Source organism: Elgaria multicarinata, chromosome 11, assembly GCF_023053635.1.
Source record: "Elgaria multicarinata webbii isolate HBS135686 ecotype San Diego chromosome 11, rElgMul1.1.pri, whole genome shotgun sequence".
NCBI classification, from domain to species: Eukaryota; Metazoa; Chordata; class Lepidosauria; order Squamata; family Anguidae; genus Elgaria; species Elgaria multicarinata.
In genome coordinates, this window is record NC_086181.1 from 9,035,572 (window position 1) to 10,156,661 (window position 1,121,090).

The 1,121,090-nt window shown below is 45.5% G+C and overlaps 13 protein-coding genes across 25 annotated transcripts; 8 read left to right on the top strand and 5 right to left on the bottom strand.

The window, feature by feature from the left end:
* The first annotated feature begins 504 nt into the window (after positions 1 to 504).
* LOC134406641 (corticotropin-releasing factor receptor 1) lies at positions 505 to 76,113 on the top strand. Its single transcript, XM_063138159.1, has 13 exons — positions 505 to 537; positions 1,646 to 1,730; positions 43,090 to 43,209; positions 53,237 to 53,322; positions 57,477 to 57,583; positions 57,718 to 57,838; positions 60,805 to 60,958; positions 62,128 to 62,188; positions 64,612 to 64,684; positions 71,127 to 71,212; positions 72,893 to 73,028; positions 74,357 to 74,398; positions 75,906 to 76,113. Exons 1-13 carry the CDS (start codon positions 505 to 507, stop codon positions 76,044 to 76,046), a joined length of 1,245 nt encoding a protein of 414 aa, XP_062994229.1. The 3' UTR covers positions 76,047 to 76,113.
* Positions 76,114 to 79,820: 3,707 nt separating this feature from the next.
* LOC134407023 (zinc finger protein 34-like) lies at positions 79,821 to 100,036 on the bottom strand. 2 transcript variants are annotated; one of them, XM_063138757.1, is made up of 5 exons: positions 99,927 to 100,036; positions 97,385 to 97,496; positions 87,152 to 87,226; positions 84,042 to 84,290; positions 79,821 to 82,945 (listed from the first exon to the last, which is right to left on the bottom strand). In XM_063138757.1, the coding sequence occupies exons 2-5, from the start codon at positions 97,416 to 97,418 to the stop codon at positions 81,438 to 81,440; spliced, it is 1,866 nt and encodes a 621-aa protein (XP_062994827.1). In that variant the 5' UTR covers positions 97,419 to 97,496; positions 99,927 to 100,036; the 3' UTR covers positions 79,821 to 81,437. The 2 variants fall into 2 exon arrangements, with proteins under 2 accessions (XP_062994827.1, XP_062994828.1); XM_063138758.1 differs by having other exon boundaries at positions 79,822 to 82,942.
* A 7,600-nt stretch (positions 100,037 to 107,636) lies between these two features.
* On the top strand, positions 107,637 to 147,816 carry SMARCD2 (SWI/SNF related, matrix associated, actin dependent regulator of chromatin, subfamily d, member 2). Of its 2 annotated transcripts, none has more exons than XM_063137281.1 (13): positions 107,637 to 107,866; positions 128,171 to 128,358; positions 136,253 to 136,295; positions 137,119 to 137,241; positions 137,492 to 137,611; positions 140,531 to 140,626; positions 141,605 to 141,706; positions 142,404 to 142,565; positions 142,781 to 142,878; positions 143,576 to 143,711; positions 144,736 to 144,858; positions 146,032 to 146,133; positions 146,813 to 147,816. In XM_063137281.1, the coding sequence occupies exons 1-13, from the start codon at positions 107,681 to 107,683 to the stop codon at positions 146,864 to 146,866; spliced, it is 1,533 nt and encodes a 510-aa protein (XP_062993351.1). In that variant the 5' UTR covers positions 107,637 to 107,680; the 3' UTR covers positions 146,867 to 147,816. The 2 variants fall into 2 exon arrangements, with proteins under 2 accessions (XP_062993351.1, XP_062993350.1); XM_063137280.1 differs by lacking the exon at positions 107,637 to 107,866 and adding an exon at positions 123,558 to 123,577.
* A 2,976-nt stretch (positions 147,817 to 150,792) lies between these two features.
* On the bottom strand, positions 150,793 to 161,685 carry PSMC5 (proteasome 26S subunit, ATPase 5). Its single transcript, XM_063138763.1, has 12 exons — positions 161,617 to 161,685; positions 160,107 to 160,178; positions 159,192 to 159,261; positions 157,630 to 157,727; positions 156,043 to 156,099; positions 155,630 to 155,860; positions 154,462 to 154,588; positions 153,820 to 154,010; positions 152,776 to 152,874; positions 152,521 to 152,631; positions 151,883 to 151,969; positions 150,793 to 150,959 (listed from the first exon to the last, which is right to left on the bottom strand). Exons 1-12 carry the CDS (start codon positions 161,662 to 161,664, stop codon positions 150,906 to 150,908), a joined length of 1,245 nt encoding a protein of 414 aa, XP_062994833.1. The 5' UTR covers positions 161,665 to 161,685; the 3' UTR covers positions 150,793 to 150,905.
* A 4,236-nt stretch (positions 161,686 to 165,921) lies between these two features.
* Positions 165,922 to 194,656, top strand: FTSJ3 (FtsJ RNA 2'-O-methyltransferase 3). The gene is made up of 21 exons (XM_063138748.1): positions 165,922 to 166,259; positions 170,148 to 170,253; positions 172,589 to 172,635; positions 173,859 to 173,938; positions 174,372 to 174,471; positions 176,003 to 176,197; positions 176,699 to 176,814; positions 177,286 to 177,390; positions 177,765 to 177,865; positions 179,422 to 179,502; positions 180,443 to 180,607; positions 181,392 to 181,527; positions 181,823 to 182,025; positions 182,749 to 182,866; positions 183,053 to 183,146; positions 184,080 to 184,239; positions 189,393 to 189,475; positions 189,594 to 189,690; positions 192,075 to 192,258; positions 192,644 to 192,738; positions 194,098 to 194,656. The coding sequence occupies exons 1-21, from the start codon at positions 166,193 to 166,195 to the stop codon at positions 194,291 to 194,293; spliced, it is 2,529 nt and encodes an 842-aa protein (XP_062994818.1). The 5' UTR covers positions 165,922 to 166,192; the 3' UTR covers positions 194,294 to 194,656.
* A 17,562-nt stretch (positions 194,657 to 212,218) lies between these two features.
* PRR29 (proline rich 29) lies at positions 212,219 to 222,568 on the bottom strand. Its single transcript, XM_063138160.1, has 6 exons — positions 222,512 to 222,568; positions 220,036 to 220,129; positions 217,705 to 217,808; positions 214,876 to 215,078; positions 213,983 to 214,053; positions 212,219 to 212,268 (listed from the first exon to the last, which is right to left on the bottom strand). The coding sequence occupies exons 1-6, from the start codon at positions 222,566 to 222,568 to the stop codon at positions 212,219 to 212,221; spliced, it is 579 nt and encodes a 192-aa protein (XP_062994230.1).
* A 15,870-nt stretch (positions 222,569 to 238,438) lies between these two features.
* Positions 238,439 to 724,483, bottom strand: LOC134407024 (acid-sensing ion channel 2). 3 transcript variants are annotated; one of them, XM_063138760.1, is made up of 10 exons: positions 723,658 to 724,483; positions 308,239 to 308,389; positions 280,847 to 280,974; positions 265,906 to 266,056; positions 264,302 to 264,358; positions 258,904 to 259,057; positions 258,166 to 258,257; positions 249,646 to 249,725; positions 244,113 to 244,181; positions 238,439 to 239,582 (listed from the first exon to the last, which is right to left on the bottom strand). In XM_063138760.1, the coding sequence occupies exons 1-10, from the start codon at positions 724,237 to 724,239 to the stop codon at positions 239,481 to 239,483; spliced, it is 1,566 nt and encodes a 521-aa protein (XP_062994830.1). In that variant the 5' UTR covers positions 724,240 to 724,483; the 3' UTR covers positions 238,439 to 239,480. The 3 variants fall into 3 exon arrangements, with proteins under 3 accessions (XP_062994830.1, XP_062994829.1, XP_062994832.1); XM_063138759.1 differs by lacking the exon at positions 723,658 to 724,483 and adding an exon at positions 405,903 to 406,490; XM_063138762.1 differs by having other exon boundaries at positions 239,491 to 239,718.
* Positions 603,994 to 606,889, top strand: LOC134406610 (Golgi-associated RAB2 interactor protein 6-like). Its single transcript, XM_063138116.1, has 4 exons — positions 603,994 to 604,077; positions 604,918 to 605,114; positions 606,164 to 606,422; positions 606,563 to 606,889. Exons 1-4 carry the CDS (start codon positions 603,994 to 603,996, stop codon positions 606,887 to 606,889), a joined length of 867 nt encoding a protein of 288 aa, XP_062994186.1.
* STAT3 (signal transducer and activator of transcription 3) lies at positions 645,414 to 930,162 on the top strand. Of its 4 annotated transcripts, none has more exons than XM_063138754.1 (24): positions 645,414 to 645,419; positions 904,281 to 904,422; positions 906,023 to 906,167; positions 909,558 to 909,656; positions 912,898 to 912,993; positions 913,089 to 913,170; positions 914,667 to 914,761; positions 916,421 to 916,572; positions 917,610 to 917,768; positions 918,331 to 918,423; positions 919,101 to 919,160; positions 919,316 to 919,345; positions 919,532 to 919,625; positions 920,275 to 920,322; positions 920,959 to 921,042; positions 921,824 to 921,922; positions 922,029 to 922,164; positions 922,714 to 922,766; positions 922,894 to 922,988; positions 923,409 to 923,548; positions 925,124 to 925,339; positions 926,120 to 926,162; positions 926,715 to 926,827; positions 927,968 to 930,162. In XM_063138754.1, the coding sequence occupies exons 2-24, from the start codon at positions 904,295 to 904,297 to the stop codon at positions 928,024 to 928,026; spliced, it is 2,319 nt and encodes a 772-aa protein (XP_062994824.1). In that variant the 5' UTR covers positions 645,414 to 645,419; positions 904,281 to 904,294; the 3' UTR covers positions 928,027 to 930,162. The 4 variants fall into 4 exon arrangements, with proteins under 4 accessions (XP_062994824.1, XP_062994823.1, XP_062994826.1 ...); XM_063138753.1 differs by lacking the exon at positions 645,414 to 645,419 and adding an exon at positions 884,814 to 884,906; XM_063138756.1 differs by lacking the exon at positions 645,414 to 645,419 and adding an exon at positions 884,814 to 884,906 and having other exon boundaries at positions 925,124 to 925,336.
* Positions 745,567 to 801,116, bottom strand: ATP6V0A1 (ATPase H+ transporting V0 subunit a1). Of its 4 annotated transcripts, XM_063138752.1 has the most exons (22): positions 800,913 to 801,116; positions 798,256 to 798,419; positions 797,908 to 797,986; positions 796,959 to 797,056; positions 795,781 to 795,909; positions 789,446 to 789,549; positions 787,624 to 787,750; positions 784,146 to 784,228; positions 783,652 to 783,745; positions 779,280 to 779,492; positions 778,151 to 778,301; positions 774,825 to 774,964; positions 774,080 to 774,237; positions 773,642 to 773,732; positions 772,535 to 772,653; positions 769,454 to 769,667; positions 768,123 to 768,230; positions 767,205 to 767,279; positions 764,065 to 764,172; positions 757,928 to 758,045; positions 757,283 to 757,454; positions 745,567 to 747,275 (listed from the first exon to the last, which is right to left on the bottom strand). In XM_063138752.1, the coding sequence occupies exons 2-22, from the start codon at positions 798,370 to 798,372 to the stop codon at positions 747,182 to 747,184; spliced, it is 2,592 nt and encodes an 863-aa protein (XP_062994822.1). In that variant the 5' UTR covers positions 798,373 to 798,419; positions 800,913 to 801,116; the 3' UTR covers positions 745,567 to 747,181. The 4 variants fall into 4 exon arrangements, with proteins under 4 accessions (XP_062994822.1, XP_062994821.1, XP_062994820.1 ...); XM_063138751.1 differs by lacking the exon at positions 767,205 to 767,279 and having other exon boundaries at positions 789,446 to 789,528; XM_063138750.1 differs by lacking the exon at positions 767,205 to 767,279 and having other exon boundaries at positions 789,446 to 789,531.
* Positions 806,858 to 839,966, top strand: CAVIN1 (caveolae associated protein 1). Its single transcript, XM_063138764.1, has 2 exons — positions 806,858 to 807,471; positions 837,157 to 839,966. The coding sequence occupies exons 1-2, from the start codon at positions 807,052 to 807,054 to the stop codon at positions 837,838 to 837,840; spliced, it is 1,104 nt and encodes a 367-aa protein (XP_062994834.1). The 5' UTR covers positions 806,858 to 807,051; the 3' UTR covers positions 837,841 to 839,966.
* Positions 930,163 to 975,095: 44,933 nt separating the features above from the next.
* Positions 975,096 to 1,045,759, top strand: LOC134406793 (signal transducer and activator of transcription 5B). 3 transcript variants are annotated; one of them, XM_063138377.1, is made up of 18 exons: positions 975,096 to 975,114; positions 981,796 to 981,837; positions 1,020,187 to 1,020,324; positions 1,022,403 to 1,022,559; positions 1,024,468 to 1,024,557; positions 1,024,721 to 1,024,895; positions 1,025,471 to 1,025,601; positions 1,025,747 to 1,025,898; positions 1,027,593 to 1,027,748; positions 1,028,062 to 1,028,241; positions 1,029,007 to 1,029,094; positions 1,029,563 to 1,029,985; positions 1,032,487 to 1,032,581; positions 1,032,704 to 1,032,834; positions 1,034,973 to 1,035,128; positions 1,036,163 to 1,036,214; positions 1,037,926 to 1,038,033; positions 1,044,536 to 1,045,759. In XM_063138377.1, exons 3-18 carry the CDS (start codon positions 1,020,197 to 1,020,199, stop codon positions 1,044,660 to 1,044,662), a joined length of 2,349 nt encoding a protein of 782 aa, XP_062994447.1. In that variant the 5' UTR covers positions 975,096 to 975,114; positions 981,796 to 981,837; positions 1,020,187 to 1,020,196; the 3' UTR covers positions 1,044,663 to 1,045,759. The 3 variants fall into 3 exon arrangements, with proteins under 3 accessions (XP_062994447.1, XP_062994448.1, XP_062994446.1); XM_063138378.1 differs by lacking the exon at positions 975,096 to 975,114 and adding an exon at positions 975,226 to 975,240; XM_063138376.1 differs by lacking the exon at positions 975,096 to 975,114 and adding an exon at positions 975,449 to 975,568.
* Positions 1,045,760 to 1,066,611: 20,852 nt separating this feature from the next.
* On the top strand, positions 1,066,612 to 1,102,664 carry LOC134406329 (inactive phospholipase C-like protein 2). Its single transcript, XM_063137694.1, has 6 exons — positions 1,066,612 to 1,066,909; positions 1,088,545 to 1,091,031; positions 1,093,516 to 1,093,725; positions 1,094,162 to 1,094,237; positions 1,097,740 to 1,097,849; positions 1,102,409 to 1,102,664. The coding sequence occupies exons 1-6, from the start codon at positions 1,066,679 to 1,066,681 to the stop codon at positions 1,102,592 to 1,102,594; spliced, it is 3,300 nt and encodes a 1,099-aa protein (XP_062993764.1). The 5' UTR covers positions 1,066,612 to 1,066,678; the 3' UTR covers positions 1,102,595 to 1,102,664.
* Positions 1,102,665 to 1,121,090: the final 18,426 nt, after the last annotated feature.

Here is a 1,121,090-nt window from a genome sequence, read left to right on the forward strand (position 1 = left end):
GCGCCATCCCAACAACCCACCTTGCTGGGTTCACACCTCATAAGATGCTATCCTGCGCCTAAATATTCTAAATGGCAACCCCTGCTATAACAAGAACGCTGTGGGGAAATTCACCCACAGTGGCTTCTCATTACATGCGAACCAGGCCACTCTCTCTTGGCAAAATATACTTCATAAAATGGGATAACCCACATGCATGTAACTTCGAGCGCTATAGAATAAGCTTGGGAAACAAGTGTGATAAATAAATCTAACCTAGGTCTGTCAAAATGTTTCTCTTATACTGTTCATGGCATGGTGATTTTTGCAAAGGGCTTGACGGTTAAAGCTCTGATTTATGTAATGATTGTCATTTGATTTGATTTGCTATACACCACCTTGGTGACTTTTGTGGAAAGGTGGTTAACAACAACAACAACAATAGACCTTTTGTTTGATCCAGCATGGCTATTATGTTGGGCTCCAACTCCCATCAGCCCTAGACAGCATAATCAGCGGTCAAGGATGATAGGGGTTGGAGTCCAGCAATACCTGCAGGTAACTGATATGCAGGCGACGCAATGCACATGATACAGCACTCCAAAAACAAAAACAAATGCCCACTAGTAGCGCATCCAGTTCATTTATTTTTATAGATTTAAAAATCTGGTCATGTTCATAGTCGCAGTAGTTAAAGGTGTTTTTTTCCAGGATTACTTAAGCATGAGAAAGGTGTTAATGATGCTGGATAATTTACCCTGAGCCAGGGATGCCTGGTGATTCTTGAGTTGGCTGAGGTTAGATCAAGTGGGTGAGATTTTAAACATTGCCAATTTTGGGGTGTGGGTGTATGTTGTTCTGCTTGTGTTTTCCCCATGGCATTTGTTTGGCCACTATGGGAAACAGGATACAGGATTACATAGGCCTTCGGTGTAATCCAGCAGAACTCTTATGTTGTATTAATTCATTGCTGATAGATTTTTTAAAAAAATCAGGCATGTTCCAATTATATAAACCAGCTCTTGTTCTTTAAAATGGAAGCTGTCATATGGCAAATTCAAAGGTGTGTTTTTGAGGAATTCTTAGGCACAGTGAATCCGTACTCTAAATGGGGCAGTGAACCCACTGTTCCCCCACCACTATCCCAGGTAGAGCCCTGTCTGTATTGATGATATCCTATGATACTTAATTTTAGTGCTTGATAGGATATTTGACAACACTTGATAGATGACATGCAATGATATTTTTAGTGTTCAACAAATAACAAATGACAGCTTACAAGGCATCCTATCTGATGCTTGCCAAAGTGATCAAGACATGCCAGCAAAATTTGAGCACTTTTATTTTTAGATAAAATTTCACTTTCAAAAATACTACTTGCATTATTATTATTTTTAAAATGGTTCCATTCAACGTTGGAATAACCAGCACCCAGTTCCAACAATTTTTGTATATTTGTGAATATTTGCTTCAGCTCTACTTTCCAAAATGTGTATTGGTGGAGTGAAAAATGACCTCAGTGCAGCCATGCTTATGTCTCACTCAGCCTTTAAGAATGAACAGTCTTGGCTTTGCACCTCAGCTGTGAACAGAGAGAAAGGAGAGGTGGGTTAGGTTCATTTCCTCCCCTGCAGACTCACAGCATCTGCTTCTCTTTCTTACATAGGTTGTTTTCTTCTGGATCAACCTTGCTGCAGCTTCAATCCGGGATGAACTCTGTGAGAATCTTTCTTCTGCCACGAACATCACTGGTAAGTGAGTTACTTGACTCTGTCTCTGGCAGGCTGCCACACTATCCTGCTTTTGGGTCAGCCGTTCCCTGGGGGAAATGCAAGTAATGTAGGGTGACCATATGAAAAGGAGGACAGGGCTCCTGTATCTTTAACAGTTGTATTGAAAAGGGGAGTTCATTTGTATCTATGGAGAACCTGGTGAAATTCCCTCTTCATCACAACAGTTAAAGTTGCAGGAGCTATACTAGTGACCAGATTTAAAAGAGGGCAAGGAATCTGCAGCTTTAACTATTGTGATGAAGAGGGAATTTCACCAGGTTCTCCATATATACAAATGACACCTGCTGAAATTCCCTTTTTAATACAACTGTTAAAGATACAGGAGCCCTGTCCTCCTTTTCATAGGGTCACCATGAGCAAGGCCTAGAGACCACTGAATTGATCTCTGGATTTTTTAGAATAGGGGGTTGTGCCCAGCGGCCTGGCTTCAGTGGTTTAGGTTGCTAGGTACTAACTTGTAGGTCGTACCCACCTCTATAAGAGTTCAGGGTCAATGAGAGAACAAGTGGAAGTGGTGCACCCTTTCCAACAGCCTTGCTGCCTGCTGTAGAATGAAATGAAAGGCAGGAGAAGAGCAGGGTGGCCACTTACGATGCTATTTAAAAACAATTGCTATAATTTAAACAGAAATTATTATTATTATTATTATTATTATTATTATTATTTATTTATTTATATAGCACCATCAATGTACATGGTGCTGTCACCAAGGTGGAAAGACTGTGGCCAGGGGACCCGTGTGCCTTCTCAGTCTGCTTTCCAGATGCTCACTGTGTCGATGGGCAACTTTAAGTCCCCTGCTTCCCCTAATGAATTTAGGCTCTCCACGGGTGCTGGTAACCTGCAGTACAATCCTATACATGCTTACTCAGAAGTAAGTCACTGTTTTTAGTGACTTACTTTTCAGTGGCTCAGTAATACTACAAAAGAGAAGGATCTTGGAATTGTTGTAGATCACAAGCTGAATATGAGCCAACAGTGTGATGTGGCTGCAAAAAAAATCAAATGCTATTTTGGGTAGCCTTAATAGAAGCATAGCTTCCTAATTGCGCAAGGTACTGTTCTCCTTTATTCGGCACTCGTTAGGCCTCATCTTGAGTATGCATCCAGTTCTGGGCACCACAGCAAGAAGGATGTAGACAAGCTGGAGGGGGTTCAGAGGAGGGCAATGAGGATGATCAGGGGTCTGGAAACAAAGGCCTCTGAGGAGAGACTGAAAGAACTGGGCAGGTTTAGCCTGGAGAAGAGAAGACTGAGGGGAGACATGATAGCATAAGAACATACGAAGTGCCATACTGGATCAGACCAAGGATCCATCTAGTCCACCACTCTCTTCACACAATGGCCAACCAGCCATCGGCCAGGGACCAACAAGCAGGACATGTGGTACAACATCACCCTCCAAACCCATGGACCCCAGCAACTGGTGCACACAGGCTTACTGCCTCGAATACTGGAAATAGCACACAACCATCAGGGCTAGTAGCCATTGATAGCCTTTGTCTCCAGGAATTTATCCAACCCCTTTTAAAGCCATCCAAATTGGTGGCCATTACTACATCCTGTGGAAATGAGTTCCATAATTTAACTATACACTGTGTGAAGAAGTACTTCCTTTTATTTGTCCTGGATCTCCCACCATTCAGCTTCATGGGATGTCCCCTGGTTCTAGTATTTTGAGAGAGGGAGAAAAATGTCTCCCTATCCACATTTTCCATACCTTGCATAATTTTGTACACCTCTATCATGTCTCCCCTTCGCCTCCTTTTTTCCAAGCTAAACAATCCCAGTTGATGTAACCTTCCCTCCTAGGGGAGATTTAGTTGCCCTTTTCTGCACTTTTTCCAGCTTCATAGAACTGTACCAGAACTGTACACAGTATTCTAAGTGTGGTTGCACCACAGACGTCTATAAAGGCAGTATGACACTGGCAGTTTTATTCTCAATTCCTTTTCTTATACTGCCTAACATGGAGTTTGCCTTCTTTATAGCGGCTGCACACTGGGGTGGACATTTTCATAGAGCTGTCCACCCCAACCCCAAGATCTCTTTCTTGTTTGGTCACCACCAGTTCAGATCCCATTAGGTTATACTTTAAGTTTTTTGCCCCAACGTGCATCACCTTATACTTGCTTACATTGAACCGCATCCGCCATTTGGATGCCCTCTCTCCCGGCTTGGAGAGATCCCTTTGGAGCACTTCACAATCCCTTTGTGTTTTAACAACCTTAAATAATTTGGTGTCATCAGCAAACTTGGCCACATCACTGCTCACTCCTAATTCCAGATAATTTATGAACAAGTTGAAAATAATTGTTTCCAAACCGATCCCTGTGGGACCCCACTATTTACTTCCCTCCATCGGGAGAATTGACCATTTATTCCTACTCTCTGTTTTCTGTTCTCTAACTAGTTACTGATCAATAAGAGGACCTCTCCTCTTATTCTATGACTGCTAAGTTTGTTCAGGAGTCTTTGGTAGGGGGCTTTATCAAAACTCTTTTGGAAGTCCAAGTAAACAATGTCCACCGGATCACCCCCGTCTACATGTTTGTTGACACCCTCAAAGAATTCTAGTAGATTAGTGAGACAGGACTTGCCTTTGCAGAAGCTGTGTGGATTCTTCTTCAGCAGGACCTGCCCATCTATGTGCTTACTAATTTTGTCTTTAATAATGCTTTCAACCAATTTACCTGGAACAGACGTCAACAGATGGAACAGAAGCACTCTTCAAATACTTGAAAGGTTGTCACACAGAGGAGGGCCAGGATTTCTTCTCAATCCTCCCAGAGTGCAGGACACGGAATAACGGGCTCAAGTTACAGGAAGCCCAATTCTGGCTGGACATCAGGAAAAACTTCCTGACTGTTAGAGCAGTACGACAATGGAATTGGTTCCCTGGGGAGGTTGTGGGCTTTCCCACACTAGAGGCCTTCAAGAGGCAGCTGGACAAGCATCTATCAGGGATGCTTTAGGGTGGATTCCTACATTGAGCAGGGGGTTGGACTCGATGGCCTTGTAGGCCCTTCCAGCTCTACTATTCTATGATTCAGTAGAGCTTACTGTAAATACATGCATGCACATGCACACACTGTATTCCTAATTTAGATTTATGAATTTAGATTCATATACAGGATTCTATAACATGGGTGGGGAACCTCTTTCAGGCCAAATTCAATCTTGGAGAAGCTCTCAGGGGCCACATTCCTGTGTTGGGCAGGACCCAATGAATGGGAGGAGGTGGGGCCCAAGGCAAAAGGGTAGGATCAAATATAAATACCCACATATTGCATCTTAAAGCTCTTGCTGACAGTAACTAAGCCTTAGGGATGCCACTTCAATCTTCTAGAATGGAGGAAAAAATGCACAAAAGCCAGGAAACCACCAAATAATCAGTGGGTGGGACCAGCATTGGGTCCCAGGAGGGCTGAACTTGTCCCTCGGACCTGAATTTCCCCACCTCCGTTCTATGCAGTGCCCCGGCAGGGCTCCTCATGGAGGCCTGCCTAGTGCCATTTCTCCTACTCTAAGGCGAGGAGCAAGAGAGGAGAATCTCGAGGCTGCAATGCCCTTAAGGTGACAGTGCTGGTTTTTCACTGTGCTGGAATTCAACACACTCACAATCCAGTCCCGCGGGCTATTCTTTTTCATCAAATCTGCCAAAATCTTTACAGTGGCATCCCTTAGGGTGGCCAAGAATCCAACTTTTACAGGTGACAGTCCTATATTTGAAGAGCTGTCAGAGGACAGTCTTCTATTTGCAGTTGTGATCTCTATGAAGGCCTCTTCCGTTAAAAGATCAAGCTAGGGTGACCCTATGCAAAGGAGAACAGGGCTCCTGTATCTCTAACAGTTGTATTGAAAAGGGAATTTCAGCAGGTGTCATTTGTATATATGGAGAACCTGATGAAATTCCCTCTTCATCACAGCAGTTAAAGCTGCAGGAGCCCTGCCCTCTTTTAAATCTGGTCACTCTAGTATAGTTCCTGCAGCTTTAACTGTTGTGATGAAGAGGGAAATTCACCAGGTGCTGAATGCATACAAATGACACCTGCTGAAATTCCCTTTTCTATACAACTGTTAAAGGTACAGGGGCCCTGTCCTCCTTTCCATATGGTCACCCTAGATCAAGCACCGTAAGAAGGTAGAGCAGCAAGGCCTTGAGGTTGCGCATCATTGGCGAGCACCCGTACAGCAGGCACACACGCTCTCCCCCTCCATGGTGAGCTGTATTTTATTTCTATTTAAACAATAATAATTATTTCTAAATGTGCATCTATACTTATAAATTAGCTCATGTAAATTTTATGCGAATCAATGTCCTCTTTGGTTCTCTTCTTTGGTAATGCCTTCCCTCTTTGGGGGCAATGCATAAGTGGGCAGCTTAGCATCGCTACTGTTCTTCAGGCCTGAGTGCGCATGCGCGCGCACACACACACATATGCACACAGAGTGGCCAGTTCCTCCTCACCACCTGAGTCTCGTTCCTACCTGCCTTTGCTTTCCTTCAGAAATCCTCTGCAAACATTCGCAACCCTTTCCCATATCCTGCCAGCCGAGAGGTCCCCCACCATCCAAGTCTCCTCCTCCCCCAGCCGTGTGCAGGCTGTTGCCAGTGGCACTCAAGCCACGGCCTTCCTTCTTGGCTGCAAATACTGCCACAAATAGCAAAATGCACTCTCTCTGCACACCTTGACATGTGTGTGCAGTCTGAATGAAATGGGGGAGAAGCTGGTATTGAAGCATGAAGCAGCCGCCGTGGGGTAGATCAGCCACAGGTAGGGCATGGCTTACTCCTAGCCCTGAAATTGGCTCAGCAGTTCGTGTGGGGAGTGCTGCCGGATACAGTGGGGACTCCGCCCCATTGATGTGTGACAGCTCTGGGCGAGAGCAATGCTGGTTCAACTCTCTTCCACCAAGAACAGAAAGGTGGTGTGTAAACTGACATCTAGTCATTTGTATTAATTAACTTCTAAGATCATTTCCTGCCTAATTAGCAGGCGTTCTTCACTACTGTTACTCCTTTGCATGAATTACATTTGCTAAGCCATTAACTCATACCGAGCAATTTTACAAGCATGGCAGCATGAAATAATCCTGATTCAGTTGGTGTGTCAGGGGAATGGATGTGGCAGATGCTGGGGATTTGGAGCGGGGAGATTTGCCTATGGCCCAGAGGCTGCAGTTTTTGCACTCCTGATGTAAATAAGAATATAATGTATCTCACCACACTGTGGGAAACTGTGAGGTTCTTCACATCAGCGAAGTAAAGCACACTGGTGACTGGACACTTATGGAAATTTGAAGGTCCTTTTGATGACATCATTAACCTCCTGCATGTCTTCTGTGCCTTCCCCCAGTTATTCCTTTCTAAAAATAAACAAACCCTAGATAACCCAACTTATCTGAAATATCGTGGGATTTCCTAATGTATGCAGCTGAAGCTGCACTACAAACTGTCCAGTAGAGGGTGCTGTCCCATTCAAGGCTATGAGCACGGAAAAGAGGGGAAGTTTTTAATTATAGACCACATGGTCGCCCATCTACGCCTGTGTAATGCAGCTCATTACAATTGCTCAAGATAAGCAGGAAGCAAAGCCCCAATAAGGCAATGCAATTTTCCTTTCAACTAAAGAAGCCCGATGACTGGGTGACCCATTTGCCTGTTCAGTCTGTAGTCCAAGTGGTAACTGTTGATGATGGATTCCTGCTGCTCTCTTTTCATCGGGTCCTTATACCTTCAAATAGAGGAATGTCCTCCTTAGTCCTTGGTAAGCTGGCCCTGATGAGCCTGATAATTTTCAGTCACTGGGGGCCAGGAAAAGTTGAGAGGGTCCCTGATTTGAGCAAATACAGACCCCCTTTGGCCAATAAAATGAAGAAGGGGAGTGAGCTAAGCCAGGGATGTAAGTTTGCTAAAGCAGAGAGAGGGCCAGAGAAATAATCAGAGTCCAGGCTCATGTGGAAATATTTGACTACTGGGAGAAATGTAAACCTCCCTGTTTCAGTTGTCCCATATCCTAATGTCCAGAGTGGCAAAGGCAGTCAGATAGGGAAAGAAACTGACCAGGCGGACAAGGCCGGTGCTACCATAGAGGCCACTCAGGCAGCTGCCTAGAGCGCCAAGCTAAGAAGGGCGCCGGGCGCAGCGCAGGACTCATGCGCGCTGGCTGTGAGCTGGGCTGGCCCGAGGATTCAGCTGGGCCTGGGTGGGCGAGATGGTGCCCCACGCCCGCCCAGCCAAAGCGAAGCCAGGGACGCTGGGGTGGGGGTGGGGCGGCTCCACGTTCAGACTTCCGGAACGTGCCCGGAAGAGAGAGAGAGAGAGAGAGAGAGAGAGAGAGAGAGAGAGAGAGAATGTATGGGTGAATGGGGTGCATGGGGTCTTTGAGCGAATGCATGTGGTCATGCGTGTGTTTGTTTGGAGTGAGTGATGCTGAGTGTGTGTGTGCTCACGCGTGTGAGTTGGGGGGATGATTTGGAGGTGATATTTCTATTAAATAATGCATTTTAGATCCATAGACATTCCTTTCCAATTTGTTTGCTATAATTGGCATGACATATTTCTTGCACTTTAAAATAAATTTAGCAGTTTCAAGTTTTGTGCTTCTTATTTTTTCCAGGAAACATCTGTTCTTAAAAATCAAAGTTGGCATTTTTTGGGTGTGTGTGTGTGAAAGTAGCTCACCTTGCCTAGGGCGCAAAATAGTCTGGCACCGGCCCTGCAGGTGGATCAAAAATGCAAATACTCTTCAGACAGATGCAGTATGAAAATTCACAGTTTACAAATCTCACCTATTCCAGATGAAGAGGGGAGATTTGTAAAGTTTCGGAGCTGATACTACAGCCATGGAGCATAGTCATAGCCTCCCACCGTCCTGCATATGCTTTGTGATCTTGCGGCAAGTACCAAGTGACAGGTAGTCACACCCACATTACCTCTCTCAATCTCTCTCCCCCCTCCCTCCCCTTGGGATTTCACTTTAAAAACACAACAACCCTTCTTTATAAGAAAAATAAAGGCCAGGGGCATTGCATTTGTGCAACCTACTTCGGCCAGGTCAGTTCAAAGAACAGTGCTTTAGAGAAAACATATTGGGATGTGCTCACACATCCCTGATAGAATGCTGCCACTGGCTGAGGAATCCTGGACTTCTTTTGGAGCTGATGGATGGGCTTTGCGGATTCTGGATGACAGATATTTCTGCCAAGCTGCTCGTTTACAGGGCCTTGCAAAACTGCTGGCTGAAATTGAGTACTGGCATGTGCAGCAGGTGAATCAGACCCAGTTGGAAGGGACTGCCTGGAGAACAACAAGCCCCCGCCTTTCTCTGCCCCTACCCTTTCCAGACATATTATTAGGGGCTTGCCTGCCAAAGGTTAGCAGGACCCAATGCTGACGCAGTTACAGGCGTGTGGATTCATTCCTTCGTTTTAAATTCATACTGCTCTTTACACTAACCAAGGAACCTGCCTGGTTCACCCAGGATGGAGACAGTTTCGAGTTTTGGATTTTATATTTTTTTAAAAATGGAGGATCTCCAGTTATCTGCTCCTTTCTTCCCAGTAGTTTGAGGGGGCCCCTGAAACCTGAAACCGTCACATCACCTGGCAGAGCCCAATCTGAACATCTGGAACCCCTCTTCCATATCACCTTGACTATGCAGACATCCTGACTACAACATCCAGTCTGCCTTCCCCCCATCCCCCCCACCAATCTGCTTCTTCTTTTTTTTAACATCTTGCCTGATGAGGAGATCTGAAGATCTCAAAAGCTTGCAGATTTTTTTCTTGATCTTTGAGTTGACCAAATAAAGGTATCGCACAAAATGGATGTAAGAATTTCTGCTTTTATTTTTATTTTTCTTGAAAAAGCAATGTTATAGTTCTTATAGTTGCAAAAATATGCTTGAAAATAAATAATCAGAGACATCGCCAAATTCCACCCCAGGTACCAGCTGGGATTAAAGACCTTTTGGAATGGAAGCAGGACGATCCGAGTGGGTTCTGAGACAGTTCCAAAAATAACCAGACGCCCCCTGGCACGGCAAGGAGTTCGTGTTTTCAGCCATGAGCAGGAACGAACTGCAGCTTTTTAAAAGCATCCCTCTTCAATTTCAAAAGCAAAATGTGAAACTTTTTGACACTAAAAAACTCAAACTTTAAAATTCTGCTGAATTTTGAATGAGCGCAAAATTTTCGGCCAGCTGTTCCATGTGATTTGTTGTCATTTTGTAACTTGCTTAGCGATCACTTCAGGCTGTTTCTTATTTACCCTCGTCTTGCATTGATGGAAGGGCTCCGATCATGGAAGGTGGTCTCTGCCCAATGGGGGAGGGGCATCCCTGCTTCTCCCTGCACCAGAGCATCACAGCTTAATGTGTTCAGCAGGGTCCCCGGAGCCTCTGTGTAACACGTTCATGGGGGCTGCTGTGGGGAGCAGGAGACGAGGAAGACCTATTCTGCCTGCCCAGTAGGGCTGTGCGAGGTGGCCTGCCTTTGCCTCCGGCAAAGGCAGAGACAAAGCAGATCGGGGGGAGGAGGGAGGGGGGCCTTACCTGGCGCCGGCACTGCTGCAGAGCTCCGATTCGGATCCGGAGCTCCACAGCAGAGCACAGCAGACCGTAGGCGGATCGACACGGGGCGGAGCAGGCCCAATTCGGAATTTGTGGATCGGGTGCAGAACAGATCGGGGGGGTCTGTGCACAGCCCTACTGCCCAGTTGCTTACCCCTAAACCTGAATGCAGTGGATTCATCTGTTTCATTTATTTCCAAAAACTAAAGCCTGCCTTTTTAGAAAATATCCAGGATATCCTCCCCTAATAACAACAACAACAACAAACAACAATTCAAATGTGTTCATTCAAAATACTACTACTAGTAGTAGTAGTAATAATACTGTTCTTTTTCATGGGGAGGGAGGAGGGTCAGTATTAAAATCTGCCCGATTTATTTATTGCTAGAAATCTGCATATAGCTCATTTGTCACACTGAAAATTATTCCAAAATTCCCTTTCAGGCAATGCTTTTATTAGGATCAATTAAATGTGTGCAAAATTGCAGGCAAGCTTTCAAGATTTCCAGATTTCTTCATACGGCAAGATGTTCCCAACAGTAGTGTGAGGGGAGCAAAAGGCTGACTTGATGTTGAAGTCATGGTCAGAATCCTAAGATGAAGTGGAGGGGGCAGCAGAGCAAATAGAAACAGAATAGGTGTCATTTCAGGTCACACCTAAGTCTGCTGGAACAAACACACACGTATTGAGGTTCTTCAATCAACCAAAATAAGGCACGCTCTTAGCTGGCCACTCTTGGAAGTTTGTGATTCCTTTTTACAACATTGTCAACCTCCTGAACATCTCCCATGCCTTCCCCCAGTTATTCCATTCTTAAAAAACACCCTGAATATCATGATTCTTCTAAAATGTCTTGGGATAGCCTATTGTGTGCAGGTGAAGTTGCACTAACAAAGCACCCATTAGAGGGCGCTGTCCCATTCAAGTCTATGAGCCCCAAGGTGGGGAGGAGTTTTCAATTATAAACCATGTAGTCGCCCCTTTCTCTCCATGTAATGCAGCCCATTACAATTGCACAAGATAAGCAGGAAGCAAAGCCACGGTAAAGCAACATGATTTCCCCTTAATCTAAAGAAGCCCAGTGGCTGATTCTCCCATTTCTCAAAATGTAATATTGGCCATATGGGCCAACATGGCGTATTTCAGGGGCAGACATTCTGATTCCCTCCAGATGTTTTGGACTACAACTGTCATCAGTTCCAGCCAGCAATGCTGATAGCCAGAGACGAAGAGAGTTGGAATCCAAAACATCTGCGGAGCACTGGATTGCCTAACCCTAGCTTACTTCGTTTTACTGATAAATATGCGGCAGTTTATAAAACTGGGGGAAGAATTGTCTCTTAAGGAGTTACAAATTAGCTGAGGTGTATTACAGGGTCAGAACAAAAAAAAGGCAAAGATTGCTGAACGTGGGTACACGCGTGCATCATATTTCTTTTTTTTAAAATGAACAGGATGTTTAGAAACATGACAGAGATGAAGCAGGAGGGAGAGCAAAGAAACAGCTGGGATAGAAAGAGCTTCAAAACAATCTGGGTGACCTTTGCTAGAGTTAAATGACATTGCAGTAAGGTTCACATCTATTTTGCGATGTACCTGGGATTTTATACAGTGAAACAGGTTGGATCCAGTCTTAGCAGACCCATTGAAATCAATAAGATTTCAGTTAGTCATGACTACCTTACAAATTTTCACTGTATCTGTAGCCAAAAAGAACAGACACCTTCTTGGCCCCTAAATCCATGCAAGGCATACTATTAGATTGGAAACAACTGCAGCTTACAGTAGGCAGGGGGAAAAAAGCCTTCAAGTGATTGGTGTACCAGAGCAGGGCTCTGACAGTTTTCCTTGTAGCGAGAGCAGGAATGTGTACAATTGTGTCTGTGTGGGTTTATTTTCATCTGTGAATCGACAGACCCGTGCAAGATATTAACAGTACAAAATAGAATATGTCGCATAAGATTTGGCCAGTGTGAGCGTATCCTCCGTCAAAGATGAAATTATTCCCTGCTTTCAAAATCTTTGGGAATCCCATCTCCTTGATGATGGGCAGGATTGGCTCGAGGTATTTTATCATCTTTGGCAAGTGAAAATGTTGCCACTCGCCCCCACCTCCAGATGGGATAAGATTGGTTTGTATCATTACCAGAAATAACAAGGATATATATTTTTTGCCCTTTAGTGAAACAACAAAAACATTAAACAGGAAGAAGAAAACCTCAGCCTATTGGATTAAATAAAACTATTTAGAAATATTCCAGAGCTTGCAGGGAGATGTTTTTCATAAGGCTGTTAGTAGACATACCTCCTTGTCATCCCATTCCTTAGCCTCCAGGAAGAATAATAAAGATTTATGACCAGAAGCTCCAATTTACTAAATAATATACACGTTCTAACATTTTCGCTTGTTCAGCAGAGGAAAGGCCATAGCTCAGAGGTAGAGTGCATGATTTGCATACAGAAGCACCAGATTCACGTCACAGCATTGCCAGATAACAGGGCTAGGAAATACCTTTGTTTCAGACCAGGGAGAGCTGCTTCCTGTCAGAACAGTTAACACCACAGTGGTAGAAGATAGCTTCATGTGTGAGCACATTTTTGATGCCTCAGGGCCAAAGAACATCTTTTAAAAAATGAAAAACACAGCCAATTGTGCAAGTGGTGGTGGTAGGAATTGGCTCAGGACAATAGCAGATGGGGTGGAAACTAGGGCTGTGCTCCGCTTCGCTTTGGATCAGAGAAGCGATAGCGAGGTGGCCTGATTCGCCTCAAGACAAAGGCGGAGACGGATCGGGTCAGAGGAGCTGCGGATCGAGATGAAGCTGATCGAGACCAAACCAAGCGGATCCTTTGCCTCGATCCGGAGCTCCGAAAAAAAGGTAAGTGGGAGCTTACCTGGCGCTGCCGCAGTCCATGCGGCAACGGCGGCAGAGCCAGGTAAGGGGCAGGGGGGAAGGCAGCTTACCTGGCTCCGTCGTGGTCCGGTGGCAGCTTCAACTGAGGCCGAGGATTCAAACCGGAAGACCAGGCCGCGCTATACATCATCATCTAAAGCAGGGTGCCCCCAGAAGACTATGAAGTCCAGAGCCTAAATTACCTAGCTGCACCGCTGCACCCTCTATGCATTTGCTTCGATGTAATGTGCCACCAGAGTACAAGTCTATTTCTTATTTGGTAACCTGTATGCGCTGCTGTGAACCTGTGGCGGAGGATGCAAATACCTGCCTTCATGATGTTGCTGTCTTTCATCATTCTCTCTCATTATCTATCGTCTGTCTATTTTATCTATTTCTATCCATCCATTTATCCATCTATCATGTATCTATTTCAGCCTTTCCCAACCTGGTGCTCTCCAGATGTGATGGACTGCAACTCCCATCATTCCCATTCCAGCTGGGAATGAAGGGTGTTACAGTTCAACACATCTGGAGGTCACTGGGTTGGGGAAGTCTGATCTATTTTAGTACATTTCCATCTTACCTTTCCTCCAAGAAGGTCAAGATGGCATACATGGCTTTCCCCCTTGTCCTACCTTAACGGGAGTCCTCCGAGCTTTGGATTGATTTATTAATATTTGCCCAACACTTGAAGGCAAGCAGAGTTATGTGGAACTTCCCATAGGGTGTGCAGAATGGAATATGTGAAACCCAAGCCATCCCCCCTTCTCCCACATTTAGAATGAGGGTGCTCCAAGACAGAGGCTTCCTAGAAATCTCCAGAACCCCTAAGCTAGAGCCACCTGTCTAATACTGGTGTGATGAAACACTTTGCTCCTCCTTTAGCCGGGGCAGGAACCGGGCTTGTTGCTCATTTGTTTCCTGCCCTCAAGGATCTTGTTCCTTTGCTTTGGTAGCTGCTGTGTGCCCTTGAGTGCCAACCATGATGGATGGCTACCGTTTTCCTATTATTTATCTTTCTCCAGACCTTAGTGCCCGTGGCTTTTCGGGCTCCTCATCCATTATATCCCAGAGACTGTCTGGGTGATGCGCTGTTTGCCTGTCATGTGCTACATGCCTGCCGAGATTGATACAGCAAACGCGCAACAAGCTAATAGGAAGATGCATAGACAAACCAAACCATAATCAGTCTGTTTGTCACATGGCAGAGCGGTGGTAACTGCTAGAAAGCCATTCCGTGGTGCCTTTGGGTAATTTTAGACGCTGGACTTAATGGTATTATAGGGGCCCCCTCTTCAGATCCTAATTTGTATTACTTCATTTAGGACAAAGATTCTTATGGGGACGGCTCTTTAGCTGGCCACGTGCGTCAAAATGAGATTAACCGGCCCTGCTGCATTTGTGGGCTTTCCTGAGTTGGGGTCCTGGACTCCTGCCCCAAACTCCTGCCCTGATTGAACCACAAATCCCAGGTTCAGCTAACCTTGGTGCCTACCATGGCTCTTCTGCCGCTCCCGTTCTTTTGGACGGGGCTTGCAGACGAGCGTTTCCCTGTGGGTTGTGACCTATATGAGGCCAGCATCCTGGCCCTAACTCTGTGTTGTGATTTGAGATAGTGAAAAATGTATGTATTGGAGCTGTCAACTAAAGGCTTCTTTTAATTGATTAGTTCTCAGGTTTTTAATCGATGAATCTAACAGTTCATTGATCCTATTTGCACACTGCAACTGACAACAATCCATATGCCTTTGGCTAGGATGCAAAAGGAAGGGGGCATATGTGAGATAACTTCTTAGCTTAGAAACAAAAGATTAGGAAGCACTGCCTGGTAACAACAACCAATATAGCTTCGGGGGTGGCAGGTGAGGGGGAAATAAACAAGTTCAAGGGCCATCAGTATTGCAGAATCGCAAGATGCAATGATTGGACCACAGTGCTGTAGTGGATACTGTGTCAGATGTACACTAGGGAGTTCTGAGTTCAAATCCCTGGGTTTCTCTTGCTGCTTGAATTTAGACTTAATCAGTCTGAGTAGTTTGGTTACCAGTCTCTCAAGTTCACAGTGCAGCAGAAACAACACAGAGCAGGACTGCTTTATGCTACAGATCAAGTTGTACCATCTCGCAGTGTCTGGGTCTGCTTGAACTGACCACACCCTCCCTAAAGACCCAAGTACATAATGTGACCATATGGAAAGGAGGTCAGGACTCCTGTGTCTTTAACAGTTGGACAGAAAAGAGAATTTCAGCAGGTGTCATTTGTATGCATGCAGCACCTGGTGAAATTCCCTCTTCGTCACAACAGTTAAATACCGGATACAAAAGAGGACAGGGCTCCTGTAGCTTTAACTGTTGTGACGAAGAGGGAATTTCACCAGGTGCTGCATGCATACAAATGACACCTGCTGAAATTCCCTTTTCAATACAACTGTTAAAGATACAGGAGCCCTGTCCTCCTTTCCATATGGTCACCCTACAAGTACATGTTGTATTATTCATACTTTTGAAGAAGCATGCTTAAGCTTTTATTTTGAAGGAAAAGCAGCCATGCTCAGCTTGATCCAGGATGAACTCCTGATCCTGTCTGGGATCCAGTCCCATCCCCCACCCACCCCAAAAAACCCTGCTTGTTATTAGCACCTTCAGGGACAAAATGGGGCAGTTCAATGTGGGCCAAATTCCAAACCAAACTGGGCTGATTTTGAAAGAGTTGGGAGATGTCCAAATCACAGTGGGGTTCCTGTGAAGTGGGCCGAAACCAAACCTTAAACCCTCCCGAAGTTTGGTTTGCAATCCAGATTCAGAGAGACCCAAACAAACAAAACCTTGAACATGGCTTGGTAGCGAGATGCCAGCTGGAGACCTTTTTATTTTCTCAGTATGTTAACACCTAATTTAACTTAAATTTAAACTTTGCTGTTTTAATCTCATTTTTTAACCTATATTAATTTTTGCTGTGTGGTTTTATTCTGGTTGTGATTTATATTGTATTTTGTATGTGTGTTTTAAATTTCTTGGTTGTTTTTATGCTCTTCATGGTTTTAATTTTTGTGAACCGCCCAGAGAGCTTTGGCTATTGGGCGGTATAAAAATTAAATAAATAAATAAATAAAACAATGTGTTGAGTAAAAATGGATCCAAATCTCTCCAAGCTCTCCATAATAAGGAAAATGCCAGGGTGGAGAGAGAGGGAAGGAAGAGGAGGGGTATAGTTTTGAGACTGGCAGTTCTAGCATCTAATCACAGTGGATGGTTTTATCAGGGCTGGCCCAAGACATTTTGCTGCCTGAGATGGAGTAGCAAATGTTTCTCCCCGCTCCGCCTTGTCCCAGTTATGGTGGGCAGTACCCAAGGCTAGTGAAGTTATTCTGGCACTTGAGGCAGAAAATCCCACAAGCACTTTTACCTGTCCCTGGCAGGAGAAAGAAACAAAATAATAACTATGAATTTGCAGCCCTTTTCATGACACCCAGAATCAGCTGCCTAAGGTGGCCCCCTCACTCTGCCTAATGGTAAGGCTGCTTCTGAATGTACTCATCTTAGCATGAAATAATTTGTTGTACGTTGCTTCCATTAAGCTGATATTATGGGTGTATCTTCTGACTTGGAACCAGCGCTGTAGCTTTCAAGGTGAGTTCTCCATGCCGTGTTTATTTCATTACTGGCCATTGTGAGGAGGAAAAAGAGCATGTACCTTTGGAAAGTGGTGAGTGTCTATCTGTGTTAAAACTGGATTCTGATCCTGTTGAAAGAAAGCAAGATGATAGGCACACAGGGAGGGGAATAAAAATATCTATTAACCACAGTGCCTGTCTTTGATGGATTTTTTTTTTTTACCTATTAGGAGCCATTTCTCTAGCACTTTTCACAGTACAAAGTGTTTCACAAACGTCACTCCGTTTATCTCTCTGCACCCCTCCCCAACCCCTCTGTGGTAAGCGAATAATTCTTCTTGTGCTGAGGCACAACTTGCCGTAGGCGTCCGTCTTTTGCCTCTTAACCGAGGAGTAAGGTCACTGGAAACCGTGGGACTTATGCCTAAGTAAACATGCCCAAGGTTCCACTGCTGGTCTTGGACTAAATGCCTGAAAGCCTCTCCCAATATATCAGTCTCCCCCCATCCTGGTTCTCTCTCTGGGACTGCAACGCCCAGCATCCCCAGCCAGCACGGTCAATGTTGCGGTCCAGCGCATCTGGAGGGCACCAGGTTGGGGGATGCCCATATCTATCATTTACTTAGTATTTATTTATTGAAACATTTCTATCCCGCCCTATATCACAGGGATCTCATTTGCACAAAATATGTGGGGACTGCCTATCAAGGATGTAACCCATTGAGATTGGTGGCTCCAATTTTGGCTCGGTTGTGAATCCAGTCTGGGTTTCAGTCAGAACACTAAAGGAGCTGTCTGAGGCACTGAACCAATTTTAGGGGCTGGGTTCAGCACCCTGGCTATCTCTTTCAGAGCTCTGACTGAAACCCAGAGTAGATTCACAGTCCAACTGAAATTGGAGCCACCAAACTCCACTGGATGCAATGGGTGAATCAGTCTACTTTCAGTCTGTCTCACTTTCATACTGTTTACAGATTAATCCATTTTAATCTATGACTTCCTTTATTATTATTTTAAAAGCCCTATGAGAATTTGTATTTAAATATATATTTAAATATGTGCATTCTCTCAAATATGTTTCTCTAACAGTGCAATCCTAATCCCCTACGTGTTAGTGGCTGGAAGGAATGAGGATGGCACTTTCATGCCCCTCCACTGGCTTCTGCCCAGTTCAGTAGGGGTGGGGGGCAGGAGCACCATGTCGGAGGCCCCTGCTGTACCTGGATGGCTGAACAACTACCCCCAGTGTTTCTCCTACTGGACATCAATGGTGGAAGCCCCAAAATGGTGTGGAGAAGGTCAAGGAGAAGGCAGCTTGTGTTCTTCTGGATCCAAAGCTAGTCCATTTTCCTAAATAGGCCCAATCAGCTATGCCAGCTCTCCCCCCACCCCACCCTGCCACGCACACACACACTGCTGCAAATTGCGCTGAGAGATAGGAACTGGAAATACATGGATCCACCAGGCTGAAAATCCTGGTAAAAACACACTGCTCAATTCCTCCCCAGGATTACTGTGCTTATGTATTTTGAAGCTCAAAAGATATATTGGAGATTCAGGCAGTGTGAAAGCTACTAGATAATTATATTCCAATCTGCTAATTAGTCTGGGAGATGCGGATCAGGTCTACTGCCTCTGTGAGGAAGGAGATGACTTCATCCATTCATTCATTTTATTAGAAATACATAGATACTACTTAATATAGTAAAATCTCTAAGCAGTTTACATACAAAAATAAAAAATCAGAGTAAAATACATATACGACACAACGCTAAAGCATTTCAACTTTCAGCATTGAGTGCCAGATCAAGAGATATAATAAGAGACAGCAACATGGAGCAGCAGCATTATAATTATAAGCCAAGGAACGCTTGCATAAAGAAGTACATCTTCAGGAAGCATTTAAAACACACCATACTGGGGATGGTGTGCCACTGTGCCAGGGCATGGGCACCACTACCGAGAATGTCTGCATTTGAGATGTTATGTAACAACATTCTTTTGGTTGGAGAAACAGTGAATGGTGAACAAGACCACACCTGAAGATTTTAGGGGTTGATTGGGTGTATGTAAGGGAAGGGTGTGTGTTAGGTATTCTTGTCCCGAATTATTTAGAGATTTGTATGTCAACAACAAAACCTTGAATATGGCTTGATAGCTAGAAGACAGCCAGCACAGCTGTGATGTGTACATAGCTGGGTGCGCTACTGAGCACCTGTACCATTTCAGGCCGTGAGCTCTGACGATGCCCTGTGATGTGACTTGGGCTGCAGGGTTCCATGTTTCTTTGGAAGCAAGATGAAAAGTGGTCAGCACCACGGACAGCTCCAAATTGGGGCTGATAGTTAGACAGGGTTGTCTGTATGTTGCTCCAACAAAGATCAGAGCACAACCTAGGGTTAAATAGGAAGTTGTTGTGACATGCCAGTCTCTTCATAGCCCAAGTCCTCAGAGTCTGAGGATGGTAATGGAGCCACTTCTGTTCACCCTGGGGTCCCTCTGAGAAAAAGGTCCTGGGAATATAGAAGCTTTCTGATGTATTTCCATGGCTGAATCTTCTGCTGAGCCTCTTCTGAGGATGAGGCATTGGAATCCTCTGAGGATGATGGTTTGGAGTACTGGTCCACAATAGCACCCTAGCTGCTCTATTCTGCAACGGCTGCAGCTTCCAAACCTGGCAAAGAACAGCCCTGCATAGAATGCACTGCAGCAACCTAATCATGAGGTTGCCTATGCAGGAACCATAGTGGTTAGGTTATCCCTATCCAAGACTGAATGTAGTTGTCACACCAAGCAAAGTTGATAATTGTCACCTAGGCCTCCAGTAACAAAGATGCATCCAGGAGTAGCCCCAGACTACAGACCTGTGCCTTCAGAAGCAGTGCAACCCCATGCAGAACAAATGGACAACTTAACTCCCAGACCTGGGATCTGACTACCAACACGGTGCAAAATAGTGCCCAACTCATGAAGGAAGTCCAAGAGGGAACTATGGTGAAATGCATCAAAAGCCACTGAAGGATCCAGAAGAAGTAACAAGGTTACATTCCCTCTGTCCCTTTCCCAAAGAAAGTCATCCATCTGGGTGACCATGGCTGCTTCCAATCCAAAACTGTACCTGAACCCAGACTGGAATGGATCAAGGTAATCAGATTCACCCAATAGTGCCTGCAGCTGAATCACTAACCTCCCTGTCAAGAACGTCTTGTCCCCAGACAGGGCATTTGATATCAGATGACAGTTTGTATAAATATCGGGATCCAGGGAGGTTTTTTCAGGAATGACCACAACACCACTTCTATCATGTCTGTGGGGATCACTCCATTACACAATGATGTATTTCCCCCCTCCTTTGATCCATATGGTCACACACACACCCTGTGGCTAGCAAGAAGAAGCCATGATGGACAAGGACAAGAGAACATGTAGTGGGTCTCCAGATGCAAGCATCTTATCCACATCCTTAGGCTCCACAAACTGAAACTGATCCCACAACACAGGACAAGACAAGGCACTGGATACCTCAGTAGACACTGCGTTAATAGCAGTGTTCATGTCAGTATGAAGATGAGCAATGTTGTCCTCACAGTGTCTCACAAATTTATCACAGTGAACTTCTGAGGGCTCCAGCATTGGATTCACTTGGGCAGATGAAAACAATCCCCAGTCCCCTTGGAAAGGTTTTGCTGGATGGCTTCTTGAGGATGCAATGGAAGCAGCAAAGTATAGTTTCATCGCCTACACCGCCACACACTAGGCGCAATTGTGCACTCTTGAGTTCAATCACCCTCATGGTAAGTCTTACACCACTTGTGCTCCAGTTAGCTTCCAACTTGTTTCATTCTCTGGAGCTACATAGTAATTAATGGGGGCTGTTCCAAATTCCATGGTGTTGAAGAGAGCACTTCTGTGAATGGCCCATCACACCTTGTCATTCCATAGTGCAACAAGGATTTTGACAGAATAACCATCTCTGGCTACTGGAAAATCCCCCAAAGCATTCCAGAATTCATTGGTCTATGGGTGGACCATCTTCATGGGTTCCCCACCTCTACAGGGAGGGACTAGCACAATAAGACCAACATCAACACACAGTGGTCTAACCATGACAATGGGTGATTTCCACCCCTCCAATATCCAGACTGTACCCTCACACTCTGAGGCAAAGGCCAAATCAAGGATATGCCCTGCCCTATACGCTGGGACAGTAATAAACTGAGACAGCCTCATAGCTGTCTTGGGGGACATGAGGTCTCAAGCCAATCCAGTTAAGGCAACCTCTAAGCCTAGGATTGATTCTGAAGAATCAGACACTTTCCTCTAATGTGCCACTGTGGCAGCTCCTCAGAAAAGTGAGCTGCTGACCCGCTGTCTCCTGCACTTGGGTGACCACAGTGCAACTGGCAAAAAGGAGGTACTAGATCCAGAAGCTATCAGGTGATACAAGGGACCAATAGCGCTTCATCTGGCATACATGGGGTTATTCTTAGGATAGCATACATGGGGTTGTTCCGTTGCTGCTCGATCTCGGGCAGCAATGGAATAACCCTATGTATGACATCCTAAGATTGTTGGGGGAAGGATGAGATATAAATGAGATACAAAACAAATAGTTGAAGGAATTCACTTCTGCACAGAGAAAGTAAGGAAGAGCATGACCCAGTATTAGGGTTCCTTCTATGGCCTGGACTCCCTCAACAACTCCTTAAGGATCTTTTGGCTCCTTAAGAGTCCCGTAGGTATGTTGTAGTGGAAAAGGGGACAAAAGCACCAATGACAATGGAAGAAAAAGGGAGATGTGTACTCTGGTGCTAAGTAAGGTTTAAAATATGTAATAATGATTTCTTCAATAAAAAATGATATGTAAATTCAAATAAGACAGATCAACGCGTACACTAGCTCAACGTTTCGGGCCCTTAGATCCTTCATCAGGAGTAGCAAACAAATCATACAATCTATCAGAAAACATCTCTTTAAAAATAGTCATACTTTTTACATATTATCTTCAATATACAATCCAAACAAAGAACAACACTCATACAAGCAAACGCCTTTCAGCGATCAGTTTTTAATTGAGAAGGGGTTCTCATCTTGGCACTTTTTCTATTGCCCAGAAAGTAATGGACCCTGGTTCATGATCTTTTTCTACAAAATGTGCAAGCAGAGGGTCCCCAGGTTTATGATGTTTAAGATTGTATAAATGTTCAGAGATCCGTGCTTTTAAAGGTCTAGAAGTTTTCCCTATATAGAGCTTGTTGCAAGGACAGGAGATGGCATATATAACCCCTGTTGTTCAACAATTCAAGAAATCGGTAATGTGTACTACTTTCTTGTTGTTTGAATTAATAAAAGACAGGGTTTTCTTTGTGTACTTGCAACAACAAGAAAGTAGTACACATCACCGATTTCTTGAATTGCCAAACAACAGGGGTTATATATGCCATCTCCTGTCCTTGCAACAAGCTCTATATAGGGAAAATTCCAGGAGGATTGAATGAAACACTCAGCTGTCATGTACCCAGCTGAATTGACAACCGCATCATTAGGACAAGTAACAACAACAGAGCAAGAGGTTTATTGTGTATGTAATTTTCATTGTTCCACATGCATTAGGACAATGTGAGGTTTAGGCTGTAGATGTGGAATGAATGACACTCCAGACACTCCAGAATATTTAAACAACCAAATTATAAGTAAAAGTAAGTCAATAGAGCTGAGTGATACAAAGGCATTAAAGGAAAATAAAAGTTACAAAAATGCAAGTCCTTTACCCTAGCTGCATTTAGGCTTTTCCAGCTGCTGCTTCCTCATTCTCTCATCCTTCCTTGCTCTCTCTGGCTAGCTCTCTCCTCTCTTTTTATACCTTCTTCCAGCAAAACAAAAAGTACTGTTTGAATTTTGAAGATATGAAACTTAACTGGAGAAATGAAACTATTCCTCTCAGGGATACTCCCTCCCAACAGAATAACTTCAAGCCTCTAAGGCCTGACTGTTTTTACTTTGCCTCTGTATGCCCCAAACTTTCATACCCAGGAAGGCAGGACTATATGATTTCCCTGTTCCTGTTCATTTACAAGTTGTATCAGGGCTGTTCATATGACACAACAGCCCACTGTGGGTTATTTAACCCAGGGTGAGGCTGCAGTGTGTGTGGGATGCGTGCATCCATCATTTGGAATATGTAATCTCTGTGTTGTGGGAACCATGATCTGTTTTAGGGTTGTGCACAACACAACATCTCCTAAGGGCGAGTTGCATATTCCACCTGGAGCCCACAAACCTTGGTGTGTCATCTGAACCCAGTCATTGGGTGACTGTGCGTCTTACTCTACACAGGACAGTCCTCTCTTTGAAGGATTGTTAGACGACAGCCTCTGTTTGAAGGGTTGTCCTGTCCAAGTCTAGTTTACCAATAAAGAACCATAAGAAAGGAGAGCAGAGACCTTGAAGTTGCCCATCAGCACTTATCCCCTGCATAGCAGACTGAGCAAGGCACAGTGGTCCCTCTGATCACAGTCTTCCCCACTTTGGTGTGATGCCTTGTAGTTTTGTTTAAACTGTAGTAGTTATATCTAAATTTGCATCTATGCAGCTAAATTAGTACATGCAAATTTTGTGCAAAACTCTGTTCTTTTGTTCTCTCTCTCTCTCTCTCTCTCTGATTGATGCTTTTCTTTTTCTTTGGTGATGGGTAAGTAGCCACCCTAACCGACTATGGATTTCATTCATGCGAAGTGTGAAGGAGTGTCTTCTGTTCTTTGGCACAGTGAAGCCTGTCAGCTGACGGACAATCGAAGTTGATTAAGTGGGCAATTAACTACAGAAGGAAGCCCTTTAATCTTTCTGTCCCCAGCCACCAGGAATGCATAGTGATTGCAACACATTATTCTAAGCAGGGGCAAGGGGTGGAGAGAGCGTGAGAAAGCCGTTTGTCTGGTGCTGACTCAGTTAAGGCAGCAAACAGCAGCTTCCTGCAGCCTCAAGTTGGCATGGAACCATATGCCTGGGTCCAAGGAGGGACCAGTGCTACTTCCCTTAAGGCTCAAGAAACACTTTCAATCTAAAGCATGCTGGAGACCTGCACACAAAGAATTAGAAGTGCTGCAACAGTACACAAGCCTTGAAATTGGACACACTCTTAGTCCCTTTCCTGATATATATCAGTGGTTTAGCACAATACGTACATGCACTGTTGTTAGTTGGGATATGAAATCCCCATTGTTCATACCCAAAGTATTCTGTACTGGAAAGAGCACATTCATTTTTAATTGTGACTGCAGTGTAGAAGATGGTCGTGTAAATCTTATGGGTCCTTGTGATGAGCACATCACTGATTTGCATTTTAAAGAAACAATACTTTATTTCAGGAGCCAGCAAGCCCAGATGATGATGATGATTTGGGTTGATTGTCTACCATGTGTAACCCAATCTGACACATGCTTACTTAAAAGTAAGTCTCACTACATTCAGTAGTGAATGTAGTCATTGGATCCTGACTTAAAGTCCCATTGACTTCAATGGGTCTGCTCTAAGCACAATTTCCTCTGGACTCAACCCACAGAGCCTCAAGTAATTCCAAAACACAAGCCCCTCCCCTGCCTACCTGGGCAATTTTCTGCTTTTCTGCATTTTCTTTTTGTCTTGCTGCATGCCTATTAAAAAATCAACCACCCTGCAGCATCCTAGCTAGCTTTATTTGGAGCAAGATTACCCTTCCTTCCTTCCTTCCTTCCTTCCTTCCTTCCACAAACAAATTGTTTCCTATAGCTAGCATCGATAAATAATTTAATTATATTTAGCATTTATGTAACATTTTAGAGTGGCCAGAGTGCTTCAAAGTAATTTCCTCTGAAATTGTAGCTGCAGAAATTCCCAGCACCCTGAGACAGAAGAAGACAGCCATTTTTCTAGCGTAATTATGCTCTTCCATCTTATAAACAATTTCCCCCAAAAGTTAACTGGTTTCCATAGATTAAAGAGCATAGCAACAGATTGACTGAAGTACACATAGGACCTGAAATGAATACTGGTATAAAATAATAATTGGATTTTCAACTTCCAATGCTATCTATCAATCTTCCAGACTCTGACAAAAACTGACTGCAACTCTCACCATGACTGGTAGATTTTATGTACATCCCATATGATATGTAGTTGAGTAGTTTTCCCTTTAGGGTGTGTATGTGTAGGCTGTTCCAAACATGTGAAACGTGCATCTCATTTACCTATCACGGTGAGAACTGCAGCCAGTTATTGTCTGAGTCTGGAAGCTATGCCCAAAGAAGTCTCAATAACATCAGCTGATCTGGCTGGTGGAAAACTTAATGGATTGGAGGTAGAATGAGGGACATACCATAGAAGCAGAGCATGTGCTTGGCACCTAAGAAGTCCTAGCACCCAGGAAGTCCCAGGTTCAGTGCCTAGCATGGATCTACAGTTTTTATAAGTAATAGATCTCAAGGAACAGGACTAGGATTGGAAAAGCCCTCTTCTGGAGCTCTTGACCTTCCTAGTAGGTATTCCTGAGAGAGATGACCCACCTGTATGGTATAGCTTGGTATGAGTTCGCTTCAAATGTTCACTGTGCTTGCACACCTGGTTATATGGTCTGGTAGCACCTACTCCACCTGTACATTACATCCTTACAGTGATTTCCTCCAAGAAATGGAAGGGCATTGTGCATTCAGATGCTGATGGATGAAGTGGTAAATCTGATGCCAAAAGAAAATATCACCTTCTGCCAGTTGGCTCCTCAAGCATAGACTATTTCAACCATTAGAAAAAGAAAGCTCAGAAATAGTTTGCCAGCCTTATGTTACCAGTTATAAGCACAGATATTGAGTCAAGAAGATGAATGACAACTGGAAAAACCACTTCTGAAATTGCTCTGCCTACGTACAGCCTGTGCCTGAACAAAATACAGTCAGTCTCTCTCTCTCTCTCTCTCTCTCTCTCTCTCTCTCTCTCTCTCTCTCTCTCTCACACACACACACACACACACACACACACACACACACCTATATCTATATCTGTTTTAGTGGATCTATCAGATTCTTATTAGACTGTTGGGAATTTGCAATCTGTTGGGAATTAATTAGTCCTTGATAGGTGTAGCAGGTATCAGATTATACCTGTTGAAGAGTTCTGGAGAACCAAAGAGCTTGCATTCTTTTGTGGAATTTTAGTTGGTCCTATGAAGTCATTGCCCAGCTATGGATGCTAGATTTCCCCCTCCCCCGCCATGGATCACCATGGTTATCCTTGAGTTGTTATTTTTGTTGTGTGTGTGTTTAAATTAGACTAGGCCTGTTCAGACAACACACTAAGCCATGGTTAGGCTGCTAACCCTTTTGCAGCAAATGGTAGGTGAACGTGTTTAAACCATGGTTATGTAGCCAGCATGGTTAGGGATCGTTTACACGACACACTAAGCCATAATGTTCAGCTCAAAATGCTTAACCACTGTGGCTTAGTGTGTGGTCTGAACAGGGCCACTGTGTCCTCCTTTTGCCCCCATGGCTGTGTCCTGGCAAGCCTTCCAAGAAACATTCTGAGGGCTTTGCAGGGGCCTGTAGTACGAAAATATCGCTGGAAGCTTCATTCAGCATTTTGTTTGAATACCATGTACCAGTCAGATTGGCTGGTAATTACTATCCAGAGAGCCATAAGGCAGCAGAAAGAAGCGTGGATGTGTGTGTGTGTGTGTGTGTGTGTGTGTGTGTGCGTGCATGCATGCGTGTATCTAAAACAGCATCATTAAAATACTATTTTAATTCAAATTTAAAAAATAAAAATAATGACAGGTTAAAACCATAACATCTAAAATATTAAATATGTATCAGTATCAATTAAACGAGAGAAATCCATGTTTTAAGGCCCATTAAAAAGTAATCAGGGAGCATGCCATGAATACCTTGTGGAAGAGCACTCTAATGGGGCCACCACAGAAAAGGTCATCTTTTTTGTGGCCACTAGCCTCATATATCTTATTGGTGGGCACGTGAGTAGGGCCTCCTTGGCCAATGTTAAGGCGTCCAGTTCTGGGCTCCACAATTCAAGAAGGATGCAGACAAGCTGGAGCGTGTTCAGAGGAGGGCAACCAGGATGATCAGGGGTCTGGAAACAAAGCCCTATGAAGAGAGACTGAAAGAACTGGGCATGTTTAGCCTGGAGAAGAGAAGATTGAGGGGAGACATGAGAGCACTCTTCAAATACTTGAAAGGTTGTCACACAGAGGAGGGCCAGGATCTCTTCTCGATCCTCCCAGAGTGCAGGACACGGAATAACGGGCTCAAGTTAAAGGAAGCCAGATCCCGGCTGGACATCAGGAAAAACTTCCTGACCGTTAGAGCAGTACAACAATGGAACCAGTTACCTAGGGAGGTTGTGGGCTCTCCCACACTAGAGGCCTTCAAGAGGCAGCTGGACAACCCTCTGTCAGGGATGCTTTAGGGTGGATTCCTGCATTGAGCAGGGGGTTGGACTCGATGGCCTTGTAGGCCCCTTCCAACTCTGCTATTCTATGATTCTATGTCAGATTCATTTTGGCTTAGGCAGTCTTTCAAATATGCTGGTCACAAGCCACTTAAGGTGGAATCAAATGCATGTTTGGACAGAAAAAAACTCCTATAACACTCCATATTCCCCCAGCCAGCATGGCTGGCTGAGGCATGCTGGAATTTATTCAACTAAACATGCATAGGATTATGCCCTTAGGGCTTTATTTTATTTATTTGCAATATTTATATTCTGCTCCACATCTAAAAGATTTTGGAGTGGTGAACAACAGATCGAATAAAAGAATTTTTAAAAAAACTTATTAAAAATGACTATTTTTAAAAAAAGAAATAGAATTCTGGTAAAACCGGAGTTCTGATAAAACCACAGCTGGTCACTCGAGGAAAGCTTCCTGAAGCAATTACATTTTCAGGAGGCGCCAGAAGCAACGCAATGTTGGTACATGCCTCACCTCCAAAGCTAGGGAGTTCCAAAGGAAGGGGGCCACCACACTGAAGGCACTTCTGGTGGACTCCAGTTGGACCATAGGTCCATGTGGAACTACTAGTAACATGTCCTCTGATGACCTCAGGGACTGGGCACATTGGTAAGAGGGAAGGCACTTTCTCAGGTATCCTGGAGGGGATCTACACTAGTATATGAAACGTTGTTTTCACAGTCATTGAACGTCTTGTTTTTGAACAATTTAAAAGTAGCAGTTTTTAAAACGTTTACTTACTTTTCTCTTTCCGTGGGAATGCATTCCTTTTGGCCACACTAAGAAAAGAAATCCGTTTGTTCTTTTCCCCCCGTCTGTCAATTTCCCCTCCCACTTCCTCTTCTCTCCGAGAATCCTCCACTTACAAATGATCCAGCCAGCAGCCTCCCAAAAGTGAAACTAAAACTGTGTGCACAAAAGAGGCTTGAAAGAAAAAAACGGCTCCAACTTTGGGCGTGGAAATTACATAAACATGCCCCCCCAGGAATGTGACTGGCTAATTAAAAACTACAGTAAACCCATTTAATTAATACGATGAAATCGGCCACATCATACCAAATAGAAAGACTTATTTCAGAGAAGTTCAAAATAAAAACTGGAGAACAGACAACAATAAAACATCACAAACTGAACGTCATGTTGCAAAATACTACCACACGCACACTTAAAAACGGTAAGACACGTTCTAACTTGACTAGTGTAGATCCCCTCCTGATCCCAAGTTGTTCAGGGCTTTGTACTAGAACCTTAAACCTGGCCTGGTAGCAAATAGGCAGCCAGTGTGCAGTTACCTCCCTAGGTAACTGATTCCATTGTCGTACTGCTCTAACAGTCAGGAAGTTTTTTCTGATGTCCATCCAGATTCCAGAATCTGGAATGCCTCTAGAGGCATTCAAGAGGCAGCTGGACAACCATCTCTCAGGGATGCTTTAGGGTGGATTCCTGCATCGAGCAGGGGGTTGGACTCGATGGCCTCATAGGCCCCTTCCAACTCTGCTATTCTATGATTCTATGAAATGAGACGTCAAACTGTGTGCCATCCACATACTGATGACACTTTCGCAAGATCAGGAGCACCTAGTTGTAATAAGTTACTGCTTGGGAATCCCTCTGAGTTAATGCACAGTGTTAACTGATACAGTCTTTTCACACTACACAGGGCTTTTCCTATGAATATAATATTCTAGTCATTGGCTGAATTTTGTACTTGAATGCTTGCTAGTGATAGCTGACATTTTTAATGGCCTAAGATATTTTGGCAGTTACTTCCAGCCAAGGCACATCTACCTTCATCTTACAGCAGGAAATTATTGTGCTGTGTGTGTGTGTGCGCGCGCGCTGTGTGCGCGCGCGCTGTATTAGGGGGGAAAGTAATTTGCAGCTGGAATGCAGCCGCAGGAGAGACAATTCTGAATTTTTGCAGTTGATTTCTTGCAGAAAGAAAGAGCACTTTTGTTGGGCCTCCAGAATCATGCTGTTTGCTTTGGGGGAACTGATGGTGTTTTACAGACTAGAGCTGTCTGTCTAGGTGCCTCACTGTTCCTATATTTCTTTTTGTATGGACACACAAACGCACACACCCAAAGAGTTTCAAGTGCTTTCTTTAATCCCAAAGGAAATTAAACCCTGTAATGCTGTCCCTGGAACTTCTTGGCTTTTGGGGACGTGGGGAGAATGTGACAATACAAATGTCTTGCTTGATAGATCAGGCTTTCTGTTTCCAACGGTGGCAGGAGTCAGATACCTCTGAGATGTACTCAAGCAAGGAAAGAAGATGACTTTGATTAGGTTTGTGCAATGCAACAGCCGTGGTTTACAACTCATGAATTGTTTGTGAGAGAATGTGTGCACATGAGCACACTAATTCCTGCCTGCTCCCGCTTTTGAAAAATGGGGTAAACCATTTATGGGTTAAACAAGCCACGGTTAACCCAACTATCACCCATGGTTTGTTGTTGGTTTAACTCTGGGTAAACTCCTAAACAACAACCCAGTGTTCCTGGGTTTGGACAACATGCTAACAACTGAGGAATGGGATTGGTTTTGGAAAGCAGAAGTGGCAAGCAGAAGGCTGCTCCCTCACTACTGTGTATCCCACCAATTCTGGGGTTATACAACTCAGGAATTGGCCATGACTTGTGAACTGGGTCATTTCTTCTTTTTAATTTATCCTCATGTCTGGTCCTATCTTGCCTCAGTTCATGAAGGTTGAATTTTCTCTGATAGATTTATCCTCAATGAATTTGCCACAGTCAAATCCAGCCTTCCCCAACCTGCAGAAGCCATGCTGGCTGGGGATGTTGGGGTGTGTAGTCATTCATCTAATCCCTTTCAAAAGCTAATCTAAGATGTGTTAAGCAAAGAAAAAGATGTCAGACTGATCGTTCATGGATTTCACATATCTAGTTTGGTTCTTAATTATATAGTGTCTGAACAACTAATTCCTTTTGCCTATCCTAATCTCATGCAACTAGCAATCAGGACATTAAAAAGGGCTCTTGACTGACTGTGGACCCGAGTGCGAGAGAGTTGTTTTTTCTCTCTGTGTCTATACATTCCAAATAGTGTGGGGAGGAGGTTTAATCCTCGGTCCCAGTGACACAGTGAATGGCTGGATAGCCATGAATTTCCAGATTAAAAGGAGGCAAATCTGCACTCATCTTCCATTTGCTGCATTTGGATGTCACCTTTAAGTCTTACTGATCAAATTGCAGTCCTCTGGCACCTTAAGATTAACAAATTTGTTGAGACATGAGACTTTAATTGGATTTACTCCCAGGTAACTGTATATAGGGTTTCACTTACTCTATAACAGCTTTTTATGGTGAGTGAGCCTTTTTTAAAAAGGGAGAATGCAAGAGACAAGCATAGTGACTCTGAGCTCATTTTAGTTAGGACCAAAGAACATGGATTTATTTATTTATTTATTTATTTATTTATTTATTTATTAAATTTCTATACCGCCCAATAGCCAGAGCTCTCTGGGCGGTTCACAAAATGGATGGTTCACAAGATGGATGCTAGCACAAGTTAGTTTCCACCTTACGGCTAGGCTTGTGAAAGAAGCATTGCTCAGTGGTAGTGATGGTGCTGTAGTGCTGTGGAAAGGGCCTTAAATCCTGGCAAAGAGATGGGTTCAGGGAACAGCCAGCAGGAGATAAGGTAAAGGCCAGCATGCAAGTAACTTCTGCCATTTCCCCAACCAAACCACCTGGGAGCTCAAAATCAAGATGAAGCTACATATTATATTAATTGCATAGCATATAGTTGCATATACTTTTCCTATTCTAGAGTAAGGCCACAGCTAGACCTAAGGTTTATCCTGGGATCATCCAGGGTTCGCCCCTGCCTGAGCACTGGATCCCCTGTGTGTCACCCGGGCTGTTGCTAGACGAGGCGTTAGCGCGGTGTGAGGCCCGGTCTCGCTCCTGTGCATCCAGATGATGCACAGGGGATTCTGGGGTCAGGCCGGGCTAAGACCTCCCTTAACCCGGGATAAGCGGATTCGCTTATGGCCCGGCTTTTCCGCAGCCCCGGCCTGAGGCCGGGGCTGCGGAAGGTCTAGCAGGGTCCATGGCTTTTCCCGGCTGCTCGCTTACTCACGAGTAGCCAGGAGAAGCCACAGACTGGGCACAGCATTCCATAGGAATGCTGTGCCCATCAGGCCGGGGGGAGGGAATCACGCGGGGGGGAGATGGGGGCCAGGGGAAAGAGCCGACCCAGCAGGAGAGATGGGGGGGGAGCGGAGCCAGGGCATGGCGAGCGGGCACGGTCGAGTGGGCAGGGGACAAGGCATGGCAAGCGGAGACGGGGGAGAAGAAGGGGGACGGGGGACAAGGCATGGCGGACGGGGGAGAATGGGCGAGCGAGTGGGCAGGGGGAGCATCAGACATGGGGGGGGGAATCAGGGGCAGGGGGAGCGGGGAACCCTTTATTTTTTAAAAAAAAGACTTACCTGTATCGGCGGTGCGCTCCTGTGTACATGGCCCTTTAAGTGTTGACGTCTGGAAAAGGGCGACGGCGTGCGCTAGCTGTAGCGCACCGTCGCCCCTCCTCCCAGACAGATTATCCGGTAGGTCTAGCAAGGCCCCTAGACGAACAGGTTTGACCCCTGGACGATCCAGGGATAAACCTTAGGTCTAGCTATGGCCTAAGTGTATGCAGGCCTGATTTGGATCGAGACCACCACACACCAGGAGGGGAGCATTAAAGCTTCTCTCCTGCCATTGGTTTCCTGAAATACACACACACACACTTACACGGAGTGAGAGGGGTTTAAAAAAAAGAAAAGAAAAAGACAATTGAGGGTTTTTTGTGATATTTTAAACCGCGGGGGGGGGGGGGCGGATTTTAGGAAGCAAATGGTATGAGGGGAGGTTTAATCCTCGGTCCTGATCCAAATCAGGACTGTGCACACCTACCCAAAAGATTCCTCAGGTGTATGCTATGCAATGGCTAGCATTCCGATTTTGAGGCAAGTGCTCCAGTGTATATCTGCAAATATATTCAGACTGGCATGATGATTTCTGAGGAAAGTGCCATTGATATCTGGGATATCAGCAGACTGACAGTACCAGGGGTGGGTAAATGAGAACGCCTGATCCCTGGAGATATGTCTTTCTTATCATCCGGGGAGGTTTTGTCAAGAGAAAATCTCCCAGCAGTTTCTCTCTACAACAGTCCAAGATGTTTTAGGGATGTTTAGTGTCTTAGCACTTCTCCAACGCAGAGGTTTCTAAATTCAGTTCTTAAGTGCATCCCAGTCTCACTGGGATCCCAGGTGAAAGTTAATGGGGTCAGACCCAAGCAACCCATGTCAAATTGTTCTCAATATGCAAGCCTTGTTTAGGGTGGGCAAAAAAATAATTGGCACAAAAGAGCGTAAAATTAGCATGTGCTAATCTATATAGAGAGGTGCAAATTTAGTAGCAATTACTATTGTTTAAATACAAATACAGTACATATCACCATAGTAGGGGGGAAACATGACCAGGTGATCTGTACTCTTGACTAATCTACTGTTCAGATGATCATTATTGATGGGCAATTTCAAAGCCCAGCTCTTCCTACTCATGGTTCTTTATCTTTGAACTGGACAGCCCTTCAAATAGAAGAAGCCTTCAAATAGAGAATTGTCCTCTATAAAATAGGACACATGGCCACCCTAGCTTAAGGCAACAGTATTAATTTGCCAGGCTCAGTACTTCCTTCATACCTTGTTTTCTAAATTCAACAGCATGATTCCCCCATCCATTAATTTGAATTTAGGAGCATTGATAACATGAATTATTGCAAACAAATTAAATGGTAGAATCTACTTCCAGAATTTAATTTCAGCTCAAAGATCCTCCACTTTCTATACTAGCCACCACCATCAGAGAAAGGGCTTAAGGACAGTAGATCGCATTCCTGTTCTTAAATTTCTTATGAGGCCGAAAAGCACTGGAGTGACGATAATCATACCGAGAGTTTTGAATCGCTCCACCTCCAATGTGGGTGAATGGCGCTATGTGGGATGAAGTTCAGAGATGCAATTTTCTTGGCAATGGATGTGATGGATTTTTTATTATTATTATTATTTAATTTTTTAAAAAAAAATTTTTTGAGAACTGCCTGTTCCAGGGCATGCCGGAGGAGAGTCTGCTGTTTTCAGCATGGTCTTAAGTAATTTGCAGGAGCTAATTCCAGAAGCCTTCAGAAATGACTCACTTAATAACAGAGACCACAGGCTAATTAGGTTCAACATTCCAGAGGGAGGGAAAGAACTATGAAGCAACATTATTAAATGGTAGGGCCTGCTTGCTTTTTGCAAATGTGGCAAGCTGTATGGACCCTGATGTCAAACTGAACAACGGGGAAATGTGTGAGGCTCAGAAGTTGCGTAGGAAAGCTGCCGGAATTCATAGAATTCTGGAACAACAGACCAAAGACAAGACAATCCAAATCCACTACATCTCCCCTCCTACCTCACCACCCCCCCTTGCATCCTGCATGCATAACCCAGGCCGGACTGGTTCACAATTAGAGAGCAATTGCCTTGCAGAGAAAGCGCCTGCAAGGCAAATTGCTCTGGATATCTCTAGCAGGCAGTCAAATTGCACACTGCAGAGGAAACCAAAAAAGCAAAACCCTAGGACTGCCAGTCATTTTAATCTGGAGGACCTTTTCTGCCAAATATGGCAATCAATTAGGGGGAATGAGCAAAATCCATCAGCCAAGGGCTGTTTTAAATACTCCTGATATTTCTCCTAGAAATTAGCACATGCAACCCTCATGTAAATCACAGTGTGTGTCACTCACACACGTATTACTACACCCAGTAGGAAGCCACATCCTGTTGTGACTCCTTGTAGCATATACTTACAGTGGAAGACATGTGTAGCCTTTCCATGTAGGAATTATCTGATGGTTGAAATGTCCCTAAATAACTGAAAAGAACTTTTATTAGGTGGCACAACACTACCCCAAAGTGATAAAACATCGTTGCATTCATTGTAGGCTAGAGATAGGGAGAAATGGCCCAAAATATGGGTGTTAGGGACTCCGAAAAAGCTTTTCCTTGTGGCTCGGCTCCATCAACAAACATTAACTTTCAAAGCCACTCATCACAAGTGTTGGCATTTTTGCATCAGTGTGTTATCACTGGTGGTAGGTAGGTAGATGCTGCTAGCTTGGAAATGGAGTAAGGCAGGGATGGACGCTTTTGTTTCAAGAATAGGGGCCACTGTTCTCCAAACAATGGTCCAGAGATGCCATTTTAGACATCTATCTATCATTTATCTCAAGGGTGACCATATGAAAGGGGAATTTCAGCAGGGGTCATTTGTATGTATGCAGCACCTGGAGAAATTCCCACTTCATCACAACATTTAAAGCTGCTTTAGCAATACTAGAGTGACCAGATACAAAAGAGGGCAGGGCTCCTGCAGCTTTAACTGTTGTGATGAAGAGGGAATTTCACAAAGTGCTACATACATACATACAAATGACACCTGCTGAAATTCCTTTTTCTATGCAACTGTTAAAGATACAGAAGCCCTGTCCTGCTTTTCATATAGGCCTTAGCTAGACCTAAGGTTTATCCTGGGATTGTCCCGGGGTCATCCCTGTTCATGTAAATGACACACAGGATATCCCAGGAGCAGGCAGGGACGACCCCGGGATGACCCCAGGATAAACCTTAGGTCTAGCTAAGGCCACAGTCACTCTACTTTATACCTATATATCTCAAAAACACCAATGTATTTTAAGAACATTTGTTTGTTTGTTTTTGTCTTTTTTATTAAGATTTTTCATATATATATATATTTATATATATATATATATAACAGTAAAAAAAATACAGATTACGAGGCTTATACAGTACTGAAAAGAAAGTGATCAGTTTCAAAGTGCATCATTTCAAAATTTGATTTGTACGTGTGTGTGTGTGTGTGTGTGTGTGTGTGAGAGAGAGAGAGAGAGAGAGAGAGAATGATGCCAGATGTGCATTTGCATATGCAATAAAGGGATGCCCTGCTTCTATATATGTCTAAATTCTCCAATCCGTTGATAAGTCTCAATCTGTGTGTCAGTTTTTCAGAGAGAGCAAATTTCCATATTCTGCTCAGCCACTTTTGTAACGAGAACCCAGTTGAAGATTTCCAGTTCAATACAATCTCATGTCTGGCAGCTGCAAGCATTATTGGGATCAAATCTTCATGTAAAAGATGCTCATTCTCATCTTTGAAAACCAAGTGTAGAAGTTTGCATATCGTTGAGAGAACCCAGTTCCAAAAGTCATTAATTAATGGGCACAAATGCCACATTATGGGGCCAATTTGACTGCACCTCCTCCAGCACAAAAGAAAGACTTGTTAAAATATGTATTTTAATTGGGGTGAAGTGCTAACAATGGACAAACTTCATAGTGGCTTCCCTTATTCATGCCAAGATTGTATGAAAAGGAGAAGCAGACAAAATCTGAGGCTGTTGGTATTTTGTCAAGCTGATTCCCGTGCTAATTTTAGCCTCTGTGAGTTTTCATAGATGAGATCACCCAACCATTTATATAGTTTGGATACTAGATCTTCTGTAAAGCAATTCTGAGGTAAGCATGCATTTTCAAATATTGTTAGCCATTGGGGAGAGCTTTCTACTCTGACTAGTGTGTTGGCAAATATAATTAGTTGATGGTTTTCTAGCCATTTATTTATTTATTTATTTATTTATTACATTTCTATACCGCCCAATAGCCGGAGCTCTCTGGGTGGTTCACAAAAATTAAAAACATTCGAAGTATAAAACAACACTATAAAACCATAATATAAAATACAATATAAAAGATCAACCAGATAAAAACAGCAGCAATGAAAAATTACAAATTTAAAACACCAAGTTAAAATTTATTTATAGACTGTTTAAATGCTGGGAGAATAAAAAGGTCTTCACCTGACGTCTAAAAGCATATAATGTAGGTGCCAAGCGAACCTCCTTAGGGAGCTCATTCCACAGCTGGGGTGCCACAGCAGAGAAGGCCCTCCTCCTGGTAGCGACCTGCCTCAATTCCTTTGGCAGGGGCTCGCCGAGAAGGACCCCTGAGGATGACCTTAGGGGGAGGAGGCGTTCCTTCAGATAGCCTGGCCCCAAGCCGTTTAGAGCTTTAAATGTTAATACCAGCACTTTGAATGTTCATGATGTTCTAGTACTTTGTAACCGCATTTCCAAAGCAGGAAGGAAGATGGGCTGGCCCCTTATGAACAAGGCCCTGACAGGCAGAAATCCCCTCCCTCTCCAACTCAGGAACTGTGTTGGCATTTGAACTTCAGGTGGCCTAAGATCGGGTATAAGAGGGGTGGGGATGGAGCAAGAAATTTCGCCCACGCTTTCCAAGCCTTAACTGTTGCTTCATCAAAAGACTTTTTGATCTTTGCTATCTCAGTCTTGATGAGTTTCTTAAAGGGAAGTGCTTGGTGCGGGAGGGATCTACTTGTAGTTTCCATAGAAACCCAGGGTATACTCATATCATTTCTTAAGATGCTTGTTAATTGTTTGATGTGGAAAGAAGCAAAGAATGACCTTACATGGGGGGTATAGTGAACTCCTTTCTCAGTTGACTGTGATATTGTGAAGCTCTAACCAGTCGAGACTTTTCTTCTTTATTGATAAATCTCTCTAAAAGTCCTTGCCATTTTTTTCAGTTTATGATCCGCTGGGGGAATAGGAATCATGAGAAAAATGAAAGAAAAGCTTGGCCAATATCACCATTTTTATAGAGGCAATATTGCCCAGCTTCATATTGGCCCATTATTTCAATTCATGTTTCATACATTTTGTTATGAGTGTGAAATTCTGGGGAACCAGTGGCTGCAGGTCTTTCAGTATTGGTAGGCCCAAATGTTTTAAACATGAATGACTCAGAATTATTTGGGACACATTGTAAAGTTTCTTTTGAACTTCGATTGGCCTTTGCAGACAAAACAGCTCAGATTTATCATACCGTATTTCTTCGATTCTAAGACACACTCCCCCCCCCCCCCGGTATAAACATCTCTAAAAACAGGGTGTGTCTTAGAATCGTGGATGCGTTTATTATTTCTTGGAATCAAAGCTTTTTTTCTGTTGGTGGTACTGAAATTAGTGTGCATCTTACAATTGATGGCATCTTAGAATCGAAGAAATACGGTAATTTGTTTTAAAATGGGTATGATAGTGGAATACAGACAATGTTTCTTCAAGTGCTGACATAGCCGTTTCAGGGTTAGAAAGGAACAGGAGGATATCAACCCCAAGGAGACTGATCAAGTCTGTCTGGCGCCTACACTGTACTCTTTTCATCGCCAGCTGAAGACCTTTTTATTCTCTCAGTATTTTAACACTTAATTTTAACTTAAATTTAAATTTTACTGTTCTCACTCTGTATTTTAATCTTACATCAATTTTGCTGCGTGGTTTTATCCTGGTTGTGCTTTTTATACTGTATTTCGTATTTGTGTTTTTAACGTGTTGGTTGTTTCATTATGGTTTTAATTTTTGTGAACCGCCCAGAGAGCTTCGGCTATTGGGCAGTATAAAAATGTAATAAATAAATAAATCAAGTGGGTAATGGTGCCTATCTTAACACGTTTAATGTTTGGAAGGCTGCAAACTGTTTGTGCTAGGGACTCTATAGCAATGGCAAAAAGCAGAGGGGAGAGTGGACAGCTCTGGTTTGTCCCTTTGTGCAATTGTAGAGGAGGAAAATCCATTTTCTTTGTGTGTATAAGTACTTCCAAGGCAGCATTAAGTTAAGTTATAGCTGCCTGGAACCACTCACCTGTATGCATTTTTGTATGACTTTGAGTAAATAGAGCCACTCCACCCAGTCAAAGGCCTTTAAAGTGTCCAGGGATATGATGGAGACTAGGGATTTAGCACACATGTTGTGGTAAACAATATTTAAGACTCGGCAAATTGCATCAACCTTTTGATGACCAGCCATAAAGCCAGTTTGGTTTGTGTGGATGTATTGTGTGATGAATTGGTTCAGTTGCTTGGCCAGGATGAATGTGAACAATTTGGCATCCTGATTAAGCATTGCAGCTGGGTAGTAGGACCCTGGTAATTTAGGATTTTTACTGCCTTTAGGGAGGACTCTCCTCACAGCCTGAGTTCGATCCCAACAGAAGCTGGTTTCAGGCAGCCGGCTCGGGTCAACTCAGCCTTCCATCCTCCTGAGGTCGGTAAAATGAGTACCCAGTTAGCTGGGGGAAAGGTAATAATGGCCGGAGGGAGGCAACGGCAGACCACCCCGCTATAAGGCCTGCCAAGAAAACGTCAGCGAAAGCTGTTGTCCCTCCAAGAGTCCGTAATGACTCAGTGCTTGCACGAGAGGTTCCTTTCCAGGGAGGACTACCACCCTTTTTCAGAATTCTGGAAAACGGGAGCTCTCTAGAATGTCATTAAAGAGGATCTTGAAAATACCCCTGTAAACCAATCTATGCATGGGGATTTGCCCAGTTTCAGGTGTTTAATAGAATCTATGTCCTCTTGTTCTGTTATGGATTGGTGAAGCCCCAACCTCTGTGCAGCCTCAATTGGTTTCATGTCCAGGGAGTTTATGAAATTATCTACATTCAAATAATCCGGGGTTTTAGATTTATATAAATCAGCATACAACTCCTGAAAGGTTTCTCAAATAAGCTTAGGCTTACTTGTTGTTGTCATCCCCCCTTTTAGTTAATATAGCTGGAATAATTGATCTAACACTCCTTTGTTTAAGGGTTCTAACTAGCGGCTTCGTTCCCTTGATACCAAATTCGTAACAATGGTGTTGCAGATAGATTAGGGAGGATTGAAGTTTGCCATTTTCAAGGGTGTTAAGTTCTGCCTGTTTAGCCCTTAGTCTGGCGTATGTTTTGTTTTTGTTTTTATTCTAATTTCCCATTTTGTGATCCTCCAGAGGGGTACAATTTCCTTTGTGAATTCTTTGTTATTATTTCCCTCCCTCAACATTTTAAAGGAGTCCTCTTGGATGAATAGACCTCGCAAATCAGCCTTCAAAGTATCCCCCCAAAAAGTGGGTGGAGGAAGATCTGTAGCAAGATTATTATCCATAAAGAAATTTGCTCTGCTTTCAATAATTTTTTGGTTTAAAAGGCTGTTTTACGAGCAAGCTTGAATTCATTCTCCACGCAAATGTTTTGCCAGAGGTAGCGCCTGTGTTTAAGATCAATGATGTGGGAGCCTGATCAAACCTATGGCTTGCTCAGTTAAAGTCAGTAGAAGAGTAATAGACACTAAGACATCTATTCTTAAGTACAACCCATGCCTTGGGGAGTAATAGTTATAAATGCACTCATTCCCACACAACACTTTCCATGAATCAGTTATTCCATATTTGCAAGATTTTTTAGGGCGGTGTATGCATTGGGTGGTCATTGACGCCTCTATCCAATTTACAATTAAAGATAGAGTTCATGCATCTGCCCAACATTAAGAACATAAGAAGAGCCATGCTGGATCAGATCAAGGGTCATAGAATCGTAGAATCGTAGAATAGCAGAGTTGGAAGGGGCCTACAAGGCCATCGAGTCCAACCCCCTGCTCAATGCAGGAATGCTGGTCCATGTAGTCCAGCATTCTGTTCACACAGTGGCCAACCAGCGGTCAATTGGAAACCCACAAGCAGGACATGAGTGCAACAGCACTCACCCACCCATGTTCCCCAGCAACTGGTGTATATAGGCGTACCACCTCTGATACTCGAGGTAGTATATAGCCATCGGGACTAGTAGCCATTGATAGCCTTCTCCTCCAGGAATTTGTCTAATCCCCTTCTAAAGCCATTCAAATTGTTGACCGTCACTATGTCTTGTGATAATGAATTCCATAGTTTAACTACCATATTTCTTCGATTCTAAGACACACTTTTCTCCCCATATAAACATCTCTAAAAACGGGGTACATCTTAGAAACGCGGGTGTGATTATTGTTCTTCGAATCAAAGCTTTTTTTCTGTTGGTGGTACTGAAATTAGTGTGTGTCTTACAATCGATGGCGTCTTACAATCGAAGAAATATGGTATGTGCTATGTGAAGAAGTTCTTATATCTGTCCTGAATCTCCCACCAATCAATTTCATTGGATGACCCTGGCTTCTAGTACATAGGCGTGCACAGTATATTTCGTTAGGGTGTGCACCCAGGGAATTTTATTTTCAATTTTTTTAAAAAAAAAAAATGTGGATATGTATTGAATACTCAGTCATAAAGGACATTATTTTTATTCATTTATTTTTTAAACACTGTAGACACTGATGCCCTACTCTGCATTCAGCTTGCCTGACCATAGGAAGGCCACTGCAGGTGGGGGGGAGAGATGAGAAATGCCCCCCTCAATTTGGCATTTATTGCTTGAGACATTAGGGTGTGCCTGGGCACACCTGGCACACCCCTTGCACACACCTATGTTCTAATAGCAGCTTCCTCTACACCATGCATAATTTTGTACACCCCTTGGCCTCCTTTTTTCCAGGCTAAACAGTCCCAGCTGCTGTAATCTTCCCTCATAGGGGAGATGCGCCAGCTCTCTCAGGTCACAGAATTACTTTCACAAGTAATTCTTGGTTATGATTATAGCCACCCCTCATGCTTTAGATTAACACCCCCTGCACAATACAGTCCCTCTAATATCAGGTGAGACAGGTTTTATTTATTTATTTACTCCCAGGCAACAGTGGGTGTCCTGAAGCTTTTGATATCTGGCTGCCACTTCACAAGATGGCATTTGTTACTCTATGCCTTTTAACAGCAAAGCTCATCCCATGCGCATTCCAGGATGTGATGTTTAAGCTATTCAGGTGGACAGGGACAGAGGTGGAAACGTCTGTCTGTGTGCTTGCTCCCACAGTGAACTGTGGTTGCCTTTTTCTGTAATTGAACTTGGCACCTATGCACCTGTAGTTAACTGTCAGCACTAAAGCTGATTTTATTTTAAACTATAACATTAACTAAACAATAACCAATTATCAGGAGAGGAGTAAATAAGCTCAACTCCTCATATCCAGACTTAACACTCCCAATGGTCCCAATAGGGGTAGTGGGAGCTGAGGAGAGATATAGCAAGAAATATGTTCTCTTGTCTGCCCTGGCTTCTCATAGTTGAAAATTGTCAAAAGGAACCTGAAACAGGGCTTTTCAGTTGTATGATTCAGCAGCATCTCTAGGGCCTTGTTTGCGAGACAACATGGCTGGTGCATGATAGGAATATCCAAGAAGATGTACTTTGCAAAATGGCTGCCATGTTGATGTTTGCAACTGATGATTTCACTTCTTTGGAGGTGCTGCATTTTTCTTGTGAACCCTGCCTCAAGTGGGATTGATTTGATGTTGATTATTTGGGTGGACATCTTCACTCCTGTCTGGGGTTTCAGTTGAGTTCAGTATTGCAATTTCTACTGCTTCACAGATGCCTGCTGCTTGTGTCATGTTTGATGCTATTGGCACTTCACCATCATAGGAGAGTACATGGAACAAGGCCATCCATGTTCAGACTTTTTTGTTTGTGAAGTGTTCTGGATGCCAGATCTTGGAATATGTTTACCTTGTTGCTTTTGTATTGCAGAGAGTCATAATTACTTAGAGCTTGTAGAGTTTAGCGTTTCTTGGGATATTGTGCAAAATGAACTATGATGTCACTGGGGTAGCCTAGAGGTTGATATATATAGCCCAGGGCCTGGTGGGCTCTCTTTCAATATCTTGGTTTGTCCAGTGTAGCTCTGGACATATCTCTGCAAACCATTTAATTTGTAATGCGGTCATATCTCCCTCTTTTTCTCGATCCTCTAACCCTCTGACAAATAGGTTCAGCCTGTGACTTATATTCTCCAGGTTTTTTACCTTGGCTTGGAGGTCTTGAGTGCAGTGAAGTCAAAAAATTTCTCATCCTGAGTCACTGAGCTCCATAGGTTCCTTTGTAGTAGATTCTGAGTTGGTCAGTTTCTTTGATAGTTCTGTCCATTTTGTGTGTAATAGTCACAATGCAACTGACTAATCCACTTGTAGTTCTGCTCTCAGTTTCTGAAAGAGATCTTTCAAGCTATCTTCTGTGGGTTTGTTTTTGGCACCTTTTGGCACTTTGGAGGTGCTTGATGGCATGTCTGAGACAGTGGAAGTGATGCAAGGGCCAAGGCATCAGAATGATCTTTAGGGTAAAAGTACGTCGTCAGGAGCAAGTCAGAGGTGGAGTCAGATAGACCCCGCATTTCCTTCCCCGACTAAGCCAGGCGTTTTGACATTAAAAGCTGAGGATTAAATCACAGTTCGTAATGTTGAGACAGTGGGCAGGCAGAGTCGCTCGAAGACTAGGCATCCATTTTAGTCGTGCACTAGCCACACAACCCATTTAAAAACATTTGATGTGGCAACTTTTTAAGCATCATAAAACAAATGTAATAAATGTAGTTAGTGCATAGGCTCATTTAATTGTTTTGATATCAATAGTCACTCAGTATGCAGAATCAGCAAGCTGGCTGCAGATATAGACGTTCCTGAGGAACAATCACACATGGTCTGCTAAACCACAATTGCTTTTAATCTCTGCTCGTTAGGGAAGTTTCACATTCATGCTATTGTTTCATTTGCACTCCTTTTGCAGTATTAGACAACCAAGTTCCTGCCATTCCAGCTTTCTGGGTCTCTAGATGGTATTGACCTTGCAAGATATGTGATGTCAATCGCCTATTTTTGCTAATTCTTCTCTGCTTCCTTCCTTGCAGGTCCCCAGTGCAATGCCTTAGTGGACCTGATAGGGACCTGTTGGCCTCGCAGTGCTGCAGGGCAGCTGGTGGCACGTCCCTGTCCTGAGTATTTCTTTGGAGTGCGATACAACACCACAAGTAAGCCAGAAGAGGGCTTGGGAGGGGGGCACAACGCCTGGAGCAAGTGGGGAGGGTCCTCCATCAGCAACTATAAACCAAAGGCTGGAGCTGGTTAAAAACTGATGGATCCAGAATGATTGTGGGGATAACAATGTGTTTTGTATCAGGAATTGAATCAGCAACACTTATAGCCTGAGGCGGTCTGTATATACTTCGGCCTTAAAGCCCTCTTTAGGCATAGATGGGAATGGACTATGCAACATCAGGCCCTGTGATTGGCAGGCAGAATGAGGTTTTTGGATTGGTTAGGCCTGGTGCCTCTGTTGGAAGCTTGGTGTTCTGTGAGAGCATAAGAGCAGTACCTTCTGCTCACTGCATTTGAAGTTGCTAGCCAAGGTCTGGTCCCAACCCCCAGATCCACTTTCAGCTCAATAAACTGACCTGAAGGATTCTGGGCTGAAGAAGAAACACACAGCTCTGCATTTAAATTATATATTGTTTTAACTTGGTTTATGGGTTAATTTGTTTTTAGCTGTGTATATTTACTGTTTTATACTATATGCTTTTATCTAGGGTGACCATATGAAAAGGAGGACAGGTCTCCTGTATCTTTAACAGTTGCATAGAAAAGGAATTTCAGCAGGTATCATTTGTATATATGGAGAACCTGGTGAAATTCCCTCTGGGCACGGTATACCTGGGCACAGTAATGGACTGGATGAGGGCTAACAAACTGAGACTCAATCCAGACAAGACGGAGGTACTGTTAGCGGGTGGTTCATCTGTCCGGCGAGGTGATGTTTGCCCTGTCCTGGACGGGGTTGCACTCTCCCTAAAGGATCGGGTCCATAGTTTGGGGGTGCTCTTGGATCCAGAACTGTCAGAACTTGAGGCACAGGTGAACTCAGTGGCAAAGAGCACCTTTTATCAGCTTAGGTTGATATACCAACTACGCCCTTATCTGGACCAAGATAGCCTAGCTACAGTTATCCATGCTCTGATAACCTCTCATTTGGATTACTGCAATGCGTTATACATGGGGCGGCTTTTGAAAACGGTCTGGAAGCTTCAGCTGGTACAAAACAGGGCAGCCCGTTTACTAACAGGGACTGGCCGGCGAGATCACATTATGCCAGTCCTTTTACAACTTCATTGGCTGCCAGTCCAGGTCCGGGCCCAATTCAAAGTGCTGGTATTGACATTTAAAGCCCTAAACGGTTTGGGGCCAGGTTATTTGAAGGAACGCCTCCTCCCATATGTACCTGCCCGGACCTTAAGATTATCTACAGGGGCCCTTCTCCAAGAGCCCCTGCCAAAGGAAGTGAGGCAGGTGGCTACTAGGAGGAGGGCCTTCTCCGCTGTGGCACCCCGGTTGTGGAATGAGCTCCCCAGAGAGGTCCACCTGGCGCCTACACTGTACTCCTTTCATCACCAACTGAAGACCTTTTTATTCTCTCAGTATTTTAACACTTAATTTTAACTTAAATTTAAATGTTACTGTTCTAACTCTGTATTTTAATCTTATATCAATTTTGCTGCGTGGTTTTATCCTGGTTGTGCTTTTTATACTGTATTTTGTATTTGTGCTTTTAACATGTTGGTTGTTTTATTATGGTTTTAATTTTTGTGAGCTTCGGCTATTGGGCAGTATAAAAATGTAATAAATAAATAATAAATGAATAATAATTCATCACAGCAGTTAAAGCTGCAGGAGCTATACTAGAGTGACCAGATTTAAAAGAGGGCAGGGCTCCTGCAATTTTAACTGTTGTGATGAAGAGGAAATTTCACCAGATTCCCCATATATACAAATGTCACCTGCTGAAATTTCCTTTTCAATACAACTGTTAAAGATACAGGAGCCCTGTCCTCCTTTTCATATGTTCACCCTATTTTATCTGTACGTCACCCTGAGATCTTATTGATATAGGACAGGATATAAATGTTATAAATAAATAAATAAATAAATAAATAAATTTGGGCACAACCAGGTGGACAGATCACTCCTTCATGTACAGGTTAGAAACCTGAAGAAAGTTTAGATCTATGTGAAATTCTGGAATAGTCTCCCTAGGATAGTTGTGGGGACATACAATAGAGGATCTCTGGATTTGAGATACAGTAGATCATGAAAAACATAGGGGAGGCATCTTATGAGTTGTAGTCTGTTACCTTGATGTTGGCTTTATTTATTTATTTAGTGCTGAACATATTGAAAAATAACTATAAGCAATTTACAAGAAAGTTAAATACGTTAAAATACATTATGATTTAAGTCAAATGCAATTAAAATACATAATAATTGCTCACACACATAATTAAAAACAAAATGAGCAGCACACTTACTCAAGGAAAGCCTGGATAAAGAAGTAGGTCTTTAATTGGAGCCAAAAGCATGCTACGGAGTGCCTCACTCCCCAGGCATATAATTTTATGGTTATATTCTTTTTTCTCTGGGTCGACTGTTACAACTGAGCACTGGATGTTTGTTGTAAAAATGCACCCAATTAGATAGCGCTTGGGATTACCTAGGCCTAATCTACACCAAGCAGGATGTTGCACTATGAAAGTGGTATATAAAAGACACGAGCCACACTATTGCTTTATAGCAGTATTGAGGTGCACTGTCAACTGTTGGGACCCATTGGCACATACCATATGCCACTTTCATACTGCTATATCCTGCTTGGTGTGGCTCCTGCCTTTGACATACCACTTTCATAGTGCAATATCCCGCTTGGTGTAGATTAAGCCTTATTCTCACACTCAGGGTCTGACAGATCACCCAGACAGTTTTCACATTTTGCATGATGGGAAATCATGGCCATTACACCAGTGTAAAAACAACAGAGAGTCCCAAGCCACTTCGAACACTAACCAAGGCATTGTGGCATTAGTTTTCATGGGCTAGACTCCATTTTGTAAGATGCATGAAGTGATGTCCTGCACTGGGGTGTATGTGATATATCGAATGAGGCTGATAGATACAGCTAAATACAGTGCCTACGTAGAGAAAATCCATCAGCATTGAGCCGCTTTAGTCTGTTGCATAAACTAGGGTGACCCTATGAAAAGGAGGACAGGGCTCCTGTATCTTTAACAGTTGTATTGAGAATTGGGGAACCTGGTGAAATTTCCTCTTCATCACAACAGTTAAAGCTGCAGGTGCCCTGCCCTCCTTTAAATCTGGTCACTATAGCTCCTGCAGCTTTAACTGTTGTGATGAAGAGGAAATTTCACCAGGTGTGACATGCATACAAATGACACCTGCTAAAATTCCCTTTTCTATGCAACTGTTAAAAGTACAGGAGCCCTGTCCTCCTTTTCATAGGGTCACCCTACATAAACACACCCCTGTGGCCAGAGCTGCTGATCACCCACCACCCAAATGAGGCGGAATAAAGCCTCTGTCTCAGGTGGCAGGATGGGAAGAGCAGGGGGTTGGGGCCGGTTGCTACACTGCTGGGCTACCCTCCTGCCCTGACTACCTCAGCTGGATTGGGGTATGTAGGGTGACCATATGAAAAGGAGGACAGGGCTCCTGTATCTTTAACAGTTGCATAGAAAAGGGAATTTCAGCAGGTGTCATTTGTATATATGGAGAACCTGATGAAATTCCCTCTTCATCACCACAGTTAAAGGTGCAGGAGCTATACTAGAGTGACCAGATGCAAAAGAGGGCAGGGCACCAGGTTCCCCTATATATACAAACGACACCTGCTGAAATTTCCTTTTCAGTACAACTGTTAAAGATACAGGAGCCCTGTCCTCCTTTTCATATGGTCACCCTAGGGTATGCATTGCGCTTACAGTGTGGCATTGAGGAGGCTGCTGCAGCTGCTGTTACTGCTGCTGCTTTCACTGCCCACCAGCCACCCCTGCTCCGTCTGCCTCACAAGCCATCTATTGAGCTGCTGTTTCTGCCTGTGGCCATTTATTGTGGCTCAAGTTTTCAGGGGCTGGAGCCCACATGTCATTTTCAGTTGCTTTGAGTATTCAACTTTTGCTGAATGTTGTCCCTTACCAGAGATGAAGAAGAGGGGGGAATATCCCACTTTGCTCCTGTTCTCAAAGCCGGGCTGATGACAATGTAGAAAGCTCTATTTTTGCACCTACATGAGGTGATCGTTGTCAATTGCAAAATCCTCAAACGTATGAGAAGAACGAATTATCCAAATCAGAGAAGATTCCCACCCCCTGGGATGGGGTTATTGAGAGTTTATTTATTTTATTTTTAACATTCTTTCTAAAGTCTCTGCTACCAAAGATCTTGGGAGATTTTATCTAACAGTGTTAAATAGGCTAGTTTATCATCTTGGGTATTTCTCATGAGGACTTTTAATGAAAGCTGTTTGAGAGGCTGTTTCAAGATGTAACGTGTTTCATCCTGGAGGCAAATGACATAGTAAGGATGGGTGTTTGCATTTGTGCCGCATAACTGGCATGAAGTAGCGATCCCTTCTTTCTGCTTTTCGTTGGTTAGGGCCAAACAACACACTGTTTATTTATTATTTATTTATTTAAAACATTAAATCCCGCCCTATATCATTAAGATCTCAAAGCGGCGTACAGATAAAAGCATACAGTAATAAAACAATAAATATGCACAGTTAAAAACAAATTAAACCATGAACAAGTTAAAACAATATATAATTTAAAAGCAGTAAAAGCAATTAAAACAGTTAAAACAATGTGCCAGTGAGTTTAACCACCAAAGGCTTTGTTAAAAAGCCATGGCGTCGAAATAAAATCAGCGTTGGCGCCAATCAAGCGTCCAGGGGGAGAGGGCATTCCACAGTCGGGGTGCCACAACACTATATGCAAACATAATATGTATCTGTTAGCCTGACAGTTCTTTTTGAACAGGAAGGTGATATCTAGAGAGGGTAATCAGGAGAACAGAAATGGGGGAGCAGGAGAGTGCATGCTTAACCCTTTCTCCCCCCTCCCCATCCACTGTTTCTCCTCTCCAAATCGCTCTCCCCACCCCAACACCAGTAGCTCCCCACCTCACTCCCACACCCGATTCAAAATGTATGTTTGCCTCCAGAATGCCTCTGGTGGGGGAGGGGGGCTTTGGAGCAGGGAAATGGCAAGCAGAGAAAGAATTCCCCTTCCCCTCCCATTTCTCTGTTCTAAATTCCCCCCTTCCGAAGGGGATTCTTTCATTAACATATCCAGGGAAGCGGCAAACCTCTTCTATACTAGTACTAGCGTAAAGCCCATGTCACCGTGGGCGCCAGTAGTCCTGCTCCTTCCTGCTTTTCTGCCCCTCAGTCCCCTCACTACAGAGAGGCTCATGAATAACGTGAATGTGACTCATGCATAGTGAATTCCCCCTCTGAAATCTGCATGCGTCATGTCCCTGCTCAAGAGGCAGCTGGACAACCATCTGTCAGGGATGCTTTAGGGTGGATTCCTGCATTGAGCAGGGGGTTGGACTCGATGGCCTTGTAGGCCCCTTCCAACTCTGCTATTCTATGATTCTATGATTCTATGATCTGGAAAATGTGATTCCCCACCTCTGTCCCTTCGGGCAGACCTACACCAAGCAGGATATAACACTTTGAAAACGTTTTGAAGACGGAGTGTGTCCTGGGCCTCAACAGTTGTCACTACTGTTATAAACCGTTTTAAAGCAGTAGTGTAGATCCTGCCTTTCTGTCTCCCCACTGGCGGTGAGAGCCTAACTTCACAGATTTGCCCAGAGCCTGTCTTTGGGCCAGACTGATTGGCCGTTCAAGACTGTCAGTCATCCCGTTGGCCCTGCCTGATTGGCGCAGAGGGAAGTAATTGCTATTAAAGTTCAAGCTTTGACGTTTTTCAAACTTCCAACATTTTCTGCACGTCTACACTGCTCAAACTTCAGTTTAAAACAAAAATGAACAAAATTGGTCTAGAAGATCTCAAGCAAAAAGCATTACACTACAATATTCTTATATAAGATTTTGCCAAAGCATTCAGATCCAGGTATGTTACAATCTTTCCCAACAACAGTGAACTCAGGTGGTAAGTGCCAACTAGAATGGAGCCAAAATGAAGATAATGAGAAACAAGAGGCTGGTATGAGCATGCTTGGGGAAATTTCAAGGGTAGTGGAAGTACAAAATGTAAAATAAATAAATAAAATGCAACACCCCCCTTCTCCCAACCATCCAATGAGGACTAAGCATGCCCAGTAGCCACAGAATGTTGAGTGTCAGTCAGAAAAGAAAATGGATGATGGTGCTGCTGATGGTGAAATGCTCTGCTTGAGCCTCTAACAGCTTCTAGTATTCCGGGGGAGGGCAAGGCTAGCTGGATGGATGGCTAGAACTCTGAGCAGGCACGCTCCTGTTAGGAAGTGATGATTTACTACAACGTTTTGTTGCAGCTCCCGCTTGCCTTTATCCTGTTTGTGAACTCAGCCTCTCCTTGAGAGGAGCACCAAACCTCAAACAAGCTAGAGAGTCTGGCAGGGAAGGAAATATTCTCAGACAATAGTACAGATCCCATGTTCTTTGCTGAAAATAGTGGTGTGGTGTGTGTGTGTGAATCAAACTGACTGCACACACACACACACACACACACCTTTCACCCAAACCCTCCTGAAATTTAAAACCTGCAGTTAGTCCTCTCATGCTGCTGGTAGACTGTCTAAGGAGGGCTTTGATTAGCATTCAGCAAGCAATGCCCCATCCAACTTTCTTCTGATTGCTTTGAGAGTGCCAGGCTAAAAACACTCAGCCAACCTGTTGTCCCCCAAAAGGACAGGAGGGCCCGTGCCTGGTGCGCTAGGTCCAATAAAACACACAGGGATGGAGGATCCAACTTAATCTTTTATTTTCTCGATCTGCGCAGAAAGGGGTGCTTGGCCGTCGTTCGCAAAGCAAGCACACCCGACTCAGAGCCCATTACCCTTACATAGTCTTGGAAACTTACCAGTGTGTATGCTTCCCATAGGTTACAGATTACACATGCACCTAAGTTGTTAGGCAAACAATCTTCCTGGCATCTGTGCCAGACGCCATATTGACCATTCTATCTCGCACGTAGCAAACGAGAATAGCATAGCAGGACACATTGGCAAGTTAGGAATGTCAAACCTTCCATCCACCCACCGCCATGCACATAATCATCAGGGGCTCAGGGGGACGCCATTGCCTGTCATGTCCTTCCTTTGACTACACACCAAGCCCTTGCCCACACTGCAAGAGGTAAATGCCGGAGCCAGCCCAGCAGAGTGAGGCAGCCACCTGAGGCGGCAGATGCTGAGGGCAGGGAGCAGTGGTGAGGCGTCAAAGGGCAGAGCTGTGTGTGCCCTGCCATCAGCCCTGCGCCCCGGGCCTAAGCTTGCCTGCGTCCCTCAGGTGTGCTGCCCTACGGCCAACCTTGCAGTAAGATTCAGCTGCTAGTGTGTGAGAGAGAGGGTATCTTGTCCTTTGCTTCAGGCAATAAAATAAAATGTCTTAGGCCGGCCCTGAGCCAGCAGGATGCCTTACTGTCCCGCTTGTTTGAAGCCTGTCAGCATTTCAAGTAAGCTCTCTTTGCCGAAACAGCTATATCACCCTTCTTATCTGACCTGACAGCTTTGATTTGAAATGAGGGGAAGGGCATCGTGGTTTCTGAGGAGGTAAATGGCAGTGATGAAGCCATAATGTGTGCGAAAATGATCCCGTCACACTGCTTCAAAAGGGCTTAGCTTCCTCTTTTCCCTCATTTCTCCTGACAAGAGGAGACATCATCACACACACACACACACACACACACACACACACACACACGACAGCTCATTCCCCAGGGACTGAAGCAAATAAGACATGGCCTAGCTTGTCAGGGCCACTCCCATTTCTGTTAGCGTCATCTGCAGAATTCCTCAGGAAAATTGCATCTGCCAAGAACTCATTCTGAGGAGGACGTTGCTAATGCTGGGCGAAAGGTGCAAACTGAAGATGCTGGGGAGAAAGACAATAAAAGGCCAGCCTTTCTACCCACTTTCTTTCCAAACCCAGTTGTGTGGCAGCAGAATTGTGTGTCCCAGGAATGTCAGATTAGGCTCGTTTCTGTATGTGCAGATCACTGCATAGCCTACTGGATCTCCAATTAAGGCCGCAATCCTAGTGTCACGATTTCAAGCCCTCCCCACTGAGATGTGAGACAATAAAGACGGCTGCTGTGCAATCCACAAAGCTTTATTCAGTAAATAGACATGTCTTCACACCTGAAGGGAGTGTGACTGCTAGGAGCTATCCCCTAAGCTTAATTAGCCTAACAAAGCAAAGCAGTTGCCTGTCAACTAAATGGACAGTCCCCCCCCCCCCCGCAGTGCCCAACACACTTTTACTGAATCCCTCCTTCAGGGAGGGTCTTCAAGCTGAAATCTCTGACAAGGGGTGGCTAACCTAGCAGACCACCTCCCACCTCCTTTCAACTCTGCCAGCTTGACCCTGGAGCAGATTCTGGGAACTGTCAACTCCCTCAGTGGAGGGAGTTGACAGTGAGGTTTATTTTTTCAGCCCGGGCATTTGTCTGATAAGCTCCTGGGACGTTTCCTCCTTGACTCCTGGAGAGTCTTGGAGAATTTCCTCTCCTGCTTCTTCTCTTGGCTGGTGTACTTCTCCTTCTTCTTCAGCCTCCACATCCGATCCAGTTTCCAAAACCCAGTCCTTCACAATAGGGAGAACAGGCCTGATCCTGACAGTAAGTTGCCAAAAGAATTCATGTGATTCTCCACCTCAAATCCTGACGTTGGCTTTCCATCCCTTTCTGCAGCCCACACAACCCTCTTGTCCTTAAAAGTTCTTTATGGTCTTGCTCCATCCCTACTACATTACAGGACCTTTCTAGCCTTATTATTTATGAGACCTATTAGTTCAGCGTTCTTCATCCTGGCCCCTCCAGATGTGTTGGTCGACAGCTCTCATCATCCCCAGCCATGCTGGCTGGGGATGGTGGTGCAGTTGTAGACTATCACATCTGGAGGGTCCTGAATTGGGGGAGGCTGCTACAGACTAATTGGTTCAATTAAGAAAGCCAAGGATAATTTTCCTTGCATAGTCTTAGGCCATGGCTGGACCAGGCCTATCTATCTATCTATCTATCTATCTATAAAATGCTTAGGTATGTTTCCATAAAGGCTTCAGCTGATAAAGGTTGCTAAGCAACAGTAACAACGTGTAACATCAGCTGATACAGGTTGCTAAGCCCCTCGCCCGACTCCTCCGGGCTTTCCAAGGTAATCCTACCCCCCTTTCTGCCTCTTCACTCCCCTCCTCCACGAAGGGGGCAGCGCCACGGTCTGGAGCATGAGCGAGGTGTGGCCGGGTGGGAGGCCGCTCGCCTGCTGCGAGCCAAGGCCCCGGGCTAAATTCATGCGAGTTGGGCGGGCGGCCCAAGGCTGACAGGAACCCTGGGGAGAGGGTCCGGATCATGAGCGAGGCACGGCCAGTGCCCTTGGTGGCTGGGTGGGAGGCCACTCACCTGCTGCGAGCCCAGGCTCCGGCCTAATCTCATGCGAGCTGGGTGGGCGGCCCAAGGCTGACAGGAACCCCCGGGAGAGGGGGACACCTGTTCCCCCTCCCCCCAACCTCCCTGCCCCCTAGGTCTGCCAGACAGCGCTGTATCAGCGGCCTCCAAGCAGCTCACGCCCCCGCAATGATATTTAATTAATAAACTTTAAGATATGCTACAACAGCGTATGTTATGCCGGGTACAGCTAGTATCCCAGGATTGTCTCGGGACATCCCTGTGCATGCAAATGACACACAGGGGATCCCGGGAGCAGGCAGGGACGACCCCTCCATTTGCCTGGGATAATCCTTAGGTCTAGCTAAGACCTTACTCTCTGGGATGAACCACTGGAGATGCAGTTGCTTGCTTTGTGCTCTCAGCGCGACTTCAGACCAGATCTACACCAAGCAGGATATGACGCTTTGAAAATGGTTTGAAAACTGTATATTGAGTGTGTTCTGGGCCCCAACAGTTGTCACTACTGTTATAAACCATTTTAAACCAGTAGTGTAGATCCTGCCTCAATCTCATCGCCTGCATTTTTTGTCTTTCACAGATAACGTGTACAGAGAATGCTTTGTGAACGGAAGCTGGGCAGCCCGTGTGAATTACTCCCAGTGTCAGGAAATCCTCAGTGAGGAGGTATGAAGTGACGTACATGTCAGGCACGAATGTGTTTCTTTATGTGTGGGTTTGGTAGTAACCACATGATTATCGGAGCAAACTAAGCATATGGAGCATGGTCTGTGGTATTCCCTCTATAAAGGACTTGCACAGCAAATTGGAAGCACTTCATGGCTTTCACGGATTCTTTCAAATGACTCTTGAGAATATTTTTATTGTTAGACATCTCATCCATGAAATTTGTTTTAGCTTTACGCTTAACTGATGCAGCAGTTAGAATAGTGATTCTAATTTTATGGATCTAGCGACTGATTTTTAAATATATATATATATATATAACCTGCCTTTGGACCTCAGTCTTCAGGCTTGCACAGGAGACCTTCCTGATGGATTATGCCCCATAAGAAAGAATCTGTCAACCAGTGTGCTGCCCTTAATGCAAGGGCGGGTGACTTCCTTCAGCCGGGGAGCCAGATTCAATTTGGATAAGTTCTTGGGGGCTGCGTTCCAGTGCTGGGGGTGGGGGGGCAAAGGCAAAAGGGGTGGGGGTGGGGGCAAAATTACAAAAATGTGCCACCATCTCTTAACATAAAGATCTTAAAACCAGTAGACAAGCAGGCTTCCATCATTGCAGGCTTTTAAGAAGGCCTCGAAAACATTGTTTTATCAGGCCTTCTCCGATATGATCGCTGTTGCTACAATTGTTGTTGGTTTTTGTTATTGTTTTTATGGCTGTTTTTGTTGTTGGATTTTATTGCATTTATGTTTTGATCGCTTTTAGTATCTGAATGGTTATGGGTTTCATTGTTGTAAGCCGCCTTGTGAGAGCTTCTGCCCTGAAAGGTGGCCTAGAAAAAAATCAAATAAAATAAGAGGCGTTTCAACCTTTTGGAAAGGAGAAAAAGCTGCACAAAAGGCAGGAAGCTTTTATTTATTTATTTATTTATTTATTACATTTTTATACCGCCCAAAAGCCGAAGCTCTCTGGGCGGTTCACAAAAATTAAAACCATAATAAAACAACCAACAGGTTAAAAGCACAATTACAAAATACAGTATAAAAAGCACAACCAGGATAAAACCACGCAGCAAAATTGATATAAGATTAAAATACAGAGTTAGAACAGTAAAATTTAAATTTAAGTTAAAATTAAGTGTTAAAATACTGAGAGAATAAGAAGGTCTTCAGCTGGCGACAAAAGGAGTACAGTGTAGGCGCCAGGCGGACCTCTGTGGGGAGCTCATTCCACAGCCGGGGTGCCACAGCGGAGAAAGCCCTCCTCCTAGTAGCCACCTGCCTCACTTCCTTTGGCAGGGGCTCACGGGGAAGGGCCCCTGTAGATGACCTTAAGGTCCCAGCAGGTACATATGGGAGGAGGCATTCCTTCAAATAACCTAAACAATCAGTGGGTGAAGGAAAGAGCATGTGGCACCTGAGGAAGCCCACAGGGCCGGATTGGGACCCCCAGAGGGCTGGATTTGTCATGCGGGCCTGAGATTCCTCAGCCTTGCCTTAAAAGAACCCAAAACCTGCCACCTTGCCATGTCTCACTGTAGGGGTGTCTCTGACTTCTTGGGGGGTCACATTCTAAATCAAGCCTCTTCTGCGTTGGGCCTTTCCTCTCACACCTGGCCCAGGGAATTTGCCATGATTTGAGTGTCAGCACCAAAACAGCTGCCAGGGGCTGGTGCAAACGTTTCCTGGCTTTGCAGCTCGTGTGTGTGTGTGTGTGTACATGCATGGTGGAGGGGGCGGGAAGGAGGCATGAGAGGCGTTTTCGTTGTGTAGCCATTATCTGGAAAATCCCAGAAGGCTGTCACTTAATTAGAATTTAGCAAAGGTTCCTGGAAACATGATATATCCGCAGCGGCAATTAAATTTGGTTGTCCCCAGGGGCTTGGGTAGAAGTCACAAGAGAGGATGGCTGACTAATTAAATTAGCCAGCTGCCCTGCCGTGAGGTTTGCATCCACTCTGTGAATTAGCAATTAATGGGGAGAGAAATAGCTGCCCCTTTGCAAGAGCACTGCAGCATCTGAAATAGCACAGGGCTGCAAATTGTTCTTCCCCACGTAGCCTTCCCTTCCACATCCCTGAGGATGCCTTCCTTTACACGGTCCTTTTTCAAGAACGATCAAGTATCTTCATGCAGCTGGTCTGTGCGGCTGAAGAGTCTGCTGCCGGCCAGTTTTCCCTTCCTGCCTTGCCGTTCCGTTCCTCTTCTACCAGTTCCAAATGGCGCTTTTCGCGAAACGGTGCGCTCTTTCATTGGTATGATCACGTACGGTTAATCTGGAGCCCTCTGCCAATCAGTTTCACTGGAGTCTGAGATTATCTAATAAAATTGGCAGAGCCTTTAGGAGTGACAAGAGGAAGCACTTCTTTTTGCAACGTGCGCGTAATTTATGGGATTCATGATCGCTAGTTTAGCAGGCAAGTAGTGATCTGGGGGCAGGCGCTTGTGCTGCTCCTGATAAAAGATTGCCTGTAAAAGCCCTTTAGAGAAGACGAGATAAAAGAGGGGACATGATAGCATTTTCCTAATGGCTAACATAATGCTGTGAGAGGGAAAGTTTACCAGGACTGTTAGAGGGAAACGAAGCAATGATGAGCTCAGGGCTGCAGCAAAGAAGTTTTCACTTTGATATTGGAGAAGGGCTTCCACGTGGTAGGGAGAGTTGATTAGTGGAACAAAGCCATCCACGCACATGGTGGCATTTTTGTCTCTGGGCCATTGGACAGTGCTGAAAATCTTGAGGGGCCTGGGCCACAAACATGGCTTTTCAAACACTTGCAGTGGGGTGGGCAAAGTTGAGCCCTGTGAGAAAGCAAGTGCACACAACCTCTTCATCCTGAATTTTCAGCCCTTCCTCTCAGGCTCAGAGCCACCAACCGGAATCGTAGTGTTTGCTGTTAGGGTCCAAGTAGAACCCACCAGCCCTGATGAGTGTCCTGGGCACCCACGATAAGTGACTATACCTGAGAGCCACCATTCAAATACCCCCAAGTGTCCAGGAGTAACACTGTGGGTTGGATCCAGATTAAGTCATTCTTAGAATATGCCCATTGAAATCCATGACACTTAAGTTAGTCATGTCTTAAGTTACTCAATATTTTGAGTAGATCCATTAAAATTGATGGGACCTAGGTTGGTCAAGACCAGCCTTCTCCATTCTGATGCCCTCCAGATTTATTTATTTTTACTACAATTCCCAGCATTCCTGACCATTGCTCAGGGTAGCTGGGATGATGGGAATTTGTCCAAAACATCTGGAGGGCACCAGGTTAGAGAATGCTTGTCAAAACTAACTTAAGTCCCATTTATTTCAGTGGGTCTTCTCTAAGAATGACTACATTGTGATCCAATCCTATGTTTGGTGTAGTGCAGCATTCTGAGAAATTAAAATGCAGGCTTCCAGACAACCGTGGAGCACCACTGTTGCCGCCACTGTTGCTGCCACCACCAGGTAGGCTCAAGTGGGCCCATCAACCTAGGAGGAAGCTCACCAGAGGGTACTTTGCCCTGGGCCCCCTCAGAGCTGAAGCCGGTTTTTCTTCTTCTCCCCTCCTCTCCTCCACCCGACTAAGCACTCAAAGCTCTTGAGAGACGGCTCATACTGCTATGATTCTATGAGATAATATTTATTTATTTATTTAAGGATTTTTATGCCGCCATTCAGCCAAAAAAGGCTCTCATGATGGCTTACAAAAGTATTTCTTGACAGTCCCTGCCCACAGGCTTACAATCTAAAAGACATGACACAAAAGGAAAGGGGATTGGGAGGGAGGAGGAGGGGAAAAGGAAATAGAAAAGGACTGGTAGCTTTTGGATTGCTCTGTGCCCTGGAAGTTGACTCTGCTGTCTTTGGACCCCTCTAAGGTTGGAGTGGCTTTTACCACCCTTTGGATAGCTAACTAGCTAATACAACCCTGATTCTGCCAGGCCCTGCCCTTGATCTGTCCGTTTCTGTCCTGCCTCCATCACTGATGCCAGATTCCTCACTCTCTCTACGCCAAGGCTACAGGTTCTGTCTTGGCTCCCAGCCTGGGGCCCAGCAGTTGTGCAACAGAAATAGCCACCCTACCCACTCCCACCCATCGTTTGGAACCAAGACCCCTTCTCCCCATTCCTTGGCTTCATGGCTGCCTTCTCTCGTATCTTTCCCCCTGCAGAAGAGGAGCAAGCTGCACTATCATGTTGCCGTGGTCATCAACTACCTTGGGCACTGCATCTCCCTGGGGGCCTTGCTGGCTGCTTTTGTCCTCTTCATGCGCCTGAGGTGAGCAAGGCTAAAAAGGATAATCTAAAGCAGATATTGGCTAATCATGAGGGGAGGATTCTGGTTGTTGGACATGACAATCTCTTGGCCTCTCGCCTTCTCTGTTACACTGAGAGGTCCCTTTTCTCCTTCAGGAGCATCCGCTGCCTACGAAACATTATCCACTGGAACTTGATCACGGCCTTCATTTTGCGGAATGCCACGTGGTTTGTGGTACAGCTCACCATGAATCCGGAAGTGCATGAAAGCAATGTGGTAGGTTCGCCTGAAACTGGCCCAGCCTGCTTGATGGTTTTGCTGCCGCAATTTGGCTTGTATGCCTGCCGGATCTTGGAAGAACCACAAGAGGGAGGTTGGCCTCCTCCCCTGAACTTTGAGCTCCCTGCTCCTTGAGCTGTTACGAAAGTCAAGCCTAAAACGCCAGCATCAATCTATAGTGTAAAGCAGAAAGGGATTTGGAGGCGGTGATGGTGGTGATGACTGTGCAGACCATGGGGCTGTAGTTCAGTGGCAGAGCGTATCTTTCACATGCAAAATGTTCCAGTTTTAACCCCGGGTAGGGTTGGGGAAAATCTCTTCTTGTAGCCCTGGAGAGCAATGGGCAATTAGTGCAGAGGCAACGCTGAGTTAATTCAGTATAACACACCTGCCTATGTTCTTCTTATGATTGGCTGAATTACTATGATGCCACAGAGGGTTGGGGCAGGCAGATGGGTCTCTGACTGTCGCTGTTCAGCTCCTATAAGCTGCAGAGATAAGGAAGGCTGAAGTTCCAATATTTACTTAAAATCTTTAGCTGTAGCACTTTAATATCTGCAGTCATCCCAACTACGTATATTCTTAAGTGCATGTTAACAGGGAAATACACCAAGATATTAGTAGCATGAGCCTATGAGCATCATCACATGGTGGGGGGGGGGGAATCGCATTTTCTTACTGTCACTTCTCCACACTTCCTCATTCTTCCTAGAGGGGAAAAAGGAAGTAAACAAAGACCACATGGCCCATTCAGAGGCTGTTTTTATTTAGCAGCTTTTCCTGCCCACAGCAGGAGATTGTGGCACATTTCATGTTGTGGTATTTTTAAAAAGCCAGATTAAAAGAAATTTTGCACCAGAAAAACAAGCAGAAGTAGCAGGAGACACGCGGGAGACAGACATCATCGTCTAAAGGACATGCGCACATCCGTAATTGGGCAGTAGCGAGCGTGTGATAAAAACTCTTGTCAGATGAACCTCTATATCCTTTTTTTCTTTTTGGAGGTTTGACAGGCTTATGGGGTGTTTTATTGCTGGACCCCACTGCCGGCCCTACCATTGGGCAGAGTGAGGCAACCACTTCTGGCTATTCCCCTCTTTTGGGAGACAGAGCAACATATGCTACACAATCTGTTCTGTATCTAAACTGTCCCTCTGCCTCAGGTGTAGTGGAGGACGCTATGCCAGTCCCCAGTGTTAAAAGCAAATTCAGCTGTTGGCTTCTATATGTGGAAGGAGGAGGGGCAACATCTTCTCATTTGCCTCAGGCAGCAATACGTCTTGGGACGCAGGTGGGTTTGGGGATTCCATCCGACCTTCTCCTTCTTTGTTCTGTCCACACTCCTACCCCTACACCTGAGCCAGCATTTTCTCTATTTTATGTGTTTCTGCTCATTTCTGAACCAATAGAAAGAGAGGTAGGCTCTAGTGTTGAAGAGTGGAAAAGTTTTTAATCTCTTTACATGAATGTCTGTACTGTTTAAAAATATTATTGTAAAAACTGTTTGAAAAAGGAGCTTGCCTACATGGGCAAGGAGCATTTGGAAATTTAGTACCTTAGTTTTTGCATTTGTTTCACGTGAGAAAAGTTAGTAAGCATGAAGTTAAAGTAGTTAATTCACATTTATATATTGCAGAGTCCTAGGTTGTAAATGAAAGCTAGAAATAATCTATTGGATAATATATAATACAATGGTATCTAGTCAGAAGTTGGTTACTACCAAGTACAAAGAAGATAAGGTGTTGTCCTATTTCTTGTTCTATTTCTTTTTCTTTAGCGTTTTTTCTCATGTAGTTCAGTGTAATTAATGTATTTATTGTTCTGTAATTTTACTTCATCTGTTTGTAGCTCCTGAAGAAGGATCACCAGATCCGAAACGTCGAGCTCCTTTTTCAAACAGTTTTAACAATAATATTTTTAAACGGTACAGACATTCATGTAAAGAGATTAAAAACTTTTCCACTCCTCAACACTAGAGTCTACCTCTCTTTCTATAGGTTCTACATAGTGTTTTCCCCTCATCATTTTGACGTCTGCTCATTTCTGCTCACAGCATTCCTTGGGCTTCATGCCTCCCCTGCTCCACATAGGCTTCTGCACATGAACCTGTTACTTTTGCCCAGATACAGTCTTTGCTACTCTTTCCTGCGGGGCACAGCATTCCCCCGTAATGAATTCTCCCATCCTCCCTAGGTCACTCTCTCCCAGCCACTGCATCCCACCCCCCATTTTCTAGGGATTAATCATGTTGCACGGCTCCTTCACAAAAAGTTGCACAGTTCCTACTGTAAATGAAGCTGTATTTTAGGCTTTAAAATTCTCGGCATGTCTCTGAGGGTAGGCAGTGGGTCAGGTAATAGGAATGCCCATGAAACTGTCAAACGTTTATAGGGGGGTTTATAAAGTTATACTGTCAATGTTTCATAGTGCCTGGTCTCAAAGCTAAAAAAAAAACCCAAAAACCAGGGGGGTGGGAAGGTCAAAAACTTTACTGCTCTGCTCTGGAAATTCTAATCTAGGCATCTCTTTTTTAGGCTTTTTTGGCAAAGAAGCAAGGGAATGTTCAGGATTAGCCAATTTCCTTAAGATGCAAAGAAACTGTGGTGTCAGAAGGAGCTCTAGCGACTTAGGGTGCAATCCTATGCATGTTTAGACAGGAAAAGAAGTCCTACAACGCCTGGGATTGGTAGGACTTTTTTCCTCTCTAAACATGCATCAGATGATGCCATTAAGATGCGCTATCTGGCAGTTTGCTGTGTTTGGATTTAATGCAGACAGATTAAAGGTCTGGAGCCTCCATCTTACTTTTCTGGATATTCAAAGGCTGGCAGGTACAGGAAAGGCCTGCAGAAGTCGCTCAGCAGCCTTGCCCATAGAAAGTGGGGGCATGCTTCGTGGTGGATAGAGTTTGGCTGTCCGGCTGGGTGTTTCTTAATCCGCCATGCCTATTCTTCACTTTGTAGCCCTGGTGTCGCCTTGTCACTGCAGCCTACAACTACTTTCACGTCACCAATTTCTTCTGGATGTTTGGCGAGGGCTGCTACCTTCATACGGCCATTGTCCTCACCTATTCTACCGACAAGCTGCGGAAATGGATGTTCATCTGCATCGGCTGGGGTGAGTGGCCTGCGGAGACATGGGGGGTGGGGGAGGCATAGCTTCTCCTAGGGTGACCATATGGAAGGGAGGACAGGGTATCTTTAACAGCTGCATAGAAAAGGGAATTTCAGCAGGTGTCATTTGTATATATGGAGAACCTGGTGAAATTTCCCTCTTCATCACAACAGTTAAAGCTGCAGGAGCTATACTAGAGTGACCAGATACAAAAGAGGGCAGGGCTCTTGCAGCTTTAACTGTTGTGATATAGAGGGAATTTCACCAGGTGCTGCATGCATATAAATGACACCTCTTGAAATTCCCTTTTCTGTGCATCTTTAAAGATACAGGAGCCCTATCCTCCTTTCCATATGGTCACCTTAACCTCTCCCTGGAGAGAACTCCCTTTTCTCATCTTATGGGCATATAGAAAGAAACTGCTGTCCTCAGAGCACACTCCCAATGAAATGTCCTGGGCAGTAAGGTCGGACAGAGAATAGACAGGCAAGGCCCATTATTGCCTAAGCTATGTGCAGCTACGAAGTGGAGAAGCAAACACACTTTGTGCATGCTTGGCGAACTCATCACTTTTATTGTTCCTTCACAAATCTCTGGGCCCAGTTCGGTACTATAAAGACATACTAGATTAAACTCAGCTTCTGCACATGTTCAAAAGCATTATTTGTTTCGTGTACATACTCAGCCTTCTGTACCTGTTTAAAAGCACTCTTTCTTTCATGTACATATTTCCATCGCTAAGTCCAAGAACTGAAAGCAGTTTCTGGGCCTAAGCCATTGTAAACGCTTGCTGAAAGTAAATCCAACAGCTTTTATGCATGCTCAGAAGCACTGTCTTCTGATCTGATATTGGAAACAGGATCTGGGATGCAACTGTAGTGATCCCAGGACCACAAATTAGCCCCTGCATTCTGCTTATGCTCATAGGTGTTCTTATTTTTACGATCAAGTCCTACGTTCCAAGACTGAGCACTCACACTAAAAGCAGGTTTTAAGCTCAGGAAATAGCACAGTGGTATTATTGCGTGGCATGTGTGGATGAGGCCAAAATCTAGAAGCTGAGCTGAGTCCTAAGGTCCTTTTCCCTTCCTCTCTCCGCCTCCCCCCTCCACCACCCTACTGAGTCATTTATCAGTGGAGCCGCTGAAATCTGTTTTTGCTTCCATTCACAGGCATCCCTTTCCCCATCATCATTGCTTGGGCCATTGGGAAACTCTACTATGACAACGAGAAGTAAGTCGGTCCCAGCCTCACCCCCATCTCCCTTCTGCTGCTATGGTAATGGCTTCCAGAGCAGGCTTGTGCTGTCTTGGAGTGGGCGCGACGGAGGGACCTGGAGGTGGAAGGAGGGGTGCTTTGCTGGCTTCCAAGAAACGTTAATCGCTTGGCAAATGCCGCCAGGAGCAGAGCGGGATGCTTTTGGCAGACTAGGTAGGAAGTGAGAACAGTCCTGTTCACGGGCGCTTCCGTGCCCACTGGAACCAGTCCACCACACCACCCCCCACTCCCTCGCTACTGGTAAACCTGCCAAGCGACAACCCACCTGCGCAAAAATGGGGACATTTAAATCAGGGGATTGCCTGCAAACTACGAGAAGGGAAAAGGGGCTGTTCCTTTTCTTTGCAGAGGACACCTGATGCATTTATTTATTTATGTATTGTATTTCTATACTGCCCAATAGCCGAAGCTCTCTGGGCGGTTGAATACGCTGCAGTCGGGATGGCCTCTGCTTTCCCTAATGGGGCAAATAGAAGCTTCGGGGGACAATTTAGACCAGGGAAATTGCACAGGGAAAAGGGTTCATTCTGCCCTGACCGCCCCACCCCCACCCCCCAGCACTGGGGTCCAGGGAAGACAGACCCAGCCATGGCACTCCAGGCTCTGCATCTAATTTGGCCCTCAGTAGCAGGGGGAGCAGGAGCACGCAGAGCTCAAGGCCTACCATACTCCTTGTCCCCTTTTGTGGCAAGCAGAAGTAGAGTAGATTGTGAAAATTCAGAAAATCTGGACAAACCTGCACAGTTTATTTACATAGAATACACTTTTTTTTAAAAAAAAAAATACACACCTCTGGCCATTGCTAATGGCATAACGCAGAGGAAGGCCCCATCCGGCTAAAGGAGGCTGGAGTTTAATGAGAGGGGCCTGAGGTGTTTCCCCCTGGGGCCCTGGATCTTGCTTTCCCAGGGACTTGCTAATGGAGGACTTAACAGCCCCCTGACAACTCCATTTCATAGTCCTTAATCACGCAGGCAAACGGGATTGATTTCGGCCAGCCGCCATTTGCCGCCATTGTCAGCTGTGGCTTTTCACTTCCATCCTAAGCCCCGGCTGCAGCTCCAGCTGAAACCGGACCACGCTTGAGTCTGGGGTTTACAGGCTGCTTAAAAGGGGCGCCTCATTTGGGTTGAAAGGTTCTCTTTACCCTGGGAAAAGGCAGAGCCCTTTTCATGCTTTCCACAGCCTCTGTGGGCCTAGCGGTGGTGCTGAGGGATGCTGGGAACCCAGAGGCTGAGGGCCAAACTGGATGACACTAGGAAAATGTCATTCGTATTTCACACAACTTTTTTTTTTAATAGCAGACATGGAACCTGATCAGGGCTGTGGTGCATGGGAGGAGGGCAATTTAATTTTCCCCTCTTCTCCCACATGGCAGTTCCAAGGCAAAAACCCCTCCCTTAAAGCTGAGAGGGAAGCTGCCATTGGTGCTAATGGCAGTTTCCTTCCTGGGGAGAACAGCAACGTTGCATGGGGAGTTTTTCTTTGGGTCCATGACACAGGAGGATGGGTTAAAACCACCCCTTCCTGCGTACCATGGTCCCTATTCCCCCCTGCCCCGCTGTTAGTTCTCTTCTTTAACAAGTCACGTGAAACCAGTTTGTGCGTTTCTTGCCCAGTTTAGCCCTTAATTTCCAATACCAGAACAGCTGAGGCTCAAGGCCTGCCAACATGTCATGTCTTCTGACCTAGAAACTCTTTTTTCTTGCCTTATATATCTTGGGAGGGACTACCTACAGGTGAGGATATGGCCATAGGCGTGTGCAAGGGATGTGCTAGGTGTACCCAGGCGCACCCTAACGTCTCAAGCAATACGTGCTGAATTGAGCTGGGCAATCCTCCGGCTGCCCTCTGGCTGCACTGCTGCCATCGTCCCCAAGGGTGTGCCATTGTGCCCAGTTGCAAGAGTGAAGAGGAATCGCTCTGCCGGGAGCCACTCTTCAAAGAGGCCAGGAGGAGGGCCCCCGAAGGCTAATATCGCCTCATAAGCCCCTCCTCCAGCCAGTGTCACCACAAAGCCCCACCAATGCTAGGGCTTGAGGAGAGTCCCCTCTTTCCCCCTCCTCACCTGAAACAGCCCTCAGGCGAGCCAAATGTGAAGTATCACTGTTTACAGTGTTTAATAAATGAATGAATAAAAATAATGTCCTTTATGATTGAGTATTCAGTAAATGTTCACCTTTAAAAATAAACCCATAAAATTCCCTGGGTCCACACCTTAATGAAATGTGCTGCGCACGTCTCTGGGTATGGCACTCTGCGCATGACCAGATGTTGTTACTGTTATACTTATAAAATTAGAAATGGATTTGGGGCTTGAGCTTTGGCTCAGCTTCAGCTGTGGGTCGTTTTTGCTTTTTTTGTTCTTAAAATTACAGATGCTGGTTTGGAAAACGTGCAGGAATTTTCACTGACTACATCTACCAAGGTCCCATGATACTGGTTCTGTTGGTAAGAGTGAAAAAAAACCCTCGCTCCCCTCCCCCTCAAACTTTTTGGCAGCTGGATTTGTGCCTAGGGCAAGCAGAAGCAAAGGAGGACCAGAAGCCAGTTCCTTTGAATGCTTACCACTCATCACCAAGCAGAGAAAACTTGTACCAGCTAAAATTCCCTCTTTTACTGAGCTACAAATAGTACAGGAGCTCTTTCTTCCTCTGCATCTGGTCATCCTGGATGTAACTCTTCTTGCTTCCACCCCTTTGCAAAATGGTAGGATGAACTTGACATGACGCAGGCGACATGTGGGGTGTCTCTGATTTCTTCTTCTTCTTCATCTTCATCATCATCATCATCATCACTTTCCTGCACCATCGGGGGAGAGCTGCCTTAACCCTTTACATGCAGGCCCATAGTCTGGTAAAATTCCTCCCAGCAGCTTTCTCACTCATGGTCCCAGTACCTTTTCCCCTGCAGGGATTCCTGGGTTGTTGTTGTTTTGGTGGGGGTAGGGGCTATTTCTAGAGGGCAACGACCCACAGGGAAAGGGTTAAGTGTCATCACCTCCCTCACAGCACTGCTCCTATTAAATACAGCTGCAGGAAGCAAAACACTTTTTACAAGATCTCCTGCATCCTATGTAGCTTGGTCCTTTCTTTCTTCCATCTCTCCCCCAGCCCCGGTTCTCCTTCCCACTCTGCTTTTCTCCTCCTGCCACACTTTCCCCGCTTGCTCACACGCCCACACCACTCCCAAAATCTCTGTATGAATTGAATGCGGCACAGTTCGCAAGCCTCCCTCCCCTGTCGCCAGCAAGCCTGTTAATAATGTGCTTTGATGAGGATAATAGCTGCTGCCTTATTACCCAGGCCCTGTCCATCCTGCAGCCTTGGCCCATGCAGAGCCCTGGAGAGAAAGTGGGAGGTGATTGGCTCGTTAGAGGGCTGCCACACACACTTGAGATAATGCTGCCATTTCTGCTCTCTGTGCCGCCTTCTTGTTACCTTTTCGAATCCCAGCACCTAATTCTACTTGGAATATTTCCGAAGGGGAAAGAAAGAGGAGGGCCCCTGTGTGTCACTGCGATCAAAGTAGCCCATCTCTTGAAGAACTTTCCGCCTCAGGCAGACTTGATCCTATTCTTTGAAAGCTGCCTTCCCCAACCTGTTACCCGCCAGATGTGTTCGACCACAAGTCCCACCATCCCCAGTCAGCATGGCCATGGTGATGATGGGGTTTGTATTCCAACACATCAGCTGGGGAACAGTTTAGGGAGAGCTGTTCCAAGGAAAACTAAGATAAGTTCCCATTATCCTCGCTTCTCTTCCAGTATTTCCTTGATCTTGTCTATACGCTCTATGTACTCCGTGGTACTCCACCAACTCACACCCACCACGGGGCTTATCCCCCGAAACTGTGCTTTTAAAAAGTCTCTGACTTACTGCAACTTTTCCCTTTACTCCAAGGTTACGACCTTCTTTGCTTTGTCTGTCCATGGTGACTTCGCTTCCGATTGAGGCTGGGGGCATTTCAGGGGTGGATTGAGGCCCAGGGTAGGTCAGGGGACGTGCAGGAAGGCCGGGCAGAGGGCAGGGCTGCTTGAGCTGAATGGCTGCTGGTGCTCCCTGGCTCTTTCAGCTTTAACTGTTGTGATGAAGAGGGAATTTCACCAGGTGCTGCATGCATACAAATGACCCCTGCTGAAATTCCCTTCTATGCAACTGTTAAATATACAGGAGCCCTGTCCTCTTTTTCATATGGTCACCCTTGTTATGTTAGAATAAGTCATCTCTACCTAAATATAATAATATCGGGGTTGTTATGGTAAAGAGCAAGCCAGATGTATCAAACACTTCTGGTGGCATTACCCCCATGGCATTCCTAAAGATCCTGGGCAATATTTACCTATTTACTTAATATTTATATTCCATATTATATTAATTTAATATTTATGTCCCACATTTCCACTAAAAATAGTCCTCAAGGGGGTCAGTAATAAAATACAGATAAAATGTGGAATTATAATTAAAACATAATCATAAAAATGGTAATTGAAACAAATGTATTAAAAGCACAGTTAAAACACATCAAAGCAAAAGGAACAATACCCATCAATTAAAACCGACTTCACCAAATGAGTCCGCTTAAAAGCCAAAAAGCCTATCTGCATAAAAACGTGTTTTGCCTACTAGCAGAAGGATAACAGAGTTAGCCTAGCCATTTCATATTTACGAACCATTTATTTTCATGTGGCTTGAGATACCATTCTCACTTCCAAAATACAAGTTTAAAGTTTTCTAATACTAAGGTAAAAACTAGGGGTGTGCACGGACCCCCTGATCTGCCCCGTGGGCCGATCTGAAAATTTCGGATCAGGCCCGCTCCGCTCCGCGCCGCTCCGCCCATAGTCCGCTCCTCTTTGCCGCGGAGCTCCAGCTCCGAATCAGAGCTCCGCAGTGGAGGGGAGTGGCGCCAGGTAAGGGACCAAGGGGGAGGGGGGCCTTACCTGCATCCGTCCGCGGTCCCTTGGCTTCTTCAGTTGAGCCCGTGGCTCAACCAGGAAGTCTGGGCCGTGCGGCCTAGACTTCCTGGTTGAGCGGCGGGCTCAATTGAAGAAGCCGAGGGACCGCGGACAGACGCAGGTAAGGGAGAGGAGGGGGGGTTTACCGGGCCCTGCCGCTGTCGCCGCATGGGTGACAGCCACAGCGGCAGGGCCCGGTAAACCCCACTTACCTTTCTTGCGGAGCTCCGGATCGAGGCGAAGGATCCGCCTTCACCTCGATCCTCCTCGCAACGCTCCACCGGCCCCCCAATCCTCTTCGCCTCCACTTTAAGGGGAGGCGAAGCACCCCGCTCCGCTTCTAATTCGCCGGTCTGATTAGAAGCGGAGCACATCCCTAGTAAAAACATATGGAGCTTTTTAAGAGCCGTCACAACAGCTTTTTTTTTTTAACCTGTCGTGAACTTGTCTTCACAAATAGCACTGCAGATATATGCATCGGCAAGTGAAATGCTGTAGCAGTGAGTTGCTTCACATACCAAAGATGTCCTGTCATCTTATGGCAAGCAAGTTCTATTTAAAATGGGGAGAAAGTAAGGCACAGCTCTGCATTTATCTTTCACCTGACAAAAATAAAAATAAAATAAAATTTGATAACATTTTAAGACCAGTTTCAAAACTGCTGTGGGGATGTGGGAGTAATTTATATGTTGGTGATATCTGCTACAATAGCCAGGAGATATTCACCAGGACCAGCTTTTCCCCAGTTCAGTCTGAAAGCCTACAAAACTATTTTTCACCCCTAGACATTTTGTCAGGATTGGAGTGGGTGGGTTGTATTTGTTTTGAGGGCAGCAATTGTACTGTCAAACCATCTCTGCAACACTTAAAATATCAATCCTCCTTTACCAATACCATAGGCCATAAGAGGTTTAGACAAATACAAGACGCTGTAAATAAAAATGAAAAGTCATTGATCTTATTTATCAAGTAAACAATCAATTCAATTAGCTTTAACAAGCTGTGCTGTATCAAGAAGTAATCCAGTTTTTGTAACCAGGCCAGTGAAATGGCCCGACTTTAAGCAGATAATTTATTTCTAATCTTCACATATAGTGGAAAGTCTAAAATATAAGAAATGGGGCTTCTGCAGCATCACACGCACAGAAACATATCCACAATACATCTGAATCTCCATTTTAAAAAACAGTTCTCCAGAACCATAGTGGCAAGATCTGGAGACAGAATGAACTAGGCTATTTCTGCTCCATATCAGCGGTGGTCCATCATAACCATCCAATTTCTACATCAGTTGGCATTTAAAAAAGAAAAAGAAAAAATACATGAAAATTCATATGTATTTTTATACACAACCTTCTCTAAACCTGCAACCATTGCATACAAAAATGCACATAACTTCCCCTAGTATATTATTTTTGTACACAATTTTTTAGCCAAGAACTGCATCACAAAATTAGAAGTGCACAGTCCAATAACTGCTTTCTGGTTCCGAAATTAATCCAAGGATTCCTTCACACGGAGCTTATGTAGTGCGACTATGATTGCTTACTGACTGAAGTTTGTGCGTGCTTGTCACAACGTCGTCATCCTCTGGTGCCTCTCCCACTTTTTTTTAGCTTTATTCCTCCATGATTTAATTAACCGAAAATGCAGTGCCAAATGTACACCACCATCAAAGAGCTGGTGTATTCCAGGTTAGTGCAATATTGCAATCTGCTGGCTGTATAAATAGAACATATATTACTTCCCTGCAAAGGAAGCCGCCAAAACATTGCAGAAGGCATGTGTATTTGTGCCCATCGTAATCCCAGAAAGACTTTGCAAGAAGAAAGCCTGGCATGGGATTATTGCTTTAATGTGGAGAAGTCTTTAAAAATGTGGACCAAATGATTCCTGCATCCCTATCTGGAACCCTTTGGTAGCATAAGCCTGTATTGATTACTCATCTCGGGAAAGGCTGCTGTTGGGAAGGCCTGGTGTGATTACTCATCTCTAATATTTCTGTAAAATATTCTTCTTTCACTAATGTTTGTACAAGTGGAGGAGGGTGACAATGTAGAGGGTTGTACTTTGGCTTTGACCATCCTGAATTTCAAGATCCTGCATCTGTTTGTTTGTTTTTATTTGCCTTCAAGCAGCTGCTGACTTCTTCTGAATTGGGATGGATTCGGGAGAGGAAGGATAGTTTTTGAATATGGTTAAGAATATGGGGAAGCCAAGGATTTTGAAGTAGCCGATTGCTCTCCATAGGTTGCTTTCTTAAACATAGATTAGCTCCAGATCCAGATCTAACCATTCTCAGAACAGACTTGTTGAAATCAGTGGAACACATGAGTTATAACTAACTTAAGCTTCATTGATTTAAATGGGTCTATTCTGACTAAATTTAGAACCAACCCATGATCCACGGCCTTGATCAATAAATAGTTTGATTGTGCACATCTCCCTCGGGTCTCATAAGGAAGCCTAGCCTATTTGAAGGAGACATGATCTGAGACCTTTTATTTTGCTACCATTAGTTCTAGAATGTGGTTGTCACGATCTTTCCCCACTCCTTATTTCTACTCTGTGAAAGCATGGAATAGTTTAGGTCTAAAGACTCTTAAAGGAGGTGGGGGAATAAATTCGAAATAAATGCTCTTCTGTGTTAGGTAAAACCATGGTCAGTTGTTTTAAAATACTTGAGCGCCTCCTCGTGGCAAAGAGAGTAAAGTCGCCTGAAAAAGTTTGCAGGTTTTGCAGGTTCTGTTCTTCAGACGGCTCTCTTTTTGGCTGGTTTTGAAAACTTTTGCTCTTTAATGCTTATAAAAACAATGACATATATTCCAGGATGCCATAAAAATCTAATGCTCTAGGGGTTGGTAACAGATCAGCACAATAAGTTGGATCCAAACCTAATCATGCTTAGAGTAGACCCATTGAAATCAAGGGGATCAAATAAGTCACAACTAATTAAAGTCACATTAATTTCAGTGGATCCACTGTAAGTATGACGAAGTCTAGATCCAATCTATTTTGCTGATCAGTTACCCACATCTGAGAGCTTAGGTATAGACATGTGTTTCCAGTTGGACCATGGTGATCAATCAGGAAACGGGAGAATGTGCCACGGACAAACTGGCTGATACCCCGCCCCTGCCTCCCCACAGGACACCCTGCACTTACCACACAAAGGCCACAGCTAGACCTATGGTTTATCCTGGGATCATCCAGGGTTCGCCCCTGCCTGAGCACTGGATCCCCTGTGTGTCACCTAGATGAACAGGTTTGACCCCTGGACGATCCAGGGATAAACCTTAGGTCTAGCTATGGCCAAAGTAAAAGGTGTATATAACCTCCACTTGTCACTGTGGGCAAGTCCACATGATCATGGAGGGAAAATAAGACACTGTGGCTTATTTTCCCTCCCTGTGTGTTGCAAGCTGCCTAAGTAGCTTAATTACCCTCCCTGGGCGTGAATTGTCATGGTGCAGGGAGGGTGGCTGGCTGGGGTGGTTCACAAGCGACCCAACAACCCTAGAGCCAGCCATGTAATTATGTTTATTAGGCGGCTCATAGCCGGGGAGGCTTATTTTCCCTCCGTGATCATGCATGCCCTGTCTGTCATCGTGCAGTTGGATGGGGCAACAGCCACAGCTTGAAGCCGCTTGTGCACCTGTGCTATTGAGGATCAGATGTGCAGAAGAGCACACCTGAACTTTTGAATCAAGGGTGCAGCACCTCTTTCAGCCCGAGGGCCGAATTCCATTTCAGAGGAGCTCTAGGGGGGCGCATTCCAGGGGTGCTGGTGGGGCCCAAGGCAAAAGGAGGCAGGGCCCAAAGCACTGCGACTCCAGGAGGGCTGGATTTGGGCTAGAGATTCTGCACTTCTGTCTTAAGTGGTCAGGTGGGTAAGTTACTCCACCAGTTTAATCTTGATTTCTGTGTCTGTTCCAGATCAACTTTATATTTTTATTCAATATTGTCAGAATCCTGATGACCAAGCTTCGGGCCTCAACCACCTCAGAGACGATACAGTACAGGTATCAACTTCAGGTGGGGAAGGGGGCAGTAATGAAGCAGAAGGCTGTGCTAAATCCCACAACCCAAATGTAGAATGCAGATTTAGCAGGTTCCCAGTCCACATCACTTTGCAAAATTGGTTCTGATCCTGCTAGCCTTAAGAGCACTGAAGACCCAGCCTCCCACATCCCCACCACAGAACATCCTGCTCAGCCTTGGATTTCTGTCTGCCCTGTGACTTTTCAAAGGCACAGGAGCCCTGCCAGAAAAAAAAGGGGGCAACCCTGATGTTTAGCCTGGAGAAGAGAAGATTGAGGGGAGACATGATAGCAGTCTTCAAATACTTAAAAGGTTGTCACACAGAGGAGGGCCAGGATCTCTTCTCGATCCTCCCAGAGTGCAGGACACGGAATAACGGGCTCAAGTTAAAGGAAGCCAGATTCCGGCTGGACATCAGGAAAAACTTCCTGACTGTTAGAGCAGTGCGACAATGGAATCAGCTACCTAGGGAGGTTGTGGGCTCTCCCACACTAGAGGCATTCAAGAGGCAGCTGGACAACCATCTGTCAGGGATGCTTTAGGGTGGATTCCTGCATTGAGCAGGGGGTTGGACTCGATGGCCTTGTAGGCCCCTTCCAACTCTGCTATTCTATGATTCTATGATTCTATGATGTAAGATGTGAGAGTCAGGGCTAGGTCTAGCAAGTATTCAGTATCAGCATCTGATTGAACAATTGGCTCAGCCCTGTCATATAGAAATACGAAGGAAGTGCTTCTAAGTATTACGGTGGGGAACCTGTGCCCCTTCAGATGCTGTTGGGCTACAACACCCATCATTCCTGGCCATTGGACATGCAAGCTGGGGCTGTTGGGTGCAACATCTGGAGAGCATCAGGTTTCTCCAGCCCTGATGTGCAGAGTGCTGTGTTCCCCTCATCACAGCCAGTCCTCACACATCTGAAGTGAATGTTCAAACATCCAAGGCAGAAGCCATGAGTTTTAAAGACTGGCTGGTTGATGGCCTTGATTGCTTTGGCGATAGCTGGTCGAGGTAGTATGAAAAGTTTATGGGGCAGTGGTTGGCGTTAAGGCAAGATAATTATTATTGTGTAATTTCTAAACTGAGCAAAAGTCAACCTTAATCTTGTGGACTAGAAGCTCGGCCCCTCCTCAATCATTCTAAATGTGTGTGTGGGGGGGAGTGATTCTTAGGTGATTGACAGTACATAGACATCATTATGATTGCTTCACATATCCCAGGTTTCAGATGTTGGTATGGGAAATGGATTCTAGGGTTGAGCTTTGGCACAAATGCAGGTCAAATCAGCCCATGCAGCAGAATGAGGTGGAACCACTTCAGACTGCAGGTGAAAGTCTGCAGGATCTAATTTTTGAATGTTCCCCTGTGTAGGAGATTCCCTGCAAGACGAAAACTAGCACATCTGGACAAGAGGTTTTAGCTGTTCTTCTCCCTGCTGCCCTAGTCTTTTGTTTGCAGGGAGTTTTTGTTTTTAATGTTAAAGATCATTCCGAAATGTGTTCCTTCACCCACGCTGCACACTTGGGAGCCTACCACCTCCTATCCACTTCGTTCTGCTGCAGATATAGATCCAGTCTAAGCCTTTGGCATGGGGGGTGGGGTGGCATGGATGTGATGTTCTGGATTGGGCTGGTTGGTAACACCTGTGCTCTTCCTCCAGAAAAGCTGTGAAGGCTACCCTTGTGCTCCTTCCTTTGCTGGGCATTACCTACATGCTTTTCTTTGTCAATCCCGGAGAAGATGAAATTTCCAGGATCGTATTCATCTACTTCAACTCTCTCTTGGAGTCCTTCCAGGTATGGAAAACTCACAGAAAGTAGAACTGAAATGAATTGGAAAGTGGAGGTGATGGGGAAGGTATTTTCAAACTTGAAATGGGTTACAATAATATAAATGCATGTGCTGATTTAATATATTATTTTAATTAGTATTTCAAATTATGGGTCCTGAAGGATTTGGGGTTTTTAGAAAGAAAGAATACAAACACACTGGGATATATGGTTAGGGTTAGAAGAAACTGGCAGATTGATACTTAACATCACTCCCTTAAAATTTGTTAGAAGGATGAATTTCAAATACAACATTTGTAATTAAATAAATAAATATGATTTGAATTTGTTCAATTTTTGTTTGTTTGCTTTGGCTCTAGCAGAAACCACTGCACACCCACCTCCAAGCACCATTAACTACTCATTTCATGTTACCCCTCGCCACATAAAAAGAGTGGGGGAGCTCACACCATTTCTTCCTTTACCATCCTGGTCCTACCAGAGCTCAGCTATAGAACCTGTTTTCAGAGACCATACTGAGTTCTGCAACGTGCAAAGTAATTATAAGGAGTACTGTTGAGCATGTGTAGGCTGTTAACCACAGTCCATCTCCTAAATATAAAATTATACAGTACAATCCTATATATGTGTACTCAGAAGTAAGTCCCATTGAGTTCAATGGGTTTATGTCAGGTACGTGGTAAGTAATGGCAGGTAATTCTAAAAGAGCTATCTGAGGTGCTGAACCAATTTCAGGGATATGGTTGAGCACCTTGGATAGCTCTAGAGTTCTGGCTGGTTCTAAATGAAACCCAGAATGGATTCATATCCCCAAATCAGAGCCATCAGCCTCCACTGCCTAGAGTAGACCTGAAATTAAGTTAGTCGATGTTTTACTGTAAGTATGGCTAAGTCTGGGTCCATCCTGAAGAGTGCAAGGGAATGGGTTGCAGGCCATCTAGTCTAACCCCTCCTAACAAGAAACCCATAGCTAGAGCAGCCCCAATAAATGGCTGTCCAGTTTCTGCTTAAAGGCCTCCATCAGGAGAGAGCCCAACACCCTTCAAAGTAATTGGTCCATTGCCAAACTGCTGTTACCATCAAGTGGTTTCTCATGTTTGACTGAAACCAACACTCCTGTATTCTAAGCCCATTAGATTTTAGTCCGGCCCTCTGGGGTAGCAGAGGACAATTCTTGGTTTAAGGCAGGGCTTGTAGCCCTAGCGCTCATCTTTTTAAACGAAATTAACCACTGGATGTGCCCGGCCACAGGAAACCTGGGGCAAAAGTTTATAGACCGTTTCTCTCTCCCAGCACTTGGCTGACTCTTGCCTTCTTCTTTCTTCCCCAATCAGGGCTTTTTCGTCTCTGTCTTCTACTGCTTCCTGAACAGTGAGGTGAGCCAGGGCTGGGAAGGAGAGTGGGGAGATGGTGGACACCTGGTGGGTCTTCTCTTGCATGCTGCCAGTGGGGTATCCCTTGTGAGGTCCTTTGGAAAAAAATAACTAATCTCTAGCCCAAGGGGTGGTATGTGGGTGGGGGCAATTATTATGGTCAGACACTGATTGCCCTGAGATGGAGTGGAAGAAACCTCAAGTTTAAAGTCAAAGGAGGGCAACAGAAGGGGTGCTTCTGCATGGAAGCGGGAACAAGTTTCAACATCTGGCTGAATTTTTGAAATTGGAATATCAGATGTTCGGCGGTTTTATTTTTAAATATGTTGAGGAACACTTTAAACGTAATTAAATTTCAAGAACGTGTTGGTAAGTATTAACATCTACTTCAGACCTAAGGGTGTATCTGCACTACAGATTAAAGTGTTCTAATAGTCAGGCCTAGCGTTACTATGCTAGGCCTCAGGCAGATGCTGGGGCTGACACCTGCTCTGAACCCCCCTTCTAATCCCCCTCCCCATTTTTAATGCTGGGGCAGACATCTTAAATCCCCACAGTGCCTTGGAGCAGCCTTTGCCAGATGGTTTGGACTACAAGTCCTAGCATTCCTGACTGCTAGCTATGCTGCCAGGATTTCTAACAGAGAATTCTCAGCCCATTGAGAAAATACAACTTACAGATTCTTTGGAGGGAAACGTGGACCGTATAAAACCAATATATATGTGTAGAGTAAATATGCCCCAAGAGCCAATACATGGCACTGTCCTCACGGGATTGTACCACCTCATAATGTAGACAGGAGACCTCTTATTCAAATTTCCGCCATGCCAACATCTCTCTGTATATGGAAAACTGAGACAAAGGGGAAATGGCCGTGCTAGGAACTCTCCATCCTTATGTGATTTCCTATGACCAGACCATTTTTAACTGAAAAAAATCATGTTGCCGTTGCCGTTTCTCTTGCTATCTGGAGCATTCACATGAAGGAGTATCCCCTGAGGAGTTACAACAATTTTGTACACTTTTGTACAACAATTTTGTACAATTTTCCACCTGGTGTTGTCATTTTTCTTTTTGGAAGATTTTACATATCTGCCCTTGATGATCATATGGAAGTAAGGATGGTCATTATTCCAGATTAAATTCGCCCAGAATAAAAGGGTGAATGTTGAAGGCAACATTCACCAATGGATTCGCAAAGCCACCTACGCCTTTAATAACTCCAAAGGAATTGTGTATGTATGTGTGTGACCAAAAAAGCTCCTCCTTTCCTTTCAGTCTTTCCTAACCTGATGTCCTCCAGATGTTTTGGACTGCAGTTCCCAGGATTCCTGATTATTGGCATACTGGCTGGGGCTGATGGGAGTTGAAGGTCAAAACATCTGGAGGGCACAAAGTGGGGGAAGACTGTATTCAAAGAACAGGATCCTTAATCTCCATTGAATCTGGCACTCCTTTCAGGGAAGGAATTGGCAGGTTACCCTTGTTATTTTGTTATGTGTCTCCCCAGGTCCGCTCTGCAGTCCGGAAGAGATGGCACCGGTGGCAGGACAAACACTCCATCCGGGCCCGAGTGGCAAGAGCCATGTCCATCCCCACATCTCCAACACGTGTCAGCTTCCACAGCATCAAGCAGTCAACGGCTCTCTAAAGCTGCCCCAGACTATGGGGCTGATGCTTTGCTACAGTTGTGGGGACGGGGCATGACTTGCCAGCTGCAAAGACCGGACGTTCGCTCCCCTGGAGTTGTGGCTCAGGAAAGACCCCCGAGATCCTCATCCACATTCTGTTGGCCTCTTACAGGAGAGACTGTGTTTGCTTTAGAAGCAAGTGTTTGTGTGGCTGGAATTGAAAATCTTGGCAGGATCCATTGGCTCTGAAACAATGGGAAGTCCAAGGCCTATGACCACCACATTCCATCCTTAGAAGGTGTGGTTTATTTCACTTTCTCATGCCAGCTGGAGCTCTTTGCTCTGTTTGCTTAGATTCAGGGAAGGGTTATCAAATTGCAAACGCTGTGGAAAGAACAGAGGGGACAGATGATTCTCTCTCAAAGTACAAAACCCTGGCATGTCAAATCATCCCCCACTGGAGTTGGTAGACAATAATCAGATTTAAGCAAAACCAAAAGAAGGGATTTTTCTTATAGCAGCAAGATTAACCTTGGGCACTCCTTGCCACAGTGTGCTGAGTTCTCTATTAGCATAAATGACTCTAAAGAATCTGATGAGTTCACAAAGGAGGGATGTGGCTAGTATCCAATAAAACCGAAAAGCACAAACTCCATATTTGGTACAGAGGATGACCTGATGCTGAGGATTAGAATGAGCAAGTAGTCATGTCCTGCTTGTGAACTTCCTTAGGATATCTTTTACTACTACGTGATGATCAGAATGCTGAGTGAACGCCAGCAATGCTGTTCCAATGTTCTTCCTCATCCATTTCAGCAAGTACCAAAGCAGGAGCTGAACAAAGCCTGGACTCTCTGCCTCACAAGACAACAAATGCCCCTCTCCACAATCCACTCAGTCGGTTGCTTGGGTCTCACCAAATTCCTGCTCCTGGAGAGGCCTCTTGAGCCCCGAAGTGGAGTGGGGTATTAATGCATTTGGATTTGTGTTTGTTTTTCATCTCATAATAAAGAATAATACCATCCCAAATTGCATTTTTCTATTCTTCAGTAATTTTAAATCTAGGTTAGGCCATTTTCATGCCTAGGGGAATCTAGCAAGGCTGTGTGTATTCTGTAATATCACTACACATATATAGGGATAACAGCACCATGCACAAAATGTAGGATCCTGAGAAGATCAACATTTTGTAACTTTTGTGTTTTTCCAAAGCAGAGGGGAATGAATGTGTAGGCAGATATTGGGGGATTGCAACTCTCAGCAGACTTTGCCATCATAGCCAATAGTGAGAGATGATGGGTGTTGCAGTCCCCATTCTAGGCCTTTTAGCTGCCAAGACAGATTTTGAATCATATGAATAATGGCTGGGGAAACCGATGGAGCCAAGAAGCAGGGGACCAAGCATGTTTTTTTTAATGGTCAGTAGGCAATGCTTCATTGCCTTTCACCATGATTAGTAAAATAAATGCTAGGCCAATTTGCATCTAGAATTATGGTAGTCAAGAATTCAGCTTCCTCCAGAATTTTTGTTATCATTGAGCAGAAATCTTACTTTGAACATAACATATTGTGCTCCAGATTCAGGCCAAGATCCCTATCAGAAAACAATGGATCCTTCAACAAATTTTTAGCTAGGGTTCACCAGTCACATCCCAGAATCTGCTCGGATATCAGGATCTGTGTCGCTTGTAGACTGCAAGTGATAGAGTGGCTTTTCTCAGCACCGCTGAACATGTGATAGCAATGAAGTGCTTCAGCCAGCCTCTAGGAACAGTTGATCCATTTGTTAACAACTTGGGGGTGGAACAAAGCCTGGACTCTCTACCTCACAAGACAACAAATGCCCCTCTCCACGATCCACTCAGTCGGTTGCTTGGGTCTCACCGAATTCCTGCTCCTGGGGAGCCCTCTTGAGCCCCGAAGTGGAGTGGGGTATTAATGCATTTGGATTTGTGTTTGTTTTTCATCTCATAATAAAGAATAATACCATCCCAAATTGCATTTTTCTATTCTTCAGTAATTTTAAATCTAGGTTAGGCCATTTTCATGCCTAGGGGAATCTAGCAAGGCTGTGTGTATTCTGTAATATCACTACACTACACATACACTTGGGGGTGACCCTATGAAAAGGAGGACAGGGCTCCTGTATCTTTAACAGCTGCAAAGAAAAGGGAATTTCAGCAGGTGTCATTTGTATGCATGTCGCACCTGGTGAAATTTCCTCCTCATCACAACAGTTAAAGCTGCAGGTGCCCTGCCCTCTTTTAAATCTGGTCACAGTATAGCTGCAGTATAGCTCCTACAGCTTTAACTGTTGTGATGAAGAGGAAATTTCACCAGGTGCGACATGCATACAAATGACACCTGCTGAAATGCCCTTTTCTTTGCAGCTGTTAGAGATACAGGAGCCCTGTCCTCTTTTTCATAGGGTCACCCTACCTAGTACTAGGCTCCTAGGAATAGAGTCAACCATTGATATGGGGATTCCATGACCATCATGAAATAGTCTCTTCTGGAATCTAGAAGTTATTCCTAGTCCACATTACCTAACCCAATTTAACTTGTGTAATTTATGACCCACCAAGCCAAATATACAGATCACCAAACTGTGTTTTTGCTGCCTGCCTGTTATTACAGTTAGAGAGGTTTTGTCAAGCAGATTTTTCCTACACTGGTGGGCTGCATTCAATTTGCTGGTCACAAGTTGTGCTGGAATATATCAGTTATTAAGCTATTCAAAAAATTGTCTTAACTAAATGCAAAATTCCTTTTAGCAATACCTCTGGGCTAATAGTCTTGGAAGAGGAAACACTTGTGTGAACATGTTACACAGGGCCATGAAAGGAAATATTCATTGGTGGAATGACTCACACCCAATAATTTAGAGCAATCACAGCTCCAATAGTCATATACACAAAGGGATGGAAAGATCTGTCAATTTCAGTTTCTTATTTTTCCAATCTTAAATTAGGTTTGCCCCAAACTTTGGGATTTTTTTTAAAAAATGTTTGCATGAAGATTTGTACACATCTTTGTGTGCATTTCTCTTAGTACACTTTTTCTACGCAACTTTAGATATACATACCCTTTCTTGCAAGCGCTTCCTCCTAACATAATGCACTTTAAGATTAATTTTACTAATATTACTTTTGTGTTCATCGTTCCTTAATATATGAATTTGGTACAGATTATTTGATTGGAGAACATTGCAAAATTTGGAGAAGTGCAAATTTCTAAATACAATTTGAGTGTCGGTTTGCACCTAGGTTCAAAAGTGCAAAACTGGGTGCAAGTTCCAACCTGTCCATTCTGTCCTTCCAACCTCTGTACGTTATCAATACCTGAATGGTATTTTGTCGCCAAGCATTCCGCATAGTTTAGCAGACCAGCAGCTGCCCTTTCGTTCTGTCTGACAGCCCCCACTCAAAAGCTAATGTAAGGAACAGAGGCCTGCCAGAGCAGTTCCTTCATTCTTCCTCCCTTGCTGGTCAATAAGCCTCTTAGAATGGCTTTTGCTAATTCAGGATAACCTCAACTGTCTCAGAGGCAATGAAATCCAGCAATGAGAGCAGAACCCCACATCTTCACCTTTTATCAATCTATTTGGATGCCATTCTTGCAGCTATGCTCAGGACCACTCCAAAGTTACATTTCCCTGTGCATTTTTTAAAAAGACATATAGAAAAAGGGTGACAATGTGCATTGGAAAGGTCAGATGCAATTGTAATGGGCACTGTGACCAAAACATTGCATAAATGTAGAAGTGACGAACTTCCCCACATTCAAACATTGTCAAATAGAGATTTCGCATTTCAAGTTTTGAGGGCTGCAAAATATCTTCTTTGGGGCAAAGGAGTCGCAAAATATTCTATTTGATTCATTAATATGTACAGTTTTGGATTCGTCATGTTTCTACGTTGGTTAAAGAAACTCCATGCTAAAATTGGATAAAACAAAGTTCTACTGTATTAGTCCTAAATCAGATATTATTAACCCCCTCCCTACTCTAGAGCCCAGGCCAAACCACAGACTTGTATGACCCATCCCTCTGATCCCACCCCTATCAATAAAACACCAGTCCAAAAGGTACCAGGAATGTACAAGCAACTGGAGAAATAACACTGGTCTGGTAAACAACCACACACAGCCCTTGAGAGTGGTGGTGGCCGGGGATGGGGTCAATCCCTGCTCAGCATCAGCTTCTCCGCTCTCATCAGAGCTGGCTAAAGCATCAGTGGATGTAGAAGCCAGGCTCCTTCCCACCCTTAAAGTGTTCCAGTCCACAATTCCCACCAAAGCAGACACCTCCTGCTTTTCTTCCTCTGCCAGTCTGCTTTCCGTCCTCTGCCTGTCTGCTTTCTCAGGAGCTGGTGGTGAAGGAAGCACTTTTGAAGGCACTAGCCAACTTGTCCCGAATTCAGCAAGCAGCAGCCAAGTTAAAATCCTGCCAGAGCTCACTGCGCCATTCACCGCTTCTGAACTGAAGGATCAGTGACTGTCCTTTCTTTCCTTCCTTCAGCTTCTCTCTTTCACCGCGGTTCCAGATCTTCCAGAGCTTGGGCCTTGTGGTAATCTCATTTACCGACAGCAGAGAACCACGAACTGTACCGGACCCTAAAAGACACACACAGCCTGCCCCCAATTTAAGCAATGGCCAGTGCTTGCATGAAAGTCTACGGGACTCATCAGCATGAGCAAGTGTGGCATTTTGTCTTGGGAGGAGCCTAGCTGAACTTCTCTTCCCACAAAGGGAAACAAAGGCAGTCCGATCAAAAGATCACTGGCCATGAAGGCCAAGCATTTAAGTGTTGGGAGCCCTAACAAATTTTACAAAGGTGGGGTTAAGGGGGGGAGGAGGAGGAGGAGGAGGATAGGTGACCATGTGCTGCATGATGCCAAAAGAACAAGTAATGTCGTGTGCGTGTCTGAGAAATTCATGCCTGTGATCACACGGTGATTTGCAAACAATGCTGGTTACTTGCACTCATTAGCTGCAGTCTACTCTGGGACGCTTGCCCCAATGTGCAAGGCCACAGCTTACCTAACCCCTCCCTGCCAGACGTTAAATAACATGCCCAGCTTGGATCACACCAATTGACACTGAAGAGCTGAATCAACGGACCAGGGAAGGTTTGGCTGCCCATCTGCTTCTCGCCTCTCCCATTCACTGACGGCCCTTACAGAGCCTAGCAGGAGGCCCCAGGGAGAAAAATAAAATTGCCAAGTTTCCTAGCGACCAAGGGCTGGATCCCAAAATGTAAGCCACTCCCACGCTCCAGAAGGACCTGGCCTGTTCCCCCACTACGTTCCCCCAGAGCTGGGCCCCATCCCTGAACCTGAGGTTCAACGTGGGCACCCACTGGTCATGAGGGACTGATGAAGGGCAGGGATTCAGGAAAGCTGCCGCATGATCAGAGAGAGCTGGAGCAGAAGGGGAGGCGGGCAGAAGAGGACAGGGCCCAGGGCAGGCCCAAGGAAGCAGCACCTCGAGCTGCTGAGAAGACCGTGGGCCCAGCTGCTGGCGTGTTGGCGTGGGGCCGTGTCTCCAGGGCGTCGGGCACGCCCCCATGTTCATGCTGCTGACGTTCAAGAAGGGGCGTGGTGTCTACCGCAGACGTGGCCAGCAAGCGGGCGCTCGGGTGACGCGAGGCAGCAGGCGTGGCGGGCACGCCGCCATGGGTGCGCTGGTGGCGCTTGAGATGGGCCCGGCGAGCAAAGCGCTTTCCGCAGGCTGTGCAGGGGTAGGGGCGTTCCCCAGTGTGGGCACGCTGGTGTATGAGGAGCTCCGAGCGCTGCAGGAAGCGCTTGGCGCAGACAGTGCAGGCGTGAGGGCGCTCCCCACGGTGCATGCGCCTGTGCTTGCTGAGGTTGGAGCTGACGCTGAAGCGGCGGCCGCACTCCGTGCAGACGTACGGCTGCTCCCCAGAATGTGAGCGCACGTGAATGGTGAGGTCGGAACGCTGCAGGAACCGCTTCCCGCACTCGCCACAGCCGTAAGGGCGCTCCCCCGAGTGCAGCCGCCGATGCTTGCTGAGCGCCGAGCGCTGCGTGAACCGCCTCCCGCACTCCCCGCAGGAGTAGGGCCTGTCAGGTTCCGGGGGTGGGGAGGGGGGCGGGGGCGGGGTTGCCAGCCCCCCGCCACATTCCACACAGCGGCGCGACCGCCGGTGGCGCTCCAGGTGGCAGCCCCAGCGGAAACGCCGGCCGCAGTCACGGCACTGGTGAGGCTTTTCTGCAGCGTGGCGTTGCTGATGCCGCTCCAAGTTGGCGAGGATTCGGAACCGCTTGCCGCACTCCTCACAGGCGTGGGGTTTTCGGGGTGGGGCTGAAGCTGGGTTCCCCGGTGAGGGCTGGGTGCTCAGTGGCCCTGCAGAGTTCAGAGGCAGGGCAGGAGACGTCTCAGAGCCCGAGTCCAGGAGAGGAGCCAAGGCAGAGTTTGAAGGTGAGCTAGATCTTGCTGGTGAGGCCACAACGGTTCTCCTGCACGGCCCACAGCGGTGGGGTTTCTCTCCTGCAGGTGGGCGCCGGCGTCTCTGGGTGCAGCGTGGTTTCTGCCACCCTGAAAAAAACTGGGCTCTTTCACCAAAAGGTGGCCAGACTCTCCCACCATCCTGGGAGCCTCGGCTCATGTGGAGCGGGCTGCAGCCGATGCTCTCCCTGGACTCAAGGCCTGCCGCCCATCTTGTCCCCAGAGGACTCTGCTGATGGATGAGGCTGTTCTTACACCCCCTGGCATCCCCATGAAGAATTTTCCCTGAAATGGATTGCTTTTGCCCTGCCACCAACCCTGGACACAAGAGAGGCACTTGCAGCTCATTCTCAGGCGGCTTTCTGGATGGGATGGCAGGTCCTTCCACCGTCACAGCGTGCAGTTCCTCTGGGGTCTCCAAGTGGTTCTGCCCACCTGTTCCATCACCTACTGAAACAAGAAGGCAGGTGAATCTTTGCACCTTGGGAATAAAGCAGAGGGATGTCTACAGCAGAGGTGAGGGCCCTCCAATGCCTCCCGCCCCAGATCGTGGGCCATGCTGGCTGAGCCTAGCAACATCTGGGGGGGGGGCAGGTTCCCAGCACCACCCCTGGTCTATAAGATGGAGTTCAACCTCCCTCCTCCATATTGTTAAGGAGCTACAGCTGCTCAGTGTTCCAGGAAGTGATGAGTCAGATCACAGAGGACTTCAGTGGTTGAGGAAATGTTTTGTATATAAAAGGGTTAGATTCAATCCTGGTTCTTGATAAAAGTATCTCAGAGGGTAGATCTCTGGTTGAGAGCCAGGAAATCTGCTGGACATCATCTGTCAATCTAACAATATCAAGGCAGCTCCCTTGGGAAAAAGGCAGGTTCTTGGTATGCAGGGCCAAAGTAATTTAGACCTTTGTAGGTTAAATGCAGCACTTTGAGTTGTATTTGACATTCATTGCAGCTTCTGTACATTAATCTGAAAACCTCAGTGCCCCAAACCCCATGGAGGATGGTAGTTCTCCTACCCTCCCCCATGTCACAAGAGCAAAGAGAAAATCTATGGATTCTTGTTATGATCGGGACTGTGCTTTTCCAGCGCTCAGGAAACAAAACACCAAGAAATCTAAATTTTGCTCCCAATTCTACCAGTTGGACTGATTGTGCATATATTCAGTCATTGTGAATATACCCCAGTGAGTTGCGTTACATTAAGTGCTCCGCAGAAAAGAAGAGAAAGAGAAGCAAAGATACGCTCACACTGCACACAGGAGCGCTGAGCTGTTTGTGGGAAGGCAGAGAGGGGAAAGGGGAAGCCCCGGCTCCGCAGGCCGGAGGGGCTAAGAAGCGTGGTGGGGTGAGGACAGTGGCTCTGAATAGCATAGAATTATTCGAAATCTCTGGCTACACGTCAAGATTTAAAACATTTTTTTAAAAAAAAATGAGCATTGGAGTAGTGCAAAACCAGACTCTCCCTGCTGTGCCTTTTCTGCTGCCCAGGGATGAGGCGCACAGCCCCCCCCCCCCCCCGTGGTTGTTCCAGGAAGGCCGTTACCTCCGTGCCGGGGGTTCCTGGTCACCCTTTTGCGCCGCCTGACTCTTCCCTGCTGCTCCTGCTCCTTGACCAGCTCCCGCAGCATCTTCTCCACCTGAGCCTTGCCTACAGTCTGCAGGATCACCCCGAGCTGCCTCCGGAAGTCGGGCAGGATCCCTTCCTCGCTGAAGCCAGCTGGACTTGCTGCCGCCGCCGCCGCTTGGCCCTGCAAAGGTGCCAGCTGCCCTTGCTCGGGTTCCATTTCTAGCCCTGTAAAGGAAGACAGGGAAAAGGAAAGGCATGCCAGACCCGGTGCCACGTCCCCACCGGAGGCGTCTTCCCCAGAAGAAGAGCCAGAGGCCCCAGAAACCCAGGGCACCCCAGACCAAGGACAGACCTACAGAAGTAGGGTGACCCTATGAAAAGGAGGACAGGGCTCCTGTATCTTTAACAGTTGCATAGAAAAGGGAATTTCAGCAGGGGTCATTTGTATATATGGAGAACCTGGTAAAGTTAAAGCTGCAGGCGCTATACTAGAGTGACCAGATTTAAAAGAGGGCAGGGCACCTGCAGGTTTAACTGTTGGGATGAAGAGGGGATTTCACCAGGTTCTCCATATATACAAATGACACCTGCATAAATTCCCTTTTCAATACAACTATTAAAGATACAGGAGCCCTGTCCTCCTTTTCCTATGGTCACTCTATACAGAAGCCTGAGCCTTTATGGGAGGATGGTAGCAGGGCCATCCCTGTCAGGGGAAAGGGAGTTTGCCCCCTCAGGCAAAGGCTGAACAATCCTGACCCCCACCCCAGGAATGTTGTCGCCTCAAGAGACAGGCTAGTAGGGCTTCCTGTGTGAAAGAGTGCTTGCCTCCAGAAAAGGTCTCCTCAGGAGAAAGTGACTCCTCAGGAGTAAGGCTCTGGACAGGGAGGCTTGATTACTGCAGCTGAGCTTTGGGTGGGGTCCAGCAGGCTTTGGGCTTAAAAGACTTCACTTGAAAACCCAACCAGCATTCAAAGAACTTGATCTATCCTGCCTTTGCCTGATCCGCTGAATTCTGCCTATGATTACTGCTCTGTTTCCTGACCTTTGGGACTGCCTAATGACCTAATGACCCTGCTTCTGGACTGTGTCATGTACCTGACTGATTTCCTGTGTTTGACCGCTTGCCTGTTTTTGTGAGCTCCTGTTGTTGCCTGGTCCGCTTGTCTGCCTGTGCTCTGGCCTTGGACTTAAACCATTTCTGCTGTAGCCTGAACCCCATCAACTCACCACCTGTAGGCTTGGCTGTTTGCAGACTCCGCTGCATCCAGAGCTTGCTTCTGCCAAAGCAGGACACACTGCTGTGAGCTGGTTGCCCACAGCATAAGCCCCTTCCTTATACACCATGCTGGAGCTGAAATTCTGCTCAGATTGGGCCATCAGAACTTCTGTGCAAATTAAGAGAGCCCACTCCAAAACAGGGAAAAACCACCACCACAAGTAGCGCATCCAGTTTACACATTTTTTAGAAGTGTCTGAAATTCTAACACTTTTAAATCTATAAAAAATGTATAAATGAGATGTGCTACTTGTGGTTGGGGGTTCCCCCCCCCCTTTGGAGCACTGCATCATGTGAATCGTGTTGCCTGCATATCTGTTAAGCAAATGTTGTGAGATTTGTTTGATCCAGGGTTGCTTCCAGTAAAAAGCATTTGATGGTGTTTAATAGATTTGTGTCAGGCTCTGAAGCTGGGAAGCATGAGTGTCGGGTACCAATTTATTGCTTCTGGTACCACCAGGGACACGGGTTCAAAGCAGGAACTGCAGGCTCCTTGTTGGGATACTAACATCACAAGCCAGAATCTTCAAGGCCCTGGGGGTCAGGTGGCCCCAGACAGCCAATCCTGAACCACTGGCTTTCATAAAGCTTCAAGATATGCTGTGCTCCTTTGATTTGGGCAACTTGTTACTGAGGGAAGCTACTCCTCAGTTTCCTGCTTTTATTCTACCATGCTAGAGGTCAGAACTTCTTTAAACCCGAGGGCTGCAATCCATTTCAGAGAAGCTTTTTCGGAGGGGGGGGCTGCATTTCCATGGTGGGTGTGGCCAAAGGGAACAGGGAGCAGTACCCTCCCAATGCTAGCATATTTTAGCTTAAAGGTCTTACTGTCAGTAACTGTGTCGTAGCATAGGCATTTCAAGAATGGGGAGGGGGGATTTCACAAAAGCTGGGAAACTACTCAATGACTGGGGGGAAGGGACATGGCATTCTGGGGAACCCTGGAGGGCTGGATTTGGGCCTGAGGTTCTTCACCCCTGCTCTGGATGTTTTGTCACCCACTAGCTGGGAATGGGGGGGTGGGGTAGGGGAGAAAAAAGAACGAAAGGGATGCTAGACTCTACTGTGGACTGAAGGCTGGCATTTGCTAGTGTTTGTACCAAAGCACCTGACAGTCTGACCCATCTGCAACTACGAATAAATACAAACCTTTAGGAGAGTGATTGGATGAACTACTATAAAGTGGTTCCCAAACTTTTTCTGGTAACCGCCCCCTTGGTTCCACAAACTCATGCCCAGGGCCCCCCCGAGCGCAGCCCCTTTAAATGGGAAGCACCCACCGCAGGCTTGCAGAGGGAGGGAGGGAAAAGACAGCGAACGCCTCTGTTTTGCAGCCAGCGTGGCGGGGCACACCAAGCAGGGTATGTCTCTTCATTAGCGTTTTGGTGCTTTTGAAACATTTCAATCAACCTTAAAAGGACTCTTCTTAAACGGTATTAATACATGTGTGGATTCTTCCCCTATATGGCTTGGGACGAAACTACTTTCTCCCATAAAAATGTCCCTGGGTTTTAAGACCTTCTGGAGAGGCACTTCTTGGAAAAGACCACCTCGAGTGCCCCCCTGCTGCCCCCTTGCCTCTTAATGCTCCCCTGTGCAATCTCCCCACCCCCAAGGGGGCAGTACCGCCCACTTTGGGAACTACTGTACTATAGTAGATCATTGAGAAGTGGAGACATCCAATTGAAGAGGAACAGCTTAGATCTAATTCTTTTAGGTAGTTGAATATGGGAAGAACAAGGATCTGCAGCCTACTCTGTCTCCACGCAAGGAGAAAACAATCCTGCCTTTCCCACAAAGGACTTACCAGGAGCCAAGCCTCTGCGCCCCCGGGTCTCTGTGAAGGCAGTTATCCGGGGCCAGCTGATGGCAATTTCTTCCGCTAAGAAAAGGAGAATAGAAAAAAATACACATTGATATTGCCCAAAGAGGAAAGGGTTGGTTAGGTGGTGGCCTTTGTAAGATATGTAAGAGAGAAGGCAGAGAAGTAACTTTTAAAAGTTCTGAAAAACCAACAGTCCCCACCTTCTTCTGCAGTACTGGAACCAAACACAGGATGCTAAGTGAGGCAAATTTGCGTCACGATGCAATTTCTTTGCAGAAAGATGCAAAACTGTATATTTATGTTTTAATAGTATCTTTGTTTTCTTTGGTGCGGGGAGGGTGTTACATCTTAGTGGTTTTAAACTGCACCCTGGGAAACCTAGGACTTCACTGAAAGCTTAGATGGATTTCCTCAAAGGGAAGATAAGAAATGGCAATCGTGCTGGCTGCAGGTGACGGGAGGGCTCCAGGTTGGGGAAGGCAGTTTTAAGCTGTGTCTTGGCTTCTCGTGGGACTACCACGAGGTCCAGCAAACTAGGCAAGTGACCCACATGAGCTGTGTGTACCCCAAAGGTTTTCTCAGCAGACAAGCAGGTACCAAAATTATTCCTGACAGCAAGCGTTTTTGAAACACCCTATTTTCATGGGTTATTCCAACTGCTTTATTGGACTTTAAGTGTTGTTACTTGCCTCCTTCCTATGACGGGATGAAGTAAAAGAAACACACTTTTCCATCTTCCTCAGTACAATCTGGCTCTACACACTGAGGAAGTGGCTCACTTGCCACTTCCACAAGGCTGCTAATACAGTAAAGCTTCAGGTGCCTGCATTAAGCAGCCTGCCTGACACTAAAATTTGGTCCTAGGCTTTGGGCACCGTCAGTGCAACTGATTTGGTCATTGGATGTATGTTTGTGTGTCCGGAGGTGCATGCAAACAGGAGAGTGCTCAGCTGTTGTCAAATTTAGCATCTTGGTTGGTTTCATAAAGTCCTTGACATCTCAGCTTCCCCAAACAAAGAACGTCTTCTGGCTATAGAAGCAGGTCAGTGAGGTTCAAGTTCCAGCCCGGCACAGAATTATTAAGCAGTGGCAGGCCCTGCCTTCCAAGAAGGTGGGCTAAATGCCTCAGCTAGTGGAACAGGAGGATCATCAAATTCTGTGCTCCTCCTCTGCCAGGAGCGCGCACACACACACACATTGGTGCTAACAGGTATGCACTGCCAGATGGACAGGTGTTCCAGAGACTCCCACCACCAATCTCCCAGCATAGCAAATACTGGCAGCAGTGGGAGAGCTCCCTGTGGGGGCTCTCCACAGCAGCAGCCACCCACACTCCGAGGTTTCTCTCTGTAAAGAGTCATGTTGTCCTGGTACAGCTGATCTCCAGGGACTCTCTTCCCACAATGTATGGCTCTGAGGAAGGATCCCCTCAGAGCCAGGCATTTGGGCATAACCGGCTGTCTGGACAGCTGCACCAGCTGCTTTTCACAGCCAATGCAGCTCTTCAGAGAGTAGCAGCAAAGGGAAGGTAGGTGGGAGCTGGGAGCAGAGGTGGTGGGGAGATGTGGTGGTGAGAGAGTGGGGCAGCAGGGGCATGGGAGATGCAGCGGGAGGATGGGCCAAGAGAGTGGGGAGATGCAGTGGGGGCAATGTGGGTGAGTGGAGAGCATACGGGCGGTGAGGGAGTGGGGCAGCAGGGGCATGGGAGATGCAGCGGGAGGGAGGATGGGCCAAGAGGGTGGGGAGATGCAGTGGGGGCAATGTGGGTGAGTGGAGAGCATACGGGCGGTGAGGGAGTGGGGCAGCAGGGGCATGGGAGATGCAGCGGGAGGATGGGCCAAGAGGGTGGGGAGATGCAGTGGGGGCAATGTGGGTGAGTGGAGAGCATACAGGCGGTGAGGGAGTGGGGCAGCAGGGGCATGGGAGATGCAGCGGGAGGATGGGCCAAGAGAGTGGGGAGATGCAGTGGGGGCAATGTGGGTGAGTGGAGAGCATACGGGCGGTGAGGGAGTGGGGCAGCAGGGGCATGGGAGATGCAGCGGGAGGATGGGCCAAGAGGGTGGGGAGATGCAGTGGGGGCAATGTGGGTGAGTGGAGAGCATACGGGTGGTGAGGGAGTGGGGCAGCAGGGGCATGGGAGATGCAGCGGGAGGATGGGCCAAGAGGGTGGGGAGATGCAGTGGGGGCAATGTGGGTGAGTGGAGAGCATACGGGCGGTGAGGGAGTGGGGCAGCAGGGGCATGGGAGATGCAGCGGGAGGGAGGATGGGCCAAGAGGGTGGGGAGATGCAGTGGGGGCAATGTGGGTGAGTGGAGAGCATACGGGCGGTGAGGGAGTGGGGCAGCAGGGGCATGGGAGATGCAGCGGGAGGGAGGATGGGCCAAGAGGGTGGGGAGATGCAGTGGGGGCAATGTGGGTGAGTGGAGAGCATACGGGCGGTGAGGGAGTGGGGCAGCAGGGGCATGGGAGATGCAGCGGGAGGATGGGCCAAGAGGGTGGGGAGATGCAGTGGGGGCAATGTGGGTGAGTGGAGAGCATACAGGCGGTGAGGGAGTGGGGCAGCAGGGGCATGGGAGATGCAGCGGGAGGATGGGCCAAGAGAGTGGGGAGATGCAGTGGGGGCAATGTGGGTGAGTGGAGAGCATACGGGCGGTGAGGGAGTGGGGCAGCAGGGGCATGGGAGATGCAGCGGGAGGATGGGCCAAGAGGGTGGGGAGATGCAGTGGGGGCAATGTGGGTGAGTGGAGAGCATACGGGCGGTGAGGGAGTGGGGCAGCAGGGGCATGGGAGATGCAGCGGGAGGGAGGATGGGCCAAGAGAGTGGGGAGATGCAGTGGGGGCAATGTGGGTGAGTGGAGAGCATACGGGCGGTGAGGGAGTGGGGCAGCAGGGGCATGGGAGATGCAGCGGGAGGGAGGATGGGCCAAGAGGGTGGGGAGATGCAGTGGGGGCAATGTGGGTGAGTGGAGAGCATACGGGCGGTGAGGGAGTGGGGCAGCAGGGGCATGGGAGATGCAGCGGGAGGATGGGCCAAGAGGGTGGGGAGATGCAGTGGGGGCAATGTGGGTGAGTGGAGAGCATACAGGCGGTGAGGGAGTGGGGCAGCAGGGGCATGGGAGATGCAGCGGGAGGATGGGCCAAGAGAGTGGGGAGATGCAGTGGGGGCAATGTGGGTGAGTGGAGAGCATACGGGCGGTGAGGGAGTGGGGCAGCAGGGGCATGGGAGATGCAGCGGGAGGATGGGCCAAGAGGGTGGGGAGATGCAGTGGGGGCAATGTGGGTGAGTGGAGAGCATACGGGTGGTGAGGGAGTGGGGCAGCAGGGGCATGGGAGATGCAGCGGGAGGATGGGCCAAGAGAGTGGGGAGATGCAGTGGGGGCAATGTGGGTGAGTGGAGAGCATACGGGCGGTGAGGGAGTGGGGCAGCAGGGGCATGGGAGATGCAGCGGGAGGATGGGCCAAGAGGGTGGGGAGATGCAGTGGGGGCAATGTGGGTGAGTGGAGAGCATACAGGCGGTGAGGGAGTGGGGCAGCAGGGGCATGGGAGATGCAGCGGGAGGATGGGCCAAGAGAGTGGGGAGATGCAGTGGGGGCAATGTGGGTGAGTGGAGAGCATACGGGCGGTGAGGGAGTGGGGCAGCAGGGGCATGGGAGATGCAGCGGGAGGATGGGCCAAGAGGGTGGGGAGATGCAGTGGGGGCAATGTGGGTGAGTGGAGAGCATACGGGCGGTGAGGGAGTGGGGCAGCAGGGGCATGGGAGATGCAGCGGGAGGATGGGCCAAGAGGGTGGGGAGATGCAGTGGGGGCAATGTGGGTGAGTGGAGAGCATATGGGCGGTGAGGGAGTGGGGCAGCAGGGGCATGGGAGATGCAGCGGGAGGATGGGCCAAGAGAGTGGGGAGATGCAGTGGGGGCAATGTGGGTGAGTGGAGAGCATACAGGCGGTGAGGGAGTGGGGCAGCAGGGGCATGGGAGATGCAGCGGGAGGATGGGCCAAGAGGGTGGGGAGATGCAGTGGGGGCAATGTGGGTGAGTGGAGAGCATACGGGCGGTGAGGGAGTGGGGCAGCAGGGGCATGGGAGATGCAGCGGGAGGGAGGATGGGCCAAGAGGGTGGGGAGATGCAGTGGGGGCAATGTGGGTGAGTGGAGAGCATACGGGTGGTGAGGGAGTGGGGCAGCAGGGGCATGGGAGATGCAGCGGGAGGGAGGATGGGCCAAGAGAGTGGGGAGATGCAGTGGGGGCAATGTGGGTGAGTGGAGAGCATACGGGCGGTGAGGGAGTGGGGCAGCAGGGGCATGGGAGATGCAGCGGGAGGGAGGATGGGCCAAGAGGGTGGGGAGATGCAATGGGGGCAATGTGGGTGAGTGGAGAGCATACGGGTGGTGAGGGAGTGGGGCAGCAGGGGCATGGGAGATGCAGCGGGAGGGAGGATGGGCCAAGAGAGTGGGGAGATGCAGTGGGGGCAATGTGGGTGAGTGGAGAGCATACGGGCGGTGAGGGAGTGGGGCAGCAGGGGCATGGGAGATGCAGCGGGAGGGAGGATGGGCCAAGAGTGTGGGGAGATGCAGTGGGGGCAATGTGGGTGAGTGAAGAGCATACGGGCGGTGAGGGAGTGGGGCAGCAGGGGCATGGGAGATGCAGCGGGAGGGAGGATGGGCCAAGAGGGTGGGGAGATGCAGTGGGGGCAATGTGGGTGAGTGGAGAGCATACGGGCGGTGAGGGAGTGGGGCAGCAGGGGCATGGGAGATGCAGCGGGAGGGAGGATGGGCCAAGAGGGTGGGGAGATGCAGTGGGGGCAATGTGGGTGAGTGGAGAGCATACGGGCGGTGAGGGAGTGGGGCAGCAGGGGCATGGGAGATGCAGCGGGAGGATGGGCCAAGAGAGTGGGGAGATGCAGTGGGGGCAATGTGGGTGAGTGGAGAGCATACGGGCGGTGAGGGAGTGGGGCAGCAGGGGCATGGGAGATGCAGCGGGAGGATGGGCCAAGAGGGTGGGGAGATGCAGTGGGGGCGATGTGGGTGAGTGGAGAGCATACGGGTGGTGAGGGAGTGGGGCAGCAGGGGCATGGGAGATGCAGCGGGAGGATGGGCCAAGAGGGTGGGGAGATGCAGTGGGGGCAATGTGGGTGAGTGGAGAGCATACGGGCGGTGAGGGAGTGGGGCAGCAGGGGCATGGGAGATGCAGCGGGAGGGAGGATGGGCCAAGAGGGTGGGGAGATGCAGTGGGGGCAATGTGGGTGAGTGGAGAGCATACGGGCGGTGAGGGAGTGGGGCAGCAGGGGCATGGGAGATGCAGCGGGAGGGAGGATGGGCCAAGAGGGTGGGGAGATGCAGTGGGGGCAATGTGGGTGAGTGGAGAGCATACGGGCGGTGAGGGAGTGGGGCAGCAGGGGCATGGGAGATGCAGCGGGAGGATGGGCCAAGAGGGTGGGGAGATGCAGTGGGGGCAATGTGGGTGAGTGGAGAGCATACAGGCGGTGAGGGAGTGGGGCAGCAGGGGCATGGGAGATGCAGCGGGAGGATGGGCCAAGAGAGTGGGGAGATGCAGTGGGGGCAATGTGGGTGAGTGGAGAGCATACGGGCGGTGAGGGAGTGGGGCAGCAGGGGCATGGGAGATGCAGCGGGAGGATGGGCCAAGAGGGTGGGGAGATGCAGTGGGGGCAATGTGGGTGAGTGGAGAGCATACGGGTGGTGAGGGAGTGGGGCAGCAGGGGCATGGGAGATGCAGCGGGAGGATGGGCCAAGAGGGTGGGGAGATGCAGTGGGGGCAATGTGGGTGAGTGGAGAGCATACGGGCGGTGAGGGAGTGGGGCAGCAGGGGCATGGGAGATGCAGCGGGAGGGAGGATGGGCCAAGAGAGTGGGGAGATGCAGTGGGGGCAATGTGGGTGAGTGGAGAGCATACGGGCGGTGAGGGAGTGGGGCAGCAGGGGCATGGGAGATGCAGCGGGAGGGAGGATGGGCCAAGAGGGTGGGGAGATGCAGTGGGGGCAATGTGGGTGAGTGGAGAGCATACGGGCGGTGAGGGAGTGGGGCAGCAGGGGCATGGGAGATGCAGCGGGAGGATGGGCCAAGAGGGTGGGGAGATGCAGTGGGGGCAATGTGGGTGAGTGGAGAGCATACAGGCGGTGAGGGAGTGGGGCAGCAGGGGCATGGGAGATGCAGCGGGAGGATGGGCCAAGAGAGTGGGGAGATGCAGTGGGGGCAATGTGGGTGAGTGGAGAGCATACGGGCGGTGAGGGAGTGGGGCAGCAGGGGCATGGGAGATGCAGCGGGAGGATGGGCCAAGAGGGTGGGGAGATGCAGTGGGGGCAATGTGGGTGAGTGGAGAGCATACGGGTGGTGAGGGAGTGGGGCAGCAGGGGCATGGGAGATGCAGCGGGAGGATGGGCCAAGAGAGTGGGGAGATGCAGTGGGGGCAATGTGGGTGAGTGGAGAGCATACGGGCGGTGAGGGAGTGGGGCAGCAGGGGCATGGGAGATGCAGCGGGAGGATGGGCCAAGAGGGTGGGGAGATGCAGTGGGGGCAATGTGGGTGAGTGGAGAGCATACAGGCGGTGAGGGAGTGGGGCAGCAGGGGCATGGGAGATGCAGCGGGAGGATGGGCCAAGAGAGTGGGGAGATGCAGTGGGGGCAATGTGGGTGAGTGGAGAGCATACGGGCGGTGAGGGAGTGGGGCAGCAGGGGCATGGGAGATGCAGCGGGAGGATGGGCCAAGAGGGTGGGGAGATGCAGTGGGGGCAATGTGGGTGAGTGGAGAGCATACAGGCGGTGAGGGAGTGGGGCAGCAGGGGCATGGGAGATGCAGCGGGAGGATGGGCCAAGAGGGTGGGGAGATGCAGTGGGGGCAATGTGGGTGAGTGGAGAGCATATGGGCGGTGAGGGAGTGGGGCAGCAGGGGCATGGGAGATGCAGCGGGAGGATGGGCCAAGAGAGTGGGGAGATGCAGTGGGGGCAATGTGGGTGAGTGGAGAGCATACAGGCGGTGAGGGAGTGGGGCAGCAGGGGCATGGGAGATGCAGCGGGAGGATGGGCCAAGAGGGTGGGGAGATGCAGTGGGGGCAATGTGGGTGAGTGGAGAGCATACGGGCGGTGAGGGAGTGGGGCAGCAGGGGCATGGGAGATGCAGCGGGAGGGAGGATGGGCCAAGAGGGTGGGGAGATGCAGTGGGGGCAATGTGGGTGAGTGGAGAGCATACGGGTGGTGAGGGAGTGGGGCAGCAGGGGCATGGGAGATGCAGCGGGAGGGAGGATGGGCCAAGAGAGTGGGGAGATGCAGTGGGGGCAATGTGGGTGAGTGGAGAGCATACGGGCGGTGAGGGAGTGGGGCAGCAGGGGCATGGGAGATGCAGCGGGAGGGAGGATGGGCCAAGAGGGTGGGGAGATGCAGTGGGGGCAATGTGGGTGAGTGGAGAGCATACGGGTGGTGAGGGAGTGGGGCAGCAGGGGCATGGGAGATGCAGCGGGAGGGAGGATGGGCCAAGAGAGTGGGGAGATGCAGTGGGGGCAATGTGGGTGAGTGGAGAGCATACGGGCGGTGAGGGAGTGGGGCAGCAGGGGCATGGGAGATGCAGCGGGAGGGAGGATGGGCCAAGAGTGTGGGGAGATGCAGTGGGGGCAATGTGGGTGAGTGGAGAGCATACGGGCGGTGAGGGAGTGGGGCAGCAGGGGCATGGGAGATGCAGCGGGAGGGAGGATGGGCCAAGAGGGTGGGGAGATGCAGTGGGGGCAATGTGGGTGAGTGGAGAGCATACGGGCGGTGAGGGAGTGGGGCAGCAGGGGCATGGGAGATGCAGCGGGAGAGAGGATGGGCCAAGAGGGTGGGGAGATGCAGTGGGGGCAATGTGGGTGAGTGGAGAGCATACGGGCGGTGAGGGAGTGGGGCAGCAGGGGCATGGGAGATGCAGCGGGAGGATGGGCCAAGAGGGTGGGGAGATGCAGTGGGGGCAATGTGGGTGAGTGGAGAGCATACAGGCGGTGAGGGAGTGGGGCAGCAGGGGCATGGGAGATGCAGCGGGAGGGAGGATGGGCCAAGAGAGTGGGGAGATGCAGTGGGGGCAATGTGGGTGAGTGGAGAGCATACGGGCGGTGAGGGAGTGGGGCAGCAGGGGCATGGGAGATGCAGCGGGAGGGAGGATGGGCCAAGAGAGTGGGGAGATGCAGTGGGGGCAATGTGGGTGAGTGGAGAGCATACGGGCGGTGAGGGAGTGGGGCAGCAGGGGCATGGGAGATGCAGTGGGAGGATGGGCCAAGAGGGTGGGGAGATGCAGTGGGGGCAATGTGGGTGAGTGGAGAGCATACAGGCGGTGAGGGAGTGGGGCAGCAGGGGCATGGGAGATGCAGCGGGAGGATGGGCCAAGAGGGTGGGGAGATGCAGTGGGGGCAATGTGGGTGAGTGGAGAGCATATGGGCGGTGAGGGAGTGGGGCAGCAGGGGCATGGGAGATGCAGCGGGAGGATGGGCCAAGAGAGTGGGGAGATGCAGTGGGGGCAATGTGGGTGAGTGGAGAGCATACAGGCGGTGAGGGAGTGGGGCAGCAGGGGCATGGGAGATGCAGCGGGAGGATGGGCCAAGAGGGTGGGGAGATGCAGTGGGGGCAATGTGGGTGAGTGGAGAGCATACGGGCGGTGAGGGAGTGGGGCAGCAGGGGCATGGGAGATGCAGCGGGAGGGAGGATGGGCCAAGAGGGTGGGGAGATGCAGTGGGGGCAATGTGGGTGAGTGGAGAGCATACGGGTGGTGAGGGAGTGGGGCAGCAGGGGCATGGGAGATGCAGCGGGAGGGAGGATGGGCCAAGAGAGTGGGGAGATGCAGTGGGGGCAATGTGGGTGAGTGGAGAGCATACGGGCGGTGAGGGAGTGGGGCAGCAGGGGCATGGGAGATGCAGCGGGAGGGAGGATGGGCCAAGAGAGTGGGGAGATGCAGTGGGGGCAATGTGGGTGAGTGGAGAGCATACGGGTGGTGAGGGAGTGGGGCAGCAGGGGCATGGGAGATGCAGCGGGAGGATGGGCCAAGAGGGTGGGGAGATGCAGTGGGGGCAATGTGGGTGAGTGGAGAGCATACAGGCGGTGAGGGAGTGGGGCAGCAGGGGCATGGGAGATGCAGCGGGAGGGAGGATGGGCCAAGAGAGTGGGGAGATGCAGTGGGGGCAATGTGGGTGAGTGGAGAGCATACGGGCGGTGAGGGAGTGGGGCAGCAGGGGCATGGGAGATGCAGCGGGAGGGAGGATGGGCCAAGAGAGTGGGGAGATGCAGTGGGGGCAATGTGGGTGAGTGGAGAGCATACGGGCGGTGAGGGAGTGGGGCAGCAGGGGCATGGGAGATGCAGCGGGAGGATGGGCCAAGAGGGTGGGGAGATGCAGTGGGGGCAATGTGGGTGAGTGGAGAGCATACAGGCGGTGAGGGAGTGGGGCAGCAGGGGCATGGGAGATGCAGCGGGAGGATGGGCCAAGAGGGTGGGGAGATGCAGTGGGGGCAATGTGGGTGAGTGGAGAGCATATGGGCGGTGAGGGAGTGGGGCAGCAGGGGCATGGGAGATGCAGCGGGAGGATGGGCCAAGAGAGTGGGGAGATGCAGTGGGGGCAATGTGGGTGAGTGGAGAGCATACAGGCGGTGAGGGAGTGGGGCAGCAGGGGCATGGGAGATACAGCGGGAGGATGGGCCAAGAGGGTGGGGAGATGCAGTGGGGGCAATGTGGGTGAGTGGAGAGCATACGGGCGGTGAGGGAGTGGGGCAGCAGGGGCATGGGAGATGCAGCGGGAGGGAGGATGGGCCAAGAGGGTGGGGAGATGCAGTGGGGGCAATGTGGGTGAGTGGAGAGCATACGGGCGGTGAGGGAGTGGGGCAGCAGGGGCATGGGAGATGCAGCGGGAGGGAGGATGGGCCAAGAGAGTGGGGAGATGCAGTGGGGGCAATGTGGGTGAGTGGAGAGCATACGGGCGGTGAGGGAGTGGGGCAGCAGGGGCATGGGAGATGCAGCGGGAGGGAGGATGGGCCAAGAGAGTGGGGAGATGCAGTGGGGGCAATGTGGGTGAGTGGAGAGCATACGGGTGGTGAGGGAGTGGGGCAGCAGGGGCATGGGAGATGCAGCGGGAGGGAGGATGGACCAAGAGGGTGGGGAGATGCAGTGGGGGCAATGTGGGTGAGTGGAGAGCATACGGGCTGTCCTGCTTGATGTCATAGGAGAACTTGTGCAAGCCTCAGCAGCGGGACCCCTTACCTAGAGAGATCACTGTTTCGTAGCTCTCCTGCATGTCGGCTCACAGATGTACTCTACTGCCAGAAGTGCCTTAAATCTTCTCCCTCTCGTCAAGAGAGGCTCCCGACAGCACCTAAATATATATATATATAAAAAGAAATGAAGAGTTTGTGCCATGCGATAGCCACAGGAAACAGTTCTGTGTCAACACAATAATCTTGGCTATCAGCTGTATGTGGCAATGGGGTGAGGTGGGAGGCAGGAAGGGGGGAAATTAAGAGAAAAATAATGTTTTGAGGGGGTAAAGTCTATCATATTGTGAGGTCTTAAGTGCTTGCTTGAGGCTTGTGTAACTTTGGGGTTGAATCCTCCCATACGTGCCTCCCCATTTCCTGAGATATTCAGGGAGGCCCTACTCAGAATGATTTCCTTCAGGGAGGTAAGAACTATGCCTTCACAAGAGAGGTGTGGCAATTATGGAATAGCATTCCTATGGATACCTGCTAAACAGTTACATTCTTCTATTTCTTTTGCCAGGGTAAGGTGTTCTTATTCTCCCAAATTTTTGATTTGTTAATTTTCATATTGGTAACCTTGGTCAACTGGCAGAGTATATCGATTTTATGCTGTGTGTTTTTTATGGCTTTTATTTTCTTATTATAGCCAAATAGAAATTCTGTAATATAGGTCAATTTTATTATCCCCATACTGCAGACTTGGGGAGGGGGTTATTGGAGCTGAGAGATAGTGAATTGCTTAAGGGGAATCAACTGATCTTGTGGCTAAGCATGGGATACAAATTCAAACTATTATCCTGAGGTGTGTGAACATTGCTGTATACCAAAAGTTTTTAAATATGAATTGGATTGAAGCAACCAATCAACAAGCCTGAAAGCTGCTCTAATATAGTTTACATGTTGTATTGTGACATCCTTCAGGAAGGAGTGCCAAGGAACAGGTTGCACTAAATGATATGATTACACATAACCTACACAACTTGTAGTTATATTGCTATATGCAATATAACAACTTGCTATATGCAGTGCCAGGAGGCAGCCATGTTAGTCAGTCGCAGCAAAAACAAGGAAGAAGAGTCTTGTAACTCCCAGCATTGGCTGGGGGTGTTGGGGACTTTAGGGCTTTTTCCTCTCTAAATGTGTATAGGATCGTGCCCTAATACATTTATTCTGGCATTCGCTCTCATTTTATACACAGAGCGTTATCTAACTAGGCTACACAAGTCAGTGTTTCTTCTCAACCATAATAGACTGTAAAGCATTTGAACTGTGACCGTTTCCATAAGTTGCTTCAGATATTAATTCTTAGAAAAAACAAACAAGAGAACACTCCAATAAAACACAAATAACTGTAAGGAGTAAGTCTATAAATTTGTAGTAGAGATAATGAATGACTACCAAGAAACCTGGCTGCTTTGAATATTATTATTAGGTTTACACCAAAAAACAATAACCCCGTCTTCAGTATACTTCTAAACATGTAACGTGTGAATGTAATGAGCAAATGTTTAAAAACACCATGGATCATACAAGCACGCTTGTCAAACGGTTGGAATGGGATGTACATGAGTGTACATGTACTGGCAAATCTGGGTTTGCTTCTGTGCTACAGAAACAACCGTTGGTTTCTCTGTAACTGTACATACTTTATGTTCCTAATAGTGTTTGCTTTGTTAGTTATACTTTAGTTCAAGGTTCAAACTCCTCACAGACTAGTAGGATTGTCTGGTAGAGAAAAACCACAGGCATAATATACAAAGGGTAACGAAGTAGCACAACCTGTGAACAAATTCCAAAGGGGGCAGCAGTGTTAAGTCTGTTGTAGTCAAAACAATAAATTCCCCAAAACTAACCATCATATTATGGCGTGAAGCTTTCATAGATTAGAACCCACTTCCTTACATGCACAAAGTGTTATCCTCAAGGACCCAAACTCGGTCTCCCAACCACATGTGTGGCCACTGAATAAATATTGTGCAGTATGGTAACACTACTACATTAAGTGAACAAGCCCATGCACACGAAAAAAAGGGGGGAAGGTGTGGGCCCTGCAAATATGCACTGCAAAAAAAATAAAAATCGGTGCAATGCTGGGGTGGGATGGAGGGAAGCAAGAAATTAGGGGAGGGGGCACATATCTGTTCTACGCTGAGGAAGGGGAACACGGACGAACGAGGGGGATGGTTACAAAAGGCAATTGCGAGGCGCTGAAACCTCCTCCTTCCCACTCGCTCCCTATCAGACTGTCCCTCCTCCTCCATATTACATTGCAGCATCCCACCGCCCGGCTAGTCTAAGCCCAGTGCTTAAGATCCAGGCAAGACACGGAGCAGTGGCTGGATTGCATTCGACTCCCACAAGTCAGGGTCCATCTCTGTCCTGCACAGTCTCCATTGTTTCCTCCTTGTGCATCGGACCCTGTAAAGACGGCGGGAGGAAGAAGAGAGGGGGGGGGGGGATCGAAGAGGCCGGGTCGTTCTTTGTACATTACACACACACACACACACACACACCCCACCCCACCGCCTTAATGCCAGATGGTTTACCTGCAGCTAGCCAGGGACTGCAGTGTGCGGCCTGGCCCGGAATGGTGATGGCCGATTAGAGAGAAATCCTCGCCCCCCTGCAGGGAGCTGGGATGAAAGAGGGGGGGGGATTTAGGGGAAGCAGCTGCGAGCTGCAAAATCCAGGAAGCTCAATTTCCACATCCTGGCTAGAGAAAAGAATGAAAGAGGGAGAGAAAGACCTCTCTCTCTTTCCTTCGGCAACAAAGCGGGCCCTCTTGTGGCTGATGGGGTCTCTTTCCTCTACAAGGGACTCGGTGTCCAGTTCTCCCACCACCTCTCTCCCACCCCGGTTTGTGACCTTTGGGAAACAAAACGACTGAGGATCGTGCCACCTCATTTTGCTGCACGCATGTGTGCAGAACAAGCACGATGCAGGGTAGGAACCGGCTGACCAGGAATCATGTGGCAGTGGCAGCCCCGTCATTCCTCTCCATTTATAAGAAGCACTTTATCCATCTGATAATGTCGTCAAAAAACCCAAGTAAGTCATATGTCTACTTGTTGCTTTTTTAAAAAAGTTGGATTTGACAATCACTCCAATTTAATGTTTTAAAAAAATACAAAATGGTATTATTTATAGTACAACAAGACGGGTGGTGGTTTGAGGCAGTGGTGAGCCCTGTTCCACTTCCTGGGAAGTCTCATTGACTCTTGATAGCTTCAGCTCAAAACCTGAAGTTAGGAATAAAAATACAAATGCTGAATAGTTAATTATCCTTTTCAGAAAGCCTTTATCAACATAAAGTGGCTATTTCTGTTTGCTATTAGGTAACAACAACCCCCCTTCTAGATCCCAGTAACATGTATATACTGCATGTTAATTTCTCCCAATTCAATTTAATTAAATGTAGTTAAAATTGTTCTTTTAGTGAAGCCATGCAATTTAAAATGGAAACAAACCTACAATGATGTGGGCCAGGTAAGTTTTGAAACACCACAAAATAATCAGCCCTTATTATAGGAGAATATTTGTAGTAAGGGGGAAAGACAGTGGTAAGGGGAATAAGGACATAAGAAGAGCCATGCTGGATCAGACCGAGGGTCCATCTAGTCCAGCACTCTGTTCACACAGTGGCCAACCAGCTGTTGGCCAGGGACCAACAAAGCAGGACATGGTGCAACAGCACCCTCCCACCCATGTTCCCCAGCAACTGGTGCACACAGGCTTACTGCCGCGAATACTGGAGATAGCACACAACCATCAGGGCTAGGAGCCATTGATAGCCTTCTCCTCCAGGAATTTATCCAACCCCTTTTTAAAGCCATCCAAATTGGTGGCCATGATTACATCTTGTGGTAGTGAGTTCCATAGATTAACAAAGTGCTGTGTGAAGAAGTACTTTTATTTGTCCTGAATCTCCCACCAATCCACTTCATGGGATGACCCCGGGTTATAGCATTATGAGAGAGGAAGAAAAATGTCCCCCTATTCACATTCTCCGCACCATACATTATTTTGCACACCTCTATCATGTCTCCCCTTAGCCTCTTTTTTCCCAAGCTAAACAATCCCAGCTGTTGTAACCTTCTCTCATAAGGGAGATGCTCCAGCCCCTTTATCATTTTAGTTGCCCTTTTCTGCCCTTTTTCCAGCTGTACAATACTTTTTTTTCTTTTTTTTTAGGTGTGGTGACCAGAACTGTACACAACATTCTAAGTATGGTCGCACATAGATTTGTATAAAGGCAGTATAATACTGCTAGTTTTAATCTCGATTCCTTTTATAATAATGGCTAACATGGATTTTGCCTTCTTTACAGCAGCCGCACACTGCACTGATACTTTCATCGATCTGTCCACCACAACAACAAGATCTTTTTCTTGGTCGGTCACCACCAGCTCAGATCCAATCAGGTTATACTTGAAGTTAGGTTTTTTTGTCCCAACGTGCATCACTTTATACTTGCTTAGACTGAACCACATCTGCCATTTGGATGCCCACTCTCCCAGCTTGGAGAGATCTTTCTGGAACTCCTCACAATCCCTTTTTGTTTTAACTACGTTAAATAATTTGGTGTCATCAGCAAACTTGGCCACTTCACTGCTCACTCCTAATTCCAGATAATTTATGAACAAGTTGAAAATAATTGTTTGCAATTCCAATCCCTGTGGGACCCCACTATTTACTTCCCTCCATCGGGAGAATTGACCATTTATTTCTACTCTCTGCTTTCTGTTATTTAACCAGTTACTGATCCATAAGAGGACCTCTCCGCTTATTCCATGACTGCCAAGTTTGTTCAGGCGTCTTTGCTGAGGGACTTTATCAAAAGCTACAAATGCGGCATTCACGGGTCGGTGCTGGAAACTGGAAGCGGCTCGCATGCAGCGCTCAGCCTCAAAATTCTGGGTTAATTAATCCACAATTTTCCACTGTTGTGTGAGAACAACAAGATTTATGTCTATATCAGGGAAATAGATATAGCCTGGAAGACAGAATGCCCTGGAAGACAGAAACAAACTTCAAAGTGATCTTGATAGGCTGGAGTGCTGGGCTGAAAACAACAGAATGAAATTTAATAGGGATAAATGCCAAGTTCTACATTTAGGAAATAGAAACCAAATGCACAGTTACAAGATGGGGGATACTTGGCTCAGCAATACTACAAACGAGAAGGATCTTGGAATTGTAGATCGCAAGCTGAATATGACCCAACAGTGCGATATGGCTGCAAGAAAGGCAAATGCTATTTTGGGCTGCATTAATAGAAGTATAGCTTCCAAATCACGTGAGGTACTGGTTCCTCTCTATTCGGCCCTGGTTAGGCCTCATCTAGAGTATTTCATCCAGTTCTGGGCTCCACAATTCAAGAAGGACACAGACAAGCTGGAGCGTGTTCAGAGGAGGGCAACCAGGATGATCAGGGGTCTGGAAACAAAGCCCTATGAAGAGAGACTGAAACAACTGGGCATGTTTAGCCTGGAGAAGAGGGGAGACATGATAGCACTCTTCAAATACTTAAAAGGAGGGCCATGATCTATTCTCGATCCTCCCAGAGTACAGGACACGGAATAACGGGCTCAAGTTAAAGGAAGCCAGATTCCAGCTGGACATCAGGAAAAACATCCTGACTGTTAGATTTATTTATTTATTTATTAATTACATTTCTATACCGCCCAATAGCCGGAGCTCTCTGGGCGGTTCACAAGTACGACAAGCAGTACGACAATGGAACTAGTTACCTAGGGAGGTGGTGGGCTCTCCCACACTAGAGGCCTTCAAGAGGCAGCTGGACAACCATCTGTCAGGGATGCTTTAGGGTGGATTCCTGCATTGAGCAGGGGGTTGGACTCAATGGCCTTGTAGGCCCCTTCTAACTCTGCTATTCTGTATGATTCTAAGAGACACAAGGAGCCAATAGGATGCCCACTGGGCCCTGTAAGGTTACTGCTGGCTCTGTCCTGGCTCCTCAGTCTGAGGCCTCATCTACACCAAGCAGGATATTACACAACGAAAGCAGTATATAAAAGGCAGAAGCCATACCAAGCAGGATATAGCGGTATGAAAGTGGTATATGGTAGTGTTAATAAAGCAGCAGTGTGACGCCTGCCTTTTATATACCACTTTCATAGTGCAATATCCTACTTGGTGTAGGCCTAAGTTGAAAATAGATTGACCCTGGGGTGGGGGAATCTACACTACTGGTTTAAAGCGCTTTATAACAGTTTTGACAACTGTTGGGGCCCAGGACACACTCCATATACAGACTTAATGGTCTTACGCAGATGGGGCTCTTTGGTGGCAATGTGTCCTATTATATCACTTACTTCAAAATGTGGTAATCTAGCCCTGCTGTGTTTGAGGGCCTTCCTGCTCTCCATTCTACTGAATGAGGACCTGGATGTCTGCCACCAAATCCTACTCTGGTGGTACCACTGTTGCCACGTAGAGGTTGGATTGTTGGGGCCCTCTCAGTCAGCAATAATTTGTGTTTCATGAGCATAAAAACCAGTGCTACCAACTGCTTCAATCATTCAAAAATATAGAGAAGTTCAAGAGTGGTAACACTGGGCTTAATCTTGTGGCCGCAGGTGCTGACAACTGCCTCTCCTCCCAGCTGCAAGCAACACAGCATAAGCTTTTAAATATATAGGTACAGCAGTTATTCACAAACAGTGTCACAGTTCACACTGGTGTGCCAAGAAAGAGCTGCTAGCAGCTCGTGTAACTGCCAGGAATAAGTGAATTTAAATAATTAAAGCCTTCCGTGAGCCAAAGGTTCCAACCACAATGGAGGCCACTCAATGAGTAACAGTGTATAATCCTAAACATACTTACTGGGGAGTGAGCTCCACTGGACATAGTGGTACTTATTTCTGAGTAAACATGCATAGAATTGCACTGTGAATAAATTCTCTGGTCTTGATGACGTCCAGAAGCTCACACATTATATTAAGTCCTTTTACCCCCACTGTCTTGGCTGGAATCCATTTTTGTGTAGTTATGTGTTGTTTAGCATTTGTTCTTGTTTGATGACTTCCAAACAGGCTCTGGTGGAGGCAGGGAAATTTTGTTGCATCTCTGAATAAAGTGTGATTGAATCACTTCATTCACTGCAAAGAAAAAACAAATGATAAAAATTAAACACCAAATGACTTTTTAAAAGTTTGTTGTTGTTTACTGTGTCAATTAAAATTTAAGGAATGAAAGAAATGAACTGATGTGGGCTTCTGTGCCCAAAGTATTGTGCAGTTTGCGCCCAACTTAAAAAAAACGAAAAACCCAGTGTTGGGGAGTGAATCACCTTTTACAAACTGCTGCAAAACACAATGTCGTTAAATATTCCTGTTTCCCTCCTCAATGAGAAGTCCAGGACATCGTTTCTTTTGGAAAAGAGAGCAATGGAAACTGATGGCATCTTTGTAAAATATTTGTTTTATTTACAAGCATGCAAGCAGAGCAAATAGAGCCAAATAGGCAGCACACCTAAAATAGGCACCCAATCCATTAACCTGGCATCGGATTCCCAAAGCAATTGCTTGAATCTCCCACCAGCTTTGAACTCCAGCTCAAAAACACGGTTCTCTCTGATCAACTATTTTGTCTTTCCTTCCTTAACAGATGTTCCGTGGTAAGGAAAAAAGATGGAAGAGACAGTGGAAAACAGGGAGGGTTGCAAGAGGAAGATGACAACGTCTGGACCCTCTGTAAAATGTCATGAGTAAGGCAGGGTGATGCCATTATTTTTTTAAAAAAACCTCATTCAGAAGCACCGGGACTCTTCCTGTGCCTATGCACAAAATCATACTGCTGATTTCTTTTAAACCCCACTCTTGCTGAGCTCTGGTCTGAGACTCTGCCCTGCAGCCCACTCAAGAAGAAAATATTACCTAACCTGGGGGTAGGCAACCTTCTTATTTATTTTGGGCCTGAGGGTTCATTTGTCCCATGACCACAGGCATTTATTTTCAGGATTCTCTCTTTTCCTGCCCCTGCGCTTTTGTTGGTGTTTCTCTTTTCTTTCCTGCGTGCTTGTGTTCTTTCTTTTCTTGCCACTCTTGCTTGGATTCTCTCTTTACTTGCCTCAATTGCTTTGGAACTCTCTTTTCTTCACCACTTGCTTGCATTCTCTGTTCTTGCCTCCCCTTGCTTGAAACCTCTGTTTTCTTGCCCTCCTTACTCCTTTTCCATGGTACTCAGCTTCACCTCCCCCACCCAAACTGTCCTCCCCACTGCCACTATAGAGGAGAGGGGGTCATGAGGGGTCAGGAAGGTGCATGGAGAGGGGTTTACTGGTGCAGATGCACTCGCAGGCGCTATGTTGCTGACCATTGCTGTAATGGATTTGATAAATTTCAAAATCCTAGCCCAGCTGATCAAATTCAGGGCATTTCCACCACATTGCATGAAGAGTAGTTAACATTCAGATCTAGGTGATTGATGTGACTGTGTCACCATCTTGAAGGTGACATTCAGCGAGGAGGTGAAAGGAGAAGATTGCTAAATCTTAGACAAGGTTGTGTGACCCACCTCAAGGCCCATATCTTTTGACCACCTTCTAGTACTGGAGGAATGTTTCAACTAAATCTCTGCATGTATATAGAGAAAGAATGTAACAGTTCTAAATATGACAACTGGCTAGAACTATTAAGATTCTGTGTCACTTGACTATCAAGTGGCATAGAATTTACTAAGTGCTGGATTTGAAGGCATTAAAACTGGGATGAAATTGTAATGAACTTGCAGCTTTGGACTCCTTGTTCTTATTAAAGATTATATATATATATATATATATATATATATATACACATACACAAACACTACTGAAGAAACTAAAAGAAAAGTAATATTCTAGTAATATTCCGAACAGCATTAGCTCAGAGTGCTGACCAGATTCAGAAAAATTGGTGATATTTTTCTCCTTAAGTATATTTTCTTGAGAATGTTTGAATTTCACATGAGAACATATAGAATCATAGAATAGTAGAATTGGAAGGGGCCTAAAAGGCCACCGAGTCCAACCCGCTGCTCAATACAGGAATCCACCCTAAAGCGTCCCAGACAGATGGTTGTCCAGCTGCCTCTTGAATGCCTCTAGTGTGGGAGAGCCCACCACCTCCCTAGGTAACTGGTTCTATTGTCGTACTGCTCTAAAAGTCAGGACGTTTTTCCTGATGTCCAGCTGGAAACTGACTTCCTGTAACTTGATGGGAGGATCGAGAAGAGCTCCTGGCCCTCCTCTGGGTGACAACCTTTCAAGTATTTGAAGAGTGCTCTCATGTCTCCCCTCAATCTTCTCTTCTGCAGGCTAAACATGCCCAGTTCTTTCAGTCTCTCTTCATAGGGCTTTGTTTCCAGACCCCTGACCATCCTGGTTGCCCTCCTCTGAACACGCTCCAGCTTGTCTGCGTCCTTCTTGAAGTGTGGTGCCCAGAAAAGCCATGCTGGATCAGGGTCTATCTAGTCCAGCACTCTGTTCACACAGTGGCCAACCAACTCTCCATTGTGCCTGGGTCCAGCTCCAGCTGAGAGCCCCCTCCCTCCTGCTGCCAATTCTCAACTGTCACTGCTGAACTTTGAAACTAAGAATGTGGTGCCTGAATTTGCTTTGCTTTCCCCCCTCCTCCTCCCTCCCAATCCCCTTTCCTTTTGTGTCATGTCTTTTAGATTGTAAGCCTGTGGGCAGGGACTGTCAAGAAATATTTTTGTAAGCCACCATGTGAGCCTTTTTTTTGGGGGGGGGGCTGAATGGCGGCATAAAAATGCTTAAATAAAGAAATAAACGGTCAACCAGGGACCCAGAAGCAGGACATGGTGCAACAGCACCCTACCACCCATGTTCCCCAGCAACTGGTGTATATAGGCTTAGTGCCTTAGTTCCAAGTAAACACGCCTAAGAGTGCCCCACCAGACACGTGTGAGTGTGAGAGAGAGAGGAGAGAGAGAATATGTGTATATGCGTATGTTTGCCCTCGTGACTAGGTCGCGTGTCAGCTTCTGAGGCGGTTCTTTGGCGCCTCAGAGCGGCCACGCTGGGACGTCAGTGGGTCCCAAGAGGCGCTTGTTTGTCTCCCTCCCTCCCTCCTTGCCTGCCTGCCTGCCTGCCTGCCTCCTCCTCCGCCCTCAGCCTGCAGGGCCAGGCTGGGCTCTGGCGGTTGATGGGGCGGTCCCGAAGGAGGAGCCCGCTGCTTGCTGGCTCTGAGGCGCCCGCTTCGCCGAGCCGCCAGTGCTGCTTCCTCTTCTCGAGGCGCTCGCGGCCGTTGCCCTCCGCGGACACCTACCCCGGCCTCCCATGGCCGGCCGCGGCGGCTTCCCGCTGACCCCGCCGCTCCCGGGGGGACCCCCGCCTACCATCTCGGTAGCGGCTGCGGCCATCCCTCCCCCCACGGTTCCAGGACCGGGAGGCGGGCTCTTGCGAGGACCCAGCCCGGCCGGGGCCACCCCATACCGGCCCATGGGGCACGCAGCTCAGTTCCAAGTAAGTGGCGGGGAGGCGCACGTGTGTATGCGCGCGTGTCAGCGTGGGGTTATTACTCAGAACACCTCTCTTTGGGGATGAAAGTGCTGGAGAAGCGCTAAAAGTGCGGTATCTGCAAGGGCGGGGTTGGGGGGCGTCAGGGAGGGTCGAGAAGATGGATCTCCAGTGGGACGGAGATCAGGGTCTGGGCATACGTGAAGAGATACCAGGTCCTTGGAAGAGCATCCGTTTAATGGCAGGTCTAGAAAAGCACTTCAGCAAGGACTTCCCTTAGTGACTGAGAAGGATTATTAGGAATTGGGGGCGGGGGGGGGGGTACGTAAGGACCTAAGGTTATGTCCCAGAGTGGAATGCCAGGGATCTGAAGGGAAGAAGGCTAGCGGAGTGTTTTGGGAAGAAGAAAGGGAATACTTTATTTTATTTATTTATTTATTTATTTAAGCATTTTTATGCCGCCATTCAGCCAAAAAAGGCTCTCACGGCGGCTTACAAAAGTATTTCTTGACAGTCCCTGCCCACAGGCTTACAATCTAAAAGACATGACACGAAAGGAAAGGGGATTAGGAGGGAGGAGGAGGAGGGGATATGTTGGGGTGGGGAGTATGGCAGATATAAGGAGCGATTTGGGGGGTGGGTGGGAAGTAGGTCTCACTAAAGCCTTTTTGTGGGGAAGTATGAGTTCGGGGTGGACTTCAGGGTGGAGTGGGTGAGAGCTGTTGGGGGCATTTAAACGAGGGCAGGGTTGGGATGATTGATGAACCTGACAGGTCGGGTCAGCAATATCAGGACAGTGTTTGTGGGTGGGTGGGATTATGGGAGATGGACAACTGCCCATCCTCTTTCTTTGGAGACTGGTTAAAATCCGAGCATAGCAATAATTCCAAAATTATTTTAAAATGCATTTTCCCCCTTTAAATGTCATACATAATGGGTATTTTGTTTCTACTGTTGTAATTACTGCTTTTAAAATGTTGTTTTCTTCCTCAGACCTTCCAAGTGGGGTGTACAATTTAAATCAATAAAAGTAGAAGTGGGGTGTTTTGGAGTGGGCATCGAGGGGCGCTGGAGTCTCTCTTGTGCTGGTTGGGTTCTCTTAGGCCTTAGGTGAGTGTCTGTGTTGTGGGGTGAGGGTAGGACTTCTCAGTACAAACAGCGGGCCTCTCAATGCAATGCTGCATGTATCTGCTCAGGAGAAAGTCCCAGAATGTTTAGTAGGACTTACTACCCCATGGTAAGTGTGTTTAGGATTGCAGACTGTACCAGTCTTGTAGTGGTTTCATGGTGCTGAAGGTTTGGATTATGGAGAGGTGGAAAGCTGCTAGTCAGGAAACTGGTTCTTGCTGTTCTCTAAAGGCAGAGCTAGTATTTACCTATCAGGGCTCTCATATCTGTACTTAAAAGAGCCACATGGGTTAATAAGACAGCCCTTCCAGCTTTGTTAAGTAGGCAGATAGAGGAGACTATGGAAAGAAGCAAAGTGTCACCCAAAGAGGTATCTGAAGTATTTTTCTTGAAAGCAGAGTGTGTAGCTTTTGGCATGTGGGTTTGTCTGGCGCAAGATTCCCAGTCCCATCTCTCCCCCCCCCCCCCACGCCCCAACCCTGCTGGCAACCTTGATTATACACAACTTTGTATATTAGAAGATTTGCATCCTCAGCAGTAGTTGAGGTAGAGAGATAGTATTACACTCTCAGGTGGGAGTGGAGGAGGGGGAAAGGACACAAAGCAATGATGACAAAAGGGCAGATGGGATTTTTGTTTTGTTTTTTTCTTGGCTTAGAGAAGCACACTGTGAGACCATAGTGTGGTCCTCTAAGCCAAGAAAATGTTTGTTTTTTTCACCAGAAGTCCATCTGTCCTTTTGTCATCATTGCTATTCCTGGAATAGTATGCAAAAAGTGGTAAAGGGAACTTCCTCCCAGACTTTGTGCAAAAGTATGCTAAGAAAGCACAGAGTTTAGTACATCAGATCTGTAGAACCTCTGAACAGAGGCCACCAGCCATGTATAGTGGTCTTCCAGAAATCACCTGATTGCTTTCAGTTGCCAAAACTTGCTACCAGTTGGGTGATAAGTACTTTGCTGAGTACTGAGCAAGGGAATGGTAGTTTGTTTGTTTGTTTGTTTGTTTGTTTGTTTGATGTAAGAAGCTAAAATCCTGCTTTTTTCTGCTACGTCATACTTCGCGAAATAACTTAAAAACAAGATCAACAATGTACCAAAAAGTTAAAAACCATATAAATCATATGAAAGCAAAACGGCCAGTGGATTGTTTCCAAACCTAACTGTCTGCCAGTGGAAAGGAAACCACTAGCAGGATGAATTTCTCCTCCCCGCTGCAACCCCCTTGTGCTCCCCCCCCCAAATCTGCTTTGGAAGGTTGGGGAACCCTCCTGAGGAGATATGAACAATGTGCATGTGGGGTGCAGGGAAAGGAGAGCTAGGAAAAGTCTGGTTGTGTAACATTGGATTCAAGAGCTAGAAAGGAACAGCTAATAATAATAGTAATAATAATAATAATTTCTTAACCACCTCTCCCTTTGTATCGAGGTGTACAACATTAGTACAACAATACAATATAAATCAAATGCATAAGCATATGAAAACAGTACATGTCAGGCTAAAAACATTCAGCTGAAAGACTTTGTGAATGACGATGTTTTAATCAGGCGCCTGAAGGAATACAACGTTGGGATGTGACAGATCTTACTTGAAAGGGCATTCTGCAGAGTGGGTGCCACAATCAAAAAGGCTCTGCTCCTAGTAGCCATCTTCTGCCTTGCCACTGACAGCCAAGGAGTCTGGAGTAGGACCTTGATGTTGGTACTCTGGATTAATTATCCCAAGTACAGAGGTATGGTTTGGGGAATTTTTATTACTCTTTATAGAAATATTGAAACTTTATTTTTGGAATGGCTAATTGTCCCATTTTTCAGAAAGCCACAGTGAACATCTGAAATAGCCCACTGGATCAAAACAGAAGCAAAAATAAATAAAAATGTAAATGCAAACTCCACCTCATGCAGTGTATAGGGGAAGGAATAAAATACTTTTAAAAAGGGAAGTTGTCATGGGCAAATATTTCTTCTTATCTAAGATAGTAGGACCTGTTAAAAAATTCCCTAATAAATAGAAGCACTGTCCGGCAGTAAAATTCTTGAAGTGATTTTGAGTTGGTTTGCTGCCTTATCTTATGAAGAAGTCTTTTGGCTATGACCCTTGAGATGGTATGGAAAGACAATTTCCATTGCAACAATTTTACTCAAGATATCAGAAATACAACAACACATTGTTTTGTGCTACCTATCAGCTGCATATGTGTATTTCACACAGAAAGATATTGGTGTTTTATAGTACAATGCTTTTAATATTTAGGGCAGAACAAATCCCACTGTTTTCAGTGGGAGTTACTTCCTAGTAAGTGTACATCGGATTGCAGCATTATTATGCACCTCTGCCCTCATACTGACGAAGCCAGCGTGGTCCAGTGGGTCAAGAGTTGGGCTTGGTTTGAGAGACCTGGTTTTGGAGTTCATTGTATGGCCTTCAGCATCACTAGAGATGTGAAGTCACAGGAAAAAAACAGAAAAATTGGGGGGGGGTTTTGGTTTCCCCCCGTAAAATTGAAAAAAAAATGAAGAAAAAATGGATTATGGAATGTTTTGTTTTAGCATGATGAATAAAATGTTTAAGACAAGGTGTTCAGATATTAACTTCTCCAAATGATTTCTAAAAACTATGTACAGTATCAGATTATTACAATTTCTGTGCACCGAGGACAAGCAAGTCCTAGGTTGCAAAATGAGACTACAACTCTCAAATACAAGACCAAGATGCACTTTTGCCTCTAGGGGGCACTGCCACTGAAGCAGAGACTGAAACTGATAGTGATAGCTATAGCTCAGAAAATGAGTCTGATTAAATTCCTTACATATTCATTGAATCTTGGTCCCCACCTTTTTTCCATTTCTTTTTATGGGAATGAGTGCTTTATGTCTGCTTGACACTGTGGAGGACTAGCGGAGACATAAATAATTTTCTTTGTTACTAATGTTGATGGTTTCTTCTGGTTTCTTTAAATTGTTTTTTGCCTGCTTCTCATAAACTGGTAAAACCAAAGAGGTTCATTACAGTTCAGGTGTTCCTTACAGCTCAGGAGTTTGTAGCTCCATTTGTTACCCCCCCAAAAGTAAAAATTTTAAAAAAGTAAATTCAATTTGTAATAATTGTTTGAATACATTGTACTTTTAATATACCAAATGTAATAATTTTATACCAAACCAACTTGTACATAATTACATTTTATGTTCCTAAAGTAACAAAGTGACTTTCAATTTGTAAAAAGTGCTAATATTGCATTTCCCCCAATTTTTCCAAAAATTTCTATCCCCCTAAACCCCCCCCCCACTGTTTTTTCCCCCTATGGCTTCAAAATTTCTGGAAATTTTACATCTCTAAGCATTACACTTTCTCAGCCTTACCTCTGGAAATATGAATCTTCTTCAAAGATTTGTTGCAGGGGTGAGCACAATAAAGTTATAGAGAACTTAATAAATTTAAAATATCTGTATAAATTACTAGTACATCTGCTACATACCTGCCCACATTGTTTGAATTAATTTCCTATAATTACCATACCATAATAATATTTTACATTATTTATGGAGTCAGTTTGACTTAGCTTAATTAGTAACTAAAAGTAGTGCACTTATTAAAATATTGCTTACTCTAGTTTCTCCCCTCTATCTTTAGAAAATCTCTCTTATGAATACTGATTTCTGGACATCTTACCTCTCTCTAGTCATATGAAAGTGCCACAAATCTCATGTCTTTCTCCTTCCTGTATTAGGATGGGATCTTTTGTTGAGCTTCTTCCAAGAACTTGAGATGGGGTGGAGATGTGCAATCTCCCTAAAGAATCATAATCAATCTCATAAATATGTGCTTTCGAGATGAAAAGCAGGGCATATCACTTGCTTGAAAAATAATACAACTTTACCTAAAGCAGTAGGCTATAGCTTGAGTTTCAGGATTATTAATTAAGGCTTGCTTTTATTCATCAATAACTTCATCGTGATCTCTTATAGATTATTATTGTTGTTTGTATAATACCTAAAATTGTGCTAGACACTTTTGAAAAAGATAAACCAGTCCTGGCTCAAAGCAGTCTTGAGTCTTATGAAGAGTTATATGACTGAACAAATTCATACTGAAACATAATGGAAATAGATAAGGTAAGGAAGTGACTAGCTATGGACAACTCATATAGCAACTGATAGCAGTTGATTTCAGGTTGATGTGGAGGAAACTAGGAAATAATACATTTTTGCAAACAACAACATATCTGCCTTTCCAGCCATTGCACAGATTGGCTGCGTTAGGCCGTCACATTAAACTATAGTTTATTGAGGGATAGATAAGCCTAGTTCTCCCTCCATGCTCATGTGTTCCTTGCAGAAGAAAAAGTTTGGAAACTTTTGATTAAAAGTTTTTGCTTTCCTTGTTGTCTGAACACAAGAAACTGTGGTTAGTCTTAACCCTGGCTAGTTTCAAATAAGCTAGCTTTGTAAACCATGGTTTGAAGTTGGCTTATTTGAAATTCCACAGTTTGCTGGGTTTGGATGACATGGCAATTCGTGGTTAAACAAAAGTGGAAACAAAAGCTTCTGAATTTGCAGCTGGAGGAAGAGGAGAGGGAGCACAAGAGCTCAGAGAGAGGCTAGGCTCATTCACGTTTTGAAAAATCCATAGTTTAATATGACATCCAAATGCAGCTATTGATCTTATTCACATAATAACCCATGGTTTGTTACCCTGCCCAGGGTGTGTCTGGCAGACAATAGAACAAAACATGGTTTCTTTTCTCAATCCCTGGGTTGTATGTTTTCCCCTTCCTTCATATACTCTGTCCCTGTGTCCCAAATACCTTTGCAGGTATTTTTATTTATTTATTTATTTATTTATTACATTTTTATACCACCCAATAGCCGAAGCTCTCTGGGCGGGTCACAAAAATTAAAACCGTAATAAAACAACCAACAGGTTAAAAGCACAAATACAAAATACAGTATAAAAAGCACAACCAGGATAAAAACCACGCAGCAAAATTGATATAAAATTAAAATACAGAGTTAAAACAGAAAAAATTAAATTAAATTTAAAATTAAGTGTTAAAATACTGAGAGAATAAAAAGGTCTTCAGCTGGCGACGAAAGGAGTACAGTGTAGGCGCCAGGCGGATCTGTCTGGGGAGCTCATTCCACAACCGGGGTGCCACAGCGGAGAAAGCCCTCCTCCTAGTAGCCACCTGCCTCACTTCCTTTGGCAGGGGCTCACGGAGAAGGGCCCCTGTTAAGGTCTTAAGGTCCGAGCAGGTACATATGGGAGGAGGTGTTCCTTCAAATAACCTGGCCCCAAACTGTTTAGGGCTTTAAATGTCAATATCAGCACTTTGAATCGGGTCCGGACCTGGACTGGCAGCCAATGAAAATGTGATCTCGCCGGCCAGTCCCTGTTAGTAAACGGGCTGCCCTGTTTTGTACCAGCTGAAGCTTCCGGACCGTTTTCAAAGGCAGCCCCACGTATAACGCACTGCAGTAATCCAAACGAGAGGTTATCAGAGCATGGATAACTGTAGCTAGGCTATTTGTAGAATGGCTAAGGTTTTTAACTACCTCTGTAGCCTGGTGACACAACCCACGGCTCTGGTCCACACGTAATGACAAGCCATGTTTTAAACAACCCAGAGTTCACAACCCAGCAACAAACCATAGGTTCTCTTTCTGGATTGTTTGTGGTTAACAAACCATGGTTTGTTAGTGTAGCTGACTTTGCACAATATGACAACTTGGAATTCAATAACCCATACCATGAGTTAGTGTTATGTGCAGACCTAGCCATTGTGTACTTGGCTTTTAAAACAGTAAGTCGTTTGATGTGAAAAAAAATCCTGTTTTGTTCGGGATCTGTTCTGCTTGCTTTTAGTTTGCTTCAATTTTGGATTTATGTTTAATTCATGTAAGCAAATCAGAAGTTAAAAGTTGTAAAATGGTGTTATATCTGGGCTGCTTTTTCAGTTGTCCCATTTGCTGCAGATCTGGGAGTTTGAAGAAAGTCCAGAATCTGGGAGGCTGTTGTATGTTTTGGCTGGGAAATGCACATGGTTAACCAGTCATAATCGATGCTTACATGCATACTGGGACACATATCTTCAGAAGTTTGCATCTAAAATGAGATCAGGAACAGCTTTCAGAATGGGAAATCATGCAAACAAGCCGTGTACTTTCAGAAAGTAGCCCAAGACGGTTTAGTGCTTGATTGTAGATTTGAGTCTCCAAAACCACTGTTGTTAAAAGGGTTGGAGAAAGAGTTCTTAATTTTTAAAAAACCCTCCGTTTTGAACCGTCAAATACATATTTTCTACATGGAATATGGATATATTGGACTGGAGATGAGAGAGATCCTTCTTTGGATTTGAAAGCAAGAATAACTTTAAAAGCCCAGTGTTTTCAGACACTTTTCTCTGTCATGGAGTTGCAAAGCAGTTTTCATATTTATTTTATTCTGTTGTGGTTCAGGAATATCTTTCCACTCACCTGAGATCACAGGTGCCCCCCCTCCCCAGCCTCACATCTTCTGGAGTAGCATGGACTGCTATGTTCCCAATAACTTACTTTTTCGTTGAAATCTAAGGTTCAGAATGGTTTTTTCCCCTCAAATGAGATTGTATAGTGACCCTATTTTTAGAATCTGTATTTGTGTTGTTGCATTTACCTGCATTTGGTTTACTTGCTCTAGCCATCTGCTCAGATGCCATCTTTTGTAGTGCACTATATGTGCTCCTGTTCACGATCTGAATTATGTGGTGCATGGAGTATCCTGCCTTGGGGTAAGGGGTTAGATTTAATGGTCTGATGATCCCTTTTGGCTCTATTATTTTGTAAGTAGAACAGACTTTTCAGCAGTTCCTTCCTGCATGTGCTGCTGTGAAAGCATCAGCAAAGGCCAGCAGGCAATCGAACCTGAATGTTAGAATCTGAGGGCAATAGCTCGACACCTGAAGACATTGCACCATTTTCAAAGACTCTAGAAAATACATACTTTATGAAACTTGTTTGTACCCCATGTCAGAAGCATTAGCTTTGCTCTGCAGATGAGGAGTGTTTCACAAGTCTGGCCTGTGTTTCCAGCAGTGAAAGAGGCTGTGCCCCTGCATGTCCCTTCACTTCCCTTGGTGGTTCTGCAATAAGGAAGCAGGAAACAGAAGCAGCCAAGTACAGCAGCAACTTTAGCAAGTATTAGCCTGATGAACCTGCAGGGTGGTGTCATGCAAGCTTGTGACTGGATGGGTAGATGTTGACTCCTTTTTTTCCTTTTTGCACTTCAGGCAGAAAGCATCAGAGATGATGGGGAACATTTGAAATATTTTCTCTGTACTTTGCCCCAAAATATCAATAAAACAAAAGGTGCCATGTTATTCTCAAAGCATATATAAAACAGGCGAGACAATGACCTGTTCAGACGTCATGCTAAGCCACCGTGGATCGCTCAAAAACGTGATCCACGGTGACTTAGTGTGTCATGAGGTTTTCTCCCCGCCATGATGGCTCAACTACCCACCCCCATGGCCACCTTCTGCAATGGGGTTAATTGGCCCTGAGGGTAGGTGGCGTGTCATCGGTTGGGCTTTTTGTGGATCATGCCAGCCACGCAAATGGAAAAAACGTCCAACGAGAGTCGGCTGGCAAGGGTATCTGCCACTTCTGGTGACCCTCTTGCTGGTGGGTGTGACCTTTATGGTTGCACAGCCCTTGGGATGACTGGAGTGGCAGCCACTCTACCTGCTGGGATATGCTGACGCAGCGGCGGGAGGCTGCGAAGTTATCCAGGGAGCAGGGAGGGATAAGTAAACCATGGCTCTCCACGAGGTAATGGTAGCGTGATGGTTTTCCTACCCCTTCCCACTCTGTGGATTCTTTACCCTTCCTTCCCCCGTGATCGTGTGAACAGAGCCAATATGTCTCAGTGAACCAACTCCTGTTGGTGTAGTAATATGGAAGCTTTCAGGTTACACTGCACTCTCACTTAATATCTTGCTTCCTTTTTAGGACTGCAGTCCAGTATAAAGACATTTTACTTGATTAAACATAAGAGTTTTAATGGATTAATTGGTATCTCAGGTAAATTTGCTTATGGGTAAAAATATTTCTGGAGCTGGAAGCATACTTCGTTTTTAGATTATGCACACATGCCACTGCAGACATCGACTTAGAAAAGGTATACCTCCTATTTGTAAGAGAAAGAAAACAGCCTTTTTTAATATGGTGCCTGCAATCTGCAGTTTTATAGGCATTTTATTAAACATGAATTTTAAAAATACTTGCTGTCCAAGTAATTGAGATGTGGGCACCTTTAAGTCCAGAGGGTTTTTATGATGGGTCAATCTAATTTCCCCATTAAATGTTGCATTTTAGTTCATTCTGTCTGATGAATAGTTCAGTGTAATTTGAAAGCTGATGTACTTTAAACAAACAGCTGCTTAGTTTTACAACATGTCTTATGTCTAAACTGATCAGAGCAGTACACTTCAGCAATGTTGCTTTTATTGCATAACTTTGTTGAATAGGGCAATCCTACCTGAAGAGTCAGAATGTTCTGACACTGAGCCCTCAACATATCAAGAGCCCTCCAGGACTCAGGCTGGCAGGGCAAAAGTGAGGGAGGAGTGGTGTCTCCTTCCTTTCCAGCTTCAGGGATGGTGGTGATGCAGGAGGGAAATTATTCAAAGCAGCTCCTGGGCTGACATAAATGTTCCCGCATGTTGGTTGCAGACTATGGCTGTGTTCAGCCAACACGATAGTCAACAGTGTGGTAATAACTCGACAGTTGTTTATCTAGGGGTCACTCCCCACACAACATGATAATAATCAACTGTGGTGTGGATTAGGATCAGCATTGAGTTGACTATTAATCCACGCTGAATTGCCTCACTCATCCCCTGCCCTCTCTCCCCTCTTTGATCCTCCCGCTAGTATCCCAAAAGCCATTGCTGGCGAAAATCAATCCTGCCAGCTGGACTAGAACAGCAGCAGCAGCAGCTGCTGCTTTGACCACTCTTGCCTTGCAACTCTGTGGCTGATGAAATAACCAACAATGGCTGAGGAAATAATCAGCAGTGCCCTCCACAAAACATGGCAACCAACAGTGGTTCAAATAGCCAAGTCTGCACACACAACACAATAAACCACAGTGTGTTAAATAACCAACTACTTAAACCACCATTGGTTATCATGTTGGCTGAACCCAGTCTATGTCACTCTCCCAATCCATACCTACTTACCTCTCATGATGCCAGGGAGATAAGGAATATAGAGGTTTCTGTGGGGGCTGGGAAGGAGGGCTCTGAGGTTGGATATACCCACCCTCAGTGGGTGGGGTAAGGGGAGATCAAGTATATCCAATGTCCCCTGAGATGCCTGCTATGGGGTCAGAGGATTGCAGCCTAAATAACACATATTATACTGAAAATAATGTCTGATGAATTTGGGAGGAAAGGGTAGCATTGTGGTAGGATTCAAACTTATGAGCAAACAATAAGTGTGGTAAGAGGATGGTTTAAGGGATATATCTAAAGCAGGCGAGCCATGGTGTAGAGCACAGATGCTAGAGGTATTAGCAGATAGTTCTTGCATTCTTATTTATTTATTTATTTATACCATTTCTATATCTCCTAATAGCCAAAGCTCTCTTAACAGTTCACAAAAATTGAATACATAAAGTACAACTTGAGAATAAAACTTAAACCACAATATAAAAGTACAACCAGAATAAAACTGAGAAGCAATGCAGAGATTTAAAATACAGATTTAAAACAGCAAGTTAAAAGACTTGGATGGTAAATTGTTAAAATACTGGGAAAATTAAAAGTTCTTCACCTGACATCAGAAAGAGTATAACATAGGTGCCAAGCGAACCTCTCTAAGGAACTCATTCCACAGCCAGGGTACCACAGCAGAAAAGGCCCCCCTTCTGGTAGGCACCCACTCCCAGAGAAGGACCCCTGAAGATGATCTTAGGGTCTGGGTAGGTACATATGGGAGGAGGTGTTCCTTCAGATAACCTGGCCCCAAGCCATTTAGGGCTTTGAATGTTAATACCATCATTTTGAATTGGACTTGGACCTGGACTGGCAGCAGTGAAGCTGAAAAAGTACTGGGGTAATGTGTTCTCATTAGCCAGTCACTGTTAACAATCTTACTGCCCTGTTTTGGACCAGCTGAAGTTTCTGGACCTCTTTGAAAGGCATCCCCTCATATAATGCATTGCCGTAATCCAGCATAATTGTAGCTAGGCTGCCTCTGTCCAGATAAGGGTGTAGTTGGTATATCAACCTAAACTGTTAAAAGGTGCTCTTTGCCACTAAATCCACCTGTACCTCAAGTGACAGTTCTGGATCCAAGATCACCCCCAAACTACAAATCCCATCCTTTGGGGGATTGCAGTCTCCTCCAGAACAGGTTGAATATCACCTAGCCAGATAGACAAACCACCCACTAGCAGTATATCCATCTTGCCTGGATTGTTGGCCCTCATCCAGTCCATTACTGTGCCCAGGCACTGATTCAGAACAGCCACTGCCTCACCTGGGTTTGATGAAAAAGGTAGGTAGAACTGGGTGTCATCTACATATTGATAACACCTCAGCCCACATTTCCAGATAACCTCTCCCAGTGGTTTCATGTAGATGTTGAACAGCATATGTGGTAAAATAGAGACCTGTGGAACCCCATGGCCTAAGTGCTATGACACAGAGCAATAATCCCCCAGCACCTCCTTCTGGAATTAGCCATCCAACTAGGAGCAGAACCACTGCAGCGCAGTGCCTCCCAACTCCTAGCCCAGACAACCTATCCAGAGAGATACCGTGGTTGATGATATTGAAAGTCACTGAGAGGTCCAGGAGAATCAGCAGGGTTGCACTCCCCCTGTCCCTCTTCCAGCAAAGGTCATCCCATAGGGCGACCAAGGCAGTCTCCATTCCAAACCAGGCCTGAAGTCCGATTGAAATGGATCTAGATAATCGGTTTCCAAGCATGCCTGGAGATGTCCTGCAACACTTGCTCAAGCACCTTGCACAGGAAAGGGATATTAACCACTGGCATATAATTGTTAACATCCGCAGGTCCAGGTTAGGCTTTTTCAGGAGTGGCCTGATTGCTGCCTCTTTTAAAGAGGCTGGCATTGCTCCCTCTTTCAGGGAGGAATTTACAACCTCCTGGACCTAGCCGGCAATCCCCTCCTTATTCGATGTAATGAGCCACGATGAGCCACAAGTGCCTAGGTGGTTGAGTGGACTTGGCCAAGCAACTTGTTCACATCCTTGGGCCTCAATAACTGAAACTCATCCCATAAAACTGGACTAGATGGTGATCTGGACACCTCTACTAATAGAACTGCATTAAACATGGTGTCCAATTAATGATGAATCCGAGCAACCACCTTATCTCCAAAGCTCCAATGCTAAATGTGCTACCGAGGGTTCCAGAGTCTCTTACTCTGGCCCAGAATGTAGCAGGCCACAAGCCACCCAAAAAAGCTCTGCTGGATGACACTGAGGCAGCTGGACAACCCCCTCTCAGGGATGCTTTAGGGTGGATTCCTGCATTGAGCAGGGGTTGGACTCGATGGCCTTATAGGTCCCTTCCAACTCTACTATTCTATGAATCTAAGTCGCAATGCTGGCAGAGAAGAGTTGTCTCTTTGCCACCCTCACCACTACAGAGTAGGCTTGATAATGAGCTCTAACCATGTTTCATAATGTTTTTTTAATTAAATCTGAAATTCTGCACTGCAGTGAGTTCTGTGTACAGAATCCTAGAAGATGAACCGCCCTTTCATGTGTATTAAGCTGATAAGATAATATTGAGGAACCTTAAAGTTGAGCCAAATGGTTGATAAGATCAACAAGTGCTCCTGAGGGCTCACATCCTAATGTCAAATACTTTATCACTAGCTCTTCTCTCCTTGGTTTTTTAATGGTGAGTTTGAATTGCATAAAACCCATGAAAAACACGTTGGCAATTGAACGCTGGCTCAGTGAGCAAACACTCTTGGTGTCAACAGCACAGGGCAATGTTTGGTAACTCCCAGGAGAACCACTGTCTACGCCTTGGCATCAGAGGAAGGATGACTTACTTGCCAGGGGACTTGCTTGTGATGAGACCGGCATACAGTTGCTGTGGAGATGAGTTCTCCAAAGAAGCTGGGCACAAATCGCTTTATGTGAAGCTTGTATTTGGTGTCTTTCATATCCTCCAGCATTTCACAAATAAAAATTGGGATTGCCTTGTGCACTTGTAAAGTCCCTCTTCTTACACCAAAGATCACAGCCTGAGTATTCCCCTTCACCCCAACCAAGGTTCTTCTGTGTCTTTCTGTTTGCTGTATTCATTAGCTTGGTAATAGCCTATTCTGTCTGTTTAATCTCACAACAGAGCTGCAATTCAGATGCATCTAGCAGTATTTACTATCTGGATAAGTATTATGGGGATTGAAAAGGTAGCAATGAATCGACGTTTTGTCTCCATGTGCATGCATTTATGCATGTGCACTAATCAAGATGCATTTGCCCTCCCTTCCCAATTAGATGTAACTTCTAGAGATTGGAGGGAGAAAGGAACAGAAACCTGAAGAACTCCAGTGTATATGTGCACTCTGGGAATCTTTAAAAGGCATCTCCAATGTCCAAAATGAGGATGGTGCTTCACCAGGGACAGAAAATAGGCTGTCCCTGGAAACTAGCTTTTCTTCTGGCCAGTATTTTGCAATACTATACACAGTAGCAGCACCATCTGTGCCATTTCAGATGCTAGTTTAAGATGGTATTTTTGTGTTTGTAATTTTATGCAGAAGGAAGTGGTCCACTGGACTTGCAGATCACTTGCAGTCTTATGATTCTGTAAATAGGAAAGGGCCAGGGAGGACAGTATTCTTCAGAGCCAGTAAAATGGTCCCGAAGCATTTGCTGTAAACAGGTGTAATTCCTTGGGGAGAAGGTGGGTGGCAGTTGGGGCTACCACCTGTCTGAATTGAGGCAAGAAAAATAGGCCACAGGTGAGCATGTAACTAAGACTTCTTCTTGAGTGAAGTGTGTGGATTTGTGCAATAACAAGCAGGCAGATGCATAATTCCTTCCATTTACGCTGCTGTACAGAATGATTTGAAGCCCATAAAATCATAGGGATAGAAGGCCATCAAATTCAAATTCATCCACACGCATCAGCTTGCTGCATATCAACTTGCACATTCCAACTCTTGAGAAAACAAATGCACTGATATGATTCAACCAGATGAACTAAAGTCACACATTTCTGGTGAAGGTACATGTGCATACAGCTCTTATTTTTTTGCCAGGATTTATAATCAATTTGGCCTGGGAAAACCTTTTCCTCAGTTATGGCTATTAGTGCCATTTTCCACACTGTGCAGAGTTTGCCACAGTGTCACTCTCTCAGCATACGTATATGATTTCAGGTGTTTGCAAACATGTGCTTGTTACGTTGAGACTTTATATGTTCTGGTGCATATCTTTCGTGTGCCTCTAAAAATGCAATGTGTGACACTTTGACCATGACAAAACAATTTCCCAGTGGGGAAATCTGGGGTATCTGCATGATTCTACAGTTCATGGCCCTTGTATTGAAGATTGCTGAATTTACTCTTAAATGTCTGGATAGTAGAAAAGGCATCTACTCATGAATGACTGCCAGAAAGGTTCCATTTGCCTTTAGTTATATGAATGTGGGCAATATTTGAGACAGTAAGAGAGGATGGGGCTGATAAGGAGCTGGGTAAAATGACACAACCAAGCAATGACAGAGTGATGAAGATTGTTTCATTACTTGAAGAGTGCTGGAGACAACTGCACCTTATCCCTTTCCTCAGCCAAAGTCAACACTTTGGTCCAAAATATATCCTAAAGGATAGAGGCAAGAAAGGGTAAGAGAGAAGGCGCTCACTAAACCCAACAGCAAAATAATTTGGTCCAGATTCAGACCTGGATGCATGCTGCTGGTCACTTACTTTAATTCTGGCCATATATAAACCATTGCAACAGACACATCCCCAATCTCTACTTCGAATATCTCCAAGGATGGATTCCAAAGCTTTCTAGGGAGCTGTCTAAATGCGCAGAAATCCCCAGGATGGGTGTGCGGTGGCGCTGCGTTGATTATACAATGCAGCACACCCACCGCGGGGTTTTCCATTGAAGCTGTGGAGAAAAAAAGTTGGGGACTTACCCCCAACTTCTTTCTCCAGAGCAAGGCAAGTATGAAGCATTCGGCATCTATCCTCGCTCTGAAGCCGTGGTGGAGGTGTGGCCGGGCCACCCCACACCAGCAATACTGTGGGGTTCGGTGGTGGAGCAGTGCCAACTTGGCTCCGTGAAGACCGCCCCCAGGCAATTTGTTCCGCAACTGACCTGCTGCTTTTATATCTGGCAGTTTATCGTCAGTTTCAATCGAAATCTTTTTTGTTAGTTTACACCCACTGCCACCTGTGGATAATAATATTTAGCATTTTTATATAGCACATTCATGTATTTTGAGTGTTCAAAGCAGTTGCCTGATCTTACCTTAGTAATTCTCATTATCACCTATTGCAGATTGAAGGAGGAGGGAAGCTGAGAGAACATGGCTTGTTTGACCACAGAGTGAGTTCATGGCTGGGGAGTGATTTGGTGAACTGTAGTTCTTGTCCTGTTTGACAACTTTTCAAATGTTGGAAAACAGCTAAGACATCTACGTCCGTCGTTGTTTCTGTAGGCTAACATTCCCAGTTCCTTCAGTGTTTTTGTATCTGACTTTTCCACCCTTTTTCATGCTCACAACTCTTCTGCTTTACTTTCTCCCCATTGTTCACTGCTGTGGGCAATCGTTTCGCTGCTGAGCTTGTGCGGGGCCGCCACCCCACCCCCTTGGCCTGCTTTCTGTGTGGGAGTGGCAGTGCACGAGAGGCAATGCCTGGGCCTGTTGGGGAGGGCTGAAATGTTGCCCTGCTGGCTTGGTTGCTTTGGCAGCTGCATCAGTTCCTTGGCAGCAGGAGCTTGTTTCAGCTCCCACAGGGCAAGGGAGTGCAAATGCTTTTTGAAGCAGGGGCGTGTATGTGTGCGTGTGCGCATATGCAACCGAGTGCCCCTTAAGGACTTCATAAACAAGATCAGTTCCTACGTAACTTGAGCTGTGGACACCTGTGAAAGATGCCAAATCCCAGCATGCAATTCTCCAGTCAGATTAGCAGCCACTAGTAGACTTTGGGTTGCCTAGTTCAGTCATGAGCCTTTAATAATAATATTGGCTGGAGAAATGTTGGCAGTGCAGCTTCTCTTGATAATGGGTTCTAGTAGTGGGAGGAGTTCCTTCCTTCTACACAGATAGGTTTAGAACTATTAGCAGTGAAGAGCCTTGTTTAGTAATTAGCCAGCTAGTAGTATCATTTTATGCGCCATTATTAGTACTACAGTTGGCAGTATGTGTTGTGGAGTTGTGGAGTTCAATGTGTTGTGGAGTTCAAAGAGCTTAGGAACAGGCAATACCGTATTTCTTCAATTCTAAGACGCCATCGATTGTAAGATGCACACTAATTTCAGTACCACCAACAGAAAAAAAGCTTTGATTCTAAGAAATAATAAACACACCCGCGATTCTAAGACGCACCCCATTTTTAGAGATGTTTATATGGGGAAAAAGTGCGCCTTAGAATCGAAGAAATACGGTAATAATACTAGGCATTTAATGGTAGAAAGTTGATTGTACTTTGGGAAAATTTAATACAGTCTGTCCCGCACACTCAGGTCCTCTGAGGCCATAGCTAGACCCAAGGTTTATCCCTGGATCGTCCAGGGGTCAAACCTGTTCATCTAGGTGACACACAGGGGATCCAGTGCTCAGGCAGGGGCGAACCCTGGATGATCCCAGGATAAACCTGAGGTCTAGCTGTGGCCTGGGGAGAACTTACTTCAGTCAGCCAAGACTAGGCTGACATAGTTTCCCAGAGGACCTTTTCTTCTGTCGCTCCTGGATTATGGAACGGCCTGCTGGAGGATATTCGTAATATTCACTCTCTCTGTGATTTTAAGGCAGCTTTGAAGACTAGCCTTTTCTGGCAGGCCTACCCAGATTAATGTAAAATCAAGAATTTTTATGATGCATTGATTCCTGTACTAATGTTGTTCCCCGCCTCGATCCAAAGGGAGAGGCAGGTAAGGAATAAATTATTATTATTATTATTATTATTATTATTATTATTATTATTATTAATTTTCCAGAAATCCTTACATCTGCCATTTAGATTAGGTCATTATTACTCCCATATTGCAGATGGGCAGAAGATATAATGATTTGGACTCAAGATACCTTGAGTGCTCAAGATACAGTGATTTGCCTAAGGCTACCTGTTGACTTCACAGTTGAAGTGACATTTGCATGGAGCAGCAGGGGTGTTTCTGGTTCGCAGCACGTGCTCCTAGCCAGTATGCTACACCAGCAGCATATGCCTCTCCAGGAATTCAATGGGAATGGCTATAGCTGAAACCTATACAAATTTCTGCAGGTGTAACCCTATTGTACAAGTGGAATAATCTCACTTGTGGGCAGTGGGAGGCTCTTGCCTGTGGTTTGACTCTGGTTTTAGTTCCTGTTTCATGTTTCTGTTCTCAGGGAGGTGGAAAGTGCGAGTGTGTCAATAGGGGAAGGCTTTGCTAACTGCAGTCAAGAAAAGGAAACATGTCGCACTTTTTCTCCCGAGATGCTGCTAGAAACAGAGAGAGGGCTCTAGTCACCCCTACTTACCTACCTGTGCCATCCAGTAACCTATTCTTAAACATATGTTCTGCTTTGCTCTAATAAAAACAAGTTAATTTGAGGTTCTTAGTTGTGCGTTAGAACATCAGTTGAAGTTCCTATTTATAATTGTACTTTTCTAGGCATGAAACATATCTGGAGGACTAGGGACTGAGGCCCTTTCTAATAAAGGAACATAGAAAACTGCCTTATACTGAGTCAGACCAGTGATCCATCTGGCCCAATATTGTTGACACTGACTGGCAGCTTCTCTACAGGGGGTTCAGACAGGAGTTTTTCCAGCCCTGCCTGGAGATGCCAAAGATTGAACCTGACAATTTCTGCATGGAAAACCTGTGCTCTGCTCACTGAGCTACAGTCCTGCCCTGAAGAGCAGGATTGGTAACCTGAACCCTCCCGCTGTGCAGGAAAAGGGAGAGAGAGAAGGGGCATCAGAACAAGAAAAGAGGTGACCCACCCACTTCTGATTCTGGCCCCGCCCACCACTGACAGATTACCCATAACAGAGAAAAAGGTGACCCACTCTTGCAATGGAGGATCATCCTTTTCCCAGGGCCCTCAGGGCCCTCTAAATTCAGCTAGCAACTGAGTTGAGGAGAGAGTCTGCTTCCTCTTTCCTATGCTTCTGAATGCCAGTATTTTATTATGTAAATAAAATAAATGTAATCAAAGGTCAGGATGCAGCTGCGCTTGTCTTATTTAACCCAGGATAAGGTTCCTATCCCTTGTAAGTGCAAGAAAGTGCAAGTAAGAGTTCATCTACACCATGCAGCATATTGCACTATGAAAGTGGTATTAAAGTGGTATATAAAAGGCAGGAGCCACACCAAGCAGGGTATAGTGGTATGAAAGCAGTATATTGCATGTGTCAATGGGCCCCAACACTTGTCAGTGCACTTCAGTACCACTATAAAGCAGTAGAGTGGCTCCTTCCTTTTATATACCACTTTCATAGTGGAATATCCTACTTGGTGTAGATGAGGCCTAAGAGTCCTTCCTTACAGGACTAAGTAAGGGTGAAATATATTTATTTCAGTGTAAGCATGTGTGGCCCCAAGTTGGATCTGGATCATGGTGCTCCAGGAGGGTGCATTAAAGCCCCTCCCTGTTTTGGGGCCAAAGTTTCATTGGAAAATGAACTGTTTTCTCTCTTTTTTTTTTAACTCCCCTCATGGGGGGAGTGAGTGGAATTTTTGCATGAAAAGGTGGGGGTGAGCTTAAATTTCCCTTCTTGGAGTGCCACAGTCTTGATCTAAATTGGAATGTGTGTGCTTACACTGAAGTAAAAGTTCTGTTTGGTCCTAAGAGAAGAGATTGAGGAGGAGAGCAATTGTGAGAGACAGAGCAACAGCAGCCAGCACAACAATCCAGGTATGATGGCAATTTGTGGGGTAATTTTTTTCTAACCATGTTTTGCTGTGGCTAGCCAAATGATCATCATTTTAAATTTATTTTTTTTAAAGGATCTCTGTGGCCATAAAAAATCATTTGAAAAAACAACAACCCAAAAACCAAAACATATCTCTCCCACACTAAAAAAAAAGAAGAAGAAGGGGGGTCTCAAAATGTGGCCAAAAATACATGTGTGCACTGCTTTCTCACTCTGGTTTTCCTGGCATGGTGTGTTTTCCTCTGGTTTGACAGAAAAATGAGTGTACTGCTTGCTTGCTTGCTTGCTTCCAAAATCATTACTTATCTACTTCTTGGTTGCACAATGTATGGCATTATTGGGTTTTGGCCTTTTTTTAAAAAAAATAGTAGTATTAAAATTGACTTGAGTGTAGAATAGATTTGGTGAATTCGATTTGGGGTGGGTGGGTGTGTGTGTGTGTGTGTGTGTGTGTGTGTGTGTGTGTGTGTGTAAAAGATTGGATTGTTTCTTGGTTACACAATGTTTCATTTATTTATTTTTTAAAGGATTAATCTGTATCCAATTTATCTATTTATTAAAAAATATAGTTTTTAAGGATTGCTCTGCCTCCATGACCTGCCCCCCTTGACTCCATCTCTGCTGACCCATCCTTAGCCCAACCAGTCAGATTGGCCACCAGCTTCCTCTGCATGTCCTTGTCTCAAATGTTTATCATCTTAGGTACACCTGTAAAAGAACCTGGCGCTCTGGCAAAGGATTTGTGATAGTGGGCCGTCTCTGTTATCTCTACTCATTATTCTCATCTGTTCTGTCATGGCTACTCTGAGAATTGTAGTTTTGCAAGGATGCTGCATATTCTCTTAGAGGTGCCTAGGTTTTCCCACTCTATGATCTACATTGCCCCAAATTTTCTTTAGAAGATCATTAAACAACTTGAGTTTTTAATGTGGATTTGTCTGTTGCATTTTCCCTGCTGTGGGAAGCAAAGTGACTTCAGCCAACCTGCTGCCAGTGGACCCCTGGTAGGTTCATGGCCTGGTTTCCTAGAATGCCTTTTGTTCTTTCTTGCCAGCGCCCTGGGATGCTGCCTGGTGGCCGAATACCCATGACAGGATTGCAAGTGGGATCCCCCTCAGGGCCTCCATATGGAACAGCTTCCCCACTGAGACCTGGAATGCCACAGGCCATGATGGATCCTTTCCGGAAGCGCCTCCTTGCTCCGCAGACCCAGCCACCTCCATCACTAACCCAAAGGCGAGGGTAAGAACTTCAAGGAGGATTGACCTTTTAGGTGGAATGTGTGTCTGTGGGGCAGGGAGGGAAGTGTATAACAAAGGAAAAGCCTGCTAGAGCCAGGGCCTTCTGTTCTGTATGTGGCAGTTTCAAATTAGTGATACTTGGAAATGGGGCACTTTCTTAGCCACCATCTCTTTCTCCCCACAACTTACCTTTGTTCACGTCAAGCACCTTATTTGGTGTGTTCTTTTTCCACCAGTTGTTCTTCAGTTCTGACTTGCTCTTCAGCCCCACCTCTTTGTCTGACTTCAGCGTATGGAGGATTGCAATCTCTGCAACAAAACTACAAACAGTGTAGAAAAGAAGCAAAATCAACATATTAACAAATCTGGTCCCATCCTTTGAGAACTCCATATATTCCCTCCTATCCTTGTCTACCCTCCTCCTTCCTGAACATTTTTAATTCCAGTTTCTTTCTTTCCACTGCATGCCTTATAGCTGGGAGCTGTAAAGCACTCATTGATGCTTAGGAGCAAGATGAGAAATGCCCTCCCCACAAATAATTTAACCCAAGATGTATAGTAAAACGCTTTATTTATTTATTTATTTATTTATTTATTTATTCAAAGTACTTTTATGCCACTTCTCAGCCAAAAAGGCTCCCAGACTGACTTACATATAATCAATTACACAAGACAGTCTCTGCCTGCAGGCTTACAATCTAAAGAAATATGACACACGCACATGGAAAAAGGAATGGGGAAGGAAGAGGTGGGGGGGATTAATTCTTTTAGCAGTGCTGGTGGAATTGCCCTGCTTTTCCCTCAGCTCAGCCTGTTGGAATGTTTACTGGTGGTAACAGTTGGGGGTGGAGGAGAAGCCCTCATGAGGGAGGCCTTTCAGCAGGGCTGCTGTTATTTGTTACAACTTCTGTTTGAAAAATGCAATAAGTACAGAATTAAAATTGTTTGGAATAAAAGATTAAAATAAGAGTTAATAAAATCAGGAAAAAAGACCTTTTAACAATCCAAAAATAAATAAAAATGACAAAATAAATAAGAATTGTCAGGTTTATAATCTAATACAATTAAAACATTCTGAACTAAAATTGTTTTCACTTGCTATGTAAAAACCAATAAGGACGATAGCAAGCAAGCCTCACCGAGCAAGAAATTTTGCTGCTGGGGTGCAATCAGTGAGGTGGTTCTGTAGGTTATGGCATCTAACTGTATTTCAGACAAGGGGGTAGGGTGTGAGCAGAAGAACCTCCATGCATGAGGGGTGGAAGAGATCAGAGGAGGCATTTCATCGGATGCTCAGGACCCAAGCCACATAGGGCTTTAAACATCAAAACAGCATTTAGGGGCATGGAAATAGACTCTTGGGACTGCTGATGTAAATCTCCTGGGGCTGGTGATGTGGTGGCGGTGTCCTAGGCTAGTTTAACGTCTCCCTGACACATTTTATAACAGTTGTAGTTTGCAAACTGTCTTCATAGCTCCTTGTAGAGTTCATTATTCATCATTGTTTTTATATTTTTGATGGTTTAAAATTTTGTATACTTTTTTAATGTTCCCTCTTTTTTAACTTTTGTAAACCACCCAGAGAACTTCGGCTATGGGGCGGTATATAAATTTAATAAATAAACTTAATAAATAAATAAATTACAGCAGTCCAGCATAGAGGTTTCCAAAGACTGGGTTATCGAGACAGTGTCCGCAGTCATTAAGGAAAGAACATAACTGACCCATCAGGACAACGCTACCATCTGAAATAGCAGGAGGGAGATCAGGTTCTGGAATGAGGCCCAAAGCTAAAACCCTGATGCTTCAGATGGAATGCAGTTGCACGTCAAGTAAAATAGTCAATTCACCCTCCATCCAAGACCCCACCTACATCTGTCTTATCTAGATTGAATGTCAGTTCATTGAGTCCTTTACTGATTCAAGAGACTAGTTCAGACAGTCTGTTGCCTTGCTTGGATTTGATTTGAAATAACAGATATCATTGTGTTCCTGATGACACTACTCTAAAACATCTCATGACCTCCTCCATCAATTTCATATAGGGTTAAAAAGCATAGGCAAAGAATGAAACTCTATGGAGCTTCCTATAGGACAGAACAGGCATCTCCCCACTTGTGGAAAGCTGCCAGATAAGTAGAACAGGAACCACTACTAACTGCCACCTGCCCCCAAGCTGCCAAACAGTCTAGAAGGATGCCATGGTTGATGGTATCCAAAGCTGCCAAGGGGTCTAGAAAAATCAACTAGGACATACTCTTTCTGTATGTCTCCCAGCAAAGTTCATCCACAAGCAATGGCCAAGGCAATTTTGGTCCCAACACCAGGTTTGAAACCAGATTGAAATTAGTTAAATAAGTCTTGTATGGGAGAACCTGGAGCTGAACCACCATCATGGTAGGCCATTCCTTCTCTTAAAGAGGTGTAAACAACTAGCTAAATAGGCACTGCAGCCAGCCATTCCCAACCAGCAAGAATCAGCCTCAAAGGGTAAGAATCTAAAGCACAGATGGTTGGTGCTTCAGTACTGTGTGCGTCCTTGAGCCATAACCACTGAAATTCATCCAAACAACGACAATAAAACAGAGGACACTTTAGGAGGAGCATTTGTCATTAAAGGAGAGTCCAAGCTGAATCGAATGCAGATTTTATCTGCAGAATGTCAAGTAGACATGCCACAGTGGCTTACAGAGAGTCAGGATCATAGGCCTAGGACTAATTAGTTAACATATTACTTGGAATAATTCCACTGGACAACACTGAGGAAATGCAACAATGCTGGAGAAGAACATACACGTTACCATCATCTCTGCTACAGAAGGCCTAAATATGGACTCTCTCCAGGGCTCTGTCTTACTTTATTTATTTATTTATTTATTTATTACATTTCTATACTGCCCAATAGCCGGAGCTGGTTACTTGGTACCAGTCTCACTTCTCTACCTCTGATCTACTGTTGTCTAGGATGACCATATGAAAAGGAGGACAGGGCTCCTGTATCTTTAACAGTTGTATTGAAAAGGAAATCTCAGCAGGTGTCATTTGTATATATGGGAAAATCTGGGGAAATTTCCTCTTCATCCCAACAGTTAAAGCTGCAGGTGCCTGGCCCTCTTTTAAATCTGGTCACTCTAGTATAGCTCTTGCAGCTTTAACTGTACTGATGAAGAGGGAATTTCACCAGGTTCTCCATATATACAAACGACACCTGTTGAAATTCTCTTTTCAATACAACTGTTAAAGGTACAGGAGCCCTGTCCTCCTTTTCATAGGGTCACCCTACTGTTGTCCCAACTGCTTTGTTGCCAACACCACTTGGTGCAACATGCTCTCTAGCCAATAAGAGAGGGCACATAAGAATGTACCCTCTCCCATTCCTATGTGAGCTCCCTGTTCCAGAGATTCATTAGAGAGATAAGTTGCCAGCAGTACTAACCGAAGAATCTTCAAGGTCTTTCTGGAAACCTACAGGATCTATAAGCCGCCAGGATAGCACCACTGGAATCCTGAACATTACTAGATAATCATCAGTCTATGACAATTGAGTAATTTTAAGCTTCTCCTCCACAAAAGATGTAATACCGTATTTCTTCGATTGTAAGACACCATCGATTGTAAGACGCACACTAATTTCAGTACCACCAACAGGAAAAAAAAACTTAAGACACACCCGCGATTCTAAGACGCACCCCATTTTTAGAGATGTTTAGATGGGAAAAAAGTGCGTCTTAGAATCGAAGAAATAGGGTATATTAATATGGTATTCAGGAACACCTTATTGTTGAGCATTTTATTAGACTCGTTTTCTTCTGGAAACAATGAATGCTTTTCTGGACCTCTGTCCATACCTTTCTTCATAGACCCAGTTCTCACCAAGATAATAAAACTATATCTGTGCTATTTCAAATCGAAGGTGGGAGCTTCAAGCCTAGCTGTTTCCCTGATGTGTTAATTGTGGATATGGAGGAGTTTTATTTTTATTCCATTATAAAAAAAATTCATGGTGGAACATTCCATCATGTGAGCCCCTCCCTCCCTGCTGTCTAAAGTGGTACAGCCTGGACAAATTTACCACTGCAGTGAGAGCAGAGCCTTAATAGACTTTTCTGATGAAGGGACCTGAATTCACTGGTTGTTCACGATAGAAGCATTAGTTAAGGAACACCACAAAATTTAACAGTTCTGTGGCAGGCACCCTTCACACTTTGTGTATAAATTATTTCTCTCCCTGAATGTGATTACTCCCCCAGGGTGCCTTGTGTGGCTCCTAGTTTCAGGTGCTGAAAGGCAGGACTTGTGGAGAACATGTTGATATCGTAGGCCAAGGGACCTTGAATTCACTCAAGATCTGTTTTCAGTTAGCTGAAAACTAACTGGACAAGGACACTGCCCAAACTTTCTTAACCCCTTCCAAGCCTCCCGGCCTGTCATAGACATGAAGCTTGTGGAAATGGAGTGACTCAAGATGAGAGTAAGAAATACAGACAAGACAACATGATCCTTTTATACTGGCATTTCTGTGGGGACCCAAAGGTCTAAGTAAGTTCTTAAGAGAATTTAAAGATCCCCTTCTGCAGAGTGGTCCAATTTGGACTGAGCATGCTCAGTCGCTTCCTGGAGCCATGGAATGTTGCGTGTCGGTTGGAAAAATAACACAGAAAACTGGAATTGGGGCTGCAGGACGGGATTGGCTCAAATCCAGCTTTCAAAAGCAAATTCTTCTTACTCTTCTTTCCCAGCATTTGTATGCTACCCCAAGTGGTATATAAATCTCAGATGCACCACACAAACTTATTTCAGTAACCTTTAAAAAACAGCTTTATATGGTGTCATCCCCTCCCCTATTGCAAAAGGGAGCGGTTTGCATAATGTCAGCCAGCTCCTGCTGGTACAAATTCTGTGGCTCTTATAGATGTTTTTTTGATGGGAAATCAAGTAATGGAGGTTAAGCAGCAGCCCATTCTCTTCCACTCTCATTTTGGTATATGTTGTTGCCTCCCTTCAGTTTCATTACACCCTGGACTCTGCTTATATAAGCTTCTTTGAATTTGACTTTAATCTGTTCCTCTCTCATGCATACCTCTGGCCCCTCACAGGCTCTGTTTGGCCTGGTTTTACCAGCTGTTTTTAAAAACAAATAGGATGCAAATGACATTCAGTTCCTTGGCAAGTCCTCTCAGCCAGTTTGATCCAAGGGAGGCGTTGCATGGAGAAACAAGCAGCTGCAAACATCTGGCATCCAGGCTTCAGGGACCATGTTCTGCGTGGTGGAAGTGAGGGCATAAGGAGGATCAGTCTGTAGGCTTGCTCGATTACCATTTCAGTTTTCAGAATACATTTCCCTGGTTAGTTTGAGCTCTGTAGATGGTTTTTTTCTTCTTCTGCAGTGGGTTGAAGGTGGAGACGTCCTGTTTTCCATGATGCTGCAAGCAGAATTTCAGTTCCTGTTGTTTGGGTCTGAAATATACTCTCCCCTGCCTCTTCCTTTGCATTTTTAATATTATAACCCAAGATATTTAAATAGAAACTGTACAAATAAATGAAAATTACCATGACATGTTAATAAACATATTCAACATTCAGAATAATTGTAGGTCATACCCAATTACTTTTCTCCACTATTCACATTACTTTCTTCAACAGTTATTCTTCCCAACGCTATTTCTATTTACCTAAATAAGTGTGCATCTAAGAGAGTAATCCTATGCTTCCTAGACAGCATCTGGGGGGACCATAGGATAGTTTGGATTCTTGGTTCCAAGGTCAGAGATATTGCTCTGACCTCAGACCCAGGTGTTTCGGCTCCCCACCACCTCCCCTTTTGCAGCCGGTGTGGAGAAAACCTTACCGGCTGCCTTTCTGATGTCGCAAAAACAACTTGAAGGGAAGATAATAGGAGTGTTTGTGTAGAAGCGGGCTGACGAGGAATCCTCCGGCCTCCATCCTTCCCCAACACCTCAGCTAGACAGGAGAAAAAGGCCCATCTAGCTGAAACGCAGAGTGAGAGGAGCAGAGAGGTGATGATTGCCTTCACTGTGCCTCCCACTCTGCATTGGATGGGTGCCATCCTCATAGGATTACATCCTTCATCTATATTCAGGAGGATTATTCATCAGCCCTTTTCTATAATCATATAAATTGTATCAAGGTAAATAAAAATCTGAGACATTTCAAGGAAATTTGAAACTTTAGGCTGATGAGTAATTTTTTTCCATACCAGCAATATCCTGTATTTCAAAACACTGCTAATATTCAGTTGGTATTTGAGGTTCCCCCTTCTTTTGTTTTGCTATTGCCACATTTGCTGTAAGTTCATCACACTTCCATGACAGATTTTGATTGTCATGCACATTTAGAAGGATAGATATATGAGTATATTTTAAATGAAGCCAAAATAAACTAGATTGGGTTCAAATGGCCAAAATGATATAGCAGTTCTTCGTGGATTGCTAGATAGCTAATTGAAATTTGAATGCATGTTTGTTCATGAGCAATTTCTGCTATGTTTAGTGGGGCTTCTTCCCAGGTACATGGGATTGTACAGTGAGATCTCTAGTCCCTATGACAAGCTTGGAAGTGAGTGGGAGAAGTTTCTGAAATTCTGAAATTGGAGTGGCTGCATTCAGGTCAGCTCCTTCCCCCTAGCCTGTTTTGGCCTTGTGTTCCTGCTTCACCATAACCATTACCCTCATTATCTATTTGGTGTTTTTTTATCTCCCAATCCCACCCCCCATACACACAAAATTACAAATTATAAACTCGAAATATAACTTAAGCGATTTGAATCCTACACAAACAATAGATACACTGCCTCTGAAAAAAATGCCCTTTGGGGTGCTTTGGGAAAAGGTTTGGCTACACTTGTGCTAGGAATACTTTTAAAAGTGGTGATATTTCCATAGTATAAAATTATCTGGTTCATAATATGAATGTAAGCAGCCCATCATACTCGGATGTATTACGAATCAAACATCATTTCCCTGGGAAGTTCCTCTGCATTTGGGAATGTAAAATGAACTCTGCACATGTGCAAAAGTATGTATGTTTAGTGAGGGGAAACATTTTGTTGAATAGATAAACAAATCACACAAACATTGGAAGTCTTTCTCTCCTTTTGGTTCAAGTATTATTACCATCACCTAAGGCCTGGACACTACTCATAGCTCAGTCAGAACCTTTATGACACCCCTCCCCTGAAATTTAAGGCTGTAGGGCACTGTGTCGTCTCTGTGCTATGAGCTCATAGAACATAGTTTAGGGAAGCTTCCACGCCTTGGGATTAAGGAAGCTGTACAGTCCCCAGGTTTATGTGACTAGGCCCTGGGAAATGCCTCAACCTAACTGACTTGCAGCGTAAGCAAAAGTCCTTTATTTGTGCTCACTAAGCATGTTCCCCATCTCTTTTTTTCCTGGCTTCCCCCCTCCCCACACTTATGGTGAAGTCAAAGACTTAATCTTTGTTGATAACATCTCTACACATTTTCAGAGACAAGCAAACTGGGATGAGATATATTCTGATGTCCACCCTGACTCTGAATTTTCCTACCAGCATTTCAGGGTTAAATACAAATTAGATGTTTTTAAAATTAGAGCTGGTACTGGTTCTTGGGAGGCAATTACATTTAAAAATAATTGTTTTGTGCCAGTTTGTTTGCTTGCTTAGCAAACCAAGTCTGAATCAAGCTGTGTGGAATTTGCCCATCATTACTTAGAAACAGGGAAGACATTTACTACTGGGAAAGTGGTATCACTCTCTGGGACACATAAGTAGAACGTAATTCGTTGCAGTTGCAGAGTTTGAGCTTTACAGGCACATGCGTGGGAATAAATCTTCAGCACAGGATTGTAGACTGTTTCTCCTTCTAATAGCGTACTACTCTGCACATTTTTTTCAGGCTGAAAAGGAGAAAGATGGCAGACAAAGTCCTACCACAGAGGGTAAGTGCTCCTTTTTTGGAAGAGCTCTTGGTATTAAAAGGAAGGCGGCAGGCCAGTGGGCATGTCTGGCGGAAGTGGGGAGAAGCAGGTTGCAGGGCATGAAGCCATCCTCCACTTCACCTCCTTCCAGAATAAATTATTTGGATGTGCAGAGGCAAGAGGAACTGGGGAAGAAAATGAACCCACCTTTTCAGGGGTATTTTGGAGGCTTGGCTTGGCTTTTGGTAAGTCCCTTTGTGTGTGGAATGGTTGCAACTGTTCCCATTGAGCTGCCATCTGCTTGGCTTAGACCAGCCTTCCCCAATCGTTTGCCCTCTAGATGTGTTGGACTTCACCCTTCAGCCTCTACCAGAACGACCAATTATCAGGAACGCTGGGAGTTGTAGTCCAAAACATCTAGAGGGCACCAGGTTGGGAAAGGCTAGCCTTGAGTGTCTCAAGAAGTTCCAGTCAAGCCAGGAGCAGTCCCAGCTATTTCAATTGTTAATCAACTCTCATTTACAAAGTAATTCACCTTCCTTACATTGTTCATCTACACAAAAGCCCTGGGAGAGGACAATAATATTTCTAAGTGAGGTTGAAGCATATCTACTCTTGATTAGATTGAGGCAAAGGCTATATTGCCCCTTCTTCCCAAAGATATGCAAAGCAAGGAGAGGCCTCTGTCACCTCTATGGGGATCATAATGCAATTCCTGGAGAATTATACCCCTTGAAATTCTCCTTATATGTAACTGCTCAGAGGCCCAGAGCCTTGTCCAAATTGAACCTGATAATGCTTACTGGAGAGAAGGCTCCCTGACAGGCTATCATTGCTTTCACAGATTCGTGAGCTGGTGCCAGAGTCTCAAGCCTACATGGATTTACTGGCCTTTGAACGCAAGCTGGATCAGACCATTGCCCGCAAGAGGATGGAGATCCAGGAGGCCATCAAGAAACCTTTGACGGTATGGAGGGAGGGAAGGTGGGAGGGTTAGCCAAGTCCTTTAAGAATGGCGGGAGACAGGGACAGCTAAGCTCTTCAGGCTGCTCCCTAGCAGTCTGAGGCCTTGGTTATAGATGCAATGTGCCCTGTTAGTTCAAGTTGCCCTGGGAAGAAGGATCGGCCCTGTGGGCTGGAATTGGTCTCCAGATGTGGTGTGTGATGGAATTGATCCCGCTGCTGTCCCCAGTGAATGTTTTTCTTCAAATCTTCAGCAAAAACGGAAGCTGCGCATTTACATCTCCAATACATTTACGCCTGGCAAAGAGGAATCTGAAGGTGGTGAGCGTATAGCTTCGTGGGAACTTCGTGTGGAGGGCAAGCTCTTGGATGATGTAAGACTGAAACACCCCTGCTGATAATGTGGGCTTCCCTGGATATGAGTTCAGGGCAACCCCCACCCCCACCCCCACCCCCCTACCTAACACAATTGCTCCAGGCAGCTGGCCAGCTGGCCTACCTCAGCTCTTGATGTCCCGCCTAAATTGATATGCACAAGACAAGCCTCGTCTTGTGTGTCTCGTCTCCCTTAATCTGAACAAGGGTCTATCTATAAGAATATAAGAAGAGCCGGGCTGGATCAGGCCAAAGACCTATCTATTCTAGCATTCTGTTTTTCAGTGGACAACCAGATGCCTGTTCGAAATGAAGGTAATAGCTTACTCTCACTGTTATTTCCCAGCCATTGGTATACAGAGACATACTGGCTCTGATACTGGAGGTAGCATGTGGCCATCATGATTTTAATAGCCTTATCCTTCATTAATTTGTCTGATTCCTTTTCGATGTAATCTAGGTTGGTAGCCATTACCACATTTTTGGTAGCAAATTTCACATGTGCTGTGTGAAGAATCCATATTTCGTGACACTCTCAAAGAATTCTAAACGGTTATTGAGACAAGACTTAACCTATGCAGAAGCCACGCTGATTTCCTTTCAGCGAGACGTGTTCTTCTGTATGCTTGTTAATTTCATTTTAATAATGCTTTCCACCAATCTACCCAGAACATATACTATAACGGCACAATCCTGTACATGTTTACTCAGATGCAAGTCCCACTGAGTTCAATGAGACATGTGTTAGGATTGCAGCCTAAACTAACTGGCCTTAATGTTTTGAATTTCCCCTGGACCCCTTTTTGAAAACCGGTGTTACATGTACAATTTTCCAGTCTTCTGACCCAGAGACCAATCTCAGAGACATGCTATACATTTTTATTTCACGTTAGAGTTCTTTAAGAATCCTCTGGCGGATACCATCTGGAACTAATACGTTAATGTTTAATTTCTCAATAAGGTCTAGATCTCCCTCTCTTGTCACTGTTGATTGCCTCAGTTCTTTAGACTGCCTTTCTGAAAGACTTTTACCTTTCAGCACTGTGTCATGCTAGCTCCATACATCTCCTCCTTCCAGAGTTTGGATTAACAAATTGAACATAAAGGATTCAGATTGTCTCACTGCTAAAGACCATAACAGAACTCCACGACAAGGAGTGTTCTTATTTTTCAGTTGCCAACCCTGCCTGGACACAGAGGATCTCCTATACTCTCCATTCTTTCAAAGCTTCTCCTCTTACTTACCCAATCCAGGGTTGATAAAAATCAATGATTTTTTAAAATAGTAATAATTAAAAAATATGATTCTTAAAATTTAAATTGGATTTTTTTTCCCATTTAAATTAGATTTTGAAATTTTCTTAAAGCAATTATTATTTGATTTTATTTAAATTTATTACATTTTTATACCGCCCAATGGCCAAAGCTCTCTGGGCGGTTCACAAAAATTAAAACCATGAGGAACATAATAAAACAACCAACAATCTAATAACCCAAATACAAAATACAATATAAAAAGCACAACCAGGATAAAGCCACACAGCAGAAATTGATATAGGATTAAAATATAGAATTAAAACAACAAAATTAAAATTTAAGTTAAATTAGGTATTAAAATACTGAGAAAATAAAAAGGCCTTTAGCTGGTGACGAAAAGAATACAGTATAGGAGACAGGCGGACCTCTCTGGGGAGCTCATTCCACAGCCGGGGTGCCACAGCAGAGAAAGCCCTCCTCCTAGTAGTCACCTTTTTAGTTAAAAAAGGAGCCTAGGTCAAAGATATCATCATGAATACTAATTATACACCTTCTAATCTGTGAATATAACATCAATTTATGGAGATGGGAGATAATCTGATCTGTTTATTCTGTACTGCAGGTGGTGTACAGAAGTGTGTGATTGTTATCTCTCAGCCTTGCCTTTCTCTAAGTGTATAGATAAACAAGGTCAACAAATAGAGAATTTGGGGAGATGGAGTAGATCTGACTGTAGAGGAGGAGTCTGGATACAAATGCAAGAGCTAGGGGAGGGGAATAGAAAGTGGAACCAAAAGCGAACGGAACATATTCAGCCAGACCTGACACCTGAGGAAATTATCCTCCACTATAGAAGGGAAATACCTAGGCATGGCAGCAGCAGGCCGTAAAAGAGATCCCATTTTGGAGTAATTTGTTACTGTACCTGCTGTGGTTAAAATTGCCTCTTTTTTAAAGAACTTTTACATTTATCTAAAACCTGAAGTAGTTAACCGTTCAAAAATCCATGGGCATGTTTTGTTAAGGTTGTTTGTTTATTCTTGTTAGTTTTCTTCTTTAACAATCTTATTAGTTCAGTTTAAAAGCCTGTTCGGTGGTGGTGATCCTCTCACATCATGACAAAGGCATCCTGCTTAATTGGAGCTGGCTCATCTCCTGATTGACCACAAGTTCATTCTGCTTTAGTACTAAAATGACCAAATTATCATCTCATTTCATTTTTTGATGAAAATTAATCTGAAAACAATTCAGAATAATTGCTTAGCTTTTAATGAAACCTACATCTCTGAATATGTATTAAGGTTACATTAAACAATAATGTACTTCTACTAAAAATGATTTAATAGAATCTTCTTCGCTAGTGATTTAAACTGTGATTTAAATCATTAGAATTGAGACCTCAGAGAAGCGATTTAAATCAACCCTGACCCAATCTCATCGAAAGGCCCTTGTCTCTTCTTAAGATAAACACTGAAGAAAAGTACTGTATGAATAACAAAATTAATGATGGTAGTGGCTGTATCAGTCCAAAACTTGCACCTCATTTCTAGACATGGCACCAACTTGCTTGTCCTTATGTTGGAGATGTATCTGACAACAGTACTTTCTATGTGCTTATGGGAAAGGCGGGTCTCGGAGCCTCATCAGTTTTTCTTTCTTAGCCAAGTAAGCAGAAGAGGAAGTTCTCATCCTTTTTCAAGAGCTTGGTCATCGAGCTAGACAAAGAATTGTATGGCCCGGACAACCACCTGGTGGAGGTATGTGCCTTGGTGTATGGTTGTGCTGGGGAATGCAGAGGCAGCTCAGAGCAATTTCAGTACTCAGGGAGGTACACGCCTTGCCTGGCAAACTGACGTGCTGGACCTTGTTCTTCTTGGAGCTGAGGCAATTGTGGCTTGAGAATTGCGCTGATGCAGTTGAACTAAGGAACTGCAGAGAGAGTGGTGGTCATAGTTGTGGTGAAATAGAAAATTTTAAAACCGTGTTTCTTGTCGAGAGAGAGAGAGACGAATGGCAGGCTTCAGGTCTATTCTTTAGCAAATTATTATTGGAGACAACGGCTTCCAGAAGAGGCCAGAGGGAAGGAGTGTTGGCATCATGGTTTATTCAACCTGGTTCTGATAATAGCTTGTCTTGGACATAAGGGCTAAACAGAATGCAGGCCTCTGCCCTCTGGGTTCAGCCTCTGTTGGCCAGCATCTTCTCCCAATAGGACCCCCATAATAACAAGTATTATTTTTATAGTACTTCTCATTGTGTACAAAATGCCTTACAATTCTTGTCTTGGTTACTTTCATGGCAAACCCGTGTGGCAAGCTAGATTCTCTGCTGCCTTGGGAGCATAACGGCTGGGCCGCCAGTGTCCGAACTGACATTTTACCCGCTAGTTGTAGGGTCAGATTATGTTTCATAGGAGCCATGTTGCTGGCTAGCCTTTTAGTGCATCATAACCATCACCTTTTCACATAGTGGAGCACTTTTGTTAAAAGTGCCTTTTTGTGCGTTTGAGTGGATGTGTGGTCCATGCCTCTTCTGTGGATATGTGTTCTTCGTTACTTCAGCTGATGAAATACATTTTTGATTAAATGGAACTTCCCATTACAAGAGTAAGGGTCGGAACAGTAACCTGAAAACAGACCATGTAAATGTAAGATATTGCATAAACCAATGGATTTGCACTGCACACCTGTCTTACACCAAAGAAATCTCTCTAATTTGCCTTCCCCTCTACTTAGTGGCACCGGATGCCCACAACCCAAGAAACAGATGGCTTCCAAGTCAAGCGCCCAGGTGACGTCAATGTGAAATGCACCCTGCTGCTCATGCTGGACCACCAGGTAAGAGGGAACAGGCCCTTGGTGAGAAGAGGCAAGTTGAAATGCCCCGAGTTATCAGGTTCCCAATCACACAAATCACTGGACAGGCCAAATTTGAGAGGGGAGGAGGTACGTAACGAGAGGCTTCTTCCACATAACTCGCATCTCTTGTGGCCTTGATTTCTCCAGCTAGAGATGGCGTGGGAGAGGGGTGTCTGGCTGCGTGCCTATGTACTCAGCTGTTCATCTTTTTTAGCACAACAGAGTATTGTGGAGGATTTGGTTTTTCATAATCTTGGATTTTGTGATGAGGGAGTAAGCTTTTAACCCATAGGGTTGTAAAGGCACAGTTGAGAATGAGTAAGTACTGAGTTCAGAGGAAGACGCTTTTGCAAAAATTCTGTTGCGTTCCATAGTTAACAGAATAGTTAATTTTGAGTATTCTTGAAAAGATAGTAGACTTCTTTTTCATGAACCGTTGTACCTGTGGTTTAGGGAGTTAAAAGCCTGGCCAGAGTCCACTTGAGATTCCCAAACAGTTCTAGTACTAGTATGTTTTCGCTCTCTGTCCCCCACCCCGCTGCCTTGGTGTTTACTGAGATCCCATTCCATCTTCCATTTTTGGAGATGAGGGTAAGTTGCAGTACTTGGCATCAGTTGGGACTGATGAGGTGCCCACCCCAAAGTGTATGTTAACCAGATAGCCTTGCCTTTGCAGCCTCCTCAATACAAGCTAGACCCCCGTCTGGCTCGCCTACTGGGCGTTCACACACAGACCCGTGCCAGCATCATGCAGGCCCTGTGGCTCTACATCAAACACAACAAGCTCCAGGACAGCCATGAGAAAGAGTACATCAACTGCAACCGCTACTTTCGCCAGGTCAGTGAGTCAGGTCACGTCTTCCCTCTTCTCTTTCTCTCCACCCCACATTCTGAGAGTGATATTATCACCCACTTTGTGCAGTGCCTGCTGCAGGATCCCACCTGTTGCCTCTGGGCTGCTTTCAATTCAGTCTTTGGGCCTGTCTTTTGCATGGGAGGACGCTCCTTCTGCCTCAGGGTCCATTAATGACTTGCTCTCTTGCTCCACTTTAGATCTTTGGCTGCATCCGCATGCGATTCTCTGAGATCCCCATGAAGTTGGCGGGACTCCTGCAGCATCCAGATCCCATTGTTATCAACCATGTGATCAGGTAGGCCTGGTCTACATTGCGAGAGTTGTGAGGGAGCAAGCTTTAATTGGTTACACTCTGAGCTCCCCCCACCCCCTGCATTGTATTTGGGGGATCCCACTGTTATCCCACTACTGCCATGAGCACTCATTATTGGCCTTGAACAAGCCATGTGTTTCCGGAATTCCCGTCTGTGAAAAGGGAATAATCTTGGACTGCTTCATGAAATTGTTTATGAAGATAAACAAAACATTTTAAAAACATAGCATCCAGGGAGGCAGGGAGTTCCTCATATACACCTGGAAGGAGATGCTACTGTTGATGATGATGTATCTAGGTAGCCATAACTAGTTCTTCCTTTATATCCTTTTGAAAGGACTGCGGGAGCCATCTAGTTCAGGTGGTTTTCAGATGGCGACGAAAGACTGCTCTCAGTTTTATTTCTCTGCTTGTGAAATACTATTGCATTTGTAAATGATCTTAAGCCTAGGAAAGGCAGTCTGGACTAGCTTGTATTTGTAATTTGGATGGGGGGAACGCACACCCATGCAACCCAGATTAATCTTGCTGTGTTTGTCTTGTATTGAAAGCCTCAAGGGCAGTTGGGTGTGAGAGAATCTCACCCTTAACCCTAATATTTTAGAGAGGTGAAGACAAAGCTCCTGGGAAGATACATATTTTTGGCCCTCATCCCAGCTTTCTGTTCCCACCTCTCCAGTGTGGACCCTAATGACCAGAAGAAGACCGCCTGCTATGACATTGATGTGGAAGTGGACGACCCCTTGAAGGCCCAAATGAGCAACTTCTTGGCCTCCACCACTAACCAGCAGGAAATTGCTTCCCTGGATTGTAAGGTAGGGCCCTGCCAACCATGGAGCAGGGATGTGATTCAGGCCTACTGCCTTGGATAACTTGTGGGACAGTGTAATACGAGTGTTGCTAGCTAGGCCCACAGCTCCCTTTGTGCTCTAGGGGCTTATCCCCAAAGCATTGATCACATATGGCTGCCACAGCTATGTTTTCTTTGACATAGTGGCTCTGGGCTGTGGCTGAGTATAGAAGCCCAAGCTGGGCGTTAGGGTCTCCTGAGGGCTGCGTGCAGGAAAGAGGCAGACGTGTCACTTGCACGCAGTGACACAGCTACGCATTCAGCCTGCCTTTGCCAATCCGGAATTTTGTACTAAAGGAAGTCCAAATTCTGCAAATAAAGCAAGTTTATGTCAAGTCATCTAAATTTATGTTACTTGCGTCACACATTTTATTTTTCTGCCGAAATCATTTTGCCTGATTTGAAAGTCTGTTCCATCTTGTTTTGTTGGGATAGCAATAATTCCCTTCAGATGGGATTAGATCTGTAAGAGCAGGGGAATGAAGAGGGGCTGGTAGGTATGCTGTGTGAAGTCTTGTATCTGCCGACTTGGAAATCCCTAGGCAGAGATGGCTCTGCTTTTCTGTGAGAAGGACGGCGTGAAGCCGTTGCTTTACACCGGTCTTTCCCAGGCTGGTGCCATTGGCCATGCTGACTGGAGATGATGGTGTGCGCCGTCCACCATGTCTGGAGGGCACCAGGTTAAGGAAGACTGCTTTAGACTAGTGCTTCTAATACCTTCCCATACTTCTGCTTCTACTGCTTTCCTCTCCTGTCCTCCTGTTCCGGAATCGTTTATCTAAGAAAAAGTAACGGCAGAAGCTCTTGTCCAAGGCTTCTGCCCAGCCTTTGGTTGGTGGCCTTTGCCAGTCTACTGTGAGCAGTGTATCTGCTGGTCTAGGCCTGTGGGGCCCTGCATCAGTAGCTCCTCTCTTGCACCACATTTCCAGGCTTCAGTCTTGGGAGCCCTTCCGTCCTTCCCTAACACCCCCTTTAATCTTTACATGTAGATCCATGAAACCATTGAGTCTATCAACCAGCTGAAGACCCAGCGAGATTTCATGCTGAGTTTCAGTAATAACCCTCAGGAGTTCATCCAGGAGTGGATCAGATCTCAGCAGAGGGACCTGAAGGTAAATAAGGGGACCATGTCATAATGGAACCATGCAGAAATGCACTGCAGGACTAATAGTACAAGTTTATACTTGTCTTGGAAGCATTTACTTATTTATTTTCTTTTTTATTATGGGTTGGATCCAGGATCTACCTTCTGTGAGAGGAAGGTCCCTGCTCATGGAGGATCACTCTCCCTGATTTTTGACATCCCCCTTCCCCCACAGTTCACCCCATTTAGCAGGGTCTCCTGACTCTGTGTAGCATTTTCAGGAGGCCAGAGGGAGGCTGCCATGGGAAGGAGTGGGCGGGAAAGCCGATGTCCACCAGTGTAGTAGACCCAGCTTAAATCTAGATCCATCCCTGCTTTTTTAGTCCAGCCAGTAACAAGTTTAGGTGAGCAGATCGCTTCGTAAGGCTTACTCTCATGTAATTTGTACGTATGGTTGGAGCTTAAGTGTGGCATTGCTGGGCTCTTCCTGCGTGACTTGGTTTCTGTCGGTGCCCCGGCAGCTCCTGTGCGGTTGGGCGGTGTGTGTGCTAGCTATCCCTATCTGCATTTTGAAAGCTCAAGTTTAGTCTCTGCATTTTTCGATAAATACTCCTATGCACATATTAAGCACTTATCCCGCTCTTACTTGGAGCTTGCTGTGATCTTCCACCCACGGGACTGACTGGATTAGTTTAACTTCAGGTGCTTCCAGACCACTCACCGCACTACGTATTTGTTCTGTGCCCAGCACAGTTCCCTATAGGTAACCCCAACTAACATGTTCCCTTTGCCTCTTGCCAACCCAATGCATCCGTTTCTTCTCCGCCATTCAAAAATTCCTGAATTATTTTGATTCCTGGAGACAGAAAAAAGTAGATCAGTGCTGATTTATCCCACTTATATTTTGAATGGGAGTGAGATGGAGAGAGTGCCAGATGGTAAGACGCAGGGGATATTCTGCCATGTTTGTGAATGCTTCACAGACACCTGACTCGCCACACATTGCTAGGTTGTACTGACATTTGTCTGATACGATAAGGCAATTATTTATGTTTCCCCCTCCTTCCCCCACCACAATCTTTGCCCAAGTCTTTTTCTTTGCAGTCGTGCTGCTGTCCCTGTCTGTTTCAGATCACTGAACATTGGCAGCACAGGAGCTAGCTTCCCCTGAATTCTCTCCTGCCTACTCATTTTGTCCTAGATCATCACAGACGTGGTTGGAAACCCGGAAGAGGAGAGACGTGCCGAGTTCTACCAGCAACCATGGATGCAAGAGGCTGTCGGGAGACACATCTTTGCCAAGGTTCGGAGAGGCTAGTTCAGCACAGCCTTTAGAAAGCACCTCCCCTTGGCTATGGCGGGAGGGAGGGAGGATACAACACAGAACAGTGTTTTTAGTGCAGGACCCCTGAATAGGAGGGGTCATCAACCCCCTCTGATTCCTGTAGGAGGGGCACCTTCCCTCCTTCGGTCTGGCTCCCTTCTTGTTAATACATTTTTTTTTATCAAAGCCTTTGAGGGCTAAAGCTGCACATTGTTTTAATTGATTTTATTTACTGTTACTAGTTAGAGGTTTAATATATTTTAGCTGTGTACATTATTTGTTTTATACTGTTTGATTTTAGCTGTACGCCACATTAAGATCCCGATGATATAGGGCAGGATACAAATGTTTTAATAAATAAATATGTAAATGTTCATTCCTCCCTTCCCCCTGCATCCCCTCTATATGGATGCTTAGCATCCTCTCCCTACAACTGTAGTAAAAGCCCACAATTGTTCCATTCCCCAAACCCCAAGGTTATTGTTTTCCCCTGCCCTAAGCGTGTGTATCGTGAAACAGGATTGAAAGCATCTGAGGGTCGGGTCCTTGTCCTTGGAGAGCAAGGGAGAGACTGTTCCACTTCAGGAGGACAAACAGGGGTCCGAGTCCCCTCTGTCTTGCTCCTTGTCCAACCCCATGACCGCCTTGTGTCTTCCAGGTTCAACAACGCAGACAAGAACTGGAACAAGTGCTTGGCGTTCGCCTTACTTAGCGCTGCCACCTCTATCAACTCTTCTGCACCTTGTGGGACTCTGGAGCGGACTGACAGGCCGACTGTGCTTGTCCAAAATCCTCTGCCGCTAACCGGGCTGGGGGGAGTTCTGCTGCCTGCCCCCGTTGCTGTCATTATTTTTAGGGATGGGGGCTTATTCAGTATCCACCTGGAACTATACAAGTCTTAATGCCTGCTTTTTATAGGGGGAAGTGAGTTCCTCCCTCTCACCAGTCCCCTGCCCTTCCTATGCGCTTTTCCTCTGGGACACTGGGATTTTTGTTTTGTTTTTGAGTTGCCTTCTACCTCTTAGCTGAGCCTCAGCAGCCACCCTTGCATTGCAGGAAGGCGGCAGCTGCTGCTGCCGCCGCTCACTTTTAACCAAAGCTTTGTTCATTCCAAACTGCCAGCATCGCTGGCATTTAAGTCTTTGCACTATCTTTCTTTGAGGGGGGGGGGGGGTGAGAGAGCAGTTTTGGTTTTGTAGAGGAAGGTTGTTAATACGTACTAGGTTGGTCCCCTTCCACCATATGCAATGCAACTGGTGTTGTGTGGTGTCAAAGTGGAGGGGTTTGCTCAGGCCTTTGCTGTTCTGTTAATGACAATCAGTTGCTGTTTCTCCCCTAGTTCTCCAGCATATATGAGGTTTAGAAGGTGGACATTGGGGACCAGTTCCTCGGCAAGGCCACTTGGTGCTGCAGGAAGCACTCATGAGGCCCCAGTCAATAGGCGACCTTTGCCTCAGCCTTCTTGGGCCTCCTCAAGTGCCTTCACTCCTCAAACTCCTGGCCCCTCAGCACTTAAATCTAGAAAATTCCCCTCCTGGTTAGGTCCTTCTCTTGAGATGTAGTTGGCCAAGTAGGAGCTAATGGGAAGTTCGCTTGTGTATGAGCAAGGATGTTATCAGTTTCTATGTTGAAGGTTTTCTAATAAAAAAAAATTCTCTTTAAGCAGCAGTTTGTGTTAAACTTCTCTGATTTATCTCCAGCCCTATTGAAACAAGAATAAAGAGGCTGCTCTTAATGAGCCCTTTTGAACCTTTAATTTAAAAAGTACCAAGGTCGCTGCAGCATTACAGATCCAACTAACTGTTATAAAGCCTCTTACACTTTAGGTCCAACTGAGCAACTGCGTTACATGCAGAATATCACATTTGTTCACATGGGAGATCCGTAGAAGAATTTATTCCATGAGGCAAGAAATGCTTTGAGGAGCAATGCTCACCTCATGGGTTGATGGTCAACAATTAGTTTATGAAATACCAAGCCAATTCTACTGAACTAGCTGTATCCGGCACATACGCCATTGTAGCATATCTTAAAGTTTATTAAATATCGAGGAGGTGCGAGCTGCCTGGAGGCTGCCGATACAGCGCCGTCTGGCAGACCTGGGGGGCAGGGAGGTCGGGGGGAGGAGGAGCAGGTGTCCCCCTTTCCCCGGGGTTCCTGTCAGCCTTGGGCAGGAGATTAGGCTGGGGCCTGGGCTCGCAGCAGGCGAGCGGCCTCCCACCCGGCCACCAAGGGCCCCGGCCGTGCCTCGCTCATACTCCGGACTGTGGTGCTGCCCCCTTTGTGGGGAGGGGGGAACAAAGAGGCAGAAAGGGTGTTAGGATTATCTTGGAAAGCCCGGTGGAGTTGGGCGAGGGGCTTAGCAACCTGTATCAGCTGAAGCTTGTATGGAAACATACCTAAGCGTTTTATATATATAGATATGTCTTGCACTGTTGTGCCCCTTGCTGGGAAGAGATCAGTGGTCTTCCAAACATTGCTCAGAAACCTATCAGGAGTTCCTCAATGAGATTAGTAATGGCAAACATTTGTGAGAGACGGCTTAGCCATATTAGCAGTGTATTGGATACTCAGTGGACACACTCTGTTGCCTGGATATTATGTTCCAGGTTCATGTGGGACTAATAGATGTGTTCTAACTTTGCAAGACACCAGCCACATCTTAGACTGTGCCCTAGAATCGACTGCAACATATAGGTCAGCAGAAACCTGATGTGTTACCTGAAGTCAGAGTTTGAAAGCTATTGAATTAGCATGTTCTTACTGCAGCTGACAGCTTGTATGCTGTCTAACTTGGTCTCTGGAATAATAAGCATTCCAAAAACGTCTTTGATATTTTGTTATACTTTTTCTAGACGAAATGTTTTGAAGGTTTTGTAACAGTTGGACATTCTGATTGTCTAGTGCATAGTAACAATTCTTTACAATTTATTTTTTAATAATTTTTTAAAAAATGAAGATCTACCCCTTCGGCAGCTTCTTTACATTCTTTCCTGTAGAACAGTTTGAGAATTGCAGATGGCCTAGTTTAGTAACACCTATTGGCTGTGAGAGGGTGCTCCCCACACGACATAATAACCATTGCGTGGATTAATATCCACGTTGAGTTGACTATTAGTGCGTGCTGAGTTGACTCACTCATCCCCCGCCATCTTCTCCCTGTCCTGCTAGTATCACGTCAGCCATTGCTGCCGAAAATCTATCCCACCAGCTGGATTCAAGCGGCAGCTGCCACTTTGACTGCTTTTGCCTTGCAACTCTGTGGCTGATGAAATAACCAACGGTGCCCTCCAATCAACAGTAGTTCAAATAGCCAACTCTGCACAGCGTTGGTTATTTTGGCCAAATAACCAATTGTTGGTTAGAAAACTTCCACCACACAACACAATAACCCACGGTGGGTTAAATAACCGTCGACTATATGTATTATTTCTATATACTTTTTTTAAAATGCTGTTTCTCCCATCAGTTCAAACTTGCATTCAGCATCGTGTACGACAAAACTAACTGCTAAGCACCATTCATTTGGGGCTGTATAGTAAGCAAGCAGGCTCCTGAACTTGAACTGTTTTGAGCTGCAGCCCCGTAAAAAGTAAAATCTGCAACTCCAGTCTGAAAGCTATGACAAACAGGCTTTAGGCACAAAGATTTTTTTTCTCTCACCTGCAGACACCACTGTTCTAGTCCCAATAGATGAAAGTATTTTGTACTCCCCCTCTATAAGCATTATGGTGAACTGCATTATGCAGCTTTCATAGAATTCATGCTTTCAACTAGTTGTGGGTCCATAATGGTTCAGTCACATAAGTTACTGTGACTGTATAAACCAGGCCTGTATAGTCATGCCTGTATAAACCAGGCCTTTCCCCCGAGCTTTACCTCTACTGTCCAAACATGTTTTAAAACATAATTATACATTTAGATGACTACCTTTTATTGCAAGACAAGTTCACAGATGCATAATTAACACTTGCTGTTGCAGGCAGGCACATTGCATTGCAATAATCTACCACAGACTGAGGTGATGTCATTTCTAACAGTCCTATTTCAAAGGAGTCTGTTCATAACTTCTGTAATCCTGATGGCAGCGTGTAGATTTTCCTGCCCAAAACTGTGTGAAGCAACACCTGCTAACTGGGCATTGCAGAGATGGGCTTCCCTAAGGTAAACGCTTTGAGCTTAGCCCATAACTCTGCCCTGATGCCCCACCATGGATCTCTGTCATCATCCTCTCGGCAATTTTCTCTCCACCCCAACCTCTATAAAAGGTACTCTCTGACAATTGATTGGTAGAGACACACACGGGCCTACTATTCAGGACTTGGCAAGAAAGCTACATTACAAGCCATGCCTGCTGTTGAGGTCTTTACATAGCATAAGATTAAGAATAGAGCTGAAGAGACACTTTTCAAACATGGCAGCTGGAATGGAACCTGCCACCCTCTCGAAAGCTTTTAAGAAGGCTCTCTAGCACATTCCTTTTCCCCCAGTGATCAGAGTTAGACCTACTCTACCAAAAGGCATAATAGTTTATTCATCATTAAGAACTAGTTTCTGTTACTGTAGGGATGGATAGATTCTTAAATAAACCTCTCTTTGCTTTTTTCCCCTTCTACTGCCAATGAGGACTGATAGTACTCAATTTTAGAATACAATTTTATTACAGGAAAAAGGAAATTGGGTGTAAAGATTACAGCAGAAATAGGCAGCCAGCGAGGTAGGAAATCGCTCGCAGGAGCAGCAACTGCTTTTTATTTCCAGAGTTTCTTGATGGACATGTTCTTCTCACTGTCTTTTTGCATCACCTGCCAAGGAGAATGAGCATTAGAAATGAGGCAGGACAAGAGGTCCAAGCAACAGAGAGGAGTAAAGTGGCCCGTCTTAGACACTGCTTTTAAACTTTGAAAGCTCTCTGCGGCTATATATGCTGTGGCTTTAAGGCAAGATGGAATGTCACAAGAGTTGGATGGCTACCCAGATTCCATAGATCTTAGGATCCCTTTGTATGCTGGCTCTCAGAAAATACAGTTTCAACTTCTGCTTATCCCACCCTAAAAGTACATTGACCTAGTTCGCACATAAGACTAACTGGGTGGGCAGGAGCAAGTGCACTGCCTTTGGGGTCTTCCTCACCTTCAGTAAACAACCTACTATCCCATTCATAAGTTGCGAGTGTAACATCCAAACCTGGTCACTAGGTTGTTTAGGAGTTAAACAGCCCAGAGTTAACCCAACAACAAATTGTATTTTAACGCTGGGTTGTTTAACCTCTAGACAATTAAGAGTGTCCAGGTTCAGACGTCATGCTCACAACCTATGAACAGAGCAGTCACAGGTTGTTAACTCAAAGCAGAAGTGAGGCGTGTGCCCAAGGCAGCAACGCGTGCACTCAGTCCCAACAACCCAAGGAATAACAACCCATGAGTTGTCATGACGTGCAAACCTGGTCAGTACCTCCAACTATCCCACCTATAGGGTGGGGTTGCTTCCTCATTGTCTGTTCTGCCATGCGAAAAGCTGCAGACACTTTCCCAGTAAAGCTTCAGGCATCATAAATGACTGAACTGTAAGATTCCAAGTGTTACCTCTCCCCTGTTAAATATGCAGCAGCTCAGGAGAAAAATAGTTCCTTACTGGTCAGCTCTGATACACTGATGGGGTAACAAAGGTGAAAACGTATGTACGTGCCCCGGAACAGCCTTTCCCTTGTAACCACAACCAACAGTACCTTTGCTACAGCCATTTCAAAGTCTTCTTGAGTTACATGTACCCTCCTCTCTCTCAATGCGTACATGCCAGCTTCTGTACACACACCCTGAAAAACACAATGTAAGAAACGCGCTTGAACTGGCCCACAAATTCTAAAAGAACAATACAGGCCAGGCAGACCTACTTCTGTCCCATCTAAGGATAAAAAAATGATTACTCCTAATACAGAGGATTTCGGGGGATAATTTGTACATCTGGTTAAATACAAAGTGCAATGTTTAATCAAGCCGTGATACTTAGGAAGTGTGCATTTTGTGCATTTAGCTAAAATATTGATCATATCAATATTTAACAAACTTTATGACATATCTCTCTATGACAATGAATATTCATAGGGTCCATGCTTGTGAAAAACAGGTTAGTACAGCAAAATGCCAAAATATTTGAATATGTAGAGGAATACAATATCACAGATACAGGGAAGATCTGAGAAACTTTCTATTCATTGAAGCAAGGCTACAAACGACAAAAACTGTTCCAGCAAGAATTTCTAGCCGCCCATGATGATCAAATACTCCTTAAATATACAGGCAACAGTTGAAAGGTTCTGCTAGCCCGGTCTGGCACTCCTTCCCCAACTCCATCTTGCCACCTTACCTTGACCTCCGCTCCCGAGGCTCCGGGCATCAGTTCTGCAATCTTCCGCAGATTGATTCCCCGTGTCAGGTTCATCTTGCGAGAGTGAATCTTCAAGATGTCCAGCCGAGCCTGTGGGGTTACAGAAGGAGGAGAGGAAGCTACAATCAGATGACAATACTGTACGGAAGATGAAGCCAACTCTCTCAAACGCCTTCGGTAGGACAATGGAAGGCCTACGACAGGAAGTAAAGCAACTGTTCCCCACCCTGTTACCTCTTCGTTGGGAGGAGGGAATTCTATTTTCCTATCAATGCGGCCAGGGCGAAGAAGGGCTGAATCCAAGATGTCTATGCGGTTGGTTGCCATGATTACCTGCACAGGAAGGACAGATTTTACTAGATGCCTGAAGTCAAAGTTCCGACTGATGAATACCTACACACGATGCTCATCCATCCATCCATCCATCCCCCTCACCCCTATCAACAGCCAATGAGGAAGTCTCTGCCCCAAGCTGCCTGGTTGCTCACTTGAATCCCGCACAGACCTAACCCCAACTCCCACTCTTGGACTCGATGGTCTCGTAGGCCCCTTCCAACTCTGCTATTCTATGATTCTATGATTCCCTCTCTCCCTCCTAATCCTCCATCTCTGTCCTCCCTAGATCCTGATCCACGTGGTGCTGGTAGCAAAGCATTACGACCGTAAGTGCAACCATCAAGGTCAGTCCTTTAAAAATAAATAAATCAAGATGGTGCCAAGTAAAGCTACGTATGCAGGCTGCAAAGCTGATGCAAAACAGTGGCATAATGCATAGGTGAAGCTTCAGGTTTCTACAACGAGGATGAGGAGGGGCAGGCTGCAATCACCTCGACCAATATTTAACCATGTTTATTCTGCTTTTAAAAAGTTTGGCGAATAACAACATTAAGAAAACCATTAACAGAGCTATGAACCAAATATATTCAACTCTGACTTCAACCCACATTCCACTGTGCAGACCACAGCATTATTGTTGCTGGACCATCAACCGTTGCTCCTCCCAGTTCTCTAGCCCTTGGCTGCCTGTCCCTGTGTGAAGGTGCTCTCTTTGTGGAGCAGCGGACTGTCTCCTTCCCCCCCACCCCGGTGCTGGTGGTTCCTCCGCCCTTTCTTCTCTTTTCTCCTCCTTCTCCAGCCCCGACTGCCTTCCCTTACCCACTGGCCTTTTGCTCTCTCCTCCCCCCATTCCATGCCCCTCCCACTTTATAGGCTCTTCAAGGCAGGCATTACACACGCCATCATGGGAGAGCATGACATCGCACTCCTCACTCAACCTACCTTGATGTTCTTAGTGGCCTCAAAACCGTCAAGCTGATTGAGCAACTCCAACATGGTGCGCTGCACTTCGCTGTCCCCCCCAGAGCCGCCCTCCAGACGGGAGGAGCCAATGGAGTCTATCTCGTCCATGAAGATGATGGAGGGAGCGTGCTCCCGGGCCATGACAAAGAGCTCACGCACCATCCGGGCACCTGCCACCGTAAACAAGCAGAGCTCCCTTAGCTCCTGGGCAACGACCGCAGGACGCTCAACAGCCCCCTTCAGCAACGGACCCCTTTGTAAAATGCTCTTCTGGTTCCTTATCTATTTTGATCCATCCTCTGAGTCCTCAACTCCATTTCAGAGAGCCTGATCAACATAAAGCTGCCTTTCTAAGAGACGTGGGGATAACTGGGTGTTTGCTCAAGTGGCATCCCTGGGAAAATGTATGCGCGTAAAAAGGAGGTCTGGCCGCAGAAGCTGGTAACTACCGGACAAGGCCTGGGCTGGGGCCGGCGTTCCCATTCGGCATTTTTTAAGTTGTAAGCTGCCCTTTCAAGGCATCCACTGAAGGTTCTGCACGACAGTTAGGCTTTCCCCCCCCCCCCATGGGAAAGGACCACTCTTAGGCCTCTCCATTTCTCCCCCCCCCCCCCCACTCACCCTCTCCAATGAATTTCTGCACAAGCTCAGAGCCAGAGACACGGATGAAGGTGCAGTCCGTGTGATGAGCCACTGCTCGGGCCAGCAAAGTTTTTCCAGTGCCAGGGGGTCCGTAGAGCAGCACGCCCTGCAATCGAGAACGCTGCAAGATTAGCTGGGGGGATTCTAATAGTCAGCGAAGGGGGTGGGGAGAGAAACTCACAGCACTACAACACCCTAGCAACTCATCTCCCAGGCAGCTGTCCACTCTCCCTTGACTGCTACTTGGAGCAATGAAGCAAGGGGCACCACATTCCTAAAACAGAGACCTAAAGTGAATCCAATTTGAATTCCTCTTCAGAGGGAGAGCCATGGCTTATCAAGTGTTAGCCTTGAAATACACAAATAGAGTGCCTGGGATGGCATGCAGCATGCGTCCCTCTCATTACTCAACTAACCACAGATAGACCCATATCCGTAGTCTGGGAGGAGAGGGGGGCAAAGCAACCTAGTCAGGAGGATGCAACTTTCAAACAGAATTGATCCCTGGAACTCCCTGAGTTTTAAAAAAGTTATCACTGTGCAAGGACCTGCAGCCTTCCGCAGAAGAGTTACCCATTTTGATATGGGCATGGGGAGAGTTCTAGGAACCTGGCACTTACCAGGGCAGGCCATCAGTCCAGTACTGTCTAGCCCAGCCTTCCTCAACCTGGGTCACTCCAGATGTGTTGGACTACATCTCCCAGAATGCCCCAGCCAGAGCTGGCTGGGGCATTCTGGGAGTTGTAGTCCAACACATCTGGAGCGTCCCAGGTTGAGGAAGGCTGGCCTAGCCACACTTGTTTCTCAGGCTCTTTTCCCAGCCCCCTGACCTAAGATCCTTGGACTAGAGATACCAGGGGCTGAACCTGGGCTTTCTGAAACAAAGCACATGCTACGGCCCCTCCCAACTTTCAGACAGGCCCTTAAGAAGGGCTCAAGGTGGGTGTGAGGGAGGGGCTGTTTCCTGTTTCCCAAGATTAATATTTTGTTATCCTTATATAAGTCGAGGTTAAGTGCAAACAAGGACCTACCCGTTACTCCACAGTCAGTCTGACCTAGTGTGACATGGTGCAGCCCAGCCAGTTAACATTGGGGGGGGGGGGGGGAGGGGGAGAACCGAAGGGTGGGAAGCACCGTCCTCACTTGCCTTGGGTTGAGCAATGCCCAGAGCTTCAAAAAGCTCCGGATGCTTGACAGGCAGCTCAATCACTTCCTTGATCTCTTTGATCTGCTTGTCGAGGCCACCAATCATCTCGTAAGTGGAGTCGGGCACTTTCTCCACCATCATCAATGAGACCAGGGGGTCCACCTTGTTCGGCAGGATTTTGTGGAGCGTGTAGCTGTCATTCCGCAGGGCAACACGGCAGTTTGGAGTCACCTGGACGGTAAAGACGGAGGTGAGGCTGCAAGTAGCTCTGGCAGCCAAGGGCATTTCAAAAGCAGCACCCCCACAACCAGGAAAAACGAGAACAAAAGAGTGCCCCAAATCCTGCGGGTCTAGCGAAGTGTACAATGCCCTCCCCACCCCTGAAAGCAAGACATGGCCCAGCAGATACTCACATCATTGATGTCTATGTTTTTATCAACATCAACCACAAACTTGCCTTCTGGATGGACCTGGAATAGAAGAGGGCCACGAACCACCATGAGAACAGAACATTCCCAGCATCAACAGCAAAGAAGCCAAGCGAATAAAGAGCAAGGGTCAATACGGCTCACTGAAAAATACATCCCTTCTTCACTTCTGCCCCTCAGCTTGTGTAACACTTTTAGCATTGGCTGCTTCTGTCCAGAAAGCGTGTAACTAAGAAAATGAACTGTGAATGTGGAAGCCCCTGGTTCAAAGCTCACTTTTGCCATGAACTTATTAGGTGGCCATCATTGCCTCAGGTTCAGTCTCCAACCCCCAAATTTGTAATATGGGGATAATACTGAGCTACCTTACAGAGCACTTCTAGGAATTACAAAATATGTATTAGCTTTTTATCCCACTCTTCCTCCAAGGAACTAAGGGTGGCATACTTGCATCTCCCTGTCAACAGAGCTTTCCAAACTGTATGTCGCAACACGTTAGTGTATCAGCTGCAGTGTGTAGGTGTGTCACGCGAAGGTAACGAGAAACCTCTGAGTCTATGTGAAATAATCAATACCAACTTGCATGCATTTTTCTGCAGCAACGGTGCCGATTAGTATGGTGTACTAATATATTCCCCTTCTGTTCTATCCATGTATGCACACCACGGTCAAGGGATCATACAGGTACTGCGCATGCACAGTATGCATAATCGGGTCGAAACAGCTGATTCCGCATCACTTCTGGTGAGGCAGCTGCACCTGAAGTGACGCATTCGAGAAATTCCATGGGTCCAGTTTTTTGATAGAACACCGTCTTGGAATCGGCAAAGTCTTGGAAATGTATGTTATTACCCTGCAAATCATATATTTAAAAAAATATAAATGAAAGGTTTTCATGAGATATGTTGTGTCCCCATACATTTCATTATTACAATTTATGTACGTGTCCGTATCTCTTATAAGGGGTTAGTTTAACCTTCGGTTTGCTAGTAAAACTGAATTACTGTGTCGCGACATTTATTATTTATTTTATTTATTACATTTTTATACCGCCCAATAGCCGAAGCTTTCTGGGCGGTTCACAAAATGATGCATGTCTAAAAAGTGTGTCACCAACATGAAAAGTTTGGAAAGCTCTGCCTTACAACAACCCTGTGAGGGAAGTTAAGGTGAGAGGTGGTGACTGGCCCAAGGTCACCCAGTAAGTTTCATGGCTGAGTGGGGATTTGAACCCAGGTGTTCCCAGTTATAACCTGACACTAACCACAACATGGTTATCCTGGTTGTGCTTTTTATATTGTATTTTGTATTTGTGTTTTTTAACTTGTTGGTTGTTTTATGATGGTTTTAATTTTTGTGAACCGCCCAGAGAGCTTCGGCTATTGGGCGGTATAAAAATGTAATAAATAAATAAATAAACATCACACTTTGCATCAAACATTCAAAAGTGCCATTTAAATGCTATGTTATTATTCTCAAACCATACTCCTAGTCTATTTCAAGGACAACCCCCATCCTCACTCAGCTGAAGAACAGAAGTATCTGATACGGGTACAGAGGGGGTAACCATACCTTCACAAGCACCTTCTTTTTGTCCATAGCCCTCACGACCTCGCCCACATAGGAGCCTTGTTCCTGCAGAAGCTGTAGCTCCTCACGAAGCAGGCGTACTGTGGGAGGTAGAGGAAATCAAAGAGCATTCACATTAGAAGGGAGAGGAGAAAATGTCTCCCTACTCATCAGCTAGGACACACTGCTGATCTCTCTGTCCCTAAAGGAGTAACATTTCCAGAGGTCTTGAAGTCATGGAACATTTTGAGCGCTCCTGAAGTTGTTTTTATTTTTCATTAATACATTTGGGAAGAAGTTGAAATATATTTATTTCTATTATATTTATAGCCCACCTTTCCCCCCCCCCTCTTGCAAGGAACCCAATGTGGCTTACATAGTCCTTCCTCCTCTCCATTTTATCCTCACAATAAATGGGTGAGCTAGGTTAGGCTGTGAGTCAAGTGACTGTCTCAAACTCACCTAGTGATCTCCATGGCTGAGTGGGGACTAAAAAACGGATCTCCCAAGTCTCAGTCCAACACTCTATACCACACAGGGTCTCTAGGTATATATGCATTACCTATTTTATTTCAGCAGCTCCAAAAACTAACTTTAAGGACATACAATGCTTTGTGTATAAATCCTCACATAAAACTGTACTGTTTCCCATATTTAAATGTAAGAGTACAAAGATACAATCCTATGCATGGTTAGATAGGAAAAAGTCGACAATTCCCAACACTCCCCAGACAGCTGTTGTTTAGATAGGGAAAAAAGTCCTACACGCACAGGACTGCGTCCTAAATGCCTTCCAGTACATTACAAATACACCCAGTGTGGAGCACAGGTATTAAGAGTTGGAGCAAGAAGCTGCCACACCTTAAGGTACCAAAAGTACTTTGTTGTTGTTGTTGTTGCTTGGTTTTTTTGCCATTTGGGGAAATAGGGAGAGAAATAAGAGTTTAAAACCGAAACCATCAACACTGTGGCAAGCAGAAGGAAGTTTGTAATATTTGGGCTTAGAAACAGTCGCCAGTCAGCATGGTCAAGAAACAATACAACAAACACACACACCGCAACTTCACGCGGCTACTGCAAGCAACAATCACTCTTCAGACGGTTTCCAACCCTGTTAAAAAGAAATGTCTGTCTGTCGGCCCATAGGATAATCTGAGTTGTACACATCTACGGTGTACAGCTATTGCAATTACTCATTACTGCAGGTTACCCGCTATAGTTATAACATAATTATTAGAAACCATTTTGAGGGGATCAAGGCGCGCTAACACAAGTATTTCAAAACCTGCTTTTAAAAGCATTTCACTCATTTTCCCAAAAGAGAAAATAGTTCATAAGAGGGTTTCTCCCCATTTTTTCTACAAAAATATTTGGGGGGAAGCTTTGGGGGAAACCCTGTACATGCCCCCCATCCCCCCCCCCTGAGTCTTCACATCTGTACAACCATGCCCCAAACCCCTGATCCACTCTCAGGGTATTTGAGCACATCCAGTCACCCAAACCACTCTCCCTGCTTTCTGGTCACAAGCGCAACGTTGCAGAGAGCCACGCTGTTCCCAACTTACCCTTGGCATTGAGCTCATTCCGCTGGGCCTGCAACCGCCTGAGATTCTGGCTCTTATCATTGACTATCAACTTGGAGAAAGAAAAGAGGAAAGATGATCAATCACCCCAACAGTGCAACAATCAGACAAAGACTGCTATTGGGAGATCACATCACTAAGGCCACGGCAACAGTAGGGAGATCAGCCTGAACTCAGCCATCGGCTAGAAAATGAGTGCTTCTCCCTCCTTCCCTGCCAGAGAATTGTTCTACTCAAGTTGTCGGCTGGAGCACTTTGGATCCAGCCATAGGCTGGGAGATGAAGGAATGATGGGCAGTTCTATCTTCATCCCAATGGGGATGGAGGAGAGAAGCAGCCTACCCCCAAATAATAAATGCCAATTCACAACTCAGTTTTTGGCCTCTCTTTGTCAAAATGCTTTAGCTCCTCTACCACCCCCACCCCCAATGACCCTTTTCCTCATGTGTCATCTCTGTTAGGATAAAGAGAGAGATACATTCTGTGCGGTCAAAAGTTTGAACACACTTTCTCAGCCCTGAAAAAACCACTTCCACCATACTTTTAGAAGACATGCTTCATTTCATCCATACATTGTACACCCGAGAGCCTGACACTGATTTTTTGGAATAGCTCCTGGGCGCCTGACACTTGATTTGTTGGAATAGCTTTTACTTAATGCAGGCACCATAGAAATACATAATAATAAATGACAATCAAGGGGGGATTATATGACTGGAGGCCAGCCAAAGATCCCCTAATCCAACCCAAGTATGTCCTGACCCACCCCATTAAGCCAACTTTAACTAACCCACCTGCTTCCTACAAATGTATGAAAATAATGCCTGGCTGTGAGGAAGGGGGTAAAATACAGCAACTTCTCTTCATCCTCCACTCCAAGAAACAGAAAAAGCTCACCTGTAGTTCCTCAATCTTGGACAGGTAATACTGGCGCAACCCAGTCCCTCCCTTGCCTTCATCCAACTCCATCTGCAGAGGAGATTTGGGGTGGCAAGAAGGAAGAAAGGGTAGATCAATTCAAGCAGGGACACACACCTCCCTTTAAGTTACAGCTCTCTACCAATAGCATGAGCCCATTTTGAATGAATGAATTCCTTTATTTGCATCAGCCACAGGCCTTAGCATTTGAAATGAGACATACAAAAGAATAAAAGCAAGATTGTACTTGACCAAAATTACCCAAGTTGCATTCTAAAAAAATTGCATTAAATTCAAATTCCAAAATTAATACAAGCCTTTACACATAAAATAAGAATAAGTAAATAAAACAAATAAACTTCTGTTCAGTCAAAGGAGCTGTGAGAAATTAAGCCTCTGATAAGATGGTAGATCTTATTTTGATAGCGCCTGCTAAAAATCTTGCTGTTTTTGCTGTCACCTGCTTATTTTGGTCTGCAAATGAACCCATTTTAAGATTACAGCTCTACACCTCTCCCCAGCTCAGAACGCAATGCCCCTTCTCTTTAGAAACAAGCACTCTATAACCTACATAGGACCCAAATAAGGCAGTAAGCCCCTTTCCAGCTGTGATTCCCACCCCATATTCAGCAAAGCATTTTTTTAACCTCAACATCCTGAAAATGCAAGCCTGTATTGAGGGAGATGAGAGTTTCGTTTTAAATTGTATGCCAACCATCTTCGTGCTTTTGCGCACACTGTCCTTTTATTATATGTAGATATAGATACATAACCGCACGGGCATCTGTATTATAGGGGGTGGCATAAAAGTGTGTGTGTGTGTGTGTGTGTGTGTGTACACACACACACATTCACACACTTATTCATACTTGCCCTTCCTTCAGGTCATAACTTCATCCCTTCCCTTCGGCTTTTATTATATGTAGATATAGATACATAACAGCACAGACATCTGTATTATAGGGGGTGGCATAAAAGTGTGTGTGTGTGTGTGTACACACACACACATTCACACACTTATTCATACTTGCCCTTCCTTCAGGTCATAACTTCATCCCTTCCCTTCGGCTTTTATTATATGTAGATATAGATACATAACAGCACGGACATCTGTATTATAGGGGGTGGCATAAAAGTGTGTGTGTGTACACACACACTTATACATACATGCCCTTCCTTCAGGTCATAACTTCATCCCTTCCCTTCGGCTTGGACTTCCTACCCCCCCAATGAATGCCCCTTTCAACTCAGAGCCCCTTCAGGAGGCCCCGTCCGAGCCTCTCCCTACGGCCCCGTCCCTTTCAATGGAAGCCCTTTTACAATCTCCCCCTTCCTGGGCGATGTCTGTCCGGATCGCTCACCCACCGCAATACAAATAAAGCCCTCCCCCCTATAAATTGTCTCCCTTCGCGCCGCCACCGCCGGGGATTTGGGGTGGGGAATGAGGGGAGATACCGGAGTGACTCAGCAACCCCCGAGATCTGCCTACCTGCTCCGGCCCTTCCACCGCCATTTTCTCCCTCGCCGGCATCAACATTGACAGAAGTGCGCGTGCGCAAAGGCGGACACCGCGGAAGGCCCCGCTTCCCGCTTCGCGCCCTTAACCAATATGGCGGACGCGCTCTCTTTCCCCCCTCCCTTTTTCTTGCTGACGGAAGGGAAATGGGTGTCTTTCCCCTTCAACGGTCTCGACGGAGTTAAACACTATACGTCCGGTTCCGGATTGCAGTTCGCGTATGCGGGACAAGAAGGGTGGGAAGTGCATTGGAAGCAGTGTTAATAGCAGGGGAGGCTGGCGGCTCCGACGTCATTGGGGCTGTGTGAATTCGCTCTGGGTTTTCAGTCGGAACTCTAAACGAGCTCTCCGAGGTGCTGAACCCATTTTGGGGATTGGGTTCAGGACATTGGATAGTTCTCTTTGGAGTTCTGACTGAAACCTAGAGCAAATTCTCAGCCCCACTGACATCGGAGCCACCAGCGTCCACTAGTTAATTCCATTATTATTATCATCAATTAAGCCGACAGAAAGCTCTGGCGTGGGCTGGTCCATGAAGTCACGAAGAGTCAGAAGCAACTGAATGAATAAACAACAACAATTATTATATTTATTTATTTGTATCCCGCCTTTTGCCCAATGCTGGGCCTCAAGGCGGCCTTGTTGTTTATTCGTTCAGTCGTTTCCGACTCTTCGTGACTTCATGGACCAGCCCACGCCAGAGCTTTCTGTCGACCATCGCCACCCCTAGCTCCCCCAAAGGTCAAGTCTGTCACTTCCAGAATATCATCCATCCATCTTGCCCTTGGTCGGCCCCTCTTCCTTTTGCCTCCACTTTCCCTAGCAAGGCAGTTTTACAAAGTTTAAAACATACATTGGGGGAAAAGAACAGAAAACTACCACCCCATAAACATTTAAACTACACAACAAAATTATAAGACATTAACATAGATGGAGGGCCAGATTCTTCTCCAAAGGCCTGCTGATACAAACAAGTTTTAGCCTGCCCATCAAGGAGGGAGCCAGTCTAGCTTCCCTGGGAAGAGAGTTCCAGAGCACAGGAGCAGCCACCAAGAAGGCCCTCTCCCACGTTCCCACCAAGCGCGCCTGTGAAGATGGTGGGACTGAAAGAAGGGCTTCTCCAGAAGAAGAATTCTTCTCCACAAGAATTTATGTCCTGACTTTCCTCCCAGGAACCCAAGGCAGCTTCCATGATCCTCCTCCTGTCCAGTTTATCCTCACGACAATCCTGTGAAGTAGGCTATGCTGAGAGTGCCTGGCCCAAATTTATGGCTGAATGGGAACTAGGACCCAGATCTTCCGGGTCTCAGCCCGATGCTCTAACCACTAGACCACACTGGCAAATAAAGCAGAAGAGGATTCGAGGCTTTAAAATACTAATTTAAAAAAACCTCTGCGCGTACACACACACACACATACACACCCCAAGTGCTCTGATTTCATGGAGGAGGAGCCAGTCTCTCGTTGGTTCTTGGAAAGGAACTCGCAGATTTGTAAAAAGAGAAAATAGTGGAGCCCGCTCCTTTGTATCTTTATGCAGAAATTATTAAGTCCCGCTTCATTCAAGAGGACTCATTTTCAGCACAGGTTTACAGCCGTATCTGGGCTGCGGGCAATGCAGAATTCCTTTTCTGTTTTGTTTTTCTTTTCTTGGAACCTGGGGAGAATTCAGGGATTGCTTCCCGAGAGCCGTTTTCCTCTGGATCAAAGGAGCCAGAGAGTTCCTGTCCATATTCCTGGTACAAATTTGTTAATAATCACTTTCCAGCTTGAGACCTGTACTGGGAAGAGCAGCTTTGAGAAATATTATTCTACACCATCCTATCAGCAAGGAAAGGAGCAGACTTCCTTTTCTAATTTCCAGCTCCTTGCAGACTGCCTTTCAGAACCAAGCTTATGTGGAAAAGGCATGAGGAATTTGGAATCTTCCAGGTTAAATGTAGTTATACCTCCTTGGTTCTTTCTTTCAGACTACTGATTAAAACAGACTATTTTCCTTTGACAGGGTGGGCTAAAATGAAAGTGTTGATCTTTCCAAGACTCGTTAGAAGCAGACTTTTACCATAATTAATATGCAGTGTCTTCTATCTATTCCATAAAGGGTGATCTCAGAAGCCTTAGGGGACAATCCCATAGTGAAAATCCACCAGCTGAGGGGCTATGGGATTCAGTAGAAGCCCTGCTATGTGGTTGGAACACCAAATACATTGCCACCATGCTAACAATGATTTGGCAGAACACCTTAGATACACAGGTGGAACATGCTATCGGTGGAACAGATGAAATGGGGCAGAGTCATGGCAGGACAGTCAGGCAACAGGTGATGCTGTCTTTAGCATGGGTGCTAAGCCATGAGGGACACCACGCCTGCTCCTCTTTGCTCTGTCATGCAACTGCCAAAAGTACAGAGACCCTGCTGAGCAACTGGCTGGCAACCCTAGATACCACCCCCACCCTAGTTGCTGTGCATTAAACACTACTGCTGTGCCACATACCACTAACAAAGGAAGAGGAAGCAGCAGCCAGGCACCTCTCCATGGACCCAGCTCCAGCTGAAAGCCCCCCTCCCTCCTGCTACCAACTGTCACTGATGAGGCCATCAGAGGGAGAGGAAGCAGCAGCCCTTCCACTGTGTCCATGACCTGCTGATCTTTGCAATGAAGAATCTAGTGCCTAAATTTACTTTTTCTCCTCTTCCCTCCCAATCCCCTTTCCTTTTGTGTCATGTTTTTTTAGATTGAAAGCCTGTGGGCAGGGACTGTCTTAAGAATTATTTTTGTAAGCTGCCTTGATAGCCTTCTATGGCTAAAGGGCGGGATACAAGTCCTATAATAAATAATAAATAAGAAGATAAGACTGGGGAAGTTAAATGCCAACATTTATTTATTTAATTTATTTATTACATTTCTATACCACCCAATAGCCGGAGCTCTCTGGGCGGTTCACAAAAAGTACTTCCCATCCAAGTATCACAAACAACCGAGGGTCTTGTGGCACCTTAAAAGTTTAAGGACGCAAACCTGTGCATGTTTAGGCAGGAAAGAAGCCCTACAAATCCCAACATGCTGGGAGTTGTTGGACTTTGTGTTGGGTTTGTTTTGTTTGTTTGCTTGTCTAAACATACATAGGATTGTGCCCTAAGAATTGGGTTCTCATTTAGTCATACTTAAGGGTGTACCCATTGAAATCAGTGGGACGTTAATCACGACTAACGTAGATCCCATTAATCTAGGGTAACCCTCTGAAAAGGAGGACAGGACTCCTGTATCTTTAGCAGTTGCATAGAAAAGGGAATTTCAGCAGGTGTCATTTGCATGTCGCACCTGGTGAAATTCCCTCTTCATCTCAGCAGTTAAAGCTGCAGGAGCTATACTGCGACCAGGTTTAAAAGAGGGCAGGGCACCTGCAGCTTTAACTGTTGTGATGAAGAGGGAATTTCACCAGGTTCCCCATATATACAAATGACACCTGCTGAAATTCCCTTTTCTATGCAACTGTTAAAGATACAGGAGCCCTGTCCTCCTTTTCATATGGTCACCCTAATTAATCTCAATGAAGGCACCCAAATTTTGACTAAATGAGAATCCAAGACTATCACATTCTTAGGACCCAGTTCTAGACAAATTGTGGGACTCTTTTCTGTCTAAACATGCATAGGATTGCAGCTTTAATGCATAGGATTGCAGCTTTAATCACAGCCATGGGTGATGACGGATACCCATAACAAGATCAAAAGAGCTGCCCAAAAGGAACACTTATTCAAAAACTTCTGGGGCTGATTTAGACTCAAGGCAGCTGTTTAGAAAGACCACATGACAAAATACGGGGAGGATAGGATTCTGATCTTTGGGAGCAGGAGAGATGTGCAGTCTCTAGAGGAGCAATCCGAATCAGCCGATGTGATTGTTGGTGGAGGGACAAGGCTAGAGCAGCTGTTTATCAGTCACAATGAAAAGGTCCACTTTTAAACGGTCCACTTTTTTAAAAGATAAATTCAGGCATCCGTTTGCCAGCCCTTTTTTACACTTCCACCACTCTTGCCCCGCATATGAAAAAAATTCTACAACCAGGAATCGGAAATGACGTCTCTGTAAAGGTTTTTTTTAAAAAAATCTTGGTTTTCTCTTTAAAAAATTACCCAAAAGTCCCTGCTTCGCATACGTAAAGTTAAGAAGCATAAAACTCGCGACGGAAACGGAAGTCACAGTGGACGATTCTTGCGGCCATCTTGGAAGGGGACTTTACCGCTACCTGAGGGGGGGGGGGGAAATTAGCGAAATAGAGTGACAATACGGCAGCATTCTTTTCCGGCTTCTTTGAGATCTGGTCGAAAGGAGAGGGGCTCTTTGTGTATCCCCCGTTTGTATTTCGGGGTGAGGCGGCTGTGACACACTCAAGATGGTTATGGCGCTGCAGATGCACGTATGATAGAAAACGAGGAAGGGAAAGGACTACGGGTCGAGGGGAGGGTCATAGCAAGTTCGGCGCACGTGCGTGTCCGCCGGCAGTCGGCATTTCTTCGCGCAGCAGGAGGAGCCGCGTTCCCAAGATGGGCAAGAAGGGCAAAGTGGGCAAGAGCCGAAGGGACAAGTTTTATCACCTGGCCAAGGAGACTGGTGAGAAAACGGGGTGGGGAGAGCCTGCGTTTTGCCGAGAACCCTCAATGTATGCGTTGTCCTCATTCCCGGATATATGGGGGATAGTGACTCAGTAGTGCAGTTAGTTACTCTGTGTGGGCACAGAGGCACTCTTCTTTTTTTGCTGATGGCATATGAGTTAGCCAAGTCCTAGTCCTGGCTTTCACAACAAGTCCTAGATTGAGACTTCTTGAGGATTTACTGAGGGGTGGGGTTTGAAGTTGTTCTATTATTATTATTATTAATAATAATAATAATATCCCTATTATTATTTATATCCCATCTTCTTTTCTCTTGCAAGACATCCTAGGCAGCTTTCATAGTTCTCCTCCTCTCCATTTTATTCTTACAGCAACCCTGTGAAGTAGGTCACACAGAGTGTCTGTGACTGGACTCTCTGAGTCTCGCTTCAGCATTCAAGTTCACTTACTTCATTCTTCTTCTTCTTCTTCTTCTTCTTATTATTATTATTATTATTATTATATTTATATAGCACCAACAATGTACTTGGTGCTGTACAAAATATACAAATAAAACAGCGATACCCTGCCTAGAGGCTTACAATCTAAAATCACATTAAAACATATGAAGGGGGGGAAGGGGTTCACAAAGCAGAAATAAGAGAATAATCATAGCAATAAGAACAGTAAATCAAGCTAAAATACCAAAAGCTATTGAAAACAAATGAGTTTTCAAACGCATTTTAAAATCTACAATGGAACTCGTGGTACATAGCTGCTCTGGAAGAGCATTCCAAGCAAATGGGGCAGCCAGAGAGAATGAGCGAAACCGGGCAAGAGAGATAGAGACTCTTGGGCGGGAGAGCAACATAACATTTGAAGAACGGAGGGTACGAGGGGGATGGTAAAGTGAAATGAGAGAAGAAAGGTAAGAAGGTGCAAGATCATGACACCCTTTGAATGTCAGCAAAAGAAGCTTATACTGAATTCTATATGGGATCAGAAGCCAATGAAGAGATTTCATCAAAGGAGAAACATGGTCAAAACGAGCCAAGAAAATAATCTTGGCTGCAGAATGGTGAAGAAAGACCAAAGAGGAGAGATGAGCATAAGGAAGACCAGTCAAAAGAAGATTACAAAAGTCCAAACGGGAGATAACCAATGCATGGACAAGGGTCTTAGCAGAAAATTCAGATAAGAACGGACGGATCCTAGCAATATTATATAGGAAAAAACGGCAGGACTTGGCTACAGCCTCGATATGTGAGGAGGAATAATAATAATAATAATAATAATAATAATAATAATAATAATAATATAATATATATATTTCTTACCCGCCTCTCACTTTGGATCGAGGGGGGAACAACATTAGAACAGGAATCAATACATCTTAAAAATTCTTGATTTTACATTGAACTGGGTAGGCCTGCCGGAAAAGGCTAGTCTTTAAAGCTGCCTTAAAATTTCACAGAGAGTTAATTTTACGAATCTCCTCCGGCAGGCCATTCCACAATCTGGGGGTGACAGAAGAAAAGGTCCTCTGATGTCCATAGGGAGGGAGGGAGTGGTTAGGCCCCAAAGAAGAACCTTGCACACATTTATTTCTTAACACTAAATATGGACCTCACCCTTCTAATGTATATTGTTAGACCTTCACCTCCCATACCATTCAGGATCTGATGGAGAGGCCCTTCTCTGCATGCCGTCTATGGTGGAAGCGCAGTTGATGGGGACAAGAGAAAGGACCTTCTGTGTGGCCACACCTAAACTGTGGAATTTTCTGTCCCAGAAGGGAAGGGAAGGGCAACCTTGGAGAGGATGGAAAGGGGGTGTTCTGATAGACAGGGAAGGGAGGGGTTGGGGAATCTGGGATACCAGCTATCCCCAGCCTCTGTCCCTCTCCCTCCCTGAGCCTCAGATAGATGGGTGAAAATGTCTGTCTAGCTAAAATGCAGAGCAGGGGGGGGGTCTAAACTCCACTGCTCCTCCTGTTTTACATTGGATGGCCATAGGATTGCGACCTAAATGAGTAAAATACAGCATCAACAGGAAATAATTGAACCATGGTAACATAGAAAAACTCACAGAAATAAACAGTAGATGCTATCTGTCTAAGAGTGACCAGTGAATGGGCCAGACTGCTCTTGCTTGGAAGATTGTTTTCAGTCTTGGGCATCACAGCTGAGAAGGCCCTGTCTCAGGTACCCACGGTATTTCTCAACGTGGGGAAATACAAGATCTCAGAAGATAAATTCGTTGGGCAGGCTCACGTGGAAGGTGGAAGAAAGAGAGACGAGCTCTGGTGCCGTGTATAGATAAACAATGAACTTTTTATTTTTGTAATGATGTGAAAATGCTCGACATTTCGGATTCAGAGGAATCCTTCATCTACCAATTCCCTTCATCTACCAGGCTCACGTGGAGGAAGGGGATTTATGAATCCCAGGCCATTTAGAGCTTTACAGAGCAACCCTATGGCTCCCACACAGGATCTAGGGAGTCATCGGATGGTGCACATCTCCCCCTCCATGGCTGCAGACTGAGCTATGACTGTGGAAGAAGAGATGTGATCGTGGATCTTCCCAGTTACTGAGGAAATCTCCCCAGAGGTTTATCTTCTGAAGTTGCAAGTACGACCTCAGAAAAGACGTTAACAGGGAAGAAAGGGGCAGGACGGTAGGCAGAAAGGGAGGAGAAGAGGCCTGGAACTGCTCGATCCAATAGCCTTTTTGTTGCTGTTCTCATCCACTCCCTGGTAAGCAAGCCAGACAGGCTGAGAAGCCGATCTAGCTTAGAGAAATAAATAAATTGAGAATGGAGAGACTGTAAAGGCTTCCTTGCGCTTCCTGCCTTCCATGGCTTTTGCCAGCAAGGTTTTGGATAGATAGTCTATCGAGCACCAATCCCTTAGGATTGCACTCTTAAAGATCAAAACCAGCACTTTGGATTGAGCCTGGAACCAAGTTGCTAACCAGGGAAGCATGCACACATGTCAAACCAGCCACTCAACAAGGTTCAGAATTTTTTTAAAAGGATGGACAAAGCTGAAGCTGGCTGTGTTTGAGCATTTTTCCTGTCTCATATATGTGTGTGTGTGTTTGTGTGTGTGTCTGTCTGTGTGTTAAAGCTGAGAGCAGCTTATGATGGGAATGATGAAACAACATTATAAAGAAGAAAGTACAAATGAAAATGTACCAAAACTTGTTGCTTACCATGTTGTTCTTAAGACATGTTTAGTCTAGGGGAAAGAAGTGTTCTGCACATCCAAGCTGGAAGGCAAGAAGGATTCACCCTGTCTGCTTAAAATGGCTTGCCCAAGAAAGATGCAAGATTCAAACCAGGGACCTCCTGATTCATAGCTCAGTCTCTTTAGCCATTACACCACTCTTAGCCATTACTGTGCCACTCTTAAGAACTGGGTGAGCATCAGTGGGGTTGTCCTCCCTCAGAGGAGAGGCCATAGTTCGATGGTAGGGCACACACTTTCTGTGCAGAAGGTCCCATGTTCAGCACCCTGCCATCTCCAGCTAAGTCTAGGAAAGAATCCTGTCTGAAACCCTGGAGAGCTGTTGCTGCCAGTCAATGTCAACATGGTTTAGCGTGTTGTCTGAACCGGGCCACAGAGTGCATTGCAGTGATCCAGTCTTGAGGTTGCTAGCACCTTGTACCACGGAGGCCGAGCTATCCCTGTCCAGGAGAAGCTGTAGGTGGAGAACCCGCCAAAGCTGGTAAAAGGCACTCTGAGCTGCCATAGCCATTTGAGACTCTTAAAACCATGAGCAGGCGTTCCCTTTGCAACCGCAAGTAGCCCATTTAGTACTGCTTCCCATGTTGCAGGGTCCTGTATGTGTACAGCTCTGTTTCTAACTGTAGCTGGTTTTGATGTCCCATCTCCCTTTTCCAGGCTTCCGTTCCCGTTCGTCCTTCAAGCTCATCCAGTTGAACCGCAAATTCCAGTTCCTCCCAAAGTCACGGGCGCTGCTAGATCTGTGTGCTGCTCCTGGAGGATGGTTAGTGACCAGCAGAGGGGTGGGGCTGGAGGTGGAGGTAGGGAGTCATGGAGGATGACAGCAGTCTTGCTATTGACACAAGTAGAATATAGAGGGCCATATGTTATTGGTAGCAGGGGAGAAGCTTCCAGTGACTCTCCATTGAATATATATGTACCCATCCCAATGACGAAATTTGTGTTACCTGAAAACTTGCCCAGTCCTACATCTGCAAAAATGGATTCAGTATAGACCAGTGACACTACTGAGTAAATTCGTTTGGATTTTTTCTTAATTGTGGAATGTGCTTTGCAAACGGAGGAAGGTGACTGGGACGGGGAATTCCTGCCCTCCACTCCAGCTTGAGCTGGGAAGAGGGGTTGAGGGCTCATGTCTGTTGTACTGAGCCTCAGAAAGTATTAGAAAGCGAAGCGGTCTCCTTTCTTTTTTAAAGTATTATTTGCTATTATAATTATAAATATCAACATATCTTGTTATAAAGATATCTATGTGGGTGTGGTTATACACACACCCCTATAGCATGCACACACACCCCACAATATTTACATCTAGCAGTTCAAGAAAAGGAAGAGCTATAGTCCATAATTTATAAGATATATAACACTAAACATTGAGGGAAATATCCAGGTGGGTTTTTTGTTTTGTTTTTTGCTTGAAGTTTCTAAACCACGAGCTATTTTTTTCTTGTATTAAATTGAATTAGTGCTACCGACTTGGGAATAGCACTTCCTGACTACAAAGTTCTATGTTGCATTCCCGTTTATTTACAAACAAAATGCAATTTCTCACATCTGATTCTTACATAACTTGTCAAGTTTGCTATTAAGGCCCTAGTGCCGGTCATCTAACTTCGGTTTGTGTGTTTTTTAAAATCGTTTCCAATATTTGCCATATACATCTTGCTGCTTTCTGAGAGTCCCTGAGGTTTAGTATGGCATCAGGCAGAGACTTCGGGCCTTCTTGTAAATACAAGCGTGTTGGCTTTCCCTGACTCTTTCCTCATTGTATGAAAAGATCCATGCACCAGCTATAAGCTGGTGAGTGCATTTGTGTACTTTGTTTGCAAATATCTCAGTAATCCTTTTAAAAAGCCTGTAAATTAGGCCAGAATTAATATTTCTATATTACAGATGCAGATATAGGGGCTAGGCAGGCTTGTGTAATTATGATTGAGATAAGATTTGTACCAAGGGGCTCCTAGATCACATTCTCTTTAAACCTTATGCTACGCGTGTTGCTATCTTATGCTAGTGACATTCAAAGACTGGTCTGGTGTAAGAGCATGACAGTTTTTTAGTTACGCAGAATAAAAAGATCCAATTCCATCTTCTATCAAGGAGGATGTTTGTTCACCCGCTTTGGACATAATTTTTTGATACCTGTTCGTGATGACTGTCTTGTTATATAAAATAGGTTCCTGCCCTTCTGGGGTTTTGGTGGCTACTGAAAACGTTCATGTTCCAACAGGCATTCCCAAACAAGTTGTATTGAACATGTTTGTATGTAATGGCAGCGTTCAGGGGCAAATCATAGGTTAATTAACCCATGAATTGCAGGGATGCTTGCTGCGGTCTGTTTCCATTAACAACCCTCGAATGCCATAACCCCAAAACAAACCATGGAAGAGGCTTGGGTGGGGCACATGTCCCACAATTTGTGGGTTAATTAATCCACAGTCTGCTGCCAGATGCCACTGTTATGTCCAAACAGGGCTGTTGTTTTTAGTATACAGCAGGGGTGCACAGACTTTTCAGCTGCATGGGCCACATTGAATGTCTGCTGGAGTGCTGGTGGGCCACACATATGTGCATGTATATATATATGCACACACATTCACATACAACTCTCAGCCTCTCTCTCTGTCATCCTCCCCCATCCTCATTTACTCAAATCCAACTCTTGCCCTAGTGCGTTTCAGAGGCCTAGCACCTGTTTTGATCAGATAAAACCAACACACCTTCCATAAACCTTCCTTTTCAAACCATCCAATCCTAGAGCATTCTAGGAAATGGGCGGGATCCTTCCAGCACTGTTTCCTGGGATGCTCTAGGAAATGAGGTTTCTGTAGCAGAAACCATAGAGCCACTGCCTAGAGCCGATAACTTTCTGGAAGGCCACCAGACATGGCTTGCGGAGACTGCCCGTGGGCCGCACTTTTTGTACCCTGGTATACAGTAATCATAGACAATATTTTAATGTGATCTTTTACTGTGTTGTTTTGTACATTGCTTAGACATTTCTTTTAATGTAAGCAGTTCATAAATATTGTTAAATAAATAAATAGGGGCTCAAGAATGCTTAGAGTGAGACTTGATTCTTTTTGTTCTTCCAACAGGCTGCAAGTGGCCTCAAAATTTATGCCAGTGTCCAGTCTTATTATTGGTGAGTAACCCAGAGGAGTTTTAGGGTGAAGAATATAAGAGGAGCCCTGCTGCATCAGATCCAAGCCCCCAGACTCGTGCCCTCCAGATGTTCTCAGCTAAGCGCCCATCAGCCCAGGCAACATGGCCAGTGGTCAGGGACGATGGGCTTTGTAGTCCATAACATCTGGACACCACTTGTTTGGGGAAGGCCAGCCCATGCCGTTCCAAGCATCCCGTTTCCCCATGACTGGGACGTGAGGGCAAGAGCCCTCTGCCACTGTGGCTTCCCTGCAACTGGCATTCAGGGGCACACTGCCTAGGCCAGCCTACTCCCCCACCCCTCCACTCCAAACCAGATTCCCTCCAAATGTGTTGGACTACAGCCCCCATTATGTCCAGCACGTGATGGCTGGGGGTGATGGGGGGCTGTAGTCCAACACATCCGAAAGGCACCTGGTTTGGGAGGAAGACTGGCCTAGAGCTAGTGCAGGACCAGGGCAGGGAAGGAGGGAGGGAGGATGCATGCAGTGGTGATGTGCACAAGTGGATGAGGACTCAGCGTGTCAGAGGGTTCACGTTCGTGATCTTTTTGCAAGTCTTGCAACAGCCCTGTAAGCAAAGTGCCTTCCCCGAGGCCACCTCGAGAGTTCGTGGAAGAGAGGAGATCTGAAGCGGGTTTTTCCTGACTCATAGGCTCAGTCTCTTTAGCGTTACGCCAGCTCTCTTTTGAACAAGCCGAAAAGCAGTGAAAGGGGCTGGATGGGTGGGTGTGTTGAGCACATGCCTTTAAAGCATATGCAGGACATTGTGGTACTACAAACATAAAGTCCCTCTCGGTGGCAAAGCACAGGCTTACGGCCCCACCTTCCCTCTGTGGTATCTCTTGTTAAAACTATCTCGGACTGGGCCTTGGGGAGCTGTTGCCCGCCAGAGTGGGCAACACTGGGCCAGGTGCACTAATGGTCAGGCCCAGTGAAGGCTGGTGGATCCGACATCAGTGAACTGGCAGAAGCACCTGGGAGAGCTCCTTTACATTCTGATTGAAACCTGGAGTGGATTCTCCGTCCGTCTGACGTTGGAGCCACCCGCCTCCACTGGGCCTGACTGTGGGAAAGCCAGCTTCAGGGCTAGTCGGTTGCATTGCAGAAGGATGGCAGCGAGAACTGCTCCTCATGATGTTTTGGCTTGGCTCTTTCCTTCCTCCCGATGTTCCACCTGACTCCCTCCCCTTCTTGTCTTCAGGGGTTGACCTGGTTCCCATAAAGCCCATCCCTAATGTGGTAATGTTGCAGGAGGACATCACCACGGAGAAGTGCCGCCAGGTAACTGCACATTTTCTGGTCCCCATGCGCTGATGACGACAGACTTAGTTTTGGCTTTCTTTTTCACCTTTGCCTGCCAGTAGGACCTCCTCCTCCTTCTTCCTCTTCTTCTTTCTCTCCCCCCCCCCTTTCTCTCTCCCCACCCTGGAGGGCTTTCCTAAAACAAGAAGTTCCCAGGATGATTTACCTTTAAAATATATTTAACTGATATTTAAACATACAATTGGCATAAGAACACCAGAAAAAAAATGCTAATTAAACCAGCAGGCTGAGATCTCTCCCACCCCCCACCCACCCTCCGCCGTCCAGGCATCCTACCCTCTCCAAAGAGGCGGAGATGTTTTGCTCTTGGTGAGGTTTATCACAGATTTTCTGGCACACGGTGTGGGTTACCTGTGCTCAACGTGTGTGTCTCTCTCTTTCTCTCTTCCAGGCTCTGCGCAAGGAACTGAAGACATGGAAAGTAGATGTTGTGCTGAATGATGGAGCTCCCAATGTCGGAGCCAGCTGGATACATGATGCTTTTTCGCAAGGTATGGGACCCTCTTCCAGGGATGATGTTGGGGCTGGCCGGGGAGGAGGCCACTTCCCGCCAAAGGCACATGTGGGTCCGGTCTTCTGATACAGAAAGGCTGGCCAAACCTCACATCCAGGGCTGTGTTCTAGGGTTGGTTCATATAATGGTCCTGCAGGTACATTCTGCCCCAGGTGGGACACAGGAGTAAAACTAAGGCTTGTGCAGCCCCTTACGTGTTTGTGATTCCAAGCCTATGCTGTGCCTGTCTTGCAAGTACACCGTGCCCAAGTGATCCATCCACTACAAAGAAGGGGGTATACACACCTTGCTGTCAGATCATACAATTATACCCGGTGGGATTGTTCCCAGGCCTCATGGCATCCAACATCCAGGGCTTTAGCGAGGGTGCAGTCCTAGTTGGCACTATAAGATGCGTCCTTGTACTGCCTTCCCCTAATCATGGCCATATAGGCTGAAGGAGGGGGGCAGTTGCAAAGAATAAGATAAGTGCTACATTGTGTTTGTGTGCGTGTTTAAATTGTTAAGTCAATCCATGCTTTGGTAGCCTCCGGATTTATTTATTTTATTTTTTATTTATTTTGTTTATTATTTATTTTATTACATTTATATACTGCTCCATAGCCAAAGCTCTCTGGGCAGTTTACACTACTGGAGTGCATTATTATAACGGGTTGCCTTTGAAGGCTCCCTGAAATCTTCAGTTAGTTCAAAATAACGGAGCCTGACAACAGGGACCTTCTGTCGCTGTAGTCCGCGTCCAACTTTCAGCAGCTCCAGCCATCATGCCCCTTGGTCAGGGGTGATGGGAGTTGTAGTCCACCAACACCTGGAGGGCCACGGGTGCCCCATCCCTTCTCTAAACTAGGCAAGTGGTGACTGAAGAGAGGGCCAGTTTAGTCACAGTGGAATCCCCCACCCCCAAGAGATTCCCTGGTGCCAGGCACAGAGACCTTCTCATTTGCCCGGGCCTTCCAGCATCTCAACTAGCTGGTTTCAGTCTATGACATTTCATGTCTGTCCAGGTTTTTATTTTATTTTTTTACTGCTCTACAGTGCCTTTTATATCACAGCTGGTTATATGTTTGTGAACCGCCCAGAAAGCTTCGGCTATTGGGCGGTATAAAAATGCAATAAATAAAAATAAATAATAGTTAGATTTCTTGCCTTGTAAACCACCCTAAGAGTTTGCCATTTGAAAGGCAAGGATATATCTGTCTTTTAATACATAAAATGCTGACCTTGGTCAGCAGGAGATAATGAGACATAGCCCTTGCCTTAGGACTTTGCTGTTTCTCACAAAATAATAAGCGTACTTAGCACTCATGTGGCCAAGAGCTTTCAGTCTCTTGCCTTGTAATCCTGACAGCAGCCCTGTAAGGGAGGCAAGTATCACTGTGCCCATGTTGCAGGTGGGGGTGCTTGGATGGGTGTAAAGGAGCTGGGCCCTTGCAGCGAACTACAAGTCCGCAGACTTTCCCTTGGCATCCGCTCACTCCCTTTCTCCTCCGCTCTGTCCTCTCTGCCAGCTAACCTGACGCTGTCGGCACTCAAGCTGGCCTGCGACTTCTTGTCCAAGGGCGGCTGGTTCATCACCAAAGTCTTCCGTTCTCGGGACTACCAACCCCTGCTGTGGATCTTCCAGCAGCTCTTCCGCAAGGTGCAAGCCACCAAGCCGCAGGCCTCACGCAATGAGTCAGCCGAGATCTTTGTGGTCTGCCAAGGTGAGTTGGAGGGGGAGGGAGCAGTAGGCCGCGGCACAAACCAGGCGTCCAGGGTGGTAACTTAGAGGCCAGCAGGCAACGGCTGACTTTCGCCAAACCCGTACAGCAGCACTGAGTGAAGCAGCAGCAGGGTTTTGTTGTGCCTGGGGGTCAACCTCACAGCCTGCGTGCGACGCCGGGCTTCACTGCAGGACACGAGAAGGGTGCTGAGGTGCAGAGGGCCTTTCTGTTGACACCGAGTAGCTGCCACATCTGCAACCTGAAGAGGTGTTAGAAATCACAGCTGCTGACAGGCGAGATCTGAGCCTTGGGACTTTGCATTTCACAAACGAAGGGATGCCGGAGAGCAGTTGAGTCTTAACAGTGAGGCCTCCAGGGACAGGAGGTATAGGGCAGGTGCCTTGTCTTTCAGGGTGAAAAAAGGCAGGGTATAAGTTCAATAACAAATAATAGTTTATCTTGTCTTACATTTTCTTTCTCTTCACTACCAACCCACTCCAGGCTATTTGGCCCCAGATAAAATTGACGCCAAGTTTTTCGACCCCAAGTTTGCCTTCAAGGAAGTGGAGGTGCAGGCCAAGTCCGTGACTGAACTGGTGTCTCAGAAGAAGCCAAAGGTCAGTGGGAAGGAAATTTTTAAGGAAACTGCATTCCTTTCGAAATGTTTTCCTCAACTTCTGAGAGAATCAGGAGCTCTGTGTAAGGTTCTTACGACGTAAGATTACCCTTCTCTGATCTCAGTTGGCTAAGAACAATAACCACGGGAGAAAGGATGAGGAGTGGAGTATTTGTAATGTCTGTCTGCCTCCCTTTAGGTTTCTCCATTGAACATTGGGCACGAATTTCCATGCTTTGGCCTTCAACCATGATGGCTTAAATCGTGCCCTTGGAAACTGAGCATAGGGATACCCTGTGGATTTGGGGAAGTCCATGGGCCTTGACATCTGGAAAGTTGGGAGGAAAAGGTTTGGGGTTTAGGCTTTATGCATAGGAGACGTGGGGCGCGCTGGAGGGCCATGACTCAAGCTGAAGTCTACACTGCACAGACTTGTCTTTCTCTTCATTTTGTCTGTCCTCTCTTCAAACAGGCGGAAGGATACGAAGACGGTGCCACGGTTCTTTATAACCGCTGCACGCTCACGGACTTTCTGAAGGCCTCAAACCCTGTGGACTTCCTGGCCAAGACCAATGAGGTGAGGCGAGGGGGCAGTGAGGGAAAACTCCACTGTGTGGGATGGGAAGGGCTGCTGGCGCATCAAGATGGCAGCCGTGTTTGGGCCACAGAGGACTCTGGCTAGGGCAAAGCCAGGCAGGGGTAGGAAACAGTGAGCGAACGTAAGAAGAGTCATGCTGGGTCAGGCCAAAGGCCCATCTAGTCCAGCATTCTGTTCCCACAGTGGCTGACCAGGACACGAGTGCAATCGCACCCTCCTGTTCACGCTCCCTAGGAACTGGTGTTGAGCGGCGTGCTGCCTCTGGCGCTGGAGATAACGTACAACCATCACAACTGGTAAAGCCATTGGGAGAGATCTGACGGTTTCTTCTGCTCTCCCCGCTTGCCTCCTAGATTGTCTTGGACAACGAGGAGCTGGAGCGCCACAGTGCCACCACCGAGGAAGTGCGCCATTGCTGTCAGGACATCCGCGTTCTGGGCCGTAAGGAGCTCCGGTACGGTTGGAGGCTTGAATGATGGGATGTTGGGAACGAGGGAGGAACAAGGTCCATCTTCACCTCTTAGTAGCAGGAAAAGCCTAATCTGAGCTCATGAACCTGTGCAGCAAGAGCAGGAGAACTCCAGCGCTACGTCACACCAGTCATCACTGGGCATGTTTTCTTCCTGCAAGGACCAGTTAGAGATCCTTCTTGTGAGCTTTACATAAAGTATAAGGTTGCGGCGTCCCAATCTCTTGGCGTTGGAACTTCACTGTAACACAGAGCTTATTTTCTTGCTCTGACGGCTAATAATCATTGATAAAGAACTTAATGGTTGATAGGCCCTAATACCTCCCTTTTTTTAAAAAAAAAGCCATGATGTGATTTTTATTTATTTATTTATTGCATTTATTGCATTTATTGCAATAGCTGAAGCTCTCTGGGCAGTTCACACATTTTAATAGCATAAGTGGGACCTACAATGTGGAGTGTTCCCCTTCACTGTTCCAGCCAGGCCCTCCTCCACGATATGCCGTTACATTCCCTCTCCCACCCGTACACACCCACCCAGCAATCCTTCAGCATTTTGTGGACGTTGAGTGTGCCCAGTCCTCCTTTAGTTGTTTCAGGAGTTCCCTCTTAGTTTTTTCCTGAAGATTTTTGGTTTCCCTGCAAGCCTTAGGATTCTCCCGAGTTTACCAGTACCTGCCCTCCTGTGCGTGGGTGGTGCCAGTTTGGCGTCATAAACAACAACATTCAACACCTGAACACCAGAATTAGAGAGAATTGGGCTGTGGTCATGTGAGCCAGGTATGCGTGCAAGGAGGAGGGCATGAGTTAGCAGTCAGCAGGTAAACAGAGCTCAGCCAGTACGTGAACCCGTAAAGCTTCCTTCTAATGAGTCAGACCACTGGTCTCTTTAGTCTGCTCTTTACTGGGCTCTCCGAGGTGTCACACAGAGGGCCATTCTTTAACTTGAGATGCCAGGAGTTAAACATGGGACCTTCCTCGTATGACGAATGTACTCTGTGCCCCAAGCAGGGGGCCCTTTCTAGCAATGGTGAGGTCCAACCCACTTGTGCATACCCTGTTGTGAAAACGTTTTAAAAATGTATCTGTGGGCAGATAATGAAAATTCTTATGTTACAAAATGCTGTGACCTGCATATATTATGCAAATGGGGCATTTTGGTCCAACTTCTCTCTCTCTCTCTCTCTCTGTGAAATTCTGCAATGCTCTTTAATATTTTTGTATCCTGTATTCTGGCTTTACCAATCGTGGGATGGGAGAAGGAGTTATAGAAACTACCAAATCTCCGGACATCAGAAACCTTACGCAGGACCCTCCTGGTTTCTGAGGCTTTGCCCAACATTACCCACGTGCTTTCGATTTGCAGACATAGGGGCTAGAAACATTTTCAAAAACCAAAATATAATTCTGCACCCTATAATGCGTGAGGTGCTACTTCCTTCAACTCCGTGTTTCTTTCCGCCCTCCCTTGCTGTGCAAGAGATGTGTTCATCAGTAGGTGGGCAGCCACAGAGCCTCACTGTCCTCTTTACCTTGTTCAGGGCCCTGCTGAATTGGAGGACGAAGCTGAGGCGGTTCCTGGTCAAGAAGCTGAAAGAACAGGCCAAGGAAATAGATATCAAGTAAGATTGCTGGGCTCTACCCTGGATGTCCCACTTGTAGGGCAATCAGCCCTAGGCTGGGGAGGGGAGATTTCCAGAGTCTCAGTGCCTGGCAGCAGCCATTCTGTCAGGCTGCAGCAGGGGGAGAGAGGGGAAACAGGACCTCTTCATCGGCTGTGCTGAGAGACCGGCTCCTTTGGGCTTCTCCTTCCCTTGAGTGTTTCTATTCCAGCTGGTTGTTATCAGAACTGCTGTGTAACTTTAAGAATTGGTGCCTGGGTGTGTTTGTCTTCCTCTTCCCTCCGCATCCCTTTTTTTTCCTTTTGTGTCCTCTCTATTATTATTATTATTATTATTATTATTATTATTATTATTATTACTACTACTACTACTATTACTATTACTATTACTATTACTATTACTATATTTATTTGTATCCTGCCTTTTGCCCAATGCTGGGCCTCAAAGCGACCTTACAAAGTTTAAAACATACATGGGTGGGAGGGGACAAAAACCATAAACGTTTAAAATACACAACAAAATTATAAGACATTAACATAGATGGAGGGCCAGATTATTCTCCAAAGGCCTGCTGGAACAAAAAAGTTTTTGCCTGCTTCCGAAAGCCCATCAAGGAGGGAGCCAGCCTAGCTTCCCCAGGAAGAGAGTTCCAGAGCACCGGAGCAGCCACCGAGAAGGCCCTCTCCCACGTTCCCACCAAGCGCGCCTGTGAAGAAGGTGGACTGAAAGAAGGGCTTCTCCAGAAGATCTCAAAGCACGGGCAGGCTCATAAGGGAGAATACGGTCTTTCGGATAACCTGGACTGTAAGCCTGAGGGCAGAGGTTGTCTCGGTTTGTGAATGATCTTCTGTAAGCTGCACTGGAAGCCTTTTCGGCTGAAGAGCCAGGTGAAAACGCTTTAAGTAGATCAGAACCACAAGGTCTCCCTCCCCATTTCCAGCTTGAGTTCCGGCGAGGAAGGCGAAGGAGAGGAAGAAACGCAGCCCAGGCAGGCAGGTCCGGAGGCCCAGGGTGGAGGAGAAGAAAAAGAAGATGAAAAGGAGGAGGAGGAGCTGGAGCTGAAGATTGCTGAGCTCAAAGCTCACGAGATGGCGGAATTAAAGAGGTGGGTTTGGGGGCACAGTAAAAGGGGTGTTTGGGGGCCCTAATTGCCACCTCTGCTTTTGCCTGAGTGACAAAGGCCTGTGATGAGAGGGGCAGGGTTTAGGCGCCATAGAACTATTTTCATGTTTCTTCACTGGCTGGATGCGGGCTGCTCTTTCCCCACTTTTCCCCCCCGCCCCTGCCCAGCTCCCCATTTTACAAGCCCATTTGGGAAGCAGGAGGTTCACTCTGGTGGCTCGCATGCGCCGTTTCAGTTTTTCTCCTCCCAGGTTTATGAACACAGTTAGGAAGGTGAAGGGAAGGAGGAAGAAATGGCCCTGCTCTCTGAGATGGCTCACCCACCCCCACCCCCACCCCCACATACCCCCTGATCCATGGCCACTGGTGGTGCTCAGAACCCTGCACACATCCACTAGGGGAAGCCAGGGCCTGGCTTCTGAGAGCGACTGATGTATAATGGGATTTTTATACATCGTTGGGAACGATGCCCAGTTCCAGCAGTTTCCCCAGGGCTCAGAGGAGCCACTTTTCCATGCAGCAGCTCTCCCAAACCACAGCCCATCCCTAGCAGTCCCCTCTCTCTCTCTCTCTCTCTCTCTCTCTCACACACACACACACACACACACACACCTACCTACCTTTTCCCCCCCGCTTGTCTTACCCATTCCATTTCGCTTACCCATTCCTTTATCCCCAGAGCAGGTTGTGCCTCTAGAGTGGTCCAGGGTAGATTAGCCTACGGTCCGGTCCTGGGCGCCATAACCCTGGTTTTTCTTCATCGCCAGGAAGAAACGTAAAATCCTGCGCGAGCGCCGCCGCCAGCGAGAGCGTGTCGAGCTCAAGATGGACCTTCCTGGTGTTTCCGTCGCCGATGATGGTGACACGGGGATGTTCTCCCTGCGGGCCATTGGCAAAAGTCAGGTACGGGGGAAGGATGGCAAAGGTCCCTGGGAGATGGGCATGGTCTGAACCAGCCTTGCCCAGCCTGGGGCCCTCCAGATGGATTGGGTTACAACTCCCCTCCTCTCCAGCAGTGCTGGCTGGGAATGAGACATCCGGTCCCAATACATCTCCAAGGCCACCAGGTTGGGAACACGGGTCCAAATCATGCCAGTGGCTTCCAGCAGCAAGGAGGGGGGCTGCCCCTGTGACTGCGTCTTCCGGCAAGAGAGACGCCCGCACGGACATGCCCCACGCGTGCCTCTTCTGCTTCCAGCTGCTGCACGAGGTGATCCAGGGCGACATGGCAGCCGCCGACTCCTTCGTGGCGACAGCAGCGGGGGCGGACCATGACCTCTCGCTCTCAGAAGGGGAAGACTCTGACGACGACGTGTCTCTGGCCAGCGAGCTGGATGACCAGGAGATGGCAGAGGTGGAGGAGCGGTCCAGCCAGCTGAAGCGGGCTCGCGTCCCGGAGAGGTATGCGAGGGCCCAAGGGCATTGGGGCCTACGATGCGGCGGACTTCAGGAGGGGGAAACTGCTCCTGCCAGTGGCCTGCTGACGGGAGCAGCGTTAACATAGGAGCTGTGAGATCCTGGCTCCCTGACGGCTCCTCTTTACTGGCTTGCACAGAGAGAGAGAGAGAGAGAGAGAGAGAGAGATGGGCGGGGGCTGGAAAAGTAGGCACAGGAACATCTTGGAGGCAGGCATTAACCTGAGAGCCTGCTATATGCATGCCCCCACCCGCTCTGCAAATAAAAATATGATTCCTAGAAACAGTTAAAAAGACAGTGGGCTAGAAGGCTAACTTGCCTTCATCCTTCTCTCATCACTGGCGATGTAGGAACTTTGGAAATTGCCCTATCCTGAGTGAGACCATTGCTCCCATCCAGTATTGAGCACACGATGGGCAGGCTTTCAGGGAAGGGCCTTTTCCATCCCGATGTGGAGGTACTGAGAATTGAACTGGGACCTCCAGCATGCAAAGCAGGTGCTCTGCCATGGATCTAGGCCCTTCCCAGGCGTTAGGGCAATATGTGGGCAGCAGATGCTCTGCCCTTACCCTTCAGTCCACCCATCGCAGCTCCTGGCCCTTGGAAGCAGCAAGCACATGCCTGGCTCTCCGCTCTCCCCGCCCGGCCTGTCGGTCCAGGGTCGGGTGTGTTCTGGGCTTCCCTGGAGCTCTGGTTGATGTGTTGCAGGGCTGCCTGCGAAGAGGTGGAGGAGCAAGAAGACCCTGAGGCCGGGAATCCTCTGTTGGTGCCTCTGGAGGGCAAGGAGGAGCGCGAGCAGCATCGGACGAGCCTGTGGTTTGGCAAGGTGAGCCTCTCCGACGCCCGGGGCGGGCCGTTCCCTCCTCCGCCACCAAGTGAGGATGCAGCGCTCTCGTGGGCTTGGCCCTCTGGAGATTCTGCTGTCAGGAGCACTGCCCTGCCGCTCGGGGCGGGCGGCTGCTCGGGAGGTGATGCTGTGCCTTGACTCTACTTTGGGTTCCTTGCTCCCCAGGAAGCTTTTGCTGGGATCGATGACGACGCTGACGAGGTGCTGGAGATTGGGCAGGCACAGGTCCTGTCCCAGAGCCGGGCAGAACCGCCACCTGGTAAGCCAGATTTGGACCCAGAGTTGAGTGGGAATACGGAGTCGGGGTGGAGAGGAAATGCAGTGTAAAATCATTGGGTAGAGCATTTGCTGAACTAGTGACCTTGTTTATCCCTCCTAACGCGGGGGTAGCACAACTCTGGACCAGGAAACGGAGTGCCGTTTTCTCTTCCTCCCTCCCCCCCCCCCAGCTGTGTGTGCACATGTGCAAGAGAGAGAGAGAGAAGCTTAAGAACATAAGAAGAGCCCTGCTGGATCAGACCAAGGGTCCACCTAGTCCAGCACTCTGTTCACACAGTGGCCAACCAGCCATCGGCCAGCGACCAACAAGCAGGACATGGTGCAACAGCACCCTCCCACCCATGTTCCCCAGCAACTGGTGCACACAGGCTTGTTGCCTCGAATACTGCAGATAGCACACAACCATCAGGGCTAGTAGCCATTGATAGCCTTTGCCTCCAGGAATTTATCCAACCCCCTTTTAAAGCCATCCAAATTGGTGGCCATGACTACATCCTGTGGTAGTGAGTTCCATAGTTTAACTATGCGCTGTGTGAAGACGTACTTCTTTTTATTTGTCCTGGATCTCCCACCAATCAGCTTCATGGGATGACCCCGGGTTCTAGTATTTGGAGAGAGAGAGAGAGAAAATGTCTCCCTGTCTACCTTCTCCACACCATGCATAATTTTGTACACCTCTATCATGTCTCCCTTTAGCCTCCATTTTTCCAAGCTAAACAATCCCCTCCTAGGGGAGATGCTCCAGCCCCTGGACCCGTTGAGTTGCCCTTTTCGGCCCTTGAAGATACAGTGTTGAACTCACTCCTTTCTTTCCTCCCCTCACAAATTTTGTGCCAGTGAGTTCAGGGGACTATTGGAAGAGGATTGTGCGTGGAGATTCCTCACTTTTTATCCGCGCTCTTCTCCTCCTTAGCCTCCAGAAATATGAAGAGGAAGAAGAAGCTGCCCCAGCAGGAGGCTGCACCAGAGGTGACGCCTGAGGAAGGCCTGGAGCCTGAAGGAGCCAAAGTCCCGACTGGCGAGAAGGGCTCTGACACAGAGGAGAGTGACAGTAGCGACAGCGACGAAGAGAGGTAATCAGATGGCAAGGAGCACAGCGAGGCAGACACTTGCAGCAGGGCTTCCTCTCTTTCAGGGTTTGAGCTTGTAGATTGGGAGCCTGTTCGTTGGGAACTTGTGTATTTTTTTCTCTTTGGAATAGGATGATTAGTGTAACACTGAAGTGCTTATTCTGCCCAGGCCTGAGAGTGGATAACCCGAGAAGCAGAAAATATTGTGATTGCTCTCTTTCAATATATATAAAAAAGCCAGTTTCCAGCTTTTCTGCCCAGGGGTAAGCAGCTTGTGGCCCACCAGCTGTTTTGGCCTGCAGCTCCCAGGATCCCTCACCGTTGGCTAGGCTGGCTAAGGCTGATGGGGGTGGGTTCTGCATCAAAACATCTGGAGGGCTTCAAATTGCCTGCTCCTTCTTTAGTATCATAGAATAGCAGAGTTGGAAGGGGCCTACAAGGCCATCGAGTCCAACCCCCTGCTCAATGCAGGAATCCACCCTAAAGCATCCCTGACAGATGATTGTCCAGCTGCCTCTTGAAGGCCTCTAGTGTGGGAGAGCCCACAACCTCCCTAGGTAACTGGTTCCATTGTCGTACTGTTCTAACAGGACATTTTTCCTGATGTCCAGACGGAATCTGGCTTCCTGTAACTTGAGCCCGTTATTCCGTGTCCTACACTCTGGGAGGATCGAGAAGAGATCCTGGCCCTCCTCTGTGTGACAACCTTTTAAGTATTTGAAGAGTGCTATCATGTCTCCCCTCGATCTTCTCTTCTCCAGGCTAAACATGCCCAGTTCTTTCAGTCTCTCTTCATAGGGCTTTGTTTCCAGACCCCTGATCATCCTGGTTGTCTGCACCTGGTTAGCATGACCAGGAAATAGAACCCAGGATGGAGTTAATGCAGATTGGCCTGAGCGTGGTTGACAATGGCGGGGGACACCCAGGAGCTCATTCCCAACCCAATGATGTCCTCTGATGTGTCTCTGTTAGTCTTCCCCATATAAGTGTGGGAGGTGCAGGGAGGGATTGCGTTCTCTTGTGCAATCCGTCTCTCTCCCTTGTTCGCAAGGGATCTTTCAGTACAGAAGCTGAAGTTCATTCATCATCTCGCTGATCCTAATGATGGGATTTAATTATGTATATTCACTATATATGAGGTGGAAGGACCGAAATGTCAGCTTGGAGGCTACTGACTCTCGGTAGGCTGACACCCCATCCACCCACCCCACTTGATCATGCAGACTACCGTGAATCACAGAGACTGAGTGTAGCTCAGTGAATGGCCTGAGCATACTGTGCATGTTATGTCACACCTTTTGACTGGAGTCCTCAAAGTGACTTGCAACATTTATAAAATACCATGGATACCCCAAGAATCAGACGCTCCAAAAAAGAAAAGACAAGAAAAAAGCCCCACTCCAAAGCAACCAGCCCCACTGGAGCAGGAGATTCATCCGATGTTCCTTCCCACAAGGAGGGGGCTTTTTTGGTGGTAGATGGCCCTTTGCAGATGCATTCTCGCTGGAGCAGGCTCTGCTGTTGTCTTTGCTTGCCTGTCTTCCTCACTCTCCTGCCTCTCTCATGTCCTCACAAAAACCCTGTTAAATGGAACCAAGGTTACCCACTGAGCTTCACAGGTGAGGGCAGATGTGAACTCCGGTCTCTCCAGTTAAGATCCAACACTGTCCACTACACCATAGTGGGCCTGTCCAGGCAACACGCTAAGCCATGGTTAGGGCGCTACTCCTTTTGCAGCAAATGGTTAGGGAACGTTTTTAAACCGTGGTTATGTAGCCACCATGGTTAGGAATGGTTCACACAACCCGCTATGTCATGGTTCACATGACAGGCTAAGCCATAATGTTTAGCTCAAATGGCTTAATCACCGTGGCTCTGAAGCTGTGTTGGCTTGTTCAAGTGATCTTGGTGAGAGCCCAGTGGAAGAGTAGGATATCTTGAATAATTACTGTTAATAATAAAACAAAGAAGCAGGAACTAAGGTCATTACAAAAGAGTGTCTCCAGAGCTAATAAATGCAATTTGCTTATTAGGGTTGTTGACCAATTAAAGATATACTAAGTAGATGAATTTCATGAGTTCTGGCAGTAAAATCAGCATAAATATGTACATTGATAAAACAGTAGCTACAAATGGGGTGGGGGAAGCTTAGACTCCTTCACATTTAGATGTTGCAGGAGCGGGACACCATTTTGGAAGAGCCATTCCTCTTGGTCTTTCTCGCTCACAGGAGGGAATTGCTGCTTCTGAGACTGCTCCAGTCATGCCCTTGAGCAAGGGGTTGGACTCGATGGCCTTATAGGCCTCTTCCAACTCGGCTATTCTATGATTCTACTAACTGTGGGATTTATCTGATTTTTTATTTTTATTTTTTAAATCTGACTGTGTTTACCTGCTGGTGTGTTGTTTTTATTTTGGTTGGCTTTGGTTTTATTGGGTTGGATCCAGACTCTGTCATACTTAAGAGTATACCCCTTGAAATCAATAGGGCGCAGTTAGTATATTGAGCCTCGTGTGGCGCAGAGTGGTAAGCGGCAGTTACTGCAGCTGAAACTCTCCCCACGGCCGGAGTTCGATCCCAGCGGAAGCTGGTTCTCAGGCAGCCGGCTCAGGTCGACTCAGCCTTCCATCCTTCCGAGATCAGTAAAATGAGTACCCAGCTAGCTGGGGGAAAGGGAATCACGGCCGGGGAAGGCAATGGCAAACCACCCCGCTACAAAGTCTGCCAAGAAAACGTCAGCGAAAGCAGGCGTCCCTCTAGGAGTCAGCAGTGACTCAAGTGCTTGCATGAGAGGTTCCTTTCCTTTCCTTTTAGTCATGTTTAACTTAGGTACCATTGATTTCAGTGGGTTTAGTCCAGGTATGACTATGTCTAGATCCAACCCATTGCATTTCTATCACATGTTGAAAGCTGCCTTGGACTTCTGTAAGCAGATGTGCGATATAAATACTTTAACTTGAATTTAAAATACAAAGGAATATGCTGGCTGGCTGAATGGGGACGGGCATCTTAATGTAATCGGTTAATTGATTAAAACACTGCTGTTCTATTTATTTCTTTAAAAACAATATTCTGCTCTTCCTCTGAAGAGCTCAGGCCAGACGATACACTTAAATATGTGATTATATTTAATGTATTTGAGTGTTTTCCTTTAAAAATAGCATCTAGTGGGGTGGAGAGGAGTTTCACTCTCTCTCACACCCTCACACACAGCTTACCTCCCAGAGGGAATAGCAGTTGTGGGGCGCAGGAGTTTTGCCAGGGCCATGGAATAAGGTGGAAAAGGTTACTTCTCTTTCCCATGTAGCTGATCCCCTACTCTCCCAGCCAATGCTTTTAAAGGGCGGGGGGGGGGGGGGGGAGAGACGCTACTCACTCTGATACATGGTAAAATTCCCTCCTTCCTCTGAATATAGAAATCCATCAATCTTGACCACAGGTAGAACTCTCCCTCCCCCTCCCTTTGATGATCTAGGACAGCCTTCCTCAACCTGGGGCGCTCCAGATGTGTTGGACTACAACTCCCAGAATGCCCCAGCCAGCTCTGCTTTAATCAAGCAGATTAAAGAGATCAAGGAAGTGATTGAGCTGCCTGTCAAGCATCTGGAGCTTTTTGAAGCTCTGGGCATTGCTCAACCCAAGGCAAGTGAGGACGGTGCTTCCCACCCTTCGGTTCTCCCCCTCCCCCCCCCCCCCAATGTTAACTGGCTGGGCTGCACCATGTCACACTAGGTCAGACTGACTGTGGAGTAACGGGTAGGTCCTTGTTTGCACTTAACCTTGACTTATATAAGGATAACAAAATATTAATCTTGGGAAACAGGAAACAGCCCCTCCCTCACACCCACCTTGAGCCCTTCTTAAGGGCCTGTCTGAAAGTTGGGAGGGGCCGTAGCATGTGCTTTGTTTCAGAAAGCCCAGGTTCAGCCCCTGGTATCTCTAGTCCAAGGATCTTAGGTCAGGGGGCTGGGAAAAGAGCCTGGGAAACAAGTGTGGCTAGGCCAGCCTTCCTCAACCTGGGACGCTCCAGATGTGTTGGACTACAACTCCCAGAATGCCCCAGCCAGCTGCTGGCTGGGGCATTCTGGGAGATGTAGTCCAACACATCTGGAGCGCCCCAGGTTGAGGAAGGCTGATCTAGGGTGATGATTTAAGTCTTTTGTCAAAGGATTAAACATGTGTAATGGTAAGTGTTCGCTTATACTGGATTATAACATGTTTCCCCCAATTTAAAAGGAAGTCATATTTGCCCTGGAAGACAGACCAGCAGAGGTTTTGGTGGATATTCCAAGAAGTAAACCCCAGAGTCAGGGAGCAACTGCTGGGAACTCCTCTTTAGTTGTCCGTGTTTAAACTTTGGCACATGGGTGATGTAGTGTTCCTAAGGTACTGTTCCTAGTTCTGTCTTCGAGAGCTTGATGGGACAGGGCAGAGGAGGTGGTTGTGCCACGACACAGGCTCTGAACAACAGGCCTGGCCGCGGACATTCCCCGCTCAAGCTAAGCGCCACCACTTTATGAGCCTGAGGTGAGGGACAAACACCCCCTTCCTACAAACTATGCGGAGAAAGGGGTTAAACAGGGATAACTTCAGGAATAAAAGAATGCGCTGTGAATTATATATGTGCTGATGGTGAATTCATGTCAGAACGGGTGTTTTATGTATATAACTGCAGATGATAAATGCCAAGGAGACACGTGGGATTTTTGTGGTCGTAAAACAAACTGAATACAAATTTATTTCACTGTTCACAAACTTTGTTTCATAATAAAACTTCTCAGACCCTTGTTAAAAACTCTCATCCAATCCTTTCTCGTTTCTCATACACGCTTTCCTTTCTCTCACACCTTCACTCTTGAACTTTATTTATTATCAGGATTGTTTGATATACACCAACTGACTGTCTGCACACGACACTCAAAAGACACCCCTCTCTACCCTGATCCTCTAACTCTCCCTCCAACCATAATACTCCAAAAAAAACACCGTCTTATCACCTCAGTCATTCCCTTATATATCCTCCTCCCCACCACCACCACTAAGATATTCAATCTCCACCCACAGACTTACAAATCCTAGACATACATTAGGGAACTGACTTGTGGGGTGTAACGCCACAGCGGTCTCTTAACTTCCCTCTCCTTCCCTGATTCAGGGAGCAGCCAGCCTCCCGTGCAGGACCAAAGCGGCTCCGGAAGGGGCCAGGCGGGATCGACGTGATTCCCATTGAAGACCCAGGTGAGCAGGAGTGGGGAAAGTGGAGGGCTTTGGTACCCCGGCTCTCTCTGCTGCCTCTCTGAGGAGTTTGCTGGGGCACTGGCCTGGAAGACAGGCTGAAACAGGTGTCTCTCCACAGTGAAGCGAGCTCTGGACCCTGAGGGCCTGGCCCTGGGAGCAGTCATCGCCACCTCCCGCAAGGCCAAGAGGGACTTGATTGATGGCTCTTTCAACAGGTAAGTGGAATACAGGCTGCAGGCTTCAGGCCTGGTTATGGGACAGAAACAGCTTTGGTCGCCTTGGTGGATGATCTTCGCCGGGAACTGGACAGGGGGAGTGTGTCCCTGCTGGTTCTGCTGGACCTCTCAGCGGCGTTCGATACCATCGACCATGGTATCCTTCTGGGCCGCCTTGCTGGGATGGGTCTTGGAGGCCCTGTTTTACAGTGGCTCCATTCCTTCCTGGATGGACGGACCCAGAAGGTGGTACTGGGGGACTCCTGTTCGACTCCTTGGCCGTTGGCCTGTGGAGTCCCTCAGGGCTCTGTTTTGTCCCCCATGCTATTTCACATATAGATGAAACCGTTGGGAGAGGTTATCCGGAGTTGTGGGGTGCGGTGCCACCAGTACGCTGATGACACCCAACTCTACTACTCCTTTCCACCCAATTCCAAGGAAGCGATTTCTGTGCTAAACCGCTGTTTGTTGGCAGTAATGGATTGGATGAGGGCGAACAAATTGAAGCTCAATCCAGATAAGACAGAGGTGCTCCTGGTCAGTCGAAAGGCAGATCAGGGAATAGGGATTCAGCTTGTGTTGGATGGGGTTACGCTCCCCCTGAAGACGCAGGTCCGCAGCTTGGGTGTACTTCTGGATTCAGCCCTGAGCCTGGATACCCAGGTTTCGGCGGTGGCCAGGAGTTCATTTGCACAGTTAAAGCTAGTGCGCCAGCTGCGCCCGCTCCTAGAGATGTCGGACCTGGCCACGGTGACACATGCCTTAGTTACTGGATTACTGTAACGCGCTCTACGTGGGGCTGCCTTTGAAGAGTGTTCGGAAACTCCAGCTGGTTCAAAGAGCTGCAGCCAGATTGTTGACCGGGGCTGGTTACAGGGAGCAGACAACTCCCCTGTTAAAACAGCTCCACTGGCTTCCAGTCTGTTTCCGAGCACAATTCAAAGTGCTGGTTATCACCTATAAAGCCCTATATGGCTCGGGTCCAGGTTATTTGAAAGACCGTGTTCTGCCTTATAAGCTTGCCTGTGCTTTGAGATCTTCTGGAGAAGCCCTTCTTTCAGTCCCACCTTCTTCACAGGCACGCTTGGTGGGAACATGGGAGAGGGCCTTCTCGGTGGCTGCTCCGGTGCTCTGGAACTCTCTTCCCGGGGAAGCTAGGCTGGCTCCCTCCTTGTTGGGCTTTCGGAAGCAGGCGAAAACTTTTTTGTTCCAGCAGGCCTTTGGAGAATAATCTGGCCCTCCATCTATGTTAATGACTTATAATTTTGTTGTGTATTTTAAACATTTATGGTTTTGTTCCCGCCCCCCCCCCCCCGCCCCCCCATGTATGTTTTAAACTTTGTAAGGCCACCTGGAGGCCCAGCATTGGGCAAAAGGTGGGATACAAATAAATATAATAAGGAGGAGGAGGCAGTGAGGAAGCCCAGGGTAAGGGGTAGCAGCTGGCTGAGGGCTGCTGGAGACAGAGGTGTGGCTGGAAAGGCCGGCAGAACGTACGTCCACACGATCCAGGTTTGTCCCACCTAGTAAGGGGTGGAGCACTCTTCCAGGGTTTCACATCCACACACTGCAGGGCCTTTGAGTGTGAGGTAAGCAATGCTGTCCTAAATCCATGGGGCAGACACCGTGTTAGTAATGGCAGAGCAGCCCTTGCGCTCACCCCAAAGGTTAATGGGTCCCTTTCAGCCTGCCTTTTGAATGCTCGAAAACACTCAAGAGGATCCCTCGAAAGACCCCCCATCCCCACCACCGCCTGCTGGTCAGGGGGAAATCTAACTTTGGGGAAAGGGGTGGACATAGCAGACGGCAGAGGGAATTGGGGATCAGAATAAGGGAGGATTCTCACGGCAAGGCGGGCCCACCAGAATTCAGGCTACTTGCGTGACCGAGCAGCCCCTGCTTTAAATTCGCACTGCATCCCAACCCCAAGTATGATGGAAATCGTTGGTAATTGGAGGTGCTGCACTCCAACTGAAGCTCTTAAGTATGCGTGTTTTGGGAGACTGTCGAGGGATTTTGTGGAGCGCCAGGCATAGTATTCACAACGGAGTTCAGTTCTTCGAGAATCTGTTTTTAGCCCTCAGCCTTTTAACAGAATTGAAGACTTTCTAGACCTTACAACTGTGAAGGTTGGCTTCAAAGCGTGTGGGCAAAAGTCCCCTGCAGCCAAAGCAGTGAGGCAGATGGGGTTCTGAGTGCCTTGCATATTTTCTTACTCTTCCCCTTAAAACGTCTCCAAATTCTAAAGCCGTTTTCCTTTTGAGGGGTGTGGTGGCAAAGTGGGCCTCCCAATTTTAATGGGAGGGAGGGAAGGAGATGTGAAAGTGTGCTCAGAAGGTTGGGCGACGCTGTTTCCACTGACCCGCTTGTCCTCTTCCCTCCAGATACACCTTCAACGAGGAAGAAGGGGAGCTGCCCGAGTGGTTTGCCCAGGAAGAGCAGCAGCACCGGCGCAAACCCCTGCCTCTGGACCGGCAGACGGTGGAGGAGTACCGGCAGCGCTGGCGGGAGATTAATGCTCGGCCCATCAAGAAAGTGGCAGAGGCCAAGGCTCGCAAGAAGCGCCGGGTGAGCAAGCGAGAGCCCTGCCCTTGCGCCACATGGGCACACGGGAAGATGCCTTATGCCTAGGTAGACTCTGGGCCATGCTCAGAAGACACTTTAAACCATGGCTTTAACCATGGTAAATAAGGCTTTTTGCTTTATTCACCATGGTTAAAGCCATGATTTAAGGTGTCTTCTGGACAGGGCCATACTCTGCCCACCTAGCTCAGGGCTGCCTCCTTTGCTCGGCAGTGGCTCTCCAGGGTCTTTGCCTCCCCTGCTACCCAAGCTGGAGGTGCAAGGCATTGAGCCGGGGAGGGGGGGAGCGCAGGCACAGAGACATGTGCTCCTCTTTACCCCTGCCCTGGGGCCTTTTCCTCAATGTTGCTGGCTCTGTCCCTCCCCACAGATGCTGAAGAAAGCAGAGCAGATGAGGAAGAAAGCGGAGTCCGTCGTGAATACTGTGGACATCTCGGAGCGTGAAAAGGCTGCTCAGCTGCGCAGGTGGGTTGGGAGGGGCCTGGAGGGGGAGGAGAGGGGTCCTGCGTAAATTTAGCAGGGTTACTACCTGAAACCAGCAAGGTTTCCAGAGAAATTTTCTTTCCTCTTAAGAGCTGCAGTTTCTGTTTTCAGAAAGGAAGAGGCCTCAGGCTCTTCTCAATGGCCTAAAGCTCTCCGAATGGCTTACAACTAGCAATAGATTTCAGATAGTGCAGATAAAGGTTGATCACTTTTATTCGAAAGATTGCACTCCAGGTTCCATATTAAAACTACGTAATATGAGGAAAGTTTGAAGGAGTTGTGTATGTTTAGCATGGAGAAGCAGCAAATGAAAAGTAATTTATGACATAGATGGTAGGGTGCATTTGTTTACTGTTGGCCCAGAGGGGCAGGACTCAAATCAGTGGATTGAGATTGGGGGTAGGCAGATTTCAGGCTTGTGGGGTCTACTTTATTTTTTACTAGAACTCCAAAATCCATTGATTCAGGTCAGAAAGGTATGGTCAGTATTAGAGAATTCTGGGGATGCTGTGTTGGGGGATTTCCTGCACCAGCAGGGGGTTGGCCTAGCTGACCTTCGAAGTCCTTCCACCTCTAGCAAATACTGTTGGTTAACATACTTTTGAGTAAGAGGGATTTAATTACTGTAATTAACCTGTGGTGATGGACCAAATCATCTTTCAACACAAAAGCAAAGTTGAGAGAAGCATCCTCCTCCAAGGATGAGATTGATTGATTGATTGATTGATTGATCCATCCAGTGAGCTCAGGGTGGCCCTCGTGCTTCCTGTCCCTGTCCATTTTATCCTCATAACAATCCTGTGATGTAGGTTAGACTGAGAGAGAAAGCCTGGCCCGAGGACATTCAGGGCTTCCTGGCTAAGTCGGGATTTGAACCCACATCTCCCCAGATCTAGTCCAACATTAGCTACTACATCATGCTGATTTTGGAGCCGCTCCCATGAGTTTCCCAAACAAGTTAAACTTCCAGGTTCTGGACAGGTCCAGACCTGTTTTAGCTTCAGACAGAGCTAAATCAGTCTTCCTTGAACCATTTTTGGGGGCCCTGGTAAACGTGCGCCCTTCCTTTTATCATGTTAACTGACTTCGTTTGGACTGGGCTTCTGGTTGTTCTGAGTTTTGGACAGAGACCAAGGGCTGGGAGAGGCCCAAAGTGTGATGGACATGAATGTTAGGGTGACATTGAAGTGGTTGTCCAGGCAGGGAAGGAAAGTGGCCAGGGCTGAGGACTGTCAGGAGGAGAAGTTGAGTTTGAGAAGTTCTGAAGAGAAGAGCTTCACTCATAACTTCTGCCCCTGCCACACACATACGCACATCTCTTTTTTTTTTCTCCCTCAACAGCATCTACAAGAAAGCAGGGTTAGGTAAGGAGAAGCGGAAAGTGACCTACGTCGTGTCCAAGAAGGGTGCGGGGCGGAAGGTTCGGCGCCCGGCCGGAGTCAAGGGCCAATTCAAGGTGGTGGACAGCCGCCTCAAGAAGGACATGAGAGCCCAGAAACGCAAGGAGCAGAAGCCAAAACACCGGCGGCAGAAGTGAACTGTTGTCATAGCGCGTCGCTGTTATGAGCGAGTGGGCCTCTCCGGCCTCCCTTGAACATGTCAGGATCTCACAAGGACCTTCTGGAACATATCCACACACCCTTGGACCTCCCAGTAATTGATGAGCAAGTCGTTGTCCTAAACACTGCATTTGTGATGTAGCCACGAATGTACCGGAACTTCTCGGAGATCCACCTGCTTGATGCCTTGATGTATGCAGGTCTGACGCTGGTGGTGTTGGGCAGTTTGGACAGCTTTTTGCTGTCCTGGTCCCTTTGTGTCCTCAGAGATCTTCTCTTCAAGGATTCTTCTCTTCATGTTTGTGCCTTTTATTAAACATTTTTCTTCTTCTCAAAAGCTATTTTTCAGACTGCCTTTATCTTTCTTGTCAGAAGAGAAGGTGGGCTTGGTAGTCTTCGAGGAGAGTTTGGGCTGGTTGTGTGTTGCCCACAAAGTCCGGGGCAGGGATGAATTTTCAGGCTATAATAGGGCTGTGAATGGTCTGTGTATACATTGCATAAATGCAGAAATTGTAACTACCTATTTCTTCGATTCTAAGACGCACTTTTTTCCCCATGTAAACATCTCTAAAAATGGGGTGCGTCTTAGAATCGTGGGTGTGTCTTAGGGTTTATTTTTCTGTTGGTGGTACTGAAATTAGTGTGCGTCTTACAATCGATGGCGTCTTACAATTGAAGAAATACGGTAGGTGCGGAACACAAAATTTGAAAAAGCCTCAACTTTCTCTCTCTCTCCCCCCCCCCCTCCTTTTTAAAACAATTTCTAGTCCCTAATGCAAGGATGGACAACTTGTGGCCCTCCAAATGTATGTTGCTTTGTCCCACAATGTCCATCAGCCCTAGCTTGCATAGCCAATGCTGAGGAATGATGAGAGTTGTAGGCAAAATCATCTGGTGGGCCAGAGGTTGCCCACCCTTGCTTTAGTGGCTGTGACTGCTTTATTTGTTTTTGACTCATATTATTTACATTTTATATTAGTTTCATTGATCTTGTAAGCCACTATGAGTGTGAGAAGTTGCAGTAGTAGTAGTAGTAGTAAGGAAAGTTTATTTGTGTAGCCGAAGCCATTACAAACATATATATAGTCAAATAAAACAGAATAATCAAATATATAACAAATATATAAGATTACATTACAAAACTAAAATGGACCAAAAGCATCATTCAATAGACTCTATTCAGTAAAAAATTCTTAAATAAATGAAGGTGGGCTTCCAAACATCTGGACTAACCCCCTAGGACAGGGGACAGCAGCCTGAGCAGGACTTCCTGTGGTCTTCTGTTTGGAGTTTGTTTCCTGTGCTTACCTGCGCTCCTCCTCCTTGCAGGACTGCATTGCCCCTAAACTACGGAACGCCTGACGCTCAAGAACTACAATTGGCCCCTACTTGCTTGGTATTTAGAAAGGGTGGGAAGTTTCCCCTTTTCAATTTAGCCTTTTAAAACGTATCGTTTTAATGGCCTTGTTTTTCTCGTTTTGAGGTTTTCTTGTTTAAAACAGTTGCATACCACCTGAACGTCTTTTTAGCAGATAAGGAAATACGTGGCTATGAATATTCCCAGGTTTTTGTGCCGCAACATTGGAGCTCTCTGTGTATGGAATGTGCTTGAATGTGGTGTATCCGATAGTCTTAAGGTAATGGGTGACTTTCAAAGAATAGGGATTTCTTTGCTCATCAGATCAAGATCTGCCTATTCTAGCCCCACATTTTGTTTCCAATTGCTACAAAAGCCGATCAGTGTTCACAAGCAGAGCGTGAAAGTGATGGCTTTCCTCCTGTTGCAAGGGTGGGGGTATTTGTTGCCCTGCAGATGTTACTGGATACAATTCCCATCATCCCCAGTCAGCATGGCAGTGGTCAAGAATGATGGGAGTTGTAGTCCAACATCTGGAGGGCATCTGACTTGCAGTGATGGGAGTTGTAGTCCAACACCTTTGGAGGGCACCAGGTTGGGGAAGGGCTGCTCTAAACAAAAAAATAAGTAGGTGGCCCTAAGTTGTTCGTCATCAGTTTTCCACAACCCCGCAGTCACCTCTGCATATCCTATTCTCCATCCTGTCGTCATGGTTTATCTGCTTTGGGAGAATGAGAATTTCACTGGCACTTTCTGGCTCCTTAGGGAGGATGTGGCGTTAAGGCTTGTGAGCTTTACCTCCCAATTTTTGGTGCTTGGTTGAAAACTAGAGCCTTAACGTTGTTTTGTAAACGGTAGGTTTTTTTGTTTACTGAATATAAATCTGTAGTGCAACTGCATTTGGAACACTTTCCAGTTCCCATCTCATAGGGGCTTTTGGAGGGCAGGAAAAGGAGCAGAAAAGAGTTACCGAAATTAGCAAAAGGTTGGAGGACCCTTCCTACAAGAAAAGCATTTGGAGCTTTTTAGCTTAGAAAAAAAGCACGTGGTTGAAGTTTATAGAAAGTATGCAGATATGGAGAAAGTTGACAGGTGGTTTTTCTCTCCTATAATACTAGAATTCAGGATAATTCAATGAAAGTCCTCCAGATGGCATACAAACCCAGTGTGGTGTAGAGTGTCGGACTGGGAGTCGGGAGATCCAGGTTCTAGTCCCCACTTGGCCATGGAAACCCACGGGTAGGGTGACCATATGAAAAGAAGGACGGCTCCTGTATCTTTAACAGTTGTATTGAAAAGGGAAGTTCAGCAGCTGTCATTTGTATATATGGGGAACCTGGTGAAACCTCCTCTTCATCACAACAGTTAAAGGTGCAGGTGCCCTGCCCTCTTTTAAATCTGGTCACTCTAGTATAGCTCCTGCAGCTTTAACTGTGGTGATGAAGAGGGGATTTCACCAGGTTCTCCATATATACAAATAACACCTGCTGAAATTCCCTTTTCAATACAACTGTTAAAGATACAGGAGCCCTGTCCTCCTTTTCATATGGTCACCCTACCACTGGGTGACTTTGGACCAGTTACAGGCTCTCAGCCCAACCTACCTCACAGGGTTGTTGTTGTGAGGATAAAATGGAGAGGAGGATTATGTACACCACCTTGGGTTCCTTGCAGGAAAAAAGGTGGGATATAAATGCAATAATAATAATAGTAATTGTGTTCCGCCAAAAAATAAACCATCCTGGCTTAGTGTGTTGTGTGAACCCAGCCATTGGCTAGGTTCACATGTAATGAGAAGCCACTGTGGGTGAATTTCCTTGTGGGGCTGCTTGTTGTGGCGGCGGCTGCCATTTTGAATATTTGGAGCATGGCGCAGGCATAACTTATTATATGTGAATCTGGTGAGTCTAAAAACAGTCCATGGGTTCTGGGTGGCTTGTCAACCACCCCAACAACCCACCCTCACCAGGTTTTCATATAATCAGAAGCTATGGCGCATCTCCACCATGCCCCAAAGATTCAAAATGGTGGCAGCCACAAGAAACCCCATGGGAAAATTTACCCATGTGGCTTTTCGTTACATATGAACCAAGGCATTGTGTACCTATTCCATCTTTCTCTCCTTGATGGAATGTAAGAAAAAAGACTGAAGAAGGGATGTGAAAACATAGGAGGGTTACAAATGAAAGACGATGACATCTAGACCTCTGTAAAAGCCTTTTCTGGCAGCTTGTGATTTTACTTTGCATTTTTGCTTCAGGTGTGGAAGAGTTTAAGGCTGTGTCTGCACTTTTTTATACCCATCTTGCGAGCTCTTGTGTTAGATGGGTGATAAAGTCTCTCTTCCTCTCTGGTAAAATGTTAAAGTATTCAGGAAATTGCTTTGCCTGAGCAAGATTTCATCTAAGCAGCACCCTCCCAAATGGTGGGTGGATGACATGAAAAGATTGTAAAGTCACACAGCCAAGTCATGCAGGAAGATGGATGGGGAAAGTTATTGGCAAAGCAGAGACAAACAGTGAGGAATTATTCAGGGGTACAACAGGAGAGCGACGGCACGGGGACATTCTGTGGGGCTGGAAGCTGTTTTTAATGCTTAGCCTCTTTCCAGGTCTGTCACGTTGAGAGCCAGGCTCACAAACAGTTTGACTCCAACTTCTGCATGGCTATTTGCATGTCAAGGAAGTATTCTCCTTGGATGAGAAGCACATTATGGGGCTGTCCATAAGTGGGAAAGCCCTGTGGTGTCTGTGGATCTGTGCTGCGTCGGTTAGGCGATGCAGACAGAGCTTTGCAGCCACCGTGGGGCTTTGCAACGAGCCTGCGGTTTGAAAAAGTCAGGGATTTGCCCTGACTCTTTCAAATGGAACTAGGTCAATACGTCGCTCCAGGGCCAATCTGGGGTCAATCCCGGGGCGGTGCCAGGTAAAGGTGACCAGTGATTTGGAGAGAGGAAGCGCAGGGTTTGAGAAGGAAGCAGTGCTAACCTGGCACTGTGAAAACAGCCCCCAGGAAGGGATTTTATTTATTTATTTATTTATTTATTTATTTATTTTTTATTACATTTCTATACCGCCCAATAGCCGGAGCTCTCTGGGCGGTTCACAAAAATTAAAACCATTCAAGTATAAAACAACAGTATAAAACCATAATATAAAATACAATATAAAAGCTCAACCAGATAAAAACAGCGGCAATGCAAAATTACAAATTTAAAACCATGTTATTTAAAATTTATAGATTGTTAAAATGTTGGGAGAATAAAAAGGTCTTCACCTGGCGTCTAAAAGCAAATAATGTAGGTGCCAAGCGAACCTCCTTAGGGAGCTCATTCCACAGCCGGGAATCCAAAAAGCCTAAGGAACCTAACAGCTTGCAATCCTGCTCTCCAGGTTCACTTACATAAATGCAATCATGAAATGGAAAAGGATGCCTGGTTTTCTGCTGACTTCCCATTCAGTCCAAATTCCCCCTCTAAAATAATAAAACGTAAAAGAATGCAGGGAATCCAAAGAAGTGTATATGTCCCCATTCCCTAAGGGGAGTGCTGCTGTTCAGGGATCCAACCAACCTGGAGTCCTGCAGTCCTGCAATCCTGGTCAGGCTTTGATGGGGAAAAGCAACAAAGGAATACTTCCCCCACCCCTGAGACCCAGCCAGCATGGATAATGACCATGCTGGCTGGGGGCTGATGGGAGTTGTAATCCAAGACACCTGGAGGGCGTCAGGTTGGGGAAAGCTGGAGTTAGAAGGACAAATGGTTTGGCCTCTTAAAAGGCGGTTTCCTATGTTCCTATAGCACTAAAGGGTGCAGGTTTAGTTCGGAATGACCAATCCCAAACTTGACCGTTTCATGGCTCTATAGCAGGGGGAGGTGTGTGCTGGAGGGTGAGGAAGGAAAAGGGGGTGGGTGCATTTTTCCTTTCCTGCGTTGTGAATCATTCCTGTAAAGTGCGGGGAGGAGGGGTGTTTTTTAACTTCATGGCACACCCCCTCCCCCTCCCTCCAGCATGCTTACTATACAAGGGCAGGGGCTTGAATAATCAAATCAAATTCCTTCTCCCCGCCAGCTCCAGTTCTTTCCCGTCCCCTCAATGTTGGGAGGCTCCCAACATTGAAGACCGGGGGTTACAATTTGCACGTATTGGGGCCCAATGAAGGACCTTGCTGCCAGGGGAAAAGGCACCCAGATATTGTGGCACTTGGCTGGCAGTTGTCCATCTGGATTCTGTTTTATACTGTTTTTATATTTTTGATGGTTTTAAATTTTGTATACTTTTTTTAATGTTCACTGCTTTTAACTTTTGTAAATCGCCCAGAGAGCTTCGGCTATGGGGCGGTATATAAATTTAAGAAAGAGAGAAAGAAAGAGAAGTTAAGCACATATGCGAGTTAAGCTGGAGACAAAACATCAAGGTAAAATAAAGTGCGCGCGCACACACGCACACATTAAGCAGCTGTGAAGTTTATCAACCGGACAAGAAGGCCAGGGCAGTCTATGCTTCCCTCCCTTCTCCTAGTAAATTATTTAGTTTCCCAGGTAGACGAATCCAGTAATAACAATAAAATAATCAACTATGGAGGTAGAAAGCCAGGAGGGAGGTGGAGGCAGTCCAATATATTGCACCGAGTGCCACATGCTTGACTATCTGCCGGCTGGACAGAAGTTCTGGGCGTGTGCTCAGTGTAGTGAGCTCCTGGCTCTCAGGGAACAAATCTGCTTCATTGAAGCCACGGCCGCTGACCTGGAAAAACGGAGAGGGGCAGAGAGGGTGGGGGATGAGACCTTCGGACACCAGATAACAGTGTCCCAATTACTGAGTGACAGCCCCCTCTTCTGTCAGTGCGAATGGGGGTCTCAGGGAAAAAGGGCATGCTTCTGAGGAAGAGATGGTTTCGGTTTTTTGCTTTTGCATTTCTATACCGCCCAATAGCCGATGCTCTCTGGGCACTTCATAACACGGAGCTGTCTTAGGAGTTCGCTTAGAAGAAACCCATTCCTCAGAAGACAAATAGCTATCAGTGTTGAGGATGTGCCTCTGGGGGGAGGGGGGATGTCATAGCAGTGTATTTTATTTATTTATTTATTTAAGGATTTTTATGCCGCCATTCAGCCAAAAAACGCTCTCACAGCGGCTTACAAAAGTATTTCTTGACAGTCCAAAACTCTGAGTTCTTTCCATGGCTGGTTCATATGCAATGCTAAGCAATGATGGGTTGCTAACAGTATCAGTCATAGATGATGCAAATAGCCCAATATGCCTATTCTGCAGAGTGGAGGTTCTCAGAGTGGGGTGGACGGGCATAGTAACTGAGCTCAATGGAATCCGCACCCAATGACCTCCCCTGGCTGGGCCACACCCACTCATGGGTGAGGCCTAAAGGCCCCTTCCAACTCTACTATTCTATGATTCTACGTTGTGGGGACCTGGGTGTCTGAGTGGATCCAGAAGTCCAACAGACTCCCCTACTTCTGGACTCCAGGCCCTGCTTGCTGAGCTGCAGAGAACTCGCATGCAGGCTCACAGAGTATCTTGCCGCTCGGTGAATACCCGACGAGGCAGTGCATGCTCTTGCCAAGCCGCCATTTTGCAGAATATCTGAGAAGGTCATGTCATATCAATAGAGCATTCATGCCTCTAGTGTTGCATAAATGGCTACTTTATGGCTGCCATTTACACAACATGACCTTCCCAGATATTCTTGAGCCTCCATTTAGCTCAAAATGGCACCTCGCAAGGGAGCTGCGTGGGGAGCATGAGAAGATCATGTGGCGCCATGGCCTGGCTCAGTGAGAAGGTACCCAAAACAAGTGCAGGTGAGACAAGTGACATCCCATGGTGCAGGGGTGCAATTGCCGCTCTCAGAATGGAGCTCCTTGGGCGTGGAGAAGCCTTGTGCTGGTGCTGCCTCTACTACCTCTTTGCCTCATGAGGCAGGTGCTCCTTCAGTGCTGGTCAAACTCAAGGGCATGCCCTTCTCCCACTCCTTTGATTAATTTACTGACCCACTGTCCTGTCCTGAGCAGAGACAGATGGGGCAGGTGCAGCATGAGTGGCTGCTGTGGCTGTCACTCTGAGAGTGATGTCATGACTGGAATCTGGGGAGGGGGGAGGCGAGTTGTACTCCCTTGCCCTACAAGTGGATGCCCATGATGTGGAGTGACTCAATGTGTATTTTTGGTCTCGAAAGTTAACTCATGTGAATCCTAGTGAAACTGTAATGATGTATGTAGGGTTGGATAGATGTTCTCTTTTTGCTGCCTACCTGGGACTGCAAGACTAGGAAGACTGCAAAGCATCTGGTCCAGAGTAGGCAACCATATGCATGCCATAGTGTGTGTGTGTGTGTGTGAGAGAGAGAGAGAGAGAGAGAGAGGGAGAGGTGTTTGACTTGTTGGGTCAAACATTGTACAGATCTGTATTATATAATGTACATGGCTAGTGGATCTTAGTATCTCTTTTTCTATTTTGAGATGAGGAAATAAAAGTAATCATCTCACAAGGAGCCAGCCGTCTAATTGCACAATATGCTTGCTTATACCTGTAATTAACAACTGCAAGATGGCAAGTGTAACATTCTGCATTGCATTAGGAGCTAATTATGCATTCATAATAAAGCAATCAGGTGTCTCCAAAGAGATATTAATAGAAATCTCCCCAGTTTTTCCACAAAGTCAAAATTCTGAGCCAAGTAACTCTCATTCCACAAATATAAAATCCCATAGTTAAATGGCCTAAATGGCGTAAATCGGTTTTGCAAAAATGCTTTAATTTTATATTTATTTATTAATAAATTCTATTCCGCGTTTCATTTTTCTAAAAAGTCTCAAAGCTCTCTCTGTGTGTGTGTGTGTGTGTGTGTGTGCACGCGCACGTGCTTCAACAACTACGCTCACCATGCCAAGCGTGGTGCCAAACTCTGCTGAACACAACGAGCTGCTCGTTGTCTTTCTACATTTGAAGTTGCAGTGATGGCTGATCATCTCCAGAGTTCAAAGCTGGAGGGAGGCTGAGGATTGTTCAGCAGCTGTGTGACAGAGGTGAGCAGCCGTCTGATGGGCGGCTGAGGAGGTGAGCCTCAGCCGCCCAGGCCCAAACCTGTGCCCCTCCCCCCTGCTGGCCCTTCCTACTTTGCGAAAGGCAGAGGCTGGGTTCGGCCGACACGATAAGCCACAACCATCACTTGAATTGCCTATTCTGTTGTCTGTCGGGCAACACGCAACTGCTGGTTGCTACTTTCCTGAAATAGCCAGCGGAGAAACACAACGGGCTGCGCCGTTGACTAGCCCGAAAACCGTTGCTTCGCATGTCATCTGGCGGGCTCCGTTGATTATTCTCCCCAGTCCACAGAGTTGCGAGGCAAGAGCGGCAGAAACTTGGCCACTCTAGCCCTGCGGGGCTCTATGGACAAGGAAAAATAATCCCATGCTGGTGAGCACTTGAGGAGCTCCAATCATCCCGTCCTTTCACAGAGCAGAGCGATCAGGGCTCCTGATGCACTTGCTGGCACAGGAACATGCCGACCCTGGGAGGGGCATTGCCGATCGTGATGCCCCACATGTTGCCAGGGATGTGCATGTCCTGAGCCCCCTCTTGCCCTCCAATCCATCTGGAAATCATCTCGAGGGGATAGAAGGAGCCCCTTCCATCCCCTCGAGGCAATCCCAAAATGGATGGGGGTGGGGAGTGGGGAGGATGCCTCTCGTGTCTGGACATGAAAATCGAGCTGTGGCCGGCACCCATCTGACAACATCGGAGCAATGCTGGAGTGGAGAATTGAGCACTCTGACACACGAGGGTGCTCAATTCTGCAGCGGGGAGGCTTGGGACCAGTCTCCTCGTATGTCAGGGCGCTCAATTCCCCATTCTAGTGAAGACGCCCTTGCCAACCATCATGGCTGCTGTGCCTCCCCTAACAGGAGAGACACAGCACCCCAGTTGCCTAGTGATGACTGAATCCCTTCTCTTGTCAACAGAAGTCAGGGTTCTGTCGGGACTTCTTCCTGCAGCCCTGTCTCCTGTTGACAGTAGATGGGATTTATCCACCACCAGGAACCTTGTCTCTCCTCTGGTCTTCGTTCCTCTCCCTGTAATGGCGCCACCAGTAAGATAAGCACTAACCAACACCGCCATTCAGTGGGGAGGGCCTACAGGTGTGGTGGGAGAGATGACAACTCCACAGAGAGGAGGCATGAAGTACCACTGCCCATCAGTGTTCTGTGTGCTTTTGGGAAGCAGTACCCCAAAGGGAGGAGTATTCAACCCTGCTTTCCAAAGGCATGGCTTGCAATGTCAAAGAACTCCTCAACAGATTCAAATGAGTTCCGATTTCTATGAATCTGACTTCTGGATTCCACAGTGGGCCGGCTTTTTCAGAGTCAAATGACTCCTGCGGGTTTGTGGACTTGCAGATTACTTTGGGGTGGGGGGGATGTTGCATGAATCTGCAGTTGTGCAAATGCACACTTGTGCAAGAGGTACAAATTCTTGTATATCCCTGAAAAATCTGACTCTATCAATGGGCGGTGGAATGAAAGATGCCTGGCAATCCACAACAAATAGACGGAATGGATTTAAACAAATCCATACATGCCTAACTGCATTAGACCATAACAAATGATCTTGCACTTTACATATAGGCCAAAGTTAATTGCAGGCTGGCGTAAACATCCCAACCACTTTGTAGAGAAAAGGCGTTCATCTTTTAGGACCAGTGGATCTCAGCCTGCTGGGTCAACCTGCTGGGTTTTGTTCAACATGGATGCCTCTGACTCTGAGCTTCTCTACACACAGGAAAAAACCTGAAGCCTTACCATGGCTTTCATCTGTGCAGTACTTCCGCCATGGCGATGTGCTTCTTCACACGCACCCATGTGCTTTGTAATTGAAAACTTCCTTTCTCAGAAAGGTCCCATTAGACAGCACGATCTAGGGGTAGAGAGAGCCCAGATAATACCACATTATCTCTGGAGTTTTTTTTAAAAAAATGTGCGCGTTCCAGGGGATAAACTGGGAAATATCCTGGCTGTTGATGACATCATGTAATGGACCTGCAAACTTCTGTGAGTGGCCAATCACAAGTGTGCAATAAATTGCTCATTTAGAAAAGCTCTGTTTTACTCTAGGTCCTACTTGCAAGCAATCACCACAATGAAGGAAGGGCTTCCATTTAGTAAGAAAGCAAACAATTCATAAAAATTCTAGTAGGTTAGGGGCACCCCATTCCTACGTTCCTGAGACCTGAGTTGGATTTGGGGGCCAAGGCTGGAATGGCAGTAGTAGAAGTAGGACAGTGTGGCATACACAGCAGTGTCCTTCAATGCCTTGCTGCCACTCCACAACCACCCAGATCTGCAACCTGATGGTAGGAGTAGCTCTGAGTAGAAGACAGTCATATAATATTAGCTCATAAAGACATGTATGAGCTTTAGATAAACTTGAGTTAGATGCCCTTAGGCGTGTCTAAGGTTATTAAGTGTTCTTAATCAAGAGCTTTCACAGTTTAACAAGGTGATTTACCCTTAATTACCTCTAGTACATTCCAGGCTCTTCTTGACTCTGGAAGGTTTCCCCTTTTTATTCCTAATCCTCATATCTCCCATCTCACAGTTAAAGCTGCAGGAGCTATACTAGAGTGACCAGATACAAAAGATGGCAGGGCTCCTGCAGCTTTAACTGTTGCGATGAAGAGGGACTTTCACCAGGTGCTTTATGCATACAAATGACCCCTGCTGAAATTCCCTTTTCTATACAACTGTTAAAAATACAGGAGCCCTGTCCTCCTTTCCATATGGTCACCCTAGGTCCTCCTCAGTTCCCTCTCCTCCCACTGGCACACACCCTTTCCCTCTTCTCTGAGGTTGCCTTTGTGTCTTCGGAGTGGCAGCTAGCATAGTTCTCTCCATACTGGCTGTGAGGGGATGGGGAGCTCAGATTCCTGGCTCAGAGGTCAGAATGCTATCTCTGACCTCAGATCCAGGAATGTGAACTACCCTATGGCCCCCAGACTCTGCTTAGGGGGCATAGGATTGCTCCCTCCAATACACAAACATAACAACATACATGTGGACAGGAACAGGGAGTCAGAGGGAGCATGGGATTTGGTTGGGACAGTTGGAAAAGGATGCATGGCATTGGCAGGGTGGGGGTGAATTTAGGAGATTACTGGTTCCAATCATGTTCATCTCAGACTTCAGTTTATTGTGCATTTGCTTTCAAACAAGCTCTTGAATTGTTTTTAAACGTTTTGAATGCTTAACCCAGATACATACACCTACACAGTGCTGTTAACACATCAGGGCTGTGACAAAATAGTTACTGCCTATGCATATAATAAGCAAGAAACAAAATTGACAGCACAAGGCAATGAAGTCAGTGCCATAGATATAAATAAAACAAGTGATAAACCAATAAGGCATGGTTAACACTTTTGACAGCGAAAGTAAACCACAAAAAGTCAGGGCCTGAAATTATAAGGCTTCAATATATGAATTTTATTTTATTTTATTATTTTAGGCTTTGCAGCTCTGAGTTAACCTGCTGCTCTAGCAATATCTCTGACATACTTAGTGAATGGCCCCAGGTAAGCAGAAAGGTCTCTGGTTTTAGCTCTGCCATGCTATCCCTGTAATCTCATCAATGAGAAAATCCCACACTATTCTAACTATTAAAGTAGTAAGGCAGGATGGGAGGGGTTCTGCATTTTAGCTAATTCTGGCTTAACTGCTAACGGTAAATGTGAAATGAAGATGGATGTTGACTTGGGTAACACCCCACTCATGTCAAAATGCAGCAAAATGTAGGCTGGATCCGAACACGGTGTGTTTCCTGTGATATGACCAGCCAGGACTAATACACCTAAAGCAAACTTTCTGTACCATTTCACATTCCCAGTACATGTGGAAGAAAGTGTCCTTATGCGTTCACCCTCTCCGCATAAACTCACTTCTAATCCAGGGCCGGATCTACACTATTGCTTTAAAGTGTTTTATAACAGTTTTATAGCGCTTTAAAGCAGTTAAAGCGCTTTAAACTGTTATAAAGAGGTTTAAAGCAGTAGTGTAGATCCGGCCCAGGTTTAAAAATCAAGCAGAGGGTGGGGTAGGACACCACTGAGATAAGATTTGGTAGGACCGCTCTTTTATGTTGGCACTTAATGGGAGACTTTGCTAGGTCTCCCAGATGTTATGACTATAACTTCCACCTGCAGCTCTATTTGCAGATGTTTCCCATATATATATATATATATATATATATATATATATATATATATATATGTGTGTGTGTGTGTGTGTGTTAACCTGACATTATATTTCCCCTCTATCAGAGTGTGATATCTATATCTATATATCTGAAAGTAGTCCACCAGATCTTGCCAACTTTGCAGAAATCCAGGCCTCAAATGCTTCAGTGCTGGGCAGCGTTGCGGGACCTCAGAAACTGCCTCAATTGAAAGTGTGGTTTCCCAGAGAGCCTACCCTGTGCTGATGCCTTGCTAAGGAGTCTTCAGAGCAAGGCATGAGGTGGGCAGCGTTCTGGGGAGCTACACTGGCTGCTCCCTTTTCGCGGTCTTTGCCACAGCAGGGGAGCAGCCAGTGTGGCTCTTCAGAGTGACTGCCCACCTAGGCCTTACTCAGAGGGAGGTATAGGGTAGGTGGCAACAGCTGCTTTGGATCTGCCACAGCAGGAGAGTGGCCAATAGGACTCTCCAGAGCAACAACCCACCCTATGCTTCACTTCGAAAGGCATAGGGCAGCAGCAAAACCCACAGCCCACCCAGTGATGGGGCAGATGGGCTCTGTCGCCTGAGGCAGTGGAACTCACCCCACCTCAAGAAAGGGCCGGCCCTGCAGGGCTGGTGCTACCATAGAGGCCACTCAGGCGGCCGCCTAGGGCGCCAAGCTAAGAGGGGAGCCGGCCCGAGGATTCAACTGGGCTTGGGCTGGCGAGATGGCGCCCCGCGCCCACCCAGCCAAAGCGAAGCCAGGGACACTGGGGTGGGGGTGGGGCGGCTCCACATTCAGACTTCTGGAACGTGCCTGGAAGAGAGAGAGAGAGAGAGAGAGAGAATGTCTGGGTGAATGGGGTGCATGGGGTCTTTGAGTGAATGCATGTGTTTGTACGTGTGTTTGTTTGGAGTGAGTGATGCTGAGTATGTGTGTGTGTGTGCGTGTGAGTTGGGGGGGATGACTTGGAGGTGATATTCCTATTAAATAATGCATTTTAGACCCATAGATGTTCCTTTCCAATTTGTTTGCTATAATTGGCATGATGTATTTCTTGCACTTTAAAATAAAGTTAGCAGTTTCAAGTTTTGTGCTTCTTATTTTTTCCAGGAAACATCTGTTCTTAAAAATCCAAGTTGGCATTTTGGGGGGGGGGGGAGTGAAAGTAGCTCACCTTGCCTAGGGCGCAAAATAGTCCGGCCCCGGCCCTGTGGTCCTACTGCTAGTAATTAAGTCTTAGGAAAGGCATTTCGACCTTTTAGAATGGGGGGGGGGGGACTTGCAAAAAGTGGGAAGCCATCAAAAGGGTTCCCACTGATTCAAGTCTCTTTGACTTCATTTTAGTAATGGCCCATAATAATCTTGTACTCTCCCTCCTGCCAGAAGTAAGTTGCACCCCTAAGTATTGCCAAGGTTTAGCAGCCCAGTTAACTGGGGATATTTATTTATTTTATTTATTTAAAACATTTATATCCCGCCCTATATCAACAAGATCTCAGGGTGGCGTACAGATAAAAGCATACAGGGATACTGCCTGTAAAACTTTTCTTTCCCAGAATATGGGTACCCATAACTTCTGACTTATCAAAATTATTTTTTTGATCCAGTCATATTTCTATAGATAATATCTATTTTATGTTAGAGACCGGGGAGTTCAGGTCTGAGGTCAGAAAGAAAATGTAAAATGTCATCTGTGGAATAAACTGATGAGTTGCTTATATAGTCCAGCTCTGTACCGATTTATCAGCAAACAGATCTGCTGAAAGAGTGAACAAGGCAGGCAGCTCTACGTAGTGCCTCTAGGCGGAGAAAAAGAAGGAGATATGTGAGCATTCATCCCAGTCATAGCTTGTAGATCTTTGTAAACGTCAGCTATTACTCTTCTAAAAGCTAGGCCAAACTGTTGAGTAATTTCCCCAAGAATTACCACAGAAGCCAATGAAAGGCCTTTCCAGCATCTAATTTGATGAAGTGTTTGCTGTGACAAACAATTATTCATTTATTCTGTTGATTTGTACCCTGCCTTTCTACCAGAAAATGGCCCTCAGGGTGGCTTATAGGCGCAATTAAAACTGATTAAAGCAATATATGAAAATGCAATAAAAATGTAACAATTACAGAGAGAGGGAGAAATTGAAAACGGCACCCAACAAAACAGATCCACTTTTCTCCCCCAACTACCTCATACCAATGAATCCCAATGGGTATTTATGGATGTAAAATGAAATAAATTATTCGGCTGGATCCAGAATAAGTGATTCTTAGAGTATATCCATTGAAATCAGTGGGACTTCAGTGGTCAGGATGGATTGGCTCCAGATATAGGGACATGCCACTGGAGTAGCGGAAACACATCTGTCTACTCTCTCTCGTCCAGACTAGGTCCTGCAAGCTCCTGGATATTTTATTTATTTATTTATTTATTTATTGCATTTTTATACCGCCCAATAGCAGAAACTCTCTGGGCGGTTCACAAAAATTAAAACCATTCAAAGTATAAAACAAACAGTATAAAACATGATATAAAATACAATATAAAAGCACAACCAGGATAAAATCAGCAGCGGTGCAGAAATACACATTTAAAATACAGCAAAATGTAAGTTACATTTTGTTAAGTTAAGTTTTGTGAACCGCCCAGAGAGCTTCGGCTATTGGGTAGTATAAAAATGTAATAAATAAATAAATAAAAATAAAATAAAATAAAATGCTACACAGGCAGTCTGGGGACCTTGATGAAAGTGGTTAAATGTGGTGCAGGGGAGATCCCTGAGATTTAAGCTGAGTCACCTTTGGTGAGCAGAGCCCCTTCATCAAAGGAAAGCAGACCCTAGATCCCACTCAATGCATTCATTCATTCATTCATTCATTCATTCATTCAAGACATCTCTGCTCTTAAATATTTATACAAGCCTCCTTGTTTTCACAGAGGAATGTGGGACATCATGGTATGCTACATTTATTAGTCCAGTGAGGCACTTACAGGTCTATAGTAAATCAAGTAATCCTGCTGGCTAAGCAATTGCTGATTGGATGTTCGCACACACACAGGGAATGCTCGCCCTGTGTGTGATGAATTGTTGTGTCTCAGTGTAATTATTTACCATCATGTGACTGCCTGTGTGATTCCAAGCTCATTCTCCACCTTGCTAACATATTAATTAGACAAAAAAACTACAGGAACTTATTACTCTTTGAAAGGATTGTTGATTGCTTTTGATTTTCTGCCATTTGTAATCTTCACTTGGTTTCCTGTGTGGAAGGCAAATTTGCTGTGTATATTATTCTGCCCTGACCAACCTCTCTGTCAAGGTAAAGCCAATAGAGATGTGAATTCATTTCAGAATGAATGAAAAATTCAATCAAACAAATCCCATTCGACCAAATTTTCATTACGGCTTGGGGCCAAGTTATTTGAAGTAGCGCCTCCTCCCATATGTACCTGCCCAGACCTTAAGATCATCCACAGGGGCCCTTCTCCATGAGCCCCTGCCAAAGGAAGTGAGGCAGGTGGCTACTAGGAGGAGGGCCTTCTCCGCTGTGGCACCCCGGCTGTGGAATGAGCTCCCCAGAGAGGCCCGCCTGGTGCCTACACTGCATTCCTTTCGTCGCCAGCTGAAGACCTTTTTATTCTCTCAATATTTTAACAACTAATTTTAACTTAAATTTAAATTTTACTGTTTTAATTCTGTATTTAATCTTATATCAACTTCTGCTGCGTGGTTTTATCCTGGTTGTGCTTTTTATGCTGTATTTTGTATTTTTAGATTGTTGGTTGTTTTATTATTATTTTTGTCTTTTTTGCTAAGTGTAAGCCGCTCTGAGAGCCTTTTTTGGCTGAGGAGCGGAGTATAAATATGATAAATAAATAAAAAAAATAAAAAATAAAATTATGTTCTTCATGGTTTTAATTTTTGTGAACCGCCCAGAGAGCTTCGGCTATTGGGCAGTATAAAAATGTAATAAATACATACATAAATAAATAATTCCAATATTAATGTGAAGATTAAGAAATAAGTACAAATTGTACATATTTGTACCTACTTGTCGCTCATTCATGGGTGGGTGGGTGTAATCTTATCCAGCAGTAGTGGAGTTCCTCTTGGTGGCTTCTTCCTGATAACTGCCATTTTATTTTCCCAGAATGCCCTGGAATGACACAACATTGGGGGCATCGTTCTGGGAAAATGAAATTACAGCTTCCTGGAGTTGTTGTTGCTGTTACCATCTCTTTTTTGTCGCTCGTGGCGGTTTTCTAGTTGGACATGATGGGCTTTGCTAAGTCCTGCTGTCTTTTACTGATGCGGGAATTTCCTGACTATTGAACATATTTCAAGTATGACTGCTTTCTGCATGTTTGTGTGGATGTATTTTGGTAGGCTGAAGGTTTTCTGCGTAGTTTTTTGATGTGATGCCAGTGACTGATGTGACTAACGGAATAATTGTGACCGTCTCCTGTTGCCATAGTTCTTTAACTTCGATAGCCAGTGGTGCATATTTTTCCTTCTTTCTTTTCTACAACATTTTTGTCATTAGGTGTTGCTATGTCAATGAGGTAAGTGTGTTTTTCTTTTTTGGTCTATAACTATCTGGGTATTGGGTATTGTTTTGTCTGTATGAATTGTTCTGTCCCAGTATACTTTATGATCTGCATTTTCCAAGATTGTTTTGGGTGAGTATGTATAGTATGGTATAGGTTGTCTGATGATGATGATCATCATCATCACCATCATCATTTCTATACCATGATATAGCAGAAGCTCTCTGCAGGGGCAAGATCGCAAAGAGCGGCCCGGGTTTTTGCTGCTCTTGGTGAGCAGCTATATAACTGATCCTCGCAGCCCATGTTGAAATTGCTCTTCCAGGTTTGGATGACACAACAACCCATTGTGCGTCAAGCAGCCCATAGAACAAGCCGTGGGTTGTCAGGGTGTCTTGTTGCCAAAAAATATGCCGCCCTGCAGGAAGCAGTCTGACTTTGGATGACACACCAACCCATTATAGCTAGCTAGCCACTCACTGTCTGGGGTGATCAGGATCAGAAGCCAGGAGCAAGCAGTAGAAGCATAACTCATTAGAAATGGAGGCAACTCTGGTCAATACAGGTAATAATTTTATTAAAGACTACACATCCAAAAACCTGATAAACACACTCAGATGCACAAAGGCAGCTTCCTGTTGAAGATCTTGATCCAACAAGAGGAATAAGATGTCACCGAGTTATCCATGCTGTGTCATGCTCTATTTTTGCTCGGTTGTTGTCAGGTGCCGAAAGGTTTCTAGGAGCCAGGTGAGAGATATACTGTGTTGAAGGGGGGATCAACTGAGACTTCCAGCTAAGCCCTGTCCCTCGGTGAAGTCATAGTACTCTGGAAGGAGAAAACGCTTATGTTAGCCTTGCTATGGCATCAAGCTCAGCATAGGTGTGCACAGCACATTTCATTAGGGTGAGCACCCAGGGAATTTTATTTATTTATTTATTTTTAAAGGTGTGAGGAGGCAGGACGAAGCCAGGACGGGCATCCACACACCTCCCGTGGTCTTGGGATGATCCTGAGACTGCAGGAAGAATCAGGTTTTCCCAGGGATTATTTATCCATGGGAAAACCCGTGCTTGTCCCCCCTTGCCCCCGGGAGTCCCTGTGCATCATTTGGACGCACAGGGAGTCAGCCATGACCAGCCTGGATTTTCAGGCTGGTGTAGAAACAGCCCTGGTTAGCTGGGAATCTCTCTACAATCCTGAATTATAATGTCCATCAGGTGGAAGGGCTAAAATAAACAAACGAGCCAATTTAACTGTTGTTTTTAATTTGGAGATGGAATGCAAAGAGAGCTATGAATTAGCTGGATGGAGATCAGGTTTGTTGGGTCTGCGGCCTACTGTAAGAGTGCCTGTTCGCTTCCACACACAAAAAAAAAACTTATGAAAATATCACACATCTCCAGTGTGCTCTCATTTGAAGGAAACTCAACCCTGCAGTGCTGTGCCAGGACTTCTCAGCATGTGGAGAATGTGTAACAATATCATCAAATAGGTGCAGATGGAGAGAGAATGTCCATGTGTACAGTCTACATTATAAACCAGTGGTTCCCAATTAGCTAAGTACTGCGGACCCCTTGTTTTTCAAATGCCAAGCCATGGACCCCCTACTTTTGAAAAAAATGTTATCTCTATGGTAGTTACCTGTGTGAAGCAATTTTTTTTTTTTTTTTAGAAAATAAGGGGTAGCCTTATTTTTTTATTTATTTTACTAACGTCTAGTTTACTATTGAACAAATTATGACCTGTCTAGCAGCTACTAAACCTAAATGTGATGGGAGAAATCATGCCTCTTTTTGTCCCGAACAATCCCTTCCACATCTGGTTCAATATTTCCTACTTTTAATCCCAAATCTGGATCAACGTCGAGCCGATTTCTATGCTTGTTGTTCATATAACAAAATGTCGAAAATGTTGGTTCACAAAGATATGTGGAACAAAAGGGAACTAGATGTTTCAAAGCTTTTTCACCTAACTTCTTATAATCAGGAAAAACCTTCACCCAGAATTGGTCCAGTCTATATTCTTTGAAAAATGATTTCAATGAACCATCACAAGCCACGTCAACAAGTGCATCTTGCTCTTCCTCATATAGAGTTGTTAGTTGTACATCCCCACATCCAAAAGGATTCCTTCTCCATGAGTTTTCAGGATTAGGTGCAGGGAGGTAATCTCTGAAGCTAGACGCTAAATCACGCAGGTGCTTTCGCGCATGACGTCACCGCCGAAGCAAACGGAGCGTGGGAGACGGCATATTTTCTTTAATTAAAATGCGGACCTTGCAGAGCTAAAATGTGAATGGTGCCATGGACCCCCTGGGTCCGTGGCCCACCAATTGGGAACCACTGTTATAGACTAAAAGGATGTGGGAAATTATAGACTAAGGTAGATGGTAATAGCATCCTTGTGTTAATATATATTAGGGTGGCTTGGGCGAGAGGCATCCCAAAAGCCTGCCTGCATAGAAAGGTTTGGGTACGAATAATGGTCATCCCCAGTGGTTTGGAAAGACCCACTTCAAAGCTGAACCATCCGCCCTTACCTGAAGCTGGTCGGATGTCAGCTGTCACAGTTCCGGTAGCACTTGGTGGTGGGGGTGGAGGAACCACTTGACTATTGGGATGAGTCAAGATGAAGTGTTAGTAAAACAGCAGGAAAGGGATGGGGGAGAGAAAGTTTTCATGGGTGATTTGGGAACCATCCACAAGTGTGAACCTCCCAGAGAGCTTCGGCTATTGGGCCGAATTTATTACATAAAAATGTAATAAATAAATAAGTGTGTGTGTGTGTGTAGGAAACTCCTTACCTAATGCAGCATTCCACACACCCCAAAATATCAAGTTCCATGGTTTCTTTTTAAAAGTCATGTTTCTAGCCCTTATATTACGGCTGTAGAAATCAGCGTATAACTACATCTACACAGTGCCTGGTGAAACGTTAGAAATCCAAGGAAGAAGGTCTAAGCAGGCCTTCCAGTGCTGGGGTTTCAGTGCTCTGCATAGGTGCTTATCCTTCTTCAGGATTCAAACAAGTAAAATAAATTATGCAGGATAAATACTATTCATATCTGCAGCATTGATTCAGGCAGCAGGACTTGGCTCTGCTTGGCCCAAAATTCAAAATGTTGGGACAGGGAATACCACATACCACTACGACTGGGAATGGTGGTGGCTGTTCCACACAACCATGTTTCACTTGGTTCCCCATGGAGTTGCTACTTTTGGGGGGCCTGGCAACCATTCTTGCGAAGTCTCCACCTTGCTGGTCATCTTGACCTGGGATTCTTGTGTTGAGCTGCTACTATCTCACTGCTTGTGTTAACGTATCTTCACATTCAAAATGTGGTCTGTTTGTTGAGATGCAAATTTGAACGTGGAAGTGAAATGCTCCCTATCACTGTCTGGCCGTGCTCTCCCTCCCCACCACAACACTCACCCATCTTGCCTCCTGGTTGCCTGAGGCTCTGGGCCCACATGGCGAATGGCTGGTTGTTGCCGTGGCCAAGCAGATGGCTGAGGTGGGGGCTGCCATGCCATGAATGGAAGGGTGCTTGGATAGGGAGCATAATGGTGGTGGAATACAAGGGGTGTTGGGTCATCCTCTTCCTCTTCTTCTGTCTCCCAAAGGGCAGGGGACATCTGCAAGGGACGGAGGAGTAAAACCCTGAGAAAGGTCCACTGGATACTTCACCCTCCTTGCCTCCCAAATAAGAAAACTGGGAGAAAAGTAATTGGGGGTGGGTGGGGGTGGAGTTTGAACACAGTGGCACCAACAGGGCAGGAATTTAGGGCAGAAGTCCAGGGTCCCGTTCAGCATAATGAGCAGGAGGGGGACCCTCATGCAATTGGTCTGGCTTACCACATTTTGAGGTAAGTGAAGTAAAATACATTAACACGTAAAGAAGGGGGCTCCTGAGGACCATAAGCCCAAAATCTAAAACCACGTAATGGTTTGAGCAGACAAATAACAGGGAAGCAAACTTGAGCAAGCTCTCCTCTCTGCTCGTCTTCTGTTTCCAATTTCAGCCTGCTGTGGCTGTTGGGGGTTAAAAAAAAAAACTTTGTGAGGAAGTATCAAAGGATTACCCAGCATTTGTAGTTTCGTTCCAAGTCCTCCAACCAGACCCTAACTTGCAACAGGGCTGTGTCAGGGAGGGGGTGGCAAGGAAGAGGATAATTTAGAAAAAGGAGGAGGAAGAAAAGGTTAACTTCTTTTCCCAGTTACATTAATAAACTAATACAATAATACAGCTATTGACCCTGTTCAGACAACACACTACGCCACAGTGGTTAAGCATTTTGAGCTAAACATTATGGCTTAGTGTGTCATGTGAACCATGACTTAGCGTGTCATGTGAAACATTCCTAACCATGGTGGCTACATAACCACGGTTTCAACACAGTGGGCCTGTTCATATGACACTTCAGGCTCTGTTGTTAGCGAAACCATGGTTCTCTGGGGTTAGCACTAACCACAAGCCATGCTGTTGCACACAGTACTTTAAGCCACGGTTAGAGCTGCGAACCCTGCTGCAGATGATCCGACTGTGATTAGTGAGTGAGCAGGATTTAGCAAAACACATCACATAAGACACCTTAAACCCTGTCGCTTAACCAAAAGCCTTAACCAGCAGGGTATAAGGTGTCTTCTGAACAGGCCCACTCACTAAGGATTTGCTGCAAAAGTCTTAGCAGCCTAACCATGGTTTAGCATGTCATTTGCACAGGCCCAATGATTACTTGAATAAGTGTGAAGCCTTTTGATGATTTTCCAGCTTTTGCATGTTTTTCCCCATTCTAAAAGAGTGAAATGCCTTTCCTAAGACTAAGGCCGTAGCTAGACCGAAGGTTTATCCCAGGATCATCCCGGGTTCGTCCCTGCCTGAGCGCTGGATGCCCTGTGTGGCACTTAGATGAACAGGTTTGACCCCAGGACAATCCTGGGATAAACCTTAGGTCTAGCTACGGCCTTAATTACTAGCAACAGGGCCAGCCCTCTCTTGAGGTGAGGTGAGTTCCCTTGCCACAGACAACAGATCTGGAAGGGCGGCAGGTCCCATGTGCTCCATCGCTGGGGTGGGCGGGCTGAGGGGCTCGTTCTTGCCATTGCCCTATGCCTCTCAAAGTGAAGCATACGACAGGTTAACCATGGCTTAACGTGTTGTCTGAACAGGCCCATAATAAATTTTAAACACTTCAACGAACTTAATCATATAGCACTTTGGGGTTGCCAAAGTGCTTCACGTGCTATGCTTGTGCTCTATACGTGTCTCCCTGTCCACTTTCATAACAAAGTGTGTTTAGCATGTCAAAAGAGCCTTGTATATTTCAGAAGAATAGCAAGATTAGAGTGCTTCAGAGACATCTCCCTGTTAAACAGCTACACAGATCCATTCTCATAACAGGTTTAAAGCCAGAACTCAATGTGTTGCCATTGAAAATGGCAACTCCATCCAGAGTTCCCCCTCCTGTCTCCTGATATGTAGTTCAAGAAATATATCATGTGACATCTTGTCACATGTTTCTCTGCCGCCCACCCCATCGATGGCAACTAATAACGAGGAGAGGGCTGGATAGGGAACCTGATATATGAAGTTGCTATTTTTGGTGTGACCACCATCAAATCCTGTTTCTGCCTAAATCTGTGATGTAAATATGCTGTTAAATAGCAGTGGATTTCTTGTGGCAGATGCTTTCATTGGCAACCACCAAGGACCTCTGAAATAAAATGCAACACAGATTCAACATTCAGCAACAGTGTCAGATTCCAAATTTGAAGTTTTGGATGTCACCGATTTTTAATTTCACTCTTGAAATTCAGCTTCAAGCGAAAAATTCAAAGAACATGGACATAAACCTGAAAAAGTTAAGTACACTTTTGTCACTTTTTTAAAAAAACAAAACAAAATTTATTTATTTATTTATTTAAAGTGTTTTTAATCCCGCTCCTCAGCCAAAAAGGCTCCCAGAATGCCTTACATGCATTATTAAAACAAGCCAATCCCTGCCCACAGGCTTATAATCTAAAAAGGCATAATACACAAGGAAAAACAGGGAGGGGGGGGGGAATTTAAACAACTCCTTGCCTCTCCTGCTTACATTTGGTTGGATTATGTTAATACATCATGTATCAATTACAAGTCGGGTTGTGACCTTTACCTGGTAGATTAATCAGATAATGATCTTACTGAGTCATCAGTGACAGCCAATTTTAATGGAACATTCCTACGGCTGTGTACATAGTATCACAGTTCTAGTCATCTACCTGTGCTGGGGTGTGGTCAAAGTGCGCCACTGCCGACATGGCCAAGTTGTTCATTATCACCTGGTGCATCTGGGCATTTTGTATCATCATCAATTCCATTAAATCTGCCAGGAAAAAAGACTGTAATAATCATCTTAATGGATGATACTAAACAGGGAAGAACTGCAATAGCTGTTGTAACCTCTACTCAAGCACTTGGTGTGGTTATCTTGTGTTGCCAATAGGCAACAATTCTTAGAATCATAGAATCATAGAACAGCAGAATTGGAAGGGGCCTACAAGGCCGTCGAGTCCAACTCCCTGCTCAATGCAGGAATCCACCCTAAAGCAGCCCCGACAGATGGTTGTCCAGCTGCCTCTTGAAGGCCTCTAGTGTGGGAGAGCCCACCACCTCCCTAGGTAACTGATTCCATTGTCGTACTGCTCTAACAGTTAGGAAGTTTTTCCTGATGTCCAGATGGAATCTGGCTTCCTGTAACTTGAGCCCGTTATTCCGTGTCCTGCACTCTGGGAGGATTGAGAAGAGATCCTGGCCCTCCTCTGTGTGACAACCTTTTAAGTATTTGAAGAGTGCTATCATGTCTCCCCTCAATCTTCTCTTCTCCAAGCTAAACATGCCCAGTTCTTTCAGTTCTTCTTAGGATTCAGAATACAATGAACACACGAACAGGTGAAGACTAAAGAATTATTAGCAAAATCGAGCGAAATAAGTAATGAATCAAAACAACACAGAAAGAAATTACAGAGCAAGATCTTAAAGAATACGTCCCTTCGGCCACTAGGGGCTCATCTACACCATGTAGGATATTGCACTATGAAAGTGGTATATAAAAGGCAGGAGCCACACCAAGCAGGGTATAGTGGTATGAAAGCAGTATATGGTATATATGTCAATGGGCCCCAACAGTTGTCAGTGTATTTCAATACCACTTTAAAGCGGTAGTGTGGCTCCTGCCTTTTAGATACCACTTTCATAGTGCAATATCCTGCATGGTGTAGATGAGGCCAAGGAATCCCTTCTCAGAGTCAGTAGCAAACGTGACCCCAATAATGATCTCTAGCGCTCACTGCCCAGATCAGCCTGCATCAAGGTTCTGAAGTGGGAGGGTCCCTCGGACACATATATACACTATTGTGCAGATATTAACCCTTCTTCTATCCTGAAGCTCTACTCCGTCGGGAGAATGTGGTGTGGGTCTACAGGACTGATTTGCAAAGACGAAAATGCAGTGGAGAAGAACAATGCCAATTGCTAGTCTGGTTAAATCCGCAAGACCGATTCACATGGTTCTAGGGAGGTTGGTAAGATGGTGGGGTGATGAAGTGGCCCTTCCCACCGCAGATTCTATAAGCCAAATTTTCTTGGAACATGAGAAATGTAGATATTCTCAAATCCGACCATTTTTTAAAAAATGGTTTGTAGAAGGCATTCAACCCAGTTGAATTTTAAGATACCTTTTAATAATGTGCTGCTTTTAATAATGTATTCGTTTTAGATGTTTTAATCAATAATATGTATTTTATTTATTTATTTATTACATTTTTATACCGCCCAATAGCCGAAGCTCTCTGGGCAGTTCACAAAAATTAAAACCATGAAAAGCATAAAAACAACCAACAATTTAAAAACACGAATACAAAATACAATATAAAAAACACAACCAGGATTTTATAGTGTTTGCATTTATGTTGTACCCCACCTCGATCCAGAGGGAGAGGCGGATAACAAATAAATAAATAAAATTATTATTATTATTATTATTATTATTATTATTATTATTATTATTTCAACTGGCTTCAACTGGTTTTTCATTAAACAAAAAAGGTAAAAAGTACATTACAAATGCCTCCCTTGCTTTGTTTTCCTATCTGCATTAGCAACTATCTGCTATTAACATAATAGTGCAAATGAAGCTCAGCGCTGATTTAAGCCTCATGAATGACCATACCCTGAAATGTGTGTTCACGGTCAGCTAGTGTGTGTGTGTATGGGGGGAAGAGGGGAGTTTTGAAACTGACCTTTGATTATTTAATTTTGTGCACATACTACATACACAGAAGAAGCCCACTATAAAACAAAACTTTAGCTAACATTTAAATTGCAAATTAAAGTTTTGAGGTGTGGGTGTGCTGTGTTTTGCAGGTGGGGGCATTTATTTATTTATTTATTTTGCCTCCCAGTCTGGAATAGAGCCTGATTTGGAATATAGTAGATTTATATTCCGTTCTATCTATTAAGATGCCGACCCCACCCTGATTTGGGTTTCCAATGCAAAATTTAAACCCCTGTGGCAAATGTCAGGTGTGGTTTTCATTCAATGGGCTTCCTACCTTCTCTGATGTGGCCTGTTCTGTTGGATGGAAGAATAGCAGGCGGCACCCAGGGCATCTGTTGGAGAATTGTCAACTCTGGCTGTTGAACAATCTAGGGAATAATGACCGAGAAGCACAGAAATGGATCAGTCTGTGGGAATGAATTCTCCTCCACCTCCCTTTTAGGAGAACCACTTTTTCCTTGGCAAGGTTCTGTTGTTGTTGTTTTACATCCAAGTTACGGATTGATATAACTAGAAGCAGACTCAAGGGAAAAGCTAGACATGGTGCCAAGTCATTTTTAGGTTTTTACTTTCCTGCATCCAAAGGGGGCTCTGAATTTGATGAAGGCAGAGCCTCATCTACACCGAGCAGGATATTGAACTATGAAAGCGGTATGAAAGCAGTACGTAAAAGGCAGGAGCCACACTACAGCTTTATAGCAGTATTGAAGTGCACTGACAACTGTTGGGCCCCGTTGACACACACCTTATACCACTTTCGTACCACTATATCCTGCTTGGTGTGGATCCTGCCTTTTACATACCTCTTCCAAACCACTTTCATAGTGCAATATCCTGCTCGGTGTAGATTAGGCCTAAGTCTAGATCTAACCCAATGAAGACCTTTCCCCCCGTGGGCGAGGAAGCAAAGGGATGGATTTTGATTGGGAGAGGGAAAACAGCCTCTGGGGGAAATTCTCCAGATTTTGGACCCCTTGGTGGCTACAGCAAAGTTTCAAGACAAACCAGGTGTCAGTGATGTATCTTGGAGATCATATCCATTTAAGTGGTGCAGCTTAGTAGTTTTAGAGCCCGGAAGTAATGGTCTCATGGTGTGTGTGTTAGATACCGCAGGTCTTATTTCTGAAGCAGACAACTAACATTTCTCTTCATCCCCCCAACCACCATGCTTTACAACTGCTTCTACATTGCTGATAAATTAGAATAACAAAAACAACTGTTTCCTAACCCTGATTCCCTCCCCCCAAAAAATATACTCTGCATATGTGCAATTTTATCTTTTAAACTCAGTTAGATCATAGCACCATCATAGCTACAGGGTTAAAATGGAGTTTGCTTCTGGCCTCATCACCTGCCGCTCTCTGGGTGTTCATTGGATGTGTGTGTGTGTGTGTGTGTGTGTGTGTGTGTGTGTGTGTGGATTTTGACCCCAAGGCCCACCCTTAGCTACACCACTGATCCATTTTGGCCCTTAGCCTCACAGGCAAAAATGCTCATACACTCCAGTTTCACCCACCACTGGTCTGACTGCCCAGTCAAAGCAACCCAGGCAAACTGCTCAGGGAGGCAATATTTCTAGGGCCGCTATTGCAGGAGGTTGTGAGCCAAAAGAAGCCTTGCAGAAGATCCTGAAATGAATCTTGGCTTGGACTGTGCTAATGCATGTGGCACCTTGGAGAGTGAAAAATCTTTTGGGGGTTCACCCTAGGACTCATCATTCACACAGAAGAGCCCTGGGGTTTCAATGCTTGGAATGAGCTCTGGCTCAGCTATCCTGCGGAATAAAGAAGCAGAGCAAGCTCAGCTGTGCAATGTTTTGCTGTGCCTTTCTATTCCTTTGGAAATGTTCAAGGCAAGGTCAGGTGGTCATCTGATGGGGACCCTTTTAGGCAGGTATATTTGGATTTACAGGTAGATCTCTGGGTAATTTGCACAGAGGGTTCTGACTCCCAATAGTTTATCAATAACAGAAAATCCCTCTCCCTCTAAATTAGGCTGATGAAATTAAGAATGTTTGGTGACGGTGGGTGGATAGGACCAGGAATAGATTTTGGGTGAAAGAATTAGGGTGGAATCCTATACCTATGTAGACAGGAAAAAGTCCTACAACTCCCAGCATGTCCCAGCCAGCCATGCCATGCCTGTATTAAAATCACATTTTTGGGCTAAGCACATAAACTCAGAGATGCCTTGTTCCTTAATTCTCCATGTCTTTTGCACCTGGTTCTGTTTGACGGATCTTGGAAGTCCAATAATAATAATAATAATAATAATAATAATAATAATAATAATAATAATGTAGATCCTGCAGTTCTGAAATCTGCCCGCCCCTGCTGTAAAGAAAAGATAATAGTTGTATCAACGCAGCCTACTCGGACTGCTAGATGATCTTGTGGGGTCCTCTCCAACTTTACTAATTCTGTGGCATCTGCAGTATGTCCTTAACATGAGGTGGCTGATGCGGATGGCCAGCCAATTCCATCACTGATACCACACTCACTTCCCTTCCATTTTCAGTTTCCATTTGGAGTTGGCAAGATGTGATAAACTTGGAGAAGGCACAGAATCAACAATCTATTCCAGCCGTGTCTGTGGCACAAGCCTCTCGACATCCTGCTTCCACCTTTTCTTTGGGAAGGTGAGGAGAATGAAGTGTGAATGTGGAGTCAGGAGGGATCCTACTCTCTGCTGCTCAGACAGGGGTGTCCTCCGGCCCCCTCTTAATTCCCCAGCCCACAGTGATGACTTACTGGTTGCTGAATGATGTGCACTGATGGGGAGGCAGCGCCTTGCCCCCCCAGATCCATAGCAAGGGCCCAGCCGGTTGGTAGAAGCCACAGTAAGCTGCAAAGTAACCAGCAGGGTTGCTAAGGAAGCTGTGTTCAAACATACCTGTCCTCCTTGCAGGAAGCTTTTTGCAAACTGCCTGATCTCGAGCATCAAAGGTGGTTTAACCAGCAAAACAATTTAATAACCCACACTATTATTATTCTCTCTCTCTCTCTCTCTCTCTCTCTCTCTCTCTCTTTCACACACACACACACACAGAGAGAGAGAGGGAGAGAGAGAGTGTGTCTTGAGGCCTTGAGACTCAAAATTCAGAGTGTCAGCAACATTATTAGTTCAATTTGTCATTTTATTTTATTTTAAATTTACTCTCCTTCCTATGTCCTCTGTCAAACCACCCCTTTTTCCTTTAGCCCTGCCCACCACTGGAACATGGCTCCGGAGACCTTCTTTGAAACGGAATTCAGGGTTCAAGAGGGTTAATTAGGGTGGCCACATGAAAAGGAGGACAGGGCTCCTCTATCTTTAACAGTTGTATTGAAAAGGGAATTTCAGCTGGTGTCATTAGTATATATGGAGAACCTGGGGAAATTCCCTTTCTATGCAACTACAGGAGCCCTGTCCTCCTTTTCATATGGTCACCCTAGGTTAATACCCCATGTCTATTGGGTTGGATGGCCAAACGTTCCACCCAGAAGGAGGTCACACACATGCACGCGGAGTTGTTCACTGAGAAATCACCATGTTTGATGGGGGGGGAGGACAAGTGGGTGACTTCTAAGTCACCCCCCTCACCATCCAATCTTCTGAGCGTGTCACCCTTCTGCCTCTTGGCTGCCAATTCCCTGCATCTGGACTACAGCTGGCCCCAAGTATCAGACCCTATCATCAAAGAGCTGAGCTTCCCTCTGCAACATTAAGGCCTCTTCCCAACACGTACTGTTACCCTCCAAACTTTCCTCTCACAACCAATCACTCAATCATTTCAGAAAATGGCTCGAACATCTGTATGGAGTGTGGTAGGGGTATCATGTCCTTCCTGGGCCTTAGGATTGACAACTAGGTCTGCAAGGTGTCATCATTTACAGTCTTTTATCTGAAGGGCTATTTGGTTCAAGTCCAGTTTGAAGATCACGAACCCTAAGAAGGAGCCTTGAAAAATTGCCCATCAACAGTCAGCACTTCAACAGTCAGCAGGTACACAGGGTGTGTATGTGTGTGTGTGTGGTGTCTATACGAGGGGAAAGCCATTTAAATGATGCAGCAGCCATTGTGGAGCCACCCAGGGCTTTCCCCCAAAGCTCCAAATTAAAAAAAATCAGGGACTTATCCCAACTTGAGACCATCAGTGTCTGCTTCTGTAAGCCTGAGGGCAGGGACTGTCTTCTTTACTGATCATTTGTAAGCCGCTCCGAGAGCCTTTTTGGCTGAGGTGCGGGATAAAAATACTCTAAATAAATAATAAATAAACTTTTTTCTATGGAGCAAAGCAATGATGGCACATCCACGTCTGTCGCCTTGCTCTGGTGGTGCAGCAGAAGTGTGGCTGGCCAATGGTGACCCCTGATTGGTTGCCATCGGATGGACAGGAAGGAGGGGTGGGCCAGCGAGCCGAATGGCCACCTCCACGCCTCTTCCGGTGTGGGGAGAAGGGATTGGAAAGCCCCACGAGGTAGGAGGGGGAACCGGTGAGGGATGCAATGAGGCACATTTGGCGCTCGTGTGGCGGAACACGGGGCGGCAGTGGCTCTTCTTCCTCCTTCTTTCCCCTCCCACTAATGGCTATAAACCCCACGCTTTCTCCTTGGCATGGGGACAACCCCCAAGGAGGTCAAGCGCAGGGTTGGAGGGCTCACGGCGCCAATGTGCCCTTGTCAAGACACCACCCTGGTCAGTATTCCCCACAATGGTAAGATGATTCTTTTGCAACTAAGAATCCAGCGCCTGAATTTGCTTCTTCGTTTTTCTCCTCCCTCCCAATCCCCTTTCCTTTTGTGTCATGTTTTTAGATTGTAAGCCTGTGGGGCAGGGATTGTCTTAAGAAATATCTTTGTAAGCCACCTTGGGAGCCTTTTTTGGCTAAAGGGCAGGATAAAATGCTATAATGATTGTCTTGTATTTCCCCGTATATTAATTCTTTCTAAATGTGCATCTCTACAAATAAATGAGCGTCAGCAAATCTGTGTACTCTTTTGTCCTTTATGCAAGTGGCCACCCTATCAACCCTGTACGTGAGCGTGACTTCACGTTTCCGCAAACACTGCTTCTCCCTGTTACAATCTTTCATGGGATACATTTCTCCCTGTTACAATCTTTCATGGGATACATTATGAATGAGTTTCCCAACCACCCTGAAAAAAGCTGAATTGTTCAGTTGTGTCTGATGCAGTCAACGTCTTTCAGTGAGGCCCTGTTGTCTCTTTCTAGAAAGATGAAAGGGGAGGAGGAGGAGCAGAGCCCTTGCTCAGAAAGAACAGTGGCTTTGAGCTGCTGCTCTGATCAAGTAAGATGAGGCTGGATGGCATTTGGGCGAGGTGATGCCAACCCTGAAGACAACTGTGTCATCTTTTGTGACCTGCATGTCGTGCAACGCTTCCCTCTGACTAGCTGCGGTTTTCAGAGAAATGAAAAAACTAATGATAATCCTGCAGTGTCAGCCGATCCCAGAGAGTGGCAAGGGCAGCCGGGAGTTGTCACGCAGCAGCTGAGAACAAATGAGCTCAGCCAAGGCGGAGTGAGAGAGAAAGGAGAAGCGTAGGGAGGGGGATAAGGCTGCAGAACGTTATCCATAAGGGGGCAATGTGAGCACCTGCAACTGGGCGGGTGGAAGCGGACTTCTCCTTCCCTCCTCCCCACCCCTAGCAGCCCCACACACAGGGGGTCAGGAGACCCTGCTGAATGGGGTGAGTTGTGGTGCAGTGGGAAAAGGTGTGTGTTGAGCAAAGGCCTTCTGTCTATGGAAAGCAGATCCTGGATCCAACCCAAGGAATAGACTAGGCATGAGCAACTGGCAACCTCAGCCAACCCTCCAGGATGGGGGTGGGCAATTTGTGGCACTCCAGATGTTTTGGCCCACATTCCTGATTGCTTTTAAAATGCAAAAAGATCCGTGGCTGCATTGCATATCCTTTGGCCCTCACTGGCGTGAGAAGGCTACTAAGGTTTATCCCGGGGTCATCCCTGTTCATGTAAATGACACACAGGGGATCCCGGGGGCAGGCAGGGACGACCCCGGGACGACCCTGGGATGAACCTTAGGTCTAGCTAAGGCCCAAGATCACCTGCTTCCTGAATAGAGTTATTCCATTGTGCAATGCAGGGATCAGGTACGGTGTAACGGATTGAGTTGTGTTTCCTAAGCCTCTCTGTTCACTGTTCCTTTGTAAATACCTCTTACATGTCAAAAGGTCGTTCAGATCTTATTACGCACCCGGGTGAGTCTGATGTTTCCTTGCAGGTTCCAGGTCCCTGATAGGATGTAACTCTAACTAGCTCAACCAATGAGTGAGTTAAAAAACTGTCACTCTGTGACAAGGACAAATGGGCCTCAAATAGAGAATTCTGAGCACCCAAACTCAATTCGCAGGATTTTGTGGAGGAACCTATGCCCACTGCAACTAAGCCTGCAAATGGAATCACCGCGTATAGGGTCATCTCCAATTTAGTCCCATGTAGAATAGACCCATTGAAATGAATGGGACTTAAAGGCAGTTGTGACTAAGTTACGTCCCATTCATTTCAATGGGTCTGCTCTACACAGGACTAACGTGGTCTAATACCCAGAGCTTCCCTGCTTCCACTTCCACTTCCTTTGCTGTTTCCCTGCTGACAAATTTTGGATTGTAAGCTCCTTGGGGAAGAGAACTGGGCTCTTGTACTCTTTTAATCATCATGGTTCTATCAAAATAAATAAAGTGGCCTGGCCTCAGTTATCCATGATTTGGACATTCTAGGTTAGACTACAGCAATGCACAGATCAATATCAGGGACTGAGTGTTATGGTCTTCTAGACCATGCTGCTAACTGCACTAGCTCCCCATCTATTTCCAAACCTAATTTAAAGTGTTTTTCTGTTTGTAAAGCCCTTCATGGCTTAGGATCAGGATACTGGAAAGTCCAACTGTTTCCATATGTACCTATCCATACATTAATAACTTTAATGGAGGGATTCATGCAGGTGCCCCATCACCTGAGGTTAACACCTGTATGTCATCAGCATACATGATCTACCCCCAGAAACTGGGCCTTCTCCATGGTGGCACCCCAGTTGTGGAACACTCTCCTACGCCAGGGGTCTCAAACCTACTTGGAACCATGGGCACATGGGAGAAACTGCTGTGGGCACCAGACAAAATGGCTCCTATTGAGGATGTGTGGCTAGTCACATGATAGCTGCTGTCGGGGCGGCTAGCTAGTCAAAAGACAAATAATTCGCTCAAGAAACTGAGTGCAAGCAGAGAAAGGTCTGAACGCCAAAGCCAATCTGCATATTTGATCCCATAGAAGCACAATAAAATACCCATTTCAGGTTGCAATCCTATGCATGCTTACATGGAACTGAATGGGATTCGAACTAGGTCTACCTAGGATTGCTCTGTCCACACACACCCCTTTCCACAGCCTCACTGGAAAGGAAAGTGCCCCCATCCCAGAAAGGAAAGGTTTTCCCTACCTTAACTGCTCCTTAAAGGGGCAGGGAGGAGAGAAAGAGCCGGGCTAGAGGCCGGGAGTGGAGAGCGAGAGGTTGGAGGGGAAAGGTCTGTGCCAGTGGAGGAAGATGCTGCGAGGGGCCAGGAAGTGGCTCTTTCCTTCTCTTCCTGCCCACCAAACAGCTGATCAGTGGCAGGTTCAGGAACAGAAAGGAGAAAGTGTTTTTCAAGTCGTTTATTGGGAAAAAGTATTTTTCTGAAGGGGGCAGGAAGCGGAGAGCGTTGTGGGCGACATGGGTAGGGTGACCCTATGAAAAGGAGGACAGGGCTCCTGTATCTTTAACAGTTGCATAGAAAAGGCAATTTCAGCAGTGTCATTTGTATATATGGAGAACCTGGTGCAATTCCCTCTTCATCACAGCAGTTAAAGCTGCAGGTCCCCTGCCCTCTTTTGCATCTGGTCACTCTAGCTCATGCACCTTTAACTGTTGTGATGAAGAGGGAATTTCACCAGGTTCTCCATATATACAAAGGACCCCTGCTGAAATTCCCTTTTCTAGGCAACTGTTAAAGATACAGGATCCCTGTCCTCCTTTTCATATGGTCACCCTAGACATGGGAGGCCTCCGCGGATGCCAGGTTGGACAACTCCTGCGTGCCCCTACGTTACTGTCCTTTCGGCACCAAGCAAAGAGCTTTTCCCGACCCCCTAAGCCTTTTACGTTAGGGTGACCATATGAAAAGGAGGACAGGGCTCCTGTATCTTTAACAACTGTTAAAGAAAAGGGAATTTCAGCAGGTGTCATTTGTTTATATGGGGAATCTGGGGGAAATTCTCTCTTCATCACAACAGTTGAAAGTGCAGGAGCTATACTAGAGTGACCAGATTTAAAAGAGGGCAGGGCTCCTGCACCTTTAACTGTTGTGATGAAGAGGGAATTTCACCAGGTTTTCCATATATACAAATGACACCTGCTGAAATTTCCTTTTCAATACAACTGTTAAAGATACAGGAGCCCTGTCCTCGTTTTCATAGGGTCACCCTATTTACATGCAAATATAATTCTGCTGACTGTTTTGTGCTGGTTTTATAATGATGTGGCTTTTAGTCATTTTAGATGCATAGAAACTTGCAGAGCTCCTGTGTTAAAGAGCTTTCAGAATCTCAGGGGGGTAGAAACGACCCCACACAGGCACCATTAGCCTCACTCCGTTGCTCAGCTTCAAGCCATTTTGCGCTCACTCCCTTCCTACCTAAGATGCCACAATGAGAAGCCTGGCAAGGAGGATGGGGAGCATTGAAACGGCTGTTGGCAAGGGCAACCAGGATGATCAGGGGTCTGGAAAGAAAGCCCTATGAGGAGAGACTGAAAGAACTGGGCATGTTTAGCCTGGAGAAGAGAAGATCGAGGGGAGACATGATAGCACTCCTCAAATACTTAAAAGGTTGTCACACAGAGGAGGGCCAGGATCTCTTCTCGATCCTCCCAGAGTAGGGTGACCATATTTTGGAAACCAAAAAGGAGGACAACATGGTCACCCCCAAGGGGGCGTGTCCAGTACCAAGGGGGCGTGCCCACCCGAACACAGCCTTGGTCACATGTCTGATTTTACAGCACACATTTAAGACAAATCTGTTCTACATAACATCTTAATGTTAAAATCACTGAAATAAAGAACAAATGAGAGATTCAATGTATCTGAAATTAACTTCACTCACTCCTACTTTTGTAAGTTTTGCTGTACTTTGAAGCTTTTGCTATACTCTGTGTGTTACATTCTCCCCTTCCCTCAAATATCTTTTCTGACTGTATCTTCACTCATTGCAAGCTGCTGTTGTTGTTAACAGGGTTTGCTACTGGCCCCAGATCTGTTTCAAATTTGGTATGGCTAAAGCTCTACCTAAAACCTATCATGGTACCAACTTTCAGCTCTTTATCTTTAAAAATGATGATTTTAAAAATAATTTTAAAACCTCAATTTTAAAAAAAATTCCTAAAAAATCAATGAATGAATGGATCTGTTTAAAATTTGGTATGACTAAAGCCCTTCCTAAGAGCTACCATTGTGCCAAGTTTCATATCTTTATCTTAAAAAATGATGGAGTTATAAGCATTTTTGTTAATTCCCATTAGGTTCCCCAAAATCCTGGATTTCCCCTCCCCCTCCCGGATTTGCCATCAAAAACCCAGACAAATCGGGGCAAATCTGGTCATATGGTCACCCTATCCCAGAGTGCAGGACACAGAATAACGGTCTCAAGTTAAAGGAAGCCAGATTCCAGCTGGACATCAGGAAAAACTTCCTGACTGTTAGAGCAGTATAACAATGGAATCAGTTACCTAGGGAGGTTGTGGGCTCTCCCACACTAGAGGCCCTCAAGAGGCAGCTGGACATCCATCTGTCATGGATGCTTTAGGGTGGATTCCTGCATTGAGCAGGGGGTTGGACTCGATGGCCTTGTAGGCCCCTTCCAACTCTGCTGTTGTATGATTCTAAGGAAGAGGAAGCTGGATTACCCAGGTTGTAGCAGAAACATGACCTTGCTACTCTACTTCCCTTGCTCGGCTTCGTCCATTTTCTTCTGTTCTTCTTCCAGAACATTTGAGAACTACAAGTTCAATCGCAGCTTTTAAAGCTCAGCTAAAAACTTTTCTTTTTCCTAAAGCTTTTAAAACTTGATTTTGTTCTGACTTTTATACTGTTAGTTTTACTCTACCCTGTGCCTGTTTGGTGCATTCTCTTCCCCTTCTTATTGTTTTATTATGATTTTATTAGAATGTAAGCCTATGCAGCAGGGTTTTGCTGTTTTATTGTTTTACTCTGTACAGCACCATGTACATTGATGGCGCTATATAAATAATAATAATAATAATAATAATAATAATAATAATAATAATGACTGCTGCCAGTATAAACTATTTGGGGCCACCAGGAGGAGCTGTTAGCTTGATAGTGCCAGCTCTAAGCTGCTTTGCTTTGTTTTGTAAAATTCCAGGCCCCTGTCTTGACGGTGGTGGGTCTGCACTGCGAGGCCCCGGGCTCCTGAATCGGCGCTCCTTCCTGGCATCTGCAGGGGAAGGAGCACCAATGCGGAATTGGTGCTGCCGGTAGCGGCAGACCGAACACCGAGGAGGGGGGAGGCACGGGGCAGTTGGCTCTTCTCCCTCTGACCTCGCTCTGGCTGCCCTGTTCTCTCCTCCCCCCGTTTTTGTTTTTATCTTTTTTATCGCATCTAAAGATTAAAAAAAGGGGGGGGGAGAGAAGAACAGGGGAGCCAGAGTGAGATCAGAGGGAGGAGTGCCGATTCTCTGGGTGGGTGGCTTGTCATTAACAGCCCACGCTTAAGCCATCAGACCTGGTTCAGACAACACAACAATCCATCCTGAACCAAACATGGATCACAACCCACCGTGGTTGCCGTGTTGTGTGAACCAGGCCTATGGGTCTCACCTTCCCACCTCCCTTCCCAGCTACACCATTTCCCCTCCCATCTGATCATCAGGATTTCCCCCTCCCCTTCCATTCACTCAGCATTCCGCACCAATGAGTTTTTATGGGTCTGTTTTGGGGATCCTCCCCAGCCCTTGTTTTTTCTCTAAATATTGTTGAGCTATCTACAAACTGTAGGGTTACTGATCCCTCCGCTGAACCCTCTCTCTTGGGCATGTGGTTTTGTCTCAAGGCTCAAATGAGAGAAAGCGGGATATTTGAAAGAATGACCATGACATCAGTGCTGCTGCTGTTGCTGCCTCTGAACAGGTAGCTTCCAGTTAGCAAGGAGCCACTGAATAGCTTTTTCCTCTGTTAATTTGTCCAGTCCCTTTTTAAGGTACAATCTTATGCAGAGGCAGATCTATATTTAGGGTAAATGGAGGCTGTGATTCTCTCTCTGCCCCCCCCCCCCAGATCTTCCCACACCCACACCCAGATACATGGGGAAGGGGTTTGGACTCGATGGCCTTATAGTCCCCTTCCAACTCTACGATTCTACAATTCTGTTTTCCACCGCTTCCAAGTGCCCCACATGGCCTTCTCCTGTACTCGTCCAATATTTCACTCTCTGCTCCCTACACCAGCCTTCCCCAATTGGTTACCATCTGCTGTGCTAGATTACAACTCCCATTGACCACAGGAAGGCTGCATGGCACCAAGCTGGTTCCCACGGAATATGCCACATGGTGGACGTTGCTACCTTGCAGAACAGAGCACTGCATGAACAACCTGGATAAGGGACTGCAGTTTACTCAGCCCTCTGCAGCCCCAAATCATCCTGGTGGCGAGGTGCTGCCTTCGCTTCTGTGGCCGCCCCCTTCCCCTCCGCCCTGCAAGCTCCCTTCTCTTGCCCAGGAAAGGGGCCTCCCTGGCTGCTCTAGGTAGCGATCGGAAGGCCAAGAGCTGTGCAGTGCTCTCCCCACATGCTGCTTGGAAAGCACCCCAGGGAAAAGTGGGAGAGAAAGGGGACTTCTGGCTATTGCTTGTCTCCTGGCAGCAGTCAGCCGGAGGTAGGGGGTGAAGTGGAGCCAGGCTCACAGAGACGCAGCGCTGGCACCTTTTCGTTAGCAGCGATGCTGCCCACATCTGCCACCCCCTTTAGATTTCAAATTCCGCAATGGATTCAAGTGAGATCACAATTCTATGCCTCCAACCTGCAAGTTCTGCAGCAGAATGGCCTGTTCCGAATCACACGGCTTTCACAGATTGCAGGTTGGCTTTTCACTTTTGCGGGGTGGGTTTTTTTTTTTTTTTTTTGGCGATAATTGGCATTTGTTTATTTGTTTATACCCTGCCTTTTCCTCCAAGGAGACCACGGCAGTGTACATATGCCTAAATCAGGGGAGGGGGACTGTGGCCTTCCAGATGCTGTTGGAACTCCAGTCCCAGCCAGCATGGCCATTAGGCAGGGATACTGGGGAGTTGCAGTCCCGTAACCTCTGGAGGTTCTCCACTTCTGTGTTAAGACATTCATTGCTTTACTCCCAAGGAGAGGTAAGTGGATTTGCTCCCTCGGGGCACCGGTTCCAGAAAGGCTGTCTGAATGGGGAAGTTCTGCAAAGAGTTAATTAATCCCACCCCCACCCTGGAGCTGAAGCAAGAAACCTTGCAGCTGGCTTGTAACTTGCCCAGAGAGTTACTTCGTCTTCTCTGAAAATGAAACGTCTACTAGAGACAGAGAAAAATGTCCTTGTAATGTTGAATGAGTTGGAACGGAGATGGGTCCCGTTGTTGAGAAGGGGCAGGAGATTAATCCAGCCCCAATGGTACTTCGTTCGGTTTATGATGTGCCATTCATCAGTGTCACCAAGGAGCAAGCAGATTAGCTGGACCTCCTTGCTTTCCCCCTAAGCCCTAAGCCATTCTGCTGCATCCCTTAAAATGCCGGCAAGAAGCTGCGGGGAGCCGGCAGCTGTAATGCAGGCTGGCAGGGCAAGGAGAAAGCAACTGGGCACAGCCAGGCCTACCCTCAGATAAGGAGAGGCGGTCTCTGCGGGCAGCTGAGCTTGGATGATCAAGGTAGCTGCGTGGGAGACGGGCCAATGGGGTACAACCCAGTGAATCCTGTGCCGGAGATCGCTCCTCTGCATCGGGGTGGGGCATGGTTTTCCGCCCAAGGGCTGAATTTCATTTTGGAGGAGCTCTCAGGGGCTGTGTTCCAGTGGTGGGGCTGAAAGTATCGCCCACACACACAACGGCCTCCTGTAGCTTAAAGCTCTTACTGCCAATGTCCAAATCTTAGCAGAGGCACTTCGACGTTTTACGATGGGGGATAACTGCACCAAGACTGTGAAGCCACCCAAACAGTTGATGATCGCGGGAAAGGAGATGAGCCAGGGGAGGGGGGCATGGCCATCTGAAGGACCCTGGTGGGCCCAATTGGGACCCCCAGGAGAACTGGATTTGGCCCCAGGCCTGAGGTTCACCACCTCTGCTCTGGATTGTGCCCTGCCGTAATTAGCTGAAGGAGGTGGTCCCATGTGGATTTAAACATTTGTGGGTTTTTTTGTTTGTCTCAGGTAGGATCTACACTACTGCTTTAAAGCGCTTTATAACAGTTTTGACAACTGTTGGGGCCCAGGACACACTCCACATACAGATGTCAAAACTGTTATAAAGCGCTTTGAAGCAGTAGTGTAGACTGGCCTCAGTCACTGATGGGACAAATTGTACACCATGAGAAATTGCTACCTGTGGGTGGGCAGGTGTGAGATGCGGAATGGCGGAAGATTAACTCATGCATATGGTATGGTCTTGCTTGAACTTCTCATCTCGCCCACCCCCCAGCTCTCTCTCCTTGAATACTCCCTCTGCATCTGCCCCAGTGGAAGAGGTCCACAGCCATGGTTTCATCATCCTGGACTCTTCTTTCCCTTTTGCTCCCCAGGTTCAGTCTGCCACCAAGTCATGTTGTGTCTCCCTTTACAATCATTATTGGTTGGGGGTGGGTGGGTTTGTTCTGAGTGATCCCTTGCAGCCCAGCGCCTATGATTGTAAAGAGATTCAGGATCCCTTCCAATGGTGCAACTCTTGACTTGGTTTTCTGCAAGGACAGCTACCAGTGTGGATGCCTTGAAGCAATACCTGGTGATAGCTAGTGACATTCCAATGGTGCCTTTCAGTGGAAATTGGGAAGGGCCAAAGAGGCGTAGGTGATGGGCAGAGATGACTCATCCTTCTTCCCAAGGGGCAGGCGAGCCAGGTGTGTGCGTGCAGCAGGATGTCAGCCTGCACTGGAAATGGGTCTGAAAAGGAGGCAGAGCGCTGGTTTTGCTCTCTGCAGGAAATCCTCCCAGATATCTAATGGGGATCAGAAAATTCTTGGGAGGATTAATGCTAGAACCCTCATCTTATGCTCACCCTATGGACAAATAAACCTGGTATCACAGAAACCCCACGAAGTCTCCTTCTAAGGAAACGGAACCCCGAGTGAGTGCTGGAGCCCCTGAAACGTATCACAGCATTGCAAAATACGGCCATTCCTCTCCACTCCCACTCTAAACCATAGCTCAGGCCCTGCTAATCTCTTACCACGACTACTGCAACCTCCTCTCCACTGTTGTCCTGCCTTTTCCCCTTTTTTCTCGCTAAAAATGCCGTGTTTGTCAAAGGATTGGGGCTTCCTTCCTCGGCTGCATCTTTTTATTATTCCCACTTTCCTAGGAATAGTGACCAAAGCGATATTGCCACTCAGGGAGGCGAATTGAAGTGTAAAAATATTAAAATGAGATAAAAGTAGTATGGGTAAAAAGAAAAATGGTGGATGGAGAACTAAGAGGCAGGTGAGAAATTGCTCTAAAGCTTCCGCCATCTCGCTAGCTCTCCTAAGAGAGTTTTGGGTTGGCTGTGTTTGCACATGGTCCATCAGAGATCACTGGAATTCTATTTCACGAGCGCTTCAGTGATCCGTTCAGGCGGGTGTGTGGTACTTGTGGCCCTTCAGGTGTTTTGGCCTACAATTCCCATGATCCCGTACCACTGTCTATGCTGGTTAGGGCTGATGGGAGTTGTAGGCTAAAAACAACCACCCTGGAGAGCCAGAAGTTGCCCATCCTCGAGTTAAGGACTGAGGCCATTCAAAGTTGCACTGATGACAGTTATGGCTTCATCCAGGGAGCAACCCGAACATTGCAGTTTGGTGAGAATTTGGAGAATTCTGTTAGAAATCTCTAATCTTCCCAGGTGAGGAGGGAGCATGCCAGCCTTCTCCAACCTGGTGTCTTGGAACACAGTGGCTAGTAGTCCTAATGGCTACGTGCTACCTTCAGTATGCCTATGTACACCAGTTGCTGGGGAACTTCGCTGTTGCACCTCTGCTCTGCTTGTGGGCTTCTAGCAGGCAGCTGGTTGGCCACTGTGTGAACAGAATGCTGGACTACATGGACCTTGGTCTGATCCAGCACCGCTCTCCTTATGATCTCAACTCCCATAATTCCTGGCCAGCATGGCCATTCAACACATCTGGAGCTCACCCAGTGGGGAAGGTTTGAGCATGCCTTGTAAACCAGGTGAAGCCAGTAGTGTAGATATATGCCCCGGAATTTTCAAGATGTTGAATTCTGCACTCCATGCTTGTTATTGTAGCACAATCTCAAAAGATTTATAGTACTGGGATGAAGATTAGTCTGGGAGAAACCATCTACCAAATGTCTTCTAAGCCATGATCTCATAGCCTGGCTGGTGATGAGCCCTCCACCTCATCTCCTGACTGTAAAATGGGGACCATCATGACCTACCTCCAGCCTTGCAAGTAAATCCGCAAATTTATTAGTCTGTGGGGAAGAACAACAAAAACATTAGCCTGCTGCAGGCTGATATAGAGACAGGGAGCTCAGTTCCACCTGCAGAGGAGAAATGGAGTGCTCTGTCCTTCCTCTGCCAGCCCACACACTCACCCACATGCCTATGGCTACTAGGCTAGTGCTTAAATACAAGGCTAGCTCCCCACCCACCCCAACACTCTTGTCTTCAGTTGCTCTTACCATGTGTTTTTGTGCAAGAATAGCAACATTTGTATAATGGGGACCTCACAGATGATGAAAAATGGCTCACTCTGTGAAGAAAAGCTTACGGCTCAGTCGACTCGGAACAGTGTTTTGCTTCACAGCTGGTGCATGAATCTTCGTGGCTGCAAGTTTGTTTGGGAAGCGAATACCAGAGCTGAAAGCAACTGTGTATGGGCAGGTATGGTGCACTGGCAAAAGGTTCAGTCATTATATGGGAATGCCACCATAGACAATAACCTTTAGAGGGTGTTTTTAAAAATAATAAAGTTGTGCCACCTTCTTCTTATATCATGTCTGTTTCTTTAAAGCAAGGGTAGACAACGTTTTGGGGCCTGCGGGCACATTTGGCAATTTGAGTCACTGTCCTGGGCACTGCCACAAAATGACTGCCATGAGAGAGGTTGCAAAAGACAAGTAACCTGCCTTACGTGACAGAGGCGGGGCCTGAGCTTCAACACACTAAACAATTCCTTTGAACTCACCATTTTCCAGCACCAACAGAAATTCCCAGTTATCAGTAAAAAAAAAAAGAGTTAATTCAAACAAACAAAAAAGTGGAAAGGGTAGGACACATTGCCTACTGCTTTAAAAGATATCCAGGTATGAGGAGATGGTAACAGCTCTACATATCCTGGATTGGAGGGTGGGAAAGGGGTTCCTACTTAAAGGATATGCTTCTAAAGGCAAAACACCTTGGATATAGCACCTTTAGGGTTCTCACTGAAAGCTGGAGTGGATTCACTGGCCCACGGACCTCACAGCCACCAGCCTCTTTAATATTCTTGAACCTCAGGACACTTTTGTAGTACTGTATGCAGCTCCTGATCAGGTTTTGCTGAAGTCCACCACTTGAGACTGAGAAGTGAATTGTCCTTTTGAAAAATACAAAATTTCTATCCACTTGACTCTTATTTTTTCTTTCATTAGGATATTACCTTGGTAAAGTGTCTGTATTAAAGAAGACTTGACATTTCCACACAGATGGGAAGGCACATTGTGCAAATCACAAATTCACTCTGTGTGTGTGTGTGTGTGTGTGTGTGTGTGTGTGTGTGTGTGTGTGTAGTCCTGTCTCTTCCCTCCTTTAGTGAATTCCTGGGCAATTTTATGAGCAGAATGTGTCATCTTTACGAAGAAATCAACTCTAAGTAATCTACGCACCTTTTCTTCTTCCTGAACTATAATTGCTGCAGGCTCACGACTTCCTCACATCCTTAAAAGCAGATCAGTGCAGAGGTCTCTTTGGAAACAGATCAAATCTCCTTTCCCCCCTGGAACTTCTTCTTTCTGATACTTGCTGGAAAGATGGGCTATGCATTTATGATGCGCCAGCACACTTTGTGCCAAAATTATGCATGGACACAATAGACTTTCTACGCTTAACATGGGAAGTAAGCAGTTCTCATTTTGTCTGTACGTTCCCTTCAAAACAACAGCCATAAAAGAAACAAAAGAAACAGAGCAAGGACTTTGCGGAATGTTTGTGGTTGCTGATTTTCTTTGAGCTTCTGAATTGTTTTCGTTGTTTTGGTCAGAACAGAACCTAAAAGTTTTTTTAAAAAAACTTGCTATCTGGTTTGAAATTGGGTGCCATTTCCTCACACTGATTTCCATCATGCTCTGCTTTTCATTACTTTTTGTCCAGGGCATCACATTGGAACGCTCACCAAACAATACATAAGCAAGACCTCATATGGTTTCCACAGAGCAAAGCAGATAATTTGAAACTGACAAAGGATGTGGCAACACATGCTGTCACAATGCTTCGGTAAATCAAATCACACGGGTCGACACAGTAAGATACCAGACAGACAGCAGGATGCCATGAATGGTAACTTCACCATGGGCCTTGCTAGACCCGGTTGAAAATCCGGGGGAGAGGAGGGGAGAACTCGCGTTATGACTAATGCGAGATCTCGCCCTTACGCACACGTGAGCCGCAACGAGCTCTGGAGGAGAGCCGTCGCGGCCACCATTTTTAAATTTATTTTTAAAGCAGCAGAAGCGCAGGAGCCAGGAAAGGTAAGTGGTGTTTTTATTTTTTAAAAAATTATTCTCCCCCCACCCTGTCCTCGATCTCGTCGCCCTGGCCCCGTTCTCCTTCCCCCCATCCACCATGTCTGATGCCCCCCCGCCTGATCGCCCACCTGCCATGTCTGCCCGATCACCCGTCCACCATGTCTGATGCCCCCTCCACCCCCCCATCCGTGATCTCCCCACCCTGGGTCCGCTCTCCCCCCACCCATCTCTCCGGTTGGGTCTGCTCTTTCCTCCCCCAGCCCCCATCTCCCCCTGTGATTCCCCCCCCCCCAGCCTGATGGCCACAGCGCTCCGTGCGGTAGCCGGGAAAAGCAGCGGACCGGTCCACACGCCTGCGGTCCCAGCCTCAGCCCAACCTGAGGCCAGGACCGTGGGAAGAACCACACTACAAGCGGTTCCTGTTAGCGCAGTGCCAGGGCAGCTCAAGCCCTGGCTGAGGCCAGGATCCCCTGTGCATCATCTGGACGCACAGGGACGAGCACGGCCTCGCACCGCGCTAACCCGTGGTCTAGCAACAGCCCATGTCTGAGTGCAGGGCTGCTCCCATTAAAAGCCTATGGGTGAAAATCAATTAAAATGTTACCAAGGTGCTGATAAATAACCTAAAACAGCCTTCTCCAACCTGATGGCTGGGGGATTCTGGGAGTTTTAGTCCAACATGGTCTGGAGCGCACCAGGTTGGGGAAATCTGGCCTAAAAAAGATCCTTTGTTCTGTTTGGGTTGTTAAGTGAACTAAAAGGAAGTGCGTGCACTTTTGGAACAGAAGACACCCCCCCCCCCCCAATCAGCTCCCAAGCTTTGGACAAACAACCATGAATGTGGAAATAAGCAGAAGTAACACAAACCGGTCCCTTCCACAAGACCACCTTTAATAGCACTGTTAAGAATGAGGAAGCAGGGTAAGTCAAAATGGCCCCTGATCCCAGCCGCCCCCATCCTGAGACACACATGTTGCATGACACGCCAATCTGAACAAGACAGTAGCTGTGGCTAATGAGTGCCAACGGGGCTGGTGTATTTGTGGGTGTTTGTGTGTAAGGAGGTGGTGGTGGTGGTGGTCTGTGGCGGTAGATGAGGTGAGCCATTTTGTTTGAGCCGGCTCAACTTGGCTGCCCAGGAGCTGGCCGACACAAGGATCTCGGCTGAGCTCGGAGACCCTGCCACAGATTTAGACAAAGACAAAAGGGGAATGGTGGTCTTTGAAGCTGGACCGTTGCTTGCTTCGAATTCAGCCTGTTGTATTGTTAAGTAATGGTGAACTCTTGGGGGGGGGGCGAGGGGGGGAATGTCTGTGCCGTGGCCTCTTCTTTCGTCGTGGAAAAAAGTAACAGCTGTTAGACAGAGACACGGCTTGTAAAGAAAAAGAGGGAGATACTGCCATCAAAAGGACTGGCATGCAGGCTTCTTTTGTACAGTTGTTGGCAGTCTATGAAACGATGGTTCCTTGGTCGTCAGGTTTGCACAGTTCAAAGATTGAGATGCGGCGTCCGCTGGTGGAGACATCCCTGCCCCTTCCCACAACGTCCTCCTCCCACCCCTAACGTGGGCAGAGTGACGCAGTTGAGTCCAAGGCGTCTCTTGCTGGATTTTGGCAAGAAGAGAGAGAAAGAGAAGAGTTGGATGCATAGCGAATTCCTCAGTTGTTCCCCCACCCGGTGTGGCGAACCTGAGCATGAGTCCCTGGCTTCCGGGGAGAGAGTTTCTGCCATCCGGCCATCCGTACAGTGCCGAGGGAGCGTTGTCAGCACGCAATCTCTTCCAGCGTGCCAAGTGTCGTCTGCAGGGGGACCGTCACAGTGTGGCTGATGGGGTCAGAGTGGTTTGGCAAGGGTTCACACGTGCTCTGCGAAAGGAGACAGAGAAGCTGGTGTAGCGCAGTAGCCAAGAGAGAGTAAGCTGGGAAGTCCCTTATTCAAATCTCACCTCTGCATAGCACTCACTAAAAGGCAACCACTCTTCTTTCAGCCTCAGCTCTGCATCTGCAATATGGGGATAACAGTATTGACCTACCTTCCAGGGATATTGTAGAGACTACGGAGATAACGTATGTAAAATGCACTATATAAATGTTAGGTATTATTAACATCACTGCTTGGGGACTGGATGTGCGTGGGAGAATTTCTCATGCTCTCTGGCACCTAGAACTAAAACAAATTAGAAAGATAAACATGTGGGGGATGTACACAGGCCTGGCTTCCAATTTAAACGAAACAAGTTCAAAACGTTTACATGCTTCCACCTGCGTTTTTCTAATTCTGAATCCTGAGATTCCACACCTGCATGACAGGTTTCAGAGAGTAATTCAGAATCCAGAAAAAAACTAAAGGAGATGGTTGTGGTACGCATGTGTGTGCACACTTCCGTGCGTGCATATGTAATGCAGATTATATTATTAGTGTCCAAATGCGCATTTGGGCAAAACTATATGGATATTGGACATAATCAAGCCAAAGTTTAAAAATGCTTGAATCCTATTGAGTTCCATGGGAACTAAGCACTTCCTTTAATTTAGCCCATTAAAATCCATGGATCGTCAAAGAACTTAACTCTGGCTGGATTATAACGTTAAACACCCACCCACAGACACCTGCGCATTTGTGAGTTCTGACATTTGCACCTCAAAGCATCAAACCCTGAAATTTGAAACTGTGGGTTTTGAAGTGTGCATTTTTTGTAGTGTTAGCTTTTCAAAACCAAATTCTGTTAGGATTTCAAAGACTGCAATCAGGCTGCAGTCTTCAACACACAAGGAAGTAAGTCTTATTGAGCTCAGCAGGAATTACATTTGCGTAAAGATGTGGAGGATCCTGCTGTAAATCACACAGTCTGAATTGAATTCATATAAAATTCATTAGATAGATAGACTAACAGCAGAAGAATTTAAAAATATATTTAGAGCTAAACGTTTATGTCTCCCACCCTCGTCAGCAGCTGTAATGTTAAATGGATACCAAGAGTGGGCAGTAAAACTAATGAATTGTGTTCCAGATTAAGGCCATTTGGACTAAGGCTTCTGAGTCTGTAAATCCAGAAATTTTTCTTTCTGTCAGGTATTGTTCTTCAATCCGTTGTAATTTCCCCTTCATATTGCATACATCTTCTTTTTACATTCAATTAAATCATTCACATTAGTGAAAGTGCATGTTATCAATTGCCTATGTTTTGTTAGTAGCTGTACTATAAGAAATGGTTTCTTGCGGTTATGTAGCTCATGTTATAATGGAAAAACTACAATAGACAAGAGCAAGTTTCTGTAAACACAAATCTATGATTGTTACCAAAACCCTTAGAGCAGCCTGCTGCAAGATGTGTTAATTCACCTGCACATTGTCTCCCAGATTTGCAATTCCTTACAACTGAACAAAGGACATTGACATGTGTGACAGAAAGGAAAAATTCTGGATCTACAGACTCAGAACTCTTAAATCCAAATGGCCTTAATCTGGAGGAAAATTCATAGGTTTTATACTGCTCATACCTCTGATTCTTTTCTACTTAGGAATTTTTATTACCCAGCATTCCAAACTGCCACTCTTGGGGCTCATCTACACCAAGTAGAATATTCCACTATTAAAGCAGTATATAAAAGGCCGGAGCTACACTACTGCTTTATAGCGGTATTGAAGTGCACTGACAACTGTTGGGACCCATTGACACATCTACACCAAGCAGGATATAGCGGTATGAAAGCGGTATGAAAGCGGTGCATGGTATGTGTCAATGGGCCCCAACAGTTGTCAGTGCACTTCGATACCCCTATAAAGCAGTAGTGTGGCTCCTGCCTTTTATATACCGCTTTCATTCAGCTTTCATAGTGGAATATCCTGCTTGGTGTACATGAGCCCTTGGTATCAATGTAACATCACAGCTACTGAAGAGGGTAGAAGTGATGATGTTTAGCTTTATTTTTTTAAAAAATTCCTCTGTGTTAGTTTATCTATCTTTCCTATATATTTTAACTTAAAACTGACTGCATCCATAGTGGATCCAGAGCTTCCTTGTTGCTTTGCTGCTGTGCCACTTTACACCTCTCTCTCTCTCTCTCTCTCTCTCTCTCATATTCACTGTGGTTAAAGCCGTGGTTTAAGGTGTCTTCTGAATGGCACAATTCAGTCAAGGTTAACTAATGAGCAGCACAACCCTATGCATATTTGTTCAGAAATAAACCCCACTATGTTCACTGGGGCGTAGTCTTAGGTATGTGTAGGATTTCAATATTGTTCCATTGATTTCAGATTTAAGAACATGGGATAAATGCCAAACTAAGTCCTACTTAGAATAGAGCCATTGAAACGAACAGAACTTAAGGTAGTTATGACTAACTTAAGTTGGTTCATTTCAATGGGTCTACTCTAAGTAGGACTTTGGTTGGCTTTTAGCTATGGTTCACTCTCCATAAGAATCAATGGAACTTTAAAGCGCTTTGCTCCTGCAGATGATCATACCTATATTATATTTTTTAAAGATAGCCTACCTCAAGCTGGTGCCCTCCAGATGTGTTGGACTACAACTCCCAGAATGCCCCACCCAGATGAATTCTGGGAGTTGTAGTCTAACATACCTGGAAAGCAACAGGTTGAGGAATGTTGTTTTAAGGTATTGAACTCCTTCAGACTCCTTCCTGCTTCTTTTCCGCATTTGCAACAAGCTATAATTACATGAGGAAGACAGCAGCGACCACGTGGCTTGTACAGCTCAATGCAGTTGAATGGGACAGCGCCCTCTAGTGGGCATTTTAGAGCACTACTTTGCCTGCACATGGCAGGAAAACCTGACAAGTATCGATATACCCCAGAAGAGTGAGATTTTCTGAGGTTTCTTTTTGGCGCTAAAACCAGAAAATGGAGCAGGAGATGCTCAGGAGGTTGATGGCATCATAAAAATAATGTGGGAAATCCGTGAGTGGCATGCTATAAAATGCTCTTCAAAGAATCCAGTTGTTACCTGCTCTGAGACTCTGAAACAGTGCATAACATAAAACCCACATACATGCATTTTGCTACTTTATGAGGGTTTTTTTTTTGTAACCAGATCAGATTATTTTGAATTGCAATCAGGGACAATAATAATAATAATAACAACAACAACAACAACAACAACAATAATAATACGGAGCAATCCTGTTACATGGGTGAGTGGAAAACCCTGCTGACTCACTGTGGCCAGGGTTGAAGCTTATGGGAGGGAATACATTATCTCTTTTCTGTTTTTCTCCCCCCCCCCATTGGCTCCACTATGTGAGCTCCAGGGCTGGGGGGTGGTATTTCAGGGGAACAAAGTGACTTTGGATCCAAGGCCAACGCAATTGATCCCCAACACACCCTGTTTCAGCCCCTACTATTGGCAGAAGACCTCCTTTGGCCCAGCTTTTGGACTGCAGCCTATAGAAAACCTGGGCTCTAATTTTCACCCAGAGACCTCTTAATCCCATCCGTCCATTGTCAGAGTATTTTATGAATGGACTCTAATCTATCTTCATATGTCTGTGGTTAAAGTATTTCGCCTTTGATGCCGCAAGATGCATGTAACTATATTTTAGCTCAAAAGAACCAGAAATTTCTCAAAGTTTTTGCTCTTATTTAATCCTTCCCTTGAGCAACATGACAGGAAACAAAGTTTTTAAAAATCCCATCAGGACCACAAAGCTTTGCTGAACAGCTACAGATTTGGATAACAACTGTTTTTCATATTGCCAAAGGGAAATCATCCATCTCTGTCCCTGTGCGCCTCTCTCTGTGTTCTCTGTTCCAACATGCCTCTGTGTAATCACAGCTCTTTTGTTCAAGGCATGGTACTAACCCAACAGAGTCTTGTGGTACCTTAAAGACCACAAATGTATTGCAGTATAAGCTTTTGTAGACTACAGCCCACTTCATCAGATTTATGAAATGGTCACCTAGCCCAGGGGTGGGCAGACTTCAGGCTTGCAGGATCTCCTTTTGCCTTTTTCTAGAACCTCTGAGATCCACCAACTGGAGCCTGGTGCAAATGACATACAGGCAAAGAAGTCTGAGCCCAGCAATTGACTGGAGCAAGCTCACAATCCTCCCACACAAAAGTCCGTTCCCCAAGCTCTCTTCATTTCAGCAGTATAACTGAGGGTTGCTGGGGGGTGGGGGGGAGAGTCACTTTGTTGCTGCTATTGTTAAACAACCAGTAGGCAGAAATACCTTGGGTAGCTCCTTTAGAGTTCTGACTGAAACCTGGAGCAGATTCACTGCCCCACTGGCATCGGAGCTGCCACTGGGAATTACACACGGCCTGAGACCTTCTCCACCCACCGGAAAGCGAGCCTTGCAGCGTAAGGCACCCAGCTGGGTTTGCAGTGGCTCCTGTAAGCTCTGCACCTATTTCCAACCTCCTGCCTACTTACCACATTCTCATCGTGGCTTCCTTCCTCCTCCTCCTGGCCCAGTAGGTCTAACAATTTCTCCTTGATTAGCTAAAAGAAATGGAAGCAAAGGTGAGGCAGTCAGTCCCAAAAGGATCTTGGTGCAGCCCAGCCACCGCTGGTTACAGGAAAGCAGGCCCTGCTTGCTTTACATTAGGGGGGAAAAAGAACTTATTCTGCTTCTGCGAGTCCTGAGATTAAATCTCAGAGGTGGAATTTAATTTTTTAATTTACTTCATTCCCCTGTTGCAAATCTCATGCGGCGGTTTTAGGCAGACCACTGTTTCTTTAGCCTCAGACCTATAATATGGGAATAATCATACTGACCTACCTCTGAGAGTCAAATGGGATGGGTGGCAGACCCACGTGCAGAACTAACTCGCTGCGTGTCGGTGGGATGGGGAGCGATTTAAAGGGCTTGAGTGGTTGGACCCCCCACCCATGTTGCCCCCTGTCCATGAAGCGTTTTCACTTGGTGGGTGTCCGAGACAAGCCAAAAACGGCTAAAAACAGCAACAGCAGGTGGAAAAGCAAGAACAGGTGGTGGTAGCGGGGAAAGGTTCAGCTCTTCTCTTCCATGGTGCATTTTACACACACACCGCCTCCTCCCACCCCACCCATCCACATTTTATAGAGCAAGGTGGGCAACTTATGGCTTCTAGATGTTTTGGCTTAGAACTTCCGTCAGGCCTAACCAGTATATGGCTAATGGTGAGGTATGATGGGAGTTATAGGCAAAAACATCTGGAGGGCCATAGGTTGCCCACCCCTGTTATAGAAGGAATTAGCAGGGTTCATGTGGGATCCTGACAACATCGCATCTAGTCATACCCTCTGGTAATCCTTACAACAACAACCCTCTAAGGTAGGGTCAGTGTCGTGTTTCTCAAAACCTCCCGCCTTATTGGGAGACAATAAAGAGGTCTGCTATGTAATCCACAAAGCTTTATTCAAGCAATAAACATCTCTTTCCACCTGAAGAGAGTCTAATCTCTAAGAACTTTCCCTTAGGCAAAACTATGCAAACTAAGTGAGACAACTGTCCTTTCAAGAAGAAAGGAAAGCCCTTTCCCGAGACGCATTAACTTCAGAGAGACTAGTTCTGAGGCAGCTTCTGATGAGATGGCAGCCGGGCTGACTTTCTCTCGCCTTCCTTTAGCTCCACCCATTTTAGTCTGCAGCGTACTCTAGGATCGGCTAACCTCTCCATGCTCTCTCCTTTGGAAGAATGTTGGCCTCCCATTGACTGTGTATTATTTGCCCTTGACGAGATAAGCTCTAGAGAGAGTTCACTCCCAGCTGGTGAAGAGCCCATGAGAGCTTTCTCCCCCACTGGTACAGGCTGGCCTGTTTCTGGCGCTGACAGGTCTGCTTCAGAGTCTGATTTTGATTGATCACCTGAAACACCTTCTTCCAACCCAGGGGGAGCAGGGCTAGACATGACAGTCAGGATTACTATCCTCAGCTTGTAGAACTGGAGCTGAGGCTGCTGAAAGGTAGTGGCTTGTCTAAGGCCACAATATGAACCTATGGGCAATGAGATTTGAACTGGGGATAGCACACCACTCGACACTAGGGATGTGTGAATGAGCAAAACCTGAGCTTGCTAAAGGTCTCTAAATTCCATCTTGAAGCTCATCCTGACTCAAGTTTATCTTTTCACATAAAAATACATGCATATTTTTTCCAAATGTATGCATCAATTGTGTGCATCTTTGAAACAGACGCATTATTCTCTCATGGATCAAGGCGCATTTATGCATATTTTTCAAAAATGCGCAGGATGTTGAACGCATTTTTATTGGTCTACGAATCACATTGCAAGCATCTAAATGTACGGGCTATGACCGCAGTTTGCACCCGAGTCCATGTCCGGTCCGGAAGGTGCAAACTGGGTAAATCCTGATCAAAATTAAATGAAACAAATCTCTCATACATCTCTAAGCAACATCTCCAGCGCTTTAGGTCTACATTTCTTACATTACTATTTTTTCTTAAAAGCTGAGAACATAGTGTCACAAGGCCTGCATTCCTCCCTACTACCAAACTGTTGTGAAGGGGGGGGGGCACACTGCCACCACAGAGCTCAGAGGGCAATCCCTCTTCTGGTGCAGAAAGACTGGCCACCCATACAGGCTCTACGCCCGTTTGATCTGAGGGCCCAGGGCCCATGCCCCTCCTCAGCAGCAGCATGTGTGCCAGGGGAGAGAAGGCCTGGATATGTCTGGTGGCATTTAGAGTGGTCACCAAGGATGGGAGCTGGCATAATTTCACTGAATCCTGCGATGGGTGCCTGCAGTGGATGGAGGTCGGTGGCTGCATTAACCCCATTACTCAGTGCTGTCAGTACTGTGGAACTTGCAATACTTCTCTGGGTAGCAGCACTGGCATCAGAACCACATTTCACAAATAAGACACAGCAGGAAGCCATGGGGATTGAATCTACTGTTTAGAAATTATAGATAGGGGATATATATATATATATATATATATATATATATATATATATGAGAGAATATTCCCTCTTTTCTTCAGGGGCCCCAGTTTAGGAGTTCTTCATACAAATCCACAATGGATTTGGCAATGGAAAAGATTCCCCCGCCCCATGATTGAAGTTGTACTAGCTGATTAATCTAGAAGGAACATCATTCTTTTGTTTAGTTCTACAGGGAATCCAGACAAACCATTTCATCCCAAAGTTTTCTGTATTGTTGGACCCAATCCATACTTAGAGTAGACCCACTGAAATCACCGGGACTAGTTAGTTATGAATAACACAAGACCTATTAATTTCAACAGGCCTGCACTAAATATGACAAAGTCTGGATCCAACTCCTTATATCTGTTTACAGACCTTACCTCTGGCAATTATTTTTGCTTTAACACACAATTGCAGTGCCAGCCTGCCCAGCGTGGACTGACAAAATATTACTTGATTCTTCCCAGGGCTTCTGTCCCTAACATAGAATTCCTTCAATGAACACTTCCTCTTCACTGTTGTATGTGTGTGAATTACTAGTTTCCTTTTTTGCAACCAGAATATAATGGCCAGACAAACCTGGCCACTTGAGTAAGCATGAGGCAAAAATTGTGGCCGTTGAAAGACAGCATGTGTGGGTGTGGCGGGGGGGGGGGGAGTGAATGTTTGCACAGGCATTGGGATCGCCTTGACTTTAGGTTTTACAACTCAATGGATCTGAAAGTAATCCCAATCATAGAATAGTAGAGTTGGAAGGGGCCTATAAGGCCATCGAGTCCAACCCTCTGCTCAATGCAGGAATCCACTTTAAAGCATACCTGACAGATGGCTGTCCAGCTGCCTCTTGAATACCTCTAGTGTGGGAAAGCCCATGACCTCCCTAGGTAACTGGTTCCATTGTCATACTGCTCTAACAGTCAGGAAGTTTTTCCTGATGTCCAGCCGGAATCTGGATTCCTGTAACTTGAGCCCATTATTCCGTGTCCAGTACTCTGGGATGATTGAGAAGAGATCCTCTATGTGACGACCTTTCAAGTATTTGAAAAGTGCTATCATGTCCCCCCTCAATCTTCTCTTCTCCAGGCTAAACATGCCCAGTTCTTTCAGTGTCTCGTGTCATTTTGAACAAGTAGATAGAATGGCTTGAACTTTGCTAGGACCACAAGCAGAGAGAAGGCAAGAAAGGCCTTGCAATGGCTGCCGGTGTATATGTGGAAGAGGCTATGGGAGAACGCAGGGCCATGAACCGGGCCTGCTTCTGCTTCCCCCGGTTTCGATCTAACCCTGAAAAGCCCTCTGAAGAGAGAGATCTGCTTCTTCTAGAGCAGCCTTCCTCAACCTGGGGCACTCCAGATGTGTTGGACTGCACCTCCCAGCCGAGCTGGCTGGGGCATTCTGGGAGTTGTAGTCCAACACATCTGGAGCGCCCCAGGTGGAGGAAGGCTGTTCTAGAGCATCAAGTCAGCACATGTCAGACTCAAGAGCTGGTGCCCAGCTGAGCTGAACAAGATCCCTGGATAAATGTAGGGTGACCCTATGAAAAGGAGGACAGGGCTCCTGTATCTTTAACAGTTGTATTGAAAAGGGAATTTCAGCAGGTGTCATTTTTATGCATGCAGCACCTGGTGGAATTTCCTCTTCATCACAACAGTTAAAGCTGCAGGTGCCCTGCTCTCTTTTAAATCTGGTCACTCTAGTATAGCTCCTGCAGCTTTAAGTGTTATGATGAAGAGGGAATTTCATCAGGTTCTCTCTATATACAAATGACACCTGCTGAAATTCCCTTTTCTATGCAGCTGTTAAAGATACCCTGTCCTCCCTTCCATATGGTCACCCTACTAAATGGCTCCGACAGAACTAGCACACCGTAAAGGCAGCTGGGCAGAGACGATTTTAAAATGGAGGCGCCAGAGTTTCTGCGATGTTCCAAGGACCCAGCTTATCTCCACTTAGCTCCTTCTATTTGAAGTTTGTTAGTGTGGTATATGTCTCTATCAGCCAAGTACCCACCTCTAAGAAGTACAGAATGGTGCATGATCGGCTCAACGCTTTGGCTGCAAGGTGAGGGACAAGATGGAGCAATTTTTGTCAGAACTGTGACAAGGAAGGAAAAGGTTGCATTCCCCCTCTACGCTTGCTGTAGTCCTGATAGTTACTGAACCCACTTCTGCCACCAGCACAGGCTCTTTGCATTAAAAAACATGCATGTGAAATGCAAAGCTGCATTTAAACTCACGTCTGGTTTGAAACAAAAATCGTTATGGGCGCAATCCTATGCATGTTTAGACAAAGAAAAGTCCTAAAACTCCAAGCATTCTTTGCTGGCTGGGGGATGCTGGGAGTTGCAGGGCTTTTCTCTGTCTAAGCAAGCGCATAGGACTGTGTCTTTGAGATACTGATTAGGGGTGGAATTGCTGTTCTGGAACCTGGATTTATTACTGATTATCTTTATAACACACAATTTTGAGATGAAGGCTCCCCACCACCCAAACTGTTTCTGGGTTTTCTGACAGAAATTTGGTTTGGATCTCACGCTTCGAGATTTCAAGCTCTGCATTTGGGAAGTTGCAAGAGTCCAGAAGTTACCATTTCAAATGTATTTGTCATGGGAGAAGAGGGTTGAATTGTCCAGGGGAATTGGGAGTTTTGTGGACTGGAAATCCTTAGAAAGGCTGGGGGTAGGAGAGGTTGCTGAGGATGCCGGAAAAGTGAGGCAAAAGGCCAGTAGGAGGAAGGGAAGGAGGAGGAGGAAAAAGAATATGACAATAAATATGTTCAGCCTGCCTCTCTTTCAACAGAAAAATGGAAAGAAGCTGCGACATAAAAATAAAATACATACAAGTCAAAGCAGGCCCATAGAACTCCCCCCTTGCAGAGGGTCCGACTGCTGATGGGGCCAGAGAGGGGAGGGGCTGCACCGCATTTAGGCCAGGCCAGGCAATGGACGGGTTCTCACGTTTCCTCCATCCTTCTGCTAAGCAGTGCAAAGAATGACCAGCCCCGGAGACATGCATCTCATCATAACACAGAACTTACCTCATAGATATAGTCAAATATTTCCAGAATGGTGAGGATACTAGCACCAATAAAAAGGCCCATTTGACCTCCAATATCACCTGGGAAAGAAAGGGGGGGAAATAATGGAAGGGGGAACTTTAATCATACAGAAATACGTAGCTTGGGTGGTGAGGCCAACCTTGCAAATGAGCTCACAAAAGTGTCTAGCTTGCAACATTTATTTTTACTAGCCTGCTGCACGTTTCTGTGCTGGCTGTGGAGAAAGGAAAGCCCCCCCCCCTTTCAGCAACCAGCGTGGAAATACAGGCTACTAGCTTCTTAGCAGGCTAGTAAAATGTATTCCATCAAGCAGACAGGCAGAGGAGGAATGGAGGAACTCCTCTATCCTCCATCAGTCTTGTCTGATTTCGGTGCTGGTTGTGGAGGAAAGGGCTGTGATTTCTCTGTGGCAGAAATCAAGGGGGTCGGAAGAGTTCCATGTCTCCTCCCACAGCCAGCTTGCTCCATTCCTGGTCACTTCTGGCTACCAGGCCAGTTCAATATCCTTGGGGATCTGCACTCACCACTTTTTGGTAAGACATTGGGCTCATCTACACCAAGCAGAATATTCCACTATGAAAGCGGTATATAAAAGGCAGGAGCCACACTACTGCTTTGTAGTGGTATTGAAGAGCACTGACAACTGTTGGGGACCATTGGCACAGACCATATACCACTTTCATACCACTTTCATAGTGTTATATCCTCCTTGGTGTAGATGTGTCATGGGCCCCTGTCAGTGCACTTCAGTACCACTATAAAGCATTATTATTAGTAGTAGTAGTAGTAGTAGTAGTAGTAGTAGTATCCTGCCTTTTGCGCAATACTGCGCCTCAAGGTGGTCTTACAAAGTTTAAAACATACATTGTAAAACCTAGGAAAAGAAATGTAAAAAACAACAACACACTTTTAAAATACACAACAAAATTATAAGTCATTAGCACAGACCATCTTAGCCTGCTTCAGTTGGACCCCCCCCCCCCCCGGCCAACATCACCCTGTGGGGAAGAAGGAGCTGTTGGTTTGCCCCTCCATTGGGAGATGAGAGGACGGAGCAGGGCCTTCCCACCAGCCTAAACAGTCTCCTTAATTTCTTTTTATTTTCTCCCTCTTCCCTCCCCATCCACTTTTCCTTGTGTGTCATGTCTTTTTTAGAATGTAAGCCTGAGGGGACTGTCTTCTTTATTGATACATTGTAAGCCGCTCCGAGAGCCTTTTGGCTGATAGTCTAAATAAATAAATAAATAAATAAATAAATAAATAAATAAATAAATAACATAGATGGAGGACCAAATTACTCTCCAAAGGCCTGCTGGAACAAACAAGTTTTAGCCTGCTTCCGAAAGCCCATCAAGGAGGGAGCCAGTCTAGCTTCCCCGGCATTGGACTTCAGTACCGCTATAAAGCAGTAGTTTGGCTCCTGCCTTTTATATACCACTTTCATAGTGGAATATCCTGCTTGGTGTAGATGAGCCCACAGTATCTCTCTCAGATAACTGAGCTCTGGAGGAATGGGCTTTCCTGATTTCCAGCAAACGCTGTGCAGACCATGGATTGGCTAGGCCCAGCGACGAACACACAGCCATTTCCCACCCACAAACTCAGTCTGTCCTCTGCAGCAGTGTTTCCATTTATAAAAAACACCCCAAGGGACTAGCTTTTTTCTTTTTTTTTTAAAAAAAGATACTGAATAAAAAATTTAAGCAGACAGATATGTCAGGTGCCAGAATTTAGATGTTGTCTTCTTTAAAAGCTCAAAGCCAGCTCAAAGCATGGCTGGGGGTTGGGGGAGAAGGGGCAGAGGTCAGGGCTGGATTCAGAGCAAGGTCTCTGTGTGGAGGTGGGTTGAAGCAGAAGGAAAAGGAAAAAGAAAAGAAGAACAAGCAACCCAGGCTGGCTCCCGTAGACCAGTAAATTTGTAGTCATTCAATGATACAGAGGTGCTGTGCCTTGGAAATGTTGCCAATGTATAGCAAACAGCACCATTTATATTAGCTTCCAAAATATATTTCTTGGGGTGATGCGTGCGCCCAGACTTGGGAAAAAGAGGAATAACAGTTTAGAGTTTGTTTATTTATTTCTTACATTTATATTCTGCCTTTTCTCCATGGAACCCATGATGATGCACGTGATCCTCCCGCCTCTCCATTTTATCCTCATAACAGCCCTATGTGGTAGGTAATTAGGCCAAGAGTCAGTGGCTGGCCCAAAATCACCCAGTGACTTTCATGGGGACTAGAACCTGGGATCTCCTGAGTCCCAGTCCAACACTCTAACCACTACACCGGCTCTCACTGTTCCACTCCATTCACTAAAGATAGCACTTGACAGGTAGGTTGCTAGCAATATCACCCCCTGTGATTGGCAGGCAGTATGAAGTTTCTGGATTGGCCAGCCCTGGTATAAGTACTTGGAGCCTAGCTCCTGCCCATGTCTGGTCAGCAGAGCAATGCGTTCTGCCTGCTACACATCAAGTGTCAACTCAGACGGTTGACCTTGAGCTGGAGAGGGTGCTCCATTCTCTCTCATTATCATTTTTCATTTTCATTTTTTAAAATAGCAAAGTAGCTGTACTGTAAGGAAACCAATAATTAAAAAAACCCACCCTCCTCCCCTGCTAGGAGCAGATGCTGACATTGGGACAAGGAGCAGTTAATGGACTGTTTGTCGCTAACTCCCATTCACACTTAGCAAGAAGCAATCAAATGGGCTGAATCTGCATACCCAAAGTATTCAAGTAAAGGCCCAGGAGCCCTCAAATTTGATTGATTTGATTTGATTTATTACATTTATATACCGCCCCATAGCCGAAGCTCTCTGGGCGGTTTACAAAAGTCTAAAACAGTGAACAATAAAAAGTATACAAATTTTAAAACCATCAAAAACATAAACAGTATAAAAACAACGGTATCCATTTAAAAACAACAGTTCTGGGGTCTGTTAGAAAACAAACTTAGTGTTGTTAAATGCTGTTAAATTATGGTGACCATATGAAAAGGAGGACAGGGCTCCTGTATCTTTAACAGTTGCATAGAAAAGGGAATTTCAGCAGGTGTCATTTGTATATATGGAGAACCTGGTGAAATTCCCTCTTCATCACAATAGTAAAAGCTGCAGGAGCTATACTAGTGACCAGATTGAAAAGAGGGCAGGGCACCTGCTGCTTTAACTGTTGTGATGAAAAGGAAATTTCACCAGGTTCTCCATATATACAAATGACACCTGCTGAAATTCCCTTTTCAATACAACCGTTAAAGATACAGGATCCCTGTCCTCCTTTCCATATGGTCACCCTAGTTAAATGCCTGGGAAAAGAGAAAAGGCTTGACCTGGCACCGAAAAGATAACAATGTTGGTGCCAGGCGAGCCTCATCGGGGAGATCATTCCATAACTGGGGGGCCACCACTGAAAAGGCCCTCTCCTGATGGGGCCTAGTAACTGAGGCAGCCAACCCAGGCATTCTCCCTTAAGGCCCAGGATGGTGAGCCACTTCAGATGATGGCTGCCACAGCCTGATAAATCTTCCCTCCCATCCAAGGCTATTGAGATAGGCGGATGCTGAAATTGTGTTTTATTGCAAAAACAAACAGACAAACAAAAAATCACCACCACCACAGGATCTGAAAAGAATGGGAGTACAACATAGAAAACACTGGAATGCAGTAGGCTGACAACATCGTTTGAATCCTACATAAAAAATGACTAAATATAGGATGGCAATTCCAGAAAACAGTGCTGATATGGAAACTACCCACTGAATTTGTGGTTGGAGTGAGAGTTGAACCAGAGACTTCCTAGCTCACTCTTAGCCCCACTAGGTCACACGAGTGGTCAGAAAAAATTGCAGTTGGCAGGTGCTATTTGAATCCTCTCTATTGCAAGCTAAAACACCCCTAAGTATGCTTGGTCATATTCTCAAAAATCTCAAAGAATGAGTTAGTTCAATACCTCTCTAGGCAGATTGTTCTTGGGCTGGACTGGTTGGAAAAGAGTTAGTCTTCTTAACATATAGTACAAAACGACCCTCTGGAGTTTAAATCCATTGTTTCCTTTCATATTATTGATGAACATGGTGATCAATTTCCCCCTGCCTTCTTTTTGAGAATGTGGTGAGGCTTCAGTAGATACAGCCTGAAATGGCATCGGCTTTTTTAGCTGCAGCACCAACAGGGCCGGCATCAAGGGTAGCCATGGTTGGGTGGGCACCTGCCAAGGGCCCACACCACAGAAGGGGCCTATGGACATGAGCCACCTGGACTTGCTCCTCCTCTTCACCACTGTAACCTGCTTGTTCACCTGCCTCTGGCTCTCACCCAGACAACGGTGGTGGTGAGTAGGCAGAGCAGTCGAGGCCTCGGCCTACTTGCGCCCTGGCTCCATGCCTGCCAAGCAAGCCAGTGGCAGCAATGAGGAGAAAGAAGAGGAGGAGCAAGAACAGCTGGTGACCATGGCGGTGAGAAGGGAGACTCACCGAGGGTGGAGGCCCGTTCAGGGTGTCTTCCCCAAGGGCCCTCAAAGAGCTGGAACTGAGCACCGCGATGCTGGCTCATTTGATGATATTCATTCCCAGGAAAGCATACACAGGATTGTAGCCTTACATTTTGTGGTTATCTGCCTCACTTCTCCAGTTCCTTGATTCTTGGGAACTGCCAGCTTATACTCCAGAGTGTGTGTAGAAAGTCTCCCCAATTTTGAGCCGTCCCTGGATTTCACAGGGCCTTTTGATGTTACAACCTGCCTCTCTCGCTCAGTTATCACACCATCTGCCCATTTTGGTTTCTCTTTCCTATCCATGCATCTTTGTTAGACTAGTTCACTTCTCCTACTTTGATTCAAGTTCCCGCACAACCTCCATGACGCATCCACGAATAAATACATTATGGAAAACGTTAGAGGAATCATTCTCTTTTCCCTGCACAACTATCACAGCTGATCTCTACACAAACTGTTAAGACTCTTTCTGCCTATTGTTCGGAAAGTAAAAGGCTAGTGTCTCCATGGCAACGGCTTATATGCTTAAATGCTGTTTACAAAGGCCTTGGGACAAACAAACAGAAACTAAACTCACCTTCCTTTCATCCAAACAATAGACAGGGGCTCGATTCCGATTTTGACAAGCCAGGCAGATGTATGGAAAGATGTATGGAAAGCCAAACCCCTGTGTATTTGTGTGTTTAGGTGGGCCGGCGGGCGGGTGGGGTGGGGAGGATGAGAAAAACTGAAGCCACTGATCTGCAGCAGATTGGAACTAATAAGAGGGCATGAAGAGAGAAACTCACATTCAAATTATCCTACCTTGCTTGTCTTTTTCAGTATCCCCAATGGCAGGTGCTGCATAAGCCATGCTGCATCAGACCAAGGGTCTGTATAATCCAGCATTCCGTTCACACAGTGGCCAACTAGCTGTCCACGGGAAACCCACAAGCAGGACATGGGTGCAACAGCACTCTCCTACCCACGTTCCCCAGCAATTGTTGTACACAGGCATACTGCCTCTCATAATGGAGGTAGTATGTGGCTATCAGTACTAATAGCCATTGATAGCCTTATCCTCCATGAATTCTTCTAACCCCCTTTTAAAACAATCCTAATTGGTGGCCATCATTAAATCTTGTGGTAGTGAATTCCATAGTTTAACTACGTGCTGTGTGAAGAAGTACTTCTTCTGTGTGAAGAAGTACTTCCACATCACGCCAGTCCTTTTCCAGCTTCATTGGCTGCCAGTCCAGGTCTGGGCCCGATTCAAAGTGCTGGTATTAACATTTAAAGCCCTAAACGGCTTGGGGCCAGGCTATCTGAAGGAATGCCTCCTCCCATATGTACCTGCCCGGACCCTAAGGTCATCCTCCGGGGTCCTTCTCCGTGAGCCCCTGCCAAAGGAAGTGAGGCAGGTGGCTACCAGGAGGAGGGCCTTCTCTGCTGTGGCACCCCGGCTGTGGAATGAGCTCCCTAAGGAGGTTCTCTTGGCACCTACATCATATGCTTTTAGATGCCATGTGAAGACCTTTTTATTCTTCCAGCACTTTAACAGTCTATAAATAAATTTTAACTTGATGTTTTAAATTTGTAATTTTGCATTGCTGCTATTTTTATCTGGTCGAGGTTTCATATTGTATTTTACATTATGGTTTTATACTGTTGTTTTATACTTTGAATGGTTTTAATTTTTGTGAACCGCCCAGAGAGCTCCAGCTATTGGGCGGTATAGAAATGCAATAAATAAATAAATAAATAAATAAATAAATAAATAAATAAAATGAATTTTTATTTGTCCTGAATCTCCCACCAATCAGCTTCATGAGATGACCCCAGGTTCTAGTATTTTGAGAGAGGGAGAAAAATGTCTCCCTGTCCCCATTCTCCACACTATGCATTATTTTTGTACCCCTCTATAGCTTCCCTTACCCTTCTTTTCTCCCCTTACCCTCCTTTTTTTAACCCTAACCCTTACCCTCCTTTTGTGAGATGCCATCCTAAACTCAAGATCCACCAGCTAAGAAACCATAGGAAGCCCAGCCACAGCAGGGGAATGCCACATATGATGCCCCCATGACAGTTTTGCTGGCAGGACACCCTAGATACACGTGTGAAATGGCTGAAATGGGACAGAGTTGTTGGCATAAAGGAGAAGCATGGTTATGTCCTATCCTATACTGCTGGGCTGGGCAGCGTCCTGGGGCTGGAGGGCTATGGCAGGGGGGAAGTGAAATCAATTTTCAAAGAAAATAAGCCGTGATTTGGTAGAGGCACAGGGGGAAAAAGGGGGGGGGTATTTTTCTTTAAACCTTTTTTGTCACACTCCCACATTTCGGTTAAAATGGGCTTTCCCACACTTCGGCAGTGCGGTGGCAGGACAAAGCAGAATGAAAGCAGTATATAAAAGGCAGGAGCCACACTACTGTTTTATAGTGGTATTGAAGTGCACTGACAACCATTGGGGACCATTGGCACATACCGTATGCCGCTTTCATACCACTTTCATAGTGTTATATCCTGCAGGAGCCACACTACTGCAAGGGCCCTGGAAAAAAGGTCAGGAGGACTGCATAAGCCCCGCAGGCTGTGCGATGCCCACCCCTGCTGTAGGGCTTCAGTCCTCGGCAAACTCAAATTGATGGTACAGCTTCACAACAAACCCAACCCCGGACTGGTGCATAGAATTTTCTCTCCCATTGACCTCAATGAGAGAAGGGAATTTGAAACCAAAACCAAAGAACCAACTGTCCCTGGGCTCATCTGCACCAAGCAGGATATTCCACTATGAAAGCAATATGAAAGTGGTATATAAAAGGTAGGATCTACACTACTGCTTTATGGTGGTAGTGAAGTGCACTGACGACTGCTGGGGCCCAGCACACTTCAACACCAAGCAGGATATAACACTATGAAAGTGGTATGAAAGCGGCATATGGTATGTGTCAGGGACCCTAACACTTGTCAGTGCACTTCAACACCACTATAAAGCAGTAGTGTGGCTCCTGCCTTTTATATACCGCTTTCATAGTGGAATATCCTGCTTGGTGTAGATGAGCCCTCTGTGTTGACAACCACCTCACCCATTTCCCCATGACACAGCATAGAATATAATGTATTCTGTGGCTGGATATTGTGGGAGGTGCACACATGAATGGCACCAGCTTGGGGGAGGCTACTCTATTCCTATTGCTGCTTGCAGATTTTGTATTGGTCTTTTCCCCTTTCATTCTGGGCAATAAAGACGATTTGTAAATGGATAGATTCCTTTAGAACAGGAAGCCAGGTGGGTCTTGAGGTTGAATACAATTGACTCCTTTTGGCCCTGATGAGTCTCTTGACCTTGCAACGCTCATACAGCTGTTTCTCATCAGGTTTTGCATACTTGAATGCCTATTTGCTTCTCGCACTTCTGACATACCATAGGTGATTGGCATCTGAAGAGCAAACAGCACTGTTGCATTCTACTAAATTATAGCCAAGAGATGTGAACGTGCATAGTTTGTATACTTTGAGCTGCTCCATCTTTAGATTTTGAAGGGTTTTTTTATCTTCATATTGCAATGAACAATTCTATCACTGATATGGTATATACTATTGAACATAGGGAATATTTAAAGTCTATAAATTTTGTATATTGTTTTTTAGATTTCCCTGAAGAATGACCAGCATGTGATCTGAAATGCATTGGAACCCTTCTCTTTTGTTGAATAATACAGCCTTTTCGTCTACCCCTCTGCTTTTGGCTTTTGGGCATTCCTTGTGAGGTTCCCCCTTCCGTTGGCTTTTTTCCCTTCCAGGCTTGCTGTGTTTCTGCCTCAATTTGCCTCCACCAAGTTGACAGGAGATGGGGTCTGACACCCGGGGCTGATGCCTACATCTGCCCCAAACTCCAAACCATGAAGTATTTATTTATTTATTTATTACATTTTTATACCGCCCAATAGCCGAAGCTCTCTGGGCGGTTCACAAAAATATACGTGTATATACACACACGTACGCACACAGGGAGGATTTTTACTCACCAAGTAAAGCTGCCACTTCGTATGCTTTCTTCTGCTCAATGGTCTCATAGTTGAGGGCTTCAAAGAATATATCCAATACAAGGATATTTTCCCTAAGGAGAGAAAACAGGCAGCCAAGAGGGGATCAAGAGGAAAGAGTTGCATCCATTAAACCAAGTAAGCTTTCTGCTGTTGTTACTGCAGCTGTTTTTAAGCGAGAAGTAAGAGAACTCATATTCCCAGTGAGAGCTGGATGGATGTGTGATGTCTGAGCAGGCGTCAGGTCAACCCTAGGCAGAGAGCTCAAGTAATCGTTGGGGAGAGTGCCAACGGGCTGCACTGCAAGGATGGGGAGCCGGTACTTCCAAGAGGTTGTTAGACTACAACTTCTACCATCCCTGACCATTGGCCATGTAGGCTGGGGGTTGCTGTAGTACAACACATCTGGAGGGCTCCAGGTTGGGGAAGGTTGAATTACCTCAAGTTCTAGTATCATGAGAGAGGGAGAAAACCTTCTCTCTATCCACATTCTCCATTCCATGATTTAGTCTGTCAACCATCTGCTATGTCCCCACTGCTAGTTTGGACCAGTACCACTTTGGGGCAATGTGGGATGAGGCGACAGCTCCTCGCATCCTGAAACCTGAAGGCATGGAGCCTGACCTGGCTGAGGCCTGAGAGCCACTGTCAGCAAGAGTGACTCCGTAGCTTACTTGGCATAATGATTATTCTAGCCCTGCTTAGACTGGCTTTACTTACGAGATATATTTCTCCGACTTGTTAAACTTCTTCTCAAGGTACTTGGCTGAGGTCTTGCTGGGGATCTTGACCATGGAGAGTTCCTTGTTGTAGCGGGTCAAGTTGCACGGTGTTTGGCACACACAGTAGTTGCTGTCCTTTTCGCCAAGAACCACTGTGAGGCAAAGTGGGAATGAGAACATAAGAAATGCCATGCTGGATCAGACCAAGGGCCCATCTACTCCAGCATTCTGTTCTCACAGTGGCCAACCAGCTGTTGACCAGGGACCCACAAGCAGGACACCCTCACGACCATGTTCCTCAGCAACTGGTGTACATAGGCTTACTGCCTCTGATACTGGAAGTAGTACATAGCCATCAGCACTAATAGCCATTCACAGCCTTCTCCTCCAGGAATTTACCTAACTCCCTTTTAAAGCCATCCAAATTGGTGGCCATCACTACATCTTGTGGTAGTGAATTTCATAGTTTGACTATGCGCTGTGTGAAGAAGTCCTTCCTTTTGTTTGTCCTGAATCTCCCACCAATCAGCTTCATGGAATGACCCCGGGTTCTAGTATTATGGGAGAAATTTTGTACACCTTTATCATGTCTCCCTATCATAGAATCATAGAATAGCAGAGTTGGAAGGGGCCTACAAGGCCATCGAGTCCAACCCCCTGCTCAATGCAGGAATCCACCCTAAAGCATCCCGACAGATGGTTGTCCAGCTGCCTCTTGAAGGCCTCTAGTGTGGGAGAGCCCACATCCTCCCTAGGTAACTGATTCCATTGTCGCACTGCTCTAACAGTCAGGAAGTTTTTCCTGATGTCCAGCTGGAATCTGGCTTCCTTTAACTTGAGCCCATTATTCCGTGTCCTGCACTCTGGGAGGATCGAGAAGAGATCCTGGCCCTCCTCTGTGTGACAACCTTTTAAGTATTTGAAGAGTGCTATCATGTCTCTCCTCAATCTTCTTTTCTCCAGGCTAAACATGCCCAGTTCTTTCAGTCTCTCTTCATAGGGCTGTTTCCAGTCCCCTGATCATCCTGGTTGCCCTCCTCTGAACACGCTCCAGCTTGTCTGCATCCTTCTTGAATTGTGGAGCCCAGAACTGGACGCAATACTCTAGATGAGGCCTAACCAGGGCCGAATAGAGAGGAACCAGTACCTCACGTGATTTGGAAGCTATACTTCTATTAATGCAGCCCAAAATAGCATTTGCCTTTCTTGCAGCCATATCGCACTGTTGGGTCATATTCAGCTTGCGATCTACAACAACTCCAAGATCCTTCTCGTTTGTAGTATTGCTGAGCCAAGTATCCCCCATCTTGTAACTGTGCCTTTGGTTTCTATTTCCTAAATGTAGAACTTGGCATTTATCCCTATTAAATTTCATCCTATTGTTTTCAGCCCAGCACTCCAGCCTATCAAGATCACTTTGAAGTTTGTTTCTGTCTTCCAGGGTATTAGCTATCCCACCCAATTTTGTGTCATCTACAAATTTGATAAGCTTTCCCTGCACCTCCTCATCCAAATCATTAATAAAAATGTTGAAGAGCAATGGGCCCAGGACTGAGCCCTGTGGTACTCCACTTGTTACCTCCCCCCAGTTTGAGAAGGTTCCATTGATAAGAGTCTGATTCTGTAGCCAACTGTGAATCCACCTAATAGTTGTTCCATCTAGCCCAATTTTAGCTAGTTTGTTAATCAGAATGTCATGTGGTACTTTGTCAAAAGCTTTGCTGAAGTCAAGATATATGACGTCCACAGCATTCCCACAGTCCACAAGGGAGGTTATCCTATCAAAAAATGAGATCAAATTAGTCTGACAGGATTTGTTCCTGACAAATCCATGTTGGCTTCTAGTAATCACCACATTGATTTCAAGGTGTTTACAGATTGACTTCTTTATAATCTGCTCCAGAATTTTCCCAGGGATGGATGTCAGGCTGACTGGTCTGTAGTTCCCAGGTTCCTCCTTTTTGCCCTTTTTTGCCCTGTAGCCTTCCTTTTTCCAAGCCGAACAATCCTAGCTGTTGTAACCTTCACTCATAGGGTTGAAGGTTAATTCAGCCCCTTCATCATTTTGGTTGCCATTTTCTGCAATTTGGTAGAACTGACTGCAGACGTAAGAGCACTTGCTGGCTCAGATTAAATGTCCAGCTAAACCGACACCCCAAAGATGGCCAGGGCAGTTGCCCTAGGATGCTTCCACACAGGGCATGACTGAGACGGCCTCTCTTTGTTTCTTCTCCTCATCCACTCATCAAAGGTATATACAGAAGTTCTATTCTTAGTGATCACACCCAAATAAAAGCTACTGATAGACTTATCCATCATGGATTTGTCTAACCCTTAAAAAAAAACCTACCAGAGACCCAATTCATGTGTTGTTATTGTTGCCATGCACTGGATGCCAAAAGCCTCTGCCTCTCCTGTGATCTAAGAACTTATTTCCTCACTAGCAAATGGAATGTCATGCTCAAGCTACACTAAATGCTCAGTTGTGTGTAACTTTCCCCCAGAGTGAGTGTGCTTTTTCTAAAGAAAAATGACCAAAAAAACACAACAATCCCCAGCTATGGAAGACTGTTTAGCCTTGTTCTTTCTTGCCATTTGTCTTTTTGAAAGTATCCTTCTCAGTGGCTTCCCCACCTGTATGGAAAAGGGGAGGGGAGTAATGGGTGGGACGCTGACTGGAAGGGAAAGGTTAAGCCAGTGGTGCAGAATCCCCGGCGTGCAGGGCTAGTCTAGTCTGGCGTTGTCCTCCATCTGGTCTGTTGAGCCTCCTGGGCTTTCTCCAGGGCACGTCCAGGGCCTGCTCCCTGGAGGAATTCCCCCGCCAGAAGAAGCCACCCCACCCGCTCTCCATAATCTCTGATCTTAACCATTAAACAGTCCCTTCCCCATGTTGACGCTCTGCTCAGGACTGCCATCTTCCACAGGTGCCTTTCTTTTTGAAGTCAAAATGTCAAAAAGTTGCAAATTTTGCTTTTGAAATCTGACCGGTGTAAAATGTCTAAATCTGAAGTCCTGCTGATGAATTTCAAGGCAATAATGTTAGCCTCCCTAAACTCAGAAGAAGCCATAACTGGGAATCTTCAAGAAAAAAAACATGTGTATAAGGAGAATGCAAATTTGAAATTTTGCAAGGAAATCCAAATCTGAAATTTAAATTATGAGGATTTGCATGAGTTTCATTTGCCAAATTGTTTTCGCTCTGTCCAACAGCAATATTTAATTTCTGAAAACAGATGTGTTGTGGTTGAAACGTGCCTGGAAGCCACACCATTTATTTATTTATTATTTAAAGCATTTTTAAATAAGCCACCTCACCATTTCTGGCATCGAGGCGCTTTACAATATCATATAAAACAATTCCATTAAAACCCTCAACCCACATTAAGACAATTCCATTAAAACCATCTGCCCTGGAAGCCCTGCAGGCTCTTTAATCATTGGTGTGTGGAGACAGTGTTACGATTTTGGGAATTTGCTGAGAGTGATCAGTCTCATGACTTCAGCATCAAGTGAGCCTCTGCAATATCTTGCCCTTGATGAAGAGACCTGGAGATCCTGAAACTGTTGTGTTCTTTGATTTGCCCTAATAAAGACATTACCCTAACATGGATTTCCTTTTTAATGGTGACCTTTGCTTTTGTTCACACAAAGAAGACGCCAAAAATTGTTTTAGGTGGGTTCAATTTTGGGTTTCTGCTGTTAGTAAGGGGGAAATCTTTATATCCATTTCTCATGTCTATTATAAATATAAACACCCAATAAATTATAATATTTAAATATTAACATATATAGGCTAAAATAACGGTCCCTTATCAATAAGAAATATTTAAGATTGCAAGTCTTAATTAGTCTGAAAGGAGAGCTTTCACCTAAATACTTTTAACTACACTTCTGAACTTGAATGATGGATTGACCATCCCAAAAATTTCAGATAAAATTCATGACCTAGAGCATTAGTTTTATAGCCCATCATTACTCTAATAGCCCTTCGACCCAAGTAACAGGGTTTTACAATCCAACACTCTTTCTTTAATAGACATTATCCACACTACCTTCTGAGTCAGATTTGTATAAGTAACTCTGAATTCACAATGAATCTACTTGTATCTGTGTGGATTCCATTAATACAACAACTATTTTTATTTATTAACATCTCCAAATCGTTTATTCAGCCTTTTCATTGGCTGTTCACAGGGCATTTCATAACCAGGCTTATATTGCTTCCAAGGAGGTGAGGTAGCAATTTTTCAGTAGCCTTGGCTCAGTACTGGGTCCCATTGCCCAATACTGAGCCAAATGCACTCTGCACATGTTCAGAGGTGTTATTCTGGTTATTCCAAAAATTCCATGCCTTGTCATGACTCCTCTACAGGACTCCTCTTCAGAAGATGCGCTGGAGTTCCCTGACCCAAACAACATAGAGGAGCTGCTTGTGCTGAGGGCCCTTGAGGCAGATCAGGAGAGTTCTGGGCCCTCAGGGGAGGTAGCCATTGCAGCTTATGCTCAAGGTGTGTCCCCCGCCCCCAGCTTTCCTGCTCTCCTGGACTAAGAGGCAGAATGCCAAGCGGTCACCTAGCGCCAGGGAGTGCAGGCACCGAAATGTGCAGACTGAATTTGCTACCAGATGCAGGAGTACCCACTTGAGGGATAAGGGCTCCTCGTGAGTAGAGATATACTTGTGAGCAGTGCTCTATTCACAAGAAGACCATTCCTGCAATCCCCTTTGGACGGCCCTGTGTTTGGACGGCTCACTCAGCTTGCCTGTGGAACTGGCTCTAGCAAAACCTCTGGAGCTCTGTCCTTGTGCCACAGTAAGTAGGACAGGCCTGTTACTAAAAGTAGGGTGACCCTATGAAAATGAGGACAGGGCGCCTGTATCTTTAACAGTTGCATAGAACAGGGAATTTCAGCAGGTGTCATTTGTATATATGGAGAACCTGGTGAAAATCTGTCTTCATCACCACAGTTAAAGATGCAGGAGCTATACTAGAGTGACGAGATTTAAAAGAGGGCAGGGCACCTACAGCTTTAACTGTTGGGATGAAGAGGGAATTTCACCAGGTTCTCCATATATACAAATGACACCTGCTGAAATTCCCTTTTCAATACGACTGTTAAAGATACAGGAGCCCTGTCCTCCTTTTCATATGGTCACCCTAACTCAGCCTTCCTCAACCTGGGGCGCTCCAGATGTGTTGGACTGCATCTCCCAGAATGCCCCAGCCTGCTGGCTGGGGCATTCTGGGAGTTGTAGTCCAACACATCTGGAGGGCCCCAGGTTGAGGAAGGCTGCCTAAAAGCACATTCCCATTTTGAAATGTGATCCTTCTAAAAATGAAAACCTGAGCAACAGACAGCACTGACAGTGAGTTAATCCCTCATCCTTCAGTACTTACCTAGTGCAGGCTCTGCACACTCTTTATACTGCTCTGGCGTGCAGAACGGAGCATCCCCTGCATAAAAAGAAAATACACAGAGCTATTTTTTTAACACAAGCTTTGCGATAATGGATGCTTAGGAAACTGGTCTTTGGTTTAAGAGGGTGGGAATGGGCATGCAAGACTGAACAGTCACAATCATGATCTATCTGTAAAAATCAAAGCCGGTCTTTGATCATCCGTTATGAATATGGTCACATGAATATGGTCACAGCCAGCCAAATGAGATATCAAATTAACTGCACAATTCTATGCTCGTTGACTCTGAAGCAAGTCCTATTGACTTCAATGGGGATTACTGCCAGATAAATGTGTATAGGTGTAGCTGCCCCTAAAACATGTAATTTGCTTTATAATGGTTTTGCCAGTTTGCCTCCAAAACCAGAGAAATCTGACAAAAGGGAGGGTGGGGGTGGGTAGGATCCAGAGCTAGATACAAGATGCACACCTTGAAACCTCTGCAACCACTGGTTTGACTTTATTGAAGTGAACCCACCTTCAGTGTAGATGTTATGGAATATTAACATTCCAATTGCTTCAAAATATAAAAGTAAAACATAGGGAAGAAAAATATTTAACTTAAATTACCACCCCTGAGCTCCGTAGAGCCCTTGCCAGCCTGCGATTTCAGTCTATGCTGTCCAACTTTAGAGAAAGAAGGCACAAAAATACCCCAAGGGAACAGAGACTACGTATTTGCGGTGCCCAGGTGGTGGAGGACACAGCCCACTACGTTCTATATTGCAGACTATATGAGACCCCGCAGGAATAGATATCTAGCAAGGTACTTGGATCAAACGGCCCACAGCATAGACCGGGACAAAATCGTCCATCTTCTCACAATGAATTCTATATCGTTGAATCTAGCCTATTTTGCGGTGAACATGGCAAAAATCAAGAAAGCCTTTTTGAATAAGAATAAGAACTATGATAATTCAAATGGCGTCCTATCAGAAGCCATATGTGGAATAATACTATGTAATATAATGTAATATCTGTATTGATGTATTTGTTGTATTTGATTTTATATATGACTTGTAACTGGCTAAAACCCACTCAGGGTTGCCATAATAATAAATGAAAACAAAAGCAAACAAAAAACTATCAACACCCTGGGTCTTAGGACCAGTTGGAAGGCAGCACTATAACATGGGTAGACATTTGTTAGTCCAAGTATGTGAACTCTATGTGTACGTGTGAAGGGTATATGGTTTGTTGGGTGAGAGCAGCCCCATTGGGTGTTTGCCTAAAGGCAAGATAGCTAACAGTGGGTAGATGGGTGGGGCACACGCACAAGGCCTAGATCATAGAATCATAGAAGGGGCCTATAAGGCCATTGAGTCCAATCCCCTGCTCAATGCAGGAATCCACCTTAAAGCATCCCTGACAGGTGGTTGTCCAGAAGGGATGCAGGCTTGTGCAAGGTATGAAGAGGAGTGCAATGCCTGGCAACTTCAGGTCATGCTAATCAATTGCCTATGGCAGGGATGGAAACTACAGTCGCTAGGCAACCACAAGGCACTGCTTTCCCATGTCCATTCATCCCAGAACCTGGGACATACCTGGCATGTGAACCATTCTGCAGTTGCAGTTTTCCACCACGTAGCGGGTCTCACAGTCGATTCTGCATGCGGTGATGCTGTAGATGGGAAAGAAGTCCAGACCAAAGTCCGATGAGCGGCACTCGCCCCACGGAGGCGGAAGGTACGTCAGCTGCGAAGAGAAGGGTGGGGACTCCCATCAGCATATAACAAAAATGAATCTCACTCCTAAAAACAGGAAACCTTAGATCTAGATTAACAATATTCCACCCCACTCCTTCTCCCTCCGGTCAAATTCATTCTCATCATTATAGTGTTAGCAAAGTGCTCAATCCACATCAACCCAACATTCATTCATTCATTCACCATTTCTTACATTTTTAGATTGCCCAGCGCCCAGTATTTTTTCTGGGTAGAGATTAATTAAAAACATGAAATAAGAATAAAACAATGACAATAAGCCTGATAAAACCAAGGAAAAATACCAGCTCAAAAGAACAAGAACAGCAAAAATGATGTTAAAAACTTAAGATTGTTCTGACATTGTATTTTGGAATAATTCTTATGAAAGAGATCTTGAAGTTGTGGTGGACAGCTCAATGAAAATGGCAACCCAGTGTGTGACTGCTATATAAAAAAGGCAAACTCTAATTAGGAAAGGAATTGAGAACAAAACTCCCAATATCCTACTAAACCTATATAAATCTATGGTGTGACCACGCTTAGAATACTGTACAGTTCTGGTCACTGCATCTAAAAAAAGAAGTTGTAGAGTTGGAAAACGTGCAACTAAAATAATCAGGGAGCTGGAGCAAATTTAAAAAGGGATTTAGACAAATTTCTGGAGGAGAAAGCTATCAATGGCTACTAGGCCTGATGGCTCTGTACTACCTCCAATAATCAGAGGCAGTAAGCCTATGTACACCAATTGTTGGGGCACATGGGTGGGAGGGTGCTGTTGCACTTCTGTCCTGCTTGTGTGGTCCTGGTCAACAGCTGGTTGGCCACTGTGTGAACAGAGTGTTTGGCTAGATGGACCCTTTGGTCTGATCCAGCACGGCTCTTCTTATGTTCTTATGACTAACAAAACCTCTGTTGATTCTGTGTGTGTCTTAGGAGAGTGGCAAATCTAGTCGTGTAAGAGTGGGTGTTTCCAAAAACTGGAAAAAAGATTATTTCCTATCACCTGAAGATGGGACTTTACTTTTGAGAGTTACATTCCCTTCAAACACTAGGTCTAATTCTATTTATTTTTATTACATAGAACACCACCTAAAACTAATATCTAGCTTTGCTAATATAAAAACAGCCATATTTCTCTTTACTTCTGTTCTCTATCTAACAGGAACCCTGTGTGTTTTGCTTGAGGCTAGAGGCAAGTCCAGGTAACTGATGGAATTTATATTTTCAAAAATAGATCATCCATTGTGTATTTCTTTGTCCCAATAATCCTGAAATCTGCAAAGTAGCAGTCTAATCCAATAAATAGTGCAAACCTATACATGCCTAACCAAAAGCCCACTGGGTCCACACGCCCGCACCACATTTTTTGGGTTTTTTGTTTTTTGTTTGGAAGCAGCAGGCCTGGTCGCACAAGAGCGAGGCCCTGCTCCATCAAAAATGTGAGTAGTTTTTTTTTTTAAAAAACCAACCACCTTGAAATTGCCCCCCCCCCAAGTCCCCTCCCTGCCATTCCAGGAGTGGCAAAATTGCTGCCACCCCCCTCCCCTGATGGGCATGGTGTCGCATGGTGCAGCTCTGTGCCCATTACTTGCAAGTAAGTGCAGCACCAGGTTGGGCGGGAATTTATTTTATGTTGATACAGAGAAGCTTTCAAACAAACTTACACAGCTGTCACAGTTGGACACATTGTGCCTGCCCTGCCTGGATGAAGGCATGCCTGCTAGGCACAGCCCCTGCCATGGTCCACCCCATAGCCCTTTGGGGGAGGTGTCTGTGCACGCCATCCCCCTTAGATGGAGCTGCCCCACAGCAAGAGGGAAGAGGCCAGGCCTATACCTCGGTCTACTAATGCTCTCTGGCTTCAAACTGGGCCTGTTCTAATTTTCATACCTTAATTTTTTTTTAATGGCTTGTTTCAATGGGGCATGTTCTTTTTATTTTTAATGTCTAAAAACAATGAATACCACAAATGTTGTATGGTTAAAATGTGCTCACTGCAGTGCTGAATCACGATGAGACGTTTGGTTGAAATCGCTCAAATGGTATTGAAGCAGTATAACTTTAAAAATGTTGATTTGCCACCTTTTTTGTTCAAGATGGTGGTCGAAATTTTCACTACGCCTAAATAGAGGTAGAACGAATCCTACAAGTTTCGTAAAAATGCATTGTTCGGTTTCCAAGTCCACACAAACAAGCACTTACTTTTATTTATATAGAATGTGATCCTGATTCACCAGATACGAATTATGTAATATGGTCCTGGTATGCTATTACATCAAAGTGGATCTTGAATTTAAAGTAAAAGTTGACCAAACCCAAAACAAACAAAAGAGAGTAATGTAGGGCAATGCTGAAAGAAACATTGGCACCCATTTGGATTCCATGGTAAAGATTTCCATCTGCCAATTTGAGCTGCAACGTCCTCAGCCTCTTTCCCAATTCCTTTCCGCTCTGTAAGCATGAAAGTTACTAGTCCCCAACTTCGAAAGCGTCAGAGTGGCAGAGGAGGCTGCCCTGCGCCACAGCGGCTGTGGCAAGACTTCCCACCAGCATCTGGCTGGGACAGCCGCACCGGCTCAAGGGGCGGAGCTTGGAGCGTTACTGGAGAGGCTCTTCCGGAGGGATGAATCAAGACTTTCTTTATGACAATGACAAAGTGCAATCGGAGGTCCTCCACGCCTCATTTGCATTCCTCCACCAAGATAATAGTGTGGCATCTGCCGCCGTTTAGTCATCTGGAGAGGCGAGCGACACCCATATGCTGCAGACGGTACGAGAGAGGAGAATAAATAACCGTAAACTCTGAAGACCTCGGCGTCTGCTCCAGCCCCGCTTCCACGCGCATCTTTTAAGTTGTTTAAATTGTGTTTGCAATGTAGGTGATGGGATCGGAAATGATGAGCTGATCACATATTCGGTTTCAGTGTTTCTCGCTTTGCCAACCTTGGCTTTGAGCCACATTGCTTCCCAGCCAGCCCGGCGTCTGCGGGAAAGGCGCAGTCTGAATGCTTAATTACGCCCTCTTCGATGCAACTTGATTGACAGAGATGGCAAGAGATGTAGCACATTTTAGACCTGGGGTGTGTAACCTTGGCTCCCTCGGGGAAATGGAAATGTGGTAGGTCTTTAGGGGCTGGATTTGTTGAACCTTACAAGAAGTAAATGTAAGCAATCCGTTCGGAAGGGCTTCCCAACTAAGAGCAGTAGTTCAGCCATTGAAGAAGCCCTCTCAGATTGACCACCAGGCCGCCTACAGATGACAGCAGGATTGTAAATAGCTACTTGCCTGTCATCTGTGGTCAAAGTCAGCCTCAAGCAACCGGGGAGGGAAATTTAACAGAAGGTTTGTTCGTGGCCATGGTGTAATATTCTAGAGCGGGGGTCCCCAACTTTTTTAGGCCTGTGGGTACATTTGGGAATTTAAGAAGCTGCTGTGGGCACGACCACAAACTGGCTCCTATGGAGGATGTGGCTACTGTGGGGCCTAAAGAGGGGCAGGGGAGATAAATAGTGAGATTAGAGGCTATGGTGTGTGGGGGGAAACAGCGAGCTAAAGTGTGTGTGTGTGTGTGTGGGGGGGGTGATAGCAAGGCTAGAGGCTGGGAGGGAGGGGGAAACGCAAGGCAATTTTAGCCTCACCAGTTTGCCTTCTCGGAAATGAGTGTTTGGTGACCTGCAGCCCCAACATGGCAGCCATATTATGAATGGGCAAGCTTCCCCATGGCAGCCATTTTGCAAGAGTGAGCACAACACTCCCTTAAAATTCCAAATGTGCCCATGGACCCCAAAAGGTTGGGGGCCCCTGCACTACTCTGATTGGCAACAACTCTTCAGGCTCTTAGGCACAAGGCTTTCGCACCACCTGTTATGTTACCTGCACATCTTTTAACTGGAGCTGCCAGGGATTGGGCCTGGGACCTTCTCTATACAAAGCACGTGCTCCTACCACTGAGCTATAACAGAGTCTGTCAGTGGTCTTGCATGCTTCAAGCTTTACTTCCTCAACCTAGCATTTTGCCTACCCTTGCCACTAAAGGCATGTGGGTTGGATCACACCCACCCAAATCAGTGGTCAGCTTTGGCCCTCCTAGCAGGGAGGTCTGCCTGCCATCCGGACCCCTGCCTGCAAAAGTAGGACAGTAGACTTTCTATGACCATCCACATTTGACTCTTGCAGGTGTAAATAATCCTCATTCAAAGATGAGATGTGGAGGCAGGTGTGCGTGCCTGCAGCCGTTTCATGGCTTAGATCCCCACAGTCTCCAAGGCAGGTGACTTTCTGCTGCTAGCCAGCCGGGAGCGATCATACCTGCCGACTCCCACCCCCAAATAATTACTTCGCTTTTGCCATTGTGTTTTGATCAATGGGCCTCCTGTCTCCCTTGTCGTGTCTCAAGCAATCGCATTATCACCCGAGCGTGGCTCCATTAGCAGCATCTTAAACAAGCATCGCTGAAAGAGAGATTAGATTAGAAGGACAGGATGCTTCATTTCCTCAAAGCCTCTCACTTGGGCCAAGGGCTCAGTTTAGGTGCTGTTTTGCCTGGGGCCAAAGGGACAGGGAGCAAAAGCCCCAATTTCTTCAGTCTTGTCCTCCTTTCTGAAGAACTATTTTTAAATTTTTATTTATTTCATTTCTATACCGCCCAATAGCCAAAGCTCTCTGGGCAGTTCACAAAATTACACATTGTCATGACCATGGGCTATTTTCCCCCTCCAATAAAATAATATATAGATGATGATGATGATGATGATGAAGAAGAAAAAGAAAATAATAATAATCATCCAAAAATGCTACATAGCATTAATATTGTACCTTAGAATGCACAATGAGCTTTACATACACTTTGCTCTGTTTAAAAAGCTAGATGTTATCTGGTTTATAATTGGCTGCTTTTGTTTTTGTATGATTTTATATCTTTTTTCTTTCTTTTTTTACCCCTGTGGAGCCAAAAAAGCAGCATTATAATGTTGGTATGTATGTATAAATAAATAAATAAATAAAACACCTTCTCCCAGTACGCTTTACAACACCCCTGTAAGGGAGCACAGTTCTGTTGTCCCCATATGGAAGGTTGTGAGCGTGGGGAATCTTACAAGGAGTCATTTGCTTAATGCCCTTGAATCAGCACGTGAGCTGAAGTAAAATTGGAACTGGGGGCTCCATGGCTCACAACTTGCATTCTTTACCACCATGTTACACCAGCTCGCACACACAACTGCGCATTTGGCATGGACCCAACTGGTAGGACTTCCTAAACCATTTGCCAAAGGATACTTGTCTACCATTTCCTTGACAAGGTCAAAGCAGGGCTGGCCTTGCTTCAGGTGGCACCGTGTGTGTGTGTGTGTGTGTGTGTGTGTGTGTGTGTGTGTGTGTGTAATAGATGAAGCCATGAATTGGTATCACAACAGTGAAGAAAAACTAGCCAGGGGTGGGAAGAAAGATTTGGGCTCCGCTTCAGGCAACACAACGTCTTGGGCTGGCACCAATATAAAATATAGTCTACTACCACACTTACTTCTCAAGAGTCAAACATTTCCCCATTAAAAAGGAGTGATGGATGGACCGATGGCCATGCATCCCTTCAATAAGGTCATGTCACATAGCTCACCTTGCTTACATGAATTGCTGGTGCATTCTGAGGTCACCTTTCAGCCCTCTGTTTCAGCTCACTATGGGCCAGACTGCATGAATCAAAGCAGGGATGCAGAACCTCAGGTCCTGGTGGCCAAATCCAGCCTTCTAGGGTCCTAATCCAGCTCTCTGGGGTTTCCCAGAAGGTCCCACCCCATTCCCCTAGCCACTTACCCCCTTTCCCCTAATCACTGATTCTTTGATGTTTTCCTGGCTTTTGTGCAGTCCCCCACCACCACATTCTAAATGGTGGAAACGCCTCCCCTAAGGAATAGCAACTGGCAGGAAGAGCCTGAAGCGAAAATATGCCAGTATTTTTGCTCCTTTTGCCTTTACCCATCACTGGAATAAAGCCCTAGAGAGTTCCTCTGAAGTAGAATCTGGCCCTCGGGCTGAAAAAGGGCTCTCTAAGGGGTCGTTGCTGCCTAGGCCTGTAGCTATCCCCATTCTATGGCCCAAAAAGCATGTTCAAAACTTATCCAACTCTTTAACCCATCAAGTCAATCTACAAAATCCAGGCCACACACTGCACTGCAGAACAGAAAGTAGGTGAAGAGGAAACCAGGGTGGTATAGTGGTTAGAGCATTGCATTAGGACTAGGGAAAATCAAGTTCAAATCCCCACTTGGCCATGAAGCTCAATGGGCAACTCTGGGCCAGTCTCTAATTCTTAGCCTAATCTGCCTCACAGGGTTCTTGCGAAGGCAAAAATGGAGACAAGGACCATGAGTTCCTTGGAGGAAAGGCAAGATATAAACGTAATAAATAAAATAATGAATAAAGAGTTGCCTGCAGAACAAACTAACTTCGGATGGTCAGGGAGACTCTGGAGAGTTTGAACCTTGAATCTTTCTATTTTTTTGGTTTTCTAGGGGGAAGAGTTGAGGAGATGAATGAGAGAAAGAAAAGATTTACTGAAACGGAAAAACAGCAACAAATAAGTGGCTTCTTACCCAGGCCCTCTCCCTCTCCTCAAATCTTTATTTAGATTTTTATCCTGCGTGGGTGACTTAACATTTAAAAACAAAACCCTGAGAGAAAAATGCAAAACCTCCGCTGCTTTATGTTTCTAAAGAATAATTATTTAAGACAAAATTTCCTCATAGAAACCATCCAATATTAAACTGCCCCTTGAGTCCTCCCACTTCTTTCCCAAGTAGAACCTCACACTGTCCCCCAACTCTACACCAGTGTAGACCTTATCTCACAGCCCTTGTGTGAGATTTTCAGAAATCTTTCATCAAAGACTCCAGAGCCAACTTAGCTGTCATGGGATGAGAGGAAGTCCTCTCATGGATCTTTAAGTGGTTAAAGCACAGAATGCAAAGAGTAAGAGTAACTGGACAATTCTTTTCATGAAGGGATGTAAACCCTGGTCTATACTGAGGCTGGTGCTTGTGTGAAATGATACACACATATATGGAGATGGCGTCTAAGATGGCAGTGACTAATCAGGAAAGGGATATTGAGGTTGTGGAGATAGTTCCATGAAAATGCAGGGGATCTAACCTGTGAAATCTCTGCAGGCATACATACATGCACGCACGCACACACCCACACCTTGGAGAGAGGATTATTCACAGTTGCAAGAGTCAAATGCTTCCCAGCCACAACTACGTACAGTAACAATATTGCCCCCACAAATGGAGTGGCCTCTCGGATTCCTTGTCCAGTTGAGCCTGTACATCAAGGGTGGGGAATCTGTATTCCTACAGATATTATTGGACTCTAAGAACCACCAACCCCAGCCAAGCATGGCCTATGCTCAGGGATGATGGGAGTTGCAGTCCAACAGCATCTGAAGGACCACTGGTTCCGCACCCCTGCTATGCATGTCAGAACAGGGGTGGGGAATCTCAGGCCAACTCTGGCCACCCTGGAGACCTAATCTGGCTCTCTGGGGATCCCCAGAAAGCCGTGCGGACTTCACCTGGCCCCAACCATGTCCAACAACTACCAGTTGTTACGTGGTTTTCTGGATTTTGTGTTCCCCCCCCCCCCCATCCTCAAAGGTTGAAATGCCTCTCCCAATGCTGACTTACTGGCAGTAAGAGCTTTGAACTACAAGGCGCTGGTTTTGTTTGTCTTATATGTTTGGCCCCACTCCTTTTTTCTTTGGCCGCACCCACCACTGGAATGAGGCCCCTGAGAGCTTCTCCAAAATTATTTATTTATTTCATTTATATCCCACCATTTTTCCTCCAAGGAACCCAAGGCAGTGCACATAATCCTCCTCCTCCTCCTCCTCCTCCCCATTTTATCCTCACAACAACCACCCTGTGAGGTAGGTTGGGCTGAGAGTTTGTGACTGGCCCAAAGTCACCCTGTGGGTTTTCATGGCCGATTGGGGACTAGAACCTGGATCTCCCATCTCCCAGTCCGACACTTTAGCCACTACACCACACTGCCCTTGGGCTGAAAGAGGTTCAACAGTCCCATGCTAGAGAGAAGGGAGTTATAAAGCCCTTTACTCCACCTTGAGTTATGTGGGAATGAGTCAATGGGTGGAGCTTAGGGTGGCCGTATGGAAAGGAGGACAGGGCTCTGGTATCTTTAACAGTTGTAGAGAAAAAGGGGATTTCAGCAGGTGTCATGTGTATGCATGTAGCACCTGGTGAAATTCCCTCTTCATCACTACTGTCAAAGCTGTAGGAGCTCTGCCCTCTTTTGTATCTGATCACTCGGGGCAGGGCTTCTGCAGCTTTAACTGTTGTGATGAAGAGGGAATTTCACCAGGTTCCCCATATATACAAATGGCACCTGCTGAGGCTCCTGGCCCTTCAGCCTGGCTCAATTTAAAATATGGCCCTTGCTAAATAATAATAATAATAAAAATCCAGCTGCCAGTTGAGAACCTCAGATGCAAAACTTCAAACCTATAAATGCTAGGAAAGAGAAGTTACAACTATGCTGTCACCAGCCCACTGGCATGCCCAGACCACAGAAGCAGCTGTTTGCCTGTCACTGCTCAGTTGTGAGAAGATAGCCTTTGCCTTTTTCTGAAAAAGGAAACAAAAGCAAGAAATCTGTGTCCGTTAATGAGACACTGAACAGGATCACACAAACAGAAATGCTTCATCCCTTCTAAGATGTTCAAAAGCATCCTTCACGCAATGTGCAGCTTTTCTTACCGGCTGTCATTGGCTGCAGCGCAGAACCGCTGGAATCGGGTTCTGCCTCCCCCCCCCCCCCAAAACCACCTCCCAAGGAAGGCCGCTTACACGGTGCTTTTGAATTTGCTCCCTTCACACCTCCTTCTCTATGGGGAATTTAATATAAGGTGTTAGCAAAATTGGCTCTGCTGCGCAACCCAGAGATGGCCAGTTTATTCAGACAGCAGAATCAAAGCAGTGATGCTATTCCTTCAGGCTGCAGGTGGGGATCATGGGTTTGAATGTTTCCCCCACCTCAAAATATCTCCCCGCAGATATAAATATAGCACATCAAAAGGATGGGTTCAACTCCCTCCCTAATATGCTCTTCTTCTTATGTGCAAAGAGGTTTTTTTCTTTTTCTCCATAGGACACAACACTTAAACCTGCAAACCCATGTATCTTTATCCTGAAGTGATATAGTCCAGGAAAACAGATCCTGCCAAGAAGGCAATGGAGATGAGGTCACAAAAGTGTAGATTAGGGCTGGCCAACTTTGGGGGTTCTAGGGGCCAATTTCAACCCCCCAGAACTCCCCTCCTCCAATCGCCGCATGCTGCCATCAATGGCCTTCTCCACAAAGCCTTACAGGAGTCTTCAGGAGTCTTCACAGGCTGAATAATCAGCACAATACATGTGCTCCCCCCTCCCTGTTTTTGCCAGTTCCTTCCCATATGTTTCAGTTATACTGCCAGAAGATGGTGTTGCTTTATTGTGCAATTTGCTGGCTGGGGGATTATGGGAGTTGTAGTCCGCATAGTTAAAGCAATAGTATTCCCCGTAGTAACCTATGGCTGCGAGAGCTGGACCATAAGGAAGGCTGAGTGAAGGAAGATAGATGCTTTTGAACTGTGGTGTTGGAGGAAAATTCTGAGAGTGCCGTGGACTGCAAGAAGATCAAACCAGTCCATACTCCAGGAAATAAAGCCAGACTGCTCACTTGAGGGAATGGTATTAAAGGCAAAACTGAAGTACTGTGGCCACATAATGAGAAGACAGGATACCCTGGAGAAGAGGCTGATGCTAGGGAAAGTGGAAGGCAAAAGGAAGAGGGGCCGACCAAGGGCAAGATGGATGGATGATACTCTGGAGGTGACAGACTTGACCTTTGGGGGAGCTAGGGGTGGCGACGGCTGACAGAAAGCTCTGGCGTGGGCTGGTCCATGAAGTCATGAAGAGTTGGAAGCGACTGAACGAATAAACAACAACAAGTCCAACACACCTGGAGAGCACCAGGTTGGAGAAAGCTGATCGATCGTTACCTCTTTCTCCCATTCCTGCTGCCTCTCTATGTTATGTCATGATGCTCCCTGGGTCCTGGGACAGCCTTCCATGCTAGTCAAATCTCTTTCCTCTTCTCTTACAAGTCCCTTCTGTCAAATGACAATCCCCACATGACAGAGGGCTTCTTCTGTGTTCTCTTCTCTTCTCAGAAATTAGGCAAAAGCATCCCGAGGCCTTTTTCTCAGGCTCTGATGGTCTCTTTCCATCCCGTGCAAACATTTCACAGGATGGGCCTCTGAGGCACACTTCAGCCGTCCTACCCAATATCGCCACAGCATCTCTAACCTGTTGCTTAATTGAAGCCTCTTAAATTTTTATGGCCGAATTGGCAGAAATAGCTGTTTTAGGGAACATTTCATCTTCTTTAACACGCCTGCCTTTAGCGGCGTAACGAGGAGCAACGGAGCTCTGGAAGAAAGGCTTTCCGACTCCAGTAATTCCTCCCATAATGGCATAGCGTGGACAATTCACACTGCATCGATCCCGGAGAATAGGATTTTGAGCAGGAGGCTTTTTCGTCATCCCTTCTTGCTCTGGCTGCAAGAGTCACTTGCAACCATGGTATGGATTTTTTCCCCCTATTGCGTTTCTCCTGGAAGTGGTGTGGGCTGCTTTGCTCAGGTTTGTGGGTGTCGGATAGAAGCATATGGCTGGCTGACGTGGCATTTCACTGCCTGGGATGACACTGCTCCTCTGTGGAACCTGTGGTTCTCTCTCTCTCTCTGTCTCTCTCCCCCACACCCTTTTTATTAGTAAAGGACAAACGCTCTGCCAGAGACAGCTGAGAACTGCAGCCTCCCCCAGCAAACCAGCCACGGCCAAGACGCTGTTTGCTCCTGGTTCGACATGCTCCTGTGCTCGCAAGGGCAGCAAGAAAGCCAGAAGCTCTGGTAAAGAGACTAGAGCACATGCTGGAAACGAAGGGCTTTTTGACGCAATGGTTACAGCACTTTACTTAATTTTATTTATTTATTAATTTATATTTTGGGGGAGAAAATACCTTAAAACATTTTGTAATGCAAATGTAGAACTTGTATTGGTCAAAGTGCTTATTCACATCGCAACTGCCTCTGTTGTGCTGTTTCTTCCATGTGAGCAGTGATCACACATTCGCATAAATGCTACGAGGCAGCCTCAAAGGCAATTTAACCACCATATGCCTGAAAAAAAACCTTTCCTGGGGCATACTAGAGACTTAAAGGGCCCCCTGATCCGCAGGTAGCTCTGTGAGATGGCTGTTTACAGGGGGGGGGGTGATATTTAATACAGTTTGCTGGGAGTCCTTACCAAATTGCATTTGCGTAGCCTCACCCAACTACAATTCTCAGGATTCCTGAGCTGCAGTGATTAAACCAGAATAAAACCAATACATGTCTGTAGTGTAGTGATGACCTTTTCATCTTTGCCACTGAAGTCCCAAACCATCAATTCAGAGAAACAATGAAGAAAAACCGTTACAGCAATCTTCACAAATACTATACACATGGGTGACACTTGCTTTAATTTAAAATTCTAGCCGTTCCCCTCTGTTGGACATGGGGTGGCTGACATTCTAAAAACAGCAGGTGATATAAATAAAAACTAACTGATATATACTAGGGTAAAAATATACAGAATGACAAATGCTTTAACCCTAACGCCAGCACTCAGTCCCAGTAAAAAGGTCTTGCAACCGTGAGGTTTGCACCCCTCCCAGGGGCTGTCTAAACACTCAGAAAGCCCCAGGGTGGGTGTGCAGTGGCGCGGCGTCAATTATACGATGCTGCTGCAATTGCGCACCCACCCCGGGGCTTTCTGCCAGAGGTGAGGAGAAAACCAGTCACCAAGGGCTCAGAGTGGCTATGACCTAGTACGGAATACTACAGCGGCCAAGCATCTGCTGGGCACACCTGGCCATTTCTGGTGCCTTGCAGATGTTTTAACTACAAGCTCATCACCCTTGAATATTAGCCATGCTGGCTGGGGCTTATGAGAGCTGTACTCAAAACATCTGGTGGGTATCAGGTTGACGACCCCCTTTAAATGATCACCATGAGATTCCTTGGGCGTTTCATATGACAGAAAGGCCTCATCCTGCATTGGCTTTCTCTGCACCTCTTTCCTCCCACTCTTGCTCTCATTGGCTGAAAAACCTCCTCGCACCTGCTGCCCTTATCCTGCCATTTTCTTCTCCTTCTTTAAGTCCCTCGACAAAGCCTTTTATGGACCACGCCAGCCTCACCTAATCTGCAGCTGCCATGCGATCCCCCCCTCTCCTGTCTTGCAGCTGTGCAATTTCTATGAATATTGCCATAAAGGTTTCCTCCAACGCTAAGAGAGTTGTATTATTTCAACCTAGCAGTTTTAATGCCAACTATAATTGGTCCTAATTAGGCCTGGAATGATCTTACGTGCTCTCCTGGCAAATTTAAAAATTTGTACGTGGATGAATTGATAAAATAAGTGTAGAATTCAACAGCGTGGATTTTTGGATGTGTGCTTGGCTGGTGAGCCCAGTTGAGCTGTTGAGCATCCCAAAGTTTTGCACTTTAAGCAGGACTTGAGATTCAAAGAAGGCTCAATGCACATTGCTGTGCCCACAGTACCTAATATTACAGTGCACAGGGGGTGGCTATAGGCAAAGGCAAAATCTGTCTCAAGTAGCAGATTTTAGGGTACCATTAAAGGGATGGAAATTGCCCACTATACTGCGCCCCAGCTTGTTGCTTTAAGGCTGGGGTCTCCAATGCGGCACACCTCCCTCGGTCTCTTGCCTTGCGTGTCTTCCCTTTCTCTGGCTCTGTGTGTGGCATGGTAGCCATCTCATAAATGGGCATGCCCCTCCCACTGTGGCATCCATTTTGCAATGGTGCTTACAGCACTCTCTCAAATATCCAAATATGCCCATGCCCCCAAAATGGCTGGTCTAGGAGCACGACGTTCAGCTTGGGAGTGAGAAATCATGGATTAATTTCCCAGAAAATCCCCTGCATCAGGGGAAAGAAGGGGCACATCTTGGGGAAGGGCCATAGCTCATGCAAAAGATCCTGGATTCAAACCATGCCATCTTCTGGTAGGGAAAGACACTTGTCTGAAACCCTGGACAGCCACAGCCAGACGGTGTGAACAACACGTAGGTAGACGCACTAACAGTTTGACTTGGCATGAAAATACAAGTGAGTGGAAAACCACAAGAATCTGAAAATAGCAATAGCAATATAATTCAATGTTTGCATACAACCTCTAAATATGAAATATATCATTTTATAGTAATCCCATAATGTGAACATATAGACTTGCAGATTACAATAAAAAACGTGAGTAAGAAATTAGATTACTCCAAATGAGATTACTTCAACGCACTCTACATGGGGCTGCTTTTGAAGACGGTTCGGAAGCTGCAGCTTGTGCAAAATGCAGCAGCCAGATTGATAACCAGAACCAGAAGGTTCAAACATATAAGACCAATTCTGGCCCACTTGCATTGGCTGCCTGTACATTTCCAAGCCTGATTCAAGGTGCTGGTTTTAACCTATAAAGACTTACACAGCTTGGGACACAATACCTGATGGAACGCTTCTCCCAACTTGAACCTCGGAGGATGGCAACAAGGTTTTCAGTGATGGCCCCCCGAATTATGGAACGATCACCTCAATGAGGGTCTCCCAGGGACCAACAAAGCAGGACATGGTGAAACAGCACCCTCCCACCCATGTTCCTCACCAACTGGTGCACACAGATACTCCCTCAGATACTGAGGGTAGCACATAACCATCAGGGTTAATAGCCATTGATAGCCTTCTCCTCCAGGAATTTATCCAACCCCCTTTTAAAGCCATCCAAATTGGTGGCCATGACTACATCCTGTGGTAGTGAGTTCCATAATTTAACTATGCGCTGTGTGACGAAATACTTCCTTTTATTTGTCCTGGATCTCCCACCAATCAGCTTCATGGGATGACCCCGGGTTCTAGTATTTGGAGAGAGGGAGGAAAATGTCTCCCTATCCACATTCTCCACACCATGCATAATTTTGTACACCTCTATCACGTCTCCCCTTCGCCTCCTTTTTTCCAAGCTAAACAATCCCAGCTGTTGTAACCTTCCCTCATAGGGGAGATGCTCCAGCCCCTTTATCATTTTACTTGCCCTTTCAAGAAGACGTATTTTAGATGTGGATCTGGCATACTCCCATTTCAAATAATCTTTTTCAAACAGTTCTTTTGAATCACACTAATTAATAGCAGCGGGAGCAATGTCCACCTCTCAAAAGATTATTCAAGGCTAATGAGTGACAACAGGAGCAATATCCCCCTCTCGGAAGACGGCTTGCTTCAAAATACAAATACAAATTTCCTGCCTAAATGTTCTCTATATTGCGGAGAAGTCTTCTAACGGTCTATATTGCAGATATTTATCTGTATAGAGTGTAAACAAACTCTCCATTACTCACTGCTGGTTATCAATGGCTACTAGTCATGAGGGATATAGATTACCTCTAGTATCAGAGGCAGCATGCCTCCAAATATTAGTTACTGGGGAACAGGAATGGGAAGGTGCTGTTGTGCTTGTGTCCTGCTTGTGGGTTTCCATAGCCATTAGGTTGGCCATTGTGAGAAAAGAATGCTTGACTAGATAGGACTTTGGTCTGATCCAGCATGGCTGTCCTCATGTTCCCAGCCTCAGATGGAATGCAGACGACATGTATGAAGAAAGCAGTACTCACCCTTTGCTCTTGTGTGGCTACAAAAGTCTGGAATCCGGGTGCCACGCCAAACCCAAACTCCTGAATAAACGGAGGCTCAGACTGACTGTGGATTTGGACTTTAACTCCTGCTTCAAACGTTGTTTCGTCTGTCAATAGAATGGGAAATGTTAATCAGTTTGGGAGTATATCGTGCACTATCAACAATTAATATGCTGAGCATTCTCTGGGGTAAATAATAATTGTAAATATAATTTCATGTCAAGAAAAGCTGAATTCTACAAAATGAAAGAAGTAAGCCAATTTGCAAGCAGTTGCTTATTTTGCATAAGATAATTTTACTTTGCCTACTCCCAAGGAGTACCCAAATGTTATGCAGTAACATAGGAGGGTAACATCAAGAGACGCCTAAAAGAAAATGAAAAATCCCAAATGGTGCAAACCAATACTGACGTATCTTAAACTCCAGCCCTTCCTCTGAGGAATATTTTATAATTATATACTCATTACCAATTTCTGTGCATGCTTTGTGTGCTTTTGGAACACACACAGCTCTCAATACCTCCTATAAATGTTTGCAGAACAAGGCCTTTATCAAGAGGCATTCTCACTGGCTGCCCCATAATTGTGGTAAGTCTCCCATCAAACTCGCTGACAGAATCCTTGGCCTGGTAGAGACATGCAATGGTGCAGCTGGGTAATTTTACACTCTGGACATAAGGGTCTTCTTATGAAGAAGGAAGTATTATAAGTCCCAAGGCAGTAGAATGGACAGTAACACTTCAGATTGCAAGAGGGGGATACATTTTTTAATGTTCCCTTTGTTAAAAAAGAAACACCTTCAAAATAGTACACTATATGAAAAGGAGGACAGGGCGCCTGTATCTTTAACAGTTGCATAGAAAAGGGAATTTTAGCAGGTGTCATTTGTATATATGGAAATTGTCTTCATCACCTCAGTTAAAGGGCAGGAGCTATACTAGAGTGACGAGTTTTAAAAGAGGGCAGGGCACCTGTAGCTTTAACTGTTGTGATGTAGGGGAAATTTCACCAGTTTCCCCATATATACTAATGAAACCTGCTGAAATTCCCTTTTCAATACAACTGTTAAAGATACAGGAGCCCTGTCCTCCTTTTCATAGGGTCACCTTAACTAACACAGCTGGGGAGGACTCAACTAGAACTTTTGCTGGACTAGGACCAGAGAGACCTGGGTTCTAGGGTGACCATATGAAAAGGAGGACAGGGCTCCTTTATCTTTAACAGTTGTATTGAAAAGGAAATTTCAGCAGGTTTCATTTGTATATATGGGGAACCTGGTGAAATTTCCTCTTTTTCATCACAGTTAAAGCTGCAGGGGCCCTGCCCTCTTTTAAATCTGGTCACTCTAGTATAGCTCCTGCAGCTTTAACTGTGGTGATGAAGAGGGAATTTCACCAGGTTCTCCATATATACAAATGACACCTGCTGAAATTCCCTTTTCTATGCAACTGTTAAAGCTACAGGAGCCCTGTCCTCCTTTTCATAGGGTCACCCTATGGGTTCTAATTCCCACTCTATCATGTACTTCACTGGATGTCCTTGGGTCTGTCGCTATCATTCAGCCTAACTTACCTCTCAAGTTTGTTGTGAGGACAAAATTGCGGGGTGAGGGTGGGGAGATGCTTGGCGCTTCTTGGCGGAAATGTATCCTTTGTCTGCAACCTAAAATGGTAAAGTCACAGTCCTCTGTACTGCCTCAGGCTTCTACTACCTCATTCTCGGTCATGTATAGACCAGGCTTTCTCACCACTGAAAAGTGTTCTTCCTATTGGGCTTCATTTTAGGGTAAGGGATAAGCAGGCTTGGGGAAAAAAGCATTTGCTAACTTAGGTTCAAAAGAGAAAAGGGTTCTATTTTTTACTTTTTTTTAACTATTAGAGGTAAAAAAAACAAACCAAAAAACCTCTCTCTGATATCTCTTTGGGTTCAAATGAAGACCAACCATCCTGTAATTTTCCAGTTTTCAATTTGGGACCAGCAGGTCAAGAAACGTCCCTCACAATCATCTTGAGTTTCCCTCTTTCCCCTGGGATATTACACGCTTCAACAAAGAGAGACAGTGGCCCAGTTCGGTCATAAAATACTTGGCTTATTTAGCGAAGATATGCATGAGTCTTCCACTTGCCTACACTGGCCTTTCCACTCTTCTTATTTGGTACACTGTGACAGAAGCCTCAATGGATTAATTAACCATAGTTTACTGTTTACTGTTACATTCAAACAGAGAAACTACTTAATACAGGAATTGCAACAAACTGGATCTGAAACCGCAATTTGAAATTTCAGATCCTGGTTGCTTCTGATCCTGGTAACTATAGCTTCCCAGTTTGGACGTAATGGGAACCTATACTTAATTCAGGAAGTCTCCAATGATGGTGCACCATGTGCAGGCACCAGGCTAAAGTATACCTTGGATTAATGAAATATGTTGAGTCCAAGTAGGCCAGTAAGAATGGCTGCCCAGTGCAGAGTCCACCACTCTCCCAGTGACTCAAATCTCACATGGGCTAGTGATCTTGGGTGAATCAAGTTGGACATTTACCAAGCTATTTTTGTTTTGTTTGTTCATATTGCCTTCCCCATAGCACGGTTAATGGAGATAGGAGCTGGAATGTAGAGATTGAGCATTGGTGTGTGCAAAAAGAAAAAAAGGGGGGGGGAAAGCTGCAATTCAAAATCAGACAAATTTAGTGCATTTGAAATAGTGCGGTTTAAAGGAACAAACACCTGAATGGCTTGAGAACATGGTTTTGTGGCCCAACCTAGTTGTATAGCTAATGCTTGCCCCCATCTGGTAACAACTAGGCCACAGCTAGACCTAAGGTTTATCCTGGGATCATCCGGGGTTCGCCCCTGCCTGAGCACTGGATCCCCTGTGTGTCGCCTAGATGAACAGATTTCACCCCTGGACAATCCAGGGATAAACCTTAGGTCTAGCTATGGCCCTAGTCAAAGATGGTAACTGATGTGATGTCACCCCACCTTAGCACCCCACCTTAGCACATGAAGTGAAGCACTGGCAACATCAAATCATGCATCTTCCTTCACCAGATGTTACCTGGGAGTTGTGGGTCATGCATCCCACGGTCCATGTCTAGTTATGGCCTCAGCCTTTTCTCTCAAAATCCACTAACCTGCGACTTCTACTTAAGCTGCCAGCTACAAACAAGCTTTGCCTTGACTTTTGGAATTCCTTTCACTTTTTCCTCTTCTCTAGGCATGTTTAGCCTGGAGAAGAGAAGACTGAGGGGAGACATGATAACATTCTTCAAATACTTGAAAGGTTGTCACACGGAGGAGGGCCAGGATCTCTTCTTGATCATCTCAGAGTGCAGGACACAGAATAACGGGCTCAAGTTACAGGAAACCAAATTCCGGCTGGACATCAGGAAAATGACAATGGAATCAGTGACCTAGGGAGGTGGTGGGCTCTCCCACACTAGAGGCCTTCAAGAGGCAGCTGGACAACCATCTGTCAGGGATGCTTTAGGGTGGATTCCTGCATTGAGCAGGGGGTTGGACTCGATGGCCTTGTAGGCCCCTTCCAACTCTGCTATTCTATGATTCTATGATACACCCACTTACGAGCCAGCTTATGGGCTTTTTCTCCAGCCTCCACACCTGTGTTCCCTGGGGGCCCTGTGTTGCAGTTTTACATATTAGTGATAAACTCTTCATATTCACCAAGCACACCATTATAAAATGCTCCCCTGGCACACATACTTCTGTCACAGCGGGATTTAGGGGCAGATTTGTACATAAACATCCCAGATGGATGGCACTCAGTGTTCGATTTCTGAAGGGGAAAACCAGCTAATAATTCACATTGTGCCTTTTTGGAACATTCCCCCGCCCCCCACCCTACATTCATTTCGGCTCACCTCTCAGCCTCCCTCTAGAAGCTCAGCTGTCTTACCTGGGTCGCAGATGGCAAAGCTGTGCAAGCAATTCCACTGTTTCTATTTCACATTCTAGCAATGAAGACCCACATTTAAAAAAGCACCTCTCTAGATCAATGTTTGTTTAAACCCCTTTGATACCCACCCTGTTTTTCATTCAGATAATTCTAGCCGTGTGCTCAGAAAATGGAGTAATGCGCTGGCGCGCACAAGGAGCAGGGAGAAGAGGGGGGTGTTTCTACAGCTTAGAGTCATCTGCAGCCAAACATCTTTTAAAAGGCTTTACAGATGCGGCATAGAGGGTAGCCTATTAATATATAACCTTTTCAAACTCTGCCTTTCTGTCTCAAAAGTACAAAAACAGCTCAGAGAAAAATGGGATTTATTTAAAAAAGAAAGAAAGCAAAAAGCATCAACACAAGACCACATTCCCTTACATAATGCCAAGCAGTCTCTCTGGGAAACTGCTGTTTCCACATCAGCTGTGTGATTATTTTTTGGAGAAGAGCTTTCAGCCAATCAGGGAGTTGCACTGATCAATAACAACTGGCTTTGAAACCCAGTCCTATCTGATCAGTGGTTTAAGCGTGTCGGATGATTCTTCTGCCGAGGGTTTCACCCTGTGCGCATTTACGATGCACCCTTCGCTTAGCTTGGCAAAAGTCGGCCTGTTAAGAAACACATGGATTTATCATTACAGCTTGGCATTATTATTTTTTCATGCTGTTATTATGGCTCTCCAATGTGCAAACATATGAATATTAAAGTCCACCCATTAGCCAGCCGAGGAAAATAGAGTGAGAAAAAAGGATGCTGCATAGAAAAGGCTCAGACAAAAGGGGAAGGACAAAACTGGGGTGGAAGGATGTAGTTCTGAATGCTGGATTTCAAAACTGGGATGTGCTGAGGTTTCATTGGGGTTGTAGACAAGCCAAAGCTCAGTCCTGGTGGGGGTCTTCACAGCGCCACGTTGGCACTACATCCCTCGAAAACCCAGCGCTTGCCCTTCCCCACGGTGGCGTTGGGTAATCCTGACACCAAGGAGGGAGCGCAGGGGGTCTGGGCAGCTGCCCTCGGCCTCTTCCTGGTGGAAGGCGACCAATCGCAAGTTGCCTTCCACGAGGCACGTCTCAGCCACCCCTCCGCTGCAACTCCGGAGCGAGGCTTTAGGCTGTCTTGATGCTGTTTTGCACTCTTATGAAAAAAGCTGGGGTAAGTCCCTGACTTTTTTTCTCGGCAGCTTTGGTGGAAAGCCTTGGGGTGGGTATGCGATTGCAGTGTTGTCGTATATTCAACGCTGCGCCACCGCACACCCACCCAAGGGCTTTGTGAGCGTTTAGACAGCCCCCTGGAGCCTGCTTTATTCACACAAGGATTTAGCCTTGCAACATTTACAGAAGGAATGAACAGATTAACATGTGCAGAGTGCACTTGCCCCACAACACTGTGTGAAACTACACCCACGAAACTAAGCAGCAATGCGGAGATTTAGAATTCAGATTTAAAACAGCAGAGTTAAAAGACTATGATGGTAAAATGCTAAAATACTGAGAAAATAAAAAGGCCTTCGCCTGGGGCCAGAAAAAGGACAAGATAGATGCTAGGCGACCCTCTCAAAGCCAGGGTGCCACAGCAGAAAAGGCCCTCCTGCTGGTAGCCACTCACCTCACTTCCTTTGCCGGGGGCTCCTGGAGAAGGACTCCTGAATGTTTATTTATGTATAGCAGTGGTTTTGAACCTCTTTCAGCCCGAAGGCAGAATTCAATTTTGGAGAAGTTCCTGGGCATAGTAGTCCAGTAGTGAGTGGAGCTGAAGGCAAAGTGGGCGGACCCAAAGGCAAAAGGGGTTGGGCCAAAAATACTAGCATATTTTAGCTTAAAGAGCTTCCTGCCAGCCATACAGCCTTAGGAGAGACATTTCAACCTCTTAGAATGGAGGGGGAAATGCACAAATGCCAGAGAATCAGAGAATGTCTGGTGGCTTAGGGAAAGGGGACGTGGCCACCTGTGGAACTCCAGAGTGCCAGATTTGGCACCTGAGGTTCCCGACTCCTAAGTCTAGGGTTTAGAGCAGCCTTCCTCAACCTGGGGCGCTCCAGGGGTGTTGGACTGCATCTCCCAGAATGCCCCAGCCAGAGCTGGCTGGGGCATTCTGGGAGTTGTAGTCCAACACATCTGGAGCGCCCCAGGTTGAGGAAGGCTGGTTTAGAATATATGGGATATGTCTATAAATGAGAAGGGAATGCCAAATTAGTAAATGTTCCAGAAGGACAAAGTGCCAGCTCCATGTTCTGCCGCTCCCATTCATTTCAATGGCAATTGTGCAACAGAACTTCCCAGTAGATTGTGCTCTCCTGCGTCAAATCTCCATTAACTCGCCTTAACAGTGTAAATGAGCTGAAGTGGAGAGGATGTGGTTCTGTGAACATTTTCACACCCACACCCAAAACACCCACACCTTCTGCTTTGGCTTTTTTTTTTTTTTTTTTTTTTTTGCATATTGAACTGTTCACAAGTGGACATGGGGTCCAAGGAAGAGGCTGACATTCCCGCCCTCAGCCTAATCTTATTTGAAAGTAACGCAGTGTCATCCATCCACTACACTACTTTCAATGGGCTGCGTACCCTTATCCCCATTCAGCGCCAACTAGTCATTCATTCAAAACTGTATCAAGGCAAAAGTATTGCCATGCAGCACTGATGGACAATGGAACATGGAAAACAAATTGCCTGGGCACTGAGGAAGCGTCCCTTCCTTCTCCCATTCGGAGAGAGGGCAACAGGAGGGTTCTGTTTGCCCTCAGTGACATTGTCATCCAACCAAATCCCACCGGCTATATGTTGCCGTGTGACATCATGCTCACTACAGGTTCCCTGATTGGCTAGGATCACACTGCTGAGATATCCTTTTTGGTAACAAAAAAATGGAAGCATGAACAGACTGGGGGAAATAATGGCTCTTATATAACTGTGCAACAAACATGCCAAAGAGTATAAGGTAGAGGAGTTCCCACTAATCCTTTTGTCCCACACAAATGTTAACATTTCCATTGAAAACTGGACCTTACAAAAACTCCGCATATCACTACTTAATAGTGTCTCAAATCTGCCAGTTAGACACTTAATAGTGTCTCAAATCTCCCCTTTCCCTTGCCTCAATATGTGTTTCAGTACAGCCCTTCTGATTCTGGTATGTCATTTGGCTACCAGTTCAGCATGTTTGTAAAGTTCTGTTTTAGCAGCAAGTCTCTTGAGATTAAAGAAGTCTGCCTAAGAACATCCAAAGGACACGTATCAATTGGAGAGCATCATTAGAGGTTTGTACTTTAAAACTCAGTTTTGGTAATCTCTTATCTTGTGTGGCTTGAATTTTAAGACAGTAATTAGAAATACAGTTAAGTTCTCGTTTCAGTTGGCAACACTCCAGTTTCAGCTGATAGCAGAATAGTAAGTGTGCCCTTGGGATTGCTTCATAAGCAAGCCATGGGCCATTTCGGTTACAGAAATTGTAGTTCAACGCACCTGAAGAGCGCCATGTCAGGGGGTGTAAGTGTGAAGTCTACATTTGTTAAAATATTGATCTGGCTTGGAAGGTCTCCCAGGACAGAGGACATTCTTTTCGGACAGGCTTGGGCTACAGAACCACTCTTTTTAGAAAATTAGGTATGGCAGGTTCCAATATCCCCCTTGGAGACCAATTTGAGATTTATTTAGAAACTTGGCTTGTGACCAAGGCAGGTGATTTGGATACGTGAGTTGATATCATGGTGAAGTGTGGGCGGTTAAAATCTGCCCCCCTTTTTGCTGCTATATTTGCAGCAGTTACACAAATTATAGGTGAGACTTCCTCTGCTTGAAATGACTCCAAAACGTAGTCCTCCAACAGGCCTCATCTACATCAAGCAGGATATTGCACTTCGAAAGAGGTATGAAAGCGGTATATAAAAGGCATGACCCACACTACTGCTTTATAGCAGTATTGTAGCGCACTGACAACTGTTGGGGTCCATTGACATACCATATACCGCTTTCATAGTTTTATATCCTGCTTGGTGTGGCTCCTGCCTTTTATATACCACTTTCATAGTGCAATATCCTGCATGGTGTAGATGAGGCCTGTGTGTAGAATGCATTTTTCTTGGCTTTTGAGAAATGACATCTGGCATAGATAGATGTCCTTACAAATCTGAGCCTGGCAGACTAGGCCTCCACATGATCTTACAGCTTCCAAATGATCAGCAACTGGCTTTGCAGGAGGGCACCAATGCAAACCAGACAATAGGGAGGAAGATCAAGGATACATGTAACAGCATCCTGGTTAGCCCTAGCATGCAAGGGTACACAGAAACTCTTCACTCCCGATCTTTTCCAAACTAGCAAATGTTAGGGAAGGCCAGATTTCATCTTCTCTGCTGAAGTCACTCTGCACAGCAAAGCTGTGATTCCCGGCTCCCTGAGTAACAGAAAGTGTTGCAACCAAGTGCATTACGCATGCTGGTTATTTTTAGCAGAGCAGATTGTGCTCACAGTCAAAATCCACAGGCCTTATGCCCTGAGGTGTATTATTAAAAAGCACATTACGTAATATCTAGGACAGGAAGGTGCTGCCCTGAGTGCCCTAGGGTCCTTAAGGAGAACTCACCTGCCATACCCATGGGGATGTGGCCATCATATCCATCTGGCCAGAAACCAAAATGGCAACTATGGATAGACACGGGGCATGGCTAGGTCCCACCTTCCTGAAGTCCTTGGCTTGATGCTGAGCGTGGGAAATATGCTGGGGGAAGGCTTGAAGTCTTTTCTTGTGGATAACCCAGGCTCACTGTGAGGCAGCAAATGTGTGAAATGCAACCTCATAATTTTGCAATCTCCTTGCTTGCGTTATGTATGAAACCTCCTCCCAGAACAATTTCTCTTTCTCCCTTCAAAGCCTTCCTTGAAGCCTACATTTTCTGGGGGAGGGGGGAACTTTGGCACCACCCCTTAATTCTCATCACTGACTGAAATGAAGCCTAAGCTTGGAAAACAGCACTTGGGCACATTCATCCCTTGTTACCGTTCTTCCCCTATTGTGGAACTTTAGATTGTAAGATCCTCAGGGCAGGGAGGGATCTGGGTCCATTTTTTTACTTATGCAAATGTCCAAAGTAGCAGCGTAGTCCTCCCACTGTACTGTACACATCTTATACTGCATAGGATTATGGCCCTATTCAAATCCAACATGCAAGGAGGAGTGTGCTACCCGACCCCCACCCCACCCCTCTCCATCACTGTTTTTCATCGCTTTCTATAGGTTAAGGGCGACTCTGTGAAGAGCAGTGCCTCCTCTACCCATGGGGCCTGTCTTTGCACAATCTGGAATGGTTGAGAATGTAAAGGGATGCTCTCTCCAGTCCTCTGGCCACTGGAAACCAGCCACCACGTTGGCGCCTACTGATTTTGTACCCTAGTGTGTGTTCTAAAATTAATTTCCAACGTTGCCAATATAAGGGCTATTTCATCTTAATTTCTGTTCTCTGTTCTCCAAAGTATTTGTGAGGGATGAACAGGCAAGTTTTTCCTGTCTGGTAAGGTTGAGCCGTCTCTAATAATAATAACAACAACAACAACAACAACAACAACAACAACAACAACAACAACAGGCATTAATGTAGAGCAGCCTTCCTCAACCTGGGGCGCTCCAGATATGTTGGACTACTGGCTGGGGCATTCTGGGAGTTGTAGTCCAACACATCTGGAGCGCCCCAGGTTGAAGAAGGCTGATGAAGAGCATTTCAAGTACATTTTGCTTGCATTATCTTGGTCATCCTCACAACAATCCTGTAAGGTAGCCCAATGTTATTCATATATTGCAACTTAAGGTTTGAGAGTACTGAGCTTGTGGTCAAGGTGAAATTTGAACTGGAGGTTTCCTGGCTCATAACTCTTGCTATGCCAGCTCTCCTTCCTGTTTGCTGCTTTGTTGCAAAAGGCTTTCGTAAAGTTGGAACTAAGAGCAATTGGCTGACTTTATCCTATCTATGCCTGCAAGTACTACTACTTCTTCAATTTCTATTCAATTTTTTTGTGGGTGGATGAGAAAATTTCTGAGTAACTGAAAAGCATACATATACTGCATTATGGATGTTAGTTGATGCTAATAGCGAACAATATTTCAATGACTTGTTTAGGGGATTGAGACATCCCCACTGTGCACATGGTTTCCATCCGCTGAGGACCCCTGCCGGTCTATATACACATTAGGCTTCTTTCAGATGGGTACGGGATGTCCTGGAGCATCATGTGGGGATCTGACATCCTGTGGTCAGGCAGCAGATTAAGAAGACAGATGGGTTGTTGCACATTTTGCGCCTAAAGGGCCTCAGTATTTCAGAATTTCAGTGGTCTATGCAAACATGCGAGATCATTTTCCAAGTAGCAATTCAAGATTTAACAGCTGCATCATCCAAAGGCCAGTGTAAATACAGAATTTATAAACACACATACACACACCGACTACAACCTTATGCATGCCTACTCAGACGTAAGTCCTACGGCGTTCAATAGGACTTACTCCCAGGTAAGTGTGCATAGGACTGGAGCTTAAAAAAATATCCATTTTAAAAACAAGTATATGTCTAAAATCAAGCATAAAAATAGAACCACTTATCTCAAAGTCAAATTGCATCAAAGCATAGGGATTATGGCAATTGCTTATAGTTCAGTTTTGGCTCTTTCAGACAATTTTGTTGGCTAATGCCCTGGCAGTTCTCGGATCTGAGTAACACAGACAATATAAGGGAGGGCAAGGGGGGAGCTATTGACCTTTAAAAAAAGCCTCATGAATTTCATTTTGAAATCATGTTAACAGTTGAGGAAATAATGAGATAAAAATTCTGGGTGGCTACGTTGGTCCTTTGGGGTGCGGGGCGCAGCATGGCAATATCTTTACTACGAGCAACCAAAAAATTCCGACGTTGTAATTACTTAGCTATATATTTTAAAAAACAGGACCAATAGCCATTATTGATTCTGGGTTCTAATAGCCCTGGGTGTCTCCTAGTGGGGCTAATCCAGGGTGGGAAATGTCTGGCCTGCAGACTGAATCTGCTCAGCCAGACCTATCCACGTGTCCCACAAAGGCTCCCAAGTGAGGACCTGCTCTCTCCGTGAAGCCCCTCATCTCCCAAACCCCCTGCCCCAGGGAGGAGGGGCTGTAGAGCAGCTCCCAACCTGGAGGCAGTGGCTCAGTCTGCTTCATCCCCTGCTCACTTTTCCCAATTACAGGATGTGCGTGCGTGCACAGGTGTGTGAATGTGTGTGTGTGTGAGAGAAACTGGGCTGTGAGAATGGAGCATGTGCGTATGTGAAAGGAGTCTAATTTATATAGGGTGACCCTATGAAAAGGAGGACAGGGCTCCTGTATCTTTAACAGTTGCATAGAAATGGAAATTTCAGCAGGTGTCATTCGTATATATGGAGAACCTGGTGAAATCCCCTCTTCATCACCACAGTTAAAGCTGCAGGAGCTATACTAGAGTGACCAGATTTAAAAGAGGGCAGGGCTCCTGCACCTTTAACTGGTGTGATGAAGAGGAAAGTTCACCAGGCTCTCCATATATACAAATGACCCCTGCTGAAATTCCCTTTTCAATACAACTGTTAAAGATACAGGAGCCCTGTCCTCCTTTTCATATGGTCACCCTAATTTATAAGCTGCAGAATTTGGGGAAACAGATCCAGCTTAACCCCCACCCACCACCCACCCCGCAATCTGTTTAACATCCAGCCTAATGAACAGCCCTGGAGAACTCAAAAACTTGCTCAGGACTTTTGTGACATTTTGGTTGGTCCTAATAAAGGTATTGTGTTTTAAAGCAACAACTACAGCTAAAGATCACCTCCCTATTTCAAATGCATGAGTGCAATTCTTACCTTCCTTTAAGGCAGCCTTCCTCAACCTGGGGCGCTCCAGATGTGTTGGACTGCACCTCCCAGAATGCCCCAGCCAGCCGAGCTGGCTGGGGCATTCTGGGAGTTGTAGTCCAACACATCTGGAGCGCCCCAGGTTGAGGAAGGCTGCTTTAAGGCTACTGCCCTCCTAGTTTCTAACTAGGGCGCATTGCACTTTGCCCGCCAAACGGTTAACGTTTGCCAGCCAAACATGACACAAACTCTGCCCATGCCAACGATCTGTAGATATAAAGAAGAAACTAAGCAAAGCTACCTGTCCTACTAGATGTGGTTGGAGGGTATTAATCAGGACTTAAAACGCCAACCTTCTATCAGTGGATTCTTTGATGCACAACCTTCACCGTGGCAGCCCTGAACTTCTTGAAATATTCAACAGTCGGTCAATTCAGTTTCACAAAGAAGCCACCTGGAGGCAAATGTCATTCTTGAGCACAGCTATGCTTTTGCTGCTCCTTAGTGGATGGAAAGACCCCTTTCTTTGCCCCCTCATCAAATCTCTTCCAGTTCATTGCTCTACCTGAGATTGCAGGAAGTATTTCAGGAAAAAGGCAGGTATCGCTTCCTCCTAAGTCTTAGGAGGAAGCGATACCTGCCTTTTTCCTAAGACATTCCCATACTCAAAGGTCTGGTCTGCACCAATACTCATTATGTTTCTATTTCATTTCCCTTTTTAGTCCTCTCCCCACAAGCAATATTCATGGAGTCGGCTATCTTGCCTCCCCAAAATGCCAAGTCCTGGGTTTTAATTTAGGTTAATGCAGGGCTTTAGCTTTCCTTGGTTCAGAATTTTCGTGTTTGAAACTTGTTTTAATGTTTTAGGGCACGCGCAGGCCTGAGATGGTGACCCACTACCTCAGCCTTCCCAAACCTGATGCCATCCAAATGTGCTGGACTGCAACTCCCAGAATCCCCCAGCCAGCAAAAGGCTGTCCTAAATCATAGGAGTCTCTGATAGCCTCAGTTCCTTATCTATAATCTGGGTTAGGGTGTCTATGTCAGAGATCTAAATAATTCCCTCTCCCCTGGGCACTGTAGTTCAATGAAAAGCCAAGAAATGTCTAACAAAGAACGTTCATCGCCTTTGCCAAACTACATTAAACTAGTATAAAAGCGATGTACGTTTGCAGTGTAACGCTGCCTTGGGAATAATAGCAACCTGTCTCACAGGCTTCTTCCAAGGATGATTGAGTGATTTGCTGTAAAAGCAGTCAGTTTGAAACTTTCTACATTCAAGAAACCCGTTTGACAACGTTTCCGCGATGAGCAACCCAATGTGTACAGTAGAAAATTCTGGATGTTTTATGTAAAGGTGTGCCACTCTTCTTTTGTGAGACCAATCATCCCCCCATGAAAATGGGTAGGGGGGTTCTGCTGCTTTGCAGGGGATGGATTTCGATTATTGTTTTTTGTGGGGGGGGGGGGGAGAAAGGGTTTGGCTTACCTTAGTTATATGAGATGAGTTGACTGAGAGTTTCCCCCTCTCTATCTTTTAACTTAAAGGGGGGGGCTCAGCACTCTTTGCAGCATCCTGATCTGGCTGCGATTTCTGCTGGGGCTGAGCCAAAAGGCCTATGGGAATGGTGCTGCGTTGGGTCAGGAGGCTGCGGGGAGTATTGTGTCTACTTTGAGTGGCTGAAAGGCTTTTTTTTTAAGTTAAGAGGGGGAAATGCTGCCATTTCATATAATTAAACTAAGCCACCAATCCATAAGTTCACTGAAATTTACCCTCCCCAAACTTTGGGGGAATTTCCATTGGCTCCCTTCCCACCGAAAAAGTGAATGAATCTGGGGTGGTGGGGAACGAATTGGTCCAGCTCTATTTTTAAGTCATATTATCTGGAGTGTTGGCCCAATTGGATTGAGTCTCATTGTTGTCCTGACAGAATGAGGAGCTGCACCGTCCATTAAAGCTGGCCACATGGAGACTTCCCTGGGGAGTGCCTGCACTTGATGACCCTGCCACAACCATGGACGTGCAGCCTAAGCCATCATGTCATTCCAGCACCGGGAATTCCCATGCCAGAGCTACCCCTTTAGAACATAAGAAGAGCCCTCTCAGGTCCTGACCAAAGACCCAGCCAGTCCAGCATTCTGTTTCCCACAGTGATCAACCAGAGGCCTCTGAGAAGCCCACAAGCAGCACACAAGGGCATTTACCCTCTCCCTCTGTTGTCCCCCAGCATTCAGAGGCTTGCTAGCATGAAAAGACACCAAGCCACCAACCAAAAGGATGTGACACAGCTATTAACATAGGTTTTACTGCCACTGCACTGCCGATTTTCCTCACGGAGGCACTCCTGAGGATTCCAAGGGACCACCGCAATCCCATAATACAGTTTGGACCAACCAATGAAGTCAGATTTACATTGTTACACCTAGAAAAGTCACAGAAATGGCTACAGGAATGAACCTGCCTCTCATATGCTCAGAACACTTCACCGCTGTTCCCCTCCTATTTGAAGATAGGCAGGTGGGGAAAGGGCCTGCTCAGTTGTGGCACCTTGTTTATGAAATGATCTCCACAGGAAAGCTTAGCTGGTGCCTACTTTGATGTCATTTTGCAGCAGGTTAAGAACTTTTCCTTGGCTTAAAAAATTGCGTTATGAAATTGCAATTGTGACTGCTTTTATTCAAGGTGCTGGTTTTGACCTATTAAGCCTTACAAGGCTTGGGACCACAATACCTGACGGAACGCCTCTCCCGACGTGAATATACCCGGTCACTACGTTCAACATCTAAGGTCCTCCTCTGGGTGCCTACTCCGAGAGAGGCTCGGAGTGTGGCAACGAGGGACAGGGCCTTTTTGGTGGTGGCCCCCAGACTATGGAATGATCTCCCTGACGAGGCTCGCCTGGCGCCAACGCTGCTATCTTTCCATCACCAAGTTAAGACTTTCCTCTTTGCCCAGGCATATGGCAGCACATCTTAATCACCCACGTTTATTTTTTAACGGTTTTTAATGCTTTATGTGTGTATGTTCTGTGTTTTAAAATTTTAAATATTTAGTTATTATTTATTTATTTATTACATTTCTATACTGCCCAATAGCCGAAGCTATATAAATTTTGTATACTTGTTTTTATCTCAGTTTTAGAATTTCTGTAAACCCCCCAGAGAGCTCTGGCTATGGGGGCGGTATATAAGTGTAATAAATAAATAAATAAGTAAATAAATATTCCGCTGTTTTGTCTCATCATTATTGTGTTTAGATTTTATTGATATTTTATAAGCCAACCTGGAAATGTTTTCTATTGTGGGGCAAGGTATACATTTATAATTAACAACAGACCTGCATCTTGGAGAGTTGCAAATAGAAATTTAGAGACTGCTCAGCAGAATTAGCTGAAATTGGCCAATGATCTGGCTCTTTGGAATATGGAAGTCAGCTGCTCTTGGTTCTCTAAACCCCTTCCCTCCAGCATCATTCAGCTAATCCTGCCCCCGCCTCTTGTCCCAAACCTCAACGATCTCTTTGCACCCCACATCTTTCCACACATCAATATTCCCTGTCTCCCAACCACCCTGGTGTTTCCAGCAAACCACCCCACTCATGATTCAGAAATGTGAGGATTTGGTCAAGGGTACTGTGTGGGAAAGCACCTAGACCCAGGGTCTGATTCAAGGCCGGCCCTACTGTTAGGCCAAGTGTTCCGTAAAAGAGCAGCAAATGGCTAGTTTTTTATTTTCATTTTTCTGGCAGGGAAAGGGAGAGATGCTTTTCAGGGGATTTTCTGGCCCAGGTCCCAAAATAACTTGACTGGCCTTGGCACTATGTTCCTTGAGCTGGGGGCGGAGGGGGCTGAATTCCTTGCTCTGCCTCAGGCAGCGAAATGTCTTGGACCAGCCCTTCTGATTGCAGAAGGGAGGCAGATGAGATGGGGGACAGGGAGACATCCGTTCTTGTGCGTACGAGTTCCTGGCACTTTCCATTACTCTCCCTGGTCGTTTGCGTCGCAGTAACAATGCTTAATTATTCTTGCAGCAAGCTGAATATTTATAGGAGCCCATATAATATCCATGTAAATAACCAAATCAAGCGGTTATGATTGTTCCGGATATAAATACCCGCTGCTGGCGGCTTTCAAGATGAGACAACAGAGATGGATTGCCGCTGGCACGTTGGAGGCTTGTCTGGATAAACATTGACATTTGTCAATCTCTCCCTGGAGGCCTGGGAGATGTGGCGGGTTTGTGCGGGATGGAACACCACGGAACGAGCAGGGCCTCAGCAGGCTCCCGCAGCTGGGAGCGAGCCCCTCTGCTCCCATTTGCTTCCATGCTTCATGCTCCTAGTCCCTATAAGCCCACGGTAACTGGAAGTTTCATTAGGGGGCTTTTAGACCTGAAGACCTGAAGCCTGCAATCTAAGCTCTTGCACGCGGAGCGCGATAGAATACACTTCTGAACGAACAGGTTTAGGTTTGCACTGTAAGAGTGCTTCTGAGTGTCTTGTGTGTACACAATGGATGTCGGTGAATGTCATTAATGCAGGACATTTATTATTATTATTATTATTATTATTTATTTATATAGCACCATCAATGTACATGGTGCTGTACAGAGTAAAACAGTAAATAGCAAGACTCTGCCGCATAGGCTTACAATCTAATAAAATCATAGTAAAACAATAAGGAGGGGAAGAGAATGCCAACAGGTACAGGGAAGGGTAAGCAGGCACAGGGTAGGGAAAAACTAACAGTAGAAAGTAACAGTAGAAGTAACAGAAAACAGAAGAGAGACGTTTTTAAAACTGACTACACAATGGAGCCAATGTATGCTACACATCAGAAGTATTGATGTGGGAAAAGCTAAAGGCAATTTTTAGCATCCAGTGTGAAAATGCCCAAAACTACAGGCTTATTAAGTTCTTAGCTTTCTACGACCAGAGGCAATGGGGTAGGGTGTGTGTGGAGGGGGGGGTTGCCTGGAAAACACGTTCTGTGATAGGAATCTCTTAATCTCAGGTGTGTGGTGACTAGTTGTGTTCATTCAATGCACTCTGTACTCGCTTCAATGCTCTGTCTTCATGATCACTTCAAATGTCCCAGAGGTTTGAATCTTGCTGCTGAAAACAGATTCTGGAACTTAAGGTCTGACAACACCCCTGGGTCAAACTAAACCATGGACACCAGCTCCTCACCCCCAAAATGGCAATTGGCTCCTGAGGATTTAATCCTCGCCCAGACCAAAGTGCGGTATGCCTCCAACTACTAGATGCGGAGAGACAAATAGCAGAGAATGACCCATGCCATCACGTTAAGCTTGTGAGCACCCTAGAGGCATCTGGCTGGCTGATTCTGGAGTCGAGAATGGGACTTTTGATCTGATCCAGCAATTCTTGTGACGATAAGAGGCCTGTTCTTCAAGGCTCCTGCTTTCTACACAGTTGTGTCTCTTCTACTTCCTTTTCTTTGCATTAATCCCCCCCCACCGCTTCCTGCCACATTGATTTTACTCTCCTTTGTAGTCAGCTGTTCTCTCAGAGCCCCGAAGCACCTTTTCAGAACTGCAGCCGCCTGCTTCCGTGCCTTCTCAACCCAGCACTGCTGTTTAGAGCATTTCCCAGGGCTGTAGGTTACATTCCCTCGGAGACTGATCTTTTCCTCCCCTCCACCTCCCTCTCTCGCTCAAAGCTTCCCCAGGCCCATTTCTTTCTGCACCTCACTCCAGTTTAGTGTTAAGTTCCAGCTTTCCTTGCCAGTCTCCTTTCCTAGAGCTGAGCAAGATTCTAAGTGATGCTAACAGCCGTCTCCATGGCAACCCTGCCAGACTCACTTCCCTATCCTTGGACCAAGAGACATGGCTGTTCATCACCTGTGCTTTGTCTGTCCTTCCTCCCTGAATGGCAGCTCCCATCCACCGCACTGACGTCCTCGCCACTGCTTTGCCCCAGTGCCCACTGTCTAGGGCGCCCTTTCCCTGCCTGTCACGCAGACCCATCACTGTCGCCCAACTTGCTCTCAGCGACTACTTTAAAGGAAGCAATTGGGCGTTACAAACCTTGGTGCTGGTTGGCGGCTTACAGTGCTGAATTTGGCCAGAAATGTGGCCCCCCAATTTCTATTAAGCACCATCCGACTAAACGACGCTGAGCACCAAGATTCCATTTCTGGGAAGGGAGATGTCTGGACCCGAAGAGCCATGTCTGCTTCCATGGTTTATCTGGGACTTAGGTGGGCTTGGTTATGCTAGTGGCTGATGAAGAAGGAGTACACCCCTTGGCTTCTTTCACACATGGAAGTCTTGACAGCACCAGGGGTGGTGCAAGATGTAGTTCCACCAGAAGTGGGGGGAGAATTGCCCTCCTCTCCCCCGCACTGTTGGTGTTTTATAGTTGTAGTAGCAGAGGCAGCACGGGCAATCTTGCCCGTCTCCTTCCTCAGGACAGTTGGTGAGGTGGCCACTGAGACCACCTGTCCTGAAATAAAACCCTGCTTCCCCCTGAAGTGCTGCTTATAGCATCGTGTTTCTTTCCTCACATTTTTTTAAAAAGCAGCTTGTAAAGAAGCAAGCATAGAATAGCTCCAGGCATATATGCCTTTGCAACACTGAAAAAGCGAAGACCTAAGTATAGGACCTACAACCCCTCCAAAGATTTCCGAAGCATTTGGAAGATGTTGGGCCTTATCTTTAATGTTCTGATGTTGCAAAGGCAGTGTGCCTCTAAGTTCTGGAGTCTTCAACATGGTGCCTGTGGATACCAAAGCGCCCAACGAAACTTCTCTTGCCACTCACCAGGCCCCCTGCTGCTCTTGATTTGTATTTTACTTCTTAAGGGGTTTTTTTAGAAGTTAAAGCTTAAAAAAACACCTGGGAGCCTGGCATGCTGCAAAATGAAGAGCTGCCCTCCAGCGTTGTATTTATTTGTTTTCAAAGAGTGGTTTTGGAGTACAGCCCCACCTCTGTTTGTACTTAGGTTCTTGGGCAACCTGCTCTTTCTTTAGTGTCACTGGTTTGTCTTCTGGGAAATGAGTGTTTTATGACTGCCTCCCCCCCCCCCCCCATGGCAGCCATTTTATGAATGGGCAAGCCATTTCGTTAGAAAGCCCACAACCCTCTTTCAAAATTCCAAATGTGCCCACCAACCCAAAAAAGTTGGGGCGGGGGGAAAGGCTGTGAAGTCTAGCTATTTTCTGACTGGCTTCCCTTGTACTCACATTTACACAATGTGACTACTAAAGATGTAAACAGTTCCTTCTCTCGGCGGAACCCATTTCTTCTATTCCTGTAGAAGTCACTGAGCTGGATGTGCTTCCTCTGAGGCTAGGTAATTCTGCTGCATCTCTGCAATGGAAGTAAATGAATGGTCCAATCACACCCAAGGCACAAACATGACAGAATTACCTACCCATCAGTAGAGTCTGGCTGCATGGCTCACTGCCCTTAATTTCCAGAAATGTATGTATTTGGCAGTGGTGGAGGGAGCTGATGTGGTGGTGGAAGGTATTTTGGGGTTCAGAAATTACTTTGATTTATTTTTCACAGTGCATTTAATATGCCCCAGCAAGCAGTGTTTGGAGATTTCCGCCCTATTGCCATGGTCCAGATCAGCACCCTGGACAGATCATGCTAACCTTGCACTCTCTTTATGCAGCTAAACTGGCGAGGATACATCAGAGACACAACCCATGATAGGGTTTCATTTGACAGAAAGCTGTTTGCTTCTTTGTTTAAATCAGTTGGAGAGCACCAGGGACAAAGCTGCTGAACCCATTCTCTTCCTCCTGGTTATCAACTCACCCTCGCTTTTCTGAAGCTGCTTTTCTTGCAGGAGGGGAAAAGATACTAAGCTGGTATCGGTTCCTCTCCTGGGGAAAAAGCAGTTTGGGACAAAGATAGTGAGCAGATAAATGGTGGGAGCAAAAAGGGTTAAGCAACACCTTCAGTGTTCTCTTTCCACTGCAGCCTGCAATACTCCTTTCCTGAGCCACTCCTGTCTCTCTGCATGGACATGGGCAGGGCGGAGTGGGTGATATAATGGGAGGGAAGGGCTTCAGCGTGAGGCCCTGCCACCTGATGTCATCTGGTCAGCTGGTGTGGTCCGGGAGGCAGGGATAATCTGGCCCTCGGACCAAATGTGGTTGCTCTCACCTGCCAAGACACAGGGCTGGGAAGAACAAGAGAACAGCCAGGCAACAGGTCATCAAGGCGAGGGCCTCTGCCTACCCAATAGAGATATGTTTGTGGGAGGGAGTTCACGAATGGTCTCCAAAGCAATGCTCAGGGCCACCTGCCTTTTGGGGGCAAGTGGAGCACAACCCAAGTGCAACAGTACCACTCTGGTGCATGCTGCAGCACATATGGTGCATGCTGCTGCACATTCATGTACTGAACTATTTTTTATTAATTAATTTTAAACATTTTTATCCCACTCGGCAACTGAAACGGCTCCTAGGATGGCATTTAGATCAATACAAAATAGGTCCCTGCTCTCAGGTTTACAGTTGAAAAGAACAGGACACTAAAAGAAAAAGGGCTGGGATGGAAGAGGAAAGGCACCAGTTCTGAAAGCTACGAAGTGACCAGGTGGTATGGAAACGGTTCAGGAGAGGAGGAGCCAGCAAGCACTGGTTTCTCAGCAGAGCTGATGGCGTGTCCCCTGCTTCCCATCTTTCCATCTACTGCTAGATGACAGTTGAGGGAGAGGAAGCTTCTGGCTCTGGGGTGCTGAGCCAGGTAGTAGGCAGTCGTATAAGGCAGTCAAATACTTAAAAGGTTGTCACACAGAGGAGGGCCAGGATCTCTTCTCGATTCTCCCAGAGTGCAGGACATGGAATAACGGGCTCAAGTTAAAGGAAGCCAGATTCTGGCTGGACATCAGGAAAAACTTCCTGACTGTTAGAGCAGTACGACAATGGAATCAGTTACCTAGGGAGGTGGTGGGCTCTCCCACACTAGAGGCCTTCAAGAGGCAGCTGGACAACCATCTGTCAGGGATGCTTTAGGGTGGATTCCTGCATTGAGCCGGGGGTTGGACTCGATGGCCTTGTAGGCCCCTTCCAACTCTGCTATTCTATGATTCTATGATAAGCACTGGACAGGCAGATGGGCTTGTCTTTGGATTCCTGGTCAGCAACCAGTATGGCCACTTTGAGGAGCCAAGAGGGTGGGGCCGTGCCTCAACACCCATCCCCTAACGTGGCCTGCCTGCAAATTCTGTTGCTGCAAATGCCAGTTTCTCCACACGTTATTTGCCATGAGCATCTCTTAAAGGGGCAGATTTGGCCTAGAGCCTCAGTGGTTCATCCTGCACCATAGCCATTCGCACTAGCGCTTCCCAGGCGAGCCACAAATCCAAAGCTAGTTCTCATGGCCAGTCATCCCTTTTTCCTTTGTCTGACTCTTTAATTTCTAGGAAATCACAGGGTCACTGGGAATTTGCCCACAGCTCAGCGATGGCTTTTGTGCCACGGCATCCAGAATGAAGGATGCCCAGGAGGAGCATTTTGCCCAGAGACGCTAGCCATTCCGAAATGCTTTGGAAGCTCACATTCAGCTGGGCAGAGCAGGCAGCAAAACAGAACGAACAAATGCATGCCCACACAATGCTCAGGAAAGAAAACACTAAAAATTAAACAGCGTAGGGGTGTTTCTGGCAAATCGCTAGCACATCAAGTAGCACACCTTTCAATTAGAATGGAGCAGGGAAAGGAAAGAGTGAGAAAGTGGGGGGGGGGGCAAGGAAGAAGAAATCTTTCCATGTTGCCAGCAGTGATGTTATTGGCAAATGCCACTTTGAGGTGTAATGACAGGAGCATGAAATGCAAGCCACAAGAGCAAACTGAGCTCCTCTGTTCAGTACCAGGCTTCACTGTATTCAGGGAAACCCTTTCCTCTTCTATTCCAAATCTTCTCAAGACCCAAGTCTTCACTACACGTATTTCTGAATTACCCTCACTTCACCCTAGTAGCACTTTCTAATGCTTCCCCACTCCAGCCTGACTTCTCTATTGTCAGCCCCTGATCTGCCCACCCATCCTCATTTTTTCCCCATCTCCTGCAAATTGTCAAATCTCAGGGCATGGTGCAGTGCTTTGTACATAGCTGATGTTAAACAAATGTTAAGTAACCTTTCATCCTTCAATCCTGCTGCATTAAAACTTCTCCAAAGCTCTGTTACCATTATGCAGCTGTAAGAGATGTATGAAGGTAGTAAAATTACTGCTGCTTGACTGTGAGCTCGGCTGCCACTGGCTGAGCAGCTGTGATGTCACAGAATGTTCACAGACTTCAGTCCTGACAATCCTTTTACAAAAAAAAATATTAAGGCTGCAATCCTGAGCACACTTACTTAGGGGTAAGTAGTATTGAATTCAATGGTGTTTACTTCTAAGTAAGCATGCTTAGGATTGCGCTGTAAGTATGCCCCAACTCTAAGCTATGCACAGAAACCAGTCCAGTGATAATGCCAAGTATTTCTACCACTGCAAATGAAAATGGACCCTCCGCTCAACTTGGGCTCCCCTCCTCATGATCTTCCTTCACAGGATGCAAGAGTGTAATATAGAGCTGTGGTTCTCCGTATTCTTTTTAAAATTATCCTTTCCAGCCCTAAAATAAAGAAAAAACTCCCCAGTGCTGCTTCCCAGCGCTGATCCTAGGAGAAAAAGTACCTGGCCAAAGTATGACTCAGTGGGAACAGGAATCAGCTAAAGGGCAAAATAGCTTTGGCAACAGCTACACTTCTTCAGTTCAAGTGCACCGGAGGGACCACCCCATGCAGCTAGAATAAAATCATTTGAGACAGCGCAAACCCGTCTGGCATTTACAGAACCCTTTGTTCTTAGAGAAGGCTTTAAGAAAAGGATTGGGCAAATTCATGGAGGACACATCTATCAATGACCATTAGCTATCATGGCTAACTGAGGCTTAGGTGCTCAGAAGCAGTGCTGGGAGCAAAAAACAGGCAAAGGCCATCGTAAGAATGTATGAGCATTGTTAGTTCAGTCTAGCCCAGGGCTAGCAACCTGTGGCCTTCCAGATGTGGTCGGGCTCTAACTCCCATCCTCTGTGATTATCAGGCATGCTGGCTGGAGCTGATAGGAGTTAGAGTCCAGCAACATCTGGAAGACCACAGGCTCTGCGCCTCTGATTGAACTGTTTCCAACAGTAGCCAGTCAGATGCTTCTCGGAAGCCCACAAGCAGGGCCCATAGGCAACAGTCCTGCCCCACAGTTTTACTCCCAGCAACTGGTATTCAGAGGCATACTGCCCCTGATCCTGGAGGCTCCATGTAGCCTCCACCCACCATTGACTAATGTGTTGTCCGAACATAGCCACTGAGTCAACCGCTTCTCTTCTTTTTGTCTCACTTAACTTGGGAGCTGGCCAAGGTGTTGGAAGACCCTGTCTGGCTATTCAGCACCCTGGACTGGACCTGACCTACTAAACCTGTACCCGTATGTGCCTTGCTGGCTTTAGCACCTCTGGGTGCATTGAACCAAATTGGACAGAGCAACATGCATGGTAGAATGGGATTTTTTTGTTCTGGCTCTCCATCTACAGTAGGGATAAGCAACTTCAGGCAGTCAGGGGGCCAATTTCCAGCCTGTGGACCCTTTGAGGGTTTGAAAGCAAGTTAAATTTGCCACTTCTGAGTCTTCATAGCTGCCGATTTTTGGTGGCAAACCACTCATTTTATTTTTTGCTGTGCGGCAGTAGGGACAGTGGGGGCTTCACTTAAGGCTATGGGGAGTGTGGGTGCATGCAGCCCTGCGCTATAGCATCATCAGCTTGGTAAGTGTCTGGATGAGCCCATAAGACACCTTAGGTGTGGGGTGGAGGGGGGTGCAAACCTGCTCCACTTCCAGATTAAAAGACCATCAGCTGGATACGGGCATGAACTAGCTGAAGGTGTCTGATCTTCTATGGTCTCTGGGCTGTTGACAGAAGAGGAGAAACGCTACTGACCTTTTCTCTCTCTGAGAAAACTGAGCTAATTGCCTGTATTTCTCCGCTCATTAGGAAAAGGTCCAAAATGCAATGAGACGAGAGAACATTTGCATGCTTTCCTCTGGGTGACATCTCTTCCTGTCCTCCATGAAGGTCAAGGGCAACCAGGGCTGGCTCAGCGACAAGCTCTTGGGCCAACACACTCCTCCTCCTTCACCTCTGAGGGTTTATTTATCCTTCTGCCTGCTGGCGCTTTTAAGGATGTTATTCATTCAGCAGGACTTTTTATGTTCCCATCAAACATAAATCAAGAACCTTGTCACTTTTTTTACAGCCACGACTAAATATTGCTACCTGGTAATGCAGCCTCTTAACATCATTTAAAAGAGAGCCGCGTCCTTCCTTTTGTAAGGCTGTTGGCGCCTCGGCCGAGGTTGTTTTATGGAGGAGTTTAATAGAGGAGTCCAAGATGAAGTCCTACTTAGGAAGGAGGGAGCTGCCACGGAGATTTACAAGCAGAAGGGCTGGTATCTGGTGGCAGTGGAGTCCACCATCCAGTTAACTCAGCAAGGAAAGGAGCTGGAAAACGATGCATCTTTTATGCATGCATACACCCATATGCATGCACACGTGCACGTTCAGAAAATGTGAATTTTGTGACCTACATTAATTATGCAAATTGAGCAAATTAGTGCCACATCTGATTTTTTTTTTCATCCAACAAAGCAAGGCCTTTGGTTTAATTCACCCTTTTAGCATTCTTTCTGTTTGTTACACATTAGGAACATAGGAAGATGCCTTCCACTGAGTCAGACCATGTATCCATCCAGTCCAGTATTGTCAACACTGTCTGGCAGCAGGTTTCAGGCAGAAGTCTTTCCTAGCCCTACCTGGAGATAGAGGGGGTTGAACCTGGGGCCTTTTGTAGGCAAGGCAGCTGCTCTAACACTGAGCTACAGCTCACTCTATAGCAAAAAGAATCAGTCCCCTGTCAGGGCCCTGCTGCACAGCTCCAAGGCCTGCATCCCTTCCTCAGTCTAAGCAGCTTATTATCGAGGAAAGCTATCAGGCTCTCCCTCAGGCACCAAACCTTCCCAGCACTCAGACCTGGAGATGTGTCACTCATGAGGGCATCCTCCATGTCCTGAACGTAGCTCATCCAAAGACCCATCAGGCAAATGTGCCATCAATTGCTGCCGTTAGCTCTGAGCTGAGGCTGAGGCAAACCGGTGTTTCAGAGCAGCCCCCACAAGCTTCTGAATGGCACAGCAAAGCTTTGAAACGGTCCAAGCCTGTTTGGTGCTATCCAAACACACGTTAATAAGGAGGATCAGCTATGTTGGTTGCCATAGCAACACTTAATTCGGCTCTCGGCGCACAAGATAAAAAAGAGTCAAGGATGTCCAAATATTAGCATTAAAATACCAGAGTGGATTTGGGATGAAATCCACTCAGGCAGGGTCTGGTGTTCTGAAAACTAGGGCTTCTTCTCCTTCCACCACGAAGAATATTTTTTCCTGGTTCACCTTGGACAGAAAGCAAGGTTCAGGGCTGCAAATATAATCCCTCTTCAAAGCATAGGGGACAGCATGTGGGGCTGGATATTCCCAGTTGAAAACTTACCTCTGCCATGAACTCACTAGGACCGGGCAGTCTTAGGCCTCTTCTCGCAATTTTAACCTCAGCCCCCCTAACGTAATGCCACCTTGCTTTCCAGAGCTGTTTGTAAGGAACACTGGAGAGCGACTGCAAACATTACTTGTCACAGGGATCAACATCCCATGGTGAGTTACCTACCTGCCCTGAGGAACTCAGTACATGAATCAAGCCCAACCCGTAGTGAATTTCCCCCAAACGTTGCTAGCATCTGCCAGTGCTGTGGAGTGGGTGTGGAGAAAGCTAGCTACATGTGCAGTAGGGTTTAGGTGGGGAATTCTTCAATTTATATTGTGGAAGTGGGGAAACCTCACCGCAGGGATGCCCTAAGCCAGTAACATTCAAACTGTTTCTCAGATAATGTATTGGAGCTCTTTGAACATGTTGAATATGAAATAATAATAATAATGATATACAAATAATATCAGCTGCATTAAAAGTAACAACCCCAAAAGGTGCAGCTTTCCACAACGTTATGCAAGAATGGGAAAAGTTTCACCCATGGAACTTCCACTTGTGAGACAGCTGTCCAAGGCACAGAAGCCGTGCTCAGAGGAGGAGAAAAGCCAGCAACCGAATTCTAGCATGCTGTTCTGGCATTGAAAACAGGGTTCTTAACTCTGATTAAGTTTCATCAAGGGAAATGAGACCTTGATGTTATAACTGATGCTGTTATCAGAGCACCTGCTTTGCATGCAGAAGGGCCCAGGTTCAACCCCCAGCATCTCCAGGTAGAGCTGGAAAAAGCTCCAGTCTGACACCCTGGAGAGTTCCTGCCAGTCAGTGTGGACAACACTGAGCTAGATAAGAAGCAGCTTCCTATTTCCTGATGCTTCCTGGCTACACATATGCTTCCCCTGGTGAGGACACAGCTCAGTGTTAGAACACATGTGTTGAATGCTAAAGGTCTCTGGTTCAATCTCTGGCATCTCCAGGTAGGGTGGGAATAAGACCTTTCTCTTTCTGTCAGTCAGAGTAGATCAGACTGAGCTACATGGACCAATATCAATATAACACAGTTTCCAATGTTCCTAAAGACCAGCTTCAGCAGGGAGCAGATTGACATCTGTAAAACAGGATGGGGGGAAACAGATAAACCCCTCTTCCCTATAACCACAGTCCTAATTCAACTCCCATCAATCCCGTGAGCATGGCCTATAGTCAAGGGTGATGGGAATTGAGGCGCGCTTGGTGGGAACATGGGAGAGGGCCTTCTTGGTGGCTGCTCCAGTACTTTGGAACTCTCTTCCCGGGGAAGCTAGGCTGGCTCCCTCCTTGGTGGGCTTTTGGAAGCAGGCTAAAACTTTTTTGTTCCAGCAGGCCTTTGGAGAATAATCTGGCCCTCCATCTATGTTAATGTCTTATAATTTTGTTGTGTATTTTAAACATTTATTTTTTTCTCTTTCCCCAATGTACGTTTTAAACTTTGTAAGGCCACTTTGAGGCCCAGCATTGGGCAAAAGGTGGGATAATAATAATAATAATAATAATAATAATAATAATAATAATAATAATAATAATAGGAGTCCAACAACATCTAGAGGCTCACAGGTTCCATAACCCCTGGTTTACACCCTCTAAAGGCATATTATAGAATCATACATAACAAATTCATGGAAGATATAGGTCTACCAACAGCTGTTAGCCATGATCACTAAATAGAGCTTCCATGTACAGATGCAATATACCTATGAATACCACATGCTGGGGACAAACAACAAGAGACAGCAGTCACCATAATGTCCTGCTGGAGAGTTTCCCCTTAGGCATCTGGCTGGCCCCTGTTGGGCACAGAATATTAGACTTTTGCTCTGATCCATAAGAGCCTTGTGTTCTCAATTATCTTCCTGTTAACGCAATCAAAAACTAAGGATTTTTGGTTATGCTGATTCAGTTTCTGTGTGTTACAGTTCTGAATATAGGGATGAAGAACCCAGCAGTGGACAGACAGACAAAAGAGTGTTCCTCTTACCCGTTTCTCCCCATATTGGCAAATATTCATCCTGCTGAATGTCCAGCATTATCTCCAGGCCGTTGCCTGTCCCACCCTTGAATGTGGTCAACAGAGGATGCCCATCTTCTCCTGAGTTAAACATGTAGCACTTCCCATATTTCGTAAACACCTGGGGAAAAGAGAAAGAGAGAGAGAGAGAGAAGACATTCAGTGTCACTGTTGGGTACTGTTCCCACAGGTCCCAGAATTTGCTTCTGCAGAGAAAAGCCTCAGAAAGGGTTCATAAATTGGCATGTTGGGGAGGCTTAAGGGGTGTGGAATTTTCCTAACAGTATTGTGCTATCTCCTGGCTCCTAGTCTAGCTTTCTGATTGGTTGAAAACCTTACATAAACCCTTCAAAGCCAATGGAACCCCAAGTTGTGTGGGCATATGTTAGCTATGGCCAACAAGCCTCAACCTATGGGCCTTATTTATTTTGCATATATCATCATAGAAAATGAATACCATTGTTTCAAAACACAACTAAACCATATGCACGTTTATCACAATAAAAATGTACAGTTCAAGAAAACACTAATAAAAATTTAAAAACCACTTAAAAATGGAATATGCATCGATATAATTCATGTTACGATAGTTTTGCAAATCCAAGGCTGGAGTTAAAATTGCAGGAAGAAACATTAACAACCTCAGATATGCAGATGACACCACTTTGATGGCTGAAAGCGAGGAGGAGCTGAGGAGCCTTATGACAAAGGTGAAAGAAGAAAGTGCAAAAGCCGGGTTGCAGTTAAACCTCAAAAAAACCAAGATTATGGCAACTAGCTTGATTGATAACTGGCAAATAGAGGGAGAAAACGTGGAGGCAGTGACAGACTTTGTATTTCTGGGTGCAAAGATTACTGCAGACGCTGACTGCAGCCAGGAAATCAGAAGACGTTTACTTCTTGGGAGGAGAGCAATGACAAATATTGATAAAATAGTTAAGAGCAGAGACATCACACTGACAACAAAGGTCCGCATAGTTAAAGCAATGGTATTCCCCGTAGTAACCTATGGCTGCGAGAGCTGGACCATAAGGAAGGCTGAGCGAAGGAAGATAGATGCTTTTGAACTGTGGTGTTGGAGGAAAATTCTGAGAGTGCCGTGGACTGCAAGAAGATCAAACCAGTCCATACTCCAGGAAATAAAGCCAGACTGCTCACTTGAGGGAATGGTATTAAAGGCAAAACTGAAGTACTTTGGCCACATAATGAGAAGACAGGATACCCTGGAGAAGAGGCTGATGCTAGGGAAAGTGGAAGGCAAAAGGAAGAGGGGCCGACCAAGGGCAAGATGGATGGATGATATTCTGGAGGTGACAGACTTGACCTTGGGGAAGCTGGGGGTGGCGACAGCCGACAGAAAGCTCTGGCGTGGGCTGGTCCATGAAGTCACGAAGAGTCGGAAGCGACTGAACGAATAAACAACAATATCAGCAATAAGTCTCCTGTAATTCACAATTTTATAGTAAGTTTTTTCTTTGATTTCTCTCTTCCAATGAACCTTATTTAAAACAAAATTAAAACAGGAAATTTGGAAACTTATTTTTTTTAAAACACACTAATTCAGTTAATACCAAATTCATAAAACAATGTATAAATAGACATTGGGATAATAAAGTACAATCCATTCTGCAACAAAGCAGCAGAATTCTGCAACTTATGCAAATTTGCATATACAGACATATTTTTATTCTGCATAATTTATTTTGTTCTTGCTGGCCACAGAGAGGGCTGTCTCCTGATTCTTGACATTTCAAATCTTTCCCGCTAAGAGTGAAGTTGGGTGGCCAAGTACCTACCAGGATGGAAATGAAATGGGACCACCCAAAACTAAAGCAATACCTTCTATGTATTCAGGGAACTTCCTAGGTATGCAAAAGTACAGGCATTTGTAAATTAAAGGAAACGTTTTTAAGATAGCCCAAATAGCCCAACCAAAGACCTGTCAGCTTCCAGGCCTTACGGAATATTGATGGCAGTTAAGCTTGTAGAGAAAAGAAATCACATACACATCATTTGGACATCGAACTTCCAGATTCACACAGAATATTGTCTTTGTTCCTAACTATCGTTTTGGAGGGGGAGGGGCACTGCCCAATCAGAATTATGCAAAAACTCTGGATTTTTCTGCTGTCTTCTGCAGGAGAGAGAGAAAAAGACTTAGGCCTTAGCTAGACCTAAGGCAGCCTTCCTCAACCTGGGGCGCTCCAGATGTGTTGGACTGCATCTCCCAGAATGCCCCAGCCATTCTGGCTGGGGCATTCTGGGAGTTGTAGTCCAACACATCTGGAGCGCCCCAGGTTGAGGAAGGCTGACCTAAGGATTATCCCAGGCAAATGGAGGGGTCGTCCCTGCCTGCTCCCGGGATCCCCTGTGTGTCATTTGGATGCACAGGGATGATCCTGGGACAATCCCAGGATATAGGCCTGGTCTAGCCATGGCCTTAGTGCTCTCAATTTAGTATTGGGTTACAACTCCCATCTCCGCCAGCCAGTGCAACACACACACACACATACACACATGGCCTGAAGGATGGCCCTAGCCTTGAACAGGACTATTCACGAGCTTCGGCTATTGGGCGGTATAAAAATGTAATAAATAATAAATAAATAAATAAAAATTTGCTAAGACAGGATGCAGTGATGGCCACCAATTTGGATAGCTTTAAAAAGGGGTTAGCCAAATTCCTGAAGAAGGCTATCAATGGCTACTAGTCCTGATGGCTATGGGCTACCTCCAGTATGAGTGGCAGTATGCCTATGTACACCAGTTGCTGGGGAACATGGGCAGTAGAGTGCCTTTGTCCTGTTTATGGGTTCCTGGTCAACAGCTGGTTGGCCACTATGTGAACAGAATGCTGGACTAGATGGACCCTCAGTTTGATCCAGAATGGTTCTTCCTATGTTTGTATGTCTTTTAGGGTGCGATGATAACACTGCAACATATTTTTTTTGCGGGTGCCACCTGTAGATATTTTTACACTGAGTACACAGTCACCTTTTTCTATTTCAATTGCAGCATATTTCTACCTTATTGCAAATGTCTTAAGAGTTTCTCAAATCTGCACCTTCTACTGAGATGTTATTTCCTTTATGGGGTGCTTGACTGAGGTGAATTAATTGCTCATGAATTAGCTCAGTGCCATTGATCTAGCAACCCCCTTGTGTTTCCAGCAGATTCTCTAAGGTCTCAGCATTTCATGGGAAAGTGAAGGAGAGTTGGTAAAAACTGAAGAGGGATCGCTTTCGAGATCTGGGGCGAGTGCTTCTGTTTCCAAGACAAAGGGTGAGAGAGGCTTGACAGGGCTGGTTTAGGGGTGCAGAAGTGCCACTCAAATTTGGAGTGAGTGGAAGTTTAGCACAGCCCCTTAAGGGAAGTAAAAGTTCTCAGGAAATAGAAAAAAAAACAATTAAAATGAGGGGATATGAAATGGCTGCTCCAAAGAAGGGAGAGACTGTGTAGGTACTCTCAGGTTTTCGACCCTCTTTCTTCTCAAAAAGGTCATGCCAAAGACGCAGGAAGCATCTCAAGCCTGGATGTCATGTTTTCATTGGACTGCTGTTTCCCTCCAAATGAACAAAGCAGTGCTTATTCTTCTGAACTCCAGAGGCATTCTCCATATCAACATGAAACTCTAATATCCTTTTCAATCGCCGCCTCATCGCTCTTCAGCGAAGAAAAGAGACTGAGAGAAAGAGAGAGGGAGAGAGATTTCACTGCACAAGAGGCTGCATCCTCCTTAATGAGGTTGTTTGCAATTTCCCCAGCCACTGAGACAAAAGGCTATTTAACAGCCACAGCTAGCCTGATCCACACCCCAGCCAAGCCAAAAAGAAGAGCAGGTTCACACTTTACATAGTAATTGTGTCTGCTGCAGCTGCAATGGTGTTTCCTGCAGTAAACACATAAAGCATGAAGGGTAGACTCATGCCTGAACACTTGGGGACACGCGCCAAGGATTCCTGATTGGCCACAGTTCCTCAGAGCATGTCCACTATTCCTTTAGAAATGCAAGTCCGCCCTTTACACACAATTCAAAAATTTCTCCTAAGGTTCTCTCTCAATCTGCCTCCCACTTTTCAGGGCTATGTATATTTTGCACTAGAAAAGAACAACAAAGATCAAAATTGTGTACCAAAAAAGTTGAATTTGTCAGCCTGCATACATTACGCAAATTAAGCAAATCAGCATTTTTGTCTTGGTTTGCATACATTAATCTATAGCTCTTTGCATTTCATATAATTTATTCTGCTTCTCTTAGTCAGTGGGCAGGGAGCTGTGTAGGAGCACTGAAGCTTTATACCTTGGCTGCAGGAATCTTATTCAGACTTAATCTGGTTTCTGAGATTAACCAGGAATTGCCAGCCATATCAGTGCAGTCGTAAGGGCTAGAAACGTGCTTTTTTTTAAAAAAAAATTACAACTAAAGGCAGCTAAATTCTGCACCCATTACCACACTGCGTGCTTCAGTAAAATGACACGATACAGCCATGCCTATTACTTCCACAGTTAGCCAGTGGATTCTTAGAGAGCCCTTTCCACCTTGACTTCTCTGAGAACATTTGTATGTCAATCTGCCACCAAAACACATCCTGAGCAGGACTCTGAAGCGATGTTCGGGATCTCAGTCTGAATTAATGCGGGTTGCTGGCCAGGACAGTAGAGTCGAAATGTCTCAACAACACACACTGAAAACATGCCAGAATGTACCCAACACTCCCTCCACACCCCACAGGCTGCGGAGAGAAGTTGGTAATGGTGGGCAAACTGTCTCTTAATACTAAAACTTGGAATCACCCAAGCAAGCTGAATTTCCAATACATTTGTTCACAGAATGCATCACTGGGGTGGAATTCATAACCACAAGATGTGATGGCAGCTGCTATCTTAGACGGCTTTTTAAAAAATGCTTGAGAGGACACAGGTCTATCAACACGCTGTCAACCATAACAACAGGGGGGGGGGGAACCACCTTGATGCACAGAGGCAGTATGCCTGTAACTCAGAGGTGGGCAACTTGTGGCTCTCCAAATGTTGTTTGACTGCAACTCCCATCCCTAGCCAGAATAGCCAACAGCAAGGGATGGTGGGAATTGCAGTCCAACAACATCTGGAGGGCCACAGGATACCCGCCCCTGCATATCAGGTACTGAGGATAAGCAAACGAGTACATGCTGCCTTGACATCCTGCTTGGGCGAGCCCCAGGGCTTCTGTCTGGCTCTTGCAAACGGAAACAGAAAGCGGGACCTTACTCTGATCAAGCAAGGCATGCAATTATGAAATGAGTGAATACATCCAGGCCGTACACGGATCCGGGGTTAAGGACATATTTTGTTATGGCTTTTGCTCAAGAGCATGAACAGATGGAAAGCGGTGATTATGAGCACTAAGACAGAAAGGATTCTTCCCACTCTGGGAAATGCTATCACGAATCCAAACTGAGGGTCTAAGAACAAAGCCCCACCTCAACCCCCGCCCCCATTTTCTTACCATAGGTTTATTCTTCATTCTAGGTAATTAGTGCTTTGGGGAAACAGCCGTGATGATTGCGATTTGTTTCATTTACAGCCCCATGCTTGTCTTAGCTGTTCAGAGCCTGACCGCTAGCATTTCTTCAACTGCTGCCTGAATATTAGCTCCGTATTTCTTTTTAAATACCCACTCCAGCAATGCTAAATTGTGCTGATGGTTGAAAAGGTGATTTAGCGCTCCTCTAACAGCCCTCTATAGCAATCACCAGTCAAGCAAAGCCTTCCTCTGATTTGCTGTTGTACAAACAGCTGATCAGCCTAAATCAAAAGTGAATAGCAAGGCCTCTTGTTTTCCAGACATCCCTACTTACTGGATCCTAATTTAGGGAGGGGTGGGGAGAGGTCTAAACCACTTCTCATCAGATCTATTCTTTCTTTTCCATTTCTCTCTCCACTCAGCAGAGAGGCAGTGGAGTTCAAACATGCCTTGAAACCACACACCCTGACCTCCAAAGCTCTTCCCCCTAATTCCAGATGTATGGATGGTGATTTCACGTACTCTTCATATGCTCAGGGAACCCTTTCTTTTACATGTCCCAGGATAAACCTTAGCAGTGAAAAGAGGTTCTGGTTTTGAGGTATGTATGAAATTAAGTCCTCTGCCTATAACAATATGAAGTACTGGATTTGGCCTGAGTGGGATGTGCTTCTTGGAGGGAACAAGGAAGCAGTTAAGGGCAACTGCTTCTGGGCTGGGGAGACAGAAGCTGAAACCTGAGTGAGCTCCGTGGAAAGTCTTTGTTTAAATAAAACTTATATTTGTTTGGAAGGCAGAGTCTGTGTGAGACTGTGGGGTGCAGTACACCAACTTTGAAACAATGCCCACATAGAATCTTAGAATAGTAGAGTTGGAAGGGGCCTATAAGGTCATCAAGTCCAACCCCCCACTCAATGCAGGAATCCACCATAAAGCATCCCTGACAGAGGGTTGTCCAGCTGCCCCCAATCTGGTTATGCTACCCTAACCCCATTTTGGCCCACTTTTTTCTAACTTTTAAGTATTATTTGACTAGTTAGTGGAGAGAAAGCTGCACTTTGTGGTTACTTAAGAACCATGAGCCACACTTTTTTACCACTTCTGAGGCCTAGTCTGCACAAACAGCAGGTGAGTGGTGAAATTGTTCCTGCACTGTGCCACTTTCCTACTGCAGATGAGAGATCACCCTGATGCGAAGATAAACTCCCCACAAACACAAAACCAAAAATCAGGAGCGTTCTCCCTGATGTGATAGCTTTGCATGTACGAAGTTTTCTTCCTCATGGGGAAAGTATTCAAACTACGTTCTGAAGTGGTGAGTTGAATAACAGTTTTATCATCTGCCGTTGATATGAAATAAGCCTGAGTGGATGGCCATGGCGTGTGTTCTGAGACTGCCTAGACAAGCCTCCTTTCTTCCTTCTGCTTCAGGTGCCAGAAAAACTCTGTGCATGGAGCAGAGGAGCTGAACATGGCCTGTGCCACAGTGGGATTTGCTGTGAACAAGAAATGTGGCAGAAAATGGCCCTTCTGGCAGTGCAAGGTTCTGTTATGTCTTGTGAAAGAGGGAAGATTTTACAACTACTTGGCTGCAGTGCTGGACTAATGCGCTGCTGGGACTCAGAATGTTTTTCGCTTTCAGGCAAAACAATATTAATGGAAGCCCACGCCTCTCTTTGCCTCGGGCACTGTCTGAGACCTTGATGAGGCCTTATTTAAACAAAGCTTGCTTGTGTGAAGTTGTGGCAACATCCTTCCAACAAAACCAAAAAATCATCTAGATATAACGTCCCAGAGTTCCTTGACAAGCTCCCCATGGGATGGGTTCAGTCACAAACAGCAAATATAAAACAGTTCCCTTGTAAACACTCCTCAACACAACTTTATGGGCTCTGCTCTCTATATCTCCGACCTCATCATTTCTGTCATCTTCTGGAGATTAAACTTGACATTTGGATCCTGGGTAATATTGGGCTTGGCAGACATCCCATGCTACTAGGTCAAAGATAAACACAAACCCAGGCACAGCACTGTGGGGAAATTGACAAGTGTGCTTCTTAGAAAAGGGTGTCCATTGCAGGAGGGGGGTGGGTGGCAGTCTTTATTGCTCCACATCAGCACTTCCTAGCTTTTATGACAAAATTATGGCAGTCAAAGCCAATTGGCACACAAAGGCACTGAATAAGGAATAGAGCTGCATTACACTCCTAAACAACTCTTTTAGGAAATAAAATTGGAGACACTGAACTATGGCAAAACAGTATGGGCACACATCCCAAGCCACTTGCACCCAGAAGACTATGCTAGCTTTGTTCTAATAAAAGATCTCTCTCACAAAACCAGGGCTAGTACAGTGTCCCAGGCACAATTCAAGGTGTCAATGTTAATCTAAAACCATAAACTAAAGCTGAAATTCATTTGGTGAACAAAAAATCTCACAAATTATCCTAACTGGGCTTTTCTGGCAAAACTCTGAACATATATTGCAGAAATGACGCCATTGTGTGGTGCTGTCAAATGAGCAGATAACTATCACTAGGCTTATGTAGAATGAACAGCAGGTAAATGTGTTTCTTTAATGGCTTTTGATGTTTGGTCAGCATTAGCTGCTACATGCATTCCACCTCCTCGGAGAGTGAGAATCTGTGAAGAGAACCAAAACAGGAACAAGTAAGGTGAACTGTTACCCTCATTTCCGTCTTCTGCTGGCAGTGTGTTCCTTCTCACATCAGAACAAGGATGTACTGTTTAAAAAATTGTGTAGCAGCAGGGGGGAGGCTTTATACATAAGTAATTTATGGACTAAGAATTGGGGAATACGAATAAAACTTAAAAATATATGTTAGGGTATATTTTGGGAGAAAGAGACTGAGAGGGACCATGTTGAATGTTGCTGCTGCTGCTCTCCTCCTTTGTTTCCTAAAGCCATTCATGGTCACTAGTACATTCGATTATGAACCTTTGGGGTTCCCTGAGCCAGAGGAAAAGGTAGGCTATAAATATAATAACAATGACTACTCAGATTTCCAAAGTCAGCCCCGGCCTACCTCACGTCTGAGGAATGGGAAGATGCTCAAAAAGATCACAATTCCATTCTTTCCAGGCAAGAGTGATGCCTACATTTTTGTAGGCTATTTTTTCATGTAGGGAAGGGAACTGAATCCCTCCCATGAGAAGACCTGAACAAGAGGCAGTGCCTGTAACCTATTTGCTAATTGAGGAACCCAGGTCTGGGCCCTGGCATCATTCTACACAAGCTACATGCAATCCAACAAGGCGACCTTCAGCGGGATTCTTGTTTTCTGCCTTTATGAAATGTCAGAGGCCAGAGTGACGGACATTTGCTTAAGGATTTCTTACAAGGGCCTCAGATCATCTTCTGCTTTCAGGCTCTTTGCAAGCCTGATTGATGGCAAAGACCTTCAAGGGAAAAATGTTTAACATTTTAAAGAGCAGTTTTGGAAACGGATTCAATTATATACAGGCCAGTGTGTGGATAAAAGGAAAGCCTGCCCAATGTGTAGGTCATGGTTTTGATCGACAAATAGGAGACAAAAATGGTGTAGACTGCTCCTCTTAAGTTTGGGAAATCTTTGGTTCTGAAGACATCCCGCTCAACATCACTCATTGACAGCAGGATTCTGAAAACTTAAGAACATCCACCAAAAGTGGATTTCTAAGGATTAGTTCACACATACATGTATGTCACCTCTGTGTTGAGATGTTGTGAAAGTGTACCTATGATGCTGTCATCAAGTGATGAAGATGCATGCGTACAAAAGCCACTAATAATCGTGAATGTATGAGCTGACCCGACAGAATTGCATTGGAGGTAATTAAAAAGTTCTATTAGTGGTGTTAGATCTGTAGTATCTCATTCGCACATACAAGTCATCGCTTTTTGCCATCAAAATGTTGTACACTGGTATGTGAAGCAGCCCTAAGAAGAACCTTTGTAAACGGTGTTTCTTCTCTATTTGGCAAAGCTGCTTTTCTAGACTTCTCTAACTTCCATTATAGGACACAGTGGTCTGTCTACTTCGAGCTAAAAATGTCAACATGCACCAAGGTAGTTCAAGCTTGCTGCAAGGAATGTTGAATATCCTGTAACCTGTGCAAGTTAACTTGCCATTCTTTTTATAAGTGCGGAAAAATTACTTCAAATATCAGCACCCATAGCAAGAAATGTTGGGGAGACAAGGAGAATCAAATTAGGACAAATATGAATTCAAAGTCTTGCAAGGAAAATAGGAAAGTTTGTATGAGACCCCCACCCTCTGCCCCATAATTCATGAAAATTCTAGAGTAAAATTACATGTGGTGGTGTTGACAGGAATAAAACAACTTTCCTTTGAGGGAGCTTTAAGCAATTCCAGGTTCAAACAAAGGAAAGGTCAACATTGGTGGAAGAGCAATTCTTCATTTTGCAAAGATTCTTTGTCTATTGTCATTTTTGGTCTCTAGTGGAACTGCTAGTTTTACCCTACCCTGTGCCTGTTTGGTGCATTCTCTCCCCCTCCTTATTGTTTTATTATGATTTTATTAGAATGTAAGCCTATGCGGCAGGGTCTTGCTGTTTTATTGTTTTACTCTGTACAGCACCATGTACATCGATGGTGCTATATAAATAAATAAATAAATAATAATAATAATAACTTTTGCCCCCAGCACCCACTTTCCCAGGGCAGAGCATCAACTGCTGTACCTTTGCTACAACATGCAATCCTAGGTGTTATCAAGCCAAATTTGGGAGGAGAAATCAAAATTCCCTTGCCCCCTTGGCCTCTTTCACAAACAGCTTGTATACCCCAAGTCTTTTCTTCCAATCCTCTTAAAGAGGTTCTCAGCCAGTGATTTTAGGGCTACAGTTCTAGCTAGTCTCCCCATTTCTGTCTGTAAACTTGTGCTTTCTGTTTCAACTCAGATTTTAGAATGCATGGTTCACATTATACGGAATGCTATTGTTGGAAGCAAGATACCCTTTTCAAATCCAGGTATGGTCATGAAGACCTCTAACAGGGTTTTGCCAAGTCCTTATCTTTTAGTTGATTCTGGTTATAAATACTTCCAAATCATAATCACTACATCCTCATGTAGAGTGGTATGGTGGAAGGAATACTGGATCTGGATGCAAACAAGCTTGGTACTGATATTTGAGGCTGCTTAGGAAGACAAACAAAACCATGCAACACGAGACCAATTATGCAAACAACCTAAAATGCAAGCTAAAGAGCTAGTCCTCTTGAAATTCATTATGCAATACCAAAAGCCCATGAGAAACAAAAAGTCCTAATGACAAAGCTTCACTCAGGCCTAATCTACACCAAGCAGGATATTGCATTATGAAAGCGGTATATAAAAGGCAGGAGCCACACTACTGCTTTATAGTGGTATCTTAGTGCACTGACAACTGTTGGGGACCATTGACACATACCATATACCGCTTTCATATCGCTATATCCTGCTTGGTGTGGCTCCTGCCTTTTATATACCACTTTCATAGTGCAATATCCTGCTTGGTGTAGATTAGGCCTCAGACATGTATTCTTGGGCAACTGGTTCCTGAGAATTGGGGGCACCACTGAAAAGGTCCTTCTCAGCCTTCAACAAACCCACTTGCTAACATGCCAGGGAGGGAGATTACATAACAACAGCTAAATCAGGCTACCAGAAAAACATGGAGAAGATTTTTAGGAACGAGTCACTTCTCTAGTTCTGAATGGCATTGCAAACATTTCTTCCATTTCCCCTTCCTTCCCTTTCTCAAAGTACTGAGATCTAGACTGTAGGCTGGGAGGGGGAACACGCCACACTGTGTTCAAAATATGGTGCTGCTCAGTATAGTATTACATTTTCTCTCCCTCTCCATATGCAAAGTTGCTTCCCGCACACAGTCTTGTGCTTCCCCCTCCCCTCAGCACTATCTTGCTTCTGGAACTCAGGCCACAGCTAGACCTAAGGTTTATCCTGGGATCATCCAGGGTTCGCCCCTGCCTGAGCACTGGATCCCCTGTGTGTCACCTAGATGAACAGGTTTGACCCCTGGATGATCCAGGGATAAGCCTTAGGTGTAGCTATGTCCATAGTAGCAGTCTCCAGGCCCAGCCTCCACCACTCAGCCTGAGAATATATTCCTTCCAAGTTCTTGCTACTTGATTCTAGCTGCAAATAGATTTTTAAACAACACCGGGTAGGTTTGCTGTGTAAAATGATTGCCTGCTTCCTTCCCTCTACATCTCTATCACTGTATATTTCCTCCATTGCCCAAACCCAATTGCAAATGGCTTCACTGTCACTCCCCATTTCCCTATCAAAAATGGGGGAGGGAGGACTTGTTTCAGAAACAAAAGAAAAAGGGCTGGCCCGTGAAGAGGAGCTGTTGCAAGCAAGGAATAAAAATCCGGCGTGGGCTTCTGTCAGAGAGAAGGAATGACTGTGTCAACTAGACTTTTTAACCTTGGTTTTGAAAACAGATGCTTACTAGGGTAGTGAGGGCAATGTTTAATTTTCAGGGGGGGGGGGAACCCTGCAGGAGACTGAAGGTAATGAGGAACAATGCTAGCTGATTGTCTCTTTTTCTTAATTCTGTGGGAGGGGCAGTTTGCCACTTGCTGGGCTAGCCAGAATGGGAAAGGCACCTTGCATGTGTTCAGAGGCACTTTTACCATACTCTTGCTGGCTAGTAAAATAATTTTTGGCTGCTAAACATAATTTGTGAACACATGATCCTGCTCCATAGCCACCACTATGTCATTACAACTCCCACATGGATGGAATTTTGAGCAGCGCCACAGCAACAGAAGCAGCTGGGCACACACACACACACACACACACAGAGCATAGATACGTAGGGTTCAAATTCCACTTTCTGAATTTTTCAGCAAGGATACAGAAAATTCTTAAGAAGCCATTTTCTCATAAACCTTCTATGGCTGCCTTCCTCAAACTGGTGCCTTCCAGATGTTTTGGAGCAACTCCGATGAACCCCAGCCAGCATGGTCAATAGTCAGGAATGCTGGGAATTATCGTCCAAAACATCTGTGGGCTCCAGGTTAGGGAGGAATGATCTATAGAATCCCGGCAGCTACCAAGGTTGCTGGGATTCAAGTCAAAGTTTGGGACATCAGCAATCATAATTGGGATGGACTTGACTCATTTTCTACCTGCACAGTCCACAAGGAAAGGGGTTTCTCATTTATACGCAGTTCACCTCATCCCAAAGTACGAGGGTGAATAGCAATCATTTTAAACAGCACTAAAAAAAAAGTATCAAATTTCAAGGTCCTGATTTATATCAGAGCCAAATAAAAGAACACACGTGAGAGTATAAATAATAGATATAAACGCAGTTAAAAGCATGAGATGCTTAAAAAAAAAAAACACCCCAACCTGTTTAACTCGGTAAAAAGCCAGAATGGATGACACACCACTTTACATGGCTTCCGTAAGTTGCAGGAGGCAGCTGCTCGGCTCTGCCGTTTCATAACATAAATCTGCTGGTGACCAGGTAGCGTGCTTCTGTGTTGCGCCAGCTTATTAGCCCCATGCCGCAATGGACTACTTGCAATTCAGCATACTCACGTGCCACCTTTTAAAGCCCAGCTGTCACCAGTACCCAAGCTCCCACACTGAGGAAGCTCACACCACAGGTGATGATACCATCCTAGGCCTTGTTCAACTGCCATCGACCTTTAATTTTAAAAATCTTATCCTCGGATTAAGGAGCACAACACAGAGTTGACTGCTTCCACTTTCTTTGTAGCTGGCAAAGATGTATTAATGTTGACTTTCCTCCACAAACTTTGAAAGCCTCCAGGGAAGACTTTCCACACTGAGTTGTCTGCCATGGAACACTTGTGGGGTTACAGAGGATTCTGGGGCATGTTCCAAAGCAGTCTTTGCCAACCTGGTGCCCTACAGATGTGTTGGACTACAACTCCCAGTCCAATACAGTTTGGGAAAGGCTGCTCTAGAGTGTGTTCTCAGCTGATAAATAGTGCAGAACAGGCCTTTGGGGCCTCACCACTGCCCTGGGAGAACTTATAATGTATCCAGAAAATTTGTACGGGGAAGATAAGTAATGGTGGACAAGCTAACTTTCAGGGACGTTTGTTGCCTATTACTGATTATTTCATTCAGAAAATCCCTGGTACACTTTGGAAGCTTCAAAAGATCTAGATCTAGAGTTAAATCCTCACATTGAATTTTAAATTCAAATTCCATTTATGTTTCATTACATTTCTACATCACCCCTTCCTCCATTGGGTCCAGAGAGGCAGCATGGCACGATCTCATCTCTGCTCCCCTTCACTATAACCCTGTGAAGTAACTTCAGGTGATAGACAGCAAGCTTCCCAATGTCATCATTGTTCCAAACCCAGTCCTCTAACCACAACACCAGACTCCTGGAGTTTGAATTTGGTAAGATCTCAATATCTTGGGGCCAAGAGCTGAATACCAATAGGCAATATTCAGAAAGTGCAAAAAAGATAATCCACACAAATTCAAAATGTAGATGCCAATGGACTGTTGTTGTTGTTTGTCCTTGAATGTTTTAAAATCTGCTTTTAGCATATGAATTCCAACATCCTTTGATTCAAATACACTTCTTTGGTTACCAACTACCTTACTGGTAAGTGCCCAAAAAGGCACTTTCTCCTCCTACCCCCGAATATGATTAAGTTTGGGAGCTAAGAAAGCTGCCCTGAATAGCAAACACCTTGGGATTAATCCTTTAAAATGGAGATCAAGTCCAATCTTTTTTCCAATGAGCTACTTTCCATGCAAATGAAATACTGAGGATCCTGAGCTCTTTCTGTAATTAGTGTCAAGTTAATTAAAAAATAAAGCCCTTAACAGGTGTTCGTTTCACACTACTGAGGTGAAGCTGAAGTATGCCCATCGTTACTGCATGTCTCCTGTGTGGTTCTGGAACTGAAATATTAGAACCGAAAAGAGACCACCACCACCCAAGAGATACTTCATTCAGCCCTATGGCTGGCTTGGAACAAATATGGGGCAATGTCATCCCAGTGCAAGGTAAAACTGCCTTCCAGAGTCCCAGACAATACTGTCAAGGATCCTGGCCTCTCCCAACATATGAAGGGTGCTCTGTCATGGCAAAATTAATGGGACAACCTGAACTATTTTCAGCATGAAGCACCCTTGAACTGTGGTGCCCAAGATGGCTGCCTATCCTGCTAGTATAATCATGCCATTCCTGTCCAAATCTTGGAGTAGGGTGTCCCTTTACTTGTACATACTTTTTACCTATACATATAAGTCCCCTGATCTGCCAGGCCTTTTCTTTATTACCATATGAAACACTACCAGGGTGCTATAAGCTGTACATAGAGTGGAAGTGACACATTCATTGCCCCGGGGCTCTTACAGTCTACATTAACTGGACTAGAAGAAAAAGACTGCAGAGCAGACACAGGGGTCAACAAATTAGGTGGTTATGGTTGTGGTGATGGTGATAACACTGGTAGTATTTATATACTGTTTGGGAGTCTAGGGTAAGCACAAAAGAGAGGTCCTTGCCCTGAGGAGTTTACAATCAACATTTCCATGCTGAAGGAGAAAAGCATGGAAAAGAGAGGAAGAGGAAAAAGAGAGAGGACAATAGTATCAGGAGGAATATGAACAAATTTGCTGACATGTCCTTAGTTTTTATTTTGATTGGGAGTGAAGGTTAAGAGATAAAGCCAAAGGCTTCAGAGAAGTCACTGGTTTAGAGAACCCATTCGAAGGGGGGAAGGGGAGACAGTAGTTTCACATGCAGCCATTTCATTCCATCCCTTTTCAGCATCAATCTGCATTTTTTTAATGACATGAAATTTTGTGTTAAATATGACCATTACACACACACACACACACACACACACACACACTGCACATATCTGTATGCAATTTATCCTAAAATATACATTGTTGTATGCATTTTATCCGATAAAGCTCATTTAAATACATTTGGGAACTTGTTTTGAGCGAAGAACAGGATTGAAAAAACTGAGGAAGTGCAAAAACCCAAGGATAATTGTGTTCTGATTCACAGACGGAATGAAATCCTCAAACATCCCTAGGAGCAAGCCCATAGAGAGCTTTGAAGAGAACGACAAGGTGTTTCTTCCTCTAAGCTTCTACTCACCAACTGCCCTGACTCAGTATGCACAACGTAAGAAGAAACTTTACGTCTACACTTATTTATTAAGGGTTGGATCTGGGATCTGCTTTCCTTGAGAGGCAGGGCTCTGCTCGCAGAAGTTCCCCTGTCTGATTTTGCGGGCTGCCCCCTCCACCAACACACCACAGCTCACCCCATTCAGTAGGGTTTCCTGATTCCCTGCATATCAGGGCGGGGGGGGGGGGGGCTACTGTGGAAAGGAGGGAAAGAAAGTCCACTTCTGTCTATGCAGTTAGCCCAGCTTAAATCTGGATCCAACACTAAATTTGGATCCCCCCCTTCCTTCCAAAACTACATTTTTGGTGAAAATGTGGGCCTGGGCACCACATCTTGGGCAAACAGCTGCAAAGCTGCAAGTTCAGATAGAAGCAGAGAAACGGTACCGGGTGAAAGCAGGGTGCTTAACCCCTTCTCCCCCAAGTAGCCCACTGCTTTCCCTCTTTCAGCCAGGGTGTTTGTTGAGGTGCAGGGAGAAGGGGTTCCCTTTGCACAACCTCTTTTCCCACTGCTCTGTTGTTCAGCAGATCTCCAGCTTCACGGACCCAAATCTCTACTATCTCTGTAATTCCTGTCCTAAACACACAACAACCCTGTGAGGTAGGTTAAACTGAGAAAAGGCAATTTGCCTGTGAGCTGCATGCCTAACGGTTTGAACTTGGCTTTCCCATGTTTCAGTCCAACGCTGTACGCACTGTCACAGCCCTGCGTCTGGAGCTCCATCAGACCAGCGGTTTATTGCATGCTCGTTGCTGGGCACTCACGGATTTTCGCTGGTCCCTCTCACGACGTTGTCTGCCTCCTGCGCGCCTCCTGCCCCTTCTAGCCTTCTTCGTGCCACAATAAAATACCCCAGTAAATCTGACTTATTTGAAACATGGAAGTTGCTGCTATTTCCTGCTGTGTGCAGGAGAAGCAGCGTGATAGAGATGAGCCCCGAATGGGTCACGTGCACTTTTAACTTCCTCTTTCCTCTCCCTGATAGAAAGTGGAAGTATTGAGCAGTGAAAGCAGAGGCGGAGAAGCCAAAGGAGGCAAGCGTGATCCCCCCCCATCACCCCGTCTGACGGAGCTCTATATCTCTGATTTCATCTTCTCTCCTCCTCGCTCACAAGAGGTGAGGAAGCTTCGCTTACACGTTTCTAAAATTGCCTTGATAAAACTGACCTTGATAAATTGGCCTTCTAGGCTGCAAGCGGTAAAATGAAATCCAGCAAAGGCAGATGTAAAGTTATGATATGTCTCCAGCGTCAAGTGGGAAGGATTCAAAAGCCTAAGACGATTCACAAAATCGGTGTAACTTGCAACGTTTGGACCAAAAGTGGGAGCCGACTTCTTTTTTCTTAAAAAGCAGTTGAACATTTGAGCATTTTTCTTATTCTGTCAGACCGTTGGTCTATCTAAGCCAGAGGTACTCTCAACCTCAGGCCTGCATGCTAAATCCAACCCACCTAAGGGCAAAATTAGGCTCACTTAGGGGCCAAACCTGGTTTGCCTAGAGGGCAAATCTTGTCCTTTGGGTTACCCCAGATCGCCATGCCCCCTACCCTTGGCTGAACCCCATTTACCGTGATCACTTGGTGATTTCCCAGCTTTTGCACATTTTCCCTATTCTAAAAGGTTGGTATGCTGAAGGTTTAGTTACTGGCAGGAAGATTTTCAAGCTAAAATAGGCTGGCATCTTTTGTATTTTTGGCTTAATGCCCTTTGCCTTTGTTCCTACCCTGTTTTGCCTTTGGTCCCACCTACCACTGGAATGTGGCTCCCGAGAGCTAGAAATGCTGGTCTGGTTCTGGCTCCTGGTAAGAAAGACAGTCCTGTTAGCAAATGAGTAGACTTGGATTTGTTCCTTCTCCTTCAACATACACAAACTCACAGCCATGTGCTGAAAAGCAGCCTGTTTAAAGTTTCTACAATGCATATGAAACCTGTGGAACTCATCGCCACAGGATGCTGTGACAGATCCTAGCAGACATGAAGTTGCACATGCCTTTTTTTATTGCATTTTTATACCGCCCAATAGCCAAAGCTCCCTGGGCGGTTCACAAAAACTATGGCCTTCATAGCTAGATGATCCAACTCTTGTTTTCAGAAATCTCTGTCCCAGCAGCAAACAGCAAGGAACAGAGATCATCATCATAAATCTTCCCTTCCCATTTGTCTGACCCATGTCAGACTTCTCAGGCCCAAAGTTTCGATTCTTATGTTTAAGGTTGATTCTAGACAAGGCTTTTATGGCACCATAACCCTGCCACATTCATGGAATTTCAGTGGTGTAGTGTGCGGAAGACACCATTGTCATTTAGATGAAAACACCCCACCAACCACCAACCCCGTCTATTCCCACCACCTCTTCCACCTTTTTCCTTGCTGTGGAACATCCATTAAGGCAGAAAAGCCAAACTGGCTACACAATGCCTTCTGGCTCTTGGCCCCAAATCCCGCCATCTAGAAGCACCCCAAATCAGTTTTCTTAACTGTTAAGAGATATGCCCTGCTTCGAGATCATATCTTATCCTTTGGGCCTTGTATCCAACGCCTCAGAAAGGGTGCCAGAACTATGAGAACTCAATTGCTAGCTGGTACCAACTGCATTATGGGCCCTGACCTCCTCTGAGAGAGCCTGGTGTGTGGTAACACACACTTCGGGCCGCCAGACTACTCTTCAGAGACCAGATTCCTCCCACCCCTGCAGGGGCCCGAGAATGAGAACACAACCTTTTAATGTTTAAATATGAGCAAGGCTATAAACTTTTAAAGGCCATTTGTTGCCTTTTATAGCTGAAATAATGTTTTTGGGCTTGAGGAACCAGTTGAGATTTATTGAAGGTATATTTTAAATACCAGCACAACAATGCTACCTCATCCAAAAGATCCAATACATCCTATATCTTTCCTTCTGCAACATCTGTTTTGTTGTCAGTGACCACCATTAAAGAGGAATAATGATGTTTCTGTCTCAATCCAGCACACTGAAGTCCTATTTCAATCAATGAATCTTAAGCATGGGTAACAAAATCTTCAATCGCAGCTTTTAATTACACTTTTGAATGACCAAAATGCAATAAATGTGTATTGCATTCATTGGCCATTAAAAAGAGGGGTGGGCAGAAGATATATCTAGATCTTGGTAGATTTGCAGTAGATCAGTAAGTATTTCTGACTCCCAGTTGTTTAATAAGAGCAGCAATAAATTGACACATTTCCCCCCACCCCAAACATAGAAGAGCCGGGTTCACATGATCAGCCATGGGTTGTGGTGTGGGTTAGAAACCACCCCCGCTGCGCCACACACATGGGGTTCTGACATGGCAACCCATGATGCAGTGTGGGTAATTAAGCAAATAGCGGGCATGGGCGAGGGCAGGGGAAACAACCCCTCTGGGGTAGTTTCCCCTGCTTCCACTATCCTGCTGAAATGAAGAAAGCTTACGGTAACCAGGAGTAGGTTTTTGTGTGAAAGGACTGTGAGCACCATTTAGTTCTGTACTGAAAACAAATTCCTGGACTCAGTATATTTCTTTTGCACAAGGCTCCAGTTGGTGGAACTCCAGATTCTAAGTAAAATAGAAGTAGATCCCACAAGCCTAATGTCTGCCGACCTCTGCATTGAAAGTACAGCAGTTGGGCAGAATTCACATATTGTAAACCCAATATATATATATATATATATATATAGAACGCTTAGGTATGTTTCCGTAAAGGCTTCAGCTGATACAGGTTGCTAAGCAACAGTAACAACGTGTAACGTCAGCTGATACAGGTTGCTAAGCCCCTCGCCCGACTTCTCCGGGCTTTCCAAGGTAATCCTACCCGCCTTTCTGCCTCTTCGCTCCCACCCACCCCACGAAGGGGGCAGCGCCATGGTCCGGATCATGAGCGAGGCACGGCCGGGGCCCTTGGTGGCTGGGTGGGAGGCTGCTCGCCTGCTGCGAGCCCAGGACCCGGCCTAATCTCATGCAAGCTGGGCGGGTGGCCCAAGGCTGACAGGAACCCGGGGAGAGGGGGACACCTGCTCCCCCGACCTCCCTGCCCCCCAGGTCTGCCAGACGGTGCTGTATCGGCTGCCTCCAAGCAGCCCACGCCCCCCGTGATGATATTTAATTAATAAACTTTAAAATATGCTACAACGGTGTATGTTACGCCGAGCACAGCTAATATCCTAGGAGGAGATTAAAAAATGAATTGTTCTTCAAAAGTTTAGGAAACTGGTCTCTCTCTCTACCTGTCTCCCCTTCTTGGTCTCCAGCCACTTCAACTCATGAAATACTCATGTCATCTGAAACGCCACTTCCTGCCTGTGTGACATTTCACTTCCTCCCTTAGCGAAGCTAGATCCTAGGTGAGATTTTCTTCTTCCTCCAGACAAATCAACCTCACCTTCTTCTCACTGGAACTGCAGTTATTGTTTAATATTCTGACCGCTGCTGCACATCAGTAAAAATGCTTGTGAACATTCCGTGATATCCCAGGAACTCAGCCAATGGCAAAGAAAGCCTGTAGATATGCCATTAAAAAAGAAAGCATATATTCAAATTTAGGAGCAATTTCCCCCTAATGATTCTTGAGAATACTGCTAACATCTTGAGGCCACAGAGTCAAGATACACAGTGTTTAATGCTTGTCTTCATTAGCTTTAAAAATTCAGGTGTCACCCCCCCTCCCCCTCCCCGGGCTGTCTTATTAATATTTAAGAACTGGCATGAACAGTTCCTGCTGAACAGGCTTTTTCCCTAGCGAAGCTTTGCTTAGGATTTTACAGCTCAAATATGTCTTGCCAAACAGAAAAGCTTGCCATTGACTGTGGCACTGAGAGATGTACTGCTGCTTTCTCTGAGGAAGGGAACCCCTCAACCCTGGGTCACTGCTTGCCTTGGCCATTGCTGGCTCCCCCAATGATGTTCTCCAATCCTAATTTAAGGCCATCTAACTAATTAGCTGCCACCATGTCTTATGGCAAGGAATCCTGGGAGCTAATTATGCACCGAAGAAAAAATAGTGCCGATCTCCTTCATTGGATGACCCCAAGTTCTAGTGTTGAGAGAGAACAACGGTCTCGCCATACCATTCATAATTTTCTAAGCCTCTATCAACGTTCCCTTGAGTCATCTTTTCCCTAAACTAAAAGCTTCAGCTTCTTATAAACATAAAGTCTGACAAACACACAGAGAGACACACTTGCAGTCTAAGGGTCTTTAAAAACAGATGCATTAGTAATTGCGTATAACAGAGTGATATGAAAACATCATACGTATCCACTATTAAAGGGACAAAATAATGTCTGTCTCTCTTTCTATTTGGAACTCTCTAAAAATCCACACAGTAACGGATTCCTAAGAATTTCACAGCCAAGCTAAAAATGCCAATTTTCTAGAAAAACAACAAATATGATCAAATAATACAGGCTACCAAATGTATATAAGGAAGTAGACCTTTTATAGGTAGTGAATACATAAAACTTGCCTTCTTCTCTTTCAGACAAGGATATACCTTAAGACAGCCGCCCTTCCAAGCATGTTGGCTGGGGTTGATGGAGGTTGTAGTCCAACACACCTGGTGGTCACCAGGTTGGGGAAGACTGTCTTAAGGTATATCCTGGTCTAAAGGCGAAGGATCTATTCTCAAGGCTACCACCTTCCATAAACGTTTGCCAAGCTTCTGACCAGAACACCCATTGTCACAATCCTGCAAGTACTTACAAAAGAAGTGTAGAAGTGGTCCCTGCTTCTACCCCCATATTTTCACAACAAGGAATTAAATTCTAATTATAAAAATCTCAAGCTGAATGCTGATATTTCAAGAATTGCTGACCTGATGGAGTTAGAGGCACTCTGTGTTGTCATCCAGAGGTACAATTTAACAAGGTTCAATACACAACACACATTTGATGTTGCATCTGTGTGTACATAGTATTTGACAAGGCAAAAAAGATATGATCAAGCGCTTTCTACACAATCACTGTATGTCAGTTCTCCCAGTCCCTCAGGCAAGCACACATTCTGGCAAACTGACACAGGACACCCAAATTAGTGAGACTTCTTTATTGCAGGAAATCCCATGGCAAAGTTTAATGGTTACACACTTCAGAAATCATATAGCTGATGGTCAGCAGCTATAGGCTCCAAGAAATTCCAGTACAGTCAAAAGCTAATCACAACTACCGTGACAAGTTCTCCATCAACGTGGTTTCCCTGTTGCCAGCTCCACAGTTCTGAACACAAGGGAAGGTCAATCCATACACGGGTTCCAAACCTGGACAAGGGAGGGGGATGATTCCTGGCACGGTCCCTCAGGCAATCAAAGGAGCAAATTCTTGAAAGGCCTAACAAAACCACCCAAAGAGAGCTAGTCCAACTTTGGATCATACGTTGGTAACTCAAAGGCAACGTGGTCAAGGCTTAAACAAGATCATGGGGAAAGGTGAACCCTCAGATGCAAGGAGCTCCGTGCCACTGCTTTCGCATGGGCAACTCCTCGCTGCATGAGTCCAGGCAGAGGAGAGAAAGTCCAGCAAAGTCTGCTGGTGCACTGAGCTGATGACAAACATAGACACACAATCCACAGCAAACAAGAGTTCAAGTCTATGAAAAGCCTCACAGTACTTTTCATGGCAAGTTCTTAGTAATCCAAAGTTCCACTTAGGAGGGAGCATGTGCAGAGTGCCCCCTCCCCCGAGTCTCAGATGATAATGGATTCAAACAGGGAGGTTTTCTGGGAATGCAGAGCAGATGTTCCTAGCAAAGGCTCCTCGCCTTTGCACCAGCTTACAAAGGGAGGCATAGGCCTCTTCCAGACCACTTGCCAGACAGGGGCTTTTGGCCTTTCAGCAATGCCTCTATCCAAACAGAATGACACTGCTCAGCCCGCCAATATGATACTTCAATCTGGGTGACCCTTCTGCAAACCCCCCCTTTCTCTATCAATGTCTCATAGACTGCTTCTCTGCCAAGGCCAAAAAAAGCAGGCGACTGTGGGAGAGGGGCACTCCCCCACCCCTGCTCTGAGAACACTGACAGAAATCAATTCACACAGATTCCGACATTCCAGAGGCCGAACAGTCTCAAAGCCTTCCAGACTACTTCTAATTAAATCTTAGCTAAAAAAACACCCCTACAAGACTCCACAGTAGTGCCTTAACTATCCCTGACACTATCTACTTTCAGTTTCATGGCAGAATCGAGATCCAGGCTCTACACAAAGAGCTTTTCCTTTCCTGCTTTTCCACTACATAACCTCTAGGTGGTGCAGTGCTATAGTGGAATAGCACAAATACACATGTAGTACTTTTGTTTCCAGAAATAATACCCCATTTTCCCTGCTCTAAAAAAGGCCAGGAAAGTATTCTTTTTTAAAAAAGAAAAAAAAGTGAAACTGAAGGATCATGATGTCCTCTAAAGAACCATAAATAACCATGAGTAAGGAATCACGAGTGCTCAATAAATGCCTTATATAGAAAAGCTCCGATTGACTTGTCAAATATTACCTAAATATTGTCAAGTATTCTTAAAGCATTTATTTTATAAGAGCAACAAAATAGATTTTAATCATGAACACATTCGATACTGATGCCAATCACAAAAGCAAGTTACATATTAGCATAACACCTTTATTAGGGCCAAACCAAAGATCACCCCAAAATGTGCAAGCTTTGGGGATCTCTTCATCAAGCAAAATATTACAAAAAGCTGGCTGGGGCGAGGAGATCGGGAAGAAACCTGGATGGTGCAATCACAGTGCCTGCATGTTTAGAGTCCCAATATGCACTTTGGGTAGCCTTGATAGCCAAACAAAAAGTTGCAGGCACTAGACCCGTTCCTCTTTCACAAGGCGGGAGGGGGGAAGGGGGGAATCATGTCCCCAACCTGGTGTTGTGTTTCCCAGGCATTCAAAATGCATCAGAAGCCATGACAAACCCCATCTTTGCTCTTAAGCTTGGATTTGCAAAGGTGAGAGGGGGGGTAGAACCCCTCCCCCATCCCTTTCTAGCTCCAAGCTCAAGAGGAGGTTGGGGTTTGTGCTTGTCATATTGCATTTCAAAGACACTCAGAACGCCTCAGAAGCACAGTGGAACCCTGGGAGTGATACCGTGCCTTCTCCTCAGCTCCGAGGTCAAGCTGGGATTCTTCACGATAAATGGAACTCTGAACCCTTCTTATTGCAAAACAATGAAATTAAGTCTTTATTTTAAAAACGATTGCACTCAGTCATAACAATTTTTGACAATGCTGGATAAGGTTTCTAAAAATGTGAACAATTCACCCAACGGTTCTTTGCTTTGGCTTTAATTCTGGAACACCGGGATGGATCTGCCTTCAGTTACACACATTTAAAAAAGGAAAGAAATTAGAACAGAAATAAAGCAAAGTAACAGGAAGGCTTTTTTTAAACACACACACACCGGCACTGCTAAATAGAAGAACACCAGTTCTCCAGGCATCAGCAGCTTCTTGGCTTTATGTAATAATTGACAATATTTAACCTGCCAGTTGACCTATACTGTCAACCCAAGTTCACATTCAGCCTTTCTGAGGTCTCTGTATCTTTACCACGTGCCATACATTAAATTTGCAGATAATTAAACAACATTAATACTTACATAATGTACACAGTGTTGCAGTTTATACACTTTGCTATCTTGGGGACTAGTGAACTCCCTGGTTGGAAGAGATCACAAGCAGCACATTCAGAATGAGCTTTCAGGACTCAATTCCACATTCAGACGACAAATGGGCTAAAAACATTCAGTTTATTATTCTCCATAATACAGCTGCTGGCGGTGCAGTGACAGTGGCAGCAGCACAAAAATGGGTAGATTGCCACCAAATTACAGTGGCAGAAAGGCTTAAAAGAGATAAATTTAGCTTGTTTTCAAGCTACATTTGTCCATTTTAAGCTTTTGTAGCAGTTTCACGCCATAGTAGAGACAGCACAAGAAGATCGGGGCGGGGGGAGCATGTTGCCCACCCCTGAGCTATAAGGATTCCCTCAATAAAATATGCCAGTGTCTGAAAGATAATTTAAGAAGTGGAGTAAACTTGCAGAGCTCCTGTTCATTTCAAAGTGGTATGTGCAGGAGAGCTCACACTAGACTTACACGGCTTAGGAACACAATACCTGACAGAACGCCTTTCCCAACATGAACCTACCCATACGCTACGCTTAACATCTAAGGTCCTCCTCTGGGTGCCTACTCTGAGGGAAGTTCAGAGGGTGGCAACAAGAGAGAGGGCCTTCTCTGTGGTGGCCACCAACTGTGGAACAATCTCCTTCACAAGGCCCACCTGGCGCCAACGTTGTCATCTTTTCCGCACCAGGTCAAGACTTTTCTCTTCTCCCAGGCATTTAGCAATATGTAATGGGCCTGGGTCTGTTTTTTGGCTCATTGTTTCTAAAGTTGATATACTGGTTTTAAATGTATGTGAATTTTGCATGTTTTGGTGGTTTTTAATTTTTGTATATTGTTTTAAAATGTTTTATCTTATGTGAACTGCTCAGAGAGCTTTGGCTATGGGGTGGTATATAAATCCAATAAATCATCATCATCATCATCATCTGTGGTCCATGTTAGTGCAGCTCTCAATTCTAGTGAACCTGGAACCATTTCAGATTTTCTAGTTCACACACCAAAATCTGTTTAACCAGCCCTGTATGATCTGGAAGAAATTCCTTCCTTGACCTCTGATAATAGCCATCCATAAAGAAAGAAAAAGTTCAGAGCCACACACTACCACAGACCTTATCGGGGTTTCTGACTTATAATTGAACTGGTTTTCCCACTTGAATTCCTAGTACCCAAGAGGTGCCAAGAGACAGACTGACACTACTGTACAAATAACAGAATCATGGTCAATGGTAGCTTCCAGTTTTTAGAAGACATCCAGGCCACATGTCATTCTAATCTTTTTCTTTAACTGTGGAGCAGTCAGACTATGAAAGCAAAACCTCTCCATGAAAGCATTCAAAGAGAAAATGTTATGAGGGATGCAATTCCATGCTTTCCAACATCCCATGTGTAGTTCTGGAAGTCCCAGACGCACCAGAAGGGAGAAAGCAAGGGTGAGGTGGAGTACGGGAATAAAAATCTCCATGTGACCACCAGAAGAAAAATAATAGTTTCCAGGAAATAATTTCAAGTTTCTTGGTGTACACATTTTGTTCAAAACCAACCAAGAGGTGGTCAACTGGGAAAGTAAATTTCCTTGTAGTCTCCTTTGAAGGAGTTTGTGCATGCGCATGCGTGCCTGTGTCTGCACACACATGGGCACATGCACTAGGCAGAATTCTTACAGTACACTCAAATTAAATTGAGCGAGAAGGGACCAATTTGTAGGAAACACGCAGACAGAAACTCAGAGTTACCACTATGAAGCGAGCTTACTGTTGAAGCCTTTGCTGTAGTCAGTAAAGCAGGGTGGGTTGGCCTTTTTAAAAAATAAATAAATAAATTCCGAAGTCTTTCCCCCTTTATTAGTGAATAAGAGAGCCAGGAACTGAATATCTCCCCAAGGGCCAGTAAAGCTGCTCTCCCTGGAAGAACTGAAGAGTGACTGCGAATTAAAGATGTTGCACAATGTATTACAAGCCTGTGGGTAACATAAGGAATCTTCTTGGCCTAATCCACTATCAAGCTGAGCGCAGCATTGATCTGGAAATTTAACAGGTGATCAATAATTGAGGAGATTGGCTTTCCTATTCCCTTTCCTTTAAACCATTTGCTACCTAAAGAATTTTGAGAAGTCCTGGCTCTACTGGTCCAGGATTGGGGTGGGGGGGAGGGTGGCTAGATGTAGCAGAAGCAGCAATCTCATCTAAGCTGATACAGAGCAAGCCCTCAGTTTGAACAGGGGGCACAGAAGCCAGAAGTGTATCCCACTCTGAAATCTGATCCATCAGCATTTTTTGTACTCAGGTTTCCTTAATAACATGCTTCCTTATTTACAAATATAAAAGCCGGTTCCCAACATCCGCCCCCCGCCCCCTTTAGCCTCAGCCAAGCCTAGAATTGGGTTACGCAGAGAGAACAGTTTTCAGTGGGCTCCATTGAGACATATGGGACAAGATGAACAGGCTGCAGTTTGAGCTAAAGTTGAGACAGAGAACCATTTGCATCTGACTCCAAGCTGCTGGGATCACAAAGGGCAGGGTTAGTCCTCACCCCAATTGTCCCTGAGAGCATGACATGATGTTCTCTTATCACTCTTTCTAGTCTATAACTGGTTTGCCTCCTATCTAATGGGTCGCTCTTTCAATGTGTTGGCTAATGGCAGTTCGTCGTCTTCTTTTCCCCTTTCAGTAGGGGTTCCGCAAGGCCTGTTGTTGTTTTCTTTATACATGTTGCCCTTGGGTAATCTTATTCAATCTCATGGCCTCCAATATCATCTCTATGCCGATGATACACAATTATATCTTTCTTCTCCGGATCTTTCTCCTGATGTTCACGATCGTATCTCGGCATGTCTTTCAGATATCTCAGCTTGGCTGCTTCATCGTCGTTTGAAACTTAATATGGCAAAGACTGAATTGGTTGTTTTTCCTCCTAAACCTTCTCCTCATCTCTCATTCTCTCTTACTGTCAATGATATTACACTTACTCCAGTCAAGGAAGCTCGTAGTCTTGGCTTTATATTTGACTCCTCGCTCTCCTTTATTCCTCATATTGAGGCAGTAGCTAAATCCTGTCATTTTTTCCTGTATAATATTGCCAGGATTCTATCATTTTTGTCTGTCTCTTCTACCAAGACTCTTGTTCATGCATTGGTTAGTTGGACCACTGCAACCTTCTTCTCACTGGCCTTCCTTCTTCTCCACATCAGTCCATTGGTTTCTGTTCACCACTCTGCTGCTAAGATCATCTTCTTGGCTCGCCGCTCTGACCATGTTACTCCACTTCTGAAATCTCTTCATTGGTTTCCAATTCACCTCAGAATCCAATATAAACTTCTCCTGTTGACCTACAAAGCTTTTCACAGTCTAGCTCCTTCCTATCTTTCCTCTCTCACCTCACACTATTGCCCCGCTCGTGCTCTTCGCTCCTCTGATGCCATGTTTCTTACCTTCCCAAGGGTCTCTACTTCCCTTGCTCGGCTTCATCCATTTTCTTCCGCTGCCCCTTACGCCTGGAACACTCTTCCAGAACATTTGCAAACTACAAGTTCAATCGCAGTTTTTAAAGATCAGCTAAAAACTTTTCTTTTTTCTAAAGCTTTTAAAACTTGATTTTGATCTTACTCTTATACTGTTAGTTTTACTCTACCCTGTGCCTGTTTGGTGCATTCTCTTCCCCTTCTTATTGTTTTATTATGATTCTGTTAGAATGTAAGCCTATGCGGCAGGGTTTGCTATTTTATTGTTTTACTCTGTACAGCACCATGTACACAGATATTTATTTATTTATTGCACTTATATACCGCTCCCATAGCCACTGATGGTGCAATATAAATAAATAAATAAATAAATAAATAATAGCAAACTCAGAGGGTGAGGGCTGACAGGAATGGAACCAAAACAGGGCCGCTGAGAAACAAGAAGGAGGTATCAGCAAGACCCAAGGTTTGCAAATGACAAAAAATCTTCCTTAAAATATTTAAAACAAAAAACAAGGGGGCAAAAATACCTGCCTGCCCCAAAAGCCTATGAGGATTGAGCATGCTCAGTAGCCACAGAATGTGGAGCATCAATTGGAAAAGTAAAACAGAACATGGAAGCTTGGGCTGCTGGAACCCTGAACAGGAAGGAACACTCCTTTTAAGAAGGAGGATGCACTGCAAAGTTTTGTTCGAGGTCCCACTTGTTAAAATGAGCCCTTTATACCTATGGGGAAAAACCTGCTCTCCTCCATGACACTGTCCTCAGATACATAGATTTTATGGGGAGTGGGTAGGGGGTGTACAATGTGCTTCTGTGCACATATCCTAGGGTTGTATGTGGCTTGCAGACATCAGTGGGAAGTAAGTGACTGGCGTGGACATAGTTTAAGGCAGTGATGGGAAATGTGTGGCCTTCCAGATGTTTCTAGACTACAACTCCCATCATCCCTCACCATTAGCTATGCTGACTAGGGCTGATGGAACCTGCAGTCGACCAACATCTGAAGGACCACACAGGCCTTAGCTAGACCTACCTGTAAATCTGGGCTAGAGGAGGGGAGATCCCGTGATGCAACTATCGCAGGATCTTGCCCTCGTTCACACGCGAGATGCGATGAGCTCTGGAGGAGAGCCGTAGTGCCCGCCACTTTTTTTTTTAAGTTTTAAAGGGCCAGCAACGCAGGAGCACTCCAGTGACAGCAGGTAGGTTTTTTTTAAATATATATATATATATATTTCCCCGCTCCCCGCACCCTAGCCCGGATGGGTGCAGCGCTCCGAGCGTGGCTCCCGGCTACGCGTGAGTAATCGTGCGAAGCCGGGGAGAAGCCACTTCAAGGGGCCCCACGCTCACAGTCTTGTGCTCAACCCAAGACCACGGGGAAAACCGGGCCCAAAGTGGTGCCCATTATCCTGGGGCAAGGGAGGGTTGATCCCTGCCTGAGCCTGGGATCCCCTGTGCGTCATCTGGACGCACAGGGGCGATCCCGGGTATCAGTCCAGGATAACCCCTCGTCTAGCTAAGGCCACGTTCCCCACTGCCAGCTTAAGGAAAACTTTGCAAGAAGTGATCTTGGCTAGTCAATGCAAACCGCATAAAATTACTGTTGTACTATAGCTATTTCAAAATTTGCCTTCTTTTAAAAAATGATTTAAATGCTTATGCCTGCTGTAATGATACTTTACTGTTTACACCATACCAGAATTATTTTTTCTGGTTCCATATTGTGGGTTTATTTTTGAAAATACTACTCTATCAATATGAAACCCATCATTAAAAATAAATAAAAATGAATTGTACTTCCCCTCTGCTCTCTTCATCCCAAATAAATGGGGAATCATGCACAAATGGAAATTATAGAGTTTAGGCTAATTTCCCTGATTTGCATAATTCATCCCCAAATTGAGAGTGAAGATTTGCAGCTTCAGAACAGGAAGAGTATCAACCCTGCAAAAATCCTAGGCGGTCATTTTTCTTGTCAGTTACACTCCCGATTATGCTCAGCTCCCTAATCCCAAATCTCCCATCAATTTATGCTAAAAATAAATCAGCCCTAAGTACTGACCCAACAAGTTGCTACAAGTCAATTATGTTTCCACCGATGACAGATTGAGTCTCTTGCTCTCCCTTGCTCTCACTTCGCTCGCTCCAATTCCCTTTACAAGGAGTGGGGGAGGGAACATAGCCACCAAACCATGTACCCAGGAAGCATTATGCTGATTAAATAATTGCAATAATAATAATAGTCCATGCACATAGAGCAACATTTAAGATGACAAAAGGTTGCTATGTTTCACCTGCCTTGTTTTTCAGGCTGCAACAAGCCATCAGGAAATGATCTCTTCTCCCGAGGCCTACTTGGGCTTAATATGACCCAGAGCACTTTAAAAAATGTTAAGGCTCAGTTACTGGGGTATGTGTGTATTTTTTGTTTGCGGTGGGGAGTTCAAAAGGTCCAATGAAATGTTGAGGTTCAGCCATTGGGATATGTGTGTATGTTTTATGGGATGAGGGGGAGGATGTTTCAAAAGTATGCTGATGACACGCAGCTCTATTTCTCCTTTTCATCTTCAGCAGGAGAGGCTGTGGATGTGTTGAACCGGTGCCTGGCTGTGACAATGGACTGGATGAGGGCTAATAAACTGAAACTCAATCCAGACAAGACTGAGATGCTGTTAGCAGGTGATTCCGCCGACAGGATGGGGGAGGGGGGCCACCGGTTCTGGATGGGAATGCACTCACCCCCTGAAGGAGCAGGTTGGTAGCTTGGGGGTTCTTTTAGATCCATCATTGTCACTTGAGGCTCAGGTGACCTCAGTGGCACGGAGTGCCTTTTATAAACTCCAGTTGGTGGCCCAGCTACGCCCCTATCTGGACAGGGATAACCTGGTTTCAGTTGTCCATGCTCTGGTAACCTCCAAGTTAGATTACTGCAATGCACTCTACGTAGGGCTGCCTTTGAAGATGGTTCGGAAGCTGCAGCTCGTGCAAAATGCAGCAGCCAGATTGATTTCGGGAACCAGAAGGTTCGACCATATAACATCTGCTCTGGTCCGCTTGCACTGGCTGCCTGTATGTTTCCGAGCTCAATTCAAGGTGCTGGTTTTGACCTATAAAGCCTTACACGGCTTGGGACCACAATACCTGATGGAACGCCTCTCCCGACGTGAATATACCCGGTCACTACGTTCAACATCTAAGGTCCTCCTCCGGGTGCCTACTCCGAGAGAGGCTCGGAGTGTGGCAACGAGGGACAGGGCCTTTTCGGTGGTGGCCCCCAGACTATGGAATGATCTCCCTGATGAGGCTCGCCTGGCACCAACGCTGCTATCTTTCAGGCGCCAGGTTAAGACTTTCCTCTTTTCCCAGGCATATGGTGGCACATCTTAATCACCCACGTTTAGTTTTTTAACGGTTTTTAATGCTTTATGTGTGTATGTTCTGTGTTTTAGAATTTTAAATTTTGTATACTCGTTTTTATCTTAATTTTAGAATTTCTGTAAACCGTCCAGAGAGCCCTGGCTATGGGAGCGGTATATAAGTGTAATAAATAATAAATAAATAAATATAAAAGCCCACTGAAAGTAAGGTGGAAAATGCTTGGACCTAACAACTGTAAACTGGTTGGCCCCCAAGAGCTAAGAAATTTCTAGAATCATACACAGACCTTGTTTCCGGTTCCCTTTCAAAAGCTACCATTTGAGTAGTGGGGAGGGGGTAGTTGCTCTCTCCTGCAATCTCTATGGTACAATGGCCTATTGGCCTGGCAATGGTAGCCACAAAAATGGCCACATTCAAATTGGGAAAAGGGAGCACCAACAAAGCTGCACAATACCTGGGAACATTCAGGACTGGATTTGCTAACTGTTTGTTCCCTTCAAATAACACTGGAATGAAATAGGTTTGGGATGAGTTTAAGTGCTGCAGCTTCCCAGAGGAGACTGGGGAATTGTAGGATTTTTGAGGGTCTTATCCTGGGCCAGCTGACCTGAAAGCCTGCAGGGCACCAAGAAAAGCTTGAATACGACTCAGCTGGAGCTAGTGTCATCTGGCAGGGATCAACAGTTCTCAGGCAACAGCTACCTGTTCCCAGGGAGTCTGATCCTGATATGAGAGAGAGAGAGAGAGAGAGGCGCCTTAGCTAGACCTAAGGTTTATCCCGGGGTCGTCTCTGCCTGCTCCCATGATATCCTGTATGTCATTTACATGAACAGGGATGACCCCGGGACAATCCCGGGATAAACCTTAGGTCTAGCTAAAGCTAGACGGATATTCCACTATGAAAGCGGTACATAAAAGGCAGGAGCCACACTACTGCTTTATAGTAGTATTGAAGTGCACTGACAACTATTGGGGCCCATTGACTCCTAACATATACCGCCGCTATATCCTGGTTGATATGGCTCCTGCCATTTATATGCTGCTTTCATAGTGCAATATCCTGCTTGGTGTAGATGAGACCACAGAGAGAGCAAACCTGGGACAGCTGCTACTCAGGCTTTCTGCATGCACCTAGGAAGCAGCCTTATACTGAGTCAAACCACTGGTCCATCTAGCCCAGTATTAAAAGCACTGACCGGCAGTGGATCTCCAGGTTTCCAGGCAGGATCCCTTTCTAGCCCTACCAGGAAATGCCAGGGATTGAACCTGGGACCTTCTGCATGCAAAGTAGGTGCTCTACTACTGTGCTACAGGTCTAGCCCCTTAGCTAAGAACTAGAAGGCATTTCTATGGGCACAGCCCTGCCTTATGCTTTGGCCTCTCAGGGAGGGGAGAGTCCAGGTGTATTTAGGAACAGTGACTTAGCTGTGTGTATGGTCCCCTTAAGAACAGGTCACCCCCTGTACTTCCCCCTCCCTCTCCTCCATTGGATGAGGAGAAATCAGCCTATTGCTCGGCTGCATTTAGACTCCTGAGAGAGAACTGTATATAAACCTGTTTAATAACCTGTGAGGAGCCTGCATGAGTAATCAAGGTTCAGAGCAGGCAAGATACCAGGTGCACCCTCTCTCTTTTCTGCCAGATGCTTCCACAGGAGGCTGAAAGTACTGGGCATGTTTAGCCTGGAGAAGAGAAGATCAAAGGGAGACATGATAGCACTCTTCAAATATTTGAAAGGTTGTCACACAGAGGAGGGCCAGGATCTCTTCTCGATCCTCCCAGAGTGCAGGACACGGAATAACAGGCTCAAGTTAAAGGAAGCCAGATTCCAGCTGGACGTCAGGAAAAACTTCCTGACTGTTAGAGCAGTGCGACAATGGAATCAGTTACCTAGGGAGGTGGTGGGCTCTCCCACACTAGAGGCCTTCAAGAGGCAGCTGGACAACCATCTGTCAGGGATGCTTTAGGGTGGATTCCTGCATTGAGCAGGGGGTTGGACTTGATGGCCTTGTAGGCTCCTTCCAACTCTGCTATTCTATGATTCTATGAGGGAGGTGCCTGGGTGGCTAGTGAAGTGATGGCACTTTGTGGGATTGGTTTCCTTGTCACAGGAGTGTGAAGCCCCAGCCTTAGCAGAGTCAGGTGTCAAACTTGTGGAGTGCTCTCCCTTGCAAGAAGGCCTCAGGTCCTCCCTGAAGAAGACCATGGCCGACCCACATCTGTAGATGCCCCCGTCTGCCTCAGAATCTCCATTGGAGGTGTCTGGGGCCTGTGACATGACAGGTATTCAGAGTTCACTGTTACAAGTTCCTTTGTCCCTTTGCTGAACCGTTTCCAAGTCCCCCTGGGGCCAAGCTGTGACAACTGAACCAGTTTCAAGCTGGTTTACATTTGTAGCGCAGATCTGCAAAAGCACACCACCTCTCTTCTGCATTGAGTAGAGACATGTTGACGCAGCAGAATTTGCAGCTTCTTTCTTTGGAAAATAAATGCACCCCGAGCAAGGAGGCTGCCGAAAAAGCATGAAAACAGATTCATCTGCCTGAGTTGCAAACCCATCACCCGGGCAGGCGGCGGGCAGGTGAGAAAGTTCAGGATCAATGGGTGGGCGGCTGCCCATCAAACTGCTGATGGGGTTTGTTTGTCTCTGCAAACACCGATGAGGAAATTTTATGCCTTGGTGCTCTTAAGAAACAAAAGCTGCAGGAGGTAAGCAGACAGAAAGCACAAGCACCCTAGAGACTCCAAGACATCCGTCTCGCCCTGAAGCGGCTTTATGTTTCAGGCCGCACAGGGGCTGCATTTGCACAGGCCTGAGCCCCTGTGGGGTTTGAGCAGCCTTGGGATGATCAGCCTTAGGTTGAGGTACTTCATTCTGGGGAGGGTGCATGTGGCAGAGATGCAGAGCGAGAAGAAGGGGGCTGGAAGCCAGAGCTAGGGAGGCACAAAGGAATAAGAGAAGGGCTCTGGAAAAGGCAGGGAAAATGAATCAAGGCAGAATAGAAGGTTGGAAGACAACAGAACAGCTGTAGGGATGCAGAGTAGCAGTCCTGGAGAGGAGGAGCCTGGCAGATCAGGACGTAATAATTGGCAAACTAGGGACAGACCCAGTATGCTGCCTTGGATGGGGTCAATAGCAAATCAAACCTTTGTTTCACTGCGCACGCATACTCACAGTTTCTCACACACCACAAGTCCTAGAACAGCCTCCCCCAACCTGGTACCCTTTGGATGTGTTGGACTACAACACATATTTGAAAGAACGTATTCTCCCTTATGAGCCTGCCCGTGCTTTAAGATCTTCTGGAGAAGCCCTTCTTTCAGTCCCACCATCTTCACAGGCACGCTTGGTGGGAACATGGGAGAGGGCCTTCTCGGTGGCTGCTCCAGTGCTCTGGAACTCTCTTTCCAGGGAAGCTAGACTGGCTCCCTCCTTGATGGGCTTTCAGAAGCAGGCTAAAACTTGTTTGTTCCAGCAGGCCTTTGGAGAAGAATCTGGCCTTCCATCTATGTTAATGATTTATAATTTTGTTGTGTATTTTAAACTTCTTCTTTGTTTTACATTTCTTTTCCTAGGTTTTACAGTGTATGTTTTAAACTTTGTAAGACCGCCTTGAGGCCCAGTATTGGGCAAAAGGCAGGATACAAATAAATATAATAATAATAATAATAATAATAATAATAATAATAATAATACAACCCCCATTCTTGTAGTCCTGCTGGCTGCAGAATTATGGGAGTTTTAATCGAACACATCTGGGTGGCACTAGGTTGGAAAGGCTGCCCTGGGGTTTCCTGTGCAAGCAAGCTCCCTCTCTTGTTCTAGAAGAGGGCAGCTCAGAGCCAGCGCCCCTTGCCTCAGTGGGTCTCCTTTCTCATGCCCATCTCCTGGCGCTCCTTTTCCTCTTCCTTCTCATTGATACCAACTGCAGAGAGCCAGCAAGCAAGTAAGCCGAGGCCTCTACTGTTCCTCCTTCTCACCAACACTTCTGGCTGGGTCAGAGAGAGGGGCAGATGGGCAAGCAAGTTGCCATGGTGAACAGGAGGAGTAAGTCCAGCAGCTCTCGTCAGTGGGCCCTGGATGGGGTGTGAACCACACCTACCCTTGACGCCGGCCCTGCTCAGAGTGTTGCTTTGTCTGTTCTGACTGTGCTTCCGATTGGCTCAACCAAATCCTACACGTTTTTACAAGCCCTGGAGGCCCCATTTCAATACTGGCATCCACAAGCATGAGTTTCAATTCCGTCTCATTTCTCCTTCCCACGGTCATGGGCGCTGAGCTTCTGGCTGCGCTGCAACAGAGTTGCCTCCACTCACCTCCTATCAGGGTTGTCACACCTTCAGTGCAAATTCAGAAGAGTCAAGATTTGGTTGTGAAGCTTCCTCTTTCAAAAGCATTGAGGCAGTGCTAGTAGGCCATGTCTTTGGATGGTAGACTTCCCTTATGTCTGCATCTTTTGAGATTCGAACCAGGAGTCCCCAAATCTATATGCTAAGGCCCTTTGACACGAAGCAACACAAGACTGCACAGTGAAGAGAGAACAAGGCAGTACTGGTCTGTTTTCTACACCCTGGCAACACCACCGGATCTGCTTGGCCTGGCAATAAGTACTTCCAGGTCAAAAACAGGCATCCTTTCCTTACTTAACAGTTCCCTTAACCTCATGCATGGCTCGTTGTGCTGTATCCCAGCTTGGGGATTACTTGACTCCTGATCTTGGTTGTTCCCAACTCTGGCTCCAGTTCACTCCAGCACTTGCGGTCCTGATACCCACTTTGACAGAACTTGTGCTGTGCTCTGCATGTCACCACCACCCCGACACCGACACACACACACACACATTTAAAACAGGAACTGGGAGGGGGGGGCTTTTTCACCCTTTACAAACATGGGTGCCAGAATGACAAGCTGGGACTGAGTGGAGAAACTTTCTTTTCTTTTTTAAGATGAGCAGAGCCCAAGTGTGCCTTTGCTACCACATGTAGGACAAAAGAAGGCTTGTGCATTAATTTTTTAAGCAGGGAAGAAGAGGGCAATGATTCATTTGATTCTCTCTCTGATGTAACCAATTAGCACTCTTCTTACTCAGGGTGTCACAAGGCTCCCGTGCTCACGGCCTCAGCAAAGCTCTGAATTCCCCGCCTCAGCATGGGCAAACAGAAGAGACATCCCCGGCTGAGTGCAGTCGTACGGAAAATGCTTTACACCGTATCTGACGCGGCTGCCTTTTTGAGCAATTAATTACACATCTGAGGAAGATGTTGCTTTCTTTGGCACCAACATATCTGCGGCTCATTAAAATGCCCCCCTGCTTTGACAGGAACTCCCAGCCTACAGAAGGGGGCACGCTCACATTTCAGTCTCCCTCCTCACCCCACAGAGCTCTTCCCAAAGATCCCCCGCTCCATATTTCTCGGAGGCAGGAGGGTTTAGGAAACATGTGGACACAGCAAACGTTGGTGTCATCTGATCTGCCCTATGAGGGATCAGGCAAAGATTAAAGGCACTGTGGAACCTTGGAGACTGGCTGGTGTGTGTCACAACTGCCATGGCAATAGTCTACTTCACTGGTGGCATCAAAGATGAAGACATACACACAAGGATTGAGATTCATCAAAGATTACTCATCCGCCTACAGCATTCACTTTTATCTATGACTTGGGGATAAGGAGATTAAAGAGAAGGGAAAGGGACATATGCTTCATGCATGCTTTACAACCTGCTCCATGTTTCTAAGGAAGAAAAAAGAAAAAGAAAATGATCTAATACTGCTGCCATTTATCATTCATACAGCAATTTTTTATTTTGTAAAGTGCTTTACAATCCTGCTTTGACCTACACAACCATGTGGTGCATCATTAATACTAAATACTCCCATTTTACAGGCAGGGAACTAAAGGGAAAAGAAGGTTGGGGTTTGAACTAAGGTTAGCCCCATGGGTTAGACTGAGTCCACAGAGCCAATGGTAAAAAGTGGACATTTAATGCAAATCTAAGCCCAGTTTCTCGAGCACCAGGCGCACACTGTGTTGTCCCATACATAGAGGTGGGAGAAGGGTTAATAGAGCAGCAAACCCAAATGCCCATTTCCCCTCGTGGTTCAGTGCATGCCATGCCACAGTACATACCAGTAGAATACTTCAGTTCATAACTAGCCTGACTCATGCAGAGGGCATCTGTGCGCTATTATTTTATTCCTCAGTATCATACTTTTCCGGCTTTTCCACAGGCGCCCAAGTTGACTAGGAGTCCATTGGACTCTCCCACTCTCCAAGCTATTCCCCACTGCTTCCTCCCAGCTGCTCCCCGCCCCACCTGCCCACCAACCCATGGGACATACCATGATGTTTCAATGCCACCGCTCCCTCCCCACCACTCCCCCTTCAGTCACTTCCAGCTGCTGCCCCGCAAAGCCAGGGGACTTATAGAATCATAGAATAGTAGAGTTGGAAGGGGCCTACGAGGCCATCAAGTCTAACCCCCTGCTCAATGCAGGAATCAATGTACATGGGGTTCCCAGGTAGTCACCCTTCCAGAAACTGACTAGGCCTAGACCCGCTTTGCTTCATCAAGGTTGCAGCATCCCATGTCTTCACACCAGATAAGTTGACTTACTTGAGGCCTCTGTGTGTGACAGTGAGCCGCCTGGCCTCCTTTCTGGGCTCTCTCCCCTCCTAGCGGCTCCCCCACCCTGCTCCCACTCACCTGCTCCCCCACTCCTAGCTGCGTTTATATATCCTGTTGCTTAGCAACACAAAGTTCTTCGCTCTGAACCTTCAGTGTGCCACACTTTGCTATGTGCCATGCATTGCCTTAGCAGTTTATATACAGAGATGTGACCACTGCTAAGACCACGTAGTCTGTGCAGACAAGGAAAGAAAAGTCAGTTTGCACAATCGTTTTCACCCTGGGCGTTACTAGACGAGGCTCTAGCGCGCGTTACCTTCCGCAGTCACGTCGAGGCTTCCAGATGACGTTCACGAGGATCCGCCGTTATCCTGCGGCGAAGCCTCTTTCTCCCGACTTTAAAAAAGTGAGTTCTAGTGCGCCTTTTCCTGCCGTCCCGCGGTAATTTGGAGTACGTGTGGGAGGATGTGAGGTCACTGCGGTCCGCACTGGGCAGGAAAAGGCGTGCTAAGGGGGAGTGGTCAGCGGCTTCGGTCAAGCCGCCTCCGCCATTTGCGCGCAGTCTGCCAGCTGGGGCAGCGCGGCGGAGCGGCTTTTTTTTTTTACTCACCCACTGATAGTTTGCGCAGGAACGGAGGAACGGAAAAGTGGCTAGTGTGCTGCTGGGGTGTGTGGGGGATGGGTGGGGGATGTGCGCCTGTTCTAGTGTTTTTTTTTTATTTCCCCAGTGACAGTTTGCGCAGGACCGGAGGACCGGAAAAGTGGCTGGTGACTCCTTGCGGTGGGCAGCTACCGTGGCCGCATAATGGCGGTGCTGTACGCTGCCTGTTAGTGTGGGTACCAGGCTGGCAGAGGGCAGAGCTGTTTGTGGGCTGCTGCCATGGCTACGGCCAGATGTGGGTTGGCTCCTTGGGATGGGGCACAGGGCACAGAGGCGGTCATCGCCGCCGACACCTCAGAGGCATGATGGGAGATGTAGGCACAGAGTGCCCATGCAGACGATTGACCTCGGGTCATATTACACCCGCCACGACCCCCATCAGGAAGTGAGCGCATCAATGTTGACCCTCAACAGCACCAGCAGCACTTCAGCTGGCACTGGCACTGCCGCCGCCGCCGCCGCTGCCGCCGGGGCCGGCGGCGGCATCGCTGACGGCTGCGCAAGTTTGCGGTCTTTCGGACGTGCGCAAACCGTGCAGCGAGCGAAAAAAAAAGCCGCGGCAATCAGGCCGGTGTGGCTGCGCAACCGTGCTCGCGGCGGCAGCAGCACAACCGGCGCAAACTTCCGCCACAAATCGAAGGCAGGTGTGGAGCATGAGGCGTCACGGCTGAACGGGAAAAGCCGCTTTCACCGCTCCTCAACGACGGAACACCCGGTAGGTCTAGCAACGCCCCCTGATTGACACACATTTATGTAATAGGGCTGTCCCAAGACCAAACCACTTCCAAATGCAAGCTGGAGATCATGTGATCGAGCATTCTCCTATGGTAAACTTCCCTGCACATAGAAAATTAGCACACCAGGGAGAACACTAGAATAGGAGGGAATCCTGACAGGCTAGGTTACCAGATGCAGGGAGGTTTCTGAATCCTACACCACAACTACCTGAAGCAGTACAGTCCCAGGATGACTGTAACACATCATTCTTTTGAACACGAAGAGCAGCTATGGGAGTAGAGGGAATTACTCCACTCTTCATTTTGTAAAATTTATTTTCCTCTAGCCTTATGATTTTTATGATTTTATTTGTTTCCTTTCTTCCTTGCTCACTATAAATAAGATATAATATCCATCTATCTTGATTTCCACATGAAATAGTGGGCAGCCCTGGCTGCTGAATTGTGCAGTCTGGGATATTGGGAACAGATCTTTGGTCCTGGGGAATTTGTGTGTGTTTGAAAAAAACATACAAATGGTTTTTGAAATTTCGTAATACTGTAGACCCGAATGCAAGGAAGGGACCCAGACACTGCGGTAGAGCACCTGCTTAGCAAGCAGAAGGCCCCAGGGTCAATCCCCGGCATCTCCAGTTCAAAGGACCAGGTAGCAGGTGATGGGAACAACCCCAGACTGGGACTCAGGAGAGATACTGATGGACAGAAGAGCAGTGGATGCTGGTGGCTCCAACGCCAGTGGAGTGGTGAATCCGCTCGCAGTTTAGTCAGAGCTCTAAAAGAGCTATCCAAGGTGTGAAGGAGATGATAATTAGTTAAACGGACAAATAGTCTGACTTGGTACAAAGCAGCTTCATAAGCTCTTGGGACTAGGATTCTTATATGGAACTTCAAAGCTGGCATGTTCTTTCAGCATATTAGAGCTGAAATAAATTTTTGCACAAGTTCAGAGTTCCAAATTCTGCTTGTGAAATTCACCGTTGAGAGATACTATCAGAAGAAGCAGGGAACTCGGGGTCTCTGGCTGAGCCCTAATCTGGGGCTGTGCATATGCCCTGGCTCTTTGATCTACAGCCCTGGTCAGCAGTCTACAATTGCACTCGTAGTGATGAGTTTTCCAAGCCTTCCTCCTCGGTCCTGCAGAAGAAGTCCTTGTAACTATGCTGGACTTCCAAGTCCATCGGAGCACTTCCAAAGCCCATCACATCTGCAAGGATGATCCCCGCCCTGCTCTCTTGTTGCGACCTGGAGGGAGCGGGGAGGGGATCTTGCCCTGCTGTGATTGTGAGTTGATCTGAGCAACTTGACAGCACAACACAAATGGAGGCACAATCTTCCCCCTTTGCAGTTATAAGCCTGGAGCTGGAGGGGGTGGCAGGTGGGATTGTCCTGGCAAAGACATTCCTTTGCTTGGCTACAATGGTCAGCCCTAATTGCTGGACCTCCGGCTCCTGTGATTCGGAGCAGTTGGAGGCCTTTGGATTGGCCAGTCCAGATACCAATATTATGGGCCTCAGATGTATACATACACAGGTCTGGTTCCTGGTATAGCCACCTATGGTCCTGGCCATTGCTTTACAAAAATCTAAATCTTGCATCTTGGTTTAAGACACTATGCAACGGTAAATATCAACACTGCTAACTCATTATCTGTGCATCTTCTTTCCTTTGCCCCCTAAAGACCTGTGGCTCATTGGTAGAGCACATGCTTTGCATGCAGGTTCAATCCCCGACATCTCCAGGTAGGGCTGGGAAAGAATCCTGCCTGAAACCCTGGAGAGCCACTGCCAGCCAGTGCTGACAATATTGGGCTACATGGACTAATGGTTTGACTCAGTATGAGGCAGCATCCGATGTTCTGAAATGTATCATCATCACAAATCAGGAATGTTTGAGAGGGGGAAATCCCAAGAAAGGGGCGAAATCCAAGGTCGTTGCTAGACGAGGCGTTAGCGCAGTGTGAGGCCCGGTCTCCCTCCTGTGCATCCAGATGACGCACAGGGGATTCCGGGGTCAGGCCGGGCTAAGACCTCCCTTAACCCGGTATAAGTGGACTCGCTTATGGCCCGGCTTTTCCGCAGCCCCAGCCTGAGGCCGGGGCTGCGGAAAGTCTAGTGACTTCCGTGGCTTTTCCCGGCTGCTCGCTTACTCGCGAGTAGCTGGGAGAAGCCATGGACTGGACACAGTGCTCATAGGAGCGCTGTGCCCATCGGGCCGGGGGGGATCACAGGGGGGGGGGGAGATAGGGGCCAAGAGAAAGGCCGGACCCAGCAGGAGAGAGGGGGGGAAGGACGGGCACGGGCATGGCGGACAGGGGATGGGGGAAGAAGGATGGGCACGGGCACGGGCATGGCGGACGGGGGATGGGGGAAGAAGGACGGGGACAGGGCATCAGGGAGGGGGGAGAAGGAGGGGGGAGAAGGACGGGGGACAGGGCATGGCAGACGGGGGGAGGACGGGCGAGCGAGCGGGCAGGGGGGCATCAGGCATTGTGGGGGGGAATCAGGGGCAGGGGGAGCGGGGACCCTATATTTATTTTTAAAAACACCTACCTTCTCCGGAGGTGCGCTCCTGCGCACATGGCCCTTTAATTCAAAACAAAAATGACAGACGCGACGAGGCTTTCCCTTGTCCCGTCGCGTCTTACGTGTGGAAAAGGGCGACGGTGCCCCGACTCCCAGCCGGATTATCCGGTAGGTCTAGCAAGGCCCCAAATGTATGCAAGCAAATTCATATCAGGAAAATTTGTAAAAGAATCTCCCCACCGATTTTCATCTCTTGCTTCTTAAAGAGCAAGAAACTTCCTTCCAACAGTTTCCCCCTTGAAGCACTTGCTAAGAATGAGTTGTCATCCCACATATATTGTCCGCCTGAAACCGCCAGAGAGCTGCCTTGCCTTGGCTGATTGGAAGAGGCAAAACTGACAAGCTGGTTGGTTTCAGGCTCCAAGGTTGTTTTAATCTGGCTCAATAATAACTTGGACCTGACCACTTTGCCAGTATTGCTCTACAGCTCAGCCTTCTGCTGCAGGGATGCCTTCTTGCAGCTTGCGCTCTTGCAGCTCAGCCTCGCTGGCTTAGATCCATTGCCCCTTGGAGAGTTGGGTACATCGGTTTACGTGAGGCTCCATACGGTTATACTAGCACCTCCATTGCTCATTGCAGGGAGGTGTTCATATAAGGATTGCTAAGCACCTGTAGGATGCTTGCAAATCACACACATATACCAAAGATGAAAATGCATAGTGCTGAGTCCAGGCAGGATGGTGACCACCTGACCCTTGGACTATGCGAATCTACTCCTTCTCACTTTCAGTATGTCTATGCAACCCAGATGTTGTACCACTGGGCTACCATCCCTCTCTAAACAAATGATTTAGAACAGGGGTGGGAAGAAGATGTTTGGGACTTCAACTCCCAGAAGCCTCTGCCAGCATGGCCAATGGTCAGGAATGCTGAGAGGTGAAGCCCAAAACATCTGGCAATTTACTTTCTGCCCACCCCTGATCTCAGAGGTGGTGCCAATCAGAGGGCAGGGTGTTCTGTGCCTACCCCCTGGCCCAAACATTAAAGAAAAAAACTTTGTTCTGAGCACAGGGTTCTTCCATCATGCAGCTGCTTCTGGGCTGCCGTTGCATTTGGACCAGGAAAGAACTCCCAGCGCCTGTCATTTGTCAAACGGCACATGCACAAAGCTTTCCCCCTGTGGGATGGCTCCGCCCCTGGTGACTCTTGGCTCTGCCCCTTGGTGACCTGCTTCCACCCCAACAGCCACTCATGCCACAGCAGCCACTGCCTGATCTGCCGAAGGGAATAAACAAGGTTTAGACGGTCCCTGTCTTGCCTGGAACCAAAGACTCAGTGCCAGACATTCTTAAACTTCGGTAAGTGTTAGGAAGAAGCCTTATAGCTCAGTAATAGAGCACATGATTGGCAAGCAGAAGGTCCCAGATTCAATTCCTGGCACGCCCAGGAAGGAATGGGAAAGAGTCTTGACTAAAATCTTGCAGAGTTGCCCCCAGTCAGTGCAGAGTAGATATTATTGAACTAGATGAACCTGTGGTCTGACTTGGTATAAAGTAGCATCTTATGCTCCTCAGGGTACCAAAGTCTTTCAGTTCTGGGCCTGACACACACTTTTCAGGAAATGAGGACAGGAAAAGATGGATTTTCAGAAAATATGGACAGGAAATAGGGGGATTTTCAAGAAATGCAGACAGGAAATATGGGGTTTTTCAGGAAATAAGGATAGGAACTATGGGGGGTTTCAGGAAATATGGACAGTGCCTCCAGAGACTGGAGAAAGATCTTGAATAACAACGGAGGGGGAGCAAAATCATCTCTACTGGCACCACAATTCAGATGCTGAACAGCTGCTTCGCTTAAAGTCAGGATGGATGTTGTCTCTCAGCTGCTGGCTGCTTCAAGAGTCAAATCTCTCACGTCTCAGTTCAAAGACCCAGCAGGCTGACTTCGCTGTCCCTTGGTAAAAGTCGCCAAAGCCTGGAAGGTCAGCCAGTCTGAGCTTTCAGAAATGGGGAAACCATCTTCCAGATAAAGTTGATTCAGTGGCCAATTGAAGACCAATGGTCTAGGGTAGCCTTCCCCAACCTGGCGCCCTCCAGATGTGTAGGACTGCAACTCCCATGATTCCCAGACAGCAGGGCCATTATGGGAGTTGCAGTCCAACACATCTGGAGGGCGCCAGGTTGGGGAAGGCTGACATAAGCCCTAATGGAGCCAGCCCCCACCCCCAATCATGAGCTCTTCCTGCTGCCGCCATCAAGGACAGTGAGATGGGCAAGGAAGGAGGGCAAAACCCAGGCGAGAGCTCACCAGGCTGAGCCCGTTTAGAGGAACCAGGCCTGGACTTCAAAGGCCTTTCTGTTGTTACTCAGCAACGTGATCTGCACCTTCGTGGTGCCAAGTAAACAAACAATACTGAGGCCAAATCATTTTAGTTTGCATGGGGATCTTCATGCATTTTTAACTAATTGCAGATTTATTGCAAGCCTCTGGTGGTATCGCGTCTTTAAGCCACCAGGAATTCTGCAAAATAGTAGGGATCTCAAACTTTTAAAGGCACACCCGATTAAGCTGTGGTGGGGGACTCTCACCGGCACAAACAAAGGGGAGGAGAAACTCTTCAAAACAGGTGTGGAGCACAGCGTGAACCAACTTTTAGCTCCTTTGTTTCTGGCCTGCCTTTATGCCCCAAATCAAGGCCACACTCAAAGCCGAAATCCATAATATGGGAGGAAGAGAAGCTTGTGGGGGCTGGGATGAGGCTTGGCAAAGGCCAAAAAAGCAAGGTCCCAGTGCACAGGCAGCCACAGCTTGCATTCAGCTTCCACTGCCAAGGTGAGGAGGAACCATTATGGAGAATTCATTACGAACACGGAGGACAAGGAGGCAGCAGCACAGAAAGCAGCAACAGCAGCACTTTGCCACCTGCCCCTGGCTTGCCATTCACTGGGAAGGTGTCGCTGGCCACGTCTCTAATGCAGATCCCTTTCCCTACACAAGACGTGGGAAGGAGGGTAGCTTGGCAGGGGATTGCCACTGGCAGAGATGCGGCGGGTCGCTGCCCACTCTGCCAGATACTTCTATTCAAAGCGTTTACAATGGAATCACTGATTACAGCTGGGGATGAAAAGGCAGGCTGCCACATCAGAGTGGCAGCCTGCTTCAAGCGGGGCGAAGTCCCATTTTTTGTGAGCCTCCAGGCAGGAGACCAAAAGGTGGAGGTAGCAGCCTTGCTCTGGGTAGGATCCAGCTCCAGGCCTTCACCTGGGTGGCATACAGAAGACTTCTGGGCATGTTCCCAAATGGGAGGAGAAAAGAATCTCAGCCTTCTATTCCCGATTTCTTTTATTATAATTTAAAAAAAAAAAAGATTTGGATACCACCTTTCTTTGAAAGACCCTAACCTTTAAAACCCTTCTGTGCATATATCAACTTTAATAATTCAATGGGAGTGTTACTGTTTGTGTAATAATTGCAACCTGTCAACAATATATTCTGATCCTAAGCATCTTCTGCAGTTGGCTCATATGGGATGCATCAGTGTAGGGATGATCTTCGTAGGATCCTGCAATGCCCAGCGTCATGGGTGCTCAAACCTGGATCCAGAACTAGAGCAGGGTGTTCTCCAGTCCAGATTCCCTATCATCAGTCACTGGAACTGAAGCTTACGGGTGAAAGCTGAGAGCTAGCGGTAGGCCCTGGAGTGTAGCAGGCAGGAGGCCTGGTTCTAGAGCCAGGTTTAGAGAGGCCCATGGACAAAGTGTCCGCAGTGGGGTCTCCACTCTTGCCCTCCTCTTCCTTGCTGCTGCCTGTTCACTTGCTTCTCTCTCTTGGCTCACACAGCACCACCTCCCAGAGAGAGAGAGAAAAAGAGAGGACAAGGTATGCAGATGCTAGCTCTCCTCTCCTTCTCCTCACCCTTCTCTCTAGCTCAGGGAGAGCAGGTGAACAGGTGGCAGCAGCAAGGAGGAGGAAGAGCACCAGGGCCAGGAGGTTCCAGGGATTGGTAGTGGGGCCCCTACTGAGATGTGGGCATTGGCCAGGTGCTCACTGATGCTGGCCCCTGGCGCCAAGCCTGTTCTGGTCTGTTGACAAGGCAAGAGCAGATGGCCAGAAACCTAGTATTTACAACCACTTACAATCACAGGGATTGGCAGTACACTCCCCAGTTCTCTTGAAGAAGGCTCCAAGGCCTAAGGACATACAGACCCAAAGAGTTGTGAGTGCATTCTTCCACCCGCTTCCTTGCAGGACAAATGGCAGCTTGGTAGGATGCAATTTTGACTGAAAAAATGTAACGGGGGCGAAAGGATTAAATGCACAAAAAGACACACCCATAGCTTCTCTGAACATATTGGCAGCCCCCGGGTCTGCAGTTCAGAAAGGGGAGGGGGAGAACCACGGCTGGATGAACCAGTCACAAATCTCCCATGCAATATGGAGTGAGGGGCAAACTCCCCTTAGCTCGCCTCGACTTCCACCCACTTTTTGCAATGTTTTCTTACAAGAGCTCAACCCCAGCCAACCCTCACCACCAAGCCAAGCAACCATGAGTCTTTCCAGGCACTTGCAAGGGGAAAAGCTGCAGAAAGTGAGTGGGTCAGGTGATTCACCTCTTCCAATACACTGTTTATTCCCACCCTGTGAATCTGTAAACACAAATTCCCCAACACCCCGTTTCCTTCTCCCAAACCTAACTAGGGGCAGCTGTTGCAGAAAATGCACTCTTCTCCCCAGCAAATAAATAAATAAATAAGGACACCTAGGGTAAAATCCAACTAAACTCCTACTTTAGAGTACACCCGTTGAAAAGAAGGTACTGGTTCCTCTCTATTCAGCCCTGGTTAGGCCTCATGTAGAGTATTGCGTCCAGTTCTGGGCTCCGCAATTCAAGAAGGATGCCGACAAGCTGGAGCGTGTTCAGAGGAGGGCAACCAGGATGATCAGGGGTCTGGAAACAAAGCCCTATGAAGAGAGACTGAAAGAACTGCGCATGTTTAGCCTGGAGAAGAGGAGATTGAGGGGAGACGTGATAGCACTCTTGAAATACTTAAAAGGTTGTCACACAGAGGAGGGCCAGGATCTCTTCTCGATCCTCCCAGAGTGCAGGACACAGAATAACGGTCTCAAGTTAAAGGAAGCCAGATTCCAGCTGGACATCAGGAAAAACTTCCTGACTGTTAGAGCAGTATGACAATGGAATCAGTTACCTAGGGAGGTTGTGGGCTCTCCCACACTAGAGGCATTCAAGAGGCAGCTGGACAACCATCAGTCAGGGATGCTTTAGGGTGGATTCCTGCATTGAGCAGGGGGTTGGACTCGATGGGCTTGTAGGCCCCTTCCAACTCTGCTAGTCTATGATTCTATGATTCTAGGAATGGAACTTAAATCAATCACCGCTAACTTAAGTCCCATTCATACTCTAAGTAGGATTTTAGTTGGATTCTACCCTTAAGAATGCCGCAATAACAACATCCCAGGTGAAAGGAACCCTGGGAAAGTAGTCTTCTAACGAGCCAAGAGCCATGGAAAACATTTCCCATCTCTCCTTGCACCTGCGATGCTGCTTCTGTTCTTCTTGGTGCTCCAAAACAGGCACTGACAGCCTCTTGTCCGCCACCCACCCACTGCCCAGCTAGATCTGTGTTGAAAGGGCATTATGGAACCAAGGGAGGACTGTCAGCAAAGCATGAGGAGCAAACCCCAATAAGAGGAAAGTCAAGCTCAGGGCTGCATCTGGAGGAGTCTGGGCGCACCTTGCATTTGGACCGAGGCATTCTAAGCGTGGCAGAGCTCGTCTAACTCCTTCGATTCACTAATCATGTGTGGCTCCTCGGCCCTTAAGTCAAGAAGCTTCCTGCTTTCCAGCCTTGCATTTTGAAACAGGTGTCAGTCTTAGCCGGTGGCCAGTGCTTCTGAGGTGTCCGTGTCCCCATATTCGATAGCCTCTCTTCCCCTTTTCAGCATCCTATCTCTGCCTCATAAATGTTGCATGTTGTTAAACACACACACACACACACACACACACACACACACACACATACATACACACACACACCCTGCTCAAGGCACTTGGGAACTGAAAGCTACAATAGCAGCAACATGAGACTACACTAAAAATATCTGCATAAGCAGATTTAGCTTCTCCCCGCTCCACCCACCCACCCACAACTCCCTCGGCCCAATTCACTCCCACAGCCTGACTTCACGTTCCAACTCAATCCACGGTTAAAATACAATAATACAATTTGACTGTAGCCCAGTTCAGGCATCCACCCCACCCCCCAACGCGCATAGAACTGCATGATTCCTGCATGATTTAGAGCAGGGATTGTGCAGGGCTCCATCCTGCGGAAACGAACCCAGGCCCACTCTCCCCAATCGTAAGCATGCAGGGATGTGTGTGTGTGTGTGGGGTGCATATGTGCGTGCATGCATGCATGCCTGAGCAAGGCTTGCGTCCCAGACTTCCTATAAAACTTCAGAGGAAGCCTCTCGTTTCTCTTCTCCAGTTCAGGGCAAGTCTTTTACTCAGGGTATTTCAGTGAGTGCTCTTCTTTGCAAAGAGGCCTGGCTGTGTTCGGAAAGAACCGAAAATCTGTATAAAATTATGCAAATTTGACAGAACACATGCAAATGTCTCCTTTTACATATTCAATGAATTTACTATGGGCATTTGCCACGACACAGGCTCTGAAACCTCACGTCTGCCACCACTTATTATGGGGCGACACAGGCTCTGAACACCAGACCTCACGTCTGCCACCACTTATTATGGGGCGACACAGGCTCTGAACACCAGACCCGGCCGAGGCTACTCCCTGCTCAAGCCAAGCACCACCGCTTGATACGCCTGAGGCAAGGGATAAAGCCCACCTTTCTCCAAACTATGTGGAGAAAGGGGTTTAAAATGGAGAAGGATTTTAATATATATAATAATGTGCTGTGATTTATACCTGCTTAGGTGAATGATTGTCAAAGTGGGTGTTATATGTGTAAACTTAAGATGATAAATGCCAAACAGACACGTGGGATTTTTGTGGTAGTTTTAAAAACAAAACAATTAAAATTTATTTTTAAAAGTTCATAAGCTTTGTTTCAAATAACAACATTTAAAAACCTTTTTGAAACCTTTCATACAATCCGGTCACTCATTCACATTCGTGCTTTCCTTTTTCTCACACACTCACTCTTGAACTTTCTTTATTATCAGTATGGATTAATATACTTCCACTACATGCACACCACACTCTAAAGACACCACTCACTACACTGACCCTCAAATTTTCCAGAACTTAAGTACCATAAATACAGAGAGCACTACAGACTCTAAGAGTACCTAACAAGTCTCCCTGAAAAGTTTTCCTGAAAAGCACTTCTGAAAAGAACAAGAACAGAACTCACAATCCCCTCCGTCCTTCCCTTATATATCAGTCCTCCCCCTCCCCAGACATTCTAACTCCGCCCACTCAGGCCAACATTCTACAAACCACAGACTTACAAACTGCAGACATATATTTGGAATTGACTTGTGGGGTGTAACGCCACAGCATTGCCTCATCGCTTTTCTCCCCTCCACTGTTACCCACCTCTGTGTTATCTTTCAATTGAGGAGAAAGTGTGCGCTAGCAAGGGCAAACCCATCTTGAACAAGTTGTTATTCTGCTAAAGATCTAATGAGATGCCCTTATACCATCTTAAAGCAAGAGCCCAGTTGGGCCAGTGCTATCTCCTCTGATTCAATTTTAACACAAGACAAGGGTTGCATGTCCTTCAAAGGTATGCAGATGGAAATAGGTGTATGCCTCTGTACTTGTAACATCTTTATTCCCACGCTTGAAGCCTCACCCGAACACAAAAGTCTTCACTGCTGAAGAGATTTTTAAAAAAATCACCTGCATGCTATATTGATTTACACACTGTAATATCAGCCCGTCCTGCACAGATTGAAAAGCTGCACAGATGGGAGTTTTGTCATAGTAAGAACATAAAAAGAGCCATGTTGAATCAGACCAACGTTCATCTAGTCTAGTATTCTGTTCATACATTGGCCAACCAGCCGCTGGTAGAAACTCACAAGTAGGACAGGAGCACAAAAGCACCCTCCCGCCCATGTTCCCTAGCAACTGGTGTACAGAGGCATACTGGCTCTGATACTGGAGGTAGCATATAGGCATTAGGACTAGTAACCATTGATAGCCACCTCCTCTATCAATTTGTCTAATCCCCCTTTTAAAGCCATCTAAATCGGTGGCCATCACTACATCTTGTCGTAGTACATTCCATAGTTTTCCTCTGCACTTTGTGAAGAAGTAGAGTTGGGCTCAAATTGAAGATCCACGAGGGGCTCTTCCAGAGCCCTTTCAAGAGGGGGAAAGGATGGCCGCAGGGTTTCCAGCTTCCAAGATCGTCCCTCATGGGGCACACGCAAGGGAAGATTCCCGGGAGTAAGGGGGAGCCATTGCAGGAGGACATGCACCCCGTGATGGCACTTCCAAAGGTGTATCGGGAGAAGTGGGCGGGACTGGACAGATGGGTACGGGGCACGGAATTCATTCATGTTAATACCTTCTCCGAGATGAATACAAAGAAATGCACGGGGGGACAGGTACTGTGTCGAAGATGCGCTCCTGCACATCGATATGTTTGTGTTAAAAAAATAAAACATGGTCGGCACCAAAACACGCTTATAGCCAATCAAAAACTGTGCCGAAAATGGCGGCCGCCCACTCCCGCACATGTCCAAAACCGCTGGACACGCCCCTGACAGTGGGTTGGCTGTTCACCGAGCCGGGAGCTTGCGTAAAACAGCAACAGCTTCGGAAGAGGGGGAGGGGGAACCAGCCATGGACTTCGGGATCGTAGCGAGAGAGATGGCAAAAGATGGCAAGAGATATTACTGAATAACTGAGGGGTCGTCTCTAGATCACCGCGGGAGTCGGTGAATGTCATGTGGCGTGGTAGGGACAACCTCGATATTATTCCAGAATAAAGGGCTGGTGTAGATTAGATCATGGATGTCTTTCAAATCTATTGGCTTCTGGACTTTCTATGATAACCTGGCCTACCTTACACATGGCATGTCTGTCATTTATTTATTTATTATACTTATATCCCTCTTTCCTCCAAGAGGCATACATTTCTCACTCCCCTCATTTTATCCCCATAACAACCCTGTGTGGTCAGTTATGCTGAGAGATACTAACCTGGCCGAAGTCACCCAGGGAGTTTCATGGTTGAGTGGGATTTGAACTCGGATCTCATCAGCCCTAACCTGACACTCTTATCTACTACACCATACTGATTTCCCCAACCTTCCTACTTGAGGTCACTTAACTGAAGATCCCACTGGTAGCCCATGGACCAAAGGCGGCTCACAGACTAGCCAGGGTTGCTCAGGAGCAATAAAGGCAGGCATTCCTTCCTGAGCATGGTGGCCACACAGAGTCTATTAAGCATCATTTGAACTATTAGTTCTTCATTATGCTCCTTGAAAACAAATTGAGCAACGAACTGAAAAAAATATTTAGAACACTGAAAAGCTCTATAGAAGAAAATGGGCATATTTGCATGAAGTGGTGCACTTTGCATAATGAAGTTATTTTCTCTGCTTGCAGCAAATTTGTAGATATTAATTTTAATTTCTGTCTTATAGTAAACTGGCATTCCCAGAGTAGAAAGAAATATAACATTCCCCCAAATGCACCTGCTGCTAAGATAGAATTGGAGAAAAGATTCATATGTAGTAGCCAGTCACAGATCTTAACTATAGGCTGGGGAGAGGTGGAGGTGGGTCTTTGTGGACAAGGGCCCCTTTTGGATTCCCTGGACCCAAAATGAGACTAATGGATCAACCAAGAGATGCCAGTGCTCAAACATGCCTGAGAGAGCTGCAGCTTTTAAAATGGGTAAATTGGTAAAAATTGGTGCATCCTGGGTGTTGTAGGACCTTTCTTCTGCCTAAACATACACAGGATTGCACCTTTAAATCAATTAAAACTTTAGTTAATTAAATCCATAGGGTGCCACAGAGAGACCTAAGGTAGAAGAGACACCTCAAGCATATGGACATTCAATCTGGAAATGTTTTATACATAGAAAGCAAACATGGAGCTGCAGCCAACTTGAGGTCACTAATGCACGTACCTGTATAACAGCGGAGGCTGATGGCTCCAATGTCAGTGAGGTCGTGAATCTGCTCCGGGTTTCAGAGAGAACCAGTAAGAACTCTAAGGAACTATTCAAGATGTTTTGCATCTTGGATATCTCCTTTAGAGTTCTGACCAGTTTTGACTGAAACTCGGAGCGGATTCACCGCCCCACTGACATCGGAGATACCAGCCTCCATTCCTGTACAGTATGCATGTTTGCAAAAAAGTGTTTGTCACGATCTCATTGTGGTTCTTGGTGTGCACTGAAAAACAATCTAGCTGAAAGTCTGAAAACACAGAGAGTGAGCAACCCTCAGAGAAGGTCAAGGCAAGTGGAAGAGGACAATAAGCAGGTTGAGTCATCATGCCAGTCTGCCAGCGTGTATACCAAATGGAAGGATCTTTACTAAGTGCTAACCTTCCTCTTTCACATCATGGCTCCTGCAAAGTCAAACACAACCGACATAAAGTACTTTTGCAAATTCTAAAAGTACCACAGGAACAGCAAAATGGCATGCGACTGACATTCAGACAGCCAGGCATCTTCTTCTCTTTTGGCTGTTTCAAAAAGGCTTCAAAAATAACTCAGAAACAGAATTATACTAGCTCAACTGGTTTGTAGATCCTAAGAAATTAAATTCTGGGAGAGACCACACATATCACCTGGGCATCTCATGAGCTGGGATGGTGTGGTGTGGAGGTCCTGACGAGCCCCCAAGAATTTGGTTTGCTGCTGCACACTTTACCGCCCACAATCTCAGCCACTTAGACTGGAAATCTCCCTTGAAGCAAAATCCGTCAGAGAGAGACAGACCTATCCTCAGCCTCTGCAGCTGCCACAGCCTGTTTCTTTTAATAGAATTGTTAACTTCCCTTGCTAAACTGGGATTGAACATTTTTAATCACAGAGATCTAAATTTATTAAGTGTCACATTAAACAAAAAAACCCATACATAATTTATTTGTGGGGGCTACTGCGCTTATCAGAGAACTGCAGAGACAAATTACTAAATCAGCCTTCCTCAACCTGGGGCGCTCCAGATGTGTTGGACTGCATCTCCCAGAATGCCCCAGCCAGCAGAGCTGGCTGGGGCATTCTGGGAGTTGTAGTCCAACACATCTGGAGCGCCCCAGGTTGAGGAAGGCTGTACTAAATAGATGCCAAACAGAATGTAATAATCAAGCCACTCTGTCCAACTCACCCGTTCTCGAGAGAGCTGGAGAGGGATCCCCAATTTCACATACCGGCTGCGTGTGATGTGCCAGTGGAAACATATTTCAGGGTTGTAAATATTGTAGGATTGTGCCATACAGGCAGAGAATTCAGGAATACCGATGTTTTTAAAAAGAAAGAAACAAGGCAAGTTTCTAGACCTCAGGGTGGTGGTGACAGGCTTGAAAGCGTGTGGGCAATACTTCATACAATTCCAGGCTGTAGCTAGACCTAAGGTTTATCCCAGGATTATCCCAGGTTCATCCCTGCCTGAGCAGTGGATGCCCTGTGTGGCACTTAGATGAACAGGTTTGACCCCAGGACAGTCCTGGGATAAACCTTAGGTCTAGCTACAACCCCAGAAGCTGGGGTTGAGGTGAATGCCGAGCAGAATTTCCCATGACGACCTGATCTTCAAGTCTGGGTGTAGGTCTGTGCTTGTTCACATGATTCTCTCTCTGTAGACTTTAGACATGAGAAAGACCTGTATGACTTTCTGTTCCTTGCAATCTTCATGTCAGAAGGCATTTAGAGAATGTGGCACATTGAGGCATTTCAAAAGTAACAAATACACTGTTCTACGCTTGGGTTGCTGACTGTTTATTTTGCTTTAGCTCAGGTTCATAAATACTTAATTAATTTGCTTATTTGGAAAAAAAAAGGTTTCATCCTGTCCCCTCACTGCTAAGCATTATGCTCAGGGCGGTTACAGTAGGCTAAAAATAATAAACATTAATACCATACAACACTAAAAGCAAAGACTCCATAAAAACAAAGGATCAGCTTCTACAATCCTTAGTCTGGCCAAATTTCTTCATTAATGGTAGAAATCTAAAAAAAAGGCATCTCACAGGAACTAAAAGTCTAGGCGAGGCCACATCACTGACAGAGGCCTCATCTACACCAAGCAGGTCATAGCACTATGAAAGTGGTATATAAAAGGCAGGAGCCACACTACTGCTTTATTGAAGTATTGAAGTGCACTGACAACTGTTGAGCCCCACTGACCCATACCATACTGCTAATATCCTGCTTGGTGTGGCTCCTGCCTTTTATATACTGCTTTCAGACGGCTTCCATAGTGCAATATCCTGCTTGGTGTAGATAAGGCCTCAGACACCAGTGGCGAGTATGAATTAGCACCAGGTGACCAAGCAAAAACATTTATACAAGGTAATTCTGTGTTTTTAGGGCGCAAATGACTAACACAGAGGAGTTGTGAGGGAAAACAGTCCTGTAAACGTTTTTATACGTAGGGCATTTTGCAGACCCTTTTATGGGCTGTTAAGGTTTTGAATGGGTTCTACTTGGTTTGAAAACTCTAGTAAGTTGCCTTGGTGGCCCAATTTGAGACTAAACAGCAAGTTACAAATCCAGCATATGAGAGAGAGAGAGACAGAGAGGCAGAGAGAGCGCAGAAGCAAAATAAATTATACAAAATAAGCAAATATAAATGCTTCAGGTTCCTGAATCCAGCCTGCATCAGCACAGAATCTAAGTCATTTGAAGAACTTAAGATCCCACTTTTTAACATTTCAAGGTAACAGGAAAACACACAGCTCCCCCAGGACTATTTCAAAGGGACCTTAATCAACAAAACCGGCAGCAATTTCAAAAAAGAGAGCAATACAAGAGCAACTGTAAACCAACAGCCAACCCATCCATTTCTTAGAAAAGCATACTGAAACAGACATCCATCTTTCCACAAGGATGCTGTAGTTCACATGTCCAGAAGGCATCAGGTTGGGGAGGGCTGGGAAACACCGCCTGCTTCCCTCCTCCCAAACCACTAAAAGCCAACAAAAACATACATTTCTAGGCTTTAGAAGAAAGCAAATATCACAGCCCTCAGCCCTCTGATGTTCATATCTCCATCACGGATAGGACTTTAAGCAGAGCCCCTTGCAGAGTTCTTAGTAATAATAAATACTGAGCATGTTAGAATAGCAAAGGCATTAAATAAAGGAGCAAAAGAAGGGGTAATTTGTTCGTATGGTTCTTTAAGCAGTTAGTAGGTTCACTGACAGGGCTTTGCTCAGGTTGCAGAGCTAATTAACAGCTCTGGATGCAGCAGAGTGGGTTGGGTGGAAACGGGTCACAAAGGGGAGGAATGCTTCCTAGAAGGCGGAGCCAAATAGGTTTCCTTTTAGCCTGTCTTTGTGTATAAAAAGACTAGCATGTTCACTGTGTTCAGTAGTAGTGGTAGTGGTTTCATTCTGTTAGAAGTCTGGCCTGGTATGTCTTGCTGTTTTGTATTTCTGGCTGCTTTATTGAGCCACAAATAAATAACTCAATAAATGACTCAAAAATGTTCGCCACGTCCGTCACTTTCTGGATGGAGTCTGCTTTATTCAGCCAACATGCTTAACACAGCACTTGTACAGCACTTTAGAACATCCAAAGCATTTCACATACATCATGTATTTGTTTGTAAAACGTTTTTATCCCACCTTTTTACCTTGATATGCATGACAGATAATGAATAATTGAAAAATAATATAAAACCTATCAACAATCCAAAGTGATCTAACAGAACCAGTAAACAACATCAGCTTTATTCCCTAAAGAGCTGTACAAATACCACAGACTGGGCTTGGCCCCAAAAAGATTGAAAAAGAGAGGAGGCAGCACAAATCACCACAGGAAGATTGTTCCAAACTCTCTTTCCCAATGAAAAAACGCTGCCATAGGCCTTAGCTAGACCTAAGGTTTATCCCGGGATCGTCCCGGGGTCATACCTGTTCATGTAAATGATACACAGGATATCCTGGGAGCAGGCAGGGATGACCCGGGACGATCCCGGGATAAACCGTAGTTCTAGCTGAGGCCTCAGATTACCCATTTGCTAATATCTGATACTGGGGTCAGCCGGGGCCAAAGGCCCCTACTGAAACATGCAGCATATCGTCAGGTTGATATGGGAGAAACAATCTTAGGGTGTCCTAACTTACGAAGGACAGGGCTCTATTTGAGTATATCCTCTATTCCAGAAGATAAAGTTAAACCCTAAGAAGGGAGAGCAGCAGGACTGAAGTTGCCCCTCAGCAGTAGGGCAGGCTGAGCAGGCACAAAGGTCCCCTATGGACAGTCTTCCCCACTGTCAGGAGATGTACTGTATTTCTATTTAAATTATAGCCATTTTACTACGTCAGCTCTTTGGGATACCCACTGGTGCCTCGGTACAAAGCACAAGCATTTTGAGCAACCTCCCTCAAGCTGGGGCCTTCCAGACATATTGGGACTACAACTCCCGTCATTCCCAGCCAGCATGGCCAGGCCTCACCACCCATGCATCTCCACATTCTGTGCCTGCCTTAAGGAGCCTGGCCCTTCCTTTTACCCGCATTGGCTTCAACTGCCCTTGCTTTCAACTGCCATAGGCTAAAGCATCTCACCTACATCCGTTCTAGGGGCAGACTGAAAGCACTTGAAACAGTTCCAATTCCCCTAATGTCAATCCATTTAGAGCCATCTCAAAAACATGCCTGTAGAAGTTACTATTTCCACCTGTCTCTGCCTTCGTCATTTGTGGCGCTATCGACAACTTCAAAAGAAAATAAGGAGAACCAGTTCACTTCCAATTTGCAATCAGTTTCCCTTCCTGGTCTCCCTGAGATGATTCCTACTCGGCACTAGCAACTGAGCAAGCCGCTATTGACCGACCAACATTACCTGCACAAGCCTTGGGTCACCTTTCGAGGGAGCTTGCACAAGCAGAGAGGGAGCTCTCTGCTTGTGGAGCACGTCAGTCGGTATCGTATAGGCCAGAAGGGAGTGTTGATGGGTGGCAAGTGACCTTGTGGTCCCTTCTGTAATGCCAAGGGTATCCACACGCCACGCATGGCCTCAAACATGAAGCTCACATTTTAGAACTGACACAGAGGACCGATTTCGCATGGGGCTAATGGAAAGGACTGATTACTTCTAGACATCTTGGGGGAAAGGAGCAGAGAACCAAAGCAAAGCGGCTGCCAGATAAAGATGAACTTCCTTTCCATCCCACCCACGCTACCACTGCTTTGTTTATCGGATAGATGCTGCCAGTGGAGAGCAGGTGATTAGGTGCACGTGTGGCAGATTCTCAACCTGCTCGGCCTGCCCCTGCAACCCCCCACTGGACCATCGGGAAGTCATCAAGAAATCATTTTGGCCTTGGCGAGAGGAACAAGGGATGGCTCAGTGTAAGACCTAATAGTATATGCATAGTAGGGTGGTGTTGGTCACTGCATTGATTGGCCCTAAGCATGTACCACACTGGCGTGACCTAATGCTCTGTCAGTTGCTTTTGGTTTCGCTGCTTACCCACAGCACGAAAGTCAGATGGGGCAGCTTCTTCTTTTTGAAAGAAACACCTTAAAAACAAAACTAAAGTAAAATCAGGGAAAACAAAAAACAGGTCGCTGCATGACGGACAGAACATGTGCAGGCTTTTCTCAATATGGAGATATAGTTCTGGGGAAAGGGCACCTACTGAATGACCAGGGGCTGTGCAGTTGTTCACAGGAGCTTTCCCAGAAAATAGAAAAAGCAGCAACCCTAGTTGAAAACGGAGCCTTAAGAACACCAGCTTAAACTCGGAATCTTGAGAAGATCAAAGGAATCAATAGTTTCCTTCACTGGGGCAAAGGAAATAATTAAGATGGCTTTCCTTGACCTTAAGCCGTGAGCAAACAAGGAAGAAAAATCCGAAGTCCTTGGGAGAAATGTCTAGCTTTGCAAGACTTGGTGCTGTACAGCCTTCTCCAAATGGATGCCTTCCAGATGTTTTGGTCTTCCAGCTGCCATCAGCCTCAGCCAGCATGGCTGATGGTCAGGAATAGTTGTAGTCCAAAACATCTGGAGGGCACGAAGTTGGTGTGTAGCAGTACTGTGGCTAGGAGACATAGACCTAGTTCAGACAACACGCTAAACCATGCTGCTTAACCACAAAATGGTTAACCATTTTGTGGTTAAGCAGCATGGTTTAGCATATTGTCTGAACCAGGCCAGAGCTGTGAAGCAGGAAGCCTTTGGTCCAAATCTCACCTCTATCATACTAAACCTATCAACCATCCTTAGACATGCCATGTTTTTCTCAGCTTCAGCACACTTATAATATAAAGATAGTAATACTAGCCTATTTCACAAGACAGCTAAAAGAAGAGCTTTGATCTGGAATGTTCTATGTAAGTTACCCATAACTGCAATTATTTATACAGCCCTATCAATGCTGATGCTATTTAAGCAAGAAAGGCAGATCCCTGCCCCAAGGAGTTTACAATTCAAATTTCAACAATAGGGGAGACAACAGAGGTCCTCCAAAATAATAAAAGAAAATAGCTTAGCAGTGTTTCAATACTCCCCCTATACATGGTTACCTGAGAATACATCTCAGTTAACTCTATGGGACTTACTTTTGAGTAGACATACCTAGGATTGCCACATTAATCACTTAAGAATTTATTTATGTATTCATTACATTTTTATACTGCTCAATAGCCGAAGCTCTTGGGGCGGTTCACAAAAATTAAAACCATAATAAAACAACCAACAGGTTAAAAGCACAAATACAAAATACAGTATAAAAAGCACAACCAGGATAAAACCACGCAGCCAAATTGATATAAGATTAAAATACAGAGAACACTAAAATTTAAATTTAAGTTAAAATTAAGTGTTAAAATACTGAGAAACTAAAAAGGTCTTCAGTTGGCGACGAAAAGAGTACAGTGTAGGCGCCAGGCGGACCTCTCTGGGGTGCCACAGCGGAGAAGGCCCTCCCCCTAGTAGTGACCTGCCTCACTTCCTTTGGCTGGGGCTCACAGAGAAGGGCCCCTGTAGATGATCTTGAGGTCCAGGCAGGTACATATGGGAGGAAGATAAAAAGCCAAACGGTGAATTGGCTAAAGGATTTTTGACAACAATTTCTGTTCAAAATTTAAGATAAATGAATGTCTTCATTTAAAAACAAGCATATTAATGTCATAATTTTGCAGATATTCATTTATCTTATACTTTGAACCAAAATGGTTGTTTTGACATTGATATGACTTATAAATGGCACAGAGGCATTGAAAATATTCACTCCCTTTATAACAGGATGTGTACCATCAAGTGCTTTATTTATAAACATTGTATAAAATGTCTTAGTAGTCTAGTGCAGCTCCGTTAGTTCTCCTGCACCTTGTGTGCTTGTTTTGAGCTGTTATTGGGGACTTCGTCTTTTCTGTTTTGCATAAAGGATTTTTAAGCCACTGGACAGCTCTGCTACCTGCTCCCCCATTTCAGAAGACAAAGAAATAACTCTCTTCTCTCCTCTGCCCAACATCCTCCAGCAAAATATCAAGAGGCTCTATCTATGAAGAGAACACTGCTCCTGGCGAGTCAAGGGGCCTTTTAGATCTTCACCTACAACAGAGACGATCAATCTTGCCTCTCACTGTGCTCGAGCACGTAGCTCTGCTTCCATCCTAGCTTTGCTCAGCTTTGGCAGAGAACTTCGCTCACCCAGGACTTATGAATGCAAAATGCCTTGTAACCGAGTGAAAGACGACAAAAGACCAAATGCTTTGTGGCCTCTAAGGAGTCGGGAATGCAATTCACACTTGCTCTGTGGAAAACTTGCAACTGACGAAAATGAAAGCCTCCGAAATTCATAGGGCCTTGATGCTTTGCAAACCATCAGTCAATTACAGACTCCTGGAAGAGATGGCTAGCAATGGCTACTGATCCTGATGGCTATGTGCTACATTCAGTAGCAGAGGCAGTAAGCCTGTGTACAGTAGTTGCTGAGGAACATGGATGAGAGGGTGCTATTGCACTCGTGTCCTGATTGTGGGTTCCTGGTCAACAGCTGGCTGATCACTTTTTTAAAAAGGGGGGGAAGCAAGCAAGGGAAAGAAAACTTTCTCAGGAAGCTGAACACTGCCTTTTTCCGTCACTAACAGGCCAGTCTTAGAAGTGTAGCTGATTTAACTTGCTGTGGGTGGGACAGAGAGGCTTTCAGATCTAGCTGAGGGCAGCCCAGCTAGATGTAGCGCCCACTGTCCCAAAGGGTCAAAATTAGCCATTTTGTTGCCACCATAGCAACCATTTTTATGGTACATATGTGGCCCACCATTTTCACACACCCCAACCTCTCAAAGGGCTCATCTACACCAAGCAGGATATTCCACTATAGAAGTGGTATGAAAGTGGTATATAAAAGGCAGGAGCCACACTACTGCTTTATAGTGGTATTGACATGCACTGACAACTGTTGGGCCCCACTGACCATATACCGCTTTCATATCACTTTCAGAGCATTATATCCTGCTTGGTGTAGATGCGTCATGGGCCCCAACAATTGTCAGTGCACTTTGGTACCACTATAAAGCAGCCGTGTAGATCCTGCAGTGCACTTCAATACCGCTATAAAGCAGTAGTGTGGCTCCTGCCTCTTATATACCACTTTCATACTGCTTTCATAGTGGAATATCCTGCTTGGTGTAGATGAGACCACAGTTACTCACTCCTGGGCCAGATCCATACCAAGCAGGATATAACACTCTGAAAGCGGTTTGAAAATCGTATATGGAATGTGTCATGGGCCTCAACAGTTGTCAATACCGTTATAAACTATCATAAAGCAGTAGTGTAGATCCTGCCCTGCTCTAGCGAATCCACAACTTTTCACTCACCACCATGCCCCCTTTCTTTCCTGTCTTCTCGGAGACAACAGGATTGCTCAATTGGTAGCCCTATTCAGTTACAGACAGTACCATCCTATACATGTCTAGTCAGAAGTAAGTCCCACTTAATTCAATGGCACTTACTCCCATGCAAGCTGGTATAGGACTGCAGCTGAGAAGCTTTTGTTAGAAATATATGAAATGTAATATAAAAGGCTACGATTTAAAGTGTGATCCAGCCACAACTTTATGAGGCTATATTAAGAGAAACATGCAAATTGACAGATTGTAATTTGGATTTTACATTTAATAACAGCTGGTAGAATGGCAATTGCTTGTAATTAAGGGAAAGGCAGTTGTAGAGTTAACAGAATGGCGCACAAGTATAAGGAAAATCGTTAAAATGGGAAAGTGTGTTCAAGAGTAGAGCCAACACCTAGAAAGATTTACTAAGAAATGGTTTCTGTCCGTTATTTGAACAATAAGCTTAATTACCAAGTAGACCTGTTATGCACTTCTTTTCATTGATTTAAAAAGAAAGAAAGAAAATGATTTAAAAAAAACCACTGAACATTTGGTAGCAATTAAAGATGAAACTGAGCAGAACAAATGCAAATTAGGAGAAATTAGTTGATCCTCTGGGCCCCTTTTAACTGCAATTATATGATTTTAACAACATACTTACTCACAAGTAAGCCCCACTGCGTTCAATGGGGTTAACTCCCAAATATATGTGCACAGAATTCTAGCCTAATCCTCCATGTTCATTTTAAATGGCCGTCCTTCTGTAATTATCGTTTGCATAAACCCCAAATTTGAAGGTAGCAAAAGAAATTGTGATACTTGAAATTCCTGGCTGTGTCTCACCTTCATTTCAAAGCACAGCCTCTCAGTAAGAAAGTAGAGCAGAAACTTGGGGTGATATGAAAAAGCCCACCTTGAAACAAAATATAAAGGGGAAGGGAACCAGGCCCTTATTAAGACACCTACAGAACAATTCTATACAGGTCTACTCAAAAGTAAGCACAACTGAGTTCAATGGAACTTAGACCACAGCTAGACCTAAGGTTTATCCTGGGATCATCCAGGGTTCGCCCCTGCCTGAGCACTGGATCCCCTGTGTGTCACCTATTTATTTATTTATTTATTTATTTATTTATTTATTTATTACATTTCTATACCGCCCAATAGCTCTCTGGGCGGTTCACAAAAACCTAGATGAACAGGTTTGACCTCTGGATGATCCAGGGATAAACCTTAGGTCTAGCTATGGCCTTACTCCCACTACATTTGAGTTCAATGGGACTTGCCTGGGAATAAGACCTTCTCAATTCAATTGTGCTTGTTCAATGGAGGCCTATACCGCCATTTCCTTCTCACTGCACCTGATAGGGTGATCTGATGAAAAGGAGGACAGGGCTTCTGTATCTTTAACAGTTGCATAGAAAAGCGAATTTCAGCAAGGGGTTATTTGTATGCATGCAGCACCTGCTAGAATTCCCGCATCATCACAACAGTTAAAACTGCAGGAGCCCTGCCCTCTTTTGTATCTGGTCACTCTAATGTATCTAGAGGGGCTCCAAAAGCTTTAACTGTTGTGATAACGAGGGAATTCCACCAGGTGCTGCATGCATACAAATGACCTCTGCTGAAATTCCCTTTTAAATACAACTGTTAAAAACACAAGAGCCCTGTCCTCCTTTTCATACTGTCACCCTACATACAGTTACATGTTAATTTTTGCCTCAGCTAGAAAAATGCACTAAACAAGCAAATATTCCGTTCAAAAACATCTATATTTGACATCAGAAGCAGTATGTTAAGATTTCATGTCTTTAAAATTGAAAGACAGCAAAATTACTATATTGGATTCACTGGAAATGTGTACCACTCCTTCATGTCCTGCTGCAGACTGGATCCTCTTTTCATGTTTCATCAACTAATATAAACATCAATAAAGTTAAAGAAAATGTGTAAAGACAAACTATATTCAGGTTATTGTAAAAGTTACCCTATCTTTTTTTCCTATTTTTTCTGACAGCAAATACAGAGATGAGATAATGAGAAGTAATTTCTCTCAGAAGATCCTATTCTATAGAGATAACAGATAATGATTGTCTCTTGACTGCAGCATCGTGGACAGTAATTTGTTTTTGAATAAGGGATTAATTTGAAGAATGCGCTTTCTCCTTTACAATTTGAAATGGACAGAGTTAAATAATGTTGTAAAGACAATGGTTTGGATCCAAATTAAAGGTGCGACCTTATGCATGTTCAGACAGAAAAAGATCCTACAACTCTTAGCGCTTGCCGGCAAATGCTGGGCGTTGTAGGACATTCTTCTCTCTAAGCCTGCATAGGATTGCACCCTTAGCCCCATTTAACTTAAGTCCCATTGATTTCAATGGGTCTATTCGAAGTAGAACTTAAAGTCTGGATCCATCCATTGTGCAAACACTACAACCGTATCAGGCATTTTGAAGTCTAAGAGCATAAACCACACACAAGGAGAGAGAGCATGCTAGACCCACCCTGTTGGGTTTCATCACCTGCTATTCCTGGAGAGTGTCTCCTTGAAAAGGAGAGCCTCCTGTATCCATGGAATCCTGTATCCATGGATCTGGAACGACAGCAAGCTCCCTCTCTGCACACATTTACTCTATGCAGGTTGAGAATGCCTGAATAGGGCTTATGCTACCTCCCAATGACAGTATGGAAAATGTAGTATCTACAAAATATGGCAGGACCAGCGCAAAAAATTAACTTTGCCAAACTAGCAGGACTAATTCACAGGTGCAAGAAAAACGAGGGCTCTTTTTGGACCCTTGGGTTAGGTTTCTCTCCCACTAGTTTGTATATTAGGATGACCCATATGCCAAGGAAGACAGGATCTCTATACGTTTATGGAAGTGCAGAAGAGGGAATTTCAGCAGCCACAGCTTCTCTCATCCCTGTAAGACAAGTTGCACTGGCTGAAATTTTCTTTTTAACTTGTTATTAAAGACACAGGAGTTCTGTGATCCTTGTTCATCCGCTAGGTACAGAATCCAGCTTTTCTTGGAACCACATTTGGGCTGCCTTGTTGCAGAATGTCAAACTTTTTGACCATAGGGCATGCACATTCTTAGAAAAAAGGCAGTGCCTTATATTGAGTCAGGCCATTGGTCCATCTCATCCAGTACAGAACATTCTGAAGGGAAATGCCACTGATCAAAGTCAGAATCCTTTGTAGGCAGGGTGTTTGCTCTACCACTGAACTATAGCAAGAGTGGAAATATCTTAAGATTACCAAAAATGTCAAGAGAAGCCTCCTTGAGGTATGGAAGAAAGTATAAAATAGCTTACAACTTAAAAACATAAGCTACCAGAAAGCCAGGGCATCACGAATGTTCGCATTTACCTTACCATTAGAGTAACACTTCAAACAAGAATAGTCTGAAAAAATAAAATTGTGTGCTCTTAATTCAGAGCCTCGGTGATTAAAACTGGCCCTCATTGTCGTTTAACTACTAAAGCAGCCTTCCCCAAGCTGGAGGCCTCCAGATATGTTGGATTACAACTTCCATCATTCTTAGCCAGCATGGTTATGTTGGATGGGGATGATGGGGGTTGCAGTCCAATACATCTGGAGGGCTCCAGGATGGAGAAGGCTACATTAAAGCATACAGTCCAACTAAGAAGAAGGGAGAACAATACATACAGTCCTAATACAACACTGCTCTGATTCCCCAAGAATACCAGGAGGAGTTAGACTTGAATCTTGGCCTATCTCTTTCCAGAAAAGCATCCTTACCAAGTGTCATGGGATGCCACAGTAATCTGTGGTATGCAACCTGGACATTATAGACCCCCTGGTGTGGATAATTGCACTGAATCCACTTGATTCTGTCTGGTTTACTTTCTGTTGGGTGGGAAATGTTATCAGAGGCTAGCTGTGCAAACCCTTGTGCAAGCTAGCCAAGGGCTTCAGAATGGGGATGTGTCTTCAAAGGCAAGTCCTATTGGAAGGTCATAGACAACTCCCATTTTGGCATACCAGCAGGCATCAGCTTTATACCTGAGATTCTCCACTGAGTTTCTATGGATTTACAGGATACATGGATATATAATGTTCCTAGACCTACAGTATACGAGGAAAAGAGGGGTAGAATTTAAAAATAAACAAATCATGGCACAGAAACAAAGGTAGAGAAAATAAAAGGCTGTGGTTGAAATAGCAAAAACACAATTGGGGTGCTGAGCACTCAACCACAGAGACTCACACGTGAAATATAAGATAGACGCAATCTATTACAAATGTGGGTGATATATACAGAATTCTTACATATGCTGTTTGTAAAAAAGTATACAAAACACTTTCTCCTTGCTGATACACCGCCTTAACCCCCCCTCAAAATCCAACGGTGCAGAAGCCTCCACTATATAGAAAATAAAGAAAACAATCACAATAATAGTGACCAATGTGTCAGCACTAAAGTCTCAATAACATGTTACAAAACAGCATATGGGAAAAATATTTTTGCAGTAAAAGTACAGAATTGTATCCCCACACACATTCACTAATCAGGATGCCTAAATAAAGATTCACAATTCTAGGCATCTAAATAATTCTAGGCGTCTAAATAAAACAGGTGTCCGGTACAATTCCCGTTTCGGGGAGTCTTCATCAGTTGGACACAACTTATTCATAGAAGGAGCCGTGGCTGTATGTTTGGGGTGGAGCCATCCAACATTATCACCTTGCAGTTTTCATGTTTAAAATTTAAACAAATCATGGCACAGAAACAAAGGGACAGGTTCCACACATCCCTACAGGCGATTCTGCAGACGGAACCCATTGGCTTCTTGCCCCAGATCTGGCAGGGGACCTGCACCTTTAATACTTGTGCAACAGGAAGACATTTCTCCAAACTGAGAGCTATGGTCATGGGAATATTTTCATAGATGGCATTTATGCCTGCCATGGGCCTATCAAAGGCACTGGAGCTCCACTTTGGAAACAAAAGGACAGCAGCCTTAGATGGCAGATGGAATAACCCAGCGGTCACACCCTGCTGGGAAAATTAGCTGGGTTTTGACCTCTCCGCCTACTGATAATTATTTCCTCCCTGCTGCTTCACGCTGCTTCCTTGTGGATCTCCCTTCTTTTGGCTGTTCGCTTTTCAGCTAATACTGTGTTGGACTTCTAATTAGCAAGCCGTCAACTCTCCCATCTTGTTAAGTGGATATATATATACAGGCACGCGCGCGCACACACCCTGTTAAAGTTCATCTTTCTTCTTCCCTCCCCTGCATCATCTCTTTCTGACTTCATGGATAGCTCTTAATCAACTTGATTGGTGATTATGATATCTTTTCCAAGAGCAGCACTAGGGTAGGATATAGCAAAGAGAGCATGTGGGTGCAGTGTGGACAGATTCGTTGAAAGGTGATCAGGTTAAAATTCCTGCGCAGCCATGATTTATTAGTCAAACCTGTATCTCGCCTTTCCACCAAATGGTGCTCAAGGCGGCCATGACGTGGTTCGAGTGACCATGGACCTGTTGTCATTTCTCAACCTTACCTACCTCGCAGGGTTACTGCAAGAATTTAAAAAAGGGTGGGGGTGGGGAGAGAACACCAGCAGTGTAGGCTGCCCTTGGCTCCTCGGAGCAAGAAGAAGAAAGCAGTGAAATATTTTTTAAAAACACTGAAATGTACGGCACGTGACCTTTGTCTCCTCTGCAAGCTGATGGAGAAACAAGCATGCTCACATGCAAACACAGAAAAACAAGAGCACTCTGTACACCAGCCATGCCCAACTTGGGTCCCTCCAGATGTTTTGGACTCCAACTCCTATCAGTCCCAGCCATGACCAGTGGCTGATGGGATTGTAATCCAGAGGAACCTGGGATGGAGAGGGCTGCTTTACACACTAAGAACTACAGTGGCATATTGATGTGGGAGTGGCAAATACAACCAAGTGTAGTAAAGCCTCTTGTTCATCAATTCAGGAGGTGCTCAGAAAGACTTCAGTCTTTATGCTAGCAAAAATGCCCATCATTATGATGGAGTTTAGATGGAATGCGGATCTGTAAACTGCAGGGATCGTGTGTGTGTGTGCATGAGTGCAGGCATGCATATGCACAACGAGCATGCCAAAAGACACGCATAGCCCCCACCCCACCCCACTCGCTGGTGGAGGATGGACCACCCACTGTCCAGGGCAGATTTGACCCTCAAACGTGTTTTGGCTTCAACCCTCAGAACTTTATTTTCCCCCATGTAAGCCATTCACTAATACGGGAGAAAGCAAAAGGGTACAACTCAGGACAACGGTGGGACGAGGGTGCAACCTGCCCCTTTGCTCCTAGTGATAGAAGCCCTGTGACTCTCTCCAACAGAATGCAGTGGAAACTCTTTAGAAATGAGTCTTGGCATGGCTGCCTGAGATTCAGGTTCTTGGTCATGCTGGAGTAAGCATGGAACCACACCAACTAGTCTTATCCACATGATGCTCTAAGGCCAATGTTCTGGCAAGCTCTGGCTCAAATTAAACCCAGCAGGTACATATATTCCTACAACAAAGGACTTAGCTGGGTTGGTCTACCAACTGCTGGAAGCCCTCACCATCTCAAGGATCGACAGCAATGGCACTAAAAGGTTGCCAGTACAAATCCCATGAGGACTCTGGGTGAACATTGCTCCAGGGCAAGTATGGGCCCTGCTTCCAGACTGTGTGCAGAGTTTAAAAGTCCGCACATCCCAGGGCACGATACGTTGCCTTGGCCCACAGGAAGTTTCTGTGGCAAGAATGCTTCACCGGTGTCATCGCTTCCGGGAGCAAACAGAAGGCGCTCTTGCGCTGTGCCACGTGTTGATATTCTAGAGGGTTTTTAAAAGGCATTTCAGGGACTGCGGAAAGGCTCCATTTATCATCTTATTTAGCAAATATTCTATGTGCCATTCCTCAGTAAATAATCCCCGGCAGTATAATAGTTGGGAAATGTATTCCTCACACAGACACAGAGAGAGAGAGTGCAAGAGAGAGTGCATGTGTCTGTTTTCATAATCTGCTTGTTTCTTCGATTCGCCTAAAGTCTGAGTGCAGGGAAAAAAACTGTGGAGACCCCCAACGAAAACACACACAGCTCCCTCAACATCCGGCTGAGAGTTCGAATCTGGGGGTTTACCCACTAGCTCTGGTCACAATCAACAAATCAATCGAAATCAAAACCTTTGCAGTGGATTTGAATGCAGAGTCCTTGGTATACCGACCTGTTACCGTTACGCCACCACACAAATCCCCCTTTTTCCTGCAGGGAACAAATCCTGGCTCTCAGATCCTATGGGAACACATCCGTTCTGCCCTTAATTTGTTTGAAAAACAGGCCCAGCTCTCTCCCCGGGAGCTCACTTCCAGGCAAGAGCCTCATCCGTATCTCCAATTAGTAGACCGCAATCCGAGATCAACCGCACTACAAATGTTTTGTGTTAAAGGCCGGTGTCGGTGGGGCGCAGGAAACCTGGCCGCAGGGCTCCAGGGCAGTGCTAAAGAGGCCTTTAATTCCGGCCACGTCGCAGCCAGAGGTCGAGGCGAGCTCTCACGACATCAGAGCCGAGGCCTGGACTGCTCCCGGCCCCTCGGCAGTTGTCTCTCTCATCCGGTTAACGAAACGAAGCCAACAGCGCAGGGACGAGGCGGTGATGATCACCTCGGCTTCCCGGCTGCTGCCTGCACACACTTTGCCTTCGTAGCTGCCCTGGTGTGTGGATCAGAGGGCTTCTCAGCTTGCCTCTAAAGCCATTCTTTTCCATCTTGCTCTCAAATCAATCTAGGAAGCGTGCATTTCAAAAAGGTTCTGAAAATGGCGGGGCATGGCTGCAGGGAAAGGTTACGTACACACACACACACTCTTTTCTTTAAGGGCTACATGCGTGCTCATATGGCAAAGAGAGCAAGCGTCCACTCAAAGCAGGCATTCTCTGCCCTTTAGAAACGTTTTCCAAACTGTGCAGGGAGGGCCCGCAAGGCCATCAAGGCCATGCTCCATTCAAGTCCCTAAATCAGGGTACTCACTCTTCGGATCCGCGCCCCCCCCATTCCTGTTTCCACATCTGCCAAGCTCCCTGGGCCACAGCCTCCCATCCTTCCAACCCACTGAACCTCTTCTCACTTTATCTGCCCCCACCCTCTGCCATCTGGACTCTCCTTCTTTGCACATTTGCCAGTCATTTGCGAAACCTTGACTCTCCTCCTCCCCCTCCCTGCGCACTTCTTGTCTAGCCAAGGGCTGGTTCAGAACTTGCATTTTTAGGCGTACACCTACAAACGTAAAGCGGGAATGCGAAAACTACATGTTTGCCAACATGTGTATCACGACAGATCAATAAGTCATGTTAAAAACTCATCGGAGGCTGTGGTGGGCTGCGGTTCCGTGGAATTTCCGTGCTGTGGCAAACCTGGTTTGCCTCCACGTAATCTGTGAAATGGTCCTAAGAGCAGACTGATGCATCACTTTGCCCCCATGACCAGCTGCTTCCTCCTGCTTCTTGCTGCCATTTAACATCTAGATGGCCCTGGATGGGGTGGGCATCTATAGGCATCTATAGAGGGCGCAGAACTCTCTACACAACCCAAAAGACTTGTGTAGCACGGTGTGATGAACACTGGGGGAAAACAAGGAGAGACACCATCTAGAAGCAGATTGCTATGGGGATACGACAGCAGAGGTGACTACCCCTATTTCAGACTGTAAGTACTGAATCACGTCAGGCCTATACCCACCCTGTCTGATTAACAGCCACAGCCACTTCCCTCTTAGCGATGTTACTCACGTTGCCATCATAAAGTTCTCTTATGCTTCCACAGGTGGATGTCAGCGTTAAAGCGTAATTAACATAAACCCCCGCACCCCATACAGGCCACCATATTGCCCCGACAAGGAGTGCAGCTCAGGAAATCTGCAGATTTGCAAAAATTGAAGGGGAGGGAGAAGGAATTATGAACCCCACCAAAGACTACTGTAAATGCAGGCCACAGATATTTACTCACACCCAACAACACGTAGGTTCATCTGAAGATTTGCAGGCTGCAATATGGAGATTTTTAATCATTACCATTCATTTATGACAAAACCGCTCATGAATTCCCTGTTGTTCCCTACTCCCAGCTGCTAAAGCAGAGTTGGGGGCGGTGGGGGGGGGGGAGAAACAAAATTGTATTTCCTGGTTTTCCCCTCCCTCCTGAGCTGTAAATCCTGTTTGAGAATTGCAGCTCATTATATCATAATATGCAGTTTTTCATAATTGAATAGTGTATGAAAATCTTTTGCTCAAGTCAGTGTGTGTGTGTGTGTGTGTTTCCAGGAGATTAGCAACTGCTTTAATTTTTAATTTGTGCCTTCTCTCTATTATTGCTTGAAAACTTTAAAACTCAAAGATGCTAAAGAGAAGGATTTTTGGGGAGGTGGAGGGGAGGGGGTTGAGTTTCTATTTTTCAGAAAGTAAATTACAAATATTAAGAGGTCTGGAGGGGGCACAAAAAAAAAGAAGAAAAAGGGAGAGATTGCTAGTTCCCAAAACCACAGCATGAAATTGTATTCTTTGGAGTGGATGATTAAAACAATGCTTTCTCCCCCTTGAACTGTGACAGATAAATAAACGAATTGATTGGGTTACTATGTAATTCTTACACACACACACACACACACACACACACACACACACACACACAGAGGGAAAAATAAAGGTGGAACTAGTAATGCATGAGCAAAGATACATCAGAATCTTCATCCAATTCTGTTGCAGAGCGTATGCTCCAGGAAACATGGCAAAGTTTTTGTTTTAAGTTTCTAGACCTCTTGAATAATTAGAAAAGCAGAGCAGCAAGAGCCACCTTCATGTCCCTCCACAAGACATGCCCCTTCAGCAAAGTCTGTTGTAAAATCATCCTAACCTCACCTTTCCCTGTTCCTCCATTGTCATCATGACCCTCCGCCAGCTTACTCTTCCAGTTCATTTGTGAATCCCAGACCTCTCCTCCCATCCTGGTTTTACCCAGCTGTATATTAAACACAGATTGAAAGCTGTGGTTTCTGGATCTTTCACACAAACACATGCATCCCAATTAACTATTGAAATCTGTGCCAGTAAAGGGACCTCAAAATCTAGTATGCGTCAGTGGATCTGGGGCCCTGAAGCAGTAACCTCAGAAGCTGCGACATGGCCTAGGTCTGCCTCCCACAACCTGGCACCCCCCAGATGTGTTGGGCTACAACTACCATCATTCCCAGCCAGCAGGGCCAGGTTGGCTGGAAATGATGGGAGTTGTAGTCCAACACATCTGGAGGGCACCAGGTTGGAGAGGGCTGCCTAGTGAATTACATAGGGCTGTATTCAAAGACTTCAGAGCCCTTTTCAGGCACAGAAAGGAAACAGAGGTGTGCATAACTGGCCTCCTCTTATTGGTAGGCAGTACGAAGCCTCTGGATTGGCCAGGCGAGGCATAAATAGTTGAAGCCCAGCCTGCCTTAGTCTGATCAGTAGAGCAGTGCTTTCTGCCTGCTGCACTTCAAGATGCAAATCAAGGGCTTGTTTGGCTCCTACTCTCAGCTCCTAGGGGTGGGCTGAAGATCAATGGTAGAGCACATGGTCTGTGTACAGAAAGACCCAAGTTCAAGCCTCAACGTCAAGGTTTCAGATGAGAAAGACCCACCTGACACCTTGCAGAGGTAAAACCCATCAGTGTAGGTAACGGTCATCTAGCTGAAAACATGGTCAGACTTGGCATAAGGCAACCTCCTGTTCTCATCCCCCATCCTACCCCAAACGCTTCCGAACTGACCTCAGGGACCCTGGCATGGAGAACATGCCCATAATTCAGGTCTAGTCACCCTAGACTGGACCTTCAACAGCTGCAAACCTGTGATCTGGACCATTTCACAGCAGTGTGGAAAAAGTTTGATTTATCCACCATCACAAATCCTTGGGGAAAAATAATATCCATGTACACAAAGGTACCAACACTGCACTACTTCATTGCGCATTAATGCACCAAGTGTCAAAAAAACTACACACGCAAACTGGTCCCCCAAATAAATGGAAGTTTCATTGTAACCCTTTTTTGAACCAGGATATACTAATGTAGATTAAAACAACAAAGAGTCTTGTGGCATCTTAAAGGCTAACAAATTTATTCTAGCATAATCTTTTGTGGTCACTGTCCACTTCATCAGATGCATAGAGTATTATGGAGAGTTTCAGGTTTATATACAGCATATTTGGTAAGGGACACAGAAAGTATGGTAAACAGTGAGGCTCTTTCCTTGCACGCACACACACACACACGCACACACACCAGGATATGCACTGAAACCCTCCATAAATTCCATGCATCCGATGAAGTGAACTATAGGCCATGAAGGTTTATGCCAGAATAAATTTGTTCATCTTTAATAAGGCTCTTTGCTGTTTTGGCTGCAATAGAGTAACATGGCTACTCTGTGCAAATTTTAACAGTTGTATTGAAAAGGAAATTTCAGCAGGTGTCATTTGTATATATGGGGAACCTGGTGAAATTTCCTCTTCATCACAACAGTTAAAGCTGCAGGTGCCCTGCCCTCTTTTAAATCTGGTCACCCTAGTATAGCTCCTGCACCTTTAACTGTGGTGATGAAGAGGGAATTTCACCAGGTTCTCCATAAATACAAATGACACCTGCTAAAATTCCCTTTTCTATGCAACTGTTAAAGATACAGGAGCCCTGTCCTCCTTTTCATATAGTCATCCTATATAATGTAGACTAGTCCCTGTCCTCCAATTGCAGAACTAGGACTAGGGTTCAAGCGCCACTTGTGCCATAGACTCATTGTTTGACCATGTGCAAGTCATTCCTACACTCTTCAGCCTCAGTTTCTCATCTCTACACTCAGAATAAGATAAGAAAGATCGTGCTGAGTCAGGCCACATACCATGTTTACCCAGTCCAGCACTTGCTCCCTAGCAACAGCCAGCCATGTGCCTCTGAGATGCTCACAGGCATGACAGAGACAGCTATGCATTGTTGTAAGTCCCAACCATCTTGCCGGAGGTGCACTCCCCCTAAGTAATAGTGACACACTTCATACGGTGTTACAGAAACAAGGCAGAATGGATGGGAAATGGCCATTCACATATAAAACCAACCAACAAAAAACGCAGGCAAGCAAAAATTAGCAATACATTTTCTGAATAGGAGGTAACTAACTGTCAGCACTTAAATTTCACAAGAAATCATATAATATATATATATATATATATATATATATATATATATATATAATGAGAGAACACAACCTATTAATGCAGGAGAGAATTCATAAATCTAGAAATGCCATCCTTCAGCAGTTCTGGTGGCTTCATGTGTGTTCGCACACACGCACATGCACACACACACACACAGAGTTCACATTGACTCACAAATATTAATTAAGACTCTTGACATCCTTGAGTGGATGTAAGTGGTGTCGTACACCCCTAATCACACCCATTATGCTTCAGGGCTGCAAATCATTATTTGCAATCTATTCTGGGATCAAAACAAACCTACATAAATTCTGCAATGGAAAAACAATGATGAAGTATCTAGAGTTTTTTTTCCCCCTTCCTCTTCTTCTTCCTGACTGAAGGTTCCTAACATGAAAAGAAAAGGGGAAAAAACCTCCCCTTTAAAAGGTAATTCTGACTTTAGAAACTCCAGGGCATCACATAAATTAACTGGTAGAAAAAGCCTTTCAAGGTCATCAAGTCAACACATTCATCATCCTGGACAAGGTAGCCTATTGTAATGGTCAAGATCATGATTTGGCAGCTAGGAAATTGAAAGGCCACATCTCAGCTCAGCATTGAACTCACAAGTGGCCTTAGGAAGGCTCCTATTTTTCCAGCCTTGATCCCTTATCTGAAATATGGGGAAGGCAATATTGGCCTGCCTTCTAAGATTGTTGGAGTGAAATAATGGACATGTTTGGGTATCATATAGGGTGGCCATATGAGAAGGAGGACCGGGCTCTTGTATCTTTAACAGTTGTAAAGGAAAGGGGATTTCAGCAGGTGTCATTTGTATGCATGCAGCACCTGGTGAAAGTCTCTCTACATCACAACCGTTAAAAGCTTCAAGAGCCCCACCCTCTTGACCAGATACAAAAGAGGGCAGGGCTCCTGCAGCTTTAACTGTTGTGATGGAGAGGAAATTTCACCAGGTGCTGCATGCTAAAATTCCCTTTTCTATACAACTGTTAAAGATACAGGAGCCCTGACCTCCTTTTCATATGGTCACCGTAGATTGTCACACTAAACCATAGTTTAGCATGATGTGAATGAACCCAGCCTCCCCACAAGCTAGTACACTCCTCACCACTTCCAGCACAGCTACAAGATCAGAAGCACTCACTTCTAATTTCCATTAATCACAGTTTAGTGTCTCATCTGAACTCTAATCTATGGTTCATGTTAATTATGGTTGTTGTTTTTTAAAATAAGACAGTTACATAACCTATGGTTTGAAGTCAGCTTGTTTCAAACAAACTATATTTAAGATTAACCACAATCTGTCTGTTTGGATGACACAACAAGCTGTATTTAATCTATACTGGAAGCAAAAAAAAAATCTCATGGCCATGCTGGAAAAGAAGGTGCAAACCCAGAGCTCACCTAGGCCATAGCTAGACCTAAGGTTTAGCCCAGGATCATCCCGGGTTCGTCCCTGCCTGAGCGCTGGATGCCCCGTGTGGCACTTAGATGAACATGTTTGACCCCAGACAATCCTGGGATAAACCTTAGGTCTAGCTATGGCCCTAGGCTCATTCTCAACATGTTAAATTAAGGTTTAGCGTGACATCTGGTCAGCATATATGAACTTGTTCTTCTCATTCAGTATTTATATCATGGCTTTCAAGTATAGTTTATTGGTACTGTCCTATAGCGAACATCTAAAGCAGGGGTAGGCAAGCGATGGTCTGCTGGTGGCCCATGGACCAATGTCTAATGTCTAAGTAAGCCTACGTAAAATAGTATGTCGAAACCAAAATGCAGCGTGGCAAGATAGAACTTGAGGCTTCTCACTGGGCCTTGGGAGGGACGTTGCCCTGTGCGGCATGACATCTGCACTACCTTCAGCTTGGCCAACACTGCACTCAGAGAGCAGTGCTTATTAGGGGATTACTCAAATCCAGAGCCAGAGTGCGCATTCTCTCACCCTGCCAGAGTGTAAGCAAAAGCTAGGACTAAGTTTTCCGTTCCGGAGTGCAAGAGGCACAGGCGGCTACTTGGCCGGCTGGGCAAGAGCAGAAGGCCAGCATTCTAGTATTTTCCAGCTTCATTGGCTGCCAGTCCAGGTCCGGGCCCGATTCAAAGTGCTAGTATTAACATTTAAAGCCCTATACGGCTTGGGGCCAGGCTGTCTGAAGGAACGCCTCCTCCCATATGTACCTGCCTGAACCCTAAGGTCATCCTCAGGCGTCCTTCTCCGCGAGCCCCTGCCAAAGGAAGTGAGGCAGGTGGCTACCAGGAGGAGGGCCTTCTCTGCTGTGGCACCCCGGCTGTGGAATGAGCTCCCTGAGGAGGTTCTCTTGGCACCTACACTATATTCTCTCAGACGCCAGGGGAAGACCTTTTTATTCTCTCAGTATTTTAACAGATTATAAATTAATTTTAACTTGGTGTTTTAAATTTGTATTTTAAATTTGTATTTTTGCATTGCTGCTGTTTTTATCTGGTTGAGCTTTTTATTATTATTTATTATTATTATTTATTTATATAGCACCATCAATGTACATGGTGCTGTACAGAGTAAAACAGTAAATAGCAAGACTCTGCCGCATAGGCTTACAATCTAATAAAATCATAGTAAAACAATAAGGAGGGGAAGAGAATGCCAACAGGTACAGGGAAGGGTAAGCAGGCACAGGGTAGGGAAAAACTAACAGTAGAAAGTAACAGTAGAAGTCTGCACAACATCAAGTTTTAAAAGCTTTAGGAAAAAGAAAAGTTTTTAGTTGAGCTTTAAAAGCTGTGGTTGAACTTGTAGTTCTCAAATGTTCTGGAAGAGCGTTCCAGGCGTAAGGGGCAGCAGACGAAAATGGACGAAGCCGAGCAAGGGAAGTAGAGGCCCTTGGGCAGGCGAGAAACATGGCATCAGAGGAGCGAAGAGCACGAGCGGGGCAATAGTGTGAGATGAGAGAGGAGAGATAGGAAGGAGCTAGACCGTGAAAAGCTTTGAAGGTTAACAGGAGAAGTTTATATTGGATTCTGAAGTGAATTGGAAGCCAATGAAGAGATTTCAGAAGCGGAGTAACATGGTCGGAGCGGCGTGCTAAGAAGATGATCTTTGCGGCAGAGTGGTGAACAGAAACCAACGGGCTGATGTGAGAAGAAGGAAGGCCAGAGAGAAGAAGGTTGCAGTAGTCCAACCGTGAAATAACCAGTGCATGAACAAGCGTCTTGGCAGAAGAGACAGACAAAAATGATCGAATCCTGGCAATATTATACAGGAAAAATCGACAAGATTTAGCTACTGCCTCAATATGAGGAATAAAGGAGAGCGAGGAGTCGAAGATAAAGCCAAGGCTACGAGCTTCCTTGACCGGAGTAAGCGTAACATCATTGACAGTAAGAGAGAATGAGAGATGAGGAGAAGGTTTAGGAGGAAAAACAAGCAATTCAGTCTTTGCCATGTTAAGCTTCAAGCGACGATGAAGCAGCCAAGCTGAGATATCTGAAAGACATGCCGAGATACGATCGTGAACATCAGGAGAAAGTTCCGGAGATGACAGATATAGTTGTGTATCATCGGCGTACAGATGATATTGGAGACCATGAGATTGAAATATTGAGATTGAAATATTGCTTTTATATTGTATTTTATATTATGGTTTTATACTGTTGTTTTATACTTGAATTGTCTTAATTTTGTAAACCGCCCAGAGAGCTTTGGCTATTGGTCGGTATAGAAATGCAAGAAATAAATAAATAAATAAATAAATAAATAAATAAATAAAATAGACCTAGAGGTAAATGAATCTGCCAATCTTGGTTTCCCTCCCCATCCCTCTTTATCCCTGGCCAATCGAAAGCTATATACTGTTGGCCAATCATAAGCTCTGATGATTTATTCAGTTATTTATTTATTTATTTATTTATTACATTTTTATACCGCCCAACAGCTGAAGCTCTCTGGGCGATTCACAAAAACCGGTGTTGTCCACTCCAGTTCTTTTCTGTGCCTGAAGAGAGCTCCAGGGCCTCGGCACATCCTGTCCCATGTATCCCATGTATCTCATTGGGTGCCCACGCCTCCAGGGCTAGTTTCCCAGATCATGAGATTTCCGGTTCGAACCCCGCCTCCCCCACCCCTGCAAAACCCTCTCCAGGACAAAAGCAGAGCTTTCTGCTGACGTCTTCCAATTTGTACTGGGGAGGCCTGCTACTTTCTTCAGCCTGAGGGGCCACACAAGCACCACAAATGCTGCAGTGATGTCACAGCCAGGGCTGGTCCGATTTCAGCTTGGAGAGTGTCTGCCTGCCTACCTGTCCACATTCACCCCTTGGGGCTGTAGAAGCTGGTCATCTACAGCAGAGCCACAGAGGTTCCTAGCGGAGTGCTAATGTCTCCACCTCTTTGTCTTTACAGGGAGGTAGGCGGAAGAGCACAGTACTTCACCCTGCAATACTTCACCCTGTATCAAATTAACACAGAAGGTTTCCATCCAGTTATTGGGAAGTGGATGAAGATGGCATAAAAACAAAAAACCACTTTAGTGGTTATTGACTCTGGAGACTCCGGAGCTGCCCCATTAATCACTCCTCTCAGCACGCTTTGCTTCACAGGCGGGTAATAAGAAAACAATGCAAAGTCCCCCGATGCAACTGGCGCCTCTTTTCCTGTGTCACACCAAATTTGTGTGTGTGTGTGGTAGCATCTCCCAGACCATGCTGTCACAGGTGGGAGGCCTACTTTCCTTCCACAGGCCCTTTAACTGAGATGACAGAATCAGGAGTTCCGCTTTAAGTGCAGCGGGCAACTGTAATAAGATTTTCGTTTGAATAAACTATATAAATAAAGAAACCAGGAAAAGGACAGCCAGGAAAAATATTATCAGAGAGCAGAGGCTCCCAAAGATGAGAGAATCCGGAACTTAGCCCAGAATACTATAGCTCAGAGCTGTACATACTCCACTGTAAAATTAAAATAAAATTTTGCAACAAGGTAATTCAAATTCCATGACATGAAAAGCTGAATTCTGTAACTATATAAATTATGCTAGTTGAGGAGAGGTGCACAGTCTCTCTTAAGTTTGTGTAATTTTTTCTGCTACTGCTAACCATGGGTAAAAGCAAGGGCAAAGAGGCCCTTTCCTTCATCACTGGAAAGGTTATTCAAGCAAGACCTCTGGCTTCTGGGATTTCACCAGCATCACACGGGTTTAGGAAGATCTTTGTGATCTTAAGAGCTAGAAATTTGTCTTTAAAAAGAAAGAAAGAAAGAAAGAAAGAAAGAAAGCTGAGCTTTCTCAAGAACCCGAATTTTTATTTTCTGTACTTCTATAGAAGGTCTTTAGGGCTACATGTATGATACCAATCTGGATTACCGGGGCTAACAGAGGCAAAATATTGTGAGTGAAAAAAATCTGCCTTGGGACAGAGGCATGGGCTATGGGATCTTCAGAAATTCCTGTGATTTGAACTCTAAACCACCCCCACCCCACTTCACTCTTGGGCCTCAGCTAGACCAAGGGGTTTTACAGTAACGATCTCGTGATTTTATGATCGCAAGATTGTCGCCCTGGTCTACACGCAGCGCACAACATCGTGCCCGCCATTTTGGTTTTTTTGTTAAAGCAAGAGCGCTTGTGCGAAAAATGCTAAGTTGTTGTTGTTTTTTTAAAAATACTTTCCCTGCTCCCCCCACCCCACCCTTGATGGGCACAGAGCTCCTGAGGAGCTCTGCGCCCCATGCGCAGTTCCCGGCTCCTCGCATTTACTCGCAAGGAGCCGGTACAAGCCATGACAGTGGGCCGCACTTTACACGGTCTCGGGATCATCCTGAGACCATGGAAAAAACGCAACTAAAGGGTAGGGTGATATCCTGGGGAAAGGGAGGGATCATCACTCCCTGCTCCCGGGATCCCCTGTGCGTCATGTGGACACACAGGGACGATCCCCGGGATATCGCCCCATCTAGCTATGGCGTTGGTTGATCCAGGATCACAGTCAGAAGTTAAGCAACACAGAGGGCCTTGCTAGACAACAGGTTAGCTCGGTGCGAGCCCCGGGCCCGCCCCTGCATCAAGATGACACACAGGGGATCCCGGGCTCAGGCAGGGGTAACCCTCCCTTGGCCCAGGATAACCGACACCGCTTGTGGCCCGGTATTTCCTGCGGTCTTGGGCGTGTAGACCGGTCCGCTGCTTTTCCTAGCTACCGCAATTACTCGCAATTACTAGCTCCTGCACATCCAGCCCTTTAAGTCTAAAACAAAATGGCGGAGGCGATGGGGCTTTCCTGTATCCCGTCACATCTGACGAGTGGATAGGAGCAACAGCCCGCGCTACTTGTAGCACGGGCTAGCCCCTCCACACGCCTGGATGTTCAGGTAGGTCTAGCAAGGCCCTAAGTTTCTGTTATTCATAAAATGGTAGATTTTGTCTGGTTATTTATTTATTTCCTGAGCAAGACCTCTAATTAGCATTCAGTTCACAGAGCTGTAACAAACTAAAGAATCATTCACTTCACCACTGTCTGTAACAGCCAAATCTCCACAGATCAACAGATAAAATCCAGGCTATAAGGAACATAGCATCCCTCTCTCATAATATTACACCCCAATGGGGCCATCCAATTAAGCTAAATTGTGGGAAAGTCAAAACATGCAAAAGGAAGTACTTTTTCAGAGTGCGTAGTTAAAATATGGAATTTGCGTCTACAAGATGTAGTGATGGCCATGAACCTGGATGGCTTTAAAAAAAGATTAGCCACATTCATGAAGGATGAAACCAGTAGAGGCTGGTGATTCTGACATCAGTGGAGCAGTGAATCCACTCCGGGTTTCAATCAGACCTCTAAAGAAGCTATCCAAGATGTGTTCCACACCTTAGATAGCTCCTTTAGAGTTCTGACTGAAAGCTGGAGTAGATTCACTGCCCCACTGACATCAGAGTCAACCAGCCTTCACTGGATAAGGCTATAAAAGGATACGAGTCATGATGGATATATGCTACCTCCACTATTGCAGGCAGTAGGATTCTGAATACTAGTTACTGGAAAACACAAGCTGGAGATTGCTATTGTGTCATGTAGCCTGTGAGATTATCCTAGATAATAGTCAAATCTATTGGAAAGCTTGGGGAATCAGAGCATCAAACGGCTGAAATTAATTTGGAAACAGTGGAATGTCAAAGAAATCTAGATAGGAACAGGGGCCACGGCTAGACCTAAGGTTTATCCTGGGATCATCCAGGGTTCGCCCCTGCCTGAGCACTGGGTCCCCTGTGTGTCACCTAGATGAACAGGTTTGACCCCTGGACGATCCAGGGATAAACCTTAGGTCTAGCTATGGCCAAGGGGAGGCTCAGTGGGTCATTCTCAGAATCCAGAGAAGCAACCTGTCAGGAAATTGTCATCCAGACACATCTTTGTGAAGAAGCCAAAGGAGAACTAACAGAATGATCCCCTGTTGCTAGCCAGTCCTAGCCCAGCACACTCAGAGCTGAGTAGTGAAAAGGTGTTCAAACAGAACCAAGAAAAAGCCAGCCTCCATCTTGTGCCCAAGAGCAGTTTACTGCCCACTGCAGAGGTATCCATCTTTATCCTCTGACACAACTTTCACCCTTTTCTGAAAACACAGATGGTTTTTCATAACTTCTGGAACCTTCACACCTCTGTGTGAATGAGGAATAAGCCATCCACCATCTTCAAGACAACCCTAAAAAGTTATTGAAAAGCAAGAACTACTGAGCTGGAGAAAAGTCGCTGATGGAATTCTTCCCAGATCATTCTTGGGAGTCGTCTTCTTTCCTACTGTCATTAGAGTCCTTGGCTAAGGGGGGGGGGGGGGGCGGAATGGAAGCCGTCAAACATTAATGCCGTTTTGCTGATGATACGGCTGGGAGACATTGTCGATAAAGGTGGAGGACCAGATTCTCTTTTTTTAAAACAGGAAGAACTGAACGACCTTGTGGATGAGGCTCACAGTGAAGGGATGAAAATCAATAGCACAAGGTTTAAGGTTCTACACTCTGAGGCTAATGAAAGCAATAACAACTAAGATGATGAAGGGGTCGGCCTGTAAGTCATCAGAAGCAGGGCTGGTAAGAAACAAGCACCTTTTATTTCAGGAGCAATCGCAAGCGGCACTGAGCACGTTTCTCCATCTTGCTTTCCTATCGAACGGAAGAACATGGCTAATGCAGCATTAATGCAAGGGGAACAGTCTTTTTAATTTTAATTATAATCTATATTGAGATGAATTCGATGATTTTGTGGCGGTGATGGCAAAGCCTCTGGCGGTGATCGGCTGAGCTATCCGAACATTACGGAGGGGGATGGGTGTGGGGGCCATTGAACTGCTCGGAGGGGGACAGGGCTTAAAGAAGCAATACGGTGGCAGAAGCGGGGGAACCTAGGGAGGGCTAGAAAGGGGAGTGGTCCAGAGAAATGAACAGGGTGAGAGTGGAAGGTAACCTAGAAGGCAGAAGGGGTGGGTGGTAACAGTAACCAGCCAAATCTCTGGGGACAAGCCTCTAGGCCAGTGGTTCCCAAACTTTTTCAGGTCACCGCCCCCTTGGTTCCACAAACTCATGCCCAGTGCCCCCTGCGCACAGCCCCTTTAAATGGGAAGCACCCGCCGCAGACTTGCGGAGGGAGGGAGGGAAAAGAGAGCAAACGCCTCTGTTTTGCAGCCGGCGTGGCAGGGCACACCAAGCAGGGTATGTCTCTTCATTAGCGTTTTGGTGTTTTTGAAACATTTCAATTCGCCATTAAAAGGACTCTTCTTAAGCGGTATTAATACATGTGTAGATTTTTCTCCTATATGGCTTGGGGCCAAACTACCTTCTCCCATAAAAATGTCCCTGGGTTTTAAGACCTACTGGAGAGTAGGGTGACCATATGAAAAGGAGGACAGGGCTCCTGTATCTTTAACAGTTGTATTGAAAAGGGAATTTCAGCAGGTGTCATTTGTATATATGGGGAACCTGGGGAAATTCCCTCTTCATCGCAACAGTTAAAGCTGCAGGAGCCCTGCCCTCTTTTAAATCTGGTCACTCTAGTATAGCTCCTGCACCTTGAACTGTTGTGATGAAGAGGGAATTTCACCAGGTTCCCCATATATACAAATAACACCTGCTGAAATTCACTTTTCTATGCAACTGTTAAAGATACAGGAGCCCTGTCCTCCTTTTCATAGGGTCATCCAACTGGAGAGGCGCTTCTCAGAAAAGACCACCTCAAGCGCCCCCCTGCCACCTGTTTGCCTCTTCGTGCCCCCCTGCCTCCCCCTTGCCTCTTAACACCCTCTGTGCAATCCCACCGCCCCCAAGGGGGCAGTACCGCCCACTTTGGAAACCACTGCTCTAGGCCCTAGCAGTGTGGCTATCTTCTAATCCAAATGATTTGGTGGATGCACGATTTCATGCCGAGTTCAAAGATTTGCGTAATCAGCTGCTGATCACCATAGCTATTCTAGGTACACACAGCATATGGGCTCACATCCTGGGGGAGGGTTGACCTTTCACATACTATAAAAAGAGGAGGGTGCAGCGTTTTTAACAAAAGAAGCAACATTCGCACTCGAACATATTAATGAGAGCTTGTCAGACATCCTGCACGGAATAAAAATCTCTCTTAATAAACGTTCAACGATTTGTCATGGGAGACAGGTGTGTGTCGTCGTCCCCCGCCCCTCGTTCTGCACATGACACGCCAGCCTATTTCACAACCTCTTCAAGTCAAGGCATTCCGGCACCTCAGCTCTTTCGTTTTGTGTTCGCTCGGCCCTGTATATTTAGCGGGACCATAAGAGGGGTGCATGCCTGGTCGGTCAGAAATTAAAAAAAATACACACACCAGAATTCTTCCTCACATTGAAAAGAACTGCCAATTTATTAAGAGAGAAGGTGGACTTTTCTCATGCCCCTGTGCATGAGAAAAACACTCAGGACATTATGTAGAGGCAACAGGGAAAATGGGCTAAGAAACAAAATGCGACAAATTGTAGAGGAAGACTGTGAACATTTGCAACATTTTCAGAGTGTTTTTTTGCCAAATTGCTACCATGGTTCCTGCCCCAATCCAGCTGCAAAACAGACAAATACAATGGAAGAGCATGGAGCAGCCTTATCTCTGGGTCTGAAAAGTGTGTGTCTGAGAGAGAGAGAGAGAGAGAGAGAGAGAGAGAGAGAGAGAGAGAGAGAGAGAGAGAGATTTCTCGGTTATGATGCCCAATGTACGGAACACCGTCCCCTGGTGCCAACATTTCAGTGCTAGATGGAAACCCTTTTTTTAATTTTCCCAGGCTCTTCAATGTACTGCTACTCTAACATGCTGTGATCGTTATCCTTTAAGCTAGGTTTTTGTTCTTTGCCTGGTTTCATAAATTTCCCTAGAAGCACCACAGAAGGGTGGTGTATATACAGTTTCATAATCTGTTCTCCCTGACTTTTAACTGGATCTGTTAATGCTATTTGTGGCTGATGGCTATTTTAAAATTGTATTTTATTGGGACTTGATTTATTTAAAATAGTTTACATTTAATATGATTTTATTACATTGTTGTAGTGTTTTTATTCCGGAGCCTCCTTGGGAAGATTATGGTCGTGAAAGGCAGTTAAGAAATGGATTAAATAAATAAATCTAGTAATAAAGGAGGATTTGTGTGGCTGCCAGTCTGTCAGCATCATAACTTCAAGACTGTGAAACTAGACACCTGAAACTGGGTATGCATACTTAGTATGTGCACCTCAGGGTTAGCTAGTTCTTAAAACACACTAAGGGCACAATCCCATCCTGATGCTCATAAGCCTGTGAACTCAGAGGCTTAAGGGCAGCCGACGCAAAGCAAGAGAAGCATCAGAGGAAATCTTCGCCTCCCCACTCTGCATTTCCGCTAGACGGGCTTTTTCACTTGTCTAGTTGGGGGCGCTACAGAGGGGAAGGGAAGGAGGCTGGAGAGACCCCACTGCTCCATACCCACAGAAATGCCCCTTTTACTTGCTTTCCGAGGTCTCTTTTGCAACCTTGGAGAAGCTGCCGGTGCAAAGAATCATAAAATCATAGAATAGTAGAGTTGGAAGGGACCTATAAAGCCATCGAGTCCAACCCCCTGCTCAATGCAGGAATCCATCCTGAAGCATCCCTGACAGATGGTTGTCCAGCTGCCTCTTGAAGGCCTCTAGTGTGGGAGAGCCCACAACCTCCCTAGGTAACTGATTCCATTGTCGTACTGCTCTAACAGGCAAGAAGTTTTTCCTGATGTCCAGCTGGAATCTGGCTTCCTTTAACTTGAGCCCGTTATTCCGTGTCCTGCACTCTGGGAGGATCGAGAAGAGATCCTGGCCCTCCTCTGTGTGACAGCCTTTTAAGTATTTGAAGAGTGCTATCATGCCTCCCCTGTCTTCTCTTCTCCAGGCTAAACATGCCCAGTTCTTTCAGTCTCTCCTCACAGGGCTTTGTTTCCAGACCCCTGATTATCCTGGTTACCCTCCTCTGAACACGCTCCAGCTTGTCGGCATCCTTCTTGTAGTTCACTCTGAGGTCGGAGTGCTGTCTCTGACCTCGGATCCAGCAATCTGAACTATCCCATGCCCCCACCCACCCTAGATTCTGTTTAGGGACCACAGGATTGTTCCTAATTCAGGTTTGAAGCCTGAGGTACTGCCTTCAGTCACTAGGTGGCAGATGCCCCTAACCAGCATTTGATGGTTTGAACCAGGGAAGGCAAGGAGAGGGGAGTAGTCTGAGGGACAGAGTTATGTGGCCACCCCACCCCCTCAGGGGAATGAGCGGAGAGATCCCTCTTCAGGGGGACTATAGGAATACACCGTGGCAGGGGCCATGTCTAAGGGTGCCACCAGCTGTGGTGTCACTCAGACAGGTGAGCATAATGTGTCGAAGTCTGACAGCTGCATAATTTTGCTTGGTGGCTTCACCGTATCAAACAAAGCACTATTCCAACACATACAAAACCAGGTACACTTGCTAGTAGGTAATAAAATAAAATAAAATAAATTATTATTATTATTATTATTTATTTATTTATTTATATAGCACCATCAATGTACATGGTGCTGTACAGAGTAAAACAGTAAATAGCAAGACCCTGCCGCATAGGCTTACATTCTAATAAAATCATAATAAAACAATAAGGAGGGGAAGAGAATGCAAACAGGCACAGGGTAGGGTAAACAGGCACTGGGTAGGGCAAAACTAACAGTATAAAGTCAGAACAAAGTCAACAAAATAACAAAATAACAAAATAAAATAACAAAATAACAAAATAAAGTCAGAATAATCACAATAATATGAAAAGGCCTCTTTTCTCCTTCTTTTTAAAAGAAATTGAAAACATCAAGTAATGTTTAGCAACAGTGCTAGAGAAAAGGGAAACACTCCTGTAAAAATAAATAAATAAGAAAGTGATCTTTAAATGGGAAGAATGGTGGAGTGGGGGTGGGCAGGGGGAGATGGCTTTGCAGTGCCTTTTCTTTTCTTTTTAAAAAGAGGCATTTTCATGCCTAAGTGCACAGACGTTCATTCAGCAGCAAAAACACTCCAGGGATAGGAATGTGAAGGGGAGGTATTACGGTACTCTCCAGATCAGTCCCGATTCCAGGTTTTGAGGGACCCTTGAGCAAGGCGCTCTCAGTGGACCCCTTTCCTTGACCCGGTTCACACATAACGATAACCCAAGCAGGATTGAGTATGGGTTGTTGTTGAATTGTGGGTTGTCCTTACATGTGAAACTTGCACTATGGTTTAACTATGGGCTGTTAACCGCGAACCACCAGAGTTCACAACCAAACAACAAACCATGGGTTCACTTCCTGGGTTGTTCATGATTAATAACCTATAGTTAAACCATAGAGCAGGGTTTACATGTAGTGACAACTCAAGATTCGACAACAACCCATACTCAGCCTGTTACGTGCGAACCAGGTCCCTGAGTGCACATCACTGCCCATGCGCTTGCCTCTCCCTCTGGATCTGATCCGCACCATCTCAAAGAGAGAGAGAAAGAGAGAGGCAGAGAAGGAAGACAAATTGTCTAGAGGTTGCTGCTCCTTCGCCTTGCTCCTCTCATTGCTTGGAGAGGGCATGTAAATGGGCAGCAACAACAAAGTGCTGGAGCAGTAGAACCAGAAGGCTCCAGGGCTGGGCAACTGGGACATGGGCCTCAGCAGGTGCCCAACAAAGCCAACCTCCGATACCAGCCCTGGGCAGGAGCCAACAGCTGCCCATGAGTCAAACACAAGTTGTTGGCTCAGCTGTCACTTCCCGTTTTTAGCCTGCTTGATCGGAGACAGCAGAAGAACAGGAACCAAGGGGACTCAATTATGTGTATTGTACGCAGCGTCTGGGTTATTAAAACCATTCCCACTGCTCTGAAAATGTTACCCTATCAGCCACTTCAGGGTGCAATGATCCCAACACAGCTCAGCCTCTCTCTCAATCTCTCTCTCTCTCTCTCTGGCTGCTTCTGCCTCACAATTCAAAAAGGTAATGGCTGCTGATGGGAGTGTGTCGACTTCAGCTGTAAAGCGAAACGGAACACCCAGCTGCTGCAGTCCTCTCACAGGAGAGGCTGCCCGCTTCTCAGTCCCATGCTCCCCACTACAAGCCTGGACGCTCTCACTCAGGAGGAGGGGAAAAGAGGCATCCCAGCTCCGAATTTGTCAGGAGGGCAATCAGAAGAGCAGTTTCCCTTTGCTCTTGTGTGGCGCAGAGCGGTAAAGCAGCAGTTTCTGCAGGTGAAACTCTCCCCAGGGCCTGAGTTCGATCCCAGCGGAAGCTGGTTTCAGGCAGCCGGCTTGGGTCGACTCAGCTTCCATCCTCCCGAAGTCGGTAAAATGAGTACCCAGCGAGCTGGGGGAAAGGTAATAACGGCCGGGGAAGGCAACGGCAAACCACCCCGCTATAAGGCCTGCCAAGAAAACGTCAGCGAAAGCTGGCGTCCCTCCAAGAGTCAGTAACGACTCAGTGCTTGCACGAGAGGTTCCTTTCCTTTCCTTTGGAGGCAATGGCCAGGTATGCTAGCAAAAGTAAATCTCAAAGCACCCTAACTAAACTGGAGCAAATGCAATCCCACAAAAGGAAATGTAAAGCTATTACGTGGCCAAGGGAAATCAACTGCATTAAATTGCAAGACAGAGAAGAAACTGGCCAGGCTGCCAACACCAAGACAGAGGACTGTTTACACAAGATCCAGAGCAAAACAACCCCTTTCCCATGCGAACAAGGAACCGCATCGCATCCTGTCTACACACAAGGCCGGAAGCCATCTCAGAGCGCTCACCGGGGGCTGGAAAGACAGGTGTGTTTTCCCTTTACCACCTATAATTGCATGTAGAAAGCAAAACGCTTAAGACTTTCAGCCAATTCACACATTTACCTTTAAAAACTCAGGTGTAAAAAAGAAGAAGAAAAGCCACTTTATTGTTCTTGGAGGCGGAGCGGCAGGCACACCAGGAGTAGGCAGAGCGCCAGGCACAACACCAGCAGCGTATCACCACCCCCATCTTGCAAAAGCACACAACTCCAGGCCTGACAGGGAGCTGGTCTTCTTTCAGGCGGCGTGGCCAAAGAGACCACGCATCTGCTGAAGGATATAAATTCCCCACAGGCCACTAGAGCAGCACCGGAGCAACATGAAAGGGCCAAATTAGACATGACATAAGGTCTGTCTCTGTTTTCCCATTTAAAAAATGAAAAGCAGCCTCAGAAGGCAGGGCCAGCCCTACCATTAGGCAGGGTGAGGCAGTTGCTGGGAGGTGACAGCAAGGGGTTGGGAGGAGGGAACCGTGCGCCATCTGGCCTGCGTTGTACCCCCTAAATCAGCCTGATGCTTTCAGGTAGGCATTGTCCCATCATCAGTGTGGGAGACAGATTCATTTGGAAGTCCAGTTACTTTCTGCACATGGAATGGGAGGAGTGCCGTCTTGTTCTTCGCCTCAGGCAGCAAAATGGCTGTCAGAAGAGTGCAGCTGGGAGTGGAAGAACAGGGTGGAGGGGCAAAGGCTGTTTAACCCTTTCTCCTCCGCCGCCTGTTTGTCCGCTGTCACCGCAGCTGCTTTCCTCCTCATGAGGGCAGTGGAGCCGCTAGGGCTGGACCTTGGGGCCAAAGTCCAGGGCTGTGGGGGGCCCAAATCACCACCCAGGGGAGTGGCAAGTGATGAAGGCAGCAGAAGCAAATGCCATTTTATTGCCATAGTCACGATGGTGCTATGACTGAAGTGAGTTTAAAATGCAAACCTGCGCATGCTGAGAGCATTTGTTTTTCGTCAGGGATGGTGGACAGTTTTGCTGTTATTACCGTTCCAACGTATCAGGAATGAAGCATGCAGTTTTAACTTGGGGGTCGAAAAGAAACGCTAGGTGTGCGCGTCACCACTAAAGCAATCCACATGGCCATCTAAAGGGGGTCTCCATAAGACCATTAGGTCCAGGGTCTAAAATTACCCAGCTGTGCCACTGTATTGGGGGGGGGGGATATATGCTCTTTAGCACCAAGGGGAAATAGCAGACTAAAAGCAGGAAGGAAAAGGGGGACCAGAGGCTTCTTCCCCTTCACCCCCTCACTTCTGATCGCTGCCCTCCAAGGCTGGCTTTCATTAAAAGGAAAAGGAAAAGAAAGACTATTTGGAAGGGCCGCTTCGTGCACTGTGTGAAGTTGTACTTTGGCCCTAGAGGCCAAACCAGCCTTGTCAGGAAGAGCCAGTTCTTTAAAGATGCCTGTGTCTGCCCTGCTCCTGTCGAAAGCAAAGATGTGGGAGGTGGCAAGTTTTAGCAACAAAATGTGCACCGGTGAGGGAAGCTGGGCTGTCTTGCCTTGCTGCACTACTTGTTTGTGTTTTAAAAGCACTTTTCTTCAGTGGGAACTGTTGTCTACGATGGCAGCGGGGCAGTAAGTCCACTCTGGGTTCCAGTCAGAACTCTAAAGGTTCTGACTGGAACCCAGAGCGGATTTACAGCCCCACTGACATCAGAGCCACCAGCCTCCACTGGTTTTCTCAGCACAGCTCCCTTCCAGACTCAGAGGCCTTAGCTAGACCTACCTTATAGTCCACGACGGAGGAGGGAAGATCTCACGTTGTGATAAATGCGACATCCCTCCTCCGTTTACACGTGAGGCGTGACGACCTCAGGAAGAGAGGCATCGCGCCCGCCATTTTTTATTTTTAAAGAAAGAGGAGTGCACGAACGGTCGTGTGCAAAGGTAGGTGCTTTTTTTTAAAAAAAAATTTTTTTACCCATTTCCCCCACCCTACCCACGGCTCCTGAGGAGCGCTGCGCCTCGTGCATGGCTCCTGGCTCCGCATGAGGAATCACGCGGAGCCGGGTAAACCAGCGACAACGGGCCACACGTTCCACGGTCCCGGGCTCAGCCCGAGACCACGGAAAAAGCGGGCCCAAAGGAGAGGGCGAGATCCTGGGGCAAGGGAGAGATAATCCCTCCCTGATCCCGGGATCCCCTGTGCGTCATGTGGACACACAGGGACGATCCCGGGGTTCGCCCCGGGATTTCTCCCACTCTAGCTAAGGCCAGAGTTAGTCCAGGGGGAAACAGGAGCATCCATGTTGCATTGTTGCAAGGTGGGGAAGGCTTCAGCTCAGCCCACCTGCATGGCTGTTTTAATGTAACCATGAGGTTTGCCCATCACAGCTCAGACAGGAATGAGACAGATACCACAGAGAACCAAAAGTGGCTGCACACAGATGCCTCATCGTCTACGTTTACCTGCCCTCACCTGGTGCCCTCCGTATGAGTTAGACTGCAATTCTCATAATCCCCTGGCTTTCTGACTGGAGATCATTGGCGGTGTAATTCAACACATCTGGAGAGCATGAGATGGGGGAGGGGGAAGCAAAGCTACTTTAGTTAGGGCACAGTCCTTTGCATGTTGCCTGTTGCCTTTGCATGAAGAGCCAGTGTGGTGTAGTGGCTAAAGTGTTGGGCTGGGAGTCGGAAGATCCGGGTTCTAGTCCCCATTCGGCCATGGAAACCCACTGGGTGACTTTGGGCCAGTCACAGACTCTCATCCTGACTTACCTCACAGGGTTATTGTTGTGAGGATAAAGCGGAGAGGAGGAGGATTATGTACGCTGCCTTGGGTTCCTTGAAGGGAAAAAAGTGGGATATAAATGTAATAAATAAATAAATAAATACATGTTTAGACAGGAAGAAGTCCTACAGCTCCCTGCCTGCTGAGCCATCCATTGTGCCCTTAGGAGCCCAGCTTCCCTTTCATCTCTCCTTTGCGCTGATGCCTTTCCTTTCCTTCCTGACCCCAAATCCTTCGCGTACCTGCTCAGTCTTGCTCTTGCTTATGGATAACTACGTGTTCCCCACTGAGTCACAAGACTATGTATACAGAACTTGGGAAGCCCAGCGTATTTAACACTCTTTATACTGCTCTCCCTCACAACGGCCCTGTGAGGTGGGCTACTGGCATTCCCCCTTCACAGGTGGGGAACTGTAGCTTACACAGGGACTCAGAAACAGATCAGAAGTAATTCCACTGATTCCGCGCCTACATGATTTCTCATCCTGACCACTGCCTTTTAAGCAAGGCACAAATCACAGAGGCTTCAAAGAACGATGACGATGATTACAGGTGTGGGAGAAAAGCAGAACGAACAAGACACGCACCCCTGCGCTGCCCACGCAATCTGGACCTGACTATGGCAAAAGCAGACAGCAGGTGGGCTGCTGAAAGCAGCACCTGCCGAGGCAGCGCTCCAGGTGATTCAAAGAAGCGATCAGTCATGGCTCTTTTTTCATTAACGGACAAAGCTCTCCTGTTTCCCAAAAAGGGATGCTGATCCTTCTCCATCGCTTCTACTTCTCCTGAACCACAAGAAGACATTTTGCGGGAAGGAGGCACAAGGCGCTGAGCTCCAGACTTGCAGATGGTTGAAAGGTGGAAGCCGAGCGTTCCACAGCCTGGCCTCTTCGGGGTTACTATAACATCATCATAGCCCTGAGGCATAATGGTTACCGCCGAGCTGAGCTGAGAGTTATGGCTTCCCATTGGAGACGAACAGGGTAGAATTAACAAGCAGGTGTGAAGAAATTGCTTCATTATTCGCTGACCTTGCGAGCGGAGCCTCACTTGCTCCAAACACTCTCTCCAATAAAACCTGTCGGTATCTAGATTTAGCTACAAAGATTGCAGCCCCCAGTGCGACCTGGGAATTGAGGGGAGGTGGCAGGCAGGCACGTGCATGGCCTGAAAAGTCAGCAAGTACCAATGGCTTCAGGGCTTACCTTTGTGCCGGGGGTGCCCCCACCCCAGGCCGGGTCATGCTCCTGTTTTCAATGCTGGAAGGAACACATCCATAGAGCATATGATGAAATAAAGAAGCAAGGCCTCTGAGAATACACAGAGTGCATTTCCCTTTTCAGAGCCCAACCTGGGATCAGGGAGGATTTACATCCTGGTCAACGGATATAACTTTCAAGCTTCTCATGTTCTATGATAATAATGCCCCAGCTTGCTTCTGCCTTAGCTTTCTCCACTGGGTGATTTCTTCCTTGGTCAGACTTCCTGTCCAATTCAAGCATGTCTCCACACCTACATAGTCACCTGATTTACAGAAAAGCTACTAAGGAAACTGCCTAAGAAGCACTGTTTTTAAAATAAATTTAAAAAAAGGAAAGGAGCCATACAACAAACAAGACATTCATTCATTTATTCATTTTTTAATATTTATTTACCACTTCCCATTTTCAAAAATCTAGAAGAGGTTTACAGCAAATTATGAAACAATACATCAGTATTAAATCACACAACATTTAGACAAGCTAATACTTGGGGGAAGTCAACATGTAAGCTTTTAATAATCATGCTTGACATATTGCATAGGGGAGGTCCTTCCAGAGCGAGGTGGCCACCACAGAGAAGGCCCTTTGCCATGTTGCTGCCAGAAGGAATTCTGTAGGATGTGGCACGGACAGCAAGACCTCCCAGAAGATTGTAATGGTCTGCACAGGAAGAGACTATCTTTCAGACAACCTGGTCCTAAGTATTTTAAGGGCGTTATATGTCAATAATAATAATAATAATAATAATAATAATAATAATAATAATATCTTGACTATGGCTCGGTAACAAACTGGCAGCCAGTGCAGCTGTTTCAGAACAAGTGTTACATGTGCATGGCAAAGCACTCCATTCAACAGCCTTGCTACAGCAGTCTGCACTCGGTGCATTTTCCGAACCAGCCCCAAGGGCACTTCCACATGGACAGCATTACAGTAGTCCAGTCCTGACGTTACCAAAGCACGGATCACAGTGGTTAAGCTATTTCTGTCCAGGAGCAGGTGCAGTTGATGTACCAGCCGAAATTGGTAAAAGGTGCTCCATGGCCACAGGAGTCACTTGGGTTTCTAATGACAATGATGAATCTAGGAGCATCCCCAAGCTGCACACCCGTTCTTTCAGGGGGAGTGCACACTATCCAGAACAGGTAAACCCCCTAATTCCTGGATCAAGGAGGAACCACTTATCCACAGTGCCTCCATTTTATTGGGATTCAGCTTCAGCTTACTGGCCCTCATACAGCCCACCACTGCATACAGCCACCCAGTGCTACTCTCTGGACCCCATCCTGCAGGTAGGAGGGCAACTGCTGTAAAACAGTGTCCCTAGTTCCCAACCCACAGAGCTGGTCCAGAAAGACACCAAGGTAATTGGCATGAAAACCCACCAAGAGATCAAGTAAGAGTAACAGGCCCCCCTCTTCTCATCCATCAGGGTAAATAAGGCCGATTCTGTCCCATATCTAGGCCAGAGTCCAGACTGGAATGGGTCTAGATAATTACCGTATTTCTTTGATTGTAAGACACCATCGATTGTAAGACGCACTCTAATTTCAGTACCACCAACAGAAAAAAAGCTTTGATTCTAAGAAATAATAAACGCACCTGCAATTCTAAGACGCACCCCATTTTTAGAGATGTTTATATGGGAGGGGGGAGCGCATCTTAGAATTGAAGAAATACGGTAATATCCTCCAAAAATGTCTGCAGCTGGTTTGCCAGCATCCCCTCAAGCTTCTTGCCCCAAAAAGGGGTATTATGACCAGGTAACTGTTGTTATATGGTGGCACTATTGCCTCTTTAAGAGCAGCAGGCACCCCTCCCTTCCACAATGATGTATTTACCACTCCTTAGACCCATTCGGTTGTCATTCCTGGGCTAGTTCAAATCAGCTATGACGGGCAAAGGTCCAGAGGGCATGAGGTCAGTTGAATGGTTCCTGAGTGTTTTTATATTTACAACCATCTGTCAGGTATGCTTTAGGGTGGATTCCTGCATTGAGCAGGGGGTTGGACTCGATGGCCTTGTAGGCCCCTTCCAACTCTACTATTCTATGATTCTATGATATTGTAACTCACTACGAGGCCTAGAGATGAGAAGAGGCAAGAAGTCCAAAGAAGACTTCATTCACACATGCATGTATGTCAATGGATTGTGCCGTTGATCACATCACTTTGCATCACCCCAATTGCAGTGCAAAGTGATGTAATGACTGCTTCTGAAAATGGGCACTTTGCACTACAATTGGGCCAATGCAAAGTGACGTGATGACCCAGGCCGTAGCTAGACCTAAGGTTTATGCCAGGATTGTCCTGGGGTCAAACCTGTTCATCTAAGTGCCACACAGGGCATCCAGCACTCAGGCAGGGATGAACCATGTATATTGATGGTGCTATATAAATAAATAATAATAATAATAATAACCTGGGATGATCCTGGGATAAACCTTAGGTCTAGCTACGGCCCCAGTTACACAGGTAAATAATCAACGTGTGGGTTTTATCCGTCACTTTTATCTTTGGTCTGTGTTTTTACCAGATTGCTTGTTTTTGTCCTTTGACAAAAGTCTAATATGATGAAAGGAGATAAATGAATGTGTCAAATAAATAAACCTACCCCCAAACTGAAATCAAAATAATATCTTGCTCACCGCTGGCCACTAAAGACTTTTCTTTTTTAAAGCAGTTCCCATTCTGTCGAGAAGACTTGATCCTCTGGAAGTCAGGCCTCTCGAAGAAGCAAGCTCCAAAGCTCAGGAGCAGCCCTAAAGAATGTCTCTCCATGTACTCTTGGATGTGGGAAATGGAGGAGTGCATTACCACCAAGAGGCTGCTCTTGGTAGATAGTTAAAAGATCATGACAGGAGACAGTGGAAGAGGTGGACCGAGATGTTTAGAACTTTGTGCTATGAATAATCACACTAATGATGTAGTGTGCTGTGTAACTCTAAAGTCTGCATGCTTTATTGGCAGTTGATCCTCTCAATGAGACTGTCTTTGCCTGCTTTGTTGTTCTCACTCTGAAACTAACCCAGCAAACAAAAATGACCTTTCCAACTCCATTTTCACAAATATTCCCCCCCGGGGTCGAACTAGAAAGTTGCCATTTCACACAATCAGAGGAGAAGGGAAAGCAAGGACTTTTCATGCAGCTGAGGAGGATCAGGGAACAGCTTGGATGGTACCAGCTACCTGGGGATGAGAGAACAGCAATCTAACATATGGCAATGGCTTGAAGCCAGCACAAGACTCCTCTCACCAGGTCTGCCAGGAATAGAACCAGCCAGAATTATAGTCTTCTTGCTGTCCCTCCCACCAGGGTGGAATTATGGGAGTTGTAGTCCATTACACCCGGAGGGCACTAGCCTGGGAATGGCTGTCTTAGCACTGTTCGGCCAGAGGACGCTTAACCTGGAGAAGCCACATCCTCACCAGTTTCCTAGTCTGTTATTTTCCAAACGGACCACCAGATAAGTCATCCTATCTATTGGGGGGGGCACTTCACACATTAGATTTGCAGGTTTACAGCTAAGATTTTTGAGGCATTCACTTACAAATGCAGAAGTGTGTGAACGCAGCAGACATATTCACACTTTGCACGGAGCCCAGTTGACTACTCTTCCCTACCGCGTTTTGACTGGCTTGGCAAACCCAAGTTTGCAGCAACAAAATATGTATGAATTGGCTCTCATGAGCTGCTTTTATCTTCACATTCCTCTGCTTGCATTTTTAAAAGCCCCTTAGCCATACCTCTGGGATTCTGAGCTCCTTCTGGTCCCTGCCACAAAACCGTACTACACTCCTGGTCTAATTTGCCCACCCCCCCAGTACTATTCCCAAGCTTAGCTTATCTTCCGTGGGCCTTCAGATTCGAAGCTGATGGCTGCGATGTCAGTGGGGCAGGTGAATCCGCCCCGGTTTTCAGTCAGAACTCTAAAGGAATTATCCAAGGTGTTTCTGCCGATTCATCTGCCCTGCTGACATTGCAGCCACCAGCCCACACTGTTTATATTGGTCCCCATCGCTGTAGCCTGGGTTCACACAAACAAATAACATGCAACAATACTTCAGAAGCAGGTTATTCAGGAGCAACTGTCTTATCTCTATGTCACAGGTGGATGAGTAACCTACGGCCCTCCAGGGGTTGTTGAATGATATGCCCCATCATCCCTGACCACTGGCCATAGTGGCTGGGGTTGATGGGAGATGGAGGCCAAGTTTCCCCATTCCGGCTCTCTATCATTCACAGCACTGCACTCCTCTGCACAGAGTCCCCAGATTTCATCCATACAGAGCTTTGCTTTGAGCAATATCGCCAGAGTTGTCCTTGGTGTTGCTTTCTAGGGAGGAAGTTTTGCTGAGAAAGGGCGACTTTCTCATGAACAGTAGCCCTCTTCAAACAAGCATCCTTAATCCTGGTTCCACCTCACTGCAATCAGAACAGCAATTATAACAGGAGAACAGGGATTGTACTTCACTGACTCTATATAACTAATGCAGAAGCCAGTGTAGCCTAGTGAGATAAAAGACCTGAGCTGCGAAATGGGAAGTCTCCAATTCAAATCTTGCCTCTGGCATTAGCTCACTAGGAGGTTTCTGGCAAGCCATGATCTCTGAAGCCTCAGCCCTTCTCAAATGCAATATGGGGCAGATGAAACAACAACCTGGTACAGTAGGTCAGTAAAGATTACTGACATAAAACACTCTTCACTGGCATTGTTTATGCCTCCATTGCTGGAGCCCTGTGTACACATGAAGTAACCGACTGGAGCTTAGGGTTTGTTGAATCACCAGCTTGAACGTCCTTCGCCATTTCCACTAGCACCGACATGCCCTCCACGGTTTGCCTTATGAAAGGTACACTGGTTTTACACGAAGCAAACAAGGATGGGTGTTTTTAATGTGGTTAGCAAGCCACACCAGGATGGGGATACATCCACAGCTGGCAGCATGCCCACCAAATAATTTTTGAAATATACAAGCGGTCCCTACAACCTAGAAAACATAGAAGGTGTTTATGTTTTCATTGTTGCAAGCCATTGTAATTCCCAAACTGCTTGCCGTCAGAACTCAAACACCAACGCATCTATCCGGATTCATTCACATCGAGCACCAACTCCATTCTAAAATTGGTTTCCAATTTCCCCTCTGACATCTTGTTAGGGAAACCATTTTTGCCAGCTGCCACTCTGTCCTGAGAGAATCGGGCCCCTTCTCCGCGCGGGCTCGGTTCCCTTCCTCCCTAGGATTTAAAATTCATTTTAAAAGTTTATTTTCTGCCGACCAATCTCGGGATCAGACTCTTTTCTTTACACACTTCGGAGAGTTGAAAGCCCCCTCCCTCCTCAGGTACTCATGGGAGGAAATAAAGGCGAAGGTGAGGATCTGGTTATTTCTCCTGCTCCTCAAAACTCCAAGGAACTACAAAGCCATGCACTTCTGAACAGATCCTTATATCACAAATCTCCTCCCTATGCAGCCACGGTGAGTGCCCACGATCTCCCACGCTCCGTGAAACAGCGTAACAACCCCACCTCCACAGTCTCCCTCCCTCTCTGCCTGTTCCAGAAAAGGCCAGGATTAGGGTGTTCACACCTCCTCTAAAACAGAAGAAAACCCCAGGGGCTGCACCGATCACCCCACCATCTAAACAGAGTCACTGTCAGATTTCCACCCCCTCCAGCTGCTATTTTCTTTCCCCATTTGCAGGGCTATGGTACTATTAAGATGATAAAAGTGCATGACAGGAAGAAATTCAACAGGCACTGCTTTCCCTGACACGGGAGCAGCACTGAATGGAGAAAGCTTTGCCTGCTAAATATATCTGCTTGCTATGCAAGTACTCAAGAAAACACAAGAATCTTGCCATGCAGTAAAGCAGAAACCCTATCCCTGCCTCATTGAAAGTACGCACATACCACACCGTTACCTATTTTCCAACTTTTTCCCTGACAGAAGCTTCCTTTGACTGCAAAACATGCAGAAATTCAACAGGTGCAGCATTCCCGTCCCACCACCGCATCTCCACCTGTTGGTTTTCTGCCACTTTCAGCTGCACACAGCCCCGCAGGACCATCTCCCCCCACCCCCCCAAGAAGATGAGCACACATGTTCAACAGTTGCCTGCCCCATCCACATGAAGACTGGTAATATTGGGACTGCAAAAAGCTTTTCCAACGTCCCCACATCCCCCCCACCCCTATAGAGGCTCTGCACAGATGGCAACGACATGAAATTCAACAGGTGTGGCGGCTCCCACGACGGCGGCGGGGAGCTGCACCCGCCCGGTTTCTGCCTGCCCTGCCCTGCCCTGCCTCGTCTTCGCCTGCGTTTCGGAAGGCGCGCCCGCCCCGCCCGCTCTACTCACGGCGGAGAAGTTGTGCGGGCCGCACTGCTCGCCCCGGTACTTGCAGGAGAGCAGCATGTCGTCGAGGCGGTGGCCGAGGCGGTCGACGAAGTCCTCGCTGATGCCGCCGAAGTGGCGCGGCGGCAGGAAGAGCCGGAAGTCGGCCAGCTTGGCGAACCAGCGCAGGCGCTCGGGCTCGGCGCGCAGGAGCTCGGCCAGCAGCGGCCGCGCCGTCCGGTTGGGCAGCAGGAGGCCGAGCCAGTTGCCGGCGTAGTAGAGGTCGGCCTTGGAGAGGCGCGGGAAGCGCAGCGGGTTGTTGTTGCACAGCGTGACGGCCGGGAAGGCCAGCTGGCGGCTCCACTCGGTGCGCACCGTCGTGTGCGAGGGGAAGGCCAGCCAATGCAGCAGCCGGTTGGACGACCACGCCAGCAGCAAGCCCAGCGAGGCGCCCACGGCCAGCAGCCACAGCGCCCGGCGCGCCGGGGCCGCCCGGCGCCAGCGCACCGCCCGCAGCCCCGGCAGCCGTGGCCGCAGCGGCCGCGGCCGGGGCCGCCCCCTCGAGCCCCGCCGCCGCTGCTGCTGCTGCCGCTGCGCCGCCGCCGCCGCCATGCGCGCCGCCCGCCGCCCTCGCCCTCGCCCTCGCCCGCGCAGGGGGGCCAGCCGCCGAGCAGCAGCCGCGGCAGCATCCAGAGCACGAGGGGCGGCGGGAGCGCCGGGCCGAGGGGGCGGCCGCCGCTCCACTCACTTCAGACGAGCGCCGGCCGCGGGGGGAGCCTCAGGGAAGCCCGGCGCTCCGGCGCCTTCTCGCGCACCAGCCTTGCCCAGCCGGGCGGCGCTCCTCAGCGCAGCTCATCTCCGCAGATCCAGGCGAGGAGGAGGCGGCGGGAAAGGGGGGGGGGCAGAGAGAGAGAGAGAGAGGCGGCGGCGGCGGCGCCCGGCTCTGCAGTCGCTGCCCTGGCCACCCCTCCAGCGTCCTGCGCCGATCGCCGAGGGAGGGGGGAGCCGAAGGGCGGAGGGGGCCGTGAGCCGCGCCCCCCGCCGACGGAGCTGCACCTTGCGCTTGCAGCAGCTCCGCCGCCGTGCTTGGCCCGCGAAGATCAGCCTCCCTCCGAGAGGCGAGCGAGGATGCGCTGCGACTCCTCCTTCTGGAAGAGGGAGGGAGGGGGTGCGTGTGTCTGTGTAGCCGAGGGAGAGGCGGGGGAGGAGGGAGACAGTCGGGGGAATTAAATCGGCTTAAATGCATGCTTTTGCATTGTGACTGCCTTGCGGTGAAGTGAGGTGAACATCCACTCTGAAAATGCGGAAACGTAAATCCTTTGGCCTTTGAACTGGGGTGTGCATCTCGTTATAATCACAAGGTTTCTGTGGATAAAAAGCCTGGTAAAGGCGTTCCGTTTCCAAAAGTTGTAGGACAGAGATGGGGGCGGCGGGGGCGGGGGGAGAGACTTGCGATCGCAAACTCTGACCTCCACACCCACGAACCTAGATGTGTAGCTGCGGGTTGCTACACTGAAAACCAAAAGGAACTTTGCACGTGCTTTAGACGTTTGTTTATATGTTCCTGATACTCAGAACGTGTTCCAGATCTGTTCCTCTGGCTCCGATTAAGGGATTCAGTGTGAGCATGACTCTGGGATGATGATGATGATGATGATGATGATGATGATGATGATGATTTATTCTCCTGTTCCAAAGAGTGAACATTCTGAATGTAAAGAAAATCCCCTTGATAAAGGGCCATCTGTGTGCCAAAATGAGTTGAGTCTTTCTAAATTTGTGTAATATATCTGCCAGTTTTTGTTTGTTTTTGCATTTTGAATAAACTTGTCTCTGCACCGTTCTAGGGCCTGTTTTGGCATGCGGTGTTCTTTTTGAGAGTTTCTTTTTTGCTGGACCACGATTGGGTGTTTGGGGGGGGGGGGAAACCCTGCATTCTGCAAACGCTTAGAAACACATTCTTCCCTATCTCCTTTAAAGAGCTGGCTGGGTTAGCTGTAGTACAGGTGTTCCACACAGGAAATTGACTTTGACCAGGCTAGACTATGTGTCCATTTAGCCCAGGATTGTCTGTTCGCCTCTGACTGGCAAGCTGCTCCACTCCCTGGACGGAGATCTCTGATCCTTTTTAAGTGGAGATGTCAGGTGGGAGCTGTGCCCTTTGGCATGCAGAGCAGGTGCTCTGCAAGGGAGCGATGGCCCCTCCCCAAGTGATTTCTTCTGTGACGGAAAAAAACACTTCAGTGGAACTAAAGGCTTTTCTTCATTATGATTCCCAGTGGTGTAGTGTAGAGGGGACAGCTCAGCTCTGGGACTTCTTTTTCAGAGCAAGAGCATTGATGTTGTCTGCTAGAATGCCAGAGTAACAGACAGACCCTCCTTGCTTTGGTGTGATAATGAGGCTTTCAAGTTTACTGTTGCTTGTCACTTAGCATCCTGGAAGTGGGAGAATGGAGAAAATAATTAAGCAGAGGCTGGATAGGGATGTTGGAAAATTCTATTTGGGGGTGTTGTTGTTTGATGAGTCTTCCTAGGTTTCCCCGGCCCCGCCTGAATTACAGTTGCTACTGTAGCATCCAACTCAGTCTGGAGCGAGCTGGGCCAGTTCACAGATTTTCTGGGCGTTTTTTCACAAAAAAATATTTATTTATTGCATTTTTATACTGCCCAATAGGCAAAGCTCTCTGGGAGGTTTACAGAAATTAAAGCCATGAAGACCGTTCAAAATACAAAACAAACAGTATAAAAGCATAGTATAAAATGCAATATAAAAGCACAACCAGGATAAAACCGAGCAGAAAGGCAAAAAATAATATAGATTTAAAATGCAAATTTAAAACAGCAAAGTTAAAATTAAGTTGATAGGCTGTTAAAATACTGAGAGAATAAAAAGGTCTTCAGCTGGCGACGAAAGGAATGCAGTGTAGGCGCCAGGCGAACCTCCTTAGGGAGCTCATTCCACAGCCGGGGTGCCACAACATAAAAGGCCCTCCCACTGATAGCCACCTGCCTCACTTCCTTTGGCAGGGGCTCACAAAGAAGGACCCCTGAGGATGCACTTAGGGTCTGGGCAGGTACATATGGGAGGAGGCGTTCCTTCAGATTGCCTGGCTCCAAGCTGTTTAGGGCTTTGAATATTAATATCGGCACTTTGAATTGGGCCCGGACCTGGACTGGCAGCCAATGAAGCTGGAAGAGGACTGGCGTGATGTGGTCTCGTTGGCCAGCCCTGTTAGTAAACGTGCTGCCCTGTTTTGTACCAGCTGAAAATATATTTCCAGGTTCCGCAATTTTCACAATTTCTGAGGTATTTGCATCGATTTGGCTGTGATTTGCGCAAATCCAGCTGTAATTTATATGTTGTTCAGAAATTTGTACAAATTGCTCAGGCATTTGTGCAAATTGTAGAAACTGCAAGGGGGGAATGTGCAAAAAAAAGTACGCAAGAGGCCACAGCTCAGCTCACTAACACAAATCAAGCCATACGCACTATGGAATTAAATCAAGTAAAAAAAGAACTGGATTCACTAGCGATGGACATCCCTAAGGCTGGATATTTCTGTCCTTTTGCATTGAGGGGGGTTTCCTGTTTCACTCAAGCAGTTTAAACGTTAACACCTCTGAAAGATAGCTTCTTAGTAGGAATATAAGCAAAATGCTGCATTTTAGTTAGCTGAAGATCTTTGTTAAAGCTCAATGTATTTCACAAGTTGAACTTACACGGCCAGAAGTAAGCATCACTGAGTTGAATGGAGCTTACTTGCTGGTAACTATGCTAAGAATTACTGTCCACTTAGTTGTGTAAGTTTTCCCATCACTTCATCCCTGTCCTCGTAACAGCGCTGCTCAGATCAACTCTGGATCCAGTGCCCTTGGCTTCTGTATTCCCAGTTATAAAATCACACAGAATGAAGGAGGGAATGCTGAGGGCAAATAAGTGATGCTTGATGGACCAGCCAATCATCAGGACTTTTGTTTAACTTGTTATGTAGGAGACATGCATTCCAATTTGGCTTTGTCATGAACTCAGTGAACGGCTTTTGAGGAAAGTCCCTTTTCTCTGTCAGTCTCATTAGCCTCATCTTTAAAATGGGTGCATTGTTGTCCCTCACAATGGTATTAAAATGGTATTAAAAATGATGTTTTAAAAATAGAACATCATAAGAGTCCTGCTGGATCAGACCAAAGGGTCCACCTACCACCCATGATCCCCAGCAACTGGTGTACATAGAATGATGTGCATACATCCACAAAGAGCTTTCTGAAGAGCCGACAGCCTCACAACAAATACTGTAGCCAAAAGGCTGGTTCAGACGTGCTTATTCATGACTTGATGACTGCATCCTTAAGAAGTGACTTCCATGTTTCGATAGCCAATCACATATGAAACAGCGCAAATAGAACTGTCATGTCACCTCACGTCATGCCAAATGCAATGGCTTTTCAGCGGAATCCATTCAGTTTCACACATTCAACTGTCAGTTACTGAGTGATCTAAATGTGGATGGCCACAGTCCCGTACTCCCCCCCCCCACTGTGCCTCCTTTACTTTTCTGTGCTAAAATTATTAGGAAAAATTACTGTCTTTCCCTGCCCCCAGTACAATGAATGTTGCTGTATACAGTCCTCTAGTTCAGCTAACCATCTGCTTTGTATACCCTTCTCCCACAGGTCTTTTTGATCAATGAGGTTGTATTGAACATCACTTCATAGTCTGGTAATCATGTACCAAAGCTTATCACATCACTGCCCGGGATTTACTGCACAGGGCATGTATCTTCCCAGACTTCTGACTAATAAAAGCTTTTAGCCAGAACGTTTCCCCCAGAAAGCTCAGATGGACCTACACTGTTGAAAGTTTAAAACCTGGAATTTAGGTCAAATGTTGTGATTCCAATATTTCTGAAATCCTTATCCAAAGGTTCTGGAGGGCATTCCAAAATTTGCCATGCTTTCAATCAATATGTTTATATGTTACGTTTATATGTACATGTATGAGAACAGCCGTTTAGGCAACCTGAAGACTTCAAGACCCATGATGCAGTGTGATTGTAGAGGAGGTTCCGACAACCCACCCCTTCTGTTTAAAGAACCCATGAGAGGGGTTGCAGCACAATGCAGGCCCTCAAAACCCAGTTTCAAGTTTTTGAGGGCCTTTGGGGCATGACACCCTTCATGGGGCCCCTCCCTCAGTGGGTCTTCCTGTTCACCACCAATGTCATCAGCTCCTGTTGCTCTTCATTGTCTTTCTCATCATTGCTAACGCTTGTTTGCTTGACAGGAGGAGAGCCAAGCAGCAAGCAGGCAATGGCTTCTACTGCCCCTTCTCACCACCACTGCTCTCTGGGCCAGACGGAGAGGTGGGTGAACAAGCAGGTTGCAATAGTGAAGAGGGAGAGGAAGTCCAGGTTTTTTTCGTTAGTGAGCCCCAGCTGGGGTCTGGGCGCTCGACAGCTACCTGACCATGCCTACCCTTAATGCCAGCCCCGTAGGCAAGCCCTGGCACGTCCTCCGACTGCCCACATGTTTGACGCTCATAGCGATGTACACATGTAGAGATCTTCCATAGGGTGGGGAGACCCTGATTGGGCCAGGATCCCCCCTTATGTGGAGGACCTCTATGTGTGTAGGGTGGTACTTGTGTAGAGCCATTTTGTTGGTGCCCCAAAGTGATAAAATATCTTGGTATTTTGGTGCCTCGAGACATTTTGCAAATGGTTAAACTGAATAGAAGTGCATTACTGGCAGAAATATTTCTTGACTTGGAAAGATGGGGATCATTTGGGGTAAGGTTAACATACTTAAAATTAATGTCTTGCCATAGGCAATGTATGTATTATACATTATTCCTTTATATGATTCTATGATTCTATGCTTTAAAGTGGATTCCTGCATTGAGCAAGGGGTTGAACTCAATGGCCTTATAGGCCCCTTCCAGCTCTTCTATTCTATGATTCTAAGATATGTTCCCCAAACGTATATTTCAAAAACGTTATGCAGCAATTTGGGAGTTTATTTGGGGAGGGGGGGTGTCTCTCCCCATTTTTCATTGAAGAAGATACAGTTATCAATTAAAGAGGATGGATTTGATTTTCCAGATTTTAGTTTATATCATAAAACTTAGTTTTAATCCACATTCATTATTGAAAACGACTTCTTTTAATACTTCTCATGTGTTGTTTTAGAGTCAAAAATTTTGGTACCCCTTTCTGCCTGGATGGGGTTAGGATCTTGGTGTATTAAAAAGAAATGAATGGTTCCACTAACTATTTTAGCAGCGAGAGAGATTTGGAATGTAATGGCTCTTCAGTTGCAGCTTGATCCATATTGCCGTTCTAACTTAACTTTATGGAAGAATCCAGTTTTGAAAATAAAGAGAAAACCTTTTAATTGGAGGAGCTGGGCTGATAATGGAACATACTTTAAATAAGCTATACTCATTTGGATGATGTATTTTTCCCATTTTCAATATTGCAAATTTGATATCATTTTCTGTCTAGTGTTAGTTGGCAGTACATTGAGCTTCAGTGATCATTGGATATATATATATATGGGGCTTCAGCACTTCCTACACTGTTGGAGGAATTAATTGGTTCCCTTTCAACAGCTGTTAAGTCTTTTGGAATATAGAAAAGTAGATATTCTGAAGGTCAGAGATGAATGGAATGAGGAACTGGAATGCTCTATACCAGTGGCTCACCAAACTTTTTAGTCCTGTGAGCACATTTGGGAATTTGAGAAACTGCTGTGGGCACCACCACAAAATGGCTCCCACAGAGAATGTGCTAGTCACATGAATGGCTGCTGTTTAGTCAATAGTGAACTAAACGTGGGGAAACTCTGAAATATCAAGGCTACAGGTTAAAAATAGAGAGAAAGAAGACAGCCCTAACATTGCCAAGGTTTTTATTTTAAAATGTTTGAAGCGGGCAGGGATTGGAGAGTTTGGTAGGCACCGTTGGAGGCCCCTGTTCAGTCTAATCAATGGAAGGTTGTCTTGGCTTCCATATGTGCTATTTCTGTAGATTTCAAATTGAGCCTGATTCAACAACAAATGATGTTTCATGTATATAGGACATGACAGAGGCTTGTCAAGAAGCTGGCTAGGTCAGCCAGGTGCTGCGCCATGTAATGAGAACGGGGCCTCATTGAGACATAGGATGCGAGCATGTCCTGTAGAGGTTTCTTTTGGGTTGGAAGTTACAGCTCATATCAATTTTGTTCTTGAAAAATCTATGATAATAGTGGATGTACACATGCTCTTAAATTACTGGACAGCAAAAATGGATAATGAGAGCTCTTACAGTTGCAAAGAGACTTACACTTCAACCTTGAAAAGAAAACCCACCACCACCTATCACTCAATGGGTTGCTACATTTGGGTGTATCTGCTAGAACTGTCAAAATCGTATGTACGTTTGTTTAGTTATACGGACTGCTTATATTAACATATGAGCCTCGTGTGGCACAGAGCGGTAAAGCAGCAGTTTCTGCAGCTGAAACTCTCCCCACGGCCTGAGTTCGATCCCAGCGGAAGCTGGTTTCAGGCATCCGGCTCGGGTCGACTCAACCTTCCATCCTCCCGAGGTCGGTAAAATGAGTACCCAGCTAGCTGGGGGAAAGGTAATAATGGCCGGGGAAGGCAACAGCAAACCACCCCGCTATAAGGCCTGCCAAGAAAATGTCAGCGAAAGCTGGCGTCCCTCCAAGAGTCAGTAATGACTCAGTGCTTGCACGAGAGGTTCCTTTCCTTTCATATTTGAAATTGAAATTCTTTCCCCCACCACTTTGTGTTGGTACTTGTGTAGAACCCCTTCTCATGGGCAGTCAGCATGCGACTCTGGGGCAGAAATCCAGGGGCCGACACAGCAGAATCAGCAGCCCCCAAGATGCAGCATGGCTAGACTACCACATTTTGAAGCACTGATCATGTTCAGACAATACGCTAAGCCACAAGGGTGAAGCATTTTGAGCTAATCATTTGGGCTTAGAGTGTCATGTGAACCATGACTTAGCGTGTCGTGTGAACCATTCCCATGGCGGCTACATAACCATGCTCACTAACCATTTGCTGCGAAAGGGTTAGCGGCCTAACCATGGCTTAGCTTGCTGTCTGAACAGGCCCTTCGCCATCTAAAGGTTGAGGGGCAGCCATTAAGCCCTGAGTCTAAAATTACCAAAGTGCGCCCCTGCACCAAACAAATGGACTTTGGAGGGGGGACATAAACGGCTATCTAGTGTGGCCCCACAAACTCCTCACATCTCCTATGAATGCTTGAGGAAGGCTGCCTAAATACCACTTCTGTAAGAACCATTTGGGGCCTTTAGCTGTAGTAAAACAATTAACCACATTGAAGGTAGAACAGCACAAACAGAACAATCTGAAATTGGAATAGGTGGGCTAATTTCCCATGTAAATCTACACCTTAGAGTTCAAAAAGTGGGACTGGAAATGAAATTCCTTCTGTAGGTTTAACATATGATCACTTTGCTAATCTGTTTTACTCAGAGTTCAGCATCACTTCTTTCAGGGCAGGAAAACCCTAACGATTTTGTTTTGATTTGGGTTTGGAAATACCCAAATATTTTTTCTGGCTATCCCAGTAATTACTGAGTCCAATTAATTCTGAATGCATTGCCATTCTATGAGGAGGAGTGCTACAGATTTTATGCATATGTATGTACCAAAGTTGAGGTTCCTCATGGATGCCCAAAAGTGGCATTTCACACATGTCTGTACATGTTTTGCTAAAGTTTCAGTGGTAGGCTATTCTGGTACTTTGAATCTGGAAATCTGGAGCAGAAATAACTCGGGGTATAAGAATTGGCAGTTAAAAAAAAAAGAGAGTGAGAGCAAAGCATAAAAAAGTAATCTGACAAGGTAGTACAGGTGATGATGTCCTATAATCCTATGAGACTTTCGGGGGGGAAATAGTATTCCACCCAGAAGGATTAAAAGTCCTTAGAGGAGAGTTTACTGCAAATACTAAATGCACTTCCTTCTTTATGCAGTGATAAGTTGCCCTTGTATAAAAATTAACATCCATATGTTTTGGCCTGAAGCAAGACTGGAATGCAACCTAACATTTTATTTCATGTTATATTATTGGATCCTAGTAAGCTTGTCTGCAGTTCAAGAAAGTGTTTGATATTTCCTGACTTGCATAATCCATTTGGTTATTTCTGGATTTGGTTGGCACCCCAAGGAACCCATTTCCCCCCAGTTTTAACTCCCAGTTCTAGAAAAAAATGGGTAGTGGTAGTCTGTAGCATCAAAGAAAAAGGTTGTGCTGTGGCACTTTAAAGATAAAAGGGCTTTTCCTTAGTCAAATGCTGGGGTCCCAGCACTCTGGCAGGGTGACCAGTGCTGCCATTTGGCCCACTCATTTGCCTGGTCCTTGACTGCACCCACCATTTTGATTTTCCCACATTGATACGGTGCCAGCTTGGAGCATTTTTGGGAATTCAAAATGGCAAGTGACTCCTACCAGGTAAGCTCATGAGTGGGTGAGGCAAAGGGGGGCTCACTGGCAAAGAAAAGAGGGGGATCAGGGGCACTTTATTAGGATTTCCCCAAATTTTAGCTGGCCCTGCTAGACAGTGCTTCTGTTTGCGATTGAAGTCATGATCATAATGCCAAGTGGGAAAGTAACACCTCTAGGGATGGGACAACTTGTGGCCCTCCAGATGTTTTGGCCTGCAACTCCCATCAACCCTAGCAAGCTTAGCCAATCGTGAAGGATCATGGGAGTTGTAGGCTGGAATTTCTGGAGAATCACAGATTGCCCATCCCTCCTCTGGGCAGATATTTTACATGAAAGTTGGCACTATGGTCATTCCCTCCTCCCACCCCAAATCAGGCATTGATGTCAGCTCTAGGAAGCTAACATCAATTTTAGGGGCTCCTGCCCAGGGGAGGATGAATCTGTCAATTTCAGCTTCTCTCGGTTTCTCATTTTCCAATCTTAAGTTTGGATCATTGAGAATTTATATTTAAAATGTGCATGAAAAACTAGTACAACCATGTTGGTGTGCAATTTTGTCTAACATGCACAATTTTTGCAAGAAATTTTCCTAATACGATGCATTTTAATGTCATTTTCACTAATATATGCATTTGTGTGTACCCTTTCCTCTAATTATTAGATTCTATTATATGCATTTTTTGATTGGAGAACACCAGTGCAAAAATGGGAGAATTTCAAAGGATCTTTAGAATTCCTGTTTGCATACTGGTTCGAAAGTGTGAAATTAGGAGAATTAGCATTAAATTGCAAACTGAACAAATTTCTCCCCCAGCCCCTATTCCTGGTTCATCTAGCTTTCAGTCCAGGGGCATGACCATAAAAAGAATAGCAGAGTTGTAAGCTCCAATGGATAGAGTCTGCAGTTCCTCAGATAAACGGAGTGACATGTGAATGGCCCAAGTCAGTCAGCAAAGAAGTCAGTCAGCCCTTGTCTGTATAGACGGGGTTTATGTCCCAAGGGGAGGAGAGAGGGAGGGGGGAACATCTGAATCATGATTGTGTAATGAAGGCTGCGATCCGGTTGCTTCGATTTCCTCCTCCTCCCATGGGACTCCCACATGTGAGCCGGGAGGGTCAAGTTGGCTCTTCACTCTGCAAAGCAGAAACTCTTAAGTAGGTTGCTGAAAACACTGTGATTGTGCCCGAGGCCTGGGAAAATGTGTGCAAAAGCTGTTATTTCAGCAGTTTCGTAGCTAACACACAGGGCTCGTCCCTGGAGAAAAGATTGCAGCAAAACAATCACTTAAAGCAGGATGCCTCTTAACTTCCTACTGGGCTACCTATATATTATCCAAGTGCAGGACATAGGTGGGGTAGAGGCGGTGGCTTGGAGGACACGGTGCCCTGCAGGAGAAAGGAAAGCCGTTGGCAGCCACAGCTAGGAAGCTTGAAAAAGCTTGGGGTGTCCTTTCAAAAAGGGAAGGGGGGCTGTAGGGAACAGCAGTCTACTAAACCTGATCAGCAGTTCTGCTGCTTAAACTGCAATGGTCATATCTAGAGTTTAAGTTGAATATGGGCACAGCTAGACCGAAGGTTTATCCTGGGATCATCCAGGGTTCGCCCCTGCCTGAGCACTGGATCCCCTGTGTGTCACCTAGGTGAACAGGTTTGACCCCTGGACGATCCAGGGATAAACCTTAGGTCTAGCTATGGCCTATGTCTTCCTAATTCTCAGCTCTGAATCTGAGAAGCAGCCATAAAGATCTGGGCTTCTGTGTATGTGCAGAGTGTTTCCACCACTGCTGCTGTGCAAAGTGCTTTCCTATCACCCACATGTTAATGTACCGCCAGATAGGATTTCCATTAGGGATGGGTGAGCAAGCAATGTTCACATTTACCTAGATTCTCCAAACATCATCTTGATGTTCATCTCGCCTCCTTCACTGCATTTGTTTGCAATCTCCATTCGTATTGTGTGAAACGCACAGGAAAAATACTCCAAAAGTGTGCTCTTTCCCCCAAAGATTACAGTACAAAAATGTGCATATTTTTTTTAAAAAAAGTGCACTTTAAAAAATGCAACTTCTTTAAAATGTGCATTTTTCAAATATGATTGCATGTTTGAGAATTTACAAACATTTTGGGAGAACACCTTCAGCTCGTGTCCACGTTTGGGGTTGCAAATGCGGCATGTTTGCATAATTTGCAGACATAAATGAAATCCTCGTACATCCCTAGTTTCCACTGCAAAAGAGATGGAGTCCAGTTTTTCTCCCCAGGTCAGTTCCAAGAATGCAGGGTCCACCACCCTACCCACTGGCATCTTCCCTACCATTAAAATTCAGATCATAAGCTCCTGGGGTAGGAATCTGTCATCACTTTATTTTATTGCTTATGATTCCTGGTAAAGAATCATGTAAAGTTTGCATTGTAGACCAAAGAAGAACAGGGGCAGGGGGTGGAACATACATGAAAACTTGTGTTTAAATATATTTTTTCCAAGACGGTGGCCATGTTAGTCTGTTGCAGCAAACGCAACAGTCTTGTAGCACCTTAAAAACGAACACATTTATTATGGCATAAACTTTCGTCCACTTCATATGCATGATGTGTTATCCTGAGTTACATGTGTTATACACATTGGTTTGTAAATAATGAGGTCAGAATCAGTAGTTCCTGCATTTTATATCCTTCTGAGCTCATTGTTTACAATCTCTCCTCATGTAATTCGGATAATGCTTCATGCATCTAATGAAGTGGACTGGTGCATGCCATAATAAACTTGTTAGGATTTAAGATGCCACAAAACTCATTGTTATATTTAATATCTAAATTTCTAAAAGCATTTTCTCTCAAATACATAGTTGAAATATAATTTGATACCTTTTTTGAGTCTGTCCTATCCTTCAATAATTTGCAGTTTTAAAAAGCATGAAAAATGCATTTTAAATACATTTTTAAATGTATTTTTCTCTTTAAAATATGCACATTATATGATACATTTCGTTTTAACCAAGAACTGTGTTGAAACATTTGGGAAGTGTGAAAGCCAGGAGATAAGTAACCTGATTCACACGTTAACCTGGGAGGTGTGGATCAGGCCAAATCATCCTGGAATGTGCAAAGATCACATTTCTCCTGCATCCTTCGGGCTGAGTCTCCACAGACCTAGGGCTCATCTACACCAAGCAGGATATTCCACTATGAAAGTGGGATGAAAGCGGTATATAAAAGGCAGGAGCCACTTGATTGCTTTATAGCACTGACAACTATTGGGGCCCATTGACACATACCATATACCGCTTTCATACCGCTTTCATAGTGTTACATCCTGCTTGGTGTAGATGACCCCCCAGTTTCAAGAGTGGAAATGGAACTTAATCTGAGCTAGGGCGAGAATCCATTTTCAGGATTAAGCATGCGTAGAGTCCATTTCCCTAATTACTAAGCAATGACATACACATTGGGAATTAGGAAGGTTTAATCTTAGCACCATTAATTTTTTTTAAGCCCATGGCAATTCATGTCTACTCACTACGTTCAGTAGGATTTGGAAGGAAAGGAACCTCTCGTGCAAGCACTGAGTCATTACTGACTCTTGGAGGGACGCCAGCTTTCGCTGACGTTTTCTTGGCAGACTTTGTAGCGGGGTGGTTTGCCGTTGCCTTCCCTGGCCGTTATTCCCTTTCCCCCAGCTCACTGGGAACTCATTTTACTGACCTCGGGAGGATGGAAGGCTGAGTCGACCCGAGCCGGCTGCCTGAAACCAGCTTCCGCTGGGATCGAACTCAGGCCGTGGGGAGAGTTTCAGCTGCAGAAACTGCTGCTTTACCGCTCTGCGCCACACGAGGCTTCTTTCAGTAGGATTTACTCCTAGGAAAATGCTAATAGGGTTGCTGCCTAAGTGTGACTTTCCAGAAGCCAAAGGAAGCAAGGGCAGTTCTCACAATGGAGGCATATAAACAGAGGTGTCCCCTGAGGATTTTTATTGGAACTGGTGCTTTTTAAATTGTTCATAGATTATCTGGAGTTAGGAGTGAGCAGGGAGGCGGCAAAGTTGATTGAAGACACCAAATTATTTATGGTGGTTAAAACAAAAAGGGCCAGCAAAGGGCTTCAAAAGAAGCTCCAGCTGGGGCGAACGGGCATTAACATGACAAATGTGGTTCAATTTAAGCAAGTGTCAAGCAATGCACGTTGTGGCAAGAAATCCTAGCTTTACATATACACTGATGGGGATCTTGAGGTTGGGATCAATGTCAACAGAGGCTTCTCCTACACCAAGCAGGATATTCCACTATGAAAGTGGTATGAAAGCGGTATATAAAAGGCAGGAGCCACACTACTGCTTTATAGAGGTATTGAAGCGCACTGACAATTGTTGGGGCCCATTGACGTATACCATATACTGCTCTCATACCTCTATATCCTGTTTGGTGTGGCTCCTGCCTTTTATATACCGCTTTCATTGTGCAATATCCTGCATGGTGTAGATGAGCCCTTAGACACAGTGAACAATTGCTATGGGAAAAGGCCTCCAGATATCTAAAAATATACTGTAGAGTTGGGAAAAGGTGCTGAAAAGGGCAACCAAAAATATTCATGGGACTGGATCGATTCCCCTCTGAGGGAAGGTTACACCGTTTGTTCTCCCTCCCTCATAATACTAAAACCCGGTGACATCCCAGGGAACCGAATGGTGGGGGATTCAGGGCTGATAAAAGGACATACTTCTTCACACAGTGTGTAATTAAACTATGGAATTTGGTACTACAATATGTAGTGATGGGCACCAATTTTGCATTGCTGCTGTTTTTATCTGGTTGAGCTTTTATATTGTATTTTATATTATGGTTTTATACTGTTGTTTTATACTTTGAATGTTTTTAATTTTTGTGAACCGCCCAGAGAGCTCCAGCTATTGGGCTGTATAGAAATGCAATAAATAAATAAATAAATAAACTGTGATAGCTTTAAAAGAGGTTTAGACAAACATATTTATTTATTTTATTTGCATCCTGCCTTGCTATCAATATATATATATATATATATATATATATATATATATATATATGGCACTCAAGGTGGCTTATGATAATAAATAAAACTTGATTAAAACAATAATAAAACAAATGCATTAAAACACCATTTAAAACACATCAGTAACAGAATAGAAATAGCATCCAACTCAGCGAACCCACTTACACGTCAAATGCCTGCTTGAATAATAAGGTCTTTGCCTTTCAGTGGAAGGATGGCAGAGAGGGAGCGAACTTAGCCTCCGTTGACACGGAGCTCCACAGACTGGAAGCAGCCACTGAGAAGGCCCTGTTTCATGTCATCACCAAATGTGTCTCTGAAGCCAACGGTCTCAAAAGAAGGGCTTCTCCCAAAGACCTTAAGACCTTGGCAGGCTCATATGGGAGAAGGCAGTCTTTCAGGTAGATAATAATAATAATAATAATAATAATAATAATAATAATAATAATAATAATAATTCCTTACCCGCCTCTCCCTTTGGATCGAGGCGGGGAACAACATTAATACAGGAATCGACACATCTTAAAAATTCTTGATTTTACATTAATCTGGGTAGGCCTTCCGGAAAAGGCTAGTCTTCAAAGCTGCCTTAAAATCACAGAGAGAGTGAATATTACAAATCTCCGGCAGGCTGTTCCATAATCCAGGGGCGACAGAAGAAAAGGTCCTCTGGGAAACTGATGTCAGCCTAGTGTTGGCTGACTGAAGTAAGTTCTCCCCAGAGGACCTGAGTGTGCAGGGCGGACTGTATGGGAGAAGGCGATCCCACAGGTAACCTGGACCCAAACCATTTAGGGCTTTAAAGGTAATGACCAACACTTTGTATTTTGCCCGGAAACTAATTGGCAGCCAGTGGAGTGATTTTAATGTTGGGGTAATATGCTCACCCCTAGATGTACCGGTGACCAACCCGGCTGCCATATTTTTGAACTAGTTGAAGTTTCCAAACTAGGTACAATGGTAGCCCTATGTACAGTGCATTGCAGAAGTCAAGCCTTGAGGTTACCAGCGTGTGCACAACCGTCTTTAGGTCTTCTGACTCTAAGAAGGGGCGCAGCTGGCGCATCAGCCGAAGCTGATAATAGGCACTCCTGGCCGTCGCATTTATCTGGGCTGCCATTTGGAGCGACAGATCAAGGAGCACCCCCAAACTGCAGTCTTTCAGGGGGAGTGTAGCTCCATTCAGAATTGGTCCCAAGCCATAAGAAGGATAAGGCTATCAGTGGATAAAACCGGTGATGGCTGTATATTACCTCCAGTATCAGAGGCAGTATTCTTCTGTATACCAGTTGCTTGAGAATGAGAGCAGGCAGGTACAACTGCATTCAGGTCCTGCTTATGGGCTTCTCATAGCGATCTAGTTGACCACTCAGAACAAAATGCCAAACTAGATGGTCCTTTAATCTCATTTAGCACCACTTCTCCTTATGTTCTTATATTCTTTATTTGAATGGCTCTATCATCCCTTTAAAATATGTATAGGCTACCCTTTAGGGCAAGTCCCATCACAAGGCGGCTTGTCTCAAATTTTAAATTACAACTATAATAAAAAAACCCATACACAAATATGTTACTTAAATCATCATAAAACATTGGGATATACCAACCATAAACCCAACCAGAGCAGTAAAAATACAGTATGAGACCAGAATAATGCCATTTAAAATCAGCTAAGCGTTTAAAACCAGTTAAATGCCAGTTAAAACCAATAGGATCACAGTATCTTTTTAAGGGAATGAAAAGGAAAGGAACCTCTCGTGCAAGCACTGAGTCATTACTGACTCTTGAAGGGACGCCAGCTTTCGCTGACGTTTTCTTGGCATTCTTGGCAGACTTTGTAGCGGGGTGGTTTGCTGTTGCCTTCCCCGGCCGTTATTACCTTTCCCCCAGCTCACTGGGCACTCATTTTACCGACTTTGGGAGGATGGAAGCTGAGTCCACCCGAGCCGGCTGCCTGAAACCAGCTTCCGCTGGGATCAAACTCAGGCCCTGGGGAGAGTTTCGGCTGCAGAAACTGCTGCTTTACCGCTCTGCGCCACACGAGGCTCAACCTGAAATAAAAGAACTTTTAGAGCCCACTTGAATCTTTGTAATTATTCCCTTGCCCCATCCCACCTGCAAAGCCTGGCTTCACCCCAAACATCCCTGCCCTGTCTTCATCTTTTCTTGCTCCCATACCCCAGATTTGTTGTGAACTTGGCTTCTGAGGAGCAGAATACGTTATTTGAAATAAAACCGTATATGCAAATGTGATTTATTTTACAATGTATTATTGTGGAGGAATTTGGATCCTTTGGGCATTAAATTTGGAGTTTTAGCAGCTGAGTACTTAATTGTTGTGGTTGTTATTGTCGCCACTATCTTTCCACTTTTTCGGTTCATAGGACCCTCCACACAACAGCTTTCAATAAAATCAAAAAATAAATAAAGGCTCTGCAATAAACTCCACCAGTAAAATCATAAAACACACAGTAAAATCCCAAAGTGATAAAATCTAAAAGACCAGCTATAATCCACAAGATTTCTGAAAGAGAAAGGTCTTTGCCATCCTTTGAAGAAAAGCTTGGGATGGAATTGAACCTGCTGGCCTCCAGCGTTCTGGTTCAACTTTGGGGGCCAAATATTTCCGATTCTGATCACCGCGTGCAGAAGGAACTACAAAGCACCAGGAGATTGAGATGAGATTGAAGGTTCCGTAGTCGCTTTCCTTCTAACGGCACCACTCAGAGAGCCCTGTAATAATGCCATTTTGGTCAGAAAGGTAATTGGATAGCAGGCGCACACCGCCACAGTCTGTCAGGGGGCTGTTTGGGCTCTCCCAAGGCCCTGACTTTATTAGAAAACCTTTTTCGCTCTCTTTGTATGTGAAGTTCGGTTCCCCTCCTTTGTTTTGTGTGTGTTGTCAAAATGGCAGCAAGAAAAAAAACCTCTCCTGTTTCATTTACTATTCTTAAAGTAGTCAGCCTGGAGCACTAAAAGAACATTATCCATTCTACAGGGAATTTATATTTTCTGTTCCTTTCCTGTCCCCCCCTTTTTTTTTCCCTTTCTGCCTGTATGTTTGTTTTTAATGCATGACCATGAACTGAAAAAATGGAGGTGGAGAGCTAGTGGTTATACCTGCATATAAATAATCCACTCATACCCCACTGTTGGAAGAACTGGCAACCCTTCATGCCTTTGATCCTTGAAGCATTGGTGTTGTAGGGCTGCCAACCAACCAGGATTTTACTGGCTGGAGCCAAATAGAGAGGTACCCATGCTTCCCACAATCCAAACACATTATACTTTGCTAAAGAGGACAACAACAAATGCTGTTGGCTGCCAGGTGGGTGTTTATGCCGGACTCCACAGAGTTAAAAGCAAACAAACCATAAATTTCAAGATGGTTGGCTTCAGAAAATCTCAAACTGGGTTCTGTCTAGGAGAAGGGCTGCAGCCCTGCCTCCTGGGCTACCACTTTTCCATGACTGAATTGGGGCCCTAGTAGCTTCATTAGCTCCTTCCTTTGCTCCCCCACCCACCCCAACTTCATGGTTGGTCATTGTTTCTCCCAGCTCTGCCTATACTACTTCCTCTTCCTCCTCCATGCAACATTGACTAAAGGCTCATCTACACCAAGCAGGATATTCCACTATGAAAGCACTATATGAAAGCGGTATTTCCACTATGAAAGCAGGAGCCACACTACTGCTTTATAGCGGTATTGAAGTGCACTGACAACTCTTGGGGCCCATTGACTCCTAATATATACCGCTTTCATATCACTATATTCTGGTTGGTGTGGCTCCTGCCTCTTACATACTTTTCATACCACTTTCAGAATGCTATATCCTGCTTCTGTAGTTTAGCCAACAGACAGACTTTGGCCGTTTGTACACCAGCCCGAAAATGCGGGCTGGTCACGGCTGAGTCCCTGTGCATCCAAATGACACAGGGAGGGGGGAGTGCGGGTTTTCCCATGGATAAATAATCCCTGGGAAAATCCGATTCTTCCTGCGGTCTTGGGATCATCCTGAGACCGCGGGAGGTGTGGCCACCCGTCCCGGCTTCTTCCCTCCTCCCCGCGAGTAGTAGCAAGCAGTAGAGGGAAGGAGCCGGGCCGAGAGGAATCTGAGGTGGGGGGGAGAGGGGTCAGGGCTCTCCCCCCCACTTGCCTTTCACTGGAGCGCGAGTGTGCTCCAGCTCCTGTCACTTTTTTAAAAATTGGCCGCCTCCACTCACTCGACATCCCTCCTCCCATCCTGGACATTGCACTGGTCATTTGGACAAGGAGGATGATCCCAGAAGGAGGTAAGTCCAGGATCGCCCTCCCTCTACACCGAGCTGGTGTAGAAATGGCCTTTGTCCCCTGTTTTCAATACTGGGGCGCAAACAGTTTGATTTTAAAGATCTCGCCCATGAATAGAAGTATTTGTTCTGTTTGCAAAGCATTGAAACTGCCTCTGCTACTCTTCCTGTTTAAAAGTATGTATACACAGAGAGAGGGGGGAGGGAGAGGGAGGGAGGGAGGGGGAGCAAGAGAGCAGATGCTATTTGAAGATTGGTGCTATTTGAAGGACTGTCTGGTCCACGTCTGAATTAAAGATAAATTACACTAAGAAGTGGGCGCAGTGGAAGCCATGAAGTTGCCCATCAACAGGTAGCACCTGGACAGCAGGCCAAGCAGGCACGCGAGATGGATTCTAATTCTATTTAAATTATAGTCATTTTTTCTAAATTTGCAAGTATGTATACAAATTAGCACATGCAAATCTGTGTCCCTTTTGGTCATCTTTTTGGTGATGCATTTGCTATGGGTAAATGACCCCCCTATCCTCCTTGTCTGCTGCTTCTGGTTGCCTTAGCTCATTTAAAGTAGCTTCATTTCCTGTTAATAGGCATAGAGTTATGACTGTATTACTGATGCTATGCCAGCATAAGCAGCCTCCAGCCCAGCAGAACCATAGCATTGTACTGACCCTTTCATATGGAGGAAAGAGCAACGTCTTTGTAACTATGAGCTTCATCACACCTACACATTTGTCCTGGTTTTCCCTCGAATTATCCCACTTCATTTCCATAGCGTATGTAAGCTTGAAAACTTACACCTGTGCGTTTGTACGTGCAATGTCTCTCACACTTGTTTCTCACTTGTTTTTCCCCCTGTCGTCTCCACCTGTTGATCTCCTTTGTGCCTCCCCCTACGGTTTATTGGTTGTTTGAAGTTGGACAACTCCCCCTCTCACCTTCCTGACTTCTCCACAGAGAATGGGGCAAGGATCGGGACACTCTGCCCATGCTCCACTGCTGCCTTTGTCGCTCTGGGCCCTGTAGCTGCTGCTCCTGCTGGCTGCGCTGGTGGCCGGGTTGGCGGCTCTCTGGCTACCATAGCGGCCACTGCGGCTGCTCCAGACCATGACCGGGTGGGCTACTTCCCAGAGCAGTTGAAATCAATGGAGACAAGCCACGCCCCTTTCTTTCATCATCAATACCGCCCCTTGAAAACACACCCACATCGGATTCAAAACTATTGATGAAAATATAAGTTGCAGTTTGAGCAGTGCACTTTCACATGACCGGAAGAACCGGACTTTCCACACACCAAAATACATCGCTAAGAAGGGAGGGGGGACACCCGCAATCACAGCAGGACATGGTCGGCATCATCTGAGTCCTTCGCCCTGACAGCAGACTATAGGGTTGACATCATCAGAGTCCTTTGCATGCTATTCGCAGTGACAGCAAACTATATCGCTGGTGTGATAGAGCTCTATATTGCATTTTTAAGCCTATGGTTTGTGTGAGCATTAAAGGGGAACAGAAGCAAGCACACAGGAAGCAACGTGGCCTCGGTTTCCAATAAAACTTCTCCCCAGAAATGTCTTATCAACTCTGTCAGGCAAAAATTCTGGCACCCTCTCTGATAGAAACATGTGACTCTACATTTAGACTTCAGGGTGAGAATTCGCACAAGCAGTCAAATTGCCCATGAATGACCCTTGTCACCTCTCGATGACTAAGCCCAGGGAAAGGGCCATTTTTCTACTTTCCATGACCTACAGCCTAAGAGATTTAAGTGCTCTGATTTGTTTCCCCCATTGTTAACCCACAACCGAGCTTTTTCATGGAGAAAACAGACGAAAACGCAGGGAATATGGAGTCTGAGAATGAGAAGCGATCGTCTTCGCTCCGTTTCGAAATGAACTCATGCGTCTACTCTACACCCCGCCATGTGTGCTGAGAAGGTTTCCAGCAGAGAAATTTCTCTGCATTGTCAAATTAACAAATAAAGGGCTGCAAATCATTTGTTACTGTCTGCTGTTCCTCGGTGTAAGATTTTGCTGTTCTAGTTCATCACTTTGTTATTTTGGAGGGGCTGTGTGGTGAGAGTGCTCCACTTGTTTAATCAACCTCCAAAGCTTTTTATGGCTCTGTAGACGCTGCCATAGGAGAAATTCTGGCTTAATTAAAAAGTGCCTGCAAAATTGTGGGCTTCTTTTTCCATGTAATCCGTGTAATTCCTTCTTTCTTCTTTGGTAATTCAAAGGTTCCTTGAGCGGCGATGAGATGAAATTCTGGGGATGTTGCACATGGAAGTAACAGATGGGGTGTGGCGGGGGGGGGGGGACTCTCAAGGCACAAACATGATGTGTTTCCAGGGTTTGCTTTTGGGGGTCTCAGCCCCAGAATCTGTTTTTGGTGACATATGAAATATTAGCAAATACGCTTCTGAGCATGTGCAAAGTGAAAAACTGGACATAAGCCTGTGCTCAGCCCCATATGTTGTTTACAAATCCCCAGATATTTTAAAATATAGTATAGATATGGCTTTCTGAGCATGTGCAGAGCTCAATTGGAACCTCGGCACTAATGAAATAGGCATGCATGAATCAGCCCTAACATTCTGATGAAATTGCTGATTTTCTGCTGGTAAGCAGTGTAACTGGTTAATTCTCCAGATACTCGCCATGATGAATTAGGGGATGCCTCCTTCTTACCCTGCACCCACCCACCCCCGTATTCCTGCACTCAATCTCTTTACAAATCAAATCAACAAGAAGATTATGAAAACAGACAGACTCTCTCCTCTCTCTGAAGAATTAATTTTCTAGCTAACATCGAACACAGGATTATTTACCATGGAATGACACGTAGTGATTTTGTTAACTAAGTTGATAAATGGAACTTTTCCACACTCCCTAAGATGCCTGAAAAGACTAGAATATCGACATATTACATAAGACAAGAGTGCCTGCTGCACATTCCAACAGCATCCACCCCTCTGAAGTGCTTCTGCCATGGAAACCTCCCAGGGGTGAAGGGAGACTTAATGTGCCCTGCAGTGTGTCGCCTTTTGAACTCTGCACACAAAATAAAATACCAGGAAGCCTTCTCTTGATGACCAGTCACGGTTTACTTTGCATTTTGCTTTTGCTTTTTTTTTTGCTTTTTAAAAAAAACTATTTTAATGTTTTTTCATTCTGTTGTTATTTTATGGGGAGTGGTATATAAATATTGTAAGATAAATAAATAAATAAATAAAAATATTCTAGAAGCAACGATCTCATTTTCTCTGGAGCAGCAGGGATCTTTGTCCATGCTAAGGTCCAAACTCATAATTCCTCACAAGCTTTTTACCCTAAAAAGAACTGATGTTGTTGATCCTTGGGTAGTCCAAAACTCAGCATCTTCTTTTTTTTTAAGTGTGCACATCTAGAGGTTATTCTGAGTAAGATTTTATTTATTTCTTAAAATTAAGTATCTTCATTCAGGATTTTTTCTTGTTGCCTGGGCTCCATCTTACTAGATGTGGAGGAATAAAGACCAGAGCACCTCTGAGAACATGGAGAGCGCAAAGCTTAATCTGAGGCCAGCCACAGCATGTCAAAAGAGGGGGGGGAAACATTGCCGCACATCAATGTACGTATGCAGAAAGTTTAAGATGAGTCATATCAGTGAACCAAGACACATCCTATGAGGAAATGTGTACATCAGGAGTAGTTTTGGACTACAACTCCCACAAGCCCCAGCCAGCATGGCCAATAGTCATGGATGATGAGTATTGACATTCAAAGCATTTGGGGGGCATTCACTTGCCTCACCCTGGGAAATGTGGGTTTGGGAGGAGGAAGTGCAGGTAAAGAAGGGCCGAACCTGAGGGTTGGGGAAGAGAGATTAGGCCTGTCAAGGAGGCAGGAAGTCCTAACCACCAATGAAATGTCCAGGGTTAAGATTGACTGTAGCTGTAGAGTAGGGACCACCGCTCAGTGGTAGAGCAGATGCTTTGCATGCGTAAAGGGCCAAGTTTCAAAACCCTGGTGCTCTCCAGCTGTTTTGGTTTAGAACTCCCAGCTGGGGATTATGGGATTTGTAGTCTTAACATTCAGCGGCCACGCGGTTGCTTACCCCTGCCCTACCCTCTCTAGCCGAAAAGGTCTCAGATAGCAAGAGCAGGACAGAGAAAGACCCAAGCCTAAGGCCTTGGAGAACTATACTGCAGGAAGGAAGAATACCGCTCTAGATGGACCTGTGGTCTGACTCAGGATAAGGCGGTTTCATACAGAAGCTGCAAGGGAGAAAGTGCGCACACCGGCGCTTTCTTTTTCTCCACGTTTGACGTGACATTCAAAGAGGCTCTTGCACGGCAGGAATACGGCAGACGGTGCCACATCTGAAGCTGGCACCATCCGCGCGGGTTCCTTTTTGAACGTTACGTTGGAAGCACGATAAAAGGGAGTGCAGCTCCCTTGCGCTTTCTCTCCTGCTGCTTCTTTACAACAGCGAGCCCTTCGCATCGCGTTCTGAGGACTCGGGGGTTCCTTGGAACTGCAGTGAGAAGATCAGTAGCAGCGGACAGACTTCCCTGGAAGACAGAAAGTAGCCCCCACCCCAACCTTCTCTTGCAGTGCGTAGCTCCAGAGAACAGCCGGAGTGTTCAAGGTGACAGTTTAAGCTGGGCAACAATGAGGCCCAAAAGTCTGGCCAGAACTCCCCATAATCGCAGTGCCTGGCCTGTAACTTGTTCCCAGAATCCTCTGCAACTCAGTGGGGTTCCTCAGAGGATGCGTCGGTGTGCAAAGGGTTTCATGAAGGCAGGACACTTGAAACCCTCTGCTTTAAAGGAATCTGAAGCCACAGTGAGGGGGACCTAACAAGGAAGAGTCCCCTTAGGATGGCCATGTGTCCTACTTCACAGAGGACAGTCCTTGATTTGGTGTCCTCTGTTTGAAGGGTTGGTCTGTCCAAATCCGATTTAAAGATAAAGAACCATTAGAAGGCCCCATCAACAGTTAAAACATTGACTCACATGATCACGGTGTGCTTAAGCCATGGAGGCTTGTTAACCCCAACACACCTGCCAGTCATACACTGGCCGGATTAACCTCGCCGGCACACTTGCTATGTCATCGGAACCCGGATGACACGGCTTGTTTGGGGGATAGACAGCAACTCTCAAATAACCTAGGGTTATTTGTTGGGTTATTTGAGGGTTGCTGCCCACCCACCCCCCAAATAAGCCATGCTGTCCAGGTTTGGATGGCATGACAAACTGCACCAGCAAGGATCATTAGGGAAATCCACCTGGCATGTGACCAGCTCATACCGGGGAGGCAATAAGCCACCATGGCTTATTTCCCTCGCTGCAACCATGCAAAGCAGCCTACAGAGAATCCCAAAGAACCCAGGGCGACTGGGAGGCTGCACTCCCTCTCTCCCAGGAAGAACATTATGGCAAGGGGGAGACCAACCTGCCCCATACATCAGCCAGAGAGGGAACAGTTGCCAGGAACCTGTTGGTTTTTCCCTGCCAGAAAGAACCCTATAATATTTTATTTTATTTATTTATTAAATTTATATATTGCTCCCATAGCCAGGGCTCTCTGGGTGGTTTACAGAAATGTTGTATATTTCTGTAAATTTTGTATAAAAACTTTGAAACTAAGAACTGGTGGCTCTGATTGAAGCTGGTGGCTCTGATGTCGCTGGGGCGGCGAATCTGCTCCAGGGTTCAATCAGAACTCTAAAGGAGCTGTCCAAAGTGGAAGCCCCCTTAGGATTCTGATTGGTCCTGACTGACACCTGGAGCATATTCACTGCTCCACTGACATCGGAGCCACCAGCCTCTGCTGTGTCTCAGATTTGCTTTTTTCCTCTTCCCTGCCTGAAGGCCAGGACTGTCTTATCATTAATCTTTGTAAATCGCTCTGGGAGCCCTTTTTGGCCGAAGAGTGGGGTAACAATGTTGTAAACCACAACCCCCTAGGCAATAGCTGGTCAAGTGGGCACCCAAGTCACCTGGTCAGGTGCATTGTATTTGTATTTAAATTATAATAATGATCTCAACATTTGCATCTATACATATAAATTAGCATATGCAAATAACATGAAAATTGCTGTCCTCTTTTGTCTCCTTTGTTGATCATGCCATCCTACCAGCTCCCTGCTCCATGTCAGAATAATTCTAGAGGGCCTCGCTGGCGACCTATCAGGGCCTGAGGATTCTGCAACAGCAGCCGCAAAATTTCCAGTGCTCCCCCATTTCCCAGCTTTCTGAACAAAGCCCTATGAAGAGAGACTGAAACAACTGGGCATGTTTAGCCTGGAGAAAAGAAGACTGAAGGGAGACATGAGAGCACTCTTCAAATACTAAAAGGTTGTCACACAGAGGAGGGCCAGGATCTCGTCTCGATCCTCCCAGAGTGAAGGACACGGACTAATGGGCTGAACTTACAGGAAGCCAGATTCTGGCAGGACATCAGGAAAAACATCCTGACTGTTAGAGCAGTACGACAATGGAACCAATTGCCTAGGGAGGGCGTGGGCTCTCCCACACTAGAGGCATTCAAGAGGCAGCTGGACAGCCATCTGGAAGGTATGCTTTAAGGTAGATTCCTGCAATGAGCAGGGGATTGGAGCCGATGGCTTTATAGGCCCCTTCCAAGTCTACTATTCTCTGATTCTATGAACAGTTGCAAACTTCTGGTCTGCAAGTACGAACCCCAGTGCCTGACACTTGTGATCCAGTGGTCTTTGCCCTAGATTGAACTCACTACTAAAACAGAGGAAAAAAGAGAGCCCAGATTTGTATAAAATTTGTAGAATAGAATAGAATAGAATAGAATAGAATATTTATTTCTTACCAGCTTCTCCCTCTGGACCGAGGCGGGGAACAACATTAAATACAAAATCACCATAAAATGCATAAAACTGATTAAAAATATAAAACTGATACGAGATTAAAGTTACAATTGGACATGTTAAAAAACATCTGGGTAGGCCTGCCGGGAGATATATATGGTAATGTATTTGTCTAGATGCCAATTTGGAAATGATTGCTGTAATTGAAATCAAAACACAACACATCTTACTATAATGGAGAGGACTGTGACCAGGAGATCTACCTGTTTGCTCAGTCTACTGTCCGGGCACTAACTGTGGACAGGCAACTTTTGTGAACCACCCAGAGAGCTTCGGCTATTGGGCGGTATAAAAATGAAATAAATAAATAACTAAACTTCAAGGCTCCTCCTGTTACTTTCCCTTCTTAGGGTCCTTTTTCTTGATACCAGACACCCACTGGATAGCCCTTCAAACCCAGGAAGCCTTCAAATAGAGGACGTTCCTTCGCGAAGTAACACACATCCCCTCTCTACTCTGACCTTTTATGTAGAGCAGAAAACTAGAAGATAGAAGAATGAGATCTGGCGAGACGGGGGAGTGATTGAGAGGAAGCGTTAAGAAACAAAATGAAACAGAACAAAGCCCCATAGATCGGCTGGAGCACTTTCCTTGCCTTTATGTAATTTAAGATGACATTGATTCTTCCTTTTCTTTTCTCTAAGTGAATACTTAGGGCTGAATTCTGCATTCTCCCATTCTGATGTAATGGCCCCAAATCCGCTGACTACATTCTCAGTTACTCCCAGATCTACATCGGGGCAAAAGGAGGCCAGGGTCTGTCTCATTTCCTCTCTTGCGATTTTAATCAGATTTTAAGGAGAATCATTTCTTCAGAATATGAACTGCTGTCACTCTCAAAAAGTAACTCCAACATTGGGGGCAATGCTCTCTCTCTCTCTCTCTCTCTCTCTCTCCCTTAAGCCTAGTTACTATGACGACAGCATGGTATATTTGCATACCCTCCCATCATTTCACAAAAGGGAAGAGGGATACTCACAGACATTCAGAACACCCCTATTCCCACACCAAGGATCACAGCTTGGGCTGTGCCCCCAAATCTCAGCTAGGCTTTGCTGCTTGCCAGATGCTGGATTCACTCATTCTGCATTCAGCCTCTCCTACACTGGCTTCTGAAGTAAAGTGTATGTCACCAGTTCATCAAATAAATTCCATCAAATAACTGGGGATCTCCAGTTATATTGGACTATAACTCCCATCATCCTGGATGGTGGGAGTTGTAGTCCAACATATCTGGAAGCTGCCAGGTTGGCGAAGCCTGCTTTAGCCCATTGGTTCCTCCTCACTTGACATGGCTAGACATGCTTCAAGGTGAGGCTTGGGCCTTTGTCATGGGTACAGCCAGGTCTTGGCCTCTCTGTGGCTTTCTTGTCTGCTTGGGTCAGTTCTACTGTCTCCCTGCCAATGTTCTTCCCTGCCCACCTCCAAGTTGATCTGCTTCTCTACCCACTTGCCTGCCTACACACACACACACACACACACACACACACACACACACACACACACACACACTGTAGCTCTCCCACATGTAACTATGTACAATTTCCTTTGTGGGAAACCTGTCCCACACAAGGAGCCAGGTAAGAACATAAGAGGAGCCCTGCTGGATTGGATTAAGGTCCATCTAGTCCAGCATTCTGTTCACACCGTGGCCAACCAACTGCCCGTGGGAAACCTACAACCACAACACAAGTGCAACAGGTAAGGGATTCCCTGGGTGCTTCCAAACGGACAGCTCTTAGTGCTATCTTTCAAAAGGCACCATGCAGCAATTCTACCTTTTTTTCCTTAATGGATTTTCTGCAGTAAGAAAAAAGATAGAAGAAGCAGCGGGAGAACACAGGAGTGTTACAAATGGAAGGCAAAATCATCTGGACACCCCCCCCCCCCACATACACACAATTTTGTGAATGAGGCAGGGCCAAGCTATGATAAAACGCCTGTCCCGGAAGCACATTCTGTCTGCCATCTAAACAAACGAAACCATTTCCTTTTCACCTGCACAAATTTCTCTTTGTTTAACATTCAGCCTCATTTGATGAAGAGTTTTTGAGAATTCAAGCGCTTGCTCGCTATTTTGTGATACTTTGGTTCTTCCTAAGTAACACCTGATTGTGGATTTTATTTTGGATGGACCAATACAGCTTCCTCTGCTTTTTGTTTTTCTTGAAGAATACTGAATTTACCCATAAAGGAGCAGGATTCTGTAACTGGTGAATGAGGGGAGTTTTTCTTCCCTCCAACTCCTAGGCAATGCTATCTAGTTTGATTTGTATTATGCTTTTCCCCCACCCCCACCCAGTACACCACAACTCCAGCTTTGTTAACATAAAAACTGCCTAGTTTCTTTTTACTTCTGCTTTCCACCTAGCAAGGAACCTGTGTGTTTCACCTCAGGATGGAGACAGATGCAAGTCACAGCTGGATTTTATATTCTCAAAACTAGGGGGGGGTCAATGCCAGCAGGCAGAGGGGCAGCCCTACGTGCAAATTGAAACCTACATGGCACCTAGCAGAGTGTAATCCTGGCGTAGGCAATCATCAAATAATTGTGGCAAGTTCTGTTCATTCTGTAAGACGCCAAAAAACCTCATTTTTTGTTCAAAACAATATCAAATAAAAGTGGGAGCATTTCAGTGTTTTGTTCTGTTCCGAAAACATCTCCCACTCATCGCAGTAGCTGCTAATAAATCTTTAATTCTTGATCATGTAAACACTCTTTGGGCTGCTGTCTAAACCGTTGTGTAGTAGAAAGGATTGATCCGGGCATGTAACTTGCAGTCCTGCTAAGCAAAGAACTGGCAGCTGCTCTTTCATTTAGCGTTAATCCCTTCCCTCTGTTAACATAATTGTCTCTTTAAAACAGCTCCCTGTGTGGCTCTGAATTAAAGATTGTCATCCTAGATTTAGCAAGAGTGGTTTTATTCTATTTTAGTTAAAAGTTCATCAACTATTTTCCCAAAAGGTAGGGGTGTGTGTGAGAAGGCGATGTCCAATAAAGCAATTAGTGATCATCGGCTCCTGAATTGTTTCCTGTCAGTAACATGATCCTCCACCCCCAATGGCCAGGCACAAAGCCATGGCTTTACCTTTTAAGTCCTCTTTTCCTTCCCATCATCACTCTGCGTGCTTCCAGATGAGGCTTTCCTCGTGCAATTGCCCTGTCTCATTCACAACATTTCCTGGTGGGTCCAGGCAGTGCTGTTTTCCACTTTTCTTTTTCACTTCTGTGTTTTCCCAATGCTTCTTCCATCTTTTTTTCTTTCCACAAGAAAAAAGCAACCCATTAAACTGGAAAAGCCCTTGCTTTGGAAGCTCTCTCTGTTACCAAGTCACATGGCTTCTCCCAGCATTGCAGGAATATATACCCCTTCCGCTCCATCCCCTCAGCTGAAACTGCTTAAAACTTGCATTTTCTTTGTCTCACCTCTGTATTCTCTTTCCAGAACTCACTGCCAAAATAATTTACTTCCTCTGCCTTACAGAGCATGTAACACGCCTCTTTCAGCCCCTATGCTGGCTCCCTGACCTTTTCTGTGTCCACTTCAAACTCTTTATTATAGCCTTAATTTTAAACATTTCTGCAGCCTTTCCCTCCCTTTATTTTCCATTGCATCCGGGATGTGATTATAACTCCCTCCAGTTCTATCACCCTTCACCTGTCAAACATCCCCTGTTCACTTAAAATGACTTTGCCCATTCCCCCCCCCCCCCGCAGCTCCTGATGGGCTGGATTTAGATTCATACTGGATCAACTGCGCCAATGGGAGTGGACACCTCCACCACCCCCTCCTTCTCACGGAAACCCCTCCAGCCTCTTGAAAATGCAACAGAGAGTCAAGAGACCCTGATGAAATGGGGTGAGCGGTAGGAGGGGGAACCCCAACTATTGGGTGAAGGGACCTTCCATGAATGGGGCCTTTCCTATCATGGAAGTCCGATCTGGATCCAGCCTTATGGCCAGAACCCCTTCCCATAAAAGTCCAGGTCCTTCTGGACTTATCCTGCCCTTCTAATCCAGACTTCCCCAGCTTGCTGCTCTCCAGCTCTTTGGCCTCCAGCTACAACTCCTACAGTCCCCAGCCGTCATGGTGCCACCTGTACCCAGAATGCCTCAATATCATTATCTAGAAGAGAGCAAGGCCCATCAGAAACATTTCCCTCAAATCCACAGGAGATCTCCCCCTGAGGCCCATCATCTGACAGGTAGCACCAAGGGACATCTCTTCCATTCACACCTCTTGTCCCACCTCCCTGGACAACCAGCAGGTGCTAATGCTCACATTCCTCTGTGTACCTGAAAAATCTCAGGTGTCCCGAGGAACATTTATTCTCCTCCTGATTGGCTGTGAGTCCCTTTCCATCCCAGGCCCTTTCAGGAACAAAACCGTAAGATTTCCAATATTCTTAGTCTTTGTGCTTGCTGGTGCAGAGAAGGCTGGGATCACAGACTCTGCCTGCCAGATCTTGTGCTATGAGTTATTATTTAAGTTTTAGACTTCTTGTGAAATAAAGTAACTGCTTGTTAGACAATTCTGTGTTTGATTTCTCTTAAAAGCAACATCTCATCTCTCTCTCTCTCTCTCTCTCTCTCTCTGTCCTAACAAGAAGCAGCAGCAGCAGCAGCAGCTCTAGAGTTGATTAAGCTATTTTGCATAGGCCTGGACCCAGCAGCAGGGAATTTAAATGAAACCTTAAAATCTCTGTCCTTCTCCATATGTGAATGAATATCATAAGTCTGAACTGTCCACATGTTCAGACAAGGAGTATGACCACTTGGATTGTAGCAACGAGACCCACGTGTAAGGAATACACAGGGAGGCCTCAGCAGGTTCTCTGTGAAAGACAGATGAGAGTGTGCACACCCAGCACCTTACCAGCCAAGCCTCCCTCCTTTCAGATCATGTCTCAAAGCTACGCTCTTGGAACCAATTACTGAAGATCTCAGTGCTATTGTTGGAGATCTCCAGAGAGAGGCTGGACAGCCACCTGTAGGGGGTGCTCTAGCTCTGGATTTCCTGCATTGAGCAGTATGGTGGACTACTAGACGGCCTACAAGACACCCAGCTCTATGATTTTGTTCTGAGCTTGGAACTAAGGCCTATTTGAAGGGGGCAGAACAATCCTAAGGGGGGTGGATGAGAGTGAGCGAGAGGAGGGGGGCAAGATTTCTGCTGCAGAGGAACTTCCACTTCTGCTTAAGTCCTGTTGACTCACACTGGCCGGGGCAGAAGGTTGGGAGGGTGTGTGGGGGGGGAGGGAGATTTCCCGTTTTGTATTTCCCCATTCGGTCTTTTAAAATGTTCCTCCATTGACACAAATAGGAGGGGAGATCAGTCCACTACCCCCAGGATGGCTTACTTTTTCACTCTTTTGAGTAGGTGGGGGTCACATGTTGGAGGAATGAGGGGGCTTTGGATCCAACAGATCCAAAGACTCCAAATTGTTGCCGGCCCAACATATCTCTTTTACCCCCGACTAGTGGAGGCTGGTGGCTCTGGTGTCAGTGGGGCTGTAAATCCACCCTGGGTTTCAGTCAGAACTCTAAAGGAGCTCTCCACGGTGCTAAACCCTATCCCCAAAACAGCACCTTGGGGAGCTCCTTTGGCGTTCTAACTGGTCACGACTGAAACCTGGAGGGGATTCACTGCCCTACTGACATCGGAGCCACCAACCACCACTGCTCCCTACTCTCATAGAAACATGACTGGTGGCTGAGCTTTCATCCAGGGTAGCAGCAGCCCTTAGGGCGCATAAGGACAGCCCTGGTGGTGGAGATTCTCTGTCTCAGTGGAGCAGCACTTCTGCACAATCTGACACCCCACTGGAGGCTGGAGGCCAGCTTTAGGATTGCAGGCTAAGTCTGTAATCCTCTGCAGGAGGGATGGGAGACCTGAAGCCATCTGGATATTTCTGGACTCCCAACTTCCGTCAGTCCCAGCCAGCAAGGGATGATGGGAGTTGTAGGCCAACCACATCCACACATTCCCCATCCTGGCTATGCACATTTCTCTGAGAGTAATCCCTATTGAACACTATGGTCCCATTCAGAAGGCACCTTTAACCATGGTGGTTAAGCCAGAAAGCCAGGCTGTGTTCAGAAGACACCTTAAACCATGGCTTTAACCACGGTGAATAAGGCTTTTTGCTTTATTCGCCATGGTTAAAGCCATGGTTTAAGGTGTCTTGTGAACAGGGCCTATGGAGCTTACTTCTGAGTAGACTTGGCTGTAAGACTCACTAAACCCAGTGCTATGTCTAAGAAAATATGCATAGAGTTCTGACTGAAACCCACAGTGGAATCATCACCCCACTGACATCAGAGCCACCAGCCTCCACTGCTTTGCTATATGAAGATGAGGTGCCCCTTCCCTGTTTCCCTCTTCCCTTTTGTCATCACGTCTAAATTTAGCTTGTAAGCTCTTTGGGGCAGAGACGTGTCTTTTCTCTACATTTCTCTGTAAAGCACCAGGTTCGCGGAAGATGTGATGATCACCATCATTATCATCACCTATCAAGTTAGCTTTGTCAGCACTGCTAATGGCGTTGAAGATGGCTTAATTTAGTCCTCCCTTCCCACTCAGAACTGACTGATGATGCCAAGACTGGTGTTGTCAAAGCTGACAGCGCCAACCCACCATCTGATGAGTGTGTGTACAGATTATCTGTGTGCATATCTGTATACATCAGAGGGTTGATGATGTCTTCGCCGCACGATGAGCTGGATGAGGGCCAAGGTGCTTGGCTTTGTCCGGTCCACCACGTGTGTGCTTGACCCTCATGGCTCATCACTTCAAATACGGAGGGGATTGCCGGCTGGGTCCAGGAGGTTGTAACTTCCTCCCTGAGAGATGGAGTGGTGCCGGCCTCTTTAAAAGGACATGAACCTACCCCTACACTGCGCTCAACATCTAAGGTCCTACTCCGAGTGCCTACTCCGAGGGAAGCTCGGACGATGGCAACAAGGGAGAGGGCCTTTTCAGTGGTGGGCCCCCGACTGTGGAATGATCTCCCCGATGAGGCTCGCCTGGTGCCAACATTGTTATCTTTTCGGCGCCAGGTCAAGACTTTTCTCTTCTCCCAGGCATTTTAACAGCATTTAACAACGTTAAGTTTGTTTTTAATGGACCCCAGAATTGTTGTTTTTAAATGGATACTGTTGTTTTTAGACTGTTTTTTATGTTTTTGATGGTTTTTAAATTTTGTATACTTTTAATGTTTACCATTTTTAATTGTTGTAAACCGCCCAGAGAGCTTCGGCTATGGGGCGGTATAGAAATGTAATAAAATAAAATAAATAAATAAATAAATAAATAAATAAATAAATAAAATATGTCAGGGTTCTTATCTCTTCACTATAAAACTGGGATTTTGCATTTTACAAGCCTCTCACTAAAGTAAACTAAACAAGAAAATCCATTGTTAAAGTGAAGTACAATCCATTTGCCCAGTAACAAACAAATAAAGCGCAAATTTACAAACACAGCAATGAGCCACTTCTGATTCCCATACATTTCCCGTTCTGAACATTTCACATAACAGTTGTACCTCTACAAAAATGCATACATTTCCTCTGATACCGAAGACCTGCCACATTTCAAAGCTGAACATTATTATTTTTTTCTCTCGGCATTTGCTTGATCTGGACTTTTTCATTCATGAGATCTAGTAGAAACTTGGTGGTTTAATAAGGCTCAAACCTTTTCGATGCTTGTTTTGGGGGTGATACATTGAATTAGTTGAGTTGTGGCCACTTTGGACCCTTGCATTGTTTCGTTGAATAACTTAGACAAGCAAGTTCATTTTTCTCTTAGACTGCTTATCTTGAATCTGCTTGCTGCTGCAAAAATTGTTTTTGCCAGATATTGGAAAAGGTTCTCTTCATCACCTATGAAGGAATAGCTTATTCAAACTGTTGAGATGCATTAATTAATGGATTGTGTTTGAAAGAGAAATGGAATGCATTCAGTAGTTGTGTTATTTGAAAAACAGAAGCCATTTTTAACTTATTGGCTCACATGTTATAACATTCTTTCTTTAGACAGATTTTTTTTTTTTACCTTTTATTGAAAAGTAAAAGAAAAGAAACTTGATGGTATGATAGACAAGGGCACACAGAGTGTTCCTTTAAACTCCTGTCCTGCACTTAGCCTATTTATCAGACCCCCACATGATAGAAAGCTATTTTAAAATGCCAGCCATGCTCTCCCCTGCAAGCCATTCCACCACCATCACCCACAATCCCGTGTGACTTTTCTGTTTTTCTTTACCAATTAACACTCAACATTCAATGCCTACTGAGTATGCTCAGTCCTCATTGGCTTGAGTTGCAGGAGTTGAACTTTTATAAAAGTTTTTTTTTTGCGGGGGGGGGGGAGGTACTTCCAAAAACCTCAGCATTCCACCAAGCTGATAATACCTCCCTCTTTTTTCTCAGTGGCCTCGTTTTGGCCCCATTTCTGTCTGCACACAGCAGCTGAGCTTGCTGTTAGAGGGACTGGTATTAAATTTATCAGAAGAGAAAACAGAATTTACATGGCAAGTTAATGTAAAAGGAAGAAAATATTTCACAAAAGATTAAAGCATAAATCAAACTTTCTGTTGTCAAAAAAATTTCTACGCTGCTGTCTCCTGATTGCTACGGCCCCAGCCCTGCCCCGCTCAAAACATACATAGTCTGCCACATGTTACCTGGGCAGCCCAGGGTGGCCATGATCGATATTTAGGTTAGTATAATTAAAATAATTGAAAGAACTTTTGAAAGAACCAACAATTAACCCCAAGGATAGTCTAAAATAGGACTCCCTAACCCGTTTGGCTTAGTTAGCACATCTGGAATGGGGAGAGAGTGTAATGGATACTCTCACAAAATGGCTGCCATGGGGAGGGGTTACCTATTCATAAAATGGCTACCATGGTGGGTATAGACAAAACACTCGTTTCCCAGAAGGCAAAGTGGTGAGACTAAAAGAAACGTAAGTTGTTCAGGAGCTTTAGTACAAGACAGAGATGGGGTTCCAAGCTTCAAAACACAAGCCCACTCTTTTGCACCCAAATCAAGAGGGCAGAGGGTCAGCAGTTTGCTTTGCTGCAGGGACAGGGAACCTCATGGGTGGCAAGAGAAGCGTTGGCGGGCACCACAGTGGGGGCCCCAGATCTAAGAGAATTGGCAGAAATGGCCTTTAGCCCATACAGGAAAGGACTGAAAAGACCTCAATCACAAAAGGCTAGGCAGGTAAATTTAACAAATCTCATGCAAATATACAGTAGCAAGTAGTGACTTCATTCAGTCTATATGACTCCAAATCCATATGTGACTATATGTGTGAGGTGGGTTTTCTACATAGGACACTGAACATCCCTGTGGGCTACCTGAGATTGGTAGGAAATAGGGCCTGAGGCTTTAGAAGAGATGGCGCTGGACATGTTCAGTTGACCAAACTTTAGAAATCCAGCTGATTCCCATCACAGGTAGGGTTGGATCTAGATTTAAGCCTGTGCATCTGGGCTGATGGAAGTGGAATTCTCTGCCCATTCCTCCCCATGGCAGCCCAACAAACCCCTGAACATGCTACACAGAGGGTGGGGGACCCTTCTGAATGTGGTAAGCTGTGGTGCAGGGGTGGGGGTGGGGGGCAGCTGATGCCTGGAAATTAGGCAGAGGCACCTTTCATAAGGGAAGTCTGTCCATCAACAGAAGGCAGACCCCAGCTCTAACCCTAACCCTTTCAAAAAAAGAAGAGAGAAACCATGATATTCTCGGGATCCTGAGCAATTCACTGGGCAGCTTTTAGTAATCGGTGGGAATGTGCTTTGGGATGGAATTGCTCAGCATTCGGCGTGCTGCTCAGCACGCAGATATTGTATGGTACTTTTCCCTTCCTTCCCGCAAGCGAGATAATATTTTTGTTTGCAGACTATTGCTGTGTGTTTGCTTAGAGCCCCCAGACACAGGAGGAGGGCACCAAACACCATCCGTAAATGATCAGGCAGTCTCAGGAAGCTTCTTAGTTCAACACTTGAAATGGAGAAAAGCAAATCCTCTAAAATAAAGCTCTCTTTTGGGGGGGAGAGGTCGGGGGAAACTCGTTTCATTTGAATTCTGCTGAGGAATGCAAGCAGCTGAACCGTACCTCCAAAGGGGAAGCAGGCCTGCCAACTCCCTTGGGACGTGTGCATGAGACACCCAGCGCTGTGTCCTAGCCCTCCGCTCCGAGGCAGAGGACATATGCACAGATCTATAGGTCAACAGGATTCCGCTTCTGGGATTTGATATTCCTGCCGGAAGCCCAGCCTAAGGAAGAGCAATCGTGGGGAGAATGTGACAACTTGGACTCTTCAAGCAAGGAGGCCTAATCCCACCGCCCCGTCAACTCAGCAGATGGCGGAGAAGCCTTGTCCCAGAGGAGGCTAGTGACGCCGTGGGTCCAGGGTCAACCTAGGTTTCTGCCCCTTTTCATTCTTGCTCGCTCTCAAGTGGCAGGTGGTTTAACTGACTTTAGTACAGTCTTCCCCACCCTGGAGCCCTCCAGCTGTGTTGGACTACAACCCCCATCATTCCAGCTGGCAGGGTGGTGCTGTCTGGGGACGATGGGAGTTGTAGTCCAACACAGCTGGAAGGCGCCAGTTCTGAAGAAGGCTGCTTTAGTAGTCCAGAAGGTGGCTGTATCCTGATCATGATCAGATGGAACCTGCCACCAGCCTAATCCCTCCTCACTTGGTGCCATTGAAGCTTTGCTCAGTGCCTCATGGGTTCCCGGTCCATCCAGACAGGGACAGCTTCCTGCTGAGTTTGCTGGCAAAGGAACCAAGTCCTTGCAAGATCTCCTTGCAGGACATGACATTTTCTCTATGGGGCTGCTGTGGGTCAGCAGCAGCAGACTTATTTTAATTTACTCACAAGGGGGCTCGGGTCTTACAAGGTTTGTTTACAGAATTTTACATTTTAGCCCTGCAGCAACTAAAGTTAGTTCCCTGGGAAAGTGGCGGGTTTAGCACAGTCTGTTTGCAAATCTTTCGATCAGTTTTACTGATAAACAGTAAACTTTCAATGGATCTGAGTTCTTGCAAAGTGATTTCTTCTTTCCTAGAAAACTCAGCACTTGCACAGCTTAACCCAATTGCCAATAATATAGCTTAGATATCCCATCATTTCCAAGTAGATGGGAGAAGAGAGAGAGAGGGAGAGAGCAGTCTTTAAAAATATGGATCAGGGCCTTCTCATGCCGATTTGTTGGTTCCAACAGCTTGCTATGTATTAAAAGTTGGATTTACATTCGGTTCCATTTGGCACAAGACATGTAAATGCCGGCAGCATCTGGAGGAGGCTGCAATTAGCAAGAAATTATGTACAGGGCGGAGATGTTTCCAAAATCCAGGCAGACAACGTCTCAGCTTCTCCTGGAATGACAGGGTAGCGTCCTCTCTTCAGGCTGGCAAAAGACTAATGATACTGCCGAGAAAAGATGTAGGAATAACTCAGGGCAGAAGGCAAACAGGCAGGCTGTCAGTGCGATTCTCCAAGTAATTATAGAATAATACATCGTGAACTATTAGAAGATAATAATATCATGTCAGCATTTGCTAAGATTCTGGGCAAATGTGAATAGTTAAGGCCCAATTCACACTCTCCTTCTGCTTAGGATGAGATCCCTGGCATTTTCCTTGCAGTGCTGGTCTCGCCCAAAGGACCATCTCTTGAGGAGTAATGGACAGATTATTACACATGGACCAGGGAGATCTGAGTTCATAAGCCCAGGGTTTGGCCTTTGGCAAGCGATTAACTCCCAGCCTAACAAACTACACCAGGTTGTTGCAAGAATCTTATATATGAATATGGTAATGTATTACTAGAGATCTACTGGACTGATTTTGCTCATTTTGTTTTAAACCGAAACTTGAGCAGTGTAGATATACGGAAAATTTTGGAACCTCGAAAAAGTTAAAAGCTCAAGCTTTAATAGAAATTAATTTCCTCCACACCAAACAGGTCCGCCAGTGAGATGATGGACAGCCCCGCTCGGCTAATCAGTGTAGTGTGAAGGCAGGCCCCATCCCAGCTGCATGGTTAGGTGGAAGCACCTTTAGAGTTCTGGCTCGTTCTGACAGACACCCGGAGCGGATTCACCACCCCACTGACCTTTGAGCCACCAGCACCCATTGCTTGTTTAATCCACTTTTATTTATGATTGTAAGCTACCTTGTATGACATTTTTCTTGGTAGAAAGGTAGATTATATATCAAATCAATCAATGAATTCCATAGTCAAATAACACCTATCACAGAGTGTTATGTTTTATATAAAGTATTTTGAATGTAATTTATATTACACGCATCACACTGCGCTCTACATCTAAGGTCCTCCTCTGAGTGCCTACTCCGAAGGAAGCTTGGAGGATGGCAACAAGGGAGAGGGCCTTTTCGGTGGTGGCCCCCCGACTGTGAAATGATCTCCCCGATGAGGCTCGCCTGGAGCCAACACTGTTATCTTTCAGGCACCAGGTCAAGACTTTTCTCTTCTCCCAGGCATTTAACAGCATTTAGCAATGCTAAGTTTGTTTTTTAACGGACCCCAGAACTGTTTTTTTAAATGGATACTGTTGTTTTTATATTGTTGTTCTTATGTTTCTGATGGTTTTTAAATTTTGTATACTTTTTAATGTTTACTGTTTTTAACTTTTGTAAACCGCCCAGAGAGCTTCAGCTATGGGGCAGTATATAAATGCAATAAATAATAATAAATAATAAATAATTATCCCACAGTCCTTTCCATCCTTCAGGTATGTGCTTTTAACATATTGGTTGTTTTATTATGGTTTTAACTTTTGTGAACCGCCCAGAGAGCTTCAGCTATTGGGCGGTATAAAAATGTAATAAATAAATAAATAAATAAATAAATAAATAAATAAATGTCCCTTCACTACGGCTTGAGTGTTTTTCAATCTCTTGCTCTCCACCCTGATCCTTCAAGATGTGGAAAAAACGAAACATAAAACATGACTTCTGCCTGCTCAGAGCAAATGGGATGTGATGGGACAGGAGGGGCGGGGGGGGGGCAGGGTTTGACGTTGCAAGGTGGGCCATTTGTTAGGAGGTGGATTGCAACCATTTTGGCCTTAGATTCATTAACTCCGGAGGCAGACTGCAGCAGGGAGGTGCATCTTAAGCAGGCAAAAGGAGCCATTTCAGGAAACGTCTCGCTGGAAAGGTTAATATCCTAAATGGACCTTAAATGGCGAATACATAATCAGATGGCATCAAAATGGAAATGCAACTGGGGGGGGGGAAGACAGAGCTGAACTTGGAAGACAGAACTGGAGCTGTTTCAGACAGCCACAGAATTCCTCTTGCACTGGAAGGATTACTATTAAGTGTCCTTAGAAGCTGGTCTTCCTTTTGAAAACTCTGACCAAATTTCAAAGGGTTCCCAGCAATCTCCCATCCAGGTGCAGATCAAACCCACACCTCAGATCAGCCTTCCCCCAACCTGGCAGCCTGCAACTCCCATCATCCTAGGCCAATGTGGGATGGTGGGAACTGTAGTCCAACAGGCCTGGAGGGCCCCAGTTGGGGGAGGCTGGGAATGTTGGGAGATGCAGTCCAAGCCATCTGGTGGCCTCCTTGTTGGGTTGGGGGATGCTGCCTTCGATTCACCAGTGCTAAAGGAATTCCTAGGCCCATCACTGGGCTTCTGCAGTGTGTCAACATTAATCAACCTGATTTGATATGCGAAAATGTATTGGAAAGGTGAGCTCATTGTTGTAACATCATTGTGCTGGAAGAGCTCCAAAGACCATTAAATCCTACTGCTACTGCAAGACAAGACTGGGCACACATCAAACCTCTCCCTAAATAAAGTATCAGTCTTTTAGAGAGAAACAAGGAAACACGCAAATAGTCATGACGAGAGCCTGCAAAACGACTAGTTCCAGATGATCCAAGTAAGTGAGCCCAGCCTGAACATTTGGCCAGCCCCTTTAGAGTTCAGCACCTTGGATGGGTTCTCTAGACTTCCGGCTGGTTCTGACTGAAACCTGGAATGGATTCACAGCCCCACGAAAATCAGAGCCAGCAGCTTCCAAAGCCTGGCTGTCTCTGTGGCGTTACACCCCACACAAGTCAGTTCCCTAATGTATGTCTAGAATTTGTAAGTCTATTGTGTTTAGAATGTTGACCTGAGTGGGTGGAGATTGAATATCTTAGGAGGGGGGAGGAGGATATATAAGGGAATGACTGAGGTGATGGGGGGTGTTTTTAAAGTATTTGGGTTCAAGGGAGAATTAGAGGATCAGGGTAGAGAGGGTTGTCTTTTGAGTGTAGTGTGCAGATAGTCGGTGTATATTAAACAATCCTGATAATAAAGAAAGTTCAAGAGTGAAGGTGTGAGAGAAAGGAAAGCTTGTATGAGAAATGAGAAAGGATTGGATGAGAGATTTTTAAAAAAGGTCTGAAAAGTTTTATTATGAAACAAAGTTTGTGAACATTGAAATAAATTTGTATTCAGTTTGTTTTACTACCACAAAAATCCCACGTGTCTCCTTGGCATTTATCATCTGCAGTTATATACATAAAACACCCGTTCTGACATTAATTCACCATCAGCACATATATAATTCACAGCGCATTATTTTATTCCTGAAATTATCCCTGTTTAACCCCTTTCTCCACATAGTTTGTAGAAAGGGGGTGTTTGTCCCTCACCTCAGGCTCATAAAGTGGTGGCGCTTAGCTTGAGCGGGGAATATCCGCGGACAGGCCTGTTGTCAAGAGCCTGTGTCGTGGCACAGTCTCCACCTCCAACAACCAAACTGAAATTTAAGATCAACATTGAAATTCCAGCTTTTTACTGAGTTTGATGAAAAATGTTCATTTGGGTTTCATTTCATTTAGGCATGACTACCTGAGGGATGGCCTACCTTGGTATGAACCTGCTCATTTACTAGGTTCAGTAGGAAAGGCCCTCTTGAAGACACCCTCATTTGCAGAGGCCTGCTGGCTGGGCATGCAGGAAAGAGCTGCCCCCTGCCTTGCTCCCAGAGTCCCCGCTTTCTCTGGGTCAAGGCACCTCTTTTTAATTTGGCTTTTTGAACGGTAAAGGACTTTAATCTTGCTTTTCATGTATTTTCCAGAAAAGTGGTATAGAAATAATGTTTGTGTTGCTGTTGACGATGGTATTAGTGGTTCTGGTGCCTGCACAGCTGCGTTCTAGGAGACAATAGCAGCCTCCTTTGGAACAAGAATCTGTCTGACTTTGAGTCACTCGGGGTCTTTGGTGCCTTATATTTTTTCTAAAAAGTCATTTCCTGTACATTAGCAACAGGCACATGAGAGAAGGATATATATTTTTAATCCCTAATGTTAAATTAGTGAGGACTAACTTATAATTAATTTAAGATGAATGGGAACCACTGGGTTAAAGATCTTTTCAAATAATTAGCTGGCAAATTACACTAAAAAAGAAAAGGCGCAACCGAGTGTAATTATATGGAGAACACACATTTGGATCCGAAATTGCCATCCCATTTGGCAAAACACCAGCTGCATGTTGATAGAGATCTCGTTCTGCGCAATGGGCAAGGCCCTGGGAAAGGTGGCGGAGGCAGAACAGAGCTCACGATGGGGCTGAAGGAATCCCTGCATGGCGCCAATGCACGCAAAACCTGCCTTCCCTTCATCCCATATCAAAATCATTAGAGCTGGACTATTGGGGCAAAACCTAAACAGACGTTGCTCTATTGAAGGGGCAGGTAGCACTGCAACCCAGAGAACCCTCCTGTACATTCAAATTCTAAGATTGATCCTTCTTGTTCCTTCAATCCTATTGCCTGCCCCTGACTGCTGACCAGGAACCCTGCTAGTGACAGGAGGCAGTAGAGTGGGGGCAGATGTCAGGAGGTAGGAGGAGCCACACCAGCTTCACCTCTTGCTGCCCTGGGGAACTGAGAGGTACACTCTGTTCTCTGGGTTGCAACCTGGCAAGGTTTGCGGTGAGTGGATTTGCCCATTCCATTCTCCACAGCTCAAATGTTCATCCGTTTATCCTCCTTAATTTAATTACTGTTGTTGTTGTTGTTGTTGTTGTAATAGCACCAACAATGTGCATGGCGTTTTACAGAGTGCAAGAGGACAGGTCTCTGCCCCCAAGGAGCTTACAATCCAAACAACAGAAGAAGGGGAGCAAAGTAGAGGCAAGGTTCAATGGGGAAACATGACATTGGCCATGTTGGCTGGGGAGATGGGAGTTGTAGTCCCACTCTTCGGGAGGGCACGGAGTTGGAGGCGGCTGCAGTATGACATGGGAACTATGCCAAAGAAAAGACTTTATCATCAAGGTCATTTGCAAGGTCATTTGCTTCTTCTCCAGGACTCAGGGGGATCCCCACTTCAGAGCCCACCCCACAATTTGTAGGCACTGGGCCAAGTCTGATGTTTTCTTTGCAATATCAGAGATGTAACAAGAAGGGATAATGTCAGCACAGAACTCAGCGCCCAGCAGAATAGGTCAGGACATGGTCCAAGCAGGGCAGGGTCAAGCCAGTCAGAGCAGGCCAGTGTGGAGCCAGTGTGGTGTAGTGGTTAGAGTGTTGGGCTGGAACAAGGGGGATCCAGGTTCTAGTCCTCTCTTGGCCATGAAGCACACTGGGTGACTTTGGGTCAGCTGCTGTCTGACTGACTCTCAGCTTAACCTACCTCACAGGGTTGTTGTGAGGAGAGGAAGAGGACTATGTAATCCGACTTGCTTTCCTTTCAAGAGGGGGAAAGGTGGGGTTAAAATGTAATAACAAATAAATAACAAGAGCCAGGCAGAAGTCTACATCCAGGCACAGTTCATCAGTTCAAGGTGAGGAGGGCAAAGAAGCACAGCAAAAGCTGCTGCATTTAAACTAACAGCCTCTTCTACATCCTGAGTCAGTAGGATGCAGCTGGGTCAATTGCCATGGTAACCCTTCTTCCCTGCCTAGGTGGACCAGAGTGAGTCTTGCTAACAACAGACAGTAATAGTAGGGCTGAGAAGGATACCTGTCTTTCAAAGTTCCCTGTTTTTGTCTCAGTTCCAGACAGTACTTCAGACTGTTGAGCCAAAATGAATTTTCATATATCTGCACCACGCAGCAAGACTTCTTCTAAAATAAAAAAAACTTATTATTTTTTAAAAATATTTGTTTTTAAAAATGACTATAATAATCAATTTAGGGTGCAATCCTATGCATGTTTAGACAGAACAAAGGCCTACAATTTCCAGCCATGCTGCCTGGGGTAAGCTGGGAATTGTAGGCCTTGTTCTGTCTAAACTAGGGTGACGCTATGGAAAGGAGGACAGGGCTCCTGTATCTTTAACAGTTGTATACAAAAGGGGATTTCAGCAGGTGTCATTTGTATGCATGAAGCACCTGGTGGAATTCCCTCTTCATCACAAGAGTTAAAGCTATACGAGAGTTTCGTTCCACTTGTGCACATCCGGTCTAGCGCTTATGTGCACTTGCACTAAGATGCATTTGCACCAGTGCAAGTTTGAACAAAACCCTCCCTAACATTAACAACCGGTCTGCAAGTCCGCGGAACCTACATGACTCAGAAAAAGCCGGTTTGCTGCAGAATCTGCAGGTCAGATTCATAGAAATCCAAATTCATTTGAATCCATGCCAGACTTCTCTAACATCCCTACTGGCAACCCATCTGTTGCAGCTTTGGAACCACAAAGCTTGACCTTACATCGTTTTTTTTAAAAAAATAAATAGACCTTTATTGGTTTTGCAATAAAGGTCTATTTAACCTTTAATGCTATAATGTTTATGTAATAAACATTATAGCATTCATGTTACAAAATATAGAGAAAAGCAAAAGAAAACCCCATTATACATCTCTCCTCAGTTTCTATCCCCCCTCTAAATGAATTAAATAGCAAGTTAAAAAAAAAGTGGACATTTGGTAATGTAAATCACCTTTCTCTCTATTTCCAATGATGGGATGGTGAGTGCCAAGCAAAACGGTGTGGCCCGCACACTTTGATGTCCAGATTGAACCATTCCAGAACCAATGGCTTTTATTTCAGCCATAAATGTGGCCTTCCAGTTCCACAATACCAATGCCAATTGCTGGAGGGGGTATATAAAGAGCAGGGGGAGGCCATTCCCTTGCATGTGGACTTTGGAGGCATCTCTTGCCGACCACTTTCAGAAACCGGCCTGGTGCCAGCCAGATCTTGCAGACTACAACTCCCCTCATCCCCAACTATTGAGCTATGCTATCTGGAGCCAGTGGGAGTTGTAGCCCAAAGCATCTGAACGGCACCAGGTTGGGGAAGGCGGGATTAGACTGAGGTTTGGTCTGAGAAAGGAAGAAGTTTGCCCCGCGTGGCAGGAAATCATTGTTTTTCTCAGCATCCTGAAATTACTCCACAGCAACTCTCTCACATTGCATTTTAATGAAAGCTCTCCCCGCCCCCTGCTGTAAACCTACCCAAGCTCACATAAAAAGTTTTATTGTTGGAACTCCCTTGATCCATATTTTGACTTTAATTGCACTGGGGTGTTTTCTCCTGATGGGAAAAGAAGTCCCCAGAATAGCAAAACACTAATTGAAATTTTCTGCTTCAGAACTCCTCTTGGATTCTTCTCCTTCTCCTTCTCCTTCTCCTTCTCCTTCTCTTTCTCCTTCTCTTTCTCCTTCTCTTTCTCCTTCTCCTCTTTCCCCCTGTAATATTCACATCGGCATTGCACCCAATCAGCGATCATGCAGTGAATGAATGACATCGCAACCCTATGCAGCCAACCAGACTTGGCTATATGCTGACATCACTGAGAGTGAGAGTGGGGGCATTTTAAGCAAACATGGAAAGAGTTGAGGGTTTTTGTGTGTGAGAGTAGTGTAAAAACAACCACCACCCTTTAATAGTGTGAGGTGTATACAAATAATAACTTTAAAATATGAGGGGGACACAAAAATAGTATACAAAAGAGTGCACAAAAAGTTTTGAACGGCCCTAGTAAAAAAAAAACCTCAAGGGACCACAATTACAAGTGACTTCACAAAGGCATGTTCACAGGGAGAGCTTTAATATCAGTTCTTTTCAACTCACTACTGTTCAATGGAGGCAGTTTGCACCTTCGGCACTGAGTCATTTAAGGAGGTTTTGAGAGAGGCACAAACAGGCGTGAATTAGCACTATGACACTTGAATAGAAAATTGCAAGGTATCCCTTTAAACAGCAGTTTAAATGGATCATTGAATAAAAATAATTTAAAACTGTTTGCTTAAATTCATTTTATTCTTCAGACAAAAGAGGGACATTTTGCTGTCAACTAGCAACCACTTTATTTAGACATTTCCCCTCTTTTTCAGACGTTTTGACCAATGATACGAAAGCTATGATCCTATGTACGAATGTAGTGTTGTCGGAGAGCTAGAGGCAGTTTGCTTCTTTCCAGGCAGGTATATTAATTTCTTCCCTGTCCAAGGTGAAATTCCAAAACAACGGAATAAAAATGGTTTTAAACGTTGTCATTCACCAGGTTCAACCTTGGTCCAATAATCCCTAGAGTCCTATTGCAATACTTCTGTGGTGTTAAATCATAGTTTCCCATGACGTCTGCGCTGGCAAACTGTGGTTTAAGCTCTGACTACAAGCCAGGTTTGCAAACCATGATTTGATCTTGGTTTGCAAGCCAGAATTCTAGTCGGAACATAAACCACAGCTTCCTCATTTCAGTTTATGGGGAAATGGATTTCATGAATCCCAGAAGAGGTGGGGGACCTCAGGCCAGCATGCCAAACACAGCCTGCCCTGGGGCCCCGATTTGGTCCTCTGCGGTTCCCCAAACGGTCACGCCCCCTTTTCCTGGTCACACCCTCTTTCCCCTGACCACCATCGTTTTGTGGTTTCCAGCTTTTGCAGTTTTCCCCACGTTCTAAAAAGATTGAAATGCTACTCATAAGGCCTAGTTATGGGCAGCAAGAACTTTAAGCTACAATATGTTGGCATATTGGGTATTTTGGCCCTGCCCATTTTGCCTTTGCCACGCCCACCACTGGAACGTGCCCTCCCACCACCACCACACACAGTTTCTCTGAAATAGAATTTGGTCCATTCAGCACCACTGCATTAAGGCATGGAAAAGAAGGGAGGTGCGAAGGGGAAGACACATTTCATGGGTACCGTGCCCATTCTCAACCTGATAAACCATGCCTTATCAGACAGAGGTCGTTTACATCTGAACCAGACCACTGTGGTGGAGTTTGGATGGCTGAGATCTGCCCGTGGGAGGATGCCCAGTGGCTAGCAGCAAGGACAGAATGAGCCCCGCCCTCCTCCAGTTCCCAGGGCCGGGGCCAGGCTATTTTGCGCCCTAGGCAAGGTCAGCTACTTTCATTCCCCACAACCCCCCAAAAACGCCAACTTTGATTTTTAAGAACAGATGTTTCCTGGAAAAAATAAGAAGCACAAAACTTGAAACTGCTAAATTTATTTTAAAGTGCAAGAAATACGTCATGCCAATTATAGCAAACAAATTGGAAAGGAAGGTCTATGGGTCTAAAGTGCATTATTTAATAGGAATATCACCTCCAAATCATCCCCCCTCAACTAACACGTGTGCGCACAAACACAGCATCACTCACTCCAAACAAACACACAAATAAACACACGCATTCACTCAAAGACCCCGTGCACCCCATTCACCCATACATTCTCTCTCCCTCTCCCTTTCCCTCTCTCTTCCGGGCTCGTTCCGGAAGTCCAAACGTGGAGCCGCCCCACCCTCACCCCAGCGTCCCTGGCTTCGCTTCGGCTGGGCGGGCACGGGGCGCCATCTCACCCGCCCAGGCCCAGCTGAATCCTCAGGCCGGCTCACAGCCAATGCGTGTGAGTGCTGCGCTGTGCCCGGCACCCCTCTTAGCTTGGCGCTCTAGGCGGCCGCCTGAGTGGCCTCTATGGTAGCACCGGCCCTGCCAGTTCCTGAAGCAATTGTACAAGGGCTGTTTTTGGATGTCTCTCCTTTGAAATTGCTCCGCAGAAATTGTACAGACAGAGGAGAAAGAAGTCTGAAATGTACAACTCTGCCTCATGGTTCTGCTTATAACAGCCTTCCCCAACCTGGACTTCAGCTCCCATCAGCCTCAGCCAGAATGGCCAATGGTCAGGAATGGGGGAGTTGTAGCTCCGAACCTCTGGAGGGCACAAAGTTAGGGAAGGTTGGATTATAGTGTACTGTTAGAAAGATTGTTTGTATGAAGGCAACTATCCAAGTATCTCTGCTGGTGTAATCATGTTCGCATAAAGGGGATACAGAGTGGGGCTTTCAGGAAGCCTTAATTTCCTTCTGATGGGTTTTCAAAAGTTGGCAAGTAAGCACATCCTGTGGTTGCTAGGGAACCAGAGCATCTCTCCTGCCCTGGAGTGCGAAGAACAGGTGGCTTTGGACTGAAGGTCATCGATGCTGGAGCGGTGGGGCAGCCTGCTATTGGCCACGGGCTGCCCTTTACAGGACTGGCATCCTGGACAAATGTCCATACTGTCAAACGATCTCGCCAAGAGCCGTGTCCTGAATTGCTTGCTTCCCCTTGATACTAATCAGGGCCTCATTAAGAGCCAGCCCTTTCATTGCAGCTCCTCACTGAGTATTGCAACTGTCTTTTACATGTGCTTTTTTTTTTCTTTATAAGGCCAAGGACAAACAGATATACAGGCATGTATTTCTTTTCTTTTCTTTCTTTCGTTTTCTTTTTAAAGTTGATCGCCTGCTGGATTCAGAAGTGGGGGATGTGCAGGGGAGAGGTGTGAAATTGGCTCAAAGGGGAAAAGTCTGAAGTCATGGCCTATTGAGATGGTGCATCTGTCTTCACACTTCCCTGGGAATAAGCCCCACTGAACAAAGTATGAATATAGATAGCACGCATGATGTTGTGAGTGTGGGACAGGAAACAGGACCCATTTTAAAATCCAAAATTGATTTTATGAAATGCAGGTTTTTAGTGCAGGTTTCTGAGGCCCCTTGGGCAAGACACCCTCAGTGGGGGCCCTCCCTCAGTGAGACAACCTCCTCACCTCCATTGTCACCAGCGGTAGTGCTTAGAACTTTGGCCTGGGACTCAGGAGATCCGGCTTCAAGCCCCCCCCCCCCTCAGCCATGAAGCTCACTAGGTGACTTTGGGCCAGTGACTGACTCTCAGCCCAACCTACCTCACAGGGTTGTCGTGAGATAAAATGGAGAGGAGGAGAACCATGTAAGCCGCCTTGGGTTCCTTGCAAAATGGGGGGAAAGGCAGGCTATAAGAGCAATAATACATGTCTCTTCAGAAGGCCAAATCTGCTTGCTAAAATATGCTGGTATTTGGGGTGTTTTGGCCCTGCTCTTTTGCCTTCCGCCCCACCCTGGAATGCGTCCTCCAAGAGCTGCTCTGAAGCGAAATTCAACCCTTGGGCTGAAAGAGGTTCAGTACTCGTGATTTAGAGACATCACTCTTATAAGATAGCTTATATAAGCTGTATTTTTTATGGGGTTTGAAGGTTTTATGGGGTTTTTAAATCCACTTTGAACACTTCCATGGAGGAGGTGGAAACGCTGGATGCAAGTCCTTTAGCAAACAAACAAACAAATCCCAATTTAAGCATGTGGAAACGGCCTGCTTCCCCCCTCCCCATCTTGCCCTTTGAGGCCTGCCGATGCCTCTAACGCATGCAGTTCACATCACAGTGATAATCAATTCTAGGGTCAGGATCTATTGGGAAACAAATGCGCAGGCCTTCCTGTTAAAACTCTTTGTCAGGTAGTGTGGAAAAGGGGGCTAAATTCCCTCCAGTGTATAGAGTAATGTCGCAAACACATTACTGGACTTAATTCACTGGGAGATGCTCTCAGGCAACTGGCAGTCAAGTATTTAGGAAAGCCACCGAGGGAGGCAAACCTTAAATTGGTGCCGAATGAAGAATTTATTGGAATGAATAAAAATGCCCAGCGTGTTTCAACATGGCCTTTCCTCAGTGGCAATAATTCTACATGTTGTGTTTCAAAGCCGTGCACTCTCTCAAGTTCTGTTCCTTCAGGCAAGCGTTCGTGGGCAAATTTGGAATGTTCAGTGAGTGAGGGCACTCTCACAAAATGGAGGGTGTGTGCATCAGCCATTCATAAAATGGCTGCCATGGTGGGCATAGCCAGTCTAAAAACACTCATTTCCCAGAACACAAACTGATGAGACTAAAAGAAGCAACTTGTCTAAGAACCGAAGTATAAGACAGAGCTGGGGATCTGAGCTCCAAAACTCAAAACCAGTCTTTCAAACCTGAATGAAGACAGCACTGTTGAGCATCATTGATGTTGATGATGTTGATGATGATGATGATGATGATGATGATGATGTATTCAATCCTAGCAATTACATCATCAATGACCAGAAGCCCCCAAACCTGGAGGCATCCAATCATACAATGCAGGGCAAGGGGACAGAAGTAGGGGATCTCTTCCCCTCCTTCCCCTCCTCCTCTTGGCGGATTTCGCTAGAAAGCTTTTAGACCATCTAGCAAGGGCACTTCGGGGGGGCAGGGAAGGAGGCTGAAAGAGGGCCAGGATACCTCATATCCTGGCTTCTCTGGGCTCCTCCGTTCCCCACTCATTGGAACATCCCTTTCCCTCCATCTCTGAGGTCAGTTTTCTAACTTGAGAGGGCAGCTGGTGCAATTCTTTCCATGCTTGCTGTGAGGGACGGAGCAGGAGAGTTAATGCCCTGACTCCCCCTCCCAAACTAAAAGCGCTGCCTCCGAACTTGGAAGGGAAAGTGCGAACAATCCTACGGACCCTGGGACACTCGCCCCCGGAACACAGGGTTGCTCTCTAGAACAATCTTAAGGGAAATAATTAAAATAAAGAGGGACAGGAGGAACCTGGTGGGCCCAGTGAGAGGTGTTCAGGGGCCTATTGGGGCCCATAGGCCCCAGGTTGGAAACCTCAGCTTTAACCTCTTTTGTCATTGGTTAGGACCTTGCAAACTGAAGAGAAAACTTTCTCTCTGGGATTTCATACAGCTTAATAGTTAAATATTCTTCTTTAGTGGGCTCCGAAGGCTAAAAGGTGGTTGTTTGACTAGGTTGTGGGGGAGGGGAAAGCTCAATGAGGTTCCCTTGATTTGGCCTCCCAGGCTTTGGCCCACCTTCCGCTGCGGAACCTGATCCAAAGTCAGGCCCATTTGTGGCTTTTTCATATCTATATATTTCATATATATATATATATATATATATATATATATATATATATGCACAATTTGCACAAAATTACACAAATGTCAGATGCAATTTTTGCAAACTGTATAAATTTCAGCCAAAATTTGCACAAATTACACAAATTTTAGCTGCAGTATTTATTTATTTATTTATTTATTTATTACATTTCTATACCGCCCAATAGCCGGAGCTCTCTGAGCGGTTCACAAAAATTAAAACCATTCAAAGTATAAAACAACAGTATAAAACCATAATATAAAATACAATATAAAAGCTCAACCAGATAAAAACAGCAGCAATGCAAAATCACAAATTTAAAATATCAAGTTAAAATTTATTTATAGACTGTTAAAGTGCAGGAAGAATAAAGAGGTCTTCACCTGGCGTCTAAAGGTATATAATGTAGGTGCCAGGCGAACCTCCTTAGGGAGCTCAATTGCACAAATTACGCAGATTTTGGCTGCAAATCACACAAATTATGCCCCCCACACACACACAAAAGTTACCAGGGTTTGGGAAAAACCTGCGGCCTGGCTCACAAATGCAAGCCAAGTCAGGCATGGAGTGGAACTACATCAAGCAAAAGAGAGATGGATTTCCTAACCACCGATATTCCTAGCTAGTTGTGGAACACAGCCCACCTGCTTGACTGGAGGCTGGAGAAACAGATCGGCAATGGAAATGTAGCCAATGAAAAGCATAGAAGATTTTGTAGCTGCCTGGAAAGAAGGACGGCGGTGCCTTTGGGTGGGACTGAGGCTGCTTCAATGACTAATACAGTGGGCCAAACTGGATGTGACTCAAGAGATCAGTGAGCAAGGTCTCTCCGGGCTCATTTACACAAAATGAGGATATTCCCCTCTGAAAGTGGTATGAAAGAGGTTTGTAAAAGGCAGGAGCCACACGACTGACAACTGTTGGGTCCCATTAACACATACCATATACTGCTTTCATACCACTGTATCCTGCTTGGTGTGGCTCCTGCCTTTTATATACCGCTTTCATACCACTTCCATAGTGCAATATCCTCCTTGGTGTAGATGAGGCCTCTCTCTCTCCCTCCCTCCCTCCCTCCCTCCCTCCCTCTCTGTCTAATAATGTGACTACTAGGCTGAGAGGGGTGATGACCTGGATTGGGATCCCAATCCAGGTCACTCTTCAAATCCCTTAAGGGCTTTTCGCACAGAAGAGGTCAAAGACCTGTTAAGAGCAGTACTAGATCTAGCGGGCTTAAGGTACAGGAGGGTAGATTTTGCTTGGCCATTAGGAGAAACATCTTGATGGTAAAAGCCATTGGACGATCGACCTAACTACCTCAAGGGGTGTGAGGCTGTCCCTCAATGGAAGTTTTTTGGGGCTGGTCAGCCAACTGCTGCGGGTAATCTAGCTCTGGGTTTCCTGCATTGAGCCGAAGGTGGGCTAGATGACCTTCAAGGTCCTTCCCAACCATATGGTTCTATCTGCTCACTCTTTCTGCAAACATACACGAGATGTCCGGCGCTGTGTCCCAGTCCCTTCCAGCATTATGATTCCAAGAGTAGGTTCAGGTTATTTTGAAGCACAGTTTAATACTGTTAGGAAAGGTCTGGCTTTGTGGCAAAACTTGGGTGCTACAACAGCTACTGCACCTCCCAAGTCACTTTGCCGGTGCATTTTGCTTGTAAACAGCTGATGAGTATTCAGGGAAGAGACTCAAGAGTGGCAGTTAGCGAAGGTCAGCTTTGAGCTTTCCTCCGCCAAGCCACTCAGAGCAACTGAATGCATATGATTTGTTCAATATGTTCCGGATCTGAGGAATGCTACTTTAATGGTGCAATATTTATGATAATCCACTTGTGAAATGAAAGGCGGCCTGCATGGGGTGGGGGTGGGGGAATGGGAGACACACTGGAAAATATTTATCCACCAGCAGCCACACCGCACCGGCTTCTCTTGGTAGAGTTTAGCTTTGAAAAGTTCAATCTATATATAGTAAGAAGATTAATGCCCCCTTAAAAAATGGGCACCAACAGAATGCCAATTCTGCCAGAACCCAGGCAAAAAGATCAGAGAGCCCTGACAAAACATTACGGGTCAGTTTACATACATTCAGTAGAAGAAACAAGTGGTAAAGTGTTTTCTGGAACAGAACCACTTTAAGCTACGCATGGGAGACTGCGTTGCTGGGTGCTCCTGGAAAATGACTCACTGCACTTTATTTTATTTTATTTTTTTAAAATGGCATATTGGGGAGAAGGCTAGGCTAAAGCCGTCACCCTGTCATGCAAGTTTCTCTGCATATGGGAAGGTTTCAAAAATCCACATGGGAGCATTGAAGCATGCAAGCCCTCCCACTCCGGCCTGACGTGGTAAAGTCTAAGGAAAGCGTTGTCACTCAACCCTGTGATGGTATAAATGGGCTCTGACTGCAAGCTTTGGAGGATTGAATCACCCCTCCCCAAACCTATAGTTCTTTTGTATTAAAAATGGGTATGTGTAGATAGTTGTGTATGTTCTCCATTTGGCAGTGGGGCAGGGAAGGTGGGGGGAGAAATCTTTCCCAAGGGCAGCCAAATTCTGTGCAAACAAAAACTGAATCCTGAAAGTTGTAGAAATAAATTGGGTCAATGAAGCAAATGTGATTCTGCCTGTGGTACTCCTGGAGAGGAGCAAAGACCCAGGCAGGTCCCTGAATCCCCACACTGACCACAACTGGAAATCCTGCTTAACCCCACTACTTTGGTGCAGTGTGGCCACAGAATACACCACACTGAGAGCCAGTGTGGTGTAGTGGCTAAAGAGTCGGACTGGGAGTCGGGAGATCCGGGTTCTAGTCCCCACTCGGCCATGGAAACCCACTGGGTGACTTTGGGCCAGTCACGGACTCTCATCCCAACCTCACAGTTTATCTTCACAGGGTTGTTGTTGTGAGGATAAATTGGAGAGGAGGAGGAGGAGGAGGAGGAGGAGAAGGAAGATTATGTATGCTGCCTTGGGTTCCTTTGAGGAAAAAAGGCAGGATATAAATGCAATAATAAATAAACAAACACACAAAGCCCAAGATGAAGGAGTATACACAGCAGCCCAGGAAAGAGAGGGAATCTCTGCCGGAGTCCTCCAGGAAAGACAAGGCCTTGGGACTTGCTTTGCAGAAACCCCAGAAGTCTAGTTTTGACAACAGGCTGGTCAAAATGATGGATCTCAACTGCTGATCTCAGGTGGGGAGATGTGTTGGGGAGAAATCAAAATGCAATATCAAGGAATCGAAATAACGTCCTATTCGTGGTTATCCCACTCTGTTCCTTGCCTAGCATCAACTGCCTGGAGGGAGAGCAGCACCTCGCCACGGCAGCAGCAGTGATGACAAACCTGTCACAAACGGTCCTGGCTGTCAGCCGAAGCACATGAAAACAAACGTCTACACAAAAGCGTCCATTATAAATCTGCCTGTGAAATCAGCCGATGGTTTCTAAGTGTGGGAGGAGCGACCGTGTGGAACAGCCTCCCAAGAACGGCCACAGGACGGAGGAATCACGTTTGATTGAAAACAGACCGAGATGCTTTGCTTTCTGGAAAGGAATTCAGCGGGATGCCTCAGTATTCGCCGCTGTGAATGATTCCTCCGCCCCGCTTCACTTCATATGCATAGATTCTCATGTAGCCCTTTAGTGATGAGGGTTTGCTTCATACAGCTTTGTTGCATACATGCATGGTGGACTTCGGGAGTGGACAATGAAGCAACATTGGTGGGGTTTGGGGTGGGGTTTTTTTGCATTGACCAAATTGCAGATTTCCTGATTTACATATGAGAGATACAATGTGGAGACAGATGTGATAGGAACATAGGGAACTGCCTTATACTAATCCATCTAGCCCAGTATTGGTCCACCTAGCTCAGGAAAATAGGAACACAGGAAGCTGCCTTCTACTGAGTCTGACCACTGTCCATCTAGCCTAGTATTGTTGACACTGACTGGCAGCAAAGGCTCCTGGGTTTCAGGCAGGGCACTTTTCCAGCCCTACCTGGAGATGGCAAGGATTGAGGCTGGGGCCGTAGCTAGACCTAAGGTTTATCCCAGGATCATCCCGGGTTCGTCCCTGCCTGCGTGCTGGATGCCCTGTGTGGCACTTAGATGAACAGGTTTGACCCCAGGACAATCCCGGGATAAACCTTAGGTCTAGCTACGGCCTAAGCATGTGCTCTACCACTAACCCATGGCCTGTCTGTTCCATGGCCAGTTCAGAGTGCCCAGTTCAGGCCCCAATAATGAGAGGCGCCTGGGAGCAGAGGATGTGGGCTAGGGTGCAACGCCTGGATTGGGTTTGCCAGGTCTCAGTGAGATCTAAAGTTTCAGGGGTTCAGCCATCTCCTCAGGGTCTCCCAGGACAGGAGTAAAATCTCCAGATACAGGTCCAGGATAAACAAGGGAAGGCTATTTTCTGTTCTGTTGGCGAGCTTCTGCTATTTGCTTTGCCCCAACCATGTCCGTCAGACTTCAGGCACAACCAAGCCAATCACCATCTCCACCATCTGCTTATCATTTGTATCAGCAAAGTGCTTAATATGTATTGTCGATTTGCCATCCCTGTTAGCCAAGTCAATACTATTATCTCTCCCCATATTGCAGCTGGGAGGACTGAGGCTGAGAGAGAGTGGCCATCTAGTGTGTTTATTGGGAAAGCAAAATGCAAAACAGGGGCTTCCTGATTCAGAATTCAGTCTCTTTAGCTCCTACACTGCACCAGCTTCCGCCTTGATCTGCCCCAAGTGTCATTGTCTGCTCCCACCAGGCGTTTGCCCTAATCCCACCAGGTACCCCCTGCTATCTCCCAGGCCCGAATGCCTACATCTCAGGACCTCAACTTCAAGTAAACTTGCAACCCGGAGCCTGAACAAGACACCATCTCTGGCCCTCCAGATTTTGTTGGGTTCCCAACTTCTGCCATCCTCGGACAGCAAGCTTAATGGCCAGGGATACCAGGAACTGTAGTCCAACAATCTGGAGCATTATAGGTTCCCTGATAGCCCAATGTTCTGTTTCCGAGAGCAGCCAGCCGGCCAGATACCTCTGGGAAGCTCCTAAACAGAGCAATGGACATCACCTCTTGGTTGTTTGGAGCATCTGCTATTCAGAAGTCTTTGTACATGGAAATTCCATTAAGCGAGGAGGGCTAATAGCCACTCATAGATCTGTATCCTCCATAAATGTCTGCCAAATCCTTTACTGATTTTTAAAAGACTTCTAAGGTAATGGAAATCAATGTGTCTCAAGACAGTGAATCCCATATATTAGGGGTAGGCAACTTGAGGCACTCCAGATGTTTTGGGTCTACACTTCCCATAAGCCATGGCCAGCATGGTCAATGGTCAGGGATTGTGAGAATCGCAGTTCAAAATAGTTGGAGTGTAGCAGGTTGTCAGTTCCTGCTACATGTCAATTACATATTTTGTGAAGAAGTACTTCTTTTGTTAGTCCTGATCCTCAAACAACTATCAATAGATTTCTCTGGCTGACCCTGATGTCTAAGACTCTCCAGATGAGTGTGGACTACAGCCTCCATCATTCACACACCAATGCACTCAATGGCTGCACTGGCTAGGGATGTTGGGGGTTGTAGTCCAACACAGCTGGAGAGCACAGGGTTGAGGAAGGCTGTTCTATCTATTCTCCTGATGCTTTTTGTGGTTTTGCATATGTCCATCATTTCTTTCTCTCTCCCCCCTCCAAGACGATGGCAACATGGGAGGCAGTCTTTTCAATGCTGGCCCCGATTGTGGAATGCTCTTCCCAGTGAGGTCCACCTGGCACCCACACTGTTGTCTTCTTGACATCAGGTTCAGACTTCTCTGTACTCCCAGGCATTTGCAAGCTTTAATCCCCCTTGTAAACCACTTTGAGTCTTTTTCTGAGAAAGGCATCTAAGAAATATTATTATTATTATTATTATTATTATTATTATTATTATTATTATTATTCATCAACCATCTCTCCTCTCTCTCTCTCTCTCTCTCTCTCTCTCTCTCTCTCTCTCTCTCACACACACACACACACACACACACACACCTCCAGTAATCTTTTTCAAAACAGAAAAGTCCCAGCTTTCCTCATAAGGAAGGTGCCAAAACTTCTCTGACCATTTTGGTTGCCAAAATGATCAGTGGGCTTATTGTTACATTTATTAATACATTTATATCCTGCCTTTTTTCCTCTTGCAAGGTACCCAAGGCGGCTTACATGGTCCTCCTCTTCTCCATTTTATCCTCGCAACAACCCTGTGGGATAGGTTAAGCTAAGGGTCAGTGACTCGCCCAAAGTCACCCATTGAGCTTCACAACCAAGTGGGGACTAGAACCCAGATCTCCTGAGCCCCAGGCCACAGCTAGACCTAAGGTTTATCCTGGGATCATCCAGGGTTCGCCCCTGCCTGAGCACTGGATCCCCTGTGTGTCACCTAGGTGAACAGGTTTGACCCCTGGATGATCCAGGGATAAACCTTAGGTCTAGCTATGGCCCCAGTCTAACACTCTAACCACTATGCTGCACTGGCTCTTAGTGCAGGTTAAAGCACCTTCCAATGCAACACACTCCATGCCACGGGTGCTCCTCCATGGCAGCATTATTCCCTGGAGCTCAGGGCAAGAGTAAAGGACCCTTCCCTAGCCCTCCATTGGAGCCACGTGCAACACTTTGCCTGCCCCACTCCACCCCCTGAGATCAAGGGCCAGTGAGTGTCCTCCATTCTCCAAATATGCCCTGTAAACCCTCTTGAGTGAGGTTCCAAGCCCATCATCTGAGTAACCAGCTCAGCTGGTGTCTCGGCGTGGAGCTTTGTAGAGAAAACCCTGCAGGAGGCCGTCGCAGACGTGTCCTCGTATTCTTTATTGATAATCTGCAGGGAGGGGAGGGGAGAACCTTGTAAAGAATCAAAACCAGAACTGCAGGCAAATGAATCTAAAGGTAACGATGGCGTCGTGGCTGTGATGTCGAGCGCGTGCACAGAAAGGGAGCGGCAGAGAACAGAAGGAGCGGGGAGGGCAAAGGTCTGGAGGCAAGCCAGGAAGAACCAGCCACTGAGCGTAATGCAACCACCTCCCCACTCTTGGAACAGGCTTCATAGAATGTGCTTGCATGTGAGCCTCTGCGTGTGCACATTTGTAGATGTGGGTGTGCCTGACGGCCAAATGGCACAGGAAAGGATGCAGAGGATGAGTGATGCATTGGCACCGTGCAAAAACACCCGTTGCTCCTGGGTGGCCAAGCAAGAAGGGGACTATGTAGGTCACCTCACATAGATGCCAAAGATGCCATTTACTCCTCTGGATTGATGACTGGAAATCAAATCAGCTGTGATCGTGTTTGGATACAACCTGCGTTCAGTCAGCTTGCTTTAGCCAGAACACAGACTGGAAACAGTTTTCTCTTCAGAGAAATAGTGGAGACAAGATTGCCCCTGAGTGTGTGCAGAGGGTGGGATCCAGTCTCAAACAGGGCTTGACCCTGGTGTCATGACAAGGGTAAGTGGCAGCCAGGACACTGACACAGAGGAGGAGGGACCTGCTGGATAATGCAGGCTGGCAGTACAAGCTGTGCAAGGATTGTACGCACTGCATGAAACCCATTCCACCTGCATTTCACAGATTGTCAGGCACTTTCCATTCCACCATCTGCTCATCGACGGAATCAACTTTTTTTGTGTTTCCAAATTTATGCAAATTCACATTTGCGCAAATACACACCTGTGAAAATGTGCAAATCCCCCCCCCCCAGAATGCACAAATCCCCGCCCCCAGAATGCGCATTTCATGCTTTAGCTAATGGGGGGAATGCACAATTTCAACCAGTTTTTTTTTTTTAATGCATATTTTTCTATTACTAAATTTGTGCAAAATTTGGGTAAGCTAGAAAAATGATCTGCAACTCCACAGAACCTGGAAAAGTTGGTCTACTGCGGAATCCGCAGGTTGGGTTATTAAAATATCGGAACACATTTTATTCCATTGCAGATTGTTTCTGACAGCTCTAGTTGTACCCATGCCCAAGTCTGAATCACAAACTTGCACTGCGGTTCAGGCAAGAGCTTGTTGAACCTTTGGCTAAATTGAGTGGAGGCTGGGCTGGGAACGCCTCTAGCCCAGGTGATTTAAATTTATAATTTGCTTGCTGAGTTACAAATCCAGTGTTATAAACTCAGACAAACGTTCTCTGTTATTTACAAATTTACAGATATTTGCGTTTTTGCACCTATACATCACCAAAGTGTTGCTTGGGAATTGGGCTTGGGTAATATGGTGTCCTTTTCTGTCCTGTGGGTCAAGGCCTCACGTGGCATTTTTTCTTTGACTATCACATGCCCTTTGTTTGCAATAGCAGATCAACATGGGGCCATTGGCATATATAGTGGCTGCGAAAGCAGCAACCAAAATGCCTGTTTGTTTCAGAGCCAAACATTTAAGGTTTGGATCTGAAAACATTCAAAATTTGTTGTGGCTGCATGGTTTCAGATCTAAACGTTTACATTTTATTTGGCAAAAAATAACTACAGGGTTAATGTAAAACCAGTCTGTGCATTTGCATTGCAAACGTAATTGTTCTGTTACTTCAAAAATTAAAGAGTTACAAGAACAAACAAGTGACCAGGTTCAAATATGGTGGAGTTTGGCTGTTTAGCAGGGTCATGAAAATATAAATGAAGGGGGCAAATCCTATGCATAGTAAAAAGTTCTACAACACCCAGGCATTGCTTGGTCTTGTAGGGCTTTTTACTGGCTGGGGAATGCTGCGAGTTGAGTGACTTTTTCTGCCTAAATATGCATTGGATTACACCCTAATTTGTAATCAATCTAGTCTGAATTACAAAAATATAAAAGTTTGTTGGATCTAAGTCAGGGCTCTTTATACATTTGGAAGTTGTGAACCTACTAGATTGGACTTAAGAACCAACTAACTTTACATTTTGGAGGCACCGCTAATTATATTATTATTAGTAGTAGTAGGAGTAGTAGGAGTATCCCGCCTTTTGCCCAATGCTGGGCCTCAAGGCAGCCTTACAAAGTTTAAAACATACATTGGGGGGGGGGGACACATAAACATTTAAAATACACAACAAAATTATAAGACATTAACATAGATGGAGGGCTGGATTATTCTCCAAAGGCCACTGAGAAGGCCCTCCCCCACGTTCCCACCAAGCGCGCCTGTGAAGATGGCGGGACTGAAAGAAGGGCTTCTCCAGAAGATCTCAAAGCACGGGCAGGCTCATAAGGGAGAAGACGTTCTTTCAAATAACCTGGACCCGAGCCACATATTATGCCTTCCAGGCCTGAAATGTGGCTCAAATTGACCTCTACTGGTTTTCTCCTTGCTGGCCTGCCCTTCTCTGACGATCCTGAAATCCATGCTAAATCTTCCATGATAGTTATTCTCTCTCTCTCTGCTGCTGAGTCTCATTGCTACTAGCAGCAGCTTCACACATTCACTTTTGTGCTGATTTTGTGCAGTGTTCTGCAAATGCCTGAAATCCTGCTTGATGTGAAAAGTCAAGATGACACACAGTCTCTCTCTCTCTCTCTTTCTCTCTCTCTCTCACACACACACACACCAAAGTCAGGCTCAGCTCTGGTCTTTTAGGCCCACTTGACTGCACTGAAGGGGGCAAACTGAGAAAGTGACCTAGAGCTTTTAGAGTTGCGTTCTCATTTTGTGCAGGCCCAATTGTGTCAGAGGCAGCCAGCGATTTGCCCAAACCCATCAGAACTAAAGACAGGCCCTCAAATCATCTACAAGCTGTCATTCTCAGTGGGCCCATAAATTAATCCAGGCAGCCATGTGCCAGCTGCAGCCGCTTCCCCACCATGACACAAACACACCCTGCAGAGTACCGGAGCTTATTTATTTTTAATGCCACATGGAGACAGAAACTGCAGGCAGGAAAACGGAAACCCCTCTGGAATTCGTTGCCACAAACAACAGCTTCACGTGACTTCATGGTAACTTCAGCCTCGATTTTTGCCTCTCTCCAAGCTCTTAGACAGGCAGATATGTGAAGCGCAGAAGCACATCTTTGCTCACCGCCATGCGACAGCAGCCCCGATTGCACACTTTTATTGGCGCTGTCAACCAAAGTGGGACGATACTGAAAGACATGTTATCACACTTGCACATTCGCCTCTTGCTGCGTGGCGGAAGTGCCACGCAGAGACAAATCCACCATGAAAATGAACATGTGAAGTTGTCTCACTTGAAAGCTTGATCTGTGCTCCTTTTCTTTGCATAAACAGCAGCGCTCTTTGGATTTGCTGTGGCTCAGTTTCCTAACGAAGAAAAACCTGAGGTGCAAACCGCTGCAAAGTTAGCATTCGCACCTGCTCATTGCAAGAGTTTCTTTTTCAGGCATCACCTTGGGGATCCCATTGTGAAGGGCTTGCAGATTGTGGAGATGTGTGCATTTTGCTTGAATGGCGAATGGCAAAAGACAGAACCACCTCCAAGACAGAGAGGACTCAGCGATCGTTATTTTGTCATTGTGCCCGGCCAGATGCCTGTGTGGGAAAGAAAGGGCTCTCTTTCTACTTAGACAGCTGTATAAGCACACACACTGTAGTAGAAGTGGAGAATTTGTCACCTATGAGGGGAGGACGGTACCCTGGGATGAAGGAGAAGAGACCAGGCCAGCAGAAGAGGGTGAAGGAGACAGAGTTGAGGGACAACTCTGGAGAGAGAGCAGCACCCTGACTGGGGTAGGCAGCCATATCTTCCCAACAGCTGACCTGGGAGGAGATGAGTCAAAGCTGCCGGTGCTGGTCCGGCCCGTCTATTAGGAAAAGTGAGGCAACAACCCCAGATGTCAGGTGGAGTCGAGAACTGCATAGGCCACATAATAGCCTGCCCTACGCTCCCTAAACTAGCCTGCTGCCTCAGGTGCAGTGAAGGCCCCTATCCTGAGGTAAGATTTAACTGCTAGTTTATTTCCATATATGGAATGGGGAGGGGGCACCGTTTTGTCCTTGGCCACAAAATGTCTTTGGGGTAGAGGGGGGGACGACAGCTCCCTCAGCTTGCAGCAGAGGCTGCAGCCTGTTTGGCAGCAAAGGCCTACTTGTATTAATGATGGGGAGAAACAGAAGGAGGGGAGGACAGGGAGGAACAGAGGAGGGCCAGGATCTCTTCTCGATCCTCCCAGAGTGCACCATTCTAAACATTATGTAAACACGGAATAATGGGCTCAAGTTAAAGGAAGCCAGATTCCAGCTGGACATCAGGAAAAACTTCCTGACTGTTAGAGCAGTACGACAATGGAACCAGCTACCTAGGGAGGTTGTGGGCTCTCCCACACTAGAGGCCTTCATGAGGCAGCTGGACAACCACCTGTCAAGGATGCTTTAGGGTGGATTCCTGCACTGAGCGGGCGGTTGGACTCGATGGCCTTGTAGGCCCCTTCCAACTCTGCTATTCTATGATTCTATGATTCTATGAATGTGGTTTGCAGGGCCAGTGCCAAGGGTAGGCATGGTTGGGCACCTACCGAGGGTTCATGCTCCGGCAGGGGCCCACGGACAAGACTCCCCTGGACGTGCTCCTCCTCTTCCCCTGCCTTGCTCCCCTGCCTCTTGCTTTGCCCCAGCAAGTGGTGAGTAGGAGGAACAGTAGAGGCCCGCTGGCTCCCCGGCTCTCTGCCTGCCAAGCAAGCAAGTGGCAGCAATGAGGAGAAAGAGGACGAGGAACGAGAGCAGCTGGCAACCATGGCAGCAAGAAGGGAGACTCACTGAGGGAAGAGGCCGATGGAAGGCATCTTTTCCAAGGGCCTTCAAAGAGAGAGCTTTGGCTCAGCGGGTAGTATAGAGATGTAATTCATGAAAAGGAAATTAAAAACTTGCAGCTGGCATTGGTGGTTTGGGAAACTGTTTATAAGAGTCAAAAGGAGGGGATGGTTGAGGAGGACAGATTTCTACTTCTGAGGCCTGGGGCCAGCAGCTGGGGCGGCCAGGGAGGGGAGTCTGATGGATTCCTGGAGTTGGGGAGGGAGATGCCACCCTACATGGCACATTGCCACTGTGAAAGATGGTACAACTTCGAAATCTGAAACATTTTGTGCTGCATTTGCGGTCAGAATTCTAACAGGGACAGAGTTCTGAAGAAGAGACCATTGTCTATACTTGCTCATGTTGCAATAAATCAGTTTGGGTTGTGTCTCACAGACATGTTCACATGTGGACTTCCCCTTGCATGAATGAGCTTTTGTAGGTCAGCCACCACAGCCGTTGTACATATTGTGCATACTTTGGTGGTAGAATTCTGAGTAGTTTTCAATTCTCCCTACCTGTAAACTCTCTCTCTCTCTCAATCTCTCTCTCTCTCTCTCTCTCTCACACACACACACACACACACACACACACACACACACACACACATTTCCCTGACTGTAATAAACTTGCACATCAGGCAGGAGGTTTAGCATAATGCTCTTGCTGATCTGTTAGTTTACTACATGAATGGATCTTTTTTTTATAGGACAGAGCTTTCAACATACCAACATATACATACACACATGTGATGAGACTAAATTGGTAAAGTACAACAGGGCCCATGAAGCAGGGCAAATCCCCTGCTCAGATGGCAGATCAGGAAGGGTGGAGGGTTGCACCTCCCCACAGCCATGGTCACCACACTCGCCCTGCTCCCCAGTGCAGCCAATGACAGAGTGGACGAGTGGCAAACAAGCACGTCTCCTTAGAGGAACAATTGTACCTCCAATCTCCACACTCTGAACCCTCTCCCAAAGTGAGAAATCAAGGGCATGGCTAGACGAGGGGAGTTGAGGGGGATGATCTCGCAAATTTATGATCACAAGATTGTCCCCCTCATCTACACACAGTGTGCAACATCCCAGGAGGAAGAGGGCATATCGGCCGCCATTTTCTTTTGTTTTTTAGTCTTTAAAAAAACCAAAAAAACTCACGCTCCCCTCCCCCCATTGGGCACAGAGCTCTTGAGGAGCCCTATGTCTGGGTCTAGGCCGGTTACTCGTAAGGAGCTGGGACAAAACTGCAACAGTGGGCCACACATCCCGTGGTCTCGGGATCATCCCGTGACCATGGGAAAAAGCAGGATAGAAGGTTAGGGCAATATCCCAGGGAAAGGGAGGAATCACCCCTCCCTACTCCCGGGATCCCCTGTGCATCATGTGGATGCACAAGGATGATCCCGGGACGATCCCCGGGATATTGCCCCATCTAGCCATGCCCCAAGTGTGTGTTCTTTCCAAAGAGGCCACCCATTGGATCTCTTGCTTTGGGAGAGCACTTAAGAGTGTGAAATGGGGATGGCTGGGCTCTCCGGAAAGCCTGCCCACCTGATCTCTCGCTTTGAGGACTCTCCCAAAGTGAGAGATTGGGTGGTCTCTCTGGACGGCCATATCATCTGTACATAGCAACTGATGCATCTCTCTGGAGAAGCACCTGGACCCAGATGCCGTGCTTTGGAGGGGTCCTTCCTCAAAGTGAGGTGCTGTGAGGTGGCCCTGGACTGCCTGTACAGGAGGGGCGTGGGCAGCATGGCACCCATCCTTCCACCTCAGGCAGAAGGGTATCTTGCACCACTGCCACTGCCCAGAATTCTGCTGCTTCGGTCGCCATAATGTTTAGAATGGTGCATAGAACTTTGAGGGCACCTCTCAAACCCAATGCTTTTCAGCGGAGTTCAGTTCGTACATTGAATGGACACATGGATCATACTATATAAATAATGAATAGGAATATTCAGCTGTGAGTCAGTCATCAAGTACTCCAATGATGTGAAACCGAGTGATGTACATACGTGCAAGTGTCAAACGGCCCTTAGCGTCGCCGCTCTCTGTCTTCACTTGCTCATGCAGCTACTCTACTCTTTGGGAATTTAATATGAACATGTCAATTATAATAACCAACCTGTTTCCAGCTTGGTGATTCTTCACCAGAGGATAAATCAGAGATGTGGATTTTATTTTATCTTTCAATCAAGTCAGAAAGAGCATTAATGGCGCAACTCTGTGCATGTTTAGGCAGAAAAAAATATTTTATTTAAAACATTTATATCCCGCCCTATGTGCTACAACAACCAGCATTCCCCTGCCAGCATGGCTGGCTGGGAATGCTGGAAATTGCAGGACTTTCTGTTGCCTAAACATGCATAGGATTGTGCCCTAAGAACGTGAAACTGGCTACCACCAGATTTAGAAAGTGAATAAGAGATGCACGCTATCAATAGACAGCTTCCAAGAAGACTTGTGGAAAGAGGCAAGTCCCAGGAGAAAATAGGGTCACAGCCTTGGCATGCGTTTTAGCAGATGCTAGAAAAGAACAGTCTTTGAAACACCTCTGATGGGCAGCATTAGGGATGCTGGTGAGATTTAGGCACATGGCTTGAACAGCAAAGGAGAGGGAGAAAGGGCAAACGTCTTTTGGCAACTCCTGGAGATGAGGAGAGTCTCAGGGATGGGTAAGGCAGATAGACTAGAGTGGCTTTCTTCAAACCCAATTCTTAAATCAGATTTCCTTGCATCTGCAAATCTGAATGTACTGCCACTATTGGATAGAATGGAGCCCTTTAAAACAGCTCTCTCACTTGCTTTTTTGCATTAATCATTTGTGCATTTGTTTATTTTAATTATTTATTTACTTACTCTACTCTTACTCTAGGTGGTGTACAATACATTAAAACAGGGTGCAAACGTTTTTAAAAAGAGGGAGATAGAACCAGTGCAGAATAAAATTAAGATAAAACCAGCAGCAGAGGATAGAACCACTGCAGCACTAAAAACCATTCTTAAAATGCCTGGGCTGGGGTCGGGGGTGTATTCACCTGGAGCCAGGAAGGCCACAATGTAGCCTCCAGGTGAGCCTCTCTGGGGAGACATTTCACAAGCAGAGGGCCACCCATGAAAACCCCCTCTCTCTCTTGTGGCCACCCACCTCGCCTCTTTGGCTGGGCACCTGGAGGAGAGCCTCAGATAATGATCTTAATGACAGGGTAGGTAAAGAGGGGAGCAGATGTTCCTTCAGATAACCTTACCCCAAACCATTTAGGGCCACTAATAACATTCAGAAATGGATATAAAGTAAGACTCAAAGGTGCTTTAAGTATACACAACAGTCACCTGCGTGTATTTATATGCCTTTTTCCTTTGTGCGATTAGGGCTCACCCAAATGTTCATGGATTTTGATTCTTCTCCATCCTCGAATGCAACCCCGAAGGGGCAGATGTTTCCCAGAAATATAGTAGCCTCTTTTCCATCCCCTTCACCACTTTCAGGAAACCTTTCAGTACAGCATGCTTCATAAACCCCTGGCATCACAGCCCTTTTTGATAACATCACATGACATCGGTTGTCACAAGAATTCTCCCTTCCTAAGAATCAGTCTTTACCGCTAGAGTCCCCTTTGAGAACATTAATGTGCCATGTTGGAAATGACATAACATTACATGCTGCTGACTGACTTTGTGCTCAATTCTATGCATGTTTAGACACACACACAAAAGTGTGCTCTCTGCATTCCCCAGCCAGCCATGCAGGCTGAGGGACGTTGGGCCTTGTAGGACTCTTTTCTGTCTAAAGTGTTGTAGGTTTTGTTACTTCATTGATATGCCATAAATAAGTCAGCCATGGAGTAAAGATGGCAAATCACAGAACACACAGGATCAATGTAATTATGCAAATACATTCTGATGTAAAATTCTTTCAACATTAGGTTACCAACATTCATTTTGAATGCCCACGTACGAGTACTTCAGGACAGTCAGACAAGAAAGCCAACAACAGAGGCAAATTTTCACAAATGGTGAAAAATATTTTTTTAAAAAACTGTTCAGTTGTTTAGGATGAGCTGTAGTAGTAGTGGGCTAACCTACCAACTGTCCCATCTATGTACATGTCACATAGAACAAAAAACCTACCCCACCCCATGCAAACTATAACTTGAAGATTCTACCCACAAATCCTAAGGCTGGATAAGACAGAAAACGTTCAGCTAGATACATATATCTGGGAACTGCAGGGCTCTTAATCCCGCTCCTCTTCCACCCCCTTTCAACTAAAACTGGTGAGACATCTATGAGACCCATACCGGATGGGGGGATTATGTGGTGACGGAGGACCATGGGCAGATGGTCTATTTGCCCAAAGCCATGGATTTACTAATAACTTGGGTAAGCCATAAACTAGCTAATGAGAGTGCTCTAGTTTGCATTGCAGATGGGTGTTTTATCGCGGCAATATGGAAGCCGTGAAAATTCTTGTGGGAACAGGCCTTCATGTTTTATATATTGCTAGGCGTTCTTTGTGTATGAAAAGCAGGGTTGTCGGAGAAATCAGCAATGGATTCTGAGAAATTCGTCAGAGCAAACAGCAATGAATTTCTATGAATCTGACCTGCACATTCTGCAGCAGAAAGGCTTTTTCAGAGACATGCAGGTTATGCAGACTCATATGCTTATTTTTCACTGGGGGCAGGGGTGGGGGGAAGGGATTTTTACTAATTCACATTAGCGCCCGTTCACATTAACCAATGCCCATTTGTGCAAATGTGCATTAGCATCAATGGGCTAAAGTGCAAATGTGCGTTCGTGCACGTAAAATGAAAATCTGATTTTGAAAAAACCCAATTCCATTAATGAGGAGATGACAGAACAAAACCACCTGACAATCCGCGAAACTCAAACGGAAGGGATTTAACAAAATCTCTACATCCCCAATCAAGACGGCAGCAGGGTGTGTGCATAAAGGTTATGTTCCAGTTACTCTTTGAAGATGTGCTTGCAGAGGATGTAGGGTTCCACTTACAAATCCTCTGGAGCTATATGGGCTAGCTGATAGGGAGCTGGGCTCAGATGAGCCAAGAGTCCTATGGATGCCCCTCTGTGTTTCTGGCAACATGACCTCTCTGTAGCATGGACCACTTTATTTTGATAGCTACACACATGATGCCTGGGCATCACTAGAATTAATGGTGCAAAGCCCTGCTTTTTAAGACCCTTTCTGCCCACATGTTCACTGACCATGTTGATGGAAACTTCAGTAGCTAAAGTAGGGTGACCCTATGGAAAGGAGGACAGGGCTCTTTTATCTAACAGTTGCATAGAAAAGGGAATTTCAGCAGGTGTTACTTGTATGCATGCACCTGATGAAATTCCCTCTTCGTCACAACAGTTAAAGCTGCAGGAGTCCTGCCCTCTTGACCAGATACAAAAGAGGGCAGCTTTAAATGTTGTGATGAAGAGGGAATTCCAGCAGGTGCTGTATGCATATAAATGACCCCTGCTGAAATTCCCTTTTCTATGCAATTGTTAAAGATACAGGAGCCCTGTCCTCCTTTCCATATGGTCACCCTAAGCTAAAGCAGTTGGCAGCAGTGTCCCTTTGTCTGCTTTCTCTGCTTATGTGAAAGGTAGGGTCCCACCACAGCTGCACCTCCAGCCCTGCCTACCTGAGCTGGGGCAAGGAGGGAGGGAAACTCACAGCACCATGTACATTGATGGTGCTATATAAATAAATAAATAAATAAATAAATAAATAAATAAATAAATAAATAATAATAATAACAGAGTGTAGAAGAAGAAAAAACAACAGCCTTCCTCAGCTGTGCCCTCCAGATGTGCTGGACTACAACTTCCATAATTCCCAGCCAGCATGGAGTTGCATCCCAGCACATCTGGAGGGTATCAGGTTAGGAAACACTGATGCGAAGGGACTCTGCCCAAGTTTTAGCTGAGATTGAGAGGGAGGAGGATTTTCCCAATGTTCCCTTAGAGGGATCGCCCAGCTCCCCAGGCATAAAGAGTGAGACCACTGGTCTGTCTCACTCAGCACCGTCAACACCATGGGTGCAGAACCTCAGGCCCAAGGGCCAAATCTGGCCCTTTGGAATTCCCAGTCCGTCCCTCTGGGTTTCCCTGGAAGGCCCCACCCCATTCCCTTGGCCCCACTCCTTTCCCCCAACTACCAATCACTGGATGCTTTTCCAGCTTTTCTGCAGGTGTCCACCCCCACCCCAAATCTAAAAGGTTGAAATGCCTCTCTGAAGGCTTAGTAACTGAAAGAACTTGAAACTAAAGTATGCTGGTATCTTGGGCTTTTGGGATCCACCCCTTTTGCCTTTGACCCCACTCACTAATGGAATGTACCCCCCCCCCCAAAGAGCTTCTCCAAAAATTTATTTATTTATTTATTACATTTATATCCTTCTTTCCTCCAAAGAACCTAAGGTGGCGTACATAATCCTGCTCCTCCCCAGGTTATCCTCACAATAACCCTGTGAGGTAGATTGGGCTGAGAGTCTGCGACTGGCCCAAAGTCACCCAGTGGGTTTCCATGGCCATGTGCAGACTAGAACCTCAATCTCCTGACTCCCAGTCCGATACCTTAGCCACTACACCACACAGGCTTTCAGTGTGGAACTTGGCCCTCAGGCAGCTGAAAGAGGTTCTGCACCCCTGATCTAGCCTGAAACTAGGGTGACCAGATGCACCAAGAAACCCTGGAGACCTCTGGAGAAATAGAGGTCACCGGGGCAACCAGGACTGGCCCCCGATTCACTGGGGAAAAGGGCTGGACGATCCGTTCCCGGACTTCCAGGAACGGGTCCCCCAGCCCTCCCCCAGCGCCGATCTAGCGCAGCAGAAGGCTAGATCGGCGCTGGGGTCAGGGACTGGAGGACGCCATCCCAGGACTTCCGGGACGTCATCTCCCAGCCCCCGCCTTCCCCCAGGGTCGATCTATCCCTTCTGCTGCACTGATGTGATCGCATCAGCGTAGCAGTTCGCGCCCAGCCGGCCGGGACGGGGAGCGAACACGAAGCCCCACCCCTTGAATTTCATTGCATGCAACAGGACCCAAGGAGTGGGGGTCAGTTTGTTCCCTGCCACGGCAGCGGTGTCCCAGACCACCCAGGTGGGGGATACCAGTGACAGACCAACCCAAGCAGCGAGAGAAGACAGCGGCGGCAGCAGAGGTAATGGGAGGACAGTGGCTGCTGCTGCTAATGATGGTGATGCTGATAATGATAATGGATGCTGATGCTGATAATGATAATGATGCTGCTCTGCTAATGATGCTGATGCTGATAATGATAATGGATGCTGATATTGATAATGATGCTGATGCTGATAATGGATGCTGATGCTGATATTGATAATGGATGCTGATAATGATAATGGATGCTAATAATGGATGCTGACCAAGGCCACGCCCCCTTGGGGGCTGGACATGTTGGGGTGGCAACGCCTCCTGAGGGCAGCCACATTGTCCTCCTCTTTGGATTTCAAAATATGGTCACCCTACTGAATCACAACTGCTCTCTGGGGTTTCAGACAGGGCCTTTACTGAGCCACAACAGAGATGCCAGGAACTGAACCTTTTGCATGTAATTTATGCGCTCTGCCACTGACCTCTGGCCCTCACTTACCCCAAAGGCTCAAGTGTTCCCCTGAGCTGTGCTCTGTGGTTTATCTCAGGGATTTTATCGTTCCCTGCGGTTTACTAAAACCCTGACTTTTCATCGGCACTTACCTTTCTGAGTTACAATGAGTGTCTGAGGACTTGCTCAACGCTTTCAATGTTCTTACTATTTGCCTACCCTTCTCATGGGCTGCCTATAAACCTACTTCAATGGGAATTACTTCTGAGTAGATGTGCATAGGATTGCGCTGTCACGGTCCTCTCAAAAGGATCATGGGTGAGCATCAGGTGACAATCGAAACTCATGAAAATCAAAGCAAAGCGAGGAGGAAAGAACCTCTCGTGCAAGCACTGAGTCATTACTGACTCTTGAAGGGATGCCAGCTTTCGCTGACATTTTCTTGGCAGGCCTTATAGTGGGGTGGTTTGCTGTTGCCTTCCACGGCCATTATTACTTTTCCCCCAGCTAACTGGGTACTTATTTTACCAACCTCGGGAGGATGGAAGGCTGAGTCGACCCAAGCTGGCTGCCTGAAACCAGCTTCCGCTGGGATCGAACTCAGGCCGTGGGGAGAGTTTCAGCTGCAGAAACTGCTGCTTTACCGCTCTGCGCCACACGAGGCTTGTAAAGCGAAGCGAATCCAATGGAAATTGAGTTGAAAGGGAAAACCCGTACCTCATGAACCTGCAGCTCAGCCCTAGCATGAGCCGCTCCATTAAGCATTCATGGGCCTAGTAACTTAAGGTATTGACAGTGTGATGTGGCTTCTCACTAGGTGGCTTTGAGCAAGTCACTCTCTTTCTCCTTCAGCTTTCATAAATCTTGGTGGGGAGACCATAGCTCCGTGGCTGAGCACATGCCATGCATGCAGAAGGCCCCCCAGCCTCCATTCCCAGCACTGAAAGCATTTCAGGTATCAGAGAAAGGGGAAGAGACCGCCACCCGAGTCTCTAGAGAACCTCTGCCATTCGGAGGAGGCAGTACTGGGCTACGTGGACCGATCCAAGACACACTGACAGGTTTGGCTAAAGCAGCCTTTTTAAAGAAGCCCACAACAGTTACTAGCCTGCAAAAGAGAAAAGAAAAGAATAGTAGCCTGCTGAGAGGTTAGTAGCCTGCATTTCCATAGTGAACATGGAGAAAGGGAAGGCCTCCTGCTTCGTGGCCAGCATGGAAATGTGGGCTACTGGCCTCTTAGCTGACTAGTTGGAAGGAAGAGGAAGAGGAAGAGGAAGAGGAAGAGGAGGCGGAGACACTCTCTACAAAGTGGATTGGCATAGAAGGGAAGGCGAAAACTGTCTTCCCTCTATCAGCCTGCTCATTCATCTGCATGGAATGCCTGGTCATCTATGGTGAATCGATTCGAGGCTAAATTAAAAGGCATACTAACTATTTTGTTAACACATTCATAGGCTTGCTAATAGAAATGCCATGCGAGGAGATCTCAGCATCCACACTGACAGATTCCTGGGATGAACATAAATTGCACTGTCAAGCCTTACAAATGTAGGATGTTTAGCCGATTTTGAATGCGAGTGAATATCTGCAATGTCTCTGTCATTCGTTTTATAGCTTTTGTTACTGTGTATATTCCTTCTTTTTTTATCCTTCAGCAGCAGAAATCTCATTTTTGTTTCCCAGAGATAACGCAAGCTTTAAAACGACCTCCTCATTGAGCCGGCTCTACGCAGTTTCCGATTCCTTTCTCATTTCTGTATCATTAAGATGTCACCCGCCTAGTCTCCCATGATGTATATGAGGAAATTAACTTGCTATTTTCCCTTACTGTTTGCCAGTCCAAGTGTCACTCAAACCTGCTCAAGCTGAAATACTTTGGCCGAGGGTTAGTCAACAGAGCTAAACCCAGGGCCCAGTTTGCTTTGTGCTAAATAAATAAACTAAAGAAACATGCACCAAGAATAACTCAGTTTTACAACCTGTCTAAAGTATGTATTGGATCCAGGTTTAGCCATACTTGGAGCAGACTGAGTGGATCTCAATGGGTCTGCTCTAAGCATGATTAAGTCTGGATCCAACTATATGTAAATCATGTACATCTGCATACTTACAGTATTTGTGCATTTTGCATAATTCATTCTGTTTCTTTCGGCATGGGGATGAGCAAAACGTGGCAAGGCACTTGGAGCCCTTGACCAAAGCCCAAATGTGAGCTCCACCGTTCATTTGTTTCCTGATATGTTGCAAGGAGTTGCTGATGTACTTTCAAGTCAAACGTCATACGTAGAGTCTTACATTTTAAAAAAATGTTCGCTGAAATGAACTTCTTGCGGTGATGGCGGGACATACGGAGCCTTGCTAAGGGCCAAAACAGACTTGATGTATCTGTGATCAGATTTCCTGATGTTGTGTTGTTTCACTTTAAAGCAGCAACAGGGGGCACTGATTTCAATCAAAGCAAGACACTAGGGAAAGGGGGCTTAAACCTGACCTAAATGGTCCCCAAAGGTGCTATTAAACTCACACATACACACATACGCACACGTGGAGAGAAGGCAGACACAATGCAGGTATTTCTGCTGCAATTCTAATAGCATATATGGTGACAGTGGGGCCCCTAGCCATGGACTTTGGGGTTACCACTTTTGTCTGCTGATGCAGCCCATCACCACCACCATTGCCTGCTCCTGCCTGCTCCAAGGAAGAAAGCTGGGTATTGCCCATGGGCGAGGGTGACCCTATGGAAAGGAGGACCGGGCTCCTGTATCTTTAACAGTTGTATTGAAAAGGGAATTTCAGCAGATGTCATTTGTATATATCGAGTAGGGGTGTGCACGGACCCCCCGCTCTGCTTCACTTCCAGATCCGCAATTTGCGGATCAGGCTGCTCAGCCCCGCCCCCGCTCCGCCTATGTCCACTCCGCTCCGCTCGGAGCTCCGGATCCGGATCGGAGCTCCGTTCCCCCCCCCCCCATAGGCTTGCATTAAGCTAAAAAAGTATACAACTTTTTTTCTGTTAAAGTTAGAAACCTCAAGTTTGGCACCATGACACCTCATGGAGGTATACACACGCACGCCAAGACTCAAGGCAATCCCATCATCCCCTGATTTTGGGGGAATTTATGAAAATCGGGCACCCCATTCACACCCCTTTCCATAGCTCCGTCAATTTGCACGTTAAAAATCTCAAACTCGCCACCATGATAGCTTGTCCAGGGGTGCACACACATGCCAAGACTCAAGGCAGTCCCAGCGGCAGAGCCCGGTAAAGGACCAAGGGAGAGGGGGACCTTACCTGCCTCCGTCCGTGGTCCATCGCCGTCTTCAATTGAGCCCGCGGTTCCACCAGGAAGTCTGGGCCGCAAGCGGTCCAGACTTCCTGGTGGAACCGCGGGCTCAATTGAAGACCCTGACGGACCACAGATGGAGGCAGGTAAGGGAGAGGAGGGCGGGGAGGGGGGTTACTGGGCCCTGCCGCCATCGCAGCATGGGCGACGGCGACAGCGGCAGGGCCCGGTAAACCCCACTTACCTTTCCGGCGGAGCTCCGGATCGAGGCGAAGGATCCGCCTTCACCTTGATCCTTTTCACCACACTCCGCCGGCCCCCCAATCCTCTTCGCCTCCGCCTTAAGGGCAGGCGAAGCCCCCCGCTCCGCTCCTGCTTCTCCGGTCCGATTAGAAGTGGAGCACATCCCTAATATGGAGAACCTGGTGAAATTCCCTCTTCATCCCAACAGTGAAAGCTGCAGGTGCCCTGCCCTCTTTTAAACCTGGTCACAGTATATCTGCAGTATAGCTCCTGCAGCTTTAACTGTTGTGATGAAGAGGAAATTTCACCAGATGTGACATGCATACAAGTGACCCCTGCTGAAATTCCCTTTTCTATGCAACTGTTAAAGATACAGGAGCCCTGTCCTCCTTTTCATATGGTCACCCTACCATGGGCTGTCTTTCATTGTCACACATAGGTCAGCTCTACACCAAGTAGGATATAGCACTATTAATACACAATCCCATCAGAAGAAAGGAGGGCTGTAAGACCATGATGTCAAGAATTACCTAAAGGCACTGCTGTCAGCAAGCCATTTCTAACGGGTTAAACCATCTCCTTCCCCACTTCCTGACTTGCTCTTTTAGAAATCGGAGACTGCCTGTAATTTTATTTTATTTTTAAAGCAAGGAGGTCCAACCTCCTGCCTCATGTCTGTTTCAGTCCTAAATCTGTTTCAGTTTTCATTTCTTTAAAACAAACAGAACTTTTTTGGAATCTCGAGACAGTCCAGACTGAAAACTTTGCTTTGAAACCTGGGGACCCTAACCCCAGGTGTGTGGAGACTAGTTGTGGTGCTCCATGGCAAGAGGGAGGCACCCAGCGCATGCTCAAAGGCACTCTCTTCATGGGTTTTACCATGACATCCGATAATGCTTCAGCAAAGCATCTGGCTATGAACTGACTTAAAGCAAAACTAAGGAATAGGTGGGTGGCCCGCTCAGCCCAACACAGCCTCTCAGCCATGCGTCACACCAGTCCGCCAGGGATTCGATTCACCCCTTGCTTTTTGCTGGCTGTCTGGAGTTTTGGGGGCGCAGCGTCGGTCAAGTGCCCAGAAGGCCCCACCACTGGGGAGGCATGTTGCAGACTTGGTGTAAATTGCTTTGGCCCTGAGAACACTTTGCTGGAGTCACTCACAAATCAGTCAAAAATGTTTTTAAAATGAGGAATGTGCGGATGAGCCGATTTTGAGGAATCGCTGGTGCCGATAACTGAGCAAGGCAACCCGAGTGTCTCTCCTGCCACAAGTACAGAGCGGGTCTCTTCTGCTATTCACTCCACCACTTTGTTGTGGAGTATTTTAAGAGCCCCTTGTGATGGAGCTTTCGGTGTTTCGTGGGAGAGATAACTTTGCAGCAATAGATCTCACTGCCGAGGAACTCTCTTGGCTGTTCGCCCTCAATTCCCTTTTGTTATCTCTTGCCCATTATTCTTCCCTCTACCACGGCTGCTGCTGCTCCCTGCCTCTCCACCCCTTTCCTTCTCTGGGAGCTGTGCACCTTGCCTTGCAAGAGAAACGCAGCCTGAGAGTACTCTAATCACTCTCCCATCTGTCAGGGGCGGCACGACGGCTTGCAGCACTGGATATAAGGAAGAAATGGGATCATGTGTTTCATTCTGCAAGAAAGAGCAAAGCAGGGGCGCAGAATCCCAGGCCCGTGGGCCAAATCCTGCCCTCCTGGGGTCCCCAGAAGGTCACACCCCTTTTTTCTGGCCTCAACCCATTTTCCCCAAACCACTCATTGTTTGTTGGTTTCCCAGCACTTGTGCAATCCCCCCCCCCATTCTAAAAGATTCAAACTGACAGCTGAGTTACTGTCAGTAAGAGCTTTAAGCTAGAGTGTGATCATATTTTTTGGTATTTGGGCCACGCCCCATTTTGCCTTTGATCCCAACTACTGCTGGAATGTGGCCCTGAGAGCTTCTCCAAAACTGAATTTGGCTGTTGGTCTGACAGAGGTTCAGCGCCCCTGGAATAAAACAGTTAGATTACAAGAGTGGGGGTGTGTGGCCTCAAAGCGGACCTTTAACATGGGCATACAGGTTGCAAAGTGGGGATGGGCTGAGGCTGCTCACTAATGAGGAAGGCAGTCTGCACATTTTCAGAGGGATCCATCTCTAACGCCGATTCGTATGTTTCAGAGCTAAGCCCTGGAATTGAAAAACAGGTCCCTGGCCTGAGAAATGGCTCCAATTTAAACCTAAAACAGCGATGAGCCCCAAACCTGACCCTCTAAACCCCATATATGTCAGAAACAGGTGGGACTGTTTATAGGTTAGTTGGTGTCCCAGCTACATAGCCCACGGTTGGTGGCCCAGCTACACCCCTATCTGGACAGGGATAACCTGGCTTCAGTTGTCCATGCTCTGGTAACCTCCAAGTTAGATTACTGCAATGCACTCTACGTAGGGCTGCCTTTGAAGACGGTTCGGAAGCTGCAGCTCGTGCAAAATGCAGCGGCCAGATTGATTTCGGGAATCAGAAGGTTTGACCATATAACACCTGCTCTGGTCCGCTTGCACTGGCTGCCTGTATGTTTCCAAGCCCAATTCAAGGTGCTGGTTTTGACCTATAAAGCCTTACAAGGCTTGGGACCACAATACCTGATGGAACGCCTCTCCCGACGTGAATATACCCGGTCACTACGTTCAACATCTAAGGTCCTCCTCTGGGTGCCTACTCCGAGAGAGGCTCGGAGTGTGGCAACGAGGGACAGGACCTTTTCGGTGGTGGCCCCCAGACTATGGAACGATCTCCCTGACAAGGCTCGCCTGGCGCCAATGCTGCTATCTTTCCAGCGCCAGGTTAAGACTTTCCTCTTTGCCCAGGCATATGGTGGCACATCTTAATCACCCACATGTTTAGTTTTTTAACGGTTTTTAATGCTTTATGTGTGTATGTTCTGTGTTTTAGAATTTTAAATTTTGTATACTCGTTTTTATCTTAATTTTAGAATTTCTGTAAACCGCCCAGAGAGCCCTGGCTATGGGGGCGGTATATAAGTTTAATAAAATAAATAAATAAATAAATATTTTGCACATGCTCAGAAACATGTCAGAGTGCACAGGAAAAAAAACCCTGCAGTGGATTCCTGGTAAGGAATATAAGGGCCACTTGCATTGCCTTTGGAATTCCCAGTATCTGCATGATGTAGACACTACAAACTTGCTCAGACACTAAGGTTGTCTTATCCATTGTATTTAAGAGACAGGGACCTACACACACACACACAAACACACACACATGTAGCTCCCTGGCCCAAGGAAGAGATGACATTGCCAAGAAATGTCAATCCCTCATTCAGAAAAGAGTAGAAAAACTATTTCAGTAATTTCTCCTTGTTTACTGTGATGAGGGCATCTCCACTATAAGGCACTCTATAGATATGAGAGAAGAAAGAATAAGGGATGCAATGGTAGAATGTTCATAGGATGGATAATATCTGGACTCTAGCCTGTAACACAGGAGGGTGGAAACTGGAGATCTATATCAAGAGGGAAAGGAGAAAACAGTGAAGTTAGAAACTGAAGATCGATAGTTACTGAATAAAGGAGGGTTTCATAGAGACAAGAGGGTGAAGAGAGGAGAGGGGGGATTTTTCTCCCTCTCTTGGAATCCTAGAACACTGAGTCCCCAGATAAATCTGAGTGACAGCATGTCAGCAGCATCTCACATAAGGAAATACTTGTGCACACACTGCATAATTAACGTACGGAATTCACTGCCATGGGAGGTGTTGATGGCTATTAGCTTAGGCGGCTTTTAAAAGGATTAGACAAATTCATGGCTGATGGATCAATAAAACAGCTAGGGCTTACAATGACTACTGAAACAAAACCTCCACAGGCTGAGGAAGTGTACCGGCGTCAGAGGCTAAGAAGGGATGACCTGCAGCAGTCTTCCCCAACCTGGTGCCTTCCAGATGCGTTGGACTGCAACTCCCATAATTCCCAGCCAGCGTGGCCTCTGGGAGTTGCTGTTCAACACACCTGGAGGACACCAGGTTGGGGAACGCAGCTGTAGCCCAGTGGCCCTGTTTGAAGATGAAAAGACACTTTCAGGGAGGGGTGATGGGGACCGGAAATATGATGGGTGGAGAGATGGTGCTTCACCCTTTTCCTGCCTGTTACTTCCCTGCTCTAAATTGCAACCCCCTCAATGGGGGTTAAAACCTTGTATGTTGGGGGGGGGGCATTTAGAGTGGAGAAACAGCTTGGGCAAAAGGGTTAAACACCCACCACCAGTTTTCCGCACTATCCGTTTCCCCCTCCCAGAAGCAGCTTTGCATTTCTGGATAACATGTAGCTTGGCACTAGTTTACCCGTCTCTTGCGGTGTGAACCTTTCCTGCCCATCACCCTTCTAGCAAGTGTGATGCTCACCAGAGGGAGAAAATGCTCTTAGCCCTCTTAAAGACAGGAATTTCTCCGAGTCTGAAATCTTATCGCCCGTATCATCCCCACACTTGACATCTTGAGAACATGTGATAGGCAGCAAATTTGTTCAGCGATTATGCCTGATGTTGGGATCCACTTTTTTTTTTTTTTTGGTTTCAGAAATGCTGCCAGGTTATCAGCCCAAAGCCGGGGCCAGGCTGATAACCTCTCTCAGATTTATCTGTGTTCCTGAAATAGCAGGCCAGCGGGGTGACAGTGCCAGCTGTCATTTTCAGCGAAGCACCTGATGACCAGAGAAATCTCATTGCAAAGAGGCTAGCCAATTGCTCCATGGCTGGGCGTGGAAATGGGAGAGTAAGCAGCATTTTGGAACTGTTAGCATTCTGAACCTTTGGCTGAGCTTCAGGTGCCCTGCAGGGAATACAGTCTGTTGTGTGTACACACACACACACACACACACACACTTCTGATGTATTTTTATAACAGCAGATTGTGGGTTTATTTATTTAGCTCCTTTTTCCTCTCCCCCCCCCCCAACACTGCCATATGCTCAAGTATTTTGAGTTAGTTCATGAAATATGACTGCCCTCCAGAATTCACTTACTATATATTTATTGCCTGCCCTCGACGTACGTACGGCAGCATGAACAGAATGGAATTAGAACTAATCTAGTTAAGTGGCAGGGGCCTGGCTCCATCGCTACGTTCATGAGATCAGATGCTGCACACAGCCCTGTCGCCCACAGTGCCTGAGACACAGCGTGGGGGATTACGTGATACCGCCACAAGGTTAGTGATAGGTAGAGAGCTAAGGAGGGACAGGTTCGTCCATTTCAGTTTCTTGTTTTTCCAATCTTGAGTTCATTCTCCCCTGTTTCTGCATCAGTCCATATGAAAAATTGCTTGCATTTAATGCAAATTTCTCCTAATATATACATTTCTGTGCACAATTTTGCCTGGTATATGTATTTTTAGCAAACCATTTCCCCCAATGCTACTCATATTTGTACATCATTTTCACTAATATGGGTACATTCCCTTCATTTATCTGAATGCATTTAAAAATAAATAAACTAGACAACTGTGTCACAAATTTTTGGAGAAGTGCAAATACTGAAGAATAACTGCATTTCCATTTGTGTACTGGTTCAGAAGTACAAATTAAGTTGGTTCGTATTAAAATGTGAGCTGAATTATTTTCTTCCCCGTCTCTAATAGAGACTGGCCAATGATCTGGAATTCACCAAGAACATTCTAGAATCAAGAAACCTTTGGTTTCAGAGAAGAGTCAAGATACGAATAAATCCATTCACACACTGAAGAGCATCAGGTGTGTGAATTAACATGCCTGCCTGAGGCCGTAGCTAGACCTAAGGTTTGACCCAAGATCATCCCGGGTTCATCCCTGCCTGAGCACTGGAAGCCCTTTGTGGCACTTAGATGAACAGGTTTGACCCCAGGACAATCCTGGGATAAACCTTAGGTCTAGCTATGGCCTGAGTCTCTGCCACCAGGTAAGCAGCAAACATGTTCTACCATCTCACATATGATGCCTGCTTACAACTTAGCCTCCAAACTTTGCCTTCCTTGGTTTTTCAACCCCACCACCACTACTCCTACTCCTACTCCTACTACTCTTCTTCTTCTTCTTCTTCTTCTTCTTCTTCTTCTTCTTCTTCTTCTTCTTCTTCTTCTTTTAAATTTAAATAGGACATATACTTTTCTAAATTTTGAATTCTGACAAACTATCTCTTGCATAGCTTAATTTATGCTACAGAGTGTAATTGTGTGCATCAAGAAGCGAAAATAACACCTACAAAATACCCATTCAAGCTTATCGGACTTGCAGACTCACTACAAGGGTGAATTATAAAGATTTAACTAGTTCCTTTTAAACAGAACCAATCTGTTGAAAAGTCCAACCCCATGCATGTTCAGTCATAAATACATGACTCACCTCCTCTCCATTTCATTATGAGGTGACATTTGTCACCTCATGCTGAAATGGACATGTGCCCCAATTAACATCTGCCCCAGTCTTGTATCCTTCATCCCCACCTATGTATGTATTGATTTGATTTTTACCCTGCCTTTCTCTGAAGAAAAATTACACTCAAGGCAGCATACAGTCATAAATAAAACTCAACAATAACAGCATCTCACCCAAATCACCCAACAAACTATCAACCTTGCTCCCTGTCAAATGTCTAGGCTTGGGTCTCTCTTTGTGAGTGCAAAACAATTGTTTTTATTATGCAAACTACAGTTAGTTCAGCAGTGCCTCAGGTTACAATTGGAATCCATGAACAAAATCTCTAGACAGCTTTGCATAATACAGGATCACGTAGGCTTCAAACAACTCCCTTTAGTTAATGCACTGTGTTAGATATTGGCAACGAAAACTGGTGTCTCTTGAACAACCTGAGTAGCTGGTTATACCCCTCCGTTAGGGTGGGTCTTTCCAGAGGCCCTTTCCTGCATGGTGGGTCTTTCCAGAGGAACTTCCCAGCATGGCCAGTCTTTTAGAACATGAGTCAACATTGCTTCTCTCGCATAGCCCTATGTCTCACCCTGAGATTTCGTATTTCTAACTCCTCCCCCGGTGAAGAGACCCTGCCTGGCTACTTTCCAAAGCTCCATTTTGGGACTGCCAGTCTCCTGCAACCTTAACACCTTCACAAATGTTGCCTCCTCCTCCTCCTGCCCCACAGATTCCGAACCACCCATGTCTGTTGGGGATGGCTCTGCAGAGGTGCAGGGCTCAGTCCCTACATTCGCCACCCACCCATACACTATCCATCACTGCTAACATCGGCCATTCTCCCTAACCCAATGAAAGTACATAGGGAAGGTGGGGGATTAAACATCCTGAGGTTTAGTATTGCCCAGGCTGCACTGGGAGAGACTGGGCTGAAAGACCAAGGGTAAATGGGGCTGCATAGAGGCTAAACTGTACTGAGCCCAATAAGTAAGACTGCAGGATGTATTTACCACTTACACAGTGTGGACATCAAGGAGTAAACACTTTCACTCTTCTCTTAAACCAATGGGTTACTAAACACACAAAAAAGTATGTTTCTTTTTTTAAAAAAATCCTACAATTTAAGGGAACTTCAACCCCACTAGAAGCGGAGGGAGCAAAATGTTAACTCTACTGTGATTCCATAACGCTTAGCATTTATACCGCATTCTACAAATAAGGAAACCACTTCATACATACTATCTCAGTAATCTTGACATCCATCCTGTAAGGTAGGTAGGCCGTTCTTTATTATGGTGCCAGTATGATTTCTGTTGTCAGTTGTGAAAAGTTTGAAGCCTGGAGTTTTTCTGTTGGGAGGGAGTATGCCTGGGAGGAGGAGTTTCATTTCTCCAGTGAAGATTTATTAAGGGTTATGTTTTCTTTCTTCAAAGTGGGAACTTTATTTTCTGATTTTGGGGGAAGAGAGTACAAAAGAGTGAGACAGACAGCTAAGAGACAGACAAGGCCAGAGAAAGACCAGAGCTTATGGAAGTAGCAGAAAGAAGCAGCTTAGAGTAAAAGAACTTGTGTTTTTGAATGCCTTTGTATCACTCAGCTGTATTGACTAAATGCCTTTAGTTGTAATTTTCTTGTTTTACTTTACTAGTAAACTGTTGTGGTAAGCCACGTGTGTCTGGAGTGTCACCCACCCCAAGCCTACAGCCTAAATCCAATGTTACTGGGATGGGGAAGTAAAAAGAAGGAAGGTGGGACTTAAAAAGGAGCTCAGGGAACCCACCCAGGTACAGTAGTTTCTCTTTCCCCTATCCAAAGAGACAGCGCTGCAGCCCTGGCACCCTGGCAGTGACATTTTTGCTTCAATCTGACAAACACATGTAAGTTGCACTAACTAGCCATTAGTTAAGTGACTGGATAAAATAGAACATTTGAGATCTCCTTCCTTCAGGAATACACAATGGATCTTTACCAAACCAACTAAAGCCACATCCATTCAATATGCTTGAAGTTTCGATGTAATCTCAACTGGTGGGGGGGGGGAGATCTGATTTGGATGCCCCCCCCCCAAAGCTGCAAACAGAGGGTGCCTGCAATCCAATGTAAACCATTTTAGCTGATGTAACTCTGCCATTCTGTATCAGAGGTTTGTGAGATTTGGAGCAAATCTACACAGAGTTGTCGGGGCGCCCTGAAGGCGCTTGCGTGTGCCTCCAAGGCGCCCCGAAACTCCTAGTGTAGATAGAGGCGGAGGAGGAGGATGCGGCGGCGGCCCCACATCGCCCCTCGTGGGGATGGGGCAAAAAGTTTCCGGGCTCTCCGGCCTGGAGTTAGCCTGACCTCTCCTTCTCACCGCCTTTTTCTCTAGTGTGTCCACCCCAGGCGGGGGGGGGGGGAATCCCTTCGCTGCCTCCTCCTCCTCCTCCTCCTCCTCCTCCCTTCCTCCCTCTTCGTCGACTTGGCGATGGAGAGGGCTGCGGCGGAGCACGGCCTCCACCTGCGGCCTCCGGCTCTCCTGCCATCACTGCACAGCCCGCGCTTCCTTTCCCAGAGCCGGGGGAGGCAAAGAAGAACAGAATTACGATGGTGGAGGTGAGCGGCGGTGGCAAGGACGCGGCCGGAGAGCCCGGAAACTTTTCGCCCCATCCCCGCGAGGGGCGATGTGGGGCTGCTGCCGCCGCCACCTCCTCCGCCTCTATCTACACTAGGAGTTTCGGGGCGCCCTGGAGCCGCACGCAAGCGCCTTCAGGGCGCCCCGACGACTCTGTGTAGATCCACTCCAGGTCACATTATTCCACTCAAATGGTAGATCCTCTTTGCCAATTTCACTTGATTTTATTATATTTTTTAGGCTTTAATTATAATAGAATGTTGAAAATGACAACCAGTCACTTAATATTAACTGCAGAAGACTTGCTTCCACGGCTCTGGGTCCATCCACACTTTGTGTCAGATCGTTACAAATGTGGAATAAAAAGCAGGATATAACACTATAAGTTCCATCCGACGAGCGTTTTACTACACGCTCGTTACTGGGCATTCACGGATTGCTCACAGGATGTCATCTGCCTCTCACACGTCTTCCACCCCTTCTGGCCTTCCTTGTGCCACAACCCACCCACCCCCAAGAAAACGTCTGGTTGCTGCTCTCTCCTGCTGAACTGAATGGGCCTCATTACTTCCTGTTTTCAGGAAGCGACATCAGAGCGGCAACAGAGAAGGGACAGGAGCCGTGTGTATCGACCTAGATGTGATGGGGCTTTATGAAAGTGGTATACGAAATGTGGATTGTGTCCCAACAGTTATCAGTATTCTTCTATACCAGGGGCCCCCAACCCCCGGTCCGCAGACTGGGACTGGTCCGCGGCCTGTTAGGAACCGGGACGCGCAGGTGAGCTGCTTTCACCCACCCACAACCACCCCACCCCCACCCCAGCGTACCTGGGCGCGGGGCGCCATCTCACCTGCCCAGTCAAAGCGAAGCCAGGACGCTGGGGTGGGTGGCTTCGGAACAGTGCGCCCGGCCAGAAGCCGCTCTGGGAGAGCAATTTCTGGGTGCGCCATTCCGAAGCCGCCCACCCGTGCCAGCGTCCTGGCTTCACTTCAGCTGGGTGCCCACTCAGCCGAAGCAAAGCCACGCACACACTCTGAGCATCTCTCAGAGCCGCTGTGGGAGAGCGGCTTCCGGGTGCGCCATTCCGAAGCCGCCCACCCGTGCCAGCGTCCTGGCTTTGCTTCAGCTGGGTGCCCACTCAGCCGAAGCAAAGCCACGCACGCACTCTGAGCATCTCTCAGAGCCGCTGTGGGAGAGCGGCTTCCGGGTACGACAGCGGGGGTGAGAAGGGGGTGGGGAGGCTGCCGCAGCTCCGCCCCTCCCTCTCGGGGACCAGGCGGGCGCGACCCTGGCCGCCGCCACAGCTTGCAGGCAGGAGCGGGCCTTGCGCATGGATGGGCTGGAGGCACACGGCGCCGTCGGCACTCCAAATGTGGAGCAGGTTGCAGCTTGGGCTGATGCCTGGTGTGAGGAGGAGGGAGGGAGGGAGGGAGGGTGGCTGCGGCTGGCAGGGAAAGGGGCGCCCCCCCCCTTGGTGCCTCCTTAACCCCTCTTCGCCCTGCCCCCCCCTCGATCCGTGGAAAAATGGTCTTCCACGAAACCGGTCCCTGGTGCCAAAACGGTTGGGGACCACTGTTCTATACCACTCTAAAGCACTAGTGTAGATCTAGTCTTGTCTAGGATGTGCTTCATGTATAGTGTCCAGGAAGATACCTCTCCCCTAAAAAAAATTTTTTTATATGCATTTGCCTTCCCCAGTCTTCCCCAGCTGGTGCCCTTCAAACGGGTTGGACTACAACTCGCATGCAGCCCTAGGAGAGGCTGTGGCTCAGTGGCAGAGCACTTGCTTTGCAAGCAGAAGTTCCTAGGTTCCATCCCTGGCAGCTCCAGGTGGGTCTGGAAAAATCTATCTGGAGAGCCGCTGGCAGCCAGTGTCGGCAAAACCAGGTGAGATGAACTAATGGCCCGACTCAATCGAAGACAGTTTCCAAGTCCCCCATCTTTCCTATCATCCCCAGCATGCCAGCTGCAGAGAAATGGAGTTGCGGCACAACTCATCTGGAGGGCACCAGGAGGTGTGTTATGTAAGCAGAAGCAGGGAGAGTGCAAAGCCCACCCACACTGAGATAGAAATGAATCTGGAGGTGGATTTTCCCAGAGAACTAATCCAGCCGGAGAAATTAGCATAGATATTGGCCAAAGGGATGTTGTCACTTACTGCACCAGAAATAAATATATTAGAACATAGAGTGGAAAGCCTTCCAGTGCCTAAGGAGCTAACCCTTGGCGCCCGGGCAGGAAGGGATGCTTTCTCGCAGAGGACTGCTGGCGGATGGCCTTGCGAGAGCTTGTCTGCTTTCAAACCTGTCACATTCCGTTTCATAAGAACGTGCAGCTTGCTCTCCCTCTCCCCTGCCTCGCCTGCGCGGGGTCAGCAAAGGCCTTCCCATGTCCTCGCAGCCTTAAATAGAAGTGACTGGCACGGCTGCCAAAGCAGGCTAGAGACTCTCAGCCAGAGATGAAGGGTGCATATCAAAGCAAGCGCCTGCAAAGACCACCGTGCCAATCTCCGACACGCTGCAGACATTATGAGCCAAGAGATGGTTTTCTAAGAAGGGGATATGCAAAACGTTTGGGGTCGCTTTGTGGCACTGCTGGCTCATCCGGGCATGAGTGAACGGCAAAACCAAGGCCTTTGTGAAGCATCTTTCATGGCTTCTGATCTGTCCAACACTCTGCACTTGTCTTTCTGGGTTTTTTCACTTCTGATTTGAGGGAGCCAGAAGGCACTGATGCGAATTTCTCTCCAGCACATTATTCAGGGGTTTTCAGCACTTATGAAAGGAAGGTTTTGATGGCATTCATGAAGGCCAGTGTGGTGTAGTGGTTTAGAGTGTTGGATGGACTCAAGAGATCCAGTTTCTATTCCCCACTCGGCCAGGAAGCTCACTGGGGTGTCCTCACACCAGTCACTGTCTCTCAGCCTAACCTACCTCGCAAGGTTGTTGTGAGGATAAAAATGGAGAGGAGGAGGCCAATGGAAGCTGCCTTGGGCTCCTTGCAAGAGGGAAAAAGGCCGGATATAAATGTAATAATATTTTTTTAGAAAAATTATTGAGAACAATATACAAAAGGAAATGCAGGCCCAAGGGCTCCGGGACTCAAGGCATCACTGGATGGCTAATAATAGCAACAAACAAATGTGAGGCCAGCGTAAAGAGTGTGCTAGCTGTTGTTCAGAGCAAAGAAGTTTCCTAGTTTCTGACCAGAGGTCTTGCCAGCTAGATCAGGGCTGGGGAACATGTGGTCCTCAAGATGTTGTTGCACTGCAACTCCCAGCATCCCTCATTATTGGCGATGCTGGCTAGGGCTGAAGAGTGTTGTAGTCCAACAGCATCTGGAGGGCCACATGTTCCTTCACAGCTCGGATCTAGATTCTAGTCTGTCTGGACAAGATGGAGAGATTCAGGAACTCACAAACGTATGCATCACCATGCAAGGAAATGCATCACCAAAAAAAGGAGAACAAAAGAAGGTGCATTTGCATAACATTTGCATACTCTCATTTGTATGTAGCGATGCACATAGTTACTATAATTTAAATGGCCTGGTTCAGACAACACGCTAAACTATGCTGCTTAACCACACAATGGTTAAGGGAATGCATTCATGCATTCCCTTAACCATTTTGTGGTTAAGCAGCATGGTTTAGCGTGTTGTCTGAACCAGGCCATTGTGGTTAACGGGGCAGATGGTTAGGGAAAACATGTGTCAGACGACACTGTAAACCATGGTTAAGCATTCCATTAACCATTTTGTGGTTAAGCAGCATGGTTTAGCATGTTGTCTGAACGGGGTCTAAGAATCCTAAGAAGGGGGAGCAGCAGGGGCCTTGAAGTCGCTCATCACCTGTTAGCAACTGCAGAGCAGACAGGTCATAGTTTTCCATGTTATGGTGAAATGTATTGTATTTCTATTGTGGTTAGGCTCACTAAGGAAAACTTAACCACAAAAGGGTTAAAAGTGTTGTCTGCAAGCATTTCACATGTGGTTAGCATTAACCACAGCTGAACATGGTTAAGGGAAAGGAAAGGAACCTCTCGTGCAAGCACTGAGTCATTACTGACTCTTGGAGGGACGCCAGCTTTCGCTGATGTTTTCTTTGCAGGCCTTATAGCGGGGTGGTTTGCCGTTGCCTTCCCCGCCATTATTACCTTTCCCCCAGCTAACTGGGTACTCATACCGGCCTCGGGAGGATGGAAAGCTGAGTTGACCCAAGCTGGCTGCCTGAAACCAGCTTCTGCTGGGATCGAACTCAGGCTGTGGGGAGAGTTTCAGCTGCAGAAACTGCTGCTTTACCACTCAGCACCACACGAAGCTCTCCATGGTTAAGCTAACCACAAAGCACAGAGTGTCATCTGAATCAGGCCAATATGTTTAAACTGGAATCGCTATAGCCTAAATTTCACATTTAGATTATTGCAATGAGCTCTATGTAGGGCTGCTCCTGAAGAGTTTCCAGAAGCTTCAACTGATGCAAAGTGAGGCAGCTAGGCTGCTAAGCAGTCCACAGTATCTGGATCAAAAGACACCTGTCCTAAAAGATCTGTACTGGTTGCCAATTGCTTTCTGCGCTTGATTCAAGGAGTTCGTCGTACCATTTAAAGCCCTAAACAGCTTAGGACCTGGCTTTCTAAGGAACCGCCAGTTTTGCTATGGACCAGCCCCGAGTATTGAGATCTTCAGGAAAGGCCCTTTTGAAATTGCCATTATCCGCAGTGGCCCATTTGTCGAGCATGCATGAAAGGGCTTTCTCCTGTGTTGCCCCCAAACTATGGAATGCATTCCCACAAGAACTACTCTCTTGGCCTTTAGAAAGGGTGTGAGGATTCATCTTTTCAATTGTGCAGTTTTTAATGTTTTAATGTTCTCATTTTTATTGTTACACATAAATGAATAATAATAATAATAATAATAATAATAATAATAATAATAATAATAATAATGGATTGGACAGCCCTTCAAATAGAACACAGACCTCTGTAAGTAGGATACCCTGATAAGAAAAGATTTTGGTGAAGAAGCAGCTGCAATCCGAGGAATGGGAAACTCAAGGCATCAGAGCCTGGAGAGCTGGCAATTACTTGGAGAGGAGCAGGAGCAGGAGGAAGGAAGGAGGAGTTGGATGGAAGTGGAGAAAACTGGAGCCCATAATCCCCAACCTTATGTGTGGCATATCTGTTGGTGATCTATGCCACTCCTGACTGTAGGTGGACAAAAAAATGACTGAATGATCCCTCATTTTAAACAACAACAACAACAACAGAAACAAAAACTACTTGCACATCCAAAACCAGCATGTGACGGAGAAGACTAGGGTTGAACCAGATGCATTGGTTATGTGTGGACTAGGCCAGGGGTGGTGGGCATACTTCAGAGTTGTTGAAGCGGCTTTTGCTTTTTACTGGAACCCAACACCCACCAACCAGAGCCAGGGGCAAAAGACACAGAATTAAAGAACAGGGCGTCCCTGAGCAGTATCTGAGCCTAGGAATTTGTTTTCAGTGTCAGAACTGAACTGCCCTTTCAGATGTAAGTCCACCAAGCTTTCCTCATTTCAGCAGCCTAATTTGGGTGATAAAAATAATTTTATTGCAGCTATTGTTGAACAATTGGGTATCAGTAATCCTTGCCAATCTACTATAAATGACCCAGAGATTTACCAATAGATCCCAATCTACTTTGTGTCCACCTATGCACTAGGACAGTCTTCTCCAACATGGTGGCCATGCTGACTGGCAATGATAGGAGTTGTAGTAACACATCTTGAGGGCAACAGGTGTGGGGGGGGGGTTGGGGCCTAGCAATATACCAACAGCAGCAGTAAAGTTTCTTTTAAAAAGCAGAGACAGTTCAACCAAAAACAGTAAAACAACCATCTAGAAACCAAATGTATTCCTAAAAAGGAGGGTTTCTACTAACTTCCGGAAGGCCGTTAAAGAGGGGACAAGATGCACTCTCTTGACTGGGCGTTCGAAATCCTGAGCCCAGCTACAGAAAAGGCGTATCATGTGAGCCCACTGATAGCGTAGCCCGGCTCTGAATTACATGATGAACAGCAGCTTGTGGGAAATGGAGTCCTAAAGGTGGTGTGAGTAAATTTTAAAGACTTGGTATAGCGTTGGTAGATTTCTAGCACAGAGAAAGAAAGTGAGGGGAAAGACTGCGCACATTCATTTCCTTGCCATTTATGACTTTTTCATCAAAATGTAAATCGGGACCCAGGAAAAGGAATCAAACAGGTAAGATTGCAGCCTAGGAGAGACTAAAAGAGGAGATAATTACAAAATGCCTCCAAGGGGGAAAGAAACCCCTTCCTAATTCTTATTTAATGGCAAAGGGGACCATCCGCAGATGTCAATTATACAGAAATGAAAAACCGTCTGCCTTCACGATCGATCTGCTTCCTGAAGAAGCTAGCAAAACAATTTATTTCTCGTGGATGCAATAAAATTAAAACAAAGGAAAAAAATTATGGGTAAATCTTTCCAAATAACTACACACATACAGAGAGAGGGGGGGCGGGGGCGGGAGAGGGAGAGTGATGCCCACTGAAACACACAAATCCAGTAGTTGTATTTACTGAGCAACTATGAAAAGAAACCAAGATAATGTGTTAATGTCTCAGTCAACCTGATTTGCTTGAAAGTGGGCAAATTCAATTTCAGTGTCCATCAGCTTGGCTTCCGGCTCTATCTGCATTTAGATAGCTGAGAAGACTGATGCTTGCATGGATCGTCTTCTCTGGAGAAAGATGGAACATATGAGGTTGCAGATGGTCTGGTCCTCAGCCAGTATCACCAGTCCATCTGGCTCAGGACTGTCCACTCCAGTGGCCAAGGGCTCTACAAAGACCTTCTTCGGCCTTACTACTTGAGAGCATTTCAAGAGGAGATGCCAGGGATTGATCCTGGAACATTCTTCATGAAAACATACATTCTACTATCGAGGTATGATCCTGCCCTGAAAGTCCAACTTCCTGACATGGGAGTCCAGGCATTCAGGATTTGAACCCACCACCTCAGGAGTACAAGCAGGGGGGAAAGCATGGTCACTCTGCCACTTCATCTGGCATGTGCTCAGCACAATGGGGATGGATGGATGGATCAATGCTGAAAGTGTATTGGTATGGTAATTGCACCTCATAAACTAGGGGTGTTGAACCTCAGGCCCGTTGGCCAAATCTGGCCTGCTTGGGTTTCCAATCCAGTCCTCCAGGGTTCTCCAAATGGTCATGCCTAGAGTGACCATAAGGAAAGGAGGACAGGGCTCCTGTATCTTTAACAGTTGCATAGAAAAGGGAATTTCGGCAGAAAATTTTATGCATGCAGCACCTGCTGAAATTCCCTCTTCATCACAACAGTTAAAGCTGCAGAAGCTATACTAGAGTGACCAGATACAAAAGACAACAGGGCTCCTGCAGCTTTAACTGTTGTGATGAAGAGGGAATCTCACCAGGTGCTGCATGCATACGAATGATACCTGCTGAAATTCCCTTCTCTATGCAACTGTTAAAGATACAGGAGCCCTGTCCTCCTTTCTGTATGGTCACCCTGGCCACGCCCCTTCCTTTGGCCCCACCCCTTTTACCCTGACCACCAATTGTTTGGTGGTTTCCAGGCTGTTGGACCATTTTTGCCCCAAACTAAAAGGTTGAGATGCTTCTGTTAAGGCCTTGTTACTGCCAGGAAGAGCTTTAAGTTCTTTGGTGTATTGACCTTGCGTCTTTCCCTTTTGGCTCTGCCTACCCATTGAATGCAGCCCCTGAGTGCTTCTTCGAAATAGAATCCAGCCCTCAAGGTGGAAGAGGTTCCTCACCGCCATGATGCAAGGGGTCTTTCAGAGTTTTGACACCCCTCACAGAAACTACATGTTTTTAAAGATCTGAAATTGTTTGCCTTTCTTGGTGACATTGTTGCTGCAGTTGTACCATGGTGAAGTTTAGGTAGTCTATACAGGCCCAGAGATATTTTATTCATTACTTTGCATATTCCAGCGCTCAGATCTGGTATTGAAAACAGTTTTCTATTAGAGCCGAGTCCCAGGGATTGCTAGCACAATTTAAGCCCCAGGCTGGACACCGTTTTCTCCATGTTTGGAACAAGATATATGTCATTCTTTTCACTCTGGTTATGAGTTATAAATATAATAATATAATATGAAGTACACTGGACTTTTTTTTAAATGCATTTATTACTGTTGGATGCTGTCACTACATATGGGCTCCCAGTGGTCTCCCATCCAAGCTTGTGATCAGAGCCAGATCTACACCTTGTGTTAAATCATTACAATCCCATCATGGTAAGGCTACATCCCTCTCAGGCATTTATACTTCGTAGGAGACACAATGTCATTTGTTGTGGTATTTTGGATAATGTGGAATAAAGCAGGAAATAACACTATGGGCCCATTCAGAAGACACCTTAAACCATGGCTTAAACCATGGTTTAAGGTGTCTTCTGAACAGGTCCTAGGAAAGTGGAATATGGAATGTGTAGTGTGACCCAACAGTTATCCATGCACTTCAATAAGCAATACTTCTATAAAGCAGTAGTGTAGATCTACCCTAGTTCTACACAAGTTTAGTTCCAGCAGTGCTGCAGCATCAGGTATTCCCAGATCATTCACTGGGCTGCATGATACTTTTTCTGGAGTTAACTTGTCTCATCCCTTAAAAAAGACGCATGGTCAGAGATGGGAGGTCCAATGTTAAATGGATGATTAAAGAGATGGAGAAGGGACTGCAAGACCAAGGTCAACATATGCCACTGGCTGTATGTATACCAATGGGATGGATGGGCGTAGACAGGAAAGAAGGTAGGGTGGCCATGAGTCCTCTTTTACAGAGGGCAGTCCTCTATTTATTATGATTGATTTTGATTATTGATTTAAAAAAATCCTAGCAAGGCAGCTTACAAAGACCATGAAAATAATACTGCCGCAATGAACAATATGAACAAATCAAAAGTCATCTGGATCCTTCCCATTGGGCAGATGGTGAAAGGGAGGGGGAGTCCAGTGGGAACATCTACCTCCCTTTCTCCCCTGGAATTGTCCCCTCAGGGCAGTTGATGGTAGATGGCCCTGGAGCAGGGCCGGGGGGTGTCCAGCTAGAGCAGACCCCGAGGTCCTCTTTGTCTGCTTCTCCCCTTCTCTCTCTGTTCAAGTCCAGGTCTGGTTTAAACACGGAGAACCCTAACAAGGGAGGGCAGCAGAGATCTCGAAGCTGCCCACAAATGCTCAGTACCTGGTCAACAACAGACTGAGCAGGTCACCTGGCAACAGCTTTCCCCACTGTGGTGAGATGTACTGCATTTCTATTTAAATTAGAGTAATTATTTTTCTGCATTTGCATCTGTACATATAAACCAGTGCATGGAAATGCTATGCAAATCTCTGCCCTCTGTTTTGACCCTAAAAGCAGATGAACCCAAAAGACAGAGGCATGGGCTCACCTACAGAGATTCATAAAGAGGGAGAGAGAACCTTTTGCACAGTTTTATATATGCCTGTGCCCAGGCGCACACATACACACATCCAAGGCAGACCGTGTGTTGCTGGATCAGGACCTGGGAGCCCCCCAGTTAAAATACCCATGACCGCCATGAAACACTTACTGGGGGCGTCTTTAGACAGAGCTTTTCTCGTGCGATTTATCACTTCTTCCTCTTCTGGATTCTTTTCCTGATTTAAATGGGGTCTTTATATGTCCGGTTTTTCTTTTTATGCATAACGCTCTATGCCATTTCTGGGGGTGGGTGGGGTGGTGGTGGTGGTGGAGCCTTGCAGGATGTTATTGGACATCCATCCCTCTGGCGTAGCCCCTCTCCTCTCTCAGCGTGAAATGGAACAGTCTTCTCTCCTACGGAGAGTGAATAGTTCCGGGCAGCACGTGCAGAGCAAAGCAACCGCCTTCCCACAGTTAAGCGCTGATTCTTCAGAAGTTCAGAAGTTTGTGTCTCCCACCCACCCACCCACGTGCAAGTCCGTATTGTCCTTGTAAAAGCAACCACTAACTTTTCTCATTTTGAGTGTACCCTGGAAGAGGGGACTAAATGGAAACAGCTTGCACGTGCTCACGTCCTCCTCTCCGTGGCCCATCGGTTTAGGCATTCCTGAAATATGGAGCCCAGGAGGAGGGGTGGGAGGACACATTCCCAACTGACCCTCCTCAGCACTGATGTCAACACTGCACCACCCAACAGCCACCCACTCAAGCAGGACGTAGCGCGATGGGAGGATTACACGGGTTTCATCGCATGACTGCCAAAAAGGACCGCATTTTCCTCATAGCAAAATAACACGCGAAAAGTGGGGGAAGAGGTAGGACCACAGCTGCACGCAATGGTGCCTTGTAAAGCGTGCAGGACAAACGGTGACCAAACCATGAGGATCGCACAAGAAATTGCCTGTCTGAAGGACCCCTGGGTGGCTTTGGGCGAGTCACTGTCTCCCAGCCTTACCTACCTCACAGGGTTGTTGTGAGGGTAACACTGGGGGTGGAGAGACCATTGTAGGCTGCTATGAGCGCCTTGGAGGAAAGGCAGGATATAAATGCAATAAATAAATAAATAAATAAATAAATAAATAAATAAATAAAAATAAATAGAGGTCAGCTTTGCCCAGTCTCAGAATCAAAGATATCAAAGAAAAGCTTTCTTTACAGGTGTAGAATTGTTCTGCCTAGTTTGGCTATACCATTCTGAGAAAACAGGGGTGGGTGGGGTCATGGCTCTTTCCCCTGCCCCCTCGAAAGACATCAAAAATCTGTTTCCTCCTGTTTCATAGCATTGATGAAATTCTACACGATCACAAGTCACATGCTAATATAATTGTATGTTGACCAACAAGAAGGAAACAATTGTTCACTTCACCCATGAAGACAAATGGATTTAAATTACAGGAAGAAGGTTTGATCTAGGATTAAGGAAGAAAAACTTAACTCTAAGAGCAGTTCTGCAATGCAAGATAAATTACCTAGGAAAGGTAATGGACTGTTCTTCTTTGTAGAGCTAAAATGACTTGTAGTAGCAGTGTTTCCCCCCACACATTCTAACTTATATTTTATATCTCTGCACACACTGTCACATTTGTAGGTATCTCACCATATACACGTGTGAATATACACTTATTTCTGTTGGGTTGGATCCAGATTTCATGATTCTTCATACGGGAAAGGTCACACATCAACCCAAAACACAGTCTATTGACTTCTTCTGTTGCCCCTGAGCGCCTTGGAAGTGCATCTCAAGCCAGGGAGAGCAAAATGATTCAGAAGCAGAAAGTAGATCAACATAATGTAGAACGTTATATTAAAAGGTTATATAAGATAATTCATTCAAAATATTTTTAAATCACCGTTCATCTAGAGGATTCCAGGGTGGTGTACAAAAGCGTAATGAAAACTATTTCCACAAACAAAGATGATATAATAAAACAAAGCTAACCATAAAAGAATACAACACAACAATTAAGCAGGATATTTTTTTTTTCCTTTTTAAACTACTGCAACCCAGAAGGGACGAACATAAAAACAAACAGAACAAAATTGGAAATGTTTTCTTTGAGAGTCAGGCGCTGCGGTATGCCAGGCTTTTGTGGGGGGGGGGGGGAGGACAAAATATGGTTGGTGTGCAAAACGTGTGTCGAATTCACCTGAACCGAAAGCTGTTCCTCTTTTAACTAGTGTGCCAGAAACACCAAGTAAATGTACCTTCTGTCTCAGTGACGGCCTGGCAATGTTACAATCTACTGCAAACAGAGACCGAGAGGGAGAGGAAGCAACTGCAGAAAGGGAGGCAGGAGACAAGCCCACAACCGTCTCCTTTATGAGGCTGTGTTATTAACTTCTGTCCCCATCACAGCCTGCTGGTTCCCTTCATATTACACATAATAACTTGAGCATTTTAATGATGCTGTTTTGTTTTGTGTTTGCAATTGCTCATTTTGGCGCAGGGGGAGGAAGAGACACGTTCTCTAGGATGTCCTAATTATAATAGAGGTTTATTAAGTAGCAAGGTAGCAATCTTGGGCAATGTGAAGAGAGAGATTATTGTGGGGAAGCCGTTTCTGAACCAGCTCTTCATATTTATAGAATTAAGCACCAAATGGAGCTGCTTGACAGGATAAAGAAGAGACACAGCCACTACCCAGAGGCTTATAAGTCTAAAAAGCAGGGGGGTGGGGTCCCCAACCTTTTTGGACCCGTGCACACATTCGGGAAGTTGAGAAACTGCCGTGGACGCTACCACAAAATGGCTCCCGTGGGGGGATGCGGATAGTCACATGCTGGCTGTCCAAGGGCCTGGCTAGTCAAGAGGTGGGGGAGAGAGAGAGCAAGAGACTTCGAGGGATGGAAAAATGGAAAGAGTTGCTTCCTGGCCTTGCCAATCTTCTGTCCACACACGTCTTTCCCTTTTGCTCTCTTTTTTATCTCTTCATCCCCAGCCTCCAGCCTTGCTCTTTCTCTCTACCCAGCCCCTTTTCCGGGCTCTTTCTCTCCCTTCCTCCTCCCTAGCCTTCCTCTTTCCCTCCCTTCTTAGCCCCTGGCCTTGCTCTTTTTCTCCACCCCCAGCCTGTAGCTTCGCTATTTCTCTCCCCGCCACTTCACCTCACTGTTTCTCCGCCATCCTCGCCTCTGCCCTTCTACCCCTTTGCCTTGCTTTCCCTTTCTACCCGCTGAGCAGTTGATCAGTGGCAGGTTCGGGAACAGGAAGGAGGGCCTGTTACCCCCTAACATTTTCTATTTTTTTATTGAAACATTTTCTGAGGGGGCAGGGAGTAAAGAGCTGTGCAGGTGACACTGGAGGTGCTGCATTGGGGACCCCTGGTCTGACATGGTCCCAAGGACAAGGGCCATAGAGTAGAAGGGGTAGAGCAGGGTGTTGACCCTCAGGCCTGTGGGCCAAATCTGGCCCACCTGAGTTCCCAGTCTAAACCTCTGAAGTTCCCCAAATGGGCATTCCCACTTCCCCAGGGCTCACTCTGCCCAACCTCTTTCCTCCCAACCACCTACAGTTTGAAGTTTTTAGTATTTTTCTTATTCATAATGGTCGAAATGCCTCTCCTAAGGGTTTGTTTGTTCGTTTGTTTATTCCATTTGTCTCAACATGTGGAACTCTCTAAGCACTGACCAGAATGTCCTTAGCTTCAGCAAGGTGGCTGCCTCAAGAGCCTTCAGACCATGTTCTGGCACCAGCAATAAGAGTTTTAAGCTAAAATATGTTGATGTCTTTGGTACTGAGTCCCACCCACCACTGGACTGCAGCCCCTGAGAGCTTCTTCCAAAATTCAATTCAGCCCTCAGGCTGAAAGAAGTCCAACAGCCCTGGGAAGAGGAAGCAAATTTGATGATGAAAGCCTGGGCGAAGAAAGAAGTCCAGAAGTGCTTCCTGAAGATGGGGTTGGGTGGAGCAGGGAGATGTTGGGGTGCATTCCAGTGATAAAGGGCAGCTAAGGAAACAGAGGGGCACATTTTGGGCTTAAAGGGAAGAGCATAAGCAGGCAGAGATGGCAAAAGACGAGAGGATAAGAAGGAAGGAAGAAGAAAACGGAGAAGATCAGTGTAGAGGGCAGGTCTTAATGAAGTGAGATGTAGGGAGGAAAACGAGATGGTAGCAGTGGTGAGCACAGATGGAGGTATCTTGAGAGACCAAATGAGGAGAGCAACACAGAAAGGCAAAGGCCTGATTCCAGATCATCTTTCCTCCAGGTCAGGACATCCTTTATTTTATTTTATTTATTACATTTATATCCTGCCTTTTTTCCTCCAAGGAACCCAAGGCGGTGTACATAATCCTCCTCCTCTCCATCTTATCCTCATAACAACAACCCTGTGAGGTAGGTTGGGCTGAGAGTGTGTGACTGGCCCAAAGTGGATTTCCATGGCTGAGTGGGGACTAGAACCCGGATCTCCCGACTCCCAGGCCAACACCTTAGCCACTATACCACACTTTCTTTGGCTTTCCTCCCCTACCAGTCTAGCCTAAGATTAAAATCAAAACTACACACTGCAGTGGCTGGTAGCTTTAGTTGTTGTTGTCTTGCCCAAATTTCAGCATGCTCCTGCTGAAGGGACGATCTTAACAATTCATCACAACCACAATTTTTTACACACCGTTTTTACAAGCCTTTCTCATACGGTACAAAAAGTTGCAGTTTGTGTACTGTTCAGATAAGGTGTTCCCTGCCAAAAAGCCGACTCCTTGATCAACAGCTTTGTCTGTGAACAGCCATTAGCCAGGGCAGCTAAATGGAATCAACACATACTGAGGCCATGGACCTCTGAAAGCCAGATGCTGAGGGCAAACAGTAAGGGAAAGCTGTCAGTTTCACACCATGCTTGTACATGCTTGGAGGCTTCTCTCTGGCCATGGCCAAAACCAGAATGCTGAACAAGATGGACCTTTGGTTTGAGACAGCAAGGTTCTTTTTATGGTCTTAGGTTCTTATGATTATGTGAACTGGCTCTCCATTAACCAACACTCTAGATCCACCACTACAACCAAATGCTGACTTTTGTGGGGGAGACATTATTAGTTGGGGAGAAGGGAATGGGGAAAGGGGGGTGCCTCTCGTGTCCACTTGTTCTGAGACTCTGCACTATCCCAAGAAAGGCATGGACTCAAACCAGTCACAGCACATCCAACTTCAGGGGGGAGCCCTCAGCACCCCCTTCTATACCTTCCTGACCAGAGGATGTAGCTCTCCCATCACCTAACTCTGAGGATGACTCCCCTGCAGCTTCACCTGTCCCTTAGCCATGTAGGAGCACAAGACTGCAGAAACAGACACTGGCTCTTTAAGAACTATAATCAGCATCCAGCAGTAGTGGAGCTGCCAGCCTTCCTAAGGCCTCCATTGACTGTCAGCTTTTGCTGGGACAACAAGTTCCTTTTGAGAGAAGGCTCCAGCCAGCATTTCCTGATGTTTGCTCCCCAAGCTCCTGCCTTGACTTATGTGATTCCTGCCTTGTTTAGCAAGTTCCAGAACAGACAGTGAGTGCTATTGTGCAGTCCACTTCACCTGGACTTCCTGCCTAGCTAGGATAATGCCTGCATTTAATGTAGATGTCCTCAGGCCCCCAAGTCACCCTGAACCCTCCTACGGAGCCAATCTGTTATGGGTAATTGGAAGTTAGAAGGAGGCTGACTCAAGTTTTGCTGCCTATCTCCAAACACTGGGTGAGATCCATCAGCGTAGCAAAGGGATGCAGAGTCTTCTGCAGTGTTCAGCTCTCTGGACCAGAGCCAATAAATATAAGATGTTTAATGCAATGAATTTGGAGAATATCATTTTGCAAGCCAAGTTGAGAGCACTTAGGAAGTTTGATTTCCTACAATAGTTTCACAGCTATAACACACACAGCATGAAACTCGCTGGAGTTCTTTGGGGTCGAATGAGGTTGCATGTCTTTGCCTGTGAGTGGAGAACACAGCTCCAAGGACACCGGGCTGCTTGTCTGTGTTAGGTGTGGCTGAGATCTGTCCTATCAGATTCATCAGGTCTTCCTCTGTGCCTGGATAATGACATGCCTGGATTAACCGCCGTATACTGGCCACAACTGCTGAAATTCTGATTTTGTCAAATGGGAATCTGAAATCTAACAAGGGCAGTTTAAGAAGGTCCAATGTAACCTGTCACACAGCAGAAGGAAGGATCATAGGCAAGCCTGAATTTTTTTTTGGGGGGGGGGCTGACTAGGCAGCAACATTTCAGAGAGTAGCTTAGGTTGTGCTAGAAAAACAATTCTGCACATGATCATAAATGCTCTTTCTTGGCTCTTCTCTTGTCCCTAGTGCCAAGCCCAGTCTCAACCTGTTCCCTGCACTCCCACGTGACCTGGGCAGGTCTCTTGCATGACTGTCATAAAATATCTTGGGTGAGACAGGCCCTAGCTTATTGGATTGGATTGGATTGGACTGGACTGAAGAGAACAGGATAAAAACTCAGAGTGATCTCTCTAAAATGGACAGCTGGGCAAGTAGCCAGAGAATGAAATTCAGCAAAGGAACGAGAGAGGCATTAAGGCCTTTTGTTCACATGCCACTAAAATAGCTATTTGCATTTCTCGCATCGGTAATATCACGTGAATGCACAAGTTATTTTGGCTAAGATTAGTGCCTGCTGGGTACAAACCGCTTAAGGCAGAGCGTTGGCTGCAGCAGCATTTGACTGGAGCAGTACACCTGCCAATCTGTCCCACAGGTGCCCAAAGGTTTGCTCAGGGAGGGCAAAAAAACCCAGCGGTGAATACAGCAGCTCAGAATACTTTTAACTGGCAGGGTTTGAAGCAGAAGGCATCAAGTGTTCCTCAGGGACAGCTGCACTACACTTCAACATTCGTTGTGTAAAATGTGCCTTTGATTTTAAAACCACCCTCTTCTGCTTCCGATCCCATCTTCTAATCTCCTTCACACTTGTGCACCAGCAGCGAGGGAAAAGCTCCTAGGGGCTTTTAGTGCAGTGTTTGAAAATGCAGACACACCAAGGAAAGAAGGAGAAAACAGGCGGAGGACACCAGCAGTGGCAGCAGGATGTCGGAACAATGTTGAGAGGTTATAGGGAACAGCATCCCAGCTTGGGCCAACCATGTGATACAGGGAAACATAAGGCTAATACACGAGCCTGTGGGAACGAAGGCTTGACTGGGAATCGTCTGGCAGATAGCAGAGCAGAATCAGAGAGTTGGAAGGGACCTCTTGTGAGAGCATTCCTGTTAGGTGGGCATCCAGGCTTTGCTTAAAAAACTTTAACAAAGAAGAGCCCACCACCTTCTGAGACAGTGTGTTCCATTATCAACAATTATCAGAGCTTAGGGAAGCCCTCTTTGAATGTTCTCCCCCCCATCCCCAAAACAGAGAGGGGGGGAGAAGAGAGGGAGGGAGGGGAAAAAAAACACACACACACACACACACACACACACACAGATGACCAGAACAGAGACAAGCCCATTGACCACACCCCATCTTTTGTACCTCTGTGATTGGCTTTGTCACCTTCCATATGTTGGGAATGCCAAAGGCTGCAGTGGGCAAGCTTTCCTAACAATTCAGGGTTATTACAAGGTACCTTCTGTGAGCAGTACTGACTCCATTTTGAAACAACCCAAAACCCCACCTACAGACTGAGAGCATTCACAAAAGGCCTAGGTCAAGTAACCATTTCCTGATAGACTTCTTCAAATGCATTCCCCAGAGACAAAGGAAGGGGTAAAACTAAGCAGAATATGAATGCTGGATGGCAAGAGTCATACCTGGTCATGCCCATGCTAATGCAGCCCTGTTGCTGAACTCCAGGCTGCATCAAGTACAGCCATCATCCCAAATCACTCTCTTTTGTTCCCATAGCATCTTTAGATAAGATCATACAAAAACCTCGAGTTTGGGGGAAGGAGGAAGGAGGCTAGCTCCCTCTCTCTCTTGAACCAGAAGCACAGAATATACTACACATTCCAGCTTGTGCGAGCAGGCTGCCATGGGTGAGTTCTTTGCCTCGCTGTATTCTTTTCCTCTTCACCTAAGACCAGGAGCTGCAACACTCCCCAGTTCCGGTCTACAGGAAAGGGCTGCAGCCCAGGGAAAGGTATATTGCCTTTAAAGTTTCCCTCTACTCTTTCCCCTGCTGTCTCTGTGTGTATGCTCTTAAGTCTCAAAAGGTCTATTTTTCAGTCTTAAAACTGCTTCTAAGCCTCCACTTGTCAGGTAATTTCCCCAAAACTAGCTTGTGCCTTTGTATTTGTTTCAACCTCAATAAATGTGCCATTGTGGCATTATCCCCTTCAGTGCTGTAAGTTTCTTGAGTCTGAATTGCCTTACTTAGCCACAGATGCTCTATTGCCAATGTCAAGAGATTCCTTATAAGCGGGTGTAAAAGCATTAGAACGTGTGCAAATTTGTACACGGGTCTAATGAGAGCACATCATGTAACAGGGTTCTAAGTTCAGGGATTTAAATTGAGCAAGAAGACGCCTTGAGTAGAAAATGCTTCCCTTGTACATGTTTTCCTTCCTGACATATGGAGAGGGACAGGCATGGTGATGTGACAAAGGGGTGCTCATCCCTGCTCTTTCGCTCCTTGGATGAGCAGCATAACGCCTGAAGAGGTCTGGAGTCTGATCCGGACAGCAGTGTTCTGCAGGACCTGGGGCATTTCCGAGGCAAAGCAGACATTGTTCTGAGCACATTAGAACACCTAAGAAGAAAATAACAGCCAAGTAGCACAGCATGCCTACTGCATGAGCAAATCCAGCCTTTAACTGAGAACAAGAAAGGACTCAAAGGAGCAGAGGCCTGGCTTGGAGCGGAGTGTGATGGCATCTCAGTGTGGTCAGGGGAGTGAGGCTCCTTTGGCACTTGTCCAGGTAATGGAGCTGATGGATCTGGTTCTTCGCTTGAGAAAGCTCAACTCTTGGTCTGGGGGGGAGGGCAGAGTCAGGTATCAAGCTCTCTTCATCTGGGTGGCCTGCAGAGAGTATTTTGCCTTGGGCTGGCTTGGGGTCAGTAGGATCCCTGAAGCACATTCCTGCTGATACACATCCATAGAGGGGTCTGCTCTGCTTCACAATCATTGTCTGACATGACAGGCGCTGGTTTTGGAGTGTTGTTTTTAAGACTTGGAAAGCAGGCCGCTATTCTATTCAGCAGTAGAGAGAGCCCTGGTTCTTCCCATGCCAGAGCTGTGAGGCAGGGGAGCTGTCCAGCACAGCAAGTAGCAGGTTCTAAGGCAAGGTTGTGTGACGGCAAGGGAACTGTCCAACCAATACCTAGAGCTAAGGGAAAGTGTGTCTGAGGTGAGCCGTAGGCACCCACTCAGGAGAAACAAGATGCCAGAGGTCGCAACCAGGGTTGAGAGACCAGAGGTCAAGCCTGGAGCCAGAATGGTAAGGGTCTTGTTGCCCAGGCAAACTCTCCATTTGAACAGGAAATGCCATAGTTCTTCCAGTTGAGGGAAACCACGACCTGCCTGGTTGGGCAGAGTCACTAGAGACTAAAAATGCTTTATTGCCCAGGGAATGTTGTTCCACACTGTGGTGGCTCAGCACACAGGGCAGCAGTTTTCAGATCCGAGGGTTCCTAGTTCTAATCCTGGTAGCTCCTGAAACAACACAAGGAGCTGGGTAGAAGAGGTGTTGCACCAGCAGCATCTGAAGGGCTTTGTGGTTGGCTCTGCAGCCTCCACTCCTTCCTGATGTATAATGAGGCCAGTTCTGGATGCCGTTAAATCAAGGCCCTTTCATAAGAAACTGTAAAGCCTCACATGGAGAGGCAGGTGCTCCTTGAGGTTGGGAGCTGGCTCCCAATGGGAAAAGTGAGGGGCACATGGAACTTCCAGGAGTTGCCACTTCAAGGAGTGCATTGAAGCAGCAGTTCTCAGGAAAGCTGGGCAGAGCCGTGGCTCAGTGGTAGAGCATAAGCTTTGCATGCAGAAGGTTCCAGGTTCAATCCTCAGCAACTCCACGTAGGGCTAAGAAAGAATCCTGCCTGAAACCCCGTAGAGACACTGCTGCCAGTCAGTGTTGGCCATTCTGGACTAGATAGACCAATGGGCTGACTCAGTATGAGGCAGCTTCCTATGTTCTTGTGTTCCTATGACTCTGCAAATTTCATGCAATGAAGCACTGGCTCCAAAGGGAGTTGAACCTTGTGCCCCTCACCTTTCCCAATGAAGGAAGGGACTTCGTGGCAGGGCCTCAGTGGTGGTCTCCATGAGCCAGTGAGGAGGCTTTGTGGGCTGGTGTGGAGGCCTTGCAGGCCAGCGCCTCCCCAGCCCTGCCTAAGGCTTAACACAAAGGCCCTGTTCAGACAACATGCTAAACCATGGCGGTTCGGCATTTCGAGCTACACATTATGGCTTAGCGTGTCATGTCAACCATGACTTAGTGTGCCATGTGAACCATTCCTAACCATGGTGGCTATATGTCCATGATTTAAACAAGCTCCCTAACCATTTGCTGCAAAAGGGATAGCGACCTAACTATGGCTTAGCATGTTGTCTGAACAGGCCCAGTAGCAAATTAGAGGGCTTGGAAAACACAACAAGATTTGGTTGTCCTTTGGTTGTCCTACTGAGTTCGTTATATTTTGGGTGCATGTGTGTGCCTATTCCAACTGGTTGAAGGAAAATCTATCTGAATGCTTCCCATGGTTGTCAATTTCCAGAGAGTTGAAATATGAGCAGTGACTAGGTCAATTGCAGAATAAATGAAAATGTGATATATTTGCCATTGAATTTCTTTGCGAAATGAGCAACTCGCTCAGTTTTCGCCCGTTTAACATAATTGCCCAATTTAGTTCATTAGCCCCGTTTCTACCTAATTGAGGTGGAACGGAATGGAGCTTTCTGAAGCAATTTAGACTTTGCTCCCTGCCCCTTAACGTTGGCAGAATTAGTCCAAATGCTTTTTAGGATGAGACAGTGGTAACGTCATGTCCAGGAGGCACTTTCTGGCAGCATTGTGATTCCAATCACTACTCCTGTCAAAGACTCCAGGGCTTTAATCAGGAACCTCATGTACCCCAGCTGGCATGAGTCTAGCAAGCTATGTGGGCCTGTGTGTGATCAGGCCTTCATGCCATTTTCAAGAAATAAGGGTGGCAACATCAGTCCGTGACAGGCAGGTAATGTGTGCAGTCTCTGTATTGCTGCTAAGGACCAAGCCCCCGGTCCTCTTTGAAGTCACACAATGTCCACATCCAGTAGGGTGACCACATGAAAAGGAGGACAGGGCTCCTGTATCTTTAACAGTTGTATTGAAAAGGGAATTTCAGCAGGTGTCATTTGTAAATACAGGATACAGGAGCCCTGTCCTCCTTTTCATATGGTCACCCTAACATCCAGCAACACAGATTCAAGTTCTCTAGTCAGGTTCGCATAATACTAATTAGACTACAAGAGGCGACCTTTGATGAACACACTATTTTAGGAAGTTGTAATGAAAACTGGTGCCGGCCGACAGTATGAAGCCTGCGTAGCTTTTCCAATCCTGCCCTCAGGGAGGGTCTTCCCCTAGGGACCTCTTTTGAGAGCCAATCTTTTAGAATGCCTCAGTCCCACAGTTGTGACTCCCTCCTCACCTCACATCTGGTTCTTGGGTCCATCACTCTCAACTCCTCCCCCACCATAAGATCTAGTATTTTCATGGGCGGAGAGGTTTCTGGCTTTGATCCAACTGATTAGCCGGCATCTGGAAAGACCCCTCTATGCCACTGTGGCTTTGCTCTGTCTTCTGCGGCCTTGATAACTCCACCAACACTTTGCCCTCTTCCTCATCTGATTCTGAATCTGTTCCCACATCTTATGGGAGTTCTTCTTCAGAGATGTTGGGCCCAATCCTTGCAATTGGCCAGGCCCGGTATAAATATTTCTCATGACCCTCAAACCTGGGCCCCTGCACTGACCTGAGAAAGACCAAGATGAGGAAGAGATGAAGGCTGTTCCACTTGGGGGGACGGGACACACACACATTCAGCACCACCTCCAATGTTCTCCCAACCTATGTAGCTCTTCTACCTTCTTAGACTCTGAGGGTGAGTCGCCACTAGCGTCCCCTGTTTCTCTGCCTCAGCATAGCCAGAAGCCAGTGGTTACAGAACCAGGGAATGACTCCTTTAAAAAGCACAGCCAGCTTTTCCAGGGAAGACAAGGCAAGAACAGTCCTTACTAGCCTTCATGAAGCTTCAACTCTCTGCTAGAGCAACATCCCTCCATTATCTTCAAAAAGAGGAAAACTACAAAGCTCGCTTGGAACTTTCTGTGGTCCTAATAAGACCTACCTGAATCCCAGAGCCTTTCTACATGAGGCATTTATTGTGTGCTCATGATTCCTCACTTATGGTACTTTGTGGGTGCTTTACATGACATTGTAATGTTTCAGGATCTCTCCCATTCTTTGCAACCATTATAGCCAGACCGTTTTTTTCTTTAACAAGGGAAATTTGGTGTTTCTCTGAATGGTGATATGAAGCCCTCGTGCATTTATACAATTCCACTATAACAGAGTGCCACCTAGTGGCTGTGTAATGGAACATATAGAAAGGCGGAGAAAGAAAAAAACCATGTGTAAAGGAGCCTATCTTAATTTCACAAAGAATCAAGAAGCAGAAGCCTCAGCAATTGGCAGGTTAAAAGACTCAAGTGTGGGGGGGGAACCCAATGTGTCTTGCCAAATCCAGATGCTTTCTCCTGAACTTCATTTTACCTGAACTTACAGGTGAGTCCACTACCATCTTCTATGTTAATCCCAAGCCTCCGCAGAAGAAGATAATATTAGGCGCCTAGCCTTCTGCCTTTGCTTGCTCAGCAGAGCAGAATTATTTGCCTAATGGATTTCCAACTCCAGCTCAACTCCTCATCCTTGGTTTAACTACATTTCAAGCTCCTGCAACTGACCCCGGGATGGAGCAGGTGCATTCCAGGTCTGCTTTGGTTCAGCTCGACACATCTACAAATGTCCACAAGGCCAGTTTTTAAAGAAGCTTCACTGGTCTCAATTTCTCTTCCCCCGCCCTTCTGCCATCAAACTTGTTTTTAATACCAAGGTTGACTCTGTCATATATGATTCAATGAAAGGATTGGTTTAAGAGCATGTGAAGAGTGCCTTCCTCACCAATGGGTTTGGCAATAGCTTGTCCCCACACATTTGGGACTAAGGAGGAGGAGGGATTCCAAGAAAGATGACATGATTTTCTGTCCAGCTTGCTGCCTGATGCCTCTCATTTAGAAATGAAAGAGCTTGTATACTGAACATTAAAATCTCTTTAGCAATAGCTTTAGCTGTGTGCCATCGTAGATCTTTGGCTTAGTTCTCAGCAACTGCAGATGTATTAATAAACCTTTGTTTGGACTGCATCATTGCAGACTGCCAGTGGGAGCTTACTTGACTGAATGCTTTTCTTTGCAAAAATATACACACAAACCATGCTACAGCACATGGTTTGCATGCAGAAAATTCCATGTTCAATCCCTGGTATCTCCAAGTGGGGCTAGAAAATACTTCTGTCTGAAACCTGGAGAATTGCTGCCTGTTAGCATAGACCTTATGGGGCCTGATAAGGACCATGGGGGGGGAGACTCCCCCTCCACCACAGGAGCAAAAGCCTTTATCTCTGCTCAGCAGCTGATGGGAGGTGTGCTTTTTCCTGCTTAGCACTAAAAAAAAGTCTCCTCTTTTCAATGCTTAACAGGGGAAAGCACTTAACTCTGATCAGCTGCTGATCAGATATGAGACCTTTTCCCTGTGGGTCCAGGGCGACTCACTGCTTATTTCTAGGAAGACTTGATATGTGGCTTGATATCTGTAATGCTATTTGAAAGTGTGGCTGGGTGATTCAGTCCTGCCTACTTCTGAGTAGGCATATTGAGGCTTACCCTGCTCATCTGTGAGTAGACATGCTTCCTACCATAAATGGGAGAGAATAGAATTTGGAAGAGTGTTTTTTTCAGCCCCACCCACTTTTGCCTATGGCCCCACCCACTACTGGAATATTTCCCCTCCCCCTTCCAAGAATGTGGCTCTTGGAATAAGACAACTTCCTGTGTACCTACATTCATGGAGGTTCTAGACTAAGCGACTCCTTGACATCCAAATGCTTTTATGTGTAGGATTTTTTTCCAATGGGAAACCTTCTGTCATTGAGCCCCCACCAACAGAGTGAAATGGTTCCATCCAGACACAGATTTACCTCCTTGCCTGCTCTTAGTACTATCTAGAACAGGCTTCCCCAACCTGGTGCCCTGCAGATGTTTGGGACAACAGCTCCAAGAATGCTGGCTGAAGCTGATGGGAGTTGAAGTCCCAAACATCTGGAGGACACCAGGTGGGAGAAGGCTGATTTAGACCTTTAGCAGAACAATTTCTGGTTGATGAATATGTGTTGCAAATTACAACCTGTTTACAGCAAAGGGGAAATAAGGCAAAATCATTTGCTGCTGAGTGAGTCACCAAGTTTTCTTAATTAAATGACTCATCTAATTCCCCTTCGTTTTATTGCCCCAATGGCTCAAACCTTGGACATGGGAGGTTAATATTAGCCCTAATTATCCAGAAGAAAAAAATGGATTCTGTAACGATGGCTGGCAGTCTCAAACAACAGTTTCATGGTCTTATGAAGTGTGTGTGTGTTAGAAAGAGAATATGATACAAAGGACCTCAAAGACATACAAACATAAGACATAGCTTTTTTTAGTTGAAGCTCTAATAATCTCTGCAGGGAGGAAGAAAAAAGGATTGTATCAAAGACAAACACTCCTGAAGGCATCAGTGTGATCTCCCCATCTATCTTCTCTCTCTGTCTCTTTCTCTCTCTCTCTCTCTGCCTGTCACAAGAGGGTCTCCTCCACTTCAGCTCCAGTCCAGGGATAGTTCATGCCAGCTAGCATGCTGACTCCCTGTTTTGCTGCCTTGCAGGAAACAAGTGTTTGGAAGATGAATTGCCGTAAGGACAGCCAAGGTCAGAAAGGGTGGATTGATATTGTCAAAACAAGAGCAGGGGCCTTCTTGAATCTGCCACCTCCCCAAAGCCAGGTCAGATGAAGGGCAGTGCCCAGAGATCAGATCTAGACTGGAAGCTGGCCCCAGCCCACAGAATGTAAAGGTGGGAAGATTTTTTTTTTTAAAAAAAAAAGTAGATTTCATGACAAGTCCAATCAGCGGTCAAAGAAAGAGCTGCCCATCAGTCTGAAATTAAAAGAAAAAGTGGGGACTTACAAGTGTTTATCACATGTTTCTGAACATCTTCTGCTTAATGAACTCAGAAATCCTTTTTAAACTGTGCATATGGTGACACTGGTGCCCATCTGCCCCTGCCCCCTAAACAGTTTTAGCCGGGCTCAGACAAGTTTTAGTGTTTAGGCAAATGCCGAAAGGGCTCTTGTTTTGGATGACTCCTATCCCATCAACAAATCTGGTCTATCTCGAAATAAATGTAGTGCGGTGATTAGAGTGTCAGATTGGGTCAGGGGTTCAACTCCCCACTCAGCCATGATGTTCACTTGGACCAGTCACTCTCAGCATAATCTACCTCACAGGGTTGATGTGAAGGATACAATGGGGAAAAGGAGCATGCACACCAGTGCGGTGTAGTGGCTAGAGTGTTGGACTGGGAGTCGGGAGATCCGAGTTCTAGTCCCCACTCAGCCATGGAAACCCACTGGGTGACTTTGGGCCAGTCACAGACTCTCAGCCCAACCTACCTCACAGGGTTGTTGTTGTGAGGATAAAATTGGAGAAAAAAAGGCAGGATATAAAAAATGCAATAATAATAATACACCACCTTGAACACCTTGGAGGACAGGTTGCATATAAAAGCAGTAATAATAAAGGCCCATAGAGTAGAAATCTCTTCTTCTCCAAACTGGATATTTTAAAGAAATTATCCTAAGGACTGTTCCATATGAGAGTTTTTTGTATTCTGCTTTTGTTTGCATTTATATAGTACCAGCAATGTGACTATGAGCATCCTCAGACGACCATTTTATTGCAAGCTCGTTACTGCCCGCTCACAGATGCTGCCATCCACCTGCCATGCGTCTCCCGCTTCTTCTGATCTTCCTCCCATCCCAAAATAAGACCCGGATAAGTCTGACTAATTTTTAGAAGTGAAACTTGCCACAATCTCCTGCTGCGTGCAGGAAAAGCGCCCTGATAGAAGGGCCCACTGAATGGGCCACATGGTCTTTGTTTACTTCCTCTTTCTTTTCCATGAGAAAGAGGAAATATTGTGCGACAGAAGAGGGGTGGGACAAGCGATGGCAGGGAAGCATGATTTCCCCCCTCCCGTCTGATTAAACCCTATGTAAAACTTGCAGAGTAATCTCAAAGGGACAATCTCCCTGCCCCCAAGGAGCTGACAATCTAAAAATTGACACAGGTGAGGCCATAGTGCATGGGTTCTCAACAAGGGGGGAATTCCCCCCCGGGGGGAATTTTAGGGTTCGGGGGGGGGGAATTGGGAACGCTATTCAGCAAAGTATGATGTCCTGTAGATTATGTCTTCCTACACATGTTATTAAAAACGTCCCAGAAAAGTGTCATGTTGTCTGCAAAAGCCAGGCCTTTGCTCTCTTTTTCTTCTCTCCCTAGAAGATCCTAGAAGTTTCAAGCTTCCCATTTAAAGGGGCAACACAAAGCATGGGAGCTGAGAATGTAAAAGGGGCCATACTTTGCATTGCCCCTTTAAATGGGACTAATATAGAAAAAAAAATAAAGATTTTCAATTTTATATGCATATTATTTGGAATGCATCTTTTGAGTTAGACTACCTTGGGAAGGGGGGAATTATATTCTGAACAATGGTGAAAGGGGGGAATGGAGGAAAAAAGGTTGAGAACCATTGCCATAGTGGGAGGAGGTAAGATAGGGATAAATATAAATAGGCCAAGGATGTGCATTCAGTTCAGCTGCACGTACAGGTTAGGTTGCAATGCTATGCACACTCACATGAAAGTAAGTCATTATTAATAAATAATTATTAATAAATAAATAAATAATAATAAATAAGTCCCATTGAACTCCATAAGTCTAATGGTAAGCTGAGTTTCAGGGGAGGAAAACAAGAGGTTGTTCCAATGGTACAGTACCTGAGTATTTGTTTTCTGAAGTTGATTTTCTGAAGAGTACAATCATATCTCTCTTTAGACAGAAAAAAAGTCTTGCAACTCCCATGGCTGGCTGGGAAATTCTGGGAGTCATAGGACTTTTTCCCTGTGTAAATATGCATAGGGTTGTGCCCTACATCTCTTAATATAAATTACTGAATTGAATGTTTAATGGGTATATAATGTGATGTTAATGGTATTAGATAGTGTTAATTGACCAACTAGCATGTTTAATACCCATTTAAACTTTTAATATGCTTTAAATGAACTGTGAATTGTTGAGCTGTCATTGTGATATTGTAGTGGGATCTTTTTAAAACTAAAATAAAATAGGTATTATGGCTATAGAGCTGTCATTGAATTTAAATTGTCTATTTCCTGCGAACTGCTTTGAAGACAATGAATTGGTGGGAAAATGAGGTAAAAAATAAACTGGGTATAACTACTGGTACAAAATATAGGTATTAGTTGAATGTTAGAAGCAAAGGGAACAATCCTGCATTCAAGAGCAAAGGTCTGATCCCTTTCCCACTGAGCCCAGGATCCTAAGTTATACTGGAGTGGAATATCAATTTTTCAAAAGTAGGTTTTAAAACCTCAAGTCCAAAGCTAAATCTGTTGACTAAATCTCTCTCTCTCTCTCTCCACCTCCCCTCTCTCTCTCACACACACACGCCACCGTGCCCCAAAATCTATCAGTGAAACTCCATTGGGATAAGGTTTTGCACTTGAATTTGAGTTTGGGGAATGGGCTAGGCTGCAGCCTTCCTCAACCTGGGGCGCTCCAGATGTGTTGGACTGCATCTCCCAGGATGCCCCAGCCAGCTGGCTGGGGCATTCTGGGAGTTGCAGTCCAACACATCTGGAGCGCCCCAGGTTGAGGAAGGCTGGGCGAGAGGGTTTGCCACGCCTTAAATTTCCTCTCTGTCACAGGTTATCTCCATCCTCGCTGTGTTCTTTCTTTGCAATTTATTCACAGCCACGTGACAAGAATTCTGCATCCCGTTTGCCTGGCTTTTAATTAAGCTGTCAGGCTGAAACAGAAATATCTCCTGGGAGGTGAGCAGGCGCTTCATGGCCATTTAATTTTTGTTTAGGATTTAAAACTGAAGCCTGTCCTGCTTGAAATTAACAAGAAGATTTCCTGCTTGCTGTCGCTCTCAGTGATGAGGCACTAATCACATGCCTTAATGAGAATGTCGGTGGGGGTGGGGAGACCAAAGAGCATCATTTCGCTGTATAATGCGGTTTCCTTTTCACTGATTTCTTAGAAATGAGACTTTGCAGGCCTAGAGGCTGGAACTAGCGAAACAATAGTGCATCTGAGAAGGTGCAGGGTTTGGGGTTTAATCCGAGGTGAAGCTTATCACTGGAGTTTATTTTCGGTGTTACGGCTCAGCCCCTAACTGTGAGAATTTCTCATCAGAGCAATTTGCCTCAGAGCATGCGCATCAGTGGTCTACTGAGGTAATTTTAGACTCTGGGCTCATTTTGCTGGGTGGGGCCCTGGACTTCTCCCCCAAAGCCCTGTCATGAGTGAGGCTCTGGTATGTGTAGTTCCATACGAGCCCAGGGCCCACTACAACCTGGCCTGGAAGCCTAGGCTGCCCAGAAGCTCACATTTGTGTGCATGCGCAGAGGTGTGGGCCTCTAAGCATATGCAGGAAACAGACCCTTTTCACCGATGGAATAAGTGAGAGCGACTCACAAGCAGACCCTTCTGAGGGGAAACAATGCCTCCTCCCCTTGCTTTTCTTTCCAGTTATTAAAGCATCAGACTGCTGCAAATTTTGTTATCGGCGTCTTCCAGGTTGACACTGCATTGACAGGCTACAAATTCACGAGTCAGCAAGTGGAGGTGAGGAGATGATACACCTCAGCAACGCAGATTACTGCATGAATTTACTTCTCCCTTGCCTTCCTCGCGCTCTAGGGAAGCCACTTTCACATTGCCCCCCCCCCCCGCCAATAAAGAAAGAACATGCATCGCCACTACCACCTCCGGGTTTTTGACGGCCCTTGGGCAAGGCACGTTCAGAGCCCCACCTGCCTCGGTGAGCCTCCCTTCTCAGCGCCATTGTCACCAGCTGCTCTCGTTCCTCGTCCTTTTTCTCATTATCGTTACCACTTGCTTACTTGACAGGCGGAGAGCCAGGGAGCAAGTAGGCCGTGGCCTCTACTGCACCTCCGTCTCACCACTCCTCTTGCCTGGGCCAGAGTGAGGGGCAGGTGAGCAAGTAGGTTGCCATGGTGAAGAGGAGGAAGGAGTCCAGGGGGCTCCTGTCAGTGAACCCTTGGCTGGTGCCCAACCACGCCTCCCCTTGATTCCAGCCCTGGGCATCACCAAAAAAGAGGATAAAAGAGGCTAATTTTGCATAAACTAATTTATATGCATAGACAGGGTCACCATGCGAAAAGGAGGACAGGGCTCCTGTATCTTTCACAGTTGTACTGAAAAGGGAATTTCAACAGGTATCATTTGTATGCATGCAACACCTGGCGAAATTCCCTCTTCCTCACAACAGTGAAAGCTGCAGGAGCCCCTCTAGATATACTAGAGTGACCAGATACAAAAGAGGGCAGGGCTCCTGCAGCTTTCACTGTTGTGAGGAAGAGAGAATTTCGCCAGGTGCTGCATGCATACAAATGACATCTGCTGAAATTCCCTGTTTTATACAACTGTTAAAGATACAGGAGCCCTGTCCTCCTTTCCATAGGGTCACGCTATGCATAGATGCCAATTTGCAAATAATGAATATAATTTAAATAGAAATGCAATACATCTCACCATATTGGTGAAGACTGTGACCAGGTGACCTGCATGTTTTCTTAGACTCCTGTCCTGGTGTTTGCCCCTGCTGCTCTCCCGTCTTATGATTCTTGATCTTTACACAGGACTTGGACTGGACAGCCCTCCAAATAAACGATGTCTCCGAATAAGAGGACTGTAAAGTAGGGTATTTGGCCACCCTACCCCACATAGCCCACATCATGAACACATGGATTGAGAGTTTCATTGGAGAGAAAGCCAGGACTTTGGGGCTAGTTATGTTATACACAAATATGTCAAACAAAGTCCCTGCGGGTGTTTGTTTTAATGTGAAAAGCAGCCTCCAGAAGCTGTGATTCTTGAGTAAGAAGGTGGGGTGGGGTTTTAGATCTTTAACCCCTTCCCCACCATGATCTGCTCCATTGCCCTATTTGGGGTGGGGAGAAGACTTTAGAGAGAGGGTGGGGCGATCTTCACTATGGGTAATTATCAGGCCTGGGCCCTCAATTTCTAGGTGTATCTTCCCTTCTCCCTCTGGGTCTTGGTAGCTGGAGGTGAAGCAAAATCCAAGCTCTGATTGAATAGCTGCATATTTTTGTTTACATGGCCAATTAGGGCCAAACTAATGAAGCGTCAGGTGGGAAACACACAACTTGCTCTTTGCCTTAGTGGCAAATTAGCCCTCCTGCACAAACATGGTAAAAATGAAAGGCAACTCTTTTGGATAACAGAAAGATTGAAACTGCAGTCCAGTGCGCATTTACTTAGGTGCAAGCTCTGTTAAAAGTTAGTTGGTCTTGCTTCAAGTAAACATGCTTAGAACTGAGCCATGAGTAAGTATTTATCTGAATGGGACTGGATAATCCTTAAAACTCCATGCCTCACCAGACTGGCATCTTCTCCTTTGGACCTCCTTCTTTCCCTGGTAAGACCTAATGGGAGAAGGGAGCTGTCAATTCTTCTATGACTGTGCCATTTTTATTGCACTTAGCAAATCTGTATGATCCCTATTAAGTTTTCCCTCAAAATCACCTTCTGAGGTAGGGATTCTTTTATTCCCATTTTAAAGATGGACAACTGAGGCTGAGGCCTAGGCTACACCTGCAACAGAATGAGGTGATAGTCCCAAGGAGGTAAAATGGAATGTGTCACCTAAGATTCCAAGACTGTGTTGGTCCATGATGTTAAAACAAAAACTTGCAAGTAGAAAACTAGCATAGCAGGGAGAGTACTGGACTAGAACCAGCAAGAAGAGATGGAGCTGCTAGCACAAAGGTTTCGGGCAACCAAGAGTGAACCATACCAGTTCCCCTCACTCTTGGTAATCTTGATACTTACCCTGACATAATTTTTTTGTTGTGGTTCAGTCGCTTCCGGCTCTCCGTGACTTCATGGACCAGCCCATGCCAGAGCTTTCTGTCGGCTGACGCAACCCCTAGCTCCCCCAAGGTCAAGTCTGTCACCTCCAGAATATCATCCATCCATCTTGCCCTTGGTCGGCCCCTCTTCCTTTTGCCTTCCACTTTCCCTAGCATCAGCCTCTTCTCCAGGGTATCCTGTCTTCTCATTATGTGGCCAAAGTACTTCAGTTTTGCCTTTAATACCATTCCCTCAAGTGAGCAGTCTGGCTTTATTTCCTGGAGTATGGACTGGTTTGATCTTCTTGCAGTCCAAGGCACTCTCAGAATTTTCCTCCAACACCACAGTTCAAAAGCATATATCTTCCTTTGCTCAGCTTTCCTTATGGTCCAACTCTCGCAGCCATAGGTTACTACGGGGTAGCCATAGGTTACCCTGCCCTCTTTTGTATCTGGTCACTCTAGTATAGCTCGTGCAGCTTTAACTGTTGTGATGAAGAGGGAATTTCACCATGTTCCCCATATATACAAATGACACCTGCTGAAATCCCCTTCTCTATTCAACTGTAAAAGATACAGGAGCCCGGTCCTCCTTTTCATATGTATTTTAATGTTGTGAGCTGCTGAAAGATTCTATTATATTAAATGGTATATAAATGTTATAAATAAATAAATGGGATGGAACCAGGGGAAGGAAGTGTGGTCATCTGGGAAACTCTGGAAGGCTAGATTGGGAACCCAGGCAGACCGGATTTGGACTCCAGTTTTGAGGTTTTGCAGTGATGCTTTAGGGCTATGAACAACACACAAATGAACTGAGATCCAAACAAACTCATCGTAACTCATTGTTCCCTGTCTTCCCTATTCCATCTCAAACAATTCTGATACATTCTGGTGCCCAACAATGTTAGAAGTGCTTATATTTATTCAGTCATGTGTTTCTGAAGTCTGTGACCTGGTTCGTACAACACCACAAACTTTTTTCATGAAAATAGGATTTTGCCATGAAAACAGGAGCTGGGGAAGCTTAAATCCCCCCTTCTGAATTGCCATGGTCTTAAATTGGGGTGGGTACGTGCACTTAGGCAGAGATACCGTACTTCTTCAATTCTAAGATGCACTTTTTTTCCCATATAAATATCTCTAAAAATGGGGTGCGTCTTAGAATCATGGGTGTGTCTTAGGGTTTTTTTCATGTTGGTGGTACTGAAATTAGTGTGCGTCTTACAATCGAAGAAATATGGTAAGCCAGTCAAGTTGTGCTGCAAAGGCCCCTGGAATATGTGCTGGGAGTGGGCAGAAGGTGAAGGGGGAAACAAACCATGGCAAGCCCACAAGTGCCTGATCATCTGTCAGCAACAGCATGGTTTAGTGAGCAATTATCATGGCTTCTCGTGATGTGAGAACTGACCTCTGTGTCTTTGATAATAAACATTTATTTATTTGCATCTAGCCTTACCTTGACTCAGATAAATATGTCCTTGAAAGGGTGGGTGGGAATTCTGCCCATGCTCAGAGGCACTCAATCTGAGATGCCAGAATTTAAACAAAAACAAAAGGTGGGTGAGCTGGCATAGCCCAGAGCAGTACCAGTTTCGGATTTTGTGAGGCGACTAGGCAAGACCTCCTTCCAAACGTGCCCACTTCCTCCGCATTTCCACTATTGCCACTGTCCATTCAGTTCCCGTTCTCTCTCTCTCTCTCTCTCTCTCTCTCTCTCTCTCTCTGGCCATAGCTAGACCTATGGGTCAAGCGCAATGGAGGAGGGAGGATCTCACGATAAGGTTATTATGAGATCTCCCCCTCTGTATACATGTGGCGCGCAATGTCCTCGGAACAAGAGGACGTTGCGTCCACCATTCTGTTTTTGTTTTTCTTAAAGGAGAAGGAGCACAGGAGTGCTCAATCGCAAAATGTAAGAATTCAATTCAATGTACCTTTATTGGCATAAAACAACCACAAACCATACAAAAACATCATGACGTCCTCCAGACAAACTAGTACTCTTACATTGTGCAATTCAGCCAGCTAGTATAGTAGACAGTACTAATCTCCCTGCTGACTGTTCCACCATGCCCCTGGATGTACCTTCCGGTCTTTGATAGGTCATTACATAATGGGCAAGTAATGCAACATTTTCAAGCATTTCCCCCCCTCCCTCTGCAGATAATAGGGTCTGTAGAGTGTCAGCCCCCGCGGATCCTTGACAATTTAATAAGATCTTTTCCAGATATCTCTGCCATTGGGATACGTGGAGAGGGCAGTGTAAAAATATATGTTCATGAGTCTCAACGCAACCCCCACTACATAAACATAACCTGGCTGAAAATGTAAGTATTTTTTTTTAAAAAAAATCCTCAGGTCCCCCTACCCCCACCCCCAATGGGCACAGAGCTCCTGGGTTGCTCTGTGCCCTGCGCCTGGCTCCACCTCGCAGTTACTCATGAGGAGCTGGGACAACCAGTGATGTCTCCACAGAAAAAGCGGGGGGAAAGGCTATGCCGATATCCCGGGGAAAGGGAGGGATCATCCCTCCCTGCTCCTGGGATCCCCTGTGCTGCATGTGAATGCACAGGGATGATCCCAGGGCGATCCCCAGGACATCGGCAGGTCTAGCCATGGCCTCTGTCTCTCTCTAGGCCCAATACACAATACCTCCCAGAAAGGGAGGGCAAGGTGTGTGGAGATTACTGCTCCTCACTAACTCGGGGAGATCAAGTGAACAGCAAGAAGGAAGAGCCGGGCAAGAAGCTTCAGGGATTGGCAGTGCCATCCCCTGACACCAGCCCCAGTTTACAGGACAGGGTAGGGAAATCTCTGAGCCTGAATTCCCACGGAAGTTTCTCTCTTGATACAAATTCAGCACCTGACAGTTGGCTATGAAGTATTTGCAAATCCAGTACATCTGGCTTGGTGGGTGGAATAGCTTTTTGTGTGCTCTGCAGGCTTTTCAGGCTTGATTCTGATTAAGTTTCCCGTTAATCTACTGAGCCTATTATGCTCAGAAAAGAAAAGCACGATCAGGCTGGCTTAAACAATGCAAACAAAAGGGAGAAAGATCTCCAGCCCTTGCGACAGGGAGGGAAACCAACTGCTGAGAGGCTGATGCCACAATTGTAAGCTACGGCACACCGCTTAGGAGAAACGTCATTCCAGGATTCCTTAAACTGGCAAATATGCGTAGGGATGTAAAAAAAAAAAAACTTTTTTGCTCACAAAATATCAGAGCACGCCCTGTGGGAAGCCCCAAACACGAGCACAAGCATCTGACCACCAAAAATGTTCACAAATCGCCAGACATGTGCTTGTGTTCAATTTGCACAAATTTCTCAGTTCGATTTAGCACAAATTCCCTAGCTTATGCAAATTTCCCCCATAGACTGAATCAGCACCCTTTTAATTTATGTAGGAAGTTGTGCAAATTAGGAAATTTGCATGCATTTGGGGAAATCTGCGCAAATTGGTGTCATTGTTCCAGGAAGCCTTTCCTTAAGGACCAGCCACAGATCACTTTCTATTTTACTTCTTTTAAAAATCTATTTTAAGGTGTTTTATTCTGTTTTTATTTTATTTTATCTTGTACACCACTCTGAAATTTTGAATGGGGAGCAGTATATAAATATTGTAAATAAATAAATATTTTTTTTAAAAAAAAAATCACATTTGATCACTGCTTGATTTGTGCAGTTCTCGTGTTCATACAGCATGAGTAGTGATTACAAATGTGAACAGGACTTGGGCCTCAGACAAAGGGCCAGGTGATGCTTGGAGAATCCTAGCAATCTTGAACGCTGCCCATTCGCCTATCCCTAAATATGGGATTGTAGCTAAAGGACTCTGGAACACTCGGAACAGCCCAAATGAATGGGAGATGAGAGTGGGAAGAGGGACGGATTCTCCCAATTCGAATTTCCCCCCCAACGGTCTACTAATCTGGCTGAAAGGCTATAGCAGTGGTAAGCACCATGATGCACCTTTCCAGGCAACTTAAAAGCGGTCTATCCCAACCCACTTTTAATTTTTTTCAAAAAAGATGAACACATTTTTTTTTTAACCAACTGTGGATTCAAAGGAACTGTTTTGTGTGTTGAGGCTTAGTCCCGACCTCTGCCTTGTACTCCATCTTTTGCCCAGCGTACTTCTCTGTTGCGACTAGCTACTGGCCTCCCACAACACCCATTTTGTGATCGTACCTAGGTCATTTTCACAAAATGCCGAATGTGCCCATGTTTCTATAACATTTGCCTACTGCTGGGCTATAGGATTTGGTGGAAACTCCTGTATGCCAGCAAGATACTCCCCAAAAAACTCAGCCCAGATATACCAAAGAAACACTCCTGTGGCAGAGCTGTTGCCCTGATGCAGGTATACCAGCAGAATGGCTCAAAATGGGGTGAACATGCACAGAGGAAGATACACCATATCCTATAATCTCCAAAGCATTGCCACACACCCATCAACAGTACAATTTTACACCAGCCTCACACCTGATGAAAGAAAGTTTTGCACTATTGAGTTCAATGGGAGGGTAAAATATTAAAAATAGCTTTTCCCCCACCTTTCATTGACGACCGCCCCATCCATGTTTCCAGGATATAGCATAGGCTATGGTGTAACTCAACACCCAATCACACTGAGAGCCAGTGTGGTGTAGCGGCTAAAGTATCGGACTGGGAGTCGGGAGATCTGAGTTCTAGTCCCCACTCAGCCATGGAAACCCGCTGGGTGACTTTGGGCTAGTCACAGACTCTCAGCCCAACCCACCTCACAGGGTTGTTGTTATGAGGCTAAAATAGAGAGGAGGAGGAGGATTATGTATGTCTCCTTGGGTTCCTTGCTGGAAAAAAGGTGGGATATAAATGAAATATCGGTAATACATACATACAACTCACCACTACCTGTACATAAACCCACATAGGGGGGACCATAACTTGTACTCACAAAGGCGGGGAGGAGGACCCTGGTGATGGGAGAGAAAGGACACTTTGCAACCATGGCCCTGCCTCCAGAACACTCATGGGAACTTGAGTACTCTTTCTTGACCTAGAACCCTAACTGGTACCATGCCGTGAAACTCCAGCCACAAACCTAACACCACTCCATTCCCACAACTGGGGAATGGCAGGACAAAGCACCCCACACAGGTAAGTAAGGAAGAGGAAATCACTTGCTCCCAGGTATGACTTCTGTGACTGTTTCTCCTCTCTCTCTCTCTCTCTCTCTCTCTCTCTCTCACACACACACACACACACACACACACTTTTTGCTACCTATGTGAATACTGTGTCTTGTCTGACATGTATCACTCTAACACTTTTGTTGCTGTCCCAACACCAGGGAGCAGTGTCTCCCACACACACACAGGGGAGACACTCATCCCAACCCACAGGTAAGTTCTCTGTTAGAGAAGGCCAGCCCTGCACTACAACCTTTGCCGCTGCTGGCCATGCACTCATTAGCACCTTAACCTTGCGATGGCGCTGGAGAGCCTTTTCCTGCCCAGAAGCAGGGCCACCCACTGAGAGCCACATTTTCTCCGTGGTAATCTGTCAGGAGCTGCGTACTGGGGAGTGGTGGGAACAGATCTGTCAGTGGGTGGAGCCAGAGCCAAAAGTGGGTGGAGTTTGCAACATTACAGGATTATAAAGCACACTTTTTCTCTCTCTATCATGGTACTTCACTCTCCATCTCCCTGTGCCACCCCATTTTTCCTCCTTCCCTCTCTCTGCCACCCCATCTCTGCAAGCTGCCAGAAATTAAGGCCGCATTCAGCCCTCCTGCCTTACAGGATCATAGCTTCAGTGCGTGGAACCGAACAATCACCCATTGCACACAGTGTTCCATTACAACCCCCAAGTGGAGACCTCGTAAACTCACCGTCATTGCAGTCGCCCCCTCCACCCCTTCCAATCACAATAAGAATTTACAATAAAATGCAATTACATAATTAAAGTATGACCAAAAAAACACCCCACAATTAAAACAAGAGCACTTTCCAAATACACCTCAACTTCAAAACCAATTTATAGCAAAATGGATGGGTAACTCAATTACAGTGTTTAAAATACAGCTTCTTTTCCCCTCAGACCTACAAATTCATTTCATTTAAAATGCCCGAGAGAACAAAAATGTCTTGACCTGGCACCAAAAAGACAGCAGAGGTGCCAGACACTATTCTTGGGAAAGGGAATTCCATAACTAGAGCGCCACCAGTGAAAACTGGGGCACCACTGCACTCTCAGCACTGTTTGCAAAAATTCAGATTTCGATTCTGTCTTCCGTGGTGACATGTTCCTTCTTTGCCCTCACTGTCCTGACCCTCATTTACCAAAGCTGCTGCTTATTCTGGTGGACTGTGGCAACCCACGTGATTTTGTCAATGACATCCATCACAATACTTACCAGCTTGCAGACGTGCATCAACAAAATCACATGGGAGGGGGCTCTTGCATTCACGTCCTGCTTGTGGGTTTCCCATGGGCAGCTGGTTGACCACTATGTGAACAGAGTATTGGAGTAGTTCGCCCCTTGGTCTGATGTTCTTATGTTCTTGGGTGGTCACAGCCAATCTGTAGAAATTTTAAAATATCTTCACTGGCTGCCAATTAGTTTCCGAGAGAAGTATAAAGTGTTGGTTATCTCCTTTAAAGCCCTACATGGTTTGGGTCCAGGCTACCTGCAGGATCGCCTTCTCTCGTACAATCCGCCCCGCACACTCAGGTCCTCTGGGAAGAACCTACTTCAGTCTGCCAAAATTAGGCTAACAAGGATTCCCTAGAAGACCTTCTCTTCTGCTGCTCCCAGACTGTGGAATGGCCTGCCGGAGGAGACTCGTCAACTTAATAGTCTTTTAGCATTTAAGAAAGCTATAAAGACTGATCTATTCCGGCAGGCATATCCAGTGGAATTTTAGGGTGTTTTTAGGATGTTTTAATAATGTATACTACGTTTTTTAATTAAGTTTTATGTATTTTATACTTCTTGTTGTTCCCCGCCTCAATCCAAATGGAGAGGCAGGTAAGAAATACCATTGTTGTTGTTGTTGTTGTTGTTGTTGTAGTTTTATAAGTGTGTGTGTGTGTGAGTAAAGGCAACTTTTCTACTGAGTCAGACATAATTATTTATCTTGTCTACTGCCATCAGCAGGTCTTGCTACTAAAATCTCAGCAGCCAAACAACCTGAAGGTGAAATTTCCACCCCACCCCCTGTGACTTTCAGCATGCCAGGTGTTTAATTCGTTGAACTACAAACAAGTTCATAACAAAATGTGCATGAAAGTGTTTACATCATTAGCCCAGAAAGAGGTTTACACTCAGGGTGTTTGATCTTCCATTCAAAACACTCCAGGACTTAACTAATGAGGCGATGACATGTGGCCAGCGCAATGGGAAAGGTGACATGCAGAGAGCCACTGCAATAAGCAAGGCAACAGAACAGAGGGAAGGATGAGCCAAAGTTCATTTAGTGTAATCTCCTGCCCAGGAGCAGGACCGCCCACGCCCACCTGAACTCAGGCTCAGTGATAGTTCATTAATTCAAGATGCTACAAGCAGAGTGACTACGTTGGAAAAAAGCATGGGGCTCACCAAAATGGATGAACCAAGCCTCCCACTGAATCCAATTTAGAAATAATTTGGATAACGACGGCTATTTACCAAGGGTGCTTCCTGTTGAGGGAGTCCCAGCTACAGATGCAGCCATTTGGGAGGGGGGCGGATTTTTCCCCATCCTTTTGTGGGGAGAACTGAAAATTTGGGGTGAATGGAAAAAGATACAATCCTTTTTTCTTTCTTTTTAAGCTCCATCCGACAAGCGTTTCACTGCACGCTCGTTTCTGGGCTCTCACAGATCGCTCACAGGACGTCGTCTGCCTCTCGCGCGGCTCCTGCCCCTTCTGGCCTTCGTTGTGCCGCAAAAACTCCCAGAGAAAGTCCGGTTGCTGCTCTCTCCTACTGGACTAAATGGGCCTCATTACTTCCTGGTTTCAGGAAGTGACGTCGGAGCGGCGACAGAGGATGGGAGCTGCGTGTTTCGACCTAGATGTGATGGGCCTTTTCTCTCTCTTATAGATCTAAAGTCACTTTGGGAATATAAAATGTATTATGTATGATATTTTCCTTTTGTTTTCTTTCTTTTTTTCTTTTTTCTTTCTTTTTTAATAACACAAAGGTCCTTGGGGGAAGAAAATGGGGTTCTTTCGCATTTTTATGCCACCCCCCTCAGGTCTTTACATCTCTAGTCGTGGCACTGTCAGGAGGCACCGTGCAGCTGTTCCATCCTTTCTTAATGATATTGTACAGTAAGAAGAAAAGGTGGAAGAAGTGGTAGGAAACAAGGAAGGGCTCTGAGTGGATGATGTCATTGTCTGGAACCCCCCCCCCCCAAACACACACACACACACACACACTTCTGTGAATGAGGCTGAGTGTGGGCACCATGAAGCCTCGTCGGGAAGCACCTCATAACATTGGGACTAAGCTTGAAATCAGAGCTGGCGCAGGACCTCCCATCACTTAAGTCGGGGAGACGGGGCGTGGCAGACCGCAGGGAGAGGAGAGAGAGGCGTGAGCCAAGGCTGAGTGGGAGAGGAGGGCAAGCCGCCACCACCAACGCTGCTGCACGAGGGGAAACACACGCGCGAGCAAGGGGGTGTAGCAGCACGAGCGCCAGCTCCGCAGGGGGGGGGGGGAGAGCACGCGCTACCACCCCAGGGATGGGAAAGGAGCGCGAGGCGCTGTTGCCACCCTCGCCCTCTTCCCACAACTCCTCCCTGCCCAGCTTTCCCTCAATACCTCGCTCTGAGGGGGTCCTTCACGAGAGCATGGATGGGGAGGTGGCCCTGGAGAACACCTGTGGCATGGCAACGCAGGCGCTCTCCAGGGATGCTTTCCCGCCAATGCCTGGCTCTCGTGACGGACCCCTCCGAGTGGGCAATTAGCCTACCTGCCCAATGCCTCTCTCTCTCTCTGAGGCCGCCTTGCCCAACCTGGCATACGTTTTGAACTACAAGTCCCAGCATTCCTGATCTTTAGCTTAGGATTGATGGGAATTGAAGTCTAAAACTTTTGGAGGGCACAGGTTGGAGAAGTCTGCTCTAAGGCATCCTCAGAACAAGGTGTCGGGTGTGCAGTGCTCTGGAGAGCCCTGCCGGGTATTCTTGCTGCAGCTTTTACAGAACAGCCACCCACCTATAGTGCGAGGCATAGGGCACGCTGTGGTGGCTGCTCTGGAGAGCCACAATGGCTGCTTTCCTGCTCCAGAATTTTCCACAGCAGGAGAGCAGCCAGTGGGGCTTTTCCAAGCAGACGCTCACCCGATGCCTCACTGCCCAACCTGCAGTTTGAAGTGGTACACTCCAGATACAGATTTACTAACTCATCTGCTGCTTGTGAGAACTAGGAATTAGCATTATTTATTGACTGGAAACCGGGAGGGCTGATTTGCAATGTGGAGGCCTTGGACATCATAGAGGTCTTCAACACTCACACACATTATGTGCAGTCAGTTTAGGGAAGCTGAGAGTCCTATCATACTAGCCAGAGTGTTGCATAAATTATGCCGAATCTGAGTGTGCCAAGGTCCAATATCAAACATTCGCGAAAGATCACCGACAAGGCGTTGGGTATCAAACGTTTATTCTTGAGAATAGGTGATTACCTGGTGCTCACGCAGCAAAGACAGGGTCACACGGCGCTGAGGCAAGACAATAGCTTATATACTTCCATGCAGTGGTCAGAAGGGGAATTCAGCTGAGATTACTCGACCGCCATCGCCATGTGCTTTCCCAGCTGTGCTTTGTGCCTGTAGCCCCTCCCCTGTTGGTGATGTGGCGAGGGGGCAGTCATAAGGACTTGGCTGAGTTTAACTGGTCAGTGTCATTTGAAACTGACTTATGGTGTTAAAGTGCACCTCAGAGATGTCTGGGCAGCTTTCCTGCTCCAGAAGTAGATGGAGTAGATTCGGCAGGATTAACTTAATCAGTGTCCTCTGGAGCTGACAAGGCTAAGGGACTTGATGTGTGTCTACGTGCTGCTTGCATGGAGGTAAATGGAGTTCTTTACTGGGGGCATCTGGCCACTCCCCCTCCCTCCCTTTTCTAGGTGTCCCTATGCGTGTTCCTGGAAGGGAAGCGGGGCTTGCCAAGAGGAAAATGCCAAGGGGGGTAGACGTAGCTCTCAGTAGGGTCTCCTAGGGTGTGTGCGTGCATGTGTTTGTGTGTGTGTGTGTGCGTGCAAGTGGGTGCTTGTGTGTACACGTGTGCGGGTGTACACGCATGTCTGACTGCGTGTCTGTGTGTCAGGATGCGTGTTTGTGTGTCGGGGAAAATGGACATTCTAGATTTTACATCAAGAGCTTTCTGGGCGCCTGGTCTGAATTCAGATTGGATGTAGACTTCAGATGGCTTGAAGTCCAAAATTAATCCATTTGAACTGGACCCACAGATGCCTTGGCAAATGCTGGGTAATTTCAAACAGTCACCTCTACTTTCAGAGCAAATAGCATACTGCTGAGGACAGCAAACAAAGATGGATGAGAGTGCATGATCTGATAACAGTACATGAGTGTCAGCTTCAGAGATGACTACAAGGGATAGGAGGCCTGCTGCCAGGTGTTCAGGTCCATGTGCTTCCAAGTACCACAGCAGGAAGGCAGGCTTGGTGGTCTCCCTCAGAGCAGGACCAGGAGGATTCTGGGCTGTGGTGCTAATTTCCCAGCTCAAATTGCCTGCTGATCTCTCCACTCAGCGGTGGTGCAGGAGGTTCAGGTAACAAGGAATCAATGCCTCACCTGCAGCATCTGACATCCATCTGCACCCTTGGGTGGTAGTTTTGGAAGTACTACTGTGCTGAGCTTGTATTGGCCATCTTGTGGCCAGGTGTCCTACTTTACAGGGGGCTGTCAGAGAACAGTCCTCTATTTGAAGGTGTTCTGTATTTGAAGGGCTGCTCAGTCCAAGTCCAGTTTACAAATAAATAGCTCTAAGAAGGGAAAACTAGCTGGGGCCTTGAAGTTGCCCATCAATAACCAATACTAGGGCAGCAAACTAAGCAGGCATGCAGGTTACCGGGTTACAGTCTTCCCCCTTATGGTGTGATGCATTGTATATTCTATAGTTATTATTTCTAAGTGTATATGTGTATATATTAACATACTCAGATATTATGCAAATATGTGTCCTCTTTTTGTGGGATAAATTTCCCCTTTTTATGGCAATGTCTAAGTGGCCACCCTAAGTATTGCTTTCACTCAAACAAGTAAATTGTTCCAAGCGGGTTGTTCCTTTACCAAACCATAGAAATGGCAAAGTAGGTTTTGCAAGAGCTGAGATGTTAGATCAAATCACAATAACTTGCAAGAGCTGAGCATCTCTGCCATTTAAAATAGCATCAATATATGTCATGTGGCAGGTGAATCAAGCCCCCACCCTTGGCAAACAAAAAGGAGGAACACAAATAGCATTGTGGAGCAGTCCTTTTTAAAACACACACAATTATCCTCTTGTTTTGATCTTGGAAACCTGCCTAGAAGAAGAAGAGGGGGGGGGAACCTGAAACATTTCTACCATGTAAGCAGAGGCCACAAACCTGGTAACATCAACCAGATTGAGGTGTCATGGTATAAAACTTAATCTACCATCCAGAAACGTAGTCTACCATAAAAGCAACAGCGCCGGTGGCAGATATACAAACCCACAGGAGCCCCATGGGATGATTTAATGTTCTACAAACAAGGAAGCCGCAAGCCTGTGTTCTGCCACAATGCACGGGGTGACAAGGGCCATGATTACATTGCAACCAGCCAGGCGGAGAAACACACAAAACACACGTACGACTGCAACGAGCAAACCCTTGTTTTCTGAAGAGCAAAATGCACGTCCTGGAGCAAAGAGAGGCCGCAGTTCTGATTTGGGGGCTCTGGTATAGCAGGAAAGACATGCATCTCTAGGCTGGTTTCTCAGGGAACCCAATGCATCATTGTGCTGACTATGTATTTCTTTGAGATTTGAGTAGTCACATTGGCCCCATAGAACAAGGCACGTGGAACAAAGAAGGCAATACCTTTAGTCTCAAAATGGGGTTTCCATGTTCAGATGCAGTTTCTCCCTTAACACCAAAGGCTGGAGTCAAAACAGCAAGCGAAGGGCTGTTGCCTATAGGCCCCTGCTCATGGGCTTTCGGAAGCATCCAGCTGGCCGATGTTGAAATCGGAATGCTGAAATGGGTGGGCTTTAGTCACATCCAGCAGAACTTATGAGAGCCAATATGATGTAGAGCCAGAGTGATGGACTAGGACTGGCTTGGACTAGGACTGCTTCAGGTCTAAGCCCCAGGTTTCAGATCCTTGCTCCACCATGAAGCTTAATGGGTGACACTGGATTAGATGATGATGATGATGATGATGATGATGATGATGATGATAATAATAATAATTTATTTCCTTAATTTAACGCCCAATAGCTGAAGCTCTCTGGGCAGTTCACAACAATTCACACACAGAAAAAAATAAATACAAACTACAACATTAAAACATAATGAAACATAGTCTTAAAAATATTGAACATACAAAATTTAAAACAATTTAAATAGCTAAAATGAATTTCAGTAAATTGTTTAAGACAGCCGACATCTGTGTCCCATCATATGCCCATAAATGCCTGGGAGAAGAGGGCAGTCTTAACCTGGCACCACAGAGATGACAGTGTTGGCAGCAGGCAGACTTCAGTGGGGAGCTTGTTCCATAGTCGGGGGGCACCACTGAAAAGGCCCTCTCCCTTGTTGCCACCTTCTGAGCCTCCCTTAGCTCTTACCTTAATCTACCCATAGGGTTGTTATGGAAAATAAGTGGGAAGGAAAAGCCCAACTGTCCATGTCTCCTGCTTTACGGCGGACACTCCTCTGTTTGAAAGTGTTCTCCATCTGAAAGGTCATCTGGTCCAAATTTGGTTGAAAGATAAAGAGCCATAAGAAAGTAGAGCCAGAAAGGGCTTTCACGTTGCCCGTCAACAGTAAGCATCTGGACAGGAGACTGACCAGAAGGCACACAGCAATTACTTGAGATGCTTCTGGATGGACAGCTCCAGCACTAGCAATCAAAAGGCAATGTGGAGCAATTGCATCTTCTCCCTCCTTAATATATTTGTGTGTGATGATAAGAAAGATGGAAGAAGCAATGAGAAAACACAGGAGGGTTACAAATGGAAGATGATAACATCTTCCCCCCACCCCCATAAATAAGGCAGGGTAATCACTCAATAAATGCCTTACATACCCCGCAGTGGCTGTGTGATGGTGCTGCCTTGGTTTATATGACGCAACAACCAACTCTCAGCCACCGTGGGGATTTTCCCCGAAGCTTTGAATTTAAGAAGTCAGGGACTTACTCGGCTTTTTGCTTTGAAGCGAGCTCACCAGAGTCCTTCCACCATGTGACCACACTTCAGCATTGCGTTGGGGGGCATTCTGGGCCATTGGCGACTGCTGATTAGTCGCTGGAACAGCAGGGAGGCTGGGCAAGGGCCGTGGGGGGGGGCCTCAGTGAGCCAGATGGCAACCAGAAAGCCGGCGCTCCCTGCTGCCATGGGGATTTCTCGCCCCCACCCTGCAGCAGCAATACTGCTGGGTTTCACGAGGAAGGAGCAGCAAAGCAGCACTGCAAAGACACCCCCTGGTCACAGCTTCTCAGATTCCAGCTGAACATCAGGAAAAACCTCCTGACTGTAAGATCAGCATGGATATTGTTGTTTTCATGCTTTTGATGGTTTTAAATTTTTATATTTGTTTTTAGCGTTCACTGTTTTTAACTGTTGTAAACTGACCAGAGAGCTTCGGCTATGCTGTGTTATATAAATGTAATAAATAAATAACTACGACAATGGAACCAATTCCCTAGGGAGATTGTGGGCTCTCCCACACTAGAGGCCTTCAAGATGCAGCTAGACAGCCATCTGTCAGGGATGCTTTAGGGTGGATTCCTGCATTGAGCAGGGGGTTGGACTCGATGGCCTTGTAGGCCCCTTCCAACTCTGCTATTCTATGATAAGATTCTATGTATTGTATTTCTGCTCCAACAATAGCTGTTCTTTCTAAATTTGCATCCACTCATATAAAACAGCACATGCAAATGTTATGCAAACATGTGCCTTCTATTCTGGCAATGCGTAAGTGGCCACTTTAGGCAAAACCACAAGCCCGGCCTTGAATTCTTTGGAGGAATGGCTGGAAAATAAATCAATGTGCCTTTTTATTCTCTCAGCATTTTAACAGTCTATAAATTTAATTTTAACTTTGCTGTTTTAAATTTGTATTTTAAATTTGTATTTCTGCACTGCTGCTGATTTTATCCTGGTTGTGTTTTTATAAAGTATTTCGTATCATGTTTTTATACTGTTTGTTTTATACTTTGAATGGTTTTAAATTTTGTGCAGCACCCAGGGAGCTTCGGCTATTGGGTGGTCTAAAAATGCAATAAATAAATAAATAAATAAATAAATAAATGAAATATATTGCTTTTGAACATGGAGGTTCCACCGAGCTTTCACAAATCCACCAGTCATGATATATTTACTTCCCCTCGGCAGTCAATAGGGCAGGATGGGGGTCGCCTGGGTGGCTGTCTTCCTTACCCGAAGGATGCAATTGAAGGGAGAACTATTTCCAAAGGCGACAGCTGTTGTGATAGAAACGGCATTTATGAGTGAAATACCAATATTGATGTTTCCAGAGACATTTCTAAAGTGCCAGAGATTAACGCTGCCTTCCCGATCAATATGAATATATGCAGCACCGGGGCTTGGCTTTGCTGAGCCGTGGCGTGTGGATTTGAAAGCAAACAGGAAAAGCAGGGCCATATACACTCTCCCATCTTTCTTTTACCTCCCCTTTTCAGGACAGTTGAAGAGCTTAACCACGTTATACCATCACCCTAACCACGTCCTCTCCCCCCAAGCTCTGTCCAGGTCTTTTGCAGAGTAGATGGAGAAGGTGGGTTTGTGGCGGAGGGGATCCCCCCAAAATCAGGCAGAGGTGCCTTCCATGAGTGGAGCTTTTCCTCTCAAAGAAGGCAGATTCTGGATCCAACACGTAATGTAGAATGATACAAAAACCACTTTGACCCCGTACAAACAACATGCTAAGCCATGGTGGTTAAGCACTTTGAGCTAAACATTATGGCTTAGCGTGTCATGTGAACCATTCCTAACCATGGTGACTACACAACCATGGTTTCAACACTCTCACTAACCATTTGCTGCAAAAGGATTAGTGGCCTAACCATGGCTTAATGTGTTGTTATCAAATACGGAAAGTTTACCCATAAGAAGGATTGAGACAGACTAAGGGTGAAGCCAGATGCACAGAGCCTGATGTGGTTCAATACTTTGACCAGACGTACAAACTTCCAAACTCGGTCAAACTCAAGAGCAATCATCTGCTGGCCCCCATTTCCAGGAGCAATTGGCTGTGCGAAGTTGCTAGTCCTTGTGGCAATGATCATGAAACCACTTGGCCACCCCACGACACGCCTTGTCCAAAGCAATGCTTTGTCTGATATCTGCCCCCCTCCCCTATGGGCTGGCTGTAAAAAGGGCACCAAGCACATGTTGAAATGGATAAACGTGCCAATGTTTGCATGCTTGCATAGCTGCCTGATAACGTGCCACAGTAACGGAGCAGAGGCCCACTCAAGCAGAGCTCCCTGCCCCCACAGCGGAAGAATCTGTGACCACTTTTGGCAGGAAGCACATCTGTCTTCACTGTAAGGCAGATAAGAACCCATCAGCTGGGAATGAAAAAGTATATAAAGCACAAACAAACTCCTACAACCTCACTCAGGGAATTATTCCCCTAGCAGATATGAGTAGGTTTGCTATACTTTAGCTTGAAAGGCCTAGTCTTGAGGGGAATAGAGCTGGTTCTATTTACATTTAAGTCTCCTAATTTCTCCAATAAAATGGGTACTAAATCAACAAAGTGTGTGCTCACTCACTAATAAGCTAACAGCACCCTGCAGAAGCTCAGAGGCATTCTTCCCCTTCATTATTCCTTCCCGTGTACCAGGGCTGAGGCCTTAGATTGAATATAGGTTCTGGAGTGAAAATTTTGTGGAAGTCTTTCTCTCATGGCTACTAGTCATGATGGCTGCATTGTTAGATGCAGTTTGCCTCTGAATACCAGCTGCTAGGCAGGAGGGTGCGGATGCATTCATGTTGTACTTGTGGGCTTCCTGTTACGTATGTGGTTGGCCAATTTAGGAACAGAATGCATGTCCTAGGCAGGAGGGTGCATTCATGTCCTACGTGTGGGCTCCCCGTAAGTATGTGGTTGGCCAATTTAGGAGCAGAATGCCGGACTAGATAGGCCTTTGCTCTGATCCAGCACGGCTCCTCTTCTTAAGGCCACTTCACAGAATTGTCTGCAAATGTTTTCCACCATTGGTTTTGTTTATTTGTTCGCTTTGGGGGCCTGCCATTTTCCCCACAGACACACACTATGCCCTAGAACGGCACATTGTGACGGATGCAAAATGGCGGCCAGGCTGCTGGGCTAATCTACACCTGCAGCCCTTTCGCAACGGAGGAGGCCCACGCCTGCAGGTTCCCCGCTTTCGCAATTGCCCCTCACGGGGCTCACGCAACTGATGTGTACCACAATTAGAGGAGTGCTGTTGCGGGAGCACGTGTGCCCCATTACGGCGGTTCCTCATGTGTATCGGTAGAAGTGGGTGGGGCTAGGCAGATGGGTACGGGGCACAGGATTTTTAAAAATCACTCATGAGGGATGCGCAAGAGTGTAGACATGCAGCAACACATGGGGGAGATAGGAACTCCAGTGAATATATTTTTGTATTTTAAAAAAATACACTCAGCAGTAAAACACGCTGATACCCATGCAGCTAATTGGCTGAGCCCAGAACTTAAAGCGCACAGCGATAACCTCGCAAACAGGGGGGGGGCACACCACAAAAGTTCTTCGCAATGGAAGCAAGACAGCCAGAAAAACCGCGACAAAGGCAGTCAGGGATATTCCAGTAAAAGTGAGAGGTGGAGCCAAGATCACTGCGGAAGCAGGTGAACGTCATGCAACCCATTACTGATGACTACAATACAGTCCTGCAATAAATGGCTGGTGTGGACTCCTCCACAGTTGCTGCTGCTGCTGCAAAAGGAAAAGGAAACAAAGTCAACAAAGCAGCTTTCTGTCACTACTAACAGTAGGGTGACCTTATGAAAAGGAGGACCGGGCTCCTGTGTTCATCACCACAGTTAAAGATGCAGGTGCCCTGCCCTCTTTTAAATCTGGTCACTCTGGTATAGCTCCTGCAGCTTTAACTGTGGTGATGAAGAGGAAATTTCACCAGGTTCCCCGTATATACAAATGACACCTGCTAAAATTCCCTTTTCTATGCAACTGTTAAAGATACAGAAGCCCTGTCCTCCTTTTCATAGGGTCACCCTAACTAACAGGGAGCTCCACTCGCTAGAAACCATTGAAGTTTCTCATCTTGGAGAAATTTGGGGATATCTCTGCCCACAAATAGGGTGGAGAATTTGCCTAGAGCTTCCCAATGTATTCTGTTTGCTGCAACATTTGGCTTCTCCTGTTTCCCTAAGGCCTCATCTACACCAAGCAGGATATTGCACTATGAAAGTGGTATATAAGAGGCAGGAGCCACACTACTGCTTAACTGTGGTATTAAAGTGCACTGAGAACTGTTGGGGCCCATTGACACATACCGTATACCACTTTCATACCCCTATATCCTGCTTGGTGTGGCTCCTGCCTTTTATACACCACTTTCATAGTGCAATATCCTGCTTGGTGTAGATGAGGCAGCATTCCCCAATTTGCTCCCCACCAGGTGTCTGACTACAACTCCCAGTATCCCCCAGGTACAATGGCTGGCTGGGAGATGCTGGGAGTTGTAGTCAAACAGATCTGGAAAGTACCAGGTCAGATGACTTAAGTCATCCCAATTTGCACATACTCATATTCATCCTTTTGTACCCAGAATCTATCCTTTCCTTCTTTTCATCGTGTCCTCCTTTGTCAAAATGTAGATGGTACTCTCTCTCTCTCTCTCTCCCTCCCTCTCTCTCTCTCTCTCTCTCTCTCTCTCTCTCTATATATATATATATATATAGTGTATAGATGGTCTTTCTGCCTGTCCAACTGTATGATTCCGCATTCCAGAGCTGAGCCTCGGCATTGAAAAACAAGATAAAGGTCCTGGTGAGGCCCAGATCTGATTAAGTCCACCGGAGAAAGACATTGTGATTCACAAACAATCAGGAAGGGCTGAAGCCGAATACTTTCTCTTTCAGCTCTCCAAGCTGACACTGAGAGGAAGTAGGCGGTGGAGGAGAAAAAGAGGTGGAGTTGAATTCGTTTTCATATGGCTCAGAGATGGGCCTTGTGGGTAAGACTGACAGCTTTAATCTTCTCTTTTCTCTTCACTGCCTGCATTTTCTTGCCCTCTTTTCAGTGGGGATAAAATGGGATTAGACGTTGCTGTGAAGTCTTGCAAAAGGAAGGGAGTGGGCTGCTGGTGAGGATGGAGCTGGAAAGCCACGCAAGCCACACGTCGGCCGTCATGTGCTGAGTCAGGAGTGCACTTTGGCCATGGTAGACTCTTTAGATGGTGCTGCTTCACTTCAAGATGGGCTAAGCCAGGCTTGCAGCATTTGGGGGTCCTCCTGGCCCTGGACTCTACCTTGACAGGCCGTCGCCTTATGGATATAGCGGGAGGCATACTTAATATCCAGACATCTTTGGGAGACTCACTACTGTGTCAGGGGTGTGGGTGTGTGCACAAGGGGATTCACTTGGGTCACGTTTAGCCAGGCCCCTTGGCATGTCCGTGCCTCTTGAGAGTTGCCTCCTTAGCTGAACCATTCTCATTAGTGATGGCCAAGACTCCTTCAGGTCCAGCAGTAGGCAAATGTAATACCCACCTCCCCACATTTAATCTTTGTAAACCACCTAGAGAGCTTCGGCTAGGGGTCAGTATAATAATAATAATAATAATAATAATAATAATAATAATAATAATAATAATATAAAATATCCCATCAGGAAGATTTGCACTTCTTTGTTCAGACCCCGAAGCACTCCAGATCCCATTTCCTGTCCCCTGCCGCTTGATTGAGGATGAAAAATAAAGTCACAAAGCCCAGGACAGAGAATGCAACATCTTCATTCATTCTGATCACATCCTCAAGTATAAGCTAAAAGCAAATTACAATGCTTCATAACACAATGCTTGAAGGTTTGTGCTTGTAGATGTATATCTTTATTGTACTGTGTAACGTGTGCAGATTTATATCTTTCTTTTGTTACGGTGTTTGTAAATCCTTAATCCAGCCATCTTCTGTTTTGCTTAGCTTGCTGGTACATGAGCCGGCTGCTTGGAAGACCTGCTTTGGAGGCGGCGGGGGGGGGGGGGGGGAATGCTTAGATTTCAGAAAGCTGCCCTGAAGTTGCTGGCAATGGAGGAGCTGAAGTCTTTCAATGAGTCCTAATCTGCTATAGCCGCTCAGGCTTTTGAAAGCTTACCTTAATTAATTAATAACGTAGTTTGGACAACTTTTGTGAACATGAAACTGATTAAAAGAAGCATACCATCTCTGAGATCAGATTCTGAAGTGGAAAGAAGGACAGCAGCTTCCTTGCAGCAGTGGATAACTTTAATAAGTAACATGGCAAAGAGTAATTTCTAACTTGCATGCTAATCCCTATGATCTAGTGAGTCTGCTCTAAAAACGCAGGCAGATTTGAAGACTTTCAAAATGATCAGACTTTCAAAATGACCAAAAAACCACACCTACATAAACAGCAATCTTAATCACCCACATGTTTAGTTTTTTTTAATGGTTTTTAATGCTTTCTTTCTTTCTTTATTTATTTATTACATTTTTATACCGCCCAATAGCCGAAGCTCTCTGGGTGGTTCACAATTTATGTGTGTATGTTCTGTGTTTTAGAATTTTAAATTTTGTATACTTGTTTTTATCTCAATTTTAGAATTTCTGTAAACCGCCCAGAGAGCCCTGGCTATGAGAGCGGTATATAAGTGTAATAAATAAATAAATAAATAAATAAATAAATAAATAAATATAAATAAATAAGTGTCCAAGAAAAGCTATGGCTCTGTGACACAGACATCTTCACCCAAGGGAGTGCCTTTGTTTCAAGAATACTGCATTTTCTTAGCCCTCAAAGGGCAACATAGCTTGGGTTTTTTATCCCACCTTTCAGCTGGAAAGGCTCCCAGAGTAGCTTACAAACGTAAGAAATAAGACAGTTATTACTCTGTCTGGGAGAAACTCAATTCTTTTCCTAACGGGCAAGGTCAATGCAAACTGAGATAAGTCTGGAACGGGGGTGCATGTGTATCACAGGCATCTATTGGATAGTGCCAGTAACATCATTCATGACACAATGCATCCCAGTGCTTGGGTTGAAGAAAAAAGCTGTGTTGAAACTGACTAATCTCAATAGAAAGTGTGGAGTAGCACTTTGCCGGCTTAGGGCCAGGTTATCTGAAGGAACGCCTCCTCCCATATGTACCTGCCCGGACCTTAAGATTATCCACAGGAGCCCTTCTCCGTGAGCACCTGCCAAAGGAAGTGAGGCAGGTGGCTACTAGGAGGAGGGCCTTCTCCGCGGTGGCACCCCAGCTGTGGAACAAGCTCTCCAGAGAGGTCCGCCTGGCGCCTACACTGTATTCTTTTCGTTGCCAGCTGAAGACCTTTTTATTTTTTCAGTATTTTAACATCTAAATTTAAATTTTGCTGTTTTAATTCTGTATTTTAATCCTATATAAATTTCTGCTGTGTGGTCTTATCCTGGTTGTGCTTTTTATATTGTATTTTGTATTTGGGTTTTTAGCTTGTTGGATGTTTTATTATGTTCCTCATGGTTTTAATTTTTGTGAACCGCCCAGGGAGCTTCGGCTATTGGGCAGTATAAAAATGATAAATAAATAAATAAATAAATCCTGCCCAATGACATAATAATAATAATAATAATAATAATAATAATAATAATAATAATAATGATGTTTGAACTACAGACGTGAAAGAGTGAGGTGGTTAACTGCTTAAAAGAAACATTCTGGGGCTCAAGTTTACTTGGAAGCTCTGCTTCTTAAACCCAGATGTGTAGAGGCTGCACAAAGTAGAGGTGAAAGGCACTCAGCACATTCTTAGAGGCACTCCATTATGTGTTCTAAGCTAAACACCTGAACTAAGAGCACATTGCACACCAGTGAACCCTGGCTCAGATTATTACTTCTCCGCTCACCATAAATATCCTTTAATCTTAAACCACCACCCACCCTCACACACAGACACACACACACACACAATCCTGATAAGGAAAGCTGAATATTACAACCAGAAAAGCAATGGCAGTGAAGCAGAAGCATGTATACATGCAGAGGGAGGGTTTTCCAGCAGTGGGGACTGATCGCTGCAGCCCTGTCTGCACACCTCTTCACACACACCCCTCCACCTCCCCAGATGCCCTGCTTCTGGGTTTTCCGTTTCCAGCCAACTCAGACGGGTTCAACCCATTCATCACAGGACAGACCCTGACATTTTGAAATTGATCGGCTGCTGTCTGCAGACAAATTATAAGGGTAATCGACAAACAAAAGGAATGCCAATGAGCTCCGCATAACTGTTTGACTCCACGGGCTCAGACAAATGTGTTCACAACTCACTGGGGCTTAAATACCTTAAACCTGGAGTCTCCAACATGGTGTCCATAAGCAACCCTGGACCCAAGAGGGACACTGGTGAGACTCTCTTGGGGCCCACCAGGGACACTGCCCCCTCCTGATTTTTATATTATTTCTCAGGATTTTTTTTTTTTAATGAAACTGGAAACCTGGCTTGCAGCAAAGCAAAGTGTTACCCTCCAGCACTGTTTTTATTTGGGTTCAAGATAGTGGTTTTGTGTTTTGGAGCATGGTCTCCACTTCTGTCTTGGACTTAGGTTTGTGGGTGAGTTACTTTTTCTTATAGCTGCTTCTGGGAAATGAGCCATGGCAGCCATTTTAAAATGGGAGTTGTAGTCCAGCAACATCTGGAACGTCACAGGTTCCCCACCCCTGGCTTAGACCTTCATTCAAAATATTCTCCTCTCCCATCAATAGTTGTGTGAATATATTAATGCCAAAAAATAACCCCCCTTCTTGCTCAAACCCTCCCTGGTATCCACCACTGCTGATTGTGCTCTCAGTCACAAGTCATTTGGTTGAGGTTCTGTGTTTGATATTTGGTGCTCTCAGTTCAGCAGCTGACACTTGACAGAATGTAGCGGTTCTGTCGTTGTCATGCACCTCGCTCAAACTGCTCCCATAACATGGAAGGGGAATGCTGAGCTTTGGAGAGCCTGGTGCCTTCCAGATGTGTTGGACTACAAATTCCATCATCCCCATGCAGGCTGGGGATGGTGGGAATTGTAGTCCAACACATCTGGAGAGTGTCATGTTTGGGAAGGCTGGGCTAAGGATTGAAGCCCGGAAGAATTGGAATCTGCCTGGACCTTTGTCACTCCCCAGCACTGCAAACTCGCAATGCTAAAGCAAGACATTAACAGTGGAATCCTACACACGCCTACTTAGAAGTAAGTTCCATTGAGTTCAATTGAGTTCAATTGAGCATACTCTTGGGTAAATGGATGCAGGGTTACAGCCTAAAAACAGGGGACACAAACCTGGCCTTTCTGTTAAAGGTGTCCACTGACCACAAAAATAGCCTACTTCTGTTTCAGTTTAGTTTGTCCACTTTGACTTGCAACTGAACCCAAGTTGAGGTTTGGAAAACTGAGACTTTGGCCTTTTCTACACCAGCTTAGTCTCAATGTGGGCACGACATCCCGGGAGGAAGGAGAGTGTTGCGCCTGCCTTCTTTTTTAAAAGGAACTGAGCGCACGTGTGCTTCAATGAAACGTGAGTTGTTGCTTTTTAGAAAAAAGCCCCAACCCTGCTTTCCCCCACCCCCAATTCCTCCCAGCCTGGTTCCTTCCCTCTAGTGATCCCCACTACTCGCGGGGAGGAGTGAAGAAGCCGGGATGGGCGGCCACACCTCCCGCGGTCTTGGGACGATCCTGAGACTATGGGAAGAATCGGATTTTCCCAGGGATTACTTATCCCTGGGAAAACCCGTTCTTGTCCCTTCTTCCTTCCAGGAGTCCCTGTGCGTCATTGGACACACAGGGACGCGACCATGACCAGCCCGCATTTTCGGGCTGCTGTAGAAATGCCCTTTGTGTTTCCCATTGAAAATCATGGGAAATCAAAACACAACTATCGCTTCCCCCTCCCCCCTTGGTCAGAATTGGATTAAAGTTGCAAGCATAGGGGCCCCACAGGAAGGAATTATCCTGCCCAGTGTCAGAAAAATAGCTGCAGGTTTTTTGAGCTACACATCTTCGTATTTTGATTTATTTATTTTTAAGGGAACTGCCTCTAACTTTTTAATTTCTTGGTGGAATTGGATGAAAAATGCAGTGATCGTTGCTACTGCTGAGTGAATCAAGCCTGCAAGATGGCAGAACAATAGCTACGGGGTGGGGAGGGGTCGAGGGCAAGAGCATTTTGAGAGTCTTCAAAAGAGGATGCAGTTATCCCCTTCTCTTCCTTGTGGGTTATTGTTCTGAAAATTACAGGCTGCCTAGAGGTGTCCCTGTGCAACAAACCTGCAGAGTTTCAGAAGGTTAGGCCCAGTGGTTCAAGTTGAAGGGGAGTTCTCCAATTTATTGGGGGGAGTATTTGCTTCCCCTGCTCCTCCCCTACCCCCTGTGTTTTTTGGTCAGTTTGCATGAAAATGGGATGCCTCATAGAGATGTCCCCAGGCATGGAAACTGCAGAGTTTCAGAAGGATAGGTGCAAGGACTAGGGAGTTATGCTGCTTGAAAACCGTTTTAAGGCTTCTTTTCATAATGAAGCAACATGTTGGCATTGGAAGAATGGTCAACTCATGGTCCCATCCTTGCCTTCCTCCAAAGAAGAGTGATTGGAGCTCAGGGTAAAACATGCCCTAGGATTAGAAGGTGGACCTGTGAGTCACTGAACCACACTCTCTCCCTCCCCACCCCGCTACAACATTTACAGAAAGGAAACAGAAAGTTATTGTTTGGAGACATCAGTCAGTAACTACATGAGTTGTTCTAGATTGGCTTCAGTTCTGCTGGATTTGGAGGGAAGGTGGTTTTGCCTTGTGATCCAACAGAAGCAGATCAAAGTAGCCCAATTCTGCTCAAATTTAGGACTATCTCCGAATTTGATGCACATCCCTATTTTCAAGGATGTCCAAGCAGTGGGTACACTTAATAAAAGTCAGTACTGAGGTGCTGAGAAATTACCGAGTTGTGCTTTCATGCTTGGTCATTCACAGATGTTCTTGGGTCCTTTACGCAATGTTGTTAACCTCCAGGGCCTCTCCCATGCTTTATAACCTTTGTCCCTTTCCCCCTCTCTTTTAAGATTGGGGAAAGTCCAGCATTTTTTCTAGAACCGTGATGAAGCACTGCAAAGGCTGCATGTACTTCTGCAATTCTATTATACCACACCGCCATCTAGTGGCTTTATAATGAAAGATGTAGAACTTGCAGAGAAAGGAAATCTCTGGTGGGTGGGGGGAGCACATGTAAACACATGTAAAGGAGCCGATCTTAATCCCGCAATCTGCAACCCAGTGAAGTTGTAGCATAAAATCCTGATGTAGAGAAGCCCTAGGATTATGGTGCAGCTTCCACTCCACCATAAATGCTTCAGACATGTGTATCCATCTCATTCTGCATCTTGTAGTCATATATCCCTAAAGAGCAAGGCAGGAAGCTGAGAAAAGTTTTCCATGAATGGCACAGGTCGTATTTACTTCCAGTGGAGATGGCTAGAGAGATTTGCAGATGTTTCATCCTTAGCATTCCCAAACTTCCGCTACCATTTATGGCAGCAGTTGATAGAAGAGCTACAGAGGCCAAATAAGTAGAAATAAAGGCAAAAACTTGCGCACAAGCCAAATAAATGCTACTATGATCATATCATCTGAAGATCCCCAAATGGCCCATCAAGGCGCCAATGGGATTCTGAGAGTCTTCAGTGCGAGTTGTCATGCTCCCAGCACAGATGCAATCTGGAGAGTTTTAAATTTCATCTGGACTTTTGCCTGCTGACTATTCCTCCTTATTTTAGCTCCACCGAAAAATGAGCCCATTAAGAACTTCCACATGAGAATGTAAATTAGCATCTGGCGGAGGAAGCCAGGCCTGGGAGTTGGGAGAGGAGATATTCTGTCACTCGATGAGGCACTTGAGCTACTCCCTCGATCATTTGGTCCTCAAGTATCGAACCCCAGTGCAAAATACATGGAACGCCATCAGTCGGGCAGGAGCAGTTGTGGGGCGCTCGCTTCCCCCCTCCCTGCCAGGAAGAACATTCAGCCGCCATTGACGGTTGCCCTGGGACTGCAGAAGCCAGGGGGAAGAGCGCTCTGAGCCCGTCCTTCGGCCCAAGGAACAAGAGCTGCCTCACCCCAGCAAGAACACCAGCTAGGCCCAAAGGGCAGACCCGCCCTTAAATGCCCTCTTCTAGCTCACCACCTTGTTCTGGCCTTGATCTCCTTCCCCTTCCTTTTCCCGCCACCCCGCTTCCTTTTCTTTTTTTATTTGTATGCCTGATGATGACAGGGCCTGCCTGTCCGTTTGATTGATGTGAGCCACTTTGAGAGACAATAATCGTCTCAAAAACTGGATAAAAATACCGCAAGTAAATAAAAAATACAAACAGCTGCATTTCCCTTTAATATACACAGAAGATCGGGTCCCTGCTTCCATGCACTTCAACGAGAAATGTGACTATTTCTGCATGCAAGTACACTGCGTGAGCAATCTGTATGTGGGCTTGTTCACCACCCTTTAAAAATTAGGAACTTCTGCCCTAATACACTCAGATGTTAGTCAGTACCAACATGGCACGATAACTGGGTTGGGCGGTAGGGTATGAACGTAAGAGGTAGGGTGGCCATTTACACATCGCTGAAAAAGAGGACATACCTTTGCATACGCTAATTTATATGCTTAGATTCCACTATAGAAATAATTACGATAATGTAAATATAAATACATCTTGCTATGGTGGGGAAGACTGTGACCAGGTTCCCTGTGTGGTGTGCCCGGTGCTCAGTCTGCTGTCCAGGTGCTAATGGTTGATGGGCAACTTCAAAGCTTCTGCTCTCCTTTCTTTTGCTTCTTTATCTTTAAAATCAACTTGGACTGGGCAGTTCAAACAGAGGATGGCCTCCCGATAGAAAACAATCCTCTATAAAGTGGGACACCTGGCCAGCCTGTCCTGGTTTAAATCTAACTGTGGTAAAATTGCCACCCTGCTTGCTGAGCTGAAAGATGCCACAGCCTTCCCCAACCTGGTGCCCTCCAGTTGTTTTTGACAAAGGGCATTTCTTCATGAGGCTTTATCCTGCACCTTCACCGAGGCTTCTGTTTCCAGATTCTTTGCAGGATTAAGATTGGTTCCTTTACACATGCTTTTTTTCAGGGGGGGTGTCCTTTCTCTGTCTTTCTATATGTTTCATTCAACTGCACTGTGGTATAGTGGAATTGTGCAATTAAACAAGTTTCTTCTAGCGCCATTGAAAAAAAATACCAGACTTTCCTTGTTAAGAAAAAAAGTGCATATTTTTAGGACCCTCTTTCTAAACTTCTCTTTGCATTCCATCCTCTCTCTCTCTCTCTTTTCTAACATGCTCTTCTTGTTTTAGTATCTTCTATGGAATGGGGGAGGTGATGACAAAATAAATACATGGTGAAAGAAAGCAATCATTCAGTATCGGATAGGTGAATTTCAAGGTAAACTCCAGGCACCACCTTTGAGGTCCTAGACTCCATCACCTAAAGATGAAACTATATGTTACATTATTCACAGAACTAGCAATTGTGTAAAATATATTTCTTAAGACTGCAGTCCTATGCATGTTTAGTCAGAAAAAAAGTCCTATGATTCGTAACATTCTCCATCCAGCATGGCTGGGAGTTGTAGGATTCCCCCCCCACCCCGCAAAACAGGCATAGTATTGCACCCTTACAGAAGTAAATAGCAGATATGTGTGTGGTGGTGGTGGGTTGATAGGGTGACCATATGGAAAGGAGGACAGGGCTCCTGTATCTTTAACAGTTACATTCAAAAGGGAATTTCAGCAGGTGTCATTTGTATGCATGCACCCGGTGAAATTCCCTCTTCATCACAACAATTAAAGCTGTAGGAGCCCTGCCCTCTTCACCAGATACAAATGACACCTGCTGAAATCCCCTTTTCTATACAACTGTTAAAGATACAGGAGCCCTGTCCTCCTTTCCATATGGTCATCCTAGGTGGGGTGGTCTGGATCAGGACCATGGCAGAAGAGGGGAACTTTACTCTCTTGTCCCCACTGTGGTCTTAATCCAGATTTGGTTGCCGACATGCCTGCTCCCTTTGACCCCTGCATCTGCTGGCAACCCTACCTCTGTGCTTTTTAACAGCTTACATAGCATTCAACCAAGCTCAACAAGGGCAGTTTTTCTAGACCTGAAGATACAGCTGCCCCTGTTGAATTTCTGCCTGTTGGTTACCTGGCTGAGCAGGCAAAGGCAAGACACAACCTGTTCGACCTCATAAAATTGTTAAGAAAGTAAAGTATTTCGTTAAAGAACAATGGAGTGTTCCATGTGTGTGTTTGGGGGGTGACTGAAAAAACGTTTGAAAATTATTTATTATATATGTTCTTAATTTATGTTGCTTCTATCCTATGGCCACAGCAGGGGGGGGGCTTTAATTACAGGGATTAAATCCATCACAGAGAATGCAACTGCTAATCAAACACTAAACAATATTAATGAGTTTGGCAAGCTGCCCAGAATGCGGTTTAAAGTGTATGGTGGTGGAGCAATATCTAACAGGAGTCCTAGAATCAAACATGGTGGCCCAATGAACTAGCAGCCAGTGGACTTCCTGTGTCCATGCGTACTTTGTTCATAGTCTCCTTTAGCCATGGATCTAAGATCTGCACGTTCAGAAAAGGCACGTGGGACAACATAGGGTGACCCTATGAAAAGGAGGACAGGGCTCCTGTATCTTTAACAGTTGCATAGAAAAGGGAATTTCAGCAGGTGTCATTTGTATATATGGAGAACCTGGGGAAATTTCCTCTTCATCACAACAGTTAAAGCTGCAGGTGCCCTGCCCTCTTTTAAATCTGGTCACTCACTCTAGTATAGCTCCTGCACCTTCAACTGTTGTGATGAAGAGAGGATTTCACCGGGGCCATAGCTAGACCTAAGGTTTATCCCTGGATCATGCAGGGGTCAAACCTGTTCATCTAGGTGACACACAGGGGATCCAGTGCTCAGGCAGGGGTGAACCCTGGATGATCCCAGGATAAACCTTAGGTCTAGCTGTGGCCCAGGTTCTCCATATATACAAACAACACCTGCTGAAATTCCCTTTTCTATGCAACTGTTAAAGATACAGGAGCCCTGTCCTCCTTTTCATAGGGTCACCCTAATCCTGTCATCATGTATGGAGAACAGAGGCTGTGAGGCAGGATTTACCTTGCGCCTGAACTTCTCTCTTGAAATTTGTTGATGCCACAACTCAGTCTGGGAAACCTGAAGCCATTCTAAGGAGTGCCTCTCAACATGTACAGTGTCTTATGTTTCATCAGACTGTGACTCATCTGCACACATCTGTTCTTAACTAGGGTGACCCTATGAAAAGGAGGACAGGGCTCCTGTATCTTTAACAGTTGCATAGAAAAGGGAATTTCAGCAGGTGTCATTTGTATATATGGAGAACCTGGTGAAATTCCCTCTTCATCACAACAATTAAAGGTGCAGGAGCTATACGAGAGTGACCAGATTTAAAAGAGGGCAGGGCACTTGCAGCTTTAACTGTTGTGATGAAAAGGAAATTTCACCAGGTTCTCCATATGTACAAATGACACTTGCTGAAATTTCCTTTTCAATATCTCTGTTAAAGATACAGGAGCCCTGTCCTCCTTTTCATAGGGTCACCCTATCTTAACACTTTTAGGTTTGTATGTGAATCACAGTTGGATCCCATTACCTACCACCTTTAGAAATTAAGGACTGGCAGTGCAGGGCTGTAAGGACAGGAAAACCAATCAGACGCTTTAAAGTGCCAAATAGCATAGTGCCTTGTCTTTGTGTGATACATTCAGTAGGAAGCTTGTTCAAGGTCTGATGTTACCTGTTTCACTGGGAAGCCTTCAACATTTTCAACTGCGTACCAGAGTTTCAGATTTGCAGTCCACACCATGCCAGGTTCCTATATGTCCCTCTTGCAACACTTGTACCTTCTGACCGCAAAGCTCCATTACTCCTTTGTAGGATTGCAAAAGACTAAAGGGGATAAGAATTGCCTTGCTGGAGAGACTTAAGGTCCATTCAGCCCAGCATGCTGTCTCCAACAGTGCCTAGTCATGTGCCATTGAGAAACTCACAAGAAAGGCCTGATGGAAATAGCCGTCATCACCACCCTGTTGATCCCCAGCAGCTGCTCATCAGAGGTATTGAACCTCTGAGCCCCCTGGACACTCCAGTCTTAACTATTATGGCTAATAGCTGCTGCTAGACATATCCTACATGAATCCGTCCAATCCTTTTAGAAGCCATCTGTGCTTGTGGCAATGAATGGACGCCACGACTTTATTGTGTGTTGCATAAAGAAGAACTTCCTTTTCTTTCACCTGTACCTGCTGCCAATCAATTTCAGTGGATGACCTTGCGTTTGGATGCTTTAAGGGAGAATATCCTTTTGGGGACAGAGTGACAAGACCTGTACCCAGTACTCTAAATGAAGCCGCAATACAGATTTATGTAACAGCATTATACAATACCTGCCCTTTTAGTCTGAGTTTCTCTCCCAATCACTCCTATAGTGATGACTTTGTAATGCCTGCAATGTTCTGAGCTAATCTTCCTAGTAAGATTTGGACAGTGTCCATCTCTGCCCATTCCTCTCTCTGCTCCACTTGAACCTTCATGCCAGGTGCCTTTTCCTTGCCTCTTTCAAGTCTCTTCCCCAAGGTTAATATGTGCACATCTTCAGCACCCCTGTGTTCCTGATAGACCCCTTACCCAGGAGGCTCACTTTATCTGCTCCAACACCCACTGACTGGATTAGCACAGCACGTTAATCTACTGTGGGTTATTTTGAACCGTGGGTTGTTTGTTGAACAGTGGGTTAGCGTGTTGTCTGGACACAGCTAGGGTGGCTTGTTAACCATGCATTGTGGCATATTTTCTCAAACAAGCCACTTTGAGAACCCGTGGTTTGTTGTTGGGTTGTTCAGGGTAGTTAACAAGGCACACTACACAGTTAACAAGGCTGAGACTCTTCCCCATCACCTGTTATCTGAGATCTGTGGTGCCATGGAAGGGGAATATGGGAGAATGCAGGTCTAGGACTTTTTCCAGAATGCAGTGATGACATCATCTGCCAGTGCACCATGATAACTGACAGGCCCTCCTTCTTCCATTGAGTGCAGGGTGGTGTATATAGGTGTGGGGAACCCCACTTTATCTTTATAATAACCTTGGGAGGTAAGCGCAGAAGAAGAGCCATACTAGATCAGACAAAAGGAATACCTAGTTCAGCCTTCTGTTCCTGTAGCGGCCAACCGGCAGCTGCCTGTGGGAAACCCACAAGGAGTTGCTGCTTCCTCCAGCAACTGGCATCAACTGTTCCCCCTCCCAATTGCTTTTTTATAAGGAATGTAAGGGCTCAAAGAAGCAACTCCAACACCCTTATGTTCTGTATGACTCCTAGCACACCTTTTGGCACTCTATGAACACAAAAGAGGTATATATGGGAAACCCACTGAAGAGAGTCTGTCCATTTCATCATCCTGAGCAGTGCGTTTTAACAGCAAAATCCAGATCCTATTCTGAAAGGTGTACAGGGTTTGGCTTGCATGTCAGTCTAATCAATATTATCACATCCTCACTTTAAGTAAATATCAATTTTTTTTCTTTTCTTTTTTACACATGTGCATTTTGCTTGTAGTCACACAACACATCATGGATTTTGTAGTGTCTGGGCATTTGTGTGTTGGTGATAAGACTGTCCTATGAGAAGGAACAGGAAAAGAGAGGGAAGCTGAAAAGACATTAGACCTGCTCCAGTTGGACTCTTCAACCTGTTCCACATCCTCTGAGCCATCTGCAACAGGGGAGGGTAGAAGGTAATTCTCTCCAGGTGTTTTGGTCTTCAGCTCCCAGCATTCATCACTACTGACCATGCTGGCAGGGGCTTCTAGGAACCGAAATCCAAAAAATCTAGAGATCCTCCTTTTGCTCACCATCTGACCCGTGAGAAGGAACATCAGATGCCAGTTCCTGCTCCAGAAGGGCTGCTTTGTTTTTGGTTTTTTGGGTGTGTGTTTTTAAAGTTTGGTTCCTGGAATAACCACTGTATTTATAAATGTACGCTGCTTTGAGGACTCTAGTTGAAAGGTGGGATATACTACTACAGAAGTAAACAAATAAGATGGATTGGTGCTAAGGCATTAAAACATCATCAGACCATTTGGCTTGGCTCTTCCTCAACATATAGTTTTCATGAGGATACAGATGGTTTGGTAGAGGATTGAAATATCACGAGTTCAATGCAGATTTTGTAAGAATACATAATTCACATTCATTTGTGTGATTCATCAAAACGACAGTGTATTTAGGCATGAATACCAGAATTCTGGATCAGTATTAAGAAGTCATGGAACTGCAATATTCCACCAAGATCCTCCTCATGCAATTTAATAGTAAAAGAATACTATGGGAGCAATCTTGACATAAAATAGAGTCGTTATAATGACTTTTGACAGAAGTATAGTAATAGCTTTGCAACGTGGAAGATTCAGTTGCCCAGAATCTCTTTACCAGATAACCAATGAGGCAAGAACCTGCCCCTGCAAAAACAAAAACAAAAAACCTGCTGAAAAAATATTGAATTATTTCTAAGAAGAAGCCCACTGTCAGAACTAAGGCCATAGCTAGACCTAAGGTTTATCCCCGGATCGTCCAGGGGTCAAACCTGCTCATCTAGGGCCGTTGCCAGACGGGGCTGTAGCGCACGTTACATACCGTCGTCGTCTTTACAGATCCACATGACGTTCACTGGGATCCATGTTCATCCTGTGGTGAAACCTCTGTTTTCCCGTGTTTTATGAAACGGCTTTAAGCGCGGCTTTTTCTGTAGGCGCACGCTAATTTGGATACGGGAGGCGGAGGTGTGGGACGAAATGAGGTCAGCGCAGTTTCCGGCGTCAGCACTGGTCAGGAAAAGGCGTGCTAAGGGGAGTGGTCAGAGGTTTCGGCCAAACCTCCTCTGCTGTTTGCGCCCCGTGCGCAGCTATGGCAGCGGCGCGGCGCGGCGGCTGTTTTTTCTAACCAAACGGGTCCGCTTTGTGCATAAACGGAGGACCGAAAAAGTGTCTGCTGAGTGGTTGGGGGGGGCTGTGGTGGATGTGTGGGTTATGTGCAGCTCAGTACCTCTGTGTGGGTCACTTTTCGGGAAGGCGGGCATCCAACTGTAATGGGAAGTTGGTGACCCATCGCGGTGAGCAGCCACAGGTAATGCCAGTGGTTTATGCTGCACGGAAGATGTAAAGGCGGGCGGGGAATGATGGGCACGGTAGAGGCACGCAGGGCTGTGTACGCGGCAGCTGGCTGTAAGGGGGCAACAAGCGGGGGTGGGCGGCCATCTTCCATCGGCCATGCGGCGGCAGGCGGAAGGTCAGGGAAGCATCAGCCCGGGGGGGAACCTGCCCTGGGGCCCCTTTGCACTGTGTGAATACACTCCCCTATCCTACCGACTGCATTTGCTGGGGGGGGGGAGTGACAGTGGCAGGCTGCTGACGCCAGTTTCGGACCTCTGCTGGTGTGGAAACTGACGAGCCCCCCTTCTTTCTGCTAACCCAATGAGCAGGGTTTGCCCTTCGGGGTAGACTCAGGAAGACTAGACGTCGTACAGTTTGAATGCATTTTATTGAATGCATGTGGTGCGAAGGACGTTGGGATGGGGGGGAAGGGCACAGGGCCGGTCATCGCCAGCAAAACTCAGAGGCGTGATGGGATGTGTAGGCGCAGAGTGCCCATGCAGACAGCTGTCCTCGGATCACAGTACGCCTGTCGTCACCCCCGAAAGCAAATGGCAGCATTCCTGCCTTGTCAATGTTGCCGCTCAACAATGCCACTCGTTCCCATCCTCCTGCCATCGCTGGCCACGCCCCCTGTGGGTCATCCCCCAATCCCAACTGGCTCCCCTGTGCCCAGCCTGAGGGGGGGCATGGAACAACAGCAGCAGCGCCGCTGCCGCCGCCGCTGCCGATCTACGCGAATTGCGTTCTTTCGCACTTGTGCAAATCATGCGGCGGGTGGGAAAAGAAAACCCGGAAATCAGGCTGGTGTGGCTGCGCATGTCGTGCTCAACCCAACAGCACCACAACCGGAGCAAACTCCCACAACCACCCCCCTCTATCATCGGGATAATCCTCACAAGGTGTGGACCATGAGGCGTCACCCCTAAACGGGAAAATCCGGATTCACCCCTCCTCAACCACGGAACACCCGGTAGGTCTAGCAAGGCCCTAGGTGACACACAGGGGATCCAGTGCTCAGGCAGGGGCAAACCCTGAATGATCCCAGGATAAACCTTCGGTCTAGCTGTGGCCTCTGTGTAGTGAAAATCTTAGCACAGTCCTGTGACATAGGCCAATATTATATATACTTATAGCAAACTCAGACTTTACTGAGTTGTGATGGTTATGTAGCCGAAAGGAGAAATTGAGAAACAGGAGAATCTCACAGTTTGCAAACGTAGGGGAAATATATTTAGGGAGAAACACTTTAGAGGCATCTCTCCTGGGGGGAAAAAGGACCCAGCCAAATGAGGACTGAGTGTGCTCAGTGGCCATGGAATGCGGGATGACTGGGGGATGGGATGGAATGGAGTGCCCTGAAAGAAGGCATGGCTGGCTGGGACACTGAACAAGAACACTTCACGCTGCAACATTTTATGACAAGTCCCACTTGTAATTATCCCTCCCATGCTGCAGATGGAGGCTGAGAGAACAGCAACTTGAATGAGACTGAGTAAGTGGCTAAGCAGGAATTTGAACCAGAGTCTTTCCGGCTCCCAGATCAAAGCCATTGCAAAAGTGATATTATCCACCTTTTGATGACGATATTAAAGTAGTCTTGATGTTAGTTCTGCCTTCTCCTGGACATGAGCTTCAGCCTCATGGCTATGCAGGGTATCTGAACCCAGATCTCTTAAATCCAAGCCCAGCCATCTATCATCAACGCCAGCCTTCCCCAACCTGGCACTCTCCAGATGTGTTGAACTACAACTCCCAGCATCCCCAACACATCCGGAGGTGCCAGATTGGGGAAGGCTGTTCTACCCTCTGGCTCTCATACCAGGCAGCTTTGATTCTAAAAGGCCCACACGGCATTGCCAGCTTCTATCAGCACAAGGCCAGGTTTGCACATGTGGCCGGCCAGCTCCTTGCACCTTCCATCCTTTCCTGCAATTTGTTGCAAAATTAAAGAAGTGCCAGGAACGACATTTCCAACCGCATAGAATCGTCGACACAAAAAATCCATTAATCCTGGAGTTCTCCAGACGAAAATATTTTTAGAAAATTCTTTTTCCTGTGTGTGTGTGTGTGTGTGGTCCCTTCGTTCCCAGCAGGCACTGAGAGGAAAGTCTTGTTCAGGCTGATAGCTTGTGTCAGCTGTGGTGACTCAGGAAGGCAGGCGAATGTCTGCTAAATGCTGCAGGGCTCAGGGTTCACTTCAAGCAGAGGTAGGAACTGTGCAATGCATTCCGTGCATAAATAATGCAGGGCTCAAGGAAAGAGGAATTGTTCTGTTTGCTGCACAGCAATCGGCCATCTCAGCAGGGCAGCCTGGCTTCTGACACTGGCAAGCCAGTTGCGTGAGCGAGGCCAGCAAGCACGTCTTGACAGATGGAAAAATCCCCCCCCCCTTGTCATCGCTCAACATTTGAGAGTCAGAGACCTATGAAAATGTTGGGTTTGGCTATTATGGCTTGTAGCAGAGGTACAGAACCGCAAGCCCGTGGGCCACATCCAGCCTACCAGGGATCCCAGTCCTGCCTGCAGGGTTCCTCAGTTGGCCACACCCCTTTCCCCTTTCCTCCATCCATCGATTGTTGGGTGGTTTCCCAGCTTTTGCAAGAGTTCCCCCCACCCCGCCATCCTAAAATATTGAAATACTTCTCCTAAGGCATAGGCCTCATCTACACCAAGCAGGATATTGCACTATGAAAGCAGTATGAAAGTGGTATATAAAAGGCAGGAGCCACACTACTGCTTTATAGTGGTATTGAAGTGCACTGACAAGAGGCCTTCAAGAGGCAGCTGGACAGCCAGGGATGCTTTAAGGTGGATTCCTGCATTGAGCAGGGGGTTGAACTGGATGGCCTTATGGGCCCCTTCCAACTCTACTATTCTATGATTATATAATTCTATGCCAAGTGCTGGGGCTCATTGACACATACCACCTACCACTTTAATACTGCTACATCCTGCTTGGTGTGGCTTCTGCCTTTTATATACCACTTTCATACTGCTTTCATAGTGCAATATCCTACTTGGTGTAGATTAGGCCTTAGTCGCCAGCAGTGAGCGCTTCAAGCTACAATATGCTGGTATTTTTAGCATTTTCGCCCCTGACCCTTTGACCCTGCTGGTTTTTCGCCTTTGGCCACACCCAGAGCCCAAGACCTCCTGCAAAATCAAATTTGGCTGTCAGGGGGAAAGAGGTTCACCAGGACAGCACTACTCTCTCTCTAAAGCAGGGACGGGGAAACTGCAGTCTTCCCGATGTTGCTGGACTACCGCTCCCATCATCCCTGACCATTGCTCATGCTGGCTGGGGCTGTTGGAACCTAACAGCAGCTGGAGGGCTCCGGGTTCCCCACCCTTCCTCTGAAGCCATTAAGAGCCAATTCTTACATTTCAGGAGCATCATAGTTTCAATTTTCTGTAGTTCTAGCCTACACCACTCTCAAGAATGTAAGAATGTAGAAACCATCAAGAAGAGCCTAAGGCCCAAAGGACTTGTTCACCTCATCTTTATTGCATTAACGTTTTTCTCAACATTTTTTTCCTGCAAAGCAGCTGAGGGTGGCTTCAGTGGGGTGTGGGGAGAGGTTGCTTAACTCTTTTGTTTTTAACTCTTTCCTACGCAGCTGTTCGTCTGTTCAAAATTGCTGCTCTCCAACAGCTCTGCTCCCCATTAGGGGAGCATGTATAGATTGGCCCTAAAAATTGCCTTGCTGGATCAAGCTGTTTAATACAATTTACAACAACAGCCAGACAGATGCCTTTGGATACTCATGTGGCCTCGGTGCTTTCTAGTTTCTACCAACTCCGGTTGGTGGCCCAGCTACGCCTCTATCTGGACAGGGATAACCTAGCTTCAGTTGTCCATACTTTGGTAACTTCCAAATTAGATTACTGCAATGCCCTCTACATGGGGCAGCCTTTGAAGATGGTCCGGAAACTGCAGCTTATGCAAAATACGGCGGCCAGATTGATAGCTGGAACAGGAAGGTTTGAGCATATAAGACTGATTCTGGCCCACTTGCATTGGCTGCCTATATGTTTCCGAGCCCAATTCAAGGTGCTGGTTTTAACCTATAAAGCCCTACATGGTTTGGGACCGCAATACCTGATGGAACGCCTCTCCCGACATGAACCTACCCGTACACTGCGCTCAACATCTAAGGTCCTCCTCCGAGTGCCTACTCCGAGGGAAGCTCGGAGGATGGCAACAAGGGAGAGGGCCTTCTCAGTGGTTGCCCCCGACTGTGGAATGATCTTCCCGATGAGGCTCGCCTGGCACCAACGTTGTTATCTTTTCGGCGCCAGGTCAAGACTTTTCTCTTCTCCCAGGCATTTTAACAGCATTTAACAACGTTAAGTTTGTTTTTAATGGACCCCAGAATTGTTGTTTTTAAATGGATACTGTTGTTTTTATACTGTTTTTTATGTTTTTGATGGTTTTTAAATTTTGTATACTTTTAATGTTTACCATTTTTCATTGTTGTAAACCGCCCAGAGAGCTTTGGCTGTGGGGCGGTATATAAATGTAATAAAATAAAAAATAAAAAAATAAAAATAAATAAAATAAATAAATTGAGCATGAAGATGGTGGCCTGTCCCAGATGCTCCTGTACATGGAGGCTCTTTCTTATTATGACAATTAAAGTTGAAATAAATTTCAAAAGAATGAAAGAGAAAGTGTGTGTATGGGGAGGGATGCACATTGATAACCGTGGGGGTCACAATACTGGGTTGTTGTTTTTTATAAATTGCTCTATAGTGTCTAATATTTCTTGTCAAACTCCTTCATAACATTTCATGCTATTACGATCTTCTTGTGTTGGCAATTTTTATTTTCCACCAACCCACCAATAAATCATAATTTGAACTGTGGCCACAAAATTGTTCATCGAACACTGGTGTACCCTCATTATTGCTTGTCCTGGATATCGCAATGATAATGTTCCTGGATCAAAAAGCACTAAAGAGCCAGGGATTAGACAACATTTTTGAGCTGTGGACACATTTGGCAATTTGATAAACTACCCTGAGCACTACCACAAAATGGCTGCCATGGGAGGCGTGGCAAAAGTCAAGTAACCTGCACACAAAATTGAGAAGGGGGTATGTACTTTGCCCTTTCTTTGGGAAAAGGGCAACATATAACCATAATAAATAAGTAATTCATTACAGTTTGAAAATATGTTCACAATAACAGCTATTTTGTCTGAACATATCCCCAGAAGGGCTGCTATCAAAAATATACAAGATTGTGTCCACGTTGCAACCTGTTGATTATGTATTTAAAAGGACACCGGAGTCAAGCTTTGGCTTAAATTTCTCTATGGATTGGTGAGCAATATGTATGAATGCTATGTGATTGCTGGATGTTAAATAAAAGAAAAACTGCTTTAAAATGTTTTATTTTGGGTATGAAAAGCTTCTGAAGTTGAGGAAAACCTGTCTTTCTGTTACTTTGAGATTAATTTCTTGCAGATTTCAAACATGTTTCATAGTTCATAACAGTATATGATTTTTTCTTTTAAAAAAATCATTCTGACAAATAAAGAGATTACAGTCACTATAGTACTTGCGGGCACCAATTTGTCCTTAACTTTTCTGGGCAACCGCCAATGTGCCCCCTATCCCTCTCACTTTTTCTTTTTTTTAAAAAAAAAGAATTAACACATTTTCTTACTGGCAGCTGGAATTGCTATGAAATAGGTTTCTGTTGGTGCTGAAAACTGTGGGTTCAAAGGCGCTGTGAAGGTCAGATTCCCCATCTCTGCCTTTTACTGGTCCAATGCAGCCCTGGATTAACCTTTAAGCAATATACGCATGTGCTTTAGGGCACCAAGGGAAGTATGCTTTCGAGATCACATAATTTCAGTAGAGATACTATCAGATCTTAATTTGTCGTATAATCTTTTGGAGGGTGATTAAAAATTGTTTTCCATAAAGTTTTGCATTTGTATTTTCCCCTTATAACAGTTTTATTTATTTTTAAATGCATAAAACAGTGATGAAAATTTGTATTTTTTCTGATGCCCTAGTTATAAGTAAGTAATTGGTTTATATTGCTTGCTGCTATTTAGTGTTAGATAAATATAATAAAAAACAGTTTATATTTAATATAGTTGTGTGTTCTGGCATGGGGGGAAAACTGAGTTTTTAATGTCTTATTTCACCGTCAGCACTTCTTGCATTTTAATGTCTTGCCGGCTAAACAATGGAAGGGCCAGGGGAGCACCATTATTGGGCTGGGCTTAGGGCATCAGCTGGCCTTAATCCGGCCCTGCTCCAATGTCACCTACTGATAGCTTCATTGTTAAGTGAGGATTTGAACCTGGGTCTTCCTAGTCCTCTAGCACTCCGTCCACTACTATGCCATGTAGGCACCTTCATTAAACCTTTTTCGTACCAATAATATTTTGCAAAGTTTATCCTTGGTTCCGCCCCTGCCTTTGGCTTGTTTTTTCATGCCGTTTACATAGTGGCATTCTAGGAAAATTTGATAATTTTGATCACGGTCAAATAATAGGCAGTCAATTGCCTGGCCAAATGACAATATTTGACCAATCACTGGATGTACCAAACTCAATCATCGGTCTTACCAATTGCTACTACTTGCAGATGTAATCTCTGTCTATTATTTTTGAACATCCTTGGAAAATAGGTGAAGGCCGCAAGACAGGAGGCAGGAAAATGCGATCTCCATCTTCATAAAGCAGGTGGAGAGGAGGGTCCAGGCACCTACAGACTAATAGGCTTGATGTTGATACCAGGAATGGTTCTAGAATGGATCACTAAGCAGTCAGTCACACTAAACGTTAATGTTAGTTGCACAGTGTGTAGCTGAGGATCCGTCCGTTCTTATCTGAAACTTCTGCTTAAACCCTTGTCCATGCATTGGTTATCTCCCATTTGGACTTTTGTAATCTTCTTTTGACTGGTCTTCCTTATGCTCATCTCTCCTCTTTGGTCTCTCTTCACCATTCTGCAGCCAAGATTATTTTCTTGGCTCGTCATTTTGACCATGTTTCTCCTTTGATGAAATCTCTTCATTGGCTTCCGATCCCATATAGAATTCAATATAAGCTTCTTTTGCTGACATTCAAAGCGTGTCATGGTCTTGCACCTTCTTACCTTTCTTCTCTCGTTTCACTTTACCATCCCCCTTGTACCCTCCGTTCTTCAAATGTTATGTTGCTCTCCCACCCAAGAGTCTCTATCTCTCTTGCCCGGTTTCGCCCGTTCTCTCTGGCTGCCCCATTTGCTTGGAATGCTCTTCCAGAGCAACTACGTACCACGAGTTCCATTGTAGATTTTAAAACGCGTTTGAAAACTCATTTGTTTTCAATAGCTTTTGGTATTTTAGCTTGATTTACTGTTCTTATTACTATGATTATTCTCTTATTTCTGCTTTGTGAACCCCTTCCCCCCTTCATATGTTTTAATGTAATTTTAGATTGTAAGCCTCTAGGCAGGGTATCGCTGTTTTATTTGTATATTTTGTACAGCACCAAGTACATTGTTGGTGCTATATAAATAAATCATCATCATCATCATCATCATCATCATTAAGCAGTCAGTCACACTAAACGTTAATGTTAGTTGCATAGTGTGTAGCTGAGGATCAACTTTCATTTTCTCTAGAATAACTGCTCAGGGCCCCAATTTGGACTGGGACCACCGCTCACCAGGAAGGGAGGATTAATTCTCTCCCCCCCCTACAGTACGTTCATTCCCCAATCCCCCACAGTTATGCAGGGATTTTAAAAGTCTCCACTGGCGCCGTCAATCTATGCAGTTCATCAAGTAGGTACAAATTCATCTAACAAGAGTATTGTCTAGCCCCAATTTTGTGGTTTTTGTTGTTGTTGGCAAGCTGGTGAAATGTGGGCTAGACAATGCTGTTGCTAGGTGGGTCTGGTGGATAGACCCGTACCAAAAGAGTGTTCATTAATAGCACCGTGTCAGCCAGGAGAAAAGTGAGAGATGCGGGGTATTGCAGTGTTCTATCCTGGGCCTTCGGGGGAGACCACTGCAGGTGCTTCCCCATCAGGGGTTGGAGGCTCTGACACGGGAGGCTCAAGCCAGTAGGCCTCCGGGAAGAAGGAGTGCTCACTTACAAAGTTGGTCTCCTCAGGAGAAAACAAGTCCTCTTGAGTAAGGCTCTGGCCAGAAAGCTCTAATGGACTGCAGCTGAGCCTGGGTGGGGCTCAGCAGCCTTTGTGATTAAAAGCTTGCAGCCAGAGCATGCTGGTTCGTAGAAGCAATATCTCAGCAGTTTCTCCGACCTTGTCCAAGAACTTCTGTGCTACAGACTTTGGACTCCTGCTTTACTTTGCCAATTGTGTCTATATTGGACTGCCTAGCTGTGCTTTGTCTGTTTGCCCACTCCTGCTTTGCCTGACTCTGTATACTGGACTGATTGCCTGTGCCTTGACCCTTTGTCTGATATCTGGATTCCTTCTGCCTTTGCCTAAACTCTCTTGAACTAAAATCTGTCTGCTGGGACATTGGCCTGGCTCATTACTTGGATTTGTGGTCAGCGCTATCACTGCGTCTGCTACAGCAAATGCAGCACAAAAATTGAAGGAGTGGAGCATGTTTAGCCTCGAGAAGTGATGATTAAGAGGCAATTTGATACCCATCTTCAAAATATTTGAAGGATTGCCATATAGATAATGGAAATAATTTATTTCCTGTTTCTCCAGAGGGTAGGATCCAAACCAATGGATTAAAATTATGAGTTTAAAAAAAAGGTTTAGAACTTTTTCTAAAAGAAAGAGAACTTCCTGGTGGTATGAGCTATTTGACAGTGAAGCAGACTGCCTTTCTAAGGAACAAAATCTTCAGAATCAAGCTATTATAGGGCATAATTATCTCATTTTCAATCATGACTCCCATCCTATCAATATTGTTTCTGGGTTCCTACAAAAACAAAATTGCTAGTCTATCTAGGTTCTGGGGGTGGGGTAGGCTATTGGCAGTTAATTATCCTCTCATCTGTGAATTTGTCTAATCTCCTTCAATGGTCATCTATGCTAGCAGTCTTCACCACATTTTGTGGTAGTGAATTCCATAGGTTAATTAGGTGTAGCATGGAGAAATACTTCATTTTTCCAGTCTTGAAACTATTGCCAATTAGCTTCTTGAGTGACCCTGACCACTGATATTATGAGAGGGAGAAAAATATCTCTGTCATCTATTCATTCCATATATAAAGAAGCTTGCTTGTTCGCTCCCTTAGTCATAGAATTAACAAAACTGATGGGGTACTTCCACATAACTTAGCACTTTCATATACCATAGCCCAGTACACCCCATTTACTAGGACAATATGAAAATGGGCCATTTGCGCATCTCACTCTCAAAATGGAGGACTCGAAGTATAGCTTAAAATGGTAACTGTTATGCACTAAAGCAGGGGTGGGCAAGTTGTGGCTCTCTAGATGTTTTGGCCTACAACTCTCATAATTCATCTCCATTGGTTGCCTTGAATGCAATTTTGGTAGGAAGCCAGGATATGAATAAAATGAATTGGCTAGGCTGGCGGGAGTTATAGGCTAAACATCTGCAGGGCCACACATTACCCAGTCCTGCACTAGGCGAGAAGTGGAATTTGGTACACCTGTGGCCCAAGAATGGCTTGAACATTTAGAATGTCTTGAAAGGGGGTATATCTCATTCTTAAAAGAAAGGACAAAAATGTATATCAAAAAATGGCTCCTATTTCCAGATCACCCTGAGAAATGAAATGTCTCATACATGTAGTCATGACATAGTAATTACTATAAAATTATGTAAATAGGTCATTTGGTTATTAGATATAAATGACCTGAGACAGCAGCCTTGTTTAGGGGTCCCAGGCCAGGATACGTGACATATGACAGCCCTGCCCTCCGATGGAGAGGAACGGCAAGGCAGGGCCGGTGCTACCATAGAGGCCACTCAGGCGGCCGCCTAGAGCGCCAAGCTAAGAGGGGCGCCGGGCACAGCGCAGCACTCATGCGCATTGGCTGTGAGACGCCCAGCCCGAGGATACAGCTGGGTCTGGGTGGGCAAGATGGCGCCCAGCACCCGCCCAGCCGAAGCGAAGCCAGGGACGCTGGGGTGGGGGTGGGGCGGCTCCACATTCAGACTTCCGGAATGCGCCCGGAAGAGGAAGAGAGAGAGAGAGAGAATGTATGGGTGAATGGGGTGCATGGGGTCTTTGAGTGAATGCATGTGTTCATGCGTGTGTTTGGAGTGAGTGATGCTGAGTGTGTGTGCGCGTGCGTGTGTGAGTTGGGGGGATGATTTGGAGGTGATATTTCTGTTAAATAGAGCCATAGACGTTCCTTTCCAATTTGTTTGCTATAATTGACATGACGTATTTCTTGCACTTTAAAATTAATTTAGCAGTTTCAAGTTTTGTGCTTCTTATTTTTTCCAGGAAACATATGTTCTTAAAAATCAAAGTTGGCTTTTTTTTGGGGGGGGGAGTGAAAGTAGATCACCTTGCCTAGGGCGCAAAATAGTCTGGCACTGGCCCTGCGGCCAGGGAATCCAGGAGGAACAGCTGGGAGGTTGTCACTGCTCTGCCCAGCAGCTGCAGCTTGAGGCCATTGCCTCGCTCTGCCTAACAGTAAGGCCGGCCCACCCTTCCAGGCTCACTCAGCCTCCTGCTATGTAAGTACTGCAGAAATTACCTGAAGGATGCATAAACAGGTCCTGTCAGGCTATTGATGGATTGGGTTATTCTTAGGGTTTAGTAAGGAAGGTTGAGTGAGCTAGTTTGGTGTGTTTCATTTTAATTTAAAAGCAACTGTCTATTTCTAAACTTCTCTCTGCTTGGTTCTGTAATAAATATATTGAATTGGAAACTGGAGTTGATTTTGTTCTCTTGCCTAGACTGAAGGGTGGCCGTATCCATACACTGGACCACTTAGCAAACCCATTAAGCTGCTTATTTGAAGGAGGTTCTGAAATGGGGGACGGGGAATCTATCCTTCTCCGTATATAAAAGCCATAACCCTGAATTCTCACTTATTCAGGGTCTGAGTTATTCAAGATTAATATTCCATAAGCATTAATAATATCTGGGAGGTGGAATGGAGACAAAATGATGGTTTACAGCCTGGCCTGCCTCGCAGGGCTGGAGGCACAGACACAGTGGTTCTTCACACCAGGTCTGCTGATCAATTAATTGCTTGCCTTGGACCATTATATTGTATTTTATATTATGGTTTTATACTGTTGTTTTATACTTTGAATGGTTTTAATTTTTGTGAACTGCCCAGAGAGCTCCGGCTATTGGGCAGTATAGAAATGCAATAAATAAATAAATAAATAAATAAATAAATAAATAAATAAAATCTTTATGCAACTCTGTTATCCAGTTTTTGAGCTGTGTTAGAATCCCTGAACTATTGTAACTTCAATGTAGGTTTTTATAGGCAGGTTATCCAGTCTATGGCTCTAGAGTTGCAGCAGGTATTTGGATCCACCCTCCCAAACAGCATTTTGCATCTAACATCGCTTCCCCAAGTCCACAATTTTGCACTTGGCTCTGGTTGGTGGATCTTGAGGTTCTAGTAAAAAACAAAGTAGATCCTGCAAGCTTAAAGTCTGCTCACCTCTGCACTGGAATATACATCTGTCATGTAAATTGGGAAGCCAGGGGGAAGCTAGGCTCACACTGCCGGTGAAGAAGTGACCTGCTGTGACTTACTTGTAAATATATCTGTCTTCCCCCTGTGTCTTTCACCCTGCTAAAACCTGGTGTATTTTTTCTGCACATGGTGAGATTAATTCTCCCTCCTTGCTGACTTGGTGCGGCACAAACCCCATGCAGAATGCAAAGCAGTTCTCCGGTATGGCAGTGCATTCAGAGGTCTTGGCGGGACTGGAGTGATCAATAGCATTTCCTTTGAAATCAGATTGGGAAAATATTATGTGCTGCAGAGATGCGATTAGCTTGCGCGTTCAGAGCTGCGTGCAGCGAAGGAGCCTGTGAGATTAGTTAAGTCATCACGAAAGGCATTAAAGAAAAGAGATCTGGCTGGGGGTGGGTGGAGATCTGGAATCGAAGGGAGGCATGGAGGGCAGCGACCACAGCCTGCTCTTATTTATTAACTCTGTGATCATGGCAGGCCTGCCGACTTTTAAAAATGGGAGTGCCACTGAACCTATGACGTGTGCTTCTGCTCATCCAATCTGAAGAGAACTGGAGAACTAACATCCCGGAAAAGTGGGGAGAGAATATGCTTCAGAAGCATCCCTCTCTAGAGGTGAAGTGGGGCGTCCACTAGGGTGACCATATGAAAAGGAGGACAGGGCTCCTGTATCTTTAACAGTTGCATAGAAAAGGGAATTTCAGCAGGGGTCATTTGGATATATGGAGAACCTGGTGAAATTCCTTCTTCATCACAACAGTTAAAGCTGCAGGAGCTATACTAGAGTGACCAGATTTAACAGAGGGCAGGGCTCCTGCAGCTTTAACTGTTGTGATGAAGAGGAAATTTCACCAGGTTCCCCATAAATACAAATGACACCTGCTGAAATTTCCTTTTCAATACAACTGTTAAAGATATAGGAGCCCTGTCCTCCTTTTCATAGGGTCACCCTAGCGTCCACTCAGGGGCAAAGCCAAGGGCATCAGAGCAGGAAACAGACAGAGGTCTCCGACACACGGGAGCTCTCTTGATCTGGATGCTCTCCTGCACAAACCCAGTAGAAATGAAAAGGAGCTGCACAAATGTACCACTTTTCAGAACTTTTTACAAACTCCATTAATTTGCAAATTGAGATGAACTCCTAAATCTCAGGGCCAAATTGGACAGGATGGGGGCAGCCATGTTTATTTATTCATATGTCTGCCCTGTTAATAGCATAAGATAGGGTGACCACATGAAAAGCAGGACAGGGCTCCTGTATCTTTAACAGTTGAATTGAAAAGGGAATGTCAGCAGGTGTCATTTGTATATATGGAGAACCTGGTGAAATTCCCTCTTCATCACAACAGTTAAAGCTGCAGGAGCCCTGCCCCGAGTGATCAGATACAAAAGAGGGCAGAGTTCCTACAGCTTTAACTGTTGTGATGAAGAGGGAATTTCACCGGGTGCATGCATACAAATGACACCTGCTGAAATTCCCTTTTCTATGCAACTGTTAAAGATTTTCATATGTTCTCCTTTTCATATGGTCACCCTATCTTATGCTATTAACCTTCCTTATTAGGGGTGAGGGACATGGGTACGAAAGCTCCATTTATACCAGTAAATGGCCAACGCAGGGTCTGAGGAGGTGTGAAACATCTGGAAAAGTGAATAGTTATTAGAACGCTGCTGTTCTCCAGGACCTGGAGGCCTTTAATAGCACAATCCAAATCCATTTCAAACTCAAGTCTAACAGTCTGGTTCCAGTCTGAAATGCAGCCACATGGGCATGAGGTTGGACTCCCCAAAACTGGTTGAAAAGGGGGGGGGGGCTCAGACCTGAGATTCTGCAAACAGATCTTGTAGAAAAGACTTAGTTGGAAATTTTTGTGAACCGCCCAGAGAGCTCCGGCTATTGGGCGGTATAGAAGTGTAATAAATAAATAAAATAAATAAATGTAAGCACAGAGGGGAAGTTTTAAAATCTGCCTTAAATAGAGGCAAGATGCAGCATCCTAATTTATTTATTATTTTATTTATTTATTTAAAGCATTTTTATAGCGCCACCTCACCATTTCTGGCATTGAGGCGCTTTACAATAACATATAAAACAATTCTATTAAAACCCTCAACCCACATTAAGACAATTCCATTTAAAACCCTCACCCTCAAACCATTAAAAGCCCTCAACCCCAATTTAAACCATCTCCTCCCCAAACTCTTGTGAAAATAAAATCCTAATGTTTCCACTTATAGCAATCTATTAGAAATATAGGTTGGATGTAGACCAATGTTCAGGTATCTCTGCTGGTTTAATCATGTTCACATGACATGGATATGGAGTGTAGCCTCAATTTGCTTCTGATGGGTTTTCGAAAGTTGGCAACTAAGCACATCCAGTGGTTGTTAGGGAACCAGAGCATCTCTCCCGCCCTGGAGTGGGAGAAACAGGTGCCTTTGGACTGAAGGTCATCGATGCTGGAGCGGTGGGGCAGCTTGCTATTGGCCACAAGCTACCCTTTACAGGACTGGCATCCTGGACAAACGTCCATGTTGTTCAATGACCTCGCCGAGAGCTACGTCCTGAATGGTTTGCTTCTCCTTGATACTAATCAGGGCCTCGTTAAGTGTCCGTCCTTTCATTGCAGTTCCTCTTCTAGCAGATTAATTAAGTTTTATTCAAACGCTATCTGCTCTGTGTCTTCATTACGAAAGAAATGGCTATCCAGTGGGTCCCTTCACAATCAATAGCCTCAGGTAATGTTGGTTAATGGCACTCTGGCCAAGAAAAAAAATCAATAGCAGACAAATACCAGGGCGGGGGAGGGGGAACCGTGATGAAAGGCAGCAGATGTGAAATCCAAGGCGTTTAGAAGAGATTTGGAAAAGGAAAGTTTGTTGTCCTAACCCAGAAAGCTTTGATGGATCAGTTGGATTTTAGGCAAAGGAAGGCAGACTTCAAGAAACGTCTCTTAAAGTCAGGGATAGTCAAATTCAATTATCATCATCAATGTATTTTTGAAAAGCCATTTCCTAGGGTTCTGCCACACTTTAGTGTCAGACCAAGACACAGAACCCAGCGCAGCCCTATGCAGATTAGGGACTGGCTGAGTTCTCTAGGGCTCCTGCTGCACTTCTATGGGGCAGCAGGCCATTAGCCGCACTGTAGGCACCGCAGGGACAGGCAAAACCTGACCTTCGCACCAGGACACTGGGAAAGATCGCTTTATCCCACCCCTTGCTTCAGTGACGTCCTCAAGTGCACTCCTTTGCTTTCCCCCATATAAGTGAAGGGCAGCCTTTGCTTGAGATAACAGTGAGAACACCAAAACCTGTCCCCTTGTATGACCTCCATGAGAAAATTGTTATAGAACAGTTGCAACATTCAGCATCATTTACTATCTGGACAGACAATTGTGAGAAGGACAGGAGGGAAGCCGTGGACGGGCATTTTGCATTCATGCACATGCAGTTCGAAATTAGAATGCGTCTGCTCCAGAGTCAAGCCGCACCCGCCTTCGATAGCCCAGTGGCAGAGCATGTGTCTCTGGTGGCATCTCTGGTGAAAAGGAGGAAGTAGCATAGGGTGACCCTATGAAAAGGAGGACAGGGCTCCTGTATCTTTAACAGTTGTATTGAAAAGGGAATTTCAGCAGGTGTCATTTGTATACATGGGAACCTGGTGAAATTCCCCCTTTATCACACCAGTTAAAGCTGCAGCTGCCCTTTTAAATCTGGTCACTCTGGTATAGCTCCTGCAGCTTTCACTGTTGTGATGAAGAGGGGATTTCACCAGGTTCCCCATATATACAAATGACACCTGCTGAAATTCCCTTTTCTATGCAACTGTTAAAGACACAGGAGCCCTGTCCTCCTTTCCATAGGGTCACCCTAAAGCAGCAGGTGTTCTGGGAAAGCTCTGCTTTTGGGACAATTGAGTATCTCATAACTTCAGGCAAACTAAACCTCACCATTCTTAGAAAAACAGGCACGGGCTCTGTCACCGAGGATCTGGACCAATCATCCGCTGCTCTCTGTTCTCACCCAGAGCAGCAGAGGGTGGTGGCTCCCATGTCAGTGGGCCGATGAATCTGCTTCGCGTTTCGATCAGAACAAGTCAGAGCTCTAAAGTTGCTGTCCAAAGTGCAAAGCAGTGCTGTACCTTCAGAGCAGGATGAAGAGGACCTTGGATCACTCCTTTAAAGTTCTGACCGACACCTGGAGCGGATTCACCACCCCATTGACATTGGAACCACCAGCCTCCCCTGCCCAGGAACAACCTCCAAACAGATTACTGCAGCTATTAAGGTAAAAAGAGGTGTGCCCTCACCCTCGTGCTGTCTCAAAGGGGCAACTGAATCAAACAGCAAGGATTGCTGGGAGATGGAGTAGGTAGTGGTTAGAGCAATTAATCAATCCTCCTCCCCCAGCTCCTGTTCTCCTCTGAAACTCCCTTCCAAATGAAGCTCGCCTGCCCACCTCCCTTTTGTCTTTTAGGGTGCCATCCTATGCATGTTTAGACAGAAGAAGAAAAACCTACAAGTCCCAGTCCACCTCGCTCGGGGCTATAGGGTTATTTATTTTTTTCTGTCATAAACATGCCTTTAAAAAACAGAAAAGCTTTGGGTCTGTTGGAGCAGCAGTGAGCTGTTGTTCCAGTTAAATTACACAAACAAATAGAAGGCAGTAGTTTTTAAATGACTAATATATATAAGGTGCCAGAACACACACAACTACTCAAACCACTAGTGGAGAAGGATGATTAACAAAAACCCATTTATTATTATACAAAAATTACATAAATTATACAATTAATTTGTATAATAATAAATGGGTTTCTTGTTAATCATCCTTCTCCACTAGTGGTTCGAGTAGTTGTGTGCGTTCTGGCACCTTATATATATATTGTTGTTTATTCGTTCAGTCGCTAGTTCCAGTTAAATTAGACATTAGAAGTTGTTGGTAGTTGCTGATTTTAAAGGGCTTTGAGTTGTTGTTGTTTTATTTTGTGGAGGGGTGGAGGTTGTGTTCCTTACTGATCTTATTGTATATCATCGATTTTCGAATTCTGATCTCCCGAGAGAGAGAGAGAGAGAGAGAGAGAGAGAGAGAGAGAGAGAGAGAGAGAGAGAAGAGAAAAGTGGGATGGATTGTACTTGACTATCTCCACCTGCTAATGTTAAGTGAGAAGAAGTGACCTTCAGATTTCTTCCCAAAGACCTGCCAAGTGCACTATGGGGTTTACCATCCCTCCATCGATCAGTAACACACAAAGTCGAATGAAGTCCAGCTTCAATTGAGCTGTGCTGCTCCCAGAGCGAAATCAAATCTCTCACCCTGTCTCCGAGTGTCATTTGTCTCTACAGCAATTGAGCACCGGCCAGACACTCTTCAAACCTGGGCTTTTCTTTCAGTTATTTTATTTTTAGAGTCTGTGATGTGCCTCCCCATTTTAAAAATGAAGGCCTGCCTCCCAAATCTTTCAGGGAAGGAGGGACAAAGGAAAGCACGAATTCACAGTTTCTTCCCTTTCCTCCCAGTGTTAGCGAAAGAAAGCGAGATGAAGCATCCTGCTTTGACAGCTGCTGTGATGATAATCAGTTAATGTGTCTTAAGTGCTTTGAAGATCTAAATTGTCATGTGAGTGATTCCTTACTATACTAGTTGAGCAAAGAGGTGTGAAGAATAGTATTTACAAACATTGGGGAGGCTTTTGTTCTGGAGAAAACAGGGAGGAAACGAAGCAACTAAAATGGGGTGATATCCCATTTATTTATTTATTTATTTATTTAAAAACTCTGCTGAGCAGGGCTGGCCCCATTGCTGAGGCAAGAGGAAAGCAATGGTCTGAGGAGAGGCAATGCAGCAAGAGCTGGTTGCCTCGGGTGACCATATGGAAAGGAGGACAGGGCTCCTGTATCTTTAACTGTTGCATAAAAAGGGAATTCCAGCAGGTGTCAATTGTATGCCTTTGGCACCTGGCGAAATTCCCTCTTGCTCAAAACAGTTAAAGCTGCAGGAGTATAGCTAGAGTGACCAGATACAAAAGAGGGCAGGGCTCCTGCAGCTTTAACTGTTGTGAGGAAGAGGGAATTTCACCAGGTGCTGCATGCATACAAATTAGGGATGTGCTCCGCTTCTAATCGGACGGGTGAATTAGAAGCAGAGCGGGGGGCTTCGCCTGCCCTTAAGGCGGAGGCAAAGAGGATTGGGGGGCCGGCGGAGAGTGGCGAAGAGGATCGAGGTGAAGACGGATCCTTTGCCTCAATCCGGAGCTCCACCGGAAAGGTAAATGGGGTTTACCGGGCCCTGCCACTGTCGCTGTCGCCCATGCGGCGACGGCGGCAGGGCCCGGTAACCCCCCCTCCGCCCTCCTCTCCCGGCCTTACCTGACGCCACTCCCCTCCACTGCGGAGCTCCGATTTGGAGCCGGAGCTCCGCGGCGAAGAGGAGCGGAGTATGGGCGGAGCGGCGCAGAGCGGAGCGGGCCGATCCGAAATTTTCGGATCAGCCCGCAAGGCGGAGCGGGGGGTCCGTGCACACCCCTAATACAAATGACACCTGCTGAAATTCCCTGTTTTATACAACTGGGGGGGGATCTACACTACTGCTGTAAAGTTCTTTAAAGCGCTTTATAACAGTTTGGACAACTGTTGGGGCCCAGGACACACTGCATATACAGTTTTCAAAACGTTTTCAAGGTGCTTTAAAGCGCTTTAAAAGCAGTAGTGTAGATCCTCCCGTTAAAGATATAGGAGCCCTGTCCTTCTTTCCATATGGTCACCCTATGGTTGCCCCATATCATAATGAAAAAGAAAGTGTAGTCCTGACCATCAGAGGGGATGACATCAGAGGAGTCATTCCTATTGACAGGCGATGGGACATGTTCCTCAGGGCTTGTCTATACACTCTATATGCCCCATCAAGGTGTGCAGTTGCACCATTATTTATATGATTCAGCCACCAACTTGCAGCCACATTGTGCTATTCCCTGCAAAGCTGCACTTTTTTGGACTATTTACATTGCTCTGATGTCACCATGGTTGTTTGTTCAGCTGTCACCGGTGGCTTCAGTTTGGATTTAAAACGTGGGCGTAGTTAGGGGCAGATCCCAGTGTACAGTAGGCGCAAGAATGCAGGGCAGGGGTGGGCTCAACAAACCTAGTAATGGGTTGCCTAGGGTTGCCATGGTGATATTAAAATCTGACAAATGAAAATAAGGACAGTTATGATGTATAACAGGGGTCCCCAACCCCCAGGCCACGGACTGGTACCGGTCCGTGGCCTGTTAGGAACTGGGCCATGCAGGTGAGCTGCTTTCACACACTCCACACCCATCCCTATCCCAGCATACCTGGACGTGAGGCGCCATCTCACCTGCCCAGCCGAAGCGAAGCCAGGACGCAGGGGTGGGGTGGGGGTGGCTTCAGAATGGCGTGCCTGGCCAGAAGCCATTCTGGGAGAGCGACCTCCAGGCGTGCCATTCCGAAGCCACCCACCCACCCCAGCGTCCTGGCTTCGCTTCGGCTGGGCGCCTACCCATCCAAAGCGAAGCCAGGATGCTGGAGGGGGGGGCAGGGGGAGCTTCCCAAAACTATACCCTCAACCCCCCCCCCCAGTCCGTGGAAAAATTGTCTTCCACGAAACCGGTCCCTGGTGCCAAAAAGGTTGGGGACCGCTGATGTATAACACATAAATTCAATGAACTGTAGCAGCGCAGCAGTGCAGCTACAGGCTTTCAAAGCTACAATGTTGCGCAGAGTTTCCACAAAACAAACAAAAAATGGTTGTTAGGGTTTTTAGTCCCTTGATATTTGCTGCCCATTAACACTGTCTGACAATGGTGCTGTGGTTTTTCCTGTCTGGATACCCTGCACTCACTCCTACCATGTAACCCTATTGATGCCGCTTCGCAGCAACGATGCTCTGGGGTTTTGGGGGGGAATCAGTAGGCAAAGTGGCGTCGTATAGACATCTCCTCAGTCTCAGTGCGAGACGTTGCGTTTCTGAGCTCAGTTCAAGGTGCTGGGTTTAACCTTTAAAGCCCCTTAGAGCTGGGGATCCAGGTGCCTTAAAGATTGCTGTCTCCCCTATCAGCCTGCATAGAAGTTAGGCTTTTCCACCGAGGCCCTTCTCTGTGCATCGCCAATCAAGTGAGGGACAACAAGGGAGAGGGCTTTTTCCATCAATGTTGTCCTGATTATGGAACACCCCCAGCCCCGGGATGTTTTGTCTGACACCTACATTGTTGTTAATTAGGCACCAAGTTAAGACATCTTTAGGGTGACCACATGGAAAGGAGGACAGGGCTCCTACATCTTTAACAGTTGCATAGAAAAGGAACTTTCAGCAGGTGTCATTTGTATGCATGCAGCACCTGGTGAAATTCCCTCTTCAGCAGAACAGTTAAAGCTGCAGGCGCCCTGTCCTCTTTTGTATCTGGTCACCCTAGTATAGCTCCTGAAGCTTTACCTGTTGTGATGAAGAGGGAATTTCACCAGGTGCTGAAGGTGTACAATTCACACCTGCTGGAATTCCCTTTTTATGCAACTGTTAAATATACAGGAGCTCTGTCCTCCTTTCCATATGGTCATCCTAGACATTCTATTCTCTCCAGCATTTCAAAGGGAAACACTGTTCTTGATCTAAGGAGAAAGGAAGCTATATTTTAAACAATGTAATTGGGTTATCTATCCATTCTGCAGTCTGAATTGATCTGGAAGTTGTGTTTAATTTGGAAAGTGGAGTGGTGATAGCTCAGTGGTTAGAGGCATTGGACTTGGTTCAATCCCCGGCATCTCTAGGCAGGGCTGGGAAAGATTCTCCCCTGAAACCCAGGAGTCAGTGCTGCCAGCACTCAGCTAGAAGTACCTATGGTCCGACTCAGCAAAAGGCAGCTTCCTATGTTCTTTTTAATTGTATTGTGTGCTTTATTTTGAATGTTATTTTAATTATGGGATTGTATTTTATTGCAAATTCTTATCGTGATCTGCTGTGGGGTACATTTGTATGAATACCTTAATTAAATGAATATGGCAGTCGCAAGGGAACTGGGAAGGAAGCAAAAAATAGGCATTGGCTGGGAGACAGTATTTAAGGTCGAGAAATGGCCAAGCCAAGGAGGATGTTCCTGGAGCTCAGCTGACTGCCTGGCAGTTGAGCTCAGGGAGGGGGAGGCTTCAGCCTGTTTCTGGTCTGTGTCTGGTTTGGATGTGCTCATTGATAACTTTGTTCCTTCCCGTTTCCAAAGTACACATTCTTGCACATAACATTATGCTAAATGTACACTTTAATGTATTTTAACCTAAATTGCACATCTTTATATCCATTTTGGTATTTATTTATTTATTTATTTATTTATTTATTGAGCTGAGAAATGAAGCGCAAAATTCAGAGAACTGTAAAAAACCAAAGGATAGTTGTGTCCTGCTCCTGTGTTGATCCAGAAAGTCAGAATCAGGTTGGTTCGCTTAAAAAAGCAGACTGAACAAAAACTTCTGCCATCCCTAGCTGAGCCCAGCAAGAAAAGGGAGAAAGAAAACTGGGTGCTGTTTAACTCTCCTTTCCCCCCACCCCCTGGTCCCTCCATCTGTGGCCCAAGTGGGAGCCAAGCTAAAAAGAAACCATACTCCCTGCCAAATCCTTCCAGTTTGGGTGAGGACAACCACTTTTCGACCAGGGGCTGGATTACAACTCCCGCCCCAGACCAAGCTGGTGGGTCAGATGACATCAGGGGGTGGGGGGGTCACATGCAAAGTCCTGCCCCATGATGTCCTCCACCCCACCCACCTTTTAATAAAATTCTCCAAGCAGGGAGAGGCATGGAACTACATGCCTCTCTCTGCACAGGACTCGCCCAGGGCTTGCAGACGTTGTCTCCTGCAAGGCCCATCTCAGTTGGGCTGCTTTTTCCCACACCGCTTGTACTCTGATCAGGACGTGAGCATTGCCAGAAGGGATGCAGATGGGACTTGCAAGAGTCCACTCCTGAAAGCCCCAGTCAAGTCGGGCTCCTTCTTCCCAGGTAGGAACAGTGCAGGAAGTGGTGCAGGGAATCCCCCACCTTATCTCTGACCTCTGATTGGAGATCACAGGCTGCTCACACTCAGGAGGAGGGGTCAGGGGGAGGGGGTGGGGCCCACAGAGGGTGCTTAACTCTTGCAGGCTGGATTGAGCCCCTGCGCAAGCCAGATTAGGCCCAGCGGCTGGAGGCTGCCCACCCTGTTCTAGTTAGTGCCACACAATTTCCTTTAAACAATGTAAATAGCTCATGCTGACAGACACACTCTCTATTTTATTTATGTACTTAATAATTGTAACTCTGCCAGCCTGCACAAAAGACTCAGGGCAAGGAATAGCATGGCTGTGAGTGTGTGACAGCGTTATCTAATCTTCAGAGAGCTAAGGAAAATGATTTCTTCTGAAATAAATTTGGAGGCAAACTAAAGAGTTGCATCCAAACTCACATAATGTTGAAGAATAAAAAACTCAGTGGAGCCACCCAGACACACACACACTCACACACACACATATTTCTGCCTGAGTCAACGCTCTTCTGGATTGGAAGGGGGGGGGCAAACAGAGAGCAATAAGTGACAGGAAACCTCCTCCGGGAGAAGATAATTTGCTGGGACTGGAGCTCAGTGGAAGAGCACATGTTTTGCATGGAAAAGGTCCCCAGTTCAATATCTAGCATTTCCAGTTAGGGCTGGGAGCGCCGCCTGTCTGAAACCCGGGAGAGCTGCTGTCAGTCAGTTAGACCAGACTCCTCCAACCTGGTGTCATCCAGATGTTTTGAACTACAGTTTCCATCAACCCCGACCAGCACGGCCAATGGTCAGGGATGAAAGGAGTTGTAGTCCAAAACATCTGAAGCTGGGAGAAAGTGGTGCAGACAATACCTAGCTTGTTGGACCAATGCTATGACTGCATATAAGGCAGCTTCCTATCTGGAGTAACTGAAGGCACAACCCTACGCATGTTTAGACAGGAAAAAAGGTCCTGCTACTCCCAGCACTCCCCTGCCAAAATGCTGGGAACTGTGGGACTTTTTTCCCAGTCTAAACATGCAAAAGATTACTCTCTGAGTGATCTAATCACACCCATGAAGCTGGGGCACATTTGCCTGCTCCCCACATTTGCTGGAAGGAGGCAAATCAGAGCAGTGAATCACGCTGAGGTGCAGTGGGCAGCCTCCTCCTATGGGTGATTATGTTGGGTTTATGGGATTTAATCTCATTCACACGGCATGCCGCCAGTTCTCTCAGGACGCATTAGCTGTGCACGCACACATACACACAGAGTTATTGACAGAGGTAAATAAGTGACTGACAAAACAGAGGAGTATAATAAAATAATTTTATTAAATGTGCTGGCTCCTGCCTTTGCGCTTTTCAGACTCCAAAATATTTCCAGAATAAAAACGCTTCCATTCAAGGGACCAACAGTTCCATGGTAGAACACATGCTTTGCATGCAGAAGGTCCCAGGTTCAATTTCCAGCAGCTGAAACACTGGAGAGCCTCTGCCTGTGAGTGTAGATAATACTGAGCGTGATGGGCTGAGCTGGAACGTTAGCACAAACAAGACAAAATGTGTTCGGAATGCAGCAGGTGCCAGTGGAGGCTGGTGGCTCCGTTTTTGTAGGGGCTGTGAATCCATTCTGGGTTTCAGTCAGAAGCAGCCAGAGCTGTAAATGAGCTATCCAAGGTGCTGAAACCCACCCCCAAAATAGTTCTGGCTAGTTCTGACTGAAACTCAGAATGGATTCACAGCCCCACCAAAACCCGGAGCCATCAGCCTCTGCTGCCATGCCCCCGGGCCTGAAAGGAAGCAGCCAGGACTCTGGCACAGAGGAAGCAGGGGAAACAGCTGGATTGGGAAGAGGTGCTGAAACCAGGTCCTGTGCCAGAGGACAGAGGACCTGCTTCCCAGTGCCTGATTGCCAGACGTGGCGACACACAAGGCAGGAACGTGACAAATAGACAAAATTACTAAACTAACGGCAAAATGTTGTATCAAAGTTCTTACAAATAGTTACAACATTATCTCCATGGCAACAGACACACACACACACACACACACACACACACACACACACACGTGTCTTGGCCATGCTCTAGCCTGACCACCAGTCAGAAACCACTGGAGATGATGCATTTTGGCACATAATCACGCGCTGCCTCCAATGCTCATATCAATGGCGTAGCTGCTACTGCTGCGTGAATCAAGGGGCAGAGGGACATTTTTGCCTCCACTTGCTCAATCCAGGAAGTGGTGGCAATGGAAGCAGAAGCTTGTGGTATTTTCTTTCTCTGTTACATCGATAGTCTGCCTTTTTTGCTTAACCGAGGTCCCCAAGGCAGCTCACAATCATAATGATTGAACAATGCAGCTATAAAAACTTTATAATGGCATAATGATCACCTAAAACTGTAATAAAAGTAACACTCAATACCAGTAGCAATCAGAGAGCTGAGAGTAGGCAATGCAAGATGCGGTGCTGAGAATAACTGCTGTGCTGGACATTACAGGGTGAGGGTCAGCAGCTGAAGGCCCCAGAGGGAAATCTGGGTACCGGCAGCCCCCCCCCCGCCCCATCTCAGTCCCCAACCCATAAGCAGGGGAAGTGTGTGATGGCAGCTGAGGTGGGATTTGCTGGCACCACCCTCCATCCTCTCCCTGGACTGCCCTGAGGGCGACCCTGTTGATGGGGGCCCTGCCACTTACCCTCCTATTCAGTTATTATTCTTTTTATTCTCTCAGTATTTTAACAGTCTATAAATTAATTTTAAATTTGTATTTTAAATTTGTATTTTAAATTTGTATTTTAAATTTGTATTTTAAATTTGTATTTCTGCACTGCTGCTGATTTTATCCTGGTTGTGCTTTTATATTGTATTTTATCTCATGGCTTTATATTGTTGTTTTATACTTTGAATGGTTTTAATTTTTGTGAACCGTCCAGAGAGCTTCGGTTATTGGGCGGTATAGAAATGTAGTAAATAAATAATAAAATTATCCTATGCGGTGACATAATAGACAGCTGTGAGGCTAACAGTGACACTCTGGACCATGCAGGATTGTGATGGCAGTGGCTAACGGGAGCAGAAAGGTGAAGAGATGGAAAGGATTTGGAACACAAAGGTAAGAAAGACGGAGCTATAAAGGAGGGAAGGGAAAAGGAGCCAGGCCCCTTCCCCACCCCAACGCCCTTAAAAGTACTTCTACCCATGAAGTGGATGGGATTATGGTAGCTTGGAGCACGAAGAGGATCCAGATGCTACAGTCAAAGGGGGAAGTTTTGATCAATCCCTGAGGTTGTGACCAGAGAGGGGAAAGAAAGGGGCCATTCTGCTAGAGAGGGCTGAAGCTATTTAGGGCTTTGGAGGTCACTGCCAGCAACCCAAAGCCACCAAATAACAACATGCAGATGAGATTAGTGAAGGAATCTGACTAAGTCTCTGGCATAGTTCTCCACTGAGGTGGCAAACTGGTGCCTGGGCTGTAGCATTTGAGATGGCAGGTGGACACTCACATCACAAGGACAAAAAGGAGAGCCCTTCTGGTCCAGACCAATGCTCCATTCAGTCCAGCATCTTGTCTCCAGTCTGATGCGTCTGGGAAGCCCACAATAAGGGCATGCTGGCACTATCCTTCTTCCCTTGCTGCTCCCCAAAAGACGTGTTCCATGGCATGCCCCCTCTGAACCTGGAGGGAACACATAGTCATGGCTTTCTTTTTTTTTTATGAAGGAGCATCAAAAATGATACGTCAGGAACAAATGTTCTACCTTCGTCCATGCTAGTTTTCTATTTGCAGGGATCATTTTTTGGTTTGTAAGTGTAGAGAGGATCATTCAGTAATGTGAGCCTCCATTTATCTGAAGTGCTGCAACCCCAGACACTGGCCACATTCATACAGAATGGTGAATCGCAATTCTGGAGTATCCCAGCTTACCATGAATAAGCTGCAAGCCACTGCATGCAGCCTGTTCACTCCTACTTGGATCGTCCCTTTAGTATAAGTGGCTAAATACATTTGGGAACAATAAGTCAAGATCCTGGATTTGGACAATACCCTTAGTAAACCATTTCTGGTTTGTTTAGCTGGTCACACTAGTGAAAGGAGCCAAGCAGGATTAAATGGATTGTTGGGGATCCTGGCTTACTATTCCATGTGAATGTAGCAGTTAGGTTGCCACCTCAAATGAAGCCTCGGGTAAAACTTCTGGCCTCACATACAGTGCAGACTGTGCGTGACCCTAGTAGTCTGCAGTATTAAAGTTCCTCGCTCTACAAAGTGCTGTCATATGTTGCCACCAGGGTTTGCCTACTGCTAAGCCTAGTTCTAATGACAGTCACCTGTCAGGGGAAGGTTATTCACTAGAACTGCACTGTCTAAAATGGTTAATTCCAGGCTCAGATCCAGCAGCATCTGTCTAGAACACGTGTCCAGTAGTCAATGCACGTGTTCTGGATTTACTTCTTGATAGCCAACTAAGTGGAATGTGTCCCTTGGACATTAAAGGACAATTGGAAAATAACCGCCACAACAATAATAAATATTAATAATCAGCAGCCAAAGCCTAAGAGCTAATGGACCACTAGCTCAATGTACCAATAAAGTAGCGACTGTGCCATTAACTCAAATTACACCTGCTATAAATAATCCCAGCGCTGCTGCTCAAATGTTGGAGGGAGGGAACCTTTATGGAATATCACTGCTGTTTTAATTAAGAAGAACAGCTCTTCTACAGGAGGACAATCTATGGCAAGTTAATTAAAATGTTATTTGTTAAAAAGGCCATTTATGGGCTTCTCCTGAAATTGCTTGGCTCACTTCCTTCCTACAATGCAATGAGGCTATGCCAGTTACGTTTCTAATTCAATCCGTTCTAGAGCAAAGCTGCATACTTATTTGATGACTGGGTAAGTATCAATAGGAACATTGTTACACTATAACCAGGGATGTGTTGAACTGGAGGAACATGGAGCATTTCTGTGTCTCTGGAAGGGCATTTCCATTTTCAGCTATGGTGGGGGCAGTGCTTCAAGTAGCATTAAAGTGTTCACATGATGGGGAGAGGGAACATGTCCAAACTGCATCACAGAAACTGTTACAAGAAGTGGAAAGTAGGACATAAAAGCTGAGAAATGGTTATAAATCTACTGATGGCAGCCCAAGTTATTCATGCTTATTACTGAAAGATGGCCCATATATGAACAGTTTCTCAAAGGCAAGGGATTTGCCTATAATGCCCCAAATAACTAATTTTATACAAGTCAGACAGAGACAAATTAAAGAGAATCTGTTTGTTCAGTGATGATCTATATGTATTATGTTTTGGAATGACTGAACATCTGCATCGTTTCATTTTTTTAAAAAAGATATCTTGTATTTATTATCTTATCTTATAGAAGGGGAATATGGCTGTTAATTACCCGAGGCTAAATAATATGTTGTGATTCTTGTAAGCCTGATATCTGTAACGTTGCATAATGACTCTGTGATTTATGAGGTGTGTATTTTTTATAAATAAGAATTAAAATGTGGAAGGCACTTTTGGGGAGGCGGGGTTTTTTTCTGTTTGTTTTGTTTTTCTCCTCTTCAGAAATATTGCCCTCAAAAAATATTTGAGGGCAAAAATTCAGCACGACTTTTAAGACAGACACCCATTCCAAAAAGTCACATTAGGACATTTTAATGGATAGCTGGTTCAAGGGGGATTTATCAGTTTCCTGCCTCTAATTTCTATCATTAAGTGTCATTTTAAGAAATGAGGTGCAGATCAGCATTTTAGGTGATTTTTTTTCTACGACTAGCACTTACTGAGATAGAATGACGGATCTACAGGAACACTAATTTACTTTCTCTACTCGAATCATTCAGAGTACTTTAGTGCTCACAGAGACCATAAACCTGTCTTGGGCTGTACCATTTCAATTTGAGAGCTTTAAAAAATAATCCCTACACATGGAAAATTAGCACGTCAGGAAGAAAGCTAGGCCAGAACACTTCTTTCCTCACCGGCTACTTTTCAATGTGGAGGGAAATTTAGTTTGGAGGAGACCATTGGGTTGCTTTTTTACTTTTTGTTTGTTTTGTTTGCTGCTGTCAAATTTTGTCAGGACAGCTGAACTGTGGCCTGAGGAGGGGTGGAAAGTGTCCCAATGGAGCCCCTGAAGCTGCCCACACTGGAGCTAGATGCAGGCACAGGCCCTGATGCTGGGCCTCAGCCTAAAACGGAATCCTGAGAGAGTGCAACCCCTGAGCCTGAAGTCCCCAAGGAGCCAATTGTGGCTCCACTGAATCGCCAGCACAGGCATAAAACCAGACAGGAAGTAACGGGCGAAGACGGAGCGCTTTTCTTCAGGCAAGGTGACTGCCTCTTTACACCAAGTGTGGGGAACCTGTGGCCAGTGGTGGGACTACAGCTCCCATCAGCCAGAATGGCCAGGGATGATGGGATGTAATCTAACAATATCTGGGGGGGCCACAAGTTTTCCCCTCCTTAAGCTCACCACTCTCTGGGAAATTAGGGAGGCCTGAGAGGAGCAATCTGGGCTGAGAAGCACAAAAGGCCTCAGTTGGCCTCCAGCGCTTGTCAGAGCAAATGGCTCACTTGGACCTCTCCAAGGTCCTGCAACTCAGACTAGTGGCAGGGCTGCATTGCCCTGAGGTGATCTGGTGCCCTCAAAGAGCAGAGTCCCATGTAAATGCATGCCTGTGAATTCCCCCCAGTTCTGGGTCCACTTTTTCTTCTCCCTCATACACACTCCCCCACTCATGCGCTGCATGGAAGCACGCCCCCAAAGCACAGCGCAAGAATCAGAAGGGACATCCACAGCCAGAATGTTCATGTGAACAGCAACCAAAGTTTAAAAAATAGTGTTTGTCATTATTTTTCTGCAAATCCACATGTTCCGTGGCTTAACGTTCATCCCCGTGTGCCTTAAAAGGTTATTGAATGCTGGCTTTCAGGAAATAGGATAAGCAAGTCATTATCTGTAAATCATTCACTTGGGGAGGGGGCAGTGGCAGCAAATCCCTCTCACTGATGAAGGAGTTGGGGGAGGGAGCTGGCACTGGCACACACACACACGCACACACACACACACACGTCCTTTCAAGTGGGAAGGAGTCCCACTTTCTATGGAAAACATTTGATGCAAAGAAGAATGTGGGCTGGAAGACACGCAAACAAGCCGAATTTCCTTCCCCCCCCCTTTTGACCCCAGGTTGAAGGGAAGCAGCAAATAGCCTTTCTGCTCAGATGGCACTTCATCCTCTGTGGTTAGCGAAACTGTGGCTCTCTAGGGTTAGCCGTAACCACAAGCTGTGCTGTCGCACACAACACTTTAAGTCACAGTTAGAACCACTAACCCCACTGCAGATGGTCTACTAATGGTTATGACAACTGCTCAGGCCCAGGACACATTACATATGCAGTTTTCATACCGTTTTAAAAGTGTTATATCCTGCTTGGTGTAGATCGGCCCTGTGGTTAGTGAGTGAGCAGGGTTTAGCAAAACGCATCGCACAAGTCACCTTAAACCCTGCTGCTTAACCAGCAGGGTTTAAGATGTCTTCTGAACAGTCTTGCTGAGGGCCTGGGTTTGGGCCTGGTGCTTGAGTTCCCTGATGGAACTAAGGCAGGGTGCAGTGCACAGGGCTCAGCCTCGGCCAGTATTTTTGCTTGGAGGGGAAGAGATGGCCCTTCTCATGCCCAGTTCTTCCCCTGCAAAATAGGAGGTCTCAACCGTAAATAGAAATCCCTCCTTCTCTCCTCTCCCCTCCTGGTCATTTAGACTACTGGGCTGCCTGCATGCTGGTGCCATGCTCAACAAATAGAGAGGATGAGCAGTGTGTGGGTGGCAGGGAGAAATGTCTTTGGGGGGGCAGGGAAAGAACAAGAAAGATGTGAGCCTTAAAATGTTCAAATTCTAAACCATTGCCTGGCTGTGAACCCTCATCCCCCACCCAACCCAACTCCCATTTCCCCCACTCCTATCCCCCGCCCCCCTCTAGCTACGGCACAAGTCCAGAAGAACACGAGCGTGTGTGTTTGTAGATGGCCCATAAATAAATAAGCAGGACAAATCCTAATAATACGTTTATTTCTCTGTTTCAACAACTAATTATCGGGAGGGGGGAATCATCTTTGCTCTCTGCGGTGCAAGCAACATGCTTTAATGAATCTCTCTTTGTTTCCCTAAGATGAATAATTAAAACCGCAGATACTTGGTTGTGTTTCTTAAGGAGGGAGGCTGGCAGCTCCCGGAGCAGGAGAGCAAGCTGGGATGCGGAGGCTGTGGGCAGAGGTTAGAACTGAGGAGGGAATTGGGAGGAGGCAGCCCATTCTCTCACCAGCCCTGTCCCATGACCCCAAGTCCTCCTGGGCTTCTCAACACTGCCAGGTTATAGGTGGATCTTTGGTATTGACAGGGGTCTGCTGGAAACAACTTAGGGACAAATCAGACAATAGGTAGGGAAGATCTGAGCAGCTTTCTGATGTTTTGTGATTTTTTTTTAAACTCAAAAATACCCTTGGGCGAAATGGTAGGTGGAAGGGGCTGTTTAACCCTTTCCTTTCTTGCCATTTGTCTTCTGAGAATCCAGCTGCTTTTCTCCCCACAGCAGAAAAGGTGCAAGGTAAATAGATGAAGGAGGGATATTTTGAGCAAGAAAAAAGCAGAAAGAGAATGGATTAAGCTGCCCCTGCCTCCCACTGCTGTTCAGCTCCTGATTGCAGCCCCCAATGCTTGGGAGACTGTCCACACATCTCACGTACATCATCTAACCTGACCCTGAGGTCTTTGCTGTAAATTGCATGTTTGCATCCTGTCTTAACTCCAACAGGGAAAGGGCCCCCATGAAAGATTGCAGGCAAGAGATGCTGAATGTGATGTAGGCAGGCTTGATCTTTATTTTTTTAATTGCCTTTCCTGAGAGAAGCAGCATTTTAGCTTCACAGCAATCCTGTGAGGAAGGTTTGATCAATGGCTCTCACACCTTGGTCTTTAGCTGAGCATGCTGGTGAAGCCTAAGAACACACATGATGGCCACAGGCCACGAGAGTCATTTTGTATAGAAGTCAACAGAGCAAACCAAAGCCTCAGTAGCCATATCAATAGTCCTGGGTGGCCACACCGGAGAAACTTTGAGTTAGACTTTGGGCCAGCCGGAAGCCAAGTTTGCTTTTCCACATGTCTGCCCTGTTCCATGATAAAGTGATGTGTATGCACAAGTGTGCAAGAGAGATGTGTAGGGAAGGAGAACAAAACCATCCCTTTCCTCTCTGCGGTGTATCACCTCTGTTACTGTTCTCCCAGCCTGGCTCCAAGCCTGGAAGTGAGCCGGGTGTGGAGAAAAAGAATGGCTGGAGTGAAGGAGCTCAGGCAAGTGGGCTGGGAAGGGAGGATTTGTCTCCTCTTTTACACATGCGCTCCTTTGGATGCAAAAAAATAAATGCATGAATGGTGTATATTTCTGCATAAGCCTGGGTGCAGAATCTCAGGCCAGGGGCTAAATCTGTCCCCAAACTGGTCCTGCTGGGGCTCCCAGGAGGCCACACCCACTGCTCCTGGCTCCACCCCCTTCCCCCTGACCACCAAGCATTTGATGCTTTTGTGAAGTTCCCCCCCCACTCCCACCATTCTATAAGGTTGCAATGCCTTATGGGAGAGGTATAATACAAAATTATCCCTCTCCCGTAATACTAGAAACCAGGGTCATCCCATGAAGCTGATTGGTGGGAGATTCAGGACAGATAAAAGGAAGGACGACTTCACACAGCGCATAGTTTAAACTATGGAATTCACTACCACAAAATGAAGTGGCAGCCACCAATTTGGATGGCTTTAAAATGGGATTGGACAAATTCCTGGAGGAAAAGGCTATCAATGACTACTTAACTCCCTCTATGATATGTCCAGCATCAGAGGCAGTATGCCTGCGTACACCAGTTGCCGGGGAATATGGGCAGGAGGATGCTATTGCGGATTATGGATTTCCCATGGGCAGCTGGTTGGCCACTGTCTGAACACTAGATGGCCCCTTGGTCTGATCCAACATGGCTCTTCTTATGTTCTCTTACATTCTTATCCTTGAAATAAGAATCGAAAACTTTGCTGTGCCTATTGGCCGGAACATATCTGGTAGGAAAGTCAGAGCGAGTTCAAAGGGGAGGCAAAGCAAAGGTGGCAGACATCTGAAAGTATATCCAAGAACGAAGGATAGTACGTTTTGACCCTATGTGGGGTTTTAAGTCAAGACAATGACAAAATTAAAAACTCGGAAAAGGCATGTGGTGTAATGAGGCAGAGCTCACAAAGCCGGCAGCAGGGGGGCAATAAGGAGTGATTTGTTGGGAAATATAAACATTAATGATTATTACAGGGCTTCAGAGGAGAACCTGAAGGAGGGAGGGAGGAAGGGAGAGACTGAGACGAAACCCTGAACAATCAAAAAGGGGGATCATTTCTTTTCAGTGAGGATCTCAGACTACTGCCAGTCTTGGGGTCCCACATCTCCATTCACCTGAGATCTCCCACCCAAGTGGTGGATGCTTTAGAACTTAATTCTACTCAGCAGCTCCACCCACACTCTGTCCTCGGATCCAAGGTCTTTTCTGCATTAAATTGCTCCTGGTGTAAAAATGTTTCCCCCCCCCCCAATGATGTGATCGATCGGTGCTGTCCTTACAAAAGCAGATTAATTCAATGGGCAAGACGCTCGCTGCACGCTTTCCAGCAAGGATAATGTCTGCAAATTGGAGAACATAATGGAGACTTTTCTTCAGGCTGCACTGCTTGGCGGAGGTTACCGTGATTGGTCCATTACTATGAATTAAGGTCTCACTGGGCCACATAGTTTCATCCTTTGCACATAAGAACAGCAAACAAGCCAATACAGTGAAGCTGGCCAGACAGCTTCAGCTATGGGGCGGTATATAAATATAATAAATAAATAAAATAAATAAACTTGGGTTAAGAAGGTGGGAGATCATGGTCAAAAATTAGTTCACAGTTCTCCTCCCAACCTGGAAACCTCCCCACTCAGTTGAGCCCAGATGTATAAAGGCTGACAGTGCTTGGTGATAAAGGGAATGGCACTCTGCACGTGCTCTTCAGCCTTTTCATCCACCTTTCCACATATTCTCAGGGACTGAAAACAGGTTGTTGGACTAAATACTAAAAACATCTGGGTCAAATTAAGTCATGCACTCTGCACATGCTCAGAGCTTTTCACATTATTATTATTATTATTATTACCTGAGCCCTTCCATTGAAAATAGATTCTCTAAATGGGTCTCTCAGCAGGATCCCTACGTCTTGGCTAGGGTGTGATGCCCAATACCAAATGAATTTTATTTTCAGTCACTCTAAGGGCTTCTCTAAACAAGCGATTTATAGCATACTTACAAATGGCCACTCACAGAACTTTGTGGGTCTATTTCATGATGCTGTCAACAAACAGGACATCTCCCACAGTTTCCCCCTTTATTCTGTTTTTTAAAAATTACAGATAAACTGGAATAATAATAATAATAATAATAATAATAATAATAATAATAATAATAAATATTATTTATTACGTTTCTTTTCCACCCCATAGCCGAATCAACCCTTAACAGTGTGAAATCAGCAGTGCGTGAAGCTGGGGAAGAGGGTAAAATGTCTCCCTGCAAAAAAGATGAAGACAGATCTGATCCCCCCCTCCACCAAGAGCACGCCTTTAAGTTCAGCGGGGCTTACTGCCAGGTAAGGATGCCCTGGGGACATTGAGGGTTCCATAAGACCACAAGAACAAGACCCTTCATCACGCTAGAATATACTTGTGCTAGGTTTAAATCCAATGTGATTCTTTTAAATTATTTTTCTTCTTTCTGTTGATTTGTACTAGTAGTTCCCTGTGTGTACTCAGAAGTAAGTCCCGTTGTATTCAATGGGGCTTACTCCCAAGTAAGTGTGCCGAGGGTCGCAAACCTACAGCAAATGAAAACAAGACTCCCCCGCCCTGCCTCCCCGCCCGCTCCTTTGTACACATGCCAGGGAGGGAGGCACTCCCTCGATTCAAACATGTCTGCCCTAGGAAACAGCAGGCTCTTTCCCCTCGTTGACCCTCTCCTCGCATGTAATGCAGGCCATATCAATCGTGCCAAAGAACCAGGAAGCACAACAGCCCTGAGTAAACGATGGATTCCTCTTAATGTACAGATGTTCTAAGATATTCAGAGACAGTTTGGCCAACCCTAGCCACTTCCTTACGAATGGAATTTGAGCCTCGCACAGGAAGTGTATTTCTGAAGTGTACACAGTAACCAAAATAAAAAGGGAAGGGAAGGAGATGCATATCCATAAATCTGGACTCCCTGGAGTGAATCCACTATCCCCCCATGTTTACAGCAGGCGTGGTTAATTTGCAGCCTTCAAAAGCCCTTTGCAAGTGATCTTCAGATCTCTGGCAAGAGTAATTTGCTCCCCACTGGCAGCCAGTGGGCAAGAACAGGGAGGCAGGCAGGCAGGCAGGCAGAGAGAGAGAGAGAAGGGGCAGTCCCATCTACATTTGCTTCTGACCCTAACCAGCATTGGTTTGGTCCTGTCCACCACCAGCATGTGGTGGGCACAGATTACCATCACAGATTACCCCCAAGGGAGTGCGGCAAAAAGGTTCCCCACCCCTGGTTTACAGACCGGCCCCCCTTCTACACGCAGCGCAAGCCTGCCGGCCACGTCGCATGAAGCCTGCGCTGGTTCTCATTTGAATTCCCTCCAGCCTTCGAAGCAGACTTCTCAACAAAGGACACCTTTTGATTATTTCTTGCACGGTGAGGCTTTTCTCATTCCCCGAGTTACAAGTCCCTTGATTATTGGTTCCACAAAAAGGCCATGTTTCCAGGAGCTTTTCATGCCGAGCATGAGGCGCAACTGTTAAGTGGTGCTTTGTATTCCATGCAGACGCCGGGCTGCAGGATGCTGGTGTGGAAGGGAAGCGTTTGATCTCTGCGGAGGGCCCAGCAGGCGCTGCCGGGCTTCTAATTATAAAGGTGGTGTTTGCAGGCAGTCTGTGAAATATTGGGGAAGAGGAGGGGAGGGGCATTCAAAGCTTGCCAAGGCAACTCCTCCCAGGCCATGTCGTCTTCCTCTGCATGAACCTGCCGGAGAGTGGAGACCAGCTGTCCCCACGGGGATTGCTCTTCTTTTCCCGTGAATCTATTACAAGTTGGAATTGATGATCCTTCTCTTTCATGCATTGCAGGAGAGGGAGCGGAAGCCCTGGGGGGTGTCGAGTGCAGGTCAGTGGGGGGAAGATCTAAGGGCAGGCCTCCCCATCTCCTTGACTTCCTACCAAGGCAGTTAGTGTGGGCAGCTTCCAGCCAATGTTAAAGAGCCCTTTAAAATCCTCTGGACATTTAAGGGCATGTTTACATTTCTCTGATTCAAATCCTTGGTACTTAAAAGGGCTTCTCTCTTTGGCGGGACCCCAGTATTTATATACCAGCTCGCTGACATTGAGACTATGTTATAATTGCAACATTTCACACATTTTTGTCGCCAGTATCTTGTTGCTGATAGCTATGTTTTTGGAAGTGTTCAGAAAGAAAAGCAAAGGGCCCATTCTACTGAAAACCTCTCCTGCAAAAAGCCCTAAAATGAACAGCACTTGTCTAATAAATGCTCCCAGCAAAGTTTTACCAGGGATGGAGTGGAAGAGAAGTTACTTCCAGCTGCTCACAGATTTTCTAGAGAACACTAGAGAACAGACCTGGCTTTGCACAGTTTGCAACAGAGCTTAGTTTGATACAGCAACACCTTCAAGCAAACGTATGCATCTTTCACAGTTGGGCACTTTTTGCTTGCCCTGTCTGAGTGAACTCATACCTGCTGGCATCCCTTGGCATGACCCCTGCCATGGTGGACCCCTTTAGCCCCTTGAAGGAAGGGCCTGTCCACTCCATTTCCCTGAGAGAGCGCTGTCCCACAGCAGGAGGGAGAGGCATCCATATAGTTACAGTATGTCCCTTAGAGAGATTACTGATTTTCCCAGCTTCAAACTTTATCCTCTACAAAGCTATCTGCTGGTTAGGGGAGTCTGCCACCTAGTGACTGAAGATGGCACTTCAGGCTTCAAACACTTAAGTTAACTAAAGTTACTTAACACGTTTTAAAAACAAAATAACCCCGAGGTACACACTGATAGGGTCCTCTTGCTTAGGGTGACCAACTGTCAGGATTTCCCCGGATTTGTCCTGGTTTTTGTTCTTTCCATGGTGTCAGGGGGGATTTTCTATAATTTTCAATAATGTCCTGGAATGACACACCTTCCTCTTTAAGGCTGCCATTAGCATGGCAGGAGAGAATGACATGCTTTCTTGAGGCACGTCATTCCCCCACCCCGAGCTCCAATTGAGGTCTTAAAGGGGAAAGTGGGTCATTCGTGGACATTATAGAAAAGGCCCCAATTGGAGTGGATGGTGGTGGTGCAGAATGAAATCCTTTCCCCTCCTCCACTCCAATCGGGTTCTTTAAGGTGGCGGGGGAATAACGTACTTTCTGCAGGACTCAGAAAGCTGCTTCCCACACACACACACTAGGTGTCCTCTTTTTTGGTTTCCCAAATATGGTCACCCTACTCTTGCTTGCCAAATTTCAGGTGTCTGGGTTTCATGATCTTGGTACTATGGTGCAGACAGAAATAATATTTTATTATTATAGGCTATTGGGGTGCAGATGTGGAGGGAGGGCTTGTCTGTTGCGAGGATTTCTACGTATTCTGCACAGAGAGTCACATTGCACTGCACCCACTGTGGCTCTTGTCGGTGTGGGACAGGCCATCCTGTGGCAGGATGGTAGGAGGGTTATTTCCTCAGTCTAACACTGTCCCTCAATGCTGTGCCCACAGCAGTGAATGGCAGCCATGTACTTATAATATGCAGAAATATAAAATGGGGGTATATTTGGAGGTACCAGTAAGAATCAAACTTTCTTCTATATCTGCATAGACAGGTTTGGTTTCTTTTTCACGAAGTACGTGATGGAAACTTGGGAACTGCTACACAGACATTATATTTATTGGCCACCAATCAATTTATGTGTGTGTTCCTTGGCCCAGCCCTCTAAGGACCCGATCCAGTCTCGGAGATGAGACCATCTGGAAAAAGGCCTTCTGAGCACTTCTGGGACCTGGTGTGTGTGTGCACACTCATGATCAGCTTTAAAGTGAAGCTTCTATCAGCTAGACTGGGGCAGACAGCAGGGCAGTTTTTCTAGAGCATTTATTGATACGCCCATCTACGGAGTGTGCAGTTTGAAGGAGAACATGAATGCTGCAACAGTATTGTAGGTCCTGCAAAAAACATGTAGCAGAGGCATGCCCCCCTTTTTTCCAGGGGCAGACCTCCTTTCATAGGCATGTGCAAGCCCCTCCTCTGGCCAGTGTTACCACAAAGCCCACCAATACCCCACCTGCAATGGCCCTCCCACTGTCAGGCAAGCTGAAGGCTGAGTAGACATCAGTGTCTACAGTGCTTAATAAATGAATAAAATAATGTCCTTTACAATTGTGTACTCAATCAATGTTTGCCTTTTTAAAAAAAAAATCCCAGGGTGCATGCACACCCTAATGAAATGTGCAGTGCACGCCTATGGTTCTCCTTTGGCTTCAGGTTGCAATTGGAAGCTGAGCTGCTTTTTGCTCACAGCCTGGCTTCCATTCAGTGGCCTTCTCCCCACCAAGCTGCACCAAAGCAGAGGCTGATCTGCGTCACACCTCCCTTGCCCGCCCGCCTGCCCACCCCCCAGCCTCTAGTACTCCCAAATACTGTACACTAAGAGCCAGGGAGAGAACTTAATAGCAGGCGAATTACAAATAGGCTAACGATGAGGTGAAGGGTAACTGTTGTATATTGATCTGGTTAATGAGTTGGAAATGCAAAATTACAGGCGTTCGGACCTTTTATGCAATAAGTACGTGCTACCCAGGAGGGGGCTGAGCCTTACCCGCAGCTCACCCTTGCCATGCTCTTCAAGCTGGTTGGACTCTTCTGATGAGTTTTATATCTACTGATTTTATTGGTGTGCATGCACTGAGATCATGGGATGCTTTTGCCCTTCGATAAGTGACACCTGGGGACTGAAGGCAGGCGGTGGAGGGAAGAGGCACACTGCATGGCACAGCTACTCAGTAGTGGAGGAAAGGCATTTGGTACATGCTCAGAGGCACCCTTTCAATATTACTTCATATCTTCCCACACAGAGCTCTGAGACATTCTGCATCCAAGCCATGGCTCAAATTCTGCATGTATTGGAAGAAGCTCTGTATTTTTTATTGATGCTTCTCATGTTCCAGGGCAGAGCTGTGGCATTAGGTTCCTCATGATCTCTAAAGCCACATGTAGATCGCCACCATCCGTACACCAGGTTCAAATATCTAGGACAGAAGTGGGGAATACATGGCCCGTCAAGCGTTGGTGGACTGCAACTTCTATCAGCCCTAGCCAGTGTAGCCAGTTCTAGGGGCTTGTAGTACAACTGACTTTAGAAGCCTACGTGTTCCCCATCCCTGTCACAGGGCACGAACAGCGACTTCTCAATGGCTGCCTCAGAATGGCATAATTCCCTTATACTAGACGCATGTTCATCGGCGTATCTTTTCTGGAAGAGTCTTACCGCTTCCCTGCTTGGGCTGGGTCAATGGCTTAGGCCAGTGGTTCCCAAAGTGGGCAGTACTGCCCCCTTGGGGGTGGTGGGATTGCATAGGGGGGCATTAAGAGGCAAGGAGGAGGCAGGGGGGTGCTAAGAGGCAAAGTGCAGCAGGGGGGCGCTCGAGGTGGTCTTTTCCGTACCAGGAGTTTTGGTTACAGAAGGAAATTTCTGATCGCTGTCCGGCACTATGGAGAGTGGTTCAGAAGCTCCTGGTTGCATTTCCAACATCATATTTGGTGGAATGTGGTTTTAGTGTGGTCTGCCTACTTCTCTCCAAGCAAAGAAATCGACTCCAGATTACTAAACGCAGTGATTTAAGACTCATGTTAAGTGACTTTAAACCAGACATTGGGAAACTGGTATCCCTTCATCAAGCCCATCCATCACATTAAGAATTTACAGAATAGTGAGGTACTCTATCCTAGTTACTAAATGTGATATCTAATATTTTTGCTGAATGACTATCAGACTTTGAAAAGATGATATCACTGGATCAAGTTCATCAATTATGTTTAACTGAATAAACTAAAAAAACGTAATTGGATTTTGAATAAAGTATTCAATTAATTGTTACTGTTTTGAATTTTATTCTTATTATCTTCCTTAGTGGGTCATTGAAAACTGCTATTCTGAATAATGATTTTTATAGTGTAGGGTACGGGGCATTGGGCATGAGTTTGTGGAACCAAGGGGGTGTTACCTGAAAAAGTTTGGGAACCATTGGCTTAGGCTAAACAGGAGCCTTCGTCTTCTTAGAGTGCCTTCTCTTACCCGAGGTTAGCTATCATTACAGCTATTTTTGTATTTGACGCCACTGCTCTAAATAATTGTATGGAAGAACAGCTATACCATTCCCTCAAGTTCTATAGCCATGATGTCCATCTTCTTCTCACTGATCTTTTCCCTTCAATTTTCCCTTGTCTAATAAGTTGGAGAACTGTGTATTTTTCTCCTCAAATAATATGACCAAGATATTGCAATTTTCTTCTTTTGATGGTACTTATTAATTCTGTTGGTTTGTTTACCCTACACTGTATGTCCTCATTTGTTATTCAGTCATTTATTAAAGAGGAGGCAGGAAATTTAAATTCCTTTTTTTCAGTCATGTACTTTATTTCTCATGTGTACCCTTCCATCCTTTCAAGGAGCTAAAGTAGGCTGCCCATACCCTCTGGAAAATTCCGGAAACCTCCGGGGAGAGCTAGGGGTCCAGAGCAACCGGACTTAGGGCCCAAAATACCGGGGTCGTGGTTACTGGGCCCGCAGCAACCACAACCCCAACTTACCAGGCCTAAATTTCTCCGGAGAGTGGCGGCGGCCATCTTGAATCTTGCCCAAATTCACGCGAGATCTCGGCAGCTGGCAAGGAACTCTGTGAGACCCAGCCAACAGCCGAGATTTCGCGTGAGTTCAGGCGAGATTCAAGATGGCCACCATGAGGGGTGGGCGATGAGAGCGAGGTGAGTGGTTGGGGGTTGCGTGCAGGAATTTCCAGCAACGCAGCCTCCAGCACCCCACCCACCCCAGCGCAGAAGAAGAAGCAGAAGAAGCAGCACCAAGAAGAAGCAGAACAAGCAGCAGCAAAAAGAAGTAGAAGAAGCAGCAGCAAGAAGAAGTAGAAGAAGCAGCAGCAAGAAGAAGCAAAAAAAAAAAAGCAAGCAGGAGGAGGAGAAGATAGAGTAGGAGGTAAGACTGAGGTTTGTTTGTGTGTGAGAGAGAATGTGGGGGTGCATGGGGTCTTTGAGTGAATGCACGTGTGCATGCACGTGTGCATGTATGTTTTTGGAGTGAGTGATGCTGAGTGTGTGTGTTTGTGTGCGCGTGTACGCACACGTGTGCTGGCAGTGTGAGTGTATTGATGTCTGAATGGGATGCCTGGTTGTTTGACTGAATGAATGCATGTGCATGTTTGTAGTGGGGGTGGCTGTAGTTTTCTGTGAGTTGGGGGGATGATTTGGAGGTGATGTTCCTATTAAATAATGCATTTTAGACCCATAGACCTTCCTTTCCAATTTGTTTACTATAATTGGCATGATGTATATTTTGTAACAGTGGCTGACAATTGTTCATCCTTCTTAAAGAAACTTTTAAAAAATTAACAGGGTTGCTATTATCATCATTATCATCATCATCATCATCTATCTCTCTTTTCTTGCTTGTGGTGGTTTTTCTAGATGAACATGATGGGCTTTGCCAAGTCATTACCGATTCAGAAATGTCCTGACTATTGAACATGTTTTAAGTATGACTGTTTTCTGGATGTTGGCGTGCATGTATTTTGGTAGGCCTAATTTTTGAAGGTTTTCTGTAAAAACAACCACAATGTCATGCTGGTGACTGATGTGACTAACAAATAATTGTAAGTTTTTCCTGTTGCCATAGTTCTTTAACTTCCATATCCAGTCGTGTATATTTTTCTTTTCTGCAACATTTTTGTCATTAGGTATTGCAATTTCAATGTAGGTGTGTTTTTCTCGGTTGTTTTTTACTGTTATGTCTGGTTGAAGTTGAAACAAGCTAAGACAAGCTTTAATCCATTTTGTTCCATCGCTAACGTTTGCAGGCTAATAGTAGTTTATACTCTTTCTGAATGCTTGGTTGTTTGGTTGTTGTATACTTGTCAACTGCTTCATTTGTTCAGTGGTAGCAGTATGCAGTAAGGTGATGGGGAAACAGTGTTAAATGTTAGGAAAGGTTAGACTATGGTCATCCAGTGAAGGATTTGCAGTCAGAAAAGATATTTGAGGGAAGGGAAGACTGTATCACACACAGGGCTCATCTACACCAAGCAGGATATTCCACTTTGAAAGCGGTATAGAAAAGCTAGGAGCCACACTACTGCTTTATAGCGGTATTGAAGTGTACTGACAACTGTTGGGGCCCATGACACACAAACCATATACCACTTTCATAACACTTTCATAGTATTATATCCTGCTTGGTGTAGATGTGTCATGGGCCCCAACAGTTGTCAGTGCACCTCAGTACCACTATAAAGCAGTAGTGTAGCTCCTGCAGTGCAGCTGAATACCTCTATAAAGTAATAGTGTGGCTCCTGCCTTTTATATACCGCTTTCATAGTGGAATACCCTGCTTGGTGTAGCTGAGCACACAGTATAGCAAAAGCTTCAACATACAGCAAAAGCTACAGAAGTAGGAATGAGTGAAGTTAATTTCAGATACATTGAATGTCTCACTTATACTTTATTCCAGTGATTTTAACATTAAGATGTTATGTAGAACAGGTTTGTCTTAATTGTGTGCTGTGAAATCAGACCTGTGACCAAGGGCATGTTTGGGTGAGCACGCCCCCTTGGGGGCTGGACATGTTGGTGGGCATGCCCCCTTGGGGGCTGGACATGTTGGTGGGCACGCCCCCTTGGGGGCTGGACATGTTGGTGGGCACGCCCCCTTGGGGGCTGGGCATGTTGGTGGGCACGCCCCCTTGGGGGCTGGGCATGTTGGTAGGCACGCCCCCTTGGGGGCTGGACATGTTGGTGGGCATGCCCCCTTGGGGGCTGGACATGTTGGTGGGCACGCCCCCTTGGGGGCTGGACATGTTGGTTGGCACACCCCCTTGGGGGCTGGACATGTTGGTTGGCAAGCCCCCTTGGGGGCTGGACATGTTGGTGGGCACGCCCCCTTGGGGGCTGGACATGTTGGTGGGCATGCCCCTTGGGGGCTGGACATGTTGGTGGGCACGCCCCCTTGGGGGCTGGACATGTTGGTGGGCACGCCCCCTTGGGGGCTGGACATGTTGGTGGGCACACCCCCTTGGGGGCTGGACATGTTGGTGGGCATGCCCCCTTGGGGGCTGGACATGTTGGTGGGCATGCCCCCTTGGGGGCTGGACATGTTGGTGGGCACGCCCCCTTGGGGCGGCCACGTTGTCCTCCTTTTTGGTTTCCAAAATATGGTCACCCTAAGCGAAAGCCAATGTACGTGGGGTTACCCCATGTTATCCTCACAGCATTCCTGCAAGGCAGACTATGCTGAGAGGTAGGGAATGGCCCAGGGTCACTCAGTGGAGCAAAGGTTACCTCATCCAAGCCCAACGCTTTAAAGCAGTATTTTTAAAACAACAAACAACAACTGAGTGTTTTAACAGGCTGAGTTTGTTTTTCTCCTTTTTTAAAAAAAAACCCTGCAGCAACCTTAAGGCTCAGAGATGAAGCTGAAAAATTGTGATGGGAAATAAAATAAAGGTTTTCTGGGGCTTATGTTCTGTGAGTCCTGGCTCACATGTATCCCCCTGCTTCACTCAACAGCTAGCAGCATTGTGTTTCTAACAAAACAGAACCAAAGAAAACTCTGCCTGTGTCATTTTCAACAGCTTTTGCTAGTTAGGATTCCAACTTACAGTATATTTGGAGCAATAAAATGATAATCTGGGAAAGTTCTAAAACGATGGGGGGAAATGAGCAAAAAAGCTCTTGAGAAACATTTTTATGCACTGGCAGCAAAGAAAATCCATTCTTTAGAAATGTGTATTAGGTTTCAAATGTGGAATTGTAGTATAATCTAGTGAGCTATAAACCAGGACGTCCCCAGACGGTTCCTCAAACAGGAACAGAGGAAGGGGGCTGGAACACGCAACCAACTCAACTCAAGCCTCAGATCCCCAGTATGTGAGGATAATTAAAAAATGGCCTACTTCACAGGGCTGTTGTAAGAATTATTAATGGATGTGAAATGCTTAGAATGCAGGCAGCACAAGCCTACAGGGGCGGGACAAACCAAGGCAGAGGAAGCACATTTTCTTACACACTGCTAGCTCAGATCAGCAGAATGAAAGATGTGGGTGGCGTTTTTGTGTGTGTGGAGCGGATATAAATGCTTTTATATCCACTGTTTGTTTGTTTTAAAAAGTGTTCCCTTCTCGTTGCTCCTAATGTGCTAAAATAAACTATGCCAGCTCCGGAGCTGGCAGTCCTCCTGTCCCCTTCTAGGGCTGTGTCAGGGGAATGGGAGGACTTTGGATCCAGCCTCTTTTAGCACGGCTGCAGAAAGGTTCTGCTTTTCACCTGGAAAAGCACCAGGTGAGGACCTTTCTGCATTCTGCACAAGGGAGGCTTGCAAGGTTGGATCTCCCTCTCTGAGGATGGACGTCTCTCTTTCTCTCTGACCTCTGGGAGGGGAGTCTGAGCACCCTTCCAAAGCCCATGGGATTGCCCCCTTAGGAAACGATGCCATATAAATACTAAACATGTATGATTTGGGTACATTGTTTGAAAGGAGGGCAGGGCAGCAAGCCTAGTCTTTCATAGCGAGGATCATCCTGGTAAGCACGTTCTTCACAACTTCCAGAATAGTGCAGGCACTGGCACCTGGAATAGCTTCTTCCAGACATGAAACATGGAGTCGAATGCCACTTAACTACTTAGCTGCTGGGGCTAGTTATTGCTTGCCCAAAATGAACCAACAGACACATGTAGTTATCAGTAAAGACCATGAAGTCACAAGAACATGACCCCATATTCCTCCCATGTCGGTATTCCAAGGGCATGCTACTTCTCCATTTCTTTTTAAGTGTGTGTGTGTTCTCAGTTGTATCAGGATTAATACCCTGCATTTGTGTTGACAATATTTGGTATTGCTACAGCCAATGACTAACAATGCAGTTCATAAACCAAAAAAGTCCATACATAATAAACAGGGAGAGGTCCACGGCTCCTTCAGTGCTAGGAGCACCTGCTTTGCCCATAGAAGGTCCCAGATTCAAACTCTGCCATCTCCAGTTTTAAAAAACGTTCCTCAGCTAGTAAGGCTGGGAAAAGACCCCTGGCAAAATGCTGCCATTTGGAGTAGATATAGCATTGGGCAATCTGCACCACGCAGCCTAATTTCACGCGGCTCCGGACCTAATTTCAAAGACTCTCTGCAAGCAAGGAGTTCAGAACTCTGGGAAGAGAATCGTTCCCTCTGATGGCAGCTTGCAAGGCATGGGGAAAGAGAGAGCGAAGGGGGGGGTGGAGCAGAGAGAGCGAAGGGCTGTTCTTCCCACTTTTGGTTTTGGCTCCAACTACCACTGGCTTCAGCCCCACCCACCACCAACTTGTGCATTATCCCCCAAGGGAATGCAGCCTTCAACAGAAAAAAAAAAGTTCCCCCACCTCTGGGCTACATAATCTGACTCATTATAAGGCAACTTCATATAATCCTGGCCACACCTTTGCTGCCAGCCAGCAGGATATTGCGCAACTTGTGCAAGACCCAACTACTTTAACTCTATGGAGGGACATGCTTTTACTCTTCTCTTATTGCCTGGGGCTTGTCTATACGGCCTGTTTACCCTGACCTAAATGAGCATATTCACATTTCAGGACACATGATGCAGCCATCCATTCACCGTAGCGCCGGGTTTTTAACACGATAATGCGCATATTCGCATTTGCGATTTACCGCGACTTTTGGATCACGTCCAAGTTTGCACCGCGTTATGGTTATGTGTCGTGGGGGAAAGTAAATCGCATTTTGACATGTGGGCGTAGCTTTGAGGGCAGGACAAAGTGATTGGCTGATTTCCCGCCTTCCCACCTATTGGCTGCCTCATTCCTTTGCACCGTTTTCAGTTTGAATTCTATGATTCTGCGGAGCTCTGCATACAGAGGTTATTAAAACAAACGGGGGGAATGGGCAGCCAGAGGGAGGAGACATGTTCAGTCCCCCTCTCGCATCTTCCTCTGCTGCCTCGTTCCTTCCCCCCTCCCGATTAGTCTCTTCTATGAATCTGTGGAGCTCTGCATATAAAATGTATAGCTTCCCTCGTCTCTCCTCCATATGTGTATATGCACATGCACGCATTAATAACTGCACTACAAAAAAAATTCAGGAGATAAATCGCTCTTGCTGCTGTAGTGTGACGCTCTTTATCTAGATTCGAATCAATGAAAATTCAGGTTTATATTCAATGAGGAGCAATCCCGTTGTCGTATAGACGGGGGCCTGGAAAGGCCTTTCGTGACTAATAACTCCAAGGCCTCTTTCAGCCATCACTGCTTGCATCATTGCCTTCCTCAACTCTTAATTAACAGATGCTGCTGATCCAGGGACCAATCCCATTTGGCCTGATACTTCCTCTGCCTTCACCTTATTTGGGTCAAAATCCGAGAAAACATCCTCTTCAAACCCTGAATGGCAGAGGTGGTGCCATCAAGAAGCAACGTAAGTAGTGGATTTCAGGAGCTGTTAATAGGGATGTGTGGGTTTTGTTAAATCCGTTCTAGCTGTGTTTTGCGGCTTGTCAGGAGTCTTTTATGCTATCGTCCACTCATTGACGGAATCAGATATATTTTTTTAGGAACGTACAAGAATGTTGTTCCACTTGCGCTAATTTGAACTTGTGCTAATTCTGCATGACTCAGAAAAAGTCAGTCCACTGCAGAATCCACAGGTCAGTTTCATAGAAATCCAAATTCATATGAACCCATTGCGGATTTCTCCAATGTTTCTAGCCGTTAAAGGCAACAGATAGAATCACAGAATAGTAGAGTTGGAAGGGGCCTATAAGGCCATCGAATCCAACCCTCTGCTCAATGCAGGAATTCACCCTAAACCATCAGATAGATCCGATTCATGGGGCTCAAACCTCCAAGAGACCCTATGAAAATGAACCAGATCTGTGCAAGAGCTTCCATGCACTTAAATGGGACTTCTGCAAAAGAACTTCCCAGAGGATTGTGCCCCATAATAATTTGCAGGAGAGGGAAACGTTTGGATTTCCTGCCTCAAGCATCAGATGTCTGGGGGCCAGCCATGCCAAACAGAACGGATATCCACTAGATAATGCTGGCCAGCCATTGACCCCATGTGCCTCCAAATGAGCTAATCTAGCCTTGTCATTTAAATACAAGCAGTGCCCTCGTGTGGCTAAAAGGGACATGAGAGAAACCTTGAGCAATTCCCACTAATTAGTGCATGCGATAAAGCTCAATGGGGTGGCAACATTAAGGATACTGTGTTCAGTTCCAGAAGTTGTCCTGTCTCAGCAAGAATAGCACAGAGCTGGAAAAAGGACAGAAAAGGCAACCCAAAGGACAGCCCAGATAGATGCGATGGCCAGGAGTGCCTACTATCAGCTTCGGCTGATACGCCAGCGGCGCCCCTTCCTAGAGTTGGAAGACCTAAAGATGGTAGTGCACACGCTGGTAGCTTTGAGGCTCGACTTCTGCAATGTGCTCTACATAGGGCTACCTTTGTGCCTAGTCTGGAAACTTCAACTAGTTCAAAATATGGGAGCCAGGCTGGTCACTGGTACACCCAGGGGTGACCACATTACACCGTTTTAAAATCTCTTCACTGGCTGCCAATTAATTTCCGGGCAAAGTATAAAGTGTTGGTTATTACCTTTAAAGCCCTACATGGTTTGGGTTCAGGCTGTAAGGAAGGGGTTAAGTGTACAAAGAATTGCTGTTTTTAAGAATCTTTATTCATTGTCTATTGTCTGTTATAGAATTGCAGAAGTACCGCTTATCTCTCCACCTGGCCGTGGGCGTGAGGCCATCTCCTGGCTCCGTCAAGGCGAGGGAAGTGGCCTTGGGGCAATTTGCATCTGTGAAGGGAAAAAATGGCCCATCCGGAGGGAGGGGGGAGTAGAATAGCTGAGTGGCCATAAAAAGTCTACCAAACTTGGGGCCTGGCGCCTGAGCTGAAGGACACCTGGCTGGGGAAGTATATTCTGTAACAATGTATTAGTATTGCTGGTATTGGGGTTCAGGGTGTTATTTCTGTATCAATTTTAGTAGCTAATCTGATGTGATGCTTGCCTCTTACCCTTCCAATTTCAATAAAGGACTGGGCCTAACCCTTTCAATTTGAGAGCTGTGTGCTTTATTCCAAGATCTGTGCAAAATCTAGTGGACAGCCGGTTTGGCTGAGTGTGGTTTCCTTTACACAGGCTACCTGCGGGATCGCCTTCTCCCATACAATCCGCCCTGCACACTCAGGTCCTCTGGGAAGAATCTACTTCAGTCAACCAAAACTAGGCTGACAACTGTTACTATAGCTGGACCTTCTCTTCTGCTGCTCCCAGACTGTGGAATGGCCTGCCGGAGGAGATTTGTCAACTTGACAGTCTTTTAGCATTTAAAAAAGCAATAAAGACTGATCTATTCCAGAAGCCCTATCCAGTGAATTTTTAGAATGTTTTTAGGATGTTTTAATAATGTAAGCTATGTTTTTAATCAGTTTTTAATGTGTTTTATATTACTGTTGTTCCCCGCCTCAATCCAAGTGGAGAGGCGGGTAAGAAATAAATCATCATCATCATCATCATTATTATTATTATTATTATTATTATTATTATTATTATTATTTGATGAAAGGATTGGAGCACCTTTCCTATCCAAAGCATTTAGAGCTGTTTAGTTTAGATTATTAAGAGGGAATTTTCTTAGTGGTTTATAAAAATCTTGAATACTATGGAGAGAGTGGGTAGGGAGAAATTATTCCCCCTCTGTATAACTTACATCCATTCAATAAAAGTGATTGGCAAACGGAGAGACGAAAGCAATACACCAGGAAGGCGCTTTGGCTGGTACGCCAGTTGCACTAATAGCTGAAGAAAGCAGACCTGGCCTAAGTTATTCATGTGTTGGCTACATCCAGTCCAAACTACTGTAGTGCTTTATGTAGGGCTACTTTTAAAGACACTTTGAAAACTTCAATTGGTTCAGAATAGGATTGCCAGGGTGCAGGTAGGAGCTAGACGCCAATCCCACATCAATTGCAATGGTTATCCATTTGTTTCCAGTGCAAATGATATTTTGGGCACAATTTAAATTTCTTGAATAGTTTGGGACCAGGTTGTATGAAAGACTACCTACATCTCTATGCACCTGCCAAGGCCTTAAGATCAACTTCAGTTCTCCAGGAAAGCTCTACCAGAGGCAGAGCTTTGACAGTGGTGGCCCCACTTCTATGGAATTTCCTCCCTAGGGATCATTTTCAGGCCTCCTTTGGGGTTATTTTTAAATGGGATCTCGATTGTTCTGCCTGGCTTTTCCTGATTCATTCATTGTATGCTGCTTTTACACCACTGCTGTTTACCTGGTGTTTAGTTTTTGATTTGCATTCTGCATTTTTGTTGTATTTTTTTCCTGTTGTTGGAAGTCGCTTTGTGTGCACATCCTAAAAGGCAGGATACAATTAGTTTAAGTAAAATAAACAAGCAGCTTGTGGAACTCACTACTACAAGAAATAGTGAAGATCACTAGCCAATGACAACTTTTTTAAAAAAAGGATTAGACAAGTTCATAGAGTCCATCAAGTGCTATTAATAAAGAGAGCAAAGTGGAGCCTTCTTGTACAGAGACAGTATACCTCTGATAGCCAGATGCTGGGCAGGGGGGGAAGCACAGAAAGCCACCAGTCCCTCACCCTGCTTGCAAAACTTAGAGCAAGGGTGAAGAAGCAGTGGTCTTCCACAAGGTTCTGGACTCCAACTCCCATCATCCCTGCACAGCATGGCCAATGGACAGTGATTATGGGAGTTAGAATACCACATCTCTGAAGGGACGCAGGTTTCCCACTCCTGACCTAGAGATGTCAGAATGGCTAATGCTGGATACAGATCGCTGGTCCAAATGGGGGTTTTGGTCTGATCTAGCAAAGCAGATCAATGTACCTACACAATGCAATCTATGTATCATTCACCAGCACAAGACACCTTATAAAACAGGTCACCTCCTTAGTGAGAACACGTTCATGGGTGGTCTTGCTCTCACTCTTCCCTTGCCCTGTGGCAGCAGTAGCAGCTATGTAATGGAGTGACCACGGGCAGGGAAGGCAGAATGTGGTCAGGTACCATGTTTATACAGAGGTGAGAAAACCTGCACCTTCTAAATTTCCATCATCTACACAACTATTAAAGATCCAGGAGCCCTGTCCCCCACTTTGTATCAGTAGGACGACGAGCTAGTGCCTCTCCCTAGGTAAAGCAATCCAAAAAGCTGGGGCCATCACTGAGAAAGCCCTGTTATACTCACAACAACCTGAAACTCCAAAAGTCAATTCTTAGCAGGTACTCTCCATGAGATCTGATTGGAAAGGACGGCTCCTACAACAGTTGGACCTAGATTTCCAGCTATAAAACCAGAACCAGGAATTGAACTTGAACATTGCATCCAAAGACAGATCGTTTTAATTTTATAGCTGGATTTTGAACTTTGTCATCCACCTCTCATTGGAAAGGAAAGCTGGTCAATGGTCTAACTTCAAATCTTTGTTCAGCTGTAGATTTACAATATCCCTCTGTGCCAATTCTCTCAGCTGTGGCTGCAGAGGAGACAAATACTAGTTGGGCTAAAATGGTAATGAAGAGAGTGATGTCATAAAACAGCTTCTAGTGTGACCAAGGAAGAAAGCCTCTGAAGAGCAGAAGCTGATAGGCAAGACAACATGAGGTGAGAGAGCACAGGTAAGTCCCAGACCCCAAAGTGGGGGATAGGGGTGAGGGAAGGAAAATAAGAAATCAGGAAAGAACTGCACATTTTACGCAGGACATCAGCACAGTCCTATACCGTTAAAATATTTTACAAAACATAATTAAAACTTCACACCAAGAAGTATAAACATATGTAAACTGCCGAACAAAAAAAATGAACCAATTTCAAAACTCACAATAATATACAAAATGAGTTGAACAACAGATAAACAATATCACAACCCTGTTACGAATTTTCAATCTCAGATTACAAGGGCAATCTATTAAAGTTAATATTGTGGTTTGCCAAACACACTGCGACTGGAAAGTCTTCTTCAGTGACAGAGTTACAAAACTTCAAATGACTGCTTCAGTACGGATCCAGAGAACCCATTATTCAAACTAGTACCTCTCAGGGGAGATGCTTTGGGGAAATAAAGTAAAAAATAATACTGTTTTTTTTTATCTTACTAGTCTTTCTTCCTGCCCCCGTTGGGTGGAAGGGACTAAGAGCTCAAACAAGAAGTGTCGGGGCTAGAACATGCCCAGAAACTGTGTCTATTAGGGTGACCCTATGAAAAGGAGGACAGGGCTCCTATATCTTTAACTGTTGCATAGAAAAGGGAATTTCAGCAGGTGTCATTTGTATATATGGGGAACCTGGGGAAATTCCCTCTTCATCACAACAGTAAAAGCTGCAGGAGCTGTACTAGAGTGACCAGATTTAAAAGAGGGCAGGGCCCCTGCAGCTTTAACTGCTGTGATGAAGAGGAAATTTCACCAGGTTCCCCATATATACAAATGACACCTGCTGAAATGTCCTTTTCAGTACAACTATTAAAGATACTCCTGCCCAGTCCTCCTTTTCATATGGTCACCCTAGTGTCTATAGACCCGGAAGCACTTCCTTCTAATCCCTGGCACATGTCTGCACACTCTGCACATTCACAGAGGCATTCTGTCCTTCATTAATACTTCACATGTTCCAGGTCTGAGCCCATGGAGTGAAAATGAGTTCCAAAATTAAATTCTAATGACCCTTGGCTCATATTAAGAAGAAGCTAACCAGTGCAATAGGAGGCAGGGGCTACTATAATTAAGATGAGCTCCAAAGGTTGCAGGAAACTACAAATCAGCCCATATGAAGCATTTAGTGCAAGGAAAGGGCATGCCATTTATAATTTCTCCCCCTCCTCCCCAAACCCCATCTGAAGCCAAATAATGGGAAAGAGGCCTTGATCTTCCCAAGAAGGCCAAAAGGAGCATAGTGTAGCAGGGCGGACCAGAAGACCCAGGTTCAAATCCCTGCTCACCCATAAAGGTTAGTGGGTAGCCTTGGACAAATCACTATCTAACCCAGTCTTACCTCCAGATGTGATGGACTGCTGGTTGGGAATGATAGGACTTGTAGTCCAACAGATCTAGAGAGAACCAGGTTGGGGAAGGCTGCTCTTAACCCTAAACTGTTTAATGGCATGTTTACAGTACAGACTTAAAGTGATTTAATAATCATCTGTTATTCACCAGAAGTCTGAGGCATTGCAGGAGCAGGAGCTATGCATTTCTAAACACAGAGTTAAGAACAGTATGAGCCTCTTTGGACTTTAATGGCAGCAAATTATAGGTTAATTAACCCACGGTTTGCCACTGTTATTGACAAAGAATTCTTAATTACAATTCCCAGTTCTTGAGGGCTGGGGGGCTGGCAGTATAAAATAGTATGAACTACATATAAGCGTTCAGTGTAGATATGCCCACCGGTTTGTTTTGAGGATTGAAAGGGAAACTCCTATTTATTAAAATATTTCTATCCTTCTTTCAGAGAGACTTCTCACACCTGCCTCAAGGTGGCTAACAAACTAACTTCAAAAACAATTATGCAGTAATTAAAAAGACAACCGCACAAGATAAGCTTCGGCTATTGGGCAGTATAGAAATGCAATAAATAAATAAATATAAATAAATAAATATAAATAAATAAATAAATAACAAAGGGTGCAGTAAAAACAGAAAATCATACCATCTTAAAATGAATAGAACAGCAACAACAATTTCCCTCCCAATCCAATGTGTGCTGAAAGAGCCAGATCTTTGCTGCTTGTTGAAAAGCTGGCCCAGTGTCAGCAGGTGGCAACCTTGAGCAGCTAGTACAAGCCCCCTGGGCTCCCTTTTTCCAGTGTTCCGATAGCTGCTATTGCAATTGCCTTCAATGCTCTGCAAGGATGCTACATCGTTTCAGAGCATTCTGGGTAATTACAACGGCAACTGCCCCTTCCTTCTCGGCTAAGCCTGACTACCTGCCCCCATGTCCGGTGGCCAGGCAGGCCTCTTCACAGAGGACTATCTAGTCATGACTTAGAAGGGCCTGTCTCATGTACTTGCCTGCAATATCTCAGAGGGCAGGACGACCTCTATCGTCCTAAGGGCCAGGCAGGTTGGTATAGAAGGCGGTGGGAGGCCATCATGTAAACTGGTCCCAGGACTGCATAGAGATTTGAAAAGGTTGAAACCAGGCCTTTGAATTGGTCCTGGAAGTCAAACAGACAACCAGCGTAGCAGAGCCAGCCCTAACATTAGGCAGAGTGAGGCAGCTGCCTTATGCAGCTGGTTTTTGGGGGTGTTATAAAACAGCAGCAAATAGTCAGTTATTCAATTTTTTATTGTTGTATTCTTGCTCCCTGAGAGAGGTGCTTGTGGGATTATCTGCCTCAGGTGCCAAAATAACTCATCCAGCCTTGGGTACTATCCTCCTTGATCGAGGGAGCGGGTTGGGTGGGACTTCCTGTTGTACCTCAGACAACAAAATGGCCCTGCGGCAGAGTCAGAGCAACATTGCTCAGCGCTCCAGTGCGTTTCCCTGAAGTGAGAGACAAAGGGGAGAAATAAAGGGTGCTTTTGGCTCCTACAAAAACAGCAGAATGATCCTATTCCTAAGCATCCCTACCACAAAACTTTGCTCTCTTCGTTCCTTCAGCCAGCTGAATAGTTTCATTGCCTCGTCAAAGATCAAACTTTGTGTGTGAAAACCAGTTATTTAGAAAATTTGGAGATGTTTTTGAATTTATCTGCAATTCCACCCCTCACCCAGTTCCAGCAAAAGTGCAAGGATGCAAGGGACAGCAACAACCGGTGGAAAAGGCCTTTTCGCAAGGCGAATGGGGCCCCTTCAGCGCCAGTTACATCAAGGGGAATATGGGCTGTTCAAGTTTTCCCCTATGTTTGAAAGTAACTTTGTCCAGGTAAGCCCCTGAGAGACTTTACAGGGGCGGGGGAGGAAACTGGAAGGACATAAAAGGAGGAGAAAAGCTAACGTGAGTGGGGAGGAGATTTAATTTCTAAAAACAAGAGGTTAATGAGGCTCAACTCTACATGAAAGTTGTGCTCTCTGACTCTTATTTATTTAAAATGATTTTTAGGCTGCCTATTAAAGGAAGAATCTTGTGAATCAGTTCTCCTTCACTCCAGAAGCGCAGAGATTGGTTCCTTGGCACTAACACAGGCCTGCCCAGTGTGTGACCCATCAAGCCAAATGCAGTCCACCAAAATTATACTATGGCCTGCTAGAGACTAGATAACATCAGCACCCACCCACCCTTTTTGGCAGTTCGAAGCAACAATTCATCTTGTTGACAAATTTCTACAGGAATGTTTCTAAATAACAAATTGCCATCAATACTTATACACATTGGGGTTTTTTCTAGTCATAGGATTGGATCCAGACAGTTATTAGAATTAGAATCATAGAGTTGGAAGGGGCCTACAAGGCCATCGAGTCCAACCCCCTGCTCAATGCAGGAATCAATGCACATGGGGTTCCCAGGTAGTCACCCTTCCAGAAACTGACCAGGCCTAGACCCGCTTAGCTTCATCAAGGTTGCAGCCTCCCATGTCATGTTTAGAGCTGAACCAATGAAATCAATGAGACTTAAGTGAGTGACAACTAACAATCGTTAGTCAGTTTGTTTATACACCACATTTTCCACAAATACATTAGGCTCAATCCAAACTAAGTTAAGTGACTTAGGTCCCATTGACATTCTCCATTTTGAGAAGGTGGTCAACTGTGCCTTGTACCTTAGATCAGCAAGCAAGGGGGTCCAATCGAGATCCACAACCAGGAGCAAATCGTGACAGTTGGCATCACCGCTACAAGCCCTCTCCAGCTGATCCCCAATGTGCTGCTCCTGGCACGGCCCGTAGTCTCGCATGAAGAGCACACTTCAAAGCTCAAATCCCGGTTCCGCCATCACCCTCCAGTGAGATTTGAGCTAACCAGGTAAGTCTTTCCACAGTGGCATCAAGGGCATGTCAAGATGGCAATATTCCATGCTCAGTTCATCACTGTAGCACATTGCAGTAAGGGAAGGAGGGCTTCATTTGAATCGCTGGTTTCCATAACCCTGGAATCTATTTTCATCATTTTGTATGTACTCAAATATCACCATTAAGTTTTAGTGGTAATAATGTGTCTTCACCGCCACCAAAACTGTGGGTGAGTGGAAGAATAGAGAAGCAGTGCCCCTCCCTAGAAATTCAGGAGCAACATGCTTTGAGAATTGTTATTCTTGTAAAAACCACCTTTCCATTCCATGCAAGCCCAGCAGAAAGTTACTAGTTGAGAAGCAAAGTCTTATGCTCTATATAGTTCCCAAATCTTAGAGGTTTGTTGTTCTGGTACTTTTGCTAGGGTGTTCAAATCACAGAGGAGTGGGCTCCAATCCAGACTCCTTTTAGCAAAGCAAGACTCAATCAGGACAAAGCTGGTATTAGCAACCCGGAAGCAGCTTCTGTAAGACAGCTATTTGAAATTACACATTGACCCGTTAAAAAGAAAACACACGCAAGCTTAAAATGAGCCTCACGTGAATCCCACAAGCTACTGGTCCACTTACACTATTAAGATATAGATCAAAGACAGGCAATACCCAGGCTGCATGTGAGGGCCCATGGCTGTTTTGGGTCACTATCCTGCTGCTGAATTTGCTGCCACAGTGACAGACAAAGAAGTGATTTTTACAAAGAAACAAGGTGTGCGGGGAAATGCACATCTCGCCTGCAAGCACAACCATGTGCCCAGAAGCCTCCCTTGTTTCCTTGCAAAATCACATTTTTCCGGCCGCTATGGTGGCAATTTCAGCAGGGGAGGTGACACACACACACCAACTCCCAGTAGTTGCCCACACTTGATGTCGATGAACAAATGAACTAACAGAACAAGAAATGCTTTCTTACAGATTATCACTTGAAATTCCATCCTGCAGTGTAGAACACTAAGTTGCCGCTAAAAGCCTTAAATGCCACCCATCTCATCTCACACCCATGCAGGCTATTCCCTCTGCGTTTTGTCAAGATTTCAATCCACAACGCAGAGAGGCAGCAGCTGAGGTTTAAGCTTGCGAGCGGCCGCACCTTCTACCTCCAGCTGTGCTCTGAGTCAGACAGGCAAGAAGAACTCTTTGATGCGTGGGTCAGGATTGTGCAATTGCTGCGGCCAACCTCAGATGTTAGCCTTGATGAGGAGAAGGAGAAGACCAAAAAACTGAAGGGTCGTGGGATGAGTCCAACTCCGCCACCAAAAAGCAAAGTGAGCCCACTGTTACTGGCAGAAATCTTTGGGCCCTGGGCATTGGTGGGGAGCAGAACAGGAAGCAGGGTGAATGTGTGTGGAGGGGGGAGGAGTCTGGGTTCTTTCGTTGCTGACCATCCATCCATCCATCTCCATAGAGTCCATTGCCTCGACACACACTTGTGAAAAAAAGCAACTGGAACATTCATGATGCCACCAAAATGGCTGAAGCTAAGAAAGATGAAACCAAGAAGAACAGCAAGCCAGCCAAATCTTCACGGAGCTCATCCAGCCTCCAGATCACAATGCTGCCCCCCAATGCTAAAGATGTCAATGTAGCTGTCCCTCAACCACCCCTAGAGGTCCAGATTCCAGAAGAAAAATTAGAGGAGGAGGAGGAGAGGATAGACACGAGCCCCAGTCCCAGGCGGTCTCCTGGCGAGAAGGGCAGCTCCCATACTAGAAGGTACTACCAGGAGAACTAGCTTATGGGCCAGGTGGTGGTGGTGGTGGGGCATTCTTGAAGAAATTGTACAATCTCCAGCCATGAAGATCTCCACAAAAGGCTGGAGAAGGTTATAGGGGAAGAAGGGGTTGCAATTATTATTTATTTATTTATTTGTTACCCGCCTCTCCCTCCGGATCGAGGCAGGGTACAACACAAATGCAAATGCTACAAAATACATATAATTGATTAAAATATTTAAAACTAATACATTATGAAAAGTGTGTACTGCTATGTCCAATGGACGTACTGCTTCCATGGTGGTCCTTGCAGCTCTCATACTTCTGTAAAGAATGGATTCATTCTCTTAAAGCAGAGCAGGGAAACCAAATGTGGACCTCCAGACATCTTAGTCTGGACCACCACCCTTTCTCCAGGCCATGTCCCCATTGCTGACCCCACTCTGGGTTACTGATCTACTCTTTGTCTCCCCAACTACAAAGTTGATGGAGGAAATGTTGCACAATGTGGGGAAGGAGAATGCCTATATGCAAAACTCTTCTTTTGGTGGTTGTTGCATACTAAACCAAAGTTAAGAGTCTCCACTTTAACTCCACCCACTTCAGGCTCTGGTCACTACCACCCCTGGAAAGCAGACCCTGGCAGGTTTTGACCTGAAGTCATGCGAACCTCAGCAGGGAAAAAAACTCCATACTTTAAGGCAATCTATGGCATTTCATGTGCAAAGAGAAATGCCATCTGCTACTCTAAACCTGGGGCTATAAAAGACCTGGAAGCCCTGTATTGAGTGCCCCTCCCCATAGTATTTAGGCACATTTATCCATGCTGTGACATCACACCGTGGGATTGCCCATCCCTTCTCCAGGTCATTTATTGGCGGCGGCTAGGTTATCAGGATCCACTGTGGCTGGATCTTGAATCCAACATGCTGTTCTCCAAAAGAGAGGAGCAGGACTTTACTATGGCCTGCAGCACAGACTGGGACCACATGGAGCCAGAATACCTGTAGCCCCCCTCAACAGATGCTGCAATATCAAAGGCACTGTCCACCATCACCACCGGACCCTAGGAGCAGTGGAACAAGATTTGGCAGCTTAAGTCTTACCCTCCCTCATCCTGCTCAGGAGGATGAGGCAAGTACCAATGTGTGCTCTGGATCAGGACCCTGCTAAGTTGCCAGGAAGATGCATGGCAGCCAGAGCCACTCTAAAACTCCCCAGATTCTGTCTATTTGTGAGTGTAACATTTGTGAAGGGGTAGTTCCTGAGCAGGCCTGCAAATCCAGCTTGTGCTGGACAGCTCCCCAGCTGATCCTGGTCACCGTACACCAAGCAAGGACAGAAGGTAGTCCTGGATCTACTACCAAAACTTTGGGTGATTTGCAGTAGATCAGGAAGGATTTCCAACTCCCAATTATTTAACAGTAGCAGGGGGGGAGGGAATTCCCCCTCCCTACCCTAAATTATATTGCTGAAATAAAGAAAGCCTGAGGTTGCCAGGAATGGATTTTTGTGTGGAAGAACTGTGATCTGCATTCAGTTCTGTTACTCAAAACCAATTGCTGGCTCAAAATTGTTTAGTTCCAAGTGTATGTTTTTTGCACCCCGCTTCAGATCTTGGGCAGTGGGGGATTCAGCAAATCACTGAGTAGATCCCCCAAGTCTGAGGTCTTCCCACCCCTGCCTTACTCGGAGACCTGGATTGCATGTAATGTCAATCCATGGTTTGAACCACCCATGGGTTCTCATGCATGATCAGGAGAGAGTGGTGCGCTGCCTCTTGCGTGACCACCATTCCGCTTTCAAACAGCAACCTATGCTCAGCTTGTTCATAGGATGTTAGCATGATGTCAGAACCCAGACACATTGGGTTGTTTGTGAGTTAAACCAGCTAAAGTTAACCCATGGTTTGTTCTTAGATTAACTTTGGGTTGTTTAACCCACGAATAACCTAAAGTGTCCTGATTTGGATGTCATGCTAACAACCCACAAATATGCTGATTGTTGGTTATTTACAGAAACCAGAAGTGGCTTATGCACAATGGGTGTTCCTGCAAATCGTGGGTTAATTCACATGTGATTTGCTGCTGAACATTGCCATTATGTATGCCCAGTACTTGTTCTTGCTGCTCAAATCCTGCTGGACATCTCCCTGGCTGCTCTAGGAGGCTGTCTTCATGGTGCCGGGTTGGCGCTGCATCCCTCCTCAACCGCACGCTTTCCCTCTCCCAGGGCAGTGTTGGGTAATCCCACCACCAAGGAGGGAGTGCAGGGTTACTGGGTAGCCACCCAGGGCCTGGAACCACCCTTGCCCTCTTCCTGGTGGAAGGCAACCAATCGCTGGTCACCTTCCACCAGGCTCCATCCTCGGGTTGGCCCTGGATTGGCTGTAGAGTGACATTATATGGCAGAAGCACCATGTTTACCTCACTCCCTTTGAAAAAGTCATGGTAAATATCCAACTTTTTCAAAATGCAGCATTGTGGGGAAGCCCCATAGTGGCTGCAAACCTGTGCCTGCATCGTCTAACCAATGGGGCACAGATCCACAGCCACCACGGGGCTTTCCTCACATGTAGACAGCCCCCAGGTCTCTTTGTTCAAATACCTTCTCTGTTGCTCATGTCTTCCAGGCATAGTGGCAGTGAAATACAAAACAACATTATACTTCATTTCCTTTTCCCTCCCTATTCCTTTTTCCTTATGTGTCATGTCTTTTAGACTGTAATCTTGCAGACAGGAACTGTATTTGTTTACTTATTATTTGTAAGCCTCTCCGAGAGGCTGTTTGACTAAAGAGAAGGATAAAACTACTCTAAATACACTACTCTAAACACACACGCACACAGACAGCCTTGGGGAAATTTACAATAGGGCATGTTTGTGTGTGTTATCTTCTTTGGCTGCTCAGACAGATGGAAGGCGGAAGGGGTTTTATCAGGTCAAACATGAGTTTCTAATGGTGTGTGTGTGGGGGGGGGGTATTTCTATTTCAGAAAATCTGAGAAGAGCCGTGCCACTCGAAGCAGGTCTGGACACAAAGGTAGGCCCAATGTTGCCTATTGTGCATTATCTAAAGGAAATCTCAGTTCTTTTTGACCTCTCTCTACCCCACCCCCAACAGTTTCAGCTGCTGTACAGATTGCCCATGCCTACTCCAGGTCATTCATTGGCTGCTGCTTTTAGGTATCAGGATTCACTTGGGGCTGGACCGTGAATTCATCAAGTTCTACTCCAAAAAGGAGGAGCGAGACTTTATTATTTATTTTATTTATTTATTTATTACATTTCTATACCGCCCAATAGCTGGAGCTCTCTGGGCAGTTCACAAAAATTAAAAACATTCAAAGTATAAAACAACAGTATAAAACCATAGTACGCAATACAATATAGAAGCTCAACCAGATAAAAACAGCAGCAATGCAAAATTACAAATTTAAAACACCAAGTTAAAATTTATTAATAGACTGTTAAAATGCTGGGAGAATAAAAAGGTCTTCACCTGGCATCTAAAAGCATATAACGTAGGTGCCAAGCGAACCTCCTTAGGGAGCTCATTCCACAGCCAAGGTGCCACAGCAGAGAACTTTACTGCAGCCTACAGCACAGGCTGGGACCACATGGAGTCAGCATGCACACACACACCCTGCCCAGGTGCTGCAATTATCAAAGGCCCCAGCAGGACTTTCCCCCCACCCCCCATGCCCTGCTCTGGGCTATCCACCATCGCCCCCAGGAAACAAGGAGCAGAAGCACACATTGTAGACACAGTGCCCATTTGGCAGCCTAAATCCTCCCCTTGGCCTGCTCAGAAAAATGAGGCAAAGACTAGTATGGAAGAAGCATGGCAATTACCAGGAAGAAGCATGGCAGCCGTATAAAACTCCCCCAGACTCTGCTACCTGGTGATGGGGGGAAGGGAGTGTGGAAATCTGGGGACCCCAGGAAGGCAGGTTTAGTCCATTGAAGCAAAAAGCTGCTCCCTCCAAATGGCGGGCCTGAACCTGGGATCTGAGCGATATCAGGCTGTGTTCCAGCCCTTGTGCCACCACTAGCCAAATGAGAGCTATAGGGAGACCAGCACTAACCTCAACAGCCCTTAGGCCAGTACAGGCTAGGCAGTACTGTAAAGGCTTCCTGATTAGTCTTGCTCAGCGGTTCAAGAAACCAGGCACTCTACTCTTATTTATTTATAAAACTTATATGCCGCCCCATAGCCGAAGCTCTCCGGGCGGTTTACAAAAGTTAAACCAGTGAACATTAAAAAAAAAAGTATACAAATTTAAAACCATCAAAAATATAAAAACAACAGTGCCGGCTCTTCTGCTGACTGCGCTGGCCACGGGTCGTCTTCACCTAGAACAGGATCTGGGTCTGACACCTAATCCTTCCTGGACAAGTCTTGCCACATGCAATACAGCGATAACCCTTGACATCGCATGCCGACACCTTCATCTAGCCAAAACGTCCCTTGTTCAGAGCAGCAGGCAGACGTGCAATATTCCAATCAAACCGGCCTTCTACAGAAGGGGGTTAATACCAGGAAAGGGGAAATGCTAAAGATTCTATATAAAAATAAAATCCTGCCACAAAGAAACTTAAATCCTGCACCAAGGAAACCGCCCTAGGATATGGTGATGGCTATAGCCTAAATGGCTTTTTTTTAAAAAATTAGGCAAATGTATGGAGGACAGGGGTTTGTCACATGCTATTAGCCACGATAGCCAAAAATGGAAACTTCATATTTAGAAACCAGGATATCCTTGCTTGCCGCACGCCGGGACAAGATGGATGATGGATGATCTTTGTCATTCTGCTCTTTTTACGGTCTTTATCAGAGACATCTGAAATGCTAGACTAGATGGACCTTGGTCTGACCCAGCCAGGGAGTTTTAACAGAAGATCAAACTCGATGGAAGTATTGCCACCGCAATGCAAATAAAAAACCAAGGTCATCTTGGCAGGCTTCTTTTTTTTAAGACACTTGGGAAAGAAAAATCTTTGCCCGTTAGCTACAGCACTAAATTCTAGGAGCAGCTTAATTGTCCACAATACAAATGCAATGCACTGGAATACTATATGAACTTGCTGGTTGACTAAAGACTCAAAATGCCCCCACTGCTCCGAGACAGCTGCATTCACCCCTCTGTGCTATCATGGGTTTTCACTTCTAGCCCCAAGACAATCTGTCTTTTTGTGTGTGTTTTAGCCAGCTATTTGTTCACCCCTTCCTCCATTTATCCTCTACCTTCATAGACTCTACTTTCATCTTTATTCCAGCATAACCCTTTTATAGACGATATCTCCCAAGGCACTTCGGCATCTGAGACAGCAAATCAAAATCGCACCTCCCATAATGGGAATAATTGACCATTCTCTTCTCTTTCCAAAATCCGCCGCCTCACCCGGCCTAACAGTAGATCCAGTCCTGTTTTATATTGCTCTTTGTCTCCCCTCTCCTGTCTGCCCTCCACATATCTTCCTCTCTTCCTGTGCAATGATCAACCCTTCTATCCCACACATTTACTTATTTCCAGGCCCCATTGAAGGTTCTGCCTCTTCCCATTCAAAGTTCTGAATGGCCCAGTCCCTGCCCACCCTGAGGAAGGCCTTCTCCCAGATGCAGCTCACAGCCCTTGAGATCTGGGAGCGAGGACTTTATCTGGGTCCCCTCTTTTTCTGAAACAAAATCTGATAAGGAGCATTTCAGTAGCAGAACTTTCTCTTCAGAACTCCCGACCCAGAAAGGCATGTCTGGTGACTTTAGTGCTGGCTTCGAAGAGACATATGAACACTTTTTTTATCTAACAAGGCTTATCTCAGCAGCTGATTTTTAAAAATAATTATTGTAGCTTCTAATGGGTTGGCTCCCTTCAATTTCAGTGTCTCGTCACGCTGTGTGTTTTTAACCAATTTTTTTACATTTAGAAGTTGTTAATTTTTCTTGCATTGACTGTATGTCTCTTTGAGTGCCTGGCAGCAAGACAACTCAGAAATGTTGAATGCTCGTCCCGCCTGCCTTCCGTTTATGTTTTATCTTAATGGGATGCCACAACGGCTCAGTGGCAGAGCACACGTTTTGCATGCAGAAGGTCCCAGGTTAAATCCACAGCAGCTCCATTTAAACAATGGAGTAGAACCTTTTTCCTGCTGAGGTCCGCATTACCTTGGTCAAAACCTGTCAGGGTCCACATTCCAGCAGCAGCTGGCATTACAACTGGTAGGGGCCAGTGTGGTATATTGGCTAAGGTGTTGGACTGGGAGTTGGGAGATTCCGGGTTCTAATCCCCACTCGGCCATGGAAACCCACTGGGTGACTTTGGGCCAGTCACAGACTCCCAGCCCAACCTACCTCACAGGGTTGTTGTTGTGAGGATAACATGGAGGGGAGGAGGATTATGTATGCCGCCTTGGGTTCCTTGGAGGAAAAAAGGCGGGATATAAATGTAATAAATAAATAATAATAAATAAATAAATAAATAGGGTCCAGAGACCAAAGGAGCAGGGTTTGCAAAATGGTTGGAGTCCTGGATGGAACTAGGCCAAAGTTTGCATGTGGCTCTCTGAGCAGATGTTTTTATATTTATTTATTTTTATTTATTTATTTTATTTAAGTATTTTTATGCCGCCATTCAGCCAAAAAAGGCTCTCACGGCGGCTTACAAAAGTATTTCTTGACATTGACGTCCCCCATCCCCAAGCTAAAGGATCTGGGGAAGCAATACTGGGGTGGGGGAACTCTCTGCTTGAAAATCTGCCAATTGGATCACATAGTACTGGACTAGATAGAGCAAGGATCTGATTCAGTATAAGGCAGCTTCATAGACCAAATCCATTTCTTCCTCATGTTATCTCATCTTCCATAAATCTCCACCTTACACTCAAGATGGACAGCCAGGGCTGGCTCTACCATTAGGCAGCCACCTCAGTTGGCAGATGTTGGGCGTTGCGGGCTGACAGCAATGGCAGACCCCCAGCTGTTCCACCTGAGCCCAACAGCCTTCCCCTCTCTTGGAGGACAGAGGTGTTACTTGCCACACAGCCAGCCTGTGCCTGCTAAGCTGCCCTCCAGTGAAGTGGAGGAAGCTGACCTGACACCACTCTTGAAGTAAGATTCAACTACCAGTCCAGTTGGGGCTAATGTACGTGGAAGGGAGAAGGCGCCTCCACCTCGTCCTTTGATTTGGGCAGTAAAATGTCTTGGGCTGGCCCTGTGGGCAGCCATCTTGTTGGAGATAGCAGAGCATTTCCTGCATCAAGCAAGGGGTTGGACTAGACGGCCTACAAGACTCCCTCCAACTCTATGCTTCTAAGGGCGCGATCCTATGCATGTTTGGGCAGAAAAAAAGTCCTACAACTCCCAACATTTTCTTTCTAAACATGCATAGGATAATTGCACCCAGTGGAGGTCGGTGGTTCTGATGTCAATGGGGCAGTGAATCCACTCCGGGTTCCAGTCAGAACTCAAAAGAACGCCGACATCTTGAATGGGGAGCACTATATAAATACTGTAAATAAATAAACTGCACTCCATGATGCTGATCCAAGGTGCTCAGTCCTGTCTGCCTGGACCTGACCTTACGCTTTGATTTCCTTCAGGTCCTGTCCGAAAGCCAAGCAAAATTGTCTCCTTCATCAGATCCTGCTCCTGGGGCGACAAGGACAAGCGACGTGCCACATCCAGGGGCAAAGGGAAGAAACACTGAGCACACTGAAGCAAAGGGCATGAAGGCTAGGAGCCTCTACCTAACATGATGTAATAAAGATGTTTGTTGATTATAATTGTCATCTTCTGGGTTAAAGAATCATTGTTGTTGTTGTTTTTAATGAAGTTGGGTGCAGGACTCCACATATTCTAAGTGGGCTTAGTCGCCCGCCGTTGCTTCTAGTAGGCTTCTAGACGGCTTGGCGTTCTCATTTTCTGAACCACAAGAGGCAAATTAAGTGGATCCTTTCCTACCTGCAGCCCAGGAAAGGAGTCTTACAGGGGAGAGGTGGCAGGTGATGTGTGTATTTGCAGCAATGCTGCCATTGCCATGGTCTGACCATTTCCTGGTGAGATTTGAACATTTGAGGGCACGCTGGTGGTGGGTCTACGTAGACCTACCCTCCGATTGGAGTCCACCAGGGGAAGAGACTTCAGCATGGTAGCCCCCCTCCTACAGAATTCCCTGCCTCTGGAGGTCAGGCAGGCGCCAACTCTGCATTCCTTTCAGCGGCTCCTGAAAACACTGCCGTTCCAGGAAGCCTTCCCTTGACGGCCAGCCATGGCTCACTTCGCAATTTGCTTTTTTAAAGAATCTATGTAAATGCGTTTTCATCCCGTTTTTATTTTATTTTACCTTGTACGCCACGCCGACATCTTGAATGGGGAGCACAATATAAATATTGTAAATAAATAAACTGCACTCCATGATGCTGACACTGCATCCGAGCACAAGAAGCTGTCTGACACCATTCTGAAAAAGTGTGAGCAGCTTCATCCAGTGACTGGAATGGGGAGGGGGTTAGCCACGGTCAGTGCCAGCTCTATGTTTTTGAAAGCCCTTGGGCATGTCACTCTAAATGGGCCCTTCTCACCGCCATTGTCACCAGCTGCTATTGCTCCTCATTCTCTTATCATTGCTACCACTTCCTTGCTTGCTAGGCAGAGAGCCGGTGACCAAGTAGGCAGTGGCATATAGTACTGCTCCTTCTTCTCACCACCACCACTGTTTGGGCCACAGCAAGAGGCAAGTGAACAATCAAGTTGCAATGGTGAAGAGGAGGAGCAAGTCCAGGGAGGCCCTGGTTAGTGAGGCCCTGCTGGGGTGTGGGCAGGAACCCAACTATGCCTTGACACTGGCCCTGAACATGGTAACTATATTTGTGGACCTCTAGTGCAGCCTTCCTCAACCTGGGGCGCTCCAGATGTGTTGGACTGCATCTCCCAGAATGCCCCAGCCCTGGCTGGGGCATTCTGGGAGTTGTAGTCCAACACATCTGGAGCGCCCCAGGTTGAGGAAGGCTGCTCTAGTGGGAAACGCTGGCTCTGGATGAGGATAAAGAAGTGTGGATAGCATAGGGACTGTAGACTGAAGAGCTGCAATTTCAGAGTGTGATGCCTCCATCAGCACAGCTAAGTGCATATACTGTGTGTTCTGTGTCCTAGCAGCTAGCTTCTTTAATATGGCCAAAACCTACCCTCTGACCTGAAACTCATTTCCTAGGTATGTATGGCCGGCCATGATTCCCACTGATGAGGGAAAACATTCTGCACATGCTCAAAAGCACTCAGGAATGTTCAGAGCCTGATTCCTGGCACTGGAAAATAGGCTCCAAGCCTAGGCCCAGGGGCATCAAAGCTAAAAATAATACCTGCACTTGCTCAGAACACTTGCTGTATTATTACATCTCTAGCCCCTTGCAGTACCTAGTCTCCTACTCCTAGGGGTGGTTTGAGGTCCTCCCACACCTCAGCACAGCCAAATCAACTTTCCACTTTCCAGAGGAAATAGACTGAGATTCAACATGCCATGACCGTCTGTTACCACTCATCTATTAGAATGTTGTGTGATGTCACAGCAGCTCAGTTGGTGCTAAAGGGCTGGGGCTTCCAGAGAGTTAACAGAGTTCTTAGCCTACTACTTACTCAAAGTAAAAGCAAAGTAAAAGTCTGTATTTGTAGGCGCTTAGGAACAACATTATTCACCATGTTGGTTCCAGACACCTGGTATTGCATGCTTTCTGAGTACCACCTCAAAAGGATATTAAGAGTTGGAAAAAATACAAAGGCTGGAACATTTCCCCTATGAGGAAAGGTTACAATATTTGGGACTGTTTAATGTAGAAAAAGGGCAAGTAAGGGGACACGCGATAGAGGTGTACAAACTTATGCATGGTGTGGAGAAAGTAAATAGGGAGATATTTTTCTCCCTCTCTTATAACACTAGAACTCAGGGTCATCCCATGAAGCTGATTGTTGGAAGATTCAGGACAGATAAAAAGAAATACTTCTTCACACAGGTCGTAGTTAAATTATGGAGTTCACTTCTACAAAATGTAGTGATGGCCACCAATTTGGGTGGCTTTAAAAGGTGATAGGAGAAATTCATGGAGAATAAGGCTATCAATGGCTAGTAGTCCTGATGGTTATATGCTACCTCCAGTATCAGAGGCAGTACACCTATATACATCAGTTGCTGGGGAACATGAGCGGGAGGATGGTATTGAACTCATGTCCTACTTATGGGATTCCGACAAGTGGCTGATTGGGTACTGACTGAACAGAATGCTGGACTAGATGGACCTTGGTCTGATCCAGAACAGCTCTTCTTATGTCAACTCTTCTGTGTTGAAAACTCTTCTGTGTTGGGCGGGAAACATGAAAACTACAGATAGTAGATACATGACAATTACATGTGTGAATTCACTAAGTTTCTAAAACCCAGTTGTTGTTTTAAGCCAACCCACACACACAAATACTTTCTGTACAGAAAATATGAACCTTTGACACTTAGAATCAATTAGTCAACACATATGCCTGCTCGTCTTGAAAGCTCTTGACATAGTATTTGTCAATAGACAAATGTGTTATATGAACCTCATTCTAGCCCCACTAGACCTTCAGAAGACTTTATTTTTATTTTTATTTTTTTTATATATATAATTTTTATTTATTTTCTACACTGTATAAACATACATAAAACATTACCATAATAATAATAATAACCGAAAGAAAAACAGAAAAACATCAAACAACTGCTGCATACATATTGAATAAATGTTGAGTACATATGTTGCATAACTATTACCTATACCTTATCATACTACAACATCATCATTCTTAACTTCAGAAGACTTTAGTCAATAGATTTATATCCCACTCATCCTCAAACAAGTTTGGGGTTATCTTATATTGTTTATACAGAACAAGCTCGGTAACTAAGAAGAACATTTTCATTAATGATAATAATGAGATAGTTACGAAGCTAAAAAGATTTACATAGTTGATGAGGGGCTTTATGCAAAGTGACTGAAACCATTTATATTGCTGACATGGGGCACTTTCAAATGCATCCAACATCTGCAGTCATAGTTCAATATTTTATCCACTACTGCATGCTAGCTTTGATGTGTTCAGATATACAATGGGAGACATTGGTTTTGAGCAACACACTTCAGTATGATACTAATGAGAAGCAATTTGGTGGATGCTCTTTGGATCTGTAAATGGAGGCATGTCATTAAAACACATTCTATTCTCTCATTTAAAGATTCACCTCCCTGCATTTTGTGGATAATGGGTTCCATTTATTTATTTATTATACTTGTATACCACTTAATATACTAAAATCCCTAAGCAGTTCACATTAAAAATACAATATAACAATGTAAAAACAAGACAAAATAGTAAATAATTCAAAACATTACAAAATAACAACAAAACAGAGCTGTAACATAGACCTGTACAGGTCAGGGAAAGGCTGTGTGAACAAATAGGCTTTCAAGAGGCGTTTAAAACCTGCCAACATTGCTTCCTCTTGAACTTCACATGGGAGAGTGTTCCAAAGGGTGAGTGCCATTACTGAGAAGGCCCAGTCTTGAGCCATGACCTGGTCACATTACATTGGTTGCAGAACAACTAGTAAGGTCTCCTAAGAAGATCTCTGGAGTTGACTGGGTATATATAGGGGAAGGTATCTTGGTCCTGAGGCTTTTTTTAGGGCTTTGTATGTCAAAAACAAAACTGTGAACATAGTTCAGTAGTTAATAGGCAGCAAGTGCATTTCTTTTAGCACAGATATAATATGTGTATATCTAAGTGCTCCAGAGCATGCTAGCTGCAGCTTCAAAACCACGTGTAAGGGCAGACACATGTAGATCTCATCAGAGGAGATGATGGGCTCTCCGAGCCATTGAGGTCTCCTGGGCCTACAGTGAACAAGACGGATCCAGAAGCACCCCCAAAGTCAATTCAGACTTGGTCATGCCTACAGTACATCCATTGACATCCATGGGACAAGCTAGTCATTGGAAACTGAAATCCCATTGACTTCAATGAGTCTTAGCATGGCTAAGTCTGGATCCATCCCATTGAAAATAAGGCAGGAGAGGACATGCAAAACTGTCAGCCTAGGTAGGCTGCCAACATCGCTATTCACGCTATACATATTTCAGCTCTAACCCCCTGATTCTGGCATCACAGTTTCTTTTACAGTTGCAAAGCTCTTCCACTGTTCTCTGATCCCTTTCTACCATCTAGTGGAGAACTGGAATAAAGCAGAACAGTTCTTACCAAATAGGGAGTGCTGAGCTATGTCACTTATTTCCTGCTGTTAAGGTCTTGGGGCATCATCTCATCTTCATAGTCTCCTCATCAAGAAAGGGTTAGATAGGTATGAGAAGTTTGAACTGACAACTACCTCTGACCAAAGCTCGAAGCAGACCTGAACAGGAACAGCTGAAAATGTCCAGATAAACTTACATTGGGCAGGAAGGGCTGGGGAACAAAGTGGCAATTTGTTTGTGGAGAGCACATCTATTCTTGGAGTCTGTGCCCTGCTGCAGATCTTAATTTGTAATAAGACAAATCCCTAAGGCTCAAGAACTGGAAGTGGTGCCCTGCAAATTCAAAACTCGTTATGTTTAATTTCAACTTCTGAATTTCAAATGTTGGCATCAGAATGTGGATTTTGAATGAGGTGTGGGTACGGGGTGGGTGGGGGGGATTCCTGCTTTTGCAGGAAATAAGTAGCAGCAACATTCAACTTTTTGCACTAAAATGTAAGTTCTATCATATATTTCTATTTTCTTTTTAAAACAACAGCTAACAATTGTGTGTTTTGATTTGGAAAATTAATCTGATTATGATTTTTGTTTTGTGTCTACTAACTAGCTATTAAAAACTCCTCCTTGGGATTTGTGTAGGATTGGGACTGGTAAATACGCTGCTCAGATAATGAACAGAAAAATGGTTGGTTGGGTCTTCTACATTGTTGCTCCATCCACCTCCTACAATGAGAAGTTTCAATCATTTCCTGATAGATCCATCGTTCTCCAAGGAGTGCTTTCCTCTGAAATAACTGAAGTTCAGATGCACTCCATCCTCATTTTTCTGCCACTTCCCATAGCAGGGTTCCTGAACCAACAGTTCCTTAACTCAGCTGCATGCTAAAGGAAAATGGGAAGTGTCAATAAGGGTCCCTGGGTATTTGGGGGGTGATTGATTAACGTTTGTTTCATCTTAGAAAGTAAGCCACCATGGAAACGAAAACAATAATTAACTTGGGGAAGCAGAGGTGAGAGGAGATTCCTGGTCATTACACTGTTGTGAGAATGACCCAGGCGAGGAGGTATGACTGCAATACTCCAGGTTCTCAGATCATGTAAAGGATTTCAGATGAAGCTATTAAACCAACCGCTTTTGAATTCCCCTGATTTTGCAAACAAGGCTGCATATGCGGATAATATTAGAATCAGCAACCCCCCACCCCCACATTAGCCTGCTGTGTTTCCTATTGGCCAACCAGTGGCACGAGTGAGACAAAATGGGGAGGGGGCACACCAAAACTGCAGAAGGAGCTGGGCTGTCGCATCTCCTCCGTCTGGCTCAGTGATGGCGCCACAGGCAAACAAGCAAGGCTGTCACTGTGGATCACCATCAGCCTTACTCCACAGATGTGCAAGATCGTCACAGCTGCTTGCCCTGGAAAACCGCCCTGTGTACAAGATGATCCTGCCCCTGTCACTGCTTTAAGGCACTCTTGGTCCTTTGTGCACCACCGCTACTATGGCTGCCCCTGCCTAATCCATACATACACCTCTGCCATGAACGTATCCTTGCACAAGATCAGGGCTTTCTGCCACTAATGCCAAGCCTGCACACATGTGGCCATTCCCAATCAGGCTTCCTACTTCCTCCCTCTGTACTGCCCCATCCCTGAGACCAGGGCAATCCTGGAGGGGACGCTCCTGGAGGGGACGCTCTGCGTGAGACCTGGCTAGGTGGTGACGCTGCTGCCATTCAACAGATTGGGAGGAAGGGAAGTCTCTGCTTCCTCTCCACTGAGTTAAAATACCTTGCAGTAAGACAGACAGACAGACAGCACATTCCATCACCCTTGGCCTTTCTGACACAAGAGCAACCTTTTTGCAAAACATCAGTCCCTTTCCCTAGAATCTGAACCCCTAGGGTTCAGGGAACTACTGCGAATATGGCAAGTGTGAGGGAGGGGTAGAAGCCACAAAGAGGGCTTAACAATTCCAATAGCTGCCAATGATACCAGAAAGCCAAATGCTGCCCCAGCATGCTGCTATAAGCAGGGAATAGGCACACCACATAACAGTTGCACCCCATGTTACACATTCCCCAACTCCCCGAGCAATCAGATGTTCCAGGGATAGCACACTACACAAGTTTAGCTTCCTTTGGAGAAGAAATAATTGGAGTTGCATGACTTGTATACCTACACAATTTACAAGTAATATAAGTAAGTAATGTAAGTAGGCTGACCCACTACCCTTTGAAGACGGTTCGGAAGCTGCAGCTCGTGCAAAATGCAGCGGCCAGATTGATTTCGGGAACCAGAAGGTTCGACCATATAACACCTGCTCTGGTCTGCTTGCACTGGCTGCCTGTATGTTTCTGAGCCCAATTCATGGTGCTGGTTTTGACCTATAAAGCCTTACATGGCTTGGGACCACAATACCTGACGGAACGCCTCTCCCGACGTGAATATACCCGGTCACTACATTCAACATCTAAGGTCTTCCTCCGGGTGCCTACTCCGAGAGAGGCTCGGAGTGTGGCAACGAGGGACAGGGCCTTTTCGGTGGTGGCCCCCAGACCATGGAACGATCTCCCTGACGAGGCTCGCCTGGCGCCAACGCTGCTATCTTTCCGGCGCCAGGTTAAGACTTTCCTCTTTGCCCAGGCATATGGCGGCACACTTTAATCACCCACATGTTTATTTTTAAGTGTTTTTAATGCTGTATGTATGTATGTTCTGTGTTTTAGAATTTTAAATTTTGTATACTCGTTTTTATCTCAATTTTAGAATTTCTGTAAACTGCCCAGAGAGCTCTGGCTATGGGGGCAGTATATAAGTGTAATAAATAAATAAATAAATCAGGGGCTCCCAACACCCCCAAATGTTTTCAGCCTTCAGTTAACTCTGTCTTCATCTATTTCTCTGTCTCATACTGCAATTCGCCTCACCCACCCCCAACCAGACCCTAGATCAATAATCCCCCCTTGTCCATTTAGCTGGGGAGGGGGGAGATAGATGAGTCACCTTTGCAAAGCTGATGGCTTTCACATTCCAGAGAGAACCATCCCAGCCATTAGCTCCCATTGAGAGAAAAAACATCAGACCACCCTCCTGAGCCATTAACTAATCATCTGTTTAAGGTGGGAGATGGCTGGCCAGCTGCAACAAGAAGAGCATAGAAAGAAATTTGCAGGGAACATCCAGGTCCATCATTCTGCTGCTAGCAACAGCCGTCTAGATGCTTCACAAGAGCTGGCCCTGCCATGAGCCACATTAAGCTTCTCCGCTCAGGCAATAGATCAGCGCCAGTTCTTCGCTGTGTGCCCCCCCTGCCCGCCACCGCGTGCCGCTTGCTGCTGCAAGGCTACTGGCTACCCCCATCCTCGCCCAAGAAAATGCTGCTGGGGTTTCTCTTGGAACAAAGTATGCCACTGCCATGCCTGCCTTCAATCCATGAGGAACTCCAGCTGGTGGCTGGGCACTCCATGGCCACGCCCGGCAGCTGGTTCCTCTAAGCTGGATTCTAACTTAGAGCAAGCCAGCAGCCAGGCTCAGCTATGAAGTGCCCAGCCTGCCAGTGGCTGGGGTTTCTCTTGGCCTGAAGATGTGCAGTGGACTTCAATCCAGGTGAGACCCCAGCTGCCAGCCCAGCCAGGATGCAGAGACCGCAGTTCCTTCATCTGTCACCCTTGCTCCACCGAAGGAGCTCAGCAGCACCTTCTGCACTGGCCTTGGCTGGGGAGACTGCTCTGCCCCTTCAATGTGGTTAGCTCTGCTCTGCTCCTTAGGGGCTATTTTCACGTAGAACAGGGTTGCAGAACCTCTTTGAGCCTGAGGGCCGAATTGCATTTCAGGACAGCTCTCGAGTGCCTTGTTCGGGGGGGGGGGGGGGCAAAAGGGGTGGGGCCAAAAAAATCCAAAAATTGCCAACTTGTTTTAGTTTAAAGCTTGTACTCCCAGTAAGATTGATACGATTTGAAGAGGAACCAGAATATATACTGCCATTAAGTAAGCCTTAGGGGAGGCATTTCAACCTTTTAGAATGGGGCTGCACCAAAGCTGGGGAAATATCCAGAATGGAACTGCACCAAAGCTGGGAAACTACCAAACAGTGGTGGCTGGGGGCAAGAGGGCAGGGCCTTCTGGGTACCTCCAGAGGGCCGTATTGGGACCCCAAGAGGGCCAGATTTGACTTCCAGGCTTGAGGTCCTGCGTTCCTGGTGTAGGGAATGTTCTATGCATCTGTAGGGGTGGGGAGTGTTTTGGATGCTGCTTTGCTAAGTGTTCACAAGAGCTCCGTGGTCCACAAGAGCTTTGCTTTGGTGGAAGAAGAGAGAGGCCGAGAGATGGGCCTTTACCTCAGCCTCAATGTGGGAGTGTTTGGGCAGCAGCTCAGCCCACACCCCTCACTCGCTTCAACCCTGCCCATTAACAGGTGAAGAACTTAGTCACGTGGGGCTTGTACCGAATTTGTACCGAGTAGGTAAGGCTGGTGTAAAGCATCTGCCATCTAACCAGGATGGAGAAAGAATGTGCAGCACAATGCAATTCATATAATGCCTTGGCGTGAAACAAGCAAGCTCTGGCTTATTGTAGAAGACATATTTACAGAGTGTTTGCATTTGATTGTCCCTCCCCCCGCCCCGCACTTGTAGTTCCCTTTTCAGGCTGTCCCTGTGTAAATAATCAAGTCCCTTTCAGCATGGGAAGAAAGGTAACTGCTGAGACTACCAGTCTAATGATCTCTTGATAAGCTAACCCATTTAAAGTTATATTGCTCTTAACCTTTATCCTGTGTGTAGATAGTATTCATGCAAAGTGATGGAACTGTGATAAGGGAATTAAAATATCTAACATTGTGATTATTGAGTTCAACATTTAACATTCTGTTTTTATTTCTATTCTCCTCTCCTCCTGGGCAGGATCTACACTATTCATTACACCGTTGTTTAAGTGCATTGTTGCGTCCTCCCTTGCTACGTTACAAAATGCAACTTGAGCCCAGTCAATCGAAATACCTTTTCTTCTATCGTTTTACCCCGGCACACTCTTCTTTAGAACGTTCTTCATTATGCTCATACCGGCTCTGAAGTAAACCTCCTTCTTCCGGTGACTCTGAGCTAGACCTGCTGGGATAAGCTGGCAGGGAGGCGGGGCGACGCGTAGGGACGAGGGAAGCCCTGCAGCGTCTTAAAGGGGCCACGTGCGCCCCGAAAGATAAGCGGTTTTTTTAAAAAATTAAGCCTCTGCCCCCTCTTTCACCGCCCTCCCTCCCCCTCGTCACGTTGTGCCAGCTCTCCCTCCCCTAGAAAAGCCCTCACTTGTCCTAATCAGGAAGCAAAGACCATAGTCACGAGACATGACTTTGAAAGACAGCACTGAATACAACGAAAGGTTGGGGCACATTGTTAGTTTTAAAACGATTTTAACAGAAAGTGGAACGGTTTTAAAAGTCAGAAGAAACGTAACAACAACAGCATCACGTGACTGCTGACGTCATCTCTGCCTACTTGTTACGTTTCATCTAGACAAGTGTAGACGGGCTCCTGGATCAATTGGTTTTTTTTAATGTAGCTTATTTTTTATTGTGAGTTCTTTTAAGGAATACAGGTCCATATACACAGTTAAACTGATGTTAGGAGCTTAATACACAATTAAAAACTGCTGTTGTGTATATCAGTGCCCAGGGGATGTCTATACAGGTTCTTTACCCTGACTTAAACGCACAGATTCGCGTTTCAGGACACATGACGCAGCCGTCCATTCGCCGCAGTGCGGGGTTTTAACGCAATAATGTGCATATTCGCAGTTGTGATTTACCGCCACTTTTGGATCAACGTCCGAGTTTGTACGTTATAGTTATGTGTCGTTGGGGGAGTTAAATCGCATTTTGCATGTGGACGTAGCTTTCAGGGCAGGACAAAGTGACGGGCCGATTTCCTGCCTTCCCACCTATCGCACCCTCCTCTGGCTCCCTCATTCATTCACGCCATTTTCATTTTGAATTATATGATTCTGCGGAGCTCTGCAGATAGAGCTTATAACATTAAAACAAAGAGGGGGGACGGGCAGCCAGAGGGGGTTGATGTGTTCAGTCCCCCTCTTGCTCATTGGAGAAAAGCTCAGTGTGTTTAAATGTTACATCCCCCTGAGCTGACCGCCTCTCCACCCGCGCCCTGCGCTTCTCCTGCCTTTGGAAAACCTTTTCTTTTTGGAGGGTTGCCCTTTGCAATGCGCTGCTTTCCTCCCCTCTCACATCCTCCTCTGCTGCCTCGTTCCTTCCCCCCACTGGAACTCCACAGTTAAAATGTATAGCTTCGCTTGTCTGTTCTCCATATCATTGTATGTGCGTATGTGCGCATTAATAACTGCACTACAAAAAGAAAAAGCTCAGGAGATAAATCGCTGTTGCTGCTGCAGTGTGACGCTCTTTGCCTAGATTCGAATCAACGAAAAATTGGGTTTATATTCAATGAGGAGCAATCCCGTTGTCGTATAGACAGGGGCCAAGATAGAATCAGAGTTCCCCAACCTTGTGCCCTCCAGACTTTTGGACTACAAGTCCCATCATCCCTGACTATTGGCTCTGCTGGCTAGGAGTGGTGAGATCTGGAGGGCACTAGGTTAGGGAAGGCCTTTCATGTGAGGCAGTCACCTCAGGCAGCTGATCTTGAGTGTCATGAAAGGGCAGCAAATGGTTAGTTACTTAATGTATTCTTATTGTATTTTACTGCGGAAAAGAGTAAAATGTGGAAGAGCTGCTTATTCCAAAATAACTTGACCAGTCTTGGGTACTATGCCCTTTGATTTGGGTGGGTAGATTTGCTGTTCTGCTTCTGGCAGCAAAATGTCTTGGTCCAGCTCTATCTGGGAAGCTCACAAGCAGGGCACAAACGTGATGGCCTTCCTCTGTTTGTCCACAACATCTGGGTATTCAGAGGTACCTTTGTACGTGAGGGGTGGGGGTCTTTTTAGCTATCACGCATGTTGTAACAAAAACAAAAAACAAATGCCGACTAAATGGAAAGGAGTATTGGGGAACGGACCCTAATGATGAAGTCTGAACATCTGAACTTCATCTTGATGCATTCCCCAGTGAGATGTTTTCTACACAAAAGCTGTCTGCTGCTTTTCAAGGATGAACAACCCAAATAGCTTCAAGCAAGTAAGCCAAGTTACAATCAGGAAAGGAAAGCAACCTTGCACTCTCTCCATAAAAACACAGCCAGTTAGCCTTTTCACCAGAAGCCTTATTTATACACGCAGTTTGGTTATGTGCACACCTAAGATTTTTGAAACATATGCAGGAAAACCACCCAGAGAGCTCCGGCTATTGGGTGGTATAGAAATGTAATAAATAAATAAATAAATAAATAAATCTGTGAATAAGCTGTATATTTGGAAAGAAATGTACACAGGTACATTCATCAGAGAATTAGGGTGGGCTGCAAGATTCAGTCTACACACAGTCACAATGCCAGGCTTGCTGCCATGTAATATTTATGTATTTATTGCATTTTTATACCGCACAATTGCCAAAGCTCTCTCCTCAGCATGTAGCAAATTCTATCCAGAGCTGAGGCCTCTGGCTCTGGGCAGCGTTTCAAATGCTGTGAGTGGGGGCAGCCCCCGATCCATGTCTGAGGCCTGGCAGAACCATAGAGCACTGTAGGCTTAGCGGTGATTTAGCTAATCCTGTTTTCAATCAAATCCTGTTGTTAACCTGCTGTGTGCGGCCTGGTCAGCATCCTGGGTCCGTTACCATGGAAACCAAGCATCCCTGCATCTGAGCCACCAACACTCATTCCATGCTTAGACTTAAAAGTGGAGGGATGGTGGTGGGGACTTTTAAACTCACATCTCCCCTCCATTTAACAACCATTTTTCCAGGACGCTTTACCCCCTGCCTCCTGCTGCTGCTTTCAGACAATGGTTGAAATTAAAACTCATCACCTTTCTAAGCCATCAGGAATGTGTTTCAATCAAGATTGTGGATTTCTGTGTTATTACAGCCAACTCTACTTGTGAATGACAAATGTTTGGGGAAATGCCCATTGTCAGCAGTGTAAATGTTTTCAGTCACTCTGCAAAAAGCCCATTATAAACTATATAAACATTTCCAGCTTTGTAACTATCCCATTATCATCAATGAAAATGTTCTTCCCAGTCACAACACAGCTTGCTCTGTCTGTACAAGAGAGCTGCTGCCTTTCAACCCTGCTGAATGAAGAGTTATATGAAACCCCAAAGCCTACCAACCAAAGAAGGGCCAAGGATTATTTTTTTTTTTACCTTCTTTCATATCTCGTAACCTTTGAAGTCAGTACAGCAACTTCAGCTACTATCAGCTATTTCTGCAAATGTGCAATGCAAGCAACAGGTGGAATGAAACAAAACACAGAGCCAGACTTTAAGACAGGGATGAGGAAGCTGAGGCTTGGGGTCCCAATCCAGCCCTCCGGGTTTCCCCAGAAGGCCTCACCGGGTTCCCCTGTCCCCAGTCCTTGTCCCGCAACCGCCGGTTCTTTGGTAGTTTCCTGTCTTTTGTAAAGTTTTCCCCCATTCAAAAGGTTGAAGTGCCTTTCTTAAGGCTTAGTTACTGGGGGTAAGAGCTTTAAGCTACAATATTCCGGCTTTTTTTTTCTCTTTTTCTTTTTTGCATTTTCACCTATACCCCTTTGACTTCAGCCCTGCCCACCATTGGAAAGTGGCCCCCGAGAACTTATCCATCATTGAATTTGGCCCTTGGGCTAAATTATGTTTAATTGGGAACTGCCCAGAAAGCCTTGGCTATTGGGAAGTATCAAAATTAATAAGTAAATATAAAATAAGTTCCCCACCCATGCTTTAAGGACTGATATTTTCCTCAGTAAAAACCCTCCTTAAAATGTTCACGCAATTTGAGATTCCAAAAATTAGCACGATCTAAATGCTCTTGTTGAAAAAATACAAAAGGTGCTGAAATCCAGATTTGGGAGACCCAATCCCTCTTCTGTCACGGAGGCACTTCATGACTATGGGGAGGTAATCACTCTCTTAGCTTTGCGCCACAATCTGGAAAATGGTCATAATAATCAACCAACCACACAAGGTGTATTTATTTATTTATTAACATCTCTCCATCCCATCTTTTGATAACAAAAAATCCCTGAGGGGGCTGACAACAGATCATAAAACCATGACACACATTAAAATGGTTACCATAAAATTAGATTAACACAGCTAAAACAAAACAAACAGCACTCGCAATTAAATAAGTAGCAGAAAAATTAGCGGCGCCAACGAACAGAGGTTTAACTTCCATGTTCTGAGAAGCTGGCTGAAACAAAAGGATCTTTTCCTAGTGCCGAAATGCCAACAAGGAGGAAACAGAGTAAAACTTTCTGGGAAAGGAACACCACATTGCCAAGACCGCCCTGCCCTCAGTAACCATCTATCATATTTCAGACTAGCAAACAGTTGGAATAGCGGCGATGGCCTTTAGTTTGATACAGCGAAGGCTTCAAGCAAACTTACCCAGCTGTCAGAGCCGGACACATGGCGGTTGCCCTGTCTGCATGAAGCTCGGCTTGCTGAAACCTTAGGCAGGGCCCCTGCCTATGGCACCCCCCTATAGCTTCCGGAGGGAGAGGTCTGTCCACGCCATTCCCCTGAGGGGGTGGCATCTAGGGATGGCAGAAGAATCCGTCCATGGGGAGTCAGGTCTGGCGAGCTTTTAGCATCTAGACCCCACAGACTCTGACTCGCAAGGAGAGTGTGAGAGATTTGCACACGGTGGCAGGAGTCACTGCCACCGCCGGTTCCAAGCTCCTGTGTGAAAATTTTATTTATTTATTTATTTATTGCATTTCTACTTATTTATTGCAGTTGTCTCCTTCTCCCCATCCCAGGACCTGACAGCCATTTGCATGCAGTGGCAGGGTCACTGTGTGCAAGATTCTCCTCCTCCCAGGGCAAATCCGTCAAATCTGGGGCCGCTTTTCCCTGTGCCAGACATCCCTGGGTGCATTACGGGAAGGGGGAGGGGGAAGTGTACAATTCTGTCCCCTTGGCCTACTAATCTTCCCGTGGCTTGAAACTGTATACAGGGCAAAGCTATGGACTGGTTAGGGAAGTCTGTCCCTTGAAGTAACTCAAGAGAAATCTGTCCCTTGAGTTACTTCAACGACAGGAATACATTAAAATTACTCAGAGAGCAATCCAATGGCCCCTAGACAGCATTTGTGGGGGCATAAGGATAGTTGGGACTCCTGGATTGGAGACAGTGGAAAGAACTGTGCCGGCTGCCTCTCCAAGCTTGCAAAAGCAACCTGGGAGAGGATGGAAATGGGGCGGTTCTGTGGGCAGGGAAGGGCATCCGGATATGATTGTGTCCTTAATGTGTTTAAAAATGAAATAACCCTGAATTGTACACTGCTAGGGTCCACTTAGTATGTATCAGGTGTCTAAGTCCCCGACTTTACGGCGGTGTTTTGGTGCCGCATGGTGCCTTCCTCCCGCACTTGTGTTCCTTCCTGGCATCTACACGGGAAGGAATGCAAGTGCGGAGTCTGCCGCTCTTTAAAGGCAAAAAAAAAAACCAAAAAAAAACGGGGAAGGAGAGGAACCGGGGCGTTCCTCCCCCTCCCTTTAATTTTTTATTATTATCTGTATCTCCGCAGATGTGCACATACGGATAATAAAAATAAAAAGGGAGGAAGAATGAGGCAGCCAGAGGAGGACACGAAGAGAGGGGGCAGGGACTCCGGGGGAACCACCTCTACTCCCTCTGGCTGCCTGTTCCTCCCCTCCCCTCGCCCGCCAATTTCTTTTAATTTTTATTATCTATATCTGCGCAGCTCTGGAGATACAATTTTTTTTTAAAAAAGGGGGGAGGAACAGCCCCATTCCTCTCCTCCCCCCATTTTTTTAAACTTTTGCAGGCTTGGGGCCACCCATGGCAGCCAATCAGGGGGCGCCATGGGCTCTGCTACCAAAGAAGTTGGGGTAAGTATCCAACTTTTTTGGAACGGAGTTTCCAGGGTTTGCCCGAATTCGGATGGCTTCGCAATGGCAGCTGCGTCATGTAGATGACGTGCCACTACTGCGAAGCAACCCCCCGGGCAAACCCTTCATGTAGACATGCCCCAGATTTCATGATCTTGGCACTATTTATTTATTTATTTATTTATTTATTTATTTAAAACATTTATATCCCGCCCTATATCATTAAGATCTCAGAGCAGCATACAGATAAAAGCATACAGTATAAAACAATAAATATGCACAGTTAAAAACAAATTAAACCATGAACCAAGTTAAAACAATATATAATTTAAAAGCAGTTAAAACAGTTAAAACAATGCGCCATCTTAGTAGAATTAACCCTCAAAGTCTTTGTTAAAAAGCCATGTTTTTACTTGGCGTCGAAATAAAATCAGCGTTGGCGCCAATCGGGCCTCCAAGGGGAGGGCATTCCACAGTCTGGGTGCCACCACAGAGAAAGCCCTCTCCCTTGTCCCATCATAACAAATATGTTGCATTGGTGGGATGCAGAGAAGGGCTCCTCCAACAGATTTGAGGTCTTGGGCAGGCATATATAAGGAGAGATGCTCTCTCAAGTATCGAGGTCCCAAGCCGTTTAGGGCTTTAAACATCATTACCAGCACCTTGAATTCCGACCGGAAGCGTATAGGCAGCCAGTGCAGTTCCTTTAAAACCGGTGTTATGTGGGCTCTGTAAGACGTACCCACCAGCAGTCTAGCTGCTGCATTTTGCACTAGCTGCAACTTCCATGTCGTCTTCAAGGGCAGCCCAACGTAGAATGCATTGCAGTAGTCTAATCGGGAAGTTACCAGTGCATGCACTACTGTGGCTAGGTTGTCCCTGTCCAGGAAAGGCCGTAGCTGGCAGATCAGCCGTAGCTGACCCCAAGTACTCCGTGCCACAGAGTCCACTTGGGCCTCCAGTGACAATGATGGACCTAGTACTCCCAAGCTACGTACCTGCTCCTTCAGAGGGAGCGCCACCTCATCCAGAACAGGTCGCTTACCCAATTCCCAGACTCGGGAACCACCAATCCACAGAGCTTCCATCTTATCAGGATTCAGCTTCAGTTTATTGGCCCTCATCCAGCCTATGGCGTTGATGAATGGACAAACAGCAGACACGACACACATCTTTTATCATTATAGATGTCAAAGGAGGGAGGGAATATGGAGAAAGTCTCTGAGGAAGATTATATGGAAGAAGGCAATCCTTGATGTATCCCTGGGCCCAACCCGTTTATGGCTTTAAAGGGCAAAACCATTCCTTCGAATTGGACTCAGAAACCATTTGACAGCCAGCAAAGATGTCATAAAACCAGCTTTATAGGGTTGTGATTTCAGCAAAAATCAAAGTGTAAACAACCAAAAAATTAAATGTTTACACAGAGAGAGAGCGCTACCAGATATAGGGTTCCTAGATCTAAACAAAAGTCTTTGTGAAATTATCCCATCTTTTTCTCATTAACTGATTTTTTTTTCCTGGAAAGAAAAACAGAAGTGGTTGGAGAACATGAGAGGGTTACCAATGGAAAGCAATGTCATCTGGACCCACCCACCCCATAAAATTCCATGTTTGAGGCAGGGCAAGTACAGGATAATAGCCTCATCTGGAAGCACCCAAACCCAGCTTGACTTCTGAAAGCATAGATTCATTTCCCGGCTGCCACTAGAAATCCGCCACTCCCTAATCTAAAGATTTGTACATTCTGATCCAAAAGTCAAACCAACAGTGTTCAATGTAACACTTCCAACTGTTAGTAGGACTGCAGCCTTAGAACGTTACCCTAGACATAATATATTTATTTAGAAGTTCCACTGCGTTCTATAGCGTTACACCAAAGTGTGTGAAGAGGTTGCGTGAAAAGGGAACTCATCCATCTCTGTATTTCAGGTGTGGGCAACTGCCGGAGGTCCAAGGGCCATTTTTGATCCCTGGACCCTCAATGTGGGATGCCCAAAAAGAAAACAAAAAACTGCTGAAATTGCTGTTTTCCCACTAAAATTCAGAAGCAAACCACTCAAGAGTGCTACAACTGTTAAATGTAGCTTGTTTTCATGCTAAATTTAATCCTTTTGGCCACTCTGTAGCTGTCACAGATGCTCTTTCTTCATTATTTTTAATTGGGGGGCAATGGGGGACAGGGACCACAATGGAGGGCACATGTGGCCCACAGACCATGTGTTGCCCACCCCTGCTCTGTTTTATGTAGCTTGTTTTCATTCCCCAGTCCAAAGGTGTATGAAGAAGGAACTCTCTCACCCCCTTCTCCTGTGGCTTGGGTGGCTTGGTCCTGGGGTATTGGCTGTTGTCATTAGGTAAACTTCACATTCTGAGTTCAAAGCAAAGATCCTTTTTTCAGATCTTTCTAATCATAAGGGTATGTTGGATTATATGTGTAGCTGATTTCGCCTTCTTTCAGTTATTGTAGAACCTTAAATGTTTGATACATTAGTGCAACTTCCCCAATCTCATGCCTTCCAGATGTGTTGGGCTACAATTCCCAGCTTCCCCCAGGAAACATAGCCTAAAATATAATTTTAGAATACACATTTTAGCCTTATTTTATATAGATCAGAAATGTATTTTCACCCCTCCCTGCCCCTTCCAATTATCTGAACTGCTGTGATGTCACAGAACGTTCAGTTCCTGAAAGAAGTGGAAAAGCTAATTTGGCTGGGAATGAAATCTCACAAAGGAACAGAAAGGGCTGTGTACTGTAAGGAAACTAAGGAGACGAGGGAGTTTAGGAGACAGGGCGGTTGAAGATGTGGGGCCCAAGGAAGTTGAAGAAAGAGGGAGACGAACTGCTGTAGAACCTTCTAAATCAAGCTTCCCCAACTAGGTACCCTGCAGATGTGTTGGACTACAACTGTCATTATTGCCAGCCAGCCATGTCCATTGGGTGGCCATGTTAAATGATGCTTCGACTCGGTTTTGGGAAATCCCCAGGTGAAAGGAGCTTGCTTGGTGACCACCATCTATGTCTCTTGGCTCTTTAAGAAGAAAAAAGGAAGAGAAGGAAGATATGCAGGTTGCTTACCTGTAACTGTAGTTCTTCGAGTGGTCATCTATGCATTCACACATATGGGCTTTGCGCCTGCGCAGAGACCAGACCGGAACCTACTATAGCTGAGTGGAACGTTTTTGGCGGGAACCCCTCCCCCACGCTACCGCGCATGTCCAACGGGGTTCCCGCCCTTACCTCAGTTTACAGGAGTCCGACATTGTGCCCCTCATAAACATGAGCGTAAATAAATAAAGTACATTCCACAGTATAACAGTGTCATTTATAAATCTCACACCACCAAGTGGGGATGGTGGGTGGGTTGTGTGAATGCATAGATGACCACTCGAAGAACTACAGTTACAGGTAAGCAACCTGCATTTCTTCTTCGTGGTCTCTATGCATCACACATATGGGCGAGTAGCAAGCTGACATACCTTTGGAGGTGGGTTGGTGCATCATCTGAAGATCTCCGAGAGCACTGTCCTCCCAAATGAGCAGTCCTGCCTCGCACGGGTGTCCAAACTGTAGTGCTTGACAAACGTGGATGGAGTGGACCACGTTGCGGCTCTACAGACTTCTGCCAGTGGGACACCTCTGGTGAAGGCCACCGAAGTTGAAACAGCTCTGGTGGAATGAGCTGTCACAGGCTTCACTAACTCTAATTTAGAGATAGAGTAGGCCAATTCAATCGTCTCCACTATCCAGCGTGACAACCGCTGGCAAGAGACAGGGAGTCCCTTAGAAGGCTCACCATAACAAATAAACAATTGCTTTGTTTTTCTAAATGTCTCTGTCCTGTCTTTATAAAAAGCAAGAGCCCTTCTTACATCGAGAGTGTGCAAGGAAGACTCAAGAGGTGTAGTCGGATTGGGAAAGAAAGCAGGCAAAGTAATGTGCTGGGACAGATGAAAAGTTGACACTACCTTAGGTAGGAAGGCTGGATCTGTGCGTAGCACAACCTTATCCTTATGAAAAATAGTGTACGGGACATCTATTCTAAGAGCTTTAAGCTCACTTGCTCGTCTTGCCGATGTGATGGCTACTAAAAAGACAGTCTTTAAAGTAAGAAGCCTAAGGTCTGTCGAAGCCATGGGCTCGAAAGGTTTGCGTGTCAGTACTTGCAGCACAACTGACAGGCTCCATGGCGGCACGATACTCTTCACAGTTGGTATCGTGTTCTTCAAACCTTTCAGAAATTTCTTGGTTGTTGGATGGGTAAAAGGTGTAAAACCATCCACACCCCGATGAAAAGATGTAATCGCAGCAAGGTGAACCCTGATAGATGCGAGCTTAAGTCCCTGCTGGAAAAGTGTCAATAAATAATTGAGAATTAATAATAAATGGCAAGACTCTGGTGTTTGGTCGTTTTCCGATGCAAAGTTCTGAAATCTTTGCCACTTTGCTGCATAAGCCTTCCTCGTGGAAGGCTTTAGTGCTGCCAACATAATATGGTCCACAGTTAAAACTCCAGTTCTAGCAGAGGAATGGTTGGTATTCTCCATGCAGTCATCTTGAGGGTCGACAGATCTGCGTGTCGAACCTTGCCTTGGTGTCGGGACAGTAGCTTCGGTGTCGACGGAAGCGTGATGTAACTCCCTCTCGATAACCGAAGGGCATGAGAGAACCACGTCTGTCGAGGCCACCACGGTGTGATGAGGATGCAGTTGGAGTTGTCTATTTGGATCTTGGCTAACACCCTTGTCAACAGTGGGAAGGGAGGAAACATGTACAGGAGATTTCCTCTCCAAGTCCTGGTAAAGGCGTCTCCTAGAGAGCGCTTTCCTCTTCCTGCCCTGCTGCAATACTTGGCGCAAATTGCGTTGTCTTCGGTAGCGAAGACATCGACAACAGGACGGCCCCAGTACCGAAAAAGACTTTCTCGCACTTCGACATCGAGCTCCCACTCGTGGTCGACATGGAAGGACCTGCTGAGAGAGTCCGCAAAGACGTTCTCCTTGCCGGCTACATGGATCGCAGTCAGGTAAGTCCTTCTCTTTATGCACCAGTTCCATACCCTGAGTGCAGAACGGTTCAGAGGGTGTGATCTTGTTCCACCCTGCCTGTTGATGTTCAATTGTCTTAAGTCCATGATCGGTCGAAGACCTCCATCTTTCTTCGGGACCGTGAAGTATCGGGAGAAAAATCCCTGGTTGATTTCCTCTGCAGGTACGGGAGAGATGGCTCCCTTCGATAGTAAGGTCTGTACCTCAAGCAGCAGAGGAAGGGATGGAGTCGTTACTTTCACGCCGGAAAAAGGAGGAAGGGCATCGAGCTCGATGGCATAGCCCGAGTTGATGATAGTGAGCACCCAGGAGTCTGTTGTTATTGACTCCCATTGATGGTAATGGGGTGCTAGGCGGTTCGCAAAAGGGAGTGGATCTGGGGCCGAAGAGTCAAACACGCTGCTTCTTACTGAAGTCAGGTTGCCTCTTGTCCAGCTGGAATCGGCTTTGGTAAGGCCTCTTCCTCTGCAGCTGTTGTTGCTGCTGCCGAGGTTGAGGCTGATATTGTGGTCGATGCTGTTGCTGCATCGGGGGCCTTGTCCATCTTTTCTGCCGGTATTGAGTCTGCGGAGGAGGAGCAGTAAACCCCATCTTTTTGGCTGTTGTTCTCGCCTTGTAGATAGAGTCCAGCGTCTCGTCGGTCTTTGTATTAAATAGACCTTCGCCATCGAAAGGCATACTTTCTATCCTCCACTTTGTTTCCTGAGTAAGATTGGCTGATCTGAGCCAAGCGTGCCTCCTCAAAGAAATGGCCCCCATCATTGATTTTGAGTGGCAATCCACCTGGTGTCGAGCGGTAGACAATTGCTGCCTTGCTATGGCCGTCGCTTCGTTTTGAAAGACTCTTGCGAGCTCCTTTTTATCCTCAGGAAGATGCTCGCATAGGGAACCCATCTTTTCCCAAAGGAAAATCTGGTATCTCGCCATAGTTGCCTCATACGCCGACGCTCTGATGCCCAAGGATGAGGACGAGTAAACTCTTCTGCCAGTTTGGTCCAATTTTCTCCCCTCCCTGTCGACAGGTGCGGAATGAGTCTTTTGTGACTGTCCCTGTGCCGATTCCACTACAATGGAATTCGGCTTAGGATGCTGAAGCAAAAATTGTGCATCCTCTTCCTTAACTTTATAGAGTGTCTCCAATCTCTTTGATGTTGCCTGTGTCACTGCAGGGGTTTTCCATGACAGTTGAGCCGTTTGTTTCAAGGCTTGAGGAACAGGAATGGCCAAACGTTGGTTCGTTGTCGACTGAAACACATCATAGATTGGGTCGACTACCGATTCATCTGTTTCCTGTATGTCAAGTCCCAATGCTTTGGACATCCTAAGCATATGGTCCGAAAAACGTACCATATCGTCCGAAGGCGAGGACGGATCGGCATCTTCGATTGCATCGTCTGGTGAAGGAGCAGCTGGGGCAACTGAATGTTGAGATTCAGAATCAGAAGGATAGTTATCCTCTGGTGATGATAACGTCACCACTTGCAAATCATGTTGTTCATCTTGCGGCAGCACAGTAGCGGATGCAGCAGATGGTATTGCGTGCTGTACGCGGTGTCGAGGCGTCGATACCGTCGACATTAACTGAGCCGAAGGAGAAGGCAGAGGCAACTGGCAGACTCTTGTTGTTGGAGGAGGTTGTGCATAATAACCTTCCTGCTGGTAGTATCCTTGATCCCCTTGAAAATATTGTTGAGGACGGTATCTTTCCCAGTCATAAGTGCTGTATCTAGGCTGGGAATCAGAATACTGCGATACTCTGTCCCAATCGCTTCTTGAGGTCCGCCTTGGAGAAGGCTGTACCAGTTCTTGCGGCCTCATAGGTTGCCGAGCGGAGGCTACCGACACGGAATCTCGAATTTCACCCTCGGACAAACTTGGAGGGCATGTCGGTACCGTGGCCGTCGGTACCGACATCGATCTCGATACCGAAGGTGACCTCGGTATCGAAGTAGTCGGCGCGGCAGGAGGGGTGGAATGGCTCCTGGCCGATTCCCGCTGTCGAGGTGATGCTATAGTGGATTTCTCCGCGTCCCTCTTTTTCTTCTTCTTCTTCTTCTTCTCCATTTCAGAAGAAGGTATCAGAGTTCTGGCTTTCTTAGAAACGTCTTTAGCCATCGAACTCGATAAAGACCGACCAGGCGTGAGGGGTATCTCAGCCCTATTTGCTCTGGCCTGCACTTCAGTGCTGCGGTCTGGCGGTTTTCCCGTAACAGTCTTTGTAACTGCCGTTTTATGGGCAACGGACTTGTGAACCGCAGCTCTTTCCATCGAAGGGGCCTCCGTGGCCTTAAGAGCCTTTTCCCAGAGTATCGAACGGAGTCGGTCTGCCCGGTTCTTTCTGGTCTGTTTGGTAAAGGACATACAATGGTGGCAGGTCTCTACCACATGCCCCTCTCCCAAACAAATAATACACAAAGAATGTCCGTCCGACGGAGGAAGCTTTGCTCCACACTTGACGCACTTTCTAAATGGTGCTTTGATTGCCATAAAGGCCTCACGCGACCGAAGTCGCTGAGGAAAAATCTAACTACAAATTTATTTATTTTTTTAGATAGAATAGAGGCTGAGAAAGGCAAGTTAAAGTGAGGAGCGAAGGTGAGAAGAAGAATGAAGAAAAAAAGGTTTTTAATAGAGAAAACGCTAAGCAGGTTGGTTCTATGTCTATGCACAATGGCGGACGACAAAGAACTGAGGTAAGGGCGGGAACCCCGTTGGACATGCGCGGTAGCGTGGGGGAGGGGTTCCCGCCAAAAACGTTCCACTCAGCTATAGTAGGTTCCGGTCTGGTCTCTGCGCAGGCGCAAAGCCCATATGTGTGATGCATAGAGACCACGAAGAAGAACTAAGTAGGGGTAGTCAGGAAATCTCACCCCTCTAAACAGGGATGTTCTGGAACCTTATTTGTCAACCCAACAGCTGCAGTTAGCTGAGGTAGTTTTTCTGGACATCTGGAAAAGATAGCAAACCTGGTGCATTCACGTATGGCCCCCCGTATAACTAGGATCTAGATCTCTCCCCTGCAGAAGCAACAAGAGCCTGGTCTACTGCCTTTCCGGACTACAACTGCTTCCCAAACAGCTTGCTGCAACTTGTCAATTTCAAAGCCGCACGTCACGCTATTAATGTGCAACGGCAACGACATTATAGCGCGTGGTGCATCGTTGTCTCTCCCAGGCTATCCTTCAGAGAGATGTGCTGGGTAATTGCTGCCCTCATCAATCAATGTGGAGTTCTTTAAATATGCAGGAGGTTAGTTTATGCGTTCAGATTTCAATTTCTGCAGAGCACAGAGATCATGATCATGATCATCATCATCATCATCATCATCAAAAAATGGCTGCTGAAGAGTGCTTTCCCCCAACCTCACAGGTTTCAACCAATGGCTCGAGTAAATAAAGCTTTGAATTTGGACAACTCTAGAGTGCAACACTATCTCACATATTATCCCGTGTCAGGGCTTATGGGTCTCGAACCAGGGAATTTGAAGTCTTAAGCTGTGCCTAGCCTACTGAGACCTAGTGCATAGTTCCAAGGACCAGAATGGAGCAGGGTTCAGCAACATCCGTGTTTGCAAATGGCAGGCAGAACAAAGCCTCTGGATTGGCCAGGGCAGAAGCAAACAGCAGGAATTTAGTCTTCTGCTTTTGCTCGGTCCAATAGCTTCTGCCTACTACACTGTTAGGCACAGAGTTCACTTAAAGCCTCTAATTCAGGGACTCAGGGTTGGAAACCCCACATTCCAGGTATGGCCACTCACAGCCCTAACAGCCCTCCCGTTAACATTTTTACATGCAGTTCCTGTCCCCAGAGAGGATGCAACTTAAATAACACGAAGGCAGGACTCAACTCAGAGATATAGTTATGAGACAAAAAAGAGAATAACTCTTGGCTCACACAGAGAGCACCAGGCTTAGTCTGCCCCAGCAGTACTCGGCCCCAAAACTATTCTTGACGGCAGGATTGAATCCTGAGCAGAAAGCCTTTCCCTCACTATTGAATATGTCGCCTTTACATAGTTCTATAGAGTATTCAAAGTACTTCATCTACCTGGTTAAACATTACAATGATCTTATAAGAGAGGCCACTGTTAGTATCCCTATACTTCAGAAGGGGAAAATGGAAGCCACCTACTGACTGGCAGTGTCATCAAGCATTTTATCACACACTCATTACTGCCCACTTACAGATGTTCATGGGTCCTTTTGATGACACCATCTGTCTCCTGCACAACTCCCACTCCTTCTGGCCTTCTTCCCATCACAAAACAGACCCCAGTAAATCCATGGTGGTTTTTTTTAAATGAAACGTTCCACCATTTCCTGCTGCATGCAGGAAAAGCGGCACAATAAAAACGGCCACTGAATGGGCCACGTGGTCATTGTTTACTTCCTCTTTCTTCCCCTGTGTGAAGAAAGAGGAAGTATCGTGGGACAGAAGCGGGGGGAAAGCGACGGTAAGGAAATGCAATCCCCCCCGCCCCCCAGCTGATGATACTCTTAATGACAGCGATTATATTTGAAGTTTAACACAGAAGAGAATTACACATCAAAGGATTAGGCAAATTCATGGAAGGTAGATCTATCAACAACAATTCCCTATGACAGCTAAATTGAAGCTCCAGTTCACAGGCAGTACACCTCTGCGTGCCTGATACTGAAGACAGACGACAAGGGAAGCTCCTCCCTTCCATGCTGTGTTTGCGAGCTTCTTCCCAGAAGCATTCGATTGGCTACTGCTGGCAACAGAACACTGGACTATTGGGCTGTATGACCCAGGCATCTGCTTCCCAGCTCAGACTCTTAGCTGTCTCCCAGCCAGTGCTGAATCCATCACATTATACCTGAGCTCCACACTCTGTAGCAGCCTTCCCCAGTTTGTAGCCCTCCTGGTGTGTTAGAGACTATTACTTCCATACCGGCTGGAGGATGCTGGAAGATGTAGTCCAATACATCTGGAAGGCATCAGGTTGGGAAAGGCTGCTCTATAGAGTCAGCATTTAGTGCACACTGGGAAACTCCGGAAAGGTGGTGCTTCTTGCTTCTGGACTTCCAAATTAGAAGGTGTGGCTTCCAAGCAGGTGTAAAGCCTAGAACTTCGCTAGTCAAATGCTCCAACCCTCAGGGAATCCCTTTCACATTGATTGATCTGCTCAAGATTCCTGCACATCTGCCATAAAATCCAGGTGCACTGGTGGAGGGTCCAAGAGAATGCACTAGACTAAGCATAGTCAATGATCAGGGATTGTGAGAGCTGGAATCCAAAACAGAAGGAGGGCATAGGGTTGCCTACACCTATCCTAAAATGTGCACATAGTCTGTATGGGCCATAGTTTAGGGGCATAGCTGTCACCCTGGGCAAACTGAGGGCTAGCATCAGGGCTCAACATCACTGGGCAACTCTTGAAGCCCAAGCCGACTCCTGAAGCCCCCCAGGCCTTTTCCTCTTCCTCTTCGCTGTCGCTGCCTGTTCTTCTGCCCTCCCTGAGTGAACGAGCAAGGAGAGAAGCAAGGAGAAGGAGAAGCAGACTCCGCTTCACTTGCCATCTCCCTCAGGGCGGTAGATTGGGCCCAAAGGGAAAGGGGATCAGGCCAGGGCAACATCAGCAAGGAGAAAATGGATCCACACAGGGAGCAGTCCCACTGAGGGCATTTTGCCCAACAGGCCTCGGAATCTGGAGCCAGCACTGCTGAGAGTGAACCCTAGCACGCCGCCAATATCCTCTTGAGTTGCGCAGGAAGATTGCTAAAAGCGGGCAAGTGATTTGCTGGTCACACACTGCCTGCTATGGCCCATCATCTCGTTATCTAATAACTTCCCAAGGAACCCCAAGGTTTGAAACTTATTTGCACTACTGCTCCGTGCTCATTCCAGCCTCTTCCAGCCACCGCCAGCAGGGGCTTGTACAGAGCCTGGTGGAAAACAGGACAGCCTTGTCCATGCAAGGCCCCAATCATCTTTATTGTTATTTAAATCAGCATCAAATCAGCTTTGGCCACATTCTTTGTCTGCCCTGCTGCTAGAGCACAGCTAATGGTATTAAAACAGATTGGGCATCCTCGTAAAAACAGCAGCACCGCTGGAAGCTAGCAGATGAAGAGATGTCAAATGAAATAATGCAATTTCCTGGCACAAACGCGCACACTGCATTCTTCTTCTATTTGTCCTGCAAGGAAAGGTAGCAGCAGCGCTGGGAGGGAACTAGCATTGCACCTGATGGAATCCCAGCAGCTACCTCAGCGTAATTGATCGAGATGTTGTTCTTTCCCCGTTGTCCTTTTCTCTGCTGTAATCCCAAGCATTTAATTCACTGCCTGTTCAGTCATTCTGAGATCAGCAGGTCAGAATCCTGGTTTATTAAATAAAACATATTTTGCAACCTGAAAATCTGCCAAGGCTGTTTGTACACTTCACTGCTGTACTCTTGGGCCTGTTTCACATGTGGTAGTTGCAATGCGTGCATGTGTGAATGGGCAGTTGCAGGTATAACATCACAGGCAAAACTTTCCTATCACTTCATACGCAATGCTTCTTGATGGAGCCAGTTCACACATTCAGCTGCCACTCGTGTGCATGTGAGTCGACTTCTCCGCATTTGACAACTGGAGCGGAAACTGTGGATTGAATGTTGATGACTGGAAGCTGAATGGTTAGTGTTCATGCCGCAACTTTCAGCCAGTTTCAAATCTGTTTAACTTTTGCAACTTCTAATCACAGAACCCTAGTCCATTTCTACTGAGGGGCAGGAGCCAAGGGAAAAGCTTCTAGAAAGCTTTGCTATTGCCCAGGAAGCTCCGCGACACGATGTGGGCAATGGGCAGAGCTTTCTTAGAGGCAAAGAAAAGCACCTGTACACATTCTATGGGACTTTTCTTTATGGATTGGTGGTTCCCGAGTCCGGGAATTGGGTAAGCGACCTGTTCTGGATGAGGTGGCGCTCCCTCTGAAGGAGCAGGTACATAGCTTGGGATGAAAATTTAGGGGAAAGGGTCTGTGTACTATTTTACTGCACACGCTTTGATGCTCACAATCAATTCCAAAATAACGAATTGGTAGTACATCAATCCAGGCTCACTGCAAAGGTGAGCATTACAAACAGACAAGTTTTGACCAACGAGCCACCTAATTTTGAAATTCGGCAGCATTACTAATCCTAAGCAGGGCTCCAGAGGAGATTCTTCCCAATGTTGATAATGTGTGGAGTGGGGTGGGGTATCGGATTAGCCCCATAGTATGGGCAAAGAATGAAATCCTCCTCTCCCTACACCATGCTACCCACTTGGCTAAGCCCCTCCCCCTGGGCCAGCTATTTAATTAAGGAAGATCAGCTACACAATGCTAAACTACAATGAACGTCATTGATCTTTGGCCCTTAATGGTTGGGCAGGATCATATGAGAATAGGGGGTCCTTCAAGTACTCCAGGCCCAGGTTGTTTAGGGCTTTAAAGGACAAGGACAGCACTTTGAATTGTCCCCAGAAATAAATGGGTAGCCAGTGTAGAACCTGAAACCCTGGAAAGATATGTTCTTTGTAACCTGCATGAGTTAATCATCTTTTTTTTTTTAAGCAAATGAGGTGTTCAAACAGTCTTCAAAGGCAGCCCCATACAGAACACATTACAGTAGTCTAGCTTAAAAATGCAAGCCTGGTGACTGACAGACATGTAACCATGACATCAGTCCTGTAAGGTAGGTCAATCTTATTGTCCCCATACTGCAGAGGAGAAGCCTAAGGCCTTTCAGCAAGCCCAGGAGGAGAGATCTGCACGAGGGTCTTTCCAAGTCATACATCACACTCTTAGCCACTCTGCTATGACTGAGCCACAAGTCATAGCCAAATCTAAGGGTCAAACTACACTTGTTGTCAGTCACATATTTAGACAAGTGTGCTTAATCTGGCTATTCTTATTGGGGGAGGGGGGGAAACAGTCATGGGGCCCCAATCTAGAATGTGCCTGCACCACCTTTCTGCTGAAAATCTCCCAGCTCCTTTTTGTCCCCCAAAAGTGCTGTTTACTGCAAGCAGCACCTTCAGGGGCAAATAGCAGCCAGGTGTGTGTGTGGGGGGGGGGGAATCTTCAGCAGAAAACCAGTGCAAGGTGCCAAACAAGATTGAAAAAAATGTTCCCGAACAGAACCCTGTGGCTGCTTTTCCCCCTCCAAAATAAAAGGCCATATTAAGCACATTTGTTCAACATGTAACACATAACCATAGATTGGGGCGGGGTGGGGAATCATGTGTGTGTGGAGAGGATCATTAAACTTTATGACAGAGGTGACCATGGCTTGGAATACATCCCCTCTCTAGATTAGCCTTAATGTGTGTTGCAAATTCACCTGACAGGCCTGACTCATCAATTAATGTACTGGATGGACATGTAGTGTGAAGATAGTGCATAAGGGAAAATGAGATTATTACAGCTAGGAATAAATGCATTTTTATTTTTATTTTTTGTAAGGGACGTACATTAAGACACACTGAGTCATTTATCTTTCTTTTCCAGCGAAGGCGCGCCTCGGTGCATAATGCTGAATAAGAAGCAAGGCCAGAATGATACACTGAACTCATGTTATTTTACGCTTGAGGGGGGGAGGGCACTGTGCAGAAGAAGGGGGCAGAAATACATCATACATAATTGATTCAACAAATGTCACCTCTTTCTATCTCACAGCCCGTCCACAAGACACATGGAGGGAAAGGGGAGGGGGAAGGGGGGGAAAGACGTGGTTTAGTTCAGTAAAAAGAAGATCAAACTAAGACAGTTTACAAAGGCATGAAAGGCTTTGAAAATAAGGAAAGGGGAAAGAAGGGAATATTTACCAGAGCCACTGAGGAAGGACCAAGCAGCCAAAGATCCATTCTCTTCTCTCTTTTTATAACCTAAATGTTATTCTTCAGTAAAATATAAAAGGTGTATGCCATAAGAGATGCGTAGAAAGCATCAGGTTAAGACATCCCTTTTGCCAATCTATTATCTTTTCTCTGTGCAAGATGCAAATGGTGTCCCAGATCCCAGACACCTGAGAGAGTGATTCAGAGGCAAAGGGGTCTCTAGGGTCAATGGGTGTCTGCCTCAGGCCCGAAGTACTGTCTGAGGAGGAAACCTGAAGGCTACTCAGAGGAAATGGACTGTGTGCTTCACTCTACCCTTGCAGCTGGGGGTTCAGAGCCCTCCAGATTCCAGGAGGCTATTTTCAGGGTGCCGAGCTGGCACCGCATTCCCCCCACACTTTTGCTCCTGGAGAGTTGCTCCAGATAATCCCCATGCCAAGGAGCAAGCGCGAGGTTTAGGGCAGTCATTCGCCCCCTCCACCATCCCTCCCTGAGTAATGGAGGGGGAGGAGGGGGAGGCAGCTCAGGGGAAGAATTTCCAAGTCTAAGTTAAAACCAGTCTTACAATTTAGCAGTCAGGGATTAGCAGACACAGCACTGAAAAAAGAATGAGAAACAGATGAACAACACAATGGAAAATATATAGAGAGAGCAAGGCAGTGTAGGGTGTTCCAGCATCCATTTGGCTTGCTTGTCAGCCCCCTGCCCTCTGTCCTATTGGATGGCGACCAATCAGGGATCACCATCCACTGGGAACAGCCCCGGAGCAGCTTCTGAGTGAGGACAGACCAGTGAAAGAGCTGGGCTGCCCTCGCCCTGGCTGGAATAATCGAGATTAAGTCCGTGACCTTTCAGGCACGCATATTCAGATCTTTGCCCCGGGGTGGCTTCGAAACTGTGGCTGCATCATCTAACTGACACTGTACAGATTTGGAGCCACCCCAGGGCAAAGAGGACATGAAGACAGCTCCCAGGACTCCAGCACCCACCCAAGGTTCCTCACTCCATTTTAAGCTCCTAACAGAGAATATAAAGGGTGTGCCTGGAAACCATACAGTGAAGATGGCATGCATGGCTCTAAACCTGAGATCTACCCCTTTAAGTTCAAGTTCATCTCAGCTATGTGACAGGGCTTGGGCACTGAGTAGCCTGCTTAGGCCTGCATAGTAGGCCTGAATAGAACAGGTGGTCAGACTAGAAGCGAGCCAAAGTTTCTCAGAAAGTAAATGTCTTGAGGTTTTCTTTACCTCACCCTCTGGAGAAAGAAGAGCACTTTGAAGAATTTCCCCTGAATATTCTACACCATTTTTTGAGTGGTGGCGACCACTCTCACACGCATACACAATGCCCCAGAACGATGCTAAATCTGGGGAACTGGGGAGAATGCAAAATGGCAGCCAGGTTGCCAACACAACTGTTTCTGCTGCAATAGTAGGAGCAGCAACAACAACAAAAACCGTAGGGAAAAAAGGACAAATCCATACTATCACCATTGCCAATGCTGAGCCCCGCCCTTGAGAAAATCAGCAGAAAGGTCGCCCCCAGTTTATCTATCCACAAAAACGGGTAGGCCATTCGCTTACAGTTCTAGCTCAGACCCTGACTGTTCGAACAGCTTCTATGGGAGGTGTCTCAGGTTCAGTACAACCTGACTCAGCCACATCTACCTGGAACCTGGCCTCCTAGGGTCAGTCTCCTCCAGGCCTAATTCAGCACCCCACAGACTCACCGCTGAGCCAAAATGGATCACAAGGCAAGATGAAGGGTCTGCTTCAGAAAACAGATTTTGGACACGACCAAGAGATGGCACCATGGGAGGTAGGCAGATCTGAACCACAGAGCACAGTGCCCTGGAGATTTCCTCACAACCTCATTCAAATAAACGGGAATTGTGCAAGAGCACTGGTACTGAGACTTGTGTTGATTACTGATCACTGGTTGCTATTTGGTTTTTCTGCCTCAATTCTTCCAAATTTCTTCTCACAGTATAACAACCTTTTACGGTGGGTTTTTTGTTGTTGTTATTGTTTTTGGACCACCTTTCTCTCTCAACCAAGATATGCACAAATGAGAACACTGAACCTTTTAATTGAAACAATCGATCAAGGAGTCCGAGGACACAGAAGAAAAGGCAGCACACAAACATAACCATCTAAAATTCAAATAAGCAGATGGATTTCCCATAGAAATCTGTTGTGCAAGGCCAGGAAAATATAACTGAATTTGGATTGAGGGTTTTGCAGGGCCTAGAAAGGCCCACACAGCTACTGCATCAACTCTTGACGTAAGATCTTCCATCAACCTGCACAAACAAAATCTCAATGTGTCCACAGCAGAGAGCAGGTACGCACTACAGAAAAGCCTTCTAGAGAGCAAAAACGACTAAGCAAAGAAGACAAGGTGCATGCTGTAGAAGAAGACAAATACACCCCAAAATCATTGCTCAAGCTGACTGTATTAAAATCTCCTTCCTGGTCTCAAGGTCTCCACTCTGGAATACATTATCAGAGAAATGCTACAGTGATATATCAAGTAAAGAGATGGTCATCTTTTAACCTGATTGCTTGCTAATGAGCACTGATAGTCTTGTAAGCTAAGTTTGATAATTTTGGCACTCCATAGCACTATAAGTTTCCCAGATAGATAGATAGATAGATAGATAGATAGATAGATAGATAGATTTCCCCCATGTGTGTGTATGTTTTAAAAAAATATTTTCATATCACCCAGCAGAGTGTGGCCGACAGGTGAGAGGCTAAAATGGCCTCCAGACATCCCAAAGTTGCTCACATGTGCCCAAAATGCTTGATAGCAGTTGGAAGTCCATTTTTTTGAAGGTGGATGAAAGAAGGAGCCTTGGGGCTCACGCAGTTGATGCTGTTTGATTTGGGGGGGGGTTGCTGCTTTACTGACTAGCTCTAGACAATGTGCTAGACTGTGTGGGTGTGTGCCTACTCAACACATATATTTGTAAATAAACAGATTGATATTTCCTACCACTGGGTGAAGTGGGGAGCTGTACATGTAATTTTCTCTCACTTTCCTCGGGATGTAAACTAGGAAGACTAGTATGGAAGCAGGCCCAAAGCCAATTAAACCCATTTATATTTTCCATCTATATAGCAGTTTGATAGAGGGCCAAATACAAGAGCCAAAAATGTGAATAAGACAATGAAAGCAACACAGTAATTATCTGACTTCAAATTTATTTTAAAAAATCCCATCAATCTTCCTCTTTCAGTACCAGCAACAAGGTATGTTTCCTGCAGTAGCTGTCTTCCAGCCTGTCCCAACTTTGACTCCCCAGATGTTCTTAGACTCCAAACTTCATCAGCCCCAGCTACCATGGCCTTTGGGAGCAGGCCGGCATAGCCATGGGAGCCATAATTCCACGTATCTAGAGGGCACTAGGTTGAGGAAGACTGCCTGAGAGTTACACATATGAAATATATATACATGAAGGAATAATCAAGGCTATGACTCTGAGCCTTTCCCCATCACAATCCAATCCCACACACCTGAGATTAAAGGCAAGGCCTTACAGGTTACAAGATGCCATTCCCATGCAGATCATGGCATTCATTAAAAAATGTTTTTAGATACATGTTGTCAGTGTTTGAGTTGTCTGTTTATACATTTTTATGTAAATAGTTTTGTACTTTGTATAATGTATCTTTCATGGTTTTTCATCTTTGTGTACCTTCTAAAGAGCTTCAGCTATGGGGTGGTATAGAAATAGTAAATGAAATGAATCCTCAGAGCTCCTGCCCCTCTTCTTTTTTTTTTTAAAAAAAGTACTGTGTTGTGTCAGTAACACCGAGTTGTCAAATGCAAAAACAGAGACTCTAGCAGAGAAAAGATGAGCCAAAAAATATTGCTCTTCAGGAACAGCATTTGCTCACATTTATATTCTTGGGAAGTACCAATCTTACCCTGCCTGGCCAATAACGGAATGTTACAATTAACTCCAGTGAATCCATAAACAGAGCGGAGGTTTGACCAGGTTTGAATGGAGGGGCCATTTGCTGAACAGTCTCCTTTGGAAATGATTCCATGCTGATCTGGATGGCACACCAGCGAGCGGGTAAAGTAGGCAAGACCAGCATAAAGTTTAGTGCAAGAGAGCGTGCGTGTGCTGTCAAGGGAGGATTGGGCTGGGCTGTGTCTCAAAAAAGAGAGAACTACCACTCAGGCAAGTCTACATAGAAGCCCTACCATTTGCCGTAGAAGGAAACCCTGTTTCTTTTGCTTAGGGTAGCAACTTATGCAATGCCAAAAAACGAGGAAATTCATTACCAACAGAGATTTTCATAAAATTTGAATATGCTAATGCGTATGCATGTGTATCTATGTGCCTTTAGAAACAATAACTATAATTTAAATAGAAATACAATGCATCACATCATAATGGAGAAGACTGTGCTCAGTCTGCTGTCCAGGTGCTAACTGTGGATTGGCAACTTCAAGGCTTCTGCTCTACCGTCTTATGTTTCTTTATTTGTAAACTGGATTTGGACTGGACAACCCTTCAAATACAAGAAGATGGCCAATGTAACACCAATTTTCAAAAAGGGATCCAGGGGGGATCTGGGAAATTACAGGCCGGTCAGTTTGACATCTGTTCCAAGTAAATTGGTTGAAAGCATTATTAAAGACAAAATTAGTAAGCATATAGAAGGGCAGGTCCTGCTGAAGAAGAATCCACACGGCTTCCGCAAAGGCGAGTCCTGTCTCACTAATCTACTAGAATTCTTTGAGAGTGTCAACAAACATGTAGACAGGGATGATCTGGTGGACATTGTTTACTTGAATTTCCAAAAGGCTTTTGATAAAGACCCCCACCAAAGACTCCTGAATAAACTTAGTAGACATAGAATAAGTGGAGAGGACCTCTTATGGATCAGTAACTGGTTAAAGAACAGAAAGCAGAGCGTAGGAATAAATGGTTAATTCTCCCAATGGAGGGAAGTAAATAGTGGGATCCCACAGAGATAGATATTGGGACCAATTCTTTTCAACTTATTCATAAATGATCTGGAATTAGGAGTGAGCAGTGAAGTGGCCAAGTTTGCCGACAACACCAAATTATTTAATGTTGTTAAAACACAAAGGGATTGTGAAGAGCTCCAAAGGAATCTTGCCAAGCTGGGAGAGTGGGCATCCAAATGGCGGATGCGGTTCAATGTAAGCAAGTGTAAGGTGATGCATGTTGGGGGAGGGGGGGGAAACCAACCAAGTATAACCTAATGGGATCTGAGCTGGCAGTGACCGAACAAGAAAGAGATCTTGGGATTGTGGTGGACAGCTCGATAAAAATGACCACCCAGTGGGCGGCTGCTGTAAAGAAGGCAAACTCCGTGTTAGGCATTATAAGAAAAGAAATTGAGAATAAAATGGCCAGTATCGTACTGCCCTTATACAAATCTATGGTGTGACCACACTTAGAATACTGTGTATAGTTCTGGTCACCACACCTAAAAAAGGATATTATAGAGCTGGAAAAAGTGCAGAAAAGGGCAACTAAAATGATTAAGGCCTGGTGCATCTCCCCTACAAGGGAAAGTTACATCAACTGGGATTGTTTAGCTTGGAAAAAAGGAGACTAAGGGGAGACATGATAGAGGTGTACAAAATTATGCATGGTGTGGAGAATGTGGACAGGGAGACATTTTTCTCCCTCTCTCAAAATACGAGAACCCGGGGTCATCCCATGAAACCAATTAGTGGGAAATCCAGGACAAATAAGAGTTAGTACTTCTTCACACAGCGCATAGTTAAATTATGGAACTCACTACCACAAGTTGTAGTGATGGCTAACAATCTGGATGGCTTCAAAAGGGGGTTGGATAAATTCCTGAAGGCAAAGGCTATCAATGGCTACTAGCCCTGATGGTTGTGTGCTATCTCCAGTATTCAAGGCAATAAGCCTGTGTGCACCAGTTGCTGGGGAACATGGGTGGGGAGGGTGCTGTTGCACCATGTCCTGCTTGTTCATCCCTGGCCAATGGCTGGTTGGCCACTGTGTGAACAGAGTGCTGGACTAGATGGACCCTTGGTCTGATCCAGCAGGGCTCTTCTTATGTTCTTATGTTCTCTATATAATGGGGCACCTGTGTAAAAATTGGGGGAAAATTCAAGAATTACAGTGCAGGGTGGGGGCGTGGAATCCTCAGTCTCTTTTACTCAAAAACACTGAGTTGTAAGATACCCCCGGAGGTAATTTAGACAGATCTCAAGCACTTAACACTGGCTTTCTGAACCAACTTTGCTCTTGACCTATTACTGGCAGGCAGGTTATTAGTTCAGTTTGTCCTGGGGATAAGAGAACATGACAAGAAAAAAATACTGCTCAATAAAGTTTATGCCCCAAACAGGTCTAAACAACAAAGTAAAACCACAGAGAGCAAGTTGGGAAATCTCTTTAAAAATTTAAGAATAAACAAGACATCAGCAAATACATAAATGGAGGAGTGGTCCTTGAGAAGGCTAGACCACCCTACTGTAACCAATCAGTAAGTTGCAATGGGCATAGGAGATGGCATCCTACAGTATAAAACAGAGCCTCGCCCTAGATGCATATTCAGCTTTCATTCAAGATTCCTGAGGTCTCCTCCATTCAAAGGATCTTTAAAGGACAGAACCCTCACTGTTGAATAGTGTGAGATAATTCTATCCTTTTTCTATTTCTGTATTAAGGCTGCATGAAAAGTGTGTGTGTGTGTGTGTGTGTGTGTGTGTGTGTGTGTGCGTTTGTTTTAATAAAAGAATTATTTCCTATTTCAAATGGTCGCCTGATGATTCAGTGCTTTCTTGCACCATAAAATAAACCAAACCCAAGCCAGATGTAGTCAGGAAGTAAGGACCTGTCACTAGTAAGCAGGGGGTCTGATTAATTAAATTTACTATCCTTAAATCTCCCCCTCACACCTAGCCATCTTAGAATAGGCTATAGCTGTTAAGTATAGCCGAAAATACACTCAGTACACGCCCAAAGGTGCTTTTCTTTAATAGGTAATACCATGTTGCATCTAAAGAAGGGGGTCTAGTTACTGATGGAAGGATGTGCTTCAAGGACATGGTTAAAAATAGGAAGAATGGGGCTCCAAGAGTTGGATTAAAAGGAATCTGCAGGAGTTTTCTTGCTGCTAACTAGGTAAGGCGGGGACAGCACTTAATGTCTAAAAAGAGAGATACCAGGAATCAAATCTGGATGGGGCCCAACCATCTGCCCTAGATGGAGCCCGTTTTCCTTAATTCTAAGTGTGCGTAGAGTCATGCTGCTGCCGCTCAGTAGTAAGGGAAAGGCACCTTGCACATGGTCAGGGAGTGGGTTATAAGATGTTATTTAGGGTGACCCTATGAGAAGGAGGACAGGGCTCCTGTATCTTTAACAGTTGTATTGAAAAGGAAATTTCAACAGGGGTCATTTGTATATATGGGGAACCTGGGGAAATTTCCTGTTCATCACAAGAGTTAAAGGTGCAGGAGCTATACTAGAGTGACCAGATTTAAAAGAGGGCAGGTCACCTGCAGCTTTAACTGCTGTGATGAAGAGGAAATTTCCCCAGATTCCCCATATATACAAATGACACCTGCTGAAATTTCCTTTTCAATACAACTGTTAAAGACACAGGAGCCCTGTCCTCCTTTTCATAGGGTCACCCTAATGTTATTTCATATGTACTTCTTTAAAGAAAGAGCAGGACCACAGATGGGAGAGGTGATTCAAATGGGCATAGTTAAAAGGGGGAACTCCTCTTAGCAGAAGCAGCTGAATAAGACAGACTGCATCTAGAAAGTGAAGTGCTTGGCAAACTTTACGGAGTCATAAACTGATAGTCCTCTAGCTAAGCAGCTAGAAGTATAAAATAACACAGAAAATCAAGCCAGGCTTCTAACGTAATGCAACCACAACTACTACAGAACATATTGGACATGTTGGTATTTTTATACACATGGAACCCAATCTAAAACAGCCATTTCTTTGGCTCCACCTGACTGCTAGGTAGCATTCCCCCCCTCTCCCTTGTGACATTTGTTTGCACCCAAGCCTTTATGATGTATCCAGAGCTGTTCATTAGCTCTGTACCCTGCGTAACCCTGGCTATTGCAACTACTAATTGCTTTACAAACTCCAAAAACAATTTAACCCCTAGCTTGCACCTTTTCTGGTGTCATCCTCTGCCATCCTTGTTCCAACAGCTACAAGACCAACAAGCGTTGGCAAGAGACTGTCTCTCTTTGCTTCACTGTCCTACACACATGAACACACAAATACATGCAAGAGGCAGCCTCTTGTTGCAAAACTCCCTGAATGCTTAGATAGGGTGACCATATGAAAAGGAGGACAGGGCTCCTGTATCTTTAACAGTTGCATAGAAAAGGGAATTTCAGCAGGTGTCATTTGTATATATGAAGAACCTGGTGAAATTCCCTCTTCATCGCAACAGTTAAAGTGCAGGAGCTATACTAGAGTGATGAGATCCTTTGGCATGGAAGCCATGCCTTCTAAACTGAGACCTATGTGCACTAGCTATTGTTGGCAGAGAAGGAATGTCACTCTGCACATGCTCAGAGACACTTGTCCTTATGCACCCACATAGGATTATATCCAATGTTAGTCATGGATACATCTTTCTGCTGCCATTCACACTTGCTTCCAAGGCTAGACTGTGGTTCAAATTCAGTCCTGTCGCTTCATGTTCTAGCCTTCGCTTTCTTCAGAAACTTATCAGAAAAAGCAACTATCCTTCTCGGGTATCTTACATCTCTGTACAACATAAACAGAACTTTTGGGAGCCTTGCTGAATAAGGATTTGCCTGCAGTGTAGTTAAGTCATAATAATTATGTGAGTATAAACATATGTAAATTACCTCCCTGTCCTCATTATTGCTGGATGAATGCTTGGGGCCATAACTAGCATTTAAAACATGATAACTAATCAGATGCTTTCAAAATATTAAAAAAAAAAAAAAAACATTTTCTATATATTAGCCCAGAAGATCATCATTGTCCTTAAGCAAACTCGTTCTCAAAGAAAACAGCAGCAAAAAAATTCGTGCACGGAAATGGAGAAGGCAAGCAGAGTATATTAATAAAAATTCAGTTATACAATAATTGCTTGTGCAACGCTCCGCTAATTGCATTGTGACAAGATTTATCTTGGAAAGAGGTACTCAATCTTCACCAGCCAAAGAGATCCGGAATGTATCTCATTCAGCTCCATGTTCACAGCTTGTCAGAGAGTCCATTAATTCTTGCTTGGGGCATTGCTCACAGGGAGGTCTTTCTGAATGTCACGGCAGGGGCCTGTGAGCACCGAATCCTTACACTGGGAGGTGAAGAAGACTGGGTTCTTGTGTTACCTTGACAGTGGGCTCATCTACACCAAGCAGGATATTGCACTATGAAAGCAGTATGAAAGCGGTATATAAAAGGCAGGAGCCACACTACTGCTTTATGGTGGTAGCGAAGTGCACTGACGACTGTTGGGGCCCAGCACACATCAACACCAAGCAGGATATAACACCATGAAAGGGGTATGAAAGCGGTATATGGTATGTGTCATGAGCCTCAACAGTTGCAGCTGTTATAGTGGCACTTCAATACCGCTATAAAGCAGTAATGTGGCTCCTGCCTTTTATGTACCATTTTCATAATGCTTTCATAGTGGAATATCCTGCTTGGTGTAATGAGCCCAGGGTCAGCAACTGCAGTGCTCCTCTTTCGCGAGTCATCCGATGACGCAAGAAGCCCCGTGCTGTGAAGGAGCCCATGCTGTAGCTCCTCCCCATGCCAGCACTAACCCTTGGAAAACTGGGTTCATGTGTGGAGAAAAGACTCACACTGCATTCAAATCATCCTGTTGTTGTTGTTGTTGCATTTTGGGGCAAACATCTGTTGCAGAAATTCTCAGTGTAGGATGTCCTGCCTCAGAACCACTGATCAGACAAGAAGAAGGCCTTTACACCCTGCTTGTGGACCTCCCAAAAGCATCAGGCTGGCCACTACCAGATACTAGACTAGATGAACTTTTGTTCTGATCCAGTAGGGCTCTTCTTACACAGCCATGACCTCACTTCCAATTCAACATTGCAATTCAACATAATCTACTCAATAGAGTATTGCTTCATGGTAGGAAATTACTCTTGGAACTGAGAGAGCCCAGAGCAGGTCCTGGACCAGGGAGCTGAGGGGATTCAGGCAGGTATTCAGCCTTTATACCAGAATATTTGGAATATTCGCTCTGCGGAAACCACATTCCCTTAGGGATAATCCTTTTTCAGATAACCCCTTCTTTATCTGCCTCCCTATCCACCTAGCAGGCTGCTCGCTAAGGGACCCAATCATTCTTGACAGAGGTATGAAATGATTATTTGCGGAGGGGGGTTGAAATTAGGCCGAGGACTGCATGCAGTTCCACCCATGTTCTACACCACCACCCAGTTCTGGCCAAAGGAGGGGACTGTAGGGGTCCCCAACCCTTTTCGGTCAGTGGGCACATTTGGAATTTTGAGGGAGTATTATGGGCACTCACACAAAATGGCTGCCAAGCAATGGACTTGTTTTGTTTTACTGCTTTTAAATTATATATTGTTTTAACTTGGTTTATGGTTTAATTTTTTAAAATTGTTTTATACTGTATGCTTTTATCTGTACGCCGCCCTGAGATCTTAATGATATAAGTCGGGATATAAATGTTTTAAATAAATAAATAAATAATGGCTGCTATGGTGATCCTGGCCAGTCACAACACACCCATTAGGCAAACTGGGCCAGATCTACACAAAACAGGATATGACATTTTGAAAACGGTTTGAAAACTGTATATGGAGTGTGTCCTGGGCCCCAACAGTTGTCACTACTGTTATAAACCATTTTAAAGCAGTAGTGTAGATCCTACCCTGGTGAGACTAAAATAAAAATAACTTTCCCAAGAAACTAAGTAGAAGACAGAGGTAGGATCTGAGCTCCAAAGCACGAAAGCCCTCTGTTGAACCCAAATAAAGATGGTGCTGGAGGGCAGCACTTTGCTTGGCAACTTGGCAACCTCCCAGTTACACACACATTGCAGGGCAGGGAGCCTCATGGGCACCAAGAGAGGTGTCTGTGGACACATTAATGCTCACAGGCACATCATATTAGAGACCTCAGAGCTAGATGAAGCACCTTTTACAGCAGTAGATCAAAGTGAGCCATGTGCTACTCCTGACCCATATAAAAGTTCTGAGGTATGACTTGCTTTAAAAACCATTATAGACTGCAGGTATATTCCCTGTGATAGAATCACTCTTGCATCCTCATCCCCAGATCTTAGCTGGGTCTGACAGACATCTAGAGCTCCATCACACCTGCACGTTTGCCCTCGTTTACCCTTGAATGATCTGCCCTCGTTTCCATAGCATGTGAAAGCCTGATCAACTTATACCTTTGCGCTTTTACGTTTCATTCATCTTTACACCTCTCTTCTCGTGCGCACCAGTGTATCGCTGTTCTTCCGTTGAGATGCACATCCCCCCCTCAGATCTCCTTTGTACCTCCCCCTACAGTTCATTGGTGGGTGGTAGTTGGACACTGCGCCCTCCCTCCCTACATGGTTATTCCGTTGCTTAGGCTACGCCTGTTCCCCTCACCCTGCCTGGAGGCTTTGGAGTGTGAACATAGTAAAATCAGATGGAGGCTTACCTTGGAGTAAACACCATTGAACAGAGAGAGACTTACTTCTGAGTAAACAGAAGTAAGACCTCAGAAGTAAGCATGGGGTTGCAGAGCACTTCTTTCCAGTTTGCTGTTTTAAGACTTAAAAAAACAAAGCTTCTGAGTGACCACACTATTAAAAGTCAGTTCTATATGTGTTTACTCAGAAGTAAGTCTCTCTCTATTCAATGGGGTTTACTCAAAGGTAAACATGCATTAGTATGAGTGGGATGTAAATGCAGTTGAAATCAGTGGGATTTACTTTTGAGTAAGGGAAATGCAGGTTGCTTACCTGTAACTGTAGTTCTTCGAGTGGTCATCTATGCATTCACACATATGGGCTTTGCGCCTGCGCAGAGACCAGACCGGAACCTACTATAGCTGAGTGGAACGTTTTTGGCGGGAACCCCTCCCCCCACGCTACCGCGCATGTCCATGGGGTTCCCGCCCTTACCTCAGTTTACAGGAGTCCGACATTGTGCCCCCATAAACATGAGTGTAAATAAAATAAAGTACATTCCACAATAAAAACAGTGTCATTTATAAGTCTCACACCACCAAGTGGGGATGGTGGGTGGGTTGTGTGAATGCATAGATGACCACTCGAAGAACTACAGTTACAGGTAAGCAACCTGCATTTCTTCTTCGTGGTCTCTATGCATCACACATATGGGCGAGTAGCAAGCTGACATACCTTTGGAGGTGGGTTGGTGCATCATCTGAAGATCTCTGAAAGCACTGTCCTCCCAAATGAGCAGTCCTGCCTCGCACGGGTGTCCAAACTGTAGTGCTTGACAAACGTGGATGGAGTGGACCACGTTGCGGCTCTACAGACTTCTGCCAAGGGAACACCTCTGGTGAAGGCCACCGATGTTGAAACAGCTCTGGTGGAATGAGCCGTCACAGGTCTCACTAACTCTAATTTAGAAATAGAGTAGGCCAATTCTATTGTCTCCACTATCCAGCGTGACAACCGCTGGCAAGAGACAGGGAGTCCCTTAGAAGGCTCACCATAACAAATAAACAATTGCTTTGTTTTCCTTAAAGTCTCTGTTCTGTCTTTGTAAAAAGCAAGAGCCCTTCTTACATCGAGAGTGTGCAAGGAAGACTCAAGAGGTGTAGTTGGATTAGGGAAGAAAGCAGGTAAAGTAATATGTTGGGACAGATGAAAAGTAGACACTACCTTAGGTAGGAAGGCTGGATCTGTGCGTAGCACAACCTTATCCTTATGAAAGATAGTGTATGGGACATCTATCCTAAGAGCTCTAAGCTCACTTGCCCGTCTTGCCGATGTAATGGCTACTAGAAAGACAGTCTTTAAAGTAAGTAGCCTAAGGTCTGTCGAAGCCATAGGCTCGAAGGGTTTGCGTGTCAGTGCTTGCAGCACAACTGACAGGCTCCATGGTGGCACGATACTCTTCACAGTCGGTATCGTGTTCTTCAGACCTTTTAGAAATTTCTTCGTTGTTGGATGGGTAAAAGGTGTAAACCCATCTATACCTTGGTGAAAAGATGTAATCGCAGCAAGGTGAACCCTGATGGATGCGAGCTTAAGTCCCTGCTGGAAAAGTGTCAATAAATAATTGAGGATGAAAGATAAGTGGCAAGATTCTGGTGTTTGATCTTGTTCTGAAGCAAAGTTCCGAAATCTTTGCCACTTTGCTGTATAAGCCTTCCTTGTGGAAAGCTTTAATGCTGTTAGTATGATATGATCCACAGTCAAAGTTCTGGTACCGGAGGAGGAGTGGTTGCTATCCTCCATGCAGTCATCTTGAGGGTCGACAGATCTGCGTGTCGAACCTTGCCCTGGTGTCGAGACAGTAGCTTCGGTGTCGACGGGAGCCTGATGTAATCCCCTCTCGATAACCGAAGGGCGTGAGGAAACCACGCCTGTCGAGGCCACCACGGTGTGATGAGGATGCAATTGGAGTTGTCTATCTGAATCTTGGCTACCACCCTTGTCAACAGTGGGAAGGGAGGAAACATGTACAGGAGATTTCCTCTCCAAGTCCTGGTGAAAGCGTCTCCTAGAGAGCGCTTTCCTCTTCCTGCCCTGCTGCAATACTTGACGCAAATTGTATTGTCCTCGGTAGCGAAGACATCGACAGCAGGGCGGCCCCAATACTGAAAAAGGCTTTCTCGCACTTCGACGTCGAGCTCCCACTCGTGGTCGACACGGAACGACCTGCTGAGGGAGTCCGCAACGACATTCTCCTTGCTGGCTACATGGACCACAGTCAGGTAAGTCCTTCTCTTTATGCACCAGTTCCATATTCTGAGTGCAGAACGGTTCAGAGGGTGTGATCTTGTTCCACCCTGCCTGTTGATGTACGCCACTACCGTGGTATTGTCCGTCGCGATCAAGACATTCTTGCCTTCGATCATCTGTGCAAATGCTTTTACCGCATTTTCTACTGCCAGGAGTTCGAGATGGTTGATGTGATGCTCCCTCTGTGATCGAGGCCAACGACCCTGAGAGGTTAAAGAGCTGCAATGGGCTCCCCATCCTTCTAAAGATGCATCCGTCGTGATCGTTACCGAAGGCGCGTCTTGTTGGAATGGAACGCCTTCGAGAAGAGTCGACATCGAGAACCACCATCTCAGGGATGCCCTCACTTGCTTCGGTATCGAAAGGTAAGTTCGTCGAGCATTGTGTCTGAGGTCGAAAGTCCTCAAAAACCAGGCCTGCAAGATCCTCATTCTGAGTCTTGCAAATCTGATGACTGCCGTAGTAGCTGCCATCAATCCTAACAGTCTCTGAATTGTCCATGCCGAAACCTTTCGGCGGCTCTCGGTATCGATGGCTAACTGCTGTAAGGTGTTCGCCCTGGTTGACGGTAAGTATGCCCTCCCGTCTCGAGAGGATAGGGTTACCCCTATGAAGTCCAATCTCTGCTGTGGAGTCAAAATGGACTTTTCGTGGTTGACCCACAGCCCCAACGAGTCCAACAGGTTGAGGGTGGTTAATATGTCTAACTGGAGCGCCTCGCTGTTGTCCGCTACGAGGAGCCAATCGTCCAGGTATGGATAAACATAAATGCCTTTCTGCCTTAGGTGGGCGCACACCACCGCCATGACCTTCGTGAAGACCCTCGGTGCCGTCGCCAATCCAAACGGAAGAACGGTGAACTGGTACTGGGATGCACCGATCGAAAACCGAAGGTAAGCTTGATGCGACTTCCTGATGGAAATGTGGAAGTACGCATCCTTCAGATCCACCACTGCGAACCAAACTCCTTTCTGTAGCAGCTGCAGAATTGAAGTAACCGTTGTCATACGGAACTTCCTCGGGGTGATGAACTTGTTCAGTTGTCTTAAGTCCATGATCGGTCGAAGACCTCCATCTTTCTTCGGGACCGCGAAGTAACGAGAGAAAAATCCCTGATTGAGTTCCTCTGCAGGTACGGAAGAGATGGCTCCCTTCGATAGTAAGGTCTGTACCTCGAGCAGCAGAGGAGCGGATGGAGTCGTTACTTTCACGCCGGAAAAAGGAGGAAGGGCATCGAGCTCGATGGCATAGCCCGACTTGATGATAGTGAGCACCCAGGAGTCTGTTGTAATTGACTCCCATTGATGGTACTGGGGTGCTAAGCGGTTCGCAAAAGGGAGTGGATCTGGGGCCGAAGAGTCAAACCCGCTGCTTCTTACTGAAGTCGGGCTGCCTCTTATCCTGCTGATATCTGCCCTGGTAGGGCCTCTTCCTCTGCAACTGTTGTTGTTGCTGGCGAGGCTGATGTTGGTACTGAGGCCGGTATTGCTGGTGTTGTTGCATTGGCGGCCTCACCCATCTCTTTGGCCTGTACTGCACTGGAGGAGCAGTGAAACTCATCTTTTTAGCCGTTGTTCTGGCTTTGTAGATGGAATCCAGTGTTTCATCGGTGTTAGTGTTAAAAAGTCCTTCGCCATCGAATGGCATACTTTCTATCCTCCACTTGGTTTCATGGCTTAAATTAGCCGATCTGAGCCACGCATGTCTCCTCAGAGATATTGCGCCCATCATCGACTTCGAATGGCAGTCCACTTGGTGTCGAGCCGTGGATAACTGCTGCCTGGCGATGGCTGAGGCCTCATTTTGAAATACCCTCGCCAGCTCCTTCTTGTCCTCCGGTAGGTGTTCACATAAGGAACCCATCTTTTCCCACAGGAAAAGTTGGTACCTCGCCATCGTCGCTTCGTATGCTGACGCCCTAATGCCTAAAGAAGAAGAAGAGTAAATCCTTCTACCAGTCTGGTCTAATTTTCTGCCTTCCCTATCTACTGGAGCCGAATGTGCCTTTTGTGATTGGCCTTGGGCTGACTCAACCACAATGGAGTTAGGCTTTGGATGTTGCACCAAAAACATGACGCCTTCCTCTTGAATTCGGTAAAGGGTCTCTAATCTTTTAGACGTAGCCTGAGTTACAGCAGGTGTCTTCCAGGATAGTTGGGCTGTTTGCTTCAACAAACAGCCTGTTTGGGGATAGGAATAGCCAGTCTCTGGTTAGTGGTAGATTGGAATACATCATAAATGGGATCCACAACCGATTCGTCTGTTTGCTGGATATCTAATCCTAGAGCCTGTGTCATTCTAAGCATATGGTCAGAAAATCTGACCATATCGTCCGAAGGAGAGGAAGGGTCGTCATCATGGACCTCATCCTCCGGCGAAGGCATTGTTGGAGTTGCAGACACCCTCGACTCCGAATCTGAAGGGTAGTCTTGCTCAGGAGAAGACAATGTAACCACTTGCAGTTGAAGTTGCTCCGTCGGTACCGTGGGAGCTGCCCCGGTCGACGCCGATGGCTGCATACGTTGCCGAGGGGTAGACACCCTCGAAGCTTGATGGTCAGGTGGTGAAGGTAACCGGCACACTCTTGTCATAGGTGGCGGGTGCGCATAATACTCTTCCTGGGGACACTGTCGATCCGGGAAGTAGCGCTGAGGACGATATTGGTCCCATTCATAGTCTTCAAATCTTGGGTGAGGATCGGAGTATCTAGAAGCTCCGTCCCATTCACGGCGAGGTGTCAGTCTTGGAGATGGTTGTAGTGGGACCAATCCCTGCAATGTTTGAGGCCTTGTAGGCTGTTGGAAAGAAGCCGCTGACGCGGAATCTCTTAGTTCGCCCTCCGAAAGGCTGAGCGGGCGCGTCGGTACCGTGGCCATCGGCACCGACTGAGATCTCGACGCCGAGGGAGGCCTCGATATCGACGCGGTCGGAGCAATGGGAGGCGTGGAATGACTCCTAACTGACTCCGCCGCTCGAGGCGACGCTAGGGTGGATTTCTCAGCGTCCCTCTTTTTCTTTTTCTTCTTCTTCTTCTCCAGCTCCGAAGAAGGTTTAGGAGTTCTGGCTTTCTTTGAAATCTTCTTAGCCATAGAACTCGTCAAAGACCGGCCAGGCGTGAGGGGTATCTGTGCCCTATGAGCTCTGGCTTGCACTTCAGTGCTGCGGTCTGCTGATTTGTCGGTAACGGGCTTACGGATTGCCGTTTTTTCAGTAACGGGCTTACCAACTGCCGTTTTTTCCATAGTGGGAGCCTCCGTGGCCTTGAGAGCTTTTTCCCACAATATAGAACGAAGTCTGTCGGCTCTGTGCTTTCTAGTCTGTTTTGTGAACGACATACAGTGGTGGCAGGCCTCCACAACGTGTCCTTCTCCCAAGCAAACGAGACAAAGGGAGTGCCCGTCCGTCGGTGGAAGTTTCGCCCCGCACCTGACACACTTCCTAAACGGGGCTTTTGCTGCCATACAGGCCTCAAGCGACCGAAGTCGCTGAGGGAAAACTATCTACAATAAAACTTTTTATATATATATAGATAGATAGATAGATAAAGAAAGAAGTAAGAAGAGTCTTAGGAAAAGATTGAAAAGATTTTAAAGAGAAGATTAAGTGAGTTAACAAGAAAAACGCTAGAGGTTCGGTTAAACTGGTCTATGCACGATGGCGGACGACGAAGAACTGAGGTAAGGGCGGGAACCCCATGGACATGCGCGGTAGCGTGGGGGGAGGGGTTCCCGCCAAAAACGTTCCACTCAGCTATAGTAGGTTCCGGTCTGGTCTCTGCGCAGGCGCAAAGCCCATATGTGTGATGCATAGAGACCACGAAGAAGAACCAGCAGATCTGTAGTTTATGAACTTGAAAATGCATAGCTTCGCACGATGAAAGGAATGGAAGATCAATCCTTCACATTAGTGAACTACCAGGAAAAGGGTTTACGGGGGGTAATTTTAAAAATCATTAAAAAATCAAGGAATGAATTAATCTGAATCAAATTTGGCATGCTGAAAGCCCTTCTGAAGAGCTATCATGGTGCCAATTTTGATCTATTTATCTTTAAAACTTACATTGATGAAAGCATTTGTTTAATTTCCATTTTAAAAATCCCTTGAAATCAAGGGATATTGGGTCTCATCTACACCACGAAGGATATTGCACTATGAAAGTGGTATGAAAGCAGTATATAAAGGATAGGAGCCACACCAAGCAGGATATAGTGGTATGAAAGTGGTATATGGTATGTGTCATGGGCTCCAACAGTTAGTGCATTTCAATACCACTATAAAGCAGTAATGTGGCTCCTGCTTTTTATATACTGCTTTCATAGTGGAATATCCTGCTTGTGTAGATGAGCCCTTGGTGTGGCTAAAGCCCTCCTTAAGAGCTATCCCTTCTAATTTTGATCTCTTTATCTTTAAAAATGAGGGCGCTGCTGGCAAGGAGGTTACATTTTCCACATTTCTTTTAAGGTGAAAATGCCCGCTGGAGAAAAGGCATGCCCCTCTCCGCCCCTTGAAAACACGCCCACAGAACATCAGATTAAAAACAATGGATGAAAATACACGTTGAGGGTAGCGCGTTGTCCTTTCAATTTACCAGAAGAACCAGACTTTCCCCGTGCCAAAAAACAGCGCTAAGAGTGTTGGGGGGGGGGGGGAAGTGAGGTCAGGGCAGGACATGGACGATGTCATCTGAGTCCTTTGCACACAACTCATGTTGACAATGGGCTATAACGCTGATGTGATGGAGCCCCTAGAACCACTGCGTCCTCTTCTGTAAGGTCACCGTGAGTTCTTGGATCACTCCCTCCCAATCATCCTCCATTCCCTGTCTCTAAAATGAGAATATTGAGTATCCTTCCTCAGCACATTATAAAGATGTACAAAACAACATTTATTAAGCCGTTCGCACTCCACAAAGTGTTCTATAAATGATCATAAGACAAAAGTGACGTAAAAATGGATTAGTGGTTCAGCTAGGAAGACACAGATGAAGGAGAACGCCCTTGGATTTTGAAAGGAAAAAAACCCAGCAACAACACAGCAACTTTGATGTAGTCCATTGCCCAAGTTCCTTTTACGGATCAGAAACAGGTTAATAGATAAGCACCAAGGGTTAGCGCAAATGGGCCATTTTCATGATAGAAAGAGAAGCTCCACACACACAGGGCAAGAGGCCAATGTTTTCCAAACCACCAATTCTGGGGGAAAGTGTGCTGGAACTGCAGGTAGAATGCAGTTATTTTGAAGAGATGAGTTTAAAGCTCAGTGTTGAGGAACGCTAAGTGAGGCATTTGAGAAAATTGCAACTACATATTTGTGTCGATTCCATGGTAAATCACAAGCATGGGCTTTCACAGGAAGGGGCACAGGGCTGTAGTTTCACCCACCCCCATGAGCAAGAATCTCAACTCTCAGTGTTCATTAAAAAGAAAAAGAAAAATCAGTTCTCTAGCCCTTGTAGAACCCAGGATATGAGGTAAAATGTGCAGCCGGTATTCTGCCCATTTGTTTTGTGAGAAACTACACTGCTCCTGCCTTTCAGTGTTTTTAGCCAACAAATGAACTTACAGCAATGGTTAATGCACCCACTATCTGGGCATGTTAACCCTTCCAGGTGTGTTACGCCGTTGGAGGGGGTCTTCTCTGTTAGGAAGTAATTGCACCCTCATAAAAACTAATTAAAAAAGAAAAAGAAATCCAGGAGTTTTAGCATAGCTGAGTTTGATCAATAGTGTCTATCAAAAAACAAAAGTTAGCAGCAAAGGCAGGAATTTATGATCTTTCTAACTCAGGTCTTATTAATATTTTTTCCTGAGTATAAACATGTTTCCCAGATGAAGGCAATTATGCCAGGACAAGTCATGCACAGTTCTCAATGTTATGATAGTGTTTTGTAAACCACCCAGAGAGCTTCGGCAACGGGGCGGTATAGAAATGTAATAAAGAGAGGAGGAGGAGCCAGTGTGGTGTAGTGGCTAAAGTGTTGGACTGGAAGTCGGGAGATCTGGGTTCTAGTCCCCATTTGGCCATGGAAACCCACTGGGTGACCTTGGGCCAGTCACAGACTCTCAGCCCAACCTACCTCACAGGGTTGTTGTTGTGGGGATAAAATGGAGAAGAGGAGGAGGATTATATACTCTACCTTGGGTTCCTTGGAGGGAAAAAGGCAGGATAGAAATGCAATAATAAGAAGAAGACTATAACACTCTTCTGTGTTAGTGCTGTTCAGTTCTCAGGATCTTCTGCTACTGTGTGCAGGTGTTTAAATGTCATGGAATGTGACACTAAGTGACAATGAACACAGAGAAGGAAAGTGCACAGGTGTGCATGAATTACAGCCACAAACTGCTGTGCACTGCAGCTTTGCCCACCCTGCTACTGCTGTGGAAAAAATCCTGCAGACGCCCAAGATCACAAGTACTGGATTTACTGCTGGGCACGGAATTTAGCATCTCAGCCTCAACGCAGACTGGAAAATTGCAGTTAAGAAACTGTCTCACTTGCCTATCTTCCCTGTCCTTCCGCCAGGTTCCTCTTTCTGCACATTCTCTCTAGGTTCTCTCTGTCCCTTAACATTCTGGTACTTCTCAGTACTCGGCCTCCCCTCAAAGCTATCCTTGTCCCCACTACCTATGCGAAGTTTTAATCCCAGTAAAACTGACAATTTACCCTTCTCTCACAGAAACAGAACCACAAACATTCTGATAGCTTTGCTCTCTGAGAAGTTGAAATCTGTCACTCTATACTATCAACCTGCTCAACCAATCCGTTTCAGAGGCTTCACTGCCACAGGCATAATAGAACGGTCTGTACCTCTTTGTGTACGGCCTATATTACATAACACCACCAAGCACATGGAACTTTGAGGAGGGACCTAATATAAAATAGGAAGAGCCTAACCGAATCAGACCAAAATCCATATAGTCCAGCAGGCTTCTTCCCACAATGACCAGATGCCTCCAGAAATCTCACAAGCAGGACATGATGGCATGTCCTTTCTCCACTGGTTCTCAGAGGTATACTGCCTCTAAACCTGGAGAATACATTTAGTTATCCTGGCTAATGACATAAACATACCTTCTGCAAATTTGTCTAGTCCCTTTTTCAAGCCACCTAAACTAGTGACCATTATTATTATTATTATTATTATTATTATTATTATTATTATTTATTACATTTATATACCGCCCCATAGCCGAAGCTCTCTGGGCGGTTTACAAAAGTTACTTCCTCTGGCAGCAAATACCATAAGTTAAGTATTACGTTGCATGAAGAAGTACTTTCTTTTGACTGTCCTAAATCTACCAGTTAATTTCATTGGGATTAATTTAATTAAGTTCTAGTGTTATGAGAGAGGAAAAGAAGTAATATCTACTGCCGTTCTTCACACTATACATAATTTTATGAAATTCTATCATGTCCCAGTCCACCTTAGTAATCCTTTTCTTCTATTATTATTATTATTATTATTATTATTATTATTATTATTAAAATAAAATGGACAGGCTCCTATTCGAAGGCGCTTGCAGTCTAAATTTGACAGCAGCGAACAGGAAGTGAGAGGAGGGAAGTGTGGAAAATGACATCCAGATAACAATAGATGAATATGAACAAATTGTAATTACATCTCCTTTTAGTTCCGTTTCTGCATCATTACAGTCACTTAAACAAATAATTATAATTATAATTACGTTTTATTTTAAAAGCAAGTTTCTAGCCTATAAGGCTAAGAAAATTAGGGCAAGATCTACACTACTGCTTTAAAGAGCTTTATAACAGTTTTGACAACTGTTGGGGCCCAGGACACACTCCGTATACAGTTGTCAAAACTGTTATAAAGCACTTTAAAGCAGTAGTGTAGATCCGTCCAGAGTATCTCAGAAATTGATGGGGGCCTGAGGAGGACCAGGACAAGATTTTTTGTATTGTTCTAGGCAAAGTAATATCTGTCCCATCTTTTCATATACACATAAAGTATTAAGTCTTAGCCCTGCTAGATGGACTCAAGGGTCCATCTAGTCCAGCACTCTGTTCACACAGTGGCCAACCAGCTGTTGAATTTGAACCCACAATCAGGACATAGGTGCAATCACTCCCTGCATTCCAGGTAACTTGGCCCCCACCTATATGACAATTGCTCCTCATTGAATATAAACCCGAATTTTTGTAGATTCAAATCTAAGCAAAGTGCATCACACTGCAGCAGTAACAGCGATATATCTCCTGAATTTACTGCTCAGAATATGCAGTCATACGAGAGATCTTCCGGAGTGAAGTTGCTCCAGTGGGCCTGAACCTTTTTTTTCTTTGTTTGCAGTGCAGTTATTAATGCGCATATACGAACATACGAAGCTGTGGAACCCTAACGTTTTATCTGTGGAGCTCACAGATTCATATAAGAGAAAAACTGGGGGGAAAGGAACGAGGCAGCAGAGGGGGATGCGAGAGGGGGACTGAACTCATCTGCTCCCTCTGGCTGCTCATTCCCCCCTCTTCGTTCTAATTTTATAAGCTCTATCTGCAGAGCTCCGCAGATTTATATAATTAAAAAAGGAAACAGCAGGAAGGAACGAGGCAGCCAGAAGAGGACGCAATACATGGGAAGGCGGGAAATCGGCCAATCACTTTGTCCTGCCTTCAGAGCTACGCCCACATTTCAAAATTCAATTTAACTCCCCCAAGGACACATAACTATAATGCAGTGCAAACTCAAAGGTTGATCCAAAAGCTGGGGTAAATCGCAACTACGAATCTACGCATTTTCTAGTTAAAAAACCTGCCACTGCAGCAAATGGACGGCTGCGTCGTGTGTCCTGAAATGCGAATCTGCATGTTTAGATCGGGGTAAAGAAGCTGTATAGACATCCCCACAGAGTGATAACTTCTGATCTCACTCTGTGTCCCCTGGAATGCAGAAGATATTATCCTCCAAAAGTGATTCAGCACCTCTCCTGTGCATTTGCATCACTGAGGCAGCCACTCCTAGAATTTCGGCACTCTAGGATGTTGCCTAGTTTCCTCTCTATGGCTGAGCTGGCCCTAGGGCTGAAACACATTCCCATTGGCGAAGGGATGAGATGTCAGAGCCCCGCCTGTTTTTGCTCCTCCGCACGAATTGGAGAAGCTGAACAAAAAATGTAAAAATAAGCAAATGTGTGCACATTTGAATAATGTATGCAGGTAACCAAGTTAAACTTCTCTAGGCATAGGATTCTGATTCTAAAAGCAAACTGCTGAATATAACCTCAAGTGCATTGGGCCTGAATTATCCCTTGGACCCTGGCACCTAACTGGATGCAGTGGGTATTCTGGCCCAAGGCACCAGGAGGAGCAGAGGTGTGTGGGGGAGTCTAGACTCAGAACCCCCCCCCCCATTCTTCTGCTGCTAAAATTCTGCAGTTCCTAATCCCTTAGCTTCAGCAAAGCCTCTTCTTGTCTATCAAGGGCAATTAAGTAGAGCTCTCTAAAGCTCTTTTGGAGGCATTTCATTGTTAACAAGCAGATAATAGTTCTTTTGTTCATTCCTCCAAAGTCTTTGAATGTTTGTTCTCAGCTCATCCTTTGCATAGAGAAATGAGAGTTCTTTGCTCTGCTGGAGGATGAGAGCTTTGGGAAGAAGGGGGGAGGAAGACGTGAAAGCTTGGTGTATACAGTGCAGCTGTTGGCTCTAGAATAAGAAAAGGGTTTCTGTCGGAGCTGACCCACCAAGCCCAAACACCAGGCAGGTACAGCACTGTAGCAGTTCCCCAGGGCTCAATAAAACCTCCTGTGTTAGCTGTCTGCAGGAGGTACAAACAATTGTGAGGGAGGGGTCAGACATCTGGTAGGCCACCTCCAGCTTCAGTAGCAGACTGAAGGGACCCTGGGCTGAAGAACCTACTTTTCCAGGTATAACCCTCCATGCAGCTAGGCCTGTATGCAACCAATGGATGCAACTAATGCTGCCTTCCCCAACCTGGCATCCTCCAGATGGTTTGACTACAACAATGCTGGGAGTTGTAGTCCAACTTCTCTGGAGAACAGCAAGTTGGGGAAGGCTGGACTAACGAAATGACAACTGCATGGGATGTGATCTTAAACAGAACACTCACTGTCAACAAAATGGAATCACCATCACCATCATCTAGATTTCTATACCACCCCATTGCCAAAGCAATCTGGGCGGTATACAAAGATAAAACACACACAAATGGGCAACACACACACACACACACACACACACACACACAACATACATCTAACAACAACTTTAAGCAACCAATCATAAAACAAATCCAGGACCTGATCAAAACTCATAATATGCTGCCAAATGCCTGAGAAAAAGGAAAGGTCTTAACCTGGTGCTAAAAACATAAGAACATTGGCACCAGGCAGACCTCTTTGGCGGGGATCATTCCATAATTGGGGGACTACCACCAAGGAGGCCCTCTTCTTTGTTGCTACCTTCTGAGCCTCCCTCAGAAAAGGCACCAAGAGGACGGCCTTAGATGCTAAGTGTAGTATGTAGGTAGGTTCATGTCAGGTTCATGTAATCCCTTAAATGCATAAGAGCAGATCAGCTGAGGTTCTCTCCCCAGCAGATCACAGTCATTTTCATCTTATTTTAAATTAGGGTGACCATATTTGCGAAACCAAAAAAGAGGACACCTAGTGTGTGTGTGGGGAAGCAGCTTTCTGAGTCCTGCAGAAAGTACGTTATTCCCCCACCACCTTAAAGAACCCGATTGGAGTGGAGGAGGGGAAAGGATTTCATTCTGCACCACCACCATCCACTCCAATTGGGGCCTTTTCTATAATGTCCACGAATGACCCACTTTCCCCTTTAAGACCTCAATTGGAGCTCGGGGTGGGGGAATGATGTGCCTCAAGAAAGCATGTCACTCCCTCCTGCCATGCTAATGGCAGCCTTAAAGGGGAAGGTGTGTCATTCCAGGACATTATTGAAAATTATAGAAAATCCCCCCTGACACCATGGAAAGAACAAAAACCAGGACAAATCCGGGGAAATCCTGACAGTTGGTCACCCTATTTTAAATGGATGTTCTGGAAGGAAAGGGCAGAAGAAAGCGAGGGGGGTGGGGGGCGATATAACCCAACTTTGAGATATACTCCAGAACCCCTCCCCCTACTAATGAATCCCCACTACTGATCCTTCCCTTACACAAAAGGAGATTCCAATCAGGCACAGCCCAAAAACTTTTTGCTGCCTGAGGCAAAGGACAAGACGATACTTTCCCCACACTGCCTATTCCATGTATAAAAACTAGCAGATGAATCTTATGTCAATGCTGGCAACAGGGCAGGATCTTCCACTTCACCTGAGGGAAGCAGAGTAGCTTAGGGCTCAGAAGAGGTCCACATGCCACATGCAGCTCTGTCCATCCCATGCCCCTCAGCATCTGCTGCTTGAGGCAGCTGCCTCACTCGACCTCATGGTAGGGCTGGCCCTGACACCAATCCATCACGCTCCTTCCTATCTCTCAGGAGGATGTGCAAATCCAACCTTCCAAGTCTTTTCCTTTTATGCACCCACAGCCGTTCCTGTATATCAAAGTTGTATCACAGAGACTGTTTTGCACTTCCCACTTCCTCAAGTGGTAGGAAGTTCCAGAGCCAGAAATTTACAGGATCAAGTTTCAGTACTGGAGACTTACAGTACCACTGATAATAAGCTATTTAATTTGTAAGTGTGTGGGCTGCGCAGATGGGAAGCTAGCTAGTGCTAGTTCCTAAAGCAGACTTAGTCCACCCCAAATAGAATAATCTTTTCCCTGCCCTCCCCACAAATGGCCCGTGAGTCATGAGAAACATGCCAACGCCGCAAGTTTCTGGGGGCAATTGTACGAGAGCCATTGGCTTCATGAACCAGCCCATCAATTGCCCATTAATCAGCATTCATCCTTATAAAGTTAGTGGGCAGGGCAGCATAAGGCTCATAAAAATATTTTATGGGATGCTTTGATAAGAATAACTCCGGCTCACCCCAACCCCCCAGTCACATTCAATCACTCGCGGGGAAACAAAACCCTATCCAGAACCGATTTGTTTCCACTAATTTGCATTTCCTCCTTTGGCGCAGAGAAGCTGAACTCATCCTCACAGCCTTCCCTCCTACTTTAGGAACACATCCCCCACACTGACAAAGCAGTCAGATACGTTCAAGGGATTGCAGGATATAAAAGCAACCCTGTTAGAAAGGGCAAGGAGGGCTCCTGCAAATTATACGGCAGAAGCTTGCTACAAATCAATGGCTGATTAGGTCTGGGATTTAGATCCGGAAAGCTCCTATTTTTGAACGCTGATGAGAAATGGCCCGGGCGGCATAAGAAACAACCATCCTTTCTGCTCGGCTGTGAATAGCTTTGGAGGCACGGCTAAATCTGTCTAGCATAGTGTGGAGAAATTGTTTGATACACACGGGGTGGAATCCACTCATTAATGGGAGCTTTTTAGGTTAAGTCCCCATGTAGCTGTACAAATGACCCTTTGCATCTTAATTATAAGGAAGTTGTAGTCAGTGTAATTAAGCGGTGATAATCCCATAGTGATAGAAAAAGGCTGGATGACAACACACACACACACACACACACTGTATTTATACCCCCAGTTTGCAAAGTAGGAGTACAATGTCGAGAAACTCCACTCCTACATCCTATGGTGATCCATATGATTTAACTGGCATAGATTGCCTTCTACACGCCAATGCGTGACCAGTCACCAGTGTTGGGGCCTCGCTGTGGCATTTGTTTTTCCTCTCTTTACAGATAGCTCCAAAGCTACAAAAATGGTGTGTGTTTTTTATCACAGTCAATAGCCACCTGCCAAATCACTCGTGTGAAAAATGGCTCCAGGAACAGTGATCTTCCGTGGAAGCTCCTGTGAATTAGAAATTACTTCGTTATTATGTACACAACATTATCAGTGTACATGGCATTTTATGGAACTACATATACTGCCCCAGCACCCCCCAAAAGAGTCAGTTTTGCACTGTGTATCTGTAGGTTAGAAAGCTTTGAATTCTATTCCCTTCCCACCATCACAATCACATCTGATCTTTTTAAAAAAATAATAATGGGGGTGAGCAATTACTGTGGAGAGTTGGTGCTGGAAGATACACCACTGCTATATGGGTGGAACAGGCTGGGTGGGGAGGGGAAAACACACCACTCAGGATTACTAAAGTAGCCAGAAAATAATGCTCCCATCGTCCACACAAACACCGCCAAAGACCACCAATCAGGGTCTATTCCTGTGATGCCCATCTGCCACCTGGACATGGAGGGAGCCAATGAACTCAGGTCAACGGAGACATGCCCCCAGCACACATCTCTGTATCACAACACATGCCAAGACACATGTGTGGAGTTGCCAACCAACCAATCCCTCGCAGCCGGGCTCCTGTGCCTTGGACAATGCCTCCACATACAGCAGGGGAGCAGATGCAATGTCCCCAATGGCACCTGGTGCTCCATGGTAGGAACACCTTCACCTGCACACTGCTTTTTTCCATGGACCATTCAAGGCTGCATGAGCATTTCTGGAGCAGGGAAGTTAGCAACCCCCTGGGAGAACAGCCAGCACCATCCTGGTCACTGCTGCTGGTCATGAGATGGTCCTCCCTTGTAGCCAGAACAGAATGGGGCATATGGTGGGTCTTGGACTGTGGCAGAGCAGACTCTGGAGAGCAAGAGGAAGCACAGAAGGAGTAACGAGCAATAGTCAGCTGCTAGAGCACACAGTCCCTGGCCCTGAAAGTACAGCAGGCGTTTGTGGGAGAGAAGAGGGAGTGATACCCCCTGAGGGCTTATGCTTCAGCCTCCTTCCCACCCTGCTATGGGGGGAAGGGGGGGACTCCAACAATAGTGACTATCCTCACTCCTTTCCCCTTGGGGGTTACAGTGGAACTCTGAGTCCAGGAAGAGCTGGCTCTGCCACATGCCTCCAGGTTGTGATCCCGCAAGGCAAGCGACTTTTGCCAGCAGTGACAGTAGTTGGAGCAGAGTGCCTTTATCAACGGAGAGCTTACCTACATGTGGAGTGAATGCCCCCTCTCTGTGTGAGTGCCTCCCCTGTGTGAGGGACAGTGCTCCCTACCATTGGGGGTGGATGTTAGAGCAATACATAAGAATGTTAGAGCAATACCAACAAAGCATAGTTTTCACTTACAGCAAAGAGGGTGCAGAGACTGTAAAATCATTCCACTTCATAGCAGGGTTGCCACCTTCCCTGGCTTACTTATGTGAGGTGGTCTGTCCTGGCACTGCCAGTTGCTGGAGCAGAGCACAGTTGGGTGTTAGGCGGACTGAGGTCGGGGTGCTCAATAGCGTTCTAGGCTTTTGTTAGAAACGTGCTCAAGAGATCTCATGCGTGTTTTGGCAACAGGCTGCTTGTGCAAGGTGCCCTTTTCTCCTGTTGGTTCCCCCCTTGTGAGCAACGAGCAACACGAGTGTGTGATCTGAGAGATACAGCCCATGCTACACACCCTGTCATCTGAGTTGGGGTTTCCCCTATTTGTGGTTTATAGACTGGTGGTACTATGCTGTGATTGGGTGCTGAATTACATTTATGTGCTTTTCTGGCAAAGTGAGCAAGGCGGTCATTGACATGGGCAGCTTTTTTCAATTCCCCGCCATTCAAACCAATGGGGGGAGGGGGTGGATTCCTTGCACAAGGTCTATGTCTAGTTAAAAAAAAATGCACCATTGACAGGGGTGTGATCATGATTTGGGGGATTAGGATGAGATCCCTCTGCCGCCGTTCCACCCACGACTGTTCCCCATTTTAGCTGTTCTACCAGGATATCTGGGGTGTTCTGCTGGAGTATGTATCATGGGGTGGCACATTTTGTGTTCCACTGGCATAACAGTGCCCTATTGCCCCTCAGTGCCCTATTGCCCCTCGGCTCTGCTAAACCAGTTCTCTTCCTTTTAATAGAATTTTCCTGCCATGCAACAGCTCTCTTACTGCAACTTCTTCCAAACCTCTTTCTGTCTCAGGATCTAAATTTATTTTCCTATGCTGCTACAAGGTTCTTAAAGAGCACGTACACAGCTTGCACATATACATTTTTACAAAAGTTTTCATTTTTAATTTTCTTTCCAGCCAGACTCATCTGTTTTGCTGTGTTCCTGTTAGGAGATGAATTAAAATGAGGAATGAAGCCAGGTGGGGTGCATTAGAAGAGACAACTCTATACAGCTGGAAATGAAAGAAATAGGCAAATTCTTTTCAGAAACTTAATATTTTAGTAACAAAGGGCATAAAATCCAGAAGGAAGTTCTCTTGTACAAGCTGTTCTGAAATTAAATGCAGCTCATGCAGGAGAACTTATCACTAGATAGTGCCAATGGCTTGTACCTTCTTCCACACTTCATGAAATGATCTAACATAGAGCTCTATCACACCTATTTTTCCCCAGGTTTGCCTCCATGTTTTTACCTCCATTTCAAAAGCCCAGCAAGCGTTCCTCCCTTTCACAGCTGTCACTATACCGGTGAACTCTTTTTCACTTGTTTGCTCTCCCGCTGCTATTGTGCACACCCCGCCCTTTCTCCTTCCACCTCCCCCTCCAGTTCATTGGTTCTTGTTGTTGATGGACGTTGTGATCAAGTGGCAGCCTTTCCCCTTCACTCATTGGTGGTACTATGGGAATTAACCAAAATGCTTACAGCTTCCTCATTTTTAAAGATAAAGAAATGAAACTTGGGACTTTGGGAGTTCTTAAGTAGGGCTTTAGGCATGCCAAGTTTGAATCAGATCGGTTCAGCCTTGATTTTTTAGGAATTTTTAATTCACACACACACCCCTGCGCAGGGGTGCATTAAGGCTGAATCAGAGGGGGGTGTTCAATGGAGCTGGTTTATTGCCTGGGCTTGATTCCCTTACTCAGGAGTAAATCCCATTGATTTCAACTGCATTTACATCCAAGTCATAATAAAATCCTATGCATGCTTACCTTTGAGTAAACCCCACTGAACACAGAGAGACTTACTTCTGAGTAAACAGAAGTAAGACCTCAGAAGTAAGCACAGGGTTGCAGAGCACTTCTTTCCAGTTTGCTGTTTTAGACTTTAAAAAAAGTTTCTAAATGACCACACTATTAAAAGTCAGTTCTGTATATGTTTACTCAGAAGTTAATCTCTCCATATTTGGAAGAGGCTGAGGGGTAGATTTGATATTGACAACTGTGACTATCCAAAATGCTTACATCTGTATAATTTTTAAAGATAAGAATAAATTGGCATGGTGATAGCTCCTAAGGAGGGCTTTAACCATGCTAAGTTTGAATCAGTTCTGTTCATGCCTTGATTTTTAGGAATTTTTTCCCCCTCAAGCCATTCTCCTGATACTCCACCAAGGCGAAATTTCATCTGTTTGCATTTGTGGAAGATCTGTTTTTCTTTACTTTGATAATGTGCAGTTGTGAATCTCCAGTTCATAAAAATAGAGATCTGCTGGGGGCCTCAGGAATGTGGGCTCCTTCCCACGCCCTTCTCGCTCTGTCTTTCTTGCCTAGCAAGTTACTGAGGGTGACCATATGAAAAGGAGGACAGGGCTCCTGTATCTTTAACAGTTGCATAGAAAAGGAATTTCAGCAGGTGTCATTTGTATATGTGGAGAACCTGGTGAAATTCCCTCTTCATCACCATAATTAAAGGTGCAGGAGCTATACTAGAGTGACCAGATTTAAAAGAGGCCAGGGCACCTGCAGCTTTAACTGTTGTGATGAAGAGGAAATTTCACCAGGTTCCCCATATATACAAATGACACCAGCTGAAATTTCCTTTTCAATACAACTGTTAAAGATACAGGAGCTCTGTCCTCCTTTTCATATGGTCACCCTAGATTTAATGTTTCATCAGCTGGGCTCCATTTCTGCGGGAAATGAGGATGGGGTTGGAGCAGTAAAAAGTCCATTCAACAGACTAAGCACAAGTCCATTCGTGACATGGCGTGCTGGAGGAGGAAAACCACCCCGCCTTCCCCTTTCGTCAGCAAAGCTCCATTGAAAGCACACGCCCCCAGCAAAAGAAAAAGCAAGAGGACAGCAATACATGGAAGCTTAAGGGCACATTAAATCCACTTGGGGGAAATAATCCAGACTTTCCCCACAACAAAAAAATACGCAAAACGGAGGAAAAGAGGCAAGATGGGTGCAGGACAGGGACGACGTCCTGTGAGTCCTGCGCTGCAATACCAGTTATCAGACATGGCGAGAGTGCATTAAACCGCTGCTGTGATGGAACTCATTGTCTGTCACCAGCAACAGCTTATTATCAGGAGTCATTCCCAATACTCAGAAGCAAAACAATGAACATTCACATGTCAAAATTTACATGTCGTCACATTTCAGTTGAATGCATAACAAAAGGTTGTCATCCTAGAGACTTATCAGAAAGCTGATTCTAGATTGGAAGAGGCTTGGGATATCCCATCCTTATCTGAACAAGCCCTGGAGCTATCAAGAAGAAGGAAAACATGCTTCATATTTATTTTCCGAAATGTTCAAAGGACTTCCCATATTTTTTCAGAAATTCTTACAACAGTCCTCTAAATTAGGATAGCATTATTATCAACTTGGTGCCTGTCTAAAAAGGAAGCTGTTTTACATTCCCTTGACTGAACCACACTTTAAAACTTTTAACTCAGAAGTGCTTTCCATGTAGGAAGTAATAAGGGAAATAAAATGTATGCCCCCAAACACACACACATCATCCATACACAAGATTATCGGTTTTGCTGGGGATTCTGACACACCTTTCTTTAGGCTACAGGCAGGGTGTGGATATTTTGGTGATGCTATTAAAAATGTGCGCACAAGGAGGGGTTTGCTCAGAGGCTAGATGCGCCTCTGAGCTTACCAAAACTGTTTTTTAATGCCAGATCTCTGCTGTGCAACATCTGAAGTAATGAACATAGAACAAGAACTGACATTTTGTCAAATGTGGCGGACTTGTAAAAAAGCAAAAAACATTTGGACACAAATTCATGCTTTAATTCAGAAGAGTCTGAAAACTAATGTACAACTGAAACCAGAATACTTCCTGTTGGGTCTGATGGATGATCAGATGAAAAAGAACTATGGGACATTATTTTTATATATGATAACAACATCGAGATTATTATATGCACAAAAATGGAAAGGATCAATAGTACCTACAATGGAGGACTGGTTATTGAAGATGGTGGAGTTGGCAGAGATGGCAAAACTTACGTCAATAATTAGAGAAAAGTCAATATCTATGTTTTTAGTGGAATGGAAACCATTTATAGACTTTTTGCAAGAACAAGAAAAAAATGAGTTATTCAACAGTGGATTCAATGATGGAGAAGAAAAAGCTAAGATGAAAGAAAGAAAGAAAGAAAGAAAGAAAGAAAGAAAGAAAGAAAGAAGGGAATGGGGATTTTTGTAATGGTAGATTAAGAAAAAATAGGGTTATACATGTGGGGTGTGGAGAAAATCGGAAGTCAATTTTATGTTTTAAGTGTTTTGTGTTTTTTTAACTTTGTATATTTTTTTCTTTTCTTTTTCCTGCATTGTGTTTGTTTAAGTTGGTTTTGTTTTGAAAATAATTTTAAAATGGAAAAAAGTAATGAACGTACCTCTGAGCACATGCAGAGTACAGTTCCTAATCTGAGGCAGAGCTGACCCCTAGAATGAGCTCTACTGCCCTTTTGACAGTAGGGCTCATTCTAGGACCTTGTGAAGCAGTAAGAAAGGAGTGCCTCTAAGCATGTATGAATTACCTTTTCTTTAAGGTTGAGGAGAGCCTCCAGCTTGACCTGTGATTAGGGGGAAACTCCTTGAAAGTCAGAGGATGAAATGTCTAGTCTGGGTGGACTAATAATGTCTCAGGTTTAAAAAATGTAAGTACTATCCTACCTCAGCATCACAAAACCCAACATAGACAGAAATAAAAAATAACATTCTATCAAAAGTAAAGGCAGATGGAAACAGCCTTGAGCCTGTACTGTTAAGGCTTATCTGAGCCCATCAGGAAGTCTATAAACTCTGCACAACTCTGCACATGATAAGAGCACTCATTTCTTTACTATTTCACATGTTGCAAGGCTGAGTTAACAAAATTATAGTTAGCCATTATTTCTCAATCTTGCTTTGCCATTCTAGCATTTCTAGTGATGTTATCAAAATTCATCAGGAGGAGGATGCAGGATGAATAATGTGATCCAGAAATTTCAGAATATTGCTCTGTAGATTCTGGCATTTTTTTAAAATGACAATTCTGCCAAACCCTCCATATGTTCATCAATTAAAAAGCCACAGAAAGACTTCACTGTTTTCACTCTTTACATCAAGAAGCATTTACTTTTATTTTCTCACAATATCTTCATTTGGAGATAGCTGGAACTGAATGAGATCCAGACTAAGTTAGCTGTATTGCTCCCATCGGCATGCACAAGGGGAGTGCTGGGTGTGCCCAGGCACACCCTAATGTCTCAAGCAATAAGTGCTGAATTGAGGGGGGCATTGAGTAGGGAACCAAAGGGGGATCCAGATGCAGCGGGAACCATTCTCCGGCTGCTTCACTGCTGCCATGCCCCCCACCCCCAACAGTGCGCTAGTGCACCCAGCAGCAGGATGAAAAGGAATCGCTCTGCCACAAGCTTCTCTGCCAGGAGCCACACTTCAAAGAGGCCAGGAGGAGGGCTAATATCACCTCATAAGCCCCTCCTCTGGCCAGTGTTACCACAAAGCCCCCCAATGCCCCACCTGAGATGGCCCTCCCGCTGTCAGGCAAGCTGAACGCTGAGTAGGCATCAGTGTCTGTCTACAGTGCTTAATAAATAAATGAATAAAATAATGTCCTTCATGACTGAGTACTCCATCAACGTTTGTCTTTAAAAAAAATATCCCAGGGTGCACATGCTAATGAAATATGCTGCGCACGCCTGTGTTTGCTCCCAATGAAATCAATTATGCTCAAGTTAACACAAGAGTTAGAGCCTTGTGTGGCACAGAGTGGTAAGCGGCAGTTACTGCAGCCGAAACTCTCCCCACGGCCTGAGTTCGATCCCAGCGGAAGCTGGTTCTCAGGCAGCCGGCTCAGGTCGACTCAGCCTTCCATCCTTCCGAGGTCAGTAAAATGAATACCCAGCTAGCTGGGGGAAAGGTAATCATGGCCGGGGAAGGCAATGGCAAACCACCCCGCTACAAAGTCTGCCAAGAAAAGTCAGCGAAAGCAGGCGTCCCTCTAGGAGTCAGCAATGACTCAAGTGCTTTGCACGAGAGGTTCCTTTCCTTTCCTAACACAAGAGTTACTTGTTCCATTGATTTCAATAGGATGCAAATGCAACTAGCCTACAGTTCAATCTTACATATATCTACCCAGAAGTAAGTCCCATTGTGTTCCGTGGGGGCTTAGTCTCAAATACATGGGATTAAGACTGCAGTCTTAGTCTGGATCCAACCGACTGGATTTCTCCAGAGAGATTCAAAGCGTACGTTCATTTGTCACATCTTCAGATTGCCCATGCATCCACCCACATCCACCACCAGATAAAAGTTAAGGGCTAAAAAAAAAAGGCCCAGTTCAGACGCTGTTTTCAGTGTATCAGCCCCTTTGAGAACATGCAACGTGCATCTCTCCCTTGAGTACAGGAGCTGAAGCATGACATGGGAGCTTTGAAGTTCAAATCAAAATCAGGCTTATGATGAGTTTTCTAGCAGTAGCTCCATGTCTCACTTTCTCTATAGTACATTTCTGCACCTAAATTCACCTCTTGTCATTCTTCCACATCTTAAAAGTGAACACTTCTTTTTAAGTAACATGCTTGATAGGAGGTTTAGTCACTAGGAGATCTTCATAGATTCTGTGTTTGTGTGTATGTGTGTGAGTGTGGGTGTGGGTGTGTGCGTGTTTTCCTGCTCAGCTAGAAACAAGCGCACACAGAGGAAATGTTGTGGCTGGCTGTGAAATTAGATCTGAGGTTTGAAACTGCAGAAGAGAAACATCCATGTGAGTTTTGCTATTGATTTTGGCAGGCACTGAACCAAGCATGCTCCATAAAAATAGAATGAGATGCAAAGAGAATGGGATCAGTTTACCTCTGCGCTGAATGCCAGAGCACATACCTGGAGGTGCAACTGCCCCATGCGTGGAAGGATTATTTGTGGCACAAAGGGATGGCTAGACAGGGATTCATCTCCTTAGTATAATGTATTGCAAGGTGTTTGCCACAGGACTGCTCTGCCATTGCCCTGTCTGTATGTCAGTGGAGACAGGCTGTCCCCTCAATTGCTTCACCTCTGTGGTGTCACCAACACACACACAACTGATGGCTCACAGCATTCCTCCCTGCACCTCAATCACATGGTTATAATTGTGGTTTATTATTTACAAGGATCAACTGACACAGACTTAATACAAATCAATACTCATCAGGGCTGTGCTCCTAGGATCCATTTTCAATATCAGAGCTTAGCTCTGAAAAGTCAGAATAAGGGCCTGTTCAGACGACACTTCGTCTGGTTAGCGAAACTGTGGTTCTCTAGGGTTAGCACTAACCACAAGCCGTGCTGTCGCACACAACACTTTGATCCATGGTTAGAGCTGCCGGAAATACAGCCTTGCTCCCTGACGCACTGAACTTTTCGATGTTGGTACCTGATTGCTTCCAGGTGCGATGGCAGTGCGTCAAAGGCACTCAGCTGGTGCTGATGCTCAAGGCTGATAACTGCATGGGACAGAATGGTACACGACATTGGAGGGCTTCCTGTGAGATCAGCACTGAGAAGATGGCGGGATACAGGCACACTGAGAGCCAGTGTGGCGTAGTGGCTAAAGCTTTAATTACAATAGGCAGGTAGCTAACGTACTACCATTAGGCTCCTTTTGCTCCTAGTTGCTGTGAGTCTTTTACCCATGCAGCCTTCTCCATAATAAAATACTTATTCAACATACTGGACAAAGTGCCTTGGTGATGTCAACAAAACACACATGTAAAAGCCATCATGGCTGAACATCTCAGTAACAATTTCCACCAACGAACCAACATGCTCCCATTCATTTAAAAGAGCCTTGTATAAGAAAATTCTATGGTAGACTGCACCCAATCTTTTTCTCCTTATCCTTTGACAATATTCATTCTACTAGTCCTTCCTTTTACCTCCTTCCTTTCCCCCCACTACCATTCTCTTAATGGAGCATGTATAATAATAATAAAGAGCAAACTTCTGTGATTTTCTCCTAATTTATTATTCAAAGTAAAACATGATAATAAACGATTCTAATTATCATAGGGGGATCAAATTAATTGTGTATGGGTCAGAAAGAGGCTCCAGAACATGGTAAGAGAAAGGAATTCTGCACATAGGCGAAGTCACATCAGGTTTGGGTGTTGTTGTTTTATCATGACTTCACATACTGAAGGGTTGAGCTCTAGCATTTAAAATAAGTTCTGAGTTGAACCCTGCCTCAATTTAAATCTGTTATTATCTATTACTCCACCTGCCATTACCATGCCAAAAAAACTCTTCTTCTATCGCAGCTGTATAGAAGTCTGGTGTAAAGGTTCTGGGGTTGCAGGCGAAGCCTCAGAAATTATTTGCCAAGGGCCTATCAGGCTCCTTGTGATCCGCACCAGATGGAGGCAGTTGCTACGACAACAGCTAGAATCCATCCTCTCTGCAGCAGCCCACATTCCTTCCAATGGAATGGCTTTGAGGCTCCACAGGCCAAGCCCGGAGGCTAGAGGTGAGAAGCGCTGGCTGGCTATGTCTTTCGTCTGTCTCGTCAGTCTTCAGTGTGAAGCGTGATGTGGGGGTTTCATCATGCTGTCATCAGGGTCTTAAGCAGTTTAGCCAATGACAGCAGCGGAGGAGTATCAGACTCTTGGCTGTCACTGAAACACAGCTGGAAACTCCCTAGCACAAACATACCCTCCAACGCTTCTCAGATAAAAATAGGTAGCCCATGCTTTCCATGAAGGACACATCTGCAATTTAGTTAACAGTGGCTTCAAACTGCTTTCCTCCCCCACCTCCCAACTCCACTGCTATTTCATTTGTTTGCTTTTGCAAACTGGTTCAGTATCACTGGTAGGGTATGCTGTGTCTACCACTTTTCAAGGTATCACACTGATTACCTTACGCAGATAAGGAACTGCTTTATATCAAGTCAAAACATTAGTCCATTTAGCTTTGTACTGCCTGTCCCCTCTGACCTGCAGTGGCTCTCCTGGGCCTCAAATGGAGACCCTTCCCAGCCCCAATGCCTAAGATTTTTTTTACAGGAAATGCTGAGACACTGAGCCTGCGACCTTCTGCAATGCAAAGCATGTGTTCAATTCATTAAGCCTCACTGGTTGCATTACAACATGCCTGTCCACATGCCCTGTGACCAAGAGCTCCATCACACCAGCAATTTATCGCACTCTCGCCATGCCTGGTATGTGTTTTCGCAGCGCGGTACTCACATGACGTCGTCCCTGTCCTGCGCTCATCTCGCCTCTTCCCCTCCCTTTTCCGTCTTATTTTAGAGCAGGGAAAGTCCGTTTCTCCCCCACCCCTCGTGCGCAATAAAGCCACTCCTCCATCCCATGTATTGCTGTCCTTGCACTATATCAGACCATCCCATTTCTTGATGCGGGTGTGAGTGTCGAAGGGCCGTCTCGCGGACAAAAGAGGAGGGCAGGGCAGTTCTCCACTCAACTGCTCAACCATGAAGGGGGAGGGAAAGAGGACGCTTGAACACCCTGTGGAGAAGACAAGCGAGGCCGCAGCCACTGCCCATGCTGGACCTGGTCCCATTCAACTCTATGGCTCTTACTCCTGAGTAGGCATGTCTAGGTTTCCCAACCAGAACAATGTTGGCTTCCCATTGCCATGCCAACTATGACCACAAACTTTTCCAAAAACTAATTGTAATATTTTCTCTTCACTTATATTGTTTTATCTTAGGGGAATGCTTAGTGTGTGGTGTACCATAATTGCACAGTTTCAGGCTGCCGTACTATTGTATTTGTGCAGATATATATAACCGCAGGGGGAAGGATAACGTAGGGGGCAGGGTGGCACATTAGCGATACAGGTAAAAAGATACATGAGCTAAAATAGCGCAACAACGCACAGACCTGAAAGTGCCCAGCGGTAGACTCGCTAAGGAAATGGAGGGGGAAACCGCAGACTCAAAGCGGGGCGGGGGGGAGAGGTGTAGGTGTGATGGAGCTCCAAAAGTGGTTTGGCTAGCTCAAACTACTTTGCTGCCAGAAGCAGCTGTATCTGAAAGACAAAGCCCAGAATCTCCTGCACTGTAGCAGAGGATGTTGGGGCACATGCACAGCTTTCAAATCACATGCACTTATAATGTATGCCTGTCCCCACAAGCAATTGGCACTACCAGAGACAGTCTCAGATAACTGCTGGCTTTTCTATTACTAAAGAAAGAGACTTAGGCGATAGCTAGACCTCAGGTTTATCCCTGGATCGTCCAGGGGTCAAACCTGTTCATCTAGGTGACACACAGGGGATCCAGTGCTTAGGCAGGGGCGAACCCTGGATGATCCCAGGATAAACCTTCGGTCTAGCTGTGGCCTCAGTTGCTTCTCTGTTCCAACCCTTTGTCACCTTAGCTCTTCTGCAAAAGGCATACTATTAGTCTTCAAAGGGAATCCTTTGCAGAGCAAGCTTATCACCGTGCCCTCTCTTAAAAACACAGCTATTGTTGCTTTTTAACATCCAGTGTGAGAAAGAGTTCTGTATAACTTGAAAATGCATTGCATGTATAATCAGCAGAAAATGCTGAAGAATTAAGCCTGTTATTACCTCAAACTAGAGGGGTTACAAGAAATGCGTGATCACATTTCACATGCTGTTGTTATTTTATAGAAACAGCAGGTGCACAGTGGTAGGTGATTAGAGGGCTCCACAGTGTGTAGGGCAGCCTTCCTCAACCTGGGGCGCTCCAGATGTGTTGGACTACAACTCCCAGAATGCCCCAGCCGCTGGGGCATTCTGGGAGATGCAGTCCAACACATCTGGAGCGCCCCAGGTTGAGGAAGGCTGGTGTAGGAAGTAGGGTTACCCTTTCTTCCACAGTGTAGTCCCAATGTAGATCAACCACCAACTTCTGTTCACTCTGGGAGAAAGGTTGCCATTAGTGTTAATGGCAGCTTTGATCCCAGGGCAAATAGAAGTTAAGAAGGGAGCAATATTGGACCACAGTGTGGGAGGAAGAATCTTATAGTGGGGAGAGGGGGGGACACCTGTTATTTCTTTTTTAAAGCTAGACGCATGCAATGTGAACACATGATTTTTTATTTAGTTTGGCCCTGTCTACCCCCACCCCAAAATTTGCTCCAGCCTGAACACTGGTTTCAGCAGTCACCCCTCTCCAAACATGGCAATTTACAAGGATTTTCCTTGTCTCCCCTTTGTCAATGCTCTTCAGCCCAAAAGGCTCCCAAGCAGTTTAGAGAGCAACAGAAACCGGAAAGTTTTTGCCATCGGAACACAACAACAAAAGGAAAAAGGGGTGGGGAGGGCAAAGGAAAGCATCAATTCTTATATGATTCTTACACCAATTAGCTGTGATGGAAACAGGCTGCTTACAGTTCAAAAACAGGCTTTCTGTGGCCTCTAAGAAATATGTTGGTAACTTGACCTTCCTTAAAATGGGTGCAACGCAGTTGGATGTTGATGATCTTACAGGTCTTGAATTTCTGAGGTCTATTTGCAAACTGCCAGGTTCTTGACACTCTTGTCACTACAGGTAAGGCTCAAGGGGCCCAGATTGTCAGGTATAAGTCTTCAACAAGGCTGGAGGCCTTGCTGAATGTAGGTAGATTTTTTTAGGAATAGTTTTAGAATGTCAATGTCTCTGCAAGCTTATCTCTGTCAGTTTCTCAGGAGAGTTGCTCTCTCACTCCCTGTCCTGGCCTTACAGCTGTAAAAGGTTTTCATGGAAAGCTGGGTATGGTAGAAAGGTGGGGGGCACGTTTTGAAAGTGTCACTCAGATTGTAGCATCATCTTAGTGGGTAGCGCAGTCCTGCCCTGTTGGCACATGGACATGTTTTACAGGTCACAGTTCCTATCTGTAGAGTGGCTTTGAACAAGCCTTTATAAGTTGGAGTAAAAGCTGAAGAGCTTTTGCTAGGTTTCATCTTTCGACGCAAGGCCTGAGATCCCATCTCCACTTGGGACTTTGAAAGCACTCTGCACATGAACTCTCTGCTAAATTGGACTTTGGAGTTCTAAGAACTGTGCCATGAAAAGTACTGTGAGGCTTTTCATAGACTTGAACTTGTATTTGCTGTGGTTTGTGTGTTGTTGCCTGAGATTTTACCTTCCCCGGTCACCCCAGCGTTCGGCAGGCTGGGATTGACTGTAGTTTTTCTTCCCTGCCAGGCTCAGATGGCAGAGAGCTCCCCCTGGAGCTAACATTACATGCAGGGGAGTTCTTGTGCCAGAGATTTTCCCTTTCCTGTGATCATGCCTACCGGGTCAGCTCAGCATTCGGCAGGATGGCTTTGATTGGCACCTGATCTTTCTCTGCCAGACTGAGGTGGCAGGAAGTTGAATGTAGGTAAAAAAAAATCTACCTACATTCAACTCCAGCCTTGTTGAAGACTTGTACCTGACACAGATGATGTCAGCAGCACCTCCGAGGATTGGCATCTAGCATGCGATGGAAACAACAAGCAGCAGCACTTTGTGGCAATGGCTAATTTCATTATGGACCGTTTATATTTATTTCACTGTGTTTGATTCTATACAGACCTCGAGATATCCTTACAAAGACTATAGTTAGGCTCCCAGTACTTTCATGTAACCCCATGAAAACCAGCAGGGAACTGGAGAGCCTTGAGCAGTAGCTGGGCGCTCAAAATTCAGATCTGATTGTATTTTGCGATCGTGAGAGTGAAGTGTTCGGATGTGGCATTGAATGCAAAACTGGGCATCCTGGTAATTTTATAGCTCTTTTGGTAAAAAGCAAGGTTTCTAACCCTTATGGAGAAATTAGAATCGCTTTAGAAGCAGGAAGCGAGGAGTGGGCAGGCAACTGAGTCGTCCGGAGACTGGGCTTCAGCACCTTACACAGCCCCTTCCCCATGACTAGCAGAGGCAGAATCATTTACGCAAAATAAGCAAAATGTGTGCTCAGTGACTACATTTACTATTCACACAGTTGCAGAATCCAGCTTTTCTTGGCACATGATTTCCCCCTTAAGCACAGAGCACACACAGTCCTGTTTATATTGCAGCCAACTGGTAATATAATTTCTGTATTTACAAACTGAAATAAGATGGAGGAGGCTCTTTGATGACTGCCAGTGCAATAAGCTTCCCCCGCAGTCTCTTTCAGGGAGCTCAAAGCTCTGTTCTGGAACTGAGCGCCAAGGCAGCCCCACTCTTTTGCCACGCTCCTTGCCAAATGATCCCACACTATTTGGCTCCAAGGGATCTGTGGCATATTATAAGACCAGACCAGCTGGCAACTGAATCCACAGTTGGGCACAGGCACAGCCATGCAAACATGACATTCTGGCCATGAAAGGACCTGGAGATGTAGAGATTCTCCCAAGTAGAACTTGCTTGCAAAAAAACTGAATTTATATTCCATACCCACCCCCTCCAGTGTCTCTTCCACGCAAGCAATTGGATTTTAGGGGGTTGTGGAGAAAGGGAACAAGGTTCAGAAGCTTGGAATTTGGTTTGATACTTAAAACAATTGCCTTAAAATCCATCAGTGAGCAAAAAGAAAGAAAGAAAGAAAGAAAGAAAGAAAGAAAGAAAGAAAGAAAGAAAGAAAGCCTCCTATTGAAGCAACATCATTTTAGCCAGTGCCTATGATTCTCAAGCTGCACATTGGCTACCCAGGGTGTTAGCTGTTTTGCTTGACTGCCTCATTGGGAGCATGAACTTGACCTTTCCAGAAGCCAAACATGTGCCTAGCACCCCGCTGCTTGGATGGGAACCGTGACCAGTTGAGGCCAATACAGAGAACAGCCTCAGCCTATAGCACACATTAGAATCCATGGCAGGGGGAATATATCACCAGACTGTCATTGTTACATATGATCATGGTGGAACACCTTACCACTTAGTGAGTTAGTCATCATTACTGGGCAAATGTCTCTCAGCAAACCTAAAATACGGGAAAATAATGCACACTGCCCTGAATGCCTTAGAAGAAAGGCAGAATATAAGTATAAATAAAACTGACACCTTCCCAATCCATCTGCTGCTGCTTCTATCTGCCGCCTAATTTCATCAGTGCTACACTGTACCTATTGGATGGGATGGCTCGGACCAGGGGTGGGCAACTTTTTTCTCTCTTCTGTGTTCCCTTGCAGGTAACCTGTCAAGGGCCACCTGTTGGTAGTGGTGGAGCCGAAGCCAGCAGTGGGGGTGAGGAGAGTCAAAAGTGGGTGGGTGATCCTTTTTCTCTCTCCTTCTGCCAGCCCCTGTTCTCTCTCCGCCTTCCCACCCAGCAGGCTCCCAGGGATGAAAGAGATTGCTCTTGCCAGGGGTCTGAACTGACCGTATGCAGAGGGCTTTTGACAATAGGCAGAGGGTGGCAGCTCGACCACCCCTGCAACCCCAGTTAACTGCCTGCAAATCGAACCTCCTGTGGATGTCTTGCACTTCAGCTTTCCACATGCCCAGCTCTCCTATGGTCTGTTACTGAAACAAATGAATTAGAACAATGCTACTGGGTGTTAGCACATTCTGTGGGCCAATAGATAGACTCTTCTTTGTGTAGACTTCCAATTGGCCATAGGGCCTGCAGGAGAAAGTCTCCAGTTCCATTCTGCAATCTGACATTAAAAGGCTCTTGGGTAGCAGGGCTGAGAACGACCTCTGTATGAAACCCTGCAAGTGCCACTGCCTGCGTCTGATTAGACCGACCTTCCCTGATCTGGTACCCTCCAGATATATTGGACTGCAACACCCATCATTCCCAGCCAGTTGAGACCATCAGCTGGAAGTTGTAGCCTAACACATCTACAGAGTACCAGATTAGAGAAGGCTGGACTAGACCGTATGGGGCAATATGGATCTGTCAGCATGAGCTTCATATGATCAATCTAAAATAGCTTTGAGTTCAAGACCCAGTTAGTAAAAACTGGAGCTAATCCAAAATGTCTCCCAACATTGCTATTCTATTTGCAGACTGAACTGTTTTACGTTGTTCTGTTGCTGTGGTGGGATTGATTATAAGATGTATCATTGTTTTACATTTTTGGAAACCACCTTGTACGGAGTTTTACTAAAAGGCAGGGTATAAATATATTACATGTGTTCATCTAGCCAACTTCATTGGGATTCTTGACCACACAGAGTTATCAGAAGCCAAATCTGAGGTATAAAAATAAGCATTGCAGGACGTAATCACTACCATCACCAGGACCATAAAGAGGCAGGGGCAGTGAAATAGGGGAGGGTGGAGAGATGAAATCTTCCCAGCACCACGTTCAAGCTAAATAAGTTCAATTGAGAACTGTCAGCTCAGCTTAGTAAAAACTGGCTCAAATTTAGCCCTGGCCTTCTCACATACAAATACCCATTAAACACTGCCTATCCGTAAAAGCATCATTTGCATTTATGGCGTCTAACCTGCATTTGCTAGAATTAGCATCCAGCTATTGTTTATAATATCTCTCTTCCACTTTGTTGCTCACACTAACAACCTTCACACATGAAAACAAGCAGCAAAGGAGAAACTCAAAGGCGTTTGTGTGTGAGAGACATCATTTGTCATCGAAAAATTAACTGACAGAAAAAAGGTTTTGCTTGATGGGCCTTGAACTCCTAGCCTCACTTGGCTCACATCCAGGAACCAGTCCAAGCCCTCTTCACCTTCAGCCTTTTCATGTCTGGCAAGCTGCAATACTGGCCTCCAAGCAGTGATACAGAAATCCAGCCAACAGCTGATGTGTCTGAATCAGCAAACTTAAAACAGAACATAAAGCCACACGTTGAAAGCATTTATCAAGCTGAGTGGTGTGGACAGGGAGAATTTATCTCCCCTTCTCTCCAAATCCAGGAATTTGGAGATCATTCCCTGAAAGTGAAGGGAAAAGGTCCATGCAGAAGACAGAAAGACAGTTTTTCCTATGAAACAGAACAAATCATGCAGAACAAAACCGATAGAACCAATTGCCACAAGATGTTGAATGGCCACCAGCACAAAAAAACTTTGCATGAATACCTGCCTGTGGGTTGCAGCTATATCATACCCAGAAACAGAATTTTCAGATATTCTGTCTGTAATTCTCTCTGATGACTGAAGACACCCACGAGACCAAGGGTGGGGATTCTCTTTCAACCCAGGGGCCAAATTCAATTTTGGAAAAGCTCTCAGGGCCCCCTTGTTCCAGTGGTGGGTGGGGCTGAAGGCAAAGTGGGTGGGGCCAGAAGAAGAAAAAAGTGGAGAAAAATGCTAAAATATTTTAGCTTAGAGCTCTTGCTGCCAGTTACTAAACGTTAGGAGAGGTATGGGTTAAAAAAAATGCACACACCTCCCTGCTTTTAGAATGGGTAAAAAACTGCACAACAGTCAAGTTACCACCCAATGCTTGGTGGTTGGGGGAAAGGGGTGAGGCCTTCTGGAGAGCTCTGAAGGACCAAATAAACAAAAAGTCTTGCAAACAGAAAAAAACAGCAGAGAAGGAAAACGGCTGAGATAGAACACATCTCCTTAATGTGATGAGTCTGTTTTCTATTTGTAGGGAGGTTCATTTCTTTTTTTATATGGAAAAGCATAAAAAAGAAGACATCCCCACCTACAGTCTGAATTGGTACAGTCCACTCCACCAGCTAAATATTCTACCATCTCATTATGCTATATGTATAAACCAGACCTCTGAAACAGAAAAGGAGAGGGCTATGCAACGTGGAGTTCTCAATACCTGTCATTGAGTTCTATGGAATAATATTTAAGGGCAGCATAGTGAGGACCAATAGTAAAAGGGGAAAGCCTCACCTCATTCAAGACACAAGGGCCTCCCTGAAGGTCTAGCCATCACCTCAGTGCTGTCTCCATTCAGGAGGTGGTATCTAACCCCGGTAAGATTAAATAAAATAAACAAGTTGAACTCAGCAAATTGCTGGAGAGGTTGTCAAAAAAAAGGAACGTATTTACATATGTGGTGGGAATGTGAATTTGTACAAAAGTTGTGGAAAATGGTATTCAATGAGATAAAAGAAATTTTAGGAATGGAGATTGAAGAGACACCTATGGTGGCATTGTTATCATTATATGGAGAATTAAATTGTAGCAAAGAGACAAAAGAATTGATAACGAATTTGTTAACTGCAGCAAGGTTAATGATATCTAGGAATTGGAAGGTTAAAGGGGATTATCATATAGAAGATTGGTATAAAGAAATATGGGATATTGCTATTAATGACAAATTAACATGTAATATAAAAGTTAGATAAAAACAAGTGATTTTGAGGGAATATGGAAACAGTTCCTAGAATTTGTTTTCTCTAAGGGGAGTGGGAAAGCACCTCCAGAAGAAACAATGAGATTTTGGAAACAGGAATAAGAGCCCGTGGTGGGAGGTGCACTTTTATGTTAAGTATGATTATGTTAATAGAATAAGCTAGAATATATGTTATCAAATGATATACAACAATTTATGTATTATGTAGTATTGTTTTTTTATTGTATTGATGTATGTAGTGTACTGAAGTATTAAATAAAAAAAAAATTTTTTTTAAGTGCTGTCTCCATGCATGCCTCTTGAATATCTCCATTGAAGTGACTAGCTGCTGTCAGAGGGGCTGTTGATATGCGGGAAAAGCCCTGCGCTGGCTCCTGATCTGTGCTGTGTCAGTTAGGCTATGCAGACGCAGCTTTGCAGCCACTGCAGGACTTTCCCACGAAGCTGCGGATTGAAAAAGTCAAAGATTTACCCCAACTTTTTCAATTGAAGAGACGTCAGTACAGCTCTTCTGCTGTCTGATGTTGCTCAGGGGCCAATCCGGGGGTGGTGCCTGGTGGAAAGTGACTGGCGATTGCTCACCTTCCACCAGAAAGACGGCAGGGGCGGCTCCGGTACCCGGATGGCCACCCAGAAACCCCACGCTCCCTCCTCGGCATCGGGACAACCTGACAATGCCACCCAGGAAGAGGAAAATCACGGGGTTTTGGAGGAAGGCAGCACCAACCCAGTGCCGTGAAGGCAGCCCCCAAGTAAAGCATTGCAATTGAGGGCAACGGCTGGGTCAGATCCTAACTGTAATCCACTGACAGTCCATGGTGGAGAACATTTTGCACTCACAGAATCTCTGCAATAAACAAACCTGCCCTCTGCATATGCACACACCAATATCATGTCTAATGACAGCCACAAACAAAAAAGAAGGCGGGATATAAATGTAGTGAACAAATCAATAAAAATCCCTCCTCCAAGTTTTATTCTGCAACATTAGTCCCCTATGCCCCGTATTTCATTATCCATAACACGTCTACAGCCTAAATGATGGAAGTTTTTATTCGAAAGGACCCAAACAAAATCTAAATCATGACATTTATGTGCAAAAAGGGAGACTCACTCTTCAAACAACAGCCGCCTCCATTCCAATCATAAAATCCAAACACTCAACCCTAGTCAAGGCAGATTGGTGTCATGGCTGTAATTCTCACATCATTAGAGCCTCTTTGCTTCTCATTTACAGCAACAAGTGCTCAAGGGCCATAAATCCCCATCCACTTTTCTAAAAAGGCCCATTTGAGATGCTTCAGTGAGGCCAGGATTATTCACCAGCATCTTGGCTTCCTTAAAAGAAACGTGACTGGTCAATCCTGAAAAGGGAACAACAGCTTTTAGAGGAACCAATACCCGTTCCCCTCATGAGATCAGCCTGAATAAAAACAAACCTAAAAGATTATTTCTGCAGTCTGCATCTTTTCTGTTTTTTCAGGGAATCACTAAATTTGGAAGGAACAAGGTACTGAAGAAGGGCTGTAGTTCAGTGGACGAGTGCATGGTTTGATTTCTATGCAGGTTTCAGGTCACTTCAGGTAGGACTCCTGTCTGGAACCTTGGAGAACCCCTGCTAGTCAGTGTAGACCAGGGGGTGGGGGGAGCTTTTTTGGCCATGGGGCCATATACTCTGCCAGATAGTGGGTCAGGGGCTGTACTTGTGCATACACAAAAAGGGGGATAAGATTGCTGGGGAAGGTCAAGCCCTCTTCCACCAACCACCACACTACACTGTAGACATCAATCCCAGCTACTCCAGATTCACTGGGAGGAGGACGAGGCTAAAACCCAGCCAGCTATGGTTTGTAGCACATAGACCATCATACGGTCTTACGGCTGATTAATTTCGTATTGTGTTGTTTTATTGTTATATTTATTAGCACCGTGCCAATTTTTTCGATCTATTTATTTTCGACCATTCGTTGGGTGGGGAGGAGTGAAAAGAAATTGCACTCAAAAATTATGGGAAGGGGTGAGGATTTCGGAGAAATTTTCTCAGGGTGCAGAGCTCCAGTGCTTACTGTACTGTAAGGAGGTGGCTGAGGGCTTCCCTTGTGCTCTTTCTTTTACTATCCCCCTCACCGCACCGCCCCCCCCCCCCCCAAATTCTGTCCTGGCAGTATCTCTGGCAGCTTGAGCTTCTTGAAAAGCCCCCTGAGGGACTTAGCCAGGACTTCCTCCCTTGTGGCTTTCTGTTGCGGGCAGCTCATTGCCTGAAAGCTGAGCAAGGGGTTGTTATTCTTCTTAGTCTACTTATTGTTGTTATTAAAAGGACTTTTAATAACAGCTACGCAAAACAAAAGGTGCCTTTCTCAGCTTTCAGGCTTTGAGCAGGCAGAAGCACAGGGAAGTCCCAAGAGAGGAAGTCTGGGCTAAGTCATCCAGGGGCCTTTCCAAAAAGCTCAAGGAGCCAAGAGGCTGCATAGGCAGACATAGTAAAAGAAAGAGCAAACACACCCCTCAGCCACTTCCTTATAGTAAGGTAAGCACTGTTAGCCCTGCACCCAGAGAAATTTCTCCGAAATGCTCAACACCCCGATGAAAGAGGCAGAAAACCAACTGCCTCTTTCGCAGGGAAACGTAGAAGTTGCAAAAGGGCAGGTAGGGTTTCAGCTCCGCACTAATTATATCTATTGTTTGGATGCCACTGTACTTTATGTTTACTACTTTGATACCTCTGTGGAAAGGGCTATATAAATTTGAGTTATAAATAAATAAATAATAAAACTTCCTCTCACCCCCCAGCAACCCTGATTGGGACTGCTTCTTTTCGGCTGCCAGTAGTAGCTTTGTGGTCACTGGGGAAAGCTAAAGGTCCCCTGAGATCAGGTGGGCCACAGAGCAGCCAGGGCCTACATGCAGCCTCTGGACCTTGAGTTGCCCATTCCTGGTGTAGACCAGGGGTGGGCAGAAGGCAGATTTCCAGAGGTTTTGGACTTCAACTCAAAGAAGCCAACAATATGAGCCAACAATGCGATATGGCTGCAAGAAAGGCAAATGCTATTTCGGGCTGCATTAATAGAAGTATAACTTCCAAATCAGGTGAGGTACTGGTTCCCCTCTATTCGGCACTGGTTAGGCCTCATCTAGAGTATTGCGTCCAGTTCTGGGCTCCACAATTCAAGAAGGACACAGACAAGCTGGAGCGTGTTCAGAGGAGGGCAACCAGGATGATCAGGGGTCTGGAAACAAAGCCCTATGAAGAGAGACTGAAAGAACTGGGCATGTTTAGCCTGGAGAAGAGAAGATTGAGGGGAGACATGATAGCACTCTTCAAATACTTAAAGGTTGTCACACAGAGGAGGGCCAGGATCTCTTCTCGATCCTCCCAGAGTGCAGGACACGGAATAACGGGCTCAAGTTAAAGGAAGCCAGATTCCAGCTGGACATCAGGAAAAACATCCTGGCTGTTAGAGCAGTACGACAATGGAATCAGTTACCTAGGGAGGTTGTGGGCTCTCCCACACTAGAGTCATTCAAGAGGCAGATGGACAACCATCTGTCAGGGATGCTTTAGGGTGGATTCCTGCACTGAGCAGGGGATTGGACTCGATGGCCTTGTAGGCCCCTTCCAACTCTGCTATTCTGTGATTCTATGATTCCAAGCTCAACATCTGGAGATCTACTTTCTGCCCACCCCTGATGTAGACAATACTGAGCTAGTTGGATTGATGGTCTACCTTCGAATTTTCCAAATTGTGGTTGATCAGGCAACACCCAATGCTGTTTGGCCCTGAGAACCATTGAAGCTAAGAGCTCCAGTTGATTCAAGCAAATGAGCCACAAGACAAAACATAATGTGCAAAGAACAACACAAAGTCCCAGTTCCATGGTTTCCTGCTACATCTATGAGTCACAGCATGCTGCGGGCACACTCCAGGGAAGTAGATGAGAAGCATCTGCTTCTGATTTTAACTAACCACAACTTCCCCTAACGTGGGAAACTGTCCAAGTTAAACTATGGTTTAAACTATGATTTCAGTTAAGACAGATCTGAAACCAGAGTCAGAATTTGGTTTGTTCTCACCAACTACAGATGTTACATAGAATTTTTTATTTTAACTTAGAAGTGAGAGGGAAGCTGCCATTGGCACCAATGGTTCCTCTTCTTTCTCTCAGTTACTCCTTCATGCCTACAAAAGCCCCGTGGGGAGAGAAGGGAACCACCATTTCTCCTCTCTATACAAATGCAGAGAAATACCACCACTACCAGCTTCCCTGAGTTCTCTGCAGTTAATGTAGAACAGGGAAGGAATCATTGATGTACAGGGACCATCACACTTGCCAGAAAGGGGAATATTGGTCACTGTTGGTGACCTGGAGAGGGGATTTGTGATACTTGGTTGTATCTTGGGCTAAAGGCTAAACCACACAGGATGCTAAATCCGTCATTTGAAATTGCGTTGCTGGTTTTTAAAAGTAGAAATAGCAGATCAGGACAGGGAACATGGTGCATGCGGAGTGAGATTAACCCTTTCCTGACATGGTCCCAATGAAAATCTCACATCCTGAAGCTACTATCAGCCATGAGAGGGAAGCTCCCATTGGCACCAATAGTTCACTTTCTCCCTTTCTATTGCACACACAATTACATCTACATCCAGCTTCTTTTTCTCCCTGGCATTAGCTCGGCCTTGTAAATAGGCCCACAAAAGTTACTAGACTGTAAAAGTTTACTAACCTGCTGCGGAGTGGCAGAGGAGTGATAGAGAGCTCTGCCCCACTTCCAGGGGCCACCTGCTTTTCTATGGTGGGTGCAGAAAAAGGGGCTTCCCTCCTCGCTCGATTTCTACATTGGGCACAGAGGAGGAAGTGGATGTTCCATCCCTCCTTGGCATTCTCCCTTGCATTAAAATTGTTAGGAATGTATCCCTAAAAGTAGTGTGCAGGCAACAGAGCAGTAAGGCAGTTACCCCCCCCCCAAAAAAATCCTGACACTGGCTCCCAAGGTCAGCACATTTAAGAATACAAAACTGGACTATGGAGCATGGTGGTAATAATCATCATAAACATAATCATAAATTTCAGGAACTACTTCCAATTCCTCTGGCATAAACACATTCTCACCTTGATCAAAATCAGGCTGACACCCAGGAAACAGCCTCAAGCCTTACTCATTGACAAAGCAGCTTTGTGGAGAGGTGGCGGAAACACGGGAACAGAACATGTCGATGTCAGAACCAGGGGAAGGGATTGTGACCTCAGCCACATGATATATCCACACACACACACACACCCAGTGTGGGTTTTCACCAAATAAGCCCCAGGCATTTGCTTTGCCAGGTCGGGACACTCGGCTAAACAGGTTTCATTAACTCAGGGTTTCTTTACATTCATTTAACTGCCGTAGGTGTTCGCCCTAAAGATCTTAAACTGTTGCTGCAGGGCACAAAACATGAGCTTTCCCCCCTGGGAAGCAAAGAATGCCAGCTAGAATAATAAAGGCAAGACAAATGACAGGAACTTTAAATTAATCTTGGGATTAATTACTGAAGCTTTCAAAAAGTATCTTCCAAAGTTTCCTGGGTTGCAATTAAGAACTGTTCTGGGCTGCTTCCCTCTTCACACTGTACTGTCATACTGAACAATAGGAATGATAAGAATATTTATCATTTATATGGAACTTCAAATCCTCTAAAGCTATTCATATATACTATCTCAGTATTCCTTACAACAATGCTGTAAGGAAGGCCCATACTGCAGATGAGAGACTGGGGCAGAGAGATGGTTGCTTGCCTAAGGCCATTTGAGTGAGTGCATGGTGCAAGTAAGATTTGAACCAGGGGCTTCCTATTTTACTGGCTTATAGTTCATCTTCTTAGCCATCATTGGAATGAGAACATTATATCTGCATGGTTCCTCCTTTTGGACACCTTAAGACTTCCAAAGCTTATTAAACCACAGTTTCCTATTATGTCCCAGACAAGGAAATTGTGGCTTAAATCAGACTGCAAAACCAGGATTGCAAACCACTGTTTGTTCCTGGTTTGCAAGCCAAGGTTGTAGCCAGAGTTTCCCAGTTTGAACATAAAAGGAAACTGTGGTTCAACAGACCTAGAGATCTTGAATTAAGGTGCACAAGGGAAGGGAGGAATGAAAGAGGAGTGAGGAGGAAGCATGCAGGCACAACTCATGTTGTCATTTTTATGAATATGGTTTATCTGACAGACAGAAATCTGAATTGGGCTTAACTCTCAGAAAGGAGATTACTCATTTCAAGTATCTCTTCCAAAGACAGAAAGCACCTCCATGCTGCCCAAATCCTGGGAATTAGAGAAAGTCTAAAAGCTACCAACTTCGAGTTAGTACTAACCTACGTATGATTCTCCAAATCAAATGGAGCTCTCCAGCCCTGTATGGTGGGGCCAAGGCCAACCCAAGACATGTACAAAAGCCACCTGGACTAGCAGACTAGTCTGTCTTCAGCACTGATGATGAAGCAGCATCCTCCAATGCACCTGAAGGCAGCAGTCTAACTTTGGGAGAACAGAGCAGGCTGTAGAGCACACAGGTCTCTCCTCCAACACCTTGGTGTCACCTCCTAGTATCTGCCGCCTGAGTTGACTGCTTCACTCCACATAATGATAGGGCTGGCGATGATAGTGGCCTCCCAGGGACATGATGAATTACCTGATTTTACTCCCTCCCTGGGACTTCAAAAATGGATGGAGAGACGGGACAAAAAGGAGCTGCCAGGCTGTGATACATGACTTGTGTGCTGCATTCAACTTGGCGCGCCACATGTCCAACAGGCCTGAGGTAGCACAGCTGGATGGTCTTGCTCTCAGAGCAATAGAGAGTAGGTGAGGATAAAAAGGCCTAGCCACCTAGAAAGTGGTGTCAGTAAGGAAGGGCTGTATAGGCCTAACTTCCACATGCACTGCAAACAGTTAGCAAAGCTTCACAACTATCTCATGAAAACAGTTCCTTTAGGAATCCTGCATTGTCAAACTGTAGCATTCCAACAGCAAGAGGCCAAACTGAAAGCAAATCAGGACTCCCTTTGCCTGCAAAGATGCCTCTGCAGCCTGCCTCTGAGCTTTGGGGAGTTTTAAAATCCATCTTTAGTTTTTTCCTTGACTGAACATATGCCAAGAAAAAAAATACCCACAAAAACGCTTTGGAGCCTTGAGAAACAGAATGAAAAATTAATCCCCAATAGAAGACAAATTTCCCTCGCTGTGCTCTCTCTCCCTCTCTCTCTCTCTCACACACACACACACACTTGCTCTCCCTTTTCTAGACTTAACAAGGGTTTGAAAGTTTTATCCCCCCTCCCCACTACTGATGCTCAGCCTGTGTGAAGCATTTAAAATCCTGTATCCTGTCGTTGTACAGCAATTCCACGAACATGAACCTGAGCTGTAATGTAATCTTGAGGGCCTTAATTGTTTTGCTGTGAAACACAGATTAATAGCATCTTAAGGAAGAGCTCCCCCATAGGGGGTGCGAAGGAGGGTCAAGATTTTGCACAGGGAATCCTAAGCATTTTGCCAGAGCCAAGGCAGCAAGGTAACACATTCTGGTTTTGCACAGATGGATAAAACCAAGGATATACCCTGCACCTGAACTGTCCTTGAATTGTGATTATTATCCAGGAATATTCCAAGCAATGGCTGTCTTATGTATTTCCAGTAGGGTTGCTGTTGATAAATACAACGATCCAATTTTTGGCTGATTACTTCAAAGCAATGTGAAATTCACCTCTGATTTCTTTGCCCTTTGGTTGCTCATTTCCCTGGCCCCATGTCTTCCCATTTCCTTCTTCAGCCCCCTTCTCACTAATAACCCTGGTTTTATTTATTTATTTATTTATTTATTACATTTATATACCGCCCCTATAGCCAGGGCTCTCTGGGCAGTTTACAGAAATTCTAAAATTAAGATAAAAACGAGTTCTCCTTGACCCTAAGCTCGAGTTTTAATTTCTCACTAGGTCCTTCATTTCCTTAAATTCCCAGCTTATTTCTCCTTCCTTCAACCTTCTGCCATCACTGCATATCATCCCAGACCAGGATGAAAGGTAGCAAAAAAAAAAAGGAAAGGTCTCCAGAAACAAATCACTACAAGCTTATTGCACAGAGAACCCTATGCTACAGATGTCTATACGGTACTGCTTTTCCTACAGATTCCTCCAAAACCCTGTAGCATCACTGCTGTAAAGTGGCAATATTAGGGTTACATGGAAGGAATGCGTGTGAGCTCTCCAACCAAGAAAATTTGCAGCGCCACTTCACATGGTGATAATGCTGAGCAAATGTTGAGTGTCTGAAAAACTGCAGCAGCATTTTCTTTTCTGGCAACTATGCGCACCATTGTAGCTTTGAAATCCTGCAGCTGTGCAGCTGTGTAGCTATAGTTTACTGAATTTATGCTTCATACATAGTAACTGCCTTCACTTTTGTTCCAGAATGAGACTTTAATGTTGCCATGGCGGCGATTACTAAACACTCACCTGGAGCGCACCCCCTACCCTGTATTCTCATGCCTATCATGCACTGGGATCCACCCCCTAACTATGCCCACTCTTTTAATCCAGACTGAAGCCATCACTGACACACAAACAACTGTGGTGATATCCAAGCAAAATAAAAACTCACAGTAAAACAAGACATAAAAAATGTGCAGCTTCACAGGGAATAATATGATGTGGCTGAGAATTGGCAGCTATGTCGTCGTCATCATCATCATCATCATCATCATCATCATAATTCTTACCAGCCTCTCCATTTTGATTGAGGCGGGGAAGAACAGTAAATATAAACAATGGAGCACAACTGCGTAGTCATGACAGAGTATATACAACATATAGACTGATTGTGCACCAACAGGAGGACCTCTTTCATTCCCTAGTTAAAGAGTAGCAAGGATAATCAAAGGACCTGGGGAATGAGTCAATTCTTCCACACAATAGTGACGTTCACAGGGCTAAAATGCATTAAACCCAAGGCCCATGACCCCAGAAAGTCTGGTACAAAAGGAGGCCTTTCCAACCTTTAGTAATTCATCCTGTTGGCAGTAATTCAGCACCAAAGAGAGCTGCATTTCATATAACATGCTTCTTAGGAGGGAAGCTGGGGGGGGGGGGCATTGTCTATGTATGCTAATTATGATCAAGGTTGCTCAGGATTCAGCTCAGACAATGCAGGTGGGTGCATGAGTTTAAGTCAGTCTTTGCTGAAGATCCAAATATCTTTCCTCTTGTTAGATTGGTTAGAGCCTTTGGGGAGGGTGGGGGGATCACATTTTCTAAGCATTCAAAAACCACAATATTTGGTGACTGAGGAAAATGTGGTTTCTCAGCATCCCCCCCCCCCGCCCCTCCAGCATTTAAAGGCATGGCTTCTTATCACAAATTTGGATCCAATAGCTTGTTACACCACTTTTGCAAACCAGCAGGGTTGCACTTTACCAACCAGCTAGGATTGGGAGGGTGCTCTCTCACCTCCAGATTATTCAAGGAGCCAGTATTAAATCAACAGCTGGAAACTCTATTCCAAGCCTAGATATACAGAATTATAACTGGTTTCAACTGTAAAGTAGTCAAATAGAAGTGAACTAGAAAACTAGTCATGATAGTGAACACTATTTAACTGAATCCAGTAGGAAAGCTGGTTGGGTAATGGCAGCCCTGGACAGAACCCTACCTGCCCCCATGGTCCAAGAGAACCAGACCCCTGGACCACAATTCTACAATTCTATCAGGGTATTCAGATTTCAGGATTGCTTTCAAAACTTTGAGAGTTAATACTTCAAGCACTTAATAATACCCTCCTTTCTTAAGGCTTAATAAGAGTGAGTACAACATACAAATTCAATCAGTCAGAAAGACTAATAGCTATGACACTCACCCACCCGTGTGCACATTCACAGGGAACAGAATCAATTTTCCCCTGCCTCCTCCCTTCAGTACCAAACTGCCTGGAAGCTGTCCATCAGGCTGTGGTTGGATCCAGTCAATTCTTGGACTTTAATCAGAAGTCTGTTTTGAGGAAGCGGCTCTGCAAAGCTCCTGAGACCTTGAGGGGAAAAGGCCGACTTTGTGCATGTACAGAACAATATATGGAAATACTGCACGTAGAGGCAGAATATAAAGTGACGTGGATGGGCTCCTCCATAGAATTTCTGTCTTGGTCAGGAAGACTCTGTGAATGGGTTTCATCTGACACTCAGGGCCAAGGTGTACATACTCAAGGCCACCTATCGTTGATTCTTACCCTGTAACAAACTCACAGGGGGTTAAAAAATAGCGGGGAGGGGAAGGGACCCTATCCCAGGCATGCATATAGTTGAATTGAAGATTTGAATGTGCATTAATGTGACTACCGAACCAAAGCTAGGCAATTTTTATACATAAATGAATGTGAAGTACCTAATATCTTATATAGGAACAAGACATAGGGAAATAGAGATCAATATATACTAACAACATTTGGTTCTGGGGAAATTCTGTAAATGGGGCCTCTCCTCTTGCTCCACACCTTTTTCGGGGTCTTCAACCTTTTTAACTGTGGATGCTCTGGCATTACAGCACATGAGCAAAGGATACCCAGATTTGAAGCAGTAGGGAGATAAGTTGTGAAATGTCACTGCTTTGGGCCTGTGCATGTTGCTGTGCTTTCTCCTCGCAAAGGTTGCCATAGAAACACACCTCACCCATATCTAGGCCTGAACTTATGCTCCAGGCTTCCTGTTAACCCTTCCCCTTGGGCTTGGTAGCCCGAGAAATCAGTGCCTGCATCTGAGGGGAAGCTGGCTGCTGAACGATCAGTTTAGATGGTCCAATCCCTGGTGTCTAGAGAGAACTCCACAAGCCTGTCTCGAAAGCACACTCTGATTTTTCTTCACACCTTATTCCAGGTATGTTGAGGTGGATCCTGTTCACGTAGTAGTGAACAAAAGATATTCTGTGCATACCCAAAGGTATTCTCTGTTATATTGTATCATTCTAGGCTGAACCCTGGCAAAAACAAAAGAACAGGAATATGTGAAATACGTCAATTCAGGTGCAGTTTGCTGCCGCTCTATCCAGGTAACATACATTTATGTTATGTTTTCACACCAAAGAGCTTAGGAGAAAATCAAGCAATTTGAAATGACAACATTTCAGGACCATGATACAAGTCTTGCTGAAGAAAAATCAACATGGCTTCTGCATAGGTAAGTCTTGTCTCACAAACCTTTTGGAGTTCTTTGAGTGTGGTAAATTATGTGTAAATTGGTAGAAAGCATTACCAAAGAAAAATCAGTAAGCATCTAAATAAAAGGTTATTTGAGAGTATCAACAAACATGTGGACTAGGGGTGAACAAGTAGATATTGTTTACCTGGACACCTAAAAGCAGCGGTTCTCAACCTGTGGGTCGGGACCCCTTTGGGGGTCGAATGACCCTTTCACAGGGGTCGCCTAAGACCATCGGAAAATACATATTTCCAATGGTCTTAGGAAACTGTATTGACTGAACTATGTCATGTATCATCTTTTGTATTATTAAAGCTATTGTTATGTATTGTTTTCATTAGCAAACCATCCCATGATAATGGATCGTGTAGAGAAGAACGAAAATAATTTTATGGTTGGGGGTCACCACAACATGAGGAACTGTATTAAAGGGTCACAGCATTAGGAAGGTTGAGAACCACTGCCTAAAAGGCTTTTGACAAAGTCCCTCACCAAAGACTCCTGTGCAATCTTAGCAGTCATAGAATAACAGCAGAGGTTCTCTCATGGATCAGTGAATGGTTAAAGCAGAGATAGGAATAAAAATACACTTTCACAACGGAAGAACGTAAACAGTGGAATCCCCCAGGTATCTGTATTAGGACTAATGCTTTTTAATTGTTCATAAATTATCTGGAGTCAGAGGTGAGCAGTGAGGTGGCCATGTTTCCTGACAACACTCAATTATTTAAGGTGTTTAGAACAAAAAAGGGATTGCGAAGCGCTCCAAAGATCTCTCTCCAACCTAGGAGTACAGGCATTAAAATGGCAAATGCAGTTCAATCTAAGCAAGTATAAAGTGCTGCGGTTGATTGATTGATTGCACTCTTAGTCTTCCCAATAACCCACATTCTCTGGGCAGTACAATACATTTAAGACATAAATACAGACAGTAAATCAACAGATAAAAACATCATGTAATAAAACCAAGATAAAGCTAGCACCAAAGAGTAAAAACACTGCAGTGCATAAAACCAATGGCACCTGGCCTCAGATGCTGACCTTAGGGTCTGGATAAATAGATATGGGAGAAGATGAAAAATGCTAACCGCATATATGCTGATGAGGTCTGAGCTGGTGGTGACTGGCGAGGAAAGGGATCTTGGGGTTGTGATGGATAGTTTGATGAAAACATCAAACCAGTATGCAACTGCTGTGAAAAGGGAAAAATTCATATTGGGAACCATTAGGAAAATAATTGAAAATAAAACTGTCAATACCATAAAGCCTTTATACAAATTTATGGTACAACCACACTTGGAATACTATGTACAAATGTGGTCACCAGATCTCTAAAAGGATATTGTAGAGCAGGAAAGTGTGCAGAAAGGGGCACCCAAAATGATGAAGGGACTCAAGCAATTCCCCTATGATGGAATATTACAACATTTGAGGCTTTTCACCTTAGAAAAAAAGGCAAGTAAGGGGGCTGGAATTGACAGAAGTGCATGGAATTATTCATAACATGGAGAAAGTGAACTTCGTACTAGAATCTGGGGTTTATCTAAGGAAGGTGAATGGTGGGAAACTCAGGACAGATAAATGGAAGTACTTCTTTACGCACTGCACTGGAATTTGCTCCCACGCAATGTAGTGATGGTCATCAACTTGGATGGCTTTAAAAGGGGATTAGATAAATACATGGAGGATAAGGCTATCAATGCCTACCAGTCATGATGGCTATATATTACCTCTAGTATCTGAGGCAAGTATGCCTCTCAGTACCACTCCAGTTCTTGGGGAACAGAAGTGGGAGGGTGCCATTGCCCTCATGCCCTGCTTGTGGGCTTTTCATAGGCATCTAGTTGGCCACTGCAGGAACAGTAGACTGGAGGGCTAAATAGGCCTTTGTTTTGATCCAGCAGGGCTCTTCCTATGTTAACAAATCACATCCCTCATGAGAGGAACTGAGCCAAGAAGAGACAATGGCCAGACCAGCTGGCACCAAACAGATCAGATGTTATTAGCATATGTAAACACTTGTTAGTACGGGTATATCTGCATATGAAAGCTCTCCCCGACACCACCACTCATGAGAAGATTAAGCTATATGATAATTTGGATGGAAATATCTTGTAAGGTAAACAGATCTTAGTCCATGTGGATTTGAGAGTCTGAGGCTCCAAAGTTAAGCTGTACGAAACTGTACCACAATTACTAGCCCAAAGCATAATGGGATTCAGCTTTGAACTGTGAGCACTAATCCATTCTGGGCAAGTGACTTCTTTGAACTTTCTCCTTTTAAGATCACAGTGATGAAGACGACCAAACAATCACAAAATACAAACCTCACTACAAACCTCACCCAGTATCCCACCTCCAGAGCAAACAATGCAACCTGGACTTTAAAATGCCACAAGCTGAGAGTGGTTGCAGTGCAGAGAACTCAAGTAAATTAATCTCCATACTGCTGAGAAAAACAAAAGAAACCTAGATTAAGCTAACTAAGAGCTTCATCACACCATCGCATTATCACACTCTCGTCATGCCCGGTTTGTGTTTTTGCAGCACAGTACTCATGTGACGTCATCCCTGTCCTGCACTCATCTTGCCTCTTCCCCTCCTTTTTCTGTCTTATTTTGGAGTGGGGAAAGTCTGTTACCCTCCCCAGCGCAATAAAACTGCTCCTCCATCCCTGTGTATTGCTGCTATGTCGGAACATCCCGATTTTTTTGTTGGGGGCATGTGTTGAAGGGCGGTCTCACTGACAAAAGAGGAGGGCGGGGCGGTTCTCCAGCACGCCATTTGAATTCCTTACCCCATTCTGCTTGGGGACGCATGCTGAATCGGTGGAATGAACGATCCATCAACCGTACTTTCACCGCTCCAACTCCAGCTCTCTGTTTCGACTCCCTCTTTTTTTTTCCTGCCCACTGTACGGGTGGTCAGGTGGAATTGCATGACTACTCCCTCACACCTACCCACCATTTTCAACCACTCTCATCCATCCACTTCTGCCTGCTTCCCCCCACCCCGCACAAGGCCTCACTTCCACTCTTCCTTATTTTTATTGTCTGTGTTTTTTCTCTCCCCACCCCCCTTGTCATGGCTGGTACTGCAATGGCTGCCTCCCGCAGCGGCCTTGGGGTCTCCTGGCAGCACAAGTTTCGGAAAGGAGGACTTGATGCATAGCTCCAATGGGCATGGGGTGGGGGGGAGAAGAATGGGAGCAAACCCTTTGCCTCTCTGGCAAGCACCCCCACCTCTACACAAGTTGCCATGGACCCCCGAGCCCCACCGCTTCTGCACTTTCCCAAGTCCTTTCATATCCCTTTTGAGGTAGCATGATTGGCTCTGTATAAATCATTCAGAATGCAAGCTGCCCAGAAGACCATTAGACGCTGAAATGTTAGACTGAAAAACCAGAATGAGTGGGGAGGGCACCCACGTCCGTCACAGCCAAAACAACCAATTAACTGCAGGGGGGAAGGGGAAGGGGGGTAGGAGAGAAGACAAGTGAAATGAGATTTTGCCGGCATAGTAGCAATACCAGAAGCGAGAGCAAGCACAGGTGAAAAGATATACCGGCAGAAATAGCGCTGAAATAGCACAACAACACACACACGTGAGAGTGACCAGTGCATGACATGCTAATGAAACAGAGGTGGATATCACGGAGGCAAACCAGGAAAAAAAGTAGGTGTGATGGAGCTCTCTAAGCAAGGAAACTAAGCCATATGCTATATAGAAGACAAACAAAACAAAAAACCTCCTCCCATCCCCCACTCACTGTATGATGGTCAGTTCCATGCTGAGCACTTTGGGTGTGCTCTGAAGCACTCTTCTCTCCAGACTATTTGCAAATGTTGAGAAAATTTTGTCATTAAATTATTGCAAGAAGGTTTCAGGATTTGATGTTGTCTTCTGAATCTGACAGCCACTCCGTCATCACATAATGGTCCCAAGATTTTGCATTAGACTAAGGGGGAAACCCTCATGTTCATATTAATAAAAATTGCACAATCTATGTTGCATATTCTCGCCCTCTGCCCTCCTCCACACACTCTAGCTCCTATCTCTCTTGTCCTTGTTTAATAACTATCCCCAGTCTGGGATGCATTAAGACTCAAGAAATTAATGGAGATGTATAGGCTCAGCTGCTCTATACTAGTCTGCTTTGAGTTGGTAATTGGAGAAGGGAATAGACTGTTAACTCATGACTATTGAACCTTACTGTAATGCAACCTTCTCTTTGGCTTCTTGCAAATGTCAAGAGATGGGTAGTATGAGAGTCAGTCTGTGGGCACTGTGCTAAGGCAGAGAGCACAGGGGTTCTTCAGCCAAAGCAAAGGCCTTCTCTGAGATGCACAGGAGGGGACTGACCTCGCCCGATCCCAACCAATTGCAGAGTCTGCTCACATTTGGAGGTTGTTCCTTCTGTTGTATTACCATATTCTTTCAAAATTCTCTTCTCTAGCATGTGCAAAGAAGGCTTTGCCATTGTGATGCTCTCTATTAGAAGTTAGAGAATTCAGCACCATAAGAATTTCCGCTTTCATTTAAACACGAACACACGTTTCTAGCCCTTAGGTTTGCAAAGATATGCTAGAAAAGAGCAAAGGAAATGTTTGATGAAATCTCAGAAGCCTGTGGTGTGGCTGCCTGCCTCTCAAGCTGAGAAAGAGTCCATGAAATAGGTGGAAGTTAAACCCATAAAGACTATCTATCCACACTAGAGACCATGCTCTGTTCTAGTTTTTCTCACCTAAACCCTGACCCAATGTGCATTGGCAAGAGTTTTTAGCACTTTGTTGCTAAAATTAATAGAGGCAGGAAAAAGTTACCTTTTGAAGAGTTAGTTGTGGACACAAAGAGCAGTTCATTATGACTTCCAAAAGGAACTGCATAGACAAAGGTAGCCGTAGACATATGGCTGACAGGGAAACCCAAGAGACACCAATCAGTCTATCTGGGGACCTCATATCACTGCTTCTGAGCCTCTGTCTCTACGCACTGCTGAAACTCCATAGACAATTTGAACCAGCAGTCGGCTCTCTGAAGGTACCAGGCAGTTTTCATGTGAATGTGGTTCCTATTCTATACATTCCACGGTAGAAAATGGAGAATAATGTCTCACCAATTTAAACCACTACCACCAAAAAATAAGATTTCAGTTTTTGGGAACGCTGAACGTTTTCAGATTCTCCTTTTGAGATGTAGGCAAATTTGGCAAATGTACGCTTAACGTTACTGTCTTCAGGAATTTATGTTTCTGAGTATTATCCTTCAAATTCAGTAATTTTACATCTTTTGAAAAGAATTTGAAAAGTGGTAACTTACTTTGAGACAAAACAGACTTTAAAAGGAAGAGGGTGTCTCAATTACTGACTATCTTGCCACAATGGAAACAAAGTCTTCAACTCCTTCCCCCTTAAAGTATTTAATAATTTGATAACGGACCCTACTAACTGTTCACTCTCCCTATCATGTAAGATATAAATAAAACATACTTTTGTGTCCGACACCCATTACATAGAAGGGGATGTTGAAAAACATCTTTGAAAGAAAACCTTACTATGAGAACTTGCTTTCCTTTTCTCAATTTCTGATACCACTAAATACAACCATCTCACAAAACAGATACTCCTCCTGCTGCTAAGTCTGTTAGCAACAGTCGTTTAAACAAGCTATTTGCAACACCTTCTGTCCTGCCACATTTCCTGTGCCAGATTATTTTTCATCTTTTTCTAAAATTTGAGTAAGCACATGTTGGGCCAACAAGGAAGGCTTTGTGGATCCCAGAATTCCTATACATAAGAAATAACATGCAAGGTATATGTAGAATCATGTAAGATGACTGCATATCCAGTTTTTGTGCAGCATGTTACATATTCAGAATAAATTTCACATGTAGATGCAGCAAAAACAAAAAACCTAAGCATCTCCTGAAATCAGATTAATAACAAAGGGGAAGGTTTTTATGGCACTCATTCACTGACAAACATCTGGAGCAGCGAACACCACAAAGTATGAATCAGAAATGTTTGACAGAGACTTGCAGTAGACACACACCCAGGAGGAGCCCTGATTGTATTCGGCTCCTTCACCTAGGTCCACAGTGTCTTGATCAACACATTTTTATGCTTCACATTTCACGGACTTTGCCACACCAAACATCAGTATGTATGTGGCAAACACCCTTACTGAATAATGCATCAACTGGCCCCAAATGCTATTGGATTGCTATGGACTGCAGTGGTGCAGACCCAGCCTGGGACGATGTGAAACACATCTGGAATAACTCAGAGCAAACCTACCAGATAAATGGTTCTGAAGACAAAGAAAAGATCCCCTGCATCTGCCCAAAGGAGTTCCTTGAGGAGGGCTCCTGCCTGCCTGATGCCATAGTTGGTATTATCTGCAGCCTGCATTTAAGTACACTGCAGCAGCTCTGCAGTCCTGCATTCTTTTACTGCAAAAGAAGAAATACCAACTTTTTTATTCTAGCATTTAGAGACAATTTTCACTGATTTGGAACTGCTATGTCTCAGTGTTTAATGTGATGCCATGATCAAGAACAGGAACATGTTGTAAACAAGAAGATGACAATTGGATATTTTCTCCCATGGTCATCTGCCATCGGTAGTGATGCCACCCTTCTCTTGCAGCATGTAGCTTGGCTCACTTGTCTAAACCATCACATTTTCTCTGCAGGGCACACCAATTCCCTGTTTGCGACATGCTTTGGCCTGTGGGGTGGCATACGATGATCTATGGGTAGATAATCCTCTCTTAGGGTGAAGGTGGCTGGCAAAATAATCTTTTAGGAGTGGACAATCTGCATCCCACAGCCTAATTTCATTCTAACTACAAAGGCTCTCCCAAGAAATTAATTCAAGACAAAGTGATCTCTTCCTTCCCTCGGAGAAGAGGAAGAGGAAGAGAGGAAAGTGTGTGTGAGAGAGAGAGAGCAGGAGGCAGGGGGACAGTTCAGTCCACTTCTGGCATGTTTTTTCCCCAGACTTGCAGCTACGAGCCAGAACTCTTTGATTAGAGGCAGTTCAGCAGAATGCTCAGAAAGGAAAAAGGCTCCAGAAAATATTTAAAATATAAGAATAAAGTTTTCAACGTCAGCTCCTGAAGAAGGATTATTTCTAATCCGAAACGTCTAGCATTCCAGACACAGACAAGAATTATTAAAGATTTTAATCATTTTTATCAGCACCAGAGCTAGTCTCTCAATCCGCGCCCATGTTTTCCCCCCTGCCTGCCTTACAACTTCTGCAGTACATTGTCATGCACTATTTTGGGAGGACAGATGGGGCCCAACCACTATTACTCCCCTACATTTCTCCTATGTTTCAGCTCACATGTTTATTCCTCAGAAGCACCTGTATTTCATGCCAGCTTGATGGCTCCACAGCAGCCTTTCCCAACCTGGTCCCCTCCAGGTGTATGTGTCCCTTCCTGGCCCTCGTCTATACGGCTTCTGTAATTCTGGGCCTGGCAGCGCAAGCCAGGGCGCAGACGCATTGACGCCCCTTCCCAGTGTCTAGATTGGAAGGAGCACAGTTGAGGGTTTCCAGAGGCGCCTGGGAGCATCCGCCTCCCCTCTTATCTGGTAAGTGGGAGGGGGGAGTTAATGGGAAAGGTGTGGTGTGTGTTTTGTTTGTTTAGCTGTAAATGCGAAGGGTCACATTTACAGCCAATGGGGGGGACGAGGGGAGGAACGAGGCAGCTGGCTCTCCTCCCTCTGAGCTTGCTCTGGCTGCTCTGTTCATCCTCTCTCTCTCACACACACACACTGTGTTTTTTTTTAAAAAAAATCTTTAGAGGCGAATCTTCACATCTAAAGATTAAAAATTTAAAAAATGGAAGGGGCAGCCAGAGCAAGCTCAGAGGGAGGACAGCCGGCTGCCCTTTTCCTCCCTGCTCCCCGGTGCTCCAGACAGTGCACCGTTCCTCTCTCCCCACCCCATCTTTAAAATATATCACTGTGGAGCGCGAAGCTCCCTGTCCGCCCCCTTCCCCATTTATTTATTTATTTATTTATTTATTTTCTTTAAAAGGCTCTGCCGAGGCGCAGAGCCTTTCTCCGAGCTAAAGAAGTCAGGGTAAGTACCCGACTTTTTTAGCACAGAACTTTGGGGCTTTGCCCCTGGATCCCTTCGGAGTTGCGGCTGCATCATGTAGATCACCTGCCCCCACTCCAAAGCTGCCCTGGGGCAAAGCACCCATGTAGATGAGCCCCGGGTGTATAAGTCCCCTCCAGGTGTATGGCTAGGTGATGCTGGAAGTCATATGCCAACACATCTGGAGGGCACCAGTTTAGGGAAGGCTATTCTATACACTGGGTGTCTATTTGTTATCTGTGCTTGATATACATGCCAAAGGCACAAATCCCATCACTTAACAGACCTGTCTCCATTGCTATAGTTACTATGAGGTGTATATAAAAATAATAAACACAACAAACGCTCTTAAAATAAAATGCTTCTCTCACGCACACAATTTTGTCTGAAATATCCGCAAAAGCAGGCCATTAAGCTTTGTTGAGAATCTTGCGACATCTACCCAAATCTCTTCCCCACCCAACCCAGCCTGAAATCTGAAATGTCATCTGTGCTATAAATCTTGATTGAAACGTTTCATTCTAAATACTCTCAAAAGAAAATGCCTTTTTATTTAACATATTTGATCCAGCATACAAAACTAGGAGGGTATTCCAGTTGTATCCAGATATATAGTATTCATCTTCCAAACTACTTTGTAACGATCAATGTAATCATCACGGATTCCTATCAATCCTGTTATAAACAGCCAGAGGTTTTATTACCTCGTACTTTTCTTCACACCTATCAGTTCATTTACCAATACAAACTACATCACCAGGCTTCATAATAAAAGGACCTAGTTGACAATCATTCAATGTGCACCTCAATATGCCAAATAAATACAGAAACTTATTAGTAAGGGTTTCTTTACCAAACTAATAATGCAAGGACGGACAGGAACTGTGGCTGCTTATATTTAGGGGTGCCCTCAATGCAGGACTTCAGGGCAGACGTCCATGGTCACACTCTGTAGAATGATCAGAAGGGCCTCCAAATGCAGCAGGGTTGGCTTAACATATTTTGAAGTAAGTGAACCTGAGATTCTGAGCCCCTGAGATAGTGTCAGGGTTGTAGCCTGAACTTAGAACACATTGGGGGTTGATGATGACCTAAACAGCATCTCATTCAATCACTGCCCCATAAAGCAGAACCATCAATCCACTCATCAGCCTGGCAGAATCTGAGACCTCAGCAGATCCTGAATTTGGCAGATTTAGCATGTGCACCACCTCCCAGCTCTGGGCAAAGGAGAGAGCTCACCAGAGAAAGCCATGTAGCCCTTACTTCTTGAGCAATGTAAAAGCTTCCAGGCTAGGCTTGCTCATTGACCTCAACTGCTGTATTCCACCCTGCAACATTGGTAGCTCCTGGGGCCAAGCGTTTCAGCAGTGCCCACCAGCTCCGATGCCTACCTCACATTTGTCTTCATTTTGTCAGGCCCTGACAGGAGATAGGTATGACACAACCAACCCCCACAGATAAACCCAAACCAGATTTAAAAAAAAAAAAAACACCATACTATCACAGAAAGAGACTGCCAAGCAGGCAGCTCCAAATATCTAAAACGACCCACAGAGGAAACTAACATCTCCAGGGTCACAAATCTGAACAGGAGCAGTGGTAGATTATTTCCTGCTCCCATATATGCCAATATATTCTTATCCTGAAAAGAACAACCCACAGAGCTACATTATCTCCCTCATCCTAACCACAACCCTGTAAGGAAGCTTAGTATTATCATTATAATTGCATAGGGCTGGAACTACTTGGCTGATGGTTCACACTCCTTAGCCACTATGCCACAGGTAGGGAACCACTTTTAGCCAAAGTGCTGAATTCAATTTTGGAGAAGCTCTTGGGGGCCACAAAGAGCCTCGTGTGGCGCAGAGCGGTAAAGCAGCAGTTTCTGCAGCCGAAACTCTCCCCACGGCCTGAGTTCGATCCCAGCGGAAGCTGGTTTCAGGCAGCCGGCTCGGGTCGACTCAGCCTTCCATCCTCCCGAGGTCGGTAAAATGAGTACCCAGTTAGCTGGGGGAAAGAGAATAATGGCCGGGGAAGGCAACAGCAAACCACCCCGCTATAAGGCCTGCCAAGAAAACATCAGCGAAAGCTGGCGTCCCTCCAAGAGTCAGTAATGACTCAGTACTTGCACGAGAGGTTCCTTTCCCTTTCCTTTCCCTTGGGGGCCACATTGCTGTGGTGGCTGGAGCCAAAGGCAAAATGGGTGGGGCCAAATTACCAAAAAAAAAAAAACAATACCGGCGTATTCTAACTTAAAGCTCAAACTGCCAGTAGCTAAGCCTTAGGAGAGGCATTTCAACCACTTAGAATGGGAGGGAAATTGCACAAAAGCCAAGAAACCACCAAACAATTGGTGGTTGGGAGAAAGGGCAGTGGGGCCAGGAGAAAAGGCGTGGCAATTAGGGGAAACCACCACCCCCCAGGGCCTGATTTGGCCCCTGAGGGGCCTGAGAAACCCCACCTTTGCTCTGTACTACCCCAGCAATCAAAGCAACATTTGCAGTTGACAGGAGTTGAACCCTAAGACAGGGCTTTGTATAACAACGGTCTTCAGCTGGTGGTTTATTACCCCAAAATGAGTCATGTCCCAATATACTGTGTGTGACATCGCTACCATTTTTTAAAAAAAGTAAAACTCAAAGAGGAGAAAGAGGAGAAAGAGTTAGGGGGAGGGGAAATGAGCACATATTACCAAAAATTTTTTAAAGTGGGTTTCATGTTGCAAACGGGTTAAAACGACTGAATACTAACGCTTCCATAATTCATTTTTTTTAAAAAAAAAGAACCATAAGTAGGGACATCAGGGCACTTGAAGTTAACCTGAACAGCAGACTCAGCAGGCACACAGGTCACCTAGCCACAGTCTCCCTACAATAGTGAGACATATTGCGTTTTCATTTAAATTATAGCAATTATTTCTAAATGTGGATCTAAACATATAAATCAGAATATGCAAATTTTATGCAAATCCATGCCCTCCTTTTGATTATGCATTTGCTCTTTTTTAGCAATGTGTAATTGCCATCACAGTCAATTAAAAACACCTTACTGGCTCAATGGGTCATAACTGAAGTTTGTCCCTATGACAGGGTTTCGTATCTCAGGCATCTTACATCAGTTGAGGGCAATCCCCACCTTGGAGCTCACACGCAAAAGGCACCTGCCTTTCACTTCGACACCTTCAAGGACACACCACTGCCAGGAATAGAGTCTATCAAATATTTATAAGGCCCAGCTCAACTCCTGAGCCAAATTCGACAATCAGGATTGACCCAGAATATGCAGGCAGCAACATCGTCTTCCTCTCAACAGATGAACAACACACTCCCTTTCCCAACACAGTGCCAAATTTGACCTCCAGGAGTTTCTTATGAAGGCAACAGCAGTCATTATGACTTGGGATACATTCATACGGCTATTTTAGCACATGGCAGCCACAGGGAAAGTATAGGACATGCCCTGCTGACTTCTCAGCCAGTTCAGCCCATGCAAAACCGGTCTTATCAATGCCCTGCCACAGGCTTCAGCTGACTTTCATCTATCTATCAGTCACGTTTGCTCTCTGCCCTCCCTCCAGGAAGCTTTGCTGGCTTCTCTGTGGCCCACAACAATTAAAGGTTCCCCATCCCTGGTCAAAAAACAAAGGATTTATTTATTTTTAACCAGATACAGGCCAGCTGAAATTCCTGAGTAAATTGCTCAGGAATATATTTGAAATCGGTAGCACCTCAACACCATTGGCTCTCCACTTGGTGAATTGTGTGTAAGCCACAACATGGGCAAAGGGCTTTTCAGACTCCCTTCTCTCCTAATGAGACAAGCAAAGGAACAGCCCTTAGCCCTATGTAGGGGTAAAGCCTGTTCATGCGAAAGCTAAAAGTGGGGAGAGGATGCAGGCATCTCACACACTCAAGCCCACCCCCAGAGTCCCCATCCCCTCTGTCCTTGATCTTCCCACGTTGAGCAGGAAGGTCTGAAGAGGGGGTCTACTCATGTTTGCTTGAATGTGAGTAGAAGCCTCTGCACAATAAGCAGGATGAACAGTTGCATAGCGCCCATACTGGGCATCTGAACTGCTTGCCCCAAGACAGAGGTAAAAGGCTCCCTCAGAAACCCTGCGGTTTTCCTCTCCTGCGGTGGCATCGGGTAATCCCTACACGGAGGAGGGAGTGCAGGGTTTCCGGCGGCCTTCCAGGTTCTGGAGCTACCTCCCCTGCCCTCTTCCTGGTGGAAGGTGACCAATTGCTGGTCGCCTTCCATCAGGTAAAGCACCCAGATTGGCCCCAGAACGACATCAGATGGCAGAAAAGCTGTACTGACCTCATTCCCATTGAAAAAGTCAGGGCAACTCTTACGCAGTTTTGTGGGAAAGTCCCACGGTGGCTATGAAGCTGCGGTTGTGTCATATAACAGATGCAGCACAAATCTGCAGCCACTGCATGGCTTTCCCCACCTATAGACAGCCCCCCTAATCTATTCTTCCCCCATCTGAACAGCACCAGAACGTTTGGCCAAGTTCTCCCTATATATGAATCCTCAGCTGTTACTGTGCAGGGAAAGAACACTTTGCCTATGTCACGAAGTGACAATATCAATATCATTTTCCAAGTGCTTCACATACATTATCTCTGTAATTCCTACAGCAGCTCCTTAAGTTAGGTGACTATAACTATTATCATTAACAACACATCTAATCCATGGTTAAGACAAGGTTTGAACAAAGGATTTCTTGGTTCATGGGTGCAATTATGCCACTCTAGTTTTATAGTGCATGCACAAGATGCATAACAGAAGGACTCATTCATAGCATCTGTTTCTATTGAGTGTGGAGGAAATATGTTCAATATGTTCATCGTCTGAAGGCACATGATGCAGTTACCTAACCAGGTCTGGGTCTGGTCATTGTCTAGACTCTATGTATGCCGCCTAGGGTCACGGAAGATAAGTGGGAAATGAATTAAACCCAGGGTAGGCAAGCTGCAGTTTAGGACCAGATGCAACCCTCAGCCTAATTTCAAAAGCCCTCTCTAAGCAATCAGTTCAGACTTCTGGCAAGAGCAACCTGTCCTTCTCACTGACAGAGGCAGAGAGAGAGAAGACTTGGCCTCACCCACTTTTGGCTCTGGCCCTGCCCACCACTGGCTTCAGCCTCACCAACAGCTAGCATGCAGTCCCGGACAGATTACCACCCCATCTCATGGGATTGTGGCCCTCAACAAAAAAAAAGGTTCCGCAGCCCTGGATTAAATAAGCCCCTGGGGCTATGGTTGTGTTGTGGTTTGCACCAAACAAGTAGATGCCATATTTATTTATTTATTTATTTATTACATTTCTATACCACCCAATAGCCAAAGCTCTCTGGGCAATTCACAACAACACATAATAACAGGGAGGGTCTTTATTATCCCAAATTTTATCTTCCTATACATTTGAGATAATAATTGAACCTAAAAGGATAAAAATATTGTTATGCTCATCCCACTTCTCTGAGCACAGCCCTTGGCTTCCTTTGGAGGCTTATTGGCATTTTTTTTGTCACAAAAGGAAGGCCAGAAGGGGTGGAAGGCGCACGGGAGGCAGAAGACGTCATGTGAGGGACCTGAGCAAACTCAGTGAGTGCCCAGTAATGAGCGTGCTTGTGGAATGGAGCTTTTTCTCACCTTCAAGGACAGAACCACTGCCAGGAATAAAATAATAATAATAATAATAATAATAATAATAATAATAATAATTGTGAATAGCAACAGTTAAGATAATCATCAATATCTGTATTTTTTTTGCATTTCAGTTCCCTCTGACAACACAGTTTACATCTCCAACCCCCGCCCCCAGCATGTGTATATAGATCTGCCAATTTGAGGTTAACACTTCGTGCATCTGCTGCAGTGGACAGTGTCCCTGAACACTTATGCCAGAATACATAAGAACCGCCCAGAGAGCTTCGGCGACTGGGCGGTATAGAAATGCAATAAATAAATAAATAAATTTGTTAGTCTTTAAGGTGCCACAAGGCTCTTTATCGTGTTGATTATCATTGAGTTTCACTAAAAGGTCATTGGTGCAATTTATTTATTTATTTATTGCATTTTTATACCACCCAATAGCCAAAGCTCTCTAGCCTCCATTAAAGTGAATAAGAAAAATTAAACACAGTATATCCAAAGTATTTAGACCCTAAATTACCCTCACATAATGAATACTCCCATTAGCTATTTGATGTTGATGCACCACACACATATGCATCTTCAGGTACTTTTGAATTGAAAGAAAAAATGCATTAGTAAGATACTGGGGTCGCTCAGACTCCATAGGAATTGACATTGGGGTTTATTACAGACCCAGATATGTCCAGTGTGTAATTGGACCCATAAATCCTATAACAATCCTGGATATATCTTTTAAATTAAACTGTTCATTGTCAAATACGTCTCATATTTTAAGTAACGTATTATAAGTTTATTTGGTCCCAATATCGCACCACGATCCTATGCAGAAGTAATCCTAGTCAGAAGTAAGTTGCACTGTGCTCAGTAGGGCTTACACCATAGGAAGTGTGTTTAAAACTGAAGTCTAAGGTTAGTTAAGAAGCAGATTTTTCACAGGCATAGGAGGGTTTTTAAAAAGTGTTCCGCCCACCTGTGCCCATAGTGACTCCATGGCACACTTGGGGCGTAAGAAGTGGGATGTGCAAGCCTTACTGCAAGAACAAAGTAGTGCATCATTTAACTCTGAATCTGGTTTGTGCATGAGAACTTCCTAGTGGACACTGCGCTTGATGACTTTCCAAGCACTGCCTCTGGGTAAAGTAGCAGGAACAAACTGTGACCAGGGGCCCAAGCAGCAGTGAACAAGCACACTGCCTCTTCAGCTTTCATTGCTTCTGCTTTCAATCGACAACCCAGGAATGCCCCAATCCTGAGGTGTTGTTCTGACATCCAAACCCAGAACTCTAGGTTGTTTACAGATTAAACAACCCAGAGTTTACCCAACAATCACCCACGGTTTGTTGTTGAGTTAAACTCTGGGTTGTTTAACCCCTAAACATTCCAGAATTCTGGGTTTGGACATCACAATAACAACCCAGGAACAGAGCATTCCTGGGTTGTTGACTGAGAGCATAAGCAAAGAGCATGCTTGCCCACTCCCACTGGGCCCCAACAATTCCTGGGTTAAATAACCCAGGAACTGTCATAACATGCAAGGCGAATCAATTTCAGGGCTGGCGTCAAGACTAGATATGATTGGCCACTTCCCAGGGGCCCACTGACAGGAGTCCCCTGGAGTTGCTCCACTTCTTCACCATTGCAACCTACTTCTTCATTTGCCTCTTAGTCTGACCCAGACAGCAGTGGTGATGAGAAGGAGGAGCATGAGATTAGGGGTGTGCTCTGCTCCGTTACGGATCCCCAAATCCAAAGCGGAGTGGGCCAATCCAGACCTCCAAAGCCCGGTTCCAGAGCGGAACGGGGGAGGTCCGGATCATCCTGAAGCGGTTTGGACCATTCCGAAGCTTCGGAGCCAGGTAAGTGGGAAGGGGAGCTTAAATGTCTCCCTGTCCACTGCCGCCGCACTCCGTGCAGCGACGGCGGCAGAGCCAGGTAAAGGGGAAGGGGGGGGGTTACTTGGCTCCATCGTCCGCCATGGTCCTTGCGGCGGCTTCGATTTCTGGCCTTAGGCCTGGGTGGCAGTCAAAGCCACCGCACGGACCATGGCTGCAGCGGACAACGCAGATGCAAGTAAGTGGGGAAGGGGGCGCAAAATGGCGTCCAAATATTGATCCGGACCTCCCAATCTTGATCCGGAGCCAGTTCTGGAGCGGATCAGGGGAGGTCTGGATTGATCCAAACCGGTTTGGGCCCAATCTGGAATTTCCGGATTGGGATCCAAAGCGGTTCGGGGAGGGTGTGCGTGCACAGCCCTACATGAGATGCCACTGTCTACTTGCTCTGCCTGTCAAGCAAGCAAAAGAGAGCAATGATGAGCGGATGAGAACAAATAGCAGCAGGTGACAGTCTCAATGTGAAGGTAGACCCTCTGAGGGAGGGGGCCCATTGAGGGTGCCTCGCCCAAGCGCCCTCAAAAACCTGGAGTCAGCAGTGCACAATGTGAATGTGCTCAGGAGAATGGCAAATTGCAAACAAACCACACTCATGTTTATTCAAGTGCAATTCATCCTTGTTGTTTTGACGGGCACAAATTCATTTGTTATTCACAGGAATGGCACCAACGCTCCATCAGCATTCGCCGTTACTTAATAGCCACTTAGGATAAGTCTGCCCCAGCCAATTTTCATGTCAGCTCTTGTAGCAGAGTATGGCTCAGTTTGCAGTTCACATGACTCCTTCTCCCATGAGGAACTGGACGAGCTGTGAGCCACAACATCTCTATGCATGAAAGCTCAGATGCTTAGATCTCATGATCAATTTTTTTAAACAAAAAAATATGGGTGTAGCTTGTAGTTCGGATTGCCAACTGTTTTATGTTCCCCTCTTCCTCTGCCTTTAACAGCAACTTGATACGCAGGACTTAGCAGGCAGGTGCTTTCCTCCCTGCTGCAAAAAGCTTTATTGGCTGAATTTTGAAGATCAAGTGGCTGTTAAATGCCTAGGAGCAGAGCTGTCCAATTCCTCCCCTCCCCCAGCTGGCAACCTTCGAGTTTATTTATTTACTTATTTATAGTATTTTTATCCTGCTCCTCTGCCAAAAAATGGCTCCCGGAGCGGCTTACAATCAGTGAGCAGAAAAGGAAATCTAAAAAGACTCGACACTCAAGGAATAAAGGATGGGGAGAGAAGAGGAAAAAAGAAGTAGACTGTCAGCAGGTCTGATGGAATGGCCCTGCTTCCCTTGTCGTCTCCCAATGGTGGTAGGGAATCCAACAGGAGCAGATCCTGATGTTCCCTTTGCCTGCTCCAGCCTCCCTTACTCCCTAGCGTGGCCTTCTAGCGCCATTATGAAAAATAATAGGACAGAGAGAATTTAGAGTTTTAGCCCAGAAGCAGAACATTGTCAAAGAAAGCATGGCCAGGTCCCAACAGACTCTGGCTCAACATGGCCAGTCTAACCATACATCACCTCTCCCCTGCTTTCCAGCTCTGCGCAATGGCCTTGCTTCAAGGGTTCCACCTCACTACTCACATCTCCATATTCCAATTTCAGCATTCTGCTCACTCCACCACACTGGCTCTGGGTTGAGGCCCGGCAGGAAGACAGTGTGACACCTGTAGCAAGATCAGGAAGCCACAAGGTCAGAGCCCGGCTGTGGCCCAGGTTCCCAACCCTGCACTTCCCTTATAATGTGAATGCAAGTGGGATCATTTCTAAGGGAGCAACAGGGTGCAGAGAGAAGGGGGGCTTTAAACCCTTGTCATGCACGCCAATGTTGCCCCACAATTGTGCCCCCTCAAGGCCATCCCCTTCCCCCAGCTCAGCTCATTTCTAGTTTCAGGATTACGCTTGTGAACAGGGCAATCACAAAGCCTGAAAACATACGCCCACCCCTCCCCCTGCATGCCCATTATCCTGGCAAATGAGGAAATGGGCCACGATTTTCCACCAATGTGGTTATGTTTGTTACCCTTGCCTTCCATTCTTGTCCCTCCAACTGTCACTGTCAAAACTGTAAGTTCCTTGGGACAGGGACCTCCTTTTTTCTTTTTCTTCTTGCAACATTACTCTTGTAATGTACTACAAACACTGTAAAATTACTATGTAAGAATTTAGGACCAGCATTCAGAAACCTGAGATTGCTAGATAGATGGATAGAACATCCATATTTAGAAGCAGTATACCTCTGAGTACCAGATGCTGGAGACAACTAGAAAAAGGCCATCAGTTTCATGCTCCTTCTTATGAAGAAGCACAGAGGCATCACAGGAAAAAGAACACCAGACTCAATGGAACTCGGTTTGATCCAGCAAGGCGATTCTTATGAAATAACCTCCCTCTGATTAAGTTGAGTCTTATTGAGACAGCTTATTAAAGCAGCTTCCCATCTGTTTTCGTTTTTGCAGTACATTAACACCAATTTGCACAGAAAGCTATGGTGGGCGGCAGTAGTCATATCGGGTCAAAGCCATATATGGCCAAGTACATAAGTGCCCTTCCTAAACCAGTTGCACTGCAGCTCCTTGTAAACATGCTCATGCCGTCTCAGTGGAAATATTTATTGGCAGAGATTTAGATGTTACAGGCAAAAACCTGCCCCACCCCCCACCCCACCCCACCCACCCCACGGATCAGGTGCAGTACATTTTCCTGTAGAAGGACAAGCATAATTTCTGTTTTAATTATTTGTTTTCGTTCTAAAAATCCAACAGGGCTTCCAAATCAACAAAATATATTCACAGCACTGAAAAGCAGAGCACTCACCATATCCATCTCTCCAGTGCCCAGGTCCTGCCCCTTGATACGGTTGCTCAGGGCTTATCTAGCCTGTCAGTTCAAAGCAATCCCTCCCCCCACCCCAACACACACACACACACACCCCACACCCCACACACACCCCACACACTGCAATTTAGTTCTTGTGGGATAGTCTTGTAAGTGTTGATTCCAAGGCAATAGCACTCCATCCTGTCCATATGTTATAGCACTATAGCAGCCAATTAGTATGCAAGCTTGTTCTGGAAATACACGAGTTAGAAAGTTGGAGACCTGATGGAAATCTATGGTTTAAACTAGCGCTTCTTCTTGGTAATATAAAACATGATTTTAAATCTCTTTGATTTAACTCAATCTACTCTGGGCTGATTTTGGAGGATGATGAGGATCTTTTCATCCTGACATGCATTCCCAAGTATCACAGAAAATTTAATATTATCTCTCTATAACAAAGCTTCTGTTATAACAACACACACATATATATAACACCACATCAATGACACCAGAGAGCTGCTGTAGTACTTAAAAGGTTGTCACACAGAAGAGGGCCAGGATCTCTTCTTGATACTCCCAGAGTGTAGGGGGGGATCTACACTACTGCTTTAAAGCGCTTTATAACAGTTTTGACAACTGTTGGGGCTCAGGACACACTGCATATACAGGTTTCAAAATGTTTTTAAAGCGCTTTAAAAGCAGTAGTGTAGATCCCCCCCCAGGACACTCAAGTTAACAACGGGTTCAAGTTAAAGGAAGCCAGATTCCAGCTGGACATCAGGAAAAACTTCCTGACTGTTAGAGCAGTACGACAATGGAATCAGTTCCCTAGGGAGGTGGTGGGCTCTCCCACACTAGAGGCCTTCAAGAGGCAGCTGGACAACCATCTGTCAGGGATGCTTTAGGGTGGATTCCTGCATTGAGCAGGGGGTTGGACTCGATGGCCTTATAGGCCCCTCCCAACTCTGCTATTCTATGATTCTAGTCTAGCGGCTAAACTTCTGAATTACAAATCAAGAAGTCTCCCATCTGAATCTCACATCTGCCATGACCTGGCTTACTACGCACCTTTTAGCACAGGGCTTGCCCTGCCATGCACCAGGCTGAAGTGACGGGGAATATATGAAGGCAGAAATGGGTGTCAGCAAGGCTTTCTAAAGTCCTGATTGCAGGGAGGGGGACATTTGGGCTCCCCTCTATGCAGCAAAATATCTTCAGCAGTGGTGCTTAAGAGGAGAGTCCTCTTATGGATCGGTAACTGATTAAAGAACAGAAAGCAGAGAGTAAGAATAAATCATCAGTTCTTGCAATGGAGGGATCTAAATTGTGAGGGGTCTGTATGGGGATTGGGTTTTTTTAACTTGTTCATAAATTAATTGGAGTTACGGGTGACCAATGAAGTGGCCAAATTTGCTGACATCACTAAATATTTAGGGAGGTTAAAACCAAAAGAGATTGAGAAGAGCTGGGAGAAACATGCATTACAGTGGCAAACACCATTCAATATAAGCAAGAATAAAGTGATGCACATTGGGGCAAAATGTCCTAATTTCACATTTATGTTGATGGTGTTTGATAGGGTGACCCTATGAAAAGGAGGACAGGGCTCCTGTATCTTTAACAGTTGCATAGAAAAGGAATTTCAGCAGGTGACATCTGTATATATGGGGAACCTGGTAAAATTCCCTCTTCATCACAGCAGTTAAAGCTGCAGGAGCTATACTAGAGTGACCAGATTTAAAAGAGGGCAGGGCTCCTGCAACTTTAACTGTTGTGATGAAGAGGAAATTTCACCAGGTTCCCCATATATACAAATGTCACCTGCTGAAATTTCCTTTTCAATACAACTGTTAAAAGATACAGGAGCCCTGTCCTCCTTTTCATATGGTCACCCTAGTGTCTGACATGGTGGTAACTGACCAGGAAAGGAACCTTGGGATTGTGGTGAATAAGCCAATGAAAACACTGACCCAGCATAGGGTGCTGTGAAAAGGAATTTCATGTTGGGGATCATTAGGAAAAGAATTTAAAGTAAAACTGACAATATCATAACGCCTTTATACAAAAAGGAAACTGTGGTGTTGGAAATAATGCCAAAATAATTAAGGAGCTGATCAACTTCCCTATGACGAAAGGCTATAATGCTTGGGGATTTTAGCTTAGAAAAAAGGTGAATAAAATTAATAAAATTATGAATGGTGCAGAGAAAGCAGATGGGGAGAATTTATTCTCCTTTTCTCATAATACTAGAACCCGGGTCATCCACTGAAGCTGAATGGTGGGCGATCCAGGAAATACGAAAGGAAGTATTTTTTCAAACGGTGCATAGCTAAGCTATGGAATTCACTGCCACAAGATATATTGATGGCCATCAACTTGGACAGCTTTAAAAGGAATTAGATGAATTAAGTGAGGATAAGGCTGTCAGTGGTTACCAGTAATAATGGTTATATATTACCTACACTATCAGAGGCAGTAGGACTCTGAATACCAGTTCCTGGAGAACACGAGCGTCCGGGACGGTGCTCTTGCGCCCAAGTCTTACTTGTGGTCTTCCCATTGGCATCTGATTGGCCACTGCGTAAACAGAATGCAGGACTAGAGGGCCTTTCATCTGTTCCAGCACAGCTTCTCTTATCTTCGCATGTTAAGCCTCTCTCTTTCAGTCCCCTACCTGTAGCATGGGGGAAATAAAACTGACCTACTTTACAGGGTTGTTGTAAGGGCTATAACAAACTAATGTATATGAAGTGCTTTCAACATTTGAAAGTATAAATGTCAAGTATTGTTATTAATGAAGGCCCCAACTGTTAGCCTTTCTGCAACGCCCCTGTTCTCAAGCCTCCCTTGGGTGTGGGGCTGTAAGCGGTGACAGGGACAAAGCCACCCTCAGAGAAAACCAGTTCCTTTCTGTGCAACCATTCTGGCCCCTGCCAGTAGGTGACAGGGTTGATCATTAAATATATTTATCATCTCCCCCATGGCCCTGCTTCTGTGGTTTATACAACAGTTTGAGATGGAGAAAGGAAGTAAGCGATGCTACTTCCACCCTGCCCTGCCACACCAACAAAAACTTCGCCTCCTTAATTTCTCCACGTTAGACTCCTGCTAAAAGCACAAAAGCAGGTCTGGGGAGTGGGGGAACTGGTCATATAGAGAGTTTGTTGCAGAGGGGCATCCTGGACACCCATGCTGCAGATTCTCACTCAAGCTCCCATCTACTTCTGTCCCCTGAAATTGCCCTCTTGTTCTTCTGACCCTGGCTCTTTGTCTTTTACAGCAACTGGACACAAAGATAGGAGAGCCAGTCACTCTCCATCACTTTATTTCTAGGCCAGAAAAACCTTGGTCTGATTAATATCTGTATTTCCAGTTGCTGTTGAAGGCATACGAACAGGGCCAGAGGGCTGGTTCTCACACACAAACGCACACGCACACACGCACACACAGCATCTGGTGGTTTGACAGGAGAATGTGTGAACCAACTTAGCTAAAAACACTGTATTTATTTATTTATTTTTCATTACATTTATATCCTGTCCTTTTCCCTCTTGCAAGGAACCCGGGGAGGCTTATGTGGTCCTCCTCCTCCTCTCCGTTTCATCCTCACAACAACCCTGTGAGGTAAGTCAGGCTGAGAGTCAGTGAATGACCCAAGGCACCCAGTGAGCTTCATAGACAAGTGGGGACTAAAACCCAGGTCTCCCAAGTCTCAATCAAACACTCTAACCACTACACCGGCTCTCCAGTGATGAGCAGGGCCATGACGTGATAAGTAGGGCCACGAATGCTGCAGCGCATTCACACACCACATGCAAGTCAGTACTTGGAGCTGCAGTCATCCAGTGATGAACACGTGTGCGAACGGCCCAAGAAAAGAGTTGGCCATCCCACTGCCCACCACACAACAGCCATTGCCCACCACACACCAAACGAATTACAGCAGGCCGCAAAAACAGGACAGGCTTCCTAATCAGATTTCACTCTGCCCATCAGTCATGGACCTCTCTGGTTCCATGAAGAAGGTCCCAGGTTCAATCCCCAGGTCAAGAAGTTCATATAAGAGGGCTGGGAAGAACCTCTGCACGAAACCTTGGATAACTGCTACCAGCATAGACAGCACTGGGCTAGATGGACTAATGGGCTAACTCAGTGTAAGGTAGCTGTGTATGTCAATACGAGCCATATCAGCCAGAATAAAGCCCTGTATTAATTCAAGACTGTTCTGTTGCCAGGCACCATCCATTAGCCACAGATCCCTGCATCCCTCACAGTAGAGTTCCATACTGCCGGGAACCACAATAGCCAACCACCAGAGTAGGTGGAAGCCTTAGTTGCAGCAGGCCTTACTCCGTTCACATGGGGTGACGTCCGCAACACCAGGTCTCACTCCAAACCTTTCTGCCAAAAGGATAACCACACACATGCTTCAGTTCAGGACAGCTGCTTCACCAACAGAAGACAGCCCACATGTCCCACAGAGAAACCCCTTTGCCACATCTTGGGCACCCCCATTGTCACCACCAACAACAACGCTGAGACAGGAAGCCCGGAAGCCCAGCTCTTTTTGTACTCACGGCTGTGAAGTTCTTGTGGCTGCACTCCTGCCCCCGGAACTTGCAGTACAGCAGCATCTCTTTCATGTCATGGCCCACCCGACCCAGGAACTCGCTCATGCTGAAGACTTTGGCTCGGTGGTGCTGGAAGTTGGTCTTCTCTCGCAGCACAGCCAGAACTGCCGGGTCAGCGAGGTGGGGATGAAGGACCTGCAGGTTGACATCCAGCAAGGCCAGAAGGTCCCCGGCGTGGTACAGGTCATTGGTGGTCAGGCGGGAGAAGCGGAACCCGTTCAGATTGCAGATGGTGACGGCCGGGAAGACCAAGCTGTGGGCGACGACCTCATCCACCTTGGTGACATGCTGGTAGGAGAAGTAGTAGACCACCCGCTCAGAGCTCTCCACCAGGAGGAGGCCCAGGGAAGCCACAAACGCCAGAGCCCATAGGGCCCGCCGGACAGTCATAGGTCCATAGACAAAGATGTGGCGGATTCCATGGAGAGTCGAGGTGTTGGCAAAGATCTGGAGGCTGGAGGGCTGGAGGCTCCCCAGACTTCCGTCGCTGGTGCTCTCCTTCAAATCCATGGAGAAAGGATTGGTCATAAAGGTGCCACTTTCCTCCTCTGCCTGCAGCCAGCTTCTCGTGCGCTCCAGCCCTCACTCATGGGGTGAAAGAGGCAGCAAGCAGCAGGGCAGCTCTGTGTGTGTGTGTGTGTGTGTGTGTGTGTGTATGTGTGTGTTTGGGTGGCAGTGGGTGAAGTGCCTCCTGCGTGCTCCCCAGCAGCCTGGCAGGGGGTTAAAATGTTTATTTAAAATCCATTGCAACTCTACCGCTTGATTTCCTCGCTGCGATAAGGAGGGCTGGTTTTATTTAGGGAGACACCAAGGTGATGTGGAAGAGATGTGGGTGGGAAGGCAAGCATCAGCCAATGGAAACAGAGCCCTCCCCCTTCCTTCACTCTCTCTCTCTCTTTCACACACACACACACACACACACACACACAGAGGCTAGTGAAGAGATTACCAGTGTGTGTGTGTGTGTGTGTGTGTGTGTGTGTAGGGGGAGCAGTCTGAGCTGCTTGCAGCCCATCAGCTAACATTTTATGCTCAAAGATGCTGCTGCCTGTCTCCCCGAGCCAACACACTGCAGAACAGAGCGAGGCTCCTGACGAACAGAGCGAGGCTCTTGACGGAGCGGCAGGACAACCCCGCCACCCCCACAGAACACAGACACTTCATACCGCTCACGATTTTCCAGGCTGCTGAATTCCAGCATCCTCCTCTCTGTTCTTCCCTCTCTCAGGCAGTGTATCCATTCAAAACCCAGTTGGGAAGCTTCCATCTAGGAATTCTTCTGAAACGAAGCCCAGAGGAAGGAGGAGGACAAAACTCACAGGACAAAGGGTTGAACATGACCAGGCCTTAGCGCCACAGCAGAGCATCTGGGAGAGATTTGACATTCGTACCCTGAGCTGTTGCTGTTGTTGTTGCAAGGAAAGAAAACAGCCAGGGTTGAGCTCCAAGAAGGATCCGCTGGGGAACGCACCGGCGGCACTGCACTTGTCGGCAGCAAATAAGTTTTCCTGCTTTGCCCTTTAATGTTCGCCATCTGTCTTGACAGGGTGCCGTCTGCTCCCCACGAACCTCCACGCTTCCTATCTTTCCCCCATCTATAACCCAGGGCTGGTGCATCTGAGAAGTAGAAGAAAAGAAAAGTTGCAGGTCAGGGTATGTCACAACGTCAACCAAATTCATTTTGATTTCTTCTAAGATTTACATGTTACAGTGAAATGAATGTCTAGAATTTGTTAAATGACACCGTCTTCCACAATGTAAATTTTGACAATCCCACACATATTTTTTTTGTCCAGGTCTGAAAGCTCAAGTGATAGACCAGCAAATCTTAATGATCTCCTAAATGTTACAGTCAGCTTTCCCTTGTGTGTGTGTATATATATGCATGTGTAAAGTGGGAAGATATATATCTAAATATATACGTATTCAAAAATTCAATATATCTATTCACAAAATTAAATTCATGTGAATACTAATATTCAGAAATGTTGAACATTCATTGTCATTTGTATGTGCATAAACACACAGATACAGGGAATGATCCAATCATTTAACTCAATAGGACTTACATCCGCGTAGACATGTATAGAATTGCACTATAAGGCTGCTATCCTAGGCATACAATCTAGGAAGTAAGCCCCATTGAACAAGAAGGCTTACTTCTGAGTAAATATACGTAGGCTTGTACTGTAAGTCCTATTTATTTCAAATGGGAGGGTTAAGCGCCTGCTTAAATCTTGCTTAATGGAATAATGGGGCAAAGTGCTTAACTTTGGCTTGATCAGGGTCATAATACATTGCAAACAAGGAATATTCATACGCATAGACATAATAATAGTTCTTCAGCTTATACTTTAGTGCCATAGTTTGTCCCTCTTTATGCTCTGCTTGCAAGATTTAAAACATTTATCTATCAAATATGTATGTCACTCTTCATTCAAAGAGCTTAAGACAGCAGTTCACATGGGTTTCCTCTTTTATCTTCTCAGTGACCCTGTTAGGTAGGTTTTAGGCTGAGAGATGGTGACTGGCCCAAGGTCAACCAATGAGCTTTGTGCTGAATGAGGATTTGTACCTGAGACTCTCTGGTGAAAGTCTAGCACTCTGTTCAGTATACCATATTTGCTCTCCATATTAGAGAATAAGCACCAATGTTACATATTTAAATATACATGTATACAGTAATTTTAGCTTCCAGTTTGTTCCACCTAGAGTGGCCCAGTGCAAAAGAGGACAAGGATCCTGCAATACTTGTGCAGAAGAAGGACTTTCAGCAGGGGTTGCTCTGCAACAATTAAAGTCATAGGAGCCCTGTTCTCTTTTGGATTGGGCCACCCAAGGAGCATCATCAGATGAGTGTTTTATAGCACACGTGTTACTGGCCACTTACAGATGTTTGCAGATCCTTTTGACGACGACGACGTCCACCTCCCATGCATCTCCTGCTCCTTCTGCTCTATTTTACACAACAAAATAATACCCGGAAAATCCTTTTTTAAAAATTCAAGTGAAACTTGCCACCAGTTTCTGCTGCGTGCAGGAAAAACAGTGCAATAAAAATGCCCACTGAATGGGCCACGTGTTCATTGCTTGCCTCCTCTTAATTCCCCATGTGAAGAAAGAGGAAGCTGTTCGTCCCCATTGTGGGACAGAAAAGCGATGACAGGGAAACACGATTCCTCCACGATTCACCCCACCCCACCCCACCCCACCCCGTCTGATGATGCTCTAGATCAGTGGTTCCCAAAGTAGGCAGTACTGCCCCCTTGGGGGCAGCGGGATTGCATAGGGGTGCGTTAAGAGGCAAGGGGGCGGCAGGGGGGCACTCGAGGTGGTCTTTTCCGTACCAGGAGTTTTGGTTACAGAAGGAAATTTCTGATCGCTCTCCTGCACTATGGAGAGTGGTTCAGAAGCTCCTGGTTGCATTTCCAACATCATATTGGGTGGAATGTGGTTTTAGTGTGGTCTGCCTACTTCTCTCCAAGCAAAGAAATCGACTCCAGATTACTGAACGCGGTGATTTAAGACTCATGTTAAGTGACTTTAAACCAGACGTTGGGAAACTGGTATCACTTCATCACACCCATCCATCACATTAAGAATTGACAGACTAGTGAGGTACTCTACCCTATCTAATATCTAATATTCTTGCTAAATGACTATCAGACTTTGAAAAGATGATATCACTGGATCAAGTTCATCAATTATGTTTAATTGAATAAACTAAAAAAATGTAATTGGATTTTGAATAAATATTCAATTAATTGTTACTGTTTTGAATTTTATTGTTATTATCTTCCTTAGTGGGTCATTGAACACCGCTATTCTGAATAATGATTTTTATAGGGCAGGGTAGGGGGCATTGGGCATGAGTTTGTGGAACCAAGGGGGCGTTACCTGAAAAAGTTTGGGAACCACTGCTCTAGGTCTACCCTCCTCCGTCTTCATGGGGAAATGGGCCTGAAATCTCTTTTATTACTATTATTTGTCTGCACACATATCCGTTGACAAATCTTTTCTGAGACTATTTTCAACCTTTTCACTAATTCCTTGTTTTTACACACACCCCTATTCTGCAATTCTTTACAGACATGCTTTTCAAGGTTTTGCTTTCCTCAAGCTCTACATCACACGTGTGTGCCAGGCACACTCTCAGCATTGTATAAAGGGGGCAAGTGACTTTGCATGGCTTACAGTGTGGGGTCCTATGTTTGTTGACTTGAAAATAATTTGCACTGAGATACTGGGGCTTAGTCCAAAGTAGGTCTGCATAGAATAGTAGCTTTAAAACAACACAACAACAAAACCAATCAGACACACAGGGAGAAGAAAGAAAAACAACGTTGTTATCTCAGGAGGAGGTAGCCCTTAAATGAGGTATGCGGTTCAAAACTCACAAAATATGCCATACAGGAACAAGGAGGCACACATTCAGAAATAATGTTAAGGCTTGTGTGTGTCCGTGTGCTCGTGATTGTAATGGAAGGGTACAAGCTGAGGGAGAAGGATCAGAAATAGGAAGCCAAAGAGTGACAACCAGGGTTCCTGTTGACAGTGGGTGGGTTAGATGGATGTCCCCTGTACAACACAAATGCAAATACCATAAAATACATATAACTAATTAAAACATTTAAAACTAATGCATTATTAAAAGCAGCACATTATTAAAAGGGCATCTTAAATAGGGTAACCATATGAAAAGGAGGACAGGGCTCCTGTATCTTTAACAGTTGCATAGAAAAGGGAATTTCAGCAGGTGTCATTTGTATATATGGAGAACCTGGTGAAATTCCCTCTTCGTCACAATAGTTAAAGCTGCAGGAGCTATACTAGAGTGACCAGATTTAAAAGAGGGCAGGGCACCTGCAGCTTTAACTGTTGTAATGAAGAGGAAATTTCACCAGGTTCCCCATATATACAAATGTCACCTGCTGAAATTTCCTTTTCAATACAACTGTTAAAGATACAGGAGTCCTGTCCTCCTTTCCATATGGTCACCCTATCTTAAAATTCAACTGGGTAGGCCTGCCGGAAGAGATCAGTCTTTATGGTTTTCTTAAATTCCGGCAGACTGTTATGTTGACGAATCTCTCCCAGCAAGCCATTCCACAAACTGGGAGCAGCAGAAGAAAAGGTCCTCTGGGTAAGAGTTGTCAGCCTTGTTTTTGTTGGCTGAAGTAGATTTTTCCCAAAGGACCTGAGTGTGCGGGGCGGATTGTACGGGAGAAGGCGATCCCGCAGGTAGCCTGGACCCATACTATGTAGGGCTTTAAAGGTGATAATGAACACTTTATACTACACCCGGAAACTAATTGGCAGCCAGTGAAGAGATTTTAAAACGGTGTAATATGCTCACCTCTCGATGTACTGGTGATCAGCCTGGCTGCCATATTTTGAACTAGTTGAAGTTTCCGGACTAGGCACAAAGGTAGCCCTATGTAGAATGCATTGCAGAAGTCGAGCCTCGAAGCTACCAGCACGTGCACTACTGTCTTTAGGTCTTCCGACTCTAGGAAGGGGCGCACCTGGTGTATCAGCACATTCTCCACACCATGCATAATTTTGTACACCTCTATCTTGTCTCCTCTTAGCCTCCTTTTATCCATGCTCACAACAGCTGTAACCTTCCCTCATACGGGAGGTGCTCCAGACCCTTGATCATTTTAGTTGCCTTTTTCTGCACCTTTTCCAGCTGTACAATACCTTTTTTTAGGTGTGGTGACCAGAACTGTACACAGCATTCTATGTGTGGTTGCACCATAGATTTGTATAAAGGCAGTATGATACTGGCAGTCTTATTCTCAATTCCTTCTCTTATAATGCTTAACCTAGAGTTTGCCTTCTTTACAGCAGCCGCACACTGGGTGGTCATTTTCACCAAGCCGTCCACCACAACTCCAAGATCCTTTTCTTGGTCACTCAGCAAGGTTAACTTGCTTTCAGAACCAGGGCCCACCTTCAGAAAATGCGAGCTAACAATGATTTGAGCATGTGCAGAGTGTCTTTATCTCATTACTGAGGGTCTCTTCTTGCACCACTGCAGCCTGTGGCAGCAGCAGGAAAAACCCAGCCTACAATACCATCCAGGAGCCTGGCAGCCAGGAACAGAATCTATGTCAGAGAAGGGCAACTTGTGGTCCTCCAGATATTTTGGCCTACAGTTCCCATCGTCCTTCAGAAAACTTGCATTTTAACGATCAAAAACTAAAAGCTCCATCCGCTGAGCGTTTTACTGCACGCTCATTACTGGGCTCTCACGGATTGCTCATATGACGCGTCTGCCTCTCGCGCCCTTTCTGGCCTTCGTTGTGCCGCAAAAACTCCCAGAGAAAGTCCGGTTGCTGCTCTCTCCTACCGGACTGAATGGGCTTAATTACTTCCTGTTTTCAGGAAGCGACGTCGGAGCGGCGACAGAGAAGAACGGGAGCCGCGTGTTTCGACCTAGATGTGATGGGGCTTTAAATCTTAAACCACACGGACACTGTGCATGCTGAATTTCCAAAACCTCTAAATCCAACAGCATTCTTTCTTTTCTTTTTAATGGAATGAAAACAAAATAACCAAAATTATATAAATCTATTAAATAAATAAATAAATAATAAAAATTGTTAGGAGAATGTACTACAAACTCACCCCTAATTCATTCAAGCTCTAGTTGAGACTACCTGACAGCCTCGGGCTTGTTCAAACTTAGGCCCGAGGCTGAGTTTAAGGGGGAGGAAGAGGGAAACTGCAAAAACCAATCCAAGGGGCATTCTGGGATGCCATTGTTTTGAAGTCACAATAATAAGTGATCAGTCCATGGGGAGGCCAAAGAGAGGCCCCACCACACCACCCTGTAGCTGGAATTTGTCTAAGACCTCCCACCTCTCTCTCTCACACGCACACACAGAGGGATGCTGGGGGGGAAACAGAATTGGTAAATAGAACAGAACTGCTTTCCATCTTATAAGTGATATTCTAGCATACTCTTATTTGTAACTGAAGCTGGTGTTTTATACTGAAACGTTTCACATTTTAAAATCTGTTGAATGTTTAAATCTATAAAATATTTAAATTTTAAATTTTTTAAATCTATAAATTTATAAACAGGATGTGCTACTGGTGGTCATTTGTTTTGAATTTGAGTTTCCATTTAATAGCTGCATTGAAAAGGGAATTTTCAGCAGGTGCAGATTCTTACTCCACCCCACCACCCAAATGACCAGCTGCACTTCTCTTCTTTGGCATCTGGTGATCCTAGCATAAAAAAAATATGTGAAACATTATGGACATCTATAGTTCAAACTGAAAATGTTTTCAAGAACTGAACATGTTTGCCAATTTCTGGTTTATTTCTTATAGCATGTTCCTGGGTGCCAAGCTGAGGCTACTGAGCAGTGAAGGCAGGGGCGCTCTGTACTTGCTCAGAGGTATTCTTTGTTACAGTTCTGCCACGTGTTCCAAAACTGAATCCAAGTTCCTGCGTTAAGTCCCTGGCAACCTCAGCTCAAATTAACTTCTGCTGTCACTAATAGTTTTATTGGTAAGGACAGGTTGTTCTGTGCATGCTCAGAAATGCTGGTTTTATCCTTATTGCTATGCCACCTTTTGCAAAGCTGAGACGTGGAGCTAAAGCCCTTTTTCCGCCATATAAAATGTGTCTAACCTGTAGCTGATGAGACGCAGATCAGTGCACCATTTCTACCCAGGTTTAGTTTCTACTATTTCTGCTTCTGCTACCATCAATAGTGAGGCTTCCCAAGGCTCAGCCTCAACAGAACAATAATCTATGTATGCCACATTGAGGAGAAAGGGGAACTAGAGAAGTCCTGCCTCCTCTCTTTCATAGGCCAAAACAAGGGGAGAAAATGGTCTTCGCTTCTTCTTACACCCGTCAATGACAACGTGGTTTTTGCTCTAATTGGCCAACACCGTTGCCACAGAAATGGCTAATAAGAATGATGAGAGAAATAGAAAAGATATACAGATCCTTGATGGAAACCATAAGCCCTATTCACATACCCTCATATATTTAGCCAAATTATTATCCCTCCTGTAGCCTTTTGAAACGAAGTGGTGGGGGTGGGGGGGGTGCGCACGTGTGTGCGCAAAACATAAGGGGCCAGGCAGGACCCCTCTAAAAGCTCCATCCGGCAAGCATTTTATTGCATGCTCGCTACTGGGCACTCACGGAGTTTGCTCAGGTCCCTCACATGACGTCATCTGCCTCCCGTACGCCTGCCATCCTTCCTTACACGACAAAAAAAGACCTCATTAAGTCCGATGTTTTTTTAAACTTGGAATTGCTGCTCTCTTCTGCTGTGTGCAGGAGAAGCAGCGCCCTTAAAACAGTGAACTCAATGGGCCTCATGCTCCTTCTGTACTTCCTCTTTTTTGAAAAAGGAAGTAACTTGAGGAAGGAAAACAGGGGCGGAGAAGCGAGGTAGGGAGCATGTTAACCCCCGGTTTGATGGAGCTCATAGTCTCCTATAATTCAAGCAGTGTATAAAAGCAGGAGATGCAAGTTCAGATCTCAGTACAGGCTTGGCATTGGACAAGCTGCTGTTTCTCATCCCTTACATGAGGGAACATCTCCAACATGAGGGAAATAACCGCACAGCCCTGCCCTACTCAACTATTTTAAGAGTTTGTGGAGAAATATGCAAAGTTGTTTGACCTTTTAAAAACAGCAACTGCTGTACAAAAACACTTTCTCTCCAGTGATAAGGATGAAAAGCATTTAAAAGTCACCACAAAAGCTCAGAATCTGGGCCTGATGATTTACGGACTGAACACGAGGGTGGCCAGATGCAAAAGAGGGGAGGGCTGCTGCACCTTGAATAATTGTGTAGAAGGGGGAATTTCAGCAGGTGCCACATGACAAGCTACCTTTCTGAATTCCCCTCTTTCACACAGCTATTAAAGGTTAACAGAAGCCTGGTCCTCTTTTGTACCTGGCAACCCTGTGTAGATAACCGGTCAGGTATCTACACCGAGAAATTCCTAAATTTTTAGGCCCTATGTTTTCCTTCATCCTACTCTACCTTCCCCAGCCTGAGCAAGGACAATCCACTTTCAAACAACAAACTGGGGCAACTGCCTGGGAGTAGATCTCCTCAAGAGTAAGCACTCAACCCCCATTGTGTCTCATGTTTCTTTCCTGATAATGATTCCTGTGTTGGTCTTTCCACAAATGCACAGAGCAAATGAACACGACAACCCCAAAAAAGTTAACATGATGTGCTGAGGGAGAACACAGGACACCCAGAGAAATCTATCCTCGGGTAGGCCAAAGATAACCATACAGCAAGCTTTCCCAGGTAACTTTGCTGGCAAGCAGATAGGAACAACTGAATGGAAAAGAGATATGAGCTAGGGGTGTGCACTCCACCCTGGAATTATCTGGTGACCACGAACATCCGCGGAGCATTCAATCTTACATAGCAGAGATTGGCCATTTCAAAACCCATTGTTTAATATCAGAGCGGAGACGTGCCCAATTGGAGCTTCTCAAGTCTCTGGAATTATCCTTTTACAACTTCATTGGCTGCCAGTCCAGGTCCAGGCTCGATTCAAAGTGCTGGTATTGACATTCAAAGCCCTAAACCGTTTGGGGCCAGGTTATTTGAAGGAACGCCTCGTCCCATATGTACCTGCCCGGACCTTAAGATCATCCACAGGGGCCCTTCTCCGTGAGCCCCTGCCGAAGGAAGTGAGGCAGGTGGCTACTAGGAGGAGGGCCTTCTCCGCTGTGGCACCCCGGCTGTGGAATGAGCTCCCCAGAGAGGTCCGCCTGGCGCCTACACTGTACTCTTTTCGTCGCCAGCTGAAGACCTTTTTATTCTCTCAGTATTTTAACACTTAATTTTAACTTAAATTTAAATTTTACTGTTCTAACTCTGTATTTTAATCTTATATCAATTTTTGCTGCGTGGTTTTATCCTGGTTGTGCTTTTTATACTGTATTTTGTATTTGTGTTTTTAAAATGTTGGTTGTTTTATTATGGTTTTAATTTTTGTGAACCGCCCAGAGAGCTTCGGCTATTGGGCGGTATAAAAATGTAATAAATAAATAAATAAATAAATATCCTGCTGTGTGTGTGTAAATTGAATATCTCTCTATTTGGAAGACGCTGAGTGGGGTGAGGGGCAGCTTTGATATTGACTTCTGGGGCTAACTAATTAGGAATAGCCACAGCGCTTTCCCTGACCGTGTTCTCCTCCAATCGCAGTGTTCTAGGGAGTGGAAAACACTAAATAGCTAATGATTCTGGTCGTGAGGGAGAGAGGGAGCACATTTCAGCTTGGACTCATAGAAGTTATTCATCCATATTTCCATAGTTTGAAACTGCTGCTGGGCTGGCTGGCTGGCATGGTGAGTGAGAAAGCTTCTACACCTGAGTCAGGCACAGGCAGGCTCTTTATTTCAGTGGCTGGGAGCAGGGAACAGCTCTGTCCAATAGATCTGGTGGGCACAAGGTTGGAGAAGGCTGGAGTGGGTTTTTTTTTTAATTCCTAAAAAATCAAGTTATGAATGGATCTGATTCAAACTTGGTGTGGCTAAAGCCCTCCTTAAGAGCTATCACTCTGCCAAGTTTTATCTCTTTATTGTTAAAAATGAGGGAGCTGTAAGCATTTCTGTTAATACCGGTTCCCCGAATACTGAACAGTTCTTCGACAGGTAATTTGACGAAAAGGAGAGAGGGGCGCATGCTGAAATCGAGGCAGAGAATCACTTCTATGGTAGGGTGACTATATGAAAAGGAGGACAGGGCTCCTGTATCTTTAACAGTTGCATAAAAAATGGAATTTCAGCAGATGTCATTTGTATATATGGAGAATCTGGTGAAATTCCCTCTTCATCACAGCAGTTAAACCTGCAGGAGCTATACTAGAGTGACCAGATTTAAAAGAGGGCAGGGCTCCTGCAGCTTTAACTGCTGTGATGAAGAGGGAATTTCACCAGGTTCTCCATATATACAAATGACACCAGGGCCGGATCTACACCAGTCTTATACCGTTGCTAGTGTCCCTTTCTAACGTGGTTCTCTGTATCGTTTCTCTGTATCACGGGACACACTGGCGTGACTTACGTTTCGCTGCAACGGAACTTCAGGGCACATTGTTCAATTGTTTCCGTTGTTCTCCCTCTTCTGTGAGAGCTGCTGGGTTTGCTCCGCCCACTGCCTGCCTCATTCCTAGCCAGAAGGGTAATAGTCATAAGCACACACAAACCTCCTCCCAAAACATCTTAATGCAAGTCCTAGGGAATTGCCTGAATGTATAGGAGCTAGCCACTTTGCTGAAGCTAAGCAGCACTAGGTCTGGTTAGAGTTTGGATGGGAGACCAAATTGAAAAGTTTTAGCAACAGCCCCATTTAAGCCCCGCTGGTCATGAGTTTTGGACTTTCAAAGAGGGGGGAAATGTTAAAAAAAAAGTCATAAAAAATCAACCAATGACCCAATTTGATTCAAATTTGGTATTTGAATTACAGTGCCAATTTTGGTGTCTTTATCTATAAAGCTTACGCAGATGTAAGCATTGGTTTAAAATCCTGCTCCTGCACCCACAGCAGTGGCTGGAGCGAATCTTTTGCAAAAGGAGCACAATTAATGCTGGATGCATGGGACTACTTCACAATCAAAGCAGATTCTAAGGTGGAAAACTTCTGAGTCCTTTGCATGCAATTGTCAGTGATTGCACAGTATAACGCTGGTGTGATTTATCTGCTGTAGCAGATAAGATAGCAAACGGGGCGAAGAAAGGAGAACAGGAAGTGGGTGGAGCAAACCCAGCAGCTCTGAGAAAGGGAGAGGAAAATTACCGGTAGAACGAGGCACAAGAATCTGTAGCCACGCTAGAACTAAGAAATAGAACCTGTAAGTACAACTCATTTGCAATGTTGCAGACCCAGGGTCACGTGACGCTGTGCGTCACAGTAACCCATTCAAAACGTTAGAATAACATCAGTGTAGATTCCCACCTGCTGAAATTCCCTTTTCAATACAACTGTTAAAGATACAGGAGCCCTGTCCTCCTTTTCATATGGTCACCCTACTCTATGGGGCTCCAGAGCAAATTTCGAGGCAGAGAATACCCGCTTTGCACACCCCTAGTATGGGCCTACCCAACCTTTGAGATGTACTTCTGAGGCCCTATTCTGGTTCCCCCTGCTATCTGAAGAACAACAGGTGAGCATCAACGTTTGTGGCATCAAAACGTTGGGATGTGCAGCAAAGAGAAATCCATCTGGCCCCATTGCTGCTCTCCTTCCAGAAGGCAGCAAACATCTATCTCATTTAAGACGGCTTTAGCGGCTTTGACGTGTTTATATCACTTTAGACTACTTTTTAACTTTGAACATTTTGGATAAATGGTTTTAATTTTTGGCTGTTTCTGTAATCACGCTGTTTGCCACTTCCAGTGTTTGTATAGAAAAACTGGACATAAATTCAGTTAACAAATTGTGGTGCAGATATTAGACTTCAGAATCTGGGTGGGGGGGAAATATATCTTGCTCTTCTGTGGAAGCCTGGAGCTGGTGGCAACCCTCCACACAATAAATATCCTTCGCCACAGGCTTGTTAACGTAGAACAAAAAATTATGCTTGGCAAATGATAGGGTGGTAAAAAGAAAAACTCATGGGGAAAGAATGTTATGGCAGAACATGAACACAAGATGGCAGCAAAAGTGGGATATTAGTACTTCTTTAAGAACTGATTGGGCCTGTGATTACGTGCGCCATGCACACACTCAACATTGTATAATAGGGCCAAGTGGCTGGCCATGCACAGACTTTCCGTGGCTTTCAATATGGGGCTCTCTGCATGATCACAAGAGGGCAGCAAAAGCAGGAAATTACATGTACATTGATGGTGCTATATAAATAATAATAATAATAATAATAATAATAATAATAATAATAATAATAATAATAATTCTTTAAGAACTGATTGGGCCTGTGATTATAAGTAGAAATTCGAAATCGGGGTTGCATTTGGTTGCGCTGTTGTGATGAGTGGATCAAGTACTGAGCTGGCTCAAAGCTATAAAAGGATGAGAGTGGAAGGAGCTTGAGTTGTTATTGGTTCCTTTGGGGGCTCTAATTGGCTAAACTCTTATAAGAGTTTATAAGGTTTTATCCTGGTTTTATCCTGGTTGTGCTTTTTATACTGTATTTTGTAATTGTGCTTTTAACCTGTTGGTTGTTTTATTATGGTTTTAATTTTTGTGAACTGCCCAGAGAGCTTCGGCTATTGGGCGGTATAAAAATGTAATAAATAAATAAAATAAATAAATCCAGTTTGGTGGGATTATTTTTCCCCACCAAAGAGACTTTTTTAGATCCGTCTCTTAGCCGATGTAGAGGGGGCTTATTTACCTTCGTATTTCAGACATGGGAGTAGCCAATAAGCATTTTTAGTATTATGTGTGAAAGCCATACATGTGCACACAACCCCCTCCTGCTCTGCATTTGTTCAAGCAATAAGAGGGCTCCATTCCCAAGTGGAGAAAGCAATGGCATGACGTTGATGGCCTTTCTTCTTATCTTTCCACAGCAACTGATACACAAGGGGTATACTGCCTCTGGATATGAATGTTCTATTTAGCCAAAACAGCACCTATACACAAGAGGAAAGTTTCAGGAGGCTTGGAGGAATGCCAAGGTTTGTAGAAGAATAAAATATATTTAAGGAGGAAAATTGGGGGCTCAGTGAGACACAAACATACTTTGTGAGTGTGGAATGCTGACAGGTGGTGGTGGTGGTGGTGGAACTGGGGCGTGGGGTGGAATAGAGTGTCCTGGAGAAGAGCATGGCTGACTGGGTAGATCCTGAACGGAAACACTCCGCACTGCGACATTTTGGTGCAGGTCCCACTTGTAATGATAATACTGCAAATTTAGATAGTGCTTTAGGATATTCAAGGTGCTTCATATAGATTATTTTGTAATCCCTGCAACAAACTTGGGAAACAGGCCATTTTAGTATTCCCATATTTAACATGATTGACCAGGGTGGGGTGGGGGGTTTCGAAAAGATAAATGTTCACTAGGTGATGATGTCTTTGGGCCAGTCACTATCACAGGATTGTTGTGATTATAAAAGAGGGGAGGGGGGATGCACACAACCTTGAGGTCTGTAGAGGAAAGGCAGTGACTTGATTTGGATGACACAATTGTCAACAGTTGCTTAAATAGTCCACTATTGACTATTATGTCATCTGTCGGTGGGAAACCACAACACAGTTGGTTATTTCCCAGAAATAACTTAACACAAATAATCAACAGTGTGCAGAGTTGATTATCTGCACAACTGTAGGTTATTGTGTCATGTGGCGGGCTCCGTTGATCCCCCCCTTGCCTACAGAATCGTGAGGCAGGAGCAGCAGAAACTTCATTTCTCTGTATCAAGAAGAATGTTCAGATCTTGTACGGTTTGTTGAAGCCAGCCAGAAGCAAAACAAATTCCAGAGCCCTTAGCTCCTGCTAGCATTTCCTACACACATACAGGTGAGGCCAATGATTTTTCGAACAAGCAGGGTGGGGGGTCCTAAGGAATTCTGTTTGGGCACTGGTTGCATCAGTATTGAACTTCCATTGTTACACAGAAGAGTTTTGGGGATGTATACGCTGAACACTATTCAGCCATTTGGATCAAATGAAGATTGGGACATTGGGACATGTAGCGGCAAGAAGGAGGGTGGTGAGGTGGCAACCGCACAAGTTGTCCCTTGCTTCAGGCAACACGAGGGTTTGCACCAGCTCTGTCCATACCGGCTCTAAAAAAACAGATTCCCTTTGGAATGCAATCCTGTATCATACACACACACACACACACACACACACACACACACACAGAGTGTATAGAGCAGTTTCCACCCTGAAGTAAAGCCAAATGGTCAAGCAAAGTTGAGGAGGGTGGCCAGATGCAAGAGGGCATCTTGCATCTTTAATAGTTGTGTAGAAGGAGAAATTTCAGCAGGGGGAGATAGGTATGCAAGCTACACCTGCTGAATTTCCCTCTCCTACACTTTTTTGTTGTTTATTCGTTCAGTCGTTTCCAACTCTTCGTGACTTCATGGACCAGCCCACGCCAGAGCTTTCTGTCGGCTGTCGGCTGTCGCCACCCCCAGCTCCCCCAAGGTCAAGTCTGTCACCTCCAGAATATCTTCCATCCATCTTGCCCTTGGTCGGCCCCTCTTCTTTTTGCCTTCCACTTTCCCTAGCATCAGCCTCTTCTCCAGGGTATCCTGTCTTCTCATTATGTGGCCAAAGTACTTCAGTTTTGCCTTTAATACCATTCCCTCAAGTGAGCAGTCTGGCTTTATTTCCTGGAGTATGGACTGGTTTGATCTTCTTGCAGTCCACGGCACTCTCAGAATTTTCCTCCAACACCACAGTTCAAAAGCATCTATCTTCCTTCGCTCAGCCTTCCTTATGGTCCAGCTCTCGCAGCCACAGGTTACTACGGGGAATACCATTGCTTTAACTATGTGGACCTTTGTTGTCAGTGTGGTGTCTCTGCTATTAACTATTTTATCAAGATTTGTCATTGCTCTCCTCCCAAGAAGTAAACGTCTTCTGATTTCCTGGCTGCAGTCAGCGTCTGCAGTAATCTTTGCGCCCAGAAATACAAAGTCTGTCACTGCCTCCACGTTTTCTCCCTCTATTTGCCAGTTATCAATCAAGCTGGTTGCCATAATCTTGGTTTTTTTGAGGTTTAACTGCAACCCAGCTTTTGCACTTTCTTCTTTCACCTTTGTCATAAGGCTCCTCAGCTCCTCCTCGCTTTCAGCCATCAAAGTGGTGTCATCTGCATATCTGAGATTGTTAATGTTTCTTCCTGCGATTTTAACTCCAGCCTTGGATTCATCAAGCCCAGCACGTCGCATGATGTGTTCTGCATACAAGTTGAATAGGTAAGGTGAGAGTATACAGCCCTGCCGTACTCCTTTCCCAATCTTAAACCAGTCCGTTGTTCCGTGGTCTGTTCTTACCGTTGCTACTTGTTCGTTATACAGATTCCTCAGGAGGCAGACAAGATGACTTGGTATCCCCATACCACCAAGAACTTGCCACAGTTTGTTCTGATCCACACAGTCAAAGGCTTTAGAATAGTCAATAAAACAGAAATAGATGTTTTTCTGGAACTCCCTGGCTTTCTCCATTATCCAGCGGATATTGGCAATTTGGTTTCTAGTTCCCCTGCCTTTTCTAAACCCAGCTTGTACATCTGGCAATTCTCGCTCCATGAATTGCTGGAGTCTACCTTGCAGGATCTTGAGCATTACCTTGCTGGCATGTGAAATAAGTGCCACTGTCCGATAGTTGGAACATTCTTTAGTGTTTCCCTTTTTTGGTATGGGGATATAAGTTGATTTTTTCCAGTCTGATGGCCATTCTTGTGTTTTCCAAATTTGCTGGCATATGCCATACTATTAAAAGCACAGCAGCCCTGTCCTCTTTTGCAACTGTTATGATCTGTATGTCATGGTACAATGCAAGGGATGAAGACCCTAATCTCTGGCATTACATAAATATTTGGCCTTTCTCGTCCTCCTCTACCCTACCAGCCCTGTACACAGCATTGCATATGGCCATGGAAGTAGGGCGGTATATTTATTTATTTATTTATTTATTTATTTATTTATTTATTACATTTCTATACCGCCCAATAGCTGGAGCTCTCCCTACTTATACCTCCCTACTTCCATGGCCACTTCATGCAACCAACAAACAGGATGATCTGGTTCATGGGTGCGACAATGAGCGTCATCAGACGAGCGTTTTATCACACGCTCGTTACTGGCCACTTACGCTTTTTCGCTGGTCCTTTTGATGCCATCCGCTTCCCACGCATCTCCCGCTCCTTCTGGTCTTTTTTCCATCGTAAAATAAGACAGAGAAAATCCGATTTTGGGGGGGCTATAGCAAACCTTGCCGTTTCCTGCTGTGTGCAGGAGAAGCAGCGCGATAAAAATGCCCACTGAATGAGCCACATGGTTGTTGCTTGCTTCCTCTTTCTTCCCCGTGTGAAGAAAGAGAAAGCTGTTAGTCGCTACTGTGAGACAGAAGCAGGAGGCAAAGCGATGGTAGGGAAACGCGATTCCCCACCCCGTCTGATGACACTGAATAAGTTTGTTAGCCATTACATACCACAAGACTGTCTGCTGTCTAATTTGTGCCCATTTATTCTCCTGCATAAAGACTGTCCAGTTTGGCCTATGTACATTGCAGGAGGGCATTTCTGACACATGATCGCATATGCCACATTTGAAGATGTGCAGTTGTATGGTCCTCTGATAGTGTGTCTGCAGCTGTTTGGTCCAGTTATAATGTTATTTGGGTAGATGTGGGGGAAGAGCTGGCAGGGCTGTTTGTTACAAAGCCAATAATGTGGGTTCCAATAACGTTGTCTGTTTGGGGTGGTCCATTGTTGTATGTAAGGAGCTGTTTGAGATTGGCAGGTTGTCTGTATGCAAGTAAAGGCCTCCCACCTCCCACCTACTGCCTGTGAGAAGTGAAGATCGGTTTCCAAAACGGGTTGTAAGTCCCTGATGATGCATTGTAGTGGTTTAAGTTGGGAATTAAAAAGTAGAAAGGTTTTAATCTCTTTGTACAGATGTCTCAAACGTTGAGACATTCTGTTATATTCTGTTATATCAGCTCCTGAAGAAGGATCGGCAGATCCAATACGTCGAGCTTTTATTCAAAAAGCCTTGTAACAATACATTTTTAAATGTTTGAGACATCTATACCAAGAGTTTAAAACTTTTCAACACTATAGACCAGCCTTCCTCAACCTGGGGCGCTCCAGATGTGTTGGACTACAACTCCCAGAATGCCCGCTGGCTGGGGCATTCTGGAAGATGCAGTCCAACACATCTGGAGCGCCCCAGGTTGAGGAAGGCTGCTATAGAATCTATCTTCCTTTTTTTTGGTTTCATGTAGTGTTTTTCCCCTCATCATTTTGACTTAAGTTGGGAATTGACACAAATGGAGTTCTGTTGTTTTCTCTCTTAGGCCTGCCCTGTAGCAGGTGGCTACTACAGAACTATATATGCACAGATTGGGGGAAGGCTGCCTTAATTCTTAGCTCCAGCATTCCTCACCTGTAAAATATGAATATTAACTGGTTGTCTTTGACTAGGTGTTTGTGCAGCTCCACTGGCCACTTGAAGCATTTTATGTTAGAATCCCTGATCTACAGTATCTCAGATGATGTATTTGTATACAGTTTATGGGGTGCAGCAGTTGATTAACTTCCCCCACTATTTTGCACCTGGCTTTGGGGTTCTAATACACACAGTATTGACAACCCACCCACCCCACAAGCCGAAAGTCTGCCCACTCCTGGCCCCAAGGGCAAGAGGAAGGCAACTGCTGTCGCTTGGACTTGCCAGCAGAGGACAGTGAGACACCATGATAAAGTGGGCAGGGGGAGAGAATTGTATAGACTAGGGAGGGGTGAATCTCTGTCCCTTAAAACAAAAAACAGAGGAAAGGGGAGCATATAACAAAGTAGCAGCCCCTTGGGCCAAAAGGGGAAAGGCCAGTCTGACTGTCAGAGAAATTTGAGGGCAGTGTGACAGCTGTGTAAGCCCACCCCAGGGCAGCAGGAAAGAAAAGGCGAGCAAGCCAAGTCTTGCTCAAAACAGTACCAGCCTTTCCAGGCCTCCACCAAGAATGCCAGGGCACCCAGCCATCATGTCTGCTGTCCATGCCTACCCACCCACCCCACACACTCAGAGCGTGCCAACTGCAATCCGCAGGCTTACACTCACTCACCCCACTGGTGAATTTCTTTTAAAAAGAAGTGCTAGAACACAAGCTGCCTTGGAACACGTTCCTTTCTGAAAAGTGAACTTGACTACCTCTTGGCCTTTCAGAAGTGCTCTTGCTCAATGCATGGGATAGCAGAAGTTTCTATCTTTCTTTATAATTACCAAGTCGTTTCCTCACTGTTGTTCCCAGACTTAGAAGGGGCTGGCGAGTTCCAGTTAACGCTCTCGGGATTTTTATTCCCAAACGGGGAGTCTCCATTACTCCAAAATCCCTGCATATATGTGTATGTGACTTGGGGTCTTTTTGAACAAGAACAACTCTGGGGTTTTTTATTATTATTATTTAGCACCATCAAGATGAATAGCATTTGGCAGAACAAAAGAGGGCAGGTCCCTATCCCAAGGAACTTACAGTATCAGATTTGCAACAATAAGCACACATGTACAGCAGTATAAAAGGTCCAATAAACTGAAAGGTTTAGCCAGGCAGATTAAGGTAAGGGATTTAATGGAGGGGAAAATTTCTGGGGTAGAAAGAAGAGTTGAGTGGCACCAGTATGTAGCCCTGCAAGGCTTGCTTCTTTGTTATTCCAAAGACGGACATCAACTGCGGAGTGGGCTTAACAATATGCACCCTTAAAGGCATCTTGTTCCCCCAACTTCAAACAAAAAAGGCTTAGTGTTAACTCAAAAAGTAACAGTGGAATAGAAGCAAACGTAAGACAACATGTGTCCTATCAAGCTGAATTCTGGAGGATGGGTGAATAATAGCAGTGTTAGTGTTCTATAGCAAACAGAGTGCCCTCTGGTATCTTAAAGGAAAAAAGAAATTTGTTGTGGCGTAAGCGTGCAAAGCAAGAGGGAGCCTACAAACCAAGGTTTGCTGCAGCCCATTCTCAGTCACTACATCTGAATGGAGCAGTGTGATTGAGCTACCCTAGAGTTTGCAATGAAAAATAGAGGTCTATTATCTACCATAAGTATACCTGGGATGAGGCTATGTATTTGTCTGATAGGCTCACTTTCAGTGTGCAGGGAATTTTGTTTGCATCAAGGGAATATTTCATCATGCAAGTCTTCGGCCCAGCTATCCCCTCCACAGCCGTTTTGCTAGGCTTAAGTCTATGCCAACGTTGTCCACCCACTCCACCCACACATAGCACATGACTCTTTCCCCCAGGAAATGTATACGATTCAGTGGGCATCTGGTAAGCAGCCCAGCATTGCAAAACTCTTCCAGAGAAATAGCATAGCACAAGCTACTCCATCCGTCCAACGACAGATTCTTCACATGGTTGGGACAGAGCCGACAGCAGGAACACACACACACATTTTTATTTCTCCGCAGACAGAAGCATAGTGAAGTCTTCACAGGATGCATAATCCTAATATCAAACTGGACGATCTTGGGTCACAAAAGCGTCCAAGAATTACAGGAGGAGGAGGATTTAAAGGTAGTTTAATTCCAATACCTGTCTCCCAAGCCTGGGTCTTCCTGGCATTGACAAACTCTACTCTGTTGCAGCTCAGTGTTTCACAAAAAGAAAGCCCAAGTTTGAATAAGTTTTGTATCACAGTCTCTTTTGAAATGGGGGCTCTTTTCCAAATTTATTCTGCCTTTTTTCCTGTAAACACTCCCCCCTGCCTCATCGTAATATGTTGCAGAGAAGGATTACGCAAAGGTCCTTGTGTACAATCATGTACCTGCAGTCTCTGCTGCTATGGGCAGAGAACTGGATTGGGGCACGATATAACCCTGGCATTTGGAAAAGACGTCGGTCGCCTCCTAAACGGCATGCTCCTGGTGGTTCCACATAGACCCATCCTCCAACTGAAGTCCACCAGGGGAAGAGCCTTCAGTGTGGTGGCCCCCCTCCTATGGAATTCCCTGCCTTTGGAGGTCAGGCAGGTGCCAACTTTATATTCCTTTCAGCGCCTCCTGAAAATGTCATTATTCCAGGGAGCCTTTCCTTAATGACCAGCCACGGTTCGCTGTACATTTTGCTTCTTTTAAAATCTATTTTAAAGTGTTTTATTCTGCTTTGATTTGATTTTGTACACCGCTCCGAAATTTTCAATGGGGAGCAGTATATAAATATTGTAAATAAATAATAAATAAAACCACACACAGGGAAAGACTTTTTGATCAACAGCAGCAGCTCTTGCAAAATCAGGTTGGAGTGGTGGAATAATGAGGAAGTAGGCAAATCCCTCAAAATGAAGGGAATCAAAGGGAATCCTTTGCTAGAAGGCATTTCAAACTAGCTATGGAACGTGGGTGAGAACTCTATTCTTCCTTTTATGTCACTCATGCCAGCTGTTCTGTCGTTGGAGAGGAGCCTCTGATCCTGCTAAACTGCAAACCTTGAAGGAAAGACTTTTCAATGAGTGAAGCAGATCGTGCTTTCATGGAGTGGTTCATACCACTTGCTGCAATGTGAACGTCACTGACATCTCAGTTTCAGCAGAGGAGCTATTGGGAGACAGAGTAACTCCTCCTTATCCCCCAGCAAAAAAAGCATGAACTGTAAAAAGAAAATTCCCCCAAACACAGCTGTGTTGATAGAAGGCACGGGATATACCTTCCACTTGCTTCATAAAATAAGGAAGGAAATGCTGATGTTTGTCCTAGCAGATTGTAACAGGAAAGAGTCTAGGGCACAGCTGAAAAGCCATGATGGGCCAGTTGTATGGGTGCAGTCAGCAAGGGTTCCTTAGAAACGAAGAATGTGACATTTGGCAAGAATTCCGTTTCTACAGAATCGGAACTTGTGGCTACAAAGATAGGTTGAAGTCTCACAAGCCAGAGAGGCAGCTGAGTAAGATTACCCATGGTTTCAGTGGCTGGGGGCAGGACTTCAGCATAGCTCTGTTCTTGTTTTACTGCTAAAAAGAGGCATTGCAGGAACAATGCAGAAAAGATCCTGCGGATTACAAAATCAAGAAAACCTGCAAAATTTGTACAATTCCCGGAATTCAGCTTTTGGAATGCCTGAGTGCAAACCAGGTATTTTTAAGCTCACAGAGCCCTGCCCCTTCCCCATCTTAAGCTCCAGGAACATTCGAGAACAGAACACAATTGCAGTTTTCACATCAACTTGTTTAATAGACACAATGATTGGCTGATAAGGACCGCAGGGAAATTCACTGCATGCTACACTTGTCCAAAACAGCAACAGGTAAACACATTGACAGGCTGCTCTGCATCTCACACGTACACACGGCTACACCTGGAACTTCAGACTCTACTCAAGAGCAAGTAATGGATTAGCATCTTTCCATAGTTAGCATACCAGGTCTGGGCTCTTGCCTTAAGTGCTCAACAGAAGTGCCCCAAGGTTTCCTAATGAGACACTTCTAGAAAAGTGCACATTTGTGTTACACAAAACACACACACACACATTACATAAATATACTGAGCTTACAGAGGCATATAAAGCCCAGCCCCTTTCCTATGCCAAGGCCTGCATAAAGAAAAGGCAGGTGTTACTCTCAGGAGATTCCTATTTTCCAAGGGAAGCCCTTCCTAAATATACGGCTGATGCCGCTTGCCAGCTTATTTTTTCCTTCAAACACTCAGTGGTAAATGAGGTAAGAACAGCTCAGTAGCAATGAGCAGCCCTGCCCATCAGAGTTACATGTGAGTTTCCTAGAGGTGAAAGACCCACAGTTTCCTTGTAACAAAACAAGCTGTTCAGAGTTTCAGGCAGGTTTAGTCAAAGTTTCCTTATTAAGTAATCCTGTGGAGCCAAGTGCAGGTCAGCTACACAAAGGGGCAAGTAGGCTCCATCCCTCCCTGGCTTGCTCTCATCAGTTCCAACAATGCCAAGTTGTTAAGCCATTTGGGGTCACCTTTCCCAAAGAATCATTTGCTTTCAGTCCAAGTTTCCTAGAGGCTCACACCCACACACATCTGAGGAAGCAGAGGGGGGACTTGGCGACAAATTTTAGTTTACAAGATGGGAGCGCAAGAGCAAACGGAGCAGGAGGAATTGCAGCTCATGCTCTGCTCAGAGGTCAACATGGCAGAGATATGTGGTGCATGCCAGTGAGGGGCCTCTTCTGTTGTGCAGATGCTTTTGTGGGATTTTAAAGAGACAATTTTATGGTGCTGATTTAACTGAGGAAAGGCACAGTAGAGAAAGGCTACTATAAGCAACATGTTCGGACATATGACTATCTTTTGGATCACAACTTTTGGACAGCCCAGATCTGAGCTTGTAGAAGGAATCCTGAATGCTGTTCAAGATATCAGGAGAGACAAGTTGTATGGTTGGTTGGAGAATTGAGAACCTCTTAAATCAAATTGCCAGAAAATTTAAAGGAACACACAGGACTAGAATCTTGGGTTGCTTTTTGCTATTTGACTGAGCTTCTAATGTGCTTGCTTGGTATACACAGGTCGACTGAAGTTCAGGATGTGCTTCTCCTCTGTCTGTACAACCTGAGAGACACTGGCAAGATTACAATGCAGTATTTGCAGCATCACCGCTAGATTCCTGCGGGCTCCCTGTCTTTCTTTTTCATTCTTCCTTCCTTCACTGAGGTGTTTGAAAAAAGCAGGTCACTGTCACACTAGCAGCTGGTGTCCACAGCAGGAGAGCTACACAACTTCAGACTATCACACAGGCAAACACACACACATACACACATGCAGGGTGGGAGTCAAGTTTTACTGCCAGATTTCCGATCATTAGGCCTCATTCATCAAATCTCCCATCACGGATGTTGTCGAATGAGAAAGGGAGGAACTTGAACCCGGTACCCATGTAGAACTTGTTCTGAAATTCCACCCTGGTGAAAGAAAAAGATACAAAAGAAGCAAACAGTCATCAGCTGCAGTCTCAATAAAAACACCAGGTGGTTTGTGGTAGTTTTTTTTAATTCAAAAGTGGCAATGACCTTATCCTTGCTATGATCTTTATGTTTTACTGCTGCTAAGGATTGTTTCAAATATCCCATGCCCAGTCCAAGTTACTTCCCTTCTGCCTTTGCTGAAGATTCAAAGTGCAGCAGATGCAAGCAGATAACTGCAAGGACTGAGGGGTGGAAATGGGTTATGCGATAACAATGTCCTGCCCCACTAACATGTGGAACATTCTTGCAAGGCCACCTTTGGGTTAATGATGCCTTCACGTTTTCTTTAGTATGGACAGGAAGGAAGCCTTCTCTCTACTACAAAGAGAGTTAGGAGCTTGGCTTTTTTAATGCTACAGATGAATTGTGTGGGGGAGCATTGTGTGTATGCAAGCTCATGTGTGCTCATGGACACACAGAACTACGGTACTTTGACTTAATCCACTGAATGGGCTTAGGCAAGTCAGTCTCTCACCCTCACTTTGCCCATCTGTAAACAGGAAACAACACTGATCTGGTCCGTGGTCTGTTCAGAGTGCTTCTTATCCAACGGATACCCAAGTTGCCATCCCCTGTAGCCTACACATCAGACCCATTCGAGTTTCTAACATACACACACTTTTCTTGTGGGTTATATCATCACCACACTTGCATGCCACCTCCCTGCAAGTTGCTTAGGGTGACAAGTGCAGGTTATCATATTTTATCCTTCTCATAGTTCTTCTCAGGTAGCTTATGCTGAAAGATAGCAATTAACCGAAGAGTATCATTGCTGAGAGTGGACCTTGAACCTATTTCTCCTCAAACCTAGTCCAAGTCTGTCAACTAAATCATGCTAACCCTTAACAGGGAGTTACCCAACATGTGGTAGGCATCAGATTCCCTCTTTCTCCTCCACTTCTTGCAAGACTGAGGATTGCATCCGCACCAGAAAGTTTTGCAAAGATGTCACATTCTCTCACTGGTGCCACCATGGAAGGCCACTGCCCAGATGCCAGAGACTTGGGTCTCCCAACCAGATTAGTGTTGCTGCTATTTTATTTATTTATTCATTTATTTTATTATTACATTTTTATACTGCCCAAGAGCCGAAGCTTTCTGGGCGGTTACTGCTAGCATGCCCACATCACTCCATAAGTTCACACACACACACACACACACACACACACACACACACACACACACACACACATGTATGTGAAAATATAAGACTCAATTAGGAATAAAATGCATTTTACAAAGTGAAAGGTAAAATCTTACATTTTGGCAAAATCCTACATTCCAGACTTTGTGCTGGAATCCCATAACTCAAAGTAGGATCATAAACCATTTCAGAACTGTGTGGCATACCTCAACTGCACCCCCAAAAAATATTATCAATGCCCATCTAAACTACGGCATGTGAAACTTTTTTCTACTGGAACAGAACAATCCAAAAATCCCTCTTAACTAGCAACTTTTCAACCATCCTTATCTTAAGGGTGCAGCAGAGACACACCGGAGAAGGAGGCAGAGACCTGCGTTCCAGGATCAGTTTGTTTCTCTTGCTGTTCTGCCGTTTCCACTAATGAACACAAAATGTGAAGGGGGTGATACTGGTAGGCTGCCCAATCATAAACAGGGACCAAACATGGAAAGAAAAACCCCATGATTCATTAAGAAAACAAGCCCCGTGCTCTTCTCTTGGCCCTGGGGTGAGAAACATTTTCCATCGCTTTCCCCTGCCAACTTCAGAGAAAAATCAAGCAAGAGTTGATTTGCTACTGCTGCTCCTCCAGGATGGAATGTTTCAAGTCATCAGCTCTTTTTGGGACTAACATCCATCTTACATAGATGAGAGAGACTGCAGTTTTGTTCGGGGCAGGAAAAAAACAAAATGAAGAGGTGCAATGGAACAAAGAAAGCCTTCTATATCTTTGAAGGCAAATGGGACACCTTGCCAAAGAAGGAAAAGGGGAATACCTGATTTAGTATGCACTAATTTGAACTGGCCTTTCTAATCCTTGCAAAGTTTCCCATTTTGACTGTACCAGTAACCTCGATAGTGTTCACTGTGCCGGGGCTGTACCACTTCAGACTGTAAGTGGGGACCCACAGGACTGAATGCTCCAACACACACACACACACACACCCCACGAATTCTGCAATTGGAAAACTAGTGTATCAAGGAGAAAGCAACACCTGAACCCTTCTTCCTGACATGCCAGTTCTCTTTGTGTGGGGATTTTTTTGTGCTGAGGTTCAATTCCATGAGCCCTCATTTGCAGTCTGAAGTGGTACATAGCAGACAAAAGTCCATCACCTTAGTGAGCATTTAGCTGTAGGCGAAATCAAGGGTTCAAGAAACTAGGCAAAACATTTATCCTTTCCAAAACACAACCTGGTGATGGGCAAAGGGGAAGAAAGGCAAATGAAGGCCAGAATGCATAGATGCCACCAGGAAAGTAAAATTCTCTGCATGTGACCTCTTATAAACTAAGGAAGAAAAATCACTGCGAAGCAAAGGGATGGAAAACTAGAGCAGCACCCGGCCACCGTCACTTTCCTCACCCCCGCCAGCACTCCCACATCCCTCGGACAGCTCCTCCCACTGAGGATGCCAGTTGCACTGCCAGTCGCACAGCATTCCCAACGTATCCAGAACGTGCCAGCTGCACTTACAGATTGGGAACAGCTGCACGCGTTGCTCCTCTTCACTGGTTTCACTAATTGGCAGTGTCCACAGAGGGCAGGGGAGACTGACCATATTTCAAATGTTAAAAACGGTTGCCATTGAGCATAAAAAGGCCAGCCAGCTTCAAGACCAACGTCTGTGGCACCAGGCCTTGCATGATCAAAAGGCAGGCAAGTCATTTGTGGTTTCTCTGCCAAGAAAGGGGGGGGGCTCCCCCATCTCAGTTTCACTGCCCTCCAATGGACAAGCAACAATCCAGCCCGGGAACATTTATGAATTGCCAGCCGACAAGTCCAGGGAACACAGTGTCTAGAAATATGACCTTCCACTTGCCCCCAGGAGTGGCATGGGGAGTTGTGAGGCGGCGCTCCAATACACAGGCTTGGATGGTGTGGGCAGCTCACAGAACTGGCCCTCTCTACTCCCCCCCCTTTTCTTTTTTGCAGAAGGCGGGGGATGGCCAGGACCAGGTCAAACATCGCACCCACAATTCCAGAGACCCTTGCATAATAACTTCAGAAGAAGAGGGGCTACCTCTGGTGATTTACAGCTAAAGGAAGAGCACTCTGCACTTATTCAGAGTTCATCTCCCTTCTTTGGAGATAGTAGGAGCAGAGAAACACAATCCCCCTGTTCTGAATCAGCTCAGATTCTGGGATACTACTAAGTCCTGTATCAAATTAAGTCTGCACGCACACACATGCACAGAGAGAGAGAGAGAGAGAGAGTTCCACAGAACACCCTCTCCCCCCGCCCCAATGGAACATTCAGCTCCTTCACGCCATGGAATGTACAGCTCCCCACTGGCACCAAATTACCTGCTCCTGCTCCTGCTCCTCCCCCGCCCCTCTTGGCCCAGCCATCTGGAGTCCTGGTGGTTCCTTGCTTTTAGCCAAGAGATTCCAGAGATCTCTCCCCCTCCAACTGGAACAAGTCTCACCTCCTGTGCATTATGTAACCCTGTCCAACTGGAGAGCTTTCTCTCTTTTCCTGGCCAGAGTTATCTTTTTGGAACTCCGCTCCCTAACCCCGTCCCAGTTGAAGGGTCCGCCTGCATGCCAACTTCAACACACTGATACACGCCGTGGGGAGCAACACATTCCCATCGTTGTCTTTTAAGTGACAGAAATGTGACATGCGAAGTGTCCTCAGAGTACATCCCCACCCTGGCCTCCCTTTCAGCTATCCTGCCTCTAAAGAGATAAAATGCACCAAGCCCCAACCCTCTCTCAGCTGCAAACTCAGTGTCAAAAGGACCCTTTGTGCAGTGAAGGAGGTACCGCCTAGTCAACCAACAGCATTAACGGCATGATATATGCTTGCTTCCCACACAACCATGGAGATAAGGACGCTCCAGCTTCGCTTGTGACATTATTTGTTTTTCAGCCAAGGCAACCATCTGTCTGGAATGCCGTTGCCTGAAAAATTACTATATAAACCCATCCCAGTTGGGAGTGGTAGAGGGAGAGTCGGAAACTATTTTTCCAGAAATTTAAAGAATCCACTCTGTTCCTCCTTGCAGCAAAGGATGAAGCACCCACTGCTTTGGAATTCTCAGGGGAACCGACATGGCTCTGTAGTTAAAGCAGACCCTTTAAATGCAGATGGTTCCAAGTCCAATCTCTAGAATCGCCAATTAAAAGGAGCCCAGAGAGAAGGGCTTGCCATTGGAGAGCTACTGTTGGAGTACTAGGCTAGATGGACCAATGCTTAGACTCAGCTGAAGCATTCACGCATAACAGTAAGCCAGGAATCCTGGCTCAATAAACCATGACGTGAACAAGCTAGATGCTGGCGCATGCAGCCGTTTTGTTCCTCCCTTGACGTGACAGGTAAACAAACTAGAAAGGGTATTGTTTTCTGTGATGGTCAAAGCCAGGATTGTGGTTAAATGTGCCTAGACAATTCAAGATGCATAGGACAACAACAAACCCTGGCTTAAACTGTTTTACAAGTCCTGGCTTGCTTAGCAATACTTAACCATAATCACAGATTTGAACCTCACCAAAAAAAAATCCCGTTTCTGGTTTGTTTACCTGCTCACATGTAGAGATGAGACGAATAGGAAGCAAACCGACTGCATGCACCAGCATGAAGCTTGTTCATATCGAGCCTATTCAGACAACACACTAAGCCATGGTGGTTAAGCATTTTGAGCTAAACATTATGGCTTAGCTTGTTGTGTGAACCATGACTTAGCGTGTCATGTGAACCATTCCTAACCATGGTTTAAACGCACTATTTACTGCAAAGGGGTTAGCTGCCTAAACATGGCTTAGCGTTTTGTCTGAACAGGCCTATTATGGTTTATAAAGCGAGGGTTCTCAGCTCACTGTCACGTGTAAACATAGCTAATATAAAGACAGCTCATTAAATCCAAGGTCAGTTAAATCAATAGATCTCCTCTCTCACCTCTACCTTTGACAGTTAAACATCACCATCTTGCAAATTCTCCCTAATAAAGAGAAGAGCTACAGAAGTTTCCATTTGCACAACCAAGCTTTAGATTAGTCACCTCATCAGTAAATTTCCAAATTCCTCCCCTCAGTAAAATGCATTTGCCATAGGCTTGCACTGGATTTTTTTTTGCGTTGGGGGAGAAGCTAATGAACTCAAAACAGCTTTTTAAAAAAGCCTTCTTAAGCAAGCTTTCACTACAATGGAATTGAAATTTGACAATTTGGAAAGGTGTTTATAGAGGGAGGGAGAGAAAGTTCATTTATTGCATTGTACTTCCAACTGCACGATCTATATACAATTTTGTGCATTTGGTAAAAATGTTGAGAAGAATTGTTTGGCATCCGCACACCAACAACTCTTCAGATAATGATCAATTGTTGCAACAGGGAATCCGTCCTCCCTGACTCCAGCTACTCACTCTATTAACCGAAACCACTTTTGAAAGAACTCGTCTCTCTCTCTCTCTCTCTCTCTCAAGCAAAGTCTTCCGTTATAGTAACCTTCCCCAACCTGTTGCCCTCCAGCTGTGTCGTACTACAAGTCCCAGCATCCCCCAGCCATCTGGGAATTGTAGTACAACACAGCTGGAGGGCACCAGGTTGGGGAAAGCGGAGTTAGAGTCACTCAGATCACCAGTGAGGATTCCTGCAAACGCACAGATATTGACGGCGACGGCTGCACTGCACAAGAATGACTCAACGGCTCCTATCTCCAGACACAGCTGGCCCGGCTGGAAGCTTTTTGTTTTGAACTTGGCAAAGAGAAAAAAGGGCCGGGCGAGGAAAGCGATCCCCGGCCTCAGTGCAAGATCGAGATAATGGCTGATGTCATGATTGCTTGGGGTGCAGCTGCTATTGTTCCATGAAGCTGGGCTTTCCTGAGGAGGAGCGAAGCCCAGCCAGTCATTCAGCCCCTGAAAGTCAAACAGGGCAACAAAACCAAAGACCACAGGCAGACCAGAGAGTGAGGGAAAAGTCAAAGCCGGGTTAAGCTAGATTCTGGAAGAGAATATGTAGCTGTTGGACAGAAGGAAGCTGCTCTGGTATACAAAAATGAGGATCTGCAAATTTACTCTCTGTCCACATGGGCAGTCAGACACTGTCTCTCCCCTGCAAAGACATATAAGGGCAGATATAGTCTTGCAGAAACCAATTCAGAGTCAAAAATAGCAGTCGTCAGGTGTTACCCTGTGCATGGAGGACTATTGCATGAAGGGAGACCTGAACTGTGCCTCCTGGCCACAATCCCACGGTGGTGCGCTGAAAGCCTCACCCCCAGATGCTTGTGTGCTGAGCACAATCGTCTGCAAAGGGGAAGCCTGTGCACATACACCTTTACGTACACAGGCTTCATCACTGCAAATATCTGGATACTTTCTTGTCGAGGACTCATAATACTAAGTTCACACATCAAGGGTTGAGACGGGGCCTTGTCATACAGTTTTCTCCCTCTTTCTTTTTTTGAAAAATAGCTGAAAGAAAAGTTCTCCAGTACTAAAATCATAGAATAGTAGAGTTGGAAGGGGCCTACAAGGCCATAGAGTCCAACCCCCTGCTCAATGCAGGAATCTACCCTAAAGCATACCTGACAGATGGTTGCCCAGCTGCCTCTTGAATGCCTCTAGCATGGGAGAGCCCACAACCTCCCTAGGTAACTGGTTCCATTGTCATACTGCTCTAACAGTCAGGAAGTTTTTCCTGATGTCCAGCCAGAATCTGACTTCCTGTAACTTGAGCCCATAAGTCCGTGTCCTGCACTCTGAGATGATCGAGAAGAGATCCTGGCCTTCCTCTGTGTGACAACCTTTTAAGTATTTGAAGAGTGCTATCATGTCTCCCCTCAATCTCAATCTCAAAGAGAGCAGTTCTCGACTTCAGAGTGAAGACTCATACCAAACTAAAGCCAATTCGTTTCAGGACAAACTATGAAGATGTTCTTGGCAATTTCACACATGTACACACACACACACACACACACACACACACACACACAACCCTCTGAACAGCCACTCCTTAGCCTTTAGCTGGACTCAGTGCTAAAGGTCCTTTTCCAGACTTTGTCTGCAGACCAGCTGGATTCAAATCCTAACTGAACGAGTGCTCTCATTCCTTCAGTTCTGCAGTGCACACTGGCCAGTCTAAAACACAATAGCAGCAAGGCTAAGCCCAGCCACAATGCATTAAAAATGAACTGGCTATCATTGCCATTTGGGGACTTGCAGAACTATCCCGCAAATGATTAAATTGCAGGAGGAAATGCTTTGAATTGAATGCTTGGTGAACTGAATTATTCACTGAGGGCAGTGCAAAACGGGAGCAGATAGCCAGGCAGCTAGAAAGTGTGAGTCGAACCGGCTGGAACATATGAAGTGGTCTTAAACGGTGCCTTGCATTAGTATTCACCCTCCCATTGACTTTTCCACATTTTGTTGTGTTACAACCTGGATTAAAATTGAGTTCTTCTCACTGATCTACACAAAATAGTCCATAATGTCAAAAGTGGGGAAAGAATCTACATGTTTTACAAAATGATTTACGAATATAAAACTGAGAGATGTTGACTGCATAAGTATCCAGCCCCTGTGCTGAATCACCCATAAATAAACTCTGGTGCAACCAACTGCCTTCAGAAGTCACCTAATTAGTTGAAAGGAGTGTGTGTGCAACTCAAGTATTGCATGATCTCAGATAAAATATACCTGTTTTGGGAAGGCCCCAGAGTTCATTGGAGAGAATATCTAAACAAATGGCATCATGAAGATTAAGAGTTATCAAAACAAATCCAGGATAAAGTTCTGGAGAAGCACCAAGTAGGGTTGGGTTATAAAAAAAAAACACCCCAAACTATGAATATCCCCCGGAGGACCGTTAAATCCATTATTACAAAATGTAAAGTGTATGGCACAACCACGACTCTGCCTAGAGGAGGCCATCCACCAAAACTCAGTGACTGGGTAAGGAGGGTATTAGTCAAGAAGCAACCAAGAGGCCAATGGTAACTCTGAAGTCGCAGAGAGCTCTACAGCTGAGACGGGAGAAACCATCCATGGGACGACTATCACCCAGACGCTCCACAAAGCTGGGCTTTATGGAAGAGTGGTGAGAAGAAAGCCATTGCTGGGAGGGGTGGGTGGGAAACCAGGGTGGATTTGGTTTTTATCAATTTGATTTAAGTCATGATTTAAATCACAATTTAAATCACTACTCAAAAAGTCTCTATTTAATCATGTGACTCCCCCCCCCCCCGGGCAAAAGTGCACTCTATTCATTGATTTTTTTGAAACTTAGCGCTTAAGAGGTCAGGGATTGATTCTGTGTACATAGATTTGCAAAGGAACAATGGGATTGTGATCTCTATAGACACAAATTCACAGTTTTGAGAACTGTGAAACCAAGCATCTGTGATAATATCTCCTAGAATGAAAAAAAATGCCCAATAATCTTACAGAAACCTCTGGAAGAGCCTGACATTGTGAATGGATTAATGGAATTCATTTATCAAAAAATTTAAACACTGCATGAATATACAGCCTCATGCTACATAATTAAAAACTAATCCTTATTTCATGATGAATAACCTTTGGACTATAATGTATCTTAAATAGAAAACTATCTTCCGATAGATTTTTCCTCAAAAAGCATTTTATTTTTTAAAAAATCCGATTTAAATTTTAAAAAAATTGTTTTTTTGTTGTTGTTTTTTTAAAAAATTGATTTTTATCCACCCTGGGGGAAACCCATATCAAATCCTGTTTGGATTTTGCCAAAATGCATGTGGGAGACACAGCAAGCATGTGGAAAAGGGTTCTCTGGTCTGAAACCAAAACTGAACTTTTCAGCCTTAGAGCAAAATACTGTGTGTGGCGCAAAGCCAACAGTGCTCCTTGCCCTGAGAACACCATCCCCATGGTGAAGCGTGGTGGTGGCAGCATCATGTTGTGGGGATGCATTTCATTGGCAGGGACTGGGAAGCTAGTCAGGATTGAGGACAAGATGGGTGGAGCCAAAGACGGGGCAATTCTAGAGGAAAACCTGTTTCAGTCTGCAAGGCACCAGGGACTGCAGAGGAGCGTCACCTTCTGGCAGGACAATGGCTCTAAACACACAGCCAAAGTTACACTGGAGTGGTTTAAAAACAAGAACCTGGATGTCTCAGAATGGCCCAGTCAAAGCCCAGACCTTTATCCGATTGAGAATCTGTGGCAAGACTTGAAAATTGCTGGTCAACAGTCCCCATCCAACCTGACAGAGTTTGAACGATTTTGCCACAAAAATGGGCAAATATTGCAGGATCCAGATGCACAAAGCTAGTACAGACCTATCCCAAAAGACCCACAGCTGTAATTTCTGCCAAAGGTGCTTCTACCGAGTATTGACTCAGGAGGGTGAATACTTATGCAACCAACAAATACCAGTTGGTTTTTCGTTAAATTTTGTGCCACAATAAAAAATGTGTGCACTTTAAAATGGTTAAGTATGCTTCGTAAATCAAATGGCAAATATGCCAACTCCATTTTAACTCCAAGTTGTAACACAACAACACGTGGACAAGTCAAAAGGGGGTGAATAACTTATACAAGGTACTGTATCTAGCTTGAGCCTGAGTCCATCTAGCCCATACTGTTTACTCTGACTGACAGTAGATCTTCAAGGTTTGAGGCAGGGGCTCTTCCCAGCCCAGCTACTTTACCTGGAGATGGCAGGGATTAAATACAGGACTTCACAGATGCAAAGCTTGTACCCTACCACTGAGCTAAGGGCCCTCTCTTGCTTGTTCGCAGTGGCTCAGAACGACTCCATGTGCCACTCACCAGTGCAAGCGGAGGGCATGCAGGAACGCAGAGAGGCCCTCCATGACCAATAAGATGGCCACTGTCAGGGTGGCGAAGGCGGCAAATATGAAGAACAAGGCAAAGCCGCCACCCAAGTTCCTAATACTGAGTCCCACGTGGATCACCATGGTCCAGAGGACCTCAGAGAGCTCTGTGAAGAGAAAGTCAGTAAGAAGGATTACAGAGTGGTGTGGGCCAGCCTTGGAGAAAGGGGAATTGTCGCCCACCGCTCATTCCATGAGGAGGAGGGATGAGTATGCAAGTTCCCAACCTGAGCTGCACTTCATAAACACACCCCAGGCAAAACCTCCATTAAGAAAACACCCTCCTCCTGCATTCAACAGGTATTTTGCACTCAGTGTGCAAAATACGCAGTGGTCCCCCTTCCCTATAATTTAGTTGACAAGCAAATGAAATCAGAGTCTCCTATGACTGGGTACAGAGGAGATTCGACAGCATTCTAGCCCTCTATGTGGCATAAGAGGGGATTAGAGTATACAGAGGAAGTTGGCCTGAACTGAAGTTAACGGCGCTTGTGAAGCCCCCACCCTGCTACTTCCATGCCTTGGACTTTCCCTCCCTCATCCCTGAGCCCAAACGGGCAGCCATGGAAAAGCTACTCACGTGCATGAGCCAGGCTGAGTGCCCAGAGACGCAGGTATGAGGCTGTGTTGGAGACGCATCCCAAGCAGAACTCAATGGTATGGATGGCCTGGTGGACGACTGTATCCCCAAAGTCAAACTGCAGGAGGAAATGAAGTTAGTACGGCGTGAAGGGCAGCGCAGGGAGCAACGCCTGGAGAGCTAAGAAAGCACAGAAGGAAAAGAGCACCAGCAGCAACCAATTCTACTGTAAGAACACGCAAAGGCTCCCACGTGGCACTCTGGCTCGCATATTTCTCTCTCTGGCATTAGGTCTCAGCAGGATCACTTGCCCAACCTAAACTGTATTTGCCTGTCATTAGTCACCACACAAATAGCCATGTTCGACTACTGGAACCCAGACTTGTCAAGCTGCAATGGGGCTGGGCCCTTTTGCAAAGACTGGGCTGGATAGGAAAATCCTTTTAAAATATTTGAACACAACTGGGAAATGTTCATAAAGAAAAAGGGTGCCACCAGGGGGGGGAAACCTTGCCTGTTGATATTTGGTTACATTTGCTGTACCCTCCCCACCATATCCCTACCCCCGGAATATACTCTCAGAAATGGCGGCTATTTAAGCCATTATGATGAAGAACATGGTAGAAGCAACTTGGAGGAGTGACCAGAGAGAGATAAAGACTGGCAAAAGCAGCAGTTACTACAAATCCCATCTTAATATTTTGTCTGCCACAACCTAGAAACTCTGCAGTTAAAGCTATCATAAAGCTTTCTCCGCAGTGGTACCCCGGCTGTGGAATGAGCTCCCCAGAGAGGTCTGCTTGGCACGTACACTGTATTCCTTTCGTCGCCAGCTGAAGACCTTTTTATTCTCTCAGTATTTTAACAACTAATTTTAACTTACATTTAAATTTTACTGTTTTAATTCTGTATTTTAATCTTCTATCAACTTCTGCTGCGTGGTTTTATCCTGGTTGTGCTTTTTATACTGTATTTTGTATTTGTGTTTTTAGATTGTTGGTTGTTTTATTATGTTCTTCACAGTTTAAATTTTTGTGAACCGCCCAGGGAGCTTCAACTATTGGGCGGTATAAAAATGCAATAAATAAATAAATAAATCATGTCTCAAATTGTGGCCCCACTGGCCGAAAAATTGCTTCAAGATTAATGGTTGGAAGATTGAGTGTTCTCTTTCCCCTTCAAAGCAACATTCAAAGCTAGGGAAGTCCTAATAGTTGTTAATATTTAGACCTTCTGACTTGGAGATAAGTAAAAAAAAAGTCAACAGAAGCTGCACTGATGAATATGCCAAGAAGCTGTGAAATTACCAGTATCTAAGGATGTACGTACACCATACATACTCTGCACTTCTTTAAAAAAAGGTTAGAAATTCTGTATCAAATGAATCCGAATTGCTTTCGCATAATGTAAACTGCGATTATCTTTTTACTATACTACATAATCAATTCTCATTTTGCTAATCATGTAGAGGGCAAGAAGCTATAGAGAGCATTGAAACCCCACTTACAGTAACTGGACACTTTATTCAGCTGCCTCTCTGGCTCCTTCGATTTCAGGAGGCATTTGCCCACACATTTTCAATCATGCCACCACAGCAAAAGGAGCTAGAAATGGGGCTTTGTCTGCTAAGTGAAAGCTCTCAGGAGCTGAATTCTGTGCCCGGTCACATTTTGCACTCCTGCAGGATCGCAGGACACACATACACAGAGCCCTTCTGGAGCCCTAAAAGTATCTAAAGGAAAAACAGACTCTGATGGCATATGGCTGGCAGGTGTAGGAAAGTTTCCACGCTTTCACTTCAGTGTAAAGGTGGATGTAGCAGCGGCAGCAGTGATGGATAGGTATACTCCCATTAAGATTACAAGCAAAATTCTTTTGAAGTCCTGCCCGCTCTGCTAATTCTATTTTTTAGAACGTATGCCACAAGGGCATGCCACTCAACGTTTCCATGTTTATTGCACAAAGGCAATGGAGCAATTCAAACGTTGGGTCTCTCCCTGTGCAGAACCTCTGGGCCCACCCAGCACCAGAGAGATAGAAAAGATTAAGAGGCCCACACAGCCTGAACCAATGGTGGCAGTTGCCCCTGCTGTAATTCTGTATGGATGCAGAGCGGCTCTCTACCCTTTTTGCTAAGAACTGTATTCACTTTGTGTTGGTAAAACAGAATGGGAAAAGAGTTGGCCAGAAGTACCAATGAGGAATGCACTGAGACTGTGGCCACTGATGTGACTCAAATACTCAAAGACTGCTGGATATCCCTGTTTTGTTCCTCTGTGAAGAATCTGCCCTAGCAAGCACTAAGCTGCGATCGCACTGCTGAGGACCGTATTATTTAGAGGAACGTCCCTGCTTGCATTTACTTGGTCTGGGGGAAGCTACATTTCCCATCACTGCATTGATACCCATTATTAGAGCCCGTTATCATGCGCACGCTGTGGAAAGGTGGCTGCTCTCCCCTTGACAGAGGCACCAAGATAAAGAGGGTCTATTTTTAACATCTCCTATCACCTGATGCCAGGAAGCTGGCTCCCCACAAAAAAGCTGAAAAGGGCATCAGGTCATTCATAAAACGGCTAAAGCAAGGAGCAAATATACTAGACACACAATCCATCAGAAGCCTCTTTGTTGTACATTTTCAAACAGAAAAATGTGCAGGAAAGGCTCCCTGTGGACAGTGCCCAGACCTATCAACTCTGAATAGGTTGCTAGCAAATATTAACACATTAAGACTAGTATCCATCCGTCTGACTCAGAATTCTTACTTCTATTTTTTCTGCTCAATGTAAGCTTTTACCACAAAAAAGTGTTCTTTCTGGATCAATGCAACATTGCTCAGCTCCTAACCTAAGTAAAATAACTTTTTTCGGTTTGTTGTAACAAGCTAAACTCTTGAGACTTAAGAAGCCTTTTAGAACCTGAACTAGATCAAGGTATAGCAGAAGACCTCTGTTACTTTGTGAATTAAGATGAAAATTGCAGAGCCTGAACACACACACACACACACACACACACACACACAGAGCGCTCAGATCTAAAGATCCAGAAGTGCCAAGCTCAATTTCCAAGCAGTGCAGAAGACACTACTCAGCCTTAACACGTGGCCAAGTTCAGTACTCCCTCCAGCACTCCCTCCACCCAATCCAAAGTGCTCATTTAAGAATATGATCTGAATTAATTCAGGTATTTTTCAGTATCTACCTTTCAGTACCTGATCATGGATCTAGATCCCCTCTTTTTCATTTTACAGCAAGGCAGCCACAGGCGTGGGGCACACTCCTGAACGAAACGCTGTGCACAAGACTCCACAGAAAAGGAACCCAATATCACAGCAAAGCATAGCAAGCCCTTGTCACCTTCAGCATGGTGGCCCCCCTCCTATGGAATTCCCTGCCTCTGGAGGTCAGGCAGGCTCCAACTTTTTTTTTTTTTTACCCCCGGCGGAGCCCCGTTCGCGGGACGAACACTGGCCGAGGGAGGGTTGGGTCGCGCGCACATCAGCGGAGGGAGAGGCCGCCGCTCCGCCTGAACACTGGCCTGGCGGCTGGCCCGCGGAGGGTCCTCTCCGTCGCGACCGCGGGAGCCCGAATCGATCGGCGAGGGCAGGCAGGCTCCAACTTTGTATTTATTTCGGCACCTCCTAAAGAGTCCTTATTCCAGGAAGCCTTTCCTTAATGACCAGCCACAGTTCACTGTACATTTTGCTTCTTTTAAAATCTATTTTAAAGTGTTTTATTCTGCTTTGATTTGATTTTATCTTGTACACCACTCCGAAATTTTGAACAGGGAGCGGTATATAAATATTGTAAACAAATAAATAATAAATATATGGTTCTGCTAAGACAGGGGATAAAGTTGATAAATAAAATTTGAAAAAAAATCAGGGACTGGTTTGGTCCAACAGGCAGATCCTGGGTTGTTTTCATTCTCCGGGTTCTCCTTTTTTTTAACCATTTGAGTTTCTGTAACTGCCTCACTTGGAAAACAAAACATGAATGCCACCTCCCCTACCCCACTCCTGTTATAGGACTCCGTTTGCAGAATGGAAACACAACTATTCCATACCAGCCTCCTGGATGAGAGCCAGTTTGTAAACAGAGACCACTGCACAGAAACTGACATTTTAAAAAAAATCAAAATGCAGCAACTCTTAACAGGTACAGAAATGCCTCTGCCTGTGTGAGCGCACATGGCAGAGAGAGAGAGAGAGAGAGAGACTGATCGATGACTTTGTATATGTATGTGTAGCCAACTCCCTCAGCAAGGGAAATGAGTGGTGCTGTCGTTGTGAGGCCTTCTTGCCAGTGGTGTCAGGGAACAGGCATGGGAATAAAAAGAACAAGCCAGGCGAGGAAAGGCCCCAGAGTTGTAGGGAGCTGTAAGACAAGCAAGGGGGAGCTAGCTTAAAGGTACAAATGCATCCAAGCTCCATTCTAAAAGCCTCTGGCGGGACTCTATTGTGCCAACCCTGAGATTAGAGGGATGTGCAGGTCAAATAAAGAACATGCAACCCAAACCTCATCCCTAACGCAACAAAACCCTTTTAAGCATACGCAGCAGCTCAAACATACACATGTTTTTAAAAATGAAAATGAAGCTATTTTCTATGGAGATGATTAACAACGGCCTCCAATTAGAAGCAAAAAAGGAGCCTTCACAAAATGAGATGCTATGCAGGAGGTGAACAAAGAACTTCCAGGTCACAAATACAAATACGCTTAATTCTGCAAAATGACTTATACTGATGGGAGAAATGGTCTGGACGAACACAGGCACAGAAACTAGGCTACAGGCTTACCACCTCCTCCATGGCAGGCTTGAAAACACAAGGGAACGTTCAGTTTGGTCATGCACCATTCGACAACAGAAGAGCACCACATTATTAGATCACCGTAACTGTGCACTTGTGCCCCTCTGTCCAGGAAATGGTCTGTCTCTTTCAGTGCAATGCCCTAAAATGCAACAGTGCTCTATCCTCTATTTCCAACTGCAATAAGGGGATAATATTACCCTAATTTACAGCGCTATTGTGCTGACTGTAATATACTTTGAACAGTTGAAGTGTACCACATCCTCTGCACTGTGGGGCAAGTCGTATATGGCTCAGTGATGGAATACTTATTTTGCATGCCGAAGGGCCAAAACTCAGTCCCTGACATCTCTAAAAAGTCTCTCAGGGCTGGGAACAACTCCTTCCTGACCCTCTGGAGAGACACTGTCAGTAATCATAGATAGCTCTGGGCTAGATGGAACAATGCTCTGACTCAGGTGAAGGAAGCTTCACCTGACACAAATGGCCATATGTATCCGCCAATCTTAAAATGGTTTTCCTGCAAAGAACCCTGGGAATTTTACTGTTACGAACAGCCCAAGATCTTTGTTAGGACTGTAGTTCCTTTGGGCAGGTCAAGAGCCATGAAAAAATAAACTGGTTTACATTTTGAACAAAGGCAACACCTACTATAACTAGTGCTCCTTTTTACATAAATGCTTTTGGGATCTTTTTGGAATAAGGAGAGCTGATTCACCAAGAGCTTGTGCAAATATGATTTACCTCCCCACACCTTGATCCCTACTGTTCTGCATGGAGAAATCCAATGCAGGCCTTGTGCTTGAACCTACCATTCCCTGCTCTTCTCCCACTGAATGGGATAATGGTTGTTTAATTCTCTCTGCAATCAAAGGAGCAGTGATACAGCCCCATTCTTGATATCTCCACTGGGAGAATTGGAGGCAGAAGAGGGAGAGAAGAGAGTTAATGTCTTCATACACCATGAAAGAGACCTGAAGACTTTAGCGCTCTTCTTTTGAAAAGTTCAAATCCCCCATGAAATAGTAGGACCGTAGAGACAGTACATACTTATTCTCAGCACAATTTCAAAGGGGATGGTGAACTGATTTTTCTAGGTGCTTTTTTTTTTTAAGAGCTCACTGGGGCAACATACTTCTGTTCAAAGCAGTCTGCCTTTACTAGATTCACACTGAGACTAGACTGTGTTCATACCTAGGGTGCAAGCTGCAAGAGAGGGCAAAGGGATGGATGCCTAGTCTGACCCAGTAATAGAGAGGGTTACTGCTTCTACTCACTCCTCCCACAGAAAACATTTTGGTATCAAAGTAAGAAACGGAGGACTTACCTCTTCTCCCTCATCTGAATGAGTTGAAAGCTGGTCATGCTGGATTATCTCAGCATCTTCTTCGGTCGGCCCATTGCCTACACGGATACCACCAAAATTGAGTGTCCCCTAAAGCAGGCAACAGATGGGGAGAACCAGAGGAGACACACAAGCAGTCCATGTTTTAGTAGGAAGTTGATAATGCCAGAGATGGCACTTACATGAGACAAGGGGAGACAGTCAGATCAGGCAGTGAATTATGGGTATTAAGAAGTGCAGCAACAGCACAGCAAACAGACAAATCTGACTCACTGGAAAGTTCTTATGTGTAAGCCCCATTGAGTGGTACAAGAATTGCGAGAGCACTCCCTAGGCAACACAATGACTTGATTCAGACGATCCAAATAAGCACCGCCTCAGGGTATCTTGTAGTGTCATCTGAACCTGGGTGGCATAATTGGATGGGGGAACAGCCCTCCGATAACTCTACAAGTCATGCTGCCTGGGTTCAGATAACACAACCAGCTGCACCCAGGTAGCGATTATGGAAATCATGCCCGTTACTCGCCACAATTTAAATAAGCCACCGTGGCTTATTCTGATTGTGCAAACTGGCACACTGTTTTGGTTTGAGCAGATTTTTGACTTCAAGCACTACCGTTTTAGGCTAACCATGCATATTTACCTTTTTAAAAAAAAGTTAGTGGAGAATTTGTATTGACTACAGAATATCTTTGTCTGGTCCTAGGGGCTGTTTGTCCTTTGGAAGAACCCTATGGCTGTTCTGCCTAGAGGTCTTTGCACAATGGCGGACGACGAAGAACTGAGGTAAGGGCGGGAACCCCAGGGACATGCGCAGTAGCGAGGGAGAGGGGTTCCCGCCAAAAACGTGTCCCTAAGCTATAGAAGGTTCCGGTTCAGGTCTCCGCGCAGGCGCAGAGCCCATATGTGTGATGCATAGAGACCACGATGAAGAACCAAAGGGGATTCTTGAAGAATGTTTATTCAATAGAGCCTCAATAGAGCCTACGCGTTTTGGAATCCAACGGAGTCCTTCTTCAGGGCAATTCAGAAAAACAGCTACAGATCTTTACTCAAGCACAGTAGATTCAGGAATTCACAGTGTATCTACTGTGCTTGAGTAAAGAACTGTAACTGTTTTTTTTTAATTGCCCTGAAAAACTCAGTTACAGTCTGAAATGCGGAGGCTCTATTGAATAAACATTCTTCAAGAATCCCCTTTGGTTCTGTCCCTTGCCTTTGGCTTTTTTCTCACACCCCTATGGGGTTTTCCTTTCTTTTTCCTGGTTAGTCTCTAAATGTAGCAAAGGCTGAAGCAATAACATTGGCGATGGCATACCCAGCACAGGACATCTCAAAATGAGATCAGGGGTTAGGAGCTGAGGTGGGTACAGAAAAGAGAGAGAGAGAGAGAGAGAGAGAGAGAGAGAGAGAGAGAGAGAGAGAGAGAAAGAAGAATTGAGGCTCTCAAATGCTAAAAAAGGTGATGCATTTGCAATTAGCAGCAAGAAACTGTCAGATATTCCCTAGAGAAAGATGCAGTCAGTTGCATATAAAAGATGGAAATTGCTAGCAAAGAGGGAAATGGTGACTGAAATGCCAACTGGACTCTTGCTGGCTATGGTTGACACTGACTGCCCTCGCAATGACACTAGCAGGGAAACTCAGGCCTGCCCTTTCACGGGAGGCCTGTCCTGGCCAAGCCATTCCTTTTTTGGCCGTGTGTTCAGCCGTTTGGGTCGCGTCAGTACATGCAGCCTTCCACAAATACTAGAAAGCAACATGTTTAATGGCTAGATTGTAATAAAAACAAAACATTTGAGTCAATGAAGTGTTTGCTTTTGTTTTAATATCAAATTGTCTACTTTACATAGACCTGCCTGTCAGTATCCTGGGCTTGAAAAAGAAAAAAGAAATCAAAATGTAGCATGAAGGAAACCCAAATAATTCGCAAGGAAAGCCAAATATCACACACTGTAATTTGCATAAATTGCAGAGCACTGTACTCCCATGAGCTGTCCACTACAAAGCGATTATGTTCTTAAGCGATTATGTTCTAACTTTGAGGGTTAGAAACTTCCCCTGCACCCAAGAGAAAGCAGAGGATTCTCAAGACGTTGAATTTTGCATGAAGCATTCAATTCCATGCCTACACTGCAGAGGACTGCACAGTATACCACCTTTTGCCAAGTTAACACCTAAATATCATGCCCGATTTTACACTGGTGATGATGTGATTAGTTCCAAGAACGTGACATTGCAACAACACACATAGGGATACCATTCACATGATTTCAAATGGAGTGAGACAACAGGGCACTGGATCACAAATAGCTGTTTCACCATCGAGCAATCAAGAGCAGCTCACAACTGTTACAACAGCATAGCGGATTGTATGCACACATACAAAGAGCACTGAAACGTATAGCTGATTGGGAATCTATGTGGCAGTTCACTGAGCAAAGTGTGCATCAAGATATTGGTGAAGGCCAAAGATGGGAACTCATAAAAGATGGCATTTCTGAGGAAACAGAACTACGTATAGCTCTTTCAAAACATGGATGCAAAATTAAAAGTGTACAGAAGAGAGAAATCCTGGGTAGGATTATGAAGAAGGGAGAAAAAATAATAGAAAACAAGTAGCTACACAAAAACCAAGGACCTTGCATCTGGAAAGAGAGGTCATTTTTCCATACTAGGGTGAAAGATCTTTTATGCTGCAACAGTGGTTTTCAAACTGTGTGCCCAGAAACTCTGAGGTTCCTCAGAAGCTTATCAGGGGTTCCACAATAAGGCTGATAATGGCAGACGAGCTGCCCATAAGACAGGACTTCTGGGTGTACCTGCGGAGGGACAGTTAGTCCCAACAAAAACGACCAGCACTCGAAGGAAGTGTGCACCCTAGAACATGGCCCAGAATCCTCTGCAACACAACTGCAGGCGTTCCTTAGCATACCAACCAACGTTTGAAATCTACCACATTATACAGTTGCATCATCTCCTTTGTGTATGTGAGTGTAGATTTTGGAACGCATGAGATTACTGGAACGTTCCTCCTCCTTGGGGCAGATACTTCCCAAAGCTCCTGGCACCTCCCCTTCTCGCCATGTGCATCATTTGGCATCTTTTAGTCCACTCACTGTTGCAGCCGCTGCTGCCTCTACTGCCTGCGGACTCTGAGCTGGGCTGACAGGGGCTTCCACGGGCTGCCCTTCCTGATAGCGAATGGAAGGAAAGAAAGGGGGAAAGGAGAAGAAAAACAAAAGAGAAAAGAAGGGAGACGAATGGAGGGGTGATGGGAGGATGAGATGTCAGAGAAGGAAGAGGGAGCGTCTTTAACTGAGCTGCACTTTGACGGGCTGTCGCATCCTAACAGTTGCCCGATACGAGCTAGAGGCCAATCTTTGGAGAATCTCACAGGCAGATTGCTTTCCTTAAAGCCATTATTGAGTAAATGACTAGTTTGGGAACTAATTCTAGATGTCTCTTCCAATGTGTTCAATTCAGTGCTACCCAAGTAACGCAACGTTCCTGTCGTAAGTGTTTCCAAAAGAACCATTCACCTAAGTGGTTGTCAGGTCTTGTGTTTCCTTAAACAGCAGCCCCCCATTCTACATGGCAAAACTCTTCTGAAACCAAAGGCAATTTCAAAAGCTGCTTATGATACAGGTATCTGCCATCCAAAAGGGAAAAAAAGTCAAAAATCCCGCTGGGCTGGGCACACCTAAAGTAGCTATTTGGATCTCAAGCACGAATGCAGATCAGGTTTTCAGGACGTAGCCCTAGACAACTACAGGCAGTCATGAGTTGCTGCCAAGTTTGATAAAGTACAGCTGTGCCTCAGCATGTAATCAGGATTTAAACTGCAATCCTAAAGCTGGAAGTAAGTCCCATTGATTGCAATGAGATTTACTTCCAAGTAAATATGCTTAGGACTTAAATGTAGGAGTTCTCATCTAGATGCAGATTTGCATAGCAGGAAATTCTATTGAGCCTCTGCCACTGAATTAAGGAGATTCCTATTAAGAAAGAAAAAAAGGAGACACTGAGTCACCCACCAAATGCTTTCTTCGCAGGTACTGCTGACGAAGGACCAAGGGTTTGGCAACCAGCATCCATGGCACACACAGCAATGCCACCACTACCAGGAAGCACTGGACACCTTTCTGTGGGGAAAACACAACAGCTGTGTCTTATTTATTTATTTTATTTAAAGCATTGTTATAGCGCCGCCTCACCATTTCTGGCATCGAGGCGCTTTACAATAACATACAAAACAATTCCATTAAAACCCTCACCCTCAAACCATTAAAAGCCCTCAACCCCAATTTAAACCACCCCCTCCCCACACTCTTGTGAAAATAAAAATGCCTTACAAAGGCGTTTGAAGCAATTGAGAGTGGGAGCCTGTCTACTCTCCAGTGGCACGTTGTTCCATAACCGGGGGCCAGCCACTGAAAAAGCCCTGGCCCTGGCACATTCCAATTTGTAGCGGGGGACCATCAGGGCACCCTGCTCCTGAGAGCAAGTCTGCCAATGGTGAGACACAGGAGAGAGGCGAGTGCTCAGGTATCCAGGACCCAAGCAATGCAGGGCTTTATACATGGTCAACATGACCTTGTAGCGCACCCTAGCAGCCACCGGCAGCCAATGGAGCTCTTGAAGCAGCAAAGTGATAGAAGACCACTTTGGGAGTCCCTTGACCAACCTGGCTGCTGCATTTTGTACAGCCTGTAGGCGTTGGATTTGCTTCAAGGGAAGCCCTGTATACAACAGGTTGCAATAGTCCAGTCTGGAAAGAACCAGGGCCTGGACTGCGGTGGTAAGATCAGCCTCTGACAGAAAGGGGTGAACTTGGCGGAGCACATGGGGTTGATAAAAGCAACTCCGAACCACGGCCCCCACCTGTGATGACATAGTTAGGGACTGGTCAAGAATAACACCCAGGTCCCACGCCTCAGTCACAATCCTTGGTCGGATTCCTGAAATAGGAATCTGTGTCACACAAAGTTTGATAAACTTGGGGGCAACGGTCAACAAGACAGGGGTAGCACACAGAAGCCCCACCCTCCTGGACCTGCCTACACTTCACTATCAGCACGAGTTCTAGAAACTCCCTCTTAAAACATAACTCAGGTTCTGAATGACTTTGTAAATGCCACCAGCTTTTATGACAAAACGCATTGAAACAAGTAAGAGCTCTCCTCTGTTTTGATGTGACTTGCATAGGAGAAGTCCCTAGAGAACAGTGCCCACAATCTATGTTGTGACATCAAATGAAAATCAAAGATTTTCAACCCTTCCCTCCCACAATTAGTTCATCTCTGCACTCAAAAGCCTAAGCGTGAAAACCCTGCAAAGAAATGTTCATCTGCACCAGATCACCTACCTGTCCCGTATAAAGCATGGTGCCTTTGGGATCATAGGAGAAGAGAAACATGTTGATGAAGTGGATGAGAAGGCTTGGCGCGTGCATGGAGTTCTTTGCATCGTAGGCTGCCCACTTATAGAAGATGAGGATGACCAGATAGCCAAACAGTGTTGTCATGAAGATAATTTCAGGGATAAACCCAAGGTAGATGTTCAGAGGTTTCTTAAAATAGCTACAGAAGTGCAAAGAGACATGCAAATGACACACTGGTTTTAGAAGGAATTTAGACAGTTCACACATAATAGCAGCGTTTAATTGCAAATCGTGGATTAATTAACCATGCACCACAAGGGAGCAGCTTCTGGTTTCAGTAAACAACCAACAAACACACTTGTTCATCGGTTATATTGACATTCTAGCCTGGCCACTTTGGGTTAAACAATCCAAACTTCACCTAAGAACAAGCCATGGGTTAACTTTAGATTGGTAATCAGTGAACAGCCCAAAAAGTTTTGGTTCAGGTCTCACATTAACAACCTGCAAACGAGCTGATCATAGGTTGTTGTTGTTTAAAAGTGGAAGTGGTGGGCGTGCAGGAGGCAGTGCGCCCTTCCACTTGTGCACAAACTACCCCTGTTTAAATCGTGGGTTGTTGTTATGTGTGAACCACATCAGTGCTTTCAATCAGTGAGTAATGAAACCACACATGTGAATCTCACTCCACCAAAACTGGTAGCTTTCAAGGATGTCCTTACTCTTTCATAGAATCTTTTACACAACTGCAAAAGAACCACTGTGTGTCTAAGAGGATTGTGGGGCATTTTCTGGAGTCCAAACTCCTAATGTTATCACTTATTCACCTAGTGTGAGCTGAGGGCGTGAGCTAGAACACACCAAATACTTTCCTGTGGCTGCTGCTGCTGCAACAGATAAGCAGTAATAATGAGCAAGCTGACTTTCAGATGCATTTGTTCATTTCCAGCTTTCTCATCAAGGAAAACCTGGTAAGTTTCCAAGAAACTCTAAAGTTTCTTGAAGCACACAGCACTAGACCCAACTCTGTTTCTCTTTGTTCATCCTTCAGGAAACGTTGAAAAGCTTTTCATGTCCAAATGATTTTCAAGAATCCACAATGATTTCCCCCTTTAGTGAGATTAGTAGTAGTAGTAGTAGTAGTAGTAGTAGTAGTATTCCACCTTTTGCCCAATACTGGGCCTCAAGGCAGCCTTACAAAGTTTAAAACGTATGGGGGGGGGACATAAACGTTTAAACTACACAACAAAATTATAAGACATTAACATAGATAGAGGGCCAGATTATTCTCCAAAGGCCTGCTGGAACAAACAAGTTTTAGCCTGCTTCTGAAAGCTCATCAAGGATGGAGCCAGCCTAGCTTCCCCGGGAAGAGAGTTCCAGAGCACTGGAGCAGCCACCAAAAAGACCCTCCCCCATGTTCCCACCAAGCGTGCCTGTGAAGATGGTGGGACTGAAAGAAGGGCTTCTCCAGAAGATCTCAAAGCACGGGCAGGCTCATAAGGGAGAATACGTTCTTTCAAATAACCTAGACCCGAGCCATATAGCCATTATTCCCTTTCCTTGTTTTCTCTTTCCAAGCTGCTATAATATTTTTAAGATTTTACATGTTGCATTTTAGTACGAAAATAGCCTGGAACATTGGGGTGGGAAGAGTACTATGTAAACCTTAATTGTTATCTATGTCACAAGACCATCCCTTTTGGCAGGAAGGAAGTCTGATCTCATCTCAGATCAAAACACACATTTGCATCTTTGAATATATGCATATTGAAAGTCGTCCAGGAGAATTTCAAGGTTCAGATTTCTCACTCTCTATACAACCATCTAACTTTACTAAGGCTTGAGTAGAGATCTCAAAAGTGGTTACTGAATTTTATCAAACACCATTTGATTTACAAGAGGCTGAAATGGGAATTAAAAAATAGGTGTGAGAAAATGTTTCATGTCACTATCTTAGATCAGTAGTGGAAAGTTATATGTAAAGAAGGTTCTAACTATTCAAATAGATGTTGCAGCTAAAGAAAATGTATAAAAGGTTTTGTATCCATGCTACTATGTTCCTTATAAGCCACAAAAATATACTTCCTCCTACAGTGGAGATGCATAAGCAGCATCAAGCTGATTTTAGAGATATCTGATGGGATTTGCAAGGAAATGAAATATTGGATAATTGTGGTTAACTATTAAAGACACAAGAGTTTGCAAGTTACCAAAAGTACTTATTTCTAGGTAAGCTCAATGATATGATCCCAGCTAAGTCATAAAATGCTAGGAAATACATTGATTGCAGCTTGTTTATTGGTTGCTCCAAAACGAACAAACATAATCATCATCAACAGGGGACTGGAAAAGAAATATATGGCACAGGATTCGTAAAAGAGCTTTGTATTTAAGCATTAGTCTAACAGCCACAGGCAACCTGGAATTCCACACAGGTGAGGGAGCCCACTGGCAGAGGGTGGATGGAGCGCTCCATCTTTCCTTTGTGGCCAACACAGAATCCAAGTGGGCAGCTATAGGAGGAAAGACATACCCAGCATAGCAACGCAGCCCTCTGCCCCTCCTCTGGCAGCCCCCAGCAAGCTAGTAACTCTTGTGGTCTTTTTTACAAGGGTGGTATAAAATAACTTCCTATCAGAAACTCTGGAAGGGACATAGAACAAAAGGAGACTCCAGAATGCCATCAATAGTTTCATACAAAAGAATCAGTAACAAAAATGCTGAAAGGTATTTGATTCTTCTGAGATATTTATTAAGTAGTACAAAAGGAAATGTTGGAATAATCAATATTCAGGTCCAGGATTATTGTGCTGGATTATCTTTTTCTCCTTTTTATTTTTATTCTATTAATATTTAGACAGGATTTATCTTCTTCTCCTTTTCATTTTGTTTCTTATTAGAGTAAGTATAGCCTATTTGTAGGTATGTTGTTAGGACAGAATAACTGTTATAAGTAAATGGCTGACTTATTACTAGGCAAAATGAAAAGCAACCTTTGATTGATTTATACTGTATTTTTATTTGCATCTCCCATCTTTTGATAATTTTGAAAAGCACACTCACATATGGTTGAACAGGCTGAGCGTGACACCAAAGAGCATGTGGATGATGCCAAGGATGACTGACATCTTCATTTTGAAAGAGTTGAGGAAGGTCAGCTTGTTGTTGGCGATATTCCAGATCTAGCACAAAGACAGGAGTGTTTAGAGCGAGGGGAGGAGGAAGAGAATAAAGGTGCTCCCAATGGAGTAGCTGGTTAAATACACCCAGATCCACAATATTCCCAACACCGTATGTGACTTTTCCTTTATAGGACAGTCTTTATCCTCCACAGGGCATCCTGGAGACTAAGACAGACAGATTTCCTTGAAGTATTCCAGCTTGTAGATCTCATAACTATAGGAATTTTTTAAGGCAGTTTCTATCAATGATCTTGAGTGCAGAGGAGACTCCAGAAGTCCAGGTGAATTCCAACCCCCCTGTCCTATTAAGATACTTCAAGGGCTCCCTGCCTGCATTGTGGACTCTGGAGTCAACTTCCCTGTCCACCAATACTCTGAATTCTCATTACCTGTTTTGCACTTTAGAACTGAGTATCATAAAAGAAAAAAATCTATTCAGCAGAAGCAGTGTGTCTCATTTTCTTTACAGTCATACATCAATGTCATTTTACTTAATTTTGTGAAATTTAGAGCCGTACCAGACTGAAGTGGTAAAATTCTAGACTGCATTTCTTCAGTTAGAAAAGGGTGTGTGTGTGTGCATGCGTGCGCAGTGTTACATTTTTTAATGCTCCCGCATATGGTAAACTAGCATATCAGAAGGGGAGATATTTTAGTGTAGCCCTCTCTCCAATATCTGTATATTAGTTTACCATATGCAAAGCAACCTTTTACATGGGGAGGAACACACATTCAAATATGTGACTTTCAGGCTGAAATAAGAGTCCAGAATTCTGCTAAAATGACTGGCGCTTGATGTGCAGTATACGAACGGCCCCTCTTGTTGGACTCAACACCTTCACACCACTCATTCAAGCCATCCCAACAGTTTCACAGGTCAAGAGATGACTCAACTGAAGTGAGGAAGGCAGTGAGAAGCTGGAGAAGAAAGCAAGACAAACGAAGTGTTCAAGGGAAAATGAAAAGAAGGGGTAATGGGCACTCTTACTGGATCTATGCCAAAGGGGTATGGTCCACCGAAGACACCCTCAGTGGCGGGATTAAGCTGAAGCACAGGGTATTCCTCGAGAAGGCTGTCTCTGTGTGGATGAGAGCAGAAAGCTACACGTAACACTTTGAGAGATACGGCGCAGGCACAACAATACCAGCATTTATTTATTTATTTATTTATTACATTTTTATACCGCCCAATAGCCGAAGCTCTCTGGGCGGTTCACATAGCTTAGGGACAGTCAAAGAGCCGAAAACAGCCATGTTTTCTTAGTGTTTCATAGAAGAAAGATCCATTTCAGGATAAGGTTCTGTACTCCTGCCATATCCCCTTTCTAACATCCCCCCCCCACTCCACCACCCACAAAACCCACTGCTCAGATCATCTCCCAAATATTTTATAGGCTCTAGGCTTTGTGGGCATCTTGTCACTTACGTCCAGTTGTCTTTCTGGAACATTGGCCGGACGCTCCAGGATGAGCCAAACATATTGAGCGACTTCGAGAAGCAGTCATTATAGATCAGGCCAGTGTAAATGGAAAAAGTGCCCATCAGGAGAATGATGTATCGGCCACTGAAGATGGTGCTGAACATCTGGCCGGTGAGCAGGTTAGACAAGGAGAATTTGGGGAGGGGGGAAAAACAAAAGAGACATTTTTAAAAAACCATTTGAAGATACCTGACCAAGACAGGGTCTCAAAAAAAAAAAGCAAGTCAACACTGCAGTACATCTTCCTCCACCTCATTCAAAGGCATGGAGAGCCACAAGCCTGACCCAGAAGGACAAAGCATGTACTGGGAATGTCAGTCTGCCAGTTGCTCCGCACAAGGAGATGGGGCAGGAAAAAAGTGTGAAGCTCCAAATTTGAATATCAAACCATTTCTGAGTAACTGTGACTCAATTAAGACTAGTTAAGATTAAGCTCCTGTGCATTGTGCATGTCTCAAAACTTACTAGCCTTAAAATACTTTGAAAAGCTCCGAAATGAGGGCTGCTGAAGTTACATCTGCACTGGAGAAAGACTTGCCCCATTTTTGCTGTTCTCACCAAGAACGCAGACTTCTTTGTATTACAGATGGGATCAAAGCAATCCAAATACTTCACAAGGAGCCAAGAGAGTGACTTCCATTTTGCATGTATTCCCTCCCTCTTCCCACAAGTGAGAGGCAATGCCCTATACCTCATTGTCATTCTTCTGTGATAGAATGCGGCTTTCGCGGATCACCATCCAGGCAGCAAAAAAAGTCATGATAATTCCATGGCCTAAATCCCCAAACATCACCGCGAATAGGAATGGGAAGGTAATGATGGTGTATGGAGCTGGAAAACAATGAGAGTGAAGATAAACACACGTGATGGAACAATGCAGAGCATCTGAGAGAGGAGGTCCGTTGAACAGTTTTGGGACCCACAATACCCTGGGGGCTAGCCTTACAAACTACTTATGAGCTGGCTGGGCATATTTTGAAGATCAATTATTGGGGACCTCGCTGGTAGCGTGTGTAGGAACCAAACACAAGAAAGACTTGTGTTAGTAATCTGTATAATGTATTAATCACTGAAGTGAAAAATCTTTGATTTTGGGGAGCGCCTCCCCTCATCTCACTGTATGTCCTAGAAAGCGAGGGGGTGGGATGCTACACCTGTCCATTCTGCTCAGAGTTCTGTGTAATGTGATGAAGTGCACATTCTTTCACAATCCAATGTAGCCTCTCTCAAAATCTAATCTAGAAGAGAAGTAATTTTAATAGGCACATGAGATGTCTGACAAACAGAGCTCTTTTTGTGAGGAAATTAGTTTCATGCTTATTTTAATTAGATTAAAAAGCAAACTGACATATCAGCGCACCCGTTTCTCCTGCTCAATGCTTAGATCCATCTTTAAAACAGCCTTTTTCCACTCCCACACACACACAAAAAAAAGTCAGCTTGCTCTAAGGAAGCTACATTTTCACACAGAGACATTGCATTAAGAAGAAGACAGAATACTACATCCAAGTAAATGGACGGCAAGAAAAACAAAATTAAACTGGTAAGAAATTTTCTTCATTTCAGAGTGAGTTCTTTTTGAATGCTATTGTAATCTCATTGCATGTGAGCTAGCGTAGCTGCCTGTTTTAAAAAATCCTTACAGAAATTCATGGAGATGTGGTCTAAAGGCTATTAGCCTTGACAAGTTGGACCGGCAACAAAATGTTGCAGTGGTAGTGCTTCAATTCAGGGTTCCAGCCAGCCATTTTCTTCTTCTTTTGCAGATACTCCATTTCATTTCCCCTCAGATTTTCTAGCTTCTCTCTCAAGTAGGATCTGCCACAAAAATTTGGAGTGCTGCGATTTAGGATTCTAGCCACTCGATTCCATTTTCCCTGCCATCACCTCCACGTTTCTATCCCACTACCTCCTCCAGTCAGTCAGCATTCTGCGCTGAGCATGCTCAGTCTTTTGAGCTGTTTTTGGTCCCTGACTGCCTCATCTTAGGATGTTACCGTTAAAGATTTTTTTTGTACTTATGCAAACCTTAGGTTTTCCCCACGCCTGCTGATACTTTCTCCACTGGGAGCATTCTGTGAATTATAGCCCAACACATCTAGTGGGAGCCAGGTTGGGGAAGGCTGGCATATAGGATAACCAGAAATGGAGCCCCCATATTCAGAAGCAAAGCAAACATTGGGCATAACTATCTTCATCATGCCCTGTTTGTAAGCTTCTTCGACCATGTGTTTGGACAAAGCACTGTGCTACACTGACCTGACACTTAGTGTGTCTGCATGTTCTCTGTGGGTGCTTGGTTACAAAAAGCTGTGCCCTAGAGCTAAATATGCAAGGTCTTATTATAATACAATCTCAAATAGACATATGCAGCAGTTTTATAGAGAGAGATGCCTGCCTGCGAGAAGTGATTATTTTAACGTTTCTATAGTATGTGACGCTCTAGAAGTGCATTACATAATGCCATAGGTATTCACTGCAAATCATTTACTGTGCTTTGAACTGTGTATTTAGGATATTATTTTGCTGTAGTTGTGTAATGTCCTATTACTGCTCTCTTTTTTTTTTTTTTTTTGCTGTGACTTTAGTGTTTTAAGGTTATCTTTGATTTTCTTTGGTAAAGCACTTTGAGTATCCTTGTATATACAAAAGAATTAAGCCGTCTACTGGAGGTAAGATTAAATTCCGACCCAGTAATTCGACTAAGATCAGCAATTTTATTGGAGGAATCGGCCGCATCTACCATAAAGGCGTATGATGATTTAATTCATCTTTTTCAAGATGTTTTAACTCATGCAGGCAGGTCAGGGCCAGATAATGCTGCCCTTACTATCCACAAGGGCCCTACTTGGCTTGACAGAGAATGCTATTTGAAGAAAAAGGCGATTAGGGAGTCCTATATAATTTATAGAAAATCGCTCTATAACGATCTCCCTTCGACCTATTTTCAGTTAAAAAAAAGCAATATAAGATCTTAATAGCCCCCAAAAAGACATCAGTCTGAAAGCATACACAAAAGTAGGTTATAAGTCCTTAAGCAAGCAAACCTATGTGCCCCAGGAGGGCAGCTGAGGGTCCACAGGATGATGTAGAACCACCCTGCTGCTACTATAGAGTGAGGACTACCAGTAGGACAGCACATGCACCTCCACAGATCTCCCTGGCACAGGGGTGGAAAGCCCCGTCACTGTCCAGCCAGCAGGGTTCTGCTTGTGGCGGAGATCAGAATAAAACGTTGGGGGGGGGGGCCTTGTTCCCCTGACATGCCCCCAAACAGCCATGTGAACTAAGCCGCTTGCAGATCCACAAATCAAGCAGCCACAATTCTGTTCCCTCTTAGGCCTTCCTTGTAATACCTCAGCAGTTCCCACCTGTGGTTGCATATCTGCTACCACCCTCCTCTTCTCAATTAGTCATTGGCAGACACCCACCCACACAAAAGGAAATATCTCCACAGCTGTGGCTGCTAACACCTAAGTCTTGAGACCCCTACAATTCTGTCCCATTCTCCCTTTTACAGAACCTCAAAAGCCGCTTACATGGGACTCCCAGTGGTCTCCCAGGCACATACCAAGTCCACACCTTCTTAGCTTGTCCAGGATTATCTAGGATTCACTGCTCCCAAACCGTTATCTGGGCCCTTAACTTGGGTTGGTTTGTATGAGGGGTGGGGAAAAGAGAAGAGATCTATGGTGCAATCTGTGCCGCTTCTGCTACTGTTAAACCCCGCCACGCACAAACACACTCATGCACAAACCAGAGTGTGTTTTTGTGGTTTTAAATTGTATGTTTTTGTGATTTAAATTTTTTGTATATTGCTTTTAAGTGTTTTTATCCTATGTAAACCACCCAGAGAGCCTCGGCTATGGGGCAGTATACAAATGTAAGAAATAATAATAACAACAACAACAACAACAACAACAACAACAACAACAGAGAGAAGGAAGACATCAGCTCATCCAACAATACGTCACAGGCTAGAAGGAAAGGCTGGACTGGTAGCCTACACAGTGTTACCTGGATTGATTTCGCGGTAGGTTCCAATGCCATAGGCATCTACAATGTTTTGAAACCCGGAAGTGAACTTGTTGGTCTTATTGTATGTGGGTGGAGTCTGGTTGGTCTGCATCCTATTCAGGATGGAGGGGACAGTGGATCCGCTGTGCTCCTGTTACACAGAAACAAGCCAGAGGTTAGAGAAATTGGCTTAGTGTGGAACAGAAACCCAAATTAATTTCACCCACTCAACACTTCTTTCCAATTTATTATTGAAAGCTGCTGCTGTTGTCACTTTGCAGGCTCCCTATAGAATTACACAGCTGCTTTTTGCTTTCAGTGGATGCAAGTTGCATGAGAGGGTTTGCTTCAAAAAGGAGCAAGAAAGAGATCGGACTGAATTTCCTCTTGAGCCTCAACTAGCAAAGTAATTAATGGATTCCATCACTCTTTCAGTTGAATGCCTTAGTGTGTGTTTGTTTCTTTAAAGTCAAAACACACACGCTCACAGCATATCAAAGCAGCCAGTGTGCTTTTCAAGCCAGTGGGGAAATGTAAAATCACCAAAGGAATCCAGAACAAGAGGGAATCTGTTGTCCTAAGGGAACTGAACCTGACTGAACTAAATGGAGATCCAGGCCATGGGTGTGTCCTCCTCAAGGACTAAAAATCTAGGCAAGCCTCCTCTTCAGAAAGCACTGAGGAATGTGGACCAAAGGCTGAATGTTTTCAAAGCTGGACAGATTTCAAGTGAGAGCACTGTGCTATTCTCCTGGCCAGAGGTGGAGATGATGGGAAGGGAGTGTTCTAAATAAAGAGCCCCATTACATTCTAAATGGGTTGTCACTAAAATATCTACACAGGGATTGGGGGAAAGAAGAAAGCAGAAGTATGTTTGCCAAGGGCAAAGCAGGCCTTCTTGCGCACAGAGAAGGAACCTGCTGCTGCTATTCCAGAGTCACCGCTCATACACAAGTCACCGCCACTCCCCAAAGAAGAGGTGTTTCAGTAAAACAAGCAGATTTTGCTTTCAATTACAACAGGTTTCCCCACACTAATTTTGCCTGTGAAGACTCTTTCACCACAAGCGTATGCCAGCAATGGTTCCAGGGCATGGTAACAGAGCTAGAGACACATGGGTTGTACTCACCGTGCCACGCCTGAGAGCAAACTGGATGGAATCAAGGTCCGTGACGGGACACCAGACTTCAGCAATGAGGCATTTCTGGGTCACGTCAATATTGCAGAGGTTCAGGGTGTGGTAGATGGCCTTCATCTTGCGCACCTTTATGAACCAGACACGGACATTCTTTGCAGCAGCCTGCAAGACCCTCTGCCGATGATCCTCTGTTTGGTTCAGCACCTGCCACAGGTAAGGGAGAAGAGGGATCATGTCTCAGAGGCTGGCACATGAAAGACACTCATTGCATTGCAAGACTGTCTAGAGCTGAAGATTCTTCTGTAACAGAAGGTATACAAGCCTGGACCCAAAACCAGGGTTGCGTATAATATAAAGTATGCACCCAGAAAAAAATGAGCTGGTTTTAGGGCTTTTTAATGTTGAATTTGAACATAGTATTGTCAATTATAAACTTGCGTTAGTTGTACATCACCTAGATAAATTATTATATATACAATAATCTAATTGTTCGTATGCCTAATGCACATTCTTTATTCCACTGCCTAATGCACATTCTTTATTCCACTTCTCTCCTCTCTCATCTCACACTATTGCCCCGCTCGTGCTCTTCGCTCCTCTGATGCCATGTTTATCCCCTGCCCAAGGGTCTCTACTTCCCTTGCTCGGCTTCGTCCATTTTCTTCTGCTGCCCCTTACGCCTGGAACGCTCTTCCAGAACATTTGAGAACTACAAGTTCAACCGCAGCTTTTAAAGCTCAGCTAAAAACTTTTCTTTTTCCTAAAGCTTTTAAAACTTGATTTTGTTCTGACTTTATACTGTTAGTTTTACCCTACCCTGTGCCTGTTTGCATTCTCTTCCCCTCCTTATTGTTTATTATGATTTTATTAGAATGTAAGCCTATGCGGCAGGGTCTCGCTATTTACTGTTTTACTCTGTACAGCACCATGTACATTGATGGCGCTATATAAATAAATAAATAATAATAATAATAATAATAAGCTGGAAGAAGGGCCACAGAGCATTAATTCACCATCCTATGATATATGGAAATTCTACTCAGTCTCCTCTAGTTTGAGACTTAACGCCTTTTCAGACCTTATTTTTGCAGCCATTACAAGCCACATATGACTCCCTTCCTCTCTGTGATGCTCCTCTGTAGGTAGTGGAAGGTGGGGATATAAACTACACACTGGTGAGAGATGGGAGTGGACCAGACCACCAAGTCCACAGTTCCAATTTCCATTTTTAGTCTGTCCCACAGCCTCCACTCTGACCATTCTAAAGGAAAATAATAATTACTCACATTCCCAATAAAGGAAGGTTCAGCCCTTCCCTACCTCTGCAGGCATTTGCTAGGAAAAGGACTATGTGGAGAGCTGTGAGCTTTGGCTCGAAGAGGACACACACTTCAAGTGTGTTTTGCCCAAGGAGAGTTCTTGTACAGAACAAAAAGCTGGAATAGTGCAGAAGTTTTGTTACTTTAAATAAAAAGATTTTCTACTGACTTAGGGTGCAATCATATGCCTGTTTAGACAGAAAATAGTCCTACAGCTCTCAGCATGTGGGATGCTGAGAGTTGCAGGATTTTTCTTCCTATCTAAGCGTGCATAAGATTGCATCCTTAACCTCCTCAGCTCAAGGTGACTTACAACACTGAAAAATAAGTCCATAACAAGTCTACAACAGTAACACCACTCTAGAAGCTACAGCAAGCCCCCCTTTTTACAGTTCCTGAAAGGCAATAAAAACAAATAGACCCTTACGTTCTCTGAAGGCTAACAGGAAAGTGTATTTGTAACCTCAACAAGAAGTGCATTCCATAGCCTTGGGGCAATGGTTAAGGAGGCCCTACCAAGGCCAATCTCCAGCAAAGGAGATCGTTACCTTGTTGTGATGCTGGAGCTTGAACACCTCAAGGATGCCATGAGCTAAACCGTGAAGGGATACCCAAGACGGGAAGGTCATGGTAGAGAGGTCAGACTAAATACGATCCCTGGGGAAGGTAATGGCAACCCACCCCAGTATTCTTGCCATGAAAACTAAATGGATCGGTACAACCAGAGATATGTCGGTATACCATCGGAAGATGGGACCCCCAGGTCGGAAGATGGTCAAAATGCTACTGGGGAGGAACACAGGATAAGTTCAACTAGCCCCAGATGTGATGACGCATCAAGCTCAAAGCCAAAAGGATGGCTAGTAGCCGACGGTGCTGGTGGTGAACGACAAATATGATGTTCTAAAGATATTCTGGAGGTGACAGACTTCACCTTGGGGGAGCTAGGGGTGGCAACAGCCGACAGAAAGCTCTGGCGTGGGCTGGGCCACGAAGTCACAAAGAGTCGGAAGCGACTGAATGAATAAACAACAAACCAAGGCCAATAACACTGCTTCCTTTTACATATAGGGCTTTTAGCAGAGCCTTTGCCAAAGAGGAACATGCTGGACAGGAGATGTATTTGTTCAAGATATGAACGTCCCAGGTCTTGAAAAATTAAAATTAGCAACTGGACCTTGAAGCTAATTGGAAAATAATCATCATAGTTACAACAAGACTGTCCAAATATATCCACGCCTCTCCATTCCTAAACGTGGGCTACCGTGTTCTGCACCCGTTAAAGCTTTTGAACAGCCTTCAAAGATCAGCCTTATGTACAGCAAATAGCAGTAGTCCATCTTCAAGGTTATAAATGCACAGATGATGGTTGGCAAGGTTCCTACTTTCCAGGAAAAGGTGCAGCTGGTATCTGTTTGCCGGTAACACATACTTCTACTCACAGGCACCACATGAAGCAGTAAAACCATATCCAAAAGCACCCCTATAACTGCATATCTGCTCCAACAGAGCAATAATATGCTCTGGATTACCCAATGTCACCTCCACCTTGCTTGAATTATACTTCAATCAATTGTGCCTCATCCACTCGGTCACAGCCCTCCAACACTGGTTCAAGGTAGGGAAAGCTGTTCCGGGATGCCAAGTTAATGAAACAGAACAGGGTGCCATAAGCATGTTGATTATAAACTCTAAAGCTCCAAACAAATCTCATCAATATAGATGAGAAACATTGGAGTCAAACGTGGCCCATACAACACGCAGAGAGAAATGGCACCCCTGGGACTGCAGAGCACACACTGCCGTCAGCCGTAGGACCAAGGGCTACTGTGTGCCCTGCTTCCCAGGAAGAACATCCATGGGCCAGAAAAGGGTCATCTGCTGGGAGCTCGCTTCACCCCATCCTGCCAGAGAGAACAGCTAAGAACTAGGTTTACTTTTTCCCTCCTCCATCTCAATTCCTTTTCCTGTTGTGTCATTTACGTAGCAAGCCTCAGGGCAGGAACTGTGTTATTATTGACCTTTACAGGCTGCTTTGGGAGTCCTTTTTGGCTAAGGTGCAGGGTAAAAATGCTTCAAATAAATAGTACATAGATGACCTGGCATTCCCACAGCTACCTTCTGGGTTCATCCATAGAAAAAGAAATGTATGTAGCCAAAACTTGATGCCCATGGGAGGTTCCAAATCAAGTAGGAAATTGAGTAAGGGTCAAAAGCCACCAAGGTCTAAGAGAATCAAGAAGCAAACATTTCCCCTGCCAATCACCAGAACAAAATGGTCTACCAAAGCTACCTCAGTGATACATCAAGGCAAGAAGGCAGATTTAAATGGGTAAAGAAACGTTATCTTATGCATGGATGCCTAGCCAGATGTCAGAAGGACCGAGTACTTTAAAGTGTAACAAAAAAATTCCAACCCTGTGATTGTGGTCTAAGCTTTCTTGGGCCAGGGCCACTTAGACCAAGGCAGGACATGGTCATGTAAGTGGGCAAGTATACAGAAATAACTGAAGATGGAATGCTGTAGCCCCCTCCTTTAGTCAGCTCAGCGCTCAACACTTACAATTCCTGTGATGCTGTTTACGCACATGAACTTCAGGAACGCAGAAAAAGAGCCTACTGAGAGGATGGATGGTTCATCCCCCTTGTCAAGAAATAGCAATGGAGCTTAAAAGGGACTGTGAAAGCTTCTACGCTCCCATGGAAGCAGGTGTAATAGGAGGCTGCTTAGGACTACGCTGGCCCCGTTCAGACAACACGCTACACCATGCTGCTTAACCACAAACTGGTTAACGGAAGGCATTAACCAATTTGTGGTTAAGCAGCATGGTTTAGCGTGTTGTCTGAATGGGGCCATACAGTTCAAGGGACACCTAGCATTAGCTATCAAATCCAAAGTGCTGTTCACTTCAAAGATAACTGAACACTACACTGCAGATGACAGTATGTGAACGTAGATAAACAATTTTGTGGTCATAGGTAAAGCCAGCAGAAAGGAGCAGAAAGGAAAGCTCCACCCTCCCTTGCCCCACCATCATTTATACCATTTGAAGGTCATCAATCCTGGTGTTGACTCCAGCAGCCATTTCCTTTCTTTCCTGAGGTGTTTCTGGACAGGGGTACAGAGAAGCCCGGAATCTGAAAGACACACAAGCTACTCAGTGACAACAACATACATAACCAAGACAATAAGATACTCACTTCTTGAAAAACAGCTCTACATTAAAGTGACTGATAGGGGAGGTCGGTAAAATGAGTACCCAGCTAGCTGGGGGAAAGGTAACCATGACTGGGGAAGGCAATGGCAAACCACCCCACTACAAAGTCTGCCAAGAAAACGTCAGCGAAAGCAGGCATCCCTCTAGAGTCAGCAATGACTCAAGTGCTTTGCACGAGAGGTTCCTTTCCTTTCCTAGGGGAGAGCTGCAGAAAGTGTTATGGCAGTTGTTTTTCAAAGAAAACAAAAGCATTCACAATGCGTTCAGAGCTGCTTGAACTCTTGCTAAAACTAAAGAACCCCTTATTCCAACTTGCTTACCCTTCGCAAATCTTTTTGACTCTGTTTTTCAGTTGGTCACCTTGGAAAAAAATAATGAACACAGACTTGTGTACGTAGTCACCCTAGAAGAGAAGAGAAACTGATGCAGAAAAAAGCTTTAGAACAACAACAGAACAAGCTTTTGAGGTTAACCCTACAAAACCTTGAGTGCTACTACAGAGTTATTCATTAGCCATGAAGACCCCGGTTCAAATTCACTGCTCAGCCTTGAAGTTCACTTGATGACCTCTGAACCTAATGTTGTAAGGATAAAATGGATGGTGTGCCAGAACAAAAGTGAAGCAATTACGCCTTAGCTAAATCCAAAAGAATTTTTCAGGGCACATGGCAGGGCTGAAGTAGTCTCAGGGTTGCGGAGCGAGGAAAGGCCTTTGGGGCTCTTTTACCACCAATTCACTCTCTCAAACAACAGGCTGACCCTGCCCATCAATCTCCGAAGATAGAATCACAGAAGCCAGGCTGTAATGTGACACAAAACCAGAGAGCTGGAGAACTGCAAACCATGTTTACAAAGCAATGATTCTAGACAGCTCAAGCAAGCAAGACATGCCGTATACAGAGAAAAGCAAAAGAGAACCCCATGCCTCATGGGGCCCCTAGCCTGCATTAGGATCGCAGCAGCAAAGAGTTTAGGCCCTTCACCCATCACCAGGGTCCTGATACAGAGCAGGGGACACACCTACTCTCAAGCACGACAGGGCATTTATGCCAGTCATCTAAACAGGCCTAGCATTTCATTGAAATTGTTTTTAGCTGTTTAAATCCTTTTCAGTTTTATATATGTACATTTTATGTTGTTTTTATGCTGCATTTTTATATGGTATTTTATTTTATGAATTGTTGTAAACCACCCAGAGAGCTTTAGCTATTGGGTGGTTTAGAAATAAATAAATATAATATACTTTTTTAAAGCCATTCACACAATTGCTAATGGCATCTTGGAGGCCTTATTGAAAGTAAAACCCACCCACTTAGATATCCCGAAGATAGTTTTATGGGCCTTAATTCCACGCACACAGCAACATGCCTCTAGCTGCAGCAGTTGCAGACTTTCACAACATTTAGGGGCACCATTTGAAGTGTACCAGATCTTTGTGTTAAGCTATCCTTCAAAGTTTATCTAGTTCTATCACAGACCCTTCAAAGCTCTCACAACTGTTCCAGACAGACTACTGAGTAGTCTCATTAGAGGTAAAAAGACACCGTGCAATGCTGTTGCAGAATAATGGAGCGATGGAGCAGAATGTAATAAACCCTTCTAATTAACTTTGGCTAGTGTAAAGAGGAATCATAAAGTTACTAGAGAAACTAGGCAGATAAGCCGAACAGTTGACCAAGGACATGATCTGGAGTAAACAAGCAGGAGGAAAACTGAACAGAAAGGAACTGATGTCGGTGGTGTACTTTAAGAGTCCAAACCCTTGAACTCTCCTGGGAGGCCACCAGCACATTCTTCAGGCAGCTGGCTGGGCTCAGATAGCAGCTCCCCCTCTTCCTGCATTTGTTCAAACAAGACACTGGGCTACCTTCATTAGGAAACTTTGACACAACTTTAATGAGAATAGTAGCACTGGGTACAACCTCATTGTTCATTACAATTTCATCTGTTAAGGATGGAGAAAGCAGGTAGGACTCAGAACTCCTTCTCCAAGACAAAATAGGATCCTACCTTATAGAAAAGATATCCTACATGATGGACAGCTGGATTCCGCAGCCTATATAAATATGCACATGAAGCAAACCTGAACACATTTGCTTATTTTAAACATCAGTGAACAGATGATAGGAGTAAATGAGTTGTGGCTGATGGCTGCCAAGAACAGGGGTGGGGGGGAAGGTCTCACTCCTGGCCCCTGAAAGCCTCTCACATACCCCTCAGAGCTCACAATCGCAGTTTCTCCTTTGTTGTCACCAGGGCTCAGTTTCTGAAGTGAGAGATGCAAACGCCAATAGCAAGGGAAGTGCACTCTGCACATGCTCCAAGACAGGGGTGGGCAACTTGCATCCCTCAGCCCGATTTCAAAACTCTGGCAAGAACGGTCCGTCCCTCCTCTGACAACCGTTGGCCAGAAGGATAAGGCAGTGTTAGAAAGAGAGATAGAGAGAAGGGTGTGGCAGAGAGACAGAGAAAATGGGTGGCCTTGCCCACAGCCAGTTTGCAGCCCCCAGCAGATAAACCTAAGGGAATCTGGCCCTTGTTAGGAAAAAAGGTTCCCCATCCCATTTATGTGGGTTTTCCGGGGGGGTGGGGAATCAATGGGGCTAATTTGCAACAGAAAACTTTCAGTTTCCATTAGAAAATTTAAATTTTCATCAGAAAATCAATAGTGAGTGAAATAATTAACATGTTTACTAAAGTACAAGTTTACTAAATAAACAAACAAAAAAGTATGTTATTTCCCTCCTCAAATATTTCAGATCTGATACTTGTGGTGTATTTGCCTGACACCTATATTATACTTTTTTTGACCCCAGGTGAAGACCTTTTTATTTTCCCAGTAGTTTACCATCTTAGTCTTTTAACATTCTTGTATTTTAAAGCTTTGTATTGCTGCTCGGTTTTATTCTGGTTGTACTTTTATGTTGTGTTTTACATTAAGGTATAAGTTTTGTATTTTAAATTGTACTTGTGGTTTTGATTTTTGTAAACCTCCCAGAGACCTTCAGCTATTGGGCGGTATAGAAATGCAATAAATAAATAAATAAATAAATAAATAAATAAATAATAAATAAATAAAAATTATTAATGCAAATTAAATGTTATATAATGTAGACATTTTTACTGGAATATTTGTAAGAATTTAAAGACAATAGTATATATTTCCCTAATTTAAATTTAAGAAAGAAACAAAGACACACTGAAAACTTTTGACACACTAATTCAGCCTTTCCCAACTGGTACCCTCCAGATATGTTGGACTACAACTCACAGTATCCTTCAGTCAGCATGGAAGACACCAGGTTGGTGAAGACTGAACTAATGAATTTTAGCAACCCAAAGAACTGTGCATGATAGGTTGACACCACACATCTATTTAAACACACATGTATTTTAAAAGGGTTCACCACTGCCACCACGGTTGTTGGAACCCGTTTAGTCTTGCTGTGACTACTTATTAGTTACACTGAGACATATACGTATTTCATATATTTCCTCACAGACGAGCTAGGGATAATTACCTGGGAAACATTAACTACAACTTTGAAAATGCCAAGCTTGCCTAATACTGTATTTGCAATTGACATTCATTCATTGCTAATGGGAAAAAATCCCCCACCCCCGTTCTAAGGTTAAGTACTGGCACTCAAAGTCCTGGAATAAGCCTTCCCCTCAACTCACAATAGAAATTAAACTTTAATTTATCTTTTAAGAAAAACAATGCATTAAAAAGACAGGCTGCAACCTTTTGTCTTGACAGCCCACACCAGCCTGCTGCTGCAGAAATTGTCCTCCTACCGTTACTGGGTCCTCCAGTGGGTTTTCAATTTCAGCCTGACGCAAGAATACATTTCCACGACACACCCTCCACAGCATCCGCTCAAACGTAGGGATCCTCTCACGGTTGATCACACCAGCCACAAATCTGAATACAACAGAAGAAGAAGCCGCGAAGAAAGAAAAAAATGCATTGGAACAATGCAAGACCTAGAACGTAATGGTCCTGCTAGCTAGCTTGAGAATGATGGAAGTTCTAGTCAAACATCTGGAGGGCATCTGGTCAGGGAAGGCGGGACTAGAAGAACAGGGATATTGGAACTGCAAAGTCAACAGAACACACGAGAGTGCCAACATGGCCAGTTTGGCAACCATGAAAGGTTTGCAGAAACAACACAATTTTAGTACAGAATCAAGTAGGATTGAAATGCTCTTTTTTTCCAGTGGTGAAGAGCTACATTTGCCACTTTCTTGCTGCACCTATAAAAAGACTCAATTCATCACCTCAAACCAAAGTTAAGGAAGTGGAGTTGCAGTTTGGTGTGGTATCTGTCTGAATTGACAAACCATGTATTGCAATTGGCCGGTTTGAAGTGCATTTGTAAACAATTCAATATCCCACCTATGGTTTAGGATGATGTCTGAATTATGAAGCTGTAATTATGGGCTTCATCCATGCTTTGAGACTGCCTCACCAAGGACATGGACATGAAATTATGAAGCTCAGCATTAAGATGAAAGAAAGCAAAAGCAGCCAATCAGCTCTCAATACCATATTATTTGCCTACCGTGTATTCAGAAGATCAAACTTTGATTGGTTTTCTAAATATGGTTAGCACAAACAATGGTTCAGAGTAATGCCTGAATTGCACGAAAGTGGTAAATGCTACTGAGCTCTAAGAACAAAACCTAAACAAACTGTATTCTCAGAGAATATGGGAACTGCTGGACGACACCATCTATCAAAAACCCTTTGTATCCTTGTAAGGAGACAGGCCAGAGCACAGCTTAGAATCAGCCAACAAGAAAATTAAAAGCTGGCTGTCATAGGAGCCTGCTGAGAACAAAAGAAGCTGTAAATTTAACACATCAGCAGTTGGAACTTGTTCAGCTGATTGGCTATATTACAAGTTCATTTTTTCAAGACCTATTAGCATATAAAATTTTGGGATGAACTTTTTTTTTAAAAAAAAAATAGCAAACATCAAACATAATACAGTTTGAAATCAAACCTTCAGAACACAATTCATGTAGATTACAGAAAAACAAGAGCTTCATTTTGTCCAAATTTAGCATTCAAATAAAAACAAAATTTAACTGAAAATCATTATTTCCTTGGCAGTCTTTCTGAAATCCCAACGAAGTTAGCCATTTGCTAAATCTAGAATCCGTTCATCAATTGTTAGTAGATGCAAGTGCCCATGGCAGCTGTTAACATTAGAAAATAATGTTGTCATACCTTCTAATAATTTTTCCAGATATCCCAAGCAGCCCTATAAGGAGATCAGCTGGAAACCAATAACCTATACTAGTTCTAGGTTAGATTTACAATATGTGGCCGAAACTGATTCAGTTATTTACATTTCCAATAACACGAAATAAAGAAATGCAGTCAGCTGACTATCATTGATCATTGATGGAAACACGGTTTCCATCCAGTATCTAGCAATTCAGCTGATCTAGAAATGGCTAGATACCTATAAGGACTAGACTGTTCTCTTCTAGTTTCCTGGATCAGGAGCCAAGAACAGCATGAGGGAATGCAGGCCCAAGTCTTTCAGCTTTAACCAGTCACGCCTGTGGCTACAAAGAGATCCTACAAAGCACCACTTATTGTACATACCCCAGGCGCAGCGGGGCTCCTCTTCCTATTTCACTTGGCTCCAGCAGCGACGAGGACTCCTCCAACAACTCAGGATCCGCCATCTGCTGATGATGCAATTCAGCCTGAATTCACAAATCAATTAATATCTAATGAAACTAGTTAGTGGCATGCAGAGGGATGAGGAACCAGGAGATGGATGGAAAGAAACAAAGGCAAGCCAGAGAAGGAAGAAATATGAGAGAGAGAGAGAGAGAGAGAGAGAGAGAGAGAGAGAGAGAAACAGAACTCAAGGAAAATGTGAAGAAAACGTGGACAAGGCATCTCTGCAAAGCCAACAGAAGGCAAGAAACAAGATGCTCAAGAAAAACAGACCTCCCGAACTTGGTGAAAACTATCCTGCCCTGCAAGTTAAGCTCCAAAGAAGTATGTTGGAAGAGCAGCAATTCAAGCCTCCGTCAATGTGGGGAAAGGGACTTTTTCTTTAAATGCCACCGTGTAACTGAAATATATCTAGCAGCTCTGTGTTATTCAAAGGTGCAGGGCAGGTGTCCAATACTGCATGCTATCACCATAAAAAAAAGAAAGAAAAAGACATGCCAAACTCAAAGAATGAGGCAAAAGGAACACAGACACTGCTAGGAGGGCAAGAGGTTGTCTGGTCAAGGACTGGATACTATATATACACAGGGCTATATATACTCTGCACTTGAGGGGGAAGAAGAAAAAACTGCAGTAAAGCAGGATATTTGTGTAAGTTACGACTAATCAAACTGGCATAAGCTTGTCTATTTAGCATAATTTGTGGAAAATGGAAAGGACAAAGAATGAGTCACCGAAGACCCGTTTGCACATTACAGCAGCAAATCATGGTTTAATTAATCCATGATTTGCCACAGCACACGCCGCCACCATTTTGAATAGGCAACCTCTGACCAGACGTTATTCTGTGACACGTGAATGCAGACAATATGAGTTGTGTGTTAAAAAGCCCATAGTTAACCTACAATTAGTTCTTAGGTTAACTGTGGGTTGTTTAATCTATGATTAACCCAAAGTACCTAGATTTGCAAGTCATAGTATAACCTCTGATCGGAATCTGCATATCCAAAATCGTGGCAGCACACTACCTCAGCAAATTGTGAGATTTGTGACCCACAAACTGCTGCTGTTACATGCAACAGGTCTATAGCTCAATCACTGGAAATCCTCCTAGCCCTTCTGTCTTCTGCAATTACAGCAGACATTGCCCATGGAGTTTTCCTGGGTAATTTTTACGCCAGCAAAATTTCCTTTAAAGGAAAAAAGGATGAATTTTAAGATGCTTTTTTGTATGCACAATACCAAGGCCAAAACATTCCAAGCAAAATTCTGCATGATCTCTTACTTTGCAAAATGTATTATGAAATGTTATTACTCTGCATAATTATTCTTTTGCTAGTCACAGTTGGACAAGGACATTAAAACCCCATTAAGAGAAATTAGCAACCCTCTCTGCCTTCTGAGTTTTCAGCAATATTAGCTCACACACACAAAAATGGAAGAAGATCCTCAGAAAGCAAAGTTTTACAAGAGGAATAGGTAGACAGATCTATTTTGGGGTGTGGGTGTGTGATTAGAACACCGAAATCCACCAACTGGTGACTTTTGAAAAAGACAAACGTAGAAATAAAAATTTTCAGCCCAGGGATTTATTTGAGTATGAAAACAGAATGGAGCTAACAATTCTTCAGCATAAATATCCAGTCCTGGCTACCCCAAGCTTTCTTCAACTGTGCAGTATAATTTAGGGTGTGAGGTCATTTTGTCACTGCTGTTTAACAATTGGGAATCAGAAATCCTGCTGAGATATCCTCCCTTGATATACATGCCCTTCTACACAGACTCGCCTAACAACAGATTCTGTGCTTGTACAGAATATACACAGCCCTGATTATACGACCAGGCCAATTTTACAGATTGATCTTGCTCCTCTTCAAGTCTGTTATATCCTGCATTTTGCAAAGAGCAGTTTCCTTTTCATGCATCTCAGATGTTACCCATATAAGGGGCTTTAATGTCCATTACCCACAGCATGCCTCATTTCAAACAAAGCAAGCATGACTTGGAAAATTTTACAGAACAGGCCAGTCTGCACAATGAAATAAGCCACAGTAGCTAGTTTAAATGGGCAGCGTGTGCCAGACACCATTAGTGTAATTACCTGCCCAGGTGTGCCCGGGGGTTATTTGAGGGTTGTTTCCCCTCAAACAGGCCACACTGCCTGGTTTCAGACAACGCAAGTCGCATCTGGGTGGGCAATTAAGGTAATGGAGCTTGGCATGCGCCGCCAATTGAAACGAGCCAGCCATGGTGGCTTGTTTTGATTTTGCAAACTGGCTCACTGTTTTCCATCTCTCCAACTACTAAAATAGGCTGGGATTCACAGGTTATTCTTTTAACTCTGTAACCTGCTGGGTGCAACTCCTAGGAACTTAACTTGCACAGGAACTAATGATACAGCATAGGAAGGGTGTCAATGCCACACCCTCAGAGGCAGCATTAACATGACAAAACAGTTAGAATGATTTCCACCTTGACAGTCCATACAGCAAAAAAAGCAACAACACACAGTTTAAGGGAAGAAGCAGATGAAACTGGACAGGGAGGGGAGAAAGGGGGAATCATCTCTCACCTCCCAAATCAAGCAAGGGACTTCTGCAAGCTGGGGGTGGGTGCCCTTTTCACATGTGACTCTAAAGGGTATAAAACAGGCCAAGCAACAGGCCAGAAGAATAAAGCAGCAAATCACAGGCACACGGATTTGCCAATTTGGGCATAAGGCCAAATTGCAAAATCTGCAAGCTTTTAAAAAGATGGCAATCAGGCATGGGCATATAGTAATGTTTGTTTTCCAGGCCAAATCTCCCATTTCTACCTTTGCTCTAAAATTATACACTTTAGAATATTAAAACTCTCATCAGGTGTCACTCTCGTTGCACTAGATATCTATAGATTTCTATACTAACTTCAACCTGCAGGTAATTGGCCCCTTTGCTCTTCTCTAACTCTCCCGCCTGTGTGTCTTCTACCATGCTGAAGTTCCCTATTGCCTGTGGACTCACCAAGGAACGCCACAAAAAAAGCAGAAAATAAATGCCAGCATACTCCAAAACACAATTGCTCCAACATACACACAAACAGAGGAAAGACAAGAGATTTTTTTTTCAAGTGAAGGATCTTGAACCATATTTGCAAGTACAAAAATGCATATGATTACATTCTCAAGGTGTGTTGCAGGCAAGGGAAATAAAAGAAGTCGAGAAGTGGCAGGGATCCTCACGCCTCTTTCAAACTTGATCATGACCGGAGATATTGTTCCAGTGCTAGTAAGCCATCGATTTTATGGCATACATTTAAGTTTGTTGCTGGGGAGGGCAAGCCTCATGCCCAAGCACAGTTCATACTGGCAGGCATAGTGGAATCAATTCCTTTCAGTGGGAACTATGTCACCATCTCCTTGGTTGCAGGCAATAGAAAAAACAATCCCACAACTTGAAAAAAAGGACAAGGAACATCCCCAGTCCAAGAGCATCCTTAACAGGCAATTGCACAAGACAGACAATTCAAGGTCCTTCTGAAACACAAACAGAGCCCTTGAGCAAATGACAAGAGTAAATACAGATACGCTTTTCACAGTCTTCAACACCCGCAGCAAGGGCCACCAAGAGGAGGAACAGATGCAGAATGAGAACTAAAGACTGCAGATGGTGAAAGAAAAGAAAGAAATCAGAGGAAAGAGATGGGAACTGCATGCCATTAACCATTACTTTTCCAGTCTTCTTCCAGTCTATTCTGGGGCACTTATGGTTATGAGATCCAGAGATATTTCTCCAGCTCTTACTGTTCTTCCCAAAGTAAAAATATGAAGACCGAGAAAAGGATCACCAGTTAATAGAATCAAAACCATTGCATTTTTTCCACAGGCAAGAAATGTCCACACTGGCAAAACAGACACTGCTGTACAGTAAGGCCCAAATTATCCTGATCTGAATGCAGGGTCCACCCATCAAAGATTTGCCTTGCAAACCATTTCTTGCTGTAAAATCATGAGTATTTCACAAATTCCCCCAAAGATTTACAAAGTCTTCAAATGTTGAATGCAGCAGCAAGACTCAGCAATAAAATAAAGAAGACAGCAACAGCTAGGCTGCACCACCTTAGAAGCACCCACTAAATTTGGATCACTGAAAGAACCATAATTTGTTTACATGAAGCTGTTGAAAGAATCAACAGCTAGCAGCTCATGACTCTGAGGAAGCTACATTTCAGTGGAAAGTTACACAGTGCATAGTATTCATACAGATTGGCTTAATCTAAACAGTTGCACATATGGTTCCAAGTACTGAAAATGTTGAAGGAAGACTTTATAAAAGCAACTGCTCCACACTGTCCACCCTGCACCATTTTGATTGCAAAGCTGGAAAACAACGGAGATCTATTTTTCACAAAGAGCAAATGTAATGGATCAACCCGTTATCACGTCAAAATGCAGGTGGAGCTCACATAATGGCATACTTTAACACACAAGAAAATGCACTGCATGTAGAAAACTGATTGAAAGGGAATCATTTTATGTGAAGGAGCATCCCGTCATATGATCCCCCAGACGTGCAGTCAAGACAAAGGTTGACCCACTTCATCTGATGTTTGCCAGAACTAAGCCTGCATTCTGGCAAACTGCAAACGCGCAAGTTACACTGTTTGCACTTGGAGAAATTGCAAGTCCAGCAATGCACCAAGGAGAAAAACTGTAACACTCCACAGTGGTACTAGACAATGCACTGAAAATGAGATACAGCTGTAATTAAATGCAAAATTTATACTAAATTCTCATAGCTGACCTAAACTTTATATTTGGCAGTTGGTACAGTGTAGTCTGACTTACAGCTGTTCCCAATGTCAGTTGAGTTAGCTCTCAAGCAACACACAAAGCTCAACATATACTCACATAGATGCAAGTTGCCAAGACGAAAAATTAGCCAAACACACATTGCACCAAGATCAGATGCTTTCTCAAGCACTACATTTTAAAGTGGTGCTTTTAAAAAAAAATCTGATGGTTAGGGACTTAATTTTCTTCTCAAGAATGAAGCTGAGCATTTTTGATGGTGGCAGCTGCAGAACACCCAGCTTACTGCTGTGTATCCAGAAGGTGCAACCCCAAAAACTACAACTTGCAAACTGATACTCAACACTTGAAGACAAGGCACCCAGACACATTGAACATATTCCCAACATTATCATCCACAAAGTGACAGCAGATGCAGCGGCAGCAAGAACTTTTCAAAGGAGGGGGTGAAAGCAACCATTTGGCCATTTTTGTTTGAAGTGTGAAATCAGAAGGAGGTAGTCCTACTGGACCACAGGTTTCTGGCCTCTAGCAGGGCTCAATTCACCCACACTGAACACAAAATATCACAATCCATTGCAAAGCCTCTTAATTGAACCAATATCTCTAGAGGTTAAGAACCTAGATCTGGATGTGTTCTATGCAGTCACAATCTATTCTAAAAGCGCAGATTTTTGCAAAGCACTGGTTTGGCTTTGCTTATGACGTAGCAATTTAATAACCTGCCAGAAATACATGCTCATCTAGGTTGCCTAACATTTTTCATTTTCTCCACACCCTTCCTGAAAGGCAAACCAGCATGGAAAAATCCCAGGCAACTGGCTGCCCAGGTGCATAGAAATGTGAAGGACATATGCCAAGGAGCAGCAAATCCGAGACCCATCAAGGCCTCCCAGCCTGACACCTAGATAAGACTTACCTAGAGGAGATTCTGCAGCCTCTCCCTGTCCTGCTTTAACATTGCACTATAAAAAAAGAGAGCACTGTGCATTCACGCACATATATGATCTCTTCTCTCCCTTCTGGCTACAAGAAACAAGGCTGAAGCTATTCCAATCACCTGATCTTTGGGATTACTGAAAATTTGATACTAGTAATTAGGAAACTGGAATCAGTGCTTCCAGCTCCACTTTGAGGTCCTTAATGGGCTCTGCAGCAGGCCACCATGAGTGTTTTCAGAGTTCTACAGGATCAAGTGTTTATATATCGTTCTGACAAATGTCTGGGGAACTTCTTGCCTAACAAGGAACTTGAACTACCAACAATTGCAGATAATGTAAGCCATGGGGTGGCCAGCTTGTATGCTTGCATGAACAATGGAAAACAATTTGTAGAAATTTCTCAAAACCAAAGAGAGGCACTGCTACCAAAAATCGCAACTTAAACAAGCATTTTCAGAAGAAAAGTGGTGGTTGTGATGGGCTGGCCCAGCTGTGTAAGAGGCAATAACGTCCGATATTCTGACCTCATCAAAAAATTGCTGAGTTTTCCGCAGTATGAATTTTAATTCCGTCAGCTCCAGGAAGTTCCTTTTAAGGGCTTCCTGGTTGGTGTTGATCTCTTTGAGCTCATTTTCAATTTTCTCAAAGTTTGCCTAAGACAGGGAAGAAAGGAAAAGGGAATAAGGAAAAGTGAGCTAATGATTAGCTGAAAGCATACTATAGACACACTTTTCTCTCAGTATATGGAACTACATGTGCTTTTAGAGCAGGGTTGGGGACCCTCACCCTGACATCATTTAACCAGGAGTGGGAGTGGGGAGGTGTCCAAGGGGGACAATCCAGCCCCTGGACCTAAAATAGTTCTGCATCACTAAACCCAAAATACAGATGCTGTGCTACAGTACAAATTCTGTCCTCTACATTAAAAATTAATTGTATCTTCTGCAGCAAGAGATTCTCGTTGTACAAATTATACAGATTATTGAACTGTCATCAGCTGATGTTTGATCTCTCCTTTCTAAAATCAACTAAAAGTCTATAAAACCTATGCTTACATTTAGAAATCTGAAATATTTCTCTAAGTGCTACTTAAAAATATACATCTGTGCTACTTTTAAATAACCCTGCTTGAGCACTTAGATCAGAGGCGCTGCTCTCTGTTGGATGGACTGGTAGCTACATACAAGGCTTCACACTCTGGAACTCTCTCCATCAGAATAATTTTCCTCCCTTGTGTCCTTCCAGCAAAGTGTAACAGACCTTGTTTCACAGAGCCTTTGATGCCATGACAATGTAACTGCATGTTTTTCTTCTATTTGGTGTTTTTTATGTTATATGATGCTGTTCTAACGTATTTAAAACCTATTATTGTTGTATCTTAATATTTTGTTTGGCCTATTTTAATTCTGTAGTCACACTGGATATTTTACATTAAAAGGCAGATACAAATACTTTTAATAAAAAAGAATCTGCTGTAGGTTTTCAAACAGGAATTTAAGAAATCCAGGTCCCTCAACTAATAATACCCTTTGACTATTCTCTAAAAAAATTCCTAGCTGTTTCCTCCACTGTCTGATTTTACTCATCTTTACTTTTTGTAGTCTTCTTTTCAGCAAGAGAAATTATAGAGCTTTGCAAACCTCCAAGGTACTCCAAGGCACTTAACATTTGACAAGGCTCTTTTAGCTGTAGAATATTTTACCTCCAAATCAATCATGTCTCTGGGAAATGGCACCTCTGGATTCTCACCAGTATCTGTGATGGGAATGTTGGCCTTTTTAATCTCCTTTTCCACAAACCCTAAAAAGAAAAAAGAACAGATATGAGGAGATTGAACCAAAACCAGCAATATAAAGTGAGAAGAAGAAAGTTGTGTGGTTGTCCCGTGTAACCCCATGGATTACAAGGGACAACCATATTGTACAACTGAACCTCTGCTACCCAGCTCCACTAGCATGCACACAAACCTTCCCTATAAATAATGATGTCCTCTCATTTAAAAAAATAATAATACATGTAATAGACAAATGTTAAAAACCACACATGGAAATGGTAAATAATTACCACTAATTAGTTATGTGATTTCACAATGGCAGAAGGTAACAACATATATGAGGTTTAATAAAAATTGACAGGGGACCAGATTACGACAAGTCATTTGAGGAGAATATCTTTTAGCAATCTGGTCCCGTGTCGATGTCTGATTAAGCATTTTTTGAAATCTGAGTCAGCTTTCATACATTAAGGGCTGCCCAGACTTCCACTGATTTCTCCAGAAATCTGTTTCGCATTCTACTGTTTACCTATTATGTGACTGGCTGTCACGTCATATTTTATACTATATTTCTTATACGTTAGTTCCTGTTATAGTTTTTGTAGTAGGGAACAACATGCAGCTTGTTGCACAGACACAGAGAGCTGAATAGAGGTTTAAGTGACCTAAGACTGATAAATTTATTTATTTATTTATTACATTTTTATACCGCTCAACAGAAGCTCTCTGTGTCTGCACAAAAATTAAAACCATGAAGAGCATAAAAACAACCAACAAATTTAAAACACAAATACAAAATACAATATAAAACTTATGAACTTATATATATATAAGTTCATGCACAAACAATGCAAAGCAGGAGGAAGTAATGACATACTGAGTTTCCTGTCCATTTCTTCACATCTCCGGACTTCATTAACAAACTTACGCTGGAACACATTCACATCAGGGTTTAGCTGTCAATAAAAATACATAATTATTATAACATAGAGCTGTGTGTATATACAAGAGTTAGAGAGATTGAAAAGCAGTTGTTCCCTGACTCCAAACTCCTCCTACCAATGTCTAAAATGTTGTGATGTCATGGAAGCCAACAAAAATCTAAACTATTCAAAGGGAAAATGCAAAGAATAGCTAACTTATCTTATTTAGGGTATAGCATATATTTCAACTACATCGTTGAGAGCACAATTAATTGTACTGACCAACATAACCAGATACTTACATCCCGAAACTGGACCTTCCCAAGTTCTCCCAATTCACTGACACAGCAGTATGCCGCTTCAGACTGAAGGAATAATTGTGCAAGTGTCATTTCTTCACTCCGAAAGAGTTCCCCCATAGTGAACAAGAACAGCTGGTCAAACTAGGGTCAGAATCTTTTTATGCCTTTAGAAAGGAAAAACATAAAATTGAGGATCTTCAGAAAAATATAAATCTCCCCCTTGGAACTACAGGGAGTAATTATTCTGCAAATTAATTTATATCCCCCTTTCTGCAGTGACAACATCTAAGGAACATTTCAAGGATTCCAGACTGAGAAGCCGAGCTAGAACGCATCAGACTGAAGTAGTGGCTGAAAAGACTAACTTCTGCTATGTCTTTACCAGTCAAAGATTTTACAAGGGTTGTAAAAAAGGAAGTTACATTCCATAATGCTAGATTCAAATCTGTAGGGATCCCAAAACCTCGATTCCCCCCCACAACCGATTTTTCCAGCATAAATTGTTACAAGACCCTGGTGTCTTATAATACCAGCCACATGCATTTGTGACATCTGTGAAGAACCATTTTTTCTATACCACACACAACTAAGTACAACCATATTGTTCATCTGCAATCAGAGAACTGAAATCCACCTCTCAGCTCCAGGCCTAAAGCTTTACAAGCAGCTACCCATCACATGGCACCTAATAGCCTCTGCAAGCTCTGCTGTCCTAGAAACACAGGCAGCAGCCTATCAGCTAACAGCCATCTTGAGGGAAGAACATTATCATCACATAGCACTGCAGTAGATTTAGCCGGCTACACTCAGAGCTCATTTTCACTAAGGGATGGGATAGCATCCGGACACCATAGTCCACACGGATTATCCAGTGAAAGCCAGGTCTGACTGTAACTGTGGTCTCTCCAATCAGGCTAATAAAATTGAAGTGGGATACTAACTGCAGGTTTGCAGACATAATAAATGATACACCAGAAGGCGGTGGGCATTACCAGGAGCCAGAAACACCTGAATCCCCATTAACATAAAACAAATGATGCATTTTCTTCCTGTCTGGAAAGTGTCAATTTCCAATTACTAGGGCAATGAACTCTTGAGATTTAGGTTGTTGCTCTATCTTGCTTCCTACTGGTGCATTAAGCATTTAATACATCAATGAATGGAATGGTGTTATTTCTCACTGAGAACCTGTAGAACAGCCCAAACAAGCACTCAGAAGATTTGTTCTGCAGTGCTTTAGACAATATGCCAAGAAGAGGTGTGCTTGGGAGTTAACTTCAGATCAAAATGTATGCCTTAATACAGCATGGTAATATTATTATTATTATTATTATTATTTATTTATATAGCACCATCAATGTACATGGTGCTGTACAGAGTAAAACAGTAAATAGCAAGACTCTGCCGCATAGGCTTACAATCTATTGTATTACAATCTAATACAATATACTTAGCTAGATCAGATGAAAGTGATGCACAGAAAGTACAGCTCGCTAATGGCTAGGGACCAAGAACTTAAAAACACCCTGCCCCCACCCCCAAAACCTGCCATACTGCATGCTAACAAACACTGAGATCAGGAGCCTTATACAAAATTAAAAAGCAAAGCAAAGCTGCCATTTTACTCCTAGGGTCCTATCAACCAGAGATGGAGGCATTTCAAGGGCACTACAACATCGTTATGATTGGACTTTGAGCTTTTGAGACCTGGTGATTTAAGGCACAAAGGCATAATAACAGTCTGTAAAGGACAGCAACCAAATCAAAGGTTAACGTCCATGAGATGCTGGATGACAGATGCCAAAAACATTGTTACAGAATTTGCCAAAGGAAACAAAACAAACCCCCTTCACTCAAACCCATCAGAAGTAGCATCTTCCTAACAATTTTGCCTGCATTGCAAATCGGAATGGAACTTTCTCATACTCGTCTACTTAACACAATGAAATCTGTTATCTCTCTAGTTGTCACAGGGCCTGTTGCCTCCTCAAACCCTACAGGACTGTTGACAGACACACACACACACACCCCTACTAATAGATGGTAGAAAAATTATCCTCAGAAACTGAAAAGTTAACAAATGCCCCCTCTAGCAATAGCTCCTCACTCTACCTACCTTGCCATTGCAAGCATGACCCCAATGTCCCCTGTGCACAATCCCACATATCAGGTATACTAAAAGAGCCTCTACCCCCTCGAAAGCCCTTGGTCCCACAGACGCTGGCGAGAGCTTCCTTCTTTTAACTGAAACCCAGGCAGCAGCATCCCGGGAACATCCAGCCCACCTAGAGACAGGTCCTAAATCCAAGCCACCCACCCACCCACAAAATCTTCTGCTTCCCCCCTTCAACCCCAAATCCCACGGACTGAGGGGACGACAAACCTGAATAAAAATTTGGAAAAACTGTAGTCACAAAACCAGCTAGACCCCCCTCATTAACTACCTACACACCCTAATTTGGGGGGGGGGGGGCGTCACGCCTTTCCCTCTCATGAATATGGAGACCAGACCCTTCACAGTCGACAGAGCTCTCGTTCTCCCACAATGTATTGCGAAACCCCCACACGCACCCCATTAGTAGCCTCACCGTCGCCCACTTCCCCCTGTGAGGGCCTTCCTTACTACCCACCCCGCCAGCCTTTACGCCCACCCCTACCTGCCACCCTAGAGCGGAGCCGCGGCACCTCCTCCGGTCATCCACCGCCTGCGCTTCCGCCAATGACGCCACCACGCAGTGCCCTCCCTCTCTTCTTCCGCCCGACCAGCTGTGTCGCTTAGCAACGGGGGCCGTGCCGGCGTGCTGTTTCTATGCGTGCTTGAGGGTAGCCTGGCCGCCCGGCCGACATTTTGCTGCCTGCTTTCTCAATAAGAAATAGGGATGGAACTCTCGAGGGCGGGGGTTGGTTTCTCCGCGGTTCTGATGGCGTCATCCGCGATGGGTGATGTCACACGCCTGACACTGCTGCTCACTTTCCGCCCTGGGCTCGTAACGGAGTCGCCATCGCCACAGAAAGCGGTTCCTGTGAATGCGTTATTGTAATCTGCTTTGTATAAGAATCCCATAAGCGGGTGCTACTGCACCCGCTTATGGGATTCTTATACAAAGCAGATTACAATAACACACACACAAAAGCCGTGCTGGTCCAGGAGAAGAAGAAAACATGCGAAATCCCCAGTTAGGATATCTAATATATAATAATACTTAACACTGCCCAACTGTGGACATGGGATTGTTATTACTCTCGTTAGGAATAATCAGGAATATTACCAGATGAAATCTTAACAATGTAATCCTATGCATGTCTACTCAAAAGTAAGTCCCATTGGACTCAGTGGGGTTTGCAACCCCGGAAAGTAGATATAGGATTGTACTGTAATTGTATTTTTAGTTGATGAATTTATTAAGCCTGCATATGTTTTCATATTAATAAAACTTAGGGAAAATACATACTTTTGTTTCTTTGTCATGATGTTCTGCTCGAGGGTGGTCTGGCTGGCACTATCTTGGAAGAGGTGGTCTGTCCTGTGGGAGACAGAAGGGTGAATGCCTTTATTAAGCATTTATGAATGCTATGCACAGTTTTGTATGAAAAGAAAGCTGTTTGTTTTAAAAATCTGTCCATTTAACTAGGGGACTAACACTTTAAATCGATTAAGCAGCTAATTGACTCAACATTTCAGCAATAATGATTTGATTCTTTTCTGTACAAGAAGTCTGGGCTGAATGTGTATCTATACATTGCAGTTAGGTTCTGGGCTGAAGATGCAATACTGTGCATATTAATCCCGTACCCAGAGTTTAATAACTTTCATATTTGAGTTGTGAAAAAAGTTTTGATTCTGCCTTCTTGCAAGCATCAAGGGTTTCTGAAGCTTTTAACAACATATTGTGCTTTTACAAACTCTTTGAAAAGTGTGTGCATATTACATTATACTGGATTGCATCCACAGCAGCATAATTCTTCCACCTTAATTAGAGTATCTCTGAAGCAGCGGATGTCATATGAGTAATACAGGCAAAAGCCCTCACTTTGCTCCAGTTTGAACTAGACCCTTTTAATGTAAAATTGACTCATCACCTTCAAACACTGGAAATGTTTGTTACCCTTCTGAGGATTTGTCAGAAAAGATAGGTATGCCTTAGGCAATACTTTTCTGTAAAATGGTCTGTTGTTCTCAATATATGGCAAAAAAAAAAAAAAAAAAACAGGAGGAGCTATTCATTCCACTATATGGTATCATGTGTGTGAGAAGTTGATAAAAATAAAATTACTAGTTTAAGAATGGAAGTGGATAGTAGGCGATGCTGGTCAATTCACCACCAAATATCCCCTGTAGTCAGGAATACTCTTGGGTAAATAGCAGCCTTCATTTGAAGCTGTCTTACAGTCATTCCTTGGTCTGAGTAGCCCATTAATGTATACTCTTGACTGAAGTATCTCTCCCAGGCTCAGACAGTGGTTTTAATTGGAGATACCTTAGACTGAAATTCAGACCATCCACATACCAAACTGCAGATGCACCAATTACCTGTGGCCCCTTCCTTTCTTATTGGCCAAGACATTGATAACAATGGCAGGAGTAGGGGGCCCTTGCACTTAGGACTCTATTAGGCGGAGTGAAGCAGTCACCTCAGACAGCAGATGCTGGGAGGCAACAGCAAGTTGTTAGAAGAGTGGGTTGTGGGCCATGCAGCCTGCCCTGTGTCCCCTAAGTTAGCTTGCTGCCTTCAGGTGTGGCAGACGATGTCCCATTGCCAGCGTTGAAGAAAGTTTCAGCTGCCAGTCCGGTTAGCTTTTGAACATGAAATGGGAAGGGGCACCATCTTGTTCTTCATCTCAGGCAGCAAAATGTCTTGGGCTACCCTGCTTATTTATTTATTTACAATATTTATATACCTCTCCATATGTAGAATAGATTCCAGGGTGGTGAGCATAATAAAACAGTTAAAAGATTAAAACAACATATTAAAATTGTTCATTTTAAAACAGAATACCAATAAAAACTGGCTGGTCAGCTGAGGAAAGTTTCATGGAAAAGAGTTGTCTTCAGGAGGTGCCAGAAGTAGTACATTGCTGGCCTGACCTCTGGGAGCCACTACACTAAAGGATCTTCTGGTGGATTCCAGCTGGTCCATAGGTCCATGTGGAACCACCAGGAGCATGCTTACTAATGGCATCAGTGACCTTAGTGCTTACACCCTAACCCTACAAGAGTCAGGGACACACATACACCTAATTTAGGAGTAGGTACCTTCTGCCTTGCAAACTCTTCCCAGAAAGCTACATTCATCTTTCTTTCCGATAGGGCATTAGCTGTATCTGAAGCCATCTCTAAAGAGGGAAGGTTTCAGGAAAGAACCATGAAACAAATGCAAGCAGGTCTCAGAGAGGCACTCTTGCATTTAGCTTTGCCAGCAAGCCAGAATTTTACTGGCCTGGTCAAAAGTTTGCTATCATATCCTTAATGGGAGTAAATGAAGCCAGAAAAAGTTCCATCCCTGCAGGTTTGGGTACTGATGTCCATTTGTGCCCTGTTATAGCATTCACATATGCAAGTCAGGACAAATGAAGGGTGAAGAAAGAAATAGTGGGATTGCACTCCCCATTGCGGCTGCTGGAGAAATGCCACATTCTGGGGCCAGGGGGCAGCCCATACCCAAATCTAAAGTGGAGGAGGAGTTCTCCAGCCCATTATTCTTGAAGGCTCTTGTAGAGCTGGGGGTGGGACTTGGAGCCTGAAGTGCAGTAGGCAGATGGTTGCCATATTGTTCTCTCATGCGTGCGCAGCCCTATACATATAGCAATTTAATGAAAGAAATCCAATGAGCTTCATAGCTGATCAAGGATTTGAACATAGGATTCTCACATCCAAGACCAGCACATTAGCCACTGCGCTGCCACTGGCTCTGATACCTTATTGTCATAAGGGGTAGCACGCCAGAGGTCCCATAACGGGACAAAGAAAACAATTTTATCGGACTTGCTTGCAAAACAGCAGTCGAGCTACATGGAAGCTGCTTTGTTGTGTCATAGTGGGAGAGGTCACTACTGTATGCTAAAAGCAGGGGTTCCCCCCTGAAATGTCTTCTCCTTTCTTGGTTCTTAGAAACAGACCCTAGGATTTACTTCCCTTTTAGTGCGCCACAGGAGAGCAGAATTATAAACTGATGTTGGGTCAATGATATGTGCCTACTACTGCTTTTTAAATTTGCATGGGCTGTTCATAATCGTAGATAAACATAAATATAGGACCTGCTGCTTTCATTGACTGCGCCGAAAAACAGCCGGAATCATCTTCCAATTAGCCTGTTGCAATGTCCAACATAGTATTTGATTATACATCGTGTTTCTAGAAAATGGCAACCATCTCTTATGGTGATGGTTGGTGGCTGCAGCAGATAGCAGATCCCACCCTGGACCCGATGGTATTAGGCAACTACCGCCCAGTTGCTAACACTCCTTTTTTAGGGAAGGTACTTGAGAGGGTTGTGGCGGAGCAACTGCAGGCACTCTTGGAGGATACTGATTACCTAGATCCATTCCAGTCTGGGTTCCGATCTGGTTACGGGACTGAATCAGCCCTGGTCGCCCTGATGGATGACCTTTATCGAGAGAGGGACAGGGGGAATGCAACCCTGTTAATCCTGCTCGATCTCTCGGCGGCTTTTGATACCATTGACCATGGTATCCTCCTGGATCGACTCTGTGGGATGGGCATCGGAGGCACTGTTTTACAGTGGTTTCGGTCCTACCTACAGGGTCGTTTTCAGAGAGTAGCATTCGGTGACCAGTCCTCGGCCTCCTGGCAATTGAGCTATGGAGTGCCGCAGGGCACCATCTTGTCCCCAATGTTATTTAACATCTATATAAAGCCGTTGGGAGCGGTCATTAGGGGATTTGGAGCTAAATGCCATCAATATGCTGATGACACGCAGCTCTATCTCCCTGTGACAACTGAATCAGGTGAGGCTGTGCAAGTCCTGGACCAGTGCCTAGACTCAGTAATGGGCTGCATGAGGGCCAATAAACTGAGACTAAATCCTGGCAAGACGGAAGCCCTGTGGGTGAGTGGTTCCCGAGTCCGGGAGACAGGCTCATTGCCTGTTCTGGATGGGGTTGCTCTGCCTCTGAAAGAACAGGTTCGTAGTTTGGGGGTACTCTTAGACCCGTTTCTGTCATTGGAGGCTCAAGTAGCCGCCACGGCTCGGAGTGCCTTTTACCATCTTCGGTTGGTTCGCCAACTACGGCCTCTCCTGGACAGGGATAGCTTGACCACGGTGGTACAGGCATTGGTAACCTCAAGATTGGATTACTGCAATGCGTTCTATGTGGGGCTGCCCTTGAAGCTGCTCCGGAAGCTGGAGCTAGTGCAGAATGCTGCAGCTCGGCTGTTGTCTGGAGCTGCCCCTTTCCAGCATGTAACTCCTCTGCTGAGGGAACTGCACTGGCTGCCTATTCGCTACCGGGCCAGGTTGAAGGTTCTTGTACTTGTGTACAAAGCCCTAAACAACTTGGGACCAGGATACCTGAGAGAGCGCCTTCTCCCTTACCAACCTGCCCGGTCACTGAGGTCATCCGAGGGCCTGCTCCTGGTGGTTCCACCTAGATCCATCCTCCGATTGGAATCCACCAGGGGAAGAGCCTTCAGCGTGGCGGTGCCCCTCCTGTGGAATTCCCTGCCTCTGGAGGTCAGGCAGGCGCCAACCTTGTACTCCTTTCGGCGCCTCCTGAAAACATCTTTATTCCAAGAAGCCTTTCTTTAACATGCAGCCTTGGATTACTGTGTTGTTGTTGTTTTGCTTCTTTTTAAATTTTGTTTTAACTGTTTTATTCTGTTTTTATTTTCATTTTTACCTTGTACACCGCTCCGAAATTTTTTCAATGAGGAGCGGTATATAAATATTCTAAATAAATAAATTAATAAATAGCAAGGCCACGCCGTACAACGACCTACTCCATCTGCATCACATTCCAAAGAGCACCCCTTTTAATTCGGAATGGGTTTCTGACGTGTATCCGAGCTGAACGTGCCTGCTTGTATGAGTACATCTCTGTGGCACAAAGAAGCTCAGCAGCATTGCCAGTTGTGTGTGGTGAGTGATCCGAGCCACTTGTGTCCTGAACTGTCACTTGGTGTCTTTAAAAGGAAACACTAAACCTTGTGCAATCTGAAGGCTCTGGGTTATTCCAGCTGTGTTCCTCTGTGCAGCTGTTTCCAGCCAGCCACGCTGGAACATTTGCCGTTGCGTGCAGAAGGGACAGTTTCCCAGCAACAGCTTTTCCACAGAGCGTTTTTGTGTTTTGTTTTCCCCTCCTCATTGGATTCCTCAGAAATCTTGCTAGGAATCCCTGCCTTCCTACTATCTAGTAAAAGCAGAGGCTGTTGGAGTTTTGAGTTTTGCATTCCTCTGCAAGTGAGTGATTGAGCCAGCGAATCCTGCCTGTGCTCGCATGCTAAAGCTGTTGCCTCCTCTCCAACTATTTTAATCATTTCAGAAAAAAAAGGGGTGGGTCCACCAGGCATTTGGCAAGAGGCTCCTTTCCTCCAGTTGAGGTGGAGTCAGCCAATGGCTTGGGAGCCTGGAAAATTTTGCAGGACAGTTTCCCCTGACAGCTTTGCGAGGGTTGTGCCATTTCAATTGAAGCACACATCCACACGCTGCGCTCTTGGCTTCTGGCTCGCCTCCCAGATCTGAGAGATCTCAGATTCAGCCTCCTCTCCTCTCTCTCTCTCTCTTGTCCCTGTAGTGTCAGGCTTCTCCAGGCTCTGCTAGTCAGGACTCCTGAGCGACCATGGCAGACACCAGCCTCCAGATCATCGAGCAGCCAACAGCCTCTGAGGCCTCGGAGGAACCAGCCGGTGAGGAACCCATCAAATCGGATCAAATCAATGGCGTTATGGTGCTCACCCTTCTGGACAAGATCATTGGGGCTGTGGATCAGATTCAGCTGACCCAGAGTCAGCTGGAGGAGAGACAGCAAGAGATGGATGGCGTGGTGGCCAGCATCCAAGGGGAGCTGGCCAAGCTCACCAAGGCCCACTCCACCACCAGCAATACAGTCAACAAGATGCTAGAGAAGGTTCGCAAGGTCAGCGTCAACGTGAAAACCGTCCGACAGAACCTGGAGAAACAAGGTGGGCAAATCAAGAAGCTGGAATCCAACGAGGCAGAGCTGCTGAAGCGGAGGAATTTCAAAGTCATGATCTACCAGGTAAGGTGCCCTTTGATCTCTTCTGTTCATTTCTTTTCGGTTGTCGATTAAAGGCCCCCTAGCATGATGGCACCTCCCGCCCCCTACATGGGGCTTCCCAGGACTCCCATGTTACAGCACACCATATATAGGATTTGTGTCATCACTGGAATCTTGAGGAGAAAGTTGGATGTTAAAATGTATTGCCCAAGATTTTGCTAAGATTTCAAAGTTGGTGTTAAGCAGCCAACACCAGAGCAAACTTCACAAGAATTTGCCAAAAACTATAGTGTAGGAGATATTTTTTTGATATATATATTTTATATACGGCACAGAGCCAACCAGTGTCCTTAGTGCTACAAGGAGTGGAAATAACTTTTCGGTTTCTCAAATATGCATTTTGAGACAAAAGCAATCTGTACATTTTAAACACCATCTCTCAATTAAGTAACATGGCAGACAATGCATTCCTGCTCATTGAGTTTGGTGACGAGTCAACGCTCTTTGTCCCTTGGGTTTACATTCGCTAGTTTTCCTGCAAAGCTAAATCTGATGTGGTGTGGGTTACAGATTCTTTCATTGCTGACCCCTCAGGTCCTGGAGCTTTTTACCATTTTGGTGAGAGGCTGCTTTGTTCTGCTTCGCAGCCCTCTCTCTAGCACGCTTGCCAGCCTGCCTTTAGATCTCCTAATATCAAACAAACCAAAATATGCTGCTCCAAGCCAGGCTTCCTCTTCTGCGGTGGTGGTCCAGCTTTGTAGCCCGCAGTGGAAGAGAAATGGGGCATCAGGAGATGGGTTAACCTGCACCATACGGACAAATATATCTATATAGAGATAGATACCATGACTCCAAAGGTGCTCGAGACAGAAAACCTGCACAAATGTAGCTGTGTTTCTTACTACTGCAACATGAAAGAGGATCTAGTTATGTCTGGTTGAGGAATCTGGCAAGTAGCTGACGGATATAGCCCTCTGATTCACAGCTTGAACATTCTCAATTATATCATGCCTCAAAGGCGGGAATACTCCAGTACATAAGGGTTGTGAACGCCACCAAACCTAGTTTATAAATACACTTAATCGGAAGCCCTGTAGATCACACTGGGGGAGTTTCGGGCCCCACTAGTTGAAAAAATAGGGTGATAAAAATCAAACTTGCAGCAAAGGAAAGAGGAGGGAATAAAGAGAGGAAAATTTGGAAGTCAGTCGGTATCTTTATTGCTTAGAACACTGTACCAATGATAATATAAATATTTCTTCTTCCCCTCACGCGCCCTGCCCTGCCCTGCCCCACTCCACCCTCTGCCAAGATGGTGGCAAAACCCTCCTGGGTTTTTATTAGGGTGACCTATGAAAAGGAGGACAGGGCTCTTGTATCTTTAACAGTTGTATTGAAAAGGAAATTTCAGCAGGTGTCATTGGTATATGGGGAACCTGGTGAAATTCCCTCTTCATCACAACAGTTAAAGCTGCTGTTTTAAATCTGGTCACTCTAGTATAGCTCCTGCAGCTTTAATTGCTATGATAAAGAGGGAATTTCACCAGGTTCTCCATATATACAAATGATACATGCTGAAATTCCCTTTTCAATACCACTGTTAAAGATACAGGAGCCCTGTCCTCCTTTTCATAGGGTCACCCTATTTTTATAGAAGCAGTATCAGCTACCCTTGAGGAGCTGTGGCACATGACAGCCATCATTATGATGTGCAAACCCCAACCAAGGATTGTCATGTCATGTGAACCCAGCTAGCGGGGTTTATTTACGGGCTAGACCATGCTCACATAATCCACAACCTATTGTAGGGCTATGCACGAGTTGTTTAGCCTTGAAATAGCCCCCTCTGGACAGGTTCACATAACATGACAACCCCCACTTGGGGATTGCATATTCATCAGGCCAAAAAGAACAATGAAAGGTGTAAGCATTTCCATTCATGATTCAGGTATCACACCAATAAACAGAACGATATCTTCAGTCATGTTTAGAGTAGGTTCATTGAAATCAATGGGATTTAAGTTAGTCTTGCTTAATTTCGTTAATTGCAATGGATCTACCCATTTCCTGATGTTTGGCAATGGATCGAGGGGAGGCATAATAAAGATAGAACCTGCAGAGAGGTATAAGATGTGCAAATGAAAACCAGGGATGTCTTTTTCTTACAGCTTCCCAAATCAGCACACTTTATAATATAAGGTTTATGAGTTGCTGCAGCACCTACTACTTTTATTTTGTTGTTGTTACGTATTAACTTACCAAGGAGCTCATGAGCAGCACTGTAGCCTCAGGACAATCATGTGAGATAAGGGAGGCTGTGTGATGGTGACACGGGCCATAGCTAGACCTATGGTTTATCCCTGGATCGTCCAGGCGTCAAACCTGTTCATCTAGGCGACACACAGGGGATCCAGTGCTCAGGCAGGGGCGAACCCTGGATGATCCCAGGATAAACCTTCGGTCTAGCTGTGGCCTTGGTAAAGCTCTGCGGTCAAGCTAGGATTTGGAACTTAGGAGGACCACCTCCAAACACGATGCTCTAGCCACTGCACCATGCTAACTTAAGTCCCATAGTTCTTCACCATGGCAAGGTTGGGCAACCCACAGCTCTTGACCTAATTTCAAAAGCTCTCTGCAGGAGAGAGAGGAAGGGAAAGGCGGCCAACCACTTTGGTCTCTGGCTCTGGTCATCGCCAGCATGTGACCCTTGCCGGATTACCCCCATGGGAAGGCAGCCCTCAACAGAGAAAAGGTTTTCCATCCCTGCACTATAGAGAGTTGACACCTTTCAGGGCCGAATTATCTGTAAAATGAGAATAATGGTGGCCAACCGTAAAGGCTTGTAGTAATAATGAAAGAAATAAGAAGGTGCTGTCACAGGGTTGTCGTGGTGGACTGAGATTAGACTGATGAAACGCTTTTGTGTGCTGCAGAGGGCTATGGAAACGATGATGAAATGCTACCCTTTTGGCTGAACAGAGATAAATAAATTAGCTCCCCCACATGCAGCCCCTTAACACAATGCTTGATCACAATGGACTACATGGACCCTGGGGAAAGCTGGTGATGTATGTTTTCTAGAACTTCGCCCTGTTGTAACAACTTCTCTCTCTCTCTCCATACAATTGGGAAAAAATAGATTTGCTTTCAGAAGGGGATGTTTTCACGCTGAGGTCAGCCTGTGCTATTGCTCTGGATGCTTCTCGCCCTGCCTGGCATTGTTTCAGACCTGCTCTCTCTTGCACATTGAAAAGAGCTTGCTCTTTGGACTGAGGACTGGGCTGCACAGCTGATGTACTGATTGTCCTGTAGCTATAGGACTGGTGCCTTTCTGAAAAATGTTCTGGGCTTGCAGTTTGCAGCCTACACACTGTACTCTGATTTGAGCATTTGGAAAATCCGGCCTGGGATGACTGCGGAAGGGGGTGACGGGAACGCTGCATGTATATGTGTGTAGCAGGGTGGGGGTTGTAGTCAAGCAGGATTAGCGCCATGATCTGGAAGCGTTATTACTATCAACCACATCAGAGGCAGCAGATTTCCTCAGATGTTATTAAAGCAGCTGTTTGCATGGGTGCGGCCCTGTGGATATTGCAGGATGTACCTTTGTTATGGCTTTGTACCCCCCACTGGAATTGATGCATGAGCTCAAGGGGCTTGTATAAAGCCTGCTATTTGCTAAGCATAGCACTTTGGAAGCCAGTGTGGTGTAGTGGCTAGAGTGTCAGACTGGGAGTCGGGAGATCCGGGTTCTAGTCCCCACTCAGCCATGGAAACCCACTGGGTGGCTTTGGGCCAGTCACAGACTCTCAGCCCAACACACTTCACAGGGTTGTTGTTGTGAGGATAACATGGAGAGGAGGAGGAGGAGTATGTACGCCGCCTTGGGTTCCTTGGAGGAAAAAAGGCGGGATATAAATGCAATAATTAATAAATAAATATAACCAAATCTGTTCCATCTGCAGTAAAGCTGGAAAGGCAAGGAGTGCCTTCCCCCTTTCTTCCATTGCTCTCTGTCACCACTTCGATCTCCTCTACTTTGCTGATTTAGGGTGTGAACTACCAAGCTTTGCTTACCCAACACCCATTGAAACTGACCGTGACAGTGTGGGTTGGAAAAAAAAAGAGTCTGAACCATGTTAAGCAATTCCTAGAGTTAGGCTAGCCAAATACAAAAGAGGATAGGACTCCTGCACCTTTAATAGAAAAGGAAATTTCAGCAGGTGCTGCTTGTCACTACCTCTGCTGAAATTCCTATGCAGCTATTAAAGGTGCAGCAACCCTGTCCTCTTTTGCATATGGCTACCCTAACAAGAAAGCATGGCTGGCTGGGACATGCTGGGAGTTGTAGGACTTTTTTCCATTTAAACATGCATAAGATTGCGCCCTTAAGGAGGCCTCTTTGAAAAACTTTGGAATAACAACTTGATCTGCCGTTGGGCCTTTTCAGATATTACACAGTAGCAAACCTAGGTTTGCCACTAAATGTATGTTTGACAGGGAACTGTCATTCAATATGGTTCTCTAATAAGTGGACGTATATGATGCATATGTTTGCAAACACGTTATCCACACTGGCATATATCTCAGATGTATAATGAAAAATGTAACATGAAAATAGAATCAGGGTGTGACTTTTATTCTAGATCTACTCAGTCTGGAAGGAGAGAGTAATCCCATGATTACTTCATGTGATTATACTCTGGAAATGCTGCTTATTTTCCTTTCCTATGGAAAAACAGTCTTGAATCATTCAAAACCCACCCCAGCGTCCTTAGTAGTGCTTTATACTTATGTGCTATCAATGGGTGGGTGTTTTCAGAAGCATTTTGTTCTTCCCACATCTTTGGATTACAGCATTTCTGATTTTCCCTTTATGTACATTTGGAGCACCATCCTTGTCTTATAGAGGCAAATCTCTTCTCATTTTCAAAGAGAATATTGCAAACGTAAGGCAGTTTGGGAAAGATATTTGATCTTTCTAGATCTCTGCCTTGTGTGTCCTTGCTCCAGCCACACTTCCACTTCACAGGTGCTCTTACAAATAACAGAGTGGTATGATTTTGGCGAGGATCCAAAGAAGCATTCTCTGAAGTAAATATGAAGCATAGATGGGTGAGGGGATTACTTTTTCTGCAGGGGGATTTTGCCCCAGGAGTTCATAGGAAGGAAGAGAGAATGATATAGGCTGCAGAGGATCCATTCTATTGATCACCAGAATCTGCACCCAATGCCCCTTCGGATGTAAAATACTGTCAGGGGTTGCCCGCACATTTCCAATCCTACCAGCATGACAACAATGGCTAGAAACATGGTTAGACACACACAGACCTTGGGGGTTTTCTGAGTTCCCATTTCTATGCTCTGTAGTGAATTTGCATATCCCTGCTGTTGTCATTCTTTACTCTGATATCTAAACCTTTCATATGTTCTGATATGTTACCCCCATATCCATTAAAGGCGGCTCTTTAACTCTTTAATTCCCCTGAACGCACCAGGATTAATATTTTGAGGACGGTTCATGAGAAGATAAGAGCCATGCTGGACCATATCAAAGACCTCTCTGGTCCATCAGGCTCTTCCCATACTGGCCAACTAGCTGCCTCTGGGAAGCCCAGAAGCAGGACACAAGTGCAAGAGCACCCTCTTGTTCATGTTACCTAGCAACTGGTATTCAGAGACATTTTGCTTCTGGAATTGGAGGTAATCTATACCCATCTTGACAGCCATATCCTCCAGGATTTGGCCCAAGCCACTGAAATGTGAAAACACAGACAGCGAGACAGGCATGTCTTTACTGTATCCACAGGGTGGATTAACATGTTGTCTGAATGCAGCACGTTTTTTGCACGGTGGCTTGTTAACTATGCAGTGTGGTTTGTTTTTCTCAAACAAACCCTCTTGAGAAGCCATGGTTTGTTGTTAGGTTTTGCGGTGTGGTTAACAAGCTACACTGCATGGTCAATGAGCAACCCTGCGGAAAAATGTGTTCAGATAACTTATAACCCACCCTGCAGAAAAAGTGCTGCATTTAGACAACACAATAAACCACCCTGCAGAAAATGCACTTTATTCAGACAACACGATAACCCCCAGTTCAACAACAACCCACATTGGGTGGGTTAGCATGTTGTTTGAACCCACTCTATAGTAGCATCTGTTTGTCAGAAGAACAATTCTAACTCTCTGGCTCCTGCAGGGTGATTTTGACAAATGAGTTTGTGCCCGTCAGCCATAAAAATCCGTCCGAATTAGAGCCATAGAAGGCCCTATAAGGTTATGGCTGTGCCCTCCTTTGGGAGCCAGCTGTGGAATTGTTCTCTTCTATCTATTTTCGGTACCGCTCATGGCCTCGAAGCTGCAGTTCCCAAGTGACGCCAAGAGAATTCGGCTGTGCGGTTCCCACACCGGCTCCATTTAACCAGCAGCATCTCATAATAATCACTGGCTGTTTCCAAAATACTTTCAAGGTTATTTTCCCTAGTTCCTTAAAAATGTTCTGTATCCAGATGCACAATATTATTTCTCCCCCCACCTAGAAGACAAAGGCTGGCGATTTATTATGAACATGTTTCTTCTCTTGCTGTTTATTTTACAGCAACTGGGGCTGAAAATGTGGCCTTGCTGGAATGCTGTTTGCATTGTCACAAGCAGGCTGAGCTACACAGTGATAAATTAGCTCAGAGCAAGGGACTGAAGGAAGCAACATTTCCCATTGGTATTCAAGATAAGATAAAGTTGGGGAAAAGATAAACGAACAGGCAGCTTGTACTAAGATTGTAAGCTCTTTGGGGCAAGGAGTTTTCTTCTTTGTTCTGCAAAGTGCCATGTACATTGATGGCACTATATAAGTCATGACAACAATAACTAATACTTTCCGCACACCTTTAAGTTGGAGGTTAATCATTCCCATCAAGAATAAAAGCTGGCTCCTGTGCCACACTTTGGATGACAAAAGGGCTTGCTATCATAATCTTTTTAAAATTCATGGTGCCATTTAACTTTTATATTCTCATCCAACATTGTAAATCGGGTTGCAAATCCAGGTGTATAACACTCTTCCAAAGCAGCCTAAATAGGGTCAGTTTCTTTTGGGACAGAGAACACTGGAACCACATTGTAGCTTTGTATGATCTTCTTTCACCCCCTAAACAAATGTATGGGCTGAGTAGGCATTACAGAGGAACCGACAAGCATTGCTAATTCCAAAGCAACAGACGTTTAGGACCTCAACATCCTAAATCTGATTCCTTCACCAAACCCAAAAGTTGTTTACTTTTTCAACTCCTTTTTGCAGGCTGCCTAGGAAAACTGATCTTCAGCTCCCCTGCCGCCTTGGAATTGGGTGTGACTCATGAGTGCATTCCAACGTGGCTTTAGACAAAGAGCAGCTGAATTATCCATTAAACAGACACCTATTGTTTAGCAACAACTGCCAGGTTATACAGGACCCAGCGAGAGCTAGCAGATACATGCTCATACTCTCTTCATTTTGCATTCTAATACTGTTGTGGGACAGTGAGAATTAATCAAGACTGAGATTGTACACATGGGAACAATTTATGTGTCAGATGGAGAAATGAGAAAGCAGATAGCATCAGAAGAATTAGAGAAATGAACCAAACTGGAGAAAAGTCATTTGGGGAAGTGATTTTTTTTTTAGCTTAGGGAACAGACAGTCATGGGAACAAGGCCAAAATATGCTTTTGAATGTAACCCCAGGGTTACATGTCCTGATAGGTACAGTTGTTCTTACAGAAGGCAGCAAAACCTACCTGTGGTCCCTTTTCAGTGTCCTGGAGTGAAATCCAGATCTGACATCTGTCTACAAGACAGGACAAATACCAGAACAGGAGGTCTTTGTTGAAAAGCAAGTTAAACATTTAGAATAGAAAGCCTCAGGATGTTTAGTTTGTACCTTCAGGCAGATAAGGCAGATGTTGGGGCCTTTGCCTCTCGCTCTGCCTTCTGCAGGTTTTCTCTTTGTACATTAGAGACATCTCAGGGACAGGAATAAAGTAGATTTAGACAATTAACACATTTGCATCCCAAAATACAAGAGATTAAATTGAGAAAATAAATTAAGTTCCAGAGGGAAAGCCAAGTGATTTTTAGGGTTGCAGATTAAGTTGATTCATAAGCAAAACATTAAATCTTAGGCTGAAATTTGGTCTCTGATTAGTAGGAATTTGTTCACACAATAAAAATCAGTGGCACGTGCTAGGCGTCATTAGCCTAATTATCTATCCAGACACAGCTTGTAATGTCATCTGAACCCGGGATGCATGGCTTGTTTGAGGGGGAAACAGCCCTCAAATGACCCGTGGCTTGTTTGATTGTGCAAGCCCAGATTGGGATTTAAGATGCAGTTTGCATTTGTGTCCAAAGCTAGAACTGTAAATAAACTGATTTTGCCCTGAAATGCGGCCAAGAAATATTTGAAATACATAAATATGTTTCAAAATCCTCAAAAATAATTCTCAGCCTTTAGTTAAAGTTGTGCAATATGTCAAATTTTTTTTTTAAATTAAACTCAATAATCTGTGAAAAACCAGACAGATAACTAAACAAAATTTGGCCAATGGCCCTGGTTGTTAGGGCATTTTCAATGTGAGACGTAGGGTGCAATTGATTGTGCCCTACGTTGCCATAACTTGGAGGTTTCTGGGATTTCTATGTCCTGCCGGGCCAAAACCGACAAGGTGGAAGGAGTGGTGGAGGCAACCTGAAAGGGAAACCCATCCTCCATCTTTGGTGATTTCGCTATACATGCTTTTCAATCCATCTAGCAAGGGCGCTTTGGAGAGGAAGGGAAGGAGTGTGGAGGAGTCTAAGATGTGTTGTATTGTATTGTGGCCTCTCCGGTCTCCTCCCCTTCCCATCCACCCACTTTCTTTTCTCCTCCAAGTTCACTTTTCCAACATTGGAGGGCAGCTGATGCGGTTCTTCCCGCATCAGCTGCAAGGGATGGGCAGATATCTGATTCTCCCTTCTGAGTTCAGAACGTTTTTTTCCAAGCAACCCTATGGTTTATAGGGACCATGGGATTGCTCTCTTAACTTGCCTTTGCACTTCTTTTGAGCTATTTATATGAATTTGTGATCATTGTTAATATGGAAGCAAAGGAGAGATATTTGAAAAGCAATAAGCATTCTGGCGAAAGATGTTTTTAATATTTGATTACAAACACAACTGAAAAGTTACAAAGGTATAAATGTACCGTGAGTTCTTAAAACCTGGAGCTCCTCTGATTCATTGCTAGTTAAAGCTGCCCTGAAACACAGTCTTGTCTCAGATTATCCTAAACCCCTCCTCACCTTTCAAAGGGGCTGTCATAGGTGTCAGGATCCCTCATTCAGATCAGCAGCCTGGGCTTGAACAACGAGGAGCCAGCCAGACCCATCAATCCTGCTGCAGCATCAGAAGCAGAGGTGCTGGGGACCAAAATGGCCCCCAGCATCATGATCCGTGAAATGAGCGGAAGCCTGTTTGTATTCTCAGATCTTGAGCTCCTTCCCCCACCCCTGCCAGGAAACTGGTCCCCTTCGCACTGGGGAACCGCACCCCCATGCCAGCCTATCCATGCTAGCGACACCGGCCTTGGAAGAAATCCACAGGGAGGAGTGCTAGGCTGCAGGCCAGAGGCCTGCCCCTTTAAGGACTTCTCTTGTTCTTTTATTCACTTTTTTTTTGGGGGGGGGGGTAACGCACCAGCGGACACCCTACAGAAAAACCTTTGGTTTTTGCCATCTACAAAAAATAAGGTGGGATTGTCAAGCACCTGGCAGACCACAACACATGGATGGTGGGTTGTGGTTGTCTTGGTGAGTCAAAAATTAAGCAGGCCTGTTACAGCTAGTTCCCTGGTCGCCTATGGTGACTCAGAATGGTCTCCAGGAAGAGAATACCTCCGTATCCGTGTGTGTGTGTGTGTGTGTGTGTGTGTGTGTCCGTGTGTGTGCGCGCATGTGTTGCATTTTTAAAAAGCTTATTATTTATTCATTTACTACATTTTTATCCTGCTTGTCAGACAGTTATTGTCTCCCAAAGCGGCTCACACCAATACGAAGAGAGAGAGAGAGAGAGAGAGAGAGAGAGAGAGAGAGAGAGAGAGAGAGAAGCCCTGCCATCAGGTTTACAAACTAAACAACAAGACATACAAGGGAAGGGGAGTGGAGGGAAAAGTTTTTTCTTTCGTTTCCTTATAGAGCAGAAATAACTAACATTGTGTGTGGGGGGAGTGAGCAGGGAGGGGGGTTCCTAATACTTTTCGGGGGAGTGAGCAGAGAGCAGGGTCTCTGCTACTGTGCCAAGGGGGAATCATTTGCCAGGCTCCTGTTGGCCTCTTTGCTTGTGCAATCTCCCTGCTGCTGTTGCATTGACTTGGCCTGTGCCTGGCAGCTGGGGCTGTGCTTTTCGAGACGTCTTTGGGTCCCTCAATGCTGCCCACTGACCTCCGTTTTCCTCACCTTAGCCCGAGAGGATCCCTGGCGCACCCTGTGAACCTTCAGCAGAGAGTGTGCCCTTTGGCCTTTCACCGGAGAGCGTGCCCTTTGACCTTTCAGAAGACAGCGAGCCTTTTGACCCTTCTGACGAGACTTTGCCTTCTGGTCCTTTAGCAGAAAATGTGCCATGGCGCCAGCCAGCACAGGACGGAAAGGGAGGCGGCAGCTTTGGGCCAAAGGAGGCAAAGCCACCTGCGGATCACTCTGAGCCCCTTCTCCTCAGACTCTGAAAGCAGACATGGCGGCATAATGGCCTTCTTGTTGACGCCCAGGGTCCTGCGCCTCGTGCTTGCAGAGCTGCCTTGGGCCTGTTTACTGGCTTAGAGGGGCCTTTGCTTAGGCCATGGTGTGCGCCTCTCTACTGCATTTGCCCAGTTGTCTCTAGGCGGAAAGTGCAAAAGCAGAGCAGACCACTCGGAGACCTCTCATTCTGTATCCCATTCAGCCCTGATGCAACCATGTACCTTGATGGTGCTATATAAATAAATAATAATAATAATAATAACTTGAAGGAAGTGCTCAAATTATAGCGGGGAAGTTAGGGAAGGACCACGAGCTCCAGCCCTGACCCTCACCGACTTTAGCCAAACCATGGCTTCCCATAGCCTTCTAAATATAGCAAGTTCAAGATGATCAAGCATGCTTTCGGCTTATCTTTTCACAAAACCAAGAGTGAATCTACAGTAGTTCTGTAGGAACAAGAGCTGCCATTTCAGATTCAAGGGTGGGGGTGTTTCACAGCAGGATCTAAAGACCCCCTTATAGAAGCAACCTAGATTATGTTGCCCCCACCCCAAGACCATTTTCTGTGGTATTGTTATTATGATTACTATTATTCCTTATAGTAACTGTAATAGTGTTGGTGATGACCCTTCAAGGCCTAGACCCCAGTCAAGAGAAGTCAAACCGCCCCCTCTTTTGCACAGGGATATGTGCCTCTGGCAGCGATGCCTAGTACATGCGGCCATTTAACAATGGGCAACGATAGTCACTCAGTGTGCAGAACCCATGAGGTGTCTACAAATGTAGGCACATAGGAAGCTGCCTTCTAGTGGGTCAGACCATTGGTCCATCTTGCCCAGCAGCAGAGGCTTTCCAGGGTTTCAGGCAGGATTCTTTCCCAGCCCTAGATGGAGTCACGGGGCATTGAATCTGGGACCTTCGGCATGTAAAGCCGGTGCACTACCATTGAGCCACAGCCCCTCGTGAGAAATAATCACATGTGAACTGAAACCCAGGGTGGAGACTGACCCCCCTGCTCCTGTTCCAGCCCTTGTGGCTAGCCACACGCAGAAATAGTTTTTATCTTCTGCCCGGGGCCAGCCCAAGACATTTTGCTGCCTGAGACAGAGCAAGAAATTGCAACTACTGCATCCTCATCGTATTATCCAAGCCTGGTCAAGTCATTTTGATACCTGAAGCAGGAAATCCCACATCCACTCTTCCCAGACCCTAACAACAACAACAACCTATAAGAAATCACTAACAATTGGCTGCATTTTCGTGACACCTGGGGGCTGCCTTGATGTCGCCACATTGGTGCCACATTCCCACTAAACCCTACAGTTTTCCTCCTGTGGGGTTGCACTTGCTAATCCCCATGCCAAGGAGAGAGGGGTTTCATGTGGTACTGGAGCTGCCCCCCCCACCAGTTGCCATCCACCAGGACCGCCCCACAGATCGGCCACGGAGTGAGGTTAGACAGTGGAAGAGCCGCGTTGACTTCCCTCAGGTAGGAAAAGTTGGGGTAAGTCCAGGACTTTTCAACTGCGGATCTTCAGCTCTTTGCCCTGGGTTGGCTCTGAATCAGCAGCTGCATCATATAACCAACCCAGCATGGATTTGGCGCCACCCCAGGGCAAAAACAACATATAGACAGCCCCTTAAAATGAGCTGCCTGAAGCAGCTGCCTGACTCTGTCTCATAGAAGGAATGGTGCCCAGGACAACTTCTCGGGCCCTGTGGAGCTGCTCTTCTTTCCCCCCTCCCTCAGCCTGATATTCATCAGAACATCTCTTGCTGATTATTTGCTTGTTTAAGCTGCAGCCTTCATGGTTCTTATGCTAGTTCCCTAATGTGCCCACTCTTGGAACAAGCAAGGCTTGAGAATGGCTCAGTAGCCTTAGCAGCTTGTCATAAACGTGGACACTCCAGGGTGCTGTCTATACGCAGGGGAAAGCCCTGTGATGCCTGCGAATCTGCGCTGTGTCAGTTATATGGTGCAGCCACAGCTTCGCAGCCACCGCAGGGCTTTTCTGAGAAGCTGCCCTTTGAATCGAACTTACCCCGATTTTTTCAGTGGGAGCAAGGCCAGTACGGCTCTTCCGCTGTCTGATCTCGCTCTGGGGCCCATCTGGGGAGCGGTCCTGGTGGAAGGCGACCTGCAGTTTGTCGCCTTCCACCAGGAAGAGGGCAGGGGGGCAGCTCCGGTACCTGGATGACCACCGGAAACCCCACACTCCCTCCTAGGTGTCAGGATTACTCAATGCCATCCCAGTCAGTAAAACTGTGGGTTTGGAGGGAGGTGGTACCAACTCGGCTCCGTGAAGACCGCCCCCAGGGGGCATTTTTTGGAAACAGTGCACAGGAAGGGGTATAAGCAGCTATGGTGACATTGCTTGGTCACGCGTGCTTCCAGACTGGTAACAGGATCTACGTGCTGGCAAACGATGCAGAGATGGCAGCATGTTGATGCAATAAATGTTGCCTCATCTGGAGCTCTGGAGCTTTTATTTTGGATCTGCTGAGCTGTCATGCAAAGAAGCCTGTCCTGGCATAGGGCACTCCTTGGCAAAGTTTTGTCCAAAGCAAGCTGTGTGCCAAGCAAGGAAGAAGTCAAGGAAAGAAAAATAAACTTCCCTAATTCTTAGGTGGTGGGAGGGGATAAAGACATCATGAAGAACCACAGAGAACTATTTTTTCTCATTCCAGATTTTCCCCCCTACTCCACCCCCACCCCCAGCTGCCCCACCCCACCCCATTTCATTTTCAAGCATGCAGAAATAGGGCTTCCAGGTTGCTGAGCAGAAAACTTCAACAGTGTGGTGGTCTAATGATGGGGAAATCATGATCTTGTTGAATGTCTTCCTGCCGTGCAGCTGTGAGAGGCATAGAGCTCAAGTCAGGGTTGGAGGGGTCTGGAAACTGGCCACCCTCTGTTGAATTGGCACGCCCTGCATTCCACTTGGTAAAAGAATGAACAACCTTGTATAGGCTGGTTTCTGGGCAGGTCACCTTGGTAAACTGGAGCCCTAAGGCTACATTTGCTATGAAATGAATTTATTGTCCATCTCATCCCAGATGTTTGCCTCCTCCACTTTGCAGTTCCAGCCACCCAACCACACCCTTGCTGAGAGAAGGATGGAGATTTAACATGCTATTGGAGCTAAGAATGACTGTATTTTCCTGGCTGGGCATCGAAGGCCCCCCTCTTGGCCCATTCGCTTCAAATTCCTGCCTTAATCTCTCCCTCCCTGAAGCCACACCTAATTATCAAGGCAGGGCGAGAAGGGAGGATCTGAAATGGAGTGCCTTGCTCTGACTAAGAACAGAATTCACACTCGGTTCCTTTTGGAGGTTACGGAGAAGCAGGCTCTAAAGCATGCATCTATTGCTTCCAAATGAATATGTAAGAAGTCTCTTCTATTCTGATCTTGCACTTCCCAGATAAAGCTTTATTGTGTGAAATAGGCAAATGCTTGTATGAGATCCATGTCTGTTTGCACGGAGAGTCTTCATCAAGCTTTCCTACTGTAGATGGGTTTGGTCAATCAAGAGCTTGTTTTGGTGCTAGAAAATAAGATTTTGCATAGTTGTATGATCCATTTGTTGGATGAAAACACCTAGTTTGAAATTGATAGTGATGACATTTGTTTGTTTAGAGAATATATGGGCCACCCTTCAGCACAAGCTCCCAGGGCAGCATGCAGATTAAAGAATAAAACAAGAATTGATGTTATCTCTCCAGGATGTGATTCTGTTCCTGGGAATGGTACCTTTTCCCAACACTGCACTTGCTATATTTTGTATTATTTATTATTTATTGCATTTTTATACCGCCCAATAGTCGAAGCTCCCTGGGCGGTTCACAAAAACTAAAACCACTCAAAGTGTAAAACAAACAGTATAAAAACATGATATAAAATACACATTAAAAAGTGATTAAAAACATACCACACATGATTAAAACATCCGGAAAACATCCCTAAAACATTCTAAACATTACTTGGAGAAATGCTATTTCCATGAAGATCATATATTTTAAATAAAGTGTCTCCTTCCCTGTATTCCACGGAGCACACTTTTGTTGCTGTTTTGATAGGGAATATGGTTGAGTGCATGCATGATTTTTCCTGTGACATCTGTAGTAATGCCACTCTTCCACAATCCCTGTCATTTTATGATTTTTTTTAAAGAGGTATTTATTTCATTTTTAAAAAAAAGTGGGGAGAAGAATTTAATTCATTCTTAATTTAGTAATTCAGCAAAGATGCAGTTCTGCGCTCACTAATTTAGGATTAGATTCCATTGAACATAGCAGGACTTATTGAGTAAAATAGGTAGAATCAGGCTGCAATCCTATGTATGCTTACTTGGGAGTAAGCCTCATCGATCTTAGTGGAACTTGCTTTTAAATAGAATTGCATAAGGTTGGGCTCAGTTGAAATTCTAAGGGTGCTTACTAAGGACCAGTCTAGAAGTTACAGAGCAGATGTAGCCACAATATGCTGCAAATTTAACTGGAGGGTGGGGAGGGGTGTATAACACTCCCCGCTCCAGCGGTTTGTTCCACTCAGAATTACTCCTCCTCGCAGCTGCTTTTCTAAGTGGAAAAGTCATGAAACTTTTCTCTGGAGGGGGAGAAAGCAGCTGGGGAGGCAGATTTTGAGTGGACAAATAGCAGGAGGGGACAGGTTTAAGTAGCCTCTCCCCTACATTTCCCATTTACTGCCCCCAAAGCTGTCTTCCTCTTTTTTAAAAAATAAAAATGGGAGATTTTCCCACTGAATTTAGTGGGACGTCTTCCAAGTACACTTACGATCGGGCTGCATTGATCTGTAATTGATTTAAGAAAAAAGGTCTACAATTCCCAGCATGCTGACTGGGATATGCTGGGAACTGTAGGCCTTTTTCCCTGTCTAAACATGCATGGGACTGCATCTTAAACTGGTAGGGGCCAATTTAAATTAGTTCTGTGGAGAGACCAAGGTGTGTGTGTGTGTGTGTGTGTGTGTGTCTACTGAAATAGGGATCAAAAATATTAAAGAGGAGTTTTCCATCTTTATTGGGGGGAAATCAAAGATGGGTTGTGGCTTTTAATTATTCAGTTCTAAGTTATTTTTAACCTTCAGTATCTCAGAAGGGAGATTACATTCAGCTTTTTGGAATATACATATTTATTCAGATTTAAGTAGTTGATTAATTGGTTGAAAGACAAGTACGAAATAAAAACCATTGGCTATGTCCTGCTTTAAATCTGCTGTTATCACCCACTATTTAGTTTATTCAGAGGCTGTACGCTTCCCATCTCTGACACTGAAAAACACATTTATGCTGATTTTTTTTTAATGAAAGGTGGCAAATGGCAATACGTTCATATCCTGCCCCCCGCCCACTTCACCCAAAGCGAGGCCATCCTCCAACACCGCTATGGTGGATTGGATATCACACTATTATCTTTGAATGGTGATGTGTGAGACCTCCGCACAAAGGATGAAGGCAGTCACACGATATATAGGGAGCTCCCAGTACCTCCCATGGCTGCAGTGGAAGTTGAGCTTTGCAGCTGCAAGGACAAGCGTTCATATATGCCTCAGGCAGGCTGTCCTCCTTTCCCTTTAATTTTTTAAACTACCCTATTTCTTCGATTCTAAGACACACTTTTCCCCCCATATAAACATCTCTAAAAACGGGGTGCGTCTTAGAATTGTGGGTGTGACTTAGGTGGTACTGAAATTAGTGTGCGTCTTACAATCGAAGAAATACGGTACTGCATCAATATTCATGCACTTATCAGTTCATTTTGTGGACTTGATGCTTTTATAAAAGGAAACTAGTTTTTAAAAAAAGCTTTGGGGTTGAGAGCAGGGAAGGGTTACTTAGTGATATCACTGGGGACACCGCCAATCAGCATCATCCACAGCTGGCTTCCTTATCAGCTTTGCAGAAGCGTGGGTACATTTTTTCAGCCCTGGAGAGGAACAAGCATGAGGTCCCCAATGCTCTGAAAACGTGATGTCCATTTTCAGCCAAAGATTAAAATGCAATAGGGTCCTGCATTCACTCATCATCTGGATAAGCTGTCATTTATTAGGCGCTTCAAGCCTTTCCTTGAAGCCTTAATTGGGCTGACGGGCTTGTTGTTTTTGCTGCTCACTTTTGCTGTTTCCTGCGCCTCTGCCACCCCCCACAGTTTCATAACGCCAGGTTCCACCAGGCTGGGAACATCATTCGTCTTTGTGTGTCGTTGGCCTTTTATACACGAAGGGGAGTGTTTATATGTGTTGTAGCAACCAGGCAGTTTGAGAGTGCCCATAAAGACTGCTGGATCAGTGACTCACTGCTCAGGAACGTGGACTTGGATGGGGAACGCATGGAGGGTGGAAGAGAGAGAGAGAAAAAGAGAAGCAGGAAGGAAAGTTGTCTTGCAGAGCTGACAATTTGGGAGGGGGAGCTTCACAACAGAGCCTCTCCACTTTGCCTTCTGCACCTCCCAGAAAGGTGTATTGGGCCTTCTCAAGACTCCGAGGTGCTTGCAGATGGAGGGGTCCTTGTGCTAACATCCTAAGGGCATTGTGGCATTCCACTTGGGAGGGATACGATGAGTGCAAGATGACATCCCGTAAAATTCTGTGAATGAGGCAGGGTGGCGGCTCCATAAAAGCCTCATCTAGAAGCACCCTTGAAAATCGGAGGCTTGCGGGCACATAGACTCCTCTCTTTCCTCTGTCTGTGGTGGTGGGAGAATTGTGGGAGTGGGGTGGGGATAGTTCTAATTTAGGCATCAGCTCTCCCTTTTGATTCCATAGTAATATTTCCAAGACAAAGGAGCCAGTTTGCTCTTCTTGGTCTCAGTAGATTCCCGTGTATTTGGTGTCTCTGAACACAAACCACAGTGGAGGAATTACTTCTAAGTTAGCTTAGCAAAGCCTTGGAAATAACTCCACAGAAGTGACTAGCCTGCTGGGGCCTGCAGAGGAAAGAAAGAGAACTCTGTCCTTCCTACGGCAACCCAGCATTTCTGTGCCCGGCAGAGAACCTCCCTCCTCTGGCAAACCCACTTGTTTTGAGTGTTGGGTGCAGAGGAAGGGTGGTGTTCTCCTTCTCCCTTCCATAGAATCATAGAATAGCAGAGTTGGAAGGGACCTACAAGGCCCTCGAGTCCAACCCCCTGCTCAATGCAGGAATCCACGCTAAAGCATCCCAGACAGATGGTTGTCCAGCTGCCTCTTGAAGGCCTCTAGTGTGGGAGAGCCCACCACCTCCCTAGGTAACTGATTCTACTGTTGTACTGCTCTAACAGTCAGGAAGTTTTTACTGATGTCCAGCTGGAATCTGGCTTCCTTTAACTTGAGCCCGTTATTCCATGTCCCGCACTCTGGGAGGATCGAGAAGAGATCCTGGCCCTCCTCTGTGTGACAACCTTTTAAGTATTTGAAGAGTGCTATCATTCTTCTCTTCTCTTCTCAATCTTCTCTTCTCCAGGCTAAACATGCCAAGTTCTTCCAGTCTCTCTTCATAGGGCTTTGTTTCCAGACCCCTGACCATCAGCTCACTCACTTGCTCAACTGCATGCATATGATTCCTTGTCACCTATAGCTACCGGCAGGGCCAGCCCTACCATAGGGCAGGGTGAGGCAGTTGCCTCAGGTGGCAGATACTGGGAGGCAGCAGCAAGATGTTGGAGAAGAAATCTTTGGGCAATGTGGCCTGCTCTGCACATCTTAAGTTAGCCTGCTGCCTTCAGAGGGAGTGGGGATGGAGGATGGTTTCACACTGCCAGTGTTGAAGAAAGATTCAACTACCAGTCCAGTCAGTTTGTATACGTGGAATGGGAGGGGGAAACATCTTGTCTCTTGCCTCAGGCAGCAAAATACCTTGGGCCAGCCCTGGCTACCAGGCTACTGTTTAAATTCAAAGCTGGCGTAGCACCCGTATTCCGTGATTTTCAAACTATGTTCTGGCCAGAGAAGACTAGGATTCCTCAGAGCCATATCAGGTTCCTCAGTGGGAAGATCAATAATGGCAGAGAAGATTCCCTAAAAGACAGCTTGCCTCTCTACTGTGAGCTTTGCCTGCAATGTACAGCCATTGGGGAATGTTGGGATGTGTTCCAGGGCACACGCACAGGTCACACAAGGTGACAATCCAGTCCCCGCGTGGGCTAAATACCAGGCCTAGATCAGGCCTCAGGTTTCTACTACAGTGCCCTGGGGTTCCATGGCGGATGTGCAGAGGTTGCTCTGCAGATGGGTCAGTGTGGGACTGTGGGTGGTACAGTTTGCAAGCTGGGCATCTTACACATAAGTAGACCCACTTACAGGGAGGGTTCCAGACTGCCAGTTTGCAGGGCAAGCTGGAACCCTTCCTAGCAAGCTGATCCCTCATGTCATCACCTTCACTACAAAGGGTTGTTTAAAATAGCCCTAGGGGTGAAATTTATGAGACCAGAGATGCAGATTAGGGCCAGATCTACACGTCGTTGTGAAGGCGCTTCCATGCGCCTTTTTTAAAGACGTACCTAAAAGAAGCGCCTCTTTCTTTACTGTGTGTACTGTGAGCTAGGCAGCGCCGCCTGCGGAAGAATCTCTACCCCATTCAAAGACACTGCTTGGGCCGCTTCCCCCTCGCATGTTCTTCCATTCGAATAATCCCCCCTCCCACCCGGCGGCTCTTCTGGCGCGTCCCGGCAGCGGTTTTCTCCCTCGGTGTGTTTGTATTTGCGTCTGCGTGCGCATGTGCGAGCACACACCAAAGAGAGTCCCGGGGAGATGTCACCGCGGGGGAAAGTGAGAGGCAGGAACTGAACTCGTCTGCCACGCGCATGGAAACGCAAATACAAACACACCGAGGGAGAAAAGTGTTTTGCAGGAGGAGTCGCCGCCGCTGGGTGGGAGGGGGGATTATTCGAATGGAAGAACACGCGAGGGGGAAGCGGCCCGAGCAGTGTCTTTGAATGGGGTAGAGATTCTTCCGCAGGCGGCGCTGCCTAGCTCACAGTACACACAGTAAAGAAAGAGGCGCTTCTTTTAGGTACGTCTTTAAAAAAGGCGCACGGAAGCGCCTTCGCAACGACGTGTAGATCTGGTCTAGCTTAACATTTGAAAGGACAGTCCAGGGTGCCTCACCGTGAATGGATTCCCCCTGAATATGTGCCCTAGCTTTGCAGTCTCAGTGGCAAATGACTTCACCCAGGATCTGATGAGAACTGTAACAACAGTCCCCAGAACATATCCCGGGGAAAACACAAACCTCAGCTCATCAGGCACGCTTCTGCTTACACATACTCAGCTTTTCCTCCATAACCTTGAGGACTTGAAACTTATTGCTCTTTAAAATAATGGAAGCATAGGGTCAGGTTTCAGCTGCCTATCAGACTATGTTCCATGATTTGCGGCATGGGCGTAGCCATACAGATATCTAGACCATCTGATTATCACACGGGCCACAAGCAGAGGGCAGGCAGGCAGGCAAGACGGGACCTACGTGCAAAGGAGGGGAGGGTTGGAATTCGCCCCTCCTTGCACAAATGAAGCCAAGAAGGGGCTGATCATAATCAGAGCTGTCCGGATATGGCCGGCTTCCAGGTATAGCTATGCCACTCTGGAGAGCGGGGGCAGCTTTTGTTTGAGCCTCATTGTGTGGCTTCCCAGGGAAGGAAGTGATTCCTGAGTTGCTGGTCCAGCAGTGGCTGGAATTTCTGGGAGATGAGGAATTGCCCTTGCAGGTGCTGTTGTGGAGCAAGTGACCGCCCTGTGCTGCGAAAGGGGTGGGGAATGTCCTGATTCCAAACAACCACTCTTTCCCCCCCAGAGGCCACTTGCAAAGTTTGTCCCAAACATGCAAACTTTATGATTAAAGCAGATGTTGCCCTAATGTACCCAATAAGGCTCTGGAAACCAGCACAGCAAGTAGTTTGAGGGTAAACAGCAGGAGATGTGAGGTTAGAAAAACAGCCTCTGTGCTAGTTGAATGCAAAATTGTCTACTTTCGCTCCCAGAAACTCAAATTGAGACTCCGAGGTGCACAGTCCTCCTGCTGAATTAATATTGTTTAAGCCCCCAGGGTTTTTTGAGAGGGGGGAGTTATTTCATATAGTTTAATGCCAAATCTAGGATCTCTGTGGTATTATCTTGTTTGTCTAGCAAACGCCTGACTCCTCCAAATCTTAAAATAGTAATGGCTGGCTAATATCTGAACAAGATGACACCAAAAGCATTTCTATAAACAAAAGCAATGGTTGAAGCAGGGTGATCTAGGCAGTGCAAAAACAACAACAAGAAGAAGTAATATTAATATAGCACTCTTTTTGAGTGCTAAAACGTTCCAGACTGGAGACACTCTGGCAACAACAGCCCTGTGAGGTAGGCTAGTATTTTTATCTCCAAGCTGGGGGAGAGCTTTCATGGCTTTCCTAAAGCCACCTACTGAATCCAAGGCTGAGATAAGATTTGAACAGGGGACGTCCCAGAGTTCAATTCATTATTGTAAACTTATGTTGTCTCAATGACCAAAGCCCATCTTAGAATTAAATGGGTCTCTAACAACCTTGTAAATAAACCCAAAAACTTATTTTTTATTATTTTATTATTTTTTTATTGCATTTTTATACCGCCCAATAGCAAAAGCTCTCTGGGCGGTTCACAAAAATTAAAACCATAATAAAACAACCAACAGTCTAAAAACACAAATACAAAATACAGTATAAAAAGCACATCCAGGATAAAACCACGCAGCAGAAATTGAAATAAGATTAAAATACAGAATTAGAAGAATAAAATTTAAATTTAAGTTAAAATTAAGTGTTAAAATACTGAGAGAATAAAAAGGTCTTCAGCTGGCGACAAAAGGAGTACAGTGTAGGCACCAGGCGGACCTCTCTGGGGAGCTCATTCCACAGCCAGGGTGCCACAGCGGAGAAGGCCCTCCTCCTAGCCTGAAAATGTTTTTTTCTCACTTGTTGGGAAGGAAAGCTCCATACCTTCTCAGCAGTCTGGTTGGATTCCCGTATCTATAATTTGAATGCAAATCTGGCCTTGGCTAGGATGCACAATCCATTTTTTAAGAAAGAGGCCAATAGGGCACATAAAATTGTGTGTGGGAAAGAGAAGAGGCTTCTGTGGGGTAAAAGAAGGAAAGGGGCTCCAGGGAAGGTGTGAGGGAGAGAAAAGGCTTGCAAAAAACATGGGGGAAATGGCTTGCAGTAACTGAAAGTATGGGTTTCGAGGTGTCTTGAATGGGCATCAAACAGCCTCACCCTAGCTGCAGGGCTGTGTCACTATAAGCACAGGATTTTCTTGCAGGTGGGATAGCAGAGCAGTAAAGCAGCAGTTTCTGCAGCTGAAACTCTCCCCACGGCCTGAGTTCAATCCCAGCGGAAGCTGGTTTCAGGCAGCTGGCTCGGGTCAACTCAGCCTTCCATCCTCCCGAGGTCGGTAAAATGAGTACCCAGCTAGCTGGGGGAAGGTAATCACGGCCGGGGAAGGCAACGGCAAACCACCCCGCTACAAGGCCTGCCAAGAAAACGTCAGCGAAAGCTGGCGTCCCTCCAAGAGTCAGTAATGACTCAGTGCTTGCACGAGAGGTTCCTTTCCTTCCTTTCCGGGATAGAACTAGATGTTACACCTCCTAGTGCTACTATGGGAGTGGAGGCTGGAGGGGCATTTTTCAGGGGAAATTGGTAGGTGGGAATTTCCTTCCGCCCAATGATTCTCCCTCAGCCCCGTACTTCTCCTCTGTCCGTTCCCCCTGTTTCCCAATGACAATGGAAGTAAGCCTGACTTAGAGGGTGAGGGTGGGGAGACGGACCTCACCAAGGAGTTGTGGGGGAGAATTAGCAGGCACAGCAAGGGTTAAGCTTTCCTCCCATCAATTCCCCCCCCCCACAATACTATTAACCAGCGTACCTGTTTGGGAAGCACCTACTAGCCAGCACAAGGTTAAATTCAACATCTTACTTAGAGTAGACCCATTGAAAACAATGGGAGCTAAATTAATCATGCCTAGCTTAAGTCCCATTCATTTCAATGAAATAAGACTAAGTCTGGATTTAGCCCATTACACACAGTACTACCCTAAATGAGAATTCACATGCAGAGTCAAATTCATTTGGATAAGGAGACGTAAGGAGTGATCTGTTGTTCTCGCACATTTCCTGCTTTGTTTGTGAATCGTGACGCTCAAATAGGTCGCCCAGCAAGACCATAATTCAGCATTAATATCTATATCTATCTGTGATGTCCTAATGTATGAATTTGGCGTTTCAGTAATCACATAGTGTGAATTCCAGGTGGCTTAAAGAATGAAATGACAAATTACCAACACCCAACTGGGGAACAAGAGAGAAACTCACTACATTCAGGAGCTGCCTTTGCAAAAGTGAGGGACAGAGAGCAGTTCACAATGAGGGCTTTTGCTGGAGAGATTTGAGGTGCTTAAAAATGTTCAAGGTCCCATAAATCACAAGGTCCTTCATCAGGTAGAGATGTTTCTGTGCGTGGAGGTGGATTTCCACGCTCTGTAGCCCTGCCCCATTCCTCCTGTGCCTCATTCTAGCTCCCCCTCAGCCTACAGCTGTGACTTTCCCTAGCAATTCCATGCCTCCCTCAGTACTCTCCTTTCAAACAGTACAACTCCGTGGGTCATAAATCCGCCTGTCTTTCAGCCTCAGTCCCAGTGCTCTGCGCGGCGATGGCTATTTCCAGCATGTCCCAAGAATGCCAAGCGGGGATGCACACTATGTGCTGCTTGGGTGAAAACCAATCTGCGTTCAAATCCGCCCCCTCCTCGCCCACACACCTGCCTACACACTTTCCTGTCACACTACTGGGATCTGTGGAGCGGAGAGCAAAGGGCTCCATTACCAGGGGAAGACATAGGCGTAGTTTTGATCTGAGATGGGATTACGTACGTCTGGATGGTATCACTCCATCTAAAGGGTAGGGGCTCACATAACTGAAAGTTCCCCCATGCAAAAGAAATAATCCCTCTGCATTAAAAATGGGCATATCAGGCAGAAGGCCAAGCTAGAGAATTTTTTCCCTTGATATGCTAGCTTCCTGTGTACAGGGCCTTTTTTTTTTCTTGTATGGAGGCGTATTCAGCCATGTGAGCTCCCACCATGAGATCTGAAGTGGTACGGTCCCAACAAAAGTAAACCTTGGTGCAAGGATGGGGAATCGCTCTGAGGGCAAGCCCATTCCTGTGGTGGCCAGGGGTAAAAGTGGAAGGAGCAACAAATGTGAGCTCCAGGACATTCGTACGTCCGCAGGTGTGCTCTCTTTTTCACACACTCATATACACGTGTGCACACAAACAGCTTCTAGGGCTGCCTGCGCTTTGAGGTTGTCCCAAGGGCTTTCAGGAAGTGCAAGCAGCCTGTGGAGCACCTGAAACTGGTGTGATTAGAAAAGAAAAGAAAAGTTTAAAGTCCTTTTAACTTAAAAAAAAAGTCACTAGTCACTCTTTGTCAGATTCAACAGTGTTTTCTGGCTTCCACTAAGAACATAAGATAGCAGTTTAAAAATAATAATAATAATTAACGTAAAGTGCAATACTATGCAAGCTTAGACAGGAAAAAGGCCTACATCTCCCAGCATTCCCCAACCAGCACTGAGGCTAGGGAATGCTGGGAGTTGTAGGACTTTTTCTGTCTAAGCATGTGTGTGATTGCACCCTTAAACTATTTAAGAACATAAGAAGAACCACACTGGATCAGACCAAGGGACCATCTAGTCCAGCACTCTGCTCATACAGCTGTCAATGAGGAACCCACAAGCAGGACACAGGTGCAACAGCACCCTCCCGCCCATTTTCCCCAGCAACTGGTGTATATAGGTTTTATTTTAGTTATAAAACACTACTCAGACCTAGAGCCTCTGACTATAATCAGCCATCTTTTAATGTGGAATCACTGGCTTGTTACGGGGCATGTACAAGTCTTCATCATCCAATTGTTATCGTCCTATTTTTTTTATTTATTTATTTATTTATTACATTTCTATACTGCCCAATAGCCGGAGCTCTCTGGGCGGTTCACAAAAAATATTTTCCTGGAGCTTCTTCTGATTTTTTTCACTCAAAAATTATTTCCTCAAATAAGCAGTCATTCTGGCTGATTTGAGACAAATGGAACACTAGCGAAAACTCCACAAGTGTGTCTGGTTCTTAGTGCCAGTTCTTCGTGCCTTTCCAAGAGGCTTGGTTTCACAGTGGTTTCACATGTGCAGTATAATGCATCTTGTGTTCACGTAGGTAAATCCATCGTAGCTCAACACGCCTGTGCAGTGAGCACCATTTTATAACCCCATGGTTTTTAAAGAAAAGATTTAAAACTGACGAAAGCAATTCATAAATAAATAAATAAATAAATAAAATTAACGCTGCAATAGTTTTATAGCTAGAATGTTCTTAAATTAAAGTATTTACTAATATAAATGAAAGTGTTATTTTTTAAAAAAACATTGTCGTTCTAGTCATTATCACAGCCTTCCTCAACCTGGGGCGCTCCAGATGTGTTGGACTACAACTTCCTGGGGCATTCTGGGAGATGCAGTCCAACACATCTGGAGCGCCCCAGGTTGAGGAAGGCTGCATTATCAATTTAGCAATGTGGGTCGTCACCCCTCTCAATTAAATACTTCCAGTCTATACTTCCAATCGAAAAACATTAAACATTTTGTTTTTTTGACGTTTCATGGACTATAGAGGCAATTGAGCTTAAATGCGTAAGTGGCCGCTCACTCAAATTGGAACTTCCCCATCCACTGCTGTGGATAGAACATAGTGTGATATACAAACAAACAAACACATACAAATGTGAAAAGTCAGTTGCAATTTCACTTGTAGAAGGGCAATTATCATTAGTGCCAGGAGGCCCCTGTATGGAAACTGTTGAAGTCAGGAGATCCCTGGGATCCTGATGCAAACCTGTGCCGCCTCCTAGTAACCTCACTCTCTCTACTTCGCAGTTCTCTTAACACCAATTATTTATGAACTGTGGTCCACAAACCAAAGACAGTCCACACAGCAATGCATTCAGTGACTCTGCAAGGCTAGGACGGAAATAGTAGACGGAAATAGTGACGATCTTTTCTAGAGCAAATGCTGCATTCCATTCCTTTTGTCCTCTGATGCAACTATACTGAACTGGTGGATGGGTCAGTCTCTAATAAATGAGCACAAATCTGGCACCTGAGTGGCCAATATTCAGAAACTGAAACCAATGTTTTAGTTACTGGCCGTAAAGTGGCGATTCTTTAACAAAGGGAGAATCAAGTGCAAAAATGCTGAATTAACACTAATCAAGAAGTTAAAGGCCGTAGCTAGACCTAAGGTTTATCCCAGGATCATCCCGGGTTCGTCCCTGCCTGAGCGCTGGATGCCCTGTGTGGCACTTAGATGAACAGGTTTGACCCCAGGACGATCCTGGGATAAACCTTAGGTCTAGCTATGGCCAAAGTCTATCATTTGTGGTTTGAATCCAGACTATGGGTTTTTATCACACTACATGTGTTAGTTAATGTATCAATATCATGATGTTTATTAACACTACTTAGCGAGACATTGCAACTATTTAACGTACATCTGAGCTTTATCACGGCTTATATTTGTTGCTTTTTTTTCCTCCTCTGACCTCACTGTGAAAAAAGTGTCTCATGCAGGGTGTATGTGTGTGAGTGTGTGTGTATGTACGCGCACACACACACACACACACACACACACACACATATTGACCAACTTGGGGCAACATTCAATACTTCTGAAGTGAGCTCTGGTCTACAAAAGTTTATGCTGTAATAAATGTATTAGTTTTTTGTGGCATGTTAAAAACACCTTTGCTTTTGGGGAATAGTGAAGATAAAACAAGAAGCATTGCCATGTGGCAGGTGATGGTAGATTTGGACATGCTCCACATCACTAAGAAATCTATTCCGCTTCTGAAATCCGCTTCTGAAATCTCTTCACTTCAGAATCCAATATAAACTTCTCCTGTTAACCTTCAAAGCTTTTCACGGTCTAGCTCCTTCCTATCTCTCCTCTCTCATCTCACACTATTGCCCCGCTCGTGCTCTTCGCTCCTCTGATGCCATGTTTCTCGCCTGCCCAAGGGCCTCTACTTCCCTTGCTCGGCTTCGTCCATTCTCTTCTGCTGCCCCTTACGCCTGGAACGCTCTTCCAGAACATTTGAGAACTACAGGTTCAACCGCAGCTTTTAAAGCTCAACTAAAAACTTTTCTTTTTCCTAAAGCTTTTAAAACTTGATGTTGTGCAGACTTCTACTGTTACTTTCTACTGTTAGTTTTACCCTACCCTGTGCCTGCTTACCCTACCCTGTACCTGTTTGCATTCTCTTCCCCTCCTTATTGTTTTACTATGATTTTATTAGATTGTAAGCCTATGCGGCAGGGTCTTGCTATTTACTGTTTTACTCTGTACAGCACCATGTACACTGATGGTGCTATATAAATAAATAAATAAATAAATAAATAAATAATAATAATAATAATAATAATAATAATAATAATAATAATAATCAGGTCAAGATGCTACAATTCAGAGCCTGTTGAACAAGTTTCTTTTTTGCTTTGCTTTGGGCGGCAGCCCTATCAAGTCAGATGCAGCAGGGGGCGCCCTTCGACCTCTTTCTGCATGCCTGTGCAACAAGTGTGTTTTAGATCCCCTGCATCATACTTCGCAGAGTGAGTTTTTCCCAGCACCAATAGTAACAGGAAGGATTGGGGGTGGGGGGGAGAGTCTTGCCGGGCGGAAATAGTTTAGCTTCTCTTAGCCATTTTAAAAAGTTAATTATAGTTATTTAAACCATCTTTACTCCATCTGCAGTTTACAATCCAATTATACAAGATGAGGTCTGCCCAACGTGACCTACCAAAGCTAATGCGTACAGCATACCAGCTGGGAATTGCAGCCTGACTAGGGACTTACGAAAGCATCTGCTTGTGTTATAGGCCTGGGACAGCAAAAAGCAAGCAAACTAGGATGGGCGTGTCCTTGGCAGGCCACCATATAATATGGCTTGGTGGGGCGTATGGTGTGAGGTCTCTTCTCCAAGTAATATAAATTGGGAGTGGGGGGGTGGGCAGAGAGGAAGAAAGCTAAAAAAAACCAACCCAATGTTCACAAAATGGCGACATCATGAGAGGGGTTGGGGTGTGTCATAGGGTGACCATATGAAAAGGAGGACAGGGCTCCTGTATCTTTAACAGTTGTATTGGAAAGGGAATTTCAGCAGGTGTCATTTGGGGAATCTGGGGGAAATTCCCTCTTCATCACAACAGTTGAAGCTGCAGGAGCTATACTAGAGTGACCAGATTTAAAAGAGGGCAGGGCACCTGCAGCTTTAACTGTTGTGATGAAGAGGGAATTTCCCCAGATTCCCCATATATACAAATGACACCTGCTGAAATTTCCTTTTCAATACAACTGTTAAAGATAGGGGAGCCCTGTCCTCTTTTTCATATGGTCACCCTAGTGTGTCAGTTCCCCCCAAATAGCACTACAAACAGTATGCAGGAAATGCCTGCAATACTTGGGTGCAACCGCTTTCTGCACAGCACTTCGCAGTGACTATATCTATGGGAGGGGATAATCATCTGGAAAGTATGAATTACAGTTTTGAAATTGACATGCTTGCCTAATACTGCATTTGCAATTGGCATCCATTTCATTGTTACTAATGAAATTATGAAATGGAAAAATTCCTGCGGAAAAATATACCACTGGAACGTTTTCCCGGCCTACATCACTGGGGGCTGTGGGTAGTGCCTAACAGAGTGGTCTGTACGAAGGGGAGTCTTCAGTCTAGGAAAGGAGATGTCCCTCCCCTCTTTCCCACCCAGCTTAATGATTTGATTCCTAAATTGCAGAAGGGGTGTGTGTGTGGGGGGGGGGGGAATTCTGAGACACTTCCTCCATGCAGATACCAGAAGTCACACAAAACTTCATTGCTCTTAAAGGGGTAGTCTTGAAAGCTAAGTATTCAGGCATCTAAGTATTCAGGCATCTTGGAACACTTAATTTTAACTTAAATTTAAATTTTACTGTTTTAACTCTGTATTTTAATCCTATATCAACTTTGCTGTGTGGTTTTATCCTGGTTGCGCTTTTTATACTGTATTTCGTAATTGTGTTTTAACCTGTTGGGTGTTTTACTGTGGTTTTAATTTTTGTGAATCGCCCAGAGAGCTTCGGCTATTGGGCGGTATAAAAATGTAATAAATAAATAAATAAATAAATAAATAAATAAATAAAATCTTTGTAGTCACACAAGCAAACTATTTTCTTAGTAATTAGCTTTTTCATGCAAATCACAGCCAAATCAACAAGTCATCAGGTTACAGACCTAATCAGCATCCAGCAACATAGAGCTGAGTTCTCTAGTTAGCTTTGCACAATACTAATTAGACTACAAGATTTTTTTTCTTTGTTGAATGCACTGTGCTAGGACATTGTGACGAAACCGGTGCCTGTCAGCAGTAGCAAACTTGAGGGCTGATCCAGACCCACGCTCAGGGAGGTTCTTCTCCTAGGGACTTCTTTTGAGTGGTCAACTTTCCCAAAGTTGCTCCTCCCTCCTCTTTGGGTCTGTCACTCCCAACTCCTCCCCCACCGTAAGATCCAGCATTCCTGTGGTGGATGGAGAGGTCTCTGCCTGACTTTGATCCAAATGATTAGCTGGCCTTGGGAAAGGCTCCTCTCTGCCACTGTCTTTCTGCTCTATCTCCTGCGGCCTTCGTAGCTCCCTCACCCCTTTGTCCTCTTCCTCATCTGACTCTGAATCTGCTCCCATGCCTTCTCCAGGTGCTTCTACAGAGATGTGGGGCCCAATCCTTACAGGTAGCTCTGCCAAGGTGTCTGCCCTGCAAACCATGGAAGAGGCCACTGCAACACCGGCTGGGCCTTCGTAGCTGGAATGGTGCATTCTGCCTTAGGAATCTCACACTTTCCTTCTTGTCTCTTGCAGGATGAAGTGAAGCTGCCAACCAAGCTGAGCATTAGTAAGTCTGTGAAAGAGATGGAGAAAGAAGGGGAAGAGGTTCCAGCAGACGAGGAGCACCCTGATGAGGAACATATTGAGCTTTCCTCAGATGAAGAGGTGGAGGTAGAGGAGATTATTGAGGAGTCACGGGCGGAACGCATCAAGAGAAGTGGCATGCGAAAGGTGGATGACTTCAAGAAGGCCTTCTCCAAAGAGAAGATGGAGAAGACGAAGCTGAGGACAAGGGAGAACTTGGAGAAGACCAAAGTGAAGACCAAAGAGAACCTGGAGAAGACCAAGCAGAATCTGGAGAAGACCCGGCACAACCTGGAGAAGAGGATGAACAAGTTGGGCACCAAAATTGTCACCACTGAACGCAGGGAGAAGATGAAAACCTCCCGGGATAAACTGAAGAAGTCCTTCACCCCTGACCACGTGGTCTATGCACGCTCCAAGACGGCTGTCTACAAAGTGCCCCCTTTCACCTTCCACGTCAAGAAGATCCGGGAGGGTGAGGTGGAAGTGAAGGCCACTGAAATGGTGGAGGTTGGTGGGGATGAGACAGAGAATGCAGATCTGCTGAGGGGTGAGAGCCCTGAGATGAGCACGCTGCTGCAGATCACAGAAGAGTCGGACACGGTCCTGGCGGACAAGAGCGACAGTGAGTGAGGCAGGCGGCAGCAGAAGAGCGCCGAGAGCCGAACTTGGGACTTTTCACGTTTCCTCTTTTTGGCCTCACGTGGGCACGCCCGCGCGCACACACATACGCACGATATATAGCCCCTTTCCCAAAAATGTAATGCCAAGGTACATTTTTGTATATTTCTGTTTCAGCCTATAGAACACAGGACTTCATAGCAATCCATCCAACACCATTCCTGCTACCGAAAGCTAGCTTGCTTTGCCAGCCTGCTGTGGCCATGCCTTACCCCTACCCAAAGGTGCTATCGACAAAGTCATCCATTTGTACGCCCAAGAAACATACTGCCTCTTAGAGGTTCTCCTTGGTGTCAGGAAGGCTTCCTGGGGACCAGAAAGCAGATTGGACAGACAGAAGGAAGGAAGAACAAAGGCACAGAACCAAAGAAGGAAGGGTTTGGCTCAGCAGATTACTGAACTTGCTGGGGGTGGGTGGGTGGAGAAGAGTTGGAACTGGCTGGGGAGGAACTGGGGAAGGATGGGGTGAGAAGAGGAAGTGCTGTCATGTGATGGTGGAAGTGTGTGGGGTCTGTGAGCCCCCAAACAATTTTCCAAGTGTTTATTTAGACGCAGTCACACTCGATGGGCCTTATATTTGTACACCTGAAAGACCAGTGGTAGCCACCGGGGGAGACTTCCAGGCGGGGGGCCTCGCAGCCACTTCTGCTCTTAGCTTTGCCTGTCTGTGAGCCGCCTTGCCACCCAGTGAGCTCTCGTGGCTCCAGTGGGCAGCACTAACGCCTTAGCTGGGGTGAGTGGTGGGCAAGCGTGCTAAGCTGAGAAAGAGGGAGAGACGGGGCAGGGAGCACGGTTTGGAGGGGCAGCCGTTGGCTACAAGCAGCAAAGCTGTGTCGAGAAGAACAGAGGAGGAAACACTTGTCCAATCCGTGAGCAGTCTTGACACCCGTCCCTGGGCCGGATCCTGAGCACTGCAGCTTGGGGTCGACCTCTGTGTTCCTGCCTTCTGGCTGAGTTGGCTTACAACAGCCCGATTCCAGCTGGGATGCCAAGGTTTGGGTGGTCCCCAGTTGGGTAACACTTGGGTTCCTGTAGCTAGGTTGGCTGAAGTGGCTACTTGGGGAGAGAATGGAGCTGTGAGGAGGGAGTTCACTGACACAAGACAGCTTTGTTGTGGGAAAGGGGTTTCTCAGCAAACCACCCACCCAACACCACATAGTATACACCCATGCTTCCCTACAGCTACCTCTGAGCCCCATCACATCTAGGTCAAACACGCAGCTCCCGTCGCTTCTCTGTCCTCACTCCGATGTCGCTTCCTGAAAACAGGAAGTAATTAGGCCCATTTAGTCCGGTAGGAGAGAGCAGCAACCGGACTTTCTCTGGGAGTTTTTGCGGCACAACAAAGGCCAGAAGGGGCGGAAGACGCGTCACGTGAGAGGCAGACCACGTCCTGTGAGCAATCCGTGAGAGCCCAGTAACGAGCGTGCAGTGAAACGCTCGTCGGATGGAGCTTTCTGCCTTTTTCTTTTTGCAGTTTGTGGGTGAACCTGAAGCCTGGCCTCAGGTCTCCTTCCCATGTATTTAATGTATGCAGCTGTCCTCCCCTGCACAGTGGAGTGTACCTCCCACCGGGATCCCCCCAGGCTCCTCTGGTATCAAGGAAAGCAGGTCCACACGAGGCTCAGGCTCCACAGTGAATTCTGCCATATTCTCTTGGCCATTCCATGCCCACAACTTGTAGCAAAGCTGCCTGCCTGAGCAACCCAGCCAATGGCATGGTCGAACTGCCCCCCCACCCACCCCCAGCAGGGAGATGGGAGGCGGTGTATGTGTAGGCATGCTCTTACTTGACCAAGGAGGGTGCAAGTAAGGGGGGGCTGTCCCCACCACACTACCCTTTCCTCTGTGCCTTTCTGTTCTTAGTTATTATGGATCTTGTGTCTAGGAGGAGAGGAGAGAGCTTAGGGTTCCAGATACGCTAGGTGTTTTGGGCCATCACACATGGGGCAGAAACTGCCCACTCTGGGGACAACAAGTGTTAGGGGTGGGGAAGGATGTGCCCAGCAGTTGCATTGTTCCTTTTCTAAGACTGCATCCTGGTGAGCAGCATGACTAATAAACTTTCTTTTCTAAAAGAGCAGGGGTGAAGTGTTTTGGAGAGCAGCACTACACAGGCCGCTTTGCCAAATGTTCCTCACTGACACACCACTACACCTTACCGGGCGGGGAAGCAGCTGAGCAGCACCTGTCGCTGGTGGTGAGGAGGGGGGCAATCAAACAGCTTTGCTTCCCTTCTTCTGCCCTGCAGCAGAGGCTGGAAAGGAGTTGGGCCTGGGGGAACGTGTGGCTCTCAAGGAGTCAGGCAGGCCAGGAAACACGGCTAGGAAGAATTCGCACCCAAATCGCCCCTTCACCGAGATCTACAGGTGTGGCTCTCATTTTCCCCTCCAGGTCGCAGTAGCTCCCTTTCTTCAGCAATGAGCATTACCTACAGCTCCCAGCGCTACCAATCAAAAGGCATTGGGCAGCTCCTCCACCTCTTCCTTTGTGCTTTTTTGTTTTTGTGGTAAAGAAAAAAGAAGTGGTGGGAAAACAGTGCAGCCAGGCGATTGCACAATAAAAGCCTCATCTTGAAGCTGCGAGACGAGCACAGTTTTTATTGGATCATTGATACAGTTCACCCTGGCTATTTCCTTGGGATTCTTTCAGATAGGACTTTTATCCTGCCATGGATATCTGGCAATGGATCCTGCCTCAAACATGGAATTTCAAAGGGATGTTGACTTTCATCCCATGTTTTCCTACTGCTTCTCCTGCCTCTTTTCTTGACACAAAGATCTTTACTACACAAGGCTGTTAATCGGCTGTATCTACTTTCCGTTTCAGCGCAGAATTAGATCTGAGCACTGCACAAGGAGCGTTTCCTTTCCTGCTTCTTTGCTACATAACTTCCAGCTGGCATTGCGTTATAGCAGAACAGCGCAAATATGCAAGAGAAAACTGCTTTCTTTGGGACGGTGTAAAAGCCGGAACGGAACGGAACAGGCCGGAACAGCCCCATTATATTAAAAAACCATACCAAAAACAGTGGCATGTGTTAGCAACACTTGAGAACAATATTTTAGGACTAAAACCATACCAATATTATATCACTATTAACCCCAAAACTCCCAAAACGACGTCCAGAACAGAATGGGATGGCCGGAACGGCCACTAGGGAACGAGCGATACCAACCAAACTCACCAGTCATGCATAACTAAATGGCAGGGATGCAATAAGCCACAAAAGTTGCCCCGAAACCACGTTCAGATACCCGTTCCGGGCAAAAACACGTATTGCACAAAAACGGCCGTAACGGCAGCTTCCCAATGAGATAAGTGAACCAAACTCACCAGATGCACATGACAAGGTGGGACAAATATAGAAAGCTCCAAAAGTTGCCCCAAAACCACGTTCAGATACCCGTTCCGGGCAAAAACGCATATTGCGCAAAAACGGCCGTAACGGCAGCTTCCCAATGAGATAAGTGAACCAAACTCACCAGATGCACATGACAAGGTGGGACAAATATAGAAAGCTCCAAAAGTTGCCCCGAAACCACGTTCAGATACCCGTTCTGGGCAAAAACACGTATTGCACAAAACCGGCCGTAATGGCAGCTTCCCAATGAGGTAAGTGAACCAAACTCACCAGAGGCACATGACAAGGTGGGACAAATATAGAATGCTCCAGAAGTTGCCTCAAAACCACGTTCAGATACCCGTTCCGGGCAAAAAAGTGTATTGCGCAAAAAGGGCCGTAACGGCAGCTTCCCAATGAGGTAAGTGAACCAAACTCACCAGAGGCACATGACAAGGTGGGACAAATATAGAAAGCTCCAAAAGTTGCCCCGAAACCACGTTCAGATACCCGTTCCGGGCAAAAACGCGTATTGCGCAAAATGGGCCTTAACGGCAGCTTCCCAATTATATAAGTGAGCCAAACTCACCAGATGCACATAACTAGGTGGGGCAAATATAGAAAGCTCCAAAAGTTGCCCCCAAACCACGTTCAGATACCCGTTCCGGGCAAAAACACGTATTGCGCAAAACGGGCCGTAACGGCAGCTTCCCAATGAGGTAAGTGAACCAAACTCACCAGATGCACTTGACAAGGTGGGGCAAATATAGAAAGCTCCAAAAGTTGCCCCAAAACCACGTTCAGATACCCGTTCCAGGCAAAAACGTGTATTGCGCAAAACGGGCCGTAACGGCAGCTTCCCAATGAGATAAGTGAACCAAACTCACCAGATGCACATAACTAGGTGGGGAAAATATGGAAAGCTCCAAAAGTTGCCCCGAAACCACGTTCAGATACCCGTTCCGGGCAAAAAAGCGTATTCCGCAAAATGGGCCGTAACGGCAGCTTCCCAATGAGATAAGTGAGCCAAACTCACCAGATGCACATAACTAGGTGGGGCAAATATGGAAAGCTCCAAAAGTTGCCCCGAGACCACGTTCAGATACCCGTTCTGGGCAAAAACACGTATTGCGCAAAAACGGGCCGTAACGGCAGCTTCCCAATGAGATAAGTGAACCAAACTCACCAGATCCACATGACAAGGTGGGACAAATATAGAAAGCACTTTTTTTGCCCGGAACGGGTATCTGAACGTGGTTTTGAGGCAACTTTTGGAGCTTTCTAAGGGGTTCTTCAGACATTACCTCAGTGAAATGATGATGATGATGATGATGATGATGAAGAAGAATCTGAGTTCACAATTACACTAATTAGTTAAAGAGGAGTAACTTTGTTTTGCTGTTGATTATAACACAAGGCTATAAGGAAATACACAGGTCGCTGTTTGACTGTTGCAGGTAAATGCTATATTTACAAAATGTGAATGTAGTAATGTCACATTAGAGCTTTATTCTGCTGTCTAAGTTGGCGTGATTTGGAGACCTTCACAAATATTCCTCCTTAGGTAAAAACTCCAGACATCCCAGGTGCAAAAGTTTCAACAAAACTAGCAAAATCCTCCAACTGGGCTGTGGAAATTGACATTCTCAAGGTGCCAACTTGCCACTGAATTCAACCTAAGAGAAAAGGAGAAATTTGGAGGCACTGGAATAGATGCTTTCTGAGGAATGTGATAGAAGTGTTAGGAGTTTAGATCTGAGGAGTGACATTTCTTAGATGGATTTCATTTGACACCTTAGTTATGAATACGTTCGAATAAGAAATGAAGATCATATCATGATTAGGCATAGATCATAGAATTAATTGGAGATTTATAAGGAGTTCAGATTACTAGGGTTGGGCAATAGGATTTAACAGGATTTTCTATTCTTTCATACATTATTGAAATAGTAAATTCGTCAGAAAACCTGTTTCAGTCAAGCAATGGAATGGTATCATAGAAGTATCTTCGGAATAAGAATGAACCATATTTTCTGTCCAGCACTAGTTCATGTTCATGGTTGCATAAACTGAGCCTGATGGAAAACAAGATATTACATTAGTTGTCCATTATAGATTATGAATGAATGAGAAGGTCTAAGCGACAGATGAACTCTTAGTAGAACCATTTTAATGGATAATTAAAATGGTGCTGTTGATATGCACCTGATACAATTTGAGTAACTATAGAATCAAGTAGTGCTATGCACGGACCCCCCACTCCGCTCCGCTGCCGATCTGCAAATTGCGGATTCTGCCCGCTCCGCCTCGATCCGCCTAGTGTCCGCTCCGCTCTGCTGCAGAGCTTCGGCTCCAAATCGGAGCTCCGCAGCACTGTGGGGTGGCGCCAGGTAAGGCCCCCTTCTTCCTCCCCCTTACCTGTGTCTGTCCTGGCCCATCGCCAGCTTCACTAGAGCCCGCAGCTCAACCTGGAACTGTAGGCCCATCTTGCGGCCTACACTTCCAGGTTGAGCCGCGGGCTCTAGTGAAGCTGGTGATGGGCCACGACAGACGCAGGTAAGACCCCCCCCTCCCCCTTGCCCACTTACCTGGCTCTGCCGCTGTCGCCGCATGGGCGGCGGCCGCATGGGCGGCGGCAGCAGGGCAAGGTAAACTCCCCCCCTCCTCCCCCTTACCTGTATCTGTCCGCTGTCCCGCAGCTGCTTCAACTGAGCCCAAGGACTCAAACAGAAAGACCAGGCCGCACTTGGGTGGGAAGCCGGCTGTTGCGAGGGGGAGGAGCAGAATAGAGGCACCCCTCATGGCAAAATGTAGACCATGTGAGGTAGGGAGGGACTGTGCCTATAAAAGGCAGCCCACCCAAGGCATCGGCCTCTTTCATTTCATAAATGGAACTCCCCTTTCCTGACTTTTTTTTCCCTCCCCTGGCCCATACTGCCTCGGAACCTAGAGGTTCTATTACATCATCGTGGCTAGCAGGCTTGGATAGAATGGCCAGGTTTGCACATAAGGGAGGACTGAGGTGCAGGCCAAATAAGCCACAATGGCTTATTTCTCCTCCCTGTGTGTGTCGGTCTCATGGTGGGAGGATTAGCCTAATTACCCCTGGGCAGCGTGGCTCTGGCGTGGGCTGGTCCATGAAGTCACGAAGAGTCGGAAGCGACTGAACGAATAAACAACAAAAGCATGGCTTGTCATGTTGTGTGAACCTGATGGCTTGTTGCCATTGGTAACAAGCCACCCAAAACCCTACAGCAGGCCAAGCACTCATTCTAAGCTTGGTCAGGGTGGGGTGTGTGGAGGAGCAAGTACTGGACAAGAGGGAGAGAGAGGCCAGGGTAATATAGGGCAAATGTGGGCAAATGTACTCACATGCACATTGGCTTTGTTTCTGTTGTTTCAGATTTGAACTAAGGCCTTAAGCCAAAAGCTCCATGGAAGAGATTGGATTAAAGTCTAGGAAACATTATTATTGCATTTGGACTTTCATATTATTGGGAGCAATAAAGGATTTTTTTTGGGGGGGGGGAAACCTGCAGATATCAAGTCAAGGATATTGTTTATTATTTATTTATTTTATTACATTTATATACCACCCCACAGCTGAAGCTCTCTGGGCAGTTCACAAAAGCTAAAAACAGTAAACATTATATATATATATATATATATATATATATATATATATATATATATATACACACACACACACACACACACACACACACTTTAAAAACCATCAGAGATGTAACAACAACAGCATAAAAACAGCAGCATCCATTTAAAACAACAATTCTTGGGTCCATAAAAAAACAAACTTCGCGTTCAATGCCATTAAATGCCTGGGAGAAGAGGAAAGTCTTGACCTAGCGCCTGAAAGATATCAGGTCAAGGATTTATCTGAACAAAAAAAATATTACACTAGCTGATTCTCTCCTTAAAGTAGACTAATATGTGAGCATTAATACACACAGCAAGTAAGATTGCACCTTTTATTGGATGTTTCTTCACTTAATACTGGAAGCACACTTTCAGGTTATGCTAAATGCTTCTTCAGATGTAGGTTATGAGTCTGAAACTAAACATCACACTTGGATAGTCAGGCTGATGGTTACTTAGTTGCAGAGCATTATGTGCCACTTAGTTGCAGAGCATTATGTGGCACAGGGATAACCTGGTGAGTTCAAATGTTATGCTTGAATATCATGGATGATGTCACAATCAGGATACACTTTAAGTTCTGGCAAAGTGTAAGACAGTTTACAGTCAGACTGAGTCTGAATGCAGTAAAAATGGGTCTTCGTAACAGGTATTGAAAAAGGTTTATTTTGGAGCTATATTAACTTTTACTTAGGGCTGGTTTGCAGATTGGATTTCCAATTCATAACCCACCAAAGCTAAGGGCAATTAATACACATTTTAAACACTTTTCCCATCAAAGAGCCAACCTTATATGAGAGTGGTTTGGTGAGATCCACAAAACCATATTGAAGATTTAAATATGGTTAAATATGCATTGTGATCTTGGAAAGCCAGACCCACAGGATAATATCATTTTCTGTTTTATATTATCATATAAGGAAGACTTTTCCGAGACTTCAGCTGAAATGGTTATGAAATTCACCTTTACAGCCATACTCCAAGCAATACAAGGGAAGTTACTTAGTCATGGTCTGCCTATAATTGTAGGTCTTCAAAACTACATCCATACCGTGACACTAATTTATTTTATCCTCACTGTGATCGTCATGGTGATAGTTTAATACTTCAATTCTTTGTATTGAAATGGAAGGGGTTCTCCTACTGGTTGTATAGGACCACGTATTTGACAGAGAAGAAGCCCATCAATGGAAGCTTCCTAAGGTTTTAGCTAACATTGCTGCCAAGGGGGTTCTGAGCATCTCTTGCTAATACAGAGACTTCACTCTGGGGCCTCATCTACACCAAGCAGGATATAGCACTATGAAATCAGTGTGAAAGTGGTATCTAAAAGGCAGGAGCCACACCAAGCAGGATATAGTGGTGTGAAAGCAGTATAGGGTATGTATCAATGGGCCCCAACAGTTGTCAGTGCACTTCAATACCGCTATAAAGCAGTAGTGTGGCTCCTGCCTTTTAGATACCACTTTTCATAGTGGAATATCCTGCTTGGTGTAGACGAGGCCTGGATGATAAGGGAAGGCTGGAATAAAATATGGTGCAGCAATCAAGAGGGGTCTCCACTAGGGTTGTTGACAGCACCCAACTGGGTCCTGGAGGCTAATGGACCTCCCCCACGTCTGGCCTTACATTTGGTTCTGGAAATCCTTTGTGGAAGGGAGGGCCAACTGGTTAGCATCAATTTGGTGTTGGTGCCAAGTAGCAGCATTCTGTCTTTCTTTCTTGGTTTCCACAAGCTGATATGAAATTTTGAAAGAAGTTCTTGATCTACTTTCATTGCACAAAAAAGTCTTATAACACGTGTTTCATTTTGCAACACTTCTGCAGGTTTTTCTCTTCGTTAAGAAGGCTAATGAACTGGAGGAGTCCCCATGTGTATCCAAAGGATGATTTGGGTGTATCTGGTGAGGATCTAAGTCTTGTACTTCTGGTGTCTAAGGATTGGCTTAGGCAGAATTGGGGTTTCATACCTTTGAATTGCTATTCCGTCAGTAGGAAGTCTCTTTGGGATAAGATCCAGTGCTTTATTAAACTAGAAATCATACCTTTTGACTATATTCCACATCATCTGAACACATCATTGCCCTGCACTGCTGTGGGTGGCTTCTGCAAACATTAAGGCAGGAGCCACACCAAGCAGGATCTAGTGGTATGAAAGCAGTATAGGGTATGTGTCAATGGGCCCCAACAGTTGTCAGTGCACTTCAATACCGCTATAAAGCAGTATTGTGGCTCCTGCCTTTTAGATACCCTTCCAAAATTCAGCTACAAGTGCAGATTAGCCACTGAATTCTGCCTCTTGGAACAGAGGGAGTCTGTACATGCCAAGAGACACTGTTGTTGTAAGGGAGCCTTTGTGTTTCGTCAGGCTTTTTGAGGAAGAGAATCACTAAGCCCAGAGAGGACACCAATGGGCCCCACCTGTCCATTCATTCACCAATTTAGGATTGCCATGTTTCAGACTTTGCCTGAGATTGAATCCAGGGGCAGGGCTGTCTCATTCTGATGGTGACAAAATTAAATTGCAGGGATAGCCCAACAAACTTGTCCATTTTATGGAATAGCTAGGCAAACTTTTGGGGTTTGAGTGCTGTACTGGCCCTTGATGAAATGTTCAAGGGCTGCACAAGTGAGCAGGGTTGATGGTGAGAATGGCAGTGGTGGGTGGGGTAAGACCTACAATTCCCATTCATTTCTCACACACTCATGAATTCTCTCCCTCTCTTACGCACACGCACACGCACACACGCGCACACACACACACACACACACACACACACACACACACACACACACAAGATCACTGTTTCCCCACTGCTAATACAAAATTAAATTGAAGGGTGGCCCAGACTAGGAGTGGGCACTGCTGGAGCCCCAATGCCCCATCATCTGTCCAAAGATGACATGTATTGGTGCCAGGCCTGGCTGTGTCACTACATTCGGTATTAGCTGAGGCTTTGGAACAGACTTCAAGAGCAGCCTTCCATGAAAGGGGGATAGCAGCCCTTAAGTTCTGAAGGTAGAAAACATGAGAGTTATGGGTCACAGGCATCTTTTTAAGGTAGGAGAGATCTAAAAAAAGCAAGAACTTGTTACTTGTTACTTGTTACTTATCCTTCTAGAAAAGGAGGTAGAAGTGCACATATGAGACATGATAAGGACACGCTGTCCTGTTGAACAAGAAGTCCTTGAAGTGTTTTCTGTAACTGATCTGTTAGTGTCACTTGCTGTAGGTCTTTTGTTTTCTCTTTCTTCCTAGATGCACAGCTGTGCTTTACACACCTCCAGAATTTGGGGTCAAGTAACACCAACACCTTGGCCCATTCTAACCTCAGCCTATGGGCCATGAGGATCACTCAGCCTGTGGTGGTCTTAACGAGTGCGTGCAACTACCTGCAGCAGTTTTATGGGGTACAACTCTTCTTAATCTTTTTAATATGGTATTTCTACTTGCATACTGGGCAACACTTTGGCCATAGCTAGACCTAAGGTTTATCCCTGGATCGTCCAGGGGTCAAACCTGTTCATCTAGGTGACACACAGGGGATCCAGTGCTCAGGCAGGGGTGAACCCTGGATGATCCCAAGATAAACCTTAGGTCTAGTGTGGCCTGAGTTTCTGAACAACTCCTTGCTTTATGTAAACCTTGGATGAGTGTTCCTTTCACAGAAAAGTATTGGTTGATTCTTTGGCCTACAAAGAAAAGACAAACTACACGCTGGCAGAAGAGACTACCAGCCACATTGGCAGCACAATCCACTTGCTCTTTAGAAGCTTTGTTTTAAATTCATTTTTGTGACTTTACATTTGCATACAACCCATTTTTGGGATGATCCCCTTCAGTTCAAGGGGACATAGGCCTTAGCTAGACCTAAGGTTTATCCCAAGATTGTCCCAGGGTCATCTCTGTTCATGTAAATGACACACAGGGGATCCGGGGAGCAGGCAGGGACGATCCCAGGATAAATCTTAAGTCTAGCTAAGGCCATATTGAGCTGGGGCACTATTATTTTATTTTAACACCCACTTCCATTGTTTTAAAAAACGTTTAAATGTCTTGTTTTTATTCTTAGGCTCTAATCCTAAACATGGCTACTGTGGGGTAAAATGCATTGATCGTGATGGGCTTACTTGGGCATGGGATTGCATGGTTAGACCTTTCTTATTGTGGGGTTTTTGTTTTTGTTTTTTAGCAAATAGAAATCTTGGATTTGGTGTTTCCCCCTCTTTCTCTCTTGGAGACACGGGGACACACACACACAAGCAAACTGAGAAATTATTGATTTCATTTGAATTCTTACTCATTTTTAATCCTATGCAGATCGCACCAGTACACCGGATGCGCATCAATGAACTTCTGCCATCTTTTATCAAGTCGGCCAGCGAAATAAGTGGCAATTTGGCCATGAACCTGCTCCATCTTGCCATGGAGGACATTGATAAGAAAACAGTGAGTATCGCAATGGCAAGGTTGGACATTTATATGTAGTCTGGCCTGTTTGGAGATTCTGTGAAAAACGCATGCCTCCTCATTCCAAAAATGCAGTCTTACCAGTCCAAATTGTTTGGAGGAACATGCATACGATTTGGTGAGCCATGCACTGAGAGAAACCAGGGTTCTGCTTCCACATGTTCCTATGGCTATGGTGGCCCCTGGATGAATTTAAAGAACTTTGCAAGGAGGTTCGCACAGAGTCCATGTTAATATTGAGAGTTAATGTCACACTGCTTAATTTGTGACATTAACTAGCTGAGCCCCCACACCCATTAATTTGATGGGTGTGGGGGCTCAGCTACTCTGGTTCACTTGTCAATCTTCTTCATAATCCCAGATCTGTGTATAAGGTGTTGTGGGAGGGGGTCCTTGGCGGGAGATAAAAGCCATGCCAGTTACAGGCCAAAAAGCACTCTGTGCTTGCTTTCCCACCTCCTACCCCTTGTTTTCATAAGGCCCACTGATATTGGAATGCAGGTTCCCAGATTGAGCCCTGCTTTGATTTAAGCCCTATTCCAAACATTGCCACTTGATTAACCTGTTCTGAAACTCCTCCCCTTCTTCCTTAGATGAAGCCTATGCAACTTGTGACCCACTAAGCTTAATGTACCCCATTTGCCCTGTATAGTGGCCCATGATGAGCTTGAGAAATCTCCTGAACTTGCTGCCTGCCTAGGACTGCAAGCAGGGAGGCTGCCAAGGTCCTGATGCGGTACAATACATGGATGGTGGGGTTCCATTAGCTTGATAGATCCAAAGTTGTGAGGCCTGCCTTAGATGGTTCCCAAAAGGGTATGCCGATCTCTCTTTGTGCTGTAGGATCTTCAGAATCTGTACAACGATGCAGCTGGAGCCATCGTCGAAGCTCTCTGGAGCTACATCCCAGCAGAAGTCCTCACCAAGCTGCTGGAGACTTTCCAGGGCCAGCTGTTATCAGATCGCAGCTCCTGGAAAGTGCTCAGGACACTTGCCTCCAAAGGTAGAAGAGGGTCTCCCACCATGTCACTTTGATGTTTGCAGGAGCACAGATTTCATATTACCATAACAGCAGCAGTGAATCTCTTCATATGTGTGCAGCTCACTGAGGCCTAGGCCTAATTTACCCCAAGCAGGATATTGCACTATGGAAGTGGTATGAAAGCAGTATATAAAAGGCAGGAGCCACACCGAACAGGATATAGCACTGTGAAAGCAGTATGTGGTTTGTGTCAATGGGCCCCAACAGTTGTCAGTGCAGTTCAATACCACTATAAAGCAGGAGTGTGGTTCCTGGCTTTTATATACCGTGTTTATTTATTTATTTATTTATTACATTTTTATACCGCCCAATAGCCAAAGCTCTCTGGACTGTTCACAAAAATTAAAACCATAATAAAACAACCAACAGGTTAAAAGCACAAATACAAAATACAGTATAAAAAGCACAACCAGGATAAAAACCTCGCAGCAAAATAGATATAAAATTAAAATACAGAGTTAAAACAGTAAAATTTAAATTTAAGTTAAAATTAAGTGTTAAAATACTGAGAGGTCTTCAGCTGGCGACGAAAGGAGTACAGTGAAGGCGCCAGGCGGACCTCTCTGGGGAGCTCATTCCACAACTGGGGTGCCACAGCAGAGAAAGCCCTCCTCCTAGTAGCCACCTGCCTCACTTCCTTTGGCAGGGGCTCACGGACAAGGGCCCCTGTAGATGATCTTAAGGTCCGGCCTACATATGGGAGGAGGCGTTCCTTCAAATAACCTGCCCCCAAACCGTTTAGGGCTTTAAATGTCAATACCAGCACTTTGAATTGGGCCCGGACCTGGACTGGCAACCAATGAAGTTGTAAAAGGAATGGCATAATGAGATCTCGCCGGCCAGTCCCTGTTATTTATTTATTTATTTATTTATTACGTTTTTATACCGCCCAATAGCCAAAGCTCTCTGGGTGGTTCACAAAAATTAAAACCACAATAAAACAACCAACAGGTTAAAAGCACAATTACAAAATACAGTACAAAAAGCTACAGCTTAGCTATAGCTTCTGTTAGTAAACGGACTGCCCTGTTCTGTACCAGCTGAAGCTTCCGGACCGTTTTCAAAGGCAGCCCCACTTATAACACATTGCAGTAATCCAAACGAGAGGTTATCAGAGAATGGATAACTGTAGCTAGGCTATCTCTGTCTAGATAAGGGCGTAGTTGGTATATCAGCCTAAGCTGATAAAAGGTGCTCTTTGCCACTGAGTTCACCTGTGACAGTTCTGGATCCAAGAGCACCCCCAAACTACGGACCCAATCCTTTAGGGAGAGTGCAACCCCGTCCAGGACAGGGCAAACATCACCTCGCTAATACCACTTTCATAGTGCAATATCCTGCTTGTTTTCTAACGTCTTAGCTATAGCTTCAGTGGACACAAACAAACCTTTCACAATGTTTTTATTTTTTAAAACACACACAATAAAACAACCCTTCTACCATAGGAATTATGGGAGGAAGAAAGGCTAGATGGGTTGGGAAGGAATATAGAATACAGAATATGTGGGCAAATAGGATGCGGTAAGCAATTATTACTATTATTATTAGTAGTAGTAGTAGTAGTTGCGTTTTTATACCGCCCAATAGCTGAAGCTCCCTGGGGGGTTCCCCAAAACTAAAAGAATTCAAAATATAAAACAAACAGTATAAAAACATGATATAAAATACACATTAAAACGGATTAAAACATACCATACATGATTAAAACATCTTTAAAACATCCTGAAAACATTCTAAAATTTCACTGAATAGGCCTGCCACAATAGATCAGTCTTTATTGCTTTTTTAAATTCTAAAAGACTGTCAAGTTGACGAATCTCCTCCGGCAGGCCATTCCACAGTCTGGGAGCAGCAGAAGAAAAGGTCCTCTGGGTAACTGTTGTTAATCTAGTTTTTGCTAGCTGAAGGGGATTCTTCCCAGAGGACCTGAGTGTGTGGGGTGGATTGAACGGGAGAAGGCGATCCCACAGGTAGTCTGGACCCAAACCATGTAGGGCTTTAAAGGGAATAACCAACACTTTGTACTTTGCCCGGAAACTAATCGTCAGCCAGTGAAGAGATTTTAAAACTGGTGTAATGCGGTCACCCCTAGGTGTACCAGTGACCAGCCTGGCTGCCATATTTTGGACTAATTGAAGTTTCCGGACTAGGCACAGAGGTGGCCCCATGTAGAGCGCATTGCAGAAGTTGAGCAAATAGAAGGAAGAATCAGTGGGTAATGCGAAGAAGCCTTTGCCATCTTCAATTGGATCTTCCATGACCCAACTTTTAAAAGGAACTAAGCTTCTAGTTCTTATTGTTAAGTATCTTAGTTGGATAAAATGAAATCAGTGTGGGAGAAAATGACAGAAAGCTGGCAAAGAGAAGCTAATTCATGCAAATTCCTGCCACGGGTATCTAGATTAGATAGATGCAATACGCTCAATGTGGGCCTGCCTTTAGAATGTATTTGGAACGAGCAGCTGGTTCAAAAGTAGCTGCTAGATTGTACTGGGGCTGGCCATGTGGAGCATACAAATGCTGGTTTTACATGTTCTTTGGCTTCTACTTGGTTTGCAAGCCCATTCAGTTGCTCTAAACATGCTGGGGCCAAGATACTTCAAGGACTGTCTTCTCCCATAGGAACCTGCCTGCCCATTAATATCTCCCACAGCAGCCTGCTCTGTGTTTCCCTCACTGTCTGAGGGTCAAGGAGGATTTTTTTTTTACTGCCGCTAACTGCCACATGGGGGTGTTTTCATCGGAGGGCCCAGTTGGGGAGAGAAGAATTAAACCTCCCCACACACTGCAGTTCCAATCCAGTTGGCAGGGAGTGTGTTTACTCTGAAATAAATAAATAATAGAAGGGGGGAGCAGCACACTAGTTATTTAATGTAACGTGTAGTTTAACCCTGAAGCATAGCGAGTACTAACATGGGACCCCATTTTTTCACAGCCTATCACATTGTTTTGGGTCAGTTAAAGCTCCCAGACATATTGTAAATGGGAGGTTTCATGCAGAGCTCATTTTAGTTATTTTACAAGTCAGGCATGTTAGTTATTTGATTTGCCAGGTCTGATTTAGAAAGAAAACCTCACAGCCATCTTGTCCAATAGAACAATATTCCTAACCAATGCATTTCTTCTTCTTCTTCTTCTTCTTCTTCTTCTTCTTCTTCTTCTTCTTCTTCTTCTTCTTCTTCTTCCACAGAACTTTTAGAGGAGGATTCCTCAAAAGCAGAGGAATGGAGGAGCAAACTGAAGAGGGTAAGGAAGGATCTCCACCTCTTGCATCTGGGTTGCTTTCGGCTGGGTTTAACGTTGACATCAGAGAACAAAGCATAGAATTGGGAACTTCGTGGTTCTCTCTACATGATGGTCGATTTAATAAATTATTCTGGAAGTTATGCCCAGGATGAGGCCCATTAATGGCAGGGAAGCCATATTGATGTTACACCCAGGGCAGATAAAATGTTTGCTTGTCTTATGAGGCAAAATACATGGCAGGTGAAACTTCTGCCTTGCAAAACTATCCATCTTCATCAGTGGCAGCTCTGCTTTGATGGACTCCTGTATCTCCACAGCACTGTTATCTGAGGGATTCCCCCCTTTGTGCCAGCATGGCATGGCCAAGGACTGCTGATCAGAATGTGGAGCTCTGAACTAGGCTTGCTGGGTAACAAGACCTGAGATGATAGAGAAGTGTCCCTGTGTAACTCATGCCCTCCTGGAGGCCTACTCTGACTAGAACCTGTGAAGTAGTCTGTGGCATAGCCAGAACCTGTCAGCCTAAGCATGGTGGTAGTCGGGAATGACTATTTCAGTGTCAGGGATACAATGGCCATCCTCAGAGCACCTTGACCTGAGATTGGAATCCAAAATAAAAGAGAGGAACAGAAGATGACAGGGCGCAATGGAAAGGCATGCTGGATCAAGCCTGTTCGGACAGTGGGAGGGTTAGACATCCATGAATGGTGAAAGGCTTGATTTCTTTTCCAACAGCTTGGCGCCAGATCCCTTCACTACCACCAGGAGAAGGAATTATCTGGAATCCTCCACCAAGTATTCAGGGAGGATGGAAAGACCTCAAGGGATTCTGCCCTGCCAAAGGTCAGTGGAAGCTGTCTAAAGTTTATGGTGACCAAGCTCACCGTAAAGCAAGGTGGAATAGTCCAGTTTGGAGATGTCTTTCTAGATGCAGAGCCAGTATCTGCTTCTGTATTTTCTTTTTGATACTGAGGTTTGGTCCAGAGTGGCAGGGAGGTGTCTCTCTTTTTGTCTTTTTCTCTTCACAAATGAACAGGGGGGTACAGACTAGTGCTAGTACAGCATGTTTAGACTATGACTAAGTTTAAGTGTGTGACATTGACATGACACGGAAGTCTTGCTCATTCATTCCTGCCTCCCCGTCCCTCCCCTCCCCTCCCCTCCTTCTGTTATCTCCCCTATGTCAAAATAAAGATTGTATATTGACCAAAACCTGCACTTTGTAAACTACCATGAAGATGTAATGGTGGTACAATAATAGTAATATCCAACTTTCTTTAGGGCAAGATGAAATCATGAGATAATGGAGTCTATCTACATTTGCTGTCCCAATAAATGCAATCTTTGCCACTCCTTCTTGCAGCTCTTCCTGTACCAATATTATGGGGCCATTCTCCATGCCTCAGGAGATCATGCCCTCGTGGAGGAATCTCTGAACAACCTCCTGCAGTCATTGCTGACGAAACCATCAGATAAGGAGGTGAGAGGAATACAGCTGTCAGGCTTGGAACCGTGATATTTATTTTGAGCTCTATTTAGCATAATCATGATTATTAAAGTGTTACATTGATACATGCATTGATACATAACGTTGATCCATGCATTGTATTAATATTTTACAACGTGAAACCATCCTGCACTTTTAGCTTCTTGCCTTCCATCCTGGTATGATTTGAAAAGGCCCTCAAAGTGTTGCTACAGTGACCCTCTCGGATTGTGACTGTGTTTGCAGCAAGCGGGAATTTACATCCTTTGAGATCCCTCCCCCTTCGGCATCCAGGCACCTGATAAGAGGGAACTTACTTCACTGCCAATTAAATACTCCTCCTGCTTCCCCATGTGTGCACATTAGCAGTCCGCCCCTTAATCAGACCTGGGTATTTAATGCACTTCCCTACCTGCGCTACAAAGGAATATGTCTCTGAGCAGATCATAGGCTGAACAGAGCTTGGAAAGGAAACCAACTTCCCTCATACTTTGGAGAAGAGAATTTCTTGTTAGAATATGGGGAAGCATAGCAGGGGAGATCCACAGGCTTCTAGAGTGTTCTGTTTTCTCAGCCTTTGTGGGATGCACGATGAAATTATGAATGTGCGATGTCTCGAAGATATCGCGCATTGAACAGGGATCTATGACCCCCATTCACAATGGAGCTATAAATGGAGCCCCGTGTCCCTTTTCATTCTGTATTTCTTGCCCTGGAGTTGGAGAGCAGAAAGGAAGCACACCCTGGCTTCCAAAATCCGCCAGGCGACTGAGGGACACTGGCAGGCTGCCTCTCCTGCTTCCCAGGAATAACACCATGCCAAGGGGGAGACCAACCTGACCCATCCTTCAGCCAGAGAAGGAGCGGTTGCAGGGAATTCTCTCCTCCCTCCTTGCCAGAAAGACCACTCAGCTCCTACTGCCTGTAGCTCTGCAACTACAGTATCAACAGAGAGAATGCTCTGGTCCCATCCATTGGCCAAATAGCCACCAAATAGTATTTGAGCAAGAACCCCAGGGAGAGAACACCCGCTTGGCCCAATGTCCATTTAAATGCCACTGCTATAGCTCAGTGCTTTGTTCTGGCCTTGAAAAACAATCTCCCTCCTCTTTACATTTTCCCTCTACTCCTTGTCTCTATTGTCTCTTTACTTTGCAACCTAATGGCAAGAACTGTCTCTCTTTTCAATTGTTGTGGACCACTTTGGGAGACAATAATTTGAAAATACATCAGATAAATGTTTTTCAGACTCTCAAGGAAATAGGAATCAACTGAATAACCCCTGATTCTTCCTAGGGCATTCTTTCTGCCATCGGGCTTATTGCATCTAGCCATATCGAGTCCGTTTTCAAAGTCCTGAAGAAGTACTCTTCAGAGGAGGTCCTTTCATCAGAACCTCATCAGGTATCATGTCAGAAAGATAATGCATTTGGGAAGAACTGTGAGCCAGCACACTAAGCATGTGCGAGAAGTTATGGTCTCTCCTCACTCACTGAACTGGGGCTCTGTACATCAGGGGTGGCCAGAAGATAGATCTCCAGATGTTTTTGACTTCAGTGTTTCATGGAGATCCATGTTCTGCTCACCCACCCCCAGCATAAATCAGGAGCTTCCAGGACAAACCTGACGACTAATCATGTATCATGATGGCCTGCCTGATGCTTGTTTACGTGGTCGTAGCCAGGCAGGCAAACCAGCCAGCCTTTGGAGGGCTTTTTAGCAGGATGACTTGAAGGAGCTTCAAAGTGTGCAGGCACTGGGAAGTTCATTTGTGAATTGATGTAACATAGGGATATCCTGTTCGTGGGATTTGATCCCTGATGGCTTCTTCATACTTGCACATAATTGTCGATTAACATCACTATACAATTTGATTAGCTAGGGAAGTTCTAAGTAAAAAGTCACTTTTACCAGTTAAGGCTGAAATCCTATACTAGGGATGTATGAGAACTTCCTTCACCTGTGAAAATGTGAGGAAAGCACCCTGAATGCAAACTTGTGCATTCTTGAGCTTGCCATCACATTTGGAAGGGTGTATCCATTTTGAAAAATGCACACTCTAACATGAGCATTTTTCAAAAAAGGACACATTTTTACACCATGGTTAATGTGGTGTGGGGGCATTTGCATTCTTGCTTGAATAAGTGTACATTTTCCCTGTTCGGAGATGTGCACACATTTACGTGAAAAGAACTTCCCTGAGGCTTACTTCCGAGTAGTCATGCATATCTGCACCGTAAGCTTTTCACATCTTCACATTACAAAATTCTGACAAGTTTCTTAATAGCACTAGAGGGACTTAAAAGATATTCTCTGTCTATTCCACTTAGGATAACATCCAGAACATACTGGTGGAGTCTATTGAAAAGATTGCTTCAACAGTAAGTGTCAATTTGAAGGGATGGTTGCCTGTTTGACTCAGCTTTTACGGTACCCAACGTATTTCGATAATCCTTATATTTTAAAGTTTGGGATACCATGAATTGCCATTCAATGTAACTAGAGGGGATGGCTTCTTAAGAGGAAGCCAAGGACTGGGGAGTGATATGAACTGTACAATAAGCGGGCAGTGCTGTGAAGTCGTTTTTCAAAACAGGCTCTTGGATTTGCACACCAAAAATCATTCCGACTCATTTCTGTACTAATCTGCAGGATACAAATCCATGGCTTGTTTTTTGTGTGGATTATCCAAAGGTGCACATGTATGCATTTGCTCTCCCCATCAGATAAAGCGACAGTGCACGTATTTGCCCACATGACGTGCCTTTTGAAACATGCACAATTTGGGGACAGATTTTTTTTAATTGATGGAACTTTAGCCCAGCTGCCCAAGAAAGTGCAGATTTCCAGTTACAACTGCATTCTGGAATGCGTTTTGGTCTGAGGGGTGTGCCAACTGGATAGGTCTGCAGTAAAATGGAGACCCAATTAAATTCTCATCTAGCCCTAATGGCCAGTGCAGTTGAACCCACATGAGAACTAATGCTTTTTCCTTCATAACTCTTTCTCCAGGAAAGATACGGAAGCCTTTTCCAAGTTCGGCCCTTTAAGAACATGAATGAAGAACACCAGTCTTGAAGAGGGATTGATGACCTGCAATTATTTAGGCTGTCAATTCAACTGGGGCGTCTCTCTCTTTCTCTCTCTCTCTCTCTCTCTCTCCTTCTCTCCTTTGCTAGACTTACCGTTAAATCTGCAACTGAGGAGGGGAAAGCCCACGATGCAACTATCCAGACATCACGTGTGGTGAGCTCAAGAAGAGAGCAGTCACGTCTGCCATTTTTTTTGTTTTCATGCGCACAGGTATTGGTTTTTTTAAAAAAATTAAATTGATTTTCCTGCTCCCCCCACCCTGCCCCCGATGGGCGCAGCACTCCTGGGGAGCGCTGCACCCCGTGCGCGGCTCCCAGCTACCTGCGAGTAACTGCGCGGGGCCGGGGTCAATCCACAGAAACGGGCCACACCTTCCGCAGTCCTGGGCTCAGCTTGGGACTGTGGAGAAATCGGGCCCACAGGCCTTTGCTAGACCAGGCTATATCCCTGGCGTATAACCGGGATCACCCCTGTGTGTCCAGATGATGCACAGGGGATCTCAGGCTCCGGCAAGGATCAACCCTGCCTGGCCTCGGGATATAGCCCTACACTTTGGGACTGCTTTTTCCACGGTGCCGGGCTGAGCCCGGGACCGCAGAAGGTGTGGCCCGTTTCCGTGGCTTGACCCCGGCTCCACGCGGTTACTCGTGCGAGGCTGGGAGCCGCGCACAGGGTGCAACACTCTCCAGGAGTGCTGCGCCTATCGGGGGCAGGGTGGGGGAGTGGGAAAATCAATTTAATTTCTAAAAATAAATTACCTGTGTGCACGAGCGTTCGTGCGCATCATCCCTTTAAGAAAACAAAAAAATGGCGGATGTGATGGCTCTCTTCTTGAGCTCGTCACGCGTGACGTCTGGACTAGTGCAACAGCCCGCGATAGTTGCATCGTGGTCAATCCCCTCCTCCGCCGCAGATTTAACGGTAGGTCTAGCAAAGGCCTCTGTCTGTCTGTCTCTCTCTCTCTCTCTCTGACACATGCCTGACTCCAAGCAGTAGCACAGCCTGTTTTTTGAAGTGATGACACAATGTACTGCATGTATGAAAAAAAATATTAACATATTGTACATTAAAAAATATAAAGGTTTTATTGACTTCAGCTTCATTTTGTTTCATTATTACTGTTGGATCCTGGATTGGATCTGGTTTTTCTTTTTCCACTATTTTTCCAATTACCTGGAGACCTGAAGAAAATGAGGAGTCAGCAGAACATGCAATTCCCTCAAATGTCAAGGTGTCAGCTGGACAGTTATTGAATTGAACACCACAGGAGTTAACAGAGGCCGGATCAGAGTTAGAAACGCAGCCAGAACAGAAAGAGGAGGCGGCATTTATCCCCCCTCGCTCTCAGAGAGCAAATAAAGGAGTCCCGCCAAAGCGGTTTGCCTCTGAAGCCTTTAATATAAGCTTTGAGCCGAATTCTTACGCAGATGTACAAAGATTCGGTTCTTTAGAAAGGCAGAAATGGCTAGAAGCCATGGAAAGTGAGTTGAAAAGCCTAAAAGACAATGAAGTTTTTCAAGAAACAGTTTTGCCTCCAGGGCAGAAGTCTGTAATGTGTCGATGGGTTTTTAAGCACAAACAGTTAGAGACAGGGGAAGAAAAATTCAAAGCCCGACTTGTCGCAAGGGGTTTTAATCAAGTTAAGGAGGTAGACTATACCTCAACTGTAAAAGCAGAAACTTTAAGATTATTTTTAACTATTGCAGCAAAAGAAAAGTTAAAAATTAGGCAATATGATTTCCAAACTGCATACCTGAACGCCCCAATTCAGGAAAAAATATACATGAGAAAACCTGAAGGTTTTGAGTCAGATGACAACAAAGTTTGGTTCCTGAAGAAAGCAATTTATGGCCTTAGACAGAGTGCCAGGTGTTGGAATTCTGTCCAAAACACCACTTTGGTAAGTGAGATGGGATTTGAAAGGAGCTGTGTCTGTACAAAAAGGGGAGTGGTCAGAATGATAAAGCTCTCATCATTTTTGTTGATGATGTTTTGATTGCTTGTCCGAGTGATGCAGAGGTCCAGAAAGTTGCAAATCAGCTTGGAAGCAGGTATAATTTGAAATCCTTAGGTCCAGTGAAGAATTACCTAGGAGTAGAAGTTAAACTAGCAGAAGACGGAGGTTTTTTGCTCAGTCAGAAGCAAAAAATTCTAAAGCTGCTAGAGGATTTTGGAATGCAGGATTGCAAAGGGGTCAAAAGCCCCATGGAATTGGATATCCAGAAAAACCTGCAAGGAGAAAGTTTCAGTGATCCAAGCCTGTATCACTCTGTGGTGGGTATGTTATTGTATTTGGTAAGCTGGTCAAGGCCAGATCTGTCTGCTGCGGTTGCTATCTTAAGCAGGGGGGGATCCGCACGTCACTCCCAGAGCGCTTCTATGGGACCCCAGTGCACCCCGAAAACGATAGTCTGACTTCCCTGTAAAAGAAACGAGGAAGAGCCGTCCATGCCGCCGCCGCAGAGAGCTCTCCGCCGGCGAGGAGAGCTCGGCAAAAGAGCTCTCCTCTCGGCAAAAGCTCGGTGAGGAGAGCCCGCCTTCTTTTGCCGAGCTCTCCTCGTCAGCGGAGAGCTCTCCTCCTCCTCCTCGTCTTCGGCGGCATGGACGGCTCTTCCTCGTTTCTTTTACAGGGAAGTCAGACTATCGTTTTCGGGGTGCACTGGGGTCCCATAGAAGCGCTCTGGGAGCGACGTGCGGATCCCCCCCTGGTTCATTGCCAAGCCAACAGTGCCTGCTTGGCATGCAACCAAGAGAGTGTTAAGTACCTCAAAGGCACCTTAAATTACAGTTTGAAGTTATCTGCTGAGCCAGATAAAAAGCTCTTGAGTTATGTGGATTCGGATTGGGCAGGCTGTATAGAAGTCAACGTCTGGAATTGTGCTAATGTTGGGAAAAGGACTAATCTCTTAGAAGTCCAGAAAGCAGGCTTTTGTCTCCAGATCTTCCTGCGAAGCAGAGTATGGGGCACTGTCAGAGTTGTGTGGAGAAATCACTTGGCTAATGCAATTAATAAAGGATTTCAAAATCCAAATTGAAACGCCAATCACAGTGTTCTGTGACTCCCAGGCATGTATTGCGTTGGCAAACGCAGACATGTTCAACTCAAAATCCAAACACATTGCTATTAAGTACCAAAATGTGAAAGAACACATAAGTAGTGGAACTCTGAAGTTGTGTTATTGTGAGTCACAAGAAAACTTTGCTGACATATTCACAAAACCTTTAGGAGCTACAAAACACAGGGAGATTTGGGAAACACTAGGTTTCAGGCAGGATGAAATGTAAACGTCTGTACAAGTGTTGTGTTGTAAAAACTGTTGCGTAAAAATCAAAAGAACGGGTGTTGGATCTTGAAGAAAATGAGGAGTCAGCAGAACGCGCAATTCCCTTAAATGTCAAGGTCTCAGCTGGACAGTTATTGAATTATTGTATGGAAGCATTTTCATCAATTAATCAATTAGTGATTGCATGTTTTCATGTTTCTTATTCTTCATCTTACCCCATCTTGATGTATGCTGATGTGTATTGATCGTCTGTGAGTATTTGTATATATGCTGCCATAACTAAATTATTTCAACTGTCACTAAAGGGTTTGCTTTTAACTTACAAAGAATCCTTTGCCTCATCGAGTCTTTGCTGCGTCCTAAACTGAGAGCCGCTGCTACTTCTGCTCAACTCTGGTTCAGAGTGTGATTTCCCAACAATTACGTATATTGGTTTTGGTATTTTCTTGTTTTGGTTTGCTATGCCTATTGGTTTTATATTTTTTAGGAATTATTATTATTTTTGCTCTGAACCACCTTGTCAACTAAAGAATGAATGAAGGGATGCATACATTATATTTGCCCAGGAATGAATTGAAACAGCAACTACAGTTGCTTTAATTTGCTTAACAGCCCACTTCACATGCATATGGAAGAGGGATCCTTCCCATTTAACATAAAAAATAATTTAATTATTGCGGCTGATTTTCCATTTTAATTCTGTGTTCTCCTAAACTCTTAAGTTACTTTGAAGCTGTTGCTTTTATTTCAGCTGGGCTGAATATCACACCCTTCCCTTCCACAGGACCATTTGTCCCCTGCAGAAGGGGGGAAATGCCCTTAACTTGGGAGGGCAGGAGGGAATTAAATCAAATCACTTTCTGCAGTGCTTCCCATATAACTTTAGACACCATACTATTTCATTATCAAAACACGTGTTGGTTTAAGACCAGGGTTAAGGCTACCTCATGTTGCTCGAGTTTTGCTAGAGAAATCCTGGAAGGTGACCTCTTCCTGTTTGTTACTTCCCTCAGTAGCTGCAGGATGGGTTACTACCTCTGTTCTAGTCTGGACTAGAGTGTTACCTGTACCTTTAAGATACAGGTAGATAAAGACTAAACTAACACACCTGTCTGCAGAACTGGCCACCATTGAATCTGTTCAATAGAGTTGCTTGGGATTGAGGGTTGAGCTCCTTAATTAACATTTGGCTGTTAATTTGATCATGTTTCTGAAACTTTGTATTTGTTTTGCAGCCAAACTTCCTGGGGTGGGGAATTAATAAGATTCTGGGACAGAAAGATTACTTAAGGTGTTTCAATTTTCCCTTACTCCCACCACATTGCTTGTGAATTGCAGCGAGTCCTAACAGAAAAGTCTCTGAGCCTTATCTGTTGCTATTTGCCAATAACTTTGTCTTTGTTTTCACAGATTACGTTGCTTTTCTGAAGAAGCCAAAACATGGCAAAACAGGACTGAAATGGGTGCATGTTATACTTTGCCTATCTTGTAGAAAACCTGTGTTCAATGCACGCTCTCATGTTCTCTCCGTCGCCCAGCTGTTAAACCTCATTGCTTTTTGCACTTTATTTACGTCTTCATTTCATACTGAGTGTCTAGCATGTTTTGTGTAGACTCGTTCAATTTACTATTTTCTGTTTAATTGCATCATGCCTATGTTATGGTTTGTCACGCATTATAATATTGTTTGTAGAGTTGTGTGCTCTTTAGCATTTATTTTTAATTGCAAATTCAACTGGTGCCCCCCTTTTATTGGACTGATGATTGGTTCTCAAGCCAGAAACGGGTGGGGGAGGAGGACACTGGAAACTCTGTGCTCCCTCCTTGGCGTGAGGATTACCAAGCGCAACCCTGCAGGAGGAAAACTGCGGGCTTTAGGGGCAACATGGTGTCAATGTGGTGCCGTCAAAGCAGCCCTCTTTTCTAGGAAGGAACTTTATTAGTAGTCTCTCCCAGGCAAGCTTTTTCATGTTACTGGGGCGGGGTTGGAAATGACCATGTGGGAGATACTGCAACAAACTAAGACGGCTACCTCTCTAGAAATCATGACAGAAATTCAACTGGTGCAGCATTTCTCATCACTGCATCTCCACTGAAACCACGTTCAGATACCCGTTCCGGGGGGAAACGCGTATTGCGCAAAATGGGCCGTAACGGCAGCTTCCCAATGAGGTAAGTGAACCAAACTCACCAGATGCACATGAAAAGGTGGAACAAAAATAGAAAGCTCCAAAAGTTTCCCCAAAACCACGTTCAGATACCTGTTCCGGGCAAAAACGCGTATTGCGCAAAACCGGCCGTAACGGCAGCTTCCCAACGAGGAAAGTAAACCAAACTCACCAGATGCACATAACTAGGTGGGGCAAATATAGAAAGCTCCAAAAGTTTCCCCGAAACCACGTTCAGATACCCGTTCCGGGCAAAAACACATATTGCGCTAAACGGCCGTAACGGCAGCTTCCCAACGAGGAAAGTCAACCAAACTCACCAGATGCACATAACTAGGTGGGACAAATATAGAAAGCTCCAAAAGTTTCCCCAAAACCATATTCAGATACCCGTTCCGGGGGGAAACGCGTATTGCGCAACACGGGCCGTAACGGTAGCTTCCCAATGAGGAAAGTCAACCAAACTCACCAGATGCACATGACAAGGTGGGGCAAATATAGAAAGCTCCAAAAGTTGCCCCAAAACCACGTTCAGATACCCGTTCCGGGCAAAAACACGTATTTTGCGAAATTGGCCATAATGATAGCTTCCCAATGAGATAAGTGAACCAAACTCACCAGAGGCACATGACAAGGTGGGGCAAATATAGAAAGCTCCAAAAGTTGCCCCGAAACCATGTTCAGATACCCGTTCCGGGCAAAAACGTGTATTGCGCTAAACGGCCGTAACGGCAGCTTCCCATTGAGGATAGTCAACCAAACTCATCAGATGCACATAACTAGGTGGGACAAATATAGAAAGCTCCAAAAGTTGCCCCGAAACCATGTTCAGATACCCGTTCCGGGCAAAAACGTGTATTGCGCTAAACGGCCGTAACGGCAGCTTCCCATTGAGGATAGTCAACCAAACTCATCAGATGCACATAACTAGGTGGGACAAATATAGAAAGCTCCAAAAGTTGCCCCAAAACTACGTTCAGATACTCGTTCCGGGCAAAAACGCGTATTGTGCAAAACGGGCAGTAACGGCAGCTTCCCAACGAGGAAAGTAAACCAAACTCACCAGATGCACATAACTAGGTGGGACAAATATAGAAAGCTCCAAACGTTGGCCCGAAACCACGTTCAGATACCCGTTCCGGGCAAAAACGCGTACTGAGCAAAACCGGCCGTAACGGCAGCTTCCCAATGAGATAAGTGAACCAAACTCACCAGATGCACATAACTAGGTGGGGCAAATATAGAAAGCTCCAAAAGTTGCCCCAAAACCACGTTCAGATACCCGTTCCGGGGGGAAACGCATAATGGGCCGTAACGGCAGCTTCCCAATGAGTTAAGTGAACCAAACTCACCAGATGCACATGACAAGGTGGGACAAATATAGAAAGCTCCAAAAGTTGCCCCAAAACCACGTTCAGATACCCCTTCCGGGCAAAAATGCGTATTGCGCAAAATGGGCCGTAACGGCAGCTTCCCAATGAGTTAAGTGAACCAAACTCACCAGATGCACATGACAAGGTGGGACAAATATAGAAAGCTCCAAAAGTTGCCCCAAAACCATGTTCAGATACCCGTTCCGGGCAAAAACGCATATTGTGCAAAACGGGCCGTAACGGCAGCTTCCCAATGAGGTAAGTCAACCAAACTTTTTGTATGTCTCTTTGCACCTGTGCTATGCAGTGGCTCACCTGTCCCTTTCCCAGCAGACATGGTGCCTGTACGGCAGTGGATTGCAAATGAACTTCTCATGCACAAATCACTTCTTCCACGGCCAAGTTTAATGCAGAGACAGCAGCAGAGAATAAAGAAGCAAAGAAATCAGAGAGAAATTAAGCAATTCAATAGTCCTGTTTCTAGAAAACCACCGAAAGGAACATTTTCTACAATCCAGTTCTTGTCTTCAGCAATACAACAGTATAACACTTCATCTTGGTCTTTGTGCTTAATGGGTGATCAGTGCAAGAAACCCAAGGAGGACACCATGGTTCTGTGCGAGGGAGCCTGTCAGGACTGGCACCATCTCTCTTGCCTTGAGATAAATCAAGCTTCTCGTGGTATATTCAAATGTCCAAAGTGTGAGAAATGAATAATCTACACTGTAGGCAAAAATTTATGTTAACAGGTGCTATATGTTAGCATTTACATTTACACACACACACACACACACACACACACACACACACACACACACAGAGAGAGAGAGAGAGAGAGAGAGTATATATATATTATGTACATTGTTTTTGTTCTTACTGTTTGTGGTTATTTTTCTTGTATTCATGTTTTCATAAAGAATATGACTAAAGAAGCGTATATGTTAATAAATTAAGGAAGGAAAGATGGGATACCTGCACAATGCCTTTTGATTGGTTGTGCTAAGAGTCCACCGTCTGGAAGCCCTCCTGATGGGCCACTTGAGGTTTTGATGTCGCAGGTGCCAGTTTTCCACATCTCTTTTGACTAGGTTGGCAAGTTGGGGGTGCGTTATACTGCAGCTTCTATGGGCCAGATCTGGCCCAATGGCCTCCAGTTACTGACCATTAATATTCATTCACCATTTGCTCTAATAGCAAACTCAGGTAGTGGATGCCAACATAAATTATGCCAAAATGGGAGCCACTAAGAAACACAAGGTTGGGATTAGCATCTGTGGAGGAACCCTGAAATTTGTAAAGCAACTACAACCAATGAGGACATGGAAAAGAAAACTGGAATGAGGGGAAGAGGTGATAGAATGGATATCCTAGGTGGCTGGAAAAGTGAACAGGAGAACTCTCAGGAGGTAAGAATATATTCTGTCACAGGTCCCTCTTGTTTATTTAAAATGCTTTACGCCCTGCCTTTCCATCCCAAATCGACCAGACAACTAGGAAAATTCATACCACTACAAAACACAAATGACAAGAGAAATCCTATTGGGCAGCAACAGACACTCAGCAGCAGCAAGCTGCTTATAAATCAAGATACAACGAACCCCCAACTGAACTCTCTGGGAGAGCACTGCCCTTGCCTGATGCCTAAAAGCCAGCAGGGATAAAATAAGGTGGACAATTTAGGTGCCACTGTTGAGAAGGCCCTATCCTAAATCACCATTCACCATTACTCAGTGAGGCACATGGAGCAAGAAGTCCGAGTAATGTTTTAACGTGCAGATACATTCCTACGGGAGAAGACAGTCCTTGAGTTATCCTGGACCTAGGCGATTTAGAGGAAGGTTGGGGAGCCTTTTCTCTCTCTCCAGGGCTGCATTCCCACTGCAGGGAGGAAGAGTGATAGCACTCTTCAAATACTTGAAAGGTTGTCACACAGAGGAGGGCCAGGAGCTCTTCTCGATCCTCCCAGAGTGCAGGACATGGAATAAGGGGCTCAAGTTAAAGGAAGCCAGATTCCAGCTGGACATCAGGAAAAACTTCCTGACTGTTAGAGCAGTACGACAATGGAATCAGTTAAGGTGGTGGGCTCTCCCACCCTAGAGGCCTTCAAGAGGCAGCTGGACAACCATCTGTCAGGGATGCTTTAGGGTGGATTCCTGCATTGAGCAAGGGGTTGGACTCAATGGCCTTGTAGGCCCCTTCCAACTCTGCTATTCTATGATTCTATGAATCTATGTTGGCTGCAGGACCAGAGACAGAAGTGGGGGGGGGGGGGCTAGCCCTTTTCTTTCCTTCTACCATCTATTTTGGTCCTCCCACCTTCATTCTCCCCCGGCGAGCAACTGAGAGAAGGACAGATCACTCTTGCCAGAGACCTCAACTGACTGCTTGCAGAGGATTCTGGGAATTAGGCCAAGGACTGCATGAAATCCAGTTGAAGGCCCTCTCCTGGTTTAGGAGCTTGAAAGGTTAAAATTGACTTTTTAACTTAAATTCACAACCCAACTGGCAAATGGTGAAGTTGTCAGAGAATCAGCTTGTAATGTGCTAAGCACTTTAGAAAAGAAGACAGAACCACAGTAATTTGCAGTGAAGGCAAGGCAAGCCCTTGAAATGGCATCTAGCTCAATGGCTGTGCGCATATACTTCATTTCATTTGTTGCATTTCTATACCGCTCAGTTCTCTGGGTTGTTTACAAAGATTAAAAATCTTAAAAATACAATGTTGTACATAATAGAAAATTCGTTTACATAAAAGCATGTAATTTAAACAATACAATTTTAACAATAATAAGAAATCCAAGGACCCAATTAAATGATGGGAATTATTTGGAACTGCTGCCTCCTTTTACAAAGGTTGCTAGGAGAGAAAAAACAAAAGGTAATCAGAATGAGCATTTAGTAGTCCCACGTGCACACGAGGCTAAAATGAGACCGCACCCTTTTTCAGTGAAGAACAGGTAAAAATAGTTTACTCACAATATTCTTGCATATGACATGCAGGCCCAGCGTAGAAATTTCAGACAAAATTTGTTCAGTCCATTTATTTGTATTTTACAACACCGGCAGGAGAAGGTACAAGCTAAAACAACTTCTCCCAACTATGGTGGAGGTCAAAGTGAGGGCAGGGGAGAGAAAGAAACCACACTGTAGGCTTCAGAGATCCTAATTTTGTGCCCAAAATTCTCATGAAATAACTGACTGAAACACTGTCCCCTTCCTGAAACCTCCAGACGAGGTTGCAATATCCCCCACATTAAAAACCTTGTCATATGCTGTCAAATGCCTGAGCAGAGAAAGGTCTTAATCTGGTGACAGAAAGATGACAGTGTTGGCATCACTGGATTATGGAATGATCTCTCACGAGGAGATTGTTCCATAATCAGGGGGCCACCACTGAGAAGGCACCCTTATTGCCATCTTCCAAGCCAGCATCGGCAGAGGCACACTCGGCGAGGGTCTTCGATAATGAGCAAAGTATAAGGGTAGGTTTGTACTGGGAGTGGTGCGCCCTCAGATATTGTGGTCCTAAGCTGTGTAAGGCTTTATAATTCAAAACCACCACCTTGAATTGGGCTCGGAAATCTACAGACAGCCAATACAAGCGGGCCAGAATTGGTGTTCTATGTTCGGACCTTTTGGTCCCATTATCAATCTGGCCACCATATTTTTGCACAAGATGCAGCTTCTAAACTCTCTTCAAAGGCAGCCCCTCATAGAGCACATCTAACTTGGAGGTTACCAGAGCAAAGACTACTGACTGTTTAGTTTCTTATTTATCATTAATCTAGCTCTTCTACAGACTGGCCCCCATCTATCCGACAATGGGATGGCTCCTTATTAAATATAAACCTGAATTTTTGTTGAGTTGAATGTGGGTAAAGAACGTCACACTGCAGCAGCAACAGCGATTTATTTCCTGAATTTTTTTTTTTAGAGTGCAGTTATAAATGTGCACATGCGCATTATCACATATACAATGATATGACACTATGGAGTAGAGATGATGGAAACTATAAATTTTATATGCGGAGCGCCACAGATTCATATAACAGAGAAACCGGGAGCAGGGGGGAAGGAACGAGGCAGCAGAGGAGGATGCCTTTTCCCCCTCTTTGTATTAATAAGCTTTCTCTGTTGAGCTTCACAGAATCAGAGAATTCGAACTAAAAACGGCGTGAAGGAATGAGGCAGCCGTTTGGTTGGAAATCAGCCAATCACGTTGTCCTACCCTCAAAGCTCCGCCCACATGTCAAAATGCGATTTAAGTCCCCCAAAGACACATCACCATAATGCGATGCAAACCCAGACGTGATCGAAAAGTCACGGTAAATCACGAATGCAAATATGCACATTATCACGTTAAAAACCCGGCACTACGGCGAATGGGCGGCTGCATCATGTGTCCTGAAACGCGAATATGCACATATAAGTTGGGGTAAACAAGCTATATAGACAAGCCCCAGGGTCCTCTCAGTTATTCAGCCCCACTTAGTTCAATGGAACTCTCCTGAGACAGTGTGCAGAAGATTGAAGTGGTCACTTGTAACACCTGCAAGTTCTTTTATCTCACTCATCTACAAACAAGAGGTACTTCAGTTTTCCCCTTTCTACAAACAGCAAAATTAAGAATGAGTGCAAAAAGTGCTCAGGGCCACCCAGTGAGCTGACTATCACATAAATCTAATGCTCAAAGGTTATTTCAGTTTGGGCAGCACTTGCAGCTCTGTGAGGCAGTTTGGTAAACAGAAAAGGGGGCTAAACTGCAAACTAAGCGCAAGCCTATACTCTGCCTACTTGGAAGTAGGTCCCATTGAGTTCAGTGGTGCTTACTCTCAGGGAAGGGTATAGGATCATAGCCTAAAAAGAGGCCTAACCAATGAGGCAAAGCAGAATTAGTGTAATATAGTGGCTAACGGTGCAATCCTATACGTGCCTAGTCAGATGTAAGTCCTATTGTGTTCAATGGGACTTACAGATATGTATAGGATGGCTAGGAGTAAGTCCCACTGAACTCAAAGCACTTAGTTTTAAGTAGTCGTGCATAGGTTTGCACACTGTAAGCTATGAATCAGGAAGCTCCTAGTTCATACCCGAAGTTTGCCCTGAACTCACAAATTGGCCTTAGGCATGCCGCTCTCTCGAATCCTCATGCCCTGCTCCCCCCCCCCCCACCTGTCATATGAAGATGATTATGCTGACTTACCATTCAGGATGGTAAGGATGACAACTGGATCATCCCCGTCCAGTGCTTTGAACTCTTAAAAGTGTTAAGCAAATGTTAAATATTAGTTATTGACAGGAGGACATTCAATTTACCCACATTCTTTTGCATATACATATTGTTCCCTGGGGAGATGGACATTTAGTGAAGAAAATAATTAAGGGAGCAATCCTATGCATGTTCAGACGGGGGGGGGGGGGAGTCCTGCAACTCCCAGCATGAATTAAAAATTGCAGGAGATCAGGGACCTCCTCTTTTATCTAGCTGTATCTTAAATTGTGGCCCTGATCTCCTTCCTGAGTTGCAGTCTTAAGCTCCCCACACCCAGAAACATACACCAGTTGACCTTAGCTTGGTGAGGCTTCCTACTCGAGGCATTTATTGTGCATTCACGAGTCTTTACTCATAGTTGTTTACTGGTTCTTCAGATGACGTGATCCTCCAGTTTCACTTCTGTTTCTTAAGAGCACTGTCCCAGGTTTGTTTTTAGAGCAGGGCAAATAGGCTATTATTTCTGAAAGCTAAAGAAAAGGTATTTTCTGACTTGTGTAATTTCACAATGCTACCTAGACATTATGCAGCAGAAAGGCAGGAAAGGAAAAGCACTCTGTGTACAGCTTGGATCTCAATTCTAGGACAAAACCGAAAGTAAAAGCAGCGATTAACAGCCTCATATAGAATATCTCGGCATTATAGCAAGAAACCAGTGACTAATTTCCAGCAGGATTTGCAGAAAAAAAGAATCATTTGTTCCTTGGCTATGGGTGCATTAGTTGGGAGTTCCTTGGCAGAAGTGAGGCTGTTTGTGTTCCAGGCCTCACCTCTCCTGCCCAGTCGAACATGTATTATGATATAATAAGGGAACGGGTATCTTTGGAAATTCTGAAACAGACTCCTAAGCTTTGCAATGAAAGAGTTTGAAATAGGGATGTGCAGACAAAGCTCAAAGCCCAAGCAGAATTGGGTCGCTTCAGTCCAGTTCTGTTGAAGCCGACCTCCTTCCGAAGCCAAGGTAACCGAGCCTGGAGCCAAACGAGGTTTCATTACCGTTTTGTGTTTCTTAGGTCTCATCTACACCATGCAGGATATTGCACTATGAAAGTGGTATGAAAGCTGTATATAAAAGGCAGGAGCCACACCAAGCAGGATATAGTGGTATGAAAGCAGTATATGGTATATGTCAATGGGCCCCAACAGTTGTCAGTGCACTTCAATACCGTTATAAAGCAGTCGTGTGGCTCCTGCCTTTTATATACTGCTTTCATACCACTTTCATAGTGGAATATCCTGCTTGGTGTAGATGAGCCCAGAGACATGTGTCCTGCAAAGAGATTTGTTTCTCTAAACCAAGGGTGGCCAGCACCTGGCCTGCAGGCTGCATGCAGCTCCCGTGACCATTTTTCTGTCTACTATCACTGCCTAGTTTGCTGCAGCAGCAAAAGAACCTGCAATTTTCTTTTAAAATGAGGTGCATGGGGAGCACATGCCTTGTTGGAAAGCAGAATGGTGCTCCTGGATGCCTCCTGCAAATGTGATTGTGCACAAGCTTCCTGTGCATCTTGTTTTAAAAGAAACTTGCAGTATCTTACCTAGGGACACCTCTAGTCTCTCTGTCATCTTCAGAACAATGGTCCACAAGGAACATAGGGGATAAGCATTGGTGTGCGGACAACAGGTTCAATGGGTTTAGTTGAACACCCTAATCCGCCACAGCTGCCATGTTGCGGTAGCAGGGCCGGTGCTAGCTGTAGGAAAGAGCGACAGCTGCTCCCCACCCCGCTCCTCCTCCGGAAGGCTTTTTTCACCCTTTTTCCACCGGTGCAGCCGGTGCCTCCCCGCCCCCCAGCTCGCTCGCTCTTTCACTCACTCAGCGGCTCCCTGCTCCCAGCTGCTCTGCCTGACCTCTCGCGACAGTTGCTGAACAAGGTGGGAGCAGCAGCCACGCTGGGGCCAGGAAACAGCACGTGGTGGAGCCGAGGAGGGGATTGTTTCTGTAAGGAGTAAGATTGCCCAGAGCTGCGGATTGGGGCCCTCCCCCCTTCGGAGCTGCTGCCCTCCTCTCCTCATCAGCCCTGTAGGTACTGTAATGTTTGGGAGAAAGAGAGAGAGAGAGAGAGAGAAGCTGTATGTTTACGTGCCTTCTCTCCTCATCACTGCCCCACCACCCACCCCAGTCTGGACTCCAGCAAGAGAAAAGAAAGGGGGAAGGGGGGAGAACTGCAATGCCCCCCAGGACCTCCTGGCTAAGGAGGGTTCATTCAGCAGCACCTTTTTCAGAATGCTTGCTAAAACAATTCCTATCTGCCCTTGCTTATTTTAGGGTGTCCAACCCCCTTTTTTCAAGCCGTTCTTTTGGTAAACATGGTATGTGTGTATCTTGGGTCACTTTAAAACAGATGCTATGTACGTCTACTCAATGCTATGTACGTCTACTCAGAAGTAAGCCCCACTGAGATCAATCAAACTTACTCTGAGGTAAATGTGCATAGGATGCAGCCTGAAAACGAAGAGAGGATGAAAAAAAGACAGGAGAAAAAGAATTGTAGAAATAGAATAGCAAGGTAACTGGGGGATATTTAACCATATTTAAAGACAATAAGTACAGTAAAATTAGTGCTCCTCTACTTCAGTCCCAATCAAATAATTACAACAGTGCAGTACAGATTATTTGTTAATTAAAAAAATACAGTTTACTTCAGTTTTCGTTTATTTCGTTTGTTTGATGAATGAAAAAAAGTCCTTTATTACTGTATATTCAATCAATGTTTACCTTAAAAAAAAATCACTGGCTGAACCACCTAATGAAATGTGCTGCACACGCCTGTGGGACTAAGCATATCCTCTTTCAAGACTATCAAAAATGCCGAGACTGCTCTTGCACAAAAACATATGCAGCTACCACTATTGGGAGGTATAGAAATGCAATAAATAAATAAATAAATTATGAAATTTGACAGGCTTGTTCCCCTCAGAAGGGGCACCTATCCCTGCAAATCTAATCCAATTGTGCCAAGAAAAAGAAAGGTTATTGCCAGTTCCCTTTTAAAAACAAATCACAAAGATCCCCTGCAGGGATCACACCTGCCAAATGTTTGTCTGACATTTTGCAAGTGTGGGCTGCTCCTAAGGTGCTAGTATATGTCTGCAATTTATAACCCAGTTCTGACAAAGAGCGGGAAAAAAGTTATAGCTGTTTTGTGATTTCCTGTAATAGTCAATGGGAAGCACAGACCTCAGACTTCTGAAGCTTGACTCAGGTTTGATATAGATTTGAAGGAGATTTATTCCAATTTGGTCCATGCCAAACTGGGCTGTTTTCCAAAGCACTGGATCAAAGCTGATGGTCGATGCATACCTTTAGCTATTTTTTCTCTCAAAAAACACTCCACAGTGCTGGCTTTATCACTAAGAGGTTCATCAGACAAGTGTTTTATCATACGTTCGCTACTGCCCACTTACAGATGTGCACACGTCCTTTAGACGTCGTCTGCCTCCCACACGCCTTCTGCTCCTTCTTGCCTTTTTTTCCATCCCAAAATAAACCTTTTTTAATCTGACTTTAAAAACCAAAACCAAAAACAGAATGTGTTGTTGTGTACAGGAAAAGCAGCACGACACAAATAGCTCCTGAATGGGCGACGTGGTCTTTGTTTACTTCCTCTTTCCCCTCTGGGCAGAAAGAGGGAGTAATGAGGGACAAAAGCAGGGGCGGAGAAGCGACGGTAAGGAAGCATGATTCTCCCCCCGCCGTGTGATGACGCAAATCGAGGAAACCCTTCGCTTCTCTTGCTTTGACTTTGCCCCATGCATTTCTCACCCTCCACCCCTTTTCTCCAGAAAGCTGTGGGGTACAAGTGGTCTCCTGATCTTGGTGGGCTTTCATGTGATATCACCAGCTCACGAAAGGTGATGGGAAATACCAAGGGGTAATCTGCACAGTGGGACAGCCCCCACCCACATCAAGACCAAGTGAGTCAGAAGAAGTGCAAGGGACTCCACTGACCTTTCACAGTTAAAAGGGCCAGCTGCTATCAAGGGTTTTCCAGGAGCAGAGAAAGGAAGAGAAAGACCAGGAAATGCCTCTGCTAGGAGAAGTATGATGCATCTGTGGGAAACGGGTTTGTAGGGAACAAAGACAACAGGGCAAGAACTGCAGTGTACAATCGTAAGAACATAAGAAGAGTGCTGCTGAAACCAACGAAGCCAATCTAGCTGTTCACACAGTGGTCAAACAGATGGCGATGAGAAGCCCACAAGCAGGATATGATGCAATAGCATCTTTCCACGCATGTTCCACAGACACTAGTCTCAGGGGCAGCCTGCCTCTGGTACTGGAGGTAATTAATATATAGCCATCATGACTAGGAACCACTGCTGTCCTAATCCTCCATGGATTTGCTGAATCCCCAACCACTACATCTTGTGGCAGTGAATTCCGTAGTTTAGCTATGTACTGGGGTGAAGAAGTATTTCTTTTTAGCTGTCTTGGATCGCCCACTCTTCAGCTCACCGTGGCATTTATTTACTTGAAAGTAAAGGTCGTTGCAAAATAATATCACAGGATATGTGGGTTACTCCAGAAAGCTGTACAAATAGTTTTCAGATTACCACAAAAGATACGTCTAATTAATCAGGTGAAAGAAGGGGAGGAGAGGAGCATTTCACAAAGTCGTTAGCTCAAAATAGATGGTTACCATGACATGGTGTTGCAATAGATCAAACATACGTGCTTCCAATCTTCTTCTTCTTCTTCTTCTTCTTCTTCTTCTTCTTCTTCTTCTTCTTCTTCTTCTTCTTCTTCTTCTTCTTCCTCTTCTTCGCAGCTATACCAGCAAGCAATGCTGTCTTGTCTAAATGAAATCCAGCATGGTGTAGTGGTTGGAGTGTTGGACTGAAACTGAGGAGACCTTGGTTCAAGTCCCCACATGGCCACTGGGTGACTTTGGGCCAGTCACTGATGCTCCACCTAACTTACCTCACAGGGTTGTTGTGAGGATAAAATGGAGAGCAGGAGAAGGATCACGTAAGTCATCTTGGGCTCCTTGGAAGAAAGGTGGGATATAAATATAACAAACAAACTGCCCTCAGCAAGAACCAAATCTTACCTGTGAAACCGCTAACAAGACCTGACAGGAACCTCTCTTAGAGTAATCCCATGCAGAGAATAACGTATAATACTAGTGGGGCCTGCATCAAAATGTTACAGTTTGGAGTGTTCCAGTTCAGGATTTCAGCCAGCCAGTCTTCCAGGCTACTCTGTTCTATCCCTCCTCCAATTTTCTGTCATTTCCCCCCAACATTCAGTGAGCATAATGTTTCCACGAAGCATGTGCTGTCCCCATTGAGCTCTTTTGGAGTCCCCTCACCCTTTAGGGCCATTTTTTCTGGAGATTTCTTTTGTACTTCCACAAACCTGGGGGTTACCCCAAATCTGATGATGCTTCCCTCTTGTGTGTGAGGTGCTACCACTTTGGCTACATAAAGAATCTACACTTGGGGCTTTTCTACACAAGGCATTAAACGTGCACGTGTCATTCCCTCTTCATGGTTGATTACGGGTTCTTTAGATGACATTGTGACCCTCCAGTTTTGCATCGTGTCTAACCAGCACTTTCGGTAAGGTTTTTTTTCAAGCAGGGAAAATGTGGGATTTAATTGTGAAAGCGAAAGAAAGCGTGATTTCCTGGTGAATTTGCACTATTCTGCTACCTAGAGTTATGTAATGGAAAAGCAGGAAAGGAAATCTTCGTGTAGTGCTGGGATCTCAATTCTGTGACAAAACCAAAACTATATACAGTGAATTAACAGCCTCTCGTAGAAAAGCTCTTGGAGAATGAGTTCGTGATGAGTATACTGGAATAATAACAAATTATGGATTCAGATACATATTAGCTGCATGCAGCTCTAAGTCTACTGGAATTTTATTTTATCTGTCACCTAGTTCTTCTTTTTTTAGCCCCCATGATATTGGGGGGGGGGGTTTGGAATTAGGTGGGGAGGGGAAGTGGCTAGGTCAGAAGATTTAAACCTCACCTACTCACAAGTGATGGTCCCCATCAAGATAGTGGGTCACACACTTACACTAAAGTAAACAAAATTGTGAGGATCAGCTGCACACTCCGTATTTAACTGAGCATATAGTTTAGCTCTGAAGCAGAAAATCCTACAAGTTCCTCTCATCCTCCCTGCAGTAAAATACAGTAACAATCAATTACATAATTAATCATTTCCTGCCCTTTCCCAATATTCATAATCAGTTGTCTGAAGCGGCTGTTTCACTCTGCCATATAGTAAGGGTTAGGACTAACCGTTAGTCCTATGCAAAAAACATAGTTGCATAGAAAACTTTCCTCAAAGAGTAGCACATAGGATTTTGAGAATATTGTTGCTAGTTGTAGCTCATCTTAAAGTCATGCACAATTGAGAATCTGTATCATAGACCAGAGATGCAGAAATTCAGGCCTGGGGCCAAATCTAGCAGTTCTTGGGTCCCAATCGGGCCCAGTTGAATTTTAAGATGCCTTTATTAATAATGTGCTGCTTTTAATAATGTATTAGTTTTAAATGTTTTAATTAGTTATATGTATTTTATGGTGTTTTTATTTGTGTTGAACCCCGCCTCGATCCAGAGGGAGAAGCAGGTAAATTATTATTATTATTATTATTATTATTATTATTATTATTATTATTAGGTTCTCCAGAGGGGCACACCGCCTTCTTCTGGCCCCACCCCCTTCACCCCACCCTCTCATCTGGATAATGCATTATGTGTGGGGCTGCTTTTGAAAACAGTTTGGAAACTTCAGCTGGTTCAAAATAGTGCAGTGAGATTGTTTTGAAGCACTTTAATGACTTGGGACCAAGTTACCTGATTGTCTCCTCCTGAGCCCGAAACCCAGTGCCACACCACTCAGCGGGAGATTTGCCCAGTGACAGAATGCTGCTCACTCACTACCTCTAGGCCAAAGCCAGCCCTACCATTAGCTGCTGGATTTAGGAAAAAAGCCAAATAAGCCATGAGTTAAGGTCTCGTAATGTGAAGGGTCTCTAAGTATGTTGGAGAAAACAAAGTTGAATTATAATTGAAATTGCTTTGTCTTAAATATGTTGGAAAGTCCGTTGTGACGTACAGCAGAGTTGCCTTACATAGAGAAAACTTGGAAATGCAGCATTTCGTACTAGAGGCCAGTGCAAATCAACTTGCTTTATTAGTGCTTGTACACACATCTTCAGAGAAGGCTATCTAACACTGTTTAACTACAAGCATCCCCTAATGCTCAGTGGTACCCTTTCATTACCTTTTCTATTATTTATTTATTTAATTTATTTATTTATTACATTTATATACCACCCCATAGCCAAAGCTCTCTGGGCGGTTTACAACAGTTAAAAATGGTAAACATTAAAAAGTATACAAAATTTAAAAACCCATCAGAAACATAAAAACAACAGTACCCATTTAAAAATGACAATTCTGGGGTCCATTAAAAACAAACTTAACGTTGTTAAATGCTGTTAAAATGTTAAAATGCCTGGAAGATGAGAAAAGTCTTGAGCTAGCGCCGAAAAGATAACAATGTTGGCGCCAGGCGAGCCTCATCGGGGAGATCATTCCACAGTCGGGGGGCCACCACCGAAAAGGCCCTCTCCCTTGTTGCCATCCTCCGAGCTTCCCTCGGAGTAGGGAATGTAATATACTTTTTTCCCTCTTTATTTTTATGGTATGGGGCCTCTGAGTCTTGACATGGCTTAGGGCCTCAGCATGTCCTAATCTGGCCCTGCACAATATATATCTGACCTCTGGACCACTGTTTGAAGAACTGGGTGCTTCCTTGAGAAGGGGGAGGCCGGCTGTTGTAAAACATCCCTCAAGTCCTGAGCAACAAAATTAGTTTCTATCAAAACATGGTTTAGGGCTTCAGCATATCTTAATCTGGTCTTGGTGTCTAAAGAAGCTGAGCACCATGAGACCCTTCTATATATATATATGCTTGTGGAATGCTATTCCCACAAATGCACTCAGTTTCCTCATCTCTGAAATGGGATAAAGACCACACATTCCAGCCTCTCATGCTATTGTGTGAAGGTTAATAGAGGTCAGAAAGCAGGAAATGGTCCCTTGCAGTTCTAAATAAACATTCTGGCAACGTATGCTTCCCATTCTATCACATCATGTTTTTCTGCATCATGTTAGAAAACTGCCATATATATATGTAACAAAATTGTTTTCAGGCAACATCAACAACAAAAATGAAGAAATCTGTAAATTAATCAAATGAATTTCAATGAAGCCAAACAGAAAGGAAATAAACACAATAAACGGAACCAAGATTTTTTAAAAAATGTTTTCCAACATGGAGCCTTTACATTTCGATTAATCCATTGCTATGTGGGTCTACTTCAGCCTTCCTCAACCTGGGGCGCTCCAGATGTGTTGGACTACAACTCCCAGAATGCCCCAGCCGGCATTCTGGGAGATGCAGTCCAACACTTCTGGAGCGCCCCAGGTTGAGGAAGGCTGGTCTACTTGATCCAGAGCAAATACCTTTTTCCTTCTAGCGTAGACACTACTTGTGCACAAGTTGCATCCATTCCTTTCCAGGATCCTTGTCAGGTGCCCACCACTGACCCATGCTGCTGAGATGCAGCAGTTCTCTCGAGGTGGAAGCCCTGAGGTGGCCCCGCAGTGGCGCTGCATGGATTATATGATTCAGCAGCCACCTCAAAGCCATCACGGGGCTTTCCAGAGAAGCCCCGCTTTTTAAAAGTTGGGGACTTAACCCCAACTTTTCAGGATGGAGCAAGGTGAACACGACCCTTCGGCTGGCTAACCTTGCTCCATCCTTGATGCGGAGGTGTGGCCGGGCAGATGGTGACCCGATTGATCCTGCTAGAAACCCCACACTTTTGCTGCAGCATCAGGATTAGCTGCCCCTGCCCCTGAAGCAGCAAAAGCCCAGGGTTTTTATATCATGACCACAAGCCATTGCCTATAGGCAGCCTCTTGACTCTGGAGGGCAGGGAGCATAGATCAGCTGCCCCTTGCTCACTTCCCAAAGGGAAAAGCATGATGGTTATTAAAAACGCGTGCACCCTGCTTTTCCATCTGCCATTCCAGTGGCATACCACCAGAGATATTTTAAAAAGTCATAGAGCAACCTACTCAACAAACTAAAATACTGAGTAATGATGATTATGTAGTCAAAACGGGGCTACTGAGAAATAAAAGGGAAGTATTACAATGCTTGGGGAACCCCAAGGTTTGCAGAAGTTGAGAAAAAACTTTACTATAACAGCTCAATCATGCTCAGTTGCATTGCCACAGAGGGATATGTGTATGTGTGCACATCTCTCTCTCTCTCTCTCTCTCTCTCTCTCTCTCTCTCTCTCTCTCTCTCTCTCCCTCTGTGTGTGTGTGTGTGTGTGTGTGTGTGTGACTGGGACTGGATCACTAAACAGGAACACTTTCACAGGGTAATATTTGGTTGCAAGACCCAGTTGCAATTTTATAAAACTAAACCAATAAGGAATACCAGGTAGAAAATTCCATGAATAGAGATATCCTGACAAAAACAATACGTTTAGCTGGAAAAGGGAGAGGTAGTGACCAGAGAAAGAAGCCTTCCCGGACAGAGCTCCATCACACCTGAACGTTTGCCCTTGTATTATCCCCCTCCATTTACTTAGTGTTTGAAAGCCTTGTGTTTCATTCATCTTCACAGGGCTGTTACCCCCCCACCCCGCAGATCTCATTTGTACCTCCCCTTACAATCTATTGGTTGTTCACAGGGACACCTTGCCCTGGCACGCCCCCTCCCTTTCATCAGCAATGCCGCCCTCCCTCAGAACATTGGATTGAGTACAATGGGATAAAAATACACGTAGAGAGTCGAGCGCATTGCTGGAAATACCGTTCCTTCCCCGCACTTGGAAACCTCGCAAAGAGGGGGGAAGAGGTGAGATCAGGGCAAGACATGGACAGCATCATCTGAGTCCTTTGTACGCGACGCACCATGACAGCGGGATATAATGCTGGTGTGATGGAGCTCATGGAAATGGCAGTGAATTTCAGATAAGGTGGCAGGAGTGGGGTGGTAGAAATGAACTCCTCTGCTATGGAGCCCCGTGAACTCCAACCCCTTGTGTTCCTACACTTTCTTGAATGCATCAAGATATGAGAGAGGGGAGGGGGTGGAAATGGCCATTGAGAGACCTGCTGACTAGTTGCTTCCCAGGAGCAGCTCCATTATCTCTGAATCGCTCGTCTATCCTCTCCCTCGAGGAGGCCTGGTGGTAGACATTTGCCTTGCTGTGCTGCACAGAGGGAAAACACAGGTGAGCGAGCAAGCAAGAGGAGGCCTGCTCGCTCACACAGGCCTTTGCTAGACCACGGGTTAGCCCGGGGCTTGCCCCTGTGCATCCAGATGACGCATAGGGGATCCTGGGCTCAGGCAGGGGTCAACCCCCCCCTTGGCCTGGGATAACAGGTACCACTTTTGGCCCGGTATTTCCCACGGTCTCGGGCCGCGAGTATGTAGCCCATTCCGCCGCTTTCCCGGCTACTGCAATTACTCGTGAGTAGCCGGGGAAAGCAGCGTACAGGGCACAGCGCTCTGCAGTGCTGCAGCCATCAGGGCGGGGGGGGGAGATTGAGGGGGGGGAGATCGGAGCCAGGGGGAGATCAGGCCAGGGTGGGAGATCAGGGTGGGGTGGGGAGATTGGGGGGAGATCAGGGGCAGGGTGGGGAGATCAGGGCAGGGGGAAGATCAGGGCAGGGGGGGACCGGGGAGAATGGTTTTTTTTTTTAAAAAAAAAAAACCCTAAGTGCACGAGCATGCATCCTGCCCTTTAATTGAAAAAAAATGGCGGACGCGATGGGGCTTTCCTTTAGCCCGTCGCGTCTGACGTGTGGATTGGAGTGACAGCTGCACCACGGGCTCACCCCTCCTTCCGCACGGATTACCAGGTAGGTCTAGCAAAGGCCACACTCCCTCTCTGGAAGGTGTGGTGAGGACTGAACCCAGCAGCACTACCCAAGAGAGTACATGAGCAAGAGAAGGCAACCTCTTGCTGGGTCATCCTTCCCTTTCTGGGCAGTGCAGTAAGGAGGATTAGGCCCTGCCACACCGTCAAGAGAGCTATCTGTCACCTCTGTCCATCCTCTTTCTCTGGGCAGTGCAGTGGGGAGGTTTGGGCTGGGCAGCAGGTCTGCCCAGAGTGACTGAATGAGGAGAGCAGCCAGCTGCTCCTTATAGGAACAGCCACCTCTGCCCACTTGCCCTCTCCCTCACTCTCAGCAGTGCAGGCTTAAGGGATTCAAATGGGCAGAGGTTGCAGCTCTTGCAAAAAGCAGGGTCCTTCTCCTTGCTCACTTGCATTTCTTCAGGGTTGTACAGTGGCAGGGTTTGGGCCCACGGTGACCAATTTTCCCCTGGAGAACCACCTAGAGAGTGAGCAAACTGGTAGAATGAGGTGATGAATGTGTGGCAATACAGATATTGTTGAACTGCAACTCCCATCATCCCTCATGCTTGCCTATGCTGGTTAGGATTGATGGGAGTTGCAGTTCAAAACATCTAGAGATCCACATATTACCCATCCTTGGAGCAGCGCCTTCCAAAGTATGAGGGAAGGCAAGCAACTCCAGCTGGTCCTTATTGATTGATATGATTTGTACCCATCTTTCTATCCAAAAGATGGCACTCGAGATGGCTTACAATCATAGGATCTAAAAAAAACAAACTTGATTAAAACAATCATGAAACAAATACATAAAAATACAATAACAAAATAAAACAGCACCCAACCCAACAGACCAGCTTACATGCCAAAGGCTATCTTAAATAAAAATGCATTGATTGATTGCAGAAGGACAGCAGAGAGGAAGCAAATCTAGCCTCCCTCGGCTGGGAGTTGCACAGCTTGGGAGCAGCCACCAAGAAGGCCCTATCTTGCAAGGCTATCAAACACACTTCTGAAGGTGGTGGTGCCAAAATAAGGGCCTCTCCAAAAGTTCATAAAATAGGGTCAGGCTCATATGGGGGAAAGGCAGTCTTTCAGGTAGCCTAGTCCTAAGCTATGTGGGTTGTTCTGTGAAGGAGATGCAGCCTCTGCATCCCCCTTGCAAGGCAGGCCTGGGTCAGACACCCAACAACCCACCCAGCCACCCACCTCCCTCCAGCCAGCCAACACTGGACTTAGGCCAGTAATGACCTGGAACCACACCGAATAAGTCTTAAAACAGTTTATTAAAAGGGTTAAGGCTTTAAACAGAAGTAATAAAGTTGAAAGGGTAGAGTAGGGTAGGAAGACAGGGAATAAAACAAGTTAAAACAAACAAACAGACTAAAAGTAGCAGCAAGGCAATAAAACCGTTAAATGGTTGTAAAACTTAGTAACACAGACAAGCGGTCCCCGGAATTGCTGCTCTCTGGCCACTGCTGAAACTTGGGCATCCAGGTTCAAGGCTGAATTCAAGAGTACACCTAAAGTGTGTGCCTGAGTTTTAATGGGGAATATTTTAAACTTATTTTTTATTATAAAATTTCTACAAAAGAAAAAAAATGTGGCTACATAAATTTGAATACGTCAGTTTGAATGCATACATAGGAAATTGGTGTGTGTAAATACAGGTTTGTAAGAACTATACATAAACTTCAACAAAAGCAGATGAAATATCCAAATAAGTATCTGTTCACAGGTGGTGTCTATACACCACCCGTTCAAATGTTGAAAGCGTTATGAGGTCTTCAATCCATTGCATTATAGGGGGTGAGCATTTATCCTTCCAATGTTATAGTATCAGTCTTTTAGCTGTCAGAAGGCTAGAGAGAATCCATTTTTGCTGACCATGCATTAACTTTCAGGAAGCAGGTAGATAATTTAAAAGAGGATGTACATCAGTAATATTAAGGCATTTTCCAATACAAAACTTGTCCATATAATGACCTCCTCCCCAAAAGGCAGGGCCGGTGCTACCATAGAAGCCACTCAGGCGGCCGCCTAGAGCGCCAAGCTCAGAGGGGCAACGGGCACAGTGCAGCACTCATGCGCGTTGGCTGTGAGCCGGTCCGGCCCGAGGATTTAGCTAGGCCTGGGCGGGCGAGATGGCGCCCCACGCCCACCCAGCTGAAGCGAAGCCAGGGACGCTGGGGTGGGGGTGGGGCGGCTCCACGTTCGGACTTCCGGAATGTGCCTGGAGGAGAGAGAGAGCGAATGTATGGGTGAATGGGGTGCATCATGGGGTCTTTGAGTGAATGCATGTATTCATGCGTGTGTTTGTTTGGCGTGAGTGATGCTGAGTGTGTGTGCGCGCGCGTGTGTGAGTTGGGGAGGGGGATGATTTGGAGGTGATATTCCTATTAAATAATGCATTTTAGACCAATCAACATTCCTTTCCAATTTGTTTGCTATAATTGGCATGGCGTATTTCTTGCACTTTAAAATAAGTTTAGCAGTTTCAACTTTTGTGTTTCTTATTTTTTCCAGGTACCATATGTTCTTAAAAATCAAAGTTGGCGTTTTGGGGGGTGGAGTGGGGGTGAAAGTAGCTCACATTGCCTAGGGCGCAAAATAGTCTGGCACCAGCCCTGCCAAAGATGTGTTAGCTGCATTATATGCCAACAATTCGTGAGTTAGACAAATCCTTATTAAAGAGATGCTGTGGTGTCTAATAGACATGCAACAAAAGTTTTTCCCATATAAGATCCATAGGCACATCAGATACAGACACCAAAACAGTGATCCAACGAGGAGGCAGAATGGGACAATCCTGTTCCCTATTCCATTTCTGTTTAAGACACTGTATATCATTTTTATCCACCAATAATAAGTATGTATAGACATGGTGGTGGGACTTCCTTTTGCTTCTAGTACAGAACTTTAAGGAGGCTTCATGCAATCATACTCTGTTTTAATTCCATGTATTTTAAATATTTATTACGTGTTTTCTTACGTTTTATTGGTCTGTTGACTGTAATAAAAGGAACTGATGTATAGACATGGATCTGAAGAGGGAATATAACCCCATCTAGCGCAGGTTGAATCCCTATTGCCTGATCTACTTTTCTACTAACCAGGAGCACCTCTGTCTTGTCAGAATCCGGCTCTCTGCAGCACCCATCCAGTTGCATCCCATGTTATTTAGAGTAGATGCATCAGAAGGAATGGGACTTTAGTTGTGACATCGCTAGGTCCCATTCATTTTAATAGATCTACTCTAAGTAGGACCGGCATGGAATACACCCCATTATTAGGAACCTGAGAATCCTCCTCTTCCACCACCCCCTCCCTTAGACAAAGGCAACAGCGGCGGTGTCGACGTCACACACAGTGCCCGGAACTCAGCTGGCTTTCCAGCACAGCAGAGGGAGGAGAAAGCCAGCGCGGAACAGCCCGATGAATAATGAAAGCGGCGGGACGTGCTGATTGGCTCCTCGAGGCCACCCGCGGCGAAGGAGCCGCAGTGTTCGCAGGCGATTGGTCGACGGCGGAGGATGTCGATGATGCTGGAGCGGCGGGGGGGCGGGGCCAAGCCCCGCGGCCAAGCAGCTGGGGCAGGGCGAGGAGCGAGCGGCGACGGGAAGAGACCGGATCGGTCCCAGCGCTGGGCAAGCGACGCCGGGGGTCTGCAAGGTAGGCGGGGCAGCGGCAGGGCTCAGTTGTCGGTCTTACCTGTAGTGCCCGGGCTCGGCCTTTGCGAAAGGAGGGGTTGCCTCTGAGCATGTGCAGAGTGCGTTCCCCATTCAGCACTTGTTTGGCTGCTGCTAGATCAGAGGCGTGAAATGAAAAGGACTTTCTGATCCCAAGGCGCCGCTGCCAGGCCAGCAAGCAAGCGCTGAGCTCTGCGGCACGATGCCTGCTTGTCGTTCTAAGAAATCAAGGACCCAATAGATGGAGGAAGGAGCGTGAATCGGACGGGGTTGAGGCAGCTGACGGGGCGGGCAGTCCCAAAGAGCTCACGCGTGCGTGGCTGGCTTGGCGGGGAGGGTTGTAGGACTTCGGTTTATCCCCGTCCGCCAGCGGAGCGCCCCTGTGAGGGTTTTGCCCCTCGATGGGTGGTGGTGAAGCCCTGGACGCGTGTCTTGAGCTTTCAGAGATGCTCGCTGGCTGGCTTAACGTCGCTGGGCTGGTGGTGGTGGAGGAAGGATCCGGATCAAGGCCCCGGGTGGGGTGTTCTGCTCTCAAAGGCTGCTGAGCCTGTGCGCGCGCCTCCTCCGCGGGTTTTTACTCTGGAGCAGCCTTCCTCAACCTGGGGCGCTCCAGATGTGTTGGACTACAAATCCCAGAATGCCCCAGCCAGCTGGCTGGGGCATTCTGGGAGATGCAGTCCAACACATCTGGAGTACCCCAGGTTGAGGGAGGCTGCTCTGGAGTATTAAGGGAGGCTGCTCTGGAGTATTAGGAACTCCGCGGGCTCGCTGAGAGGATGCGCGCTTCGGGAGGCGAGGAAACGAGGAGGGGTTGGAGACTGTCCGGAGGGGTGGCGCAAAGGCGTGGAAGGAAGCCTTCGCAGTTTCTCGAGCAATCGGAAGTGTGATTTCTAGAGCAGCCTTCCCCCAACTTGGGGCCTTCCGGACGTGTGGAACTACAACTCCCACCGCTTGCCAGCCAGGGAGTTTCTGGGAGTTGTAGTTCAACGCGTCTGGAGGGTCCCAGGTTGGGGAAGGTTATAGACCAGGAGTGATGTCTGGCAGCGTAAGTCTGGCTGTGGGGTGGCTGCAGGCACTGACCTACCTACCCCTCCTGTGCAGAGTTAGCAGATGTGCCTGGGGGGAGGCTGGTCTTTTGGCCTTGGCCTTGCTCTCTTCCCATGCAAGAGGGAAGGGTCATGGCTGGTGGTGTATGTAGACAGCTTGGCATCCGTCTCGGCTTCTCATGGCAGTATGCAGCTGCTGGGGTTATCCCTGTTGCTGAAAGCTAAGAAATGGGAAGCCCCTATTTTATTTTTTATTTTTTTCCTGGCACAGCTTGTTTTAGGTGGCAATACAAACACAGCGTCTCTTTGCTTGGTGTCTAGAAAGACACGGCCAAAGGGCTGTGAAGATTCTGTCCTGGTTCCTGTGATGTCACGGAAGGTTGACCCTTCTCGGTGGCTTGTGATGCTGCCGGCTAAATTGGGTGCTGGTGTGGAGCCAGCGAGTCGACAGGAAGCTTCTGTTTGTTCAACTCTCTCAATAGGTCGTGGGGGTGGGGGTGGGGGTGGGGGTGGGGAGGGTTGCGTTATAGTGCCGAAAGCTCCCTTGTAAAACTGGGCAGTCCAAAGGCTACAATCTGGCATGACCCTGAAACATGCATTGATGTTTACCTTTCTGCTTCAAGAGATATGCCTTTGCTATTCTGCTTTTTGAGATAAGTTTAGTTTCCACTGACGCTCCCAGGCTTGGATTGCCTTGCCAGGCTTGGGAGGGCGGGGGTGGTGGTGGTGTGTGGCTGCTTCTGAGATTGCAAAACCCCAAATTGTCTTTAGAACCTTCTAGCAGGATTTAAGAGATCTGAATCCTCAGGTGAAGGCCTACATTCTTAAGTCTCAGTATGGTCAGGTAACATGACTTTCAGGATCTCCATGGATGGGGAATCTATGGCCTTCAAGGTGTTGTTAGACTCCAACTCCCATTTATGCACACTAGTTGCTGGGGAAGATGGGTGAGAGGGTGCTGCTGCACTCGTGTCCTGCTTGTGAGTTTCCCCTGGGCTGTTGGTGAACAGAAGGGTGGACTAGATGGACCCTTGGTCTGAGCCAGTAGGGCTCATCTTATGTTGGTAGAAAGAGCCTATTGCTTTTGGCTGTGGATTGTATAGGTTTTCTGTTCATTTATCCATCATTCAGGTAGCTATATTGAAAGAATGGCCACAGATTCACCACCTGACAACTTCCTGACCCTAGATAGATAGGCATTTCTGCTGCAGTCTTCCTGACCAATTGCAGGAAAAGACAGTAAGGCCCAGCAGCACAGGCTGAGACCATGCAAAGAAATAGGAATGTTCTGTTGGTAGCTACCAATTGATCTGGACACTTAAAAGACGTAGTAATTTGACTTGTCCAGCACCATGACTTCTGTGATGGTAACTGGGGTAGCCTAAAACGACCAGGGATGTAAACACAGCTGTTTGCTGAGAACAGCCTCCTCCCTGCCTCCTTTGCCCCCATTTTCAGTAAGTTGATTTTATGATTCCCGGTTGGCTGTTCTTGATGTTCTCCCAGCTGGCATCCGCAGTGTCAAAACCACAATGCTGTGTTTGTCTCTGCTCCAGCTTTATAGAGGCAAGGTGTAAATAAGCATCTTATTTAGGCCTTTGGTTATAAAAAATCTGGACAGCTATTTTGTTAGCATAATCCATCATGATCCGGCATGTTAAAAGTCAAATCTATAAAACAACTTTGGTTCCGATACACTCCGTCCCCCACGTAAACAAATGGCCAGCAAGCCATTTATTTAAACTTCGAAAACGTTAGACCCTTCAATCTGGCTCTGTTAGGAATGCATTTTCACAGAGTCAACCAACTGTTATAATCTGGACGTGCTTTCAGGTTTTCTGATGAGGGTGCCTTAAAGGTATGGCTTTAGCACGTACAATTTATTGGCTAAATGAAGTGGAGCTTTTTGAGTTAAAGCAAAAGCATTAATCTGACTGTCTGTGAGATAATAATTTTGCTGAAGAGTGACATGTTGGAATGGAACTTCCTGCATATGTTCAGGGTGCAATTCTACACTTCCAAGTTTGCATTTCAGTTTGAATCCCACAAGCTACAACCGTCCCTATATGGTTTGGGGCCAAGATGTCTGAAAAACTGCCTACTCACTCATTAAGTTAATTAGCATAGGCCCTGTTGCAACTAGCCAACCTCTGGTATCTTGTTGATTGGGAAACGGAGGGGGAGGGGGGATTTCTGTGCATATATAAAACAACCTGATGGAAGTTGTGGTACCAGGTTAGGGAAGGTTGTTTTAAATGACTAAATAAAAATGCAAGGGAGTGTTGTACGTCCCTTGTCGCCTGAGGCCTCAGAACGAACATTTGTGTACAATTATGTGTTTCACATTCAAATATTCAAATGTTCCCTACTACTGATTTAGACTGTGACTGGTGGTGGCCTTGTCCATACAAAAATAAAATAAAATTCCCTCTAGATAGAAAGCAAGGATATCAATGAAAAGTGTAGCCTAGCCTCTTCTCCCTGACATGCTAGATTTTTAAATGTGGGGGATTATTTTATTTTTATTTATTTATTACATTTTTATACCGCCTAATAGCTGAAGCTCTCTGGGCTGTTCACAAAAATTAAAACCATGAGGAATGTGTTTTTTTTTAATGTTCAAACCCAAGCCCTGCCCTTGCACTTCTGTGTGAGAGCAGTAGTAATTAAGGCACCTCAAATAGAGTTTTCCAGTAGCACGATTTTGTGTTGGCGGACTTTATGAAAAAATCTGAGGTGATGTGATTGTATGGATAGTTGGAATCAGAGCTTGTTCCTGGTTCCGTACAGGATGGGGAGAGAGAGAGGGCATAACACAAGGACTACCTTATTGGGTCAGAACAAGGGTCCAACTATTGCAGGGGTGGATCTTGTGTGCTCCTCCATAGAAAAATAAAATAAAAATCCCTCCAGATAGAAAGTAAGGATATCAATGAGAAGTATCCTAGCCTCTTCTCCCTGACATGCTGGATTTTTAAGTGCAGGGGATTTTTATTTTTTGCTTTTGTATTGAAGAGCATTCAATTGTGACAACCCCCAGGTGCTGTCTGAAGTTGTACAATCCAGACACACATTTATTATTTTGGTGCGAATTGGCTTCAGTGACCAGTTTCCAATAATGGCTTACCAAATGCTTCTGGGAAGCCCTCAAGCAACACATGCAAACAACAGCCTTCTCCTCTTTGCTTGCCAACAAAACTTCTTTGCGTGCCAGCATGGAAAAATGGCTGCTTAAACCATGGACATAATTAGTATGAATTGCTTTATTTTATTGTTCACTTCTAAAATTTGCTGAGATTGTACAGTCTTTAAAACAGAAGATTTTCTCATGTCTTTATTCGGATGCCTCCTGCACTTTCGCTTGATCTCAACTCTTCTCCTGTTCGGCTTCTGCTCCTTACAGATACATCACACATGGTAAATTTGGGACCTTCAAAGTTTTAACCTTCTAAAATTGTATATAAGAATAAGGTAGTGTAAGGCTTATCTATGAGAGTGATTTTGCTCATTTTTTTATTTTAAACCGAAGCATGAGTAGTGTAGATGTGCAGAAAATTTTGAAAGTTCAAAAAATTCCAAAGCTCAAGCTTTAATAGCAGTTAATTTCCTCTGCACCAAAAAGGCAGAGCATCCCTCCACCAGCGGGATGACGGACCGTCTTCTTCAGCTAATCAGTGTGGTGTGGCAATGGGCTGTTAGTGCAGCCATGGGGTTAGGCTGCCACCGCTAATGAGGCCTGCTAAGTAATCCACAAAGCTTTATTTAAGCACTAAACATCTCTTCCCCCCTGAAGAGAGTCTAATCTCTTGGAACCTTCTCCCTAGGCAAAACTATGCAAACTAAGTGAGACAATTGTTCTTTCAAGGAGAATGGAAAGCCTTTTCCCAAAGCATTAACTTCAGAGAGGCTAGTTCTGACTGGCGGACTGTCTCTCACCGCCACCTTCCTTTCGCTCCTCCCGTTTTAGCCTGCGTCGCACCCTAGGGTCAGCTAGCCTGTTGGCACTCTCTCCTTCAGAAGAATGTTGCTTTCCCATTGAGTGTGTATGATTTGCCCTTGACAAGATAAGCTCTGGAGAGAGTTCACCACCAGCTGGGGGAGAAACCGTGAGAGCTTTCTCCCCCACTGGTACAGGCTGGCCGGTGTCTGGCGCCGACTCCCCTACTTCAGAGTCTGATTCTGATGCCCGTGAGAGTAATTAGAAAAATCTGGCTGGTATGTGATCGCTACATCACAGCGGGATTAACTAGCCACCATGGCGAACCAAGTCAGTGAGCAAAAGTGTGGACTCTATAAAACATGTACCGTATTTCTTTGAACCCTAAGACATACCCACGATTCTAAGACGCACCCCATTTTTAGAGATGTTTATATGGGGAAAAAAGTGTGTCTTAGAATTGAAGAAATAGGGTACTAAATTTTGTCGCAATGCTGCATTGCCTTCCCTCTACTCCCCAAATTGTTTGTACAGGGACTATGCAGTGCCCTCTCACCACCTCCTCCTCCACTGTTGGAACTTTTCTTCCATTTACATTTTTTGTTACTAACATTGACAAAGAATCCCTATTTCTCCTTTTCCTCTGTCTTCTACCTGTTTACTTACCCATTATTATTATTATTATTATTATTATTATTTACATTTCTATACCGCCCCATAGTCGAAGCTCTCCGGGTAGTTTACAAAAGATTAAACATTAAACATTTAAAATTTAAACATTATAGATACTAGAGATGTAAAATTTCCGGAAATTTTGAAGCCATGGAAAAAAACCAGTTTTCCCCCCTGTTTTTTCCAGGGGGGAAACGAAAATTTTTGGAAAAATTGAAATAATGCAATATTAGCACTTTTTACAGATTGAAAGTCACTTTGTTACTTTAAGAACATAAAATGTAATTATGTCCAAGTTGGTTTGGCATCAAATTATTACATTTGGTATGTTAAAAGTAGTGTATTCAAACACTTATTACAAATTTAATTTACTTTTTTTACTTTTGGGGGGGGTAACAAATAGTGCTACAAGCTCCTGAACACCTGAACTGTAAGGGACCTTTTTGATTTTGCCAGTTATGAGAAACAGGCAAAAAACAATTTTAAAAAACAACTGAAGAAATCACCAACGTTAGTAACAAAGAAAATTATTTATGTCTCTGCTAGTCCTCCAGTGTCAAGACATAAAGCCCCCATTCCCATAAAAAGAACTGAGAAAAAAAGGGGAACCAAGATTCAATGAATATGCATGAAATTTAATCAGACTCATTTTCTGACCTATCACTATTAGTTTCAGTCTCTGCTTCAGTGGCAGTACTGCCCCCTAGAGGCAGAAATGCATCTTGCTCTTGCACTTGAGAGTTGTAGTCTCAGCTTGCAACCTAGGACTTGCTTGTTCTTGGTGCACAGAAATTGTAATAATCTGATGCTATACAGTTTTTAGAAATCATTTGGAGACGTAAATATCTGAATACCTTGTCTTAAACATTTTATTCATCATACCAAAATAAAACATCCCGTAATCTGTTTTTTTTTCTTTCTTTTTTTCCTTTTTTTCACAATTTTTCATATAAAAAGCAAAAAAGGCTTTGGAAAAAAACAGGGGGGAAACAGTTTTTTTTCCAAATTTCCCATTTTTTTTCCAGGCCTTCACATCTCTAATAGATATACATATGCTTAAAAGTAATTAATATATAAATATAAATAAAAAGACAAAAATATGTGTATAATATACATTCAATTCTCTTAATTGACACTGCCTTCTGGCATGGTCCAAGTGGAATTTAGTATGTGTACGGCGCCTAAAATCTACCCCAAACACTTTGAGTTTCCCCCAGATTTCCTCACCTCGTACATGCCAGCCAATCTGAGACTTTAACTAACCTCTCATGGTTTGATGGGGGCTTAAACTTTTAGCACATTTGGCAACTAAAAATGCCCTTATTAGCCATGTTGTCTGGTTATACTTCTGGGTCCAGTGAGTTGGGGTCCAACCAAAAATGTTATGGATCTCCAGGTTTTAAATCCCTAATGGTCTTCCTCAGTTTTGGGGTGCCAACATCTTGCAATAGTCTTACATAGGCTTGTGCAAACTTTTCAGCAGGATCCCACACACACACACTCTATCCCCCTATCCTGCTAAGTCAGCCTTCCTCAACCTGGGGCACTCCAGATGTGTTGGACTGCAACTCCCAGAATGCCCCAGGTGGCTGGGGCATTCTGGGAGATGCAGTCCAATACATCTGGAGCACCCCAGGTTGAGGAAGGCTGTGCTAAGTAATGTCTCCTTTATCTTTCTCACACAATTCATGGCTATTGTGGGATTCTGTAGTGATGTTTCAAGACTAACACAGATACCCATCTGTAAGGGAAGTTATTGGGTGTCTGCAGTGATGCACAGCAGTCTGTGCACATCATTATTGGTTTAAAAAATTCTATGATGTGCTAAATATGAAGTACAACCCACTGACCCGGAGAAGAGAAGGTGTGTCTATATACAGGAAATGCGTAACAACTAGTGTGGGGACAAACGAGGAGTAGGAAACAAAGCCAACGTGTTAGAAACCATACCAGAGAATGCTGAGATAATCTAATATTGGGTGTCATCTGATTAAAGAAATGTTAGTTAACCACAATGCAATCCTAAGCATACGTGTCTACTTCATCTTAGAAGTACGTTCCAATGAGTTCAAGCTATTGGGCTGTAGCCTAAAACATATAAACTGGATCCATGCTAATATAGTTATGCTTTAGTCCAGTTAGTCCCTATTTTGGGGCCTGGTGTCATCTCCCAAGATTCCTGACCATTGGCCATGTTGGTTGGGGGTGATGGGAGTTGAAGTCCAAAACATCTGGAGGGCACCAGGTTGGGGAAGACTGCTTTGAAATCCATGGGACAAGTTAGGCATGACTAACTTAAGTTTCATTGAAATCAATGAGAGGACTAACTTAGGGTTGGGCATCGTGATCCTATGGGAGTGAGGATCCGTGGTGGATGAACCACCACTTCCCATGTCTGGCCAGGATAGGAAGTGGGGAGGGGGGCTTCTCCCTGTTTTCCCTGCTGTTTTCTGGGAAGTGTGTTTTTAAATCCTCCCATTGACAGCAGTGGGGGAGGGGTGGAATTCCCCACACCAGCTCCAAGGGTGGTTTAGTTGTCAGCTCATTTTGGGGCCGGGCATCTCAGGGGAGCAAGGGGGACTCGGATTCTGTGGCTCTTTGGTCAACCCTGGCATGCCATATATTTGGCCCTACTACTTCTGGGGCTTTCTGTGGGCATCTACGAAGGACTTCTGCAGCAGATTTACCACATCAAACCACCCCACAGCTGCTCTCCCTATGAGTTTAGGGTTGCTCCTTTAATCCAGCCTCTCTAGATGTGTTGGACTACAAGTCCCATCTCCCCAGCAAGCATGATTGTGCTGTTTGGGGATGGTAGGAACTGGTCCTACACATCTGGAGAGCATAGGTCCAGGGAAGGCTGAATCAGTCAATTCAATCTCCATGCATTTGCTTATGAATGAAGTAGAAAAAAGCATATTTCGTTAATTTATGCAACACACATCATGACAGGCTTCCTCTTGGAAGAAGCACCCCATCCTATGACTAAGGGTGAGGACATGCCTCTTCTGTGATACAAGTACTTCCCAAACCCTGCATTTTTGGAAGTACTTGTATTAATAATAATTAAAATGGTGTGTGTGGTGTGTGGAGATCTGCTGCTGATTAATTGGAGTAACAGAGCAATCCATCATGTGTCTGCTCAGAAGAAAGCCCCATTGGGATCAATGTGACTTGCTTCCAAGTAAGTGTGTATAGGATATGATTAAACGTTGTGGTCCGAGTGGGACTACAGCAGAGATCAGCTCTATCTTGGGAGTGAACGCATCTTCCGTTGCTGACATCAGCAGTTCTTTTCCAACTATCTGACTTCCTTTCCTTTCCTTAATGCCAACTATTATAGTCAAAACACTCTTGGGCAACTTGCTTTCTTGTTAGCCTGAAGCAATAATTTTCAATAATTAAAAAAGATTGGTTTTTTAAAACAACAACAACAACACTGGATGCAAATGGCTGTTGAATTACAAACCGCACCTAAACTTGCTTTCTTGGAACAGATTGTGCTTCACCAAGGCAAGTAAACTTGGCACCAGATACAGAGTTCACATTCACGATAATCTCAGCTTTCATGTTATTGAGCTGGGGTTGGATCCACATTTATGCTGCATCAACTGTGTTAGCGGAAGTGAAGTTCCTTGTTCTCCTTCCCACGGCAGCACCTTCGGCCTCCTCCTGAAAACGGTTACACAGAGAACAGGTTTGCGCGACACTCCAGTCCACGATGAGTGACAAGCTACGTGCTGTGTGTTGTTTTGTGAACAACCCACAGTGCCGTGGTTGGTGTGCCTGACAGGCCATCAGGGTTGGCGTGGGTTGACTCCACTCCTTCCCCCTCGGTCCTCCAGCCGTCTCCACCCAGTATCCCACTTCATGGCAGAATCCCTTGTCCCTACTCTGATTCCCATCCTGATTGCAGTTGGAACCATTTTTCTTTTTTTGCGCAAAAATGGGACTGTGATTTTTTCTCTCCACATTTTCTTGGCCATGTGAAATGTGCGCAAATGCCCACTTTTTTTAAATGATTACTCAGTTGATCAGAGGGGGACAAGAAAACAGTTGTGCTTGGGGAGGAGAATCCCCAAAATTGAGCAGGGGAATCTTCTCTGAACCGAGCCCTTCCTCTCACAGAAGTTCTTTTCCCTTTGCAGATCCTGGATCCAATCCCTACTGTCTGTTCTCTAGTGCGCTAATGGTGGTCTTGAGATAGTATGAGCAATGCTTGTTGAACTCTCAGAATCCTGTAGTATTTTACGTCTTATTTTCTTACATTTTTCTATCATTGTGTTTCATATGTTTTCGATTTATTTCCTAAAACAGGAAGTGTCTTGTTTTGCTCTTTGGGCAACTCTGGCTAGTAGGAGCATAATAAATTATGCAATATAAGCACATCAACATATTTATATGTTAACGTGGGTCTGTTTTTAAGACAGACCCTGTTTCTACTACTGCTATGGTGCCAGAGGGTGTAGACTGCAAGTGCTGTGCTACAACTGCAGAGGGAGATTTCGAATGTTTCTCGTACAGTTTTTAATTGCAAGGTGCTCACTAAGTTTCTTCCTGAGGGAATCCCAAACCTGTGTCTTTCTTCCAGGCTTCGCTTTACCTTGAAATAATGATCCGGTTCAGAAATAACATGGCTTGACGCATGTTGCTGCCACTTTACATGATCGGTCTCCAGTCAACCCAATTCAGAGGTTGCTTCATGATGTGCAAACTATAGGTTATTTGTGGGTTAAACAACCTACAATTAACCTAGAATTACTTCTTAATTCACCCACGGTTTGCTGCCATTACATCTGAACAGGGTCAGTGTGAAGCTTTTGCTTTCAGTGGCAGATTCCAGTACATGTGCCATCTTGGCGTCTCAAATTCTGTTTGTATGAGAGAAGTGCTTGTTATTGATAATACGTTTTTTTCTGTTTTTGTATTAAAACTTGTATCTATGCCTCTTTGAATTTTTATGTGATAAAGCAAAGCAAGATATGCAGATTTAAAAATAAAATAAATGTGGTCTCTGGCATTCTTACAATTCTGTCCAAAATAGAGTCAGAATGGCAGTCCCACAGCTGCAGGAATGCCATTCTTGCTGCTTTTTCTTTGCTGGATGTCCATGTAGGGATTAACTCACAGGCCTAGGTGTCATTTTTATTATGTGTTAGTCTTGTGTCATTCACCACTTTCTACCAAAAGCTCAGGGCTGTGTGTTAACGCTTCTCATCAGAACATGGTGAGGTTGACAGGCTGGGTGTTCTTCCTGTGGAGGAAACACCTACCCAGCAGGGGAAGCAAACGTTTTTGTTTTCATTTCTTTGCTGTAGCTCTCCCAGCACTTGCTTTGGAGGCTGAGTTTTGCTCCCCCCATCCTTCCCCCTGCAGTAGTTTGTGAAACCGATGAAAAATCTGATCAGCTTTTGAGTTGAACTGAAGACGAAGCTGCCTGGCCATGTGCACAGGAAATGTTTCCAGAAGGGAGATGTAGTTAGAATATTCAATATGTTCAGTATCGTATACGGCAGTGGTTCCCAAACTTTTTCAGGTAACCGCCCCCTTGGTTCCACAAACTCATGCCCAGTGCCCCCTACCCTACACTATAAAAATCATTATTCAGAACAGCGGTTTTCAACTAAGGAAGATAATAATAAAATTCAAAACAGTAACAATTAATTGAATATTTATTCAAAACCCAATTACATTTTTTTAGTTTATTCAATTAAGCATAATTGATGAACTTGATCCAGTGATATCATCTTTTCAATGTCTGATAGTCATTTAGCAAGAATATTAGATATCGCATTTAGTAACTTGGATAGAGTACCTCACTATTCTGTAAATTCTTAATGTGATGGATGGGTGTGATGAAGTGATACCAGTTTCCCAACGTCTGGTTTAAAGTCACTTAACATGAGTCTTAAACCACCATGTTTAGTAATCTGGAGTCGATTTCTTTGCTTGGAGAGAAGTAGGCAGACCACACTAAAACCACATTCCACCAAATATGATGTTGGAAATGCAACCAGGAGCTTCTGAACCACTCTCCATAGTGCAGGAGAGCGATCAGAAATTTCCTTCTGTAACCAAAATTCCTGGTACGGAAAAGACCACCTCGAGCGCCCCCCTGCCATCCGCTTCCCTCTTAACGCCCCCCCCCCCATGCAATCCCACTGCCCCCAAGGGAGCAATACCGCCCACTTTGGGAACCACTGTATAGGGTAGCACTTCCATTTGTTCTTGGTGTGTCTGACTTCCTTTTTTTGTTTGTTTTAAAGCCCCTTCTTTCCTACTTTCCATCCTTAGCAATCATAATTGAACATAATCAACCATCCTTCAAGCTGTGTGTGTAGTATACAAAAGTGAATTAATTGGATGAGGGCGCACACACAAAAGGATTGATGGATTAGATCACAAGTCTAGCTAAGCCAGCATGTTCAGCTTTTGATCCATTGGGGAGAAGATCACAAGTAGAACACAGTGATAATAATCATCCTTGGTTGCTTACACCCAGTATCTGATGTAATTGTGGAGGAAGAGTAGTGGTAGACCAGGTGTGGGGGAGACTACCAGGTGCAGGAACCACCCCAGCACTTTGAAGTCCACCAGGTGCAAAATAGTGGCTCAGATGGACAAGCATAAGCTAATAATTAAGGACCAGGATATCTCTTAGCATATGCTCAGCCCAAGAATTTGTGATCAACACCAGAACCATGCTTGCAAATCCTTTTATACAAAAACACAGTCTTCCTTTGGTTCCATCTGCGTGGTGAAGCTTTTTAGTTGCTGTTATTGTTAAACATAATTGGAAGTCAGAAGCCCATGCAAATCTATCGGGAATCACCCAGAGATCTACCAATGGACCCCAGTCTGCCCATTCCTGTGGTAGAGTGTATGTGCAGAAGAAGGAAGCATTGTATATAGCCATAGTGATTGCATTTTCTCTTCCACTTCTGCTTTTGTTGCAAAACCAAGGCAGCTGTGTTCTATTCTGCTTTGTCCAAACATACATGCTGTCGAGAATCTTGGCTAGTTGGTTCAGAAACGTTTCCTGGTGTTTTTCGGCAAGTGATTGGACTGGGCGATGGAGGGGGGATGTTGATAAAAGGTTCCTGAGATGCATTCCCTGGGTTCATTGTAGTTTCTGATGACTAACAGCAAGTTGCATAAAATTCACATTCCCTCCCACTTTTCGTATGTCTGGGTGGTGAGTTTCTTGTGTGTGTGTGTGTGTGTGTGTGTGTGTGTGTGTGTGTGTGTGTGTTCCCTCTGTGTGATCACCTGTCACTTGTGTTAGACTTTTTCAAACCATGGCAAGTCCTAGTTCTTTAGTTTCTTCACCGCTGCCCCTCCACTCTGGCTGTTCTTTGCAGTACTTTTGCTTTCATGAAAAACACATTTCTCACAGATTGAGGCAATGTGTTTTTAACTCCTCACATTCTGTTCCCTAATGGGGAATCAAAAGCATTTTCTGATCCGCAGTGCAAACTTCTTTCACTTTCCATTCCAGGGCCACAAAGAGAATCCAACTGCCAAACCTGGCCATTTTTCTTTCTTTTTTGAGATGGAAATGAAAATCTTTTTTGTGAAGTATTTTATTTGATTCTTTACCCTTGGAAATGGGTAAACGGGAACATACAAATAGCACTCTTTAAAAACAGCAACCTATATTGAACACACAGAAAAAAAGATTCAAAGGGGTGGGGGGTGGGGAAGCTAAATGCAAATATCAATTTCAAAGTATCACAAGTATTGAATGACAATGTAATCTAAATTAACAAAGGCTGTAAACCGAATATCTATTATCTGGATAAAATATTAAAAAGAGGAAGAAAAATATTCTAAAAATACATAATTATAAAGCAAACATCTTAATAAACTTAGACCAGATTGCTTGAAAGTTTTCTTCTTTGCCTCTCTGTCAAAAAAGAGCCAATTCAGATGTCAACAAGTAGCATTCTGCTACATTTCCTAACTTCTGTAGTCTGCTTCCAAATGACATATGCATAGAACAAATGTGAAAGCAGCTACTTCCTTGTCTCTGAGGCTATTCCCAGCAGGCTCTGCCTCCTACATTTACTGTAAGCCCTTTTCCTGTTTTACAAGGGAGATGCCAGAGGATGGCTTTTGAGAAGAATGCCAGGCGATGAGAATCAGTTAAAACCTACTCAGTGCTTGGTGTGCAGAAGGTCCCTGGTTCAGTCCTCTGCATCTCCAGGTAGGGTTGGGAAAAGTCCTGCCTGAAACCCTAAAGAGCTGGCCTAGATGGATCAGTGGTCTGACTCAGTATTGACATGGGTGAGCAGAAGCTTGTCCCTGTAATGACGTTGGGTATCGGGTGCACTTGAAGTGCCTCTAAAGTTCAGCTTACAGCACAGTAAGAACTTCAGCTCTTCAACTCAGGATGGTGGTTGGCAAGTTTTAAGATTTGTGTGTCTCTATTTTGTGCAGTTCTGTTATGCTTTGTGGTCTAAATGAATAATGTTTCTTATTATTTGAATAGCTGCCACAGTAACCCTAGCAACACTAGTATCTGTGTCTTTTCCATTCATCTTATAATTAATTTGTGGAGGCTCACTGGATGAATTATCCAGAAGAAATGTGAACAATTTCCTCCTGGCTGATACCTGAAAGGAAGATTCCTGCAAATGATGCATGGATTCTTTTGTCACCCCAGACTCATACGTACAAAATGCAGTCTTCCACAGTGTTTTAAAATAGCTGTGTTCTCAAGACCAACGTTGGCATGAACCAAAGCCAGGAGACGCTTGCTGAAACGAAAATCTGTCAAATGTTCCTAAGAAATGCTGCCGTTTGGCAAATTTGGATCAGTTTGTTGCTTGAGTATGTGCCAAGCAAGTGATTCTATATCTAATTATCTCATTACCATCTCTCATTTTAATTTATGTTTTGGCAGCTGATGGGACCAGCCTAAATATATCTTGGCAAAAACTGCCACACTGATGGAATGATTTATGTAATAAATACTTATTTACTTGTTTCTTTGTGTGTTTAAGGCTTTTTCACCCTGCTCTTCATCCAGCTTACAGATAAATAAAACCAAGATACTTTAAAAAGACACAACACAAAAGAAAAAAGGGATGGGAGGGAAGAGGAAAACCAGAAAATTCAGACTCCAATTCTGGATGTTATAAGAAACAGCTGTGTTGGTGTAATGCCGCCGAGGTTGTTAGCCTTCTTAACACAGCCAGCTGGAATGGAAATGGCTCAAAGAGAGGAGCAGGAGTGAAAAAATGTTCTCTCAGCTGAGCTGGCCCTCCCTCCAATCCCTCTTCCTGCTATAGCCTGATGGAATGGCAGATACATGACAGTTGGAGGAGAGGCGAAGCCCAATGTAGATGGCCTCTCAGCGAGGCTGATGGTAGCTGTGCTTTCCTTCTAATAATACTTAGCATTTGTTTTGCACTTCTGGAGTATTGAAAACAAGTATTTATTTTATTTATTATGTTTATATCCTGCCTTTTTGTCCAAAGTGGCACTCAAGGTGGCTAGCAATAGTAAAATACAGAGGGGGGGGACCCTCAAAAGATAAGAACAAATCATAACAATGAAATAGACCACACCTAACCTGTTTAAACATCCTCCGCAACAGACTGGCGTGCATGCCAAAGGCCTGCCTAAATAAAAATGGCTTTGCCTGTCGGCGGAAGGAGATCCAAGCTAGCTTCCCTAGGAAGTTCCAGAGTCTGGGAGCAGCCACTAAGAAGGCCATGTCAATTATTTATTTCAGTAATATCCTTTCAGCACTCCTGTATAGCATTTATGGGCAGAAGGAAAATCTCCAGATGTTTTGGACTTCAACACTTAGAAGTCCCTGACAACATGGCCAATGGTCAAGAATCCTGAGATTTGAAGTCCAAATCATCTGGAGATAGGGATGTCCAGATTTTGTGAAATCCATCCCCCAGGTGTTTAATGGATTGTGCAGTGTTGTTGTTCCAGTGTCCATTCACAGATGGGTTTGAATTTCCTCCCTGTTATACCATAATTCCATTAGAAAGCTTGCAACAATTTACATAATTTAAGTTAATATGTAACATTTAGCGTGTTATTCCAGATTCCATTTGACTTTTCCCCACATATATTTTCCACCATGGCATATGTCTCAGCAGAAACGTGCATATTTTCCTGCGAATGAATTTGTTTAAATTTTGGCAAAGTAAAAAGCAACAACACCCCATCCTGAAGTCCACAGACTCCATGTGGCCTGAGGAGGCTGGTCCACAGCAGATTCCACAGGTCGGATTCTTCGAATTCTGAACTCATTTATTTAGTCCGTCTCAAATTTCTCCTGCATCCCCATCTGGAGAGCTACTTTCTGCCCAGCCTTGCTTTATGGTAGACCCATGTTGTATTATCCCCATAGCGCAGGTGGGAGGCTGAGAGAAAAGAGTAATGTGCCTAAGGTCAACTATTGAGCTCACAGCAGAGACAAAATTTGGAATGGGGACTTCCTAGCTCAAACTCTTAACCACGGTTCTACAACAACCCACGAGTCTTTATATAGCCTCTTCTTCTGAATTTGCATTGGCTCTGAAATGAGGCATTGGCTCACTTCTAAGTACTAAAATGGAAGCCCATAAGCGATAGAGCTACCATAAGCTCTTAAGAGCAACAGAAAGTTCCACTACACTTGTATGAATTACTCTGGACTTTGCCTTTTTGGTGTCAGTAATCCCCAGGTCCATCCTTCCTTCCTTCCAAGAACACATATGGACTGAATTTATCAGATCGTTTAAGCGCTAGTTCTCTTTTTACAACAAAGAGTGGGGCAGGAATTCAGACTCTTCTTTTTAAAATAAGAATATACTTTTCTATTCGATGGCAGCCTTTCCCATCTTTGTGCCCTTCAGGTGTGTCGGACATGCTTGATAGGGAATGCTGGGAGTCAGGGTCAAAACATCTGGAAGGCTGGTTGACTGAATTCAGAGCAGTAGAGCTCTGTCGTAGCTTGACTAATGGCCCCAAAAGCAAGGGTTTGGGATGAGCTACAGTAGTTTAATCAGAACCCCCTTGGATCATACCACACCAGCTGCACTTTAACCAAACCATTGGATTTTTTAACCAACTGCGCTAATGCCTGTTTCTGCACGTAAAGAAAGTAGCCATGGTTGGTTACCTCACAAAATTTAGTCCTAGTGTAAGAGCTTTCCCTGCTCCCTGCCTGAGTTTGAAACCTTTTGTCCTGATTGTTACCCAAATAATTTAGCTTGGTGTCCAGGAAATTCCCAGACCAAATTTCACCTCAGCCATGAACTCTGTCACCCTCAGGAAAGCTGTTGTTCTCTCCACTTCAGTCCCTCTTCCTCCCCCTCTCTAATATAGGGATAATGTTTACCTAATTTACTGGAAGTCTGAGATACTGGGAGAGAAATCGGTGAAACGTTTTCAACCTTTTGTGTGCTATCTATAAAAGTGAAGTATTTGTTATAGCAAGTGGGACCAGTAATAAAATGTCATCTCCCCTAATAGTGCTATTAAGGAAAATCTTAGCCCTTGTCCAAGATACAGGAATCTGTAAGGAGATGAAGCAGAACACTCCACTAGACTTTCTGTTTATTTTTCCAAGTGATACTCAGTTTCCTAGCTACTGATCATGTTCTGCACTCATTGGGCTCCCAGCCCCAGCAATCAATACAAAAAGGGAGTAATTAAACAGGTACTCCCAGGATACCAATTGCAATAGTTGATGTATCTGGCTAAAGTGGATTACTGCTATTCATATGTATAGGGATTCTTTATATTCTGAACTTCAACGAAAACAGACTTCAAAGTTCTGCAAAGGGTGGATTGATTTAAATCAGCAAGAAAAAAGGTCAATTTAAATCACTGATTTAAATCAAGTTTCCTACTGAACCTTTTCATATATTTCCTGAACAATAGTGAAAGTCTAGAATTTATTTATTTTTATTTATTACATGTACATCCCACCATTTTTTTCCTCAAGGAACCCAGAGTGGTATACATAATCCTCTCCGTTTTTATCCTCACAACTACAACCCTGTGAGGTAGGTTGGGCTGAGAGTCAGTGACTGGCCCAAAGTCACCCAGTGAGCTTCATGGCTGAGTGGGGACTAGAACCTGGATCTCCCAACTCCCAGCTACACAACACTGGCTCATTAAAAGAATACAGGAGTTATGTAGGATATCTAAGCCATTTTTGAAGCATAGAAGTGGAGGTGTTCTAATGAGGGTTATGAAGTAGGGCTGATAGGGCCGCCCCTACCCAGTGGTATAGTGGAGCTGGGCCTTTCAGGTTACACAACACTGACAGTTCTTGATCAGCAGTGACACTGCCCCCTCCTAATCTACTCCACCTCAAAATTCCCTCAGTTCAGCTGTATTCCTCACAGTATTTTGGAGTGTGCATGCATGCATGTGTACGTGTGAATTCTCCTGGCAACTATATATTGTTCCCTTTGTGTACCGCAAAGTATTTCGGGTTGGGTTTGTTTGGAAAGGGCAACTCTGACCCATTTGCTTCACAAAGGATCTGCTCCTGGTGGAGAGAAAAACCGCTAGAACTGCTGTGTTGATATGAGTTAGTGCACTTTGTGACATTCCTGCGGAGGGGGTGGGATGGCTACCGGGACTGTCAGGATGAGCACTTGCACTTCAGAAATTTCCACTGCACCACTGGCTGTACCGTTAGGAAGAGTGAGGCAGCAGATTGGGTGGTGAGGGGTAAGTGAGTGAAACCGTGACAAGGTGTTAAGAGGACAGAGCTGTGTATACAATGTGGTCTGCCCCTTGTGCCCTCAGCTGTCCCGCTGCCCTCAGGTGTGGTAGCCCTGGGTAAAATCCAACGTAAGTGCTACTTACGTGGATTCATTGCAATGAATGGGACTTAAGTTAGTCATAAGTTCTACTCATTTCAATGAGTATACTCTAAGTAAGTCTTCTATTGGGTTTCCCCCATTGTTCTGTCACTAGAAATTCAGCTGCCAGTTTGGATGTGTGTAGAATGGGTGGGGGAGGGGGATACAATTTTGTCTTCCACCTCAGGCAGCAGAATGTCATGGAATGACCCTGAGGTCTGATGTATCCTCTAATAAACCTTCAAAGGTAGAAACAGTAGTTTTCCATTTCTCAGAAGCTTAAAAGTCCTCTTTCTGTTGCACTTTTGCACATCAGATGTCTATCTCATATTACTGGATGCAAACCACGTGTTAATACTGCTTCTGGAGAAAGTTGTTGTAGATGGGGGCAGGGACACCAGAAACAGTGGGTAATTCGTTGTTTACTGCAACAGATATTGGTCGTAAGGCATTGGAAAACATGGGCAGGGCTCTCACCAGAAGAACAAAAAGTGAAAAGGTGACAGATAAGACTAATGTATAAATTGACATTACAAACACGTACATGCACACACGCACCAAGACTCGGGCTTGGTGTAAAGATTAAGCAGGATTTTGGATTGTTAAAAAGCTACAACTGAGCTAATCCTTATGAATAAGGAGGAGAAAAAGAATTGGATGTGGTTGAATTTGGCCATTCAAAGCACGTAGATGAGAAGTTGCATTTATGAATGGGCAGTATAAATGTCCGACCTCTCTTTTCATTGTATATTTGTTTTTGTTTTATTTGCATTTAATTAATAAATAATAACAAATGTTGCTGTTGTTGTTATTTATTGTAGTAGCTTGGTTCACCTGACAGGCTATTCATGTAAATAACTTTTATGTGTTTCCAGAGTCAGCTGCGAAGATGGCACAGTGGAACCAATTGCAGCAGCTGGACACCCGGTATTTGGAGCAGCTCCACCAGCTCTACAGTGACAGCTTTCCGATGGAGCTGCGGCAATTCCTTGCACCCTGGATAGAGAGCCAGGACTGGTGAGCAACCAAACGTCTCAGAGTCTGTGCGCATTGGCCGGGTTTGAGCGAGGTCGTTCTCTTGCATGCTAGAACCCTTCCAGTCAGCCTTGAGGAAGATAAAGAAGGAAGTTTTGATAGAAACAGATTTTGTTGTACAGGACATGAAGGATGTTTTACAACACTTGATCAAGGCCAGCCGGCCTCCCCCTTCTCAGGGAAGCACCCAGTTCTTCAAACAATGGTCCAGAGGTCAGATATATATTGTGCAGAGTCAAATTAAGACACACTGAGGCCCTAAGCCATGTCAAGATTCAGAGGCCCCGTACCATAAAAATAAAGAGAGGGAAAGTATATATTATAATAAAAATGGTAACAAAAGGGTACCACCCAGCGTTAGGGTGGCGTTTGTAGTTAAATAGTGTTAGATAGCCTTCTCAGAAAATGTGTATAAAAGGATTAATAAAGTAAGTTGATGTGAACTTCTTTTAAATGGGCTCTGGTCTGCGCTTTTTCTTCGATACTAAATGCTGTGTTGCTACACTTTCTCTATATAAGGCAACTCTGCTGTAACTCTCACCACACTTTCCAACATATCTAAGCCAAAGCTAATAAATCTTCTTGCCAACGTATTTAGAGGTCCGTCATAATATCATGCTCTAAGCCATAGTTTACTTGGCTTGTTCCTAAATCCAGCACTGGTATCCGCTATGCAAATTGTGGTTCGACGGATGCTGTTGTGCTGCAATTCCCATCATGCCCTGTTAGCATGGTCAATGGTCTGGGATGATGGGAGTTGTAGGCTGTGCAAACTGACCTCCTTACATGTGGCTAAGCTCCTTCATTAGGCCATGCCATCTATGGAGGCTGGTGGCTCTGATATCAGTGGGAAGGTGAATCCGCTCTGGGTTTTAGTCAGAATGAGTCAGGACTCTAAATGAGCTGTGCAAGGTCTGAAACTGCCCCACTGTCATCGGATCCACCAGGCTCCACTGGGTGCTATCTATCAGTTTAAAGCCCACCTGGGAAAACTGTTTCTATTGAGGGTTCCCTCTGAGGTAATCTCTCAGGGACCACAGCTGGTAGGGGCAGAGCCAAAAACATGGAGGTTTCCCGCCTTTTTTTTCTTACAACTTGAATACCTTTTTCTGTCATTTTTTTTAACCACAAGTTGATTAATATTTTGTAGTGATGTTAGGGGCCAGACAAAATTTCTTAGGAGGTCAGATTTTGCCCAAAGGCTAGCAGTTGACGACCTAGATGCTTAAACCATTAGACTTCATTGTCACGTCATGATTTTCCAAGTGGGATCCTGTAATTTAACTTTTTTAAAAAATGCAATGCTGGAGATGGCTGGAATGTTGAGAGTTCTGAGTATTTCCCCTCCATGGGTGTTCACTCTTGAATTTCCGGAATGGTGATTACAAACCTCTCTGGAAATTCACAGAAACCACTTTTGCCTTTTGAAAACCATCAGAAGCTTCCTGAAATTAATTAAACAACCTTTGCAGAATTAGACTGAGAGGAGATTCTTGACTTCAGGGATCCTGTTCTAAAGGCTGTTCTGTAAATCTGTTTCCCTTCTCCTCTCTTTCCAACACCTGCTTCCCCATCTGTTCAGGGCCTATGCCGCCAGCAAGGAGTCCCACGCCACCTTGGTTTTCCACAACCTCCTGGGTGAAATTGACCAGCAGTACAGCCGCTTCCTACAGGAATCCAACGTTCTCTACCAGCACAACCTGCGGCGGATCAAGCAGTTCCTGCAGGTGGGGATGACGGGTAGAACTTGGTGTTGGGAGGCCTCATGATATGTGAGCCCATGAACACCAACCAAAGCATAAATGTTCCAGGCAGGAGGAGTGCCTGATGCCTGGGAATGATGGCCTTGGTCATCTTGAAACACACGTGCAAGAGAGAGAGAGAGAGAAGTGATTCCTTGCTCTGTCCTGTTTAGTCTCCTCTGTACAGTGGGTGGTTCCAGGTTGAATCCTTTACATTTAAAGAAGCTTGAAGTTGCAGGGAAATGACTCTTGATAACCATATTTGACATTTGGATATTTGACATGGTGGGACGCTGACCGAGAGAGAAGCTTGCGTGAGCTCCCACCCACCTAGTGTGTTTATGGCAGAGTTGACATTTGGTGGAAAAGCGGGATAGAAATTTAACAAATGAATAAAATAAACCAAGGGCCTCCTGACTCACAGCTCAGCCAGAGCAGTACATCAGCTACTTGTTGGGTTAAATGAACTGCTGATAAAACTTATCTAGTACTGCTTGTTGCATCATAGCCAGAGATTCTGAATGTGAGACAATCATTATGTATTAGCAAGCATTCCTTCCCCCCCACCCACCCCCAACCAGCTCATGCTTCATGCTTTTCTCAGAGAAACTCCACCAGGCTCTTTACAGCCAATGGATCTCTCCCAAGGAAGGTCATCTGCTCTGCCCACTTTGTGTTTTTTTCTTGAGGTGCAGCTCCAGGGAAGAAGCCTGTATCATCAGGCACACTCACACTACAGTGCCCAGCACATAACACAGACAAAAAATAGGAAGGAACCAAGTAGCCAAAAAGCAAAAGTGACCCACGATCACAAAAGGGCCTGTTTATTTTGTAGTGACAAGGAGGTTTTGACAGCACAGGTAGCCCCTGAGGAAGGAGTTAATCTGAAACATTGGGCAGGCTGGCACAAAATACATAGGCCCTTTTGTGATTTTGAGTCACTTTTGTTTGTTTTCCCAGCATTTAATGGTCAGTAGCAGCTGGAAGGTGGGGGGTGAGAGTGATGGACTTGCATCTAAGGTGCTCCCTCAACCACCATCTCTAGTAGCTGACAATGCCAGCGTCTTCACATTCTGCCAGGTCCTAACACAGGGGTGAAAGACTATTTCTTGGGTCACGGGCTGAATTGCCCATACCAGGCGCTCCATGGGCTGAATGACCTCAGTGGGTGTGGCCACACCACTTGACATCATGATGCACACCACCCATTTTACCTTTCCCCACTCTGAGAACAGAGAAATGGGCTTGGCAAAAAGTCTTGGCCAGTGCTGGGAAGAGCAGCTGCTCCTCCCAGCGATGACTAAGTCTTCTACTGCCAATGTCCCCACTGTTATCTCCAACCTCAGATTGGAGATAACAAATGGGGATTCCTCTAGGGGACAAGTTCCACCCCCTAGAGAAACCCAAGGAGTTTGTGTGGACCAAATGCAGAACCTCCACATGCCGGATTAGGCTTACAGGCTAGAGGTTTTGCATCCCTACTCTAAACAGATGCTGGAGTATTTGTTGAAACTTTTGTTATTGTGGAGAAGAATGCAGACTCTTTACATGTCATCAGAATTCAGACTGTGGCTTCCTGTTGTTGTTGTTGATGATGGTGGTGGTGGTGGTGATGGGCGCTTGCATTTTTTTTAAAAAAAGTATTCTAGCCAACCAGCATATGGTAATAGCATCTCAAGCTACAAGGAGAACAAAAATAAAACCAGGAAGCTAAACCAGTGAGCAAACATTCCTCTTGTCCCATTCTCTCCACCATACCCATACATGTGATGGATTGTAAACTTTGCTTTGAAAGCCAATCCTGGTGAAAAGTTGGATAAAAAAAATTAAAAGAAAAGAATTAATTTAGGAACCTTCAAAGCCATAAATTAGAGGTTGCATCCTTTCATGTCACATCTAATTGATCTTGCAGAATCTTAGACTCACAGCTTTTGTTTTTTAAAATAGCATGTTTCTAGCCCTCATGGATATTTAAAAACAACGTGGAAGCCAAGTAGGACATCTTTAAAACTTTGACACCAGAAGCAGGTTTGAATGGGCCATCTGCTGAGTTGAGGGGGTTGTCAAATTGTGATGCTCAGTAGAGATCCTCGTTCCTATTCTTGGTACCCACTTCCCACCCTTTGCCCCCATCATTCCTGTTTTGCCCTTGGCACTCCAGACAAAAGAGCTGCAAATGCTGTATTTTCCCAGCAGAGGAAGTCCCCAGCAGAGCCAAGGAAGTGAATGAAAAGTGCATGTGATTGGCACACACTATTCAGACAACAAAGCAGCAATGCAGAGTTCAGGATGTCAGATTGTGCACATGCACAGATCTGCTTAGAATGAAGTGTATTATTTGGAATATTGTAATATTCTGATGTTTTCAGTCCAAAAGGACTGTGAGAGTAGGTTACAGAAAAGTAAAACAATTAAAAACAAAAAATCCCAGTGTTGCCTATGGCTGGCTGGGGTATGCTGGGATCTGTAACCCAACACGTCTGGAGAGCACCAGGTTAGGAAAGGCTGAGTTAATAAGCAGTAGAGCAAACAGGGTGTCTCCACATTCAAAACAGAATTAAAAAATTAAAAAAAGTTTCAACTATCCACAAGATTTTTGGGAATTGGTTTAGCGATTTTCCTAATTCTAAGATGAAGCCAGACAATGACACTTGTGGACATATGTGAGAACAGTCTTATCAAGGCAGAATCTGTCTCCCTTTTTTGCTTCACCTGCCCCCTCCTTCCAAATCTAGGATGGAATAATCTAAAGTTATGGTCTGGGCAGCCCTAATATTCAGGTTAAGGAGATGCTGAGTCCTGAGCTGGGAACACGACCCATGCCTGGCTTATTTTAACTTTTACGATGACATCCAGTGGGACATAAATTCTCAGCTACTCTTGCTCGGCGCCTGGCATGTTTTCCACCAGCTGTTCTGAATCTGAAACCAGCACCCTCTGCCTTGCATGGAAGAGGAAGTCAATGCCCTGTCGCTATATTCTTTAAATCATGGGGGATAACTTAGCATTCGGGCTTTGGCGTAAGGGGCAACCTTCCTCCTTACTTTAACTCCTCACTGGAAACAACAACCTAGGAGCTCCCATGTGATGGGGAGTGGGAGCATACTGCTGAATTGCCGGTTTTGGTGGCACACAACCGGAGGACGCCCTCGCCATCATGTCCAGCCATTGAGCTTCCCAGAAACATGGCTGACATCCAGTCTCAGAGGGGAAAAGCTGGACTCGGTGGACTCAGGGTCTGATCCAGCATAGTGGTTCCTAGGAGTTGAAGGGGGCCGACTGGAAAGAGGGGTGAGGCTTGCCCTTGAAAATTTCACTGTGCATTGGCCCTGGCACCTGCCTGCGCATTTATTTGGTTTCTGATTCTCTTTACAGAGCAGGTACCTGGAGAAGCCGATGGAGATTGCCCGGATTGTGGCCCGTTGCCTCTGGGAGGAGAATCGGCTGCTGCAGACGGCAGCGACAGCGGCACAGGTGAGAGGTGGTGCTGTCTGCCTTCAGTTGTTTCCCTTGCTGTCCCTATCTGTTCCTGTAAGGCAGGGCTGGGCAACCCCCGAACCATATGTGGCCATCAGAGGCCACCTATGCGGCCTGTCACTGGTGCCCTGGCTCCCAATTCCCTCCTCTACTGCTGCTGCCACTGACATAATTGTGCAAGAGAAGAGGGTGTGTGGAGTTGACGCTCTCTCGGTGCCCTGTTTGCTAGCACAACTGGGGGAAATGCTGGGAAACACAGCAGGGGATGAGAATTGTCCCCCTGTGCTCTGTTTCCCAGCAGAATTGGGCTCCCATAAGGCCACCAAGCAGCTGTTTGCTGGGCTCTCAGGAGACTGATTCTGTGTTGAAACGAGGCGTGTGAAGAGAGCCAGTCAGCTTCCAGCAGAATTGAGAGAGGAGGAGGCACCAATACAGCATGCGTGGAGGAGAGTTTAAAACCTCCCCATCCCTATGTGCTGAGATGGGGCGGAGGGAATGTGCATGGAAGTCTGTGTGTGTGGGTAGGCAAATGGAGCCCCCACCCACTAGCCATTTCCCCATGTGGCTCTCGAGCTCCAAAAGGTTGCCCACCCCTACTCTAAGGCAGTTGCCAGCAAAGTCAGTGTAAAAACAAAGAGTAGGTGATGGATCTCCTTGACAGGTGTGTGTGTGTGTGTGAACACACCATGACCAACCCATGCTCCTCTGTGCCGTTATCTCAGATACCTCACTTTCTCCATGTCATCTTCTTGGCTGGAGACTCGATAGTTTCACTTTCAAACCACCACCACCCCACCGCACAAATCCACACAAGCATCCCTGGGATAGATGCTCCCATAGTAAATGTATTCCAGGTCTTAGTTCGCTTGTAAGCTGAGCAGCTAAGGTGCATAAAGCAGGAGATGGCAACTTCAGGACGTCTAAGGATTATTTCCCTGTCTCAGTCCCGCACAGGCTGAAACACTTCCGCACAGGTGCCAACAAAATAAAAATGGCATCTCTGGTGGTTACAGAGAAATGAAGACATCAACATCAACTTGCAAATAAGCTAATTTTGACCCTTTTGGTGCTCCGTAGCCACTATGGATGGCTTGTTCTTTGTTTTTTCCATACACAGAAAATGTTTTCAAAACATTTGTTTTCCCAAAAATGAATTTGGGGTTGCAGTGGGCCACGTATTGCCCACCCCTGGCATTAAGAGAGAAACATGCTGCTCTGGTGGAGGTGAGGGGGGAAACTGATCCAAAGAGTTTTGCCTGTGTCTGACATTGAGCAGCTCAATCACTTCATGCAGAGAAGACTCTCCCTCCTCACCCCCTGTTCACGTACGTGCGCATGTGTGTGCGCGCGCGCACACACACACACACACATACTGTGAGTCAAAAAGCCCTCTGCAAGCTTCCTCAACTTGGAGCCCCCCCCCCCCCCCCGATATGTTGGCCATGCTGTCCAGGGATTGTGGAAGTTGTAGTCCAAGGGCTCTGGGTTGGGGAAAGGTTTCCCGGCATCTCAGCCTGTGCCAGGAATGGGTTAATGGAGACAAAGTTGCTGGCATGTTAGTCTCTGCTTAGTTCCAAATATGTCTCCTATTTAAAAACTAGATGTTGACCAGATAGAAATATTATTTTCCCATTGTCTCCCTTGAAATAGATGAGATCCAGCTGTATGGGCAGTATTTCAGGCCATTTGCTAAAAAAAAAAAAATTAAAAATTAAAAACTTTTTTTAAAAAACAACTTTTTAATAGAAACTTGGCAACATTTCAATCCATCTGTAAGAGATTATACCTTTTATCTGTTTCTAAGAACTCTTACTCATGTATTGACTTGTAACTCTCATGGTGACATGAGAAAATTAAGGAAATTTTCATGGAATTGCAATTATATCCTGCTCTACTTAGAACGGATATTGGGAGGAAATGTCACAGAGAAATGGAACAATGGCATTTGAATAAACTGGTGTTTCAGATTGAAGAAATTATCTAAGATTTAACCATAATCTTGATGAGGATTTTTCAGGTTAATATCTCATTTTAATTTTCCTGTGTTACAATTTAGGAAACATCAAAAGCAGTAATAAGAGGCATATTTGTTTTGAATGAGCTCTTTCTTATAAAAGAAAAGAGAGCAAAATGTAATAGAGAGATCATCCTAGATTAAACAGTTGGAGAAAACATGATCTGGGGAAGTTTATAAAGAGCCAGAAAGAAAAGGAAAAGCATTAAATTTTGTTAAATTGCATTCAGATGTAGGAAATCTTACACTTTCATAAACAAAAGGTGTTTCAAAAAAGAAATAAACTGGACAAACCATTTGTTACTTTACTGAAATTATACAAAGTAAAAACCTAGTTCCTCCACTTAAAAAAAACACACAAATGTTTAAATACTCCTAAGGCAATTTTAGGAGACCGTAACTGTTATACAGTGTAACCCTATGCATGCCTACTCAGAAGTAAATCCCATTAAGTTCATTGTTTCAGAGAATCCACCAGAAGAGAATATTTTAGCTAAATGAATGGCGAGGATGTAATTTGGAAAAGATAAGGATAGAATGGCAAAAATATGTTTGGTTCAAATAGGTACTTAGGTATATGGAACGCTTCTAATTAGAGGAGCTAATGCAATCCAACCATAATAAATATATGCAGGAAATGCAGGAAGATGTAATTAGATGGATTATTTTGTTAGAGTTAGAGAAGGTCAGCAATTATACAACATGTTTATTGAAAATTGGAGCATTTTTATTCTATATTGGGTTTAGTATCATTTACAATTTGGGGAGCAATTTAAAATTTTGTATGAGTTAGGGCAAAATTGCTTTTCTAATTATTTTGAAACCAACTTCCTCCTGTTCTTTGTTAATTTTCTATAAAACAGCATAAATAGCTAAAGTCTTAGAATCATAGAATAGTAGAGTTGGAAGGGGCCTATAAGGCCATGATTTTTAATATGTGATTGGAGCAGAGATAAAACATTCAATCACATACTAAAAATTATTAAAAAGCCAAGTGGAATAAATACATTTTCTGCCTGCCTAACTGCCATCAGGGATGGGGCTGGTCTCACCTTCTTTGGGAGAGAATTCCAGAACCAGGGTGCTGTCACAGAAAAGTCCCTGCCCCACATTTCCTCCAATCAAAACATTTTGGTGGTGCGACATAACAGGGCCTTCTGTATAATGCTTTTCCTTCTTGTCTTCTCCCCCACCCCACCATTCCCCTTCCCTGCTGTACTGCAGCAAGGAGGGCAGGCAAACCATCCTACAGCTTCCGTTGTAACAGAAAAGCAACAGATGCTAGAGCAACACTTGCAAGATGTGAGAAAGAGGGTGCAGGTAGGTGGAGAGGCCACGCTCTTGCTTCCTTAGTCCCAACTTTCCAATTTGTTCCAGCATTGTAACCCCGGACAATTTTTCTGATTGTCTTGAAGGACCTGGAGCAAAAGATGAAAGTGGTGGAAAACCTCCAGGATGACTTTGACTTCAACTACAAGACTTTGAAGAGTCAAGGCGGTGAGTTGGAGCTTGTTGGAAGCGCCTGGCAACAAGAAAGATTTATCCATCGCAGACAGTTGACAGGTGGAGAAACTTCCACCTGCAGCCTCAAGTCTTGGGCAAAAGGGAACTCATTCAACAATCAAAGGCAGAGGGAACTTTTGCAGAGGCTCGAGTTCTTACTAGGAACTTGAAATTGAGACCCATAGTCTCCTGGATTTGCCATACATAGGGCTATGTGTGATTTGTGTTTCAAAAAGTTTGCAACCCGAATACCTTCTAAAAATGTGCATATATTTGTTTTCATAACTTACTTGAGGGGTAAGCAACCTGATAGTCTCCAGCTTTTTGGACTACAGCTGTCAACATCACTGATCATTGGTCATGATGGCTGGTGGTGATGGGAGATTTCAATCAAAACATCTGGAGGGCATCAGGTTGCCAATCGCTGACATACTCTGTGGCAATAAGCTGTGCAGCGGACTGCAACCTTATCCACTGGCCACTCGATTTCCCTGCCCAGGTCCTCGCTGGTGGCTGAGGATTCTCTAGACACAGCCTGTGCATTTCTCAGCATAATAAATAAATAAATACCTTCATAACTGTAAGGACTGAAACTGAACATTTTTCTTAAGTAACAGGTGGAATTCAGCATCAAATATTTATGCTCCTTTTCTTCTGTGTCTGTTGATAAGCAAGATGTCGCTTTGGAGAAGCCTTTGTAATTCTTCTTCAGCAATGCGACATCTAACAGCCTTACAAATTGCACTTAAAATGACTTTTTTTTAAAAAAATTATGAAGCGTGTCTTTAAAAAAAGGTGCTGTACAAAACTCATGAACAGACAGGGCCTGCCTGATGGTCTTACAAGGGAAGGACCGTAATTCAGTGATAGAGCCACATGCTGTGCATGCAAAAAGTCCCAGTTCAGGTAGGAATGGGAAAGACCCCTGAGTGAGAATCAGCAAGTACAGATAGATAGATAGATGCAAGTAGAGCAATAATAGAAAAGGAGCGATAATAGAAAAGGAGCAATAATAAGGAGCAATAATAGGAAAGGAGCAATAATAGAAAAGGAGCAATAATAAGGAGCAATAATAGGAAACAGCACGGAAATAGAATAGAGGAGAAATGCAGTGTTTGTCAAACACCGAGGACCAGAAGCATGTAAAGACTGATTTCTCTATACTCCCCAGAGATGAAAGATGGGCAGGAGCTAGAGAATGAATACTTTTGAAGGTAAGTTACAGGTTCTTAAATTGAACGTGAGGGAAAAGGTAACCATTGAAAAAACCCAAATCCAAAGCAAAAAAAACCCACCACATGGACATGCAGAAACAACTAAGTTGGCAATAGAGTGCTAAACAGGCGCACGATGCTTATTTACCTGAAATAAGAATTAGGGTTGCCATGTAAAGTTGTGCAAGAAGTTACACAACTTCAGGTGTTGTTGTAATCCAAGAAGTTACAAGAACACTGAATTCTAAAGCATTTCCTCTTCTTTCCTCCCCTCAGACATACAGGATATGAATGGGAACAACCAGGCGGTGACGCGGCAGAAGATGCAGCAGCTGGAGCAAATGCTCTCGGCGCTAGATCAGATGCGGAGGGTAAGGGTTGACTTGTGAGAAGGCTCCCTCCCCTCATTTCTCCTCCTCTTAGGCCCTTTCTACACCTAAGGATTATCCCAGGCAAATGGAGGGGTCGTCCCTGCCTGCTCCCGGGATCCCCTGTGTGTCATTTGCATGCACAGGAATGATCCTGGGATGATCCCTGGAAAAAAGGCAGGTGCAGAAATGGCCTTCTACTCTTCTTCAGTTTCAGGCACCCTCAGCTGAACTGTCCAGGGCTTTGCGGTAGCACCACTGCACTCACAGTAGTCTGCTTTCTGCACTCCAGAAAGGCAAACAATACAGGGACACGTCCAGTTTTGCAGCTCGTGGGCTCTGGAGAAGAGTGTCGGGCTTTGGCAAAGTTGAACATATTCATCACTGAAGCTCATAGCAAGCAGAGCGGGAGATGCCCATTGGGCATTGCCTCTCTAACAGGGCTGAGTCACGCAAGCAGTGTCCCATTGCTGGGTGATTCACTGCTGAACGTATGAACTGGTTCCATTTAAAACGTTTGGGGTCCAGACTTAGTCATACTTACAGCAGACCCGTTGAAATCAGTGGGACTCAAGTCATGGTCAACTTGAATCTCATTGATTTCAGTGCATAGAACCTTAAGTACGACTTAAGTCTGGATCCAGCCCGTTATGTTTAAGGTGGTTTCGGTTGATACAAAAGCTCTGTCTCTAGCGTTCCTCTCTTTCTCATGCAAATGTTCGCTATTTTTGTGTTCCTTGAATGATGAGTGTATATGGGTGCTTCCAGAATAGTTGACGGAGGGGGGTTCATGGGGAAAGGTTGGGGAGTTGCTAAAGTGCATAATTTAAAGAGGGGGGGATGTGATTTTAAGAGCTTGACATAGTGGTTTGGCAGGGAACAGTAGTAAATTTTGAAGTGCAAGCGCTCATCGTAACAGTCCTCATAGCCGCGCCCCCAAGGGGAGTCCAGAAATGCAGGCAGCTCAACAAGTTGATCCATGTCAACAAGTTCTAGCCATTTGCATCTCGAGCGGGTCTTTTGTAAAGCTGTAATGGGTCTTAATTGTCCATTCAAGACCAAGTCAGCCCAAAATACTTGTGCGTTATAAATCGTTGCTGGGGCAATTCATCCCACCCACCCCCAACTACTGTAAGGATTATAGCTAAACTCAGAGGAGACAGGGCATTCTGAGGGAGTGGGGTGAGGATGGTGGCAGATCGTGTCAATGTTCCTGCTAATCCAAAAGTGCTGGTGCTGCTGCATCCCTGTGAGCTCTGCTGCACTACATCAGTGGCAGGGAAAGAATAGGAGAGGGGGCTATTAAGGAGAAAGGATTGGCAACGTCTAAAGAAGAATAGAAGGTAGAGGATCAGGTAGCTGGAGCACACGTCACTGAAAGGACTTGGAGGACCGTTTTCCCATTGGGTTTGTCCACATGGAGATGGGTTTGCACTTTTTGCTGCAGGATTGTAAGCCAGCCTTCTCCAACCTGGAGCCTTCCAGATGTGTTAGACTACAACTCCTAGTTGCAGTTGGACACATCTGGAGAGCACCAGGTTGGAGAAGGATGATACAAGCAGCCTGGAGTATCTCTTCTAAGACAGAAAGCACAGGGTATGCGTTATCCAAATGAATGAAGCAGTAGAGAGCCCTCCGTGTGCCTGTTCCTTCCTTGCTTAGGGGATTGTAAGTGAGCTGGCCGGGCTCCTTTCGGCCATGGAGTACGTGCAGAAGACGCTGGTTGACGAGGAGTTGGCTGACTGGAAGAGGAGGCAGCAGATCGCGTGCATCGGTGGCCCACCCAACATCTGTCTCGACCGCCTAGAGAACTGGTGAGAGCTTGCTGGCTGGGCTGCTCATCTGTTTTTTTGGGCTGGTCGGCCTGTTCTCTTTGCACAATGTTGCAGAATGAGAGTTTGGTTTCTTTCTAATATGCCTCAGAGCAGGAGAGATGGTGTTGGTGTTGCAGTGCATGGAGTGGTTAATTATCCTATTGTGGAGGATCAAACAGGGAGGGCTGTCGAAAGTGCAGTTTCCCTATAGGGGAAAGTTTCTCCGTTGCAAGAGGAGGAGACACAGCGCACATGCACCCATTTAAGATCTGATCCCTGGAGATTTGCTGCTCCTCAGAGGGGACAATATCAGGGTTAGATCTGGGATGAGGAACCTGTGGCTCTCCGGATGTTGTTGGACCACTGCTCTCATCATCCCTGACTATTGTCCATGTTGCCTAGGGCTGAGGAGAGCCTGACCCCCACTGATGGCCCAACTCCTATGGATCAGGTTGGAAACCAGAAGATGGCAGTTCTAAGTTCAAGCCATAGCTGATCAAATGAAATGTTGAGATAAGGTTGGGTTAACATTTTATCGGCTTCAGCTGGTTCACCAGCTACGGCTTCGCCTGGACAGGGATAGCTTGGCCACGGTGGCACAAGCATTAGAAACTTCAACACCTGAGTTACTGCAGTGCGCTCTGTGTGGGACTAGTGCAGAATGTAGCAGCTTAGCTGTTGTCCGGAGTTGCCCCTTTTCAGCCCCTTTGCTGAGGGAACAGCACTGGCTGCCTATTTGCTACTGGGCCAGGTTTAAAGTTTTGGTACCAGTGTACAAAAGCCCTAAATAACATGGGACCAGGATACCCGATAGAGCACTTTCTCTGTTGCCAACACGACCAGTCGCTGAGGGTCATCAGAGGGCATGATCCTGGTGGTTCCACATGGGCCTAAAATGTTCACAGCTCCAAAAGCTTTGGATGTGGAGCGGTATATAATTATTGTCAATAAAATTAATGAACATGGTTGGGTGCTTTTTTTTTTAATAAATAAAAAATCCCAGTTGTGCTCAGCTCCCTTCTTCTCCCTTGTCCCAGGATAACGTCCCTGGCCGAGTCGCAGCTTCAGACACGTCAGCAGATCAAGAAACTTGAGGAGCTCCAGCAGAAGGTCTCCTACAAGGGCGACCCCATCGTTCAGCACCGGCCCTTGCTGGAGGAGCGCATCGTGGAGTTATTCAGGAACCTCATGAAGAGGTGTTGCCTGTCGTTCTTTTGTGTGGGGAAGCACAGCCCTGTGCGGGTGGTGGAGGAGGTCTGGGTCAATTTTGCATGTGTTCATTCATAAGCTCATACAGTCCCGCTCCGGCATCACTCTGGTTTTTTGTTTTTTTTAATGCATCAAAGTCCAAATTGGTTTTGTGCACATTTCCCCCTAAAAGGCACTTTCTTTTACACATTTTTCCTAAAAGACCCTTTCTTGAATGCATTTTTCCTAAAAACAACAACACTTTCTTTTATACATTTCCCCCCAAAATATGCGTTTTGATATGCATCTTGGTCCTATTTTTTTCAGCTGCATCACAAAACTCGAAGTGTGAAAGCCAAAGGATAACTGTGTTCTGATCTATGTATTATTCCAAGAAATGCGAATTAGATTGGTTTGTTTAAAAATGCAGACCAAACGAAATTCTCCGGCACCCTTAGTTGCATGGATACATCTTGGAGCCTTTTGCTGAGACTGGAAGTTTTGGCAGCCACCTCTCCCCACCCCACCCACACCCCAATTGCCATGACTCTCTTTTCTCTCTCCTTGTAGTGCATTTGTGGTGGAGCGGCAGCCCTGTATGCCAATGCACCCAGATCGTCCACTGGTGATCAAAACTGGGGTTCAGTTCACAACAAAAGTCCGGTAAGTTGTTGCCTGCATTCTTATATAGATACATTTAGAGTGGGGGAGAGAGTTGAGAATGAGGTAGCTGTAAGCAAGCCTGTGTACATTCTCTGGTTAAAATTCTGCATTGGGGTAAGCTAAATTCTGCACCAGAAAAGCTAAGTTCTGCAACTTGAATAAATTACGCAGGTAAATTTCCTTGGTTTTCAAAACATATTCCAGTACTGCAAGGCTTGGGGAGGGGCAGAGAGCTATGCAGACCCCACCAGTCATTGCCCAGACATTTTCAAGCCTATTGCTGCTGCCATGAGGTCCAACAACTTGCTTTTTTAAACAATGATATTTTCAAGTCGCTGAATCCACGCTCAGTGCCTAGTTCTGCATTTGCACAGCAAAACTGAAGAATTGTGGGACACATACAGCGGTGCTTAAAATGAATCTCTCTTGTTAGATGACTGGCAGTATGCAATGAAACTAGTATCAGTTTCTGCTTGATGTTATCCCAGCGCTCTTGCCAAAGGCAACAGTTGCTCAGCTGTTTGCTCCCAATCTAGCCCTGTCTGGAACAAATAGATAGCAGACAAAGGGTGTTTATGTTTGTGTGTGTGTGTGTGTGTGTGTGTGTGTGTGTGTGTGTGTGTGTACACACACAAGAGTGTGTCTTCAAAAGCTAATGCTTGCTTTGGCTTCTACAGGTTACTGGTTAAGTTTCCTGAGCTGAACTACCAGCTGAAAATCAAAGTCTGCATTGATAAGTAGGTTCAAACGCTTTTCTTCAGCAATCTGGGGGGGCGGGGGGTGGCCTCTCCGGCTGCAGGCCTTTTCTGAAGTTTGTGTTGTGCAACATAAGCTCTCCCTCCCGTGCACTTCCTCCTGATCTGACTGCGCCCCTCTTTCTCTCCTCCTGCAGGGATTCTGGTGAGGTGGCTGCCCTCCGGGGGTAAGTTTGAAGCATTGCATCCTGTTGCAATATCACATCTATTTAAAATGCAGCCCTTGACTTCCAAATGTGTCCTTGCTGTGTTGTTGTTGTTGTTGAAAGTTATTGTTGCTATTGTTATTATAAATGCTTAAACACTCTAAAGGCATTCCTCCCCCCCTCCCCCCTCCTATTTTGTCCATCAAGGTCTCGGAAATTTAATATCCTCGGCACAAACACCAAGGTGATGAACATGGAGGAATCCAACAACGGTAGTCTCTCTGCAGAGTTCAAGCATTTGGTGAGCAGCGTCACTTCACTTCTCTTTCCCCCTGAACATAATGCAGCACCATGGTTTAGTGTGATACGCATGAGCTGCAGCAAGCTTTGGACTTGTGCACACTCTCCCCTTCCCTTCTCCTTTCTTTCTCCAGTGCAGCTGCCAGAACTTCACTGCCATTTTGGATTAACCGCAGTTTAGTGTTACATCTAAACCCTAACCTGTGATTAGTCTTAACTATGGTTAGTGGAATCAAGACAGCTTCATAAACTTAAAATAGAATCCCAATTAGAGTAGACTCATTGAAATGAATGGGACTTAAGTTAGCCATGGCTAAATTAAATCCCATTCATTTAAATGGCTCTAGTCTAAGTAGGACTTTAGTTGGATTCTACCCAAAGGATTGATGTTGGATTCTTTCCCCTAACCACAGTTGTGATTAACCAGTTTGTCTGGGTTCAGATGACATGGCAAGGTGAGGCTAAGGAAAACTGGAAGCAAAAGCTTCCAGACTCCTTCAACCGGCTGCACCAGAAGAGGGAGTGTGCAAGACCAAGGCTCGCGTAGACTCATTCTCATAATGCTAAACTATTTGGGTTTTTTAGAAAATTGTTTAGTGTACTGTCTGAATCAGGCTGCAGTGTCTAATTCCTCGTTTTTTCACCCACAGACACTGCGGGAACAGAGATGTGGTAATGGTGGAAGAGCAAATTGTGATGTGAGTACCCCATCACACTATTGATGTGAAATTCAAATAATTTATAGTAGTAGTTACTTGCGTAGCTCCAATGTGATGTGCTAGTAGCAGAAATCTTTCCTCTGGGCCTCTCCCTTTTTTCTCTGTTTCAATCCCACTCCCAAATCCATTAAAGCTTTACTTTGGTACCATATTTCTTTGATTGCAAGACGCCATCGATTGTAAGACGCACACTAATTTCGGTACCACCAACAGAAAAGAAAACCTAAGACACACCTGCGATTCTAAGACGCACCCCGTTTTTAGAGATGTTTATATGGGAAAAAAGTGTGTCTTAGAATTGAAGAAATACGGTACCTTCCAGAGCTGTTTGGGCCTTTATCTTTATCTAAAATGTTTACAGTCAAGGATCTCCTGTAAAACAGGGGGGAAAAACCCACCCAACACTGTGGAAGGGACGGTGGCCAATGTCAGGTCTGACTGCATTTAAACTGCTTTTTAGCCCTGAGGCCCTTTCACTTGTCTTTCATCTTAACCGTACCACACCAGCGTGGTTGCAAAGCCAAAATGAAACAAGAATTGCAAGTTTTCCAAAGGGCTAAAAGCACTACTTAGACCGAGGATTTTAAAATATTTCCCTTGCCACTTCCTCCTCAGGCCTCTCTCATTGTCACAGAAGAGCTCCATCTCATCACCTTTGAGACAGAGGTTTACCACCAAGGTCTGAAGATTGACTTAGAGGTGAGCCCTGCAGATATCCTGAGTTGTATTTACTCAGCTTTACCCCAACTCCTTTATGGCAGTTAGTTTGCAGCTGGTGAGGGAATCTGCCCCGCAAGAGACATTCTCTTGCTGTCATGGTGTGGTGTGGTGGTCTTGTTGGATGCTTGCAGTGAGCAAATCTGGAACATCATTTGCATAGAAGGTAACACTCACGTCAGAGCTTTCCTGACACTCATTCAAGAGCTCATCTTATAATGGTGGGTGCAGATCCACACGTATATTCGCTTTGTGCTTACAGACCTCCCCTCTCAATTGAAATGAACAGAATGGCCCATCTGTGTGTGCACTAGAATGCATGTAGATGGCTGAGGATCAAGGTGTTGATTTGTGTTAAATCTACCTCTAAAATGTGGACCCAAAACCTTGAAAACCCAGACTGTCAACATCCATGAAAATGAGCTTGGAAAATTGGGGCAGACCAAAACAATAATTTTGAACTCTAGTGGGGTAACTCCTGTTAATGCAAAAACAACTGCATTTACACTGCTCATTGCATGCCCACTTGTTGATGCCAAAGCTGCTGGATCATTTCATCACACAGTTGGAAGGGATCCCATGAGCCCTCCTGCATTTTGTGATGCAATGAGGACTAGAGTCTTGATGGCTTCGTTCCTTTGAACAAGAATGGAATTGAGGTCTTGCGAGTGTTCTCTCTTGCCCAACAGGGTCAGTGCATACTGTAAAGAAAGGGAAAGAGAAGTTTGCCTGTGCTCAGAACAACTGTCTTTCCTTCCCATAGACCCACTCGCTTCCTGTTGTGGTGATCTCCAACATTTGTCAGATGCCCAATGCCTGGGCGTCTATCTTGTGGTACAACATGCTGACAAACAACCCCAAGGTACGCTGAGCTTCCCAAACCTCACAGGGAGGGAGGGGGGAGAGAGAGAGAGAGAGAGACCTTGTTTCTCTTAATTCCAAGTCATGAGTGTTTCCTCTCTTGGCAGAACGTGAACTTCTTCACCAAGCCGCCCATCGGCACCTGGGACCAGGTGGCCGAGGTGCTCAGCTGGCAGTTCTCTTCGACCACCAAACGGGGGCTCAGCATAGAGCAGTTGACGACACTCGCTGAGAAACTCCTGGGTGAGCAACTTCTTCCCCTTCTTCCATGTGCAGGGTTCACATGTTGGATTCCGGGAAGCCAAAATATTAGCATTCCAACTTTTTGGATAAGTTTTTCTAAAAAATCAACAAATCCCAGGCAAGCTGTTGCGGTTAATGTGTTCCTTTTGATTTCTTCACTCGCTTTTCTGAGTTCCTTTCCTTCAAGGGAGAAACTCAAGGTGGTATACGTAGTTTCCCCCACCCCCAAACGCACACACCATTTTTATTGTAAACCTGTAAAGTAGGGGGGAAATCCAAAATCCATAGTTGGGCAATGCTTTAATTAGGGCCAACCAAAATTCCACACTTTTGTGTGAGTTTTCAGATTCTCCATAACTCTTCTTCCGACTACTTTTGGGGTGGTTGTTTTTCCTGTGAGGTAGGTTGGGCTAGAGCTACTGACTGGCCCAATTAACCCCAAGTATCTCCATGGCTGAATGGGGATTTGAACCTGGGTCTGCCCAGCCCTAGACTGACACACTAACCATAATGACTCTCTCTAATCTCTCTTTTCCCTCCTCACTCCAGGGCCAGGCGTTAATTACTCTGGATGTCAGATAACCTGGGCAAAGTTCTGCAAGGTAAGGGATTTCAGAAGGCTATCTAGCATCGGAGCCACCAGCCTCCATTGGGTTAGACAAGGTGTTGGGGCCCAGAATAGATCTGCCATTTTGCTGATGTGGCTCTCCTTTGCCTTTCTCTCTGCAGGAGAATATGGCCGGCAAAGGGTTCTCTTTCTGGGTTTGGCTGGACAACATCATCGACCTGGTGAAGAAGTACATCTTGGCACTCTGGAATGAAGGGTGAGCATGTGCCAGAAATGCCACTGCCGTTACCAACATCTCCACTCCTGAGTTTCTGGCTGCCTGATTACTTTTCACCAGTAAAATGCCTTCTTAATGGTGACCCTTCTGAGGCTTTAGAAGGGGAAAGTTCTCAGCCTTTAGGGCCAAAACAGACATGATTTTCTGCATTGAACAGATGGCCCTAGAAAGGGGTGAGCAGAAGGTAGCTCTCCATCATATGTTTTGGACCTCCTCTCAGAAGCCTTTGCCAGCATGGCTAATGCTCAGGAATGCAGGGAATTGAAGTCCAAAGTATCTGGAGATGTACTTTCTGTCTACTCATGGCCTGTAGGCCCCCTCCAGCTCCATGTTTCTACAAGTCTTTATTTTGAAAACGGGTGACGATGCCAAGCCGTACTTCTTCTGCTTCCTCTTCAGGTATATCATGGGATTCATCAGCAAAGAACGGGAGAGAGCAATCCTGAGCACAAAGCCACCGGGCACTTTCCTGTTGCGTTTCAGTGAGAGCAGCAAGGAGGGTGGAATCACCTTCACGTGGGTAGAAAAGGACATCAGTGGTAAGGAATACAATCTTGATAAGTTGCCTTATGTGTAGAGCATCTAAAGAACTTCTAATCATGCGTGTTTTAGTCGATTAATCAATCTAATCGATTGATCGACCCCACCTTTTTACCAAAACATCACACTCAAGGTGGCTGACAAAACATATGTTTTGGGGTTGTTGTTGTTTTGTTATATGGGTATATGTATTTCTGAACCAAGAAGCATATTTTTTTTCTGTTTTTAATGATGTGCCCATGTGACAAAGCAGAGGCATCTTAGAAGAGGAACTGCTCCTATGTATGAGGGAAGGGAGAATGCCTCTTAAGATAGTGCTTGCCATCAGCAGCTTTTATTAGTGTACATACTGTATATATCTACTTCCCAACACATTCATCAATAATAAGTACTTTAAAAACTTATATTAATCTAGTCATACTTGTATTACATTCTCAGAGTCCTTGGTCCAAGGTCCTCTTTACTCTCTACAAAGTCTTAATGCAAATGTCTTTCCCATTCCTGTTTAGTTCCCTTAACTAGATGGCAGAGATTAAGGCCTTCTCTACACCAGGCTTTTACTGTGTGCTCATGATGCGTCATTCATGGTAGTTTGCGGGTCCTTTACATGACATTGTCAATCTCCAGGGCCTCTAATGCTTTCTGGCCATTAGTACAGCTTTTTTTCTTAATGAGGAAAATGCAGCAATAAATTTTAATTGTGCTTTGAAGCATTCCAGCAGCTCGTGTAATTGTGCAATTCCACTATACCTCAGCGCCATTTAGTGGGTGTATACTGAAACATATAGAACTTTCAGAGAAAGGAAATCCCCCCAAAAAAGTATGTGTAAAGGAGCCAAGCATAATCCCACAAAGAATCCAGAAGCAGAAACCCTGGTAAAGGTGCAGGATAAAAGCCTAGTGTAGAGAAGCCCTGATCTTCGGACCTTCTGTTTGCCAAGCATATGCTCTACTACTCTGGCAACTTACTTCTTGCAAAAGCTGTACCAGTCATTAACATTGTATTCCAGACAGCCTCCTCCTAAATAACATTCATGGATGTTTACTGACATCATAGTGGCTCAGCCAGGGCCTGTCACCTATTTTAGGTTAGTCAGAAGATTTGGAATTTTGAGAGAGTCGTGTTGTGGGCACTCTCAAAAAATGGCTGCATGGTGGGGTGGAGGGTCTTGCCCATTCACAAAATGGCTGCCATATTGAGCATGACCCAACAACACACTTATGTCCCAGAAGGCAAACTGGTGAGGCTAAAAGAAAAGTTACTTGTACAAGGCAGAAGTGAGGTCTGAGCTACAAAACACCAAATTACCTTTTTGAACCCCCACCCATTTCACAGAAGGTAAACTGACGTGGTTCAGAGGCAAGTAACTTGGCCAAGAAACTGAGTACAAGGCCAAAGTGTGATCAGAGAACCAAGTGCTAAATCACGATTTCTTATTTACCAGCGTTATGGTTTTTCAGCCATTTGGTGGCATTTGGCTCTCTCTTTCTTTGGGGTATGAAATTGCTTCTTTTTATATTATTTTTATAAAAAGAAAAAAACACCTTTAAATCTCTGTTTTCCTTTGCTACAGGGAAGACCCAAATCCAGTCAGTGGAGCCATACACCAAGCAGCAGCTGAACAGCATGTCCTTTGCTGAGATTATTATGGGCTACAAGATCATGGATGCCACCAACATCCTGGTCTCCCCGCTTGTCTACTTATACCCTGATATTCCCAAGGAGGAGGCCTTTGGAAAATACTGCCGTCCTGAGAGCCAGGAACACCCCGAAGTTACTGACCCAGGTAGTTGTTGACGTTCTGCGCTGTTCCCCTGGGCCTTTGTGGTGGCAGGAACCAAAGTAGTGGAAATTCACCTGTCCTGTAGGGGAGTCTTGAGTGTTTGTACCATATGTTGGATATATTTTGGCTGCCTTAAGCTATGATCCTATCGGCATTTACTTGGGAGTAAGCCCCTTTGAACGCAGTGAGGTTTACTTGGAGGGTGCCAGGTTAGGGAGGGCTGATTTAGGGTTTCTCCATAAAGGCCTCATGTAGCCAATAAACATGGGCAGCATCACATGTGAGGCCACATTCTCATGCAGGGTTTTGATTCGTTTATTTTGCCTCTGTTACTGGCTGTTATTTTTGCAAGCTTAAGTCTAGAAACGGGATAGCCAAAAAGCAAGCGGATGGAAAACCAGAAAGCAATTCAAGAATAAGCCCTTACTAATTTTTTGGCAGTTTTCATCATTCCCAAAGTCTGACTTGCAACTTTAAAAACACAAGTTTTTGGGGAAAACATTTCCAAATGGAATTTAACCATGTCTGCTTGTCAGCCTGGCATTGCCCAGGTTTGTGCAAATAATTGACAAATTGCAGGGGCTTAAGATGAAGAGATTGCCGCCGCCCATCTGACTCCTAACATAGTTCTGGGGTAATTCCTGATTCTCCTCTTCTTCCCCCCTCCCCTTCCAAATTCTCTTTATGGAGAGAGTAGCAAAGAAACTTGAGTTTGTGGAGGAGACACGTGCTGCTTTTCAACACACATGAACTGACAGAATACCTCTCCCTTCCCCCCTCCCACAGGTGCCGCTCCATATCTGAAGACCAAGTTCATCTGCGTGACCCCGTAAGTCTTCCTTCCCTGCAAGGAGATGGGATTCTGCATCCTTGGGGGCACTGAGGGTCTGTCTACACAGCAATTAGATGGGGTTGGTTTATAAATGGAGCACAGTCCTACACCTGTGCTTCAGTAATCAGAAGCCTCTATCTAGAAATAGCCAGACTAAAGTTGAAAAGTAGTAAAGGGGGAAGTGTTGAATGCACTGCCTACACACACACACACACACACACACACACTGCTTGCTCTTGGTGCACAGGTTAAGAATAACATTCCACAGGGACCTCTTGTTAAAGTTGTAATGCGTAGAAGGAGAATTATATCAAAGCTCCCTTTGCTCCAATTTATTTCCTCCTCCCCAACCTTGAAAGATTTCAGATATGTAGGATATTTTAGCTCTAGTTGTGCTCTGCTGCTCAGAGCTGACTTGGTGGCTCTGGAGCAGGGGCAAAATCTTTTGCAGTTTCTAACCTGTATCTCCTTGCTGCTCCCTCTTCTCTTCTCTTCTCTTCTTTTCTCTTCTCTTCTCCCCTCCCCTCCCCTCACACTCCACCTTTCCAGAACAACTTGCAGTAGCACCATTGAACTGCCCATGTCTCCCCGCACACTCGAGTCCCTGATCCATTTTGGCAGTAATGGTGAGGGAGCCGAGGGAAATGCCAGCGGCCAGTTCGGTGAGTGTGCGGCGTGTGCACTGTTGTGTGTAGTGGAGGGGGAGCGCTCTGTTCCTGTTCTGCTCTTACATTCGTCATTCTACAAAGAGGAAAAAAATAGGCAGAGGCTGCATTCAGAGAGTCACCCAAACCATTCTTATAGGGGGGGCCACCCTCTTTGGAGCAGTGGGCACGTTTGGAATTTTGGGTGTCATGGGAAGTCTCATAAAATGGGATTTCATGGAAGTGGGCTTGCCTGTTCACAAAATGGCTGCCACAAAAACACCCATTTCCCAGAAGGCAAAGTGGTGAGGCTAGAAGAAAAGTCATTGACAAACCTAAGTCCAAGACAGAGAGGTGGTCTGAGCTCCAAAGCACAAAAACACTCCTTTGAATCCAACGTTTTCTGCTCCAACACCCATGTCACGGAAGGGGCAAGCAACCCTTGCATAACCTTAAAGCAGACTGGGATATATGAGGCTTCTTTAACCCTCAAATAAGTCCTGCCTCCTAGGCTCGGATGACATGACAAGTCACGGCAGCCCCCAGCCAGGGTTTACATGTTCATAGAGGTGGACGGCATGCGCTGCAATGCCCCGAGGATTGATTAACCCACCGTGGGCTGTCATGTCATTCAAAGCAGGCCAAAGTATTCAGAAGGCCATTTATACTCTGGCCTTCGAAAATAAAGTGGTATCAAAATTCTGCCTCCCAAGGGAAATTTATTTATTTATAATTATTTAAAATTATTTTAAGGGTAGAACCTGTGACCTATACGCACAATGGCATATGTTTCTATAGTTTATTCTTTTTCCAGTAGACATGGTAAGAGGCAACAAGCCATGCACGGCACTGAGGCCTTGCCTTTGACCTCTGGAAATCCAAAGCCCTTCTTAGTTTTTGGAGCCATTGCCATACACTATCTTTGTAGCTGTAAGGACTAGAAACTTGGAATTTCTCAAGGATACTGAACTCTATGGTCATATTATTTTCTGGGTCATTGTCGTCCCCACTCCCTGAGCATTATGGAAGCAAGGAATACACACAGTCCTGAGCATGCTGTAGATTCCGAATAGATTTCCTCCCAGAAGATGCTCATCTAGCAAGAAGCTCCTTGTGTTTCACCTGGATCATGGTCCTCTCTTTCTCTGTCTTCTGCAGAGTCCTTGCAAGTCTTTGACATGGAGATGACTGCCGATTGCGCCAACTCACCCATGTGACCGGCCCCTCCTAAGCTGATGACCCGTTCTGGCTTCCTGGCTGGAAACATGCCCTCCTCTCGCATCACCGTGGAGCCCGAATAAGCAGGCTCCGCCTTCAGCAGGAGACATTTGATTGTGGGCCCTGCTCCACTAGTCACGTTGAGTACACCATCGCAGGCAGGTCCTTGCCTGAGCTTGCACGGCTGGAGGAAAAGCCCTACTTAATTTTAGCTTTCATTTTTTTCAAAGATATTTTTTTCCTTGTGTATAAAAATTATTTGTTTAAGGGGCGTCTTCGTTTTTTGCTGGATCAAGTGCCTCTTCACGTCTACTTCCCAACAGTATTTCTTGGCCTCCTGTGCGTGTTTGCTGCATGGCATAAAATGCTGCTTCTCCAGCTAGTGCTAACATCCGAGTGCTTACCCAGTAACAAAATGATTTGATTATTCTCAATGGGCAGGCAGGATTCTATCCTACCAGCTGTGGGTCAACACGGGGAGGAGGAAGAATACGTTCGTGGGATGGGGTTACTCCTTAGAGATTTTTGTTTCTTTTCCAAAGCAAAGATCTGCTTTCTCAGCCCCAGCTGTGCTTTTACAACTTCCCAAATGGCGTGAAGATGAACGAAAACTTAGTACAATATCAAGTGACCGTGTGTTCCCAGGGCTAGAGAAATGAGCACCTTGGAATTTCATGCTGGTCGGCACCTAGGATTTTGAAATGGATCTTTCCACCCCTGAGTAATTCCAACTTCACGGAGAGTTGGGAGAATGAGATTGCCAGGGCTGCAAAACAAATCCATGGCAGATGTGGGATTTGAACCCAGATCATCAGCTGTGAAAGCCCTGTTCTCCCTCATGCAGGGCTCCAGGTCACAGTGGAACTCTTGACTCTCCGCTGTGGAGGCCTTGGGCCCCAGATCAGGCAACAAAGCTGAGTTCAGAGCTCAAGAGTTGGGCTCCCTACTTCAGATCTGTTGCCAGCATTTAAATGCAGTTATCTTTTTATTATTGTTGTTATTATTATTATTTATTGCACTTTTATCCTGCTCTTCCTCGAAGGAGCCAAGGGCAGCATTCATGTTTTTTCCCCTCTCCTCCCTTCCCCATTTTATCCCCATAAAACCTTTTAAGCTTCATGGCTGAATGTGGATTTGGACCCAGGACTGCCCGGTAGAAGTCCAGCCATGACACCCCACCTTCACTGTATGTTAGGAGCGAACGGCAAGTACTTAAAACTGTAAAAAAAAAAAAAAAAAAGATTGCTGTGGGGATGCTGGGATTTGTAGTCCCAACACATCTGGAAAACAACTGGTTGGGAAACACGCCTATTTCCTCCATGTAAAAGGTTTGTATTTTCTCGGCTATAGTGAAAACCTTTTCTGCCCAGTTGTTCCATCAGCATTCGTGGCCCTCTTTGTGTGCCTTCCCCCCTCGCCCCCGATTCCTGGCTTTTGTGACCCAGCCCCAACTGTAGCCATTGCTACTCTGCAGCTGTTTGGCTGGGGTATTGATATTACTCTGGTGTAGGAAAATGAGATGCTGATTATTGTAAGTCTCGAGTGTTGGGGCTTAAGGGAATTGCCCAATGGCAACAGGAGAGGGTGATAAAATGAACCGTTGGCCCCCCACTCTGACAGTATTATTATTATTGTAATTATTTTTAGAGGTATTAGCTAGACAGGAGGCAGAAGAGTACATAGCCAAAGCTGTAAATGCCTCGTTTTCTTTTCTCCTACAGTAGGGGTGAGGAAACGGTGGCCCTCCAGATGTTGGTGGACTTCAACTCCTATCAGCCCCAGTCAGCATGGCCAATGGTCAGGGATGATCTCCACACATTCCCCTTCCCTACCACACGGCCACAGTCTTTGCTGTTAGGGAAAGAACGGTCCCCTTCAGCAATGCCAAACTAGTCCCCAACTAGTGCGCAACTGCTCTAGTTGCTTTTAACCAAATAGCTGCTTTGCGCCAAATTCTTCTTTGTACCAAGCTGCTTCCCTCCCATCTTCCCCCATACTACCCAAAACTTCCTTTTTCACTGTAGCTAATTGCTCTCTCAAGAGCATAATGATTTTAATTATTATTATTATTTTGATATATTTTATTGCTGTACCTACAGGCTTCAGCTTTCTCTTAAATAAATTCTAACACCATATTTCTCTGTTGGAGCGTACGTAGTGGGTACTTTGTGTGTTTATATGTAAGTGTGTGCGCGCACGCGCGTGCGTGCGCAAGACCCCAAAAACCAGAGTCACTTGGAAGAGAGCCCATATATTCGACCAAATACGTTAATGAAGGGTTGTTCTTTGTGCTGTGAGATCAGAACTGTGCTGCGATTTGGACACAATCCTACAGTTACCTGGAAAAAAACCCTATTGAATTGGTCCAGTTCTGGGCACCACATTTTAAGAAGGACACTGACAAACAGGAGTATTTCCAGAGGAAGAACATCCAGGCTGGTGAAAGGGATCTGGAAACAAAAGTCCTATCAGGAACAGTTGAAAGAACTGGGGATATTTAGCCTGGGGAGATTGAGAGGAGACATGATAATGTTCTTCAAGGACATGAAGAGCAGTCATGAAGAAGATGGAGCAGAGTTGGTCTGTGACTGCAGGAGTCAAGAAGAACCAGTAGGTGGAAAGTGCAGGGAAGTTGATTTCAGCTAAATATTAGGATAAATATCTAAATGACAAACTGTTTTGACAGTGAGAGAGACATTGCTGGGACTGTTGAAGCAGAGGTTGGATGGCCACCTGTCTGGGATGCTGTAGTTGCATCTTGCAGTGCAGGTACTGCACTGAGCAGCGCATTGGACCAGATTACCGACAAGCAGTGGAGCCTGGTGGCTCTGAGGTCAGTGGGACAGTGAATCTGCTTTGGGTTTCAGTCAGGACCAGTCAAAACTCTCAAGAAGCTATCCAGTACCTGCCATGTAGGATGCAAAGCACCTTGGATAGCTTCTTTAGAGTTCTGACTGAAACCCAGAGTGGATCCACCACCCCATTGATGTTGGAGACACCTGCCTTCTATGAACTCACTGGGCATACTTCTGCGTAAACATGCCTAGGGCTATGGTCTTTTGTCACAGATGTAAGTTTGCTTCCTGTAACCATGGGTGCCCTCATCACACTGCCTCTTTCATGCTATTTTATGGAGGTGGGTGGGCTCATGACATCATCTTCCACTGGTAACCCTCCCATATTTTCCCACCAACTCTTCCATCTTCTTTTCGTACTGCAAAAGTTCTGATAAGCAGTGGGGAAGACAGAATAGCTGCACAATGTCTTTTGTCTGGTAGCACTCGGAGCATCCTATATGTCTCGCCTCCTTCCCAATAGCTTTTTTTCTTTCCTTTTTACAGTTTTTTAGAGAAAAGGGTAGCGCAAACAATGCTTTACCGAGAAGTACTGTCACTAGTGGGTAGGTTCAACACAATATTGGCAATTCATAATGAATTAACATGGAGTTGGCTGATTTTAGTCTTCAAAAGTCTTTCACGCATATTCAGAAATGGTTTGGTCTTTTGATGCGTGTTAAATTTGCACAGCAAGAATGCACACATACACAGGACCTGTTAACAGTTTAAGCACAGCTCATCTGTGGCTATGTGAAAAGGATCTTGGCATTGTAGTCAATCACAAACAGCCTGAGCATGAATCATCAGTGTGATGCAGCTGGGGGGAAAGTGGAATAACGTGATTTCAGGCTGCACATGAATAGAACCATAGTTTCCAGTTCACAGGAAATAACCATTTCACTTTATTCTGCAGTAGTCAAGACTTCAGTTGGAGTACTATGTTCAGTTTTGGGTGCTGCATTTTGAGAAGGTTATAAACATATTGGAATGGGTTCAGAGGAGGGTGGAAAACAAGTCCAAAGAGGAAAGGTTGGAGGAATTGGATACGTTTAGCCTGGGGAAGAAAAGGCTGAGGGACGACATGGAAGTGTTCTTCAAATGCCTGAAAGGTTGCCACATAGAAGACTTGATCTCTGCTGTTAGAGGAAGGTAGATTTTGATTGTTTGAAAAAAAAACGTCTTGAAGGGAAAAGCAATTGGTTCAGCAATGGAGTCAATTTCCTAGAGGGGTGTTGGGCTCTTCCTCAATGGAGGTCTTCAAGCAGAGGCTGAACAACCATCAGCTAGGGATGCACAGGCTCTGGATTTCCTGCATCGAGCTGCGGGGTGGACTAGATGACCTCCAAGGACCCCTCCAACTGTTGCTTTACAATGAAAGAAGTGGTTTGCTGGGTCAGGTAAAGGTCCATCAGGTCCAATATCCCTTGAAAGCATGCCAGCAAACAGTCGTAGATGGTCCACCAGCAACTAGAGCCGGTTCATCAGTGGGCTGGTCTACCTTCTGTGTGGCCTTGAACGAAGAGTTCACAAGGCTGTGCCAGAAGTTAATTATTCTATGAAAGTTGAGTAGACTCTCTGATATAGACACTTGTAAAAACTGAGCTTGTTACTTTCCACTGTGAACCAGTATTTTGTCTGGCTACTTGCTGTGTTCTGCATGACACTCCGCTCCTTCTTTCCTCTGCAGCTTTTGCTGCTGCACTAAGGAATGGAAACAGTAGCAGTAAAGCAGCAGCAGCCCCACTATGAAAAAAGTAATTGAGAACAGTGGTTCTTGGGGCCAAACTAGACACTTATATTTGCTCAAGTGTGTCTTTGCCCCATTCATGTACAAAGTGATAGCTGGGGCCTAAAGGGAGCTAAACATTTTGCAGATAGAAGAATGCAGCAGCAATCTCAACCTCCTTCCCAAGGAGGCTTAACTCTCTTTCTCTCCACACGTACACAGCTTTCTTAATACACCAAAACACTTTGTTTGAATCTAACACACCCTTTGTCAACGTCTCTGTGTAGCCACTTCTTGTCTTCTGAATGTTTCTGTGTCTTTTGGAAGAGTGTGAGCAAAGAATACATCTACCCCACCCCACCCCACCCCACCGGAAAGAACTAGGCATCTTGTGGCACCTTAAAGACTAACAAATTTATTATGCAATAAGCTTTCGTGGGCTGCATTTCATGAAGTGGATTGTAGTTCACAGACACCTGCACCATAATAAATACGTTAATCCCTTAGGGGACACATGATTCTGTCTTGATTTTGCACACATAGAGAGAGGACGCCCTGAGGTTTGCCACCTTGGTTGATTTAGATCTCCCTTCCCCAAACTGGTGTCCCCCAGATGGAATTCTAATCATTCCTAGCTAGCATGATCAATGCTGGTTGTAAATTATGGGAGCTGTAGTCCCAACACCTCTGGAAGGCACCAGTTGGGGAAAGGCAGAGCTAAATCAACCTCCCATGTCACCTTTCTGGTGCTGCAGGCACTTTTCTCCCAATGTGGGTCTGATCCTGGGCTGGGAGAAAAGTGGCAATGCTGCCAAAAGGCAAGGTAGCGGTGGATCCAGCTCCCCACATTTCCACGCTTGTCTCTTCATCATAGGCGTGCGCAAGGGGTGTGCCGGGTGTGTCCAGGCACACCCTAATGTCTCAAGCAATAAGTGGTGAATTGAGGGGGGCATTGAGTAGGGATCCATAGGAGGATCCAAAGACCGTGGGAACGGTCCTCTGACTCCCTTTTGGCTGCTCCACTGCTGTGCCAAAGAACTGCTGCCTCCAAGAGAACACGGTTGCTTCTGGCAGCAGGAGCGAAAAGGAATCGTTCTGCTCAGAGCCTCTCTGCCAGGAGCCGCACCCACTCAGCCACTAGGCTGCACCAACCAACCTCATGCCAACAGTGGCATGTGTAAATAATATAGGGCACACAACATGCCTAAATGTCACCCATACGGCAGGAACGGCCCTTGGGCTGCTCCGCTGCCACCGCCCCCACCCAACAGCACGCCATTACTCCTGGCAGCAGGAGAGAAAATGAATTGCTCTGCTGGGAGCCTCTCTGCCATGTTTCAGAGAGGCCAGGATGAGGAGCCCCAAAGGCTAAGATCGCCTCGTAAGACCCTTGTCTGCCCAGTGTCACCACAAAGCCCCACCAGTGCTGGAGCTTGAGGAGTGTCTCCTCATTCCCCCCCCCCCACCATCTGCAACAACCCTCCCATGGTCAAGCAAGCTGAATGCGCAGTAGGGCATCAGTACCGAGAGTGAATACAAAGAATGTCCTTTATGATTTGAGTATTCAATAAACATTTGCCTTAAAAAAAATATCCCTGGGTGCACGCCCTAATGAAATGTGCAGCACACACTTATGCTCTTCATTAGAGACCCATGCTCACACACCCTGCCCTGCCCCGCCCCAAGTTTGCACATGAATTGGGTGGATATGCATGTAAACAAGAACATATGTCCTATCGCATCACATGTGGCTGTTTATCTGCGGTCGGGGTGGAGGGGACACCACTGTCCCTCCCTGTTGCACTTTCAAGTTGCCTCTAGCCCACAGTGGAATAGCAGATTAAAAGGTTACCAAGACAGAGATTGCTTAGAATTTCCAGTGCAAGCTGAAGAGCCAAGGTGTCGTTTTTCCATTTCAAGTTTAACACTTCAATTGGAAAGCAGCTTGCCTCTTTAGCAAAACGGGTGGCTTAAATGGAAATGTCAAATACCCCCCTGTACATGCACGGGCATATACAACAGCAGCAGCCTTTTCCAACGTAGTTGGAAGCCATTGCTGGATGGAAGGCAGCAGGCTGAGCAACACTGCAAGGAAGAATCTTTTCAGTACAGGTGCTAGAATACCAGGCTGGTCTGGTGGGCTTTCCTGTTGACCCAGGTAAAGAGCGAGAGAGGAATTTATTTATTTATTTATTTATTTTTATTTACAATGTTTATGTACCACTCCCCATTCAAGAATTTCAGAGCAGTGTACAAACAGAATAAAAGAATAACAACAGAAGATAGATACATACATAGCTAGATAGATCATTTTTAAAAGAAACAAAAATGCAAATAAAACCATGGCTGGTCATTAAGGGAAGGCTTCCTGGAACAACGTTTTCAGGAGGCGCCAGAAGGAATACAAAATTGGCACCTGCCTGACCTCAAGAGGTAGGGAATTGCATAGGATGGGGGCCACCACTCTGAAGGCTCTTCTCCTGGATGAATGTGCCCACTGTCCCTGTCCCGTTCCAGAGAAAGAAGTATATTGATGGGGAAACTGTCATTGGCTCTTCAAACCGGGATGGGCCGTTGCTAGGCCTGAACTCATGGGACTCTGGCCCCAAATTTATTCCCCAGAGCCCTGAGTTTCCATTGATGTCAGTGGAAGATTTCTTTCTTACCTTAATTGCCACACAGGATGTGATTTTCCAAGGGGAGTGCAACTGGGGTGGGGGAAGTTAACTCCCATGTCAATTGCATGTCAATTATATTTTTGGTGGGGGGAAACCTCCAGCAGTGCTAGTAGAAGATATTCTTCTAAGCTTATTTGCACAGGATGGGGGCAATTTTCCTCCCAAGGCAGAAAGAGAGAAAAAATGGAGGGTGGGGCAGGGGACAGATTGCAAATGAATCTTAATGGAAGGTGGTTTCTGATTTGGGATTATCTTGAACAGGGTGCAAATGTATTTGAGGTTATTTGGACGAGATATTGGTTGGCTGGCTGGCTGGCTTTTGCTTCCTGTGAAATTTAAATAAATCCTAGTAATTCTTTTGCATAAATATTTTTACATATGTAAATTTGCAATTTTATGTAGATTTGTGCCCTACGGGCCTAGACCCCACCCCCAACTTTTATTTGCCTAGCAATGGCCACCTGAAAAACTGCCTGGGGAGGAACAAATTATGAAAACCACTCTTTTGAAGAGCTGTGGGTGAAATGCTGCCACTGTGTGGACAGCTGAAAATGCTGCAGCAGCAATTCAGAGCTCAGGTTCTCCTGACTGCCTGGGCAGGATGGCAAATATTCCATCCACATGCAGTGGCTGCTTCTCATTAAAGAGGACAAAGTTCGAGGCCTTGCTGCTCTTAATCTCTGGCAAAGGTTTGATAACTTTAACCCAAATGGAAGCAGCTAACGTAATTTTTTTTTAAAAAATACAACAATATAACTTTTTTAAAAACTGCACTATAAGAGACAGCAGCTAATTTTGTAAAACCCTAATTTTCAGGGAGGGGAAGACAATCTCCGAAAAGGCAGTCCAAATGCTTTCTGCAATAAGGTGGTCTTCAGGAGGTAGCAGGAAGCAAATCGTGAGGGGGCAAGATGGAGTGTCCCGGAGCAGGGCGTTCCCCAGCCTGGACAACACAAGAGAGAAGGCCTAGCCACTCCTTTCCTCCCACCAGCTCTGGGCTGGGCAAGATGAGACGCAGCTAGCAATTACATGAATGGCTTTTTAAAAAGCTACGTTGCAGGCACAAGGCCTTCTCTCCTGTTGACCTCAGCACATGGGCACAATTGCGCTAAAGGAGAGGGCCCTCCTTTAGGCATCCTGGTCCCAAGCTGTTTGGGGCTTTAAGGGCACAATCGTACAGATGTTTAGATGGGGGGGGGAGTCCTATAATTCCCAGCATGGCTGCCTGGGGAATATTGGGAGTTGTATAGGCTGACCATATGAAAAGGAGGACAGGGCTCCTGTATCTTTAACAGTTGTATTGAAAAGGGAACTTCAGCAAGTGTCATTTGTATATATGGAAAACCTGGTGAAATTCCCTCTTCATCACAACAGTTAAAGCTGCAGGTGCCCTGCCCTCTTTTAAATCTGGTCACTCTAGTATAGCTCCTGCACTTTCGACTGTTGTGATGAAGAGGGGATTTCACCAGGTTCTCCATATATACAAATGAGACCTGCTGCAATTCCATTTTCTATGCAACTGTGAAAGATACAGGAGCCCTGTCCTCCTTTTCATATGCCTGAACTGTGCCCAGAACTGGACTAGCAGCCTGTGAAGAGGATCCATAAGAGGAGTCCTAAGCTCCAGAGAGCTAGTTGTGCTCAAGAGTCCTGTTCCGTTTTGAACCAGCTGAAATTTCCCAATGCTCTTCAAAGGGGCATGTTACACAGACCAGGCCTCAGCAGCTCTGTCTTGACATTATGCCATGCGTGAGGCCAGATTTGTTTTCTCAGAAATGAACGCAGTTGAGGCACCGTCTTAAGAAGGGCAAAGGGAACTCCTGGCCATTGCCCCCTCCTGAGAATCCAGGATCAGGGCTGCATCAGGAGCAGCTCCAAACTTCAAGGCTAACTATTTAAAGGGAGAGCTACTCTGAACCAACCAGGCTGAATACCTATCACTGATCATAGGCCCGGTGTCAACAAAAGGGATGGTTGGGCACCTGCCAAGAGGCCCCGTCCAGGCAGGGGCTCAATGAGCCCCCTGACGTTGCTCCTCCTCCCGCTCTGACCCGGACAACGGTGGTGGTGAGAAGGCGGAGCACTCGAGGCCGCGGCCTACTTGCTCCCTGGCTCTCTGCCTTCAAGCAAGCCAATTAGAGCAACGAGGAGAAAGAGGATGGGGAGAAAGTGCAGCTGGTGACCATGGCGGTGAGTAGGTAGACCCACTGAAGGAGGGGACCCACTGGGCCCAAAGGGCGTCCAAAACCTGGAGCCGGCACTGACTGATGAGGAATGCTACTGATATATCTAGGTTGAGTTGCAGTTTGTTGGCCCACATTGGGGAGGAGGGTATTAACCCTTCCATAGGTTTCCTAGCAGTTAAGGAAGAAACGGGAGCTGGGGGGGGGGACTCTACAATACTCCAATTAACCAATCAGCAGTTGGGGGGAAAGCAGCTGGAGCCAGGAGAATGGGATGTGGCCTTTTCAGAGGGCCATATTTGCCCCCCACCCAGAAGGTTGGACTTGCACCCAGGCCTGAGGTCCTGCACCCCTGTTTTAAAGGCCTGCCTGTCCCACCAGGAGGGGATGCGGGAGGAATGAGGCAGCCAGAAGGGAACAAAAACAGGGACGCACAGTGCCCGAACCGCCTCTCCTCTCTCTGACTTCCCTCTGGCTGCCTGGTTCTTCCCCCCCCCCCCGACCCATTTTTTATTTTTGTTTTATCTGTAAATAAAAAACAAAAAAATGGGGAGAGGAGAGGAATGAGGCCCATTCCTTCCTTCCCCCTTTTGTTGTTGTTTTTTTATCTGTAAATGCAAAGTATTGCATTTACAGATAATTTTTTAAAAGATGGGGGAAGGAACGGGCCCCGTTCCTCTCCCCCCACCCCGTTTTTATGTTTTTTTTTATTTACAGGGATGCGTGGGGCTTTCCTGAGTTCCCGGAGGTCCACCCCCTTCCCTGTCCAGTTGATGGCGACCAATCGGGGGCGCCGTCGGCTGTGACACGCCTCCGCAGCCAAAAATGTTGGGGTAAGTGCCCGACTTTTTTTCAGCGGAGTTTCTGGGGTTTGCCCCTGGATGGCTTCACAATGGCCACTGCGTCATGTAGATGATCTGCTGCTACTCTGAATTCACCCCAGAGCAAACCCTTCGTCAAGACAAGCCCTTGGTAATGGATAGTCCTGGGGGCTTCATTTAGCCCCCTGGCTGCCTGCCCAGAGGAGTGATGAAGGAGACCCAACTAGATGTGATGTAAAATGCATATTTGCATTCTGTATACATGTTTTAAAAATGCAAATAATCACTGCCTACCCGTAGCAACTGCTAATTATTAGGATCACAGCAGCCAGGAAGGGGAGAATATTCCTCTCGTCACAGCTGTGTCCAGATGAAAATCATCCCTCTGGACGTGTTATTTGCAGCGGATTTCATTGGGCATACGTTTAAGTTTTATTAATGTTGGTTCTTAAGGATTAATTTTGTTTGGACATTTATTATTTTTTTATTACTGTGATTGGTGTCTCTACTAACTATTAGAAGCCACCCTGAGAGAGGTTTTCCCCCCTATAAAAGCCTATAATTTTAAAGAAGCAAAGAAATTCTTCTCCTAAACTACTATTAAAAGTAGGCATCTTTCATTGCATCTAGTTCTCTCCCCACCCCTCTCTCATCCTTCTTATTAAAACAAAATCCAGACAACCAAGAAAATAAAACAGTGTTGGAACCCAATTTTTGTCATCAGTGCTTAATACCTTCCTTTTTAAAAAATGTGTTATGTACTTACTCCATTTATGAGTGACCTAATAACAAAAATTCTCTGGGCAGCATACAGATTAGGACAAATGAAAATCACAGTTCTAATAAAACACCAATCAATAAAGAGCACCCAAACCGTATAAAACAGAACAACCAGAACAAAGCAGAGATTAACACTGTTCCAGGAGCAATCCTACAATGCAAAGAGCCACAAAAAATAATCTTTGTAGAGCTAAAAACAATTGTGCTACAACCACAGCATAATGCTGAGATTAAGATATTTAAAACAAATTATTTTGAAAGGCCTGGGCAAATAAATAAATTCTTTGCCTGGCGCTGAAAACACATCAAGGTGAGCATCAGATGCACCCTCTGCATGTGCAAGGGGCACCTACAGGGGAAAGAAAGACCCTCTTTTTCATAACCACCTTTCTTTTATCTTCATATCTCAGATTGTGGGGCGTGCAAAGAACAGCCACAGTTGATTTCAGGACATTTATTTTATTTTTTATTATTTTTGCATTTATATCCCGTCCTTTTTCCTGTAATGAACCCAAGGCAGCATACATAACCTTCCTCCTCTCCATTTTATCCTCACAACAACAACCCTGTGAGGTGGGTTGGCCTGAGAGCCTGTGACTGGCCCAAAGTCACCCAGTGGGTTTCCATGGCTGAGTGGGGACTAGAACCCGGATCTCCTGACTCCCAGTTCAACACTTTAGCCACTACACTACACTGCCTCTCACATGCGTTAAGTATCCATGAAAAGAGACAGTCTTTCAGACACCAAGGTCTCAAGCTACGAAGAACACTAGGGGTTTTGCGTTGGGCTCTTCCTGCCCTGAGACCCACTATGGGGTTCATCCCTGTCCCAAAGGCCTTTGGCAGCTGGCCCTACCATTAGGCAGAATGAAGCAGTTGGCTCAGGCAGCAGACATTGGGAGGCAGCAGCAAGGTATGGGAGCTAAGACCCGTGTGCCATGGAGCCTGCTGTGTGCTTCCTTGCTGCCTTCAGGTGCAGTGGAGGATGCTGTCCTACCACCAATGTGGAAGGAAGATTTAACTGCCAATCCAGTTGGGATGGGAGGGGGGCACTTTCTTGTCCTTTGCTTCAGGCAGCCCAATGTCTGGGGCTGACCCTGGGCCTTTGTACCCAAGCGCGGTGACTGTTGGTGTGTCTGCTTTCAAACGCCAAGAGTCAGTAGACCTATTTGTCAATGCAGGCCTGCCCTACAAACCTGCCTGCCCACCTTCCCCGAGCCAGAGACCAGGCAGCCTCAGGCAAGGGATGGGTTGTTAGGCCATTCTGTCACTAGGCAACAACAACCATCACCTTGCCCTTGAAGTCCTCAGCTGCTGTCTTCTTCCTCCTCATCCTGAGTGGTTTAAACGCAGCCACCACTGTAATCAAGCTCGAAGCACAACAACGACCCCACAGCAACTACTCATACAAATGAGGATCTGAAAAAAAGGCAAGGAACCCTCATGGCTGAGGTCACCACCACCTGCAGAGAGATAAGCCCTCAGGCGCATGGATTAGATGCAGAGAGTCTATAACCCTGATGTTTTGTTACAGAGGTTGCCCTAGTACAGAAGGATGTCACCACAGAGGGCTTCTCCTCGAAACAGCAGGGCAGCTGCCTCTGAGACTAGAATAGCCGGGGAGAGTCCTCATACTTTCCCTAACGTCCACCCACCCCCAACCTTCTGTTCTCTTGTTTTCAGAGTGTTCGTTCCCTCTCTGTCTCTCTCTCTCTCTCCAGCTGATCAGAAAACTTGGGGGAAAGACAATTGCTAATGATAGCCTTAAGCATGTGCCTGGAGATTATTGTGCAGTATAGAAATTGAAAACATAAATAAATAAATGCAAGTGACGCACATAATTGCAAGTGGCACACAAGTCCAATTGATGTGCTAGCTGCTTACGCATCACCGCAAAAGAGGAAATGCATCATCCAAAAAAGAGGATAAGAAAAGGTCCCAGATTTGCATAATATTTGCATATGCTAATTGATGTAGCAAATTTAGAAATATCCACTCAATAAATCCTTTCAGGAAATAGAAATACAAGACATCTCACCACAGTGGGGAAGGCTGTGACCAGGGGACCGCTTGTGTGCCTACTCAGCCTGCTGTGTTCACGCAGACTCTTGATGGGCAACTTCAAGGCCCCTTTGGATAAAGAAGATCTTGAAGTAGAGAGCTGTCCTCCATCAAGTAAGACCCATGGCCACCCTCTGAGGGCTGCTGTGGCATGGCTTTTTGCTTCCCATACTGTTCCATCAACATTGGCCAGGAAGGCCTCCTTTAGATAAGAGGAGTCTGCGGCACCCGTGGGCACCAATCTCCCCCCAGACTTCTTTCTTGGCGCCCGCCAAGGTGCCCTAACCCATCCCTTCCTAAACAAAAAATAACACATTTTCTTACCGACAGCCAGGATTGCTGTGACATATGTTCAGGGGGGAAAGATTATCTGAAACTTCAGCTATTATAGCAAACAGAGATGTAGATTAACTATGGAATTTGCCACATGTGTTCTGTAGTACATGACTACATGTACTACAAATATGTCGCAACCATCTCAGATCATTTCCTGCCATTTTGTACCATAAGGCAAGGCTCCAGAAACCCATTTCTTGGAAGACCCCCCACTTTGAGATGCATGGCAACTACTAGTTTGAATGAGGCAGGAACAGACAGAAGAATCCTAAGAAAACAGGAAAAGAACAGCTCTCTGTTTCTCTTGTTTCTTATCTAGATAAATTCAGCAACATTTAACTTTGCATAATACCTCAGGGACAAAGTTATTTGGATGTCCAAGGAACTGGGGCCACTGTTAGTTTCCCAACAGTTTGAACTGGCCCCGAGACTGACATCATCTTTCCTTAGTCAGCCACAGGCGAGATCCAAGAGTGTGGGCGATGGGTTATAAAGCCAAGGTGTGGCTGTTTGGGAAAAGCGATTGCTTACTGAAAAGCTGGACCGATTTAGCATAGCTGGATTTAGCTCAGAGCTGAAACCAGAAGCATCTTGGAGACAGATACTTGGCGGGAACTTGAAGTAGAGTCATTGGATTTATTTATTTGAAGTATTTTTATGCCCCTTCTCAACTAAAAAAGGTGCCGGAGCAGCTTAATACAATCAATTAAACAATACACTCCCTGCCAGCAGGCTTACAGTCTATGCACATAAGGAAAAAGGAATGGGGACGGAAGAGGGGATTTTGCATGTAGGCACATAACCCATCCACCCTTATGAAATCTTCAGGCTGTTTGCTTTTTTAAGCTGTGAATGAAAGCTCTAGCCTTCCAGAGGTTGCTGGATCATAACTCCCATTAGCCCCAGCCAGTATGACCAATGGAAAGGGATAATGAGAATTGTACCCCATCTACATCTGGAGGGCCAGAGGTTCCCCACCCCTGTGAAATGTCAGGTAAACTAGGCTGACACCCTCAATATTGGGATGAGTTTATACTCTGGGCCTTAACAGCTGCATGGAGATTCAATGATGGGAAGTATTTCAGCTGTGGGTTTCTGGTTGCCATGCAGCTGTTAAACACGCAGAATATCTGCCCATAAAGAGGAGGGCAACCTTACACCTACTTAGTGCACATTTTGCCTGCTTCTGACAACCGCATCTGGGGCATTGGCAACCACTGTTTGCCTGTAGTCGGCATAAGTTTGTATGCACACATGCTGTAGTATATAGAGATGTGGCTGTTGTCTCCAGGGCACAGGCAGCCACCCTGACCACCCCAGGCAAGCAAGGGAGAAACCATAGGCAAGGACACTGGTGACAGCATGACTGTGAAGCAGCTGCCACGGCCTCAAGTGAACAGGTGGGAGCAAAAGCCAGACAAGCCGTGTGGTACGCAGGCCAGGGTAATACTGATCTGTCACCTGGATCCCATTCATTTCTGTGGGGCGGATGCAGGAAAATGTCCAGACACTCTTCAGAGGTAGCCCCACAGAGGGCACACTGCAGTAGTCTAAGGGCTTTCCTACATGAGACTGTTAATCTGTCGGGTCTACTTTTGGTTAGTTACAGAATTGGGATTCAAGCACTACATGATAGCGTGACCCTATGAAAAGGAGGACAGGGCTCCTGTATCTTTAACAGTTGCATAGAAAAGGGAATTTCAGCAGGGGTCATTTGTATATAGAGAACCTGGTGAAATGCCCTCTTTATCACAACAGTTAAGGGGGACATCTACACAGCATTCCGAAGGCGCCCCGAAGCCCCTTGAGAGCGCCCCGAAAACGCTCGTGTAGTACGTACCTTAATCGTCCCCAGAAGAGGAGGCGTGCTTCGGCAGTGCAGACTGTGGGCGGGCTGCTCCAGGCTCCGTTTCCCTTTAGCCAGCAGGCCCTGCGAGAGCTCCCAGCAGCGGGACTGGGTCGTGGGAGGGAAGAGAGTGGACGGGCGAGGAAAGGGGCGGCGGCGGAGGCCCCTGCGCGGTCCCGGGGGCGTGGGAGGCGCCCTCCCCTTTCCTCGCCCGTCCGCTCTCTTCCCTCCCACGACCCAGCCCCGCTGCTGGGAGCTCTCGCAGGGCCTGCTGGCTAAAGGGAAACGGAGCCTGGAGCAGCCTGCCCGCAGTCTGCGCTGCCGAAGCACGCCTCCTCCTCCGCCTCTTCTGGGGACGATTAAGGTACCTACTACACGAGCGTTTTCGGGGCACCCTCAAGGGGCTTAGGGGCGCCTTCGGAACGCTGTGTAGACGTGGCCAAAGCTGCAGGAACTGTACTAGAGTGACCAGATTTAAAAGAGGGCAGGGCACCTGCAGCTTTAACTGTTGTGATAAAGAGGAAATTTCACCAGGTTCCTCATGTATACAGATGACATCTGCTGAAATTTCCTTTCCAATACAACTGTTAAAGATACAGAAGCCCTGTCCTCCTTTTCATATGGTCAGCCTACTACATGAGGAGTCTTTCCCTTCCTGCTTTTCCACTACACTCTAGGTGGCACTGCGGGAAAGCGGAATAGCACAAATACACTAGTAGAAACACTTTCTTTCCACCATCAGAAAACTTGCCAAAAGTTACTTTTTTACAAACAGTAGTGAAACTGGAGGGTCATGACACCGCCTAAAGAACCCCTAAACAACTGTGAGTAAGGCATGATGAGTGCACAATAAATTCCTCGTGTAGGAAAGCTATAAATGTAATGAAGTTGCTGTATGTTCATTTATGTCCATAATCTAAGCCCCTTACATGTCTTCAGAGAGACTCCTCCTTCCCTCTCTCCAGCTGTAGAGGATTATTATCAGAGTCTCATTGACCTTAACACAGAGCTGCTCAGAACACGCGCTGCGACTGCTCAAAACAAGCACCCCATTCTGTTTAATCTTGTTCTTTTCATTTCAAAGCGGTGTTCCATTTTTATCCTGAACCGGGTGGGCCTCGGCTGGAGAATCCCACGTAAGGCCTTTGTTCTCATCATCGACTGTGCTAGTTGCTCTTGCCTGCAGCTATTTTATTGCGCAACTCTGTCCCTCTCAACCCTGCTTATCTCCCTGACACAAGCCTGTTGTTCTCCACCTTTAGACACCCACCTTGCTCGAAATTAATCTATTTTCAGCTTACAGCGTTGCATTGGTTTTAATACTGTGGAATAGGTTGTTTTGGTGGAAGATTGAAACCTGAAACACTTTAAAGTTAATCTCGGCCCATTTCCCAAACCCAGAGCATTGTCTTTAGCTTTGTTCTTACAATTTATTTATTTATTACATTTCTATACCGCCCAATAGCCGGAGCTCTCTGGGCGGTTCACAAAAATTTAAAACATTCAAAGTGTAAAACAACAGTATAAAACCATACTATAAAATACAATATAAAAGCTCAACCAGATAAAAACAGCAGCAATGCAAAATTACAAATTTAAAACACCAAGTTAAAATTTATTTATAGACTGTTAAAATGCTGGGAGGATAAAAAGGTCTTCACCTGGCGTCTAAAAGCATATAATGGATATGTTACGGATGGCACAAGCGCTTGGATTGGACGTTCAACAAGCAGACGTACCTGTGGACGATCCCATTTACGATGTGTTCCACACTAAAACCAATTCAGCAATTGCTATCCCTCTTCCCCAGTCTCGAGTGTGGTGTTGGAGGAACCCAGGACGGTGGTTCTGGGCGACTTCAACTTTCATGCTGAGGCTGTCTCTGGGGCTCCGGCTCGGGACTTTATGGCCTCCATGACAACCATTGGACTGTCTCAATTTGTCATTGGCCCAACACATAAAGCAGGGCATACCCTTGATTTGGTTTTTGCTCCAAGCTGTGAGATGGGTAATCTGAAGATTGGGGGGGTCCAAGTAACCCCATTGTCATGGTCAGACCATTTCTTGGTGAGATTTTGAACTCACGGCGTTACTACCCTCCTGCAAGGGTGAGGGACCCATTCGGATGGTCCACCCCAGGAGACTGATGGAATCCAATGGATTTCTGAATGCTCTTGGGGATTTTCCAGTGGAGAGAGCTGGTGATCCAGCCAAGGCCCTAGCCTCACTGTGGAATGGTGAGATGCGGAGGGCCATCGACTTGATCGCACCTGAGTGTCCTCTCCAGTCCTGTAGAGCTCGCTCTGCTCCTTGGTATACTAAGGAGTTGCGGTCAATGAAACAGGCTGGACGTCGGCTGGAGTGCAAATGGCGCAAGACTCGAAGCGAAGATGACCGAGCACGCTGTAGAGCGCATAATCGTGCCTATTGCGTGGCAGTGCGGGCAGCAAAGAAGGCTTATTTTGCTGCCTCCATTGCGTCCTTGAGTAGCCGTCCAGCGGAGCTCTTCCGGGTGCTCCGGGGGCTGCTAACATCCTCCCCAGCAAATGGGGCCCTGGCTCCGTCAAGGACCCGCTGTGACCTTTTTGCATCACACTTTGAGGACAAGATCGTTTCTCTCCGCAGCGAGCTTGACGTTGTTTTTAGTGCAGCTCCAGTTGAGGTGTCCGATGCCACCATCTGCCCAATTTTGTGGGATCAGTTCCAGTTATTGCGGCCTGATGATGTGGACAAGGTGCTTGCAGCAGTGCGACCGACCACTTGCCCTCTCGATCCCTGTCCCTCCTGGCTTATAAAAGAAAGCCGAGGGGGTCTGACTGGGTGGGTCCAGGGGGTGATAAATGCTTCCCTCCGGGAAGGGGTGGTCCCTGCTGTCCTTAAGGAGGCAGTACTGCGACCACTCCTGAAGAAGCCCACACTGGATCCGATGGTATTAGGCAACTACCGCCCAGTTGCTAACACTCCTTTTTTAGGGAAGGTACTTGAGAGGGTTGTGGCGGAGCAACTGCAGGCACTCTTGGAGGATACTGATTACCTAGATCCATTCCAGTCTGGGTTCCGATCTGGTTACGGGACTGAATCAGCCTTGGTCGCCCTGATGGATGACCTTTATCGAGAGAGGGACAGGGGGAATGCAACCCTGTTAATCCTGCTCGATCTCTCGGCGGCTTTTGATACCATTGACAATAGTATCCTCCTGGATCGACTCTGTGGGATGGGCATTGGAGGCACTGTTTTACAGTGGTTCCGGTCCTACCTACGGGGTCGTTTTCAGAGAGTAGCATTGGGTGACCAGTCCTCGGCCTCCTGGCAATTGAGCTATGGAGTGCCGCAGGGCACCATCTTGTCCCCAATGTTATTTAACATCTATATGAAGCCGTTGGGAGCAGTCATTAGGGGATTTGGAGCTAAATGCCATCAATACGCTGATGACACGCAGCTCTATCTCCCTGTGACAACTGAATCAGGTGAGGCTGTGCAAGTCCTGGACCAGTGCCTAGACTCAGTAATGGGCTGCATGAGGGCCAATAAACTGAGACTGAATCCTGGCAAGACAGAAGCCCTGTGGGTGAGTGGTTCCCGAGTCTGGGAGACAAGCTCATTGCCTGTTCTGGATGGGGTTGCTCTGCCTCTGAAAGAACAGGTTCATAGTTTGGGGGTACTCTTAGACCCGTTTCTGTCGTTGGAGGCTCAAGTAGCCGCCATGGCTCGGAGTGCCTTTTACCATCTTCGGTTGGTTCGCCAACTACGGCCTCTCCTGGACAGGGATAGCTTGACCACGGTGGTACAGGCATTGGTAACCTCAAGATTGGATTACTGCAATGCGTTCTATGTGGGGCTGCCCTTGAAGCTGCTCCGGAAGCTGGAGCTAGTGCAGAATGCTGCAGCTCGGCTGTTGTCTGGAGCTGCCCCTTTCCAGCATGTAACTCCTCTGCTGAGGGAACTGCACTAGCTGCCAGGCCAGGTTTAAGGTTCTTGTACTTGTGTACAAAGCCCTAAACAACTTGGGACCAGGATACCTGAGAGAGCGCCTTCTCCCTTACCAACCTGCCCGGTCACTGAGGTCATCCGAGGGCCTGCTCCTGGTGGTTCCACCTAGATCCATCCTCCAATTGGAGTCCACCAGGGGAAGAGCCTTCAGCGTGGTGGCGCCCCTCCTGTGGAACTCCCTGCCTCTGGAGGTCAGGCAGGCGCCAACCTTGTACTCCTTTCGGCGCCTCCTGAAAACATCTTTATTCCAAGAAGCCTTTCTTTAACATGCAGCCTTGGATTTCTGTGTTGTTGTTGTTTTGCTTCTTTTTAGATTTTGTTTTAACTGTTTTATTCTGTTTTTATTTTCATTTTACCTTGTACACCGCTCCGAAATTTTTTCAATGAGGAGCGGTATATAAATATTCTAAATAAATAAATAAAATATAATGTAGGTGCCAAGTGAACCTCCTTAGGGAGCTCATTCCACAGCCAGGGTGCCACAGCAGAGAAGGCCCTCTTCCTGGTAGCCACCTGCCTCACTTCCTTCAGCAGGGGCTCGCGGAGAAGGACCCCTGAGGATGACCTTAGGGTCCGGGCAGGTACATATGGGAGGAGGCGTTCCTTCAGATAGCCTGGCCCCAAGCCGTTTAGGGCTTTAAATGTTAATACCAGCACTTTGAATCGGGCCCAGACCTGCACTAGCAGCCAATGAAGCTGGAAAAGGACTGGCATGATGTGGTCTCGTCGGCCAGTCCCTGTTAGAAACCGTGTTGCCCTGTTTTGTACAACCTCTTTTTATTGTTGTTCTTCATTATCACTCCTGAATTTTTGCCCTCCAAGGGCACATCTTCAGGAAGGGTTTGCCCCGGGGTGGCTTCGCAGTAGCGGCACGTCATCTACATGACACAGCTGCCATTGCGAAGCCATCCAGGGGCAAACCCTGGAAACTCCACTCCAGAAAAGTCAGGCACTTACCCCAACTTTTTTTGGCAGTGGAGCCCATGGCACCCTGATTGGTTGCCATGGGCGGCCCCTTTAAAAAAAATGGGGGAGGAGAGAAATGGGCTGTTCCTCCCCCACTTTTTTATTTTCTTATCTGTATCGCTGCAGCTGCGCAGATTCAGATAATAAAAATAAAAAGAAATAGGGGAGGACGAACGAGCAGCCAGAGGAAGGAGAGGAGAGGTGGTTTTCCCCAAGTCCCTGCCCTCCATTTCTTTTTCTTGTTATTATCTGAAACTCTGCAGCTGCGGAGATACACATAATACAATTAAAATGGGAGGAGGAACAGCCCTGTTCCTCTCCTCCCTCCCAGTTTTGTTTTGTTTTGTTTTACTTTTAAACACTGGGCAAGTTCGCACTTGCATTCCTTCTCGTGCAGATGCCGGGAAGGAACACAAGCGCAGGTGCAAGGTGCCTCACTGCGTTGTAAAGATGGGGGCGGGGGGGCAGGTTTATACCATAAAATCTCTCGGAATGGCTGCTAGATTCCCCTACCCCTATTCAACACATCCAGATTGCCTATCTCCATGCTAGCCTATCTGAAGGAAGGCAACATGTACTGCCCCTATTCCTAGCTTTATTCAGCCCAATAAAAGGTCATAAGAGCAGCAATGGCTGGTGCCCATTGGGGCTGATGAGGCAGAGGACAGGGCAGGCACTCAATACTCTACTGAGATTGACAGAAGAGTACAGGAGAAGCAAATGGACCTGGCTATGGGGGGATCTCTCTGCTACAAGCGGGGGGGGGCAGGCAGGGGGGGGTCACTTCCCTATTCACCCCAAATATAGAGCCGCCTCTGCACAAAAACTGTCCACACACACCCTTTTCTTCCAGAATGACCATCCTATGAGTGTGTTGCCACCAGCACAGTGCTGTGTGGGCTATGGGATGGCCCCTTGCACATCAGAGGAAATGCATCATCAAAAAGGCAAAAGAGGGAACAAATCTGCATAATATTAGCATATGCAAATTTATATGTAAAGGTGCAATTTTAGAAATAGAAAGTATTATTTAAATAGAAATCCAAGACATCTTGCCATTGTGGAGAAGATGGACTAGGAGATCTGTGTTCCTGATGAGTCCGCTAACTCTTACCATGGGTAACTTCATGGCTCCTGCTCTCTCCTTCTGATGGTTCTTTTGTCTTTAAAAACAGACTTGGACTGGGCAGCCCACCAAACAGAGGACACCTTCAAACAGAGGACTGTCCTCTGCCAGCTCTCCAAAATAGAGGACTATCTTCTGTAAAGTAGGGCACCTGGCCACCTAAGGAGGAAGATATTTGGCAAGTTGGATTGCTTCGGAGTGGCGGCAGGTGGTCTACATGACGCAGCCACTACTCCGAAGGGATCCAGGGGCAAAGCCCCAAAGCTCCGCGCTAAAAAAGTCAGGTACTTACCCCAACTTTTTTAGGCTGAAGCCAGGCTCCGTGCCTCTGCAGAGCCTTTTTAAAAGGGGAAAATTAAAGGGGGTGTTGGAAGGGGGCGGACAGGGAGCTCTGGGCTCCACACTGCAAAGAAATAATTAAAAAAAAACAGGGGTGGGTGGGTGGAGGGAGAGGAATGAGGCAGCAGGGAGGCCACTGCCACTGCTGGGACAAGCACCGGGGAGGGGGGAGGAACAGGGCAGCCGGCTCACCTCCCTCTGAGCTCCCTTTGCCTGCCCCATTCCTTGCCCCCGATTTTGTTTTATTTTTAATCTTTAGATGCAAACCTATGGGGTGGGGAGGAACGGGGCAGCCACAGCAACCTCAGAGGGAGGGGAGCTGGCTGCCCCCCCCCATTCCTCCCCTCTCCTCAGTTCTGCCAGCAGCAACTCCGATTTGACACTCCTTCCCATGCAGATGCTGGGTCAATTTGGGAACCTACGGCCTTGGGGCGCAGACCCGAGGCCATCAAGAGTGGGGGGGGGGCTTGCACTTGAAGACATAGGACTGTCAACATTGTTGGATAATAGGGACAACTCCGCAAGCTTCCAGACACTAGGGGGTGATAAAGAATGGCATGTAACTTGATCAGTTCCTATTTTCTGCTCCCTTTTCCTATTTTGTGATCCCTTTTCTTTCTTCTCCCGTCCTCTGTGTCTGCAACCGGCAACAAGGCTCTGTCCCTGAAGGGAGCAAGTTACCGCTCAATAACACATCCAGTTTTACGGTGTGCTCATAGTTAAACAGTGTTCTTTTAAGCTGTGAGTGGAGCCCTTCCTTTCAAGAAAGGCCTATCTTACATCCAATCCATTGAGAATAGGTTTAGCTATAATTAAATAGGAACCTCCATGGTGACTAAATAGAACTTCCACCATGTTCAGAGACCATATACCTCTGCTTACCTAGATGGTGGAGGCAGGTAACAGGGAATGGGCTGTTCCTTTCATCAGATTTGCAGATGTACAACAAATGAATAACAATTTTTTAGGTGGCTGAAGATAGAGCTGGAAGAGTGGAGGTCATGGGCCGGAGTTGAAGGCCACGACAAGCTAAAAGGTAGGGTGACCATATGAAAACAGGGCTCCTGTATTTTTAACAGTAATGTAGAAAAGGGAATTTCAGCAGGTGTCAATTGAAGACGGTGAAATTCCCTCTTCATCACAACAGTTAAAGCTGCAAAAGCCCTGCCCTCTTTTGTATCTGGTCACTCTACTATAGCTAGTGTAGCTTTAACTGTTGTGATGAAGAGGGAATTTCACCGTCTTCAATTGACACCTGCTGAAATTCCCTTTCCTACATTACTGTTAAAGATACAGGAGCCCTGTCCTCCTTTTCATATGGTCACCCTAGAAAAGGAAAGCAAGTTATTTCAGGGAAGGCAGGGCAGAACAAATTGGAAAGTTGAGTTGTAATTCATCAGCTGAGTTGTAATTCCTTTTTAAATTGAATTAACTGTTCCACCACCCTCCAAACATTTTGCTTCTGAAATGATTGAAAGTGTTTGATATAGTCCCATCACAAGCGATGCAGGTCCAGTCCTGGACAATATCAACAGGGTGGGGTGAGGGGAATCAACCCCCCCCCCAAGTACACTTTTCTAAGATCCAGCCAGGAAGAGAAAATGAAGCAAAAAATATATGTTGCAATGTACTATTTTGTCAGATGTGTATAGAAAATAATATATGTACTTAGGAGTGTACAATCAGGGTGGGTTAGGAAGGATCTGGCCCTACTCTCATTTTGCATCCCTTCATGCTTTTCCAGGACAAGCCCAGGAAAGATTAGCAACAAGAAACAATATCATGGCCATCTGGCATTGTCAGCTGTGAAATGTCATTTCCTAGCTGACAAGTGTATAGAAATCAGCCCACACAGCAAGGTATCGTATAGCAGGACTGGGGAACCTGTGGCCATCCAGATCTTGTTGGACTCCATTTCCCTCCATCCCTGATCATTGGCCATACTAGCTGGGGCTGATGGAGTTGGAGCCCAACAACATCTGGCATGCCATCCCAGGATATATAGGGCATCTTTTGTTATTGAAACAGCTCTAACATCTTTTGTTATTGAAACAGCCCACAAGCTCTTTTCTCTGGAATCCTCCCCCCCCCCCCCTTAACTCACAGTTTAATGACAGTTGTTGTCAGGACTATTAGGATCCATCATTTTCTGTGCTGCACTGCCATGTGTTTTCCACCTAATTTGTGGCAATTTGTGGGGCAATAAAACACACTTGCAGTAACAGCCTGCTCAGGATGGACAGGCAAAGCACTATTGAGGCTTTACAGTGTCCTTGTGCCTTTAATTACAAGAATCCTATTCGCCACTTCAGACCCGTTGTCAGTTTCTGTTCCCATAGGGGGAGGTGAGGTTTTAATTACTGGGTTTAGTCTCACATTTTTAAAAATATGTTTTTAATAGTTCAGCATAATTTTTTTAAACCGTAATGCAAAGAAATCAATAATTAAAGCCAATCCCTTTATAGTGGGGGCAATTAATGCTATTTAAGAGACCATTAAGAGGCAAATCATTATGAATCACCCAGCCCTGCTTAACTGGAAGTAATAAAACAGACAGAACCTGCAAACGGAATAGTTGTGATTATAACATTAGAAAATATCTTTGCTGGATGGTATTTACTTGTCAGTAAGCATTACAAAAGAATATTAAGCCCAATGTGGAATCTCAGTTTTAAATCCAGCTAATTACAATTTTAAATTCAGCTGCCCTAAAGGGCTCTAGTGTGAAACAACACACAAGATAGACTAGCTGACACCTGCCCTGAGGAGGCAAATCTGTGGCATTTATTAAAATGAATGTCATCATTGCATTTCCTTTCTTTCTAACATTTATCAAATGCCAACAGTAGCATTTAGGAAACGGAAGCAAACTAATCTGAGTTATGTTCTTCAAGGCCATAAGGTAACAGTCAAGAAGCATAATGTAGCAGTCTCCAAATAGTTGACTCCTTGTCATCTTTGGTACAGAAACCAAGGGCGGTGGTGGGGAGAGAGGTACCCCATCTTTCCCACATTTCTTGGTAGAATACTGTTAAGTGCAAGCAGTTTATTACATCCAGCCAAGGATTAATATTTCCAATGTAAATAACTCATTCCCTCCATATCTATGAATGCATGTGTGTAAATCTGGATTAGCTTGGGCCAGGCCAGGCCAGTTCTTGAATGACAGAGGGAAATAGTGTGCGTGCGTGTGTGTGTGTGTGTGTGTGTGTGTGTGTAATCCACAAATCCCACCTCCTGACTCTTCTCCCTCCAATTTTAGATAAACCATGCTCCCCCCCCCCCGCTCCATCTTCAGAAAACATTGTATTGGGGAGTTGTGTCATCAGGACAGTTCTGGGGTCCGATTCAAGAGAAGGAGTAGGAGGGACCATCAAATACAGCTTACTGCATTTTGAACAAGTAGCAATGTAAAGAGTGTGGCCCCATAAATCCAGAGTTTAAAATTACTCAATACTGTACATTGATGGTGCTATATAAATAAATAATAATAATAATAATGTTGAGCTCAGGGGGACTGTTATAAAAGACAGGAGGCCCCTCCAGCCAACCTGTAATTTGAATGCAGGAGAATACAGAGCATTGGTTATTTGGAGGTATAGAAATAAGACATGAATTCTATCCTTGCTACTCCTGCTGAGCCTTGAGTGACTCACAGTGACCACTCACCCCGCTCTCTTTTGTGTAGGGGGGGTATTGTTTACTGGTACACAATTAGAAGATGAGCATAGCCCCAGGGGGTGGGGGGAGAAAGATGGCAACTGTTACCCTGGCAACTGCTCCAGCCAGCTGAAGGAGGAACAAACAGGCTCAACATTTGAGTTTCAGGCTGTGTTTTCCCCACAACGTAATGGTTTCCCAACCTGGTGCTCCCCAGATATGTTGGACTGCAGCTCCTATAATGCCCAGCCAGTTGGGAATTATGGGAGTTGTAGTCCAACACATCTGGGGAACACCAGGTTGGGGAAGGCTGTCCCAGGAGAAAAAAACCCCTGTCTAATTCACCAGGGGAAGAATTGTTTTACTGGAGGTGTAAGATAAGAAAGACCCCCTCAACACAGTGCTCGATAGCTACCTCTGAACTGGCAGCTAGAACAGAGATGGAGTGGGGGGATGAGTTGCTACTGATTCAAAGGCTGGATTCGGTCCAGGGGCTGACAGTTGCTGACACTTACACTATCTTCTTACCCCCAAAGTGTTGCTGTCTACAACATAAAATGGCCATCCAAACCCACATGCCCTGCACTGCCAGGGCGATGTGTAGCCAGAGGGCCCTGCCATCCTTATCACTGCTGCTTTTCCTCCTAACCACCCTGCAGCTCACAGCCAGTAGCACTAAGCATTAAGGGGGGCAATTAGCTCGATCTGGCCCAATGTAACTGTTGGTTCCTAGCTCCTCTGCATGTGCCAACTCTTCATCCAGTGCTGGTTCAGCTGCTAAAGAGCTTTATCACACCAGCGTTATACTCTGCAATCACTGCGAATTGCATGCAAAGGACTCAGAAGTTTCCCACCTTATAATCTGCTTTGATTGTGAAGTACTCCCATGCATCCTGCCTTAACTGTGCAATAAAAAGATTTGCCATATTTAGCCCCTACTTTTTGAGCGTATCTTCTGAGCTGCCGCTGGGCGCAGGAGCAGGATTTAAAACAAATGCTTACATCTGCGTAGGGTGACCAACTGTCAGGATTTCCCTGGATTTGTCCTGGTTTTTGTTCTTTCCATGGTGTCAGGGGGGATTTTCTATAATTTTCAATAATGTCCTGGAATGACACACCTTCCTCTTTAAGGCTGCCATTAGCATGGCAGGAGGGAGTGACATGCTTTCTTGAGGCACATCATTCCCCCACCCTGAGCTCCAGTTGAGGTCTTAAAGGGGAAAGTGGGTCATTCGTGGACATTATAGAAAAGGCCCCGATTGGAGTGGATGGTGGTGGTGCAGAATGAAAGCCTTTCCCCTCCTCCACTCCAATCGGGTTCTTTAAGGTGGCGGGGGAATAGCGTACTTTCTGCAGGACTCAGAAAGCTGCTTCCCCACACACATACTAGGTGTCCTCTTTTTTGGTTTCCCAAATATGGTCACCCTAGTACTATGACTGTTGTGGTTGTTTATTATGTTATAAAAAATAAAGAAATGGTTTTATATAAGTGTAAGTTCCTTTTTTAGTATTTAGTATATTATTATAATAGTTGTGTGCCTTTGCTACTCATTGGTTGCTATCATTTACTTTCTGTGAACCGCCCAGAGAGCTTCGGCTGTTGGGCAGCATAAAAATGTAATAAATAAATAAATGTGACCGAGGCCACACCCCCTTGGGGGCCGGACATGTTGAGTTGGCACCGCCTTGGGGGTGAGCATGTTGGGGTGGCCACGCCTCCTGAGGGTGGCCATTTTGTCCTCCTTTTTGGTTTCCAAAATATGGTCACCCTACATCTGCGTAAGCTTTAAAGATAAAGATACCAAAATTGGCACAGTAATAGATATTAGGGAAAGCTTTAAGCACACCAAATTTGAATTGAATTGGGTCTTCCGATTATTTTTTTAATGATTTTTTACATTTCCCCCCTTAAATTCACTTCCTGGTATGCAAAGGATCGCTGTCGCCCGGTAGCAAAAACAACAACAAACGCAAAAGCTTAGCGCTGTGGGGATAATCCGAGGGAAGCAGGTACATGGGATGAAGCTCAAAGGCTGCCTGAACCACTGGCCAACATTGCTAAACAGATGCGTCTGAAGCCTTGTCTGGTATTAAAAGCAGCTTGCCTCTTCCAAAGTCTGACTTATTGCTTGCATTTTTGTGGAATGAAACACTCAAGCGGGAAACCAGAATGCAAACAATAGACAAGAACTGGAAACAGCATCAATGTCTCTTTTGCAATCGGTAATCATTCAGTCATGCAGCAAGACGTGCTAGGAGGTGGGAAGAGGTGCTTTTCTTGGGCCTCAAGTAACTGCTCTCGTTCTCGACTGCTCTTTCTTAGGGCCAAATGTTCCATGGACGATCAATGAATGCAGCTCCCAGGTATAGTTTAAAATGACATACTGCCGTGGAATTTGCTCACCCTAACAGCAGGGTTGAGAAGTGTTTACTCAAAATTGTACCAACAGGCTGCTGTTTGCCCCATGGAAGAAGAAATACAAGGGTGGTTTTGATTAGGTGAATAGTGCAATGGTACATTAAACATGCACACACACACACACACACTCACACACACACACACACGGCGTCTGCAAACAAATTTGCACACATATCTCTGAGCCCCTGGCTGCAGTTCCGTTATATAAATACAGGTCCCCATGTAATGTGTCATTTGATTCTCAGTGTTTCCTTCTTGCCTCTGTGTTGTTGCTAGCTTCAACATTTTCATTTAAAATAAAAAACAAAAAATGGAGTGGCAATGGCATGGAATTGGCCCAAAAAAATATTTATGGGGTTTCTAGAAGCCCTTCTTGTTTTTTCCATCCAGCTCAAATTCAGAATTGTGGAGCGGATGGAGTACGAAAGATGAAACACACTTGTTGAAACACCGTGTTTCTTGATAGGACTTCCAATAGATTCCACCCGGGGTACTCTATGCAATAGCAAAAGCGGTGTGTGTGTAAGAGAAGCTGTGTGACCAATAGCTGGATCCTCAAGCCGTCTGTGGCACAGCTAGTGTGTAATTGGTTTCGTGTATTCACAAAGTGCATTTGGCATAGAGAGAAAGTGGAAATATCCAAGGACCCTCCCTTCTGCCATGTTTCATCTCTTGGCAAAGTAGATACATATTGTTCAGACTCTTTAGAGGGTAATTGAAGGTGCAGTTAGAAGCAAAAAGGTTACCATGAAAACAATCCACTTTTCTGCTTCTGACGTGGAACGAGGAGGGAGAATTTTCTTGGAAATCAATTAGCCCAAACAGTCATATAATGTAGCTGCCTCCCTGCATCTCAGGGGCTTTAGAAGGCATTTGCCAGGGCATGACCGCATTTTAGACCAATCTTTGTATGTGCACTTTTAATGGATATATTTAAAAGCAACACGTCTTATAAAGGAGGAAATAAATACTAGTTTTGCCACAAGAACATTAGAGGGGGTTGTGGAACCAATTGTCTGAGCCACATGATAAGGAGGGCTAACTTCATAGGTTCTGGTATAGCATGACCCATGAAATAAAATTTTCTTTGTACTATTGAAATGCATTTGATGCCTGTATTTCGCCTGAACAGAGCAGCAAAAGTATTATAGTCCTTGCCTGGAAGGCCCACATCTCTCCCTACATCCCTGTAAATGAATGTTGATATTTAGATATCCTAAACGTATGTATATTTGCTCCATAAGTCTCAGGCATACTACATTTCCCCCCCTAAATTCTTTTCACCTTCGATATGTTATCTATTCTTTTAGATGATGATGATGATGATGATGATGATGATGATGATGATGATGATGATATGGTTCTTCTATCTCTAGGTTTAAAAATGCAGTTGTCCAGGCTTGGCAAATATTGCAGAAAGGAAAATCTATATATTAATTATTAAAAAAAAAGGTTATGGTCTTTGGGAAGAATCACCAGAAATTCCTCTGGTCAATAAATGCCCAACTGATTGACTAATGTTGGGAATTCACATATTTAGGAATTAAAGTTACACTTTCTTGAACGACTCATATGGTTCTAATAAAAGTTTCAGCATCTAAAACTTTGTGAGCATATAAAAGTAAAGTGGCTTTCTCATCTATCGCTCTTTAAAACGGTTTTGAAGCAAGGCAGGCCAGATTTTGTATGTGGCAGAAGGATGATTCTCAAATTGTGAAACTGGAATACTTGCAGAACAGTTTTTTTTAAAAAAACGTTATTAGTTTTGCCCATTGGTATTCTATTAGCTGTGATTTATGCAGAAAGTGGATTTCCTTCAATTGTGGCTCAAGCCCATAATGCCATAATTATTTTTAAATACTGGAGGAGGGGGGAACTCAAATAGATCTTTTTTAACATTGTATTATGATGTTGCAGGGACTGGATTTCTACATATCTTAAATCATTCGGACGTTATTCGATTTCTACACATTATCTGGTCAGCCTTTATGCAGATGTTAATCTCAGATATTTTGAGCAAAGCGCTAATTCTAAAAAAAGCGCTAATTCTAAAAAAATGCATGTGATTTTGGCTGTATAAAAATTATCATTATAGAGCCTACTATTTGCTTAATCTTACTTTTCCTAAACTTAGGCTAGGCATTATGGCTATTAGTTTTCAAACTACTGTATTTCTTCGATTCTAAGACACCATCAATTGTAAGGCGCACACTAATTTCAGTACTAGCAACAGAAAAAAAGCTTTGATTCTAAGAAATAATAAACGCACCCGCGATTCTAAGACGCACCCCGTTTTTAGAGATGTTTATATGGGAAAAAAGTACGTCTTAGAATCGAAGAAATACGGTATGCCATTGGCCCTTATCAATGGTCCATTTCACCAGAGTAACTGGATTCCTTCAGCTCAGCATAGATGTCTTTGTGGAACCTATGAGGCAGCTGTCTGAACTGGGCACTCTGGCTTGTTGCTTATCTAACAGTCCAGAATCATAAGCAAAAAACAAATTGTGGCTTATGGCTCTGGCTTGTTAGGAGAGGAACAAATGAGAGGGTCAAGTCCAACAGAAGTCCTACTCAGAGTACACCTATTGAAATGAATGGTACTTAGGTTCATCATGATCAACTTAAGTCCCATTCATTTCAGTGGATCTGCTCAAGCCTTATTCAGTATAGCTGTACATCCATAAGCTTCCAAGAAATTTGGAATACAGATCATGCAGGGTTCCAAATGGTGTTGAAATACAGCTGTACACGTGAAGGCCTCCCCACTGCAGGATGCCTATGGGTGGAGCTACATTGTGACATGATATTATGGGCGGGGCTACTCAGCACAGCCCTGTTCCTGCTTGTACCATGAGTTTTCCCACTTAAAATAATGTCTGAATTATAGGACTTCTGAGTAGGATTTATGCAGAATTTTACACAATCCCTGGGTTGTTTAGTTTTGTTTGCTGGGAGGAACAATTAAAAACAATTCCGGTTTACTAATGTCTGAATGTGGTCATAGGGTTTCTCTTTCTGCACTGGCAGCTTCTACAAAAGTACTTTTTGACATTGCCATAGATTGTTGGGGCAATGCTGTACCTTGATCTGATTATGATTCTTATTATTTGATTTGTTTCTCCCATTTTCATTCTTTATTTTTGTTTTTATTTACAGTTTTAAATTTAGCATTTACTTTCAGTATTTGTATAAGTGATATGTAGCATATTGTATTTTGAGTTACTCTGAATTTTTTGTAAAGGCCTTTGGCCATTCGAAATAAAAGTTTGATCTGACCTAGCCTGACTTTAAGTTGACTTTTTTTTAAAAAAATACAGTTCCCCAAAACAAACAAATATTATTGCCTCATTTGATAATAGCAGCCAAGTTAACAGTATACATCAAATATTGGAAGTGGAAACAAACTCCCAGATGGAATGCTATGTTAAACTCTGGGATCTGGCTGTTCTGAACAAATTAGCATAGTTTATAAGGGTTAACCAAGGAGCGTAGAATAAATATGTTTGAGACAGAATGGCACTATTTTAAACTTTATTGGAATGCCAAACAAAATACAATCATGGTAACCCATTTCCATTTCTATAGATCTGTATACTTGCTTAGCTTTTAATTATGTTGTCTCCATATTTATTCTTTTGTGTTTCTTCTTTTTATGGATTGTATGTTTTAAAAACTACTTTTAAAAAATTGAAATGCCCCTTCCCTCACAAAAACTCCAGGATCACCATATTGTCCAGACAGTCTAGTGGGGTTAGGTAATACAACCAAAAGGTGTTTCCATCATGAGGCTTTTATCGCAGCAAAATCCACGGAATTGTATGGGGATGGAATGGTGGACAGACATCATTGTCATCCACTAGTAATCGTCCCATGTTTTCCCACAGCTTCGTTCATCTTTTTTGTTACTGCCACACACACACAAAAAACATTAGGGAGAAAAAGATGGAACAGCTGCACAATGCTTTCTAATTGTTAATACTAAGAGCCCTCCGTCTGGATGCACCCAAAGAGTGCTGGTTGTGAGGAAATTTCTAGAGAAGTGGCCGTGTTGGTCTACTGCAGCAAAAAACAACAAAGTCTTGTGGCACCTTAATAGTATTGCTGCGTAAGCTATTTGGTACCTTTTCCTTTATTATTATTTATTTATTTATATAGCACCAACAATGTACTTGGTGCTGTACAAAATATACAAATAAAACAGCAATACCCTGCCTAGAGGCTTACAACCTAAAATCACATTAAAACATATGAAGGGAGAAAGGGGTTCACAAAACAGAAATAAGAGAATAATCATAGTAATAAGAACAGTAAATCAAGCTAAAATACCAAAAGCTATTGAAAACAAATGAGTTTTCAAACGTGTTTTAAAAGCTACAATGGAACTCGTGGTACGTAGTTGCTCTGGAAGAGCATTCCAGGATGTTTTGCCCCACTTCAGTGCTGCATCAGCCATAAAACCGCGTGCAACCTGGATGCAGATTTTCAGCTGTGTCAGCAACTGGTTATGAAATGCAAAAAGTGTTGCAGTGCTGATAAAAAAAAAACACAACAGTGTGCAATTGGAAAATATATGTTTGGGCAGCAAATTCTGCTCCAGGAATCAGCCCAGGCAGTCCCAAACTACAGGGCTAATAAGTAACACAGGGGGTAGTTCCCGAGGAGATCCCATCCCGCAACTGCACAGGAAGAGAATGTGCTGAGATTTTGGCAAGAAGAGCTTCCGATTATTCCACCCACCTTCCAGATCACTGGTTTTAGCAAAGGATGAGGAAGCCGCACAAGTGATTTTCTGGCTCATTAGCAAGTAGAAATGCGAAGGGCCCAGCCAGCCTCTCACACTAGTCATTCATTCATTCATTCATTCATTCATTATGGTCTTTTTCTGAACTTTCTTCGTGCATCCAATCCCAGTTTGCATACAGAGGGAGGGTGCCCCAGAGCCTTTCTCCATCCCATCCTGGGAAGGGGATTGGGAGAGGAAATATAACACCCCTCTTTCAGTGCTGTACAGACATTAGCTGCATGAAATGGCACACCCATCAACATAATGGTAGAAGATGAGGCTGGCTTTGCTCTGTGGAGATTGTCAATATTTTATTTATTTTATTTTTCATTGTAAGAGGTGTGTGTTGGACTGATGGAGAGAATGACCCCACAGGTTCCAAGGAAAAATCAAAGGCAGAAAAGCTATTCAAAGCTCAAGAAATGATTCAAAAACGAGTTGGCTAGGTGGGGGAGATACTTCTCAGCGAGACAGGGGATTCTCTTGCAGCTTCTTTCAGGCAGAGTTATCCTTCTCTATATATATTTCCAGTTTTTAGGCTGTGAGAGCCATTACTTATGTATTCAAAAAGGAACCATCCGCACACAAGAGGGAGATATTAGCAGGCTGTGGGGAACTCCAACATTTGCAGAAGTACTAAAAAAAAAAAAAAGATGACCTGGAATGGGGGAAACACCTTAGAGGGAGGGAAAGCCCGAAAACAGCCCTATGAGTTTAAGAGTTCTACATTTTCAAAATGAAAAATAACTGACTCCTTGCCACTCCAACGGAAACCCTGGCATTGATTAAATCTTGTGCTTGCTTTCTCTAAGTGGCATGGGATCGTCCTCTGGACCCTCTAAAGCAAAGTTCAGTGTCCAGCATAGCACCGCTCCTGTTGACATTCCATTGACAGGAAGGGCAGAGGGGACTTTTGGCAGCAACTATCCCTGCTCACACAAAATGCTAAACCAGGATTCTAGCTCACAGCCCATTTACTCCTACTTTGTTCCTCCCTGCTAGTGTGACTGATTAAAGAAAACAGGAGCAGATTGTTAGTGTGTCCTTTGAACAGGAAAACTTGGCTTTTCACTCCCTTTACAAGCCAGGAATGCAAACCAGGTTTGAACTTGGTTTATGAATCCTAGCTTATCTGGGGGCAACAAACCAGGATTCAGACTACACATTAAGCAAAACTTTCCTCATTTGTTTAGTGATTGAGTTAGTGGGGAGGAGCAAATAGGCTGTGAGCATGAGCACATAGCTCTTTCACTATAAGCCAGGCATTTCGTCTACACCAAGTAGGATATTCCACTATGTAACAAAATGTACTTATCTCTTGTGCTTTTGTTTGATCTTAGAGCAATCAGTGTGATGCAGGCTTCTTTTCCTTGATCTGGCTTGAACTCCACTTGCTTACTTCCCCAATCTAGTGCCTTACAGATGTGTTGAACTACAACTTCTAGCAAACCCCGGTTAGTATGACTGGCTGAGAATTCTGGGAGTTGTAGTCCAACACATCTGGAGAGCACTAGGCTAGAAAGGCTGATATATAGGATCACATGTTTTCATTGTATATATGTTTGTATATTGATGCTAGTGTGTCATAATGCATAAAATGTTATTTACCCGTTAAATAAAAATGTTAAAATGTGCCTAAAAAGTAGGTATCATTCATCATGTCCTTACTCACTGCTACTTAAAAACACTGGGCTCATCTACACCAAGCAGGATATTGCACTATGAAAGCAGTATGAAAGTGGCATATAAAAGGCAGAAGCCACACTACTGCTTTATAGTTGGGCCAGATGACGCATACCATATACCACTTTCATAGTGTTATATCCTGCTTGGTGTAGATGTATCATGGGCCCCAACAGTTGTCAGTGCACTTCAGTTCCACTATAAAGCAGCAGTGTAGATCCTGCAGTGCACTTCAATACCACTAGAAAGCAGTAGTGTGGCTCCTGCCTTTTATATACCACTTCCATAGTGGAATATCCTGCTTGGTGTAGATGAGCCCACTTATGGAGTGTGGGGGCCCTCCCTTTAGTGAAAAGGGAAGGAATTTTGGATCATATGAAAACAAAGAACTGAATAGAAGTACATGTTTGTGGCGACAAGCAGATGATTGCTTTGTAGCATAGGGCTGGAAGGAAAGTGTTGGGCCTTAGCTAGACCTAAGGTTTATCCCGGGATCGTCCCGGGGCCATCCTTGCCTGCTCTCGGGATATCCTGTGTGTCATTTACAGGAACAGGGATGACCCCAGGACAATCCCTGGATAAACCTTAGGTCTAGCTAAGGCCTTGGTGAAATGATAACATCTCTCCTTCACTTGCTCCTGTTTATTATTGTAAAGCTCAATGAAAATGTCAATTGGAAATTCTGTACACCCAATGTCCGAAGATTTGTATACTTTAAAAAAAATAAGAAGCTGTAGCTAACATATACTCAGTGGTTCAGTTAGGTAATTTTACTCTGGACTTAATGGTCTCATGCTTCCGCCCCCAGCCCCTTAGAGGATAACGTATATTATATTACTTCCTTCAAAGTGTGGTAAGCCAGCCCTACTGTTTGGGGAATCCTCCTGCTCATTCTGCTGAGATGGGGCCCTGAACGTCTGCTCTTAAGTCCTGCCTTTATGGTGCCACTACAAACACTCATTTATAAATTGCAGCTAAGTTAATGAATTGCAGTTTACCTAGATAGCAATGAAGGAAAGGTGTGACAATACAACTATAAAACACCCATGCAGACTTCTCTTGAGTGTAAATTGATACATTTGGCAGGAATAAACACTATGCAACATCTTCTCCACCAAACGTGTGCTGTATTCTCGGAAAGGGGCTGCTGGAGTCTCTTAGCTGCTACTGAAAGTGAAAGCGCAGGAAACTCCCAAGCGGCTGTCTGAGAGCTGAAGCACAGACAACTCTTCTGAATATTGCTTCCTGCGTAGCATTGTGAGAACACACAGGATACACTGGGACTGCTTTTGGAACAGAAAGGAAGATGACTCCATCTCTCTCTCTTTTCAGTGACATCAACACAGCCTCCCTTTCATTCTACTGGTTGTGGTTTTCAGAGAAGGCAACTGTTCCACGCTATGCTGCCCTCTCTGGATGTTCCAAATGGTAATCATTTCTGTAGAATTTGGCCATTTGTTAATCATTTCTGTAGAACGTTTTCAGCCTGCAAAGTGCTTTCAATACTTAAAAGTATTTTTCTTTTAAGCGTCTTTGGAGAAGCAGCACAGGGCATGCTCAGGACTGATTCCAGCAGCAAGCTAATGACAAACACCAGTGCAAACACCTATTTAGAGTATCCCTTTCCAGCAAACATATGTGACTGCTGATTGGTATTTGCACTCCGAATTTTCCTTCAGGCAGAAGATGCTCTGCAGAAGTTGGAAAGGAATTACCCTGGACTTGCCAGAAAGGAATGAAAAGACCGTGGGAAATTTATGGTACAGAGCCAGTGCAGGCTCCAGGTTTGGAGGGCTCTTGGTCAAGACACCCTGAGTGGGGGGCCTCCTTCAGTGCTGAGTCTACCTTCTTACTGCCATTGCCACCAGCTGCTTTTGCTTCTCATCCTCTTTCTCGTCATTGCTGCCACTTGCTTGCTTGATAGGCAGAGAGCCAGGGAGCAAGTAGGCTGCTTCTTCTCACCACCACCGTTGTCTGGGGGCCTTGCTAGACCAGGCCTTAGCGCGCCTTCCAACCCGGTTTCCCTGCTGTGCGTCCAGATGACGCACAGGGGAATCCGGCGGCAGGCCGCAGTGAGGCCTGGTCTAGCGTGCCATAAGCTAAGTCGCTTATGGCCCGCTTTTTCCCCAGCTCCGGCCACAGGCCGGGGCTGGGGGAAGTGTGGAGACTTCCGCAGCTTTTCGCGGCTCCTCGCTTACTCGCGAGGAGCCGCGAAAAGCCGCGGACCGGCCTGGCACAGCGCTCGTATGAGCGCTGTGCCCATCGGACCGGGGGGGGGAAGAGAGGGGAGGGGGGAGGATGGCAGGGGGGGTGGCAAGGGGGGGCGGGTGACAGAGGGAGCACCGCGCGCTGCCACCGCCACTCGCCTGCTTGGGAGCGGCGGCGGCAGCGCGCGGCGCTCCCTCTGTCACCCGCCCCCCCCCTTGCCACCCACCCTGCCATCCTCCCCCCCCCCGTTTTTTTTAAAAAAAACCCTTACCTTCCCGGTGTCTTCGGGCCACCTGCGGCCCCTTTAAACAAACAAACAAAAAAATGGCGGACGCCGCAGGGCTTCCATCCTCCCTGCGGCTCCGCCGTCTGGAAGTGTGGGGGAGGTGCGCTAACGTTAGCGCGCCTCAGCCCCGCCTCCCTGCCGGCGTAAGCCGGCAGGTCTTGGAAGGCCCTGGGTCAGAGTGAGAGGCAGGTAAAGAGGAGGAGCAAGTCCAGAGGGCTCTTATCAGTGGGCTCCTGCTGGAGTGTGAGCCCTCGGCAAGGGTCCAACCATGCCTGCCCTCGACAGCAGTCCTTGGCCAGATCTACACCAAGCAGGATATAACACTATGAAAGCGGTATATGGTATGTGTCAATGCGCCCCAACAGGTGTCAGTGCACTTCAATATCATTATAAAGCAGTAGTGTAGGTCCTGCCCTTGACAAAGCAAAAAACAACTTTCTCCCACATCTGTATTCAAGCAAAGGAGGCAAGAGGAGGAGGAAGAAGAAGAAATTATCTTGTCTAATGCCCCATAATGTAAATCCTGTCCCCACTGACAAAAGAAAATATTACAAAGGCCGTAGCTAGACCTAAGGTTTATCCCACGATTGTCCTGGGATCAAACCTGTTCATCTAAGCGCCACACAGGGCATCCAGCGCTCAGGCAGGGACGAACCCGGGATGATCCTGGGATAAACATTAGGTCTAGCCACGGCCAAAGACTCTTTTTTTCACTATTTGGTTGCTGAGAGGAATCCAGACATTTGTGTTTCTTTTTCAAGAGAATCACAAGTTCCCAACACATTATTTCGCCTCAATGAAAATGTGTGTTTTCTCATATCTGTTGGGATAGTTTTTGTATGTAGGTTGCAGTTCATGCGTCTTGGGCAACTATTATTATTAATATTTATATATTGGCTGATGATTATGGGCTAATTTCTGTCATGTCTCTAACTCTTCTTGCCTCTGCAAATGACCTCACTATTTGAGATATGCAGTGTATCTAGAGAGGCTGCAGTACCACTCAAGCATGGGGGAACTCAACTGGTAATTAAAACCAACAAAGCTTAGTTTACTGCAAACCCCCAACATTTTTTAATGTATATCTCATCCTCTGAGGGGACTCAGAGAGCTTCATCTCACGTACCTGCTTCCCTTGGATTATCCCCATAGCGCTAAGCTTTCGTGGTTGTTGTTTTTGCTACCAGGAGGCAGCAATCCTTTGTATACCATGAAGTGAGTTTAAGGGGGGAAATGTAAAAAATCATAAAAAATCAACGGATGACCCAATTTAATTCAAATTTGGTATACTTAAAACTCTCTCTAATATCTATTATTGTGCCAATTTTGGTATCTTTATCTTTAAAGCTTACATAGTTATAAGCATTTCTTTAAAATCCTGTTCCTGCGCCCCAGCGGCGGCTCGGAAGATGCAGCTCGGAAGTAGGGGCTAAATACAGTGAATGTTTTGGCTTTCTTGCACAATTAAGGCAGGATGCATGGGAGTACTTCACAATCAAAGCAGATTATAAGGTGGAAAACTTCCGAGTCCTTTGCATGCAATTCGCAGTGATTGCACAGTATAACGCTGGTGTGATAAAGCTCAAAGAGGACTGTAAAGCATTTGAAGATTGCAGAAAGGAACAAAATGTGGTTGAGCTGTTATTTTCAGAATCATGTTCAACACCCCTCATACATATCCTGCTTCTGGTGATATGGAGATTTTAAAATCACATTACGCCAGTCCTTTTACAACTTCATTGGCTGCCAGTCCAAGTCCGGGCCCGATTCAAAGTGCTGGTATTGACATTTAAAGCCCTAAACGGTTTGGGGCCAGGTTATTTGAAGGAACGCCTCCTCCCATATGTACCTTAAGATCATCTACAGGGGCCCTTCTCCGTGAGCCCCTGCCAAAGGAAGTGAGGCAGGTGGCTACTAGGAGGAGGGCTTTCTCCGCTGTGGCACCCCGGTTGTGGAATGAGCTCCCCAGAGAGATCCGCCTGGCGCCTACACTGTACTCCTTTCGTCGCCAGCTTAAGACCTTTTTATTCTTTCAGTATTTTAACACTTAATTTTAACTTAAATTTAAATTTTACTATTTTAACTCTGTATTTTAATCTTATATCAATTTTGCTGCATGGTTTTATCCTGGTTGTGCTTTTTATACTGTATTTTGTATTTGTGCTTTTAACCTGTTAGTTGTTTTATTATGGTTTTAATTTTTGTGAACCGCCCAGAGAGCTTTGGCTATTGGGCGGTATAAAAATGTAATAAATAAATAAATAAATAAAATATAGCAGCCAGTCTGTTCAGGACCACATGGGAAACTGAGTAGGTAAGACTCTCAGGTATGGCATCTATGCCACCTCCAGACAAAGAGTGCAGGTCAACAAATGTTTGCAATGATTGGAGCCAGAGTTCTATTCACAGTCTCCCCACCCCCGGTGCTCTCTAGATATTTTGGGCTACTATTCCCAGCAGCCCAAGCCAGCATGGCCAATGATCAGAGATGATGGGAGTTGTTGTCCAAAATATCTGGAGAGCAGCTAGAGAAGCCTGCTTGAACTTTTTCCATTCCGTATGTCGAAGTGTGGGGCCACCTATAGTTAATCAATGGTAAGAGCAAAATACTTCACACATACTCAGAAGCACTATTTTCATTATTACTTAACTTATTCCACAGCTGAGCTCTGGTACTGAAAAACAGGGATGCGCCCTAGTGAGCTCATGGGCTGAAGTAAAACACTCTGCTGATCTCTTGGGGGTTGGAGGTGTTCTTCGCTTAATTGTTCATGTGCAGCACTCTGAAAGCATAAGAATTAGTTCCCAGTCTAATAATTACCACAGTGTTTGCCATTGTATTCATTCTTTATTTAGATTGCTAATCCTTTTTTATATTTTGTAGAACTATTTAGGGTACAATCTTACCCATGTTTAGACATGCTGACTGAAGAATGCTGGGAGTTGTAGGACTTTTTCCTGTCTAATCATGTATAGGATTGCACCCTAATTTTGAGAAATCTTACAGCAGAGAGTTCTGCAGATGAATACTTGCCTGCTAGTTATTTCCAGTGTGGGCGTTATATTTCTTGGAAGGAGTCCTTATTCTTGTAAGTTGGGAGAGAACATACAAGTCATCCTACCACAATTTTTTTCATTACAGAGTTTCTTGTGTTGGGGGGAGGTGTGCGTGTGAGCGTGCAGCCAGTTACACACTCTACAACCCTGAAAGAACGGATGCATATGCAGTTGTTAGCCACAAATCTAAGCTACAAGGAAAGGAGTTTATTTATTTATTTATTTATTTATTACATTTTTATACCGCCCAATAGCTGAAGCTCTCTGGGCGGTTCACAGTTGGGGGCAGTTAGGAAATTTTAGACTCTGGATTTGTAGTGGGGGCATGCTACATTCATACTGAGAAAATAGTTTGTTTATTTAAATATTTATAAACTACTTTTCAGGTGGAACTCACAAAGCTTTTTATTTAAAATTATTACAACAATAAGCATAAATAAAAAGTATGTAATTAAACAGAAAAGGCAAACAGGGCAGATGCTTTTGGAAGGCCTGCTTTTTTTCATGCTGCATCCTTAAACCAAATTCTCTCTTTTCTTTCTTTGCCCTGTAATGTTAGCTTGGTGAGGGAAGGTGCTGCCTCAGCTGAAGCACTGGAAGCTGAATGTGGCCAGCCCACCAAACTGACATAGTTGAACTGTGTTTCCTGCCAGTGGGTAAACAATAAATGGGTTTGGCTGTTTTGTTGCCACTCAGAACAGACATCTCCAAAGGAGGTTACAGAATCTATTGTCATGTCACGTTACATTACTTTGATCCCTGAGACCATCATGCATCTAATGAAGTGGATACAATTTTGAAAGCTTATTCCAGAATAAATTTGTTAGTCTTTAATGTGTTGTTTTTATTGAGATCTGTTCCATCAGCAGCATTTTAATCTACTGTACAGATTCAGGTGGTAGTCAGGAAGAGAATGCCCAAACTCCCTGTGTTCGCTATTCTCTTCCAACTCAAATCCAAAGTATAGCCTTTTCCATACATTCGAAGCCTGGTCCAGAAGTATTAATTTATAGCCAAATCATCATAAATTCCTTGCATTTCCTGTTCTCTTCCAACTCACATAAAAAATATAGCCTTTTCTATACATTCCAAGCTTGATATAGCCATTCAGCAATAAGAATCTCTTCCAAGTAGCTAGCCAAAAGAAGCTTAGCAAAACTTAGTTGGGGAGTATTGTTTTAATTTGGTGTTTCTCAAACAGTAGGCCGGGAACCCGCAATAGCCCAGATGGGCCTCGGTGCTGCAGCCTGCTGACCAGCATTTTAGCTGGACCAGTAGCAGCAGCCGCTCCCTGTGAGTGCAGTGCATAGACAGGTGTGGGATCAGGGTTTGGTTAGAGAGCAAGGCTATTCATGCAAAGTTGGAGGGGAGGGAGGAGGAAGAGAAAGAATGGAGGTAAAGGAGAATCACTGGGGGCGGCTGCTGTGCCTCCTGGCTGCAGCAACTACCACCTCACCCACCTCAGAAGAACAATCTGGCATTGGGCAGTAGCAGCAGGAACTGGAGGCCTGTGTGTGTTGGTATGCCTGGGATTGGGGGAAGAGAAGGTGAAACTAGGGCCAGATCTACACCAAACATGTTATAGCAGTATGAAAGCAGTATATAGCAGGCAAGAGCCACACTACTGCTTTATAGCGGTATTGAAGTGTGCTTACAACAGTTGGGGCCCATAAGACACATACCATATACCACTTTCATACCACTTTCATGGTGCTATATACTGCTTGGTGTAGACCTGGCCTAAGTTAAGGAAGCTGGGAGATGGAGTTGGAGATGTGAGGTGGAGAGGGCCCCTGCTCCAACCTTCTTCCTCTGAGGAAGAAGTGGGCTCGATTAGAGAGAGAGAGAGAGAGAGAGAGAGAGAGAGAGAGAGAGAGAGAGAGATTTTAAACAACAACAGTAGTTTTGTATGGTATTTTATCTTGTACGCTTCCTTGAGAGTATTCTACCCTTAAAGACAGTCTAAAAATAATTTTAGATAAAATTATCATCTCAGAATAGAGGGGAAGGGGATAAGAGAGAAGTTGTTTGAGGAAGACGTAAATGTAATAGCAACAGGAGGGAGGGATGAAATACTGGCAGTTTGTGGGGGATAAGTTAAGTGTGAAAGGACAAGGGGAGAAGAAATGAGAGGAGATAAGTAAAAATAAAATAAAATAAAATAAATTAAAGAAGTCATTTTATTTTATTTTATTTTTACTTATCTCCTCTCATTTCTTCTCCCCTTGTCCTTTCACACTTAACTTATCCCCCACAAACTGCCAGTATTTCATCCCTCCCTCCTGTTGCTATTACTTTAATTAAAGTCTCTCGCTCTGGAAAATCTGTCTGATATGGGGAGGCTGAGTCACAATATCGGTCCTTAATATGAGGAAAGCTGACCTCCCTGACACAAGGAAATCACTGTAGCAAAGAATTTGATGTCAAACTCTGCCTCTGTCTGCTGCCATTTTGTGACTGGCTCTGCCCTGCCATTTTGTAGCTGGTGGGCTTCAGCAATTTTAATTTCTCTCAGATGCGCCCTGCTTAGAGAAAGTATTTTAAATTTAGGACACAAGTGGGTGTGGGTCAGGCAGACAAATAAAAAATTCTGTGGAATTGTAACTTTGGGAGACTTATTAGCAGTGTTATTTATTTCCATTTTACAGATAACGGCCAAGTGAGATAGCCGTGAACAGATTACTAACTTCTGATAAAGAAGTCAATATGATGCTGTTATACAGTATCATATAAGTGAATGTCACTTTAGGATGTGTCTGCAGAAGTTTCACATCCAAAATAGACGAATTAGAATGGAATGTTTTTAGAGGACAGCTTAAAATGACCAATGCTCTAGGTAGGACCTAGGTGACAATTAATATTAAGAAATGTTGAAGGAATTTAATCTATTTTTCTCACAAGAGAAAAAAGTGTGGTGTACATTTTTATTTATATTTATTTTAAAAGAATAGAGCAAATAATTAAAAGCATCAGCAGTTCAAACATTAATCCAAACTGGAAACCAAATTATTTCAACAGTCTCACCTTTTGGAATGCCATTGAGTGGGCTCTTTGAGGGTTGTGAAACAACAGAAAAGAATGGCAGTGGTTAAGATTAATCCTACAACAGCCTAAGGATTCTGAGTGGCAACAAGCCACCCTCACCGGATGGCACACAACCAGAATGCACATGCTGGGATGGGGTAGAATAAGTCACTGGCCTGGTTCAGACAACACGCATGCATTCCCTTAACCATTTTGTGGATAAGCAGCATGGTTTAGCGTGTTGTCTGAACCAGGCCACTGTGGCTTATTTTGCCTGACATGATCCTATGAACCGGGTATCTGCATAGGATCAGATTGAAAGTTTCTCTTTGGCATGGTATACTGTAGGTGCCACCAACAGTGAATGCTAGTTAACATGCAATCAAGGCAAGAGTTCATTTCTGAAGCTCCTTAGATGGTCAGCTTATATCCACTTGCCGAGCAGGAAGAGTCTGTGAAACTGGTTTGATCAGTCTGAGAGCACAAGTTAAGTGTTCCCCCACCCCACCACCACACCTTTCCAATATAAAGTTTACATTTACCTTTACTGCCATGGTTGCTGCAGTCTCTGGACTTGTCAGCACATCAGGCTGGGCACTTATAAAGACTTCTACCCAAACGGGTGTAATACTTTACATGGAAAACCTGATGATGATGATGATGATGATTGCATTTATATCCTGCCTTTTTTTCCTCTAAGGAACCCAAGGCAGTGTACATAATCCTCCTCTCCATTTTATCCTCACAACAACAACCCTGTGAGGTGGGTTGGGCTGAGAGTCTGTGACTGGTCCAAAGTCACCCAGTGGGTTCCCATGGCCAAGTGGGGACTAGAACCCGGATTTCCCAACTCCCAGTCCAACATTTTAGCCACTACACCGGCTCTGTGTGAGCAACAAGAAGAGGCAGCAACTACCATGATGGTAAAAGGCCCCCCAAGAGATCTGGAAAGGAGGTCATTTGAATAATGCCCAGGATAGAAGATATAGAGCCATTGTTTTTGGGAGCTGGCAGGCAGAAGGTGTAGGGGTGCTGTTTGCTTTTTTTCTGCTGCATTGTAATCCATTCTTAATTGTACATGTGTTATTTTCTTTGATCAGGTGCTTTTCTTCTTTTTTCTCCTTTCAGGTCATCAGTAAGGGTCACTGGCTGGAGAATGGGAAGCACTTTGTGTGATGTAGTCGGCCTGGTTATAAGGGTTCAAAGGGGACCTATGGATGATAGAAGGATGGGTGTTTATGTGATAATACATATTGAGGGGTGCCTGGATCACTGAAAAGGGGCTGCATTGGCTGAAGTCCCGAATTTGAACCAGTTCACCACTTGAAATGCAACAATGTGGAGGCAATTCTGCTTGATAAATCATTAGTGTATGGCTTCTTAGGTGGTCTGGGTGATTATGTCAACATAACACCTCTTTTAATTATTTGCATTGCTGTGGTTAAAATAGCTTGAACTGCATGAGTTTATTTATGAGATTTTTTACTTGCCTTTCCTCAAATATTTAAGGTGGCTAAATGATTCACAACTCAACAAGATCACAGATAATAATTAGAAAAATCAATGCAACAAAATAAAACATCTTCTAAAATAGCAGGGTACCATAAAAAAAATAAAAAAACCAAAGCCATGCAAGACCATAAAAAACCTTAACATTGCATAAATGGCTTGCAGTGTGACATATAGTGGTGGACACCTCTTACATAATGGGAACATCCATGTGGATCCCCCGCCCACCAGAATTTAAAGAATGGTTTAGGGGGAGATGACTGTGACAAAGGATTTACCAGCAGGCCACTGGGGTGTTCCTTCTCAAAGCAGTCTCCAGCAAAAGCAGGGTGTCACAATCATTTCATGGGCTATTTGACAAACAAGAACAGTTTGAAATATGTAGAGTGGTCCTAATAAATTGGTGTGTGTCAGAGGAGTTTTCTATAGATTTGAATAAGGACAGTGGGGAAACTATGAATACAGCATGTAGTGTTGGGCGGAGATACGAGATGCCCAAAGCATCTGGGGGACATTCTTGGCACCTACATTATATGCTTTTAGACGCCAGGTGAAGACCTTTTTATTCTCCCAGCAATTTAACAGTCTATAAATAAATTTTAACTTGGTGTTTTAAATCTGTAATTTTGCATTGCTGCTGTTTTTATCTGGTTGAGCTTTTATATTGTATTTTATATTATGATTTTATACTGTTGTTTTGTACTTTGAATCTTTTTAATTTTTGTGAACCGCCCAGAGAGCTCCGGCTATTGGGCGGTATAGAAATGTAATAAATAAATAAATAAATAAATAAATTCGGGGGAGGGGGTTTGGTTGGGAGAAAATGTATAAATTAGCATATGCACACATATATTAGCATATGCAAATTTTATGCAAATCTGTGTCTTATTTTTTGACATTGCATAGGTGGGCATCCTAGCAACTGGAATTAATTCCAAATGTTTTTCTAGAAGAAACCATCTCATGTTCCTGCTCAGAGGGGAGTCTGAAGTGCTTGCAGCTAGAGGGTTGGAGAATGTATAAATTAGGTGTGAGGGTAAACCTAGTTGCTTCCTAAGGTGAGAAGAGGAAATGCCTGAAGAATGTATTAAGCAAGCTGTGCTCAGGCCCTTTTCCTAAAGTAAAATGGCTTTTAGTGGTGTTGGGGGAAAATGAGAACAACAGCAGAAGGCTACATGGTACATTGGAGATGCAGGAATGTATATTAAACTCTAAATACTGTAGGGCCTGATACAGACTATAGCATGGGGGTTAAACCTTTCCCCTCATGCTGTTTTCCTGATGAAAACCTCACCCAAAGTTTTTTGCTCTGTTAGTATATTTTTACTAATGGGGCCAATACCATCTTCAGAGGTGTGGGTGGCAGATTTTTTTATTGTGAAAATGGCACAAAAGGATAGGATTAATCTGTGGTGCCATGGTCCCAATCTGGATTAGATCCTTCCATGATAGCTCTTTGCAAAACCTTTAGAGATGGAGGCCACAGCTAGACCTAAGGTTGATCCTGGCATCATCCAGGGTTCGCCCCTGCCTGAGCATTGGATCCCCTGTGTGTCACCTGGATGTACAGGTTTGACCCCTGGATGATCCAGGGATAAACCTTAGGTCTAGCTATGGCCGGAGAGGCAGTCATTCATCTTTACTACAATTTAAAGTTTAGCCCCAGATTTAGAACTTCTGTTCTCCCCCATTTCTAGGTCTCAGAAAACCCAAGAAGGGGACCAGGATTCTGAATCTGCAAAAAGTCAATACCTACTTTTTGTGTTGTTCTCTGCAGAAGCAAAGTCTGCAATGTCCCCAACCCCCACCCTTTATGCTGTTTATTGGTTTTGTTTTTATCTTTTTAAAATGTAATTGTTTTATGATGTTTTATGATGGCTGCAATTTTATACTGTAACTACTTTGGAAATTAATATTCGCTGGCAATATACAAATCAAAAAGAGGGTTGTGGGCGTAGAGACTGTAAAGATTTACAGGAAAGTCTGAGGTGTTCGGCTGCTTCTGTTGCTACAATGATTAGCACGTGCTACATTTGTATAGAGTAACTACAAGAAGATAGGCCCCTGACTTGAGGAGCTTACAAATCTACTTTTCCCCCCTCCAGGGGAGGTGATTGGAGGTCAGCATAAACAGAAGAACATGAGTTCTTCTCAACTACACGTTTAAGTGCCAGATGGAAGACTAAAATGGGTTGTATGTCATAGGTTGATGGAAAAGGTGAGTTTTGAGGAGGGCTAAGGGGCTCATCTACACCATGCAGGATATTGCACTATGGAAGTGGTATGAAAGCGGTATATAAAAGGCAGGAGCCACACCAAGCAGGATATAGGGATATGAAAGCAGTATATAGTATATGTCAATGGGCCCCAACAGTAGTCAGTGCACTTCAATTCTGCTATAAAGCTGTAGTGTGGCTCCTGCCTTCTATATACCACTTTCATTGTGCAATATCCTGCTTGGTGTAGATGAGGTCTGACTTCACTTGGGTGTTGTGAGGCTGCGGAAGGGAGAGGAATTCCAGGCACAAGAGGCTGCAAGGGTGGAAGGGTTTGAGGACTGCTGAATGTGGAAGCATGAGGGGTTGCAATGAGAGACCTTTGAAAACGGGAAGATATATAAACTGAGGAAGGTATATAAACAAAGATGGGGGCGCGCGCGCACCCACACCCAAGCACAGGGAGAGTAAATACGCGTTGTCTCGTTTTTCAAGCAATGGGTCAAGCTGAGCTGTGTGCAATGCATGATCGAGGTACTCTGGCTATAAGGTATGGAAGATGGGCTCTGTGAGGTTGTGTTGTTGGCGCATTTTTGAGGCGGCGAATGATGAAACCGTCTCCTTCTGTCGAATGGGGGTCGAGAACGACGATGGTTCTTGCCGGTGTGGAAGAAAAGTGAGGGTTTTTTTTGGGGGGGGGTGTTGTTTGTTTGTTTGCCATTCTCTGTCCATACGAAGCGCCGGAGCAGGCTGCGAAGCCGAGGGGAGTTTCGTCTCGTCGAGCCTGCCCCCACTTTCGGGCGAGAAGGGAGGCGGAGAGAGGCGGAGAGAGACGGAGGGAGGGAGGCAGGCCGCGAAGGCAGGAAGGGCTGTGGCTGGAGCCGGGGCTGTGACGGGGGCAGGGCTGTGGGACCGAGCGAGGCCCGGAGTCGCCAGAGGGAAGAGCGGGGAACTTGTGTGCAGAGCCCCGGTAGCCGAGCCGGGGCAGGGCCGCACCGGCCCAGGTAAGAAACAGGGGCTGCTGGGGAGGGAGAAGAAAGGGCCGACGAAAGACATACGTCCATCACGGCACCACGCCGCTTCAGACGTTACATTTCTCGCCTGTACGCGGGGGAGGGGGGGGAATGACGTGCGAAGGAGACCAAAGCGTGCTTTCCCCCCCCCACTCTCCTTCTTAATTAAAAGACACGCACGCGGTCTTGGGAGCTGCAGCTGACAAGGCCGTTTCGCGCAGTATAAATAACGCCGTGCAGACACGTGCCAAACATGTCATGTGTGTGCCCGTTAAACAGTGAACACGCACGCGGCTAAACCCATGTTTCTGGCAGCGGCTGTCGGTCATTCGGGTACGTGTGCTGTGGTAGCGAGGTGCGATTTGGCTACTTGTCCTCTGTGTACGCACGCATGTTGGTAAATAAATATGTGGCACTGTATGACATGTGCTGTAGATGGACCTAGAGTGTGTGTTAGGAGCAAGATAAGGATTGCAGAGTATTTTGTTACAGCAGTTATTAAGAACAGCAGAAATAATACGTACATTTTCTTTTTTAAAAAAGCTGTTTATATCATATCCTATATATGAATACCCATTCCACTAGTATGGGGTTGTGGGGAAGGCTTTTGTTGCTTCTGAATAAGTTTGCCTCAAAGTTTGCCCTGCAAGCTGTTTTGCGGTAAGAGAAAAATAGTCTGCACATGCTCAAAAGTATTATTTTATTCACAAATGTCAAGACTGGTTTTTACACTGAAAACAGGTTCCTAACTAGACTAAGCCCTTGACTCACAAACTCCTGGGTTGATCGTGTTCTTAAATCGTGTAGGGAGGTCAACTAGCCTCATGTCTTCACTCTATGTGGATGACCAGGACCTCACGGGGCTTTGTTGATTGGTTTTAGGCTGTCTGTTTTAGGTTTTTTTGCTTTCCCTGCTGAGCTGTAAACAGCTTGTGCTGGAGGTGGAGAAGTGTTTACCTTCCAGCAAAAGAAGTAATAAATCTGCCATTCAACTTCCCCTCCCTGCTTCTTTCCAAGTTGCTGCTGACAGTTTCAGTTTTAAAGCAATGTCATTGGTGCAAGGGTTAAGGGGTGTGGGCTCTCTTCTCTTTATGTATTGCTTGAAGTTTGCCTCTTCTTGTTGCTTCTGATGGCATTGTCCTTTAGAGAAAATGCAGATCCTCACCTGCAACTTCAAGGCAATTCATGAAGCCTGAATTCTCCTTGCAACTGTGCTATTTTTCAGATGGAATGGCCATTATGGAGCACTTAGATAGCCTTATTATTAATACACATTTCTCTGCCATAATCACCAGATGACTGTACTGGTGAATCAATAGTTAATCAAGCCATGTGTATCATATTGAACTGTTCACAACTTTGTTGGTGATACATGTTTCAAGAACTGCTGCCTTTGGGAGCTGAGTTGAAATTTTCTGTGACCCAATGTCGTTGTAGGATTTATTTTTTACTGGCTGACTTATTGATATAACTGTTAAGAGCACTGTTCAACTTTTAAACTGCTGTGATATATCTTGGATATTATTTAAGGAAGATTCCTGTCCTGTTTTTTCTTACATAGACTTATTTATTTACTTATTTATAAGAGTTATATCAGCAATACTTCCAGAGCAATTTACTAAAATATCATGAAAAAAAGGGAAATCTAAATAAAATAGAATCACAATATGTTAAAATAACAATACATTAAAAAGCCCGAACAAATTTTAAATATTATTGTCTAGTGCAGAAAGCACAGTGATGTTGATACTGGATAAATTTCTTTGGGGAGGGAATTCCATAAAAGGAGCAGTACCAATGAGAAGACTCTCTTTTTCTGGTCATCACTCTCATTGCTTGAGACAGCTAGGTGCCTGGAGGGAAGAGCCTCCCAAAATTACCTCAATACATGGGTAGGTTGGTATAGGAGAAAGCATTTCTTTAGGTACTAAGGCCCAAAGCCATACACTATTAAGGCATATAGGGATTTAAAGGTAACTTTAGCTTTGAATTGCTCTCAGAAGCTGATTAGTAGCTAGTGAAGTCCTTTTAAGCACCAGTATAATTATTGAAAATGACTAGTCTCTGACAGCAATCTAGAAGCTACATTCTGAACAAAATGCACTTTCTGAACAGTCTTCAAAGGCTGTCCGACGTACAACGCATTATAGTAGTCCATCCTAGATGTTACCGGAGTATGGAAAACTGTCACCATGCTACCAGTTTATGGGCTAATTTTACTACATGCATTTGGCTTTAAACATTTATTTCTGTAAGCCTGTTCAGTGAACAAGTAATATTTCGCATCCATTGAGGTAGGCTTAGGCTATGGGTAGGCAATGTGATGTCTGTGGCACCAGTGCAGTCTGGGAGTCCTCCTGGACTCTGAGCTAACTGGGGAACCCAGGTGGCTGCAGTGACTGGGAGTGCATTCTGCCAGCTTCAGCTGGTACACCAGCTGCAGCGCTATCTGAAGAGGACAGGCCTTAATTCAGTTAACCACGGACTAGGGACAGCCAGGCTGGGTTACTGTAATGCGCTGTAAGTGGGGCTGCCTTTAAAGACAGTTTAGAAATTTCAGCTGGTGCAGAATGTGGCTGCCCGAGTATTGGCGCCAGCTGCACTGGTTACTGGTGTGTTTCCAAGCCCAATTCAGAGCGCTGGTTTTAACCTTTAAAGCCTTAATGGTTTGGGACCAAGTTACTTGAAGGACCAGCTTCACCCATATCAGTGTGCCCACATTTTAAGATCAGAAAGAGAGGCCCTTCTCATTTGCCCACCCATGAGAGCAATTAGGTGGGTGATGACACATGAGAGGGCCTTCTCTGCAGTGGCTCTACACCTTTGGAACAAGCTCCCACTGGAGATCTGCCATGGTCTGCCATTGCAGTCTTTTAAGAAAGCCTTGAAAAATGTTATTTTACTGTGGCCTTCTCTTGATATGGCTACTGTTGTTGCTGCTATTTCCATTGTTGTGGCTGGTTTTATTGTTGGCTTTTATTGTGTTTATGTTTTTATTGTTTTAATATTTTAACTGTTTTTATGTATTTTATTGTTGTAAGCTGCCTTGTGAGGGCTTCTGCCTTGAAAGGTGGCCAAGAATTCTTTTAATTAATAAAATAAAATATAATAAATAAATGCGCGCCTTCTTTGGTGCTTACCAAAAGTGCTATACTTCTCCCAAGTTTTATTTAAAAATAAATATTTTTTTTACTGGCAACTAGGATCACTTCAAAGCTAAGTGAGGGCTTGCAGCTGCTGCCATCTTCATTTCCCATGAATGCCTCTGGGCTGCATGTGGGGCTCAGAGACCTTGTTAGGAAATGAAGATGGCAGGCGGCTGCAGGCCAACGTTTTTCTTTGCGCTGAGCCAAGCCATCAAGAAAGGGGAGGGAAAGAAAGAAAAAGTGACTCCTGTTGCAGCTGTCTGGTAAGCTGGGGAGGGGTGACTAAAGAGAACAGTGGGGTGCTAGGAAGGGCAGCCAGCCAGGGAGTTGGGGAAGCCTGATGGGGGTCAGAAAATCCAGGAGGAAGCCAGTATGGGGATTTGGGAGTGCAGCCAGAAGCCAACTTTGAGCTGGGGGAGCCAGTTGGGAGCAATTTGAGGTTTGGGGAGTGTTGTGTGTTTGTATGCCGGAATGGATTGGGGTGGCATGTGAGAGAGAAAGAGGCCTTATCTACACCAAGCAAGATATTGCAGTATGAAAGTGGTATATAGAAGGCAGGAGCCACACTACTGCTTAAAAGAGGTTTTGAAGTGCACTGACAACTGTTGGGGCCCATTGACACTAACCATATACCGCTTTCATACCGCTATATCCTGCTTGGTGTGGCTTCTGCCTTTTATATACTGCTTTCGTTGTGCAATATCCTGCTTGATGTAGATGAGGCCAGAGAGGGAAAGAAAAGGGGTTTAGGGGTGATGGAAAGAGAGGAGGGGTTTTGGGAAGCCTGAAACAGAGTGGTTTTTCATATACTTGCAGTGAGGAAAAGGGAGGAATGTATGTGTATGTGTGTGCATGTATGTATGCATGTGTGTGAGAGAGTGCAAGAGTATGGGTGGTGATCTGGGGTGAAAGAGAAAAAGGTGGGGGAGTGAGTTGGCTGGCAGAGAGTGGGGAGAAAGAGAAAAATAGTTTCCCTTCTGTGAAGCAAATTTCTTTTGGTGCAGAAAACTGTGGGTCCAAAGAAGCTAGTCTATGTGTTCAGGCTCAGACCCAACTTCTGCCTTGTACTCTGTCTTTTGGGCAGATTACTTGTCTTTGTGACTAGTAAACCTCCTCATGGCAGCCATTTGTGATGGTGCCCAGGACAGTTTCTCAAATTTCCAAATGCTCTCAGGGGCCTAAAATAGGTTGGAGACCCCTGAGAGAAAATAATTTGGAAACTTTGTAGATTGGTTTTGCTCACACTCTAGGTTTCACTGCCAGGTTCTCAGTCAGGAATGGAATTCCCCCCCAGTCCAGGCCAGATTGCATGGTGACCCCGGAAAGTTTCTCTGCAGTATGTGGTTTGATTCTCTTGTGTGAATCATCGTCATCTATTAGCTCTGTAAGCTGCTTCTGCAGCGTACCTTCATAGAAGGTACCTTCCCGTACTAAGTTTGTATGTGTATAACTCCACTAATAAAAGTAGGGATAGCATTGATCATCCATTTGGGCAGGTGAATAGTGGGCTTTATTTAGTCCCCCACTGCTCCCTGACCGAAACAAATGATGCTATATCTGATTATCTCACTGGGGTGATGCATGCAAATGTATCAACAGTCTTTCAACATAACATAGATCACTGTAATGATAAAATGAGATATCACTTGGCTTCTACCCATGTATACTACTTTTCAGTTTGTTTCAGGAAGGGCAGGATACAAATGTGACTAAGCATATACATGGCTATAGATATAAACAAAATGTGTGTATAGATAAATAAATAGCCAATTCCTGGGTATAATGTCTTTGTCACATCTAGCATGACCAAGAAACAGAACTTAGGGTGAGTTGATGCAAATAGGATTATAGGGATAAGCTTAATTTCTCCCATTGTTGTTGTAATATGGAACAAAAAAAATGCATTGCCAAGGGTGGTGGAGGAATACTAGCTTCATGTCCTTGGTACTGGGGCAATACCTATGTCATGCCCCAGATACTGGTCTACTTGTGTAATGGTTTCCCCAATTGCAGTCCACTTACTCCCTTCCATAATCATAGTGCACATAGATCTATTTCATGCGCCTTGCCTTACCTTATATGGGCACTCCCTCCTACCTGTCATAATAGTCAGTATTTTGTTAGTAATACATTAATGCTTTAAGGATGAACAGGACCTTGGACATGCATCTTGAGTGGCCAAATGCATTGTCCACTGCACCATGTTGGCAGTTCTCATGGCACATTTCCCTCTAGGGCAAATGTCAAGCACCCGTTTGTAAGTAGGGTGGCTCTTTCCACCAGCTGGCAGTGTAAATTGACCCACCTGCTGTTAAATGAACAGTTTACAGATATTGCTAATTCCTTATGCAATGCAATTGCTAAGCATTTTGCTTTGAGTTTCAACTTGAACATTTACTTGCAGTGTACACTGTGGCTTGACTATTTTGCATGAGATTTGTTTGTTCCATAGGTTCCTTTTTTCAGTAGTACACTTCTCTGCTTGTAGTGAATTGTGATCTGGACTTCATGGCTTGATCTCAATAACTGGTAGGGGATGGTCCTCCTGTTGGATGGATGGACAACTTATGGTAGTCCCTTGACATTTGATGATTCACTGATTATAGTATATAAACAATATGAGGTGGGTAGGGTTTTATGGCTCTTGTTGTTTATTTATATAGCACTTTTCTTATGAACTCAAAGCAATGCACAATACTGATGTGATTAAACCCCCCCCCCCCATAATTTTAATTGAATTGTTTTTGCAGCCTATGTGAAGTGATCCTGGTATAACTCAGACTTGTGAAAGAATCTGCCAGTTTGGCATGCCTTGCCTTTTGCATAGTGGAAAGGGAGCTGAACTCACAGTGAGATGTTTTCACAAGACCAAATTCCATCTGGCTCTCATTCTTAGGGAATCTGGAAAAATGGCCTTGCTACATTGGGAGAAAGGAATCAAGGAACTATAGTCACACTTAATACATCTAGGATCTGGTTTTATTTGGAGCATGCTGTGTACCTTGCTGGAGTCCAAATCTTTCATATTACATTAATTTGTTTTGTTTTTTTTTCTTTTGTTTTTTTTTACAGTGGTGTTCAAGAGTTCCAATCCAGGGCAAAGAACCAGTGGAGGTACGTGCAGTAGAAATCCACCCCTACTCATCTATGTTAGGGTGACCATATGAAAAGGAGAACAGGGCTCCTGTATCTTTAACAGTTGTATTGAAAGGGGAATTTCAGCAGGTGTCCTTTGTAGGCATGCAGCACCTGGTGAAATTCCCTCGTCATCACAACAGTTAAAGCTGCAGGAGTTATACTAGAGTGACCAGATACAAAAGAGGGCAGGGCTCCTGCAGCTTGCATGCATACAAATGACACCTGCTGAAATTCCCCTTTCAGTACAACTGTTAAAGATACAAGAGCTCTGTCCTTCTTTTCATATGGTTACCCAAATCTATGTTTACATAATTTATGTTGTACTGCTTCTTTTTCTATCATTTGTTTTTGTTCCCTTCACCCTTGGTTCTATTTTGTGATTTTATGCAGCATCAGTGAGATTAACATTTTTCCCTAGAAGGAAGTTCTGCATGCTAGAGGAGTGCAGGAAGTCGTCTGGTATGTGAGCAAGGGAGGGGAGTGATGGAATGGAGTAATTGCTTGGGGAATGTTTGGAGGTGTTCCTGTAGTCTGCTTTCTGCTAACAAAATATATAGATGAGATAGGAAGAAGGTAGAAGCTTGAGGTAAACTAACCTTTTGTAAAGGCATGGTCAAGCGCTTCTAAAAACAAAGTACGCCATAAACTTGCGTCTATCTATATGCCTGTTGACACCTTTCAAAATAATTCTGGGAATGTGCGGCTAGTTAGATCAAACAGCTTTGTGAAATTCAGTGCCTGCCCTCCAATTTTTTCACCAGCCACTTTCCTTCCTCTTTGGTTTCTTGGCCCATATTCTCAAAATCTAAGGCTCCCTTGATTCTCCATTATTTTCCCACTAACCCTATCCCAGCCCTCCTAGATCTTTGTCTCCTTTTCCTGTGGGCTTTCATCTTCTCCATCTATTCTTTGCTAAAGTTCTTGGCTCTTACATGCGCCCTGGGGTGTCCCCCTTCCTTCAGCGATATTGCTGCCCTGTCTGTTAGATCAGCTTTCCTGAAACCTGCTGGCTAAGAACTATGGGAGTTGCAGTCCAGGATACCAGGCTGGGGAAGGCCGCATTAAGATCCTCTGCTTCTTGGGCCTCTTCACATTCAACTTTTCAGCACTACTTTTCCCTCCATCTTTCTTCCTGCACATAGTTCCTTCTAAGCTCATAGGTTCTTCCCCACCCACCCCAACCAAGCATAACTTTCCATTACAAAAGCTGCACTATTTGTGCATGCTTTCTCAGACTTTCTCATCTTGAATGTTTAGAATAAAGACAACGAAATGAATAGAGACATATCAAGTGGATAAATGGGGAAAGTTTGGCCACTTCTTGAACATGTGCTAAAATGCAGCAATACAGACAACTGGTTGGCTTTGTAGTATTCTGTGGTGGTGGTTGCTTTATCCCGAATTACTGACTAATTTGGTTGCAGTTATTGGTGTAGTGTTTTGTCATTGCTTTCTGGTTCTTTATTCAGAGAAGTAGATGGTTGATATGTTTATACATTTTAAAAAGTTTATTTATGTTGATATTAGTGATGTTTAATTGAAAAAAATCTTTATAATATAAAATATATAATACATATTATAAACAAATATGATATTCATACAAAACCCAAACATTAGCATCACCTAACATTCTCACAAAGTATCATTCAAAATACATAACTAATATCATAATATAAGACAGAGGGGAAACAAATACTATACAATATGTGTTTTCCAATATGAAAAAGGGGGGAAAGAAGAGGAATTTACAATTTAACCAAATTATAACAAAGAAAATTCCTTATATCTATTAGGCTGCAATCCTGTAGGCAGTTACCTGGGACTAAGACCAATTAAACTCATTTGGGACTACTTATGAGTAGGTCTGTATTGGATTGTGTATCCAAGTTATATATATCCTCATGAAGTCAACAAAGGGATGCCAAACATTAGAAAAATACAATCTTTTGTGTACCATCTCTTAAACGAACATACTTTATTAACTTAGGGAACAATCCTATGCATGTTTAGAGATTTTTTTAAATATATTCAGGGGAATAAACATCTATTAAATAAATTAATAAATAAAATGTTTAGACAGGAAATTGGAGGACTTATTTCTGTCTAAACGTACATAGAATTGTATACTTAAGGCGCAATCCTATGCATGTTTTGACAGGAAAAAAGTCCTGTAACTTGAATGCTGGAAGTTGCAGGACTTCTTCCTGTTTAAACATGCATAGGATTGCGCCCATAGGGTACAATCCTATTGGATCCACCCTTGATCCTTGTAAGACTCCAAACTTTGAGGCTTAGAAGAATCCAAAACAGTTTTGTCTCCCGCTCTGCAATTTAGTTAGATGGGCATTTTGCCCATCTAGCTGAGGCTTTGGGGAAGGGAAAGGATGGAGGATGGCCAAGGCGAGGTTTAGTGCATATTCTTACTTCCCCAGTTCCCTCCCCTCATTGCCCAACAGCATGCCTCCTTTCCCTCCTCTCTGACCTTGTGTTTACTAATCGATAGAGGTAGATCACTGTTTTCTCTAAACCAGCTGCTAGGAGGCAGTGGAAGGGGGCAGGGAATTCAGGCTCCCGAGTCTGAGATGAGAGCTCCAAAGTATCCTATGCTCACACCCCACCCCATCGACAGTAGTTTTCTCTGAAATGCTACCTGTCCCAGGGCCAGCTAGACAGGTGAAGCTGAGAAGTCTCAATGCGTGGATGATATGGTGGTAGATGGAGGAGTGTGTTAGATTTTTTTAGATACTAGAGAATGTTTTAGGACAAGCCTGGCCTCTACAAAAGGGAGAAGCTCTGCTTGAACCAGAATGGAACTTAACAGCTGATTTCCATGCAGGGGGAAATGACGTTTGCTTACCATCGCTTCTCCGACTGCGCATTTATTTATTAAATTTATATACCGCCCCATAGCCAAAGGTCTCTGGGGGGTTTACATTTGTCTCTCGTTACTTCCTCTTTTGAAAGAGGAAGTAAACAATGTGCACATGGCCCATTCAATGGGCCGTTTTGATCCCGCTGCTTCTCCTGTGCACAGGAAGAGATAGCAACTTCTGTTTTTAAAAATACGTTGGACTTACTGGGGTGCTTTTTTGTGTTGCGAAGAAGGCTAGAAGGGGCAGGAGGTATGCGAGAGGCAGACAACATTGTGAGAGGGATCCATGAAAATCCACGAGTGTGCAATAAACACTCTTCTGATGGAGCTCTTAATATCAAAAAGGTGGCAGAGCAGCTTTTAAATTGACCTCTAGGAGAAAGTTGATAGGAGATGGGGAGCGTCAGATTCAGGATGAGTCATCCCTAGGGGATGGGGATGATTAGAATTTTGATTGTTGAAATGGGATGGGGTGGAAATAGTTCATGAGCATTCAGTAAAATATAACTAGTCAAAGAGACCAAAGAGCCACAAGGGAAAATGCACACACCAGCCATTTGGAGAAGGAAACCCTCTATATAGGCATCTCTTTGCTAATGATCAAGTCTCTAGGGACTGCTTTGTTTTAAAGGACAATACAGTGTGAATTTGAGGTGGATAACAAAATCTGAAAAGCATCCAAAGAAGAAAGGGTTGTAATAATGGATGACTTCAATTACCCTCACAAAGACAAGATGAATGCATGTTCTAGTCATGACAGAGTGATAAATTTCTAGATACCTTAAATGACTATGCCATAGAATCAAAGGGGATGCAACTCTAGACTTACTCTTATTTGGCACCCATTCCTAGTATAATATGTTGAAGTGATTGTAAACAGTGATTAGAGTGCTTTCAGATTTAAGTTATTTGTAAATGGAAAATTGCCAAGGAAGTCCAACACAGTCACGTTCGATGTTGAAAGAGGAAACTTCTCTAAAATGAGGGTATTGGTAAAAAAAAAAAAAAAAAAGGAAGCTCAGATTGAAAGTCAGGAGGCTAAAATATCTCCAGAATGTTTGGGGCTCATTTAAAACTACAATAAGGGTGCACTCCTATGCATATTTAGACAGAAGAAAAATCCTACAACTTGCAGTATTGCTCAGCCAGCCATGCTGGCTGGAGAATATTGGGAATTGTAATATTTTTTTCTGTCTAAACATGCATAGGATTGTACCGTAATAAAATGTGTATCGCAGAAAGAAAAGGTGCCACCAAGTCTAGGAGGAAGGAAAGCATCCTTCAGAAAATGGAAGTCTTGCCCAAAAAAGAGAACATCCCCTTCCCTCAAAAATCATTTAGAAATTCAATAAGACAATGAGGCATTCAAAAAAGGATGTTGAAGTGCATTTCACTAATACCAACAATACAGACATTGTTAAAATACATCAGACCCAGAAAACTGGCTAGAGAGGAGTTTGGATTGCTGGATGACAATGGGGTTAAAGGAGTACTAACTGAGGACAAGGAGATTGCAAAGAATTCATCCAGAATTCTTTGGGCTCATCTACACCAAGCAGTATATTCCACTATGAAAGTGGTATGAAAGTGGTATATAAAAGGCAGGAGCCATACTACTGCTTTATAGAGGTAACTGACAACTGTTGGGGGCAATGATACACACATAACATAACCCACTTTCATAGTGTTATATCCTGCTTGGTGTAGATGTGTCATGGGCCCCAACAGTTGTCAGTGCACTTCAATATCACTATAAAGCAGTAGTGTGGTTCCTGCCTTTTATATACTGCTTTCATACCACTTTCACAGTGGAATATCCTGCTTGGTGTAGGTGAGCCCTTTGTGTCAGTCTTTACTGCAGATCCCCTTGCCTGAATTGATATTTTCAGGAAGGGGGTCTGTGGAGTGGAGGGAAATAATGATGACAAGAGGTGAATTGGCACTCAGCCTAATCTACCTCACAAGGTTGTTGGGAGGAAGACCATGTAAGCCGCCTTGGGTTCCTTGCAAAAGGGGAAAAGGTGGACCATGAATGTAAATATAAGTAATAAGTAAATATGGCATCTGACTAACATTTTAGAGAATTAATTACTGACTTTTTAGAGAATTCATTTAAAGCTGAGGGTTTTATTCCAACTTTTTCCTCCTATCATTTTTCTCTCAGTTGTGTTTCTACTTTAATTTTATTTTATTTTTTGTCTCTCGTGATCTTTGATCGCTCTAGTCACCTTCTGGTGTATGGCCCTACATAGGTGCCTTTCTGTAAGTGTTTCCATTGTGGCAGCAAGTTTCCACCCCTTGTGTCTCTTCCGCTTGGGAGAGGAACATAAGATCGACACCTGTGCCCATTGTCAGGTATTTACTAAGTAGCCTGGCGTAATTGTTCAGATCAGCTCCAGGCCATTCTTTGGCAAAGGGCTGTCCAAGCAGTGGAAACTCCTGCCAAGCAGATGGTATTGCCTGCACCTTGCCAAAAGGAAGGGCTGATTAAGCTTGTCTCTTGTCACCATGACCTATAGTTTTGGCATCATCCACACCCCATAGTCAGACTCATGTTACAGATGATGGTGACCCAGGGCAGTCATGTTACAGATGATAGTGACCCAGGGCAGTCTCCAGATCCATCTGATCCAATGAGCTGACAAAACCCACCCATGCCTGGGTGATCTTTGATACAGTCATTGGCAAAAACGTTGTCAAAAAAGGCCAGAATTTCCCAATTCTCTTCTGAACCAAAGAAGAAGAAAAAGAAAAACTCTAGACATGTAGCTGATGTAGTCCCAGGACCTTCCTTCCCGCCTGTCCCGATAAAGGTCCTCACTTCGCCAACGATGTGGTTACTGTAGCAAATATTATTCAGAAGAGTGGCTTTTGATAAAGACAGCATGTTATGCAAAGATGAGAAAAGCTACACTTATCAAAAACAGCTACACCTGTGCTGTTTTTGTGATTTAACCTTTCTCTTTCTCCCCACCCCCTTGCTATTAGACCATGTGTGTGTATTACCCCAGCTTGTGTCTGAGGGGCTGAAAAAACATGTTAGCGTAAAAGACAGGAGTCCCTGTTCCAGAAGGAAGGAAAGGTACCTCTCGTGCAAGCACTGGGTCATTACTGACTCTTGGAGGGACGCCAGCTTTCGCTGACGTTTTCTTGGCAGGCCTTATAGCGGGGTGGTTTGCCGTTGCCTTCCCCGGCCGTGATTACCTTTCCCCCAGCTAACTGGGTACTCATTTTACCGACCTCGGGAGGATGGAAGGCTGAGTCGACCCGCGCCGGCTGCCTGAAACCAGCTTCCGCTGGGATCGAACTCAGGCCGTGGGGAGAGTTTCGGCTGCAGAAACTGCTGCTTTACTGCTCTGCGCCACACGAGGCACACCCTGTTCCAACTTGGGCTTAATTTCATCTGCATTTCTTTTGGTATTTGAACATTTAAAAGTGCAACTAGTCTTCATGGCCAACCAGGTCTACCCAGTTGAATTTTAAACCTAAGAATTTTAAGATGCTGTGATTGTTATTTTAATATTGTACTGGTTTTATATGCTCTTTTAACTAATTTTATGTATTCTATTTTATTTAGTGTTGTTCCCCGCCTCGATCCAGAGGGAGAGGCGGGTAATAAATAAATAAATAAATTGATGATGATGGTGATGATGATGTAAGTCAATGGAGCTTGTGGCTCCTGTACATATCTAAGTGCTTGATTTGGCCCGGGATGATGAGTGAGGGGGCAATTTAAGTAGATTGACTTTTGCTGCAACCTGAGAGTTTGGGGAATTTTTGACTGGGATCCAAACCACCCTCAACCTTGTTTTTGACCTGCAATATTAACAGTGTGCTATATTGTGGGGCTGTTGTAAATTATTGTCTCAGCAGAGGCCTCCAACCTCCAGTAGGATATCACAACTGCAGGGTTGTTGTATACAACTCTCTCAGCAACGTTGGGATTAAAACAGTGGATAACACTGCTGGATTGTTTGTACCCTCTCTCTTTCAGCCTAACCTGCACTAGGGGCCTAATAGCACTGAAAATACTGCAAGGTTGTTGTAAAGCACTCAGAGCCTGAACTATAATATTCAGTGTGCACTATACTGCATTGCTGTCATGAGCTACTGTTTCTCAGTTACCACCCTTTTCAAACCTCGTTATGGAAAATGAACTGCCTTGCTTTGGAAGTTGCATTAGCAGGTAATTTTTAATGTTTCACGCTAAATAAGAATTATTCTATCTTTTGTGGTCTTTTGTGGGGAGTTCTGAGATACACTGGTACACAATCCCAGATACATTAAAAACATGGATTTCTCCATTGATGCCTATGGGCAGCTCTCAATTTGTCCCTGGAACATTTTAAAATAGCTTTTCAGTTTGAATCAGGAAATTACCCATCCAGACATTGAGATAGATTATCTTCCACCTTTTCGGTCACTCCATTCCGTTCCCCATCCTATGCAGTTTTCATTCTGCCCCGCCCCCCTGTGCCATTCTTATGTTTCAGGGATTCCCCTCCCCCCTTAGGTTCCCCCCTAAAGATCTGTGTATTTCTGCAAAATGTGGGGTTCCACTGAGTCTGCCCTCTTGTGCATGGTTGCTGCAGTTTTTGCTATGTACTGATGGACACTCTTCTCTGAGATAGAATTTATGATGATGACTGTTCAGATGCCTGGCTTAGGCAAGGACTGATTCTTTTGCAGCCCTCTTGTTAGGTCTTTGTTGATATCTTGTGAATCTGAGGTGCAGCATGGCTTCTGAAGATTATGAAGATTATCTGGTAACTATAGGAGGGGTTTGTCTTTCCTTGTTGTATGTTGCTGCTCACTTGTTTTGAGCCTTTCAAGAATATTAACACAACAGCATAGGTCAACTTCTCACAGCAATCATGCACTTTTTAAGAAAAGCACCACACAGTGATCATTTTCAGATATGTAGGCATGTGATATTTGCACATATACATGCATGTGCATCATTGAATATGGTATAAAACACAGTGACATATAACCATCATGTACTTTTCCAGAAAAGCACCAAATTTACACCATTGCGGGTTAATATATCATTTTCAGATATGGAGGTATGCGATAATGCATATATGTGTGCATTTACAGCTGTCTGAGCATGGTATAATAGATGGGTTGATGAGGCAGCCAGGGAATTTGTTGTCACAGGAGGGGAATAGGTACTTGGTGCACCATCACATGCTCTTCACTCACTTTCCTCTTGCAGCCATGAAGAGGCAGACACATGTATGTTATTGCATGGACTATGTGCCAGGGGACATTGTCATCGCAAGATACTCGTACCTACTTTTGACACTTACATTGTGGTATTGTTGGAATGGTAGCATAGACACTTCCATCTGATGATGAACTATGGTTGGCATTTCTGTTACCTAGTTTCTTATGAAATATCCTCCTGCCTTCGGTTAGAGAAATCATGTGCTCTTCCAGAGGCTGTGATCTTGATTGTATCATCATTTGCTTGGCAAATAACAGCCTGGTCCACATGGACTGCTCTGCCAAATGTAGTGATGCACTGCTAAGATTGGCTCATATAACATTCCAGAAAAACCTGTGCATACTTTTGATTGGTTTGCATCCTGCTGTTCTATCAAACAAGCACCTGTACTGAGGTGGACAAGGACAGAAAGAAGCTGTTTGCAAAAAGGAACTCTGTGGGAAGCATTTCACCAACATGAGCTTCACTTGAGCAACATGAGTAGATTTCCATAAATTACAGAACTTATAGATTTTGGTTTACTTTTGTGCAGAGTTTCAATACCCTTGTGAAAATTTACGGTCTGCAGATGTGAGGTATTGATTAGGCACTAGGGCCCCATACATCAGACTGCTAGATATTTATCTAGCACAAGTAATATCTACTTTGCTAAGTGCTGTGCAGAATGTAAAAGTAATGTGATAGTTCCTCAGATAACTCAAAATTTACACATGATGGACAATACAGGCTTGCACAGGAGAGATGGGGAATTGGAAGCAGAACAACACAACCTCCCACGAACAACACAACCTCCCACATGGAGTAGAGCCCAATTTGACTTGGCTGCAAAAGGCAGTCGGTAGATATTTTCTGCTGTAATTGTATGTTCCTTGAATAAAGTTCACATCTAAAATACGAACATAGTATTACTTAGTATCTTAATGCTTTCTTTAATTGTTTCCTAGCCTTGCTTTTGGGCTTAAAAAAACGAAAGTAGCAAATTGTTATGTTTGCTAGAGACCTACAGCCAAAGGTTTGGCTGGTTCAATTCAAAATACTCATCCTGCCCCTTTTCTGTCTCCCTGCTCCATAGCTCCCTAGTCTAAACATTGTTTTGCATTTATACCTTCCCTTTCTGTCAACAGCTCAGAGCTTCTCTTGTGCTTAGTCCCTTTGCAAGCTATTTCACCCCAGCTACACACTCTCATCTGCCCCTTTATGTCAGCTTCTGTCTACTTTCCTCCCCAACTCTTCCAATCCCTCCTTCTCAGCCTACTGCCTGCTTTTCTTCATCCACATTTCTTCTTGTACTTTAGCTCCCAAGGGTTTTCTTCCCTTCCTGTGAACTGCACACAGTCCTTGACCGTTGCCGACCTTTCCCCTCAAACAAACTAACTTCACTTACATTTCAGAAGCTGCATTAATAGACAACATTATGGGCTCATCTATACCAAGCAGGATATTCCACTATGAAAGCGGTATGAAAGCAGTATATAAAGGCAGGAGCCACACGACTGCTTTATGGCGGTATTGAAGTGCACTGACAACTGTTGGGGCTCATGACACAGACCATATACTGCTTTCATACCACTTTCATAGTGTTATATCCTGCTTGGTGTAGCTGTGTCATGGGCCCTACCATTTGTCAGTGCACTGCAGCACCACTATAAAGCAGTCGTGTAGATCCTGCAGTGCATTTCAGTACCGCTATAAAGTGGTAGTGTGGCTTCTGCCTTTTATATACCACTTTCATAGTGGAATATCCTGCTTGGTGTAGATGAGTCCTATGTTGCTGACACACACAGAATGTTTGTGAACATTCCGTGATAGTGTACAGCTCAGCCATTGGTAAGGGGCATGAAGCAGGCAAAGTATCATGTTAGCATATATCTCTAGCTATCATAGTTCCTAACTCAGGATTTTTGAGAGGGAGAAGGGAACTAGAATATAATTGCTGAAAAGAGGGCAGGATATGGGTCTGAATGTTAAAGATATAAAAGAAGGCCTGAAGTGGCAAAGATAAGTAAAGGTCTAGGAAAGTAGAACTGGAGGATGCAGTATTGCTAGAGAAGTGAGGGTGTTTAGGCAGAGAGAGACTAGGAGAAAGAGGCTGAATAGCTGCTAGAGGATGGGAATGACTGACTCCTGAGTTGATGTGATGTGACAAAGCATTCTGGAAGAAAAACTTCACAAAGAGCTCGGTAGCAGAAGGGGGGCTTTGTTCACTTGGTGCTGAGGGCAGAATTCTGAATAATGAAATACACCTTTTTGCGCTATTTGGGAGGTTTCTATTAAGATACAATATACACATACTTTTACATTTGTTGCAGAAATCTTTTATTGCATATTTTTTAGAACACAATTTCCATACTATAACATTTCTCTTCATTTTGACCAATAATATTTAACCAATCAAATGCCTGTGCCTACTTGTGAATCTATTATCTTAGTACCATCTAGCTCAATCCTTTTACCTTGTTCATCTACTTATACAATTTGTATCACACCCATTTTCAGAAAGAAGTGGGCATGTTTAGCCAGGAGAAGAGAACACTAGGGCCTTAGCTAGACCTAAGGTTTATCCCAGAATCGTCCCAGGGTCGTCCCTGCCTGCTCCTGGGATCCCCTGTGTGTCATTTACATAAACAGGGATGACCCCAGGACGATCCCGGGATAAACCTTAGGTCTAGCTAAGGCCTGAGGGCAGATATGATAGCAGACTTCAAGTACTTGAAAGGTTGTCACACAGAGGAGGGCCAGGATCTCTTCTCGATCATCCTGGAGTGCAGGACACGGAATAATGGGCTCAAGTTAAAGGAAGCCAGATTCTGGCTGGACATCAGAAAAAACTTCTTTACTGTTAGAGCAGTGTGACAATGGAACCAATTACCTAGGGAGGTAGTGGGCTCTCCCACAGTAGAGGCATTCAGCCGTCTGTCAGGTATGCTTTAAGGTGGATTCCTGCATTGAGCAGGGGGTTGGACTCAATGGCCTTATAGGCCCCTTCCATCTCTACTATTCTATGATTCTGTGATCCCAGGGCAGGTCACAATACAGAATTATAAAACCAATAAAATTCCATATATACCATCTGTCAGCTATCTTGCTCTAATTAGTAGGTGCAATCATCTAATCAAAATGCCTCTCAAAAAAGGTTTGTTTTCACCTGTCTAGCCTTCAGAGGAAGAGAGTTGCATAGCTAGGGCACCATCTTGTAGAGTGCATTACGATAGTCTAGCCCGGAGGTGAACAGGCCATGAATTACTATGGCTAGACTATCTTTGTCCAGGAATGGCTGTAGTTGGCAAACCAGCGGGAGCCAGAAAATGTTATTGCAGCCACTTGGGCCTTCAGTGACAAGATAGAATTAGACCTCACACCTGCTCCTTCAGGAGGAGAGCAGCCACATCTACAGCAGGCTGCTCTCCTAATTACCAGACCCAAGAACCACCAGCCTACAGTATCTACATTTTGTTGCAATTCAATTTCAATTTACTGGCCCTCTTCCAACCCATCATTGCCTCCAAGCATTAGAGAGTGTGTGAATATGGGACTTTAAAACGTAGCATGTTTTTAGGTCAAAAATTTCAATTTTCTTTATAACAAGGTGTAAACCTCTACATTGTGATCCCATGGTATAGTTTTTTACTATAAGGTTCTCCTAGTGATGTGTCCCTTGTTTACTAGTTCCCTTTACTAGTCCTAGGGGGCATCTTTATGGTGTATCTTTGACCATGTTCTGCTGCTAGACCCTGCAGTTTTGTAAAAGAAAAGTCAGGATTAGTCCCCGACTTTTCTACTGCACATTTTCTGTCTATTTACCCTGCAGTGGCCGCAAATCAGCGGATGTTCCATATAACCAATGCAGCGCCGATTTGCCACCACCACAGTACAAAGATGACATTTGACAGCCCCTTACTTAATAATCATGTGTAAATAGTGTAATGTGGAGGCAATGTGTTAGTAATGTGGAATCTTGCTGATTTCCACACATACACCATATGGGTGCCAGTGTGTAACTTTTCAGCTATGTGTGTCTTAAGGGTGCAATGCAGACAAGCTCAGTAATCAGAAGATAATTTTTATTTATTTATTTATTACATTTTTCTACCGCCCAATAGCTGAAGCTCTCTGGGCGGTTCACAAAAATTAAAACCATAGTAAAACAACCAACATGTTAAAAGCACAATTACAAAATACAGTGTTAAAAGCACAACCAGGATAAAACCACGCAGCAAAATTGATATAAGATTAAAATACAGAGTTAGAACAGTAAAATTTAAATTTACGTTAAAATTAAGTGTTAAAATACTGAGAGAATAAAAAGGTCTTCAGCTGACGACGGAAGGAGTACAGTGTAGGCGCCAGGCGGACCTCTCTGGGGAGCTCATTCCACAGCCGGGGTGCCACAGCGGAGAAAGCCCTCCTCCTAGTAGCCACCTGCCTCACTTCCTTTGGCAGGGGCTCACGGAGAAGGGCCCCTGTAGATGATCTTAAGGTTCGGGCAGGTCCATATGGGAGGAGGCGTTCCTTCAAATAACCTGGCCCCAAACCGTTTAGGGCTTTAAATGTCAATACCAGCACTTTGAATCGGGCCCGGACCTGGACTGGCAGCCAATGAAGTTGTAAAAGGACTGGCGTAATGTGATCTCGCCGGCCAGTCCCTGTTAGTAAACGGGCTGCCCTGTTTTGTACCAGCTGAAGCATTCCGGACCGTTTTTTAAAGGCAGCCCCACGTATAACGCATTGCAGTAATCCAAACGAGAGGTTATCAGAGCGTGGATAACTGTAGCATGGAGAAGGAGCACAAGAAGTTGTTCCCTTCCTGCCTGGCACTGTTGCATTAGAAGAATCTAGGCTGGCTAATACTTGAAGCTTTAAAAACGCATTGCTCAACTACCAATGTGAACAGCAGCATGATATGACAATACGGAAACAAGAGTGCTAGTTTAGGCCTTTGGCTAACTACTTGCCTGCTCTTGTTCTACACAGATGATTTTTTGTGGAGGATGAGAACCATTTTGTTCCAAATTTCTCCACAGAAAGGCTATCTATTTTTGTCTTTGTGGCTTTGGAGTGATTTTATCTTTCTGTTGTTTCAATCTACACCTGGTTTTGTTGCCTCTGAACAAGTTACCCCTTGCTCCAGACACAACAATAGTTCCTTCACTGTTACTTAGCCTGATGTGGAAGTTCTAATCTGAGACTAAATGCCTTGATGGGATAGTGTATCTTCAAAATAATTCAAACCTGGTTGTTGCATCATTCTGTGACAAAGGTTTTTTTGTATGCACAAAACTTACATTTTGCCCTTAGCAGTTCTCCAACAATAATAGTCTTTGGACAGAATTAGAAGTGAAGTATGAGTGTATACCTATGATTCCTCCCCAAGTGTGTGTGTAATAACAAAACCTAGAGTATTTTTATCAAGAAAATTTTCACTTCCATGTCCAGGGCTTGGCAATCATCATCATGGTGTGTGGGTGGAAGGGAAGGTATTTCTGGTAATTGAGCTCTGCATTCAGTACAGAAATTCACTTGACTCAGTGGCTTCCAAGCTAATCAGTAATTCCTTGTATTCTGACTTCTATTGCTTGTATTCTAGTGTCTCCAGAGATGCCCTGAGTTGTGCAATGTGTTGAAATCATATACAGAAAAAAGATAATTATGAGAAATATAGTCCTTTGCCTATGAACATAAAGCCTTTGCTCCAGAAATTCCCATTAGACTGTATCCTTGAGAAGGACAAGATGCAACATGGGATGATTTTTTTAAAAATATTTTCCAGCTTTGTCTCATTATTACTGACGTTATTTCTCAGCAAGCGATTAAAAGAAATCTCTTAGGTTTTTGAAAATTAACAGTATTGGGCCTTCAGTTCTTGGTTCTAGCGGTTTCCAGACCTTCCCCATATACTTTCTGGTCTTTTCCCCCCCTAAGCCTTTCGGGGGGAAATAGTAGCATGTCTCTTTGTGTGTGTGGTGGGGGTGATGTTTGAGGATGTTAGAGGGAATGCTGTTTGGCTTTGCGTTGTGCTTTCATTAAAAACTTACTTGCTTGTGTCAGGACAACCATGAACATCTGTCAGTTGATAGAAGGTGCGTCGCCTTTAACTGTTCCTCCCTACAACGCTGGGAAGTATTGCGGGGCGGGGGGTGGCTCTTTGCAAGCACTACTTCCTGGATGATATGGCTGGTCTTAAGCTGCTGATAAAGCAGGATTCCCTCATCTGACTGGCGCAGACAGTAGAATGGCAAGTGCCCTCTGTTCTCTTGCAAAAGCCAAAAAGCACTGCTTAATCTGCTACTTTTGCTGTTTATTTTCTACAATTGTATGCAAAGCCTGCTCTTTGATGTTTGTGCGTTTAATAAAGTAGGTCGGTGTCCCAACTCCTTGCTAACCATTTCCCACTCGGCAATGTTGTAATCAAGCTGTAACATGGTCTCGGATTAGTCTTGGTTTATACAGTTGTTGGGAAGTTTGGCAAATGCTCCTCTTTTAACTGTGTGCATGTAATACATTAGTTCTTGTTTGGAGCAAAGCTTCTTCTGTGATCTGTTGCAACATTTCAGATGTAAAGAGTTTGTTTTTATTTAAAAAGTTGTGCATTGGGTACATTGCTTTCATGTTTAGCGTCTTATTGTTGATTTGAAGAGCTGGGTGTTTTGCAGGCTTACCCAGAGATATCTGTTGGATGGCATGGCGAAAGCCAATGAAATGTTTGTCTATTTTTGTATCTTGCATAAACAGGCAGCATGCTCTAAAGCAATTCAGAATAGCTGTGCTGTTTCTGAAAATTAAATAAAGCTGTGACCTTCCCTGACTGCCAAGCTTGCGTGTTTGTGACGTCTCCGCCTGCAAGTTCTGGCTTCACTCGTTATGTTTTCTTTTTGTATCCCTTCATCATCAGCGCTCCTTTTGTGCTCATAAAAACTGCGAGGGGTGCTTTCAGGTGGAAGTAAAGATCCCAATTTGTTTGGAGGTTGTGGCTCTCTTTTCCTCTTGCACAAGAAGTCAAGAGGGATTGAAAGAGGACATCGTGGAGCTGGTTCTGATCACTTCAGCTGCTATTTCTTCTACTTCAAAACCTGCCCAAGTTAACTCTTCTCTCCCCCAGAGAGCTGAAAATGGATTTGTTACAAACTGTTTTCATATCTGAAAATGTTTTCATTGTGAACAGCACTTATCAAGGAGGTCCATTCTCATAGCAGTTGTAGTACACTTCTGGGAAGACAGGAAAAGTGTCCCTAGAAAATATGATATACTTTCCTTACTCCCCCACATCCCCAAACCCACACTCACTCCCCACTCCTACACTTAAAGCAGGATGCAGACTATACAAGCCACATACTGATTGTGCAAAGATTCCTGTCAGCTGGGTGGAAGGGCAGGCAGGCAACATGGACCAAAACACTTGTCTATGTTGCATTGCTGGGAGCAGACACACTACTGAGAAACTGAGAAAAAGTTTCTCAGGTCCTTTGGAATGGCAGCTAAAAGAACTGCTGGATCAAAAAAAAAGTTACTTCATCGCACACCAATGTTGTGATCTCCTTTCTATATTCAGTGTAGAATAAGGCAACCGTCTTGCAATATACTAAATATACACACACATTATAGTACATGCATATGTGAGGATATTTCTTTAAGATAGATTGAACTATGCCCTAATGGTTTTTAATAATTGCATGCTATGCCCCCAAGCAACAACAATACTGTATGGAATTTGCCTCTCTGCAAAATGGCAGTAGTGGCATTCATTATATTGGTGAAATGGTTGCTAAAGAAGAAGGTACATGGATGATGATTCCTTCCTTCAATTCCTTCCCACTTTACATTTCCATTCATTGGGTTTGCCTGAATACTAATGGCCTTTGTCTTGAATTCTTGGTGTAATACTGTCTATGGTTTTGTTGTGAATGCAGGATGGGTGTATGACTCAGGATCATTTTTATATGTTTACTAACTAACGAAGTCTTCATTGTTATGTTAACAGTGGGGATGTATTTTTGTTATATGTTTAATTCAGTACTTTCTTTTTAGCCCATTCTTTAGTAACTTCTTTTTCTCTCTGTGTGTGCACCTAGTAGCATGTTTCTTCCTTTGCCTCAGCACCACTACCAACAACTCTTCCCTCCACGCACCCTCTACGTTATAGTGCACACATGCTGTGTTCATACCCTGCACCTTTGTATCACATGTTCTTTGTACCAGTACCAGCATTCCCATCTCTGTTACTCCTCACCCACAGATCTCTGTGTAGTCCCATCTTATTTACCTTCCGTTTTCTCTCTGTAATGCATAACATTCTCTTTCTTTCTTGCACCACCACAGATCTCTCTGCACTCCCCTTTTCAGCTATCCTCTTGTTTTATCTTTTCTTCTATCAAATAAGTGTCTTTCTCCACGCCATTCTCTTTTCCCTTCACCATAAGTCTCTTTGTTGTCTCTTATTCTCTTACCCATCTGACTATCTGCACTTCCATCCCTCAGTTTTCCCTTTTCTAGTCTTTTTCTTTGCTCCGTTTCTATCTCTTCTCCTCCATCTTTACTTCTCCTTGGTAGATTTGGCAGCAAAAACACACAGGACTTTCATTTTCCCAGCAATTCTCACACTGACACAGGTGGACCTTATAGCAAGGGTGGCTGAAAACTAGTGCCAACTCACTGCACATCTATGAAGCCAGGGACATGTGGATATATGATCCTAAGCATTCTTCCATCCATACCACCACTTTTATCTGGCTTAGGATAGGCCTTATTCCCTCTTTCTTGTGCTTCAGTATTGATGTGGGAGCTCCTGCATTGTGGATCTTTCTCATACCACCAGGGTTAGGTGAGAAATGAGAAATGTTAGCTTATGGATGGGAAGCTCACATTGCAACCATTTCCCTAGAAAAAGGGCAAAGTTGAAGAGGTTGGGAACAACAATATGAGTTTCTTCCATGTGGCCTGGAACATGTAATGTTACCCACGTGAAGGGGTTGTGCAGCAGCAACTCCTGTATTGTCAACATAACACAAGAAGTAGCTTTAGTTTAGATGTCCCACAAGGAGGTGGGAAGAGACCACAAACAATGTGTATTGGGAATTTGCCCAGGGAGCACAAATAGGCCTCAAGTCTCAAGTTGTGCAGGCCTTGTCTATGAGCTGCTCCCCCACCCTCCACTGATCATACCTTTGGTGGGTATTTGCCTATAACAAGTAAGATCTCTGACTTTCCTGTCATGAGCAAAAAAATTACATGTTGCATACTATCATGCAACCACATTGAACAAATATTCTGGAGTTCAGGAAAGATGTAAAAATTAGCTTCAAGTACATCTAAATTGGGCTGAGCAACTGGTTTGATTTTTAAATCAGGGCAATTTAAATTACCAAGAAAAAAGAAGCCAATTTAAATCATTTATTGAAATCAGGTTTCCTGTTTTTAAATTTAAAACTTCTTGAACAAGAATGCTTATTAAGTGCTTGGTATAATAATTAAAACACAATGGTTTGCAAGAAAGGGCCAAACTAGATGTAATAGAGCATCCAGGCATATTTGTTCATGTATCTGCCCCATTCGCACATATAAAGCTGGGTGTGTGATGAGGGTTAATTTTTTAACATAAAATGAAGTATATTGTGGGAGGGGGAAGAGTGAAGCCATCATCCACTCCACCCCTGCCTTACTTTGCTACACTCGGTTGCGTCAAGCAGTTTTCTCCCAGCCAAGGTCTGATACTGGGCTCGAGAAAAAATGGAGGGAAGCGATGGAGGGAAGCAAAATATGATGAGGGAGGAGCAGGGCTCAACTCCCCTTCACCTGTGCATTCCATTCCATACAAAATCTCCCTGCTGTATGTGTGAATAGGGCAGTCGCATCAATAAAATACATGTCACATCCACTTTGGCCCTGAATAAAACCTAGGAGTTGTATCCAAACCTCTGATTGTGTGATAACTCATGTGCCTTTTGTGCTTCACAATTATAGCTGCTTAGAGACAAAGGCAGCAATTGTAAAATTGATGGATTTTCACTTGGCTCTTTATACATATGGGCAAGGACATCACCAACATAATAATAATAATAATAATAATAATAATAATAATAATAATAATAATAATAATTTATTACCCGCCTCTCCCTCTGGATCGAGGCGGGGAACAACACTAAATACAATATAATACATAAAATTAGTTAAAAGAGCATATAAAACCAATACAATATTAAAATAACAATCACAGCATCTTAAAATTCTTAGGTTTAAATTAATCTGCGTAGGCCGGCTGGAAGAGACTAGACATCACTTACTTGAAATCAAAACTGAAGACAGTGTTAGGTATGTTGGTGCACTGACTGCCAAGACATTTCTAGAAGCAAGCCTCCTAATTTATGGAAGCTGTTGTTACAAGAAGTGGTGATGCAGGGCTTATACTTGGTCCCTAAAGTCCCTAAAATTCCCTAAACTGAAACAAAGCCCCTAAAAGTCCCCCTTTTTTTAATCCTAGGCCCGTAAAATGGGTATATGATTTTTTTTGAATAATTTATGTAAATTTTCATGATTTTTAGTATAATTTTTTAGGCAAGTTGCAGCGATGTCTTTAAAAATTGGTGACTTTCAACCTTTCGTCCTGGGTACGACATTTTATTTCACAGTTTTTTAAATGTTTTCTTGTGGCAACATGTTGACTAATTTTTTCAAAACCTTTGGTAACATTTATTTTAGAGTCACAAACAATAAATAACACTTCAGTGTCACTTATAATTTTTGCCCATGTCCTGATTTGATGTCCAAGTGAATCCTTTTGTAGCAACCAATCTTTACTAGGACAGCACTTCCCCATTAACAAAGTTAAACTTTTGACCTAATTTTTTTCTTAGCCCTTCAATAACCTAACAGTCTCAGGATGAAAAAAACTCAAGAAGCAGCCAAGGGAGACCTACAGGAAAAAAGAAAGGTACAGCTACCACAAGAAATGGAAGAAATGCCAACCAAAGAGGAAAGACTCCAGGACAACAACAACAAAACCTTAACAAGGAGAAAAGGCCCTGAAGAGGCAGTTTAATACTGTACCCAGGACGAAAGGTTGAAACTTACCAATTTTTAAAGACATTGGGCCTGAAATGCTGAAACTTGCCTAAAAAATTATACTGAAAATCATAAAAAATTACATAAATTATTCACAAAAACCTTATTTTTGGTCGTTTAATATGGCTAAAATAATCGATGAACTTTAAAGTTGAGTTAAAGTTAAAAGACAAGCTAAAAATTGAACTTAAAAGTTAATATGCTCTTTAAGTATGTAATTGAAAAGAGTTTTAAAAAACATTTTTTGGTTTGACCTTAACCAGCTTAGTGGTAGATTGTTTTTTTTTTAACATTCTTTTGAGTGATGTTTTTGTTGTTTCCATAGTTTTTATGAGGTCCCTATTTTGGTCCCTTTTTTTTTTTACCTGAAAGTACCCTAAAGTCTCTAAAATAGACCTGAATATGGAGTATGAGAGCCCTGGGTGATGGCTGTTATCTTAGATGGCTAGAAAATTAGATAAATTCAGGGAGGATAATAAATTTGTCGGTGGATATTAGCCATACTAGCTGAATGCAGCTTCCATGTTCAGAGGCATTTATATTCTAAGAACCAATTGCTGGAGGGACGACTGTTGCCTTAACTGGTGCTGCTTGTGGATTTGCCAAGGGCATCTGGTCAGCCACTTGAGATACAAGATGCTTAGACTAGGTCAACTTTTGGTCCAATCCAGCAAGGCTCTTTTTCTGTTCTTAACTATGTTAATTATTAAGAAAAAGCATGTTTATCCATAATATAGAGAAAAATGTCCATACCATTTGGGTAGTAGTCATAATATTTGTAAATTTGTAAATTACAGCAATAATAAATACAAGCCCAATTGTGCATGCCACTTGACCTTGAAAGTCAAACTTTCTCGCATTTTTTTAAATTTCACATAAATAGGCTTTGCTTCAGTATGTTTGAAGATCCTGAATTCAGTTTTAAGAGATAAGTGCAGAATTCAACACCTTTATGTTAATTCGGGTTTCATTCTCAACTATTTTTTAAAGTGGCATGTAATATAATTGAATTAAAATTGAACTCAAACCAATTTAAAATATAAAACACTGTGAGGTATTTTTTTTAAAGAACAATTGATTTAAAGAACCCTGCAAGAAGTATTAAGCGAAGTTGCTGTCTGAATAATGTTCAGGACTGAGGTTGGCTGCCTGATCCACATAGAGCTTCTAGCCATTTAGAAGGCTGAGCTAATCAGGATGTGAGAAAACTTTGAAGGAACAGGTAGAGATGCAAAATTTGCAGAAATTTTGAAGCCATGGGGGGGAAAACAGTTGATTTCGGGGGATAATGGAAATTGTCAGAAAAATGGCAAAATAAATGCAATATTAGCACTTTTTACAGATTGAAAGCCACCTTATTAGTTTAGGAACATAAAATGTAATTCTGTACAAGTTGGTTTGGCATTAAATTATTACATTTGGTATATTAAATGTACAGTGTATTCAAACAAATATTACAAATTGAATTTACTTTTTTAAATTTTTACTTTTTTCGGTAACAAATGGAGCTACAAGTGCCTGAACTGTAAGGAACACTTGAACAGTAAGGAAGCTCTTTGCTTTTGCCAGTTTATGAGGAGCGGGCAAAAAATAATTAAAACAACAGAAGAAACCATCAACATTAGTAACAAAGAAAATTATTTATGTCTCCGCTAGTCCTCCACAGTGTCAAGCAGACGTAAAGCACCTATTCCCATAAAAAGAACTGAGAAAAAGTAGGAACCAAGATTCAATGAATTATATGAAATTTAATCAGACTCATTTTCTGAGCTATAGCTATCACCTTCAGTCTCTGCTTCAGTGGCAGTGCCCCCTAGAGGCAGAAATGAATCTTGCTCTTGCATTTGAGAGTTGTAGTCTTAGTTTGCAACCTAGGACTTGCTTGTCCTTGGTGCACAGAAATTGTAATAATCTGATACTGTGCATAGTTTTTAGAAATCATTTGGAGAAATAAATATATGAACACCTTGTCTTAAACATTTTATTCATCATGCTAAAATAAAACATTCCATAATCTATTTTTTCTTATTTTTTTTTCAATTTTTCAGAAAAAAATACAAAAAAGGCTTCGGGGGGGGGGGGGAAACGGGGGAGGGGAATGTTTTTTTCTGGATTTTTCCAGTTTTTTTTCTGGGCCTTCACATCTCTAGAAACAGGAAAAGTGGGTAGGGTCTGTTGTAAGTCTGGGAGAAATATTTAAGTGCTAAGTGTATTACATTTTTTTTGCCACCCTGTCACAGGCTGAACAGATCTTACAAATTTCTAGACACCAGCATAAGATCTCAAAGCAACTAGATGTCTGGGATTTTCCCAACACAGTTGCTCTGCTTCCCAGGCCTCCTACACAAAAGCCAGTCAGCTTTGAACTTTTACTTGCTCATTATGGTGCACACTGGTTTAAACTATCTGCATCAGGTTTTTTTTTAAAGAGTATACAACTTGCACACACCCTAGTTTCTGTTGGGGTTGTGCAGTTGAAAATTGTCTGGTACACAGAGAGAAAACATATTTGTGAAAACTGAGGCAGAAGAGCAGTCAAGTTTAAACCAAGAATGCACTTCTGCCTTGTGCATATTAATGATTTGAGAAGCCTGGGATCTATGCCTTCCGTCAGTATTTGCAAAACGACACATTTTGAAGTATATATTTGCAGACAGATGCTGCTTTATCCAGAGTGATTTGTTATTTTGTTAGAGATTAAGGACAGGTTTAACCTGGAATCTCCCAGTCGGATTAGGGTTTTGTTGGCAGCTCTCATCACGGAGAAAGAAAAATACCTTGTTGTCCCATCTCATACTTGAGCCCTGAGGTTTAGTAAAGCAGCTGGTCTAGTTGGCAGCATTTGGAACTGTAAACATCTCTTTTTGATGCTGTTTGGTCCAAGAGCATTTACACAAGTGCCTCTGTATTAATGGGGTTTGAACAGTGTAAAATTGTTTAGATTTTTTACTTTAGGGCAAATATTTATATCATAGGAGTGGAAAGTTAATCAACCCCAATAACTTAACGCAGGTGGAAATCCCACCTAAAACATTTCATTGCACAGTTCTTAATCATTTGTAATTGAAATGTCGTTCCTTGAGGCAGTATTTCTATTACGGAAGTTATATAGCTTTTCCAAAGCACTGAAAATGCAATGTTTTCTTTCTGGGAAATTGCAGCTTTCCTCTCTTCTAACGCTTAAATTATTAGTGTAGTGTAAAATATGGTTCTGTGTCTTTGGCACCTGTTGGATATCACTCATATACCTGATTTGCAGATAATGATTAACCCATGGGTTGTTGCCTTGCCCAATATTGACCCATGATTTGGCTGCTAGATGATCAAGAAAACTGCTGGTTATTTGGTCAATTCCTGAGTTGTTTGGTTCCTGGTCCGTTTGCCTGCTCCCTCCCTGTATCCAAAATGCCTTTGTGGCACTGTAGTACACTGTATTAGAGCAGCTGGTTTAACAACCCATAGTTCTGGGGTCACACATAATTACAACCCATGCCTTAAACAACCCAGAGTTCACAACCTGACACAAAACCATGGGTTGTCTTCATGGGTTGTTCATTGTAAATCCATAGTTCTGGGTTTACAATGAATTTACATTATGTAAATTCATAATGTAAATTTACATTATGACAACCCATGATTCAATAACCCATAATAATATGGGTTGTCATTACATGTGAACCGGGTCATAACTTCTCCATGGCTTTGCAAGCGAGTTTTAGAATTTTTATTTTGATTATTTGGTAACACAGTGCTCCTTTGTTGTGCCATTCAGGCATGATAACATTCATACAGACATTAAAAAATTAAATAGTGGCCATTATCAGTGAGACAGTTCTTCCACACAACAATGGGGAGAAGGACCATAGCTCATTGGTAGAGTACCAACTTTGTATGCAGTTGGTCTCAAGTTCAATTCTCAGCATACCCAGCTAAATGATCAGGTGATGGGAAAGTTGTCTACCAGAGATCCCGGAGAGTCACTACTAGTCAGAGCAATACTGGGCTAGATGAACCAGTGACAAAATGCAGCTTCATATGTTCATAATGCCCCATCATTTTGTGAACTTTTTGGTGGTTGTTTTTTTTTAAAAAAAATCTTTTTCAAAAGTTCAGAAGGCTCTGAGTTTTTTTTAATTACACTGTCCCTTGTGATATGTGGCTTGAGTTGTTTGATTGAATAATCTGGATTGCACTTCAAGCGCCTGTCACACCTCATCTCAGCTAGTAGCACATTACAGTCTGAATGATATGGGTTGAACTTTGCGGGCTGGTGATTGTGACCTGAAGCTGGGATTAGACTGGCTGAACGTTGGATTTCCTTCCGCAATCCGATTCTTGAATATTCTCTGCATAATTTTGAAAGGTTAGCTACTTTTTCCTTTCTGTGGCAAGAAATAAACACAAAAAAGTAGGAGGTGCAGGAGAGGGAAGCTTGGAGAATACTGAATTGTGGAAGCCACCCCTGTCAATCGCTAAGACTTAGAATGGAAGGACAGATGTCCTCTAAGAGATCCAGGAGGATGAAAGATTATGAAATAAGGGCCAAACACCTGCAGACGAGGAATTAAAGACCTATTTCACAGAGAGGTACATTAGAAGGGGCCTGCCTTTGGAAACCTGAGAGTTCATAGGGAGTAGTATAATTTCTCATATTTATCCTTACAAACATTCCTAAGATGCGTGTATAGAGAAGTGGCCATTACACTTGCACCTTTGCACCAGGCTAAGGTCTGGTGCAAAGATGCACATATTCAGCAACTCTCCGGAAATTTGAATGGCAAGTACAAGTTCAAACTGTTCATGCCTGATTCACAAAGGCAAATAAATGTTTTCCAGACTTTCCCCTATATGCCTCTCAGGAGGGGAAAGCAATACAAGAAGAGGTCTTTAAAGACTTGGGTCACACCTATCACTAAAGCATAGTTTATTTAAACCATGCTCTGTTGCCCTACCCAGGGTTTGTCTGGACAATGATAAAAAAAACCCCATGGTTTGTTTTCTCAGTCCCTTGGTTGCTTGTTTCCCTTCTCTTCATCCACTCCCTCCCAGTATCCCAATTGCCTTTCTGGTACTGCAGAACTGGCATGTAAAGAGGCTGGATTTTTTAACTGCTCTTGCCTGATGTCTCTGTAGTTTGGCGAAACAACAATTAAAACTCTTGCTTCAAATAAAATGGGTAGACCTCATGTAGTTTTCTAGTTCCTAATGTCTGAAAAATAGCTGACATGCTATTGTTGAAAAGCCAGGCCTAGTGGTCATGTTCCTGGTGCCTTTTTCCTCCTCAGCATCATAATATACAAAAGAGTGTATGTTTGCCCCAGAAGGTTTTGGAACCCCTTCCACTGAAATGTGTCAACTCCTTTCCATGTGACTCTGGCTTGTTGTAGGCAGCAGGTCTCTCTGATGGAGGTTGATGCCCTCTTTATTTAGCTGGAGCTATTATGGGCTACATATTGGTTTCTAATCCTCCAGGTTATGACTTTCTAAGTCCTCTTAATTTCTGAAGGATGGTGTAGCATGCAGCAAACAACTGGATTAGGACAGCTGGAGAGAGATTTTCGTAGTCTGGCCTGTGCTTTGGAAAGGAATAAAATCTCTGCCAATTTTTTTTTTGAATGTGTGATAGTATGTATAAACGTACAGGGATTTCAGCTTTGTGGGATAGCACTAGGTGCCCATGAGGCTAAAGAGCCTGGAGTGTATTATTATTATTATTATTATTAATAATAATAATAATAATAATAATAATAATAATAATAATAATAATAGGCTGGGCAGGTGATATAATTAGTTTATAAAATTATGAGTGAAGAGGGAATGTTACTCCCTGTCTTCGTAATATTAGGGTGCTTCCAGACAGAAGGCTAATCATTGGCATTGTGCAGCTATTCCACCAATAATGCATGAACATGGCATGGTTTGTTCTTGGGTTAACTTGGAGTTGGGGTTGACTGACAGGTCCACCCTCTAATCATAGGGCACATTTTACCAGGGGCTCTCCAATCACTGTACATTGTGGGAGGGCAAGGATGGGACTGTGAGGTGACCATTCTTCTTAGTAGCAATGCAGAGATTTGAAATACAATAACAGATTTAAAACTGCAGAACTAAAATAATAAAATGCCTCTGAAAAGAAAACGGTCTTAACCTGGTGCCGGAAAGAGCACAATGTTTCTTATTTTGGGATATCTGTAGACTGTCATTTTCAGAACAATGGTCTACAAAGAGCAGAGGAAAATAAGCACATCCTCTTTTGGAGACCCTCTTGCATAACCCCCCTCCCATGCCTAGTCATCTGAAACTTGGTGGGCTCAATACCTTCAGAAGGGGCAACTGTCCCTGCAGATTTCATCCAATTCTGCCAAGAAACAAAAAACATATTAGCAGTTTCCTTTGAAACAACAAAAACAGAATATAAAAATGCCTACCACAATAATCCCTGCACCTATTTTTGACATTTGTCAGGCTTAATCCTCTCCTAAGGGGCTACTAAGCCTGCAACATTTATTTATTTATTTATTTAAAACATTTGTATCCCGCCCTATATCATTAGCATCTCAGGGCAGCGTACAGATAAAAGCATACAGTATAAAACAATAAGTATACACAGTTAAAAACAAATTAAACCATGAACCAAGTTAAAGCAATATATAATTTAAAACAGTAAAGATGGGTTATCCAATTCTGACAAAGAGAAAAAAAGTTACAGCAATGTTTTGACTATCCCAAGATAGTTAATAAAAGGCATGAAGCCACCTGGTTCCGAATCTTGGCGGGTTCACTAGTGAGTTGAGGCAGACATTCTCTGAATCTATCTGTGGAATTGGGCTCTTCTTCAAAGTGCTGAATTGGGGTCCTAGTCAAATCTTGGGATTCGTGCATACCTCTATTTATTTTATTTTAATTTATTTTATTTATTTATTTATTTATAATATTTATACCCCGCTCCTCAGCCAAAAGGAGCGGCTTACACTTAGCAAAAAAGACAGTCCCTGCCCTCAGGCTTACTGCTGTAATAAAGACATGACACACAAGGAAAAGGAGTCCAGGAAGGAAGAGGGAGGGAGGGAGAGAGAGAGAGAGAGAGAAATTAAGTGGACTGGGAACAGGGCTGATGGGATTGTCCTGATCCCGAAGGAGGGGAGTCCAACTGGAGCAGGCTGTGATGCTTCTGCTAATTGTATAGAGAAGTAAGATTGCCATTCCCTGAACACTCAAAATCCTGTTCAAAATCCACACACACACACCCCGCTCATGCTCCCAGATTCTACTAGGGATTGACTGTATTCTCTACATAGGCATTCTAAACCTATTTTGGCAGACATAAGGACTAGAAACACCCTTTCCTTCAGGAAAAAAAAAAGGTGGGGGAGGTAGTTTAGATGCTGTGCCCATTACCTAATCCTATGCTTTTGTTCAGATTCTGTGGAATCACATATATACCTAGAACTGAACATAAATTTATTAGTGAAGGGAAAGGCACATAGATGACATTGCCCTGTGCCTCGTCCTCCTTCATTGCTGGGGCCATAGAAACAAGGAAGGGGGCGGCTCTAGCAACCATGTCTCCCTCTGCAGCTGCCATCGCAAGAATCAGCGGATAGATTGGCTCCCCTCTCAGTGGAGGTCCTGTGCATTGGTTCTTGTGGCGGGGATAGGCCGCTGTGTATCCCTCCGCACAGTGCCTGCCACCACCAGAATCGGCACCCATGGGTCTCCATTGACAGCAGGAAGGAGGCAGGGGAGCATCTTTCTCCCCTCCGCCCCTCTCCATGGAATGGCAGTGCACCGATAAGGTAAGGGGGAACCAGTGCTGCCATTCCGTGGGGAGGGCGGAGAGTGGGGGGGAGAGAGGAATAGCCAACCTTGCCCTATAGCCTTCTCCATGGAAGAGTTATTAGCATGTCGCCCAAGTGCGACATGCAAATAATCATCCGTGGAGTGGACTATAAGGGCAAGGTTGGCTTTTGTGTCATCCGAATGCACCCTCAGAGTCTTCTAGGGCCATAAGAATCATTGGCTTGGACCTTCCTGTCCTCTCCTCCCTGTGATAGCCCCATGAATTCCCTGAAAACCTTCTTAATGGGGGAGGGAGGTGATTTTTGGGTTGCCAAAAATCCAGTGGAGGTATATTCCATGAGTAGGAATTCTGCTCACAGAAGGTGCTGTCTTCTTATTTTTGGTGATTTTCCTCCAACCCCCTTCCACCAGCATTTCTCTGGATCCAAGCCATTGTCTAGAATCAAAGGGCAGTATATGCTCTGCTGTCTGTGCTATAATAAATACCTGTGCGCTAGAGCAGCTGTGTAGAACTGGCATTTTCTTGGAGCAGGATTTGTGTTTTCATCTTGTTCCCCGCTGCTCTTTCTGTCCCCAGGTAGGACATTTCTTGCCTGTATAAGAAGATTGGATTGGCTCTTTAGTTGAGCCTAGACCACTCTCACTGTGCAATAATTTCATCATGTCCTAGCACTGTGTATTTGTCTCCCAGGCAAGTAAAAGCATGTGGGTGATAGTTGCTGTTGAACGTTGAGGGGGAGGAAACTGGTTTGCTAGAGGCAGCTGATGTTCTGGAAGGAAATTGCTCTTTCCTGTCAAGGGCAGCTGGAGAAGCAGCAGTGTCAAGAACTGGGGGTGGGTGGGCAATTGCTACCATGGGAGTGAAGCTACTTGCTGGCAACCAACTGGATCAGCCCTACGAGAACCACCATTGTAGCTCATCAGCCTGTCTGATGCTTGTTAAATCTTTTGCTTTTTGTAGACTCAGAAAGGTAGCAAAATCTGGAGACGTATCAAGCCTGCGATGGGGCCATCAGACATGTCTGGTGGGCTGAAGACCTAGCAGTTTGGACCAGCAAGGCTGCAGATTCCACCCAGTATAGAGACACTGGTCACAGATGGAATTTCTTGTACGTTATGGAGTTCTGTACCTTATAGGGTGCAACTACATGCTCAATTCAAAGTCTTTGCACTGCTTTCCTCCCACTCCAAGTCACCACAACACACATTGCCTGTATGTGTTCCACTTAAGGCTGTTACACCTTGCTATCTTACGTCACCCCATCTTTGTGTAGGTGGGTTGTTCCTTTGTAGAGAAAGCAGTGCATGTCTGCGGTTCTAACATTACTATATGTTTTGTTTTTAGTTATTTGAAATGTGTTTGTGTGCAGGTTGAATCTGATGCAGTAAAATTTTTTGAATTGACTAAATGCTAGAGTCAGACAAATGTCAGAGCAAGCTGGTGTGGCACGGAGGGGTAGATTTATGAGGCAAGGGGGAGAAAAAACATGGAGAGGAACCCTAAGGGCTCACTTCTTCTCCTCCCAACCTCTTATTCCGGTGAATCGCTTCTGGGATTCTCTTAGAGCGGGCAGATCCTCTTTTCTTGCTGCTGCTAGAAGAGTCAGATATTTCCTTCATATCACTCTTCATGCTCCTGGTGTGAAGCTAGGGCATGTTTCATCTCCCCATCCCCAAATTTGGCTAGTTGTATTCTACCTCTCCTCACATGTGCAAACTCTGATATCGACATTATATATATATATAACCTCATTTATTTACACTGATATCACAAAGATCATTTGGGAGATTGAGTAAAGGTTAACAACATGTAGGCCTGCTGTGTTTTGGATTAGGCCAGTGTTCTCATTCCTGTTGTCCAGTGATATTACTCAGCCAAGCAGTGTGACTCAGAGGATATGGAGCTGGGTCCTTGCAGTTCCTGTAGGTGAGCCAGTGGTACATCTACCTCAGTATTTTATTTTTGACCCCTCCTTTATGGGGCTGTGACATTTCTCCCTGAGCCAAGGTAACTGCGCATCAGGGTGCTTTATAAATCATGTGCTGCTTTTGTTGGGGGTTTTAAGCACTAATTTCACTTCAAACCGTGACACATCGTTCCCCACACCCAGTCCCATAGCTGTGTTTTTTACGGTGTAATTAGGACTTTCCTTTAGCCTAGGTATTTTTTTGTTTTGTTTTTGGTAATGCTCCAATATTAATAGCTCTTTGTTTCATTTTCCTGTTATTTTGCAGTTTGGAGTTACTCTGTGGCTTGTGACTCAAGATTCGTCCATTTTGCTTTCAGTGGCTGCTATTACTGCCGTGAAGCACTGCAAGTTAATAGCCTGGTGTTTCGTTTCCTTATGCAAACCTCCAGGCCTTCTCCAGCCCAACCTCACACTTGCTTTCACAGTATATTAGACATGGATTTCCCCTGTAGTAATATACATATGAGAGTATTAATAGTCTTGTTGTAAATATGAAAGGAGTTAACTTGTGGAAGAGTAAGCTAGGGTGGAAGGTAGTGATCTGTCTGCATTGCCTCCTTTTCAGACTATAGATGGTTGGTATGGACCTGCTATACCACGGCTTATACCAGTAAGCCAAACTGGGTCCTTTGCTCATCTAGCACAAAGCTATTAGTAAAATAGAATGAACATACCAATGCCAAAATCCATTCCCACAGCATCCATGGCAACCATTCACCAGTCAAAATAATGCTTGCCATCACCCCCACACACATGCATGGAAGGCAGCAATCAACATGTGGTATCAGCTGGAACAGCATGATGGCATCATGGAACCCAGTCTGTTTCCCTTATTTATTTATTTATTTATTTAGTTATTACATTTCTATACCGCCCAATAGCCGGAGCTCTCTGGGCGGTTCACAAAAATTAAAACCATTCAAAGTATAAAACAACAGTATAAAACCATAATATAAAATACAATATAAAAGCTCAACCAGATAAAAACAGCAGCAATGCAAAATTACAAATTTAAAACACCATGTTAAAATGTATTTATAGATTGTTAAAATGTTGGGAGAATAAAAAGGTCTTCACCTGGCGTCTACAAGCATATGATGTAGGTGCCAAGCGAACCTCCTTAGGGAGCTCATTCCACAGCCGGGGTGCCACAGCAGAGAAGGCCCTCCTCCTGGTAGCCACATACTGTGCACAAGGACTTCCAAGAACAATTCATGGCGCTCTTTCAGTCTGCCAGTGCCCCATCCCATGAATCATATCCAGGGATCCTGCTATATAGCTCAGTAGTGAAGGGACCCTATGTAGAGCCACAGTTTAATGGAACAGCAGAGGCTGGCATTTAAGAGGCCCCAGGTTCAATCCCTTACTACAGTAGAAAAGACTGGGAAAAGTCATAAATGTGCACATCTGAAACAGTCCAGTGCAATAGTTGGTTAAAGGGTCTGGCACATGGACCAATAGTGCTCCTCAGGAAGGTCACTGACTTTAGCCTCAGAATGGCTTGTGTTTTGCCCAGTTCCCATCTTCCTTTCCAACTGCATCTCTCTTGACATTGATGTCAGCTGGTTGCCAGTACCCACTGGTTATTTTTTTCAGCAGGCCTTGTTATTGCCCCTCCCTCTCCAATTCATGCAGTATCCCTGCTTGGTTTATCACACCAGTATGGGGGCACTCAGGAGAAGATTGAACTGTTGGGGTCTGCCTCATCAGTTCCTGGTGTTTCACTTGCCAGATCTACACCAAGCAGGTTATAGTACTATGAAAGCGGTATATAAGAGGCAGGAGCCACACTACTTCTTTATAGCAGTATTGAAATGCACTGACAACTGTTAGGGCCCATGACACATTTTGTTGAATTTGTTCCTCAGTTTTCAAAAAGACTTTTTAGTCCTCCGAAAGGATTGACTTAGATCCCCAGCCAGAAAACGCAAATCTTCAGGAGTGGTGAGTTCTTGACCAACCCTCCTTTTCCCCCACCCACAAACAGTGTCAAGTTGTTCGTGATATTCTGACTCTGACAAAGCAGTTGTGAAACAGGTGAAAGCCGACGGAGGCCTGTAATTCAGTTATCACCATTTTTGCAAACCATTTGTGTTTGGTTATTGATAACCATTTGTTTAGTTTAGTAAACGCTTGATTATTGCAAAACAATTTGTTTGGTTTTTGTAAATTATCATTGTATTCTTACATTTAATATACGATAAGTTATATAAAATGTTTGTTCACCTATGATAAGTTATATAAAACGTCTGTTTACCACCCCAGTTCTTTTGATATCATTTAATATTCTAGCAGTTGTGTTCTGGTTAGCATTATTCTATTTTGTCAATTCCAACTGCTGCCTTCTGTATTGTTGTATTGCGTTGGAAGATTTGCCTGTTGGGAAAGATGCCTAACATTAAGATAATAAGTACCCAATGTAGGAATTGGAACTCTGCCTCCAAGTACTCTTTGTTCCACTGCTGTGTGCCCTGGCTCTGATACTGAAAGAAGGAATATTAGAAGTTTCAATTGGTAGAGAGGCCTGCTTGGTGTTTACTAACAAGAGTGGCTGTGCTTGTGGTAGGTTTTCCCAGTACACAGTGGAGGCTTACCTGCATTTTGAGTTTGCTTGGCAGCAGAGGCCCCCTTAATGCTAATTGCATACATACCCTGTGTGCTCTGTATGGGCAGTTGTTGGGCACTGTGTTGACTCTAATGGGAGTGTTACTTTTGTTATGTATTTTGCAAGTGTAATATTCCTTAGGCAGCAGGAATGATCTCTGAGGGAGCAGAGGCTTCTAAGATCCATTCCTCCACTTCCATACATCCCATCCACCCCTTTTTTGTCACTGACATAAGTAGACTATCACTAGCAGAATCACATTGCTACAGTGGCAAATGTTTGCTCTGCTGGCATATTTTTGTGTTCCATTGGCACAAAGGGATTTTGGTCCTGATCCTATCCAACCCAGCAGGTTTAAATTAGAAACAAGACTGTTCTGTAAGGCATTTCCTCCACCTCCATTTCTAAAGGTTCCATTCACTTTCATGTTGCAAGGCCTGTCATGCTGGGAGTTGTAGTCCAACACATCTGAAGGGTTCCAAGTTGGGAAGGCTGCCTTAAGATGTGGAGTGAACCTTGGCAAAACATGTCCTCTAAACCCGTTCTGGATTTAATAGCACATGCTGGTGACCTGGACTATACCCTCTTATACATGTATTAGTTACTCTCCAGCCGTGACTTTACAAGTGGTGTAGAAATAACATAAAAATCCCATAGATACAATAAAATACATTAACAGTAAATTGCACTCAGTTAATAAAACCAGCATAAAATAATCCCAGAAGTATAAGGCCTGAACAAATAAAATGGTTTTCACCTTATGTCAAAAATAAACTAAAGGTGGTGCCAGATGAGCCTCTCTAAGAAGGAAATTCCATCATTGAGATGCTCTGTCATTTACCTTACATCAGATGGCAGGTGGACACAGTGTGAAGCTGTTGTGTTTCCCAGAATGCTCTTACTTTCGATGGGAGGCAATGACAAGGCTTGCTAGGTAACCCACAAAGCTTTTATTAAGCAATAAACATCTCTTCTACCTCAATTGAGTCTAGCCTTTTGGAAGTGCCCCCCTAGGCAAAACTATGCAAATTAAGCAAGACAATTGTCCCTTCAAGAAGAATAAGAAGCTAACTTCAGAGCGCCTGATGCGGTGGCAGGTTCTGGCGTAATCTCTCAGACTTTCTCACACCTTCCTTTCGTGCCAAGCGTTTCAGCTTCCGGCGGACCCTAGCATCAGCTAGGTTATCGGAACGCTCACTCCCAGAAGAAAACTCACTTTCCACTAAGTGTGTAGGAATTGGCCTTGGGCTCCAGAGAGGGCTGACTCCCAGCTGGAGAATCGCCCATGAGAGCTTCCTCCCCCACTGGTACAGGCTGGCTGGTGTCTGGCGCTGTATCTTCTAGTTCTGAACCTGAAACATCGCCCAAAACAGGGGCAGTAGGGTTAGACATGACAGAAGCCTCTGAGGATGATTGTAGTGGCTAGGCAGTTCCATGTAGTAGCTAGTAAGTTCTGTTGAGTTGTTTTCAAGGCTGTTGTATGCCATGCACTGCAGAAACTAAAGTGCAGATTTCATCTTTGGTTGGGTAGTATGTGTTCACTGCAGTGCAGCTAAGATAGGATATGCGTAGTATGCTTAAAGAAGGGACAACAAGCCAAAAGGGCAGGAGTTGAACAAAGCACAAAAACAAACCATGCCAAAAAAGCACACAACTGCGTACAAAATAAATTATTTTAATACAACACAAATAAAAGTTATTTATAGGACAATTAAGTGGGTATATATCTCAAGTCTGGATTTTTACACAATTAAGTAGGTGGATTCTTAATGATACAGATAAATGACCGAGTTGTTTTTCATAAGTATCTCAAGTCTGGATTTTTACACAATTAAGTAGGTGAATCCTTAATGAAACAGATAAATAACCGAGTTGTTTATTTGTGTCGTATAAAAATAATTTATTTTGTACGCAGCTGTGTGCTTTTTTGGCACGTGTTTGTTTTTGTATGCTTAAAGAAGGGCATCCCACTCCAGGGTCAGGCAACTTGTGGCCCTCCAGATGTTTTGTCCTACAACTCCTATGATCCCTCAACATTGGCTCTGCTGTCTAGAGCTGATGGAAGTTGTAGGCCAAAACATCTGGAGGATCACAAGTTGCCCATTCCTGCACTATATAGTTAGAGGCATGTTGTTGATTTCTCATTTCTACCTCATTAATCCATTGGAAACAGAGATGGGTCACATTAGGCACGTGCTATGCTTTTCACTTTCTCAATCCCACTAGGTCTTTCCTAGGTTTCCCTTTGGCATGGAAGACGCTTAGATTTATTTGTTTTTGAACTAGCAATGTCATAGTGCTGTGCTTTTGTGGCCAGCAATTGTCCAGCTTCCCCATGCACGCACACACGGCATCTCCTTCCTTTTGGTCATAGTTGCATCATTTCTTAAGAAACCAGCTACTGAGAATCTGGCCTGTCAAGCTTCAGATTTCAACGTGACAAAGCAGGAGTTTGCTTTTTATAGGCCCGTTACCGTCATCCGTCCTCTCTACACTTTCATTTGTTGTGCCTGCTACAGTTCACACCAATTTAAATGCCCAGTGGCCCAAAATAAACTGTCAAGCTTGAGTGTCACCCAGGGCGAAAATAGAAGTTGGCACCTTCTTGCTGGTGTTGGGAAGTCGCACTAGTCAAAAATAGCACCCATGAATCCAATGGTAGAACTTAACTTATTGTTGTGTTCTTGTGGACTGGATTTCTGACTGTACACAAGCTCCTCTAAGATCCACATAGGAATGGACCTGCTGGATCAGACCTAAGATCCATCTGTTTAATCTAATAACAGCCAGCTTTGTGCTTCTGGAAAGCTCTGCTTTCCCTCTGCTCTTTTCCCCTACCAACATCTGATATTGATATATACCGTATTTCTTCGATTGTAAGATGCTATCGATTGTAAGGCGCACACTAATTTCAGTACCATCAACAGGAAAAAAAAAACTAAGACACACCTGCGATTCTAAGACGCACCCCATTTTTAGAGATGTTTATATGGGGGAAAAAGTGCGTCTTAGAATCGAAGGAATAGGGTAATGCCTTTGTATGTGGAAGATCCGTTTAGATGTTATAGCTAATAGTCATCAATAAGCCAGACCTCTTTTGTGAATTAGCGTGATCCTTTTTTAAAAAAATCATCTGTATGGTTTATGGCCATAACGACTCCTTGTGGCAGTGAATTCCTTTAAATTAATTGTGAGTTCTGTGAAGAAATATCTGCTTTTATCTCATCAGTCAATATCCAGGGGTGGCCTGGAGTTTTAGTATTATGCGAGAGGGAGAAAGATTTTCCTCTACCCATTGTTTTTTTACATGTCATTGATGGTGCTATATAAATAAATAATAATAATAATAATAATGTCCCCTCCTTGGGGATAAACTACATTGGTATAGAATCATAGAGCTTTTTGTGAACTGCCCAGAGAGCTTCGGCTATTGGGTGGTATAAAAATGTAATAAAAATAAATAAATAAATAAATAAATAGAGCTCAAAGGTACCTCAAAGTTCATCTAAGTCCAACTAAGTCCAACCCCTACCAATGCAAGGAATATACTACTACAGCCGTATAAATTATATTTATACCAGTTTAGTATTGTAAGCCATATTGTGACAGCCTTTTTGCTTCAAAAAGCAAAATAAATAAATATATCAGGTTATCTGTCATTGATCTGCTGATGAATGGGTTATTTTTGCTAAATTCAGCCATGGGTGTGACTGGAGTAATTTGTTTGTGGAAGTTGCTTAACGTCATGGGTGTGTTTTGCTTTTCCCCTCCTCTGCCATTTTCCCTGTCTAAGGGCACAATCCTGTGCATGGCTGGCTAGGAATTGCAGGATGTTTTCCGTCTAAACATGCATAGGATTGAACCTTCAGTTGCCCTACCCTGGCTACCATTTACTCCAGAGGGGAAAAATACATGCATCTGTACCATAGCGATGTTTTTTCACCCATAGAATGAATCGTATTAGCAAGGTAAAGTTTAGTTTGGCAATTTACCCCCCTAAATTAAAAAAGCCCCAAACAGTTTAGCTTTTATCCAGATGTGTTGGACTACAAATGTCTTAAATCCATGTTCAGTGGAAAAAGGGGAGGCAGCTTTGTAGAAAAGGATTACTAATATGTGTATTGAATGTATGTCAGTGCTTTCACATTAAAAATAGAAACCTCCCTATTATTTAGTGGGTCTTCCAGTTTATCTGATTGCTGCCCTTGACAGAGATTCTTGAAAACACAAATCAAGGTAAATGCAAATTGCTAGCTTCACTTGCCTCAGCCTTGGAATTCAGCCATGGAATAAATATGTGGACTCGTAAGCATGGTCATACACACACACACACACACACACACACACACACACACACACACACCCGTCCCTTCCCCCATTGAAGAGCTACAGTCATCCACCACAGATCTCAGATTAAGCAGAAGATCTTTCAGGACTGAAGATGCAGCTTCAAGGCATGCCTGGCATTTTAGAAATGTAAGCAGGTTGCTTGCTTTTTGAGGAAGTTAATTCACGCCCTCTAGTTTCTCTCAGCAACTTTCTCCAAACTTAAAGCAATGGGCGTATCCTACTTCCCTACCTTTGATGGCAGCAATTTTCCCAGCGATTCTTGTTGATAAACACCTTTAATTATCTTTTCTGGCTGTATAAATTAATTCATGGTCCTTGGCAGAATTTTTTTTGCTCAGCGGGAGGCACATGGAGTGTAAAGGAGAGGGACCCATGTGCAGAGTGCTTCTAAATCATTGAGTAAGCACAATCTGCAGTGAGTCTTTAGACAGAGAAATACTTACACCTTTATAACACAGTAGATTGCCTTGGGGTGGAAACTGTTGATCAGGGAGCAGAGCCAGGGTTGCGAGATCTCCAGGTTTGACCCAACATTTTAGCGTTTTAGCTTCTTTCTCAGGGCCTTCGGGTGATTCCAGGCAAATATCTCCTAGTGTTAGCAATAAAAAGAGATTGTGCAACTATCCTGTCTTTTCCTCTCTATAGCTTCTCTACATTAAGCAAAAACCCTGTAGCTTTCTGTTTTCATTTTCTTTGTGGGATTACTATGGTCCCCTTTAAACAGTGGTTCAATTTACAGTCACTAGATGGCTCTGTCATTTGAGCGCTACACCGGCATTTCACACAACTGATCGATTGGAATAACATCACTTTTTGCTCTATCTCCGATCTTTATGAAAGTGGGATAAAGGGAGGAAAGTGCGGGAGACGTCCTGGAGATTGATGATGTATAAAGGACTGTGAGTGACCATCCACTCATGTCGAAAAGCCCTTAATGAACTTTTTAAAAGAAAAAGAAAAACGATGGAAGAAGCAGAAATAAGGGAGAGGTTATTTTCTGTTTGGCTGGAGTGTTTTTCCTCCCCCAATATCTGTCAGGCTCCTCCATTCAGGCACAGCCATACTCTACTTCCTAACCCACACAACAATGTTCCTTGCCATATGCAACTAGGCTCCACTCCTTTAGCTCCAGCTACACAAACTACTCCTAATTTCTCGGTTGGACTACTGCAACCTTCTTCTCTCTGGCCTTCCTTCTTCTCACATCAGTCTATTGGTTTCTGTCCACCACTCTGCTGCAAAGATCATCTTCTTGGCTCACCGCTCTGACCATGTTACTCCGCTTCTGAAATCTCTTCATTGGCTTCCAATTCACTTCAGAATCCACTATAAACTTCTCCTGTTAACCTTCAAAGCTTTTCACGGTCTAGCTCCTTCCTATCTCTCCTCTCTCATCTCTCACTATTGCCCCGCTCGTGCTCTTCGCTCCTCTGATGCCATGTTTCTCACCTGCCCAAGGGCCTCTACTTCCCTTGCTTGGCTCCGTCCATTTTCTTCTGCTGCCCCTTACGCCTGGAACACTCTTCCAGAACATTTGAGAACTACAAGTTCAATCGCAGCTTTTAAAGCTCAACTAAAAACTTTTCTTTTTCCTAAAGCTTTTAAAACTTGATGTTGTGCAGACTTTATACTGTTAGTTTTACCCTACCCTGTGCCTGCTTACCCTACCCTGTGCCTGTTTGCATTCTCTTCCCCTCCTTATTGTTTTACTATGATTTTATTAGATTGTAAGCCTATGCGGCAGAGTCTTGCTATTTACTGTTTTACTCTGTACAGCACCATGTACATTGATGGTGCTATATAAATAAATAATAATAATAATAATAATAATAATAATAAGGTGTGACCACCAGTTCTCTGCCAATCACCCCTCCCCCGGCTGCTATTTGCCCTGAAAGCCCTGTTTGCAACTTCAAGGCCCGAACCTCAGAAAACCTAAGCTTCTGGGCAGGCTTGGTTCCCAGCACTTCATACTATAGAGATCAGCCTTGCTATTTGGCTCCCCAATCCTCTCAATAAGCTTGTTAAGAGGAAAGTAATCTTTATTTCCCACTTTTGAATGAAAAAAGACACAGTAATGCCTACCTCTTATACCACCTAATAAGTGTGTGCATTTTAAGTCTGGAAGATCATTGCTGCGATCATTCAATTTTAACCTAACCTGCACCCATATTCCCTTTCATTCCTTTTTAATTCTTGCTTTGGAAAGAAAGGCAGAATGAACATCCTTGAAATAAATGATGCATTTCCAAAGGAATTCAGGTATCTTTTAAGTGTCTGCTCTAGCTATACAAGGTAAGTCATATGGGAAGGCCCCCTTGATAAAATGTCTGCCTTTTGTCTGCAGTAGGAAACAAACTCCCAGACCGCTGGAGGTTTGGGCAAAGCATAGACCAAGCCTCTATGCGTCTCGTCCCCTCCTTTTAACAAGCCTCTCCTCCACTAGGTCCTGAGCCATGGCAGTGTGGATCCAAGCCCAGCAGCTCCAGGGCGATGCCCTTCGGCAGATGCAGGCCCTGTATGGGCAGCACTTCCCTATTGAGGTCCGCCATTACCTCTCACAGTGGATTGAGAGCCAGCCATGGTAGGTGAGCTTGAAGCCTGGCCGTCCAGCACAATCTTCAGCCTTGCAGAGGTGGAGGGTGGGATGAGATACTGACCCCTTACAGATGAAACAAATCCTCTGTTCCATATTGTGGAGAGGGCCAAACTACATGTCACCCTAGCTGTTTAATCCTGGCCTTGAGTGCATGTTTCCCCCAACAAATTGCCAGTGTAGGGAGCCCGATCCGGATTGGGACTCTAGCATGGGGAATAACCATCCCCCACATCCCACTGCAGTCTGGATCAGGCCCCTGCATCTGCAATTTACATTAACAAAAAAGGCCCCTTTGAAATGAATTGGATCTTTTTTAGCAATGCCAATTGCAGACTTGGGTGCTTCAATCCTGTTCTGTCCCCGTACCTGGCTGCAATTTGTGGAGGGCAAAACTCTTCACTCGAGGCTAGAACTATACAGCTAAGGTAATATATAGTTTGGCTCTCTTTCTCGACTCCTGGCAGGCTGCCTACTTCATGTGCCTCCCAGGTGTCCCTGACTCAATTCCAATTTTTAAGCTCTTGCTCATTATCCCTTCAGTCACCAGTTTTCCTTCTGGATCTGCCAGCAATTGTATTTTGAGGCTGCTGGAGTGCCAACTGAACAAGTAATTACCTTCAGTTTCCCTCTAACTTCCATCCCGTAACTTTCCTATTCTTTCTGGAAGTGTGCAAGTGTTGGACAGTAAGCCTTATTTCAGAATATTCCTTTCCCGAAGAGTTGCCATTTATAGCTCTATAAGGTCTCATGGAAAGGGCCTCCAACAACCCACCTGCATCTTTCCCCCACAGCTCTCCATAATGTACTGTTTCCTTTCACTGGCCACATTCATACAGAATAGTAAGCAAAGATTGCTGGTGCTGCACATGAATGTGCTGCACATTGATTCATTCTTGCTTGACTCTTCCCACTAGTGGGTAAAGAAACAGAAATTGTTCGCTTCACATGATGTCCACTAGACCATCCCGGTTTGTTGCTCCCAAATAAGTCAGGAACAAGCTGGGGTTTGTTCTTGGTTTACAAATCCTGCTTTATTTGGGAGCAATAAATCAGGATTCCTGGTTCAGACAACTGTGCAAAGCAAACTATTTTTGGTTTGTTTACCCGCTTGTGTTAATGGGAGGGGTCAACTGGAAACGAACAGACTGCATACGCCAGTACACAGCTCATTCACTGAATGCCAGGATTTGCCAACAGTCTTGTCTTACCATTCCCCAGTTTTTGTTTCTTCATCCGCTCAGTTTATGAACAGACATAACATTATTTAAGCAGTGGGGTTGTTCTTGCTGTACACTCACTGCATGTGTTTAAACCAGCCTCCTCCGACGTGGTGCCCTTCTGATGTGTTGCAGTACAGTTCCCTTCATTGCCAGACAGCATGGCCAGTGGCCAGGCATGATTGGAATTGTAGTACAAAAAACTGGAGGACACCAGGTTGGGGAACTCTGGTTTAAAGAAACCGTTTTCTCTCCAGGATTTTTTTTTTTTTTTTAAGATTTCATGAGTTTCAAGCAGAATCCAATTGTCAGACATACCAGCCGATTAGTCCTGTGCACATCACAAAGCTACTCTTCCTCATTCCTGGAGAATTTTTGCAATTCTTTTAAAATGGATTGTGCTAAATGTTTAAATGGATAAAACATGAATTATTCGAAAAAAGCAGATGTCTCTTACATTGCAACAGTGGGAGGACGCTGAGCATAGCTTGCAGGAGAAAAATGCACTTCCTGTTTTAGTGTTATGCCTTTATGCACATTGAATTGTCCTTCTTGTCAGAGTGGCAAATGGGTGGACTTACACTTATGAATGATTCAGGAATTCGATGTTCAATTTAGTGATCATATGATAGCAAGGACTGGTACTTCTTTCAGAATAACTAACAGAGCGCAAGGATGTGGGTTTTTTAAATAGCACTAGAGAGTTTCATCCCCTCATCTGAAAGCCCAGAAGTGGTGAGTTTTGCTGCCTCTGCCTTCTTATTTTGGGATTAGGCACATAGGCAGAAACAGGGGTTGCCCTTAGGAACTAATACATATATACCTGGTCTGTGTTCCACCTGGCAGGGACTCCATTGACCTGGACAACCCCCAGGAAGGTACCAAAGCCACACAGTTGTTGGAGGGGCTGATCCAGGAGCTACAGAAGAAGGCGGACCATCAGGTGGGCGAGGATGGCTTCCTTCTGAAGATCAAACTGGGACACTATGCGACCCAACTACAGGTGGGTTCCACTGTCTGCAGGTTTGGTGGTTTTGAGAACAGCAGAAAGATACTGCATTCAAGATTCCTCATGAATCTTAATAACTATAAGCCAGTAGCAAATATTCCATTCCTGGGCAAGGTCCTTGAGTGGGTGGTTGCGAGCCAGCTCCAGGCATTCTTGGATGAGACTGATTTTCTGGATCCATTTCAGTTGGGTTTCAGTCCTGGTTTTGTTACAGAAACAGCCTTGGCTGCCCTGAGTCAGGAGAAAGACAGGGGGAATATGACTCTGCTGATTCTCCTTGATGTCTCAGTGGCTTTTGATACCATCATCCATGGTATCCTTCTGGGACAACTGTCTGAGTTGGGAGTGGGAGGTACTGCATTGCAGTGGTTCCACTCCTACTTGACAGGTCGTCTCCAGAAGGTGGTGCTTGGGGGGCATTGCTCGGCCCTGTGGATTCCTCAGGGGTCAGTCTTGTCCGCCATGCTGTTTAACATCTACATGAAACTTGAGTTCAGTCATCTGGAGTTTTGGAGTGTGTTGCCATCAGTATGCTGATGACATGCAGCTCTATTTCTGTGCTGAACCAGTGCCTGGCCACGACAATGGACTGGATGAGGGCTAATAAACTGAAACTCAATCCAGACAAGACTGAGATTCTGTTAGTAGGTGGTTCTGCTGACTGGATAGAGGGTGTTCAACCTGCTGTGGATGGGGTTGCACTCCCCCTGAAGGAGCAGGTTTGTAGCTTGGGGGTCCTCCTTGAGCCATCGCTGTCACTTGAAGCTCAGGTGGCCTCGGTGGCACGGAGTGCCTTCTACCAGCTTCGGTTGGTGGCCCAGCTATGCCCGTATCTGGACAGGGGTAACCTGGCTTCAGTTGTCTACGCTCTGGTAACCTCCAGGCTAGATTACTGCAATGCACTCTGCGTGGGGCTAACTTTGAAGATGGTTTGGAAGCTGCAGCTTGTGCAAAATGCAGTGGCCAGATTGATAACAGGGACCAGAAGGTTTGAGCATAAAAAAAACCACTTTGGCCTGCTTGCATTGGCTGCCTGTATATTTCCAAACCCGATTCAAGGTGCCTGTTTTAACCTATAAAGCCTTACACGGCTTGGGACCACAATACCTCAGCTAAAAACTTTTCTTTTCCCTATAGCTTTTAAATATTGAGTTTGTTCTGACTCTATACTGTTAGCTTCACCCTACCCGGTGCCTGTTTACACTTCCCTGTGCCTGTTTGCATTCTCTTTCCCTCCTTATTGTTTACTACAACTTTATTAGATTGTAAGCCTATGCGGCAGGGTCTTGCTATTTACTGTGTAATCTGTACAGCACCATGTACATTGATGGTGCTATATAAATTAATAATAATAATAATAATACCTGACATAAACCTACCTGAACACTATGTTCAACATCTAAGGTCCTCCTCTGGGTGCCTACTCCAAGGGAAGCTTGGAGGACGGCATCAAGAGAGAGGGCCTTCTCTGTGGTGGCCCCCCAACTGTGGAACAATCTCCCTGACGAGGGTCGCCTGGTGCCAACATTATTATCTTTTTGGCGCCAGGTCAAGACTTTTCTCTTCTCCCAGGCATTTAGCAATATAAAATGAGCCCGAGTCTGTTTTTTTAGGCTCATAATTTTTAAAGTTGTTGTAGTGGTTGTAAATGTATGTGTATATTGTATATTTTTGTGGGTTTTAAATTTTGTATATTGTTTTAAGTGTCTTAATATTATGTAAACTGCCCGGAGAGCTTCGGCTATGGGGCGGTATACAAATGCAATAAATAATAATTATAATTATAATGATGATGATGATGATGATGATGATGATGATGAATGGGCTATGGAACCACAAGTTGCTCCTCCCCACTCCTTCCACACCAGAATCTCAGGCTGTTTGTTCTTCCTGTGTCTACAGAATACATATGACCATTGCCCTCTGGAGTTGGTGCGCTGCATACGACACATCCTCTACCATGAGCAGCGCTTGGTGCGAGAGGCCACAGATGTGAGTGAGATATAGCCTTGGGAGGGGGTGTCCTACTCTGTGAATTTTGCTCTTGCCCAAAGGTTCGTGTGAGTGTGGCGAAGATGGGGGTTTGGCCATTGTGCCTGCATATAGCAGTCATTTCCACCCCTTCTCTGTCCCTCCCTATTGCCCCTGTCTGCAGAGCCCCTCCCCTGCTAGCAGTCTGGCTGATGCTCTGTCTCAGAAGCACCTTCAGATCAACCAGACCTTTGAGGAGCTCCGCCTGGTGACTCAGGACACCGAGAACCAGTTGAAGAAGCTCCAGCAGACGCAGGAATACTTCATCATCCAGTACCAAGAGAGCCTTCGTCTACAAGGTGTGCATGTGGAAGGAGAGGGCGGGGGCAGTAGGCACAAGCACCAAGCTTGGCTAAGCCAAGGGAAAGGTAGCTCAGTGGTAGAGCACATGCTTCACATGCAGAAGGTCCCACGTTTAACCTCTAACATCTCCAGGTAGGGCTGGGAAAGACTTCTCCCTGAAATCCTGTAGAGCCACCGCCAGTCAGTGTAGAGTAGACAGAACTGACAAGAGCTCCCTGGAGTAGCTCCTCCTTTCCACCATTGCCACCTGCTTGTTCACTTTCCCCTCACTCTGGCTCAGACAGTGGTTGTGGTCTTTGGTCTGGTCCAGGCACTAGGGATGGGGGTGAGAAGGCGGAACAGTAGATGCCGCTGCTCTCTGCCTGTCAAGCAAGCAACTGGAAGCAAGGAAGGGAAAGAGGATGAGGAGCAAGAGCAGCTGGGGGTGGGGGTGGAGGTGGACTCACTGAGAAAGGGGATCCACTGATGGTGTCTTGCCCAAGGGCCCTCAAAGACCTGGAGCCAGCACTGCTTGCGAGGGTTATGAAGTGACACGGGCAGTGCCTAATGCACTCTCATTTCCCCTTCCCAGCCCAACTTACTCAGCTCTCCCAGCTAAACCCACAGGAGCGCATGACCCGTGAGCCTACTTTGCAGCAGAAGAAGGTGACATTGGAAGCATGGCTCCACCGCGAGGCGCAGACATTGCAGCAATATCGTGTGGTAAGTACCACCATCCTCAGTCCCGATCCTCCTTCCTTCCCTCTCTCCCAGTTGTGCCCGTGGTCTTAACCCTATTTGCACATCTCCTCCTCTTCCTCTTCTTCCTCCTCCTCCTCTTCCTCCTCCTCCTCCTCCTCCTCCTCAGGAATTGGCTGAAAAGCACCAGCAGACACTGGCCCTGCTCCGTAAGCAGCAGACAATCATCCTGGATGACGAGCTGATCCAGTGGAAGAGGCGGCAGCAGCTAGCAGGAAATGGCGGCCCTCCTGAGGGCTCTTTGGATGGCTTGCAGACTTGGTAGGTGGGGTGGGAGGGGGGCTGAGAGAGGGAACGGGATCTCCCAGCTTACCTGCAATGATGATGGGTAAAGGCTTTATTCAGGATTCACTGGATTCACACTTTAAATTCCAGGGGCTCAACCTTAGGAATGTGGAGTAAGAATAGGAGTTACAGTATGAAATATCCAGCCTGTAAGTGCTGGACACATATTTCTAAAGGAAAAAGAAAAAAAGCTCAGGTTCTTAGCAGTTCATAGCCATTTATATTCTGTAGCTTCCTGCACTTCTGCAGGATCACTGCATACACACAGTCCTGATTGTAGCCCTATTGCACATCTCTGAGATCTGAGCAAGGAGCTTGCAGGTCACATCAGAGGGAAGGATTTTTGGCAAAGTTAAGCCTAGCACTTGCTGCTTTAGAAACCAAGATCTGGATCTGGTACCTCGCAGGGTTGTTGTTGTGAGGATAACATGGAGAGGAAGAGGATTATGTACGCTGCCTTGGGTTCCTTAGAGGATAAAAGGTGGGATATAAATGTAATTAATAAATAATAGTAACAGTAGAAAATTGATAAGCATGGGAAGGCTTAAGTCTCATCTTATTTCGAAACTGACAGGTTGTGTAATCAATCAATTTTAAAAACAATGTTGCAGCAATGGTGATGACTATAAACAACCACAAGTCTGCATAATGCTGTCCAGGTGTGCCACTCCAGATGCTGAATCTGGCAACTTTGCCTAGAGACTGAACTGTGTCATCTGCACTACGTTGAGGTTATTTGCACACATACGTGCTTACATTCAGCTCAACTTGGGGGCTGCTAAACACAGCCCCTGCCTCACTAGATGTTCCTTGTAGAGTGCAGCAGGGCTACATTTTGGTCCCCCCTCCCTTTACCCTTGTGCTCAGCTTGCATGGCCACTGGTTGAGAGCATACGGAGATCAGAACAGGATGCCCACACAAGTAGATCCATCTCTCTTCTTTATGTTCTGCGGTCTGAATGCTACTTCAGATTAAATTTATTGTTGATCCAACTGTTAGCTCAGCCTTCCTCAACCTGGGGCGCTCCAGATGTGTTGGACTACAACTCCCAGAATGCCCCGGCCAGCTCTGCTGGCCGGGGCATTCTGGGAGTTGTAGTCCAACACATCTGGAGCGCCCCAGGTTGAGGAAGGCTGTGTTAGCTTAAGTTTACAATATTATCCGTAAAAATGCATACCTAAACAACCCATAAGTAGAGTCAAATAATCAAATAAAAGCCACAATTACAACTGCATTCAGTTAATACATGATATAATGTGGCAGGGTCTTATACTGCATCACATTTCTATATGGTTATCACTTGAAACACAATACAGTGTTAATGCAGGTCTTATTCAGTGTTGTACCATAGTTAAAGGTTGGATGTGGGCGAACTAACCGAAGCTTAAGTCCAGACAAGACTGAAGTAATGACGATCGGTAGGGCTGTGATTTTGGTGGGAAGGGATGGGGCACCTTTTCACTGTTTGAGCTTATATACACTGTAATTGGGTTGGATGGCTTTCTTCGATTCCAGCTTTGCCAGACTTTTTTTTAACCTATAAGTGTCCAAAGCTAGGTGAGGGCAGCCGCCTAAGCATCATCAGGAAGCCCTATCTGGATTGGGCCCATCTCACTTATGGCTTCCTGCCTTCATTCCGCTCTCCGCCAACTGCCTCTTCTTTCCCTAGGTGTGAGAAGCTGGCTGAGATAATCTGCCAGAACCGTCAACAAGTGCGTCGTGCGGAACACCTGTGCCAGCAGCTGCCCATTCCAGGACCCATTGAAGAGATGCTGGCAGAACTCAACACCACCGTCACAGATATAATTTCTGCCCTAGTCACTAGGTAATTAGTGGGGGTGTAATGATGGTGGTGCGGTGGGGGGAGCATTTTTGCTGAAAAAGGAAGGAATCTTCAGGGGAGAGCTTGTTTGTTATGGTGTTTATCGCGGATGAACTGCACACCTTCTCTCCCTGTATTATGCCAAGAGGCCCACATTGCTCTCCCCACGTCCTAAATTTCAACACTAATCACAGCTGTGATGAAGAAGCTCAAGTACAGATAAAGTCATGACAGATTGCAAAGGAAATCTCTTGACGTAAAAATCTTCTGCCTCGCTACATAAAGGCTTCTTCTGTTTCCTCCTTTCTCCCTGCAGCACCTTCATCATCGAAAAGCAGCCTCCTCAGGTCCTGAAGACCCAGACTAAGTTTGCAGCCACTGTGCGGCTGCTGGTGGGTGGAAAGCTAAATGTCCACATGAATCCCCCACAGGTGAAGGCCACCATCATCAGTGAGCAGCAGGCCAAAGCCCTACTGAAGAATGAGAGCACCCGCAAGTATGTACGACTCCCGCACATTACATGTGGCAGGGAAGCTGAATTATTTGTCAAAGGAAGGAAAGATACACGCACACAAATCACATCGTAAGCTGCGTAGAGAGAATGGTGGGAGCTATAAGTGGAAATGGGCAGTTTAATTCCATTAAATGAGTAGAAGATGGATGCGGTCCTCAAACATGGAAAATAGGGATTAGTACAGGGACTGCATGTATGTAGTTGGAGAACTAAGAGGCAAGAAGGCTTCCTGTCAATGTGTAAATTTCAGCTTAGCTTTCATTCCCCAGAACCTCTTACCTGACTGCTATTGTGGTCTCTAGTGCAGCTGTTGTGGCCTTTAGGTCTCATAGCAAGCAGCCCTTTCAGTCAAGCAGATCTTTCACATCCTCTACAGTAGTTGCACTGACTTTTAGCATTCTATAGGAAAAAGCTTTTTCCTGAGAAGCTGAAGCGTTGATTGATGTTTCACGACATGACAGCAGCTTACCCGAAGGCTAGCAAAAAGGCCACAATGCAAAAAGTGACAACTCAGATTTAGCCCTATTCAGTATGCGTCTATGTATGCGGGCTCATTTGATTTTAATAGTTAATGTTAGCTAACAAAGCAAGCCTTTACTTAAACATGAGAAACAAACCAGTCTCTCCACTGGGTGGAGCCACATCACTAGCATCCCTGGGGTACAAGGGATGCTAGTGGGAAGATACTGAATTGCCCATGGTGCACGGGCTTGTATTCTGCTAACTGCTGTTGTTTCCTTTTGACAGTGAGAGCAGTGGTGATATCTTAAACAACTGCTGTGTGATGGAATATCACCAAGCAACTGGAACGCTGAGTGCTCATTTCCGCAATATGGTGAGAGAGATGTGTAGACGGATTCCCACCCTGTCTTTCCAACTCTACATCTTACTTACCGGTTTTTCCTAGAAAAAACGTAATATCAGTCCTCCTGGTTTTCACAGAAAAGCTTGAACATGTACAGTGGCTAAGAAACATCTCCTTAAGACAAGGCCCTGGATGGATCTTTTAATGACTTATTGTAGTGTTGGTGGGTGGTCCTTGTATCTCTCCTTCCTGCCCCTATTCTCCATTTCTCTATGGTTCCATCTTCCTTTTCCACTGCTATAGTCTATAATAGAAAAGCCCTCCAGACAGACCAAATTATGCTAAGTATATTTACCTCTGCAAATCTGCCTGATTGTATAGTTAAGTTCCTGTATATAGTTCTTCCCCCCGACCCCACAAAGTGTTGCATATTGCTTCTGTGCCCTTGACCATCTGTCCTCTTTTTTTCCGTGTCTCCCTCATCCCGCCCCTCCACAGTCCTTGAAGCGGATTAAGCGTTCAGACCGGCGTGGCGCTGAGTCAGTGACTGAAGAAAAGTTCACTATCCTCTTTGAGTCTCAGTTCAGTGTCGGTGGCAACGAGCTGGTCTTCCAGGTGAAGACATTGTCTCTGCCAGTGGTGGTGATAGTGCATGGCAGCCAGGACAATAACGCCACTGCCACAGTGCTATGGGACAACGCGTTTGCGGAGCCGGGCCGTGTGCCCTTTGCTGTGCCTGACAAGGTGATGTGGTCGCAGCTGTGCGAGGCCCTCAACATGAAGTTCAAGTCTGAGGTCCAGAGCAGCCGAGGGCTCACCAAGGAGAATCTACTCTTCCTGGCTCAGAAGCTCTTCAACAGCAGCATCAACCACCTAGAAGATTATAACGGCATGGCTGTCTCCTGGGCTCAGTTTAACAGGGTAAGCGGGGGATACCAGTACAGAATTGGTTAGCAACTCCACTAGACGCAGAATTACTTTAAGAAAGTGGGGGAGTTACCATGGCCAGAGGCCGCCCCCATCATCACAACTTTCTCCCCACCTTTTGTCTCATTCCCTACCTACATCACTGTCTTTTCTTCTTGTGAAGGAGGAAACAACACCCCCCCAGAGGGGGAGGGGGAGTAAGAGGGTTCAGACGGGTTACCCCAAAACACCCAACTCCCCACTGCTCTGTGGACAGCGGGCAAACAAATTAACCAGTAAGCTGCCACCATCCCTTAATGTCCAACCCAGCCTGAGCCAAGGGATCCTCAGACCTTTCAGGACACCCTTGGGGCACAGGAATAAAAGGCTCAAGCCAACACCCTCTATTTTGCTCCTCAAGCCTAGAATCCTAAACAGTAGCAAGAACAAAGCAGAAGGCTCTGGATTTAGTACTGACGCTTCAGTGACTAAAGCTTTAAAATAAAGATGAAGTTTATTAATTAAGGAAAGGATAAAAGAGATGTACAATTTCATAGGCAATTGAGAAACCCAGATAAACCCTTTAAAACACAGCTGCGGGCAAAACAAGAAAGTACTACCTAGCCTAGCCTATACTTTACCGAAGTAAAGGGTCTTCCAATAGGACAAGCTCCAAAGTTCCCAGGCCCAAAAGTCAGCTGACAGATGAAGACTGACGCTCCAAACCAGGACTGGATTGAAGGCCAGATTCACAGATGAACACCCGCATAGAGACCCAGGGGAAGACCAAATGGCAACAGTAGCCCCTCTAGCTTTATACTCTCCCAGGCCCTCGCGATGTGGGAGGTGAGCTTCCATAGCCAGTCACCGTATAGCTCAATGACTACCTACCTCGGCTTCCAGGAGGGGAGCAGAGAGTGAAAGGCTCTCACTCTAACCAAGCTGGAGTCTGTTCATCTAATTTTGGCAGAGCTTCAGCTCTGACCTTGAAGGCCTGAAGACTAGAGACCTTGCGATAACGCGTGCAGGTGGTTTTATTGAGTGCATGCCAGCCCCTCCTACCGAAATGGAGCTTGATACCAGCAGCTAAATTTCCTGAAATGAACCTGGGTTCTTCACACCTCCCACTTTTCTTCTTCCCACGGCTTCAAATATTCATTTGGGAGGGCTTGGGCTGGCAACTGGTAAGCCAGGCAGTACCTCTTGGGGCCACAGTTGCTCAGGGCTGCCAGTTAAGAGACCCTACAGTAGGGGAGATGGGAAAGAACTGGTCCTGTATGAACTCACACAATGGGCAGCAGCATGCAAAAAATCATTTATTGGCATTTGCAAAAGAAAGGGCCATGTGTGTAAAACTGTGGCATTGAGTGTCTAAAAGAACTTTACCCAGTTGACTGCCTTACTGTGAACCTGTAGCTTTGCACAGGTAAAACCAGTTTTGTCCAGTAGTTAAGGGTATGGGCATGTACCTAAGAAGCTTGGGTTCATATCCTTGCTCAGCCTTGGTTTCCTTTGATATTCTTTGGCAAGCCCCTCTTCCTCAGACCCTGATCTGTAAAAGGCTTATACTGATCTACCTCACAGAGTTGTTGTGAGAAGGAGTGAGCTGTAATTGTACTGCCTTTTGGCAATTAAGTATTATAGTAACAGTTGATATAACAAAGACAGAAGCACTTCTTAGCACTTCTTCACACCACCCTTATGATAGTAGCAAACCTGCTTTGAATAGATAAACAAATAACTTTGCATAAAATCTCAGTAGTCCTTATGAATACCCTGTCAAGAAGGCTAGTATTATTACCCCCATATTACAGATAAAGAGCTGAGTCAGAAATAGTGCTTGCTTAATTTCCCCCATTCCATGCATGGCTGAAGTGAGGCTTTTGATGTCTGGGCTCCCAACTTGAAAGCTCGTTCTCTTAATTACTACCTTATACCAGCTCTCAAGACGCGTGGAGATCACTTGTTTTCAAGCCAGGATCAAAATGTGCTCACTGGGAACTAGCCATGTGAACGGTTTGCCTACAAAGACACTCATTTGGCACACCACCAAAATCCTTCCTGAAGTAGCTTGGATAGTAGCTGCCAATATCATCATCTGAGCTTTGCCTGAACTGCTTTTCCAGCACAAGTGTGTTTGGAACTTAGATTGAAAGCATGTGGCTTGACACACACACAGAGACATAAAGGTTGTATAAATTTGCCTTAACTGTGCAGACAAATGATGTATTTCCTCGTAAAAAATTCTCCTTTGACAGATTATTCAAACCTATATTGGCCCAGAGGCTATTCTGGCTGTTGGTTTCATCCATTTGGGAGTTGGAGACAGCTCCACTTAAGATGCTTATTAAGTTTGTGATTAATGAGCTTGACAGTAAACTTTGCCAGTTACTTAATATATGCTTTCTGTAAGCCATTAGTGTAAGACTAGAGGACGTAAAGATATTCAGCTGCTTTTGCAAGACCCCAGAGTGAAAGGCAGGCATAAATGTTGGGCTTTTTTCTCATTTAACCAGGAGAACCTTCCAGGGCGAAATTACACATTCTGGCAGTGGTTTGATGGGGTGATGGAGGTCTTGAAAAAACACTTGAAGCCTCACTGGAATGACGGGTGAGATTCTCCCCACACACACACACACACTCCGCCATTGCTGTATTAACTGGTTTTCCCAGGTTGTGAGCCCCACCTTAACTCATTGTAGCCTGACTCTTCCCTCTTTCTCTCCTCTCCAGGGCTATCCTAGGTTTTGTCAACAAACAGCAGGCCCATGACTTGCTAATTAACAAGCCCGATGGAACCTTCCTCTTGAGGTTCAGCGACTCTGAGATTGGAGGTATCACGATCGCCTGGAAGTTTGATAATAGTGAGTTCCTTTTTCACCAGAAGAAATGCTGCGCTTTACGCTTGAATGCTCTGAGAGTGTTTGATCAGGACCTTTCTAGACCACAGGGTGTTGTTGTTGTTTTAGCATAAACAGTACACAGCTGCTCCTCAAATTGTTGCTAGGGTTCTAGGCCTCATTCTGAGAGCCTGATACATGTTGTGAGAATAGCATACATTTCCTGCATTTAACAGTAATATTTTGTAAACTTCTGCGTGAAAGTGTATTCTTGTCACGCATTCATTCATTGCTTTAATTAGAATAAAAAACTGTAAAGGGACAAAACTGGGCGCTTCCAGATGGAGAGCTGCTAGTGCTACTGATCAAAAGGCATTGTGCAGCTATTCCATCTTTTCCTCCTTAACGGACTTTTTGCTGGTAAGAAAAATGGTGGGAGAAGTAGGGTAAAATGGGAGGGTTACAAGTTGAAGACAACATCATCTGGACCCTCCACAAAATTCCGTGTACAAGGCAGGAAAGGAAAGGAAAGGAACCTCTCATGCAAGCACTTGAGTCATTGCTGACTCCTAGAGGGACGCCTTTTTTCGTTGACGTTTTCTTGGCAGACTTTTGTAGCGGGGTGGTTTGCCATTGCCTTCCCCAGTCGCAGTTACCTTTCCCCCAGCTAGCTGGGTACTCATTTTACCGACCTTGGAAGGATGGAAGGCTGAGTCAACCTGAGTCGGCTGCCTGAGAACCAGCTTCTGCTGGGATTGAACTCAGGCCGTGGGGAGAGTTTCGGTTGCAGTAGCTGCTGTTTACCACTTTGCTTCATCTGGAAGCACCCACTGTTCCATGGATGGGAGGGGGAGTGAGGAGAGGGGTGGGGAGCAAACCTCCGCTCCTTCACTGTCTTGTACCTACGCAGTTGATGACGTTCAGTTCTACTCTGCCCACCCAACCCCAAATTAATGCGGTTTCAGGTGCTGTTTGTCCCATGAAAGCATCGAGTTATTATTGTTTTTAAATAAACACTTTACTGGCTACATTGGCCCTGGGGAGGAGCAAACCTGATTTCATGAAAATCCAGATTTAAACAGAATCATCTCAGAAACCATGTAGAAGGGCCTTGCGTTTGCGCCAGAATCCTTGCTTCCACACCACACCAACAAAGCCAGTGGCTTTAAAAAGAAAGGGGGGAAGGGTTTTTTGTTGTTGCAAAAAGAACGAAAGGGGCGGGGACTCCAACATTGTGGGAATTGTAAGTGCCTCCCCCATGATTTACCCCTCCCTTTTTCAATTTGGGCTTTTTACTGAAATGCATCCCACTAATTAAGCCAGAATTTCAGAGCGGAACGGATTGCGCTCACCACCCCTCAATCTCCCTTCAAGCCCCGTGTTTTCAGAGAGGCACTCAAACGCTTCGATTTTATGTAGAAAAAGATATTTAATATTTTGTATTAAAGAGTACTAGTTATAAAGGAGTAGGTCTTTACAAGCTATATCTATAGTTTATAATCCATTGTACTACAGCTTCCCATGAACCTCATCGGTGGGAGATTCAGGACAGAGAAAAGGACGTACTTCCTTACACACTGCATAGTTAGACTATGGAATTCACTACTACAAGATTTAGTGATGGCCACCAATTTGGATGGCTTTAAAAGGGGTTAAACAAATTCATGGAGAATGAGGCTATCGATGGTTACTAGTCCTGATTGGCTATATGCGGCTTCCAGTATCATAGGCAGTATGCCTACGTATTCCAGTTGCTGAGGAACATGAGTGTGAGTATGCTTTTGCACTCATGTCCTGCTTGTGGGTTTCTGGTTGGCCACTGTTTGAATAGAATGCTAGATAGATGGACCTTGGCCTGATCCAGCATGGCTCTTATGTTGTTATGTTATGCGCTTATTTGGCCCTTCTAGGTCAAAGTGTTGGTTTAATGAATGCATCTAGTTTGTCTCTTCCTCCTATCTGTTCTCATTACATCATGTGACTACATCACGTGACAAATTATAATAACTAATTTGCTGCAGCAGTGATGTTTGTAGCAGTTGTAAAGTGGCACTCTTTGCAGCCATTTTGCATTTCTTTGGGAGTTAGTCTCTGTTTCTTCTGGTTTACAGAACCGTTTGTAGTTTCTCACTGCTATGTTATGATGCTATTGGGATTTACAGCTGACAGAATGTTCTGGAACCTGATGCCCTTCACCACCCGTGACTTCTCCATCCGCTCCTTGGCAGACCGTCTTGGTGACCTCCCATATCTCCTCTACGTATATCCTGACCGGCCCAAGGAAGAGGTCTTCTCCAAATACTACATGCCATTCCCTAGTAAGTTTACAGCACCAGGAAAATTACTTGATCTTTCTAGCCATACCACATTCTCGCTCCCATAGCTAAGTGCATACTGACTTTTGAAGACCTCCTTGGCAATAATTTAATTTAACTGCATCTTCTTTTATTGGAATATGCATCATCTTTGTACTGTTGTAAACACAGTTTTCTTTTTGGATGTATAGAAAGAACTGTTAAGCCACATACTTAAGGAAAAATGCATAAAATAGATCAGAAATGGCTCCGAGTAGTAGAGAGGTTAAGATGTTGAAAGGAGGGGAGAGAAAACCGAGTACAGCAAGACTTGAATTGCATAAATCCCAAGAAAATGGAGTCATGGTTGGAAATGATTTGTTGCAATAAATAAGGCTTAGTTTTTCTTTGTGACCAATGAGGTTGGTTAAAACTGTTCTCACAGAGGAAAGGGCCAATTTACCAGAAAGTAGAAAAGCTTAGAAGGGGGTGAGAGAAAGTATGGTAAGAATGGGGACGCTTGGGAATTTTGTTTGGTTCACATTTTGGAATGAACTGACCTGATCCACACTTCCCGGACTAATGTGCAAATCAAAACACATTTATTCTTCAAAATTTGCACTTCTCCTAATATTGTAGTTCAGCTCTTGGCTCAAAAAACATACCAAAATTGCATATTTTAGGATATTGTACATTTAGAAATGTGCAATTAGTGAGAAAAAGATGTTTTATTCCAAAATCAAATGTTGATGTAGATTTTTTTAAAAAGCAATTTAATGAGGAAATAGGGCAGAATGGGGTTATGAATGAACATACGCAAAACTGACACAAACCAGACATAGACTGGTCCATCCATTTCTAAATGGGAGGGGCATAAATGAACTTGAATACTCTATTAGCAGGAGGGTTTCCCCAGGTATGAGTCAGCGTACAAGAAGTACCAAACTGTTGGTGTTTGTCTGTTTGGGACTCCTGTGCAGAACTGGTGAGGCAAGGAGATTGCCATAACCTGCACAATAACTCTTTTCTTTCTACCCCACCCCTTCCTTGTTTTGCAGCAAAGGCAGCAGATGGATATGTGAAGCCACAGATCAAGCAAGTTGTGCCAGAGTGAGTGCCATGGGAGGAGAGGGTGGGTTTGGGTTTTTTTTAAAAGAGGATATAAACATGAAGGAGGACAGGATAGATGTTTCTTCTCATTTGGGCTGCTCCCTGTCCCTAGTTTCCCTTCCAGACTTGTACTCCTCAGCTAAGAGACCTGCCAGCTGCCCCATCCCCAAACCTGGCCGATGCATCTCCCATCAGGATTCATGTTTTTAATAACATATGAAGCAAGCTAGATGGATCTGGATCTACATCTTTTCAGCTCCAACCCTGAGAAGAGATGGGTGGGAGAAGCAGTAGAAGTTGTCTAGGTTGAGGTGTTGTGGCTTGATGTCCAGGCTCGTACCCCTTTTTCCAGCTCCAGCTCTGTTTTCTGCTACCCATTATACCAGCTTCCAGTTGTGTGAGTGGTGGGAAGGATGGTGTTAGACTGCTTCAGATAAAGGGATCCTAAAAACACAGGGCATAGAAGAAATGCAGGGATCAGGTAAGCTGCCTAAAACATGACTGGAGCTATCACATAGATGGCCTGGAATTAAATGGACCACTTGGCATGCATGGCATTTGGTTCTCTTGTAAGGCAGAAGGGTGTAAACTCATTAGGAGAGATTTCTTATTTTATTTGTTAAATTAACAAATAGTGCTCAAGGCAGCTTTATACCTGTAACGGAAGTCAGGGTCCACCTGATGTCCCTGCAAGGTAGGCTCCTGGACCAAACATCCTAAACTCCCAGGCAACCCGCCTCCCTAGCCCTGTCCACAACCGGGATGAGCCAGATGTTCCAAGAATAAAGCACAAACACACATTAGGGACCAAAGCAAGTTTATTAACACCACTAAGACTAACATGTAAGGCCCTGGTCAGTAAAAGCTAAGTGAAGGGGGAAAGGGGAAGGTTGGGAAAGGGAGTAGGGAAAAAGGAGTGAGAGATGAAGCTGAGGGAAGGAAGGTAGCAATTACCCCAATAAAACCATCAGTCATTCCACCACCCAGCCGTGGTGGCGGCTGACCTTGTCCTCAATACCCCAACACTTAAAACATAAGAAAAAGCCTAACTAACTCCAAGCAGTCCCCCTTGACTGCCCGGACCTGATCTTCCCTTGACATGCGTGTCATCCAGCAAAGAAGATGGAGACCCTTCCACACTAGACACTTTATCCCTTTTCGGCCACCTGGCCCCATGATCCATCCCAACCAACCACTGCCCTTCCTGGGCCTCTGGCGACCCCTCCCAACAGGAGCAAGACCCACATTCTTTCCCACAGCTGAAACGAGTTGACTTCTAAGCACTTCTGATAATCCCCAGGTGTTCCAGGGGGAGTTGGAAATGCCAGGCAAAGATGACCTTGGCAGGCGCGTCCAGCTCCTTCCCTCCCACCCGAGCCTGGGACAGTGAAGCTCAAACCACATTCATGTACACATTCTGGCAGACACAAAAAGCAACATTGAAATAAAGCAAAATGCAGGTCAGACCCCTTGTCCTTCACAATACCAAATAGTGCTCAAGGCAGCTAATGCTGCTCTTGCTGCTGAGGAAGAGTGAAGTGTTGCTAGATCTTAACGAAGCCATCATGGAATCTGGAGGGACTACAAAGAGAGAGCTGTGCCTCATTTGCTCACTTCGAGTGCACCTGTGATGGATTCTGGGGTCCAGTGGGTCAGGCAAAATATCTGTCTTTGGAAATCCAACACTCTGTTCCTCTCACATCTTTTGCAGTTTTATCACCACATCTGGAGACTCCGCAAGTGGAGGAACTACCTACATGGAGCAAGCTTCATCCCCAGCTGTCTGCCCTCCATCCCACTACAACATGTATGCACAGAAGTAAGTAAGGGAGGGCTTCAGCTGTTGAAATGGGCTAGGCTCCATGACTGAGAAGGTGTTGTCTCTCACCTTAACATTCTGCTGACTACTGTCCACCTGCTTTTAAGCCAGGGTGGTCAACCATTTTGCCCCTGAGGGCTGCATGCAGTGATGGGCAGTGGGTCAGGGGCCATGTGCCAGTGCTGGGCGTGGCTAAAAGTGGCTGTGGGAAGTTCCTGGTCTGGCAGTGACCATGGCCAAGCTCTGTCTCTTCCCCCTTCCCCCAGCGTTAATAACTACCCAGTTATTCACAATCTCTCTCTCTCTCTCTCTCTCTCTCTCTCTCTCTCTCTCACACACACACACACACACACACACACACACACACAAACACACACACTTTCCTCTTTCCCATACACACACAGAGAGTGAGAGAAACACATTCATATTCTTCGGGATCTCTGTGCATCACACCTATGAGCTCTGCACCTGCATGGAGCCTTGAATCGGGAACCTTCTGTAGCTGAGGAATTTCTGGCAGGCAGCCCTCCCCCACCATCCCAGTGGGCATGTCCCAAGCGGGTTCCCTCAGTTCTTCTCCGACTGCCATTGTGCAAGTCTTGTTGGGAACACGGACTGTAAAGACTGTTTTTGTTTAACAAATTGCTGAGGTGTTTTCCCCCCCGCCCATTTCCTATTCATTCTTAGCTTCCTTTGCTATCGTTTTCTATATTTATCATTATTTTGTTTATTTTTTACATTTTAGTTAGCAATCCCTTTGTCATCATAAGGTCATCCTTAAGGTACATGGCCCCGTTTCGCAAATGTGTGAGGTGTAGGGGTAAACTCCCTCCTACAGACAGCCATTCCTTCTGTTTGTTGTGTCTGGAAGAAGAACATGTTGTAGAAATCTGCCCGCACTGCCAATCTTTCACCAAGCAGGCCAGGCATAACCATGTGGATAGGCCCAGAGCGGAGCTTTGGAAAAGGTCATTAGAGGCGGTGGACAAACCTAAGGCAAAAATATCCCAGGCTCAACAATCCAGTCTTTCTGCTGGATCTCCAGCTGCCTCTCAATGAACCACACAGCTGGCTGCTGCAATGTCTCCAGTTCGGGTGAATCTGGTGGCCTGTATTGACCTGCTAAACCCAGGATGCTCATTCGCAGTTACGGCCTCCCAAGAAATTGGCGAAGAAAGCGGAAACCCCTAAATCTTCATTAGAGGCCCCAAAGAAGAAGAAGCGGGATTCAAAGGAGCTAAAGATCACTCAAAGAAATCTTTGCCACCCATACGTGCCCCACCACCGCTCTTAGGTGTGCCAATTCCAATGGCTCTGATAACATCAGTACCAACTCTGGAACCCATGCCGTTAATGTCGACTTCGGAAGGTAAAATCAGAGACTCAACCCCTCTTCGGTGCCATCCAGGATTTGATGATCATCTTTGAGTTCCTGGGCTCAAAGAGACTCTTGATACTGAGAGACATTCCCGTATTCAATTGCCTCGGGTATATACAGGAGAGAGCAAAAAGAAGCACATTGATACCTCTTCTGACATGAGTGTTCTCACTCCCCGGTGTCTGATTGTGACAGATGCTCAGAGTGGTCCCTACCCCCATGACGTACCTGCTGGGAGGACTGGGGGCTGAGGCAGGAAGGAGGTCCATATTATAAACACATGCGATATTTCAGGCCTGCATCATTTTGGGACCGGCCAATACCATCTGCATCCCTATCTCAGTCTCCAACTCGAGACAGTTTTATTCCACCATTGGTACTGGTATTTAGGCCAACCTATGGTCTTGTCTCAACACACTACAGAACCGACTGCATTGGAGCAGGATGCTACAACTTGGTCTCCAGCTAAGTCCTCCTAGCATCAGTCTTTGGCCCCATGATGATCTCCTTCACCACAGCTCCATAGAGAGGATTATCATTCAGATTCAACATTTTTGTTGTCAGTGGCACCTCTGTATCACCTCTGGATGCAACTGTGAGGACACAGGATGGAATATCACCTTCTGAAGATATGGGGCATTTCTCTGATCCAGTTTTGTGAATGGCCCAGTCATTGGGTCTGGAGACCCAACAGCCCATACAAAAAATTAAAAATCTTATGTTCGATGCTGTTTATACAGACACTCCAATACCAATTTCTATTCAGTTTCTCCCTATGTTGCTTCAGAATGTTCAGCAGTCTTGGGAAGACTCCATCATTGATGATGCCAACCTCAAGGCAGCTAGCGAGCAGGCACAAAGAACAAGGAAAAGAAGTTGGCTTTCTGTTCTCCCACGTGCACCCAAACTCTGTCATCATTGAGTCCTCACAGAGACACTCTCAGAAAATCCATCTGTCCTTAGTTGATAAGGAGGACGGGACTGGATCTGATGAGATGATGGATTTATTCCTTCTCTGCACTAGACTTGAGGGTGGTGAACTACTAGGCTGCCATGGCGAGATACCAACTTTTCTTATGGGAGAAAATAGGCTCGCTATGTGACAACCCCTTCCCCCATGACTAGAGGGAGCTGGCCCAGGTTTTCCATTCCGAAGTGATGAGACTTTCACATCAACAGATTAATACCACTAGGCATCAAACTGATTGCACTGCCGAAGTTATGGTAGGAGCTATAGTGTTGAGAAGACATGCGGGACTATTGCAGGAGGCAAGGTCTCATTTGGAAGACCTCCTGTTTGACGGTGATGGATAACGCCATGGAGACAATGCAAAAGGCAAGAACCACCGTATGGAAATGGGACTCGGTCAGTAGCAGCAGCAACTCCCTCTATACCATACTCGTCATTGGTTGCACCACCCTTCTACCAGAATCGTCAGCCAACAGATCGTGGAGCATCTACCTAGCCTTTGTGAAAGAAGATGAATGAAGCGCAGAGAGCAATTCCAGACCCTTAGGAGAAGTGCCCGACTGCAGGCCAGGAACTCAGCCCTGTGAATGCTTGTCCATATACAGCTGGCTTTGATGAGCTGCAGCTGGGCGTGCCCAAGCACAGTCCTATTTAAAGGCAAGAAAAGCCAATCCAACTGTTACTGGCAACAACCATCATTATCAATGACTAGACTTGGACTTCGTCTCTGTGATTTCATGGCTTGGATCCTTTGAACTGCCGGACAATCTGCTTATGGCTGCTTGTTACTACAGGCAACCTTGAAGCATCTCTGCTGGCAGGACTCCCAGTCAGAGGAAGGCATGTGTTTTGAAAACACACACTGATAGAGGATTCCATCCAACCTGACATCAGCCTTTCTCTGGACTCCTCTTTTCAATCTCAAGCACCCAGGGGCAAGCAAGCGGTGTCTTTGACTCCCCCATTCAGTTTCATCCTCCTACCTGTCCCCCTCTTTTTACAGCTCACCTATCCTCTTTCCTTCCAGTATGGACCACTATAACATCAGACAAATGCATCCTCGTCAATCATATAGAATTCAGTACCTCCCTCCTTTTTTAGGCATCCAAACCACCTCTCCATCGACCGCGGTGCTGGAGGAGACAACTGTGCTTCTCCAGAAAGGAGCAATCCACCGGATCACCTTATCACATCTTCTGCTCCTGCTATTTCACTGTGCCAAAGAAGCATGGGGGGCTTTGCCCGATACTAGATCTGCAGGATGTCGATTCTTTCATCACAATGAGAATATTTATTAATTTAATTTATTTAAAACATTTCTTGGCCACCTTGCAGGACAGAAGCCCTCTCAAGACGGCTTACAACAATAAAGTAAAGATTTCACATGACAGCCTTGTCAGCCATTCTGCTGCTACTACGGAAAAGGGACTGGTTTACATCAGTGGACCTAAAACATGCTTATTTCCACGTTGCAATGAAAGAGACGTACCAAAATTATCTTCAGTTTGCAGATGGCCCCGTTGTGTATCAGTTTCAAGTGCTCCCATTCCACCTCTCTACAGCGCCCCACCTGTTTACAAAATATATGGTTGTGGTATGTGCGAGCCTCCAGGGAATACAAGTATATCCTTACCTGGATGATTAGTTAATTGTCTCCCTGTCAAAAGCCAGTCTTGTCTGAGATATTCCCTCCACAGTAGAACTGCTTGAGGACCTGGGCCTGTTTATCGTCCTAGAGAAATCATCACTCAGCTTTTCGCAGAACATTCAGTATACAGGAGCGGTGTTGAATTCTAAATGTGTGTGCTTGCTTAGCTTTGCAAAGGACGAGGACTTTGGCTGCCCTAGCAAATGAGGTTTATATCAATGGGACAGTCACGGCTGCTACCATTCATTGACTCTTAGGGCTCATGGCAGCCACGGTATCAATGGTCTTGTGGGTGAGTCTTCGAATACAACCTCTACGGAAATGGTTCCTGCCAGCATTCGACACATCAAGAAATGCACGTCAAGTACATTTTTGATTGTCACACAGCACTGTAAAGTCTCTGCAATGGTGGACACAAGTAGACAACTTGCTGACAAATATCCCATTCCTTTCCCCTTGTCCATCTGTGTTTCTGATGACGGACACCTCGCTCAGTGGTTGGGGTTCCAAGGTGTATGGTCACCACTGGTGAAATCTCATCGCCTCGAACTGTTGGCAGCCAAGAAGGCTCTGGTGGCATTCAGTATGGTTCTTCAGAACCATCTCGTTTATGCAGTCACAGACAATACATGTTGCAAGTACTACCATAATGGTATGATGGGAAGGAGGAGGATGTACCGGGGGCCACAGGGTGAACTGGTAGCTCTCTGATTTTCCATTTACGGTCCTCCATAGGGACAAGGTGGTTTTCTAAGATTGGATCTGAACGTCCTGCCTAACGCTGTGTCACCTTTCCATTTGAACCAGAATGTCAGTCTTCCTGTCTTCTTTCTGAACCCTTACACTCCTTTACAGCCTTCACTTTATTTATTTATTTATTTATTTATTTATTACATTTTTATACCGCCCAATAGCCGAAGCTCTCTGGGCGGTTCACAAAAATTAAAACCACAGTAAAACACCCAACAGTTTAAAACACAATTACGAAATACAGTATAAAAAGCGCAACCAGGATAAAACCACACAGCAAAGTTGATTATAAGATTAAAATACAGAGTTAAAACAGTAAAATTTAAATTTAAGTTAAAATTAAGTGTTAAAATACTGAGTGAATAAAAAGGTCTTCAGCTGGCGACGAAAGCAGTACAGTGTAGGCGCCAAGCGGACCTCTCTGGGGAGCTCGTTCCACAACCGGGGTGCCACAGCGGAGAAAGCCCTCCTCCTAGTAGCCACCTGCCTCACTTCCTTTGGTTTGTACTTCACTTCATGCCTTGGATGTGCAAAGAGCCCTTGCCTTCTACCTTCACAAAATCTTTTCATTCCGGAAGACTGTGAAACTCTGTCTGCAATGGGGGCAAGAATAAAGGTGCTCCAGTAACAACATAATGGTTATCAGCTTAAGTTTTTGAAAAGGTCAAACTTTGCTATGCCCTGGCCTGGCTGCCGGTTGTACAGTTGGTATGTGCTCATTCTACCTGAGCCATCTCCTCCTTAGTGGCTTTTTTGAGGAATATCCCTCATCACAAAATATGCAAGGCTGCTACCTGGTCACAGCCCATGACACCCATCAAACGCTGTTGCCTTGATGTTCAAGGGAGAAAGGACGCTTCGTTTAGATGGGCAGTACGCTCCTCAATATTGGCTTGGTCACCTGTTCAGTCCTTGGTAAATCAGCTCGTTAATCACCCATATGTGATGCACAGGGACCACGAAGAAGGACAGACTGCTTATCTGTAACTGTAGTTCTTTCTTTGAGTGGTCATCTTTACAGTCATGCAATCCAGCCTCCTACTTTGCTGCATACTGGTGCTCTGGGTTCTTTCCACCATTCCTTTTGGTCTGGGGGTGTCACTGTCGCATTTTTCGGGAAAGTGAGGGGGCATTTTTCGGGAAAGTGCCCTCTAGACATGCATGGGAGTAGGGTGGTGGCAATAAGGTGGGCTTCCCCACCAAACAGCTCAGCTCTCGAAAGTTCTGACGGAGGCTCTGCGGAGGCAGAGATCCCATATGTGTGACTGCACAGGTGACCTCTCAAAGAACTGCAGTTATACGTAAGCAACCTGTCCAACTGTGCTGTAGTGGTTTGAAAGAATCTTTCGATTTTTTCAATATAAAAAACAAATGCATCCTGTAAGAACGAACAAAAAAAAGTTCAAAAATAAAAGAGCAGTTGACATACAACACATTATAAAATCAAGGTCATAGCTGTGAAGATCAAAGTACAAAGCAGATCTAAAGCTTTGTGAAAGGTACCTCTCCCAAAAGACACACGAGGGATTCAGGGGGGATAGTATGGCATATTTCTTCTAAGACCAATTTCACTGTTACAGCTTCCTCCAAACATCCCCAGGAACTGTAATTTTCTGAAGGTGCTGAGAATGGTTAGAGAGCCATAACCCCGTCACAAACAACTTCCTGGCTTTCCAAAAGTGGGGCAGGGACGGTGGGGCAGGGCGGCGGCCCTGCAGGCCATCTGATCCATAGTCCTCCTTTCTCTCTGCTTCAGCCCTGACTCCGTGCTGGACCCAGAAGGGGACTTCGACTTGGATGACTCAATGGATGTGGCACGACACGTGGAGGAGCTGCTGAGGCGCCCCATGGACAGCCAGTGGATCTCAGACGCGCAGTCGTGACCCTGCCCCCTTCCCTGGAGAGACCGTGCAGAGACTGTGAAACACTGGGGCACTGCCCTCAGGGAGTGCAGCTGCTGTGGGGGATGCATTTCCACACCCCATAGTGAGGCAGGTTTCCCTGCTCTGGCTAAGGGGGTGCCCGAGAGGCAGTGGGTGTCGTCTCTCCCCTTGTCCATGTGCAAAAGGCAGTGGCGTATATTGCTTGGTTTTCCCATCTGCTCTTCTGAGAGGCTTACCTCAGGCCTTCTGCTTTGGCACGCCGTCTCCTTCTGCCAAGCTGCCGTTTGATTTGTGTTGGGAACCATTCCCTCCCCTCCTTCCAGAATTCAACACACTGCCGTTCTTTGCCTAGAAGCCTTTTGGTATCTGGGAGGAGAGGGGGCTGAGCTATGGACGAGAGCAGGCCTTATTTGAAGTATTGTCTTTTGAAATCTTTTTTTTTTCCTGTGTCTGAAATTTCTTTTCTCAGCTGCACCCAAGATAAACGGAGGGGGCTGCCTGCCTGTCTGTCTGCCTGCCTGCATTTGGTCTATGTTTCCTTTGTGCACGAATGTGTGCTGCATTCTGTGCAAGGGACATTGACTCTGTGGGAGCCCTGCTAGACACTGCATCAGACTGCTTCTACCAGGTTCCCCAGGTTTGATAGAGAGAACCCTCTGGAGCCATTTTATGTACCTGTCCCATCCCAATCTCTTTTTGCCTTGTTGCAAGATAGATGCTTAGCTTGTGGCTCTTGCATCTAACACCCTTGGCTTTTGCTGTGTCTGACATTTTGTTCCCAGATACCACAAGTTCAGCAGATTGTGGAGGACGTTTTTGTTTTGTTTAAATAAGTTGCAAACAGAGTGCAGAATTAATATTGGAAATAATGGTATTCTTCCCCATTTGAAGTGTGGAGCAGGTTCTTGGGTTTCATTGCTCGGTGAAGAGAAAAAGGGATATTCTGAGTGGGGAGTTATAGATGTGTGGACAGAATCTGCCACTTCTGTTTCTCTTCCCCTCTCCAACCCTCTCATCTGACTGAACAGTTAGGAAGCACAGTTTCCTGAAGGCACTATTTTTATACCTACAAGTTAATAAAGCTCAGAGTATTTTAATCTGAAGTTACAGATTTCTCACATATATATATTTGCAGGGCAGGTGATATTTTTAGAAGGGAGGATTCTGTCTCCAATCCAAACACCATCATGTTTTTACTGAGATTGACAAACAAATGTATAGTACGTCCTCGTCCACTCACGTCTAAATTTCAGACTCTTCTCTCAGGTGACCATATGGGAAGGATGACAGCACTTGGATTGTACTCAAGTTCTTGAGTGTGCCTCTTCCACCACCAGCAGACAAATGGCAAAGCAAAACCTCTTCCAGTTGTGGTCTCTTGTAGTTGATGCACAAGGCAGTAGAAACTGAGTGACGGGGAACATGTTTTTTACCTACCGATTTTTTCACCATAGTGCAGGAAGGCAGGAGGAGAAATGGTCATGTCCCTCCTGCTGACCCCTCGGGCACTATCCGACAGGTGTCCATGACAGTAGCACAACCACTAACCTCACACTGAAGGACGTGTAAAAGTAGCACTAGGTAGGAGAAGGGATCACCTTTCCCCAACAGCTATGGCTGTAGGTGCAATTGCTGATGATTCTACCATAATGAGCATGCTCTCTGAGACAACAACATTTTGGTTGTTCCTAGGAGAAAAGTAGTGTCTGGAGTGGCCCTCTTGAGAACTCAATATTTGTTAACATTTCAAATTGGCAAACTGCGTAAAATCAGTATGACACCAGACGGCCTTCACAGTATGACCTCAGACTGAATATACTGTGTTTGCCCTAAAGATATGTCTCTGTCTCTGTAGCCTTCAACAGGTGGCTTTAGGATTTTCTACTAGTGCAAAGCGTGTGGGCTCTTTTAGCTCAGTAAGCAAACTTGGGCTGAGGAGAAGCTTTGTAGCAAAGGACGTAGGCATTGATGTTCCTTTTGGAATATCCTAAGTGGAGAAAGAGCAAATGTTTCACCTAGGCACAGCCATCCAATGACTCTACTTTCAAATAAGCACAGAGTGACCTTTGTAATAATGGCTACATCAAGCTCTCTACAAAATGTGTTTTTGGGGGGGGGCGGGGAGGAGTGTGAGGGTGGGAACCCAGCATAACCAGAACTCAATTCTTATATACGTTTTGGGACAGAGCAGCTTTCAGCTCAGCGCTGACTCTTAGCACCCTCATTTCCTTTGTTTCTTTTCTATTTTCTCCTGAAGCTAAGCGCTTACCTTGACCAATGCACAAGCACGTGCCTGCAACAATTTGTTTTTTAAAAATGCTCTCCTGCCACGGCAAGGCTGTCATTAAGCCTCACCCCGTTTTGGGACATTGCTGCAGAGAGCAAGCAATAGTGCACCGTTTACGGAAGCTTTGGAGTAGTCACAAGAAAGAACTCTCCAGAAGCTCTCTTAAAGCCATGCTATTCCATAGTACTGAAAGGACAGAGAGGCCTCTGGCACTTTAAAGGCCATCTTACATCCCTGCACCAGCTTCCTCTCCTTGTTCACCCTATTTTCAAGTTTCCAGTCCTTAACATTGGCAATTCTTCCCCTTTTTTTGGCACCTGGCAGTCTCATCTCTTACGGCCCTTCTCATTCCCTCCACTTTTCTCAATCTTATTTCCTATCAGCCCCCTTCATCTCTTACTCCGTTGGCCCCTCCCACAATCTCTGTGCCTCCTCCCTATCTCTCCTGTCAAGCAGTGTCCCCTATTCCTCAATACTCCTTGAGGGCTTTCCTAAACGAGCAATTTATAGCATGCCCATGACAACTCACGGAAGTTTGCGGGTCAGTTACTGTATATGTTGTCAACGGCCAGGGCTTCTCCTGCAGTGTCCATTGCAGATTCTGCCATGAAAAGAACCACTTTTAAAGGGGCAACATCCTAAAAAAAAAAAGGCAAGATCTTCTGCCACTAGATGGTGCTGTCTCAATTGAAGTGAACAGAATTAGAATATTCTATTCAAAGCACATGGTTGCCCCTCTCTGCCAGTAATGGAGCCCATAACAATCGCGCCAAAAAGCAGGAAGCACAAACACCCTGGGTATGCAACATAATTTCCCCTTAATGTAAAGACGCTTATTTAGGATGGAGGCAGATAATATTTTTTTGTGGAGAGAGTTGAAGATGTAGTGATAGAGGCATCCTTGGTATACGCACTATATCCCTGGTCAAACAGATTTTGATACTTTTGAAACAGTACAAAAACCTATTTTCCAGGCTGAATAGTGGGATGATTGTACGCACCATATGCAATTATGCCTTTCGCATGCCACCTTCGACATGGGAAAATACTGTCATCTGTATCGGCTCAAAGCCTTTCCAGAGCCTAGCATCAATTTGGCTATTCTGTCATCCTATTTCCACCCTTATTTTCTTTGTCCACTGTAGGTTTTAAGCCCCATGTCATTACTGTGGCTGTGTACAGCCTCTAGCGTACCGTTGGCCTTAAACAAAACGTTCATTAATAGCTACAACTGGCTTGCAGCACAATCTTACATGTGTCTACACAGAAGTAAACCCATTTGACCTCAATGGAATTCACTCCCAGGAAAGGGTGTGGATAGGATTGCTTGTTTCATAGCACACTGTTTGATCTCAGGACCCTGGTCCAGAATATTCTGGGTTTTAAATCGTGTTGCTCATTTAAAAAGTGGGGGAAGAGGTGCAACATTTTGAAATGGCAGAATCAGTGAATTTTCTGATGTTATTATATCAGGCCAAACTATTTGTCCATCTAGCTTCATAGTGTCTACTCCAGCCTTCTCCAATGGCTCAGCTAGTTGGGGATAATGTGTGTTATAGTCCAACACCTCTGTGGGAGGGTATCAAGTTGGGGGTGGCTGGTCTGCTCTGCTTGTCAGTGGTTCTCCTTCAGGATCTCTTCCCATAACCTGAAAACTGATGCTGGGGATTGAATATGGAACCCTCTTCATGTGATCCATGTGCTTTACCAGTGAGCTATGATCTCCCTGGCCATATGGCATTTTCCAGCTTCTAGAAATTGCTTGATGTTTTTGAGTTTTCAAACCTTTATTTTGCGATGTTTGGAGAATGAAACGTCCTTGTTACCCAAAGCGGAGGGGGCAAGAACATACATTGAACCAAGGGAGAGGAGGGGTTAGAAAAGGAGAAGTGCTGTCTTTCTCACACCCTCTCCAGATAATAGATATCAACTAATTTTGGACATTTTTTCCTACTTGCACCTCGAAAACCCTGAGCTTTTATTGATCCCTCAGCTCAATAGCCAGGGATGGCCCTACCATGAACTAAGGCAGGCTTCCTCAACCTGGGGTGCTCCAGATGTGTTGGACTACAACTCCCAGAATGCCCCAGCCAGCTCTGGCTGGGGCATTCTGGGAGATGCAGTCCAACACATCTGGAGCGCCCCAGGTTGAGGAAGGCTGAACTAAGGTGTGGCAGGGGGCAGATTCCAGCTGCCATTAAGAGTGTTGAAGTGGGAGACAGACAGGTCTGACCTATGGGACACGCTACTAGGAAGTTCTGTGTAATTCCTATTGAAATGAACAGGAGTTGCAGCAAGAGCACTACCATTCTTTCTAACGAGGTATGCACAGGAGAATTTCACAGTGGTCGGTAATTCATTATTAATTACTGTAGGTAATGAGGTACCATTTAGATTTTCTACTTCAGGCACCAAAATGTCTTTGGACTAGTTCTGTAAGCAACAAAGGGAGCGGCCTTTAGCTCAGCATCAAGAGCACATGCTTCGTATGCCAAAGGCTCCAAATTCACTTCTTGGCATCTCCAGGTAGGTCTGGGAATGACTCCTGCCTAAAACCATGGAAAGCCACCCCCAATCGGTAGATAATTTTGAACCAGGTGGGCCAATGATGTGATTTGGTATAAGGAAGCTTCCTTCCCCAAGTTCCTAAACTTTACTTGACACAAAGCAAAGCACCCATGTTTAACTAAATAACTGTTAACGCTGCTGTGAAATGTGAACAGATGCTTCAAATCTCTTGCAACTGGCTGAAAGTGGACAAATTACACAAGCATTGTATTGTCAACCCAATTTTAGATCGGAACGCAAAACTTAGATAAACAATCTAGCGCAGAGCAGGAACCAGAGGTTTCCTGTTTCTCTTCCCCTTTGCATATAGAACTAAGTGATGATGAGGAAGATGCCCTATGGCAGTCTTCTCTATATGAATAGAAGCATATGTTTCCATTCATTTCAGTGGAAATTGCACACAAATTTGTGCTTGATGGTGGCTGCTCCATTTTCACTAGGGAGACCGGGTTTGTCCAAGCAACTGTTACAGATGTTCCTAATATTTTCAGGTGTGTGTGTGTGTGGGAGGGAGTACCTATAATACTGAGAGAAACAACACAAATATTGCACTATTTTAAGCAATTGTCCTGCCAAAACTATGAAGAGTTTTGATGGTATGTTAAAAAAAAAGTATTCTGCTAAAATATCACTCTAAAAAAATCATAGGGGAAATGTGATAATTGTTCGTTCGTTTTAAATATGGGAAGAGACAAAAAAAACCAACCTCAAGGTGCATAGTTTTAAATGGCTTTTAAGTTTTATTTGGAACAAAAGACTCATGTGAAAAATGTTATTTTGATGAAATATTCATGTTTTGAAAGATGTTCTAGCCCTGTGCTACCAATAAAGTGTTGTCTGCAATTTGCAGGGCAGTTCACGGCCAATGTGGTTTTTTGCTGAACGGTTTCCACCGTGCTCAGAGGAACAGGGATCGTGTCTATAACTGACTAGTTTTAACAGCAATTTGATTGAGGAACTCTTTGTTTTAGGGAAGAGGGGAAAAGAACATAACAATTTGAGGGCTTGTGAGGATTTGCAAAGTGAGTGTTGAGTATGTTGTGGGCAAATCCCTTTGCATGGATAAGACGTTGGATGGGACTTCTTTTAATAACAGCTAATTTTTAGGGGGTTTTTTTTAGATCCCCCCCCCCAACAGCTTAATCCTGTGCACGTCACAAATAAACCCCATTGAGTTCAGTGGGATTTACTCCCAGGTAGGATTATAGGATTGCAGCCTAAACTATAATGCTATACACACTTAGCATGGGAGTAAGCCTCATTGAATTTGGTGATGTTTAATTGTGAGTAGACATGCCTAGGATTGTGTGGTAAATAATTTAATTCACAACAGAGATGGGGAGCCAGTTTTGGAGAGGAGGTGGATAACCCCCCCCCCAACACACACACACTCAAACACACCACCCAGCCATCTGAGGGTTGAATTACGTCACAGGTGTGGCCATGGTGCAGAGCCAGCCAGGCTGGTCAGGTGTCGTCTCATGCACTGCTAGGTATCTGATTGGGGTGACATGTGAATGGGAAGAACTAAGGCGAGTGCATAGCAATTGGGGTGTTACTCCCCCAAGGGAATCCCATTGTTAACTGATCTGTGATTGGAGACAACAAGGGGTTTCCTTTCCCTGCTCCAGACCAGGGGGTGGGGCTTAGGCAGGGAGCCCAGCCACTGTGGGCTGGATGGGGAACTTCCATGGACTGGTTACAAGGTACCTATTAATTTCAATCAGTACTAGAAATAGTTTTGAATAAATGTGCTGGCTTTTTGTGTGTTCAAAAAGAGAATGGACACTGCTTTTTGTCCCAGAATACTTTGCTGCAACCTGTGATCATTTGTACTGAACACAAACCTAATTAGACTGCGAACAGCTTCCTGAATCTCCATTTTAGGACTGTCACATATTCTATCATAGCTGTTACAATCAACACCACCCCTCCCCAGATTTATATGAAATCTTTAGAATGTCTTGTGAAATTTGAAAACTAGCTCACTGCTTCAAGATTTTCAAAATTACTCTAGTGAGATGACTCCAAAGGATAACAGGTATGCAAGAGTCACATTAACCTCTACTTACAATCTGAAGTGATATAACCAAGATATTTGCTTACCACCTCAGTGAACACTAGGGCCTAGAAACATAAGAAGCTGCCTTCTTCTGAGTTGGACAATTGGTCCATCCAGTCCAGCATTGTTGACACTGACTGGCAGCAGCTCTCCAGGGTTTCAGACAGGACTCTTTCCTAGTCTCACCTGAAGATGCCTTCTGCATACAAAGCAGGTCTTCAGCCACTGAACTACCAAGACTCTATGATACTGGGCCAAGTGCAAGGGAGTCTGAGGAACTGAGGCAATTAGTGGTGACAAAAGCTGAAGTTCTCAACCTTATTGACAAATTGAAAGCTAATAAATCACCAGGCCCAGATGGTATCCATCCTAAATTTCTCAAATATGAAATTGCAGACCTCACAAAAATATGCAACATGTCCCTATGCTCAGCCTTTGTACCAGAGGACTGAAAGATGGCCAATGTAACACTAATTTTCAAAAAGGGATCCAGGAAATTACAGGCCGGTTAGCTTGACATCTGTTCCACTTCCAGGTAAATTGGTTGAACACATTATTAAAGACAAAATTAGTAAGCACATAGAAGGGCAGATCCTGCTGAAGAAGAATCAACACGGCTTCCGCAAAGGCGAGTCCTGTCTCACTAATCTACTAGAATTCTTTGAGAGTGTCAACAAACATGTCAGGTGGGTGATCCGGTGGACATTGTTTACTTGGACTTCCAAAAGCCTTTGATAAAGTCCCTCACCAAAGACTCCTGAACAAACTTAGCAGTCATGGAATAAGCGGAGAGGTCCTCTTATGGATCAGTAACCGGTTAGAGAACAGAAAGCAGAGAGTAGGAATAAATGGTCAATTCTCCCGATGGAGGGAAGTAAATAGTGGGGTCCCACAGGGGTCGGTATTGGGACCAATGCTTTTCAACCTGTTCATAAATGATCTGGAATTAGGAGTGAGCAGTGAAGTGGCCAAGTTTGCCAATGACACCAAATTATTTAAGGTTGTTAAAACCCAAAGGGATTGTGAAGAGCTGCAAAGGGATCTCTCTAAGCTGGGAGAGTGGGCATCCAAATGGCAGGTGCGGTTCAATGTAAGCAAGTGTAAGGTGATGCACGTTGGAGCAAAAAAAACTAACTTCAAGTTTTTGGCTGAATGGTGGCATAAAAATGCTTAAATAAATAAATAAGTTGTACAGCAATTTGAAACAAAATACTGCAACAATAAAAACAAGAACATTAAAGATACTGAAAAGGCTAACTTGAAAACCCTAGTGGGTTTGGAGGGGGGACGACGACAATCACAATTCTTCTTCTTCTTCTTCTTCTTCTTCTTCTTCTTCTTTTCTTCTTCTTCTTCTTCTTCTTCTTCTTCTTCTTCTTCTTCTTCTTCTTCTTCTTCGTATTATTATTATTATTAATTTATTTATTTATTTATATAGCACCATCAATGTACATGGTGCTGTACAGAGTAAAACAATAAAATAGCAAAACCCTGCCGCATAGGCTTACATTCTAATAAAATCATAATAAAACAATAAGAAGGGGAAGAGAATGCTCCAAACAGGCACAGGGTAGAGTAAAACTAACAGTATAAAAGTCAGATCAAAATCAAGTTTTAAAAGCTTTAGAAAAAAGAAAAGTTTTTAGCTGAGCTTTAAAAGCTGTGATTGAACTTGTAGTTCTCAAATGTTCTGGAAGAGCGTTCCAGGCGTAAGGGGCAGTGGAAGAAAATGGATGAAGCCGAGCAAGGGAAGTAGAGACCCTTGGGCAGGTGAGAAACATGGCATTAGAGGAGCGAAGAGCACGAGCGGGAGAGAGCCCTCTATCCTTTGGGGGACAATGCAGGAAAAAGTCCTTTCATGTGTGTCAGACAAATGGACCTCTGCAGGTAATGACACCAAAAGGGCCTCTCCTGCAGATCTTAATATTTGGGCAGGTTCATAGTAAAACAGGTGGTCTTTTAGATACACAGGTGGTAGACTGGTCTTACACAGAGACAATGAAATTCATCCGATGAGCATTTTTATCACACACTCGCTACTGCCCACTTGCAGATGTGCACATCTTTTAGATGAGGATGTCTGCCTCCCATGCGCCTTTTGCTCCCGCTCGTCTCCATTGCAAAATAGTCCCTTTTTAATCCAACATATTTTTTTAAAAATGGAACGTGCCACGATCTCCTGCTGTGTGCAGGAAAAGCGGTGTGATAAAAACAGCCCCTGAATGGGCCATGTGGTCTTTGGTTACTTCCTCTTTCCCCTCCAGGCAGAAAGAGGAAGTAATGAGGGACAAAAGCGGGGGCGGAGAAGCGATGGTAAGGAAATGCAATTTTCCTCCATGTGATGACGCTCATGATATCAGGCTTAATGTGAGCCAGGACTGCATTGAATTTGAAATGCTGAAATAAAACTGTCTAGCTCCAAATTTGCTTGCAAAACATTGAACAAAGTAACAACAGAGGGTCTTGTGGCACCATAAAAGACTAAGAAATTATTATGGCATTGATGTGGGAAACTTGTGGCCATCCAGGTATTTTGGCCTACAACTTGTTTAGCTTAGAAAAGAGGCGAGTAAGGGCAGACATTTTCTTCCTCTCTCATTCTACTAAAACCTCTCTCATTCTACTAATGGAATAATCCCATGAAGCTGACAGGTGGGAGATTCAGGACAGATAAAAGGAAGTACTTCTTAGTTAAACTATGGAATTTGCTGCCATAAGATGTAGTGATGGGCACCAATTTGGATGGCTTTAAAAGGGGATTGAACAAATTTATGGAGGATAAGGCTATCGAAGGCTACTAGTCCTGATGACTGTATGCTACCTCCAGTATCAGGGGAAGTATGCCTATGTATTCCAGTTGCTGGGGAACATGGGCAGGAGAATGTTATTGCACTCATGTCCTATTTGTGCGTTTCCCACAAGTAGTTACTTGGCCACTGTGTGAACACAACTCTAGATAGAGGGACACTTGGCCTTATCCAGCACAGCTCTTCCTATGCTCTGATATTCTAACTCCCATCCCTAATCACTATAACCAGTGGTGGGGGATGATGGGAATTGTAAGCCAAAGCACCTGGACAGCCAGAAGTTGCCCACCCCTGATAAGCTTTCACGGACCAGTACCTACTTCATCAGTCGCTTCATCAGATTCTTGATGCATCTGATGAAAGTTTACGTCATAATGTGTTCATTTTTTAAGTGCCACAAGACCTTTGGGGGTTCTTTTGTTTTGTTTTTGCTGTGAGAGAATAACAGAGCCACCCCTCTGAAAATGTCCGTGGTGCTCTTTCTAAATCCTGGCCTTTTCCATCCCTATCTTGCTCGATCAGAGATCAGGAATCAATTTTTTTTTATTATTTTTTAAATGTCCTCATTCTTTCCCACCTCATCTTGGGTGGCTTGTTTGCTGATCCCTGTTAATTGTGACAAGGAAGTTAAAAGCCTAGGAGTGTATTCTGGAGAACGCATGATGCAGCCATCAGAGGGCGCGCCGACGTCAATCTTTCTCAGCTTGATTTGCATCAGAGCGGTTCCTTCTTCTCTTATGTTCCGTGCGATCTTTCCATCTGATTTTGCTGTTCTGTGTGAGTAAAAATTGGCAATGTTAATTGTGGCATAACTATTCCAAAAGGTGGTGGGCTGGATTTGCAGGTAGGTCTCCAGAAAGATGAGCTGAAGTCAATACTGACTCTGACCTTTTAGCAGGATGACCAGACACCTGTGTCTTTAACAGCTGTAGGCAAGGTGGAAATTCAATAGGTGAAGTTTCCACATCACTTCAAGGGAAAACCTCAACTACTGGATTCCTGCCTTTCCTGTAACTTTTAAATGTATAAGAGATGTGCCTTAAGAGTGCAGAATGTTAATCCTCTCCTTTAAGCTATTTACTAAGGCCCAAAGTCTCTTTTCCCCTACCTATTTTCTATCTATCTTCATTCTGAACCACAAATGTAACACTGTTCCTTCACTCTGTCCTGTATCGTGTGAAAGTGTAAATCGGTGTAGCGTGGAAACAGGGCTTCCCTCAGGCCTAATTTGAGATCTGGCTCAAATCCCAAACTCTATTTTTAGCTTCAAGGCTTCCACTTCATGGAACAAGTGTGAAGTAATAATGGGGGAGAGAGTGCCCTGGGGAAAGTGAAGAGTGCCTTTTCTCTGCACAGAGCAACCCTAACCTTTAGGTTGCCATGCAAGGGCTCCTCTCCCAGTGGTGCCCTGGGGGAACACCCTCCCATGAAGGAGTAACTGGCACCAACATTGTACTCTTTTCGGTGCCACGTCAAAACCTATTTATTTGTCTAGGCATTCTAAGTTGGTTGATGTGAGTTTTGTTTTATGTGTTTTCTGCCCTTAAATGTTGTATTTTAATCTCCAGTGTTTGATTGTTTTGATTATATTGTATAGTAGGTTTTCAAATTATATTTTTATATACTGGCCTAGTATCTGTAGACAAACAGTGATCTAGGGCTCCTGCAGCTTTAGCTGTTGTGATGAAGAGGGAATTTCACCAGGTGCTGAATGCATACAAATTACACCTGCTGAAATTCCCTTTTCTATTCAACTGTTAAAGATACAGGAGCCCTGTCCTCCTTTTCATATGGTCACCCTACCTAAACTGACTATGCTCTGGTTTAGGAGGAAACAGGGATGTGTGTGTTTGTGTGTGTCTGTGTTTAAAAGACGAAGCAAAAAGACGCAGGATTATCTCTTTTGCCCTAAAATAAAAGGAATCATGCTTTGCGGCCACGAATGTATCTCCCTTAATCCCCATTAAGAGATTTTATTTTTGTGTGTATGGCTACAGGCCGACTTTCTATTTTGATTGAAAACAAAAATTCCTTTCGCAATACAACTTTGGTTCGTGGTGAAGCCCTTTTGAATAGGGTGTCACTTCCCTGGCTGGCGGGGACAAGCTGGCTTCCGTGGACACATGCAGGCTTCAAGTAGAGAGGCTAGGCCTTCCTGCGGAGGGAGCCTGCTGAGGGGACAGCTGCTGCCCAGGAAATAGGCTGGGGGTGACTGTGTGCTCCTGAATGAGCCTTTCCTCACTCAGTGCCCCCCCCCGATGACTTGGACTACTACCCCCATCATCCCTGGCCAGCAAGACCAATAGTGATGGAAGCTGTAGTCCAATCCGAATCATACCAGCAAAAGTGCAAAAATATTCCAAGGAATCAAAAGATTTGCGTTCTACAAAGTTTTAGGCGTGAGGTGGGGGGAGACAAGAGAAAGGGCTGCTTGGGGTTTGCATTTTTACTTCGGTGTCTGCTCACATCCTTCTCTAGGGGTAGACCAAGATACTTTAGTATCTGTGATGGAAAACCCAAATCGCTTTCTGGTTCCTGCCACTCATTTCTTTGGGGTCAAGCAATGTATTCCGGAGGTCATTGTGGGCTGCTGCATGGGAGGCAGCCAGACTTGACCTCTGCACACAATCCACCAGAAGGTTCTGATCCAGCCCGCTTGAATGCAGCAGGAAATGAACTATTGTGCTTTTGTGCAGGAGAACGCCAGTGGTAATTACTTAGGCAATTTTAGACTCCGGACTTAAAATTCTTACAGCTGGCAGGGGCTCTCTTTAGATCAGCCTTCCTCAACCTGGGGCGCTCCAGATGTGTTGGACTACAACTCTCAGAATGCCCCAGCCTCTGGGAGGTGCAGTCCAACACATCTGGAGCGCCCCAGGTTGAGGAAGGCTGCTTTAGATGGTAATGCGTCTGAATTCACTTACTTCAAATGGGCTTACAGGGCCCTCCTCTTTTAAATGGCAATGTGTATTATTTCAGTAACTTCAGAAGATGGCAAGGCATCTCTGTTTTGGGGGGAACTTGTGTTCATTCTGCTCAGTGGGGCCCTGGACCTCTGTCCCAAACCTCCACTGGAAAACTCTCTAGTGGATTGTGCCCCATGGGTCAAGTCTCTCTGCCTCCTACACAGCTACCCTTTAGCCCTCCAAACCAGCCTCCTATGGCAGCTACCTCACTTTACCTCATGGCAGGCAGGGCTGCTTCTGTCCCTCACCGCTATACAACTTCAACCGCTTAAGTGGGAGACGGAGTGGAGGTATCCTTTAAGGATGGATGCACTGGCGGGAGAAACAAGAAATCAGGTTGTTCCTGAAACTAACTTTCTCTCCCCAACCTTGCCGCTGCATCTCCTTCAACTGCCCAGCTGGCATGGAAAAAGCTTCATTTTGGTCAAGCTCAATCGTAAAGGGCTCAATGCTGTATATTTTTAGATAGAAAAAAATGTCCTACAAATCCTGGGGATTTGTCCTACAAATCCTGGCTGGGGAATGCTGGGAGTTGTAGGACATTTTTTTAATGTCTAATATGCATAGCATTGTGCCCTAAAGGCCTTAGCAGTGAAACTTATTGTGAATACCAGAGTTTAGGGACATGTGTATTATACCAGCGTGAGAGCCAGTGTGGTGTAGTGGCTAAAGTGTTGGACTAGGAGTCAGGAGATCCGGGTTCTAGTCCCCACTCAGCCATGGGTGATTTTGGGCCAGTCACAGACTCTTCAGCCCAACCCACCTCACAGGGTGGTGGTTGTGAGGATAAAATGGAGAGGAGGAGGATTATGTACACTGCCTTGGGTTCCTTGGAGGAAAAAAGGCGGGATATAAATGCAATAATACATACATACAATACATACCAAAGTGCATTTACCAAAACATCTACTGCCCACTCCATCTCCATGTCCATCCAGCTCTGTTAATATAACAACTGCCCAGTTTCTCTCTACCTCTGCTTTCCCCCTATCAAGGGACCTGTGTGTTTTACTGAACAGTGGAGATGGCAGGCTTTTATATTTTCTAAAATGGGGGTTCAATCACTGTTTGTTTTCTTATCCCAGTAGCCCTTGATCTGAAGTGCAACCTGAATGCGTCACCTGGAAGAACCTAATTTGTATGTCCACAGCCTCCTCCCACATTCCATCTGAAGACTGTAATAAAGGCAGACTCCATGGCTTGAACGACAGCCACTTCCCTTCCTCCCTTCCGCTTTGTTTATCTTGCTGATGAAGATTTTGTCTATCTTGCCTGATTAAGAGTTCTGGAGAACTCAAAAGCCTGCACACTACTTTGTGATCTTGATTCGGCCTCATAAACGTATTACCCAAATATGGATTTTTAAATCTGCTCCTGTTTCCCATCCACCTCAAGCTTCCTTTATTTTAGCAGCCTAATTTTGGAGAGGGAGGAAAAGGGCTTTTTGTTTATTTATTTATTACATTTATATACCGCCCCATAGCCGAAGCTCTCTGGGAGGTTTACAAAGGTTAAAAACAGTGAACAGAACATTAAAAACAAATATGCAAAAGATTTAAACCATCAAAAGCATAAAAACAATATCCATTTAAAACAACTATTCTGGGGTTAGTTAAAAACTCAGCATATGTTGTTAACGGCCTGGAAGAAGAGAAAAGTCTTGACCAGGTGCCAAAACGATAATACTGTTGGCGCCAGGCGAGCCTCATCGGGGAGATCATTCCATAATTGGGGGGCCCACCACTGAAAAGGCCCTCTCCCTTGTTGCTATCGTCCAAGCTTCCCTCAGAGTAGGCACTCAGAGGAGGACCTTAGAAGTTGAGCATAGTGTACGGGTAGGTTATGTCAGGAGAGGCATTCTGTCAGGTATTGTGGTCCTAAGCTATGTAAGGCTTTATAGGTTATAAACCAGCACCTTGAATTGGGCTTGGAAATGTATAGGCAGCCAATGCAAGTGGGCCAGAATCAGTCTTATATGTTTGAACCTTCTGGTTCCATTTATTAATCTGGCTGCCGCATTTTGCACAAGCTGCAGCTTACGAACCGTCTTCAAAGGCAGCCCCACGTAGAGCGCATTGCAGTAATCTAATTTGGAGGTTACCAGAGCATAGACAACTGAAGCTAGGTTATCTCTGTCCAGATAGGGACGTAGCTTGGCCGCCAACCGAAGTTGGTAGAAGGCACCCCATGCCACCTCAGCCTCAAGGGACAGAGATGGTTCTAGGAGAACCCCCAAGCTACGAACCTGCAGCCCTATCCAGAACAGGTTGAACACCCGCCATCTGGGCAGAAGAACCACTATTGTCACTTCACTGGGAGCCAGAAACTGTTGCCTCTCTTCTGCAAATCACTAGGAGATGTACCAGGAAATCCTGATCTACCTTCTGCCTCCCCTGTTGTAAATCATGCTGGTTTGCTATGCAAAGTGGGACAACAGTTTTCTCCTTAGTTCTGGTGTACCCCAGCCATGAATGGGGAATAATGGGTGCTTTGTGGGCAGCTGGGATGCCCTTTTGTCCAAATCTGCACTGAAATGTTCTTTGTCTTCTACTCACCTCCAGCATGGAAGGAGGATGAAAACCCAGTTTTGCCTAGCAGTGAGTGTGCAAGGTAAGCTAAGGAGGCGACCGTTTGGGGATGTGGCTTGAGAACTGGTTTATGCATCCTGCTAAACTGATGTGGCTATTAGATTAGCAGGGCCTGGTTGCTTGTTTATGTAGCCCTGTATTGCTTGCTCCATCTGTACCATCATATATAAATAGATCATTACAAAGGCGGAACAAGCCTTCAGTGTTTTTCTCTATCTTCTAAAGGCTGCCATGAATTTAATCATCGCCCAGTGGTGCACCTGGGATTGGACCTCAGGACTGAAGAGGTGGGGCGGCAGATAATGAATGAGGCTAGACGCTGGGGCTGGAGAGAAACAAGATGAAGGGGTCAGTGGGAGAGAAAGAGCAAGGCCAGGGGGCGAAGAAGGGAGAGAAAGAAGGTGGCTAAGGAGGTGGGCGGGAGAGAAAGAGCCAGGAAAGGGGTTGGGTGGACAGAAAGAGCAAGGAGACGGAGCAAAGAGAAAAGGTCGGTGTGGATGGAATTAGATGAGGTGGGGCAGGGAAGGAATTCTTTCCTTCTCTTCCTGCTCGCTAAAGAGCTGATAAGCGGCAGGTTTAGGAACAGGAAGGAAGACCCGGTGCCATAACGTTTTTCAAGTTTTCAAAATTATTTTTTTTTTTGGAAGGGGGCAGGATGTGGAGAGATTCACAGGTGCTGTTGGAGGTGCCCGTGGGTGCTGTGATGAGGACTCCTGATCGAAAGCATCCTCCCATAAGATAGGGTGACCATATGAAAAGGAGGACAGGGCTCCTGTATCTTTAACAGTTGTATAGAAAAGGGAATTTCAGCAGGTGTCATTTGTATATATGGGGAACCTGGTGAAATTCCCTCTTCATCTCACCAGTTAAAGCTGCAGGTGCCCTGCCCTCTTTTAAATCTGGTCACTCTAGTATAGCTCCTGCAGCTTTAACTGTTGTGATGAAGAGGGGATTTCACCAGGTTCTCCATATATACATATGACACCTGCTGAAATTCCCTTTTCTATGCAACTGTTAAAGATACAGGAGCCCTGTCCTCCTTTTCATATGGTCACCCTACATAAGACCATTAGGTCAAGGGTCTAGAATGATCTAGCTGCACCGCCACTGTTATCATCATAACTACAATGATATAAATCGGCCTCCCCAACCTGGGATAGTATCCAATGTTAGTCCTAGGTAGAGTAGGCCAATTGAAATGAATGAGACTTAACTTCATCAAGACTTACTTTTCCCAGTTATTTCAGTAGGTCTACTCTACCTAGGACTAACGTTGGATACTACCCCAGGTCCCCTCCAAATGTGTTGGACTACAACGCACAGCAGCAAGTTGTAATCCAACACATCTGCAGGGCGCCAGGTTGGGGGAGACTGATATAAGTAGTGTTGTTGCTGTTGTATTAGCTTACATACGAACATCGTTTCCCAATGCTCAGGGAATAGGGAGCACAAAACTAGGTGGGAAACGGCTCGCGTCCCCCACTTGCCCCCGCCTTCTGCATGGCATCCCATCCTCTGCCTTTGTCTGCACGGACATGCAAGCCTTGTGGCTTTGATGCCAGCAGCCGGTGCTCAGCGGGGCCAGGTGGGGGGTTCCTTTAGCTCCACCACTAATTGCTACCCCATGATAAAGGCCAGCAGCAACTTCCATGGGTTCAGGTCTGGCTGGCTGGGGCCTTGCAAAGCTACACTGCCAATTATAGAGCGCCTAAGCTCCAGGATCTCATTAACACCTCTCCTACTCTCTGGGAGTGATCGACAGAGATTGGAGGATGGCCGCCCTTCTAGGCCAGGTGCAGATAAGATGCAGTGGGAGTGGGGTGAGATGACAAGGACATTTCTCCTGACTGCAGTTGCTTGGAACCAACGGCTCTGAAAGACAACTGAAGCATTCTGGATTTACGGCTAGGGATTTATTGGAGGAGGATCACAGCAGTTTCTGACACCCTGTCTAGGAGTCAGTGCCGACGTCAGACATTTTCACAACAAAACAATGCCCTTTTGCTCTGGACAAGAGCTTTTTCCTCTCTGTTTATATATGACACTTAAAGATGAAAATTGGAGGAAGACAGCACTTGATATGGAATCTCTTGCCTGAAGTGACTACTTGGGAGTAGTTTCATGATAAGGCTGGTCCTGCCAGGAGACCTTTTACTCCCAAGCTTACAACCACCAGCCACCGGATTATTTTGGCATCCCACCCTTTCTCCAAAGAGTTTAGGGTGGCACACATGGGATTAACTTAATCTATCCTCTCAACAACTGAGAGATACTGACTTCTGTAAGAAAGCACCACAGTGGACAGGGATTTGAATTGAGATCTCCTCAGCCCACGCGGAACTTTCTTTTTACCCTACACAGGCATCCTCTGGAGTGTCATCACCACTACGTGCCTATGGTGAGTTAAAGCCATCTCCAAGTAACCAATCAAGGATTTTTTTAAAAAATGCACTGCAAAATAATTTACTGGGTTTCCCCCTCCCTTTTAGGTCATTGATGAATCGTAGTTAGGAACTCTAGGTAGATAGGCTATAAACATTTAATTGGCTAGTGTCAGGATTTATGTACAAGTTGGTTCACCCTCCATGGTTTTTCACAGCCCCTAGCCCTCTCCCTCCAGAGAGCTAGGATTAGACAGCAAGGCACATAACATCCTGGAGCAGCTTCCAGGGTCCCAGCAAGACCCATGGCTGAGGCCTGCCGTGAGCCCTCCTTAAAATAGTTTTTGTGTGTGGAGGGGCTGGGTTTAGCTAGTTGCCATTTTAATTCCCCACAATGCCCCAAAACACCTGGAGCATTGTGGGAAATTAAAATGGAGGCTAAACCCACCCATCTGGGGCTGATTGGAACAACGTTGCTTCTGCTGCTGTTTACGTGCAAGTAAAGCCGCCAATAGAGGAGGGGATCCACCAGAAGGCACCTTAACTGTGAGCCAGTCTTGCTAGAGAGATAGGCTCCAAGATCAGAGGGTACTGCTTCCAGGTAGGTTTAGGGGGAAACAACTCTTTTTTTTGGAATTAACTGCAGAGAGTGGATATGGCAAAAATATGGTTGTGTGTGTTCAAGATATTAGGTCCCAGAGGGGTGGCCAGGGCTGTAGGAGAGAGAGGCCATTTCTGCATCAGTGGTGTAGTGGAGCCAGGACTCACAGGGCTGAAGTGCCTCGATGTTTTGATAAGCAGGGATAAGGATGTCATCTTACACCCTCCTCAGATTTCCCTGTTCCCACCAGTGGAAGCTAGTGGGGTGATGAATGCACTCCAGATTTCAGTCAGAACTCTTAAGGAGTTATCCATGGTGCTTCCACGTATTGGCTAGCTCCTTTCGAGTTCTGACTGAAACCCAGAGCGGATTCACTGCCTCACTGACATCAGAGCCACCAGCCTCCACTGGTTCCTCTTGAGCTTGGCTGCAGTCTCCACAGCAGCTGGGGGGGGAAATGGATTTTTCTCAGCAACAATATATTGTTGTGAGCTATCCCTGTGGAATGCAAAGTATTTTGGAATGGCTTGGTCTTAATGGGTCATTAGGACTCTGAAGCTTTACAAAAGATCTATAAAAGAGTATCACACACACATGGAGGTGGATCAAACCACCTGTGTTTTGGGGCTCTACTTGTGGGGGTGGCTGGAGAGACTGACATGATGAGCACCTGCACTTCAAAAGGTACCAATACACAACTGGTCTTAGTCCTAAACCAATAGAACCAGTATTTTAAAAAAAACGAAGGAAGCCATGTTGTTATATTGAAGGATGGGGGTGGGAATCCCATCATCACATTATGAGAATACCTTTATTGTAATACCTTTATTAGGATCAACCAAACTCACAAAGTTGTGACAAAGAACTAGTGACAGAACCCAGTTTAGATGTTGTTTTTTCTCTTGTTCTTTAATCAGTGATTCTTGTTTCTCTGCTGCCTTGTTCTTTGCTTGATGATGTTTTTAATTTTATTGTTGGGTTCTTGGATTGCAATCTTTAAACTAAAGCATTGTTTTATTTTTGGATTGCTGTTTCATATTGTTTTATTATTGTTGTGAGCTGTTTTGGGCATTTCCATCTGGAAGGAAAAGTAGAGTAAATGTCATTATAAAAAAGTAAACAAAATAATCATTAAAAATAGTCTTGTGGCACCATAAAGACTTACAATTTTGCTACGGCATACATTTTTGTGGATTACAGCTCACTTTATTAGATGTGGTCTACAAAAGCTAATGTTAGTCTTTAAGGTGCCACGAGATACTTTTGGGTTGTCTCCAAAGTTGGTCTAACTTAAATCCTTTTCATTTCAAAGGGTCTACTCTAAGTAGAACTAACTCTGAATACAACCCTTTGTTGTTTTTGCTGCAGCACACTATAAGTGGCCACCCCTCTGGAAATACAGTAAGGGAACAATCCTATGCATGTTCAGACAGAAAAGAAGTTCTAGAACTTTCAGCATGCCCCAGCCAGCATACTGTGAATTCTAGGCCTTTTTTCTGTCTAAACACGTATAGGATTATGCCCTAATAGTGCACTTAGCATAGGGCTGAGGAACCTGTGGTCAAATGTTGTTGAACTCCATTTCCCATCACCTCTGACCATTGGTCATGCTGGCTGAGGCAGATGGGTGTTGGAGCACAACAATATCTGGAGGACCATAGAAGTTTGGGCTTAGAAAAGGGTGATCAAATCCTTGCTGCTCAGCCCAGAAACTCATTGAGCAAACCTTGGGCCAGACAAGATGTTTGTTGTAGTTTGTGGGTGAGTGGGGGGCACAATTGGCTCAGGATGGTAGTGTGAGTAGGGAGAGTTTTTAAACCAGTCCTAATCTAATTCACACACACAACACAGTTATTAATATTTAAAACAAATTCAGTAGCACCTGTTCACGAATTCCCCACGCCCCATCTCATTTGACACTCAACCTCACAGGGTTGTGGCGAGTTTAATATTGAGAGGGAGAAATCATGCACCTTCTCTGAGCTCCATGGAGGAAGGATGAGATAAATATGTGATGCATTAATGGGTCCTGGGGCTCAAGCCCACCTGGCAGTAGTTCTCTGATCTGGAAGGCCTAATCCTTAGACTCAGGTGGGCAGCTGGGATGCCCTTTCGTCCAAAGGGTCTCAGCTGCTATTTGCGTTTCTCCAAGTGTCTACCCCACAATAATCTACGGGTTTCAGCCGATTCGTCGTTGCGTTTTTTCCCAAAGAAGCTACCGTGCAAACAGGACAAAAAAACCGGGAGCCTGTTAATAAAATTTACAACGCTGATTATAACTGGAAAACAATAAACATAACCTCGTGTTATAAACATAGTTTACAAGGTTACTATACTGATGACATCACTAGCACTGTATTGTTTTATAAACTGTGACTGGGGCTTCAATTTATGTATATCATGCATTAGAAATTATTTATAATAAAAAGGTGGAGATGATTGTATCAGGAGCAATTTTCATGTACACTTTTGTTCGGCAACCAGCAGTTCGCCATTGATGATCATGTCATTTTGTCATGCAGGTGGATGCATCAGTTATAACCATCATATCTGTGAATAAATAAGGTTAATTATTACTGTCCATCCCTGAATGTATATCTTGTAGCTGTGTGCTTTGGGCACTCTGTATATATCAGATCATTCAACTACTGCCTTCCTTTTTAAAAAATATTTAGGAACAAGCCAAGTAAGCCATGGCTTAGGGCTTCATATTATGAGGGGCCTCTAAATATGTTGGATATAACTAAGATAGAAGGTAACTAAGATAAATCGCTTTGGCTGAAATAGTTTGGAAAGTCTGGTGTAAATTACAGCAGAGTTGGCTTATATAGAGAAACCGTGGCAACACATCATTTAGAACTGGACAAGTAGAGCCAGTTTAAAAGAAGTTAAAATCAGCTTACTTTATTAATCCTTTTATACACATCTCCAGAGAAGGCTACCCAACACTGTTTAATTACAAGCACCCCCTAAATCTGGGTGGTACCCTTTCACTACCCTTCCTATTATAATACATCTTCTCCTCTTTGTTTTTATGGTATGGAGCCTCTTAATCTTGACATGGTTTAGGGCCTCAGCACGTCTTAATCTGGCCCTGGTGTAAAGAGATTCCATGGGGTGGGAAAGAGACGCCGTTGCATTTGAGGTGGTGGTGTGTGAAACATCGGCTCTGCCCTGGCTCGCCATTCCCACCAATCATGGCTTGATTTCACAGTCAAAAAGAAGAAACACGCCGTCCCCAATAGTAATCTGAATAGAAACGTATCGATTTATATTCATATTGGGTTTACCCTCAGCATGTGAAACGTCGGGCGTGCATGTGCGGACGAAGCCGCCACGGGCCCTCTTGAGCGCAACACGCTCCCGAGCATGCTCTTCCTCGGTTCTGACACCGGCGTAACCGTGGCGAGGCGGCGCGTGCTTACGCGCGGATCTCGCTCGTGGGGCCGCGCAGCGGTTTGGGGGTCGTGGCTGGGAGGCCGGGCTCTGCCTAGCCCCGCCCCGGTCGTCCCACCATCCCTCCACCCCCAGCGGCTTCGGCGGCGTCTCCTCGATCGCTTGCCGCGTCCCTCCTCCTCCTCCTCCTCCTCCTCCTTTCCCCGGCAAAGCAAAGCAGAGCAAATCGAGGCAAGACCAGGCGCCGCCAAAAGCCGGCTCAGGAGCCGGAGCGCACCGTGGGCAGAGGCGCCGCTGGGGCAGACGCTGCGAACCCCCTCCAGGCCGGGCCGGTGCGGCTGCTGGGAGCCCCCGGGGGGGATGGCGGACGGGACCCCCGGTGTCCCCCGCTCGCGCTCGCCCCGGCCCGGCCCCCCTCGCGCCCCGCCGCAAGAAGAAGAAGAAGAAGAAGAAGCCGCCGCAGAAGCCCCCGGTGACCTTAGTCCGCTGCGCTCGGCTTCGGGCGGCTCCGCTTGCAGCAGCCGCGACAACTCGGCCGAGAGGGAGCCCCCCGGCCTGGCCAGGACCGCCCCCGCCGCCGGCATCATGAAGGTGGGTCCCGATCGCTTCGGGGGCCCCCGCCCCTTTCGTCCGACCTCTCCACCAAGCCCCCGCGTCAACCCTCCCGCGCCCGCATTTCTTTGGCACGTGTGTAAGCACCCCTTCCTCCGCCCGTTTGGAATTTTCACGGGTCCCCCCCCCCAGCTCCCCCTCCCCAGTTCTTCAGGGCATCCTTACGGAGCTTGCTAATGGCGGTAGCCAGCCCCCTCCAGCCCGCACCCCAGGGCCGCCGCCGTCACTACGCCTGTCCTCATCTGACCTTCTAAATCTAACCAAGGGATCCACGGGAGATGCCGAACCCATCTGTTTTCCTTTCCCCTGGCCGCTCTGACAGCTCCCCCCGCCAATGCTCCCCCCTTTCCCAACTTCCTCCCATTTCTAAAACAACAGGTGCGGGGGGATAGGGTCTTGCTGGGATGGAGAGGTTGGGACCACGGGGAGAGAAAGACGCTCTGCGTATGACCAAAGGAGGTCTGTTCTTTAGCATAGTTTTATAGAGAGTTTTGGCTATTGGGCAACAAAGAAACGTAGTAAATGAATAAATTCTGTATTTTCCGTTGTGATGCTGAAAACCAATTCTAGAGTTTAGCCTTAAAATGCCCTCCTCTGGAAATAATCCTGGTCACTCTTATTTCAACTCATCGCCCCAGTCAGCCTTCAACCTGACTCCTGTGTAAACCCATGCTCTGGCCCCTTAAGCTGGAGTTGCTACCTTTTCTAACCCACCTCCACAAAACGCTCCTTTGAACCCTGCTGCCAGCAGCCTGAAAGTGGTTCCTAATACCTACTGCGATCCCCTTGTGCTTTTTCAGGATACATAATCAAAAGTCCCTTCCCACAATTCATTTTGCCTTGTTGCACTTGGGGTGAATTTAAAAGCCTGGTTCACACATGTATGGACACCACTTCATGTCCCCACACTGTGCATTTGATGAATTGGGGGGGGGGGAATGCAGAGGGCAGAACAGCTAAATGTAAGTCCTCTAAAAAGCATTGAGGTTCTACCTGCTATGTTTATATTGGTAGCAGACCTGCATGTGCAAGTCATCATTTTGATGTTGCAGCCATCAAGTGAAGAAATGTGCAGGTGTGAATGAAGCCCCCAAATGGTAGAAATTGTGTGTTTTTCCTTTCCACCCGTCTGGTTCACATGCTGTTGCTGAACATGTGAGCTTGGTTCATACCTTTTGACAGCATCTCTGGGAGATCTGGGGCTGCCTGTGGGTTTGTGGCAGGAGTGCCATGATGGTGCCAGTTATACGCACTAGCCTCTCCCCCTGGGGCTTGACCCCGTGGCCCCAGCCATGTGCAACTGGCTTTGTTTGAGCATTTGCAATGGCTTTGGTGCCTCCACTCCATGGATCATGCCTTCCCCAAATGTGGTGCCCTCCTGAGGTTTGGGACTAGTTTCCAGAAATCCTGACCATTGGCCATGGTGGCTGAGGCTGATGTTTAAACATTCAAAACATCTGGAGAACACCAGGTTGGGAGTGGCTGTGCCCTACGACTTGGCTTACATTCTATTGGCGATGGTGGACCAGTCATAAAAGCAACAGAACCTGCGTCTGTGAATCAGCTCCTATGGTCAAAGTGGCCATTCTTATCTATGCTAGCAATCGTGAGTATAGAATTGGGAGAATAATTATTCCAGATTAATAAACCTGGGATAGAAGGGTATGGATGTGAGTATTTGGCCTCATTCCTCACATTGGGGCTGTCTCAAGTTCAGCAGCAGCAGCCTAGCGTGTGTAGACTAGAAAAGGAAGGACGTTGGAAGATAGGGCTTGTGGGAAGAGTTCAGAAGTTCAGGCCCACTGGCTGAATCTGGCCCTCCAGGTTTACTCAAATGCCGCCACCCCCTTCTCTTGGTGGTTTCTGAGGCTTTTGCACATCTCTCCCCACCCCCATTCTCAAAGGTTAAAATGCCTCTTTTAAGGCTTTTTAAAAATTATTTTAAAACTTTTTTTATTGTGAATATCAACAGAACAGAAAATACATAGTGAAAATGGCGGGGGGAACCTATACATCGTGTATATAAAATTATAATCATTTCCATCATATGTACCGTTCCTCCCCCCCCAAAAAAGGGGGGAGAGTTATACAAAGGTTTGAAGAAAAGCAGACCAGATATCCATGTATTTACCCACTTGCAAGTTGTGTTGCATTTTCTAAGGCTTAATAACTCGAAGTAAGAGTTACTCTTCTAAGGCTTTAATAACTCGATCCAAAGGGAGAGGCAGGTAAGAAATAAATTTATTATTATTATTATTATTATTATTAAACTAAAATATGCTGGTATTTTGTCCTGCCCCCTTTAACCCTGCCCCATTTTGCCTTTGTCCCATTGGAATGATGGGTGGCTCCCGGGGGCTTTTCTGAAATGGAATTTGGCCTTTGGTCTGAAAGAGGTTCAACACCGCTGTGTTAAGGGGAACCCAGATCACCTAATCTTGTGCGGCACTCCTCCATGTAGACAGCAGTCCCTCATTCCTAGACTGCAGAGGGCTCCTAGCTGGGTTTCCTTTGGAGACCGCAAAGGGGAGCCTCACCAGTTGGGTTGCACCATCTTTCTAACAAAGTATTCCATACTGTGATGACACGTCTCTTCCCCTCCCATACCACCCCCTGCTCAACACTGGTTCTGTTCCAGAGTTCATGAGAAAATCCCAGGGGAATCTCTTTGACACTTTCTGTGCTGGGATCATGTAAAAATCTGACTCAGAGTTAGCAGCTGAAAGCCTTTTGCTGCCAAATGAGGCCATCTTGCTCTTGCACTGACCGCAGCACATGGATGTAAATGAAGCTGCCACTGGTCTGCTGAGCTTGGGAGCAGCTCTTTTCATCCCCACAGACAGGGATCTTTTCAGCATGAAATCCTTTAGTAATGTGAAAGACCAGGAAGTGAACTGGGTTACGGACGCCATTGCACGAGGTGAGCGAGCCCTACAGAAGAGGTGTAGATAAGGCCTGCAAATGAGCCCAAGCTTCGGCCATGGGGTGTGGGGAGGAAGGGGGTAGGATCCAAAAGCTTTCTAGCGCCTGTATCCTTGAAGGATGTTGCTGTTCCCTCCCCCCTTCATCGTGAGGGGCTCTCGGGTTCCCTCAGGTTATTTATGTCTTGTTTACCAGACTCAACGTGGCCAAGGCCATTCCTTGGGCTGATGGGGCCAAGGGAGCAATTTGTTTGGCTTGATGTGACCTTTCTGGGCTGCTGGTGGGTCTCAGTGGGGAGGCAATTTGGGTCCCCTGGCAGTGGCCGCTTCCTTAGAATTAGGGATGGTGAGGGCTTCTGGGGTGAAATAGGGTTGGAACAAAGATGCCCCCTTGTTTTTCTGTTTTTCTTTTTGGCCAGTACTGTTGCTTCATGACAGCTGAATTTGAGCTGGCTTTGCCTCTGGAGCCAGTGTTCACAAGGCCAGCAGGCCCCGCATCTGAAGCAAGTAAGATGTTTCTGAAGCCGTGTGGAGGGTCTGTTCCAAGTTTGAAGGCTCTTCTGGCAAAGTGGCCGCTGGTAGGCCTCATCCTTTGGTGGTGCCTGATGGGCTTATCTGGCAGTTGCAGGAGCAGTAGCGGGCTGCTGGGTCTAGCCACCATTTTAATTCTCATAAAGCCCTTGTTGCAACATTGCCCTAAGGCATTGTGGGAAATTTAAATGGCAGCTCAGTCCAGCCACCCAGTGTTGTTTGGGTTAAGTTTTTCTTTTAAAAAGGGCTGGTATCAGGCAAGTATTGAAGGTGATTTCTGTCAAGAATGCCAACTGGTGACACCAGCCCCAAGAGGGCCTTTCCCTCAGTGCAAAGTAACTACATCTGACCAATCTATATCAATTTGAGGTTAGGCAAATGGCTTTCAAGTCAGTAGACTTGAATTCCAGGTAGGTGTGAGGCATTTCTCAACTTCAGGTAGTGCAAAAACTATAACCAGAAATGGGGAACCTCTGGCCCTCCTAATGTTGTTGGATTCCAACTCCTATCAGCCTCAGCTCACATGGCCAATGGTCAGGGATGATGGGAGTTGTAGTCCAACAGCGTCTGGGGAGCTGCATGTTCCCCATCCCTGCACTACACATTATGCTGTAATGATGGAAACTGAAATCTCATTGCTATGCTCTGTACTTAATTCCTAAATTAAGAATTTAGGCTTCTGATTGAGAAGCCCTTCTAACTGCCAGTGTGGCCATTGCAATGATTGGAGGCTGACCCGACTTTACAAAGATGAGCAAGCAAATATGAATATTTTCATGTAGATGTGCCGGATTTTGGAGAGACCTGACATATAAGCAGTATCCTAAGATTTTTCTTGCCCCCAACTCCCCTTACAAATGGGAGAGCAAAAGAACTCTGCAACAAGCTCCCTTGAGGAAAATTTTGTGACAGGGACTCATGGAGAGCCCCCCCCAAACATGGAATTCCAGTGGGTGTCCCCCTTAAAGCAGAAATGGGCAACCTGCATCCCTCAGCCTTATTCCATGTGGCCCTTGGTCTGATTTCAAAAGCCCTCAGTGATCTGTCCCTCCTCCAGCAACCTTCTGGCTAGGGTGGAAAGGAGAAAGAGAGAAAAGTGGGGTGTCAGACAGAGAGAGAGAGAGAGAGAAGGGGGTGGCAGAAAGAGAGAGGGAGAAAAGGGAGGTGGTAGAAAGAGAGAGAAAGGGCTCTGGCTCTGTCCACTTTGGGTTGTGGCCCTGCCCAATATGTGGGCCCTGACAGAAAAAAAAAAAAGATTCCCTAGGGATCTTCTATGGTGGTACCTTTTTGAACTTGAAATGGAAGCCCTCCCGAAAGGCCTCTCTCCTTCCCCAAAATTAACCTCGGACTGTGAGCCTGCCTTTATCTCCCCTTCTCTTTCCTCCTGCTTTCAGATCAACCCGTCCTCGTACTGCCACACAGATGAGGGCTGTGTGGCCAGGCAGCATCACAAATGTATTCAGTCCTTTCTGTCCGGTGGTGTGGATGTTGCAATTATAATTTTTCAGTGGTGAGGGAAAGGCGCTTGGTCAGGTCAAAACACACTCTTTGATGTTGTTGTAGTTATCCTTGTTGTCATTATTTATTTATTTTCACAGAGGCGCATTCCAGTGGTGGCGGTAGGGGAGCAAAAGGGGCAGGACAAAAATAACCCAAATACCAGAATATTTTAGATTAGGGCTTTTACTGCCAGTAACTGAGCATTAGAAGAGGCACTTCAACATTTTAAAATGGGAAATTAATGTGCAATAGCAAATGATCAGTGGTTGGGGGAAAGAGGGTGGGCCCAGGGGAAGGGGATGTGGCTATCTGGAGTACCCTGGAAGGTCAGATTAGAACCCCAGAGGGCCGGATTTGGCCCTGAGCCTGAGGTTCCCCACCCCGTTCAATATACTAATACCGAATAATATATTCACTCATTTTCTTAGTGAATATATTAAAAACTCTAAGTGGGGTTGTGTGGGGGAGAGGGGACACCTGAAAACAGACCAGTGTAGACTGAACATGCTCAGTAGGCAAAGAATGCTGACAGACAGTTGCAGGGGGGAAACGGGACAGAAAACCAAGGAGAGACGGAATGGAGTATCATGGAAAGGGTCATGGCTGGCTGGCACCCTGAACAGGAGTGTGTCACACTGGAACATCCTACAGCTTCCACTAGTTATTATTTTGCATTTTCCAGGATTTAGTGCATGTAACATTGAAATTGGGTTCTGGGGATGAGCAGTGCTGGCTCCAGGTTTTTGAGGGCCCTTGGGCAAGAGAGCCTTGGGAATGAGCCCTGGGGAGCCTGGCTGTGCCCCACCTCCCTCTTGGAGGATGCATGCAAGAAGCGTCCATTGAGATCTGTGTCTATAACGGTCAACAAAGGGATGTTCTCAGTATGATCAAGTTTTATAAGGAGTTAAGTGTCTTTGTTCTCTCTACTGAGTCAAATGAGTGAACTCAACTGAGTTCATGTAGCACAGTTCTGTGGTTGTTGTTTTTAAAGTGTCCCTTGAAATACTATTTTAAAATAAAATTTAAAGCTCTGGCATTCAAAATTCTACTGATCTTGGATGGAAAGTAGGTTTCGGCTCTTCACCTTGCCTTGATGGGCTGCAGCTCTTTGGGTCAGCCTTCCCCAAGCTGGTATCATCCAGATTAATGGGACTACTACCTGCTCCCTGGCCCTTTGCACAGGAGATGTTGCGGTTGGACCTGGGACTTTCTACATACAGAGCAGGTGCTCAGCGACTGAGCGTCAGCCCCTTCCTGAATCCTTTGATTCCAGCTGAGGCTTTTGTGGTGCAACCACCCTGCCTCATTTGTGGAATTTGGGGGCCTCTTCCATTTGCTTCTTCTGACTCTTTTGTTACCCAGAAACTCACCCCCACCCCCATTAAAGATGGAATAGCTATTCAATGCCTTTTGTTGGGGAGCATTGGGAGCCCTCAAACAATTTCCAGAGGGCAGCCGGGTTAGCCTATTGCAGCAAAAACAAGAAAGAGTCTTGTGGCACCTGAAAAACTCACACATTTATTCTGGCCGAAGCTTTTGTGGACTATAGACCATTTCATCAGGTGCATGGAGTATTATGGAGACTTTCAGGTTTTTTATACAGTTCATGTAGTGGAAGAAAGAGAAAAGTAATTGGTGAGAAGAAAATTCCAAAGTAGTGGTAGTGATAATCAGGACCGGTGCTACCATAGAGGCCATTCAGGCGGCCGCCTAGAGCGCTAAGCTAAGAGGGACCCGGGCACAGCACAGCACTCATGCGCATTGGCTGTGAGTCGGCCTGGCCCGAGGATTCAGCTGGGCCTGGGTGGGCGAGATGGCGCCCCGCGCCCACCCAGCCGAAGCAAAGCCAGGGACGCTGGGGTGGGGGTGGGTGTCTCCATGTTCGGACTTCTGGAACGCACCCGGAAGAGAGAGAGAGAGAGAGAGAGAGAATGTATGGGTAAATGGGGTGCATGGGGAGTGAATGCATGTGTTCATGCGTGTGTTTGTTTGGAGTGAGTGATGCTGAGTGTGTGTGTGTGTGTGCGCGCGCGTGTGTAAGTTGGGGATGATTTGGAGGTGATATTCCTATTAAATAATGCATTTTAGATCCATAGACATTCCTTTCCAATTTGTTTGCTATAATTGGCATGACGTATTTCTTGCACTTTAAAATAAATTTAGCAGTTTCAAGTTTTGTGCTTCTTGTTTTTTCCAGGAAACATCTGTTCTTAAAAATCAAAGTTGGCATTTTTTTTGAGAGGGTGAAAGTAGCTCACCTTGCCTAGGGCGCAAAATAGTCTGGCACCGGCCCTGGTGACAATGACGTTATTAACAGTGGTCAACCTGGGGACGCTTTTAAGTAAAGGTGGCCTGGCATGAGCTCTGGTGAAAACTGGTGCAGTGTAGGCTCCACTCTGGTGGGTTAAGGAAGGACCCTTTGCTATATTTGGCCTCTGTTTTTTTTATTTGCCCTCCCCACTTCTAGGGTATGAATTGCTAGGCTGGTGGGAGTTCTGCCGGAGGTGCCCCTCCTGGTAGGTGTGTGTGTATTTCTCTAAGCAGCCGTTTAATTGTTCTTGCGCGTCACGGTTGCTCATCTCCAGAATAGGCTGCTGTCACCCGAGACCCGCCTCCTTGCAGCCTATTTTAAGCGCTGATTGCTCCGGTGCTATTAATACCGGGCGAGTGGGATGCGTTCCAGCCCACCCGCCCCCTGCTTGCTGGGCCTTTCTCGTGTACCTTGGAGGAGAAGCAATGAGCTTGCCTTTCGCTCTGCAGCGTGTTTCTTAAAAGGATAAATCAGCCTTTCCTAACCTGCCTGGGGGATGCTGGGAGTTGTAGTCCAAGGATCTGGAGGGCACAAGATTGGGGAAGGTTGGGCTAAATGGAGCCCAGATTTGGGAGGGCAGGTGATTGAGGAGGCTTTCTGTTCTCCAGTCATTGGTAGGGTGATGGAGGTCAGAGGGAGATCTGGCAGGAGGTGCAGAGATATGCCTAAGCCCCGTTGCCTTGACAGTAAAAAGCCTTATTCATAGAACCCAGACAGGAGTCTGGCATAGTGGAGCAATGATACCAAATCCCAGCTGAGCCATTGGGAACTCACTGGGTGAAGATCACGTGGATTTAACATGCACTCAGCCATAGACGTACTTTGCCCTGAGCTCTATGGTGAAAGGCAGCGTACAAATTTGGTAAACAAGTTTGGAGGGTGGAAAAAGTCCAAACAGGAACACCCACTCACTGGACACTTCCTTGAATGACCAAGATCAGGCATGGGCAGACTCCTTTCTCTACCAGATGGTGGAGGCCAGTGGCTCCTATGTCAGTAGGGCAGTGAATCTGTTCCGTGTTTCAGTCAGAACTCCTTAAGAATCCTGACTAGTTCTGACTGAAACCTGGAACGGATTCACTGCTCTACTGACATTGGAGCCACTAGCTTCCACTGGTACCAGAAATGGAACTCACGTACCAATATTTTATACACAAACCTACTCCTACATTATGATCTACCACAAATCACAGGGAGATCTACAAGTAAACCCCGATTTACCTTCTGCTCTCCCCTGCCCTGCCTTGTCCAAGTTGTAATGAAATACAGAGCATGAGTGCCAGTCCTCTGTCTTTGAACCATGCATTAGGTTCTTCGTGTTCCCATTTTGCAGATTTTGAATATATATTAGAGTTATATACTGCCCAGCTGTCAAAGGAAGTTGCAAAGGAACTGTCAAGGAAATTACAGTCTAAAATGTGGCACAGGGGAAGCAATAGAGGAGGGCAACTTGTGTCCTTCCAGATGTTTTGTCCTCCAACTCCCACCGTCCCTCACCATTGGCTCTGGTGGCTAAGGCTGATGGGAGTTGTAGGCAGGAAGCTATATGCTGTTGTTTCAGGCTCATGTTCTTAGGCTAAGTTACAAGCTGAGTTGCGGTAGGATGTGAGGAGTTGCTTTTGGTTCCCACAAGGAGATTTCTGAGTACTTGTAAAAGGCACACAAAGAGCTGGGTTGTTTTTTTTTTATCAAGTGCCCAAGGGCAAGAGCGTGGTACATTTATTAGCAGTCCGATCACGTGTCTATGTGCCTCCATTTATTTAGGTACAATGCATGGAGGAAGATCTAATTAAAAAGCACCTTAAGAAATATTCCCCCAACACCACCCTGCAGATTTGCTTTGCTCTCATTGTCGTCATAGCACAGCCTGACTGACGTACGTGATATCTGCCTGTCTTAAGTGACAGCTGAAGGCCTGCTGCAGAAATCCCCACCTGCAGCTCTTGTGGGACAGACTGGGACCCATGTTCCCATTGCCCAGAGGATGGGGGCCCTCTGGCGGAGGATGGGCAGAGTATGCGCTTCGGAGAGAATTCACAGGTGGCTGGAACAGTGTATCTGGCATTAAGCATGAAGGCAGCTCTATTTCCCAGCTGGGTCCTCACATCGAATTTCAAATGAGCCCTTTGGCCTGAGGATACTACGTTCTGCCAAGGGAGCGGCTGTCTGAGCAGATCTGAGAGGTTGCAACTGGACGCAGGGAGGCGGCAGCGAAGCTGCAAAGCCTTTTCTGCTTCAGTCCCCACTTGCGTAGCCCTGCTGCTCAAATGGAATTCTCTGCCCATCTGTCTCTCTGCTGCTTTTTTTTTAAAAAAAAACCCTTCCCCATTTATCCCAGGAAGAGAATGCAGATGGGGTGGGGCGGGGAGCAGAGAAGAAGCTTGAGCAGGAAAGGTGGACATTTCCCCCTAGTCCTCGTTAGCAAATTAATTCCACTCGGGAACAAATCAGCTCATTGGGACTTTGGAGATTAAGGCCTGGCAAGACTTGAAGTGTTAATCGCTGGATGTTAATTGACCAAGGGAGCAAAGGAACGTCTTGTGTCAGCGGTGGAGGCGGGGGGAGCTTTGGTGAGTGGGAAAGAAGGTGCACGGCTTGGCAGCTGGATCCATCAGATCAAGTGTGGAATGAGCAGCTACAGGGCCCTAAAAGCTTAGTTCAGACTGGCTGTATCATCTTCACATTTGTTTTTTGTGTCTTGATGTCACAAGTACTAATATGGGTAGCACAGTTTGGCCTCTGCCATTAGCCAAGGGATCAAGGGCCCCTGGGATGCTGCTCCCACTTCTCCCTGGAAGAACTTCATGGCAAGGGGGGAGACCAGCCTAGCCCCACCTATCAACTAGAGATCTAACTTCCTCCCTCCCTGCCAGAAAGAACACTTACAAGAACTTTGTAACTAAGATCCGGTGCCTGAGTTTGCTTCTTTCCTTCTCCCTCCCCAACCCTTTTCCTTTTGTGTGGTGTCTTTTAGATTGTAAGTCTGAAGGCATGGGCTGTCTTATTATTGATCTTTGTAAGATGCATTGGGAGTGCTCTTTTCCTCAAAAACAGGGCAAAAATGCTGCTTCTATTTAATTTATTTATGAAATGAACTTTCCTCCAATTAAGTCAGAACGTTGCTCCATTCAGCCCAGGATTGTCTGCAGTGGCTCTCTCATGAGGAGGCCTTTGCCAACCACTCTGCCACCCCCATTCACACACCCATTTCCCATTCATACACACATCCTCCTTCCAGGATTGCAAACATGATTTTAGTTTTAACGTTTATGCAGTTGTATCAGTACACCCCTGCATGCTCCAATTAATTAGCTGCAGCATGCCTTGAATAAAGGGTGAGAGGATTTTGTGCTAGGTTCATGGATTAACAGGATAAAACGTTTTCTGTAAAAGAACTAGAAGAAACTAACCAGGGTGTCTATGGTAAATGGGCACATGGGTGCAGTGGCACACAATACGCATTAACATTGAAGGAAAATGTTCTAGTAATAGCAGTGGGGGAATGGTTGTAAACTGAATTTTCTAACACGCACAGGAGTGTTTGTATCATTTATTTATTTATTTTACCCTGCTCTTTGCCTTCAAAAAAGGGGGTTCCAAAGTGGCTTATAGCAATAGGGTAGCACCTTCCCTCAGGCTAAAAACATGACACAAAAGGGATTGAAACGGAGCCAGGTGGAGGAAACAAACTCTGGTGCTAGTTCTTAGTTACAAAGTTCTTAAAAAGATACGTGGGAATGGCGAGGAAGAGCCACATAGCTTGTGTCTCAGCAGAGCTGGCTATGGCCCCGCCTCCCTTCACTCCCTGGTAAAAGGGTGCTGCCAGGTGATACTTGATGGAGGGAGAAGCCTGATGGAGGCAACTTCTCAGCAGGGCTGATGGAGTGCCCCTACCTGCCTTCGCTCCTCCTGTTGTAAGCCCAACGTAGTGGCTGCTGCCATGTGACAGTACACGGTATGTTCATTTGTGTACAAGACATTTGCCTGAGAAGTGCTTGGCTACATCAGGCCAAGGGTCCATCTAGCCCAGCATGATGTTTCCATCAGTGGCCAGCCAGATGCCCCTGGGAAGTCCACAAGCAGGACACCAAAGCAACAGCCCTCCTTCACCCCACCCCTACACACACTTTGTGTCCCCAGCACAGAAGCTTTTTTTGGCAATTGAGTTATTTAGTTAGTTATTTAATTTATATCCCACCTTTCTGTCAAAGAATGACACTCAAGGCAGCTCATAAGAAAAACTGAATTAAAGCAAAAGCCAATACATCAAAAACACGATTAAAAACCAGGAGAATCAAAGAAAGAACACTGGCAAATTAAAAACAAACAACAAAACCTTTAGTGGCAGGCCAGCTGATATGCCAAAGGCCTACCTGAATACAAACTTCTGAGATGGATCCAACCTAGCCTCTCTCAGCAGACAGTTCCAGGGCCTGGGAGCAGCCACCAAAAAGGCCCTCTCTTGCAGCCCCAATAGCGGTGGTACCAAGAGAATGTTCCTATATATATCAGAGATGAGTGAGGAAACAAGGCCCTGGTGAGCCCTGTCCTAAATTAAGCGTACCTAACTGCTACTGGTGTGGGTGGGCAGTCTTACAGCCTGCTTCATTGGGAGCTCATACTCCTTCCTGGCTTGGAGCTCTTAATTTAATTTTGTTTCCTCCCTGCACCCTACTTCATGCCAAAACACCTGTTCAGATTCCAAAAGGCAGGAAAAGCTATTCCTCTTGCACAAACTTCCTGAGGAGGTCCGGATCTGGCCCTTCAGCTGTGCCTCCATCTAGGAAATGGTTGAGTTCATTTCTGTTCTCCCTTTTCCCCATTGTGACCATCTGCTTCCCACATCAAGGAGAGGAAAGTTTGGCCTTTCACAAACTTGACACTATCTAGAACCAGGGTTGCATTTTGCCTTCTCTTCAAGAGAATCAAAGATACTCATAAGTGTGGGTTGCGTTGGGAGATTGTTAAAGTGAGAAGTGCTCTATGTGGCAGCCATTATTACATGGTGCTGGCTGGAGATGATGGGAATTGTAGTCATCCAGAAGGCACCTGGCTGGATAAGGCTGGCATAGAATATCTTTGATGCCAGTCCAGCCTTTCTCCCCTTTTGACAAATGCATTGTTTTGGAAAAGTTGCAAGCTGTTGAGTTCACAAAGGGCTCATCTACACCAAGCACGGTATCCCAATATGAAAGCGGTATATAAAAGGCAGGTGTCATGGGCCCCAACAGTTGTCAGTGCACTTCAGTACCACTATAAAGTAGTGTAGATGCTGCTGTGCACTTCAATACTTCTATAAAGCAGTAGTGTGGCTCCTGCCTTTTATATACTGCTTTCATAGTGGAATATCCTGCTTGATGTAGATGAACCCAGAGTCATCTTTGGGCTCGTGGGAAGCACACAGAGATCAGCAGGGCTGGTTTTATTTATTTATTTTTGCATTTATATCCCGCCTTTTTTCCTGCAAGGAACCCAAGGCGACGTACATAATCCTCCTCCTCTCCATTTTATCCTCATAACAACCGTCCTGTGAGGTTGGTTGGGCTGAGAGTCTGTGACTGGCCCAAAGTCACCCAGTGGGTTTCCATGGCCGAGTGGGGACTAGAACCCGGATCTCCCGACTCCCAGTCCAACATTTTAGCCACTACACCACACTCTAGCTCTCACACCACACTGGTTGTATGTTGTGATCCCTCGGAAGCATAAGAAAAGCACAGAATTGGCTGCCGGGTGCAGGATCGAGTTTCCTATCAGTCTCACACTTCATTACAAGAATATAAAAGTACAAGGCTCATTTATAGCCGTCCTGGCTGCCAGGATAGGATTGAAATCATGTGGGTAATGTCTGCTGAAGTGTCGCTGACTAAGGCTTTCAGAGTAAGGCTTGAGTGCCCTCCATAGCTCCTTGCATCCACCCTCCCTAGTGTCGAGGCAAACCAGAATCAACTTTGCAAAATAAGAGATTATGCAAACAGTCTCAATTTGCATAATTTATATGGGTTGCAGGATCCAGCTTTTCTTGGTGCAGAATTGGAATGGCCTGGTGGCACAAAATGTTGCTTTTACATATAGAAACAAAAGCTTTAAGTGTAAATTATGGCACGTTTATTTGTTGATTTAGTTCAGGGATGCGGAATCCCTTTCAGTCCAAGGGCTGGATTCCATTTTGGAGGAACTTCCAGGGGTGGGTAGAGTGGGGCCAAAAATACTAGCAAAAGGGGAGGGACCAAAATACCAGCATACGGTAGTTTAACTGAAAGTTCTTTCTGCGAATAACTGAGCTTTAGGAGATGCATTTCAAGTTTTTAGAATGGAGAAAAGCCTGCACAAACGCTGGGAAACCATCAAAGAACTGGTGATTAGTGGGGGGGGAAAGGATGGAGCCTGGGGGGGGGGGGGTCAAGGCCTTCTGGGGAACAGCAGAGGACCTCATTTGCCCCCCAGGCCTGAAATTCTGCGCCCCTGATTTAGGTATTTATAGATTGCCCAGGGCAGCTATTTATCTATCTATAAACAAAAAATGACCACAAAATGCAATAAAATCAATAAAATGCCATTATAAAACAGCATTGAAGGGCAGTAAAAAAAAAAATGCAACGCAATGTACCGGCAAACCTGACATGCCTGGGCAAACAGAAAAGGGTTTGAATAGTTGCAAAGCTTGTCTTCAAGGGCAGCTGCACTTAAGGGCCTTACGGTAGTCCAGTTGGGAGGTTTAGCCAAAACCAAAATCTTGCTGCTGATGGCAAATATATGAGGTGCTGTTTGTTTGCTTGTTTATTGCAGAATGCAGTTCTGGCATGGTCCCTAAGCGTAAGGAAGAAGGGAGGCTTTTAGCTGGGGTAGGAGCAGCAAAGGGAATCATGGGGAGCGGGCAGAGAACGGGGTATAGACCAGAAGGAGCAGTTTCTTCAGTGACTGGCCTCATCCCCTCCCCTCCCCACTTTAGTCCCCCCCCCCCTCAGCATCTTCTGCCTGTAAGTTTTCATAACCTTGTGTGAGATGAAGTCAAACGGAGACCTTGAATTCTGGGGTTGTTCTGACACTCTGTACCTCACTGCTACTCAATGCAGGCTCCTATCCGAACGTGAAAGCCTTTGGAGGCGCAATCCACTGGGACATTCTTCTCTGCAAGACCCATTGAAACGCATGTGTTGCTACCCTGGAGGACCGTGCCCCCACCCTCTCATTAGGCCACTGTCTAAAGCTGCCTTCCTAAATCTGGTGCCTTTCGGATGTTTTGGACTACAACTCCCACCAGCCAACTCCCGGCATCCCCTAGTTTTTTGTTTTGGATTGCAAAAACCAGCTTGAACCAACAACTCTGTTTAGATGATATACTTTGTGGTATGGTATACAGCTGCTCTAGGGAGAAGCAACCTTCTTTGGATGCAGGAGGGAACGGTTCTGCTCCCTTCGTGCATCTGGATACTAACTGCAGGATCAGGAATATAGAATGTGCATAGTTAAGATTCACTGGTTTCATTTTGAAAATTTAATCTCACGAAATGATAGTTGTGCTAAAGGCTATAATTCTGGTTTATATATTTTCTTCCCACTGACGAAGACCAGTCAGTTTGAAATGCGTTTTGGGTTTTCGATATTATATATTAGTACAGCCCTTTTTGGAAACCAGTATTGTCACTGTATGTATGAAAATGTTGGGCTGCTAATACATTTATATACACACACTGTTGATGATATATTATTCTATTAAAATTTGCAATATTGCTGTTATAGTTTTAAATTCTTAAAAAATGTCCTTACACCTATTTTGCTTCTTAGCCTCGAATTCGGTTTCTCTAACATTAGTCAAGCAGATGCCCTTGGACAGCTTAGCAGCAGCAGGTCCTAGTAGTGAAGATAGCCAATCCCTGTTTTGTCCCCAGCCTCTGGTACTTAGAGGTATGCCGCTTCTCAGCTTGGAGATTCCGTGCAGTGATGGCTCCTAGCCGTCAATACACCTGTGCTCCATAAATTTGCTGTTTAAAATGTCAAGCTTGGCACTACATGCCTAATTGGTCAGATTTACCATAAGGCAGATTCTTTTTTAGAGTGAGGAAGGGGCCAGTGTGTGAGCCTGGTTCTTAGTGCCCGTGCCATGGTTGATGTCCTCCAGGTGTTTTAGACCACAACTCCCGTAAGCCCCAACCAGCATGGCCAGGGGTTCTGGGAACTGTCATCCAAAACATCTGGAGGGGAGCCAGGTTGATTACCTGAACATTCCTTTGACATAGGAAGCAGCCTTAAACTGAATTGGACCATTGGTCCATGTGGCCGCAGAATGACTGGCTGCAGCTCTCTGGGGCTTCAGACGGGAGTCTTTTCACAGCTTTACCTGGGGCTGCTTGCGATTGAACCTGCAACCCTTTGCTTTCTCTACCATTGAGCTACAGCCCTTTTCTTGTGACCAGACCCAAGTGTTTTAGTCATTCTGAAGTTGTCTTGTACCAAAGCAGACTACATATCCATCTAACTTAGCGGCCTGGTTCGCATGTAATGAGAAACCACCATAGGGGAATTTCCACGTGGGGCTTCTTGTCCTTTGACTATTCAAGCTGCAGCAGGGGCACACTTTGTTGTCACATGCAGACCTGGTGATGGTGGGTTGTTGGCGTGCCTGACAAGCCACCCAGAACCCATGGGCTGTTTTAGGGTTGTGGATGGCTTATCAATCACCCCAACAGCTCACCCTCGCCTGGTTCCCAAGTAGCGACAAGCTACGATGCCCCCTGCTGTTGCTTTAATATTCAAAATGGATGCCGCAGTGAGAAACCTTGCAGGAAAATTCCCCCACAGTGGCTTCTTGTTACATGTGAACTAGGACGCTGTGTTGTTTGTTCTGATTGGCAGTGAATTTCTGGAGTCTCAGATTTCTTTCCCATCATTGCTACCTGATCTATTTTTTAAAAAATGGATGTGCCAGGGATTGAACCCAGGAACTTCTGCCTGCAAAGCATGTACTCTACCAGTGAGCTATGCTATACACCCCAACACAGTATGCTGTTAGCTAAGATGAGGTGGCAGATGTTCGATGCCCTTAAGGACAGTAGGGTGAGAGAAAGACCTGTGACCCAGAGGTGGGACGATTGGTTGTAGTTACTGACTAGGCGGGATCGTATGTGCTCTGTGCATGGCCAGAGAGAGCTGCAGCCTTTATTATGACTTCATGTGTTCCATTGATGAACCCCTGGCACTTGAGAACAGTTTCTGGTGTTTAAGACCTAGTGGACCCGTCTTGATGTTCCACTGCCAAATCAGGACAGAACTTTTGATCCACACTTGTCCATACTCAGCATCGATCCCTTTCTCCTTCCCAGCTCCCAGTACCCGGAGCCATTGCATTGAATTACCATCTCTGCCCCACCCCCCATCACGATCCCCTGATCTGTGTCAATTTAGGAACCACCAGTTTCCTCTCCTCCCTTTGGTAACCGTAGAGATGGTACATTATGCAAGGATGACAGCTGACTCATCTCTTCCACCCCCTCTCTGTCACTTTTTGCCTCAGCCCAGCTCAGGGTGGTACCATCCTCCCCGCCTTTCTGGGATCCGTGATCCGTTTGCACCTCTGGATGGCCTGGAAAAGTGAAAAGAGTCTTCAGCTGGCCCCCTGGCCAGAATAGCACCAGGGCAAGGAGGTATCCCAACCATGTTTTCTTCTGTTCTTTCCTGTGAATCCCACTTCTATCAGCTCAAGATATTTTCTGTCAATCGCACCCAGGGAATGAGACACAAGGAAGGGGAGCAGAGTTTTGTAGCATTGGCTCAAAACCTTCAGCTTCCAAGGACCGAGCTTATACCTGGAACTACTTCACTCTCTGACCAGGTTCGGATGACATGATAACCAATGGTGGGTTAAGTAGTCAACAGTGGATTATTGTGTTGTCTGTTGGGACTTTTTCACACTGAAATAACCAACGCCAATTGCCAGCATTGGGTATCGTGTCATGTGTCTGGCACCATTGCACACAGTTGGTTACTTTCAGGAACTACAGAGTCCCATGGTAAGAGTGATCAGAGCGGCAGCTGCCACTCTAGTCCAGCCAGTAGAACTCACAATGGCTGATAGGATACCAGCAGGAGGACTGAGGGGGGGGGGGAGAGAGGGCAGGAGATATGTCAATCAAACACACCGCTGACTAATGGTCAACTCGACACTGGCTTTAATCCACACCATGGTTAATTATAATCATGTTGTGTGGGGAGTAGCCCCTTGATAATCAACCATGGAGTTGACTATTAACCCACCTTTGACTATTGTGTTGTTCAGATTAGTTTTCCAAAACAAAATTAAACAAACCAACAAAAAGAAAAGAAGAACAAAAATACATTGAATTTAAATCTAATTATTGACAGAGGGTAATTTAAATCTAATTATTAACATATATGTAAATTTCTCCCCTTTTACTTTACAGACCAAGATATAGGTGGAATCCATAGGCTGCTTAGACATTTCTTTATAATTCTTTGCTATATCAAATTATATTTGGTCTCTTTTCCATAGTCCAACAAATGCTGCTGTGAATGTCCCTGATCAGTATATAAAATAAAACCTGCCATATTTTATAAAAATCAGATGCAGAAGTTCTAACATTGGAAATCTGGTATATGGAACTATGGCAAATAGCCATGGCAGAAAAATTGATGTGCCAACCACTTCTCTGAACCATGGATATGTGTCATTAGGATTGACCAGATTGCCTCTGACCAGGTGCAGAGTTCTTTTCTCCACCTGCAGATATCTCTGCCTCCAGGACACCTGGCACTAAAAGGAAGGGGTTCTTCTTTCCCTGCTCCTCCAGACCTCCTTTGCTTCCAAGTTGACAATTGCAGGCCCAGTGGGGGGCAGCTGGTACCTCTCAACAGTCTACAGGGCTTCTCCAATTCTAGCCCTTATCCAGTACTGTAGTGGCAGCACTGGCATTTTTTTTCATTAGCAGGGTTAATGCTAATAACACCCCCCTCGAATTTCCTGCTCCTTCTGAGCAGACCTGCAATTCTCACAGTAGCTGGGGAGGAAATGGACTTTCACAACAACAATATATTGGTGTGAGCTATTCCTGCTACAGTGCAAAATGTTTAGGGGTGGCTTGGTCTTGAATAGCAACTAAGACCCATGAGTTTTACAAAAGCCCTGCTCCTGGTGGAGATGAAAAAGGCTAGAACTGGTTTATTGAGATGGATCAATGCAGCTGCCTGAGTGTTTGGTTTCTCTTTAGGGGCATGGCCACGGAGACTGTCATGATGAGCACCTGCCCTTCAGAATTTCCCACTGCCCCACTGCCCTTAGCCTACAAATACACTTGGGCATGTCTATACAATCATCGAGGGCTGGTGAAAGGGGAGGGGAGGGTGCTGGATGTGGTACTGAAATGGAACAAGCCCTCTTGTGGCTACCCAAGGCCAGGACATGGGCCAGTTTGGGGCTTCTGAGATTTGGATTAGGCTCCAGGAGTTTGGCTGTCTAACGTCTGGCTCCCAAGGTCACCCAGTGAGTTCCATGGGGGTGTTGGGATTTGACCCTGGCTCTCCCTGTTTCTAATCCAAATTTCTAACCGCTACACCATGCTAGGCTCATCCAGGTGTGCCCTGTTCAGTTGCCCATTTTAGGGCTGAGGACCGGAAGGGTCAAAGGTTTGTGTGGGGGTGAGGAAGGCGTGAGGCTGGATCCTCCAGAAGCATTGCTATCCCCCAAGGCTGCATCAGGAACTACTTTTGTGTCTTTCAAGGCAGCAGGGCAGGGCTTGGACAGACCTGACCTGTGGGTCGCAATCCATCCGGGAGTCGTCTAACTTCCCAACACAAGATGTCCTTCCTGTCTCCAGAGGCGCCCTTCCGCTCCCTGCAGGCTTCATCCACCAATGCCTATCTAAGGGACCCCGAAAAGGCTGCCTAGCTTTTCCAGGCCTGGCACAGAGCAGTGGCAGCTAAAAGAGGCAGCTTGCTTTTCAGACCTGGCACTTCCTTGACTTGTAGCAGTTATAATGGCTTGAGGGAAAGGAGAAGGAGGGCCATTTTTAAAAATGATATGGTGCTCCACAGTTCTAACTCCCACACAGGTTCTCCTGTTGATGGGCTACCCACACCACATCACCTTTCCTCCAGTCTCCCAGCACTAGGTGCCCGGGAAGGGGAGGTTGGCATGATTTCTTGGGCAGCAGCCAGCTTTGTCCTTTTGCTTGTTGATCATAGCCAAATGCTCTCTCTTTCTCTTTGCATATGTGTGGGAGTGAAATGGGAAAGTATAATTCCCTTAGCACGTTTAATTTGCAAAGTCCTTCACTTGTTTTGTGTCTGGCCTCCTCATCAATCTTATGAAGCGCATTCCCACTCTACAGATGATGAAACTGAAGCTGAGAGAGAGAGAGAGAGAATGCTGAGGCTAAGAGAGAAGGGATAGGGCAGAGGAGCCATGAATTCAGGCCTCGTAGATCTAACGCCACATAGTCCCTTAGCCACCCTGTGCCTGCAACCACGATGGGAAAAGGGCAAGTTCATTGTGGGGAAGTAGAGGTCTTGATTTTGTGTTTAAAATTTGGTAAACCGCCCAGAGAGCTTCGGCTATGGGGCGGTATATAAATTTAATAAATAAATAAATAAATTTAATGATCGGAAATTTAAAAACCAGGAAGCCCACCCTCCAAAAGTGAAATTGACAAGTAGTTTGTCAGTGTTATCCTCTCCAGGAATGAGAGGAAATTGTTTGGTCTTGAGACTGTATCAGCTAGGGGATGTCTCTTTTCATTCTCTGGGATCTTAACCATGGCATACTTTGCTTCTTCCTGGCTCCCCAAAATATGCATTATTTTGCATCTCTTTCTGATGTTTCTTTACCATGTTTATTGTGAGGGGCTTGAAGCCTCACCAGGGCTTAGTTCTGCAAGCTGTTTTCAGAGGCACAGCTGAGCCGTAGAACATGTAAAGTAAACTGAGTAACTGAGCATGCATGAAGAGAAATTGTTTGATTAAAATGTGGCTACCCTGCTTTTTAAGTGTCCAGAGTCACTTACAAATTATTCATAATAAACATCCCAATAAAACCAATACCGTAGCACTAACCATGTGTTTACCAAATCAGTAACACACTACCTAATCAGGGAATGACATAGAGAGAAGAGTTTCTGGGCCAAAGAGCAGAACTTGTTCAGTATGATCCTGTAGATATTTACTCAGAAGTAAATGGCACCAAGTTCAACAGTAAGATTGCAGCCTCAATGGATGTTTAACTCTGGCGCTTCTTGTTTGGGAAAGTAACCAGGGGCAATTTTTATTTATTTATTTTTATTTATTTCATTTATATCCCGCCTTTTCCCTTCCTTAAGGAACCCAAAGCGGCATACATAATCCTCCTCCTCTCTTTTTATCCCCACAACAACAACCCTGTGAGGTAGGTTGGGCTGAGAGTCTGTGACTGGCCCAAAGTCACCCAGTGGGTTTCCATGGCCAAGTGGGGACTAGAACCCGGATCTCCCGACTCCCAGTCCAACACCTTAGCCACTACACCACTGGCTCTTGGGTTCCTGCATAATTGTAGGGAGTGAGGAAGGAGTTAAGAAGGAATTGGCTGAGGCCTGCAGAAGCGTGTGTGTGGATTAGGCAAGCGTCCCCATAGCACAGCCTTTATCAGCCCGTTGCCCTCCTTGTGTGTTGGACTACAATTCCCAGCATGCTTGATTTAAACATTTTCCCCTGTAGCTCCAGTTAATGAAACGCATCCATTCCCAACGTGTTTGCCCTCTTCTCTCCCCCCTCCTGTGCTATTCTTCTGTCTATCCTATCCCGTCTCCCACCCACCCCAGCTTGGCCTTCCAGCTGAACCATCAGGAAGTGTGTGTGGGACAACAGAATGGTCGGATGTAGCTATATTTAGCAGTTGGAAATGGGCGCTGAGTTCCTGGAACCAGTTCGGTTTTATCTGGCCCCTCTACCTTACAGGGTGGGCTACATTTTAAGAGCTCGTCAAGCTTAGTCATTTGGGGAGGGGGCACTGTCTCCTCCTTACCGCTCAAACTGGTCAGCCCTTGGTTCCCTTTACCTGAATAAAACACCCCTTTTAAAAAGGCAACAAATAAACCCTTCTTGGAATGGTTCCCTCTTCACCCATTGAGTATATCCATCCTGATGTTTTTCATTCTCACTTCTCCATCTTCTTCCAGCTTACAACTCCTCAAAGTTTTCCTTCAGGTCCTCCATTCTCCTGGCCCCAAGGTTTTGTCCTAGCTTGTGAGAAGCCACAGAGATCGACGAATTTCGGAACCAACCAAAGCTGTTGTCCCAACTTTTGGGGGGCCGTGCCGATCCAGCTGCACCCCTGACCTTTCTGATCGTTCTCCTCTCCCTTCCCACAGGATGGGTCCCGCCAGCGCCCAGTGCAGCATCAGAAGAAAAAGACGGTCTCCTTCAGCACCATGCCCAGCAATCGCAAGCTCAGCAGTACTGCGGCCTGCATTTCCTTCATGCTGGAGGGCTGCGAGATGAAGAAGGTGCGCTCCAACTCCCGCATGTACAGCCGGTTCTTCGTGCTGGACCCGGACTTGCGCTTCATGCACTGGGAGCCTTCCAAGAAGGACTCTGAAAAAGCCAAGATTGAGATCAAGTCGATCCGGGAGGTGCGGGTTGGGAAAAAGACACCGGTGCTGCGCTCCAACGGCCTCTCGGACCAGTTCCCGGACGAGTGCGCCTTCTCTATCATCTACGGAGACAACTACGAGTCTTTGGACCTGGTGGCCAGCTCCGCTGATGTGGTGCACGCATGGGTGATGGGCCTGCGGTATTTGGCCTCCTACGGGAAGCACACCCTGGAGGAGGCCCCCGAGACGGGCCATCCCAATCCCCGGACCTCCTGGATCTCCTCAGTCTTTCACCTGGCCGACCTAGAGAAGGAAGGCCGGATCCCAGTCTCCCGTGCCGTGCAGCTTATTCGGGCGCTCAACCCTGGCATGAAGGCCTCGACAATTGAGCTGAAGTTCAAAGAGCTCCAGAAAGCAGCCAGCGAGCGGCTCGGGGAGGAGGTGAGCTGCCAGGTCTTTGTGGAGGCCTACTGTGAGCTGTGCACCCGTCCGGAGGTTTTCTTCCTCTTGGTGCAGTTTTCCAGCAATAAGGAGTACATGGGCCTGAAGGACCTGATGAGCTTCTTAGAAGCGGAGCAAGGCATGGAAGGGGTGACGGAGGAGATGTGCATGGAGATCGTGGGCAAATACGAGCCGTCCAAGGAGGGCCGGGAAAAGGGCTACTTGGCCATCGACGGCTTTACGCGCTACCTTCTTTCAGCAGATTGCGACATTTTCGACCCACAGCACCGCAAAGTGTGCCAGGACATGAGCCAGCCGCTCTCCCACTACTTCATTAGCTCTGCACATGGGGCGTGCCTGGCTGAGGACAGCTGCTTCTGGGGCGGCTCGACCTCGGATATTGGGGGTTACGTGGCGGCCCTCAAGGCTGGCTGCCGTAGCTTGGAGCTTGTGGTGTGTGACGGCTCGTCCGGAGAGCCCGTGGTCAGTGCCGGGACCCGCTTGGCCTTCTCCAGGGTGGTGGGTGCAGTGGCAGAGCATGCCTTCGAGGTCTCGGAGTTTCCGCTCATCCTGTGCCTCTCCGTGCGCTGCTGCGTTGCTCAGCAGAGGCTTGTGGCTGGACATCTTAGGAAGAGCTTTGGGGACAAGCTGTACCTGACACCCCCGAACCCAAACGAGGCCTACCTCCCCTCTCCGGAACGACTCAAGGGATGCATCCTCATCAAAAGCCGGAAGCTGCTCCCCAGCTGCCAGTCGAGCGAGGGGGATGTGTCTGACGACGAGGAGACCTTGGAGCTGGGTCTGCTGCTGGCTGAGGAGGGTCGGGAGCCGCCCCGCTGCCGACAGCTCTTGTGCCGAGAGCTTTCAGACCTGGTGAGCCTGTGCCAGACGGTGTCTTTCCAGGGCTTTGAGGCCTCTCGGCGGGGCCAGTGCTATTGGGAGGTTTGCTCCTTCAGCGAGGTGGAAGCCGGGCGCTACGCCAACGAGGAGCCGGAGGACTTTGTGGCCTACAACAAGCGCTTCCTGTCACGGGTGTACCCCAGCCCTATGCGCATCGACGCCAGCAACATGAACCCCCAGGACTTCTGGAAGTGTGGCTGCCAGATGGTGGCCATGAACTACCAGACTCCGGGCCTCATGATGGACCTGAATGCCGGCTGGTTCCGCCAGAACGGGGGCTGTGGCTATGTGCTCCGGCCGGCCATTATGCGTGAGGAGGTCTCCTACTTCAGTGCCAACACCAGGGACACCTTGCCTGGCATCTCAGCCCAACTGTTGCACCTCAAGATCATCAGTGGCCAGAACCTGCCCAAACCCAAGGGCTCTGGGGCCAAGGGGGACGTGGTGGAGCCGTACGTCTGTGCCGAGATGCACGGCATTCCTGCCGACTGCATGGAAAAGCGCACCAAGACAGTGCTGCAGAGTGGGGACAACCCTGTCTTCGAGGAGACCCTGGAGTTCCAGGTCAACCTCCCAGAGTTGGCCATCCTCCGGTTCATGGTGCTTGATGACGATTACATCGGGGACGAGTTCATTGCCCAGTACACGATCCCCTTTGAATGCCTCCAGATGGGCTACCGCCATGTGCCCCTCCAGTCCCTGGCGGGCGAGCCCCTCCCCAATGCCACCCTGTTCGTGCACGTGGCCATCACTAACCGGCGGGGCGGAGGCAAAGCACACCGGCGGGGGCTCTCCGGGCGCAAGGGGCGCCGCCTGCGGGAGTACACTTCCACCAAGGCCACGGGAATCAAGGCCATCGACGAGGTGTTCCGCTCTGCCACTCAGCCGCTGCGAGAGGCCACAGACCTGCGGGAGAACGTGCAGGTACCCAGGTAGTGGGAGACAGGAGCTAGGGCTCCTGAATTTGGTTTGCAGCGTCTTGGAGATGGGGAGAAGGGGCATTCCCTGGGTTTGGAACTCCTCTGAGTACCCATTTGCACCACAAAGATCATGCCTCTGAGAAACTACTTTAACTCTGGCTGTTCTCCCTATCCTCCCATACAAAAGAGCTGGGGGCTATCATTTTGTGAGGGTGCTGGAATTCTTAATCCCTCTACGGAACTAGAGTTTCCAGAGTCAGATAGTGGAGATCTGTGACAGCTAAGACATGTTTACATTGCTAGATGTGTCTTGAACAAGGAATGGGGTCTATTGTGTTAATGCCAGGAGGGGCGGAGTAAGGAAAAAGGGTGGAGTCACAGGAAGCTACCTTACATCAAGTCAGATTATTCGTCTGTCTAACTGGAAGTGGCTGTCCAGGGTCTCGGGCAGAGAGGGGTCTTTCCCATCACCCAACACCTTTTCATGAAGATACCAGGGGTAGAACCTGGGACCTTCTGCATGCAAAGTGTGTGCTCTGAGCTATGGGCCTTTCCCAAGCAGGGCTTAGAGGCTTGAAGAGTTTTTAAGGGGCAGGATGACCATTGAATCCACCTTCTCCTGGGCCAGGATCATCGCCTCCACCAACCCTTTCCTAGATGTTGAGTACCACCACCAGCCCTGCAAAAAACATGCCCGTCCGTCGTCCACTCGTAGACAGAATCAGATCTTTTTATAGGAATGTACGAGAATTCCATTCCATTTGTGCACTAGCGATAACCCACACTAGCACTAATGCGCATTTGCACAAATCCCTCCCCCCAAAGTAAAAAAAAAAAAAGACCCACAAGTCTGCGGAATCCATGAGACTCGGGAAAAGCCTTTCCGAGGCAGAATCCACAGGTCAGGTTCCTAGGAACCGAAACTCATTTGAATCCATTGCAGATTTCTCCAGCATCCCAAGTGCAGAGCATAACAGCTCCAGGTGACTCAGACAAGAGAGCTATCCAGGCAGGACTCCTGTATCTTTAACAGTTGTATAGAAAAGGGAATTTCATCAGATGTCATTTGTATGCAAGCAGCACTTGCCGAAATCCCCTCTTCATCACAACAGTGAAAGCTGCAGGAGCTCTACTAGAGTGACCAGATACAAAAGAGGGCAGGGCTCCTGCAGCTTTAACTGTTGTGATGAAGAGGGGATTCCACCAGGTGCTACATGCTTACAAATGTTGTTGTTGTTTATTCGTTCAGTCGCTTCCGACTCTTCGTGACTTCATGGACCAGCCCACGCCAGAGCTTTCTGTCAGCTGTCGCCACCCCCAGCTCCCCCAAGGTCAAGTCTGTCACCTCCAGAATATCATCCATCCATCTTGCCCTTGGTCGGCCCCTCTTCCTTTTGCCTTCCACTTTGACACCTGCTGAAATTCCCTTTTTCTGTACAACTGTTAAAGATACAGGAGCCCTGTCCTCCTTTCCATATGGTCAGCCTAGCTACCCCCACACTCCAGGGATAGACATATCTTCCCAGGGTGACTGTGGCTTGTCTGATGTGGAGGAACACACTTTCACAACCTAAGAAACATCAGCATGAGCAAAGGACTCTCCCCCAGAGGAAATGTATTTTGGGGGGCAAGCTCACATTGATGAACATCCTGTCCTGACTCATTGTGGCAGCAGTCCCTGGCATTTTGATCCCAGTGGGTTTCTTTGTGTCCTCTAGCGGTCACCCTTTAATACTAAGCAAACCAAGCAGGCAGCATCCCATCAGAAGAGGTTACTTTGCCTGCAGATTTCATCCAGTTACACCAAGAAATAGAAATGTAATAGGCAGTTTCCTTTAATTTTTTTTAATTATCAACTTTTAAAGGCTATGTGCACAAAAGACTTTAGCCCTATTATTCTGAAATGTGTCAGGCTTCACCCACTTAGGAACAGCCGCTGTGCTTGCCAGTTTCATCCAATTCTGTCAAAAAGCAAAAAGATTACAGCCGTTGGTTGATTTCTCCATTATAGTCAACGGACAGACATGCAGAGCTTCGGATTTTCTGAAGCGAGATTCTGATTCAGACCCAAGTCAACGTGAGTGGCCTCTGAATTAATCGGAGCCAAATAGCGGCCCGTGCCAAAGCAGGCTCCCACTGGTTAAGCATAGAGGATTGGCCAAGGGTTCACAAATTCACTCGTTGTGGTGAGTGATTCCCACCCAGCCTGACGTATATGTGATGCGCTGCTGCTCTTTTCCTGAGTTAGGGCTTTTGCATAAGGGTGAGGGCTAGGTTCTACCTTCAGAGTCTGAAGCTCAGAGATAAGACCCCAGCCCTCCCAAGGAAAAGGAAATGAAGGACCAGGCCAGCCCAAAAGTGTGGATCCTTTGGGATAAGGTTATGGGGAGCCCATGATAAAAGGAAGTGGCCAGAAATGTAGGGGGCTGAGGGCCCAATGGTGTCCTGATGTGCTGGTGGTTTTCCTCATCCTTTTTTCTTCTCCCAGAATGCCCTGGTCTCCTTCAAGGAATTGTGCGGCCTAACACCAGCAGCCAACATCAAGCAGTGCATCTTAAAATTGGCCACGTGGCTACAGCCCAGCGAGAAGGAGAGCTCCCCAGCCGTCACCCTCAACCTGGGAGAGGAGTACCCCTCCATGGAGGCCCAGGGGCCTGTCCCGGAGCTCCTGAGGAAAGTGCTTGCGGCCTACGACGCTGTGAGTGCAACTGGAGATTGGGACCGGGCGGGGGGAGACCCCCAGTCTAGTCCCATGAGTGTTCGCTGCTGGGGCTTCCAGAATGAGTAGGACCCCTTTTCTGGTTCTTCTGAAGTCCCAGGAAAGAGCAAGTTCCGGGACACACATCTGTGGTACAAATCTCAACCAAAGTGTCCCTGTTAGTGGTCATTCGTGGTTTCAAGTAGCCATTGACAGGTTTCCCATCTCTGAATACCTGTGCTATGAAGCGCCAGTTGTAGTGAGGAAGCCGAGTTGAATCCATAGCGTTTGCTGTAGTAGAACATCACGTTGCAGGCGCTGAGGTATAAGGGAGGGTTGGTTCACGAGCCTCCTGGAGCCTGGGGTGCTTTGCTGGCTGCTCTCTTCCCACCCACTCATTACAGCTCTCTCTTACCTCCTCCATGCTGTCCCCCAGATGATCCAGACAAGCCGGACGCTGATTGAGTCAGCTGATGCTGTTCACACCAAAATTATTCAGGTGCAGCAAGCAGGTAGGTGATGTCAGGTTGGCTCAAGTGGACATCCTTGCTTCTCTCCTTTTCCTCCTTCCATGGATACAGGTATCCTTAGGTCCTCTAATTCGTTTGACTTGCATCCCACGCTTCTTTCAGCTGCAATCCTAGACTCCCTTACTTTGGAATACTCAATGAGGCTTACATAGAATCGTAGAATAGCAGAGTTGGAAGGGGCCTACAAGGCCATCGAGTCCAACCCCCTGCTCAATGCAGGAATCCACTCTACAGCATCCCTGACAGATGGCTGTCCAGCTGCCTCTTGAAGGCCTCTAGTGTGGGAGAGCCCACAATCTCCCTAGGTAACTGATTCCATTGTCGTACTGCTCTAACTGTCAGGAAGTTTTTCCTGATGTCCAGCCGGAATCTGGCTTCCTGTAACTTCAGCCCGTTATTCTGAATAGACATGTATAGGAGTAGACATGTCTACTGTATCTGACTCCTCAATCCTAGTTATCGGTTAGACTTTTCAGCTGGTTCACACATGCTGGTATTTCACTCACCTGTCTCCACACTGGATGGTTGCAAACAGAGCATGTGAACGGTCTCCGATAATTATAACATGATACAACAGCTCCATCTGCAATGTCTTATCTGCTCATCTGTTCACAATGTAAGGTCTCTGCTGCTCTGTGTTTTTAATCTGTATTTTTAATTTCATTGTGTTTTGAACTAGCTCCCTTTTTTACTTTTTATCAGCTCTCATCTGATTTTTATATGGTTTTATTCTGTTATTGTTTATTCTGTTATATGGATTAGCTATTTTTTGTTGTTATTCATCACCTTGGACATATTTTATGGAAACGGTGTTGTTATAAATACAGTGAATAAATAGTAAATAGCAGAAATCTTAAACCCTTTAATAACTAAGTAAATAAATAGATTGTCACTGGAACTTGCAGGTCATTTTGTGGGTCTAGCCTCCACCTTTCCTCTTGAAAGAACTTGGGCCCCCATCGCATATAGATGTCTCATGACTCCATGACTCCAGCACCTAACCATGGCTTTCTGTGTCAACTGACACATCGAATCCTGTGTAGCTAGACCTCTTTCTTATATCAGCCCAGACACCATGATTTTCAATGGACTCTGTTCACAGTGGATTCAGCTATAAACCTTGAAGTGCTGAGAAACCACAGCATGTACGCGCATGTGCGAATCAGCCCCACCCCAGCAAAGAATGGTTTGCTCGAAGTTCCTAGATCATCCCCCAGCTTGATGCCATTTATATAGAACTATCCTGCAGGCAATTCTCTCCATCTTTTGCTGGGCGCAGAAGGGTCTATATATGCAGCTACTTTGCATAATTTTCTTTCCCAGTTTCCAGGTGTAGGAACATCCTTCGGTAAGGACTAAGGCAGTTGGGGGAAGTGGGAAGTTTTGTCCTGTCAAGTTCTGCGTCACCTTGGTGAAACCTGCCTGGGGTGGTCGGGGGAATCTCCATTCCAGCAGTGGGTCATTCCAGGCTGGTCATTTAACGTGTTGGCTAATGGCCTCTTGTCTGCTTCCTTTCCCCTTTCAGTCGGGGTTCCACAGGGCTCTGTGCTTGGCCCGTTGTTGTTTTCTCTTTATACATTATCTTTGGGTAATCTTATTCATTCTCATGGTCTTCAATACCATCTGTAGGCCGATGATACCCAACTATGCCTTTCATCTCCTGATTTGTCTTCCGAGGTTCAGGATCGTGTCTTGGCCTCTCTCACCGATGTCTCAGCCTGGATGCTTCGGCGTCGCCTGAAACGAAACATGGCAAAAACAGAACTGCTAGTTTTCCCTCCCAAACCCTCTCCTCTTCTCCCATTTTCTATCACTGTTAATAATGTTATACTCTATCCTGTTGAGGAAGCTCGTAGTCTTGGTTTAATTTTTAACTCTTCACTTTCTTTTTCTTCCCATATTGAGGCTGTAGCTAAGTTTCTTCTTGTATAACATCACTAGAATTCGCCCGTTCTTATCGGTCTCTTCCGCCAAGACTCTCATTCATGCCTTGGTTATTTCCTGCTTGGACTATTGTAATCTCCTGTTGACTGGTCTTCCTTCTTCTCATCTTTCCCCATTGGTTTCATTCATCATTCTGCGGCTAAGGTTATTTTTCTGGCTCATCGTTTTGATCACGTCACTCCACTTCTAAAATCCCTTCACTGGCTCCCTCTCTCCTACAGAATTCAATACAAGCTTCTCCTTTTGACTTTTAAAGCTTGCCATGGCCTGGCTCCTCCCTATCTCTCGTCTCTTATTTCACCTTACTGTCCTGCTCGCACCCTTCGCTCTCATAACATTACGTCTCTTACTCGCCCAAGAGTTTCTACTTCTCTCGCTCGTCTTCGCCCGTTTTCGCTCGCTGCCCCCCATGCCTGGAATTCTCTTCCAGCGCATTTGCGAACTGCGACGTCGATCACAGTTTTTAAATCTTATTTGAAAACATTTATTTTCTCAAAAGCTTATAATCTGTAGTGTGACGATACTAGTTTTTATTATTTGTTTTATTGTCCCCCATGCTGGTTGGCCTTTCCCCTCCCTGTTTGTTGTTACTGTGATCTTAGACTGTAAGCCATGTGGCAGGGTGTTTTGTATTTTGTTTTATTTTGTTCTGTACAGCACCATGAAAATTGATGGTGCTATATAAATAAATATTATTAATAATAATGGCTGTGGCCAGAGCCAAAAGTGGGTGGGGTTACAGAAGTAGGCAACCCAAGGAGACACTAGGAGGAAGCTATTTGTATCTAGACCTTCTACTGCCTCAATTTGTGTAAGTTTCCCTCCATCAGCTTTGCAGTTGGAGGAGCAGAGCAGAATGGAGTTAGACAGTATCCGTAACCAAGAGTGGGGCTGGTGAAGAATGTGGAGCAAGGGAGAGGTCTGCATTTGGCCCACGGGCCTGAGGTTACCCACTTCCTGATTAAAGTGATGTTGAGGGGTGGAGATTAAGGAAGAGCAAAGGGAATTCGGGATGTCCGGTGGGGGCAGTATTTTGGAGGATAGGAGGAACAGGAGGAATACCCACAGGTAGGAATGGAAAAGGCTGGAGAGAGAGGATAGTTCTTAAAGAGGATAGGAAGTGTTATGACACAGGCATTGCTGACACCTCTTGCTTTTTGGTTAATTGGATGTTTTAAAAAATTGCAAAAACCAGCAGAACCTGTTTAGCAAGGGGCCATATTGAGATGAGCATACAACTAGAGCAAAGACTTTTCCCTTGCTATACTTGACTCTGCGAGGGCAGATGTCTCCAGCCTTAGAGAACAATCCTATGCACGTTTAGATTGGGGGGAAAGTCCCACAACTCCCAGCATCCCCCAGCCAACCATGCTGGCTGGAGAGTGTTGGGAGTTACAAGACTACTTTCTGTCTCAACACGCATGGGATTGCACCCTTAAGTAGTGAAGTCCAGCCTTGATCGGAAGAAGGTGGAAGGCCTGTGATACTGTCTGCTTTGCCTCTCTTCCCTCCCTCCAACCCACCCTCTGCATTTCTCCAGGAATGGGTTTTCACAAGGAGCTGCACCGCTTGGAGGCCAAAGAAGGTCTGAAAGGGCGGAAGCTGCAGAAAGCTCTGGAGAGTTTTGCCTGGAACATCACCGTCCTCAAGGTACTTCCGAGCAGTGTTTACAGTGAGGTTGGGGTTGCTAGGGACAGTCCCAGTGCCGGGACTTCAGAGCATGTAAGAAAAGAGGCAGTGTGGTGTAGTGGTTAGTATGTTGGACTGGGATCTGGGAGATACAGGTTCTTTGGTCATGAAGCTCACTGGGTGACTTTGGGTCAGCCACTCTTTCTCGGCCTAACCTACCTCACAGGGTTGTCATGAAGATAAAAACGGAGAGGAGGAGGAGGACCATGTAAGCTTCCTTGCAGGGCCGGTGCCAGACTATTTTGCGCCCTAGGCAAGGTGAGCTACTTTCACCCCCCCCACCAAAAATGCCAACTTTGATTTTTAAGAACAGATGTTTCCTGGAAAAAATAGAAGCACAAAACTTGAAACTGCTAAATTTATTTTAAAGTGCAAGAAATATGTCATGCCAATTATAGCAAACAAATTGGAAAGGAACGTGTATGGGTCTAAAATGCATTATTTAATAGGAATATCACCTCCAAATCATCCCCCCCAACTCACACGCACACACACACTCAGCATCACTCACTCCAAACAAACACACGCATGAACACATGCATTCACTCAAAGACCCCATGCACCTCATTCACCCCCATGATGCACCTCATTCACCCATACATTCTCTCTCTATCTCTCTCTCTCTCTCTTTTCTGGGCGCATTCTGGAAGTCCGAACGTGGAGCCGCCCCACCCTCATCCAGTGTCCCTGGCTTCGCTTCAGCTGGGCAGGCACGGGGCACCATCTCGCCCTCCCAGGCCCAGCTGAATCCTCGGGCCAGGCCGACTCACAGCCAATGCGCGTGAGTGCTGTGCTGTGCCCGGTGCCCCTCTTAGCTTGGCGCTCTAGGCGGCCGCCTGAGTGGCCTCTATGGTAGCACCGGCCCTGCTTCCTCGGGTTCTTCAGAGGGGGGGAAAAAGGCAGGATATAAATCTAATAATAAATGTAATAATAAATACAAACAAATAAGAAAAGCTGAGCTGGATCAGACCGATAGCCCATCTAGTCCAGTGTTTTGTATCCACAGTAGCCAAACAAGACACAACCACAACGGCACTTTCGATGGCGGGCGCCCCAGCGACTCGCGTTGAAAGGCATATTGCCTCTGCTATTGGAGGTAATATATTGGCATCATGGCTAGTAGCCATTAATAGCCTTCTCCTCCATGAATTTGTCTAATCCCCATTTCAAGCTGCCCAATGAGTGCTGTTCACGGTAAGAGGAAAGTTAACCCTTTCCTCTCCACTGTAGTCCTGATGAAGACCACTCTCCCCTGCCCCCCCCCCCGGAGTTTGCTACTTTCCCTCAGAAGGAAGCTGCTGTTGACAGCAGTGGAAGCTTCCTGCCTGGATCTTGTAGCACTTGGGGAGGGGGAAAAGGTTAACCTCCCCCAGAATCATAATCCCAATTCTGATTAGATCCTCCCATGACTTTTACTCAGAAAAACAACAACAACTGGACACATTAAATGGATTCACACATATAACATCATTTTTGGTTTGGCCTAAAGTCCATTCCACCAGCCAGCAGCTTCTGCTAGAACCTAAGAACTCCATCACACCAGCAGTTTAACGCACTCTCGCCACATCTGGTATCTGGTATCGCAGCGCGGGACTCCCATGACATCATCCCTGTCCTGCACCCATCTTGCCTCTTTTCCTCCATTTTGCATATTATTTTGTTGCAGGGAAAATCTGGATTATTTCCCCCAAGTGGATTTAATGTGCCCTTAAGCTTCCGTGTACTGCTGTCTTCTCGCTTTTTCCTTTGTTGGGAGCATGTGCTTTGAATGGAGTCTTACTGACGAAAGGGGAGGGCAAAGCGGTTCTTCTCCAGCAGCATGCCATGCCAGACAAATGGACTTGTGCTTTGTCAGTTGAATGGACTTTACTGCTCCAACTCCACCCTCATTGCCCGGAGAAACAGAGCCCAGCCGATGAAACGTTAAATCAGTAAATCGCTAGACAACAAAGCCAGAGCAAGGGGTGGGTGGGAAGGAGCCCACGTCCCTGACGACCCCAGAAGATCTGTCTTTATGAACTGGAGATGCATAGCTGCACATTATCAAAGTAAAGGAAAACAGATCCTCCACAAATGCAAACAGGTGGAATTTTGAATTGGTGGAGTATCAGGAGAATGGGTTTTTTTTGGGGGGGGGGGATAAATTCCCCCCCCTAAAAATCAAGGCATGAATTATTCTGATTCAAACTTGGAATGGCTAAAGCCCTCCTTAAGAGTTAGTACTGTGCCAAGTTTCATCTCTTTATCTTTAAAAATTATGCAGATGTAAGCATTTTGGTTAGCCACAGATGTCAATATCAAAACTACCCCTCACCCCACTGAGCCTCTTCAAAATATAGAGATGTTCAATTTAGAAAGACACACACACATTGATTCCTGAAAAACTGTTGGATAATTTTAGAGACACTAGAAGCTCCAATTGGGTGCAGTAATTGCGCAGTTTCAGGCTGCCATACTATTGTATTTGCCCAGAAATAAAAGCATATTAAAAAAAATTAAAAATTAACTGCAGGGGGGAGGAGAACTTAGGGGGCGGAGCAGGAGATTTTGCCTGCATAGTAGCAATACAGGTGAAAAGTTACATGAGCTGAAATAGTGCAACAATGCACAAACGTGAAAGTGCCCAGCACTAGACTCGCTAAGGAAAGGAGGGGGAAACCTCAGACTCAAAGCAGGGGGAAAAAGTAGGTGTGATTGAGCTCTAAACCTGCAGTTGGTCATGTGGTGAGCAAGCACTGCCACCTAGTGGGCCTTGGGCGTTTATCCAGTTGTGTGTCATTAAGCTGTTGCTATTAAAAAAAAAACACGAAAGGGAAGTGGGGAGAGATTTGCCTCATGGACAGCCCTTTTGGTGGCAGGAAGGGGATGTTGAAATCTTCCTTCCAGGAAGCACCTCTTTTCCTGGTCCACAACAGTCAGGCTAGAAAGTTGCTTCTTAAATCCAGTGTGAGGAGTGGGGATGAGTATGCTTCTAGATGACTTTTTTTTTTTTTACCATGCCATCACCCTGCCTTATTCATGGAACTTTATAGCTGGTCTTCCATTTGCAACCACTTGTGTTTGGAAAGGAGGACAGGGCTCCTGTATCTTCAACAGTTGTATTGAAAAGGAAATTTCCTCTTCATCACAACAGTTAAAGCTGCAGGTGCCCTGCCCTCTTTTAAATCTGGTCACTCTAGTATAGCTCCTGCACCTTTAACTGTTGCGATGAAGAGGGAATTTCACCAGGTTCTCCATATATACAAATGACCCCTGCTGAAATTCCCTTTTCTATGCAAGTGTTAAAGATACAGGAGCCCTGTCCTCCTTTTCATATGGTCACCCTACAGGAAGCATGTGACTCCTTGTTACAATGGTTTCACTGGTCCATTTCTGGGTACAATTCAGTGTGCTGCAAAGCTCTGTGTGGCTTGAGACCAGGCTCCCAGAAAGACTGTATTCTCCCACACAAGCCTGCCTGGGTTTTAAGATCTTCTGGGGAAGCCCTTCTCTCAGTCCTGTTGTTATCAAAACCACGATCGGTGGGGATGTGAAAGAGGGCCTTCTTGGTGGCTGCTCCCAATTCTGGATCTCCCTGCCAAGGGAGGCTAGATAGGGTCCCCCTCTGATGCCATTCCACCAGGCAGGCTTTTAGCATGCAAGCTGATCTGGGGTGGGGTGGGGGTCTTACTGAATTTGGTGTTGTTTATTTTCTTTACTAGTATAAAACCAATGTCACCATGGGCAGTAGTAGTGCTGCTCCTTTCCCGCTGGCGGAGAGGCTGCCCTGCTTGATTGGTGCAGATGAAATTAATTGCTATTAGAGCTCGAGCTTTGAACTTTTTTGAAGTTTCAAATTTTTCTGCACATCTACACTGCTCAAACTTCAGTTTAAAACAAAAATGAGCAAAAACAGTTTGGTAGCTTTCAAGTAATAAGCCTTACACTACTGTATTCTTGTATAAGATTTTTGTGTTTTTAATTATGCCTTTAATTTATCTGTTTTTATATTATGATTTAATTAAGTCTCAGTTTTAATCTTGATTTTATTATTTTTTGCCACCTTGAACTTCATTTTTTTTTTAGTTGAAAGGCAGGATTTATAACCAATAAATAATAAAGTAAATAAATATTTTCTTCTATATTTCTGTCTGTATTTCCTTCATGAATGTGGGAGAAGAATCCAAAGCAAACATCACAAAATATCTTTATTAGGGGTCGGGAACCTGTGCTGCTCCAGATGTTGTTGGACTATAACTCCCATTATTGCTGACCATTGGACATGCTGGCTGGGGCTGATAGGAAATGGAGTCCAACAACATCTGGAGGGGGCAGCCGCTGTCAGTACCGGAGTGGGGTGAGGCACCATTTCCTGTTATCAGCTTCAGATCTCCCGAAACTATCAGGAGGACTAGGAACTTACTTTGAAATGGAGAATTATGAAGAGCGGAACTGTTTAGATACTTTGACGTTGGAGCCGCCTGTGGGACCGTTGGGTTTTCTTTCTGTAACCTCCGGGCCGTCTCTTCCTCTGTCCACAGGGCCAGGCTGACCTGCTCAAGCACTCCAAGGCAGAAGCACTTGACACGCTGTGGCAGATCCACAACGCCGCCCAGTCGTGTGGCATTGGGCGGAATGGAGCGGCCTCTCCCGACCTCTTCCGCGGCCGTAGCGTTCTTGACCCCATCCCGGAAACGGAAGGAGCCAGCGACACAGGCTCTTGCTGACTGGGAATGGACAAGACTAGGGGAGGGGACTCGTGGACACAGCGGGTGCCATAGAGGGACTTTGACATGCGGTAGGGTGGGGTTTGTTTTTTTTTAAAAAAAAAGAGAGACAAAGCACAGCGCTGCCTCTGGCCTGGGAAGGGAACGAGAGAGCGCCAATCCATTTCCGTGTGTGTGCGTGTAACAACCAGGGGTCCCTTACCATAAGACAAGGTGGCCATCCCAGATAGCAGATTTTGGATGACAGTAGCAGATAGATTGTCCTCCATGGGATACGTCCCATGAGGGATAAAACAAGCCCCACTGAAAGAAACGGGTGCCGAACCTTTCTTTGACTGCTTCCTTTCACTTCAGTGAGGGTTTGGTGAAACAGAGGAGAAGGCATCTGTAGCCAGCAAGAGCAGTCTCCCCGTTCTACGGACCAGCAAGCAAGTCTGATCAGGAAGCTTTTATAGGGGTCAGGGAGGTCTCAGCTGACCCATCTTGACCTACTGGTGTATAGAAGCACTCGTAGCTAAGCTCCTGCAGTTCCCTCTTCCTAGGCAGTGCTGGGTAGTGTCACTGTAGCCAAATCCTGGCCTGAGATTTCTGGGATTCCTGGTTCAGCATCTACTAAAGAATGTGAGTCCTAAGAGGGCTTGTACAGGAGACCCCCCTGCCTGGATTGTACCTCACAGTAATGAGTAGAAGAAGGATGCTGTCTGGATTCGTGGGTGGGTGGGGGGTTGCTGGACTTGATGACATTCTCTCATTCTCTGCAGCCTAGAATTAAATACACTAGAGCAGAAGGAAGACCAAACTGGACCTCCGAGTGCATGAACATGACAGCAAAGCAAGGCTGGGGAATCTATCGTCTGTAGAGCACGGACCCTCCCTCAGGGGAGGGTGCTTGCCAAGGAGTGTAATGGTTCTCAACCTTGGGGGTCTCAAATTATGTTGGATGGCAACTCCCATTATCTCTGGCCATGCTGGCTGAGGATGATGGGAGTTATACTCCAACAACATCTGAGAACCCAAAGTTGGGAACCACTGGGCTAAATGAAGGAGTCCCTGTGTTTCTTGTTCTGCTCCCCGCCACTGTCGTCACCAAGTTAGTGAGCTCCCAGTTAGAGCTGCGGAGAAGTGGGGGCGATTCTCAAGTTTTCATAGCTCGTGTTCGGTTTCATGATACACATTTTATATTTTCATGATTAGGATTTTTCAGAGTTGCCAATTATGAAATATTGTTGGATTCGGGGTGCAGTCTTATGCATTTTTACACAGAAGAAGAAGGTACTACGAGTCCCTGGGAGTAGTAGGACTTTTTTCTGCCTAACCATGCATAGTCATTCCCACCCACCACCAAAAGTAGCCTGTAAAGTTTTGGTTCTGCCAAAGATTTATTATGGTCATAGACCAGCGTAAAGAAATGCAACTAAATCCACAATTTAAAACACTAAATCAGCATTTCTCCAACCTTATTCTCATTACACTTCCATACTTCTTTGCAGAATCCTCACTCCGAAACAACTTAAATACTTAACACTATTACCTTGAAAAAGTATCCACAACCCTAAAGAGTTAGACTTCCAGACATGTCCCAGAAAATCAAAATTGTTGAAGGGGAGGTAGGAGAGGAAGGATATTTGAAATGCCAAATACACATTTGGTAAAGCTCTGAATTCGCGGAAAACTTTATTTGAATTACCTACATTAAACTCCATTCCTCACTTGTTTTGGGGTTGGGATAGGGAGGTGAGTTGGGAGGCTTGCTCTGGAATGGAGAGAACTGGGTTTGGTCGACAATAAAAGCTGAGCTTCTCGTTTATTCCTTCAGTTTCTTTTGATAATTCCCCCTGCCCCCAGACACACACAAATGTGGTCCCTCTCATCTTGACATTAGAACTCTGTGACCAGGTTTACACGTAATGGCAGCAAAGCATGGGTTAATTAATCCGTATTTGCTGGAGGCATGTGCTGCCATTATATTGAATATTGGCCTGATCAGAGGCTACTCCGTAATGTCTGAACCCGGACATGTGGGGTAAACGACCAAAGCTAACTTCCAATTAGTTGTTAGGTTAACTTTGGGTTGTTTAACCCACAATTCACCCATAGTGTCCAGGTTTAGACATCACAGAGATCAACAGCACACACTGGACCTGTGTATGGCAAATCGTGTGTTAATGAATTAACCCATGATTTGCTGCCATGCTATTGGGGCCTGTGTCAGCACTACAAAATTAATTTACAAACCTGTTATACTGCACTGATCCTAACCAAGGACCTATAGAAATCACACTTCAAATTATTTTACACTGAAAGCAAGTCTCTACAAAGGGTGACCAGTTCCTTTCTAAAAAGAAATGGTTTGGGAGCTGGATCTACTAGTGTATGATGGTGGGAAGATATTCAGTGAAAGCTATCAATAATGGTGCTCACTCTCTTAAAGCCTGAGGGCCGAATACCAGGGTATTTTAGTTTAAAGCTCCTATTGACAGTAACAGCAGAGGGAGGCATTTCAACCTTTTAGAATGCAAAAAAAAAGTGTAAAAATGAAAAAAAAACCATAAAATGAGAGCCAGTGTGGCGTAGTGGCTAAAGTGTTGGACTGGGAGTTGGGAGATCCGGATTCTAGTCCCCACTCAGCCATGGAAGTTAACTGGCTGACTTTGGGCCAATCATAGACTTTCAGCCCACCCTACCTCATAGGGTTGTTGTGAGGATAAAATGGAGAGAAGGAGGATTATGTACACCGTCTTGGGTTCCTTGGAGGAAAAAAGGCGGGATATAAATGTAATAAATAAAAAAATGATGTGGGGGAGCAGGAACCAGGTAGGGATGGGGATATGGCCATCTAGGTCCTCAGGACTGGACCCCTGGGCCTAAGGTTTAACAGCCCTGGCTTAGAAGGTAGCCTACATGTAAAAGCAGAGCACATTGGAATATCCCCTCATCCTTGTGTAGAACGTATTCCTTTTACATTAAAAACTATATGCGTAGTAGAAAAGCCAAATGCTTACTCCCAACAGCAGGGAAAGGGAGGCATAGCTCTGTTGCATGCAGTGGGTGCCCTGCTCAATCCATGCTATATCCAGGTAGGAAGTGATGGACAAGACCTCACATTGGGACCCTAGCGAGCTGCCGACAGAGGAGACAATGCCAGGCTAGATGGGCAAATAGCCTACACGCCCTTTTGTTCCCTTCAGGCTACCAGCTCTCTCGGCTCCAGTGCTTGAAATTGCTCAGAAAATTATTGGCGGGACACACAATTCCAACTCCCGTTTGGGAAGGTTGCGCCTCGTCCAGTTTGGACCTCTCTGGCTCATTTGCCACTTACAGGACCATCAAAGATGGGGGGAAATATAGCTGGGATACCCTTAAGCGAATCATATTTCTGTGACAAGGCTAGGGGTACTATCATGGCATTGAGCTAAGGAGGATGAGAGTGAGACCAGGACCATTCCTCCAGCCCTACTGAAAGACTTCATTTTTCACCTCTTCCCTCCCCATTCTTTTTTCCTTGTGTGTCGTGTTTTTTAAAATTGTAAGCCTGCGGGCAGGGACAGCCTTTTTGGCTGAGGAGCAGCATAAGACTACTTCAAATATGTGAATAAATAATATGGCACTTACAAAGATATATCATGAGTGTTGGAGCTGCTTTGAAAGGGCACTCGCCTTCCCCCCCTTTTTGGGGGGGGGGAACAGTCGTAGTTTTGGGTGAGAATGGGATGAATGCACATTGAATTGCATAAATGTACACATAGAATTTTTCGAAAAGCAGAAAGCACACCAAAGCATGGAGGTGGGGGAGAATTCCTAGACAGGTGATAGATTTTGGCATTGGAGTGTCGCACACTCATTTTGAGGGTAGGAGGAAATTTAAGTCACTGGAGGACTCTTTGGGATGCACATTTGTATGTCAGAAAAGGGAGAGCTGCGTAATATTACATTCCTATAATATGTTCAAGATTATAAGAATTATAAGGGAACAAACTTTACTTAGCAGCAGACTGCTACTCAGCTATGTACAAAACTGAAAGTACTCACATGCTCGTCAGCAACCTTCCCCTGCTGGAACTAATTCCCCCCCCCCCCTCCATACAACCATTTCAGCATGTAAAACCTTCAGGTTATAAAGTGAACCACAGAGACTGCATTATAAGAAACAAACTTTTACTTAGCAACGGGCAGCTACTCAACTGTGTACAAAACTGAAAGTGGTCAGACATAGAGTGACCATATTTTGGAAACCAAAAAGGAGGACAACATGGTCGCCATGTTAAAATTATTTTAAAAAAATAATTTTAAAACCTCAAACTTTTTTAAAAATCCTAAAACTCAATGGATGGACAGATCTGTTTCAAACTTGGCATAGCTAAAGTCCTTGTTAAGAGCAATCATGGTGCCAAGTTTCTCTCTTTATCTTTAAAAATAACATTTTTTTTTTAAATTTAATCCTCAAATTTTAAAAAAATCCTAAAAATCAATGGATGAACAGAACTGTTTCAAATTTGGTATGGCTAAAGCTCTACCTAAAAGCTATCATGGTGCCAACTTTCATCTCTTTATCTTTAAAAATGACAATTTTAAAAATAATAATTTTAAAACCTCAATTTTTAAAAAATTCTTTAAAAATCAATGGATGAATGGATCTGTTTCAAATTTGGTATGACTAAAGCTCTTCCTAAGAGCTACCATCGTGCCATGACTTTATCTTTAAAAATGATAGAGTTATAAGCATTTTTGTTAATTCCCATTAGAGCTGCTCTTTGGGGAGAAATACGGATTTCCCCTCCTGGATTTGTCATCAGAAACCCGGGCAAATCCGGTCATATGGTCACCGTAGTCAGACAGTCCTTAGCCACCTTTTCCTGCTGGTGTCATCCAGAAATGATTTTCCCCAAGCAACCATTTCTGATCGCTTTAGTTCTTACTCTCATTACAGTTCCGTTGTCAGAGGGAGAACTATGTAAAGGGATGTTCCATTGTCAGGGAGAGCTGTGCAAGTGTCACATTCAATCGTGAGCAATGCTGTGGTGGTCAAAATTGGATTTTCTGGGGCTGAGCTGGAGAGACGATGGGCAGTTGCAGGGTGCAGTTGAAGACTGGTTCATGCTGTTTTGTGGACTCACTCTGTATTTAAAAAACAAAGCCATCTAGTTGGATTCTACAGAAAAGATTGAATGCATTCCACAGGCAAAAAGAAGAAGGTGTTGTCCTTAACAAAATATACAATTATCCAAATACACCGGGTTAAGGAAAAAGACAGTTTTAACAAAGTTTTAACACATACAAACAATTCGACAATTGTTGAAAGTTTGATGCAGTTGTTGAATTGTTCGTATGTGTTAAAACTTTGTTAAAACTGTCTTTTTCCTTAACCTGGTGTATTTGGATAATTGCATTCCACAGGCAACAGTGTTTAAATCGTGCCTTTTTCCATACATTGGGGAAATGTGGGGAGCGCCAGTGACGAAGCGTCTCAACCCCAGTGACGAAGCGTCAGCACACAAGCAAATTAAGCCCTTTTGCAAGTTTGGCAACAGGGCGAGGAAGCCAGGGTCCCTCCCTACTCATAAGTAACTGTAAATAAATAACTAAATACATTTCCCACATCCTCCTAGTAACAATTCAGTTTCCAGGTAAACAAATCTGATAATAGCAATTAAAAAAGAAGTTATGAAGGCAGAAAGCCAGCAGGAATGTGGGAGCTATCCAGTATTCCACTGAGTGCCACATGTGCAACTATCAGCCTTCTGGACAAAAGTCGTAGATGTGTGCTCAGTTTTTAAATTTTGTATACTTTTTAATGTTTACTGTTTTTAACCTTTGTGAACCGCCCAGTTAGCTTCAGCTGTGGGGCGGTATATAAATGTAATAAATATAAATAAATAAATAAATAAATAACGAACTTTTAGCAAACATGGAACAAGTTTGTTCCATTGAAGCCAAAGTTGCTGACTTGGAGAAGCTAAGAGAGGCAGGGAGGTTGGTGGGTGAGAATCATGGCCCTAATAGCAGGGTCGTCGTAGGTCCTCTGTTGTCACGGAGAATGGGGGTCTCAGGGAAGGAATGCGTCATTCTGAGGAAGGGGAAAATGATCCCTTAGAAAAGACCCATTCCTTGGATGCTGAGCAAATATCCTCTTGCATGGAGGATGTGCGTAGGGTTGGGGGGTGGGGGGTAGGGGGAAAGGATGCCTTTAGCTTTGTCCTATGTGGGATTCTGCCTTGCTCAGAGTGGCCCAGAACAACGTGACCACGGATGCTTCCCTTGGTGTCTGTCAGGCTACCTGAATTTTATTTCATTTCATAATTTAAAACAAAAATAAAAATGTGTGTGTGTGTGTGTTAAACCGGGAAGCTTAATGTGCTTCCCCACAGTGCTATCTTTATTTGGGTTCAAAAGAGTGGTTTTGTGTTTTGGAACTTCTGTCTTGGACTTAAGTTCTTAGGCAAGTTACTTTTCTTTTAGCCTCACCAGTTTGCCGTTTGGGAACTGAATGTTTGTGACTGGCCATGCCCACCCTGGCAGCCATTTTATGAATGTACAAGGAACCCTTGTGGCAGCCATTTTGTGAGAGTGCTCATGACACACTCTCAAAATCCAAAATGTGCCCACTGACCCAAAAGGATTGAGGGCCGCTGACTATTGTTGCTGCTTTTTCCTCGTCTTTGATCAGCCTCCTCAGGACATGTCTTTCTGTCACTCTCTTTCCTTAGTCCATTTCCTCAGACTTTTCTTCACCTTCTCTATGTCCCCCTTTCTCCTCAGAACCTCACTTGCTCCTGTAGCCATTCAGGGTCAAAATAGGATCTAATTTTAGATATTTCCTGAGGGCTATATATTGCTAAGAGTTACACCGGTTTTGTCCAGGATATTATACCATTCGGGTCTCTGAATGATTCTGTGCACCTGGACCAGATTTGGATCTGATATCTGTTAACAGATACCAAGATTTCAGTGGCCTGGAAATGGCACAACTCTCCATCTTACTGAATGAATGTTTGCAGAAAACATGGTGTAGGTAGCATTTGGGCAAAATATGCCTCTGCAAGAACAGAATTACAACCTTCATTATCGAAAAATACTTCAGGACACGGGCGGTGTAAAGGAAGGTCATCTGTGCGTGGGCCCCGGATCTTCTGCGCTGGCCGAGGACCTTTGGAGCTGCCCCAATTGCCATTATCTGCCTTAATACAAGCCTGCTTCTTCCCTCTGAACTCATCAGCCTTGCAGTTGCTAAGAGACCTCAGACTCACTCCCTTGGCAGACTAGTAGGGAATGTAGCATGAAGGCGCCAGCCTTTTAAACTAGAGGGGAGGCTGCCACCTTTCCTTCGACAGCCCACTCATTATTTTCATTAAGTCCAGAGTCTACGATTGCCTAACCGCACTGCTGTCACCTGGCTTTCTCGGAGTGTCTCTGACTCTGCATAAACCAGCCTAGATGATTGCTTCTGGGCAGCTGGTCTTGTGCCTTGGGCCATTGTAGGAAGTGAGGCCCCGAAAAAGAGAACAGCAGGCGCATGGGCTGAGCACAGATCAAATTGAGTGCCAGAGGACTTCTTCATCTGTTCTTCTTCCAAGATGGCCCAGATCCATTACCTTGAGGGGAAACACAAGTGGGGGTTGCGGGCAAAAAGTGTTTGAATGAGCTGCAGAATCTGCATTTGGAGCAAGATAATAAATGACAGTATGGCTTGCTGTGTGTTTGGAGCTCCTTGGCTCTGCAATCATCTTTCTGGAGTGCCCCTGCTTGCCGCATGATCCACGTGGCCAGATTCTGATGGCTGCCCGGCCCTCGTTGGCTTCAGAGGTTTGCACTAGGCTTGAGAAAGCGGAGTATGTGTGGGAGAAGGATAGGGGCCTCTCACTCTTTTCTGTTCAAATGACATGATGCCCTGTAAATTTGTAAAGACTAGGGTGACCATATTTTGGAAACCAAAAAGGAGGACAACATGGTCGCCCCCAAGGGGGCGTGTCCAGCACCAAGGGGGCGTGCCCACCCGAACATAGCCTTGGTCACATGTCTGATTTTACAGCACACATTTAAGACAAATCTGTTCTACATAACATCTTAATGTTAAAATCACTGAAATAAAGAACAAGTGAGAGATTCAATGTATCTGGAATTAACTTCACTCACTCTTACTTTTGTAGGTTTTGCTGTACTTTGAAGCTTTTGCTATACTCTGTGTGTTACATTCTCCCCTTCCCTCAAATATCTTTTCTGACTGTATCTTCACTCATTGCAAGCTGCTGCTGTTGTTAACAGGGTTTGCTACTGGCCCCAGATCTGTTTCAAATTTGGTATGGCTAAAGCTCTACCTAAAAGCTATCATGGTGCCATCTTTCAGCTCTTTATCTTTAAAAATGACAGTTTAAAAAACAATAATTTTAAAACCTCATTTTTAAAAAATTCCTTAAAAATCAATGGATGAACAGATCTGTTTCAAATTTGGTGTGGCTAAAGCTCGACCTAAATCCTATCATGGTACAAAGTTTAATCTCTTTGTCTTTAAAAATGACGATTTTAAAAATAATAATTTTAAAACCTCAATTTTTTAAAAAATCCTAAAAAAATCAAAGGATGAACGGATCTGTTTCAAATTTGGTATGACTAAAGCCCTTCCTAAGAGCTACCATTGTGCCAAGTTTCATGTCTTTATCTTAAAAAATGACGGAGTTATAAGCACTTTTGTTAATTCCCATTAGAGCTGCTCTTTGGAAAACAAATCTGGATTTCCCCTCCCGGATTTGCCATCAAAAACCCGGGCAAATCCGGTCATATGGTCACCCTAGAAAGACTCACACATTTACTTTGGCATAATAAGCTTTCATGGACAGAAGTCCACTGAGCAGAAAGCTATTTTGAAAGATGTTGCTTTTCATGTAGCTGGAGAAAAATGGCACATGCTGAAATGAAGGCACGTTGGCTCAGTTGCACTTGATTCCCCCCTTGACTAGCTGCCTTTTTGACCGCAAATGCTTTCCCTCCTGCTGAATCCTGAATTTCTCTTTCTCCCCCTGACATCTAATACTCTCCTCTGCCCTTTACAAATAGGGGTATCCTTAGGAGACTGGGTCCCACAAGAAGTGGTGATGGCCGTGGGCCACCAATTTGGATAGCTTTAAAAGAGGGTTGGAGAAATTCCTGGAGGAGAAAGCTATCAATAGTTACTAGTCCTGATGGCTATGTGCTACCTCCAGTATCTGAGGTAGTAAGCCTATGTGCACCAGTTGCTGGGGAACATGGGAGGGAGGGTGTTGTTGCACCATGTCCTGTTTTACTGGTCCCTGGTTGACAGCTGGTTGGCCACTGTGGGAACAGAGTGCTGGACTAGATGGACCCTTGGTCTGATCCGGCATAGCTCTTCTGTTTGTATGTTCTTATCACACACACACACTTTTAGAGCCTGAGACAACTGCCTCAGACAGCTGAATTGGAGTTATTATTTATTTATTTATTTATTTATTTATTTATTTATTTATTTATATAGCACCATCAATGTACATGGTGCTGTACAGAGTAAAACAGTAAATAGCAAGACTCTGCTGCATAGGCTTACAATCTAATAAAATCATAGTAAAACAATAAGGAGCAGCAATTCTTTCTTTCTTTCTTATTATTGTATTATCACTACCAGGGAAGGGGTTAGGGTTAGCATTTACTGCCTCAGGGGCCAAAACAGCTTGACTAGCTTTGAGTACTACCATGCACCTTGACTGAGGTGTGGGTGTGGGTAGGCACAATTTACTTCTCTGGCTCATGCAGTAAATTGTCTTTTGGCCAATCTGTTAGGTGAGAAAAGGTAACTAAGATTGTACATGAAGGATTCCTGCACTGAGCAGGGGGTTGCACTCGATGGCCTTCTAGGCCCCTTCCAACTCTACTATTCTATGAGTCTATGAGTCTATGTGGGGTAGGGAAACAACTGAGGGTACAGAGAAGTCCATGGGTGGGGGGAAATGTTCAGGATTATGTCAAATTTACTGTGTAATCCTAAACATGTTTACTTAGAAGTGTATGTAGGACTGGAAACTCCTCCTTAAAGAGCGCAATTTGCCTTAGCCATCCTGAAGGCAGTTCGAATATATAGATCTAGAGAGAAACCTGAGGTTCTTATAACTTTGGCCATTTAAAAAGCGAACAAACAAAAATAAAGGTAGCGTCCATGAAAAATAAAACCACAAAATCCACAGTTGTGCAATAAGAAATTTATTAGGAATTTTGTTTGGTTCTAATAAAGGTACCCAACTATGCATTTTGGCAAGAGTTGTACAATGATGACGTTGCTTGAAACTTAATATTGTGACATTTGATGTAGATTTTCGGATTTCAAGAAATTAGAACCCAAGAACTGCAAAAAAAAAAAAAAAAAAAAAGGATGTGTTTTGTTTATTTATTTATTTAAAATATTTCTTGACTTCCTTGCAGGACATAAGTCCCAAGGCAGCTAATAGTAATAAATAGATTAAAAAGTTAAAATATTAAAATTAATATTTTTAATTTTAGATTAAAATTTAGATTTAATTTAGATTTAATTTTAGGTGGCTCTCTCTGCATCTTTGACTGATGCGGAGACCAGCAGCACTCTGCCCAGTCTTATTGTGCATGTCGGTTTTTGGAAGGGGAGGGGACATTTACTCAGAGCTTCATCAGACGAGTATTTTATTGCACACTCGTTGCTGGGCACTCACAGATTTTCGCGGGTCCCTCTCGCGAGGTTGTCTGCGTCGCGCGCGTCTCCCGCCCCTTCTAGCCTTCTTTGCGCCACAAAAACACACCCCAGTAAGTCCAACTTATTTTAAAGACAAAAGTTGCCGCTATCTCCTGCTGTGCGCAGGAGAAGCAGGGATCAAAACAGCCCACGGAATGGGCCACGTGCATATTGTTTACTTCCTCTTTCAAAAGAGGAAGTAATGAGGGACAAACACACTGGTGGAGAAGCGATGGTAAGCAAATGTGATTTCCCCCTGCGTGATGTCGCTCTCAGAAGTAAATCCCATACAGTTATTTGGGTGGTGTTTTGTTTTTGTTTTTTAACCTCATCAGCGACACTTAAAGCTTCATCCCACGTACCTGCTTCCCTCGGATTATGTAAAAAGTCATAAAACATCAACGGATGAACCAATTCAATTCAAATTTGGTATGCTTAAAGCTCTCCCTAATATCTATTACTGTGCCAATTTTGGCGTCTTTATCATTAAAGCTTACACAGATGTAAGCATTTCTTTAAAATCCTGCTCCTGCGCCCCAGCTGCAACTCGGAAGATACGCTCAAAAAGTAGGGGCTAAATACGGTGAATCTTTTTGCTTTATTGCACAGTTAAAGCAGGATGCATGGGAGTACTTCACAATCAAAGCAGATTATAAAGTGGAAAACTTCTGAGTCCTTTGCATGCAATTCGCAGTGATTGCACAGTATAACGCTGGTGTGATAAAGCTCTTGGTGAACCCAGAGCATGTTTAAGGTGCCAAACAGGTCTTTGCTGGTCCCAGGCACTCCGTCCTCCTCATCTGGATTTGGGCCTAAAAGACCAAGGAAAAGTGTGGGTGCATGGAGGGCAAAGGCTTCCCTACATGACTGGTTTATCCCACCACAGTACCGCTGTTTCTACTTGCTGTCCAAGCATGATGGGTTCTGTACACAGGCTGGTTTTATCTCACTACGTTCCACTTATTATCATTTTGGCAGGGGGAAGAGCGTCTCATAAACCTCTCTAATGCTGTGAGACAAAACCTTACGTGTGTGTCAGGTCGCTTGCACAGTGACCTCGCTGGTACCTGCCCCTTTCTCTCCCCTTGCTGGTCACTTCACTATGTTTGACACAGCCACACAGTCCAGTTAGGCACGAACTACTGTAAACAGATGCTCCCCAGAGATGTGTCCTTTGCTTGCATACCAGGCGGAGCACCACTGTACTGGGCAATGTAACCCAAAGGCATTAAACATGCCAGGAACTGGGCATGCTCAAGGTCAGGTGATGGAAGAAGCTCCTGACAGAACACTGCACAACAAAGACGAAACAGAGAAACACAAAGAGGTCACCAGAGACCATGAGGGATGCCAGTTGTTTGGGTGGGGGGTAGGTGGAGCCGCCACCACTCACAGCCACATGGGATGGGGCATGTTAATGGCACTTCTCTCCTCAGTGCTTCCATCCCCTCGATCACCTTTCATTGCTACCTTCCAGGCTCGGCCGCCATTCGAGGGCGCTGCTGAGCTGCCATTTTGTCTGTGCTGCGGCTTCCTCTTTGCAGGCGCCATGATGGAGCAGCGCAGAGTCAGCTTATAGTGTTACGTTCTCGCTCCAGAATACACATGGTCATAGCGGCCACCAGGACATGAGGTGGATTCCACCACTTGAGATGGAACTTCTGCTGCTCTTGCTAACGGCCTGCGGCAGCCTTTCTTTCAAACCCCAAGCATGCAGCTGGCAGAACAAGCCAAGAAGCAGGAAACGTGGGGGCCATTATTATGTGGAGGGTTTCCTAGTGCCACCAAGAAGCCCCACGGCCATTGTGACCAGCAGCTGGCGGACAACCAGCACTATCTGCTTTCTCAGCTCTGCCGCTCTGCCAGCAAACAGTAAGAACGAGGAGGCGGAAGGGTGCAGGCACAGTGGGGGTCACACACTACACTGTTGGCATCACTGCGTCATCATCTTAACTGCCTCCACCCCAACAGCCCACACTCAGCACCTGACAGCAAAACCACTGGGGAACAGGGGGAATGACTTCCAAATGATAGCTTTTCCATATCCCCTCAGAGATCTAGGCTAACCATCAAACAGTTCCAAGGACATGGACCGAATGCTTAGATATTTTTGCTTGCCTCCCACCTGCTTAATGCTAAAGCCTTGCAGTTTGGTTGCAAAGCATTTCACTCAAGTGAATGAATACCTTTATTGAATAAGTCTACTGACCATTTCAAAAATTTCACTCAAGTGCGTTTTGGCCCTTAGGTTCACACTGAGCATGGGCCACACCTGTTTGAACTGAAAGTGTAGCCTAGAACACACTGGAGACGACCTCAAAGCTGCGTATCGCAAGGGAGCATCCATAGCAGATGGGCAAGCTGTCTTTCAAAGGACACCTGTCCGCCTTCTAGTATGGCTAGGAGGATGGGTGACATGGAGACACTGCGTTTGCAAGAACCTGCGAGGGGGTGGACTAGATGACCTGAAAGAACCCTTCCAAATAGAAAATGCTATGCTTCTCTTATGAGATGGTGTGCCTCCTAACAACCCAACCACTAGCAGTGGGAGCCACGTGCCACTGTGGGAAGTATGCCAATTCCACGTGGCAAGGCTGAGCAATGAAAAGGGCACCGCTAGCTTCTCGGTCTGTGTTTTTGAAATAATTAGCCTAATGGCCCCACGCTACCGATTGCGGCCTGTCTCATTATCTCGGCCGAGCCTTCAGACGCTTTTGTGGCCAATAAGTGGCTGCCCGGTTCCTCAGACGGCTGCGGGTTCATTAGCAGAAGGAAAACAACAAAGGCAGGAAGATGACTTGGCTCGTCTCTAAGAGATGGCGTCTAAAAGCATCCTCGTCCTCCTCCTCTTTGCTGCTCATCTCTCCGAGGGTGATGGAGAGAGGGTTATTTTTGGCACCGCCATAGGGAACAGGAGGGGGGCTGTGTATGGGAACAGGTGCCCCAGGCCTGCATACAACCTGACCCTATAAATGGGCCACCTCCAATGGCATTCATTGAGAGCGTCGTCCCTGGGAGGTCATGACACAAGCTCACTTGTAGCCTTGAAGAAATCCAAGACTATGGAGAGACACAATATTAAGGTAAATGTCCTGCCCTTCTCCAGACGGGGCAAACCTGGGATGGAGTGGGGTGGGGGTGGGATGGCATAATGTCAGGTTGGAGATGCCAGTTTGTGGTCAAGAGATACAAGTTGGGATCATCCCTAGAAAAGAGCTGTGGACAGAGAAGTTGCACTGGGCAATGCAATTTCATTATACGTATGCAAAGCAGGTAAAAAAAGATTTATTTTAGAGCAGGAGCAAGAAACGTGTGGACCTCGAGTTGTTTTTTGGACTGCAATTCCCATCATCCCTCACCACTGGCTATGCTGTCGAGGGCTGATGGGCTTGCAGTCCAACAACATCTGGAGTTCCCCATCCCTGTTTTAGAGGTCTCTGGGTAGTATAGGAGAATGAAACCTTTTTGAGTGTCCTCATCAGACAGGAGAATGCCGTGGAATGCAAAATCTTGCAGCGTTCTAAAGTTGGTGCAATAGAAGATATCGTCTTGCCTATTGTGCATCATCCCCCCTCACATGATTTTCTACCCCTGCTACTGGATGGCAACAGGACACTAAGTACCCCATGGAAAATAAAAGCAATGCCACCTCTGCCCAGAGGGCTTCAAGGCCAAAAGGGACAGGGTGAAGGAGAGGTCCAGTTTGGACAAATGGGTGTTAGAAGAAATGCAGCAAGAGTAGGGATGATTTAAAGTGGCTGTGGACGAAGAAGTAAGGTGAGGTTAGGATGATCCAGGAAGGAGTTTTCAGGGGGAGATGATACAAAAGTGGCTGGGGATGATGGGAATTGTAGTACTGCACACCTGGAGGGGCCCCAGTTGGGGAAGACTGCGCTGGAAGTAGCATGGACTGAAAGAGACCAGAGCGAGAGTGCTTGAGTGGCACAGGCAAGCGAGAGAAAAAGTGTGGCAGGAAGTAAACAGGGAAGCAGCTTCCTGGATCAGGACAAGCATTGTGCCTCCCAGCTGTGGCCTGTTCAGATGTCTTTAAGAAGTTCCTGAGCAGGCATACAGACAAAAGCCCTCCCTGATCGACTGTTCTCAGCATCTGGCGCAGTGAGGTATACGGTCTCTGAACGTGGGGATTTTATGCTTAGTTATCATGATTAATAGCTGATGACAGATCTATCATCCATGAATTTGTCTAATCGCTTTGTTAAGAGAGAGTAGCACCTCCTGTGATGAATTCTATCAGCAGCTTACGCACTGTGCGAATTGTTTCATTTTGTCTGCCCTGAAACGGCTGCCAATCACTTTTGCTAGGTGACCTTGCATTTTAATATTTTATGTAAGGGGGGAAAACACACCCCACTCTCTCACACCATAGGTTTTGATGCTCATTCATATAATTAGCTTATTTAGTACTAAACAGACCCAAACATTTTACAGCGCAATCATTAAAATCAAATCCAGACGTAAGCTGCATTGAGTTCAATGGGACTGATCCCAATAAAAGTGTACAGGGATTGCAGCCTTAGTTACCCTTTCCTTATAAGAAAGATATTCTGCCCCCCTAAAACCTTTTGGACATTCTTTTCCAGTGACATGATGTTCTTTTGAAATGGGGTGATCAGCATTTTAATTAACATGCCCATACTATAGATTTCTGTAATCTAGGGAGTCATAGACAAGTCAGCCCCCAAATGTATATGCGTGAAGTTTGAGAATCCGCCCCCCTCGCTATGCAACTGCTTTAGATTTACGTACACCTTGCTATGCATCACTTTACATTTACAGTAAATCTCATTTGTCATTCTGTTGCCTATTTCACCTGCTCTGGAGATATCCTTCAGAAACCCTTCAGAAACCACAAATTAAAGCTGATCTTCCTGCTTGGGGTTTCACTCTCCTGAATAAAACATTGTCATCTTCAAACCGGTTCAACTCGACTCGAGATCATGGCTGAATAAATTATGTAGCACTAGGGAATTGTACGGTGTGGCCACACTTGGGGAAACTGTGTACAGTTCTGCTTGCATGTATCTCAGAAAGGATATTGTACAGCTGGGAAATATGCAGAAAAGGGGAAGCAAATTGATTGGGGTAATGGGGGAGGAACATCTTCACTACCAAACAGATGGGGCTTGTTAGTTTAGAAGACAGGTAATGGGGAAAGGTATGACGAAAGTTTAAAAAAATATGTATGATGTGAGGAAAATAGAGAAAAGTCCCGTCCCCCCATAATACTAGAACTTGGAGTCCAAAGTTAGTCCTACTTTGAGTAGACCTATTGAAATGAATGGGACTTAAGTTAGATTACTATTGGATATAACCCATTGGAACTGATCATCAGGAGATTGAGGACAAACAAAAGGAGCCCTTTGTGGAGATGACCACTAGCTTAATGGCTTTAAAAGAGGATTAGACAAATGCATGGAAGGTAAGGCAGCTGATGGCTACAAGTCCATTATATGTTATATGCAAACACCCAGTAATAAGCCTTTGAATGCTAGCTGCTGGGAGACAAGGGCAGGAGGGTGACCTTGCACCCATGCACTGCTTGTGGCCTTCCCAGGGGCATCGGGTTGGCCACTGTGGGCAACAGGATGCTTGACCAGATGTTCTGATGGTCTGATCCGGCATATAGTACTGATGGCTATGTGCTGCCTCCAGTATCAGAGACAGTAAACCCATATAGGATTGGGGTTACATGGGTGGGAGGGTGCTGTTGCACCATGTCCTGCTTTGTTGGTTCCTGGCCGACAGCTGGTTGGCCACTGCGTGAACAGAGTGCTGGACTAGATGGGCCCTTGGTCTGATCCAGCAGGGCACTTCTGATGTCCTCATGATTCTACTTACCTTTGCAGTTCAGACCTACAGTTCGTTTGTTGCTTCATTGTGAAAACTGTTCATTTATTCCTACCTGCAGTTTTTATATCCACTTACTTACCTGTAACTGTAAGAGTTCAATTTTTCTTCTTACGGGAAGCATTGCTTTCTTAAATGTAAGATTTTCAATATTTTTACATGGCTCAGGGTAGGGCAAAAAGTATATTGAGGTAGACCACCTAATATCTAGTGCTTTCTGAGAATTTTCCAAGGAATGCTGGTCTAAGTGGACTGTGATCTGATCCAGCAAAAAAGTCCTACTGTTTTCAAGCAAGAGCTCGTACTCAGGATCACCTAACACAGATTATTTATGCCTTAACTGTTACGAGATCCTGAGTATACATGAAGTTTAACTTTGTATATTTAATGCACATCTATCGACTGCAGGGATTCTATACTTTTTAAAAAAAACAAAGTAGACCACCAACCACTGTTGTTTTAAAAACAAAACAGACCACCACTGTTTTAAGACCCAATCCCATGCATGTTTAGATGGGGGGGGGAGTCCTACAACTCCAAGCATTCTGTAGCCAGCAGGGGTATATGTAGGGTGACCCTATGAAAAGGAGGACAGGGCTCCTGTATCTTTAACAGTTGCATAGAAAAGGGAATTTCAGCAGGTGTCATTTGTATATATGGAGAACCTGGTGAAATTCCCTCTTCATCACAACATTTAAGGTGCAGGAGCTATACTAGAGTGACCAGATTTAAAAGAGGACCCCTTGGCACCTGCAGCTTTAACTGGTGTGATGAAGAGGAAATTTCACCAGGTTGGTTCCTCATATATATAAATGACACCTGCTGAAATTCCCTTTTCAATACACCTGTTAAAGATACAGGAGCCCTGTCCTCTTTTTCATATGGTCACCCTACTATATGGGAAAAGATGGGAATTGTAGGACTTGATTCCATCTTAACATGCATGGGATTGCGCCTTTAAAGAACCAAGAAGAAGTAACTATATAGCAGGGGGAGTGAGGAACCCTAGATGAGATACTTTTTGGAAATCGTAGGTTGCAATTTTATGGTACCAGGGAGAACATCCCAGGAGACTTAGGATGTTTTGGGTTTCCCCCCTCCAAGGGTGGAGAGCAGGAGTGTTGGCTACCGTAGGCCCAAATTTATTTCCCAGGGCTCTGGGTTTATTCTCCAGATCCCAAAGTGTCAATGAAATGTGTTTTCCCCACCTCTAGCTTAATTTAATTACCATGCACGGGGTAATTTTCCAGATGAACTGCTGCTGGGGAGAGAGGGTTAAAAAAAACCCTCCATGCTGCAATGCCTTCGAAACTTACTGTTTAGAACAAAATCTTCTCATTGGTGCCAATGGGAGGTTTTTCCTAAGCTTAGCTGCCATGCTGGAGGGGATTTCCAGGGGGATAACAGCTAGGGAGGGAAAGGGTTGACCCTCCCTCCCTGTGCACTGCGGCCCCACAAAACCTCACGATCAACTTTGACGTTTGTGACCTGGTATGGGTGTGTATATCCCTATTACTGTCATATATATGAACAGTGTGGATTCAGTTCTCTGACTATGAATCATTGATCTTTAATTCTCGGATATATATTTTTTTAAAAAGATCTTTTATTTTGGAGGACACTTAACCCCCCCCCCCCCAATAAATTTTATGGTACCAGGGAGAACACCATATATTGTCCTAACAATTTCCCAGTCATGTTAATTCCCCCAAATTAATACTACTGTTATTGCAAAATTCTCAGTCCGACAGTATCCACAGATGGGAATAGAATTTTAATTAGGAGAACGCTAATTGAAAACTTGGCACACGAATTCAAATTAAGGCAGTTAATTAAAATAAACAAACACGTGTTTCAATTCATTGGGCCACCCTCGGCTCTGGCACGGTTGTGTTACGTCCCTTTTGCGGAGTGTGTTGTGAA

Bases quoted from the DNA above. Each gene is read 5' to 3' on its own strand.
- LOC134406793 (XM_063138377.1), top strand. From the start codon at position 1,020,197: ATGGCAGTGTGGATCCAAGCCCAGCAGCTCCAGGGCGATGCCCTTCGG. The intron at 1,025,602-1,025,746 runs GTAAGTACCACC...CCTCCTCCTCAG, and splicing joins CATTGCAGCAATATCGTGTG to GAATTGGCTGAAAAGCACCA. The intron at 1,032,582-1,032,703 runs GTGAGATTCTCC...TCTCCTCTCCAG, and splicing joins AAGCCTCACTGGAATGACGG to GGCTATCCTAGGTTTTGTCA.
- LOC134406641 (XM_063138159.1), top strand. From the start codon at position 505: ATGATAGGGGTTGGAGTCCAGCAATACCTGCAG. The intron at 62,189-64,611 runs GTAAGTCGGTCC...TTAAAATTACAG, and splicing joins CTCTACTATGACAACGAGAA to ATGCTGGTTTGGAAAACGTG. The intron at 73,029-74,356 runs GTATGGAAAACT...TTCCCCAATCAG, and splicing joins CTCTCTTGGAGTCCTTCCAG to GGCTTTTTCGTCTCTGTCTT.
- FTSJ3 (XM_063138748.1), top strand. From the start codon at position 166,193: ATGGGCAAGAAGGGCAAAGTGGGCAAGAGCCGAAGGGACAAGTTTTAT. The intron at 172,636-173,858 runs GTGAGTAACCCA...TCTTGTCTTCAG, and splicing joins AGTGTCCAGTCTTATTATTG to GGGTTGACCTGGTTCCCATA. The intron at 177,866-179,421 runs GTACGGTTGGAG...TACCTTGTTCAG, and splicing joins CTGGGCCGTAAGGAGCTCCG to GGCCCTGCTGAATTGGAGGA.
- LOC134407024 (XM_063138759.1), bottom strand. From the start codon at position 406,490: ATGGCGGCGGCGGCGGCGCAGCGGCAGCAGCAGCAGCGGCGGCGGGGC. The intron at 266,057-280,846 runs GTGAGTACTGCT...TTCTCTTCGCAG, and splicing joins TAGCCACACAAGAGCAAAGG to CTGACGTACCTTCCGCCTCC. The intron at 264,359-265,905 runs GTATGTCCCAGG...CTTTTTATGCAG, and splicing joins CAGAATGGTTCACATGCCAG to GGGATGCTCCGTTCTGCACG.
- PSMC5 (XM_063138763.1), bottom strand. From the start codon at position 161,664: ATGTTGATGCCGGCGAGGGAGAAAATGGCGGTGGAAGGGCCGGAGCAG. The intron at 160,179-161,616 runs GTAGGCAGATCT...TCTCCTCTGCAG, and splicing joins CGGTGGAAGGGCCGGAGCAG to ATGGAGTTGGATGAAGGCAA. The intron at 154,011-154,461 runs GTGAGTGGGGGG...TTACGGTGGCAG, and splicing joins GCAGAAATTCATTGGAGAGG to GTGCCCGGATGGTGCGTGAG.
- ATP6V0A1 (XM_063138752.1), bottom strand. From the start codon at position 798,372: ATGGGGGAACTCTTTCGGAGTGAAGAAATGACACTTGCACAATTATTC. The intron at 779,493-783,651 runs GTATAAATGATG...TACCTGTGGCAG, and splicing joins GGATTGATGACCTTCAAATG to GTGCTGAACCAAACAGAGGA. The intron at 758,046-764,064 runs GTAAGTCCTCCG...TTCCTCCTGCAG, and splicing joins ATTCAGATGAGGGAGAAGAG to TTTGACTTTGGGGATACAGT.
- SMARCD2 (XM_063137281.1), top strand. From the start codon at position 107,681: ATGGCCGGCCGCGGCGGCTTCCCGCTGACCCCGCCGCTCCCGGGGGGA. The intron at 141,707-142,403 runs GTAAGAGGGAAC...TTGCCTTTGCAG, and splicing joins TGCTCATGCTGGACCACCAG to CCTCCTCAATACAAGCTAGA. The intron at 142,879-143,575 runs GTAGGCCTGGTC...CCACCTCTCCAG, and splicing joins GTTATCAACCATGTGATCAG to TGTGGACCCTAATGACCAGA.
- STAT3 (XM_063138754.1), top strand. From the start codon at position 904,295: ATGGCACAGTGGAACCAATTGCAGCAGCTGGACACCCGGTATTTGGAG. The intron at 906,168-909,557 runs GTGGGGATGACG...TTCTCTTTACAG, and splicing joins GGATCAAGCAGTTCCTGCAG to AGCAGGTACCTGGAGAAGCC. The intron at 919,626-920,274 runs GTGAGCAGCGTC...TTTCACCCACAG, and splicing joins CTGCAGAGTTCAAGCATTTG to ACACTGCGGGAACAGAGATG.
- LOC134406610 (XM_063138116.1), top strand. From the start codon at position 603,994: ATGGGGCCCCTTCAGCGCCAGTTACATCAAGGGGAATATGGGCTGTTC. The intron at 605,115-606,163 runs GTAAGTCTTTCC...ACACCCATGCAG, and splicing joins GTGAGATTTGAGCTAACCAG to GCTATTCCCTCTGCGTTTTG. The intron at 606,423-606,562 runs GTGAGCCCACTG...CCATCTCCATAG, and splicing joins CTCCGCCACCAAAAAGCAAA to AGTCCATTGCCTCGACACAC.
- LOC134406329 (XM_063137694.1), top strand. From the start codon at position 1,066,679: ATGGCGGACGGGACCCCCGGTGTCCCCCGCTCGCGCTCGCCCCGGCCC. The intron at 1,093,726-1,094,161 runs GTGAGTGCAACT...GCTGTCCCCCAG, and splicing joins TGCTTGCGGCCTACGACGCT to ATGATCCAGACAAGCCGGAC. The intron at 1,094,238-1,097,739 runs GTAGGTGATGTC...GCATTTCTCCAG, and splicing joins TATTCAGGTGCAGCAAGCAG to GAATGGGTTTTCACAAGGAG.
- LOC134407023 (XM_063138757.1), bottom strand. From the start codon at position 97,418: ATGCAGGAGAGCTACGAAACAGTGATCTCTCTAG. The intron at 84,291-87,151 runs GTAAGTCCTTTG...CTTCCTTTACAG, and splicing joins GCGCAGAGGCTTGGCTCCTG to GGCTAGAAATGGAACCCGAG. The intron at 82,946-84,041 runs GTAACGGCCTTC...TTCTTGTTTCAG, and splicing joins CAGGAACCCCCGGCACGGAG to TAGGTGATGGAACAGGTGGG.
- CAVIN1 (XM_063138764.1), top strand. From the start codon at position 807,052: ATGGCAGACACCAGCCTCCAGATCATCGAGCAGCCAACAGCCTCTGAG. The intron at 807,472-837,156 runs GTAAGGTGCCCT...TGTCTCTTGCAG, and splicing joins TCAAAGTCATGATCTACCAG to GATGAAGTGAAGCTGCCAAC.
- PRR29 (XM_063138160.1), bottom strand. From the start codon at position 222,568: ATGGATCTGGGGGGGCAAGGCGCTGCCTCCCCATCAGTGCACATCATT. The intron at 217,809-220,035 runs GTAGGAAGCCCA...TTTTCCTGGCAG, and splicing joins AACAGGCCACATCAGAGAAG to ATTTAATGGAATTGATGATG. The intron at 215,079-217,704 runs GTAGATGACTAG...CGTCCCTTGCAG, and splicing joins TTGACCACACCCCAGCACAG to ATGTCCCCTGCCCTTTGGGA.